Source organism: Sus scrofa, chromosome 6, assembly GCF_000003025.6.
Source record: "Sus scrofa isolate TJ Tabasco breed Duroc chromosome 6, Sscrofa11.1, whole genome shotgun sequence".
NCBI lineage: Eukaryota > Metazoa > Chordata > Mammalia > Artiodactyla > Suidae > Sus > Sus scrofa.
In genome coordinates, this window is record NC_010448.4 from 102,278,955 (window position 1) to 103,391,108 (window position 1,112,154).

General features: G+C 41.1%; 2 protein-coding genes and 2 pseudogenes across 20 annotated transcripts; 2 read left to right on the forward strand and 2 right to left on the reverse strand.

Annotated features, from left to right (window-relative positions):
• Positions 30,259-47,449, forward strand: LOC110261394 (annotated as a pseudogene).
• Positions 54,134-920,887, forward strand: DLGAP1 (DLG associated protein 1). Of its 15 annotated transcripts, XM_021097721.1 has the most exons (15): positions 54,146-54,709; positions 174,550-174,709; positions 363,723-363,842; positions 584,956-592,833; positions 593,090-594,118; positions 663,907-664,121; positions 737,247-737,424; positions 751,290-751,530; positions 811,948-811,977; positions 863,232-863,590; positions 873,059-873,150; positions 890,701-891,122; positions 909,720-909,811; positions 914,838-914,990; positions 917,695-920,887. In XM_021097721.1, the coding sequence occupies exons 5-15, from the start codon at positions 593,162-593,164 to the stop codon at positions 917,902-917,904; spliced, it is 2,949 nt and encodes a 982-aa protein (XP_020953380.1). In that variant the 5' UTR covers positions 54,146-54,709; positions 174,550-174,709; positions 363,723-363,842; positions 584,956-592,833; positions 593,090-593,161; the 3' UTR covers positions 917,905-920,887. The 15 variants fall into 15 exon arrangements, with proteins under 15 accessions (XP_020953383.1, XP_020953380.1, XP_020953379.1 ...); XM_021097720.1 differs by lacking the exon at positions 584,956-592,833; XM_021097725.1 differs by lacking the exon at positions 584,956-592,833 and having other exon boundaries at positions 863,316-863,590.
• LOC110261414 lies at positions 84,757-88,248 on the reverse strand (annotated as a pseudogene).
• TGIF1 (TGFB induced factor homeobox 1) lies at positions 947,441-955,637 on the reverse strand. Of its 5 annotated transcripts, NM_001244289.1 has the most exon segments (4): positions 947,504-948,495; positions 949,291-949,520; positions 954,870-955,054; positions 955,306-955,502. In NM_001244289.1, coding segments are annotated over 3 exon segments (822 nt in total). In that variant the 5' UTR covers positions 954,886-955,054; positions 955,306-955,502; the 3' UTR covers positions 947,504-947,919.

Here is a 1,112,154-nt window from a genome sequence, read left to right on the forward strand (position 1 = left end):
GATCTGGCATTGCCGTGAGCTGTGTGTAGGTCTCAGACACAGCTCAGATCTGGCGTTGCTGTGGTGTAGGGCTAGCGGCTACAGCTCTAATTTGACCCCTAGCCTGGGAACCTCCATATGCGCAGGTGAGGCCTCAAAAGACAAAAGTTAAAAAAAAAAATGTTTCCAGGAGTTCCTGATGTGGCTCAGTGGTAATGAACCCTACTGGTATCCATGAAGATGTGGGATTGATCCCTGGCCTTGCTTGGTGGGTTAAGGATCTGGGGTTTCAGTGAGCTATGGTGTAGTTCACAGCATGGCTCGGATCTGGCATTGCTGTGGCTGTGATGTAGGCTGGCAGCCTGGAAACTTCCACATGCTGCAGGTGTAGTCCTAAAAAGCAATTACATATATGTTATAAATATGTTATTATAATATTAATATTATATATATAAATATATATATATATTTGATCTGGAAATACATATCGATATATTTCCAGATAAACGGAATACTCAAGCGACACTGGAGTAGAGGCTTAATTCCAATTCGTTGCTTGCTTTTAGAAGACACCTTCCGGAGCATAGACAGATTCCCTCATTTATTTGGGACTTTTAGTGAGACCTTGCCTATGCCAATCATGGTTTGCCATCCACAATACATTTCTAAAATGTGAACTTTCAGTTGGTAGGGACTGCTGTTCCCAGAATATGCCACATTTTCTCTCACTTCCTGTCATTTTGTGTGCTGTTTTCTGGCTTTAAATATTCTTTCCTATTCTTAGACTCTTTTCTTTAGTTAAATTCTACCCATCCTCCTTGCCCCGTAACCTCCAGAAAGGCTACTCTGAAGTTTTCACATGGGATCTAGCCCTCCTGGGTCTTGTCCTGTGGTTGCACTTTCGCTCTGATGTGCAATCACCTCTTTCTTGGGTGTGTCCCCATTATACTATTATCTCTGTAAGGTAAGGGAGCCTAGCCTAGTCACCATTGGATATCCAGAAGCTAGCAGAATGCCTGCTTTTTAAGAAGAGTTCAAAACACTCTTGGAGTCACACATTTCATACTTTAAAAGTTGCAAATCAAGAATCCATGATAAAAATCCTCTGCTTTCCTATAGAAACATTTTTTTTTTTTTACTTTTATTTATTTATTTATTTAGTCTTTTCTAGGGCTGCACCCGAGGCATGTGGAGGTTCCCAGGCTAGGGTCTAATGGGAGCTGTAGCCGCTGGCCTATGCCACAGCCACAGCAATGAGGGATCCAAGCCGCATCTGGGACCATACACCACAGCTCATGGCAACGCTGGATCCTTAACCCACTGATCGAGGCCAGGGATCGAACTGGCAACCTCATGGTTCCTAGTCGGATTCGTTAACCACTGCATCACGATGGGCACTCCGAGAAACATTTTTAAATGTTTCCTATTTTCAGTAATTTTCCCCAGCTAGTACTTAATAAATGCTCTCTTTGAAAATTAGTTCTAATGACATCTCTTCCAATAATGTGCTTAGTGCACATAAGGCTGTCAGCAAAGCCTTCTCGCATAATGAAGGTCCCTTTCCTAATATGGGTACCACTGTTTTTATTTTGGTTTTGCTTTGCTTATTCAATGTTTTTTTTTCCTCCTCCTAATTTCCTTTTAATTTTGTTTCTTTATCATCTTGTCATCACCAAAGTGTCTATTTTCTTTTGGCTGTTGTTTTTGGGGTGAAGAGAAATGACCTTCTTGTTAGCACTTCTCTGGTGCCTGACATCAGACTTAACTTCTTCCCAGAAATTATGCTGATAGCCCTGGGCCAGTCATTATCAAATACGAGGATGCTGAAGTTTTATGTACAAGACTGTGCTGGGAGTTTATAATGCCAAAGACCTGACAGACGTCTTTAGACAATTAAAAATTCTGTTAAGCTTCTGGAATCTTCTGATGCTTTTACAGCCATAGTTATTTGCCTCAAAGTTACTGCCATAAAAAAGCATTTTGTCATAATTTACTAACATTATCTTAAAGTTAGATTTTAATTCTCTGTTTTGACAAAGAAAAACAAAATAATTAACTGGCTATAGAGCGATAAAAGTATAAGAGGAAATACAAATTGACACAAGAAGAAAAGAGAACACGTTCTCTTGCCTTTAAGGAGTTTTTGGCATGTTGGAAAAAGCAGGCAAATATAGATAGAAATAATCAGAATTTATTCACATGTGCAGCATAATAAAGCCAGGCATGGTTTGGAAGTTCAGAGAATGAGCATGGTCCTAGATGAAGATCTGTATTCCCATTCTGTCCATAGTTTGGTGATATAGCTTCTTGTCAATTTATTAAGCTTTATAAGCCTTGGTTTCTTCATCTGTAAAACTGGTTGTTAGTAAACTTCACCTCACAAGAAATTTTTGAGGATTATATGAGACGACATACGTACCTGTTGCATAGCAAGTGTTCAATTCTTGATTAACTGTTACTGTAATCTATAAAGGACTATACAGAGGAGAAATTTTAACCATACCTGGAAGGGACAGCTGAGGCACAAGAGGAAGCCACACAGGATACCCCTCGCTATCTGGAAGGCAGAAAATAAGCAGCCATGTTGGGCAGCCATACGTGTACTTGCAAACATGCTGGCCCACCTCATTGGCGGCAAACCGTAGCTGAGCCTGAAATTGTTCTTCCCTTTCCTGGAACATCCTTTAAGTCTCTCTTTTAGCTTCCTGTATCACGTCTTTCCTTCATAACAAAAGGAATGACTTCTGCTTTCATTCCCAAGGGCAGAGAAAAAAATGTATTGGTTCAGCCCATCCATGTGTGTTTTCAGCTCACCCCTATGGATTCCATCTTGCTGTTGGTCTTACCCATTTACATCTGTGCTCTTTTTGACTTCCTGCCTTGTTGGCTTCAAGATCTAGCATCACATGAGGAGGCATCAGTCTTACAGAGATGCTTAATAAGCCCCCACAATTGTGTAAGCCAAATCCCTAAAATGAATCCATACACAAACATTCACACATTCTCCTCTTACCTACTGGTTCTTCTTTGCTGATTGGACCTGACTGTTACGTGTTCGGTTCTAGTGACGTTCCAGTTTTTCTCTATGTGACATTGCTCTGTGGCACTGCTACACTGCTGACATTCATCATGCCCAGGCCGAAAACATGAAAAGTTTCTCATCAGGGTCTCTGAATACAAAAGTAAATTTGTGAATACCATGGCATTTTACATGTATTATATACATATATCTCATTATAATTTATAATATTAATCTATGAAATAAATGAAAATGTAAACATATGAATGAAGTATTGGAAAATAGAGCTGAATCAGGAGTTCCATGGTCGCCTAGCAGCTAAGGATCCAGCATTGTCATTGCTGTGGCTCAGGTCACCACTGTGGCACAGATTCAATCCCTAGCTCTAGAACTTCTGCATACTGCAGGTGCAGGTGGCCAAAAAGAAAAAAAAAAAAAAAAAACAGAGCTTAATGACTGGTAGAAATCACTTCTTGAAAGCAAGATTACAGAATTTGTATTTGCGCCGTAAGAAGCATCACGTAACTCTGAAGGAGCAAACCATTTGTAAGATTGTTTATTCCAGAGGAAAGCCCATGTGTCTTCTAATCAGCTCTGTAAACATTATGGGTTTTCACAAATTGACAAAAAAGAAGGGACAAAAATAGAATAGGATGGAAATAGCTGTTAATATACTTACATCAATAACTTTTTTCTGCTTCTCCCAGGAAGGACTTTGACATTTAAAGAGATCAGAGATTCAAACAAAGGAAAAACTCAATAGGAAAATTGCAAGTAAATAATTATCTTTCAGAAATACACTTTATGTAAAGATACTATTCTGGTTCCCATCATTTTTTTCTCCCACTCATAATTTTCTGTACTGCACTGGTGTCCATGGTAACATCCATAGCTGACGAGGAGATTACCACCAATGTCCTACCACTGCCAATCACCATCCTCTTAAAACCAATGCAAATTCTCTCTAATTTCAGTGGCTTTATCCTCCCCTCTCTCTCTGATAAACAAGAACTGAATCTGTACCGGAAATGCATGGCATCAACACATGGCTATCTGCTCCCTTATCTATTTTTCCACATTGGAGAGTTTTACCAAGATATAAACACTTGGACAGATTGAAAACCTCCCTATTCTTTTTACATAATGGACCTGAAAATAATGGGCAAACATACGCCAAATTATTCATGGCAGGTGCCATGCCTTGTGTACCATGTTGATGAGCATACCTCAATATTTTTTCTATTAAAAGACTATTTATAATATTAAGCACAACAGACAAGAATGACACATAATTTAAGAGAATACAACGATGTTTCTTTTCAGTTAAATTTCAGAGACTAATTTGGCTCTGTGGTCATAGTGTGAAAAGGTTAGGCAGTGGTAGAGCAGCGTTTTCCTTTCATACTCATTTCCATATGGATTCATGAAGTCAGTTTCGTTGGTCATGGTCAGCCCTCTTTTATGACATCAAAAAAAAAAAAAAAAAAAAGAACAGAATAGAATTGTATTCAACAGAACGGGACAGAATAGAACGGAATAGAATAGGCAAGTCAGGAGTTCCCGTCGTGGCGCAGTGGTTAACGAATCCGACTAGGAACCATGAGGTTGCGGGTTCGATCCCTGCCCTTGCTCAGTGGGTTAACGATCCGGTGTTGCCGTGAGCTGTGGTGTAGGTCGCAGACGCCGCTCGGATCCTGCATTGATGTGGCTCTGGCATAGGCTGGTAGCTACCGCTCTGATTCGACCCCTAGCCTGGGAACCTCCATATACCGTGGGAGCGGCCCAAGAAATGGCAAAAAAAGACCAAAAAAAAAAAAAAAAAGCTAAAATAGGCAAGTCAGAGTATATCATATGTGGTAGGAATTAATACTTTGTGAAATTTAATTTAATTTGAAATGAAATATAAGCTATATTCTTCATCACTGTCATTGTCCCACAAAATTGTAAAAAGAGTAACATCAAACTTTCTCTTGATTCTGTGAGATTTTAAGTTAAATTTTGTTGCTTGAGGTTATAGTCTGGGTACCAACTGGATATTCATATGTGTAGGCTCTTGCACAATGGCTTGCAAATCGAAATCTATTTTTCTGAAGAATTCTAATTTTTTTCATCATCGGCAAATCCTCTGTCATTGTTTCCTAGGGCTGCCATACCCAGTTACCACAAACTAGGGGGCTTCAAACAACTAAGATGTGTTCCCTCAGTGTTCTGAAGGCTACAGCTTTAAAATCAAGGTCCTGCCCTCTAGTCTTGCTTCTTGTGATTGCCTGGAGTCCTTGGTGTCCCGGGCTTGCATCTGAATAGTTCCAGTCTCTGTCATCAGGGGAGTGCATCTCCGTGTTTTCACAGCTCTGTGTCTTCACATCTCCTCACGGCATGCATCTCTTCCCCTGTTGGTCCAAGCTGCCAGTATTTCTGCTGAGGTGGTTGATTGCACTTATGAGTCACATGCCTAGTCTCCTCTCCAAAAGATTAACCAGATCTACCCTTGGCTCCACTTCCAGCTCCCTGAATAGGCTGAGAACTTCCCCAACCATCAAATTCTGGTTCCTTTTTGCTTGGCAGTTCCTTCCTCATTTATCTCTTTCCACTAACATTGTACATTGAGCAGCAAGGAAAAGCCAGGCTGCACCTTTCACACTTCTCTTTGAGATCTCCTCAGCTAAATATCCATGTTCATTGCTACAAATTCTCCTTTTTACTGACAGCAGAAGGCAAGTTAGTCAAGTTCTATTCCATGTTATAACTAGTATCACCTTTGATCCAGTTCCCATAACATGTGGCTCATCTCCAGCTGAGCCATTACCAGAAGCACTGTGAACGTTCATAGCAATAGTTTGTTCATGATGATATATGAACATGACATAAAAGCTTTTTCTACAGTTCTCACCTCTTTCTGAGCCCTCACCAAAATCAGCAGTAATGTCTGTATCTTTTTTAAAATGTTATTTATTTTTCTTTTTACAGGCACACCTGCAGCATATGGAAGTTTCTAGGCTAGGGGTCGAATTGAAGATGCAGCTGCCAACCTATGCCACAGCTACCACAATACCAGGTCTGAGCCACATCTGCAACCTACACCACAGCTTGAGGCAACACTGGATCCTTAATCCACTGAGCTGGGCCAAAGATCAAACCCACATCCTCATGGACACTCTGTTGGGTTCTTAACCCACTGAGCCACAACAGGAACTCCAGTGTCTATATTTCTAACATCGATCTCTTTCAGACAATCTAAATTTTTCTATCATGCATCAGAAAATTCTTTTAGCATCTACCCATTATTCAATTCCAGAGCATATCACCATTTTAAGGTATTTATTAGAGCAGCATCCCACTCCTGGCACCAAAATCTGTATCCATTTCTTAGAGCTTCCTTAACAAAGTACTGCCTGGATTTAGTACAATACTTTGGTAATCAAGACAATGTGGTATTGGTGAAAGAATAGACAATTAGGTCAATAGAACAGAATAGAGTCCAGAATTGTCCATAGATCTTTAATGAAGGAGCAAAGGCAATTTGATGGAGAAAAGGTGTTATTTTCAATAAGGTATGCTGTAATAACTGTACATGTACATTCAAGAAATGAATCCAGGAAGACTTTTCTCCTTTCACAAAACTTAATTCAAAATGGATCATGGACCTAAATGTAAAACGCAAAACTACATAACTTCTAAAATATAACATAGGAGAAAATCTGGGTGACCTTGGGTTTGGTGATGACTTTTTAGATATGAGACCAAAAGCATGATCTAGGAAAGAAAAACTTGAATGATCTGTTAACTTCATTCATTAATTAAGAAGTAATCTCAGAGTTCCCATTGTGGTTCAGAGGTTACAAACCTGACTAGTATCCATGAGGATGTGGTTTTGATCCCTGGCCTTTTTCAGTGGGTGAAGGATCCAGTGCTGCTGAGAGCTGTGGTGTAGGTCACAGACACAGCTTGTATCTGGCATTGCTGTGGCTGTGGTATAGGCCTGCAGCTGCAGCTCTGATTTGACCCCTAGCCCAGAAACTTCCGTATGCAGCAGATGTGGCCATAAAAAGAAATGAAATGAAATGAAATGAAATGAAATAAAATAAAAACAAAAAAATAATAAATAAATAAAACTAAGAAGTAATTTGGAACCTGAATGTGAACTGCCAGTGTTTGCTAGAGTTCAATGGTGGACACATGCCTTTTTATGTTTTCATTGTACTTTTCTGGGTGTATGAAATTCCTACTATTAAAAACAACGAAAACTGAAAAAAAAAAAAGACCATTCTGGTATTTTCTCATTATAACATTTCCTGAAATGTTTTATTTAACTCAGTGCATTCCTTCTTTAAAATGTGTCTTTATCATCACTAAATCTATATTTTGAGTCATCTAACATGATTATTGTTGAGATACAGATCTTTGACCCAAGTATAGCATTTTAACTGAAAAGTTGACTCAGGACACAAAAACCCATTTGAGTAAGACCTTAACAGTTCCTTACTTTGTTTAATACTTCCTGTGGATGTATATTTGTGGTAAATACAGATAACTATTTAGTCTGTTGCTTGCTAAAGTGATGGATGAACAGATTATCTGTAATGACATTTAACACTCAAAACCATGATAACACCCCCAGGAATAACTGGCAAATTTGCATTACATTTCTTTATCCAGTTTTACTTCTATCTGATGATGTCTCCACACAGCCAACAAGACTATTGATAGTTTGGGTGGTGTCTTCCTTAAGCATCAACTTTCAAAATAAAATCATTGAGAGAGTATTCTCAATATGGAAGGCCTTATTAGGACTCACAAAATGGTAACACTTTTTCTGAAAGACAGTATTGATGGGAGAGTCCCTTGTTTTACATTCGGTTATTAGTTATTATCAGTTAAATTTTTCCAAAAGAGATGAGCCTCTCATTGGTGAGCTATCCTGGGCATTCGAATATCCTAGTACCTCGAACTGTGCTTGACTTAGAGTACATGTTTAGTAAATGATTGTGAGTGAATGAATGAACAGATGGATGGATGAGATAGCATTTGCTTTAGGTGAATGTGACTGTGCATGAGGATTGTGCAGTGCATACTACTCACAGTGAACATTACATCAGTGACAACATAGAACTGTCTGTTGAACATGTCATTCTTTCTGGTACCTTCAAAGTGAGTGTCTTAACAAGGCAAGTATATGTTAAAAGAATTTTCTGACAAGAAATAAGAAAATGTTTAAGAAAGGTCCAATTGCTACCGGTTATGGCCAGGAATAACCTTGGCCTTAATGCTACAAACTATAATAAACTAGGTTCTGAAATAACTTACTTCCTGTGCATTAAAATCATCCCCAGGAGTTCTCGTTGTGGCTCAGAGGGTTAAGAACCTGACATAGTGTCCATGAGGATTCGAGTTCAATCCTTGGCCTCACTCAGTGGGTAAAGGATCTAGCATTGCCACAAGTTGTGGCATAGGTCACAGATGCGGCTCAGATCCTGTGTTGCTGTGGCTGTGGTGTAGCCTGGCAGTTGCAGCTCCAATGTGACTCCTACCCTGGGGACTTCTGTATGCTGAAGGTGTGACCCTAAGAAGAAAAAAGAAAAAAAGAAGAAAAAAATGGATAACGAAAACATCCCAGAAGGAATTTTTTCATTTAAGAAAAAAGGAATTATGAAAACTACTAAAATTGGAAATATTTAGACATCAAAATTATGCAGATTTTTAAATGTTTAAATACAGAAACGTTTATAAGTAACTTGATTTCGAGGAAAAAACACCTTTATAAAATGGATAATTATATGTATCATGTCATGTGAAATGTTGCAGCCAATATTGTCAATAGCAGATAACAAGAGTTATATTTTGCAATAGTAATAGCTTACTTGGCACCTCTATTTACAAAAAAATTTACTTTTGGAAAACTTAATTATGTGTTTTGAAGACATACTATGAATATTAACTTTCAGCTACCTGACATATTTGTTGTGTTCTATAAAGCTTATTTTAAAATGGTATTTTACTTCAAACAGCAGGAAAAATGGGCTTCAGGCAATTTCATACCTATTTTGTAAAGCTGTGTACAGAGCATATTACTTTGTCATAAAGATGTTATTGTCATGCACATTTTCCACCCTGTTCTTAACCAACAGCTATCACCTACTATCTCTTCAGATTATTAAGTGCCCCCGAACTCTCTTGAAGGCTTTAACAGTCTGTCTAAACCTTCTTTATCATGTTGCTTTCAGAAAACTATTTTGACTAGAATAAGAAGTCTCTGTATTATGTTAAGCAAGAAGGGAGGAAAAGCAATTCATTAATCACTGTAAAAATCTTTGAAAAGATAGTCAAATATTTCATGCTACATTGTGCTATTTAAATTGCCCTCAAGGAGTTCCTGTTGTGGCTCAGAGGTAAGGAACCAGACTAGGATCCATGAGGATGTGGGTTTGATCCCTGGCTTCCTCAGTGGTTGAGGATCTGGCAATGCCATGAGCTGCAGTATAGGTCACAGACAGATGGGCCTTGGATCTGTGTTGTTGTGGCTGTGGCGTAGGCTGGCGTCTGCAGCTCTGATTTGACCCCTATCCTGGGAACGTCCATGGGCTGTGAGCATGGCCCTAAAAAGACAAAAAAAAAAAAAAAAATTGTCTGCAAATATTTATCTCCAGTTTTGATGATTCTAGATAAATATAGAACACAGTAGTAACATGGATAATCCAATGTTTTCCAAAAAGTAATTGGCATACCACTGGTGGAACAAAATATTATTTTAGGAAATACAGAGAACAAACATTGTCTAGTAGTATGTGACACATTTATATTAATGTGTATGGCAGCTTGTCTACAAAAAGCCCTTCCTTCCTTCCTATTTTCTTTTTTTTGTCTTTTTTTTTTTTTTTTTTTGTCTTTTGTCTTTTTAGGGCCTACCCACGGCATATGGAGGTTCCCAGGCTAGGGGTCTAATGGAGCTGTCACTGCCGGCCTACACCACAGCCACAGCAACGCCAGATCCAAGCCGCATCTGTGACCTACACCACAGCTCATGGCAACACCAGATCCTTAACCCACTGAGTGAGGCCAGGGATCAAACCTGCAACCTCATGGTTCCTATTCGGATTTGTTTCTGCTGCACCAAGAGGGGAACTCCTTCCTTCCTATTTTCAAGCTGTTTTTCATTACCTGTCACACTGAGTCTAGGTGAGTTGCTTTAACCCATGAGATGTGGCAGAAGTGATGCTATGTCATTTCCAGACCTAACCTTTAAGAAGAACTGAACCCTTCAACGTTTTGTGATTTAAAAAGGTCTAAACCACCAATTAAGAAATCTGTTTTCCTTGATATGCATACTATGTGATAAGACCATGTAGAAAAGCCATATGAGGGGATAAGATCTGGAAGCAGATCTTCCTGCAGAGAGAAAGATCCACCCATCCCAATGTCCCTACTGAGCCCAGATCCTATCTCGCGTTGCCATGCTCATTCAGACAGGGGGTAGAAGGTTGGCAAATGGATGAAGGGAGTCAAAATATCCAACCCTCAGTTAGAAAATAAATGTCATAGGAATACAATGTACTCATGGTGACTATAATTAATAATACTGTGTTGCAAATTTAAAAGTTGTTAAGAGAATAGATCTTAAAAGACCTCACCATAAGGAAAAAAATTGTATAGCCATATGTTGTAACCAATGTTAACTAGACTAAATGTGATCATATTGTAATATATACACACATTGAATCATTATGTTGTACACCTGAAACTGATGTAATGTTATATGTCAATTACACCTCAATAAAAATTTATTCTATTACATTCTGAATCATTTTAGAGCCACAAATTAAACTAATCAACATCAAGTATAATTTTGAAGTTTCAAAGAATATCCAGAGGAATCTATGAAAAAAAATTTTTTTGACATATTTCCATCATAAGGAAGCCCCTGTGACCTAATTGGCAGCTGTGAAATGCTGGATCCTTAACCTTCTGTGCCACAGTGAGAACTATCAAAATATTAGAAATGAAGTGCAAGCACTTTCAAGTGTGTCCCAATAATATCTATTGTGTAGGGGGCAAATGCAAAATCTTTGGAATACTTGTGTTTAGTGTCACATTTAAACACAAGAGCCAGGTAGACATCCTGAAGTTTTGGCAGGTTCGTTAGTAAATTTGCTGGGAAGAAATTATGCAGATCATATTTGGGCATATAATGAATACAGTGATAAAGTGCTTTCATCAGAAAGTTTATTTTAAAATTCTAGATATGGCAGAAACCAAAGAAAATATTTCAGTCTTAAGTGTGGCCAAGTACAATTCATGAACAATTGTTTTTCAAATATGAGTGAATGAAGAATTCCATGAAGGCGTTTTTTCATTCAACCATTGAAAATAGCTATGAGGTACCTTAGAAATCTATACATAGAACTACCATATGACCCAGCAATCCCACTCTTGGGCGTATACCTGGACAAACTTTCCTTTAAAAAGACACATGCACCCGCATGTTCATTGCAGCACTATTCACAATAGCCAAGACATGGAAACAACCCAAATGTCCATTGACAGATGATTGGATTAGGAAGATGTGGTATATATACACACTGGAATACTACTCAGCCTCCAAAAAGAATAAAATAATGCCATTTGCAGCAACATGGATAGAACTAGAGACTCTCATACTAAGTGAAGTAAGTCAGAAAGAGAAAGACCAGTACCATAGGATATCACTTATATCTGGAATCTAATATACAGCACAAATGAACCTTTCCACAGAAAAGAAACTCATGGACTTGGAGAATAGACTTGTGGTTGCCAGGGGGGGAGGGGGGAGGGATTGGGAGCTTGGGGTTAATGGATGCAAATTATTGCCTTTGGAATGGATTAGCAATGAGGTCCTGCTGTGTAGCAATAAGAACTATGTCTAGTCACTTATGATGGAGCATGATAATGTGTAAAAATAGAATGTGTACATGTATGTGTAACTGGGTCACCATGCTGTACAGTAGAAAAAAATTGTATTGGGGAAATAATTTTAAAAATATAAAAAACAGCTATGATTAGAGATTTCTAAATAATTTTCCAACTGGTAACATAGACTAAACAGATATACTGAGTTAAGCAATGTCACTAAAGATGTATTTGGTCTTAGGCTAAGAAACCTTGTTTCAGGCATTTAAGTTGTTACAATGGAAGTAATTATACTCTGTACTGAACACATAGGGAATTTTATGTCCCATTAGTTATACACAATTATCTAGGAAAAGTATTTTAAAATCTGTTAAAATCTTCATTCATTTTAAGGATAGATCTCCAAATTCTTAACTCTTTGTGGAAAGATAGGAAATATTTACAAAAACTACTTATTATACAGTCTGCTAATTCATACAGAATCATGTTGCTTCTCACTTAAAAGTGTTCAGTATTTTATTGGGTAATTAGAACTTTAACTTCGTCTGGAAGAAATATTTAATCAGTAAGACATACAGAAAAATTTGCAAATTGATTTAATTTTGCACAAATAACTGCTCACTCAAAAAGTTAAAATGTGTGAGGATTAGTCAGGATGGGCTAGATGAAGCTGTTGCAGTAAGTAGACCCCATCTTCTTGACTTGCAAAACCAGAATCTGTGTCCTCCTCATTTTGGCTAGAACCCAGCTCCACAGTGGTGGCCTTTGCTTTAGAACCTGATAGGACAGAGTGCCACCACCAAATCATTGCCAGTTTCCATGGCAGGGGCAAGGAAATATAAGGATTGGGCACCACTTCTTTCCATTCACCAAAGCAAGTCACATGGCTGAATTCAAGAGGGCAGTGAAGTGCTAGCTTCTCATGGGCCTGGAATCACAGGAGCTAGACTACTGTTAGCTTCCTAATGATGCTATAACTTCTTTACAGGTTAACCTTGCTTAGGTATGAAGTCAAAAAGAATGTAGGCATCCCATAATTAAAAGTATGCAAACATCCTTGATCAAATTGATGTAACTTTTCTGAATTCCTTTTGATATCACTTATATGTGGAATCTAAAATACGGCTCAGGGGAGTTTCCCTTGTGGCATAGCAGAAAAGAATTTGACTAGGAATCATGAGGTTGCAGTTAGATCCCTGGCCTCACTCAGTGGGTTAAGGATCTGGTGTTGCCATGAGCTGTGGTGTAGGTCGCAAATGTGTCTCAGATCCTGCATCGCTCCAGGTGTGTCACAGGCCAGCAGCTGTAGCTCTGATTTGACCCTAGTTTGGGAACCTCCATACGCCATGGATGTGGCCCTAAAAAGCAAAATAAAATAAAGTAAAATAAAATAAAATATGGCACAAATGAACCTATCTACAAAACAGAAACAGACTCACAGACATGGAGAACTGACTTGTGGTTGCCAGGGGATAGGGGAGGAAATGGGAAGGACTGGGAGTTTGGGGTTGAAAGACGCAAACTATTACATTTAGAATGGATAAACAATGAGATTCTGTGGAACAGCACAGGGAACTATATCCAATCACTTGTGATAGACCATGATGGAAGATAACATGAGAAAAAGAATGTATATATTTGTATGACTGGGTCACGATACTGTACAGCAGAAATTGACACAACACTGTAAACCAACTATATTTTAATACAAATAAAAGAAAAAATGATGTTGATGTTTTGTTGTCTAAACTGCTTATGAAACTTTTTGAAGAGTTTGCTTAGAACCATTTAAATTATTGTAGAAAGGCACTTGAAATATTCGAACAAAGTCCTTGATAAACATTTTTCTCAGTCAGAAAGTACTTTCTGAGTGGAGGAGTGGAGGATGAATCCTTTTCTTATCATGTGTGGGCAAAGTACCAATATAACTAGATTCATTCATTCTGTGAATCACTTCAAATGACAATTCAAAATAAAAGTCTAACACAGGTCACATATCTTTCCAGGCATTAACCTTCAGCAGCCAATTATATTAGAGAAGTAAGTAATTGTTTACTTTGCTATCTGATCCCACGTGCAAAGTTTTGATTCTCCAATTAATATAACACTTTAAAAAGCAAAATTATTTCAAAATCTCACTTTCACCTATGCTAAACCAAATGTGCCTTTATCACTGATTAATCAAAAACATTATCATTTTTCCCCACTGAGTAATGTAATTTTGGTTGTGTAATTTTGCAAATTGACTAGATTTAGCATTACTAATATATTCTTTAACATAAAAGCTTGGTTTTAATCATATTTACATTTATAATCACTTTACTTATGGCAAGTGAGATCATTTCAAATGCATGGTAGTGATACAAAATTATTTTAAATACACATATTTAATAAAAGGTTACAAAATATAGAATAAGGAAATGTATAGATGGGACACATAAAAACTGTATAAGAGTAATGCAAATGCTGATGTTTAGAAAACAGTCATCTAATAAATGGATTATAAATAGTTGTTTGAGTTAAAATATAGAAATAATCAGCCTAAGTTTGTTCAGAGAGAAGATTACCTTTCTTTGGGACTTTTAATCATGGATACATTTTGGAAATGCTAAAGATTTTAAAGTAGTATTTCCAATTTAAAAAATTTGACTTTCTAAGCTCCTTATTAATAAACAAACTTTTAAAACTCTGAAAACATAGATTGTGGGAGTTCCCGTTGTGATGCAGCAGAAATGAAGCCAACTAGGAACCATGAGGTTGCGGGTTTGCTCCCTGGCCTTGCTCAGTGGGTTAAGGATCTGGCATTGCTGTGAGCAGTGGTGTAGGTCACAGACGTGGCTCGGATCTGGTGTTGCTGTGGCTGTGGTGTAGGCCGGCAGCTGTAGGTCCTGTTAGATCCCTAGCTTGGGAACCTCCATATGCCGCTGGTGTAGCCCTAAAAAAGACAAAAGGCAAAAAAAAAAAAAAAAAGACTGTGAAAAAATGTATGTAAAATTATTTGAATACTTATTTATTGTTTATTTTTACTATAAAAGATTTGTAATTATATAAATAAAACATTTTCCAACCCATAGTAATAGTTATATTGTAACATTTTTTTCCCACACTAAATTGCTTTTTGAGGTTATACAAGAAGAGGAAAATGTTTTTTTGTCTATAATTTATTTATGTTTATTACTCAATGAATTTATTACATTTATAGTTGTACAATGATCATCACAATCCAATTTTGTAGGATTTCCATCCCACAACCCCAGAGCACCCCCGCATACTCCCCAACCTGTCTCCTTTGGAAACCATAAGTTTTTCAAAGTCTGTGAGTCAGTATCTCTTCTGCAAAGAAGTTCATTCTGTCCTTTTTTCAGATTCCACATGTCCGTGAAAGCATTTGATCTTGGTGTCTCATTGTCTGACTGACTTCACTGAGCATGATAATTTATAGGTCCACCCACGTTGCTAAAAATGCTGGTATTTCATTCATTTTAATGGCTGAGTAATATTCCATTGTGTATATGTACCACATCTTCTGGATCCACTCCTCCATCGATGGACATTTAGGTTGTTGCCATGTCTTGGCTATTGTAAATAGTGCTGCGATGAATATTAGAGTACATGTGTCTTTGCGAGTCATGGTTTTCTCTGGATAGATGCCCAGGAGTGGGATTGCTGGATCAAATGGTAGTTCTAGTTTTAGTTTTCTGAGGAATCTCCATACTGCTTTCCACAGTGGTTGCACCAATTTACAATCCCACCAACAGTGTACTAGGGTTCCTTTTTCTCCACACCCTCTCCAGAACTTATTGTTTGTAGATTTTTTGATGATGGCCGTTCTGACTGGTGTAAGGTGGTACCTCATAGTGGTTTTGATTTGCATCTCTCTAATAATGAGTGACGTTGAACATTCTTTCATGTGTTTCTTGGCCATCTGTATGCCTTCTTTGCAGAACTGCCTGTTTAGATCTTGTGCCCATTTTTGGATGGGGTTGTTTGTTTTTTTGGTATGGAGCTGCAAAAGTTGTTTATAAATTTTGGAGATTAATCCCTTGTCAGTCGATTCATTTGAAAGTATCTTCTCCTATTCTGTGGGTTGTCTTTTCATTTTGTTTAGGGTTTCCTTTGCTGTGCAGAAACTTTGAAGTTTGAGTAGGTCCCATTTGTTTATTTTTGTTTTTACTGTCATTACTCTAAGAAATAGATCTGAGAAGATGTTGCTATTGTTTATGTCAAAGAGTGTTTTTTTGTTTGTTTGTTTTGTATTTTTGCCTTTTCTATGGCTGCTCCTGCAGCATATGGAGGTTCCCAGGCTAGGGATCTAATTGGAGCTGTAGCTGCCAGCCTATGCCAGGGCCACAGCAATGTGGGATCTGAGCCTCATCTTCGACCTACACCACAGCTCACGGCAACACCAGATCCTTAACCCACTGAGCAAGGCCAGGGATCAAACCCACAAGCTTGTGGTTCCTAGTTGGATTCGTTAACCACTGCACCACAATGGGAACTCCTATGTCGGAGAGTGTTTGGCCTATGTTTTCCTCTAAGGCCTATGTTTTCCTCTAAGACCAGATGGACTTGATAGATTTTTATAGGACATTCCATCCAAAAGCAATGCAATACACATTCTTCTCAAGTGCACATGAAACATTCTCTAAGATTGATCACACCCTGGGCTACAAATCCAGCCTTGGTAACTTTAAGAAAGTTGAAATCATATCAAGCATCTTTTCCAACCAAAATGCTATATGACTAGAAATCAACAAGAAAAAAACTGCAAAAAACACAAACACATGGAGACTAACCAACATGCTACTAAACAACCAATGGATCACTGAAGAAATCAAAGAGGAAATTAAAAAACCTAGAAGCAAATGACAACAAAGATACGACACTCCAAAACCTATCGGATGCAACACAAGAGAAAAGTCTATAGCAATACAAGCCCACCTCAGAAAACAAGAAAAAGCTCAAATAAACAAGCTAACTTTACATCTAAAGCAGCTAGAGAGAGAACAGACAAGACCTAAAGTTAGTAGAAGGAAAGAAATCATAAATATCAGAGCAGAAATCAATGAAATACAAACAAAGAAAACCATAGAAAAGATCAATGAAACGAAAAGCTGGTTCTTTGAAGGATCAACAAAATCGATAAACCCTTAGCCAGACTTACTAAGAAAAGAAGAGAGAAGACTCAAATCAATAAAATTAGAAATGAAAAAGGAGAAGTAGCAATGGACATCACAGAAACACAAAGGATCATAAGAGACTACTATATGCAACTATATACCAATAAAATGGAAAACCTAGAAGAAATGGACAAATTCATAGAAAAGTACCATCTTCCGAAACTAAACCAAAATGAAATAGAAAAGAGGAAACATTTTTTAACCAAGTAATTCACTGTCATGAAAGTAAACTTAACTACAACTGGCTTAAGGCAGACAACTTGTTGCGTGAGGCAATTTATTTATTTATTTATTTATTTACCTACTTATTTACTTATTTATTTATTTAGGTGTTTTTTGTTTGTTTGTTTTTTGTTTTTTTTTTAAGAGCCGCATCTGCAGCATATGAAAGTTTCCAGGCTAGGGGTCCAATTGTAGCTGCAGTTGTTGGCCTATGCCACAGCCACAGCAATGCCAGATCCGAGCCTCGTCTGCAACCTATAGTGCAGCTCAGAGCAACACTGATCCTTCACCCACTGATCAAGGCCATGGATTGAACCTGTGTCCTCATGGATACTAGTCGGATTCGTTATCACTGGGCCACAATGGGAACTCCACATGAGGCAATTTTAGAGGTGACAAAAAGCCTCTAGCTACCATGAAACTTTAGCAAAAGCTTCACTTTTTTTTGGCATAAACCAAAAAAATTGCAAAAATAGTACAGAACATTCTAACAGGAATTCATATGAATTCTAAGGGTTCATAAAATGTGAATTCTTATTAAAATCTAAATAATCCTAGAAGGACATAATATTCTCCTTTGTTAGTTAATATTTGTAATTTAGCATGAAGCAAGTCTCTGAAAACAAAGTTTGACTAGGAAGGAGTAAGGGCTGATATTTTAACTGAATATTTGAGAAAAAAGTGAAGAATTTGAGGATGGGAGGAGCACAGATTAAAAAGTTAAAAATTTCACAATTTTATTCAGTGTTGGCCCAACAGTCAATCTAAAGTCAGTTCTAGCAGCGTGTCACCAATTCTTGCAGCTACTTGAGGATTTAAACTCAGAACTTATACTAATTATTATTTTTAAAAAGCCTGCAAATCAAAACTACAATGAGGTGTCACCTCACACCAGTCAGAATGACCATCATCAAAAAGTCTATAAATAATAAAGGTATGGAGAAAATAGCTCTGATGCAACCCCTGACCAGGGAACTTACATATGCCTCAGGGGACGGCTGTAAAAAGAAAAAAAAAGTAGAGATATGTGCATATACACAGGTTAGTATACACACATGTATTTCTTTATTGTGTCAGCTGAGAGAGCCTATAAGAAATGATACCCAAGAGGCAAAGAGCACACCTAGAGCCCACATCTTGCTTTCTAATATTATTCACTGATAAAAGAAACTGGGATCCTTGGAGAAACAGCTGATTCCAGGCTTGGGGCAGGAAGTATACGAGAAGTGCTTGGAGCATCTTTTAGTGTCAAAAACTGTCCCCCAAAGGGACAGTACCCCCAAAACAACCAAATCCCCACAGTCCACATCGATGGAAGGACATCAATAGGATACAGGAGTTAGAACAATCTGAGCACAAAATGAATAAAGTAGCATTGGATCATTCAAAACCTATAGAAGGCAGAAGTAGAAAATAATTTTTCATGAATCTATGTGGATAGAATAATTAAATGAGTTGAAGTGGATAGACATTTCCTGGACAGAAAAATTCTAAGTAGTTTATGCAGATTTGCTGTTCTTCTTCAATCTGGGCTGGATATAGGGACTTCCTTCCACAGGAAACTTCCAGTCTGGAAAGGAACACAGTGCAGCTTTATAGTGGGAAGGAAGTCTGACAAACACTTCCTCAGCCAGATGACCAAGGATGACATCGATGGTAACAAGTCAATTTAATAGAATATATTCTTGATGAGGGGTGGTGAGAATAGCATTTTCACTCTGTGATCTTCCTCCCCAAAATGAATAACCCAATTCTAATCATGAGAAAATCATCAGACAAATTCCCATAGAGGAGAATCCTACAACACTGGCCAATACTCCTCAAAGTCATCAAAACCAAGGAAAAATCTGAGAAGCCGTCACAACCATGAGGAGCCTAGAGACCTAAGACCAACTAAAGGTGATGCCAGATCCTAGATGAGATTCTGGACCCAAAAGTACACTAAGTAAATACAAAGTAAGTCTGCACTTTAGTTGGTGTTAATATGTCAAAATAGGTTGATTATTTGAGACAAATGTACCATACTAATGGATGATATGAATAATAGGGAAAACTGGGTTTGGGCATATTAGAATGTTCTGTACTATTTCTGCAAGTTTTCTATAAACCTAAAGCTGTTCCAGAATTAAAAGTTTGTTTTAAAAAATCACAGTGGTAGAAGATTTTTGAAAATTGGATAGGCAGTGTTGCCTGGTACCTGGGTTAAGCATCTGGCCTTTTTACTGCTATGGTTCAGGTTGCTTCTCCAGTGGGTGTTTGATCTCAGGCCTCGGAACTTCTGCATGCTGCAGGCATGGCCAAAAAAAAAAAAAAAAAAAAAAAAGATAAGCACATGAATGCCAAGTTTCTACATCTGTACATCTGGAATTTCTTTCAACATTTTTTGATTAACTGGGTTACTCAAATTACTAATGATTATCGTTATTAGTAAAAAAAAAAGTGGTCAAATATAATGACTATTTTTAGAAATTGGAAGTTTGCTACTAAAGAAGAAAATCACTAAATGATCTAGAAAAATGTTTTCCTCCCATGCTTGTGGCGGCCTTTTCTCAAATTGTAATCCCAGGACCATGGGCAAAAGAATCACATAGGGTGCTCACAAGAAATAGTGATTCCTGTGGCCAATCCCACAACTGTTGGGTGAGGATCACAGGTTAGGGAGTGCAGGGCCCCAGGGAACTAAGAATTTAAATCTTTAACAGGATCTTCAATTTAGCCACGGTCATCATAATTTCTAGGGTTAAACACTTGTTATTGAGGAAATAAATTCTAAAGGTCTCTTACAATAATGAAAAGTGCATTTTGTTCACATATGAATATCATAAAGTGTCCATCTCTTTTCCTTTGAACATTAAACAATTAATACAAAGCCTGTGTTTGCACCTGTGCATATGAATTTTGAGTACCTTTTATGATCCAGCTAGCATACTCTCTACTTGGTATATTAGTTAATTTTGTTTTTCTGATTTGCTTTATGTAAAATCACTAACTGCAATTGTTTAGGGATTCTATACCTAGGCATCTTTTAAAAAACAGTTTTGTCACTTTCATGCATTCATATACCTCATAATTTATTCAGGAAGCTTTGTAAATAGCCATTTTATTTTATTTTTATTTTTTATTTATTTTTTATTTTGCTTAACCCATAGCATGTGGAAGTTCCTGGGCCAGGGATGGAAACTGCTCTGTAATTGCTACCTGCACCACAGCTGCAGCAATGCTGGATCCTTAACCCATTGCTCCACAATGGAACTGCCTTAAATGGCAATTAGGATAAATCCTAACAAAGCACATATTAGTCCATCAAACAGTTAATTTTCAAAGAACTCGTATTTTGAGACCAGCTGGTGATCTTTTTTTGGTATGTGTATGTATGTATCCTTTTAAATTTAGAAATGTTTCCATTTGGTATATCCCTGGTTTAATGGTATTTCATTTCTATGGAAAGTCTAATGGGTCTTGAAAGTCCTAATCTCAGCTGTTAGATTATTTTTTACTTTGTTTTTGCTTAGCTATCTCTTTTTTAACTCCAACCAAATTTTCAACAATTCAGATGTGTAATATGTTTTAAATTACAAATCTAACCACGTCCTACAATGTCCTGGAAATGGTAAATGATTCATTTTGTACAGAAGCAATATCGCCATGAAATCGGTTTCTTTTATTTATGCCTAGGTTGTGAGGACACTGATTAAAAAAAAGCTAGAGTTTAGCAAGCAGCAGTAATCATGGAAGGTAGTTTTGTTTTTAGTGTTATTTATACACAAACTTTTCTATTTCTCTTGTAAATCATTATGACTTTCTATAATACAGAATTTGAATTTTAGGCAGTAATTAAAAAGTGTATATTTGGAGGTAAAAATTAAAAGTTTTAGTTGTTTTTTTGGTTGATTGGTTCCCATCTTCAAATTTCTCCTTCATTCCCAGAGAAGAACCCCAAACAAAACACTCATATATCTTGTTCTTATATCAGTGTGGGTGTTCTATTACTAGCCTACAAAGTTCAAGTGATTAAAAAAGACCAGCAACCTTCTCAGGACATACCAAATACTTCTAAGTTCCTTGCTCCCAGGTGAATGGGAAACTGACCATTTCATCCAAGCTTCCATGGTGGTAGAACTGCAAGAGCCAGGAAACCAGGGTCAGGCGCTGAGGCCATAGGATGGAGGAGCAAGCTTCCCTTTAGCTGCACAAGTCAGAAGAAAGTCCATGAAAGCACAGAGGATTTGATGCCTGTCAGATGCATTCACCCAATGTTAGCTGGACATTCTTAGTGGTGCTTTCTGTTAATTAAATTTCATCATGAAAATTCCCACAATCTCATTAATTTCAGTCACTGAGCATCAGAAAACTCAAACTATTAACTTGTCACTCCTTTCAGTAGACAGAGACTCAGTTGGAAAATGCAGATGCAAGATGAGCTCCTGGAATGGGAAGAGGTCTGCTAAAGTAGAACTGTAATGGAGACACACATGACCTTCCTTGTTTGTCTCCAAAGGAGACTTGGCCAGGAGACAGACAACCAGAAAAAGCAAGAATGAAGGTCTCTAGGCAGTGATCCCAGTAACAGCCTAGACTAGAGGAAAGAGAAAATCCCCTAGACCAAGGAGTGGTAAGTAAGTACTTACAATCAACCAGTGCTTCCCATGCCTGCCTGGTAGAGGAGAGTCAGGTGTTGTAAAAAGGGCCAGGGACCAAGCAGGTATGGGGGTCGGGGTGGAAAGGATCCCCAGGACAGATTATCTCACTGGTGACAACACTGGCCAGTTAAGATTACATTCACGGCAAGTTCAACTTCCGCCCCAGATTCCTGCCACAGATCCTTTATGAGCTGGACATCTCCCAGCAGTTGGTGTTGGTGCTGTCTTGAGCTCAGCCTTAATAAATCTCTTTTGCTTTATGCACTTGGCCTCGTGGTTCCTACCCTGGCAAAACTAATGGTGGCTAAGTTTGAAACTGAAACTGAAAACCCCTCTGACTCAAACCAGCCTAAACCCAGATTGGGCCTTGAACCCATGCTTATTTAATTAGAATCACTCACCTGGTGTCTGGACTTACAGAGGCTCAGGTTCTTTGGGTCTCAGAGCAGAAGGAATTCAGAAAGAGACAAAGAGATATGCAAGAAATAGATTTATTATGATAGGACACTCGTGAGGGATAAGTGTCAAACTTCATAAGAGAAATAATGGAATTAATATGCTTTGGTGAATACACCTGGGAATCACTTTGAATAGAATCCTTGTTTCCAAATACGTATCTAAAGGATCTAAACACCAAACAACATCATGAAAAGTAAAGTCCCAGACAAGTGCCTTTATTTTAGTGAAAGGCCAATCTGATAAGTTAACTCGGAATAGTATTACATGGGCAAGTTTTCAACTGTTTTCTCCATGATGTCACTTTCCAGAAAGTTTACTTGATGCGATTGCTTATAAATACCACCATGCTTCTTTACAAAGTTTGACTCACTTTAAAAAAAAAAAATTATCGGAGTAGAGTTGATTTACAATACTGTGTTAGTTTCAGGTGTACAACAAAGTGAATCTGACATATACATAGCCATTCTTTTTCATATTCTTTTCCCATATAGATTATTATGGAATATTGAGTTCCATGTGCTGTACAGCAGGTTCTTGTTGGTTATCTATTTTATATATAGTAGTATGTTTATGTTAACATCGACTTCCTAATTTATCCCCCCACCCCAATTGACTCACTTTTAAGTGCCCAAGACAAAGGAAATTATGTTTAAACTATTGTAGAGATAAATCTCAATTCAAGGCAAGGAGCACAAACGCACTAAATTAGCATGTGACATATTTATATGTTAAAAAGACCTCTTTGCCATGATGGAAGATAACATAAGAAAAGGAATGTATTTATAAGTATGACTGGGCCACTTAGCTAGACAGCAGAAACTGGCACAACATTGTAAATCAACTATAATTTCATAAAAAATAAATTTAAAAAATTTAAAGAAATGAATAAAAAAGAACTCTTTGTTTTAGAGGAATGTAATCACTCTTGGATATAACTTTATTTCATATACAACACATTTACTCTTTCCATGAGCATTTACTGTCAAGCTGATTAGGAACTGAAAATATATTCAGTTGATGAATAAATTTTCTGTCTTCTGAGCTAACTGGTGGCTGAACAAATTTTCTGTCTTCTGAGCTAACTGGTGGCTGTGATTTCAACTCTTTCTTATAGAGTATAAATTCTAGTTTCTGCATCATTCTGCATGTCTTATTCTGGACATATTCCATTTTCTTATCCATTGACTTGAAATATAACTAGCAGGTTGAATTTTAACCCTTAAACCACTGGCTGAGATAAGCTGTGAACACTTGAAAGCTCAGTTCCCCAGATCAGAGAGCTATTATGTCTGCTAATGAAATTATGTTTTCCATTACACGTAAAGGGCAGCACACCTACTTTTGCTTCACATTGAGCTGATATTAAGCTTGTTGTTTTAAAAAGTGAATTGTCCATCCTATTTCTCTATCATCTTAGTCAAGGGATTAAGAAATCTCTTTTAAAATTTTAAGAAAAAACATTCTAGCAAGTGGCCCTAACAGTTTACTCCTATGAAGTTTTCTATTGTGGTTAGCTCACTGTCTGAACCTGTCATGACCTCTGTGAGCAGTTCATTGGTCCTTTGCTGTGGTGCCTGTCTTAGGAGCATTGTGGCTTTGGAGATTTCAACCAATTTGGCTTCTTTATTCAATCCAGTGACAAAATCCAGTTGTATGAAGGACATGGAAGAACCGTGTTCTCTGCAACTGTGGATGTTTCTGCCCGCCATCCTCAGTGACTGACACGTGGCCTTCATCAACACTTGTTGGGATAAAATTGTGCAAATAAATATGATTTCAACTAATCGGACTATGACACAGTCTGCCCTTTTCAATCTGGTCCACAGTACTGAAGGGAACAGAATATGCCCCCTCAAAATAAGCCACTTTGGCATGTTGATTATTTTGAATTAAAGTTATTTAAGAACCAACCAGTGTGAGAAGGACACAATGACTTCCTTTGCCCCCCCTGGAGGCAAGAAGTAAACCTCCTATGTGGAGGATACCCTCTCTGTACCAGGAAGTAGAGGGCATTTTTCTCATCAGAGGTGGGGGTTCAGGGCCAAGAATGCTGTATTCAAAGCACCAGGTTACTTCTTCATTAATTTGCTTCTTCATTAATTTGCTACCAGGTTACTTCTTCATTAATTTGCTACCCCAGGTTACTTCTTCATTAAAAGCCCAAACCCCTTTTTCTTGTCAATTCCTCACAGATTTATAGTTTCCTTGTCTGAAAGGTATAAAACTGCCTGCTTGGGTCACTTCTTTGAGTCTTGTTTTTATAGATTCACATATATACAAAATTCAATTTGTTTTTCTCCTGCTAATCTGTCTTATCTCAACTTAGTTATTAGGCCCACTAAAGAATCTAGAAGGGCAGAAGAAAAGTTCTCCCCTCCCTATAGGACTACATAAATTCCTGAAAATTAAGATACCTTCCCAGTATTTGTAAGCTTCTTCTGATCTAGTCCATAATGCTATCTTTTTACAAGTTAGTTCTTGAGGAGTTCCTGTTGTGGTGCAGTGGAAATGAACTTGACTAGTATCCTTGAGGTTGCATGTTGGATCCCTGGCCTCACTCACTGGGTCAGTGATCCAGCATTGCCATGAGCTGTGGTGTAGTTGCAGATGCAGTTTGGATCCCACATTGCTGTGGCTGTGGTACAGGCCAGCAGGCAGCTGTAGGAAACTTCCATATGCTGTGGGAATGGCCTTCAAAAACAAAATAATAATGACAATAATAATAATAACAATAATAATAAGTTAGTGCTTGAGAATTTATGCTTTATGCCTCTATATTTGTTTACACTGATAATCAGATTCTTTTTAAAATAATTTATTAAATCAGTTTTTTCAGAGTCCTTTGTAGAATTTTCCCAGGAACCAATAGGAAATTTGGCAATATTTCATGTCACAACTTTTTCTTTATCCCCTTTTGAAAAAATACTGTGATGCTACTGGTAAATCTACAGTCACGCAACACTTCTCTCCATAGCCAGAATTTTAAAAAATATCATTGACAATATTTCTTCAACTGTATCTGAAAGTTCACTCAGTTTATTTTACTTTAACCCAGTGTAAATGCCTGAGGATGACTTACTGTAACATCTCCATTAGACCTCGAATATCACTTAATAATGTTTCTAAAAGGTTTCTGTGTTGCAGAATTTTCTCTTTGGCTAAAAAAATATTAGTAACATCAAGTAGTTCTCTTGTGCTCAGTGGGTTAAGAATCTGGTGTTGTCACTGCACCAGCTAGGATCACTGCTGTGCTTCAGGTTTAATCCCTGGCTCAGGAACTTCTACCTACTATGGGTATGGCCAAAAGATTCAGAAAAAAATTAGTAATAATAAAAAGACAAGTAGTTTGGTACCATCATGCCATCTACCTAAATGTTTGGCTTAGGCCATCTTTGGTCTTACTCTAGTTTTTAATTTTTTAATTATGTACATTGTTTCTTTATCATAATGCTATTGTGCACATAATACACCACAGTATAGTGTAAACATAACTTTTACATGCACTGGGAGTCAGAAAATTCAAGCGACTCACTTTATTGTGATATTTGATTTATTGTGGTGGTCTGGAATCAAATTGTATTATTTCCAAGAGACACCTATATGTTAGTTCAGTCATTGCCCAATTTTGTAATCATGATCTATTAATTTCATGCAGTCTCTCCTTCAGTTGAAGATACTAGTTCTCCAAATTGTCCTTCTATTCCTTACACCTGCCATCTAAATTCAGGTAGAACTTTATCTTACAGTGGAAATACCAATGATACTTTGTGTTATTTGAGAAGCATAATTATATATTGTATTAGTTGATTCTTGAAACTCAGTAAATAACATTTACATTGTTACAGCTGTGTAACAACTGACCAAGAAAGAACACACTAGTCTGGGATACCATTTTAATCCCTTCACATCCAATGTCACATACCCAGGACCAGTTGAGAAGGATGTTGCTGAAATCCAAAAACAAATGTACTTTTTGTATATGTCTTTAGTTACCTGAAATCATACCTTGATTTATTTTGTTTCATAAATTAACCATGACTTTATAGTGTAGTTCTATTTCTTTTCCAATTTTTCATTTTTTTCCTGCATTTTCATGGCTGAGAGAATAAAATATACGCATTCTTCCACATAACATCAAGAATCTCCCATTTCCTCTTAACTCATCTATTAATTGGAATGTATCCTATTCTTTTAAAAGATATTCCTCTTGGAGTTCCCATCGTGACACAGCTGAAACGAATCCGACTAGGAACCACGAGGTTGCAGGTTTAATCCCTGGCCTTGCTCTGTGGGTTAAGGATCCAGCGTTGCCGTGAGCTGTGGTGTAGGTCACAGATGTGGCTCAGATCCCATGTTGCTGTGTCTCTGGAGTGGGCTGGCAACTACAGCTCCAATTAGACCCCTAGCTGGGAATCTCCATATGCCATAGGTGCAGCCCTATAAAGACAGACAGAAAGAAAGAAAGAAAGAAAGAAAGAAAGAAAGAAAGAAAGAAAGAAAGAAAGAAAGAAAGAAAAAAAATTCCTCTTGAGTTTTGAGACAGGATTAAGATGGCAGAGAAGGATTAGAGCTCAGCTTCTCTCATAAAAACAACAAAATTTAAACCAACTGCTGAACAACCTTCAACTAAATAGACTGTAAACTATCAAAAAAGATATCCTACTCCAGAAGAAAAGGAGGAGGGCACATCAAGATGGTAGGAGGGGCGATTACATGATATAAGCAATTCCATACCCACCAGATGGGCAGCCCATAGACTGGGAAGGAACTGTATCACAGAGACTCACCTTTGGGAGTGAGAGTTCTGAGCCCCATATCAGGTCCCCACACCTGGAGATCTGGCATTGGGAGAAGGAGCTCTCAGAGCATTTGGCATTGAAGACTAGTGGGGCTTGTGCACAGGAGCTCCATGGGAATGGGGAAAACAGAGATCCCATTCTTGAAAGGTGCACACAAAGTTTTACATGCACTGGTCCCAGGGCAAAGCAGAGACTCCATAGGAACCTGGGTTGGACCTGACTGCATCTCTTGGATGATCTGGGAAAATGAGTTGACTGTAGCTTGTTGTGGGGGAAGGACATTGGATGCAAAGATCTTGGGGATATTCATCAGTGTGTGCTCCTCTAGAGGTGGCCATTCTGGACAAATATGGCCCCATCCACCCAGGCTGAGAGGCCCCAGGCCAAACAATAAGCTGGGTGGGATCATAGCTCTACCCATCAGCAAAAAGGCTGCCTAAAGTCCCCCCCTCCCCACCCAGGCACAGAGCTGCCTCTGATCTCACCCAGAGGCAAAGCCCAACCCACAAGAGGGATAAGAATCAGCTTCACCTACCAGTGGACAGGCACCAGTCCCACACATCAGAAGACCTACAGCAAGCCCCTGAACCAACTCCAGCCACAGGGGTAGGGGGGACAATATGTAAGGACATTACATAATGATCGAAAGATCAGTCTAAGAAGATATAACCATTGTAAGTATATATGCACCCAGTATAGGATCACCTCAATATATAAGGCAACTGCTAACAATCTTAAAAGGAGAAATTGACAATAACACAATAGTGCGGGACTTTAACACCCACTTACAGCAGTGGTCAGATCATCCAGACAGAAAATCCACAAGGAAACAGAGGCACTAAATGATGCATTAGACCAGATGGATTAATAGATATTTATAGAATATTCCATCCCAAAGCAGCAGAATACACATTCTTCTCAAGTGTACATGGATCATTCTCTAGGACTAATCATATTGTGGGCCACAAATCAAGCTTGGGAACTTTAAGAAAATTGAAATCATATCAATCATCTTTTCTGATCACAATGCCACTATACGACTGGAAATCAACACAAGAAAAAAACTGCAAAAAACACAAACTCATGGAGACTAAACAATATGCTACTAAACAACCATGGATCACTGAAGAAATCAAAGAGAAAATTTTAAAATTCCTAGAAGCAATTGAAAACAAAGACACAACAATCCAAAACCTATGGGATGCAGCAAAAGCAGTTCTAAGAGGGAAGTTTTTAGCAATACAAGCCTACCTCAGAAAATAAGAAAAACTCAAATACACAACCTAACTTTACACCAAAAGCAACAAGAAAGAGAAGAACAGACAAGACCTAAATTAGCAGAAAGAAAGAAACACAAATATCGGAGCAGAAATAAATGAAATAGAAACAAACAAACAAACAAAAAAACCCTAGGAAAGATCAAATAAAACTAAAACCTGGCTGTTCGAAAAGATCAACAGAATTGATAAACTCTCAGCCAGACTTATTAAGAAAAAATAAAGAGAACTCAAATCAATAAAATTAGAAATTAAAAGGAGAAGTTACAGTGGGCATCACAGAAATAGAAAGGATAGTAAGAGACTAGTACAAGCAACCATATGCCAAAAAAAATGGGCAACCTAGAAGAAATAGGCAAATTCTTAGAAGATACAATCTTCCAAGACTAAACCAAGAACAAAATAGAAAAGATAAATGTATCAATCACAAGTAGTGAAATTGTGATTAAAGAACTTCCAACAAACCAAAGTCCAAGACCAGATGGCTTTACAAGAGAATTCTATCAAACATTTAGAAAATAGCTAACACCTGTCCTTCTAAAACTATTCCAAAAAATTTCAGAGGAAGGAACACTCCCAAACTCATTCTATGAGGTCAGCATCACCCTGATACCAAAACCAGACAAAGATACTACAAAAAAAGAAAATTACAGGCCAATATCACTGATGAACACAGATGCAAAAATCCTCAACAAAATGCTAGTAAACCAAATCCAACAATACATTAAAAGGATTGTACATCATGATCAAGTGGGATTTATCTCAAGGATGCAAGGATGTTTCAGTATCGGCAAATCAATCAGTGTGATACACCACATTAACGAAGTAAAGAATAAAAACCATATGATCCTCTTAATAGATGCAGAAAAAGTCTCTGACAAAATCCAACACCCATTTCTGATAAAAAACAAACAAACAAAAAACCCTTCAGAAAGTGGGCATAGAGGGAACCTACCTCAACATAATAAAGGCCATATATGACAAACCCAGAGTTAACATCATTCTCAATGGTGGAAAGTTGAAAGAATTCCCACTAAGATCATGAAGAAATTACTAGTATTCAAAATAATTTTAGAAGTCCTAGCCAAAATTAATAAAAGAAAATAAAAAGAATCCAAACTGGAAAGGAAGAAGTAAAACTATAACTGTCTGCAAATGATATGATACAATACCTAGAATATCCTAAAGATGCTACCAGAAAGCTGTTAGAGCTCATCAATAATTTGGTAAAGTTGCAGGATGCAAAATTAATATGCAGAAATTGGCTGCATTTTTATATGCTAACAATGAAAGATCAGAATGAGAATTTAGGAAAACAATCCCATTTACCATTGCATCAAAAAGAATAAAAGACCTGGGAATAAACTTACTTAAACAAAAGACCTGTACTCTGAAAACTAAGATACTGATGAAAGAAATCAAAGATGACAAAAACAAATGGAAAGACATACCATGTTCTTGGATTAGAAGAATCAATATGGTCAAAATGACTATACTACCCAAGGCAATCTACAAATTTAGTGCAACCCCTATCAAATTACCAAGGATATTTTTAACAGAACTAGAACAAAATATTTCAAAGTTTTGAAGTTTATTTGGAAGCACAAAAGACCCAGAATAGCCAAAGCCATCCCGAGAAAGAAAAATGGAGTTGGAGGAATCAGGCTTCCTGACTTTAGATTATATTACAAAGCTACAGTCATCAAAACCATATGGGACTGGCACAAAAATATAAATATAGATCAGTGGAACAGGATAGAAAGCCCAGAATTAAACCCACGCACCTACAGTCAGCAGATCTATGACAAAGGAGGTAAGAATATACAATGCAGAAAAGACAGTCCCTTCAATAAGTAGTGCTGGGAAAACTGGACAGCTACATGTAAAATAATGAAATTAGAACATTTTCTAATACCATACACAAAAATAAACTCAAAAGGGATTAAAGACCTAAACGTAAAACTCTTATAAGAAAACTTAGGCCAAACACTCTCTGACATAAACCACAGCAATATCTTCTCAGATACACCTCCTAGCATAATGACAATAAAAACAAAAACAAACAGGACTTAATTAAACTTAAAATTTTCGGCATAGCAAAGGAAACCCTAAGCAAAATGAAAAGACAACCCACAGAATGGGAGAAAATATTTACAAATGAAGCCACTGACAAGGGATTAATCTCCAAAATTTATGAACACCTCATTCAGCTCAATACCAAAACCAAAACCAAAACCAAAACAAAACAAAACAAAGAAAAAACCCAAACAACCCCATCAAAGAATGGGCAGAAAATCTAAACAGACAATTTTCCAAAGAAGACATACGGATGGCCAAAAAACACATGAAAATATGTTCTTCAACATCACTCATTATTAGAGAGATGCAAATCAAAACCACTATGAGGTACCACCTTACACTGGCCAGAATGGCCATCATCAAAAAGTCTATAAGCAATAAATGCTGGAGCAGTTGTGGAGAAAAGAGAACCCTATTACACTGTTGGTGGGAATGTAAATTGATGCAACCGCTATGCAAAACAGTATGGAGATTCCTCACAAAACTAAAAATAGAATTACCATTTGATCCAGCAAGCCCACTCCTGGGCATCTATCCAGAAAAAATCATGACTTCAAAAGATACATGTACTTCAGTGTTCCTTGCAGCAATATATACAATAGCCAAGACATGGAAGCAACATAAATGGCCATCGACAGAGGAGTGGATAAAGAAGATGTGGTACATTTATATAATGGAATATTACTCAGCCATAAAAAGGAAAGAAATCATGGCATTTGCAGCAACATGGATGGACCTAGAAATTATCATGCTAAGTGAAATTAGTCAGACAGTGAGACACCAGCATCATATGCTATCACGTATATGTGGAATCTAAAAAAACAACACAATGAACTTCTTTGCAGAACAGATACTAACTCACAAACTTTGAAAAACATGATTTCCAATGGAGACAGGTTGGGAGGTGGGGAGCATGGGCTGGTGGTTTGGGATGGAAATGCTATAAATTGGGTTGTGATGATTTTTGTACAAGTATAAATGTAATAAAATTCATTGAGTTAAAAAATAAAAAATAAATAAGATATTCTTCTTGGAGTTTACTGTCCTAGGGATCTGATTTAAACCAATTGCTTTCTAGGCTTACTACAAGCAATTCATTCCAATGTTTGTTTTGCTGCATTCGCAACATGCTTGCAGGGATTCTCTTCCGTGATTTTTAACCTTGTTTTATGGAGCACAACCTCAGAAAGTTTCCTCAGAAAGGGTACATCAAAAGTGAATGGTCTTAAAGACCTTGATATAAGACCAGACACTATCAAACTCCTAGAGGAAAACATAGGCCAAACACTCTCTGACATAAACAACAGCAACATCTTCTCAGATCCACCTCTCAGAGTATTGACAATAAAACGAAAAATAAATAAATGGGACCTACTCAAACTTCAAAGTTTCTGCACAGCAAAGGAAACCCTAAACAATACAAAAAGACAACCCACAGAATGGGAGAAAATCTTTGCAAATGGTTCGACTGACAAGGGATTAATCTCCAAAATTTATAAACAACTTCTGCAGCTCCATACCAAAAAAACAAACAACCCCATCCAAAAATGGGCAGAAGATCTAAACAGGCAGTTCTGCAAAGAAGACATACAGATGGCCAAGAAACACATGAAAAGATCTTCAACATCACCCATTATTAGAGACATGCAAATCAAAACCACTATGAGGTACCACCATACACCAGCCAGAATGGCCATCATCAAAAAATCTACAAACAATAAGTTCTGGAGAGGGTGTGGAGAAAAAGGAACCCTAGTACACTGTTGGTGGGATTGTAAATTGGTGCAACCACTGTGGAAAGCAGTATGGAGATTCCTCAGAAAACTAAAACTAGAACTACCATTTGATCCAGCAATCCCACTCCTGGGCATCTATCCAGAGAAAACCATGACTTGCAAAGACACATGTACTCTGATGTTCATCGCAGCACTATTTACAATAGCCAAGACATGGCAACAACCTAAATGTCCATCGATGGAGGAGTGGATCCAGAAGATGTGGTACATATACACAATGGAATATTACTCAGTCATTAAAGAGAACGAAATACCAGCATTTTTGCAACATGGATGGACCTAGAAACTATCATGCCAAGTGAAGTCAGCCATACAATGAGACACCAAGATCAAATGCTTTCACGGACATGTGGAATCTGAAAAAAGGACAGACTGAACTTTTTTGCAGAACAGATGCTGACTCACAGACATGGAAAAACTTATGGTCTCCAGAGGAGACAGTTTGGGGGGTGGGGGGATGTGCTTGGGCTGTGGGATGTAAATCCTGTGAAATCAGATTGTTATGATCCTTATACAACTACAGATGTGATAAATTCATTTGAGTAATAAAAAAAAATGAAAAAAAAAAAAGTGAATGGTCATTGGAGTTCCCATCGTGGCTCAGTGGTTAACAAATATGACCAGGAACCATGAGGTTGTGGGTTTGATCCCTGGCCTTGCTCAACAGGTTAAGGATCCGGCGTTGCTGTGAGCTGTGGTGTAGGTCACAGACACAGCTTGGACTCTGGTGTTTCTGTGCTCAGACTCTGGTGTTGCTGTGGCTGTGGTGTAGGCCAGCAGTGACAGCTCCAATTAGACTCTTAGCCTGGGAACCTCTGTATGCTGTGGTAGCGGCCCTAGAAAAGGCAAAAAAAAGTAAACTGTTATTATTATTTATATTGTCTTTATGTCATGCCAGCAATGGAATAACTGATTGATCATGTGTAGAATTATATGTTAAGGGTTTATAAATCTTCCATCAGTGGTATTTTGATTGTTTTGTAAGGTTTATATCCTTTCTCTGTCTCTATATCTCCCTGATTGAACTTATTTATTCTTAATGTCATGATATTTCACAGGAAGGTATATATGAATATTTTAAGATCTATCTTCTATGAATTCTATAGATCCTTTTTGTTTTATTTGTATTTTTTAAATAAAAACAAATAGTTTATGATATTTTTATCTTTCTTTTCACTGTTTTTGGTGTTGCCATTTTAATTTTCATACAATATAATTTACTCTGATGTACAGTTTTTGGGTTTTGACAAAAGTGTTAAGTAAACAAGACAAACATGATAGTAAATTCCACTGTCCCCAAATATTTCCTGTGCTTCCTCTTTGCAGTCAAACCTTCCCTCTCCCCTCAGCTCCTAGCAACTTCTTTTTTTTTTTTTTTCTTGATGATTCTGTTTATTGACTGGTAATTTGTGTTACATTGATTGATTCTTTTTTTTTTTTGCTTGTATTATAATTCTATTTCTAGAAGTACATAAAATATTGCAAGTGATTTTTTCTTTTTTTTTTTTTTTTATTTTCCCACTGTACAGCAAGGGGGTCAGGTTATCCTTAGATGTATACATTGCAGTTACAGTTTTTTCCCCCACCCTTTCTTCTGTTGCGACATGAGTATCTAGACATAGTTCTCAATGCCTAGCAACTTCTGATGTGTTCCCATTTCCTATAGATTTGTCATATAAATTGAATAATACAATGTGTAAAGTTTGTATCCAGCTACTTTCATTTAGCATAATTTCACTGGGATTCATTTGCGATGCATTTATCAAGAGTTTGTTCTCTTTTATTACTGAGTAGGATTCCACTCTATGGATGTACCACAGTTTGCTTATCCCTTCACCAGCTAAAAAAAAAAAAAAATTGGGTTATTTTTATTTTGGACAGTTACGAGTCAAACCAATAAGTACATATTAGCTGTTGTGGGAACTTAGGTTTTCATTTTATTTGGATAAATGCCTAGGAAGAGGGTTGTTCTGTATATGGCAATGATATGTTTGAATATACAAGAAACCACAACCCTCTTTCCTAATGTGCTATAACATTTTGCATTTCTTCCAGCCATGCATGAAAACTCCACTTGTTCCACATCCTCTTTAGCATTTGGTATCATGCATTGTTTTTAGTCTTTGGCATTTTTGGTGACATCATATTGTGTTTCTAATTTTCATTTCTCTAATGACTTAAGATATTGAAACTGGGCTGATTTGCCATCTGTGTGTCTTCTTCAATGAGTGTCTGTTCAAATGTTTTACGTGGTTTGTAATTGGGTTCTTTCTTTTTCTCTTGAGTTTTAAGTGTTCAGCTTGTATTTTAGGTAGAGGTCCTTTGTCAGATACGTGGTATGCAAATTATTTCCTAGGCCCTGTCTTGTGTTTTCATTTATATGGGAGTGTCACTTACAGAATGAAAGTTTTAAACTTTCATGAAGTCAAATAGATAGAGAGAAAGAGAGAGATTGTGTTTTTGGTCATAACTGAGAATTCTTCACCCAAGTCTAGGTCCCAGAGATTTTCTACTCTATTTTCTTCTAGAAGTTTCATAGCTTTAGGTTTCATATTTAGTTCTCTGATTCATTTTTGTATATGGTTATACGTTTTTATCTATTTCTCTGTCTGTGAACATCTACAGCAAGTCTTTTAGCAGGACTCATTTAGGGATCAAGGGCTCACTGTCTTCTTAAGGTTTTGCCATCTTAGAAGGGCCATGTCGTTCTTTGTCTAAGATATGTTTCTTTTTTTCTACAGGGAATGTTGAGATTCTTTGTTTACCAGCAGTGTTTTAAAATTGTATGCTAATCTACTCTAGTTTGTTTTAAATTTTTATGAATACATACCCTAGTTTGAGACTTTTCATTCAAGATACTGGATACTTATTGCGGATATCAATAGCAAAGGTATCTCAACAAAGAAATGTTGTCAGATGAAATGGTTTCCAGGAAGCTCTGGGCTAACTTATGCAAAAATATTGATAAGAGCAAAGAAAGGAAGAAGGAGGAAACGAGGGAGTTGAAACTAAGATGGATGGTAAGTCTGGCACCCGGGGCTGCTGCTCTAGGCAATAATGTCCTAGAAGAAACTTCCCAGGCTCTTCTCAAAAGAACTCAGCCACATCCTATGGGAGAATTCCAAAAGCTTATCTGCATGTTGGTGATCTAGAACCATCACTTTTTATTCCAGAATTCTGCAGAGGGGAGAAAGTGTTTTGCAGAACCTTATCAAGTGGTCAGCTCCTGACTATCGAAACACTAGTCCTCCGGGGATCTGGTTAATGTAGGATGCTGGGAGAACAGCAGACTAGGTAAATGTCGTGGAAGATCTGGGAAGCAATAAGGACCAGTTGTGCTTCAGTATCTTCAGAGATGGGGTGGCCTGACTGTGTGTGCATCTCTAGACTCAGACATCTGCCCAGTGTGCGTACAGAGTAGGTGGAAGGTCAGAATTTTGCCCAGTGCCATAATGGATATTAACTTATGAAATCTCACAGTCACCCATTCCCATCTCCTACTTCTCATCACAAAATTTTCACTCCTAGTGAAAGTTTTTTTTTTTTTTAACCTAGTCTCTATTTTAGAATTTCCCCAAAGCCAGTGCTTTTCCAGCACAAGGATCTAGAACTCTCCACAAGTGCATAGCCCTCTCATCTGTTCATGCCTTGTGTGTCCTTTTCCCTCACTTGATTATCATTTTACATCCATGGAACCCCTTCTGAAGAGAAAAGAAAAGAATATGGTAAATAACCGCTGCCTCAGCAGGGAGGGTACCTATGAGACATGTCCTGTTGGACTGGTCAATGGAAAACCATTCGAGATAATGTCTTGAATAGTGTTGAAACACACCAGCAATGATGCAGGAGAGCAGGGTCCTTGGAGGAGCCAGCTCAATCCCCAATCTGCCAAGGGTGCTGAGATTGACAGATTGTTTATTTGAGGAGAGGCAGGGGAAGCCTGGTGGCTCAAAGACAAGTAGCTTCCAATACCCCACTAGTGCCTTATGAGCAATTAATGAGAGACTGGACTGGGTATGAGGACAGGTGGCCCCCTTTATACTTGGGTGGATCATTTGACCTATACTATGTAGATGCCTAAACCCTTGAACTTGATTATTGTTCTCAGCTGTTCTAAGAAGATGGCAGGCTGGAGTTGGTCTGCAAAAATATTTGCCATTGGCCTATGGGGAAATGGATACCAAAAATAAGAGGTAAACATTTAAAAACTCTTTCAGAAATTTAACATTGCTATGACATTCCAGCACATTTTGTATTTTATAAATATATTGGCACTGGACATATTAGGATTTTAAAAAATGAAATCTGGTCTTTCTGAAGTTCTGCTCAAAAGAACATTATTTTAAAAATTAGTGCATTTTTCAGGCTATTGTAAATGTGAAATAATGCTCTTTTATACTTGCTCAAAGAGTATTTTTTGCCCTCCCCACCCCAAAAAGGCAAAAAGAGAGAGAGAGAGATTCTGCCAAAATGACTTCAACTCATTAAAATAACCAAATCTGTTCCATTTTTCCTTAAGGTAAGTCAGAAATGGGCTTTTTCTGAATGATTGCCAGTCAGTATGGGCTTTCCTCTGGTTGGTATCTTATTTTAGTTCTACAAGGATCATGTCAGAAGCGAGAATGTCTTTAAACAAACAAACAAACAAACACATTTTTCTGGGAGTTCCCATTGTGGCTCAAGGGGTTAAGAACCCCACATAGTATCCATGAGGATACGGTTTCCATCCCTGACCCTGCTCAGTGGGTTAAGGATCTGGCATTGCCATGAGTTGTGGTGTAGGTCTCAGACACGGCTTGGATCTGGCATTGCTGTGGCTATGGCACAGGCTGTCAGCTGCAGCTCTGATTTGACCTCTAGCCTGGGAACTTCCATATGCCACAGGTGTGGCCCTAAACAGAAAGAAAACAAATAAAGAGTAAGCAAGTTGAATATTTTGCAGGACTTTATTTGAATAGAAACATCCTAAAGAATGTTGCTGGCTAAAAATTCGATTCCCCTCTTCTTTTATTAATGCCTCGCATGATATTGACTTTCCTTAATGTCCCTTACTGTTGACCAAAATACCACAGTGGCTCCCCATGGTAAGCTCTATCAAAGCTCACTGCCTCTCACTCATGGTGGCTGAGTTGGTGGCCTTCCTTGCACTGTCTGAATATATATGTGTGTGTAGCAGGAGGATATAGCAATTTCACACCCTCGTCACGTGACCCTCTTGTTTCCCAGGGGTATGAAGGGTTGAGCACTGCACTGCCAAGCAGATTCAAAGGTGTTATATTGTGAAATACAACATGAAGAGCTGAGCTTTGAAAGAAAATATTCACACTTCACCTGAAACCTCTTTCCAAATGCCTGCATAATATCAGGAAGTCTTAGATTAGAACTGTGCCAAAGTCTACATTCTTGGAGGTAATTTTTGTGACCACCTCATTATTCTTAACTTGGCTGTTATCAACTAGAAAAAAAAAAGAGAGGAAAAAAAATTGAAATGTCAGAAGAATTTCTTTTAATTTCATACTAGCGAAGAACATAAATCTAGGCTGCCGTTTCTAGACTTGACTGGAACAGGTGCCTGAGATTTGAAACTAAATTGTCAGGGGGACAGGAAAACAGCATGTAAGGGATGAGGTACTCGTAAACTTGAAATGCACTTACTTCACTGGTCTTTTAAAGCAGAATCTTTTACATGGGGAAAAATTCCTCCATTTATAACAGGACTAATTAAGTGAAAATTACTGAATTTCCAGTAAACCAGCAACATTTATCTAGCACCTACTTCATATAGATTATCATCCTAGCACTCAGAAGGAGGCATCCCTTTTAAATTTAATTACTCCTTTTTTTTTTTTTGCCAGAGCAATGCTCTATAGATGTAGCATATATTTAATCATGTCTTATATTAATGGTTCCTATTTCTCATTCTCTCACTAGACTGAGAATTACTTGAGGGTGAAGATTAAATCTTACCCTTCTGTGTAACCTCCTCAGCATCTATCACAATGCTTTCTACATACAAGATACTTAAAGGATGCGTGCTAAAATAACATATTGGAGGAATAATAGACTTGTCTCCCATGTGGGGTTCATTTGGGGAATATGACCACAGTTGGAAGACAAGCCTAGTTATTGTTTAGCTCATATGGTCATTCCGAAAATATTTTACACCAACTATGTGCCAGCATTCTTTTTTTTTTTTTTTTTTTTTTTTTTACTTTTTAAGGCCACACCCATTGCATATTAAGGTTCCCAGGCTAGGGGTCCAATCTGAGCTGTAGCTACTGGCCTACACCACAGCCATAACAAAGCCAGATCTGAGCCATGTCTGTGACCTACACCACAGCTCATGGCAATGCCAGATCCTTAACCCACTGAGCAAGGCCAGGGATTGAACCTGTATCCTCATGGATCCTAGTCGGGTTCGTTAACCACTGAGCTACAAAGGGAACTCCCCATGTGCCAGCATTCTTTAAGATGCCAGAGATATATCTGCAAATGAGGTGTAGATCATGTAGCTTGCCCTCATGAAGTTTATGCTTGACTTTGGGCCCATGAGTGGATTGCCTTACTCCTGGTGCTGCACCTGATATAATTATACCACATCAGGGTAATTGTTACCCCTTCCCATCACAGATTCCTGACAATTGTATACCTGCAACCAGGAATCCCATGATTCTTGTTTAGTTGCCTACAGATGTGGAAGTAAAAGTATCTGCTTGACACTCATATTCTCTGTACCCCTATTAACACAAAGAGGTTCCTCCACAATTTGCTGATGTTGCCTTCCCTACTAGCATAGAGACCAGAGTCAAAAGCCAAGGAGAAAATTGTGACACTGTTCAGTTGAGGCTGAACAGTCTAGGAGCAAAGACCAAATGGCTTCAGACCCTGGGATTCTGGGTTTGAATCTGGACCACAATGCATATTTGATATGTGGCCTGATGCAGATCTCTTAGCTTTCCTGACTTTACTTTTCTCAACTGTGCCTAGAAAATAAAGAGGCTCACAAGTAAAATGAATTATGAACATTGTAGGATAAAATAATCAAATTCTTAGCATTGAAAAAATGTTATCCAAAAGCTTGGTGCCAGCTCAAATCAGGCCATGAGGGAAATCACCCATCTGAATACTTTGATGGGTATAGCAGTTTTGAGCAGCCACTAGACTAGAAATAAATAAAAGATTGATTTGTTACCCCTTCTGTAGCATTAAGGACACTCCTCCCATGCCTTGTGATCACTACAGCCACATTGTTGGAGTACTGCCCCTTAACTGGACAGCAGGAGTAATGAGTTAGCAACCAGTCCTGGCTTAGGTTCCTTAGTAAGCAGAAATTGAAACAAACATTTCAATGCAGGTAATTTGGGGGGGGGGTATTAATACAATGTGCAGGAGTGAAGAAATACAGAGCTTAATAAAAAGAGGGGGGAGAAAAAGATTACATAAGGATTCACTATGGATTAATGATCAAAGTGAACAAAAAGTCTTAATTCTGCCAGGACTAAGACTATTATCTTTTGGAATAATCCATCTATAGAACAGGAAGCAAGAGCTCTCATCCTTCACTAAAGAAGGGCTGACTCAGGGCTACCCTATATTTCCAGGATGCTTTTGAAGGATGAACAATTGCCTGTGAATATCTGGTAGCTCTGGAAGCCATTAGGGCAGAATGCAAAGATGCTCAACCTCTGCTTAATACAAGATGCTGTTAGTGAAAAGTGAATCACGTCTTCATGGAACTATCCACCATTTCTTATTTGTAGACTTATTAATGATGGATTAAAAAGATATTTTTCTGCTCTTGGTCTTTTGCTTTTCCATGTGAATTTTAGAGTCCTTCACTATTGGTGGGATGTAAATTGGTACAAACACTGTGGAAAACAATATGGAGCTTTCTCAGAAAACTAAATATAGAACTACTATATGATCCTGCAGTCCCACTCCTAGGCATATATCTGGAGAAAACCATAATTCAAAAAAAGCATTAATCCCTATGTTCGTTGCAGCACTATTCACAATAGCCAAGACATGGAGACAACCTAAACGGCCATCAACAGATGAATGGATTAAAAAGATATGGTACATATATATACAATGGAATACTACTCAGTCATAAAAAAGAACAAAATAATGGCATTTGCAGCAACATAGATGAAACTAGAGATTCTCATACTAAGAGAAGTGAAGTCATAAAGAGAAAGACAAATACCATGATATCATTTATATTGGAATCTAAAATATGGTACAAACGAACCCATCTATAAAACGGAAACACTCACAGAAATAGAAAATAGACCTGAGGTTGCCAAGGGAAAGGAAGGTGGGAATGGGATGGGTAGGTAGTTTGGGATTGGTAAATGGAAACTACTATGTTTAGAATGGATAAGCAGTGAGACCCTACTGTATAGCAGAGAGAACTGGGATGGACCATGATGGAAGATAGTATGAGAAAATGAATGTCACATACATATATATATATATGACTGGGTCACTATGTTGTTCAGAAATTGGCACAACATTGTATATCAACTGTACTTTAATTAAAAAAAGAAAAACATCTTTTAAAAAATGAACAAAGCTTAAGAGTTGACGCAACCTAACTTCAAGATTTATTTTAAAGTCATGATAATCAAGATGGTGTGGTTTTGGCAAAAGAGCAGACATAGAGATCAATGGAAAAAAGCCTAGAAACAGACTCACACATATATGGTCAATTCATTTTTGAAAAAGTTGCAAAGGCAACTTTGTGGAGAGAGGATTGATTATCTTTGCAAGAAATGGTGCTTAAACTGGTGCATCTGTATATGCAAAAAATAAATTCTGATCCTTATAGTATATATAAAAATGAACTAAAAATGAACCATGGACTTCAATATAAAACCTAAAACTATGGGACTTCTTGAATAAACACAGGAGAAAACCTTTATCACCTTGGTTTAAGCAAAGATTTCTTAGACACTACATCAAATGAATGACCCATAACTGAAAAAATAATAATAAATTGGATTTTGTAAAAATTAAAGACCTCCTCTGTAAAGAGACTATTTAGAGAATGCAAAGACAAACCACAGTCTGAGAGAAAATGTTTACAAGTAACATATCTTAAAGGACTGATGCCCACAATATATAAAGAACTCTCTAAACTGAATAATAAGAAAGCAAACAATCAAAACTAGGCCAAAATTTAAAGATATATTACTAAAGAAGATATTTGGTTGGCACATAGGCACATTAAAAACATGTCTGACATCTATAGATAAATGCAAATTGAAGCCACAAGAGAGTAGCCCTACACATGTATTAGAATTCCTAAAATTTAAAAGATTGATCATACCAAGTATAAGTGAGGATGTGGAGGAATTTGAATTCCCAGACATGAATGGTAGAAATGGTAAATGGTCAAAACATACTGGAAACAGTCTGATAGTTTCTTGAAAATTAAAGACACCCTTATGATATGACCAAGAAATCACTCTCTTGGATATTTATCCTGGAGAACCTGTTCACACAAAGCATATGTTGAAACAAAGACTTACACCTAAGTGTTCATAAAAGCTTATTTTGTAATATCCAAAACTGGAAAAAAATCTTTCAAGATGTGACTGAATAGAGAAATGTGGTCTATACACAGAGTGGAAAAGGCCTAATGGAAAACAAGGAGTAAATGACCACTGTCAGTACACATAACAGCACAGATGACTCTCCGATACACTCTATTGAGTAAAATAAGCCAGAGGGGGAAAAATAATAGATGATTCCATTTCTTCAAAATTTTAGAAAAAAATCTATGGTGACCAGAAGCAAAACAGAGTTTGCAGGGAAAGAATAGTTTGATAAATGTTGCGGAAATGAAAAGACAAGAAAATTATGAAGGGAACATATATATTCATTATCTTGATTGTGGTGCTAGTTTCATGATGGCTTCACATGCATACCCCCCCACACACACACACGTAAAATTTTACCAAATCATGCAATTTGTGCAGTTTATTGTATGTTAATTATATTTCGACAAAGCTGTTTAATAAAACTTTAGAGTTCTCTGCCATCTTAAACATTGTATACAAATAAAATTTCCTTTTTCTTTCTAACTTAGGATAATTATTGGATATATTAACCACATTTTAGGGTCAAAGTATCCAAGTAACGTCAATGTCTCTTAGCTAAGCCTGTTTACCCACATAAGTGGCTCTGGGATTCTTCAGTTTATGAAATTTTGTTAAGTTTTTTAGATTTTATTTGTTATTTTGATTTCAAATATCAAAAAATGCTATTGCTTTAAACTGATCAGAGAACTGTAACCCTTACCATCCAGTTAGAAGTGAACCAAAGATTCTTGAGTAGCTGTGTTGTAAAATACAGTTTTTGAGGTCTGTAAACTCAGGTGCAAATTTTGACACCACCGCTTACTGGCTGTGGATCCAAGAACTGTTATTTTAGTCAAGCCTCAGTCTCTGCATCATGAAATGGAACTGCTGTTGGCTAATTCATAGGTTTAGTTTGGAGGATAAAGAAAACAATGCATATACAAGGTATAGTACACAGTAGACACATTAAGTTTTTCCATTCCTTTCTTCATTGTATTAGATGAATTAATTTTAAGTTTGTAGATGATAAGTCCCCAATACATCAGTGGCCAAATACAATGGAAATTTATTTCTTGCTTGTGGAATGTCTGATTAGTAGCAGAGAGCAGGTACATAGGGGGAGCATCGGGGACTTTGCCATACAGTACAAGACACACTGCAAGTATCTATATTCAGCCAGCCAGTCAGGCAGAAAAAGTTATTGTAAGAGGTTTCTACGGACCAGGCTCAGAAGTATCATATACCATTTCTAGGATTTTCACATCATCAGAACACAGTCATATGACCATAGCCTAGGAAGAAGTAGAACCAAGTTTTGGTGAACAGCTAGATGTTTCTGCCACACTCCCTATGCAGATTAAGAGTGAAGGTCTGAGGAACACTCAAATGAGCTTTAGGGTATAGTCTTAGTAATATCCATTTTTGTACAGAGCCTGTGTCAGGGCTGTTTTATAGAGTTGAGGTTGCTGATATGTGAATTCTCATGTGATATGTTAGGACTCCAAATAATAAAGCTTACAAAATTATAGTATTTATCTTGTGGATATCCATTCTTCTTCTTCTTCTTTCTTTTTTTTTTTTTTTTTTTTTTTTCCTTTTTAGGACTGCAGCTTTGGCATATGGACGTTTCCAGGCTAGGGATCAAATCAGAGCTGCAGCTGCAGGCCTATGCCACAGTCACAGCAATAGCAATGCAGAATCTGAGCCACATCTGCTACCTACACTGCAGCCTTCAGCAATGCCAGAGCCTTAACCCACTGAACAAGGCCAGGGATTGAACTAGCATCCTCATGGATACTAGTCAGATTCTTAACCCACTGAACCACAGTGGGAACTCCTGGACATTCATTCTTGAATGCCAACTTTTCAGCAAGCCTCAAACTCTGCCTCTTACCAATATCATATCATTAATTTCTGTCTTGGAGTGAAGAATTCTTAGGGATAGAAGGCATGTTTTCTTATTGGTTTCTTTTCCTGAAAGTATTCTGATACTGAGTAAAAACAGACTATGATTGATACTTTTGAAAAGAGGAATATTAGAGTCAGAAACTTCTCACCTGGGAAAACTGCTTCAGTTGTTCTAGCTTCCCAGACATGAATGTATGCTCGCTATGTTTTCACTATGATAGGAACTTCCATTTTAACAATATTAATTCTTCCAGGGAGTTCCCATTGTGGCTCGGAGGTTAATAAATCCAACTAGGAACCATGAGGTTGTGGGTTCGATCCCTGGCCTTGCTCAGTGGGTTAAGGATCCAGCTTTGCTCTGAGCTGTGTGTAGGTTACAAACACGGCTTGAATCCTGCATTGCTGTGGCTCTGGTGTAGGCTGGTGGCTATAGCTCTGATTTGATCCCTGGGAACCTCCATATGCCACGGGAACTGCCCAAGAAATGGCAAAAAAAAAAAAAAAAAAAGACAAAAAAAAACCCAAACAATATTAATTCTTCCAATCTATGAACATAAAAACTTTTTCTGTTTATTTGTGTCTTCAGTTTCTTTCATCATGTCTTATAGTTTTTAGTGTACAGGTTTTTCACCTCCTTGGTTAAATTTATTCTTATGTATTTTAAGGATTGGGGTCATTTTAAAGGGAAGTCTTAAATACTACTAAACAAACAAACAAAAACTATAGTATGTCTTTTCTCAAAATATGTACAATAATATATTAATTTATTTTTGTGATCAGGATTCCCCCCCCTTTTCCTATATGATGATGTATAGTTGGCCCAGGGGGAGCTACTCTTACTATGTATAAGTTTTTAAATGTATTTTTAAAAGTCTTAGAATGGACGTATCAATCTTCATAATGCCTATCTGGGAGCTGTGCTTGTGAGGACTCAATAAGTTATATCTCACGACCAATTTGTATTTACAGAAATGGACAGAAACTGATTCTCAAGAGAATATGGCTTATTTACAGAATTTTTTGTGTATAATTTTTCAGCCAGCCACCCAATCACTGGAAATTCACAGCTGCTTTTCCTTAAATTGCGCATTCTTTTACTCAAAAAGGAAAATGTTTTGGTTTTGAATACAACAATAAAAGCAAAATAAACTTTTGCACAAATGAGCCTGCTCATTGCTGGTTTATTTACTGGTTCATGCTAATTTCGGGTCATTTCAGCTTTATAAATTATTCTTTTATTTATTTATTTATTTTTTTGTATTTTGTCTTTTTAGGGCTATACCTGTGGCATATGGAGGTTCCCAGGCTAGGGGTTGAATCAGAACTGTAGCTACTGGCCTACACCACAGCCACAGCAATGTGGGATCCGAGCCACATCTGTGACCTATACCACAGCTCACAGCAATGCCAGATTCTTAACCCACTTAGCAGGCCAGGGATTGAACCTGCGTTCTCATGGGTACTACTTGGTTTCGTTAACCACTGAACCACACTGGGAACTCTTATAAATGTTTCTTTAATCTAGGTGCTCCTTAACAGGGCTAATGTTTAAAATGACGTTTTCCTCCTGACATATCAAGTACGTCTCTATATGAAAAATTTTAATATTAACTGGAGTTGAAAAAGGCAGTCAAATTAAGTGTAACACACAAAAAAAATCATTGATACTAACAATGCAATGATGTATTCTTTCAGTTGACTGGACATTTTGCATGTAAAGTTAAAGGTCAAATTCTAGTCTTATTATTTGTTTTAAAACAAATTTACTTAATGTAGTCTGTCAAGAATGTTTATGTCTCTGGAGAAATTAGAAGACTACATAATTATAAGTGTTTTCTCAAAAGGGTAAAATGTCTTGCTCAATTAAAATACTTAAGAGAGAACCTTTTTTTTTCAGTTTTATGGAGGTATAATTGACAAACAAAATTGTAAGATACTGTAAGATACTGCAAGATAGTTCAAATCCTGATGACTTGATACATGTGTACATTGTGAAAGAATCCCTCCCATTTAATTAATTAATATCCATCAACTCATATATTTATCTGTTTACTTTGGTGAGACTGTTTCAGTTCTATTCTCTTGGTAAATTTCAATTACACAAAACAGCATTATCAACTCTAGTTACCATATTATACCTTAGATCCTCAGACCTTATTCATTGTATAGCTGGAAGTTTGTTCCTTGTTAGTCAACCTCTCTTGATTCTCTAACCACCACCCCCTTGCCCCTGGCTACCATTTTTCTACTCTGTTTCTATGAGTTTGACTTTTTTTTTTAAGATTCCACATGTCAATGGTACTGTACAGTATTTTTCATTGTCTGTCTAGTTTATTGCACTTAGCAGAAGGCCCTCCAACTTCATCCATGTTATTGCAAATGGCAGGACTTCCTTTTTAATGGCTGTATAATATTCCATCACATATCTAGACCACACTTTCTTTATCCATCCATCTGTGGGTGAACACTAAAGTTGTTCTTTATGTCGGCTATTACAGGCAATGCTGCAGTTGGTTCAGCCTGACCTCAGAGCTGTCTCTCAAACATTTGTGATTTTCCAAGCCTCCTTCTTGGTTCTTTGTGGCCCCCAAGGGTTGAGGGTATATATGCCAAGTCCTGTCCCTGTCCTAAAGGGAAGCAGCTCAGTCACCAGCTAGCAGCAGGTGGCTTAGAAGCTGGATCCTTAGGCATCAGCTGGGGAAATAGCTAAAGAGCCCTCCAGGAAGAAAGGAGTTGGGCATATCTGCCTGCTCCCTCTCTGCTGGGCTCAGCGTAGAGCTGTGGGGATATGCCTCTGATCATTCAGAATTGTTTCTTTGTTTGCTAGTCTCAAGGGACTCTCGAATGCAAGCCCCATTGACTATCAGGGTCAGAAAATCCAGGCCAGTCCCTCGGGTGGCAGCCACAAGAGTGGGAGCCACCGATGTCTGCAGAGTCTTTCCAGGGAGATGCTGGCACCTTGGTCTTGTTACTGAAGCTGGTTGGTGTGGGGGGGGCAGTGGGATGGGGTGTCCACTGACTTCCCTGGACTCTGGGGAGGTTCCCAGCCTGCCCTTACTGCCTGCCCAACAAGAAGCCTGACCTGAAGGCAGCAGCTTTTAAAATATGCAGATAAACCTCTTTGGGGAACGCCTAGGAAATGGGTGATTTTGTCTGCTCCTTCTGCCCTGAGCCATGGGAGAGGGGAAGGGGATAGGCCAGGCGAGGAGGTGGACCTATCAGGAATTTTATCTTTGCCAAAGGCTTGTGGGTTTTGAGGGCTCAAGCCTGTTAGCCTTTAGAGCTAAGTGTTTAGGGAGCCCTCTCTCCAGGCAGTTGTCATAAAACCTGGAATGACTGGTGTGGGGTTGAACCTTGCACTCTTCAGGGAGAAGGTGGGAGTCAGGGGTTCCTTCTGGAGGGTTTGGTGCTGTGTCAGTGGTGGGGCTTATGCCAGTGTGTGCCTCAGCCTTTCCCACCATCTTGATATTTTCTTGTTATTTGCAGGACTCACTGAGCTGGTTTCTGAAGCTTTTTCATAAGGATTTGTTCCATGTGCCTTTGGTGCTTCTGTGGGAGGAGGAGGCCTCAGGAGACTCCTATGGCCCCATCTTGGTGGACCCTTTCCATCTGTTCTTTACTCTCTAATTTCTTGAGGGGACTCCACACCTTTACCTCATGGATGTACTGATTTACATTCCCACCAACAGTGTAGAAGAATCCTTTTCCTCCATTCTCACCAGCTTTTGTTATCTCCTCTCTTTGGTAATAGACATCCTAACAGGTCCCTTCCCCCCTTTTTAAACTATGATATGTCTTTTCTCAAAAATATATACAATAATATATTTATTTTTGTGATCAGATTCTTTCTCCCCCTTTTCCTATATGATGATATATAGTTGGCCCAGGGGGAGCTACTTTTTCTATATATATTAGCAATACCTACTTATTTATGGGTGAACGTATTTTTTTTTTTGGTATTTATTGTTCTTGGATTCATTCATCTGTATTTTTAACTATAAATTTTAACTTCCAAACTGTTACAAATTCTTTTAATAAAGTTTTTAATCCATATGTGAAAAGCCACCCCCTCAAATCAATTTGTTTGATAATTTAATGAATAAAGAATCAGCTTGTGAATGACTTTGCATGTTGTCCATAAGGCTTCAGATTTTTATCTTGGAGACAAGGAGGATGTACTGAATGATTTTAAGCAGTACAGTGCAATAGCTTATTGTTTTAGGAATTTGATAAGGCTTGGTGACTAATGAGATATAGCAGATGAGGTAGGACAACGAGTATCAGGATGACTAATGCATTTCTGGCTCCAGTATCTGGGTTTATAGTGGAGGGAATCATCAGGGGGAAGGCTGTGGGTGGAAGGGGCTAGTGCTGGATGGAAGATGGACCATTTGACCTGTACATACTGAATTTGTGATTCTATATATTTCTTGCAGGAGGAGATGTGACATATATAGAAATGCTAGTTTGAAATTCAACATCAAATCCCATCTCCTAAAATCTTCTCCTTCTTTGGTTTCCATGGGACTGCTCATTTCATGGCACTGCTCTCTTGAGTGTCTCCCTGCCTCTAATGTTGGGCTCTTCCTCCTTTACCAATGGGCATCGCAGATAATACCCATGATCCTGACCAAGAGCTCTTCCTCTTTGGAGACTCACTCTCACCAGTGCCCTTGGCTACCATTCTGGGGGCACAATGATTGCAGCTCAGAAGAGATAGTAAGTAGGTAGACTTAGGAGCAGAGAACTAGAAGAAAAACCAGAGAACGGTAAAATAATGGATGTTTCTAGTGGGAATTTTGAAAAATCAGGTATCCACTGTAGAAAATTCTAATTAAGAGATTAAGAAAATGAGAGTTCCCTGGTGGCCTAGCTGGTTGAGGAGCTGGTGTTGTCACTGCATTGGCTTATGTCCCTGTTGTGATTTGGGTTAGATCACAGGCCAGGGAACATCTGCATGCGGAGATCATGGGGGGGGGTAAAGGGTGGGGGGAAGTACAAAGGGCCTTTTTGTTGGGAAAATTAGACCACCCTTACCAGAACAAAGCCGGATTGATTGCAATGCACAGGACTCACACTGTATTGCAATGGATAAAAGAGTAAATGAGGGTTTTGGGGAGGTGACAGGAGAAGAAGACAATGTATATTAAGTGTAAACAAGAATGGTGAGGTATAAAAGAAGAGTTGGGACAGAAGTTAAATCAATTGCATTTACATCTTTAATAAAAAATATTACGTTAGGAGTTCTCGTCATGGCACAGTGGTTAACGAATCCGACTAGGAACCATGAGATTGCGGGTTCGATCCCTGGCCTTGCTCAGTGGGTTAAGGATTCAGCGTTGCTGTGAGCTGTGGTGTGGGTCGCAGATGCGGCTCAGATCCCGCGTTGCTGTGGCTCTGGTGTAGGCCGGCGGCTATAGCTCCGATTCGACCCCTAGCCTGGGAATCTCCATATGATTTACAGGAATTTCATCAAATTTTTTGGCATTCGTTTAGCATGAAAAAAGAAAGTTTTCCACTTATTTCCATTTATTAAACTTCCTGAGTTATGGATTTTAAGATTTGGCTACAGGATACATCACATCACACACAGGCTTCTATTAACTTAAGCTATATGTGGACATTACAAAATATTCTCAAAGAAGTTCAGGTTAATTCAGTCCCATGAACATTTATTGATTTTCTTTTGAGAGGCAATTACTATGCTAGGTATAAGGGATCCATATCGGGATAGTTACAGCCTCAAAAATACAACCCAGATAACCTGAAAATTGTAATGTAATGCCGTTAAAAACTGAGATAGTAGTAGCAGCGTCAGTGAACCTGGGCAACACTTAAAGCAACCTAATGATTCAGACATGAGATCCATGGAAGCAATTTTGAAGGAGAAATAAGTACTAGCCAGCAGAAGCAGAGAAAGAATAGCATGAAGAGTTACAGAAATATTACAGAGCACATTATATGAAGGGCATGAGAAGCAACAACACTCTGATTTACTGAAGCATAATGTATATATCATGAGGTTGAAGGCTGAAGAAAGAGATAAAGCTAGTTTATAGAGAGATTTGTATGACATTCTAAGGAACTAGACTTTGTAAATTTATAAGGCACTAAACTGTAAGTAAAGCATTGGTATAATGTTGTATTTTTAGAAGACCATTCTTGCTGCGATGGTATGAGAAAAAGAATGTGTATGTATATGACTGGGTCACATTGCTGTAGAGCAGACATTGGCAGAATATTTAATTAAATTAATTAATTAATTAGTTAATTAATTTATGTCTTTTTGCCTTTTCTAGAGCCGCTCCTGTGGCATATGGAGGTTCCCAGGCTAGGGGTCAAATCGGAGCTGTAGCCGCCAGCCTACGCCAGAGCCACAGCAACGCAGGATCTGAGCTGTGTCTGTGACCTACACCACAGCTCACGGCAACGCCGGATCCTTAACCCACTAAGCAAGGCCAGGGATCGAACCTGCAATCTCATGGTTCCTATTTGGATTCGTTAACCACTGAGCCATGACGGGAATTCCAAGAATATTTTAAATCAGCTATGTTTCAATTTAAAAAAAAAGAAAGAAAAGGAGGTAAGACTGGGGGAAAAGAAAGAAGAGGTTAGAAGTGAGATGACCAATATGGGGTGTATGATATATATATATGGGTATATAAAAGAAAGGGAAATATAGGAGAAATTCAAAGTCAGATCACAGTATTTGGTGATAGATTGGAGGTGATTGGTGGGTATAGAAGTCTAGGATAACTCACGGGTTTCTGGTATTGGTGACTTGGTGGATGAGTGTGTCATGAATCCATATAGTTTAACAGGAAAAGGAATTTAAAAAATGAATATGTGGAAAAGGCCGAAAGTGATAAGTTTAATTTGTACCCATTGAGTTTGGGGTACCAGTGGAACTTTCAAGTGGACTTGTCTAGCAGGTTTTTGAGTTCACAAGCTTGAAACCTAGCTGAGAGGTCAAGGCTAAAGATACAGATGTGAAATCACCATTTAAATGTCACTTAGCATCACAAGAATGAGTGAGCAGGTTTCATTAATGCAGAAGAAACCTCCTTTGTCTTTCATGTTTACCATTCAGGCTGTCCTTCAGAGTTCTTTCTTCTTTCACAACCATTCCTCATCTTAATGGGATTTTTCCTGTTTGACCATATCATGGTCTAGGTGGAGTGGTGTCATTTTGATTTAACCAGAGAAATGGCGAACCCCTGCATAGGAACGCTATCTATGATTTCCAGTTTCCTGTTCTTACCAACTCATTGCTGACTTAGCCTCCCTTTGAGTTACTTCTTCATAAGTAGATATGTCTTTTCATGTTTCTTCAACAGTAAAGTCTCTTGTGTCACCTGCTATCAATGTGTGCTTTGGGGAGATATTACCCAGGGTTCAGTAGGTTGTCTAGATTTGTTTCCTATAGCTGCTCTTATAGAGACTTAGTGTCTCCGAGCAACATGAATTTATTATCTCACAGTTCTGGAGATGAGAATCTGAAATGGGTTTAACTGAGCTAAAAGCAAGATGTTAGCAGACCAGCATGCATTCTGGAGACCCTAGGAAAGGATCATTTATCTTTTTAAATTTTATTTTATTTTTTGTATGGCTGCACCCATATGGCATATGGAAGTTCCCCAGGCCAAGGACTGAATCTGAGCCACAGCTGTAGCCTACACTGCAGCTGCAGCAGTACCAAATCCTTTTAACCCATTGTGAGGGCCTGGGGATTGAACTGCACCTCCATGGTGACCTGAACTGCTGCAGTTGGATTCTTAAGCCACAGCACCATGGTGGGAACTCCTCATTTATCTTCTCTAACTTCTGTATACCTTTGCTTGTGGCCTACTTTCTCCATCTCCAAAAGCCATCTCCCCAACCTCTGCTTCCCATCCTTTTTTCTGTCTGATGACCTTCTTGTTTCTCTCTTTAAGGGCTCTTTCCATTCCATCAGGCCACTGAGGCTGTCCAAATAACCTTCCCATCTCAAGATCCTTTACTTGATCACATCTGCAAATTGTCAGGTAAGATGCCATTCACTGGTTCCAGGGGTTAGAATGTGGACATCTTTCCAGGGCCATTATTCAGCCTACCACACCCTCTGGGACAAGAAAGGAACACAGCTGCTCCACCTGGTTTGCAGTAGTTCTTAGAATAGGCACTGTGCTTATATAAGGTAACTGGCCAAAGGTACATTGTTTAAACAGTGTTCTTTAACAGAAACCAACTTTCAGTTTTACTGGTATAATATCATTGCTTATTTCCAAAAATCTCTAAGGATTACAGTGTAAATTTCATGGCCAGTCAATGTAACAGGCATTTTATTTATTTATTTTACCTCAGCGTCAAATTCTTCTTCCTAGGAGCTTCCTGCATTGGTTTTGAGAAAGCATCTATCTCCACTCATGTGTGCTTCTGGAAGCATGATAAATCCAGGGACCTGCCCTCCCTTCTGTAAGTTCCAGAACCCAAAGTTTTCTTTCCCTCTCCTGGTACAGCCAGGGAGTGGGCGCCTAACTTAGGTTTGGCTACTCAAATGCTTTGTCCCGCGACTTGAACCTTGATCTAGTAATATGAGATTAGACAAACCCATTGACATTTACTGATGTTGATTGTGTGGCACCAAACAAAACTGCTTCTGTCTTCCTAACTTCCGAGAGCTACGGTGTTGCCTCAGATCCTGCCTGTTTCAAGACTGCAAAGCTTTCAAGTCTTTCCAATAAATAACTTTCTCTTCAGTTAGCCAAATTTGGTTTCTGTCACTTACAGTCAGCAAATCCTAATAATAGCAGTGTTACAAAGATATTATTGTTGCCTGGTTGAATCAACCATAAGAATTTTGTAAGAAAATTGATTTTCTACTGCAAGTAAATTTATTCACTAAAGTCATCTAATTTGATTTCGGGCCTGACAGTTATGCTGACATTCTTATTTATGTGATCTCATTAAAAATTCTATGAATTAAACATACTTACAAATCTAGAAAGGCAAGGTGGTTGCTCTTTCTAGATCATGAAGGCTATTTTTCCTATGTCAATGCTTAGCCTTTTTATGGAATCTTATTTGAAGAATAAGTGACACTATACAGTCACTCTTGAATTGGCTGGGAATATCTTTCAGAGCTTTGTTAAAGCATTATAATCACGGTACTATTCTGCTAAGGATTTACCTCCATTTCGTTGAGCGTTTATTGGTTTAAATATTTTTTTCCCCCTCTTTAATGGAAAATCACTCAGTGAAATTGTGGAAAAGCGATTATTTATCTGAGTCATATTTTCATGGAAACTGTTTTTCACTTCTCTGCATTTTTAGGAGTGTTTTCTTTAAAAGGATATTCTATTAATATTTATAATTAGATATCACACAAAGCAGATGCTAAATCTTATGCTATAACTTTATGGGTACAATTACATAAAGAAGATTATACGCTCTTGGGCATAATGTTCTCTCTGGGAGCTGTGGAACAAAGGACAGACATTCTCCATGAAGATGCCCATTCTTTTGGAGTAGAGGGAAACAGGAAGATGGTGATTAACCACGGTTATTTTAACTATTATCACCCAGAACATACTACTTAAGTGGATAAAGCCTCTCCATAAGCACTAATTGATTGACTCTTTTCTCTCTTTGACCCAAATCTCAATTCACCCATTCACACAGTTTTTGTTTCTTTTCATACTGCAAAGCCGAAGCCTTATGGGTTCTTCCTATTTTCCGAGCACGTGGAGGTGTGGTCCTCGGTCTGTGTGCATGCGCGTGGCTTCCCAAAGCCGCTGGGGTAGATAGCCAGGGGTTTACCAAGGTCAGAGGACTGGAAGAAAAGGAATTCGTTTTTCTAATTACCGTTGGGCTAATTCCTTGAGAAGCCGGTGGAATGTATACTGTGTAATCTAATCCACTTGACCTCCCAAGACCCCTCCTTGTCTAGATGGGGAAACTGAGGCGCTGAAGGTTAACCGAAAGTAATGGCACTGGGTTTGAACGTCTGTCCTGGTGTGAATCTAGACTCTTTCCACCACCTTGTCTCTTCCCTGGCGAGTCTACTTTTTCAAAAATTTTACCAGGGACCCTGAGGATGGAGAGACAACAAAAAACCCTCTGTCCGCCTGCGCGATCTCCTGTGATCCAAAGTGTGGAGCGCTCCTGAAGAAAGGGTTAGAACTAAGAGCTGTCAAGTGAGGAGGGGCAGGTTCAGTTCTCCCGAGACGCTGCGCAAGGGAACGCACGGGGCACGCCCACCAAGGAGGGGGGCAGAGGCGGCCGCCTAGCGGTTCCTTGCCTGGGACGCGAGGCTTTCCCCTCCGTCCGGAGTGAGCGCGCGCACTTGCCGCCTGGAGGCTGCGCGGGCATCACCCGCAGGCCGGGAGCCCACTCCGGGGGACGCCGCGCGCCTCCCCGCGGCTTGGGCGCACGTGCCTGGGCTAAGGCCAGGGCTAGTGGCCGCGCCGTAGTAGCTGGGGAGGGTGGGAGAGCTGGCTCCGGGCCCCGGCCGCCACCCGCCCGCCGGCTCCGGTGGTTGGGCGGAGGAAGCGCGGGACTCCTCCTCCCCACCGTATTAACATGCACCTAGGGGCGGGTGACCAGCGCAGCCTCGCCGCCCTAGCCCGCCGCTTCCCGGCGCTCAGCCTCTGCGCCAGAGGCGAGCGCTGCGCTCCGGGCGCCGCAATCCTGAGGACACGGCCTCTTCGACACCTCCAGCCCCGGGGAATCGGCAGTATCAGCGGCGGGAGCGGCCGCAGCCGCCTCGGCTCCTCTCTGGAGTCCTTCCCATCACCTCGCTGAGAGCCTGTCCCAGCCACGGGGACATCTCTTTCGTCCTTCCTCGTCGGCTTGTGGGACCGACGGACGAAAGCGGGGACCGAGGGCCGGACCGCAGGCAGCGACAAGGTAACGCCAGGCTGCGCCGGGGACTGGGACGTGCGCTCCCGGCGGCGGCCCCCGGAGCCCGGGCCGCCGCCACCGCCGCGCGCTGGGTGGCTCTTGCCCGCCGCGCGGTCGCTGCTCCTCTCGCCGGCGGAGAGACTCTGGGCTGGGCTCCCCTGGCTGCCCGCCGGCTCTCCTTCTCCTTCTGCCTCCTGGGGCGCACTCCTTGGCCCCCGAGGGATTCTAGGGACCCAGGGGCCGGCGCGCCCCTCTCTAGGCGTGCGGTCCTCGCGGCACTCCCCGGGGGAAGCGCTGATTTTTAATTGCGACAGGGTCCTGGAAGGGGGAGGGGAGGAGAACACCAGTCCCGATCACGTCTACCAGCCAAATTCCCACACCCCGCCCCCAACCCCAGGTGCACCTTGCAGGGGAGGGGTGGGGGGCTGCTCCCTGAAGGGCATTTCTCGACCGTTTCTTGGGTCGTTGGCAAAGCAAGTTGTTGCACTTGTCTTTTAGGTGACATTTTGGCACTGGTGGTGGAGACAGCCCCCACCCCTGTGTGTGTGTATGCGTGCGCGCGCGCGCAAGAGAAAAAGAAAGCCAGAGAAGCAGAGACACAAAGAGAGGCACGCAGGGAGAGATCGAGATCCAGAAAGAGGCACACGGAGAGTACGAGGTCCAAGGGAGCATAGCTGGAGAGTCGCAGCCCCCACCCCTGCCCGCGGCCGAGGCCAAGGCCGATTCCAGTTTCAGTGAACGAGTGGGGTATTCTGCTAACTGAACGAGTGGGGCTCAGCCGAGAGCAGACAGGGACCTCTCCTCCGGGTGGGAGAGGTAACACAGAGCACTTTCATGGGGCGGGCGGTGTCGGGGGGTGGGGGAGGCGACTGCAGCTGCGGCGGGGGGACTTCTAGGGGCTCCAGGGGGATGGAGACCCAGCCTACAAGACTCAGGATGCTGAGCCCAGAGAGCGCGGGAGGCGAACTAGCCCCGCCAGGCGCGGTGGCCCCGGGAGGCGGTGGGAAGGAGCGGCTCAGGTGCCCGCGCCCGCGACACTGTCTGTGCCGGCGCCGCTCCCGCCCCAGGCTCGCAGGCTCGCCTCCCTCCCGGCGAGGAGCGCTGCGGAATTTTTAGTCCGAGAACGGGAGGGGGTTTGAGGCGGCGAGAGGGCTGGGACTGGGACGCCCGGGGATGAGATGTTATTTCCTTTCTGGACTCAGGCGGTACTGCCCACTCCTGACACCCAGAGCCTTGCTGGGTTCTGGAGACTCGAAGCTTCCTTCTCCCCCACCCCGCCCCGGCGTAACACGTGAAGTTATGGAATTACAGTGATGAAAGACGTATAATAAAAGTAACAACTCAAGCAGATCTTTAGCTTATATAGTCTTCCTGAATAGCTTTGTGAAGTGGTGATGGATCAATCTGACTTTGTAGTCAGAACCTGGGATGAAGAATGTTTAGAACTAGGAAAGCGATTTTAGGACCGGATGCAAACATTGTGCAAATTATTTTTACCAGGAAGGAGCTAACTGCCTTTTTAATGTTATTTATAGCGGAATTTCAGCTTTAGGAAGCAACTTTCTATTGGCCTCTGTAATTTTGCATGTGTAACAGTAATCTTTATCCTAACTTGAACGGAAATTACATGAAGGCAGGCGATGTTACAAGTGTCCTAATAGACCCAATGTCAAAAGGATAAAGTTTTCTTACATTTTATAAGGAAATAAAAAGTCATAAAGATATTGACTACATCTATGCAAAATATATGAAATTTAAACATGTAGGTTACAAAAGCTATCCTTGGTTCTGAAAACTCCTTTTTTGATGTGAAATAGGAAAGTTCATGGAAATCTGGTGTTAATGGCCTTGTTATTGTCTGGATGTATTAGTTCACTTTAAAGATGCTGCAGTAAAGTCATTGCCTTGCCGTTATTCCTAGTTCTAGATCTAAAGTTCTATGATTATTAAAAAAAAAAAAAAACTCAGTCACTTACTAGAAAGTATTAGCTACTATGAGAAGAGACTTGAATGCCTTTGCAAACATAGGATGTTTAAAAAATTGCATCTATTTTCTCTATGTTTCTATTCTAAGATTAGTTTGCCAAATAAAATATTTCATCTCTAAAGTTATAGACAATATAAATATTGGCAAAATGGACTGATAAAGAGATTCTTTAAAAATTATGATGTAATTCTCTGATAAAGCCCTTCAAATCAGACACAAGCAACAGTGCCTTTGGGGGACTAACACTTGAGTTTCCTTTTGGGGAATTTTCAGTTTAGCATCTGTAATTTCTCCTTCAATAGAAACTTCGTTCTACCAGGACCAAAACCTTGATGTGAGTGATTATTAAAATCAAGATACCCTTCTTAAAATGTCATGTAGCCCATACAGAGGAATAGCCTGTGTGTTGCTCTACTTTCTAAGCTCGAGTCCTTCTAAGCTTAGGTGTTCTGTTGAATCAAATTTGGAAATACAAATTGTATGCACTTTGATTTAACTCTATTAGGTATGTATGCTTTTGTTCCATATAGCTGTCTAGATTGATTAATTTTTAAATATACATGTAAAACTGGGAAGGGGGGAGCTGAAGCTCTACTCCTTTAGAGATGTGTAACATAGTAACAGTTTTAGCTACAACTCAAATGAAACAAGTAACATAGTCTTTGAATAGCTACTTCTTTTGGAAACAAAAACTAGTTTTCTGATTTTTGTTTCAGGTAATATTTCAAAATCAGAAAAAAATACTATCTAAATGTGTATTTTAATAGTGAAGTTTCTATGACAGATGCACATTATAATATCTCCTTGGTCATGCCCACAAATTGTCCTACCCTTGATCAAAGCAACTGTCCTCTACACTGAAGGATTTATTTCCTCTTAGGAAGCCTTCCACTGCAAAGCTTTCTTGAAGATTTCATCTTTATAGAAATCACACTGCCTCTCCTTGGTTAATTTAAGGAAAGATGTGGTTGTAAGTCTCCCCCCCCCCCAATAAAGGGACATTATTAAAGGAAAAGCATTATGAAAGGACTTAAAAAAAATCTAAGCACTTTTCTCCAGTACTGACTTCCCACACTTATAATCTACACCTTATGTCTCTGATACACGGTTTGCTTTGTACATTTTTAATTTAAAGAAACACAATCACAAGAAGACCCTTTGCTAGAATTCTAAAAGTTTTTGTGCTGCTGAGACACTCAAAGGTTCAAAGCATCCTATCCTGTCTTGCGCTGTTTTTATTTCCAGTACAGGGTCAGGGCTTGTAATTCTTTGGTTTCAAAGAAAAGAATCATTTCTTCTTTGACTTTCTTTCTTTTGGGGGACTGTGCCTGCGGCATATGGAAGTTCCCTGGCCAGGGATGGAACCTGCACCATAGCAGCAAACAGAGCTGCTGCAGTGACAATGCTGGATCCTTAACCTGCTGCACCACAAGGAAATTCCAGTTTTTTTTTTTTTTTTTTTTTTTTTTTTTTTTTTTTTTTTTTTTTTTTTTAATCATGGGGGACGTGTAGCCTGATTTCTGTTCCTGCCCAATGAAGGTGACTTTCTTTTTTTTTTTTTTTTTTTTGTCTTTTTGCTATTTCTTTGGGGCCACTCCCACGGCATATGGAGGTTCCCAGGCTAGGGATCGAATCAGAGCTGTAGCCACCGGCCTACGCCAGAGCCACAGCAACGCGGGATCTGAGCCGCATCTGCAAACTACACCACAGTTCACGGCAACGCCGGATCGTTAACCCACTGAGCAAGGCCAGGGATCAAACCTGCAACCTCATGGTTCCTAGTTGGATTTGTTAACCACTGCGCCATGACGGGAACTCCGTGACTTTCTTTTTATGTGTAGTCTGTTAGGAATTCCCAAAGATGTTCCTAGGAAGGTCTAAAGCATTGTACTACAGAGGAGGATTTAGAACTAATCATCAGCCATTCTCTTTAATTTATTAAGCATCCACTGATAACTCATTGTATGAGTACCAGTTCCTTTAACATATAACACATTTGGCTTCTTCAAAATGTATATTTGCTATATATAATATCACCATTAATGCACATAGCGTGTGTGCGGGTGTGCATGCCCGTGCACACACACACACAGAGGCTACTTCTTTGTTCCTACCCCTGCAATACACAAACCACATGCAGAGCAAAACATGTGATTGAGGATAGAAAAAAATGTGATGTGGATATAAGGAGGTTGAAATGCTGAACAGCTTCCCTTTGAGGTCTTTTCCCTTGTCTTATTGCATGCAGGTTAATATTGCATATGAGATGCACTGACCCATAAATTTTACATCTTTCACTCCAGACAACCGTAGGGCCAGGCAACTGCTCTACCAGAAAGAAACTGGAGATAGTCTCTGCCTTTACTGAGCTAAGAGTTTTCCTGGGGGTGTTTATTGTTTCGTCCTTCCTATAAGAGGTAACGATTACTGAGTAACAAGTGACATCCCACTTTGGAAGCTCAGCTCACACCCAGGAAGCACTCTGGATATGCAGCCACAGATCTTTGGCCCAGATTCCTTGGGCTTGTTTTCCCCCCTTGGGTAGATGAGACCCAGTATAGTGGCAATATCATGGCCCCATTTGAGGTTGTTGTGAACTAGATACCAGTGCACTGGATCATCTGTGAAAAGGCAGAGCCACCACCTCCTGGGATTTGCTTGGCACAAAACTGTTCATTTCAAAGTCTTTTATCATGGTTTGCTCATCTGTTGTCATGGACAATTAATTTCTCTCTCTTCTCTCAACATTTCTCGTTGGATGCGTAAGCAACTGTACAACAGCAAGCGTGAAGAATGTGGTTTGGCAGTTTTAACGGCCCGATCCTGCCAGGATCTCTTAGGATTTAGCAGAGCGGTGGTCTCCTTGGAGCCATGGAAGAGCCATAGGAGAGGAGGGTTTGTTTTGGGACCCGTGCTATCTCTCCAGCGCCTGCATCCCCATCTGCAGTGGGTGGGCTCAGAGGCATTTCAGTGGCTCCATCAAGGCGGCTGTGGGAAGGTCTCTTTCTCTCTCTCTCCCTCTCTCTCTCTCTCTCTGGGCACATTTCCAGCTCTGCTGCTTTAGTCCCTGACACATTGTGGCTAATTTGAAAACATCCACTGGAGTAACTTCTCTTTAGTTCTACTACTGGAGAACGTCAATGAGTATCTGATAGGAGGACTGGCTTTAACCTTCCCTCTCATCTCGAGATGACACCCTTGCCCTGGGGAACCCTCGCTTTCTTGGTTTCCATTTCAGTGGAAACTCAGTGTGATGCCTCTTTCAGGACTAGATATTTCCTTGGTAGACATCACGGAGATTTCTTTGCCAAACACATGCTGTTGTTCCAGAGGAAAATGGCATTTTGATCTTGTCTTAGCCTTTGCAAACAACTCTTCTTTGATATGATTCATCAGACTGCTCGTACAAGAAGGCAAGGCACAGTCTTTTCCCAGACATGAATGCAGAAGCAAAGTCACCTTTTCCTTCTTTAAACAAGGATGAGCTTTTCCATTTGGAGCTGGGAAAAGGCAGCTGGGGCACGTTGAAGCAGTAACACGTTTAGAAGTTTGCTGTGTGAACTCCCTGGATTTCATACGTTATTTCCTCGTCCTTAGGCCTCAGCAAAAAAGTCTTTTAATCAGTGAAGCTCTTCAGTTGTATGCAGTTTTAGTGCTTGATTCTTTTTATCATGGTCAATTATAAAAATATAGTCAATAATGATACCTTGACTTTTGTGATTATCAGATGCATTGTCTTCTTCTCTGAATGATGCATTCCAGGAGATCAAGGACTAAATATCCCATGTTCACAAAATATCACTGGCACCTGGAATAGCACCTGGCACTTTGCAAGTGGTTGAGTGAGTGCACACATGAGTGTGTCCAAATCTGTATTCCAGCTGCGTAAGGACCATAACGTGGCTTTTGCATGGCCTGCCTTGTGATCTTAAACTCTGCATTCTTTGCTGCTAAGTTTACTCTGATAATACCTGGTGAACACAGGACTGATCCAGCATGGCTGGCATATGATGGGTTCGGTTGTGTTTTCTTTCTTGTTAGGGAGGTTCCAAAATAAGATAGGGATTGAAAAAACAAAGCAATGCCCCCCCCAATATTTTTCATTTTTTTCTCCTCCTTCTTACTTGATATAAACATGTGAATAACTTAACCACCCACACACCTTTACTGAATCCCCACCCCCACTCCACTATTTGATACTAAGCACAAGCTTCTCTTCCTCCCTTTACACCATAGGATCAAGCATTCCTTTCTATGTCTCCACTAAATCTGATACATATTTATATGCCATCCTCTGTTTCTGTGCTTGTCAGTCTCTATGAGACCGTAAGTTTACAGCATAACAGAGACCAAGGGGCAAGGAGAGGGGTTGCCTATGGAAGGGAGGCAAATCTTCATTGACGATTGAAAGATTGAATCCCATCACAGGGATGAGAGATAGGAAGTGGCGGGGGGAGAAGTGACCACACCTGACTCTTGCTGGAGGTTTCTGTAGACATTCTTAATTAGAAGCTAAGTGGGGATGTTGGAGTCTACCATTTTAAATTACATAGATTCACAGCCTTCTAGATATTTCTATGACTCTCTTATGCTAGTTTCTGGCCAGGCATGTAGTAGTATATTCTATCCTACACCTTTGAGAAACCTGTTTTTTGTCTTTGGCCGCACCCGAAGTTCCCAGGCCAGGGATTGAACCTGTGCCACAGCAGTGACATGCTGATCCTCAACCCGCTGTGACACCAGGGACTGAGATACTTGAATGATGTATGGGGAGGGCCAGTGGTGTGGGTGTGCTACCCTGCCCTTGGCTCCCTGCTTTAGGTGTGACAGCCATTGTTCAGCCTTAAAGATCTGTGAGGAAATGTAAGACCCAGCATGGACTTGACCCATGAGTTTGTACTATGCATAATCATTTTTCTAGATCTGCCTTCACTTTATTGATACTTTAAAGTATTCTGCTTGGATGATCAGGAGCCTAAGGGATTTGGCTGGTAGATGTCAGCTATTTGGCCTTATATAGCCTTTGCAAGTATGGGCAAACAAGCAAATGAAATTACATTCTTTTCCTTGAGCTCATGCGTATGGAGACTCTAGAAGCGCAAAATGGAGTTCCAATCCTTGGGCAGCTGAAAATCGAATCCAAAGGACTGGGATCATCTGGGTTGCTTCCTAAAGAGAAAGGACTTAAGTTGGACTTTTCTGGGGCTGTAAGAATTAAGTAGGAGGAAGGGATGACTTCCATTGACAAAGTCATGGGTGCAAAGCAGCCTGGAGGATTCCTGGTTCAGGGAGGTGGCCTTCTTCACTAGCTTCTCTAGTTCATTTTAGTTAGACCTGGAGAGGCATCTGATTGAGAAGGAGGGAGACACAGTAAGGAGGGTTTTACTGACTGCGCAAGAATGTATAGGGTTCATAGGAGCATTGGAGGATTATGTGTGGACAGTGACGTGGACAAGTGGCCTCTTGGACTGATAGAAGTAGGTAAGTCTGCCACCAGATTGGATAGAGGGATGTGTTGGGGACGGTTGGACTCATTCAGGCATAAATGGTGAGACCCACGTCTAGGGAAGTTGGAATGGGAGAAGAGAAGACATGAAATATTTCAAAAATTTTTCTCCCGGGTTCTTTTCTTTCTCTATTACTCTATACCTGGGTCACAAAGTACTTTTCAGGTCTTTAGTAGTTATTAAGAATTATTGTGGGAGCTCCCGTCGTGGCGCAGTGGTTAACGAATCCGACTAGGAACCATGAGTTTGCGGGTTTGATCCCTGGCCTTGCTCAGTGGGTTAAGGATCTTGCGTTGCTCTGAGCTGTGGTGTAGGTTGCAGATGTGGCTCGGATCCCACATTGCTGTGGCTCTGGCGTAGGCTGGTGGCTATGGCTCTGATTAGACCCTAGCCTGGGAATCTCCATATGCCACGGAAGCAGCCCTCGAAAAGGCAAAAAGACAAAAACAAATAAACAAACAAAAAGAATTATTGTGAAATATTTTAGTAACACAAAAAATTAAATGTTATGATAAACACTGCTGTGCCCAGTCATGGCACACACTCTTGATACTGTCTGAGTACTTTCTCTTCAAGCTTACCTCCCCTCATTAGTACCCTCTGCACTGAATTTGGTATTTATCATTGCTATGCATTTCCTCACACTTTGCTATGTATGAGCATGCACCTACACAGTATAGTCTTGTCTCGCACTTATGAAACTCTGTATAAATGACAACGCACTCTTTGTAGTCTTCTTTACCTGACTTTGATTAGTATTTTGTTGATATGTATAGGTATTGTTTATTCATTTTTACTACCATGTGGTACTCCATTGTATAATATACAGTGGTTATTGTACCAGTCTTCTGTTGATGGACATTGAGGGTGTTGTCCAACAAAGCTGCTATGAAGGTTCATACCTCCATCTTCTTGTCTAAAAAAAGAGCTTTTCCTCAAGGTATCTTCTTAGGAGAATTACAGGAGGGCGAGATTTGTATTGTTACATTTAGCAGGTAGTGCCAAATAACCCAAAAGGGTCTTCCTATTTATACTTACACCAGCCATCAATAAGAGCTCCTTTTGTTCCCTGTCTTTGTCAACCTTTGGCGGTACATTAATTTTTTAGCCAATCTTCAGGATGTGAAATCATTATCTCCTTGTAGTTTGAATGTATTGTTTCCTGACTGACTGTTCATAATGTTGACTGATTTTTTTTCCTCTCTCAATGTTCACATTTCTTTGGAATACATGGTCATACAGGTTGGCCACTCTCCCACTGCTTAAAAATCACAGTGATTTGTAAGAGTTATTTATGTGTTCTGGATATCAGAGCTTCAGAAATGAAATGTAACTCATTTCAGTAGGCTTCTCCCAGGGGGTAGCTTGTCTTTTCATTTTTATAGTGTCTTTGGGTGAAAATATTATCTTTGAACTTGAAAATAGATGCATTTTTAATTCTTCTCTGTATGATGTAGATATCTTGTTTAAGAAATCTTTTCCAATTCTGCGTGATAAAGGTATTGTCCCTTCGTATCTCTAAACTATGAAAGCTTTATTTTCACATTTAGTTCTTCAAGGCTTTCTCATCAAAGATTACCTCATAAACTCCTTAATGACATTTCCAATTTGGGCACAACATGTAACATCTCTTGGTCTTATTTCTTCCTCATGAGATAGACTTTGAAGTAGTGGTTCTGTATGGATTCTGTGGCCACCAATCCTCTTCAAGACTTTATCACTTAATGTCTGGAATGCACAGAAGTCTCTTAATGGGACTTCTGGCTTCCAGGGTCTCCTTCCTCTGATTAAACCAGCATCTTGATTTACGTTTCTAAAGTCTTGTCAAAGTCATTTTGAGACTCCTCAAACTCTGACCTTGAGATGGCGAGGGCCACAGTCATGTCCATTTGTGCTCCTCCGCATCCCCCAGATCCAAGCACAGGCTTGGAACATGGTTGGTTGGTCCTCGGATGTGTGAGTGAGGAAAAGGCATGAAGGCCCAGCTGGCTCCCTTCGTAGATCAGCTTTATTTCTTATTTATTTATTTTTGGCCATGTCCTGGGCATGAGGAAGTTCCCGAGACAGGGACTGAACCCACACCACAGGGGTGACTTGAGCCCCAGCAGTGACAGCACCGGATTCTTAACCACTAGGCCACCAGGGAAATCCTTCCATTTCTTTCTTTTTTTTTTTTTTTTTCCAATTTTATTGAATTCTAGTTGATTTACAATGTCGTGTTCGTTTCAGGTGTATAGCCAAGTGATTTGGATTATAAAGAATACCTGTATATATATTGTGCTTCAGCTTTTTTCCCTCATAGATTATTACAAAATATTGAACATAGCTCCCCATGTTGTACAGTCGGTCCTTGTTGTTTATCTGTTTTATATACAGTAGTGTGTATCTGTTAATCCCAAACTCCTAATTTAGATCCCCTCTCCATTCCTTCATTAGTCTCTTACATTAAACCTCTTCTCCAGCATAACCAACCCTGCTTGTCAGGACTGTGCTCTTCTGGCTCTTCTTCCCTCTTCAATTCTTTTCTTCTTCATGTGTTTGAATTCTGTCGACCTGATGAATCCCTAACGGCACATTCTCCTAGAGCCAGGACAGGAGGAGCCTGGGGTTTTCTTTTCTCATCATGTCCTTCTAGACAGTTTGAGGGTTTTACCGTGACGCAGAACTTCTTTTAAAATCATTGTTTCAAAGCTCTCTCTATTCTTGGAGTTCCCATCATGGCACAGAGGAAACAAATCCAACTAGGAACCATGAGGTTGTGGGTTCGATCCCTGGCCTTGCTCAGTGGGTTAAGGATCCGGCATTGCCATGAGCTGTGGTGTAGGTCGCAGACACGGCTCAGATCCCACGTTGCTGTGGCTATGGCGTAGGCCAGCAGAACAGCTCCAACTGCACCCCTAGCCTGGGAACCTCCATATGCTGTAGGTGTGGCCCTAGAAAGAAAAAAGACAAAGCTCTCTCTGTTCTTGAAATCTCAGGCCCTGTCAGGTCTCACTTCTCATGTGAGGTGTTTTATGACTTCCTCCAGCCCAGGGGAAACTCTCCTCTGAATTCTAGTTGCGTTTTTCTGGATCATTTACTTTATGATTTACGTTTTAAACATTTTTGTGAATACTTTTAGATTCCACGTTCCTTTGAGTGATGAATTGGCTTCCATGATTTTGTTCCTCTCCTAAGTCTATCCTGTAGCCAGCATGGTGGTTTTTCTCAGTGGGTGGCAGGTGCTTTCATGATGATTGTAATTAGTTATTGCAGCTGCCTCAGATGAGTGGTGATTTGGAGTGTAATGATGTTGGGGATGGTGGCATTCCTGGAACATGGAAGGATTTGGGCTAGGGAGTCAAATTGAAGTAACCAAAATGTGAGTTGTATTTTGATCTTTTTTTTTTTTTTTTTCCTTTTTATGGCCATGCCTGCAGCATATGGAAGTTTCCAGGCTAGGGGTCAAATCAGAGCTACAGCTGCAACCTACACTGCAGCTTGTGGCAACACTGGATCCTCAACCTACTAGGCAAGGCCGGGGATCAAACCTGCATCCTCACAGAAACTGTGTTGTGGTCTTCTTAGCCTGCTGAACCATGATGGGAACTCAGAGCTCTGTTTTGGTTATGTTATGTTGATTTTTGATATGGCATGTCCCATCATCAATTTGGGAAACATTAAACCTGAGTTTTATGAAATGATAAGTGTTTGAGATATTGATTAGGGCACTCTGTGCTGGAAGGTGATCATGAGATTCATGACATTAGCAGCTGTTTCTATGTTCCAGACAGGAATCTGAGCTTCAGTTCCCAATCCTGAATCTGCTATCCTGACATCTAACTAACTTGATGACTGTGGGCAGTTTAATGAATTTTTCAGTGTAAGTTTTTCTCATCTGAACAGGGAGGAAAATTCAACTCACATATCAGTTTTTGAAAGGATTCAGTGAACCACCCTTTGTAAAGTTGCTAGTTCAATGGTGGGCAGTTAATAAATGCTGTTATTAACAATGCATTTGATCGCCGAGAACTCATCTACCAACCATCTTTTTATATCCAAGTAGCACATTGGTTTAGAAGAGGCAATTTTCAAAGTATTTGAAAATCACTTGATTAGTCATGAAAGACTTTTCTTCTATTGAAAATTCCTGGATCTGATTTCATTTTCCCTTATTATCTGATAACAGTGAGAACAATTCACTGAACAAGTTCAATAATAGCTAGTATTCATTGAACACTCTGATTTTTGGACTCTGGCGGAGCATAACTTTCAGCAGTGCTTGCCGCCTCTATAGGCTGCATTTAAGGGAAAGAGGCCCACAGCCCCTATGGTTCAGCCCTGCCTGACACATGCTGTGAGGAGATTACAAAAGAAACCAAAGTCATGTCTTTCTCCCCAAGGAAGATTTAAATGTGAAATAATTAATGCACCAAAACCAACATACAAAATGTACATTTTAATTTACTCTGGCCAGAACGCATGCTTATTTATTTTTATTTTTTAAATTTTATTGAAGTGTAGTTTATTTGCAATGTTGTGTTAATGTCTGCTATACAGCAAAATGACGTAGTTATATGTATACATATTTTCATATTCTTTTCTGTTATGGTTTATCGCTGGATATTGAATATAGTTCCCTGTGCTAAATAGTAGGACTTTGTTCAAAATGCACACTTATTTATTTCTTTGAGAAATTTTTATTTGGGGAATTTTTGAACATATACAAAGGAGTAAGTAATTACTAGCTTCAGGAATTATAAATAAATGGTCTCTTGTTTTACTACTACCTCCCTACCTTGCGGTAATTATTTTAAAGCAGGTGTCAAGCGTCAATCATTTAATCTACCAACATCATCAGCTATCTGTGCTCTTTTATTTCCTTTTTCCCTTTTTTATTAAAATATAGTTGATTTACAATGTTATATCAATTTCTTCTGTACAGCAGAGTGACCCAGTCATATGTATATATATATATATATATATTTTCATATATATATATTTTCATATATATATATATATGTATACATACACACACACACACACACACACACACACACATATATATGTATTCCATTTTTATATTATCTTCCATCATGGTCTGTCCAAAAGACTGGTTATAGTTTCTGTGGAATGCATATTTATTAAGGCAAGATGGGATATGGAAGAAACCCCGAGGCTAACCAGAAAGAAGCCATTATGTTGGATCCTTACAGAGGTGCATCTCCCAGTGGTCACTGTGAGCCCTGGTTCCTGTGTTTTGGAAGGTGGAGCACTCATCTTCTGTTTGCATCTACTTCCTCTGCTCTTTGGGGCTTATCTTCTGTCTCAAGTCATGTGTCTTCACTCAGTTCACTGCTTCTCTTAAAAGAGGCCCTGTAAATGAAAACCAATACTAAACAGAATGAGAATTTTACTGATTGATTAGAAGGAAAAGTTCCATTGTTTTTTCATAAAGGGAAGGATTTTTGGGCAGTTCCAGTTCTATATTATTTGGGTTTTGTAGGATTTTTCTTTCTTTTAGCATACTGTTTTGTATCTTTTTAACTTGGGTTTAAAACCCCATAGAACCAAATCAAAAATAGTTTCCCCATGTCCTTAATTCTTTTAGGGCTTCCTTTTGGGTAGAAATATTGCCACACATAATCTGGCTTGAAGTGTTCCAAAGAGACCTGATAAGCTCATATTAAATGTGATGAAATTTACCAAGAGGTTGTGTTCCATAGTGTGCTTATAAGCTGATTATTTTTGGACATCCAACAGAATTATCCCATCAAATAGTGTATCTGACAGTGAGTGGCTTCTAAAGTTAAATTTATTTCTAGAGTCTTTTTCACCCATTTTCTATAAGCAAACTGGTATTACTCCAGTGAAAACCAGAGCTATCTAAAATTTGGGACCTGATGTCTGAAAAAGAATTCTAAATTGTGACCAGGAACATATACCATCCCTTCTGCACAGAATTAGGACCTCTTTGACTCTGCCAGGGGTTGGGTGCTGGACCACACTCAGGCAAGAGCTGCTGCCATCACAGCAGTGTGGTTTCCTTTGATCCAGGATCAGAACCAAGAGGCTTACTGATGGCACTAATAATTGCTCAATAGCTACATTTATGTAAACCACTTACCTTTATTTGCCTACTTGAATGAAAGAAGAAAAGTCTAGTGTAGTTCAGTTATTCATAGTATGTCCTGTGTTGAGAACCAACATGTGTAGGTAATTTCTAAGTCAGATGACAGTGAGTTAGGAGTGATAGATGGAAACGTATTCCTTTGGAGTTCCTGCTGTGATGCAACAGGTTAAGGATCTGGTGTCTCTGCAGTGGTGTGGGTTTGATCCCCAGCCAGGCACATAGTTTAAGGATCCAGCATTGCCATAGGTGTGGCATAGGTCTTAGCTGCAGCTGGGATTCAGTCCCTGGCCTGGAATGTCAAAAAAAAAAAAAAAAAAAAAAAAAAAAGAAAAAAAAAAAAAGTAAAAGGTGGGGGGAGGAAAGAAAGAAAGAACTATATTCATTTGTCCTATGTCATTTTTCCATATTTTTTTCCCTATGCATTTCAGATCCTAAAGATGCCCACTAGTAGGATGATGGGAATGACCAATGTACTCATTCATGCAGCCAACAATTTATTGAATAACTAGTATGTGCCAGGCATTATTCTAGGTACTTTGAAGTTAATCCTGAACAGAAACAAGAACAAAAGACAAAAGGCATGCCCTGTGGACTTTCAAGTGTAAGGAAATCAGACAGCAAACAATAAACATGACATTTCTTTTAACGTATTAGAAGATATGAAAAAAATAGAACCAGATCAGACTGGTTACTGAACTACTGTTCTTGGATAGATTTCCAGTATAGAAGAAAATAAGCTTAATTTTTTTTTTTAACTCAGACATTCACTCCATTCACTCCAAATATTCTAGCTTTGGGACCTGACAAGGCTCTGAGAAGGTTCTGGGGTGATGTTTACTGCTGTGTCATTCCTTTGTCCTTTCTATCTATATGCTTTTCAGATGTACTCTCTGCCATATTGCATTGTAGGTACTTGTGTGTGTGTGTGTGTGTGTTTTCTTTTCATTTTTTGGCCACATGCAAAAGTTCCAGGGCCAGCAATCAAACCCGAGCAGCAGCTGTGGCCTATGCCACAGCTGCAGCAATGCCAGATCCTTAACCCACTGCACCACAGTGGGAACTATACTACTTATATTTTTTAACCTCCTGCTAGATTATGAACTGTAACAACAAAGGATGTGTTTCTTACAAACTTACATTCCTGTAATAAATCTGCTAATATTAATAATGGGTATTATATCTTTCTGAATGCTTACTATGTGCTAAGTACATGATGCTGCACTTATGCAGAAACTGGTACCATGCTTTACAGAATCTATTATCAGACCACAGAACTGCCACAGGTAGAGATGATCACTGAACTGAGTTCTGTTAGCAGAAGGCTGTGTACTGCCCTGGTGCCTAACCTAGTGCCTGGCATTTTGGTTGGCATCCAAGCAATGTGGAATGAAATGGAAATCATGTAAATGGCGGCATCGTGAAACTGATAACACTCAGAAACGTGCCTCCAGTGGCCTCCAAGATACACCCTCTTGTTTTAAATTGTTTCAGCCCAGGAAGTGGCTATTTGAATATTCTTGAAGAGACACCTCTTCCCCCACTCCCCTGCTTTAATTCCTTTCTCCCTTTCCATTCATCTCATTTGTGGAGAACGCAATAGAAACAGAATTACTTCTGCTGAAATCATAATCTATCATCTCTAGTTTGAGTGTGAAGCTTTTTGTTTTGTGATGGCTGTTATAATAAGGGATCTCCATGGATCCTTTTCTTATTTTTTGAGTTCCAATTTCGTTGTGACTGACTGGTGTGTGCTCCCATGGGTTCTTTGAGGACATGGCATTTTGATGGCACCAAGAACCTGGAGCATCAACATGTTGGGTTTGGCTCACCTTCTACTTTGCACCTGCCTCCTCCCAATTGTCAGAGAAATTTTGTGTGACAGAGGTGAGTCTGCATGGACCCTTCTGGGGAGATGGTGGTGGGGGGGGCGGTGCATCTGTTCACTCTGAGGCGAGTCACTTCCTTCTTTCCAGGAAAAGGTCTCTCAGCTGCAAGAGAAACTCGAGCTCCTGTTTCCCATCAAATAATCTCTCGGCAAGGACACTTAGCACATCCCTCCCAGATGAAGCCATACACGCACAGGTGATCCTGGCATCAGGATTCAAGTTAGGGAATGTAGGGGGCAAACCTGGTACACCTTCGGCAAGGTTCAGATGAGGAGTCTAAATAACGTGGGGAGGGGGGAGCTGTTAGATCATCCTCCTGAGAAATCCCTCCGGAAAAGTGCTCCTTGTCTCTGGGAACTCTTGGTGGTTCAGCTTGATGGAATCACACACCTCAGTCTGTTTAAACAGACACTGGTAAATCCACACTGTTGTATCCCTAACTCAAAAGCAAGGTAATTTGCATGGTCTGTAATATACTAAAATGCTGCTGTAGGTTTTTTTAACTCTAATTTTTTAAGAAAAAGCCAAGCTGGGAGTTCCCACTGTGGCTCAGTGGTAACGAACCTGACTAGCATCCAGGAGGATGTGGGTTCTGTCCTTTGCCTTGCCCAGTGGCTTAAGGATCGAGCTTTGCTGTGAGCTATGGTGTAGGTTATAGACGTGGCTCGAATCTGGCATTGCTATGGCTGTGACGTAGGCTGGCAGCTGCAGCTCCAATTCAACCCCTAGCCTGGGAACTTCCATCTGCCACAGATGTGGTCATAAAAGGAAAAAGGAAAAAGAAAAAGGCAATTCAATTGTTTAAGCATCTCTGTCTCAAATAAATAAGTATTGGTACTGGATATTTGGCTCATGTACATTAACAGAAGCTGAAATGAAGATGGATACATGTAAAATTGGTAGAACAGTGAGTGTCTTTCATAAAGGCCCTGCTACCATAGAGTCATGGACAACAAAGGCATTTTGTAAGTGCAACGTCTTCAATTTTTCTTCCCATGTTTCTACGTAGATTATTTCTAATGCTTTTGTTTTCTTCAGAATTGCTTTATATTCCTTACCAAAATAAATTTTAATATTGAATTGACTAGGGCATAAACTTGGTGAATGGTAAGACAGGTACTAGTAAAGGTAATATGCTAATAGCAATGCATTAACTTGTTAAAGTCAGGAAATATATAGCCAAAGGCTTGGCCGTGTTTTAATCTATGGGTATCTTACACCGAAGTTCAAATCCAATTTATTGATATTAGACATGTTCTGAAAATTAACTTATTTACACATGTATGGAGAGCACATGAGTCAAAACATTTTATTATAAATTACATAATTAAAATTAGTTTACATCACACAGTCATAATATGTTTAGGTATAAAATGTAAGGATAACTAATATTTTCTACGGTATTTTGTACCATCTGCCTGGAACTTTGCCATCTCCCTAATTCCAATTCATTTTCCATGACTTTTTTTTTTTTTCTCATTAATTCCACTCTTGATCGCCATTTGCAAAGTAGTTCAAATGTCCCCGTATTCTCAGCACCCTGGTTCACATACAGATTCTTAATAAATATTTGTCAAATATTATTGCTTCTTAAATATTTATCCAGAGAATGAATGTGAAGTAACACAGTTCTCAATGATTTAGATTTTTTGCTTATAGTAACAAGTTTGAACCACTTATTTACTTCACATTCTTACTACCTGAAGAGAAATTGGTAAACAAAACCAAGACCACACCAACATTATTTATCCCATTAGTTATTGTTAATTGATCAATTATGCCATAATGCTGAAAAAATGCAAAAGAGATTGAAAACATTTCCTGCCTTCAAACATCTTCCTTGGCTAGTATGTGGCAAAAGATTTGATTATTTTCCCTATCCCTAAAGTTGCATTAAAAATCTTTGTCAATGTTTCAGTCTGTCGATATTCTTCATAACATTTCAGAAATGAATCAGCCCATCTGTTTCTAGAGCACTGTCATTCCTCAGCAACTTTATCGAATTTTCCTCTTGGCTGCATTATCATTGTTTTGGAAAACTTGTTTTTCTTCTAAGCCTTGACAGCTTAGATGGAGAAAACCAAAGTCTTGCTTCCATTGTTAGAGATTTCTCTTTTGTTTCCTAAAGATAAATTGAGCCTCCTGTGATGGTTTCTAAATTATTGATGATGTTCCCTAAATACTTCAGTGGCATAAGTGGGATTTTGGTTGAGCAGGAGCCATAAGTAAAGTGCTTTAGTTAAACATCACCCCTAGAAGATCCCATGAAGATTTTAAGCCCATAGGTTTAAAGAGAGAAGGCAGCTTCCTTTCAGAAAGATAGCCTGCTGAATCCAAAACAGAATTAATTTGTCATCATTTAACTTTACATCTCCACATAGCAGTGATTCTCAACCTTGTCTAGGCATTAGAAACATCTAGAAAATTAAAAAAAAATACCCATCTCAGGCCCTTCCTACACCACCTCATCTTCACCTGTACGGTGGATTCAGGTGTGAGCATTTACAAAGCCTGTCAGATGATCCCGGGGCATGTCTGTGGATGAGGACTTAAGTGGTTCTCACTCTTCTTGGAGGGAAAAACAGAAAAGATCACTCACTGTTTGAAACAAGGGATCCTTGCTTGAGTTTTCCTAACTTAGCTGTCCAGACAGCTTTCCAGACCACTCCCCTGGGAACTTCCCACCCTTGCCTACTTCCAGAAATGTTTCTCTGAGGTTCTGACCTTTCCCTTGCCACCAAAATCATCTTACATATTTTGAACTTCTTGGTTGATTGTTCTGGCCACGTACCGTCTAATTTCTGATGTCTGTGGGTGCCTAACCCTGGCTTGAAGCCTCTCCCCAGTTCTTTTGCACTCACATCCTGTCCCAACTTTCCTAGTTGCACTTCTTGTGTCTGGGACCTGCTGCTACCCCAGCTTTGGGTGCAAGTCTAATCTTTTCATGTGTGGAAGAAGGAGAGTGAAAGAAAGAATTCAGAAATGAGGTGACTAGCTTTCATCTCTCCAGAATTACATTTTTGTCGAGTGATTTTAAGACTGTGATGCAACAATGATGAGTTTGTAGAACATCTGGAGAGATTGCATTCAAATATACCCCAACTCTTTCCCAAGTGATTGATGCAGCTAAATCATGGTGATTCTCAGTAGTGCCCGCCCTCATTTGGTGTGGGGATTGAGAAATGATTGACCACTGTGATCTATTTTCTTATCAATTTTGAACTTTACTTCAAGGTCCCTTCTCTTCTACCTTCCTCCATTGTTTTCTAGGATTGTGGGAATTATTTTTACTGACTCTGCTTCCTTCACTTTTCATTTTACCATAATACATGTCCATTGCTCTGAACTTTATGTCAGTGTTTTTATGTGGCTATATTTTTTGGGATATGTACATTATCTTCCTAGTCACTCAAGTCAAAAACCTGAGGTGATTTCTGAGGTAGCCTTCAAATCAGTGAAAAGTGAGGTAGCCTCTGTTTTTACTTCCTCACATCCACTCATAAATTTTACTAACTGCCCACCTTTATTCTCTATGATTCACTAACTGCTTACCTATTATTCTCTCAAAGCAACTTCCTTTCATAACCCAGAAACCTTCAGCTTACCTGGTCTCTTCACCATCTATTTTTTCCTGCTAATCCAAGAGCCTCCTTCCTGTTCGCTCTCTGTTCCCCTTCACCCTTTTCTATATGATCCTCTGAAGTTACATAAATCATTTTGAAATGTTTTTATTTAACTAAATTTCCAAATTAAATCATTTGACTTCTGGCCCTCCTTGACCTATGAGATGAACTTTCAGCTTTGTCCAGTGTGGCATTTAAGATCTCTTATGACCTAGTCAGATACACTTTCCCAGCCTTAACTCTTTTCTTAAAAAGAGCTTCAAATTTTACTCAAATTTAAGGGTTACTTTACATTTACATTTATTACAAAATATTGGCCCTATTCGCTGTGTTGTACAATCCATCCTTGAGCCTGTCTTACACCTGATAGCTTGTACCTCCCACTCTCCACTCAGATGTTGCCCCTCCTCCAGCTCCCCACTGGGAATCCCAAGTTTTATTCTCTATATCTGTGAGTCTGCTTCTTTTGTGTAATCTTCACTAGTTATATTTTTTGCATTCCACATATAAATGATATCATACAGTATTTGTCTTTCTCTGTCTGACTTATTCCACTTACATAATGCCCTCTGAGTCCATCTCATGTTGTTGAAATTGGCAAAATATCATTATTTTTTTATGGCTGAGTAGTATTCCATTATATATGTGTATATATATATATATATATAGATAGATATGTATGTTTATCTGTCTGTATATATCTCCCATCTTCTTTATCCATTCATCTGTTGATGGATACTTTGGTTGTTTCCATGTCTTGGCAATTATAGATAATGCTGCAGTGAACATTGGAGGAGGGCATGTATCTTGGCAAATTAGTGTTTTGGGGAGTTCCCTTATGGTGCAGTGGGTTAGGAATCTGGCATTGTCACTGTAGCAGCTTGGGTTGCTATTGTGGCACAGGTTTGATCCCTGGCCCAGGAAATTCCTCATACCACGGATGTGGCCAAAAAGAAAAAAAAGTAGTTTGTTTATTTTTTTTGGAGGGGTGGGTAGATAGCCAGGAGTGGAATTGCTGGATCATATGGTAGTTTTATTTTTAATTTTTTTGAGAAACCTCCATACTGTTGTCCACAGTGTCCCAGCCTTGACTCTTAACACTCCTCTACATCATATACATAGTTTTATGTGTCAGGCTGCCTTATGTGTCATCTCCTGATTAATATTATGTCTTATATTTTTCATCTATGTCTTGCCTCTGTGGTTTCCTCTCCTTGGAATGCTCTTATTTCCTTTTCTGCCTGGCAGGCCTCTAAACATCACTTAGGACAGCTCAAGACTCCTGAAGCTTCCCTGGAAAGTTTTATGTACCATTTCCCCTGAGTTCCAACAGTATCTTACATGTCCTGATTACAACATATTATAAAACTCTGCCACCATGCTGGTCTCTCCAAGACCTGGTGGAGAAGAACTGACTTCTTGTAGGACCAACTTGCAGGAGAAGCACTCATCCCCAGCTAAGCTGAGAGTTGGGAACACTAGTGCATGCTGTTGGAACAAATGCGGGACCTAGGGTAGGTGAACTGGGCAATGGAGGCCCAGTAGGATGAAGGCTATTTCTATAATTCAGACAGATTCAGGAAGAAAGAGAGTTTAGGAAAAATGTTTGAAAAACAGACTATAGTTCAAAAAAATAAAGTGAGAAAAAGGAGTCAGTGTGTCTGTTATTTTTTGTGGCCTAACCAATTGATACAAAACTTAGTGATATAAAACAACCATTTCATAGAGAGTCTATGGGTCAAGAATTCAGACAGGGCGTAATACTCTCATTGGAGAGGTGTATGTAGTTGAGTGTCTACAATATCAAGAAGCAGAGGACAGTGCTGTTGTATCTGGACAGGATGCTTTGGGTATAAGGCCCAGGCTTTAGTTCATAAAATAGAAAATAGGATGGAGAAAACTTGATTGAAGAGATACCTTTTGGGTTGGGCTTCAAAGAAGATGCTTCATTGCCAGGCTCAAGCTTAAGGGCTGGATGAGGTAACAAAAGGGCTAAAGGTGTTTAGATAGTGGTGAATAATTTGTGATGGTTAGAAAGGAGCGTGTGTGGCAAGATACATCAGAGAGAAGCTTTGGGATATAAACCAAAGAGCTTAATTTTATTTATCATGCAGCAAAGGATCATTGATTTCTTTTTTTGGCAGAATGTCTCTCTAGATAGAGCCCATCCAGATTTGAGACTAGAAATGGCTGAAGAATGGGTGAGTTAAGCAGCTGTGTATAGGGGGTTATGTTGCCAGATCTCTACCAGGTAACATGCTTTCAGGTTTTGGTGTTGAGATTATAGAATAAGTGGTCAAAGTGACAAAGAATACCCTTGCCTTTGACCTGCCAGGAATCTTTCAGAATAGGTCCTTAAGTGGTTGTGAGGGCAACTCTATTTACAGTGGCTAGAAAAATGTCTAGTGGCTTCATAAAAATTAGATTAACAAATGAATTTGAGATTTTTTTTACGTGTCTCAAGCCATTTACCCATTTCTCTTTCACCTCCTCAAAAATAAGGTTTTCCTGTTAGAACTTTGCAATTTTTAGAAGTTTGATCTTGGCACCTGATTTCACAAACTTATTTGAACACTTTTTGTTAATAGTTGGTTAGTAGGTCAAAAAGTTGCTCTTAAGAGCCAACTGAAACTAGGTAGACTTACATGGTGGTAGAATAGAAAAGTTTTCCAGAGAGCTTTGATCCATTTCTGATGCTTTATGACAGATGAATAAAGTTAGATGAGTTAACCACAGTCATCCAACCAGTAAATGTTGAAGCCAAGATTAGGAGCCAGTTTCTAATAGGCGGTGGGTATTATTTCCATTGTACAAGGTTGCACGCCACTTTGATTTTTAAGTCAAATCTTAGCTGGAACTGTAGGCGAAAAGAACAAAAATCTCCATCTGGCTCCACTAAATTCCCAGAGGGAAAAGCCCCCTCTGTGGCTGCTGAAAAATTTAAATCCTAAGGTGGCAGAACTCAGGAACTGAGAGGAAATTAACATCATTATATAAGCTAGTGTTTAGAAGAGACACATGTGGACACCTGCACATTGGATTAACTTCTTTGGGCTTGTTTTTCAAGAATTAAATTCAGGTAGACTGGGCATTGCCTAAGATAGAAGGCTTGGAGATTTATGTAATTGTTGGAATATTCTCTAGAAAAGACCAAAGAGATTGGTCTGTATTTTCAAGGCAGAAGATCCTCAGAGAGATTAAGTAACAATCCAAGGTCCCAAAACTGTTTGTGATTCAGAAATGGAAAGCAAGCTCTTAATTTGGAGGAGTATTGCTTTTCAGATATAAAATGCACAGCCTTAAAGGAAATATTGGCATTTAAGGTGATGTTTTAAAAATATTTTAATTTGTAAATGTCTATTTGTGATATGAAACATAACTCGACACTGCCACAAACATGCCTCCTCACCAGCCATGAAATGGCTGTGCCCTTGGCTTCCTGCCTTCCACAGTGAAGGACTCTCTGGAGCTTTACTTTGTATCCTTTTCTCTCTGTTCTCTATTCTTTGACCATTATATGCATTATTCCTAAAAATCTATTTTTTAAAAAAGTGTGCATGCTCTTGAACTTGATCAGAATGGCAGCAAAGTATTCTTCTGCACCTAGCTTTCTTCATTTCATGGTGTCCTTTAAGGTTCATCCTTGCTGATGGATGCAGTCCGTCTATTCAGAGTTGTACAGACTCTAGTTTATAACAGTTCCACAATCCGTTCATCCATTCTCTCATTTTTGTGCATTTGGTTTGCATGACTTTGCTTGAGTTTGTTTTTGCTGTTACCAGCCGGGTGGCCACAGGCATTCTTAGGCACATCTTGTGATAAATCTGTGCTAGAGGCTGGGCTGGGCAGTGCCCCGGCTTTTCAAGATAATGCCCAGCTGTTTTGCAAAGGGGCTGTGCCAATTTGAACTTCCACCAGTGGCACCAAAGCATGCCCAATGTTCTAAATCCTTGCCAACACTTAATGTCACCAGCTTTCTTCATTTCTACCAATCTGGTAGGTGGATATTGGCATTGAAAGGTTATTTTGTGTGTGTGTGTGGTGTGTGTGTGTGTGTGTGTGTGTGATTTGGGGTCTCATTTTTCTGTAAGGAAATACATGGACAGTATTACAGGAGGATGCAAAAATAAAGTATTTTATAATTACTCACTTTAGACAAAATGATTAAGAAAAACATACCACCCAGTCACATGAAGAAAGTCTAGAATGTGAGAGGAGAGAGATTTTCACACATCTAGAGTGAGGGCTGTTGATATATTTAGCAATAACACCTTTGTGTTGGTTAATATTTAATGATAATCTGACATTAACTACGTGAAGTTCAGTTTATTCATAGTTATTCATTTTATCTGCTGTTTTAGCTCATCCTGGAAGACAATACAGTAAGATGGGAATTATATATAATATATAATAATTATTATATATATGTACGCACATATTTATATATATATACACACATATACATACATTTACATTTGTATATAGGTAAGTGACTCAGGATGAAATCATATACTGACCTAAATAGAGTACCCTGCCAGGTTTACAAAAGTCATGACATTCTAACTCTGTGGGCTGTTTTACCGTTTTCACAATTTAATTTTTTTAAAACCATCTTAGGTTCTTGGTTGAGTAGTATCCTGACTATGCTAATTATGTGACATTTAATGACCCCAGTGATGTGACACAGGCTCTCTTGGCTCACGTTATAGGTTCTTTTCTGCCCCAGCAGGATCTAATGTTGTGGCACCAACTTGCTATTTTAATGTGGGAGTCAAATTTTAGAATTCCTGGTACCTGCTTTTACCCTCCACTGCTCATGTTAAGCGTGGTTTTGCTATAATAACTTGTTACCAAACATAGGTGAACCAATTCAGAGAAGTGGAACATCTGTAAAGAACCTGTAAATGCCCAAAGGTAAATGAGATTTCATAAATACCTTCCTCTGTGATCATAGATCTGTGGTGTTTGCTTCAAGTTTGGTAGAAAAGACGGTCTTTGTATTGTGAAGTCACTGTGTACTGAGGCATCGATTGTGGACGCAGTGGAGTCACTTCAGGCATTGCAGTTGCTGTGAGGACTTGGAACAGTTGCCTAGTGATAATCAGAAGGAATAGTTAGAAGACCAAGTTTGTCTTAGGATCTACTAGGAGCGCAGCATTTCCTCCACAACTTACAGTCTAAGCCTGTGACCATCCCAGGGTTGCTAAAACAGTGGATCCCAGCCATGGGTGCTTTTTCTCTCTGAGGCTGGATTGAACAGGCCCAGGCACTCTGGATTCCCACCCACACCTCCTACTCTCTCAGTGGGTTTCACCCTTTGATGCCAGCAGGGAACACGATCTAAATTTCATGTTGTGAAAATTGCCAGAAGCCACCTCATATACAAATCCTTTGAAAGAATAAGCCCCCTTAAGCTTAGGTTCATCCTTTGCATCGAGAGGCCCCTCAGAAAAGCTGAGGTGATGTGGCTTCCTAAGCACCTGTCTTACTTGTGCTGGCAGGTCTGCAAGATTCTAGAAGGTCTGGAGTTGACAAGTCCAGTATAGCCCAGGAGTCCCTCAGGATTCTGTCCTTTGTTCCTTGCATAACTTCCTTCCCAGCTCCATCACCAAGCTTCACCCAAGGTGGACCTAACCCATCTGCTTGTGACTCTGTCCCCATTTATTCTCCACTTCCTCTGCATGTGGCTTTTCTCCATATGACATTGCTAGCCTGGGAAAGCAAGCTCTCTGCTCCATTTGGTTAATTAGTCTCCGACTGTGTCTGTGGCTCACCTTGTTCTGATGTTTACAAGATAAAAACTCTGAAACTTCCCCTTCCTAGTTTTCCTGCATCTGTTCATATACAGCACCAAACAAACCAGACTTTCCCCAATCCACTGCATTAATGCATTCTGTTTCCACTAACTCAAAATCTGTAATAATAGTTCTGTAATCTATAATAATCATCAATCATGTCATAATCATCTCAACAAATGAACTTCTTAACCAAATACATATCATGTACTTCTCATTTAGCCTAATAATTCCCTCTTGCACTACAATGTATTTTCCTTCTGATTACTGTTAATCTGTATTCTTGAAAGTACCCAATTGCATTTTATTGGTTTTGCATGATTTCAGATCTAATTGAGGAGATAATGTGCATGTAAGAGGAAAAATTAGCAATTTAATAATACCTAGAAAATTTACTGAGATCTTTTTGCTGATGATAGTTTGCTATGCATGTGATGGTATTGTCATTTACTTGTTAAAATATGTCATAAAGGTAATAAAACGGGGGGTATTACCCCCCATTTTATAGATATGGAAACTGAGGCATGGAATTGCCCATGGTCACATAGGAAGTAGCTTGTGGGACCCGTAGGGAGGATGCAAACATGAGGAGCCTAGTCCTGTCACAATATTCTTCATCTCTGGTCTTTTACTTCATTATCAGTATGATACATATTTCATCGTCTTTAAATCTTTTCTAAACAAGATAGTTCTCTCTCTCTCTTTTCCTTTTTCTTTTCTTTTCTTTTCTTTTCTTTTTTGTCTCTTGTCTTTTTAGGGCTGCACCCGCGGCATATGGAGGTTCCCAAGCTAGGGGTCTAATCAAAGCTACAGCCTCTGGCCTACACCACAGCCACGGCAATGCCAGATCTGAGCCGTGTCTGCGACCTGCACCACAGCTCACAGCAACACCAGATCCCTAACCCACGAGCGAGGCCAGGGATTGAACCCACAACCTCATGGTTCCTAGTTGGATTCGTTTCCACTGCGTCATGATGGGAACTCCAAGATAGTTCTCTTAATTTAAATTTTTTGTTAAACTGCAGTTGATTTATAATTTTGTATTCGTTCAGGTATACAGCAAAGAGATTCAGTTTACATATATGTATATGTATTTCTGCCTATATAGATATATCAATATCTCTCTATATATATACATATTCTTTTTTAGATCCTTTTCCATTCTAGGTTGTAGCAAAATATTGACTATAGTTCCCTGTGCTATACTGTAAATCCTTGTTGTTGAGCTGTTTTATGTATGGTGGTGTGTATCTGTGAATCCCATATCCCTAATTTATCCCTCCCTCCCTTTCCCCTTAAGACAGATTTTTAAAAATTATTTAAATTTTTATTTTTATCTTTTTAATTAAAATATTGTTTATTTACAATGTTATATTTTAAGTGTGCAGAAAAGTGGTTTGGTTTACATATAGGCATATGTGTACATGTTTATATATATATTATTTTAAAAATTTTCTATTGTAGGTTATTATAAGATGTTGAGTATATTTTCCTGTACCATTCAGTACATCCTTTTTGATTATCTCTTTTATAAATAGTAGTATGTATTTTTTTTTTTGTCTTTTTGCCTTTTCTAAGGGCACTCCCGTGGCATATGGAGGTTCCCAGGCTAGGAGTCTAATGGGAGTTATAGCTGCTGGCCTACACCAGAGCCACAGCAACTCTAGATCCGAGCCGTGTCTGTAACCTGCACCACAGCTCACAGCAATGCCAGATCCTTACCCCACTGAGCAAGGCCAGGGATCGAACCTGCAACCTCATGGTTCCTAGTCAGATTTGTTAACCACTGAGCCATGACGGGAACTCCTGGTGTGTATATTTTAATCCCAAACTCTTAATTTGTCTTTCCCCCCTGTACAGGTCTTTTACATAAATAAATATGTTCCTTGGTCAGAGAGAATGGGCAGAAAATAGTATAAGAATTCATACCTATGTGTTGGAGTAGGGGGGTAGAGGGACATAATGATATTTTAGATTTCAAAGAAGTTTTTATCCAGGAGAATAAACAATGGTGGTCAATGGCAGATTCATGATGGTAGGGAAGTCTACCAATAAATTGGTTTTGGAAGGAGTAAATGAAGAATAAGGGGGCAAATTTAGTTTACTTCACCATCTCTTGTATTTTCACTTCCTTCCAAAAAGGAGAAAAAGATAAAATCCATCTAAGGGATAAATGTTTAAGCAAAACTCCTGCTTCTTTTTCTTTTTTCCAATTTGTGATGAATAACTCTGCACTTTCAGATATGCCATGAATTAAATCAGATACCCACGGAGAACAGTATGCTCAGTATTTGGTCACAGTTTGAAGACATTCCCAGATGATTTTAAAGAAAAAACTAATTTTATGAGAATGCAGTATAAATGACTAATTTTATGCTTGAAATTTTTAAAGGTCCCTCTAGCCCAGTGACTGCTGTCACCTTGTATTATCTTTATATCATGCATACATGAATTTAAATGTATATTAAAAAATGTTGATGATGCTAAAACTGGGAAGATGGTGTAACCCACAGAAACAGAAGAGATGAATGCGAGCAAATGTTTGTTAACCTTTTATGCTTTCTCTAGCCTGGAATGAGGAACCTGGGTTCTGAGATGGGGGGGCCCAGCCTGCTATCAACTAAGCTGTTTATCTGGAGTCATGTAAAATTAGAAAGGGGGACGAGTTTGCCTAGGTTCTCTCCCCATCTACAGGGTCTCTTATGCATCCTTTTAAGGATGCACTGTCAACCTTTACCAAGTGCCCAGTGAATATTCACGTGGCTTCAAATTCTCTGCCTCTGCTTCTGCAGGCAGTGACAAGATCTTTTCTTTCTTTTTTAAAAAATTTATTTTTTATTAATGTGTAGTTGAATTACAGTGTTGAGTCCATTTCTGCTCTACAGAATAGTGACCCATATATAGTGTATACACATTCTGTTTCTCTCTATCCAAGAGACAGGATAGAGTTGCCTGTGCTATACAGTAGAACTTCATTGCTTATCCAATATGGCACAAAGGACCTGTCTACAAAACGGAAACAGACTCAAGGACACAGAGAACAGACAAGATCTTTTCTGACCATCTCCCACTTCCCTATTGCCTCCTGCCCTCAGGGTTCCTGTACGCTGCCACCTTCCCAGGACATCTATAGATGCTGCCTGGAGGAGGCAGCTTTCAAGCATCCTCCGAACTGACAGAATTGAAGCAGCTTTTCCATGATTAGCTTCTGGGTTAGAAGAGGCTCATTCAGGAATGCGAGTTCTCACCAAGACACAGAGGAGTAAATGAGCATGTTGACCCTGTTTTCTAGCAAATTCTGTTGATAAAAATATGCCTTTGGAAAAATTTTCCTTAGATTATTTGTGATGTGAACAAAGTCAAATCATTCACTACATTTTGTGGCACAAGGCTGTGTGTTCCAGCCTTCAAAAATGATCTAGGAGAACCATTCCCCTAGCTTCTGTGACAGGCCTTGCACTTGGGAGGCAAACAGATAGTCATAGTGAATCTAGAAGAAAAAAAGTAGCAGCCTAATCATTGTCATAGTTAAATGAATTGTGAACTACTTCTCACCTTATTATTAATGCAGATGTTCTGCCAGTGAACACGGCACAGTTTTCATTATTCATTTTATGAAGAGCTACATAAAGTTCTCCATAAAAGCTCTAGGAAGACATTTTTTGATTAATCCATTTTCCAGATGAGGAAGCAAACATCAGAAGAAGTGAATATCTATTGGCTTTGGAAGAATTGGTGGGTCACATTTAATTATAGCAAAAGAGCAATTTTGTGAGAGTTTTTAGGTTTGAGCTGTGCTCTGTCCTAATAGTATTTCAACGATCCTTCTTTTATGAATTAGATATCAATTACAGTAAATCTTGAAAAATGTATTTTGTGGGCAATAACATCACTAATTGTGATGTTTAATAAGACTAGAGCTCCTTCCAGAAACAATTAAATTTTATAATTTATGTGTATAATGTAAGTTTGTAGGTATAATTCATTCACAGTCATTTAACAAGCACACATACACCAATTGGCTTTTTAAAATGGCTGGTAGAGTATATTTACTGCTGTGGGCTAGCTTTTTCTTAACTAGTGAATGTTTATTACTCTTAGGAATAAAAGTTTTATTCTCACTTATTATACAGAAAGATAATGCTGATATTAATATTTTTACTTAAATGGCTCAAATTTTTTCCACATTTTGGACTTTGTAATACTTAGAAAACAGGTATTTGGTTTTTCCCTCAAATTCACTTGTATATATTTCTCTTTTTTATCTATCAAAAGATTTTTCATGGTCAAATTACGCTGAAATGTCTTAAGTTTTCGGGAGGGTTATATTTTGAAGAAAAGTTAGTATGCATCTGACACATTAATTCACTTTTCAGTTATTTTAAAATATAAGTAAGCTCACTGAATAAAAATTCAAAATCATAAATTAAATGAATTGATAAAATCCAAGTGATCCTATTAATATTATTTCTGTGATGAACTCATTATGATTATTTTAGATGTATCTTTTCATTTACTAAAATATCATGCAATGTATGTTATAACTTTTTAGTTAATCATACTGTGAATCCTTTGGAATTATATTACCAGTTTTTTTTTTTATTTTTTATTTTTTGCCATTTCTTGGGCCACTCCCATGGCATATGGAGGTTCCCAGGCTAGGGGTCGAATGGGAGCTGTAGCCACCAGCCTACGCCAGAGCCACAGCAACTCGGGACCCGAGCCTCGTCTGCAACCCACACCACAGCTCACGGCAATGCCAGATCCTTAACGCACTGAGCAAGGCCAGTGATTGAACCCGCAACCCCATGGTTCCTAGTCATATTCGTTAACCACTGAGCCATGACGAAAACTCCACCAGTTTTTTTTTTTTTTTTTTTTTTTTAAACTGGCAAAAGAATATTTATAGGACAAATGTTCAAAAATTATTTTTAGGAGTTCCTGTTGTGGCTCAGCAGTAATGAACCCAACTAGTATCCATGAGTATGCCAGTTCAATCCCTGGTCTTGCTCAGTGGGTTAAGGATCTGGTGTTGCCATGAGCTGCAATGTAGGTCAGATGCAGCTTGGATCCTGTGTTGCTGTGGCTGTGGTGTAGGCCAGCAGCTGCAGCTCCGATTCAACTCCTAGCCTGGGAACTTCCATATGCCGCGGATATGGCCATACAAAAAAAAAAATTATATTTAAAGAAACATGCACAAGTCAATCTCATGTATTGTGAAAACCCTGCCACCTGCTTTATTTCTGGAGAAGGGTAAAGGGAGAAGAGGAAATCATTCACTTGAATTTGAGGGACAGCCAAATTGGAAGTAACGCAGCCACAATTTTAGGCCTCTGAGGTTTCTCTGACCCATAAGGGAATGCTGAATTTTCCTTCTTTGGAGATTTAAGAGTTTAATTTTTCCCTAGAGCCAGATCATCCATTTTTTACTGGAATAAAAGAAGAACAACAAACTCAGTAGCACCAAATGGGATTTAACACAGAAAACAGGGTTAGGTTTTTCCTTTCAAATGCAAACTTTTACATTAAAATATGTTCCTCATTTATAGCTGGTCTTCCTCCTGAGTTATCCCCTCTCCTTCCCCTAGCAGGAGCCCCAGGAACCTGAAGTGCATGTGCATTACTGAGCAGATAGACAATCCAGCGCCCCTTTTCAAGCTGGAATCTGATCACAAACAGACTGGCCTAGCTCGGGGCTGCCCTCAGTGACAGGAAGCTATAGCTCTGCTTTCAGAGAGAACAGATTCTGAGGATGCCACTGGTCGCAAAGTCCAACACTGTGTCCCAGGTCCAGGATGTCTTGAATAACCTGTTCATCGCGCAGTTTCTGACTACCATGGTCAGGAGAATCTTGGGAACACCCGGCTCATTCGATGATGCCACATGTCCAGGCTCACACTGATAACAAACAGGGTAACTATCATTCCCATAACAATTGGAATAGAGTTGAACTTGAGAGTGGTGACCTACAGTGGGCAGCAGTCCTGGTCTGGGTTGGCGTGGACATTTTCATACTGGATAGGAGGCTGCAATCCTCCCATATATACTTGCTCTTTAATTGAAGGGGACTGTTTTTTTGAATTTGAACTCCCGCATTGGTTCCTGTCTGGTTTCTACACTCTTTTCGTACCAGAAAAGTAAGGATTTGGCATTCTTGAAAGTGCTGGGAGTGCTTTCTGGAATGGCTAGATTCTGGAGATTTGAATGTAGCAAATGGCTCATACATGGATCGGATCACAAGTGCTCAGAGACGGTGCAGCTTCTCCATTGACTCTGGTTGGGGGCACCAAGGCAGAGAGGCATCTGGCATGTAGTGCCTGCGGTACAACCTGGTCCAAAAGGCAGCAGTGCCAGTGAAAGTCCAGGCATCCTTACAAATCAGGGAACAATTCACAAGGTCCTTGGGAAGATATCGGAAGCCAGCAGTAGCCAAATATCCATGGGATACTCTTCTCCCCCAGCTCTGTCCCAGTCATCTTTGTGCCCCTTTCTTTTCTTTTTTCTGGAGACAGTTTTCTCATGCATGCTTTCCTCCTGGGCATCCATCTCATTGCTGCTGTCAATGATGTCACAAGGCTCACCAGCCCCAGAAAGAGCTTCTACTGCAGGAACTGGGAGGCTTCCAAGCCACAGAGACTTTACTTCCTGTGGAGCAGACTTGGCGACAGCTTTCTTGACCCTTTCAGACCTCATGGCGGCTGGATCTGAGTTGGCATAATCTGCTGTGGTCACTTGCCCAGAGCCAGGCGTCTTAGGTCTGGAACTTGAGTTGCTTCCTTCTCTTGGGCCTGGTGACTGTGTCAGGGTGAGGCCAGGCTAGTGGACCAGGAACCCTGGCTGTGTTTCTTGCCAGGCAGCAGGATCCTGGAGCCAAGGGCCAACTCTGCCTGGCTCCGCCGCCATCCTGCTCCCCTTTAGAATTATATTACCAATTTTGATGGCTATGCCTGTCATTATAGGACTTTAATATATATGTATTATATGCATTCATATTATATATGTATTATGTATACATATATGTATATATGTCTGTGTATATATATATAATTTATAATATATAATATATAAAATTTAAATCCCATTTAAGCCCCCATTTTTGGGTATTTTAGACTAGATCCAGGTTTCTTTTCCGAAATTAAAAAAATATGTTGGTGAAAGTACTTGCACCTTCACATATGAACCACATCTCTTCTGTATGGAAGTTCCCAGGCTAGGGGTCAAATTGAAGCTGCAGCTGCAGCTGCAGCTGCAGGCCTAGGCCACAGCCACAGCAACATTGGATCTGAGCTGCATCTGACCTACACCATAGCTTGTGGCATGCCAGATCCTTAACCCATGGAGTGAGACCAGGGATGGAACTCACATCCTCATGGACACTATGTCAGGTTCTTAACAACAGAAGGAGCCACCACAGAACCCTTTCTGTTGTTACTTGAGCTGTGTTAGCATTCGGCCTCACTGTTGAATGGAGACTGTGTCCCTGACTATTTGGGGTGTGGCCTCCTTGGTTCCACCCCTTTCCCGTCCCCGGGGTGGGGGTGGGGGGCAGGGGGATGGTTGTTGGTTGTTTAGTTCCACTTCTGTTTTCATGGCTGCAGTGGGTTTCCTCTTATATCGAGGCTGGTGGGGTTAGTTTCTCATCTCTTAGAGGATGAATGCTTTCATTTGTAGGAGAGCTGGAGGGGAAGGAAGTTTCCAGATGGAGTCTTTGCCCCTCCATGGTTGCTGATTCTCTTTCCTCAGGTGTGCCTCACAAGGGATGTGTTACTGAAACATTTTCTATGCTTTTCCATGAGCACTTGGTGGGATTTGTGGGGAAACCAACCCTGCAGATGATTGGACTCCTCTGATTTCTGTGATTGCTTCTCCATCTCATGCCCCTTGACCCTGAGCCTCCTCCCTATAGCTGAGGTCTTCTCCCAGGCATCTGGTTGTCTCTCTCACAGTAAGCACTGCTCACATTCCCTTGCCTGCAGGCAGCTGTCTCTCCTTAGCTGTGGACCCCATTGTCTGCCTCACAACCTCAGCTCTTCTGTGGGTACAAAACAGCTTGTGAATTTGCAGTGTGTCCAGATTTTCGTTGGAAGGGTGGGAACCATCTTTTTCTAGTACATATCCCCAAGCAGAATGAAATAAGAGCTCTTATTTTCTTACTAAATTATTACACAAAGGGAGCATTTACCAAACCTTTTAGCTTCAGGGCTCCTTTTACATAAATGTATTGAAAACCCTAAAGATCTTGCGTTCGTGTAGGCTAGATAGCGATAGATATTTACTTCATTAGAAATTAAAACATCTATTTTATTTGTATTTTTTATTTTTAAATGATTTTTATTTTTTCCATTATAGCTAGTTTACAGTGTTCTGTCAATTTTCATCTTTTAAAATAATTTACTAGTTCATTTTAAAATAAGAATAATAAACTCATACATTAATATAACTTTGGGAGGGAAATTAAACCTTTTTTAGGACAAACTATATATCATGATCCATCTTTTGTTGATTGTTTTGTAATATTCCAGATCTATTTGCTGTCTGGTTTAAGAGATGGTTCAGTTGAAGTCTCATAGCTCTTTCTGCATTCAGCGGGTTGCTGTATGACATCATATGACCTCTGGAAAACTCCACTGTAAATCATGAGAGAATGAGAATGAAAAGTAGAAATGATGTTTTGGTATTACTGCGAAAATAGTTTTGACTTTGCAGACTCTCTGAACAAGACGAGATTGACCTCCCACAATGGGAGTAAATGAAACCATCCCCCGACTTCTCACCCCCACGGTAATGAATATATATCAAGTCCCAGTGTGCTAGAAAGCCCAGTTTTCTTATAATATACTGCACCCTGAGATCTTAGGAAAGAGAAATATCTAAAGGCAAACGTGAATCTAAGAACCTGCTATGGTTCATCAGGTTAAGAACCCAACATAGTGTCCATGAGGATGTGGGTTCGATCCCTGGCCTCGCTCAGTGGGTTAAGGATCTGGTGTTGCGGTGAGCTGCAGTGAAAGTTGCAGATAGGGCTCGGATCCAGTGTTGCTGTGGCTGTGGTGTAGGCCTGCAGCTCTGATATGATCCCTAATCTGGGAACTTCCATATGGCATGGATGCAGCCATTGAAAAAAAAATGTGGATCTCGTAAGGACTGCAGTCGTGTTTGAACCCAGGTCACCCTGACACTAAGCCTGTGTTCTTTTTCTCATGCTGTCCTATTTCAGGTGGATTGGAAATCAGACACATCAAAGTGCACTTCAGGATTGGCACCTCTTAAGTATAGCTTCATTTTGGGCTTCCCCAAACCGGTAACTGTGGGTAATGCATCTCTTACCTGCATTAGCTGTAAATAATGTTTAGAGGATTGTTGGATCTTATAGAAAGTTAATTCATGACCATTATCTTTGGATATTTAGAATTTATATGTTTATATGTATATAGGCAATTCATAGATTTCTTACTGTTTCAGATATTAACCAAACGTGTTTAATACTCTTTAAAAGTTCACACTGTCTGTTCTACAAACATGTTATGGTAAAATTCATACTTAAGCTAGAAAATCATTGCTATCAACATGTCATTGTTTATGAGTGAAAGGAATTCTAAATCTGGACTAGGTCATTCATAAAATGCACATATTTTGATATACCCTTCTCATGTAGCATAACTCAAATTAGCATCCTGTTAGGGGTCTAGCCTTGGTATCTCATCTTTGGAATTTGGAATTATTAGAAGTTATCTGTGAAGGACGTAATTGCCAGGACACCAATAATAAAAAATGAGAGGACAGACAGTATTATGTGATATATTGTGAACATATGCTTTGATCTTTCTTTAAGTCCACTGCATCTTTGTTGAATTTCATGATGTATTAATATGTCACTACACATTTAGGTCCTGAAGCATAAAATATACCCTAGCCCGAGTGCTTGCCAAGATACTAGTGCCACAATTGAAATACTGGAATGTGTTTATTGACCAGCAGCATAAATGTAATGAATAGAGTTGCCGGTTTATATTTTACCTTGAAACCTCAAAGTGATTAAAAGAGAGGGAGAGAAGGAAAGAGATCTGGCCAGTTCTGTAAAAACTAAAACTAAATCAATGCTTAGGCACTCACCAATACCATTCATAATGCAAATATTCATGGTGTAAATAGTCTGCTTCATTGAACTCCACTGTATTCCAGTGTGTTAGGCTCTTTCCTGACATTGTTTCTATTCTTCACAATTACCCTCTGAGGCAGGTGATGCACCCATTTTACAGATGGAAAAACTGAGGTTCATGCATGTAAGAAACTTAGCCCCAAATCCTAAGTTAGTAAGTGACAGAGCTTATATCTGAGTCTGTATCAGCCGAAGTGCAAATCTATGTGTGTCATTTACATTCCGGCAAGCAACATTAGAGAAAAGGTAAGCCACATTTATAGTAGAAATATTACTGTTTGTGCTTAGAAACTTGAGTTCTTAATTCTTTGTTAAAAGGCAGTTCAGTATGCAGCATTATGACCTAAGGATTGGACAGATCTGTAACTCAATTCATTGTATACATGTTTTCTGATGAAAAATTATTTAAATTATTAAGATTTTTCAAGGAGTGTGAGACAGGGTACTTGATTTAAAAACCTCTTTGAAAATTATTCCTTGACCAAAGATTGTTCCTCTAATATTAGCAGCCATTATGAAAACATGACCTTGGCCATAAGCAGGTAGAGGAGTGGGGAATATGTATTTCCACTGACCTGGTGTTCAGTGGTGTTTTATATAGTATCACAGATAATCCTATAGAGTGAGCATCGTCATTTCTTTAGAGATGACAAACTATAGATTCAGAAGAGAACCAGCTTGTCCTTGGCAAAGTCAGAATTCATATATGAGACTATTATATTTTGTAGCCCATGTTCATTTGACAATAGAAGATGCCAGGGACCATCACTTTGCTGGGAGAGACCATAGTTTCCATGTTACATATTATCATCATTATTATTATTTTTAGGGCTGCACCTGAGGCATATGGAGGTTCCCAGCCTAGGGGTTGAAGTGGAGCTGTAGCTGCCGGCCTACACCTCAGACTCAGCAATGCTGGATCTGAGCTGTATCTGAGACCTACACCACAGCTCATGGCAATGCCGGATCCTTAACCCACTGAGTAGGCCAGGGATCGAACCTGCATCTTCAAGGATGCCAGTCAGATTCGTTTCTGCTGAGCCATGACAGGGACTCCTGTGTTACTTACTATGATTCTTATAACAGAATAAACATTTGTTGAAATAACATTGATTATATGCTAAGCATCATGTAAACATAACTCTTCCCTGTACTCCAAAAAGAAAAAAATCAAGTAACTTTATTTACTTTTTATGAGTAAAACAAAACAAACTATCTCATCGTTATTTTGAAAAGCAGTTTCCAGGAACTGTCCTAGAAATTAGTTTAAATTTACTTTAATCTCTTCATTAAAAAGGACCATAGTAAATGTGTTATTGAATATTTTCTGTACTCTGTCTTAGCATTGTCCTATGTTCTTTACATGGATTATCTTATTTAGTAAACACAGAAATTCCATTTGGTAATGTTTTCATTCATATTAGAGATCGAAGAAATGAGGTTGAAAATCTGACCAGCTTCCCATGATTAGTAAATATCTAAGTCTGATGCTGAATGCAGATTGTCAGATTCAGAGCTTAAGGATGAAGGTTGATAATTCATACTCATATTGATGATCTTGGGGTACCTCAGAAGAGAAATCCTTTTGGAATCATCAAGAAGGATTGTAAAATGTAGGTTTCTAAAAAACATATTTTTGAGGTACAGAACATATAAGTAGAAATGCAATAAACACCATTTCCAGCTTGATGAATTTTCAGGATCACATCCATGTCAGTAGCCCCCCAGGTAAGAAACAGAACATTTTCACTCTGCAGGAGCCCCTTATTCCCTCTTTGAGTCAGTACCACCCTTCCAGGGAAACCACTGCCCTGTTACCTAACATTCTATTTGATTTCTGCCTGTGCTTGAGATTTATATAAATACTCTGTGTGTGTGTTCTTTTGTATTCGAATTCTAACTTGGATTAGCTTCCTTAGAAACTGACTCTGAGTCGCAGACTGACATGCAGGATGTGCACTGTGAAGTCCCCTGGGCAGTGTGACCTGGAGGGCGTGGGGAAGGAGATTTCAGCAGGAGGAAGTTGAATTGAGATGCATTTACACCAAAGACCTGAGGCACATGGAACTCTAGGGCTGGGTGGCCCAGATGTGCAAGGGGGCTGGGCCCTTGAACCCCTACCTTCATCATCTCAGTCTTGAAGGGGAAACTAATTGACTGACTTAGTGTCTCTGGAGTCCACCCACTGGACCATTGAGATCTATTCGATTTGTTTAACCTCATGGGAAAAAGCTTCTCCAAGGGAAAGGGGGGAGATAAATTAGGAATTTGGGATTAACAGACATACACTACCATATAAAAAAATAAACAACAAAGACCTACTGAATAGCACAGAGAACTATATTCAATATCTTGTAATAACCTATAATGGGAAAGATTCTGCAAACAAATATATGAATCGTTTTGCTCTACACCTGAAACATTGCAGGTCAACTACAATTTAAAAAAAAAGAGTAGATGGAAAATCCAGAGATGAAAAAAACTAAGCAGTTACAAACGTAAAACATAAAAAGCTCCTCTAGGATTTTGATTGATCTCTTTGCCTAAGAAGACTTACAAGAGGAGGGCTAGTGGGGTAAAGTAGAGCCCTTGCTTCAGCATCTGGTCTGTGGGCCACAACCAGTCATCCCCTTCCTCCCCTACCAATTCTAAAGCCCCTCACTCTCAGCACCATTGCTTGTCTAGACAGATAAACGAGTACAGCGATCCAGATCCTCATCTCTAAAGGGTCGGAGTTCCTGAACACTATGCCCTTCTGAGGCTGCTGCCCGTCCATTTACCATCACAGCTGGTCTGGAGAATCTAAAAAATACCCCTGCAAACTATCTGAGTGCCGAACATGTTTTTCAGTGCCCCAACGGGAAACGTCAACTTAGCTTCTCCCTTCCTGCCCAAATTGTGACTCATTTTCAACTCTGCTAGTCTTTTGATACATGATGCTCAGAGTGACTGGGTGGCAGCTAGAGATTCAAGTTTCATTTTCTCCTTGATGTGTCTCCTTTGGAAGTGTTTCCTCTCTTGGAATCAGACCCTTACTTAGTACAAGAGTTTTGAGTGCAGGAAGCACACCTTTCCTAAATGGGTCATTGGGAGAAATGGTAAGTGAGTCACTCTTACATCTACCCCTTGGTTCCTAAAGAATCATCATGATTTAGGGTATAGACTGCATCCTAGAGACATGGTGCCCCATTCTGGCATATTACCACACCTAAGAGGAGACTTCATTTACAATTTCAAAAGGCCGTTCCATCCTTTGCAGGCTTGCAGCCTTTGGGTGGTGTGGTGATGATGGGACTGGTGGGGTCCTCATGGTCATATATCTACTTCCATCCATCATTCGATGTAGGTAGTCCTCTGGTCCACTGCTGATCCACAGCATCCTATGCTGGTGCATTAAATAGTTTGTAAGCCCATGCACAGTGGTGTTGCCTGAGATCCTTTGGGGAATGAAAGTAAATTCATACTTGGAGTAGGTATTGATTCCATTTGAGATGAATCACTGCCTTTCCCAAGGTTTCCAGTGTATTTCAGCTGAACAGGTGTCTGATGCTTCTCCCAGAGACATAGCGCCGTATTAGGGTATCAGTGTGAGCTTCTGTTGCTGGCAAGTTTTACAAGTGTCTGGGGCTGGGGCAGATCAGGAGGATGTGGAATGGTCATGAGGGTGTTGGTTGATGTCAACTGACCAAATCATGATTGCCCATTATGTCTGCCTCTTCTGTGGTGGCTGCTCTCTTGAAGGATCTAACATAGAATAACTAGTTCTTCAAACTCACTCCCATGGTCCTTCCAAGACCCTCTTTCTTTTTTTTTTTTTTTTTTTGTCTTTTGTCTTTTGTCTTTTGTTGTTGTTGCTATTTCTTGGGCCGCTCCCGCGGCATATGGAGGTTCCCAGGCTAGGGGTTGAATCGGAGCTGTAGCCACTGGCCTACGCCAGAGCCACAGCAACGCGGGATCCGAGCCGCGTCTGCAACCTACACCACAGCTCACGGCAACGCCGGATCGTTAACCCACTGAGCAAGGGCAGGGACCGAACCCGCCACCTCATGGTTCCTAGTCGGATTCGTTAACCACTGCGCCACGACGGGAACTCCCAAGACCCTCTTTCCAGACCTCATTTCCCCCAGTCTTCCAGTCATTCTCCTTGCAGGCTTCTGACTAACCAGGCAGCTCAGATGCTACTGCCTGGAATTTTGCTTACTGTATCCAGTAGTGTTTGACATTCTGAGTCTTCCCCTTTGCCTAACTGGTGGGTACCTGAGTAAATGGCTGTAGACCTCTTTGCAGAGGGACTGTGTTAACATCAACTTTACATTAACATAACATTAATACACATACTTGCCATGGGCTTTTGGATCCTTCTTCTTGGGAACCCAGTGTTTCCTTTAGTTAATGGGCTTGGTGTCTGAAACTGTCTTAGGTCCAGACATTAGGCAAAGGATGATGAATTTTTATTTAGGCAACCCTTCTCAACCTCATGGTCATCCACCTTTGATTTGTTTTGATCATATAATTTGAACAATACTCTTGCTGGCTGCCCATCTATCTTTCTACAAAGGATGCTGAGTTTTATTAAGCATATCCATTACCCTGAACGAGTCAACAATTCCTGGCTGCCATCCCGGCTGCCATTCTTGATGATAATTGTGCTCACCTTTGCTGTCAGGAGCATTGCTCTGTAATAGCATCTCCTCCGACCAGCCCTGGCTTAGGAGGACAGCACCACGAAGCACATCGACATTGCATGTACCTATCTAATGGGTATGTTTCTTATGACTTTGTTAAACTGTGTCCTCCAGGACCTCCCACAGGACATAGTCACCTAATAGGCTTTTCTGACATTGGTATATCCTCTTCTATGCCCACTTGTCTATACCTCTCGATCCCTTTTTCCTGTTGTCTGCCATGATGTGGACCATTGCTTCCTCTAAATTTTGAAGGACCATCTTAGCATTATACTTGCACTGACTTCTAGGTTTATTTTTAAGGAGTTAACATCCTATATGGTGGATAATTATTTTTGAATCAGTAAACTGTCCTTTGTTAAACTGCATGTTTCTCCCCACTGGGTTTAGAACCCTCATCATCCAACCCAGACCCATTCTCTTGGCTCTGGCCATGCCTGTTGGTTTGGGCCCACAGACCCTTCAGTATCTGCAGTATCTTCTGCAACCCCATCAGACCCAGTGCTTGCCCAGCCAGGGTATGTTGTGACTTGACGTAGTAATTTTTCTGGCAGCTCAAAAGGGGAGTGGACTATATTGTAATGGCGATAGTTGTCTTGTAAGGCATAGACCTCAGCAACATCTTTATCCAGGGATTGATGTCAGCCCTAGAAGAGTGGAGTGAGCCACTTGGTTAGGCCAGGGAGGTTTGGGGTAATCTCCCGATAAAATATGTTCAGATGCATTGACTGAGATGTTCTTATCATCTCAAATCTCAGGATCCCTCTCCTTCTCGACAAGGACCTGACCTTGGCACAGCAGACTTGCTGGAGCTGGCTGTGAAGTCAAGTTTCCCCTTGTATTTAAGCCCAGAGCCTCATAATCGGCTTCTTTTTCTCTTTAATGGCAGGAACTGTGAGTCTCTTTATATGTTACCACGGAGGCTGTGTAGTTAGCCTTGCAAGCTGAGGACATCCCCCTACCCTTGCCAGTTTTTCCCATGTAAGTGTAACACCCATCAAGAAATGGTGCTTATTACTGCTCTCCTTGTATCTGGGCTGAACTTGGGACTAGCTATGACCTATAGAATGTGGCAGAAGTGGTCATTATGTTCCTGGGCTTCTGAGCTCATTAATGGACTGGAAGCTCTCTCTTTCTCCTCTTGGAACCCAGCCATCATGCTGAGAGGAGCCCAAGCCATATGAAGAGGTCCCATGAAGGACAATTGAGGTGCTTCAGTTGAAGTCCTAAGCTGACATCTTAGGCAAGAGCCAGAATCCAGTGCCAACTATAGGAGGGAACCACATTTCATGGGCCCCCAGATGACTCCAAGTGACATCACATGGCGAGGGAAGGCTGCCCAGTGGATCTCTGTCAACCTACAGGTCATGAGAGATAATAATAAAATGACCATTCTGTTAAGCCACTGAGTTTTGGGCAGTTTATTATGCGTCTATGGAGATGAAAGAGTCCCCTGCCCTTCACTCTGCTCTGTATATTGGTTTTCATTTCCTGTCTCTAGTGTAACCTCAGCAAGTGTCAGCTGATCCCATCGCCCTTATACTGACTACTTCGCCCAAACCTTTCAAACAGCCACGACACTGTACTCTCCACTGTATTCCCTCCACCAGTGAAAGGTTTAATATTTGCATCATTATCCCATCTCAGGGGTTGTCACTTTTCTACTGGTAGTGGCAGGTGTTAGCTGTGTGGCAGGTATTGTTGCCCTATTTCTGGTACCAACCTTCTTAGTTTGAGTTCACCACAGAACACTCTGAGATTCAGAGATTTGTGTGAAAAAAGTTTTCTTTTTTTCTAATTTTTATCTTTTGACTGCCCCATGGCAAATGGAATCCTGGGTCAGGGATCAGATCTGAGCCACAGTTGCAGAAATACCAGATCCTTTAACCCACTGTGCTGGGTCAGGGATTGAACGTGTGTCTTGGTGCTGTAGAGAAACCACCAATCCTGTTGTGCCACAGTGGGAACTTCATGAAGAAAGTTACAGCATCTATAAAGGAATGAGAGAAGCAGGTGAGGCAGGAGGAAAATTTGAACTGAGATGTAGTTGCAGCAAAGGCCTCAGCCGTACCTTTCGGGTGCTCTGGGACAAGTCCAGTCCTTCAGATATCCCACATTGAAGCAGTGGGGCCAGGCCACACCTTGCCTGTTCATAGATGAGCTTGTTGCCTTTGGCAGAGGAACTCAGGTGTGAGCCTCTAGTAGGCAGCACTCTTGGAATGTCGGTCTTGGGGGAGTTCTCTGTGACACCATCCACCACAATTTCTTTTGTTGATTGTAACGGTGAGATTCATCTGTGTTGTTGAGTGTAGCTATTAATAGTTCTTATTATGTGACCACATTGAAATTTATTATTGGTTCTGTTGCTCCAAATGTTCTTGATCGTTATCTTTTTTTTTTTTTTTTTTTTTTTTTTGGCTTTTCTGGGGCCGCTCCTGGGGCATATGGAGGTTCCCAGGCTAGGGGTTGAATCGGAGCTGTAGCCGCCGGCCTGCGCCACAGCCACAGCAATGCCAGATCCTAACCTCATCTGCGACCTACACCACAGCTCATGGCAACGCCACATCCTTAACCCACTGAGCAAGCCAGGGATTGAACCCGCCACCTCATGCTTCCTAGTGGGATTCATTAACCACTGCGCCACCAAGGGAACTCCTTGATCGTTATCTTTTGATGAATATATATACATGTATGTATATGTGTATATATTTGTGGGGATTATATACGTGAGAGCTAAATTCCTGGATCAGAACATATATGGAATTCCAGCTTTGGCAACTCCAACTTTCCAAGGTGTTTTAACCAACTTATATTTCCATCAGCCATGTATGAGTGATCCATTGCATACAGTTTCATATTTCATTGTAATTTTTGGAAATGTGATATTTTATGTGTGCATATATGAGTATTTATGATAATTCTCAATTAGAATGACACATTATTTAGACGTATTTGGAATTCACTAACATTTTAAAAAGAAGAGGCTAATTTTGTTTGGTTGTTTTGACATACTGGTATTGAAAATCTAGCTAGATTTATTGAATTTTTCTATCAATTTGATTTTTATCTGCTTAAAGCATTAGCATATATAATTGGAGGATTTGTTTTCCTTTCAACCATGTTAATTTTATGTTAAAGGAGATAAGTCTGTAGTTATTGTGTTTTCTGGATTTGTGCATTCTGTGATGCAGGTAGGAAGACCAAAGTGTTACTATTGCTCAACATGATGTGCATCTGATGTGATCCCAGATTCATGGCTCTCGTGCACTGTTTGATTACTTGCATGCATGAACTTTCCTAAAGATTTTAACTACCTTGAAAAGAAACAAAGCATTTTACTCTAGTCTAAGGTGTCATCTTTTTCCCATCATTTTTTTCAAAGAATACTGTCAGTATGCCAAAGTCAGGTGCTTTTTCTCACCTAATATTTTATTATGGTTATTTTCCTTGCCAAAAAAATCTGCATCATTTTATTTTAGATATTCCATAGTTTAGATATATCATAATTTATTTAATGTATTGCTTTGCGTTTAGAGTATTTTCATTTTTTGGTTCTTGTAAATAATGTTAATTATATGTTTATAATTACACGTATTATGGCTTTTCATACTAGTTTGATTTGTTAATTAAGCTTAAATTCAAGAAGGAATAGTTAGGTTAAAGAGTTTTGCTGGATATTATCAAATTACCTCCAGAAATATTCTTATTTGGTAATGTCTTATCTCTGCTGTCAGGTATATAATTGTCCTGTGGTTTTGCTGACATAGCATTTACAGTGTATCACCTTCGCTAGTCTGATATATGAGTAATCAGAAGTTATTTGCTTTAAATTTTAATCCTTGCTTAATGGTGAGACTATTTTAGCATTTTATTCAACATTTTATTATTTTTTTTGCAAATTGCCTTTCATTGTTTTTTAAATTATAATTGATTTACAGTGTTTCTTCAAGTTCTGTTGTACAGCAAAGTGGCCCAATCACACACAGTTCCCTGTGCTGTACAGTAGGACCCCATTGCCCATCCATTCCAAATGTAGCAGTTTGCCTTTCATCTGTTTTTAATTGGTTCATTCATCTTTTATCAGTTACTAGCACCTATGAACATTTTGCTTTCCCATGTGCCAATATGGCTTCTATGCCATATCCTCTATGTCAGTGTCATGTTTGTATCTTGCCTTTGCTTCTCAACTCTCACTGTAATTTTGACAAATTCCTTTTTTTGGTTTATGGGTTAGCCTTCTGCTTTTAAGACCTTTCCAACCCCCATATTTTCCTCTGCTTTAGCTCTCAGATTGGATGTGTCAACTAGAGCAGACTGCTTGCTGTTCTAGTTCTCTGCTTTTTTATGGTATTTTCCAGCATTCCACCCGCACACGTACAAATACACACACCGTTATAACTGCTACCAAGAATGTGTGCCTGGTAAATATCAACCCTTTTGTCAAGACTTTGCTCAAGGGTGACCTTTTCTTGGAGCCTTTCCTGAGTCTCCCCCCTCCCTCCCCTCTCTAAACTTGACTGTTCTTTTCTTCTTGTTCCTTCCTTCTCCCACCCCCGAAGTAGCTATTATAACCTCCAACTCTTTAAAGCTGTAACTTGATTACAGATTTGTATGCTCCTGCTGAACTCTAAAATTTGTGGACAGAATTTAAATTATGTCCATCTCCGTATCCCCAGCAATGTTGGAGTGCTACACAACAGGTGTTTGCTGAGTACCTGTTGGGTACTTTCAGATACACGATTGACGGAAATGATTTGCCCAGGCTTGGAGACCCTGGAAGAAGCACAGCCCAGCCTAATCCCAACACTCTGTTCTTTTCTTACTGCACCCTTTTGCTACTGTCCTACCTGTGCTGTAATGAGGGAGCAGGAATGGGTACCTTCTCTGCAAATATTCAATTCAGAAAGTTCACATCCAAATCCTAGTTTTAACCTAGATAGCACATTTAATTTACTTGTCTAAAGATGAGGTCTTTTTCCCCTTTAAGGGGAAAAAACTGGAGCAACCAAGTAATACTTTGGGGTGGTTTTCTGGAAGACTTGTCCCTTTTCTTTAGAATTAAAAGTCCTCCCAGCCCTAGTTTTCTTGTTTCTTACTGCAGATGTTACTTTTTTCCCCCTTTTAACTAAATTGTGTTTTGCTCATTATTTTTTCTGGTTGGTAAAATTTGTATTGCTAAAGTGGGATTAAACTTAACGGTTATTGTTTTGTGGCTAGAATTGCATGGAATAAGCCACCTTCTTACATAAAGTAAATGGATTTCATGGTTCAGCAATGAATGCAAAACTAATTTAATGTGACAGGAGGGCATGATTTTAAACGTAAACATCCAGATGATCATAAAATCATTGACTTCTTTTGAGCTGGAAGAGAGCAGAGCAATTGTTATTCTTCAAATCACCAAAGGCAACATTGTAGAAACATATTTATCTAGCTTTTGATTAAGTTGCCTCCAATTGCATCCTCTCATAAGGCCACTGATTTTGTATAGTTTTGTTATTATAAGGTTTCTTCCTATATCAAGTTCTGTCGGCCCCTATGTCTCCATTGAATGCTTATTTGTTGGGTACCTGCTAACCTTCTCTATTGCTTGGACTATTGCAGTAGTCTTCTAACTGACCTGTCTCTTGTTTCTATCCCATTCATTCTGTCCCCCAACCACTCACAGTCCACATCTACACTAATTCTAACGTGCTTGGGGTGGCAGGACAGTTGCTTTCCACTGCCTCTCCTCCCACCTGGTGAAAAGATACCTGCCACTTCCTGGCAGTGTGACCTGGGACATTCCCTGAACTTCTGTTACCCTCAGTATCCTCAGCTGTAAGGGATGATAATATGTCCCTCACCTTGCAGAGTGATTTTTGCAGGTTAAACAGCGTGCAGAGCAGCCACTGTTATGACCGACCACACCAGACCTCATGGTCTGGGTACAGTGTCCCAGAGTCCTCCGTCTGTTCCGTAGACAATCCCAGGGACTGTCTAATCCTGTCTCAACATGCTTCTAAATGGTAAAGCCCCGCGGGCGTGCCTGAGTTCTCGCCCTCATCACCCTCGGAGCTATACACTTGCAGCCCATGAAATGCTCCTATTCATGTGCTAGTTATTTGTTCCTGTTTCTGTTCCCTGAAAGCAGGTGCATTTTGTTCGATTGTGTGTTCTCTTTAGCTCCCAGACGGTGCCCTTTGCAGGAAACCTCAGGGTGTTAGATGTTCCCATTTCCTCAACGCTCTGGCCCCTTCCTTGGAGGCTGGTCCATTCTTTCAGCCTAGTTTCAGTTCCCTGGGAGGGACACCCTTGATCCTGGCGCTGTCAGTGAAGCCACTGGACTCAGTCTCTGTCCTGAGGAAAAGTCTTCTAAGCACACAAGCCAATTACATGAGAAACAGTGGAAAAAGCCACTTTGTATTAGACATGAGAGTGGAAAAGGTCAATGGCAACAAGAGTAGGAAGCTCTTATAACTCCCTCCCATCATCTCTTTCTGTGGTTATGCATTTTTTTTTTATGTTTTGAAATTCCCAGACAGCAAAAATTTTTCTGAGACAGAAAATTGGCACTTTGAAAACCAAATTTTTTTTTTATTGTTTTTTGGAGTAGTAGTGGCCTGAAGGAAATAGGGGGATTTCTTCCTCCCGTCCCTGCACAATTAGTGGTGGATGTTTCTATACTGTATCCACATTACGGAACGTATCCAGAGGAAATTAGCCAAAGCCGCCGTATACGTTGCGGATCATTGGGCCATAGACCAGGTGTTGCCCTGTGATATGGGTTCCATCAGGGCACAGCTGTGGCATCATGCTTCTGCTTGGCAACAGCTCCCTTCTGGGTACTGATGTAAATCCCGCTTCCGGTTGTACTTAATAATCGCGTGGAAACTCCCTTTTCTTTGTCAACCCACTCACTGTGCCAAATTCCATTTATGAATGTGAACGGTTTCCCAACTGTGTGGAGCTGAATATACTTAATGTGAAGTAGATCTCTGATATTCTTGTTCTTTTTCTAGAGAGTGAAGGTACCATTCTCCACCACAGTTATTCTCTCTTTTAGCAATTTACTCAAAGAACTGGTAGGATATAACTGTTCCAGTTTTTGGCTTTTATTTCAAGATGATAGAAAGGCATGAGGAGAAGGATTTTTTTTAAAAAAAATAATACAATAGAAACCCTACATAATCATCCCCTATAAGCTGTGGAGAGGCTGTTACTTTCTCCTCTTGAGTCTTCTGTGATGTTGCCATGTTTCCAGTTTTTTCTGCATTTTCCACATATCATTGCACCCTCTGATTTCATAGGATTTGATGTTTGTATGATCTTTTTCTTTTGAAAGAGTTAGAAAACAAAGAAATATATGACAGACTTATGCACAAAAAGAACATAGAGAGTCTGTTTCAACTCAGTAGATTTATTTTAATCCTAAAAGCTATTTCCCAGGAATGTATATGAAAGTAAATTCTGTTCATCTATATATTATATGTTGTGGTCAATGAATGATTATCTGTCCTTAGATTACCACCTTGTGTATTACCTATGGGAAGTTATATGTATGTATATATATATATATTTTTTATTTTATGTATGTATGTATATATATTTTATTTATGTATTTTATGTATTTTATTTTATGTATGTATGTATATATATTTTATTTTATGTATGTATATGTTTTTTATTTTATGTATGTATGTATATATATTTTTTATTTTAAATTTTATAAGATTTATCCTAACTTATTCCTTCTACTTGCCACATTTTCTTACTGTCTCACAGAGCAGTTGGCCTGTGCTCACTAAATGCAAATGCATTTACATGATTATTAGGAAGTAAAACTGGCTTCGTGGGGGAAAAAAATCAAAATGTATTTCACACTAAGCTGGAACTGACTTTTGTGTTATCTCATGCTATTAAATGAGATTTCATTTGCTCACATTGCTTAATGCATATCATTAAACACTGCCTTTTCTTTCCAAGGAATACTGATAGGCTTGTAGAAACAAGAACCAAGAACCATTGCATAAAGGACATTTTCATCACCATCTTCAAACCTCTTCCCCCTTCCTCCCTCTAGAGTGCTGTGACTTTGGCGTCTGGCAGGAAACCTTCCTCATTCAACACTGGCCATCTGTGGTCTCTCTACAGGCCCCAATCCTGAGAGCAATTTAGTAGAGGAGGAATTTTGAGTGGAGTTGGAACACATAGAGGTTGATGACCAGAGAGTGTGGGAAGATGCAGCCAGGACAGAGCATGTGGGAAGAATGGGGCTGCAAAAGGGAGCCAGAGAGAAAATAGCAAAGCGAGATTCGGTTCTCTTTAATATTGAGAGATATTAGAGAGGTGATATTAGCATAACCTAATATGTAAACCTACAACGTTTTCCCTCAGAATATCAAACTGATCCTGCAGATCATACATGGATTCTCCACTAGAGTTGGACAAGAGGGAAGGAGGGAAGGAAAGAAGGAAGGAAGGAAGGAAAGAAGGCAGGCAGGCAACATCCATTCCAAGATACAGCCTCAACCTTTTTGTCAATTTTTTTTTTGTTAATTTTCATGAACATGAGAACATGGATCCTTTTTTAAAAATGTAACAAAACATAGATTTGCATAAATGAAACATTTCTGAAGACATAATTTAGAACTTGGCAGGAATATAGACTTCGCAGAGGAGGGGGTTTTTATCACTGGAATTTTCTGTCTTAAAGAATGTATAGCTATCTGTGGTTTAAAACATTTTCTTAAAGAGAATTTTTTGCTAAAGACATTGGTTTTCTCTTTAAAAATATGGATAGCATTAAACATCAATTTTATAAAACTGAGTTTGAACAATGAAAGAATTAAATCATTAGAATTGCCATTATCTTGGTCAAATTATATTTTCTGAATTTTTAAAATTCAGCTGAATATGTTCTAGCTATATTCAGGTTGATCCTAAAAGAGTGACCTTTTTGGAAGAATTTAAGTACTTTGTTTATAGACCAGGTAAATATCCTCACTAGTGTCCAACTACCTACATTATAATGGAGAATTTTATTTATTTATTTTTTGTCTTTTTAGGGCCGCACCCACAGCATATGGAAGTTCCCAGGCTAGGGGTTGAATTGAAGCCTCAGCTGCAGGCCTACATCCCAGCCACAGCAATGCCAGATCTGAGCCACGTCTGCAACCTACACTGCAGCTCACGGCAACGCCAGATCCTTAACCCACTGAGCGAGGCCAGGGATCAAACCCTGTCCTCATTGCATACCAGTCAGGTTCCTTATCGCTAAGCCATGATGGGAACTCCCTACAAGGGAGACTTTTAAACAGCTGTAGTAAATTAAAATGTAGCTACTTTAAAATTTGCTGACATTTCCAAACCAGGACAATTAATACCTGATGTCAATTTATTTAGGAAAAAAGCCTTTAGTTTGGAATATTATTCAGAATAAAAGAGAAACAAATGGTAAGGATACCTTTTAATTAGATATTAGCCAGGGCTTGGGTTTCTAATACCTTTTTTTTTTTTTTTTTTTTTGTCTTTTTGCTATTTCTAAGGCCACTCCTGTGGCACATGGAGGTTCCCAGGCTAGGGGTCCAATGGGAGCTACAGCTGCCAGCCACAGTCACAGCCATGTGGGATCCGAGCCACATCTGCAACCTATACCACAGCTCATGGCAACGCCGGATCCTTAACCCACTGAGCAAAGCCAGGGATCGAACCTGCAACCTCATCGTTACTAGTCGGATTCGTTAACCACTGCGCCACGACGGGAACTCCTGATCTATTACCTTTATTTTATTTTATTTAAAAATTAATTGTGGTCGATTTGCAATGTTGTATCAGTTTCAGGTGTATAGCAAAGTGATTCAGTGAATTGCTGAATTCTTGTTCAGATTCTTTTCAATTATAGGTTATTATGAGATAAGGAATATAATTCCCTGTGCTATACAGTGGGCCCTTATTATCTTTTCTGTTCATAGTAGTGCGTATGTGTTAATCCCAAACTCCTAATTTATCCCCCTCCTCCACTTTTCCTCTTTGTTTCTTATGTCTGTGAGTTTATTTCTGTTTTGTAAATAAGTTCATTTGTATCCTTTTTTGATATTCCACATATAAGTGATATCATATAATGTTTGTCTTTGCCTGACTTATTTCACTTTGTATGATAATCTCTAGGTCCATCTGTGTTGCTGCAAATGGCATTATTTCATTCTTTTTGGTAGCTGAGTAGTATGATACTAAGTGGGGATTTCAAAGTATGCAGTATGGTTGGAGATAAAATCATCTGTAAATCTGCATGGCCTCCATCAAAGCTGTAAGTGTTCCAAATAATTACTTTGGGGGAGAGAGAGGCACATTTTGGTGAGAGTTGTGGGGAGAACAATGGACCAGACCACATAATCTGTTGGCCACAGGCTTCATTATGACCTCCCACAGGGCTTTTGACTTTTTCTAATATTACCTGTGGAATTTTGCCCTTAGTTTGTCTATGGAAAACCTCCTTTTTTGGGGTGGGAGCATGCCTTTGGCATGTGGAATTTCCCAGCCAGGAATTGAAACCATGCCATGGCAGTGATCAGAGTCACAGCAAGGACAATACCAAGTCTTTAACTGCCAGGCCAACTGGAAACTTCACAGAAAATCTCTTTAAAACTGAAGGATTGCATAGAAAAGATGAGTAGGGGTAAAGTGAAAAGCAAGCATAATTTATAGCAAACAAAAGTCCTACCTTAACTGTACACAGAAAGAAGGTCAGTATTCAGTAGAAACTTAAGGTACTTGGGATAAATCTTCCCTAGGCAAGCAGACAACTGAAAATAATTATAATTATTTATTAAAATAGTTGTAATGGGAGTTCTCACTGTGACTCTGTGGGTTAAGAGCGTGACATAATGTCCCTGAGGATGCGAATTTGATCCCTGGCCTCCCTTAGTGGGTTAAGGATCCAGCATTGCCATGAGAATAGACTTGTGGTTGCCAAGGGGGAGGGGAAGGAGTGGGGTGGATTGGAAGCTTAGGGTTAATGGATGCGAACCATTGCCTTTGGGATAGATTAGCAATGAGATCCTGCTGTGTAGCATGGGGAACTAAGTCCAATCACTTATGATGGAGCATGATAATGTGAGGAGATAGAATGTGTACATGTATGTGTAACTGGTCACCATTCTATACAGTAGAAAAAAAATTGTATTGGGGAAATAACAATTAAAAAAATAAGGAGTTCCCTTTGTGGTTCAGTGGTTAATGAATCCGACTAGGAACCATGAGGTTGAGGGTTTGATCCCTGGCCTTGCTCAGTGGGTTAAGGATCTGGTGTTGCTGTGAGCTGTTGGTGCAGGTCGCAGACATGGCTCAGATCTGGTGTTGCTGTGGCTGTGGTGTAGGCCGGCAGCAACAGCTCCGATTGGACCTCTAGCCTGAGAACCTCCGTATGCTGTGGAAGAGGCCCTCGAAAAGGCAAAAGACAAAAAATAAATAAATAAGTAAATTTTTAAAAAAGTTGCCTTTAAAAGGCACAATTAGAAAATAAATAAAATGCAATTGATTACTTGGTCTCAAGACATGGTCAATAGACTGTTTGATTGTATCTTGGAATAATTCCCCCATGAAGATAAAGAAATGACTTTTGACAGTACTCCCCTTTTCGCATCTCCCATGTCCCACAGAGTTAATGACTCCATACTTGCTGGTTTCTTTAGCTGGCTTCTCAAGACGACTGCAGCCTTGATTAGACACAGCAATCGTGTCTTTCTTATTAGGCTGTGCTTCAGACACGGTGAATGGAATAGGCCTATAACTGGGAACACCGCCTTAGCATCCCACTGGTCTTTGATGTTTCAACTAAGATTATAGTACCTGTTTTGGCAGAAGAGTGTAGTGTTGTCACCTATCATGGGTATTGGTTTGGCTCAACCTACAGGTGAAATAAATGGCTGAAAAATTTAATCAGATCATTGATCATTGGGGAACATTTCCACTGACATCGGTGATGTAGTACTTGATTTCCTGCTTTTAACATGGTTAACCCAATTAGATCTCGGGAACTTAGAAGATTTGCCATTTTTTAACTATCCAAGAGAAGAGTTCATTTATAGTAGAATATTGAAAAAAAGGACATCCATTGTTTTCACAAAGAATAAACTTTGGTAGTCACCTGAGATAGAGAAAAGAAAGCCTTCAAACCTTTGAAGCCAGAGTAGAGTGTTCTATAGAGGGTTTTCAGTGTGTTTTCCATAGCCAGCAGGACCAGGACATGTGGGGCTTGTCAAAAATGCAAATGTTCAGGCCCCACCCCAGGTCCATTGAATCAGAATCAGTGCAGGTCTGCCCAGCAATCTGTGTGTAAACAGTTCCTCCAGGTGATTCTTATGCACACTAGAGTTTGAGAACCACTGCTCTACAGCGTAGTTTGTGAGCCCTGGACTGCAGGCCAACTATGCGTTCTTTCAATATCCCTAGTGCAAAACCGGACGGTTTACTTCCGTTGCTCCAGATCCGCGCCTCTGGCCCAGCCCTTCTCAGAAGCACAGGGCTGCATCCGCCACCAGCAGATGCTGGAGCAGCAGGTTAGAAACCTCTGCCTGTCCTTCCTCTGCTCAGAACAACAGCAGGAGAATTGTCCTTAATGATGCACGTAGGGCAAAGCCGCTATGTTTTTACAAAATGATCCAGGTCAGCCTGTCTCTAGCTAAATTCCACCCGATCAGCCACCTGTTAATATTTTGTCAAAATCTTTGATGAGCTCCTCTAGTGCTAAACGCCACACCTGCACCGACCTTGGCTGCCCGTGTGTCTGGGGCAGATTCTGGGTTTGTTGGCATTCCAGTGCCTTCTGTAGACATGACTTTGATAATGATGCTCTCAGGGCCATTCTAGATTTGACTTATGTGGCTTTTTGCCTACATCAAATTGCTATGTAGTATGCAGTAACTAGGCTGTACTTACAGAAACAATTATGCACAGAAGGAGAAAAGGCGGGTCTTGGGAAATACAGGATGCTTACAGAATGGGTGCTTTAGTTACACACACATTGTGGATTTCTTCCCTTTTTTCTTTTCCCTTTCCAACAGCTGGCTCTTTCTATGCCAACCTGTCTCTCCACCTGTCTCTCTCTCTTTTTTTTCCCTTGCTTTTTAGGGCCGCACCCACTGCATATGGAGCTTTCCAGGCTAGGGGTCTAATTGGAGCTACAGCTGCTGGCCTATGCCACTGCCACAGCAATGCCAGATCTGAGCCATGTCTGCAACCTACACTACAGCTCACAGCAATGCCAGATCCTTAACCCACTGAGCGAGGCCAGAGATTGAACCTGCAACCTCATGGTTCCTAGTCAGATTCATTTCCACTGCGCCACAATGGGAACTCCTCCACCTGTTTCTTAATAAAACCTGCCCCTACCTATAATTTGAAAAAGTTAAGCATTGCATACTTTGGGGTTAATTGTGCTGAGTCAGAGTGTTGGTTTTACTTCTAACAGGTTCAAAAAGGATTTCTGAGAAAAGATGGGGGGAAAAACTTTCCTAAACATCTTAGTGATGCTAGAAAGATGTGACCGGAATGTGGGTTCTTGTTCACACAGTTGAAGAATGAACTCCACGAACATACAGACAGCAAGCAAGCAAAGTCTTTATTACAGGAAACCAAATAGCTCCCAGGGCTGCTGGGAGGGAGGAGAAGAGCCCCCTTCTCTATAGGGGTTTTTATCCCTTAAAGAAGGGGGGGGTACCAATGTGGGGTCCAGAAAGATGTGGTTTTCTCCCATTGGCCTTGCCCAGTTACCTATATCAGTCCTTGTCCAATAGGGGTTTTAGGGGTGGAAACGTCCCATAAGTTTTCTGGTTTCTTTGTCCTTCTCTTTCCTTAGTCACCATCCTTCTCATTCCTTTTCTGTCAGTTGAGTGGAGTAGGGATTAAGGTCCATGTGGGGGGAGGCACATTTCCGTGGTGAACAAGGCCTGTGGGGAATTACTCTCTGGAGCCCTTAAACCACGGATGTTAATCAATGGCCATATCAAAGAATGCATCGAAGCCCCTGCTCCTACACTGACTACCTGAGGTAGCATTCTGCCTCATTAGCATAGAGGAAAAACCCCAAACACTCAACCTTAGTTCTTATGTTTTTGTTTTTTCTACTCAATAACTGTTTCACTTTGGACTTCTAGCCTTTTGACCCTCACTTTCATCACCTGTAAAATAGGCTCATAATACGTATTTTACAGGGTTATTTTGTGTGTTTATTGTACTTAATATGAGGTGACTGTATGGAAATTGACACTTAAAAGCTGGTAGCTATCATTTATTACTCTTGTTATTTTTAGGATTTCATGTCGGTAGTCAGAGATTAAATTGATTTGCAATGTAGCAATGCCAAGAAAGTAGTTTTTAAAAATAGAAATGTATCCTTTCTTTTGAAGCGTTTGACATTGAAGTGAGTTATCAAAAAGATGTTTTGAAATTTCTTCCCCTAAAGGTCTTGAAACTAGGTCACATTTGATGGGGGAAGAGTTGGCTTGTCTTAGATGACTAAACTAAAAATTCTTTCCCATTTGGAGGTTTAGTGACTTTATCCCTGGCCTGATGGACACAGAAAATGGATGTAAGTGACACAGATGAAAGCAAAGGGCTAACAATTGCTCTCCGTTTACCAATTTCTAGTGTTTGTAAAGTGGTTCCTAGAGTTATCTCTTAGTAGCAGTAATAATGCTTTTAACTTCTATCCCATAATCATCTTCCAGCAGTTTTAAAACATTTTCTGTAATAGCTATTAAGTTAGTAGACATTTCAGCTGGCTAGACTCTGTCTGGGTTGGTAAACAGTTTGTCCGGGATAGAGAGAGGGGCCAGGCACCTGAGTCATTTTGGATTGTTCTGTCCACAGCATAACCACTCAACATACATGCAGTTTCCCCTTTCACTCCATTTGACTTCAACTTGTAATTGGGAAAAGGGAAAAGTAATATTTCTAATAATGAAGAAAATTGCCTTATTAAAGTCTTTTTTTTCTTTGTTCCTGTGGAAAAGCAGAGGGAACTGTATTTGGTCTTTGACCCCTCTCCTGATACAGAGCTTGGGATTTCCTAAAGGAAGAGAGCAATAAAGGTGTCTTTTGTTATGTTAATGAGATGGCTTTTGAAAAGCATCCAAAGATGGGGATGCTGGTTGCCAGGGGAACCAACTCTGTAATTAGAGGATGAGACCTTCCAGTCCCACCCCCTAACTTCCTTGGGAGGGGAGAGTGGTGTGACTTCAATTACCAATGGTCCAGGATTTCATCAATCCTTCCTACGTAAGGAAGCCTCCATAAAAGCTCCAAAGAGCCCCATTCAGAGAACTTCCTCACTCAAGGGGAGATGTTGCAGACTGGTGTTCTCAGAGAGGTGCAAGCTTCATGAGACCCATCTGGCTGTTCCTGAGTTATATCTGCTGTAATAAACAGGTAAGTAAAATATTTATCTGAGCTCTGTGAGCTGCTCGAGCAAAGCAGTCTAATCTGAGGAGGGGGTCGAGGGAACCTCCAATTAAGAAGCTGTTGGTCAGAAGCCCAGGTGACAACCTGGGCTTGGAATTGGCGTCTGCAGCCAGGAGGTGGGGGCGGGGGAATCTTGTGGGCCTTGAGCCTCTAACCTGTGACACCTGATGCCACCGCCAGGTAGATAGCATTAGAATTGAGTGGAATTGTAGGATACTTAGCTAGTGTCAGAGGATTGTCTGGTGTGGGGGGAAAAACCCCACACATATTGGGATTGGGTGTAGAATCTTAGGGACACACTGAAACATGTAGGGATTCACACTGGATTCGCCTGTTGTTTAAAAAAAAAAATGAACTGAGTGAATTTTAAAGGTCTTCTTGGCGTTCTTCAACAACTTATAAATCAGGCAGCATCCATTCTGGCAGAAGGAATGGAGTTCCAAAGATCTCTACAAAATGAAAAGCTTTTAAGGCAGAAGGGAGCAGTTCTAAAGAAGTGAAACTGGGCAATAATGTGGGTTGGTTATTGCAAGGTTATTCTCCTTTAGAAGATGGCAGGGGCCTGTGAGGATGATTTCCTACCCTGTGCTTATCCAGGGGTTTCTGATTGGTTAACAATTCCACTTCTGGCAGAGCCAGAAACTGTCTCAGCTTGGTAACATTGGGCTTAGCATAAGCAACTCCATTTTAAGCCTATCATCTTTAACACTAATCAGTGTGTTTAAAATGCTGAACATATGCTGTTCTTTTTTTCACTGCTTGCTTCACATGAATATGCCCTAACTCCTGATAGGATTTTATGTGTTCTGTGGTTTTGAATATGTAGTAAGAATTGATAAATATTCATTGAAATTAAATTAGTACTAGGAATACATTAATATTTCTAAAAATATGGGCAGAAATAACATACACCTGGCTGCCTATGTCATTACCTGTATGCCCCATTCTCTTTTTAGAATTTATGCCTTAGGAAGTCACTAAATATTAAATACAAAAGCACACACTAAATTAGAGTAACATATTGATGAATGATCTAGAAAACAGCTTTATTCAGTTGTAAACTCCACTTAATAGCTAGGTAAATATATCCTAAAAAAAGTGGGATTAAGAAATCTTTACCTCTGGCTGATTAATTTAAAATTTAAATACCACTGGCTCTCAAGACTGAGTTCCAAAATTACGGGTTTATCCTCAAGAATATTAACATTTTATTAACTAGAAACGTAGTAATGGGTGAAATTGACTAATTTTGACTCTGCGATAATTCCAGATTTGTGACAGGGTCACCCCAATAAAAATTGCAGGACCCCTGTTAGGAGAAAAGGCCTTGTTAAATGCAATCAAGAACAGTGAACATATTTGAGGCATGCTATTAGGTACTTTAACGTATTTCCTTACAATATGTAAATGGATGCTGGTCATTTCAAGTGAATGTCACCTATTCAAAGAAGGCAAACAGAATCCAAGGAGTACTTTGATGTAAAGAAAGTGTGGCTTCTAGGAACATAGAAATAATCAAATTCTAAATGTTATGTAGACTTCAGTAAAGTGGCCTTCTTAAGATTAGTCCTCTTCTTTTGATATCAGACAGTGTTTTTGTTGTTGTTGTTGTTTTTGTCTTTTCTAGGGCCACACTCATGGCGTATGGAGGTTCCCAGGCTAGGGGTCTAATTGGAGCTATAGCTACTGGCCTATGCCACAGCCACAGCAACGCCAGATCCAAGCCACGTCTGTGACCTACACCACAACTCACGGCAACGCCGGATCCCTAACCCATTGAGTGAGGCCAGGGATCGAACCTGCTACCTTCATGGTTCCTAGTGGGATTCGTTAACCACTGAGCCACGACGGGAACTCTGACATCAGACAGTTTTAAAGAACCCAATCAGCCTTGTGAACCCAAACTAAGGACATACAACCTTTTGATGACTGCGGCATGGTTGTTGAGTAAATTACTACTAATGATAATGATTCCAGTGACCTGTTATACTTGTCCTCTGCTAGGTCTTGTTTTAAGTGTATTAAGTGGTTTATTTTCTTCTCACACTTACCCTATGGTGGAATGCTTTGCCATACCTGTTGGACAGGGAATGGCACAGAGGCTTGGAGAGTTGAAGTGACCTGCCTTGGTCATACCTCGCTAAGTAGCAATGGGGTCAGACCTCGGGTGTGTCTGGCTGTAGAGTGCACCTTGCTACCATTTGGCTTTAACTACTCCATGGAAATCTTCCCTCTCATTTTTAGCTCTTCCCCGCCAACCCCCACTGTGAAGTATTACACAGAAGTTCTGAGAACAAACGAGTGCAAGTTACACAATATAGGTTTTAGAAATAATGTGCAAAACCCATCCAGGACCTCTTAATTCCGTCAACCACAAGCCCTGCCCAGCCCATTGGCTCTCTTCTCATATCCAGAAGCTGCTGCCTCCTTCTGACTCAACGTGGCAGGAAAAAGAGGCAGTTTCTCTCTAGTGCGTCTCGGGTCTCTTTTGGCCACTCAGCCCTGGCGTGAGTTCCCAACTTCCCAGGTGAACCAGCCAGCTTGTTCTTGAGAGGAGAGAACTTGTAGCTTTCTCTCAGGGGACCCCCAGTATTAATGGTACCGTCTCCTCCACTGATCTGCTGTATGGATAACTACGTTGATCTTTTATTCCTGGTATTTGTTCCTTACTCTCTTGGGCCTCAGAGCAGCAGCACATAATTACTGAGACTCCCATAGTCTTCTTATTTCACTTTGCTATTTTGGAGAAATCCTGGTCCTTACCATCACGAAGGACACTGACTGTACAGAGGTGCTCTTGTCCCTGTCTTTGGGGTGGTGATGGAATTACATTTGGGTTCCTGGCAGCCTTGCCTTTGAAGGTAATGGACCATTCAGTGGCACTGTCTGTATCTGTGTAGAGCCGACTTCGGATGTGGGAGTTGACTCAGTTTCTCTCTCTCCACTTTTTCTTCAGACGTGGAATCGAGTATTAAAATTTTATTTCTTCTTACTGAGTCATAGAGGCAGAAATCCCCTAGAGGAGACTCAGTGCCTTTCACCTTTTTACCACCAACCACTCAAGCCTCCCCCTTGGCCTGAAACCTAGGGGGGTGGCAACTTCTGTTCCAGTATCTAAGTGAAGCTCAGGAAGGCTTTTCCATGTGCCTGTTTTTCAGGATGCCTGTTTAGGAGTTGTTTAATTCAATGGGCATTGGCTCAAGCGGTTCCTGTTATAAAATCTCCTAGTATTCAAAAACAATTAGGTTGTAAAAAAAAAAAAAGGATGCTATCTGGCCATCAAAATATATGTTGTGTCCATCTACGTTTATCAGAATAATTCACCTTTTCATCTCTCTTTCATCTCTCTCCATCCCTGCTTTTTAATTAATGGCAGATATTTATAGAGGACCTCATCTGTGCTCAGTAGATTTACTAGATTAAGACACCACCGGCATCTGGCTGGAGGTAATGCCTTGAGTAACCTCACTGAGATAGACATTACTATTTAAAAAAAATAATTTTAAAAATGAGATCAAAATTTTAATTTTATTTTAAACTTGCTACTAGATTCCAAATGAATTTATCTTGACTTCTTTGGACCCAGGAGACTGCAATACTTAACGCCCTAATTTTCTTTTTTTCCCTTTTTATGCCTGCACCTGCTGCATATGGAAGTTCTCAAGCCGGGAATTGAATTGGAGCCACAGCTGCCGCCAGATCCGAGCAAGGCCAGGATCAAACATGCATTCTCATAGAGGCAATGTCAAGTCCTTAATGATGAGCCGCAATGGGAACTCTGGCCCCAATTTTTTAGAGACAATAACAGCAATGTAAAAAGAAAAAAGGTAGGTTTAAGTAGATGTTGATGCTCTTGTGGGATTTTATCTTTTTAAATTTTAAATGGCGATAGAGAAAAATGTGAGCTTAGATCAGGAATGCTAAATGAAATTGCGATCTCTTTTATGCGTTTCATGTTGGAATGTTTCAAAACTTATGTAAGGTGTTCCCGTCATGGCTCAGTGGTTAACAAACCCAACTAGTACCCATGAGGCCTCGGGTTCAATCCCTAGCCTTGCCCAGTGGGTTAAGGATCTGGCGTTGCCGTGAGCGGTGGTGTAGGTTGCAGATGCAGCTTAGATCCCATGTTGCTGTGGCTGTGGTGTGGCCGGTGGCTACAGCTCTGATTGGACCTCTAGCCTGGATATGCAGCGTGTGCGGCACTAAAAAGAAGAAAAATTGTGCTTAAAACTCCAATGAGAGACGGAAAATCAGAAACTGGAAACTTAACTGGAATTTCTCAGTAAATACATAGGACTCTTCTTTGACACTCTTTAATGTTATTCTGTGACTATTCTGAGGAAGGTTTAATTTCTAATTTAATTTCTAAAGGGCTTATTTCGGCAGAGCTGGGCCTAATGAAGACAATTCCTCATGTGTATCTCATGTTGCTGGAGCCAAGCTCTCTTTATCCTCAACAGCTGAGAACTGAGACTCCGTAAAACAATTTCAAAAATCCTTCAAGAGGAAAGGGATCTTAAAATGTCACTGTTGACATAAGAACTTACTGACTTCTCTGATCATCAGAAATCTTGGGTGCTAAAAATAGATTTGTTCCCACCTGCTTAAAATGATCTGATTCCCTGGGAGAGGAATTTATGTTTCAAAGGAGGATAATTTTAACAATAAAATATTTAGGATCTACATTTTTCATGAGTAATTAAACTAATTCTTTCAGAAAGCGGTTGAAGTCAGAGATGTGGGGGCTTTCCATTTTGGGGGATTGTTTTCAATTTTTCAAGACAATCTTTCCATTTACAAGGGTATCTTTCTGTGCAGTTGCTTTATTCTTTAGATGTTGGCATACTTAGATTGAAGTAAGTTCTTTCCAAAATGCCAATGTAACAGTGAATGAAGAAGGAAAATTTTAAATTACCTCACACCTTCAATAGCTCCTTGTTTCCTTCTAAGAACAGTGAACATTTGATAATTGACATTTATTAAAATTTCAACAATTTAGCACCAACAGCAACATCTAGTAAATGGCTGCTTTTTGAGGCTGATGGGACCCATAATAGGCTCTCTTGTGACTTTCATCTTTTCTGTTATTCTTTGCATATACAGAAACTCTTGTCACAGTATCGTATTCAGCCACATAGCTACTTTTGTAATCACTTATTCAGTAAATATTTATTGCACACCTTCTATGCACTACTTGTACCAGGGCCTGGAGATGCAACGGTGAGTAAAATTGTCACGTTTACCCTTAAAGAGTTCATGAGCTAGCAAGAGAGATGAAAACAATCAAATACAGACAAACATGTGATTACAAATTGTGTCACTAAGTAAACAAACTGAATTGAGGTAAGGAATAATGGGAAGTTGGTTCATTCCATAGAAGGAGTCCCAGATTTTTATGAGTTGATGATTTATTTTTTTAATTGAAATAGAGTTGATTGGGTTAATTTTGGGTAACACCAAAGTGATTGAATTATACATACGTGTGTGTGTTTGTGTGTGTGTGTTTATATTTTCAGATTCTTTACCTTATAGATTATTACAAAATATTGAGTATATTAATAAATAGGGAAAATAATGGAATGATGCAAATATCTATTAGAAATAACAGACATTTACCACATGCCAAAGAACAAGTTTGAGATTGAGAGACTTGCGATTAAAATGCTTTTAATTGTAGGTAATGAAATAAATAGAGATAAATTAACATATAAGGGTACTTAAAAAGGGGGGGGAGAAAAAGTAATGGGAGGGGAGCTGATTTAAATAGATGGGCCAAAGAAGGCCTTGAAGGAAATAGCATTTGAGGTGGAACCTAGAAATTGAGAAAGAAGCAACCCCCGTGTAAAATGGGAGGCAGAGTACATTTCAGGTCTGTGCAAAGATGTGCAAAAGGCTTTGGAGGGAAGAGAGATGGGCATGTTCAGGAAGTGAGGGAAAACTGCTATGCTGGAAGCTTGAACAGAGAAGGGCTCGGGGTAAGACAGAAGAGTCTGCGTATGCAGACAAGTAAGACTCGAGGCATAGTTTTCCAAGGCCACAGTAAGGAGTTAGGAGTTGAAGTGCCAAGGGCAGTCAACAAAATAGTTTAAATGTACAAAGGACAACATCAAATTGAGTCATAAGATTGTTTCTGCTACTGCTAGGAAATCCTACCGATAGGCATTGGATTGCCATTTTGGGGTCTGTTCCAAGTTGTAAGAAGTGGTGTATCTGGTTCAAGGAGGTAGCAGAGGACATACAGAAACGGAAATCATGTCCTTAGCGTTTGGGACACTGAGTAGACATGACTTGCTTATGGACGAGGCTGAGGGATGAGGGAGGAAACAAGGGCAACTCGGATGTTTCTGGTTGCAGCGTTACCTGCTGGTGCCTCATCCCGAGAGGGAGAAACTTGGAGTTGGAAGCAGACACATCAGGACTCCAGTGCTTGATCTCAGTTATGCTAAGTTTGAAATACCCTTGAAATACCAAAAGTTAAGATGCCAAATAGTCAGCAGTTTGACATGTGAGGCTCCAAGAAAGCCAAAGCATGTCCTAAGTGTTAATACTGAAAATTAGAATCCAGCCTAGGTCATAGAGTCTTACAAATCCCATATAACTGTTGAAACTTAACTATTGTAACACAGTAAAAACTGATTTGACTTGTTCCATTAAGAAAAAAAAATGTGAGGCTGGATGTCAGAAGTGGGACTTGGTTTGGGAATATATGTGTGGGAATCATAAAACATAAAGATAATATTGAAATCATGGGCCTGGTAAGGTCACCTTAGCCTGTACAGGTATTATAAAGCTCAATAGAGTATCAAATTTCCTATCTTATATTAGCCTTTAAAATGTAATTGGAGGAGTTCCCGTCGTGGCGCAGTGGTTAACGAATCCGACTAGGAACCATGAGGTTGCGGGTTCGGTCCCTGCCCTTGCTCAGTGGGTTAACGATCCCGCGTTGCCGTGAGCTGTGGTGTAGGTTGCAGACGCAGCTCGGATCCCGCGTTGCAGGCCGGTGTCAACAGCTCCGATTCAACCCCTGGCCTGGGAACCTCCATATGCTGCGGGAGCGGCCCAAGAAATAGCAACAACAACAACAACAACAAAAAGACAAAAGACAAAAAATAAATAAATAAATAAATAAATAAATAAAATGTAATTGGAGGTATTCCCATGATGACTCAGTGGTTAACGAACCGGACTAGGATCCGTGGGGATGTGGGTTCAATCCCCGGCCTTGCTCAGTGGGTTAAGGATCTGGCATTGCCGTGAGCTGTGGTGTAGGTCGCAGACATAGCTTGGATCTGGCATGACTATGGCCATGGTGAAGGGTGATAGCTGCAGCTCCAATTCAACCTCTACCCTGGGAACTTCCAGGTGCCACGAGTGTGGCCCTAAAAAGCAAAAAAAAAAAAAAAAAAAAAAAACGAAAAAAAAACAACAATGTAAGTAGACACATCATCCAGGATAAGGTATCTGCCAGCATTGTCTTTCATTAGTTGTCCTCAGGAAGGCATTTTCCAGTGTGTTGTGACACGAGGCCAAATTCTTTTTATTCCTGGGTCATCTAAAGATTGGGTATGGTCATAATAAATAAAGTTCTGGTCAGTGATCTATGTTGAGGAAACCTAGATCCTTGTTAACTTTTCATTAGAAAACTCTGATACATTTTCTCTTTGATTTTTTAGGATCCAATCAAGCAGTAATAAAGGAATTTCAGGAGCTCCCATTATGGTTCAGTGGGTTAAGGACCCTGTGTTGTCTCTGGGAGGATGTGGGTTTGATCCCTGGCCTTGCTCAGTAGGCTAAGGATCCAGCATTGCCACAAGCTGCAGATGCGGCTCTGATCTCGAGTTGCTGTGGCTGTGGCTGTGGCTGTGGCATAGGGCCAGCAGCTGCAGCTCCAATTCAACCCCTAGCCTAGGAACTTCCATATCCTGAGGTGCAGCTCTAAAAAGAAAAACAAAAACAAAAAATGGAATCACACAGTTTCCAAAGAGAAGGTGCGTAAATCCTGCCTGGTGTAAGCAGCACTCTTTCCCTAACGTGAGATATGAGGCTTTTGTCAGTGGATCCCAGGTTGTGTTCCCACCACTTGTCCGTAAACAAATTTGGGACTGCCCATCTGGATAGCTTATGGCAGTTGCTGGGGCCAGGCTCCGTTTTTGTGTGACATCTGACTTAAGAGGGAACAGGCTCCCTTGTCCTTGACCCACACTTGCCAGAAGAATAAATCCATTGACTTGTGTCTCCTCCTGAATCAACAGTTTGGTTTTTCCCCTTCAGTTTCTAACCCCAAACAAATGGGCAAATGGCAATACATCAGTAACAATGAGACCAAAAAAAGCACAATTACCTTGAACTCCTTTTCCATGTTATTTTTCATTTTAGAGCACCTGAGGCATATGGAGTTTCTGGGCCGGGGATCAGACCCAAGCCAGAGTTGTGAACTAAGCCACAGCTGTGGCAATGCTGACTCCTTAACCCACTGTGCCGGGCTGGGAATTGAACCTGCATCCTAGCACTCCCAAGATGGTACTGATCCCATTGTACCATAGCGGAAACTCCAAAACAATTTTAAATCAGACAAAGAGGGCTTGGTGTCAATAGATGTGGTACGATCATGGCTGGACTTTTGTCCTTCTCAGTGAACAGCTCTGACCATCTTCAGAATGTCCTCAGGCACCAGGGAAGTGATTGTTCTGTTTCTGGGAGTGGACCTAAACAGAGGCTGTACGTCTACCTGACTATGAGACAATATGAGAGCCAGTATTTCTACTTGAGCAACTCTGAAGGTCACTGCCCCTGGGAAGGACCAGTTTATTTAAGTTGCAAGCCATCATTCAAAGTGCTGCTGTGGGCTATGCAGTGGTTTCTTCATTCGCCTTCAAGCTAAGGGGCTCTTCTTCAACCAGTGCTGTAGATGTCACTGAAAATAGGTGACAGCCTGTTATTGGTTGGCGCCAGTGTCACTCAGCCTTCAAAGTTGGGAAAATTAGCCAGCAGCCCCATTCTAGAGGATGGCATAATGGGAGGAAGGATCTTAATTGAGTAAGGAGTTGAAATTCTGGAAATGTGAGGAAGCTCACTGTGGTTCATGTTGGCCAAAGGCAAGGGTGTGGTGAAGAAAGCAGATTTTCTGAGCATGTCCTTAAGAACTGGACTCTCATTTTTCTTGACTGAAAGGAGGGTGGAGAAAATAACCTAGTTAAATTTCAGATGTCTTCCACCCAGTGCTGTTGAAAAGCAAGTGCCAGCATTTTGGAAGGTGATCCCAGGAGGAGTAATCTTCCCTAAGTCTTTCTTTAAATTTGTTTTGTTTGTTTGTTTTGTTTTGTCTTGGCTGCATCCAGAGCTTGCAGAATTTCCCAGGCCAGGGATTGAACCCATGCCACAGCAGTGACCCAAGCCATAGCAGTGACAATGCTGGATCCTTAATCAGCTGAGAGCCCAGGGAATTCCAGAAGTACTTTGTTTTGTGGTCTAGACAGATACCCTTGCCTTGAAGATGCTGTCTCTCTAGTTTAAAGCAACTTGATGCACAGACTTGACCAACTCTGTCAATGAGAGCAGACTAAATTGAGTTGAGGTAATAAATAATGTTGCTTATGATTTATGTTACAGTTTTGTACCAAGCTGCTTTCCTTCAGATGTGTGCAGACTACCAGAGCTGGCCCAGTGGTGAACACTCCAGGTAAAGATCACAGAAAAAACACATGGAGGAACCATGAAAGAGGTCCGAAGGAGGATTTTCTCAAAGAGGCACCACATCTGCATGTGGTTGTTTAGGGCAGTTTTATTCACAGCTGTCAAAACCTGGAAGCAACCAAGGTGTCCTTCAGTGGGTGAAAGGATAAATCAACTGTGGTACCTTTAGACGATGGAATATTATTCAGTACTAAGGGGAAGTGAGCTAGCAAGTCAATAAAAGACGCAGAAGATATTTAACTGCGTGTTACTCCATGGGAAAAGCTATTTTGAAAAGGCTATCTACTGTGTGATTTTTATTGTAGAACATTGTGCAAAAGGCAAAACTGTGGAGAGAGAAGAAAGAGGAATGGTTACGGGGGGTTAGGAGGGTGGGAGATGAATTTTTAGGGCAGTGAAACTGTCAGACATGATACCATCATGGGGTGAAGTTCAGTAATATTGTGTGCTTTCAGTCGTTGTGCAATCAACCCTTAGGGATTCTTCTTCTTGGAAAAGTGAAATTTGGTCCCCATTGAACAACAAATCCCCATTTCTCTGTATCCCCAGTCCCAGGCACCAATCCTGTGGTATTTGCGAGCTCTCACTAGTTAGCACATGTCTTCTCTGAAATATCCTGTCATCTTCTGACCAGTTTTTAATGTCATTGTGTTGTCTACAGCTCGCAGGAATGAATTGTCTGTTGCCTTCTCTTGTGAAAAAACAGGGTTTGCGGGAACTCTCAAATTTCTAGAATGCTATTATTGAATGAGAGATGTGAGTGAAGAAGAGGCGAAACTGGGGAGGTTGAGGAAGGAAAGAACTAGATAATGAAGTGCTTCTGGTGGCAAGTTGAGGAGATGGGACCCTTTTCTGTGGAGATTGAGTGGCTTGGCGGTAAATATTGGGGTAAGCCGTATGGAGGATGGATTGAAGATTAGCTACAAACATCCATAGCGGGTACGAACAAGATAGGTTCGTCGATCTTGGCAATGTTGCAAGAAAGAAATGAGGCTCTTTGTCAGTATAATAGCAGTGCTGAGGAGCCATTATGAGATAGAATGGACAGGATGAGGTGAAGTAGGATAGGGAGAAAGAATTCTGGAATGACTTCCACATTTCTGATCAGGGGATAGTGGAGTTATTACCTGGGAAGAAGTTTTTTGTTTTTTGTTTTTTTTTTAACTTACCTTTTTTAAAATGTATTTGCTTTTTTAGGACTGTACTTGCAGTATATGGAGGTTCCCAGGCTAGGGGTCAAATCAGAGCTACAGCTGCCGGCCTATACCAACCACAGCCATAGTAATGCCAGATCTGAGCCACATCTGCAACCCATACCACAGCTCACAGCAACACCGGATCCTTTACCCACTGAGCAAGGCCAGGGATTGAACCTGCATCCTCATTGATACTAGGCGGGTTCATTACTGCTGAGCTATGACAGGAACTCCCTAATTTACATTTTTTAAAGTTAAAGTGATGTTGGTTTACACTGTGCCAATTTCTGCTCTACAGCAGAATGATCCAGTCATAGGTGTGTATACATTCCTTTTCTTATCTTTCATCATGGTCTGTCCCAAGAGATTGGATATAGTTCCCTGTGCTATACGGTGGGACCTCATTGCTTATCCATTCTAAATGTAGTAGTTTGTATCTACTAACCCCAAATTCCCAGTCCATCCCACTCCCTCCTGCCTCCTCCTTGGCAACCACATGTCTGTTCTCTATGTCTCTGAGTTTGTTTCTGTTGTGTAGATAGGTTCATTTGTGCTGTGTTCCAGACTCCACTTGTAAGTGATATCATATGGTATTTGTCTTTCTTTTTTTATATAATAGTTTTTATTAGTAGTAGTATTTTTTAAATAGTTATTTCCCCAATACAATTTCTTTCTTTTTTTTTTTTTTAAATCATTCCTCGGGTATTTAATTAATTAATTAATTAATTAATTTTTTGTCTTTTTGCCATTTCTTGGGCCTCACCTGTGGCATATGGAAGTTCCCAGGCTAGGGGTCTAATTAGAGCCTTGGATCAGAGCCACAGCAACACAGGATCTGAGCCGAATATGCAACCTACACCACAGCTCACAGCAATGCTGGATCCTTAACCTACTGAGCAAGGCCAGGGATTGAACCCATAACCTCATGGTTCCTAGTCGGATTTGTTAACCACTGAGCCATGATGGGAACTCCCAATTTTTTTTTTCTACTCTACAGCATGGTGACCCAGTTACACATACATGTACACATTCTATTTTTGTACGTTATCATGCTCCGTCTTAAGTGACTACACATAGTTCACTTCACTTAGTGTGAGTATCTCTAGTTGCGTCTGTATTGCTACAAATGACATTATTTTGTTCTTTTTAATGGCTGCATAGTTTTCCATCGTATATATGTACCACATAAGAAGGAAATGACTTTGAAGGAGAAAATGGCTTCCATTTTGGACATGGCTCCATGGACCACCCATTTGAAAATAGATAGAAGACAAGTGGGAATGCAGTTTTTGGACCTGGGAGTACGTGACCTGGGAATTGAGAGCCAGGGATCTTCTATGAAGAGATGGTGAAAGAAACTTTAGGGAACAATGAGCTTGCCTGGTGTGAGCTCATAATTCAAGAACAGAACTGTAAGATCAACTGCATCTCAGGGTTTGGCAAAGGCAGAGAAGATAGTGGAGAAAAATAAGGAGTAATGAAATACTGAAATGATTGCAGAAAAGATGGCCAATTTCTTCTCAAGCCAGGTCTGCATTAACTTTAGACCTTATATTAGCAAGGAAAAAGTTTCTTTCCCCAACCTTTTTCCAGTGATAACTCCACACTTACATGAATTTGGCATTTGGTGTGACTCTCCATATCTGGTTGTAATAAGAAGTATTTATGATCTAACTTAGATAAACAGTCTCGAGTAAGAAACAGAACTCGCAAGAATTGTGACAGAAGAGTGTCAGTGGCAGATGGTGAAAACTTCTTGACAGAGTTGAGGGTCTGGGTGGTAGTCAAGATTTTGTGCCACAGAGTAACTGTGTGATCTTGAATTTCCAGTTTAACCTATTCGGGGCTCCATTTTATCATCTGAATATTAGATATTCACTTCATTTCCTTCCTGCTGTAAAAATTTTATTACCTTTGAAGAGAAGTCATACATTTTGCTCATTCAAGGTCAGAGAAGTCTTCCCTAGAATAAATCGTATAACATTCATTCAATTAATTTAAAATAAAGTTCACTTATGAAATAAATTTCCATCACAATTACTTCCAATAATATTTAAAAATCATCATCTGGTCAATGATATGGCCTTGTTTTAATCTTTATTACATAAATTTATAAAATATAACCTTGTGTTTTGCATTCGTGTATCCCTTAGTTCCCAATTTGGCCGTTATACTCTTTTCCCTCCCAGATCATCTAACAAAGTGCCTCGTAGATGTGTTTGTAATAAAGGCTCAAGAAATGTCTTTCAGTTGATGGAGGTCATCTACCTTTCCACACCACCTTGCCCCATCATTTCTTCTTTCTACCCTTTTCATCCCTTCCCATGGTTTTTATTACCATTCCAGAGAGGATCTGAGTATTTAGAACACTGTGGGTGTTAAATAATAACAGCTTACTCCCTATTTTAACTTCAATCCGGTTTCATTTACAAGACACATTAGAGAAGGTAGTTTTATTAACCTCTGAGTATTATAGAGGCAACACTTCTCTTACCCCAAACACTCTTGCGCCACAGATTTTTATCTCCTAGTTTTACCTATTAGGTAACTCTGTAACTTGACTATTTCTTTTCTTCCACTCATTTCCTTTGTTTTCATTGGCATCTCCCCCATTCTAAACATAGCCCTCCTCTCTGCATGCTTATGTTCATTCTTGCATTTCTGTGTCTTAGAGCATTGGTACCCTGGTTAGGCATCTTCTAATAGTCTAAAATAGTTACTGCCTAGAGCTCCATTTCCTCACAAAACTGTGTACATGAGATCCTTTTCATTAACACAAGAATTGGAAAAGACTCCTGCCCCTGTTACCACCTATGTTAACTCATTTTGAAAAGTTTATTTTATTGAAGTGTAGTTGGTATACAATATTATGTAAGTTACAGGTGTACGTACTGGTGTTAACTCTTAACCAGCTCTTTGACCTTGGACAGGTATATCGGCCTACCAGGTAGGCTGGGTGATAATTTTAACTCTTGCTTCTACATATTGCTAATGTTACACTGACCCTGATGAACTGTGGTTATGTGTGGTGATTTGCCATATTCAGTGGACTCCAAGCCCCTGAAGGGATGTCTCAGTTGCCAAAGGAGGTCATAGCTATCGCCAGAATCACGCTACAGCCTCGCCATGGTCACCCATGTACTTAAGTGTTGAGTAAATGATGCTTAGAAACCTTGTCAGCTCACAACAGCACATTTTCTAAGTCCTTATGGTAATTCTTTAAAATTGTGGTTTGTATTCTACACATCTCTTTGTGCTTCTCTATATTCGAAAAGCTTTCATATTTCCTCTAAGACCTACACAAATTGTGTATTCTCTATGAAAATGATTTGAACAACAGAATAAAATTATTGTCAAGTTAGTGGCATGTTTACCCTAACTCTATTCTAACATTGTGCCACAATTAATATGGGATTATTTATAAATTATACAAGTAAAATATGAAAAATAAATTAACTTTTATTATACATGGGTGTATTTGTGTATTTTTATTGTATATCTTGTTTTAGAAGTCTCTAGAAGACAAGAACCCTGAATACATAGATTTCTTTGACTGGAACAGCCTGTCTATTGTATGATACGCTGTGGTTTTTTTAAGGTCCATATGCTAATTCCCATGGCTCTTATTTTATTTATTTATATAATGTGGCAAATTATTTCTTGGAGCAACAAGCCGTCTGCATCTCTCAAATCAGATGTGATTAGTAACAGAAGGACTTTCTGCGAAGGTACAGATCAGTGACAAAATGAATGTATGTCAATATCTAACTGAAAAAGAATGAAAAGTAAATACTTACTTGACACCAGTTTGACCCAGGTTTTGGGGGATCTGAGGCAGGCAGTTTAAGAGCTAACCTCCTGGGCATTCTGTGGTGCCCTAGTGGGTTAAGGATCCCATCTTGTCACTCTTGTGGCTCGGGTTCCTGCTGTGGTGCGCGTTCGATCCCTGGCCCAGGAATTTCTACATGCTGCTAGTGTAGCCAAAAAAAAAAAAAAAAAAAAAAAAAAGCTAACATCCTGAATCAGGGGGTTGTTTATCAGATAATAATCTCAAGTAATCAGAGAACAAGCTTCATTTTCATTGTCTCTCTGTGACTTTGGCATTTTCTTTTTCTTTTTTTTTTTGGCTTTTTGTCTTTGTTAGGGCCACACCAGCAGCACATGGAGGTTCCCAGGCTCGGGGAGAAGTTACTAGTATAGGTGAAATTGATTAGAGCAGTGCCTGGATTTTAGTAAATGCTCAGGAAGTTGAGATTCTGAGGATTATTATTACCGATCTGTTAACTCTTTTTGTTTTCCTGTGGAACCAAAGCGGTTCACTTTGAGAACAGAATGGAATGGCAAGGATCAATCTCTTTTCGTATACCGTGTCTTGTTCGTCAATATAATTATATTCCTTCATCTCTGGAAATCAGATTGAGAATGTTTTTGTTTTAAAGTCAGGGCTGCCTTCAGATCAAGTACTGTGTGGTCCCTCATTCTGACATGGTTGAAATTATCCCATCACCATTGACCATCTGGACACCCATGAAAAGATAAGGTTGATGGCCAGATCAGGAAAGACCACCTCTGGATGTCTAGAGGCTAGATTTTATCATTTCACCAGCAGTATCCTCTCAGAGTAGAATTCTATTGGTTCTGTTGTTTTTTTCACTGTTAGAAAAAATCAGAAAGGCTGCTTTATTTGCTGGCCTTATAAACATAAGGCAAAATTTTCCACTAACTGACATCTGAAATTAGAATATCTTTGGTGCTTTGCCAGGTCCATCCTGCACCTTTGCTCTCAAAGTCCTTCATACCCCCAACCCCTTTCCTCTCTGCTCCCTTTCTTTGCTAATTCCCAACTCCACTGTGGCCATCACGCCTTCCTGATGCCTGGAACAGTGCCCCGTTGCCATGGAAATAATCACTTTAAAAAACAATACAATAAAATAAGTAATAATGAGAGCTTCAGCAGCTGGTACTATAGCCAGGAAGGGAGGGGTGAGCCTGAAATAAAACTCAGCTTTCCTGACACTAACAACTACTCCCTTGTTCTAGCCAGTCGACCACTAGCTTCCCTTTTGCTTCTTTCCACTCTCATTTTCATATTCATACTCCCAGATGATATCGGGCAGTGCACAGATTTTGAATCAAGAAAATGCAAAAGTCAGAGTTCCCATCGTGGTGCAGTGGAAATGAATCCGACTAGGAACCATCAGGTTGCAGGTTCGATCCCCGGCCTTGCTTAGTGGGTTAAGGATCCAGCATTGCCGTGAGCTGTGATGTAGGTCGCAGACATGGCTCGGATCCCACGTTGCTGTGGCTGTGGTGTAGGCCGGCAGCTGTAGCTCTGCTAAGACCCCTAGCTTGGGAAGCTCCATATGCTGCGGGTGTGGCCCTAAAAAAGACGAAAAGCCAAAAAAAAAAAAAAAAAAAGAAAAAAAAGAAAAAAGAAAATTCCAAAGTCACAGAGAGACAATGAAAATGAAGCTTGTTCTCTGATTATTTGAGATTATTATCTGGTACACAACCCCCTTATTCAGGAGATCTTTTGAAATCCTATTTAGTGTGTGCAGTTAACTTCATGATGAGAATTTAGCTCATAAAATGTCCTCACTGGACCCCAAGAAACCTGGAGAGAGATGATAAAAGGTAGGTTAGTTATTTACTTCTCATTATGAGTCAGCTACAATACTGAATCACACCTTTGATTCTGTTGTTAATACTCCCCTTAGGAGGAAGCCCCTCAGCTTCTGTTGACCAAAGCTGTTTTGAGGGATGCAAATTGCTTGTTGCTTCAAGGAATCATTGACCATTTCATGGCATTTCCATAGTATTTGGAAGCTTTTTTGACTTTTGCTGCGCATTTTATTAGCAGAGTGCAAGGGTATATGGCACTAATCTTTTCCAATTCACTGAAGTTCAGAGAACTGATCCAGAGTTATTTTATTGAGTGGGTAGGAGTCATTGAAATGTTTATCCTTATTAGACTTGCAGATTGAATGTACAGGTAATGTAAGTTCAAATGGAGATGGACGCATTTAGCTTTTTCCCTTCACTGTCTTGATATATGGGATTTTTCCATTTGGTTACATTACATGGGTTAAAAGGAAGGAAGGATAGATAATAATTCGTTGTCTTTGAGCACTTTGTGTGCTACATAACACAGTCCCAAAACAATCCCATTTGATCCTCATGAGTAAACATTCCTCTGAAGTATATATTTCCCTCATTTTATGTCTGAGGGTGCTTAGTTTTGTACAAATTCATACAATATTTTGTAACTAATTAGTTTAGAACCTAGATCCCTTAACTACCAGCCTAGTGTTATTTCTAGCATGGCCTCCTGCTGTTACATCAGAGAGGTCTTATATTCTCATTTTATTAGGATTATATTTTCAAAATATAAAAAAAAAGAGAATGCTAATGAAAACCACGAAAATCTCTGGCTTTAAGTACACAATATATTTTACTCATTAATAAATATGCTTGCACAGTAGGTGAGTTTTAAAAGTTAAAACCCCAAAGATAATGACCGTTCAATTAGATGAATATTAGAACATTATTCTCCAGGTAATGTGTTAATGCTTTGTTTGTGCTTTTGTGCTATCTAGAAGATGATGCGGTTCATTCTCAAGACATTTAGCCTTTATAAGAATAGGGAGTGAAGCTAATTAACCCCTATTTCTTTGTTAGCAGGCAGGTGGGTCCTTTGACCTCTTCCTGGCAAAATTATGCCCGGGGAAGAGAGAGCCAGGAATAATCTGCTAATTCTAAATAGTGTTACTGAAATACCCACTGGCCGTATTCCTGTTGCTTAGTTTCCAAGGCGTGTAGTTGCCCTGACTTTGAAATAATTCAGTGTGTTGCTATTTAACTGATGTTGAAGAAATGTCATGTCAAATTCATGTTCGTGATAAAGAACTTCAGGAGAGCCATTCAATAATCTTTATTAAATTCTTGCTGTCTTAAGTACTGAAGTGAGAACTGTGTACATGCGAGAGAGCATAAAATATAAAACCAATGACATAGGAAAACTTTTATTTTTCATACAGTCTTTTCAAAAAAATGGATTAGCTTTTCTATCATTGAGAGCTAATAAATACTTTATTTAAACTCAGGAGCTAAAGACCAGCAGTCAGTCTACAAAAGAGGAATTATTTTAAATTGTAAAGTAATTGATTCTCCTTCCTATAAATGCTATGGTTGCACGCATCACATATGAAGAAACTTTTCAAAAGCAATTTCATATTAAGATGTAGTATTTCCATTGAAAAAGGAGCACGATGCTCTTTTTCTATTGTCTCCAGAGTTGTTAAATCTTATTTCTAAGTTCTGAAATTTTGTCTACCGGGAAAATCTATTAATTGACCATGAGAAAAATAATAATGAAAATTATAACTGTAATGCAAAACACAAATAATTATCTAATAATGGCTAACTTTAATTCAGTGCTTAATATATATATTTTTTGCCACACCTGTGGCATGTGGAAGTTTCTGAGCCAGGAGTTAAACCTGCTGGATCCTTGATCCACTGCGCCAGAAGAGAACTTCCAAGGGCTTAATATTTTGACAGTGCTACAAGCCCAAGAGATGACTCCTACAACTACCCTTTTGTCTATGTAAAATTATATATAAATAAATTATGTTAAAAACATATATAAATAAATTTATAAATCAAATTATATAAAATCAAATTATGAAAATCAAATTATATATAAATCAAATTATATTAAAAGTTAAATATAAATCAAATTATATAATCAAATTTATATATAAATCAAATTATGTATAAATTAAATTATATATAAATAAAATTTATTATATTTATAACATAAAATTCATATTTATATGATTTTTATTTTTTCATTTTAGCTGCTTTACAGTGTTCTGTCAATTTTCTACTGTACAGCATGGTGACCTTATATATATATATATATATTACATCTTCATGTATATACACATATGAAGTAAAGTTTGGGGAGGTAGGCTGGGAAATGGAATCCAGGTGAGTCTGACTGCAAAGCCTGGGCTGAATCACTACATTCCACTGTGTGAGGTAAGACCCATTAGAAAGGTCAAAGCAAGTGTCTGGAAGTTTAGAGTAAGAAGTCCCCTCAGCATAAAGGAATCGAGAAAGACTTCAGAGGAATGGTGGTGCTCCAGTGGGACTGTGGAGGATGAATTAGATCTGAACACAAATGTGCTAGTGTTAAAAATAACATCAGATCAATTAAAATTTAATTAAGAGATTATTGTGCATAAAAGAACAGTTCATCAACTAAGAGTCCTCACCCTGAAAGAGGAATGAAACTCAAAGGTGCAGTGGCACAGGTCAGCTTATGAAATGAAAATGCAGAAGCTGTTTCACCTTTCCAATGACCTGCCCCAACAATGGAGGGTCACTGATGGCAGGGGATTGATGGACAGTGATTATCTTGTACCACTTTAGAATAATGATTTAAGCTTTGTTTATGATTATTAGAGGCATTTATAAGAAATAACAAATTTTGCTTGTGCTGGGTAATAAGCTAGATTAGGTTTTGTTTACTTAACTGGTTTTGTCAGTATCAGGGATTGTCAGGTCAGGTCTCCATTTTTTTTTAATCCTAGTAAGTGGAGAAGATGAAATGACAAAGAAATATGAAATGGGGGATGCCTGTCTAGCCCCTGTCTGTTGGAATGTGACATGAAAAATTAAGACAGATTGTTGGGGGAAGTTCCCATTGTGGTGCAGCAGAAATGAATCTGACTAGGATTCGTGAGGATGGGGGTTCGATCTCAGGCCTCACTCAGTGGGTTAAGGATCTAGCACTGACGTGAGCTATGGTGTAGTTGCAGATGCAGCTCAGATCCTGCATGGCTGTGGCTGTGGTGTAGGCCAGCAGCTGTGGCTCTGATTCAACCCCTAGCCTGGGAACTTCCATATGCCACAAGTGTGGCTCTAAAAAGTGGGGCGGGGGGGGTGGGAGGGTGGGGAGGGTGGGCGGGGTGGGAGGGAAATTGATGGAAAGAAGGTGAGACACACATGTGGACCACCTTAAGTCTCAAATAATAGAAAAGCATCACAGTGCCACAGACCCAGATCCCTTCACTTTACTCCTTGAAAGACGACTGTTGAAGATTGGGAGGGAAGAATCAGATTCATCCATATTTCCAGTGGACTGACTTTGAAAAGTTGCTCCCTATGGTTTCTAGCAATTGGAGATCATTGTGATGGTATTTTTACACTATGCATGTGCCTTTGAATTTTTTTTTTTTTTTTTTTTTTGTCTGTCTACCTATCTGCCTCTGAAAACAACTGTAGGCCCACCCTAAGAGATGCAATGATAGCCATACAAGATCTCAGAATTCTAGGCCTTAGAGAATAGAAGCACAATAATTTTGATGTGAGAAAACTCAGTAAGCTCTATGTCAACCATTTCATAGTGTTTCCATATGTGTATGTATACATACATGTGTATGTACCCCTATATCTATTTTGAGTGGTATTTACCACTTCAGAAATAAGACATGATAGACTACTGGAAATTAATGATTATTTGTGGGAAAACAACTAAGGCAGCAAATGAAATCTTAAATTAAGGTGTGCCTTTGAATCATCTGCCTTACTCGGGTCAGCAGTGAGCAATATTTGTAGTATGTAGTAGAGTATAACTGAACGGGTAGCTGGGTAACTGCATCATTAAGTTGCCTTTCAAAATATATGTTGAGAGAGACTGAGTCCTGATGCTGGAACAGTGGACCAAAGATGGACAGATCTCATGAATGCTGTGTCTGAGCAGAGGAGACAAGATTGGTAAACTGGTGTGCGGGCTGTGAGTTGAGATCCTGGGAAACATATTAATGATAAGGCAAAGCTTAAACGGACTGGACAAACAAAGTCAGAGGTTCATAAAGATTCAGAGAGAGCTGGATGCCGAACATGTGTTAGGTTAGTTTCTACCCTCAATGACATGCCTTCATGCTGGCTTGGTGTCCTCCTGTGACTGGAAGTAGAACTGTAACCTAGGTCATCTTTAGTAAATGGGAAGAGGCAGTGTTTTGGGAGAGGAAGAAAAAAGAGAAAGATGGAGAAGATGTGTTCATGTATGTCATATTTGCTCTCTTCTTTGACGCTTTACCCTCCAGTTTTATTCTATTGGTAGACTTTTCACCAGCCAAGGACAAATGCTTGTCCTCCTATTCCGCTTGTTGAATTGGCAGATTTTTAAGGGTTATTGTAATTTTAAAGAGGTAATTATTTTGTTATGTTGTAGTGAAAATTAGAACAGGAATAATTTTCAAAATTTAAATACATTGCCTTTATTTTTTGGTGAATAATATTTGGGAAGTTATTACAGACTGTATCTTTATGATGCCTAGTGTGTTACCCATTAGTCTAAAACTCCTTTTAATAGTCATGAGGATAATTTTCCTTAAGACTTTCATCTATCTCATTTATTCTATTCCTAGATGATTATGTGTGTATAGGGGCTGCAACACATCAACAGTAATATTTTATTAGCCTTCTTTCTTCCATGAGATTGCATCTGGGTTTTGAACATGAAATTGATGCTTGTACATGTACTTAAATTAACTCCGAATGTCTAAGCAGTGTATTTTTTTCAAAATTGACTCCTATTTTCTAGTATGTAATCTCTCATTAGGGACCTTTTCTTTTGTTTAAATATTTTTATTAGATCTCAGTGGTAGAATACGTGCTTTAATTACACATTTAAGTTCAGTGAGCTTCAGTAATATTTTTGGAACATATGCTCAGTAACTTAACATATTACTGGAATGCCTACTGAGTGCTCAATATACAGAAACTATTGAAGAAATGGAGCACTTTGTCCCAAAGAGGGCCCAGTGTAGTATGATACTCTGTCAAAGCCATTCTGTCACTGACGAAAGATGCTCCTGTCTAAGCTTGAATTATGAGGCACGTACTGTGTGGTGTATTCAAGGAATAATGGGTATAAATTGGAATTGTGGCTTTATTTTTTCATGTAAAAAAAAAAGAAAAAAAATGAATTTGGTTGGCCCTTCAAAGATGGTAGATTTAGAATTGATGGTGGGATAGTTCAAGGTTCATTCTCTGTCAAGATTCTAAGACAAGACTCATTCATGTCAGCTTCACTAAGGAAATACTGGGGAAAAGATGAGAGCAGAATCCAGCAGAAGCAAAGATGAAGAACTACCGGGGGGGGGTGTCTCAGGGGTAGAACTGAAAAACCCTTGAAGAGAAAGCATCTGTGTCTGTTCCCTCTCCTCTGTTCTTTTCCTTCTCTCTCCACTCTTGTTCTGACTGTTCACTCTTTTCCTTCTCTCTCCACTCTTGTTCTGACTGTTCATTCTCATTGCTGCTTCTAAGTGTGGGCAGCCTGCCTCTCTCTGTTTAGTGATCAGCACAAGTAGCCTCAGGAGCTTCCATGGCTCCTGATCCTTCTGGATTTTCTTGCTCCAAGAATAAGTTGTAATTGATTCGGTCTTGGAGCCTATGACTATTTTGGTGAAATTCTTAAAGAGAGGACCTGGTTACCCAGCTTAGATGATGGGTAGGGAATGGAGATGGGAGACAGGTGTAGAATGGATGTAGAAGCAGGGACCCACCCTCTCTGGAGGGAAGTGGTGGATGTGGAGTTGTCAAAGACTCAGGAAAGGGAATGCTGACTGAGGAGGCAACCCCCCCACCCCCCCCGTGCATCCACTGCAGGGGTCCTTGGAAGAATGGCGTGGTATTGATGAAATTGTGAGATAACCCAGATGTTAGAAGAGAGGGTGTGTCTTTTGGAAGAGCAGGAAATAAAAATGGATAAAATGGGTTCAGGTTAAACATCAATTTACATGAGAGAACAGGATACTAATGTGTACAAAATGCTTGTTTTGCATCAGAAATGGTGGGTGCTTCCATCTTGTGTAGATGCTTCCCTGCCTTTACTCAGTCCACAAGTGTGAGAGAAGCTGGTTTTGTTTTTTATTGAGTTTTTCCTTTGTTTTTAATTATAATTCAGTTGAGATTCATAGAAAGTAACTCTTGATTTTATCTAAATTTGTTGGACTAACTTGCCAACACGATAGGACCACTGCTCCTTCAGTTCAGGTGTTAATTCCCTTTTGTCGGCATATTACTTAGATTTTTAATTACACTGCACGATCCTGGGTTATAGTTATAGTTGATTCCATTGCTTCTGTTAACCTGCCTTTTACAATTGGAATTGAAAAGTGAAACGTAAGATGTAAAATGTGGAAGTCCCTGTTCTTACCTCCTTTCTGGCTTCCCTGTTTCCCATTCTTCCCCAATCTGCTGTCTACCCTATAGATAACCATAGTTTATAGGACCCTTTTAGCTTGGTTCTCATATACACAGACACACACCCCACAAACACATAGATGGATAAAAAGATGGAGTTTTAGCTTTTACATAAATGAGATCATGTTGGATACATTATTTTTTTTTAACTTGGCCTTTCATTTTCTCTGAACAATGCATTTTTCCATGTTCAGGGCATGTGACCTTACTTGCCTATATTTAACTGCTGCATATGCTGTTCTGTAACATGGATTTAATTTAGTCACTCCCTAAGTGCTCATTCAGCAAAAGTTAAAGGACGTATACTCTTAGTAGTAATGTGATAAACTTTCCTATATGTTTTTCTGTGCATGTGTAATTATACTTATTATGATAGATTCCAAATTATAGAACTTTAGGGTCAAAGCATAGTTATGCTTTAAATTTCTATACAGCCAAGGTGCCTTCCAAAATGGCTATGCTAACTTACCCTCCCACCCACGGTGTGTGAGATTACTTGTTTTCTGATCTCTCACTAGTTCTATAAAGAATGTTTTCTTGGCATCCTTTCAGAGTGAATCATGATGGTGTCTATATTATCTCAATGGTGCAGATTTTATAAGAAAGTAATAATGTACATGCCATGTCTTAAGGACAATGTAAGAGAATTTTTAAATGTGATTGAAGATGAAGTTAATTTATAAATCCTAAGGGATATAATCTCTTCTGTAAAACTTGTTTATCTTTTGAAAGGGAATGATTATTACACCCAACTGACTGAGATCAAAATATGCACCATATTTTCTTAAACAGGAAAAACATGGCTAGTGACCTAAGGTTTTAGGACTTTTATAAATCACTTGACAGTTTCAAGCAATGTATTTGCCTGAGAAAAATTAGCTTGGAGTCTGGGAATAATGAATTTAGAGGAATAGGCTGGTTCTTTTCTACTCCGAACATGATTCTCTTCTTGAGATGATTAGAATGGTAGTAACTGGTCTCTCCAGATTGCTGAAGGCAGAATACAACTTTCACCTTTCTGTAGCCTCTTCTATGTCATGTCTGAGAGGAGCGTCACCTATGAATGCAGAACCATCATGCCTGAACTCTGCACACACACACGCATATGTGGATGTGTGTGGGTGTGTGTGTATGTGTGTGAATGTGAAATGAATAACAAGTAACCAGAATAGGCCTCTGAAATCCTTAAAATGCATGGGTTCCATGGCAAAGTCCAGATCTTTGAAGGTCTTTTATGTTGGAAAGGGAACAGTTCCTCCCACTGAGTTACTGGATGGAGCCAGATTTTATGGACTCAGAAGGCTCTATCAAAGTTAGACTCACTTTGAATGACCTAATTAATAAGTAGTCTAGGTAAGCACTGTCAAGGAAAGTGTATTTAGAGTATCCTCTGGGTGGTTATGGGTTAATCTTCTAGTGCCCCGATGCACATACCAGGTTCCAAACACCTGAAAACCCAGGATGCTGCTTTGTGTTCAATAAGTGCTTGATGAAATTGGTTAAATAAAATTTGTTTCACCTCTACCTAACATTAAAGGAAACATAGAGTGCCAGTTAAGAATTCCTGACCAAGTGCTCAAAATCTTTCTTCAAATAAACCCTGACTTTGTTGTAAGACTAGCCTTCTGTTACTGAACCAAAACTGGGGTCTGCTCGCCCATGCACAGTAAAGCTAATCTTCTGACACTTGGTTGTGGTGAACGCAAGAACAGCCTTTATTGTGAGACACCAAGCAGGGGCTCTCGGACAGCTTGTGCTCAAAAAGCCCAAGCTCTCTAGTGGGTTTCAGCAAAGCTTTTTTAAAGGCAAGGGAGAGGAGTCCTAAGGTATATGATCAGCTTGTGCACAGTTCTCCGACTGGTTGATAGTAAGGGGAAGTAAAAAGGCTATAAGTTATTGCAAATATTTCCCGATTCTGGCCAGACTCTGGAGGGGATGTGTTAATTTCTCTCTTGTGGTGGGAGTTTTGGCACCTCGAAACGACTCAAGAAATATCAGACACTGTTAGTGAGGTGCTTCAGAGAGGGGCTAAAGCAAAGAGTGAGGGGGAGGAATATGTCCCCGGAAGACCCCCAGGATCTTGGTTGGTTACACTTTTAAGTCTGAAGATCATTTATTCCTCTGAGAGAGTTTCCTGTTGACACTTGATATCTCGGCTAAAACTAATGTTTCTAAATGGATGGGTATGCCTCCATAAGGGATGACAGAGAAGATCACAGTCCTCAGAAGGGTTGTGACAAAAATAAATCATGTTGGTTTCCGCTGAGATTTGGGTACCCAATTCTAACAGTGTAGGGCTATATGAGGAAAAGCAGAGGGAGAAAGGACCCAGAATTTGGCCACTGCTACGTGGCGTCTAATAAGGGAGTTGTGGTTTTACATCATGGAAAATGTAATCAGATTGAAAGCTCTTGAGAGAGAAGACAGCAAGTTATGGAATTCGAGTATGTGCCAACAGTAATTACTGGATATACTGAAAAATAACTTAGTAAGGAGCGTGGGAGAGTCCAGTGATACTAACAGCTGGTTATTGCCTTGGACCACAAACAGTGTTTGAAATAATGCCATTATATATGATGAGTGTTATGTATGCTTGGGATAGTTTTAGGGAGCTGTTTTATAATTTCTGTGATCAAATATGATTCAGTGTTTTCATACTCTTCTGAAAGGTTTTTCTTTAGAATCCACAGATTTCCCTTTTTATATGATTATATCACATGTAAGTGTATTATAAATGAAAACTACATGTGTTGGCCAACTTGCTATCCATATTTATGCATTGTGGTTTGAAAATGATGAAGACACAAAGTTGGTCTCATATGGTTATATGCAGTGGGACCCATATAGATACTTGTAAATATTAACTGGAAATGAGGGTTTGCTCTGTTTGGAGAAAGAACTCAGGATGATAAATTCAACTCTCAAGTTGTAATTTAATCTCTATGAGTTTACTCTGTTGCTTCTTCCTCAGCCTAGGGCTTAGCACAGATACATATTGGAATCCTGTTATGTGCCAGATGCTGTGTTCCATGCGAGGCTGGGTGTGGAGAGTTAGGTGCCCTGTCCTCATGGCATGTGCAGGCGAAAGTGATGCCTGAAGCTTTATTGTAAAGAGGAGGATGACATTGTCCCATTTCTTTCTTTTTTCAAATTTTCTTGGACTATAGTTAATTTACAATGTTGTGTTGGTTTCAAGTGTACAGCAAAGTGATCCAGTTACACATATGTACATATCCATTCTTTTTCAGATTCTTTTCCCATATAGGTTATTATAGAATATTGAGTAGACTTCCCTGGGCTATGCAGCAGGTCCTTGTTTATCTATTTTATATAGAATAGTGTGTATCTGTTAATCCAAAACTCCTAATTTATCCCTCTCCTTGCCACATTTCCCCTTTGGTAATTGTAAGTTTGTTATTGAAATCTGTGAGTCTGTTTCTATTTTGTATCATTTAAAAATTTGTATCATTTGTATCATTTTGTATCATTTAAAAATTAGATTCCACGTATTAAGTGATATCATGATATTTATCTTTCTCTGACTTATTTCACTAAGTATGATGATCTCTAGGTCCATCCGTGTTGCTTATTTCATTCCTTTCATGGCTGATTAATATTCCATTGCATTAATGAAACAATGAATATCCATTAATATTCCATTGTGTGTATGTTGATTTTTGTTGATGGACATCTAGGTTGCTTCCATGTTTTGGCTATTGTTAATAGTGCTACAGTGAACATTGGGGTGTGTGTATGTTCCTTTTTTATGTAATGTTGAATCAAATCGATAGTGGGGGCTTTTAGAAATGAAACAATGCTTGGAAAACCATTTGCTGAAAAAAGAAGAACTTGGCTTTGATCTCAGATTGGTAGGTCTCAGTTTGAATACCTAAATGTGTTTATCACAAAGGAGACAGATGAATTCTGGAATTGCACGTTGGTGGGGAAGAGTGTGAAATAAAGAATTCATTGGTAAGTTTGGTTGATTAACATCTGACTGAATGACAGCAATAAACCTTTTTGTTCATGCTCACATTAGTTGAAAAGTATCAACAAGATTCAAATTTGGGGACTAATCCACTTAATCCAAATGCTGCTATATGACCTTGGAATGCCATTCTGTAACTTTGGTTCCTTATCGGCATCTGTTTATTAATATTTCAAAAAAGCCATGTTTGGAATGCTTGAATCAGTGGGAAGTGTTATGGTAAGATTATAAAACTGATAAAATTATCTCTGATAAAATTTAGAAAAAGGGCTCATAATTACAAAGCACTGAAACATAATTTAATTTCTGAATTTTCTCCCCATATTAGGGATCAAATTTCTTTCCTGGGGATTATGCAAAAATTGTTGTTGGTTGAAAAGTATTAAGCCTTCTAAGTTACTAGAAGAGGAAAAAGCTATAGTTTAAATTTTCTGATCAATTTTCCTATTAATAGTTGAAAGTTGGAGTTCCCATTGTGGCTCAGCAGAAATGAAGCCAACTAGTAACCATATGGTTGTGGGTTCAATCCCTGGCCTCGCTCAGTGGGTTAAGGATCCGGTGTTGCTGTGAGCTGTGGTGTGGGTCACAGATGTAGCTTGGATCCTAAGTGGCTGTGGCTGTGGCTGTGGCATCGGCCGGCCGCTGTGGCTTCAATTCGACCCCTAGCCTTGGAAGCTCCATGTGCCATGGGTGCAGCCCTAAAAAGCAAAGAGCAAACAAACAAACCAAAATAGTTAAAAGTTGTTCCATTCCTTTTCTTTATTTCTAATAGAGTAGTTGTATTTAAACTTCATACTTATACTCTACCCATACTTATATCTCAATTAGTAGTTTTTACTCCTGAATATGATCAGTGTTGAAATTGCTGTGTTTTCTATTCTGCACTTTATAATCTTTTTCCTACCACTTGAGTATGTTTTCTTGACATTTACCTTTTTCCTGGTAAATATGTGTAAAGCCACCATCGTTTGCTTTATCAGATTCAGATGAGATGTTGCACCCTGGGCTCTAAAGGAGAGGAGATGAGAATCTTAAAACTACATCCTGTTTTCTTAATTCCTTCTCTCAAATTCTGTGATAGTATTTGCGTCTCTGCTACAATCCTCATTCTGCATTTTTTGGCCTCAGTTCTACTGTTGAATAGATTCAACGCTCACTGCCAAGCTATTGTCGTATATTTTCCGTTCATCTCTTGGGTGGCTCTTGCAGTTTCAGTTATTATTTAGAGCTCATGGGAAGAATATTACTAAATATTTTTGCATATTAAAACATACTTGTATGTTGCTTTTTTACCCACATTCCATCTTGGCAGAGTATAAATTCCAAAGTTATATTTTCTTTTTCTTCTTTTGTGTGTGTGTGTTGAATATTACAAACATGGTTCTCTCGTCCTCTAGACAGTGATCGGAAATAAGTCAGTGGACAGCCTGACTTACCAAATACTCCTTTCCATATTAATTAATTAGATTTTCCATATTTTAAAATAACTTTATTGGGTCATGTCTCAGAATTGACCATTCCCGGGGTAATTTTCTTAGAAAGGAGTGTACTCTTTTTTTTGTTTGTTGTTTTTGTTTATTTTGGGGGAGACTGCACCCACAATATACGGAGTTTCCCAGACTAGGGGTTGCATCAGAGCTACAGGTGCGGCCCTATACCACAGCCACAACAGTGCAGGATCCAAGCCGCATGTACAACCTACACCACAGCTCACGGCAACACTGGATCCCCGACCCATTGATCGAACCCACATCCTCATGGGTACTAGTAAGATTCATTTCTGTTGCACTACAGCAGCAACTCCAAGAACTCCAACTCTTTGAACCAACAGAGTCATATAGTATTTAAAATTTTTTCTTTAAATTTTCCTTGACTTACTTAAATTGTTAAATACTTTCTGGTTCTTTAAAAATATTTTTTTTAGAGATTCCAATTATTGCCTACTTGGAACAAAATATCCACAACAGGAATACGTATCTTTCCTTACAAATTTGTTCTTTTTTACCTTCACTTGACTTTTTACTTCCATTTGACAAGATAAATCTGTTAAATCAAGTGTTTACACAGACTCCTCTACTCCTTAGATGTGTAAGAAATGCAGATCTAGGGAGAATCTGTGCTTTGGGTAATCAAGGTGACAGGAGAAAAATTGAAGGAAAGAGAAAAAATGCTATTAAATCACTTCTCATAAGAAAAGCTTAAATAGAAAATGCCAGGAGTTCCCACAGTGGCTCAGTGGAAGCAAATCTGACTGGTGTCCATGAGGACACAGATCTGATCCCTGGTTTCGCTCAGTGGATTAAGGATCCACCACTGAGCTGTGGTGCAGGTCGCAGATGTGGTTCAGGTCAGGCCTTGCTGTGGCTGTGGTATAGGCTGGCAGCTGCAGCTCCGATGATATCCCTCGCCTGGGAAACTGCATATGCCGCAGTGTGGCCCTTAAAAAAAAAAAAAATCCAATGTATGTGTTGGAGAAGTTTAAAGAAGAAATGAAGAAGATACACAAGAGAGGAAGGGAGAGACAGGTTGACAGGTGTGTGTGTGTAGGTGCACACAGGCTGATTCAGGGATGGGCAGGGCTGGCCTGGAAGTGGCACTGTGTGTGAGCAGCTGTGTTTTTAAACTTTTTTGGAAGATTTTAATTTTTTTCTATTAGGGTTGATTTACAGTGATCTGTCAATTTCTGCTGTACAGCAAAGCGACCCAGGCTCACATATACATACATTCTTTTTCTACATTATCCTCCATCCTGTTCTATCACAAGTGACTAGATCTAGTTCCCTGTGCTCTACAGCAGGATCTCATTGCTTAGCCACTCCCAATGCAACAGTTTGTATCTACCAATCCCTGTTTTGATCTCATTTCCTCACATATTTATCAGTGCCAAGAAGTTTCTCAACTAACCACCTTACAAGGCCATATCTTGGCTCTCTGTTGCCATACCTTGTGTAGTGCCTAGTAAGTAGTAGACACATGGTGAATACTTACTGAATGAATGAAAGGGATTGATAAATATTTGTTTTTATGTGCATGATATTGTATAAGATGTTCATATTGAGTACTAGCCATTTCATGTCTGATTGTGTGTGCCTGTGGTCCAGCAAGCCTAAACTTCTTAAGAAATAAAACACATTTTATTTCTCTTGAACAATGTCCACCTCCATTTTGTAACATTTTCTATTTATTAAGCACATTGAGATTATGTGGCTTTTGAGTATGTTGTTTTTTTAAAATCAAAGTATAGTTGATTTATAGTTATGTTAGATTCTGCTGTGCAGCAAAGTGACTCAGTTATACCTATATACATTCTTTTTCATATTTTTTATTATGGTTTATTACAGGATACCGAGCATAGTTCCCTGTGCTATACACCAGGACCTTGTTGTTTATTCATCCTATATGGAATAGTTTGTGTCTATAAACCCCAAACTCCCAGTTCATCCCTCTGCCTCCCTCCTTCCCCTTGGCAACCACAAGTTTGGTTCTCTATGTCCATGAGTCTGCCTCTGTTTCATAGGTAGGTTCACCTGTGTCATATTTTAGATTCCACATATAATGGTATCATATGGTATTTGTCTTTCTATTTCTGAATTATTGCACTCAGTATGGGAATCTCTAGTTCCATCCATATTGCTGCAAATGACATTTCATTCTTTTTGTGGCTGAGTAATATTTCATTTTATAAGTATACTGCATCTTCTTTATCCATTCAGGTATTGCTAGACATTTAGGTTGTTCTGTGTTTTGGCTATTGTGAATATTGCTGCTGTGAACAGAGGGGTGCGTGTATCTTTTCAAATTATAGTTTTGTCTGACTCTATGCCCAGAGGTGGGATTGCTGGATCATAATGGCACCTGAGTACATAGCCAATGTCCAAATCGAACTGTTGATAGAAGTGTGTGCTCTGGTGTTATTTTTTGCACCAGCAACCTGGTCTTAAAATTCCATCTTTAGAGGGTTGCATTATGTCAGGTTGAGAATTAACACATGTTTCTTGTGTCCTCCTTTATGATGGGAAATTAAAACACCAGCACCTTGGTAAGAATTAAGATTGTCAAGGTCTGGGGGCAGCCCAAGATCAAGTACAGCCCCCGAACATGGAGAGGGCTTGTTCAAATGACAGAAAAGAAGGATGATAAAGTCACAAACTAGATTCTGTCTGCTCTGCCATTTTGCCTCAGGCTAATCCCCAAATACCAAAATATTTGCTCTCTGAGTGAAAGCCTCATGCATTTGTAATCTTCTGGCATTTTTTCTTCCTGGCTGAAATAGATGCACAAAGCCCAGTTGGAACAGACAATGATTAAAGACTCTGTAATTAAAACTAGAAGTTACAAGGGTGATTTTAAAAAAAAGCTTAGAGCAGTGATGAAATTGAGCAGGAGAGTATAATGACATCTGAAGTGAGAGGGGGTTTGAGTCATCTGCCTCTTTGTGGGTTAGAGGATTGTCTGTTTAAATCACAAATGTGTGCGATGGGATCTGCCTTAATAAATGCTACATGGGTAGGTAATAAAATGCCAGTTTTAAAGCTAAGATGCTTAAATGCAAGCTGTCTTATTGTTGCCATGGGTGGTTGAGTGAATGGAGTTTTCTTACATTTCTCTCTTTGTCTGCCTTCCCCACACCACCCCCCAGCCCTTCATTGTATACGTTATTCTTAACAAATTCTGTTTTAATTGCTTCTTTACTTGTTTCTTTCTCTTGCTAGGCTGTAAACTCCTTAAGGACAATTTGGATAAATCTCTGTTCCTAGCCACATACCTAATATACAACAAATTGTTTTTGAATGAGTGAGTGAATGGGACAAATGCTCATCCCGTCTTTGAAGTTCCTTGAGTCTTTGTTTTGTTTTCGTTGAGAATAATTGTGTGTGTGTGTGTGTGTGCGCTATACTGTGTTATGTTATTTTCCGTTCAAGTACGCCAGAGTGGCTATTGGCTAGTAATACATTATTGAGTGGAATTAGTCGATTACCTCCCATGGAAGATGGAAAGAGAAGTAATTAGTGTTTTGTAATTTTTTGTATTGTTTTTGGTGGATTTCATGAGCAGTCTTAGTTTTGGAAAAGGTTAAACATACACAGACATATACACAAACATAGAATTATGGAACTAAAAAGCAGAGAATCAGGATAAAAAATAAAAGCATATACTTATAGCTGCCTTGCCACCTTTCTTCCTTAGGCTCCCCAGAAATTCTGCTATCCACATTTTTCTTGGGAAGATAAGAATCCAAACTTTGCTTCATTTTTCTGTCCAGAGACATGGGACTGAAATTAGTTCTTGGTGCCATTAAATCCTAAATGCAAAATTTAGGTAGATGATGTTGATTAAAAAAAAAAAGTATGTAGGACAAGAGGAAAACTCAACGAGAAGCCATTGCACTTAAAAATGGTTCTTTGGAGTTTGGGGTGGGTAGATGCGAACTATTACATTTAGAATGGATAAGCAATGAGGTCCTGCTGTATAGCAGAGGGAACTATATTCAGTGTCTTGGGATAGATATGGTGGATGATAAAATGAGAAAGGGAATGTATATATGAGTGGATCACTATGCTTATAATAGAAATTCACTATATAAATCAACTATACCCTAGAAAATATAAATTAAAAAAAATGGTGATTTGTCCCAGCTGTCTCATTAATGACTATCTATGCTTTTAACTACTTGTGTGCCAGTGATTCTCAAATCCTTCCTTTTACCCCATATTCTTTCATGAGCCTCCATCTGAGCATCCCTCAGGGACTTCGTATTCTTGACATACCATCTCCCTCCTCCTTCTTCTCCTCTCCCAATGTGTTTCTCTGTCTGCCTTCTCCAGCTCAGCTAAAAATCTTTAGACCATTCTTCACTCCCGCACCACTTTCCCACACGTTCTAAACATTCAGTAGGTCTTGCTGATTTTTGCTCCTGAGTCGTTGTTCAAATCCACCCCCTCTTTCTAGTCTTACTTCCTTTTCGCTAAGACTTCCCTTTGCCTTTCTCACCTGGACTGCAGTTCTGCCCCTGTAATTAAAAGTTGGCTCTTGATATTCCCAGCTTCTAGATTTTGGTACCCATGGGGATTCCTGGAACCAATGCCTTATGGGTACTGAGGGGTGACTGTAGTTTCCAGCCTCCAGTGATGCTTCCCTGCTTCCACTCCTGTAACAGTAACAGGTACAACAATCCATCCATAACTACTGTATCACTCCCCTAGTCAAGGCAGCTCAGCTTGATCACCTGTGTGGTCCTTTGTGTCTCCATCACCGAATTACTTTAGAGCATCATTCTCACCATTCTCTCCCCACTCCTGCCTTTTTTTTTTTTTAAACTAAGACAATAGTAGAACCAGATTTTCTCTTCTAAATCCATTTGCCAGTCCCCCACCTTCAGCTTCATCCATGCACTTCCATTCCCTTTCACTCTGGGCAAAATTCCTTTCCTCTCCACTCCCCAAGAGCCTGGACCTGACTCTGTTGAACACCCACTGTGGCATCATAGTGAGACTTGTACCTGGCATTGCACCTGGTTATTGAGTAGGCATTTTAACTTGACTATATAAATACTAAGACCGGGTCCTTTGATGCATATCACAGTGCTCACGAAAACAGACAATGTTAAATTATTTGAATTAGGAAAAAAGAAATAAAAGTTGTGGGTAACTAAGGACTTGCATAATAATGATTGTAGTTCTTGATAATTTTAATCAGAGGATAAGACCAGGGAGTTCTTATTATCTGGAGACAAAGTAGAAGAACAAATATTTGTTCTCAGTGAAGTATACACACACACACACACACACACACACACACACACAAAATGGGGAGAATTATTTAAATGGACAGGTATGTCTCAGATGTAGGCAGAAGCAGTTCTGTTCCTGGCTGTCTCATCAGTTGATTTTGTGACCTTATAGAGATTTGTCCTTGCTTATCTGAACCTGTTTCTTTCCATTGGAAAAAGAGCTACATGTTCCCGATGTAGGATGGGGGTCAGCTGTATTGCTTGAAATTTTGTAGTGGTCTTTACTTACTTGATTCCATAGTCACTGCTTCCTCAGTGTTTGCTGCAGAGAGATAGAGGGAATGGGGGAAATGGCACTTTTCTGCCCTCCATTCTCTTATCAACTAATAGAGAAGTCTGAATTTGAATAACAGTTTTATTTCAAATAACATTACGTGAAGGAGTTAATAATTCCTCTACTAAAAACTGTTCGGTAATGTACCATTTTTGAATTAAGAAAGCATGATCAATCTGTACTGGTCAGGGTGCTCCAGAGAAATAGAACCCATAGGACATGAAACATAAATAGATATAATCTCGCTGTGGAGTGATTTATTTTAAGGACTTAGGGGCTGGTAAGTCCCAAATCTGCAGGGCTAGCTGACAGCCTGGAGACCCAGGGAAGAAATAACATTGCAGTTCAAATTGCAGTTCACATTTGAAGGCAGCCTGCTGGCAAAATTCCCTCTTCCTTGCGGGCAGGTCAAGTCTTTAAGGCCCTCAACTGATTAGATAAGCCCCATCCGTGTTGTGGAGGAGAATCCACTTTATATGTTAATCTCACCTAAAAATACCTTCAGGAGTTCCCTGGTGGCTCAGTGGGTTAAGGATCCAGTGTTGTCACTGCTGTGGCTCAGTGTTGTGAACTGCAGTGGTGCACGTTCAGTCCCTGGTCCTGGAACTTCTGGATGCTGGGGGTGTAACAAAAAACAAACAAACAATTTTAAAAAAATACCTTCACAGCAATATCCAGATATGTTTGACTAAATACCTGGATACTGTGGCCTAGCCAAGTTGATACATAATATTAAGCCTCAGAATATCTAAAGCACAAAAAATAAATATCATTGGCCAAATGGGGAGAGAAAATTGTGAATAGGAAGGAAAGATTTGTTAGAAAATGCTTAAAATTTCAGAACAAAACTTTAACCATGGTGATACCTCTAATTTACTACCGTTAAAACTACATATTGGGTATTATATGCAAAATTTTTTTTCTCCTGAGAATCATGAATTTACCCAAATGTAGTCATACATATATGTATTGCTCTTTGTTTTAAAGATCATTAAAATGAGTACATTGTACATGTCCTTTGCACAAATATATGTTAATAAAACAAGATTCATTAAGTTTTTCTTAGCATTTTGAGAAAAACATGTAACCAACTAAATACTGAAGTAAGAACTACCTTTTTAAAAACCCACTTGAGTTTCCCGAAGAAGCTAATTTACTATTTTTGAGTGTTCCCTCTTGTCCCTATAAATCGTCTTATTTTTGTGTAACATTTGGTAGAATTGCTACATTTTTAAAGGATAATTTGATTTCTTAGTACTTCTGAGAGAAGTAGATAATTTAATGAGAAAGTTGGCAGTTTTTTTTTAGTTATGAAAGAAAGCTTATTTGGTAAGATGAAGTGAAAGCAATTTAAAGAAGATAAAATTAGAAAAGTGATCATAATGGATACATTTTTGAATCTAAAAATACTGAATCAAATCATTGATCAGTTTATTTTTCAAAGAGTTCTGAAAGCAATATGCTAACCAACTTCTCTGAAATTATGCTATGCCAGCTTCCTCTGATGCATCTACTTTGCCACTTCTGAATAACTAACTGTATTATGTGTTAGACGTAATTGGTGTTTAAAATTAGTTTGCTTGATCGTCTTGAAGCAAGTGCTTTGTAATTTAGGTCAGCAAAGAAAATGCCAGTGTACTGGATTAGCACAGTTCTAGCTGTTTTTGTTCCGCAGCTGCAGAATAAGAAAACTTGATCTTCAAGATTCCCTTCCCCCCCACTGGCAGAGCAATCTGCTAGATTATTATATAGCATTTACATATTACAAAAGTGAAGATCAAAAAATCAATTTTTCTGCAAGACTGCTTTATTATCTGTCTGTGGGTTTGTCTACATTGTGTTTGATCTATAGCATGAACCATCAGAAACACTATTGACTTTGTGGGTATGGCCTCTGGAAATATGCATGGAAAGTGTTTTGATATTTTTATTATTAATTTTTTATTGAAGTAGAGTTGATTTACAGTGTTGTGTTAATTCCTGCTGGAGAGCAAAGGGACTCAGTTATACACATATATACGTTCTTTTTTATATTCTTTTCTATTATGGTTTATCTCAAGAGTGTTTTGGTATTTTTTGTTTGTTTGTTTTTGCTTTTTAGGGCCATACCAGTGGCATATGGACGTTCCCAGGCTAGGGGGTCAAATCGGAGCTACAGCTGCCAGCATACACCACAGCTACACCAACACCAGGTCTGAGCCACATCTGTGACCTACACCAGAACTCACAGCAACTCCAGATCCTTAGCCCACTGAGCGGGGCCAGGGATTGAACATGCATCTTCATGGATACCAGTCGGATTCATTTCTGCTGTGCCAGAAGGGGAACTCCTGTTTTGGTATTCTTAATGTTATCTCACATTGTGAGGCAGGAAGAGTTCACTTTTGAAAGGGTGACTAACAGCTTCTTATTACAGTGAGAATCTTTAAAAATTAGGAGTAATGGGAGAGCCAAATAAATTATTTTGAAATCATCCATATTTATGTCACCTATACCAGTGTTTGCTAGCTTCTTTTCATCATTGCCCCACTAAGGATCCTATATGGACTTTTTTTTCCCCCTAATCACTCCCCTGTGAAACTTGAATACAGGGATATGTATTCTGTTTCTGTACTCTGGTTCTTAGAACAAAATAGTTAAGATTTTTCGCTTCCTGTAAGAAACAGTCCTCATGGTGAGAATGTATGACTTCCTTTTTATTAGTTCTTTCTCTCTATCAGATTGAGAAATGAATGAAGTTTTGCTTTTTATTTAAATTTTTAAGAAATGATAGTTGTTTACATTGTTGTGCCAATTTGCTGTATAGCAATGTGACTCAGTCATACTTTATACATACATTCTTTTTTAAATATTATTTTTGATCATAATCTATCCAGGAGATTGGATATAGTTCCCTATACTGTACAGTAGGACCTTGTTTTATCCATCCTATCTATAACAGTTTGCATCTATAATCCCAAACTTCCAGTTTATCCCTCTCTCTCCTTCCTTGGCAACCACAAGTCTGTTTTCCATGTCTGTGAGTCTGTTTCTGTTTTGTAGATAGGTTCATTTTGTGCTATATTTTAGACTCCGCATAAGAGTAATATCATACAGTATTTGTCTTTCTCTTTCTTAGTATGAGAATCTCTTAGTATGATAATTTCTAGGACTATCCATGTTGCTACAGATGACATTTAGTTTTTATGGCTGAGTAGTATTCCATTGTATATATGTACCACTTTAAATGAGTGAAGTTCCTTAAGGGATTCAGGTTATTTTTTTTTCTTAGAACACTAATTTTCTAAGAAAAAACTCAATTTTCCAACCTCTCTTAAAATAATTAAAAATTTTCCTTTTTGATAGTTTAACATAGATTTATTTACAACTGAAAATATCTTAAGAGAGGCTTCCTTGGGATTCAGATAGCTGTTCTGAGGCTTCAGGATGATTTTACTTCATTTTATGTTGGAACTTTGTTCAATAGAATTCAGATCTAGGGGAATTTTATTGCAGAATGTGGCTGCTGACTAAATCAGATGAATATATATGAATCATTTTGACAGTATCTATATGTTTATAGAATTTGGCTGAAATTATCATAACTTGTTGCAGTCTTAATGTAATTCAACTTGAAAAAATCAGAGCATCTTGCTAAAGAGGAAAGACAAGATATATTTTTACTGATGTAAAAAAAAATTTAGTTATAAGCTACCCACATTTTTGTTGGACTAGAGATGAGCTTTTGACTTAATTTTTGAAATTTAAATTTATATTTAGTATTAAGACAACAATCAAATAGTTTATTTAAATATTTCATGTCCAATGGATAAAACTAGAAGAGGATATTTTGTTGACTATAAAATTATAAAGAAAGAATTAAATGAATTTCTTAATTTATAAATCTCTGCCTATGATTATCACTGTCTAGCTCAATTTAATCAAACAGAATTTCATTTATTTGTGAAATGCTCATGCGTATTTTTCCACTGCCACTCAGGTCATTTGTATTTTAATGGCTTTATTGAGGTATACATTACATACAGCTAACTTCATTCATCGTAGTTGTATAATTCAGTGATTTAAAGTACACCTATAGAGTTACACAGGCATTATTCCAATCCAATTTTAGGACATTTTCCCTCACTTCAACAAGATGCTTTAGCTTGTTTGATGTTACTTCTTGTTTGCTTCCAAGCCCCAGGCAGCCACTGATTTGCTTTATGTTCTGTAAATTTGCCTTTTCTAGACTTTTCCTAATTGTGGAATCTGGTTGCTGTGGGTTTAGTTTGCTATCCTGCTTCTAGTTTTTTTTTTTTTTTTTTTTTTTTTTTTTTTTTTTTGTCTTTTTGTGTTTTCTAGCTCTGCTCCCGTAGCATATGGAGGTTCCTACACTAGGGGTCTAATAGCAGCTGTAGCCGCTGGCCTACACCACAGACACAGCAATGTGGGATCCAAGCTGCATCTGCAACCTGCACCACAGCTCACAGCAATGCTGGATCCTTAACCCACTGAGCAAGGACAGGGATCGAACCCGCAACCTCATGGTTCCCAGTCGGATTTGTTAACCACTGCGCCATGATGGGAACTCCTGCTATCCTGCTTTTAGTTTTTTAAGGGGGAAACTTTGTTAGAATATGGCTACATTTCTTTCCATCTCCTTATGTTACTACCGTCATATTTTTACATCTTTATCTGTTAAAAATCCAGCAATGGAGTTATACAGTATTTATTTTATGCAGTTAGTTTTAAATCAGTTGGAGAAAAAATATGTTTATATAGTTTTTATGTATTATCCTAGTATTTATTTATTTTTTTTTTTTGGTGCCACATTTGTTCCTGTGGATTTAAGTTACCATCTGGTGTAATTTCCTTTCAGCTAAAGGACTTTCTTTAGTATTTCTGTTAGGGCAGGTCTGCTGGCAGTGAATTACCTCAGCCCTTGCTTATTTGTGAATATCTTTTATTCATCTTCATTTCTGAAGGGAAATTTTGTTGGACCTAAGATTCCCAGTTGATTGTTGGTTTTTTACCTCCAGCCCTCAGAATAGATCACCCTTCTGCCTTCTTACCCCCCTATATGTGCTACATCATTTTTTTTTCTTGTTTTATCAAGATTTTATCTTGTATTGGCATTTCAACCACTTGTCCATGATGTTTCTATGTGTAGCTCTTTTTGTTTATTGGAATTCCTTAAGGTTTTTATACGTTAATATTTTTCATCAAATTTGGGAAGTTTTCATCCATTATTTCTTCAAAATTGTTTATTCTTTTTTCTGACCCCCTTCCGGCTCATAGGTTAGTGTGGTTGATGGTATGCTATAGTCCTCTGTTTACTCATTCTTTTTCTTTCTGTTTTTAACATTTCACAGCTTCCTTTGATCTACGTTTAAGTTTGCTGATTCTTTCTTCTGCCACCTCAAACATGCTTTTGGGCCCTTTGTGTCTTTTTATTTCACTTACTATATTTTTAAGTTCCAGAACTTTTCGTTTTTTCCTTATTAATAATAATTTCTCTTTGTATTCTCCATTTGAAATCTCATTATCATCATACTTTCCTTTAATTCTTTGAATTTGGCTTCCTTTAGTTCCATGAATGTATTTGTAATCCCACATCTGGGGTTTAGTAGGAAAAGTTTTCTCAGATTGTATTTTTTGCCCTTTACCTAACTGTGAATCACAATTTCCTGTTTCTCTGCCTGTCTAATAATTTTTTGGTTGTTGAAAAGTGGGTATTTCTGATAACATAGAAACTTTGGATTCCTCCTTCTCATCCCCACCCTGGTTTTTATGGCTATTGCTATTTGTTTGTTTTTTTGGTTTAATTTCTTGCCTGAGCTAACTCAGCGACATCTGTATCTCTTGCAGTTGTGTTGATGCTCATGACTCTACACATTTTCAAATAACTTTTAAGTCTTAAGTCCAGGTTCCTGGAGGGCATCATTGTGTCAGGATAGTTCTGGTTGTCACCCAGTGACTTCTCACAGTTTATGGTCCAATACCTTGAGTCAGTGAGGCCTCCATGTTTGCTGTGGCCTCTCCTCTGTGTGTAGGTTGGGTACCACAGTCAAGGTTCAGTGAGATTCTGACCTAGCTTTTCACATCCAGAGAGCTGGCGGTTTTCCCCTCTGTGCATGGGCATGTCCTCTTCATGGGCACTCAGGGATACGTGGGGAGCCAGACACTCTCTGGTCTTTCCTGAGTGCACACTTCATACCACCTGGCGTATGTGGGGCTTGTCTAGGTCACTGAGGCTGTCTCATTTCCTGCTTCTCCCTGGTGTAAATTTCTGGCTAGTCTGCCCTTCTGTTCCAAACAGAATCACAAACGCAGGCTAGCTGTAAGCTGGTCTTCCAGGGTTGCTTGCCCCACTTTGTTTCCTGTAATGCTCGTGGAACTGGAGTTGTGCATCTGCACCAAGCCAAGTTAGCTGCCTCCAGCCTTCAAACTGCTGTTTTTCTGGTTTGCCAGAACCTCCTGCTATTCTTAGCACAGGTTCAGTAGTTTTTCTTGATTTAATGTCTATTAGTTGTACATTTAGCTTGATTTCTAGAGTTCAGAAATGGTGGTTATTGATAATTTTGTTAAGTTTTATCATTATTTTTTGGGGAGAGGATTTTCAGAGCTCTTTACTCCTCCATTTTTGAATTCTTGCCTCCAAACTCCAATCTCTGGGGTTTTTTGTTTGTTTGTTTTTTCTTTTTTTGATTTGTTTTGAATGGCTGCACCCGTGGTGCATGAAAGTTCCCAAGCCAGGGATTGAATCCAGGCTGCAGCTGCCACCTATGCTACAGCCATAGCAACACCAGATCCTTTAACCCACTGTGTGGGTTTGGGGATTGAACCCTCATCTCCACAGCCACCCGTGCCACTGCAGTCAGATTCTTAACTCAGTGCACCACAGGGGGAAATCTCTGTGTATTTCAATGTAATTTCTGTTTTCACTCATCTGTCTAAACTATATTTGGAAATGTGGGTGTATTTTCTCTTTTATCTTCCTATTCCATATTTTGAAATTACTATTTTGATTTAAGAATAGGAGTTTCCGTTGTGTCGCAGTGGTTAACAAATCCGACTAGGAACCATGAGGTTGCGGGTTTGGTCCCTGCCCTTGCTCAGTGGGTTAACCATCCGGTGTTGCCGTGAGCTGTGGTGTAGGTTGCAGACGCGGTTCTGATCCCACGTTGCTGTGGCTCTGGTGTAGGCTGGAGACTACAGCTCCGATTTGACCCCTAGCCTGGGAACCTCCATATGCCACGGGAGCAGCCCAAGAGATAGCAAAAAAAAAAAAAAAAAAAAAAAAAAAGAATATAATACATAAAAGACTATATATTGAGCTTTATAGAATGATTTTTTTCTTTTTGTTCCTGCTTAAGTCTGTCATTTGAGAAGACTGCACTAGAGTTGGTGTTAGAAGGCCAGAAAACTCATTATTGTTTTTTGCACATTTGTTTTTAATTTGGAAAAATAAGCTTTCAGTTCATTTGGGGCATACCATCAGGTAAAGAGAAATGTTAATTACATAAACATTATTAGTAATCTCTTACTATAGTAGATGCCCTCTGAAAACCTCTTATCATCCAAAATCCTGAAAGAAAAACTACAGTTTCTGGTGGTTTTCTCTATGCAGGAGGTAGCTTTAGGTAAAGTTTAGGTTTAACTTTAATGTCTCATCATTTAACTCTTCTCACAAATAAGAGACAAATAGAAACACAGCTTCTGTTGGTTCTTCTTCCATTCCACATTCTTTCCTTCTTGTCCCAGGAGTCACTCCTTTTGACTAAAGGGTGCTGTTATCCTAACACAAGGTTGTAAACTTCTCACTTGCAACCAGTCCATCAACACTTGATTCATTTATCTCCATCATCATCTTTTTATGTTAGAAAAATACTTTATTCGCACAAGTTCACTTAAGGTGACGTTTCTTCACTTTGACTGCCATGAGGTCTACCTTTCTTTCATTCATGCCTCTCTACCACTTTTGTCTGATCTAACATCCTAATCTCTTAGCTTCTCCTTTATAACATTTTGGGACTCTCCTTTTTTGTTATCTCAGCCTCCCTTTTTCTATCATAACCCTTTTGAATGAAATAAAGTCCTGCCTCTAGTTTAACTCACCTCCAAGTGCACATACCCAATTCCATCCTCTAAAACCACAGCACTTAGTGGCGGCATTCCCCAGAGCTCTGTCCTCAAACCTCGTCTTTTTTCTCTCTGTATTTCCTCCCCAGGTAATCACATATGATCCCATGAATTTAAGCCTTATCTGAAAATTCTAAATATTCTCTTGTCTTGACTTCTCTACTGGACTCCAAAATTATCTACCCTGCTTGAGAGCCACAGTTGAATTTCTGTAGCTATTCCTTACCCAGAGCTACTCAAGTCAAAAACCTGGAGTCGTATTTTGATGCTGAATTGTTCCAACCCCCACATCGGATTAACCCACTGTCTTTGGTTCCAACTTGAACATATATGCCAGTTCTTTATACTTTTCTCCCTCTCCATTGATCCCATTCCTAGGCCAAGCCACCACCATCTCTACCCTGAATAACTATAGCCATTACCTCCTTGCTCCCTCTTCATTTTTCCTCTCTATGATCCAGTCTCCAAATGGAAGCCAGAGTCATCTTTTTAAAACATAAATGATATCACTGTATCTACTGTTACAGACAAACAAACAAACCTGTTGGAGTTTGAGAGGGCTAGTGAATTGTATCCCCTTCCTTGCCACCAGAGTTTTAAAGCAGTTGAAGGAGACAAAGATTTCAAACATACGGAGACCAGATTGTCAGCTTTATAGCTCTTAGAGAACATGTGTATACCAGCAGTGGACTTCCTTTTGTTGCACCAGGATTAGAGGGACTGGCCCACACAGTCACAGAATACTGGCCCAGACAGCACTGAATACCTGCAAACCATGTGCTACAGGAATAAAGACATTACCGTAAAGCTCAACCCTATGCCCATTACAGCCCACAGCCTTGCTTCCTGCAGGAAGGAGGAAGGGGCTGCCTATTCATGGCTGGCTCTTCTTTCCAAACTTGCCAATCAAAGCAGTGAGAATATGAAAGAAGCCACTAGTAACAATCCAACAGGTTTCTCTTTACACAAAGAAAATATTAAGAGTAGCGACTCAGTGGTCCATGGTAATGTCTTGAATGCTTTTTCCTGCACTGCATTTAAAATACAAACTCTGAAAATATTTGCTAACCGTATATTTGATTAGGAGTTAATATCAAAATATACAACGAACTTGTATAGCTCAATCACAAAAAAAACCTGATTAAAAAAATGGGCAAAAGACCTGAATATACATTCTTCAAAAGACGACATCCAAGCGGCCAGCTGGTTTATGAAAAGATGCTCAACATCACTACTCGTCAGGGAAATGCAGATCAAAATCACAGTGAGGGAGAATTATTATTAAAATATTCTAGTCTCATAAAAAAACCCATAATGAGATATTACCTCATACCTTTGAGAATGGCTAATATCAAAAAAGACAAGAAACAGCAAGTGTTAGTGAGGGTGTGGAGGAAAAGGAAGCTTTGTGCACTCTTGGTGGAATATAAATTGGTACAACCACTGTGGACAATGGTAGGTATGGAGGTGCATCAGAAAATGAAAACTCGGAGTTCCGGTCGTGGCGCAGTGGTTAACGAATCTGACTAGGAACCATGAGGTTGCGGGTTCGATCCCTGCCCTTGCTCAGTGGGTTAACGATCCGGCGTTGCTGTGAGCTGTGGTGTAGGTTGCAGATGCGGCTCGGATCCCGCGTTGCTGTGGCTCTGGCGTAGGCCAGTGGCTACAGCTCCGATTCAACCCCTAGCCTGGGAACCTCCATATGCCGCGGGAGCGGCCCAAGAAATAGCAACAATAACAACAACAACAACAAAAAAAGACAAAAGACAAAAAAAAAAAAAAAAGAAAATGAAAACTCTTGTATAATACAGTAACTCTACTTCTGGGTGTATAGCCAAAGGAAATGAAAACAATATTTTGAAGAAACTCTGCATTCCCTTGTTCATTGCAGCCTTACTCACAATAGCCAAGATATAGAAATAATGCAAGGATTCACCGATAGATTAACAGATAAAGAATATATATGTATACACACATATATAATTTTATATATAAATATCTTTATATTACATGTATATGCATATATGATCCTATGTTTTATATATAATGTTTATATTATATACATATATGTATGATATAAAACAAATACTATTCAACCTTAAAAAAAGGAAATCTTGCCCTTTGTGACAACGTGGATGAACCCTAAGTGAAATAAGCCACAGACAGACAGATACTGTTGATCTCACTTACAGATGGAATCTTAACAAGTCAAACTCATGGAAGCGGTGAGCAAGTGGTGGGCGCCATGGGCTGGCGTATGGAGGAAAGGGAGAGATGCTGGTGTCACAGGGGACAAACTTCCAGTTACAACATGGTGACCATGGTGAATGTAATCAATTTTATACTTGAAAGTTGCTAAGACAGTCAATCTTCGGTGTCTTCCCCACATACACACAAAACATGGTGAACTCTATGAATTAGAATTAACTATATGTGTTAATTAGCTTCATTGTGATAATTCTTTCAAATGGGTACACATGTCACATCAACACATTGTGTACCTTAAAGATAGACAATGTTTATTTGATAATCCCACTTCAGTAAAGCTGGAGAATAGGCCAAACATGCCTTTCCTAGGGTTACCAGGGGTGAATGGGTACCTGCTTCTCCCTCTTAAGCTTTTAGAATTCTTCCTCCCACTCCCTATGTTGCAAACATCCTGACTTTCATTGTTTTTTTCTCAAGCATGCCACACTAGGTAGTCCCTGCAGTCTTTTGAACTTTCTTTTCCTTCATTTGGAACATTCTGCCCTCAGCTCCTGCATGACTCGTTCTTTTTAATTATTCATTTGTGCTCAAATGTCACCTTGGAGTGATAACATGATTGTCCAATTTAAAGGAGATACTTTAGCTATTTAGCATCCAATTTTATTGTCTTCACAACACCAGTCACCTGAACGTAAATTGTTCATGGGTTTGCCTGTAGAGTGTTTGTTGTTCTCCAGTTTTAGAATTATCAACTTGATGGGATTAGGAATATAGCCTGTTTTTGTCCTGTTTTTGAGCCCTGCTTGACCCCAAGTGTCTAGATCAGTGTGTGATTTTAGTAGGCCCTTTGGAAGGGAAGATTTATTGGATGAATAGACAGATTTATACATTCTGTTATTCTATCTGATGCTTTCAACAGGCAAACCTTTAATGGAAAGTCCCAGTCCTGGTGAGCACGTATCTAGATGTTTGTAACCTACCAACTCTCAAGGCGTTAGCTGCATTTGAGTTCATGTTTCAGATGGTCTTGGATGAGGGGAGGCTAGAAGTATAGGTACTGCAACTTCCCCTGCTGCCCTGGGGCTGTGGGACACCTGGAAATAAGGGAGAATATAGGCTCTGCCTCCAGGGCCCTGTTGGTCACTCACTGGAGAGGTGCTATGACCATGGGATGCATGGCCATCAGACTGGGCGGGCTCATAGAAATAAGGGGAGGCCAGACCCATCAGTCAGAGAGCAGATGGGGTTCTCTTGGTTTTTCAGGTCTTTCAGTAGAGTGCATGCTACTCCAACTACCCCAATTTTCATCCTAGTCGAAAGTAGAGAATTACTTGCATCATCAGTTAAATAATTCATTGGTACTACAGTTACATATTGATGGTCATATATGTTCCAGGCATGATTTGGGCACTGCATAAAAACTCATAAAACTTGCCTTCTGATGTGGAAGCACAGATAACAAAGAAATGGTATTTCTTATATATGAAGAAGTGGTGGTGAGTCTAATGGAGAAGAGTCCAAAGGCATGGGATGATAGGAATCTTTTTTTTTTTTTTCTTTCTCTTTTTATAGCTGCACCTGCTACATATGGAAGTTTTTGAGCTAGGGGTTGAATTGGAGCTGTAGCTCTAGGCCTATGACACAGCCACAACAATATGGGATCTAAGCTGCATCTGTGATCTACACCATAGCTCACAACAATGCCAGATCCTTTATCCACTGAGGGAGACTAGTGATTCAAACCCATATCCTCACAGACACTTTATTAGGTTCTTAATACACTGAGCCATAAAGGGAACTCCAGGAATCTATCTTAAATGATGACATTTGAGTGCCTGAATTGGGAAGAGGGAGAGCTATCCTTGTGGCTACTGAGGCTGAGGGAACCACAGATGCAAAGTCTCTGTGTCAGGTACTTGATATGTTCCAGAAGGGGCAAGAAGGCCAGGGGACTAGAGCAGAGTGGATAAAGGGGATACTAGTAAAGTATGACATCCAGAAAGAATAGGGTATTTGAGGGCAGAGGAATGTCATGATCTTATGATTTAAAAGGGCCCCTTGGGCCTCTGCACTGAGCATATACCATAGGGAGCAAGGCCAAAGAGAGAGTTAAGACCCTACTGAAAGAATCTATGCTAAAGATAGTAGTGGACTAAATTAGGATGATACCAGTGAAGGTGGTAGCAAGTGCTTAGATTCACCATGTCCTTTGAAAATAGGATCAATAGGATTCTCTGATAGATTAGACAGGATGCATGAGAAAACGAGAGAAGAAAACGATGACATTTAGGGGGCTTGTGTTACACGAAATGAGCTGTCCATTTTCGATGTTGGAAAAAGATAGGAATAGGCAGATTTGGTGGGTTGTTAGGTGTTTGATAGCGGGCATTTAAAGTGGAATATGTCTGTTAATTATCTCCAGAGAGATTTACCAGGGTTGTTGAATACAAATCTGACATTCAGGGATGAGGACCATGCTGGAGTTGGAAATTTGGAGTTGTCTGTGGTTACATACTGGTTACACTTGGGAGACTGGATGCATTTACCCAGGGAAGGAGTGGGCCACAGAGGAATTTCTGGGAAAGAAGGAGGAAGCTGCAAATGAAACTGAGAAGGAGGCCCTCAGAGAAGGGAGTGTGGGAGGTTCATGATGTAAAGAAAGTGCACGAAGGACCAGGGTGAGCTCACTTCTGTCAAAGGCGGTCTTGGCTTAGGAGGGTGGGTCCGTGATGAAGATGAACAGCTGACCTGGGATGGAGGAGCATGGATGCCATTGGTGACCTTGAAGAGAGTGGTTAAAATGTGGATGGTGGAGCAGTCAGAGCTATGATTAGAGCAGATGTAAAATAGTATGGGGGAGGTATTAGAACAAACAGACAATTTTTGAGAAGAGGGGACTATGGGGGAAGTAGAAGGGAAAATAGAAATATGGGGGACTCCAGAGGTTACTTTCTTCTTGTCATTTTTAAAATTTTGAAATAGGGATTCCCATAAAATTGCAAGAAATGTGCAGGGGGTTCTCTGTATCCTTAACCCAGTGTCTCCCCAGGCTAACAACTTGTAAAACTGTATGTAGTACAATATCTCAACCAGGAAATAGACATTGATATAATCCACAGAGGTTATTAAGATTTCACTAGTTGTGTGTGTGTGTTCTATGCAGTTTAAGCATAGATGTATAAATGTTATACAAATGTATAAATTTATATAACCATCAGATCAAGATCCAGAGTATTCCATAACCACATGGCTTCCTTATGCTACCTCTTTAAAGCCTCATATCTCCCATCTCTAACCCCTGCAAACCACTAATCTGTTCCTCACCTCTAAAATTTTGTTAGTTCAAGAGTGTTCCGTAAATGGAATCATACATATAACCTTTGGGGACTAACTTTTGCACTCAGCACAGTTGCCTTGAGGTTCTTCCAAACTGTTGTGTCTATCAGTGGTTCCTTTTTATGCTGAATCGTATTCCATGGTATTTTGTACCCTTGAGGGACCTGTGGTCTATTCCCAGTCATTGGCCATGATGAATAAAGTTATTGTGAACAGTTGTGTACAGGGTTTTATGTGAACCGAAGTTTTCGTTTCCCTGGGACCAAGTGCCCCAGAGTGCATTTACTGGGTTATACGTTGAGTACATGCCTACCTTATAAGACACTGCCAAAATGTTTTCCAGAGTGGCTGCCCCATTGGACATTCCCATCAGCACTGCATGAGGGACCCAGGTTCTCCACATCCTTGCATTGTCGCTTTTTACTTTAGCCTTTCTTGCATGTGCCTAGGGGGAGATTTCTTTTTGAGAAGAGAGTAACTGCAGAAAGTCAGGAGCCTACCTGTACCTCCAGCTTCTTCTTTGGTAGCTTGAAGACGGTTAAAAACCCAGTCCATGTTTTATTTATTTATTTATTTCTTGCCGGTACCCACAGCATGTGGAAGTTTCCGTGCAAGGCGTCAAAGCCTGTAACCAGAGTCACAGCAATGACAACACCGGATCCTTTACCTTCTGAGCCACGAGGGAACTCTGGGCCCATATTTTAAAATATTGAGCAGCTGCTGTGACATGTATGATCTAAGAAGTGATGTTTGTTTGAAAGAAGGTTGAACTTGTGGGCATGGTGGTGTGCTGATATCTCATCTATGGCAGGAAGAGCAGTATGTGTTCTGCAGGTGCCCGCACACCTGTCACTACTAGGAACAATAGTCAGTGAGGGTTTCTACCTGTGCCCCAGCCTGGAACTGACTTATGTGAGTCATACACATCTGGCCCTAAGGTGAAATTTACAGTGCTTTCCAGCAACCTAGGAATTACAAATTTCAGCGCTTGTCTTTTTTTTAATCTATTGATTCATCTGTCAGAGGAAGAGAGAATAGAACTTGAGTGCACCTAAAATCTTATTAAACACTGGTGAGCCCAATACTATACTACGGGACAAATAACCTTGAAAAACACAATGGAGGAAAATATGTACCTAAATACATACTAATATACAGGCTGACCTCATTTTCTTGTGCTTTGCTTCGTTGTGCTTGTAGATTTTGTGTTTTTTGCAGATTGACAGTTTGTGGCAACCCTGCGCTGAGCAAGTCGAATGGTGCCATTTTCCCAGTTTGCTTACTTTGTGTCTGTGTGTCACATTTTGTTAATTCTCCTGGTCCTTCAAACCTTATCATGGTTATTATATTTGTGATGGTCATCTGTGACCTGTGATCTCTGATGTTACTATTGCAAAAAAAAAAAAAAAAGATGATAACTTGCTGAAAGCTCAGATGATGGTTAGCATTTTTTTTTTTTTTTTTTTAGCAATAACGGATTCTCTAAGGTATGTACATTGTTTTTCTAAATGTAACGCCATTGCATGCTGACTCTATAGAATAGTGTAAATCTTTTGTATGTACCGGGAAACCAAAAAAAGTGTGTGACTTGTTTTACTGTGATACTCACTTTATTGCAGTAGTCTGGAACCAGACCCACAATATCTCTGAGGTATGTCTGTGCAAATAAAGTGTGTACACATATACAGGTTCAAGATGTCCACATTTTTAAGACGCAAAATATTTTTCATTCTCTGTCTGAAAATGATGCTCTCTGTAAGCCACATTTGCTCATTATAAAAATACCCCCAAAGCAAAAGGCTGCAGCAAACCTTTTACAATGAGGAGGGGTTGTCTTGTGATGGAGAAAGCAGGACTGCTTGTGCTGATTGCTGGTGGCTGCAACCTCTCAAGGACCTGGAGGAGGCTGGGCTGTGGTTGTTTGGCTCCGTGGGGGGCTCGCTCTCAAAGCTGCTTGTAATAACTTGACTGAACAGATGTAGCTACTTCAGGTCTTTTGAATATGTCAGCTTGGGAAGAGTGATGGACAAGCTTGGTGACTTGCTGCCCTGTGTTCAGGAGAAGGCTGTATTGATCCAGGGCATCCCCTGGGACCTGGAGAGAAAGAACAGGACAAAACAAAACAAAATAGGAGATAAACAGCCCAGTGTTTTGAAGGTAGAGTGAACAGTTTAAAAACCAGAGGCTTCAGTGTGTGATGATTTGTATTTTAAATGCAATAAGCCTGACTTATAATAAAACAGAATTTTCTGAGAGCCAGAATTGCCACCCGGATGCCCAGATGCTTGCTTCCTTGCCTTTGGTCATTGTACTTGATAGATAGACTTTTCTCCTGCAATTCTTCTTACAAGATTCTGGGAGCGAGTGAAGGAGTATCTCTAATTCTGGGTTGACAATTGTTATAATCTCAGAAGATGTTGGTCTTTAACTGTCCTGTGGGCTCAAAAAGTCAAAAGCAATCTCTCTAGGAATTTACAGTCACCCATACAAAAGGAGCTAAGAGTCACATAGAAAAAAATCATCGAAAAAGAAACTGTCAGATAGGAGTTCCCATTGTGGCTCATTTGGTTAAGAACTTGATATAGTGTCCATGATGATGCAGTTTCCACACTTGGCCTCACTTAGTGGGTTAAGGATCTGGTGTTGCTGCAGGCTGAGGTGTAGGTTGCAAATGTGGCTCAGATTTGGTGTTGCTGTAGCTGAGGCGGAGACCTGCAGCTGTGGCTCCACTAGCCTGGGAACTTCCATATGCTGTAGGTGTGGCCCTAAAAAAGAAAAAGAAAAAAAAAAAAAAAAAAAGAGCAGTCAGGTAAACATAAGGGCTTCAACATTTCCAAAAAATACTGTCATGAGTGTGTATTTCAGAGGAAGAGCATGTACAGAATTCTGGGTGGTCCTTCTTGGGGGAGGGAGATGCTGGCCTGCCTTGTCTTGCCTGTTCTTTCTTGCTTTTCTTATTTCAAATGGAAATGCTTATGGAGAAGACAGGCAAGATGACAGGTGTGGGCAAGGGTATGAGAGATTGGCTCCTGGGACCTGCAGGATATTCCAGGCATCAGAGGCTACTTGATAAAACAGGAGCCATGGAACATTTCTCTTTGTTGAAAGCAAGCCACACTGTGGCCTGTGTGTGACTTTCCCTGAGCAGGTGCTGAGTAAATGTCATTATCTTGATCAATAGGACTTTTAAAAGGCAGAAAGGATGCCTTTCCAAGCCCTGGTGCGAGAAAGCAGTGTTGAAAGAGTTCTAACTTTGCATAAACACGGGGGAAAGGTGCTGAGGAAAAGGAGAGATTTGGGAGCATTTTCCTCCTAAGGCTGGAGTTCTTGGCATGTAAGAGAAAATGGGCTTGTTCAAATGACAGATATGTTAACGAATGCAAGTTTGTGTGCCTGACACACAGGGAGGCCAAACAAACTGAATTGTTAGAATTTGGAGCAGAGAAAGATGTATTGCAGGGCCATGCAAGAAGAACAAGTGGCTCATGGCCCCCAAACTCGCTGAAAGTTTTCAGCAAAGCATTTTTAAAGGCAGAGTAAGGGAGGGGTACGGTTGGTTGTTGCAAATGCTTCTTGGTGTTGGAATCCTTTGTTCTTGCATGGTCCACATGAGTCAGGACACAATGTTGCTGTAAACCTCCAACAAGACAAATGTTACTCTCTGTTCTACAATTTTTTATCTCTATATGGATGGAAAAGTGTTAGACCTTTAAAGGTCAGAGCCTTCAGAATGGGCTCTCCTGTATTTTTCAGGCTACAGACAACATCCTTAACTTGAAGCAAAAGCAATAGAATGCAAAGTTTAAAGTTAAAGAAACAGATCTAACATGGAGTCAGATTTGTTCTTCCCAATTAGATAGGCTCTGCAAGCCTGATAGTATTCTTTTCTTTTAGGCTGTGTGAAAGAACAAAGTCGGGGAAGAAAGAAATTTGGCAAGAAATGGGGAGATGTAGTCTCATTTTACCTGCACTGGCAAATGCTTCTAAATGTTTAAATAAATGGTTTGATGTTATTGCAGAAGTGCAAACTTTTCTAGAAACAGTGCAGTGAATTTTTTTCAATGTTAGTCTTATTCTGTAGCTCAATTCTGCACCTCATAATTTCATTCCAAATTTATAAATAATGTATGGCTGGGCAATCTGTATGTCTTATAGCAAAACTACATGTCGCCCAGAATAGAGGGGGAAAAATCATTTAAATGTTTCAAATATGCCACAACAAACATTTAACTAAAGGATCATTAGTTTTCCATTTTAGATAGTTCAACAAAATGTATAATGAAACAAAATAAATTTGAGCGAGTTTGACTTAAATTCCTGGTTCTATTTGTACATCAAATCTAGGTTATTCACGACGAAACATGAATACTTTGATAAATGATTACGTACTCAGACCTTATTCAAAAGACTCAGGATAAACTGAAGCAGAAATACATGGTTTCAGATAGATTTTTTTCCACTTATTTTCAGATGCTATAGAAGTATTTTATTGTGCTGTGTCTATATGTGTCTTTTGACGTTAGAAACACAAGTCTATTCACCTGAGAGAATGAGCTACGAATTGAGCAGGTGTGATACGATTATTTATCTCAGAACTACTGAGAACTTACAAATGTGACCCTGGAATAAATAAGTATGGCTATTTTTATAAATTCTTACAAACCAGGAAACTCCTCCCCCAAATATGTCAGGCTTAATTTTCTGCTCTGTGGAGCACAGCTAGTAGGGTAGCGAAACCCAGTGACATTTTCCACAGCGTGAGCTGCCAACCACTAGGAGCCTGTGGCAGTGTTTAAATCTACAGCAAACAAGCTAACAATTGGTGGAGAAAGGGTTATGTAATTCTTCTTTACTATTCCTTTCTGTGGTGTTTACATCACTGGCAGACTCATCAAGGCAGAACCAAGGATGATCTGCTCAGGTAGCATTTTCTTGTAGCCATGAACCCATGGAATCTTCTGGCTTCTCTGCAGGTTATTGGGGTTAACCTCTCCATCTTTTGCTAAACTCCTAATGAGATGGGTTGTATTTGAGTGTGCTCCCTGACGTGGGTATTAGGGCCATGATTTCAGTGGTCATTATTTTTGCAGAGTGGCCTATATTAATTCCACAGTCTCCTGTGGAGCATTAATTAGTAAGATAATAACCTGCTGCTGCCTGGGTTCTAATAAATGCTTCAGTAATTAGATCCAGCCTACAAATTGAAACATTGGTTATGGCAGTAGGAAGAGTTAATAAGTTCAGAGGGACTGACAAAACTTTATTTACTGGATGAACGGAGGAGAACCAAAGTCGAATAAAAGCCACAAAAGACCTTTATAGTATATAATAGATATTTGTAGGTTATGAAACCCTATCAAAGTTCTAGGGAAAATAAGATTATCCAAATGGTCCTACTGCAGTTCCTTTTCCCCCTCCTGGATCTGTAAATGACATTTTGTGTATACATAGCAATACCTGATTACCTGGCATTGGTATTGAACAGAAGTGTGGGAAATAACATTTCTAGATAATGGGAAATATCCCAACTGCCAGATTTAATGTATTGTATTATCTTACTCATTATAATTGAACGTGTTTCCCAGCCTTCTCGTCACAGAAGATATTGATCATAAATGAATTTTTCTTTTTGCCTTAAGAATTTAGAAAAAATTAAAAAAAAATTTCTTTTTGCCTTATGGAATTTAGAAAAAAAATAAATCTTGATACCCAGCCATATTCAAGATACCGCATTGTACACAGGCCCTGTGAGTAGCTTAGATGCTAATAGAGTTCCTGAACATCTCACTTGCTCTAGTGTGAGGAGTGTAGATTTAGTTACATTGTAAATCTTTGTCTTCCATGATAGAATGTGAAATCCTGAAGGAGGGGAACTGATTTTTTTTTTTTTTTCTTTTAGCAAAACTTTAAGAGAAAAAAAATCATGGAAGATGTCAGTTTCAGGGATTTCAAGCTAATATTGGTTGATTTTAGCTAGTTGACTGGACTTGGTAGAAATGGAAAATTATAGAAATTTTACAAGTATTGAAGGAAGTGTGATTATACTTTTAATACTGAGCAAAACTGATGTATGTTGTTTCATATTGGTACCTTAGCCAGTACGTATAGCTAGATATATAGATATATATATATATTTTTTTTTGGGGGGGTCTTTTTGCCTTTTCTAGGGCCACTCCCATGGCATGTGGAGATTCTCAGGCTAAGGGTCGAATCGGAGCTGTAGCCGCCGGCCTACGCCAGAGCCACAGCAACGAGGGATCCGAGCCGCGTCTGCAACCTACACCACAGCTCACAGCAATGCTGGATCCTTAACCTACTGAGCAAGACCAGGGATCGAACCTGCAACCTCATGGTTCCTAGTTGGATTCGTTAACCACTGAGCCACGATGGGAAACTCCTAGATGTATTTTCTTTAGAAAAATATAATGCCCTATTATTAAGCCCTCTTTTATTTTATTTTTTGCCTTTTCTATGGCTGCTCCCACAGCATGTAGAGGTTCCCAGGCTAGGGGTCTAATCAGAGCTATAGCCACTGGCCTATGCCAGAGCCACAGCAGCACGGGGTTGGAGCCGCATCTGTGACCTACACCACAGCTCACAGCAATGCTGGATCCTTAACCCACTGGGCGAGGCCAGGGATCGAACCCACAAGCTCATGGTTGCTAGTTGGATTCATTAACCACTGAGCCATGACGGGAACTCTAAGCCCTCATTTTAAATTTGTTTTTTATTTATCAGGACTGGTACGCATAAGTCAAAATATGTTTGTAAGGTGCCACAGAGTGCTAAACTAACATGCAATAATTAACACATTCTTCCATTTTTTTTGAGAAGAAATAAACACTTTAAACAGATTTATTGTAAAAGCCATGATATTATCTTCCTTACTCTACAAAGCAATGAACAGAGAGCCAAAGCATCCATTTTCAGCAAAGGATTTGGACAATAAAAACCATTTTTTCTCTTTTTTCTGTTATTTTATGGGCAGCTACATTCTCAGATTTAATACTTGGTTTTAATTGCATCCTGTAGAAAGCTCAGTCTGATAAAGTGGAATATTTCAACTATGAAAATGAAGACAAAAGTTTATTCAAGAAAAAAACTTTTAATTTTCACTGAATTATAACCTACATACAACATAGCACACAAATCTTAAGTGTTCAGCTTAATGAACATGAGGGGTGAGTATACTTGCCTAACCCTTCTTAATCTAAAGGTACAGAGTATTATCACCAGCCCAAAGAACACCCTTATTGCTCTTACCAATTAATGTGTATACATTGGCAACTGCAGTCAATACAATAAATACAATTAATACTTCCCAGAGGTAATCACTATAATGTATTTCTACTATAGATGATGTTAGGTTTTATTGACTATACACATGGAATGATACACTATGTTCTCTTGATATTTTTAACTTATTATTATCTTGGTGGGATTGGTCGATCAATAATTGATTAACCAGTTCTATTATTGATGGACCTTGTTGCTGGGTTTGGCTTTTATGAATAAACTGCTGTCATGGTTCCAGTTCATGTCTTTTGGTGCCTATACCTACTCATTCCCTTGGTTATATTCCTGAAAGTGGAATGCTGGTCAAAAGCTCTATTTGTTCAGCCTTAGCTGCCTAATCTTTTGTTTATTTATTTATTTTCATTTTTTAAAGTTTTTCTGGAAGTATACTTGATTTACAATGTTGTGATAATTTCTGCTGTACAACAAAGTGATTCAGTTATGCACGTATAGACATCCATTCTTTCTCAGATTCTTTTCCCTTATAGATTATCACAGAATATTGGGTAGAGTTCCCTGTGCTATGCGGAAGGTCCCATTGGCCAGTTATTCCTTATACTGCAAACCACACAATCTTTTCAAATGATTGTACCAATTGATGCTTGGACCAGTCACGTTTGAATTCTACTTCTATATCTTTGCTAACACCTGGTATTGGTTATTGTAATTTTAGCCATTTTCCTAGAAGCTATCTTGTTTTACCTTTCATATTAATCTACAGTCCATTTGGAATTATTTTTATGTTTTGGGTACAGTTTGAGGATAGGGTCAAGACTTATTTTTTTCCATGTGCATCTTCAGTTTTTCAAGCACCGTTTCTTGAAACATCTCTATTTGTTGTTTTCCCTACTTACTGAAATGGCATCTTTGTCATAAATTAGGTGGCTATCACAGATGGTGGGTTTTTGACTCTTCTGTTTTGTAAGTTACTAGCATACAGCTATTTCTAATACCCTTTTATTTATTGTAGTCATGCCCTCATTTGCATGTGGTATAGCTAAATATCATTTTTCTTACTGTCCTGTGAAGAGTTTCTAGAAACAACTTGGCATAATTGGTTTTCCGATTATATATTTCTTCAACTCAATTATGTTCATACTATTTTTATTAATTTCTTTTATCTATTACCTTTGAATTTAATCTGCTATTCATTTTACAGGTACTTTTGATATGTTTTCAGACTTTCATTTTAAACTAAGTTGAGTTAGAAAACGTTTGCAAAAATATTAACAAGAATTCTCATAAACTCCTCGCCTAGCTTCACTAAATTTTGGCATGTTATGTAACTGTAGTACAATTATAAAATCATGAAATTAGTACTGATTTTTATAGCAAATATTATCTGTAAACCTTCTTTACTTTTTGCTGATTGTGCCACCCGTGTCTTTTTCCAGTGCAGAATCAAATCCAGCATGACACATTTTATTTAGTTGTCATGTCTCTTTATTCTCCTTTCACTTGAGAAACATCTTTTGACTTTGTCTCTCTTCAAAGAACAGTTCTGGCCAGTTAATTTGGGGATGACCCCCCCTTAATTTGGGTTTGTCTCAGTTCCTTCATGATTAAATTCAGATTACTCATTTTGGCAAGAAATACCCCAGAAGTGATGATGTGACCTCAGTGAATCATATAAGGAGGTAAACTATGTTGACATGACTCCTTCCTGGTGATAATTTTGATCACTTGATTGAGGTGGAGTCTGTCAGTTTCCTCCACTATAAATTTACATCTTTTCCCCTTGTAGTTAATAAGTACCTGGGGGAAGACAGTTTGAGGCCACGCAAATATCCTGTTTTCTCATATAGCTTTGCCCACTAATTTTAGCCTCCATCACTGATTCATGCCTCTGCAGCAGCTATTACTGTGGTGGTTGCCAGATGGTGATTTTCTATTTACCTCATTCCTTCTGTATTTACTAATTTGAATGCTACTCTACGGATGAGCGCTCTCATTCTTATTTATTCATTCAGCCACTTATTTGTCGTATGAACTCAAGGATATTTGTATTATTCCATGAGATAAAATTCATTAATATCTGACCATTGGGCGCACCCGCAGGCTGGCCCCTCTGTCCTTGTCACACACCATTGGAATTTCAGCACTTGCTCACTTTCTGGGCCCACAGGATCCCTAAGGCTCATCTTGCCCCATTCCCTCACCATGCTCATTTCTGCCTCATTCCTGAGATCAACCATTCTTCCTTGGATTTTGGTTCATTTTATTGAAGAAAAGTATTTAGAAACCAAGATCTGGGTGCTAAGTATGTTCATTGAACTTTTACCGTTGCTTCTAATTTCTTTCTTACCTTACAGAGCTGTGACATAGGTGTATATATACAAACATGCATGCGTGCGCACACAGATCTATATCTGTTTGATATCTATTTGTGTAAACACACAAACACACACATACAGACTCCTGAGTTTATATTGATACATCTGATTCCAGTCCGTCATCACAGGGTTTCATTCCAGCCAACTTCCTTCTGTTTCTAGTAACTCTGAGAAACCTCACTTTCATTATCATCAGCATATTTAATTATTTACTCAATCTGGAAATGTCTGTAGTTTCACAATTGCCATTTTATACCTCTGTGAAAAACAAATCTTTAACTGGAGTGTAATATCTGTGTGCAGTTCTTTTTGTCTTTTGCCTTAAATTTATGCAATCACAACACTGTTTTCTACAGTTTCTTAGGTTACTGTTCTTTCCCATCCTCTTCAGTGTGATTATGTTACGTGCTTATAATGCATTGCCTTATGGAAGGTGCTGATTCCTGAATATTAATTTCATATTCTTTTGCCTTACTAAATTGTGGTGTTGGAGGTACTGTTTTTATTGATTCTTTAGCATTGTCCAGGTATCACATCATTTGCAAGTGGAAATAGTTTTGCCTCTTCCTTACTAATTCTTTATTTCATTTAGTTGTAGTTGCTAATACTGAATATACAATGGTGAATAATGATAGAGATATTGAGCATCCTCCCCCTGTTCCTGATCTGAGTAGATGTGTTTTCTAGGGTTTTCCCTTAAATAAGATGGTGGTTTTAAGATGGAGAAATACGGAGTTCCCGTCGTGGCGCAGTGGTTAACAAATCCGACTAGGAACCATGAGGTTGTGGGTTTGATCCCTGGCCTTGATCAGTGGGTTGAGGATCCGGCATTGCAGTGAGCTGTGGTATATTGCAATGAGCTGTGGTGTAGGTTGCAGACGCGGCTTGGATCCCGCTTTGCTGTGGCTCTGGCGTAGGCTCCATATGCTGTGAGAGCAGCCCTAGAAAAGGCAAAAAGACAAAAAAAAAGACAAAAAAAAAAAAAAAGGATAGAGAAATACAAATATTTTCCTTGTTAAGTATCCTTTCATGTTAAGAATGTGTGGGTTTATTTTTATTTTTTTGGCTATGCCCATGGCATGTGGAAGTTCATGGACCAAGCCACTGTAGTGACAATACCAGATCCTTAATTCGGTGTGTCACAAGAGAACTCCCTGCTTTTACTTCTGTTACACAAAAGTCAATTTCAGATGGAGCATAAATAAACATGAGGTATAAACAATAAAACTTTTAGAAGAAAAACAGGAGACCATTTCCTCTTATAGTATGTATATATGTGATCACACACATATATATCCCAAGTATAAAGAAATCTCATGTTAAAAATAACATAAAAGCAGGAGTTCGCATTGTGGCTCAGTGGTTAAGGAATCTGACTAGCATCCACGTGGACGAAGGTTTGATCCCTGGCCTTGCTCAGTGGGTTATGGATCCAGCGTGCTGTGAGCCATGAGGTAGGTCGCAGATGAAGCTTGGATCCTACGTTGCTGTGGCTGTGGCATATGCTGGCAGCTACAGCTCCTACTGAACCCCTAGCCTGGGAATCTCCATATGCCATGGGTGTGACCCTAAAAAACCCCCATAAAAGCAAACATCTATTAAAAATTAATGAGAGTTTAAATCAGGACCTTATAATAGAGAATATCCATATAGTCAATAAATAGATTGTTTAAAATTTCGCTAGTCATTGGGGAAATGCATATTGAAATGACGGTGTAATGCTATTCTATGTTCACTAGACTAACTGAAATGAAAAAAAATTCCAAATATCAGTGACAGTGTAAAGCAAATTGAAGTTGGGTTTATTGCTGGAGTGAATATCAATTGGTACAACCACTTTGGAAAATTGTCAATATCTACTGAGGCAAAATAATTTGCATATCCTGTAATTCAGCATTTCTACCCTTAGTATACTTAAAAAATGATACATAGGGAATTCCTGTTGTGGCACAGTGGTAATGAACCCAACTAGTGTCCATGAGGATGCAGGTTCAACCCCTGGCCTTACTCCTTGGGTTAAGGATCTGGCGTTGCTGTGAGCTGTGGTGTAGGTTGCAGATGCGGCTTGGATCTGGCTTTGCTGTGGCTGTTGTATAGATTGGACGCTGTAGCTGCAATTCAACCCCTGGCCTAAGAACTTCCGTATGCCATGGGTATGGCCCTAAAAAGCAAAAAAAAAAAAAAAAAGAGGATGCATATGTTCACCAAAAGCTAGGGTAGTATATTTAGAAATCTTTCTAACATTTAAAATATTTAGAATGGGTGGGAAAATAAGAAAATAATACACTCTACAGCACTATTTATAATATCCCCAAACTGAGAACAACCTAAACTGTCTGTATACAGTAAAATGGATAAATATGTGATGGTACAGTGATATCACATGGCAGTAAGAATAAGCAAACAACAAGCTGGACAAATTAACACACATGCTGAGTGAAACAGGTGTAGCAAAAACACTTGTTTACTCACTGACTCTAAATACTTTATTATTTTAAGTATTCTCAGTGCTTCAAGTGTGTGGGGATTTTCCCATACCAAGCAATTCTTTAGATTCTCTGCACACCAGGTGGGTGTTCTACAATTTAGCTTAATTCTGATGTTATAGCATCAGACCCCACAGGATAAGGGCTCAGTCCCACAAGACCATCCCTACACTTTTAGGCACCAGTTGTACGTTCAGGTTGTCACCTGACCAACTGACTATGAATTGGAGGTTCTCATGATTTCCACCTTGGGTTTGATTAATTGTAAGGGTGTCGCACAGAATTCAGGAAAGCAGTTTACTTCCTACATCACCAATCTATGACAAAGGGACATGAAAGGAATATGACCATCAAATGAAGAGGTACATTGGGAAAGGTCTGGAAGGATCTCAAGCACAGAAATTTCTCCTCGTGGAGTGTGACCCCCACCTAGCCCTTGGTCCTGTGCGTGTTCACCACCTAGAAGCTCTCTGGGCCCTGTGTTGGGCTTTTATGGAGGCTTCATTACATAAACACAATTAATTAAACATTGTCTCCCTTAGTGAGTGGGTCAATCTCCAGCCCCTTTTCCCTCCAGAGAGGCTGGGAGGTGGGGCTGAAAATGCTAATACTCTAATCATGTGGTTGGTTTCCTTGGCAACCAGTCTCTACCCTTAGGGGCTTTTCAAAAGTCACCTTGTTACCATAAACTCAGAAGTGACTGAAAGGGGCTTGTTTGAATCATAAGACATGCATTTGACCTTCATCACTTTGGAGCTATTTCAGGAACTGGAGCTATTTGAGGTTGTAGGAGCTCTGTGCCAGGAATGGAAGGAGGACTAAATGTATCCAAATGTATATTTCTTATTATAAATCATAATATCATAGAGGACAGACCTCCAAAATGTACAAACTGAATGCTTTCATTTATATAAATTTCAAAAACAGGCAAAATTTACCCCTGATGTTATCTGAGGATGTTGGTTATTCCAGTGCTTGGGGAGTAGAGCTTGGGAAGTGTTATATTCTGTTTCCTGACCCGGGTGCTAGTTACAAGGTTGTGTTCAGTGTAAATTTTCAGTATAGTAAACACTTATGATTTCAGGTTTTCTAAATGTATGTTATATTACAATTAAATCTACCTAAGGAGAAATAAAAACAGGGAGGGAGGGAGAGAAAGAGAAGGAAGGAAAAGGAGAAAAGGAAAGAAAGAGAGGGAGGGAGGAAGAGGGAAAGAAAGAAGAAATTCTAATGGAAAAATGAAATTCCATTCACAGTGATTTTTATAGTTCATTGGAATAATTTTCATGAGGAATATACCTTACGGAGAAAACTATAACTTTACTGAAATATAGTTGATTTACAGTATTATATTTGTTTCAGGTATATAACAATGATTCAGTGTTTTTTATAGATTATATTCCATTTAAAGTCATTATAAAATAATGTGCTGTATAATATATCCTCGCAGTTTGTTTATCTTATACATAGTAGTGTTACCTCTTAACCTCCTATCCCTGTCTTGCCCCTTTCCAAGTCCCTCTCCCCACTGGTAATAACTGGTTTGTTCTCTATATTGGTGAATCTGGTGAATCTGGTTCTTTTTTGTTATAATCACTAGTTTTATTTTTTAGGTTCCACATGTAAGTGATAACATAGAATATTTGTCTTTCTCTGTCTGTCTTAGTTCACTAAGCATAATACTCTCCAAGTCCATCCATGGCAAAATTTTATACTTTTCATGGCTGAGAAGTATTCCACCTCCCATATTTATCTACTCATCTTTCTCCCTTTTTTTTTTTTTTCTTTTTAACAGTAACACCTGCAGCATATGGAAGTTCCTGGGCTAGGGGTTGAATCAGAGCTGTAGCTGCCAGCCTATACCACAGCCACAGCAACACCAGATCCAAGCCATGTCTGTGACCTATGCTGCAGCTTGCGGCATTGCCAGATATTTAACCCACTGAGTGAGGCCAGGGACTGAATATGCATCCTCAAGGAAATTTTGTCCAGTTCTTTACCTACTGAGCCACAATGGGAACTCTTATCCATCCCTTGATAGACACCTTGGTTGTCTCCATGTCTTGGCTATTGTAAATAATGCTGCTATGAATATTGGGTTGCCCGTATCTTTTTGAATTAGTGGAAAACTATAACATTTTAATTGAGAGATAAAAATATATTGAGTGGAAATAACGTGTTCTTGGATAGAAAAAACAGATTTTATCTTTTTCTCTAAATCCTCCTTTGGTAGACTTTCCACTTGAACTTCTTTGGGACATGTTGGGAGAGTGCCAAAATATTGCAGAATTCATTCAGTAAAATAAATGTGAGCATAATGACGAAAATATGTAAAAAACAATGGGATGATCTGTAAATTAAATGTACTATCAGATATTTAATATAATTTAGATCAGCAGTAATTAAGAGTGTTACATTAGCAAATTAATAGAGGAACTATGAGAACAAAACAGTAACTTGGAACTTGCTACAGAAGCAAGCCCCATGTCCAAATACCATCATACTGGGAGTTGGGGCTTCAGCACATGCATTGGGGAGAGGGGAATGGACATAATTTAGCTCATAAAAAGCATGAATCATTAAAATCAGGGGAAAAAGAATATTAGGCATGTAGGAGATTTCTAAAAAGGGCATACTGCCTTAATGTACTCTCAGTCATAAAGAGCAGTGCATTTGACTTCAAAATATTTTAACGTTTTGAGTTCACATCAGTTCAGCCAATAACCACTGAGTGCTCCCTCTGTGACAGGTAATGTGCCAATGTTGGGGACACAGCTGTGAATGAGGTAAACAGGACATGCCAGTTGCTTTGGGAGGATAAAGAATCAGGAGCAGGGCCACCTCGTGGTCATGAGATGGCAAGGAAAGCTTCCTGGAGGATGCACACCAGTTAGCTAATCCAATTTGCCCCACGGTGGGGCAAATTGGAGAAGAGCTGAGGAATTTCAGGCAGAGAGAGCAGTGAGCGGTACATGATAGAGCCTTGGAGGTAAGGCAGTGTGAAGGCTTTAATGAGACTGCTCCCCTTGCCTTAATGTTTGCTTAGAAGCCCAAAGCTAAGAAGAGAGGTAGTAAAAGTTTTACACACACACACACACAAATGTCTGTATACATTTTTTGGGGGGTCTTTTTATTTTAGGGCCGCACCCGAGGCATATAGAGATTCTCAGGCTAGGGGCCAAATTGGAGCTGTAGGTCCAGCCTACACTGCAGCCGCAGCAATGCCAGATCTCAGCCGCATCTGTGACCTATACCACAGCTCATGGCAGTGCTGGATCCTTAACTCACTGAACGAGGCCAGGGATCGAAGCTGCATCCTCATGGATGCTAGTCAAATTCACTTCCGCTGAGCCTGAATGGGAATTCCATTTTTTTTTAAAATGTGTTTTGTTGGCCAGTCAGATTTCCTCTATTATGAATTGGCTATTCATGTTCTTTGCACATTTTGGGGGGCGGGGAATGGTCACACCTGAAGTGGGTGGAAGTTCTGGGGCCAGGGATTGAACCCACACCACAACAGTGACAATGCTGTATACTTAACCCGCCGAGCCAACAGGGAACTCTCTCTCTCTGTGTATAAAGTATAAATACAAACATACAAATAGACATGTCCATATACTTTATTTGCCCTTCATATATACATTAAAGGCAAACATGGATGCAGGACCATCTGAAAGATGGTTGAATTTAATCTCATTTCCAGCTTCTATTGCTAGAAATTTGATAGTGTTTTGCAGTTGCCATTAGTACCTAATATTACTTTTTCTGTAAATTTGGCTATAAGCAATTTGAAAAAGTTGCCTTTTATTATCTTTCTATGGTGGTAAATTCCACTATAAATCAGATCCATTATCATAGAGAGGGAGAGACATTTCTTTGAATGTTGTTTAATGTGTTGGCGTCATGGGCTGAATTTTACTGGCTCATTTCATTCTCAATCTGTCTCCTAAAACGTAGTATAAGAAAACTAAGGACAAGTTTATAAAAAATCATATTTGCCATTAAACCAATAATGAGTTAAATTTGAGATATTGTCTGTTTTGCTGTGGAGAGCATCAAAATATGGGAAATAGTCCCTCAAATATGAAAGAGTTCAGATGCAACAAGGACCTGGAGGAGCAGACAGACATGGTTTAAATTCCAGCCCTACCACTTTCTTATTATCTATCTTTGGCAAATTACTAATTCCTTAAATCTACTTTATTTGTAAGACGGAAGTAATAGCATTTCATCTGAGGGCGAAGGGAGGTCATTTCTATAGAGCGCCAATCCAGTGCTTTACGCCGTGTGCTCAATACACGGATATTCTATCTTCCTAAATTTTAAACAAGAACAGAAGAAAAAGGCATAAATAACTACTCTTTATTTTACACTGTAGTTTTGCACTTTATTTGCATTGATTAATTATTTCAGAAGCATACACGTGGCTTCCAAAAGAGGCAGGTTGGGTGACTGGGCTGTGACATGAAGTCTGTCCCACTGACCTGCAGCCCATTTTCCTGATGGCCAGTGTGCCTCTGAACTATTGGTGTAACGATGAGAGTGTGGCTGCTCTGCGTGTGGTTGAATATGTATAAGTGATATTGGGGAAGTATCTCTGAATCTCAGTTAACAGATTTGCATTTTGCTTTTATCCTTTTCCATGTTTCAGCACCTGGTGGACGGTGTTTCCGAGCACCTTCTGAAATTACTACTCGCACCTTTCCTGGGACACTTTTTAAAAGGACCAGCAAGCCTCCAGTTGACGTGGCTAGAATCCCAGATTCATGGAGCTGTTGCAGAGCACATCTCAGTGGTCTCCCTAAGTCTGGGTAAGAGTTTAAAAATTCATTTACTGTTGTGGATGATGTTTGATGTCATGACCTGTTCTGAAATAGGTCTGCCTTGTTACAAATCAGAAAATGATGATAACCAGACGCGTGGTAGAGGGGAAGAAATAGGGTACTGTAAAAAGGCATCAGTCTATTGATTGATATGTTTATTATTAGATACGCATATGCTGATGTATTTGAAAATCCTTTTATTATTTATGTAAAGTATAATGTCTTGGCATGATTGCAAGGGGAGTTTCGTGAAGAGCGTCCTTCTTTGAAAATATAACCACAGGACAGTTTGAGCAAACCTGTAATTGCTACAACCTATGTTGTTTCTACTGCTATAAAATCAATAAGTGTAAATTAGAGAGGCCATCTCTTTGAAATTGATTATGATGACAATGTACCAACTATGATTATCCTCATGCAAATCCTGCCCAGACAGTGAGATTCCTTTATCTGTCCTTCTCGTGCATGTAATTTTTTGTTTACATGCCTTTTCCTCAACATCAGTATATACTAATATACTCAATTGCTGGTCACTTCATTTGGGATTAATTATCAAAACAGAAATGAGGCTGAGAAAAAACAGTGAAATCAAATTGAATGGCAGAATAGAAATAGTTACTGCAGGAGCCTTTGAGGGAGATGAAGAAGATGAGCAAGGTGACTCTGCATCCCTTAGAAGGATGCTTCAGGAGCTGTTGTGAGGACAGAAGCTAAGGCATGAAATAGTTGCTTTGACCGTGACATGAGGTTCCCATGGGTGGATAGATGTTGAGGAAAAAAAAGTCATCCTGTGGTTTTCCTTCTCAAGTATGCAAGTTATTATGCATCACAAGTACCTGAGACACAAGGTGAATAAGAACCACTGAGACATAAATAGAAAGATATTTATGTGGACTTAACCTCTTGGGATGAGTATTCATATACAATATGTAACAGATTTTCAAGTATTTTATATATAAGGGAAGGGATATCGTGTAAGTTTCCTGATGGATAAATCCTGGGAAATGGAAACCAGAAAAGCTGGAGGTCATTATGGTGGCTGAGAACATGGACTTTGGAAGAGATGAATTTCTTTGGTTTGAATCCTGATTGTGCCACCTTTTGGCCATGACTCCTTTGGTCATTGTGAAATTAAGTGAGCCGATTTATACATTAGCCCATAAGAAGTGTTCAGAAATGGGTGATTCTGTTAACTGATTTGTGTGAATATTTGTAAGGACTTGGATAGTTTCACCAGTTTTTGATCTTAATATCATTTTCTCTCTGAAGACTTAAATTTCTCATCTGTAAACCCTTCTACTATGTTGCCTTTTCTTTATTCTCACAGAGTCAAGTCGAGAAGACATTACTATATTTTCCAAAAGTAGACGGTTGACTTTCAAATCTGGCATGTATTTTAGTTCTGAAGATCTTTGGTATTTAAAATTTTATGATATCAAATCTGCCACTTTCTAGCATCTTATTATAGGATAACTTATCTAAAGTTTCTAAATAGTCTCATCTTTGAAGTGGAAACAATAGACTATCTATGAGAATTTTTGTGCAAAATAAAAAAGGAAAGCTACAGTACATGGCACATGTGGGCTACTATGAATATTACTACCATTATTATTGTAATTCTTCTTAAATATATTCTTATTTACTTTAGATGTGATTGCTCATATTGCCAGTCTTTAATTTGTGGAAATTGAAGCAAGATAGTCTACAATTTTTCATAAAACAATGTATGCAAATTCATATGCCACTTTTTAAATTTTTGAAACATGATTCACCATCATCATTTTGTACCCTCAAAATATAATATATTTCATTTAAACACAAATCTCATTTTATGATGCTAAATTATCTCTAAGGACATCTGCTTTTAAAACTCGCCAAACTTGTTTCTTTCTAGAAGAAATTATATAAATTTCATTTTAAATTGCTTCACATTTTGATGATTCTTAATAGCAGAGTTTGGCTGTTTGTCCTTTAAGTTTTTATCCTTAACTTTAGACTGCTGACCCAGCCTACCTAGTCTACAAAAATCATACAGTAAATATTAGGAAAGCAGAGTACTCTTTTTGTTTTTTGGCTTTTTAGGACCACACCCATGGCATATGGAGGTTCCCAGGCTAGGGGTCGAATCAGAGCTGCAGCTGCTGGCCTACACCACAGCCACAGCAATGCGGGATCCGAGCCATGTCTGTGACCTACACCACAGCTCATGGCAACACCGGATCTTTAACCCACTGAACGAGGCCAGGGATCGAAACAGCATCCTCATGGTTCCTAGTCAGATTCTTTTCCACTGAGCCACTACGGGAACTCCTTGTTTTGTTTTATTTCTTTATTTTTATTATTTATTTATCTTTAAATATTATTAAAGTATAGTTGATTTACAATGTCGTGTTGATTTTAGGTGTACAACAAAGTGATTCAGTTATACATGTACATATATCCATTCTTTTCCCATATAGGTTATTAGAGAATATTGAGTAGATTTCCCTGTGTTATACAGTAGGTCCTCATCAGTTATCTGTTTTATATATAGGACTGGGTCCAAATTTATGCCTACCTTCCATGTTTCCCCTTTGGTAATCATAAGTTTATTTTGGAAATCTGCGAGTCTGTTTCTGTTTTGGAAATGAGTTATTTTGTATCATTTTTATTAGATTCCACATATAAGTGACATCATATGTATTTGTCTTTATCTGACTGACTTCACTTAGTATGAGAGTCTCTAGGATGCTCTTTACTACTTACTTCATGTAACCTTCTAACTTTGTACCATCTTAGTCCCATGGTTCTGAATGCTTAGAGTTTGATTGCATAATCCAGCCTTAATGTCCAAGTCTGACTCAGATTTTATTTGCCATAGTACAGTACTGGGTTTGAAATAACTAGTCAATTTTAGAAAACTGAAAAATGGGGCTGCTTCTTTCATATTAAGGTCTGATGTTGACTGTGCAAAGATATATACCAAGGTTAAGGATAATATGCTCTATGAAGTGTTGCAAACAATTAAAGTTTATTTTAGATTTCTTCTCCATTTTATTTTCTTTATTTTTCTGCTTTATTTCAAAAATGTTTCTAAATAACTTAATTGTATGAGCAAACAGGAATAAGAATATATCAAATGTTTCAAATGCATCTAAGGGCTTATGGCATTTGTAGGATTAACTAATAAATAAATTTTCAACAGAGCTAATTTGTAGGTAATCTGGGCCCAAGCCAGATTTTTAACATGAACAATGTAATTAAATTACTTCATTTTTACAAGTAAATATACCATAAGATCTTTCATAGTGGCCAAGATTTAGACCGTTTGAATACATTTTCTAACATTTTTTTGCCACTTAAAGTATCTGAATAAATAAAAGGAACTTAGGCAATTCTATGTAAAAGTTAGAAACTGTTTTTATTTTAAAAACAGCATTTTAAAACCACTTAGTTGTAGTGGCGTAAAATATTTCCTTTATAATTTTTAAAACAGAAGTTCCTGTTGTGGCTCAGTGGTTAACGAATCCGACTAGGAACCATGAGGTTGCAGGTTCGATCCCTGACCTTGCTCAGTGGGTTAAGGATCTGGCATTTCCGTGAGCTGTGGCAAAGGTCGCAGATGCAGCTCGGATCCCGTGTTGCTGTGGCTGTGGTGTAGGCCGACGGCTACAGCTCCAATTCAACCCCTAGCCTGGGAACCTCCATAGGCCGCGGGTGTGGCCCATTAAATGGCAAAAAGACAAAACCAACAAGCAAACAAAAAAACAACCATAAGATCTTCAAGAGCATTTATCCAAATAGCTGGTGTATTTTTCTACTTTGAATATAATTTTTTATAATTCAAAAATAAGAAATTTAAAAATATCTCATTTCCTGCCATTATAATCTAGACATTATCAAGGGCAGGGTATTTGTTTTAGGTGATCTCAGTGTTTCTAGAAAGACTCCCCTGCCAAATGAGATGATCACAGAAGACTGTCACTTTTGGAGTATTGTTCATGACCAGGTGTTTAGTCTTGGTTTTCATTGTATCATGTTTTCCAAAGACTTTGTGAGGGAAAAAATGTCCTCCCAAGTAAAGTGTGCACAGAGTTCCTGTTATTTTTGATGTCTAGCAAAAACTAGCAAGGTCAAGTACATCGATGCCACTTTCTTAAATTTCTGGACCATGTGTCCTATTTCCTGTATGGTTGCTGAGGACTGTTTTGATCATTTCCTGGGAAAGGCAGGAATGGAAGTTAGGACTTTTTTGTAGATTAGGGAAGGTGTAAGGAGAAACTTGGGGTATCCGCCTACATACTTCTAGTGTATGCCACGATTATTCCTGAGAAGGAAAATCCTATTACTTCTCTAATATTCTGAAGGAAACTAAACATTGGGTATTGCTAGCGGTGGCTAATAGGAAGTGAAAGCCAATTTTATTTGCTATGACCACTCATGTTTATATTGTTTACTGCAGTGATCGCTGGTAACCCACATGTCTTATTTCCATAAGTTAAATTGTGTTCAGGAATCTGCAAAGACAAAAAAAGGACTTTATACTGAAGATTTTTTTTTAAATTTTTCAAAGGTTCTTATTTATTCTTCTACTTCGTAAGAAAATTGATACCTTCCCCCTTACACACATTTTCCTTATATATTTTAATTTTGTATCCTCATTCTGTAAATAAATGAATAATAGCAGTAACTCATAATTCTTGGTATGAATTGTCAGGAAAGAGCATAGAATATCATATAGGTCTGGAATTAAATAGATGATATTTATGAAACATTTATATTCACCTTAGTTCTTTAATAGTATCAAGACTCCAATTGTTTTTGCATTATAGGGATTTTTCTAAAAGAGTCATTTCATATATAATCTCTTATTCAGGTTTACTTTTATAATACAATTTTAAGAAGATTGTGGTCTAGTGCATTTTCCTTTTATATTCTTTATAAAAGTTAAATTTTATCTAGGACGAGCAAAATGTTTAGTCTACTTGCTGGCAAATTTACCAAAAGAAATCTACTCAAGTGTATTGAAAATCTGATCATATAATTAAGTCAGGATGGTTGTCAGGCAGAGAATAAAGTGAGTCCTTGATTATCTTCCAGCTTTTTATATTTGCCCTGAACCCACGTCTGTGAGAAGGAAAGAGCACTGGGCTGAAGTTGGACCAGGTTGTTAACTGTGATTTCAGGCCATTCACTCTGTTGGCCTCTTGAGCTTTAGTTATTTTTTCTTAACACACACACACACACACACACACACACACACACACACACACTCTTCACAGGGTTGTTGGGGGAATTAAATGAACTAATAATTGTGGAAGTATTTTTGAACTTAAAGGCAGTATGGAAATAGTGCAGGTAACATTTTGCAATTCCTAGTGCTGTAACAAGGAAACTTTTTTTTTTTTTTCTTTTCTTCTTTTTAGGGCCGCGCCCCCTGCATATGGAAGTTCCCAGGCTAGGGGTGGAATCAGAGCTGCATCTGCTGGCCAAAGCCACAGCAAGGCCAGATCTGAGCCTTGTCTGCGACCTACTCTGCAGCTCCCAGCAATGCCGGATCCTTAGCCCACTGAGTGAGTTCAGGGATCAAAACCACATCCTCATGGATACTAGTTGGGTTGGTACTGCTGAGCCACACGGGAACTCCGGAAGATCTTATAAGAGTTTAAAGAGTCTAAGTGTAAAATTCTGTTAAAAGTTTTAATGGAAAGAAATTGAAAGATAAGTATTTCCAGTGGGTTTGGTATCACACTTCCTGTTACATATTTCCTTTAATTTAGCACACTACTGTTTGTTTCTTTCATTGGTAGAACGTGTACATTCAGAGTAAATGGTAAATATTGACGTTGAATATTTTTGTTAAATATTAATCCCTTGTTGAATTATCTGTCAGAGAACTGGGTGTCAGAGGACTTTTAAGTGAGGAAGAATAAAGATTCTATAAATGTAGCAGTTCTGATGAAGCCAATTAAAATTGTGCATGTTCTATAATATAAATTGGAAATGGGAGTGACATATAAGTCCTTTCATAATCATATTACAGGCTATCAGGAAAGATAGGTAATTTATAAGAAGCATCAGTTTCCCATTATGATTTATCTTTCTAGACACCATGCAGATAGGTTTTTCAATGTGGGTAAAAACTTGATCCTAACTTACTAAGTTAGAGGACATAGGAATTCATGGGGATGGACTCAAAATCCAGTTGTGTCTGAATCCAAAGCCAGGGCTTTTTAGCACTAACAAAAAACAAAAAACAAAAAACAAAAACCAGCCTTTACCTTCTGCATATATATTATGGAAGAGATCATTGCAGTGGGTTAAAAAAAAAAGTATTTTGTCCCCATTGGTTAGATACCTAGTCTCAGAGCTATATAAATTATAAAGTGTTCATAATAAATTGTTTTGAAGGAAGTTTTAATCCATGAGCAAGAAAGATATTTTAACTACTTTACTACCAATTTTAGTCCGTTTTCATCTACTAAATGCCCCATTTAATGTCCTGATCGCTGCTTTGGTGACCTGTAGAACGATTCGTAGATGACTACATAGGGGGAATAGTTTATTTGCATAATAATAGTCTAAGAAATAAGCAGCTCCCTGCTCTAAGTTCATTTAACATCTTATTTATTCAACATCTGTCTTATCATCTTGTCTTACAAAGGATTTGTACTTGACCTTACCCTCAGTGTGACTCCTGAAGAAAACGGTCTGTGATCTCTTCATCTTGGTGACCTGGCTCCCAGCCATAGTTCCCTGACAAATAATAGGCACTCGTAATATTTAGGAAATGAAAGCAGGATAAAAATAGTCAAATACATGCCTAGGATCATGTGACTCTTCAGTGTTGTAATAGATTGTGAAATTCTTATTTTTTATTTTCCATCTACTGACACATTCTGTGAGTCATTTATTCACTCAAGAATCCTTTATTAGATACATAGTATGTATGCAGCACTTCTCTGGATACCAAAGGTGCCTTAATAGGTCAATTAATCAGAAGTCCCATCTTTGTGGGCCTTATATTCTAGCTAATAAAAGTACACCTGATCAAACTTTAAAATCCTTTATAACATAAAAGCAATTTTTTTCAAAAAAGTATTTATGATTATAATTTAAAAAGGGATTTCCTTAACAAAAGAAAATAAATGTAAAGGTTCACAAAAGACTCAATAGTCTGTGAATTAAGCCTAATGGGATTTTTAAATGATGTTCAAAATAGTGATACAATTAGATCATCCCTCAACATCTGTTATCTCAAGTTCAGCAAAGAGAAACTATGATTTATTTCAGAATTTTCAACTCTATTTTTAAATATAGTGATGGTTCAAATGCTGTTAATAATTTGAAGTATACATACAGAAGAAAGAGAAATATCAAGACGGGGCAGCAGGGGGGAGAACCAGTGGCAAAAGATACAGTGAAAGCAACATTGTGAAATACAGGATCTAAAAGAGATTTTCATTTTAGCTGTGAAAGGGTAAAATAAAAAACTAAGATTGCTCAAATCAAAAAAAGAATAGCAGATTGGCTCAAATATTCCAGCAGTATCAGTGATGTTCTAATGATACTTATGAGATTGTCACTTTACTTATGCATTTGTTTAATTTTTGATTTGGACTCGCTGACAGTTCTCTTTACGAATTAGAATTGACAGCTGGCTCCTGACACACAACCCTCAAATGTTCATGTAAAAATCAATCTAAAATTGTGTGAATGTTATTCTTTGACGTAGCCATTGATCCAAACCCTTACAGGAGCTAAGAGAAGATTAGATGTCACAGGATCGTTTTGTTACAAGGAACAGAGTCCCTTTCTTGCCACCTTAGATAAAGGGGATTTACTGAGATGACACACGGGGGGCATTTTATGTAGGTTTGCTGTAGGGGTTCAGCCTGGCCTCCAGGCAGCCGTTACTCTCTTTAGCTGACAGTCTTTGTGGGTCTCATGGCCTCTCTTCTTTTGTTCTTTCCTGAAATTGTTGCCATCTTTCTACCTTCAGAACTGCTCCTTCCACACTTGAGAGTGGCCAGTGCAGTGGTCCCCAATGTGTGCTTTATTCAGGTTCTCCAGAACGGCTGTCCAGACCTGAATTTATCTCTGGACCAGATTCCATTTCTGGAGAGGATGTGACTGGTCCCCCTCCATCAGTTATTCATTTACACCCAATAAGCAGTAGTTAGAAGAATGGGGTCACATGGTAAGTATGTATATAAGCTACTTCTATGCCAGGGGGCCAGAAAAGGACCCCAGGGTGGGATGTAGGGAAGGGGACAGCTTGGCTTCAGGATAGTAGCAGACAAGTCACAATGTGCTAATAGTGGTTATAGGCAGATTGGCATTTATGGTTTATTTTGGTGCCTCTTATTTGATGTATTAAAATTCATGCTTTCTGTTTATCACTTTGTGTCCTAAATAGTAGTTGAAACCAATAGTCTTTAATTTCTACACTATAAAAATGTCACACATGATTCATGGCATATATTTAATATGCACATTTAAATACCTGACTATGATAAATCACTCATAGAATTTTTAATTTAAAAGCCCAGTGGAGTTCACACCCTCGCTAACCCTATAGCATTTCACTTCTCAGTGCCATTGCTGATGGCCTCCTTTAAAATACATTTGACACCGAAAATCTAGAATGTTTAATTTCTGAAAACTTCAAACAGGATATGGGTAATTTTGCTTTCCTTATATTCTTAGGTTTAGTGTGTAAGCTCTGATGTCCAGACCTGGGGTTGGCCACATTGTTCAGAAAAAGGACCTTACTTCCTCCAGACATTGCCTTCTTACCTGTGCTTTCTTAATTAGAGCTATGCCAAGCTATGGGACTTCCCATTTCAGTCCCAACCACCTGAATTTTCAACTGACATATAAACCTATGAATCCACGTCCAAGCAAAACAAGCTTAAATGAGCATTTAATGAGGCTTGATGAGGCTGTGTGGTTTTTGGAGCTATCGAATTATGTGTTCAACAATTTTTACTACTTTTATTCTGTAGAGCTCTGAGTTCATTGCTGGGAACCTAGCACTTTGTCTCCTGCAGTGGATAGTGTTGTGGGAGGTGGGATAGGATTAAAAAAACAGCTATTATTTGATACATTTTGCCATTTAGTTTGATATTCCTGCTTATTCTTTGAGATCATTTTAATGCCAACCACGTAAGAATTATTGCTTCTACTCTGGACATTCTCACCCTTAAGAAATTTGCCCTATTAGGATAATTGTTTATTCTCCAGCCAACTATTTCTGATTTTGAGGAGTTAACTGCCGCATTTCTGTATATTCCTGTAGCCATTTGGTCTATAATGCATAAAAAAATTCTTTTTAAATTTCTGAAAATTTTTTACTGAAGTGTAGTTGATTTACAATGTTGTGTTAGTTTCAGGTGTACAGCAAAGTGATACATATACATATATCCATTCTTTTTCAGATTATTTCCCCATGTAGGTTTACACAGAATATTGAATACAGTTTACTATGCTGTACAGTGGGTCCTTATTGGTTTCTACTTTATATATACTACTGTGTATATGTCAGTCCCAAACTCCTAATTCATCCCTTACCTCGCATTCCCCCTTTGGTAAGCATAAGTTTGTTTTTGAAGGCCATGGGTCATTTCTGTTTTGTAAATAAGTTCATGTGTATCACCATAAAGAGATTCTTAAAGCAATTTGTTCTTAATAGTATTAGAGTCTCTATATATTCATTGCATTAAATAATTGATAAATTTGCTCTCAATTTTCGTACCTGTTCAAAGTCAAATGTAAACACTAGTGACCTTTTAAAATTCCTGATGGCTTTCTTCATTCCTTTTTTTTTTCTCCCCCAAAGATTCAAATTACCGCTAGAGTGTATGCTATTGCCATGTTTCCTATAATTTAGATAAAATTAAAACTCAAACGAACATATTGCTGTTATTTAAAAGTATTCTTGAAATAAGAAATCCAGACTAGGACAGCAGTATGTCTGAGAGTAAGAAATGGTATTAGTGGTTGTAGTTGCTGAAATTTCAAACCTCTTCCCATCCTCCCCTAAGGAGACAGAAAGGTTCTCTTTCCTGCATTTTCTCTTCCTACACAGCGGATCCCTTTGCAGAGTTCAATTTGAAGTTCACCTATTTTTTGTTGTTGTTTTTTGTTTTCATTTTTTGGCCATGTCTGCAGCATATGGAAGTTCCTTGGCCAGGAACTTAATCCATCCCATAGCAGCAACCCAAGCTGCTGCGGTGACAATGCCAGATCCTTAACCCACTTGAAGTTCACCTGTTTGACTTGAGGCTATGATGACACATCTCTAAACTTGGGCTAGGACCTTTTATTTTAATTTTTTATTTAACAGACTTTGGCAAACTGAGGTTAAGAAGCTTCCAGACATCATTAGTGCTGGAGGACTCGTTTGCTATACCCAATAACAAGATGTTTCTGCAACAACTATGTCAGACCATGAAATCATTGGTAATTCTCAGGTTTCATGTTGGCCAATCAAGAACTTAAGTTACTCCATTTCTTTTGATCATCTCATATACAAATGGCATTGAAGTCCTAATGCCACCAAAGTCACTTTACACTTGATATGAAATGAACTTAACTGGAGGTCTTTTATCCATCTATTGATACATGTATTCTGTCAAAAAATGCGTTTTGAGTGCCTTTCAAACATGAGTGGCACTGATGTGCAGATGTAAAGGAAATGCTTGTTGTTCTTTTTTAAATCTGAGGATGTGGTTGCTTACAAAAATGACCACAGATTTTTCCCCTTCCAATATTATGGTGATGATATAGACCTTCCCATTCAAAGTAGTTTGCTTTGGCCAGAGGGATATTAGCAAAACTGATGCAAGCAGAGGCTTGAAGAATGCTTGCATGGGAGAGCTTACCATCTTGATGCTTTTAGCACCTGGTACCCATGGGAAGAAGCACAGGGGAGCTTTTTAGGTGATGAGAAGTACCTGGCTCATTATTAGCCAACGGCCAGACCTATGAAGTGAGGACAGGTAGACCAGCAGGCCCCACTGAATCTCAACCTGATCTCAAATGCAGGATCTAACCTTGCTGAGATCAGTTGAACCTGATCCCGACCAATAGAATTTTGAGCTAAATAAATGGTGGGTGTATTCATGCATTGACTTTGGGGGTGGTTTCTTCGGCAGAAGGGGTTCACTGACACATGATGTGAAGCCATACACCTTTAAAACAGATACATTGGAAGGCGGGTCAGATAGGCAGAAAGGGACATTACAGATGAGGAGACACAGCCAAGAGGCCAGAAGGAAAAAGGGACTTAAATGTAAAATCTTACTTTTGAGCCATTTGGATGGAATATATCCATTGATGCCTCTAGGAAAATACGAACTTTATCTCCAACCCATTTGAGGTGAAAGTCAAACAAATCTGAAATATTTTAATGTTTCTGTTGCTTATATTCATCCATTATGCCTCTAGATTTAAGTCCTAATCAAAAGAGAGTTGGATTGGTTGAGATATTTGAATGAGGCCTAAAAAATAGTGTTTTTGGAAAAGCAGGTATTTCTTGTTTTTACTAAATTAATTTCTGTGTAAATAATTTTTATTCCACTAAGTTGTATAAATTAGGAATCAGAAGTTTATTGAGAGATATGCTATTTACTTTTTTCTTAGCTGTTCTATCTCACTGTGCACAAAATATAATTCCCTCCATTTGAAATGATAAACCCACAATTTTGCTTTTAGATATATGACAAGGTTGTGTGAAATCGAGTTGTTGTAACCAATTACTAATCATGATGTGTCTAATCAAAACTGTCATAATATATCTTGTTAACAGTACATGTATATGAGTGAAGATTTCAATTAATATGCTTTTTATCTCTACTGAAGTCACAAGATGCTATTTAACTCTTACTTCTCCTTCAGATCCTGGTCAAAGAACCCTTTCTCAGAGAGAGCTTATTTCCAAATTCAGTCTATTTCAGTTTTACCATGGGTGTCCTAGAGCTGTAGTGTTTTCTTTAAGGGACTTATTTCTGTGTTTATTTGTACTTAAATTGAATGATATCTCTTGTCTCCATTGAATTGTAAGCTCCTTGAGCAAAATGACCAAATAGCTTTAGATTTAGTGTTTTATGCTCCACATGGAACTCTGTGTCTGTCATCTAGTAGGCACTAAACAAATATTTTGATGAAAGAATTTATTAATGAGAGAGCTCTTTTGTGTATGTGAGGTCTTGGTTTAAATGCTAACAATAGAAAGTGCTAGGGTGAATTTATTCCAGTCAGAGGCAACAGCCTAGGTCCTAAATGGCAAAGAGTTTAATAGAATCAAGAAACAGAAAGACCAGGTGAGATCAAAACTTGAGTGGTCCATGAGGAGAGATGGATTCAGAGAGGGAGTCAGGGTACCAATCATACAGGGCCTTCCAGGTTGTGGTAAGAATTTGGGTTTTATTTTACGTGCAGTGGGAGAGATTGCAGAATTTAAAACAGGGTGGGAATGTCATGTATGCTCAGGTCACCCTTGCCACTGCTCAGACAATGAAGTGGAGGTGGGCATGGTTGGGGGCTAATGAGGTAGGTCAGAAGTTCTGAAGTAGTAAGGGTTTTGATCACTTTTTGGTTCATGCTAAGGATGTGGAGAAGAGTTAGGTGAATTTGTCACATTTTCTGAACAATCATTAGGATGTGCTTGACAGATAAAGAGGAACTGAGCTATTTCCCAGGTTTCTGTGCTGAGCAAGTGAGTGTCTGGTGTTTCATTCACTGACATTCAGAAAATCTGTGAGAGGGATGGGGGTGCATTGGTGGAGGAGGGAGAAAACACAATCCTGTGTGACATTAAAGTGAAAAGATGGAAACCAGCATGCCATTGCAGCACTATGCAAAAGAAAGCTAAGATGGCTTTATTACTGTTCAATAAAGAGATCACAGAACAAGAAATATTATGAGGGGGAAACAGGGATATTTCACAATGATAAAGAGGTCAGTTTATCGAGAGTCCTAAATGTGTCTGCACCTAATAACAGAGCCTTGCATCATGAGAAGGAAAGTTTGATGAAACCAAAAGGAGAAACAGACAAATGAACAACTGTCGTTGGATATTTCAATGCTCCACTCTCTGTAACTGATGAAACAGGTGGAGGAGGTGGACAAAACTATCATCTTATGTGACCTGCTTGAATATTTCACACAACAGCAGAGAATATACACCCAGAACATAGACCAGGAGAGATCATATGTCAGGTTCTAACACAAGTCTTAGCAAATTAAAGAGGATTGAAATTATGCCAAAATGGTCTTTAAACAAAAAGGAATTAAATTGGATCTTAGTGACAGAAGAGTATCTTAAAATTTGGTATAATTTGGAAATCAAAAAAACACGTTTATAAATAATCCATATTAAAAAGATGGACTCAGGAGTTCCCATTGTGGCTCAGTGGTTAACGAATCCGACTCGCAACCATGAGGTTGCAGGTTCAATCCCTGGCCTTGCTTAGGATCCGGCATTGCAGTGAATTGTGGTGTAGGTTGCAGACATGGCTTGGATCTGGTTGCTGTGGCTGTGGTGTAGGCTGGCGGCTACAGCTCTGATTGGACCCCTAGCCTGGGAATCTCCATATGCTGCGGTGCAGCCCTAGAAAAGACAAAAAAAAAAAAAAAAAAAAAAAAAAAAGGTGGAATCACAAGGGCAACTAGAAAATATTTTAAACCTAACTGAAAACGAAATCATATCAAATCAAAATGGTTAAGATGCAGCTAAGCAATAATTAGAGGGACTTTTTGCATTAAATGACAGTACTGGAAAAGAAGTATCAAATTGATGGGCTAAGCTACTGACTATAGCAGTATGAGAAAATTAAACCCAAAGAGAGCAGAAAAAAGGAAATAATAAGCATTAATCTAGAGACTGTCATACTCAGTGAAGTAGGTCAGAAAGAGAAAGACAAATACTGTATGATATCACTTATATCTGGAATCTAATATAAGGCACAAAGGAACCTTTCCACAGAAAAGGAAATCATGGACTTGCAGAATTGACCTGTGGTTGCCAAGGGGGAGGGGGAGGGATGGATTGGGGTTAATAGGTACAAACTATTGCCTTTGGAATGGATTAGCAATGAGATCCTGCTGTGTAGCACTGGGAACTGTCTAGTCACTTATGATGGAGCAAAATAATGTGAGAAAAAAGATTGTATGCATGTGTGTGTAACTGGGTCACCATGCTGTACAGGAGAGAAAAAATCATTTTGGGGAAATAACTATTATAAAATAATAATTACAAATAAAAGAACTCAATGAAATAGAAACAGGAAAAAATAAAACAAAAAGGCAATTTTTAAAAAAAATTAGTAAAATTGACAAATATATCTTTAGCCAAACTGATCAGAAAATAAAGAATAAACAAAGACAGACTATATAAAACAACTGAGTTCATTCCAAGGATGAAAGATTTATTTAACATTCAGAAGACAGTGTAATTCATCATGTTTACAGATTTAAAAATATAACTCATATGATTATCCTAGTAAATGCAAAATAGTATTTAAAAAACAGCAGGGAAATCTTCAGACATCATATTTAACAATTATTTTTCATTGTTAAATGAGAAAACAAAACTGTTTATTCTTGCTACTTTGATTTAGCATTTTAGTTGAAGTTCTTGACAGTACAGTAAAGCAAAAAAAAAAAAAACATGTAGATTGAAAATAAAGTAGTAAAATGTCTTTTTAAAAAAAAAAAGATTTTTGGTTGATTTACAATGTTCTGTAAATTTCTACTGTAAAACTATCTTGATCAGAGATGATATGATAGTCTTTGAACCCAATCTTTAAAAATGTACCAAAAAAGCTTTGGATGATTTCTGCACATTTACAAGAAACATAAAAATCAATTACATTTTTCTATACTAACAATAAATAATTGGAAATTGGCAATTGAAAATAAAAAATGCAGTTCATAGTAGCTTACAGATATTAACTCTTTAGGGATAAATTTAATACAATATATTCAGGATCTATAGGCTGAAAAGTATAAAACCTAACTTAGAGAAACTGAAAAAAAAAACAGATTAAAGGGATAGATATCCCCTTCATAGATTAGAAAACTCAATATTATTAAACTTTCCTTATCTCCAAAGTGTTCTATAGTTTCAGTGTAAGTCCAGTGAAAATCCCATAACATATCTTGGTAGATTGACCGAGTTGATTCAAAATGTACATGAAATGGCAAAAAAAGAATAGCCAAGACAAACTTTTAGTAAAAACAAAGAGAACTTATATTACTTAATTTCATGCCTTTCTATATATTCTGGTAATACATTATATACTACAGTAATCAAGATAGTGCAGTGTTCAAGTAAAAATATTTTTATAGATCAATAGAAAAAAACTAAGTCTGCAAATATGATGAATTGATTTTTGATACAGGAACCAAAAAATTTAATACAGAAATGCTAATTTATTTTTTCAACAAATGATGTTGGGGAGTTCCCGTCATGGCCCAGTGGTTAATGAACCTGACTAGGAACCATGAGGTTGCGGGTTCGATCCCTGGCCTCACTCAGTGGATTAAGGATCCAGCTTGCTGTGAGCTGAGGTGTAGGCTGCAGACGCGGCTCGAATCCTGTGTTGCTGTGGCTCTGACACACGCCAGTGTCTACAGCTCCAATTAGACCCCTAGCCTGGGAACCTCCATGTGCCCAAGAAATAGCAACAACAACAACAACAACAACAACAACAAAAAAAAGATTGTAAATACAGTGGATCATATTCATGGTCTCTGCAGAATAAATATTTCTATATGTGCTTTACTGAAACAGGTTACATATAATAAAATTCAACCGCACATGCCAAACAATTATATTTTTAATATATATGCCCATGTCGAACACCATTTCAACCAGGACATAAAATATTTTTGCACCCCAGAAAGTTCCCTCATGCCCATTGGTAGTCAATAGTTTCTCTCACCCCCTTCCTTGGAAAATGATCTTTGGATGCATCCCTATCATTCTGTGAATTAATAATCTGTTCCTTTATAAAAACTGATAGCATTCCATTGAATCCATATTCCACAACTTGTTTATCTATCCACCAGCTGATGGACAAAATCGGGATATTTCCTGATTTTGACTCTTAAAAACAAAGCTGCTGGGAACATTTGAATACAAGTCTGTGTAAAGTTATTTTTCCTTTTTTTTTTTTAATAGATACCTAGTGTTGGGCCACATGAAAGTGTTTGCTTTACCTTATAAGAATCTGTGAGACTGTTTTCAAAAAAGTTGTATCATTGTGAATTTCTACCAGCAACCTGTATTATTTCTTGTTGCTCTGCATCCTTGTTAGCATTTGTTATTCTCAGGTTTCATTTTAGCCATCCTAGTAGGTGTGAAGGAGTGTTTCAATGTGACCTTCATTTTTGTTTCTCTAGTGACTAATGATGTTGAACATCAACTCATGATCTTATTCTTTCTATACCTTCTGTGGTGAAGTAAATAACCTGATTTTTTTAATGCACAGATTATCTATGAAGTTGTAAGTCCTTATCTATACCAGATATAAAATTTTTATAGTCTATGTCTTTAAAATATATTCATCCAATCTGTGGGATTTTCTAAGTAGTGTACTGGGATACAATATATTCACAAACATATTGTGAGTAATATATTTTAATAATTAAAAGTCCAATTTATCAGTTTTTTTTCTTTTATGACTTGTGCTTTTTGCCTCAAAGTCACAGATAATCTCCTGTTTCTCCTACACTTTATGATTTATTGGTCTATATGTAGTTCATAGGTCTATAGCCCAGTTTGAATTAATTTTTTAAAAGGTTTTTATTTTTTCCATTATAGTTGGTTTACAGTGTTCTGTCAATTTCTACAGTACAGCAAAGTGACCCACTCACACATATATATACATTCTTTTTCTCACATTATCCTCTATCATGTTCCATCATAAGTGACTAGATTGAATTAATTTTTTGTAGGATGTGAAGTAGTTTTTTTATTCATGTGGATATATATTGTTCCAACATCATTTGGGTTTTTTTTGTTTTGTTTTGTTTTTGTTTGTTTGTTTTGTCTTTTTTTCCTTTTCTAGGGCCGCTTCCCAGAATCGGTTTAGTATTGGCTTTTCTAAGTGTTTGAAAGTGGTCTTCACTGTCTACCTGGATAGACATTGTTTAGGGATCATTAGTGTCCTTAGAAGCTGATTATAAAGAGTGAGTGGTCTGTGGGATGGAGGCCACTTTAAGTTGGAAGTTGCTAGACATGAACTCTCAAGTACTAGGCGAACAGCTCTTCTATTTTTCACCATGATTAAAGGGCCAGTGATAAGTCTGCTCTACCTTGACTTGTAGCTATTGAGTATTTTGCTCTAGTTGCCTCTCCTTGTCAATGACTAGATGCTTTCAACCATGACCATGAAGCCCAGTAACTGGTAAATTGTTCATGATTACGCCTCATGATATTTATAATCATGTAGTATTTTATAGGGCTAACACAGAGTGATCCTGTGTAAATTACTTCCACCAGCTCATTTTATCTTGATATTAATCTCATGTGTTTATAAATTTATAGTGAAGACAAATGCTGACAATACTGAAGAATCTAGGTTCTACATGAAAATAGTACTTTCTCTTTTTGACTGCGTAGTCCTCAAACAAAGACGAGAAAAAGTATTAATGGCATTGCTTCTTAAAACATTTTCCTTTTATGAGTGATACCAAGATAATTAATTGTTTTTTTAAAATTGTATCTAGTGCTGTTTATTCAAAAATACCTACATTTCCATCTGGAATTAAAATTAAATTCTGGAATTAAAAGTGGGCTAGGAAGGTTACTTCATGGTAGCATCAAGAAAGTTTTCATTAAATTTCATAATGCATAATAGTTACAGGGATAACAGTGGTTTTTGGTAATTTTTTTTTTTGGTCTTTTTAGGACTGTACCCACAGCACATGGAAGTTCCCAGGCTAGGGGTCAAATCAGAGCTGTAGCTACCGACCTGCACCACAGTCACAGCAACACAGTGTCTGAGCCACGTCTGCGACCTACATCATAGCTCACGGCAACACTGAATCCTTAACCCACTGAGTAAGACCAGATTTTAAACCCCCATCCTCATGAATACTAGACAGGTGTGTTACTGCTGAGCCACAATGGGAACTCCTTTTGGTAATTTTTTGCTTCCTTTAAACAACATGGAGAGTCATGAGTTAGTCTTTTTTCAATCTTAAGAGTTTGTTTGCAGTGGTTGTGTGTGTGTGTGTATGAAGTTGTAATTAGGGTTTCCACCACTGATTTATTGAAAGCTTGGAAAGGGCAACTTCAATCCATCATAAATGAGAGCAAGAATGAATAAAAATGAAACTTTGATTGTGTTTACAGGAGAGACAATGGGGAGACTTAGGCCCATTGAGTATGCAGTTCCCCATTTGACAGATTTCCTGTTGATTTTATGCATTTGCCTCCTACTCAGTTTTGCTACTGCTTTGGCTAAGAAGAGAGTCAGAATGTACCGTGGGGGTGTGTTGAAGAGAACAAGAGAATTACAACTCTCCAGACTGTGACAGAACATACCATTTATTGAGCTAAAAGTAATTAAATAAATAAATATTAATTTAATTCAAACAAACCTTTAAAAATTACAATCCAGTTTAGCTGTTCAGCTTGAAGGCATCTAGAAAGAAAAACAGAGCTCATCAAATAGGCATCTTCTCCCAAATTTGGGGTTGTTATGGTCACTTCCCCAGCCCACCAGCTAACATGATGCAAGCAGGTGTAAAATCTGGGGATGAACAAACAGTAGAAATATGGGCAAATTATACAGTATCTCACTCTGTCTTTCTCATCATTGCTTCCTTTCAAAATCATGCTGTGGGATGGAAATCCTGTGAAATTAGATTGTTATGATCATTATACAACTTCAGATGTGATAAATTCATTTGAATAATAAAAAAAAATGAAAAAAAAAAAAGCATGCTGTGTTGGGTTGGGAGCAAGGTATCCCCAGGACTTGCTACTTCGTTCTCATAATGTTTTTTTTTGTTTGTTCTTGTTTTGTTTTGTTTTTTGTCTTTTTAGGGCCATACCTGCAGCATGTTCTCATAATATTATTGAATGTGATGCTTTTGGAATTAACATTTGATAATAAAATTCTTATCAGGAAGGTTGAAGATAGAAGAGAAAGGAGACCATTGATGGGTCACGTTCCCTATGGAGGTGGGAGGGCTGAGTCCTGAGAAGGGTGGATGGAGTGTGACCTCAGAATGAAGAGGAAAAAGCCAGAGATGTGTGTCAAGGAGTCACAACTCCTCCAAGTGCTGCCAAGTGCTGTTCCTAAAGTTCAACTGTTATTTTCTTAGACAGAGACTTTCAGTGGCTATTGTCTATGGTATATAGACCACATGGGGATTTAAGGTCACAAATGGCTGATGAGTCTCATCTCTAATCAACTTTTCCTCATTCTCACATTAATTTGTCCCTTTAAATGCTGCATCCTGCATGCAACCCTAAAGATGTGTACCTTTTCCAGAATATCTTTCCCTACCTTGTATTCCAGTTGAAATGTTTCCAGCTTTCATCATATTCTATAACTTTCTGCAAGAGGTAGAATTAATTTACCTTCTGGGACCTTCCTTCTGGTTTGCTGGTGCACCTGTAGGAGAGTTTGTCTCATTTACCAGGTTTACCCCAAACTGGACCATGTACTACTTTGTCTTCAGATTCTTAGTGTTTGTCATTTAGCAAGATTAAATACAGACTAAATGCTTAAATTTGAATATATAGACAAAAATAATTTAAGACAATATGTTTGTCATATTTAGAAAAATCACAAGAAAGTATGAAGACTTTGCAAGATACTGTTACTTTTCTTTGATACACGTAAGATGATGCATTTATAACTTTTTAAACTTTTATGACAGCAGTAACTATTGGTAAGACAAGCAGAGCTACGAATTTTGTAAAAAAAAAATAGACTCAGGTATGTGCTGAGATGAAAGATTCTGCATTATCTTAATTGGATTTCCTGTGAAATATATTTTTGATATGATTTTATGAAATATTTCATGAAATAATACTTTCTGTATTAATAGTAACAAACTTAAGGAGTTCCCGTCGTGGCGCAGTGGTTAACGAATCTGACTAGGAACCATGAGGTTGCGGGTTCGATCCCTGGCCTTGCTCAGTGAGTTAAGGATCCAGAGTTGCTGTAAGCTGTGGTGTAGGTCACAGACGCAGCTCAGATCCCGTGTTGCTATGGCTCTGGCATAGGGCTGGTGGCTACAGCTCCAATTAGATCCCTAGTCTGGGAACCTCCATATGCTGTGGGAAGCAGCCCTAGAAAAGGCAAAAAAACAAAAAACAAAACAAAACAAAACAAAACTCCAAAAAACAATAACAAACTTAAGATAGTTCAAGACTTAATTGTAAAAGATTATCAGAGTTCCCACTGTGGTCTAGCAGGTTAAGGATCAGTATTGTCTCTGAGGCTGGCCCAGTAGATGCTGGGGCTTGGGTTCAATACCAAGCCTGGGGCAATGGGTTCAAGTTCTAGCATTGCTGCAGCTGTGGCTTCAATCCCTAGCCCAGGAATTTCCCATGGATATGGCCAAAGAAAGAAAAGAAGATGATTATCTTCAGGGTAACGTACTTATTTAAGCTGGTAAATACATTCTTTTTTAAAAAAACTGAAATATGGTGCCCTGAGCTGGCATTCAGTTCTTAATGAACTTGCAAATTGAAAATGACATCTTTGAGAAATAAAGAAAAATGACCTTGCTCTTTCTGGTTTTCTCTGTCTCACGATGGAACGCTGGTTATCTTCTCTAGGAAAGCCTTTGTGAGTGTATTCTATTGCTACTTTCACCCTGATGTGTTCTCTTGGACATGGAAAACATTCTATCTTGGATAAGCGAAGGCTTGCGTTGAGATCTGGCTTAGTCCGTTGTTTTAGGTTGGCCTGCGCTGGAATTAGGCTTTGATTTTAACATCATGTTACAACTTTTAAAATTCCTACCATCTTTCAGAGAGTACAGCTTTATGGTCTAACAGTTCCATCTTAATAGTTCTTAATTCTCTGTAAAGATTTGTAAATTTTGCTGTTGTCAAGTGGTCAAAAATGCTCTAAATTGTCCTTAAACTGAGAATGGTGAACCCATAAGCGAAGCATTCTCGTTTTAATGATGTTTACAATAAAAATAATCCTAGGAAGTATGTGAACCCTTTGCCATATTTGGATGCTGTGCCCTTCTTTTTAACTAGGTCCTTCCTTTTTAATATCACTTTCTCATTAGCAGAGTAATATCCCTATTAAAAAGATAATTTTTAAATTTTAATATGTTTTAATCACTCTTTTGTACATTCCCAGTTGCAGCAGCTGCTCAAGTTTGTGTTTGATCATTTAGGAGATCAAATTCTAATTATCTTTCAGCTCTCTGCCTTCCTACTCTGTCTCATATCTGTGCTTGAGATTCTGGAGGCAAACGAGAGAGATACTTAAATAGAAACAAAATCATGGGCAGAGAGGGAGTTATCAGCTCACTTTTGGGAGCTCACTTTCAGACTTTTCAATATCAGTAAATTAAGTCAAAGAACTACTCATGAAATAGTGACTTCAGAGTCCTGGAAAACTTATTTTCCTTACAATCCTTTACTCTCAACTTCAGGAGCAGAAAATATAACCAGAAATCTGCCCCTTTATCATTAGAGTATACAGGAAACTACACTGAGTCCATTTGCAAAGGTTCAGTCTGTGCCATGATACCATTGAAAAATCATACAACTACTTTAAAACAATAATTGCGTATCATTTGCTTCATCATGTTATGATTGGTCATATCTGGCAAATGTTATTAGAGCAGAGCAAACCCGTGAGTAAACTCAGCCCAGTGAGTGGACCATATAATTCAGAAAAGATGGTAACAGGTTCAGAATTCTATATCAATAAGAGAAGTTCAACAGGAAATCATGAGTAGGTCTCCTAACAGAAGGGTGGGCAGAGTAGCAAGGAAACTGGTCTGTGACCATGACCACATGTCTGAAATAGGAAGGCACACATGTCTGAAATAGGAAGGCATCTTTCTCCCCTGTATTCTTTTGCTTGAAATATTAAAACCTGGCCAGATGTCAAAATCCATTCTGGCTGGGTATGTCAGTGTGGACCTAGCCAGTAGGCTTGAGTATAGGTCATATGGTGAGTCTGAGGCAGGGGAGGGGGTTAGGAGAAGGTAGAAAATGCCAAACAAACAAAACAAAACAAAACAAAAACACCAAAAGAAATAGAATATCGAATCTCTGGAATGAGCTTGGCAATAAGAAGTTAAGTTTCTTACCCTAAATAACCTGGAAACCCAGCAAGGATATAGAGAGGAGGAAAAAGTCTTATTTAATGAGTAGACTGTGGCACAGGGTAAACAGAGGTATTAGAAAAGGTTGATCCTGTTAATTTCATCACAATTGGGGCACAGCAGGGTCCCAGCACCGGCACCCTCCCCTCTTCCCCATCTACCCTGTAACAGCTCTTTTTTGTAGGATGAGGGTAGAGAGAAAAGCCACATGTTTTCTATATTCTACGCCTGGTAAATAGAACTTGTGGTGTTTTCCTATCCAATAGAGAGTTTAAAAAGTGCATTATTTCCTGTAATGCCTGCATGAGATTGTCATTATTTCTCTCAGAGGGCACCATGCTGTGTAATACGTAGACAAACATCAGCAGCCCAAAATGCATGAAAATTTTTTAGATGAGAAAATCAATATGATGGATCCAGTTGGGCAGAGGAAATGTGCTGTTTCTGATTTCCCTTTAATCCATTATATTTTCAACTAGTAGAAAAAGAAGTCACAGATAGCAATGGGAAAAGTTAAGAAAAAAATATTTTTTCTTGTATCAGCTCTTCTATATTTTCTCTTATATGTTGATACCAATTACCTGTGGTATAGTCATTGGTAACATGCTTAGGAGCTGACAAAACCTAGTCATTTTTTGAGCTTCTTGGCCCATTACATATGAAATCTCACCAGTTCAAACCTGCGTTCATTGCAATCAGTATTCATTGAGCACTTATCATGTGCCATTTTATGTGCTTCTTGACTCATTTCTGGCTTCAGAGTAAAATAGTGTCATGCAAATATTAGAAATAATCTGAATATTATGAAGTATTCATGAAAGATTTTTATATTTTTATTATTTTTCCTTTAATAACTGATACCTGGGTTAAATTTTTATTAATTTAACTTTGAAAATCACTTTATTTTAAAATTAGAAGACCTTCAGTATAATTCCTAAGATATAATTGCAATGGATTTGATAATTATAAGTGTAATAAATAGCATTCAATATATATTATAGTTGAAAGATTATAGTTTTTGTCTACTTCTACAAAGAATTTGAGGTAATTTATTGTTTTTTGAAACTTCTGTAAATATAATTAGAAACTATATAAAGAAGTTAAAGTAATTTACTCTTTTTTAAAACTTGTGTGAATATAATTAGAAACTGTTCAAAAGACCTATCAACAGCTAATTAATAGGAGACAGAATTTAGAGGTGCCAGGGATGTTTTTATGGCCGATGAACAGTTAATTCAAAATGTCTAGAAAGTAGCATGATAGCCTATATTGTCCACATTGTTAGCTAAAATATATATATTTAATAACAATAATAATGAATGTATACCCTACTTACCATATAGCTAATGGTAATACTAATATAAACACTTTGCATATATATTTATGTTCTTACGACTCTAAGGTTCAATGTATAGTTACTAACCCAATTTTGCAGGTGAGTAAATTCAAATTAAGTACCTAGGTCCATCTGGGAAGGGACAGAGCTGGGACACCACCCTAGCAGTTTGATTTCAGTGTCTGTGCTTATAAACCCTCCCTCAAATTAAGTTTATGCCTATATTATGGATAATTTTTAGTATTATGAATAATACTCTTTAATTCTTATAATTTAATTTTGTTCCCAAAATTAAGATACTCTTCAGATCAATGTTTTCTTATGTTGTCCCTCTGTGAACCATGAAGGTATAGCTATTTTAACTTGTTGAAATGAATACATTATCTTTATTTCTATAGACCCTGGGAAATTGATGATTTCCTGTTGTCAACTGGCTTGTTAAAAATCCTTGATTTTTTTTCTTCTTTTTTCTCCAACATGCCCATATTCCATCCCCCTAAAATAAGTGACTGTCTTTGATGCCATAATTGCCCCCAAGGCTCTGATTTCTGAATGCCCTCATTCATTCATTTGAGGAATATCTGTTGTGTGTTTCATTTATCTAGGCACTGGGCTTGGTGCTGGGGAAACAATGGGCATCAAGACCAGCAAACGTGATTATTGTTCTTAAGAAGCGTGTGTTTTCAAGGGAGAGACATGTGGTCAATCACTAGTACGAGATCAATTATTTCTTGGCAATCATAGAAGTCCTAGGAGATTATAAAGCCAGACAACTTGATATAGTAGGGAATTTGTGATGACCTCTTTGAGGAAGTAATATTCAAACTGAGAAGTACATGAGAAAAACAACAATTGGAAATTTGCAATTTGGGAAATCACAGAGGATCATGAAACTTCATTAAATCCTCAAAACAGATATTGCTTGGTTTCTCCTTCCAGATGTCCCTTCTCGGATCATGGTGCATTAATATGTAGTGGGTGGTGTCTTCCAGGCATAGTTTCTAGAATGAAACTCTGCTTACCCCAGTCTGAATTGATGTGAGGCCCGCTTGCTCAGAATGTGGCTAAAGCTTGGGCCTTTGAAAAACCAGTTTCCAAATTTTTTCTAGATTTGGCCCATTTCCATCTACATGAGGAAGATCAATCTTTCTTAACCCCATGGAGTCCTCTTTTCTCTCCACTTCTGTGGAAATGACAGATTTTGAAGCTGACTTCTGAAACTGACTATCTTCTTTCTTGACCCTCACCTTGGGTGAAGTTCAACTTGTAACCTATTCTTTTTGAATCTCTTCGAGTATGAGGCGCCATCATTTCCGGAGCCCCCTCATTTCTGGAGCCTGCTTGCCGGTTGTCTTCTTGCTCTCAGAGTTCCAAGTTGGTTACTTCTCTTTTTGTTCAGAGGAAAGCCTAATGAATTTGTATCTCAGAAAGGCTGCTAAGCCAGAAGCCATTTGTAAGGGAGAGAGGATGACTGTCTTAGGCTGTTAAATCATCTGTCTGATCCTTTACAGCTCAAGTTTTCACTCTCAATGAACTGCCAAATTTTTCTCTAACACCCCATGTGGGTGTTCCTACTCACAGGAGTTAGCTTTTACAACCAGCTTTAAGTGAAAGAGATGTCCTCAACTCACCAGAGTGCCTTTCCCTCATAATGCTGCAGGGCTCAGGGCCTATCTTAGGCAAGTCTTTTCCTCAGATGGGTTTTTCTCCATGACACCTACTTGGACCATGTAGTGCAACAACCTACGGGGACCATGCTATGCAGTGTCACAGCTACATCCGCTCCCATTCCCAGGCACTTTCTCTCAACTAACCCAGCTCTGCTTTTTCTTTTATTCCATAGTTCACAGCACCTTCTGATGTACTATAAATGGTCCTTATTTATTACAGCAATTGTTTATTGTCTGTCTTCTGATGCTAGAGTGTAAACTCCATGTGGTGGATGTTTTCTGTTTGTTGATGACATATCAATTGCCATAAATATGTCAATCGACAAGTTCTGGCTGGATGGTTGAATATAGCATGCAGAAGATGTTTCAAGCATAATTCTTCAGTAGAAGAATAACTAAAAGTTTTTTATATTTGCATATTTTTTATTGAAGTATACTTGATTTACAGTGGTATATTAGTTTCAAGTGTACAGCAAAGAAAAAAATATATACTTTTTCTTTGTAGATTATTACAAAATATTGAGTATAGGTCCCTGTGCTATGCAATACGTCCTTGCTGGTTATCTATTTTATATATAGTAGCGTATCTGTTAATGTCAAACTCTTTTTTTTTTCTTTTTTTTTTTTGCTTCTTAGGGCCCCATACCCATGGCACATGGAAGTTTCCATGCTGGGGGTCGAATCGGAGCTACAGCTGCCAGCCTACACCACAGTCACAGCAATGAGGGATTCAAGCTGTGTCTGCAACCTGCACCATAGCTCTTAGAAATGCCAGATCCTTAACCCACTGAGTGAGGCCAGAGATCGAACCAACATCCTCATGGATACTAGTCAGATTTGTTTCCGCTGCACCACAACGGGAACTTCTCAAACTCTTAATTTATCCCCCCCCTCCACTTTTCCCCTTGGTATCCGTAAGTTTGTTTCCTATAGGTCTGTGGGTCTTTTTCTCTTTTATAAATAAATTCGTTTGTGTCACTTTTTTTTGAATTCCACATATAAGTGATGAATGGATAAAGAAGATGTGGTATATATATAAATGAAATATTTCTTAGCCAAAAAAGAATGAAATAATGCCATTTGCAACAACATGGATGGACCTAGATATTATTATACTTAGTGAAGTAAGTCAGACAAAGAAAATATCATATGATATTGCCTATATGTGGAATATAAGTAGGTCATTTTCTAATATTCTTTAGAAATCTAGAAAAAAAGTGAAGTGAAGAAGTAATAAGGAAAAACATAGCTTACGTGAATTTATGTGTGTGTGTGCAGGCATCCATGCTGGTGAAGTTAGTACCAAGAAGTTGTCATGGAGATTTAATAAATCAGTTGTTTTTACTTTTCTTAAACAGTTTTCCCAAGTACATCATTATACTTTAAAAGAATTTATATTTTGATGGAGCATGATAATGTGAGAAAAAAGAATCTATACATGTATGGGTAACTGGGTCACCATGCTGTACAGTAGAAAATCAACAGAACACTGTAAACCAGGTATAAGGAAAAAAAATAAAAATCATTATATAAAAGCATTTAATAAACATAAGTACAAAATCCTGTATGTTAGTATAGAATTTATTATATTGTGAAATTATCAAGTAAGAGATTAGATGAGATTGGTAATAAAAAGTGTTCAATCTGATACATAAATCTAAGACTGAAAATAATACAACTGAGTTTAATAATTTTGGTCAGGAATTATATGATTCAACTCCATTTTTCAAAATTGGAGTTCTTCCTCACTCAGTGGAGTGTAAACTTGGCATAGGAAGCTGTGGTAAAGTCAGACAGAGAAAGACAAATATCCTGTGATATTGCTTATATATGGACTCTAAAAAAATTAATACAAATGAACTTATACAAAATAGAACTATACCCACAGACATAGAAAACAAAATTACGGTTATCAAAGGGGAAAAGAGAAGGGGAGGGATAAATTAGGAATTTGGGATTTGTAGATACATGCTACTGTATGTAAAAGAAACAAACAACAAGGACCTGCTGTGTAGCACAGGGAACCACACTGAAAATTTTATAATAACTTAAAAGGGAAAAGAATCTGGGAAAAAATATATGTATAGCTGAATCATTCTGCTGTATAACTAAAACAAACCCAATATTTTAAATCAACTATACTTCAATTTGAAAAATATTAATTCTTCCTCTTCCCCCGCAAAAAATGACCACAGTCTCTGGAATCAATGTGTTCAAATCCTAGATTTGCATCTTTTTAGTTGTAAGACATTGAACAAATTTTAAAATATTTAATTTTTTCTATGTAAATTACTTAAAACAGTGCCTGACAAAGTCTGTGTACAAAGAACACTCATTACCGAGCTATCTCTTAGAAAAAAAAAATTAACGAAATTCTTGGCATTATCTAGAAGAACCCATATGTATGATTTAAATGTAGAATTAAGTATCAGTGATTCACTGCTAAAAATGTTCAAGAAGAAGAAATTTTAAATAATACCTTAATGGCCTATAATTTCTTGTGTTGGAATCTATATAAAAATCTCATGAAGGAAATAAACAGAACTTGACTCTAATATGGCTCCTGGACTATTGAAAATGGTTTGTTACTGAAAGATACTAAAACCTAGTATTATTATTTCACCCATGTTGTTCACATATATTGTGTTCAGTGCTATAGATAGAAACTAAAAAGGCATCCCTGGCCTTTGGGGCTTATTATCTAAATAAAGCAGAGAGAAGTGAAACAACCACTATAATTATCCCAGTGGGCACTCCAAAAAAGTGAGGCTGATGTGTAAATGAGGTTTTATGGATTAGAGGGTAAAGAGATTTTGTCTTTGTGAAAGTTTAGCTGATGCAATGAAATGCTGAGTAGTTCTGCTCAAGTTAGTGCCCAGGAGCCCTGATGCAGATGGATTTTGCCCAGAGGGAGAATGCTTCCTTCATCAAACAGGATGCTTGGGCCCATGCATTAGAATTATACTTTGACTAATATCTAGACTTCCCTTGTGTAGTGCTGCACAGTTTTAGAGTTGTTTTTTTCTTTATACCTAGACTTTAGAAGAAGAAATAAGTCAGCACCGTGTACATGCAAGCATAGAGTAAATATTCATTCAATTTCATAAGTAAAAAAGAACTTAGAATTGAATTCAAGAGAGAATTACTAAGATGACCTGTCAAGTATGGGATTGGAGAGTTGCTTATATTTGTAAAGAGCTAGCCTAGAGAGTCTTATATTCTAGAGTGACTTGGAGAAGCATGGAAGCAGAATTTGATCAAAACTTTAGCTTTTGATATATGGAATAATATTTACTATTTATTTTTTAAACTTGAAATTTTATTTTTTGTTGAAGGATATTTGATTTACAATGTTGTGTTAGTGTTTTAGTTTCTGGTGTACAGCAAAGTGATTCAGTCGTGTATATATGTGTGTGTGTGTGTGTGTGTGTGTGTATTCTTTTTCATATTCTTTCTCATTATCATTTATTACAGGATATTGAAACTAGTTCCCCATGCTATACAGTAAGACTTTGTGGTTTATTTTATATAGGATAGTTTATATCTTCTAGTCTCAAACTCCCAATTTATCCCTCTTCCCCTCCTTTTCCTCCTTAATAAGCATAAGTTTGTTTTCTGTCGGTGTGAGTTGTTTCTGTTTTGTAAATTTTTGCTAGTTAAATAGTAAAAGAAAAGGTGACTTTTTGTTGCTTCTCTATAAGTATCTTGTGTTCTTATCTACTGAATGCCTGGTCACATACCAGGAAACTAAGCCCAGGATACAAAGAGGAATCAGATGGTTCCTGCCCTCAAAGAACTCACCGCCTAGGGTCAGAAAGACCTATAAAGACAGATGTACTATAGGAAGCACACGACTAGAGATGTGTTCAGGGTATTACAAAATGAAAGACACCTCATCTCATTGGAGGAGAAGTGTGGGTTAGGGGAACCTTCTTGGAGTCCTGAAGGATAAGCTAATAAAGAGTGAGATGGGACGCTTCCTGGGGAAGATGACAATTGAAACTTCATTGTACATATCAAAGAGTGAATATCCATATTGTTCTTGGGTGACTGTGGGGTGAGAACGCTTTAACCCAAACCACTTGATGTAGGTCCCTGGAATTTGTCCCTTTGGAGGAAATTCTGCAAAGAGACTGAGGATAGTGAGGAAAATAACGGTTGATTAAGAGAGAAGAGAGAGCAGATAGGTGTGGAGAAAGCACAGGCAGGTTGGAGAGAAGGATGGAGGCAAAGAGCAAGAGGGAAAGCACAACAGGTGCCTTGGAGGTCCTTTAAATCACTTGTGTGGGATGGTCCTTCCAGGCTTCATCTGGCCAGTCATCTTGCTTTGTCTGGCTTCCTCCTGACTCAGAGCCCTCCCCTGTGTGTGTGCATCTTTCATCCAGGATAGAATTTAGCACAAGGGTTTCTGGGAAGTTGTCAGAAGGTAGTATGTTCTGGAGCTCTTCCTTTGTCTGACCCCTGAGGAACCTTTCTGCAAGTGTATAGTTCTGGAGATTCTCCTTGACCTCAGGAATGAGAAAGAGATGGTCTCTATCTTTTATCCAAGCAGGATGAAGCTTTTATCTTGAAGTTATCTGTCCACAGGGAACAGATTACAGTTGCTTAGCCTGGGACCCATCTATGTTTCGCTTCAATGTGACCCTAAGACAAAACAATATTAGCCCAGTTGTCAACTCTGCAGATGCCACCCTCATTCAGCCAGTGTCACTGCTCATTCTTCCCCGAAAAGATACTCACTGTTGTCACGTATTTCTTTACAATCCTTAAAATGAAAGTTTTACCTTCTAAAAAAATAAAAAAAGAAAGTTCTTCCTAGGTTGATAACTTGAAAACCACCAAATTAACTCCACATACCTGTACACACATTATACACACATAAATACACACCACACTGCTGAAAAGAGGACGAAAACCAAAAAGAAAGTGTATAATTGAAGGCAATTATGAGAAACTGGCCACCGAGGAAATGATGAGCATCTTCTGAATGAGGATATCATTTCCCACAGGAGTGATTCTAGGCAGACCAAACCATCAGATTTTTAGCTGAGTGTCTCATAAGTGCGGACAGAGCCCAGGGATTCTAACAAGGAAGGCAAAATGCCTCAACAGAAGCTTTTCCATTTCTCCTGCCATGTGATAGCATTATTCAATATGGATAGAACACAAAATACTTTGCCCTCAAGGGTAGCTTGGAGGAAAATAAAACTGATGTCATGTATCATTACAAAAAACCAAGAAACCGCTCGTACTATCTCAGAGCAAACACTCTGGTTTCCTTTTCTAGACTTTGAGAAGTGGTGTAAAGTGAAAGAAGTTCCACCTTATCATAAGAATTTCATTTTCCCAAAGCCTAGGGGTGGCGTCTCACTGCCCCCATCTTACAGAAGAAAACTGAGGTCTAGAAATGCTAAATAACTTGTAGGTCACAAAAAGTTCAGGAGTGAGGATTGCCCTTCATTCCTGGGGATCCCAAGCTCTTGGTTCTTCTGACCCGCCATGTTGCCTCCACCATCCAGCCTCCTGAGCTTTCATAATCATCCTCCCTCCTCCACTAATCTTGCAGATGTGGACACTGGGCTAAGGAAGAAAGAATGAGCTACACTTAGAAATTCATTTAGGTCTCTTTGGAGCTCAGTTCTGGTGAAAGTTTTGGAGAAGGCAAAGGCTACTGTTCAGGAGGAAGGGCTTTGTTTATTCTGACTTCCCACCCTTCAGAGCTGAACTCCTCGTCCATGCCTGCCCTCGTTCCTTTTCGAATTCCATCCGAAAACTCAGCGCAAATTCCTTCGTTCTCTCTTGCTTTGGCAACCTACCGAAGCATATTAAAACTTGACTCTCCTGACCTGCAAAATTCAGCCCTGCCTTATATCTGGCTGTGTATTTAGTGTCATTTCTGTATGTACCATTTTCTTTTCTTTCTTTTTTTTGTCTTTTGTCCTTTTAGGGCCACACCCGCGGCATATGGAGGTTCGCAAGCTAGGGGTCTAATCAGAGCTGTAGCCACCGGCCTACGCCAGAGCCACAGCAACGTGGGATCCGAGCCACGTCTGCAACCCACACCACAGCTCAAGGCAACGCCAGGTCCTCAACCCACTGAGCAAGGCCAGGGATTGAACCTGCAACGTCATGGTTCCTAGTCAGATTTGTTAACCACTGAGCCACGATGGGAACTCCCTGTATGTACTATTTTCATTTCCTTACATGGTTTAAAGGCCCAGTGTACATGGATGATGTGTAACTTTCTCCTTGAGACCCCAAAGTACACTGCTGATCACGCTGTGCATTTTCAGTGAAAGCTTTTATCAAAAAATATACTGTAACCAAGTCCCAAATTAAAAGCTGAAACCATATATGTTGTCATATCTTGGCTACAGACATTTAACCTGAAACATGTCTATTGTTTGTGGAATATCCCCATATGCATGGTTGTATTTTCTACTGCATCAAAGTATTTATATGACTTCATTATTATAATGATCAGAAGGTGTTTACTTTTCAACTCACTTGCTAAGGAATGAAACTGTCACATTTGTTCTTCTGGCCTCCTTATCATTAAGAGGCTTGGGTTTCACATGTCTTCCTGTTTAATAACTTATTTCAGCTTGGTTAGAGCTTTTAAAAGGTGAAATTCATCTTATTTGGCAAAGAGTGTGATAGCGGTTCCTTTGCCTGAGGCTTCATGTTTTGTTAATTAGGTTTGTTGCCAGCTTTCCACATAGAAATTGAAGTTGTCCTTCAGGGTTTTTGCTTTTCTTACTGAGGTTGAATCATAGATCTCTTACTCTTTGTACAAAGGTGAACCTTTTAATTTGTGAACATAGTCTGCCTTTCCCTTTGGGGATTCTATGGCTGGTAAGTTCGGGGCAGTCCTTGCATTTTTTGTGTGTGCGTGTGTGGTCTTTTTAGGGCCAAACCCTTGGTATATGGAAGTTCCCTGGGCTAGCTGCCAGCCTACGCCACAGCCACAGCAACACCAGATCCGAGCTGCATCTGTGACCTACACCATAGCTCACAGCAACGCTGGATCCTTGACCCACTGAGCGAGGCCAGGGATTGAACCCGCAACCTCATGGATACTAGTTGGGTTCGTTACCACTGAGCCGCAATGGAAACTCCAGTCCCTGCACTTTTAATGTTAACATGATGAAAATGTTTTATGATTTTCCTACCCATGGGAGTGGGGGGAGGGAAAGATGTTTAAAGTTATACTTATAGTACTGATACCAGAAAGATGATACCGGAATCCAGGTTCTTGTTCATAGCAGTTGAAGACTAAACTCCATGAACACACAGGGAGCAAGTGAGCAGAATCTTTTTTAAAGGAAAGCAAATAGCTCCCAGGGCTGCTGGGAGGTGGGGAAAAGAGCCCTCTTCTCTATCGTCTTATGGGGATTTTTATCTCTTAAAGATGGGGGGGGGTACCAATGTGGGCTCCAGAAAGATGTGGTTTTCTCTTACTGGCCTTGCCCAGTTACCTATGTCAGTCCTTGTCCAATAGGGGTCTTTGGGGTGGAAATGTCCCATAAGTTTTATGGTTTCTTTGTCCTTCTCTTCCCTTAGACTAAGTCACTGTTTCTCTCATTCCATTTCTATCAGTTGAAGAGTGGGTTTGAGATTAAGGTCCATGTGGGGGAAGGCGCATTTCTGATAGTAAAACAAGGCCTCTGGGGATGTTACTCCTGGAGCCCTTAAGCCACAAGTGTTCGTCAATAGCCATGTCAAAGAATGTATCGGAGCCCATGCTCCTACACTGACTACCTAAGGTAACATTCTGCCTCAGTACCAAAGTAGGGAATTTTCTTTTTATTTAGGATTTTCTAGTCTGATTTATCATCTATGCAACTGAAAACATCACCCAAGGTAACTACTACAGTGTACAGGCTGTGATTTAAAGGACAGCTTTTGCATATGATAGTTTTGATCCCTATTTTATGTTTCTGGTATATTTAATGGGTACCTTTTACGTGGCTCCAAATAAATTGATATTTATTAAGTGCTTAGTGGAAATCAGCACACAGCTCTAGGGTACCTATGTTTGGCTCCAGATATTTGAGCAGCAAGCACTTTAAAGGTAGCGCAAAGGCTGCAGCCTTGGAACAGGGAACTTGGGCTCAGGACAAGATGGTCCTCGGGTCACTTCACTTGGCCACTTGTCAGATGCACAGTCTTCTTCAAACTACTTCGTCTCAGTCAGCCTTAGTGTTCTCCTGTGCATATGTTGAGGAATATGAAATTAAAATGTGGCTGCCATAACAGTAAAACAAAGGATGTTGCAGCCATCAAGCCGTCACATATCAGCCTCCCCTGATGGTGAGCTCTGAGGGAACTCAGGATGGAAACAGGATGCCTGCCATCAAGCCTTCAGCCACTGCAGTCACTCCTCCTTCCCAACCCAGGATGTACCCTGAGGAAACACAGGATGGGAACACGCAGGATACTGGACCCAGAGAGCTGAGGTGCATATCAAGGGGCTGATTTTAATGAACCCTGATCTTTGCATCTTCCCATACATAGAAAATGTGCCGAATGCATCAGCTTGATATAACTGATTTTCTTTAACGGTAATCTTTTGATATTCTGAGTACCTGGTTTTTGTCACAAAATTCCTCTATATATTTGCTCTTCTCTTTTCAGAGCAGTCCCTTGGGGCTATCTGAGAGGCTGCTTCCCCAGCTGAAGTCCTTAAAAGGTCCACCAAATAAAGCATAATTCTCAACTTTTAGGCTGTGTATGTTTTTCAGTTACAACTGTGCCTTCTCTTTGATTCGTGTTAAGGTTCAAAGGGGACCACATGTACTTGTGGTGTAACACAGGGAGTGGCCGAAAGGAAACCCTCAAGTTCACTGCTAGTGTACAGGGCCCCATGGCTTGGAGCCTGGTTCCGCCCTTCTCTGCTTCTGTAACTGGGCTCATTACATATCTCAGCTTTAGTATCCTTCTCTGTTAAAGGAGACAGTAATTTACTAGAGGATTCTGATATGTAAATAAGAAACTTATGTAAAGCATCTGGAATACTGTTTGGTATTTAGCAGGAGTTAAATGCTGGCTCTGTGAGTATATACATGTAAGAAGAACTATTTGCCAAATGAATGTGTTGCTGCTGATACTGGAATGATGATACCAGAATCTGGGTTCTTGTTCATGGCAGTTGAAGAATGAACTGTGCAAACACACAGGCAGCAAGCAAGCAAAGTCTTTATTAAAGGAAAGCAAATAGCTCTCAGGGCTGCTGGGAGCGGGGAGAAGAGCCCCCTTCTCTATTGTCCTATAGAGGATTTTATCCCTTAAAGATAGGGGGGTACCAATGTGGGGTCCAGAAAGATGTGGTTTTCTCCCATTGGCCTTGCTCAATTACCAATATCTGTCCTTGTCCAATAGAGGTCTTAGGGGTGGACATATCCCCATAAGTTTGATGACTTCTTTGTCCTTCTCTTCTCTTAGATTAGGTCACCATTCCTCTCATTCTTTTTCAATCAGTTGAGGAGTGGGTTTGAGATTAAGGTCCATGTGGGGGAAGACACATTTTCTAGGTCTGTCTAGAATTACTCTCTGGAGCCCTTAAGCCACAAATGTTGATCAATAGCTATATCAAAGAATGTATCAGAGCCCCTGCTCCTACACTGACTACTTGAGTTAACATTCTGCCTCATTGCCTTTCAAAGGTGGAAATCAGAGATGGCGTTTGAGAGACTCTTGTGGAAAGGGGAGTCTTTTTGTTGGAGTGATAAGTAGGAGGGGGAATTTGCCCCCTGGCAGTGGATACCCCAGAAGAGGGGAAAAGAATCTTCTGAAATGTTTCAAACCCATGTGCTTCTTCTCTCCAGGAACATGAAGACTCAGGACTATTGGATTCAAAAGTTTGTCTTTAGGGGTGCGTTCTTTCCAGGATTACTTGGGGTACAAGCAATGTCACTATTCCCCAGCATGTTAACACATTCTGAAAGTATTTTGGTGCTCAAAGAAAGGCTTACTGCATGAAATCTAAAATTTCCAACCTGGTGATTTGGGTAGTTTTACTTATGAGCCCCCAAAAACCTCTCTATTTGCATTTCCTCTGTCTTGAGGAAGTCAGATTGTATGCCTTTTATAGTTCCAGTTAACATGTTATTGTCTAGGAAAAATAAAGGGAAAAACCTCACTCATTTTCTAAAAAAATTCACATCATTTACCAATAACATAAGAAGATAAATGCTCTGTTTCTCTAAAATAAAGGTTAACAGACAATAAATTCTCTTGAAAATTACGCAGATTGCCCTTGGGTAGATAACTCACACTCTAGGTTTTAGGGTAACAACTGTAATTTGGAACAAACATACCAAATGCCCCAAAGAGGCTGAGAATGGCAGTTAACTAAACCATTAAAAGTAATCAAAAGTTCCTCATTCTGCTATCATTGGGGAAATTTGTTATATAAAGGAATAATGAGTTATGTGTAATATACGTATAATATTTTTACATTTAGTATTTAATGATTTCACAGCTATGCAAGGATGTAATTTAAAGCCAAATAATTGTATAAGGCTTCTGATTTTCCTTCTCTTTCCCTCCTCCCCTTCCCCCAGTCTTGTGTCCTATATACACACAAACACATATACTTTCTCTCTTTTATTCTCTAGTTCTTTCTTTCCTTTTTATTTTTTTTGGTTTTTATGGCCACCCCTGTGGCATATGAAAGTTCCCAGGCTAGGAGTTGAATTGCAGCTGTAGCTACCAGCCTATGCCACAGCCACAGCAATGCCAGATCTGAGCCATGTCTGAAACCTATACCAGAGCTCCTGGCAAGGGACCCAATCTGCATCCTCATGGATACTAGTCAGGTTTGTTACCAGTGAGCCACAGCAGGAAATCCAGCTCTTCCTTTTTAAATGTTCATTTCCTTCTAATATTACTTTAAAAATTTTGGAGGGACAGTAGTCTGATGGTTTGAAAAAGGAAAATCAACCACAGTCTCCCTGTTTCAGGCTTTCCATCACCCATTCTCCTTGTAGATCACTTTCCTAGGAACCTGGGAGATGAGACATGTGACTTGACTTGCCAGTAAGCTTTCTTCACTTAGAGCTTAGGCAGTGCCTTCCTCTAATCTGATTATGCTTTTATCAGTTTTCAGATTCAAAAATCCATTGCTCTAATCCTCTTTTCTGTAATTCCCTCTATATGATGTTGCAGAGGTGGCATCATTAATGAGACTGGAAATCATTGGACTCAGTAACATCCCCCTAAACAAAGCTTAAACTTCCTCTGGCAAATAGACAACAGCTATGCCGAGTTCCCTTGGACTCTTCTCCCAGTTTTCACACACTGTCTTCTTTTTTCTATGGTAGGTGGTTCTGTTTTGTTTTTGTTTTGACATGGGAGGGATAGGTAATATTGGGAAGTGATGAAACACATGGGCTTGGGAGTCAAAAAGACAGAGATGGATACTTCAAATTACTCAGGTACTGAGAATGTTATGGTCATAGCTCTCTGAGCATGATTTTATCACTGGTAAGGTTGGAATAACTACGGTGCTTAGAAAATTGTTGGAGGATCATCTGGGACAGCATAAATAGAAACATCTATCATATATCCTTCTGGACTCCATGTGACCTATGAGGTTTTGTTGTTATTTTTTCTTTGTTTGTGTAATTTTGCTTGTTTTCCTCTCTCCTCTTCCATCCCTATTCCCCTTCCACTTACCCCCTCATCCCATCTGCATACGTGCACACCCAGATCAGAAGCTTCTTGAATTCAGTATCTGTTCTTTTTCTGCATCCCCATTACAGGGCTTGGCACGTGATAGAAATATTTTTTTAAATTAATTGAATTAATGAATGCATGTATTTAGTAGTGTTAAGACTAAAAGAAGAAAACCTTTTTTCTTTTAGCTCAGAAAGAAAAAAAAAAATGAACAGAAGCCACTCAAATGAGCTACCAATATTGGACTCCATTCATTTTTTTCCGTGGTCAATAGGGACCAGTCACTATTCTGGGAGCTGGAAACCCAGCAGTCAGCAGAAAATCTTTCCCCTCTTAAATTCTCATGGGTGGAAAAATGTATAAACAAATATATAAATGAGATCATTTAACTTAGTGGTAAGTGCCACCAAAAAAAAAAAAAAAAAAAAAAAAAAAAAAAAAAAAAAAAAGAGAGAGACAGGACAAAATGATCTAGCCAATATCTTTGGATTGGGTCAACAAAGAAGGTGACATTTGATCTGAGAATTGAATCACCAGAATTACCTGACTTTGAAAGTGGGAAAACGCTTTCTCCCATGAGAACAGCATGAAGACCCTGGTGTGGAAGGATGTATAAAGAATTCTGAGAGATCAGTAATAAATCTGTCACTCGGGGGCGATGAGAAAAGAAATATGTTTCCACATGCAAGACTCAGGACCTATAACATCTCCATACGCACACACACACATGCATATGTGTATGTATATATGTGTATAGATAGATAAATCGATATCATGAATAAGACACTCAAACTCTTTTATCCTATCTGAATACTCTGAAAGAGAAGGCATTTTAGAGCAGAAATAGTGGTGAGTAGTAATGATATTAGAGCTCAGAATCAAGTCTAGACTACTGTTGTTGTTAATGTGCGTGTGAGGTTTAATGCAAATATTTTAAAAAGATTTCTGGAGAAAAAAATACGGGATTTTTAAAATTGTAAAGTCAAGAGGATCATGGGATATGCGTTCCTGGGTGTGTCTGTATGTGGGGTGGGAATTAGTGTTGGGGAAGGAAAAGAGGAAATTTCTGTTCCAGGTTTAGTCTTGATTTGACATTGATACTCAAGTATTTTATTTTACTTTTTCATTTTTTGTCTTTTTTTTTTTTAGAGCCACACCCACGGCATAAGGAGGCTCCCAGGCTAGGAGTTGAATCAGAGCTGTAGCCCCTGGCCTACACCACAGCCACAGCCATGCCAGATCTGAGCCGCCTCTGCGACCTACACCACAGCTCATGGCAATGCCGGATACTTAACCCACTGAGCGAGGCCAGGGATCGAACCTGCGTCCTCAGGGATACTAGTCGGGTTCCTTAACTGCTGAGCCATGACAGGAACTCTGAGACTCAAGTATTTTAAAATTTATAGATAAGCCATAGTAAAATATAATTGCCGAACATAATTTATAAGTGGTTGAGGGCTTTTTAAAAACAAAATGAGGCAAAAAGTGATATGATAACAGTCATAAATAAGATAGAAGAATAAGATCAAATATTGTTACTGTTGTGAATTAAACTGTCTATTAAAAGACAAACCCTCTTAGAATGAGTCAAAAAGGAATATTTCTCTATATATCTTGTGTAAAGGGTTCATCTGAAATGAAAGATCTCCCTTTTTTTTTTTTTTTTTGGCAATAAAGACATGAGCAAAGCTTTATCACACAAATAATGAAGAAACTTTGTTATTACAAATGAGGTCATTTTCTTTTGAAACTTCTAGGGGGAAGGGAGTAGGATGGACTACAAGTTTGGGCTTAGTAGATGTAAACTATTACATTTAGAATGGATAAGCAATGAGATCCTACTGTATAGCACAGGGAACTATATCCAATCTCTTGGGATAGAACATGATGGAAGATAATATGAGAAAAAGATTTTTATATATATATATATACATGCATATGACTAGGTTACTTTGCTGTACAGCAGAAATTGACAGAACATTGTAAATCAACTATACTTTCAAAAAAAGTTTTGAGTTGTTTTATAGGTATATAGGAAAGCTATTGATTGTAATTAAACATTTACTAATCTCTTATTCATTTTAATATTTTTCCAGTTGAAGTTATCTCAAGGAATTACTTAGACCCCTGGACAGTATTTTTTTCAGTAAAAGCTTAGAAATTTTATATTCTGCGGTAGAGGAGGTATTGGTCATAAACAAATTATAGTTTAGGAGAATACTCTACAGACGTTAAAACCTAATATCTGATATGAATCCTTAGGTAATTTTTCTTTTTTTTGCAAAAGTATTATGGAAGAATATAGGACAGATGTTAGTAGCATTTAGTTTTTTCATTCTTTTTAATATATTCTGAGTTTTTATGCTGAATCATCACAATTTTAAAAAATCAATAATTATATTTTAAAAAGTAGAATATATTTCTCCTTAGAGATAGTATGACAAAATGGGCTTTTCATTTTCATAGATGAAAATACAGTTCAATACAGAGCTCAATACAGTTTTTTTTTTTTTTGTGGCTCATCTAAGTAATGTAATACTTAGAAATAAGGAACCTCTTTGACTTGTGTTAAATCAAGGTCATGAATGTAGAGTTTGTACTACATTAGAGAATTTTCAAGTAACAACTCAAAATACCTAGGAGTGATTTACCCAAAGAGTGAGTTCTTCTACGAAATCCAGGATATTTTAAAGGTAGACCTGTTGGGTGTTCTTTTCAAAATAAATTTGTGTGAGCAGGGTGCTGTCAAATGGAATTATGATGGCTAGAAATATATGAATAAAGTATATTTCAGTGGTTCATAAAGTTCGCTGTGTATAAAAAAAATTACTTCAATGGTTTATTTAAATCCTTTTTTTTTTTTTTTTTGCTTTTTAGAGCCACACCTGGGCTATATGGAGGTTCCCAGGCTAGGGGTGGAATTGGAGCTACAGCTGCCAACCTACTCCACAGCCACAACAACGCCAGATCCGAGCTGCATCTATGACATACACCACAGTTTACCGCAATGCTGGATCCTTAACCCTCTGAGCGAGACCTGGGATTGAACCTGCAACCTCTTGGTTCCTAGTCAGTTTTGTTTCCACTGCGCTACAACGGGAACTCCCTTCAGTGGCATATTAAAGAGAAAATTGCTGAGATTCAACCCCAGAGTTACTACTGATCAGTGGATCTGGGCTGAGGCCCAATAATTTACTTCTTGAACAAGTTTCCAAGTGATGCTAATGCAGCTGGTCTAGGAACCCACTTTGAGAACCTCTAGTGTTAATTCTGAAACTGGACAGGCTCTCAGAGTAGCCCACTTGCAAGTTAACGATTTAGTCTGCCACAGTTTCATGCATAGACTAATAGGACAGGAGGCTCTAGGTTAGAGACACAGATACTTTATTACAGCAGAAGCCACAACCAGACAACTGTTCTCACTCTGGTTCCCGGTTGGTTCCCAACACCCCGGTGCCCACAGGGTGATGCTATGAGGCCTGACATTTACCTACACTTGTAATAATGTTTGCATCAGAGGAGAGGAACACCACGGTTAAGAGACGCTGAGCTTTTATTGGCTGCTGGCCCATCTGCCTGGCCTTTATTACAGAGAGAGAAAAAGATTGATTTTCCATCATTCTGGAATGTAAGCCAGTCTCTTACAGAGACTTCGGAAGGGGAGGGCTCTGTCTCTGTATCCTGATGGAGATTCTATCCCTTGCTTCTCAGGCTGCCTAAGATGCAAAGATCCTCTCAGCATCTTTTGCTCAGAAGGCTGAGGACCCTATGATAGTGTGAACATAAGTAGGGATAATAAAATACCCAGAGATCATTGTCTTCCAACAGAGGGTATAGAGACTATGTTAAAATGACAGCTATTTCCAGTTTTTAATTAAGTATTTATTTTCTGTTCATGAATAAGTTTTAATAATGAGCTGCTCATTTTGCCACGTGTATATTATACTTTCATGATTTTTTGCCCATGGCACAGAGCTTTCTTAGGCACTATTAGGCAGACATGCATTTCATCCAGGTCATGAGGTTGCGTGGTCAAAAGAGGGGCAATCTGCACAGATTCACCTGCCTGGGAATCCCTCTTTTGCCACGTGGTAACATTTTGTCTCCATGCTAAGCCTTATTTCCTTATTTAACCTCTCTAAGCCCCTGATTCCACACATGTAAAAGTGCCATGCATTCCTTATTCTATTGTTAGGAGATAAAAATAATCTATATTTAGTGCTTGGTAGAGGCACCTACTACACGAAAGGTGTTCAGAAATTGTCATTGTCATGATTACTAGATGGGCCATAGCAAGAGTCCCCAGCTGATCCAAATGAACGCACAGACCTACCCCACACGCATTGTAGGTGAAATGGAACCACTCTTACAACTACAGATGATGCAGCACTTCTGGCAAGGTGCTTATTATTGGTGATTAAAGAGGTTGGGAGTTTAGGGAGTTTCCCTTTGTAGCTCAGTGGATTGCAAATCAAACTAACATCCATGAGGACTTGGGTTCAATCCCTGGCCTTGCTCAGTAGGTTAAAGATCATATGGTGCCGTGAGCTGTGGTGTAGGTTGTGGATGTGGCTTGGGTCTGGCGTTGCTGTGGCTGTGGCGAATTCCACCCCTAGCCTAGGAACCTCCATATACCGCAGATGCAGCCCTAAAAAGAAGACCAAAAAGGGGTTGGAAGTTTAAATCCACCCACTGTCTGAGCAGGAGGCGGCTGCTTTGCCAGGCATAGGAGAGCTGTTCAGACAGATGCCACCTGTTCTAACCATCAATTCACAGGTGATGGGAGAAGAGGGGGGGAATTGGGTTTCTAAGGGCCATGACCTGGCCTCAGGAATGTGGTTCCGGGTAGTTACTATTTATCCTCTTGAAGCTGAGGTTGCCAACATCTTGCAAGAAAGAATTACTTCAGAACACAAAGTGTCTCCTCCAACTGAGAATGAATGCAGACATTATGGAGCCGTTAATCAAGGCAGCCAAGCTGAAAGTGGTATTAACTGTAGGATTTAGGAGAGAAGGGACCTGGAATTAAACTATAAAGTGATTCAAGATTGAAGGTGGAAGAACTTAATTAGAAATTTTAGAAATTCAAGTATTTATACCAGAGAATGTGTAACTCTCAGTGTACATGTGTGTTTCATTAGACTGGTCTAGTTTATTTGCTCATGGCTAGCATGTTTCTGAGACTGGCCTTTTCTGGAGTCTGCTGTGTTTTTTCTACCAAGTAGAGCTGCTTTTTCGCCTTCTCTTCTTCATTTGTGTGTGTCGTGTGTGTGTGTGCATGCATGTGTCTACTCTAGTTTGGGGAGAGCCATAAAGGTGAGTGACACAATTTCTGTCCTCAGTGAATATATGGTCGATAAGGAATGGAAAGGAAGGCCATGCATGACATGATAAGAAGGCAAAGTTTTCTTGTCCAAATCAAGTCAAGGGATGACTGGACCATAATGTGTGCCCATCTTCACAAAAGTTGGCCTGTGTGTTGAGTATTTGCTGAGCGCCCAGATTAGGAAGTGAGACTCTTGCTTGTTATTCTTTCTTCCTGGTTAACCTTGGGCCCCTTGTTTTCCTTTTAGCCCATTTCCTCATTGATATAAACCATAATGCAATAAAGATTAATGAAATGATGGATGCCTAGCCCATACTAAGCCCCCAAAATACCCCCAAAATACTGGCTCAGTTGACTCTTTAATCATTAGCAGCTTTATTTATTCATATATTTATTGGCCATGCCCACTGCCTGTGGAAGTTCCCGGTCCAGGGATCCAACCCATGCCACAGCAGTAACCCAAGCCACAACACTGACAATGCCAGATCCTTAACCTTCTAGGCCACCAGGGAACCCCTCATTAGCATCTTTAAATAACTCAGTAAAAGCGTTTCTCAAAGAGGATAGGAAGAGGCCCCTCAAAAATCTATATGATAATAGTAACTAAAATTTATTAAGCATCAACTTGTGTTTCAGGTATGCTAAGTATTTTACCTACTTTATTTCATTTTTTTGAACAGGCCTAAGAGCTAAATGCCATTGTGTCACCATTTTACAGATAATGAAATAGAAAACCAGAGAGTGTATGTAATTTTACTAAAGTTCATAAGCAGTAAGAAAACTGGAGGGAGGGATACCAACTCACTTAGTACTATAGTTCCTTGACCTCCATTCATTCATTCATTCATTCATTCATTCATCTTTATCTGTCTCTCATTTATCTCGTTACTATTCTGTCCTCACTCCTGAACACTACTAAAAAGATCAGTCTTTGGGATGTTTTACTCATTCACTATCCCAACAATCATTTTTGTGCTCCTTCTAAGTGTTAGACATTGTACTCTGGAGAATAAGTTACTATCTGTCTTCTAGAAACACAATACGACACAACTCAACACCTCGTTGACACTCATGGAAGAATCGGGCACTAGAGCCCCCATTAGTCTCCAGGGGAAGCCAGGCGTCCAACCACATAACCATGGTGCAGTTTGGTGAGAGCTAGCAAGCAGGTGAACATAGATTCCTTTGGAATCAGAGGGGGTGGAAAGTACAGAAACAGAAGTATTTCAATATCTGCACCATGCTGGATGCCATGTGCACTTCATCTTGTCCACTCCTCGCGTTAGCTCTGAGTGATCTTGGAGGAGAAGTGGTCTTCCCACTAAACCTGACTCTTACCCTGTGGCATCAGGAATGCCGTCAGGGAGCCTGGGACATTCGAGTTGTGTCTAGAAAGATAAGTGGTGAACATCTGGGAAGGCATTTTAACTGGTAATAGAATATAACATGTCTGGTGCATTTGGGAAAAATGGCCTCATGCAAAAATAGAATATTTTCAGAAGGATGAGCAGGAAGTGAGGTGGGAAAGTTACTTAGAAGCAACTGATAAAAGGCTTTGAATGTCACGCCCAGGAGGGATTTTGATTTGCAAGTGAAAAACAAAGGCATGCCTTAAAAGATTAAAAAAGAAAAAAAAAATGTGGATCTGAGATACTCAGTGTTTGGCTCCATTGAAACCCGGGGAATTTATAACCTAATTTGCTTGTAGTTTGAGATGGGAAGGAACAGAGTGGAGATAAAGAAACAGAAGATACAAAATTTAAAAGGTACGTTTTTGGCACACCCCCAAATTAAATTGCTCTGTAACCTGAGGAAGTGCCCCGTGCATCTGATTTACTCTGATTTCAAATGGTTGGTAGAATAAGGGTATAATTATATAATATTTAAGCAAATGATTTATCCAACCAGTATTCCTAAAGTGGATTAGGACCTTAATAAGTTTATATTTGCTCTATCCTTGAAGATGGATTACTAGTTCTATAGTTTCACCCACTGTAATGAAATCATAACTTTTCTGCATTAAAAAGCTAATGCATAAAAGAAAAACCTCTCTCTCCTTGGAGAGAGGTCTCCTAAACATGTATTAAATGAAGGAAATGAAGTTGGAATGTATTTTTAAAATGATCCTTCATAGGCTTAAAACTTTGGATTCTCTCTCTTTGGTGGGTGTTAGGAGTAGAAGTGGGGTGGGCGGTAGGTGGACTGAATGAAACTATTGAAATGCTATACCCATGGTTCTAAATGCTGTACAGGTTTTTCTGAGCTAAAGCTTTTTTGTCATAAAGATGTTGATTCTTTATTCCGGAAAGCACATGCAAACATAACCTCTTTCAAAAATGCCAAATGGTCCTGTCTATATCTGAATAAAAATGAGCCTTAATAATGACATATGGTCTGGAGAATTTGGTGTTCTGTGACTTAATGGTTTTGTCTTTGCATTTTGAAACATTCCAAGAGGACACTCGACTTTGAAATGCTTCAAATATTCTTTAATCTGATTTTGCCTGAAGTAGGGTTCTTACTTTCATCATTGTACTCATGATCTCTATTAATATTATTGACTCGAACGTATAGGCTGGATCTTACCTATCCCTTCTCCTAGAAGTGAGGAGACTCGTTTTTGAGCCAGAGTTGACTGCTCTGAGTGACTCCATCACAGGCATTTTTCAGAGATATATTTGTAGCTAGTGTTTTCTCTGTTCGTGGGTGCATATGTATGATAATCACATGCTCCATTATTGGAGCCGGCCCCTACTTTTCCCTGTTTGCTTTTATCATCTTGTTCTAGGCAGAGGGAAGGAAGAAATTTACATGGTCTCTTCCAGACATTAGAATGATAATTACCTTTGTCCTTAAATAGCACCTTGACCTGCTGTAGATTCTGTGTGTATTGGAATCACAGGCTTATCTAATTGAGGAAATGATAATACTCAGAGTTCTAAAATGATCCCATCAGTAGGAATCCGCAAGTGGGCTACAGGGTTGTCTCTGCTCATTCAGGCCTTTAGCAGCCGCTACCAAGATGGGGACAAGGACAGAAAGCAATGCTGGGCCTCTTCTGCGAGGCCTCTGGTTCCATCTCATACTATTCCTCACCGTCTTTCTAGCCTGTCTCTCCCTCCCATGGCTTCTATTTCCCAGAAGGGGGAAAAGACTGTCCTAGAAATTCTAGCTAGCCTAATTTTTCCTTGCAAGGAAATATGATACAAAATTGTCTATGTGTGTGTATGTGTGTGTGTATTTAACCCTTAAGCTCATTCTGGGAAATATTTTAATTTAAAAGATTGAGGAAAAATTTATCCTAAGGGCGTAATCAAAGAGCAGTATTTATAGTAGATATTTTTCTTCTAATTTTTTTTAAATAAGGAGGAACTAGTGAACAGTTTTATAGTATGAGCAAAGATAAATCATGAAACTATGTTATGACACTGACAACACAGGAAATAATCATTTGTTGCCACATAAAAATCATGCTAGAATAAGTCTAATGAGCTTATATATGTGTGTGTGTGTGTGTGTGTGTGTGTGTGTGTTCAGACATCAAAAATTAAACTCTCAATGGCAGTGGTAGTTAGTGCCAAAATACTGAAGCATTTTGATAACCAGCGATGGAGCTTTTTTTGCTTTTATTTTCATTTTCTAAAACCAACCATGTATTATTTACATAATTTTAAAAATTAAATGAGAAAAATTCATTATTTTCATACAAAAGAATTAATTTCTCAATACTCTGGCCCATTTTTATGGTTGCTAGCTCTGCTTAAGTAGGGTAACTCCATATTATTTATACTATTCAACTTTGAACATGGAGTTTGTTAATGGCAGAAAATAGATTGAAAATACCTCTTTGTAATGTTTTAGATGAAAACCATCTAGCAGTGATTTCCGCACTTTGCTGGGATTTTGGCAAAAATATCTGTCACCTACTGAATCAGAGTCTGTACGTAGGACTCTGACAAATGTATTTCAAACAGTGCCCGCAGCAATTCTAACGTGCAGCCCAATTTGCTAACTGCTAGTCTAGAGGCAGCTTTGACAAAATACTTTTCCTTTTGAATTTTGTTTGTGTGCGATTTGAACTTGTTTGCTTTTGTGATACTTTTCCTTTAAGATTGAGGCTTCATGATTTTTCTCACATCTATAATGATTGATATTCATTAAATGTCTAAGTGTGTATAGGGCTAGTACCTTATTAGGCAACTTCTTGCTGGGTAAGGATTTTAACCATCAACTCAATAATAGCAAGACATAAAGTATTACATAGCAACATACTTGTGTTTCTCATGGTAGATACAACTCATTGTAATGATTGAGAAGTGTCATTGGCATTAAAGTTGTCTGTGTTTGTGTTTGTATGGGAAATAATCCAAAAATGTATTCTTTAAGGAATATATACGTATCATACTTAGTTAACAACTGGAATTTGGAAAGCTAATTTTTCGTAGGTCGCTGGGCCATCTGATTTGGAAAGTTTGATGGACAATGTGCTTAAATGAATAGTTAATAGTCTTTCATAATAGAAAGACCACACCTACAGGCATAACACCAAGAAAAAAAAAAGCCATGGCCTCCTGGGTTCACCCCTTCCCTGGACAAAATCAGAGAAATGTTGGCTCTGTAGGTGGTTGTATAAAGACATTTCTGATGAAGGTTGGCATCTTCTCAGTCTTTGTTCCGGTTTCCATCAGTATCGTCTGCTTGTACTGGACTGAGGGCAAGAGGCCCAGATGTCATCACTGGTGCCGTCACATGTAGTGTAAATCTTCAAATTAGGTTCCTTGTCTTGTTGAAGTCCAGCCTCTTGGGATAGGAGGAAACATTTGTCTGTGAGTTGAAAATATCTCAAGTCGAAAATGCATTTAAAATACCTCACTTACCAAAGTCATACAAGTAGCCTACCTGAAATGTCCTCAGAACATTTACATTAGCTTACAGTTGGGCAAAATTATCCAACACAAAACTGAATATATTCATATATATATATATATGTGTGTATATATGAATATATTTTTTCAGATTATTTTCAATTATAAGTTATTATACAATTTGAGTATAGTTCCCTGTGTTACACAATAGGTCTTTGTTGGTTATCTATTTTTAATTTTATTTTTTATTTTGCTTTTTAGGGCCACACCCTTGGCATATGGAAGTTCCCTCATTAGGAGTTGAATCAGAGCAACAGCTTCTGGCCTGCACCACAGCCACAGCAACTCAGGTTCCAAGCCACATCTGCAACCTACAGCTCATGGCAATGCCAGATCCTGAACCCACTGAGTGAGGCCAGGAGTCGAACCCCTGTCCTCATGGATACTAGTCGGGTTCGTTACCACTAAGCCACTATGGGAACTCTGTTTATGTATTTTATATATAGTAGTGTTTATCTGTTGATCTCAACCTCCTAATTTATCCCTCCGCTCCCCTTTCGTCCGCATTAGTTTGTTTTCTATATCTGTGAGTCTGTTTCTGTTTTGCAAATAAGTTCATTTGTATCCTTTTTTTAGATTCCACATATGTCACATGATGTTTGCCTTTCACTGTCTGATTTAACTTCACTTAGTTTGCTAATCTCTAGGTCTATCCATGTTGTCACAAATGGCATTATTTCATTTTTATGGCTGAAAAAATACTCCATTGTGTACATGTGCCACATCTTCTTAATCCATTCATCTGTCGATGGACATTTAGGATGTTTCCATGTCTTGGCTATTGTCAGTAGCACTGCCATGAACCTTAACCCCAGTACTTTATAACCTCCTTCCTTGCTTGCTCTTTTCAGATCCTTGCTCACATGAAATTATGTCACTCATTTATCTTGCCTGTCTCTGTCACCTTCCCTAGAATAAAAGTCCTGTAAAGGTGATGTTTCTTGCCAATGTTGTTCCTTTCTGTCCCCTTAGATGATGAACAGGAATATCTCCTGTTCAATGAAGGACTGAGGCCTGAACCCCCCCCCCCCGGCCCCCATGCCACTCTTCCATCTCTTTCCACCCCCAGCAGGATCCCTCAGTAATTTTAGTTCTGTATCAAAAGTAACGGTGCTTTTCTTGCCCTGAGTCCTGGAGGCCCAAGAGTCCTATCTCCAGGGGCAGCTTCCTCTTAGGCCTCTTAGCTTGAGGGTCCTTTCTGTTGCCTGAACAGCATCATTTGTGTCTATTTTTCCCTTGCTTGTGCCCTGAGGGTTCTCAAACACTGTCTTCCCTCAGCTTCACATCCTCCAGGTTTTGGGGAGTCATGCTTTTAAAGGCCCTCTTTCTACTCCTTGTGAAGGACCAGCCTCTGGTGCTGTATCAGGATCCTTTCAAACAGCCTCAGCTGGGGTTGCTTCCCTGCCTTCAGGTCCAGTTGTTTGTTTGCTTCTACTACCTGCTGCTTCATCTGGCCCATCTTCCTGCTCCCATATGACACTGACGGCCTCATGATAATGTCTTTATCCTTCCTTCTTGGTTTCTGGATCCTGAAATTGTTTCTGTCAATGTTTTTGTCCAGACTTGCCCTCCAACCACCCCTCAGTAAGAGATACAAAGTTACTGTGTTCTGAGTTTCCATCATTTGTCTTTCAGACCAATTTTGTCCATGTTACTCTCTCTGAGTAGGGTAATTGTACCATCAGTGCAGGCTACTTTATTTATTTATTTTTAATTTTTTAAAATGATTTTTATTTGGTCCATCATAGCTGGTTTACAGTAAACTGTCAATTTTCTACTGTACAGCAAAGTGACCCAGTCACACATACATATTTACATTCTTTTTCGCTCATTATCATTCTCCATCATAAGTGACTAGATATAGTTTCCTGTGCTACACAGCAGGATCTCATCACTTATTCATTCCAAAGGCAATAGTTTGCATCTATTAACCCCAAATTCCCAATCCAACCACTCCCTCCCCCTCCCCCTTGGCAACCACAAGTCTGTTCTCCAAGTCCATGAGTTTCTTTTCTGTGGAAAGTTTCACTTGTGCTGTACATTAGATTTCAGATGTAAGTGAAATCATATGGTATTTGTCTTTCTCTTTCTGACTTACTTCACTTAGTATGAGAGTCTCTAGTTCCATCCATGTTGCTACAAATGGCATTATTTTGTTCTTTTATTATGGCTGAGTAATATTCCATTGTGAATATACCACATCTTCTGAATCCACTCCTCTGTCGATGGACATTTAGGTTGCTTCCATGTCTTGGCTCTTGTGAATAATACTGCAATGAACATATGGGTTCATGTGTCTTTTTCAGGGAAAGTTTGGTCCAGATATATGCCCAGGAATGGGATTTCTGGGTCATATGGTAGTTCTATGTATGGTTTTCTAAGGTACCTCCATACTGTTTTTTCCATAGTGGTTGTACCAATTTACATTCCCACCAACAGTGTAGGAGGGTTCCCTTTTCTCCACACCCTCTCCAGCATTTGGTATTTGTGGACTTGTTAACGATGGCCATGCTGACTGGTGTGAGGTGGTTCCTCGTAGCAGTTTTGATTTGCATTTCTCTAATAATCAGTGATGCTGAGCAGTTTTTCCTGTGACCATCAGTGCAGGCTACTTTAAAAGTCATCAGAAAATACAGAGTTCTTTTTTGCTTCAAATCTGGCTGAACTACCCTGTGCATTCTTAACAGTCTCCTAAGGTAATTTCTCTTTTCCTTCCACTAACATCTGTTCAGTTCACTTCTCTGCCTCTGTTCTTCGTTTACACTTTCAGGTTTTTTTTTTTTTAATTAAAATAAAGTTGATTTACAATGTTGTGTTAGTATCAGGAGTACAGCAAAGTGGTTCAGTTATACACATACTTATACATTCTTGCTCAGATTCTTTTCCCTTATAGATTATTATAAGATATTGAGTATAGTTCCCTGTGCTATACAGTAGGCCCTTGTTGTTTATTTAATATACAGTAGTGTGTATTTGTTAATTTCAAAACTCTTACTTTATTCTTTTCCCCTTCCCCTTTGGTAACTATCAGCTTGTTTTCTTTAAACCCTCAGTTTTAACTAGTTCATTTCTCTTCCAGCCTTGGGGTTCTAGATTAGAAAGATAACTTACAGCAGGAGAGCTTCCAGTTTCCCTCTTAGCTTTGAATTTGAATAATTGCACCAGACTTTCCTCTGTTTTTCTGCATCGTTTTATTGTACCTACATAGAAGACATTTGTCGGATACCCCCTCACCTACTTTGTTTTGTAGCAGTTAGGTCTACCACCCATGATTTGAGTCCCTGGTATAAAACTGAGGATCAAGACCTGGGTATGAACAACCAGTGTCCTTGGAGACCTGGGAGACCCTCACTCCAGAAACTCGATGGGTCCAAACCACTGCCTTAATTGGACATCCTTGAAAACAGCAGGGCTGCACGGTGGGTGTCAAACATCAGTACTAGTGACTCGGGCTTGTGAGATTGAAGAATCCCAGCCTCAGAAGCTCAGGGACTATAATAATTCTTCTACTGCCATATGTCTAAGACAGTAAGTTCATTGACACCACGTTTTTGTTCTGGTCATTAAATTCAAGACTTCCTTGCTCAGCTATTTACAATAGCCAGGATATGGAAGCAATCTCAATGTCCATCAACAGAGGAATGGATAAAGAAGAGATGGTGCATATATACAATGGATTATTACTCAGCCATAAAAAAGAATGACATAATGCCATTTGCAGCAATATGGATGGACTAAGAGATTATCATACTACGTGAAGTCAGTCAATCAAAGATAAACATCGTATGCTATCGCTTATATGTGGAATCTAAAAAAGAGATACAAATGAACTTATATGCATAACAGAAACAAGCTCATAGACTTTGAAAAACCTATGGTTACCAAAGGGGACAGGTGGAGAGTGGGAGAGATGGAGTGGGGATTTGGAATTGACATAGGCACAGTGAGGTATATGGAATGATTGGCCACTGGGGACATGCTGTACGGCAAAGACAACTCTACCCAGTATTCTGTGATCATCTGTGTTGGAAAAGAATCTGAAAGAGAATGGACTTATGTATATGTAAGACTGAATCACTGTCTTGTACAGCAGAAGTTATCACAACCTTGTAAATTAACTGTATTTCCATAAAATTTAAAAAACAGAAAAGACCTTGTTCCACAACCTTTGGTGGAATAATGTGTTGGATGTATTGAGTGAGTTCCTCTTCCCATGATGGTTTTTTTGTTTCCTCCTCTGCCATCCTATTCCCACCCTGTCCACCCGCATTCAATTAGTACTTAGAGGACCTGGTCTTTTTCTGGGAATTGCTGCATTTACACCTGTGCCACTGAAGAGCTTCTCTCCACTTGGATGGGTACACCTGACTTATAACTGAAAATGACCTGCGTCCAGTGGATTTGAATCCCACACATGTGTCCTTTTCTGGGTTTCCTTTGGCAAGAGGACCATCTTTGTGTTGTTCCCACATCCAAGCCGTACCCCTCATTTAATTCTGGTGGCCCCTGAGGACCCTGGGTCCCAGCTTCCTTTGGTCAGACAAAAGCATATTTATTCTACAGCTTGGAGTGTGACTGCATTCTGCTTGAAATTAAACTTCTAACCAGTTTGACTAGAAATAGTGCTTTTCAACTTATGTGTTAACATCATGGAATAAGATGTGTGCCCGTATGTTGATAACTTCTTGGCAAAGTCTGTTTACTAATTATGTCTTCATTATCACGCTTAGCATGTTTCAAAAGATTCTTTACCCCAAATGGCTTCATCTTTGGAAAACTTTCTTCACAGGCTCTTTATAAGCAGTGATGATGTCTTTCAAATTTTGCCTTTTAAAGCTGCACACGGGGTTTCTTGAGGGAAAGGGTGTGTAGAGAGAAACATGATGAAATGATTCTCGCCAGCCCTGGTGGTCTCTTATGTTTAATTCTCATGTTGATATTGTAGAACCCTTTACCCCTAGGTACCAACTAATGTATTTAGGCATTTGTATTGATTCAGGAAGCCAAAGGAAATCTAATCCTTCTACTACATACCTCTTGAAATACTTAAAAAACACAGATATTTTTCTGATTGTCCCTTTTACACTCATTTTGCAAAGTTTCAGGAACACTTAATTTAGAAAGAAGTTGAACTCATCAGTGTTCCTTTTGAAAAGTGACCCCCAAATATCGGCCTTATATATCAGATGGGGTTTGATTTGTACAGAGTCCAATGAAGTGATCACTTTCTTATTGCGTTGACTGCTTTGGTTCTATAGCCAAGCATTAGCTTCCTTTGACAGCCATGTATATAATAGACTAATATTGAGCCCTAAGTGCCACCTCCTATTGTTTGACCCATTCATTTTGTCATTTTTCACATGACCCACTGTCAAAACAAGTCTTCCACATCCTACATGGCTACAGTTGACCCTGTAAACAAACTCATGACAGTTTTTGAAACTAAATATTATGGAGTGACGTGGCTGAAACAAAATAGTTAAGACAGTTTATTATAATATAGACTGACTTTTGACATGTTTCCTGTAATTGTTGGCAATGATCACATCCATATTGTGTACAGTTTAAGTTAGAGGCAGCTGCTGAGGCAGAACTGAAGAGTATGCTCTTTAAGAGCTGGATCAGTTAGAGAACCACAGGTCATGCTGCTTTTGCCTTTCAAGTGGGTCAAATGAACAAGGTATTGCTTTCTTAACAAACATAGTTAAAGATTTGTTAATGCTTTAAAGATGGCACTAACACCGTCCATGGCAAGCCCCCTTTTTTTTCAGGTCGAAAGCATTTTAGTTTTTTCGAAATCTCTGGCAATCCTGAACATAACAGCAGATGTATGCCTTTAGTTGGGGTGTCATGAAAATTGATGCGTTAAGATTGATCTGTGGCTTCGTACACACTATTTTCATTACTATAAGAGACTAACTTATTAGAGTATGTGTTATTCTCAGATATCTGATCTCTGCCAACTCTGTTCACAAATCATTTTGTCTCACCATCAGAGAAACCTGTCATACTTACTCTTTTGTCGTAAATGTGGATATTTATAGTAATTAGGCAGAGTGATCATGTGAATTATTAATAATCTGTTAGACATTTCTCAGTGACATAAATACTGATGACTAAATAGAATGGTTTTTTTTAGAATGTATTCCACTAATCTGTTAGACACTTTCTCAAGTGACATAAATATGAACATGGACTAAATAGACTCCGGTTAATTTTTTTCTATATTTTTTATCTTTTTTGGGCCACACCCACAGCATAGGGAGGTTCCCAGGCTAAGGGTTGAATTGGAGCTGCAGCCATTGGTCTACACCACAGCCACACCAATGCTAGATCCAAGCCATGTCTGCCACCTACACCACAGTTCACAGCAATGCTGGATCCCCAACCCACTGAGCAAGGCCAGGGATGGAACCTGCATCCTCATGGATGCTAGTCAGATTCGTTTCCACTGAGCCATGACGGGAACTCCCTAGAATGGTTTTTAGAGTTCATTAAGTTGATTGCCCTTCTTATAGGAGTTTCACTCAGTGAAAATGTCTGTACACCATCATAAATATAGGCAGTATATATATATTTGTATAAACATTTATCCATATTTATATTTTTATTTCTATGTAGCTTTGTGTGTGAAGCATAAGGAAAGGAAGAAGGGAGCTCAACATTGTGTTTCCTAGAGAAACTCTGAATTCTTAGCTTATAGAAAAAACAGGGCAACAACAGAAATCAACAACTGATATATAGGAATGAGTAAAAGCTATTTATGGTAAAGATAACCAGTATCAATGCAAGCTTTGTAGGTGGACCAGAATTTAGTTATTATTATTATTTTTTTGTCTTTTTGTCTTTTCTAGGGCTGCTCCTGCGGCATATGGAGGTTCCCAGGCTAGGGGTCGAATCGGAGCTGTAGCCACCAGCCTATGCCAGAGCCACAGCAACGAGGGATCCGAGCCGTGTCGGTGACCTACACCACAGCTCATGGCAACACCAGATCCTTAACCCACTGAGCAAGGCCAGGGATCAAACCCACAACCTCATGGTTTCCTGGTCGGATTCGTTAACCACTGAGCCATGACGGGAACTCCCAGAATTTAAAAATTTTGAAAGCACGCCAAAAGAAATGACAACTATGTAACTCTACCATTTCTCCAACTTTTGTGTATCTCAGAAGCAGGTGCCTTGGGGCCATTGGCACAACATAGATACAAATGGCAATACCTAATGGATACTCCTTTTTGGAATTTCTCATGTTGAAAGCTGAAAGTAGATCAAAGTTAGGTTGATAGTTTATTTCAAAATTCACAGGCAGAATTAATGTGTTTCTTGTAGAATATGTCATGATTTAATCAAAGGCAATTATAGAGTTAAAGAGAAATGTATATTTATATAAAGGCCATAAAAATAAAAATAGGCTTATTTATTATTATTTATTATTATTTTAGTGCCACAGATGCGGCACATGGAAGTTCCCAGGCTAGGAGGCGAATCAGAGCTGCAGCCGCTGGCCAACACCACAGCCACAGCAACTCCAGATCCGAGCTGCATCTGTGACCTATACCACAGCTCATGGCAATGCCAGATCCTAATCCACTGATCGGGGCCGGGATCGAACCCGCATCATCATGGATACTAGTCGAGTTCATTTCCACTGAGCAACAACAGGAGCTGCTAAATAGGCTTATTTTAGAAGAATGCGGAGGATGAGATTAGTATGGTGGCTTAAAATTTTCCTCCTAATTCTGTATCAGAGGTGATCAGTCTTCAAGTATTTATTTCCTGTCAGTTCTCTGTGCCCAGTACTGTCAAACCTGCAAGTATAAGATGTGATCTTGGAGTACCCATTGTGGCTCAGTGGTAGTCAACACGGCTAGTAATCATGAGAACACAGCTTCGATTCCTGGCCTGACACAGTGGGTTAAGGTTCTGGCATTGCCGTGAGCTGTGCTGTAGGTTGCAGATATGGCTTGGATCTGGCTTTGCTGTGGTTGTGGTGTAGGCCAGCAGCTACCTTCCACTTCCACCCCTAGCCTGGGAATTTCCATTTGCTGTGAGGATGGCCCTAAAAGGAAAAAACACAAAAACAAAAAAAAAAAAAAAAGAAAAAGATGTGATCCTTATTTTTTTGTGTAATTGGGAAGACAAGACATAAAGCCTTCTTCATAGAAATATATCTAAAGGGAACGTGTCCCTGCAGATGCTAAATGTTGTATTGGTTTTATCAGACTGTGGAAAAGTCTGTGACAACATTTGATAAATTACTGCTGAAAATTTTGTACAAAACAATAAGGCATCAATAGGGAAGGAAGAAGAGGGAGCAGTGTGGAACCGGGGAAATATCCCTGGCCTGGGAGAAGGACACGTGGATTCTGAACCCACCTCTACTGTTAATTTGGTATATGATGTTTCCAAGGCAGGGAGTAAACACTTTAAATATACTGCTCATCTGCCTTTGAACAAGCAATTTATTTATGCCGAGCCTCAGTTTCCTTATCTGTTTTAAGTGAAGCCATAAAAGGCAGGGATTTAATCTATTTTGTTCATTGCTGTATTCTAAGAACTAGGGATAGTACCTGGCAAGATTGTTCCTCTGGAAACATTTGATGGGTAGATGAATAAATGAATGAATGAATGATTGCTGGAGTAGCTAGGTTGATTAGCGTTATATACTTTATTATTATTTCATTTTTATTATTGTTGATTTACAATGTTCTGCCAATTTCTGCTGTATGGCAAAGTGACCCAGTTATACATATATATACCTTCTTTTTCTCACATTATCCTCCATCCTGTTCCATCACAAGTGATTGGGTATAGTTCCCTGTGCTCTACAGCAGGATCTCATATATACTTTAATTAATTTTTGCCTTGAAGGGTTGACACATGTTTAAATAATGTGAAAACTAACTTATACAGGTATTAAGATATCATTTAATGTAGGAATGTGAGGTTCATGTTGAAGTTAAATAGCAACCAAAAGAGAATTCCCATCGTGGCGCAGTGGAAACGAATCCGACTAGGAACCATGAGGTTCAGGTTCGATCCCTGGTCTCGCTTAGTGGGATGAGGATCTGGCATTGCCATGAACTGTGGTGTAGGTTGCAGACATGGCTTGGATCCCAAGTTGCTGTGGCTGTGGTGTAGGCTGGCAGCTGTAGATCCCTAGCCTGGGGACCCCCATGTGCCAGGGGTGCAGCCCTAAAGGCAAACAAAAAAAAAAGCAACCAAAAGAAATTTAAAGTGATCTCAATATAGTTATATGGCTGAAAAGAATGATTAAGAACTTAAAGCTGGGTCTGCTGTTTCCTACCTCAGTGTTGTTCCCCATGTCACCACCACCCCATCACCACTGCCCATGTCCCTCTGGCCCCATCACCCTCACACCATCATCACCTTCATGTATGGCAGATTCCAGCAGGGTTTTAGCTTGTTGAGCCAGCAAATAAACTGTACCGGAGTTTAACTGCATCCAAGGTTAAGGAATACTTGTATGCTTATTTGGGGGAGAAGAGGTAAAGATTTTACCTGCTGTTGTTCACTTAATAGAACCTAGCCCTCTTTCAGATTATCATTCTGAGAATGAAGGACTATATCAGTGCAAAATTAACCCTCTCCTGTACATAGTTATCTTATATAACGTGCCATATTGTATAAACTAGAGTTGCAGTGCAAACATATGACACATACTGAACAACAGCAATGACAAAAGAATAGCAAAGAACCAAAAGTAAGGAGAGTCTTTTTTTATCACCCAAATCAAGTTGTCAAGAGTTCAAAACAATCCAAAGCTCTCTCTCATGATCAAGTCCCCTAATGAAAGGGCTGTTTGATGGTAGGTTTGTGAGCTAAAGAAGGAGAAGGGGCTTATAGAGGGCTGGGTGCAGAGTGAGGGCAGACATTGTATTTCCAACCACTGAAATGCCATGAAGAATAGAATTGAAGGCCAATATTCTTGCAATTTGGGCAAATAAAAATTCAGGCAGCCCAGTTACACAGAGTAAGAGTAAAAGATAGCTACTCTTTGTGCTACCCGGCTGAATTCTTCACAGTAGGATCTCTGGAAAACGTCTGAGTTCCGGTAATATATGATAACAATCCACAAAATGTAATTAGCCCTAAATAGCCTAAAAAAGATAGTTATGGTAGCAAGTGCAATTACAAAAAGGCTTTTTACACAAAGCTAGCTGGAACAGGTTTTTTTTTTTTTTTTTTTTTTTTAAAGATGGAAAAAATAGTCTATGGTTCCTATACTCATCTACTAGACTCCTTCATGGAACACATGACGTGTATCTTCTCCCACATGAACCCCGCACAGACTCTTCTTACTTTGAGGATACTAACACGCCTTAGGTTCAAAGTCACCATGACATCCTAAAACAGTGGAATTACAGCTAAACAGTGTACACTGGCCTACACACACACACACACACACACACACCCATGTGTGAGTTGGATTATAAATAAAAACTGAAGGACTTCATAAGCAAGTTTTAAATTGTGCAATTTCCTGTATTTATTGAGGTTCTTTCTGATGAAAGAATCTTGCAGTATTATTGGACTATAAGGACCTCTATCCTACACAGTCCCAGACTGAAGTGTGCCAGTTTTCACAATCTTGTACAAAGGCTCTGTGCACAGGGAGGTGATCAAAGGACCACCACTCTGAAAAGGAGAGAAACCTCCCACCCTGTTTGGTGACATCTTATTTCAACTTTTCCTCCTTTTTAAAAATCTATTGGAACTAATTTACTAAGCAAGTCTCTTTATGGTTCCCTTTGTTCTGCTGCCTAAACTGTATTCAAAATCTATCAACCAAAATATGTAATGAGGCTAAGACCAATATTCACGAGTATTTAATAAGTTACTCATTTTCTTTAAATTATATATCTATATGATATATATAGTCTGAGACATAGAAACCATATTTCTTTTCACAGCCTTGCTTTTAGGTTAAATGTGTCACAAAAATTCGGGTATGAATTTAGATAAATATTTAGATTTTACAGAAGATTTTTCTCTAGCCTTATAAAATACTGAATTTGGAAATTACCTTTTGGTAGAATCATAGTGTGAGACACATTTTATTTGACCATGAGATGCTCCAACTATGGGAAAATATGTTGTTGAATTTATTTTAGCCTCTCTATATAAGCAAAACTTTGAAAAGATCTCAAATACTCAAAAGAACTCCTTATGACCCCTCACACTATAGCCAATGTCATCTTGCCATAATGTCATTGGGGTCATATGCCTCATGTCTCCTGACTCCTCCAAATGTCAGTGGCTTCCCATTATTCTTGGATAATGACCAGAGCTATGACATAGCCCACAAGGGTCTGTCTGGCTGGGCTCTTCCTTCTCTCTTGTTACCCCCTTTGTTCTGCTGCCTAAAGGACATTCCCATGGGCTCTTTCTTGGACCGTCTCTTCTTTACTCTCTTTCCCTGATTAACTCCTGCGAACTTAAGAGTAAGTTTCATTTCTCAGTTCAAGAACAGTTTTCTGATATTTGAGCACAAGTTTTCCTATACAGCGAAGCCTGCCTTCAAAGAGGTTGTTCCTTTTTATATTTCCATGGGACCCTTTCTTTTCTCCAGATCATACACATGGATCTCAATTTATACTTTTTTATATGTGCATATTGATTAATTCTATCCCTGTCCCCTGTCCAGCCAAAGATAAACTCCAAGAGATGTGAGAACATGTAAATTTTTACACACAATGTACCAGTGTGGGCAGCAGAGTGGTGGGCACATACTAAATGCTCAGTATTTCTCATAGGAATGACCCAGGCTCTGTTCTGGGCACTTATGATTTTCAAGAGGATGAAAAAGAATAGCTAAAATCCCTGTTTCCTTGGGATTTACATTCTAGCAAGGGCGAAGGACCCCCCAAGTGCACATAATAAACAAGTGAATTATATTGTGTGCTAGAATGATAAATAGAAAATCTTATATGGGTAAGGGGGTCAAGAGTGCCAGCTACAAGGAGAGGTATGGGGGTAGGTTGAAAAGTTTAAATAGGGTTTGGAATCCATATATACCTTTTTGAAAAGGTGATATTTGAGGGAAGTTTTGACGGAAATGAGGAAAATTCACCATATGGATATGGGGGGGGAGAGCATTCCTGGGAGAGGAAGCGCCCAGGACAAAGGTGGGAGAGCTCCCTAGAATAGCAAAGTGGATGGTGTGGCTGGTGTGGAGAGAGCAAGTGGGCAATAAGGGTCGAAGATGTTAGAAACATAATGGGGAATCAGATCCATTAATGGAAATAATGAAAAAGTGCAAAATTTTAAAATGTATTTTGATATTCTCATTTTTATTAACCACAATTTATAATACTGATTATAATGTGCTACTAAAGATAGTTATATTGTTCCAGATTAATTCACTGCCCAAATTAGAAGTCAGTCCTATTTCAAGTAAATTCTTGGAAAGAAGTTTTTCCCACGTTTTAAAAGTATTCCTTAGTTGCATCATACCAGTGTATTCATCTTCAGTGATCAATTGACTCTAATTTTTCTTGGAATTGTCATGGTCAAGAACTGCTTTTATCTTGTTTCTCCTTGTTATGTACTGAAACCTCTGTGTTTAAATCCTCATTTGTCATTGAGATTTTCTCAATCATAGCTATCAAAATTGTGATTTTATTGAATTATACTAAGGTTTTACACTGATTTAAAGTGAAGGATGCTTACATGAATGAGTTGTCTATAGATACCTGAATCCTATAGAGTCCTGTACATCTGAGTAAACAGTCCAGTCTTTTTAATATTTAATTTTTAATTACATAAAATTTTTATTAAATATGTTTTTTTCTCACAATAAAGTTCAAAACAGTGACACTTCACATTATAACCTTTGCCATGCACCAGATCCCCATAATTGCCATCAAATCCAGCAGACGTGGGATGTCACAAAACAGGGCTGCCTCGTTGAAATATAAAGCTAATGACTAACTCAGCTCTAAGATTCTTCAAAGCTTTACTGAGAATTCCCCAAAGGGACCTCACAATTATAGGATTTTCTTTCTGGAACAGCCTATAAACTCAGCCAGATTTTAATACCACAGCCTCTAATGCAAAGTGTATCCCAAGGGAGAATTACTTATGTTTTAATTTACACTTAAGATACTGAGTAAAGTTTTGACTCTTCAGAGTCACGGAAAAATGGAACATTTTCTGAGACAGATCATAAGCTAAGCCCTAAAGCAAACCTCAGTAGTTTTGAAAGAATTGAAATAGTACTAAGTATGTTCTCTGATCACAATGGAAAGAAGTTAGAAATCAATAGCCATAAAAAAATTGGGGAACTCAAAAATATATGGAAATGATATAGCATACTACTAAATAACCAATGGGTCAAAGAGGAAGTCAAGAGGGAAATCAGAAAATACTTTAAGATGAATGAAAATGAAGACACAACAAACTAAATTTGGTAGAATGCAGGTAAAGTGTTACTTAGAGAAATATTTAGTCATCAATATTAAAGAAAGAAAAAATGAGTTTAAGTCAATCAGAATAGATCACAGACCTAAATATAAGAACTAAAACTCTGAAACTCCTTGGAGAAACATTCAAGGGCAAATATTCATGACATTGGATTTGGCAAAGGATTTCTTAGGTAAGACACCAAAAGTGTGAACTTTAACAACAAAATACATAAATTGTACTTTGTCAAAATTAAAAAAATTTGTTTCAAAGGACACCATATGTAGTAAAAGTACAGCTCACAGAATGGAAAAAATGTTTGCAAGTCATATATTTGATAAAAGGCTTGGATTTAGAATATATAATAAAAGTCTTACAACTCAATAGTAATAGAAGACCCGCTCCTATTTGTATACCCAAGGGAGATGAAAACGTGTTCCCAAAAACTCGTACGTCTGTGTTTATATTATAGCAGCATTATTCATAATAGCTAAAGAATAGGAACAACTCGAACATTTGTCAACTGATGAATGGATAAAGAAAAAATGTGGTATATCCATAGAATGGAGTACTATTTGGCCATAAAAAGGGATGAAGTACTGCTATGTGGTACACCATGGATAAACCCAATCAACATTATGCTCAGCGAAAGACCTTCATTATAGAAGACCACATGTTACATGATTCCACTCATAGGAAATGTCCAGAGTGGAGAAATCTGTAAAGACAGAAGGTAGATGAATGCTTGCTTAGGACTGGTGGGAGGAAGTTGGGGGGATTTAGAGGGATGATGGTCAAAGGATATGTATGGATTTTGTTTTGTTTTGAAGTGATGAAAATGTTCAAAACTTGATGGTTACATACATCTGTGAATAAAGTGAAAAAAACCATTAAATTGTACAATTTAAATGGATAAAGTAGATGGTATATGAATCATATCGTAGGAAAGCTGTTTTTGTTGTTGTTGTTGTTGTTTTTTGCTAAAAGGGCATATGAAAGTTCCCAGGTTAGGAGTCGAATCAGAGCTAAAGCTGCTGGCCTATATACCACAGCCACAGCAACATGGGATTTGAGCCGCGTCTGTGACCTATACCACAGATCCAGGCAACGCCGGATCCCTTAACCCACTGAACGAGGCCAGGGATCAGACCTGAATCCTCATGGCTGCTAGTCAGTCAGGTTTGTTACTGCTGAGCCACAATGGGAACTCCAGAACGCTTTTTTTTTTTTTTTTAATTGGGAATGGGGTAAGCATTAGTACAGATAAATGGAAACTACGAAATAGCTGCAAACCTTAGTTTAGCCAGCATCTTTTTTCAAAGTGTTATTGGAGGCTACTGAGAAAATTATTGTGTCTGAGTTTCCTTCTCTGGAAGGGAATCTAATGAACAGAGTAAGGGGAAACAATGAGTCAGTAGATGCGGAAGCAGGAGGAGAGGGTTCTCCAGTCTCCTGAGTTCAGTATAATTGTCATTTATCTGTGTACCTCTAGCAAAGGCCTGTCTTCTGCTCAAGGACCACATAGTCCTACAAAAGGACTCTCTTGGAATGAATCACAGAAGTAGTGGTGCTACTAACCAGCTGGGTAATGCCTGGCCATTCTTGGTTCAGCTGAGTAAGTATGTGAGTGTCTTTGGTCAGCTTCTTCGGAATTCACACATTTTCCTTATTACGAATATATTCTTAATAGCCATTAGCATAAATTTGTGTGGAACAAACAGAAAGTCCAAGGTAGAAGATCCATTGTCTCAGAAGTCACTTTCCCTTTCATTCTGGGGTCAGGCAGGCTCCAAGGGACGTTGTGTTCCATCCCACACTGATGGATAGTTTTTGGTTTTCTTTTAATGCATAGTGGTCAGTCTGAGGACACTGAAAATATTTACTGGCAAAATGCTTTTATTTAAAACCATAAAATACAGGCTCTGTGATCAGTCTTGCATATAATTTTATTATCACTAAAGGATTTTTTTCTCTGGGGGAAAAAACCCTGTCAACTATAAAAACAGCCTGCACAGCATGTTGCAGTGCCGTGCTTTTGAACACATTTGTCAGGTAAGAACTGGTGGCGCTGGGTGAAGTGTTGGCAGGATTTTGTGGTTTAGTGAAACCCAGAAAAAGAAAAGGGATCGCCAAGAGCAGACCTGTGGCTGCTGGGGAGGCAGGAGGGGAAAGCTGGGGTGGGATGGAGGGTTGGTGGGGGGCTAACAAATAACAGCTTTCCTTCTGCACTCCCGAATTTGGTAGAACGGAGAATTTTTGCTTCATGCTGTATCAGCTTTCTGGGGGTTCTGTGACAAATCACCACAACCTGGGGAGCTCAGAACAAGAGAAATTGATTCTCTTATTTTTGGAGGCTAGAAGTTCAAAATCAAAATCAAGGTGTTGACTGGCTCACTCTCTTTCCCAAGGTGTCCTTCGCCCTTCATGGCTTCTGGAGGCTGCAGGCTCTTCCTCTGTTTGTGCATGGCCTCACTCTCTCTGTGTATTTTTGTGTATCTCTTCTTCTTGTAAGGACATCAGTGGCTGGATTTGGGGGCTACCCTAATCCAGTGCCATCTCATCATAACTAATTATCTCTACAAAGACCCTAATTCCCGATAAGGTCACATTTGCAGGGTCTGGGGCTTAGATGTGAACATTGCCTTTTTATCCATAGGAATGCTTCCTTGGAAAAGAGTTTGGGAAGGCAGGGAGTCTGTATGTATTGAATCCATGTCTCTTTTGCTCTTCACATCATTTGGTGTTGCAAAGAGCACCAACCCTGTCCACAGAGCTTACCCTACCTTCTCACTATATGAAACTGTCAGCCGTCTTTCATTCAGATCAAGGCTTTTTTTTTTTTTATTTTTCTAAATCTAGGGTTCTTTTTTATTCTTTATATTGATTTTTATTTTTTCCATTATAACTGGTTTACAGTGTTCTGTCAATTTTCTACAAAATAGCAAGGTGACCCAGTCCCACATACATATATACATTCTTTTTTCTTGAATTATCATGCTAGATATAGTTCCCAGTGCTATACAGCAGGATCTCATTGCTTATCCATTCCAAAGACATAGTTTGCATCTATTAATCCCAAATTCCCAGTCTATCTCCCTTCTCTCCTTCCTCCTTGGCAACCACAAGTTGGTTCTCTATGTCTGTGATTTTCTTTTCTGTAGAAAGGTTCATTTGTGCTATGTATTAGATTCCAGATATAAGTGATAACCTACGGTATTTGTCTTTCTCTTTCACTTAGTATGAGAGTCTCTAGTTCCATCCATGGTGCTGCTTTTTTAACATAAGAATATCCAATTGATCTAGCAGTCAGTTTTCTACCAACTTAAATTGTGCCTAATGCAGTCATGAAAGGAGAACATGACTAAAGAATCAGTCCTGGTGTTCATGTGCTTTCCTGTGGAGGCAAACAGACATCCTTATGTTCTCAGAATGGAGCCTGCTGACCTTGATCTGTATGCTTCATCAAAGGGCTTAATTTAAATAAGCATGATTGTTGGAGTTCCGTCGTGGCGCAGTGGTTAACGAATCCGACTAGGAACCATGAGGTGGTGGGTTCGGTCCCTGCCCTTGCTCAGTGGGTTAAGGATCCGGCGTTGCTGTGAGCTGTGGTGTAGGTTGCTGATGCAGCTCGAATCTGGAGTTGCTGTGGCTGTGGCTGCAGCTGCAGCTCCAATTTGACCCTTAGAGCCTGTAAACTTCCATATGCCACAGGTGCAGCCCTAAAAGACAAAAAATAAATAAAAAATAAAAAACATTCCAAATATTTAAAAATGGTTACTTTTGTATAATGAAACTAAACAAAATATTGATCCATTTTGGTGGAATATTAATGTACTACTACATTAGTTATGATCATAAAAAACTAATTCCTGAAGTTTTAAATTAACAGATCATTTGTCCTATATGAAATACTCTGTGCTCCTCTAAAATGGTGCCATTTGAGCCATCAGATTGGCACTATCACAAGAAGCCACAAGCAGATAGGCTACTCCTGGGAGCAGATGTCTACAGAGAACCAGCAGAATGAGGCTTGGCTTTTGCATTTTACTTTATATAGGCTGCCACCATACAAAGGCCACAGAGAAATTGAATCATTGCCAAATGGTCTCCTAGAGTGGGTGACACTTTAGTGAATCTGCCCCATATTAGTCACCCTACAAGACTTTGAATGACATAGCACTGTCTCCTGCAAGACTGATGTTCTCAGAGAGTGATATGTGGTTCCTCTAGTAAGAGAAAATTTGACCATCTTCTCTAAAACTCACTTAAAGCAGAGCTTCTGAACAATTAAAACTGCATACCTATGAACTGTGGAGGATTCTGTCATGAGTAGCTTGGGCTTGCATTTGAATCATTCACTTGAAACAAGCTGCCATAAAGAAGCAAATCCGAAAGCAAAGGAAGAGAACGTTAGAGACAATTGAAATAGATAGAAGCTCGGGAAAAATTATTTTGGGTTCCAATGAGTCCTCCTGGTTAGACTTAGAATTTTCTAGATAAATGTACACATTTGTAGAATATCTATGATGTTCAATAGCCTGATTTATTTGAACTTGTCCTTCTGAATCATAATAATAATTATGGACTATTACAGTGCTGCTTTCCAATGGTATTTATTTCTGGGTGAAAATGAAATAGTATCAGAATATGAATGACATTGTTATTTGTTTCCCAGAAAAATATTATTCCTGCTTACAGAGAGTTAACATGAGAGGCAACATTGTGTGAAAATGCAATAAATATTTGGAAAGGTCAAGCCAATAATTCTTGGGTACACTGTGATATCTTACTGAAATTTGGCAGAAATTCATAAATAGCAATAGATTTATAAAGAGGATTCCCTACTATTATAACAGTGAATATTCATTACAACTACTCTGGTTTACCAGTTTTTAATATTCCATCATTCTGACATATCTATGTTTGGAATTAAAAACTTCATTCAAGTTATCTCCAAATAACTGCCAATCACTAAGCAAGAAAAAAGTTCACATAACACTGCACTTAATGAAATAACTTTAAGAAAACATCATTATTTATGTCCTTGTTCTTCAGTGTTCTCCTCTCATGTATAATTTCTTAAAATTGATATTGGAAAAATCTAAATATGTATTAAATACATTGAGTTTAGTTCCACTAATTCTTACTGTTTTAAGCATGTGTGAAACACGTTAGCTTTAAAGTGAGAGTGTGTATTTATGGAGTATTGCAAGTTCAGTAGTTATTCTTTCTCAACATAGTAATTTTTGTATTTAATGTCTCAAAAATTCTTATGAATATCTAATAATCATGCCGTATTTGGTATGATTATGGACTTGTAGTTGCAGGATATTGGGGCAGCTGCATCTCACAATCCTAACTGCTAAAACTAGACAATAAAAGGTTAATCTCATTCTGCATCTCACAATCCTAGCTGCTAAAACTAGACAATAAAAAGAGAGAAGGGAGGAGAATGAACTATGGTACAGTGGCAAAATTATTAACCTAACACCTACTTCACCATCAAATAAGCATCTACTCCTCTTCATCTATAGTTACATCTCCCTTGCTCCTTCATCTGGGATTTTTTCTAAAAAAAAAATGAAATAAAATAGTGGTGTACTTTCTACTTAGCCATACTATAGAATAAAATTATTTGAAAATGCCATTTTTATTCCCTTTCAAGCATTCTGAAAAGAGCAATCGAAGTGAAACTTTCAGATTCCAATAATTTAAAAAATATGTTGGCTATCAAAGTCTAGTGAATCATACATTCTGTCTGTCAACTCTTATGAAGGTGAATTTTGGCCTGTCTCTGAAGAGCTTGTCTCATCATTTTTAATGGTACAGAAGTGAAATAAACTGCATCAGAGGTAGTAATAACCTTTTCAGAAACCTAATAAATATCACTGGGAGCCAGCCTCCATTGATTCCCCACTTCTTGGTATCCATACCTTTGTGTCGTCCTGTCCCAAGTTTTAGTTGTTATTTGTGACCAGTAGAATGTGACAGAAGTGCTGGTTTGTCACTTCCAAGATTAGGTTGTAAGAGCCACTGCATCATCTATTTTGATCAGTCTTTCTTGGATCTCTCACTCTGGGGGAAGCCAGCTGCCATGTCCTGAGCAGCCCTCTGAAGAGATTTGTGTGATGAGGAACTGAGGCCTCCGACCGACAGCCATCTGAGTGTGCCTACAGGTGGGTCCTTGTGCCCCAGTCGAGCCTTCAGATGACCACATCCACAGCTGACAGCTTGACTGGAACCCATGGGAGATCCTGAATGAAGTGGCTGCCAGATTCCTGATCCTCAGAAATGCTGAGATAATAAGTGTTTCTAAGTAATCATTGAAGTAATTTGTTCTGTAGCTATAGATAAGAAACATGCCTTCTGACAGGAATACCTCCTGTGGGAATGAAAGTGGGTTTTCTGATTATCAATGTATCTTAAAATTCTAGTATTTATTTTTTAAAAAGTGAGTGGGGAGAAGATTTTCATTAAACATATTATAAGCAGACAAGGTAACTGTAAGACTTAGCTGAAGTAATTATATGGGCAGTAAAACGTTTCTGAAAGAGAAAGATAAATAGCAAGAAATCTGTATAGTTTCCCACTGATAGCCTATCCATCTCTGCTACAAATTTAGAAGTTCCAAAAATTAGGAAAGCTAGTGTGTGAGAAACACTCACATTAATCATAGTATTCAGACAGCAATTGACTGAAATACTAGTTTCATAAGATACCTTATGTTACAGTGACGGGAACAAATATTGATTTCCTAACTCTCTCACTAGAATCTTTGTGTTTGTGTGAAACTGTTGTCATAAAATGTCCTGAATCAATATATAAGCATAAGAAAAATTCAAGCAAAAGGGGAAAATATTTAATAAAGAATAGAGGCAATAGGGTTAGTAGGATTGTTCAACTAATCCAGATAGTGAGTGAGCAGGTTAGCAAACCCATGCCTGACAGGAGTCTTTGGATATCAGATTTGGCCAGAATGTCCCATGTATATAAAGTTTACTCTTGGGTTGTTTTGTTTCTACTACCTAATAAGTTACCAAAAGTTGTTTGTGTAGCTCACATGCTGATATGAGAAGTCTTCATACTTTGCTGTATGGTAGAAATTGACAGAACACTGGAAACCAACTCTAATGGAAAAAATAAAAATCGTTTAAATAAATAAATAAATCACAGAGCTGGAGTTCCCCGCTGGCTCAGCGGGTTAGGGATCTGGCATTGTCTCTGCTATGGCTAAGGTTCATTCCCTGACTCAGGAACTCCTACATGCTGTGGGAACAGCCAAAAATAAAAATATAATAAAAATTTTAAACTGTAAAAATATCACAGAGCATTTGCATGGAATGCAGTTGATCCTTGGTTGTTATAGTCATAGATAAATAGGTAGCAATAGATAAATGTCATCTTCTAAAACTCACTAAAATATCATTTAGTTTGGTTTTAACTTTCTTCCCACATGAGTTACTGGAGGTGGGAAAAAGCAATTGAAATAATTGTCTTGACTCCTTTCTTCTTCTAGCCTTCTCATAGAAGTGCCTGTGAGCAGTGAAATAGGGCGTAAAGTGAGCTGACTCATAAAGAAGCCAAGGAACCGGTATAGTCAGCTCTCAACAGTTCTCTGCTGACCATTTGACTGATTAGACTCTCAGACATGATTTAATCCACTAGGAATCCCTCGTTCTTAAGATGAGAATTGGTCTCCGAATTGCCAGAGTGTTGACTTGCTATGCTCCCTACCTCCCTGTCATTGTCTTCTTGACCATCCACGCAAGCAACTAGTGGAATCTCCTTATGCTTTATATGTGGCAAACTCAAATTCACATTCTTTCCTAAATCAAGGGCTGTTTGTTGTAGAGTTGGATGGTTGGATGGAGTATAGAGTTATTCACAGAGAGAAGGGCTGGGGCATAGTGTTGATGAGGTTGTTGGAGTCAATGTAATTTATTTTAGTAAATCAGCTAAAAGAAAAATTAACTCCCTGGTCGAAATGATTTCGCACGTATTCCACAAAATTCACATTCCATTATGTCGCTGAGATTAGAATCACATTTTAGGAAGCAGAATGTCACAGGGAAGTTCCACATACTGAACAGCTTAGTGTTAATTCTATTAACTGGATGAAGACTTAATGAACAAAATCTGTCATTCTGTGTGAGAGAGTTTTAACCAATGCACAGGGAAAAGGAGGAGGAATTTGAGAAGTCCTTGTTCTTGATAGCCGGAGGGGCTTTGGGAAGCAAGTGAAAAGCACAAAAGGAAATACTAGAGGGGGGCTGATGGGGAATTTGGGCTTGGTAGATGCAGACTGTTACATTTCAAACGGATGGGTGAGGGGGTCCTGCTGTACAGCCCAGGGAAATATATCCAGTCTCTTGGGTAAGAACCTAATGGAAAATGGAGGGAAAAAAAAAAGAGTGTGTATGGGTGGCTGGGTCACTGTGGTATGGCAGAAATTGAAGAACATTGTAAATCAACTATAGTTTAATAAAACTTTTTTAAGAAAAGGAATTCTAAGGTGATGGTGGGATATTCAGTAGACAGATTCTGCCTTCTTCATGCCTTTGCCTAGGCTGTGGTGGCAGTAGGTTTACCTGGAGAAATCCCTGCCATCAACTGCCTTCCACTGGCTTCCAGTTTGCTTCTGCAGGAGGTGAGCTTCCAGAACCAGTTGGGAAGACTAAGAACCTCAAGTTCTACCAATTCTGCTCCAAGCCCCCAAAGACTAGCATGGTTAATCTAGATTTACCAGATTCACCTGCATTTCCCTGTGTAGTCTGATCCTGCACAGATAAAAGCCAAAGGAAAAATAGATGAAGTGAAAGTAACAAGTAGTATCAGGATTTGGTCCAAGGCGGGGGTTCTGAGAAGTGGGGAGACAGCTTGGGCAGAAGTCCAGACTGGGGGAGGCAGCGGCAATGGGAGGTAGAGTGCAGAGCTGACATGTAAAGTGACACAGGTGGAGAATGGATCTTATGAAACAGTGATGGATGCAAGGGCAAAAAGCAGCTCTGATGGGGAGATCCAAAGACCAAGAGCAAGGCTTATATACTACTTCCCAGAAAGCAGTGAGCCCCTCTTTCCGCTTCCTTTTGCTGTGTTGCATCTCAGAATCTGAGCTTTCTGTGGGAGCTCAGCCTGGCCCCACATTTGATGCCTTAGAGGGGACCTGGGTGTGGCATGAAGAAGGAGGACAGCACATGGATGGACTCCCCACCTCTTCTTTTTCCCTATTTTATCTTTAGTTCAATGTATAAGGATTTCCCTAGATCCGGGAAGTCTTAACCCCTTTCCTAAAAATACAAGAACCTGCCGGACAGACTATAGATTTTCCATTTTGTAATTGATTTTGCATAAACATGCCATCCAGAATGTAATTTAACAAAGCACATATAACTAAATTACATGTATAAGAATTTGTGGGGAATGCCTCTATGTGTTCTGTGTAAAGAAATTTTCATTAGAAAATGTCTGTTAGCTTTCATTATGTATATCTTTGGCAGTTCTGCAATAACAGAACATGGCCAGGTGGCTTATAAACAACACAAATTTATTTTTTACAATTCTGAAGGCTGAGAAGTCCAAGACCAAGGTGCTGGCAGATTCTGTGTCGAGGGAGGACCCACTTTCTATCTCCCAGGTGGCCGTCTTCTCACTGTGTCCTGTGGCAGAAGGGCAAGGGAACTCAGCGGGGTCTCTGTTATAAAGACACTAATCTCATTCATGAGGGCCCCACCCTCATGACCTTATCACACCCCAAAGATTCCGTCTCCAAATACTATCATATTGGAGATTAGATTTCAACATAAGAATTTTGAGCAGATACATTTAGTCTATAGCATAATAATTGATTCAAACAATATTAACCTTATATTTTTTTTCTTTTTATGGCGCACCTGTGTCATATGGAAGTTTCTGGGCTAGGGTGGAATCTCAGGCTACACCATAGCCAAAGCAGCTCCGGATTCAAGCCACATCTGTGACCTACACCACAGCTTGCAGCAATGGTGGATCCTTAACCCACTGAGCAAGGCCAGGGATTGAAATCACATCCTTACAGACACTGTCATGTTCTTAATCTGCTGAGCCACAACAGGAACTCCTTAATCTTATTTTTAAGAAGCAGGAAGTTCTTCATATTCATAGAGTGTGTCTTCTTATTTAGGTAGTTGAATATTTCAAGTAACTGCAGTCTATTTAAAAATCATTTAAAAATAGAAAAGTGCTTAAAGAACACCTTTCAAATTTGATAGCAATGCTTTTCTTACTACATGTTGAGAAAAACCATGATTGATCATTTGGATGTTGATTCATTTATTTATTTTATGAATAGTAAAGTTCTAGGCACCAGGAGCAAAACAGAACAGGTGCTGCCTTTATTGAACTCAGAATTCCAGTGGAAATTATTTTTTCATCTAAAATTTTTTTATCATCTTATGCCATGTAGTTTGCATTTGGTCAGATTTTAGAACTATTACAAAATCATTCCATATGTTTTAATTTTTCATTTAATTTCATATTTGCTTTATTTAAATATTTAAATATAACACTTAAACACATCTAAATAAGAAGTCATTAAAACTAATGGAAGAGGACTTCCCGTCAGGGCTCAGCAGTTAACAAATCTGACTAGCATCCATGAGGGCACAGGTTCGATCCCTGGCCTTGCCAGTGGTTAAGGATCCGGCGTTGCTGTGAGGTGTGGTGTAGGTTGCAGATGTGGCTTGGATCCTGCGTTGCTATGGCTGTGGCATAGGCTGGTAGCTACAGCTCCAATTTGACCCATAGCCTGGGAACCTCCATATTGCTGCGGGTGCAGCCCTAAAAAGTAGAAACAAAAACAAAAACTAATGGAAGAATTTAGTAAATCTCACATGAGGTGTCACTGCATTTCAGATAATTAAAAACAATGCAGAAAGATGCCTATGTGTAGTTTTCTATTGCTGTTAAAACAGATAAGCACAGACTGAGTGGCTTAATACAAGACAAATTGTCATCCAGTTCAAGAGGTCAGGGGTCTGACATGGGTCTCTTTCGGCTAAAATAAAAGTATCAGGAGGGTTGTATACCTTTCCATTGTCATGGAGAATCCCTTCCTTAGCTTCCTCACCTTGTGGAAGCTGCTCTCATTCCTTGGCTCACGGTCCCTTCTTCCATCTAAGACAGCAGTGGCCAGCTGATTTCTCACGCTGCCATCTATCTGGTACTCTTCTGTGACCCTCTTCCACTTTTCAGGACCCTTATGATGACATTGGTCCAACTGAGATAACCCAGAATAATCTCCTATGTTAAGAAACAGCTCATTACTAACCTCAGTGCTGTTCACAGCCTTAACTCCACTTTGCTGCATAATCTAACTGTTCACAGGTTCTGAGCCTTAGGACATACACTCCTTTGGAACTGCTGTTCTGCCTGCAGTGCCTACGGTCAGTGCATGAAATGACCACACAGGCCAGCTGAGTACATGTCAATTCTCAGAAGATTCCACCATCTCTTTGATTTACCTATTCTAATTTTTATTAACATTTTTTCATATTCCCTATGCATAATCTTGAACCCACCTTGCACTGTTTGAGCCTTTCACTCTTCTCTGCAGTTCCAGGAGTTACTAGCCATTATTTTTCTTGATTTGAAAACAATTCAACTCCAGAAGCCATCACTGCACTCAAACCTAGTTATTAACAGACATAGATGAGCTTAGCTTATGTACAGTAGTAACTATATTTATCTTATGTATTTGATAAGTGGGAAAAATAATAATGATAGCAGCTAAGCACTTTGTCATTGGTAATTCATTTAATTATCCTAAAGATGCTGCCAGGTAGGCTTTTACCCTGGATAAACATAAAGCTTGATGGAAAGGATAACATTTACATTACATCTCTAACAATCATGCTTTGGAGTCTTTGAATTTAGCCCTGCAAATAAAAACTGAACAGTAATAGCATTTTACTTTGTATTGATAACTGTGGATCCACTTAGTATGAACATGTGTCCAGGTACAATCATGACAGGTCATGTTTGTGCATCCTTACCATGGGTCAACACTGGTTTTTTGTTTGTTTGTTTGAAGTCACACTTTATTTTCTTATTTTTTAAAAATTTATAGTTGATTTATAATGTTCTGTCAATTTCTGCTATACAACAAAGAAACCAAGTTATACATATATATATATATATATACATTCTTTTTCTCATGTTATCTTCTATCATATTCTATCAGAAGTGATTAGATATAGTTCGCTGCGCTACGCAGTCAGACCTCATTGCTCGCCCATTCTCAATATAATAGTTTGCATCTACTAAACCCAAGCTCCCAGTTCATCCCACTCCCTCCAGCTTCCACTTGGCAACCACAAATCTGTTCCCCATATCTGTGAGTCTGTTTCTGTTCTATAAATAGATTAGTTTATGCCATATTTTAGATTCCAGATATAAGTGATATCATATGGTATTTGTCTCTCTGACTTACTTCACTTAGTATGAGAATCTCTAGTTGCATCCATGTTCCTGCAAATGGCATTATTTCGTTCTTTTTATGGCTGAGTGGTGTTCAGTGGGTTAGCACTGTTCTTAGCTCTTTACAGGGCTTATGTCATTCTGTGCTTCTCAGCTGTCTATTAGGTAGGTGACATCATGCTCACGTTACAGATAGAAAAACTGAGGCACACTGGAGTTAAGTAAGTTGCCCAGGAACAGACAAGTGTAGATCGCTGACTGGTCCCAGCTCAGGAGACTGGGCACACAGTACTTGCTTATTACCAGCTGTGCCGCCCACACATTGCCCACATACTGCTGCATCTGTGAGGGTTTTACAGTCTGTACTTTTTCTTCCCTGCATCCTGAGTCAATATTTCATGTGAACAAAGGCCAGTTTTATTCTTGTTTTGTTGCATGTCATTAAATGCTAACATTTATTCAACTTAGTGTTGCCTGGCACAAAATGCATTCATTCCTTTTATTTGTTCTTAAGTGTGGCCACTGTTTCATGATAGCGCAAGAGTACCTTGTCAGTGTTCACTGTTTTCTCTCCTGTAATTTCTGATAATAGAACCCACTTAGACAAACATACAGCTGCATGTTTGCACATCCATGTATCATGCACATACATGTATACAGAAATTGCCCAGGAAATGCTTTTACCTTCTTAGTTAAGGGAATTAGAAGTACTAGATACTAGCTCACATTTTAGCAATTTGTTTTCTGGCTTTATCCTGACAGTCTGCGGGAAAATCTCTGAGTACATTTGTTTTAACCAAGTGTAGAACTCTGAAGCTATTGCTGTTATTAAAAGATGCAAATGGACATTTTTCTCATCTTTGACAAGAAGAGGTCAAGCAGAAGAGACTCTAGAATCTCAGTGTTGGAAGGGATCTTAGAAAGTACCTCACGTTCTAATACAGCCTCCCAACTATGACAATTTTTATATAGTATTCCTAGCACTTTCAGTGATGGCGAACACACTTTCCAATGTGTGTTCTATACTGTTTCCAAGCACATATAGTCGTTTAAAAGTTGTTCCATTATTGCGACGAGTTTCTACTCACTTCGCCTCTGATATTAGCTAACTTAGCCCATTGCCTCACTGCTTGGCCCTTAATAGGAGCTCAGTATGCGTTGGTGGTTGGTCAAAGTCCTTTCACCTTTTCCACAATAGACATTCAGTTCAATTCTGCCAAGGTCTGTTCACCACCACTAGAAGTTAGGTGGAGTTGCTGCTTTCCAGTTCATCTGCTACAAGAGCCAGAGTTACACGTGGATCATTGTGATGAAGTATGTGCTGCCAAATGTGCATGGGATGCTGCAGAATCATAGAGGAGAGACTTTGGCTGAGGTGGGGGGAGTGTAAAAATATTTTCAGGAGTAAGTTAGATCTGAGTCTCGAAGATGGGGAGGGATTATTCCATGAAGAAGGGAAGTGGAGGTGAAAGGGGATCATAAGAAAAGGGAGAATATGGGTTCCCTGGTGGTTCAGGGGGTTAAAGATCCAGTGTCATCACTGCTGTGGCTCTGGTCACTGCTGTGGTGCCCCACCCCACCCCCCAGAACAAAAAAGAAAGAAAAGAAATGGTAGCACCAAAGCTGGGAGACATCCCGGTGTGTGTTAATGTAGGGGATTTGAGTGGAGAGCAGAGAACTGGGGCTGGATGGAGGGTCAAAGTCAGGTCACTGAAGGCCATGGGTGCTGTGCGTGGTCACTTTTGAATTTGTGGAAGTTGGAAATTAAGAGAGGCACAGAGTCACACTTGGATGCTATCCCATTTTCTTGAATTTGGCTCCTTTCCAGATTCAACAGCTACTCTCTTTCTTCCTTGCACTGCCCCCCTAATATCTTTTCAGTCCTGTTCCCATCATGCACATTCTCTCAATATCTTGAAGGTATCAGTGCACCACTTGTGTTGGGGGCCCAACAACAGAACTGAATATCATAGCTGTTTCCTAACAAAGGCAGCGTACAAATAGATGGGCACTTTTCCTTTGCACATGCTTATTCTGTGAACACTGGGTATTTTTTGGTAATTCATGTCATGCCATTGATGCCTTTGAATGTGGTGCCAATGAATATGCTAGGTCTTTTTCAGATGGCCTACTGTATACTGTATAGCCAAGACGTGCCAGTTCTTTCTTGATGTCTTGTGTTTTGCTTTATCTCTGTGCATTTCTTTGTGTTTGATTTCACCTATTCACCAGGCCTCATCAGTCCTTCTTGATGAGATCATTAGAATCCAGACGTTGTCTCCAGTATAATCACAAACTTAGCTTTTCGCCATTTACCAATGTGATAAGCATGTTTTTCTGTATATACTATTTTATTATTTATTTTTTTTAATTACTCAAATGAATTTACCACATCTGTAGTTGTATAATGATCATCACAATCCAATTTCACAGGATTTCCATCCTGCAGCCCAAGCACATCCCCCCACCCCCAAACTGTCTCCTCTGGAGACCATAACTTTTTCAATGTCTGTGAGTCAGCATCTGTTCTGCAAAGAAGTTCAGTCTGTCCTTTTTTCAGATTCCACATGTCAGTGAAAGCATTTGATGTTGGTGTCTCAGTGTATGGCTGACTTCACTTAGCATGATAATTTCTAGGTCCATCCATGTTGCTAAAAATGCTGGTATTTCGTTCCTTTTAATGGCCGAGTAATATTCCATTGTGTATATGTACCACATCTTGATCCACTCCTCCATCGATGGACATTTAGGTTGTTTCCATGTCTTGGCTATTGTAAATAGTGCTGCAGTGAACATCGGAGTAAATGCGACTTTGTGAGTCGTGGTTTTCTCTGGATAGGTGCCCAGGAGTGGGATTGCTGGATCCAATGGTAGTTCTATGTTTAGTTTTCTGAGGCATCTCCATACTGCTTTCCACAGTGGTTGCACCAGTTTACACTAACCATGAAAGAGCAGAAAGAGAAATTAGGCAAGCAATCCTGTTTACCATCACATCCAAAAGAATAAAATACCTAGGAGTAAACCTACCTAAAGAGACAAAAGACCTGTACTCTGAAAACTATAAGACACTGATGAAGGAAATCAAAGTTGATAATCATGGTTTTGCACCTTGGGGCAAAGCATTGTGCATCTATTTGCTCCTGAGAATTTGATGCTTTTTAAAAGGCATGAAAACGATCCTCACTCATGTCCCCCATAGAAAATGTGGGAGTTCCCATGGTGGCTCAGTGGTAACGAACCCAACTGTAACCATGACGATGCAGGTTCGATCCGTGGCCTTGCTCAGTGGGTTAAGGATCCAGTGTACCATGAGCTGTGGTGTAGGTCGCAGACGTGGCTCAGATCCCATGTTGCTATGGTTGTGGTGTAGGCCAGCAGCTGCAGTTCTGATTTGACCCCAGCCTGGGGACCTCTGTATGCCATGGGTGCAGCCCTAAAAAGCAAAAAAAAAAAGGAAATAGATATCTAATATTTATTTCCAAATACGACTGTTAGGTAACAAAAGCAACTTAACCATATTCATTTATATTTAGTGTGTCTATGCATAACAGAATTAACTGGAGCACATGTCCCTAAAGAAGGTAATGTCCATTTATTTTCTTTTCTATTTCAGTCAAGGGTAGAGATATTATTAAGTACTTAACCACAAAATAAATACTCCTTTTTCTTAAAATGTACATGATCCTGGGAGTTCCCGTCGTGGCGTAGCAGAAACGAATCTGACTAGGAACCATGAGGTTGTAGGTTTGATCCCTGGCCTTGCTCAGCGGGTTAAGGATCTGGCGTTGCCATGAGCTGTGGTGTAGGTCACAGATGCAGCTCAGATCTGGTGTGGCTGTGGCTGTGTCTGTGGCCAGCATCAACAGCTCTGATTTGACCCCTAGCCTGGGAATCTCCATATGCCACGGGTGTGGCCCTAAAAAGACAAAGCCGTACACACACACACACACACACACACACACACACACACACACGAAAGTACACCATCCTGAAATTGTTCATTCTTTTTCCTTGGGTTTCAAGGTCATCTTCTCAATATTATATAAAATTGCCTTCAGTTGCAAAGGAGTTCTTGTCATCAGTTTTATAGACTGACCCCTGTAGAAAGTAACAGGGGATTTAATGCATAAATGAGAACAATAAAAGCTAGCAGTGGACCTAGTGGAGAGACTGTTCTGATGGGCAGTTGATATTCTGTTTGGGGGCATGTCTGTTTCACTGATTCTCCTGTTTGCTCCCTAAGGGTGTCTTAAGCCCATTAACAGAAGTTGACTGTTTAGATGATTTTTGCTTTTTACCCTAGAATTTCTCCCATTTATGTTACCTATCAAAGTACATTAGCCTTACTGCTAAATATTAGGTCTTACACTGTGTAACCACGTACAGATTGATTGCTCAACCCCGGAACTCTCAAGCATCTAGTTAGATTTCTTTGGAATTTGGTTTTTCAAGAGATCACTTTCCTCCTCCTGTAGAGTGAGGAAAGTTTCCCAGAAACTGAGCCTCTCTACTACCACTGTGCTAATAAATACATAATTTCAGTGCATTTTTCAGATCAAAACTCCTCTCCACCATTTATAGGGGAAAAGGTGATGGACTTAATAATTTGTCTGTCTCTTCCATGCCCCAAAGTATCCAATTTGTGTATGATTTAGGCACAAGTCATAATGTCTTCTAAATAACTTTTTTTTTTAATGAGGACTTTTAGGATCTATTGTCTAAATGACCTTTTTTTTTTCCTTTTTTCTTTTTAGGGCCACACCTTTGGCATAATGGAAGTTCCCAGGCAGGGGTCAAATGGGGCTGCAGCTGTGGTCTACACCACAACCATGGCAACACCAGATCTGAGCCTCAGCTTGTGGCAATGCGAGGCCAGGGATTGAACCATCTCCTCAAGGACACTATTTTGGGTTCTTAACCCCCTGAGAGGCATTGGGAACTCCTAAATGACTTTTTAGACAGATATTGCTGTTGAAAAGAGCAGAGGAGTATTCTTTGGGCTTGCTCCACATTCCGCCCTGTTAGACCTCAGACTCCTCTTACTAATACCTACTGGGCCTTCCTTCTTTCATCCCCCTGCATTTCTCCCCGGCTTTTCCTCCTTCCAACCTGAGCCTGCACTGCAGAGGTCATCTCCACACGCTCTGGGAGGTGAACAATTGCAGGTGTGTCCCAGGCATTGTCCAAAACCCAGATCAGTGATGCCTTGCACATATGCGCAAATAATAGATGCGGGTGTACGTAGAGTTGCTTCTTGAACAATGCAGGGGTGTTAGGGCCAGTGGCCTCCTTGCTGAGTACCACTATCTCTGCCTCTGAAACAACGAAATTGATAAATGACTCCCCCAAAGGCAGGAAGCTGAAAGTCTGGATAGAATCAGGACTCAAACCCTAGTTCTTTTTTAAAATTTTTTTATTGTAATTGATTCACAATGTTCTGTCAATTTCTGCTGTACAGCAAAGTGACCCAGTTATACATACACACACACACAAACATACATATACATATATACACATTCTTTCCCTCATGTTCCATCACAAATGGTTGAATACAGTGCCCTGTGCTATACAATTGTGATCTCTAGTCGAACAAAACTCACCCCCCCACTTAATTAAAGAGCTGTAAAGTGAAAATACAAGTACTGTTTTTATTGAAAAAGATCTGTGTATAAGGTGTGAGCTCTGCAGTTGAAACCTGTGCTGTTCAAGAGTCAACTGAACAGCTGATTTGAAAAGGAGCTATGAGTTCAATGTTCCTTGAATTTAGGATTAAAGAGAGCAAAGAAGGTTAGAAGAATCTCTGCTTGACCCCCATTGTTCCTAATGCTGCAGGGCTTAAGATCCTACAGGGTTCTCAAGATGGGGAAACCTAAAAATGAGGTATTGCTATAATGAATTATCATTTGGGAAATAATTGAAATGAAATTAAGCTCCACTAATTTTTTTCCAGGTCAAAACTTGGTTGCAATAGGTAATATCTTAATATTATATGTTTTTTTCACTTTTCCCACTTACCTTTAACATTTGTATTTTTCTTCCCTTTGGATAGGAAAAGGTAGAAGCGATGCTTGGTAGGTCTTACTGGCTGTAGGGAAGCAGAATATAAAATAGGATCCATCAAATTATCTATCCTTGAAAAATGGAATCTTAGAGTAAACTCATCAAGAGATGGTCTTGACTATTATATTGAAAACAGGAGTCTTTATTTTGCCTAAATACATACTAAGTTCTTCCAGGGAACCTGCTCAAGTTCAACTTATGCCTTGAAATAAGGTTGACAATGTGGATTGGATGAGTCACATGCTTCTCCAAGCCAAAAAAAAATCTTCCTTTTTGGTGACAGAATTTAATAAAGTTTTTTTTTTTTTAATATATGTGTAATTCTTGCCTCAATCCATAACAATTTCTTAATAAGGAAATAGAAAATGAAATGGCCAATAAATACTGGCTAATTCCCTTTCATGTTGACAGTCACATCAATTCCTAAGGTTAGTTTATCTTTTGGAAGGTAGGAAGTCAGTGGGTACAGGAACAGAAAATTCTGAAAGTAAATTAATCAGAGGAGAGTGAGAGAGCTTTGAGTCTTAAACCAGAGCTTATAAAAATTCTGGGAGATAGTGCATTGAGAGAAGTAAATTGTTTGATAAATCTCTGTAATAATTGTGGTTTTAGAACAAGTTTTGTTAATGATTCAAAGACAAGATAATTTCCCTATTAAATTACAGATATTTAGCCAGATACTGCTAAGTCATGTGGTATGATAAACCCCAGACTGTGGATTTCACAACCTGATGAGTTGGCATCAGCCTCTATTTTCCCGTCAGACCTGGAGGCCTTCAGCTGAGTGCCCTCCTCCAGCCCTTAAATCAGATAAGGGTCCATCTGGCCATGTTGATGCTTTAAGCATCCTCCATACCACTTTGACATTTTGCTCAGTATTTTTCTCATCTCCTTTATGGATCATGACACCTCTCGGCTTACTCTGGCAGTTCAGCATCCTCCACTTTGTTTTCAAAGTGTACACCTAAAGTAACCTCTTTACCCTGCTCTCAGCATTCTTTCCTCCCCTTGAAGTGAGAATAAATACATCACCATTACAGCCCTTGGCAACGTGTTATTTCTGCTCTTGCTCGCCAGAGTCAATGCTAGAATCGCACGGTGGGAGCCTTGACAGCGCTCTTCACACTTGCTCTGTGCTGGGGAAAGCACCCAAAGGTGGCATTCCCACTGCTCCTCTCCAGCCGTCTTCATCCTCCTCTTGGTCACATACCTTTCCTTGCATCCTTGGGCTGTCAAGGAAGCCTTGCATTAAAGACCAAAAATAGTCCAGTTATCTTCATAGCACATCCAACTTTTCTTTTCTTTTCTTTTTTTTCTTTTTTTTTTTTTTTTTTTTTTTTTTTTTTTTTTAAGGTCACACCTGTGTCATATGGAAGTTCCCAGGTTAAGGGGTTGAATCAGAGCTACAGCTGCCATCCTACGCGGGATCTGAGCCATGTGTGCAACCTACACCACAGCTCTCGGCAGCGCTGGATCCTTAGCCCACTGAGCGAGACCAGGGACTGAACCTGCATCCTCACTGATACTAGTCTGATTCTTAACCCGCTGAGCCACAGCAGGAACTCCACATTCAACATTTCGAAGAGGATACATTTTCAATGATTTATGTAGTTTCACTATTTAAAGCTTTTCAAGAGAGAATGTTCGTGTAATCCCAAATACCTTTCAATGCTTGAGTGTAAAAGACACTCAAATCATTGTAAAATGAAAACCTTAGTTAATGATGATGTGTGTGCGCGTGTATACACACACGCGCATGCTTTTGTCCTAAGCATTCTAAGTTAAGTCCAAGTAAATTTTATGACACTTACTGGAAAAAAATATGAATTCTTTCGAAGTAGCAGAACTTGTGTACAGAAGTCAGATTTTTATTGCTAGGATTGCTTTTGACTAGGTATTGCCACAGGGCTGGCCCGAAGAGCAAAGCATCGAATGGTTTGCTTGAGTAATGCGGAAAGTCAGGGGTTCAGCTTGGATTAGCTTCTGCTTGCTTGCTTGTTGTCTTGAGTTGGCAGAGTCCCCTGCGCTTTCTTCCAGTCTGTTTCTACCCATGAATCTTAAGGTAAATTGCTGGATGGCACAGTAAAATCTAACCTTTCATTCTTTTGCCAAAGCAACCCAGTAAGAGTGATTGATACTGAATTTTCTCAGAGTCAGTTGAAATTGTCTAGACAAAAAGTCTATAGCATTTTACATGAAACCTGGTGGTCTTTGCAGTTTCTTTTTCTGTGGCAAAAAATAAAAAAATAAATTTATGCTTAATTTGGGGAAAAGCTTGATTTATATCACTTCATTTGAGGTTTCAAAAGTTAACATCGCTCACCCTTGGTTTTAGACCTGAAGCATATGGAAATGATTGATAGGGAGTGGCCCAGACTTTAGGGTAGATGAAACTGTGCTGGAAAGATGCTGAGTTTCCTTGGTGATACTGTGTTCAAAGCTGTCACTTTGTAGAACAGGGAAAGAAATGGCCATTCATGAAGGAATTCCCCTTGTGGCTTAGCTGTGTAAGAACCTGAAACTGTTTCCATGAGGATGCAAGTTTGATCCCTGGCCTTGCTCAGTGCGTTAAGGATCTGACGTTGCCATGGCTGTGGCGTAGTCCAGCAGCTGCAGGTCTGATTCCATTCCTAGCCCAGGAACTTACACACACTACAGATGCAGCAGTAGAAAGAAAAAAAAAAAGTCACTAATGAGTTTAGATTAAAAAAGAGAAAAAAAAATATATATGTAAAGTCAGTTTGAAAGTAAGTCAGAATCAAGGATGAAAAAAACAATTTCCTTGGCAAGATGATGGAGGAGAAATATTTTTAAAGGGAATCAACTAAATACTCAGAAATCTGCAATTTAAGACTCATGAAAAGTTTTCATATTCACTTGTCAAACCCTAGTTTCCATGTCTATTTCCCAAATAGGTTCAGTAAATTGTGGCAAAAGGCAATCTAAAAGACAGATAAACTTGAATGTGTACCCTGCTCCATAATGCATTAAAGATCCATCTCTGGGTGGAGGTTTTAGCCTGGTGTGCCTGAAATGAATTCCTAAGTTATTTCCCACACTGTCCCTGCCCCTCTTCTCGCCTCTGTCCAGGTTGGTTTGATTCCTTCACTGTGTCCGTCCTGCTAATTTGGGGCCTTCATTTATGGTTTCTCCCTCTCTGCCTTTTAAAGGCTTTGCCTGTCTTCCTAGATTGTGTTCCATTGAACTGCATTCCATTCCTGGAGGTTTAGCACATGTCTGCAGACTCTCAGGATGCATGCTTTTGTGTGTTAATATTCTGGCAAGTGAGCTACTTCAGGTAATTTCTTATTCATTTGTGTTTCCATAGCTGCCAAAGAATCAAGGGCTACTACAAAACATTCCTTGATTCAAGGTGTTTCAGTGAGAATTAAGAGGGGAAAAAATGTTTTTAACTTCAACTGTTTCCCAATTTCCATAAGCTGGAACAGGCCAAGGTATGCATATTTATGTAACAATGTGCTAAAAATTTTATGCTTTCTTTATTGACCTCAGAATGGTCTCATAGTCTATCTTCTGGAAAATGTAAACAGTGTGATTGACAGTAAACATTGTTTTAGATTCTGGATGTGCTCCCAATTGCAAGACAGTTTACTAGAGGTAAGAGTCATGCCTTGGATGGGTCATGTCATGATTGAGTCTCATAAAATGTAGATGTTAGAACTGAGTCAACTGCGAGCTTTGGGTATCTCAGAATTAACATCCTGAGCTATCCCTTTTCTACTCATAAGCTGGGTGATTGTAGGCATGGTATTTACCTTCTCTGGGGGTGAATGTCTTCAACCTCAAGGCAGTCTGGACTATTTCACCTATCTCTTCCTTGCAGCTCCAAAATTTTGGTTTCCATTTAATGATTAATAACCTTAGCCATCAACAGAATCACCTTTTTGCACAAAATAGGATACCTGTGGATCATGGCACTTAGAGCGAAGAATTGTTTCTAGGAATTAGGATTCCAACTTCCAAACCTTGAGAAGAAGGAATCTCCGGGGCAACATTTGCCGTGGATAAGCAAGCCTTCTCTCTCCCCTGTCCACTGTGTCTGCCCTACATAGCAGAACGTGGCCACAATGAATGTACTGATCTTCAAAGCTATCACACAGGAAGGGGTAAGAAAGAAGGGGAGGTAAGATAAAACGTGAGATGATATCTATCGGAGACTTATTTTTGTCTTCTCTGGAGCATACCAATTTTAGGTAGGGAATGGAGGAGGGGAGGGGTTAACCCAGAGGTGGTAGACAGTCTGCCAAACCTGAAACAAAAGATGGTAGAAACTTGCTTATACGTGCAATCAAAAAAAAAAAAAAAAAGACACAAATGAAGTTATTTACAAAACAAAAATATATCCACAGACATAGAAAACAAACTACGGTTACCAAAGGGAACAGGTGTCAGGGGAAGGGATGGATTGGGGTTTGGGATTAGTAGATACACGCTACTGTATATACCATAGATAACCAACAAGGACCTACTGTATAGTGCAGGGAAATATATTCCATATCTTGTAATAACCTATAGTGGAAAACAATATCTATATAAACCTATTCTTTTTCATATTTATATATGTGTATGTGTATATATAACTGTATGTATACACCTGAAACTAACACTACATTGTAAATCAACTGTACATCAATTAAAAAAATAAAGAATGGAGTTCCCATTGTGGCTCAGTGGTAACGAACCCGACTAGTATCCATGAGGATGCAAGTTCAGTCCCTGGCCTCTCTCAGTGGGTTACGGATCCAGCATTGCCATGAGCTGTGGTGCAGGATGCAGACATGGCTCAGATCCCGCATTGCTGTGACTGTGGTGTAGGCTGGCAGCTGCTGCAGCTCTGATAAAACCCCTAACCTGGAAACTTAACATATGCCATGGGTGCGGCCCTAAAAAATTAAACAAAGAAAAGAAAGACCAAAAAATTATTTTTTAAAAAAGGTAGAGAATACAAAGTACAACTATAAATGCAGGGGATTTTTGAAATTTTGTTGAATTCCAAACAAATTTAGTCTTGTCTTCAGCATGGTCTACCAAGGACTGGATAAGTATTTATGCTTATTCTGGTCCAAAGTTATTAGTATCTCGAAATCCCCATCATGGCGCAGTGGTTAACAAATCCAACTAGGAACCATGAGGTTGCGGGTTTGATCCCTGGCCTTGCTTGGTGGGTTAAGGATCTGGCGTTGCCGTGAGCTGTGGTGTAGGTTGCAGACAGAGGCTCGGATCCCACGTTGCTGTGGCTCTGGCGTAGGCCCACAGCTACAGCTCTGATTTGACCCCTAGTCTGGGAACCTCCATATGCTGCTGGAGCGGCCCGAGAAAAGGCAAAAAGACAAAAAAAAAAAAAATAAAAGTTATTAGTATCTAGAGCCTTAATTGTGATCTCCTCAGAAGCAGGAATAATGTTTTTGGGTAATAAGAGTTCTATGAAATATCTGTTTTTGTTGGCTATGTTTGGATGTTTCAGAATATCATTTTCCATGTCTCACTGAAACTCATCTTCTGGGTCAAGCCTAAGGCTATTTATTGCTTTGTTATTCTTTATAGCATCATGAAAAAAAAGTTAGTTAGGGCTGACTAGATGGAGTTGAATGGCTATAAAATCCTGCTGCATAGCGCATTTACCGCTCTTCCTAGAATTTTCCTTTTATGAGACTTGACCGAGGATCCTTTGCTCCTTGCCCGGAAGTCGAGTGAGTTGGTGAGTGTGCTGATCACCATGTACATGGCTCGATGCGGCAATTGCTCACATTTATGCTCAACCAGGGATTTCCAAGGCCAGCCGCCAGCGCTTGGGCTTGTTGACAAAAAAATCTTCAACCGCTAAGTTACTTTGAATCTAAAGATCAATCTCCAAGTGTCTTAAAAGCATTCCACTTCCAAAATTCCCAAAAGTAATGAAAAATGTGACTTGGTTTAAAGAAAAAAGGTAGCTTGTGATTAGTGGCACGGCCATTGTGCAGTGTGAATTGGTTTCTGATATTGAGCTCTCTGGTGATAAATGACACTGGCATCTGGGCCACTGTGCCCTTGTCTCATCAGCAGCCAATGTTTTCTTTTCAGGGGCTGCGTCTGAATTCTGCCAAATCTATTATTTTTGAATTTGAAAGTAAACCTCAAGGCTTTTTTTTTTTGTTTTTGAATATTCAGCTACCCCTTTCTTAGGTTGGTTTGCAGGGAAAGCACATGTTTTAAAAGCCCACTGTTCTAAGAGGCTTAGCTAGCTCTTTGGTTCTAAACAAAGGAGTCGAGAGTACAATGCTTCAGGAGAATATTGTCGATTTTTTTCCCTTCTTTTCTGACTCTCCTCAATATAAGTGATCACAAAGTTTATTTTCAGTGGATGCAGTGATGCCATTGCCAGTCCCAACTTCAACTACTTCCTTCTTTTCCACACTAAAAGAGGTTTTATTTATGTTCATAAGGATATTACTCCCCCAATTGTTCTTAACGTCAGGCTCTTTATGGTGGCCTACATGAATAGATAACCTTTGCATAGTCCGTCTCAGAATGAGATATTGAATTTTAGTCTTTAAAATGCTAAGCCAATTCTGGGATTCTCCAAAGAGAGTGTGGTGTGGCGGACTGTCTCCAACTTTAGTTACTAAGAAGTACACAGGGGGTGAAGATAGAACCCCTCTGGTCCCATCTGCTTGACACTGACTTGTTCTCCTTCGGCACCCAGCGCTTCCCATCCCATTGCCCAAGGTCAAGTTCTTGGACTAAATGAACTTGACAGACCTTCCAGCTTTAAAAGTTATATAATCCTATGTCTAGAAAATGTTCTTAAAAGATAACAAATTTATAGGCTTTATGTCTATGAGGATTTTAAAGAAAGAGATAAACATTTACCGCCATTACCATCCGCAATGTATCGAAGTGTTTTTTACCAGAGGCTGGATTTCTCTTAGAATCCCTTCACTTGTGTGTTTCTAAAAGTGTTTTGTGCCCTGACATCCCAGTTTAACTTAGTTTCCTAGGGCATTATAGATTTTGGGGGGTTTTATTTTTTACTATTGAGTGTATTGAATAGAATATCTAACTCAGCTTATGTGCCTATTTCTTCCTAAATCTATACTTTAGGATTTTCTTTTTCTTTTTACAGTATTACACAGATCTGCTTTTAAATAATTTAAGCAATCAAACACTTTGTAAAAAAGTCTAGTTCCCTAGACATCTATACATGGAGAGCCTGTATGACAGAAATGACACAATGTCACTCCCCTTTGTAGTACGAAGTCACATCAAACAGGTAGAAGGACTCAGCTTTTCTCCTTAACATAGCATCTGCCAGGAAAAATCCTACTTAAGAATGATGGTGATGGGATGAGAAGGTGTAAGTGACTAACTATAAATATAACAATTAAAAAAATTTTTTTTAAAGTATAGTTGATTTACAATTTTCCTTCAATTTCTGCTGTACAGCAAAGTGATCTAGTCATACATATATATATACACTCTTTTATTAAATTTTTTAAATTTTATCATTGTCTCAGCTTTTATCATTTTCTTAATAGTTATTTCCCAAATACAATTTTTTTTCTACTCTACAGCATAGGGACCCTGTTAAACATAAATGTACAAAATCTATTTTTAGACATTATCATGCTCCATCATAAGTGACTAGACATAGTTCCCAGTGCTACACAGCAGGATCTCATTGCTAATCCATTCCAAAGGCAATAGTTTGTATCTATTAACCCCAAGCTCCCCGACCACCCCACTCCCTCCCCTTCCCCCTTGGCAACAAGTCTATTCTCCAAGTCCATGATTTTCTTTTCTGTGGAAAGGTTCATTTGTGCCTTATATTAGACTCCAGATATAAGTGATATTATATGATTTTTGTCTTTCTCTTTCTGGCTTACTTCACTCAGGATGAGAGTCTCTAGTTCCAGCCATGTTGCTGCAAATGGCATTATTTCATTCTTTTTTATGGCTGAATAGTATTCCATTGTGTATATATACCACCTCTTCCTAATCCAATCATCTGCCAATGGACATTTGGGTTGTTTCTATGTCTTGGCTATTTTGAATAGAGCTGCAATGAACTTGAGGGTGCATGTGTCTTTTTAAAGGAAAGTTTCATCCAGATATTACCCAAAAGTGGGATTGCTGGGTCATATGGTATTTCTATGTATAGATTTCTAAGGTATCTCCATATTGATCTCCATAGTGGTTGTACCATCTTATATTCCCACCAACAGTGCAGAAGGATTCCCTTTCCTCCACAACCCCTCCAGCATTTGTTATTTTGGAGTTATTAATGATGGCCATTCTGACTGGTGTGAGGTGGTATCTCGTGGTAGTTTTGTTTTGCATTTCTATAATACTCAGGAATGTTGAGCATTTTTTCATATGCTTGTTGGCCATCTGTGTATCTTCCTTGGAAACATGTCTATTTGGGTCTTTTGCCCATTTTTCAATTGAGTTGTTGGCTTTTTTGCTAATGAGTTGTATAAGTTGCTTATATATTCTAGAGATTAAACCCTTGTCAGTTGTATCATTTGAAACTATTTTGTCCCATTCTGTAAGTTGTGTTTTTGTTTTCTTTTTCATTTCCTTTGCTGTGCAAAAGCTTGTCAGTTTGATTAGGTCCCATTGGTTTATTTTTGCTTTTATTTCAGTTGCTTTGGGAGACTGACCTGAGAAAATATTCATAAGGTTGATGTCAGAGAATGTTTTGCCCACGTTCTCTTCCAGAAGTTTGATGGTGTCTTGTCTTACATTTAAGCCTTCAGCCATTTTGAGTTTATTTTGGTGCATGGTGTGAGGGTGTGTTCTAGTTTCATTGCTTTGCATGCAGCTGTCCAGGTTTCCCAGCAATGCTTGCTGAAAAGACTATTTTTCTCCCATTTTATGTTCTTGCCTCCTTTGTCAAAGATTAATTGACCATAGGTGTCAGGGTTTATTTCTGGTTCTCTATTCTGTTCCATTAGTCTGTATGTCTGTTTTGGTACCATTACCACACTGTTTTGATGATTGTGGCTTTGTAATATTGCTTGAAATGTGGAAAAGTTATGCCTCCTGCTTAGTTTTTGTTTCTCAGGATTGCTTTGGCAATTCTGGGTCTTTGTGGTTCCATATAAATTTTTGGATTGTTTGTTCTAGTTCTGTGAAAAATGTCATGGGTAATGTGATAGGGATTGCATTGCATCTGTAGATTGCTTTGGGCAGTATGGCCATTTTTAGAATATTAATTTTTCCAACCCATGAGCATGGAATATCTTTCCATTTCTTTACATCTTCTTTAATATTCTTGATTAAAGTTTTATAGTTCTCAGCATATAGGTCCTTTATCTCCTTGGTCAAGTGTATTCTCAGGTATTTGATTTTTTGGGGTGGAATTTTAAAAGGTATTGTATTTTTGTATTCCTTTTCTAATATTTCCTTGTTAGTATACAGAAATGTGACTGATTTCTGAATGTTAATCTTATATCCTGCTACTTTGCTGAATTTGTTGATCAGTTCAAGTAGTTTTGGGGTTGAGTCCTTGGGGTTTTCTATATATAGTATCATGTCATCTGCATACAGTGACAGTTTTACCTCTTCTCTTCCTATTTGGATGCCTTTTATTTCTTTTGTTTGTCTGATTTCTGTGGCTAGGATTTCCAGTACTATGTTGAATAAGAGTGGTGAGAGTGGGTATCCTTGTCTTGTTCCAGATTTTAGTGGGAAGGCTTTCAGCTTTTCTCCATTGAGTAGTATATTTGCTGTAGGTTTGTCATAAATGGCTTTGATTATGTTAAGGTGTTTTCCCTCTATACCCACTTTGGTAAGAGTTTTTATCATGAATGGTTGTTGGACTTTGTCAAATGCTTTTTCTGCACATAAACATAAAATTATAAGGACACCCGGGGAGTTCCCGTCGTTGCTCAGTGGTTAATGAATCTGACTAGGAACCATGAGGTTGCAGGTTTGATCCCTGGCCTTGCTCAGTGGGTTAAGGATCTGGCGTTGCCATGAGCTGTGGCATAGGTCGCATGCAGACGGGGCTCGGATCCCACATTGCTGTGGCTCTGGTGTAGGCAGGCAGCTGCAGCTCTGATTCGACCCCTAGCCCAGGAATCTCCATATGCCGCAGAAGCAGCCCTAGAAAAGGCAAAAGAAAATTATAAGGACACCCACCTGTTCCCAAGCTGAAAAATGAATCGCTCCTCAGTAGTCTAATTAAACATGAACTAGAAAACAGTCACAGAAATACTCTTCAATGGGGATCGTCAAAACTGTTGGCATCAGGACTTTCTCAGGTACAGAGAAACAGTATGACACTGAGGCTGCTGAGTTTATTTGTTTTTTTTTTGTTTGTTTGTTCCTGTTAACTACCCCGGGAGGTGACAGCTGTGGGTGTTAGACCTAGTAGCAGAAGCGAGCACTTCTGCCACCTAGTTTGCCCTCCCATATAACAAGGCCTTCTGTTTCTCCTAAGGACAACTTCGCTTTTGAAACAGCTGGGACTGCAGGCAAAGAAGGGATCTTGGAGTAAAAGGGAAAAGAGTGGCCCCGCCCCACCCCAACATCTGCAGGCTCCACCCCATCTCCAGGGAGGTTCTGGACTTTGGAAGTGCAGTTTGCTTGGTGAAACTCAATTCCTTTTCTCTGTACAGAGGCACAGAGAGGTGAAATTGCTGCCCACAGAGGCTGAAGGATATGAACTTAGAGATAATTGGACATAACTATGGGCAGTGGAACAGAAGAACAGAGATAAGGAAAGTTTACAAATGGCCTGTGGATTGGAGGGAATCAAAAGTTGAAAGCAAATCCTAGAATCCATCTTTATTGAATGGCTACTGTATTGACTCAGGGTAAACCTTATGCCTGGCTCCTTTGGGCCAGCTTATCTAGAATCAGTTTTGCTGTTATTTTTCTTTCCTAGAACACCAACCACATCAGGCCGTTTAGGTGATGGGCCTCTTACTACTTCCACACAGCCCGCTCGCAGTTGGTCATTTCCCCCTTAGTGTCTTTTCCTTATTTTGCCGAGGTGAAATTTCGTTTGTCTTTCATTCATACATTCCTTGATTCATTTAGTGACAAAATCCACAGCGGGAGGCATTCTGTGTGTTGGAAACAGAGTGTGGACAGAATAGACCCAGACTTTGTATCATGCAGTTCACACTGCAGGGGGAGCGTCTAGACAACAGTGAGCAGAATGTATCATGACAGTAGATAGAGTGTCTGACATGGGGACAGGTAATAAAGCAGGGAATTGAGAAGAATGGCCAGGGACAAAGCTGCTGTTCTCAACAGGGGAGCGAAGGAAAGAATGCCTCACTGGGCAGGTCGTGTTTTCACGAAGATGGGAAGGAGACACGTGCCACATGGACATCTGGATGCTCTAGATGAAGATGGCACCCAGAGCCCTGGTGGGGTGAAGGTGTCCTTGAGGAGCTGCATGTGGACCACTGGGCAGATGCAGCAGGGGTGATGGAGGAGGTGGAGGCCAGAGGGGCTTAGCCATCATGCTGGACCTGGATTCCACTTGATGACTTTGCTTTTCTCCGAGAGAGAAAAGAAGCCACTTGATAGATTTTGAGAAAAGAATGACGTGACTTTTGTATGTGAGTGAGGTGTAATTGCCACATAAGATGATACTCATTCCAGGTGTAGTTGACTGACTAGATAAGAGGATCCCTCTGACTGCTGGGCTGAGAATGGACTGAAAAGGAGAAATTAGGAGGTCTTCTGTAAGTTTGGAAAATAGAATAGACATCCAGGTGGAGCTGAGGAGGGGTAGCTTGATGCATGAGCCTGGAGTTCAGGGGAGCTGCCCCCTCACATCTCCAGCTCCGTTTTCTACATCAATGGCAATACATCTACATGTCTTTTGTCTTCTCTCTGTCCCTTTGAATAATTAACCAGATTCAGCAGCTTCTGTAAGAAAATGCTATAGAAGGCAGTGAATTAAAGTGAAGAGCCATTCTCGTGAGGCTGATTTGCTGGAAAATAATAGAGAAACTTTGACCTCAGGAGAAAACAAATCCTGATGCAGTGAAAGCTTCACAAATGTTGCGGACTTTCAGGAACTGAAAACAGGACTTTAAGAAACTGAAAACATGATTAGAGTTCCTGCGTTGTATTCTTTATTTCACCATGAAGGTCATTGTTAATTGTTTCCTTGGAGTTTTAAAGTTAACATCCATTTTGCTTCTTCAAGCTGTTTTGTTTTGTTTTTCTCTTCCTCAGCTAATAAATGTCATTATATAGTAACCCCAGGATGGGCTGGCAGAGACGAGCACCCAGCCTGCAGCTGGAGCTCCTGTAGGAAGGGGCAGGGAGCCAGGAGGTCATCACTCACAGCCACTTGAGGGTGACTTTGAGCAAAATCACCAACATTTTGTTCACTTCTCCATCCCCCAATGCCATGTATTAGTACCCAAGGAATTAACATGATCTTGCTCTGTCACTGGCATATTGAATTTTAGATCTCAGTATATACCAAGTTCTTAGATGACAGGGATTTAAATTTATAGCAGAAACAAGAGTGAAAACTTAGATTACACTCCTGTGTCTCTCCTTTGGTGACCTTGGAAAAGGCATTCCATCCTCTCAATTGCAATATCTTCATCTGTCAAACGTTTGCGGTGAACGGCATCCAGGGTAACATTTCTAAGGATGCTTTATGTAGCAGTGGGGCATAGAAATGAGCCTGTATATCATGACCCTTGAAAAGCTGAGGCTGGACTATCTGGGTTCAACGTTTGGTTCTGTTTCTTACTAGCCAAGTGAACTTGGTCAAGTTTCTCAACCTCTTTTTTCAGTTTCCTCATCTGAAAAATGGGACTGAGAGGATCATGCCTCATTTTGCAGGCAGTTCTGGAGATGAAGTGCCTTAATCCGTTAAAAAAATGCTTCCAGGGGTGCCAAACTCAGGAATGCAGGCAGCAGTGATTCACAATGTGTCATCCCTGTGGCTGCCAGGAGCTCTCCCTTTGCTCCTGGTACCTTCCTCATCCCTGCCCCACTCCCTGCTGCTACTCTAGGTGAAATTCTAAACCTGCCCAAGCTGCTTAGCTGCCAGGATCCCAAGACATTTTGAACTAAGATAAGAGATCTTATCTCACTGGGCTTCACAGCTTTGAAACAAGATATTATGGTGAAAGAATTGGTCTCTGTCTGTCTCTCATGAATGGAGAAATAAAGGTAAAATGAGTGAACAAATATCAGGAGGAATTGGAACAAAGTCGAACTAACTCACCTGGAGCTTTCTCCTGCCACATCCGTGAAATGGCACATGACACTCTCATCTGATGCATTGACCGTAATTCTTAGACCACCTCTGTTGTCTTTTTCATCCTGTTACTCTTTTTCATCCTGTGATCAATCAGAAGGAAGACTCTTGTTTTATAGTCTAAAGAATTACCCTGGAGACTGAAGTCCTGGTAAACAAGGAGGTGTGGTTCAGGTAAATGGGAGGTGGGGTGAGCTCTGGTCATATACTGTGAACCATCAGGGGTGGGGGGCACCCTGACCTGGGAAGGATGGCCGACCTCTCCCTGGAACGGGCGACTGTGACCTTCTTTGTTCTTTGCTGCATCCTCAGTGCCCAGAAGCACCTGGCACACAGTGGAGAGGCAGTGGAGGAAAATGGAATTAGAGGTGTTGCAGTGTCTTAGATACGGCTTTATGATCCCATCCAGTGCAGATGCTCTCAAGCTTCAGTGCTTAGGAAACATTGCCCACTTTAGAACAAGTTTTTAAAAAGCAAAAACCACCCCCAAATAGAACCATGGCAATCAAGGCATTCTATGTCAATGGGTAACATAGAATAAGTGTAGAATAGTTTGGAATAATAGGTATACAGTACTTATTTAAACTTATGTATATATTTTATAGAGTAACAGTATACTTGAAAGTGCTAGCAATGCAATTTAGTTTGTACCTTTCTGTTACTGGCAAATCATCCTGTTTTATTGCATCTAAAACTGTTACACATAAACATTTTGGTCATAGAAATTCTGATTAAAATTTGTTTAGCTCTCTGAAATAATACCTGCCGTGGCTTTTTTCTTTTTGTCTTAAATCCAGAAAGTGAAAAAATATTTAGAACATTTCCTTAAGATGAAAAAACAAAGTTCAACCGAGTAAATTGCAAAGATCTTATAGGCTGTATTCAGTGTTTCATAGGGAGGGAGTAGAATGGACTGGGAGTTTGGGATTAGTAGATGTAAACTGTTAAATTTAGAATGGGTAAACAATGGGGTCCTATTGTACAGCACAGGGAACTATATTCAGTTTCTTAGCAAGACCGTGATGGAAGATAATATGAGAAAAAGAAAAAATATATATATATGGTAGGTATGACTGGGTCACTTTGCCGTACAGCAGAAATTGACACCATAACATTGTAAATCAACTATACTTTAATACAAAAATTTTAAATGATTCCTGAATTGAGCAACCTCCCAGGAAGTAAATAGAAGAGAGCTCTAAGGCACGATACAAAAGGAGACCTTTGATGTGGAAGGGAGCAGGAACAGGGAAGTTACATAAGCAAAAAGTAGACTTATTGTAACAAGGTCAGTTTCCTTTAGAAGATGGCAAGGTTCTGTCCTCACTAGTGATAATCAGGCAAGTTCTGAGTGACTGGTTTAAGATTCCATTTCTGGGAGAGTAGAAGTATAATTAGGTCGGGGTTTGGTGATGGGGGGGCCTGGCATAAGTCACTCCATTTTGGGCCTGTTGTCTTGTTTTTAGCAGTGTCTATGTTAAGAACTTCATAATACTTAATTATGCTTTATTACATTTTATAATTTTAGCATGCCTGGCTCCTTCTGGGGAATCAGATAAATATCTCCAAGATGTGTATGCTCTCCCTCTCTTGCACTCTCTGTCTCTTTTTTTTCTCTCTTCCTCTTCAATAATACCAAGCTCATAAACTCTGCAATAATAACTAAGACAAAAATATACAGGGAAGGTTTCTTTCTCATCAGCCAGCATTGCTGAAAATTACAGGTTTTCAGTATTAATGTTTGAACATATATTTAAGACTTTGGGTTTTTATGAAAAAGCATCCTCATTTCATAAAGATGACTTAAAGTGGAGCCTTGCATGTGAAAAAAACTGACGAATCTCAGCCCAGCCTCCAATCTCTCTGCTTTCTCTTTAGCATATAGGTGTGAGCATGTTCGGTGAATAAAGAACATGCTTGCATTTCATTGATAGAAATGCTCTCAAGCACTCTAGAAATAGCAGCAAGATCAAATCTGACTTTAAAAGGAAGCCTAGTGCTTCTCAGCAAAGTGATACTGCCCAAGCGGACTTTGATGATACATGATTATTTCCTGCTGTAAGGTCAATGAATTGCTCTGGGACTCTGTGTATTATCTCTGCATTGCTGTTGTTTGCAACTTACTGCTCATTTTACAGTGTGGGCCTATTCCTTCCAAAGAAAAATAGCTTTGCTAGGATTAAGACTTTTAAGAGCTTGGAATGTTTGTTTTATTGCATTAAAAAAAACCTAGCAATAAGGCTGCTGAAACAGCAAGCTTTGCTTTTTTTTTCTCTCTCTCTGAAATGCCTTACTTTAACTAAAGAAATGTGCTGGAAAATCTCTTCATAACAGAAGTTTCAGAATGGAAACATATGTTTTTTGTGGATGGCAGGTCATGTTTGTAACTCATCACAATATATGGGTATTTGCAATAGTGAAGGAAGAAAGGGTATACATAAGATGTTGGACTATCAATAGCAATTAATACTGAAATAATTGGACTTTACAGAATTAGTAGGCAAGAGGCAGTCTCCTAAGCACATGCAGGAGCTTAAACAGTCTGAATATTAGGATGATGTTCTGAGTAATGGCAGGAGTAGGATGTAGCTATTGCAACTGCAGGTTGAACAATACAGAATTGCTATTACTGGATCACCTGTAACTTATAAAGTGGTTATTTCATAGGACTTCACATTTCTATGTTTATACTAAGAATGAAAATGAGCTGAAAGTTTATGGACTATTATAAACTGTTGAGAACCAGATATTTGCTCCATGGTAAGCTAAGTTCTACCAAGATGGCATGTCATCCCTCTGGACTTAGCTCAACCCACTCTGTGACACTGGACCACAGCAGGTGTCAGTGAAATGCAGATCGCTGGGATTTCTGTTACATCCTATCACCTATAAACTGCAAGCAATTTCATTCTATATTCTTTAGCGTCTTCATATCCTTGTGATGTTGGCAGTGTACAATTCTTCCTATTTTGTGGTTAAAGACAGTGATGCACAGAACCAGGAACTCCTCTGTAGTCCTTTAAATATTTTGCCTTGGAAAGGGGACAGCCTGTGATACAGAATCAACAAAGAATGACCAACGATACTCATTTTCTTGCCATTGCCGTTTCTTTCTTTCTGTCTTTCTTTCTTTCTTTCTTTCTTTCTTTCTTTCTTTCTTTCTTTCTTTCTTTCTTTCTTTCTTTCTTTCTTTCTTTCTTTTTTGTCTTTTGTTTTTTCAGGGCCACACCCGTGGCATATGGAGGTTCCCAGGCTAGGGGTCGAATCGGAGCTACAGATGACAGCCTATGCCACAGCCATAGCATCTCCAGATCCGAGACGCGTCTGTGACCTACACCACAGCTCACAGCAGCGCCTGATCCTTAACCCACTGAACAAGGCCAGGGATTGAACCCGCAACCTCATGGTTCCTAGTCAGATTCGTTTCTGCTGCGCCACGACAGGAATTCCAACTACTGCCATTTCTCCTATCACCAACTTGGTGACGTATAATAAATATGATTATTCTGTCACAAACAAAGCAGTGTTTACTCCAAAATAGAGACCATATGATTTTCTGTTAGGTAAATTGTGTCCATTAGGTAGTTTTTATTTTCAAGAGATGAATTTCACAGATTATGGTGATGTTGAAAGTCTAAAACGTAACTCAACTTTAGAAGAAAGGATGTTGCTTAATGCCTAACTTTTTAAATTAGAAAATTAAAGTCATGCTTTAGTTTTGTAAGAAGTGGCCTAATAATCTGATCGAAGCATGATTATCTTAAATATCTTCCATTTGGACAGAGGCCTTTGGAGAAGTAGGATTTTGTTAGCCAGATTTCCTGCTTGGCACTCTTATCTCTGAAAATACATTTCATATGGTCCTAATTGAATTGACTGCATGTTAGGTAATATTAGTGAATTAAAGTGACCTTTTTGGTGTGCTTAAGGTTGGATGATTCTATAGGAGATCAGCTCTTAAGACAGGTATCCTGACATATTGATGATTAAAATCACGATAACTTCAAGTGGCATAGCCAAAAAGAAACAAAAGGAGAGCAAAGATGAGCAAAATAATAACTGATGAAATTAGATGACAGGCACACAGGTGTTTATTGTAGTACTGTTAACTTTTCTGAAGGTTTGAACCATTTGGAAATTAAAATGTAGAGAGAAAATATTCCAAACTACAGATATCCTCCAGTCCATGTTTAAAGTCCATTTGGATGTTTTTTACCTTTTAGCCACAGTATAGGGTAGCCCATCTAGGAAGAAAAGAAAGGTGGGTTTTTGTTTTGCTAAAGCTACACATCTGCATCAAATAGTCCACTTCTCTTTTTAAAGAATAGCAAACATTTCGGATGCCAAGGGGAAATGCCCTACTGTTAACACTTATGGTCCAAGTAAGTGGACTTAGTGGTAAGCCTTATGGGGCATGGGGGTGGCAGGGAAACTGCCCATCCCTGGGAAATGGTTATGCTTGTCATTCAGTGTTGTTTTTTGTTCTTCTGGGTTTCATAGTGAGATCGAAAACATATCATCATGGCTTCTAAAGTGACCTTGAATTAGATCTTGATCTGAAAAGATCAAGATGATGAGGAACTGATCCAGTGGATGGTGATCCAGTGGATGATCCAGTGGATGATGGGAAACTGGTCATCCACTGATAAGGAACATCTCCCCCTGTGGGGACGTGAGGATCTCCTCTCGTGATACCCCCAGAGTGTCGAGCCTTGCGAGGTTCTGGCAATAAGTTCCCTGAAGCAAAACTGAGCCAAAAGGGTCCTAGTCCTCTGTCCCTCTCAATAATCAGTCTCTGTGCCTCTCAGTGATCAGTCTGTTCCACATACCTGAGAGATGGCAACAGAGATGCCCCCATCACTTCTGTCCATGTTACTTAAGGAACATTTTGTATGCCAGACACATCCCATGAGGAAGAACTATTATTATACCCATTTTACAGATGGGGAAATGACAACTTAGAAAGATTATAAGTAACGTGGTTCGAGAAACAGTTTTTTTTTTTTTTTTAAGTGTCCAAGATTGACCATTCTGGCATGTGACTTTGACTCCAGAAGTCCCTGCTTGGCCACCCCACTGCAGTGCGCAAGCCACACAGAGAGTTCCTTGAGAGCAGCCCCTGGACAGGAGTAGCTCTGGGTTTGGGGCAGGTGGGAGGGGAGGTGTGTTGACAGGTGTGTGTGTGTACTGCCCCCCTCTCTGATGGACTGTCACCCTGCTCCTGTGACCTGCAGCAGCTGGGCAGCTCTGGGCACAATGCATGACTGCACCCCCGTTGTGTAAAGGACATGCACCTTCACAGCACCACTGGCCGCCTAATCTCAAGCTCTCTTGCCTTCCCATCTCCCCTGGTTTCTGCCTTCCAGTCCTAAGGTTTCTGAAAAGAAATTTTGAACAAGCAAGAGAACAAAATCTCTTTGTTCTGCCACTTCTCAAAGGAAATTGTGACTCTTTTCTAAGATAAAAGATTTTTTCCCCTAACTTTGCATTTCCAAAGCCAGCCCCACCCCCAGCTCTCCATCTCTTCTGGCTTCTGGCCTTCTCCTTCATCTCAGGGCTGTCTCCCAGAATGCTGGGCACGCATGCTGACGTCCATCGGAACAGTCAGCTTCGAGAACAGACGGTGTCCTTGCAAAGGTGATCCACACAAGCCAAGTTAATTCCCATGGATTAAAAAAAAAAAATAGAACACATGAAATAATTGCAGATGAGTCTTGATAAAGTTGTCCTCTGGACAATACTCCTGTGGCTTCTAAAAAACTGGGGAGGAAGCTATAAGACAACAAAATGGAGTGCATTTTATTGTTATGGAAAGACACGTTCTACAAAAAAATCAAAATTAGGCAATAATCTATCAAAGACCATGAGGATCAAGAGGGAACCACTTTTGAGAAGTAGATAATCTGGCGCCTAATGGTTTCCATGAAGGGCATCCTTTTTCTGCATCGTGGCAGATGACCATCCTGGAGGAATGACTATAAAGGAGAAAAAACCCCTGATAGTATTACAGGCCACTCAATTTGCTAACAGAATCATTGCCTGGGCTTCTTTCCAAAATATTCAGGAATATATGAATCTGTAGTAATATAATGTCAGCGCACAAAACTTACTTTTTTTGAAAAAATAGAATAAAGGGCACCATGCTTTAAAAAAAAAAATTCGGCACCATGCTTTAAAAAAAAAAAGAAAGAAAAAAAGAAAAAAGAAAAACTCATAATACCATGTTATAGCCAGAACTTTTGAGTTTTGCGTTTCTCTTTGTTTCAAATTGGTGGCAGATTCTTTTTTTCAGCATTCATTCATTCAGCAAAGGTTTACCTCTTTGTAAGCATTGTGTGATTTCTATTGAATGTTTAGCTTTTAAATGAACCATTAAAAATAGTTTTATTAAAGGATAGTTGATTTGAAATATTAGATTAGTTTTAGTTTCAGGTATATAACAGAGGGTTGCAATATTTTTATAAATTATACTTCATTTGATGTTATAAAATATTGGCTATATTCCCCTGTGCTGTACAGTATGTCCTTGTATCTAATTTGTTTTATACATAATAGTTTGTATCTCATTTTTTTCCTTTAAAAAATTTTTATTGAGGTATAATTGACATACATCATTGTTAGTTTCAGGTGCACCATGTAATGATTTGACGTTTATATATATTGGGAAATGATCACCACAGTAAGTCTAGTTAACATCTGTCACCATATATAGTTACAAAAAAATTTTTTTTCCTATATTGAGGGCTTCTAAGATATGCTCTCTTGGCAACTTTCAAATATGCTATATAGTGTTATTAGTTATAGTTTCTATGCTATCCATTACATCCTCATGACTTATTTATTTTATAATTAGTTTATACCTCTTAATTCCCTACCCTATCCAGTCCCTCTCCCCATCCGTCTCCCCACTGGTAACCACTAGTTTGTCTTCTATATCTGTTGTCTATGAGTGTATTTCTGTTTTGTTACATTCATTCGTTTTATCTTTTAGCTTCCACGTGTAAGTGATAACATAGGGTATATGTCTTTCTCTGACTTACTTCACTAAGCCTAATACCCTCCAGGTCCATCTCTGTTGTTGCAAATGGCAAAATTTCATTATTTTATTGTTTAGTAATATTCTAGGATGTGTGTGTGTCTGTATCTGTGTCTGCGTGTATGTATTTCACATCTTTTTTATCCATTTATCTGATGACAAATACTTAGGTTTCTTCTATAGCTTAGCAGTTTAGTAAATAATGCTGCTTTGAACATTGGGGTACATGTATCTTTTTGAATTAGGGTTTTCATTGTATTCAGATACATGCCCAGAAGTGGAATTGCTACATCATATAATAACTCTATTATTAGTTTTTTGAGGAACCTTCATACTGTTTTCCATAGTAGCTGCACTAATTTATATTTCCACCAACAGTATAATAAGATTTAAATAAAATCTTTTTTTTTCTAAGAGGTGTATTCTAAGCTGATGTGCTTCTCGTCTAATTGTATCTATAGATTTATGGTGAGATTTCATCATACCAACTTCATGTAAATGAAAGGCATTGTAGGAAAATTCGCAGACTAGTTTTATCCACTGCTGCAGCCACCAGGGTGGTTCCCAGGCAGCACCACCATCTGGAAGCTTGTTAGAAATGATAATTTGGGGGCCTAAGCCTAGACCCACTGAATTGGGCATCAGCAATCTGTATTTGAGGAACTTCCATGCATCAGAATCCCTTGGAGGTTTGCTCACTCACCCAGACTGAGCCTCGTCCCCAGGAATCCTAACAGAAACAGCCAGCAACAGAGGAGTTTTGAGCAGTGGTGAATGACATGACCCAAGGCCTGGTAACTTATTGCTTTGGCTTTTAATAGACTAAAAATGAATTTCTCAAGTTAACCAAGAAAAGAGGTCAAAGGGCTATTGTTTTTTTTTCCCCTCTGGTTCTCAGCATCTCGATTAAAATGGGGAATGAGTGATAGTGAATGATGGCACCATGAGCAGGGAGGTCAGAGGGCATGTGCATTTTATGGTATATTCGATATCCATCATCATTGAGCCAAAATGAAATTAAGGTTTATGATTGCCTGGAAACCACATGGAACTTATAAGAAGCCCATCAGCTGCTGATCTTTTCATAGCATGCCTTGAAATAGATCCGAAAATTTTCACCAACCTCTAATAAAATGCTTTACATTTCAGTGCTCTTAGCAACTGTTTCCATCATAAAAGATAAAGTTATTTCTACGGATCATACCTGGGATTATCCAGAAGACTCTGATTATGAGTCATGTTAGAACACATGATTTTATTGTAATTGTTTTGTTTTCACATTTGTATGTATGTAGGAAAATTATTCCACAGCTTAATCTTTTTCGGTTTCACTCTCATTTTATATAAATTCTACCTTCATCAGAATTTTGATTATAAGATTATTATAATTTCTTAGTCTCTGATATTATTTATTATTAGTCTGATATTTTAGCCTGATATTGTTATTGGTCTGAAATTGATTTTCTCGAAATTTCCTATCATTAAAAAATTTGTTTTCTGAGGATCCTAAATCTTTTCCTCACAACTCTCAATTTTTTTCTGATAGCATTTTGTTGTAACTATTTTTCTATCATAGCATACTTAAATCTAATAATATTTATATATAGTAATATTTTAATCCAATAGCATAGTTTTCATTAGTATGTGATAGTTATGGCATCCTGGTGCTTGTTTTCACTGATAAAATAGATCAAGTAGGTTTTGATGCATAAGTACTTGTGTAATAAAAAATACATTGCCAGGTTGAAGGGGAAAAAATAACTACACTTTTTTAAAATAAAAAATATATAAATACTGTGGAAGCCAAGTAAACGTTCACTGGGATCCCCTTGCCTGTTAAAAACAACACCCAGATTTCCCGTCATGGATAAGTGGTTAACAAATCCTACTAGGAACCATGAGGTTGCGGGTTCGGTCCCTGCCCTTGCTCAGTGGGTTAATGATCCGGCGTTGTCGTGAGCTGTGGTGTAGGTTGCAGACGCGGCTCGGATCCCGAGTTGCTATGGCTCTGGCGTAGGCTGGCAGCTACAGCCCTGATTAGACCCCTAGCCTGGGAACCTCTGTATGCCGCGGAAGTGGCCCAAGAAATGGCAAAAAGACAAAAAAAAAAAAAAAAAAAAAAAAAAAAAACCTCCTTGTGTCTCATAACTTGTACTACATTTCAGTAGAGGAAAATTTGGTTAATTGAGAATTCCTAACAGCAATAAATTACAAGATAAAGGAAGTATCTCTTTGGAGGGCAAACTTGATATGCTTGAAGGACTAAGAAGATGTAAGAAGATGTTTAAATAAACAAACAGAGCATGGGACAAGAGGATAAAAGATATGGGTGAGGAAATGATACCAAGGCAGTCCTAACAGTTACAGCGTTGCTCTGCCGAACCACATGCAGACTGAAGAACACACGCTTGGAGTCGGACCAACTTGCTGGACCTGCACTGAGGAAGGGGGCGATCATGCTTTTGACCCTTCTTTTATTTTTATTTTTTTATTTATGGGAGTATAATTGACTTATGCTGTTATATAGTTTCAGGTGTACAGCCACATGATTCAGTTAGATATATACGTATATATCGATCCTTTTTCCCCGTATAGGCATGACAGAATATTGAGTAGATTTCCCTGTGCTGTGCAGTAGGTCCTTATTGGCTATCCAGTTTATATACAGTGGTGTGTATATGTTAATCCCAAGCTCCTAATTTATCCCTCCCCTACCACATTTCTCCTATGGTAACCATAAGTTTGTTCTCAAAATCTGTGAGTTTGATTCTGATTTTGTAAATACGTTCACTTGTATTATTTTTCATAGATTCTACATATAAGTGATGTCATATGATGTTGGTCTTTGACTTCACTTAGACTATAACCTCTAGGTCTACATATCAGACTTAATGACCTTGATAACTTTGCAGTGTGCAAATGGGGTGGATTCTCTCAATCGCTGAGCTGCTGTCTTGTAGACAGTCATATTAAGGGTACCCTCCAAAGCTGTCCAGTGTACACCTCTCCCAGCATCACATCCTGGGAGATGTCCGCACAATGATAAAATCTGGCTCACATGACCTATGCTCTAGTTCTTAAATTTTGATGTTCATGAAAATCTATGGTTCGTTTATCATCAATGTTCATTCCTATTTTTTACTCCTTAAGAAACTGTAATTCAGTAAATCAGAGGAGTGAGGGACATTTCACATATCTTCCTTATTAAAACGTTACTCCAAGTAATTTACATGCAGAGGGGCCATGGAGTACTCGGGAGCGGGGGAGATCTTTGCCTAAAGGTTACCCATTTCTAACAATCTGAAAACATCAAGAAGATTCCATTGCCAGCTCGTTTGCTTTCAGTAGTCTGAAAAGGCAGTTAACGTCTTCTGATTAGAATTAATCATGCTATCATCAATGTATAATCCCTCATTATCTTGTATCATCATGTTCTTTTGTTACTAAATAATCCTCACTAGTTACTGAATATGTTTTTGGAAGGAAATGATGCCGGAAAGATATTACCCAAATCTGGGTTCTTATTCACGCAGCCAAAGAATGAACTTCTCGGACACATAGGAAGCAAGCAAGAAAAGTCTTTATTACAGGAAAGCAAATAGATCCCAGGGCTGCTGGGAGGGAGAGAGAAGAGCCCCCTTCTCTATTGTCTTATAGGGATTTTTATCTCTTAAAAATGGGGGGGGGTGTACCAACGTGGGGTCCAGAAAGATGTGGTTTTCTCCCATTGGCCTTGCCCAGTTACCTATATCAGTCCTTGTCCAATAGGGGTCTTCGGGGTGGAAATGTCCCATAAGTTTTATGGTTTCTTTGCTCTTCTCTTCCCTTAGACTAAGTCACTGTTCCTCTCATTCCATTTCTATCAGTTGAGGAGTGGGTTTGAGATTAAGGTCCATGTGGGGAAAGGCACACTTCCTATAGTAAACAAGGCCTGTGGGGATGTTACTCTCTAAAGCCCTTAAACCACAAATGTTCATCAATAACCTTATCAAAGAATGCATCGAAGCCCATGCACCTACACTTATTACCTGAGTTATTATTCTGCCTCAGAAGCAAACCAAAAATGTACAGTGAGAGAAGATAATTTCCCAAATGTCTACTGTATATTTGAACAGTTGAAAAAAAGGTTTTAACACTGAGAATGCTTCTCTGCTTCTATTTAATTAAAAGTAAACACGATCCATCAAACTGTTGTCTGGATCTTGTCAAAGTGATGTAAATTAAAAAGCTGGATTTATTTTTATTTATTTATTTGTCTTTTGAGGGCTGCACATGGCATATGGGAGTTCCCAGGCTAGGGGTCGAGTTGGAGCTGCAGCTGCCAGCCTACGTCATAGCCACAGCAACGTGAGATCCAAGCCATGTTTGCAACCTACACTGCAGCTCACAGCAAAGCTGTGTGAGTGAGACCAGGGATAGAACCTACGTTCTCTTGGATACTAGTCGGGTTCATTAACCACTGAGCCACAATGGGAACTCCCTGGATTTATTCTGCTTTATGATCTAAGTAACTTTAGCTGTCAGCACCCTTTTTTTGCTTTACTTAACAAAGGCATAAACTTAACCTCTGGTTATCAATGGAAAGTAGCCTGGAATTGTTATTTAGATTCGAGTCATAATTTATAGAACATTTTCTAAGAACTTTTATAGATAAAAGCTCATTTAACCTGTGACACTTTGAGGAAGGTAGCAGTCTCTTTTGCAAATGATGAAACAGACTGAGAGGAAAACACCTTTTATAAATAGAGGCATAAATACTCTAAATGGTAATGACAGGGATGGAGTGGGATAGTTAGGTAGTTGTAGAAGTCCCAATAGGGGACCATAGATAGAGGGAAACCTAGGGAACTTTGGGAGACCACTAATTAACAATTAAGTTAATAATTGTTCAAGAGGGCCATCAGAAGGGGGCAGGCTTGCTTGACCAGTGGAGGTGCAAGATATGCCTCAGGTCACTGGGTAGGAGGTGGGTTGAGGCCTGCATTCAGGTTCAGACTAAGGGCAAGAGTTTAAGGACCACCCTTCTGCTGATTTGGGTAAGTACCAGGACAGTCCTAGTTTGACCTCATAGGGTCAAATGCTTTCTTACTGGATACCAAGGAGGAGCTACTACTCAAAGAAAGAGGAAGAGGCAGTCTTTTCCCACCTCTGCTGGCCTTGGATTATAAAACTGTAGCCCACCGAATCCTTCTTGCCTCCCTGCTTGCAGCTCTCACAAGCGTCCTATCTTAGTAAATCTATTTCTTGCCTAGCACTTTGTCTCTCACTGATTTCCTTCTGCGTGGAGGCCCAAAGAACCTGAACCTCCTAAGTCCAGACACCAAATGAATGAAAAACGTGGGTTCAGGTCCCAATCTGCATTTAGGCTGAGTTTGCATCCTGACATGTGGGTTCAAGTCCCAATCTGGCCTCTGGCTTGGTTCAAGTCATAAGTGCTGTCAGTTTCAGTAATCCTTTAAATGGTATGTGTCATCTGAAATATTTTAAATGGTATATGTCATCTACAGGTTGTTTTTGCAGGTGAAGAATCCTAATGAATTTTTCATGTTACATATATAAGAATAACTGCACCATAATATTTTCATTATAGCTTTACCACTTGTAATTCATCTCACGCTGGTCATGATCAGTGGTCTGAAGTGATTATAAAGTGATTTATGTTAACCTAACTTAAAGTTGCATAACGTATGCTGTCGCTGCAGCTGCTTGTACATACTGGATTTCATCTACTCAAAACTCAGGCAACAGTGGCTTCTTTTTCTTTCCTTCCCAAATGGTGTTGCTTAGGGCCTCTTGCTGCAAACGAAACTAACTCGAACATAAGCACATCAGGAATTCATTACAAAGATCTTGGGGAAAGTAACAAGTCTGAAGGGAAGGCACAGAGCCAGTGTCACAAAAGACAGGAAACTGGATACTCCAGGGCTCTTGGTGGCAGGGACAGTGTGACCCATGTGCCAAGACACTCCCCCCCCCAAATCAAGGCATTAACTCACCATGCCTTCTGGCTTTGGGTTTCTCTGCTCCATTCAGAATCCCAACAGGAAGGTTCCAGGGGCCCTTCTATCTTTCATCATCTCCCCAAGACTAGACCCATTGGAGAGGGGGCGGATTCCCCGAAAGGAACTAGGTGGGCTGTTGGATATTAGCTGACAAATAATAAGAAGAAGTAGGCAAAGAGTAAATCTCTCTCTTTTTTTTTTCTTCAGGGCCGCACTTGCGGCATGTGGAGGTTCCCAGGCTAGGGGTCGAATCAGAGCTGATCCTTAACCCACCGAGTGAGGCCGGGGATTGAACCTGCATCCTCATGGATGCTAGTCAGATTCGTTTCTGCTGAGCCATGGCTGGAACTCCCACAAATCTCTCTTAACTGGGGGTAAACCATATTAAATAACCTCCTCGTTACTCTCTTGAGTGCAATGCATGTGCACACATGCATGCACACACACACAGTCACACGTATATGCACACAATGCATACCCACACGCATGTATATACAAACACATGCACACACATGTATACATGCATATGTATACATACTTATATGTGTGAAAACATACACACACACACATAAACAGAGATGAGAAGTGAGTGTCACTTCTTTAAGTCACAGTAAAGCTGACTGGTGAAGGAGATAGTGGAATTGCCGCCGCTGGGGCTTGCTGGGCTCCCCATCTCAGGCCCCAAAGGAGGCCCTGGACCAAAGGGCACCTTGTAGACCAGCTTATGGCCTTTTCCCTGGCAGGTGAACCCCAAAGAAGGAAGTGGCAGGTGCCAATCTGAGCCTGCTTCCTTCCTTCCCTTATGTCACCTACCCAATGGCATCTGTTCGCTACAGGGAGGCAGGCCTTAAAAGACCAGATTCTGACAATGTCTTGTCACAAAAACCTGAGGTGAGGGAATTCGAGGCCACTCACTGAACAATGTCCATTATAGCTTTAATTTTCTTGTATCCTAAATATGATTCTTGCACAGTGTAAAAATCAAGTCAATAAAGAAAGGTACCAATAACAAAGTTAAATTCCTCATAATACTAGCACCCCCAGAATAGTTATCGTTTTGATGCTTCTGCTTCCCTCATTTTAGACTTGAAGGCATGTATGCACACCTACCTGTCTTAGGTTCTAACACACATCTTAGCACACACACACTTAAGAATTAATTCTTCTCTGTGCTTTGTGCATAGGCTTTTGAAAAGTATTTAATAACAAGACTTTACCATTTGTTGCTGGTGGGACCAGTTTTGTGTGGGTTGGCGGGGGGGAGCTTAGAGGGTTGCCAAGGATGATACTGATGTGTTTTAAGAGGTGATGCTTTTGTCCTGGAGAGGCCTGAGAGAGGAGCCCTGCAAGTGGGCACCCCTACCAGTGACAATGGCTGTACCTTATATCGACTTCATAACAGCCACTAACATTGGCATCTGTTTACTTACCATCGTATCCAGTTCCTTAACTTTGCAGATGAAGAAAGTGAGGATGGAAAAATGGAAGTGAGTTACATCTCTGTATGCATTCTACCACCATGACATAGGACTTTCCATAAGTCAAGTTAAAAAAAAAACCCTTGATATTATAGTGGAATGATAATTTAATAACACTTAGTAATTTATGATTAATAATAAGCTAGCATTATAATTGATTAATTTAATAGACTTACTAATACTGATAATTTAATATTTGATATTATATGCTAGATGTGCCACCTAGCATATAATTATTGCATCCTGCAATAATTTCTTGCAACAATAATTACTATGTTCATTTCTCAGCTAACCATTCTGAGGATCAGAGTTCCACTAATCTGGTTCCAAACCTTCTTAAAATATTACATTGATTGGGAACTCTAACCACAGTATACATTTCTGAATACTGGAGAATAAAGGAGAAAACCCCTGATTTCTCACTCATATCTGGAAGAGGTACCAAGCTGCTAGTGATAAGGAAAGAGTGAATGCTACTATGTTTTACACTTATGATATTGTTTATCGTTGTTACAAATCAACCAAGCAGAGAGTATAATCCTCTGAAGCAGAGAGATTATGCAGTTTCCTAGGGGTACACAGCTAGAGAATGCCAGAGTCATGCTAGACCTACTCATGTCATCGCCACCAGGCCACACTAGCCAAGTCATGTTTCAAGGGAAAAGTGGGAGTAAGTTGTTAATGATGGTGTGAATTGAAAGCATTTCCAACAGATTGCAAATGGGGAGGATCATGGCCTTATTTGGCAACCAGTGAGTCACCCTCAGCATTTCCCTCCCTAGGGCTTCCTCTATCTTAAGCCTGAGCCACTTAGTAGCCATTGACCTTGTCCTTGGGAAATAGAGTGGAATTAGCATAGTCTTTCTTTCCCCAAAGGTTTAAAACTATATTTCATTTTAAAATAAGACATAAATGTACATATTTCAAAAATCAAAATGGATAAAAGTCACATACACAGAGAATCTGTGCTCCTACCTATGTCTCCAGCTGTCATAGGCAGAATTCTTTTTTCTTCCCATTTTTTAGTTTTATTGAAGTATGGTTGTTTTGCAAGATTGTAATAATTTCTGCTGTAGAACAAAGTGATTCAGTTATACACATACACTTATCCATTCTCTTTCAGATTCTTTTCCCATATAGGTTATCACAGAATACTGGATAGAGTTCCCTGGGCTGTACCGCAGGTCCCTGTTAACCATCCATTCCACACGCAATAGTGTGCACATGCCAATACCAACCCTCCCTGCCGCCATCCATCCCCCTCCACCTGCCCCCTTTAGTAACCATAAGTTTGTTTTGGAAGGTTTTGAGTCTGATTCTGTTTTGTTAACAAGGTTCTTTGTACCTTCTTTATTAGATTCCACGTACAAGTGATATCATATGATAATTATCTTTCTCTGCCTGACTTACTTCACTTAATATGATAATCTCTAGGTTCATCCATGTTGCTGCCAATGGCATGATTTCATTGTTTTTGTGGCTCTGTTCCTCTGTTGATGGACATTTAAGTTGCTTCCATGTCTAGGCTGTTGTAAATAGTGCTGCAATGAACACTGAGGTACATGTATCTCTTTGAATTATGTTTTTCTCTGGATATATGCCTGGAGTGGGATTGCTAGATCATATGCTAGTTCTATTTTTAATTTTTTAAGGAACCTCCATACTGTTTTCAACAATGGCTTCACCAATTTACATTCCCACCAACAATGTAGGAGGGTTCCCTTTTCTCCAAACCATCAGAGGAGTATTTCTAAATGGTTCGAATGATTATTGTTGCCTTAGTATCCGCACTTCTGTGTAATCCCCTTACACTGAGCATGGGCAGATTTTGTGACTGTCTGCTTTTTTAAAATTTTGTTTTAATTGAAGTAGAGTTAATTTACAATGGTGTATTTGTGTACAGTAAAGTGAAAGTTGTTACAGGTTATACATGATGGTTATTACAAAATGTTGAATATCATTTCTTGTGCTATACAGTAGGTCCTTGTTGGTTATTTTATATATAGTAGTGTGTATATGTTAATCCCAAACTCCTAATTTTATCTATCTTCCCCTCCTCCCTATATCCCCTTTGGTAAACATGAGTTTGTTTTCTATGTTTGTGAGTCTATTTCTGTTTTGTAAATAAGCTCATTTTATCATTTAATAGATTCCACATTTAAGTGATAGCACATGGTACTGTCTGCTTCTGTCAGACTTCACTTGATAGATAATCTCTAGGTCTATCCATGTTGCTGCAAATGGCATCATTTCATTCTTTTTTATGGCTGAGTACTATTCCACTGTGTATATACGTGCCACATCTTCTTTACCCATTCATCTGTTGATGGGCACTTAGGTTGCTTCCATGGGCATAGTCTTGATTTGTTCTAGGTGGAGGTAAGTATGTCTGGACCAGGAGGACCCATTGACATGGTTTACTGAGTTTTCACAACAGGAAAACTGTTTATGTGTTGGTTCCCCATGCTAAAGTGTGCCACCAAACACATTTCCTGGAACCTCTCAATAAATGTTTGTTAAATAAAAATGAAAAGGAAAAAATAAAGTTATATATAAACAGTCATTATTCAGTATTCTAAAAGTCAGTAGAGACATGAGTTTTACAAATTTATAAGTCAGCTGGACCAGACAACTGTGTCGATAGTATTATTTACTTTTATGTGGTACATGTCATCTCCTCTAGGATAAATATCAATAAAAATGACTCAATGTGGAAAATAAACAGCATTGCATTGAAGTATTAAGGTAATTCATTTATAGAGAAACAACTTGTCACAATTTATTTATAAACCTTAGAGGACTGAGCTATAAAATGCAGCCTGGGAGTCAGGGAGTCATTTTTGACTGGTTTTTGAAAGCATCAGCTGTAGGTACCACTGAAACATGTGAGCCAAAGATTCCTGAGCCTCATTAGGAAGGGAGATGAAAATAAAAGTGAAAATATGGCAATGTCTTTATACCACCCCAAGCTTTATCAACATATATATTGCGTGCAGTTTCCACACTGTCCCTCCCAGAGACCTAATGGACTTGATGAAATATAGAGTGGAAAGTTAAATGCCTAGATTACAGCCGTTCTATTAAAAAATTATAATAAATATATCTAGCACTGCCTCAGTTCTTACTTTATACCAGCCCATGTAGGAGTTCCTTTACACATATTTACAGGTTGACTCCTTGCAAAATCCTCTGGAGCAAGCAATATTATTTTATATCCATTTTACAGATAGTGTTATTGGGAATCAGAGAATATAAGTGACTCATCCAAGTCGGACAGTTGAGTGGTTGAGGTAAGATTTGAACTCAGGAAATCCAGTCCTAAAATTCATTCTTTGAACATGATGCTAAACAGAGAATATCACACATTCAGTTCTGGGATGTGCAAGGCAGAGAAAAAGCATTACGGATGTTTATAAAATGGAAAACCAGGCCTAGAGACTGAACTTGGATTTGTCCTTCATTTACCAAAATACTGAAAATAGATTCTATTTTCAGATGAATAAGGGAAAGTGTTGCTTTAGATAGTACAGGCAAAAACAAACCAAAAAAAACCCATTTTTATTTAAAATATTATTCTACATAATGCTAGGAACAAAATAGCCACAGGCTCAAAAAGGACTTAGATAATTTCATGGGTTATGGCTCTAGAACTAGAGTAACTGCTGTTTCACCTACAAACATTAACTATTTCCATGTAGTTCACGTGAGGTTAATCTCATGTTAATATGATGTCACTTTTGGCCTCCAGGTCACTGCCTCACATTTAGAATAAAAGGAAATGCACCAGGCCTATTTCCTACCTAGTGGGTGACTAGCACACGTGACAGGGTGACAGAGACACAATTACAATCCCTTTATTTCCACCTTGTTTCACTCCCAGCTTATGTTAGCAAATTCCCCATATGGGCACACCCTGAACTTTGCCATTACCCAATCGAATCCCTGTGTGAGTGTGGTATAGGCTGGGAGCAGTAGTATCAAATTTTAATTGACAGTAAACCATTCTTATATTAGTCTTCCCCCTTTTTTAAATTGTTCCTCATCTTCTTGAAATTTAACTGAGGACCCCCCCATCACTTATATTTTTATTTTTATGAACTCAACAGTCTTTCCTGGATAATTTCATTGCCTACTTGACCAGTCGGTCATTCACTAATATTTGCACCAGCACCCTTAATTCCTTTACCCCACAGTTATTGGGCTTGATATGTCCTGGCCTCAATCTTGAATCCAACCACATTTTCCTTCTGCTTTTGTTTTTAAATAAGCTAGAGAGTGTCTATCATATGCAGTTTCTAGCATTTAGCAGGGAGGTATTAAATATATACTTGAGTCAATAAGTGGGTGAAAAAATACAACATCTCACCTAATTGGCTGTCACACATTTGTGGTTTCCAACCTCGGATGGCGCATTACTACCCATGGGCAAGTGGTACTTCGAACCCTTTACAGGATCACCTGGTGATTGGGAAAATGATGCTGGATCCACATCCTTGGGCCACTTAATATCTCTAAGCCTCAATTTCCACATCTGTAAAAGGGGATAACAGTATTACCCACTTTATATGTCAAATTTTATTCTTTTTTATTCCTTGTGATGCGTTCTCAGTTTTCTTCATTAGATACATGTGATTTTGAATTTTTAAAAGGTTTTTCCCCTTTTTAAAGAATAGTTGATTTACAGTGGTGAGCCAATTTCTGCTGTACAGCAAAGTGACCCAGTCATACATATGTATATATACATTCCCTTTCTTATATTATCTTCCATAGTATAAGTCTTCCATAATGGTCTATCCCAATGGTCTAGACTGGATCTAGTTCCCTTGTGCTATACAGACAGACCTCATTGCTTATCCATTCTAAATACAATAGTCTGCATCTACTAACCACAAACTCCTAGTCCAACCCACTCCCTCCCCTCTCCCCTTGGCAACCAAAAGTCTGTTCTTTATGTCTGTGAGCCTGTTTCTGTTCTGTAGATAGGTTCATTTGTGCCATATTTGAGATTCTACATATAAGCGATGACATGGTATTTGTCTTTCTCTTTCTGACTTACTTCACTTGGTATAAGAATCTCTAGTTGTATCCATGCTGCTGCAAACGGCATTATTTTGTTCTTTTTTATGGCTGAGTAGTATTCCAGTGTGTGTGTGTGTGTGTGTGTGTGTGTGTGTGTGTGTGTGTGTGTACCACATCTTATTAATCCTTTTTCTTTCAAAAAATTTTATATATATATATATAATATATATATATATATATATATATACATATATTTGCTTTTTAGGGCTGTGTGTGCAGCATATGGAAGATCTCAGGCCAGGGGTTGTATTAGAGCTGCAGCTCCCAGCCTATACCACACTCACACAGCAATGTAGGATCCTTAACCTACTGAGTGAGGCCAGGGATTGAACCCACATCCTCATGGATACTAGTCAGGTTCTTAACCTGTTGAGCCATGACAGGAAATCCGAGAAAATATATTTTTAAAATTCAGTTTAACGCATATTTAACAAGTGTCTACTGTGTTTTCGGCACCATGAGGACACAGATCAATATACTATGCCCTCAGGTTTCAAGGAGCATTCATCAGGCAGCAGAAGACCTGCTTTCAGTGACCTGGAAAATAGCTTTGAGTAGGATAAATCTTAGAAGAGAGGGCCAAAAATGCCCTGGGTGAACTCAGTGAAGGGATCAATGCTAACCTAGCAGAAGTCAGGATACTTTTGGCCAAGGAGGCAGAATAGGTTCTGAAATTTTCTTTTTCAACCCTTCCCCCCAAAAGAGTTTAAAGAATAAGTTCTAGGATCAACATGGTTTTCTGTTACTTCTTCAGTAACATCCTAACCCTTCCTTTAGATTCCATCTTTATGAATCAGAAGCAAAAGATACAAAGCATGTCAAGAACTACTCAAATCGTGATGAGGAGAAAGGGGTGTTGTGTCCTATGGGTAGAGGCTATTTCTCCCTCATATAATTACTAGTTAGCAGAGCAGCACTAAATTTATTCACTTACCATAATCCTTCTAAAGGAATATATATTCGCTAAAAATATGATTCAAAGAAGTGTGGCTGTTTTGATCATTTATAAAACAGAAGGACTATATTTATAAAATGTTTTCCATTTGATATAGTCCTTCAATCAAGGTTAAAACCCTGAAGAAATCTTTCAAAGGAAATTATTGTTCTCAGAAGGGAGGGTGGATGAGTTTGTGATTTGGAAATTCAGTTGGCTGGGTGAATAAGAGCAAACTTAAACTTAAAGCACTTGAACTGGGTGGCATTACCGTTGTATTTAATCTCAAGTTTTCCTTGGTTACCATCAAATGGAAATAGAAATTAAATTTAAGCAGAGCTTATTAAGAATTGTTAGTCTGAAGAGCTCTTCATCAGTTTTAAAGTATATATAAGTGTCATGGCTAATTAAAATTGAATTTTAGTGCTGCTAATATAATTTGCAATCTTAAGAATCTGCTATCTGGGAACCTCTCCAATACTTGGTCAAGATATTCTTGGTACTGTTATTAGTATTCATCTGGGACCATTGTAGTTATGTCTAGTTGAACTTCCATCCAAGAAACGACAAGAACAACAACAACAAAAACAAACAAACAAACAAAAAAAAGCAAAACAGGAAACTTTTTAAGTCTTAGGTTTGGAGAAAAGCTTTTGGGTGTAATTATTTATGGATATGTTGAATTCCTTTCAAATTGAATCAAGGGTGAAAAGTGAGACATGTAGGCTTTGAAACCATGCTCATCAAACACTTATTAAAATCTTCATGTAGTTTGGTCATGACAGGAGGAAGATATAATTTATGTGGACTGTGTTTACTTGTATTAAAATAAGAATGGAAAAAAGGAACAGTGACAGGCTATGAATAGTCAAACAGAAGTATGAATATTTTCCCAAGTGTCCTGTGGTGTTATGTATTTCCTATACAATCCTTTCTCTGCACCAAAAAATTGTATATCAATTGAGAAATAATTGGTCACTGCGGTGAGTTTAACATATGTGCACAAATTATTTGGTAATGCTCCCTCCAGGCAGTGGCCCTTAACTCCTGTCCCCTTGGGTGTGGGTAGGACTTAATGACAAATAGAGTATGGAAAGGGAAGAGCTGTGACTATAGTAGAGAGACTTGGCATGCATCTTCTTAACCAGGTTAAGGTTACTAAGTTACCATACCAGTGATGTCATATTGTTATCATGCACTTCAATATGATGTGATAAGATATTTTATCTTCCCCCAAGCCCCTAGCTCCAGTCTGTTTGTGAGAAAAATATCAGAAAATTCCAAATGAAGGGCCATTCTACAAAATATCTGACCAGTACTTTTCAAAATTTTCAAGGTCTGGAAAGACAAAGACCAAGGAACTCACACAGACTGTAGGAGATGGATACAAGACAATAAAATTCAATGTGCTTTTTCTGGCATAGATCAAGACCAGAAATAGAACATTCATGGAAAAACGGGAAATCCAAATAAAATCTTTAGGTCACAGTATTGTACCAGCATTTCTTAGTTTTTGATTTTTCTATGATTTATAGGATAACTTTAGGGAACTGAGGTGAAGAGAAGGGGAAACTCACTGTAATAACTCTTATAAATCTAAAATTTATTCCAGATAAAACATTAAAAAAAAATAACTACATAGTTCATAAGAAATCATGGTTCTTGTCATTTGTTACCCTGGTAGACACGCTCCAAGATAGCACCCTATAATCCTTGCCGTCTCTGTTTCCACATTTGTGCACATCCCTTTCATGTTGAATCAAGACTGACCTGTGTACCAGAATATTGGTACACAAATCCAAGCCAGCCAAAATCCAAGCAGAAGCCAGCTAGTTTTAACCATATGTCCTAGAGATCGGCCACCCAGGTATCCAGAGCAGATATGTATGAAGAAGGGCTCTTGAATAGGGGATAATGAGAAAAACCAGCATACCTTCATATGAAAATGCTTTATTAGTAGTAGGCATTCTGACATTCTTAAATGGGGCTTAATTTATGTTTATGTTTTTTGTCTTTTTAAGACTGCACCTGCAACATATGGAGGTTCCCAGGCTAGGGGTCTAATCGGAGCTTCGTCTGCCAGCCTACACCACAGCCACAGCAACATCAGGTCCGAACTGCGTCAGCGACCTACACCCAGCTCACGGCAACACTGGATCCTCAACCTAGTGAGCGAGGCCAGGGATCGAACCTGCAACCTCATGGTTCCTAGTTGGATTCGTTTCCACTGCACCATGATGGGAACTCCTTAATTCAGACTTTAAATGTGCTTAGATACAAGGAAGAATGTGTAGTTGTTTGAGACTTTATTCAAATATTTATATAAATTAAAATAATTATAATATCCTGGATATGGCATGTGTTTCTCCTCAAAAGGTATATATCAATAATAAATAAACCATAAAAATTATCTGATATGTAATCTTGAATTAATGTATATGAGTGTTGACCCTACAATAAACAAACCGAGGAGGTGGCCTCTTCAGGACCATGAACAGATTTCACCCTATGGCTCTGTATTTTTCAACAGTCTATCATGCTTTTCCTATTTCTCTAGCTAAAATTTCCCAAGGTGTACTGAAATGATTGACGCTATTATCTGACTGGTTTTGTATAGATGTTATGAGATTACAGCTAAAAACTTAAATAAAATGATTAGGCTCTTGTAGACATTTTTCCTCCTATGGCAGAACTGTGAACATCTGCCCTGATGACATTCTTAATACTAATTCTTTGTCATCTGTATATGCTGGGAGGGGTGGTGTTTTTGTATTATAGAACCAAATGCTGGAAAAATTAGTCTGTCACTACTATAGCTTCGAGAAAATTTGCATTTCTGGCACAGAAATATAATAATTTGGAGTAGCTTTTAGAATTATAGTAATGCCTTTATATAGCTAGTGACCTTCAACTGTTGTTACATAATCTTGAGATTTATTAAGATCATTATAGGTAATGAAATTCCAGATGGCTTCACTAGTCACATTTTTCCAAATATGTCAACTCGATTATTTCCTTTAAAACTATATGTCTGTATAGCTGTATCTATAGTACTCTGGGGTTTTTTGCACTTAGCACATCTTGTCCAGATGTCAGAAGCACTCATTCATGCCTCAGAGCACTATGTAAAAGGATCCAACTATTTCGGTGCAGAATTATAGACTAAGCCACTCAACTCCAGGGTTTTGAAATGTGGATCAGTTCTTGGAATACTTCTACTGTTGAGGCAATGTGGTGAACAGTAAACCAGGCTGGCCTTACTCTCTAATGAATTACACATTTTACTTCTCCATAAATGTTTCCTACTCAGCTAGAGTCGAGAAAATGATTTTTTATATTTTTATTAATCGTTAGTTAAAGCAATATTTATAAAATATCTGTAAACTATAAAGAAAAATAATACACTAAGTATCTATGTAACCTACACACAATTTTAACATGGTAACAGTATCCTAAATGCATATCATTCCCTTGATATGCCTTGTCATTCCAGTATTGGATTATATCCTTTCATTTTCTTTCTATATTTTAACTCCTCCAAATTGGCATTATAGTTTTACTCGGTAAATGTTTGTATAGATTTCCTTACATATTTGCCACTTTCCTGTCCCTCACTATTCTTGCATCTCAGATTTCCGTATGGTATCATTTTCCTTCTGCCTAAAATATATCTTTTGGAATTTCCTTTAGAGAGGAGCCACTGGAACTACATAACACTAAAGTTTTTGACTTATCAGAAAGTCCTTAATTCTGTTTTGTTCTTGGAATATATTTTCACTAAATATGCAATTCTAAGTTGGAGTGTGTTCCTCCAACCCTTTAAATATATTATACCACTAACTTCTCACTTCCACTGTCATTTCTGTGAAATCAGATGTCTGACTATAGCCAATCCTCTAATGAGGAGGATTGCTTCTTCTTTTCACTTTAAAAATTACATCTTGGAGTTCCTGTCATGGCTCAGTGGTTAGTGAACACTGCTAGTGTCCACAAGGATGCGGGTTCGAACCCTGGCCTTGCTTAGTGGGTTAAGGATCTGGCGTTGCCATGGGCTGGGTGTAGGTCGCAGACCCAGCTCAGATCCTGTGTCTGTGGTGTAGGCTGGCAGCTACAGCTCCAATTTGACCCCTAGCCTGGGAACCTCTATATGCTGTGGGTGCGGCCCTAAAAAGACAAAAAACAAACAAAAAAAACCTTTGTCTGCAATTTCACCCTAGTGTGTGCAATTCTAATTTTTAAAATTTATCATGCTTGGAGTTTTTTGCACCTTTTCAAAGGTACTACAAGAATCAGAAACAGGCATGGGCTCTGTCTCGTGAAGTTTGGGAGGAAATGAAAGAAAATGAACACTAGAAACAAATCTGGCTTTGGACATACTGAACACTCCATGTGTGTGTGTGTGTTGGACATCATGTAAGTAAAAGAAGAAAGTAAAATCATAGATTGGTTGAGACATTTTAAGATTATAATATAGAATGAGACGAGATGAAGTTTTAGAATCAACCTTGAGAAATTCCAGTATTTAATCACCAAGGAAATGAAGGATAAAGACTGAGAGGGAGCAACGAGGAATTAGGGAGAAGTTAAAATTAGTCTGTATTAACAGATTGAAATACAGTCTTTAAATGAGGGAGCCCTGAAATCAGACTTACGTGGGTTGAGGAGTAATTAAGAGGGGGGAAAAAAAAGAGCCAAGGAACCATATGCAAATCAATGTAGGCTAAAGTATGAGGCAGTGAAAAAACAACCTTGAAATTTCAATGGACACAAAATCACAAAGGTTGATTTTGTGGGCAATTATTATCCAATGTGGATTAGCACCAGCCCTCCTGAATAACTCAGAATGAAGTGGCAGCTGCTATCTGGGACATTATTGGTATCATGGTAGAAGAAAAAAAAGGAAGTGACAAGACCATGAAATTATTCTAAAAGCTTCTTCTTGGAAGTCAAACTTATCACTTTCACATGTAATATCATTAATAAAGAAAGTCACATGGCCAAAGCTAGTGTGAATGAGGCCAGCAGTGGGGAGGGAATATTTTTATTACACATATCATGTAATATGTATAGAGAGAGTACTGTCATTATTTCCATTGTCAGTGAGGAGAATGGAAAATGAGAGGCCATACAAGTTGAGAGATTTTTTTTTAAGGGAGGTAATTAATGATGTTTAATTATTAGGGTGACGAATCTAACTGTAAGAGAGTTAGTGAATATATTTTAAAATAGAATCTGGTTGATATTTTGGGTTTCTGTGAAATAGGATCCAATTTATGAGGAGTGGCCCTCATTCATAAAATAAAAGTTTATTAAAAAGGTATAAAAGCTCTCTAGATAGATTTGTAAGTTTGTTAGAAAGTACTAGGTGGAATTCCAATACGTATGGTGATTTCTCTTTGCCCTGTGAAGTAGAACCCAAGAAATTTACTAAGGCAATAGGAAAAATTAAGAAAGATGTTCTAGGTCAAGGAAAGTGGGAGGTTTTGAAATAATCTCTATGTAAAAAAGTATAGAGAGTAAAACAAAAAATATACTCAGATTGCTCAACAGTCCTGAGGGTAAATTTGATTTTTCTCATTATAAATTCACAGTGTCACCATCTGCCCTCTTGTGATTTCTCTAGCTGCATTTGCTCAATTGTAGGCAAAAATTAAAGCAGTTGAGTTGTACTCATTCCCAGTTGGGGCTTTGCCAGATGGAAGTGAAGAAATAAGAAGGACAAAGGATACAAAATTCTTGGCAAGAATGTCACTGAAAGTGTAACCATGGAATTTTAGCTGAAAAAAAAAATGAAGTGGAGAGAAAATGACTGAGATGAAGCTTGATCAAAGTGGAGATTTTGATGAGAGAGCAGTGGAAGTTATTGAATACGTAACTCAAAGGAGAAGAGGTATAGGTAGTGAGTGGTTTTAGAGTTAGTCATTAGGGTTTTGAAGAGTTTAGAGTGGTGACAAGTTTTGGAATATGAGTGTGGAAGTGGGTTAGGGGCTTGGAGAAGGTGTCTGAGAGGTTGGATGGGTTAATCCACATGTGTGCTGAAGACAGGAGAGAAAGCCTGTATGCTGGTGCCAACAGCTTTGATAAATAAAGAGCAATCTGGTTATCTTTAGCTTCTGGTGACAGGAGAGAAACATATTGTTCTACCAAAATATGCTTCTCAGTGAATAGTTCTTTTCCTCCATGAAATGAGGAGGGATAATTACACATAGGAACAAATAACAAATAAATCTAAGCTTCAGGAAAAGCATTTGACAAAATCTAATATCTATTCATGGCAAAAACTATCAGTGAGCCTAGAAGATAGAGCACTTCTTCAACTTGATAGATAACATCCACAAATATCCTACAACTACCATTATACTTAATGGTAAGAAACTGGAAGTTTTCCCCCTAAGATTGAGACCAAGCGAAGATATCCCATATCACTACTCCCATTCAGCATTGAACTGGAAGTCTTAGCTAATGCAGTAAGACTAAAAAAGAACTAAAATTTATACAACTTGAGAAAGATGAAGTAAAGCTATCTGTTCACAGATGACATGACGGTTGATGTAGAAAATCATAAAGAATTGATAAAAACACTAAGAGAACTGATAAATAACTGTCTCAAGTTTATAGGATACAAAGTTATTACAAAAAAGTCAATTTTTTTTATATACCCGCAATGAACAATTGGAATTTGAAACTGAAGACACAGGAACTTTTACATCAGCACCAAAAAATTAAAATGCTTAGATGTGAATCTAAGAAATATGTACAGGATCTATATGAGGAAAACTACAAGCTCTGATGAAAGAAAACAAAGATCTAAATATTTGTGTATTCCATGTCCATGGATGGGAAGAGCCAGTATGGTTAAGATGTCAGTCCCTTCTTTTTTATTAAGATTTTTATTTTTCTCTATTATAATTGATTAAAAAGGTTCTGTCAATTTTTGCTGTACAGCAAAGTGACCCAGTCATATGTTGTTTATATATATATTTTTTTCTTTTCTCACTGTTTTTTCTTTTTCTCATCTTTTTTTCTCATATTTTTCTCATCATGTTCTATCAAGTGGCTAGATATAGTTCCTTGGCCTATATAGCAGGACTTCATTGCTTATCTCCTCCAAAAGCAATAGTTTGCATCTACTAACCCCAAACTCCCAGTCCATCCCACTTCCTTCTCCTCCCCCTTGGCAACCACAAGTCTTCTCTCCAAGTCCATGAGTTTGTTTTCTTTTCTGTAGATAGGTTCATTTGTGCCATATATTTAGATTACACATATAAGTGATATCATATGGTATTTGTCTTTCTCTTTCTGACTTCATTTTAGTATGAGAGTCTCTAGTTCCATCCATATTGATGCAGATGTCATTATTTTGTTCTCTTCCTGTGACTGATATATATATATATATATATATATATATATATATATACACACACACACACACACCACATCTTCTTAAACCATTCATCTGTCAATGGATATTTATATTGTTTCCATGTCTTAGCTATTATGAATAGTGCTGCAGTGAACACAGGGATGCATGGGCCTTTTTAAATGAAAGTTTTGTCCAGATATATGCCCAGGAGAGGGACTGCTGGGTCATTCAGAAGTTCCCATATTTAGTTTTCTGAGGTACCTCCAAACTGTTTTCCATAGTGGTTGTACCAGTTTACATTCTCACCAACAATGAAGGAAGGTACCCTTTTCTTCCCACCCTCTCCAGTATTTGTTATTTGTTGACTTGTTAATGATGGCCATTCTGACTGGTGTGAGGTGGTATCTCATTGTAAGATGTCAGTCCTTTCTAATTTAATCAGTAAATTTAAGAGAATCCAAGCAAAATTCCCAGCAAGCTTTTTACAACTATAAACAAGCTGATTCTAAAGTTTATGTGGAAAGCCAATATAATACCAAAGGAAAAGAACAAAGCCAGAGAATTGACATCTGATACTACTTGACTTCAAGAGTTAATACAAAGGTAGAGTGATTAAGATGGCATAGTAGTCTTGAAAGAATAGAAATAACACATAAATGGAATAAAATAGAGTCCAGAATAAACTCATACATTTAAAAATCAGCTGAGGTTTTACAAGGAAGCAAGGGCAATTCAATGGAGAAAGGATTGACTTTTCAACAAATAGTGCTTGAAAACTTGGACATTTATATACAAAAATAATTTATATAGACCTTACACTTTTCACAAATACTAAAACCAAATTGTAGACAAAAATGTAAGTTTCAAAACTATAAAACTTCTAGGAAATAAGAGAAAAGGCTAGCTAACCTTGGTTTGATGATGAATTTTTAGATATAGTACCAAATGTAACACAACCATCCAAGAAAGAAAATATTAAGTTGGGCTTTAATAAAAGGAAAAACTTTTGCTCTGTGGAAGACACCGTCAAGAGAAAAAGAAGGAAAGCCACAGACAGGGAGAAACTATTTGCAAAAGACATATCTAATAAAGGACTATTATTCAGAATACACAGAGGGCTCTTAAAACTTTACAGTAGAAAAAAAAAAAAAACACAATCCAATTTAAAAACTAGCAAAAGACTTGAACAGATACTTCATGAAAAAAGATGTCAAGATGGTGAATAACCATATAAAAAATGCTCCCTGGCAAATTATCATCCCAAAGGGAAATGCAAATTAAAGCAGCAGTTACCAAGATGTCCTAGAATGGCCAAAATCCAGAACTCTGACAATACCAAATGTTGGCGAGGATATGGGGCAATATGAATAATCATCCATTGCTGGTGGGAAGGCAAAATAGTACAGCCACATAGAAAAACAATTGGGCAGTTTTTCAGAAAACTAAGCATATTTTAGCATATGATCCAGCAATTGTGTTCCTTTGTATTTACCCAAATGAGTAGAAATCTAATGTCCACACAAAAACCTGCTCACGGATGTTTACAGCAGCTTTGCTTATAATTGCTGAAACTTGGAAGCAACCAAGATATCTTTCAGTGGGTGAATAGATAAATGGTAGCATATCCAGACCATAAAATAATACTCAGTACTAAAAATACATGAGCTATCGAACCATGAAAAGACATGGAGGACATTAAATGCATATTACTAAATTATAAAAGCCAGTCTGAAAAGGCTACATAGTGTATAATTCCAATTATAGTTTTCCCTTGAACAACAAGGGGTTAGGGTTACCAACCCTCTGGGCAGTCAAAAATCTGTGTCTAACTTATGGTGGGCCTTCCTTATATACATTTCCTTCCTCTGCATCTGCAGTTCCACATCCATGTATTCAATCAGTAGTGAATTTTGCTGTAGTATTTACTATTGAAAAAAAAAGCAACAACAACAACCATATATAATTGTTCCCATTGTAGATCAATCCTGTGTTGTTCAGAAGTCAGTGGCATATGACATTCTGGAAAAGGCAAAACAGCGGAGATGGTTTTAAAAAAAGAAAAGATAAGTGTTTTATAGGGATTCTTAGGGAGTGAGAAAGGAATGAATGAGATGGGACATAGGACATTTAGGGCAGTGAAACTTTCTATATGATACTGTAATGATAGATACATACTGATACAAGTGTCAAAACTCATAGTCTGTTCAACACAGAGTGAATTCTGATGCACACTGTTGACTTTGTTAATAATGATGTACCAATAAGGGTTCATCAGTTGTAACAAGTGGACCATAGGGATGCAAGATGTTAATAATAAGGCAAACAGTGGGGTCGGGGGAGGGTATATGAGGACTTTCTAGACTTTTCTGTTCAGTTTTTCCGTACACCTTAAACGGCTGTAAAAATAAAGTCTATTAATATTTTAAAAAAATCAATATTAACCCAGTTCCTTAACCCAAATCTATAAAGGAGTCAGATAGATGTTATCTTTATCGACTCTAGCATTTCGTGCTTTGCTCGCAAACCCAATCCTACAATGACAGATGCAAGGTTCATCTGCAAACTCATGCATAGTAAATATTAAGCTATGATACATTTATTAACACAGCAAAATAATTGTCAATGGGTCTAGAGATGCCATGTATGCCATGCACATGTCTTTCTTAAGCATTCAAATACTATTTGAAAAGTTTGTGACTATGGATAAAGGATAATAAGGAAGATTAAAGAGATTAGTATTAGTTGATAAGAGGCAGTGAATTTGTAGGAAGTAACAAGTTCTAGAATTGCTCCATGCTTACTCCTCATTGTCTCTGTTTTTTTGGTGTAAGACATGGACCCGTTCTGGTGAATTTCCGACATCCAACATTCCTCCTCCTTCCTAAATTGATTCCTGCTCACACTTTTGGCAAGGAAAATCTACATTGACCCAAAGAGAAACTGCCCTGCCTGCCAGAGCTGTGTGGTGTTTTACCTTTTGCTGTGGAAACTGCATTAGTGCTTGTTTTAAAAACACACCAAGCCATTATTTATGTGTTTAATGTCTGCCAACATCCTTGGCAGAGAGAGGATGCTCCAAATTAAAGCTTATCCTCCTCCCTTTGGGCTCGTAAATGAGCCAGTCTCTTTTAATAAATGGTGTGTGTGTCGGGGGGGGGGGGTGCGTGTGGAATGTCCCTTTTCTTGCCACATAAAACCAGAAATACAGACTAAAGTGTCAAAATGGACTGTGCTTCCGAAAGTATTTACTTTTAAGGTTCATTTGATAAGTCAATTCAATTGAAATTCAGCGGGAAAGCCGGCAGAAACCTGGATCGCATGAATATACTTTTCAAAGGATCAGTCTCTTTGCCTCTTTCAGTATCTATTCATATGTTCACTCTTTCTCTTGAAAGTCTCGGTAGTTGGATGAATATCTAAACATTGACCTATGTCCTTGGTACCAATGTAAATGCTACATAAAATAGCGCATTGTCCTACATAGCCTTTATTTTCACATATTTCATTGTGATCTCTCTCAGCTGGTCTACATGTAGATAATATCATTGTATTTTCACATTAAATTTTTTTTTTTTGGTCTTTTTGCCATTTCTTGGGCCCCTCCCGCGGCATATGGAGGTTCCCAGACTAGGGGTCGAATCGGAGCTGTAGCCGCCAGCCTACGCCAGAGCCACAGCAACGCAGGATCCGAGCCGCGTCTGCAACTTAGGCCACAGCTCAGGGCAACGCTGGATCAGTTAACACACTGAGCAAGGCCAGGGACCGAACCCGCAACCTCATGGTTCCTAGTCGGATTCGTTAACCTCTGAGCCACGACGGGAACTCCTCACATTAATTTTTTTTTAATAGTCAAGGGTACTGTTTATATTTGATTAAAAAAATATGCATGTGGCAGAATTTTGAGGTATTTTAGAAGAGTTTATCAGCTTCTTTTCTATTAGGTATACAGGATATTAATAGCAAAGAATTATCTTGCATCTTGCCTTATAAAAAGGGTAGCTTATGCAAAATACAATGAAATAAAGTGAATAAAAAGAATACATTTGATATCATAGCAAAATAAATCTCCTTTCCTGACAAATTAGATTGAATTTTCACTTCTCTTTCCTTAACTATTTAGAGGTCTAAAGTATTGTTTGATTTTATCGTGCATTTTCTTATCAGAGGAAAGGCACACTGTGTCAAAAATTGCATTGTAATCCTAATAATTAAGGTAAAAACTCTGGTGTGTTGGCATGTTTTGTTCTGTTGGGGTTCCTTCCCTGAATGAACCAGATAATTAATCATGTTCTCCAGAGTGGAAAATTGGCCTGATTAGACCAAGGTCAAAATACTGTTCACTGCTAAGGTTAATTAATTCCAGCCCCCTGGCTAGATTAATAACTAATCTAGCCATCCAGTGGTCAACGTTTATGAGATGGTGATTTGCAATTGTATTAGAGTACTGTTAGAATAGGTAGACTAAGAAATAGGTATAGAGGGCTTTTTTGGTACTCATTGAAAGCTATAAATCAATGCTAAAATTATCAGAGATTGCCTTGGAATTAGTGTATGTGCACGCTTTGGCTCCACCCCCCCACTCCCACCCTGTAAAGCAGTGGGTTCCTTGTGGGGAAGGACTGTGTTCGATTTATCACCGTGCCTTTTGAGTGCCTAGCGCAGTACTGGGACAAGGTAGACCTTCAGTGAATATTATAATTAAATGAATAGGAAAAATGGACCTCTGTGGATCAAATCAGAGTCACCCAAGTGGCTTTATTCTGAATACTTTTCCCAAATAAAAAAATAAAGGGAAAGGCTGCCTCCTTAGCCTGTTGTCTATGTGTTCTGAGTTATCAGTGGTCCAGGGCTCCAGTTCCATTTCCATCTGGCACTTCCTGGCTTCATCAGTTTCTCTTACTTTCTTTCAAGGCTCTGATATTTCTTTTTCTTGGCTCTTGAAACATCTCTTGTCTTCAGACACACACAAATCAAAGCACCCTTTGAGCCCTCATCCATCTTCATGCTATTTCACAGCATTTATCATTAGTTGGACTTTGTGGAGTCATTATTTTCACCTAATATCTCCTCCTTCTCACCTTCTTTGTCAACTCTCCTCTGGTCTCCAGTGAAGCTTCTCTGCCAAGGTCCCAAAAGACTCTGACTCACCCTATGCCACCTTCTCTTTCTTTGCCTTTTGGTTTCCAGCACTTTCCCACAACTCACTACTTTGTCTTTCCTCCCACTTCCCTGGCTCATTTTTCATCTTCTTCATCTTGGGATGATTCCTACCTAAATCTTGGGAGCCCAAGGTTGTTCTTGTCTTTTTCTTGTTACCCTGGAAACACACTCTCTGGATAGGGAGGGGCTTTCCCAGAGATTTTCTGTAGCTGTTATAGACTTGACGTTTCTCTGTGTGTGTGTGTGTGTGTGTGTTTATGTGTGTGTGAATGTACACATATACATCTTTCACTTAAAAATCTCCCCTATACTTCAAAGGAAGCCATTTCCTTTGGACTTCCCTATTGACATTTCCAGTACAAAAATGCCCAAAATGCATCTCATCATTACCCCAAGATCACACCTGCTATTCTTCCTGTGTGTCACAACTCTGTGAGTGGCACCGTCATCTCTCCAGAGGCTGAAATTAAAGTTTGGGACTAGCCTCTACCTCATTAATGCTCAAACTAGGGGATTTTAAGCTGTGAATATCTCTCCAATGTATGTACTTCTCTCTCTCTTCCCCCGCTGACTCTGTGATGCCCACCTGCCATTATTTCTTGCCTGAATTCCTGCAACGGCCGTCCAGCTGGTCCCCTCCAATCTCTTCCCATACCAATCTGAATCCTCCACTGTTGGTGGGAATGTATATTGGTACAACCACTATGGAAAACAGTATCGAGGTGCCTCAGGAAAGTAAATATAGAGCTACCATATGATCCAGCAATTCCACTGCTGGGCATTTATCCAGACAAAACTTTCATTGAAAAAGATACATGCACCTGTATGTTCCTAGCAGCACTATTCACAATAGCCAAGACATGGAAACAACCTAAATGTCCATGGACAGATGAATGGATTAAGAAGATGTGGTGCATATATACAATGGAATATTACTCAGCCATAAAAAAGACAGACTAATGCTATTTGCAGCAACAGGATGGATCTAGAGACTCTCATATTAAGTGAAGTACACCAGAACGAAAAAGGCAAATACCATATTGTATTACTTATTTGTAGAATCTAAAATATGGAACAGATGATCCTATCTAAAAATAACAAACAAACAAAAAGCAGAAACAGAGCATGGCCAAGAAGAGCAGACTTGTGGTTTACAGGAGCTGGGGGGAGGAGGGAGAGGGATGGATATGCATTTTGGGGGTTTTGGAAATTCAAACTCTTATATTTTGAATGGATGGGCAATGGGATCCTACTGTACAGCACAGGGAAATGTGTGTGATTGGGTCACTTTCTTGTACAACAGAACTTGATGAAACATTGTAAATCAACTATACTTTAATAATAATAATAATAACTGAAAAGAGAATTAATGATATAAAAAAATGCAGATTGTATCCCTTCTCCTCCCTCCCAGCCCACCAATAGTGGTCCATTGCCCTCAGTGTAAAGATGAAATCCTGTAGAATCATTGGTCATGTTTAGGCCCTATTTACTGTGGAGTCTGCCTCAAGGAAGGGCAGAGATTATGTCTCATTAATTTGTATACCCTCAAAAATCTAGCTTAGTGGCGTGTACTTAATTAACACCCAAACCATATTTACTGAATGCATAAGCAAACAGATGAAAATACAAACAAGTGTTATCAGTGTGTTTTAATACATGAAAGAGAAAATGCTTTGTGAACTAACATAAGTGTAATCTTTTATTATTATTTTAAGTTTTATCAAAGTATAGTTAATTTACAAGGCTGTGCTCATTTCTGCTGCACAACAAAGTGATCCAGTCATACATAAACACATATCCATTCTCTCTGATTCTTTTCCCACAAAGATGATCACAGAATACTGGGTAGAGTTCTCTGTGCTGTACAGCAGGTAGGTCCCCATTGGCCAACATAAGTATAATCTGTTTGCTACTTTATTATCCACAGATTTCTTGTAACTTGGTTTTCCTCTCCTATGATAAATATGGTAAGTGTTCATGTCAATAATTAATTATTGGAAGTATACTTCCTGAAACACTTTTAAAATGGTTAGAAATTAAGTTATATAAAATCTGATTTCAGTGATGGGCTATTTTTTATATTCACTAAAAATTAATAATCCGTGTATGCTATAGGTCCTATTAACCAGAGTATCTGTATATTAATGATATTGTTAAAAGCATATGACACACCCATTAGGCTGCATAACTTTCATAAAGGTCCTATGAACATGGTATAATTATTATCCCTACTTTAAAGAAACAAATCACCCATTCCCTTCTCTTATATTTCCAGATTGATAGCAGAATCAGTCAGGTTGGGAGTTATTGACACAGACGATGTGCTTCATGGATTAAATGGCTCTGGCAGCATCCTGTGATCCAGCAAAAGCACCTCAAAGCCATTATGTTTGATGACATTTGGAGTTCAGTGTCCCCTGCCCTTCCTGTTAGTACCACTCATTAGGCACGAGCTACCTGCCGTCCTATCATAGTTAAGTGATGTACGACCAGACTCATGTAGATTCTTATGCTGCAGGGGAAATGTATTCCTATTGGGAATACCTGCTTTTGCAAAAAGAACCATAGGGAAAAAGCAGTGTCTACTAAGTTTGGTAAATTAATAACTTTTAAACAATGTATACAAAACATACACACACATAGTATGTATTTTTAAAAAGACATTATTAGAACTGTTGAAAACCTAAAAACATGCTTGCTGTCTCTCCTTCACTGGGTGAATGAACTGTGAAAGAATGACCAAAAATTAACAATGGGTTGGAAGTGAAGCTAAAATATAATTCAGAAAAGCCTAATTAATATAATGACTTATGTTGCCTTTGTAGAGATAGTGACCTGCCAGTCACCTGTAGTGATGCAGTCATTTTCCACAATGATGGACTGCTTTGTCCTTGTCTCGAGGGATTAAAGGAAGATCTTGACCAGTGTTTTCACTGCAGAAGCATGTTGAATGATAGCTGATGTTTCTGGGTAAAATAAAGGGAATGGTGACTGACCACCCACACTTTCAAACAGGATCTGGACCAAACTTATACCAGTTCTCTTGGGGACTGACTGAGGAATGCTTGAAAGGACAGAGGTCTTACTAGGCTCTACTGAGACATCAACTCATATCACCCTCCACCGTGTTCAATGAAGAGATCTGATGCCTTCCACATTTAAGCTAAAAATCCCACCCCAAAGAACAATCAAGCCATCTCCTTTGATAACTCTATCATTTAATAATAAATAGAGTTAACACACACCTAGTCCAAGTCTTTAACACAAAAATGTTCATCCATCTTTTTTCTTCTGTACTTAGGCTTCCTGAAGAACAGATGTTTATTGCTCATGATTAATGTCATTAATAACTCACTGCTTGGTGTAAAATACCCTGCCGTCTGCAGGTCCTTTGTCAACACAGGTTTAGAAAATCTGTGAGATTTACTGTGATCCAAGTTCCCTAAACAAAGTGGCTACAAATTATTATGTGGTCCCTTCTCACCTATGTGGCTCGTTGCTCAGATGGCTGGAACTAAAAACTAATTTCGCAAATATATTATTATAAGGGACCGAAGCTACATGATCTCTTCGGAATTTTGTTCTTCCAACTTCTGGCCAACTTTTGTGCCTCATTAGATTTAATGCTATGAGCTTTGGCCTCCGGGTCAAGAGACTGAATTTATAATCCTTGTTCGGCCAGTAATGGCTGAACAGTAGCAACACATCTTCTGGGGTCAGTTTCTTTATGCGCAAATGAAAGAGTTGAGGTAGATCAGAGGTTTTCTTTGCCCATCAGGTTTGGCTGAAAGGCTTTTAATAGATTCTTAGACCTCACCTACACCTAGTGAATTAGTGTCTTCTGAGACTGGAATCGGGAATTTTCTGAATTTTCTCGGGCACCTTATGTTTCTATCTTGGAGCCACTGAGGTGGATAAACTTCACGTTCATTCCAGCTCTTCAATTTCAGGTCCATTCTCTGAGAGGCTGGCACCCCACTTTCATCTGCAGTGTTTTCCCCCTGGACCATTTTCCTGACTGGTATCATGTGCATAGTAAATAAGGAACGAATCAAGGCAATACAAACCATGTTGAAAAGTCTCTTCCACTGGAATCATATTTTCCTTTTTCTAGCCCAGCAGGTTAATACTACCTCTTGAGTTAAATTTTCCCTCAGTGGTATCCCACCTGCACAAGAAGGTATCAAGTCATTTGGTGAGCTGACTTCTGCTGCATCTTCACCCTTATCCACAATCACTCTCTGCATTGAACTTCTAATTATGGTCATAGAGTCAGTGTTCCATTCATTTACTTCTTCTTCATGGGTAAATTACTTACCCAACACCTTGTAAATACCATACACTCCTAGGGAACTGAATTCAATGGTGAACCTGCCTGAAATGTTAACAGTCCCCAGGGAGTTAACAAGCCATGATGTATATGGACAAATAATGGATGGACATTAAAAAACATGTGGGGGGTGATAGCGGTTATAGAGCAGGACATGTGAGCACCTGAGAGGGTTTGTTTCCCCATCTAAATGGTTAGAAACACTTTTCCAAGGAAGTGAATTTTAAGTTCACACAGAACTGCTGAAGACAGTTTAATTAAGCTGAAGGAGGTCATCTTCAATTCTAGTATAAAATTCCCTCTGAAGACTCAGGGAGGGAAATTTAATTGAGAAGAGCTGAAGTCAAATTGCAATAAAATAAGGAGTAGATGGGAGGCTGTAAAGTATAGATATTGAATATTTTGTGTGTTTTTTCCCTAGAAATCTCCCCTCTCTGCTTTCTCCCTGGGGCATCAGTAAGTCCTCTCATAGCACCTGTGCACCAGCCTCAGCTACACACTGACTATGTTATATTGGCCAATTGCTGATCTGTCTTTCCCTCTTGCTAACCTGTGAGCTCTTTGAAGGCAAAGACTCTTATTCTTTGTAGCTTCAACCTCTAACACAGTGTAGTACACCTAGAAAGTGTGCAACATTCCCTTTAAAGTGAGCTGAACCAACATGTGCCTCTATCTACATCTGGGCATCCACATCTACCACGACGCTTGTTCAAACCCCCGTACCACCTTTGTTTTTGCAGCATTTCTTGATTGCTTATCTTGTCCCTGAATCTCCCCTCCTGTACTCCACTCTTCACATTATACCCAGAACAATTTATCTAAAAAAAATCAAGATGAATGTATTATTTCTTATAAACCTCTCAGAGGTTAGAGGACAGATATTTTCCATGTGGTTTTTCTCTCTTTGGGGCTTTCCTTTTAGTATCTGGCTTCTGCACACTTTTTATATTATGTTTTCCACAGCAAGTCAAAGAATACCTTCCCTCAAACTGCACTAAACAGTGAGAAAATTATTCTCTTTCAAGAAAAGTCCAGATGTAGAATGTTCTCTAGGCTTAGTGCATTAGGAATAGCTTCACTCCTTTGTAATGATCTTAGCTGTGCCCTTTTCAATGTAATGCTTTATTTTCAATCTGGTAGCAAAATGGCTACGGTGATAGCTTCAAATTTCACATTCCAATTTGATAATGTTCAAAAGAAAAAAGGGACTTAAGTTCCTCTTATGGCTTTCTTTCTTTTTTTAAGTATAGTTCATTTACAATCTTGTGTTAGTTTCTGGTGTACAGCAAAGTGATTCAGTTATACACAGACACACACACATACATTTTCATATGCTTTTCCATTATGGTTTATTACTGAATATTGAACAGAGTTCATTATGCTATACAGTAGGACCTTGTTGTTTATCTGTTTTATGTATTGTAGTTTGTAAATTTGTATCTGCTAATCCCAAACTCCTAATTTATCCCCCACACATTCTAGTTTTTCCTTTGGTAACCATATGTTTCTTTTCTATGATGTGAATATGTTTCTGTTTCATAAATAAGTTCATTTGTGTCCTATTTTAGATTCCACATATAAGTGATATCATATGGTATTTGTCTTTCTCTCTGATTTCACTTAGTATGATAATCTATAGTTGCATCTGCGTAGCTGAAAATGGCATTATTTCATTCTTTTCCTATGACTGAGCAGTATTCCATTGTGTGCATATGTACCACATCTTCTTAATCCATTCATCTGTTGATGGACATTTAGGTTGCTTTCATGTCTTGGCTATTGTGAATAGTGCTACAATGAACATGGAGGTGCATGTATCTTTTTGAATTATGGTTTCCTCTAGATAGAAGCCCAGGAATTGGATTGCTGGATCATATCTTAACTCTGTTTTTAGTTTTTTTAAGGAAACACCATACTGTTGGGTGCTGCACCAATTTACATTTTCTTGTGGCTTTCTTAATAACAAGGTGATTTTTTCCAGGGAACACCCAACAACCTGCTCTCATGGTCATCATCCAAGAATGAGAAAAGTGGAAGAGATAGCATAATTGGTGTGATTTACTCAGGACGTATCTGTTCATTGGGGACAGGAGTCATCTCCAGAACCCTGAGACTGAGGGCCGGGTATCCGATGGGGTTAGGGTTCTGTTGGGAACCAGACAGAGGCAACTCTTGCTGGATAGGCATCCAGTTGTGAGAATTGCCCTCAATGCTTCCCTGATCTTCCCCACACCACTCCCTTTCCAAGAATAAATCACTCTCAACCCAGATATCCCAGTTCTACCTGAAATATTCCTCCGTACTTTCTGCCCTCTTTCATTTGACTAACTCCACTCTCCTTGTGCTTCAGGATCTACTTAGGAGTCTTATAGAAACTTTCATTGGTTCTCTAAGTAATACTATAGCAACCTCAAGTTATCCTATGGTAGCACATTTCAGTACTTGGCAATTTCCTGTTTTCCTGTCTTTGCTGCCATGCTTTATCTTTCAAGAAGAGAGAGACTATATCTTTCTTATATCGTTATATTCACTCAACCTAACTTAGACCCTGACACCAATATTCACCCAATAAAATTTGTATGATGGGTTAACCTTTATAAATTAAATTACTTACATTTCAAACAAACACGGAGTTCCCACTGTGGTGCAGTGGAAGAGAATCTAGCTAGTATTCATGAGCATGCAGGTTTGATCCCTGGCCTTGCTGAGTGGGTCGGAGATCTGGCATTGCCATGAGCTGTGGTGTAGGTCACAGATGCAGCTTGGATCTGGTGTTGCTGTAGCTGTGGTGTAGGCCAGCAGTTGCAGTTTCGATTTGACCCCTAGCCTGGGAACTTTGTGTGCTGTGGGTGCAGTCCTAAAAAATAAAATTATCTAACTAAATAAATTTCAAACAAACAAGGTAATATTCTGTTTTATATCTTGTTCCCAAAAAAGGATTAAGCTGGATATAATCATCATAAACATTTAACTATGAGCCTTGCAAGCTTTTTTAAAAACCTTACTAAAATCAAACAGGGTTGAACACCTTCAAATATTGGATGGCTGTATCAATTTAAATTTCACAAGTTGAAGACCAATTAAAAAGAAGAGTACTTTGGAACATTAATCAAGGTAAATGTGCTTTTCTAATATTCAGGATGAAATTAGAAGTCTCTGATTTATATACATACACCTGGCTACTGTCCTTGAAATGAAATTGTGTTTCCCTCTGTGACACTCCAATCATCTGCCAAGAATAACTTCAGTTTGCCTGTTTGGGCCTCTTTTTGTGGATCCAGAGTTTTTTCCTGGTTGCTCGGGGAGTCACCCCTGCTGTATTCCTAACCCTCTCCCCTCGAGCATCGCAGCCAGAGGAGCCTCAGGTACCTGCCTGATGTTGCTGCTGGTGGATGTGGAGGCACCATTACCTACTACCCTCTCCCATCACCCCATCCGCACATGTTTGCCCTTTCCTCTCTTCCCTTTGATGGAGGGGTCAGCTTTCTTTCCCCTCAGTTTTTCCTTACCTGAGACCATTTACTGTTGTTTGTCTCTCTCCCACTACTTGGCCACTTAATTGCCACTGACAGCTGCTGTCACGTTGTGGGAGCTCATGCTCCCCTCTGCCTGTTGTAACCGCCATTTTGCCTTCCACCCGAGGAAACACCCGAATAGTTGGCTTGTTCTCATAGCACTCATGCTCTCTCTGTCTCTGTCTCTGTCTGTCTGTCTCTCCCCCCCTGCCCCCACACAGTTGGTCCTGATGAGAGAGAGGATCATCTTCATTATTTTGGGTTTAAAGTTTGTGGAAATGAAAAATTCTTCTCTTATTATCCCATTCCTCCTAAATTCCAATAACATATTACGATAATGGCATGATGAAAATAGGCCAAAATTAGCCTTCAGCGCAACTTGTGGCTAAGAGTCCTGGGTTAAGTGAGCCTAGCTGAGGAAGCACTGTTCTTTGCATTGGCTCAAAAAGTGTTTTTGTGTAGGTCAAGGAAGACAAACTCTGGTACCATATGCACTATTCTATTGTTTCCTGCAAATTGATGGTGTTTCAAATATTTTGTTCCCAAATTTGCTTGTATGAGTTAGCTTGGAAACCTAATTATGATTGTAAAATTTTTTCCGTAGAAATTATGTTCTCTGTCCAACCACAATTTCTAAGTAAATTTCCAATCACAGCCTGCACCTATGCTGGAGACAGCTTGTACAGGAAATCATAACGGTAGAAATGGTATGTCTTATTTCCTCTCTGTTGTATTAAGAATAGAGAAATTTTCCTTTTAAATTTTAAGTATGTAAAATGTTTCTTTCTATAGATAAACTTTCACTGAAAATTATGAAAAATAATTTACAGATAAAGATCCTCAGAGTTGGTTATCAGTCCTATGTATTGGAATTGAAATATATGGATACACGGTCAGTCCTTCAAAAAATGGGACTGACACCTGGTAAAAAAAATAAAAGAAAAAAACCCTCACAATTGGAAGGATCTATTCTCCTTCACACATGCCAATGATTAAAAAAATAGAGAAAAGGGAAGGTTTAAAAGATGGAGCTAGGATCCAAGTCAAGATATATAAATTTCCGGGCAGAAACAGAAACACAAATCTGGGGTGCGAGTCCATGAAACAAGGCAATGCTGAATGACAGTTGGCTTTGGGGGGTTACAAGGACTGAAGTGTTCTGTGTGGGGACGGGGGTGGACCCAGAGCCAGACTTTGAGACTTTGCACTTGGCCTTTCCCAAGGCTGCAGAAGCTGCTTGCAAGCACTCCCAGGAACCATGACTTAGATGGAGCCCCGTGAATTGGGAACAAGCCGCAGGCAGGCTGGCTGACGGTCCCTAATGGATAATTCCTTTGCAGCTTTTAGGATCAGGTTAGATGCTTTCTTCTCCAGAGTCCACATTCTTGCCTCCTTTCCTTCCATGATATTGGAAGGGTAGTCCTTGTTCCACTCTGGTGCTGACCCACCCCCTGCACGTCAGTCCCATCTACTCAAATGAGACCTCATCAGGAATTTTATCTCTTCTGCATCTTCAACTTCTTAGCCTTTACTGTCTCTTTTGCATGAATATTTAAACATATTCAGTTGAACTTCTCTCTCACCCCTTTGTCTCACTCTATCACTGAATCAGTTGGACTGTGTGCCCTCTATGAATCTTTCTGCACACCAGCAACACTAATATTGGGAAGTAAGCAGGAAACTGATGGAAATCCATGATAGTGGCATGCACCCCGGTGTTGGCATGTACTTCTGTTTTCTTTGTGAAGTAGAAGGCTTATTCATTAGCTAAGAATAATGAAGACTGGAGTGAGAATTGGGGTTCAGGACATGGCGTGAGAAAGTAAGAGGTAGAACAACAAGGCCACTTTAAAGTGGTTCAAAAAGAATTTCCTTTTCTGATAGTAGGTATACTCTTGAATGCTTTTGTGGGCCCTCTTCAGGTTTGTGGATATTAAAGCCTGGAGGCCACAGTTTCTTTCCTTTGACCTGAGTCCCTCAGGTGTGTGGGAGTCAGGAATCCTCAGGCCTTGGAAACAGAGTGGCATCAGGGTACAGCTACCACTTCCTAATGGCCTAAGTTGGAACATACCTTTGCTCTGCTTCTTTGCAGGTTTGGTAGGAAAATGAATTGAAAACCACCTACCTACTCTGTCATCATATGTTGTCAGTTTTAGCCTAACTCTTCTTTCTTGTGGAGTCTTGTGACAGCTTAGAATGTCTAGCCTAGAATGTCTATTTTAGGCAATTTTGAAAGGAGTCCACTGGAAAGGAAGACTGGCAAGAAATTACTTTTGAGACCTATTGACCCAAATCATCTATGTTCCAGGCACCTACATCTCAACCAGTACAAAAATTAACTCATCTGCACTCTCCAGCCCATTAAATTCCTCTGGTACTTTCCAGTGAAGGTGTCGCCATCTTCCCAGTTATCTCCACAAGGAACTTAGCCTGATCATCTTGGTTCTGCTCCTCCACATCTTCTGAAAAGGCAACTTCCCTCCACATCCCCACAAGTATAATTTTAGTTTGGTCACTAAACAACCTTCTTTTGGCCCTTGGCCTCCAGTCTCACCACCTCTGCATCAATCTTTCACACTATATGAGTTACCTTTTAAATTCAAGCACAGTTTAAATCAGGTCCATCTCTTGCTTTGAAATTAGCAGTTGGATGTGGCTTCTCCTGATCTGAGGCTGCCCTATCTGCTAGGACCTTCACTGATAAGGAACATTCTGAATTGGGCTATCCAATATGGCAGCCACTAGTAACACATGACTTTTGAGCACTTGAAATGTGGCCAGTGCAACTGAAGAGTTGAAATGTTGCTTGTATTGACTTTTAACCTAAATTTAAATAGCCACATGTGAATAGTGGCCATCGTATTGGAGAATGAAAAATTTAATGGATAAAATCCAAAATCTTTGGCATGCTATGTAGGAGCCTTCACAGGCCAACTGCAGCTTCCCCTTCTCCCTTTTCATCCATTTGGTGCCTATAAGTAGACTTACATGGCTACTTATCATCTCCTTGAAACTCCAAAAGGACCTCATGCTCTACCTTGTTCTGGATGTGTATTGGTGCAGGTGTTTTTTGGTCTGATACCTTCTTTCTCTTCTTCACCTCCTGGGAACACCTGTAAATCCTGTTCCAGTATGACTTCCGAAAAGCCTCCTTCTACCTCCTTAGGCCTTTGTTAACTTCTGTTCTCAGGGCTTCCATAACAATTTGTATAGGCCCTAATAAAGCATTTAACTACTGACTGGCTATTATTTGTTTCCTTAGTTCTCTCCTACATTTCATTTTTCTCTAAGCAATCAGAAAGCAGGTTTCAAAATTATTATCTATGATAGATAAGTAATATGTTGGGAAAAAAGAATCAAGCTAGATATCCAATGAATTATGAAAGAGAAAAATGAAAGTTAAGTGGGATGGAAATCGCTGCACTGACCACCAGTGCATACTCTGTGTATGCAGATCTTTCGAGGGAATTTGAGGGGGGTAAGGAGCTAGCTTTGACCTTCATAGAACATCTAACTTTTCCGTTATGGTTCCAAACTCTTCTTTTACTTCTTGCTTGTCCATATTTCAAATGTGTTCCTGCTTGATGTCAAATGTCTGAAAGCTAATTAAGTGATAGATTTTTCCATTAAGCACCCCATATATCTTTCAAGGTTAAGCAAGAATAAAACACTTTGCGTGGATTTTCCATTGTGAAATTGATGGGGGGAGGATACATTTTTTTAAGTGATGCACTACAGTAGAGAAAAAAAAAAATCTGCCAGTTAAAACTGCTAGATACAACCAGCCTTATAACTGTTTTAGAATCATTGTAAACAGAGTGAATTAATGATATTTTTGAAATTTCCTAGGCAAATGACTTCCTGCTCATTGAATTATCTTGGCAACATGCCCACCTTTTGAGCTCACTGGAGGGTGAAGAGAATAGCATCTTTTCTTGTTCTGATTTTATGGAAAGCAAAGCTATCTGTTCTGTTTTTTGAGAATGCTATTATTACCATTTAAAATAAGTGATTATTGAAAAGAATCTGTTTCTTGGTACCTATTCAACCTCTTCTAGTTTCATTGACACAATTATGTACAGATAGTTGAAAAAAGTATGGCTATTAAGCAGCATTGAATATTATAGAAAATGAAATACATAATGACTAGGTTTCCGTTACTTCCTATTTTTATTATGAAAAGTTTTAGAGGCAACCAGATTTAAAATTAGGAACCATTTCTGGATTGGCCATTGAATCTAGAAATGGTGGTATCTTCGGCCTCTTGTTTTTGTGGGGATGGTATCAGGGATGAATTTTGAGAAGGAGCTGATGTGTACCCCCAGCTCTCTCCTCTTTGAGTCCTTTCTGACCTCCTCAGGCTCAGTGCAGACACTTTCCTCTCTGCTCGCAAACATCTTATGCAGATATATGTATCACTGATACATATATATATTATATATATATATCACTGAATTTATTGTAATTAGATGTGTATATTTGTGCATCTTTTGTAATTAGATGTGTATATTTGTGCATCCCCACTGACCTGTGACCTTCTTTAAGAATAATACCATGGATATCACATATCTGGAATCTAATGTATGACACAAATGAACCTGTCTACAGAAAAGAAACAAACTCATGGACATGGAGAGAACAGACTTGTGGTTGCCAAGGTGGTGGGAGAGTAGGATGGACTGGAACTTTGGGGTTAATAGATGCAAACTATTGCATTTGGAATGGATAAGCAATGAGGTCTTGCTGTATAGCACAGGGAACTATATCTAGTCACTTGTGATGGAACATGATGGATAATAATATGAGAAAAAGAATGTGTGTATATATATATAAATGTATAGTATATGTATATGCACACTGGGACACTTTGCTGAACAGCAGAAATTGATAGAACATTATAAATCAACTATTTTTTTTAAAAAAAGAATAGTACCAGGTACTATTTGTCACCATTACATCCCCCAGTGGCTAGCACATGGTCTTAACTGGAGAGGGACTCAGGAAATGTATCCGGAAGGGAGAAGAGGAAGAAGAGAAGAGGAACAAGGTTTTTCTGGGCAAAATCAATGATGAAAATATTCTCATTCCCTTACATGAGACCTGAAAGCTTTAAAGCCTGTCAAAGTAGAAGCCAAAATAACAACACATGGTGAAACAAACATATTCTAATGGATTAATTGATAATTACGTCTATATTACAGATCTGAAAATGGAACTAGATTCTATCCTTCCTAAAGTATTGCCCTTTGAGGAGTTTGAGCCCTTTGAAAATATTTAATGGATATTTAGAAGATGCATTCTTGCAACTAAAAAGTATTTCATACTATATTTATGCTTAAAATAACACCTTTTTGAAAGTTTCGTATTGTCATAGAGTGATTTAAATACCAGTTCAGAGAGGAAATCTGCTTGTGTCCATTTGTACCCCCTAGAATGTAACATGATCTAAATGATTGTTTCTCTGTCAAATAATATTTGTGTTGCTGTGCCCTTACTGTGTTTGACTAATATATAAATGCCACATTCTAGGGCCTCCTGGGCTAAGGGGTTGGAGTATAATTCAATCATATTCTCATCTGCTTTGGTCATATGACCCACTGTGATTTACCTCTGAGCCTACTGGTAATGTTTATTAGAGAATTATGGTCTGATTTGGTGAGTTTATAAGTGGGATTTTGCAGTAGATAGTAGATACCCACAAAATCACCATTAATTATTTAATCGCTATTTCTACAGTTTAAATATGATTTTTGAAAAGACTTTTCCTGGTTTTGTGGAGTTCCCATTGTGGCTCAGCAGGTTAAGCTTGACATAGTGTCTGTGAGGATGAGAGTTTGATCCCTGGCCTCGCTCAGTGGGTAAAGGAGCCAGCATTGCCGTGAGCTATAGTGTAGGTCGCAGATGTGGCTTGGATCCAGCATTGCTGTGGCTTTGATGTGGGCCTGCAGCTGCAGCTCCTGTTTGACCCCTAGGCTGGGAACTTCCATATGCTGCAAGTGCAGCCATGAAAAGAAAAATAAAAAAGACTTTGCCTGATTATGCATTATCTTGGCACACTCCTTGCCAACTTCCTGAAGAAAACTATGCATTTGGTTGTCATGTGCAGTCCCGGACCATTCAGGGACCTAGGGCACTGTCCCCTTGACCAGTGGCTGTTGACGTTGCGCTCTGTTCATGCTCTCCTTGACCAGGTCTCCCCACTCTCTCCCTGTACTGTTCCAACAAGTTATATTGTTGTTGTATATCTACAAGCCCAGTCACCCTAAAATATAACTTCATTTTGCAAGTTCTGTTCTGAAACACCGTGGCCTTTTTGGATCACCAAGCAGTAGACTGGAATATAGGCAGACCTTGGAGATGCTGTGAGTTGGGTTCCAGACCCCAAGGATAAAGCAAATATTGCAATAAAGGGAGTCACATGAATTTTTTTGGTTTTCTAGTGCATATAAAAGTTCTGCTTACACTATTCTGTAGTCTATTAAGCATGCAATAGCATTATATCTCAAAAAGCAGTATACATACCTTAATTAAAATGATTTTATTGCTAAAACAGGCTAACCATAATCTAAGCCTTTAGTGAGTTAAAATCTTTTTAGAGTGGTAACATCAGAGATCACTGATCACAGATCATCTTAACAAATATCATAATAATGAAAAAGTTTGAAATATTGTGAGAATTACCAAAATGCAACACAGACACGAAATGAGCAAAATGCTGCTGGGAAAATGGTGCTGATAGATTCGTTCAATGCATCATTGCCATATACCTTCAATTTGTTTTTTTTTTTTTAAGTGATATTTGCAAAGCACAGTTAAAATGAGCTATGTCTGTAAAACTTTCTGGTCAGAAATGGTAAAACCTGCTTGCAAATCCACTCCTATCGTTTTTCTACTAAAATGCCATGACTTGTGTTAAACATTTGTAAAGCCCGTATAGTTTGAAAATATAAGAATGAATGAATATTTTTGCCAGTGTTAGTGTGATGTTGTTTCACCTTTCATGACTGTCAAGTACAAAATTTATACTGGATTTTTTTCTTTTAATATTTCAAAAATCTGTATAAATTTTTTCCTGGCTTACTATCATGCACTGTTCTGACCAGTGTTGATTTTAATTAGGTTTCATTTTTCTTCTGAATAAGGTATATCTTTCTAATAAAATTTTACTCAAAGTCTAATAAAAGAACTGAATAGAGCAGTTTCTCATTACAAAGTTCTGATGATGATAATGAAGTGACACCAAAGATGTGTCTGAGATGTTCATGTTTGCTGCTAGAGAGGAAGCTCTCTAGTATTCTGAAGCAAATCTTTGTACCAAATAGAAATGCAATTAAGACAATTACACCATTGTCAGTACTGTGACCAATCACTTGCCTCACATGTGGAGATTAAGGGCAGAAATTGCCCTGGTTTCAGCATATACTGAGCTAGTTACTATAATTTACCCGTGAACTACTGAAGGAATTTGTCTTAAAATAAGAAATATAGTAATGGTGCTTAGTATGGTCATAATTATTTAATATTATCTTGAAAGTTCTGGCCAATGCAGTAGGAAAATATATATATATATACACATATAAAATATAATATATAACATATATAAATACATGTTATATAATATGTATATATTATATATGTGTGTGTATATATATATATATATATATATATATATAGTGTATATATGGAGTTCCCCTGTGGCACAGTGGAAACATATCCAACTAGGAACTATGACGTTGCTGGTTCAATCCCTGGCTTCACTCAGTAGGTTAAGGATCTGGAATTGCTGTGAGTGGTGGTGTAGGTCACAGACGCGGCTTGGATCTGGTGTTGCGGTGGCTGTGGTATAGGGTGGCAGTTATAAATCCAATTCAACCACTAGCCTGGAAACCTCCATATGCCGGGGGTGCAGCCCTAAAAAGCTAAATAAATAAATAAATAGGTATAAATATTGGAAATAGTTAATGATTCTTTATAACTGATACTTATATTTCTTGTAGATCAAGAGGAATCAAATGAAAAATTACAATTAATAAAATGTTGATAACTGGACAAAAGATATTCAATAATCATAATTTTTTGGCTTTTTTTCAGAAAATAAAATGGAAAGTTTCATTTATAGTGACAAAATTCTATACAATAGCTAATAATCACTTTAAGAATTCAATACAGTTTATACAAATAAACTCAAAAAAATAACAAAAGAAGACATTTTAAAGGAGAATGGTACATGTAGATATTTCAGTTTTCTACAATTTGATGGGTTTGTTGCAATACTAATGAAACCTTCAAAACTATTTTTAAACTTAAAATACTTCTAAAGTTCATCAAAAATATTGAAGAAATATAAGCAAATATAAATGAGGCCACATGTGAGCATTGTAAGACATTTGCTCAACAATAATTAAAGTTACATGTTGTTATCTTGAGGATGGACAGATGGATTAGTTGGCCCAGACATAGACCATGAAATATCTAGAATTTAATATATTACTAGAATGACAATTAATCTATGAGGAAAAGTATTAAATACATGTATTAGAGTAATGGTTAAGAAACATAAAATGAAATTCAACTCTCATCTCATAAAATGCAGTAAATTAATCCTAAAGAATGAAAAAAAATTTAAAGAACATTTGAAGAAAATTTGGTTTTAGCAGCTCTTTGGTAAAGGAAAAAACCTCATGTTTTGAAAAATAGATATATTTAATATAAAAGTTCTTCAACTTCTAGGTATCAAAAATCTTCATATAAAAAGGATATTTAGCAGAATGTTGTATATTTCTTATGCAAAGAGGATGATAACAATTTAATGAGAAAATGAGCTCAATATATAAATGGTCATTGACAGAGTTGACAAACTATGATATCAAATATGTGGGAAGTTATTCAACTTTTTAATTTAATTTTATTTTTTGTGAAAATAAATTTTATTGGAGTATAGTTGACTTAGAAAGTTGTATTAGTTTCAGGTGTACAGCAAAGTAAATCAGTTATACCTATACATATATCCTTTCCTTTTCAGATTCTTTTCCCATAAGGGTTACTACACAGTATTGAGTAGATTACCCTGTGCTCTACAGAAGGTCCTTGTTACAGTCTATTTTGTATATAGCAGCGTGTATAAGTCAATCCCAGCACCCTAATTTATCCCTCCCAGCTCACATTTCACCTTTGGTGAACATAAGTTTGGTTTCAAAATCTTTGAGTCTATTTCTGCTTTGTAAGTTCTTTTATACCATTTTTTTTAGATTCCACATATTAGTGATCTCATATGATACTTGCCTTTTTCTGCCTAGCTTACTTCACTTAGTATGATAATTTCTAGGTCCATCCATGTTGCTGCAAATGGCATTGTTTCATTCTTTTTATCTAACATTCCACTGTATATTCGTACCACGTCTTCTTTATCTAATTCTCTGTTGATGGACATTTAAGTTGCTCCCCTATGTCAGCTGTTGTAAATAGTGCTGCAGTGAACATTGGAGTGCAGGTATGTTTTTGAATTATGTTTTTCTCCAGATAGATGCCCAGGAGTGGGATTGCTGGATCATACGCTAATCATAGTTTTTTAAGGAACCTCCATACTTTTCTCCACAGTGGCTGCACCCATGTACATTCCCCCCGACAGTGTAGGAGGGTTCCCTTTTGTCCACACCCTCCCCAGAATTTATTGTTTGTAGGCTTTCTGATGATGGCCGTTCTGACTGACGTGATGTCATAACTCATTGTAGTTTTGACTTGCATTTCTCTAATAATTAGCGATGTTGAGCATCTTTTCATGTGGTTTGTTTTTTTGCTTTTTTTTTTTTTTGGCCATCTGTATGTCTTTGGAGAAATGTCTGTTTAGACCTTCTGCCCATTTTTTGATGGGTTGTTTGTTTTTGATACTGAGCTGCATGAGTTGTTAAATTTTGGAGGTTAATACTTTGGCTATTGCTTCATTTGCAAATATTTTCTCCCATTCTGTGAAAGAGTGTTCTGTCTATATAATTTCTAATTAAAGAAATGAAGTTAGGCTTAATTTTTCATTTATTAAAAAACCCACAATTGAAGTAAAGCTAATCAACATTACTAACCTAAGCACCATGTATATATGTACTACTATAAATAGTATTCAGGTAATTAGTATATTTGTTATACAAAAGTCATAATAAAGTGAGTACCCATTGACATCCTAAAACTTGTTTCTTAAATGCTACCTAAATATGTCAAAATACATAGACCTCATAGGTTTTTGAAAACAATAGGGAAAATAAAATATAAGATACAGTACATTCATTTAAGAAACTATTATAGAGCCATTTAAGGTGGCAACTGACAAAGCCTAGTTACCACTCAGTAAATCCTTGTAATCTAGTTTTAAGTAAATAGACAGTAGATACAAAATTGTATATACATGCAACAACAATGTAAAATATGATTATGAAAATAAAACTAGAAGGAAACATCTGTAATATTAACAGTTGTGTTGGCATGAGACTAATTTTATAACTTTGATTTAAAAATATTTTGAAATGAGGGGCTTTTAATGAATGGTGCTGTCAATGTAGGTAGTCTGACTATCACTATGCAGCACAGTCTCCTGCAAAGCTCTTGAGAAAATGTTGTCTAACCACAAGACTCTTACACCCTCTTTATAACGGAGGATGCCAACATCCCCAAGAGGAAGGACTACCTCTGAAAATTAAAATACCCTCCTTTCCCATTTTTCCATGGTCCTAATGAAGCTGACCTGATAAGACAGTTTTCCCATAAAGTAGTTTTCCAAAAATGGCTTCTGCAGAGAACTCTACCCAATATTCTGTGATAATCTATGTTAGAAAAGAGTCTGAAAGAGAATGGATATGTGTATATGTATAACTGGATCACTTTGTTGTACAGCAGAAATCATTAAAACTTTAGTTGTAAATCAACTATAGTTCAATAAAACTTTAAAAAATAAAAAAGTAAAAAAAAAGAAACCAAAAATGGCTTCATCCCTAAAGGCAAACCCAGAAATCAGTTATTCTCTGTGTGTGTGATGATTATTTCAAGGCAGTGGTTAAATGGGAGACGTTTCCCCAGTTCCACACATGCTGGGTAGTATTAGCACAAATGCCAGATACACTTCCACTGGCATGACCAGGATTTTTCATAATTATTTCAATTCACCACATCTAAAACCAGTTGTAAAACACACCATATGTACCATATGAGTCAGAAAAAAAAAATGTTTATGTTTAAACTATGACAAGCCATTGATTGTAAGAATCAGCCTATAACGTTTCTAAAATACATACTACAGTGATGAAAACAATGATTCTAGCTTACTGACAGTCACTCTTCCTTTCCCCCACTTGCAAAAAAAGATGTCTGAATGTAGCAAGAGAAGACAAAGATGTTTGCCTCCGGGCTGGGCAGGAGGCCTGACCTCCTTCAGGGTGGAAGGTCTGGGCAGGATGATCAGAGCTTCTGTGCTGTTTCCCTGAACTCTTGGCGCACAGGCTTTAATTGCTTTTCCACTGCTTTCCCCTTAACAAACAGCCCATCGCCATTCATGGCCAATAAAAAGCAGGGTAGGTGTAGGGTTGGGCCCCTGGTCCAGAGCGCCACCCACGTGGTCATCCAGCTGTACTGACTTGGGCTGATGAGCCCGTGGCAGGGTGGAGCCTGCCTCCTCCTTATCCTCTACTCCCGTTTCCGGCCCTTCCTCCCTTGGCAATGGGTTCTTTTTTTTGAGCCACAGATGCTCTCCCTGGTGTTTGTGGATCCCTTCTGTGCAAGTAAGTGAGGACGACTTTGTTATAAGGATAACATTGAATGTATTTTGAGTGATTTTAAATGTATCATTGAAAAATTTAAGAGCGTAACAAATCATTTGATAGGCACTTCTAAGGAGTTTGAGGAAAAAGGTGGATTGTAATTTGGAGCCAAACTACCATAAATATCTTATCCTGGTTCACGTGGTTATGTTAAAGAAGTAATTAAAGCACTGCGATATTGGGGCTTTTTACTACAATGTAGTAATTTCAGAACCTTGCAGTTCAATGACATGCCTGTCAACTCTTTTATTCTGTTAAATTTGATGCCCTTCACTTTTGAGGGGAGGGAGTTTTTATAATGCTACCAGTGGCAATCCAAATATGTCTTTTAAGATTCAAAAGAGTGCCATCTATCCGATGCATTACATATTTATGCATTATTGAAGCATATTCTCTGATGAGATCTACTAATGTTTCAGTGGACACACTAACTGTTTAAGTACTTAAAAGGAAATGAACATTGTCATGGTATTTGTGGGGACTAAAGCTCACTGATTTCATTGATGCAACCTCTCTTTGACATCCTCTTGGATTCTGGTTTTGTTTCTCCAAATGCGGAGAGTATTTAGAAGTTATGCACCTTCTCTTAGGAATTCAAGAATCAGTTTCAGCATCTTTCTCCACAAAGCTTTCCAGCTCTCCATGTATTGAAGCCGCTGTCAGGCCTCTGGGAAAGCAGTGCTGGCTCCCTACCCTTCTCAATCACTGTGTTCGCCCTACTTAATCGCCAACAGTCAACAGATTTCAGGTGACACCCGAATGTAAATAATTTCCAAATCTTTGCATCCAAACCTCTCCTAGAAATTCTGTCTTGGTTCTTCTGCTGGGCAGCTAGATTTTTGCTTCCCAAGACTCACATTGAAACTCCTAGAATTCCAGCATCCTAGGCCCTATCTACTTTAAAAATCAACCTCTTTCTGTAAAATGTCTGCCCTATATCCTTCCAAGAACCTGGAACCCAATTTACCAGCAGGGCCTTCTCCTCCAATACATCCTTTCTACTTCCCATCTCTGTGCTTTCTTCCATCTTTTGAATGTTCTCCCAATTTGGAAAACTTTGTGCTGGAAGGGCTGTGCTGCTTCTGGTTCTCTTCCCCTTAATATCCATTGGCTTGTGCATCTCTTTGTGAATGGTTTGAAGATGTTTCCTCAAAATGCAGGCATATTATACAATACTGGGAAATCACCTAAGATAGAAGTGATCAGAAGAATGAAATGCATGTAGGCATACAGCAAAAAGAAATCAGTTTGGTTAAAACATAAAAGAATGATGAGATTGCACGCACTTGCTGAGCAGTGGCCTCCTCAGGATAATCTTCACCTGCTCCCTTGCACATGCTAGCTTTTTTTTTTTTTTAGCTGTAGTTGATTTTAAAGATATACATACACAGAATCTTTTCACTTACAGGTTATTACATAGTATTGAGTTCCCTATGCTATACAGTAGGTCCTTGTTGATTATCTATTTCATATATAGTAGTGTGTACCTTAATCCCAAATTACTAGTTTATTCCTCCCTCCACGCCCTTTTCCCTTTGGTAACCCTAAGTTTGTTTTCTGTGTCTTGAATCTCTTTCTGGTTTGGAAATACATGTATACACACACAAAAGAACTTATTAGAATTTTTTAGATTCCACATAAAAGTGATGTCATTATATTTGTCTTTGACTTACATCACTTAGTATGATAATCTCTAGTTGCATCCATGTTGCTGCAGATGGCATTAGTTCATGCATTTTTATGGCTGAGTAATATTCCATTGCATAAATATACCATATCTTCTTTTACTTGCTCCTCTGTCACTTTCCACACATTCTACCAGGTCTGTTTGTCCAAGTGGTCAAGAAATGTATTGGAAGTAGAAGTTATGTTACATTCACATTGTATTGTCAACAGGGCTGTGTAGGCACTGCACATGTAGGAAATATCATATTTTTATAAATAAATGGTAAATGAATAATTCACAAATGAGGTCCACATGGTAAGCAGGATTTTTATTTCTTTTGTTTTTTAAGTTGGGAACAAAGTATTTTTATTTTATCCTTAAATACAGCATCGCACCTGGCTAAGCTTTGCCTTTAGCCAGGTGTGATCAATGTCTTGCCATCTATCCTCTTACAAGCCGTTTCTCCGTAGCCCTTTTACAGTTTAATAGTTAATACATTAGTGTATTCCTTGATATCTGTATCCTTTACTGTAATATCCATGAGAATGGTCCCCTTTTCCAGTGCCTGGCCCACCACACACTTGACACGTGGCAGTGTTCAGTACCCGATGGTCCAATAGTGAACAAAGCGCTGATGAAAGGGCACAGGGTCCCCATACCCCTACCTCCCTGCTGCCCAGACACTTTCCTTGTGCCTGCCCAGCGCTCCTGCATCCTGCTGCTGCCACAGGACTTGTAGAGGCAACTCACCAACCAACAACAGCAATAACCAAGACCCAAGCCGAGTGGGCCTTCTGTTCTTATTCCTAAAGTTTATGTTCCATCTTCAAACTCCCTCATCTTCAAACATATCATTTGCTAAAGAGAATAGGGCTGTCCTTAAAACAGTAGTCTTTAAAAAAACAATACTATCTGATATATTTTTTTTTACTTTTTAGGAAAAATTTATTGGGACTTTTAAAAATAGTAGCTTTCTTGACACTGAAAGAACACAAACATTCTTATAAGTTTTATCATAGATTCCCATAGGAATAAACAAAAAATAAACGATAAAGGTAAATTGGTAAACGTAAAAGATATTTTTAAGATTCCTATTAATTTGATTTCTATTATACTTGTCTTCATTTTTTTTTAATTTTTATGGCTGCACCTACTGCACATGGGCATTTACAGGCCAGGGATTAAATCTGAGCAGTAGCTCCAGTAATGGGATCCTTTAACACACTGCGCTGGCCTGGGCATCAAACCTGCACCTCCACAGCGACCTGAGCTGCTGCAGTTGAGTTCTTTTTTTTTTTTTTAATTACTTAATGTTGTTACGTTTATAGGTGTACAACAATCATCACAACCAAATTTTACGCATTTCCATCCCAAACCCTCAGTGCATCCCCCCACCCTCCAACCTGTCTTATTTGGAAACCGTAAGTTTTTCAAAGTCTGTGAGTCAGTGTCTGTGCTGCAAAGAAGATCATTGTGTCCTTTTTTTAGAGTCCACATGTACGTGATAGCATTTGATATTGGTGTCTCATTGTACGACTGACTTCATTGAGCATGATAATTTCTGGGTCCATCCATGTTGCTGCAAATGCCGGTATTTCTTTCCTTTTAATTGCTGAGTAATATTCCATTGGGTGTACGTAGCACAGCTTTTTTTTTTTAATTGAGGTATAATTGACATATAACATATTAATTTCAGGTGGATATATAATGATTCAGTACCATCTGATATTATAATGATGGAAAAAGAAATCTTCATGTGTAGCAGGCAAATTTCCCCTCTTTCATCATTTTTAGAGTAGTGTTAAGACAATGAGAACAACAGACATAACACATTTGAAGCTTCCTCTGCTTGTTCCTGTCTGTAGGTTAAGATGCATATTGTTTCCTGAAATGAGTTATTTTTTTCCCATGTTGTTCGTTTTCATGAGGTAATGGGCATTTTTACAATCTCTCATTTGTACCTCTCATGAATCTTAGATGGGAATTGCTTAATTTAGTAGTCTTCCAGTGCACATAGAACATATGTGATAAAACCTCCTACTTTATTATATTCCTGCTTTTCTAAAAAAGTCAATAATACTAATAGTGTCAATTTTTTGTTTTTTTATCCTTCAAACTATCTTTGTGAAAGTAACAAAGCCCTATAAGCTCTTAAATAATTTAAGATATCCTAACATTTCAAAACTGGCATACTCAAACTTCATTAAATATGAAGGCAGACCTAATAGCTATATAAGTAGAATTCTTTCCTTGCTAGGTTTTGGCTCAAAAATAGCTTATAAATCTAGAAAATACTAAGTAAAACACTAGGACATGTTTTGGAGTTCCTGCTGTGGCACCACGGGATTGGCAGTGTCTCTGGGGCACTGGGACGCAGGTTCAGTCCCTGGCCTGGCACAGTAGGTTAAGGATCTGGTGTTGGTATAGCTGTGGAGTAGGTCACAACTGCAGTTTGGATCTGATCCCTGGCCTGAGAACTCCATATGCCACAGGGTGGCCAAAAAAGAAAAACAAACAATTAAACACCAGGACATATTTTAAATACATATATAATTATTAATATGAAGTCTTTATTGCTATTCTAAATAATTTCAAAATAGCTTTGGCCTTGAATTTACTATTACAACTTGATAAGATTTTTCATGTGTAACAAAGCTGACAATTTAAAGCTTGACAAGTCAAGCCTTATCTCTGTACGTTTCATGAATATTAAGAGCTGTTTCAGAATTTCAGCGTAGTTTTCACATCATAAAAAATAGAGACCAAGAAAAATCTTTGAAAAACAGCTGCTGAAAATTAATCTCTTTTACATCTAAGTTGTTGAGTTAAACTTCCAGGTTTTCCCATGGGCTTTTGAATCTGTGTAGTTGAAAATCTTTTTAATTGCTGAGGGTGTTATAGAATTTACCTGGACTTCAAAAGTACACTCAAAACAGAAAAGTCAAGGAGCCAATAGACGAATATACAAAACTCTAGATTTTAGCTTTGTTTCTCTTAATTTCCTGTCTCATCCATTCATTATTTCATTTAACCAATATTTATAAAACACTAACAAGGGAAATATTTTTCTCCAAACGTAATCAAACCACCCACTTGTAAAATCCTATAAGATGTAGTCGTTGCCATAATCATATCTTTTTTAAAATCAAAAACCATAAAGCTGTTTCATTTGATTTGCTGTTAAATTCATCTTTTCATGGATTCCAGGAATGAATTTGGTGTCAGTCTAGCGTTTGACTCTTTTTTTTTTTTTCCCCAAAAAAAACATTGTTTGGGGGCCGTTTCACAGAGTCCTGATGACGGCTCCATCTGAGTACAATTGCAAACCTTCCCTGAGCTCTTGCATGTACATAGGGCACATTGCAAAGGTGAATTATTAACACTCCTTAGCTGATCACTTCGTGTTTGACCTAGTTTCAATAATTTATGCATGATTTGGGAAATATAAAGAAAAATGTATAAAAAATGAGATCAAAAATGGATTCTGGCCAGAGCTGGCTGTTTCCCAGACCTGAGATCCAGGCCAGGCTTGCATCCAGCTCAGACTTTTCTCGGCACCCAATTTCAGAGAAGCCACGTTGTCAGACCAGAGGCTGTGGAGACAGTCAGGTCCTCAGTCCACCTCCCTGGAGCACGAGGACATTTTTGGTGGCCCTGACGTCCAATCCTGTTCAGTGGCTGTCTTAGATTCCTGCAGAAATGAAATGCGGATAAGCAATGAGATCCTGCTGTCAAGCAGAGGGAACTATAATCACTTGTGATGGAGCATGATGGAGGATAATGTGAAAAAAAGACTGTGTGTGTAAATATATATATATGTGTGTGTGTGTGTTTATGTGTGTAAGAAAAAAATGTGTGTGTGTGTGTGTGTGTATGGCTGGTTCACTTTCCTGTACAGCAGAAATTGACAGACACTGTAAATCAACTATAATTTTTAAAAAATTTAAAGAAATTAAAGTGAACATCCATATGAGAAAGTGTGAAAATCTACCATGTAGTTTTACATCACTCTTCTGGGGTGAGCTGAGTAAAATGTCTTTACCTGGAATCTGGACCATCAGTGCTTTTCTTCAATGAGAAGTTTTTTCCTATCTTTGCCTCTCTTTTCACAACTTGTATCAACAACCTGTATCAACTCTTTATCCAAAACATAGCCTGAATTCCTCCCAAGCTCATAAAACCCATGGTTTGATCTGCCCACAGCTTTCCCCCTAGTCCTTCAATCTGCTGGGACCACATTGGTCACCTTGGGTTCCATTTTCCCAGGCTAGGGAACACTGGCTCTTTTCCTTCGCCTGGAATTTGCTTCCTCCAGATCTTTACCAGGCTGCCTCCTCTTGACTTCAATGTTTCCACTTCTCCGGAGTCTATAATATTGTTATCCAGTCAGAGAAACAAGAAAGATCAACAGATCTACCCTTTACAAAGACTGTTCCAGTTGTGCCCTTCTGATACGATGCCTGAAAGAGTGAGGCAGAGAGCACAGGTCAAATGAGTTGAGGATACAGGGTGAACATTGCCATGATAGCTTCTGCTCTTAAGGATTACATCACTTAATTTTATTCCAATTCCACTTCTAAGGACTGGCTGTTTGGAGAAAAGAATAAGTTTCAGACTTTATCAGATTACATGCTTTGAATACCCCCATCTTTCTTTGAAAGTCACACTTGTACAACCCATGATTACTCTACCCTAGGACGAGTCTGCTTTCTTTTACTCAGTCAATGGACCCGTCAGGCACGTTCATCCAGAACAGAAATTCAACACAGGGTTTATGGTTTTTAATCTTTTTCAAAGGATAATGGGAAACAGATTATGACAAATTGAATCCTCTTTCAATTTACCTTAGGAAATTTTATAAATAAGAGCTTTTTTTTTTCTTTCTTTCTTTTTTGGCCACACCTGAGGCATATGGAAGTTTCCAGGCCAGAGATCAAGTTCTAACTGCAGCTGCAACCTATGCCAGATCCTTAACCCATTGTGCTGGGTTGGGGATCAAACCTATGCCACCACAGAGACAACACCAGGTCCATAGCCTGCTGTGCCACAGTGGTAACTTCTAAATGAGAACTTTTGGGTGGTCAGGGAAAACTGATGTCCCAAACCAAATGTATTGTTGATGATTCTTTGCCCATTCAGCTAAGTATGTTATCAAAATTTGATCATTCTTCCCCTTCCATCATCCTTTTACAATGAATCTTTGGGTTGCTTTTTTGCTTCTCTTCATGATGACATGGTCATTCAAGAAATATGTGTTGGGCATGTATATTCTGGTCCCTTTGCTGGATTTGGAGGATAAATACGAGTCTTGTGCACCCATGGAGCACACTTCGCATTGGAAGAGATGAGTTCTACAGGTCACCGTATTCTTGTAGTTGGACAGGTATTCTGGGGGGAACATAGAGCATCCTTTTTCAAGACCATAAGAGGTGTCCTAACTTACTCTGGATCTCAGGATGCAAGGAAAGTTCTGTGTAATTGAGAGACAGCTACAGAGGAGGGGAGAAAAGAGTAAACTTTGTGCTTGGAGCCTTTGAAGGATTTTAAGCACAAATGTGACCTGATCTGATTACACTTAAAGTGGGATCCCTATGGGTACTCCGTGGAGAATGGGTTAGAAAGGAGCAAAATGAAAACAGAGAGAACAGGTAGGACGCTATTTAAGTTGCCCATGAAAGAGAGAGTGTTGGCTTAGACAAGGCACCAGAATTGAAGATGGAGAGAGTAGATAGATGTTTGAGTTATAATTAAATTTTACGTAAGAACTACTGGGGGACTTGCGGAATTCTCATTAATAGTACATCTGTGGTTTTCGTCACATAGCACTCAAGCTTTATTTAAAGTAAAATTTATATAAAGTCTTTTCTAGTATAAATTGTTAGATTGAAAAATATTGAGAAATATGCTGCCTTATCTGATCTCATAGAGCAATCAAAAATTCATGATGCAATCATAAAAGATGTAGACATAAATGTAAAATTGTGGAAAAATGTCATTTTTCTCTGTTATTTTAAGTGTATTTTAATGTGCTAAATGTGACAAAACGGTTGTTAAGGGAAAAACCATCCATTTCAAATATACCTCCATAATGGAAAATTTATAACTTTTGATAAGATACTTTTGATAACTTTTGATAAGATAATACTAAATCTCTTGTCATTTAGATATTTGATTTCTTGCATGAGATTTTTGTAGTTTTCATGCTTGCTTAGTGGATGAACCTGTTATGGAAGTTTAAAATTTTCAGCCTAAATGCGATGTCATTTTTATTAAGATTTGTAAACAACTACTATTTTAAAATAATATTCTCTAGTCATCAAAACAAAAACAGAAGCAAAAGTTGTAGCATCTGGGAAATTTTAATGGAATAAAAATAAGACCTACATCAATAACAACTAGGAATTAACAAGAGACAATTTCTTCAATAGGTTTTATAAAGATAACACATGGTTGTTGCTGACAAGGCCTAGTTGTCAGCCTACTTGTTAATTTATTACAGTGAATAATTGTAATACATTAACATTCACTGTACAGAGATGATAATTTTTATTTCTGGTGGTGTGATCCCTGGGTGTTTATATCTACTCCCTTACAAATTAGAAAGGAAGCTTAACAAAAGTAAGTAAGAGCTCATAATTATTGAAAATCTTTCCACTGAGACAGATGAATTTTAATGACTAAATGCGAAATAATAAACCACTGATGACATCATTCAAAAATAATATCTGCAAAGATGTTGTTGCTGCGAAAGAGCTTCGGTGATTAAAAGGTCTGTTTATTTGACTTAATCTATCAATGACTTTAGGTGATGTTTGCTCTGTTGCAAAGAGAATCCTGGGTAACTAACTTAAGTGACTGAATCCATTTGGAAAATAGTACCTGTAGTGTAGTTGGCTTTTAGTAATTTTTTGAAAGTGAATAAATGACTACTTTTCAAAATGAATAAATTAACAAGTAAATACAGACAAATGGAAAGTACTGACAGTTTTAAGATGAGAATAGTACGGAAATAACAGAAAAATGCAGAACATACATTTTTGAAAAATTGCTAGAATCATCTGATCAAAACAGGAAGGAAAAATAATGAGATACCACCACCTTTTAGATATAAATCTAGTTATACAGGTTATTCTAAAACAAATGCAATTGCTAACTTAATTTTTAAATAATTTAAAGACATTATTTTGAGAGATCAGTTTCTTTAGTCAAATTTTCAGTAAAATAATTTTTATAGGAATATCCCACATCTCACAGCAATAATACAGAAAATGGATGATAATAATCACACTTTGGTTTTCATCTAGGTGAATTTATATGTGTGTGTGTATAGTAAATTACATACATGGTATAAATATATATTATGTGGCTAAGAATTGAATAGGGGTTTCAATTTGAGAATAAGGGTTTCTCAAAAATAGTTTTAGCTCTGAATACTTTAGTACCTAAAATCAGCATATAATATATCAAGTAAGACATTTTAAAGAGAAAAGTAAAATTTTAAATATAAGTACTTGTTTGGTGCATATCTTGGAGCATTTGCAGAAGTGGTCACTCATGCCTTAAATATATTCACGAAACATTGAGGTAGCAGTTTCTAAAGGCACAATCTGGAGCCTGGGAATGACAAGATGAAAAAGATAAGGATGACTAGGGAAGTAGTCAGCCTAGTGGGAAGGCAGGAATGTGTGCATGTCATTAACATAAACTGTATTAAGTGATCTGATATAGGTATGTCCACAGAACATCAAAGGAACCAGAACCAGGGAGTCTGCTTGGGGAATGGAGGAATCTCAGAGAGGGTGCAGGACCCTGGACACATATACTCAGGCCTCAAAATATAAATGGCTTTTGGAAGGTTCTTGAAGCAAAGGAAAGCAGTCATTCATTAAAGCTGGATACACATGGCCACTTCCATGAAAGCATAATGGGTTCCCAGAATTACAGTTCTGTGTGGCAAAATGGGCAGATGCCATGCCTTGCAATAAGAAATGCATGTGAGATTTCCATTTTATATTTTTTTTTTAAAAGGAAAGGAGTTCCCTGGTGGCTCAGTTGGTTAAGGATCAGGCATTGTCACTGCTGTGGTCTGGGTTGCTGCTGTGGCTTGGGTTTGATCCCTCTGCTGGGAACTTTCATATGCTGTGGGCATGGCCAAAAAAAGAAAAGAAAAGGCAGAGGGCTAATGCTAGTTAGAAATACCACTTTTAAACAAAATCAGTGTGTCCTGTGAATTTCCAGTTTGTATGTTTGTGAGGATTATGAATCGATTTAGAATAATGACTCTCCTTCTACACTGAGAGATTTGTCTTTTCTGGGTAAAGTTAAAGTATGGGGTTGTCAACACCCAAGCGAGAATTCTTGGCTTTTGAAACAGTAAAATTTAATACAGCCTTGACTGGTAGAGACCTAGTTATCTTGTCTCCCCCAAATGATCTTTGTCTCCATATTAGCAAATGTAAGTAACTCTGCCATTTGGTAGTGCTAGGATAGCTGTGGATTTTCTTTCCCCAGGGTTTTGGCTCTGCATGTAAGGCAGCTCTATAAACTCTGCAGAAGCAAATTTAGATCCTGATCGATAGGGGCAATTAAAAAGTCTTTGTAAAGTGGCTAAGCCTTCAAATTCATTTAATTATTTTAGATCCAATGTGGGAAAAGAAAAGGTTGCTTTTATTTTAACATTTATGCAGAATTCTTTCAAACATTTAAAGATCTTTTCACTGTACAGATTTGCTTTGCGTAAACTAGTTCTATTAGTCTAAAAATAGACTCTGTGTAGAGTATTATTAACTTTCCTGTGTGGGCATTTATGCACATTTTGTTCTGTCACCGTCTGTAACAAGATGAGAAAACACCCTCAGGTCTCTTTTTCAATGTGAAAGTTTTTTTGGAAAATAAAATGGAAAACTGCTTCGGCCATATTTAAAGTGAAGAAAAATAAAGTGGTTTTTGAGATCTTAGTAGGGGACTACAAGGCAGAATGATTTCTAAGTATGACTAACATTCTACAATGCTGAAGAAATGTGTCTGCATGCAATTCATGTAAAGATTATTCAGTGGAGGGAGTTGCCATTGTGGTGCAGTGGTTAACGAATCTGACTAGGAACCATGAGGTTGTGGGTTCGATCCCTGGCCTTGCTCAGTGGGTTAAGGACCCGGCATTGCCGTGAGCTGTGGTGTAGGTTGCGGACGTGGCTCGGATCCCGCGTTGCTGTGGCTCTGGCGTAGGCCGGCAGCTTCAGCTCCGATTAGACCCCTAGCCTGGGAACCTCCATATGCCGCGGGAGCGGCCCAAGAAATGGCAAAAAAAAAAAAAAAAAAAAAAAAAAAAAAAGATTATTCAATGGTCTTTCGAAGGAACCTACGTGGAATTTAATTCTTCTTGGCTTTTAGATGGAAGCTTGAAATCCTACCTTTCTGAAAGAAAGATGTGGACCACCCTAAAGTAACCACATGATTTATAAAGAATTATTATGTAGCTTTTACCATGAAATAATTTTTAATTTCTCTGAACTACCTACTTTGGGTAAACATATAATTAACACAAACATACATATGAATCTCCTCTTTGAGCTGTCTGGTCTTAGAACATCTATGAAATCCTGAAATATCCCCTTCTTTGTAAATATTTATTTCCTCAACTAGCCTTTCACATTAAATCATTTAAGTCATTCAGTTTTGTGCTAGACTTAAACTTGGGCTACACTTGGTCTTAGGGTCCATGGCCACTAAGTTACACACAAAAGGAACCAATAAGATTTCAACATATCTTGTGTATTCGACTTTCTTGCATAATCATTTAATGCACTTTTTTGGGGGGGGTTTGAAAGATTGTTTTTATTTTTTATTTTTTTAATACAATGATTTTTATTTTTTTCTATTATAGCTGGTTTAAAGCGTTCTGTCAATTTTCTGCTGAACAGCATGGTGACCCAGTTACACATACATGTATACATTCTCTTTTCTCACATTATCAGGCTCCATCACTGTTGGTGGGAGTGTAAGCTGGTACAACCACTATGGAGAACAGTATGGAGGTACCTTAGAAAACTATGTATAGAACTACCATATGACCCAGCAGTCCCACTCCTGGGAATATATCCAGACAAAACTTTCCTTGAAAAAGACATGTTCATTGCAGCACTATTCACAATAGCCAAGACATGGAAACAACCCAAATGTCCATTGACAGATGATTAGATTAGGAAGTTGTGGTATATATACACAATGGAATACTACTCAGCCACAAAAAAGAACAAAATAATGCCATTTGCAGCAACATGAATGGAACTAGAGACTCTCATACTGAGTGAAGTAGTCAGAAAGATAAGGAAAAATACTGTATGATATCACTTATATCTGGAATCTAATGTACAACACAAATGAACCTTTCCACAGAAAAGAAAATCATGAACTTGGAGAATAGACTTGTGGTTACCAAGGGAGAGGGGGAGGGAGTGGGATGGATTGGGAGCTTAGGGTTAACGGATGCAACCTATTGCCTTTGGAATGGATTAGCAATGAGACCCTGCTGTGTAGCACTGGGAACTCTGTCTAGTCATTTATGATGGAGCCTGATAATGTGAGAAAAAAAGAATGTATGCATGTAATACACTTTTTTATTTCTCAAGTTTTTTTGGTTCGTTCTTTTTTCCTTTAGCCTGCTCCTATTTCTGTAACCATCAGCCATTAGCCTATATATGAAGCAAAAAAGATTTGGTTATAATTGCTATTTCTAAGGAGCCTTTGTCCATCTTTCCCTGAAAATACCTTTTTTTTCTTGTCCACAATCCTCTCAAATATTGTTCTGTTCTCCTGGCCTTCACAAGATGAATTTAATGCCATCAACTCTTGGCAGACAACACTTCATTTGCTCAACACATTTTTATTTCACTCAGTTGTACCTGCCCATGGTTGGGTATTTATAAAACCAGAATCATCAGCCAAAGATCTTTTGTAGGCAGAGGTGTGCTGGTGAAGTTTAATAACCAGCTTGCAGAATAGAGTGTGCCGTGTTGGTCAGTTTCTATGGTGCTACACTTTCTACAAGGCCAGTTGCAAGCTACCAGCAAGTCTTCACTGACCCCAGTACAACCCAGTCCATTTTTCAAAAGTACGGGGTTCTGCAAAGCCCTCCATCACCTTCTCTTAAACTGGCTGCTGTGGGCAATGCAGTCTGGGATACACGTGGTATTACTGGTGTTTCTTCTCCTAGAGGGAAACATGCCCTGTATTTATTACAACTACTGCAGGTCCTTTCTCAGCAAGAACTCCCCTAATTTCTTTCCCTGGAGCAAATAGAACATTATCGACCCAAAGTGTCAGCTGCAGCTGTGTTTGTTTTTTAGACTAACCCATCCGTGAGGCCCTAAAGTGCCAAAAACAGGCACTTTTTTCAAAAAAACAAGAGAAGAAATCCAAGAGGATTTTTAACAAGGGAGCAACAAAGTAAATGAAAGGTTGATTCTTGGCCAGATATAGCAGTAAAGAGAATACAAAGTGGATCAACTAGAGAAGCTTTGGGTGTTGTTTTGTATAAAGTGTTTGCAACCCAGATGCTGGTGCTGAGGTATGCATTTGCTGGTGTATATTCTTATACCACAGGTAGCCCATGCTGAATTTTCTCCATTATACTGCCACAGTATATTTTTCAACCAACTGTGAAATTAAAAAAATTCTCCCTGAAGCAGTTAGATCCAGTTTGTTAGTTTGTATCTTATCAAAAACTGCTTCAACGCATCTCTGGTGGCATTTCAATGATGATTACAAAGAGAATTCCAGTGTTTCAGGAGTAGAGTCTATTTTCAGTTATTACTTGACTCATCTGATATAACTCTTCCAGGAAACTGGTCCATCATGTGAAATAACAGGGACCTCATTCTTTGTATGGTCTTTAATTGTGTCACTCCATTTATCAATAGCCAGGGTGAGAAAGTGGATGTGATAAATGAGTCTCCATGTCTTATGAGAAATGTGAAAAAAAACTTTGACTTGACTTAGTAAGATGATTAATGTCTAATAATCAAGGGGATATGAGGCATTATTTGTAACTTGGGCTGTAGGACAATATTATTTCATTTTTTTTCCTGTCTTTAGCAAATGTTCTTGGTACAGGAATGGGTTGAACACTCTACTGACTAGTCTCTCTGTCTCCAGACTTTTCTTCTTTCAAGACCTTGCTCAACACCCTTGCAATTGTAAACTTCCTAAAACAGAACTTGGAACATTTGATTTCCCAGGAACTTTTTGCTTATGGCAAGTTGTTCCAATATTTCTTCCTGTTTAGAAGCGATTTCTCCTCCTCTGAACAATATGTTAAAATTTATTTATACCTTTACTGTCAGGGGAAAAAAAAAAAACTAAAAGAATATTCTCTGTGGCAGAGAATGAGAACAGGTAAATGTATTAACATTTATCCAGGTGAATCTGGGTGAAAGGTATGTGAGTATTCCAGCCACCTATTCCTGCAGTTTCTGCACCTATGGAGTCAACCAATCAGGGATGGAAAATATTCTGGAAAAGAAAATTTCAGTAAGTTTCAAAGAGCAAAACTTGAATTTGCTTCACTGGCAACTATTTATATCTAATTTACATCGTGTTTGCAGCTATTTACATATCATTTACATTCTTTTTTAATTTTCAAATGATTTTTATTTTTTCCATTCTAGCTGGTTTATAAAGTGTTCTGTCAATTTCCCACTGTACAGCAAGGTGACCCAGTCACACATACATACATGCATTCTTTTTTGCATGTTACCATACTCCATCATAAGTGGCTAGATATAGTTCCCAGTGCTATACAGAAGGATCTAATTGCTTATCCATTCTAAAGGCAATAGTTTGCATCTATTAACTCCAAACTCCCAGTCCATCCTACTTCTCCCTTGGCAACCACAAGTCTGTTCTCTATTTCCATGATTTTCTTTTCTGTGGAAAGGTTCATTTGTGCCACATATTAGATTCTAGATATAAATGATATCACATAGTATTTGTCTTTCTCTTTCTGACTTACTTCACTTAGTATGAGAGTCTCTAGTTCCATCCATGTTGCTGCAAATGGCATGATTTTGTTCTTTTTTATGGCCGAGCAGTATTCCATTGTGTATATAATCCATTCATCTGTCATGGACATTTAGGTTGTTTTCACTTGTGAATAATGCTGCAATGAACACATGGGTATATGTGTCTTTTTCAAGGAAGGTTTTGTCCAGTTATGTACTCAAGAGTGGGATTGCTGGGTCATTTGGTAGTTCTATATATAGTTTTCTAAGGTACCTCCATCCTGTTTTCCATAGTGGTTGTACCAATTTACATTCCCACCAACAGTTCAGGAGGGTTCCCTTTTCTCCACACCCCCTCCAGCATTTGTTATTTTTGACTTATTAATGATGGCCATTCTGACTGGTGTGAGGTGGTACCTCATAGTACCCATTAATTATTAGGAAATGCAAATTAAAGACATAATTAAATACTACTACACACATTTTTGATTTGCATTTCTGTAATAATCAGTGATATTGAGCATTTTTTCATGTGCTTGTTGGCCGTCTGTATTTCTTCTTTGGAGAAATGTCTATTCAGGTCTTTTGCCCATTTTTCCATCGGGTTGTTGGCTTTTTGGCTGTGGAGTTGTATAAGTTGTTTGTATATTTTAGAGATTAAGCCCTTGTCAGTTACATCATTTGAAACTATTTTCTCCCATTCTGTAAGTTGTCTTTTTAGTTTTTTTATGGTTTCCTTTGCTGTGCAAAAGCTTTTCAGTTTGATGAGGTCCCATGGGTTTATTTTTGCTATTATTTCTGTTGCTTTGGGGGACTGACCTGAGAAAATATTCGTAAGGTTGATGTCAGAGAATGTTTTGCCTATGTTCTCTTCCAGAAGTTTGATGGTGTCTTGTCTTATATTTAAGTCTTTCAGCCATTTTGAGTTTATTTTTGTGCATGGTGTGAGGGTGTGTTCCAGTTTCATTGCTTTACATGCAACTGTCCAGATTTCCCAGCACAACTTGCTGAAAAGACTGGCTTTTCCCCATTTTATATTCTTGCCTCTTTTGTCAAAGATTGGCTGTAGGTATATGAGTTTATTTCTGGGTTCTCTATTCTGTTCCATTGGTCTGTATGTCTGTTTTGGTACCAGCACCACACTGTCTTAATTACTGTGGCTTTGTAATATTGCCTGAAGTCTGGGAGAGTTATGTCTCCTGCCTGGTTTTTGTTCCTCAGGATTGCTTTGGCAATTCTGGGTCTTTTGTGGTTCCATATAAATTTTTAGATGGTTTTTCTAGTTCTGTGAAAAATGTCATGGGTAATTTGAGAGGGATTGCCTTGAATCTGTAGATTGCTTTGGGTAGTTTGACCATTTTTACAATATTAATTTTTCCAACCCATGAGCATGGAATATCTTTCTATTTGTTTGAATCCTCTTTATTTTCCTTGATTAATGTTTTATGGTTCTCAGCATATGTGTCCTTCACCTTGGTCAGGTTTATTCCCAGGTATTTAATTTTGGGGGGTGCAATTTTAAAATTTATTTTTGTATTCCTTTTCTAATATTTCATTGTTTATATACAGAAATGCGATTGACTTCTGAATGTTAATCTTATATCCTACTACTTTGCTGAATTTGTTGATCAGTTGGAGTGGTTTTTGGCCTGAGTCCTTAGGGTTTTCTATATATAGTATCATGCAATCTGCATACAGTGACAATTTTACCTTTTCTCTTTCAACTTGGATACATTTTATTTATTTTGTTTGTCTGATTGCTGTGGCTAGGACTTCTGATACTATGTAGAATAAAAGTGGTGAGATTGTGCACCCTTGTCTTGTTCCAGATTTTAGTGGGAAAGCTTTCAACTTTTCTCCATGGAGTATTACATTTGCTGTAGGTTTGTCCTAAACGGCTTTTATTATATTAAGGTATGTGCTCTCTATACTCACTTTGGTAAGAGTTTTGATGTTGGACTTTGTCAAATGCTTTTTCTGCATCTATTGAGGTGATCATGTGGTTTTTGACTTTTCTTTTGTTAATGTGGTGTATAACGTTGATTGATTTGAGTATGTTGCATCATCCTTGTGAACCCGGGTTCCATCCCATTTGGTCCATGGTGTATGAACTTTCTGATATGTTGTTGGATTCAGTTGGCTAAAATTTTATTGAGAATTTTTGCATCTATATTCATCAAAGATATTGGTCTGTAATTTTCTTTTTTGGTAGTGTCTTTGTCTGGTTTTGGTATTTGGGTGGTGGTGGCTTCATAGAATGTCTTTGGGAATGTTCCTTCTTCTTCAACCTTTTGGAAAAGTTTAAAGAGGATGGGTATAATTCCCTCATTTACATTATATCCACAAATATTTACATAGCATTTTCATTGTATTAACAACTACAGATGACCCTTGAGCAATGCCAAGGTTAGGGTCACTGACCATCCTGGAAGTCTAAAATCTCAATACAACTTTACAGTCGGCCCTCTGTACCTATCATTCCACATCTGTGGATTCGACCAATCTTGAGTCATGTGGTAGTGAAGTACAGTATTTAGTGAAGAAATCCTCATATAAGTTAACCCTTGAAGTTGTTATTAAAAGAGTCAACTGTATTTACATATCATTTACATTGTGTTAGGTATTATAAGTACCTTAGAGATGATTTAAAGTACATATAACATAGATTTTATGCAAATACTATACTGTTGTACATAAGGGACTTGTGGATTTTGGTATGGAGAAGGGGGTAGTCCTGGAACCAGTCCCCCTTGGATGCTAAGAGATTACTGCCCTATTCTTATTCTTGCAACTTTTTTGTATTTCAATTTTATTTCCAAGTAAATAGTTAATAGAAAAAAGAGAAAAAACTTTTAGTATCTGATCCCAATGTATCAAACCCAGAGATAATCCTCCTATGGTGGCCATCTGCTCTGTTTACATGGGCTGATCAAAATGATAACAATGATGTGTTTGGAGTGAGCCTTGCAAGGTGTGCCCTTCCCAAGAAAGTCAAATATGTGGAAATTTGGAAACATGCAATGCCTCTGGATGACCAGATCTCTCAGCTTCCTTGGGACCGAGGGGTATAAGACTTATAGTGCTAAAAGTAGGATATTGCAGGCAAATTAGGATGAGTTGGGTCTCCTATCTTAGGGGGACTCTGGGTGGATGAATATAGCGGATGCCAAAACCTAGTGTCAGGAGAGCTTGGAGAGGAGGCTAGAGCAGAGCCTGTAATTCCAAGTGAAGGCATTTCAGCTTTACACACAGTGGGAAACCCAACAAGCTGAAACTGCAACAGGAGAGAGCTGTGTTACAGGAAGGGTAAGTTGTGTTAAAGGAAAATTATCTTTATTTTTTAATTAGCTAACAGTTTTATTATTTTTAAATGTTTTTGATTAAAATATAGTTGACTTAGAGTGTTCCTTAAATTTCTGCTATATAGAAAAGTGACCCAATCATATATGTATATACTTTGTGTTTTTTTCACACTATCTTCTATCATGTTCTAGCCAAAGAGACTGGACATAGTTCCCTGTGCTGTACAATAGGACTCCATTGCTTATCCATTCTAAGTGTAATAGTTTGCATCTACCAACAAGAAAATTAATCTTTGATGCACATGATTATTCAGACAGGGAGACCAGGTTCAAGATCCCTGTTGCTCCATTGTTCAAAGATTCTTATTGCCTCTTCAGTGAAGTCCAGACTCAGAATGAAAGACTTGTTTATAAGAACTGTCATGTGTCCAGCTGCTATTTAACTGACTCTTCTCCACACCTCCAACCCAACCCTGCAACTTAACCTTCTAAGGTTAGTGTCATTATGCCCAGTTTGCAAATATGGAAACTGAAGATCAGAGAGATGAAGTGCCTATGCCCAAGGCCACTCAGGTGCTCATGCCTAAATTCGAAATTACATCAGTTATCTGCCTCCAGATTCTGGCTTTTCTGTTCCAGGTTTATGAGTCACCACCTCCCCATAGGAGGCCATGTGCTCCCCACACAGCTCTCACCACTTCCTGGATGGGCTAAGCCTTTCCCTGGGGGTGTGTCCTCCTCAGGCTCCATCCACCAAAAGCTTACCCAGTGTTTAATGAGACTCCCTCCATGCAAATTCTGATTCTAATTTAGCTAGAAATGATTTCTCTCTCTTCTGAAACCTGGAGTATTTTGACTGTGTCATTCACATAGACCTTCCTTTTTGGACAGTTACTTGAAAAACAGTAGAATGGGTTACAGAGTATAGAGTGCATCTTCCGAGGACCATCTAGGTTAAATTCAAGATCTGCCCCATCTTAGGTAGCATGTGGTCTTGGTCTGCTATTAGAGCTTCCAGTTTCTCATATGTAAAACTAATACAATTTCATGTTATTTATAGAATTACTATAAAAAGTAGCAATATAAGTGTATAAAAGATTTAATGTGGCATCTATCACCATCAATGAAATATTAAAGCATTAAGGGTAAAAATTTATATTGCATTTTTTTTTTGTTTTTTGATTCCAAGCCGTTTTGAACATGTAGGGCACTCAATGAGTGTTTGTTTAATAAATAAAATAAAGGTTTATATAGGGTGATGTGTTGGAATAGAAATGAAGAAAGATATTTCAGGAAGAATAAATGTGATTTAATAAATGATTAACTATGTGTTTGGTGAGACCAATGGGGTAAAAATTCAAAATGTCTGATGTTTTTCTTTTTTTATCGAATTATACTTGATTGACAATGTTGTGTTAGTTTCAGGTATATGGAAAAGTGATTCAGATATATACATTTTTTCCAGATCCTTTTCCATTATAGGTTATTACAAGATATTGAATGCAGTTCCCTGTGTATAGAGTATATCCTTATTGGTTATCTATTTTATATGCAGTAGTATGTATCTGTTAATCCCAAATTGCTAATCTATCCCTCCCCTCCTCCCACTTCCCCTTTGGTAACCATAATTTGTTTTCTATGTCTGTGAGTCTTATTTATTTTTTATAAATGTGTATTTGTATCATTTAAAAATATTCCTCATATGAGTGATATCATAGGATATTTGTCTTTCTCTGACTTATTTCACTTAATATGATAATCTGTTGGTCCATTCATGTTGCTGCAAGTAGTAGTATTTCATTCTTTTTATAGCTGAATAATATATTTATGCCATATCTCATTTATTAATTCATCAGTGGGCATTTAGCTTGCTTCTATGTCTTAGCTATTGTAAATAGTGCTACTGTGAACATTGGGGTGCATGTATCTTTTCAAATTAGAGATTTTGATTTTTCTGTATATATACCCAGGAAAGGGATTGCTAGATCATATAGCTCTATTTTTACTTTTTTAAGGAACCTCCATACTGTTCTCCACTGCGGCTGTACCAACTTACATTCCCACTAACAGTGTAGAAGGGTTCCCTTTTCTCCACATCTTCTCCAACATTTAGTTGTAGATTTTTCGATGATGGTCCGTCCCTCTCATCAGCGTGAGGTGGTATCTCATTGCAGTTTGATTTGCATTTCTCTAACAATCAGTGGTGTTGAACATCTTTTCATGTACTTGTTGAGCATCAGTTACTTCTTCTTTGGAGAAACACCAGTGTAGGTCTTTTGGTTGGGTTGTTTGGGTTTCTTTGACATTGAAATTGTATGAGCTGTTAGTGTACTTTGGAAATAAATCCCTGTAAGTCCCATTATTTGAAAATTTTTTTCCCATTCTGTAGCTTATCTCTTCATTTTTTTAATGGTTTCCTTTGCTGTACAAAAGCTTTTAAGTTTTATTAGGTCCTATTTGTTTATTTTTGCTTTCGTTTATTTTGCCTTGGGAGACTGAGCTAAGAGGGTATAGCTGTGACTCAAGTCAGAGAATGTTTTGCCTATGTTCTCTCCTAGGAGTTTTTTGGTGCATGCCTTATATTTAAGCCTTTAAGCCATTTTGAGTTTATTTTTGTGTATGGCATGAGCAAGTGTTCTACCTTTATTGATTTACATGTGGCTGTCCAGCTTTCCCAACACCACTTGGATGAAGAGACTGTTTTTTCTCCATTGTATATTCTTGCCTCCTTTGTTGCAAATAAATTGACCACAGGTGTCTGGGTTTATTTCTTGGGCTCTCTATTCTGTTCCATTGGTCCATATGTGTTTTTGTGCCAATAGTGTGCTGTTTTGATTATTTCAGCTGTGTAGTACTGTCTGAAGTCTGAGAAGATTAAGCCTCCAGATTTGTTCATTTTCCTCAGGATTGCTTTGGTGACTATGGGTCTTTTGTGACTTTGTATAAATTTTATGATTATTTGTTCTAGTTCTGTGAAAAATGTCATGGGTAATTTGGTAGGGATCAAGATGGCTATAATTTTGAGTCCAGGATTCTTGTTCTACTAAAAGGTGGTGGGACAGAGCTTTACTAATTTTGATTGTATTAAAGGTAAAATTATCAAGGATTTTAGAGGTTAGCACTTGGGCCAATGTGTCAGTTCCATGAGCTGTGTGGCCTTGAAGAAATTATCTCATGCCTCATTTTCTCAGCTCTCACAGGATGACAGTAATCCTCTTTATAATGAATATAAAACACTTACTACTGCACCTGGTGAGCAGTAAGCACTAAATCACTGAGAACAACAATAGCAAAAGTAGTGAGGAGTATTTTAATATTAAAAAGGAAATGATCTGGGAATTTTCACTTCCATGGAAAGTAGAGGTATGTATTTGATAAATAGTGAGCATTACTGCCCATGGAGCATCCTCAGGGCCATTTCTTGTGATGGCTGTTACAGCTACTGATGTCATTTAGCAGAATACGGGACACTGGCAGACAATTCCTAGAAACAATGAAGACCTCACTTGTGACAGTGAAGACCTCACGGTGACATTTTTTGTTCTGTAATCCCTATCAGCTTGAAGGTTAAAAAATAACAGATGTCGCTGATAAATAAGAAACTTACTTCTTTCTCTTAAGTTTAAAGTCTATGCCTTTGAGTCCATGCTTTGATGCTTCATTGTTAGCAAAGATCGAACCAAAGGCGCTACCTTTACACAAATAGCTCTTAGTAGGCAAATATCTTAAGAGTTTTAGTGATAGGAATTAGGTTCTACCATACCCTGATTTTCCTAATAGATGTAATGTCTATCATTTTAGTGTCAATTTAGAGGAACATGTAGTGAGAGGGAAGGTCAGGTAGTACAAGTTTCTGACCCAGGCTGACCTGGACAGCTTAGATGGAGTAAGTCCAGGCAACTCAGGGCAGGCTTCGGTCCCTGACTTAAGGGCTGGAATTCTAGGCACAGATAAGAAGCCTCTTCCTGGGAGAAACACAGGCCCTTGGGTTGGGATAGGATATCATTAGGGGTGTTGTAGGTACCCCAAGGCTCCTAGGACTAGCATACCAGGGACCCAGGATCAAATGTCTGGTTGATCCAAAGGGGACTGGGGGGTGGAGGATAGAGACGAGTCCTAAGAGAATAACTTATTTCTAACTAATGGGGTGGGAAGTGGGGAAATGGAGGTCAGACAGAGGTAGGGGCCCAGACCATTAAATGAATTTATACAAATATTACAAATATTGACACAGCTTTTCCTCTGTGAGTAAAGGAGCTAAAGATATCCTGGAAGCCAGGAGGAAGCCGTGAGTGGACCCAGCTGGGTGCAGTAATGGGGCAAAAGGGAGAAAGGAGCATATACTTGAAATTGCCTTTTCGTCAGGGAAAGATTTCTCAGCCACCATGACATATCTTGTGTTCCCTCCAGGTCTGTTCACTTCATGGTGTTGTCTTTCACCAGTTCATAGAAAGTTTTCTAGGCTCACAGTCTCACTGGATTCATGCATGCCACCTTCTTCTCCCTTTGGTTGAGACTGTGGTTGGACTGGGCAGCCAGGTCCCATTTGACAGGAAGAGTCCTTGAGGTACTCTTCAAATTTTATTAGGTAGATCTCGGGTTTACTACTTTTCAGAGAGAAAACAAGAAGTAGTTGATTAAAATAACAAATGCCTGAAGTGGTCAGACATCTTCCCACTTTCTAGCCCTCCCAATATATACATGCATCAACAGCTATATGCTTACTAACCCTGGGAAGAGAGCATTCCATGGTTGCTTCATCTCCACCAGTCAGAAAGGACCTGATTTATTTCAGGACAAGTTCAGATGAGATTGGGCGTGTTCAAGGTAGGATGGCGGTAGACCCAGGATAAGTTCAGAATCTACCTTGACTTACTGTAATTATATGGGCTTCTAGAGGAAACAGCGTGGGATACCTATGGAAGGTCCATACACCTGGCAACATCCTGAGATTGGGAATGTCCAGAAGACCTTGAGTTCCATACAGCCCAGGCTGATGTGATGGTCCATCCAAGTGTTAGACTCGTTCTGCTCTTGCCTCTTTCAGCCATGGTTGTCCCATCCCTCAAGGCGACAGCTTCACCAAAATGCAAGAAAGAGCTGGTATTCACAGGAGTTGATCTATCCAAGATTTAGACCCTATTATGGTTGGGTACATTGGCCTTTGAGTCTCAAAGTAAAGTATTAGACCCATCCACCCTCTGCAAATGTCCAGTGATGACATTCTTATGTGAAATAGGCCCAACATACATGCTTGTGGGCCTGAAGAATCTAATTCTACCAATTTTAATGCAGTGAAATCTCAGAATATCTCTTTGGATCCATGTATTTCACTTTAGATCTTCATACTCCTCAAGTGCTGGTGAAGTAGATGTGTAACTACAGTAAATCTTTCCTTCAAATGATACATTTCAAATATTATGGCGAACCTGTTATTCTTAGCAAAATAAATAAAAGAATGTTCTCTAACTTTTCTCAAGGAACATAACAGTTTAGCTGAGAACAACCTAGGAAGTTTTCACCTCAAAGCACTTGGCCTTGAGTGCCATAATCAAAATGGCTTTTGCTCTGCACTGAGCATTTACAGTTGCTAAGGAATAGTATCATTTAACATGCACTCTCACTATGGTTTTTTGGTTGTTGTTGAAGAAAAATGTCATATTTGACTTTAACGTGGATTATGCTTTTTTCCAAGAATATTTCTTTTAATTTTTCTATGGTGAGGCAGCTGCTGTTGCTATGCCTTCAGCTCTGTTGCTATGGGGGATGCCTTGGGTGTTTGCCAGACTAAGATCAGTTATTTCAGCACCCTTATGTTCAGTGGTTGACACTTCTTCTCTGTTGAATCATGCTATTTTATCTTAATTCGATGGGTAGACTCAATAATGTTGATCAGCTTTGAAAGAACTGAAATTAGATATAAAAGAATCCGCCTATTTGTCATCTTAGAAAACTAAAAAAAAATTCTTAGTATTAAGAATTCAAGTGATTCATATAGGACACAGACACATAGATACACATGCAACACTAAAAGGGGGTATATTTAGAAATGTGCCTGTGTACAAGACATATGACTCTTAAATCATGGGGTTCAGAGCAATGAAAAAGGAGAAATGCTGACATTTATGCCATTGTCCTGAACAGAGAAGTTATTTCAAATTGAAGGTGACCACATCCTGTCCACTTCATTGACAGCCGTCAAAATGAATGTAATAATGGCTCTTTGGGATTCATTCTCACTAAATGGGTTCTCTGCTCCCCTCTCTGCCTTTAAGATATGTGTGTCTCCAGTAAATGTTCTCTACTATCAGATCAACTTTCTAATGAGCTGCCCTTGTCTCTGTGATGTAGTGACATTAATTGAACATTGCAGACAAGAGCCAAACTTCAAATTGTCAAAACTTGAAAGCCTTTGAAGAGGAAAAAAAAAAATAAAAGAGAGAAACTCATTATTATGATGACTGTCTCACTTCTTCATCTTCTTTATCTCAAGTGCCAGGAGAAATAACCTTTGGAAAACAAGATCTAGGAGCTTCTGTACCCTCGCTGCTTCGTCACTTGCCTGTTTACTTACACAGGACAGAACCTGAATTTGTAACTTTCCTAAATATACATCCACACGTAGGCTTGTAAGAGGAATATGAGTCAGTTGGCTCAATGCTGAGGAATCTAGATTTTTACTACTCACAAGCATATAATGACCGTGTTTTGTAATTATTTTTTTTGCTTAGGGTATTTTTTCCTCTTCATTATTAGAGAACACTGGCTGTTAGATTTATGAGTGAATTTAACATTTCCAAAATAAAACATATTTTAACAAATACTTTGAATCATTTCCTGAAAGCATGGATTCTCAATTGCCGAGTGGATTTTTTTTTTTAATCTCAATAATCCCTTCCTAAAAATACTTTGTGTCCTTAACAATTAAAGAGGCTTTATGCATTTGGGTTGCAGAGAACACAATTTAACATGAATCTCATGGAGGTTTTGTTTTGTTTTTTTTTTTTTACATATAGGTCTTTTCAGACAAGTGAGATGCATACACATGAATGCCTATATGTATACATGCACACATGTACATACATACATACATACATACATACATACATACATAAGCATTTTAGGAGTTTCTGCTGTGGTACAGTGGGTTAGGAATCCAAGTGCAGCAGCTTGGGCCACTGTGGAGGTGTGGGTTTTGTCCCCAGCACAGTGGGTTAAAGGCTCTGGCGGTACTGCAGCTGTGACATAGGTCACATCTGTGGCTTGGATTCAATCCATGGCCTGAGAATTTGAATATTCCACGGGTGCTGCCGTAAAAAAAATAAATAAATTTCGTACAATAAAAAACACTGTGTCTTGAATAAAAGGTAAGATTTTTGCATTCTGGATTTTAAAAATGATAATTGAAGAGGACTTCAAAACATGAATAATTCCCATGTCCAATTCATGACAGTATACTACATTTACTCTGCTGCATATTTAAGCTTAAAATTATGTTATATTTAGAAACGGAACTCAGTGAAGGAATAAGAGCAGGAACATATGTTGGTCTCAAGCTGTGTCCTCATCTCCCCTTCATAACCACCCTTCCTCCAAAAGCAAACAAGGAAAACGTAGAAACCTGAAGGAACACTGGTGTTCTCTCTCAAGACTTGCAAATTGAGTTGAATTGTTCTTTTTGGGGAGACAACATTTGGGAGGGCAGTACATCAATGTCATTCTTACTTCTACAAATGCTTGTATATGGCCTGAAGTAGGAAATGTGTAATGTGGCAGAATGACACTTGCAGAATTAAAAGCAAGGATCAGCAGTTTGCTTAATGCCGGAGTCCACAGGTGTTTCGAACACAGCTCCTTCATAGATATGACCCCATATCACATACCTCAGTTTTTGCACATACAGCACTCTCTTCTTACTGTCATCACTTCATTGCTTTTTCCTGGGAGCTCTTCTGTGCTTCAGCCTGTTATTTGATAAGTTTGTATCTGAATGACCTCGATTAGTGATCGCTATATAGCTTAACTGATCTTTGCCCTCTCACATTTGCCCCTTCTCCCATACACTGTTCAACTGTCAGTCTAAATGTCCCAAACCAGACATCCTGGGGTCATCCATGAGCCTGTCTCCTTTATCTCATCTCCAATTGATCATCGTGTCCTGTTTAATTCATCTCAATCCCTTCTTTGGTCCATCCCCACTGCTGCTGCATTAGTTTAAGCCCTAATTCATTCTTGTAGAGACCTCATCAGTATCTTCTGTCTGGTCCTTAGGTCCGATATCACTCTTCCCTAAGAATTTTTGTAAAACACAAATCAGGCCTTTTACTTATTTGCATGTCTACTAGACATTTTATAAACTTGTCCATACCTAACATTTGAGCTTCCCTAACATTCAAAACTTTTTCAACCTCATTCCTCTTCAAAGTAATTGGAGCCAATTCTTCCCATGTCTAAGGCCCCAGACATTGCTGTCTTTCTCATCTTTCTTTCATGCCCAACATTCAGTCAAACAGCAAATCCAGGGTTGTGGATCAGCTGGCTAAGAGTCCAACAGAAAGCCTGTGAGGATGCAAGTTTTATCCCTGGCCTCACTCAGTTGGTCAAGGATCTTGTGTTGCTGCAAGCTGTGGTGTAGCTCACAGATGCGGTTCGGATCTGGTGTTGCCTTGGCTGTAGTTCCAATTTGACCCCTAGCCTGGGAACTTCCATGTGACATAGGTGTAGTTGTAAAAAGAAAGAAAAAAGAAAACCACAAAACACAGCAAATTCTGCTGGCTCTGAAAATACATGTAGAATCTGACCACTTCTTGCCCCCTATCTGGCCACCAGCCTGCTCTAAACCATCATTCTCTGATGCCCAGACCTCTGCAAGCGGGTCCCAACACTCTGTCTATACCCTTGCCTCCTTCAGGATCTTCTGCAGTCTGACAAAGAGGGGCGTGTCAGGTGCAGTAGGTGTATGATTCTTCACATTTTATAGATAAGGATTTTGAGACTCTAAACATTTGACTGAGTGGATCAAGTCTTGCCTCAGGTTCTGACTCCTAAACTCAGATTCTCCTCGTCTGTGACAACTGAGTCTTGTAAAGGGTGAAGTGACTGATTTACAGTGAGACATTTGTAGAACAAAGCCTGGAGCTGGAGTTAGCTCTCTGCCCATCAAGTCTTACAGAATCCATATAGGGGACACACTAATGATGCATGTACTTTGATTAATAACATTTTTAAATGAAAATACACCTGGAGTTTAGCAAATGGAACTTTAGTTAATCTCTAGGGAAACATGAAACTTTCCTTTGAGAGCTGAAATAAGGGCATCAAAGGAACTGGAATGTTTTAATTCACAATTTTGTGTGAATGATTACACATCATAAGTGCAGCAGCAGATACTTTTAACTTGACATATATGTCATATGAGATTATCTTCCTCGAGTAGAGCTAATATATAGATATTCCATAAGATTTCAAAGTAATTTATTTTGGGAGTCATACAGGGTGGAACAGGTTATCTTCTTTTCATGCTTAAGTAAATGCATCTTTTTCAAGTTAATATCCACATTGGGGAAATGCAAATCAAAACCATGGTGACATGCTGCTTCATATTCATTACACTGGCTGTTATTTTAAAAAATCACAAGAGTCGAGAAAGTGGAGAAATTGAACCTCTTGTGTATTACTGGTGAGGATTTAAATGGTCCAGTCACTATGGAAAATAGCATGGCCATTCCTCCAAGAGTTAAACATCATTATCACAGGACCCAGCAAATCCATTCTGGGTACAGACTCAAAAAGAATTGAAAGCAGAGACTCAGTGAGATACTTGTACACTGGTAATATTCACAATAGCCAAACGGTGTAACCAACCTGTGTCCATGAACAGATGAAGGGATAAAGATAATGTGGTTTATCCATACATGGGAATATTATCCAGCTGTAAAAGGGAATGAAATTCTGACACATGCTACAGCATGGATGAAGCTTGAACACATTCTGCTAAGTGAAAAAAGCCAGACACAATAGGACAAATATGTTTCACTTGTAGGAGGTGTAAGCAAATTCATAGAGACAAAATATAGTATTGCTTCCCAGGAACTGAGGAGAGGAGGAATGTGAAGTTACTGTTTAGTGGTTACAGAATTTCCATTTGGGATGATGAAAATGTTCTGGAAAAGGAGAGTGGTGACGGTTGTACAACATTGCAAATATACTTAATGCCAATGAAGTGTACAATTAAAAATGGTTGAAATGATGATTTTATGTTACATGTGTTTTACCAAAATTATTATCCAGGAAAGAATTAAAAGGCAAATCACATAGACTGATTTTCTAATGTGCATATTAGTATATACTGTATTGGAAATATAAATTGTTCTATTGTTTTATGTTATCTTTCATAAATACTATAATTTTCATTAAACCTGCAATTTAAGGTTATAGCTTTTTAATTGGAAGTCTTATGGACAGAATTGTAGGTTCACATGCAGGTTTTTTGGGGTTTTTTGTATTTGTTTTTGTTTTTTTGGTCTTTTTTTAAGGCCACACTTGTGGCATATGGAAGTTCCCAAGCTAGAGGTCAAATTGCAGCTGTGTAGCTGTCGGCCTTCACCACAGCCACAGCAATGCTGGATCCAACCTGCGTCCTCGACCTACACCACAGCTCATGGAAACACCGGATCCATAACCCACTTAGCAAGGCCAGGGACTGAACCCACGTCCTCACGGATCCTAGTCAGATTCGTTACTGCTGAGCTACGATGGGAACTCCTCACATGCAGTTTTTTTTTTAATTACTCTAATGAATTTATCACATCTGTAGTTGTATAATGATCATCACAATCCAATTTCACCGGATTTCCATCCCACAACCCAAGCATATCCCCCAACTCCCCAAACTGTCTCCTCTGGAGACCATAAGTTTTTCCATGTCTGTGAGTCTGCATCTGTTCTGCAAAGAAGTTCAGTCTGTCCTTTTTTCAGATTCCACATGTCAGTGAAAGCATTGGATGTTGGTGTCTCATTGTGTGGCTAACTTCACTTAGCATGATAATTTCTAGATCTATCCATATTGCTAAAAATGCTGGTATTTCGTTCCTTTTAATGGCTGAGTAATATTCCATTGTGTATATATATCACATCTTCTTGATCCACTCTTCTGTTGATGGACATTTAGGTTGTTTCCATGTCTTGGCTCTTGCAAATAGTGCTGCAGTGAACATTGGAGTACACGTATCTTTGCAAGTCACGGTTTTCTCTGGATAGATGCCCAAGAGTGGGATTGCTGGATCAAATGGTAGTTCTATTTTTAGTTTTCTGAGGAATCTCCATACTGTTTTCCACAGTGGGGAAAACAAAAACAAAAACAAAACAACAAAAACCTCACACCAGCCAGAATGGCCATCATCAAAAAGTCTACAAACAATAAGTGCTGGAGAGGGTATGGAGAAAAAGGAATCCTAGCCCCACATGTAGTTTTAAGAAACACAAAGACACCATGCACACTTTATGCAGTTTCCTCTTTCTACCAGGTTCAAGCTTGGAGGTTTTTACTCCTTGACCAACATCTACCCTTTGACCCGACCCCTAAGCTGTTGGTAACTACTAATCATCTCTGTTTTAGGGGTTTGGCTATTTTAGATTTCACCTATAAGTGATAATCATGCAGTATTAGGCTTTCTCTGACTTATTTCACTTGGCAAAATATTCTCAAATCCATCCATGTAGTCAGTCACTAATGGCAAGAGTTTCTTCTTTCTCATGGTTGAGTAATATTCCATTTGTATGTATGTGTGTGTGTATTTATCCATTCATAATGGACATTTGATGGACACTGAGGCTTCCATTTTCAGCTCTTGTGAGTAATGCTGCCATGAACATACTTCCTTTGGATATATATATATATATATCCAGAAGTGAAGTTGGACTCCTGGATCATATGGAAATTCTGAGTTTCATATTTTCAGGAATCTCCATAATGATTTGATAACAACTGGTTTTATTTACATTTCCATCAACAGTGCACAAAAGTTTCCTTTTCTCCACATCCTCGCCACACTTAGCTCTTGTATTTTCATGATTACCATTCTAACAGGCGTAAGGTGACAGTTTATTTTTGTGGTTTTGAGTTGTATTTCTCTGAGGATTAGAGATGTTGAGCATGTTTTTCATATACCTGTTGATCATCTGTGATCATCTGTATGTTCTTTGAAAAAACATACATTCAGTTCTTTTACCCATTTTTTTTTTCAGAATTCTTGGTTTATTGCTGTTGAGATACACTGAGCATGCACAATAGTTCCAATTTCTCCACATTATCACCAACACTCGTCATTACCTGATTTTTGTTTTCATTTGTTTCATGTCCAACCTAATGGACATGAAGTGATAACTCACTGTAGCTTTTACTTGTATTTCCCTAATGATCAGTGGTGTTGGTCATCTTTTTATGTGCTTACTGACCATTCCTATATATACTTTGGAGAAATGTATATTCAGATCCTTTGCCCATGTTTTAATTCGGTTGTTTGGGTTTTGTCATTGATGAATTGTAGGAGTACTTTCTATGTTCCAAATAAATCCCTTATCAAATAGAAGGTTTAAAAATATTTTCTCTATAGTGATTTTGATATATTTTTGCATAGTTTTCATAGTGCTCTGTGTATTAACATATATACTTTTCTTATCACAGTGTATTGGTACCAGCCTGAAATTTAAAGTAAGGTTATTGCTTTTTAATTGGAAATCTTATGGAGAGAATTATAGATTCACATGAAGTTTTAAGAAATACAGAGATACCATGCATACTTTACCTGGTTTCCTCCTGAGTAAAGTTTCCTCCGTTTATCATGGTGAGTAGTTTGGAAACCACACTCCATTGGATCCCTTTGCTTTCCACACTTTTAGATAGCATTCTTTTAAGTACTAGATTCCATTTTATTTCTTTCAATTATCAAATGCAATTGAGGAAACTTAAACAAGTAAAAAGATAATGTATACCTGAATTTCTGTTCTTTTCCTTGTTCCTTTCTTTATACTCCATGATTCTTTCTTTTTATATTTCCTTTCTGTTTGAAGAACTTCCTTTAACCAGTCTTTAAGATTAGATTTGCCAGTAGTGCAGTCTTTTAATTTTTCTTGGTGTAGGAATGTTTGCCTTTCTTCTTCATTCTGAAAGACCATTTTGCTGAATACTAAACCTGCAATTGACCGTTATTATCTTTTGTCATTTGAAAAATGTTTGCCACTTCCTTCTGGCCTCTATAGTGAGTAGCCTTCTGTTATTTACATCGTTGTTCCTCTGTGGAACTGCTTGTTTCTCTCTGACTTTCTGATATTCTCTTTGTGTTTCATTTTCACAAGTTTAATTCTAATGTGTTGGTGTCAGTTTCTTTAGGTGTATCCTGTTTGCATTTTCCCCAGCTCCTTGAATCTGCACGTGTGTGTATTTTACCAAATTTGAGATGTGTTCAACCACTGTTTCTTTGAATATTCTTTTAGGCCGACTCTCTTCTCTTTTTGGAACTTCAATGAAGTGAAATTCAGGTCTTTTGTTATTGTCTTGCACCCTCCTGAATTTTCTATTCATTTTTAAAATATTGTTTTCTCCCTGTTGTTCAGGTGGGGTGAATTCAATGATAAGTCCTTTGTCCTCTCCAATCTTTTCAATCCGCCCACCCATTTTTTTTCTCCTTTTATTATTTCCGTTATTGCATTTTTCAGTTCTGTTAATTTCCACTTGGTCCTTTTTTGTAACTTCTATTCCTTTGCCGGAGTTTCTATTGTTTCATATGTTCCAAAAGAATTTGCAGTTGATTGTTGAAACACTTGTCTGGTGACTGTTTAAAATCCTTGTTAGATAATTCAACTATTCAACTTTCAAACTTATCTCAACGTTGCCATCAGTTGATGGTTCTTATTTAAGCTGTGATTACTTGAGTTTTGGTAAGATGGGTGTTGTTTTAAATCATATACCCTGGACATTTCATCTCTTAAGTTAGGAAACTTTGGATCCTAATTAAACCTTTTATTGTAGCAGCAGTCACACTGTTAAAGCTTGACATGCAGTCTTGGTCTTCTTCTCCCAGCCGTGGTTCCAATGGCAGTTGAGTGTTCACTGCCTTTCCATTGTGATTTTGGTTGATTAGATTTTTCACTGATCCTGCTGCCCGAAGAGGTGGAATGAGCTTTTTGATGTCCAGGTCCCTGGATGCCTCTCAGAGTGAAAGGAGTGTCTCAAGTGTGTAGGGACAATGAGGCTTCCTTGACTGGACTAGTTGTTGTCAGATATAGGAGTTTTAATTACGGGAAACTTGAACAACAGTATCTGAAAAGAAGACATAAAATTGGTAAAGAGATACAGAAAAAAGGACACAGAATTGTGGTGAAGACAAAATGAATCTCCTTCTCAGCATGTTCTAGAGATGACCCTACATACCTTCCATCTGTGATGAGCTAAAGGACATAAAAAGAGGCTTCTTGTCTTCCTGCTCATTGCATTTGCCTCTGGAATAGTGTGTCACCTAATTACCATAAATTTAGCATCATCGCCTTGTATTTTAGCAGATATTTTATTGGGGTGGCATTGGCCATGACAAGTACATACATAATTTACTTATACTGCATCTGCTGCCCAATGTGACCCACGAGGGAACTACAGAACTTAAGTTAGAAGAAACTGCATTATTTGGGCACTTGGCAGTTATAGCATGCTTTCACAAAGGCTAGCTAGCCTTGCCACCCTGAAATATGTTTCCTTCACTGGTCTTCTAAAGGCACTGTGAGGAATGGAGGAATGAATAATAAAATTGAGTTCAGTGACAATTGCTAACCTTTTAGATTTTTCTCCAAATTTGTCATTCAGGATCTTGTCTCAGTGTGAATCCTCATATATTGACCCCTCAGAAGTAGCAAATAAGGAATTCCCCAAAGATGAAAAGACACGTGACTAGTGGGTCCTCAGCTCGGCATGTATGGAAGCTTAAGAGCAAAGATGGTTATGAATTTGGAACCAGAAATTTTATTCTGGCTTCTCATGTCTTTCTATCGTTGGGATTTAATCAAGGTGTTTTCATATTGACCCTCCGTGTCAGGGACTTCCGGGGGACATGATATCAGCCACATCTACTCGACATACTTATTAAGTGGCAGAGTCAGACAGAAGCCTTTCATGTCTTAGAGGCCAAAGAAAGTATAGTTTGTGATCCAAACATAACTGTATTATATGTATTTTAATCCCTGGTTACTGCAGATAATGGTGTGTATTGACATGGCAAAATATTGTAATTAAAGAATAGACTTAGCTTAGTACTTTAAACTGTACTGCCTTTTGTTTTCCATTACGGAATAGCTTCAGGGTAGCTGTTGCTTTTCAGACTGATCGCAAAAGCAGACAGCCTTTGTGACCAAGAGCTCAATTTTGTCACTTCATTATAATAATTACTGGCAAGAGGAAGAGGTGGTATGTTGGCTTCAAGGCAAATTTGCATTTTATTATTTTCATCTCTCAGCACTGGACAAGTTGACGCAAAGGAAGGTATGCATCATTTAAAAAGACTTTAAATAGATGGGTTTCAGAAAACTTAACTGGGGCTTTGGGATTTCAGATTATTCTCTTAATTATAGTTGCAATTCTCAGCAGCTATAGGGAATGGTTTTTAATTGCTATGGAGTAAAAGACAATTTTTAAACATTATGGAATTTGCTGAGAGAGGGAAAATGCTCTCCTCTAATCTATGTGACTGATGCTTCATCCTTAAACCCCTTGGGAACAGGCACCTTACTGTCTCCATCTCTCTGTTGGTACCACAAAGCTCACACCACCCCTATTTATAGGTAAGGACTGTACTTTGCTTATATGTACAAAAAAGTAGATATAACAATAAGCTCGTCCATCTGTTTGGCTTTGGACCATCCATATCTCAAGCTAGTGCTTCTTAAATAATTTCTTTTTTTTAACCAGTGATTCAATTCAAAGTAACTTAAATGACAAAAGATCATTTTAAAATGGAGTACCCTGTGCCATCACAATGTCAGGTTGTAAAGTCTCATGAGGGCAGGGAATTCTCTTTTTTCATTTACTGCTCAATCCCCTGTAACAATGTCTGGCACAGAGTAGCCCTTCAGTATTTGGCAAGTATATGAATATATATTTTTAAGACACTGTGAAAAATAGCTAATTAGGCTGTCCTTGTTTAGGATGAAGACCCCAGATTCCATGTCAGGAAATTGCAGTTATTGTCTTAGTTCTGCTACTAATTTGCTGGGTGATCTCAGATATGATGCCTAAGTTCTCTGTGCCTTTCTTATCTCTGCAATGAAGCAATTAGATTTTAGAAATGATAAAGTCCAGGCCACACTTAAGGGTGTATAACTCTCTGATTGATGATTCCCAGCATGCATTTGAGAAGTGGCTGCTTGGAAACAAAGTTAAAATTCGCGGCCATGACAACTGGTATGGGAGGCTTGTTCCCCAGCTACTAAAGTGTTGGCTCTAACAATTGAATTAATCATCAACTTGATTTAAAAAGAAAATAAAAGAAAAACATTAAGGGAAAAAGTCAAAAACTTTTCCATATTCTTGCATGGGAAAGTGATTTTTTTTTTTTTTCTTTTTCTTTTTGCCATTTCTTGGGCTGCTCCCGCGGCATATGGAGATTCCCAGGCTAGGGGTCGAATCAGAGATACAGCCGCTGGCCTACGCCAGAGCCACAGCAACGTGGGATCTGAGGCACGTCTGCAACCTACGCCATAGCTCAGGGCAACGCCAGATCCTTAAACCACTGAGTGAGGGCAGGGATCGAACCCGCAACCTCATGGTTCCTAGTCGGATTCATTCACCACTGAGCCATTATGGGAACTCCCCGGGAAAGTGATTTTTAAGAATGAGGACAAAAAAAAAAAAAAAAAAAGAAAAAGAAAACTAATCTAAAAAAAAAAAAAAAAAAAAAGAATAAGGAGAACAGAATTCCTGTCATGGCTCAGTGGTAATGAACCCACCTAGTATCCATGAAGATGCAGGTTTGACCCCTGGCCCTGCTCAGTGGCTTAAGGATCCAGCATTGCAATGAGCTGTGGTATAGGTTGTAGACATGGCTTGGGTCCCATGTTGCTGTGGTTGTGGCTGTGCTTGGTAGCTACAGCTCTGATTCAACCCCTAGCCTGGGAACTTCCATATGCCATGGGTGCAGCCCTAAAAAGACAAAAAAAAAAAAAAAAAAAAAAAAAAGATACAGAAGAGTGTGAAATGTAGTATGGTGATAACAAAAAAAAAAAAGAACTAGATTTAAATCCTACCTCCGATATTCTCTGTGACCTTGGCCACGTAATTTAATTTCTGTGCCTCCATTTTGGCATTTGTAAAATGGAATAGTGATAATATCTAAATGAAATAGTTCATTTCTGGTTTCTGGGACATGGTAAGCTTTGAAAGCCTTAGAGCCAGGCTGAAAATAAAGGAATTAGGTAGATGGATGGATATGAATTCATGAAAGATAAATCTGTATATCTGACTTGAGGCAAACACTGAGAGGTGAAATAGTGGTTGAGTGCATGGCCAAGGTCAGGCTGTCTGGGTCTGATATAAATAAACCTCCCCTCACCAACATTAGTAATTTTTTCACTTTCTTACCATCACTGCATCTCAGCTTTCTCATCTGTAAAATGGTACTAACCTAATAACAGCACCTCCCAAATAGGGTTATTGTAAATTTTCAATGAAAAAGTTCATATAATGTTCTTAGAACAGTGCCTGGTGTATAGTAACCACTCAATAAATGAAGCTCTTCTTATTATGCTCTGTTAAGTTCATCCAGAGGTGGGAAAATTGAGAGGGGTGCGGAAGACTGCTAGCCTAGTGAATTAAGAGAAAGCAGTGAGAGTTCAGGATTGTTACAGGCTAGCAGGTTGGGGAGTGGGGTGTTTTTTTTGGGGGGGGGTTATAAAACTACTTGTAAACATATTAAACTTTGAGATCTTAGGGAAGAAAGGCTATGCCAATCTGAGACATTGAGAGTTCTCACATATGTCACTGGCAATAAATAGCACAGACTCTCCAATTTATTCCTAGGCGATGAATCTTCCTTTTAAAAAACCTGCCATAGGGAAAAGGTCCTTTAGTCCTTGGCCGCCTGAATTAAGAGATAGTGCTACAGTGTGCTCCAACAGGTGTAAATGGATCATCAGTCTTCTCCTAACCGGGCAACAGCTACGATACCATAGTGAGCCCTTCTGACTCTTGCTCACAGGGAAGCTCCATCATCTTGTCTGTAGCAAAGTGAGCCAGGTGGGGGACAGTACCTGAACATTTTGGCACAGAAGGTCCTTTAGCCAAACTCTTCAAGTTGCGAGATAAACTGAGATATGAGGACAGGATGGAAAAAAGTAGATGTCAAATAAATAAAGACAATAAAATAGAGGCTAAGTTTCCGACTAGCACTGCTCATTTTACAGTGCATTTCTGAAATTCCCACTGTGGCTCAGTGGATTAAGGACCCAACATGGTCTCCTTGAGAATGTGGGTTCAATCCCTGGTCTAGTTCAGTGGGTTAACAATCCATTGTTGCCACAACTGGGTCATAGGTCGCAGATGTAGCTTGGATCTGGCGTTGCTGTGGCTGTGGTGAAGGCCAGTAGCTGCAGCTCTGATTCGACCCCTAGCCTGGGAACTTCCCTATGCTGCTGGTGTGGACATAAAAATAAAACAGAAATTTAAAAAAAAAAAAAAAAAAGCAGGACAGAGTCTTGTTAAAGGTGCAAAAATATAAAACCATTTCCCTTCTTCTACCATCTCCCTCTCGACCTGGCATAGTGTTTTTTTATTTGCCATTTCATGTAGTCCAAGAAAAACTAAAGTTCACACAGTTAGCATGAATTTAATCATTTGTCTCTATGTTGTGCAATACAAATATGAGAAGATCAAACTTCCATGCAGAATCACCAAAATCACACAATTTGTATGTCAAAGATCATGCCAGTGTACATCATTCTTATTGGAACAGTGGAAACACTACTTAAAGCTTACTCTCCCGTTTTTTTGTTTTTTTTTTTTCTTTTTCTTTGTCTTTCTTTCTTTGTCTTTTTGCCTTTTCTAGGGCCACTCCTGCAGCATATGGAGGTTCTCAGGCTAGGAGTGGAATCAGAGCTGTAGCCGCCGGCCTACGCCAGAGCCACAGCAACACGGGATTCGAGCTGAATCTGTGACCACGGGATCAGAGCCACGGCAACGCCGGATCCTTAACCCACTGAGCAAGGCCAGGGATCAAACCTGCAACCTCATGGTTCCTAGTCGGATTTGTTAACCACTGAGCCACGACAGGACTCCTTACTCTCCCATTTTTCTTTCACTTCTTGATACATGTATCTTGTGCAGTGCTCTCCCTTTGGTCTATTGATATGTAAGGAAGTACTCCAAGAAAAAGAACTATGGACTCAAAGAGCTAGGCTTTCCTTTTTCTTTCTATGTATCATTTTCAGCATGAGGAGCTGGCTAATGCAAGGGAAAAGATGCAGGAAATAAAGGATATGACAGGGTTTCTTGGTCATCTGTGTCTCATAGACCACCACGGTCTTCTCTCAGAGTTGGGAACAGATTCTGCTTCCTGTGGAAGGCTTGGCCCCTGGGACTGTCGCTTCTTCATTTACTCAGCCATAGCATCCTTGCCCTTGTCTGCATGTGAATCTCACTGAACTCCCAGGAATTGTGCTGGGTCTACCAGGAGTCACCATGACACATGCTTCATTGTGGATGAGGCAGCAAGACATCTGGGGACAGGGATACGTTCAGATGTCTTCCTGCTCACACACATGCTCCCTCAGCCTGTACGATTTCACCTACAGAACACTGGTTCAAATATTAAAGCATCGGAGTTCCCAATGTGTCTCAGTGTTTAACGAACCTGACTAGCACCATGAGGATGCGGGTTCCATCTGGGGCCTTGCTCATTGGGTTACGGATCTTGCATTGCCATGAGCTATAATGTAGGCTTGGATCCCGTGTTGCACGGCTGTGGTATAGGCCAGCGGCTACAGCTCTGATGGGACCTCTAGCCTGGGAACCTCCATATGCCTCGGGGCTGGCCCTAAAAAGATAAAAAGACTATATATATACACACACACATATGCATTAAACAGAGCACAAGGCTGTTCTGAGCATGGAACATGCCTGCCCCCTACCAATGTATCCTGCCCTTCCTCGAAGTTTCTTACATATAAAGGAGGAATGAGTTAGCAAAGAGCTTTGCAAAGGAAGTAGATTCTGGATATCTTCCTTGTTTTCTTTTTGTTTGATCTAAGACTGTCTCAGACACTTGGGAACACGCAGAATAACTTCAGACCTTCTTAAGAAATTGATTCTTCCCCGAAGATGTGCAGGACTGAGAGGACCAGAGAAGTGGTTTAACTTTGTCCTCAAACACAATGCTTTATGGACTATAAAATTTGAGTAAAATTTTATAAGACATGAGATTTGAAAAAAATGATGCCGCTTCTTTGGTAAAAGAAGTAATCAGGTTAAAAAAAAAAAAAAAACTTAAGAGAAGCTATTTGCATAAAAAGATGGCAAGTTAGGAGGCCTCCAGTCTAGTTCTGGTTTTGCTCTTGACTCACTGTGGCCTCAGATAAAACCTGTTAGGTCTCTAGTCCTCATTAACCTCGTCGGTAAAACAGGATTTGAACTTCAATGGTTTTTAGTTTAAAATGTGTTCAGTTGAAGAGGCATTTATAAATCAAGAAACCCATTATTTCTTTTTAAGGCCACACTAGTCACATATGAAAGTTCCTGGGCTGGGGTAGATGGGAGCTGCAGCTGCTGGCCTAGGCCACCGTGGAGCAACCCCAGAGCCAACCTGCATCTGTGACATGCTGCTTATGGCAACACTGGATCCTTAACCCAGTGAGTAAGGCCAGGGATCAAAGTCACATCCTCGTGGACACTGTTGGTTTCTTAACCTACTGAGCCACAGCGGAAACTCAATAAACCCATTTTAAAGATACAATTTCATACCCAAGACATGGAAACAACCCAGATATCCATCAACAGAGGAATGGGTAAAGAAGATATGGTACATATATACAATAGGATATTACTCAGCCATAAACAAGAATGAAATCATCCCTTTTGTAGCAATATGGACCAACCTAGAAATGATCATACTAAGTGAAGTAAGCCAGACAGAGAAAGATAAATATCATATGATATCACTTATATGTGGAATCTAAAATTGGGCACAAATGAACTTATCTACCAAACAGAAACAGGTGTAGAGGAGAGATTTATAGTTGCCAAGGGAGAAGGAGGAGGAAGAAGGGGTGGACAGGGACTTTGTGGGTAAATGGGTAAAAAGCAAGGTCCTACTGTGTAGCACAGGGAACTATATTCAATATCCTGTGACAAATCGTAGTGGAAAAGAATATGACAAATGACAATAAAAATGAAGATACAATTGTAGACTTCAAAGAATTCTTTCCAGAATTTCTAGAGCTCCCAGCTGTGTTTCCTCAGCTGTGCACTGGCTCCTATGGTTGCATAATCATCTCTCCCACACTTCTGTGTTGTCTTTATGCCAAAGGACAATTAATCATTGCTCAGAATTGAGGGGGATTTGAGAGGAGTTGAGCGACTTTTTAGGTCCATCAATTTATTTCAGTTCTTTTTTTATTTTCACATTAGATCTTTCAGCTCATGCCCAAACCAAAATTTACCTTGCTCCCTGAAAGTCCTAGTTTATGACTTACTGCATGCCATTATTAATATTTCATCAGGAGATTATTTTCACTGTATTTTAGAGAGGACCACCAATATGTAAAGCATGGTTTTTATTATGTCTTGCGGAAAATGGATTTTTTTTTCACACAAAGATAGACTTAATCTTATAGTTAATCGGGAAATAAATATTTGAACATAAAAAACAGGAAACAGAAGTGAATCGGAACGTGCTGAGTTCTCTTATGTTCCTGTTCCTGTGCTTTTCATCTGTTTTTGTGTTTAATATCATCCACAAAATCATCTGTGGTGGGTAAAAATAAGAATATTACCAGTTGCCTCTGCTGGACAGGAAAGACATCTGGATGCTTCCATTCTAATGTTACATGTCCAACCACCTGCATGGCAAGTGTTGCCAAATTAAACTCATCCTTCCCCCCCACCCCCAAAGCCTTCTCTAGCTACGACCTTTCCTATCCAAGTGATGGTGGTAATTCTTCAGTTGCCTAGACTAGAACCTTGAAGTCATCCTTGCTTCCCTCTTTCCTTACCTCCTCCACCCAACCCATCAGGAGATACTATGGACTCTTGCTTTCCAAGAAACCCAGCCAGGATCCGACCATTCCTCACAGTACCCTTGAGTCTGAGCCAACATCTCTTCTATGTAGGTAAGCTTTCCACCTGCCTCTATCCTGGCCTCTTCTGTGGTCTCTTCCCACCCAGCAGCCTGGATGAGCCCGCTGGAACATAAACTGTGTCCATTCTGAACTCAAGCTCCTGCAGTGGCTCCCATTTCACTCTCCAAGCAAAAGCCAGAAAGCCTTGAGCTCCCCTTGATCCCACTGCCCCCCCCAGTACCCTCCATTGCCCTCCATTTCTCTCCTACTACTCTTCCCCTTCCCAGCACCACTCCATCCCCACTGACCCCTGCAATTCCAGAACAGCCCCAGGAACACTCCCACCTTGGGGCCTTCACCTTGGCCATTCCCTCTGCCTGGAATGCCGTTCTCTTGCATGTACACCTTTCAAGGTTTGAGTCAATGCTAGTTTCTTAGTGTGGTCCCCTTACCACCCTACAGTCAACGATCACCAGCGATGAGGATTCCAAGACAAACAAGGGATGAGGGCAGCTTTGGAGGCTGGTAAAGGTGAGGGGCTGAGCAGACACCCCATAGCAGTTGACTCTAGAAAAACCCAGTGGAGTAGTGGAAAGCACAGTATAGAATCAAACAACTTAAGTCCAAAATCCTCTGTGTGTGTGTGTGTGTGTTTCCTTTCCAATGCTCTTTTTCTTTCTCAGATATAGAGACTAACTATTGTTACTAGATGATAGAAAAGAAGCAGGAAAAAAATAATAAAAGAGGGACTCTTGGGGTAAGGAAAAGGAAAAAGATACCAGAGATTTAGGAATTCTGCATTCTCCTCTCAATTCTGTCATCAAAGAACAAATGCTTTGGGCAAGTCGTTCCCTAGTCTCAGTTCCCTCAACTTTTTTTAAACAATTTTTTGTTTTCTTCATTTTTTTTTTCTTTTTAGTGCTGCAACCCCAGCATATGGAAGTTCTCAGGCTAGGGGTCAAATCAGACCTACAGCTGCAGGCTTACACCACAGCTGTAGCAATGTAGGATCAGAGCCACATCTGCGACCTACACCACAGTTCACGCCAACGCCAGATCCTTAACCCACTGAGCGAGGCCAGGGGATCGAACCTATGTCGTCATAGATACTAGTTGGAAACTCATTCCCTCACCATTTAATAAGGAATTTAAGCACAAATCAATATGTTTTCCAAACCTGCTTGCTCAGGAGAATGAACTGGGGCACATTCGGAAAATGCACATTACCCTGAATCTACTTATGAGTAGTCTGATTTGTTAGATCTTACATGAAATTCTGTAGTTTGTGTATTTCAGCAACTTTCCAGGCAATTGTGATGCACACTTAGAAACCACCTGAATAGATGACATTTATGATACCTTCTATTGGTAAAGATCCTTATTTAACTTACAAAACATTCCAGTTGTAATAAAAATGATTTTTATGGTATATCTGGATGTCTTTGTCAGAAATTGCATAATCTTGTCATTTGCTTTCCTATAGAAAATTAAGAACAATGTCTAGCACAAAATTGAATCTCAGTAAATATTTATGAGTGAGTAAATAGTCAGGTCTGTGTGTTTAAAAAATTGACAGGTTTTCATTTCTCCTTAAGTAAGCTATTTTTCATATATGTAGGGGGAAAAAATCAGTATATCTGGTATTCTTAAATATTAAGAATATTTACAGAATAATTTTATATAAACTAGGGCTCAATAATAATAATATCTGAAAGGTTTTGATAATAGAAAATCATTTTTATCTTTTGTAACCTGGGTAAATGAGGTAGATGTGAAAATATATTGCCAGTCTGCTTAATGTGCTATAAAAATACATGACATTGTTGCGCTCCTGTTGGTATTGCTTTTTACCACCTTCAGCATTTGAATACTTAACCTGTTCTTTGCCGGTCTCAAAATATTGCTGGGACAAGTTCTGTAGAGAGTTGTATTAGCTATGAACTTTTTGAATGACTAGTGTTCTTTTTGGAAACAAGTACAGTGTTAAGGGTTTTGAAAGCGATTGGACTTTGAGGCAGAGTTTTCTGAGATGCTTTTTTTTTGGTCTTTTTGCCTTTTCTAGGGCCGCTCCCACGGCATTTGGAGGTTCCCAGGCTAGGGGTCTAATCAGAGCTGTAGCCCCCGGCCTACACCAGAGCCACAGCAACGCGGGATCTGAGCCGAGTCTTCGACTTACACCAGAGCTCACGGCAACACCAGATCCTTAACCCACTGAGCAAGGCCGGGGATCGAACCTGAAACCTCGTGGTTCTTTGTTGGATTCATTAACCACTGAGCCACGATGGGAACTCCTGAGACGTTCTTCTGTCTGTGTCCATTAGCTGAGTACAGTTAGGCAAGCCCTGTTGCCTGTTCTGGCCTCTCATTCCTCTTCCGGCCTCTAATTCCTCTCCCATGAAATGGTTCCTACACTTATTCAGGCGAGGTAATGTTTGTAAATAGGAGGGAATAAATTATTCACCCTTGGATTCAATTCTGAATATCCCTAACTCTCCACTTAACACTTACTACTAGTTTTCTCATTCCCTTCTGACACTATTTGAATGTGCTATTGATGGCCACAAAGTCATCATATTGCTTAGAAACAAATAGAAACAGAACTCTGTGGATCCCTTCTTTTTCAACATCAGGTCTTGTGTGTGTTTGACACCACTCCTTGTCTCTGTGACCTTTCTGGAAGGAAAATCACAGCTCAGCATAAAGCATGTGATATTATCATAAGAGGCAACCCCCCCCCCATATCTAGGCCCAATTAGAAGTTCCATTTTGTCACTCTCATAAGAAACTGGGTTTTTGTTGTTTTTGTTTTATTTTTTTTTTTTTGTCTTTTGTCTTTTTAGGGCCTCACCCGTGGCATTTGGAGGTTCACAGGCTGGAGGTCCAATCAGAGCTGAAGCCGCTGGCCTATGCCACAGCCACAGCAACACAGGATCTGAGCCCTGTTTGCCACCTACACCATAGCTCACGGCAATGCCGGATCCTTAACCCACTGAGTGAAGCCAGGGATGGAACCTGCGTCCTCATGGATGCTAGTTGGGTTCACTAACTGCTGAGCCATTACAGGCACTCTGAGAAACTATTGTTATTAATAGGGGTCTTGGCTCAGCACTTAATAATGCCCTTGGGAAGATGCTGCTGTGACCTGTATACTGCTGTGATGTCAAAACAACTACCCTGGAAATGATACTTTTTATCCCCCTTTTTTTAGTCACAGCTGCTTAGTTGCTTCATTGTTAAAACATAATGCACAGGAGATGAACACAATCTTGCATGTGTAGTATACCTTACAAAATCAAATGATCAATACTTGCATTTTATTGCTTTTTAAAGAGGATATAAATGTTAACGGTGGAAAAATAGATTGTAGAATATCAAACCCAGTTATGACGAAGATGCTATTTTTTATTTTTTTATGGTTGATTTTCTTTTCTGAAAAGCATAAAAATACAAAGTGAAACAGAGACGCCTGGCATGCAAATTTTCTATGAAATGCTCTTCTCACGTCGTTGAATTTAATGGCTAGGTGATCTTCCTAAGGATCTTTTCATTTCAGGGTAGTTACTATATCTAATCACTGCATTTTGTTATGTTTCAGAACAGCTGAGCATCACACACCAGAGGGACATCGGACTTAAAAAAAACAAAAACAAAAACTGCAGCGTTTGGATCTTTTCCTGCCTTAAAAGCAAGAAAAATGGAAAATTGATAATCAAAGGTAAAACTATCTCCTTTCCCTTTAAGTAACCTCTCTTTACAGCTTCCTCTTCAATCACTCTGTGTGAGGAAACTTTTTTTTCTTCTTTTGATCGCGTGATATAATTGAATACAAATATTTCTGGTTTGTACTCCAGACATATTAATATGCTGCTGACGTAGGAAGTCTGTGTTGTTTTGTTGTTTTAACTCCTTAGTTGCCTGTTCAGAATCTGGACCAGATGGGTTTTATATGTTTAATCTTCATTCTTGGTGTGGATCTAGAGTGGCAGATCAGGAAAGTGCCATTTTTGTAAATTTCTGGGCCAAAATGTTGTACTTGGGGTTAGGCGTGGAATTGTGGAAGTGGATGACATAGTACGTATCAGCTTCTCTTTTCTTCGCGCGTTGGACAGATTTGCATCTATCATCACAGCCAGGATCAAGTTAAGCTCTGTGAGGTAAGAATGGAGACACTTGATGGGATGCTGTGGTCTCCACTCCTTTCATTTTATGATGTAGTTGAAGGAAAGAATAAAGAAAGGTCTTAACGATACAAAAATAAAAAACACTGCATTCATGGTATCAGACTAAAGGGGATTGGTATTGCGGAGTGTATCAATAATCCATCATCTTTGTTTTGGTTGCTTGCCTGGGACAACGGAAGGGGCATGATCATTTACTGGTGATCCAGAGGAATGGGGAGACTGAAGGGGGGACGAAGTAAAGACCCACACAAGAGCAGATGAATGATTTCTCCTCTGTGGACATGGGGACGTGTTTCCCCTGGGACTTCCAAGAGGGTCTGGGGGTCCCTCTTAGAATTTCTTCTTGAAGGATGTATAGCTAAATGTTCATCCACTGGCTTTACCCCCTTGGTTGTAGATTGCTCCCGGATCATTAACTCCGACACAATTCTGGGCTGGGCTGGCACTTGTCTCTTGTCATAGACACTATAAAGGCAAAGAGAATCAGAATTGGCCTAGAATTGGCCAAGGCAGCAATCAGAGGTGGGCCAAGGGGGTGTGATGCAGGGCACTAGTGGTGTCTGTTGTAGTTCTTTTCACTTTATTTTCAATTATCAATTAAATCACAATGATCCTCCTAAATGAACTATTTTTGTGTTTTAAAGACAGTGGAGAGTTCTATCCAAATGGCGTAGGAGCAAAGCAACCTCTGTTTCAAAACTAACCTCTTCCTTAATAAATTGTCCATGTTCAAAGTGAAAGAAAGGTACATCTTGGTCCATAGGTACCTTTGCCATTATATAGTAAGACCTGAAGTATGGCCAAAGTAGTGGACTAGAGATATAATAGAATAACATTTTGTAATACCTTACTGCTCACCATTATGTTGATTTCTGTACAAGAAGGTATCTGTGGATATGTAAAAATATATTTATTGTCTTTCCTCTTTGGAAACAATCCCATGAGCAGGGTCAGTATTTGTGTGAAAAGTATGACTTAACTGATGCATGTCCAAGCATAAAGTTACAAGGATGGTCTGCTGGCAAAATAGATTTGACACATTAAAGTGAATTGGAGTTTTTTTCCCCACCTTGAGGACATTCAATAGATTAAAGAAAGCTAAGTAAAGGCTAGGGTTGTGTGGTGACCCAGAAGATCCTTTGTGCAAAGGAGGAATGTATTCTGTGAATTCTTTAAGGATCAGCTATTAAAGCAAGTGGACAAGCAAACATTTCACCTGATGCACATTTCCATGCAAATTTATAATTAAGGGAATGAAAATGGAGAGATGAAGGGAAAGGGCAGCAGAAGGAAGCAGAGCAGAGGAACCAAGGAAGCAGTGACAGGTGGCAAGGCAGACATCCTCAGAGTGGGCAGAATCAAACTAGAGAAGGAAGAGAATCCCACCACAGTGGAGAGATACATCTTAGGGCAGAGCACATCCAGACTGAGCGAGTGGCCCCAGTTCTTTTGAGGTCTGATATATCCCTAGGTCATCACGGAAAAAGTCAATCACTTTGGCTTCTCACCTGAACAGTGCAGTTGCTTCTCAACCGTCTTCCTCTTGGTGGTGGCAGTAGGCTCTAAAATGCTCCTTACACAAAAGTTCTGATCATGTCTGGTCTTGCCTCAGAAAATTTATTTTTTTTATTTATTTTTATTTTTTATTTTATATTTTTGCTATTTTAGGGCTGTACCTGTGGCACATGGAGGTTCTCAGGCTAGGGGTGGCATCGCAGCTATAGCCACTGGCCACAGCCACATCAACGGGCAATCCAAGCCATGTCTGCAACCTACACCACAGCTCACGGCAACATCAGATCCTTAACCCACTGAGCGAGGCCAAGGACCGAACCTGAATCCTCATGGATCCTAGTTAGGTTCGTTAACCACTGAGCCATGATGGGAACTCCCGTCCAAACTTCTTCATCAAATCTTTAAAACATGCCCCTCTAAGTTTTCAGACTTATTTTTTTGATTCCTTGACTTCACTTACCATGGGTCTAGACCCTTGGTCAGTAAGGCAAATTCTGTGATCTATCAACTCATCTACATGATTTGGATGCATTTGGTTCTCAAGCATAGGTTGGTCTGGGACAGGGCCCAAGAATTGGCATAGCGAAAACGTTCCCAGACTTTGTTGCTGCTGGTGGTCCAAAAACCTTACTTTGAGAATCTTTCTATAAAACAAAGGGTCCAGGCTGGCCCTATAATTTCTACATTGCAGTTAGAGTCAAAGAGTAACAGCCTTAAAAAGGCTGCCAACATCACCCTTGTGGAGAAGTGTACTAATTTAAGAATAGGGTCTGTCTTCGTCAGATACCATCTTAAGGTCATAAAAGTCCCCATGATAAGCTTTGTGATATATTTTGTTATCCCCCGCTGTGTTACAGAATCATACATATTTTTTGGATGGTTGGATGGATAGATGGATGGATAGCTGGGTGGAAGGGAGGAAGGAAAGAAGAAGAGAGGGAGGGATGCCTGCACAAATTTGACAACTAAGGGTTGGTTTCAGCAAGAATCTTAACACTTACAAAGAACCTGTTCTGGCATATGCCATTAGGGAGAGACTAATTGCCTTCACATGAAAATCGTACTCAATATATCAGACATTTGATTAGGTGGAATACTGTGTATTCAGAGCCTGAATGTCTGGGTATCAATAGTCCTGTGCTCTTTAATAAGCACAGTCTTTCACAAAAGACTTCTTGCTCTTTGATTGAGTACAACACGGGGGAGAGGTCATTTATACCAAGAGAAATTGTACATTTTACTTTATAAAAGAGCCAGAGGCTATGTGAAACCAGGAAATCACATCTTTTTAATAAATTGCTTTGCAAATGTCTCTTCCTTGAGTTTAAATTTTGCAGCTGCAGCATAATTTGCATGTTTATTCCCATTTAGGCCAATTGTGCATTCTGGTTTTTTGCTTTCTTGCATTCAAATGTGTTCACGTATCAATGTTGCACATCTTCTCTCTGCATCTTTTATGTGCATTCATCAACCCATGATTGGCTTGGTAAATTTATCCTACTTTTCTTGCTAAAATAACTGTTCCTGCTGTCTGTTTTCTGCCTACTCTTTGATTTATTCTAGAAATTGGGCTCAATGCCTACCTTTAGAGCTCAGTGTGAAATTTATTCTGTATGTTTTTAAACCCAGTTCTAACATTTTTTTTCCTGATATGGGTTCTGTAGTGGCATTAGCTTCAAAGTGCACCCTTGAAAGAGCCTCATTATGTATTAGCGTAAAAAAATAGTGATGAATGAAAACATGAATCTCAAAAATTTCTTTTAAAAGTGAATTTCATATTTCACCTTAACAGGGGAAAATTAAAATTTTCATATCCTGCTATGCCATGCCTAATATTAAGCATAAAGGAATGAATCTAGTTCCAAATTTGTTATTACCTTGATATATGTCCTTGTCTGGAGTCTTTAGGCTTTAGCTACCTCCATTATAAAAAGAAGGATTTAGGATAAATGTCCCTAAGGGATTCATTCCAGTTCTTGATTTTACAGTCTCAGGATGCAGGTTATATGAAATACTATTTATAAATCAAACACAACAGTATGAAAAGTCAGTTCGTCAAATAATATGGCACCTATTTGGCAATAAAGTTGAAAGAGCAGAGTTTTGAGTATTGAAAGATCTGCATTCAAACCCTCGCTCTTTCACTTATTAATAATATGAGTTTGGAGAATTTATGGAATCACCCTATGTTCCTTTAGTATCTTCATCTGTAAAATGCGAGCTGTGCTGTAACTATCTGCAAGGTCACTTTAAAGACTAGGGATAATCTGAAAACTATCTAGCACTTACCTGCTCAACATAGCTAGCTGTGAAGATCACTACAGGCATCTAAGCTGAACCAGAGTCCAAACTATGGTTTCCGAGGTTCATGGAGAGCCTGTCCTTCTCTACTATAATTCTCCAAGGCTAAGAAATGTTCATTTGTGACTCTAAAAGATGAATCCAGTTTGGAAAATGTCTCCATAATTTAGTCATCTGAGACTAGCAAGACTAGTGGGAAAATTCAACATAGGTTTTCGAGCAGACAGGGCATCTTGTTGTATACGCTGGGGGTGATTACACAGAGCAAGCAAGGCCTTTTCATCAACACTGACTTCTTCAGGGAGTTACCATCATGGCTCAGCAAATTATGGCCCTGACTAGCATCCATGGGGAAGAGGGCTGTTTCCCTGGCCTCGCTTAGTGGGCTAAGGATCCATCGTTGCCTTGAGCTGTGGTGTAGGTCACAGGCATAGCTCAGATCCCCCGTTGCTGTGGCTGTGGTGTAGGCCAGCAGCTGCAGGTCCCATTGGACCCCTAGCCTGGGTACCTCCATGTGCTGTGGGTGTGGCTCTAAAAAGCAAAAAACAAAAACAAAAAGAAATGAAAACAAAACAGAGTTTTAGTCTGAATAAATATTTATATGCTCTTGATTTATACTGATTCCAGTAAATTCAAAGGTATTCCTTATTTTTTCTTTCTTGTCCACTGAAAAATTATGTTTACAGCCAATTTGTCTGATGCAGTCTTATACCCAGAGGCAAAAGAAATTAAATTTTGGTCAGTAGATGATTCATTTCCTACAGGATTCATGCAAGTATTGAATACTTTTCTGCTCTTTTTATTAATTTATTTTTTTGCAGTTGAACTGTCACTTGGCTATTAGTTAACCCCAGCCCTTCCTCAGCAGAAATTCAGAGCTTTCTCCTTCCTAGGAGCAGATCAATAAAATTTGGGTGGACTGTTTCATCAATCTTAGCAGAGGATTTAATCCTGTTGGCTTTTTTTCTATTTCAGTATTCTATAAATCCTCTGCAATTTAATGTCTTTTGAGATAAAGCTTACTATATTTTATTCTTCTATACTTTCCTTTCTTTTTACATTGGAAGTAATTTAGAGCCAAGAACTGCTGGTGCTCTTTGAGTATATTGATTATTTTAGACACTTCTCAGATAACTAAAATCTAATTGTGGGATGTTGTATTTATTTATTGTGTCTCTGAGACATATCACTGTCAAGATGAAAATCACACTAATAAGGCTGTTCCAAGCTCTAAGAGAGATGATAGATAGATAGATACAAATATAGATATTGTATACACATACCTACATATATACGCACATACAGCACATGGTGGAAATACTGGTGAAAGTGATGGTGTGATAGTGTTTACTTAGACAATCCATTTGTTCGCAGTAGTATAGTTATTTCTCCATAGATACATTATTACTGAAGTTTGCCTTTTTTATGAGTAGATCTATTAAGTACTCTGATAAAAACATTCTTTGTATAATAAAATAATTTCCTTATAAAACAGAGCATAATAGAGTTTATCCCAAACTCACCTTTTTTTTTAGTATTTGTCGACACCATAAGAATACCCAAGGAAAACATTTACCATGCAGTAAAGAGATGCAGCTTGATGAGAATTATTAGGAAAAAGAAAAGAAAAGAAGGAAAGGCCTATTGACTGAGTTTATTTCCTCCCCACTGTATTCTTATCATGTGCTAGAAACTTTTTGACCTCAAATATTTATTTAAAAGCTAAGTTTGGAGTTCCTGCTGTGGCACAGCAAGTTGAGGATCTGGCATAGGTCACACCTATGGCTCGGATTCATTCCCTGGCCTGGGAACTTCCATATACTGCAGGTGTGGCTAAACAAACAAACAAAAAAAACAGCTAAGTTTAGGGAGAAGATGATAACCATTTTAATAAGCAATAGTGCTGCAGTTTTGTTGTTGTCATTGTTTTTTACCATTCCAGTATTATCTGGGAATTTATAAATCAAGTAGGGTACAAATTTGACAAAATAATTATACTGATACACGATGCCTTTTTTCTCCGACACTTCAAATAATTGAGGTCGTTGTTCATATGTATTTATGACTAAAAACCTGATAGAAAGCGTATGTTTAATACTTAGGTTTGGGTCCATGCAGGGGAGACATAATTTTCTATCTACCTTCTTGGGATCTTTGGCTGGGCCTGAGAATTAAATGAATGTCAGGTAAAGCGGCAGGAGGAAATCACACAAATTTATTTAATATGAGTTTTATGTGACATGGGGGTCTTCATAAGAAGATAAAGACCCAGGGAAGTAGCAGAACCAGTGTGATTTGATCAAGGTCTCCTTGCACAGACCTCACCCTCTGCTCCCTCTCTGATCACAATGTGCCTTTCCTCCTAGTACAGGGAGGGCATCTTTCACATGGGAGTTTTATCTTCTGCTTTTAGGAAGTAAAGAGGAGGTCAGAAAACAAAGTTCTATTTGTAACTGCTGTTTTTCAAGTGCCTTTGACGCTCATTAATTCTTAGGCCAAAGTGGCGTATTTGGGGTGGCATATTCCATCACCTTCCAGGCATTGTTTTAAGCACTTTATCAGAGTTACCTGACTTCATCTTTAACCTTTGAGAACATGTTATACCACTTCAGGGAGCAATCAACAATTCCACCATCGTAGTCATAGATTTCAAGGTATTTTTCTCAACGATAGAAGCAGCTCACCAGAAACTCACTGAAGACATGGCAGATGTGAATGCACATTAACAAGCCTCATTCAGTGGCCATGAATGGACTTTTTCAATCAATAGTTGGAGAATGTCATGGTCTTTGGATGCGGGTCAGAAAAAGAATTTCTGGACTTGTATTGGGGTGAAAAAAAAAAAAAGAAGAGTTAATTGAGACTAGAAATGCTGCTCGTGCCACAGGATGACTTCCTGATAATCAGGGAGAGCTGACAGTGAGCACGTGGTCGTGTCTGTTTTTATAACCCAGGGAGAGGAGAGGTCTGGAGATACACCTGCTGACTTGCTGATTGGTTGGGGAAAGAAGGGTCTTAGGATTCACTTGCTGATTGCTTGGTGAGGGAGGGATATAACGGCCCTGAAAGGGCAGGGTGAGGAGTGGGCCACATTCCTTTTCCAGTAGGGGCAGGAAGGAGTAGGCCATGTTGCTCCAGGTGTTGGGGAAGGAGCATTACAATGAGGTGGATGGGGCGATGATGAGGGTCTGGGAATTCTTATCTTGGCCAGAGGCTTTGAGTTCTATCTCCTCGAAGGGGCCTTGAAGCCCAACAGAGAATACCAATTCTTCTTAAGTTTCTGTATATGTCTTTAAAATGATATACTGAGCCACAAACCAAGACAGAAATGTACTCTCCATTTCACAGATGAAGAAACTAAAGAGAAGCATAAAGAAGCCAAAAATCTTATCAAAGAACAGAGCTAGTATGTGGCAGAGCAGAGCACAAACTGAGACAGCTGGGCCATCAGAGCCACCTGCCTCCTGCAATATCTGACCCTAATGGTTGTCATACAGGTGAAAAGCAAAGAGCTGATCTTTAACAAAATTTTTTTTTTTTTTTTTTTTTTTGGCTGCACCCATAACACATGAGAGTTCCTGAGCCAGGGATCAAACCTGCGCCACAGCAGCAACCCGAGCCATAGCAGTGATGATATTTGAACCTTAACCCACTACACCACAAGAGCCTCCCTTTTACAGATAACTTATGTAGCAGGACAAAAGGCTAGGATTACCCTTTTTTTTTTTTTTTTTAAGATTCAGGAGCAAGGGTGTTGCCAATTGGACAGTGGATTTAGGGGAAAATTCAAATCAAATTAAAATAGATTTAAATAATTGCTCAGTGTTTAAATAGCCAGCACAAAACAAGAATGGTAGAGTTTGAGTTATTACCATAAATTCATCCCCTCTAATAACCCAGCCCTGAATTATTGATCATGTTGAGTGAGGTTCCTCTGTATAGAAATGGAGAACATCCACTAGGATTTCACAATCATGTCAAACTCTTTATTTGTAACACTTCACCCATAAACACCTCCTCCCATCCGCTCCAACCTCCTCTACCCCATCTATGTCTCCATGACCCATCTATCCAGTTGCTTTAGTTGGAAACCTGGGAGTCATCTATGAAATGATAGATGACTCCCCCGTCACCTTTGATGAATTTGAATGAACTTGTTGAATGAAGTTCCATGTTACCCATCTAATTATGTGAATGCTCAGCTGGTCCAGTGATTACAGTCAGAGTGTGATGATCACACATTATGCTCTACTGTTTGCTAATACGTTTGGGTTTCTGGCTGCAGCAGCCAATCCCCATGTAGGGTTTTGTTTTGTTTTGAGTTTTGTTGTTAGCAGTGTTGTGTTGCGGGTTTTGCGTGTAATACATGCAGAGAAGATTCACTGTAGAAAAGCTGAGATATTTTCTCCTCTCCATGAAGGCATTGTATTTGTTGACAAATTCAGCATATAGCCTTTGGCACACACAGCTCTCAGCAGCATTGCCCTCTTTAATTATGTCCCCTGGGAAAAAAAAATTTGTTTCCTGGCAAGGCAGCTTTCCTAATCAAAGACTTCCTGGGTCTTAAGTAATAAGAAACTCAAATGTTTCAAACTGAAACTTATGGTGGGTCTTAATTGGGCATGTATTTTAATCTTTGGGGATCAAGAAACTCTAAATGTTACACATAAAATATTTCATGAAGTATACAGGGAGGGTTTCATATATTTTTATCCATTTTTACTTCAGACACGTTACTGACGAAACAATGTGTGCATTGGCATGGAAAGCTTGAATAATTTATCTCTTCCTTGACCTATCACTTACTGCTCCTTTCCTGATAATTTCATTGTCGTTATTTTTCACTCAAACCTATTTTTAGGTATGGGAAATTTTGCATAGTTAGAATATGAATGGAGGTGCCTTGAGCAGGTAAACTAGAGGCCTGAGTTCCAATAGGATTTTAACAATAAGAGGAGTCCTACCCCCGCCAACTCCTCATGCCAGGGAGATAGTTAACAGACAAAGGGAAGAATTAAGGATTGAACTCCAGGGAAGTCCCTCCTTTGAGGGGCAGAAGAAGGAATCAGCTGAGAAGTTGAAAGAAAATCAGACCTAGACATTGGTTAAAGCAGTTATTCAGGACTATTGTGGTAGGGCACAGCAGACCTCAATAGAGAGGTGGTTTCAGTTTCAAATAAAATGTAGACAAGTAGGGATTTGCAGCCAAAGAGCAGAGGTAGGAGTCAGTGGATGGAAATTACTAAGAAGAAACATCAGGAGTAAGAGAAGATTCTGACTAAACAGACCTAACAGGATTCTTGCTAGAGATGAAGAATTTGATCAGATATCAAGGATGATCAGTTATGGAGGGTGGGTGGTTCTGTCTAAACTGACTTAGAGTCTTACTACAACTGGGCGATGCAAGACCAACCAGGATGGACCCTGAGCCTGAGCGGGAGGCCCTGAGTCATAGAGGATCCTGAGTCCTTAGTCCAGGAGAAAGTCTTTGTCAGAAAAATGCAAAGATACCCAGGAGAACAGGGATGGTTTTTGTCATGAAGGATAAAAAGAAAGTTCCAGGATTCAGCTTAGCAAATACAAAGCACGTGGTCACATCCTAATTCTAAATTTAGCCATTTCTTTCAAATATGGCATCTATTTTATGAGCTTGTATAATTATAAGTTGTGAAATGATGAATTCAGTCAACCCATCTCATGTGGCTTCTTCATTTTTTAAAAATAGGACCACCACTAGCTCAGTGTTAAAATCTTAGAGTCATCTTTCCATTCCTATTTATCCAGCCCATCCCTAGGTCTTGGTCATTTTTTTCAAATCCCTTCCTGATGCGGTCTCCACCACCACTCGCCTGCCTCCATCTCAGCCAATGCACTAGCAACCTTACAGAGGTCTGTGCCTCACAGTGACCTCATTCCAAAACCCCATTATGCAAGCTGTCCTTAAATTAACCTCAAAATGCCAATTCTCATGCATATTTTTAATAGTTAGTGTTTGGGGAGCGCCTGCTGTGGCAAAATGGAATCTGTGGCATCTTGGGAGTATTGGGAGGTGGGTTCGATCTCTGGCCCAGCACAGTGTGCTAAGGATCCAGTGTTGCCACAGCTGTGGCTTAGGTCTCAACTTTGGCTTGGATCTGATCCCTGGAGCTCCATAAGTTAGTATTTGATAAGTCCCTGTGTACCAGACATTATGTTAAGTGTGCTATGTCATTTAATTTCTATATGCAATCTTAAAGAGTAGGTGCTATTATTATTCTTCCTTTGCAAGTAAGAAAATGAATCTTTCAAGAGTTAGAATAACTCCTCCAAGGTCATAGCAACTAAATAGCAAAGTCTAACTCCAACAGCTGAGCCCTTGGGCATTGTTGCATGGCACCTTCTGTAGCCACGTGTAATGAGTTGAGGGTGATCAGACTCCAGGAAATGCAGCTGAGTAAACTGAGATTCGATTATGGAAGTTCTCTTGATCTCACCAGTGGACTAAAGCTTATTCAAGATGTTTAAGCCGGGGATGGGGAGAAACACAGTCAGATGGTGGAGGAATTAGAGGAACTCGAATCTGGAAGTTGTCTCTCTCCCCCTCATAAGCTCTGGCCATATGGCATTTCCTGTCCTCTCTGCCGAAAATGTTCTTAATGAATTTCTCTGCCTCATGCATCTCCTTCTAGGTGCTTCTCTGGGGTCACATTCCTGGAAGAGTGTGCCCTTCCTCGGTACCCTGATAGCCTCTCCTCAGAGCTTTTAGGTTGTTTGAGACCGTGTTGTCTTTCAGATCCTTGTGCAATGAGTCGCACTTGATTCTTACAAAATCTTGGTGAGATGTTTCTAACTCCATCTCAAAGATGGGTAAGGAAGGCTCACAGAGTTGAGGTAACTTCCCTCTCCATATTATGCCAGCAACATTGTTGTGTTACCAATGCCTGATACCTAGTAAATGCTCAATAAATATGTAATGAGTACATCAGTTGCCTTTATCTGCTTGTATCTTTTATTGTAGTAAAAATACTTAAACTCCTAGATTACAAGGATTTTCCCCAAGGCTTTTGTGTGCCTCATAATACAGAATGTATTGTACAAAGCAAATAGAAGTGCTTGATTTATTTATATTAACAAATCTTCATTTTATATTATGGGCATACCTCAGAGATATTTGGGCTTGGTTACAGACCACTGCAATAAAGAAAATATTATGATAAAGCAAGTCACTTAAGGTTTTTGGTTTTCCATTGCATATAAAAATTATATACCCTATACTGTAGTCTATTAAGCATGCAATAACATCATGTCTTAAAAATACCATACAGACCTTAATTAAAAAGGTAGTATATTGCTTTTTTTAAAAAAAAGGCTCATCATCATCTGAGCCTTTAGTAAGTTGTAGTAGCAATATCAAAAAAAATCACTGACCACAGATCATCTGCACAAATGTAACAATAATGAAAATATTTGAAATATTGTGAGAATTATCACCATGTGACACAGAGACCTGAAGTGAACAAATGCTGTTGGAAAAATGGCATCAGTAGACTTGATTAACTTGGGTTGCCACAAACCATCAGTTGTAAAAATAATGCACTATCTGGGAAGCAAAACAAAGCAAAACACAATAAAAGAAGGTATGCCTTTCTTCATTTCATTTTGGATGCAAGACACTTTAGGATTTTGAGTACTCTTGGCCAGAAATCAGTACACTGTCAGGCTCTCTTAGAAGGCCATTTTTGCCCTAGAGTTATATGATGTTTGTATGCCAGGTAACTATCAGATCCGGGAGAATGAAAATAGAGTGGAAATAATACTATCAACTTCTTTTGAAACTTGACCGTGTAACAGGTTCTATCCCATTCACTTTAAGGCTATATCAACTTATTCTTATAATACCGTGTGGAATAGGTGTTATTATTATTAGCCCCATTTTACAAATAAGCAAGGAAGGCACAGAAAGTTATTTCCCCAAGGTCAAACTTGTAAGTGGCAGAGCTGGAATTTGAACCCAGACACCATGACTCAGAGTCTAGGTTCATTCCCTCAATTAATAGGTATTTTTATACCCTAGTCTTGATTTTAAGTCCTAATAGATGGTCAATGAATGTATTCTTAATGATTGTGTGAAGTCTAGCCGAAGGTATTCACTGACTGATGTATAAAAGCAGAATTATTATTTAGTGGTGGTCGACTCATTTCAATGAAAAAGTGATTTGTCTACAGCTAAAGCATCCATTTTTAGTTTTCAGATTTTACATGCTGTACCAATTCATCCTCAATTAAAAGAAAGCAATTGCAGAGTGACTAGGAAATAGTCAATTATTGTTCATACTGCCAAGCTTTGGGAATTAGCATTCTAGAATTTGCACAAATGTTAAGCCAGGAAAAAGAAGTCATAAAACAACATTTGAACGGCTCTTGAAATTCTGCCAGATATTAGTAATTGTATTATAATTTAAATTTTGGCATCAGAGGGTTTTTTGAGCTGGCTGGGAACTTTGGGATCATCCATGCCAGCTTTCCCCTCGATGCCAGAAGTGTTCACACACATTTAAAAAATAAGATGTTTGACAAATATTCCTCTAACAGTGGTGCAGAGTCAATAGACACAGTTAAGGGATTTAGCTTTGTATAACTCTGTGCCTGTGGCTAGTAAGACATTGGGATATTTAGCCAGTCCAACCAAGCAGGGCCTCTTGGCACTCTTTCCTAGGACTTTTCTATGCCTGCATCTGGCCCTTTGAAAACACACTCGCCACCCTCTACCTAAAATATTATAGCTCTTTATAAACTTCCTTTTCAAATCTCATTATTTCTTCTTTCATTTGTCATGTGGCATAAAATGATTGTGACAGACTAAACAACGTAAGCACAAAGAGCCAACATATGGTTTCCGTAATGTCTAAGAAGTCTTTTCTCTCGCCTGCACACACACACACACATGCACACACACACACGCATGCAGTTGTTCCTGAAGCTGGTAACCTGGGTACATAATGGTCTTTCTGTACACAATCTGAATGTAGGCAATCAGTTGCCTTAAGACACAAACAATGTCACATAATGTATTTCTGAAAAAAAGATAGCAATATTGTTTCTGATCATTTCAAGATAGTTTAATAGTGTCCCCTATGTTTGTGACTATGATTTCTCATTGAATGAGATGCAGATAGTCCCTTCTTCCTTAAATCCTTCTCCACGTGGCCACTGCCCTCTGGCCACCCTTTCTCATGGTCCCTCCCACCGGCGACCTGATCCACCAAAGTAGACAGTTTTCTTACAGGTTTTGCCAAAGTCCAGCCTGCTACTCCTGCTCAGATACTCCGTGGTCTTTTTCCTGCTTCCAATGTCTTCCTTTAGGTCTTGGTTAAAATGCCATCTTCTCAGAGTACCCTTCCCTGAGCACCCTTTAATGTCTCCATCAGCTCCTTTTCTCTTGACCTTTGTGACATTGACCACAGTCTACATCTCTCCCATTGTCTACATTTGTGTCATGTGTGTTTGTGTTTGTGTGTGTACATTCATGTGTGCAAGGGTCACCCCTGCCCTTTCTCTTGGAATGTAAACGTCACAAGGCCAGGGATGGAATCTGTCTTGTTCACCACTGCTTTTCTAGTTTCTGATATAATAGGTGCTCCATATATAAATAAATGAACATCCTGAAATTATAAATATTGAAATGGCTAGAGGCATTAATGCGCATTCACATGTCACTGGGATCTTTACCCAATTTTGCTGATGCCATTTTTGCATTTATTAACTGATCAGTTATTAAATAATCATTCCAGGTGCCATCTTTGTACATATGTCCCTTTCCTTCTTCACAGGTGGTGATGTGGGCTCATTTGTATCAGTGACGCTTCTGGTATTGACTTATTCAGAAAATTTGGGAAATAAGTAATAATTGTCTATATAACTGAAAAAATATTTTTTTTAGATCACATGGTACTTAAGAGCAACCTGAAAAACCAGCAAGAAGGAAAGGTATATGATGTTCTTAGAATGAAATTAAATGGACTCTAATATTGAAATCACAGTGTTCGAGACTATTTGGACATGGTAGAAAGGCAGTTGAAGGACTGTGTGGTTAAGCTTTTCTAGGCAAATATGGTGAAACATCTGTTGAGCATGCTCTGAACAGTACCCAGAACATCCTATTCTGATATGTAATAAATAGCGCAGGATGGTACTGATTAGTTTGTATCTTGTTAGAAATAATTGTTTGCTTGGTGGTCACAACACTTCGAAACACAACTTTTTAGATCCTTATCTCCTTCCTTCCAGTCACTATTGCAGAAAGAAATTATTTGCCTAATTCACCTGTTCCAGAATTGCCGTAGACCAGATCCCATGGTCCTAACAGTTGTGATTAGCCAGAGCCAAAGTTGACAGCGAGTCGGATGCTCTCCCAAGGGGATGGCCAGAGGCAATGGAAGACAGTCTACAATTTGGCATTGATGCTTCCTCACCTTCCTGTAAGCCTCATGTTTCAGGGAAGGCTGAGGCATCCTTGTGGTCATGGAGAACTGTGTGTCCATGAGGAAACAGATTGGCCCATGGGGGTACTGGACCAGTGCATCTGACAATTCTTATCCCAGGATGCATCCCTCTTTCCCATGCCCTTCTTCATGATTAGGGGAAAGGAGAGAGTCCTCAACGTGGCCTCATATGATTTTGTAGAGCATTGGATAGACAGACTGCCAAGGTGTTACTTTCTTCTGTCAGCTGCATGTTTGCCCAACCCATACACACAGTAACTCTAAAGGCTCACTCTCTCTCTTCATATCTTCAATCACCGTTAGTTTTTCTTTCTGTGGAACTTATCAAAGGGACATCTTTTTGAGCTGCATGCAATGAGTAGTAATTTAGCCATCACATCCCTGTAGCTCTTCCTCTATGATTTTTCTAACCAGGTTTGGATGTCACAGTTGTTCTAAAGGATGGCCTTTGACAGCAAATGCCCCCGCTTCCCCTACCAAGCCAAAAAACTTCCACTCACTGACATCATAGGCTATTCAGTTTTCTGAATGCAGCCTTCATTTATTCTAGAATACAGAGCATAACCTATAGATGGAAAATTGCAAGCATTTTTTTAGGAAAACTCAAAGTAAAAAAAAAAAGACTCCTTTCCAGTTTTTACCACCACTTAGCAATTTGGTTGGGTCACTGGAGTACCATCCTTTCCTGTGTCCCAAGATGTCATGTTGAAAGTTAGGAAAAATCTTACATTTGTTTCTCGCATCCTCCACTGGTTGTTTTTGACCTTGAGCATCTATTTTGCCCTCCATTTTAGTAAATGCGGCAAACCAGCAGCAAGCTTTTGTGAATTAACTTGGAGTTTTGCTGATGCCATGCTCTGTTTTCCTGCTTCTCCAGGGCAGTGTTACCTTTTAAGGATCTGCTTATCTTTGTAAGGGCTTATCTTTTTAAGGATTCAGCTTTTCTCCTGTTCCCATCTAGCATACCTTTCTTCTCTTCTCATTTGAATAACATGAGATTATAAAGCATTTAGAAAACCGACAGTCACATAAATGGTAAGAAGTATAATCATTTTTTTCGTTTGTGAAATCAGCAGTTACAGGAGATGCATAATTGCCTCTAGTGACTGAAAATGCTGTTATTACAAGAACACCAGTGGGGTCTTGGGAAAATGTTATGTAGCTAACAAAGGAGAAAAATTCCAATGAAAAATAAGGTTTATCCCAAACTCAGAATGCTTTTGAAAAACTTGATCTTGCTGTTAACTACTGCATGATGATTTCTTGTGACACTTGAACTTATTTTATACAGTCTTGAACCATGTCAAATGGATTTTCCAGAAGTGTTTGTCTTCATAACGATGAGATGATTTAAGTCAATAAGCCAGTAAGTGACATATGAAAAGTTACCACAGCGTGTGCCATATGTGGGATTAGAATCTTTAAAATCTCTAAGCTCTCAGGTCATAATTTTTTGAGGTCTCACTTTATTATGTTAGAAGAGAAATTAGCCACAAAATAGTATTTTAACATCTCTTTTTCTGTTTTTATAGCAAATATGTGATCTATACAATTGTGGTCAATTATGCTTTTCAGGTAACACTTTTTTTCCTGAGGAACCATTATTAAGTTGATTGCTAGTGAGTTACAGTAGTGTGGTAATACCATTTTGCTCCTTGACATCAATGGACTTTTTTTTGTTTCATTGGTGGATCAACAGAATAAATCCTTGCAGATGTTTCCTCTACTATCATTTCTCTGAATCTGAGATCTTCCTTTTACTTATTTTTCCATCACCCTCTTTTACCTTCTGAATTTCTCTATCCCTCCATTTTTACAGTGAACTTTGACTAATGATTGATTATGAGAAGGTGTCAATATCTTGATAGGTTAGTAAGAAGAAAGCAACTCCTTTCCTTTGGACAAATATTTACTCTTCTGAAAATGTACTAGTGGCCACGAATCTATTTTCTCAGCTGTACAGTACCACATCCTACTTTTCAAAGAGTGAATGTAGGTAGGTGCATAGCTTCTGAATAACCTTGAGGATGTATGGTAGCCCATGTTGATCAAAAATTTCCACCTTCATATTTTCCACTTGGATGGCTTCTTCTAGATCCTTTTCTGAAATGATGTAATTGTTCCTAGAAATTTCAGCTGATATTACAGTGTTCTGGGTCAAATGACCAGGAATACAAAAGTATTATTATGTGAATCTTTGTCTTTAATTTGGAGCCAAAAGACCACTGCTGTAAATATACAGAGAACTCAAGTGAAGAAAGTTCATCTTCTGGACATAACTGTTAGGCTACCTTTTGCTCTTTCTTTATAGGATGTTCTCATTTTCCCTTGAGAGGAGAAAAAGTTTTCATTAATCTGGGACAGTTGTCTGTAGAGGTTTTATCCTTTTTAGACGTTGCCTTTGAAAAGGTTCTTTGATACCTGTATATTTGGGTTTCTATGACTTAAAAATGGAAAAAAAATTAGCACCATATGTAACCACTTTTAGAGTCATAGGGTTGCTACTGTGAGGTTACACAACAGACTTGTAGCAGATCAGGGAAAAAGCCATTTTATGGTCTTAAGAGACTTATATATCCTTAAAAGGAACTTGCAAAAAGATAGGCATCTCTATTTTTTAGAACTATAAATGCATGGATAAAATACATAGATACATATACTATATATTTGCACTCTATGTGTATATGTTTATGTGTATTTATATGTGTGTGTATTGTATATGTATTTGTATTTGGGCAGCTGTATAATCCATACTAATAGATATGGAGATGTTTAAAAATATACTATTGCAAGGACTTTGTGTATTTGTGCATGGTATTTAACAGGTTAACCCTGGGCTCTTATGAGATTTGTATTTTACAGACATGACAGTAGAAGTTGCCCCTTTGTAACTGTTAGCAAACGAGATTGTGCACAGCCCAGATTCCTATTGCAATCTCTATACTTAAAGGCAGTAACCAAGTCAGCTCAGAGACAAAGTGTTTAATAATGGTAGGGAGGTCTGTTACATCCATCTTTGCAGGAGATTTTCTTTCTTTTTTTAATGTGATCCCCCAACCCCACTCATGAGAGATCCACATACAAAAAGCTCCAGCTGCATCCCTGTTCTGGGTGCACTATGTGGGCCGGGTGCTTGAAATTGCAAGCTTCCGATGAGAAGCCCCAGCTGTGCTGGGATTGATCTCTGCCACCCTGGGAAATGGCAGAGAAAGCCTGAACTAGGTCAGAAAACGGCCTCGCTCAGCAAGTCTCACTGTCTCGGGCTGGTACCCTTGTTTGCTGCTGCCCAGTCTTTCGATCTCTGTGGTTCCATGGTCTTGTGGCTTTGGTCACCCTCAACCTGAAGAAGTGGTAGCACCCCACTGTGGACCCAGCTCCATCTGCTGACTTTGGGGCAAACCCTTGACCCCCAGACTAAGACCTAAAAGGCAGTCAATCTCTGGCCAAGAAGAAGTCACCTTGTATCTGTCCTCACTTTCTTGTCAACTTAAATCCAGTTTCTTCAATGGCCCTCAGTCTCCCCTGTGATAGAGTGCATGCCCTGGGCTTTTCAATTCTGTGCATCCACAGTTTGGCCTTCCTATGGTTACCACCTTTTCCTGGCTCTGGCCATGGTCCTCATAGACCTTGCCCTTGAATCGCCATTATTCCAGCCCTGCACAGCTAGATGTAGGGTCTGGGCTTTTGCTAATATTCTCTGGGTCCCTGCAATCCCTAGCAACATAATTTGAGGCCAGCCTGTTGTCCCTTATGCATGCAGTGTTCCTGCAGTCAGTTGCTCTGCTTCTGTTATGACTCCCCTCAAGCATCAATTCGTAAAACCTTGTCTGGCCTCCCTCTGTACCCACATCCCCACGGCGAGGCTGGGCTATGTGCTCTTTCATGTGCCTTCTCATGGCCTGTGCATATTTCAAACATAGGCTTTGATTTATGTTATAATTTTTTATTTACATATTTGTCACTTCCCTGCCATACTTGCTGGTCTGTGTGTCTCCTGGTACCAGGATCAAAGATGTGATTTGTAAATGTTTCTTGAGTGAATGAATAAATCTTCAGATGTTTGTTTCTGTGGGCCAAGTCCGTACAATAACTGATCCTTCGCCTCCTCCTATAGACCGACCTCCAAGCTTGATCTCTCACTAGCCTTTGCTGGCCATCATCTGTACTTAAGCTATGACACTTGACCACCAACCTAGACCACACACTTGCTTGCCTGGTGACCTAGGACCTGATTGTGTCTTGTCTTGCCCATTCTGGATAGTTGTGGGTAGTCTCTCGGGAGGGGGGGGTGGTCCGTGGAAGTTTCTCCTTCTCTTGACATGGCTAAGAGCCTAAGATGGATGCTTTCTCTGTCTCACGCTGGAAAATAATCCCCATCAAGATATTGTGATTCTTTTGAACTCTGAACTGGAAAGAACATGCCAAGCCCTGTTCTTGCTTCTTAATCAGAAAAGTAAAAGTATTGAATGAATCATTGTTAACAGTGATAGCAAAATATTTTATGGCAAATAGTTTCTGAAAATTTAGGACCATTCTTTCTTTCCTTTTTTTTTTTCTTTTTTTTCTTTTTAGGCCACACATGCAGCATGTGGAAGTTCCCAGGCTAGGGGTCAAATTGGAGCTGCAGCTGACAGCCTACACCACAGCCACAGCAATGCAGGCTCCAAGCCACATCTGCAGCTGCCACCATAGCTTACAGCGCTGCCGGATCCTTAACCCACTGAGTGAGGCCAGGGATTGAACCGGCATCCTCATGTACACTAGTCAGGTTTGTTACTGCTGAGCCACAATGGGAACTCCCCCAGGACCATTACTTCAAAGTGAGCGATAGATACAGGCTCTCTCTGGGGTCAAAAGTTGTTTGGGACCTTAGGAGCCAGAGGCTCTGCTCCATCATTGCTTCAAGATCTAGGACCCAAAATGCCAGAGATCTTTCTCTACTCAGCCACCCCAGAATTCAATATCATAAGCTATTTATAGTTGGTGAGAGAGATATGACTAGTTTTAGAGAAAATTTTCAATCATTTTTCTCAATAATACTATATTTTGGCTGTCTTTCTTTTAGGGTCAAAATCAACCCACACATTGTTATCAGGAATCTTCCTTGTACCCAGCATTCTCTTGGGATTTTGCTGAAAATCTCTGTGAAAAGTAGGCTTACATTATGACACCAAGGAAGGGGAAAAGTGACCTTCCTTTTTTGTATTCATAGAGCAGTGGCTGGTGGGGTTCCAGAACGTCTTAAGTCATAATCTGTTCACTGACTCTAGTTATTTCCTTTGAGGTTCAAGGCAGGATCACCATTTCTAAGTGCTCTGCCCACCTGGGCACTGAGGCTCATTGGGCGATATTAGGTCAGCATTACTTGAGATTATCACTTTGATAATTTTTTTTTTTTTTTGCTTTATTTTTAGGGCCGCACCCATGGCATATGGAGGTTCCCAGGCTAGGGGTTGAATCGGAGCTACACTTACCAGCCTACACCACAGCCACAGCAATTCGGGATCCAAGCTGCATCCGCGACCTACACCACAGCTCACGGCCACGCTGGATCCTTAACCGACTGAGCGAGGCCAGGGATCGAACCTGCAATGTCATGGTTCCTAGTCAGATTCATCTCCCCTGTGCCACTACCTTTTTGCCAGAACATTGTTTCTCTCCCATTTTTCCTTTAGTCCATTTCAGGGCTTCTGCTCTTACTGTTTCCTCAGCCTGGAATGTTCTCTCAGATGGGTGTCTCCAAGAAAGCTTTTCCTCTAAAAGCCCTCAGACTCCCCTCCCCGCCTTCTCACTCAGCCCTGCTTTAGACACAGTCCACCACCTCATCAGCCTGCTGACTTCTTTCCTCACACTCAGCATGAGGTAAAATCAGCTGGTGTTTGCTTGTTAATTGCGTGTCTGCACCTCCTCCAGCCACTGCCCTTAGCACATGAGTGCTGAGAATGGGGAACATGTTTGCCCTGTTTTCTGCAGAGTCCTCAGTTTCTCCCCCAAATGCCCAGCCTACTGCAATCATTCAATATGTATTTACTGTGTAAATACAGAAATAAAATAAAGGGAGGGTAAGGTAAGAGAAAGTGGGTAAGAGACAGATGAAGGGAGGGAGGAAGGAAGGATAAATGGTTTGTTTCCCTGACAAGATTTTATATTTGCAAGGAAAAGAACCCTGTAGAAGTAGTGGCCAATTACTCTGCCATTTTTTGATGTCTTCTTTTGTTGGGAGGGAACTTCAGCCCTCCCTAGCTGCTTGGAGCACAGATCTCATTCTTAACTGTCTATCATTCCTCAACAACCACTGCCTGTCTTTATAATTACCAGTTATCTCTCAGTGATCCACTTCAAGTGTCAGCTGTGGACAGTGGCTATGGAAAGTCAGGAGTGATGGGAAATTCACCTTTCCTATTGGCTTTCTGTGCTGCCCAAGGCTTCAGGCAGAACCCATATTGTCTGATTGTTTCCTTTGTAATGAAGCCTTCAACTTGAGCCTTTCTACCAGGCAGCAGAGCTGTCTCATGACCTGTAACAATTTAATGGGGCTGCTGATACATTTCATAGCAGCTCACTGCTCTTTTTAACAATTGCTAACATTGTCCGAACAACCGGGGGCTAAATTTTACCCATGTTATTCAAACAAGTGATAGATTTTAAAGGTCTCTCTAACAATGCCATTATGATTAATCTTCATTAGTTTTCAGTAAAGATAAATATTCATTTTCAAGCTGGTGATCGTGTTGAAGAGAATCCTCCCATTAAATATGATCCGTAATTTAGCACATTCTCTTTAATAATTCATCGGACCCTTCTGTTGTTAAAAGGGTTTTTTTTTTTTTTCATTTTCTGTAGTTTTTTTTAATCTCAAAAAGATACTTAAAATTCAGTCATTGTATCAAATAAAGAACAGGTGCATGTGTCAAGTAATTTTACCCATGAAAATATATATATATATCCAAATGATGACTCATTTCATAGGAAATTTATCAGAAGCCCAAGTTTCATCACGTTGTTACTGAATTAAATATGGGAAGAGAATATTTCCAGTTTAATAGTGATTTAAATCTTTGTAGGTAGATAAGTAGACAGAAAATAAACTTTTTAAAAAAAGAACACTTTTTCTAATGCAAAGAATGAGAGTTAGAAGTCAGGGACCCTGGATTCCAGTCTAGTTCTGCTCTAATCACTTGTATGCCCTTTGGCAGTCATCCTCACTGTCTGTCCATATTGTTAAGAACATTCCAGCCACTTTCCAGGGAGTACAAAGTGCTGTTATTACAATAGCCCTGTGAACAATAAAATGTCATTTAGATGTAAATCAGCTTGAAAGGGTGCCAGCTTTTCTCTGTCCTGTAATGCAGTAATCATTGGTGGCTCTATCATTTAAAATACTGAGATAAAAGTATTGGTATATAGAAACATATTAAAAGTAATAGAAGATACCATCTTTGTCATGAAAAAAAGGTTATCCCAAAGAAGCAGTGATTTATATTTGCTCTATGTATAACATGAAGGAAAAGATGGGGAATGGAGAGAGAGGATCACTGTGGGTTCTCTTCCCAACAAGCCATCACTTAACTAGATACAATTATTTTTAAAAAGTTAGCATTGAAAGAGAGTTGTCTTGGAGTTCCCATTGTGGCTCAGCAGTAGCAAACCTGACTAATATCCATGAGGATGTGGGATTGATCCCTGGCTTCCCTCAGTGGGTTAAGTATCAGGTGTTGCCACAAGCTGCAGCATAGGTTGCAGATGCAGCTTGAATCTGGCATTGCTGTAGCTGTGGTGTAGGCTGGCAACTGCAGCTCCTATTTGACCCCTAGCCTGGAACTTCTGTATGCTACAGGTATGACCCTTAAAAAAAATTGTCCTAAGAACATCTAGCAGATGGAGAAAGACTCATTCAAGGAAATGAGAACATTTAAGGCAAGAGTCTGTAGCATTTGAACTCTGACCCCACCTCCCACCCCAAGTTCCAGGTACTCTGATCAAGGCAGGTGCAACCAAGAAGATCAAGCTCCCTCATCCCTCAGCGCCCAGTTTGGAGCCACAGTTTCACCCAGGGAAGAACAGACTACCTGCGCTCTCATTTCTTCCCATTTTACAAAAATCTATTCCAGGCAAGTGTGACTAAGAAACCCAGTCCTCCTTTCCTCTACTTAACCTCCATTTGTAGGACAGAGACTCTATCCCAAGAATAACAAACCGAGAATATGAATTCCCTGATCATTCTCACCCCAGCTCAGTTATAAGCCTAAGGTTCCACGTGGGGAAAGGCAAGTCAAGAAGAGAGAGGCCATCTCTGCCATTCCACCTGCAGGTGAGGCAGGATGTCACCCTGGCAAAAGCAAGCCACTGTGTTCTGCCTTAGCTCCTGTGTGGTTATGCAGAACTTCTACCAGGGCAAGAGGTACGACTCAAGGATAATAAATTCTACAGCTCTGCCCAAGGGAGCTGAATTCATTAGGAGCAAACATGGAGAATTCCATACCTAAGGACACTGTCGAAAGCAATAAACATCTTGTTAGCAATTAAGAAGGAGCTCCATGATCCAAGCAGCAGCAAGCAAAATGGCAGAGCAACCAGAAGTTTAACAGAAACAATGGAAAGAACCAAGAAGAGCTGTCCTGAGATCTTGGTGGTCAGGAATGTTGTGCACAAGTGCTGGTCTACACTCATTGAAGAGCAATCAGAGCTGGATGTAAACAGACCTGAAACCATCCCCTGAGCCATCCACAGGTGAATCAACAAAGAACAGAACCCTCACTGGCACTGAGGGTTTTACCAAATACTGCCTGAACAATCTACCTTGACCCAGAGGCAAAACTCCTAGGAAAGCAGATTTGCAAACTAAAGCAAACCTACCCCTGGCAGTCTCAAAGACTGTGTGCATGACCAAAACTGCACCTTCCCAGGTGTGCTGGGAGAAGAAAATCCAAGCTGCTATTTTCTTACTTAAGGTGGAGGCAACCACGTAAACCATTTAAAACTGTGATAGCGGCCTGCAAAACACATACATGTCAAATGATAGAGAGTAAAATATAACTGGCTAGCAGAACTTAAGTACAACCTTTGACCAATAAGTGGCTTATGCTGTCTCAGGAGAAATTCCTAGATAGCTAGACTAAAACATAAAACAAGAGGCTACATGCAATGGGGGAAGTAGATTTCAAGTCACTAAATATATAAATAAGTAACTGAGAAAACAAAACAAAGACAATATCAGCCCATGGAAGAAAAGAGGCAGTCATATGCAAGTTGCTGCAATCTGTTATTAAAAATGGCCAGTTTTCATCAAAAAATTATAAGACAGGTGAAGAAACAGGAAAATGCAACTCTCTTAGTTGGCTAGGCCACCATAACAAAGTACGGCATGCTAGGTAGCTTAAACAACAGCAATTTTTTCTAAGAAGACTGAAGGCTAGAAGTCCACGATCAAAGTGCAGGCAGATTTAGTCTCTTCCAAGACCGCTCTCCTTAACCTGTAGGTGGCCCTCTCCCTCTGATATCTTCATGTGGTTTTCCATCTGTGTGTATCTGTCCTAATCTCTGCTTATAAGGACACCAGTCATATTAGACTCAGGCCACCCATTTGACCTCATTTTACCTTAATTACTTCTTCAAAGATGCTCTCTTCAAATACAGTCAGATTCTGAGTAACTGGCTGTTGGGACTTCAACATATGAATTTTAGCAGGGGAACAATTCAGCCCATAAAAGACCCATAAACAGAAAAAGGCAGGGTATAGGGACTGCTTTTGAAGGGACCCATTTGGTTGACTTAGCAGACAGTCACTTAAAAGCAGTCATTATAAATGTATTCAGTGAACTGAAAGAGATAAAGTCTAAGGAATTAAAGAAAAATTATGGGGACAGTGTCTCAAAAAATCAGTAGAAAGACACATTATTTTAAAAGTCCCAGAAGGAAATTCTGGATTTGAAAAGTACAATAACATAGATGAAAGAATAACTAAAGAGTCTTAGTAGGAGATTCGAACTAGAAGAAAAAATTCAGTGAACTTGAAGACAGAGCCATAAAGATGATGTAGTCTAAGCAGACAATAGAGAAAATATGAAGGAAAATGAACAGTGTCCCAGAGAAATATGGGACACCATTCAGCATAGCAATTTATGTATAATGGGACTACCCAGAGAGGCAAGAGAAAGGGGCAGGAAAAAATGTTCAAGGGAACTATGTCTAAAATTTTTCTAAATTTGATGAAAAGCATTAACTTAAACATCAGTGAAGTTCAGTAAACTCTAAATAGGAGAAGCACAGATGTTCACACCTTGATGCGTCAGAGACAAAATGTTGAAAGACAATATTTTGACAGCAGCAGAAGAAAAATACTTCATCACATACAAGGGACACTCAGTAAGATTAACAGTTGATCTCTTATCAAAAGCAGTGGAGGACATTAGGCAGTGGGGTGATATATTCAAGAGGCTAAAGATTAAAAAAGAAAAGTAAACAGTCAATCAGGAATCTTTAAGTAGCAAATTTATCTTTGAAAAATGAAGAATACCAGAAAAAAAATTTTTTTTTTTTTGGCTGCACTCGTGGCATATGGACGTTCCCATGCTAAGGGTCACATTGGAGCTATAGTTGCTGGCCTACGCTGCAGCCACAGCAACACCAGATCTGAACTGTATCTGTAACCTACACTATAGCTCACAGCAACGCCGGATCCTTAACCCACAGAGTGAGGCCAGGGATTGAACCCATGACCTCAGGGTTCCTAGTCAGATTCGTTTCTGCTGCACCATGATGGAACTCCCAGAAAATAATTTGAATCCATATGAAAAAAAGGAAGAGGGCTAATAAGGGTAGTTATGTGGGTAAATATTAAAGACAGTATAATTAAATGTTAACTTTTTCTTCTCAAGACTGAATTAAGAGCAATTGAATAAAACAATTCATATATCATGGTATTATTGGATTTGTAACATATAGAAATTTAATGTATTTGACAATAACAGAATAGAGAAAGTGGATAGGAACAAAGCAGCAGTAGAGTAAGGAAAAGATAATAGATGGTAGCTCATATCCACAGAAAGAAATGAAAAGAATCAGACATGATATAAAAGAGGGGTAATATAACAATCTATGTAAGTATATGCTTTCCTTTCCTCTCTCAATTCCTTTAAAGATATAACATTACATCAAGTAATAATTATAACAATATATTGTTTGGTTTGTAACATTTATAATGCAATGTATATAAAATGATAGCACCAAAAAGAGAGTAAGGAATAGAGCTATATGTGGTCAAATTTATTTCACTGGAATTAATTTTGTATAAATCTGAAGTTAATTTTGATAAGATGTATATTGTCAGCACTAGACTAATCACTATGAAAATAATAAAAATAGATATAGAAATACAAAAATTATTAAAAGAAACAAAATTTTACACTTGAAAAATCCAGTTAATACAAAAGAAAGCTATAAAGGAAAACAAGAACAAAACAGATATGAGACACATAGGAAGTATAAAAAATTAAATGGCAGATAAAAATACAAGCATTACAATAAAAATATTAAATAGAAATAATGCAATCAAAGGGCAGAGATTATCAGATTTCATAAAAGAAAAGATCCAACTATATGCTGTCCACAAGAGACAAATAAGTTGAAGATGAATTATAGAAAAAGATATACCATGAAAACAGCATCCTGAAGGAAGCTGGACTGGCCATATTAGTATACAAAATAGAGAGATCTTCAACCAGAATATGTAATTAGGGGCATTTCATCATGATAAGACTCAGTCCACAAGGAGGCTGTAACAGTTACATGTGTACCTAGCAACAGAGTCACAAAATGCAAACAAAATTGGCAAAATTTTTGGAATGGAAGGGAGAAACGGACAATTCAACAGTAGTAGTTGAAGACCAGTACTCTACTTCTTAGTGCATCAAACAACTGAACAAAAGATAAATAGAAGGTCAAAGACTTTAACAATAGTACAAACCAACTAAAACAAACTCAAAACTATCAAACTCTCTTCCCAAGAGCAGAATACAAATTTTTGGAAGGGCACATGAAAAATTCTCAGAGATCATATGGTAGGCCATAAAACAAGCTGCAGTAAATTCCAGAGTGTTAAAAAGTTTACAAATTATTTTCTCTGACTGTAATGGGATTAAATTAGAAATCCACAACAGAAGAAAATTTGAGGAATCCACAAATATGTGGAAATTAAACAACAAATCCTGTTATCAATGGGTCAAAGAAAAAACCCCACAAGATAAATTAGAAAGGAATGAAAATTAAAATAGACCAAAACTTACGGGCTGCACCTGAAGCATTGCTCAGAGAGAAATGTATAGTTGTAAATGCCTATATTAAAGAAATTTCAGGGAGTTCCTATTATGGCTCAGTGGTAACAAACCCAACTAGTATCCATGAAGATACAGGTTTGATACCTGGCCCTGCTCAGTGGGTTAAGGATCTGGCATTGCTGTTCCGATGCTGTAGGTCACACATGCATCTCAGATATGGTGTGGCTGTGGTGTAGGCCAGCAGCTGCAGCTCCCATTTGACCCCAGCCTGGGAACCTCCATATGCTGCAGGTGCAGCCCTTAAAGAATAAAGCAAAACAAACAAACAAACAAACAAAACCCAAACAAGTAGGAAATAATAAAAATTTTAGCAAAACAAACGTAGAGCTAGAAAACAATAAGGAAAAATCAATGAAACCAAAAATCTATTCTTTAAAAAGATCAGTAAAATTGACCTCCCTTAACTAGACTGGCCAAGAAAAAACTCAAGTTGTCAAAATCAAGAATCAGGAACCAAACATCCCTACTGATTTTAAATAAAAAGGAGTATGAGGGAATATTATAAAAAATATTTGCCAACAGTTTAAATAACTTAGATGAAATGGGCAAAATCATAGAAAAATGCAAACTACTGAACCTGATTCAGGAAAAAAATGGAACATCTAAATATATCTATAACAAACTGAATTAATAATTTTAAATCTTCCCATAGAGAAAACCCAAATTGCCTCACTAGTGAATTCTAAACATTTTAGGAAGAATTAATGCCATTTACTTGTAAACTCCTCCAAAAGACAGAAGAGGAAGGAACAGTTTTTATCATATCCTATGATGCCAGTGTTACATTAATAACAAACCTGGCAAAGACATCACAAAGAAGGAGAACCACGGACCAATATCCATTATGAATATAGATGCAAAAATCACCAGCAAAACACTAGTAAACTATAAATCCAGCAAAAAGTATGAGACACCTTGTCCCAGTGGTATTTCCCAGGAATATAAGGTTGTCTTAACATCCAAAAATTGAATAACATAATACATTCTATAATGGACTAAAGTCCAAAATTCACAAGATCATCTCAATAGACACAGAAAAATATTTGACAAAATCCAACAGCCATTTGTGATTTAAAACAAACAACAACAAAGCACTAGACAAATTGGTAATAGAAAAGAGTTTCTGTCTTTGGAGAGTAGACATCTATGAAAAATCCATAGCTAACATCATAACTTCGAATGAGATCACCTTCATGAAGTGAGTAGAGCTTTGTTTGCATTTTGAAGGAAAAATAATTTGTAGACAGGATTTTTGGAGAAAGAGCCAGCCTGGAGCAAGACAGGGGGCAGAAAGATCCCGGGAGTCCAGGAAGAGACTTTCTAAGGAATAGTAAAAGAGTAGAAGTAAAGAAATGTGCAAAGTGTTTGAGGATATTAACTCATTATCTCAAAATATTTCCTTGCATGACATGAAGTTCATTTCCTCAAATGAACTTCTGGAAAGAAAAGAGGAGACATTTTTCTTTTAATTTCTCTCTTTCCTCACATTGCCAGAATTCTGATCTACTGTAATTCAGTTTTGTTGTAGACAGAATAAACCCACTGGACACCTGGACATCCAACCAGCATTTCCCCAACTTACAGTGTCACTGGGACTGGACTCTAAACAATTGACTTAAAAATGAATCTTGGGGGCCTGACACAGTCGTAATTTGGAAATTACCAGTGCACAATATTTATATTCATGATTTATTTCCCAAAATTGTGGTTCATTAAACTTTACCGTTAGTTTCCCTTCCCTGGATACACACTGAGGGAATTAAACGGCTTGAGAGTAACCACTATAATCCAATATATGGTGCTTTCTTTTTTTTGGACCCAAGAGAAATCTTCTAAATATGTTATATATAGATATAGCTATATTTAATTATTCCAAGACTTAAATGATCCTGCAGAAAAGCAAACTAAGAAAAGAAAAAAAACTTAAGGGATGAAGATTTAAGAAGACAAAGAATGTTGAGTTGGGATGATTAGATTCATATGAGTTTGACTTGGATCAGCTCTGAATCTGACATAGGACTGAGTCCTACAGCAGAGATTCCAGAGTGAAGCTAGGGAGGAGAGGAATGGTTTTAGGACTAGTAACTCAGGGAATCTCTACTGGCTTATACCTAGAGAGTGTTTCATTATGTAGGAAAGGGCTTTCCTCATGGGTCAGGAGCAGAGAAAGTATAGGTAGCCAAGAAGGGAAGCAGGGGTCTAAAGTCAGTTGTCATTTGAGCCTTCTCCAGCCATCACAGTAACAATGGACTATTTTAACTCCAGTCACCCAATGACAGACAGAATCTGAGAATGACCCCCAGTGGACCTCTACCTTGTATAATCTCCTCCTCATTGAGTGGGGGTGGAGGGTGCGGAGATGAGGAGGTTTCACTCCTTACCAGGCAAAAGGGAGATGATTTCAACTGGCCCCATCTGATCTCATGAGCACTGGCAGAGCATCCTAGGTGTGCTCTGGCAAAATGGCCTGAGCCCCAGGTGACAGTCCAGACTCACAGCCATTTTCCCCAAAGTCGACTCAGTCTCCCTGTGGTGGTGCAGGGAGGTTTCTAGCTCTTGGTCACCACTTGGGCCTGGGATGAGTGCATCCCTTTCTACCACACAATCATTAATACCGAGTTCAGGTCATGAAATCAGATCGTTAGGAGCTGACTGGTTCCAAAAGCATCTCAATCCTCTTGGACCATGCCACACACACAGCACAGTTCTTCACAAGGCCCCCTCTGACTTACACCTGTTGAATGATTTGTGCAATAGATACCGTCATGCAGGATAAAGCCTATGTCCAAGAGTCTGGTTGTTCTTGCACTTGACAGCCCTTCAGTTACTTGAAGGAGGTAGAAGTTTCTCCTGAGTTTTCCCTGGGCTCTTCCTCTTCCTTGTAGAAGTATTCCAGGCCGCAGTGTTGCTGAAAGCTGAACACAAAGCCAGGATGTACATGTCATGCCAGCACCAAGGGGAGGGTTATCTCCTTTCTCAGTCTTGGCACCTTTCTTTAGTAACTGCTACCTAACATGCCTTTCAAATCTCTGGCTGCTGCAACATGTGACAAACATGTTCTCAGGTACCACGAAGCAATCCCCAACCTTGTTTTTCGTATCGACACATAATAAATGGCATTAGTTAATAAAGGTTTAACATACAAGATGCTGTTGGATGCTCTCAATTGTACAGTATATACTTTCAATTCTCTGCTTGTAAAGAAACAAGACTAACTTTTAACCAGAGCAGATGCTTTAAAAGGAAAATGTAGAATGAAAATCACACCCACCCACACATACACACACCACATGGAAACATAACAAAATGAAAAGGAAATGGAATCCGGTAGCCAAGTTATATTACTCTGACTCTCGTTTTAGTTGAAAAGCAGGAGAGGTCAAACATTGCTCTCCAAATTCATTACTTAGAGGAATCCCTTTTTGAAAACAGTCATAGTGAGAAATAATTCACATACCATACGATTCACCCATTTGAAATGTATGCCTCAGTAGGTTTGAGGACATTCATGCCCTGCTATGTACCCATCACCATCATCTAGTGTTAGAACATTTCATGCCCCCGGAAAGAACTTCTGAAATCCCTTTATTGGTAATGGTGAGGCAGAAGGCTTGTCATCCCCTTCGGATCAAGGGGAACAAGTCATTTGGGAAAGGGGAGGGGGGAAGAGAGCAAGAGATGGATAAAGGGATGTCTGTAGCCTCTGAAGGTCTCCCTGGAGTCCTGTGTTTCTACTAGAAGGCAGGCACCGCCACGCCAGTTCTGCCTGGGAAATTCAGCTTGTGGAAGATTCGCAGTGTGATTCCTTTAACCCTAATGGGACTATCAGGGCTTAGATAAAGGCTGCATTGTGCCTTACGTTCCTCACCACCAGGCTTGCCCTTTCCTTTCAGAAGCGGTTCAGACTCAAGTAGAATCTGAGCACAGAGTGTGTTTTGCTTCAGCAAAGAGGCAATTGTCTTCAAGTGGTGCTATGTTTGCACTTGGCAATTGAAAAACAAATACTTGTCCCCGGTTGCTTTTAACAAGGCCTGTGTGATTTCCTTTCATTTTCTTCCCCTCTTTTTTAAAGTTCCAGGGACGAGCGTGTTAAAGAAAATCCAGTGCATTTTGTTTTTAACTGATCTGGAATGGGACGAGAATGCTCATTGAAGGCCAGCAGCTGGAACAGAATGCCCGTGTCTTTTCCTTCATGAGACTTATAAACTCTGAACTGATGGAGGAATGGACTAAAATTGGAATGAATGTAGTGCTGGCTGTTTCTCCTGTTTTACTTCATCTCAGAACCAGTTTGGGTAGAGCGGGGAGATTTTACATCAGAAACACCAAGTACTAAATTAGATATTGTTCTGATATGAAAAGCCCTGGTAAACAGCCTTCTTCAAAAAATGCTGTTTTTTTTTTTTTTTTTTTTTTTTTTCTATCTACTATTTTGCTGTAGCACACAAGGGGAAACACAGTTGTTGGTTGTATGTTTTTGTCTGTTAAGCCAAGCAGCATGTTACTAGGACTCTGGAGTTTTTGTAGCCTCCTTCCCTCTGCTGGCTGAAGGGAAGTATTACAGGCCCTTGTGGGTTTTATTTTTGCAAGGCTGGGAGCACTTTTTCTCCTCTGCCACAATTAAAAGAGCTAAATGAAATGAATTGATCCATATTAAAATTTCGAAAGGCTAAGAAAATGTCTCCCACCTTCTCCTCTTCCGGATTTCTTCCTGTACCTTTGGATTGTAGGAAAGTGTTAGATGCAGAGCCTGGGGACCTGACGGGTCAATAGGACAGCCTGGATTCAGGCAATGGGACAGTTATGTAGTGATTGTGAAAAGAAGTGAATTCCAGGGGATGAGGTCTTAGGTGGGGGAAGTTCTCAGGAACAGTCCAGGACCCTGTATGACTAATAGTTATGTCAGTTATGTTACAGTCCTGTAGGTATCTCGGTATGGAATACACCTGTTCTCTGAGTTCAGGGCATGAGAAATCTGTCTCTTCACCCTGCCATGTTTCATCTCTAAACTAAGAGAGTACACAGATGCTTCTACTTTTAAAAATTGGGTTTTTCCAATCACTTGTGATAGAACATGATAGAAGGAGTTCCTGTTGTAGCTCAGTGCTAACAAACCCAGTTAATATCCACAAGGATGTGGGTTTGATCCCTGGCCTCGCTCAGGATCCGGCTTTGTGATGAGCTGTGATGTAGGCCATAGACATGGCTCAGATCCCCTGTTGCTGTGGCTGGGGTGGAGGCTGGCAGATGCAGCTCTGGTTAGATCCCTAGTCTGGGAATTTCCATATGCCTTGTGTGTGGCCCTAAAAACACACACACAAAAAAAAAAAAAAAAGAAGATAATATGAGAAAAAGAATGTATATGTATAAGTGACCCCAGCCGGGTCACTTTGATATACAGTAAAAATTAGCACACCATTGTAAATCAACTATAATAATTTTTTTTTATTTTGTTTTTTTAAGTTCAGCAGTTTTATGTTTAATTACTACTTTTCTATGCTCCTTTCTCTTGATACTTGAACATTGGGGTTAAAGAAGCAATGAACATTTTTAGAAATCAATTATACATAAATTATTTTAAATAGCAGTGTGTTTCTGTCATCTCCATGTGTCTATGGGTTAACCCCAAAGTTAAAAGCCAAATCAACATAGGTCATTGAATTAAATATGTTTCGTTCACAAATTCAGTGAGCAATGAGTATTATATGACTACTGGTGACATTACTAAGATCATTTAAAACTTGAGACTTAGGCCAAATTTATAGCTTAATTTAAAATGGTCTTTCACCTCTGAAATCAGACTCTTTGCTGTTGTGCATTCATAAGTATTATTGGCTTTCCTTTCCCCCAGGAAATGGTATCTAAAATTTCCAAGCACATGTGACACGGGGGACTTTGCCACTAACTTTCAGAGCCTACCTGGCCTCCCTTGCCGTGTCATGTCAAAGCTGAAGGGAAGCTAAATATGGTAATGAACTGAGGGCTTGTGTGAGGTCCACTTCTGTGCCTGCTTTTTGTTTCATGTGTCAGTCAGTCACTGGAGACTAATGACAATTCCTGAGCATGCATCTTGACAGCTGGTCTTGATTTGAGAAGACAGAGCACATTCCTTGGCTAAAGTGCACTCTTGGGGTTACACATCATTTGTGTCCTTCTCCCCCGTGTCATGGAGGGCCTTTTATGCAGTCCTATTATTTTGTTTTCCAGTGTGCCCCTGGCACCCAGCACAGTGCATACGCCCAGAGTGTGTGAGCGTGTGTATTTCAATCATTATTCATTAAATGAGTAAATGGAGTCAACTGCCAGCTATTTGATAATCTTTTATGATATCTTTCGCTGGGAGTTAATGCAAAGGAAAGGAAGATGATTAGGTAAACCTAATAGAATTAGAGGGATTGTAGAATAATTATAGTAATCTGGAAAGACTTGCACCTTATGCTATTTTATTTGAACTAGAGAAGGGAAAAACACTAGTTGTATCATCAAAACCAACCTCTCATTATAACATTTCTTATCTTCTTAGTATATATTCTAGAATGAGAATCTAAAAATCAAATGTATCAGAAAAAGAATTATCAGAAAATCAGTTTACTTGAAGACTTTTCAAAAATTAAAAAGTATATGAGACAGCAATAATCAGAAAAGAAAAACAGAAAATACTAGATTTGAAACAAATCAAACTTAGTTCCTTAAAGTGACCAGTGCAATTGACAAATCCTTCTTTGGCAAGGCTGATATGTGGGAAACAGGAAACCCTAAAAATAAGTGATGTTTACAAATAAGAACAGGGAATATGAATGACTACAGATAATGGGGAAATTCAAGAAAGCATGAGAAATTACTTTGTACACATTTGGAAATTCTAGATGCAATTTTTAATTTTCTAAAATACATACATTATCAAGATTGGCTAATGGAATAGACAATTTCAAGAAGGCAATAACCATACAAGAAGGTAGCACAACATTGTAAATCAAATATTCTTTAATCTAAAAAATTTCAAAAAAGAAGTTAAGGTGGTCAGAAATCTGTCCCTAAAATAGGTATGAGATTCCAAAAAATCTTATAGGTTATTCCTACAAAACTTTAAAGAAATGGATAATTTTGTATTATAAAAAACTGTTATTCTTTACTAAGTCTTAATATAACATTGATAACATAATATGCAGTGTTAACATAATTATAATATTTATTTAATATATAGAATAGATAATTTTATATCATAAATCACTTCTGGTAATGAAACCATGTTCAGATAACAAAAAGATTGGATGTGTCTTGGCCAATTAGACAGGCAAGCAAAACTCTGATACCAAACTAGATGAGGGAAGATACCTGCCGAAAGGAAAACTGTAATCCCTTCTCACTTGTAAATACAGTAGCAAAACTCCTAAATAAACTATTAGTAATTAAAATATAACAATGCATCTAAAGAATTAAACATGCTAAAAACAAAGTGTGGTTTATATTGGTTATGTAAAGGTTGTTTAATTTAGAATACCCATAAATGTGTTAACAAAGAAAGAAAAAAATGTACAGTTGGAGGCTGAAGAAAAGATTTAATGAGATATAAAACCCACTACTGATTTTCAAAGAAAATAGCTAACAAATAATAGGAACTACTTCATCTAACTTGCTGTGGGAAGCATCGTAATCAACAGTATTAACTGCATATCAATAAAAGTTAGGAATAACATGTGGATACTTGATTTCTTAGCTCTTCAACTGGATTGACTTCCTAGTCAGTGTGGTTAATCCCAAAAGCATAGGATGAGAGGAGTAGACTTTTATTTATTTATTTATTTATTTATTTATTTATTTTTTTTTTTTAGGGCTACATGGAAGTTCTCAGGCTAGGAGTTGAATTGGAGCCACAGCCACAGCAATGCCAGATCATTTGAGATCTGTACCGCAGCTCATGGCAACACTGGATCCTTAACCCACTGAGCGAGGCCAGGGATCAAACCGGCATCCTCATGGATGCTAGTCAGGTTTGTTACCACTGACCCACAACAGGAACTCCCATTGCGACTTTTATTATTTAAGATATTATTATTTATGTGGAAAAAGATAAATAGCTAAATAGTTATTAGAGTTTAAAAAGATTTAATGAAACTGGGACAAATACAGGAGTTCCTGTTGTAGCTCAGCAGGTTAAGAACCTGACTAGGATCCATTGGGATGTAGGTTCGATCCCTGGCCTCACTCAGTAGGTCAAGGGTCCACTATTGCCATGAGCTCTGGTATAGTTTGCAGACATGGCTCAGGTCTAGTGTTGCTGTGGCTATGGTGTTGGCTGGCAGCTGTAGCTACAATTTGACCCCTAGTCTTGGAGTTTCTGTATGCCACATGTGTGGGCCTAAAATAAATAAATAAATGAGTTGGCAGGAATATAAACCAATAAACTAACATAAGTGGTTTTCTTATACACCCCACCAATGAATGAGAAAACATTTCTTAAATGCCCTTCAATGTAGTAATTAATAGCATAAAATACTAGGAATAGATATACAAAGAAACATATAAAACTTATCAAAGTTCTTAGAAAAGTACAATCTTCTAAGACTAAACTAAGATGAAAGAGAAAAGATGAATGGACCAATCACAAGTACTGAAATTGAAACTGTGATTAAAAAACTTCCAACCCAGAGTTCCTGTCATGGCACAGTGGTTAACAAATCTGACTAGGAACCATGAGGTTGTGGGTTCGATCCCTGGCCTTCCTTAGTGGGTTAAGTATCCAGTGTTGCCATGAGCTGTGGTGTGGGTCACAGACACGGCTCAGATCCCACATTGCTGTGGCTCTGGAGTAGGCCAGTGGCTACAGCTCCGATTTGACCCCTAGCCTGGGGGAAAAAAAAAACTTCCAACAAATGAAAAGTCCAGGACCATATGGCTTCACAGATGAATTCTATCAAAAATTTAGAGAAGAAATAATGCCTATCCTTCTGAAAACTATTCCGAAAAATTGCAAAGGAAGGAACACTCCCAAACTCATTCTATGAGGCCACCATCACCCTGACACCAAAACCAGACAAAGATACCACAAAAAAAGAGAAAATTATAGGCCAATATCACTGACAAACATAGATGCAAAAATCCTCAACAAAATACTAGCAAACTGAATCCAACAATAAATTAAAAGAATTGTACACCATGATCAAGTGGGATTTATCCTAGGGATCAAGGATTTTTTTCAATATCTGCAGATCAATCAGTGTGATACACCACCTCAACAAACTGAAGAATAAAAACCATACGATCCTCCCAATAGATGCAGAAAAAGTTTTTGACAAAATCCAACACCCATTTCTGATAAAAATCCTCCAGAAAGTGGCAGTTAAGGAGCCTACCTCAACGTAATAAAGGCCATATATGATGAACTCAGCTAACATCATTCTCAATGGTGAAAAGCTGAAAGGATTCCCGCTAAGATTAGGAACAAGGCAGGGATGTCCTCTCTCAACAGTACTATTCAACATAGTTTTTGAAGTCCTAGCCACCACAAATCAGAGAAGAAAATGAAATAAAAGGAATCTAAATTGGAAAGGAAGAAGTAAAACTATCACTATTTGCAGATGACATGATAACTATGCCTAGAAAATCTTCAAGATGCTACCAGAAAACTATTAGAGCTCATCAATGAATTTAGCAAAGTTGCAGGATACAAAATTAATACACATAAATTGACCGTTTCTATAAGCTAACAATGAAAGATCCAAAAGAGAAATTAGGGAAACAATCCCATTTACTATCACATCAAAGAGAATAAAATACCTAAGAATAAACCTACCTAAAGAGACAAACGACCTATACTCTGAAAACTGTAATATGTTGATGAAAGAAAGCAAAGATAACACAAACAAATGGAAAGTTATACCATGCTCTTGGATTGGAAGAATCAATATTGTCAAAATGACTGTACTACCCAAAGCAATCTGCAGATTCAATGCAATCCCTATCAAATTACCAAGAACATTTTTCACAGAACTAGAACAAAATATTTTAAAGTTTGTTTGGAGGCATAAAAGACCCAGAATAGCCAAAGCCATCCTGAGAAAGAAAAAAATGGAACTGGAGAAATCAGGATCCCTGACTTCAGACTATACTACAAAGCTACAGTCATCAAAGCCATATGGTACTGGCACTGAAACAGAAATATAGGTCAGTGGAGCAGGGTAGAAAGCCCAGAATTAAACCCATGCACCTACATTCAACTAATCTATGACAAGGAGGCAAGAATACACAGTAGAGGAAAGACAGTCCCTTCAATAAGTGGTGCTAGGGAAACTGGACAGCTACATATAAAAGAAGAAAATTAGGGCACTTCCTAGTACCATATGCAAAAATAAACTCAAATGGATTAAAGATCTAAAGGTAAGACCAGATGCTATAAGACTCTTAGAGGAAAACATAGGTCAAACACTTTCTAGCATAAACCATAGCAATATCTTCTCAGATCCACCTCCTAGTGTAATGACAATAAAAACAAAAATAAACAAATCGGACCTAATTAAACTTAAAAGTTTTTGCACAGTAAAGGAAACCCTAAACAAAAGAAAAAGACAACCCACAGAATTGGAGAAAATATTTGCAAATGAAGCAACTGACAAGTGATTAATCTCAAATTTATAAACACCGTCTGCAGCTCAATAACAAAAAAAAAAAAACCCATCAAAAAATAGGCAGAAGATCTAAATAGACAGTTCTTCAAAGAAGACATACAGATGACCAAAAAATACATGAAAAGATGTTCAACATGACTAATCATTAGAGAAATGCAAATCAAAACTACTATGAGGTACCAACTAACACCAGCTAGAATGGCCATTATCAAAAATGTACAAACAATAAATGCTGGAGAGGATGTGGAGAAAAGGGAACCATATTACACTGTTGGTGGGAATGTAAATTGGTGCAACCACTGTGGAAAACAATATGGAGGAGTTCCCATCGTGGCTCAGGGGAAATGAATCCAACTAAGAACCGTGAGGTTATGGGTTCGATCTCTGGCCTCATTCAGTGTGTTAAGGATCTGGCATTGCTGTGGCTGTGGTGTAGGTTGCAGATGCTGCTCAGATCTAGTGTTGCCGTGGCTGTGGTGTAGGCTAGCAGCTGTAGCTCCAATTAGACCCCTACCTGGGAACCTCCATATGCTGTGGGTGAGGCCCCAAAAGACAAAAAAGAAAAAAAAAACATTAGGGTGATTTCTCAGAAAACTAGAAATAGAATTACCATTTGATCCAGCAATCCTACTCATGGGCATCTATCCAGAGAAAACCATGACTCAAAAAGATACATGTACTACAATGTTCATTGCAGCATTATATACAATAGCCAAGACATGGAAGCAACCTAAATGTCCATCAACAGAGGATTGGATAAAGAAGATGTGGTACATATACATGATGGAATATTACTCAGCCATAAAAAGGAATAAAATAGTGGCATTTGTAGCAACATGCGTAGACTTGGAAATTAACATGCAAAGTGAAGTCAGTCAGACAGTGAGACACTGACTTCATATGCTATCACGTATAAATGGAATCTAAAAAAAGGACACAATGAACTTCTTTGCAAAACAGATACTGACTCACAGACTTTGGAAAACTTATGGTTTCCAAAGGACACAGTTTTGGGGGTGAGGAAATGTACTAGGGGATTAGGAATGAAATGCTATAAAATTGGGTTGTGATGATCGTTGTACAGCTATCAATGTAATAAAATTCATTGAGTTAAAAATAATAAAATTTAAAAAAAATTACCAAAGAAAACCTTTAAGCATTTGTAAAGTACATAGATACCCTGAGTTAACAGAAAAATATGCCAAGCTCCTGCAAAGGAGAACTTTTTTTAGGAACCCATTCTTTTAGAGTTATTCTATAAATTTAATACAATTCCAACTAAAGACCCAAAAGGAGTTTTCATCAGATCTGAAATGTTGACCCGAAAATTTATCTAAAAGAGGAAATGAGCAGATAACTCCAAGAACTTTTGAGGGAGAAGGAGAAAAAAAAAAAAAAAAAGAATGAGAGGCACTTCTTCACCAGCTGTCAAAATGCACTATTGAGGGTTTTAACCACTCCCATGTCAAGTAACTTTCTTACTTTTGAAACAATTGCAAATAAATACTTGAGCTGGTTAAGAATTAAAATATAGTTCCCTTCAATGGAGATAATGCCAGTGTGGACTTTCTCTTACTTCCCTCAAATTTAATTTGCCCACCAGGTCACAGGCAGAACAGCTGGAGAAAATGTAGGTGGCTCCTATAAAGCAGGGAAGTTTTGTGGGGACACCCCCAAAAGTAGCAAGGGCATACGGCACAGACCTGCAGACTCTGCAGGTCCCAGAGACAGAGGCAAACACTCTTTTCCCTCCATCAGTTAAATCACTTCTCCCCAGGTGAGGGGAGAAGTTATTAAGAGGAGAAAGAAGTGTGAAATCCACACGAAGAAATAGAGGATCAATTAGATGGACAACAAAGACTGAGGTATAGCACAGAGAACTATATTCAATATCATGTAATAACCTATAATGGAAAAGAATCTGAAAAAGAATGTGTGTGTGTGTGTGTGTGTAACTCAATCATTTTGCTTTACACCCAAAACTAACACAACATTGTAAATCAACTATACTTCAATTTTTAAAAAAGGGGGGACATGGGATCAAATAATAGAGTTTCCTAACAAAGCATAAAGAAATGAAGACAGTTCAGTGTGGGCACAAGAAGACACACACACTGCCTATAGGAACAGAAATGAATATCACAATACATTCATATATATGCAGATATTCATTAGATGACTAAAAGAATAGCTTTGTCAGTTGTGATCATTTCAGCTGCAGGTAGCAGAAATCAGAAATCTTAAATTCCTATTAGCCTGAAAATTTTTAAAATCTATTGGCTCATGTAACTGAAAAATCTGAGGGAAAATGAGATACTGTCTTCAAGTAGAGCTTAATCCAGGAGCTTGAAAAAATCTGCAGTGATCCTGTGTCTTCATTTGGTCCATTTTGTATGATGTTGCCTTTACTCAATAGCTGGGTCTCCTCATAGGTATGAGAGGACTTTCTCTCCCATCTCTAGCATGAAAATAAGATAGTCTCTGTCTCAGCATTATAAGCAAAGTGTTCTGAGTTTCATTCTAATTAATTTCTAATCCAAATTTTAGATCATGGCTCAGATCACATACCTAAACCTATTATATGGCCACTAGGATAAAGTCGCTAATGTTTGTCACCCCTTTCTCAGTTCTGAGCATGGATTCAGTTTATACAAATCATAAAGCCAATGCTGGGTCAGAAGTAGTTTTTCCCAAAGAAAATCAACAGTACAGTTTCCAGAAGGTGAGGCAAGAGTTGCTTGCACTCAAATGATACATGCCAACTACAGTGGCACTTCAGAACAGGTGGGCGAAAGAGAAAGAGATGGAGAGAGAAAGGGAGGGAGAAAGGGAGAGTGAGGGAGAGGGAAAGGGAGCAAAAGAGGGAGAGAAAGACAGGGAGGAAGAGACAGGGAGGGTGAGAGGGACGGAGTGAGGGAGAGGAGTAAGAGAAAGAGAACAAGCAAACATCTATTTAGGGGAAAAAAGCTAATTCTTACAGCAGATTATTTTGATTGCTTGCTTGCTTGCTTGCTTGCTTTTTAGGGCCTCACCTGTGGCATATGGAAGTTCCCAGGCTAGGGATCAAATTAGAGCTACAGCTGCCAGCCTACACCACAGCCACAGCAGCAATGCTGGATTGGAGGAGCCGCTTCTGTGACCTACACCACAGCTCATGGCAGTGCGGAATCCTTAACCCACTGAGCGAGGCCAGGGATTGAACCCTCATCCTCATGGATACTAGTTGGATTCATTTCCACTGAGCCATGACGGAAACTCCCACAGCAGATTATTTTTAAATTTCAGGTTGGTATATTAAAAATGTTTTTTAATATTATTTTGTATATGCATATTTTTACACATTATTTCGTGTATTGAAGGAAGATATATATATATATGCATTTAAACATATGAGCAGTTAGAAACATATTTATGTATATTATATATGCACTGTATATTTATTTATATTTATATATATTTGTATTAGGAAATCCTGGAAGAATAAATAGGCAAGTATAAACAGTTAAATACAGAGGCAAAGGGAGAAATAGAATAAAGTGAGCTGGCAGTAAGGCTTTCAGTATGTATCTTTGTATCTTTTTTCATATAACTTTGATTTTTTTTCAGCATGTAAATGTATAACCTAGTTTTTAAGTGTAGAAAAAAATGAATCCAAACCAGCAATTGAAACAAATCAAAGAAGAATATATTTATAACTTTGGAGTAGGAAAGTCTTTTCTAGAAAAAAGAAGATATAAAGTACAAATGGTATAAAGACCCAAAAAAAGCCTACACATTGACATCATCACCATTTTAAAAATTCACAGCTACTTATAACGCCTATAAATAGAGTTGAAAGATGAGGTAATGACTGGAACAAATACGTGCAAAATATTTCAAAGGCATAGAAGTAATGGCATGAACATATAAGGAATCGTATATGTAAACAAGAAGAAAAATTCAATAGCAAATTTGAGCAAAGGATGTAAACATTCAATTCCAAGAAGAAATATAATTGGTAGTGTATTAGTTGTATTTTGTCATGCTAGAAGCATTTAATTGTAACTTGATGAATTAAAAATCAATTCAGGGAGTTCTCATCATGGCTCGGCAATAACAAACCCAACTAAGATCCATGAGGATGCAGGTTGTATCCCTGGCCTCACTCAGTGGGTTAAGGATCAGGCATTGCCAGTGAGCTGTGGTGTAGTTCGCAGATGTGGCTCAGATCTGGTGTTGCTACGGCTGTGGCGTAGACCAGCAGCTTCAGCTCCCATTCGACGCCTAGCCTGGGAACTTCCATATGCCCCAGGTGTGGCCCTAAAAAGCAAAAAAAAATTTAAATTAAAAAATTAAAATTAAAATCAGTTGATATCTATAAGAGAGAGGGGATGCAAGTGAGAATGGATTGAATTGATGGAGGAGAAGCAGGACCCCTCATCCCCAAGGCCAGCCTCACCACCAGGGGGAGCCCAGAGCAGCTCCAGGCCAAAGAGACACCACATGCAGGACAATGGGTGAAAACATTAGGCTGGCAACAGCTGAGAAAGTCGGGCTGCTCTCCTCTCCCCCAGACATTAGAAAAGCAGCTGCCTACAGTTGTGCAGTTGTTCATTTATGGTGAACAGACAACTGCAGTTCCTCCTGTTCCTCATCTGTCATTTCAAGTGTTTTTCCATTCTCACTGTTGAATCGAATCACTGGGGAGATAGTGTCCAAGTGAGGAGCTTTTATTCAGGCACAATACAAATTAGTCTCTTACGTATTTGTAAAAGACCAGTAAGCCTACCACATCGGCTCATCTGGTCTCCCATTTTATAAATATCTATCAAATCAGCAGTTGGTCTTTCTGGTTCCCCACAGAGCTGGTTCAGATAAAGAGCATGAGGAAATTACCAAGTTTCCTTCTTATTGGGAAAAAGCTCAAAGTCCAGATTAGCCAAGTTGGGTTCCTTTTTTTTTTTTTTTTTAATCAACCCTGTTTTCTTCCTTAAAACATTGTTATTTAATAGTTCTAGTATAGTCTTCATTTTTATAGTCTGCACTTTTGAAGGAAAACATGAAATACCTAGACATGGGCACATGTGTGTGTGTATATATATATATGTCGATATTTATGTGTGACTATACATATAGATACAAGCAAGTAAGCTGCCGCTTTGACCTAAGATATAGACTGTCAGTTGGAAAGAATATAACTCCCTGGAAAGTATATAACAGTAAAGGCAAGATAAAATACCAAAACAGAAATTTTCTTAAACCCATCAGATCACTAAGTTACACACAAACCCAGTAAGCTGAAAGCCCAAGGAAGATAAATTTCACCAAGGAGACATGAAATACAAGCATGAGAGGCAAACATGCCAAGCTCCATATGATGAGAGAAGAATTCAGCTAAAATTTTTGACACATTGCTAAAGACCAAGTGTAGGCTCGAGTTTGAGAAGAGAACCCGTGGAAGACGTGGACACAAAGGGCACTCAGTCACTGGCTTTTTTCCATGGGCCTTTATTAGGTACTCAAAAGAATTGAAGCCAGAGCTATAGACAGGGGAAGGTATCCCTCGGTGGGGTAGGCCCAGAAGAGGTGAGATACCAGCACTTCAGGAACATGTGAAGCATTCCCTGGTCCCCTCTCTTCTGCAGAACAAAAGCATTAGCTTCTAGAGAAGATATACCAAACCAGACTATCTCTAAGCTCAACCGTAACCCATTTCAGTTAGGGAAAGGATGAAAGGAAAAAAAAAAAAAAAAAAGACTCCTGGACAAGGGGTAGGAAAGGGATAAAAAGCATCCAGTTCAGAAAGGAAGAAGTAAAATTGTCTCTGTTTACAGGTAACATGATAGCAAATACAGAAAACCCTAAGAAATTCACTAGAAACCTTTAAGATTAATCAGTGAATTCAGTAAGTTATAGGATACAATTTTTTTTTTTTTTTTTTTTTTTTTTTTTTTTTTTTTTAGTGCTACATTGGTGGCATGTGGAAGTTCCCAGGCTAGGAGTCGAATCGAAGCTATAACTGCTGGCCTACACCACAGCCACAGCCACATGAGATCCAATCCGTGTCTGCAACCTACACCACAACTCATGGCAACGCTGGACCCTGAACCCACTGAGCAAAGCCAGGAATAGAACCTGCATCCTCATGGATCTGAGTCAGGTTTGTTATTGCGGAACCATGACAGGAACTCCTGGATACAATGTTAACATACAAAAATAGGTAGTGTTTCTATACACTAACCACAGATTGTCTGAAAAAGAAGTAAAACAGTCCCATATACAATAGCATTAAAAACAAGAAAATGCTCAGGAATAAATTTAACCAAGGAGGTGAAAGACCTGTACACTGAAACTATAAGACTCTGATAAAAGAAATTGAAGAAGATACAAATAAATGGAAAGGTATCCCATGTTCATGAACCTGAACAGTTATTATCACAAATGTCCATACTGCCCAAAGCCACTTATAGATTCAACACAATCTCTATAAAGATTCGATTGGTGATTGTTACAGATAGAACTAAGAATTCCTAAAATTTGTGTGGAACCACAAAAGATCCCAAATAGCCAAAGCCATCCCAAGAAAAAAAACGGCAAAGCTAGAGGCATCACATTGCCTGATTTCCAATGTACTATGAAGCAATAGTGATTTTAAAATATGGCACTATAATAAAAACAGGTATATAGACCAATAGAATAGAATCAGGAGCCCAGAAATAAACCCATGCATATATGGTCAACTAATATTTGACAGGGGAGTCCCAGGATAGTCAGTAGGAAAAAGAAAGGTAGTTTCTTTAATAAATTAAAAAAAAAAACCTAGATTTTCACATGCAATAAAATGAAAGTGGACCTCTGTTTTACATCACTCACAAAAATTAAATAGAAGTGGATTAGAAACTCAAACATAAGATCTGGAACTAGAAAACTTCTTGAAGAAAAATATAGGTGAAAACACTTTGACATTGGCTTTAGGAATCATTTCTTTGATATGATACCAAATGCACAAGCAACAAAAGCAAAAATAATCAATGGGAGTACATCAAACCAAAAAACTTCACAGAAGGAAACAGTCAACAAAGTGAAGAGACAGTCTATGGAACAGAAGAAAATATTTGCAAGTCATATATCTGATAAGGGGTTAATATTCAAAATATGTAAAGAATTCATGTAATTCAGTAGCAAAAAATGAAATAGTCCAATTAAAAAATTTCCAAATATCCAACATATACATGAAATGCTGCTGGACATCACTAATCATCAGGGAAATACAAATCAAAACCACAGTGAGATTATCACCTCACACTTGTTAGAATGGCTGTTATCAAAAAGACAAGGGATAATAACTGTTGGCTAGAATGTGGGAAAAGGGGAACCCTGGTGCACCCTTGGTGGGAATTAAATTGGTACAGCCATGATGGAAAACAGTATGGAGACCCCTCAAAAAACTAAAAATAGAACTACTATATTATCAAGCAGTTCCATTTCTAGGTGTATATCTGGTAGAAAGGAAATCACTATTTTGTGGATATGTTTACACCCCTGTGTTCATTGAAGCACTGTTCATAGTAGCCAATTTATAGAAAAAGACTTGTGTCCATCATGGAAGAATAAATAGATGGTATATATAGAAAGAGGAATAATATGTGTTGCATGTGTATATGTGTGTGTGTGTGTGTGTGTATATATATATGAATATATGTGACTATATGACTATAATATATCAATATAAAGACATGTGATATATATATGTATATATACACATACACAGGAATATTATTCAGTTATAAAAGAGCAGGAAAAATTGCTATTGTGGCACCATGGATGAACCCTGAGGGTGTATAAGTGAAATAAGTCAGACAGGAGATGACAGATACTATATGATCTCACTTATACATGGAATCCTAAAAATCAGACCTAATAGAAACAGAGAGTGATTGCCAAGGGTAGAGGTGGGGGCAGGAGTGGGTGAATGTGGTCAAAAGGTACAAATTTCCAGTTAAAAGCTGAGTCGGCTCTGAGGGTGTCATGTACCGCGTGGTTAACATGGTTAACAGTACTGTATTGTGTATTTAAAAACTGATAAGGGAGTACATCTTTAAAGTTCTCAACCAAAAAAAAAAAAAATACAACTATGGGAGGTAATTAGGTAATTAACCTTATTGTGCTTATTATGGTAACCATTTTTGCAATATATACGTACGTGAAATCTTCACATCACACAAACTTACACAATACGTATGTTAATTATACCTCAAAGCTGGAATAGAAAAACTCAGTGCTCTCTAACCCACAGATCAAAGAAAACATCACCATGGAAATCTGAAAACATTATGAATGGAATGAAAATGGAAACAATGCATATCAAAATTGGTGGGATACATTTAAAGCACTATTTACAGGAAAATTTATGGCATTCAATGTTTATACTAATTGATCAAGTTACTGGTTAACTTGGTTAGTGGATAAGAATGTGACTTTTATTTAGACCTTTATAGTTTAGGGAATAGCTGTATTCATAATTGTTTGGTCTTTGCCCAGAGAAGACCCAATCTGAGAGAGCCATGAAATGATTAAACCCAAACCAGATGTAGTGAGTAGCAGATGGTTCTTCAAAACCCGGTGCGCATTGAAATATCTTCTTAGCCTTCTTTTGCTAAAGTTGGATCCAGCAGCTTCCCCAGGTTTTTCCCTACCTCACCCACATGTTATCATGTAGCACCCCTGCAGCGCTTGTTCCCTCGTCTAAACCTTTCCATCCCTAAGATAGTTCCCGCCAACGAGGAGCAGATCTGAGCTTTCTGTAATCTCCACCTTTCCAATAAATGAAAAGTAATCATTTGGCCCAAGGACCTGCTCTTCCTGTTTCTGTCCAGCTTAAGTTTCATATTATTCAGTCAAACCAAGGTGACGGCAAAGTCAGTAATCACTTTGAAAAGAAGTTCCCACAGTGAGCAAAATAGAGATAACTGAGAATTCTAAAGAGAATGAAAAATAAAAGGTCTTTGAAACATGGAAGGAAGGAGGAGTCAGGTCAGAGAAATTTGCAGAACTTAATTTCATATTGTTTGACTGGTCCAGGTAATTGTATTGGAGTTATCTAAGGAAATCCCTCTGGGTTTAAGTGGAAAAATACGTTTTGTTTTCTTTGGAGATAGAGACTGAGATCAGACAAGGGCCAGTACAAAGCCCTGTGATTTAAAAGCTGCATCAGAGGAACACAGCCTTGTAAAGTTGGTAAAAACAAATTGACAGAACCTTTTGCTCTCAAACCATTGCCATTTGTTATTAAAGTGATGCATAAAAAAATAGACTAGATCTAGAGTATTAACTGATAGTCTTGTCCTAAATGTGAAGGAAGTTTTTCCTGTGATCACAAAAGGAAAAGAATTCCTGCTAGGTTGCAGTGGTTGATCCAGCATTGCTGGTTCAGTCCCCAGCCTGGCGTGGAGGTTAAGGGTTCTGCATTGCTGCAGCTGTGGCATAGGTTGTAGCTCTGGCTCAGATTGGATCCCTGGCCTGGGAACTTCCATATGCCATGGGTGCAGCCTAAAAAGTGGGGAAAAAGAGAGAGGATAATGGTTTCCTAAGTAACTGGTTTTGCTGAATTAAGCAAAGGAAGCAGATTCTTCAATGAAGATAAAGCCTCTAATTAACATGTAAGTGAATTGGAGGCTGCTGCATATAATCAGTGCTCAGGGAAATAATCAAACCCCAAGACTGCCCACATTTTTTTTTCTGCCTTGGTGACTTGTCTATGCAGTAAATAATTAGCTTCCTGTGGTTGATATTTGGAAAGATTCTGCAAAAAGTATTTTCCCCTTGCCTTTTTCATTTACCCATTTAATTCTACCATTCAGTTGCACTGAGACGGCCTGGCCTGCCTCAGTAATTTTCTTCTGGTATATATAGAACAATATAGAATGGTCCATTCTAAATTTATGTCCTTTAAGTACCAAAAATCCTCTCCTGATTCCTAGACTTGTAATCTGCAGTTTTGAATATGTTGTGTGTTCCCCCATTAACCAGCCAGAATGTAATTGATAACTGCTTCTTGCCTTTACAGCCAATTATTTTTTTTAAGTTTTGAAAAGAAGAGAACAAAGCTAATTTTTAGCAATAGAGACATCATTAAATAGATTATTATATACAATCCTTTTTTCCATAAGGGAAATGCTTAGAATAAAGTAAATGAAAAAGAAAACCACAAGATTCAAGTTCACATCATAAATTCTATGATTCCAGACAATAGATTGATTCATTAATCCATGAACATCAATAAAAATAAAAATGTGTACCTAGACATATATCAATGTATAAGGAAAAAAATGATATGAAACAAAATGTTTTCTCCACTTAGCTAATTATGAGTAATATTTGTTTTCTTTATATTTTTCAAAAGAAACTTGCATTACTTTTATCACCAAAAAAAAAAAAAAATCAAAAAAAAAGTTTCTACCAATAGAGGAAGATGAGTATCTAGTTAGGAGTCCCTAATGTAACCAGAAGAAATTAAAATACAATGTTATAAAACAAAATAAAATCAGAACTAAGTCATTTGGCCAGAAAGTGAAATAGCAGAATTTAAAAGGAGATCAAATCCCTATTAGTGGTAAATCCTTACAAACACTTGGATCAAATATTCCAAGTGTTTTTACCCTGAGCAGCTTAGTTCTCTGCTTTCCCCCTTTCATAGTGGGGATCTTATGTATATTTATTCCTTCTTAATACAATTGGATCAGAACTTCTAACTTTGAGTTTGAAATGTTTGGGGCATCCCAGCCTGAAGCAGGCCATGAACACCAAGTGAGCTGTGTAATTTGCAGGGCCTAGTGCAAAATGAAAATATGGAGCCCCATATTCAAAAATCATTAAGAATTTCAGTGCAGCTACCATAGAGCTTCAGGCCAACAGAGGGCCCTTCCAGGTGTGGGGTCCTATGTAACCGTGCAAGTTGCTCATACATGAAGCCAGCCCCAAAGAGAGTATGTGCTCAGGAGGGGTCTTGTTCTGATACCAGCTGCCTGTCTGACTCTGATTTCCCCCTTTTGCAAAAATGGAGGCACTCAAAAGGGGTCTTTTATGGAAAAGATCTGGTACAGTGCCTGGTGGCAGAAAGGCTATTTAAAGTGGGAAGAACAGGTTGCTGTAGTAGGGACAAGAGTCCAGTGTGAGCTAAATTCAACTTCACTTTGTACCAAGAAGACTGATCATTTCAAAGAGAAAATGAGGGAGTGGTGTGGGGCTGGGGCAAGCTGGGGCTTTGTAGAGTAAGAGAAGTGAAAATGTGCAAGAAGTGAAAAGGGTTGCCATGTGACACCATCTGGTTTGTTAACTGGCGCTTATTGAAATTAGGCTCTCCTCCCACCCCACCCCCCAAGAGAGGCAAATAACTGTCTAGAAAATTCCTGTCCATTTCCTTAATTTATCTTCTAACTTTATATAACTCAAAAAATAAGAGATTTCTAAGGAGCAGCAGTGCGGTGCAGTGAAATAGGATTTGAAATTAAATCCCGGTTCCTCAAAAGCAAATAGTACAGAGGAAAGCACTACACTATGTCTAATCTGGGGCACAAAGAACTTGAATCTATTGTTCCTTTACTTGGCATTCTTGGTAAATGACTAAATGTTATAAAGTGTTTTTAATAGAACAAACTCAAATTTTCTTTAAACTTGGAAATTACCTAGCAAAGGGAAAATAAATGGCTCCTAGGCAGGTCATGATGCCAGTTTTATTGTTGCTTTATTTTTTAATACTCTTAACCAAAAAGAATTTAACGAACAAACACTTTTCTGTCCTAATGTCCTGAACTGTGACAAAAATTTATCATGAGAGGTGTGTCTGCTGGATAATGGTTGCTTCAGGCCACTGTTTTCTCTGAGAGTGTGTAAGGCTCAGTAGAGGGGATTGTTTATATTACAGATTCCTGGCTTCCCCTCGGATTTACTGAATGAGAAACCCTGGCATTGAGTCTAGAAATCTCATTGTCAGCAAGCTAGTGATTCTTATGCACATTAAAGGTGGGCAGACTCTTAATTGACTCCTATCCATGTGGAAGTAGATCTTTAGTAATATCTCCACTGTGTAAAGATCAGAAGCACAGTTTGCTTTCTAGTTTTCTCTCCCTGGTCAGATCTACCTCTGTTTCTTTGACTCTACTCACTACGCAGGTTTTTTTGTTTTTGTTTTTTCTCCTAAACCAAGTACCAGCTCTTGGATCTTGGGGGATGAGGGGTGAGAAAGAAAGAAAAGAAAACAAGAAAACTGAAAATGATTCCTTCGGCTTATTTCCATGGAAAGAATTCCAACACACCCCCTCCCACCAGCCCAGCTCTCTCTCTCCTAGTTCCCTTTTCCACAAGCTGACAGATGATGCCCCATGGGGCAGACAACTTAACCCTGCCCCTCCCACCTTCCATTTGCCTTGTATTTACCTGGGAGGTTGATGCTTTTAATTAGTTCATATGGGCTCAACTTGCGGGTCTTCTAGCAATAATGATGGTCTCTCTCTCTCATCAAACACACTCCCATCACATAAACTTTATGAACAGGAGAACTTCTCTGTAAAACAGTCAAAGTTTAGGAATACAATCTGTGGCCACTGACCAGGGAACTGCTAGCTAGTCCACATGGGAACTGAATCACAGGGCTATCAACCTGGGCTTAGCAAAACTGCGTTACCTAAGAGCCCTCAGGTTTTAAGGAAACACGTGCCTATTTCTGCATTCATCCATATCTTTATCTTCCTCTTTCCAACCCTCCATTCCTCCACCCGAGAAGCATTATTGACTATTAGGTTTCCAGATTAGGTAAATTTGTTTCAAAGTAAATGAGAAAGACTATTAGTGTTTTATAACATTGTGGCATTCATGCTGCCATGTGCATTTATATAACCTCTTGATGTACCATTTTTTCATCTGCAAAATGGAGATTTTTGAGGATTTAATCAAAATCTAAACATCTAGTGCTTCAGGTTACATTTAATGTGGAGCCTCTTTGGAGATTGAGAACCCTGGTTTCTCAAGGGTCATCATGGGGAGAATGTCCTTTCCCAGAGACCCTGAGTGCTCTTTATGGTCACTTGTCTTCAACTGGGCTACTTTTAAGTTTTAGTAGGTGGGAGTCTTAAAATGACTTCCACAGGGTTTTATGAATTAAATCAGTTGATCTAAGGCTGGTCTTTCTTGCCTCAGTTTTCGATGGTAGGAGCTTTCATCTTTAACATTTCAGTGTTATTTTATTTTTTCTATGGAATAGACTTTTTAGAAGCCTATACACGAGAATATTACAGATTAGGTTCCACTGTAACCCTGTCAAGTCTCTTAATCTTTAAATTACTTTCTTCCCTCAGGAAAGATCTAGTTTACCTTTAACTCTGAAAAACTAAAGAAAGCACCAAGTGAAGTATCTGCTGTTCTCAATGAATAGGGAAACTCCCAACATTGAAAATTTTGCAACATTTTTCATGGCAGTCAAACCATTGCCCCCACTAAGGACTAGGTAGAACCCTAGTCTATATTCCCCATGAGCTCTGGCATTCTGCCTGTTCACATGGCCTGTTTAAATTCCTGTTAGGTAAACTTGACATTTCTTTGATTCAGAGCTCTTGCATACCACATGCTTACCTTTACAAAATGTCTAAATGCAAAGATGATCTAATAGGTAGTTTAAATTTACATAGGGCTTTGGCACTTTTAAATTCCTAAGTAACTTTCTTTTCCTCTTTAAGATTTAGAAGTATTATCTTTAAGATTTAGGAAGTTAAACACCAATAGGAGTATCGATTACAAACATGGCTTTTCTCTACTTTGAGATGATTACCTTTGAAATGAATGTCACATGCAAAAAAAAAAAAAAAAGTTGGATATTTAACCTATTTATTTAATTCATTTCCTTAACATTTTTGCATTAATTTTACAATTATTAGATAAAAGTCTCAAAGGACAAAATCTGATTCTTTAACCATGACCCTTTGGATAACAAAACATGAAGGTTAGCCATTCAGAAGTTATTTCAACCAGAATCTATTGGCAGTCATCTCTGAGCAGAATTGTTTCTTGCCTTTGTAGCCTCCTTCAGTCTTGTGAAGGAAACAAACATCTAGCAAACAGGCACTTATTATATAATAACAAATAGTGGTAAACACAATAAAGGAAGAAAGAAAACAGTGTGGGGAGAGAAAAAAATGGGAGGACAGTTTAATGGAAGTGGCGAGGGCAAAAGTATGTCTATCAAGGCAGAGGCCTTAATGCACACAAACCTTTGTTTTTCTAAAAGTTGGCTCTTTAACATTTGCATTTTTTCTTTCATTCTTCTCTCCTTCATTGGGTTAATTCTTCATTTTGAGTGTAAGTCTAATCCGGGCGTGAACATACAGTTTTAACACTTACAAGGTATAGATGACATAGATGAAGCTCTTCCTGGACCTTTCTTAACTCTCAGTTCTACCCAGTTTACACTGGAACCAGTGGAATGTACCAACTCTGGCGAGCTCTTTCCATTACATGTAGTTTCTAAAAAATGGTGTTCTAAGGGGGCAAGAAAACAGTGTATGTGGGGAAAACTACACTGAGCTGAGAACTAAAAAGTGAAGCTCAGCTCAAAGTGCACTGGAGATGAGAGACCATTGGAAAACTAGTCTCAGAAATGCAGTCGCATTGGGGGGAGGGGTGGGGACAGGAGGAGGAGCAAGGGGAAGAGAGAGGTGAGACAAGGAGATGCTGAGAGTCAGTTCTGGAAGGAACCTGCTGTATTGTTACCGTAGACTCTGCTTTGAAAAAAAAAAATCCTTATTCTGTTTTAGATAATCAGCCTATTTCTTATAAGTCTTTATCCATTCATATTGCATTTAAATACAACTGAACAAATTTGTTGGGGATGATAAGAACTTGTTGCCATTGGAAAGGACTATCCATGTTGAATCTGTTACCATCTTAATTCTGTTATTAATACTTATGTTCTAGGTCATTGAATAACATTGTGTGCTTGCTTTCATTTCTCAGGCCAGTAATGCTGGACAAAATGAGCTGCCTTGATTTTCTTCAATGAGAGCCTTCTCACTTATCATTTCTTGTTTATATTTTGGGAATCATGTACCTGTGACTGAAATAATCAAAAGAAATGGGGGGACCAGTCCCATTTTTCCCATCTAACTGTAGCCATGAGGAAGGATGGTTGCCTTCAAATGGAGTGGAATTGCTAAAATTTTCTCTAGTGATCTGAGATTCAGGTCATTTTGTATTCCACTCAATTGGTTTTTAGTTTCTTATATTTATTAAGAAAAGAAGGAAAAGAGAGTATTTTTATTTGTTGCCTAGTTATTGCTTTTCACACGGTAAAGAAAGGTTGACCCAGTCATAGCTCAAAAGACTAAAATTCACAATCATTAAAATATTTGAAGACTTCTTACTATTAGTTACCAGCACCATATAGTATTGAAATAAGACAGCATATTTGGAGAAACTAATGCCACTGATTTTTTTTTTTTAATGTAATGATGCTGAGAAAGCTATTGAATGTCAAGCAGCTTCTCCCACAAACAAGAGGAACATTTCCATTGGCAAATTTTGGTAATTCTGAAGTGGAAAAGGGTTTAAATCATTTTACTGTCGATATACCTATTTAACATTCAAAAGGTTATATTAATGGGGAAAAAAGGAGGACAATGTTGAGAGCAGGAAACAGAATTTGTTTGCCTCTAGCTGAAAGTGTTCATACTCTGATTTGTCCTGTGTTAGATGTAGTGATTCATCTACTTACTCAGGAAACATTTGCTGAGGGCCTGCCTGAGATAACACTCACTGAAAAATTATGTTTACATTTATAGGACAAGAAAGGATAACAGATTTGAGAACACAAAAGTTCTTTATCTGAGGTTTTAGGAAAACTGTGCTGTTGTGGTGTTAGGAGTTCATGATCTTGATTAAGCTTGGTGAACGTAGATTAGCTATGATTCGATACTTTAAATAAAATACTTAAAAAAAACCCTGAGGCCCTGAGGAAGACGTTTACATGATAATATAAATGGCTGGACTATTTTGAAATCCTGTATTAGTCTTTTATTTTTTGGCAATTGATTGGCCCTCCAAAATTAAGACTAACATCGAAATGAGTTTCTGGAGGTGATGCTGAAATTATAGAAAATTGACAACATTGAGGGAGTTCCTGTCAGGGTGCAGCGGCAACGAATCCAACTAAGAACCATGAGGTTGTGGGTTCCATCCCTGGCCTTGCTCAGTGGTTTAAGGATCCCTGAGCTGTGGTATAGGTTGCAGACACGGCTCAGATCCCACGTTGCTGTGGCTGTGGTGTAAGCCAGCGGCTACAGCTCCAATTAGAGCCCTACCCTGGGAACCTCCATGTGCCATGGGGTGCGGCCCTAAAGACAAAAAGACCAAAAAAAAAAAAGGGAGAGAGAGAATTGACAGCATTCAGACTTTAGAATATTTTTATTTCTGTGAATCAGATTCTCCCTCTTCAGCCATTTTAATGAAAATCTTGAGTGAAACATGCTGAACCCCTCCAACCCCTAAGATACATATAGTTATTAAACAGTGTGTCTAACCAGAGTATTAGAAGATGAAAGAACTTGAGAGATAATATATCCAACAATCTGACCCACCAAAAAATTCACTGATGCACAAAGAGGTGAATAAATTTATCCCAGTCTGGACACTTAATAGAACTACATCTGGAATCCATACCTATTTGCTCCTAATTCAAAGCTCTTTATTTTACATGAAGCATTGTCATATCTTCTGCATGCATACTTTTTTTAAATTGAGATATAATTGATACACAATATTGTAGAAGTTTCAGGTGTACAACATAGTGATTCACAATTTTTAAAGGTTATGCTTAATTTATAGTTATTAAAAAATACTGTCTGTATTCACTGTGCTGTGCAGTGCATCCTTATAGCTTATTGATTTTATACATAGTTGTTTGAACCTCTAAATCCATTACCCCTCTCTTTCCCCTTCTCCCTTCCGTCTCCTCACTGGCAACCACTAGTTCTCTGTATCTGTGAATATGTTCCTTCTTTCTTTTCTTTTCTTTTTTTTTTTTTTTTTTTTTTTGCTTTTCAGGGCCGCACTCGCAGCATATGGAGGTTCTTAGGCTAGGGGTCTATCAGAGCTGCAGCCGCTGGCCTACCCCACAGCCACAGCAACACTGGATCTGAGCTGTGTCTGCAACCTACACCACTGCTCATGGCAACACCGGATCCTTAACCCAATGAGGGAGGCTAGGGATCAAACCCACAACCTCATGGTTCCTAGTTGGATTCGTTTCTGCTGTGCCACAATGGGAACTCCTGTTTCTTTTTTTCTTATATTCACTAGTTTGTTGTATTTTTTTTAGATTCCGCATGTAAGTGATATCATACATTTGTCTTTCTCTCTCTGACTTATTAGACTCAGCATAATGCCCTCCAAGTCCATCCATATTGCTACAAATGGCAAGATTTCATTCTTTTTATGGCTGAGTAATATTCCACCTTCTTTATCCATTCATCGTGTTGATGGATGCTTGGGAAGATAGGCTTCTATATCTTGGCAATTATAAATAATGCTGTTGTGAACACTGGGACACATGTATCCTTTTGAACTAGTGTTTTCATTTTCTTTGGATATATACCAGTGTAACATTTCTGGGTCATATGGTAGTTCTATACGTAGTTTTTCTGAGGAAACTCCATACTGTTTTCCATGGTGGCTGCACCACTTAACATTCCCAACAGCAGTGTACAAGGGTTTCCTTTTCTCCATATCCTTGCCAGCATTTGTTGTTTCTAGTCATTTTGATGACAGCCATTCTGACAGGTATAGATGATATCTCATTGTGATTTTGATTTTCATTTCCCTGATAATTAGCAATGTTAAGCAACTTTTTATGTATCTGTTGGTCATTTGGGTATCTTTGGAAAATTTTATATTCAGGTCTTCTGCCCATTTTTTAGTAGGGTTTTTTTGTTTGTTTGTTTAGGGCCGCACCCACAGCATGGGGAGTTCCCAGGCTAGGGGATGAATCAGAGCTGCAGCGGCTGGCCTATGCCACAGCCACAGCAATGCCAGATCGAGCCACCTCTGTGACCCTCACTACAGCTCACAGCAATGCTGAGTCCTTAACCCACTGAGCAAGGCCAAGGATCAAGCCCACATCCTCACGGACACTAGTCGGGGTTGTGACCTGCTGAGCAATGAGGATAGAAACTCTTTGTTTGGGTTTTTTGATGTTGAGTTTTATGAGCTATGTATATACTTTGAATATTAACTCCTTATTGGTCCTACAATTTGCAAATATTTTCTCCCATTTAGTAGGTTTTTCTTTTGATTTTGTTAACGGTTAACTTCGCTATGCAAAATCTTGTAAATTTGATTAGGTCCCATTTGTCTGGTTTTTTTTTGTTGTTTTTTTGTTGTTGTTGTTTTTGTTTTGTTGTTGTTGTTGTTGTTGTTGCTATTTCTTGGGCCGCTCCTGTGGCACATGAAGGTTCCCAGGCTAGGGGTCGAATTGGAGCTGTAGCCACCAGCCTACGCCAGAGCCACAGCAACTCGGGATCCGAGCTGAGTCTGCAACCTACACCACAGCTCACGGCAACGCCGGATCATTAACCCACTGAGCAAGGGCAGGGACCGAACCCACAACCTCATGGTTCCTAGTCGGATTCGTTAACCACTGCGCCACGACGGGAACTCCCCATTTGTCTGTTTTTGCTTCTATTTCCTTCGTATATATTTTGATGAGTATTTCAGGCTTTATAAGCATTAGTTGTAGGGAAAAGATGAGCTTCATTTATTTTCTTCAAAATAATCTATGCCTGTCACCAAAGGTACTGGCTTATAAATAAGTTAGAAGAACTTATTTGTTCTTCATTGCCTCCCATCACTTTATGCCTTTTGGTTGAAAACCCTGACTTAGTTGATTCTTTTATATCATCAGTTTGTCTCCAGAAAGTCTTATTGGGTCAGTTGTTTGTGGTATTTAAATTGTCAGAGTTGGAGTATAGCTAAGAAAATCTTTGCTATACATAATCTGACTTTCATTGACTCATCTGGCTGAGGAACTCCAAAATAGGGTTATTGTTAGTATCTAAATGGTACTTCCTCCCAGTGTCAGCGAGATTTTTTTTTTATTATTTCCTATTAAATAGCTGATGTTGAAAGAAAATCATTCAGAACAAGTTACTAGAATTTTTGTCTACTTAGTTTTCTGTGTGTAAAGAACCTCTTTGCTTATTTAGTTCATTTCTGGCTAACATTGAAATAAGGTCACTTTGATTTATGCACTGAAACACTTGTGTCAGAATTTTCAAATTTGCCTCTCTCAGTTTTATTTTTTCCCCCTTCATTATCCTTAGATAGCTCTGCCTGAAGGTGACTTTCCCGATTTGAAAGTGTGAAGCTGGAGGATTAAAATGAATTCATCTTCTTTCCGGAAAAACGTGCTGTATTAGTGATGACAGGACATTTTAATATCTCCGTTCTCTCCTTTCCAAAGTGTAAACTCTTCATTCCATTTTCCTCCTAGACAAACAGCTGTGTCCTCTAGGGTTTGTATACATTTTTTAACCTTTGAGTCTTTGCATCAGAAACTGGCATTTACTGAGCAAGCCCTGCTCTTTATTTTTGTAATTGGGTTAGGGGTTACAGTTTGGGTTACGTGGACACCTATAGCTAATACCCTAAGTATAAAAAATGATGAACAGTAATGCTGGCTTATGTCATCTAGTTTGCCCAGGCTTCCCTTGATCTACAGTTTATTCATCCCTGTTCCCATCCCATCGTAACCTCCATGGCACACGTCCATTATTACGCCTTTCTTTTGTAGATGAGGAGAGTAAGCTCCAGGGAGGTGAAGAAACAAACCTTCCTCCAGTCATACTGTTTGTAGTGGGGGAGCCAGTTTTGAACCCAGGCACACATACTCCAGAGTCCAAGTTCTGATTCCAGCATTACTAACTCTGTGACCACATGCAGCTTTCTTTTTTTTTTTTCCATTTTTTAAAAAGTTTTATTGGAGTGTAGCTGATTTACAAGGTTGTGATAATTTCTGCTATACAACAAAGTGAATCAGCTATACATGTACACACATCCACTCTCTTTCAGTCTTTTCCCACATAGATCATCACAGAATATTGGGTAGAGGTCTCTGTGCTATACAATGATTACCCATTGGGCAATCATTCCATATACTTCAGTGTGCATATGCCAGTCCCAAATCTCTAGTCCATTCCTCTCCCCACCACCTGTCCCCTTTGATAACCATAAATTTGTTTTCAAAATATGTGAGTCTGTTTCTGTTCTGCAAATAAGTTTATTTGCATCTTTTTTTTTTTTTTGGTCTTTTTTGCGTTTTTCTAGGTCCGCATCCTGTGGCATATGGAGGTTCCCAGGCTAGGGGTCTAATCGGAGGTGTAGCCACCGGCCTACGCCAGAACCACAGCAACACGGGATCCGAGCCGTGTTTGCAACCTACACCACAGCTCATGGCAACGCTGGATCCTTAACCCCCTGAGCAAAGCCAGGGATCAAACCCGCAACTCACTGTTTCTAGTCGGATTCGTTAACCACTGTGCCATGACGGGAACTCCTATTTGTATCCTTTTTAAGACTCCACATATAAGTGATATCATATGGTGTTTGTCTTTGCCTAACTTCACTTAGTATGATAATTTCTAGGTCCATCCACATGCAACTTTCTTAAATTCCCTTGCCTTGGTCTCTTGATCTGTCAACTCAAGGTGTAATAATATACTCCTCTCACGGGGTTGAGAGAGTTAAGGGAGCTAATTAACACATCAGTATATAACTCATAACAGTAAAAGTCACTATAAAGATAATAGTGATGAAAATGATAACGATGATGAAAGTGAAGAACACTGATTTCTATTGTGATTGGTACATTGACTCCTGAGATTATGGCTAAGAGAAACCAGTCTCAATCTATGAAAACAAAAAAAGTTCCACCTTCCTCATAGAGTCAGATTTCAACTAAAAATGCAGGAAGTGTCTATTATTGCTTTGCGCCTCCAAACTAGGTGCTCACAAGAATCGTTCTCAAGAAAAAGTCTATAGACGAACATAGATTCGGAGTCTTTGCTTCAGGATGTTGGGTGTCTACACAGAACCCACGTTTAATGTTCATCATCCGTTGTACTGGGGCGTGTAACACAGCCAACACAGCAGATGCCCTCAGTTCTTACAAGGCAGCTGCAGGAACCAGGAGATAATTGAATTCTAGACACACATATGTGAGCACATTCTTTATCTTCTGTATAAAGAAATACTTTTCAAGGGAGAAAAGGATATGGCCTCAAGTCAGACTAAAGCTCTTCTGCAATACACCTGTTGGGGCTGCCTTACACTTTAGGAACAATGGGAATTTTGAATTACAGAGTTGACATTCTCTCTGTAACATGAATGGATATTTGAATAGAGTTCGAGAAATCATAATGACAGCCTGCAAGTCAGAAGGCTGTCATTGCCCTTTCTCATTGCCCTTCTTCAAGAGCACTTACACGAGCAGGCCCATCCCTAGAGATCTATTACAGTGTCACAGGAAAATTTGTTGGTAGTCAGGGGTTTCAAAACAGTGTAATTATTATACATTATGAAATAGGAGTCACTATAATAGTGAGACTATTATTAGAGGTAACTCTGCCTTAGAATGATAATAGCCATGTCATTTTCCTAAAAGAATACTGGCGTACATTTCTTGGGCGGTATGGGAATGAACAGTATGTCGTTGGTCTGAAGGTTGGTTAGCTGTGCTTCGACTCATTAAATTATAGAGCATGTTAAATAGCAAATGGACAACTGACCAGGAAAAATTTAAACAGTTATAAGATTTTCCAGTTTGTCATTTTGATGTGTATATTATCTCAAGAAAGTGTTAATGTAGATTGTCCCAAGGAAAGATTCAGGTAGGAACCAAGGATTACTCAATAGTTTTGCTTTGCCAAGAAACATTTTAATCAGGTTTTTGAATATGTATACAGATATATATTCAAATATAAAATATATATTTTATAAATATGTAAAACGGGCATACACACACATGTGTGTGTGTGTATGTGTATAGAGAGAGGAAGCTATATTTACCTTTAAGGTTTTAAGTATTTTCCCATTTCTGAAAGTCAATCCTGTGAAAATAGGTCAGATATTGATGTTCACAGTTAGAGAATTAGGTATCATATTAAAAGTTTGAAATATCGAAGATAGACCAAAACAATCATGCAGTTCAGTCTCCCACATTAGCTTGGATCATCTCTGATAAAATACATTCTTCATGAACTATTGGGGGTTCCTGTAGAAGTGTATCTTGGTTCAATAGAGACAGAATAGTAACAACTAGTCTTTTATGTAGGACTAGTTTCTGATGATTCTCATGGTCATTAAAGCTTATGAACAGTATGTTAATTCTCACATTAAAAAAAAAACTAAATCGCTTAAGAAGTAAACTTCTGAGGCGGCATGTTGTAAAGTCTCTGCACATGATTTTTTATCCTTTATATGTATTTTTTTGCTTTAGATATTTGAAGAGCTATTCTTCCTATATATTTAGGATTATTATGTCTTCTTCGTGGATTAAACTTTGTTATCTATATGGAAATATCTTTTTCAGTTCTAAGTGCTTTTTGCCATGAATACTGTTGTATCTCATATTAATGTTTCCTCACCTCCTTAATTCTTCTTCTTATTAATCTGCATTTCTTTTCAAATCCTCTGTTATCAGCCTTTCTGTGTGATTTACTTTTAGGTATATCTGTTGTAAGCAGGCAGGTTTTTGTTTCACATTGTGCAAGGGTCTGTATCTTTTAATCAAAGGATTTATACATTTCAGTTTATTGTGATAATTTGTATTCAGAATCATGATTTTATTCATAATTTTTTTCTTTTCTTCTTTTTATTGTTTTCACCAATTCTCTTTTCATTTTCTTCTCTCTCATGTTGTTCAAGCATCTCTTTTCTAGCTCCAAGCTCCACTTGTCTTCAGTGTACTGATTAATGTATCAATATGTCAGTATCTGTATTGTTCCCTAATTAATATAAGAACATTAGCATGTTTCTTCCTCCTTTCTACAACCTTCTTCACTCCCCATTCCTGCCACATTGAGGTCATCTGGGATCTCACTTAAGTATTATTATTTTTTACATTGTACATTAGTTATTTATAGTTATGCATGTAAATGATTGGTTTTGTTTTGTTTTGTTTTTTTAAGGCCGCCCCCATGGCATATGGAGGTTCCCAGGCTTAGGGTTGAATTGGAGCTGCAGCTGCCAGGCCTGCACCACAGCCACAGCAATGCAGGATCCAGGCCACATCTGCAACCTACCCTGCAACTCACAGCAATGCTGGATCCTTAACCCACTGAGCCAGGCCAGGGATGGAACCCACATCCTCATGGATTCTAGTCAGATTTGTTACTGCGGAACCACAATGGGAACTCCTGTAAATCATTTTATTCATCACTATTTTTCATAGTCTTACTTTCATTGTCTTGTTTTGTCAGAGTGCAAACCCATGCCTCTTTCAGAAAAAAAGGCTAGTTTAGCTAGGCTTAAAATTATAGTTTTAAAAACAGTTTCTATCTGAATTTTTAAGATACTGCTCCATTATATTCAGGGCTCTTGAAGAAAGAATCCTGTCGCATGGGTTCTCTTCCTTTGTAAATCACTGTGTGCTCTCCCTGAAAGCCTATAGGAGTTCATATTTACCCTGTCTTTCTGAAATATCTGCATAATGTCCAGTTTGAACCTCCTCACTCACTCTTGTTAGCATTTAGTCATCTGTGCCTTAAGACTTGGAACGTAGGATGACATTATGGATGTGTTAACTAAGTTATTTACTTATCACTATCCTTTTTTATATAGTTCCATAAAACAGATATTGAAACTGGTAGAATTGTCTCCAAATCTCTTACTTTTTTTCTTATGCTTTTTAATCTTGTTGTTCATTAATGTTATGTTTTGGAAGATTTTATTCTCTTCCATCTTCCAGTTCATTAATACACTATTTCTCTTATACCTCAGATATATAATATATAATACATAAATTGTAATATGCAGCCAACCTGATTTTTTAAATATTTATGATTTAAATTTCTAAGACATCTATTTTTCTAATTAATGTATTCTTGTTTAGTGCCTGTAATACCTAATTTGCATATAATTGTACTCTTTAATAGAGCCTTTTGTTTGCTCTTTTATACATTTCTCCTAGGGTATTCTCCCTGTTGTTGAGTTTTGTCTTTCTCTTTTGCAAGTATTGATTTGTAGTGACTATTCAATTATCCTTGGCTGTTTGCACATCTTTGTGTTTGCACATGTCTATTTGCATACCTAAAGACATAGGTTCTGATTATGAAATCTGGCTTAAGGGAAACAGGCTCAGGTGTGCTGCCAGTCAGTTTGCCGGGACCTTGCCTTCAGGTAGCACTAGTTATCTGGGTCTTCTCCATTCCCAGTGCTACATCCACTAGATTATCCTTGGGGCAAACGTGCTTCTCCTGAGCCCCTCTGCCACTATGCAGGTAGTTCCCCAGTTGATCAGAGTGCGGATTTCCTGCTTGAGTCCTTGCTGCCCCTGCTTCTGTTAACCCAGCCCCTCCCAGCACCATCTTCATCTCACCAGCGACCAGCTTTGGGGATGTGATTTGTCCACCTTTATTTCTCTTTCAATCAGATTGCTTCTGCTTTATATCTCTCAGAGATTTCTTAACTTTGTTTTTTGTTTTTGTTTTGTTTTTTGCTGGTGGGTTTTTTTTTTAATTTATTGATGATTTTTTGTGAGGGAGTTAAAATATCCCATTTTCATAATTTCCCAGGGTTTAGCATAAAAGAGATAGTAGATAAACTTGACAAGTTTATTATAAATAACCAATTCCCTCCCCACTCTTGAAACCCTTTAGCAATCTACTGTAAAGAGTGTAAATTGTAAATTTTTAAACCCTAATCATTTAGAATTCATTTCCAGTCATTTATTATCCATTTTATAAGCCCTCATCTGTGTAGTCTATCCTTAGATATTTCATCAGATTTAATTGTGAATCCGTAAAGAACCCGCAGAACAGGTTACAAAATAATATTTATGTTATAACTAAAGAAATAACATTAGGATATCATGTTTAAAGTGATTAAAACTACTCTGTTAGTACTCATTCAATGCCATCTGTGTTGTTTTCATGCTGTCATGAGCAAATATTTGAATACCTGGATTGTTATTCACCGATTGTAACTCAGGGTTAAGTTGGTTTTTCTGACTGCTGTTTCTCTTAGCTTAGATCTCAGAAAATGAGGAATTCTTTCATATCCATCATATTTCGGAAAAACTGTCATGTAAAAATATGTATCTTTATAAGTAACTTTGACATAACTTCTTTGTACCTGAATCATAGACTCTCCCAAGACTGATAGTCTCTTTTCAGGGATGTGGCTCATCATAAACATATAGTTCTATGGAGGTTTTAAGTCAGATATTTACCTGTTGTGAAAGAAATCAGGGTGGAAAAATGTGGAATTAGGCATTTGTCCATAGACTCTGTTTGAATCACATGGTAGTGAAAATAAATATTCTGAAATAAGAGAACTAGAAATTCCAATTTGCTTGAAACACTCATTCACAGGTTATGGCACCTCGTGAAAAGCAAATGAAGAGAGAAATGGCCATCACTTGCCCTTCACAACAGTCTCATCAATCCTCAGTATAGGATTTTCGGTATAATTTGTAATGAGATGAGAATGGCTTCTTGTTTATTTAGTCAAGAAATATGCATTAAGTGCTCACTATGAACCAAGTGCCTTAGACACTTTATCATACTGGGAATTTAGAGATAAAATGTCTTCGTTGTGGAGGAACTTATATACAAGCAGGATAATAACACAGTAATATTTCTTCAGTACAGTCATGTGTGTGCCAGATGCTACATAGGAAGGGAGGGAGGGAGGAAATCATAATTAATTCTCAAATCATGTAATGTAAATATTATTAATCCCAAAAGGACATTAAAACTCAGAAAGTCTAAGTAACTGCCTAAGGCTCTGCAGCTAAAATGCTAAACGAAGTCTATCTGACACCAGAACTCAGGTTTTTGCCACTAAACAGCACTTCCTCCACATTCTGCTCTTCTAATAATAAGACAGACAACAAACATGCAAGGCACTTACCTTCTCACATCTGTGTTTCTCACCTGTCCATATGGAAGTTGATCTGGGTGCTTCCAAACTCCTTGACTGCTCTCAGGTCTTTTTAGACATTTGACATGTTTGTTGTTGTTTTACCAACACACAGCAGATGGCAGTGCAGATCAAAGACCAGCTAATCCCACACCTTCTCTTCAGGCTCTTTGATTTCCCTAAATGATGATTCCTCTTCATTTCCATCATTAGCTATTACACAGTCACTACAACATAAAAAACATTCTTATACTACAGTGTACACTGTGAAATATATGTTATCATATACGTTAAAATACGTACTTGTGCCTCATATTTATCAGTATCTGCAAATAATTGAAACATCTAAACCAGTCCAAGTTATTGTTGATATTTCAAATATTTGGAAATCAGAAGATTAAAGTTATAGCTTAAGAACATAAACACACAAAAATATATTTTATATGTATTTATGTATATACTGTGTGTATACATACACTCACAATATAGATATGCGTACATAACGTTAACATGATTTAAGATTTATACCAAAACGTAAAGTTTATATTCACTCATTCATTTAATATTTATTGAATACCTATTAAGTGAAACATAATTACAAACCTTGAGATCCAGTAGTAAATAGACAATCTTGCCCTCCTTAAGCCTGTGTTACATTGAGGAGGCAACAGATGATTGACTAAAAAGAGAGTACATTAATATGTATAGTATGTCAGATGGTAATAAATAAAAAGTAGAAAAAAGAGGAATATGTTTGCATGGGGATGGAGGGTGTGCTTGTATCTTATACATATGCTAATATATGCATGGTTGATGCTGAAAGCTAAATGGAAAGTCTGAGTTACATAAGATGTCATCTTTTAATCCAAGGGAGAATCAGTTAGTGAGAAAACCAAGGCAGAACCTAAGGACTAGGTTACAGTATAGAAAATCTCTATAGAAGATCAATCCCATAGAACATCCAAGCAGGGGCACCAAGGCTTGAGAGTGCTGATGCTGGACCTTAGAAGACTGGGTCGGTATTAGATCCAGAAACCTGTCCCGGTGGGTGAAATTCCATGAGGAAAGGTTTGGGTTTGAAAACGAATGCAAAATCATCTCTCTTCTGCATGTTATATATTCAGATAAACAAAAGAGACTCCTGGGATTTCCCGTCGTGGCTCAGTGGTTAACGTATCCGACTAGGAACCATGAGGTTGCGGGTTCGATCTCTGGCCTTGCTCAGTGGGTTGAGGATCCGGCGTTGCTATGGGCTGTGGTGTGGGTCGCAGACGCAGCTCGGATCCCGTGTTCCTGTGGCTCTGGTGTAGGCTGGTGGTTACAGCTCCGATTGGACCCCTCGCCTGGGAACCTCCATATGCTGCAGGAGCAGCCCAAGAAATGGCAAAACAACCAAAAAAAAAAAAAAAAGACTTCCCCCACGTCATAGGATTGCTTTAGCCAAGTTTACAGAGACTGACAGTATGAGGACAAAGCTTGCAGCCCCAGCTGACAGTGCTTTGGTTTCAGTGACGAATTAACCTTGCTCAACCTCTATAAAATTTGCTCATTACTGCACCAGTTGTTAGCTTCCTTTGGAAACATACTGTCCAAGTAAGACCAGTGCTAATACTGGAATTGACAAGCTCTAAGCACCAAGGGTTGTGGCTTTAAAGACACAGCTCACACAGTTTCTGAGTCCAAGCTCATACTGCTCGCTGCACGACAGGCCAATAAGTGGAGAGACAAGTTGTTGGGGACAAAGTCTTTATTTGGAAAACCAACAAACTGAGTAGTTGGTGGACTAGTGTCCCAGAGAAGCATCCTACCCAAGTTAGAATTCAGGCTTCTTTTATCCTCGTTGGTTGTTGCAAACTTCTTGGTGTCAGAATCCTTTGTTCTTGGAGCTGTCCACATAGGTCAGGTTGTGATGTTCCGGCAAACCTCCAATAAGACAGATGTTATTTCTGCTCTGCAACATTTTATCTCTATATGAATGGAAAAGTGTTCAACCTTTAAAGGTCAGAGCCTTGAGAATGGGCTATCCTATGCACCAGGCTATAGGCAACCTTCCTCTATAGAGAGTACAGAGCCAACATGACTAAGCACAGGCAGCAGAGAACAAAGTTTAAAGTAAAAGAAACAGTTTGAATATGGAGTCAGATTTGTTCTTCCCTATTACAGCATGAAGGACACTTGGGTAGCCCACACATGTCTCATCATTCTGCACTAACATGAGTGCTAGTCATCAAATATTGCAGTTTCTCCCTCTTGGTAGAGTCATGTGTCCTCTTTAAAGTTAAATGTGACTATAGGACTTGCTTTGGCCATGCATGTGAACAGAGGTGCTATGTCACTGCTGAGAAGAAACTTTAGGAGCCAGTGTGCCGTCCCCAGTTTCTTCTAAGTGTTTCTGGGAAGGGGTGAGGGTTTCCAGGAATTGGGCCGCCACCTACTTTTTAGCCTTTCATGGCCAGCCTTGGGAACTGTCATGGCACTTGTGGGCATGTCACTCAGCTAATGTGTTACATTGAGCTATAATGAAACTCAAGATCCACTGGAAGTCAAATCTTCCATCATCTTGGACCTAGTTGGTTCTAACCAGTTTTTTTTTTTGTTGTTGTTGTTGTTTTTGTCATATCCTCAAGGATTATGTCATTCTTTTAAGGGTTGTGTCCTGTCCCCTTCCCTCCTGTTTCAGTCATGTCACGTGAGCAGGAAATAAGCTTGTGTTCTATTAGGTCACTGGGGTGTCTGGAATTTTTTGCCATCCTAGCACATGCCGACACACACCTCTCCCACTAAAAACTCCCTGAAAACAGAAAATAGCCTGTCAATTTTCTGTTCGCAAAGCCTATGAAATAATACTTCAGGATAAATAACTTGCTGAAAGTGTGTTTAAATCATAAAATCTGATCTCAATTTGATTCAAGGTTTTGGTGCCTACTTCTGAAATATAAAAAGAGAATTTCCTTTTAACTACTCTAAGAGAATTCATTTCCAGAGAATGATGCTCAAATAATGAAAATACTGTTTATTTTCTTTGAGTAGAATGTTATTAAAGAAGGGGTATTATGAAGGGTGTGATATTGTGGCTAAAAATTGAGCTAAATTTTGAATATTACCAAATATGAACAACCTCAATTTAGATTATTATCATCTAGCATTATCCTTTTGCATGTGTTTGGGTCCTTATACTTTTAGTGTAATAGTTAAAAAACAGAAAGAGTAAAATTACAAGGAATTTTCATTTCATTAAATTTGTGCTAATGCTTAAACCAGAATTGGCTTCTCTTCCTGAAGGAATGATATATCTCTTTGTCCATGTATACTGTTGTATAGTTATAATTTATACTTGCTCATTTTCTATAGTTATTTACATGGAGCTGTTCTATGAACTGAGCTAGTCCATACAGAATAGGTATTCTTTTCAATGTGACAGAAATATGCACTCTTCAAAGGCAGACTAATGGCTTCCTTTGCCTTCCTGAGAAGGTTTTTGATTAAATGCTTTGAGGAAAAAAAAATACAGCCCACATCATGAGAGATTTTGGATTTTTTTTCCATGTCTGTCAATTTGGCATCACTCATGGGAATATCATGGTGACAACTTCATAATAGTACCACTCAGAAAGTCTTCAGAGAATGGATATTTAGTACCTAAAGGATCAGATGGAACTTCCTGGTGGCTCAGTGGGTTAAGGATCTGGTATTGTCACTGTTGTGGCTTGGGTTGCAGCTGTGGTGCAGGTTAGATCCCTGGCCTGGGAATTTCCACATGCCACAGACACAGCCAAAAAAAAAAAAAAAAAAAGACCAGACAGCAAGCGAGAGCCATCAGGAGAATGTCCTCCATTCCATGACACCAACTGACAAAAATCACCTAAGAGAAAATGGCATAAAAGCCATGGCAACCACACTTCCTTTTGACCGCATCCCAACGGTTGTCAGGTTGCTCTCTGCTTTAAGAGAATTAAAGAGTCATAAAGTGGCTTTTAAAATTTCTGTAATGTTCTTGCTTCAGAGTAGTCATGACATCCTAAAATCACTCGAATTTTATCTGCAGTATACAGTATTCCACATAAAAATTTAAAGTTCCTTATTATAACTCTATTCCAATTAGGTGACATTAAATGCCACACTTTTACCACCATTCCAGAAACAAGGTAAACAGAAAAATGGATTAGCCAAAACGTGATGATGGAGAATACCTTTTGAGTTTTGCCTAGTATCTTGGCATCTTAAAAATTGATCGACTCTGGTGGATTAAAGGAGGCTGACCCTAAAAGGAAACTTTTAGCTGCAGTTTCAAGGGCACAGGCTTTCTGGAGAAATGAATATTTGGCATGCAAAGGGGAAAAAAAGGAAAAGATAAACAAACAACACGCAACCATACATTCCGCTGACTCTAATTACATATGACAATAGATGATAAAAGCGTGAGTTTTTGCCAAAAGGGATTATAGAGAAGAAAATGCCACAGTACAGCTTCACCCCTGAATCAGCATCTCTGAGGGTTTTTGAAAGAGGTCTTAAGGGCTACCTGCTGTTCGAGTGAGAGTGTGGTAATGACCTCGCATCTTTCAAAGAGAGAAGTGATTTCATCTTTCCACCAGCTAACTTGGGTTCACAGATTAAAGTAATAAACATTTATGGGATATAAATCAACACTTTAGATTTAAACATTTATGGAAGATAAATCAACACTTCCCTGTGCATTATCCTTTGTCATTTTCCTAGAACAGGTGACATACAAGACATTAACCTGTTTAAAAATGTAGGTGGTAATCCCTCAAATTGCCACTACTAAGAATTTAGAAACTGTACAGATTTTAATGCATTATTAATAAAGTGGATAGAACTTCATACTAACAACACTAAGGCTTGTTTTTAGCTCCAGCTCTAAACTTTACCAAATCTCTTTTAACTTCTAGGGACCTTAGTTTCTTTCGTATAAATTGAGGATGAAAATAATGCCTACCCTACCTATACCTCACAGGTATGCTCTGAAATTCCAGTAAGACCTATAAATAAAAGATTTTCATATTGTAAAACTCCATGTAGAAGTTCCCATCATGCCTTAGCGATAACTAATCCAACTAGTATCCATGAGGATGCACATTCAATCCCTGGCCTCTCTCAGTGGGTTAAGGGATCCAGCATTGCCATGACTGTGGTGTAGGTCACAGATGCAGCTCAGATCTGGCATTGCTGTGGCTGTGGTGTAGGCTGGCAGCTGCAGCTCTAATTCAACCCCTAGCCTCGGAACTTCCATATGCTGCAGGTACAGCCCCAAAAAGACCAAAACAAAGAAACAAAAACAAAACGAACAAAAAAACTCCATGCAAATCTAGGGGATTCCTATGTGAATATGCATATAATATTAATGCTTGCTCTCCTGACTTGAAATGTTATTTTTTCCCCTAAAGTTCTCAATAACAGAACTGAAAATATTAGCCTTTTTGGCCTCAGCAGCATATAGCTTTGTGCTCACAGGGCAATAGAGAGCACACATGGAATCTTGGCATTGGACCCACCTACTCAGGAAGATATGTGGAGAAGTACTTATCACATTTTATTGCAACTGTTTATTTAATTGTCTGTCCTGCTAGAGCAGGTATAATATTTGTCTTGGGAACCATTGTATCTCCAGCACTAAGCATGGGTCTGGCATAAAGTAAGTCCTTAATATATGAGTGACAAAAATGAACAAAGAGATGGAGGATAGATGAATGATGAATGGGTGGATAATCCCGGAGGCAGTTATCACTACAGTCAAGGGGGAAAGTCAAAATCTAATTGAACTCATGATTACAACGGGTTACCATAAAAGAGAGTGCAAGGCTGGCAGTCAGTAGCATGGCCTTCCTATTAGACCACATCTGGGAAGTCTGTTCTAGGGTTACATGTGAAGACAAGAGCAAAGTAGTCAGATCCTAGGTTAGCAGAAATCAAACTGAGAAATAGGTCTAAGGCAGATGTCCCAGCCCCAAGGATGGATTTGGAATGCTTATGAGGCAAAAATCTCAGATTTAGCAATCAACACCCAGAAGGAGATCAGGTTTAGGCCATGCAAGAGCATCATTTGAAGAACAGGGAAGTGATGGGAGGCTGGACCAAGGGCATCATTTCAGGAGGACGGATGGGACAGCCAGCTTGGGTGTCTTGGCCAAATAGGAGGCAGTGACCCAAAGCCCTCCAGACAAGATTGACTTTGGAATTGGGTCAGAACTGGGCTGGCATGGAGGGCAGCATGAGTGGGCAGAGCTCCACACAGTTAAAAGGAGCCCAGGCAGTGGCTGTCATCTGTGTGTCATGATCATTTATCCTCATGGGTATCAAGTTCGTAATTATTACACGAGACTAAGGGTTACACGCAGACTAATGGCTTGCAAAGGGTAGAAACATTTTACAGAACTGCGTATAGAATTAGTTCCCAGGTTAGAGAGTATGCGGTGAGTAGGGTGTTATTCTTGAGAGAGTGACAAATGCCAGCTCTTCTTCAATCCCAAAGCAGCATTTTACTGCTGCTTCTGTCTTGGCAACAAATATTCAGATTTCCATAATTCTTGGCACTTAACAGTAATATTTGTCCCCATGCTTCTCCCCTGGTTTGGTGTAAGATTGACCTAGCAGAGACCAAAAATTAATCAGGTCATAATTTCCTGATAATTTTCTGTCAGTACCCCCCACCGTCTAGGATTTGTTTGACTATCAAGGGAAGATTAGAATCCCTCTTAAATCTAGTTTAGATTATTATACTTCATGGGTGTGTGGGCATTGCTCGACTGACAGGACTCAAGATAAATGCTAAATGCTACTTCTGACCAAAAAAAGATTTGGCAAACTGCATGCTTCATGCTTTGTCATGCCGTGAAAAACTCCATGTGATTTAGAATCAATATGGTACAAGATAAGTTTAAAAGGCCAGATTTGAATTTCATTACTTTAAAATGTCAGGAATGGGCTGTGTTTCAATTCTTTATCATAAATCTGAACAATTATATTTCATCAAAAACTAATATTTCTCGAAAATAGCTGATGAGAATTTGGACATACTCTCTGGTATAAAAGAATACACAGGTTTTTTTTTATTTTAATGATACCTTGAAAAATTCAAATATAGTTGATTTACAGTGTTGAACCAATTTCTGCTGTACAGCAAAGTGACCCAATATACATTCTTTTTCTCATATCATCCCCATCATTTCTATCGCAAGAGACTGGATATAGTTCCCTGTACTGTACAGCAGGACCTCATTGCTTACCCATTCTAAATATAATAGTTTGCTTCTACCACCCACCCCCTCACTCCCAGGCCATCCCACCCCCTTCCCCTTGGCAACCACAACTCTGTTCTCTATGTCTGTGTGCCTAATACATAGTTTTTACCTTTTGTTTTTCCAAGAATCTATTCAAATGAATATGGGATAGTTGGGATAGACAGTCTCCTTCTCATTCAAATAGGAGTTTTTGTTTCTTATCAAACCTCAAGAGCCTAATGGGAGAAGCCATTTGATAGGTGATGAGCAGATTCACCCACTACAGAACAACTCAGTTTTCCATTTGGATGAAAGTCACCGACCAAGGTTTTTTCCTCAGGGTGATACTTGAACACTAGGGTCATCTCTTGGTGGATGTTGAGCCAGTAGACACAACCAAGCTAAAAATTGGGAGAAGGAAGGATTTATTTTTACTTGCAGCAAATAAGGAACATACTGGTGTCTGCCTGATCAGCCAAATTTTGGGGGAAGATATAAGCTAAGGATTGTGCATATTCATAAAGGAGCTAGAGCAGGGGAGAATTCGGCACAGAACTGGGGCAAAAGTCAACAGATTCCAGGCTGTAGTGGACTGAAGTCAGGGGAGTCAACACCATCCTTCCACCATCCACCTGGGTAGGGGAGCCTTAGTTCCTACAGAACTTGAATATGTATTCTTATGTGCATCCCTTTCAGAAGAACTAGGATTCTGCTTTGTCCCTGTACTGTTGTTTCACTGCCTTTTCTCCATTCCCACATTCCTTTGTTCCCTGAAGATTATTAACTTCTGAGACCTGTGAAAGGACAAGCATTGTGACTGGGCTTAGATCACAAACTGGTTTAGGCCAAAATGGCTTCTCTATGTCAGGAAAGGCATTCCTGGTTCTCTTTCTTTGGGGACCCCCTAACTTGCTTGCCTACAAGGGTGGTGTATGTCTTGAGACATCTGATACAAATGGACTGAAAATAAGGACATTGGGAGTTTCCACTGTGGCTCAGTGGGTTAAGAATATTGAAAGATTAGCCTTTTCAGGCAGTTCCCATTGTGGCACAGCGGAAATGAATCCAACTAGTATCCATGAGGATGTGGGTTCAATCCCTGGCTTCACTCAGTGGGTTGGGGATCCGGCGTTGCCATGAGCTGTGGTGTATATCACAGATGCAGCTTAGATCCCATGTTGCTGTGGCTGTGGTGTAAGCCTGCAGCTGTAGCTCCAGTTCAACCCCTAGCCTGGAAACTTCCATGTGCTATGGGTGCAGCCCTAGAAAGCAAAATAAAAATAAAAGATTAGCCTTTTTAAACAAAGAATGCCAAATGATAGTAAAACGTGCTCCATGGCATGATCAACAAAAATTCTAGTTCACATTACATTGATTAAATGATAGGGGGAGAACGAGGTAATAAGATTATGATAACTTTTTTAATGATGTAGTGTTTGCTGCAGTCTGATTTCTATTTCCTAGAAACTCAAAATGCGGGTAACACTAACCATTGAAAGTCAGTGATCAGGAATTATTGAAAGACACCAAGGAGTTATCAGTTCCTTTTGTTTCCCTTTATTTTGGATGCATATGAAACTAATTTTTTTTTTCAAATGGAAGAGAGGGATGAGAAGAATAGGGATCCATGGAGTGTGATAAGTGGCTAAAGCTTTGTGATAAGAACAGGCTAAGGAACCTGAGTGAGCAGAGCCATTAGGGCAGGAAGAGATGAGAGTGGGCTTGGGAAATCAGCGTGGGTCAATCTTGATAACTTGCCTTGAGTTATTCATTTCTTAGGGAATATAGTTATTTCATTTATATTGATGCTTGTTGCTATTTGTTTTCTTTGTGGGGAACGGAGGTGATAACGTGCAACATTAAGGCTCAACCCGTCCCTCGTGCCCAAGCAAAAAACCAGAATTCTTTCCTGGAGACACTCTTGATTTTAACCTGAGGTGGAGACTGGGGATTTGCCACAAAGGGGCTTGTTGATTCGCAACGCTGGCCCCTGTGGGGAACTGTCTACTTGCTTAATGGTGATTGATAGCAGTGTTCCAGATAGGGGTGTGGAGAGAGATTCCATGGCTTTTCATTATGGGAAGTTACATCCCTTGTATGTGAGACCTAAACAACATCCAGACAGACCCATTGACTCTGGGGGGCCCAGCTATGACTGTCCACCAAACCAGACTTTAGGTGAGGGGACTGACCCCGTAGGAAAGAGAAATCAGACTTTGTCTTTGGTTCTTTGCCCTTGCCTCTTGTAAGAAATGAGCTGTCCTTTGATTTAAATTTTTTTATTAAAATGTAATTGATTTACAGTGTTGTGCCAGTTTCTGCTATGCAGAAAAGTGACCCAGTCATACATACATATACATTTTTTTTTTTTGTATCATTTTCCGTCATGTTCTACCCCAAGAGACTGGGTATGGATCTCCATGCTGTACAGTAAGAATTCTGGTTTGCCAGAAGTGATCTTTGTATTGCTTCTCGTTTCTCATTCACTTATCCTGATTTCCTGCCCTGTCACTAATGGTGTCTTGAAACTCATCGTTTCAGTTCCTGCATTTAGTACAGTGTAGAAGAAATAGTCAATGATACTCAGTTCACATTTAATGCTAATTGTAAATGCTTTTTAAATGTACAGTTATGACATTGACCAGTCTTCATTCTTCACTGTTAAGACAGTGCTCAAAAGTAGTATTGATTCTCCCCCAACACACACTCAGTTCTCATTTACTAACACTTGGGATAAATTAGCATCTCACTGCCAAGTTTCTGATTCAGCTTTCTCTTTCTCTCAGTAAGTTTCTCCTGAGATTTGGTAGTCCTGTTGCTCTAGTTTATCCTTGAAAGATACAAAGGGAAAAACAAATTGCTTCTGTGGATATTATAAATCAGACTATCGGTCCATAAAGCTTTGGCTGCTGTAACTTATTAAATCAAGCTGGGGACATTGAAGTATAAAAAAGAAACTGACGATCTGCAGAGATGAAAGGCAAAAAATAGGATGTAGGTTACACCTAAGACTGCTCTTCCTTTTGAAATCTTGCACATAGAGAATGTTCTCCACCTGGAGATTTTACATGACTGAGCTAATTGTAAGTCATGGTCTGTTGGAGGGTTTTAATATAAATAAATGCTAATTTCATCAGCCTGCAGAAGGGGATCTGCCCAAGAATTGTGAAATTAGACACTGTTATGACTCATCCATTCCTGCTTTGACAAATTTCTGTTTTAATGTCAGGCAGTTGGTGATTAATTTCAGATTTGTCATTTCTGTATTTGCATAAGACCAGCCGGAGTGACTATGCAAATGCTTTTCTTTAATTAAATTTCACTGTATTACCTATAGTGGTATAGAAATTATATTTATAGTAAATATTCCCAATAAAAATTAAATGTGTGCAAATGTTACTGTAGTAATGAAAATCATATGAGAAGCTCTGTTCTTCCCTCTGCTTCCAAAGAAAAAGCTCAAGAGAAAAGGTAAAGTCTGAATTTTTGGTAAGGAGAAATATAAACATATTTTTCAGTGGAATAGAAAAGATTACATTCTGTGGCAAATGATTTTAAATGTTACAATGAATCTTTTAGAAGAGGAAAATTACCCTCTGTTCTACTCTTAACTCTTAAGCACATATATTGAAAATTTAGGATATTTGTTTTAGCCAGTAAGGATGATCTTTGGGGGAATTGGAATGGTTTAGTACCAAAACTATTAAAAATTAAAAGTAGCTTTCTGCATTGCTGCCGTGAACCATATTTTTTAAATAGATTAACTAATAATCATAGGAATGTCGGAACTCATATTGGTATTCTATATTTGCATAACAAATTACATCAAACCTAGTGGCTTAAAAATAACATCCATTTGACAAAGAGGATATGGTACATATATATAGCGGGATATTACTCAGTCATAAAGCAGCACATGGATGGACCTAGAAATTATACTAAGTGAAGTTAGACAGTGAAAGACAAACATCATATGATATCACTTATATGTAGAATCTTAAAAAAAAAATAATACAAATGAACTTATTTGCAGGACAGAAACAGACTCACAGAGTTTGAAAACAAACTTATGGTTACCAAAGGGGACAGGTTGGGGGCAAGGGAAAGGGTGGACCAGGGGCTTGGGAATGGCAGATGCATACTGAGATATGTGGAATGACTGGCCACTGGGACCTGATATATAACACAGAGAACTCTACCCAATATTCTGTGATAATCTATGTGGAAAGAGAATCTGAAAGAGAATGGATGTGTGTACATGTGTAACTGAATCACTTTGTTGCACAGCAGAAATTGCCACAACCTTGTAAATCAACTGTACTTCAGTAAAACTTTAAAAAATGAAAACAGAAACATCATTTATTTCAGAGTTATGTAGGTCAGAAGTCCAGGCAGCTTGGCTGGGTTCTCTCCTTAGGGTACCACAGTGTTAAAAGCAAGGGGGCACCTGACCTGGGCTCTTATCTGGATTCACTGGGGGAAGAATCTGCTTCCAGGTTCATTTAGGTTGTTGGCATCATTTACTTCCATACAGCTGTAGGATTGAGGTTTCTGCTTCCTTGCTGGCTGTTGGCCAGGGGTTTTCTCAGCTTCTAGAGGATAACCACATTTCTCAGCTCGTGGCCCCTGCATCTACAAAGGTGGCAAAGGCATGTCAAAGCCCCCTTGTAAATCTGGTCTTTCTGACTTCCCCTTCTGCCTACCACATCTGCCTTTTAAAGGGGTCATGTGATTAGATCAAGTCAAAATGATAATGTTCATGGCCCAAGGTCACCCTCATTGGGACTTTAATTACAATTGCTCAATTATTTGGTTGGTTGGGGGGTTTTTTTTAGCAGCAGCACCTGAATTGATGATTGATTGAATAATTGTAGGGACAGCTTTAGAATTCTGCCTGCCGTAGAACTCTTGTAATACAGTATCTGAAGGCTCTCTTCTTCTTGGTGAAAAATAAACCACCTGTGAATTCTTGCATATACAAGAATTTAGTCTTGCAGATACAAACTTTATAGTTTCAGCTTATATCATACAATACAATATTGAGAAGGAATTTAGAAAAGCTGATGTTTTTTCTTAAACCACAAAATGAAATAAGTTACATTTTATGGGGAATAAAGAAGAGAATGTTACTTATGTTAACTAGGACTTTTAAGGCATTTGATTTTTTCAAATGTTCCAAGTGACTTGAATAATTATAATAATACATACTGAAATTCACCAACCCTAAACTATCCATTCGAGAGTTATGGGAAGAATGGCACATCTATTTTTTTATAAATGGCAAATCAATTTTAGGAACATGTATTTTCTCTATTCTTCTTTCCAGGGACACATGATTGTTAGAAATGTACATCTCATCAAGATATTTATATAATACAATGGAACAAAAAATATATATTTTCTATAAAAATTATCTCAAGTTATTGTTTGTGCCATGCAACACCTCTACTCAAGGCCACAGTTAGATCAGCCTGGGATTTCCAGCATTTTCTTTTAAAAGAATTCACAAGATGGTATTTTAAAAACCTTCATTTTTTAACCTTTTTGTAGCTGGCAAACTCTTTAATCTGGCAAGAAGTTTTTGTTGAAATCCCTAGCAGAGATAAAGGATGGTCACCACCCTTTGCAGAAGGCACTTCGGGGAGAAAAGTCTTCCCCATGAACAGAATCTCTCTCAATAACAGAACTAGTGGGTTCACCAGGTGCAATGGTGAGATACTAAAGAAAGATGCTTAAGTCAAAGCTCAGGATAGACCCACCCTGACTTATTCTTTAGTTCTGTCTTGTCATAATAGCCATGCTAATCTGAGCATGTTTCTTTGGGGAGTATCAATAAAAGTACAGAAGACACTTTCAAGGTATAAATAGGCCAGTTATAAGAGAACACTGCTCGAACAGAACATGGACCATTACATAAAGAAGACCCCATGGCCAGGGATTCCCTAAGGATGCCACATTTTGACATTGAGAAGCCTTCTTAATCCTGTAACAACTTGACCTCTGTAGCTGTAGCCTGAGGAGGAATATTTTCCACCAACATCCCTCCTCTATAAAATGTGTCCCAAGGACTGTTGTGACAATCCTGCATCGTCCTTCATCCTTCAGATGGAAGAGGATTGATAAACAGAGTGTAACATGTGATGCTCCTGATAAACATTGATGAGCATCCTTTTTTTTTTTGTCTTTTTGCCATTGGGCCACTCCTGCAGCATATGGAGGTTCCCAGGCTAGGGGTCGAATCAGAGCCACAGCAACACGGGATCCGAGCCACGTCTGCAACCTACACCACAGCTCACGGCAAGGCCGGATCCGTAACCCACTGAACAAGGCCAGGGATCGAACCTGCAACCTCATGGTTCCTTGTAGGATTCATTAACCACTGTGCCACGATGGGAACTCCTGATGAGCATCCTAACAAAACCCATTGGTTGTCTCCATTTCCTACCCTGAAATGAGTCCTTGACTCAACAAACATGTTTTATACTGACCTCTCCCCACGATTTTATGGCAAAGCCAGATTTCTCTGTAGTTGGAGGAACGCCTAGGGTGCCCTTTGCTCCCTGTTCTAGCTGCTGTTACTGCTTCACTCTGCTGCTTATGAATATAAAGCAGTGATGGTGGAAATGTGGATTCTGTGTCTGTGTAGACATTGCTTTATTTCCTTGAAAAGTTGCTCTGCTGGCTACTGCTGTGGAGTAAGATATTGGGTTCAGTCCAGGGAGCAAAGGCATGGAGCCCCAAGGATTTCACCAGTGCACTGTTGACCCCTGGTCTCTTGAGAGCAGGTCCGGGGCAGGTTGCTCACTGCAAACAAGCAGACATAATTTTAGGCACAGTAGGAAAGCTTGATATAGGAGCTAAGTAGTACCTTATCTTGTTTCAACTTGCCCAAAAGAATCCCCCAAGCTCATCTTGAGATTCCAGCTCTGTGCTGATAGCTCACGGCCACATTCTTAGGTCAGCTTCGAAAACAGTAGACACTTGGTTCTTCTTGAACATCATCTCCCAAACCATCTGCCATTGAGCACAGCCTGTTAACCAACCTGTGGTTTCTTGGTTGAAATGAGTTGTTACTCACTTTTTTTTGGCATGTCAGGATATTTGTGATGGAGGGGAAAGGTAAAAGAAACTATGCTTATAGCCTCATCAGGAAGCTATAAAAATGGGATATTTCTTTTTCTCTCTCTCTCTTTCTACTTGAATAAAAATAGAAATCTCTCTGCTCTGAAATGAATGCCTAGACCTTGTTTTGGATAAAATGTTTAGAGAACTGTGTTAAAAAAAAAAAAAAAGCCATCCCTTAAACAGAATAAAACTCCATTTTATGCAATATAAATATTTTTCCAAAATAAAATCCTACTTTACATTTTATTGTGCTAAGAACACTGCACATGAAATCCAGCCTCTTAGTAAATTTACAATGTACAGCACATTGTTGTGGATAATACGTATAAAATTGTACATCAAATTTCTAGAACTTACTCATCTTACTTGCCTGAAACTTTATGCCTCTTGATTGATAACTCTTTATTCCTCTCTTCCCCCAGCCCCCAGTAACCACCATCCCAATCTTTGATTTTGTGAACTATTTTAGATCTCATGTAAGTGAAATCATGCAGATTTTTCTTTCCGTGCCTGGTTTATTTCACTTAGCATCATGCCTCAAAGTCCATCCTTCTTTCCTGTACTGCAGAATTTCTTTCTTTTTAAAGACTGAGTCCTATTCCATTGTGTGTATTCACCACATTTTCTTTATCCATTCATCTATCAGTAGGCATTTAGGCTATTTGGCTTTTGTGAATATGAGTGTCAACATCTCTTCAAGATCCTGATTTAATTTTTTTTGATATATACCCAGCAGTAGATTTGTTGAATCATATAGTAGCTCCCATTTTAATTTTTTATGGAACCTTTTACCGGTTTCCGTAGTGGCTACACCAATTTACATTCCCACCAATAAATGTGCAAAGGTTCCAATTTCTCTACATCCTCACCAACACTTGTATTTTGTTTTTGGATAATAGTCCTCAGTCTTGTTGGAGGTGACATTTCACTATGGTTCTGATTTGCATTTCCCCCATGGTTAGTGATGATGAGCGTTTTTTCAAGTACCTTTTGTATGTTTTCTTATTGATTCAAAAACCTCAGGAGTTCCCCAGGTAAAAGTCAAAATTGTCCCCTATACATAGAGGCAAGGAGAGACCAAAAAAGGAAGGTAGGTCACTACAGGTTAGCAGGTAACAGTTTTAATATGTAGGGAATTTACTTAGGAGGCGTGTTTTGGGTGGCCTCCGGATTTGTAGACTTGAGTTTATTTAGAGGCCTTAATGGTGTTCAGAAACATACACAGTCCAGATGGTCTCAATTAACACATTAGTCTTTCAAGGCCACATGCTTGAAGTGGCTCCTTGAGTGGGAACAGCAGGCGGAATGTCCATTCCAAAACGGGGATGGGGAGGGAGCCTCTGATCACCGGGGTCTAGTTCTCAGCTCAGCTAGTAGCCATGGCCTCACCATGGTCTCCTCCAACAGTTTTCTGGAGAAGTGTCTATTCAAGTCTTTTAGGCCATTTTTAAATCAAGTTTCTAGGTTTTTTGTTTGTTTTTTTTGTCACTGAATTGTGTGAGTTCCTTATATATTTTGGAGAATTATCTCTTATCAGATACAAGGTTTGCAGATATTTCTTCCCATTCGATATATTGCCTTTTCACTCTGTTTCTTTTGCTGCGCAGAAGTTTTAGTTTGATAATGTCCACTTGCTTTTGTAGCCTGTGTTCTTGGGGTCATATCCATGTAATCCAAGATCTATGTCCTGAGACTTTTCCCCTGTGTTTCCTTCTAAGAGTTTTACAGTTTCAGGTCTTACATTTAAGTTCTTAATCCATTTCGAATTAGTTTTTGTGTGTGGTATAAGATCAATGTCCAGTTGCATCCTACTGCTTGTGGATATTCAGTTTTCTCAGCACCATTTGTTGAAAAGACTATCCTTTCCCCACTGTGTGTTCTTGGCACCTTGTGGAAGATTAGTCGACTGCATATAAAACCCACCTATATTTTACAGTAACTACAATTGTAATAACTGATAGTGTGTGTTTAATGGCATACTGGTCCAAGCTCTTATACTACCTTATTTAATCCTCACAGCCACATATGAGATAATATTATGCTCTTCATTGATAGATGGGGAAACTGAGGTACACAGAGGTTAAGGAACTTGACCAATGACACACAGCTGGCTAGTAATCACTGTGTAGTTTGAGCCCAGAGTCTGAACTCTTATGCTTTATGCTATGCTATGGCTGTTCTGAAAGGCATATTTAAAAGTCTTTAGGAAACAGGAGTAGGTACTCATTAACCCCAGGTGGGAGTCTTTACATACAATGCTCTTCTCTAGGTCAGTGGAAAGGAGGTAACATGAAGGAAGGTGTTTTTCCAAATTTTTATTATGTCCTCATATGAAAATGTATGGCACTTACTCAAAAGTAGTATATCTTCAGTAATATAACCAACATTTGCAACATTATACAAAGAGATTCTGCATGTAATCCTCAATCCTGTGAGGACTGAAATATGAAATGCATGCAAAATAGCACACAGGTTAAATTTATTTTAACCTGTTCTTATTCGGTTCTTATTCTTACTCGGTTCTTACTGTTTTGTCATTGCTTCTTTTTATAGTATTTAAGCATCTCAACAAATAAATAATGTTATCACCATCACCATTTTACATTTGAAGAGTTATGCTCTAAGAAGTCTACCCATGAGCCTCGATGACGGACTGGAAAAAGAGGGAGAAATTGAGTTATCAAGAGGAAAAACTATCTATAATGCATTTTGAAAATATTTTCTATGTTGTGTCTTGGGTATTCAGTTATTATTTGTGAACTACCCAGACCCTTAACCACTCTTTTTCTCTCTTTTCAAAATTTTGTCTATTTTTACAGCTTATTAAAGAGAATAAGAAGATTACGTTTAAATAAGCCTGCTTTATAAACAGAAGATTTGAAATGGAGGGAGATAAAAACCAAAAGACAACTCCCTGTAGGCTTTTCATTCTTCTTTTCTGTTACTGCTCTCTTATTGGCCTCTGCTATTGCTGTGAAACAGAAACTATATTATTCATAAGCCCTATAGAACTAAGGCCCACACATGTGCCTTTAAGGGTATAGGTTTTTTTGCGTTTATATGAAAATAAGTTACTAAAAGTTATCAACACTGGCTGAAAGAATGGCTCAAAGCCTGTACTTAAAAAAACAAAACAAACAAAACCAGATCACAAGTATTTGCGTGTCCAGAAGTCCAAATGATAAACAAGGATATAATTGGAACCCAAGTAGGGCAACCTGTTGTCAAACCATAACCAGACTTTTCTCCAAAGGGAGGGTGGTGAGCCAACAGGTCTTCAGGAACTCAGAGATGCTGGCACAGCCAAATAAAACCCAGGCGATATTAGAAGATAGAGAAGTAGCAAGTCCTTGATCATGACTCCAGATCCAAGAACATCCTCTGGTTCCCCAATCTGAGCACCGTATATGAGATGTGCTCATCAAGGCATGGAGCCACAAGGAGAATCAACTGAACATGCCGTAACTTAGAGCTAATACATATTCAAATTATTATTTAATGTTGGTTGAGATATAGTATCATGTCTCTGGCTCTGATACAGGATTGATCCTCTTCTCTGCAATGATGGTATCCACATTAAGAAATCACCCTTTACATCTATGGGAAATTATGCCTGTGTTGCTTAATTATACATCCAGAGTTATCGGGATGAGCAAATAAATCACTGACAGAGTATCAAAAGAAACTTAGGGATGTAAGAGCCATGTCTTTCCCTCTCCAGTTAAAGGGGAAATTCAGTCTGTGTTCTCTGCATTAAAAAGCTCTCTCTAAAGTTTCTTAAGACTTATTTTTTTGCCAAATACTCCCCCAAAAGAGAAAGCATGGCTCAACTCAGAACAGAAGGCAATGTTGGGTAAGAGATGAGCTTCCATCTTTCCAAAAGCCATGTTCAGATTTGATTCAGTGATACAACAGGTATCAACTAGTACAGATGTAAACAACCCTAACAAGTTTTAGGCACCTTATGATTATACAAATGAATGTTAGACCCACTGGCTATGTATATTAATTGAAGTAATGAATACCACCCTCTCCTCTTTTTCCTACAAGCTGACCATTTTTCTTAACTATACCCATATATCCATATTAGTAATATAAAAAAGCCTGTAGCCACGAATGAAGTAATACACTTTTTCAAGTTGTCCCTAAAACGGTTTTCTAATCCCCATGACATGTTAGATACTAAATTTCACAAATGACACTTCATTGCTCTTTTTCTCTACTTTCTTTCCTTTCTTCTGAAGTGTGACTTTGCCTTCTAGTATTTTAGCACCAGGCCATGATCAATTCTTACAAAATTTGTGACACCACCCAACATGGAATCTCTTAGCATGAAGTGATAGAAATCAAGTTTACAATTTACAGAATTCTCAAAGGAATTCTCTACTGCAAAAGCAGTTCATGCCAATTTGTCCATATTAACAAAGAAAACGTTGCTAGAATTTGAAGGATAGAATATACCGAAGAGAAAATCATGCCTCTTTTGTTTCAGTGAACACTCCTATTGAGCTTTGATTGTTTGGGTACTGAATTCTATTCTGGATATTTCTTTTTTCTTTCTCTTTTATAAGCCTGAGAATATGGAACTTCCCCTTTCCGTCCACATCACCTCCCCCCAAATTTTAAATTATAGTGGATGGTACCCAGCTGGGGCTTAAAATGTGTGATCTGTATGAGAGAGAGCAAGCAAGCTAAGCACAAGCTTTGTGTCAGTGTGACCATCTTCACTTTCTCTTGAAAAAGTATTTAGAGCAGAGATGTGCAGTGATGCAAATGCATGCATTTTGGTAAAGAATCTATGAGGTGACATCCCTGTAGTCCCTAAGGGTTCTCAGGAGAGCAGTACTGATAGGGAAATTAGGAATATTCTCCTCAAGTTAAATGAGCTGTAAGATCTGGGGGACACCCCCCTCCAGAAAATGTTTCCGTCTCCATAATCACATCAGGACCCAGTTTCTTTAAGGATCTGGCTTAACTGCTGCCTTTCCAAATGCAGTGTTTTTCTGTCAAGACTCATTTTCAAGTGTGCCTCACACCTGCTTTGGCTTTTAACACATCTGCTTTTAAAAGATGCCTAAACTGGGGACCAGCTGTGTTCCTTCTAGCATTACCTCATACCAAGGGCTGGTTTGTACAATAGTACCTAATCGACTTAATAAAAATCTTTCAAAGCAGACACAGAACACTATCAGTGTGTTAAAGATCTCTGGCCAGTTTTCCATAACCGAAATATAAATAAACCCTGGTCTTTCCCAGAGGACATATTAATGATACCTTTGGGTTTTCTGGGCAGTATCTGTCCAACAAGTGGATGTGAGTTGTAAATATTGAATCGCTTGTCATTGACGTTGGATTGATGGTGTGCTTAAGAATTTTCATAACATAATGGAACAGAGGGCTGCATTCTAAAATCAAATTAACTCATGGGTCGTGGTCATTTTGAAGACTGGTGATCCCTCGGTGATTAAGACAAAATCCTTAGCCAGAAACCATTAGCAACTGGTACAATGTCAGTGAGTGGGCGGCTTTGTGGCAGCATGCAAGGTTTTAAAGCCTGTAAGTGGCAATTTCCTGTTGTTCTCAGCTCAACAGATTTATTTCGGGAAGATTCCTATGGCCCAGGACATGGTGAGGTGAAGGTTAATTATCTCCCCTCATCCAAAATATGGTATTTTTTTTCTGTGGAGTAAATGATCAATTTTTGTGTCTTTCCGTCTCTGGAAATTTTTTTAATTCATTTTTTCATCAAGAGCATGAAATATGCAACACCCTCGGAACAAAGCATTTGACTTTTGTTCTTTCACTTACTGACATTTCAGTATCTTTAACTCAGACACCTTAGAACCTGTAATAGGTATTCTTTTCTCCACAGTTGTAAAGAAAGACAGTGTTAGTCTGATAGAGTAAGACAGCTAAATGGAAATTTGTACAGACAGCAGAAACAGTCTTGTTCCAGTTACATTTTGGAAATCAGAGATAGAATTGTGAGGGTAGATATTCGGTTACATGGAAGATTCCAAAACACCCAAAGCGAGTGAGGTGGGCACACATGAAGATAAATGGGAAATAATGATGGAGTAGAAATACTGTTAATAGAAGTTGGAATTAAAAACCGGTTTCTCGGAGTTCCCGTCGTGGCGCAGTGGTTAACAAATCCGACTAGGAACCATGAGGTTGCGGGTTCGGTCCCTGCCCTGCTCAGTGGGTTAACGATCCGGCGTTGCCGTGAGCTGTGGTGTAGGTTGCAGATGCGGCTCGGATCCTGCGTGGCTGTGGCTCTGGCGTAGGCCGGTGGCTACAGCTCTGATTCAACCCCTAGCTGGGAACCTCCATATGCCGCGGGAGCAGCCCAAGAAATAGCAACAATAACAACAACAAAAGACAAAAAAAAAAAAAAAAAAAAAAAACGGTTTCTGAGAGCCAACATACATCAAAATCTGAGAATAGAAAATATTAAATGGCCCTGTAGTTAGTTACTAAAAAATAAGTTAGACTTATGTTATACAAGTACATATTTCTATGATGAGGCTGCAAATCCCTTGAGTGGGGGCTAGACTGTAGAGATGGGTAGTGTTCCTTCTTCTGGCTCTTATCTCAAATATATTAAGGCCATTTCCTTTTTATTATTATTATTAAAGCAGTGTTGTGCCAGTTTCTGCTGTACAGCAAATGTGACCCAGTCATGTTCTTTTTCTCGTATTATCTTCCATCATAGTCTATCCCAAGAGATTGGGTATAGTTCCCTGTGCTGTGCAGTAGGACCTCATTGCTCATCCACTCTGTGTAATAGTTTCCATCTACTAACCCCTTCCCCACTCCCCCTTGGCAACCACAAGTGTGTTCTCTAGGTCTCTAAGGATATTTCTACCTGATAACTTATGTTTCTAAAGCTTCTTCAAGTCATGTTTCCTTATTTAAGACTGTTCAGGATTTTACAGATTCCTGCTAATACCCAACAAAAAAAATAACAAAATTTCTTCAAGTGGGTATAAAGGTGTAGTTATCAGTAGTCAAAATTTCTTCAGTGCCCAGCCTTCCTCTTTCATTCTTACCACGCATTTGACTCCTTCACTTACCTGACTTTTCACCTTCTTTGAAGCCACCATTCTACTTTCAACACTCAACTTTTCCTTTTGCCTCCTGTCACTATTGTTTTAGAAAATTTTTTTTTCAGAGTTCCTGTTGTGGCTCAGCGGTTAACAAATCCAACTAGGAACCATGAGGTTGCAGGTTCGATTCCTGGCCCCGATCAGTGGGTTGGGGATCCAGCGTTGCCGTGAGCTGTGGTGTAGGTTGCAGACGTGGCTCGGATCCCGTGTTGCTGTGGCTCTGGTATAGGCTCCATATGCTGTGAGAGCAGCCCTAGAAAAGGCAAAAAGACAAAAAAAGAAAGCAAGCCTGTTTGTCAAAGTCTGTCTGTGAAACCAAGCAGATCATTTAATTTTTCTGAACATCTGCATCATTTATGTAAAATGGAATTTCATACAGTGAATCCCAGAAACAGGTTCCAGACTTTGTCTGCACAGTAGCAACACTGTAACTCTGGCTCCCACCTCACCACAGGACTCTCCCAGACAGTGAGTGGGTGCACTGGCACAGGCTTTCCTCCAGCCTTTAGATGAACCTTCAACGGAGTGTCAGTCTACAGTGCATGAAAATAAATCAGAAAGGCAAGGCAAAGCTGGGCGAACTGAGATGTCTGTGCCTCATGGTGGACAGATGTGCCTCAGCCCCAGCTGTTGGTTAAAATGTAGGCTCAATGGACCTGTGTTGCCAGGTCACCCAGGATTCCAAGAAGCACTTTGAATACTTGTCTTTGTGTAAAATCTCTAGATTTTTGTGATGTTGGAAGACAAGTCAAGGAAGTTGAGTTGGCATCCCTCGTTCTAGATAAATCCCTTGTTTTGTTCAAGACAACACCAGAGTTCAGAAAAATAATCACAAGAATCACCTGTTGTCGTATGGATGCTCAGTGTCAGAGCCCAGATCTGAATACAAACTCCTGATTCTCATTTTAAGCTTCTTCGCACATAATTATGAATTTCAGGGAGGCTTTTTATAAGGGAAGGAGGCTGGAAGAGTTTCAAGTTATATTATTTGCTGAGCTAAAGTAAACTATATTTCTTTAAAAATACCTCAAGTACTTGAATCAAATTTTCCCGAATCTCAAGCAATCTTATTTCTTTTCACTAATCAATGAATAATGGATGATATATACTGAAGATTTTTCCATACTTAGCAATTGAAAAGTTACTTTGGTAGATATGAACAGGAAGCAAGGTACTTCAGAATCTAAACGTTAAGTTCAGTGCAATGGGAATCTGCATTCTCCTTCTCATTTGTCTTTTATTTAAGTAAAAGCAAGCCCATTAAAAAAATTATAGGGAATTCCTGCTGTGGGCCAGCAGGTTAAGAACCCAACTAGTATCCATGTTGATGTGAGTTCAATCCCTGGCCTCACTCAGTGGGTTAAGGATCCAGCATTGCCTTGAGCTGTGGTGTAGGTCGCAGATGTAACTCTGATTTGGTGTTTCTATGACCGTGATGTAGGCCAGCAGCTGTAGCTCTGATTCAGCCCCTAGCCTGGGAACTTCCATGTGCTCTGTGTGTGACCCTAAAAAGACGAAAAAAATAAAAAATTATTACAGGAGTCCCCTGGTAGATGAGCAGTTAAAGATCCAGGGTTGTCATTGCTATGGCTCAGGTCATGTTGTTGCATGGGTTTACTCCCTGGCCCAGGAAATTCTGAATGCTGCTGGCATGGCCAAAAAAATATACAAATCTATAGATGTTCAGGACAAATATAGTTTGAAAATAATCTAGAACTGTGTTTCTCCTTTTGTAGTAATTCTCTTACCTTAATAACCCCTGTTCCAAAAAATTATTCATTCCAAAAATGCCCAGCATTATACCATTTGATTACCATTCGGGATGTGTTTATATGTTTGTGTGTATTTAAAATATCTTAACTAATACCTGTATGTCTCCATTTATTCTTTTATGCCCCAGCACTATCTTCATCTTTCAGTTTTGCTTATAATCAAGAGATTTTTACATGTCACGATCATGAGATAATTCAGTTGATACCTTTTTACCTTTTGATCAGCATAGTCTTTTCAACCTGTGATTATGATTATGCTACTTGACAGCACAGGACGACCAAGACTTTTTTTTATTCCAAACAATGCTAGAATTAGACTTTAGGGTGGGGAAAAGCAGGGCGAGAATGTGGGTTCCAGCATCTGAAAGTTTTTACTCTGCCTGGATGACTAAATCTATTTCAATTGTAGTATATTTGTTCTCAATGCACCACACCCTGTGCTAAGCATAAAGGCTGGCAGAAGTAGACGTGCAGTGTGTGTCCCCAACGAGGTGACACCAGTGTGGGGAGATTCACTTAGAAAGTGGCAGTAGCAGAGTTCCCATGGTGGCTCAGTGGAAACGAATCCGACTAGGAACTGTTAGGTTGTGGGTCTGATTCCTGGCCTCACTCAGTGGGTTAAGAATCTGGCGTTGCCATGAGCTGGCTGCGGTGTAGGTCACAGATGTGGCTTGGATCTGGCGTTGCTGGGGCTCTAGCGTAGGCTAGTGGCTACAGCTCCGATTCGACCCCTAGCCTGGGAACTTCCATATGCCCTGGGTGTGGCCCTGAAAAGACAAAAAAGAAAAAGAAAGTGGAAGTAGTGATGTATTCTTGGAGTAAGAACTGTTTTTCCAGAAAGGTGATCACCTTGGCTTTAAGATTTTGAAGGATTGCAACCTCCCACTGAGAAAGATTATAAAACATGGGGTGCTGGGCATCTTTCAGGAGCCTCATGAGTAGATCATTGTATTTTTGTGAAGAGTTTAAAGGTTCAGTCTTGCTTCAATAAGGCAACAGGGCTAGATAAGTTATAGCAGTGACATGACTTGGATTTTTAATAGGAGTAAAGATAACTGAAAAAATTACAGTGACAAGTACTATATAAAAATTGTCAGGGAGTTCCCTTCGTGACTCAGTGGTTAACGAACCTAACTAGGGTCCATGAGGCTATGGGTTGGATCCCTGGCCTCGCCCAGAGGGTTAAGGATCCGGCATTGCCATGAGCTGTGGTGTGGGTTGCAGACACGGCTCGGATCTGGTGTAGCTGTGGCTGTGGTGTAGACCAATTTGACCCCTAGCCTGGGAACTCCTATGTCCCTTGGGAGCAGTTCTAAAAACAAAATAATAATAATTATAAAATTAAAGACTTGCTAAACTTCAGTAGTCTGGGAAATGCACAAGAAAATAAGATAAGCATTTTCACCCAAATTATCAGGAATAAAATTAATTTGATGAAAATATTTTGGTACAAGTTATAGAAAGTGCATATGCTCTACATTTCTAGCAGCAATGTAAATTCAATGAGCCATTTTTTGGATGACAATTTGGCATTCAATTTCAATTTTTTGATTTCAGTCATTTCAGTTTTTAAATATATGATAAAACAATTTTGTTTCTCAGTATCTGATCTAAAATAAATGTTCATCACTGCATTTTCCATAGCAGCTAATGGTGTTCACACCCTAAATATCTATCAGTAGGGGGAAATTAAATAACTTACAGTACAACCATTTTATGGAATCCTCTGTAGCCACTGAAAACAGCATTAAGTAACCTATATTTCCTAAAAATAGAAAGATCTCAAAGACAATTAGCTTTTGTGCGAAACCAACTGTGCACAATTTCCAGCATCACTGTTGATAGATGAGTTAATGTTTTCTGAAATGTCTGAGTGTTTTACAGTGTTGTATATTACGAAAGCAAAACTGAATATGAATTTTAAACTAATGATCAGAGCAGAAGTTGGGGAAAGACTGAGCTATTATTTTAGTGCTTTCTTTTTTTTTTTTTTTTTTTGTCTTTTGTCTTTTGTTGTTGTTGTTGCTATTTCTTGGGCCACTCCCGCGGCATATGGAGGTTCCCAGGCTAGGGGTTGAATCGGAGCTGTAGCCACCGGCCTACGCCAGAGCCACAGCAACGCGGGATCCGAGCTGCGTCTGCAACCTACACCACAGCTCACCGCAACGCCGGATCGTTAACCCACTGAGCAGGGCAGGGACCGAACCCGCAACCTCATGGTTCCTAGTCGGATTCGTTAACCACTGCGCCACGACGGGAAGTCCAAGTGCTTTCTAATCTAATGGAAATACGGAAAGTTGATTAAGGACTGTTTTATTAAAGAGCTACAGTTGGGAAAAAAATGAATTGGTCTGGCCCAGTATTCTGTAGGGCATAAGAACCTCATTCATCCATTCACTCTTTGTGTTGTTACTTCAATGTACATTGTTTCAGCACCTGCACAGTCTCATCCACTGTAGATTCCAAGGCACCATCATGGTTGCTGTCATCCAGAAGCTTGGGGAGGAGAAAGGGAGGGGCTTACAATCTACTGAGAACAATCCCTTAAGAAAATGACCAGGAGTTCCCGTCGTGGCGCAGTGGTTAACGAATCCGACTAGGAACCATGAGGTTGCAGGTTCGATCCCTGCCCTTGCTCAGTGGGTTGACGATCCGGCGTTGCGGTGAGTTGTGGTGTAGGTTGCAGACGCAGCTCGGATCCCGCGTTGCTGTGGCTCTGGCGTAGGCCGGCGGCTACAGCTCCGATTCGACCCCTAGCCTGGGAACCTTCATATGCCACAGGAGCGGCCCAAGAAATAGCAAAAAGACAAAAAAAAAAAAAAAGAAAAAAAAAGAAAATGACCAGTGCTCTAATCATCATCAGTACAAAGTATGACTGTTCTGGAACCTTTCTAGTACCTCCTGACTCTTCTCTATGACTTCGGCTTCCAAGTGGCTCATCTTCCAATCGTGTTACATGATCGTCTCCTATAAGAAGTCTCTAAGGAGAGGTTTTATTTGCCTCCTCCTTTTTTCAGAGGGGAGTTTCCTCTTTGCTTCCTGACTTAAGCAATTATAAGGCCAGTCTTTCGCAGATGCCCTGCAAGGATAAAGCAACCTGGACCCAACTTCGCAAACTCTTCTTCTTTTTTTTTTTTGTTTTTTCTCTAGATTTCTTCTATGTTTTCTTCTCTTTGAAACTTGATTGGAAAAAAACCATGGTAGCACTGTGTGTAACCCACTCTTCCCAAGTTGTGCTCTGCAAAACAGTGATCTTCCTCAGGACATCCATGGGTAGACTAGGAAAAAAAATGCACTTGGTCAAATATTTAGAGGAAAAATAAAAGGTCATGGAATCATTTATTTTACTACAGAAATTTCCAGAGACTTTAATTAATAGCAGTATCATGAATCTCCAATAGGAGTAAAATCTCATTTAACCTCACATGTCTTTTCTGTGTGGGCAATCCAGTTATTATCATCTGGAAAATTCTGAAGACAGTTTGGGAAACCCCTTTTTAAATTTCAGTTCAAAAATGTCAGTAATTGTCTTCCATGTAGGAAGGAAACTAACTTTTCCTTAGTTACCTTGGGAACTGCTCTCATTTATGCTCCATAATTTATTTCTCTTGGTGTTATTCTGTTAGTTATAAAACAATGAAGCTGGGAAAAATGGAGAAATGAAATTATTTTGCTTATTATTCAAAATGTCACCTTCATGTTTATCCACATGCATATTTTTACATGGCTGCAGTTACCACAGATGATTTCAAACATGTAAAGATTTTAATATTTCATACAATTTTTCTCAGCTGCTCTGGGGTCTTTATAGTTACCATTTTAATTGAAGCACTCTTTTCCAGGCTGCAATTTACTAATTATTTCCTTATGTTAAAGAATTGAGTTCCTTCCAATCATCCCCTCCAATTAAACCACAAAGAACCCCTTTATGTTCATTATATTTTTCATTATTTTCAGACAGATTCCTCAAAGACTCATCCTCCTTTGAAACTCACTGTTGTAAAGCTCTTTTATGTCCTTTTTTGAAGATTACTCTTTAAACTACCCAGCAACCCCTAGGGTTTTTACCAATAGTTATTTGACAAACTCTGTTGTTGATTTCCCATCAACTAACTTTGAAGTGGCTCATGAACTTCCTAACGAACAAGCAAGACCATTTGGGGATAAACAGACCCACACCCTGGGCGCCTACTGGGTACATGTATAGAGGGTTTTCATAAGTAGGTCATCATTTTATTTTTCATTAATGGCACAGTCATGATAGCTTTTAGTAGCTTGGTAGAAACAAACATATTTATAAATGCAACATATATTTTATTCTAGCATCTTGAAGGAAATTTTAAAAAATGATTTTTATTTTTCCCATTATAGTTGGTTTATAGTGTTCTGTCAGTTTTCTACTGTACAGCAAAGTGACCCAGTGACACATACATATATACATTCTTTTTCTCACATTATCCTCCATTATGCTCCATCACAAGTGACTAGATATAGTTCCCAGTGCTATACAGCAGGATCTCATTGCTTATCCATTCCAAAGGCAAGAATTTGTATCTATTAACCCCAGACTCTTAGTCCCTCCCACTCCCTCCCCAACCCACCCAGCAACCACAGGTCTGTTCTCCAAGTCCATGAGATTCTTTTCTGTGGAAAGTTTCATCTGTGCTGTATATTAGATTCCAGATATAAGTGACATCATATGGTATTTCTCTTTCTCTTTCTGACTTACTTCACTTAGTATGAGAGTCTCTAGTTCCATCCATGTTGCTGCAAATGGCATTCATTTGTTCTTTTTTATGGCTGAGTAGTATTAAAAGAAATTTTATGCTGTAGGTCAGCCAGCTAAAACTCAACTTTACTTTTTTTTTTTTTTTTAAGCAGAGGACTTTGCTTAACAAATAATTTGGGTTTTTTAACAAAAAATTTCTTAACCAGCAAAAAGAGAAAATAACTCAGAAGCCCCCATCTTATGAACATTAAGGCACCAGATTTATACAGGTATCAAACTTCTGTGATGTTTTAATCATTCAGACTAGTGATTAACTTAATATTCACTGAGCCCCTATTATCAGCCAGGCACTGTTCTAGCACTAGAATAGAACAAACACCTTGAGTTGTCTTTTAGTGGGAGGAAAAAGACAATAAATAAAAATAAGGTGGCTTGCAGAGGTAGAAGGTTAATATATGACAAATGCTGTAAACAAAAAATAAATCAGAAAAATGTGAAACTAATGCCCAGAAACAGAGGGTGGGTTGCAATTTTAAATAGAACCACCAGAACCTTGCTGGATAGGTGACAATTGGGAAGAAATCCTGGAGGAGGTGAGAGAGTTAAATATATGTGAACCTAAGGGTAGAATATGACAGGCAAGGGAAAAGGCATATAGTAAAAATCCAGTATAATTGGGCTTTACTTTTTACAGGAAAGAGAACTGAAATTTGGAATTAGGAAACCTAGGTTTTAGAGTGAGCACCTATAATCTACCTCTGTAGACCATTCATGAGCAAGTCACTAAGCATCTCTTAAAGTTCAAGTATAAAATATGGGGATGGGCTTGGGAAGAGAATCATTTCTGAGTTTCCTCACTACTCTCAAATTCTATTACTATTTGTTTGTGAATAACTGAGTCATTAAGAGGAGGTTAGGATGGCATTTATTAGCACATCTAATTCACAAAGCAGGGAGATACAGGAGGTAAGAAAGCTTCATCACAAATGCTTCCAGTGAAACGGTTCCATGCTTAAATGTTAAATATCAATAATCTAGAAATCATAATTACACTAAACACCTCATGCCCTGAAACTGATCAGTATGGTGACACCAGGAACTATGAGGATAAAGGAATGTAGGGTAACAGATTTCACCTGCTGTTGCACTTATCAGTCTCATGAAAGTTCTGGCTTAGTTTGATATGATGTGTCCCTTCAACACATGGTGTAGCATGTTCTGTCCTTGAATTTTGAAAAACTGTCCAAGGTCTGATGGTTATTTTGCTTCCACTTAAAGTGCACAAGCAGGTTAGGGACGCTGGCTCCCCCCAGAACAGATCGCAGCAGTGCCCTTCTCAACATGTTCGTTTTATGATTCGTTGTGGGCTTTTATTTTTCCTTAAAAGTACACTTTGTGTAGAGCCATAAATAAAAGTAACAGGTAGCTATGTAACAGAGATCAACACAGAGACAGTACCCTATATATTTACATGCTTTGCATGACCTCTGGTGATTGAAAATTCCAATCCCAAGACCTTATTTGCACTGACAGCACCTCATTAGGGAAAGGACGAGCTGCATTTTTAGACTCTTCCCAGCAGCCTTGGGTTTATTTCTAGATTTCTCTCTTTGGGTCCACTTTACAGCTGTTTCTAGGAAAGAAGCACACTTGATTCTTCTCCAGCTTAGAATTTTTTTTTTCCCGTTTTTATTGAGGTAGATAAGACGAAACTGATTGGCTTAGCAAGGGCCATTTAGGGAACGCATCGCCAATCTGCACTATTTAAGCAAACCCATCATGAAGGCACCACAAAGAATGGCTTTAAACTTAAGATCTAAGTGAAACAAATCAGCTTCAAGGTCATTTAATCCTCAAGCTCTGCCCAGGGCTGTTGAGCTGGAAAGTCATGACTTAAGTCACCATAAACAGAGGTATGTTTTATCTTCTCTTTTGCTACATCTTGTTTTGGCAGCAATTGGATTCTAAATTGATTTCAAGTGAAGATTTTATATAGCAATACATATGGATGTTGTAGGAATATATATGTATACACATGTGTGTATGTGTATGTGTGTATGCAAATATATATGTGTATGTAGTGTTAATATATATGTGTAGGTTCTGTATGAAGAAGAACTACAGAATACCTCCTCCTGTGGAGGCGGGAGGCAGTGTGAGGGAACTGACATTTTTTTGAATACATACTATGCTCCAGATTCTGGACTACGTAGCAAAATATGCCATTTCATTTAACCTTAGTACAGTAGGTTGTTATTCCTACTTTTAAATAGCGAAATGGAGACTCAGATCACACCGTCAGTGCATAGTTAAAACTTCCAAACGCTGGAGTTCCCGTTGTGCTTTAGTGGAAATGAATATGACTAGCATCCATGAGGACATAGGTTTGATACCTGGCCTCTATCAGTGGGTTAAGGGTCTGGCATTGCCATGAGCTGCGGTGTAGGTTGCAGATGAAGCTCGGATCTGGTGTTGCTGTGGCTGTGGCATAAGCCAATGGCTACGGCTCTAATTCAGCCCCTAGCCTAGGAACCTCCATATGCCATGAGTGTGACCCTTAAAAAAAGACAGAGATCCCAAATCTTCATTATTTTCCCCCCAGACAAATGCTGACTCCCATCATCTAGCCACTGGCTGATTGCACAGGTGCACCGCTCACCTGCTGTTAAACCCCAGTGAAGTGCCGGGGCCACACCAGAGTCAGGGGTGCGCCAGGAAGCTGGGGTGGCACTGATTCAGGTTCTTACCATCACTACAGTTTGTATCTTTGTATTGTTTGCCCCCGAATCTTGGGAAGTGACAAAACCCTCAGCCTGACTCTCAGGACCTCATGCCAATGATCCATTCATAGTATGAGATATCCCTGGACTAAGCCCAACAAACAGATGTCTGCATCTCTTTCTGTTAGGTGAGGAGTCTCTCTTGTAGCCCAGAAAGTCACTGTGGGAGCAAAGAATCTGAAACAGGGACATGGGGAAATCCCTGATTGTGCAGCAGGTTAAGGATTGGGCATTGTCCCTGCAGCAGGTTAAGGATTGGGCATTGTCCCTGCAGCAGCTTGGGTTGCTGCTATGAGTTGAGTTCAGTCCCTGGCCCAGGATTGTCCACATGCTACAGGTGCAATGGAAAGAAGGAAGGAAGGCAGGAAGGCAAGCTAGCAAGCAAGCAAGAAAGAAAGAAAGAAAAAGTAGAAGGAGAAGAAGAAAAGAAAAAGGAGAGATAGGGCCTTGGGCACTACTAAACAGATAACCGTCTAGCTAATGGAGGATGGCTTGATCTTCTGGTTCTTTTGCTAACCTCCAGACCCAGAAATGGTTGTGTAAAATCAGAGCTCCATCTTCTAGAAGGTGTTGTAGACACTGAAAATTCTATTCTCTCAACTCTTCTCTTTTGGTACTTTTTTTTTAAATCTTTTGGTACATTTTTAAAGCCTCTGGTAATACCCAACCCCTGTGTATTTATCACTCAGTATCTTCTTTGAATGTTCTACCCTGGAAAGTGCAAAAACCTTTCTAAGCTAGAGAAGAAAAATTTGGCATCATTATTTTCTCAAGGCAGCACTTCTTTGTCCTTTTTTTCTTTTGGCTCAAAATGGTGTGTGAGACTGGATGCCTCACATCCAAAGAGTGAGGGACGTTTGTGACTCTCTTAGTCAGAAAACCACTAACATCTGGAATGGTTTTCAATGGCTTAGAAGCCCTTTCCTGGCACTTCTTAAACTAAATTCAGCTCAGCCTAACCAGTGTGTGTCAGGAGAGGTCAAAGGGAATGGACTTAAGAACAGCCTTTGTCTTTTATAAATGGGAGCACTATTGTAGCCACACAAACCTAACAGCCCCTTTTGACATAATGTTGTAGGTGCTGAACGTTTGGGAAAGGCAGATACTGTTTTGACCCCGAAACTCGCTTCCCACCATGAGGAAGGAGATTTGGATTCCCTCATCTTGGGGCGTCTGGGTTTGGCATTTTAGAGATAGAACTACTTGTATTATAGTACAAGATTGTTTTAAATCAAAGTAACCATTTTTCTAAAAATGCTTCTGATGGATTTCCTTGGCAACTTACAATGTCATTTTGGGGAATTCCTGGATGGTCCTGGAAAGGATCCAGAGAGTGTCCTGTATCTCTGGTTAGATTAATATTCTTTTTCTTTGCATTTGTAATCAGGGCAGTACATAGGACTTGGGCACAAAATGTCAATCTTAGAAAGTAAAGAGGTACACTCAGGAAACGTTTCCTTTGTGTTCTGTTGAGAATGGCAGTGTCACAGTTCAAAAGCAAAGTGAGAAGGGTCTGTGGAGTCAGAGAACCAAGACTTGGATCGACTGCATGATCAAGGACCAGTGGCTTTACTGCCCTGAAGAACTACTGCCACGTGGTAAGACAGTTATGACAGCTACACTCACCTCATTGAGTCCATGCAGATGTCAAATGCGATGTGTGTGTGAAATGCTCAGGGAAGCAGAGGGCGCGGGCACCTGACCTGGGGCAGGGTCAGCGCTGGGTCCTGGCACATACTCCAGCTGCCGTGTCCTTTAGAATTGCTCTTCCTCTCCTATCGTCTTCTTTCCCACTAAATCCCCAGAATGTAGACGCATACCTGCCATTTGGTCAGTGCACAGGTGGTATCTATAGGAGGCAGGCATGTTGGTTTGTGCTTTTATCCAAGTTGCCCAGCACCCGTGTTTACTTCTTCTGTCTCGTCCCTTCACATTGATGACTCGATGGTGACTCCCACCTTGTCTTGGTTTCTGTCTTGCTCCTGGATATGTCTCCTAGTCAGCCATCTGGGTCTTAGACCCAATAGCCCAAGATCAAGCCTCACCACCCTCCCAGGTCAAGTCCCGGCTCCTCAAAAGTGTCCCAATTTCAAGATCTGCCCTTAATGCCTTTTGATAAGATGTGCTACTCTCTCTGCAAGGAAAAAGAGATTCTGTGAGCATGATACCCACCAAAGGGAGGCTTTCAGAGTTTGGTTGTCAACAATGCTCTTCATTAGACACGTCTAGTCTCTCCACTTCTGGTACCCAAAGAATTGCACTCCGCTGACCCATTTAGTTAGCTGTGGCCATGCAAGTTCCTGTGGTCAAGTCACGTGAGCATGAATGACTGTGTTGCTTCAGAGCACAAGCATTCGGAGACAGAAGAGAATTTGACACATCCCTTTTCTGGCCTGAGTGAACATGGAAGCAAATGTTCCATGAAAAGCCCTAGTACTGGCATTGCCAGGGATAATCTTGACTCCATCCAGGTAAGGAATCCTGGAATCTGTCCCAGTGGTGGTGTTCCAGCTGCTGGGCCTCATCAGGGAGCTGGGCTTTCACAAGGACATGAGGTCACGGCTCCATCATCTGAAGCTCTGGCCTCAGCGGCAGATTTCTTTCCAGTCCTCAAATTGAGAGAGACTCTTGTGGATGCTGATACTTAATCTAGAAAGGCAAGCAATCATGTATCATTTAAGAACAGAGCCACCAGAGAAATAAATAGCAGATAAGATGATATTTTTATATCCTATCTCAGAGATTACCAAAGAGAGGAATTTACTTTTGACTTCCAAAGCTGGATGTGTAATTTTGTGTTGGGAGATGAGATTAAAGTTTTGTGAAAAGCTTAGAAAAGATGGGAGATGAGCTAAGACCAGAAACTTCAGATCAGTTATGTCGAGATAAATGTAAAAGGGGGTGAGAAAAGGAAACTCGTGAATTACGAAACCCAAACACACTTTCTTACATATGTGTGCGTGTGCACACACAGATACTGGTCCTCATACAGACATCTTTTCTATTAAGAAAATTCCAAATATGTTTTTTAAAAAATAAGTAAATGGAGTTCCCGTCGTGGCGCAGGGGTTAACGAATCCGACTAGGAACCATGAGGTTGCAGGTTCGGTCCTTGCCCTTGCTCAGTGGGTTAACGATCCGGCGTTGCCGTGAGCTGTGGTGTAGGTTGCAGACGTGGCTCGGATCCCGCGTTGCTGTGGCTCTGGCGTAGGCCGGTGACTACAGCTCTGATTGGTCCCCTAGCCTGGGAACTTCCATATGCCGCGGGAGTGGCCCAAGAAATAGCAAAAAGACAAAAAAAATAAAATAAAAAATAAAAAAATAAGTAAATAAATAATATAGGAGCTTCTCTCTCTTTTTCATGAGTCTGGCTAGAGATTTATCAATTTTGTTTATCTTTTCACAGAACCAGCTGTTAGTTTCTTTGATTTTTCTATTGTTTTCTTTGTCTCTCTTTCATTTACTTATGCTCTGGTCTTTAGTGATTTCTTCCCTGCTACTAACTTTGGGTTTTGTTTGTTCTTCTTGCTCTAATTGCTTTAGGTATTAAGGGTAGGTCGTTTATTTGGGATTTTTTTTGTTTTCTGAGGTGAGATTGTAGTGCTATAAACTTCCCTCTTAGAACTGCTTTTGCTGTGTCTCATAGGTTTTAGATTGTCGTTTTCATTGTCATTTGTCTCTAGGTATTTTTTTATTTCCTCTTTGATTTCCTCAGTGATCCATTGGTTGGCAGCATGTTGTTTAGCCTCTGTGTGTCTCCACATTTTTAAAAAGAAAACAAAGCATAGAGATATCTTGTTTAACAACCCTTTGAAAAGATTGGATGATCCCTTAAACTAAGCTAAAACAAATTCATAAGATGGCCCAAAAGTTACATTTGTAGTCCGTAGATAGAATATTCTTTCCCCAAATACTTTGAACTGTAGAGTCAAATTTAGTAGAAAATACACATTTACCTAGTAACAAGTAAAAGCATTTTAAAAGAAGACTTGCTCTTTTGCCTGAAAAATCAGTTCTAAATATATGTAAATTTTTATTTTTAAGTATTTTTAAAAAATATTTAAGTCAGTTTTTGTTATCCCAGGATTCTTTTAAGCAGGTAGAAATGGCAAGATCATTTGGGCTAAGTACAAAAATGATTTAACCTGAACAGGAATAGATGGGTGAGTGATAGTCAAAATTTAAAGTTTGCACATTGAATTTGTTGTGGTATCATGATAAAGACATTTGATAGATTATTTTAAAATCTTTAATCAGATAAATCTTGGGGGATAGAAATGCTTATGGGCTAAGAAAATCTAGTTTGAAGACACCTGAAAAAAAAAGGTGAAGCATCTTTGAAATCACCATAGATGTCCCTGGAAAACTGATTCATTGCAAGCATCTAGTTTATAGACCCTTTTTTTTAAAAATGTAAGTAAAGTATTGAGTAAAGTGACATCATCTAACACTGGGATGCATAATGTAGGGAAGGTGTCATTGTGATTAAATTGCTGTCTGCAAGGTGAGGGGGTCTAAGCACTCAGTGGAAGAGGTGCTGGATCATTAAACTGAACAGAATAGGTTGTGCTCAGAAAAGGCCTTCAACAAAGAGTGTCAGAGGATGACTGCATTCGTTGAAAGGACTCTGAGCAGGAAGAGTCACTAATTTTGGAAGGATTCCGTCAATGATGCTTTTCACCTCTCTCTGCTATTTCACACAAGGCCAATTATTTCTTTTTAAAAAAATGGGTAATTTTCTATCAAACTCTTAGGTAGTGGAATAATCTCTGTTTTACAGTGAGAGAGGGCAGTGCCCTCACTTGTCGAAACTTGATTCCCCAAATCAGAGCCCCTTCCGGAACTTTGCCTTCTGCCTTCTCCCCGAGGCTTAATACATGCAGAATCTGAATACTTTTGATGATTCGATCAAATGACAAAGTACAGGACAGGTGTCTGAGCTGGAGATTCTCCTCGTTCTGAGTGAATTCTGTCTTTTCCTGTACCCTCTTTTACAGCCCTTCTGATGAAGTTTAAATCCAATGTTTATCATTCTTCCCTCACAATAACTACACGTTCATTCAACAAATATTGCCTCAATTGGATTAAATGTCCTTGCTAGGCAGATTTTGAGTTGGTTATGCTCTCATAAATAACACTGTTTGTTAACACTGCCAGCATTAGCGGGTGCTGTAGGACCAAAGTATTTATTCCCCCTGCTGCTGGAAGTGCTGGCAGCTGACAGCTCTCAGCTTTATCTTCTCTGGGAGGTGCCTTTGGTTGAAGGGGGCTGCTGGGGGCAGCCCACATCCTAGGCAGGGACTGGATACAAAGGCCCCACCCCTTGCCTCAATTTGGGATGATTCTGAAGGGCCATCCCAGCTTCCACGTTCAGTGCTTCCCGCCCCCCAACCCCCCTTTCCTTGCCACTTGAGCAATGGTTTTCCCAGTGTTCCCACCACTATATCTGCTCTCAAATCTCCATCCTGGGGTCTCTCTCCAGGAAAACCAACCTAAGACAGGATAAGCTATGGAGCATCCCCTGTCTAGGCCACTCTCCTCAGTTCCCTCCTTTGTTCCCATCATCTCTGGTAGTATTCAGAGCAGCACCACATTATTGTTCCTCAAACATCCATTGCTTATCGGATGCTAGCCATCGAAGCAAAATGCTCTGATATTTTCCCTCAAGTCTTTGCAATCTAACTGGTGTACGTGAGTGATGCTCAGGGTCCAGACAATGCTTAGAGAGAATGATAAGATTGATGCCCAGTGCTAGTCTTTTTTGAAAAGCAAACTGAATCATTAACTAGTCCAGCAGAATATTTTCAGTTTGTAACTGAACACAGGTTCAACTGCTTGCTGCTCAATAGCCAATAAATTAAGGGACAAGTGTCAGTAGAAAGGAAAGGTGCTTTATGCAGAAAGGCTGGCGATCTGGGGAAAGGTAGACTTGCATCCAGAGACCAGCTCTGAAGAATCTGCTTGGCCGTGCCATTTTTTTTTTTTTTTTTTTTTTTTTGGTCTTTTTGCCTTTTCTAGGGCCGCTCCCGCAGCATATGGAGGTTCCCAGGCTAGGGGTCGAATTGGAGCTGTAGCCACCGGCCCACACCAGAGCCACACAACACGGGATCCGAGCCGCGTCTGCGACGTACACCACAGCTCACGGCAACGCCAGATCCCTAACCCACTGAGCAAGGCCAGGGATCGAACCTGCAACCTCATGGTTTCTAGTCGGATTCATTAACCACTGCGCCACGATGGGAACTCCTGGCCATGACAGTTTTTAAAAGGGAAAAAGGGAAACAATCTCAGTGAATCATGAAGACAGGAGGTCAGATTCCTCGTCACTTTTCCATGGAGTGCATTCCATTTCTGCTGACTTCTCTCCGTCTTCCTTGGGATGCTCGCTTGCCCACAAGGGCTGCCTGCAGATTTACTCAGGGGAAGCAAGGGGTAGAGAGTCCACCATTCTCTAACTTCTTCGCTCTTCATTCTTACTGCTTCTCATCCCGGAAAGGATGCAACAGGTTATCGAAGCATTGTGTATGTTTCATAAAGCAGACATCAGGAGCAAGGTTTCATATTGCCTAGTGACCTCATCTTTATAATTAAGGTCTGAGGAAAACAGGGATGAACAATCAGGAAAAAGGCAAAGAAGTTGCTTACAAGTTGACTCCTACTGACCTAACCTTCTCTATGCTTTAAGTAGACTTCCTTATAGATTGCTCTGCCCATCAGAAGAGCAGACAGGGAGAACTAGCCCATAATTTCACCTGAGCCTTTGCACCTTACTCTGAAGTTCCGGCAGGTCAGGAGAGGGTGAGGGATCTCCTGATGGAAGAGGCATCCATTGTAGCAGAGTCACTGTTGGCTGGACTTAGAATCTATTACACTGGGGTTACTGAGGCAGCTCACTGATGCTGTATGTGGACTTAAGGAAAATGAACAAGATCAAGCATTTTTCTGTGGTGGAAACTTAACAGTTTTCTTCTCTTTTCTGTTAGAAATCATTACTTGCACCCCTAAACTCCAGGGAAAAATAGAAGGTCAAGTCCCAGAGTGTTCCTGTCTTCTTCCTCACTGTTCAATGCTGTTAGTCAAATATTTATTAAGCACCAAATCCATATGAGAGGATCCTGGCCATCACACTTGAGATACATCAGGAAACAAAACAGGTTCTGTCCCTCCCCTGAGTTCCTACTTTTGTCCATATTCTTTATACCACTACTTGTGGGAAGGAGAGGGGGAGGAGCTAGAAAAGGAAACAGCGATCATACAGAGTATATGTCCAGATTTTTCTGCACACAGGGCTTCTTTAGTTCTTCTGGTCTCAGATCATTGGGCTCACTTATTAGCTTAGATTATTTGCTCATTTTTATTTTGTCCACTGGAATGAGATTTTTGGTGTGAATGAAGCAAAGTTCACCCCCTCCTCTATGTCACCTGTAAACACTGTGGGAATGATGAGGGGCTGGGGAAGTGAAAGGAGGGATCAAATATTTATTTACTATTTAGAATGCTCCCTACACTTTACATGAGATAGGGCACTTCATCTACATAGTGACTCTGAAGGTGGAAACTATTTTCTACCTATGTTAGCTATGAGAAAACTGAACTTTTCTGGAGATGACACAGATGGTAAGCATCTGAGCCAAGACCGAACCCAGGTCCACCAGCCTTCTCACTAATGTGCTGACCTGCAGGTAGAAACATCACACTCTGGTCTGTCAACGTACTGTCACACTCAGAGCTGGAGAAACCATGTCCCCAATTCAGTAAACATGTATTTACATTTCTGAGACTAGTGTGCTTTAAAATGAATTTGAGCAATGGGGCCTCATGGGCATAAGATATTCAGAAAGGCGTTCATGTTGCAAAGATGGGCCTAACATTAGAGGTGTCCTTCGTGGCCACAGCCACACATCTTCTTCACAGGATATCTTCAGATCCAACCTCTGCTCTGTTTCCTCTAAGAGGAACTCATCTAGATTCTCCCACGGAAGCTGCCCCCTCGAGAACATACACAGGGTTTTCTCTCTATCCCACCCCTTTCTGTTCCTTTGAATGTGGAATCACATCACACTCTTAAATAACTGTCAGGATGTCTGGGGCCAAGACAAAGAACAAAGGTGAGCCGACCAGCCACAGCCATCTTGGCCGATCTGTAAAACTTGTTTTGGAGAAGTTATGTGAACTCATGATTTGTTTCTATCAAAAATGAACCAACTCAGTCTATTAATTTTGTATCCAGCAACTTTGCCAAAATCGTTGATGAGTTCTAACAGTTCTCTGGTGCTGTCTTTAGGGCTTTCTTAGTATCATGGCATCTGCAAACAGTGATAGTTTTATTTCTTCTTTTCCAATTTGGATTCCTTTTATTTCTTTTTCTTCTCTGATTGCTGTGGCTAGGACTTCCAAAACTAGGCTGAATAATAGTGGTGAAAGTGGACATCCTTGTCTTGTTCTGATCTTAGTGGAAATGTTTTCAGTTTTTCACCATTGAGAATGATGTTAGCTGTGGTTTTCCATACATGGTTTTTATGATATTGAGGTATGTTGCCTCTCTCCCCACTCTCTGGAGAGTTTTTGTCGGAAATGGGCATTGAATTTTGTCAGAAGCCTTTTCTGCATCTATTGGGATGATCATGTGATTCTTATTCTTCAGTTTGTTGACATGATGTGTCACATTGATAGATTTGAGGATATTTTGAAGAATCCTTGCATATCCCTGAGATAAATCCTATTTGATCACAGTGTATGATCCTTTTAATATATATTTGGATTCTGTTTGCTGGTATTTTGTTGAGGATTTTTACATCTATGTTCATCAAAAAAAACGAACAAACTTTGTCAACCATGATAAATTTACATTGGTTGTATATTTTAAAATTTTTTTATATTTACCCCTACATTTAAGCTTCTATAAAATTCAATGATAAATAAATATCTATCCATAGGGAAAAAAGTTGTTCTGTCATTTGGAGAGAGGGAACAATAGGAAAGAGGAAGGTACTTACTAGTTACCTAATAAGTGTTTACTAGTTCCTTAGGTACATAAATCTGTTATCAGTACGTGTTTATTAGTCTGCAGTCCTAAAGCTGTAAAATTAATGAATTGTCTGAAATTGAAAGTTCATTGAGGATTTAAAATACTGACCTACATAAAATGTTATATATTTTTTAATATAATACTGCTTTGTTCCACAGTGGATTTGGAGTGGTCAGTAAAGAGAGTTACAACAATGGAGCAACAGATTGCTATAGATCCATAAAGAGAAAAATAAAAATTAGTATCAATGTAGGCTGAATTTAAGGCCCTGAATAGTTACTCCATTAAGCTGCTCTTCCCAAAAGCTAAAACAAAAAAGACAACCATGTATTGTAGCATTTATATTTTGTCTTGAAAGCACAGCATTCTCCAGTGAAGCAAAGATTTTTCCTGATACCTAGATTTGGCAAAGATATCTCATCTCAATGTATTGGCATTCTGACAACAAAAGTCAAGGCAGATCTCATAGAAAACTTTAAAGATTTTTCCTTAATATAAGCTGAAGGCATAAGGTATAATATTAGCCTAAATCCAACTCAAGAGAAGCAATCTGCTTGAAAAACAAGAAAGTGTGTAGTCAACATAAACAGCTTGTTGAGAGTCTGCCTTAATTGCCAGAACAGGGAGGCCAAAGTACAGCCCATCACTGGCCTGGCGCCTTCCTCACCCACACACAGCACAAACGAGGTCATAGAGCTCTTTTGTGTAAAAACCAAACAGGGCTCAGATTCATTCAAAATCGTGCTGTTGGCCGACACTACCAATTGATTAGAAATGGCAAACACTGACGCCTCCTTGTCATCATGGACTAGATTCTCTAGGGTCAATATATGCTTCAGAGCACCCAGGTCTCTGCACCGATCCGCCCCGTTTGATGTGTGTTTCTCTATGTTTTTCTAGGCAGAAACTTCAGAGCTTTCAATCCATGAAAGGGTCACAGTCAGGAATGCATTGATCTCAGGTCTTTAAACCCCCCTTCAATGTATCTGTCAAGGGCCTTCAATAAAAGGTGAGCAGCACACAGTTCAAAGGCCTCCTTCTCTGGCAAGGGCCTGGGGCCAGCGTTCCGTGCTGCTGATTAAAAGCCAGTCCATATGCTCTAATGATCAAAGCCACCATTGGCCAGCACAGTCTTGGGAGAATGAAGCCTCTCACCCAGGCTGGCAGGGATACCCACCTGGGCACAGAATGGGTGAGGCAAAACCTCTGCAGAGCCAAGCAGGTGTGCCTCTTGAGAGTTTCCTCTGTACCAGAAAGTGAGGACACAGTGCAGAAGAGATTCCTGTCCATATCAGGCGTATTCTCTTAGTCACCCAATAATTACAATTTTTGTTATTTGCCATAAGGGATAGAAGGGATGGAATTGTCCATAAAAGTGAGTATCTCCCAGAACAAACATGTCTCTGAAATTCTCACCACATACAGACAAGTATATAGAATTTATTTGCGGAGTTCTTTACTGATACAAAATCTTCATGTTGGTGTAGGAATACAGAACTATGTTGTTTATATCATAAACCAATCTAAATTTGCCTTGCCAGTTTAGGGCTATAGAAATGTACTGTTTATAACTCTGGCCATATACTAGCTTTTTTGTTGTTGGTAATGTTCAACTCAGAGAATAGATCACTCAAGTAATAACTACAAGTAGATTCATTAAATTTATGTTTATTGAATGCACCCCATTAAGTAAAGCCACAAATTGATAACTTTTTTTATTGAAGTATAGTTGATTTACATTATTGTGTAAATTTCTCCTGTACAGAAAAGTGATTCAGTTATACATATATATATTTGCACTTTTTTATATTCTTTTCCATTATGGTTTATCATAGGACACTGAATATAGTTCTCTAGTTCTCTGTGCTATGCAGTAGGACCCTCATTGTTTATCCTCTCCATGTATAATCGCTTACATCTGCTAACCCCAATCCTCCCACTCCATCCCTCCCCAGCCACCTCCCCCTTGGCAACCACAAGTCTGTTCTCCATGTCAGTGAGTCTGTTTCTGTTTAGTAGAGAGATTCATCTATGCCATATTTTAGATTCCACATATAATTGATATCACATGGTGTTTGTCTTTCTGACTTCACTTAGTATGATAATCTCTGGTTGCTGCAGATAGTGATATTTCATTCTTTTTTATGGCTGAGTAGTATTCCACTGTATCTATGCATCACATCTTTTTTAAATTTAATTTTATTGGCATATAGTTGAAGTACAATGTTGTATTGGTTTCACGTGTCAAAGTGAATCAGTTATACATATCCATTCTTTTTTCTCATATAGGTTATTACAGAATATTAAGTATATTTCTCTGTGCTATAAAGTATGCCCTTATTTTATATATAATAGTGTATATATATGTTAATCCAGACTTAATTTATCCCTCCACCATGGTTTCTCCTTTGGTGACCATAAGTTTGATTTTAAAGTCTATTTGTTATACATATTCCATTCTTTTTTCCCAGATAGGTTATTACAAACTATAGAGTAGATTTCCCTGTGCTAATACAGTAGGCTCTTGTTAATTATTTTATAGTTTATTTTATTTTATAATGTATATATGTTATTCCCATCCTCTAATTCCTCCTCCCCTGCCACGGTTTCCCCAATGGTAACCATAAGATTGGGTTTAAAGTCTGTGGGTTGGTTTCTTTTTTATAAATAAGTTCTTCTGTATCATTTTTTAGTAGATTCCACATATAAGTGATATCATATATTTGTCTTCCTCTCAGTTCAGCTTAGCATGATATCCATTCCTCTGTCAATGGACATTTAGGTTGCTTCCATGCCTTGGCTGTTGTAAATTGTACTGTGATGAACACTGAGGTACATGTATTTTTTTGAATTATGGTTTTTTTCTGAATAGATCCCCAGCAGTGGGATTGCTGGATCATATGGTAGTTTAATATTTAGTTTTTTAAGGAACTTCCAAACTGTCCTCCATAGCAGTTTCACCAATTTATACTCCCACCAATAGTGCAGGAGGGTTCCCTTTCCTCCACACCTTCTCCATCATTTGTTATTTGTGGACTTATTAATGATGGCCATTCTGACAGATATGAGGTGATATCTCGTAGTATTGATTTGCATTTCTCTAATAACTGGTGATGTTGAGCATCTCTTCAAGTGTTTTTTGGCCATCTGTTTAAATATTCTGACCATCGTTTTTTAATTTATTTTTTTAATATAAAGCTGCATGAGATGAGATGTTTGTATATTTTGGAAATAAATCCCTTGTCGATGACTTCATTTTTGCAAAGATTTTTCTCCCATTCTGTCAGCTTTTTGTCTTACTTACAGCTTCCTTTGCTGTGCAAAAGCTTTTAAGTTTAATTAGGTCCCATTTGTTTATTTTTATTTTCATTACCCTAGGAGGTGATTCCAAAAAGATATTGCTACAATTTATGCCGAAGACTGTTCTGCCTGTGTTTTCCTCTCAGAGTTTTATAGTATCCAGCCTTATGTTTAGGGACTTTAATCCATTTTGAATTGATTTGGGGATATGGTGTTAGAGACTGTTCTAATTTCACTTTTTTCTTTTATATGTAGCTGTCCAGTCTTCCCAGCACTACTTACTGAAGAGGCTGTCTTTCCTCCACTGTCTTCTTGCCTCCTCTGTCATAGAGTAGTTGTTGACCTTAGGCACAAAGGTTTGTTTCTGGGCTTTCTATCTTGTTCCATTGATCCATATTTCTGCTTTCATGCCACATACATCTTCTTTATCCATTTATTTGTTGATGGACAAATTGTTAACTTTTTGAGGAAGTTAGTGTCTCTTAATTTTACAGTTATTAGAAGCATCTTATAGAAATGCGACGGAACTATGTAGTGATGCCCATCTGATTTCTATTGCTACCTGAAGGATGGGGAAGCTGCACAGGAAAGGGAGAAATGTCATGTTTCTCTGTCATCAAACTTCTTAGTGGTTTGGTCTCCCTATGCAAAAATAGAAAATACCAACTACCTATATTAATCAACTTTTCAACCATGAACAGATAGCCAAAATGTACTACACATTTGAAAAGTAGTATACTATAAGATTCCAGGATCAGATTACATAGCTTTGGATACAGCTAACTTACTTGTGGCATGGTGAGTTAAGGATCTAGCATTGTCACTGCATTGGCTCAGGTCACTGCTGTGGTACAGGTTCGTTCCCTGGCTCAGGGAACTTCCACATGGCGCAGCCAAAAAAAATATGATTTGGGGCAAGTAACTTAACTCTCTGTGCCTCTGTTTCCTCATCTGCATAATGGGGAAAATAACAGCACCTACCTTACATAAGTATTTTAAATATTAAATCTGATTGCTAAAAGTAAATGCTGCCTATGTGTTAGCAGTACCCAGTGAGCAAGTGTCATAATAATTATTTTAAGGAAAACCAGCAGCATCAGAGACAGGCAACAATGAACATTTCAAATAAATGACCCTGATGGAAAAATAGTTTTAAAAAGAATTTTTTCAAATGAAAAAAAAAATCTTTTGTAGATTAGAATTTTAGTATTACTGAATTAACATTTTCACAGAACATTGAGAAGATATTGCAATCATAAAACAAGAATATGAAATAGGAACCATCTGTTAACAAGACAGTCAAAGAAAACTCATAGCATGGAAAGGAAAAAGACAAAGCTATAAAGTATAGAAGCCAGTTCAGGAGATCCATGGCAGACTCTTCGCTGAGCAACAAAATTGGCTTGCTCTTCTTCCTCTGCCAAAGACAGACACATTTCCAACCCTGCTGCTTCCCAGGCTCCACTCAACCATGACCACAGAAGCGAGACCCTGCTGCATTTTGGTGTGGCCAAAAACACAAGTTTTGGCCAGTGGAACCTGAGAAGTGATGTGGGTCACTCCTAAGCCCAGTTGTCCGTGCTGAGCCTGGAGCTGCACAGTGGCTAGGGTCTCGCTTCTGTGGTCATGGTCGAGGGGAGACTGGGAAGGTGGGCAGAGGCAACAGTGACCTTCAGTGCTGCACTAGGCATTTGAGCTTTGCCTTGGGGCTGGGGGATCTACTGAAGTATTGGTTTTCCATAGAAGAGAGTATAATCAGAAGCTGGGCATTTCTGAAAACCTACTCCTTCAGCTGGTGGAGATTGAAGCGAATGGGTGGGGGAGGGATGGGGGCTGGAAGCAAGTAGGAGACCTTATAAGTGCACAGGTGAAAAGGATAAAGCCTACCAGGTAGTGATGAACACAGGGACACTAGGGAAGGTTGTGTCAGCAGTTGTTCTGGGTGTGGGGTTGAGATGCCAGTGGGCCACCGATGTCATTATACCTGAGGGCATTTCATAGCTTTGGGGATGCTTGGGCCTCATGGCCTCTATTTTCTCCAAGAAATTAGACCATCGTTAACATCCTCCATACCCTCACCTCCTACACTCTCTCTAAAACAGTTTTCTGGCTTTTTTCTGTCTGGAATATGTGCATCTCCCCAGTGTGGACAATGTAGAAACTTCCTGAACTCCCCCCCAACCCCTGCAACATCTCCTCTTCTGTGAAGGCTTCTCTCCACTCCAGACAAGCCTGGTTGCTTCTCCTTTGCTCCTTCTCTCTCCCTCTCCTCTTATACTTGTGGAAATGTGGTCACCGTGCTCACTGGGCATCTTTACCACTAGATGGAGAGCTTTTAGACAATAGAGATTTCTCCATTACCTTTGTTACTAGTAGAGGACCTAGGACATAATGAACTCAGACCTCTACTGAGCATCCATTAATTGAGAATAATGGGACAGGAAAAAGTATGAACCTCGAAACAGCACCATCTCCCCTGCCACTCTCATACCATCCACACAATTATATGATTCCTTTTTTTTTTTTTTTTAGTTACTTCAGAATTATCAACTTTCTTATAAGGAGACTGTGAATACACTTGCTTTTGGAGAAGGGAGTGGAGAAAGGAAAAAACCAAACTACTCCTGCCTCTCTAATAGCCAGAGTTTTCCAGTCTTGTACACACAAAGCATCCTCAAGTGAAGAACATACACATTGAAAGGGTTGATGGTACCTTTAACTCTTAAGACACATAAAGTTTTTCATGAGTTGTTTACCCAATCTATTCTTCTTTTTCTCTTAGTGTCAGAGCCCCAGTTTGATTTGGAGTATCAATTTAAGCAGCTGAAAGTCCCCATTTCCCAGCCTGCAGTTTAGCAAGATGTGGCCATTTAAATAAGTTCTGGCTACTGTGGTATTAGTGAAAAGATAGCATGTTATTCATCTTCTACCTGGAAATGTGTACCCTTTGACTAACATCTCCCCATTTCTCCCACTTCCTAGCCTCTGGCACCCACCATTCATTCTGTTTATATGAGTTCAGCTTTTTTGGATTCTACATATAGATGAGATCAGACATGGTTTGTCTGTGGCTGACTTATTTTACATAGCGTAATACCCTCATGTTGTCGTAAAAGGCAGGATTTCCTTTTTGATGGCTGAGTAGTATTCTATTAGGGACCTTTAGGTTCTTTCTATGTCTTGGCTACTGTGCATAATGCTTCAATGCACATGGGACTATAGATTCTGCTTCAAGATACTGGCTCCAAGTACATACCCAGAAGTGAGATTTCTGGATTATATAGTTCTGTTTTTGAGGGACCTCCAAATGACTTCCCATAATGGTTGTGCCAATTTACACTCCCTTTCAACAGACGCTGTCATTCTTTAAAGGGGAAAATCTAAAAGACAATCTCATCTGTATCATGAGAACATTAATCACATAACTTCCATGTATTATTAGGCTAAAATGTTATATTTCCAATTCTGAAGAGGGCAGGGGGAAAAGGAAGAGAGAATCCTGTCCTGTTGTGGGCCTGTTATCACCTGTATCCTTCCGCTATTGCACCCCTTTACCCTCAGTCCTGAGGGAAGAGTACCTGGCACATTTCAACCATGTGGTCATCACTTTGGTGAATGAGTGAATAGGTAGTGACTAGGCACGTGTTTGGTGGTGGTCCCAGCATCAGCTGCAGCATAGAAGTAATGGATTTCCATCTATGTTTGCTTGATGCTGTTCACAAAGGGTTACTAATGCCAGACAGCAAAGCGAACACCTGGCCATCTTCATCCACTCATTCAGGGAAAGGGGCAGAAGTCAAGAGGAGTTTGGGGCATGTGTCAAAAGAGAATGGGGGGGGTATCACTCCCCTCCTATTTCCTGTCCCAAGGCTTTGTCAGTATTTGTTCTTCTATTTCTGCCTTTGAGTAATCTAGTTTCCTCGTTTGCCCATTTGGTTTAAAAGTCAGAAAAGTTAAATATAACCCCCCCAAAAGCAGCATATTGGGCACTTAGGCTACTTGAATAAAAAGCTGGGGTAATTGGATAGAAATGTGATCATTATTTTTCCCCATCATTGGTTTTGGTTTGTCTGCCTTTCACAGCATGAGAATAAAACACTTTCACAGAACAATGAAGAGAGTTATGCTGGGCAGAAAAAATGATTTTCACTTTGGACAGATGTGCTATATCTTCAGAAGCGATTTTTATCCACCAGCTCTACCTGGTTTTGAAGACCTTGGTTCTTTAAAAAAAAAAAAAAAAATGTAGCATGATGAAAGCCTCTCCAGCTTTCTGCAAGAAGTCTTTGCTGCTTGGATTTAAAGATTAAAAATCAAGAACATGCAAACACCTTGTACGGATAAGTATTTTTGTTTGTTTAACTATACTTTAAAAACTACCACTAGATGTGTGATTTTAGTAAAAGGATGACAAGTTGGTATTTTCATTTTGCAAAGCAGCTGGACATAGTAATGTGGTTGTTGCTACATCATAAAATTCTACCGAGAAATCCTAATGAGTGGAGTGCCCAGATAGTCATTAATGAATCCTGGTGGGTGTACTGAAAAATCTTAATGAGTGGAGTATCCAGATAGAACAACACCCACCAGGATTCATTAATGACTAACTCCATTGTTTAAAATGCTTTATGTGATAATTAAAGAAGTGAAATTTGGAAATTTTGACTTCCTAGCTTACCATTATCAGACAAGGGAAAACTATAATAAAAATAATAGCAGGAGTTCCCGTCATGGCGCACTGGTTAATGAATCCGACTAGGAACCATGAGGTTGCGGGTTCGGTCCCTGCCCTTGCTCAGTGGGTTAATGATCTGGTGTTGCCGTGAACTGTGGTGTAGGTTGCAGACGCAACTCAGATCCCGAGTTGCTGTGGCTCTGGCGTAGGCTGGCGGCTACGGCTCCGATTCGACCCCTAGCCTGGGAACCTCCATATGCCGTGGGAGCAGCCCAAAGAAATAGTAAAAAGACACGCAAAAAAAAATAATAATAGCAAACTTAATCTAAAAATAAAGATAGGTTGATTCTGTGAGGTTATTCCCTGAGTGAATATTGATTGGGGTCTGTGTAGTTTGTTCAATAAGCATGTATAAATCCTTGAGAGAAATCACTACATAATGACAGGAGAGCAAACCAATACCTAAACACAGAGTATCTAACTCACAATGATGCAAATATGTGTTTTGTTTTTATATCGAATCTTAACATGAGCCAGGTGATGTGCTAAATGTTTTAACTTGTGCTGTATCCCCTTTTCTCCCTCCACACAGCCCTGCTTCTATACAACTGCTATGTTTTTATTGGGTTAAACATTGCCACTGCCTGCATATCCTAGAAGTGAAGTTCCAGTTCAAGACAGCCACCCAGGAGGACCCTGAATTCACCCCCTCCCACAGACACACTGAACCTACATATGGAACAGTTTCTTCTGACAAAAGTTCCCAAACTAGCCGAGTGACCCCTACACATTGGACAAATGAGGGGGGGAAAGCATGGAAGCACAGAAAAGTAGCATAAACCAGCCATAAACCCCACCCTGAGCCCAGTGACTCATAATTAAGAGGGAACTCTGGAGTTCCTGTCGTGGCTCAGCAGAAACAAATCTGACTAGTACTGATGAGGACTCAGGTTCGATTCCTGGCCTTGCTCAGTGGGTTAAGGATCTGGCATTGCCGTGAGCTGTGGTGTAGGTTGCAGATGCAGCTCAAATCCCACATTGCTATGGCCGTGGTGTAGACCAGCAGCTAGAGCTCTAATTCGACCCCTGGCTTGGGAACCTCCATATGCCATGGGTGCGGCCCTAAAAAGACAAATATATATCTTGTTCCAGGGTGGAACTCACTACCCTGAGCTTTTCCCTAAAGGAGGGAAGTGTTTAAACCCTACATTGGGTACCCCAACTTTCAAGATCTGCATCTGAGAGACAAGCCCCTAAAACCTCTAACTTTGAAAGCCACTGAGGTTCCTCTCCAAGACCCCCAGTCCATAGTGAACTGAGAAACCAGTTCGTAAAAGGCTGGCATAAGCTTACAGAGCCAGAGCTGCCTACTGCAAAGCGCTCAGTCCTTCTGTGCAAGAGGCTTATTTCCTTAGAGCTTCAGCTTCAGGGGCACGTAGGGGCCTGTGACATACTTCAAAGCCAGCAGGTACCATTGTGCTTCTTCCTCACTCTAGCTTGTTGGCACCTCTCAGAAAGGATGTTGGACACTTCACTGGCACCCTGAAGTTTGTGGGTGCTGCCCAGGGGACACTACTAGATGGCCCGGCTCTGGTGGCCAGTGAGGCTTTCACTCACAGGCCTTGCAGGACTGTTCCAAATGGAGAAAAAGTTCTTAATTGGCTACCCACCCAGAGCACAGCATGGCACAAGCAGACAGAAACACACCCCCAGTCTTTCTGTGAAAGAGGCCTAGGAGTTTATTTTCATCGCTGTGGCCCAAGGGGCAGGCTTCAAATTAAACATACATCTAAGGGCTGACTACAGTCCTATCCAGGGGAGAAAGGCAGACACCACCTTTACATCCTCCCTGCCCTCGGGTCATTAGTGCATCCAAGAAAGGAGCTTGTGTATGTGTCAGGCACTCTGCCACCCAGAGGACACACTTCATGTTATCCTGGCTGTGGTGACCAGCAGAGCTTATGTTCACAAGTTCAATGGGATGGTAGCAAAGAAAAAGAAAATACAGTTCTTCACTCACTAGGCTCAGTGGAGAGAGATTAGACAGAAACACCCTTCTGCCAGTCATCCCATAAAAGAGGTTTTTATTTGCATACTTTAAGCTACTGCCTAAGGATATGGCTTCTAGTTGGCCTGAATTTAAGTGTTTTTTGAGATCCTCAGCTTTGGAACATTGGCAGATCAAGGCACGACCTAAACTACTGGGAACCTTTAAAGATAAAGTAGGCTACTTGAACAGTCACAAAGGTTTGAGAGAAGACCAAGTGCTGGGGCAGGATCAAGTGGTAAACTCCATCCCCTACATGAGACCACTCCCTCAAAACTGGGAGAGGTGGCTGTTTTATCCAATGTCTGAAAGCCAAGGAAAGAGAAAGGGTCTTCCAGGCAAGCCATACTAAAAATGTCAAAGGGACTTCTTTATTGAAATCGAAGAGCTCTAATTAGTAACAAGAAAACATGACAGTCAAAACTACCATGAGGTATCACCTCATACCAGTCAGAATGGCCATAATCAAAAAGTCTACAAAAATAATGCTGGAGAGGGTGTGGAGAAAAGGGGACCCTGATACACTGCTGGTAGGAATGTAAATTGGTGCAACCACTATGGAAAACAGTATGGAGGTTCCTTTAAAAACTAAATATGGAACTACCATATGCTCCAGCAATCCCACTCCTGGGCATCTATCCAGAGAAAGCCATAATTCAAAAAGATATATGCACCCCACTGTTCCTTGCAGCACTATTTACAACAGCCAAGACATGGATTCAACCTAAATATCCATTGAAAGAGGAAAGGATAAGATGTAGTACATATATACAACAAAATATTACTCAGCCATAAAAAAGAAATAATGCCATCTACAGTAACATGAATGGACCTAGAGATTATCATATTGAGTGACGAGAACAAGTATCATATGATATCACTTATATGTGAAATCTAATAAAAATGACAAACTTATTTATAAAACAGAAACAAACCCACAGATTTCAAAACCAATCTTATGGTTACCAATAGGGGAAACCAAGGCAGGGAAGGGAGGAATTAGGATGGGAATAACATATATACACTACTGTATAAAATAATAATTGACAAGAACCTACTATATAGCACAGGGAAATCTGCTCAGTTTGTAATAACCTATATGAGAAAAAAATAGACATGTGTAGACATATAACTAATTCAGTTTACTGTACACCTGAAACGAATACCACATTGTAAGTCAACAATATTTCAGTTGAAAAAAATTTTTTAACAAGAAAAAAACAGGCTGCTTAAAACTTAAAACCTGGAGTTCCCGTCTTGGTGCAATGGAAACGAATCTAACTAGGAACCATGAGGTTGTGGGTTCAATCCCTGGCCTCGCTTAGCAGGTTAAGGAGCCGGCATTGCTGTGAGCTGTGGTGTAGGTCACAGGCACGGCTCAGATCTGGCGTTGCTTTGGCTGTGGCGTAGGCCAGCTCCTGTAGCTCCAATTTGACCCCTAGCCTGGGACTCTCCATATGCCGTGGGTGTGGCCCTGAAAAGACAAAAGACAAAAAAAAAAAAAAAAAAAAAAAAAAAAAACACCTTAAAACCTGAAGCATGTAAGACTTTAAATATTAGAGTGTGGGTGGGATGGAAGCTGGGTCTATGAAATAAACTGACAACATACAGATTAACAGAAAAAGTATACAAATATGTTCATTTTTAATATTACATCCATGAGGGCATCACTGGGAAAAATGGTGAATGCCCAAAAGAGATGTGAGATTTGAGTGTCTATATATTGTCTTGATGGGGAAGGTAGAGGAGTGGGATGTGGGCCACTTGGAGGAGAGAGAATGATTTTTCAGAAAGACAGGTGGGCCCTTGGCAGGCATGATAGTTGTGACAGAGCTCAGCTGAGTGTTATGTGGATTTCTAGTGTCCTTTCCTATGATAAGAGTCAGTCTTCCCTGGCTGATGAAACTCCCAGGAGGGGGTAAATGAAAGTTGAGTTCCTTTAGGAATCTGTCTTCAGGCAGAAAAGGCCTCTCCCTGCATTTGCTCTATTTCAAGTGCCTTTAGCTCAAAATATCCTTATGCCCAAGAGGCATAGTTTAGGGTAGCCTATTCTGCCACCTTTCACATTCAATAAGCAGTTCTTAATCCTTGGGAAAGTCAAAGATGAATACAGCATGGCATGTTGCCATTAGGACTTAGAACAAGAATTTAGGGTTTTGATAAGAGGAGAAACACTAGCTGCTGAGTGGAAAGAAGACCCAGAGGCAGGGGTGAGTGTGACATTTTTGAAGAATGGTGATTTCAGGTCTATTCAGCCTGCACAAAGTGAAGACAAGTAAAATACTAAGTCTTTGCCAACCTGACTCCACATCAGTTCCAAAGGGAACTTTACTGAGTCACCTGCTTTCCAAGTGGGTCCTGGACATCTGTGTTAAAAACAAATGACCAAGTAAATTTACCAACGGAACATGATGCATGACCAGGGTTGAGAACTATTGAAACAGGTCAGATATTGGAAACTGGATGATGGATGCACTAAGTTTCAGAGAAGACAGTGAGCAGTTGATTACTGTGGACCAGCCATAATGGTGGAGGATCCCTGTCCTAGCAGCTAAGCAAGGATCACAAAGTAGAAAAGAGACACAAAAGTACACTGATAGGCGTGGAGTTTTGGGTAGGAGGGAGAGGGGAGGCAAACAGGAGCCTGCCGAATCATAAAGTCCTGAGGTACATGCACCCCTATGTTCATAGCAGCACTAATCACAAAAGCCAAGACATGGAAACAACCTCAATGTCCACTGACAGATGAAGAGATGAAGAAGATATAGTTCATATACATGATAGAATACTACTCAGCCATAAAAAAGAACAAACTAATGCCATTTGCAGCAACATGGATGGAACTAGAGACTTTCATACTAAGCGAAGTCACAAAGAGAAAGACAAATACCATATATCACTTATGTCTATAATATATGGCATAGATGAATCTTTCCACAGAAAAGAAACTCATGGACTTGGAGAACAGACTTGTGGTTGCCAATGGGAGGGAGTGGGATGGACTGGGAGTCTGGGGTTAATAGATGCAAACTATTGGAGTGGATAAGCAATGAGATCCTGCTGTATAGCACAGGGAACTATATCCAACCACTTGTGATGGAACATGATGGAGGAGAATGTGAGAAAAAGAATGTATATGTATGTATGTATGACTGGGTCACTTTGTTGTAGAGTAGAAATTGACAGAACATTGTAAATCAGCTATAATAATTTTAAAAAAAAAATGAGGTTCTGAGGACATGGCAGTGTTCATCCCCCCACCCCAAGTACTCAGTATCTCTACTCACACTGTATGAGAACTGAGTAGATATTTGTTGAATAAAGAATTGAATGAAGTAAATATATGGGGGGAAAATTAGGAAAACTGGGGGCCCTGTGGGATAAGGCATTGACAAAACAATATGGAAATTAAGAAAAATGTTTAGAGGAGAAATGTGAATCCAATTTTAGATTTACTACATTTAAGTAAACAGATATGATGCTAGAGGGGCAAATGTTTAACAAGCCACCTAGTATACAAAAGAAAGTCATCAAGCTCCTAAGTTTATGCACATTTCCATCACCCCTCCTATTTTGTTTGCATTTGACCAAGGGACTAAAAGAAGCATTACGCCTCTAAACCTACTCTGGGATGTACTGAGTGCCACTAGAGGGTCCGGTATCTGCTCCAGAAAAAATCCTGATTGAATGACTAAGACGCTAAGAACAGTTAAGTCATGATAGAGGAGTAATATGGGAAGAATGGAGCCTGTGAACTACAGATAATCCTAAATTAAAGCAGAAAAGGATGAAGAGTAAAAGGAATGTCTATTTCAAAGCCAACTACCAGCTTCCCGCCATGCTTCCCCAGTCCAGCACACCCCACCCAACAGCATGCATACTCAACAGTGCACATGCACACAACTGCCTGGGGTATTTAGGGACGCAAAGAGTCTGTTGAGTGAACGCTTGACTTTGGGGGGAACCATAATATAGAAAGAAAAGCCTGAAGAAGAAGGTTAATGGACCATCATCAGAAATCTTCTATTTATCCAAGGTCAGTACTCACATTTTAACTTTAAAAATGTGCCCCCATTCTTTCCAGCTTGATCTCTCAGTAATTTTATGTAGGTTATTTTGATGAAAGCTGAAAATCTTTCACATACTAGTTGTTATATGCTGTGTAGCCAAAATTAATAGACCAGAAACACCTTCTTTTTTGTGACTCATTATTTTCCTTTTCTGATTCATATGGTTCCCCCCACCCCACCCGCACAGGATGGGTCAGCGAATATTCTGGTAGTCTAATTGATGTATATGTATTTCAGGTCTAAAAACAGAACACTAGCATTGGCTGAAGGGAGGACTCGATAATGTTCCCATTACCCTCTGTGAAGAACAAGTTTTGTTAGCAAGGTGAGAAGGGAAAGGGGGTCACCTAGGTGGAGGGGGGAGTCCTCTTCCCTTTTCACTGTTAATCACCTGCTGCATCCATCATATCCAGAAAACAAGAAATATTAATAGCATAGAGAGGAGAATAGAGTTTCAATTACCTTATGTCCTAGGATCCTTCTTTAATTATGCAAGAAACAGCATGTGAAAGAGAGAAAACATAAGCAGCTCAGAAATAGAAAACTGCCTATTTATTTCTCTGAAGTTAATATGGCAAGTCTTGCTTAAGGAAGACAAGTCTACTTATTTGAGCCATATGGCTTGAACCATGTATAAGAATTATTTCTTTAATGATGATATGACCTTAAGTTAAATACCCTGGAATTTCTGTGGATTCCTCTGAATTCATCCTGAATATTTGATGCTATTAAGCTCTTAAATCATCCACCAGGGACTCCAGCCAAGCTGTCAGTTATTTGAATTTCTCCACCTTTAAACCCACCCGTACAGAATGCAAACCCACCTACACAGCACCTTTACTTGTACATGAATGAAGATAAACACAGTGATCAAATTGTTGGGAGCAAATGACCACTCCCAGTGTCTGCTGGTGGCTCCCTGCCCTCCTCTGGGGAACTTTCTCCACATCTGTGATATCCTTCTCCCCAGCCTCTCTGCCTGCTTTCTTCTCTCTATTAAAACAGCAACAGATTTGGTACTATCAGTTTGTCTTTGGTAGAAACACTCCCACAAAATGTCACGTCTTCCAAACGTCCCCTTTTGATGCCTGTATGAGTTCATCTCTATCTGTAAAATGAAAGATTTTCTGTTCAGAGTTGAGTTTCTAAGCTGAACAGTAAGCAGGGATAACTTTAAACGTCTTGAAGATAAATCTGCTTCTGCTATTAAGCTGAAGAAGAAAATGGGCTTCCAAAGAAAATTAGATCCTTGGACCACTGTCTTTTCTTTCTTTACCCTGTTCTCTTAAGAGTCATTTTTCCTCTCCTTCCTCTGCTCAAGGCACCTGACCCAGGGCTAATTCCTGGGGCACCCTCTCCCCCTCCACCACCCAGACCAGAGAATCCAAACACAACCCTATTCAGGATCTAATGGAAACCTTTGGGACGTTTTCTATCAAACTGCTGTGACCTTCTGGTGTATTCCCTCATTTTTCTATCTTCCCATTCAGGTCATGCTTCTCTAAGCCTCATCACCACCCTGATTAAGCGTCAGGGCTAATAACCTGTTGGGACAGGAAAGGAGAGAAAGCTGTTTACTACGGTCCCATAGCAGGGTCACTTCTGAAGGGTAACCCATATTCCACTGGCCATGGTGTCAGCATTCAGGACACTCAGGACCACAGTGGGGTTCTTCCCAGCCTGCTAGCGTCCTGGCAGTGTGAAAAGACCTCAATACATGCCTAAACTGTGGAGACTTCACTACTCAAGATCCCAGTGTTAACAGGCATAAACGTCAATGCAAACAGGATGATTAAATAATACAGTGCATCAGGAAAACTGCCAGGGTAGACATAGGTATAGAGATATTTACTAAGAAAGTAAAACAGAAAAAGACAAAAAATTGGGATGTTTAACAGTAACCTGGAAACTGGCAGCAAGGTGGCATCATTTTTTGACCTCCCCAAATCCCCATAAACACAGAGCAACCAGGATCACAGAAGCAAAACCCCACAGGCAACATCTGTAGTCAAGTGATGGGAAAGCACATCCCTATAAACCCTCAGTATATGTGGGCTGGATTTGGAGCCGATGACTGGTGATAGTAAGATCTGTGCATTAAAGGAAATGGAACGAAGATGAGAGGTCTTCCTTCTATGGCCCCAGAAGGCTGCAGAATCTTGCTGGCTGCAATTTGAGGATGAACACAGAGGACCACAGCAGGGTTAAGTGGCACTGGAGCTGCATGGACCCTCAACAGAGGCCCGTAACAGGCATAACCAACGTCCCCTCCAGACAAAGCCCCACAGTGAGGAAAATCTGCTGGGGATAGAATCCGAATGGAGCAGGAAAGAGACAATGGAGGCAAAGGAAACAAAAAAGATCCATGGAGTTCCCGTCGTGGCGCAGTGATTAACGAATCTGACGAGGAACCATGACGTTGTGGGTTCGATCCCTGGCCTTGCTCAGTGGGTTAAGGATCCGGCATTGCCCTGAGCTGTGGTGTAGGTCACAGACGCGGCTTGGATCCCGCATTGCTGTGGCTCTGGCATAGGCCGGCGTCTACAGCTCCAATTAGACCCCTAGCCTGGGAACCTCCATATGCTGCAGAAAAGGCCCTAAAAAGGCAAAAAGACGAAAAAAAAAAAAAAAAAAAAAAAAAAAGATCCAAATGAAAGTGGGGGCAGGGGGGAGAGATATCAGGCATGATAAAAAGATGGCAAAAGTGAACTTATTTACAAAGCAAACATATGGACTTTGAAATCAAACTTATGGAAAGGGGAAAGGTGGGGGGGTGGATTGGGGGCCTGGGATTGGCATGTGCACATGGTTGTATATGGACTGGATGGTCAACAGGGACCTGCTGTATAGCACAGGGGACTCCACCCAGTGTTCTGTAATAACCTATATGGGAAAAGACTGAACAGGAAGGGACATATGCAGATGGGGAACTAAATCACTTTGTGTACAGCAGAAATTATCACAATGTTGTAAATCAGTTTTACTTCAATAAAATTCTAAGATTCAGACATAATCAAAAGATTGTTAAGAGGGAAAAAAAGAGAGGATCCAGATAGAAGTGGGGGGAGGGAAAAGATATCAGGATATAGCTGTAATTGTGGACATTTCCCAAAACAGTAAATTGGGGGAGGGGGGGGGACACTAGAGCTGTAAAGCCACCTTTTCACCTAAGAGTAAAGACAACTTATGCCACTTAAATGTTAGCACTGAAAACAACCACAATCAGGGCCATCACAAGGAAAAATGGACCAGGAAACAGAATGGTGCCCCTACAGACACAAAATGCATGCCAGCAAGACAGGCCAACAGAAAATAACAATCTAGTATTTCAAATCAAACTTTTTTTAAAAAAAGGAGACAAATGATAGAACCTTTGAAAGAACAGCATAATCCAGAAACTCTCAATAAGACTCTCACTGGAGAAAACACAGACTTGAAAATTGAGTCTGTAGAATTTAGGAAAATATTAGAGATGAAAAAAATTCATTTTAAAGTTTCAGACTGAAAAAGAACAACCAAAACTGTGAGTGAGCACCATAGACAATGCCTTAAGGAAAACAGAAGAGGAAAGAATATTTTTAAATAAAGAGATTTATATATATAGGTATATATATATATATATATACAAATATCTATATGAATGACATAGTAGGCAAAGGAAATCTAAGGTACATATCATAGAAGTGCCTAAAAAGACTCATGTAATGAAAGAGAACAAATATTATCAATTATAATTCAAGAATATTTTTCTGAAATTAAACAAAAAGACTTTCCCTATATGTTGAATGGACATACCTAGCAAAATTGACCTAGAATGGCCTCTACCTAAATACAGTCTAGGATAACTCCTGATCTTTAAGTAAAAAGAAAAAATTCCTTTTGGTACCAAATTTTAAAAGTCAACATCCCTTATAAAGAAAGAAAAGGAGACTACTTCAGACTTGACCATAGCAGGGCTTTAGGCCAGAGGACCATGGGGTAACGTTTAAGAAATACAAGGAAAGCAAACAAGAGCTAAGGATTTTATAGGCAGCTACACGGATATTTAGATGGAATGGTCACCACTGTTTATGCATACCAAAGTTCCTACGGGCCTTTCCTGGGAAACTTCCAGGAGAGCAAGCTTCGGACAACCAAAGTGACTGAAGAGTCGTCACTGGTAGTGGCAATAGGGAACATTAAATACAGGGAATTTATTTGTGTAAATCAGAGTACCTGTGGGTTCTAAGGAGAAGGTATAAGACAAAATGGCAAGGTGCTTTGCATACACTTAACTGAACTTTATTGTGAAAGGAAGGAGGGGAGATTAGAAAGAGGATATGGGAAGCAGAAGAAGCTCTCAGAGTCTCAGAGACCTCTATGGGAAAGAAAAGATTCGTTGAAATCTTTTTTCCTCCTCTATGGGGAGGAAAAGATGCAAAATGGGGAACAGGGTCACAAAGGAGTCAGTTAATTGCAATTTCATTCAACATAGGATATTCGGAGGAAGCAATAAAAAGGGATTCAGGGTATCACACACAAATATTACTAAATTCATACATCCTATAAGCTCACATCACAATATTAATAAAAAACCACCAGGACAAAGAAATACAATCTTTCTAAATACAAAGAGATATGGAAACGGGGTGGGGGGGAGGTGCATGAAGAGGGAGAGCAAGCCAGCAAAAGCAGACCAGTGCTTCACAAACTATGGATAGGGAAGGACCAGTACTTGCTTTTTGGATTCTTTCCTCCAGCCAATGGCAACTCGCTATTTTTGTAAAATACAAATTCGCATGCTTGGACATTATGGCAGATTGTCTACATATTTCTAAATGTTTTCTTTTACTTTCTGTATATATATCGTGGCTTAGTAACAAAGAGTTCATAGACCAGCACTCACATAGACCATCCAGTAAAAGAAGAGGACTTTCTGTTCTAAAGCAATGAGATTAAGTGTGTGGATATGTATTCCATATGTGGAAATATAGATAACAGTAATAGAACAAAACTGCTGTCTTAGTTAATTAAACAAGAAGGCCATTAGACTCCTGCCCTAATGCTACGGAGCTCTGTGTAATCAAACCACAATAGAAGGTAAAGCCTTCTGAATTACAAAATTGAAACCTAAGGACAACCCATCACAAAGAGCCAGTTGGGCTGTAAGCTACAGCCGATTGGTAACGTCCTTATTTTGCTTCCCCATTTCTCTGTAAGCTCTCCCCAGCTTCAGTAAGTGGAGCACTTAGCAACTTCCAGGTTGGCACTGCCCAACTTGACTTGATTTTTGCTCGAATAAAATCTGAGTTTTTAATGTGCCTCAGTTTATCTTTTAACATGTTAGTCAAACATTTAAATCCTATTAATAAATGTGAAAGGACTTAATTCACCTATTTTTTTAGAAAGCATTTTTCAGATTGCCTAACAAAGCAAAATCCAACAGTCTGGGTTAATATATTGATATTATATAATTATATTGACTTACATAATTATTGATATTATATAAATATATATAATTATTTCAGATAGAGGAAAAATCTGAAAATGATGCTACCATTTGTCTAATAAAGAGGAAGTAGATAAAAATATGTATATGAATATATAAAGTTAATATATATATGTAAATATTAATATTTACAAAAGGATAAATAACAGCATTTAAAAAAACAATTACCAAAGGGCAGAGGAAGGAAACTGAGGGGAAGATGAGATAATAATAGAAGCTCGATTTTTTTGTAAATTTGACACTAGAGTCATATAAAAAAATTAAATTTAATATAAAGCAATCTCTGAACACCAGAATGTGGGAACTGAGCCTATGTGTCCAGCAGGTGGCGTAACAAACCCAGGAGGACTCTTCCAAGCTCTATGAAACGGATTTATTTGACTATTGTCCCAAGAGGAATGTTAGTATAAGGACATAAAGAACCTGCAAAGAAGCTTAAACTGATTTTTAAGCATTGTCTTGGTGGTAGTCTTAATATTTATCCCGAGACCGTGTGTATTATGGATAAAAGCAATGAGTAATTATATTTATATCATTGAATACTTGAATATTTGACATGGGAAAAGGACATAATAAAAAAGAAATCTTCTACTACCGAACTTGAAGGGGAAGTGTTTTCTGATGCACATTATTTTATTAAGCTAAATGATCCTCAGCCTTAACCTCTGGAAAGACTTAAAAACAAGTCCTTCATTCCACATGCTGAGATCATGGTCTCATGATCTATCCTCTTCTCTTAAAAGGAATCAAGGTCTCCTTGAAGAAACAGCCCATTGCAGATCTGTGGTGGGAAATGTACAAGATGTCTCAAAACATCAAAGGCAGCTTTGATGATATGAGAACACTGATATGAAAGAGGCTCCCAGGAGCCAGAGATGAGAAAATTTGAACAACAATAAATAACGCCAGTAAGTTGAAACACATCAAATGTGTTAAAAGTTCATGAATTTCTAATGATACTGTGAAAATAAAATACTATTGACCATCCTTGAAAATGTGGAGAAATCTTATAAACTAGCAAATAAAGAGAAGAGCTCAAATATTTATTCTGCTTTCTCTATACAAACTATTCCAGGTAACCAAGTAGTTGATGAGGTTCTCCTTTCAGAAGTAGTTCATCTAATAATTGAAGAAGGAATTTTAAAATTTCAGTATCACTGACAACCTTTAAGGAGTTATTACATTCAGACAGTGGTCATCAGTGACTACTGATTATCACCAAAAAGCCATCACATGTGTGCATCTGGATGGAGGTATACATCACCACTTCTGGGATATATATACATATTTTTTTTTTTGGTCTTTTTTGCCATTTCTTGGGCCACTCCCATAGCATATGGAGGTTCCCAGGCTAGGGGTCGAATCGGAGCTGTAGCCACTGGCCTACACCGGAGCCACAGCAACGCGGGATCCGAGCCATGTCCGCAACCTACACCACAGCTCACAGCAACACCAGATCCTTAACCCACTGAGCGAGGCCAGGGATCGAACCTGCAACCTCATGGTTCCTAGTCGGATTCGTTAACCACCGAGCCACGATGGGAACTCCACTTCTTGGATATTTTTGCCAAAATTGAACCATAACTTGATGACATTCCTACTTGATAACTAGCTCCATGTCACTATCAAGCATGTAAAATGTGGCTAGGCTATAAATATAATATACACATCAGATGGTAAAAACTTAATATGAAAAAATATAGATCTACCTCCATAATATTTAATATTGACTATAAGCAACAATAGTTATAAATATTAGATTTTTTACTTGTATCATTACAATGAATTTCAACTAATTCTTTTCCTTCTATAAATGTCTTATAAAATTTAAAGTATATTTGTAGTTAAAATAAGTGTATACAAAGTAAAATAAAGTTATATTTATGGTTAATATTATATTTCTATTTGGACAGACCTGCCCTAGTTGTAACTACAGCCTACAGGAAATACTTTGGACAGAGGAGCATGCAACATGGCACTAGAATGGAAATAGAAAAATCCAGGCATTTGGAAACACTGCAATTCATATTTCTAGTCCATTTTAATGAGAGTCAGAGTTAATACAAATGTATGTGCCTGGGCATTATAATTCATGTAGAGGTAGTCATATATATATATATATATACATGTATATATTTATATGACTTGATTTCTGTTATATTCTCACTGTTGCTCATAAAAATAAGTATATAACAATTTAAAACTCCTATCTTTGCATTGCCTAAAGTAATTTATTTTATTACCAGTGGTATGTGAACTGCACTATGGAAAACACTGATAAACAATTTGTCCCTCCAAAATTTAATTTTTAAATAATCTGAAAATGTTGTCTCAGTTTTATCTGCTATATATATATATATACACACACACACTCATAGTTATTATCTCTACACTATTAGACCTTTTTTGAAATTACTATTCCTTACAGCTCCAGATAGATAGCATTCCTACATCTCAGGAGAATGACCTTAATTTAAAATACTTTTCTTGATGAAAATATAACACAAAACCAAATTAGCCATGTAAACTTTTTAAATCCTCGCCATTCTCTTTCATCTTTACTGTTTTCCAAAATTAGAGATTAAATAAATAAATGTATTATAAAGTGTTAGAAACTTTAAAAGTTAGGTATCAACTTAAGTTTATAGATTCTTCAATTTTTATTTTTTATATACCTAACTTAATAAGCCCCCAAAAATATTAGATAATTTGTCTCTCAGTTTCTTAAATCAGAAATCATTTGGAGTTCCCTTCGTGGCGCAGTGAAAATGAATCCGATTAGGAACCATGAGGTTGTGGGTTCCATCAGCTGTGGTGTAGGTTGCGGACATGGCTCGGATCTGGCATTGCTGTGGCTGTGGTGTAGGCTGGCAGCAACAGCTCTGATTGGACCCCTGGCCTGGGAACCTTCATATGTGGTGGGTGTGGCCCTGAAAAAGACACAAACACAAAAAAAAGAAAGAAAGGAAGAAATCATTTAATTGGAGTTCCTGTCGTGGCTCAGTGGAAAGCAGTCCGACTAGGATCCAAGGCAGGTTCAATCCCTGGCCTTGCTCAGCAGGTTAAGGACCTGGTGTGGCCGTGAGCTATGGTGTAGGTCACAGACATGGCTCCGATACTGCATTGCTGGGGCTGTGGGATAGGCCAGCAGCTACAGCTCCAATTCGATCCCTAGCCTGGAAACCTCCATACGCTGTGAGTGCAGCCCTTAAAAGACCAAAAAAAAGAAAGAAAGAGAGAAAAGAAATCATTTAATGGTTATCTAAATTTTTACTTCTATTTTTACTTATTTATGAAAAAATATACAAGTTTAGCATGCTTTAATCTTTTATCCAGACAGATAAATATGATAAAATGTCTAACCAACTCATAGAAAGGTATCTTACACACTCAAACAGCAATATACTAATAAATACAGTATATATATTGATCTTGGAATTTTTTCTCCTTTACTCACACTGCACCAAAGCAAGAGACCACTAGGGGGCGGTGCTGTTAGAGCAAAAATCTCTTGGAGATTGGGAAGGACAGCTCAGATCAAACTACCAACTGCTAATTTGAAAAATAGCAACAAAAGCATGTGTTTGTTTAACTTTCTCTGAAGTTATATGGACTATATGCAAATTAATCACTACCTCTTGGAAGGGACACTTTACTGAATAGCTTGATGACAATCTTCTGGTGACATCCTCAAATCAGTTCTACTCAGCTGAATTCATAAGAATAGTAAGTAATTAATCCTATCATTTCTCCACATTTTGGCTAAGATTAAAAGTAGTAATTAACCCATAATGCCACTCACAACCTACAATAAGAATAGGGTCAAAACTTAAAAATCCAAAGCTTTGAAAACCTTTTTACAGTTTGTAAGATTATATTTATGCCTTTTGAAGGGCATAAAAATCTTATGAGTGGTTACTTCATGGTACATTTTGCATAGAATATCGGACATGGTCTATAGATCCTTAATCTGTGATGATGAGATAAGCATTTACATGTCAGATGCGGAACAGGTGGACTGCTAAGCTCCAATGCCCTTTACTATAATGTGAATTTTCTAAGATTCAAGAAACAAATTAGTTTTTTCTTTTTCATTTAGAATATTAGAATCTAAATATTATCTAAGCTATACTTCGAATTATGGGTTTGATTTGTATTTTAACAAACTATTCTAGCGAGTTCACCTTATTTAGTTTTGAACAATTCTTGAAATCTGTTGGAAGATATAATTTAACAGCAGGTGGTGCGGGTGATTATGAAAGTACATGATTAATATAATTAATCCCAGTTGATTTTGACTCATTTCTTCAGATCTTTTTGGCTTTGAAATTGTGCCTAGAATTTCTATAGCCTATTTGTCTTGGGATTTTTATAAACAATAAATGCTTCACTCCCCTCCATATGGTGGCAATCATCTAGCTTTTTGTAACTAGAAACTGCAGCTCACCAGGGTTTCTACCGGGTTTGAGGTATTTTTAGTCTTCCCATATCAGTAGGAATCCCGTTGCACAAAGACCACCCTTCCAAGAATTGAAATGAGAATTTAAAGCTGTAGCTGTTTACAGAGCAGTGGGCAGGGTTAAAAGAAACCAACCAGAGAGGTTGAGTTACCCAGAAATAAGCACAGTGGAAAGTGGTCCCCACTCTCGGCGTGAAGGGATGGGGGAGGCGAAGTAAGAGTTTGCAGAGCCTGTGGGAACTGGAGCTGCAAAGGAGCAGCCATCACGGATGCTGGGAAAATGCTGGAAGGAAGCGAGACAGACAGACCCAGCCCTGCCTGTCCTCCCACTGGTGCCTCGCTGGACTAGCCAGAGCTCGATGGGGAAGGGTGGACCCGGAAAGGGGAAACCACAGCAAACAGAAGAAACAGGACCACTGAATGGACGGGGTCACTAAGACAGCCTCACTACTGAAACTTGTCCGTATGCTTCCCCTCTTAGCTTTTTGCTTCACTCCGCACGCTCTCACCAAACCAAGACAGAAACAGTATTTTAAGGAAGGGCTTCCTTCTTACACCTGGTCAGGCTTTTACATGGAATCTTTATTCCCTACTGCATGTATCTAATCTTTGATTCAAGAGGAAGCAATTTCTGTGATAGAAAAGTCTAGAACTATTTCTTCTCAATATCAACATGACAAGCTCCCGAGTGGATTTGATGAAGTCGCTGCTTCTTGAGCTCGAAAAGCTCAGTCAGCGATCAACCATCAATGGAGAAGGGAAGCTGGGTTCCCTCCCTCCTGTATGTCCAAGGAGTTTCCATGACAGCCCCAGCTAAACCCATCATCTCTAGCCTGGACCTTGGGACTCTTACCTGCTTGTTTGGCTAATTTCCTTTCCTTCTTATAATCTATTTGAAACTCCAGCAGGAAAAAATCCAAATGCAAAACATATTGTCACTTTCATAAAATATTGCTGTCATTGTGCCCTTCCCCCCCCACCCTACTTCCCCTTCCTGATCTTTTCTGAAAAGATGAGAGAAAAGGCAATTGCAATGGTTTCGTACCGATTACACGATTACACGATCATTAAATGACTGATTTCATCACATAAGTATAGGCAAAGCTCTGCAAGAAAGCAACTAATTAAACCCAGTGACTTTCTTCCAAAAAGCCTATTTGCCCTAAAATTTAATTGGTGAATAAAAATGTATTCTTTTATTTTTCTCATTCCTGAGAGTCCTCTGTATGATTCAAAGGAAGCCTGGTCTTATTTTGTTCCCAAAGCCCTTTCCTTCTGTTTCCACTGAAATGTGGCCTCCTATCTTATTCCCACTTGCATTCCTGCTGCACAGACTGGGTCCCAGGTGTATGGACTTTGTACAAGGAAGCTTTGTCCCTTCATCTACTTGCTTCTGGAGATAAAAATTAACCCTTGGCAGAAATGCAGACAAGTGGAATGGGTTTGTACATTTCTGCCGGGGGTGAGGCCTGTCACCAAACTGACTTGATTTTCTTCTAACGGGTCTGAGCAGAATTAAAAACTGGATTCTGCCACCTGCATTGGGGCAGATTGACTCTTGCTGGGATCTCTTGTGATTACAGGGCATGTACATTCTCTCGCATCTTTTACAAATAGGTCTTCAGGTCTTCCAGGGACTGTTGGCTAAATGATCTTGAGAGTTATTACAAAGAAATTTTCATTGTTTGTTAAATATCTGTACATGTATCAATGCTGATATTTATAGTTTGGTTTATCTGTACAGGCTGTATAAGTTGCTAACAATGAGACCTAATTTAAACAGGTGGCTTTTCTGTGAATTCTTTGGGAAAAAAATGAAGGGAAATGCTAGCAGATCTCTGTCTTAAAGATCTTGGAGTTCCTGCTGTGGTGCAGGGGATCAGTGGCATCTCTGGAGCCCTGGGATGCAGATTCCATCCCCAGCCTAGCACAGTGGGTTAAAGATCTGGCATTGCTGCAGCTGTCATAACTGCAGCTCCAATCTGATCCCTGGCCCAGGAACTCCATATGCCGCAGGGTGGCCAGAAAAGAAAAAGTTATATTTTATAATTTCAGTTCAAAGGAACAACTAGGGCCACACCAGACTTTCCTAGTTGACAAAAGAGTTCCTTGGTCAATGGTGTTCCAAACAAGAAATCTCTTTTTAATGCTTTAAATATTTTTAAAAATAGAGGGAACAAATCTAAGATAAACAAACAAAGTAGGAACTTTTCAATGAACTTTTCTTAGGCATATGGAAAGAAATTGCAAAGAGGAAAATGATTTTTTCTGCACACTTAGTAAGCTAGATTACCCTTTTTATTGTAGAATTATGTGATTGGATGAGCCATCAGGGTGGAGGAGTACTCTGGGATGGAGATGCCCGATGTCCAGTATTTCTTCAACTTGTCATTTTTTAGAAATAATCACAAAAATGTATTTTTTCTATGGTCTTCCAAACAGAAAGTATGTCAGGGCAAGACAAATATTGTGATTTAGATTTTATTAGTCATTGCAGGATTATTACCTTTGAATAAATTATGACCTCAAATGTACCTAAGGAAATCATAAAAGTGAAAATAAATATATCTGAACATACTCTTTTTAAACTTTAATCGCTATAGTGATAATTAAAACACTAGCTCATAGAGCTGGTCTATAGCTTGGACTGAGTTTCAATATGTAAAGCACTTGGAACAGTAAGTGGCAGAGAAGGCCCAGTGTAAGTACTTGCTATTATTATGGTGTTTTTAAAATAATTATAGTTATAATTTTAGAATTTTAAAATAGGATGAAAGAATAGCATTCATTTGAGCTGGTGGGGGTTTTTTTAATTTTTTTTTTTTAACATAGCAAAACCTATTTTTTCAGAAATTCTTTCTGCAAACAAAAAAAGTTCAAGTGGATCCTAATGAGTAGGTCAGATAAAGAGGAGCCTCTGCTTGAAGGGGGGCCCTGATTTTCACATCAGCCACCTCCCCAGTCTGGAAACTAAGCCAAGGCCCCCCCACCATTTCACAGATGAGGAAAATAAGTCCTAGGGAGAAAAATACCTTCATTGCCAAAGCCAGCACATTCAGATTGCTTCCCAGAAAAGAATTAATACCTACTCTACCTGAAAACAAATGCTCTTTTTCCAAGGTGATCCTCAAAATATTTAACCAGTAGCCAACCAGAATCTCTCCGTCTAGCTAGAGCCTGGTGCTGTTGATTCCTCTGGTAATCAGTTATTTATTAACTTGTTAGTTACTAAACTAGAGGGCATGTTTGTGGGAGGCAGGATGTCACAGGGGATGGACAGGGGAGCCGGGGGGGGCTCAGGCCTTTAGTATAAAAGTGAATTCAACGACAGGTACTGAATGTCAGCTCTGGATGTTTGAGATGCTCTCTGCAGACTGAAAAAATCCACATCTGATTGGAATTCTGTTGAGAACTATAGAGGTAAATTCTGGAGGACAGTATCTTTTTCCTCTTATTTGGTCTTTCTAGAAATTAAATTTCCAATCTCCTCTTCCAAAACATCCAGGCATTTATCGTCTCTCAAAAGAAGGAACTACTGACAATGTCCACCGTTCTTAAAGAAGCTAAGAGCATAAATCACCTCTCTTAGATGGGAGAGAGCAATGTGAAACAAATATCCATCCTACGAAATGAATTTGTCTGTAATAAAGAACTACCTTTAAGTTAAAATTTTTACACCCTGGTCACTGCAGAAAGTTGAACAGTAGTTGTCTGGGATAGAAATTGTAAGTCATTGTTTTGTATTTATCATTCAAAATAAGATGGACCATCCAAAGTGATCATTGAAAGCCACTAATCGTAGGAGTGGATCCATCTTTACAAAAGGATTTACAAAAATACTTGACATTCATTCCCTTGTACTTATTGAAATAAATGACTTTTGCCAGTGGTTCTTGACACAGACTATTTACCTATGCAATAGGCAGGTGATGGAGGCAGAAGGAAAAGAAGAACAAAGCCTTCCAGTGTGTACCCTCAATGGGAAAACTGGTGGTCAGGTTGACTGGGAAGAGATAATAATGAGAGTCAAGCCTCATGTTTGTTAGAGGGACAGTCACTCTGCATACAAGCAGATTATTAACTTGAGCTCGATAGCTTCCTGCGGCTTCATGAAAGTTAGACTTCCCCATGTCAAAGGCAGATCTGTCCCTCTTTTGTATTCCAGCAAAATGTCTGTGCCTCACTTTCTGGGCTCCCGGAGAAGGGGGGAGGCTGGGAGAAAATCTGCTTAAGTGTCTGACTTCAAGTGAAGAGCATTTGGCTAATGAGTAAGCAGCTGTTTGGTTAAGCAAATGACTCATCCTAGATATTTATGGAGCACGAGTATCTTTCAAGCCTGTAAAAATGTAAAGGGGAAAAAAAAGGCTCCCTAAGACCCAAAAGCAGATGTTTCTGCAGTTATGAACAAAGTATACTGAACAGTAGCCTCTTCCTCCAAGTTCATCATTTATCTGTGAAAACATAAGAGTCTTCTTAAGAGGTGCTGCATTTATTTCCAGTTAACATAAAATATCTGATTACTTATTTTATGCCAAGCATTGTTCTATGCAAAAAAAAAGGACAAGGCCACAGCCTGTAAATGAGTAAAGTCTGATAGGAAAGTTATATACCCCCCAAAACATAACTAATAATGAAAAGTGATCTTTTTAATGACAACATGAGTGTCATGGACCATAATTGGTATAACTTCTGCTTTGCTTATAATTACATTATATATTGGTTATATATAATTATTATATACATTGTTTTATATATCAATTATACTAATAAAGTAATATACAAGCCTATATTAATATACATATATATTAATATAACTATATAATTAATAGTTGCCATTGAGAGCTTACTATGAGCCAGGCCTTGTGAATTTGAGGCCTCTTGTTAGAAAAGCATGTATTCCATGCACCTGCATGTTCATTGCAGCACTATTCATAATAGCCAAGACATGGAAACAACCTAAATGTCCATCAACAGATGAATGGATTAAAAAGATATGGTATGTATACACAATGGAACACCACTCAGCTATAAAAAAGAACAAAGTAATGCATTTGCAGCAACACGGATGGAACTAGAGGCTCTCATACTAAGTGAAATAAGTCAGAAAGACAAATACCGTATGATGTCGCTTATATAGCGACTCTAATATACAGCACAAATGAACCTTTCTGCAGGAAAGAAAATTATGAACATGGAGAACAGAGCTGTGGTTGCTAAGGGGGGGGGGAAGGAGTGGGATGGACTGGGAGTCTGGGGTTAATAGGTGCAAACTATTGCCTTTGGAATGGATTAACAATGATATTCTGCTGTACAGCACTGGGAACTATATCTAGTCACTTGTGATGGAACATGATAATATGAGAAAAAAGAATGTATAATATGTATGTGTGACTTGGTCACTTTGCTGTACAGTAGAAAATTCACAGAACACTGTAAACCAGCTAAAATGGAAAAAATAAAAATCATTATTAATAAAAAATAAAGTTACTACCCCAAAAAAAGCGTGTATTCCAAAGAGAGTTTAAAATAGGACTAAAAGAAATAGCATAAGTCACATTGAGAGGAAATGGAGGGGGGTGTGACTATGGCCTAAGAGCTGGCTGTTGGACTATGGAGAACAGTATGGAGGCTCCTTAAAAACTAAATATAGAGCTCTTGTGTGATTCTGCATCCCCACTCATGGGCATATAGCCAGAGAAAAACATAATTCAAAGAGATACATGCACCTAGTGTTTATAGCAGCACTATTTACAATAGTCAAGACATGGAAGCAACCTGTGTCCATTGACAGAGGAATGGGTGAAGAAGACATGACTCTGTGTGTGTGTGTGTGTGTGTGTAATGGAATATTATGGCCATAAAAAAGAATGAAATAACGTCATTTGCAGCAACATGGATGGGCCTAGAGATCATCCTACTAAGTGAAATAAGCCAGAGAAAAACAAATAACATATTGATATAATTTATACATGGAATATAATAAGAGGATACAAATGAACTTCTTTACAGAACAGAAATAGGCTCACAGACATAGAAAACAAACTTTTGATTACCAAAGCCCAAAGGTAGGGAGAGGGATAAATTAGGAGATTGAGATTAAAATATACATACTACTATATAGAAAACAACCAACAAGGACCTACTGTATAGCACAGGGAACAATATTCAACATCTGTTAATAACTTGTAATGGAAGACACAAACACACACACACACACACACACACACACACAACTGAATCAGTTTACTGTGTACCTGAAACTAACACTGTAAATCAACTATATTTCAATAAAAAATTTCAAAAAATAATGACTTCTGTTTGGGAATGATTGACAAACATAAGGCTATTTAAAGTTCTTTACAAATGAAAAAAAAAAAAGGAGCTGGTCTCTGGGATAAAGCATCACATTGGGCTCAGAAGTACTTGCTAATCAAAAAAGAAAGGGCCCCCATGCTGTATGGTGGAAAAATAAAAAATAAAGGAAATGCATAAAACAACAAAAAAAAGGGGGGAAACAGGGTATGTTACAGAAGCTCAAGGAGGCAGTCCATCCTTTGAATACGGTTTCACACAGGAATTAGATCTGACATTGCTTTGAAAAATGGGTAGGATTCAATAAATGGAAGAGATTTCCAAGCAGGAAGATGGCTGGAGAGCAAAAACAATGAGGTAGACACAGAATAGTCCTTATCACTGCCTGGACAGCCACACTCCCATCCCTAGATAAACCCATTTGATTAGCATCAAGGACACAGGTGAGGAGCCAGGGTGGTCAAAAATCAAAGCCTGCAGGACCTTCCAGGCAAGAGAAAGGCTCAAAGGCTGAAATGGATCAGTAGCAGGAAGAGTATTCTGGGCTCAGTGCAACATGCACAGCTCCATAGTCAGGCTGGAAGCGGGAATTTGGTCAGGTAATTGCTGTGGACTGGCCCTGGGAAAACACAGCAGGATCTACCCTGCCGAGAAAACACCCAAGAAGGGAAAAGGAAGCAACAGCAAAGACAGGTGAAGGCTTTGGAGCTGTGAGAAAAAACTGAAGGTGGCTCTAGAGTCTGGAGCTGAGGTGACCACATGAGAGTGGTACGAGCAGATGCGTCTCATTGGATAGGAAGCTTTATTTTAGACACAGCACTGAGCTTGGAGGGCTGGCTGATTGAGTGCATATAGTGACTGACACGGGGCACAAATCTCACCAGCATCTAGAATACAGGGAATTGCAGCCAGGAGCTAAGTGGAGACCCAGGATTTCTATTTGAACAATCAAGTGCAGGTGATACTCAGGGTGGCTGATTGATGAGCTCTCAGGGAATGTCTGAGGGGCACAGGTGAAGTTACCTGTGCTGAGGAGGCGTATTAGCTTGCTAGGATTGATGTAACCAAGGACCACAAACTGGGTAATTTAAAGAATAGAATTTGATTTTCCCACCTCTGTGGAGGCTGAAAGTTCAAGATCAAGGTGTCCGTTTCTCCTGGGGCCTCTCACCTTGGCCTGCACATGGCTGTCTTTACCCTGTGTCCTCACACGCTTGTCCCTCTGTACATGTCTCTGCCTAATCTCCTCTTCTTAAAAGTCCACAAGTCATGCTGGATCAGGGCCCACCCATAGGACCTCATTTCAAACCTAATAACTTATGTAAAGGCCCTGTTTCCAAGTACAGTTACAGCCTGAGATACCCAGCCGGAGTCGGGAGAGCGGGGGGCATTAGGACCTTCACATGTGAATTTTAAAGGGACACAATTCAGCCCCTAAGAAGGTAGGAAAATTTGTTAGTGGGGAAGAGGTTGAGCATTAAAGCTTCAGCAGAAGCAAAGGACCAGAGGACTACACACGCACTTGTTTGTACGTTAGGTGGCTCCAGACCTGGCAGTCTCTGAGATCTTGCCCAAACATCTCCTGTTAGACAAGAACATTGCAAAGTTCACTTTTAACAGCACATCCTTTCAGTTCTGTGTACCAACAGCATGGGGCCTCTACTGAGTCAAAAATGACCTGCATCATGCATCTGCGGAAACCCAATTAGCTGAGAAGCATAAGTGATGTCTAGGTAGTGTTGATTTTGTCTTTTTGCCTTTTTCTAGGGCTGCTCCCACAGCATATGGAGGTTCCCAGGCTAGGGATCAAATCGGAGCTTTTGCTGCTGGTCTACACCAGAGCCACAGCAACTCGGGATCCGAGCCGTGCCTGCGACCTACACCACAGCTCACAGCAACACCGGATCCTTAACCCACTGAGCAAGGGCAGGGATCAAACCCGCAACCGCATGGTTCCTAGTTGGATTCGTTAACCACAATGGGAACTCCAGCGTTGATTTTTTGATATCAATAAATGCTGCATCCAAGAAGCATGGCGAAACAAACAGGGAAGATAGCAGCCACTGTATGCTTTTTGTCTTACAATTTTCTGATTTTTTTTCCTTTCAAAGGACTTACAAACTGGAGATGTTTTCCAAGCTTTCGCATTTGGTAAGGGTGTTTGTTTTCTTCTATCATAGGAGCCTTCTCTTCTTTCCATTCATTTTTGTTGTTGTTGTTCTTTATTTTTAGGGCTGCACCCATGGCATATGGAAGTTCCCAGGCTAGCAGTCAAATTGGAGCTGCAGGTGCCAACCACAGCCACAGCAACCAGGATCCAAGCTGTATCTTCAACCTATACCACAGCTCACAACAATGTCAGATCCTTAGCCTACTGAGCAGGGCCAGGGTTCGAACCTTTGTCCTCATGGATACTAGTCGGGTTCTTAACACACTGAGCCACAATGGGAACTCCCTGTTTGTTTTTAAGTACACTTGATTTATAATATTGTGTTAGCTTCAGGTGTACAGCAAAATGATTCAGTTATTTATATTATACATATATTACTTTTTCAGGTCATTCCATTATTTTTTACCAAATAGGGCTGTCTGTATCTTTCTTTCCATTCAGAATTTCAGATCATGGGTCTTTTTGTCTCTCCCCCTGGAGTCGTGGCTCAGGGCTCCCATGGTAGCTTTTCAGTGTTACTTTCTATCATTGTTGGGGCTGTTTGCTGGAAACCTGCCCACTGTCACCTTCCTGCTAATGTTATCTTTTCTGAAAATAACACAGACTTCAGAGAAGGCTAATGATTTATTCCCCTGAATAAATGCAAATGCTTCTCTCACAATGGAAGATTAAGAGGGGAGGGAAGTTTTTCCTTCTTGGCAGGAGGGTAGGGTGTGAGGAACACCCAGATCTCACATGGTGGTGTCAATCAGTCTTTCTCAGTTTATTATACAGATTTATTCTAGTATTCACTTTCAGTAGAGGACCCAAAGCATCTTTATAAACCTAAATGTGTCTCAAGTAAACTCCAGTACTCCAGAGACAGCTCCTTTTATACATTACTTAATGTAAAATATATTTTAACTCCCCAGAGACCAGCTAGAGGGGAATTGGCAAGTGACAGATCCTTTGTGGTTTTGGGCTGCCTCATCTACTGACAGCAGAGATAGATATGCTGCTGAGCATGTCAGGAAAATGAGTTTTATTTTGGAAATATTCAGTTTAGGGCCTGGCTAGAAATACAAGTAACCTTGTCCTTCTGGGACTGTTGTGAGATTAAATGAGTGCCTGGTATAAAGCTGTTTCAAGAAATGGCAGCTGTTAAGATGATTATTATTAATTCAAGGTATCTTTTGCCTTTTCCTGGTGAATATTCCTTAAACATGTTCCAGTGTGAGATTCCTGAGTAAGAAACAGATGTGCTTATAACTTTGCCCTGAAATCTCAAATAAGGCAAAATGAATTTAAGAAATAAATATTCTTTTCTTTTGTAAGAACACTTAACATGAGATCTTCTCTCTTAATACATTTTAACCTGGATGATATTGTTAACTATACATGTCATACTATACATATCTCTTGAACTTACTCATCTAGCATCACTGAAGCTTTATACTCAACGAACAGGAACTCCCCATTTCTCCTTCACCCCAGGCCCTGAAAAATACCATTCTACTCTCTATTTCTGTGAGTTTGACTATTTTAAATACATCATATAAGTAGAATCATGCCATAGTTGTTCTTCTATAACTGGCTTATTTTAATTAACATAATGACCTCCAGGTTCATCTACATTGTCACATAGGGTAGGATATCCTTTTTTAAAGACAAGCATTCACCTGTTTCTTTGATTACTCATATTTTCTATAAGAAATTTTATAGGAATGTATGTTTCTCATACATGATTATAACTCTTTAGATACAAATATGATTCTATTTTACTTTTCAGCCATCATATTAAAATCTAATAATTGTAGAAAACAACCTTTAAGAAAACAAATTTTTCCATTACACCCAAAAGAATAAAATACCCAGGAATAAACCTATTTAAAAAAAAAGAACTGTACTCTGAAAACTGCAAGATGCTGATGAAAGAAATCAAAGATGACACACACACATGGAAAAATATACCATATTCTTGGATTAGAAGAATCGATATTGTCAAAATGACTATACCACCCGAGGCAATCTGCAGATTCAGTGCAATCCCTGTCAAATTAACAATGGCATTTTTCACAAAACTAGAACAAAAAATTTTAAAATTGGTGTGGAACCACAAAGGATTTTGAATAGCCAAAGCAATCTTGAAAAAGAAAAGTAGAACTGGAGAAATCAGGCTCCTGGGAATAAGACTATACTACAAAGCTACAGTTATCAAAACAGTATGATACTGGCACAAAAACAGTAATATAGATCAGTGGAACAGGATAGAAAACCAGAGCTAAACCCATGCACCTAATGGTCAACTACTCTATGACAAAGAAGGCAAGAATATACAATGGAAAAAAGATAGTCCCTTCAATAAACTGGAAAACTGGACAACTACAGGTAAAAAAAAAAAAATGAAATTAGAACATTGTCTAACACCATACACAAAAATAAATGCAAAAATGGATAAAAGACTTAAATGTAAGGCCAGATACCATAAAACTCCTAGAAGGAAACATGCAGAAAACTCTTTGACATAAACCACAGTATCTTCTCAGATCCACCTCCTAGTGTAATGAAAATAAATAAATAAATGATGGGAAATAATTCAACTTAAAAGCATTTGCACACAAAGGAAACCATAAAAACATGAAAAAACAACACCCAGAACGGGAGAAAATCTTTATAAACAAAATGCCCAATGAGGGATTAATCTCCAAAATATACAAATGTCTCATGAAGCTTTATATTTAAAAAAAAAAAAGCCCAATCAAAAAATGGGTAGAAGGTCTAAATAGACATTTCTCTATAAAAGACAGATGTCAAAATAGCACATGAAAAGATGCTCGACATCACTCATTATTAGAGAAAAGCAAAGCAAAACTACAGTGAGACATCACCTCACAACAGTCAGAATGGCCATCATCAAAAAGTCTACAAACAAGAGTTGCCACTGCAGCTGAATGGTAACACAAACCCAACTAGTATCCACGAGGACACAGGTTCAGTCCGTGGCCTCGCTCAGTAGGTTAAGGATCTAGTGTTGCTGTGAGCTGTGGTGTAGGTCGCAGACATGGCTTGGATCTGACATTGCTGTGGTTGCGGCATTGGCCAGCAGCTACAGCTCTGATTTGACCCCTCACCTGGGAACTTCCATACGCTGCAGGTGTGGCCCCCCCAAAAAATAGTCTACAAAAAATTAATGCTGGAAGTGGGGTGGAGAAAAAGGAACCCTCTTACACAGTTGGTAGGAATGTAAATTGGTACAACCACTATAGAGAACTAAATATAGAACTACCTTGTCACCCAGAAATCCTACTCTGAGGCATTAATCTGGAGAAAAGGATAACTTGAAAACCTACATGCACCCCAATGTCCATAATATTTAAAAATATTCAAAACATGGAAACAAACTAAATGTCCATTGACAGAGGAATGGATAAAGAAGATGTGGTACATATATACAATTTATTACTCAGACATAAAAAAGAGTGAAATAATGCCGTTTGTAGCAGCATAAATGGACCCAGATCTTATACTAGGTAAATCAGACAAAGATAAATATCTTGTGATATCACTTACACGTGGAAGCTAATAAATAAAATGTTACAGGGGAACTTGTTTATAGGACAGAAGCAGACTCAACAATTTCAAGGTTAAACTTAGGGTTATCAAAGGGGAAACTGGGGGGAAGGGATGCATTGGGAGGATGGTGTTGACATATGCACACTACTATATACAGGATAGATGGCTAAGCAGGGACCTACTGTATAGCACAGGGAGGTCTACTCAGTGTTCTGTAATAAACCACATGGGAAAAAAGATGTATGTATATGTGTAGCTGATTCACTTTGCTGTAGATCTAGAGCTAATACAACATTGTAAGTCAACTACACCCCGATAAAATTTAAAAATAAATAAAATTTTAAAAAGAAAACAAAATTTTAGCAGACCTCTTAAAATATAAATAAACGTGGCTTCTTACTTTATCCTTCACTATCCATCATATTCTGAAACCAAGTAACTGTTAATCACCTTAACTCATTAAGGCCCTGTGCTAGATTTCTGTAGAATACACTGATAACAAAATCAACTACTTTCCAACCAGATGCAGAGAAAAGGCATAAGGATGAGGGGAAAGGAGGATATAAATGCAGTAAACATCTGAGGGCCCTATTGTGTGTCAGGCATATAGGCAGTAAGAACTATCATAGACCATTTCATTGAAAGCTCACCACATCTCTGAGAGATGCCTGAGCTTATCCCCACTGATACTCAGAGAAGGTAAATTGCCAACCCAACATTACAAGTCTGTCCTGCTCTAAGAGCATAAGTATTTCTCATATCATATTACCCATCATGAAAAGTTAAAATAGTAGCCAGCAACATACGACTAATAAAGAACATCAAGAAAACTGCAGAAGAGTTGTCATGTGGTAATAGCAATGGAAAGTATGTATTTGAAAACTTGTGGTTGCCAAGGGGGAGGGGGAGGGAGCGGGATGGATGGGGAACTTGGGGTAAATAGATGCAGACTATTGCCTTTGGAATAGATTAGCAATGAGATCCTGCTGTGTAGCACTGGGAACTATGTCTAGTCACTTATGATGGAGCATGATAATGTGAGAAAAAAGAATGTATACATGTATGTGTAACTGGGTCACCATGCTGTACAGGAGAAGAAGAATTGTATTGGGGAAATAACAAACTTTTTTTAATTTTTGAAAATAAATAAATAAATAAAATGAAAGTATGTATTTGAGGATCGGATGAGGGAAGAATCATTGAATTAAGGCCATCAAGGAAATTCCTACAGAATATAACCCAACACTCTATTCTACATATCTGTGGTACAGTACCACACAGATTCTCTACTACCCGGGCCAGTCCATCCTGGAAAAACCAGACAATACTCAATCAGTTCTTTATTTCAATTTCAAGCATTTTATTTCAACCCAACAGAACTGAAGGGCATTGGAGATTTGGGGCGACCTTTCCTTCCTCACCTGTTCTTCTCTAAGCTCTTTCCAGGTCCCTGCCCTTAGTTATTGGAACCTTTGGAACACAAGGAGCCAGCACTTTGCAACGAGCACAGAAAGTCTTCCTTCCTTTCCTTCTCTTCCTCTCTGGTTCCTACATCCTTTTATTATATTTTAACTCCCTCACACCAAAGCCTGTCTCCTCTTGCATGTGACTCCACCATGGGCTGTCATTTTAGCCATGTCTGAGTTATGCTAGAGTGTCCACTTCTTGCTGGCTTTGAGACATATCACAAAAGGTGACACAGGAGAAAGTGAAGAGGAAAGCCAGGGTTTTCCCAAATGTAACCATGACTCAAGTCTTTTAAAGAGATATTCTGATTTAATAAATAAAATACATTTTTTCCTAATAGGGACAAATACTCTGCATTCTATCTGTCCAGAAATATGGGCCTTTTAGAGGCAACATTTCTAATTTTTAATTTTCTTGCATTTTAAAGTACTGTCTGCAGTGCATTTATTTGAGCATCCTTGTAAAATAGAATTCTATATAAAAATGAACTAGGAATTTGTCTTTAAAAAGTAACCTCAGAAAATGGGTGGTAGTGAGCATATGGGTATATTGTCTAATGGGTATATCTATGGGTATATTAGAGAAAGAACAATGCAATGAAAATTGAGGATTTTTTTCTTTCTTTCCAGATAGGAATAATACAGATATGTGACAGTCACACCTGCATATCTAATGCAAAGCTTAATTATTTATGCTAGAAATGAGAAAAACATTCTTTCTTTTGCAAACAAAATTTAAATCACACTGAACAAAATTACTATTGGCAAAAAAAAGATGAAAATCCCAACTCATTTTGGACAGAAATTATTAGTAAGCCTGTGAGTACTTACTGCTCATTAAGCATTGCTCCAAAACCATTATCTCTAATTTGGCAAAGTCTTTCTTATCTAGCTGATGTTCCTGCTAAAAGCTGGGCTTACTGCTCTCAGGTGCTCCTACCCCTAATTAACCAAGATCCATTTGAGGGCTACCTCTGGGTAGACATGCTGCAGATCAGATCCTTCTGGCTATTCCTCTCCTCCTTTCTTGCCAATTCTACCTCTCACTATATCTTCATGACTCAATGCAACAACTTCACTCAGACAAATGGATTAGTCATATGATTTCCACATATTCTTCATTTAACTCTGCTTCTAAAATTTTGTTGCACTGTTCACCCAGCCCTCCTCTACCTTGCTGCTAGTCCAAATCTATTCTATAGACTGCAGAAAATTCCAAATGGAAGAGGAGATGACTGTTAAAATTCAACCATACTGAGTGAAATGAGTCAGAAAGACAAGGACAAATATCATATGATATCACTTATAACTGGAATCTAATATCCGGCACAAATGAACATCTCCACAGAAAAGAAAATCATGGACTTGGAGAACAGACTTGTGGCTGCCCGACGGGAGAGGGAGGGAGTGGGAGGGATCGGGAGCTTGGGGTTATCAGACACAACTTAGAATAGATTTACAAGGAGATCCTGCTGAGTAGCATTGAGAACTACGTCTAGATACTCATATTGCAACAGAACAAAGGGTGGGGGAAAAAATGCATACATGTAAGAATAACTTGATCCCCATGCTGTACAGTGGGGAAAAAAAGAAATCAACACGATTGTGTAACATTTTAATATTTCAGTATAGCTTTAAAATAAAATGAAAACTATTAACAAAAATCTAAATAAGAATATCAATAGATATGTGTCAAGACAATTTTAAAGATAGAAAATGTAACTACTAAAGAGTTGTAGACATGTTAATGATTAGACGTCACTAGTAATTTTTTGGAATGCAAGTTTAAATTATGAGATGCAAGTTTTTTCACTTTAATTAACATGTTTTAATGTATCATTGGAGATTAGGTCATGATGATAGTAGTGCCTTCCTAGTTTGCTGATAGTATTGTGATTTAACACAGATCTCTTGAAGAGCAATTTTGTTCATGCATTAAATGCTAAGAATAGATTCATGTCTTTAACTCAATTATTCCATTATAAGAAATTATCCTAAGAAAACAGTCTCTTTAATAAATAGTAATGGGAAAACTGAACGGCAATATTCAAAAGAGTAAAACTCAACCACTATCTTTTTTTTTTTCTTTTTATAGAAAGAAAATGGAAATTCCTTGCAGCATATGGAAATTCCCAGTGTAGGGGGTCAAATCAGAGCTGTAGCTGCAGGCCTACACCACAGCCATGGCAAACCAGATCTGAACTGCCTCTGTGACCTATGCCACAGCTTGCAGCAGCACTGGATCCTAAACCCACTAAGTGAGGCCAGGGATCAAACCCACATCCTCACAGACACTGTTTTTGGGTTCTTAACCTGCTGATCCACAAGAGGAATTCAGGCAATATTTTTTTGTCTGATTGCGGAGGCAAGAAAAGCAAAGCAAAAATACACTAATGAGACTTCATCAGACTAAAAGGATTCTATATAGTGAAGGAAACTATCAATAAAATAAAAAAGCTACCTTCTGAATGGGAGATGAAATTTGCAAATCACATGTCCAATAAGGGGTTAATATCCAAAAAAAATAAAGAATTCATATTGCATAACAGAGAATTTTCATTTAGGAGTTCCCGTTGTGGCTCTGTGGTTAATGAATCTGACTAGGAACAATGAGGTTATGGGTTCGATCCCTGGCCTCACTCAGTGGGTTAAGGATCCAGCGAACTGTGAACTGTGGTGTAGGTCACAGATGTGGCTCGGACCCCAACTTGCTGTGGCTGTGATGTAGGCCAGAGGCTACAGCTCCGATTCGACCCCTAGCCTGGGAACCTCCATATGCCGCAGGTGCAGCCCTAAAAAAGACCAAAAAAAAAAATTTTTTTTTATTTAAAAGTGGGCAAAGGAACTGAATAGATATTGACATACAAATGGCCAATAAGCATATGAAAAGATATTCAACATCATTAATCATGAGGAAAATGCAAATCCAAACCACAGTGAGATATAACCTCACACCAGTCAGAATGGCTATGAAAAGGACCAGAAATAATAAGTGTGTGCAATGATATGAGGTAAAGGGAACCCTAGACACAGTTGGTGGAAATGTAAATTGGCACAGCCGCTATAGAAAACAATATGGAAGGTTCTCAAAAAATTAAAAATAGAACTACCTTATGATCCAACAATTCTAATTATGGATATTCATCCAAAGAAAATTAAAACGCTAATTTAAAAAGATATATGCATCCTATGTTCATTGCAGCATTATTTACAACAGCCAAGATATAGAAACAACCTCAGTGTCCACGGATGGACAAATGGTTAAAGAAGATGGGGTACATACAGACAGTGGAATACTACTCAACCATAAAAAAGAATGAACTCTTGCTTTTCTGACAACATAGATGGACCTTCAAGGTATCATGCTAAATGAAACGTCAAGAAAGTGAAAGATGACTACTATGTGATGTCACATATATGTGGAACTAAAAGGCAAAACAAATAAAACTTATAGATACAGAGAACCAAATGGTGGGTGCCTAAGAGGAAGGCGGGTTTAGTGGGGGACAAAATGGGTGAAGGAAGATAAAAGATATAAAGTTCCTTTTATATAAATAAATAAATCAAGGGGATAATGTACGGCCTGGTGACTATAGTCAGCGATAATATTTTATTGCAAATCTCAAAGTTGCTCTCATCACAAGGAAAAAAAAAAACTGTATAACTTGGTGACAGATGGTAACTAGATTTATTGTGGTGATCATTTCACGGTGTATACAAATGTTGAATCATGGTGTTATACACCTGAGACTAATGGAATTTTTTTGTCAATTATACTTCAATTAAAAGAAATGAACAAAGCAATTTTCTGACACTGTAGGTATAGTTAAAAAAGATTTAAAGACCTCATAGTACCACGAAGAAAATAAATGTATGAAAATATATATGGAGAAGAAAACACCAGAAGGAAAGTATGACACTACTCTGTTAGGGTGGCAGGAGTGATGGGTGATGCTTATTTTATGTTGTCCATTCTCTACATTTTCTATAATGCATTTCTTTGTTGTGATAAAATATACATAATATAAACTCTGCCATTTTAACCATTAAGTTTACGGTTCAACAGCATTAATTTACAGATCTGCAGAACTTTTTCACACTGCAAAACTGAAACTCCATACTCATTAAACACTAACTCTCCATTCTCCAGCAATGATTATTTTGGATTCTGTCTACAGATTTGACCACCCAAGTCACCTCACATTCATGCAATCAGACAATATATGTCTTTCTGTGACCAGCTGATTTGACTCAGCATAATGTCCTTAAGGTTCATCCATGTCATAGTATGTGACAGGACTTACTACGGTATATAGTAAGGCCATATTCCACTGTATATATTGTATTGTTTTTATATTTTTTTATTTGTAAACTTTAAAATCCTACCCTACCGTAGGAATCTCATACGGACCTCTTCTCTGTTCAACCACCTAAAGCCCCTTTGGTATAGCAGGCCTTTGACATTGAATTTACTCAGTGTCATGCTCTCTTTTACCTGCTTAATAGTAAGTCCTTCCTGTCTCACTTTTAAACAAAAGCAGGAACCCTAGGATTGTTGGCCACCTAAGCACCCCAGTGGTGCTGTGCAAGACAAACCCCTGATGTTTGGGGAGAGGCTGGCCTTTTTCTCTCCCGCTATAGATAGGTATTTGGGTTGAAGTTTATTTTATTGAAATATTAAACTCCCTTTAAAACGTTGAAAAGTTCTTCAGAAAATACTTTGACATCCTGAATAGAAAGACCGTAATACATCATCTTTTATCTTCTAAAACTCCTAGGCCTTCCTTGAAACTTTCTAGCCTAGATTCTGTTTCTCAGGTTTCAGAAGGAACAAAATTATCTAAAATAGAGAAAAGAAAATTGGCAACTTGGCCAAAGCTCAAAATTGATTTGCTAACAACACACAGAAGAAAACGCCTTGAAGCCAGATTCATGTTCCCCAGAGGATGCCCACTCAGGAGGTCACAGGCCAACAGGGAAGTTCCAAACACTTGAGCCAAGGCCGCATAAGCTCCTGCACCATCACTCGCTCCCCCAAAAGAAGGATCGGGTCCCAAACCAGACTATTTAATCCCCAGTAAAAGGGGCACAAAGGTAACAGAGCTCTTCCTGAGATGAATTATACCTTCCAGGAGTGAAAAAATTGATGGCTTGTTAATATTTGTTATAGAAAAAAAAAATGTTATGGCCTCATTAGAAACAAATTTATTGACTGTTTTTTTGCAAAAGGCAATGTAATAGTTACTTTGATTTGGCTACATGATGGTATCTAGATATTTGGTCAAACCCCAGCCTAAACAATGCTGCAGATGTATTTTTAGATGAGATGAATGTTTAAGTCAGGAGACATCGAGTAAAACAGCTTACCCTCCATGGCATGGGTGGGCTTTATCTACTCGGTTGAAGTTCTTAAGAGAAAAAAAGATGGAGGTCCCTAGAGGAAGAGGGAATTCTGCCTCCAGATTGCTTTCAAGCTTGAGCTGCAGCATTCCCTTGGTCTCCAGCCTTCTGGCCTCTTCTGCAGATTTGGGACTTGTCAGCCCCCACAGTCAGGTGAGCCAGTTCCTTAAGATGAGTCTCTCTCTGTATGTAGGGATATGCATACATGTACACACACACACAACTTACTGGTTCCATTCTCTGGACAACCCTGAATAATGCAGGCAAGAGAAGTCAGGAAATTCTCTATTTGCTGTGCCTAGTCTCTTTTACTGAAAATTGTTTCTTCCAATTAGGTATAAGCAGTTTAAAGGCTGGATCCAATATTAGGTTTCTCTGTGTCCCTTATAGACTCTTGTGTAGGTAGAAGGTATTCAATAAATATTAGATTCCTTAATTTGAATAATGAGAGCCAGATGATAAGAACTTAATCCTGTCAATTTAAGTCTTCCTGGGCAATGATTTGTTGAGATTTTTAAAAATTAACCGTTAGCAAAAGACTGTGCTCCCCTCAGCTCATGTTCTCCGTTGTTAGCTGTATTGACCACCAAACCTCATGCATGTCAAGGCCCAGAGTCTGGTTCATGTTCTGAGTCAATGCTGCGGACTGGAATCTGGGAGGAGAAAAGTGACCTAAGGGGGGGTGCTCTAGCTACTGAAAGAAGGCAGGTGGGGATGGCAGTTTGGGGGGAACAGCTATGGGGTCCTGCAGGGGGCAGATGTGGAATCAAAAAGGTAATACAGCTGCTTCAAGGCTTGATGGGATCTTGGGCCTGACCCAGAGCTGGACTGGACACTGAGACAGAAGTTGACCTCATAGGCACTTGGGTGCAGGGGTCTGTCCCAGTGGCGTCCTCAGAGCAAGGGGGCAGGCTTCTGTTCAGTTCCTGAATCCCACTTGATATTAAAGTGGATTTTCCTTACATTGGGAGGAAAAACTTTCTTTTGCTTATCTTTAATGTTAATATTAATACGAAGATAGCTGTAATATGACTTAATAATACAATAACTTTGGTTCTAGCTTTTGTAACTGAGGGTTAACTGAGTAAAAACTATGATTATTTTGCAGCCTCCTAACGGGTCAAAATGTTTATTTCCATCTTTATCTCCATCCTCTAAAAGGTACATCACTTGATTTGTTTTATAGATGAGCCCAATATTTCTACCTCATTTCCCGTATGTTTGTAGTACACATTTGCTATGATTTGTAGCAATGACATTTGTTGTAGTATAGCATTTAACAGTTGTATTTGACTTAAAGTACAAAGTATGTTCTTCACCAAGGCATTATTTTTTTTTGGAGGACTTTTTATTGTTATTGGAGCCATTAAGATCAAATTATGTAGAGATAAGAAAACTAGGATGAAATCTCTTTTTTAGTTACCATATTTTCCTCTAGCCCCAGGGTTTGAAAAATGCAAACAAACCATCTCATATATTCCCTGTGAGATTTAAAATGAAATTTCTGATCAGTTCATGAAATTGTATTTTTATATGAAATAAGGGAGGGATAAATTGCTTGAGTACAATGGAATTCAACCCAGCTTAAACTCTGCATTTTCATTTTTGTGCTGTGTTTGCTTCATCCCGCTCTGAAAAAACTTGTTCTGTTGTTCTACCTACAATGACAAACATTAATCAAACTTACCATTATTATTAAATCCTGTTTAAACGCCCACAGCCTAACACAACAAATCTGCTAGCTTCTCTGCATGTGCCTTCCATCCTAACACAGACAAGACAGATAGACAAGAGGGCCTTTTATTAGAGGTATTTAACCCTCGAGTCTTCCTTTGTATCTCTTATACATGAAAGGCCCTTTAGATGAGGCACATTAAAACATTAAATAAATACCAGCTTTGGATAGAACTCCCTTAGCTGCAAGCTGACAGACAGAAGAGTTGGCAGAAGGAAGCTGGCACTCTTATTAAGGGGCAATAATTTTGATTTTTCATAGTTTTGCGGATACCTGCAGCTAAAATAAAAACATGGAGCTGCCTCTGTGCTAATTTCTCAGAGTTGTGTGTGTGTGTGTGTGTGTGTGTGTGTGTGTGTGTGTGTGTGTGTTTTGTTTTTTTAAGAACAGACTGAAATTGTGAAATTCTGTACTTTTCTGTGACGATAGGTATCTTTATTTCATTCCAGATCCCTTTTTACAAATAAGGTCCTGGGCCATTCTCCTCTTTCTATACATATTTTTTGGAAAGTATATACCCTTCTATTATTTTCCTAAAGCTGGAACATAGTGATATAACACAGGAACTTCTAGTGGCATAGAACATGCAAGATGTTTTGTAAATAAAAATAGTCACTACATAACAGGAGACCTCATTCTGCTTCTCTGCCATTTAATCTTCAAGAACAAATGACAAAAGACTAATTTAAAGAATTATTGACTATGTTGATTGGCCAACTGATAATTCATGAGATTTCTAATTGAGCTGCAGAATATTAGGGAACCATAAAGTTTGGTACGTGTATATTCAAGTATTTTGACCTGGAGAGATAAACCACCTTAATCATCAGTACTTTTCCTCTAAATGATTTCAGAGCAACAAAATAAATAATCATCATTTTCTTTGAATATTGCTAGGGAAAATAGGATTTCTCCTTCAGACTATACACCTTGTCTTCTCAGTACTGTTCATTCATTTGTTACCACTCTCTCCTTTTTGTATTATTGGCCTGACACCTGCAACAGATGTCTTTTAAAAGAAAAATAGAGAAAGAATGCTCTTCCCCCCTACACACACACACAAATCAATTGTTTTGTTCATTACTAGTTGTTTCTTGTTCTGATTATTTGCTCCATAAAATTGCACAGGGAGAAGGAGAAATTAAAAAGCTCCTTTCCATAGTATCACTTATTAGCTGTTCCAATAAAGGTTTGATAGGATATGATGATTTAAAGTTGTCTGAAAAGGTATTTCCTTTGAATTTCAATTATCTGTACTTTTTCTAAGTATATTTACACAAATAATTGATGACAGTTCTAAGTCATCCTGCAAACATGGTTGTGTTCTTCCTAAAACTTCATAAGACTGTTATTTGTCTTTTAAAGACCAAGAATATAAATACAAAGACGTTAACTATTTAAACCTTCCATGATGGTTTTTATCTAAGTAGAGAGATGAAACATGACATATATGTTTGGTTAACTTTCTGTATTTTCAAGTTTTCTTTAAGGTGTAGCATTCAGCCATCATATTCATCAAATGTTAGTTGACTGACTGCCATGAGACAAATGACATGCTGGTTGATGGGACTATAAAGAGGACCAGACGGACATGTACTAGAAAGTTTGCTGCACAAAAGATTGAAATCAATAGCTTGAAAGTGAAATGAAATTGAGGCAAGATTTAGCATTTCCTTTTTAAGATGAAAGGGCCTCTTATCCATTATTAAATGCTGTTGGAAAGATACGATGAGAGTGAAGCGTTTAAGGTATAAGAGAAGAGGGGAAAATGGGGGCCTGGTGAACTATGCTTATATTAGAACAATTACAGTTCCTTCCTCTAAGCATGATCAAAGGGGGAAAGATGTGATAGAGTTAGGTACATTTTCAGGACTTTTGTCAGGAAAATTTTCCAGTAAGTTATTTTACCTATGAAAAGTAAGAGGTAAAATTATTTGTTGGGAGTGATTAACAAGTAGGCAGAAAGAATGTTCAAAACAGCTACTGGGAGAACATGAGGGAGCAGTGACAAGGAGGACGTGGGCCTGCTCTTGGCATCCGGTGTCCGATGCAGCCGAGAGCTATACGTTTATACTGGGGCCAATCTGTACAGCTGGGTGATTTTCTCAGAAGTGCGCAACAGTGCTACTTACATAATGGAAATAAATAACCCCCCCGATTTTTAAATAGCTTCGCAGAGTCTGAAGCCAAAAGTAGACTCAAATATGTCTTAAGCCAAAATAACCAAGGACGGGCTTCAGAAATGGAACAGAGTGACAAACACCACCATTACCTCTGTAGAGTCATCCCCCTGTCACAGCAGAGGATTAGTTCCAGGACCCCAGAGGATACCAAAATCCATAGATACTCAAGTCCATTACATAAAATGGCATGGTACTTGCATATAGCCCATGCACATCCTCCTGGTACTTAAAATCATCTCTAGATTACTGATACCTAATACAATGTAAATACCATGTAAATAGATGCCAGCACCTGGCAAATTCAAGTTTTGCTTTTTGGAACTTTCTGGGATTTTTTTAAGAATACTTTTGAGGGGAGTTCCCGTCGTGGCTCAGTGGTTAACGAATCCGACTAGGAACCATGAGGTTGCGGGTTCAATCCCTGGCCTCGCTCAGGGGGTTAAGGATCTGGTGTTGCCGTGAGCTGTGGTGTAGGTCACAGACAGGGCTCGGATCCTGCGTTGCTGTGGCTTTGGCATAGGCCAGCGGCTACAGCTCCAATTAGATCCCTAGCCTGGGAACTTCCATATGCCTTGGGTGCGGCCCTAGAAAAGGCAAAAAAAAAAAAAAAAAGAATACTTTTGAGGAGTTCCCATTGTGGCTCAGTGGTGACAAACCCAACTAGTATCTACTGGCCTCACTTAGTGGATTAAGGATGCAGTGTTGCTATGAGCTGTGGTATAGGTCGCAGATGCAGCTCTGATTCAACCCCTAGCTTGGGAACTCCCATATGCCATGGGTGCAGTCCTAAAAAGGAAAAAAAAAAAGATAAAGATATTTTTTATCTGCAATTGGTTGAGTCCACTGATGCAGAATCCCTGGATACAGAGGGCTGACTGTATTTGATGCCTTCCCTTTAGATATTGTCATTTTGAGTAGATAGGTGAACAAGTGATTGCCTCCATCCTTCCAAGTGGTTCTCAAACTTGAGCAGGCATCAGAATCACCTGCAGGGCAGATTGCTGTATCAGGTTCTGACTCAGTAGGTCTAGGGTGGGGCACTACAATTTGCAGGTCCGATAAGGTCCAAGGCACTGCTTGAGGCTGCTGGTTGGACACTATCTTGAGAATCATTGCTCTAAACCTAGCCCTGCAACAGGACAAGTATCTTGCAGTGGTTAAAACTGTCCAAGCTCCCAGGGAACACTTCTCATTCATTGCTGATTTTGCATGTACCTGCCACATAACTGACACCCAGGAACTGGTTTGAGGAAGGAAGACAAGCCAGCATGTCATGAATGCCCTCCACATATGTTACCCACACATTTCTCTGTGGATGCAGAGAGGCACTTCCACATACACAAAAATATTAAAGCATTGGTACATTTGTGTGGAAGGTATAAAACGCCAAGTGATTGACATGCCTCAAGCTCCTAAATTAATAGTATTTATTTCAGAATATGCCCTCCGTGCCATATGAAGATAATAGAAGGTCACAACTAACAACTGTAAATTTTTGAAAACTATAATATAAAAAGTATATTGTTTGCTCCTTTTCCCCCATAAGCAAGGCATTATATTTACCACTCTAATCCCCATTTTAGGGAAAATCCTAAGAAACTTGTGCATAGCTACTGACAGAATTAGGACTATAGTCTCTCTTTTTTTTTCCCACTTTTTTGACCACACCCACAGTTCGATCCCCAGCAGAAGTTCCAGGGCCAGGGATTGAACCCACACCACAGCTGTGACCCAAACCACAGAAGTGATAATGCCAGATCCTTAACCACCAGGCCACTAGGAAACACCCTCCATTTTCAAAGTTTTACTGAGGTCTAAGTAAGGACCACACTCTCTTAATTCTCATGAAGTCATCACTGACCTATGTCTTGCCAGGTCCTGTGGTCAGTTTTCTGTGTCTTAGTTGTCAGCAGTCTGAGTCAGCTGACTAGTCCTTTTTTAAACCATTCTCTTCTCTAGGCCCTATGCCACCTGGTTTCTCTTCCACTTCTTTTAGAAACGCTTGCTTTCTCATCCTCTCTTGCACTTTGGAATGCCCCAGAGGGCTCTTGTCCTGATTGCCCTCTCCTCTGTCCCCTGATAAGCTCGCCCAGTCCCAGGGCTGTGGACACCACCTTCACGCTGCTGTCACCCAGACCTGCATCTCCAGCCCAGATATCCCTCTCGGCTCCACACTCATTTACCCAACTGTCAGCCCAGCATCTCCACTTGAATACTTAATAAGCATCTCAAATGTTACTGGTCCAAAACAGAATCCTCATCTGCCTCAAATCCACTTCTCCCCAGTCTTCCTGTTTCAGTAGATATCACTCCCATAGATGAGTTACTCAGGCCAGGATCTTGCACCATCTTGGATTTCTTCCATGTGCTAACTTTCCACAAAGCCCTTGGATCAGCTTTTGCTCCTAAACTCTTTCTGGACCAACTCCTTTGAGCCATCTCCTCTGCTGCAATCACAATTGAAACCACCATCTCTCTTCCCCGAATCCATGGTAAGAGCTTCCTAACTTCCCACTTAGCTCCACTGGACCATATTCCACGAAGCAGCTGCAGTGCTTTTGTTTGAAGATGAATCAGGCCAGCACAGTTCTCTGATGATAACCTGCCAAAGGCTTCCCCCAGCCAATGGAATCTTATCATGGCTCTTACCATGACCTGTAGAATGTTTGTACTTTTTTCTCTTATTAATGGCACCCTTTAAATACCCTTGACTGATAATAGCACCCACTAGTTAAAACATATCTCATGCTCTGATAACTCCTGAAATACTATGTGTATTGAAAGATACTATTGGCACTTTGTAGGTAACTTAAATTCCGCAAAAGTCCACCTGAGGCCTGCCTTGTCTCTTTGCGATGCTAGGTCTCAGAGTATGTAAGTTGATCCAGGTTCCTTTTGGTAATAATCCCTTCGAGGCTCTTCCTCATCATTCCCACTCTTGCATGTGGGTTTCCCAAAGCATCAGCATTGAGGTGCACACCCCAGGTAATTCCATCCTCTGCACCAGTGACCCCCAGACATTGAACCCTAGCCCCACGCTCTTTTCCTAGCATTTTTCATGCTGTCATCTACCTACAGGACATGTGAGAGCCTAGGGACACCTCACACACCCCAGACCCAAAACCAATCTCATTCTTTGCATATCCTCACTGGCACGTCTGCTCTGACTCCTTTCTTTCTAGATGACGTTCCAATTCACACCATGAGCAAGACCATTACTGACCCATGGTCCCCAGGCTTGAAACACTGCATTTTTTCCTGGCTTTCTACCCACAACAAACTGGTCCCTAAATGACATAGATTCTACCAAAGAATAGTATGCCTCTGCCCTGACCTCTCCTTTCCACCCACACTGCCACTTTTAGGAGCATCATTTATCTCAGCCTTTTGTGGTTTTGATGACAGTGAGGATGGATGAGCAGTCTACAAACATATCGATTCATCGCTTGACCTCTTCTTCCTAATTTTATCTAAGGATGACTCCTGCCCCAATGTGAGCCACGCTGACTGACAGAAATAGAGTATGAGCCACACATGCAATTTTGCATTTTCTAGTAGCCACTTTGTGAGAGTGAAAAGAAACCAGTGACATTAATTTTAAGACCATATTCAGTTTAAGCCATCACATTTAACAGATTAAAATTTCAAACTATATGTTAAAAAAATTTAACAGATATTTCACAGTCCTTTTTTCTTGGTCCAAAATTTTTAAAATCAAGTGTTCAATGGCCACATGTGGCCAGAGGCTATCATTAGATACCATTATCATAGAGAGTGAACAGCAGTGGGACAAACACTCATAGGGAAGGATATATAGCATCAGTGAGTGATAAGGCCATATATTAAGACAATGGTAACAAAAACAAAGACCCCATCCATGACTACACTTAAAAATATGAAGGGTGCTATCAGAAGAGGACTTATAAAGTAGATGGAATCAAACTGAGGCTAAAACCTCAGCACTCCCCCCCCCACCAAAAAAACACAGTCCATATTAGGAAGATGTGGGTCAAAGGTATAAACTTGTATCTAGAAGACGAATTGAGTCCCGAAGCTCTAATGCACAGAATTGTGATTAGAATCAAACATTTATATAATATGCTTCAAAACTGCTAAGGGACCAGATCTTAAATATTCTCACTGCAAAAAAGAAATGATAATTATCTCCTGTGATCGAGGCATTCATGAACACTAGGCTGGTAATCATCTTGCAGTATATAAGTGAACCAAATCAATCCACTGTACACCTTAAATTTCCACAGTGTTACATGTCAGTAATCCCTCATTTCAAAAAAAAACATCACAGCCTATGGGAGTTCCCGTCGTGGCGCAGTGGTTAACGAATCCGACTAGGAACCATGAGGTGGCGGGTTCGGTCCCTGCCCTTGCTCAGTGGGTTAACGATCCGGCGTTGCCGTGAGCTGTGGTGTAGGTTGCAGATGCGGCTCGGATCCCGAGTTGCTGTGGCTCTGGCGTAGGCCGGTGGCTACAGCTCCGATTCAACCCCTAGCCTGGGAACCTCCATATGCCGCGGGATCGGCCCAAGAAATAGCAACAACAACAACAACAACAAAAGACATCACAGCCTAATATACAAGGAAACAATGGATCTTCAAGAATAATGCTAAAAATACCCCCCACTAGAGAGCTGGAGGCACACTGTACCAAACACTAGAAAGGGCTTTGGGGTAGGTGAGTGAGTAGTTGAGAGAAGAGCAAGGTAAGTAGTTCACCTCATCCCTGTGCACCTGTGAGCCTGGGTAGCTATGCTCATCCTTGTACACCTGGGCTCATCTTCGTGCACTTGAATTCATCCTCATGCACCTGTGAGCCTGGGAAGCCATGCTCATCTTCATTCACCTGTCAGCCCTGACAGCTGTGCTCGCCCTCGTGCACCTGCAGGCCCAGGCAGCTGAGATTCTCTCTTCTAGGCTAAAAGGCTCAAGAACTACCCTTCCAACTAAGTAAATGCTCTTCTGCTGATTTTTCTGTAAGAGGAAACAGACTAGATCATGAGGGAATGAAGCGGGGCCAGTGAAGCTGGTGTTGACCCCCAGGGTAGGACACTGAGTGTGTATTCAGAGATGGGGACTCTACCAAGAGGGCTCCCTAGGCTTCACTGCAGGTAAGGAGAAAACCCTCTCACTCAGCCTGCCTTCCCTACAATGACAGAAAGCAGACTGCTGAGATCAGAACTCACATTAATAGAAAAGTTAATAGAGTTTCTTATTTAAGCTCAGGAAATTCAGTCTTAAATCCTGTCCTTGAACATAAGTGTGAACAGAAAACCAGGAAGCATCAAACTTTGAAAGAAAATGCTTCAAAGAGAAACTTCAACAAACCGAAGCACTCACTCCACAGAGACAGTGTCAGTGGAAGACTACGGCAACTTGAAAATAAGTATGGAAATAAAATAACCCTCCTCCCCAAATATTCAACAGTAATTCCTAAACTAAGTGCAAGCTACTATGTTTTAAATTCCTTGGAATTAGCTATATGATCAGAAAACCAATAGACTGTCTCAGACTAAAGAGCAGAATGAATCCAGGTAAAAGAATGAATCTTCTGAAAGGAGTCTCTCCTACATGTAAACAATGTAGGGATGAGCAGAATGGGACAAGGCAGGACACATAGGAATGGAAAACACAACCAAATCTTAAAAATCTAATAGAAGTTTTAGAAGAGCAGAAACTGAAGGAGAGAAAATACTGAACGATGTTAAAGAAAATGTCACTGAGTTAAAGCATAGCATGGTTCCCCTCTAGAACATTCAGACATAAATAAATATATGCATATGGAAAGTGTTCCAGGTGGAGTGGGATGGACACAGATTATTACAAGGCTTGGGGGGAGGTGTGTGTCCCAGCACACCTGCGGTCAGTTTTCCCAAGTGCTGAGCAAAAGTGAATACTGGTTTGTATCTAGTTCATACCCAAATTTAATGTGGGAAGACAGTATTTTGAATACAGCTTACCACATGAGGTCCCTTCTGAAAAAATAACTAAAGGATTTATTTTAGCAAATGAATCCAAGGAAGAAGAAGGAATAAGGGTATTAGAAATGATGCTAAGAGGAAAATCTTACCACTAAGATTTAATTGCCTGATGGGAGATAATAAAAAAAAAATCTCAAACAAAAATTCCCAGATCTTTTTGTAGAATCAATAGGCTTTGATCCAGAGAAGGATCAAAGTATTAGATGGGACATATTACTCTCAGTCACAGAAGCCTTTACTGTATATGACTCAGAGTCCAAGAATCTGCTCAGTCCCATTAGCATCCCTCATCCAGCTGAAGAGTTTGGGCTACTGCCCCAAGTACCCTGCTTTAGAAGGTCACTGTGGCCTTCCCTGGCCACACCCCATGGCAACATGAGGAATCTGTGAGCTCCCCGAAGTCCATGCCTTCCCTCACCCCACCTGTAGACCATGCCCCACATACCTGGGATACTGAGATTCCCCAGTCAAGCAGCCCTGAGCCTGCTTCCAGGACATGCCCACCTCTTCCCCAGGTCTGCCCTCCCAGGCCCCAGAGGATGCGCTCCTCCGACAAAGGATGGCCAGGGGTTCAGTTCTTAAGGAGTGGGAGTTATGGTAGAGCTTGGACACACACAGGTGTCCATGTGCACCCCACTCACGGCACAAAACTCATCCAGGTGTGGGAAGAGAGATGCGTAAGGACGCTCTGTTTGTGTTCCTGTTCTAAGCCCCCAAAATGTCAGGGACTGGCCTCCCCTCATCTTTGGCAGAGCAAGAAAGGCAGGGAGGGGAGAGGGAATTTGGTACAGGAAGAAGGAGGGTTGAAAGCTGACTTAAGGAAGATACCAACCAGACAGTTATTGGAGAGGGAGGGGATGGAAGCTTTTGGAGGGAGTGTCGGGAGGTTTCCCACACCAAGTGATACAAGACTCAGGTAAAAGCAGCCTAAACCACATATATGCTAATTATTGCACACAGCACAGGAGGGGCCCCAGGAAGGAAACCCTCCATTACCCATCTCCCTTCCACCTTTCCTCTCTGTGACTGGGGTCGGGACTCAGCTCGGCCTCCTTGGCTGTTCCCCTCAGGGACCCAGGATGATGACTGTACTCCTGAGGGGTGGGCGCAGGCAGCAGTGTCCAGAAGCAGGAAAAAAGCAAGCCTGTTTTGGGTCCCTTTCACAGAATGTGAAAAATTCCTAGAAGCTCCCTCATCCCCCAGGTCTCATTTGCCAGAACCCATCACTGGCCAGAGAAAGCACCTTTACCATTGGCCAGGACTGATCCAGGCTCATACCAGGTGGGCCTGCATGCTGGTGTTCAAGCCATCTGGACACCCAACTGAATCAGGCTCTGTCGGGCAGAAGAGGGGGTGTGGCTGCAGAACAGACCCCTCCTGGGGGAAGGGACAGAGGGCCAAGGATAGACCCTTAGAGCAGGAAACACCACTGGAAACTCATTAGAAATGCAAACTCTCCAGCTTCACCTCAGATCTCTGGAATCTGAAACTCAGGAAGTGGGCCCAGCCATATTGAACAAGAACCTGGGGGCTCCGAGGCACTTAGGTTTGAGAACAACTGCTTGTCCACACCACCCTCTAGGGGCATGAATCTGCAAAGGAGAAGTAAGGAGAGAAGAAGCAGGTAGCTCTGAATGCAGCCCTGAGGGAGAGGAGTTGTCAATGTCTAAGGCAACAAAGAGGCCTTAGGTTTTACTTAGAGAGCTTGCTGGGGATAGGAAATTGCTACATTGAACCCAAAGCTGTTACAACACAAAGGGTTTTCAGGGAAGTCTGCAGAGTCTAAAGGCAGCGAAAAAGACTCCAGTGGAAAACTAAAGCAGTGGCAATGAAGTAATCCTCTGGGGAGAATTTTCCCCAGGGGCTGTGAAGGGGAGAGGTTAGAGCCATGAGCTTCAACATCTGAACCACTTGACACAGGTGGCTGGTTGACTGTTTGAAATGAGGATCATCTGAATTGAAACGTGCCATCAACATAAAACACACGCTGGACCCCATGCTTTAGTATAAAAAGAGAAAATGGATGATAACTCACTACTAATTTTATACTGATTACAGGTCAAAGTAATAATACTTTTTGATATATTGGGTTAAATACATTATTAAAATTATTGCACCTCTTTCTTTTTTAATGAGGCTACTAGAATTTTCACTTATATTTGCAACTCACATTATGTTTCCGATGGAGAACTCTGGTCTAAGCCAATGAAAGTCTAATACATTTATAGAAAATCTTGATAAAAGAGTTTAAAAGTGTCAAGTCAACATAAAGATCTAAGAAAAACACCATATGTACTTGTTTCGAGATTGTTCTCATGTTACATTGTGTCTTATGCTATTGAGAGGGGGAAAAAATGTTTCTCCCCCTTGAAAAGAGAAACAAACAAACAAACAAAAAAAAGTAAGGCGATTTTAAAGATCCAGAAGACTAGCCTCTCGATTAAAGCTGTCAAGGAAGCGTTGAGTTCACAGTGTGAGGATATAATTTGGTGCTGAAATTTCTTCTGTGTTTGAAAGAAATCTCCAACTAGTAGTATGAACCAGTAGTTCACTACTGGTGAGTGAAAAATGAAAAAAAGACCAAACATCATTCCTTGTGTTGGGTTCATGCTCGAGCAGAAAGATCAAGATGTAAGAGTAAGACGTCTGACTGTCTTCTTAGAGATGTTATAGGTGAGCCCATTTCAGGAGTGCCTCAAATACCTCAACTGAGGACTTGCTCAGAAAGAGTCTGATACCAATGACTAAAGCAAAGGAGGAGGATGCTTACTGGGGGCTTTTTTTAAAAAAGTGACTTGTTGCCTCCTGAGATGCTCTAACTTAAATACTTCCTCTCAATGCTTGGAGGCCACCCAGAGGAGAGAAAAAAATGTAGAAAAATGTCTTATTTATAACTCCATATTCTCAAATTCCAAAAAACCCACAAAAGCTTTTTTTCCATAAGAGGATTAAACTGCAGCAACAAGGATGCACCTAGAGATGATCATACTAAGTGAAGTAAGTCAGGACAGAGAAAGGCAAGTGTCATAGGATATCACTTACATATAGAACCATATACACACACACAAATGAACAAAACATAAAAAGACCCACAGACATTATGGTTACCAAAGTGGAAAGGCGGGAGGGATAAATTAGGAATTTGGGATTAACTGATATACACAACTGTATATAAAACAGACAAAAAACAAGGACCTGCTATACAGGAAACTGTATTTAATACCTTGTAATAACCTATAATAGAAAAGAATTTGAAAAATATGTATATAAAAAATGGAATCACTTTGATGTACACATGTAACATTGTAAGTAAACAATACTTTCTACACTTTCTTTTTTTTTTTCCCACTGTACAGCATGGGGACCAAGTTACACATACATGTATACATAATTTTTCCTCCCATTGTTGTGTTGGCTATACTACCCAAAGCAATCTACAGATTCAGTGCAATCCCTATCAAATTACCCATGACATTTTTTCACAGAACTAGAAGAAACAATCCAGAAATTTATATGGGACCACAAAAGACCCAGAATTGCCAAAGCAATCCTGAGAAACAAAAACCAAGCAGGAGGCATAACTCTTCCAAACTTCAAGCAATATTACAAAGCCACAGTCATCAAGAGAGTGTAGTACTGGTACCAAAACAGACATACAGACCAATGGAACATAATAGAGAACCCAGAAATAAACCCTGACACCTATGGTCAATTAATCTTTGACAAAGGGGGCAAGAGCATAAAATGGGAAAAAGAAAGTCTTTCAGCAAGAATTGCTGGGAAACCTGGACAGCTGCATGCTAATCAGTGAAACTAGATTACACAAAAATAAACTCAAAATGGCTTAAAGACTTAAATATAAGACAAGATACCATCAAACTCCTGGAAGAGAACATAGGCAAAACATTCTCTGACATCAACTTCATGAATATTTTCTCAGGTCATTCTCCCGAGGCAACAGAAATAAGAGCAAAAATAAACCAATGGGACCTAATCAAATTGACAAGCTTTTGCACAGCAAAGGAAACAAACAAAAAAAAGACAACTTACAGAATGGGACAAAATAGTTTCAAATGATGCAATGGACAAGGGCTTAATCTCTAGGATATATAAGCAACTTATACAACTCAACTGCAAAAAAAGTCAACTGCCCAATGGAAAAATGGACAAAAGACCTGAAAAGACCATTCTCCAAGGAAGATATGCAGCTGGCCAACAAGCACATGAAAAAATGCTAAACATACCTGATTATTAGAGAAATACTTTCTATATTTTAAAAAAGAGGAGAGGATTAAACTGTTTTAGGCCTTCTGTTTCTCAAATTGTGAAACTCTCCTAACTGCCTTCTCTTCATGTATTTTCTCAGCCAATCCTAAGTACTTGACTTGACTAGGAGATTACTTCTTGTTCATGCTACAGTATTTTTTTTTTGCCTCCCCCAAATTGCGTTCTCTCTTAACAATGGCATTAAAGTCACAGCTACAAAGCCAGACTGCCTACATTCTCCTTCTTATTGTTGTTTTAAAAAATATATGAAATGGGAGGAAATGTAAATATGACCCCACTGGAGAATGTACTCCCATCAAATACAGACTTTGAGATTCCCCTACTGAGTTCTGCCTGATTTACTATAAAAGGGAGAGGAATGGCTAAAACCATAAGAAAGACATTCATTAGAGAGAGAACTATGCTTAGTTTAAGTACTTTGCTTAAATGGCAAAAGGTTTTAACAATAAAAATTTTTAATGCTATAAATCAACTATAATAAATTTAAAAACCAAAGCTTTATGTGGTACGTATATACAATAGAATACTACTCAGCCATAAAAAAAGAATGAAATAATGCCATTTGCAGCAACACAGATGGACCTAGATATTATCATACTAAGGGAAGTAAGTCAGAGAAAGACAAATATCATATGACATCACTTATATGTAGAATCTAAAATGTAACACAAATGAACTTATCTATGAAACAGCAGCAGAGTCAGATATAGAGAACAGATTTGTGATTTCCAAGGCAGGGGTGGGTGGGAGAGGGATGGATTAGAAGTTTGGGATTAGAAGATGCAAACAATTATATATAGACTGGGTAAACAACAAGTCCTATTGTATAGCACAAGGAATTATGTTCAATATCCTGTGATAAACCATAATGGAAAAGACCATTTTATATATATATATAAAAGACTATTTTATATATATATGACTCATATATATATAAAGACTATTATATATATAAAGACTATTTTATATATATAAGACTCTTATATATACAAAGACTATTTTATATATATAAAGACTAATATATATATATAAAGACTATTTTATATATATATAAAATGAATCACATTGCTGTACAGTAGAAATTAACATTATAAATCAACTGTACTTCAATGTACAAAAAAAAAGAGGTTTTAAATTTTCAAGGAACCTATGTCTGAAATAATTTTGAAGCCAAAAATGTTGAATATGTTTTGAAGGTTAACAAAACAAATGAATTCTCAGTGCAGTTGTTAACAAATAGGTAAAGATTTTTTAAAAATCTTACACACATAAAATCAACCTTATTGGTCAATGAGAATACACACACCATGCCCTGAATGTAAATGTATAAAATTCCTTTTGCTTCTATAACAAATTACTACAAATCTAAGGACTTAACACAGCACATATTTGTTAGCCTTCATTTCTGGAGGTCAAAAGTCCAAAATGGGGCTCACTGGGCTAAAGTCAAGGTGTTGGCAGGGCTGTGTTCCTTCCAGAGGCTCTAGAGGAGGGTCTTTCTCTTCCTTTTTCCAGCTTCTGGAGCCCCCTGTGTTCCTTGGCTCATGGCCCCTTCCTCCATCTTCAAGACCAGCATTGTGACCTCTTCAAATCAATCTCTGGCTCTGGCTCCCCTGTTTTTCTCTCACTTATAAGGACTCTTGTAATTACATTGGCCCTACATAGATAATCCAGGATAATCTCCTGATCTCAAGACTTTTATCTTAAGAACTCCTGAAAAATCTCTTTTTGCCCCATAAGTTACCTTATGGACTGAACATGTACACCCAGAATTCATGTGTTGAAATCCTAACCCCCAAGGTGATTTGGGAGGTGAGGCCTTTTGGAGATGCCTATATTGCAAGAGTGGAGCCCTCATGGATGGGATTAGTGTCCTCATACAACAGACCCCACAGAACTCTCTAGCTGCATTCTATCCTGTGAGGGTATGGGATAGGGGGCAGCCTGCCACCTGGAAGAGGATGCTCACCAGAACCCAAACAGCCTGGTACTCTGATCTCAGACTTCCACTCTCCAAAATTGTGAGAAACAAATATTTGTTGTTTAACCCACTCAATCTGTTATGCAGCCTGGACTGACTGTATCATACTCATAGATTCCAGAGATGAAGATACAGACATCTTCAGGTGGCCATTATTCTGCCTATTCAGTAGACCTCTAACAATTTCACAATTTCACTTTCTGGAAAAGAAATGAGTAAATAAGAAATGTTAGAGTAATTCCTTCTGAATGCAAAATCTTTATTTCCTTTCACTTTTGAGAGATGAGTTCTCTGGGTATAGATTTCTAGGTTGATGGGTTTTTCTTTTTTCAGTACTTTTTTTTTATTACTCAAATGAATTTATCACATCTTTAGTTGTATAATGATCGTAACAATCTGATTTCACAGGATTTCCATCCCATAGCCCAAGCACATCCCCCACCCCCCAAACTGTCTCCTCCAGAGACCATAAGGTTTTCAATGTCTGTGAGTCAGCATCTGTTCTGCAAAGAAGTTCAGTCTATCCTTTTTTCAGATTCCACATGTCAGTGAAAGCATTTGATGTTGGTGTCTCATTGTATGGCTGACTTCACTTAGCATGATAGTTTCTAGGTCCAACCATGTTGCTAAAAATGCCGGTATTTCGTTCTTTTTAATGGCTGAATAATATTCCATTGTGTATATGTATCACATCTTCTTTCAGTACTTCAAAGATGGATCTTTTTGGTTCCATTGCTTCTGTAAGAAGTCTGCTGCCATTCTTATCTTTATTCCTCTATAAACAATGTCCTCTTTCTTTGGCTGCATTTAAGATTTCCTCTGTAATCACTGGCTCTATACAATTTGATTATGATGTGCCTTGATGTAGTTTTCCTCATTTTTCTCATGTTTGGAATTCATTGTCCTTCTTAGATTAGTAGATTTAATGGCTTTCACCAAGTTTCAGCCATTATTTCTTCAGTAACCCCCTCAGAGGGTCTAATTATACAAAATTAGCCTGTTTAATATAGTCCCAGCTCACCAAAGCTATTTGATTTTGAGGGATTCCTTTTTCCCTTTCATTTTGGATCATTTCTATTTCTGTGTCTTCAAATTCACTAATCTTTCCTTCTGCCCTGTGTAATCTTCCATTAATCCCATCCATCATGTTTTTCATCTTACATGTATTTGTTTTCTTTCTGGAAATTCAATTTGAATCTCTTATGCCTCTGTGTCTCTACTGAATTTCTTGACTGGTTACCAGACACTGTGAATTTTATCTCATTAAGTGCTAGATATTTTTGTATTCCTAAAAAATATTCTTGAGCTTCATTCTGTGATATAGTTAAATCACTTATAAAGAGCTGGATTTTTTTGAGTCTTGCTTTTATGACTTCTAGATGGGTCCAGAACAGTACTCAATAAAGGCTAGTTCCATCCATTCTGAAGCAAGACATTCATGAGGACTCTACCCAATGCTCATGAATTCTGAGATATTCTAGTCTGTTCAATGCATGCTCTAGTCATGCATTTGCTAGTCAAACCCTATGGAGGTCTCAGATTCTCTCTGTGTGTAGTTCTCCCCTCTTTAGTACTCTGATCTGAGAATTCCATCTGCCATGGTCTCTGTGGACTTTCTGTCTTCAACACTCATGGAGTCAGCTGGGCTCTGCCTGGATTCCCCATCCCTGTACCTTAGCTTGGAAATTCTCTTTGGAATAATTAAGGGCAATTGATGAGTTTTCCTCAATGCTTTCCCATCTCTCAGGAATCCATTTTTCATTGCCTGGTGTCTAATACTTTCAAAACTTTTGTTTCACATATTTGTCCAGTGCTGTTGATTGTTTCAGGCAGGAGGCAAATCTGGTCCTTTGTGACTCTACCTTGGGCAGAAGTACTTCATCCCTTTAGTGATTTATAGACCTTTTAAGAATTTCCCAATCTCGTATTTTGATCATTGTCTCAAAAAGTTTCTTCACATGTTTCCTATAGACAATTCTGAGACTTTCTATTTACTTGAACACAGTCCTATAGCTCTAGAGAGGTAAGTCAAATAACTTTTTGCTTTAAGTGTGATGGGAACTTTCTGATGTGAAATAGTTTTATTATTTTCCTTATTACTAAAAATATTGTTCAACTTCCACTGATGTACACTCACTGTTTGATCTTTCACTCATCTTATTACTCATCTTCCAGTGTGTCGGTTAAAATAAATCTGTTCACACCATTTAGCATCAAAAATTATGTTTTGACAGTTTAGTATCAGAAGCTTGAGAATTGAGATTGTGCCCTCCAGGGCCTTTTATTCCCATCCCCTGAGCGGCATCATATAAACATGGTTCTAATTTATGATGAGAAAGGAAATAATTTAATGATAATATCTTTTTAGAAAGATAGCTTTATTCTAAAATATGTTTGATCCTTTGGTTCTCTAAGTCTTTATGTTTTTGATATTCAACCATTCCCCTCCTTAAAATAAAATACCTACGCATTCATAAATGATAAACAAGTGCCTACAGCCTTCATATACTGAGAAAAACAAAATAAATATTTACCTAATATTAAGGACAAGAGATGAAGTTTTCTTCTCATAATAGTAATGTTAAAAATAGTTTACCTTCTTCAGTATAATCTGACAGGGGTGGAGATAAAAAAAAAGTTTTAAGCAAAAAGTCTCAGATGAAACAACTTCATCCAAGCCATGGAGTCCCCTTAGCCATGTTTTTCCATCTTACTAGCGCCTAGTTTATGAGAATTCCAAAGAAATAACTCAAAAGGGTTCTGCAGCCAATTCCAATGGCTGGGAGAATGGCTGTTTCCTCACACCACCAGGCAATTCTCAGTCACCAGCTCAGTGTCCTACAGTTTTAAGTCAATTCTAACACTATCTACCTGGGTGGAGATACAGTCAGACCACACAGGTTAAAGCTCAGTCCTACAAGACTGTCCCCTCCCTCCCCCACTTCAGAAACCAATCTCAAGTACAGGTTGTCACCTGTACTTCTGACCAGACAATACATCAGAGGTTCCCACAGCCTCTCCTTGGGTTCTATTAATTTGCCAGAGAGGCTATCAGAACTCAGGAAACCAGTTTTGTCACTAGATTACCTATTTACTACAAAGGAGGTTGAAGGATACCAATCAATAGCCAGATGAAATGACACAGGGCAAGGTATGGGGAAAGGGCACAAAGCTTTCACACCCTCTCCAGGTGTACCACTCTCCCCAGACCTCCAGGAGGTCACCAACCCAAAAGTTTTCCAAACCCTGTCCTTTTGGGGTTCTAGGGGGCTTTGTTATATAGGCACAGTTGATTAAAACATTGGCCACTGGTGACTGAACTCAACCTCCAGCCCATCTCCCTTCCCCAGAGGTCACAAAATGGGACTGAAGGTTCCAACCCTATAAAGTCATGGTTAGTTTTCCTGCCAACCAGCTCCTATTACTAGATATAATCCAAAGTCACCTTATTAACATAGCAAAAAATATTTCTATCACTCTCATCACTTAGGGAATTCCAAGAGCTTTCTTTGCAAGCTCTGTGTCAGAAATAAGAATGAAGACGAAGTATACATGTCTCATTATAAATCACTGTACCATAAGGACACAAAAAGCTTAGAGTGTGTGTGTGTGTGTGTGTTATACCAATTAAAATGTGGGACATCTTACTATCATCATTTAAGCATCACTATTTCAATGGTTAAAATATTTCCATTTAGAAAATTTGGAGCGGAATTTTGGAACAGGCCATTGTAGGAACAAAGGGCATTTTTTAAAAATCTATGATAAAGCCACTTCTTAGGGCTTTTAATTTTTTAAAGAATTAGCTTATTTTCTGTGCTGTATATCTGGTTTAAAACTAACAAACCTGGCGAAAACCTTCAGGCTTCTAAGGGCTAAACAAAGAACCTAACCTTAGCAGGAACACAGTAAAATATGTGAATGAATGGATCCTTTCACGGTTAAGTAGGCAAATGGCCCCAGACATCAAGGGAGCAACATTTCCCAATCTGTTCTGAATGGTTTAGAGTGATTCCAACGTCTTATTTACTTACTGTAAACTCCCTTATGCCTGTAATTTCTTTCATTCCATTGCTTATGATTCTATGGCAACAAAGATAAATTGCTCAGCATCCTCCAAAATGTTTCGTATATTTAAAGATATAATTAGTCATCTGATAACCATCTTTATTTATGCAAGATAACCTTAGTGGAATTTGCTAAATAAGTTTATGTTCAGATAAATGATCGTTATTAAATTATCCTCTCTTCTGTGAACACTGGCAATGGTTTTTTTGTTTTGTTTTGTTTTCCTTTTTTTTATTTTTAAGGCCACACCCACAGCATACGGAGGTTCCCAGGCTAGGGGTCCAATCGGAGCTACAGTTGCTGGCCTATACCACAGCCACAGCAACATCAGATCCAAGCCACATCTGCGACCTACACCACAGCTCACGGCAACACGGGATCCTTAACCCTCTGAGTGCGGCCAGGGATTGAACCTGCATCCTCATGGATACTAGTTGGGCTCTTAAACTGCAGAGCCACAATGGGAACTCCAGCCTCTCTGTGTCTTGACTCCACTGCCTTAAATAGATGGAGTAAGAAAGGCTAAGCTAGTTTTTGAAAAAACCTTAAAGATTTTCATAGATGGGAAAAAGAACAAGGCTGTAGTTGGGCAGTGAGTGTGCTAGTCTCCACTGCTACTGATGAGATGACTGATCTGTGTCCACTGAGACATCTGCTTAGGGCTTATTTCCCCCACTTTTAGAAAGAGTGGGTTGGACTAAATCATCTCAAAGGATTCTTCCATAAGGGGATTATTAGGTGACAAACAGATAGACAGAAAGATGCTACGTGCACCTGGCAGGGAGGAGCTTGTGAATGAGAAGGTGGACAGATGGCCTTCCAATGAGGAATGAAAGCTGCACAGTTCTTTAATCGTACACCTTAAAGTCTTAGAGACCTGGACAGTGAAATCAGGGAGGTATTAGACAATCATGCAAGTATATAATTAATAGTGGTTTAAAAAAATGGGAGGAGCAGAAGTCATTTCGTGTCACTGTTGTTGGATGTCCCTTTGTGTGCAAGGACACCAGGGAAGAAGGACCCCCTAACGAGTTTATTCTGATGGTCTGAGGTTTAATAGAATCGCTGTAGGAACAGGGTAAGGAGTTTTCTAGTGGGATCCATGAAAAGCCCATGTCCCCGCTTCATAGTCTTTCTTCTTTCATAGACTTTGTGAAATAGAACCTTTGAAGTAGATCTGATGTCAGGAATCAGACCAAAGAAAGCACATGAATAAATGCATAGTTTAGAAGGATGGGCTCAAGAATGTCGTGCAGATGTCACATGTATAGATGGACCCACACACATGTACACAACATACGGTAACCCTAGACGCCACACAGCTCTGCTTCCTAGAAAGTTCTGTGAATTTGGTGGGAAGTTTCTAACTTCTGTGAGAACAATAAGTAGAAGCTCCAAATGACACACAAGAAAGGCAATGTACATGAAAGAAAAGATCTACCCATCTAGAAAACCCATGTTGTGAAGATAATTAGAGTCTCTGTTTTAGAAATGGAAACAAGGCAGGTGTATGGCTAAACTTTAACAAATGGAAAAAAATTGTTTATTTCTTCTTTTTAGGGCTGAACCTGTGGCACTTGGAAGTTCCCAGGCTAGGGGCTGAATCAGAGCTGCAGCTGCTGGCCTACACCACAGCTCATGGCAACGCTGGATCCTTAACCCACTGATGGAGGCCAGGGATTGAAATGGCAACTTCATGGTTCCTAGTCAGGTTCATTTCTGCTGTGCCACAATGGGAACTCCCCACAATGGTTTCGTTTCTAATCTTAGCATGCTCTTTTGTGCCACCTCTTGCCTGACTCAGTCCTTTGAAACATAAGGCTAATGGAGTCAAGGCTTCCAGGTTGAGGGTCAGAATCAGCCAGTTCACTCAGGGGGGAAAAACCAACCCCTTGCATGGTCAGGAGCCACACAGTCACTTCTAGTTGGGTACCTAGTGAGGACATATCACAAGGGGGACTGTCCAGTGGTATGACGTTAACTCAGAACCTTTGCACCAATGGGAAAACCTGCTACAAGGCTGTACACAGGGTTGATCACAATGCCAGAGCACCACGATTTGCTGCCCCATGTTAAGAGTCAAAGAATTTAAGAGCCAAGGAATATAAGGCCAATTTTGTTGATATTTTCCCATCTAGGATTAAAAATAAAAGCAGTAAAAATCTAGGATTAAAAATAAAAGCAGTAAAAATCATCAGTGAAAGAGGAAATTTTCTTTTCTTCCCAAGAAGGTCTGATTGGAGCTCAGTGTTCATTGACTTTGGATAAAGCTCCACAGATGACTTTGAAATCCCTCTTAAAAACCAACGAATCACTAACAAGCGTGCAATATGCCATAGACAGCTGTCTCCCTCTAGGATAGCAATACTCCTGTGTTTTTCTACTATCCTGTATTTCCCACAAAATATCTCCATAACTCCATAAATTTACAAGAAAATAAACACTCAGTTCATCAGTCAGTTTTCTTTATAAGCCAAAGAGGTTTTGGAATTACAAAAACTTTCAAAGGATACATTTAAAATTAAAATCAGGAGTTCCTCTTGTGGCTCAGCAATTAATGAACCCAACTAGGATCCATGAGGATGCAGGTTTGATCCCTGGCCTCGATCAGTGGGTTGAGGATCTGGCGTTGCCATGAGCTGTGGTGTAGGTCACAGATGTGGCTTGGATCTGGTGTTGCTGTGGCTGTGGCGTAGACCAGCAGCTGTAGCCCCGGTTGGACCCCTAGCCTGGGAACCTCCATGTGCTGTGGGTGCAGCCCCAAAAAGCAATCAATCAGTCAATCAAATTATCAGAGAGGTGGACCAAAAAATCAATGAACACACAAAAGAAAAGTGAAGAACCAGTATACCAGTTTCCAAATGTTGTCTAATATATTCATCAAAAGATACATTTTACACTAACATTTAAACAGAATGTGTCTTTTGATGAATATATTAGAAATCTGAGATTTATGAAACCCCAACTGAAGGGTATTAGATCTCCATTTCCACTGTATTATAGTGATTCCCTCCCCAGAAATATTTTTATGTATGTATTTACCTGTGTGTATATTTGATACTCTTAATTTTCATGCTGAAATTAAAGACCACTTTGACAAAACTACTGTCACTCACATTTTGTTCCAACTAGAGTGTTAAGATTTAGATAAGCTCTAGATAAATTACATTAGTCTTACAGCATGGGGCAAACATACAGAAACAAAATGAGCTTTCTTCAGTTGCTGCCTAGGGTCTGCTGACCCCAAAACACTTGATTTTGTTTTTTAATACAAAGATAAGGTAGCTTCTTATTCGAGTGATTCATTTGCCTTTATGTGCTACTGTTTAAGCAACAACGCTTTCTCACCTTTTGTCCCACATTTAGATTCCTTTCCAGTCTTTCTAGTCCTTGAGTATGAATTATTGTCATTCCATGTAATTCATTCACCTCGATACATCTGTGCTTTTCTTGTAAAATGTTGACCTATCAAAACTCTCTTTGTTTTATTATAATACACCACTTAGAAAAACAGTGAGAACAAACAATCCCTTTTGAGGGCTGGCAGGAATGAAATCATCTTGGCCAAGTGAATTTGCCTCAGGCTAGGACAAATCAAAGCAGAGTTCAGAAACATCACCACAAGCTTGAAGCAGAATTGGGGCCAGTTCTAGGGCCGTTGCTACCTCCTAAGCTTGAGAAGTTCTGTGCCTATTCTTTATTCATTCACTCATTCATTTGGCTTGCATTCAGTATTTATGATGTGCTATGTGCTAGGAAAATAAAAATAAGCAACATTTGAAAGAGTCTTTGCCCTCATGGGGTTTTCTATGTAGTGGAAGAAACAGTTGCTTCTAATAATTCAGCAAATAAGTGTAGGCTTAAGTGTGATATGCAACTGAAGGCAGAGTCTACATGACTTGACTGTCACAGAGAGGATTCGATTCCATGGAGAGGTGCCAGTTGACCCCAGGTTTGAAGGATGAGAGGGGTTAACTAGGCAGGACAGAGAACCTCATTCCACAATGAAGCACGTAAGTGTGAATCTGTCCCTTAATTTGAGACCAACAAAAATTGTGACATGACTTTCCACAAATGATGAAGTCTTGGCTTCTGCATTTTTTTTTTTTTTGAGTTCCTATCCTGTTAAGGGTTATTCACTAATCCTGCAAGGGCTTTCGGGATGCTCGATCAATTACACATTAACTGGTAAATCTCATAGGTGAAGAGCCCTGATCACCTTGTTCCTGAACATGGAGATATTTAATGGGTGGCATGAAAAATCTTTGCATAATGTGAGAGCCCCCTCTCACTCTGCCTTCAGATCTCAGATATTGTTGTATAGTTGCATCTATCCTCATGTTTTTCCTAGCATATACCATCTGTATTTTAGGAGTTAAATAACTGGATTTTTTTTCCCCTAAGGAAAGAAAATATCATGCGGACTACAAAATGTGTAGACAGGTGGTCTTGGGTAAGATGCATTTTTCCCCAATGTTATTTATGCTACTATTTAGTCTAATTATTACTAACACCTCACCCATCTTATAAATGATCTTCTTTGAAAGATAGAAAATAACAGATTTCTTTTTGAGAACAAAGAATAAACTAGTATTTATGCCAAATGTTTTACCTATGTGATATTAAATACAAACAATTATATATTATATTGGGTCAACCACACACACTCATTCAATCAATTCTGCATAACTCAGAGATGATGGTGTCCTATGTAGAAAAAAAACGTGTTGTTCAATAAAGAAAAGATGTTCTAGAGTTCCCACTGTGGCACAATGGGATCGGCACCTCTGGAGCACTGGGACACAGGTTTAATCCCCATCTTGGCACAGTGGGTTAAGGATCCGACATTGCCGCAGCTGCAGCATAGGTCACGACTGTGGCTCAGATCATATCCCTAGCCCAGGAGCTTCATATGTCTCCAGGTGGCCAAAAAAGAAAAGATATTCTGACCAGTGACATTACCTCGAGTAAGATAATGGATCTATAACAGCCATAGTCCTGTGAGGAAAGCAGAACCCACGCCACATGGTTCAAAAGAAGTAGTTTAACATAGGGATTTGGTCCCAAAGATGGTGGCAAGAGCTAAAAAATAACAGAATAGCAGCAGGACCCCTCCACCATCCTGGAGCTACGGGGTGGAGACACAGGGAAAAGGTATGAAACCAGAACCCAAAGCCACAGGTTCATCACTCCTACAACCACTGAGGTCACTGCAGCAGAGAGAGGGAGAAATACTCACCCTGCTTCTCCTTTCAGTTTCCCAACAAGCTTCCCATCAACTCAACCTAACTCAAAGGGAGGCTAAGCAATGGATTCTGCAACCAGCTCCATGATGCAGAGCAGGGGAAGGGCAAGAAATGAACCTGAGGGCAGAAAGACAGATGACTGGGGAGTCAGAAAAGGATGCTGACTGGTACCAGGCCTAAGGATTCTGGGCCGGAAGGCTGTAGGTGCTTCTTTTTCTTACCCTTTTTTCTTTGAAACAGTGTCTTTCCTTAGAGCCACTTTTAACTGTTCCTTACGGAATGTGTTATTTTTTTTTCCCTTCTATACTTTCACCAATGTAGGCGTTGATGCTTGGCTATTCCCCTATAAAAAAACACCAGACTAACTAGATCCACTCATCTGCAGTGCTTGAAAAGCCAGGCTGTAGACAATGTAGGCAGCCACGTGCATCATGCAAAGAAAGAATTCGGCGAAACCCCAACAGCAGGGGGTGGGGCTCATCTATACCCAACTCCAGTATAGACTGGAATGTAGTGGTTATAATGGGAAAATGGTGAGTTTAGGGGTTAGGAGGAGTGGAGCATGGCAGCCCAACCCTCCCACCCTCTAGCCTATCTTCTCTATTGTTGGAGATCTGCCCAAGGAATAAAACAGGAAGCTTTCTCCCACTCATCATATAAGGCTGTCCCCTAAGAATATCAAGAACTTAGGGGAAAATCTTATGACTCTATTTTCAAAGTAAGGTAGTAAGTTCCAAAAGCATCATGTCAGAGTTTAAATGAAATGAGACAAATATGATTAGTTATTTCATTCAGGCAAACTCCAGTGTTCATTTTAGCAGTGACTCAGATCATTTCTGGCATCCTTTATTAGCAACAAGCCAGAACCTTTCATATGAATAACTAGTCCATAAAGAAAATGATAGAACTTTTCCAAAACGGCTTTCATCAGTTAGAAACCATATTATTTTAATACTTCATAGTTTCCTTCAGAGGAAATACTCTGCTTTTAAGGTTTATTGTTGTTGTTTATGTGTTTGCTTGTTTTAGATTTGGTAAATTCCCAGAAATACTTTTTTACTGATATATTAATGAAAATAATTTACCCAGGTAATAAAGAATCTATTTTGATTTAGCTTGGGAGAGGACTTCCTTTTGTAATGTTTGGATTTATAGATAAGTTTATTTTTTTTAATTGATCCATATTGCTACGGGAACCATACCATTGATACATCAGTCAAAGCCCTGGATTGATCTGGTTTAATAACTCATATAAAGCATAGAAAGCAAATGCACCAAACCAGTCTTCTTGCTTCCTAACTACCCCCTGTATTGTCAGACTGCGCCATCCACAGCTCAGAGCAAAACCAGAGTTGCCCTGCCATCTGAGACAGCAATGACGAATAAAGAGGTTTTTGTGGGAGAAGTATTATTTTTCATTCTTTTAAAGTTATTTGTATGACTAAATGATTTAAGAATTAAATAAGGGCATAAAGTAATCTAAGCTATGAAATCCCTAATTAGCTACACCTGCTGTAGCTCTCTACTCAATCAAAACCATTGTTAGACATCAAGATCAAAGTTTGAGATGCGATTTCCCAAAAGATGAGGTTGCCAAGAATATCATCCTGAAACTTGGCTTATCTAATAATTTTCATCCACAGAGATTCTAAATATGTAGCCTAAAATTACCTTGGGCATCTATTCTTAGAACTATATGCTAATATTTTCATTATATTTGAAGGAAAACTCATTATTGCAAACCATTGCTTTACTGACGTATTAACTCTTAAAATCCCATAAGAAGACGTTCTTTATATAAAACAGATAACCAACAAGGACCTACATACAGCATAGGGAACTATACTTAGTATTTCATAATAACCTATAAGGGAAAAGAATATAAAGAAATACACATAACTGAATCACTGTTTTACACCTGAAACTAACACAACATTGTAAATCAGCCATATTTCAATTAAAAATAAGATAAAAATAAATTTATGACTTCCCATTTTGGCACAGCATAAACAAATCCAACCAGTATTCATGAGGATGCAGGTTTGTTCCATCCCTGGCCCCGCTCAGTGGGTCGAGGATCTGGCATTGCCATGAGCTGTGGTGTAGGTCGCAGTCGAGGCTCAGATCCTGAATTGCTGTGGCTGTGGCTGTGGCCAGCATCTACAGCTCCAATTCGACCCCTAGCCTGGGAACTTCCATATGCCACAGGTGCGGCCCTAAAAAACAAAAAAACAAAAAAACAAAAAAAAAAGTCTTTTTTTTATGTGAAAGACACTAAGCAAGTACATCTAAGAACTCTCGTGGTTATTCTTTTCTTTTTGAAAAATATATTTGAGTCTATGGCCATACCACCCTGAACGTGCCCAGTCTCATCTGAAAATATACCTTGACCTTCACTTTAACCTTTTTTATTTCGACTTAAATGTTAAAACCAAACATAGTGCTCAGGGGTAGTTCTAAGTCCTGTATCCTGCTCCCAACCAAACTATTTTTAGAATATTACATGTTCTCAAACCATGAGATTCGAAGAGATCAAAGAGTGGTATATTTTTGTTGCTTCAGGTTTGCTTCTTTCGCATCAGGTGGCTCATACTTTGCCAGGTGAGACTCTTTTTCTTCCTCAAGCACAGCATTAGGTACAACTGCACATTTTCTAATAGGTAAGGTTACTGACCTCCCCTACCAGGCACTGTTAAAGATTTTATATGTATTAACATACTTCATCTTACATCGATCCAACAATGTAAATATTCTTATTCTAATTTTAGAGATAGGGGAACTGAAAAGCACCGAGAGATTAGTTAAAGGCATGGGGGATCCAGACCCAGGCTCTCTGGTCCCAGGGCCTGACTTTGAAAGGCTCGCTGCCTGAGATTCTTACCCCAGATGTACAGAACTCTAGAGGTTTGAAAGGAAAAAGTCAACACAATATAAGGCCACCCCATCGTTTTTTAAAAGCAACCAAAAAAATAAATAAATAAAAGCAACCAAACTCCGTTGTTAGAATGAGAGCCACTTTGACCGTTTCCTCCAGGGGTACCATAGACAGGTTCCAATCTCTTGGTGCCTTGGGGAAGGTGTGATGGGCCCCTCCATCAACAGGTGTGTCACCTCCGTCCACCCCAAAGGCCCAAGGCAGAAGCACATCAAGGACCTTCTCAATGGAAAGGTGATTCTGAAGTTTTTTTTTTTTTTTTTTTTTTTTGTCTTTTTGTCCTTTTTAGGGCTACACCTGGGGCATATGGAGGTTCCCAGGCTAGGGGTCTAATCGGAGCTGCAGCCTACACCAGAGCCACAGCAACGCCAGATCCGAGCCCCATCTTCAACCTACACCACAGCTCATGGCAGTGCCAGATGCTTAACCCACTGAACGAGGCCAGGGATCGAACCTGCAACCCCATGGTTCCTAGTCAGATTCGTTTCCACTGCGCCACGACGGGAATTCCATGATTCTGAATTTCTTGCTGCCTTCATACCCTTCTGATGGAAGATGTACTTTCTTGAGTAACAGTGCTCATTACAGGAAGTCATTCTTAAACCAGAGATGTCCCCCAGCATGGTGGCATCTGTTGGTCTTATGAAGCCTGGCTTCGGCTCACACCTTCAACAGAAGCTTGCAGGGGCAGCTGAGGGTCAGTGTTGGAAATGCTCTTGGCAAGGAGTCCAGCTGACTTTCAGGGTGGCCAAAACTATCTGCCTCGTACTTTGGGGATACTTTCATTTAAATGGGTACTGAACAGAAAGAAATATAAAAGCTTTTTTTTCCATCTTTCCCAGTCATCTGCACAAATGCGTATGTGTGTGTGTGATGGGTATTAAATGATGAAATATGCACGATAGTTATTAGTTTGCTAGGGCTGCCATAATAAGTACAAACACCCTGTGTCCTCTCTGTGGCCCAGTCTCTTCTTCTTATAAGGACACCAGTCATGTGGAGTCAAGGTCCACTCTACTGACATCATTGTACTTCAGTTACCTCTTTAAGGACACTTTTTTCCAAAAAAAGTCACCTTCTCAGGTCCTAGGGGTGAGGACCTCAAGGTGTGAATTTGAAAGGGACACAGTTTGGCCAACGACAGAGACCTAAATCCAAGAACCACGCTAATGAAGAGAGAGGAGATACACTAGTTTATGTATATGACCATATACATACAGTGTACAGTGTCGCTTTAATTGTTTTCTTATAGTAAATAGATGAACTCAATCAGAAAGAAGAAAACTGGGATGTGGTTTATGGTATTGGAATCTGGGTTTACTTCTAGTGCCAGTTTTTTCTCAGTTGCGGTTTGCAGTCTCCGAGCTAATTCCTCTTTCCAGCGGTTGACCAGTCCTCCTGGTTTGCACATTCACAAAGGGAGTCGTCTCTGTGAGGCCCAGACCATTCCCTGGCAGTGATGGTCTTTTCCTCACGCCAGAAAAAAAAAAAAAAAAAAAAACTCTCTTTCACAGTAGATAATCCTCCAGCTCTGTAGTTGACCACTTTTAAAACCTGGGCATGCCTCAGTTCTCAGATGATGCCAAAATCCAAAGAGTGTTTCGTAAGAAAGTGAAGGAAGCCTGGTATCCCATGAAGCCGAACTTTTAAACATCCCTGGAAAGTCTGTTTTTCCTTTTGTTTCCTTCCTTCCTTCTAAAATATAGAGTTGTCCGTTTAACCTCTTTGATCCTTGGCAAATGACAGGCGAGCAGAAGCAGAAGTCGGAGATGCTGGGAGGCAGTGAAATTAAGACAGAAGATTGATCCCAGAAAACTAAATAACCAGAAAAGAGATGTGAAATCGGAAACTGAATGGAGAGCGAGAAAGGAAATGGTAGCCAATTTCCTTCGAAAGGGAGCAGAAAAGAAAGCTGAAACGAAACCACTTCTTATTTATTTTTAATAGCTGCATCAAGAGATGGCTTCGGTAGGAAAAAACTGAAAAATGTTACTGATCCTGACTGTCAACCTGAGGCTGAATGCTCCCCACCAGGCGTCCCATCTCCCAAATTCTATCCAAATCACTGCCCCTATATCTGATCCCGAGAGGGTACTAGGAATGATATTAGGAATAGGAAGAAAATCATTTTCTTCATGGTTTGGACACACCAGTGCATTTTTCAAAAGAATTTTTTTTTTTTTTTTTGGTCTGTTGTCTTTTCTAGGGCCACACCCGCAGCATATGGCAGTTCCCAGGCTAGGGGTTGAATCGGAGTTGTAGCCACCAGCTTATACCACAGCCACAGCAACGAGGGATCTGAGCTGCATCTGTGACCTACACCACAGCTCACGGCAACACTGGATCCTTAACCCACTTAGCAAGGCCAGGGATCAAACCTGCAACCTCATGGTTCCCAGTCGGATTCGTTAACCACTGAGCCATGATGGGAACTCCTCAAAAGAATTTTGAAAACAAAGGATTTCAAGTCCAGAAACATTAATGACCTACTTGTAGTGAGTATTGTCTAAAATAAATTTCTGCCCTCAAGGGAAAACTATAAAAAACAGAAAATAAAACAAATAGAGGTTTCTGACCTTAACTCTGGCCACAGACTGGCTGGGTTCCCATGAAGGGGCACCTCTACCCCACTGTGTTCTGTTCCCTCCATGCTGTTCAGGATGGATGGAGACTAAGATACACAAATACAAAGTCCTCTCCCAAGTCCCAAGGCCAGTGTGGCTGCCACAGATTCAGATCTAATACATTTGTTCATCCTTCTGAAAACTCACTTCCAAATCTGAACATGACAACCCCAGGTAATCCCCTCTGCCTCCAGGACCGGAGATGCCTCCCACACCCTGCAGCATTGCCCTCCCAGAGAGGAGGTCATCTCAGCAGAGATGGAGCTCAGGTCCCCAGTCAGATGCTTCTGACACCAGTGCTTCTAGTTTTGGGATCTTGGGCAAGTGTTTAACCTCTCTTATGGCCTCAGCTCCCTCCTTCGGGAAGAATAACACTGATGATTGTTGTTGGGAATCTGTGTACGAATCGCTGGGCACAGGGCCTGGCACACAGGGAAGGTTCTTAATAAATATTAACATCTCTTAGTGTTCATTGGATGGGGTGACCCCGGCTGACTCACTCTTGGATAAGGATGTATTTCCCCTTCTCTTGGAATCCCAATAGTCTTGGAGGCTTCTAACCTTACAGTCTTCCCCTCCACCCTTTCTGGAATTCTCCCTCTCCACATTCTGGGAATCAACATTCTACGAACCCTTTTGCCTTCTGGCCTGTTCTCTTTACCACTCGGTTGTTAAGACCCCATTCTCCTTCGCTCAGCTTTGGTTGCCTTCCCCGAGGCTTTCATCAGTGTCTCAACTTGGGCCGAGTGGCCGCATGGGAGATGTGACACATCCCTGAGCTCACACCAGAGGCCAGGACACATTTCTCTCCTGTCGCACCTTGGTTCCATGTCCATCTAGAGCCTGGTCTCCTGCACCACGTTCCCCGTCTGGCAAGAGCAAATCATAGATCACTGGCCGGTTTGGAATTCCATTCAAGGCAAAGGTTTTTGCTTCAGGTTACAAGCCCCCTTCACATCCTGGTCTTCTGATTGACTGGAATTGAATCATTAGCGTTTGAGGTTTGTCATTATTTGAGGCATGATGCAAACTAGCAGACATCACTTCAAGCAGGGGAAGAAAACACTCTGCTGGCTTTGGTGTTCACCACCGCGATGGACTAAGGTGTGCGTCTGCGCCCTGCCAAGCTCCTTCACAGACTAAGGGACCTCTCACACACCATGCTCCCCACCCTCTCGCGCTCTGTGGGAAATTTAGTCCTTACTAAACATCAGGAAATACACATCATCTCATGCATTCAAGATCATCTGTCTATTATGTGTACGGCACATCTGTCTTTAAAAACTCTACAGAGAACAAACAGAAGAGGTTTCAAAGCAAGATGATTATTTTTCAGAAGTCTGGATGATGAAGGAAAGGGAGTTTCAATGAAAACAGCTGTGCAATCTTAGGCCTGATCTGTCTGTTTAAAGATGCATTTCAGCCTGACTATGGTGCCAACACTTGATTTGCGAGGACTGATTTTATAGGACTTGATTTTACCTGAAAGAAGTGGTTACTAAGTTAGTGTTTTCAGCATCTTTACCAACAGGCAAGGAACAGTCCAAAGCCAGGCAATACTCTTACCCCCACCCCCAGCCCCTCTTAGGAAGGCTGTTCCAAAGGCAAGTTCAAAGTACTGACTTCAATGGGGTCCATTTAATCTACTGTTGAAGAATAAAATACCCCCAAACTTAGGAACTTAATATAACAATAACTGTTATTATCCACAAAGTTTCTGTGAGCCAGGAATTCTGTCCACAGAGCAGCTTCCTCCAGAATGAGTGACCGAGAACAGACCAGAGGCCAAAACCTCACTGAGGACTTGCCTTGGGAGCCACACATGGCCAAAGAATTTCTCCTATGCTCCACTGGTTCACAGGTCACCCCCTGTTGCATGTGAGAAAGGACTAAGCAAGGGAGCATCAGGAATCGGTGGTGGCTGAGGACTGTCTCAGAGGCCAGGGACCACGTACACCATAAGTTGTATGGTTTAAGGAGAAATTGGCCATCAGTGCTTGGAGGTTGAGGGTGTTATTTGTGTTTGAGTCTTAGGAGCCAAAACCCTTTACTAACTTGAGTCAAGCATGTTTTCCTGATTGACGGCACATTCCACTACTTGTTCTGGCACAGCCCTCTTTTGTTTTATTATTCCTTTTTTTTTTTTTTTTCTAAATGGAAAATTTCCATTCCTCTCCCTCCCATAGGCATTGACTCAGAAGACCTTGATCTTTATCCTTGGATACACAGGTGCATGTGTATCCCTGTAAGATCCACGAGGTTCGATGGTCATTTTAAAACAGACATCAATGGCATTGTGCCAGAGGTGTGTCTTTCTGAAATGTACACAGCACTCCATGTGTTAAGTGTCTATTCCTGTCCCTGTTTGAGTATCTAGTCCATTGCCACACAGTTCTCAGGAATATGCAACGGTCACATTTTGCTTATCTACTCCCTTCCTGTTAGTGACCCAGCCCTCTGGTCTCCCATCCCCTGAGGTTATACAGTCATGAACATGGTGTATACCCAGAACCTGGCCACCGACTGTCCCCTTTACCTTCACTGTCCAAGTTCAAGCCCCCTCACCTCCAGCCTGGATGGCCGTGCTTCCTGGCTTCTCCATTTTCACTCTTGCCCCCTGCGGAGTAGTCTCACCGGCACCAGCATGAGTCATCCCATGTCATCCAAGCCCCCGGAGGTGGGGGGTGGGGGGCTCCCATTGGTCTCAGAGTGACACCTGACTGCTGTGGGCCTGGCGTGGTATGGACACTGCTGTGGGATGGGTGGTGTCCTGCCCACCTCTTCCTCTACCTTGCTTGCTTCCCATTCTCCAGCTACACAGATCTCCCTGCATTTATTCTTCATCCCAGAACATTAATTGAGCAAATACTACCTGCCCAGCATCCTTCGAGGCCCCTGGGCACAGCAGTGACCAAAACAGGAAAAGAGGCCAGCCTTTCATTCCAAAGCTTTCATTCCAGGGTCCGACACCCACCAGGCACACCCCACTTCCCAGCCTGGCCCCTGCTGTTCCCTGTACCACAATGCTCTTCCCCACATTTCCCTACTTACTGCTTTATTTTCCCTCAAACCCCCATCACAGCTGATACTGTATGTTCAGCTGTTTAGTGTCAGCTCCCTGGTCAGACTGAAAGAGGACAGGACATTTTTTTTATTATTTCCAGTTATTGGATCAACAGCCCCAAAGTGCTGACCCTTTTGTATTTGTGTTTATGTCCTGACGCCGATGTTGCTGTCAGGACCTCAGCTGCCATGGCTCTCAGTGCCCCAGGCACAGCAGCTCTGTCCCATTTCTTCTAATCCATTCTGAGCTTGGAAACAGGATAACTGTACTTGATAATAACAGCCAGGGTCTGCCGTGCACTTTCATCCTCACAACAGCCCCATCGGTTATGGTCTGTTATTATCCCCACTGTTCAGCTCAGGAAACTGAGACACGGAATATAAATACCTCGTTTCTGGTGACTCGGCTCATAAATGTCAGAGCCAGAGTAGACTCATGGTGGTCAGGCTCCAAAGCCCTCACCCTTAACCTATCCGTTTCTAGAACTGCAGATAAAGAAAGAAAAATTGCCTCTGAGTAGTGTCCAAAGGGGCCTCCCCTGAAGAAGGGGCGTAAGCTTCGATATACCTTTTTGGGTTACTTGAGATTCAGCACTGCATCTCCAAGAGTCAGAGTATCAGGGGGCTGTATAAAATCAATAACCAATAAGGATCTGCTGTACTAATACACCATAGATATAGTAGGAACTATACCCAATATCTTGTAATAACCTGTAAGGGAAAAGAATCTGGGGGAAACATGTATTGTAGAACTGAACACTTTGCTGTACACCTAAAACTAACACAGTGTTGTAAATCAACTATACTTCAATTTAAAAAAAAAAAAGAAAAAGAAGAAAGAAAGAGACATATCAGGGGCTAAATTCTAGATGTGCGAGTTACCTTAGTCTATAAGCAGAGCGATAGTACATGAAAGGCAGTAACTTGAAAGCATGTGTAGAGTCATGTGATAGAGAACGTGCCCTCTGCCTCCCAGTATCTCTGAGGCTGGCTTCTCTGGGGTGCACCCACGTTTAGCCTCCATTCAGAGCTCATTCTCTACCCCATCATAAGTCCCCCACGTGCTTCCTCCATGAGTTCCCGCAGACTGACTTTTAATAACAGCCCAGGCGGGTAGCTTATGTGTCAGAGCTGACTTCAAACACCCACACAAAGATGAGTGTCCCTCTTTGCATCCACGTTCATTGGATTTTCAACATGAGGGTTAGAACGTCTCAGCTGTGAGTCACCACTCCTGATCCTTTGGTCCTGGATAAGCTGACAGTTGCCACATTACCCCACTATAGATGTCCAAACTGTGAGTAGTTTTGCAGATCTTAAAGGGCTGGAATCTTTCTAGGATGCTATTTCAACAGTTTTTCATCCATTTGTTCACTTATTCATTCATTCATTCATTCAAGCATCACATTTAAGTTCTTACTGTAGACCAGAAATCCTGCAAGTGTGATCCAGCAAACCCCAGGGCCTTTGCTCAAGCTATTCATGGTCTAATAGACAGGAGTATACACAGACGATTTTAATACAACATTGCTAGGGAAATCAGGGGAAAAGGCATAAAGGATTATGGAGGCACTTGGCAGGGGGGAGCAGGGAGGGCGTACCTATTCTAGAAAAAGAGGGGAATCCCTCTTTTCAAAGGCTAGACTGATTAGGAGGATCTGAGCCTGTGAAAAGGCGAAGATACAGGGAAGGGAAAGACTCGGGTCCAACTGGGAGCAACAACAGCTGCAGGAAAACCTAGACTTAGGGGAAACTGCTGAACAAGGAGAAACAGGCATGAGAAAGGCAGGGTCATGTTGGCCTCGGTTGCACTGTAGGTTCAGGAACTGATTCACATCAGGGTGAGACACAGCCTAAATAGACTGAAGTGTGCATGAAGACTGGACTGGCAAGGGGAGAGGGTGAGGAGCATCTAGCAAGACTCTGAGGGCTGAAGGCTGCACCCCCATAACCAGGTAAGACTCCAGGATGCTGCCATGACCTCTAGGGGGTGACCCCAAGATGACTCCAAGGAAAGAGCTTTGGCTTATGGGTTGGCTGTGCACCTTTAGATCATTTTGGCTGGGACAAATGAATGTTCCAGTTCTTCCTCCAGCTCTTGCTTTCAAAATGCCAGATGCAGAGTTCCCATCATGGCACAGCAGAAATGAATCCAGCTAGGAACCATGAGGTTGTGGGTTCAATCCCTGGCTGTACTCAGTGGGTTAAGGATCTGGTATTGCCATGAGTTGTGGTGTAGGTCGCAAACGTGGCTCAGATCTGGCGTTGCTGTGGTGTAGGCCGGCAGCTGTAGCTCCAATTAGACCACTAGCCTGGGAGCCTCCATATGCCATGGGTGCAGCCCTAAAAAGCAAAAAAAAAAAAAAAAAAAAAAATCCAGCTGGAGTGTGTTAGAATGACTTTGGGTGTAATTAATTGCAAGCACAGACTCCCAAGTCCTTATCCTATTGAGTCAAAGGGGATCAGAGCCCAGGAATCTAGATTTTTAACAAGTGTTCCAAATTCATTCAGAATTATGTCCAGATTTGAAAACTACAACCTGGCCGTTGTCCGACGTTGACGAAGGCAGGTGCCCAGAGAGGAAGCCAAGAATATCTCGTTCTGGACCCCAGAGACAGGGCCCAAGACAAGCCTGCAAGAAATGCTCCCTCCCCAAGTTCCATCAGCATAAAGGGCCACAGCCAAAGTCGAAGGAAAGACTGCGTTGGCCTATTTCAATCCCTGCTCCCAAGCACAAGGCTGGCATCTCATCTCTCTGTGCAGGGAAAAGCAAGAATTGCCAGGTGGACATTGACCAGAGGCTGAAGGGAGCACAGGTGACAGCATATCTGCCACCAAGTCAGGCCTTGGAGGGGTGGTCAGGGGGAGGCAGGGAGCAGTTCACCAGGCTGGCCCTACCTTCAGTTGGGCACAGTGTCTGTGCCCAGGAAAATGCTATGTCCTTCAGGGGGAGAAGAGAGAGAAAAGGGGGTGCAATATAGAAAATGGGGGAGATGGTACTTAGGTCCCATTCAGAAGATACCCAAGGGCCATTTCAGACCAGCTTTCACAAAACCATGACAACAGTGTAGACAACTTTAAAACCTACAAAAGGGACATGTCTGTCTCAGGATATTTCAAGGGCCAGTGGGTCACTGCTGTTCTTCCTTGATCCTAATGCTGTGTGGTTTCCTACAGGTGCTTGGCTAAATGTCCAAGAGCTCTCTGGGCCGTTTTGACTCCACATATTAGTGTCACTGGACAGTGGTGTCATTTGTCACCTCATCATGCCTATTCTTGTGGTTCTGGCTTGAGGGAATCCATGGAAAGAGGGGGCACAGAAGCATCCCCACTGAGTCCCAAAGACCCAGTTCTGAGGTCACCACCAAGAGTCACGGGCCAGAGCACCTGGGGGAGTGACCACGTGGACAGCCCAGCAGGCTGGGGCCTTTCTAATGAAGGATGGGCCCAGGGCTGCACAAACTCCAGGGCAGCCTACATGGGCTTCATGCCTCAGTCCCCCACTCAAGATGTTAAATGCTAAAAGGGAACTGATGTAGACTTCTAAAACAGACTGCCCCAAAAACTCTCCTGAGAAATGGGAGTGGCCACTTCATTAGGAAAGGACTTTAAAATACAAACGGCCTGGAAAAATATTTGCTATGTCTTTGCCCAGTGCCAGGCCAGTAATTACTTGATAAGGTGTAACTGTTATTGTCGCTAAAAGAAAGCTTTCTACAAGTCCTTCCAAAAATAAAGTATTCACAGCAGACAGGTCACAGAAGATGAGGTACATGTGACCCTCAAAGGGAGAAAACCTCATTATAATCAAATACTAAATTAATAAAACATCTTTTCCCCACACATTGAATTGGCATAATCTGATGTTCTATTGGGTCTAAGGTAACACTCAGTTCCCTGCAGCCTGACACTCATGACCTTTCCATAGAGCGACCTGCTAATTCATCCTACAAGATTATAAACATTCTAATATAGACTATGCACAAATATTTACCTATAAAATGCTCCTCACACTATTGTTTATTAAAGCAAAAAAAAAAGTTAGGCGTTATCTAAATATTTAAAAATAGTGGTTTGACTAAAAGAAAAAGTTAGGAATTATCTGAATATTTAGCGATAGAGGTTTGGAGTTCCTGTTGTGGCTCAGTGGTAACAAGCCTGACTAGTATCCATGAGGATGCAGGTGTGATCCCTGGCCTCGCTCAGTGGATTAAGGACCCAACATAAGTGAGCTGTGGTGTAGGGTGAAGATGTGGCTCATATCCCAAGTTGCTGTGGCTGTGGTGTAGGCCAGCGGCTATAGCTCTGACTGGACCCCAAGCCTGGGAACTTCCACATGCCGTGAGTTCAGCCCTAAAAAAAGACCAAAAAACAAAAACAAAAAAAAAAAACAGTAGAGGCTTGACTAAAAATAACAAGTACAATGAAAAGACCTTCAGACCTATGTATCAAGTTGAAAACCACCTTTCTGTTGTCATGCAAAGATGATTAGGAGTTCCCGTCGTGGCGCAGTGGTTAACAAATCCGACTAGGAACCATGAGGTTGCGGGTTCGATCCCTGCCCTTGCTCAGTGGGTTAACGATCCGGCGTTGCCGTGAGCTGTGGTGTAGGTTGCAGACCGGCTCGGATTCTGAGTTGCTGTGGCTCTGGCGTAGGCCGGTGGCTGCAGCTCCGATTCAACCCCTAGCCTGGGAACCTCCATATGCCGCGGGAGCGGCCCAAGAAATAGCAACAATAACAACAACAGCAAAAAAGACAAAAAGACAAAAAAAAATAAAAATAAAAAAAAATAAAGATGATTAGGACAGCCAATATTGGGAAAAGGAACTTCCGAAACCTCAATTAAGATGCAGAAAAATATAATGTGTGCTAACAATGACTGACTATGCGTGGTGGAATTATAAATTTTTTATTGTTCTGCTTCAAAGCATTTTCTAATTTTTCTGTAGTGCATAAGCATTGCTTCTATATTAAGAAAGGCAATAAACAATTTTGACTTTGAAGACGTCAGGACATAGTCCCAGAATCAAATGCATGTCTGAACTCGGATCCTTCTTTCATCCCACTAATATTTATAGAGAGCTTATATATGCCAGATTCTGCTGGTGCTGAAAATAAAAACATGCATGCTAGCTCTTAACTCCTGGCTTAGCACTTGTCTTACTATTAACACAATTATTAGTACTGGCACTTAGTCAAGAACAGTATTGGTTTCATTAAGGGAGTGAGTATAGTTACATAAACAAGTCATCAAGCACAGGGTGATATAGGAGGGATCACTAACCCAGACTTCAGGGGCAGAGAAGGGAGGGCTTCCTGGAAGAAGGGGTACTTAACAGTTTAAGTCAAGGGGGCTGCTAAGGACAAAGAAGGGGCCATGTTGCTGGCAGAAGGAATAGCACAGGCAGAGAATTCACCAGGAGTACAAAGAACCCAAGTTCACTTAGCTTGGATGCTGCAGTGTTAGGTGGGGAAGGAGTGGGAGAGAGGGCAGGGATCAGCTGGCATCAGAAACAGGAGGCCTTGTAAGCCATGGTGAGGGCTCTGAACTTGACTCTCAGCTCTTGCATGAGATTTGCTCTGTGAAAATGAGGCCAGTGGGACTGGAGTCATGGGGCCCGATCTTCCCTCAGCTCCATGATTGGTGGGTCACCTGCTATTATTTCTCACCTGTAGGTATTGGGTCCTTGAGAGGTGAGAGTCTTTGTCAGGTCAAGATACTGCTGTTCATTTCTCATAAGCCTTCTAACTTTCTGAAATCTCAGTGTTTTGGCTAAATTCAGGTAATACTCCCCTCAATCCCGTCTCATTCAGTATGATTACACTAAAACTCTCCCCACCTTTCTGAAGAGCCATCATGTTGCTATTCAGCCTGGGGAATAGCAACACTTCACTAAAAGCTGCATGCTCCTTGCCCCACCTGCACAGTTCTGTACCCCGTCCCTGGGGTGCTCAGGTTTGTTCCTTTTGTAGTTTTCAAGCAACTTTACACTCTGGCTAAGGCTGCTTGACCCATAGCCAAACCTCTCCCCTTTGCAGAAAGCTTTGACAAACATGGCAAGGCAGTTTTGCCACAAGGAGACCACAGAAATCCACAGCAGAAAGAATTTAAAGTTCAGCGGAGAGAAATAAACTTAATCCAGATTACTTGCCACTTCTGCTAAAATACACGTATCAGAGGGATAGAAAATGTGAGGTGGATTCATATGCCCCTAAACAGCCATTGATGGAATCATTTCTCAGCACACACCACAGCCTCAGTTGTCCCCTAGGTGGCCTCCCTATGACTTGCAGTGGTGTCCCTGGCTGCCTCTGAAAGTCATAGCTGGACAAAATGTAGCTCTGAGAGCACTTCCCAGCATTGCCATCACGTCTGCACTCAGCAGAAAACCACGAATATAGCTTCGGACACCTCAGCACTGCAGGGGCTCCTCTCCTGGGACACAGATGCAGTGACCCAAAGCCATGGCTGGAACAGTCAGGTCTGTGGAATATGCTTTGCTATCTTACTCATTTCAAATTCCCTTTCAAATCCACAGGGAAAGTATGTTACGCCTTACTAACCTCAGACTTCAAGATCTTGGCTTGAGTGTGATCAGATTAGGTGAGCAACTTTGCTGTGCTCTGAAGTTCCTTCCATCTAAAAATGAAATCCTCCAAAAGGGCGAGAAAAGAAAATTGTACTTGGAGGAGTTCCTGTTGTGGCTCAGCATGTTAAGAACCCAACTAACATCTCTGAGGATGCCGGTTCAATTCCTGGCCTCGCTCATTGTGTTAAAGTATCCAGTGTTGCCATGAGCTGTGGAAATAGGTCAAATTCACAGCTCAGATCTGGTGTTGCTCTGGCTAAGGCATAGGCCTGCAGCTGTATCTCTGATTTGACCCCTAGCCCGGGAATTTCCATATGCTACAGGTGCAGCTTTAGGGGAAAAAAAAGAAAAAAGAAAAAAGAATACTATGACCTTCAATCAAGCCACTGTTTTCAAAAAATTTTTGGATGTAAATGCAATATTATTTATCCATTCTCACCCAATTTTATTGTTTATTCCTGCCTGAATCATTTATTAACCAGCCTATGCGATCTAATGATAGAATCATCATCACTTCTGGATTCAGTTGATAACCTACTGTTAAAAAAAAAAAAAAGCTCTATTTAATATGGATTGTGTGTTTTTATTCAATTATGATTTATTTTGCTGTTCAAACCTTCTGACTCTGTTGTCCCAGGTTTGGTCAGAGGGAACACCTTCAAGCAAATTCCTATGTTATTGTGGTATTTCCAGTATTTCTTAAGCTTTTCCTTACTTAACAACATAATGAGTAGTTGCAGGATCATCTTGTGTTTTCCTAGTCTCAGCCTTGAATTTAATAGAGAAGCTATTTCCCAAGGAGCCCCGATTCCTTTTAGTCAAGAATGGTACTTAGAACCTAGGGCCTGGGCCAGTGCTAGATGTACTCATGGCTACGATGATGGTCTCATTGCTTCCAAGCAAGTCCTTTCAATGCAAATAGAAAATGTATGTGCATGCACTTGCGTGCACACACACACACACCCCTCTATCCACATCTACTAAAAACCAATCACGTAGACCAGTGGCTATCCACCAGGGAGCTGTTTGTTTGTTTGTTTGTTTTTGCTTTTTAGGGCCACATTTGTGACATGTGGAAGTTCCCAGGCTAGGGGTCCATTTGGAGCTACAGCTATTGGCCTGTGCCACAGCCACGCCAGATCTGAGCCGTGTCTGTGACCTACACCATATCTCACAGCAACACTGGATTTTTAACCCACTGAGCGAGGCCGGGGATCGAACCTGCAACCTCATGGTTCCTAGTCAGATTTGTTTCCACTGTGTCATGACGGGAACTCCCACCACCAAGGAGGTTTTGCCCCCTCCTCCTCCCCCAGCCCAGGGGCATCTGGCCATGGTTACAGACAATTTTGGTTGTCAGAGCTAAGGAGGGTACCACTCACATCTGATAAGTAGAAGCCAGAGATACTCTATATATCCTACAAAGCACAAGACAGCCCCTCACAACAAAGAATGATCTGACCCAAAATGTCAGTAGTTCTGAAGGTGAGAAGCCCTGGCTTATACTGTTATCTCAGATTTCAATCCAGCACCAGTGTTGGCTCTTGCATTTCCTCCTGACTGTGAGAAGCATGGCCACCTCCAGCCACAACGTGCTTACTTAGATGATCAACTCTCAGATACACAGAAAGTATCTTCCCAAATTGTTGTCCCATCTCTCTGCAGAAAAACAAACCTACTTACTAAAACAGTGTTTGCATGAGATTTTGGTTTTTTGTTTTAGTGGGTTTTTTGTTTGTTTGTTTGTTTTTGTCTTTAGCCTAAAGGTAGTCAAAATACTATATATGCAAGTTACTTGGGTTGTTTTATTTTTCCTGAATCTAATAAATGCAGGAGGGCAACCTGAGTTTACTAGTTTGCTCTTCTCTGTACCTGTAGCTCTAAAAATAAATTATATTTTATTTAGGTACATATGTCTTGGAGTATGAAAATCTTTAAATGTATTAGACTTTTTGGCATGTGTGATTTTCTGGCTGAATTGCTTATAGCAAAAGAAAATATTTTCACAATACTGTTTTTTCCATACACATTTGCCTTAAAAGAGCAGGTAAAAATTTGAGTTATAACAACTCTGGGGAAGCCAGGTCTGTCCCAGGAGGGGCCAGGGCCTGAAAGTGACTTGCTCAGGGTTAAAAAGTGCTCAGCCTTCATGTCTAAGTTGGAGATAAATGGGCACTGCCCAGCATAGAACTACTCACAACTCATAACACTACTGCTAAGGGTTGTGATAGAGGTAGTGCAAACTAAAATTTCTGCATTTGTAGATAAAACATTCTTTGAAATTTTGAAAGTTAAAACAAACAAACCATGAATCTGTTACTAAATATAAGTACAACAAAAAAGTTTTATGTAAAAATAATGCTACCAGGTCACTTTACTCAGAGATGATGTATTTTGAACTCCCATTTACAACTCAAAAGTAGATTTTACATGTGAGCATAGAGTATAATCAAAAGGCAGGCCAAACAAGCAAAAAAAAAAACAAAACAACAACCCCCCAAAAACCAAGATGTCTCTATTTCAAAATCTAGATCTCTCATTAGAACACTCTTCTGAACTCCAGAACCTCAAATCCAACTCTGTGCTAGGTGTCTATCTCCTCCTGGGTCCCAACAGTCATCTACTCTCATCATAAGTCCAAAGTAGATTTTATTGCAGTTAACTCCAATTATGGTTTCGAATGAAGTATTTTGATGCTGAGCAGTGAACTGGAACTGTTTATCCCATAGCAGGGCTCAGAAACAAGGTAAGGAGGTAGTTGACTCTCTGATCTAGTTAATTTACTACAACATGTGCTTATGACCCTTCAGAAAGGCATTCTTGGGTTGTTCTATTTATTCTGATATTTACATACTACTTGACAATTTATGGTGGACAAACATTTTCAATTGTCTCAACAACCCTCTCCTGCTAACCCCTTGCCTTTTGTTTAAAGATGAAATTCATCAAGTTTAAGCACATTCTCAAAACCACACACTCATAGATATTGACAGGGTGAGGCTTCCAGCTTGAGTCTTCTAACTAAACACATGTTCTTTCCACCACACCAAGCTTTCTCAGTTATGTAGGAGTTGCAGGCACTATTTAAGTTTTTCTGGTAGTGATTTTACCATCATGCACAGAGAAGCAACGTATGCACACACATATCCATATTTTTTCTCAAATCCTTAGATGACTTTGAAGTAGTCTTCCCACTTTATAATTGGGGAAATTGGCTCAGAATATTGAATGATCTTGCCCAATATTACCCAGATTGGAAATGGCAAAGCTAAACCAAGACAGCCGGCATCTCAATTTCCAGTTTCACTTTCTTCCTTTCCACGTTTGGATCATGAAAGAATGCTTGTCGGAAACATGCCTTCTACCCCTGTTGAGGTATCAAAGGAAGGCAAATTGCACCAGTATATTAGGAAATTAAATAGTCCCTGTCACCATATAGTGATTATCAAGGTAGCAGAACTACAGTTTTATAAATTTACAAGTTGAACCCTTAATCGTGTGGGCTGTTGTTCCAGAGGCGCAAAAAAAAAAAAAAAAAAAAAATTAATAATCCTTTCTAGCAATTCTCAGCCCTGGAAATTTCACTTTTGCCAGAGGAACACAGGAAACTGGCATAAAATTAAGCATATGAATCAGAATGTAGCACTCAACAGTCTGTGCAACGATCAGGAAGGGGAAGCAATTGACAAGCAGTGATCTCTTCCTTGGAAGAGGGTGTGACCATTGATTGTTCTCTGGTCAACAAGACCTTTTACAGCAAAGGACATTGCTTCATGGATACTTGACATGCATCCTTGGGTGGGGTGGAACAGAATGGGAAATCAAGCCATGCACTAACTGAAAGCCCAATACAACACAGCACAACACAACCATTCATCTCAGGGGAAATCTGAAGGGTGAGGTACGTGGCAATGCTATACTCTGGAAAAGAAATGGGGCATAAACTGGTCACTCCAGGTGGCAGCAGAGGAAAGGTAGAAACTTGAAAATACACCGCAATGTTATTGAACTCAGGGGTAGCCTGGCTAATAGCACAACAGAGAAATAGTGAGTGCAACCAGACTGGCAGATCCATTCCAGCCTACTAGTTCTGCCGCAAGGCATTTGTGATTTCATTCCTACATTCCAAAGTGCTAGATGTAAACAGAAAAATTTCTTTTCATCAGCAGAAAATCTTCAGATGACTTGCCTCCTAAGCAGCTTTTTCTAATCATGTGGCCTCTATTTCAGAGTACCTCTTGCACCAGCTCTTCCTTATTATTGTCATTTTCTTTGTTTGCTAGTTAAGAGCACAGGTGTGAAGCCCAATGGGTCTTTGTTCAAAGCTGGCTTTGTCACTTACTAGATGTGTGGCCTTAGGCAAGTGCCCTAAATTTTCTGAACCTCTATGTACCCTTCATAAAATGAAAGTGCTAACACTGCAGCATCTCTGGAAGGACTAAGTGAGATGATATAGGCCAAGCACTTATTTAGCACAGGGCCTGGCATATCACAGTGGCTAATACAATCCTATTACCTGGCACCTAGCACTTTTCTGCAGGTTCCTATTAGACAGCAGAACTCAAGAATCCATTCGTCCACTGGATATTATCTTGCTAAAGCAATGCTCTGACTAAGGTACTCTGTGCAAAAACCATCCGAAGCTCCCCCTTATCAATCCAGGAAGTTAAAAATGTAAAGTCACTCACACTCTAGCCTCAACCCAACTTTCCAGCCTCATCTCCCAGTTAAAGTCATCAGGAATCCCCATGGCCTGCAGTGGGCCACACTTGCATGTGAAAACTTGGTAACATCAGTGGATGGTATAAAGGTCCCTCAGTGATTCCCAAGGGACAGATACACACTTGCCAATAGGAAGCTTCAAACAACACTAAGGACCTGAGATGTGAGAATTTCAGCTCTTTCCCAAGTGCCTACCAAGGAGATTAAAATGACTCAAGATGCCTCTGAAACTGAGTGGAGAAGGGGCAAGGCCTTCACCCGTCTTCCTTGTTGATCAACTGTATCCATGTTCAGGCATCTCTGACTTGGCATGCGTGTTATCTTGGGCAAACTCCCCCTGGGGAGTGCATGTCACAGACTACCCAGGTGTTTCCCCAGCCCTTTGCATAGCTGTACAGTGGTTGGCTCTTGGGGAATCTGTACGGCGGCTGCTCGGGGTGGCTGGGACACCATGCTTACAACCCCCTTCCTGAGCTCTGCCTTCCTCTTCAATCCAGCTTCTCAATTTGCCTTGCATCTGCCCCTTCCTCTCCTGGGAAGAGGAACCACCACCACCACCAGCCACCCTAGTTCAAGGATCCATTGCTGCTCCTTCTGTCGAATAGACACCCCCAGGCTCCCCTCCTTCCACATTCCCTTGCTGCCCTGTCTCCCCAGCAAGGTAATCTCTGCTCTGAATGCCTGTCCCTGGAGCTACCTGCAACATTGCTAGAAATCACTCTTTCAGCAGAGAAAGAAGAAAAAAAAAAAAAAAAAAAAACGTGTGGAGAAAGTTTCCAGAAAGCATCTCTAGTTTCTGAATCCCAAGTTCTAAGATATAGTCCCCTGAATGTCATGTGAATACTTATCTCCCTTTAAGGCCCAGGTTGGGTCTGGCTGATAGTTAGGCTACTTTCCACCAACTCTTAGTTGTGTACAGGGTTCTCTTTAGCCTCTAACAAAGTATTTCTTATTTCAAAGAAGCTGAGGCTCAAAGAGGCGAAGTGACTGGTGTAGACGCATTCACAATGAGAATTGCTCTGCCTCGCGATGCCTCCCACAGTCAGTCTGTGTATTTCAGGCCTTCATGGGGAGTGCTTCGTTTTCATAGCAACAGACACGATATTGAATCAACAACAACAAAGCACAAAGCTAGTCCACGAGCCCCATAATGACAGGTAAGGCGTGTTTCACAGCTCGACTTGAATAGAGATGATTGCAAGGAACCAGGGCAACACAGATGTGCCAGCAGCATCTCATCCCTCAGGATGTTAATATCCCAGCACTTTCTTCTCTATCAGACCCTCTCCCTATTGTCAGATAGGAGAAAACCTGTGAAAGTGCTTCCTTTCTTTTAAATGCAGTCTAAAAGGGGGGAGAGGTGGCAAATTCCTTGATTTACTTTTTTTTTTTTAAACCTCTTTTTCTATAACCCATTTTACCCCACCATTCCACACCCTCAAGCTGAGGGAAAATGTACTTTGGGTCATCCTGACATTATCCAGCATTTTCCCTTTCCCCCCGGGTACTGACCTTCTAACTTACACAATTTTCACAGGATAAGTGTAGTATGATTACTGTTGCTCCAGAACAGTATGTACTCCATGTCCTTATATATAGTGTGCTACCTTAAGAACCACCCAAATTATGCTTAACCACTGTCAAAGCCCAAGTCTTCTCATATTTAGGCTGCTAGCACAGTGAGTTAAGGATCTGGACTTGTCACTGCAGTGTCGCAGGTTCCATCCCTGGCTTGAGAAATTTCTACATGCTGTGGGCACAGCCAGAAAAAAAAAAAGAAAAGAAAAAAAAAGACTGATCTGACTTATGCTGCCATTTAAGATAATGAAATGACAGTTGTATGGCGCCAACCCTTGATGCAGGCCAGGTATGTGTCTAATGACTTGACAGATGTCCACATGTATAAGTACTCATGTAGCTTATTACTCTAGTATATGATGTACAGTAGAATACGCTTGAGGTGACTTCCAGAAATGAGGACACACATAAAGATAACAAAACTGATGGGGAAAAGGGTATTAGGCGCCTTGGACCACAACCATCACTCTTAGATTACCTCCAGCATCTCTATGTCTTATCCACTGGCGCAAATTCAGGATGCTATTGGCCCCTGCCTGCAGGTCCTTCAGCCCTGAGGGCAAACCCCTGCCTCTATTGGACACTTTAGCCATTCCCTGGGAAATCTACCATAGTGTACTTGAAATAGGTTCCTTCTCCCCCATCTTGCCCTCTGTTCCACCCTCACTCCCCTGCAGTGACCAACTATCCCCCCACCCTTCTGCAAGTATAGGCTCCTGGGCTGGGTGGGAGGTAGTGATGCCTAATGGCTACAAGCACAGACTACAGAGCTGGCCTTCCTTCACTGGTATCCTGGTCCCCACCACTTAGGATTCCTTGGTTTATGTGTTTCTCTGTGCTACACTTGCCTCATTTGTAAAAGGGAGACATCAATAGTACCTATGCTGTAGAATCCTTAACATTCTTAACAGGACTTGATGTGTTGGAATCTCTAGAGAACTTAAACAGGGCATCCTGAAACAGAAGTTCTGTCTTTCAGGGCTTCCTGTTCAATAAATAAAAGTGTTGGCAGATGCTTTGGAGGAATAACTCAGGAGTTTCAAAGTACACTGTGCTAGGTTTAGACAAACTTTATTTTATTGTATTTTTTTTCTTTTTAGGGCCACACCTTTGGAAGTTCCTGGGCCAGGGGAACTTTGGCAGCTGCCGGCCTGCACCACAGCCATGGCAACAATGGATCTGAGCCACATCTGCGATCTACACTGAAACTTACAGCAATGCTGGATCCTTAACCCACTGAGCAAGGCCAGGGATCGAACTAGCATCCTCATAGCAACAATGTTGGGTCCTTAGCCTGCTGAGCCACAGCAAGAACTCGTGGACAAGATTTTAATAGAAACCATCACAGTACACTTGTTGGGCCATCCACCTCCACCTCCTTAAATATGGTAGTCATGTCAGTTATATGTTTTGTATTGTTTCATTTGATCGTTTATAGATGTTGGTTCAAGTTTTAGAAGAAAGGATAAGATTTTCAGGGTGAGAAAGAGGGATGCTAGAAAGGTCAGAATTCTGGAGTTTTTTTTTTTTTAATAAAAATTTAATTCTTACTGCTCTTTTTCAATTCTTACACCTTGCTGGTTAGGAACACAAGTAGAAATGGAAGAGAGGGGCACGCAGGTCTCAATTTCACTGAGGAGGTTACTACACAGGGCAAGTTCTAGAAGTTAAAGGCAAGTGCTATGGGGCTGCAGTTCCAGAACTGGTCTTATTGTTTACAAGGATGGTGATGATGGTGTTACACAGCACGTGGATGAATGTTCAAGCTCAGGACAAACTAAGCAGTGGCTAAGGATTTTCTCCCTTTCAGAGTCATGGGCCAGAGCAAGGAGAAGAGCGTTGTTTGTGTCATGTGGCTCCTCCTGGTCTCCATTTGAAAAATGTTCTTATCTGAGGGCAGCAGACCCTTCAGTCTGGAAATTAATACCTCCCAAGCATCGGTTCCAACAGGGATTGCACGTGCACTCCTGCCCACTCTCGACAGATGGCAAGGAGCCCAAACCTTCCACATGCTCCTCTGTTCTCTGGAAAGGCAAGGGCCCGCCAGCCAATTTGGCTGGTGCAGCCGTGACTGTGGGTGTCTCTCAAGCATCATTCCTGTCCTTGGCTATTTAGCACCAGATGAGTTTCCAGCCAGTTGAATATATTCTGGGCAGACAGCACAGGGACTCTCAGATGTTCTGCTGTTAGTCTGTGGCTACCTCTGGAGGTTTTAATTGGCTTGCTTGAGCAGGGGCGGTAAGGGTTGGTGAGACTGCTGGGCATCTTGCTATAGTAGAGAGAGGGACTTGTCTATTTCACTGACTTTTTAAAAAATTCTTCTTTAAAGTATAGTTGATTTACAATGTTGTGCCATTTTCTACTGTACAGCACAGCCACCCAGTCATACATACACACATACACACCCACCCATTCTTTTTCTCTTATTATCTTCCATCATGGTCTATCCCAAGAGATTGGATATAGTTCCTGGTGCTGAACAGTAGGACCTCATTGCTTATCCATTCTAAAGGGAATAGTTTGCATCTACCAACCCCAAACTCCCCATCCATCCCACTCCCTCCCAATTTCCCCTTGGCAGCCACAAGTCTGTTCTCCACTTGAAGGTCTCAGACTTGTCAGGGCTCACTCTCCTTTCATAAAGGCTGCAAAATGTCTTCAGAAGCGACATTCTCCCAACAGACAGAATTTGCAAATTTTGCATCCAAATGTAACTGGTATTTCAGAAATAGCCTTTTCTGGGCTGGTATGCTGTTTTCCTTCTCTCCGCCCCCCCCCCATCCGGTGATCATTATTTTCAAAAGTCAAAGGATTTATTGATTCTGAAACGCTCCAAGTTTACAAAAGAACTCCCAGGAATGGATTTATCCTATCTCCTGTTTGGGATTCCATTCTCCAGTGCCCTTTCCAGTTGCAATGAGCAGTTTCCGTCTTTGTTTCTTTTTCTTTCCAGCTTTCTTGGTGCTTTTTAAATCTTGATCACCACCTTGGGTCCCAGTTGGGCTGCTCCTTCCCTGAGCTCTGCTGCACCGAGTGGCCATGTTTCTACCAGCTCACCCACGACTTTAAATCTCCACAAATTTCACTTCAAAGGCCTCTAACTCAGGCTCATTTCCTGTGTTTTAAGCATTCTCAGTTATTCGTGTGCATAATTGTCATAGCTGAGCTTATTACACACAGCTTAGAATAAGACTTTCAAAAATTTTTTAAAGAAATGGTGACTTTCCAACAGTGACCATTGGAAGAGCTTTTAATTAAGGCTGAGTTGGTAAATTGCTATGAAAGTAAAACATAACAGCTTTCCAGGCCAAACTAGGCATGGGTTTCCCATTTGCCATTTATTTGAATCCTATTCTCGAGGTTTCTGCTTGAGGGAAAAAAAAAAATGTCATCCTTATCGTAATGTTTTCAAGCTAGCAAGACATATGGCAGTGAATTAGGGAGGGAACATAATTTCAGTCACTAATTATTCATAAATAGACTAACTGAAGAGGGGGATTTCGTTTGAGGAGAAGTAATAATGAGAACTTGAACTCTATGATTTTTCTTTCTTCAGTTGAGATCTTGATCTCTTTTGAAATTTTGATCCAAGCCCAAAAGGGTTTATTCTGTCAGAGAAATGATTCTGTGTTCTTAAATCAGGATGGAAAATGGGAAAGGTAATATGCCTTTTAAGGAAAATCTAGGCATTCGCTATATATATATATATATATATATATATATATATATATATATAAATGGCCATGCCTGCATCAGGCTGAGGTTTCCAGGCTGCGGGTCAAATTGGAGCTTTAGCTGCTGGCCTACACCACAGCCACAGCAATGCAGGATCCAAGCCACATCTTCGACCTACATCACAGCTCACGGCATCGCCAGATCCTTAACCAAATGAGTGAGGCCAGGGATTGAACTCGAAACCTCATGGTTACTAGTCAGATTTGTTTCTGCTGCACCACAACAGGAACTCCCAGGAATGCATTATAATTTTATTTTCTATTTTTTGCTCTTTAGGGCTGTACCCGTGGCATATGGGGGTTTCCAGGCTAGGGGTCCAATCCGAGCTACAGCTGCCAGCCAAGATCCAAGCTGTATGCCAGATCCAAGCTGCGTCTGCAACCTACACCACAGCTCATGGCAACACCAGATCCTTCACCCACTGAGCAAGGCCAGGGATCAAACCTGCAACCTCATGGTTCCTAGTCAGATTCATTTCTGCTGCACCACTGCAGGAACTCCAGAAATTCACTATTTTTATATCCCACTTTGAGTAATAAATAGAAGCTGTGTTTGACAGGCACATTATTAGACCTTGTAGGTCCATAACAATTCCACCCCACCCCACGCCCGCAATAATTCAAGGTATCTCTTCCTACTAATGCATCCTCCTGGAACATTATGAAGAAGAAAAGGCCACAGAACCACAAAGCTAAAGCAAACCTGACATCATCTAGTCCCAGGGTTATTTTTGTCTTCAGCTGTGAAATCTTTCCTCTCGCCAAACAAAAACTTACACGGGGGGGGCTGATAAACACACACAAGTTGCTGTTCTGGTTTGAGCAGAAGAGACACAGAGTTGCTCCAATTTGTCTTCCTCCAACTCCTCCAAGAAAGCAAAGGGCATTTCCAAATCCCAGTTCCAGCCTCATCTCAGATTATTCTAGAAGCAAGGAAACTGGGGCGCAGAAAAAGGACTTGCCTTGGCCAGGCTCACCCACCTCCCACAGCACCACGCGTTTCTATTTGAGCTCAACCCCTGTCCCCTCCCTGGCTTCGCATTCCTCCAGGGCCCTTATGAGATGCTGTGTATTTATGCTAAGTGTTTATGTTTTTAAATACCCTACTTTATTCTGAGACCCTGGAAGGAATGAACTAGTCTTACTCATTCGTGTTCCACCCCCCACCCCAAACCCTTGGCACCCAGCACCCTGCTTTATACCAAGCAGGTCCTCTGGCCACAATGACTGATGTGGACTGAAATTGCCCCACCTGAATGATGGCCCACATTAGGTTAAGTACTAGCTGCTAGGAATATAAGAAATTTGATTTTGGTGTGTTGAAGTTTCGATATCCAAGTTAATATATAATGGAATCTTTTATTTTCAAATCAAAGTGGACCTAAGAATAACCCATAGTGGCTCATCAGAGTGTTAAATATCAAAGAACAGGGCTTCCCAAACGTTAGCAGGTATCAGAATCACCTGAAGCATTTGTTAATTAACCTCTCCTTCTGCAGCTGGGCTGCCAAAGAGACCAGGAAAGTGCTAGGATACAGTAAAAAGAATTGGGATTTGTCACAATTCCTGCTAAATATTTCACAGAGTTGCCATCATTCAGCTCATTAGGAAACTGTCTTAGATTGCCATGCTGTAGTGTTGAAATTTTATGTCACTTCCTTGCCAGGTGATTCAGCCAGCTATCACACCCCACTATAAGCAATCCTATAGTCACTGGACGTCTTGAAAGTGAGCAACTTCCTGGTTATTCTAAGACTTCAAATCCATCCACAAACAGTGTAAGGTACATTTCTCCCGATAACCATACAAAATGAAAGGAAATTCAGAAATACTGCCATTTGCAGCAACACGGATAAACCTAGAGATTATCATCCTTGGCGAAGTTGGTCAGAAAGAGAAAGACAAAACCATTAGATATCTCTTAGATGTGGAATTTAAAATACCGCATAAAAGAGCTTATCAACAAAACAGACTCATGCATGGAGGGAACAGACTTATAGTTGCCGAGGGGGTAGGTAGGGGAAGGATGGACTGGGAGTTTGGGGTTAGCAGATGCAAACTATTATAAATAGTATGGATAAACAGGGTCCTATTGTACAGCGCGGGGCAATATATTCAATATCCTGAGATTAACAGTAATGGAATAGAATACAAAAATGAATATATATAAAAACGAATCACTTCACTGTACAGCAGAAATGAACCACCATTGTAAATCAAATGCACTTCAGTGAGTTTTCTTTAAAAGTAAAAATAAAATGAAGGAAAATTCAGTCATATTATGAGGGGAGAAAAACCCTCCCTTTTCATAAGGATCTAATCTTGACCTTCTTTGCGTGATTACTACCGTCATCCCCTTCCACCACCAGCAGAGAAATTTGTTTTCCCTTAATTTGTATGAGAATTTATGCAAAATCAATTCAGTTCAACAAACAGCATGGCCAAGCCAACCACTGTGCTGAGAAAAATCAAGTATGTCTAAGATCCAGCCTTCATTCCAGGGGCCTGCACAGTTTGTGTAAAGCAAGGGATGTGGCCCAAACGTGACTCAAAGTAGGTGCTTGATAAACTTTGTCCTCCGAGAGAAAACCGGTCTACCTGGTGGGCATTTACCATCCAGAACTTTCTCATAGGAGTTACGTATTTGCTCTATTTGTACTCACCTAATTAAGCTTTCTCTACTCACAGTTGGAGCAATTAAAACTCTGGAGGGTTTCAGTGTCTTATCCTCAAGCAATTCGTGGGCCGAAACCAAGATTAGAACTGCGACTCCTCCTCATTCCCAGCAAGGAACCATCCTTACAGAAATTCTCCCACCCCCTCCCAGCCTTTTGTTAGCCTTCCTGGTTTTTAGGTGCTATCAATGACGTCAAGAAAGATTCCTATTCTCATTTTCTTCAATATTTTCATGTATTTAGAAAAGGAGGTATCCCTTCTCCATCCTTTATTTCTACCCAGGAGAGGAGGTGAGTCACTCCATTGAGGCTTGTAACGGATCTTGCTCCACCACGGACGTTCCCCAGATGCTGCAAAGGCAGCAGGCATGAGCAGATGGCAGTGATTCCCAACCACCAAATTGGCCTTTATTCCAAGCAGTCATTTATGGAGTTTTCATTGCTCTACAAAAACCTTAGTCCACCTGAGGTCACTTACCCAAAGGTTGTGTTTTATTCTAAGTTGTTACCAAATTTGAATTGGCCGATAGGAAACAAAAGGTATGAATGGATGACATTTTTGGTCTGGAACTACTTGACTTTTTTTTTTTTTTTTTTTAAAGCCAAGCCCAACTCTGCATGCCTTGTCTTAAATCACAAAATTTCTCTCAACTTACTCTCATTCTGCTGTGGATCATACCAACATAGAAACTGTCGACAAATGAACTGTTACACTTAGAATGGATAAGCAGGAGTTCCCATAATGGCTCAGAGGAAATAAATCTGGCTGGTATCTATAAGGACGCAAGTTCGATCCCTGGCCTCACTCAATGGCCTAAGGATCCAGCATTCCTGTGGCTGTGGCTTAGGCTAGTGGCTACAGCTCCGATTCGACCCCTAGCCTGGGAATCTTCATAAGCCGTGGGTGAGGCCCTAAAAAAGACAAAAAAAAAAAAAAACAAATATAGAATGGATAAGCAGTGAGGTCCTACTGTACAGAATAGAGAATTACATCCACTCTCTTTGGATAGAACACGATGGAAGATACTATTATGAGAAGAACAATGTGTGTATGTGTGTGTATATATATATGTATATGACTGGGTCACTATGCTATTCAGCAGAAATTGACACAATACTATAAATCAACTAAACTCTAATAAAAATAAAATTTATTAAAAAAAGAAATTGCCAACAGATGTAATACAATTTCACTTCTTTGAAAATGAAGGTACTGGAGTTCCCGTCATGGCTCAGTGGTCAAAGAACGCAACTAGCATCGGTGAGGACACGGGTTCGATCCCTGGCCTCTCTTAGTGGGTTAAGGACCCAGCGTTGCTGTGGCTCTGGTGTAGGCTGGCAGGTACAACTCCAATTGAACCCCTAGCCTGGGAACCTCCATAAGCCATGGGTGTGGCCCTAAAAGACAAAAAAAAAGAAAAGAAAGAAAATGAGAGAAGGCTCTCCTGTGGATCACAGATAACATCTTCCAACGACTGCCTTGGAGACCCTTTACCATTGGAATAATGACATGGTGATGCACATGCTCATTGGAAAGATGTTTTAATTATCCCTTAATATTTGCTTGGAATACTAGATAGCAGGCTTTCATTTTTATAGCCCAGCTACTAATCTGTAAAATTTCTAACCATGAAAAAATAGCAATGATTACTTCCTATTCCTAGGTGACCAGAAAGGCAATCTCATTAAACCCATCATAAATAAGGCTGGATCAAGAAGGGCTGCCATTTATCTATATATAAGCTTTGAACCTCAATTGGCTTAAAAATAGGAGGAAACATACTTCTTCTAGGAAGCTCAAAACCAGTTGAACATACCATAGTTAAATAGGCAAGAAAAACTTGTGTATGGAATAGCTACTTATCGAAAGTTTTCTAGCATTCTAGGTAAATAGAAAGGTGAACTTACATGGAAGGTGTCTCTTAAGGAAGACAGTCAGTAACTGAACACCTGTGTGTAGACACCAGCGAGATGGCAAAGGCGGAGCAGATGTATGGGCCCTGCTCTCAAGGAATTTATGCACAATTAACATTATTTACTTGGAAGAATGAAGGGAAAGAGACCCCTATAAAGGTTTTACAGTTCCAAGTTTTTTTTTTTAATTCAACCGTTCTCTCAATGAAATAGAAGTAATTTCACTAATAAAAAATCAAAAGAAAAACTCCACTATCAATAACAGCAAACTAGCAGCCGGGGTTCTTAAGTGTCACCACTAGACAGTTGGTCCCTTTTAAAACAGCCTGAGGAGTTCCCGCTGTGGTGCAGGATGGGATGACCAAAAATGAAAAGAAAAAAAAAGACAGCCTGAGAATATTAAAAGCTGTAGTTAATGGTCCACCAGAGTGCTGTAACCCAGGACATTGACTTAATACGAAAGTACAGGTGGGGCAAATGAAGAAGCTGAATAAATGTATTATGAGTTCAAAAAAAGAAAGTACAGATGAACTTTATGACTAGTCAAGGGCTGAAACCTCAATATCCATTCAGCCATTCGGTTTATGTGATCTTGGGTCTTGAATGAGAAAACTTAGGTGCTAAAATCCTGTAACCTATGACTCCAAAGTCTCTCTCGTTTACAGTCAAAAATCTCACTTAGTTACATGCTCCAAAATGGATGAATCTTGAGGACATTATGTAAGTGAAATTAGCCAGCCATAAAGAAGACAAATACTGTATGATTCCACCTCTACGAGGCATCTAAAGTCGTTGAATGAATAGATAAAGAGAGTAGAAGAGTGGTGACTAGGGGCTGGGGGGTGGGGAGTGCAAAAGGAGATTGTTTAATTGGTATAGAGTTCCAGCTCTTCGGGATGAAAAGTTTCTATTTCAAAACAATGTAAATATACTGAACTCTACTAAACTGTGTACTTAAAAATAATTAAAATGGTAAATCTTATGTGTTTTCTACCTCAATAAAAAATTTTTAATAACATGGGGAAAAAATTTACTTAAGAAAGATCTGGAGTTCCTGTTGTGGCTCAACAGAAACAAATCCATGAGGACATAGGTTTGATCCCTGGCCTCACTCAGTGGTTAGGGATCCGGCATTGCTGTGAGCTGCAGTGTAGGTCACAGATGTGGCTCAGATCTGGTGTTGCTATGGCTGTGGCATAGGCCAGCAGCCGTAGCTCTGATTCAGCCCCTAGCCTGGGAACCTCCATATGCTGCAAGTGTGGCCCTAAAAAGACAAAAAAGAAAAAAAAAGAAAAAAGAAAGATCTTCAACAATTGCTTTCAACTGTTTAAGCCAGAATTACTTTTACTGCTGCCCTTGGCCTTCTATAGCAAAAGGCTATTGGGGCAAAAGAATACCCAATAGGTTTTGAGTACAGAATTATCCCTGTTACTTAGATTTTCCACATAGAAAATGGTTCATTTCTAACTTAAAAGTTCATGTTCTAACAAAATACCACCAACCCTATTTTCAGAGAGTGTGCTTTGCACCTACTGATTTCAGCAACTTGAGCTAGGATTTCAACAAACACACCTTGCCACCAGAACCATGGAAAACAAAAATCAGGAGTTCCCGTTGTGGCGCAGTGGTTAACGAATCCGACTAGGAACCATGAGGTTGCAGGTTCGGTCCCTGCCCTTGCTCAGTGGGTTAACAATCCGGCGTTGCCGTGAGCTGTGGTGTAGGTTGCAGACGCGGCTCGGATTCTGAGTTGCTGTGGCTCTGGCGTAGGCCGGTGGCTACAGCTCCGATTGGACCCCTAGCGTGGGAACCTCCATATGCCACAGAAGCGGCCCAAAGAAATAGCAAAAAGACAAAATAAATAAATAAATAAGAAAACAAAAATCAACAAGACTCCTTTACTGTGGGTTAAGCATCTTAAAAACCGAAATAGCTAGGTCTTTGCCTCAGAACACTTATGATTCAAGAGTTAGGAATAGGCTATCCCTAGCATGATATTTCAAACACATTTTTGTGTTGTGTTTTTTTTTTTTTTTTTTTAGTTTTCACAGAGCTTAGTAAAAGTGTATCCTAATTCATGCAAAACTGGATGAAACATGATTAGAGTCTGTTTAAGGATATTTTCCTCCTTGACAAAAACAGATGTGTGAGATAGCCTAAATGATTCCTCTCCTCTTAAGAATGCCACATAAAAGAATAATCAGGCAGAAATAGAGAACTTGCAAAAAAACACATAACCTTCTTTGGCAGTGGCTACCAATGGGAGCCGCAAAGCAAATCACCAAGGAAACATCCTGAATACACAGATGGCCAGGCCAAACCTCAGGTTTTCACGAGTGGGGGCCAGAAGCCCTTTCTCAAGGGTGCTTCTGATGATCCTGGATCACTGCCAGAGTTAAGAGCAAAATTCGATAGTTATGTACTCTTTCTGAGATGTGAAATCAATGACTTACGAGCACACGGTTTTCGTCCATATAGCAATTACTGCTAAGTAACACACCATGAGACTTTTTTTGTCTGTCCTTCCTAAATATGCCGCATTCACAACGGTGCATCCACCCCGTTCCCCACCACCCTGTCTCTTCATCTATTGTGTTCTCATTTTGCCCGTGAGCCAAGCCAACAGGGAATTTTTCTGACTCAATGTTCAGCACAGTGTCTAGAACATTGGCACTGAGCGAGTGTTAAAAAAAAACAACGGTAGGCACTGCATGTTGCTTTCACACACCCCCAAATTCTTTCCTGCAGGTATATCAGGTTTAAAATCTGCAATGACGACGGATCACACCTGCAAAGACAATACTTTTTTCTTATCTTCTACAAGTAAATTCAGCTTACCTCTCGAGACCCCGACTCCCATCGAGACGGAAACGTTGGAATCCCGGTGTCATCAAAGTCATTCTGCAAGAGGTTTTCTCTTTTAGAGAGAGATTTGGTCCAACTACATATTCTTCCTTCATGCTGGGAGGCTGCTGCCTCCTCACAGCCTCCCCTCGCCGGCGTCGAAGCTGCTCTTCATCCCTCCCCCCTCCTTGGCGTCTGCTGGGAAGCAGCTACCCCGGTCCGGCCCTCAGGCCCTCTGTATCCAAGTACCACCAACACCTGTGGTCCTCACCACAGCCTATGGTCAGGAAGTGGGTGCACCTGTGTCCTCCACGCCCCGCCCCCCACCTCAGGCCTCCAGTTCTTTCGCGGCATCTTCGACTTCTCAGAATTCTCGCCCAGCCAAGGAGCGAGGGGTTCTCTGAGGTCACCCATCCACCGAGTCAGCCCAGGGCCCTCGCCAGTCCCACTGCCAATCAAGCCTGAACACGAGGCCTCCGTCAAAGGCGCGCCATCCTCAAGCTTGGGATGCAGGTGGAGATCTGTGAGGCTCCCAGATCTGCCTCACCTGGGCCCACACCAGGTTTCCACCCTAGGAGTTCATAGGGAGCGAAATGAGCCTCCCTTTAACATCTGTAGGGAAAACACAAACGACCCCGAATAGCCAAAACTGCCTTGAGACGGAAGAACACAGCTGGAGGAACCACAGTCCCTGACTTCACACCCATCATGCTTTACGCACTCTTTTCTAAACTGTAGGTCAAGAAATACCTAGGATTCCTGGCCAGCATTTTTAAATTAGATGGGATCAGATAGGCTTGAGGTCAACTGGAAGGGGACATATTGCTGCGTTCCCTTTTTTTAATACTGGTTCAAGAGGTAAACTCTCCATTTTTTACTGTACTGGTAGTCAAAAGAGGATCAGGAACTCTGCTCTCTCATTCTATTCCCTTTAGAATCTTCTGGTCTCCCAATAAGCGTTTTTATCACTGCCATCTCTGGCTCTCCCGGTAAGAAAACACTCCCATAGAATCACCCCTCAAGTTCTGTTCTTGGGTTTATTTTGAAAATGATCCTTTGAGACTTGCAGACTCTCCTCTGTCTGGCTTTTCTCCCAGGGTCAAGTCCAGATGTTCATAAGGACTGCTTCTGAGCTGTGGTTTTCATTCCTGCTCCCCTGGTTGCCCCCTTCCCTGAGGCAATTAGCTTCAGCTGGCAATTTCCTTTCAGTGGTCCAAGGACCCAAGGTATAAAGAGAAGCAAAATCCAACAGAAAACAATTCAAAATTTTAACCTGCCACACAGGGATGTGGCAGTTTTCAAGCCACATTAAAAAGCATTTTTAAAATTGTTTAAACACATAAGAACAATCTCTCTAAACTGTTTGGTTTGTATATACTGCTAGTCACCTCTTTCTAAAGGCTCGATAAAGCAAAGAGTCATTTAAAAATAGCGTCCTCAAACATTTCATTTTAACTTAAGACATATAAATATTTATTCACTCACTAATCTTTTCAAAAAGCATCAAGGCCTTTAAAAAAATAAATTTACTGACTGAAATTCCAGATTGTCTTCCTTGCATGTGGTTTATAGAACCACATTCTATAAATTCTGGTTTCAGTTTTCTTTAGGTTGGGACTTGTAAAACAAACTGCATGCAAATCCTTCTAAATTGTCATTATTTTTTCCAGTATTTACACTTGCTTCACCCACAACTACTTTAGCAGTAATTTTGAACAACTCTTTGTCTATTCCGTCCTTGCAAGGCTTTCTAAATTGGAAGAGAAACAATTTTTTTAAAAACTCTTTTTAAGGGATTTTAGAAAAATGGGTCTTCTGCATTCCTACTTCAAGATGCTTTGTAATATTTAATTTAATTACATAAAGTAATTAGTAATATTTAATTTAATTACATAAAGTTAGACTAACATAAATAGATTTGAGGAAAAGCTCTAAAGGAGCTCAATAGGGTGAGCCGTCCTTGTGCCCTGGGCAGCCCGGCTGCTTTTCCAGAGAGAACGAAGTGTCTATTAAGCTGAAGAGTGGGTCAGGTGGAGTTTTGTGAACAGGGCTTGTACTCCCCTGAGAAAAAAGACTTAACCTAAGCTAAAACAAACTGCAAGCTATCATAATTTCAGAAAACTGTCCTCATCTAGCAGAGAGAGCATTTTGGGGATGGTGGAAGGGAGAAAGTAGATGTGAGGAAATTCTGGAGTTTAGACACCGACACTGCTTAACTTGTGACTTTGGGTAAGTCAGTTACCCAAAGAGTTCGGGGTTTTGGTTAATGAAGCTAGTTCTCTTCAGCTTGGAATTCCATTATCCATATTTACCCAGGTTCTCTTGGGTAAACAAGGTTTAGGGGAAGCCAGAGGGGAGTGTGCTCCGTTTCCTTACCTCTGGAATGGACAATCAGCATCTCCCCTGACTCCTCAGGTGAGTCCTGCAGGATGATCATTCTGGAAAATGGAAAGAGATAGTCTTCAAAAGGTTCAGTGACCAGACCTACAAAATGCAGGGGTAGAAATGTTTAAAAGGTTTCTTGACTGCAAAACTTCACAGCCTTTCATAGGCTAAAGGGTCTGTGAATCTCTAAAGAGGATGTAATAGCCAGCTTCCCTCAAACATATTGCACCAAATCTCTTTCTCTCTTTTTTTTTTTTTTTTTCCATAGGATCTCTCTTGGGACTAGAGATCTAGAGAATACGCTTTGGGGAAATTCTGGCTCAGCTATTTCCGTGGTCCTTTCTAGCTCCAAATTCACTAGGTTGCATCATTGCTTCATTGAAACTTTGAACGAACAAGGTCCTGAAAAGGGCCACAGAGGCAACGGGAATAATTTTTAATAGGCAAAAACTTGAACAAAGTCAGGAAGGGGAATGGAAACTGACCAGATGTTTCCATCTTTTAATGTTTTCCTTAGCACTAGGTAATGGCCATCAATAAACCCGCAATTATTAAAAAAAAAAAAAGGGGGAGTTCCCGTTGTGGTGCAGAGGAAATGAATCCAAATAGTATCCGTGAAGATGCGGGTTCCATCCCTGGCTCCACTCAGTGGGTTGGGGATCCAGTGTTGCCCTGAGCTATAGTGTACGTCACAGACATGGCTAGGATCCCACATTAATATGGCTGTGGTGTAGGCCAGCAGCTGTAGCTCCGATTCAGACCCTAGCCTGGAAACTTCTGTATGCCTCAGGTGTGTTCCTAAAAAGAAAAAAAAAAAATGTACAATATTGGTAATGGTAGAAAGGACTTCCAAATTATCTCTTAGTTATACACATACACATTCCTTGATACACATACACACATATACATTTCAACTCTCTCAATTTATTTTTCTAATGTCAGTGAAAAGACTATATAGAGAAAATGGAATGGAGACTAAAGATAATAACTAAGAATGAATAATAATAATGAATAAGAGCTGGGCCTTTCTACCAAGAAACCTTGCAAATGCATGTACCTTCATTTCTCCAGAAAATGTATTTACCTGTACCCCATGAGTGGGATTCATATTTTTATTCCTCTTTTATGTGCAAGGTATAAGTGAGCCAGAACCAAGGCGTATCTTGAAAGATGAATGACCTCAAGGCTTTTTAAGGAGTGAATAAGCTTCAGTGCATTAACAGCTAAGAATCGTATAAATTATACTCCTTGTAAAAACAAACTATTTAGTCTTGACAGCTTTGCTCTAATTATGAGGTCTGTCTCTTCTTCAAGTGCTGATTCATTAAGTGGTTAAACTATAAAAAGATCAAGTGGGTGTTCCTGCTGTGGCGCAAGAGGATCCTCGGTGTCTCTGCAGCGCCAGGACACAGGTTCCAACCCTACCCAGCACAGTGGCTTAAATGATCCAGTGTTGCCGCAGCTGCAGCATAGGTTGCAGCTGCGGCTCAGGTCTGATTCCTAGCTCAGAAACTCCATATGCCTCGGGGTAGCAAACAAACAAACAAACAAACAAAAAAAAACCCACAAAAACTCAAGTGCATTTTCTCCCAGTTTGATTAGACTGTAATCACCTGAAAACCCACCACATGGCAACTCCAAGAATGCTTTATGATCAATACCATTACGGTCTGACTCTTGACTGAAGTTCAGAGGCAGGACCAGATGAAGTCCCTGGTCTCCATTTTGCCAGCAGCACCCTCAGAGGCCTAGCCTGCCCTTAACTTAACCCTAAGCTGGAGGACCCCAGAAGAATAAGTAAAATTCCTGAAATTCTATTTCCTGAAACCCTGAGGTCACTCTAAAGCCAAGCCAGCATCGCTGCAGTGTTTGTGGATTTCACCAGCCTGAGTGCCACCTACTCTATCATATTGCCACCCCAGAACAACCCCAACCTGCTTGACCGTACCCAGCATGGCTTGGCCCCATGGGGTACAGCACAAGATGCTCTTTTTAGCATCTGTCTGGGTGGCACCCTGCGAAAGGAGACTGCTCTCCCACGGAACATTTCACAGCCTTCCGTTACGAAGGATTTGTTCAGATGTAACCTAAACGCTATGCCTGAGGGTGGATCCCCTCAATTCTTTTGGGGGGATAAAGCGAAGTGAAACAGAATCATCACCAGATGAGGGTCAGGAAGGAGAACATTTCCTCCAGCCCAGACTTGTAGGCTTCAGGACTGGTGTCTCCTATAAAAAAGGACCCATCTCTCCCGGAGGTCATGCAAATAAAATTTCTCTAAGGCCAATAGTCAGCCGCAGGATAATCTCTTTTGTTTTTGTCTTGTGTTTTGTTTTGTTGAATAGTTCTTGACCAACTCATGTGACATCTCCTTACCTCTGCCATTTCAGCATTGCTGTTTTTCTAATGAGGCATCTGGCATGAAACAAAGACACAATTAAAAGTCAGAGGCAGCTATTGTAGAAGCATTTCTCTGAAACGTCTTCCATGAAAATAGCCAGGTAGGAAGGACCAGACTAACATCCACAGACAACTTTCTCCAGTGTTTCTGTAAACAGCCAACAATATCAGACTCAGCTGAACAGACCATGTACTATGAATATGGCTCTTATTGGTTATGGCTGTATCTTGGCTAAGGGAACTTTAAAGAGGGTGATTCTTCTGAGGTTTGAAATACATCCCACAAAGAACCAAAGGAGCCATTTTTACCAATACTTATTGGCAGTGTGAACACTGGACTAGTCATATAGTTTATGCATATCCATACATTATATTTATAGTACTATCTCAATTTTTCCTGCCTCTGAAGTGGAAAGATTTTGGAGTTCCTATTATGGCTCAGCAGGGTAAGAACCTGACATGGTGTCCACGAGGATGGGGGTTCGATCCCTGGCCTTGCTCAGTGGGTTAAGGATCCAGCATTGCCACAAGCTGCTGTGTAGGTCACAGATGTGGCTTGGAACCAAACCCTAGCCTGGGATCTTCTATATGCTGAGAATGCAGCCCTAAAAAGGAAGAAATTTTTTTTAATTAAAAATAAAATGGAGAGATTTGGACTAGATTATAACTAACATTCATTTGAAAAAAATATTTTCAGTATTATTCCATATCATCTTTAAAGGGGCTAGATTTCCACAAATTGGCTGAATTTCCACAAATTCCCAGTGAGCTTTCCCTTCTTTGGAGTTTGCTGATCGTTTCCTAAGTGGAGGTAGCATTTGGAAGCACTGTGCTGGTTTTCTGCATCTCCTGCCTTCCATATATACCCCTTTCATTTATGAGTTCCATCAATGAGATCTTTAGTCAACAAAAATTGGGTGGGGGTAGCAAGAATTGGTTCTTGTCTTCTTTTTTTTTTTTTTTTTTTTTTGTCCTTTTGCCTTTTCTAGGGCCACTCCCAAGGCATATGGAGGTTCCCAGGCTAGGGGTCCAATTGGAGCTGTAGCCACCAGCCTACACCAGAGCCACAGCAACACGGGATCCGAGCTGCGTCTGCAACCCACACCACAGCTCACGGCAACGCCGGATCCTTAACCCACTGAGCAAGGCCAAGGATCAAACCTGCAACCTCATGGTTCCTAGTCAGATTCGTTAACCACTGTGCCACAACGGGAACTCTGGTTCTTGCCTTCTTAGAGCCTGCAATCTACAAGAGCAGATAAGGCACTTAGGAAAACACTGAAGAAGTATATTAACTCTAATGTACACATGATAACTATTCCCCCACAAGCAAAGTGCTGTGAGAGCTCAAAGAAGAGTCAGGTCACCCCCAAATAGAAGAACAGTGAAGGCTTCATGGAGGGAGGAGGATTTGAATGGGTCTTAAAAGACGAGTGGGTTTTCGAGGGCTTTCCACTAAAAGTCTTTCGGTCAAGAAGATACCAAGGATGGCCTAGGACTCACAAATATCCCCACGGTTTATGGGAGGAACTTAGGCTGATATGTTTGGAAAATAGATTTGAGCCAGCTCATCAAGGACCTTGAATGTGTGAAGTCAGGGCTTTATCGCTAAGCAAGAAGGAACATGGAATGTTTGTGAGCACATCAGGCTCTTGCACAAGGAACTGGGCAGGGGGTAAAGGCAGGGAGATAGCTCAGAATACGAGATAATTGCAGCAACACAAACTGAAGACAGAGCCAGATCTGCTGTGGACGTAAGAGAAGTCAAAAGAAGAGAGGGGATGTGAGAGAGAGCCATTTATCCATTAAAATAACAATTACTGAGCACCTGCTGTATGCCACCATTTTCCAAACATCCATCATTGATACACCACCATCTGACTTTTTCACTCAATATTCTTCTACCAGGAGACTAGTTTTCAATTTAAATACATTATCTATTTTAAAAGAAACTTGATACCATGTCCACTGGCCTTGCCTCCAATAGCAATTAACCATAAAAATAAGAACAGGGAAAACAAAACAACTTAATCACTGGGGTAGATGCTGCATCTGCTGAACCCTGCTTGAAAGATAAGAAAAGCAAAGAGAGAGGTAAAAAACATACCATCAAGAAGCAGGTTTTTCTTTTTTTCTGCTTTGACTAAACTCAATGGATTGAAAGAGAATTGAAATGGAAATAACTTTCTCATTATATGTGGGTACTGGGGTACTTTGCTCTGAGCCAACGCTAGTGCTGGGTCCTGGAGATGCCAGGATGAACTGCACCTGCTGTTCTCAGAGAGCCTGGCTGAGCAGAAAGAGCAGAAGCCCACAAATGCATGCTTTCAGAGCAGGAAAAAAGCCCATAGGGCGCTGTGGAAGCCCTAGGACACTGCTGGCCAGTTGAGAGCATGCAGTTCCCCTCTTAGACGTCTGCCTCAGCTCAAGATTGCTTGGAAATAATTAAATCCCAGTTCTAGCATTTAATTTAATTCCTACTTCATATGTGTGGGCTGCTTCCATCTAGTTGCTGAGAATAAGCATAATAACCTGCCTTCATTTTCTGAGAAAACAAAACAAGGGAGATTTCTTAGGCTGAGCAGCAACGTTAAAATATGGTGGGAACTACCCCAGGTAAGCAGTAAAATATTGTCACATATGAGGATCCAGGTGCCGTTCAGATCCTTCACCCGTGTCAGAGCTGAGATGAACTGACCTCTCAGAACAGCCTGCGATCACGGGTCTCAGAGCCAGGTGCACGGAAGCCACCGTCCCTAGGCAACCAGCTCCTAAATTCCTCCATGTGGTTCATCTTTTTACTTTTAGGAGATTATAAAGCTCACTGTTGATGAGCAGTGGGCTGGGTGTAAGCTAGCAAGTGTATTGGCCTTTAGAATAACCAAGGCCACCCGACAGTGGGCGAGGAGGAAACTAGAAAGAAAGACGGTAGTGCAGAAAACAATTGCAGAGCTTTATCAACATGAGGGTGTGAAAGGTGAATCGGAGAGGATGGAGCAGGGAAGCTGTTGACTTTTGAAGGATGAACAGGAATTACATCGGTGGTGAAGGGCATTCCCCAAGGGAAGAAAGTAGGCACTGGACAAAAGGCATAAAGAACGGGAAAGCAAGATGGGTAAAGAAGACCATAAGTGGTCCAGGGGTTGAAGCCTGGGGTTGGAGGATGGCAATAGTGGGTAGAGGTGAGGCTGGGGGCTATCATGGCAAGGCCGTGAAGGGCTTGCAGTCTACACAAGGGGTCGGGTTTTATTTTGATGGAAATGGAGAGAGCTCTGTGAAGGGGCATGATCAGATCAGGAGGTGAAATCATCTGCAAGAACATGGAAGCGAGGTAGAAGGAGTGAATGGAAGAGACGGTGGGACTTGAAAATCATTTTTACCATTTCTAAATCTTTCTTCTTTGCCTGTCTTGCTAATATCAGTAGCCACAAACCGAATAAGGGATGGCCAAGGCAGGATTCTGTTACAACAAATACATTGGAGAAAATAGCTTTCCAAAGTCAAATTTCTTTTTCCTTCTAACCAATCATCTACTCGAACACAATCACATGTGGTTCCTCCCGCTTCCTAAGGCGCAGAGTTGTTCCTCACTTTCAAGTCTTGGAGTATCCACTCAGATGCATTTATGGGATGTGTAACTGAGTAAACATAAAACTGATAGGGTTCCCTCCGCCCTTTGGTTTTATTCATTCAACATTTATTGGGCACTTAATTCCATTCCTGGCAATGGGCGGATTGGTCAGACCCCTTGAGGGTCTGATCACCTTAGGGTGAAAGAAGAATGTGCAAATAACCACTCTTCAGCAAGGCAAACGCTTAGAAAGTGCGAAACTGGGGTTCTTTCCAAAGGGCCGTGAGTACCCAGGAGACAAGACTCGGTTGAAGCCTGGGGGTGGAGGGAAGAGAGATGGTGAGGTGCCTGGACAGGGCATCTGTGGGCGCAGATGAAGAATGGCAGTGTCAGGAGTTCCCTGGTGGCCTAGTGGTTAAGGACCATTGCTGTGGCCCAAATTCAATCCCTGGCCTAGGAACTTTTGAATGCCTTGGGCACAGCCAAAAAATAAATAAATAAAGTTAAAAATAATGGCAGCATCGTGTACTAATACTTACACAAGTGCTGTAAGTTACTTCAAATTTCCAGCAACCCATGGAAGAGACAAGCTTTGTCACCTGTAACAGAGACCCTCTCTGTAGCCCATTCCTGCACTCATTCCTTGGGATTAAAGAAGGCAATTTCCCCAGAGCAGCCCTTCATTACTCATGGATCCAGTTTTACCCTATGATTGGCTGCCACTGCATCCCCACCCATTTTACAGAGTTTGTATTCATCCTTATAAACCTGTTTCTTTACAGTTTATTTTTTCAGGTTTTCTCATGTACATTCAGTGATCCAGAGCAATTCTCAGGGTTTATAAATAAAATAAATCTTTTTTTTTTTTTTGCCTCTTCTAGGGCTGCTCCCGAGGCATATGGAGGTTCCCAGGTAGGGGTCTAATCGGAGCTGTAGCCACTGGCCTACACCACAGCCACAGCAACGCGGGATATGAGCCGCGTCTGTGACCTACACCACAGCTCACGGCAACGCCGGATCGTTAACCCACTGAGCAACGCCAGGGATCAAATCCGCAACCTCATGGTTCCTAGTCGGATTCGTTAACCACTGAGACACGACGGGTACTCTGAAATAAAATAAATCTTGATAGAAAAGTTAAATAGCTCTAGAGGGATTTCCGCACCTAAATCATGTTGAAAATCAGTGATGTAGCTGCTAGTTTTAGACCAAGGACTCAATGAGTGACCTCTTGTAATTTACAAGGCTGGATTTTCCTAAAACAGCTACTCCAGAGGAAAGAGGAGAAAAGAAAGAGAAGAAAAAAAAAAAAAAAACATTGCAAAGCCCACACAAGTGGCACAGTAAACAAAGATGCCCTTTTTCTAGGTGAACATGCTACATGCTAGAAGCTCAAGGCAACAGCAAGGACATTTTCTGAAATCTGACTGAACCTGGGCATTTTGCGCACAGAGAATAAGGAGTAGGGTGAAAGCATCCCTGTTTTGAATCTCATTTCATCCCAGAGATTTCTTCAAGTCTAAAAGGAACTATTTTCCTGCAAGCAGCATCCCTTAAACGTTCCTGTTCCTATTTGAAGCCACTTCTCATCTGACTTACACACTTGGGTCTCACGCACCACCATTTGCGCATGCTCAGATCTCCCGGGCCGGAATTTAAGGGCCCCACCCCCACCCCCGTTTATTTGCCTGGAAAATGAAACTTACAATCCTCCTTCAGTGGAGTTTTGTCTTGATACGGATTCAGGAAGAGGAAACAATACCCCTCAGTGGTCAGAAGGAAAAGCTGCCATGGACAGTGGTTAAGACAAGGACCCCTCGTGCGGGCCGCTGACAGGATGCCAGTCCAAGGAGGTTTATTGTGCCTTCTCTCCTCTACTCCAATTTCTTTCATTTGTGTTACAGCTCTTTGCTTGTCACTGTAGCGTAGGCTGCCTCCCTGAACCATGTGAATTGCTGCCCCCAGCCCCGTGCCAGCATCAGCAGATGGTGAGAAGCAGCAGCCATGCAGACATTGAAGATTTCCAGGTTAAGTTTAGAGATGTGCAGAGAAGAAAAAAAAAAAAAAGCATTTTTTTTTTTATGGAGAAGCATAAATTCTTCTAGGTTTCTAGAATTTTTCCCTTTCAATGGCCTATCTAAAAGTATAGATAATGTTTATATTATGTCTAGGTCTATGTTCTTGAAATCTGTGTGTAATTTTCATGATTTCAATTGTCGTCTTATTGGATAATAATAATGGATGAATAGTCCTAGTTCAGTTTGATGTTGGGATGAGTGATTTTTCTCTGAGGTCCTCTTTTTAATTATGCTTATGGGACCATATATTTAAATGAAAGTCCATGTTAGCAAAGTGACAAGGCTGCCACACCACACAATGTCAGCTTGTGCCCTGCAGGTGTGCTGTACACAATGCGTGCAGCCATATGCTGCAGCCTTGGTGATAGCTCATCGCTGTGGTTGAGTGACAAAGACCAACTTTGTCATTGATAGGGGTGCACAGTGCAAGCGCTGAGCTCTGACTTCCTGGATTACCTCTGAGTAAATTATTTAATCTCTCTGCCTCATCTTCCTCCTCCAAAATGCAAATAAGAATATCTACTTCAACCAGACAGAGAAAAACAAATATATAACTTATATTTGGAATCTAAAAAAAAAAAAAAAAAAAAAAAAGATACAGGAGTTCCCGTTGTGGCCCAGTGGGTTAAGAACCTGTCTAGTATCCATGAGGATGCAGGTACGATCCCTGGCCCCACTGAGTGGGTTAAAGGACCTGGCATTGCCATGAGCAGTGGTGTAGGTTTGGATGTGGCTTGGATCTGGTGTTTCTGTGGCTGTGGTGTAGGCAAGCAGCTGCAGCTTGGATTTGACCCCTGGGCTGGGAACTTCCATATGCTGCAAGGGTGGCCCTAAAAAGACAAAATAAAATGTCTTAAATGACACAAATAAACTTATTTACAAAAGAGAAATAGAGCCACAGACACAGAAAAGAAATTTATCGCTACGAAAGGGAAAGGAGCACGGGATAAATTAGGAGTTTGTGATTAACATATACATACTACTGTATATAAAATAGATAAACAACAAGAACCTACTGTATAGCACAGGGAAATTGAATCAATATTGTGTAATAAAGGGAAAAGAATCTAAAAAAGGATATATATACATACATTATATATGTATTTATAACTGAATCACTTTGCCCTACAACTGAAACAAACACAACATTGTGAATCAACTATACTTAAAAAAAAGAGTACTTATTTCAAAAGGCTGCTATGATAATTAAGTGGAATAATGCCTATAAGTGCTAGGACAGGGTCTGACACATACATTTATCTGCCTCATGTTTGCCGAAATATACTAATAGGTATAAACTTTACTGAAAAGTCTCTTTAATAAATAAGCCAATTTTTTACACGTCATCACCTGAAGTATTATCTGATACAATTATCACCCTTTCATACATTATATATTGTCTTCCAACATAAAAGTTTACTTTCCATGAAGGAATGAAACTTTTGAGTTTTGTTCACGAGTCAATCCCTGGTTCCCAGAACTGTACTTGTCAGTTAGTAGATACTCAATAAATCTTTGCTGGGAAAAAAGAAAGGTGTGAATGTTAGTCCTTTTATGAGCTTTTATAGTTAACTGAGACCATCTGCATTGGTTCATTTCTACACTGAGGCTCAAGACATTATCCACATAATATACTAAGGTCTAGGTGGAGGGAAGAAGGGGGTGTGGATAGCTGGAGCCCTGGGATCGGCAGCATCACAGGCTGACATCTTTGACTATATAAAGTTGAGGAGTCCTAAACAAGATCTCAAGACCGCCCAGCCACACCCAAAGTTGTGTGTGCATACTCAGGGAGCAGTTTCCTGATTAAACACTTATTAGATGTTTGAGCAGGATAGGTCCTTTTGTAACACGAAGAGTTGATATGATGAAGTATGATAGTATGGATGTTTTTTTTTTTTTTCTCATTTTTTTCTTTTAGCAGCTAAACTTTTCTTCAAAGTTAAGTCCAAACACTGTGGAGGTCCACTAATGGCAGGGTAGTCCCTGCTGTCCTGCCTCCAGCAAACCAAAGTTTCTGGGAGCTATCCATAGTGCAAGAAGTGCAAGGGCTTTAAAGGCTCACAGCCCTGGGTTCAGTCCTAGCTGCTTAGAGCTGTGCTCCTTGGGCAAGTTCTTCTGTGAACCTCAAATTCTTCATCTGTGGAAAGGAGAGAAATCCTGCCAGGTTTGCAAGGGTTCGAAAGAATGTGTATTGAGTTCCTAGCCTATCATTGGCCTGTATGAAATGCACCTTGTATTTCATTGGATTCAGAAATACTGGTGAGATTACTGAGTTCCTGCTAGCCCACCTCAGAAAAAGGTCTTCCTTCGTGACATCGATGCATCAGCAACCAGGTTCTAACCAGAAAGTTCTCCCATCTTCAAGATGTACAGAGTTTGATGTGGTATTTTCCTCAACAGTTTCTTCAAGTGTTTCCATGGTAGCTCAAGAGCCTCTAATTGCTGAGAAGGTGGAGGAGGATGTTGGAGCCACAGGACAGATGCAGCCTATGTGCCGTGAATGAGATGGCAGGGGCAGGCGTCTGCCAGTTATCTTCCTGAGGCTCTGCTCACATACCCATCATCCCAGTGTCCCACAAAACACATTATTCTCAGGACCAAGATGGCTGTTTTATTTATAAATTACCACTTTTTTACATAAAAACATTGTGTTTCTAAATTAGGGGGCTGGGATTAACTTATACACATGACTATGTATAAAATAGATAACCAACTTTTGCACCTACTGTATAGCAGAGGGAACTATAAGTAATATCTTATAATAACCTATAAGAGAAAAGAATCTGAAAAAGAATATCTAGATAGAGATATATATGTATAACTGAATTGTTGTGCTGTATACCTGAAACTTACACAATATTGTAAACCAACTATACTTCAATTTAAAAATATTTTTTAGGCATTCCCGTTATGGCTCAGTGGTCATGAACCTGACTAAGATCCATAAGGATGCGGGTTCGATCCCTGGCCTTGTTCAGTGGGTTAAGGATCTGGCATTGCCACGAGCTGTGGTGTAGGTTGCAGATGCAGCTGGGATCTTGCATTGCTGTGGCCCTGTGGCATAGGCTGGCAGCTGCAGCTCTGACTGGACCCCAAGCCTGGGAACTTCCATATGCTGCAGGTGTGGTCTTAAAAAGAAAAAAAAAATTTAAATATTGGGTGTCCCAGGCAGAAGACCTCCTGTCACATGTGTATTTGGCTAACACTTAATTGCACACACGCTGTGTGTGGGTCAAGGACTTTCCCAGGAACTGGTTATCCAAAAATGAGCTAGACCCCGTACATTCACTGGAATTCCATGGTTCCCTGGGAGAGATCCACATAAAAGGCAATAAATGAGCACAGATACTTCCAGTACCTGCTTGCAGTTTGGATAATGTGCCTGAGATAACATGTGAAGTGGCTGTTAACTCTGTCCACTGGGTTCAGCAAAGGCTTCACCAAACAAGAGATGACAGTGCTGGGACTTGAGGGCAAAGACTGAGTTTGGCTGATGGAGGGAAGGACCATGTGCATGCCAGGAAGAATCACAGATGTAAGAAACGGAGAGTCTAGGAGTTCCTGCTATGGCGCAGTGGGTTAAGAATCCAACTGCAGTGGCTCAGGTCACTGCAGAGGCACAGATTTGATTTCTGGCCTGGAAACTTACATATTCTACAGATGGGGCCATAAAATTTTTTTAAAAAAAAGGAAATAGTGTGGTTCAGTGGTTCTCACTGCGATTTCTGAATCAGCATCAGCCTCACCAGGAAATCTGTTAGACATGCAAATTCTTGGGAACCACACCCAAAACTCTGAGGACAGGGTCCAACAATCTGTGACTTAACATGCCTTCCAGCTGATTCCACTGCACACCCAAATTTGAGAACCATGGTTAGGTATAATGGTATCAAGGGAAGGAAGAAATATTATCAGCCAAGTATTTATATTTTACATAATACATAGATATCTGGATATAGATTTGCCACACATCCCCCCCCCACACACACACTGGCAATGTGTTTCCACAAAAGACTGAAGCAGGCTATATGACTACATGTATCATAAAAAGGGATAAGATACACAGCTAGAGGAAACAATGAAAGAACAATAAAAGTAGAAAAGCAATAAAACCATCACTATTTTCTTGTAAATTTCCTGATAATTTTCCAGGATTCAAATATAGATGGAAACGCCTTTACTTTACAAGAATAATGCCTGCAAGATAAAATGGCAGTTGTGAAACTACACAGTCTTGCTAATTCTGAGAACTGAGAGGAATTTCCCCCATCACACCTCATTCAGAAGACAATTTTTTTTGCAGGGGGTGAATGGCATCGCCATAGTACAAACCACACAAGTATAAACACCTGTTTCTTATAACTCCCTTATGTAGCTTAATATCAAAGAGAAGTTCAGTGAAAGGATCCCAGGGGGAGGCCTGAACAATGAGGTCAAGTTTGTAGCTCTCAGACGATCTGACTCCCATGTGGAGAATATATTCAAAGATGAAAGCAGAGCGAGATAGGGAAGCATTAAAAAGCCAGAGGAGAGATGGAATGGTTGGACCTGAACAAAATACAAAGCAGGCATTGCACATCATCCTAAGATCCTCAGCTTTGAAGAGTGCACTGCTTTAGACTCTCTAAACCTCCTAAATTGAGATGTCTCTACTTTCGTTAACTTTTGTACCTTCTAGACTTGTTGTTGGCTTTTTTCTCTGTTTTTTTTTTTTTTTCTTTTTTCATTTTTTTGTATGGCCACCCCAAGGCACATGGAAACTCCCAGGCCGGGGATTGAATCTGAGCCACATCTGTGCCAACACTGGATGCTTTAACCCACTGCACCAGGCCTATGATCCAACCTGTGCTTCCACATGACCCAAATCTCTGCAGTTGGATTATTAACCCACTGTGCCACAGAAGGAACCCCTAGATTTGTTCTTTTCAAAAGCTTTTTACCTAGTGCATTACAAATGCAACACACACCACACAATCTAGAGCTTGATTAGATTCTGACTTGTATTATCCCTGATTATTTTTCATTTATGTGGTTTATTTTCCTCACTAGACCATAAATTAGGTAATGCCTCTCATTTCCATGTGTCACCTTTGGGTGAAACAGGACAAGGCTGGTAGATGGGGGCCAGATCATAAAGTTCTCAGCTTTGGATCATATTCAAAGCTTTAGATTATATCGTAAAGCTGTAAGGAGTCTGGAAAGAAGAATTTAAAACTAAAAAATGACATGATGAGATAACAAATATCACATTTCAAATCATAGTGCATGCATTATGGAATATACTGTGGAGTGTGTGTGTATGTGTATGTGTTGGACGTGGTAAGAATAAAATAGAATAGCATAGTGGTGCATGCTAGGTTTAAAATTCATTAGCTGTATGAGTTCAGGCTAGTTATGTAATCTTTAATAGTCTATTTTCTTATCCAGAGAAGCGTCCCTACAAAACAGGGCTATTTGGGAATAAAATGAGATAATGCACTTTAAATGCCCAATATGTGCTTAGTATATAAGTATTCAAAAATGTTTGTCATTCCTCTGGTTATTAGAGGCAGAGAGATCATTCATTTTTTATTCACTTAATATTTATTGATTATTGCCTGTGTTTTTCCAACCAAGTCCAGGTGAGAAATAATAAGTGGAGCCAAGAGCTTGGAATAGTCCGAACAGAAGCAGGAGACCTAATCAGCTTTGGCAATAGAGCTGAGATTGGACATGGGTGTCAGTCGTGGCACTGGTACCATCCCCAGTGACACTCAGCAGGCCCATGTGGAAGGGTAGAAAGATAGTGGCATTAGTCTTGGTTTTATGTGGTCTAGCATAGATAAGACAGAAGGATCACAGAGCAGGGAGCTGAAGGAGCCTAACCATGTAAGAATGTTGATATTCTGTGTCTCCTAGGCTGGCAAGGGAAGGAAGTGAGACCCTAAGGGGCTAATGGAACCAGAAAAGAGCAAGGACTTGAGGAATGAGAGAACAGAAGACATTATCAGGAGAGCTATGGCTGGGCAGAAGAAGTGGGAGTAAGGAAATGAATGTGGGAACTCAAGTGATAGGAAGTCAAAGGTGAGATGCTAGGAATTCTTCATTTTTTTCAGTGCCTGGTGCACTGCATGTAAACAATACTCGATAAATAAATATTGAATTAAATTCATATGTTTTGATTTGATTTGACTTCATGCCCAGTACATTTAAAGAATGTATCGACTGCTGTCTTACAGACTAACACACTTATCTGCCAAAGCTAAGGATTAATCCAGGGACAATGAATGTTGTTAAGGTTTCTTCCATACGATAGCAAAAGTGTTTTCAGAAAGTTTAGTGGAGAAATATTTGTTTGCATAAAATCAAAGACTGGCTATAGAAACCTAGAGGGGAATAAAAGACAGGTTCCAAAATGAAAAAAAAAAACAAAAAACAAAAAAAAAGTGTCTGATTGTTAGATATGTGAAGACAAGAAGAAGGCACTGAAAAATTATGTGATGATGAAAGTAAAAGAAAAAAGTAGTGTTTGAGGAACTGCAAATCTAATTCCCATCCACAGCAGCTGCTGCACAGGCCAGGGGCCAGTCTACTCACCAGAAGACTCTGCAGGGTGCTGAAAATGGCTAGCCACAGAGACAGCCCTTCTCCTCACCCCCTGTGTTATCTGACCTCTTCCTCCCACATGCGCCTGATGACAGCCTTGAAGAGTGAATATAAAACCTGAATGAGTGCGCGTAGTTTGTTGGAGCCAATAAATACTTAAACTGCTAAAAGCCACAGAAAGACGCTTTGGCCCATTCTGATGGGGCAACTTCCAAGACTCTCACTTGGCCTCTCTGGGACACAGAGCATTTAAGCAGTGACTCTAATATGCTTGTAGCTGCCCAGGACAGGAGGGTAAACTGTACTTCAGTGAGTAAGCTATCGTGGACCTCCTATGGTTCCACCATAGATGGTACAGCCTCAGCCACTGTGGGCAGGGAGCTGGGTGTGACCAGACCTAGGAGGCTGGTGGGCTGTTTCTCTGTTTCTTTCCCAGGGCTCTGTGGAGTCTGGATCTGCTTCTCTCTGCATGTTTTCTCCTCTCACTCTCCTTTTCTCCTTGCATGCTTTCTCTGCAGAGCCTTTGTTTCTGCTGTCCCACAGTCTGAAATGGCACATGACTCTGGCTTCCAGTGGTGCCAACACTGGCCCTTCCTATTCTTGACCTTGCAGAGAAGCTCACCAGGTTTCAGCAGCTCCGGGAACATTACCATTCAAATTTCCAGGAGCCAGCATCTGTTTCACTCAGCTTAGCCTCTGCATGGATGCCCTTGAGCTGGGCCTTCAAACCCAGTTCAGTCAGCACAGAGGATGTAATGACTGCCTCAACTGATTCAGGACATTGTCAGAAGATGCTATCTATGGTCAGGGGAAAAAATTCCCCAAAGTAATGGTCAGCTGAACAGCTGCCACATAGAAGGCCACTATAGGTGCTTTCCGGGCCTTAGCACTTGGTGAAGTAGATTTGTACAGCAAACTTGGTAAGAAAAGCAACAGCATATCAAAGAAAGGAATTTATAAGAGAAAATTTTTGATTTAGGTAAAAAAAGAGAGAGAGAATGAGAGAGAGAGAGATAGTCATGCTGGCTGTAAAGCAAGTGGTCTAGAATGCTCCAGAACAGGTTCACAGGACTTTTCAGCTAGTTATGAGAGAAGCAGAAAAAAATCACTTTGTTTTCATCGGAGGATCTTGCTACTACTTCCTTTCAAGTTGCCTCATTGTGTTGTATTGGTTGTCATGTTTCCGCATTTTTCCATTTTCCTTTATGGTTGTCATTATATCCCATTCAGCAGTTTTATTCTATCATCATTTCTGTTTCTCGTAGATTAGTTAATGGCTTGCATGTATTTCTCAACTTTTTTTCTGCAGTAGACACTGATGATTTTTGCTCTTCTCTATGAAAACTCTGCAGATAGCTGTTTTACTCCCACAAGATAGGGTGTCCCTCTGCCCACAGTGCCTCCTGAAGAGCTATGGGCCATAGCTCATTGGCCTTAGCAACTCCCAGGTGAATCCACCTATAGGCTTAGCTGAGATAATCACACCCTCTTCTAGAATGATCCAAATGAGGATAGTCCCATGGGGTGCACATTTCCAAAGTCACATAGAGTCGGGACAGTTCCCTTCCCACCTGTGTCAAGGCAGAATAACGTTAGGAAGTTTTATAACATACTGCTTCCGTTATCCTCCACATAAAAATCCTCTCCTGAGTCCTGTGGTTTTTCACCCAACCAGCAATAAGTGTACACCCATATTAATGACGACTTGCTAACCATTTCTCAAGGAACACTACCCTCCACCTTTTTATTCTCAAAAACCATAATGAAACCACTCTTTAAAGCTTTGTATGAAGACAAAGGCAATAGCATTTGTGCTCCCTACTGTGACCAAATTGGAGGAGGTATGGGTTGTCATTTTGTTTGGGTTTTTGTTGTTGTTGTTGTTTTGTTTGTTTGTTGTATAATACCATACCTTTTGAAAGGGAAATGCTCCAAAGACACGTATGGGTAGGAGCAGCCTGATGGAAGGAGGTATACGCAAGCAGAGCCAAACCACAGATGATTAGGATAGCAATTAATGTTAATGGAAAGCCAAAATACATTCTGTGCACATAAAATGGCTTCGCATTGTGCTTTGAGTAACATAACTGGTGTATTTCAGACTGTGCTTATTCAAAGGAGCTCTAATGGTATTTGTATGATTTTAGGTACACAATATATGAAAATCTTTGAGTGGGAAAGCCTGAAAAGTGAAAGAAAATGGCATTCAGTTATCTTTTGCAGCTAGATTCAGAAGGTCAGAAAATATTCCCAAAGTGGGCCTTTGGGGTAAAGTTAACTCATGTGAGTTTTCTAGTTACTTTTAACCTAAAGTGGCATGGCTTCATTTGTTAGGAGCACGTTCATGAGAACCATTCCCTTTAAAAATTATTTAAAATCATAAGCCTCTTAAATACTTACATTGCTCTTCATTCTCAACCTCCACAGAACTGGGATTTGTTATTAGCAGAGGAAAACATTACTAATGAAAAAAATGTACATCCATATTGCATAGAATTCTGTTTTGTCTAGAAAAAAGTCCCACCTGGGTTTAGACTGTGGTGGAAACATACGTGTGGGCAAAAGGCCAGGAGTGGGAGATACTGTACCCACTGGCCTGGACATTCTCACCCTTTGAGGGGTTCCTCCCAACTCCTAACTCCCTTTTAGTCTTCTCTCATGAACTGTCCAAGCAAGAAATAAGCACTCCTTTTAGATCTTCCTCCTCCCCAGCCCTAAATCTATTCACTAACTACAGCCAGAGATATCCCTAGTATACGTGTGGCTGTGTCACTGCCTGGTTTAAATTCTTGTCATGGATGGCCACCACCAGCAAAGTCAAGTGCTCCCACACAAACAAGACGCAGAGGTACACATCCAGACTGATAGGCACTTGATTGTGGCCAGGTCTTTATCTTGCTCCACTCCCATCCTCAGACTGTAACTTTCACCTCATGGTCCAAGATCAACAGTCAAGTTCAGCCAGCTCTTGAATCTGAATTCTAGCCAGGGAAGAAGTAAAGAGGGGATGCCCTTCACCTTAGAGACATCCTCCAGAAATTGCACCTGCCGTTTTCAATTATACTCCATTAGCCAGAATTAGTCACCTGTGCACATCTAGGGAAATGAGTTGTTATGCTGGGACTGCTTCATAGTCTTCATAAGAGAAGATTTTCTTTTTCTTCAGCTGAATGTTATAATCTGGCACAGGCAGGTTACAGGCAGATGGGAGAAGGCAAAAAGGTGACTGGACTTGGAAAAGATTCGTGGAGCCTTCCTCTTCCCAGTGTCTCCCCAAACCAGAACACAGGACTCCCTATTCTCCTGGGCAGGGTCCCCAAGTGGTCCTTTCTAAAGCAAGTCGCAATTGCCTGGCTGTCCGTCCTCATTAAGGGAGAGAGTGGAAGTCCTTCAGGTGGGTTCTCTTTCTGCATGTAAAGAAAAATCAAGAACATCAGCTCTAAATAAAGACATGCACAGAAGTCAAAATAAAATAAGAACTTGCCAGCTTTGCAAGGCTGTTTTCCATCTTGTCAGCATCTTCAACATGTGGTTTGTTTGCTTTTTCCTTGGTGCTAATAAATTACCTGCCTTGAGAATTTCCTTTACGGTGCTGGGTGATTCTTGCTTGAGTCATCAAGCAATGCTTCAGCGCCAGGTGTGGGAACCCTGTCAAAACTGGTGCATCTCACACTCAGAGCTCTTCTCGCAGTGGCCAATACAGTCAACATCTTCTCCAAGCCAACAATCAGAACATGTGGTCTGATGGTAAAGTCAAACTTAGGAGGATAACAAAACATAATTTGAAGTCATTGTGAACAGGAAAAAATGAGAGATGATCACCGTCGTCATAGAAACTCTTAGGAAGGCACGTTGACTCACACTCCCCACCCTTGCTCAGAGAGGAAGGCATGAAAGACAATTTCCCTTTCTATTTTCAGAAATCTTTATGGCCACTTAAAACCTAATTCCGGGGCTAGCAGCTTCCTTTTCCAAGAATGAAGAAGATAAGAATTGTTATTTATCTTTTATTATGACTAGGTCATGTCTCTCTGAGGGCATCGTTAAGTCCTTTGGCCATTAGGGATTTGCTAGCTGCATTTGGTTGTCTGCAGCAGCAAACATAGCCCTGCATGGGATGGATGCTCAGTTAATTCTTCCTGGGAATGCTGTTAGTCACACCGTGGCTGGAGCAAGTGATGTTCATGGCTGCCAATTATGAGCATTAATTAGGAGAGGTAAAAAAAGAAGTGGCAGAAGGAAGTAAGATAGAAAGGCAGTTCATGAGTAAGAAAAGAGGAAAATAATGAGGAATGGAAGAGCAGGACTTTCATGGTAGATGCCATAGCAATTATTTAGCCATTGAGGGTTTTACATCATCTCCCCCCATTCACTGGGAAGTCACTAAGTGTGTTGCTTTAGTTTATAATCACAATTAATCTATTAATCTATCTTCCTTTTTAAAAGGCAAGACAGTAAAAGAGAATGTATTGTCATTTATTTGGCCTTAACCAGTAAGATAGACAAAGCATTTAGAAATATACTTATGATCATGTATTGCTATTTTTTCATGACCTCATTTGCCTACATCATAGACAAAAAGAATCAAGATCTCAATATCGTTTTACAAATATTAAGTAAAGAAGGACAAAAGTTAACCTATTTATCCTTGATGCAATTCATTACTCTCTATAAAAATATAAGTACTTGTCACTAGGCTGAAAATAGCCCACTTAAATTTTAGTAAAAATCACTCTGAATATGTTTAATTTGCAAAAATGATCATTGGTTATGCTATTTAACAAATTCATCATTAATGGCCTGAAAAAGGCTTTTCTTTTGCTCTGCATGTCCTCGAGTATTATCATCTTACATGAAATAACCATTCACAAATTAAAGATAACTATGTAAATATTGAATACATGATTCAAATAATCTATATTTTGGAGCAAATACGTATAATTCATATTTTTGGCTCCTGCCAGATTCACATTTTATTTAGCAAAAATCTCTACCTAGGACCCAGCTGCTTCAGAAGGAAGCATTATTTCATATTATTCATATATTGAGATACATTATGTGGAATCATAAGACCTATTATTTGACTATAATCCAACTGGATTGCTGTTTTTGTTTTTCTATTTTTAAGTCAATATTTAAAAGGCAAAAATGTCTTCAGTGGAACCTGTTTTACATAGAGAAACTTCCTCATGAAATGGATTTTTCCGTTAGTTTTCAAAGTAATTTGTGCCACAGTTTTTCTAAAAACGTATATTTAACTCTCCTTGCCACAGCCTACTCTTGGGATCATAACTTCGTACAGAGGAGTCCCAAGTATTATATGCTAAAGTATCCTTTACATTAGTCTCTTCTCAGTGGGCAGGCTTTAACTTATAGGTTTTTTTCCAGAGTCACAGGTATCATGAGTCCTGCCTTTCCTTTCTATCGCTTTAGGTGCCATTTTCTTTCTCTCCTGCAAGCAGATCATCCTCTGTCTAGACATAATGTAGTCAGCAGGCCAGGCAATCTCCCAGCCTTTAATTTCAAGGCATGTAGAACTTCCAGAGCTGATACTTTTGGTGGATTATGGAGAGGCAGAAGTAGAAGGCTAACAAGTAGCAGAAGGTAACATTCACCTGCATGCCTCCTGCTTCACCTTGAAACCTACTGGTCTCTAGAATGCTCATGAGACAGTCTCTTCCTTCCTTGGCCCTTCCCTTGTCACACAGTCAGTCTCTCACTCGATAGACATGACTTGAACCACGGGATGGATCACTCCAGGAAATTTTTCATTGATGCATTAATTCATTGACTAAATACTGAGTTCTCACCATCAGCTAAGCACTTTCTTGACCCCTGGATTCATAAAACATAGTGCTTTCCCTCAAGAAGCTCATAATTTAGTAGATGAACCAATTTTGAAAGACTCCAGTGATTAAAACTGCCCATAAGTTTTCTTGAAAGAGTAATCCAGAAACTGAGAGACTAGGAGGAAGAAAAGAGTGTCATAAAGCATGGTTAGAGATTTTCAACAGTCAGTAAGTCTCATGGAACAGAGAAGTGCTGACTCCTCAAGAGTCCATGTTTTTCCTCACCAGGACATACGTGAGTGTTTTATTTTATTTTTGTAGGTTTTTAATTAAACCAATTACCTCTCCCTCTCTGAATATCTGAAATGACATTTGTGATATTTTTGGAAGGTCACATTGGCTTTTCTGGACAACTCTCCATATGACAAATTTTGTATTGTAGGAAGCATTTTAAAAATTGGGTTGTTAGGAGGAATCCATTCAGCTGTCTAAGAACATACTCTGTTAGAGTCCAAAGAAAGTACTCTGCCCAGTAGAACAGCAGCCTCTGGAACTAAAGTGTGGGGAAGGCTTGGGATGACCCAATTTCCCACAGTTGGATCTGCAGGAGTCACTTTTCTCCGAAACAAAACTGACCCTTTGGTCCGAGCACTTCATGTCCTCAGGAACGTTTTCAAGAGCCTTGTCTTTGGCCATCTTGCCATCACTTGTAAATATTTACCAGAAAATTTAAAACAAGGAAAAGGAGATGCCCTGATATTTAAGCTAGTCAATTCAAGCTTATTTGTTCTTCATCTGCTCTAAGTTTGTGGAGAGGAAGCTCTTGATTCTCTGATGACAGAAATACATGGGCAGATTTTCTCTGCAGCTCTAATGTGCTTGCCAATGCCATTAGTTTTTCCAACTCTAATTACCATGGGAGGATTGTTTGCTGTCATTGTTACCACCAAATTCTAATGGGAAATATGTTGAAGAAGATACAGTGATATAGCCTAAAGTTATAAGGTGCCAGTAGCCTCTTTTATTTGTGTTTTCCGGTCATATTTATGGAGTGCTTACTATGTGTCTGTATGGCCTACCTGATGTTCAGTAGGGAGATTCAAAGGTGACTAAGGGGTAAACTGGCCTGCAGGAAGTTTGAGCTAGCGGGGGAGGCAGGAGACAAAGCATTCCAGAGGTGCTGGAGAGTGTGCAGTAGAAGTCATGCAAGCACAGAGGGCAACTAATTCTCTCTGCAAGAAGGATCAGCAGAAGCCTCCCAGAGAAACTGAGCCCTTCTGATCGCCTAGCTTGATCATTAACATATAGTTAAGAATAAAACCAGAGCAGCAAAGGAATGATACAGCCAGTTATTGGAATTCTGGAGGGAGGAGGCATTTTTTTAAAAATCATTTTAAAACAGGTTAGCATTTTTTAAGTTTCTTTTCCCTGCTTACTAGCTTTCATCCTTACTCTCTCCCCTATGTGATTGGAGTGGGCTTTTCCACCCTACAGAAGTAATAGGGCTTTTCCAACAATGCAGTCAAGGAGATTTTAGAGAGTCATGAATTCTTCTGCCAGAAAATTAACTTAGTGGGAAACAGCACACGTGAAAGAGAGCAGTATCTGTTTACCACGGGAAACCTTAACCATTGTCTCCCTCTCCTTCACTCCCCCAGGACTTTGTGGGAGACGGGTCTGGAACCTAACCACGGGGTGTCCATGACCCCCGCGGTTGAGCCCTGTCAGCGATGAAAGGGTTATCAGGCAGCCGCAGCCATCACCACGGAGTCACCTGCGATTCCACCTGTGACTCACTGTCGCATCACGCAGACCGCAAGCCATACCTGCTGAGCCCAGTGGAGCATCACCCAGCTGACCACCCCTACTACACTCAGCGCACCTCCTTCCAGGCCGAGTGTGTGGGCCCCTTCAGTGACCCGCTAGCCAGCAGCACCTTCCCGCGCCGGCACTATACCTCGCAGCAGGAGCTGAAGGACGAGTGTGCCCTGGTGCCTCGCAACCTGGCCACCAAGGCCAACCGCATCCCCCCCAACCTCCTGGACCAGTTTGAGAGGCAGCTGCCGCTCAACCGGGATGGCTACCACACGTTGCAGTACAAGCGAACGGCCGTGGAGCACCGCAGCGACAGCCCTGGCCGCATCCGCCACCTGGTCCACTCGGTCCAGAAGCTCTTCACCAAATCTCACTCCCTGGAGGGGCCGTCCAAGGGCAGTGTCAATGGGGGCAAGGCCAGCCCCGATGAGACACAGACGGTGAGGTACGGCAAGCGCAGCAAGAGCAAGGAGCGGCGCGCAGAGCCCAAGCCCCGTGCCAACGCTTCCCCAGGCTGGTGGAGCTCTGACGACAATCTCGACGGTGACATGTGCATCTACCACGCCCCCTCCGGCGTGATGACCATGGGCAGGTGTCCCGACCGCTCGGCCTCGCAGTACTTCGTGGAGGCCTACAACACCATCAGCGAGCAGGCGGTGAAGGCCTCTCGGAGTAACAATGACGTCAAGTGCTCCACTTGCGCCAACATGCCTGTCACCCTGGATGCACCATTGCTGAAGAAGAGCGCCTGGTCCTCCACGCTGACAGTGAGCCGAGCCCGGGAAGTTTACCAGAAAGCCTCAGTTAACATGGACCAGGCCATGGTGAAGTCAGAGTCCTGTCAACAAGAACGTTCCTGCCAGTACCTTCAGGTACCATTTATGTCTGAGGGATGGATGCTTAGAAGTTATACCTACTGATTGTGTGGTGTCTTCTTCTGGGTCCTAGTCGCGGCTCTGCTATGTCTGTGTATGTCTACTATGTTTGAACCTGAGCAAATTATTTAGCATTCCGGGGGCTGAGGGCTCCTATCAGGAAACAAGCTTGCTAGCAACCTCATACAGTTATCTTAAGATACTAGATATAAAAGTGCTTAGAAAATCACGCCTACATAAAGGCAAGGAGTTATTAATGTTTTGTGTTCCTCTTTTGTCTGAGGGATCATGGGATAGAGAGGAGAGAAAAGGGGAGTTTACACAGAATTTTAAAATAAATCCACCTTTTTATAAAAGTCAACAATGATCTTTGGAATTTTGGAAAGAGTTTAATTAGATCTATTCAGGTTTTTAATTGTTATTATTTAAAATTCTGCCTGAAGCTGTTAGTTTGGGACAATTAATCTACATCTTCGCCACCACCAACACTAACCGTATTCCCACCAAAGCCCCCCCCCCCCCGGCCGGAGCACAGGGAGTAGTCAGGCGATGCCCTGTGTCCTGAGGAGGTGGAGATGGAGCCCATTTGGGGATCTGACAAGCACAGCTGCAGAGACCCAGGACAACTGAGAAGAGAAGAAAAATAAGGGGAAGCATCTGCACAATAAAATACAATTAGTGTCAGCATGTAAATCCCACACACGTACAGACCCAGGGCAGGCCGATCCTCCCCTTCCACAGTCTCCTATTTTTCCTGCTGCCCTCCAATCCAATTAAACCAGATTTCACCTGGATAAAAATATCAGAGAAAGAGTCTTTTCTTCCCTACCTCCTCCCTCTAGTATTGTGATTTTACCCAAGACCTTCTTTAATAGGAACCCCCATATTTTTCCTTTTCAAAGTGTCTTTTTTCTCGGCCCTCCCCTGCCATCCCCATCTTTTTATGAAACCATGGCATAATCATTTCCTACTCATAGAAATATATGCAAGGAAAAAAAGTCTTCCACCAAGATGTTCATCCTGTTGCGCTTTTTTTTTTTTTTTTTTTTTCCCAAAACTGTCTCCCTTGAGAATGCCTCCCCTCAGCCCTGAGAATATTCTGGGCTGGCAGTCACTGGGCAAGGACAATGCCAGAGCCCATCCGGAGAGTTCTGAAGAGGCCACCAATGTGTAGATAGTTTTCACAAACAACACAGTATTTCCCACTGGAGGTGGCATCGCTTAATTTACTATAAGGTTCTTACATGTATTAGGTCATCAAGAACCACTAACAGGGTTTTGCAGTTAAAGGGCTTGTCCAATCCAACCTCCTCCCGTAGCATATAAAAAAAAACAACAAAAACAGACTCAAAGAAAGGTAAAGTCCTGTGAGTTATGCTGTTAGTACTGGCAGAGGTCGGACTGGAACTCAAGTATCTGAACTTACAGAAATGACCATTATACGAGTTACAAATGAAAGCTTTCCAAATTCTTTAAGCACATAAGTCTCATTAACTACTGGGAATAATGTGTTTTCATAAGATATCTGTCCTGAAGAAAGGATGTGTAAGGAGATAGAAAGCCTAGAAGAGGTACATTTTGTCTATAAACATTGTGTGACAAGGGCAAAAACAAAACAAATTCAAATGTTTTAAAAATTGAACTTTGATAAGTCATAATGAGATTAGATAAGAAATAATAGATTAAAGAAGTATACTATACGTATATCCAGGACCAGCCTTTGTTAGTAATGAAATGCTTTCATAATACTTGCATAACTGTCTACTTTCTTCCTACCTTACATTCATTTTCCTTTCCTTTTTATACATTTCTGAAGTAAAAGCTCAAGCAGTGGAAGAAAGTGAAAGTATAAGGAAAGAAAGGAGGAAAATTATATTAATTGAACATCTACTGTGTACCAGATACTGTAGCAAATATTTTCACATTTGTTATTTCTGTGAATGTTCATAATAATCCTGAGAGCTAGAGATAATAACACTTTTTACAGGAGAGGAAACTGAGGCTTAAAAATATCAAATGATTTAATGTCATGTGGCCAGTAAATTGAGATTTAGACTCAGATCTATATGATGCCAAATAGCTCTTTCCAGTACACCCTAGCACAACCCTGGAATGAAGGGCATGAAATGGTGAACCAGGAGGGGACAAAAAATCTTTAAGGGAAACACATTATTATCATTAAAGTTCTTTGGGAAAATTGAAATGAAGCTTGAAGATTTAAGTATGGGATTTAGTATAGCAGCATCATTAGATCTCATAAAGATTTGGAAATTCTATTTTCAAATTGGTTGCCTTCTTTTAAGCCAGTTATTTTTAATGAATATATGAGCCTCATAGAAAGGTATCAAGAAAAAGATAAACACACATTTATACATCACCCAACTACAGAAATAAAACATTAATTACAATGGATCACACAGGTACCCTCCTAAATCCCATTTCCCTTCCTTCCCAGAATAATAGCTAATCTGACTTGACACCCAAAGCACCTTTGTCTTTAATTTTAGAATTGAAAGATTAGAAAAACTGTAATATTTTCTATTCTTCATTGAACAATAATTAACCCTAAAACAAGCGAGTTTGACACCTGCAATATAAACCAAGCTCAAAGTCACACCTTCTTAACAAATATTGACATTTATTGAGCTCCTACTCTGTGCAAGACTTTCAAACAAAAAAAAAAAATTTTTTTTTTTTATATATCACTGTGGGGACGTAGCATGTTTAGTAAATAAACAAAATGCAGAAGAGTGTGTTCTTCCCAACCAGTGTGTTGAAGAGTCAGGAGCTGGACATTGCAAAGGGCAGAGAGGAGATGGGAAACTCCAGAGAACTAGTCCTCTCCGGCTCTCTGGCTATATAGAGAAGGGAGATTCTGTGTCCTATAGCAGCTTGTCTAAGGAAGGTAGCTTAGACAACCCCTGTCAGCTCCCATCAAATCATTTCATTTATTTGATGAAGTTTCATTAAGTTCATTCCTATGTTGGAAACACAGAATTTTAGATTATTTTCTGTTGTAGTACTTTAATTACCAACTCATATTGACACTGGTTGTACACATGTGTTTGACTTCAATGTCACAAGGTTTAGTGGACAAAGCAATGAACTTTAAGTAAGAGGGTCTGTATTTGAGTTCCTATGAGCCACTAACTAGTTGGTGATCACTCACTACTAGTGATAAGGCTCAGTACCATCATTTCAGCTCTCTGGGTCTTCTTCCTCTGCTGTAAAGTAAGGCACTCGGTTGAGAAGCCCTGTGATCTCAATCCACATCTTTAAACTCCTCAGTTGCATGTGCAGAACACTAATTAGAGCCATTTGCTGGAGTTGTAAGGCCTGGAGCTCCCATTTAATAAATACTTAAAGTAGATGCTATTCCAATCTTATCTAATTTGCTCTCTAAAACCCCACGAAGTATTTTACAGTTGGAGAAACTGAGATGTAGTAAATTAGGTTAATTCACTTGCCCAAGGATATAGAGCTAGTACATGGCAACATGGAAGGTGAAAACTGAGCTGCCTGTCTCAAAAGCCTAGATTTCTAGATGGCCAATCGAGGGAGGAAGCAGCCTATATCATATACTTATTGTTTGCCATAAACCATACAGTATCTCATTTAGTACACAAAACAACTTTGTAAAGTCAGCATTATTATTTATTCCAATTTTATTGATGCCAAACTGAGTCACAAAAGATTAAATTATTTGTCCAGGAACTCAAGGATAGTAAGTGGGAGTGCTAAGATTTTTTTTTAATTTATTTTTTATTGTTATTTCCCCCAACACACTTTTTTTTCCCCACTGTACAGCATGGGGACCCAGTTATACACACGTGTATACAAAATTTTTTCTCCCATTGTCGTGCTGCGTTGTATGTATCTAGACATAGTTCCCAGTGCTACACAGCAGGATCTCATTGTTAATCCATTCCAAAAGCAATCGTTTGCACTCCGTTAACCGCAAGTTCCCAATCCACCCCACTCCCTCCCCCTCCCCCTCCCCCTAGGCAACCACAAGGCTATTCTCCAAGTCCATAATTTTCTTTTCTGTAGAAAGGTTCATTTGTGCTGTATATTAGATGCCAGGAGTGCTAAGATTTGACCACAGATCTGTCTGAGTCCATAATGTGCTTCAGAAATACAAATAAATGGGAGTTCCCTTGCGGTGCATCAGGTTAAGGATCCAGGGTTGTCACTGCAGCATCTTGGGTCACTGCTGTGGCACAGGTTCAATCCCTGGCCAGAGGAGCTTCCACATGCCCCAGCCTTGGCCAAAAAAAAAAAAAAAAAAAGAAAGAAATAGAAATAAATGTATTTTATTATTTGCTTTAATCCGCAGCAAATGTATGCATTCATTAGACCTCATCTGTGCACATGCAGTTAAGAATGTGTGTCCATGAAATGTGATCCATCTCAGATGAGCAATGGAATGACTGAAATGTCCCTAATTGGATCCAAGACTGAACATGGGTTAATATTCACCAGTAATGGAATTCTAAATACTAACAAAGTTCTGAGTCTCTCTTTGTAGAATTATCACTTAGAAATCATTTAACTCAGGCCACTGACACAATTATATAGAAAATGTGAGGTCTGTTAAGTATTCAGTCTCTGTCTGACATTGATTTAGAAATAAAATACTGTAGCTTGAAATCATTGCAAGTTCCAGTTAATACAGTCAATTGGTGATGTGTGCTCACTCACAAGCTGCTTGTAGTTAATTTTAAAAAGGCTCCCTTTTTCCCCCAATATTGTTATTTTTAAATGTCAAGAATCAGATGTCTGCTGTTTAGAACTATTGTACGGCTGCCAGTGACTGTCTGTATCAGGGTTTGGAGCCGGGACATGGATTTGAAGACATTAAAACTGTTTAATTCTCAGTTGAGATGTGGTTGGCTTGTGTACATTTGGAATAGAGCATTTATGGCACATCTCAGGGTAAGTGCTAATCGTTAAACAAATAAAATAGGAAGGAGGTCAAAGGAGTAAAGGGAGTTATTGTTGTTTTATTTTTGCTTTAAGAAAGCAGTATTCTTGGTTCTGTATATGCCTCTTTCTGTAAATGTTGTGTGTAGAGTGATTGGCATATAAAGCCATTCAGAAGAGCAAGATTTTAGATTTCCAACTGTTAGCCCCCCCCCAAAAAAAAAATCCCTTTAAATAGTGTATTTTGCATTCATCCAGCAGCAGAAACAGGAAAAAGGAAACAAAACGCTCTCCGGTAGAAGTAGAGAGAGAGAGAGAGACACAGAGAGAGGGAGAGGGAGAGAGAGAGAGAGAGAGAGAGCGCTCACGACAGACGAGAAAAGCAAGCCCTCTCAGAGATGAAATTTTAGGAGAGCAAAATGATCGACCTTTTTAAGGCTGAGTGGGTTTCTTCAGTGTGTGTGCAAGTTTCAAGAAATGGAAGAACTGACCAGGTTTGGGTACAACTCTTTTATTACTTTGTATTTGGTGATAGTATGTTGTTGTTTAGGTGGGTTGGTGGGGGCAGTTTTTGCTATTTTATTTCTTCTCTAAATAATGGCTGGTACAACTGAAAGGGCTAAAAACTCCTTCCTGTATAGATGATAAGAGAACAGGTAGGACATCAGAAACCTACACATCTGTGCTCCAAGGGGCTTCATAAAACCTTTAATTGCCGGATGATCTAAGGTGCTTGCTAGGTGCCATGAGAGGATGTTGGGTGTCTGGTGGCTGAAATGTGATCCGTCGTTTTTCATGACAAGAATCCTGAATGCTGACTGTTCCTTTGCAAAATGATAATTTCTGGATGGTTGGGGGGGTTTGTGGATTTCCTCGTGGGATTTTTTTTTCCCCCTGTTGGTTAAATAAGACTCCACCAAAGATCACTAAAGAATTATTCATAACAAGCACGGACCCAGGATTGTTTTTCCAGAGAAGGTACAACTCTTTTTCAAAATTTTGTTCAAGCTTATGTCAGTCTTTGCCCGGTAGGCGTTTTCCATTCCCCAGCTGAGGTTTTCTTTCCTCTTGTTTTAGAACAATTTAGATTATGTTAAGTCAGTTTTTTAAAAGTACTTTATGTGAAATGTGTGACAGTGCTGAGCAATTCTGCTGGTGACTTTGGTTACTGTGTTGTTTCTTCACTGCTTAAAAAAAAAAATCAACCACATCGATGGTTTTATTTTCAATTTAAATTGCCTTAATAATCCAGCAAGAAGTGTCAGGATTCTTGAATGCGTTTGTTCTTTGGCTTGTATAATCATCTGCCAATTTTCCCCTGATCTTCTGCCTATTTTTCCTGGATGCCCCTCTTCGTTGATACAAAAATGAGGTTACTTCTGCCTGATCCTAACTTTGAATGTGCAATTGGTGATTCTGGTTAATTCTCTCTTGGATTCTCTGCAATCCTCACTGTTGTTCATATCCCAGTGTTGATGGGCTGGGGGGTGGGGTGGGGGGTGGGAGACAACGGGCAAAACACTGTGAGAAAGTGAGAAAGCAGGGGTCCCGAAAGTCAGTGGTAGAAAAAGAAAGAGCGAATGGAAATAGGAAATCCTTCCTGAATGTTGATAAACTTTGTTATTCTTGGTCTGCGAAGTTATTATGCTAAAGACATTTTTCAGCAACATCAAAAAGTGCTTGGCTAGTCACAATCAAAGGTTTCATACCACAGCTTTCAGATCCCACAGAGTCCAGTCTACTAATGGAAGGTATAGCATTGATTAGCAGAATGAAAAACTAGCTTTGGGTCCCTTATTTCCTCTTTGTCCATTCTCTTTACAGCAGTTTGCTTGGTTGCAAATTAAATATAGGAGCCCAGGGTGAACATCTACCATCTGCAGAGATCATGGCTTTACACAACCAAACACAAACAGTGATTTTGAATGGGAGACCTCATTGGGAGTTTGTTTAAGGTTTTATAGGGGCCACTAAAACATGTATGCAATGTTGCCAGCTGGCTTTGACTTGGTGATTAGATTAGATATTTCACCATTTTGGTTTGAGGTTCAAAGGCAACAACCTCTCTTGGCAGATTATTGTGCTTTTGATGTGGAGTTGAATCATGGAGAAATTCCATCTCTCTAGTTCTAAACAGCTGAAATCAGAAACATCATATGGTTCAAACTACAGCACCTCTTAAGAATCAGATTTTTTTTTCCTGCCATTTGCCAGGATAGCTTGGTAGAGAAAAATAAAACAGCCTTTTCTGGTCAAATCAAGTTAATATTAATGAGATCCCCAAGGAGTTATTTGACCCTACTATAATTTATGGTACGGATTTGAAATTTTGAACCTGTGACTTTTCCTATTGAATAGAAATAACATGCATGTAAAGCTTCACATCAAGAGTTCATTTATCTGCTTCTCAAAACCATCTTGCTTCATCCCCCACCAGCAGGCTGTGTCCCATGTAACTGCCGTTGAGAATGCATTAGGACATAGGGAAAATTCTTCTTACTCTGTGTTTGTAAATGTATGTTAGTTTCAGTGCTTTAATAAATCCTCAGACTGAACCCACAGTAAGGGGGTGCCTTTTTTTTTTCAGTTTTATTCTCTTTCAGCTCAGTCCTGTTGGTAGCTACAAGGTGAAAATAAAGAGCTAATTACTGTTGAACAATTAGCAAAGTAAAGAGGAAACAGTGTAAGGAGACACCATCATCTCACTCCTTTTACCTTGATCAACTTCTGCTATTTTTTTAACACTTTTATTTCTTGGGTAACACTCTTATGAACAAGGAAAGTCCTTTTTTGATTCTCTGATCTTTTAAGTTTAAGACTATATATGACTATCTTTTAAAATTTTTTCCCAGAGTTCCTGTTGTGGCTCAGTGGGTTAGCAACCCAACTAGTATCCATGAGGATGCAGGTTCCATCCCTGGCCTCACTCAGTGGGTTAAGGATCCAGCGTTACCATGAGCTGTAGTGTAGGTCGCAGACTCAGCTCAGATCCCGAGTTGCTGTGGCTGTGGCGTAGACCAGCAGCTGCAGCTCTGATTCAACCCCTAGCCTGGGAACTTCCAAGTGCCACAGGTTCGGCCCTAAAAAGAAGAAATAAACAATTTTTTTTCCTTTTGTTAAAGTTTAGCCGTACACCTGCCTTGTTTCCATTTCTAAAACAGAGATTCTAATTACCTTCACAACATGGGTTTTCTAGATGGGTAGATCTTTTCTTTCATGTACATTGCCTTTCTTGTGTGTCATTTGGAGCTTCTACTTATTGTTCTCACAGAAGTTAGAAACTTCCCACCAAATTCACAGAACTTTCTAGGAAGCAGAGCTGTGTGGCGTCTAGGGTTACCGTATGTTGTGTACATGTGTGTGGGTCCATCTATACATGTGACATCTGCACGACATTCTTGAGCCCATCCTTCTAAACTATGCATTTATCCATGTGCTTTCTTTGGTCTGATTCCTGACATCAGATCTACTTCAAAGGTTCTATTTCACAAAGTCTATGAAAGAAGAAAGACTATGAAGCGGGGACATGGGCTTTTCATGGATCCCACTACTCCTTACCCTGTTCCTACAGCGATTCTATTAAACCTCAGACCATCAGAATAAACTCGTTAGGGGATCCTTCTTCCCTGGTGTCCTTGCACACAAAGGGACATCCAACAACAGTGACACGAAATGACTTCTGCTCCTCCCATTTTTTTAAACTACTATTAATTATATACTTGCATGATTGTCTAACACCTCCCTGATTTCACTGTCCAGGTCTCTAAGACTTTAAGGTGTATGATTAAAGAACTGTGCACTCATGTCGCAACAGAAGAAAGGGTGGGGGAAAAAACTGTAACTGCAATGTATACATCTAAGGATGACCTGACCCCCTTGCTGTACAGTGGGAAAAAAAAAAAAAAAAAAAAAAGAACTGTGCAGCTTTCATTCCTCATTGGAAGGCCATCTGTCCACCTTCTCATTCACAAGCTCCTCCCTGCCAGGTGCACATAGCATCTTTCTGTCTACCTGTTTGTCACCTAATAATCCCCTTATGGAAGAATCCTTTGAGATGATTTAGTCCAACCCACTCTTTCTAAAAGTGGGGAAAATAAGCCCTAAGCAGATGCCTCAGTGGACACAGATCAGTCATCTCATCAGTAGCAGTGGAGACTAGCACACTCACTGCCCAACTACAGCCTTGTTCTTTTTCCCATTACGTCTTTTCACATCTATGAAAATCTTTAAGGTTTTTACAAAAACTAGCTTAGCCTTTCTTACTCTCTTACTCCATCTATTTAAGGCAGTGGAGCCAAGACACAGAGAGGCTGGCGTTCCCATTGTGGCTCTGCAGTTAGGAGCCCGACTAGTATCCATGAGGATGCAGGTTCAATCCCTGGCCGCACTCAGTGGGTTAAGGATCTGGTGTTGCCGTGAGCTGTGGTTTAGGTCGCAGATGTGGCTCATATCTGGCTTTGCTGTGGCTATGGCATAGGCCAGCAACTGTAGCTCTAATTAGACCCCTAGCCTGGGAACCTCCATATGTCACAGGTGTGGTCCTGAAAAAAAAAAAAGACACAGGGAGGCAAAGAACTGATCTGAAAGTTAGATTTGAAGCATGGTTGTAGCTTAAAAGGTTTGCAAGAGATGAAGACAGTTGTGAGCTAAATAATTATCTGAGACTTGTAATTCTGTGGTTACCAAGGGCAAAGTAGTATTTTTAACTTCTAAATATAAGAAATGGGTATGTTTCTCTTGTTATTCCTAATGAGCCTTCCTGCATCCCAATGAGGATTTATTAGGAGGAAATCATGTACCAAAGGAAGACAAATGGAGCAGAACTTCTCCAAGTGTGGCTTTGTAATTTCTGGGCAGTAATCTCTGGTCACTACACTCAGAGTCCTGGGATTGGATTTTGAAGATGATGTGCCTCTTTCTGGCATCTTCCACTGTCCTGGCAGCCAACTCCTTTCACCTTGCTTTCCTAGGATAAAAATTGTTGACATAGCTGTAACCTTCCTTTCCAAAGCAGTGTGTGTGTGTGTGTGTGTGTGTGTGTGTGTGTGTGTGTGTGTGTGTCTAACATGTGACACATAGGAGAGAATATATTGGGGCAATGAAACCAAATACATTAAATCCGGGTAATTCTAGAAAATCTGAAAAAAATAGTGCATAGGAGACATCAAGGTCTATGGGTTGATCTCTTGGTCATTGCTTTTGAAATTCGAAATGAGGCAAGTGGAAAAAAGATCTGGCTGTGAAGTTGAAAATGCTATGTGGAGCATTGTTTAGTGTCATCCATATGAATAAAAATTAGCATAATAATATCACATTCATCTGCATATGTAGACTGCTATGTCTGTGTGGTTACTTATTCTATCATTGAATATTCAGGGCAAAGGTTCCTTAACTCTTGGGAGTGTCTATAAAATGAGGATTTGGGCATTAGCCCAAAAGATTTGCATTCTGTAGATCCAGGGTGATTCCGGGACCTAGATCATTCTAAGAGCCATACTTTAACCCAATGCTAAGGAACTGTCAGACTAAATTCACCACTGTATTTACTGAAGGGGGCAGTAGAGTCTAAGAGATGAAAATGCTTGGCTTTACTCTCACCTGACCTGCCACATGACTTTGGACATCCCTTTTGATACCTGCAAAATGGTCATAATGAGATGACTCTTTTGTTTGTTGAGATCTTAGAAAAATATTTAACTTCAAATTGGGGAAAGAAACAATTTAATATGAAATGTTCAGAATTTACAAATCCTCAGGCATGTACACACTTCACTGCTTCTTCATGTGTTTCATGTACTGCTTTTTCTTTTATATTCTGTTTGCTCTAACTTTGATGAAACCAAATATCTGACTCTGTGGGAAAAGATCACAAAGGGTCAATCTTTTGATAGCTCAGCCTCAGTGGGTCAGGTTTCCTCATGGCTCAGTATTTGCAATTGGAGCACAATTCTTCTGCCCCCACCCCCCAAGTTTCCTGTGTGTTTAGACAAATCTGCTTTTGTTTTCAGACCCTAAGTCTGTCAAGACCCTGCGGTCTTATTCCAGGCAGTCTTGGTAAGTCTACAGGGCAAGTATTCATCTGCAGCAGAAGCTCTATGTGCTTAGTTGGCACATGGGGCAAAGAAGCCTTGAGTCTACATTGCGATGAAGACCTATCGTCCGTCGCGGGAGGACAGTTTTCCTTTCCCACAGAGTCAGATATGCGGCTTGTCTATGAGGGGACTCTGTTCACTCGCCTTCTTTCTTGGTTCTCTGATGAGTGTTTCTACCAGGGCTTTCCACCGTGGCTGGCAGGAGACAATAGGCCTTTGTCCGACACTCTTTTTTCTCATGTCCATAGTCCCTGATCACTCCTCTCTATTCTCTGAAGCCAGCATCTTCACAGGCCACCTGCTAGGCCGGGTGGTGCTACAGACATCCGTCCAGCTGGTGGCCCCCAGCAGTAAATAGATATGGAGAGAGGCCCCATTAAAGTCCTTTAAAGCATCCCAACCACTTGCAAGACTCAGAGAATTCACCTTTTTTTCCCTCCTCCTCCTCTCCTCACTAGTACAAGTTTAGCTAGCTTTTTGGTAACTCAGAGGGTGTCAGTGAAAGTAACTGTCATTTGTTTGCAAATGAAACTTGAGCTTTCTGAAAATGATTCCCATGTAAAACCTTTCCCCCATCACACTCCTCCAGCCTTCTCGTTGATTTTAGATCGTTTCCTGTTCTCCCACCTCTTGGAAGTATTCCATAGCACGCCAAGCAGACACTTTTAGTCAAAAATGCCTATAAATAGCTGATTTTCCTGCGTGCTGCCTTCTCTCCAAGGCTTTCACAAAGGAGGTGAAACAAATCTACCAAAAACAAGAACTCTCTGTGAGGGCCAGGTGGTGACGTTTATGAAAAATCAGATCCATGGGCTGACAATTGTCATGTAGGTCGATTTGCCATATTTGACTTATGCAATCACTGCCCAGAAAAAGAAACATTTTATTTCATGCCAGATGATCTCATGAACTGAACAATCAATCAAAACTCTCATATGAGCTCTCATGCTTCTTCAAAAATATGTATTTTAACTTGCACACTGCCTTTTTTAAAAAAAAAAAAGTCTAAAAGCCAACTGTTATGCATTAGATTCCATTGGTAAATCTAGATAACCAATTCCTATAGCTATTCCTAAAAAAAAAAATTTTTTAGATTTGTTTTACTGGGGATTAAATCTCAGATTTTTTAAAAAATTGTAAGTTGATTAGAATGTCGTACCAGTTTCTGCTGTACAGCAAAATGACCCAGGCATCATATGTATATATACATTCTTTTTCTCATATTATCTTCCATCATGCTCTATCCCAAGAGATTGGATATAGTTCCCTGTGCTATACAGTAGCATCTTATTGCTTATCCATTCTAAATGTAATAACTTGCATCTACCAATACCAAACTCCCAGCCCATCCCACTCCCTCCCCCTTCTCCTTTGGCAACCACAAGTCTATTCTCTATGTCTGTGAGTCTATTTCTGTTTTGTGGATTGGTTCATTTGAACCATATTTTAGATTCTATGTATAAGTGATATCATATGGTATTTGTCTTTCTCTTTCTGACTTACTTCTCTTAATATGAGAATCTCTAACTGCATTCACATTGCTGCAAATGGCATTATTTCATTCTTTTTTATGGCTGAGTAGTATTCCACATCTTCTTAATCCATTCAGCTGTGATGGGAAATTTGAAATGACTTCCTCATTTCTGCTCCAAACTGTCCTTGATAGAGCATTTACTGCCTGGCCCACTTTCTCTGTCTCCTATACCACCTATCATCGACACCCCAAATCTCCCAGTGGATTATGGAACCCCCTGGAACACTGCACCCAACTAGGCCATAATATTCGCCTTCACTGACCTCACTGAAATGGCCCTCATAAATCAGACGCATGATGTTAATTAAACTCTCTCCAATTTTCATCTCCCCTTCCCACCCCCCAGGCCCTACTGAACAAAGGAGAATTGGGTTTAGCTATTTTATCATAGGATTTCAAATGGGAAACTGCCCACACCATGCTTAACAGATGAGGAAGCTGAAGCCTGGAGATGAACTGGCATTCCCGAGGTTCCTTGGTTGTAGAGAGGGTGAGATGTCTTCCTCACTTTCTCTTCCCCCATCTGTTAGTGATGCTCAGTCACGGAGCACGAGACAGTCATGTATCTTGGGGTTCTGAATACTCAAGCAGTTCTGCCACCAGCCCACTCCCTACTTTTTCCACTCTGGGCATTGTGGTTTAGTCTATGCACTTTCTAGAAAGTGTGTCTCATTAAGGCTTTCCTCTTTGTGAACTGATTGTGTAGTGAACACAAGCATGGAAAATAACTTCAAAGGACAGTTGGCCCAGCGCTTTAACATTTTCTCAACCATGAAATCCCTTGTTCACATAAAGTAGAATATGTAAAACATAGAGCAGTTCCCCCTCTGTATCCATGGGTTCCACAAATGTAAACGAGTAGAAAATAAATAAATTGAAGAAAATTCCAAAGAGGCAATTTGAATTTGCTGTGTGCCAGCAACTATTTACATAGCATTCCCATTGTATTTACAACTATTTACAGAGCATTTACACTGTATTAGGTATCACAGATAATCTAGAGATGATTTAAAGTACACAAGGATGTGGGCAGACTGTTTATTTTTTTATTTTTTCTTTATGGCTGTAGTCACATCTTATGGAAGCTTCTGGGCCAGGGATCGAATCTGAGTTGCAGCTGCGACCTACAGCGATTGCTGCATCTTTAACCCACTGTGCCAGGCCAGGAATTGAACTGGTGCCACCATAGAAACAAGCCAGATCATTAACCCACTGCGCCACAGTGGGAACTCCTGTGCATAGGCTATATGCAAACATTATACCATTTTATATAAGGGACCTGAGCACCCCTGGATACCAAGAGCAGTACTCGCATTGAAGCAAGACTAGGGGAATTCAAATCCAAATTCCCTTCCTTGCATCCAAGTTTCTCTAAAAGGGGGGGGGGCAAACACAGTTTGAAACCTGTTACCCATTCTTTTCCCATTAAGTATATCTACACTAAGGAAGAGCTTAACGAAGGGAGGGAGGAGACACATGGATGGGAGGGAACAGGATGGGGAGGAGGAGAGGATTCTATACCTACTTGATAAACCAGCTCTTGATGAATCAGAAAACCCTGATAATGTACAAAACAAGTTAGGTGACTGTCCCAAGCTTGGTAAACTTATTTGGCAGTTCTCCCAGGCTGCCCCGTCTTCATGAAGATGACTACCAATCACGGGTCGCCTAGAGTTCCTGACTGGCTCACACTAGAAAAGCACTCCTTGGCTTGAACGGACAAATTTTGTCATCCTCCTTCCTTTTCCAAAGCTGGGACTGACTTTCCTAGGAACAGACAAGCCCTTTAATTCCCAGGTTAGCACTCCACCCGTACACCACACCAAACATTTCTCATCTTCATCACGTACTGTGTGCACCTCTGTGAAATAATAAGCCAGTGATGAAGGAGGACAAAAATGGGAGAAAAACAAGGAGCATTATCCTTTATTGAGAAAGTCCGAGAGGCCTGTGCTTAACATACATTGTCCTTACTTCTGAAACTTACTGGGGTAGCTCTTCACACCCTCATTTTATGCAAAATGGGAGTAGTTCATTTGCTCCAGATTATACTCTTGGTGAATGACAAAAAGGAGATTTCAACCCTGATTTGTCTGTTTGTAAAAATCTGTTCACTTTCCCCCACTCCATGCTGCCTCTGCTTGGTAAATATTCCCTTCGATCTTTTCCTGAAGGATTGTTTCTCAATGAGAATTTATTTTACTAACAGTTCTTTAAATGATTGATTATGGTTGAAAAACAGATTCTACCTCTATGATTAGGTATAAAGCTAAGTCTAGTTTGGAAAGTGGCTGTGTACCAAAGTAACATATGAGAATCATTTGCCAAGTCAGATGTGCAATATTAAATTGAAGTAAAAATATCTCATAAAACTGGAAAATCTTTCTCAAGCTATGAAAGAACCATCGCTCAAAGCTATTTTCCTTTTTTTTTTTTTCCTTCAATGAGAAACAATACTATTTGTCCCTTGAGACTGCCAACCTGATTGTAGTTATAATAATTGTTCAAAAACTCTAAGGTTATACCCCAGTAAGGAATGTCTGCCCATTTATTATCTTCTGTTGGATTAATCTGGGATGTTTTCTTTTAAAGATGTAGTTTAACTAAAATGATGTGGAAATAAACTAGAAATCCCCAAACCCAATTTCTCTATAAGTCAGTGTGACCTTACATTATTTTTTCCTTTGGGTAGACCAGATGGTTATCTCTCAGGCATACAGTGAGCCAGAATTCTGCTTGATGCATGAGTTCCATGTATTCCAAATTCTTAACTAAATATTTAAGAAGTTCACAAATTTTACTATTTGTAAAATTACTGCTGGTCCAAAGGAAAAGATATGTTCCCCTAAAGGTTGGCCTTTAGAATGCTTGTTAATGACCTATATAAGATGACTGAATTAAGTGAGCAATACAATACCTGGTACAGAGTATACATGTATGTCAGCTTAGAAAGGGCTATATATATCCAATCAATAATACTATTATGGAATGTTATTTGAGTTTAAACTAAATTTCTATAATCAATAAAAATACAGAATGGTCAGGTTTTTAAAATCCATCAGGATAAAAGGTGCCATACTCAGTTATGAACTTGGAAGCAGTCACATCCTGCTTCTCAACTCATTTTGGATTTTTCCTCAGGTATAGGTAGCTCAGAGAATTTATTCTAGCCAGCGTTTATCTAATGTCCTCACATCTTTGTTTAAGCTCAGATGAAGTTCTTAGCAACAGATATAGTTTTAATATTTCCACAGCCTCCACTTTTTCTTGGTTCAGTATTTTATAAAATATCCCTAGGTATAAGAATGAAACGTTATTTACTTAACATTTGTAATAACATTTGTAAATAACTAGGACATAAAAGAATTCACTAGAATTAAGCCAGGCCAATTTAATCTCATTAATGCTTTTGAACAATTGGATTAATAAATGAATAGAATGTCATATTGTATTTCTTAGATTTAACCAGCACTGATTCCACCCAACTACATAATACGTGGTCCCTTTTGCATTATCTAGATCATGAGTGTAATGAAAAATTCTGTTAAAAAGTTTACGAGGACAGCCATTCTCAACAAGTCTTTCATTCAATCAAAACTTATTTAGCACCTATTTGACCCAGAATGAGTTCTGGAAGAGGTGACTAGATAAATTGGGAAAGGGAAAGACCATTGTGGGGAAACGAACAGAACAGATGGGCCAGGTGACCACCCAGCTGGTGAGAGTAAGTCAATGGAGGACAGGATTGAGTCTCTAGTTGACAAGATGATATGGAATTCTTTTTCTAAAATGCTCAAGTTTGCCAAAGATGGAGGATGTGGTCTAGCCTGAGGGCCAAGCCCATGCAATTTAACTCTCTGGGCAGCATCTCTAGGGAAAAGCAATGGTGTGAGGATGAGAAAGAGCAGGGACAACAATCCATACGGGTATGGGAGGCATCAGGCAACAATGGGCTGAACCCAACAGCCACACTTCTGGTCCCAGGGCAGTGAGGCTGTCCAGGCCCTAAAGAAGAAATCTGGGTGGACAGTGAGCATCACTGGGGTGAAAGCACCCTTGCATTCACGCAGCATCATATGCTCAGCAGCCTGTCAACAGGGTGGGATCACCTAGATTCTGTGGGTGGCAGCACCACCCTATGTACCCAGAGAATTGAGATGCAGTTGGGGCTGCCACAGGAGACCTATAATTTCAATGGGATGAGACAAACAGAGGGAGAGCAAATTGGGAGATCACATCAGGGAATAATGAATGGGTTTATCACACCAAACCCTGGCTGTAGCGCCAGCTGATACACCTGAGGAGGCAACTGGTAGATTAGGAAGACTTTTTCTCCTTACTTGCATCCCAAATAAGGTGAGGAGCTTCTGGTTATTGAAAATGTGTAACAAGAGGCTAGCTGAACATGTCAGGGGCAAAGCAAAGGAAGTTTCCCTATTTGGGGAAATGAGGGCAGGTGGCCCCTAGGGTTCCTTTCAAATCAAATAGTCTAGATCTGTGCTGCCCAGTATGGCAGCTACCAGCCACATGTGACTTTTTACATTTACACTAATTAAACTTAAATAAAAAGTTCAGCCCCTCAGCCACCATGGCCACATTTCTAGTGCTCTGTAGTCATGTATGGCTTGTGGCTACCATACTGGACAACCCAGATATAAAACATGTCCATCACTGTGGAAAGTTCTATTGTGCTGCTTCATTCTAGTTGTTTCTTGTCTATTTTAATACATTGAGTTCTACTAGATTTGGGCTTTGCCCCAAGAAGGTAACATCCTGTTGTGATGTCTGCATGCTTAGAGGTGTCAGAACCAGCTGGAACTTTCCCATGTGCCCAGGTGGGAGTGAAGGCTCCCTATTCCTGCACATGCTCACAACCTGGCATCACCACTCTTTCCTTCTAGTTCTTCCTTTGCAAAAGCACCTCTCAGACTTACTGTGAAGGGTAAATGCCATAAAGTACCTAGTGGTCAAGAAGCACAACCAACTTTTGATTAGAAACACAAAGACCAGCCTAGGATTGTGCCCAGATCCTCACCCAACATTTATTAGCGCCTGCTGTGCATTTACACATCGTGACGGCCAATGACGCACAGGGTTTCCCCTGGATCTTAACATCTGCCCTTGTGCTGGCCTCTCCAGGAGCCTACTCTTCTCCTGCTCTGCATTTTCTACCGACTTGCCATGAGCCTCCCAGGCAGTACCCAGTATAACACTTCCAATCACAGTCTGAGCTTCAGGCGAAAGCTCTCTCTCGGTCATTAACCCTCATCTAGGATTTTCCACCTGTTTATGAAAGAGCACTGTCAAGCTTTTCTCCTACTCACATTGATTCATAAAGTACAATGTTGTGGCACCCCTGGGAGCTGCGTCTGGAAGCCACTGGACTCAGAAGTTGGCGATGTACAGTAATACCTGCTACTCACACAGCTGGTATCAATCAGACAGCCCCCTCCCCCACAAACAGGTACAGTCTGCACGTTACCTGAGGCACTCTGGCCTCCCTCACATTCTCCTGCTTTTGACCAAAGGGCTAGGGCTTTCTAGAGAGGTCCTTGGAGGATTCACTATGGCTTATTTGGGGCAGTGTTTACTTTAGCCCTCTTCACTGAGAAAAGTGTGCCTCCCACCTTCCCAATGCCCATGAAAAAATTATGTACTGATGGATGGGGGTTAAAGGCAGACTTAGCACACCAATGTGAACTCTAAATAGAATCACTGTTTGGACAAGAGGCAGTAAATAGTCTCAGGGAATAATAATCTGCATGTCATCTGCTAAGTAGTCTTCTGTTTTAAGAGAACTGGTATTACCAAAAACATGCTGTCTGGCCACATTTGTTTATTTACCAAACTTCAAAAGCTGTATTTTCTCACACTGTTCTCCAAAACCAAGTCTTCTTTGGCCAACTTTGAGGCTTGGAAAGAGACTGCTTCAGCCCTGCAAGCCAGAAAAAACGCCATTGGTGGCAGGCCAGTTGGAAAGCTTACTTTCCAGAAAAGGCCTTTCTAGAAAGATTTACTAAGGCAGGACTCCCAAATGCAGACACTCAGAGGAAGAGGGTTTCTAGGATCTGGACATTTCAGAAGATTACTTATAGCGCAGGGGCTGCCTGGAAACAGAACTTACAAGTTTGCACACCTGACTGACTTCTGAAGTCATGCTGCCCTGAGAAGAGTGTTTGGTGAGGTGGAGGACTAGGTCAGGGCTTAAGAAGAGCTCAAATGCAGGAAGGCAGGACAAATCCATCCACCTCATTCAAATGCTCTTACTCTGCAACTGTGGACAGGTCAGGGGTATAAGAATGGATCCTGGGGGGGTCAAAGAACACCTGAACTTAAATAAAAATTAAAGAGGGGTGGGTGTTTATGTGCATCCTGCTCTGGAGAAAAGTCCTTAGCTTTTAGCATGTCCCCCAAAGAGATAAAGAGCCACAAACAAGTTTAAATTATGATATCCTTAAAATTAGGTAGATTTTTCCTCAAAAATTTAAAATTGATGACTTCCCTTCCTTCTGATAACATTTCATTAGAAAAGCCTTTTGGGTTACAACTTTAGAATACTTTGAGGAATGTGCAAAAGAGTTATTATTATGGGCACACATTACCTGAAGTAAGTGGATCCTATGTTGGAACTTGGCAGTGCTAGTACAAAGCATGTCATAGGATTTATTGTAAAGGATCTTTTCCTGAGCGATCAAGTAACAGAAAGTGAGCACCTGCTGTGTACAAGGGTTGAGGCTGAGGGGAGAGGGGAATTTGTAAAACAGCTCCTACTCTCAGAGAGTTTGTAGTCTAGTGGGACACTGGCTAGTTAGATAAATACAATACAAGGCAGAGTAAGAAGCCATATAAAGATACCTGAACAAAGAATACAGAGGTTTATAGGAAGAAGAATTCCAACCTGGGGTTAAGTAAAGGAAGGATGGAGGAGAAGCAAGGTTTCCCCATCTGAAATGCTGTATCTCTGAAGCTTTGGTAGTGCTTCTATGGAAGCATATTGGTAAGGATTTCTCTTAGCTTTTTCCTATTTTTTACTAATCTCTCAGTAATTTTGCTCTGCATATCCCACACCTAACTTAATGCCTAACAAATACCATTTATGTGTGGATGGATAGATAAATGGATGGACAAATGAGTGGATGGGTGGGTGGATGGATGGATAGACAGATGGATGGATGGATGGATGGGTGGGTGGATGGATGGATGGATGGATATATGGATGGATGGATGGGTGTGTGGTTGGATGAACAGGTGAATGAATGGATGGATAGATGGATGCACCACAGGCAGGAGAGATGGAAGGCACAAGACAGGGAGAGAAGAGGAAATAGAATTCACAACATCATAGTAATTATCTCAGCAGCTGGCTCAGTTCAGAGTCTTGTGGGAGAGCAATGGGAGAAGTATTTAGAAAGGTGGACATTTCCATGGGTGGAAGTCTAGGCACAGCCTGGCTCACCTGAGTAGTGTGCTTAAGGCCTTCCAAAGCTGAAATAAAGGTATCGGCTGGGCTGGGCTCTAATCTGCAGGCTCTGGGGGAAATTCTGCTTCCAAACGAATTTAGGCAAATGGCAAAATGTGTTTCCTTGAAGCTGTATAACTGAGGTCCTTTCATCTGCAAACTAACAAATGTCATGTTGAATCTTTAATCATGCATGATTTCTTTTTCTGCCACATCTCTCTGACTTCCTCTTCTGCCCTCAGCCAGGTGGAAACGCTTCTTTTATTCTTTATTATGGTATCATATAGTAACACAGAGCTCTTCTTCTAAGGGCTAATGTGATTACAATGGGTCCACCTGGGTTAATCTAGTATAAACCACCTATTTTAAGATCACCCATTAGTAACTTGACTGACATCTGCAAAGTCCCTTTTGCCATGAAACAGAACTTCTTCTATGGGTGTGACACCAGGGGGTCATGGGAGCCAAAATTCCATACCACAATAGTTAACAACAGAGTCCACATAAATAGCAAATTACTGAGTAGGTCACCCTCACTGACAGCCATGCCATTCAAAGTCCATGAAGTTGGTTCTAGGAAGAGCCAGTGTAGCTTTGGAGCCCGAGAGCTGTGTTCAAAGCCTGTGTTTTACTGACTAGGCAACTTTGAGTGATCTATTTAACCCCTCTCTGCTTTGGTCTCTCCTTTGCAATAATGAGATAATAAATATTTAACCCCTCTCTGCTTTGGTCTCTCCTTTGCAATAATGAGATAATAACAATCTCTATCACATAGGGAGCTTGAGAGGATTAAATGGGTTAATGTAATGTAAAAGGTGTGGAACAATGCTATTATTGTTATTAATCCTAAAACCATGTAGCAACATGACCTGAAACAAGCAGATTTAAGCATCGTTGCAGAAGTTACTATTAGAGAACACAATGTCACATACCAGGCTTTTGATGAATGAAATCCTACAGCATCTGTACTAGTATCCTATCGCTGCTATAACAAGTAACCAGAGTCTAGTGGCTTAAAACACAAATTTATTATCCTATGGTTCTGGGAATCTGAAGTGTGAAATGGGTCTCACTGCACTAAAATTCTAATATCAGCAGGGCTCTAGGGGATAATCTATTTTCTTGCCAATTTTCCAGCTTCTAGAGGCTGTCTATATTCTTTAATGCCCGGCTCCTTCCACCAACTTCAAAGCTAGCAATTGCATCACCCTGATCTCTGTTTCTGTGGTTATATCTTCTTTTCCGACTTTCCTCTTTCACTTATAAAGACCCCTGAAATCACACTGGGCTCATCTAGATAATCTAGGATAATCTCCCCATCTCAAAATCATTAATCACATCTGCAAAGTCCCTTTTGCTGTGTAAGGGCACATATTTACAGTTTCCATGGATTAATACATGGGCATCTTTGTGGAGCTATTATTCCACCTACCACAGAATCTACCACCTGATATGTGATGGATTTTTCTAAACCTAATCATTTTTGAACTTTGTATGAAAAGTGAAACCATCCACATCCAGAGGATGTCAGCTAAATTAGATCACTATATATGCAAGTGTTTCTGGATACCTCTTTCATGTGAAAGTCAGATAAAAGGCCATCAATTTCTTTGTTAGGTTTTAAACCATTTCAATATTTTGACTATCTAAACTACGTTAGTCTATTTTAAGCCATATTAAACTATTGGGTCTGGATGCCTCTTTGCTTATGAATTATGTATTTGCTGCTTTTTTATTAAGAATGTTTATTACTCACCTAATTTTACACTAAAATGGCAATTGTTTATTATCACTTGAATAATTTAAATATTCTGAAGATACACTTGAAAATGTATGTAAATATAAATACATACATTTTACATATTTGTAATTAATGTGTTCCATATGCTTTTGCCATTTGTTCTACATAATGCAATGGTTTTTTGTTTTTGTTTTTGTTTTTTTGTCTTTTTGTCTTTTTAGGGCCACACCCACGGCATATGGAGGTTCCCAGGCTAAAGGTCTAATCGGAGCTGTAGCCACCGACCCACATCAGAGCCACAGCGACACGGGATCTGAGCCACATCTGCGACCTACACCACAGCTCATGGCAATGCCAAATCCTTAACCCACTGAGCGAGGCCAGGGCTCAAACCCGCAACCTCATGGTTCCTAGTCGGATTTGCTAACCACTGAGCAACAATGGGAACTCCATGCAGTGTTTAATTCAAACAGTTGTGAGCACTAACTACCTGTCAGGCACTCTACGAAAGACTGGAAATACAAAGTTGAAAAACACAACTCCTGTCCTCAAAGATTTCTCACTATAGTGCAAGGGAGGAGGGGTACTGATGAAATGAATTTTTTAAAAGGAAAAAACATGTGTAAAATATATAGAATTGCCTAGACTTGGAGACTGAATGACTTGGTTCTCAGGAAAGAGAAGAGTAGAAATGATAGTCAACTCTTGGTTTGAAAAATTAGGTACATGTCAGTACCTCTAATGGGAGAAAAAATAAGTTGGGATGGAGATGATGTCTTGATTCTAACGTGCCTATAGAATATCCAGTTGAAGATGTCCCATAAGCAAGTCTTCCCTCATTTGAATACTGTTTAGGAGGGTATTACAACAATTCAGGCAAGAGATGATTGTGGTTCTGACTAAGCTAGAAGCAATAAGATGGAGAGAAGGCAAGGTATCTTTCTACCATATCTTAAAGGTGCCAGTTTGGTCAAAAGTCCTCAGGTGAGGAAGATAGAGAAGTGAAGGCAGCTGAATTCATGAGTCTAGAGTTAAGGAAGATGTCTGGAGAAAGGTTGGCTGGGAGTTATCACCTAGAAGGTGTGAGGGAAGTTTGAAGACGAATGAAGCCACATTGGGAAATATGTAAGAAGATGAGAAAGCACAGACCACTTTCCTGGGCTACATAGACATTAAAGCACAGACAGGAAGCAAAGGAAAACAATGCTAAAGAGCTGGAAAGGTAGAAAGATGGAAAGAAAATCAAAACAGCATGGAAGCAAAGGGGAAGAGAATTTCAATAGGAAAAGTTAAACAAGGTCAGCTACCAAAGAGGGGTCTTGAGAGACATGGAATGAAAAGCCTATCAATAAATCTGGCAATTAAGAAGTAACTATTGACTGGGAGTTTGGGGTTAGTAATGCAAACTAATACATTTAGAATGGATAAGCAATGAAGTCCTACTGTACAGCACAGGGAACTATATCCAATCTCTTGGGATAAACCATAATGGAAAACGGTCTCTTAAAATAGAACATGATAGGGGATGATATGAGAAAATATGAGAAAAAGAATGTCTGCATGTACATTGCATGAAATATATATACATGTGTCTATGTGTACACATGCATGTATGTGTGTGTGTGTGTGTGTGTGTGTATATATATATGAATGTCACTTTGCCGTGCAACAGAAATTGGCACAACACTGTAAATCAACTACACTTTAAAAATAAATAAATAATAAAAAGTAACTATTGAAATTGCCAGTAGTTTCATAAATATTGTAAAAATCATTTTGTATACATTGTATGCATATATACTTACCACTTTAGTTAATGCTTATTATTTTCAATGTCTATATCATTTTAATAAAAATACTATGGCTATCAAAGTGTGCTAATACACCATGGTTAGAATGCTTATTTCTCAATTATTTGACATTTGAATTTTTTTACATTTTTCAAGACTTTTGGGAATCATCCCATAAATGTCTTTTTCAATAAAATGTGGAAATGTTTTTCTGGTTCATACTCCCAAATATCACGCACTTTTCTTCAATTCAAAAAAAAAGAAGAAGTTCAAGTAAATCTTAGTCATATCTTGAAATGATTTAAATATTCTTATTTTGAATATTTATTCTTCAGAGACCTGTTTGTTCTTTCTGTTATTTTCAGATGGAGATAATTACAAATGTTTGGACTGTTGTCTGGCATGGAATGCACATTACCAAAGCCAGTGTTTCCTTAGTGTATTACATCCTAAAGCCCTCTATTGATAGTGCTTTACAGTGAATAACAGTCTGCAGAGGAATCTGTTTCCTTTCTCTACATTACAAACCATTTAACACCCATTAGTAATAGGTTTCTTCACTTGCAAATGACTAAAGTAATTTCCCATCTATTAGCTATTTTTTGTTGACCTCACTTCACTAGAGATCCTCAATCTAAGTTTTATTTTAGCAATCACAATTCTCTCATCTAATTAGCAACAAAATTGGGCCATTGCCTCAGTGGCCTGCATTCAAGCCTATTTTGACTGGTGATTTTCTAATAATATCTCATGCTCCTTTCTCTTTGCCTAGATCTCTTTGTCCCCATTCTGCTTTGTTTGTTTGGATTTTTTTTTTCACATTTCTTTTTCCTTTCCTTTATTTACTTGACAACCTATCCAGATCTTTCACTGTTACAAATGCCTCAAGAAGCATCCAATTATTTATTCATTAGAAATTACTTCAGTAGATATTACTTGCAGTGCCAATGGGAAGGCCTGATGTTAAGTCTTTTTGCACATGTTACCAAACGACCTCTAGAAAGGGGCCCTGAATTTTCACCCCAGAAGCAGTTTCCATTCTTGACACCTTCTCTGTTGTGAATCCAGGCCTTAACTTGGAGGTAGATCTCGTGAAATAAATCAAATTTTTCTTCTACAAGGCAGTCCTTCAAATATTGATGAAAACTATTGTTTGCCCCTAAGTCTTCATAGTTCCATCTTCAAAAGACTAATTCCTTCAGCAATTCTCTGAGAAGAGAACATCAAGCCCTTTTCAAGGACAACAGACAAATTATATTTTGTTCCAAGAAAAGCAGCATCTCTCTTCACTTGTGCTATTATTGGGTGAACAATATTTTGCTTGAATTAGGACTTCACAGCATCCATTGGAAATCTTAGGATGTGAACACCCTATTTCTATCAAGGCACAGTTTGCTCGACAGCCATGCCAACACGTCTCACACTCAGATAAAAATTTTGAGCCATTCATGCACATGACATTCTATTGACATGTTTCTCTTACCTTGTACTGTGCACTAAGATGGCTTAACATAATGCAGAATATTATATTGATATTTATTAAATGTCCTCTTATAAATACCAATATGTTACTCCAGGGTCACTCCTTACTATTACTGTGTAGGCTGTGCACAATCTAATTCTGGGAAATATCATTTACATTAGTATTTATTTATCACCATAATTTTCCAGCCAATGGCAGTAGAATCTTGAGGAAGAGAAAGCTCGACGCCCATTCACCCATCTAAAAGTACCACCTGGACTACCAAAAAGAATGCTGTCAAATTTGGAGAAACACTAAATCTGAAGTCTAATATTTTAAATATTTTCCTAAAACATAAGTCTCATAATAGTGTCTAATACATCATCTTAGAAATTGATGGTTAAAAAAATGTTCAGAATAGGCCCCAAAAGACTTATGCATACCACTGGAGACCACTTTACAATTTTTCATGAAATTATTTATGTGCCATTGAGGGAAAGCCATTCCACCAGTTGCGAATCTCCTATTCAGTCCACATTTTTAATTTTGCTCAAAAGTGTATCATTTTGTTACAGATATTATTGAGGAGGCTTATAAACTTAATATACATTTATTGGAGAAGTTTTGTAAAATACATAAGAAAATAAAGAAGAAATCACCCAGAGATAATTACTGTAGAGCTTTTTGTGTTGTATTCTTTGAAAATACTGATAATATCAATAAACCTCTGAATAAACTCACCAAAAAAGAAAAAAAAAAAGCATAATATAAACACTATTAGGAATGAGCAAAGGAACATGGATAAATTTACAATAGGTGTTAAATCCATCTTAGGACTAGAACAGAAATAGATTTTATACAAATATATTGAAAACTCAAGCAAATAACTTCCTAGAAAAATAACTTCTTCAAAACTCAATGAAAGCAAGAATCTTGAATAGATCATAGGAATTTACGAAACTGACACAATAGTTTAAAATTTACTCAGAAAAAAAAAAAGACCAGACCTATCAAATAGTTTCATGAAACCTACAGAAAAAGGTAATCCCTGTTACATAAAAATTCTTCTAGAGATCTGAACAAAAGAAAAGATGCCAAATTCATTTGAAGATTTAATATAGTCTCAAATAGATGCGGACACTAGAGAAAGGAAAAAATTTTTTTGACTTTTTTTAGGGCCATACCAGCAGCAAATGGAAGTTCCCAGGTTAGGGGTCAAATTGAAGCTGTAGCTGCCAGCCTAGGCCATAGCCACAGCAATGCAGGATCTGAGCCTCATCTGTGACCTACACCTCAGCTTATGGCAACGTCTGAATCTTTAACCTACTGAGCGAGGCCAGGGATTGAACCTGCATCCTATAGACACAGATACTAGTAGGGTTTGCTACCACTAAGCCACAATGGGAACTCCCAAGAAAGGAATATTTTAATGCAATTTTTCTCTTGAAAAAGATACAAAATTCTTAATAAATATTTCAATAAAATTAATAACTAAAAGTAATATTTAAAAATAACCAGAGAGGATTCATCTGGTAATGAAATGAAGCCTTAGCATTAGAAAAAAAATCACACATTTCTCAGCATTAGGAGATTAAAGTAAAAAACATATATGACTATCTCAATACACACATAAAAGACATTTTGTGGAATTCCCGTCATGGTGCAGCAGAAACACATCCGACTAGGAACCATGAGGTTGTGGGTTCGATCCCTGGCCTCACTCAGTGGGTTACAAATCCGGTGTTGCTGTGAGCTGTGGTGTAGGTCACAGACATGGCTCGGATCTAGTGTTGCTGTGGCTGTGGCTGTGGTGTAGGCTGGCAGCTGCAGCTCCGATTTGACCCCTAGCCCGGGAACCTCCATATGCCGGAGTTGCAGCCCTAGAAAAGACAAAAAACAAACAAACAAACAAACATAACAGATTAGCAATAGAAAAAAATTCTTAAAGTATCTACATCTATGCAGCTACGGAAACATCATGTAATGTTGGATCATAAAGTTTCATTTTAAATCCGTGACGATGATGAACCTCTTCTAAAATGTATTGAGCTAGGTTTTGGCCACTGGTTCTTTTTATTATTATTTTTGAGATATGATTAACATAAAACATTAGGTTTCAAGCATACAATATAATGATTCAATAGATGTATATACATTGCAAAATGATCACACAAGTTTAGTTAACATATGTAACCATATGCAGTTTAAATAACAAAACTTTTTTTCTTGTGAAGAGAAGCCTTAATATCTATTCTCATATCTTTCAAATATGTAATGCAGTATTATTAACTATAGTCACCATGCTATTCCTTACACCCCAGGACTTACTTATTTTATAACTTCAAGTTTGTACCTTTTGACCCCTTTCACCCATTTCACCCAATGCCCACTCCCTGCCTCTGGCAACCATCAATCTCTTCTCTATATCTAAGCTCAGGTTATTTTTAAGTTTCCACATATAGGTGATATCATACAGTATTTGTCTTTCTCTGTCTGATTTATTTCACTTAGCGCAATGCCCTCAAGGTCCATTCATGTCACAAATGACAATTTTCATTATTTTTTGTGGCTGAGTCATATTCATTTTGTGTGTGTGTGTGTCTGTGTGTTATTTATCCACATCTTCTTTTTTTTTTTTTTTTCCCACTGTACAGCAAGGGGGTCAGGTTATCCTTACATGTATACATTGCAATTACAGTTTTTCCCCCACCCTTTCTTCTGTTGCAACATGAGTATCTAGACATAGTTCTCAATGCTATTCAACGGGATCTCCTTGTAAATCTATTCTAGGTTGTGTCTGATAAGCCCAAGCTCCCGATCCCTCCCACTCCCTCCCCCTCCCATCAGGCAGCCACAAGTCTCTTCTCCAAGTCCATGATTTTCTTTTCTGAGGAGATGTTCATTTGTGCTGGATATTAGATTCCAGTTATAAGTGATATCATATGGTATTTGTCTTTGTCTTTCTGGCTCATTTCACTCAGTATGAGAGTCTCTAGTTCCATCCATGTTGCTACAAATGGCATTATGTCATCCTTTTTTATGGCTGAGTAGTATTCCATTATGTATATATACACCACATCTTCCAAATCCAATCATCTGTTGATGGACATTTGGATTGTTTCCATGTCCTGGCTATTGTGAATAGTGCTGCAATGAACATGCGGGTGCAAGTGTCTCTTTTAAGTAGAGCTTTGTCTGGATAGATATCCACATCTTCTTTATCCATTTATCCATTGATAGACATTTAGGTTGCTTCCCTATCTTGACTTGTAAATAGTGCTACAGTGACCATGAGGGTTTTGGCCGCTGGTTCTTTGATGACATTTTTCTGTTGAAGTCATGTCTGTCTATGGCCTATTCTCTAAGATTTTCCCCTAGAAAGGTTCATTTGAGCAATATTACCCAAATCCTGGCATGTCCAAAGCTCTTTTTACTTGAGACTTTACACATGAAGGAGAGCTTAACTAGTTAGAAAATCTTTGCCTCCTGCTTTCTTGGCTTGATATTGTACAGTTGCTGCTCTGCTCAGTGTTCAGGTTACACGTTGCTATGGGTAAGTCTGATGTCAACCTCATTTTCTCTCCTTTAGCCTCGTTTTATCTTTTTGCCTGACCATCTAATGGATTCTTTTCAAAAATTTTTTCTTAGTTCTTTAGGTCGACCATTCTGGATGATTTTTCACTGATAAAATGAAATCTATTTCATTAAATAGATTTAAGACTTTTTTATTTCAGAAAAACTTTCTTGAATTATATTTTAAGACATTTATAAATAATATGTATTTTAAGGAGTTCCAGCTGTGGTATAGTGGGTTAAGGATATGGCCTTGTCTCTGCAGCTTGGGTTGCTGCTAAGGCACAGGCTCAATCCCTGGCCCAGGAACTTCCATATCCCACAGGTGTAGAAAAAAAATAATAATAATTAAAATAAAATGTATTTTAAGAGAATTATTCTATTCCATTGTTTGACTTTCTTCTTTGGAATCACAGCTATGCATATGTTGGCTATATTGCCTTGTTTGTCTAATCCTTCTTTATCATCTCTGCACCATTTCTTTGCTCTTTTCATTTTTGTCTTTTATGTCCCTTTATTTGCATTCCTTTTCTTCAATCCTGCCAGTTCCCATTTCACATCCTCCAGCTGTCTACCAGCAACCTTTATTTTCTGACGTCTTCCCCAAGTTCTTATAATTCTGCTTTGTAGTCCTCCTTTATAACTGTAATTGCTTTATTAATTACTGTTTTGAATTTGGGTTGGGCCTTTAATCATCTTTGTGGCAACAGATTTTTCCAGTGTGTTTTCATTATTTGCAAGAAATTTGTGGCTGCTGTTTTGCAGATTTCCTGGAGCACCTGCATGCATATTCCTTTTATATTACTCCTTTTTGATAAGTTGCATTTTCCTAGAGAACCAGAAGAAGATTCCTGGGGAAGGAATGGCGGGCAGTCATTTTGCAAGCATTCATGAATCCAGGACTTCCTTTGCTGCTGCTACAGTTAGAAACTGTTTCTTTTTAATGTGATGCATCTGTCTACTCACACATCCTCTGACTCTCAGACCAAACCTAGTTCTTTTCTCCCACAACTGCTTCATGGATGACTTCACAGGTTGCCCGTCACAGGGGGCCACAAACAATACAGTTATTTTTAGAAAGAATTTTTATGGCCCTTAGTAAGATTTGCCCATTCAGCCTCCACCGCCTACATCAGTCCCAGCCTCTTCCACCGTGCTTTCCTCTCAGTTTGAGGTCCTCACTGCGGGGAGTGTGCCTTTGACAGAGCTTTCTGAGCTTTGCTACAGCGATTTCCCCTTCATACCGCTCACTTACCTGCCACGTTATCATCATTTCCCTCCCTGGCTTTCTGTCTGACTCTGACTTGGACATTTGTGGATTTTCTGCTGGTTTTGCTGAAAATATGATCTGTGGCTATTGCTCTTTGTTTGACGGTATTATTGCTTTTGTTGTTCAGAACCGATTCCAAAAGGAAGAGTGAGAAAATTCGGTTCCTATGAAAACCAGTCCTGTTAACATTTAGAAATATTGTTCCTGCTGTTTTCTTCCTCTGAAAATAACTTAGCATAAGAGGGCTCAGGGTACATGTTTACCCATTGACCGAATTAATCTTCAAAAATAAAAATAAGGAGCTCCCTGGTGGCCTAGTGGGTTAAGGATGCAGTGTTGTCATGGCTGTGGCACAGGTCACCGCTGTGGCACAGGTTTGATCCCTAGCCCAGGAACTTCTGCATGCCATGGGCATAGCCAACAAATTCTTAAATTTCAATTTAAAAATATATAAATAAAGTTAACACAAAAATAAAGTCAGCTTAGCACTACTTCTTCATAAACCCAAGCTGCTTCTTTTGGTGCTCAGAGATCTTCCTTGTAACAGCCCGCTCCACGATGCTCTGCTTTGCAAACTCAAGCCCGTCATGCCATTATGTTTTGGATGATTCCAAAGACTTGTCCATCTTCATCTTTTACCATCACATTTCCTGTGACAATTTTTAATTACCACCTTGATTCTGTGGTCCTGCCAGAAGCTCTCTGAGTACCCAGAGATGTGATTTGCCTGGGCATAACCACCAAAGTGTCCTGTTTTTCAGTGTGCCCTCCTTTTAAAAAGGAAAATGTCTTCACTGGGAAAATTATGCATCACATACATCTTATGATATTTTAAAACACCCTGACTTTCTTAGCACAATGTATGTGTTTGATTAACAGTGGACTTTCATGCAGTACTGAGATCACAGCCATGGTGACAAGGGAACAATATTAAATGGTCAGATTTGATCAACAAGAAGACTGGTCCTGACACCCAACAGAGAACACATGCTTTAAATTACTTTGCTACCAGCAATTATGCTCTCATTACCCTCTCACCACAGCCTGCCAATTTCAGAGCTCTTTCATTTATTCATTCAAAAAATATTTATTAAGTGCCTACTGTTGCCAGGTCCTGTGTTGATGGATTCAGTGAGGATCAGAAACAGGCATGATTCCAACTCTCATACTCCTTATTGTCCATGAGGCGATAAATAGTACTCAAATCAATCACACAAATTTAAATGTACTACCATGGCAAGGGCTGAAGTTAAATTATGCAGGGAGCTCTTCCCTGTCTGCAGCCTTGGATATCCCTTTCTTTGCTGGGAGAAACTCTAGCTGCCTTCAGCTTCCCATAGCACTAGAGACCCTTTTGGATTCTAGGAGGTGGGCAACTGGTATTTCTTAGCACTACTCTAAACATAGTGCCCCTGAGATCAGACTGCTGGGTCCCTGAGCTAAAAATATTTATTCCCTGCCTTCCCTCCAAGCAATGTGTAGACAGATACATCTTTTATCCCCGTTAGAAGAATGACCAGTGGAGAGGCAGGTCTCTCCCTAGTGAGTTTAAAACTAAAAGGCACCCAAGCAAATGTATTCCAAGATGCCAAGTGTGTAGCGATTTGTGCACCTTCTGAACCTTGTGTTCAGAAGCACAAGCCTATTCCAAGTGAACACTTTGCTCAATACCTACAAAGGAGTTGACAATACCGTGATAGCAAATTGACTTCAGCAGTTCAGGGAAACACACCCTAGAAGCAATGGTTGTGTTTATGTCTGAAGGAAGATGTAAAGTAAAGTAGACAATGAGACCGAGGAATCATACAAAGGCAGGGAGAAACAAAACAATCAGAAATAAATCTCACATGGTTAGGTCACCACGGGGGTGCAAAATGAAGCTGAGAAGATAGATAGGACTCTATCATTCAGGGCCTGGGGTTGTGTTTAAAATTTCAGCCTTTATATCCTTGTTTATGTGTGTGTAGGAGGGCAGGAGTAGGAAAAGATGCTATCCACTGTGCTCTCTGAAAACAACCCTTTAGAGGAAATGAAGAAATAAAGAAAATCAAAGAAGTAGAGCCAGTTAGAAGAGAAGCATAGAATCCCATGTGAAAGAAAAATGGCGACATGGGACTAGGACGGTGGCAGCGGTGTTGAAGCTCGTGGATATTCCGGAGATAACAAATCTACCGGACTTGGTGATAGGGAGAGAAAAGGAAGGGTCCGGAATGGTACCTATGTTTCTGATTTGCATGAAAGATGGTGTTTCCCATTCACTGAGGTAGGGAATTCAAGAAGAGCTCCTGTGGGGTGTAGACAGGGCAGGAGGAGGAGAAAATGAGTTTGATTCAAAAGGTGCTGCGTGTGAAGTGCTCCAAAGAATCTAAGTGAAGTTGTCAAGTACCTGAAGTTCATATGTGAGATCTGAAATGAAAATAAAAATTTTTCGAGAAAATACATTTCTTTTGAGGTACAGTTGACTTACATCACTGTGTACAGCGCAGTGATTCAGTTACACATGCGTGTGTGTGTGTGTGTGTGTGTGTGTGTGTGCGCGCGCGCGTATGTGTGTGTGGTCTTTTTCAGATTCTTTTCCCTTATAAACTATTACAAAATATTAAGTATAGCTACCTGTGCTGTACAGTAGGTCCTTGTTACTTGCCTATTTTATATATAATGATGGGTATGTGTTAATCTCAACCTTCTAATTCATCCCTTCCCCCTACCTTTCCCCTTTGGTAAACATAAGTTTGTTTTCTATGTCTGTGGGTCTATTTCTATTTTGTAAATAAGTTCATTTGTAGATCTTTTTTTTTTTTGGATTTTTTACACATTAGTGATATCATATGATATGTGTCTTCTTCCTACTTTACTTAGTATGATACTCTCTAGGTCCATCCATGTTACTGCAAATGGCATTCTTTCATTCTTATTTGGCTGAGTAATAAATAGTCATTGTATACATACACCCCATCTTCTTTATCCATGCCTCTGTCAATGCACTTTTAGGAAGCTATCCCCCATGTCTTGCTGTTGTGAATAGTGCTGCAATGAGCGCTGCGGTGCATGTTCATTCGAATTATAGTTTTCTCCAGATAGATGCCCAGGAGTCGGGTTGCTGGATCATATGGCAACTCTCTTTTTGGTTTTGAAAATAGAAATGTATGAATCATCTGCATACAAGAGGTTTTCCTGGAATTCAGATTTCTTTCACCATGCTGCTTCTTCTACCCTTTCCAGTTTGAAGATCCTTTACATGATAGAGAAAATGGTAAAGTTTGAGAGTTTAATGTTCTGTCCCCTCCCCCCTCCCCCCTCTGCTCCTCCTCCCCTTCTTCCTCCTCCTTCATCATCGTCTGTTCACTTTACACCATCTGGACCAAGCCTCGGGATTGTCCTTGTTCTTCCATTTGTTCCAATTCATAGCTTTTTTAAAGGCTCTTGGTGTTTTGTTTTTTCGTTTTTTTTTTTTTAACTGTCCTCAGCTCTTTTTATTCCTTTTATTCTATTAAATTCAGACTTCATTTAATTCTGGGCTTTAGCCCTCTTGGTGCAATTCTTATAGACATTCACCACTTACCTATCTTTTCCCTTGACTGTGAAACCATCTCTCGTGTTTGAAACAAGTTCCTTTAATTTGAGCACTTCAAAGCCCTCCTTGTTCAATTCTTTCGGTCTCTTGAAAGGCCATCTTCTTTTATTCTCATCTTGTTCACTTGATACTATATCCTCAGAATGAAGGTTTGTGATCCTACTTTCCCTCTTGAATCATCTGCCCTTTCACATTATCTAATCAAAACCAAGTCTTCCCCTTGGTCTTCTTCTCCCTCCTTCCCTTTTTTTTTCTCTTCTTCCTCCTCTTATTCCTCTTATTCACTCTCTCTGATTTGGTGGGGGTGATGGTTGCTTATTGAAAATTAGCCAGGATCAAACACCAGAATGGCCCTTTCGGTAGGTCTACAGCTCATGAGTCCTCAAAGGCTTTCCACGATTGGGGTCATCTTTACACTTTCCCCACATCTTCCTTCCTACCTCTTAATGAATTTATTACATATAACAAATTCTTGTAATTGCAGTCATTACATGACAATATTTCTATTATTAAAATTAATAACTCTAGGAGTTCCCGTCGTGGCGCAGTGGTTAACGAATCCGACTAGGAACCATGAGGTTGCGGGTTCGGTCCCTGCCCTTGCTCAGTGGGTTAACGATCCAGCGTTGCCGTGAGCTGTGGTGTAGGCTGCAAACATGGCTTGGATCTGGCGTTGCTGTGGCTCTGGCGTAGGCCGGTGGCTACAGCTCCGATTCGACCCCTAGCCTGAGAACCTCCATATGCTGCAGGAGCGGCCCAAGAAATGGCAAAAAGACAAAATAAAAATTAAATTAAATTAAATTAATAACTCTATCGATGTATTTATTGAGGTATTTGCAAACCATAAAATCCACCTCTTTTAAATATACAGTTCAGCGGTTTCAGTATATTCACAGAGTTGTGCGAGCATCATCACAATCTAAGAACAGAACATTTTCATCACACCAGTAGAAGACCCTGTACCCATTTGTATTCACTTCCCAGTACCCTTATCTCAAGCCCAAAGCTACTTTCTGTCTCCATAGATTCTGCCTATTCTGGACATTTCATATAAATGGAATCATACAGTATGTATGTTATCTTTTGTGACTGGCTTCTTTTAATCAGCATGCTGTTTTCAAAATCTGTCCATGTTATAGCATGTGTCCAAACTTGATTTTTAATGCCAAATAATATTCCCCTATAATGGATAAATCATATTTTTCCATCCATTCATCAAATGACGGACATTAGGGTTGTTTTCACTTTTTGGCTATTGTGAATTACGGTGCTGTGAACAGTTGTGTACATGTTTTTGTGGGGACACATGTTGTCATTTCTCCTGGGTATACGCCTAAGAGTGGAACTGCTGAGTCATGCGGTAACTCTATGTTTAACATTTTGAGGCACATCTATAATTATTCCTTTTTCTTTATCATTTTTCATTAGAGACAGCCATGCTCTTGTTAATTCAGGAGAGGAGAATCTGGGGCTTGGTTTTGTGGGGTGACAACATGAAGAAAGGTTTAACAAGTATTTAAGACAAAATTGCTTTACTCTGTATCTTTGTCCTTGTCTATTGATCATCCAGGACTGATCCTGCTGATGTGATTGCACGTTTTACTTGGTAGAGCTGGATTTTAATAAATGCAGGCTGCTCCAATTCTGTGAAGTAAAAACCTGAGAGAGGAAAATTCAATAGTTTCTTTGTCCATCTGGAAAGGAGACACTTTTGCGAAATAAGGTTCTTCTGGGGTGTTTTCTGTGGAAGACATTTTTTAAGAAAGAAAAAGTGTTTGCCCAAAGGTTTCTAAAACATATTTAATTCATGTGGAGAACATTAATGAATTATTAAAGAATATGACTTTTTTTTTTTCTAAAAGAGAATCTGAGGTCCTGAGGGCAGCTCTGTGTTGCTATTTTATTCCTTGATCCCTAATGTCTCTGTCTTTATGAACTATCTGAATATTTTATCCCATTTGTGTGTATCTGCACACTTACCTTCAAAATTGTATAAAGCATCCATCTTTCCATCACTGGTCAGTCAGATTTGAGTTTTTGTTTTCTTGGTTTTTTTTTTTTTTTTTTTTTTTTTTTTTTAGAAAATTGCAGAGCTCACTACCCCATGCAGATTTCCCCTTGACACCCTTGACAAAATATGCATTATCCACTAACATGCTACAAAGTGAATCAGTAGCCCAAGAAGCCACCGAGAGAAGGAAAGACAGCAATGTAATGTTTCTGGGCCCGTGACCAGGCAGGACATTATACCTGCAACTGCTCTGCAAAATTGCCCAGGCTTAAAAATCTCCACCAAGGAGTACTCTTCGGTGATCCGATTTGATTTCATTAACATCTCCATATGAATGAACATGTTAAGTTGCCGGTCTGGAGTTGTGAGCGATGGCCAACCACTCCCCACCTCCCAAGTTCTGTGTTTACTGCCTTACTCACCCACTTTGCACCGGCAAATCATAGGCAGCAGCTAAATGCTCTCAGCTGCACTCCACCAAACCAAAGCTGAGATGAAGAATGAACTTAATTTTCCATAAAGACATTCTGTTTGGCATTTCAGCTAATAAGGTAAGCTACTGGCAATTCTGGGCTTTGGAAAAGAAGGTAGTCTCTTCGCGTTTGCTTTCTATGCTGATCTGTAATTCTTTCTTTTAACACGCTGGAGTTAATTCCATGTTTCACGGGGGTCTGTGAATTTGCGATGAACACTTATCAAGGGTACCCCCAGCGTCCCCTTTTCCTTTGATTAGGTTGCTTATGGCACTGAAGGGGCTGAGGGAGAAACCCAGCTTTTAGTAAGAATGGCATCTGTATGATAATATTTGCATCATCTAGAGTGCAAAGTGAATTTAGCTAAAGAGCTGAAAATGTAGATGCAGCAAAGACAGACAGCATTATTTAATCTCTGTTTACTGAATGTATTTAGCATGATATATTGTAAACTGATACTGAACATGCTTCAAGGAAAGCATAATACCTACATCCTGTTGGTTTCTGAGTCATTTCATTTCCAAGAACATGTTATTCTAGAGAAGGTAGTAATTTTCAATTGCTAAAATTATTCCACAGCTTCGGTTTAGGTGGGTTTTGTTTTGCAAGACAGTGTTTTTTAAAATAGCATGCCCGTAATGTGCATTTTTCTTATTACTTTCTTGATTTATCGTGGCTACAAGGATTTCAGTTCCTGCGGAAAAACAGATTTGTTTGTCCACTGAAGTTCAGGGAATTAAAAACCATGAGACTTTCGTGGCTACCTGGGCTACTATGTCTCAAAAACAAAAAGTGATGAAACACTCACTAGGTTGGCTTTAGCATGAGGCATGTTGCTTTTCAGGGTTTCATGTTGGAGGTGGAGGTTGTTTTAGTCGGATCGGACACAAATCCTTGAGACTAGCAAAAGCTTAGCAAGACGGGAAAAAAATTACCATCTTTTCTTTTCCCTAAGAATCACAAAAATCAAAAGTAGGATTTATCTTTTCTGGGCTCCCTGCTGTGTCACCTGAAAGTCAGAGAGCTTGATTCTCTCAAAGTAGGTGACCTCAAAAGATATCTCAGAAGGTCTATTCCAGACAGACAGAAGGATATGGGAAATTTTGGAGAAATGAAAAGAAAATATTTCTCCTCTTCCTAACTAATCTTTCCATTTTGTTTCTTCCCCTTGGTGGTGGGGGGGGCGGGTAGGGATGATCTATGACATCAGATATTTTTGTTTGTGGACATCTTGACACATTGCGATCAGACTCTTAGAGAAAAGGAAGAACTTTTCTCCTCCTCCCCCTCAGAATTGTCCACAATATCTGTTTTTCCTAGAAGCATAAAAGAGGTGTTAGTTCGAGCATAAGGACCAGCCACTGCTAAGGACTTAGTTCCACCTGCATGTCACTCATGTTCCGTTGACAAATTTTAGGCATTTCTCTTTAAAAACCTCTAATTTAGTAAACCTATGAGAAGTAGGAGTGAGCAATGTTAGTCTATCACAGCTCATTTTTAAGAGCATATGTTACCTATTCATACTTCAAGGTTTTAAATATGTTCAATTTCACGGCTATTCTCTGCCTATGGAGCTTTGCTGGAAGCTCAAATACGGCAGATTATTTGGGGTTTGTAAGGTGTATGTTTTCTTCACCTCTCTCCCCCTTTTCCCTGTCACACCTCATCAATCCAGATCATCCTTGACGGCCCCAAGGCACTTCTTCTGCTTCTTTAATTCTGATATCCCCCCACTTCCTTTCTTCCCAGTATCACTGGTCCACAGCCTACAGGTTGCCCTGTATCCATCTGAAAAGATGGTAGAAACAAAACAAGAATAGAAAACACACTTGTATAACCACCAAGGTGTTGTCTATGTCTTGCCATTAATACAATAAGATAATTTATACCATCAGCTCTTCTTACCTACTCTTGTCACTTAAAACCAACCTGATGATTTCAGGATGCAAGGTTTTTCACCAGCATCCTTTTCGTGATTCTTTTTTCCCTACAGTGGTCAACCCACTGACCCTTCAACAGGAGATGAAAACTTCCTAGTCCTTTCAGGCATGCTTACTGATGCCAGATGAAGGCATGTGTTACTTAGAGACTCACACACTAACTCTTTGTGTTGGTTAATTAAAGGAGAAAATCTACAGAAAACAGCACCACCATCTTCCCTACACACACACACACACACACACACACACACACACACACACGGCAAAGACCACAGAGCAGCCATCAGCTGAGGGCAGCGTTAATCGAGGCAGCAGCATGGTCACAGATGGCCCACCATCGTAAGAAGTTCTTGGCACATGGCAAGGAGGCTGGAGCAGAAGGCAGCAGACAGATTTGTTCCCACATACACATGAAGCCCATTCCTGGGTACAGTCAGAATGAAGTAGAAGAGGAGCAAAGATGAGAAAGAACTGGAATGTCACCAGACTTGGTTATCATTGCTAAGGTTACCTCATTGACGCACATAGGCTAGAGGACCCAAGGATACCTGTGTTATAAAAAATAAAGGCATTACTCAAAAGCTGTCATCTCTAAAATTGGGTTCACTATCTTTCCCATAAGCCTACCTATCCCACATTTCCTACTCCTGTAAATAGGACCGCAGCCTACCTATTTTTTTTCAGCCTGCAAACACAGAGGAAAACCTTGATTTCCCTCTCTGTCTCACCCTCACATTTCTAAGGTAGAATCCTAAAAATTAGTTGGATGGATGAATGACTGAGTGAGAAAATCACCAAGTCCTATAAATTTTATTTCTGTTCATGTCTTCATTCCCTCTTTCACTATCCTTTTTAAATTCTCCATAATTTCTCACTTATATTAATAATAAAAAAATACCTCATAAGCGGTCTTCCTGCCTCTAGTCTTCCCATAATCCAGTTCATTTTGCATGCTAGAGTCCAAATGCCATTTCTAAAGTACACACAGAATCAGCAAATTTTCTGCTTATAAATCCTTCAGTGGTTCCTCCTAACCTCCAAGGGTAAAGTCCCAGCTTCTTACCATGACCTACAGGGCATGACATAATTGGGGACCTTTGGGAGCCTCATTTCTTAATTCTCCCTCTGTCCACTCTGCATTTCAGCCACTCTGATGTACTTTTTACTTTCTCATTGGCGCCATGTTCTCCTGCCCAGGGCCTTTGCATGAGCTGCTTCCTCTCTATCTCTTCTATCCATTCACTCCAAACTCCTCTCTTCCCTTCTTACCCCCTTTTCAACCTTCCAAGTTTGGCTGAGATGCTGCTTCCTCCAGGAAGCCCTCTCTGACTGGCCATGTTTGAGTCCAGTCTCTCCCAATAATTCTTATAATTCTCATAGCATCTGTTATTTCCTTATCATGCTTCTCATGTTTTATGTAGGACTGCCTATTCCTCGGAGTTCCATGAAGGTAGATATCCAATCTATTATTCACAGTTGTGGCCACAAACAAGGCCATAGTCAATTCTATCTGAGTGCATGAATAGAAACCTGGCCTCCTTAGCAACATTGTGACTTTTGATTGGGATGAGGTTGCAGAAACCGAATGCAATGATTCTTCATGTGACTCATTCCTGCAAAGTATTGTGCTGAAGCCATTCACATAAATTCTTTAATCTTTAGGTTCTTTTTCTTTCGTTTTTTAAAGCTTTATTGAAGTATAGTTGATTCTCAAGGTTGTAATAATTTCTGCTGAACAACAAAGTGATTCAGTTATACACAGACACCCATCCATCCTTTTTCAGATCCTTTCTCCATATAGCTTATCACAGAACCCTGGGTTCATGTTCTTGCACCCGTTTTAAAAATTGGAGAACTGAGGCTCAGGGTGCCATGACCACAACTGATATTAACGAACGGGCCCCTCCGTCTATTGGATTCTGGAAGTCGGATTGTTCTGTTCTCCACGGGGCCCACTGCTGCTTTAGAGTGCAAGAAAATTTTCATCTTAAAAATGAACACTGGATTGTAGAAAAGTCCTTGATTTCTCACTGCCTGCCTGTTCCTTTGCTTTCTGACCTCCTGGAGTCTGCCCTGAGTGCATTTCCCCTATTGTTAACCTGAAAGCACCTTTCTTTGTGCTGCATTCTTTCTTTGCCCGCGTCAGTGCCTACCACAGCGTTCGCCTTTCTTGCTCTCTCCATGGTGAGAGTAGCTAGGCCTCACATTTCTGTCCCATTTCCATTGTCCTTTTCATCCTGACTTTCTCCTGCTCCGGCCCTGTGATTACTCTTTCCATGGCACTTTTGCCTGAGCTCAATCAGATCCCCATATTCATCGGTCACAGCCTATCGTCAGATGACTCAGGGGGCTTCCGAGGGCCTCTGGGGAGGAGATAATTGCTGCTGTAACCACCCGACCACTTCATTAGTGGTACTCTCTGGAAGAAACCTTTAGAGGCACAGCCAGAGAAGGGACACCTACAATTTCTGGGAAACGATCCATTTTGTGTTGACCGCGATTGTCTTTAAGAGTCCTTGTGATCCAAACCAACACACAGACGTACGCAGTCCCAAGAGCTAAGAGACAATGACACCGTGCTGTGTGAGGAGCAAAGGCTTTCAAACTGGATGGACCTTAGTTTGAACCCTCTTTCCCCCATTTCTCTATGTGGCCTTGAGTCATCAGTTGGCCTTTTCTGTGCCTCAGTTTCTTTCTCTGTAAAACAGAGATAATAATAGTGCCCACCTCATCAAATGCTGCCTGGCACAGAGTAAATACTCTTCCACGATGGGGTTGGTATTGCTGGTGGTAGGGGCATATGGAAAAATGGCTCCAAATATGGCCCATCCTAATGCTAGAAAATTGTGAACGTTACTATTGATGGCCAATGTCATCTTGGGTGAGGAAGATCAACCTGGGTTACCTGGGTGGGCCCTAAATGGAATCCCACATGTCCTTGTAAGAGGGGACCAGAGGGAGAACTGACTACAGGGGACAGCTACGTGACCAAGGAAACAGAGAGAGATTTGAAGATGTTTTGAGGTGGAGGGAAGGTGGACAAGGCAAGGACACGGAAGCTTCCAGAGGGAGCTCAGGGCCACTGATACCTTAATGGCAGCCCAGGAAACCAATTTTAGATTTCCAGCCTCCAGGACTGTAAGAGCAGAAATGTGTGTTGTTTGAAGGCACTAAGTTTGTGTTATTTGATCCTGCAGCCATAGGAAACTAATACAGTGGTGATATTTTAGGAAATGAAAGATGATGCAAAATGGGCTGATGATATGAGAAAGGGGATAGGACAAAGGCAGCTGGCAGGCGGACAGGCCCCCCTGAGTAACAGATGTGTGTCTGAAGCAGGGTCAGAGGCCTGGCCACCAGGCGTTAGAGGAAGATGGAAGGAGGAGGTGGAAGGGTGATGCCTGGGTGGGATTTCAGACATAAACAGAAGTGAAGGCTTGAGGAGGTGGAGGTGGTGGGTGAGGGTGGGCTGGGATGTGGCAGGGAGGGTGCTGAGCAGAGGGTAGGATGTCCTGCTCGGAGAGGAGGAGTGGTCAGATCTGAAGAAAGGGGAGGTCGGGAGTGGGAGGGATTGGGAGCTTGGGGGATGCAAACTGTTGCTCTTGGAATGGATTAACAATGAGATCCTGCTGTGCAGCATTGAGAACTATGTCTAGATACTTACATCGCAACACAACAATGGGAGGAAAAAGTATGTATACATGTATGTGTAACTTGGTCCCCATGCTGTACAGTGGAAAAAATTAAAAAAAAAAAAAAAAAAAAAAAAAGAAGAAGAAGAAGAAGAAAGGGTGGTTTGGGGGATTTCCCTCAGGCAGGGGAAGAAACGTGGACTCAGAAACAAAGGACTCATTTTCTGGCCTTCTCAGCATCCTATGACTGATAGAAAAACACAATCTAAGAAAAGGCATTTTGGAAATGGCCTGTTGGGACAGACTCATGATTGCCGGGGGGAGGGGGCAGGGGGGGATGGACTAGAAGTTTGGGGTTAGTAGATGCAAACTACTATATTTAGAATGGATAAGCAATGAGGTCTTGCTGTACAGCACAGGGAACTAGATCCAATCACATGATAGAAGATAATATGAAAAAAAAGAATGTATATGTATAACTGGGTCACTTTGCTGTACAGCAGAAATTGACAGAACATTGAAAATCAACTTTAATTAAAAAAATTTTTTTTAAAAAAAAGAAAAAGGCCTGTTGTGCTTTAAACCGAGTTGACTATTAGCAGGCACTTGAGTGCCTCCAATTTAATCACCCAGTAGAACTGCCCAGAGAGACCGCAGCCTGAAGGAGGTTTGTGTCCTTTGAACTCTCCCTGTCTCGGAAGTACCTACTTTGGTGTTTCCTGTAGAACACACCCCTCTTCTCACGGCCATGCCTCCACATATGCTGTTTCCTCTTCCATCACTTCTCCCCTGGCCTCAGCGGCAGTCCTGATCACCATTCAAGTCTCAAGCCAAGTATGACCTCCTTGAAGTAGCTGTCATGCAAACTGCACTGTCTGCATTTTCCAGCAATGTCCTCACTTCATCGCAACCACACCTGAGTGCTTGTTGCTCCCCTCCCCTCACTCATTTGACTTCTCCTTCCAATAGACTGAGATCCCTGGGAGCAAATACCAGCCTATTAATATGTGTGTCTTCTGCCCCCATGGTGCACGACATATAGGAAGCCCTTAATAAATGTGAATGTTTGCTAGGAGAGTAAATCATAAACTTTCTCACCACACACACACACACACACAAAGGCATTTAGGTGATGTGAAGAGGTGTTAGCTAAAGCCATGGGAGTCCTCATTTTACAATATGTAAGTTTATAAAATCAATAGGTTGTACCCCTTAAACAAACACAATGTTATGTATCAATTAGAGCTCAATAAAGCTGGAAACAGCACCCAAAAAAAGACATGAAGGGGTTTCAAGAACAAAAAATGTGAATGGATGGATGGATGGATGGATGAATTGCATCCTTTGGGCAGAGTTATCGTGGACTAAAGAAAATCATAAGTTCATGAATCCTAGGAGCAGTGTCCAGAGAAAGTAAGGGGTTCTACCCTATTCTTTCAAAAGGAAGAAACTATACAAAGAAATAACACCAGAACTGCTTCATACATGAAATAGGTATTAATTCCTTTATCATCTATTGTCTGGTTCAAACTACAGCTCAAAAATCTGAGCCAGAATTTACGAACACATTTTCTTGACTTCCAGATCTAATTTGCCAGCTCTCTTATGAGATTTTTTTTTTTTTTTCAACCAAGGCAGGTTGTCAAAGGAGAACAACAAAATATTATGTTAAATACACACTGATTTATTTTCAAATATAATAAAAGCACAGGTGGGTTTTTACCTACTATAGTTCACATTTGAGGAAAAACTGTCTAAAATTCACCTATTTCTTTAAAAAGATAAATTTGTCATTTTCAATGTGTGCTAGTATTATTTATGGTGGCTACTATTATCCTTTTTAACAAAGATGAATAGTAAGAGCAGTAGTCAAACATGTCATGTTCATATTTAGAATAAATTTATCTTATATGAACAGACTCACAGATAGAGAAAACAAACAGTGGCTACCAAAAGGGAGAGAGAAAGGGGAGGAACAAGTTAGGGTTATGGGATTAATAGATACAAACTACTATATACCAAATAGATAAGCAACAAGGATGTACTATATAGCACAGGAAAATATACCCATTATCTTGTAATAACCTATAGTGGAGTATACTCTACAAAAATACTGAATCACTATGCTAAACACCTGAAACCAACCAATGTTGTAAATCAACTCTACTTCAGTTAAAAACATGATCTGATATGAATTAAGTCCATCGCTAATAAATTATCAAGTGATTAAATATCTATAGCATCAACCTACAACGAGCAACTCAAAAGGTCCAATTAGTATGTCGAAGTCTTGGGAACAAACTGTAAACTACTTTATCCTCATGCGACATCTTTTTGGAGTATTTCATTAACTTTGAATTACATCATTAACCACCTGGTTCTAAGAGTTTATGGTTACTGTGAACAGGAGAAAGTGGACTGGGAGTTTGGGGTTAGTAGATGCAAACTATTACATTTAGAATGGATAAGCAATGGGGTCCTGCTGTACAGCACAGGGAACTAGATCCAATCACATGACAGAAGATAATATGAGATAAAAGGATGTGTGTGTATATATATGTATAACTGGGTCCCTTTGTTGTACAGAAGAAATCGACAGAACATTGCAAATTGTAAAACATTGTAAAACTCGCTACCCAACTGGGTGATGGTAGTGGAAAATAAAATCCTACGCTTCCCTTATACATCAAACATGTGCAGTTTGAACACTTTCTGCGCGTATAAGGCATGCTGTCTGACACTGTAGGTGATGCAAATATATGCACCAACCTTGCCATTACTGTGCTTTACAACTGCTGACAATTTCTAGTCTGAACTGTTCATAAACCACACAATGGACTGTACTTAACATCTGAAAGACTTTGGTCAGCATTACTTTTTTTTTTTTTTTTTTTTTTTTTTTTTTTTGTCTTTTTAAGGCCATACCCATGGCATATGGAGGTTCCCAGGCTAGGGGTTAAACTGGATCTGTAGCTGCCCGCCTACACCACAGCCACAGCAACTTGGAATCTGAGCCACGTTTGTGAACCACAGTTCACGCTAGATCCTTAACCCACTGAGCGAGGCCAGAGATTGGACCTGTATCCTCATGAATGCTAGTCAGATTTGTTTCCACTACACCATGATGGGAATTCTGATCAGCGTGATTAAAACTGATGAATTGCTTTAAAAAAAAAATGCCTGGAAAAAGGAACAACTGGCATTTAAATATTTCCTGACTTAGGTAAACTCGTTATATTTTTACTTGCCTTTATTACTCTGTAATCAAGTTCTGTGTTTGTGATAACAGAATAATTTTGTTAGGCAAAAACACCAGAAAAGCTCAGTTCTTTTCCCCACTTCTGAAGCTTGCTTACCAAACGGTTGGCTGTGATCCTAACACAGTTCCCACCTTCTCTCTCCTCCTCATAGTTATAATTCCAAGGCTCCATCCCAATCTAGATTATTTTTAAATTATTAAGAATTTAGATGTCATCGACTAGTCATGTTCTGGTCTTTTTAAAAAAGTGTCTCTTGGAGTTCCCGTCGTGGTGCAGTGGTTAACGAATCCGACTAGGAACCATGAGGTTGCAGGTTCGATCCCTGCCCTTGCTCAGTGGGTTAACGATCCGGCGTTGCCGTGAGCTGTGGTGTAGGTTGCAGACGCGGCTCGGATCCTGCGTTGCTGTGGCTCTGGCATAGGCCGGTGGCTACAGCTCAGATTCGACCCCTAGCCTGGGAACCTCCAGATGCCGCAGAAGCGGCGCAAAGAAATGGCAAAAAGACAAAAAAAAAAAATTGTCTCTTTTCTAATCTACAGTGTAATCTGGAGAGAGGGAAAAAATGTTTAGTATTTGTATTCATCACACACATGACTTTTATCATCAGGGATGTTTTGCTCTCTCAGAACAAAATTCTAGCCATTCCCTTGTGGTGTAGCAGGTTAAGGATCCAGCACTATCAATGCAGCAGCTTCGGTTACTGCTATGGCTGGGGTTGAATCTCTGGCCTGGGAACCTCCACATGTCTCAGGTGTGACCAAAAAAAAAAAAAAAAAAATCCCAAAGAGACAAAATTATAGATCAAGTCTAAGGGTGGGTTTTTTTTTTAATTTGGTATTTTTGAAAGTTTTATGAAGAGGGTATATTTGTATAAGATATAAGATTAAGATTGCTCATTGCTTGACCAAATTAATGTATTCACATGAGTCGAAAATCACATATAAATTGAGCTGAGGAGTTCCCGTCATGGCGCAGCAGAAAACGAATCTGACTAGTATCCATGAGGTTGCAGGTTCGATCCCTGGCCTCACTCAGTGGGTTAAGGATCCAGTGTTGCCGTGAGCTATGGTGTAGGTCACAGACACAGCTCAGATTCCCATGCTGGTGTGGCTGTGGCTGTGACATAGGCTAGTAGCTATAGCTCCGAATCGACCCCTAGCCTGGGAACCTCCACATGCCGAGGATGTGGCCCTAAAAAAAGACCAAAAAAAAAAAAATTGAGCTGAAAGGAGGAATATACTGAAATATCATCCATGCCTAAATGCCTCATTTTTATAGAAAGAAAGAAACACTCTAAGATACTGAGCAGGGCGAGCTAATTCACTATAGCAGAGGTTTAAACATAAAAGGGGAAGGAGACAGAAAATAATATTTGTTTGCATTTCAAAATCCTATTCCATCCTAACACCCCAAACTGGGGAGAAGACGGAAAGCACGTCTTGACAACCTAGTCCACACGACACGCGCCCCACCTCCACACACACCAAATCCCAGCACTATTTTATTAACACACTTTTCACATGGAGCAGTTGCACCTAATGAGAGGCTAAATATTGCCTTTGTGTTAGAAACTGACTTATTTTCCCCTCATCCTGAGTTCTCCCTCCTATAGCCAGCCCCAGGGCCTCAAGAGCCTGCTTCCTTCTTCACCACTGAGTATTTATCACTTATACAGAGTGCTACTGGGTGCTCAGAACTCTACCTCACTATTCAAAAAAAAAAAAAAAAAAAAAAAAAGATGAATCCCTGCACTTAGTGGTGGGGAGGAGAGTGACCAGACCATTAAAAGCATTCACAGAATCTAAAAGAAAACCACTGTTGTGATGAAACAATGCATCTGGCAGGCTGTCTCTAAAAGGTTGATTCCCAGGGGCTGAGGAAGAATGGACGGCTAAGAACTTTCTCCCTCCTAACCTGACCACCTACTACCATGGCTCAGGGCTGCAGGCTACCGCTGGGCGGGAGCAGGTGGCCAGCCAGCAATGAAGCAAGCCAAGTATTCAAGTCACATAACAGGAGGGGCAAGAATTACCATTCCTCCCCAGTAGGCAAATACGATTCACCTGCCATCTTATTCAAGGTCAGGGGGATGCTTGACAAAGGAAGAAAGAGCATCTTATCCCATTGCTTTCATGCATTCAGAGAAAACTTCAAAAATGCCAGTGTGGTCTGGGGATGGCATAGACACCTGCCCTCACGCAGACCTGATTTCCTCCTTCCTGGTACCCAAATAAACACAATTTCCTCCTACAGTACATTGTTGAATAAATAAGATGGGCAGGATGCTAACAGAGGTAGGCTTCTCTGGGTGGGAAAGGATGCGTTTGGCTTCATTTCCTCCTGGGATCCTAATCCTTTGCCACATCAGCAGTGCTCCCGAGATTGGAACACTGATTTTAATATTTCATACTTTAATTGACTAGAGTTCTCCTGTATATCTACTTGGTTTGAAATTTGGGGTGACAGTATATTTTTGGCTCAACCTATTTTAATTCTTTTTCTAGACTCTGTGGAATCATAGTGACAGCAGGTTTAAGGTAACATGAACCACGTCTTATTTTTGGCAGGTTGGTATAAACATTATTAAATCAGTCAGTCTATGAAGTCAAGTAAAATGCACTCGAAATCATCTTTATATTCATTTTTGTAACCACAAGGCCTGCCACATCACATAGCAGGTGATTGATAAATAGCTGATGGAAGACTGATGGGGTGGAGGGGAAGTACCTAATTTAAAGGGTGGAAAAAAGAAATCTCCATATGCAATCATAAGAAGCTCTTTGTAACCAGATTTAAGAGTCCCACTAAATTAATTTCAATCACCAAAAAGTAAAGCTCAGGCGAGATGCCCTTATACAACCAATGAGTGTGATTGGTTTCAAAGGAGCTATAGTTTATATCTTAGAAAGGAGAATCAGTTACATGAAGTCCTCATAACATAAAACTTGCCTTTCTTATATAATGGAAATGGTAAATGTGGCATTAGAGTTCTGCTTCTTCCTCCAAAGGATATTTTTTTTAAAAGCACCCACAAATGTCATCCCGTCTATTTTTAAGCAAAGTGCTACTGGATAAACAGCTGAATCGTCTAAACCCAATGGGAAAATTCAACTTTAAATAAGTTATTCTATCTCATTGAAAATAAGTGGTACAGCCTGATACAGAACATATGGGGTTTTGCATACGATTACATGTAAATTTTCTTAACTTGAAGTATAAAAGTCTAGCCTATGCTGAAAAAATAGGAAAGAAAAATATCTTTAATAATAGTTAAAGGTTCTAATTTCTGATTCTCCTATCCAACTTTCATCCATTTCCAGTTAAAACCTGTTCCTTAGGTTTTCTTTACAAGTGATAAAGTAGAATCCTCAGGGAGTTCCCGTCGTGGCGCAGTGGTTAACGAATCCGACTAGGAACCATGAGGTTGCGGGTTCGGTCCCTGCCCTTGCTCAGTGGGTTAACGATCTGGCGTTGCCGTGAGCTGTGGTGTAGGTCACAGACGCAGCTCAGATCCCGCGTTGCTGTGGCTAGGGTGTAGGCTGGTGGCTACAGCTCCGATTTGACCCCTAGCCTGGGAACCTCCACATGCCGCCGGAGCGGCCCAAGAAATAGCAAAAAGACAAAAAAAAAATAAATAAAAATAAAGTAGAATCTTCAGATTGAGGTAGAGGACAAAAATTCTCAAAACAGACTTACATTGATTGTAAATGTGTGGTATTTCCACAGATTTTGTGTTTTTTTAAGAAAAGTAGGTTTAGGGTTTTTCTAGAGAATTCATTTCTTTAATGAAATTGATACATGTTCATTCTGAAAAAAATACAAATAGTATACAGAATGGTACAGAGTTAAAAGCCAAAGCCCCCTGCTTCCCAGGCTCCCTGTTTCTACTTCCTAAAGAGAACTGCCGCCAATGTCATTTTAACATTTTCCTCCTGATACTTCCTCCATCTATTCAAACACACACAAAAAAATAGGTATATATGTGTGTATACACTATAGATATTGTTCTGCATGTGACCCTTTTACATTATGATATATACAGTTGGCCCTTGGACAACACAGGCATTGGGACACTGACTCCCAACGCAGTAGAAAATTTGCATCTAATTATAGTCAGTGCCACATACACATTTCCTGTGTGTCTGCGGTTCTATATCCTTGGATCCAACCAGTCACCATCATTAGTACTATAGCATTTACTATTGAAGAAAATCCCCCTATAAGTGGACCCGTGCAGTTCAAACCCACATTGTTCCACTGTGCTGGTCTTCTCTCCATGTCAGTACAGATCCACTCCATTCTTTTTAGTAGCTGTGAGCTGCTTCATTACATAGGCGTCCATCATTTAGCAGATGTTTACTGCTGGTCTATCATATGCCAGGCACTCTTCCAGACACTGAGAACACCACACGGAACAAAACAAAATCCCTGCCCTCAGAACAATCACATTCTACAAACTGAGGAACTAATATGGATTAACAGTACATATGAGTGTCATTCACTATCACATTTTTAGCCTTTTACAAATGATGTCTTAATGAATTGCCCAGTAATTGTCTTTAAACCAGTTCATCAGTTGAATGAATTGTAAATGTTATTTCGATATCTTCAAGTCTTTCAGGCACTGGTTTATGTCATCGACTAAAAACATGGGTGGCGAATTTTTCATTGTTAATTAAATTAATGCAACAGAATTTTTATGAAACACTATCTCTTGTAAATTTACATCCTCAAGTACCTTGATAAGGATATTAAAATTTTATCTGAATTGAATCCTCCTGGATTAACCCATGGTTTTTTGTTTTTTGGTTTTGTTTTGTTTTTTGTTTTTTGTTTTGTTTTGTTTTGTTTTGTTTTTTTTTTGCTTTTTAGGGCTGTACCCACGGCATATGGAGGTTCCCAGGCTAGGGGTCAAATCAGAGCTCTAGCTGCTGGCCTACACCGCAGCTACAGTACTTCGAGATCTGAACCGCGTCTGCGACCACCACCACAGCTCACAGCACCGTCAGGTCCTTAACCTACTGAGCAAGGCCAGGGATTGATCCTGCATCCTCATGGATACTAGTCAGAGTCATTCATGCTGCACCACGACAGGAACTCCCTGGACTAGCCTATGTTAATGCTCCAATGGGGAAGCAGGTCAGATACCCTAGTTTCCCTCTACTTCTACTGATCCCACGTGCTGGCAACTTCTGATTTCAATATTTCATGGTACCCAAATGCCTTCCAGACACAATTTTTATGTCTCCTTTTGGTTCCTGTAGAACTTAAGAACAAATGAAAGATGGTTTAGAAATCAAAACGAAACATACAAATGAATTTCTCCAGAAAAAATTCAGGTAAATTATGCTTCCTATGAAATTGGGCAGAAAAATCAATTGTTATTTATGTGATTCTTGTTGGAAAAGCTATCCCAAAACACCAGATAGGGAAAGCCACTTCTGAATTTCTATTGCCTCTATGCCCCCTATATTTATTAAAACTGAAATCAGGTCAAATTTCACATCTAGAAGCACTTTGGATGGAAAAAGACCCCCCTCCCACTTTCCTGCCTCTTCCTACTCTATAATGTCCTACCAAAAGTATTCTGTTTGGGACTTCTTCCAGTGATAGCAGAGCGACTTGTTTGGGTAGAAGAAACTAGGAAACCACTTAATTTTTTTTCTGACTTAAGAACTATATCCTCATAAAAAAAAATTTTTTTTTAAGATTCCCTGTGGACATTCTGACACAAAAGAGTTTGTTTTGTTTGGTTTTGTTTTCTGGATGTTGTCCAAATCTGTCTCAGGAAAAAAGAAAATAATTACTTTTTGCCAAATGGGATATCGTAAGTGGAGCTTAATTTAATGCTTTTCTATTAATTTAAATTTTTTTACTCTGCACAAATAATTGCAAACTTGAGTGGGAGGTGAAGTGCCCACTCATCCAGCGGCAGTGAGGTGTGTATCAACGGAGAGGGCCAGCACTATTACTAGGAAGAAGCATAAAGTAAACAGAATCAGGTCAGTTTGACTCATTACCAAAAAGGTAAAGAAAGGGGTGGGGGGAAGACCCAAAAATAGCCTTTCTCAAATGAAATAAATCTGCATTTATTCGTTACTCTCTGTAGGAGTTCACACTTTCCATAATAGGAAAAACGTCATGTCATCACTGACTAGGAAATGTGGGTAAGTGTACACGTATGTTTGAGAGAGGGAGATAATTCTAAAGACTGAATTCCAGTCAATATTGGGTGATAGAGGGAATAACGGAGTGTACCATTAGCAAAGATTCTTCTACACCAAACATAAGCATCCACTATCTTGAATAAGACATTCTTACCTCATAAGAGATTTTACCATAAGAGGGTGGGGTGGCTCCTCTGCATATCCACAGAGGGAGATCAAAACGGCTTGACAAATTATGAAAAGCATTACTATATATAAAATAGATAAGTAACAAGGACCTATGATATAGCTTAGGAAATCCACTCAGTATTCTGTAATAACCTATGTGGCAAAAGAATCTGAAAAGGAATGAAGATATGTATATGCATAACTGATTCACTTGGCTATAACCTGACAGTAATACAACATTGTAAGTCAACTATATTCCAATGAAATCCAAAAACAAATTGTGAAAAACATTCAGGCAGAGGAATCATTTTTTTGTTTTGTTGAGTTCAGAGGATAAAGAATTGCAGGAGGATGAAGCTGAAAGCACACAGATCCAAGAGAGAAGAGATCTGAATTCTAGCCCGATTCTGCCATTTATTAACCGTATAATTGTAATTATATCAATTACAGTTTCCTCATTGGTAAATGGTGACATTTATCAAAGCATGATGTGAATAGATGTTTACCCGAAGAGAAGGAATGGAATAAATTGAGCTATATACTAAGGTGTCTTTATTGGTAAACATTCTCTAACCTTTAAGATGCTAAAATGAATGGAAACCTTCCTTCCATTCATGGACCCTGCTCCTACAGAGCATTTCTAAGGGCATGTGATCCACAGAACGTGCTTTGGAATACACTGGGTGAGATGACAGTTGTAGGATTCTGCTTGGCTGGCCCTGCCATGGTTTGGCAATTGGGCTCTCTCGGCCTAGTTACAGTTCCCTGGAGACCTCCACAGAAACACCCAATTGCAGCGCCCTAGAGGCCACAAAAGAGCCTCTCCTGGATGCTGGTTATGCATCCAATCCCCCAAACCCACCACCCTGACATTACACCTACCACCAGGTCCTCAAAGCACAGTGCCCCCCAGAACCTCCCCATATCAGATGGCATATTTCTTCTCTGCCATTCATAGAGGAAAACCCCGGGACTGAAGACTCCCGAACTTCCTTTCCAATTGATTCAAAAATCAGATATAACTCAGGTGAAGATTTCAAGAATATTTTTATTTTACCTCATTTTATTTTTAATTGTATTTGATAATCTGCTTGGAACTGGGAAGATGGGCATGAAGAAGACATTGTCTCTATCAGAGGAATGATGCCATGCCACCTCTCAAGGCACTCACAGATGAGTAGATGACATGGAGTTGTAAACAAGTGATTTTTAAAATGCTATGATAGTGTTTTACATTAGCAGCATGTGCAGGTTGTTAGAGTAAATTACTTTTTTGAGACGAGTTCTATATTTGATGAAGGCAGGTCATGGAATTCTTGGTCTTTTAGAATACAGAGGGCTTAAACAAAAGATTAGTCTCTGAGATTCCTCTTTATTTCATGTGGTATGTTGTGTAGATTGTCCTGTTCATTTGTCAAGAAATAAAACTTTTATAAATGACCCCCTTGCCCTTAAAAGCTTGTCAGTTAAATTCATGTGCCAGGCAGGCACTCTGTTAGGCGCTGGGTGCAAAGTCCACAGAGCAGAGGTTCCCTCTGCTTGGATGGTCTTTGTGGGGCTGAGCAACTGGTTAGGGAGCTAGTGTTTACATAGAGTTCTCTGACCCACACTAACTCCTTAGAGAATGAACAGAGCACAGCAGGTCATCGCTGAAGAGAGCTTTCCTATGAACTAGCACTGCAGGGCCCTGTCTGCTGCTGGAGACTTACACCTACTACCCCATAAGCCACCGCTAGAGTTCCCAAGGATGATGGTTGTTTGTTTCTGCGTGGCCACCTGACTAGGCTAGAGGACCCAATTACTTTGTCAAGCATTAGGCTATGTGTCACTGGGCAGGAATTTTGTAGATATGATTTATATCTACAATCAGTTGACTCTAAGTTAAGAAGATGAGCTCTGATAGCATGGGTGGGCCTCAATCAATCAGTTGAAAGGCCAAAGAGTGAAGCTTTTCTTCCAGGAGCATTTGAAACTCTGCCTGCAGATGGCAGCATCAACTCCCACCTGAGTTCCAGCCTACCAGGCTGCCCAGCAGATTTTACACCTGCCACCCCAACAACACGTGCCAGTTCCTTCAAAGAAGTCTCTGATGATTCTGTCCTGCTCTGAGAACACTGACCCACTCACTATCCCTCACAGAGGCCATGGGAGATTCCCCTGAGGGCACTGATCTTACTCACCCCAAATCTCTCCCACTCCCAGGCTAAAAGTGCCTTGGAACTATGACATAGCCCATCACAGTTCAGCTCTATTATGAATTAAATTGGTTGGCCCCATGTAGGAACTTAATTGTCCTACAACATGATTTCTAGAAAATTCCTTCTGAATTCCAAAAAACAAGCTTTTACTTAAAAGGCATTTTACATACATATAGAAATGTGTATTTATATATTATTATAATTACCAATATAATAATATAAATACTATATGATTTTTAAGTATTTATATGTAAATATTTAAATATAAATATAACATATTTGCATAAAAGTTTATATCATCTTTATACTCACAGCAAGTCCCTGAGTATGTGTTCCTGTCCTCATTTTATGTTTGAGAACACTGAGATTAAAAGAGGTTAAGGTCACTGGACCAAAATCATATCTTGTAAGTAGTAGAATCATATTTGAACCCAGGCTTACCTGATTCCAGACTCCACAGTACATTCATTGTGCTATGCTCCTTCCTTGCTACATCAAAAACTACCTAGGTAAAAACTGTATTATGGCAAAATATCCCATTTGCTTCTGTGACGTGTTTGTAGGCATGCTGTGTGGACAGAGATTCAGACGTTACCTGACATATACTGAGGGTTCTCTATGTGGCAGGCTCTTGTTTTAAAGATTCCTTTCATGAAATGTCTACACTGAATTGTACATCATTTCTATCTTGGACACTTCAAGATTCTAAAACATATTATTCCTAATGATTTGTTTTCTCCCATTCCATCTATTTTGGTCATAGATATTTAAAGGGTTTTTCTCCCTGGTTCTTAAATGACAGAGGTTTCACACTGATATCAAGTACCATGTCAATTAGAATTAAAAGTCAGGATTGTTCTAAGGAGAATAAAAGCCTTTTAATATATTTATTTTCGTTTTTAAAAATGTTTTGAATCCCATAGCCTATAAGAACAGGCAAAAGCCTTTTCGTTTTATTGATGGTCTACAAAAAACTATTGCTAAGACAGGTGTCAGAGTGTAGTGCCTATGTTTTCTTGTAGGAGTATTGCGGCCTCAGATGTTATATTTAGAGGTACAAACTAGTAGGTGTAAAATAAGATACAAGGGTGTAATGTATAGCTTAGGGAATATAGCCAATATTTTATAATTTTATAGAGTTTAACCTATAAAGTATTGAAAAATACTGAATCACTGTGTGGCACACCTGAAACTAATACAATAGTGTAAGTCAGGTAAACATCACCAAAGAAAAAATGACACAGATGCATTCAAGCATCAGGCTGCCCGCTCTTGATTTGCACAGGTAGCACTAAGCCAGCTGATGGACTGACTCCCTCTGGTTGGGTATGTCCAATTCTGGCTGGCCAGTGTGTTCTCTGACCCTCAGCTACACAGGGGCCCATTCAAAAAGACACTTCTGGAGTTCCCGTCGGGGTTCAGCTGAAACAAATCCGATTAGCATCCATGAAGATGATCCATTGATCCTTGGCCTCGCTCAGTGGGTTAAGGATCTAGCGTTGCCATGAGCTGTGGTGTAGATCGCAGACATGGCTTGGATCTGGCGCTGTAGCTGTGGTATAGGCCGGGAGCTGTAGCTGATTCGGCCCATAGCCCGGAAACCTCCATATGCTACACATGTGGCCCTAAAAAGACAAAAAAAAAAAAAAAAAAAAAAAAGACACTCCTGTCTATCTGTATTCTGAAGATAGAGAGTCTTTAAGAAATATTCTCCTACAAAAAATACAATCAGTATACATAAAAGTAACTAAGAGCCAGAGCACTCAATTCAAGGAATATTACTTTAGGACCTCATAGCTATTCATTCAACAAGCACACATCTTAAGCATTTACTTTACAGAAGGTCCTTTGGGAGAAACAAAAATGAATAACGTTGTCTCTCTGATGAATAATGAACATGGAAGTGCTCTGTGCAGGATGCTCTAAAAGAAAAAAAAAAAAAAGTTTTTCAAACCCAGTGGCCAAAACCCATTAGCAGTTAGTGAAATCAATCCAGTGGGTCACAAACAACGTTATTTTTAATTAAATGGAATACAATAGAAGAAAGGAGAAAAGAAGAGAGAATGCATGGCATGCAGGGAGGTTAAGTAGTTCTTCCTTTCTTTCACTGGTGTATATGCAGGTACCGGTTTCCAAAGTAAGATGTATTTCTTACTGTGAAACGCAGTCAAAAACTATTTAAAAGCTCCTGTTCTAGAGAGAGAGAAAAAGAAGGAAACAAAAGCCTTGGACTCAAGATGCTTGCAGCTTGCTGGGAAGATAGAGCTAATTAATGAACAGCAGAACCCTTTGGATAAAGCAGCTAATGACTCGGGACTAAAATGAACCTTGCTGATTTAGTGCCTCAGTGGGATTAAGAACAGAGAAAAATCACCAGGACAGTTCTTGACTCCTTCCTCCTCAATGAACTTTCTTGACTTGGCCTTAAGGACCACATACCTCCTTGATCTTTCTCAGGCTGCCTTGCTTGACCCTTCCCAGCTCCCCAGCTCCTCAGCTCCTCAGCTCCCCAGCTCCCCAGCTTCCCAGCTCTCCAGCTCCCCAGCTCTCCAGCTCTCCAGCTGAGCTCCTGAGGTTGGATCAGCGCAGAATGGGCACAGCTCTCAGGCCACTTCTCCCTCTACCAAAACCCATTTCTTTTTTTCTTTTTTTCATTTAATTTTGTGGCTGCACCCACAGCATATGGAAGTTCCTGGGCCAGGGATAAAAATCCAATGCTGCCAGATCCTCTAACCCACTGTGCTGGGCCAGGGATTGAACTTGAACCTCCACAGTGACCCAAGCCACTGCAGTCAGATTCTTAACCCCCTGTGCCAAGGCAGGAGCTCCAACTTCTTAGGTCATCTCGTTCTTCTTAGAGCTTTAAATACCATGCGAATGCCCACATTTGCTTTTCCAGCCACATCGCCTCAACCCCCAGGCCTGGGTACCCAAGTCCCCACTCAACTTAATTAGCTGTCTCATGGGCAAATCAAACTTAATACATCCCCATCCGAACTCCTAAATTTTTGTCCCCACTCTGCACCTCCCCTAGGCCTCCTCAGTTCAGCAAATGGGAATTCAATCCATTCCACTGATAAGGCCAACAACCTCAGAGTCATTCGTGACCCCTCTCTTGCCCTTAATACCCATGTCCAAACCATCATTAAGAAAGCCACTGGCACTCTGGGATAAAATATGATGGAAGACGTTATGAGAAAGAGAATGCATATATATGCACATTTATGACTGTGCCACTTTGCTGTACAGCAGGAATTGGCACAACATTGTAAATCAATTATACTTTAATAAAAAAATTAATTTTTTAAAAAAATAAGGTGAAAAAATTCCTATGTAATGAAAAAAAGAAAGAAACCCACTGGCAATGGGTTAAGAGACCAACAAAATGTCCGTGAGGATGTGGGTTGGATCCCTGCCCTCGCTCAGTGTTCTAAGGATCAGGTGTTGCCACAAGCTGTGGACCCCTAGCCTAGGAACTTTCATATGTTTCAGGTGCAGCCATAAAAAGGAAAATAAAAACCCGCTGGCCCTGTCTTCTTCCCACCTCCTCCCCCACCACTACCATCCTTCACCTCCACTCCAGTCTGGACCACTGCATGAGCCTCCAAACTGTCCCTCTGAACCTACCCTTACCTCTTCTAGCCATTCTAAACCAGCACCCAAAGTGATGCCTTTAAGCCAGAATGTGTTAGACCTCGCATCAAAACCGCCAATCAAGTCCCATCTCACCCTGAGTAAGAGCCATGGTGCTCACCATGGCCGGCGAAGCCCGTATGATCTGCACCCCACACCTGCCCATCATCACTGAGCTCACCTTCTGCCCCCCGTCCCTCCACACCTCCACCTGGGCTCCCCTTGGGACCTTCTCACTCTTCTTTCCACCTGGAGCATTCACCCTTCTAGACCTCAGGGTTAACTCCCTCCCTGCATCACCTTTCCTCAGAGGTCATCTTCTCAGTGAGGCTGTCCATGACCATGACCATGCACATCCTTCAACACTGCACATCCTGCCAGCTTCCCTCATCCACATGCACACTCTGGATCCCCCTCCCCTGCTTTTCTTTTCTGCATAGCACGCTCATCATCCTACATATATTTTATTTATCTTAATGAATGTCTTCTTTCCCATGAAGGCAGATTTTGTTTTCTGTTTATAAACTGCTGTGTCCTCAATGGCTAAAGCAGCATCTACTTCACAGTAATACGCATTGAGTAATAAATATGCATTGGATAAGTGAATGAATACTTAGAGTATTTTGGAAAAAAGTCACCAAAAAAATGATGCTTTCAGTGAGTTCCCTGGTGGCCTAGTGGTTAAGGACTTGGTGTTTTCACTCCTGTGGCTCAGGTTCAATCCCTGGCCCTGGGAACTTCTACATGCCGAGGGCATGCCCCTCCCCCCAAAAAAAAAGAAATGGTACTTTTAACTCCAGCTTAACCACTAAGCAAAGGAAAAGAATACCATCATAGAGTTTGGTGGAAGAAACATTACCTCAGACCCTACAGTGAATATGCCAGTTGGCACATGCCCTTTCACTGGAGCTTGAGCTGGTCTGGAAACCCTCGTTCAGGTAGTTATTGGATGTATTACTCCCATGCACAGGCTTTAGTGACAACTCCTGTTAGTTCTAGATATCAGACCGCTGAGAGGAAGTGGTTTGAAATGCAGGCTTAAAGAACAAATCCTCAAGAGACAATTTCCCCATACGATAATTATAAAAGTGGAATTTCATATTACACGCAGGCATAAGGACACCCAAAATATTATTAACTTCTTTCTAGATTCACATAATTTGAAAGACGATGGTATCATTGTATTAGAGTGAATGGGATTCAGAAAGGAAAGATTCTTTTTTGGCCCATTCGAATACAGGACACTTTTAGTTGTTGTGAGTGTAATTTGGAATAAAAAGTCCAAACAAAATCAACTATATTTCAATTAAAAAAAATAATAAGATAAAAAATAAAATTTAAAAAAAATGTTTTTAAAGTCCAAACATCTCCAAGATGTAGATGTAATCAGGTGATAGTGATGAAAAGCAAGATATTTTTAGTTATATCTCTTCTTAAATCTATTGTGTTTTTTAAATAGATGCCAGATAGCTAAGTTAGTGGTTCACAAGTACAATAACGTATAGCCTCATTTGAGAAACTTAGTATCCCCACATTAATGATAAACTAAAGGAAAATATTTGCTGGAATTTATTTCAAAATTTGTAATTTTGAAATTAAGTGTGAATACTGGAAATGATCAACTTGGCATTTTATAGACTCTAAACGAGCTGTATCATTTGTTCATAATAAGATCATCAGACTTGAAGTGCTAAGGAAAAAGATCCTTGCTCATAAGCATTTCACAAATATGGGGGGGGTCTCTCTACCTGCAGGGAAATTTATAAAATTCTGGCCAACACTGGAGTTTGGTTTTGGTGGATGATATTTCTACATCTGGGCTTCTCTTCACCCCAGGAGGGGGAGCACCCATCTTCTACCCACATCTCTGCCTTCTGAAGACCAGACTCAGAATTCTAGTTTGCCTCAAGGAATTCCATTTTGGGAATTACAACTCCAAAGCACAGGGGATGTGGTGGACAGACTGGCCAGCATGCTGGTGACAGCAACAACAATGGAAAAATATGATGGCTTTACTGGCCATGGCAAGCCAACCATGGCAGAAAAACCATGTTAGAAATGGACAGTTGCATTAAAATCTAAGAAAGGGCTCTAAATATTGTAGTCAGTGGAAATAAGTATATCTACCACAGACTTAAACTTCTGTTGATTTTATTTTGATATTAGAATGTTTGTGTTCTTGCTTAGATTTTACCAAAACTTGTAACTAACTTTAATTGCTGGATGATGGGTCTTCTGTGGACCTTCCTTCTTCCAGTCTTTTGGTTCTTCTAATCAGCTACCATTACCACTTGTTATAGATTCAAAATGGGACAGCATTGTCTCTCCCAGCAACTTAAGGCTGGAGTTTTCTACTTAGTGGAAATTACTGGGTTTTGAAACTAACAGACAGCAGAAGATATAATGAAAAAAGCATAGAAATGTGAGTCAGACAAACGTGCCTTTCAATTTGGACTATGATTTATGAGCTAGAAAGTTGAGAGTAAGTTCTTTAACGGCACTAAGTCTCAATTTTCTCATCTTTGCAAGGGAATTAATAACCATGCCGGCGTTTTGTATTGCACAAGATAACGTTTGTGCATCGGGAATTATAAAATGGCTATCAGCCGGTCCCAAGGGTAATTGCTTCCCTGTAGATGTGCTGAATGAGAGGAACTAGCTTTGTCCCAGACTTCCGAGCAAAGGTCCAGAGATGCTCGCTGACGGAACAGGCTGAGATCACAGGCTCAGCCCTGAGACAAACCATAGAGGTAGGAAACACAATAAGCCACTTCACCTTCTCTGCTCCTCCTGAAACACATGGAATGTGGGGAAAGCAAGGGATGTGACTACAGAATGAGGAGGAGAAGCAGGGTAGCAAAACCCACAGGTGTCCACTACAATCAAACACAGGAGGGACAATGAATAAAATCCCTCCCTGTCCTCACATCATATTGGAGTATCACACCTTAGTTACTCTTTCTTAATGTGGTGTCACAGGGGTATCTTCCCAATGGATAGCACCCCCTTTGATATCAGCAACACCTCAGTAATATTTTCTACCCGCCCCCAAAAGCCCATGGATCCCTCCCCTCCTTAGAGGGGGTCACGGAATTTGACCCTTTGCATTTCTCCTACGTGCCAAATGGCATGCCCTTTGCACAGATACTGTCAACTCCAAAGGAGCAGTTTTACCACCAAGGAAGGGGATTTATAAGAACTACAAACCCAGTAGGTAATTCAGAAGTCCTGAAATTTAATACTCAACTCAGCTTGATTTCCTCTAAAGCTGTTTTTACTCTTTTGTTTCATCCGTTCCCCCAGATATTTCTGATCCACTTAAAACTTGGAAACCCCTTTGAGACCAGACTATGTTTGATAAAATGTTTTTGGTGTATCTCCCTGGCACCTGCTATGGTGCAAGGTACCCTGTAGATACCTATAAATAAATGCTCATGTGCAAGAATAATCCCATAGGGTCACAGTGAGAGAGTCACGGCAAATAGCATTGTTTGCTAAGTTCTATTCAAGGGTATTTTAAAATGTTATTTGGAGAAAGCTGTGGCCAAGGGTATTAGCCCTATTTAAAAAGAGGTAGGTATTTACTCTTGTCCTTAAAAGGTAATCTTTAAGCAATCTGAAGCAAATTAAGTTTTATACCAGCTCCGGGCTTCAAGGGGAGTTAGGCAGGGCGGTTGCCAAGGGAATCTGCTTGCAAAACACCAATCAGGCCTCGGGATCTACACATCGTGTAATTGTAATTTTCCTATTCTTGCTCTTTTTTTCTGCTTTTGCTATGAGAAGAGCAAACTAAAAAGGCTACAGGGACATTTATGCCAAGTCGCATTTGTCAAGTTGAAAGCTGTGTGGAGCAGAAAAGCAGTTCTCCCAGCTGCAAAGAAGATGCACAGGAGCCGAGTGAGTAGGGAATCTGAGAGCTCACTAAAAGTGCTTAGAAGGCCAATACATCCAGCCATCTCTGTTCAGAGCGCCAGGCAGGACCCTGAAATCCAGGGGGAAGCCTCCCTACAAATGCTGAAAAACCAACAGAGTGCTCGGGGTTGGTGGGATGGGACCCATAGCATCCCTGAAAGCGCAGCGGTCCTACAGGTGTTCTGACTCCCTGCAGACTGTCTCTGTGTCCCCCGCCAAAAGCGATAACATGTGGCAAGGGCGCCACGAAACAGTGAGACAGCAAACACTGTTTTACTTCACAATTATTTTCCGTAATTTTTTTCCTTTTTGTCCTTGAATGGCCACATCCACAGCATATTGAAGTTCCTGGGCTAGGGATTGAATCCAAGCTGCAGCTGCGAACTATGCCACAGCTGTGGCAACACCAGATCCTTCAACTCACTACACTGGACTGGGGATCAAACCCTCGCCTCCACAGCAACCTGAGCACTGGAGTTGCATTCTTAACCCACTGCTCCACAGCAGGAACTCCTATTTTCCATATTTCTTATTTTAAACCCTCTTTATCTGTGCTAGCTAATTAGGGACAAGATAATATACATGCTTACTTGAATAGTTACATTTCATTTTTTAAAAGTACAGAGAGTGGGAGCATGCACTCCATTGTTTTTTAAGTTTGTTTGTCCATGCCCTCAACCAATATGTATTCATCAGAGGCAGGGTAAGGAGTTCCCTTGTGGCACAGTGGGTTAAGGATCTGGCATTGTCACTGCAGCACATCCAGTCACTGCTACAGTGTGCGTTGAATCCCTGGCCCAAGAACTTTCACATGCTGCAGGTGCAGCCAACAAAGAAAAGGAAAGCTTAGGTATCAAACAAAGGAGGACCCTCACTCATCATGATGACCTTGGGCAAGTCATTCCAGCTTTCTGAGTCTCAGATTTGCTGCAGTAAGGCCTATTTCATGGGACTGCTAGAGGGACTAAAACAGAGCGCACACAGGTTTTCCTCCTCCTATTTACCCTTCTCCATCAAGCTCAGGAAAGGCCAAATAGGTTGACCTCCCTCAGCTAAAGTCATTTGCCCTCATTTACCTGGTTACTTTAATTGAAGTACTCAATTGTTGAAGAAATCAGCAGCTGCCGAAGGGTAACCTTGCAGATAAAAGCCTAAAATTGATACCCACCATCTTCATCATAGCCTTTACTTGCTATATCATCTTTATTTCTACCTAATGAACCAAATGCCCGAGTTATCACTCCCAGCTTCTCTGGTTCCTGGTAAAACAGAAACCAGCTTTAAATCTCACGAGTTTAGGTTTACGAGTTTTCCTTCCAAATCTCTGCAGTCCGGACCCGCTCACAGAGCTGTCCCGGCTCCCCTGGTGTATTTCAGGACACATGCTCCATTTCAGCTGTCCCCGCTTTCTAAGGGTTTGCATTCCTTTTGTGGCTCTCAGATTTTCCAAAATCTCACGCATTTTCATTACCCCAAACCTCACCATCCAACTTCCCATTCTGAGATAATCCACTCTCAAGGACTCACACATGGCTTCATCTCCCAGCCCATCCCTGGCACAGGAAGTCTGACTCTGTCTCCATTGAGTTAGACCCAATGACAGCAGCTCAACCAAATCCATGTGCATTGGAAGGGCATTTTAAAAGCAAGCCTTCCCATGTCTGCAATGGCATTTCTTTCTTTTTCTTTTTTCTGTATTTTTTTTTTTTTTTTGCTTGTTTGTTTTTACTTTGAAGTGTATGGCCATACCTGCAGCTTATGGAAATTCCCAGCCAGGGATTGAATACAAACTGCAGCTGTGACCACCACCACAGCTGCCATGAAGCCAGATCCTTTAACCCACTGCACTGGGCTGGGGATGGAACTTGTACCTCTGCAGTAACCCAAGCTGCTGTAGATAGGTTCTTTACCCACTGTGCCACAGGGGGAACTCTGCAATAGTATTTCTTCAACTTTAATTTAGGAGCATGTAATTCTTAGTCTACTATTTTTCCTCCAGACTTTAAAACTGCAGCTTGTTTTCTTATCTGAAATACATGTTCTTTAGGTGATCATAAAATGGCAATTGTTATGCACAGAACAGCCACAATCTGAATATGGGGGTTGGGGGGGATATCTAGGACTGTGTATGGCAGGACACCCCCCCCAACTTTGGGCACGGTGTCACCCTGGACTAACCTCTCTGGGCTTGTTTATTTATTTGACAACCCAGGATTATAATAATTACCCTTCCCATCCTTCTAGGCAGTTATAAGGCTCCTGAGACATGAGATGCACTTGTGTTTTTTTGCAAAAGCATAACATGGATGAATGCTAATTGTTGTTAATTTGGCCACTAAGAAATATGAACCCTAAGTTCTAGAATTGCTACCCCAGAATGCATCCATTCTTGTTCTTATTTTTGCACATATTCTTTTAAAGGCTGTTTGATTGATTCCTGAGACCCATATTTTTCATGTTTTAGCATCTTTGACATTGGAATGTGTCACAGACACTCCACAGATTGTCAGAGTTTAAATGGTGGTATTTCTTTCTTAGTGGTACAAAAAATATTGAGGGGTTTGCACTGGTATCTGGAAATTTAGTAAAATGTGGCATTTGGATCTTAGGGGAGAAGGCAAAGAAGGGTAAGAGTAGGGGTACCCTGTCTATTCAGAATGGAAATTCTTTTAACCAAGTAGGGATAGGTCACTGCCCCCCCAATAATCAGTAAACTGTTTGAGACATTCAGATAGAAGAAATCATTTTGAATGATATCACTTTAAAAGTTCCCTATGGGAAGTTTTTTAAGGACCCCTAGCTTATCATAGCTTTAGCCCAGAGTGTCTCAGAACCAGTGTGAACCTCTTTCAACTGAGTCTGGGGAAGAGCCTAAAAAGAAAAAAAACTGGCAGCACCACAAAAGAGTCTACATCCAAAGATTTCGGAAGAAAGATAAATACATTTTTGAGCCTGTGGGCCAATTTAGGAGAGCCAGTTTTTATGACAGAACATATATATCGGATACAAAATATAGCTTACAATATGTTATATTATAACAATACAAGTTATAATACATTTGATAGTTATAAATTTCATATGTATGAGAATGTTCTATTTTTACATAGGGTACCATACATATTCCATTTGCTTTTATTTCTTAAACAAGACTATCTGCTTTGATGATTAGAAGGATGTTAGTTAAAATACCTCTGCTTTTTAATCCCAAGAGGTTTACAGCTGGCCATGCTTAAAAAGCGCCAGGAAGATTCAGATTTGTAACCTTTTTTCTCAGATTTTTACGGTGCTTTGCAGTTCACAAGCGGTATTCATGCACACTCTCTCTCTTAATCATGCAGCTATTACCATTCCCATTTTACACAAAGAAAAACTGAATCAAAGAGGTGAAGTGACTCACTCAAAATTAGTGTTGGAATTTATTAATCCATTCAGTGTCACATTTACCAGGAGCCTATTTTGTTTCTGGTGTTGTACTAGGCCCTAGAAACAGCGAGATAAACAGTCCTTTTCCAGCCTCTCCCCCACCACCATGACCAGGAGCAGCACATGACGGAAACTTGGTGCAGCCCAGAGCCTCCCGGTCAGCCAGCTATTGGCCTTGACAGTCCTCAGACATCTGGATACACAGGTCTTGGGTCAAAGTTTCTTAAAAAAAAAAAAAATCTCCAAATAAAGATCTCCCACAGGGGTTTCTTTTCCCCTAAGATCTCTGCTTTGTGAACAAAAAGGCATCATTTGAGATTCCACCCCTGGGACACCAGGCAAGCATCAGGTGGCCCAAGGAAGCAGGTCCCCCACTTCAGCACAGAGATGAATCCCCATGACAGAGCATGTGAAGTATTTCCTGATGGGTCAGTCCAAGTTTAAAATGATGGGACTAGGCAATATATGAGGAATTTAAGCTCTTGCTTAAGATATTTCAATTTCTTCTGCCCCTCCATTACCAAAAAAATATTGAAAATAGGCATGAGAGTCTTCTTGGAAAACCAACATCATCCATCACAAAGGTGTTTTTCTATGTGCTGAGCACAGAATTCCGTACAATAGACCTTTGCTGAGCGCTTCCTTTGGGCTCATGGTCAATTACCTCATTTAATCTAACGCACAAATTTAGAGGTAAGAAACAGACAAGGAAAATGAGGCACAGAGATTTAATTACCTAGCCCACGAATGTCCCTATTTAGTGGTCTCGGAGGAATCCAAACCTGGGCGATCTTGTTGCAGAGCCCACGCCTCTAAAACCCTTCAGCAGCCCGCTTCCCCCAGTTTCAGCCAGCTCAAGGAACCAGTGAAGAGAACACAGACACGGCAAAGGAGGCATGTATATAAATGCCACTGTGTGATTATGCAAACTAAGTACTCAGAAGAAATCTGCAGATCCTTAGAGTCTCCATCACAGCTCTACAACTCTGCCCTTACAACTCAAAACCAGCCAGTCAATATGTAACGTGCCGGCATGGCTGAGTGCCAGGAAAACTTTTTTTACAAATGCAGATGGAAGCTGGCTTTCGCCTGTGAGCTGTAGTTTGCTCACCCCTTACACAGATGGTATATGCTATAGATTTTATAAAGAACATGAATTTGGGCTGGAGCAGGTAACAGGAGCGCTGGGATTGCTGAGTTCAGCATTGAAGAAGAACTTTCGATGGGCTTACAAGACCCTACCTGACTTGCCACCACCCTCCACCCCCAGCCTCTCCTCCTAGCACCTCCCTCTCAGTCCAGACTCCTGCACCACAATGGCATCTTCTTTCCTAGGTCTTAACTACACAAGAAGCTTATTCCTACCCAGAGACTAGGCCCAGGCTGATTCTTCTGCGTGGAAGCCTTTCCCAGCTCTCCTCAAGGTTGACTCCTTTGGTCCAATCTGACCTCCCCGTACATGTTACCTCTTCCCAGTAGCTTCTATGAGGAACAAATTAGAGGGGTTTTCCTCCAACCCCTTTGTCACATCACCCCTTTTATTTTCCTAATGGTATTTATGGTTTCTGATATCATCTTGTTCATTTACGGGTGTGCTTGTCTATCATCGATCTCGTCCTCCTCTCCTTCTGGATTGTAAGGTCCGCAGCATGGGATCAATGTTTATGTGGTTCACTGCTTCAAATTCCCAGCTCCCAGACTATAGCTGAAAAAAGAGCAAGCAAAAAATACCTGCAGAAATGAAGGAAGAAGGGAGGGAGACAAGGAGAGAGACTTAGAAAAGGCAAGCATGCCTCCATTTTCTATCTCATTCTCTCTCTTTCTCTCTCTCTTTTGGCTGTGCCCCTATCATGCAAAGTTCCTGGGCCAGGGATCAAACCCATGCCACAGCAATGACAACATCGGATCCTTAACCTACTAGGCCACCAGGGAACTCCCTGTCTCGTTTCCTCTTGCTCTATAACTAAACAGACCATAGCTGGCATTAGGATGGCCCATCATTCAGTGCTCATTCATCCTGTAATTAGAATATGATGATAGCACCTGGTTACGGTCATTCCTTGTCATGACATATGGTTTAAGCACAACCTGGCTACCCTTGAAATAGAAAAAAATGCACATGAATCCTCATTTCATTTTCTCAAAAATAAAGTTCTCCATTGACGTTTCATGCTTAAACATATGCATTAAAAAGCAAATAATCTTATTTTTCTCTAACCCATAACTGTTGTTCAACTGTAGTCTTTATTAGACTGATTTTATTGCTATTCCTTTAACATCTACAGGATCTTATTGCCCTGCTAAGCTCATGCAGGCAAGCAGGACATCTGGCTTGCCTGTATTCAACAAATGCCCAGGCTGCTCCTCTATTTGCTCCAGCTTCCCTTTTTTACTAAGATTTCCATTCTCTTAAACTACTAGGACCAGTAATATGTAGGCTTTCACAGACAGCAGCAAGGTTCATTTTTCCTTTGGATTTGTCCAAATCTTTTCTTTCTATGCAACTGATACAGAAAGGCCCAGCCACCCTGCTCAGGTCACAATAGTAGCCATAGCACCTGAGTCTCCTTTCTTTTCAGTCAAAACAGAGTAACATTTCATGCTCTGGCCCCTGAACAAACTGGTATGCTTTCTTTGACAACAGTGTATCTGAGCACCATCTCCACTTTTGTTTATCAGACTCATAATAAAAACTGTGACTCAATTATAACAACTTTGCTGGCCCTTATTGTCCAGCAACAGTGTTTTTCTTCTCCGAAGTCTTGCTTTTCTGTTTCTTTGCATTTTTCCTGAAACTGATTTCTGTGTTATTTTATATGCAATTTATCATAGGCTACCTTTCAGTGTTCCATAATAAGGCATAAATTTTAAAAATCCATTCCAATGTAAATCACTTCCATAAACTTCCGTCCGAGCTGCTATCACTTGAAAAATATGCTTAATTGAAACATATACAAATCAAATACTTCCCAGCTGCTCCCCTTAGCAACAGTTGCAGCCTGTTTCTAGCATAAGCCCAAGTTTCTACCATAAACTAACTTAGAAAAAAAACCCACGTAAATAGAAATTTGCCATGTTTCGTTTCATAAGTGATATGAGCTAATAGTATGTCATTAGTCTCTGATATATTTCAGAGAGCAATGCTTATGGACTGCACATCAGCGCTGAGCAATGGCAAGTGCAGGCTGCATCCCCTAGGACCCTCAGCTGTACAAACCTAATTTATAAAATGTAACAGCTGAGTCAATAATGAGGTTCTGAACACGATATCTTTGCAGTGACTCACCTGCCAACTGAAGGAAAACAAGAACGTTCTCAACATTTATAATTTCCCTAAGAAATCTCCCTTGTTGCTATAGTGATTTTGATGCTGTTTAGCTAAAGAAGTAAAAACTCTACATTGTTACTACCATAATTAATAAGTGGCAAATGGACCAGACAGGATGGATCACAAAGGTGTCACGGGACTGTAATTGTTTGTTCTGTAAGTGCCACACAATCACAACCTAGGAAAAGAAACAGCATCAAATAGTGGTTGCAGCAAGACCCCCAAGAGCTGGTGGGGTGGAACTCTGCCCCTTCATAGCTGGGTCGCTGGATGAGTTGTATAACTTCAGTTTCCTCCTTTGTAAAATGCGGATAATGGTAACACTACCCCTCAGCTGCGTGGATCAAATAAGTTAACATTTATAAACCATTTAGAACCGTACCTCCACATAGGAAGCAACTGAAGAGTTTGTTAAATTTAAAAAGCCTCATCTATAGCTTTCTGCATTAGAACTTACAAAGCACTGTTTTCAGGTTCAGTCTGGTGTTTTCTAGATATATTCTTTCAAACTACACAGATAAATGTATAAGTTAAAGAAGAAAGAATAGCGCTTTTAGTGGAATATCTGTTCTCAGTTCTTAGAACCCATAATGTTTAGAAATCTGTCTTCTTTGTATTATGTGCCATTGTAGACAATTTTATTAACACTTTAGATCTTAAATTCATACGTTATTGATCATAAAATTTAGATGATGTAAACTCTGAGTTAAACCAAAAATGTTTTGAATCCCAGTGCTGCCATTTATCAGCTACGTGTTCTTTGCCAAATTTCTTAAGCTCTCTGAGCTTCTGCTTCTCATCTGAGAAATACAGAAAAATACACAGGGTTATTGTTTTGATGAAATAAGATCCTTTAAGCAAATTGCTTAGCATAGTTAAATGTTGGTAATGAAACAGCGCTTTATTTAATGGACAATCAGTTAATAGCAAGAAAATACTAAATCCCTTTTTACCTTCTCATTTCAAACCTGGCCAGTTCTAGGGAGCCCTTCCTGGATCCTCCTGCCCCATCACCATTACCAAAATCTCCTGTTTCAGGTGTCTCTTTAGAGCATATGTCATTTATGACACCACATCTGAAACTTGCATGCAGACTTGGAACTGTTCCCAAATTTATTTATGCTTTGCCTTCGCATCTCTGTTACAAGCATGCTGAGGGCAAGAAGCAGCCTCCTCATTTTCTGGTTTCTTTTAATTAAGGCCCGTGCAGTGTTCTGTGCGTGGTACATAGGCTGTTCATTATTTTTTAATGGGTAAAAAGAGGGGTCATTATTGCGCATTCCTTTTACCAAATGGAGAAGGAATGAGATCCTAGGTTGAGTTCATGTTGAACTGAGAAAACTAAGAACTGAAAATAAGGTCAGAAAGAAGCCCTCTATGGCATAATGTGGTGCCCTGCTGAACTCAAAGGAAATGACGGTAGAAGGAAAAATTAGCAAGGTACTGGAGAACATTACACTGTGTGGTAGCCACAATTAGGGACTTGGAGCTGGATCCAGCAAAGCATGAGGAAAAGACAATTCAGATAAGCAGATGCTGTAACAGGTAAGTAGAGTAACTAGAGAGCCAAAAGGGAAAATGCTCTTAAGAGGTGTTGTGTTGGTCTGTCTCTCTCTCTGTGTATAAGCCAAAAAAAAAAAATTAAAATTAATAAAATGGCACCAGCTTTCAGGAGGAGATCATTGGAAACCTTCAAAGGGTGTTTTAAGCAATGAAAGCTGAATCCAAATTAAGGGGGAGGTTCAGAAAGAATAGGTGATTGGGAAGTGAATGCATCTAGTACAGACCACTGGTTTAGGAGGCAGCAAGATTGGATACAAGATGCTGGAGATGGAAGGTGCAGGGAAGGTGTCCACAGAACAGAAACAGTCTTGAATTTTTAAATAACAAGTGAAAACAAATCATTGAAAAGCTCAAACAAAACCTCTCTCCAATGGCATTCATATGCCTGGCAATTATTTCTAGTGTGAGAAAATCAAGAAGTATAAATGAATCAGAGCTGATAGTTCTCATTTTTCCCAGCACACCAGTTGTTTCAAAGATTGAGACATAGATTTGCACGTATTCAAAATATTTTCAAACCAATTATAGTGAAACACTCTTATTGAAAAGTTAATGTCTACAGTTTTAGGTAATTACCTGGATTGTCCATATTCAGAGACAGGAAAGAAAAGAAGAATGTAGACCTTTATAAAGCAACTCTCTGTTTCCTATCTGCCTAGGTCCCTCAGGATGAATGGACGGGGTACACCCCTCGAGGGAAAGATGATGAGATTCCTTGCCGAAGAATGCGGAGTGGCAGCTACATCAAGGCCATGGGGGATGAAGACAGCGGTGATTCGGACACAAGTCCTAAGCCTTCTCCCAAAGTGGCTGCACGAAGAGAAAGCTATCTCAAGGCTACTCAGCCATCCCTTACGGAACTCACCACACTCAAGTAAGTGTTTCCAACATGCTGCTTCCAGGAGCCCGGCTCCTAAGATCAGGTCCTGTGACTCCCAGAGTAAGTAGGGCAGAAAACATCCTACAGATGGAATAGTGTAATGTATTGAATGGATTATTGTCTGACTCATATATCCCAGTGCCTTCAAAGACATGGGCATCCAGGTGTACCTTGCACAGAGCATAAACAGAACCCCCAACCTCCAAGAAGCACTTGAGACAATCCAGAATGGCTTCTAAAAAGAATCAAGATTGCTGATCAATGAGAACATCTGTGTACCGCCACTCTTAGACATTTGTTTCACCCCTAAATTTTCAGGGCATGATTCCTTTAAAAACTCTTGAGATTTTTAGAAGATTGAGTAATAAGTAGAATAGATTATCTTGGAAAAGCTTATAGAATGCGACTAGGCTTAAAAAGTGGGTGATACGTGAAAGTTTTCCTGATAGATGTTTTTAAATTTGAACTTTTTTTTTTTCCCGCTTTTTAGGGCCGCACCCACAGCACATGGAGGTTCCCAAGCTAGGGGTCAAATCAGAGCTACAGCTGCCAGCCAGAGCCACAGCAACGCAGGATCCAAGCTGTGTCTGCAACCTACACCACAGCTCACAGCAACAACAGATCCTTAATCCACTGAGCAAGGCCAGAGATTAAACCCACAACCACATGGTTCCTGGTCAGATTTGTTTCTGCTGCACCACGACGGGAACTCCTAAATTTGAACACCTGATACATATAATTTGTAAGACTTTAAAAGTGTTTTTTTTTGTTTTGAAAAATGTGATTCTAAGTAGTCCTTATTTCCATCTGTGCTGTTTGTAAACAGAGAACAGCATCACAAAAGAAACTACTGAAACTGATTACCGTAAGGGCTGACTTAATTTTTAACATTCTTTATGGAGAGCAAATCAAAACTTTGCAACAGATCATCGTGTGGATCACCCTTTGGACTAACAAATATATTATGGGTAATTAGTATTCTAAATGTCTTTGATTCTGTATTTTGAGGAAATATACATTATTATGCATGCATTTATATTACACCACAAAATAAAACCTTAAAAGACAAAATAAGTAAATTAGAAAAAAGACCAAATCCATCAGATTAAAGAGAACAAACTAGATTAACCTAGGATACTAAAAAACAGCTGATTATTCTATGATGGAAATTTATTCAAATAGCAAGCTGCATTATATTTTCCACGTGACAGGGAGGGTCACCTCCTGAATTTTTTTTCAAAGGAGCATGTGGAAACACTCTAGATTACTTCAATGAAAACTGAATACCAATGACATGAGTAAACCAACGCAAGAAAGCCAGTTCTTTCTTCCCTTGGGTTTCCAGTTGCCCTTCCTCTTTGCCTTTATTACTGCAATCGATGGTTGTCTAGTGCTACAGTAACTGAGTGCCATGCCCTTGAAATAGTACAAATGTATTATCTCACAGTTCTGGAGCTGGAAGTCTGAAATCAAGGTGTTGTGAGGGCCACACCCCTTCTAAAGCCCTGCAAGAGTGATCTGTCCTTGCCTCTTCCTAGCTTCCCGTCAGGGACCACTGCCCTTGGCATTCCTTGGCTTGTGGCCACAGCACTTTGATCTCCACCTCTGTGGTCACATAACCTTTTCCTTTCATGCCTTTGCATGTTTGTCATCTTATGACATCACAGTGGATCAGGACCTTCCCTAATGACCTCGTTTTAACTTGATTCAATCTACAAAGATCCCATTTCTAGTAGGGTCATGTTCTTAGGTCCTGGAAATTAAGGACTTTGACGTATCTGTGTGGGGAACACAATTTAACACCTACCACTGCCACACAAGGTAAAAGTTGATCAGAGAAATGAAAAATAGAAACAGGTCTTCATTGGACTTTGACCCATCTCACAGAGGCTCAGAAAATTAAATACACCTAATCTGAAAAGAAATAAATTTATAACAGCAATGGGCCAAGGTGCATGGCCAAGGAGCCTTCTGGCAAATATCTTCGATGAACTTTAAAATCTCTGTTAGAGTCAATGATAGGTAGTCACAGCCTCAGTGACTATGTTGACATCTTCCAGAAGATGCAAAGAAGGGAATGCTTTAGGCAAGAAAGTCACCTGGACCTTCAAGATCTCAGTCTCCTCAAATGCAAACCAAGCAGTGGGATTCTGCAACTTCCAGAATCTCTCTGTATCCCATTCATCTATCTATTGGGATGCATTTGTCCTGTCAGCAGAATGACACTTTGGGTCTTAGGTGATGAGATCCAATGACTCCAGCTGTTCGAGTCCTACCAAGTATGAGGGGAACAGAAAGGATCATAGCCATAGGAGGGTGTGGAGAGTGCTATGAAGGGGCTGAGGACAGGGGAGATACAGAAATCAATGTTCCCAGTTGCATCATGGACCCATCTCCTCATTATCTTCAGGGCTGCAGGGCACCCGCTCTGAAGTCACTGGAACACTTTCTTTGCTCTTTTTGTTTTGCATATACACATAGCCATTCTTTTTCAGATTCTTTTCCCATATAGGTTATTGCAGAATACTGAGTAGCGTTCCCTGTGCTATACAGCCGATCCACATTGACCATCCATTCTATTAACACAGTGTGCATATGCCAATCTCAACCCCCCAATCCATGCCCCTCATCCCCTCTGGTAAGCATAAGTTTGTTTTCTATGTCTGAGTCTGTTTCTGTTTTGTAAATAAGTTCATTTGTATCATTTTTTTAAGATTCTACATATAAGTGATACCATATGATGCTTGTCTTTCTCTGCCTGACTTACTTCACTCAGTATGATAATCTCTAGTTCCATCCATGTTGCTGCAAATAGTATTATTTCATTGTTTTTTATGGTTGAGTAATATTCCGCTGTGTATATGTACCCCATCTTCTTTATCTGTCCCTCTGTTGATGGATATTTAGGTTACTTACATGTCTTAGCTATTGTAAATAGTGCTGCACTGAACACTGGGGTAAAGTATCTTTTCGAATTATGGTTTTTTCCAGGTTGTATGCCCAGGAGTGGGACTGCTGAATTCTGTGGCAGTTCCATTTTTAGTTCTTTTCCATAGTGGTTGTGCTAGCGTACATTCCCACCAACAGTGTAGAAAGGAGGAACTCCCTTTTTTCATTTGGCTTCCACGTGGCATTATCTTCCTTTAACGTCCTGGAGCCTATTTTTACAACCATAATTTATATTTTTTCCTGCTCAGCATTCTGGAGAGCAAAGAGAGGCAAACACATGGACAGTGGCTAAACTACTGGTGGAGAGGATCAGGTCCTCAGGTAGTGAAATCAATCCTTGAGCTGAGTAGAAGAGTAGTAACTGCTATTTTTTTCCTCCAAACTTATGGACATGCAAAATGGTAACCGTTTTACTAGAGGACACCTACTAAACTGAAAAATGTTTTTCTTTTCTAAGGACGAGTTTCACCAAACCATCTGTGTCACCTGTTCTTCTTTAATAGGCAAGACCACACCTTACCTCATCGAAACCTGCCTTTTGTCTCTGTGCTACCATCCATCCCAGCCTTATTTCTCATAGTTCTATTTGTCTCCATTCATGTCTCCCTCATCTGTTCTAAGAGCTCCAATTTTCCTTAGAGTCTACATATTAAACTGCCACCATACTCAACTACATATGATTCTTGGTCATTTCTAGTTTAATACGATTTAAGGAGGTACACAAAGAGAAAAGGAAAATGTACCATGAAGGCAAAAATTCAGACATGACATAGCATAATCAATTCTTTTCTTTCTTGACAGTGTTTGGATTGGAGATCATTATTTTTCTAGAAGTTTGAAGTATTCCACCCCTCAGGAGAAAAAAAAAAAGATTCCCCATATCCTGGAATTCTAATTCCCCAAAAAAGAAAACTATATTTTTGTTCCTACTTATTTGACATTTAAGTCAATTTTTTTTCCTCCTCCCTCCTCAGCAATTCACAGCTTTAGGGATGAATCATAGCCATGAACCGAGATAACTAAAATTAGCCAAGAGAGATGGGGCAAACATTTTGTTTGAGGTTTTCAACTCCCATCTTCTCTCAGAAATGTCGGAGGGAAGGCACTCCTACACGTTCTTACATTGTTTTTCTTTTTTTCTTTTCCCTTTGCTATTTTCTAAAGGCATCTTGCGGGCTTATTTATCAGTCTGGTTTTCATCAGCTACTTAATGTCAGTGACTGTGTCTTCAGATAGTTAAGGCTTAAGGTCGGTGGAACCTTCCGGAGTCAGGAAGGGTCTTGAGACAATGGGCTCCGTCTTTGGGCTGCAAAACTCCTATAGCTGTTACATAGGAAATAGGTTCTCTCTCACCCTCTCCTCTTCTTCCACAGTTAGTGACAAATCCCTTCCCCTCACCACTTGTTTCTCCTTCTGTCCTCATTAGTGACTAACAATGAACTTGAAATGCCATTACACCCAGGAATATTCGTATTTTCCAAGAGAACATCTGCATGTTTAAATTCTCAGGCAAGGAGGAGAGAGGTCTGGGGGCCCGTTTTCCCTCAAAGTGGGTCATTATGGCCTGGCTCTGATGAAGGATTTAAGTCTTTTACTTGGATTTGCTATTTATTCCTGAAAGGAGACTACTGTCGGCTACCATGATTAGTTAAAGCCATGTCCAAATCCCATCTTGGACTTCTACTCAATAGACTGTAAAAAAGAACTTTAAAAAAAAAAAAATCACGTTGAGTGAGCTGGCATTTAAAAAAAGATTCTGAAGTTAAATTCAAATAAATGTCCAAAAACCCTAGGCAAATAACACTTAAAAAAAATCTCTTCATAGTTCTTTATCCCTTTATCCAAGAACATTCTTGCTCTTGAAGAAATAGTAAGTGTCTAATATTATGGATTTTGAAAGTCCTCTGAAATCGGTGAGAAGGGCCCCAGGCTTGTCTGCATATTTGGCTCTAAAGAGGACCAGTCAGAGCTCCCAGAAATGTGATAAAATATCCAACAAAAGGCTTCAGGAAGATTTATTTTTAATCCTAAATGCCTCAAAGGCAGATAGGGCTTTTTTGTTGTTTGTTATCAGGATGGTTAATCCTCTAAATCATCATTCTTTTTCTGATCCTGAGACCTTTTAAAAAATAAACTGATGCAATAATAAATAGCTCTGTGGCTTTTGGCAACTGGTTTGACGTTTCTGGGCTCCAGCAACCCCCTCCCAAGTTAAATGAGGGTCTTGGGCCCTTGGCTTAGATGGCACCTTTTAGAGGGTTTCCTTTCAAACCCACCCCAGGCTAATGGCAGACAGCATTAGCCAATGCCAGCATTAATGGATCCCAGCACCCTTTGTTTAGAGTATAGACTCAGCCCCGGAACCCTTCTCAACACAGAGCTTTAACCCCACTTCTCCTGGACTGGCCATGCCACAAGGTGCTATTCTCTTCTACATGGTTTCTGAGCAAATTTTCAGCATCAAAGCACATAAATATAAGCATGAAGCACAAAGCACTGGCAGTTCATGCTCCAAGACAAAAGAAAGTAGTATTGGCAAACAAAAGAATTTGAGAAGAGATAGATGGGATGTCCTCCCTCGGCTTTAATTCTGGAGATTTAAAATAAGTCAGTTCTTCACTGGGAAGCCCAAACTATAGCCTCTTGTTGGAGTCCCTTTTTCTGGTTATCTTAGTAGAAGTTCCTGCTCCCTTTTTCCTCCCTTGATACACTGTGTCCTCTGCTGTTTCTTCACATTCCACATGCCCCTCCCGCCCACCCACAGCTCCTCATGTTCCTTCTCTTCCCAGAAAAAGGAGGGGGCAACAGTGGGAGCATGGTGATCTTTCCTCCTAAGGATGGGAACCACAGGAAGAACATAGCCACATACACCATTCCCCTTCTGCCCCAAGTCTGTTTTCCCCAAATGCTCCGGCATCCCTCTCCTACCTGATCCTCAGGAAGTGTAACAGAGCACCAGCTGCTCCCTCCAAAGGGAGGCTGAACACAAGAGCCTAACCCTGCATGCAAAATTGTGAATTTACGTCCTCAGTGACCAACTCAGAATCAGTTCCCACCTTTCCCTGATCATTGCACTGTCTCTATTACCCTCTATCCTTCCAACTCCCCGACAAAAATTTTTAAAAAGCAGAAGAAATGGGGAAAATTGAAAAGAGGAAAACTCATTCACTTACTCATAGATGAATTATCCAAATACCCTTCAACCCGCTACTCAAAAAAAAGCCCAGTTAAAAGATAATAAACAAGCAAAACTGGAACAAAAAATTGCTTATTATATTCAGCCCCCATCACCACGCTCATCTTAAAAAAAAAAAAAAAAATAGGTCCCTCTTTGGGGTGTGATACCTTCCTTCAAGTGAGATGTGCATGTGAATATCATAGTCTGCACCGGTCCTGGTCTTTCTTGCCAGGTAACTGCTCTCTGGAAAAGGCTGTTTTGGAAGGGAGCCAGCACAGATGGCACTTTCCCTATGGTCCTCAGGTCCTCAGAGAGGAACGAACTACCTGTGGGTCTTGGAGGGAGGTGGAAGAATGAAAGGACATTCAGTTGCCTTTAGGGAGAAGGAATGGAAAGTGTACAAAACAGGAGAAAGTGTTCTGTTTTAATGAGGTTCTCAGTGCCTGGCCGAGTGCTCAGGGCTTGCATTTCTTTTGTTTGTTTCTCTACACCTGAGACTGTCCCTGCTTTACAAATGAGGAATCTCTGTCTTACAGTGATCAAATAACTTGCCCAAGGTTACAGCTCAACTGCCAGAGCTGAGACATGGTTGCCAGGGGTTGAAAGCAGAAAGAACAAAAAGCAGGGTGGAATAATAGTCTCCCAAAAGCTCTAGAGAAGTGCATAAGAGGGTTCAAAATGGAGGCAAAAAGGATACCAGCTGAGTCTCAGGAAAAGGAGCCGTTCAAAGCAGATTGGGAGAATGCAGCGCAGATTTGAGGGGGTGTCGGAGGCTGCCGGGCAGTAAGGGCAAGCAGGCAGACATGCAGCTGAAGGACCTTGAGAACATCCTGACTCAGGCTTGGCCTGGGGTGAAGAAAGGAAGGACCACATGACCAAAGGATTGAGAAGATTACCAGATAAGTAGGCATCAGCTGAGGATGGTCACAGGGAGAAGGGATGGCCTCTTAGGAGCCTGGGTTCAGCCTTATCGGGACAAGAATAATGGCAAATCCAGGACCCGTGTGTGTTCTGGGCTGTGCAGGATGTAAGCTGAGCCTCCCTTATATGAACCAGCCAGGTGTGGCTGTGTTTACAAGGCCCTAAAGAGAAAGTGGACAGATGTGGGCAGCAGAAGACCCCGGAAGAGGGTTTTGGAAACAAAGACTCCTCACTCCTTTTTGGTTATACTTCTCACTGCCCTGCCAGGAAGGCTTCTGTTTGCCAAGAGCCTTAAGATTCCTTTCCATGGTTCCTCTGCTAGCCACCATACCCTCAATTTCAAGCTGTGTTCCCTTTTCAGAGGGCAGACAACCAGATATAAAAGAACATGCTAATTACAGTCAGAAATTATATTTGCATACCCGTCACTCCCTCATTCATTCATGTAACAAGCATTTATTCAGCACTTCTATCATCAAAGTACTGTGTGAGTCATTTGCACCTTGCTTTCAATACATTTTTTAAATGCTTTACTAAAATCTAAATCCAGGGTTAAATAGGAATAAATATATAGAGAGGTATATGAATGGATAGACTCTAGAATCTCAAAATGGCAAAGGCAGGCACAATAAAGATGAAAGGAACTTAAAATGTAGAGGTGGGTGGTACTAAAGGTAATCATTTTGTTCAGAATTTGTTTCAGGTCAGAAAAATCCACTTTACCTGGCATGCAGAAGGGTTTTTTTTGTTTTGTTTTGGCTTGTTGTTTTAATCTTTTTAATTTTTTTTACAGTTTACCATTTTGTCAGGAGAGTTCAAGTTATCAGCTTTGCTGGCATCTTATATCATTAAGGAGACCCCCTCATTCACTTCTTTTTTGGAAGAAGGCTGGGTGTTAAGTCCCAAGTCCATGTACCTTTACAGAGGATGCATGTGAATAACAAAATCATCAATATGCCTATGTATAGACCAGAAAGAAAAGAAATCAAAACTGCAGCCCGAGGAACTGAGGTTAACCGCAGGGAGGACTTCTAACTGCAAAGCTCCTAAATATTGGATAAATTAATTGGGGGATTTTGAGAGGAGCTTTTCCAGGTATCTTTTAAAACCATCTGAACCCCATTTCTCTGAGTACATGGATAACTCTACCTAAAGACTTGGGTGGAACAGACCAAATATATGTATCAGATTTCTCCAGCCTGTGGAGGCTAAGACATCCACGTGCGACCAGCACCATATTCTCAGATGTACACTGATCCTGTATTTTTAAGATAAGCATGCTGGAAGATGGGATTTCAAGGCACTCACATAGTTCACTGATTCCTAAGTACATCTCTTCTCTTCCTGACCCTCCCATTTCTATCATGCAAATTACCATGTTCCTAAATTCAGTCTTGAACCATTATGGCTCACCCCTCATCTCTTCAAGCTTTAGGGTTGCCTTCCTCTCACTTGAATGACCTCAGTGTACCAGTTTGTCTAGCTGCCCCAGTCTCTCTCTGCAGCACATCTTTCTAGAGACCTGCTACCAGGTCACCAGGAAAGCATCTTTGAATCCCACTGTATCTATGAACGTGGTTTCCAACAGCAGGCAGAGTTCCTCTCTCCTTTAAGACCTTCCTCCTGTCTCTCCCCTTACAAGGATTCTATGCTTCCATCAAATTGGGCTTCTAATTGTTCTTAGGATCTAAGTTGCTGGCTTCAGGCCTGTGCTAGTCAGGATAAGGCTAGGTTATACTGGGAGTGAAAAAACAATCTGTAAATGAGAGAGGTTTCTAACAACAAAACTTCACTTCCTGTGCATGTTATACATCCATCTTAGGTCAGTAGGGAAATCTGCTCACCATGGTTACCCAGGACCAAGTTGTGGATACACTACATCAACAATGGCTCCCAGAATCACCAAATCAGGGCAAAAGCACAGTTCTTAATGCTTCCTCTCATGTTTATAGGCAAAAGCTAGGGGCATGGCAATGTCTATCTTCAAAGAGGTCAATGAAAGCAATCTTACCATCTGCCCAGGGCATGGATGCATTAAATGATATTTGGCCAACAGCACTATCAAAGTCTATGTGTCTGGCCATGAAATCTTTGGCTCACTTTCTCTCTCACAAACCAAATATATCCATGCCCCCACCACCACCATCAAGGGGAAAAATCCAAAAGCCCTGTGCTGGTCCTATCAGAGCCCCCATCAACCTCAAAATTTATGGTTTGTGGGTGATATGTGAGAGTCTATATAACAAGGGGTGATTCACTATAATCTACATCTGGTCCAGATACAGCTCCTCTGCATCTAGAGACATGCAGACTCCAAAAGACAAATGATTTGCCTCCCATACACCCAACATATGACAGGACAAAGACAAACCATCCACAATGAACACTCCCACTCAAAAAGAAGACAGGAGATAACAGTAGTCATTGGTCCACAGCAATTCTGAAATAGCACTGGGAAAATGCTCTCTGCCCTGGGGGAGCGCATGTTTCTCCATTAGGCTACAATTCTGCTCCCTGGAGTAACTTCCTTTGTCCTTATTTTCCATATCTCCCAGTTCCCTGGGAGTATTCTTCCATTTCTATTATCCTCCTTGACAATATCCTTCCTGTGCCAAGAGGCATTTAGGACTTCTCTCATTCCTGTGTCTTTTAATCTAGGCTTGTGGTTCTTTGAGCAGTACTACAGTTCTCCCAAAACTGTAGTCACCTTCTCACCTATTGGTTTCAGTGAATTCTAGGTAACAACCATCACATCACAGAATCCTTGTAGATTCAATGGCCATGTTTGCTTTATTTTTTTTCTTCCTACCTTCATGCCTCTCTCTATCTCAGATCCTCTCAGCTTATTAACCTATTAGCCACTCGCCTCTGATCATGTTGTCTAATCAAAAAGGTTTACGTAATTGTGTCTCCATTCTAAGTCATCTGACTCCATTCAGAAGCGTGAACAATGGGGTGAGGAGGCCAAGTCCTTGATTTGAACATTGCCACAGGGGGTAATTTTCTTCATGTCTTCTTCCCTCAAAGGCTTCCTCAGGTTTACCTTTCACAAAGTGGGTTGAAAGCAGTTGCTTCTTCCAATCTCACAAGTCCACAAATGTCTAGACTCTTCTAATTCCCTTTCATTACTACTTGTATTATAACGAGTTTTTTCTAAGTTTATTTCAAACCACAGAACACCTTCCTGAAGGTTGCCAAGAGCAGCTGATACATTCTATTAACATTATGTTTTGCAACTATTTCCCCTAGAGCTACAGGCTCATTTGTTATGTCACCTACCTTCCAAGTTGTTGTACACAACAGTTTACCAAATTATTCATCACTGCAGAACATGAATCAGTGTATTTCCAGCCTCTGATAATGACCTTGCTTCCTGCTACCAAATCCTGTAACTATAGCCACATATTTTAGGTTACTTTCTTGTTGTTGTTACATGAGTACCCTATTTCTAGGACCAATTTATGTACAAGCTAGGATCAGCCAGGTTAAGGTCAGTTAATAAACAAATCCCAAACATCTGAGATTATTTCTTACTCACAAGTTTATTTCTTAGACACTATTTCTTGTATCCATCATGAGCTGGCAGGAGGCTGTGTTCACTGCATTCGCTCAGGTAGCCAGAAAGACAGAAGGTGTATGTCAGTAGGTGTTTCTACGGTCAAAGAATCAGAGACATGGAACGTAGTGATTTGGCACAGTTTCCTGGAAGTGATACGCATCACTTTGATCACATTTCATTGTTAAAGCCACCTACATGACCACACTAATTGCAAAGAGGCAGAGAAGTGCAATATTACCTGTGCCCAGAAAGGGAGAGCTGGGCATACCTGGCAAACAGCAGGAATGGTACCTCAAAGCCTTTGTTTAGGCTGTTTCCCACCCTGTGTCCCAGGAATGCCATCACCTTTTCATGTGTTCATTCAAAAAAGACTTAATGATAGCAAGGTGCTCAAGGGTGCAGGCTCTGAAACGAGATTATCTGGGTTCAAAACCAGAACTCTGTCACTTCTAGATGTGTCACTGTGGGAAAATCATTCCACCACTCTGTGTCACAATTTCATCAGTTACACAGGGATCTCAGTATTCCCTACCTCAAGAGTAACTGTGAAGATTCAAAAAGGTAGGGTAGATGAAACACTTGCAACAGCGTCCAGCATGTGGGAAGTGTCCCAGACATGTTACCTATCACCACAATTATTATAATCATTGGCCACCTACTATGTGCTAGGCACTGGGATATATGGTAGTTGGGGCTCCTAGGAGAATAGAATTTACAATCTAATGGTGGAAAAGAGTAGAAGAAAGTCTTCATTCTTTTCCATCTTCCTCTTAAATTTAACCTCTCCCTATTAACTGTTATTTCTTCTCCTTAAGAACTCCAGAAGCACTGTGTTGAAGCCTTTGTCAAGGTAGTTACAGCCTTTTCACACACTTTCCTATTTCCTCTGTCCCCCATATCAAAGAGGGTACAAATGTTATCTGAAGTCATGATTGGGAAGTCCTTGGCACAACCCCAAGAAATGCTGAGCAATGTGAGGAGATGCTAACTCACCTTGACACAATCCCAGTGTGCTGAGGGTACTTTGATCAGTAGCTTCCCAGAGAAACTTACACCTGTTGTTGTTGAGTTGAATTGTCATCTAGCATCTGCCCGCCACATTTTAACTGTGTCTGTGCCCGTTCAGACCCTTCGCCCTCCCTCTGCCTCCAAATCTGTGGTTCTCTGAAAGCTCCCTGTTCCTTCTCAACCCCGCTTAGCACTGCCAGCCCACCTGGAGGCTGGGAGCTCAGTCTGGCAGGTACACATTAGCATGTTAAAAATATCCGTGCAGCCATGCCTCATACTGTCATCTGCATTGCACATTAGCATACTTCCCTCAGTTCATCTAGGGAATCCCGTTCTTTCTAGTTCTGTGAGGAGGAGGGGAGCGGCTCTAACAAACCAGCATTAACTATTCCTTTTAAAATTGGAAAAGAGTTATCTTCAAGGATTGCATTAACTGCTTCACGCCTTTCAAACTTATCTATGAATCCAAATGAGCCAAGGAGGAAATATATTTGATCATCCATCCTGATAACTTATAATATTTTAATTTGCCTTTAAGCCTATTTTTCAAGTTAAATAATTGTCAGCAACAGTTTATCAAGGGTTTTCAGTACATCTCATGTGATCCTCCCAACGGCCTCGGAAGATCACCTTACAGATAAAACAAGGATTTCATGTGGTTATAAACTTCATGAGGTAGATCTAGGCTCTGCTTTCCACTCCAGCTTTCTTCTTCCTACTGCTTAGTGGAAGTCTGGTCATTCCCCCCACCCCCCCAGTAAGACTGTCCTCACCATCTGGACATCATGCCTGAATTCCAGCTCAGCAACTTCTTTTAGTCCTTTGGACCACTTGTCTTTCCCAGAAAAAGCAGAGTTGAGCACTCCAGCCCATAGATCCAGGTTACCAACTGGACCTGGCAATGTAGAATTGCTACCACTTCGGGTATCATCATCCCTGGGCCAGATTTCAAGAGAGATCTGGGCCAGATTTCAAGGGCTGTGGGTGTAGGCCCCTGAGAAGGTCAGGCTGGTCCCAGAACTCATGTCTGGAGAGCCTGGGATTAAAAAGCCAAAGCTAGAACACTTTCCCTGGTTGTTTCCCTTGCTCCCTCCACTCAGTGAAGAGAGGGTGTGTCAGTTTTTGAATAAGAGAAGCTAAGGATTAGAAGGGCTGGCTGTGTTCTTCAAGCCTGAGACTACCTCATTAAAAGGAACTACGTGGCTGTGTTGTCTGGGTCCAACTGGCCAATGAGAGCCAATGGTTCACATCTCCTCCCAACTCCACACTTGGTTTTGTCACTGTGGTAGCTTGATATTGGCCATGATGGGAATATTTACACTACGAAAATCAATAAACCCTACATATCAGAGATGTTTTTCCTCCCAGAGCCAGTTTTTAAACATTTTCCTGCACCTTATCTTCATGCAGTCTTGATTCTCAGATAAGATGAAAGAAAAGTCTTGGAAGTCAAGCTGGAAGGCACTTTAGAGATGATTCCAACATTGTTATCTTACAAATGAGATGGAGGCCCAGAGCAATGACTTGCTTAAACTACTGGGCAAGTTTTAGGACCCAGGTTTCCTCACACTCAGCCAAGAATTCTTTCCAAAGAAACCAACGTTTTCGGCTGCTACATTCCCTGAAGGCGACAGGAGAAATAAAGTTTCCATCTCTACTGCAAATACTTGATCGAGTGCCACCAAGAATGATGAAAACTATTTTGTGTAATCATTTGTAAGTTTCAAATTGCATTTCCTCAGATAAGAGTGCTAGATTTGTTCAGAAAATAGAAAATTATTAGGAAGTAGTAATTAATAAGAAATAGTAAGGGATGGCTTCATAAAAGAGAAGGGATTTGACATGGAATTTGAGTAATTACTCATAGGTAATAGAATAGGGAGGGGAAAGGTATCTGAATATAAAGAAATCAAGCTCACTGATGTTTAAGTAGTATTTTTAAAAGGAATGTGTCTTTGGAAAGACAGTGGAGATTTTATAAGAAAGATCCTTAAATATCCAGAGAATTAGTTGTATTTTAATCCAGTTAATGAAAGTGACTCATTGGTGACAGACAAGGAGAATGAAGTAATTCTAAGCATTGCTTTAGAAAGAAGGCTTATATGGTGTGGAGTGAAAAAATCAGTTATAGAAGGGCTTTGCTCCCATTCAGATGAAAGTCTGTTCTGTACTATTTACATGGGTAGCGACGCCTAGGTGGATGTTTTCTCACATCTCAATAGTTGTCCTCTCTATGGGGAGGCATTATGGGTGATTTTTTGTTTTCAACCAAAAAAATCATCTCAAAGAATAATCATGAAGGACTCCCTTTGTGCCAGTACATATAATAATTCTAATGGACCTATAGGACAGGAATTATTATACTCCTGCACTGTACAATGAGGAAACTGGGGCACGGGAAGTTCATTGACTTTTCAAAGGGAACAGATCTGGAAATGTCACAGCCAAGATTTGAATCCGGAACCCATCGCATTAACTACTACGCTATGCTGCCTCTGCATACAATCCAAAGACAAACTGGAGGCAGAGAGTTTGAAATCAAGTAAGTGAGCTGAAGAAAGCTGCATAAATCAGGTGATACCAGAAAGGGTGAGATATGGTTACACAGATAAAGACACCAAAAATCAAAAATCAACCAGGAAGCATCATTTCCCTTTTTATTGCTATTTTCTCTTACTGGCTGTGGTGACCCCCTAAACCACAACAAATGCCATGCTGGCATACCCCTCCTTTCTCTTTAGGAATAACGGGAAGATTTCCTTTTTTATTATAAAAGTAACACGCATAAAAATATCAACAGCGCCCAGGAGTGTTTTAATAGTAGGTAAAAGTCTTCCTCTCCTCTCTAATCCCTGTTTACTTCTCCTTAGAGATAGAATTTTAACCATTTCCTGTGTATCCTTTCAGAAATGTTCTATACCTACATCACATACACACACCTATACTGTCTTTATAAGAGCTATTCCTCAATTTGTTCTTTTCGCCGGAAATTATTTCTTTTTGTTTTGTTTTTTTAAATGGCTGCACCCATAGCATATAGAAGTTCCTGGGCCAGGGACTGAATCTGAGCCACAGCCACGATCTACGCCATAGCGGCAGCAACACCAGGTCCTTTTTAATACACTTCGCTGGGCCGGGAATCAACCCTTCACCTCCACAGCGACCTGAGCCACTGCAGTTAGATTCCTAACCCACTGTACCACAGTGGGAACTCCTAAAATTATTTCTTAAATGTTATTTTATGTAATTGCATGTATTTAGCTTTTAACAACTGCAAAGTATCCCACTGTATGTGTGTACAATATTTTAGGTAACCACGTCCCTCTTTGATGGAAAATATCTCTATACAAAGCTATAGAAGTAAAAAAAGGGCTTAGTTAGTTATCATAAAAAAGAGCTATTTCTCTTTGGTTAGGGGATTTTAGATCTTGGGCAAGAGTGTAAGAATGAGCTAAGAGTTTAAAAGTCATTTTAATAAACATGAAGGCTTAGGATCTTAAATCACTTGATCATTTGAAGAAAATGAAAATGCAGCAAAAACCATGCTATAAAGTGAAACATGTTCTCAACCACCAAAATCAAAAGGTCTACTCATAAAGCCTGCCTTTTCAATTCCTTGCATTCAGGACTGAAGTTCTAAGACTATGCCACTCAGGCATTGAATATAAACAACCTTCCACTGGAAAAACAATCCAGAAGTCATTGTAAAAAGAAGTGGATTTTTTTGGTTTTGTGCTTTTAACTCACAGTGATGGTGATGTTTTGATCAACAGCTAGAAATGCTCAACTTATTTGTTTTCCTATGGAGATTGGCTGAGCTGTTCTGAAGACAGGTTATGATTTTCCTTCCCATCCTCCGGCCTAGGCCATCTTATAAAAAAAAAAAAGAACCCAGCAATTATCACCTTACATAGAGGAAATTCCTAGTATTAGTGGGAGGGAGAAGTAGCCCTTGGGGGAAAAAATCTTAGGTTGTTTTATCTTATTTTCCCCAAATAAGGTAAATCTATTAAATGCCTGTACTACTCAACGCCCTGGACCCTCCCTGAGTTTGGTTAAGTTGTTGCCCATAGCAACCACCCACACTTGGAAGAAGCTGAGCTGTGGATTGTGGAAAACAGCACGGGCAGCCTCTATCTGATTCCCCTGATCATTTCCTGTGCACTGGAGATAACTACGTTAAATCTAAATGATAATTTAAATGTATTAGTAATGTTTTGTGCTCCTTTGTTTTAAAAACAAGAAGCTCTCTAGCTACTCAATGACATGATGAAATACGAAAAATGTAACAGCTGTCCGTTGAGTCTCCTGGCCACTCTTGACTCTGTTAGAGGTGGGATAACTTCAGGAAGCAGGAGAGGGCTGGAAAGAAGTCTCATCAGAACAGACAGCTCGGCCACCCCCCTCCATCCTCCTCCCTCTTCCACCATCATGATGTGCACCCCTCAAGGGCTCCCCGGTGATAACCACATCACAGTCCTGCTGATGTAGATATGGCACAAAATGCTGAGAAAAGGCAGACCTGAGTACAATCCATCCTTCACCGCTTTGCCACCTTAGATCAGTTACTTAACTTCTCTGAGTGAGTGGTGGGTTTTGTGGTTTTTTGTTGGTTGTTGTTGTTTTTTCCATTTTTAAAATGGTTCTAATCATTTATAATTAAATGACTTGTGAAGATTACATGAGCTAACATATGGAAGTAGCAAATCTGAAAGGCTACAGAAATCACATATGTAGGGTCTCCAAGGTGCAAGATACAAATTTACTCTTAAATAAACAAACCTAGAAGGGAAAAGACAACTGGAAAACCATAGAAACAGATATATTTACAGAGACTAGATACCTGAGCCCTGCCCACCCCACCCCCATTGTGCTGAGTGCCCTAGCCAGACCCCTATGAGATTCTTCCTCTCACAGCTGAAATCCTAGCCCCCTCCCCAAGAGGAGGACTGGTCTGGACTGTTCTTCTATTCTGGGGCTGCCCTTGGCCTTTGATCCCTGTAGGTTCATCCCCCGTTCTCATCCCCAGAAGGTAAGTATTTCCCTGGCAGACACTCCAGGTTTGCCCTCTGACTGTGGGTCTATCCAGTGGCCCTGGGAGCCATCTCTGCCCTTTATCCATCCTCACTGATTGTCCCCTCTGACGGGAGATCTCCCAAGCAGGCTGCTGAGAGTGATCTGTGGTTTGGTGAAGCTAGTATTTTACTTCCTCTTCTAAACCAGTATCTTTGCCTGTGTTCCCAGGAAATCAATGGTTGGGGAGCAGGGATTGCCATGGACCAGATCCTTTTGTTGAACCTCATGATACACTAACGCCTTGACTCAACCAATTCAGGTGAAACACACCCCTCTGAGAACATACAGGGTCACCTACCTGATCCACCACTAAAAATGTTAAGAATACCCTGTTTTCAGGCTCACGAGTGTGTTTAATGATTGAAAGCTTTCTTTTTTTCTCTTATTCTTTGTATTTTTCATCCTTTGATCTATACCTTCCAGGGTAGGTCATTATCTCTCCGAGAGCAATGGCTCAAGGAAGCAAAAATGACTCAATTATTAAAAATGAATCCTGGTCGTTGTTTGTACCAACAAAGAGCCTGCTGCTGGACTTGCCTAGACAGCACCGGCTCCCATCCCCTCTCCTCTGTGACTTCGGCCCTTAGCTTAGTGGTGGAGCACTTGTGGTCAGGAGCATATTCATGAATCAAGCTCAGGGTATGCATTTTGACTTCCTCCCAGGATCTTTGGGATGGGCTGTCACTCAGGGCATATTCTTGATTCCTTCCCATGGAGTGCTGTGATTACCAGAAACACTTTTCACATGCAGTGGTTACGAGAGGTACTTACTTCACTGTATGTAGCTTTTACATTTGTAAAGGTTTGTCATTACATCTCATGGGATCATTAAACAGCCCCCTTCTCTGCAGAAAGATCTGCTCCATGGTTACAGGTCACAAGGAGAACTGGGGCTTAGGCCACGTCTTCTTATGCTTCAGGCAGAATGTTCTTCAAAATACTAAATGCCAGTGAGGAGGGAGTAAAGGACGCAATTTTTAAGAGAAAACAAGAGCTATTTCCTCCAGATCCTCACTATGGAAAATTGCCCAAGACAACCTTGGGTCTAGAGTCCTACGTGCTGTGCCTACCTTAATCACAGATTAATTCCCCCTCTCTCTCTACACTAGATCTCACGACAGATGCAAGGGAATGACATTGGTAGTCAACCCCAGTGATATTTGCCTCGGGTTTCTGGGGGAGAAATCCCGGTGGGAGGTGTTGATTCCTACTTCCTTGACCATGTTAACCCTTTTACCATCAGGTGACATCTCTCTGATGGACCAAGACCTATAACTCTGCTCACTCCACTTCCTCAGCCTTTTAGCATCATCGGAGGCTTAAGAAAGATCATATAGTGACAGGATGATCAATTTTGTCATGGGTTTGGGGTGGTATGGACAAGGAGAATACTTGTGTGTTATTTGGCTTATTGGCACTTAACAAGCCATGCAATGCTAAGAAACCGGTAAAAATAGTGGGAAAGATTTTTTTTAAGAATTTAAAATGTTTTTTACTTGCTTAGTCCCCAGCAAGAAAGTCCCTTGTCTGTTGCATGGAATTGGGGGACCTCTTCCTGGCTTCTCATGACATCCAGCTCTCCTGTCGCTTACGACACCCAGTAAGTGGCTCTGTGGTCCTCCTGATCCCGGCTAGTTACATACATCCACAGGGTGGCCGGTCATGCCAATTTGGAAATAAGTAGCTAACTCATTTCCCAACAAGGGAAGTTATTTGCTCCCTTAACAATAAGTAAGTTTTCCTTGCCTCACCCTACGATCTCTAACATACTCTGTCTTCTTTAAGATTAACGATTCTATTGCACAAGGATGAATGCACGGGGCCTCACAGTGGGAGACAAGGAGACAGCAGCTTGTAGAAGTCAGCTGTGGGGGCAGAGGAAGCCAGTGACGCACTTTTCTCGGCCATATGTTATCAAATTAGCCAGCTCCTGTGTGCAGAGAACTGGCAGAGCTCCCTCTGCTGCTGGGTACCTTGGACAGCAGCTCAGAGCCATGCAGCTACCTTGATAATTAGGTGGGGTCCCTGCCAACTTTTGCAATCTGCCCTCTAGGAGGCAGCTGGCCAAGCCAGGCCTTCGTGGTTGTGCGTGATCCCATGTGGATGATTCAACCCCGTTGTTCTGTGTCAGCGCTTCCCGCCCCCACACAAAATCCCCAAGTGGGAGAAGGTCTCTCTACACAGAGGAAGCTTATGCATTCAGCATAATGTAAGCACCATACAGGCCATGCTGGGCTGGTTATTCACAGGCCCCCCTCAGGCATCACTTTCCACTGCCAGGGTCAGGTTCAACGAGAAATGAGGAGCAAGTCACATGGAAAAGTTCTAAAGTCAGAAGAAAATGAGTCAGCACCTATAATTGAGACGGGCTTCGAATATGTATCGTAATAGTACAGGTTGTCAACTATACAGAGTCTCTTATTTATATATTATATCCCAGCTGACAAGTTTCCTGTCTTCTTGCTGGGCCCTGAGCTGTCACCTTCCATGCTGTCATGGTTGAGGAAGGACTTAAGAAGGTGGCACAGCCAGATGGGACTGTGAGGGCAAGCAGGACTGACAGACCACTTGGCACCTGGCCAGCCACACTCTCCCCTTCAGAGGGCAAAGGAGGAGATGTGTATAGTTAGAAACAAAACATGTAAATGCATGTGACAGCCTTGCTTGTTGATGTATTCAGCTATTCAACAAGTATTCAATGTTTGCTGTGTACCAGGAACTATTCTAGGTGCTGGGGATTCACAGTGAACAAAACAGAAGCAGTCCTGCCCTGGTGGAGAGCCTGCAATCTAGCAGAACAGAGAAAAATAAGCAAGATGGATACATGAAATAGAACGTAGGTCAGAGTGGGGGAAGGTGTCAGGGGCGTAGCATCTGATTGCAGACGGGGATGAAGTGCTGGCAAGCAGGATGGCCACACAGAAGAGGGGACATACAGGTGAAGGCCGGAAGGAGGTGAGGGGGTGAGACTCGCAGTGGTGGTCAGAGGGGAGAGGATTCAGGTAGGGAAGCATAAGTGCAAAGTCCCTGAGGTCACTTGGTACATTGATGGGCCTGGGCGCCCAAAGCAGAGTGGGTGAGAGGAGAGCAGTAGAGAAGGGTCCCAGAGGGCATGGAGCCAGATGGGTGACAGGCCTATAGGCCATGTGAGAATTCTAGATTTTACTGAGATGGAGAGGTGTTAGAAAGCTTTTAGGTAGAGAAGTGGCATTTTAAGAGAATTACTCTGGCTGCTTTTTTGAGACGAAACTACAGGGGGACGAGGATGGAGGCAGGGTGGATGCTATGGAGGCAACCAGGGGAGCAACAGTGGGGGCTTGGGTGGGTGGCAGCATCAGGGGTGGGGACAGAGCCCCCGCATGTGTGAAGGCATCAGATGGGGGCTGTGAAGGGAAGGGCCAGGCAATGTTTTAGCTGAGGTGGGAGGCATTGTGAGAGGAGCAGATTTGGGAAGAAAGGCCAGAAGGTCCTTTCTGGATATTCAAGTGTTAAAAAAATGATCAGAAATCCAAAAAAAAAGTTTCCTGGGGCATTCTTGTTAACAGCCCTTGCACCTTTGCTGTGACTTGGGTGGGGGGAGGGGTGGGCCTAACAGTCACCCTCCTATGGAGCTCTGGATGCTTAAGTTAATTTCCTTCATACCAGGTAAATTTCAAATTTTTATTAGGCGAAGATTTAGTATTTAAGTACTCATTTATTTATTTATGGCACATGGCCGCTTGAGGAGCCCACGGAAGCCACGAACATTCTCCCTAAACAGGGAGTTCCCTTCGTAGTGCAGCAGAAACAAATATGATTAGAATCCATGAGAATGTGGGTTCAATCCCTGGCCTCACTCAGTGGGTTAAGGATCGATCTGGTGTTGCTGTGAGCTGTGGTGCAGGTTGCAGACACGACTCAGATCCCGACTTGCTGTGGCTGTGGTGTAGGCTGGCAGCTGTAGCTCCAATTTGACCCCTAGCCTGGGAACTTCCAATATGCCATGGGAACAGCCCTTAAAAAAGAAAAAAAAGAAAAAAAGAAAAAAAAAAAAAACTCCCTAAACAGCATGCACACACATGCACATCTTGTCTTGCATGCAGCCCCAGGAAATCCATGAGCCCCCAGCCCATATGCAGCATGTTAAGGCAGAGACATCCCCAGAGTTAGCAAAGAGCAGGGGTGGTCCCCAAGGAACCTTTTAAGGGGGTTTCATCAATGCTTTGGTTTATTTCCCAACATCGCCCTTGTCATTTTGCCCTTGCAACAGGAAAAATACAGCAACCTGTAAAAATGGGAATAAATATTTAAGAAAAAATAAAAGCTGTAACTATGATTTCATAGAAGGGGTTCTCATGCAAAGTCGAGCAGCCCTCACACACTGCCTCTTACTCTCTTCCCAAGCGTAGTCACCAGCCCATGACTGAGCATCTCGCCAAGCGTGCCGATGTTCCACCACTCCTGATCTATTCCATCTATCCTATTTGGGGCTGCTAAAAATGATAGGTATTAAGCCAAAACCTCTTCTCCCGGGTCTAGGCTCCAAAACACATGGCCATACAGAACAATAACAAAAAATATCCAAGAATGCACCCATTTTTACCATAACCTGCTTGGCCATGAGGAGCGACACAGCTTGAACTTCCACCACAGACCAGCAGGGACCAGAGAAGCCATGAATGGGTGGAGTGGAGCTAGGGTGGCTGGCCTGTGAGCAGACCCTCCTTCTGAAAGGGCCTCCTGCCATCCAGGTCATGTTGTCTGTCTCAACCCAGTTCCCCAGAAATGGCAGCCCAGGGGGAGCTTCCGTGCTCCTCCTCAAAGGAGGAGGAGATGAGACAGGGAAGGTGACGTGAGGCTGGGAAGAAGGCAGAGCAAGTCTAAGGTGGAACATGACCAGGCCAGCCAGAGCTTTGCAGGAAAACATCGCTGGTTAGTTGGTTACATGGGACACCTCCAGGCAGACTATATGGAACCACTGCATTCCAGAACATTCCATCAGAGAACTAAAATGGCAAGCAGTTTATCTGCAAGTTCCTTCCAGTTTCCTGTCTGTCCTGGGTCAAAAATTGTTCCCACAAGGTACTAACTGGTCACACACAGGATTGGATATATTTGGCTCCTCTAGTCATCCAGGGAAGATGCCTGGGGCTCCACGGACCCAGCGCCTTCGTGGAGGGGGGCTGAGGCCAAAGGGTCAGGCAGGACCAAAAAGGACCCTGGAAGTTCATAAGCTGAATCCAGCACAGGATCCTGGCAGTTCAGCCAACTTAGGCTCCATCTGGACCAATACAGTGTCCAGGGAATCCATTCTGCACAGGGAGGCGTGGTGAGGGCAGCAGCAGGCCGTGGTGCCCCACTGTCAGGTCAGCAGCATCACCTGGTTCCTTCTCGTCTGCAGTGGATGCTGAGCCGTAGGTGGGATGCAGAGCCCAGGGTCCCACCACCAGGGTAGATGAGTTGAGAGGAGGACCAGAGAGGTTGGGGTCTCTGTCAGAGAGATTAGCATGACACCAAAACAAAATGTCCCAATAGAGTGAGGGGGGTACTGCCCTCTCAGCTTAGGCAAGATGGCCGCTGCCAGGCAGGTGTGTGGCTGGGGTGTGTGGCTCCCAGCTTAAGATGCAGGCTGGATGTGGAGTTGGTTAGGGCTCCAGCCAGCTGGCTGTAGGTGGAGGGGCCAGCATGTGGAGGTGAGAGCAGACAGAGATTGACATGTGACTGCTATTAAAAATGACACCTTGGAGTTCCCGTCGTGGCCCAGTGGTTAACGAATCCGACTAGGAACCATGAGGTTGCGGGTTCGATCCCTGGCCTTGCTCAGTGGATTAAGGATCCGGCGTTGCCATGAGCTGCCATGTGGTGTAGGTTGCAGACTCGGTTCGGATCCTGCGTTGCTGTGGCTCTGGTGTAGGCTGGTGGCTACAGCTCCGATTGGAACCCCTAGCCTGGGAACCTCCATATGCCGTGAGAGTGGCCCAAGAAATGGCAAAAAGACAAAAAAAAAAAAAAAAAAAAGACACCTTGCCTATTTGCCTATTTTAATTCTGCTTCATTCTAGCTGCCTGCCCTGAGCAAGAGACTAGATGCCAAGACTGTGACTCTTTTTAGGAAAATATATTTTAAACAATACATGGGCTCTATGTCTAATACCACATATGTTACATAATGTGACCACTGACACCTAAGTAAATATTCTGTGTATTTTTGTCTTGATAAACACTCTTGCTCTCCCCTCCTTCTCCCTCTCTCTCGCTCTCGCTCTCTCTCTCTCTCTCTCTCTCTCTCACACACACACACACACACACACACACACACACACACACACATCACCTCACGTCAATAAATGGCTCCATGCCACCCAGACTAGACTTCCACAGTTCTGGATCTGAGCCAGCTTTCTAAATCCAGAGCCCATTGTTCTTACGAGCCACTTTGAGTTTTCTGACCCATGGTAGTAACAAACCTGTATGAAATTACAAGGAAGAAAAAGTGGCCGTTTTTTTAACAGCTTTCCCATCTCTGCTGATTTCTGAGTACCGTTAGGCTAAATTGAGCCAATTTTGATTAGTAATTATCATCACGCCTCACAAAGTTGCTAGAAGATATGGTGCTTGTCAAGTCTCTTATGACAGTACACCTACTTTTACATGGGCTATCATTTCTCACATCCTGATGAGCTGCCATCTATCCCCCACCTGTTCTCCAGAAACATCATCAGAGTTGACAGGTCTTTATTGCCTCAGCCCCAAAGTCCTGCCCGTGGCACCCCGTGGAGGCGAACCTACACTAATTGATTCTGTCATTTCTAAGAGGCAAAAACCCCCTCTGTGGGAGTCTGGTTGATTCTTTTGTTTTAATGAAGCCAAAGTAGCCTCCATGTTTGTCTGGGCCTGTCTACAAAGTGACAGTGATTTATCTCAGGCTGAAAGCAAGTTCAAGGCCCTTCTTGGGAAGCACATAAATCTAGCAGCCTCCTTGTGACAGATGCTGGCGCCCCACCAAAACCCTCACAATGACTCTCTCAGGAAGAACAGTCCCACTGCCCAAAGCCAGAAACGTCACATCCACTACCCTAAAAGCTTCAAGTTCTTCTCTCCTTCACTTCTGTCCAGGACACATCATATTTAAAAGAAACACAGGCAAGTATTCTTCCTGTAATTAAATCTAATGACCCCTCCCTGCTTTTCTGGACTAAAGCAAATAATGAAAATCATAATCAAATTCAGCTCCCTGCTTTGAGAAACAAAGACTCAGGGAGATTTTGAAACTGTCCATAGAAAGAACTAGCACCGTTCCCCTGGCGGGAAAGAGGGTCCTATTTGTTTTACAACCAAGGAAAAGGAAGCTCACTCTAAAAAATTTGGGAGGAGTTCCCATGGTGGCTCAGCAGGTTAAGAACCTGACTAGTATCCATGAGGACTCGGGTTCAATCCCTGGCCTTGTTCAGTGGGTTAAGGATCCAACAATGCTGTGAGCTGTGGTGTAGGCCACACATGCGGCTCGGATCCGGTGTTGCTGAACCTGCTAGTGTAGGCCAGCAGATGCAGCTCTGATTTGCATCCCTAGCCTGGGAACTTCCATATACCGCAGGAGTGGCCCTAAAATAAGTAAATAAATAAATAGAATTTCAGAAACTCTGAATTTTTTAATTTCCCTCTGATTCTGACATATAATCTGGGGGCCAAAAGCTATTTCCTCAAACTAAAATTCAAGCATACTTGGTTGATCACTGAAAGCTGAGAAGACCTAATCAAAATGTGCTCACATTTAAGCTAAAAGAATCATCTTTGATTCTGAATTAATTTATGGACCAGACCAACCGCTTCCAAGAGCTTCCAAAATAGAGCTTCTGACAATTAAAACTATTCTTGCTGGTTCCCTTTGTGTGGTGCCCAAATTCTGATATGTCCTTTTATGGGGTTTTTTTTTTTTTTTTTCATTCTTTCAAACCTAATTTTTTTTTTCAAAAACGTAACTGGTACCTCTTTTGTATTTTTAACACTGAAGATCACTCAGGTTCTCCCAGATGCTACAGCCAAGAGCGTCATTGAGGTTTCAGCTTTGTTGATATACTTGTACGTTTTAGCTGCTGACTATTATCTTTCTGAAATTCTTCTGCTGGCTTAAGTTACCCTGGGCTCTCCTTTGTCACCTCCTTTAATAGGTTTTGTTTGTTTGCTTTTTTTTAGGGCCACACCTGCAGCATATGGAAGTTCCCACGCTAGGGGTCGAATCAGAGCTACAGCTGCCGGCCTACACCACAGCCACAGCAACGCCAGATCTGAGCCGCCTCTTCGACCTACACCACAGCTCGTGGCAACACCGGATCCTTAACCCACTGAGCAGGGCCAGGGATCAACCCGCATCCTTGTGGATCCTAGTCAGGTTCATTACTGCTGGGCCAGGAATCAACCCGCATCCTTGTGGATCCTAGTCAGGTTCATTACTGCTGAGCCATGGCAGGAACTCCAGGTTTTTAAAGTCTATTAGTTATGTCTCCTAAATATTTCTCTAGTAAGTTGTCTTCTTCAACAGATTCTTCTTAAAGGCCCTCATGACAGAACTTAGCTCACTGCATCTTGACCATGTGTCTACATATTACTCTCTACTAGATCAGGGGCAAGACTAGACTGAGAACAAGACTCTGGTAACCATCTGTCTCTTCAACAGTCAGCACTGTAGGTGCTGGCACCTAGTAGGTGCTAAATTAATTCTTGTGTGAATGAAAGAAATAGTAAATGTACGAACGACCTACAACATCAAAAGATTTTTCAAAGGAAAACTTAACTATAATAGCACCCCATCACGGAGGTAGTTTGGTGGTTGTGGCTTGTTTTTAGCAGGTCTTTTCAATGCACTGTCTATAGGCAAATGTTTTTAGGTAGTTAGAATAATAACAGACATATAATTTTGTGTTCTGCTTTTTTCCACTTAAGCATTGGCAGCCATTTCTCCATGTGCTTACGTGGGCTTTAGAGTTCTCCTTTGTAATGGCTACATTACATGGCAAAAGTGGTTCCAGAATGATAGTGATAGGATTGCCAAGCCAACCGTGGAAGAATTACATCTGATACACAACACCGGGTGCCAGAGGAGCCTGCCAACATGTAATGACTTTGAAAACCTCTTTAACTCAAAGCCCAAATTTTCCCATTTGCCAAATAACCTAAATCATAGTTGTTTGTAATCCTCAGAGAAAGGGTGTTGTACAAGTAGAAATTATTTTTAGCATCTAAAAGGTCTGAAATATGTTTGTAGACTAGAAATAACTCACTTTCCTTTGTCTCCGCCCCCCCCTCCAAAAGGCAGAGCCGGTTAATGATAACCTATCTTTCAAGAGCAGCAAGGGTGGACAGGATTAAGCAGGGAAGACCAGACAGAAACATTTAACTTCCTTTCTTGTTTTGGAGTTACTTGTTCTCATCTTTCGAAAACTTTCCTCTCTGCCTTTCTCTCATAATATTATCATCTTTGCCTGATATGATCCAATGTTAGTGCTGGGAGGAACCTGATGAATTAGCCCTAACCCAGCTCTCATGTTTCAGATGAGAAAGAGTTCTGGAAAAGCTAAGCAGCTTAATAGTTCTCATATCCTTGACTGCTCCATGCCTTTTCCAGCGTGACCCATTTCTGGGAGAAATTTGGAGTCAAAAGAAATCTCCAACTTTGGATGGCTTTCCATTAGTTTTTCAGAAGAAATGAAAACCAGCAAGAGTCAAAACACCTCCCAGAAGATAGTGAAGCCCTGTGTCCTCATGTAATACTATATTCCTATGACTCCTCAATTAAACAGTACTAACGACAGTGAAATCAGGAGGCAATCTACCACATCGACATAAGTTCCTTTTCCTCTGGTTTACCTTAATGTGATAATATTTCCACACCCAAAAAAGGACAAAGCCATTTTGTGCTGTTCCTATTTTGATTGTCATTAATATTCTTCCTAAACATTGGTTCAGAAGCATAAATTGCCTTGCAGTGTTCTTTACCTCTGCTTGTTGCATAAATTACCATTGCTAATTCTATTTTTTGTTTCAAAATCCATCATTCACTAACAGCCATTTTTCATTTCTGACAATGTAAAAAAAGCAAATAATGCATTCCATGAAATCTCTTTTAAGCTGTTTCCCCCCCACCGAAGTACATCCTTTGCCACACTTCTTTTTTTTAAATAAAAATTGTATATATTTAAGGGATAAGCACGATGATTTCATAGCCATGTACACAGTAAGACAGTTACTACAGCCAAACTAATTAATACATCATCTCTTCACAGTTACCATTTTTGTGTGTTGAGAACATCTGCAGTCTATCCTGTTAGCATATTTCCAGAATGAAACACAGTATTGATTGGAGTTATCACGCTGTACAATCTGCAGACTTATCCTATATAACTGCAACTATGCATCTTTTGACTCATATCTCCCCATTTTTCCAACCCCTACCCACTGGTAACCCCTGTTCTACTCTCTGTTCCTACGAGTCGGGTTCCTATAAATTTCACAGGCAAGTGAGATTACAAGGTATTTGCCTTTCTCTGCCCATTTTGCCACTAACAATGGCAAACTCTGAGCTTCAAGCCAAAGTTCATCATTAACATCAAGCTTTTAGCAAATGAAGGAGACCTCATTGAAAAACTCCTTGAGCTCAAATGCCTTGTTTTATACAACATACACAGTGCTTGAAAGTAATTTACAAACGAAAATTGTATCAATTACCCATGCCCTCCACTTACTTTGCTTGTTTTTGAGGTACATATAAAAGCTTTGCTCTTGGTTCAGGGAGAACCCCATACTCTTACCCATAACAGCAGATTGCCCAAATGCTGGAAATTTCTTATTAGAATTAAGGACTATTAAAGTCGGAGGATCCCCTGTTAGCATCCAGCACATGTGGTCCAAACACGTGCTTGCATTTCCCCAGTTTGTGGGTTCATGCACCAAACTGACAGCCTTTTCCACTGATGCACCTCTCTTCTTCAGAAAGACATTTACTCACTGAACTCACACCTACTGCTTTGCTATTTTTACTCATGTATTCTCATTAGATATTTTTGCATAGCCACACCAAAAAAATCATTCTAAAATCTTTCAGAAAGTGAGTTACCGCCACACTCTACTTTGCTATAAGTTCAAATTACAGATAACACAGATGTCACTAATATAGGCTTTCATTCTTCCCTCAAAGCCTATAAGACAAATATAAATAATATAAATCCATATCTGGGGATCAGCACTGAATTCTTGAGATTTCTTCTGGGTTTGTTTCTATTATATCTAACTACTCTTCCTCTTCTGGTCCTAAATATGTGGCTATCTAGTCATTATCACAAAAGTCAAATGAAACTATCTGGCCTAAACTAGTACCCTTGAACCATGCAAGCTCTTAGTCTCCGTGGAAAGTAGAATAATGCCCCCTGCCCAGGAAGTGTCTGTGTCTGAATCCCTAGACGCTGTGCCTATGTTATTTTACATAGCAGATAGATTCCACAAATGTGACTAAGGATCTTGAGATATAAATGCAATCACAGACATCTTCTAAAAAGGAGGCAGGAGGGTCAGAGGCAGAGAAGGAGATGATGACAGAAGCAGAGGCGGGGGAAGGAGAGATAAGATGCTGCTACACTGTTGGCTTTGAAGGTGCAGGAAGGGGCCACAAGCCAAGGATTACAGGCTGCCTCTCAAAGGGGAAAGAAGAGAAACACTCTCCCCTAGTGCATCCACAGGCAACTCAGCCCTGCTGACTCTGATTGTGGTCATAAAACCCACTTTGGACTTCCTACCCCCTAGAACGGTATGATAATAAATCTGTGTGGGTTTTCTTAGATCATTTACATTTAATACAATCATAGATATGACCGGATATGAGTTTACAACGTTGAAGTGATTTTCTGTTTGTCTCCATAATTTTTGTTCCTCTGTGTCCTCGTTCCTGCCTTCCTTTGAATGACTCAAATGTCATTTGTGAAGTTCCCATCATAGCTCAATGGTTAAAGAACTCCACTCATATCCATGAAGACAAAGGTTCGATCCTTGGCCCTGCTCAGTGGGTTAAGAATCTGGCGTTGCCATGAGCTGTGGTGTAGGTTGCAGATGCGGCTCAGATTTGACATTGCTGTGGCTGTGGCAAAGGCCGGCAACTACAGCTATGATTCAACTCCTAACCTGGGAACCTCCATATGCCACGGGTGCGGCCCTAAAAAGACAAAGAAAAAAAGTCATTCGTATTTCATTTTAATTTGCCTATTGGCTCTGTGACTTTCTTTTCAGATGTTTGAATGGTTATTTTCAGGATTACTTATTACATACCCAACTCTCCACATTCTACTTATTTTTTAAGTTTTTAAATTTTTGGCCACAACTGCAGCACGTGGAAGTTCTCAGGCCAGAGATCAAACCCACACCGCAGCTGTGGCCTGTGCCACAGCTGCAGCAAAACTGGATCCTTAACCTGCCACACATTCCACTTCACAAGAGGATTTTCTCTCTCCCCTTTGTGTTATAATCATCATATAGTTCATATTTTCACTTACAAACAAATACCATTAAATGGTGTTCTGCCATTGCTTCCCACAATGTACAGATTTTGAAGAACATAAGAGGTGAAAAATAGTTTCTTCAGCTAGATATTTACCATTTCAGTTGTTCTTCCTGAATTTCTCATGTTCCAGTTTTCCCTCTGGTACCATTATCTTTCCATCTGAAAACCTTCCTCTAGCATTTTTTGGTCCTTAAGCAGATCCTCTGGGGATGGATTCTAAATGCGTGTCTTTTTAAGCAACACAGTTTGTTACAGCAATGATGGGAAACTAATACACCCCTCCTTCAGTTCAGATCTCCTGGCATCAGTGAGGGGATACTTATAGACACCAATAAAATGAATACACAAATGCTACACAGGTTAGTAAAAAAAAAAAAAAAAAAAAAAAAAAAAAAAAAACAACCATAAGAAGGGAAGTGGTCATTATTTTCTTGGTCCATAAAGCCAGGTGGATACAAAAAGGGGGAATTTGGGTGTCATTTTACAAATCTGGAAAAAGCCTTGAGGCAGAGTGTGGCTGTCGGCAGGAAGGAATAGCAGGAAGGCAGGCGGGTGAATGGCAGAGAGTGGGCGGGGGTCCCACGGCAGAAGATGACAGACCTGTGACGTTTAGGGGTTTCATCAAGAACTCTGAATTTGAGAGCACTTCCAGAGTTCATGTTTGTTTCCTTGATTTCATGGTTAGCAAGACAGACTTTCCAGAATGCAGAAGGGATGGTCATTAAGGAGCCTAATCGCAGAACACGCTGACATGGTGGGTGGGCTGCAGCTGATCGGGAGAAAACAGCTTCATCATTTGGACACATGCACAGAGGAATAAAAGTAGAATCCCCAGGATTTAAAAACAATAATGAAACACACAGAGAGAAAGCAGACTCGACTCTTTCCCGAGACTAGAACAGCTTGAGAAAATGAGGAACAAACTTTGGTAAAGTAGAGAACTGGGAACGAGGATCCTGAGTAATTCCACGAATCCCAGGCTGCTAGGACACTGAGACCCCACCGCTGAAGGCTGGAGGAGAAAGCAGCTCAGGTTAGGCAACCTTGGACTCAGCAGCTCCTGCAGCCCCAGGGTGTGCCCAGGGATGAACTATGGTTTAGAAAGCTGGTGTTTCTCCCTTAATCTGCCCCTCCCTTGAGATATCCCCCCAACCCCTCCTTCTGTCTCTGTGCATTAGTTTATTCTGGACATTTCTTTCTTTTTTCTTTTTTTTTTTTTTTTTTTTTTTTTTGTCTTTTTGCTATTTCTTTGGGCCGCTCCCACGGCATATGGAGGTTTCCAGGCTAGGGGTTGAATCGGAGCTGTAGCTGCTGGCCTACACCACAGCCACAGAAACGCAGGATCCGAGCCGCGTCTGCAACCTACACCACAGCTCACGGCAACGCCAGATCGTTAACCCACTGAGCAAGGGCAGGGACCGAACCTGCAACCTCGTGGTTCCTAGTCGGATTCGTTAACCACTGTGCCACGACGGGAACTCCCTGGACATTTATTTCATAATGTGTAGTCATTTGTGACTGACTTCGCACATTTTCGCTTCATCTCTGTTTATGGCTCAAGAGTATTCCACTGCATGAAGGTACCACATTGTATTTACCCATTTATTCGTTGATGGACATTGGATTGTTTCCACATGTTGACTATCACAAATAATGCTACGATGAATTATGCAGCTATGAATTATGCAGCATGTGTTTTCATTTCTCCCAAGTACATACATACCTAGAAGTGGAATTCCTGGGTCATATGATAATTTTATGTTTAATGGTTTGAGGAACTGCCAGACTGTTTTCCCAAGTAGTTGTACCATTTTACATTCCCACCATGTGTGGTGGGTTCCAGTTTCTCCATGTCCTAGCCAACTGTCATTATTAGCTCTATTCTTGATTACAGCCATCCTAGTCAGTGTGAAGTGGTATTTCATGGTGGTTTTGCCTTGCATTTCCCTGATAGCTAATGATATGAAGCATTTTTCCATCTCTTTATTGGTCACTTGTATATCTTCCTTGGAGAAATACTTATTCAGAACCTTTACTTATTTTTAATTGGGCTATTTGTTGTTTTATTATTGTAGCAGTTCTTTATATATTGTAGATACAAGTTTCTCATCGGAGACACAATATGCAAAAATTTTTATCCCATTCTGTGAGCTGTCCTTTCATTTTCTTGATGATATCCTTAGAATGACAAAACTTTAATTTTGATGAAGTCCAATTTATTTGCGTTCTCTTTGGTTGCTGTCTTCATTTCTGCAGCTTACTATAGCTTCATTTCTGCAGTTGTAGTAAGTTTGAAACTGGGAAGTGTGAGTCCTCCAATTTTGTTCTTTTTAAAGATTGTTTTGGCTATTCAAGGCCCCTTGAGTTTCCACAGGAATTTTAGGATCAGCGTGTCAATTTCTGCAAGGAAGTCAGCTTGGATTTTGACAGGGATTACACTGAATCAATAGATTAATTTGGGAAATACTGTCATCTTACAATATTAAGTCTCTCAATGAACATTTATGTCTTTCCATGTATTTAGGCCTTCTTTCATTTCTTTCAACAACTTTGTAGTTTTGTAGCTTTCAGATTATAAATTTTGCACTTTTTTTGGTTAAATACAGTCCTAAGTATTTTATTCTTTTTGATGCTACTGTAAATAGAATTGCTTCCTTAATTTAATTTTTGATCCGTTCACAGCTACTATGTGGAAATCTAATTGATTTTTTAATATATTGATCTTGTACCCTGCAAACTTTCTGAACAAAAGGAACTGGAACTGGAGTTCCCATCATGGCTCAGCAGTTAACAAACCCAACTAGCATCCATGAAGATTCGGGTTCAACCCCTGGCCTCACTCAGTGGGTTAAGAATCTGGTGTTGCCATGACTCATGGTGTAGGTCGCAGACGCGGCTCAGATCCTACAGTGCTTGGATTGGACCCCTAGCCTGGGAACCTACATATGTTGCCAGTGTGGCCCTAAAGAGACAAAAAGACAACAACAACAACAAAAAAGGAACTGGGATTTAAATGTACAATTTTTTAAAAACAACAAAAGTCACAGTAAAAGAGGTCAAAACAATTCAAAGAAATTCAATTATAAGTTTAAAAAGAAGGGAAGTCATATTCTTGTTCAAAAGAATAAAGAGAAATAATACACTAAAGATCAGTAAGAAGTATGATAATATGTCAGGGGAGTAAAAACACTGCAGATATTTTTGTTAGTTGAGATTCTAACTTTTAGAATATTTAGTATAAAGTTCTCTTGGTTTGGAAGGGACTCTTTTCCTCATCACCTCAACAATCACACTTGGCATAAACCAGGTTTCCAGACTGACACAGCATCCTCAGAAAGGGGTCACCTTACAGTGGTATAGTCGCTGCACAGCCAAATTAATGAGCCCAAGACAAGGCTGGGTAGACCTTTGTGAGTCATTCTCAAAAACAAGCTGGGTCATTAAAGGGATTTGGGGTCTTCGCCCACATTTTCCCCAAGTTGTCTGATACATGGGCCATTAACACCAGCCAAGCCCCCCCTTGCATAACTAGTCTGGTCCAGTAGGTTTATACCTAGGTTAATGACATAGGTATAAACCTACTGTAGGTTAATGACCCTTGCAGGGTCCTTTTTACCTCCCAACCAAGATGGTTATCAGGGACAGCTTGGGATACACAGGTTCTATCCAGAAATCTCCTGTACAGTTTTTTTTATTATTATTATCTTTAACTCCAGTCCTTCCTACATCACAGCTGTGGCAACACCAGATCTTTTAATCCACTGTGCCAGGCTGGGAATCAAACCTGCATCCTGCTGCTGCAGAGACGCTGCCGATCCCATTGTGCCACAGGGGAAGTGCCATCCTATAAAGTTTTTAAATAAATAACAAGTAACCGTAACATGACAACACCTATGTTTTAATCAAGTCAAGGTACATGGATATCGACTTTGCACACATATGAGAAGTAACTGGATCAATGAGTCAAAAATAGAAAAGAGGTAAAATTACTGAGTTTTAAGAATCTGAACAGTAAACAGTCTTGTGTTTTAAAATTTATACACTATTTAACAGTATGGAATTGGTGAATATGGTTTAAAGCTTTAAGTAAAACTTCAAAATGCCCTTCAGAAATATACATATGTTCTTTGCTCCCAGCGAGTCCACTTACAGACATGGGTGCTGTATTCAGTCACATCTAAGGGCACAGATATACATATTCAATGCTAATACATTAAGGCTGCCTCAAACATCCACTAGTAGGATTCTTTTTTTTTTTTTTTACCTGTGGCATATGGAAGTTCCCATGCCAGGGACTGAATCTGAGCCACAGTCTCAAACTACGCCACAACTGTGGCAATGGCCAGATCCTTATCTGTTGCGCCACAGCAGGAACGCCAAGAAAATATTTAAATAAACCATGAGAGACTACGCAACCACTAAAAATGGCAATACCCTCCAAAAGAACTGACAAAAAAATAGTTTACAAAAGAAACTATTGAAAAAACAAAATATCCCATATGTCCCCACACTCTTAAAAGTCACATATTAAAAATAATGATTTCTCCATAAAGATACTGATACATGAATATTAAAGAGGAAAAATATATGGAAGGATCCTGTGATAAGCAAAATGGCAGCCCCCAAAATGTCTATATCCAAACCCCAGAACCTGTGAATATATTATTTGGCAAAGGAGAGTTTAGGGTGAAGATAAAATTAAGGTTATTAACCAGGTGACTTTAAAATAGGGAGGTTATCCTAGATTACTTGGATGGGCTCACTGTACTCACAAGGGCCCTTACAAGTGAAAGGGGGAGGCAGGTGCATCAGAATCAGAATCAGAGAGATGCATGGAGTTCCCACTGAGGCACAGTGGGTTAAGAACCTGATTGTGGGTTCAATCCCTGGACCAGTGCAATGGGTGAGGGATTCACCATTGCTGCAGCTGTGGGGTAGCAGCTGCAGTTTGTATTCAATCCCTGGCCCGGGAACACCCATATGCCATGGGGGTGCGGGGGTGGGGGGAGGGGAGGGAGAATCAGACGGAAGCAGCATGAGAAAGACTCAGCTGGCCATTGCTGGCTTTGGAGCTGGTGGAAGGAGCCACGATGCCAGGAACACAGGTGCCCCTAGGTGCTGGGAAATGGAAACCAATTCTCCACTAGAGCCTAGGAAAAAACACCCTGTCGACACTTGATTTTAGCCCAGTAAAACCTGTTACATTCTTCTGACCTCCACATCTATAATAAATTTGTGTTGTCTTAATTCGCTAAACTTGTGGTGCTTCATGACAACAGCAACACGAAATGAATACAGATGCATAACTGTTTGTTATGTAAACTATGTTTAAAGGAGTAGAATTAAAGTACAAAGAGAGGATACCTTTATTTTTTACACCTTGTAGTTATTTACTGTGTTTTTACATGAACATATAAACCTTTCATAATTAAAAAAAAATTTTTAACCCTGTGGTGGTGTCTATGAGAGGAGGGTAGACAGACAGACAACTATAATAAAGAAGGTGTACACTAGCTAAGGATGTTGAGAAGGGAAAGAAGCTTCCTTCTGCTTACATCAGAGCAAGCTTCCTGGAGGGGGTAGGATTTAAACTGGATCTTAAATAGAACATGGACAAGCAAAGATAGAGGAGATCAAAATGAAGAGGGAACGGGAACAAAGGGATGGTCCAAGCCCATGGGAAGACCGTCAGGTATAGTTTACATGATGTTGGCAGAGCAGTGGGACTTATGGTCCACAAGAGCATTTATCCCTGATTCCAGAGGCTGGGATGGGTTACTGTGGGTTTGCGCTTGATCTTGTAGGTGATGGAAAGCTATGAACATTTTGGGATTGTGGAAAAAAACCAACGGCGTTCCCTTTTCAGATTAATCCCTCAGTGCAGAAAGGAAGGGAGACTAGACAGGAAGACCCCAGAATGGCAGGGCCCTGGGATCAGAACAGAAGGAAAGAGGGCCATGCAGAGAGAAATCCGGGAGATGCTGTGGAAGCCTGTCCTGGACGGCCTCATCACTCGGCTGGCAGGAGAGGAAGCAGAGCAGTAGAAATGAGAGAGTGATGGCAGGTTGCGATAAGTTACATTTTAGATGCCAGGGGAGTCTCCTGCCTAGATGCCATGAAGCAGGGGGAGAGTGGTGACTTGTGAGGCTCTAGGACTGGCAGGTGCTGTGGGGGGGGGGGGGCGCTCAGGGCCACGCTTGGAGCCTGGACAGCACCCACTTGCGTCTTCATGACAGGATCCATCATTCTGTCACATCCTCATCCCTTCCCTTTGCCCCTATGCTTCCCCTTCCTGCCCTCCCAGGGAATTGTTATCCCCAGTGCAGTGGTCACGAATTCTTCTTGCCCATAGTCACACTTAGCCCAGTGTTTCATCTCCGGAAGTCTTCCACTCTTGGCGCTCTCTCTTTCCACACACCGCTGCGGGGCTCAGGTCTCTCTCTGCTGAGATGCTAGAGAGCAGAGCCCCAGCAGCCCTGGAGCCACCTGAGCCCACAGCCCACCCCATCAAGAAGCCTGTGTCTACTGCTCCCCTAGATCTTTCCATCAGAAAGGTCTGCTAAAACCCGACATCTGCTAAAACGAGAGGTGTGACCCGCTTTTCATGTGCTTCGTAAAGGGTAATTAGTTCAAGATTCCGCTACGCATGATTACATTTTTCTCTTATGGGTACTAGGTGTTTAATGGAAATTCTCCAGCAAGTCTTAGTGGCAATCCTGCGACGCAAGGGACAGGCTAAAAGCAAAAATAAAAGTTCAGGAGTTCCCGTCGTGGCGCAGTGGTTAACGAATCCGACTAGGAACCATGAGGTTGCGGGTTCGGTCCCTGCCCTTGCTCAGTGGGTTAACGATCCGGCGTTGCCGTGAGCTGTGGTGTAGGTTGCAGACGCGGCTCGGATCCTGCGTTGCTGTGGCTCTGGCGTAGGCCGGTGGCTACAGCTCCGATTCGACCCCTAGCCTGGGAACCTCCATATGCCGCGGGAGCGGCCAAGAAATAGCAACAATAACAACAACAACAACAACAAAAAATAAAAATAAAAAATAAAATAAAATAAAAGTTTAGACCGCTTGCTTTGGGAGGATTCCCTCCATGTGGGTTCCACAGACACACACACACCACCCAGCGCCCCCAGCCCCCCAGGTCTTAGAAGAGGACTCCTACCTATGCTAGCTTTTGCCTCTAATACCCAGGGGGCCACGGGACCAACTATTATTAGCTTCATTGTTCTATTCTATTGAGTATTTAACAGCAAAATTGAAGACATTTCTCTGACCTGGTCTTGCTGATCCGCTCACCTTTCGCACCGATTTGAAACACCTTTCAGAATGAAAACACACTCTCTACCCCAGCCGTCCCTGGAATAACATTATTAACATCGCTCTCTCTCCCTCCCCCCCCTTCTCTCTCTTCCTCTGTTTTTTGACCAAGAGATGACTGTAATAATACCGTGTGAAAAATCCCAAGTGCAAAGGCTGAGCACGCGTTCCTTCCCTTCCTTGCGCTGTGAAACCATATCCAGTTGCACTCGGAGGAACTCACTTGACAGACACCAACTCAAATCGGCCCTGCTTGCCCCTCCCCCAGCCACGTGTGGCTATTTTCCACCACCTCCACTTTTATGAAATTATCTACTTTTTTTTTTCCTTCCTGGTTATTCCATTCAGCTGATTCCTTGAAATGATCACTTTGCATGCCAAGGGTTGCTACTGCAACAGCCCCTTCCTAGGGAGGAGTTCCTGGTCCCTTGGGGAATAGTTCAGATTCTCCCTCTGAACAGCCACATTAAGCTCCCCTCCCCATCCCCCACCAAACACCCAGCCCCAGTTACCAACGGGTCTTTAAAGAGAAACTTTGAACCGTCATTGAAATACATGTTTTTTATTTTTGTTTTCTATTTTTTTTCTTTTAGGGACCCACTTGTGGCATACGGAAGTTCCCAGGCTAGTCAACTTAGAGCAACATCAGCCAGCCTACACCACAGCTACAGCAACGCAGGCTCCAAGCTGTGTCTTTGACCTACACCACAGCTCACAGCAACACCACATCCATTACCCACTGAGCAGGGCCAGGGATCAAAACCCACATCAGTTTGTTACTGCTGAGCCACAACGGGAACTCCTATAAGGCCTTGAAAGTGATTTTATAAACACACATGTAAAATAATTTTCCCAAGAATCACTTTGAATTGGCTTCTTGAAATAGCAACTGAGAAAATGTTACATAACTTTCTCCTTCATCACAGTCAGGGTTAGAGAAATGGTGTGACATCCCCAAAGCAACCTCTAGCACTGTGGTTGGAGGGGCATAGGAAAAGCATTTTCACTTTCAGGTTATGATGGAGAGTCGGCTGAGCCCCAAGAGTGGCCAAGGTCCCCAAGCAAAGAAGCCAAGAACTGGGTGGATGTGCAAAGTTAATTGTGCATTTGATCCTCCAGAGGCCACCCTCCTGGGTCCAGGTCAAGGTCACTTTAGCCAGGTCAGACAAAAAACCAGGCAACTGCTGGATTTGTGAGCATTCAGTTCATCTGGGCTCTACTAATATATGTACATATGCCTCTCCTGACCTTCTAGAACAGTGTTCCCTGGAGACAGAGCCCTCCAGATGATGATGAGACTGGGAACCTCTAAAAGGCCAAATTCACTTTTCCTTTAAAAGTAGCCACATACACTCTTCTCCACTTTACATCCCTCTTTTGCATGCAATTTTATATTCCAGGCACAGTCTTGTTATTGGAAAGTTGATAACCCCACTCAGAACAAGAAGGACACGCACTTTCCATTCTCCTCCCCTTCTTCTCTCTCTGCCTGATCACCAGTTATTTCACCAGTCATTTAAATGTAGGAAACTGAAACAGGGTGACAGCTGTCAGGGGTTGAGGAATCTTAGCAACATGGACAGTGAAATGATTCTGAAGACATGGGTTCCAGCTGTGCCTCCTCTCCACACCAGATCTAAACCACACATGTGATGGCCAGGCAGGCTTGGGGCCCGTGATGGACTGCCACTCCCCCAAAATGCACCACTTATACGCCAGTAATAACAGTCATCATTCCATTCCTAGGTGTGCACAGGACTGAATGCAAGCACATGCCACCAAAGGATATAGCAAATATTCATAGCAGTGTTACTTTTAGCAGCCCCAAAGTGGAAAGAACGAGGATGGCCATCCACAATAGGATGGATAAAGAAAAGCCAGGATATGACTACGGTAGTATAGGGATGCCAGTAAGTAAATGACAGCTACAGTGAACAACCGGGATGCAGCTCATAAATACCGCATTCAGTTAAAGGAGGCAGACACAAAAGGACAGATACTTGATGATTCCACTCATCTAAAGTTAAAAGCAAGCCAAGCCAACCCATGGTGATTGATAGAAGCCAGGGGAGCCATAACCTCCCGGCAGGGGAGCAGGAAGTAACTGGCAGCAGGTGTCTGGCACACTTGAGATGTGCTCTTTGTTTTTGTTTTGGGATGAGCTTTTTTTGGTTTTTGGTTTTTGGTTTTTTTTTTTACTGTTTTCGGGTTTTGTTGTTTTGTTTGCACCCTGCAGAAGTTCCCAGGCCAGGGATCGAACCTATGCCATAGCAGTGACTGGAGCCACAGCAGTGACAATGCTGGCTCCTTTAACCCCTAGACCACCAGGGAACTCCTTGTGCACTTTTTTGATGAAGAGGTAGTTCCATGGGCATATTCATTTTTGATGAGGCACTGAGCTGTAAACTTATAACTCATATGATTTTCAGCATAGATTTTTTTTTTGCTTTTTTTGTCGTTGTTGTTCCTGTTTTGTTTTTCTTTGCTTTTTAGGGCAGCACCCACAGCATATGGAGGGTCCCAGGCTAGGGGTCCAATCAGAGCTACAGCCACCCTACGCCACAGCCATAGCAATGTGGGATCCGAACCACATCTGTGACCTCCACAGCAGCTTATGGCAACGCCTGCTCCTTAACCCACTGAGCGAGGCCAGAGATCGAACCCAAAACCTCATAGTTCCTCGTCAGATTCTTTTCCTCTGTGCCACGACGGGAACTCCAGCATAGATGTTATATTTCAGTAAAAACGTTTTTTTTTTTAAGAAGTTGGGCCAAGTAGGAAGAATGGGAGAATCAGCCTGCAGCCACTATCCTTTCAATGACAAGCAGTCCTGCCAGTGACACGAGGAAAAGCAGCAGTTAGCAGGCCAGCTCTTCTAACAAGACGAGCCTGCCTCCCATCACCTGGCTCCAGCCTCTGATGAACCCCCTCAAGCATCCCAGAGATAGACTCCTGAGTGAGCATGAAACAGGACACCACTCCACGACATTCCAGATAATCATTCCATAAAGGGCTTCTCACAACCCTTGCATTTAAGAAAGAACCCCAATTTCTCAAATCCTATCACTGATCACTACACATGCTTCCTGATTAATTACTTTGTCAGCAAGAGAAAAGGGAAGATCAGACTTTGGGTGCCTGGCAGGCTTGAGCCAGTGCCCTGGCTTTTATTAAGACTTCAGCAGGAGATCTGAGCTTCTTGTATCCTGCATACACCCATAGGAAAATTCTGCCACTGAGTTATTGGAACAGCGTATGGATGTTACCAAAACCCCAAAGTTGGAGATGGCTGCGGAACTTTCCTCAGACAGCTGCTGAAAATTATCTCTAGTAAGTAGGAGGGTGGAGGTGGGGTGCCAGCTGCTGAGATATAGTGGGGGGGCGGGGTTAAGCAACCGAATTTAGGGCAAGGAGACCAGACAAAGAAGTCTCATTTCTCAGCTTTGCTTCCCAGGAGCAGAAACATATATCTTGGTTCTTTCTATTATTTTTTTAACTTGGCAAATGATAACTTCTAACATTGGACTGTCAGACCACACAAATATTAGCGGATTGTGAATCTATTTCCTTCTCTAATCTGCTTGAATTAATGCAGCACCAATCTCTGGTATTCCCAGAACAGAGTAGAATATATTTACTCACATATAGCATATGACATCAGTTTAACAATAAATAACATTTAGTGATCAATTAAAATGAACTTCCCACTGGGACACAACAGGATCAACAGTGTCTCCACAGCGGCAGGGATGTGAGTTCAATCCCCAGCCCAGTGCAGTGGGTCGGGACCTGGCATTGCTGCAGCCATGGCATAAGTTGCAACTCTGGTTCAGATTCAGTCTCTGGCCCTGGAACTCCACATGTGTGGGGTGGCCAAAAAAAGGAAAAAAATAAGAAAAAAGTGAATTTGGCTAGATTTTTATCAGTAGGCAAAAAAGTTATTCGAGAGACCTATAGTTAGTTACACCAGAATTGGACTACTAGGTTTAGCCTTCACCCCTAGTCATCTAATGTGAAAGTAAACAGGAGAGCTGGAATCATTGATCTAAACTGTCAGTATAAAATTACACTAGAGGAGCTCCCGTCGTGGCGCAGTGGTTAACGAATCCGACTAGGAACCATGAGGTCGCGGGTTCGGTCCCTGCCCTTGCTCAGTGGGTTAACGATCCGGCGTTGCCGTGAGCTGTGGTGTAGGTCGCAGACGCGGCTCGGATCCCGAGTTGCTGTGGCTCTGGCGTAGGCCAGTGGCTACAGCTCCGATTCAACCCCTAGCCTGGGAACCTCCATATGCCGTGGAAGCGGCCCAAGAGATAGCAACAACAACAACAACAAACAACAACGACAAAAGACAAAAAAAAAAAAAAAAACAAAAAAAAAAAAAAAAAGATGCATAAAAAAAAAATTACACTAGAAACTCAGTTTAACCATTTCTGGTAGAAGTCATTATCCTAGTATTTATCATCCAGTATTTTTATTGTCCAACTATTTGTCTGTTTCCTCTGATGACTATGGGCTTCCTCAGGCCAAAAGAGAACTTTATATGTCACAGGCTCGAGCATAGTATCTGGCACATGGCTGGCAGTCAACACATTTTGTCGAATAAACAAATGAACTTGTGGAGTTCCCGTTATGGCTTGATGGGTTAAGACCCTGACTAGTATCCATGAGGACATGGGTTCAATCCCTGGCCTCGGTCAGTGGGTTAAGGATCCAGCATTGCCTCGAGCTGTGGTGGAGATTGCAGATGTGGCTTGGATCTGGTGTTGCTGTGGTTGTGGAGTAGGCCGGCAGCTGCAGTTCCAATTCAACCCCTAGCCCAGGAGCTTCCATAGGCTGCAGGTTCGGCCCTCAAAAGAAAACAAACAAACAACCACCAAAAAAACCCAATGACCTTGCTTGACCGGTATTACAGAGAGAAAACAGAAGGGTGTGTTGATGAGCTCAGCCCACCTGACCGAGGTTCTCCCATCAGCTAGTTTGACCATTGCTGCTTTCCACCAAAGCTCAGAACACAATGACCCCTTTGGTAGGCTTTCTCATCTTTTTAAATAGGTTTTATCTTTTTAGAGTAGTTTTATAGTTACAGCAAAATTGGGCAGAAAGTACAGAGATTTCCCTATACTCCCTGCCTCACACGTGTACAACCTCTCCCCATTATCAACATCCCTCACTGGAGAGGGGACATTAAAATGCAATTGATGATCGGAGTTCCCATCGTGGCTCAGTGGTTAAACGCTATTAGTAACCAAGACATTGCAGGTTCAATCCCTGGCCTCGCTCTGCGGGTTAAGGATCCGGCATTGCCGTGAGCTGTAGCAGACACGGCTGGGATCCCGTGTTGCTGTGACTGTGGCATCACAGGTTCCTAGCCTGGGAACCTCCATATGCCGCGGGTGCGGCCCTAAAAAGACAAAAAAAAAAAAAATGCAATTGATGAACCCACACTGGCACATCTTCATCACCAAAGTCCATATGTTACATCAGCATTCACTCCTGGTGTTGGACAGTCTAGGAGCTGTGACAAAACTATAATAATCCAGCATCGCAATATCGTACAGAACAGTGTCCCTGCCCTAACGATGCTCTGTGCTCTGCCTCTTCATCCCCCTCTTCCTCCTAATTCCTGGCCACCACAGATGTTTTCCCTGTCTCCAGAGCTGCACCTTTTCCAGAATGTCATACAATTGGACTCATACAGAATGGAGCCTCTTCCAACTGGCCTCCTTCATGTCATAATATGCGTTTAAGGTTCTTCCTATCTTTTCATGGCTTGATTGGCTTGTCTTTAGCGCTCTCTGTATTTTTAAGATGACACTTCAACTAGTTCTCATTCTTTCTTGGGTAGAACTCACAAATTCCTTGTCCCAGTCCGACTGCAGTTAAACTCATCAGGGGAGAGAGACACAGGTGCCCAAGAACTTGCCAAAGACTTTGACTTATAACCAGTCCGGGGCAGAGTCTAGGCGTCAGTACCCTGTCCTAGCTCCCCAAGTGATACCGAGTTGAGGACCACGGCTGTACTTGGTACATTTATTTTAAACATCTTAGAGTTTGTGACCATCTATAATAATAAAGGAGACTATGATTTCATCTGCCACATGCCCCACAAGTCATAACTTTTTTAATACAATCAGCAACATCTTGGTTATCATATCTGGCATTACCGTATTTTTTTTCTTCAGCCTCCGGCAGCTGGTACAGATGACTTAAGATGGACGAGTCTATTTTTTTAATGCTATGGTTATTATTTATAATCTAACTCCTGATTCAAAGCACTAGTGGCTATAAAGCTGGGCCTCTGCTTTAAAATAGTCTAGAACTATGACGCCATAAAACTCCTAGAAGAGATCATAGGCAGAACATTCTTTGACATAAATCATACCAAAGTTGTCTTAGGTCAGTTTCCCAAGGCCACAAAAATAAAAGTAAAAATAAACAATGAGACATAGTCAAACTTATGAGCTTTTGCACAGCAAAGGAAACCATAAACAAAATGAAAAGAGAACTTACGGACTGGGAGAAAATATTTGCAAATGACGCAACTGACAAGGGCTTAATTTCCAAGATATACAAACAGTTCATACAATTCAATAACAAAAACAAAAAACCCAATCAAAAAAACAAGCAGATTTAAACAGACATTTTTCTGATGGAGACCTATGGAGGGCCAAAAGGCACATCAAAAGATGCTGCTCATTACTAATTATTAGAGAAATGCAAATCAAAACTACAATGAGGTACCACCTTACACCACTCAGACTGGCCATCATCAAAAAATCTACAAAGAACAAATGCTAGACAGGGTGTGGAGAAAAGGGAACACCCTCTTACACTCTTGGGGGGAATGTAAGTTGGTGCAGCCACTATGGAAAACAGCATGGAGAGTCCTCCAAAAGCTGAAATAGTCTAGAACTGGAAAGTCAGTTCCACCTTGTTGACATCCCAGGATGGATAAACATGCAGCCGACCTCAGGAGATTTGTGTGGAGAGAAACCCATAAACATTACTATTTAACGTGCGTGATAGCTCTGATGTTGCTTTCCCCATTGAAGCACGCTTGGCACCTCTGCAGTATGTACGAAATAAGTAATAACTTAGAAATGGAATAAAAGTCCAGTTTCACAGAAGCGAGTCCGACAACCTGTCACGACACCTTGGCAGGCCTTGGTGGTTCTGCCAGCCCACAGCCAAGTGTCAAGGTCGAGAGAGGTTTCCTCTGCCAGGTCCCCTGCTGGGATGACTGCCAACTGGCAGAAAGAGGTCGTCTTGGGGTGAACATTAATGTCTGACCCCTGGGTGATCAGGGTAATGAATTGGCAAGGTTTCTTTGAAATCAGCAGAAATGTGAGAGGAAGCATCATTTCTCACATACAAATCACCTGGGAATTAGGAGACTGACCTTTGGGTAAACTACTTAAACCGTCAGCTTCCATTTTATCATTAGAGCAAAAGTGTGCTCATTTTCAATGTCAGCATTGTGCCTGTGATGTTCCCTCCCTGCCTGGGTCCTCTATGGGTGCCTATGGGTCACCGGAAGCTCTAAGAGGTGTGACAACCACGGGATGCTCCAGCCTGAACTCTCTCCTCCCCCACCCACATCACCCTGCTCTTGACCTCACTCCTCCTCCCTGCTCTCGCCACCTTCTTCTGGCACCTCCCAGCAAAAGCCCTTGAAAGTGCCCTGTGTCTTCCCTTCTTCCGGTCACCTCCCCGGAGCCCACTGTGCTCTCCTGGTGTCACCCGTGGCCTCTTGTTGCCAAATCCAGGCTCTGCTCTCAGCGCTCGTCATGCTCAACCCTCCTGCAGCATCTGATTGCCGACAGGTAGACGGGCTCAGGACGTGCTCTGTCCTGGCCCCCGTCCCTCCTCCCCTGACAGCTTCTTTCATCCCCATTCCTCCTTCCCTGGCAGCTTCTTTCCATCGCATTTGCTGCTGCCTCCTCAACCCTCCAACCTCTCCCCACATGACTGCCTCAGGGATGTGCTCCCCTCCCCCGGGGGTTTCAGCAACTACCATGGCCTTCAATGTCATCGCTACCTAGACTCCAAAATGAGTGTCCCCACCTGTGACTTCACTCCTGGACTCTAGACTGAGACTCCTAACTCCCTCAGCATCTCCACTCGTGGATTCCCAAACTCAACAGGTCCAAACACCAAACCTGCCATCTCCTCCCTACACCTGCCCCTCCCTAACCCCCGCTCCCGTTACCCACACAGCCTCTCCAGCTTCCCAGGGGTTCAGACCAGAGGCCTCGGGGTTGCCTCCCACTCCTCTTTTCTCACATTTCACATCCAACTTGTTAGCAAGTCTCATTGGTTCTCTTGTCAAAATAGATCCAGAATCTGACTGCTCTGAGCATCTCAACTGCCAACACCCTCCTGCCAGCCGTCATCCCTTCTTACCTCAACAACAGCAATCACTTTCAGACCAGTCCCCACACTTCCACGCAGGGCCCCCTGCAGTCCACGCTGCTACCAGACTGATCCTGTGAAAAACCCGAGTCCTGTGGTATTTCTCTCTGATCAAAACCCTCCAGTGAAAACCTTCTCAATCTCAATCAGAGATAAAGCCAAAGACCTAAGAAAGGCCAACATGACCACACACGTGTGCACACGCACACACACACACACACACACACATCTCCTGATTCCCTCTCCTATTAGTCTCCTTCATTTCCTCCACTCCAGCCTCCTTCCCTCCCTGCTAATCCTGCAACATTCCAGGCTCACACCAGCATCAGGACACCTGCACGTTCCTGTCCTCCATCCCGATGCTCCTTCCATGGTCATCGCTCCACCCACTCACTCACACTGGGAATCCATAGACTCTCCATCTACTTACTAGCTCAGCATCCTGCTCATTTCCTTTATAATATGTATCATTCATGGGCGCTTTTTATTAGGTTTTCCCCCTTTTTTGTTTATGTGCATTCAGGCTTTTGCTCTCCCCACCCCACCCCTGCCATGTGGAAGGTACTCTAGCATCCCCACTAAATGAGAAGCACCAAGAGGGGGAGAATTAGACGAACTTACTCCCTATTAGTCTCAGCACCTAGCACAGTACCTGCCACATAACAGGTATTCAATACAGGATTGTTAAATAATAAATGAATGAATGAATTGGATAAATGATGGGCTCGGTCAGCCCTAAATTGATCATGATCAGGACTATATGGCTTCTCCGCCACCATGGTGTGGACACAGCAGCAGGGAGGGGCAGCCCTGCTGCACCTGTCACCCGGGAGTAAGGCAAAGGGGACGTTGTAGCACCTGGCCTCTGGGATGGGGCCCTGACATCTGCTGGAAGGCGGTGGAGAGTCCTGAGACCTGACAGCCAGGAAAGCGTCTTCTGCTGCCTTTTTGAAAGCTAGAGCCTTTCAAGGCCGCCTGCAGAAGCTGTTCTCCGCCTGGAACAGATTCTGTGTGTTTCAAGGTGACTTCATGGACCTGATAAGCTTTTCTCATCATCTGTATTACTTGACAGGAAAATATCCTTTCCTGATAAAGAAAGAGATGTAGAAGAAATCTGAATACTTTGAGAACTTTAAGCCTGTGGCAAATTTAACAACGAGTGTCTTTGGCAATTCTAACTCACAACTTTAAGATAAATAGACAAACTCAGTGGGCAGTTAATTTTTATTAACAGAGGGGACACAAAAGCCTCCACAAGGAGGTGCGCCTCTCTCTCTCTCTGTCCTTTCCAGTATTTGTAATTATTATATACTTATGAACAAACTTATGGCTAGATTATCCTTGACAAATTTATAGAGCAAAGGCAGCAGCTTCTTTTGATAAAACCCTTTCAGACCAATCCATGGTTAGGGCCAGTTCATGTGCCATCCAAAGATGCTGCACTTCTGCCTGTTGGGATGTGCTATGTTCTTTCAGCTCTTTGATTTAGCACTTGGAGATCTCAACCTACTGTCCCCCTTCAAGGCTCTGGTAGATGCCCGGTCCCTCATCTGGCCATGTTCCTACCTTGATGGAGAAACTATAGTCCTGATCCAAATCAGTCTGGGATTGATTTGAGGGAAAGTGTCACTATTTTCTCAAGTGATTTTTGAGTCCCAAATGCCTAATCAGATAATGCCATGTTATATTAGGATATCTGAAAAGAAAGCATCTACCCACAGAAACATTGTTGTGGCTTTTTTTTTTTTTTTTTTTTTTTTTTTTTTTGGCTGCACCTGTAGCATGTAGAAGTCCCCAGGCCAGGGATCAAACCTGCACCATAGCAGCCACTCAAGCTGCTGCAGTGAAAATGCCAGATCCTGAACCCACTGCACCACAGGAGAACTCCTAGAGAAACATCTTTGAATAGGCTGCTCTGCTCAAACTCAGCTTTGGCTGAACCTTATTCTTCACAGACCCTTCTTTTCACCTTTATTTCTTCATTGATCTGCATCATAAAACTGTTTCTAACTCAACATCAAAACAGTCATTACAGAAGATCTTAATAGCAAAACGCCAGCATTCTTGCAGATCTAATTTGTTGGTGCCACATGATTCCTGAGTTTACATGAGCATTTAAAATGTTATTCATCCAATGTGGACTCTAAAAAATAACACAAACCAAGACAATCACAAAACAGAAGCAGAATCACAGCCATAGAAAACAAACTTATGGCTACCCAAGGAGAAAAGGAAGGGAGAGGGGTAAATTAGGAATGCAGGATTAACCGAGGCACACCAGTCTATAGAAAACAGATGAACAAGAAGGACTTACTATATAGCACAAAGAACTACATTCAACATCTTGTAATAACCGATAATGGAAAAGAATCTGAAAAATATGGGAGTTCCCGCCATGGATCAGTGGTTAACAAATCCGACTAGGAACCTTGAGGTTTCGGGTCCGATTCCTGGCCTCAATCAGTGGGTTAAGGATCCGGCGTTGCTGTGAGCTGTGGTGTAGGTTGCAGATGCAGCTGGGATGCCACGTTGCTGTGGCTGTGGTGTAGGCTGGCTGCCGTAGCTCCAATTGGACCCCTAACCTGGGAACCTCCATATGCCGCAGGTGCAGCCCTAAAAAGACAAAAAAAAAAATCTGAAAAATAATATATATTTACAAACACACATATATATAACTGGATAACTTTGCTGTATACCTGAAACTAAGACAATATTACAAATCAACTTATAGTTCAATTTGAAAAATTTTAAAATAAGATGTTATTCATTCGTAGCTGTATCATCAGTCTCTCTTGACTTCAGAACAGAACACAGTGGCCCCCCTCTTCCCACCATTGCCCACAACAACCTGGCACAGATGGGCACTGGTGCACCACACCTGGAGATTTCTGAGGTACAGGGGCGGGGCTGGTGATAGCGGGTGCCTGACCTCCCAAAGGAGGGGCTTGTTAGTGGTAGCCTGCCAGGAGAACTGGCAAGTGAACATTTGAGTGGTTCTGGAAAATTCCAATCTACTATTTGGAAACTTCTGGACAGACAATTCCTCAAGTTTCCAGAGCTAAAACTCCAGGACTGGAATAAAGTCATGTGATAAAAACCCTTCTAGAGTGTATTCTCTTAAGCGAGCCAACATTTACATAATCAATTTTCTTAACATGGAATACACAAACCCAAATGAGTTCAATGGAACAAATTCCAAAATGTTTCAGTTTAATGGCTGTAATGTAGCAACTCGTCTGTCCCCCAAATTGATAGCTCCCTGGAAATATGTGAAGAAACAAAGGGACATGTGACTTTATGGGTAGAACAGGGTCATCAGAACAGCTTATTCAAAGATGTCCTTCTAGGAGTTCCCATTGTGGCGCAGTGGAAATGAATCTGACTAGGAACCATGAGGTTTCGGGTTCGATCCGTGGCCTTGCTCAGTGGCTTAACTATCGGGCATTGCCGTGAGCTGTGGTGTAGGTCGCAGACATGGCTCGGATCCTGCATTGCTGTGGCTCTGGCGTAGGCCGGCATCAACAGCTCCGATTAGACCCCTAACCTGGGAACCTCCATATGCCACAGGTGTGGCCCTAAAAATAACAAGACAAAAAAAAAAAAAAGATGTCCTATCTAGGCCCTCATATTGACAGCAATACACCAACAATTTTACCTAATTAGTGAAACATTTTGATCCAGCACAGTACTTTCCATCTAAGGGGCACTCAGTAAATATTTATCTCCCGTTATTGTTGACAAGAATAGTTAGGCACCTGTTGAATACACAATTTTAGAGCTGGTGGTGGGAAAAAAAAAAAACAAACAATTCGAGGCAATGGTCTCGACAAATATTAGTTTATTCCAAAGTGTCCTCAGAGCTGGAAGGTGACAGAGTTGTGTGCCTGTGGACCCTAACTCATTACCAGTGAGTGAGTCAAGTGCTGGGAATAGAGCCCACTAAGAAACTGGTTTGGAAGCGTCCACACGTTTTATATGAGAACTTTTCGACCTTCCTTGTAGGATATCAACATAGTGCCCTTTCACAGAAAAAAAGTTCCATCAAAGTATCCACAGGGAGTCCATTCAGAACTCCATTACTTTCTTGGCCTGATTTTTAAACCACAAGCATGCTCTTCTTTTCGACGGAAGATGTGAAAGATCATTCTCAGCAGGAACATCAGGGCACAGACTAGGAGGCGGGTTCAGCTTAACAAAGGGGCGGGAGGGAGAGGGCTCTGCCAGGTGGTACTGGAGACGCAGGCCTTAGCGTTGTTTGCCCCAAACCCTACTGCACATAAGAACCACGTGGGAATCCTGCTAATGTGCAGATGCTAATGCAGGAGGCCTGAAACAGGGCCTGCGGACCTGGCATTTCTAACAAGCTCCCAGGTGATGCTGGTCCTAGGACCAAATTTTTAGCAGCTTACCTTTGAAATCCCTGAGGGCCTAAATGAATTATGCTGGGGTGAGGCTTAACAGAAGTGGAGGCGGTGAAAATAATACTCAAATTTCCAAAATGATTGCATCAATGTGTAATTCACCAGAAAAGACTCCTTGTTTAGATATATTTAAAGAAAATAGGGAGATACAGCTAGATTTAAAAGGGACTGGGGGGGACAGCTGTTTTTACCATTAGGGCCTGTGGCTATTATAGCCAGATATTGCAATATACTCATAATTCGATTTTATTTCAAAATTGCCCTCGTCTTCCCCTAATGAGCTTCACCATTTTCAGCTTAAATCCTAGAAATGCTAATTCAGAACAGGGAAATGTTTTTAGTATTAGAAGTTTATCTTGGAGTTCCCGTCGTGGATCAGTGGTTAACAAATCCAACTAGGAACCATGAGATTGCAGGTTCAATCCCTGGCCTTGCTCAGTGGGCTAATGATCCGGCGTTGCCGTGAGCTGTGGTGTAGGTTGCAGATGCGGCTTGGATCCCGCGTTGCTGTGACTCTGGTGTAGGCCAGCAGCTACACCTCCGATTCGACCCCTAGCCTGGGAACCTCCATATGCTGCAGGAAGCGGCCCAAGAAAATGGGAAAAAAAAAAAAAAGACATAAGTTTATCTTGTAAAAAAAGACAGGCAGGGACCACCTAAGTTTTTTAAAGGCCAGAGGCAGGCTGTGAGCAGACCTGAGTTCTAGCACCAGCTGTGCTGTTATCTAGCTGATTAGACCAAGGATGAGCTCTGAGCCTCAATTCCGCATCTGTAATGACCCCATCCATCCAAGACCCTGACCTCCTTTGAGTAGATTAAGTCATCAATGACAAATATTTAACATCTTGATTTGAGCAGATTATCTTGGATTTTCTAGAAGGACCCCTTTCTTGCAGGTTTGCCCCATGCTTGTCCTACAGCAGGTGCGGAACGTCTCCGTCAGCCAGAGCCTTCTGCTTATTCCACGGCGTCGGACGCCCCCTGCAGGCGCTCCTCGGAACTGACTCGCCTGGTGGTCAGGACACGTCTCCTTGGAAACCAATTCACTCTTTCCCCCACAAAGATACTGGGCACAAGAAAGAGTAGGACAGAGCATAAGTGTCTTTTTCATCAGAGGAGCGACAAAGGCCAATTAATAAAGACCCAGAGAGGAGGAAGGGCCCTCAGGGGTTAAAAAAAGGGAAGGACAAGGGGCGAGTCTTAGCTTTTCTGACAGCAGCATCTGAAAAGGGAGCTTTGTTTATTTATTATCTAATCCCCTAGCTTCCTAGCTCTTGTTTCACACACATTACTTATCAGAATCCTGGGATTTTCCACAGCAGAATATGTATAATCTATTATGTTGCTACCATAATAGAGTACATTTTGACCAGAAAGCTTTTATCCCTTTTTATGTGTTAGCAAATGATTGTTCAGTGCTTCTCTATAGAAAAGTTAAACCATCCTCAGTAGGCTGAATATTATCTTTCCATTCTCTCTCACTCGAGGCATAAGAAATTACTATAATTTACCGTGGCGCAAAGGTAATAAAAGTGGGTAGAAGTCGTCTTTTCAACATCTAAGCACATTTTTGCAAAAGCTTTTGACTGCCAACAGTCCTAATTATTACCGTCTTTGTACCTAATTGATTTAGTCACAGTACATGTGGTCATTTGAACGCTGTTTGATTCTGGTGATAATGGATTAATGGGGCATGTCTCCATTTTGCTCACAAATGCTTTAAAATATGTTTCTGCTTTATATTGCAGGCAATTATACTTTCTGCTCAGGATCTGTGAAGTTAATGATTCTTCACATTTCCTGAAAACTCTTTTTTTTCCTTTTTGTTCATATGAGTGGGTAGTTATTTTCTCCCTAAATACAAGTTTTAGAACCGTCGCATATCTACAGCGAAAGCTGATGTAAAACATAGCCAATGAATGTGCCTTCCTGGGCACTCTGTGGCACATCAGGATTGTATTTTAAATGCCTTTTCCTATGGCCGCCTGGTCTTTCTGTACCTTAATTAAGGCATCAGGGTGTCTATGAACAGCTGTAGTAGCCAATGATGTGTAGGAAAGGCAGGGAGCGCTATTCGTGAGCAGAGTTCAGTCACTAGAAACTACCTGCATTTCCCAGAGAATCAGAGAACAGAACAGTCCCACACTCCTGGGCTTCTGTCTGCCTTCCTCTCCCGTGACAATAGGGCTGACTTATTGGGCAGGGAGATGGAATATTCTGGAAGCCTCATACAGTGGTGCCTAACCTAATACATTCTTTTTCTTCTTTTTTTTTTTTTTTTTTTTTTTTTTTGGTCTTTTTAGGGCTGCACCTGTGACATATGGAAGTTCCCAGGCTAGGGATCAAATTGGAGCTGCAGCTGCAAGCCTACACCATAGCCACAGCAATGCTCAATCCAGGGCCACATCTGCACCATCTTCAACCTACATCACAGTTCATGGCAATGACCGATCCTTAACCCACTGAACAAGGCCAGGGATCAAACCAGCATCCTCATGGATTATTGGTCGGGTTCAATACCACTGAGCCACAATGAGAACTCCAGCCACAGGAACTCCCATTCTTGACATTTATATACATTACAAAATGATCACATTTTGTCTAGTGCCTGTGTGTCACCATACAAAGTTATTTATTACACTATTTCTGACTATATTCCTTCTGCAGTATATTACATCCCTGTGACTTATTTTATAACTGGAAGCTTGGACTTTTAATCCCCTTCCCTTTTGTCGCCCAACCCCAACTCCACTCCCCTCTGATGACCACACATTGGTTCTCTGTATCTATGAATCTGTTTTGTGTGTTCCTTTGTTTTATTTTTTAGATTCCACATAAAAGAAACCAGAAGGTATCTGCCTTTCTCTTTCTGACTTATTCTTAGCATAATACCCTCTAGATCCATCCATTTCATCACGAATGTCAAGATTTCATTCCTTTTCATGGATAATAGGCCATGGTGTGTGTATATAACACATCTTCTTTACTGATTCATCTGTTGATGGGCACTTTGGTTGTACTGTAAGTAATGCTGCAATGAACATAGGTGTACAGATATCTTTTCAAATTAGCATTTTCATTTTTTGGAATAAATACCCAGAAGCGGACTTGCTGGATCATAAGTACATTCTTACAGTGTTCATTCCTCACTGTCATAGACACAGACCCTGCTTCATCTCAGAGAGAAGTTTAAAATTTTGGAGATTAGCTTAGTTCTGGTTATTGTCAGGCATGAGCACGGTTCTAACATCCAGCTTTGGACTAGGTGAGAAATAATGTTATTAGTTTTTTTCTACATTATAACCTGTTCATTGTCTGAGAGTAGAATTATTTTTTAATTGTCTATTTTGGTATAATTGCAGGTTCCTGCATAGTCATAAAAAATAACACAGAGAGGAACTAAAATACAATCGCACAAGCAGGATGCTGACATAGTCAAGATACAAACCTTTCATTGGAGTTCCCATTATAGCTCAGTGGGTTAAGAACCTGACATAGTGTCCGTGAGGATGCAGGTTCGATCCCTGGCTCAGTCTTTGTTTTTTGTTTTGTTTTGTTTCTGTCTTTTTAGGGCCACATCTGTGGCATTCTGGGAAGGAAGCTTCCAGGCTAGAGGTCAAATGGGAGCTGCAGCTGCCGCCTATGCCACAGTCAGAGCAACACCTCGATCCAAGCCATGTGTGCAACCTACACCGCAGCTCATGGCAACATGGGATCCTTAACCCACTGAGTGAGGCCAGGGATTAAACTCTCATCTTCATGTATACTAGTTGGGTTCCTTACTGCTGAGCCACAACAGGAACTTCTTTGTAGATAATCTTTATCAGATTGAGGAGGTCCCCTTTTATTTCTATTTTCCTGAAAGCTTTAATTATAAATGAGTTATTGGATTTCATCAAGTGCATTTTCTGCATCAATTGGTAAAATCATGTAATTTTTTTCTAGCCAATTAATATGGTGGGTTACACTAATTTTCAAATATTGAACCAGTCTTGCCTCCTGGCAAGTGTAATATCCCATCCAAGCACAATAAAACTCACTTGCTCATGATGTATAATTCTTTATATTGCTGAATTCTATTTGCCAACATTTTGTTAAGGACATTTGTGTCTTTATTTAGGAGGCCTGTAGTTTTTCTTTTTGGTTTCAAGATAATGCCAGCTTCATTAAATGAACTAGGAAACTTTGCATCCCTTGTATTTTCTGGAAAATATCTATTATAATTGGTTTTAATTATACTTTAAAAGTTTGGTAGAATTCTCCTGTGAAACCTTCTGGACTAGATGTTTCTTTGGGGGTAGTTTTCATTAAAAATTCATTATCTTTATGAGTTACACCTCTATTTACTGTTTAATATAGGGGGAGTTGTGGTAATTTGTGTTTTTCAAGGAATTGGTCCCTGTCATCCGAGTTGTTGAACTTGTGTGTATATAGCTGTTCATATTATCCCTTTATCATCATTTTGATGTGATATTCCTTATTTCATTATTCATAATGATAATTTGTGTCTTCTCTTAGTCATTGTCAGGCTCTCAAGAGTTTTGTCAATTTTATTGATCTTTTCAAAGAATCATCTCTTTGTTTCATTGTTTTTCTGTATTGTTTTTCTCTCTTTAATTTCTTTGATTTCTGCTTTTAGTTCTATTATTTCATTACTTTTTTGGTTTCTTTTGCTCTTTTCAAGATTTATGAGGTAGACCTTAATTATTGATTTGAGACTTCTTTTCTAACATATGTATTCAGGGCTATCAATTTCCCTCTCAGCATTGCTTTAGCTGTGCCCCCACAAACTTTGCTATGTTGTATTTTAATTTTCATCCAGTTCAGAGTATTTTTAAATTTCCATTGAGACTTCCTCTTAGGTTCATAGGTTATTTAACTTTGTGCTGTTTAGCTTCCATGTGTTTAGAGATATTCTTATTATGTGTTTTTCATTTCTCACTCAATTCCACTGTGATCAGAGAAAACCCTGTATAAAATCAATTCTTTGATTCTTTTAAGTTGATTAAAGCTTTGTTTTATGGCCAGAATATGGTCTACAAGTCCCATGGGTACTTGGAAAGAAGGTGTATTCTGCTGTTCTTGAGTGAAACATTCTCTTAATGTCAATTTGTCTCTACTTGTTGATGGAGTTGTTGAGGTCTTGCTGATTTTCTGTCTGGTTGTTCTATCAATTGTTGAAAAGTGGTTGTTGACGTCTCCAGCTATAATTATGAATTTTTCTATCTCTTCTCTCAGTTCTATCAGTTTTTGCTTCATTTATTTTGCAGTTCTATTGTTTGGTGCATACATATTTAGGATTATCTTCTTGATGGATTGACTCTTTAATCATTATGAAATGTCCTCCTTGCTCTCTGGTCATTTTCTTTACCATAAGCTTTAATGATAAAACTTCTTTGTCTGATATTAATAGAGCCACTGCTGCTTTCTTTTGATTAATGTTTGCAGGGTACATCTTTTTCTATCTTTTTACTTTCAATTTGTCTGCATCAATATATTTGAAGTGAGTTTTTCAAAGGCAGTTTTTCATACAGTTGGGTCATGTTTTTTAATCCAATCTGTAAATATTTTAATTAGTGCATCAGACCATTTACATTTAATGTAGTTACTATCTTAGGATTTAAGTCCTCCATTTGATTTTTTAAATTTTCTGATTTTCTGTTTATTCTTCTTGTTTTTGTTTCCCTGGGATGTCCCTCTTAGGGGAAACTTGAATATTTTTTGGAATTCCATTTCGGTTTATCTATTGTGTTTTTTAGTGTATATTTTTGTATATCTTTTTTAGTGGTAGCTTTGAGAAGTTTAACTTATCCCAGCCTATTGGTATCATCATTTTACAAGTGTGAGTGAAGTACAGAAACCTTACCTCCAACTACAGCAGTAATTATCTAAAAAAGTCATGTCTTGTATGAGAATGAGCCAAAATGTGAGCATTTGTACTGTGCAGATGGAGCCAAAGAACCAAGTTGGGCTACACCATAATACATTTATCAGATAAAATTACATTTTTTATTTAAGGAAGAGGGCACCTTTCTCCTCTTTGTACAAAAGTACTACATAGGCTAACAGTAGCCCTGAATGTCTAGAAGTTATGTTTACATTAGGTCACAAGATAATTTCCCAATATGTAATTAGCCTTCTGAGTGAACATTTAATTGAATGGGCAAACATAAAGAATATGGCCAACTACTTAAGGTCAACTTAGAACCAAAAACAGGTAGTTGCCGCAAATAAGAAGTAAACATATAAAACCATGAAAATTTAGTTTCCATCAAAAGGAACTCATATGTAATTACAGAATCACAATTGATAATATTTTAGGAGCCATGAGAAAAGTGCTAGGAAGAAAAGTAAATATTATCTCAGTTTTTCAAAGACAGGGTTCTAAAATTGCAAATAGTTAATCTAATGTAAAACCTTGGGCAAATTTCAGAATGAATTTTTAAACAGATGGTTTGTGATGATTTAGAAAATAGGAAAGCTGCATAGATTTACTAAAAAGGAATGTATAGGACTGCCTATATATTCCTCTCTGAAATGCTTGAGACATATCAGAGGAATGTAACTGCTTTTAGAATAGCATGTAAAAGAGTAGATTCTAATAGGCTTGCAGGAAAAAACTGAAATCAGAGAAAAATAGAAGTTTGTGAGAAAGAGTGTAACAGTAAAGACTGCATTGTTAATGTGTTGAGTCAGCTCAAAAGATCTTGGATTTGCCCAATCCTAATCAATAATTTTACAAGTAACAGAAGAAATGGTGGGGGAAAAACTGTAATTGTAATGTATACATGTAAGGATAACCTGACCCCCTTGCTGTACAGTGGGAAAATAAAATAAAAAAAAAAAAAAAGAAAGAAACAAGCTTAAAAAAAAAATAATAATTTTACAAGTGATTGGGTAAGAAGAGAGCAAGCTTTGGGGGAAGGCACAAGATGGTTAAGCCTACAGAAATGAGACAGACCTAGCTTCCAAATCTAAGTTTACAAAATCATCAGCCTCAGTTTCCTCATCTATAAAATAGGAAAATAGTGCTTCATAACTGTCATAATTCATAATATTAGTGTGCTAAATAAGACACTGTAGGTAGAGCATAGAACCTTGTCAGAGTCAATCATTTGGGGTTTTGTTGTTTTTGCTTCTGTAATCACCTTTGCTGGTGACATATAACTGGCAAAATAGCTGATATACTGCATATATTGTATGGGGGTGACAGGATTAGCCTTTGGTTTCAAGTTCCCAGGAAAAAAGGGGTCTAAAATCATAACGACTTAATGTCTTTTTTTTTTTTTTTTTTTTTTTTGGTCTCTTTGCCTTTTCTAGGGCCACTCCCTTGGCATATGGAGGTTCCCAGGCTAGGAGTCGAATTGGAACTGCAGCCGCCAGCCTGCACCACAGCCACAGCAACGCAGGATCTGAGCTGCGTTTGCAACCTACACCACAGCTCACGGCAACGCCAGATCCTTAACCCACTGAGCAAGGCCGGGGATCGAACCCACAACCTCATGGTTCCTAGTCGGATTCGTTAACCACTGAGCCACAGCGGGAACTCCAACTTAATGTCATTTGAGGTAAAGATCTAAAAGCTGTCCAAAGGGAGCTTTTACCAGAAGCTAACAGTGTGGGAGGGACAAACAATCCAAAGCTTTCTCGGGATGGACCCCAAGATGACTTTCTACAGAACAGACAGTAATGGCCGTTCTGTATTCCGCACCTGCGTGCCCATATTTGAAAGGCTGAGCGTGGTTCCATGTCCTTTGTTGTCAACGAGAAAGTAAGAAATCAGACCAACTTTAGAGTCATCAAGAAAACGAAGAACCTACAAACCTTGACGTAAGAGGACTAGATAAAGGCACCATGTCACCTGGGGCACGGCAGCTGTGCTTTAAACAACTGAAGATTGTTACATGGAAGAGTTGTTTTCTTTGAGACCTTTTGATGTGCTGGGAGTGAGTGCAGACACACGGCATTTGACAATGGGGATTAGAAGAAAGCCATCATGAAAAGAATTTAAGACTGTCTTTAGTTGGCTTTTTTGTCTTCCTAAAGTTAAGTCAGAATATGACGCACTTCATGAGAAAAAAAAAAAAATCTATCAAACTACTTCCACACAGGCTTTAACGGCTCCAATTTGTCAATGTCAGCTTACATCTGTGTACATGTGTTCTGCCCTGACACTTTTTAAATTAAAAGGCACACTCTGGGAGTTCCCACTGTGGTGCAGGGGGTTAAGGATCCAGCCTTGTCTCTGCAGTGGCACAGGTTTAATCCCCAGCCTGGTGCTGTGGGTTAAGGATCTGGATCTGCAGCTATGGCGTAAGTTGCAGATGCAGTTTAGATTTGCTCCCTAGCCTGGGAATTTCCATATGCCATAGGAGTGGCCAGAAAGAAAAGAGAAGAAAAGAAAAAAGAGAAAGACTCTGTCTTTGGCTCAAAGCAGCATTTATACCTCTCCTAAGAATAACCATTGTGGGCTCTTCACTAACTACTACAATTGAATTGTCATCCCATCTTCCTTAATGATGACATCATTTCTTTCCTTAACCAGTTCATAAACTGACACTCCTCTCAACAATCTTTCCACAGTCTCTAACCGTTTATAGAATTATTTTCCTGGATGTCTTAGTCATGGCAATAAAATATATTCTCGATAATACCATATCGAGTTTTAATTAGATTACTGTTTTCCAGTCACTAGAGCAGTAAAATTATACTCAGATTTATTACCATACTTTCAACCAAATAAGAGAAGTACTACTTTTCTGTTTTCAGCAATAGCAATAATAGCTTCGGAACTATCATTGTATTATTTTTTTGTTCCAAAAACTTACCATAAATGAACAACAGAGTGTCTTTTTTGGGGGGAAGTGAATTTTATTAAGTTGGCCCCCAAACTTGTTGATAGTTTAATTGCTAAGAAATGAAATAGAAAAAGTTAAGTACATCTGTAAAAGGGAGATTTCTACTTTGGGGTATGTATATACTCAAAAGGGTTGAAAGCCAGGACTTGAACAGATATTTGGACATTTAAGTTAATAGCACTGCTATTCACAATAGCTAATAGTGGAAGTAATCCAAGTATCTGTGGATGGATGGATGGGTCAACAAAATGTGGCAGACAGACAGACAGATAGATAGATATAGATAGATAGATATCTCACAAATATAGATGATGGGATATTATTCAGCCTTAAAGCAAGGAAATTCTGACACATACGTCACCATGGATAAACCTTGAGGTCATTTTGTTAAGTGAAACAAGACAAACACTGTCTGATTCCATGTATGTGAGGTACTTAATCATCAAACTCATAGAGACAGAAAGTAAGAGGGTGGCTGCCAAGGGAGGAGGATGAGGAGCTAGTGTTCAATGGTACAGAGTTTCAGTTTGAGATGATGGAAAAAGCTTGGAGGTTGGATGAGGGTGATGTTGCACAGCACTGTGAATGGTCTCAATACCACCGCGTGGTACACTTGCAAATGGTTAGAATTGTGCATTTTATATTATATATATTTGCCACAATGAGAGAGATGCTTATTATGTAGTAAATTCACACAGGTCTATAAGGTAGGCATCATTATCTCCATTTTAAACTAGAGGGAAATGTGGCTTGCCCAGTACCATGAAGCCAACTGAGACTTACGGCCAGGTTCACAGAGCCAAGTTCAGCAGAGCAAGCTCCCTGCTGTGAAACTGCTTGTACTAAGGGCAACTGCCACAAGTCTCATTTCTCTCTGAGTTATTTTAATTGGTTTTTGTGATCATTTGGGTCCTAAGCAAACTAAAGAGAAGAGAAGTGCAGGAATCCTTTTGAGGAAATACATAAGAATTGTCTTTATAAAACTGGTTACCCCAGAGCAGAAGAAAGATAGGGGAGCCCCTGCTCCACACTGGAGCTGTTGTTCAGTTCTAGGTGGCATCTGCCTACATGGACATGCATCATGTACTTGCACAGACCTCCTTGGATGATAAAAGCATATCATAGCCCCAAAATTCCTGCATGGGGATCTTTAGAAACAATGCTTTGCATACTAAGTGCTGCATGCTCAGCCAGCCATCAGTATAAATCCACTGGGCACCTTGGAGTATTAAGAAAGGTTCTTTCCTGGAGTTCCCCCTGTGGCACAATGGGTTAAGAGCCTGACTGCAGCAGCTCAGGTCACCACAGAAGCGCAGGTTTGACTCCCAGCCTGGCAAAGTGGCTTTCAAAAGGATCCAGTGTTGCTGCAGCTGTGGTGTAGGTCACAGCTGTGGCTTGGATTCAGCCCTTAGCCCCGGAACTTCCATATGCCACGGGTGCACCCATTAAAAAAAAGAAAAGTAAAGAAAAAAAGAAAGAAAGGTTCTTTCCTTACTGCTCTCACAGAAAGAAACAAACTCTCTGGGCTGACTGTTGTCTATATATCATGGTGAGAGCCGTTGCCCTCCTGCTTTCTGTCCCCCAGAAATGGAACCTACAGATCATCCCTGGGGACCTACTCCGCTGAGGTCTTTGCTTTCCACGGTAACCTGATTCTCTTCAGGTCATCAGAGTTTTACTGGGCCTCTTGTCGCAAAGTCTTGGGGGCCTTCAGACCCCACCACCCAGCCTCTCTCACACTTATTCGACAAATATTTAGGAGGCTGAGATATGCCAGCCACCGTGCTGAGCTCTGGGAGAGCAGAGGTGGATTCCATCTATCCCCACATGTCCAGACAGTCGCTGCCCTCAGGAACCCATAGTTTTTTGGGGAGACTGGCCAGCAGGCCATCACAACTTCAGTAAGCCTCTAATGAGAGCAGGCTCAGCCCTGCACACACCAGCATCCCGGGTACCAGCCATCCCACTGTCCTGCACCCTGTGCCTCTGAGCTTTTAATCCCTGGGTCTGGAACGCCTTCCGTGTGGCTCACTTTTACCTGGTGCCTGGCTACCACTCAGAGTCTAATTTTCAGCCGCCTTTTCTCCAAGGCTCTTCCTAATGCCTCCACTCCAAATGGGTCTCTTCTTTTTCTATCCTCTTCTTGCTGCTTTCTTGGGCATCTATTATCGGCGCAACCCAGCGTATCTTGAAGTTAGTTCTGCATATTTGTCTAGGTCTGGACCCTGACATTATCAAAGGCAGGAATCATGTGCTCGTGGCACCTAGTACCAGTCTTATGACTAGTTGGCATCTGATTTGTATTGTTTTAAATCTGATGTTGCACAGTCCTGAGAATCCAGAGGAAAGAATTTCTGAATTCCAAGTGTCAGAGTCTAAACATGATGCATCGACATATTTGGCATATTAGAAGAATTGCATTTTATGTTGAGATTTTTTTTTTTGATCTTTTCTAGGGCCACACCCATGGCATATGGAGGTTCCCAGGCTGAGGGTCTAATCGTAGCTGTAGCTGCCGGCCTACACCACAGCCACAGCAACACCAGATCCTTAACCCACTGAGTGAGGCCAGGGATCGAACCCGTAACCTCATGGTTCCTAGTCAGATTCGTTAACCACTGAGCCATGACGGGAACTCCAATGTTGAGAATTTTTATGGCTGATGAATTATCGTGGAAAGTGCTGCACCTTTATTTTGGACAAGGGCCACTTTATAACTAAAATGAACTATCCCAGCTTCTAGCATATGGCTTTGCAGATAGTACACCTGTGGTTTTTTATAATCTCCCCAGTTGAACAGTCGGCAATCCCCACCAATATCAGTTTATTTATCTTTTTTTTTCTGCAGAGTAATGCTAATGGAGCAAAGAAAAAAAATCCCCCAAGATTACGTGCTCAACTCCCTTTTACCCCACCCTGAAACCCTAGTCTTCTAAGAGATAGCAAGGTATAATACTGGACAACATAATGTCTCCCAGAAATAATGCTTGCATTCATCACTTGCGGGGAATCACCAAACATGTATGGAGGAAGAATACAGAGAATACAGCAAGAGACCTATAGGAGTTTGTACCTTCAGTTTGGAATTTAAACTGTAGAAGCTGCCCCTGTATCTAAGGTGTGCTTTTCCAATGGGGCCAAGCAGTTGGCAAAACAGATCCCTTTATGAAGTTTCAATTCAAATAAATAAATAAATAAATAGAGAATGAATGTTTAAGGAACAACATAGCGTTGCAAAAAGAGAGTAAAATTTGAAAAAAGGATTCTATGCAGCTGGCAATGTATCTCTCGGTCCATTTTTCAGGAAATATCTTAAATTCCTTTTTGAAAGGTTTTTCTGTATACAGATTTCTTTGTTGACAATCTTTTTCTTTCAGAACATTGAATATGTCCTCTCAATGCCCTCTAGTGTCCATGGTATATGATGAAAAGTCAGCTTTTAATGTTATGGATGATTCCTTGTAAGTGAGGAGTCATTTCTTTCTGCTTTCAAGATTTTCTTGTTGTCTTTGCCTTCTGATATTTTGTCAAGGATGTGGTTAGGTGTGGACCTTGTTGAGTTTATAGCATTTTGAGTTTTTTAAGCTTCTTAGATATGTAGATAGAGTTTTCATCAAATTTGGGAAGTTTTTGACCACTGATTCTTTTTTTCTGGCCACGCCCATGGCATATGGAAGTTCCTGGGCCAGGGATTGAATCTGAGACCATTAATTCTTCACATGTATTTTCTACCTTTTCTTCTGGAACTCCAATTACATGTATGTTGGTGTATTTGATGGTGTCCCACAAGTCTTTGAAGGTCTGTTTACTTTTTTAAATTTTTTTTTCTGTTTCTCAGCCTGCATAATCTCTCTTCGGGTTTATTAATTCTTCTTCAAGGGGCTTGCTGTGAGCCCCTTGAGTAAATTTTTTAATTTTAGTTATTATTATTTAGTTATGATATTCTCTACTTGGTGATATATCATTGTCATACTTTCCTTTAAATCTTTACACATCATATCCTTTAGTTCTTTGAGCAGATTGATAACTGATTTAAGGTCTTTGTCTATTAAGTCCACCATCTGGATCCCCTCAAGATCAACAACAGTTTTTTTCTTTTTCGGCCACATCATGGCATATGGAAGTTCCCAGGCCAGGGACTGAATCCAAGCTTCAGCTGTGACTTACACGGTAACTGTGGAAAAACTAGATCCTTTAACCCACTGTGCTGGGCCAGGGGATCAAATCTGTGCCTCTGTAGCAACCTGAGCCACAGCAGTTGGATTCTTAAGCCACTGCACCACAGTGGAAACTCCAAGAACATTTTTTTATTAGCTGCTTTTTTGCTGTATATGATCCATAATTTCTTATTTCTTTGCATGTCTCATTTTTTTCCAAAAAAATGGATAATATATTACAGTAACTTTTGAATCAAATATTCCTTTTCTATAAATTTTATTGGAGCATAGTTGACTTACAATGTTGTGTTAGTTTCAGGTACATAGCAAAGTGAATCAGTTTTACATATCCCCCATATAAGCTATCATAGAGTATTTAGTAGATTCCCTGTGCTATACAGTAGGTCCTTGTTACTTATCAATTGTGTATATAGCAGTGTGTAGATGCCACTCCCAACCTCCCAACATATCCCTTCCCCCAGTGTTTCCCCTTTGGTAACCCTAAGTTTGGTTTTCAAATCTTTGAGCCCATTTCTGTTTTGTGAATAAATTCTTCTGTATCATTTTTTATTAGATTCCACATATTAGTGATCTCATATATTTGTATTTAGCTGAATTTCTTCACTTAGTATATAATCTCTAGACATTTATAATTGAAAAATAAAACACATATATAAAAATCACAGAAAAGAAATGGATGATTTAATGACTTATTATAGGGCAAATACCCTTGCTTGAAACTACCACGTTTCCAGATCAAAACGTGGAACTTGACCAGCCAGCCACTCCAGTCCCAACACAACTGTCTCCTCCTAAAAAAAGTGGCTACCATCCTGACTTTTATGATAATCATTCCTTTGTATTTCTTCATGGTTTTATCATCCAGGTATGCCTCCCTAAACACCATACTTCATGTTTCCCACTTCCCCAATTTGTTATGTATTTTGAGTTTCTTAAACCTACACATTTCCCCCTCCATCCTTTCTCTTCCTTCAACCCCAGTTTATTTCGTTATTGGTTCTGTTTGTGTGTGTGTTAGTCCTACCTCACTGCTGCTAATTCTGTAGCAACTCTCCTGGACTAGGTATTTGGATTTTGTGTTCCCTATAGTCATATAGACGCTGACTTCTTTGCTTCCTTTTTTTTAAATGTCTTGCTTTCATTCTTAAACTTAACTTCCTTGAGTTCACCCTGGGGGCATCATGGTTCAGTGATTTGCCAATGATTGGTCGGAATATTTTCTAAATACCTTAAACCAATAAGTCTTTGAATTTTTGCCAATGGCATCTGTATATGAAGGCACACTTTCAAGTTTCAGGAAGTTTATAAATCAGCCTTAGCTTTCACTTCCTGCCTATGCAGGGTTTCAAGGTCAGTCACAGGTGAGTGACCAAAGTCCCTTTTCTTAGGTCTTTTCTGGGCATGTGTACAGCCTTGTACATACATAAAGCCTTTTAAGTCCTTAACAGCTTATCCAAACCTTTAAATATCCTCTATAGCCATCACAAGACCCTACTCTACAGCACAGGAAAAGCTACTCATTAGTATGTCATAACCTATATAGGGAAAAAATAATGCTTATATTTATCTGTATTACTGATTCACTTTGCTGTATACCTGAAACTACTACAATATTGTAAATCAACGCTACTCCAATGAAATTAAATTTTTAAAAAATATCCTCTCTGGCATCAAATTTTCCAAGACTTTCTTTTTAAGTTTTGGGCCAGGCTCTTGTTTTGCTGCAAGTGAAATTACAGCCTTACATAGCCATCATGTTAACAAGTACAGCCATTTACTATTGGTTTGGGTTACAACCTGAGATAGGGTTTTTTCCACAGAATTTACATCCCAATCAAATCAAAGAGTACCAACGCTCTGGGAATAGGGCTTTTACACAGAGATGAGATGTTCTGTGCCCTGAAGATGATGCTTTCAACAGAGCTCCAAGAGGTGCATTCCCCTCAGTTGGTTCTGAGGCTTCCATTGCTCATGGCTACTATGCCAAGGAGGTGAGGGGCATGAGGATGCATTCAGTAGTTTTGTTTTGTTTTGATGGCTGCACCTGCAGCATATGGAAGTTCCCAGGCTAGGGGTCGAATCAGAGCTGCAGCTGCCAGCCTATGCCATAGCCACAGCAATACCAAATCCAAGCTGCACCTGAAATCTACATCAAGGCTCACGGCAATGCCGGATCCTTAACCCACTGAGTGAGGCCAGGAGTCAAACCCACAACCTTATGGATATTAGTCAGGTTCTTAACCTACTGAGCCACAAGAGGAACTACTCAGTAGTTTTTCTTAAATAAATAATGTTCAGTTTGTTCTCCGAGCTCGCTTTCCAGAGTTCTGAAATGGTTTACAATTACCAATATTTCTGCAATTGTTTTGTGTAGAATAGGACTTGCTGAGGTCCATACTCTGTCATTCTGGAAGTTCTCACCTTATATATAAGTTTCTTGCTCTGTTATCTTGAATCATATTTTCCTCTAAACCTTTACAGCAAGAGAATTGAAAAAACATACGCTGGCACAAAAATTTGAACATGGTTGTTTCTAACAGCAGAATTCATAATAGCCAAAAGGTAGAAACAAACCAAATGTCCATCCACTGATGGACAGACAAATCAATTATGGTATAAATCCATGCAATGAAATATTATTCAGCATTTAAAAGGAATGAAGTATTGATACATGTTACAACATGGACAAACCTTGAAAACATCAAAGTGAAGGAAGCCAGTTGGAAAAGGCCACAGATTATGTGATTCCATATACATCAAATGTCCTGAACAGACAAAGGCATAGAGACAAAAAGTATATTTGTGGTACCCGAGGGTTAGGAATAAGGAGGAACAGAGAGTGACTACCAATGGGTATAGGAATCTGGGCAGGGAGAGGGGGATGAAAACCTTCTAAAATTAGTGGTTATGATTGCACGGCTCTGTGACTATACTAAACACCACTGAATCATACACTTTCAAAGGGTAAACTTTATGGTATATGAATTTTATCACTATAAAGCTGTTTAAAATTCCCTTAAAGGATCGCTAGCTATAAGTAAGAGAATTCTAAAATTTTGGAAACTATTTCAAGTCTAGAGAAGTGATCAACTGAATCACCCTGTCATTCCTTTATGTATTCATGCATCTATTTCATGGGATGATTCATGTGCAGTGCCTGGCATAAAGGAAGCACTCTAATAGGTGTTAGTCATTATTAATCATTTTAGAACATGTAAGTGCCAAGGTACCACTGCATAAGAAAATGAATGAAATATGTTTCCAGTTTCTAAGAACTTGACAATCTAAGGAGTGCACAGACATGTAAACAAAAAACTACGACAACAGGAAAAGTATGTGGCAGAGAAATATAAAAGACACTACAAGAGTACAGATGGAGAAGATATTTATTTAGCCAGAGAGAATAAAGGAGGCTTTCTAAAGAGAAGTGACAAGATTCTCATTGCCTCTCATGACCAGAGACCCATTAGATTGTGATCTGGAATCACGATTCCAGATTATCTCGTCAATAGGTGTTCTAACGCCTAGTCATCTGATAAATGAGTTGAAGTAAGAGTTTTGTGGGTGAAAAGTGGAAGAAGTGTATTCCAAGCAAAACAAAACAACATAGCATGTGCAGAGATAAAGAAGCATGAGAGTGTGTGCATGGGGCATCTGAGGATGTAGTAAAAGATGATACTAGAAAAGTAAGTAGAGTTTAGGATTCACAGGTGGATTTTAAGCAAGGGAGTGTCACTAGCAGAAAAGAGATGCATTTGAGAGCACAAGGCTGGTAGCAGGGAGCCTGATTTAGGAGGATCGAGATGAAGGCTGAACTAAGGACGTAATAGAGCAAGAAGTACGAGGAAGAGGAGGAAGGGGACTCTAAGTGTCTCCAGGATGTAAAACTGAGACAATCTGATCATCAATTGGATTTGGACAGTTAGAAGATGAGCCAGGATAAGCACCTGTCTAGTTGGTTTGTTTCACAAGGTAGATGTCAGCGCCATTCATCTCAATGTGAAATAAAAGAAAAGGAGCAATTTTGAGGGGAAAAGGCAATGTCTCCATTTGGGGGTCATGACGAGTTTCTGATATCTGTAGAACATATAGGTAGAAATGCACAGTCATTCACTGAAAGCTTAGTTTTGAATTTAAGAGAGACCTATGGGCTACAAACAGATTCATGAATTATCAGCATAAAGTTAGTAGTAGAAACCACTGAGTAGATGAGATTGTCCAAGGAGAGAATGTAGAGTAAAATGAGAATATAAAAAATGTTAAAGTGTTAGGAGGAGTTTCCATTGTGGTTGAGTTAAAAACCTGACGTAGGCACTTATGATGGAGCATGATGGAGGATAATGTGAGAAAAAGATGTATATATGTATTTGTGACTGGGTCACCTTGATGTATAGTAGAAAATTGACAGAACACTGTAAACCAGCTACAATGGAAAAAATAAAAATCTTTAAAAAAAAAACCTGACACAGGGAGTTCTTTTTTTTGTCTTTTTGCCATTTCTTGGGCCGCTCCCGCGACATATGGAGGTTCCCAGGCTAGGGGTCTAATCGGAGCTGTAGCTGCCAGCCTACACCAAAGCCAGGGCAACTCGGGATCCGAGCCGCATCTGCAACCTACACCACAGCTCACGGCAAGGCCAGATCCTTAACCCACTGAGCAAAGGCAGGGATTGGACTAGCAACCTCATGGTTCCTAGTCGGATTCGTTAACCACTGCGCCATGACGGGAACTCCAGGGAGTTCTGATCATGGCTCAGTGGTAACAAACCCAGCTAGGATCCATGAGGATGCAGGTTTGATCCCTGGCCCCACTTGGTGGGTTCAGGATCCGATGTTGCTGTGAGCTGTGGTGTAGGTCATAGACATGGCTCAGATCCTGCGTTGCTGTGGCTGTGGTGTAGGCCGGCAGATGCAGCTCCAATTTGACCCCTAGCCTGGGAACTTCCATATGCCACGGGTGTCTTCCATAAAAAGACAAAGAACAAAAAAAAAAAAGAAAGAAAGAAAGAAAGAAAAGAAAAAAATACCTCTGACATAGTCTTTGTGAGGATTCGGGTTTGACACCCCACCCAGTGGGTTGAACCTGGTGTTGTCACAAGCCACAGATGTGGCTTGGATCTGGTGTTAATGTGGTTGTGGTGAAGGCTTCAGCTGCAGCTCCGATTCGATCCCTAGCCCAGGAATTTCCATATGCCACAGATACAGATGTAAAAATAGAAATAGATAGATAGATAGATAGATAGATAGATAGATAGATAGATAGATAGATAGAGATGGATGGATGGATGGATGGTAAAATCTTAGGGCATAAAAACATTTGAGGGTAAGGAAGAGGAATAATAACCCCAGTGAGGCTTCAGGCAAGATTCCCCAAGAAACAGGAGCTGGGAAGAGAATGTAGAAGTTAGGAGAAGACCAAGTCCCATCTCAATCACCTTGAGCACTAACTTCTCGAAACAATGGTTTGCTTGCCTGAAGGTTGGTAATGGTGTTTTGCAAATGTTAATAAAAGTTTGCTCTTATAAAGTAGAAATAACTCAAGAGTTCACACCTACCAACGTGAAAGATTTTATAATCAGCACTATAAAGGCATCACACACAAAGTTGCTGAGAAGAAAGCTGGGCTCAGTTTTACCAAAGAAGACTGACCAAGAGAAACCCTGCATTTGATTCCCCAAAACTAGGAACTGAGCAGTGTCACCCACTAAGTACCATTTTCCACACTGAGGCCCTGGGAATCGAAGCCTCTCAATTGAAACTATGAATTCTGTGAGAGTGGTTTGATAACAGTCATGACCAAGGACAAAATACTTTCATTTTCCAAACAGAGCAATTGGATTAACTCCCAGAGGCAATAAAATGTTTCCTCTAAGTCCTATCGAATAACCTTAAATTTCAACACTTTCATATATTACAGTCAAGACAAAGTGCAAAAAAGCAAAACTCAGGACACAGCTGAATCAGTAAAACGGTTCATCACCTCCAGAAATTCTACCATTTAGACTCATGGAATTGTGAAGCATTTCCTTTTCTGGAGGAAAAAAAATTCAACCATCTCAAGTTATATTTTTCAGCTTTATAACATATTTTGACAAATAAAATTGTGTAAAGTGTACAATATGATCATTTGACTGCATATTTTTTGAAATGATTATGACAGTCAGATTAATTAATACTTTCATTACCTCTTAACTGTGTGTGTGTGTGGTAAGAACGCTTAAGATACACTCCCTTAGAAAAATTTCAAGTACACAACACAGTATTATTAACTCTGTCACCATGTTGTACATTAGATCCCCAGAGCTCATTCATTTTATGAAATTAAAATTTTAGTAATATATTACAGGGTTAATAATTTTCTCTTTGGGGACATTGATCTTAAATAGTGTTAAGTATTATTGCATTTTCTCTCTTTTTTTAATTGAAGTATAGTTGACTTACAATGCCGTGTTCATTCCTGCTATACAGCAAAGTGATTCAGTTATAAATATATGTACACATGCTCTTCTTTATATTCTTTTCCATTATGGCTTATCATAGGAAAATTGAAGTTCTCTGTGCTATACAGTAGGGCCTTGTTGTTTTTCCCCTCTATGTACAATAGTTTATATTGCATTTTCCTTTTTTTGCAATCGCAACCTGATACACTGGTCAACCTTGTTTCTGTAGCTGCCCCACAGCCCCCTAAATGTATCCTTGAATCTTTGGGTGCAATTAAAGAACACGACAATGAATACGGCTCAATGAGGTCAAAATCACAGTTCAGTTCAGATAAGCTACGACAGTTTAATTCAGCTTAAGCAATTGAGGGAGAAAGTTGAAAAAGGCAGATGTCATTTGAATAGTCGAACATTGATAAACAATTAACACGAGAACTAATATTTCTGAATAAACACACTCCTTTTCTTCTTAGCAAATCAACTTCCTCTGAAGATGAAAACAATCAATACTCTCTTTCCTGGTATTTCTTTAATGAGTGTTTCAGCCTCAGGAGCACACTGCTTACTTGTATCCTTTATGTTGATAGCTGTGGGCTCTGCTCTCTCAGTGGACAAGATAAAAGAGTTCACTTCCTTATATTTAGTATATTATTAAATACACAGTTTTCTCAGGAATGACTCACCAGAGTTGAACTATTCCATCTCTCCTGAATGATTTTTCAGTCTGGAGTGTGGGAATCATGCCTTATTTCATAACAGGCGGCCAGGGTGAATGATTGTTTCAATGATGCCCCTCTTCTCCAACTCAGCCAGCAGACAGACACTCATTTTTCAAAACACTGGCCTTTTCCTTCTTCTTTTGAATGGAGACTATTTAGGAGACAGTCACCCACTGCTGTCCTGATAACCGCTTGGAACAGCATCATTTATGTTGACAATATCATGGCTCTGGGTCAGCTCACAAAATAGCCAAAGAAACCCATTTGTCATCTTACAGGTTCTATGCAGAAGTGAACTTTCAGTTATAAATGCTTCGAGCTAAGGCTCTCTTTCCCCAGAAGAGAGCTTAAAGGAAAGATTAACTTCTCATTTTGTTTTTTTTGCTGTTGGGATGTTTGGCGCGGGCATTTATAAAGTGATCCATGATGAATCACCCTAATAGCCCATAAGACATGGAAAATATTTGCTTGACCTGACAGGTATCTTTAGGTGGGGCAGCTACTTGCCAGATCCATAAGGAACACTGCTAGAAAAATCAGTTTCTCTCTTGTAGAAATAAAACATGTAAGAGGTTTCATTTGACGTTAAATTTTAGATCTCTTTTAATTTGGTCTCTCCCTCGGTGCAATTCAAAAAGTGGCCACTTATCAAATTCTCAGATTTTAGTATTAAATTTGTGGATTCATTTAGGGAAATTTTATCTTTTTTACAATATTGAGTTTTTTGGGGTTTCTTTTTGGGGCCACACCCACAACACATGGAGGTTCCCAGGCTAGGGGTCCAATCGGAGACACAGCTGCCAGCCTACACCACAGCCACAGCAACGCAGGATCCGAGCCATGTCTGTGACCTAGAGCACAGCACATGGCAACACCGGATCCTTAACCCACTGAGCCAGGCCAGGGATGGAACCCATAACTTCATGGTTCTTAGTTGGGTTTGTTTCCACTGTGCCATGATGGGAACTCCTACACTGAGTTTTCCATCCAGGAAAATTGTCTTGCTTTTTTATTTAGCCTTCCATAAAGTTTTATCATTTTTTTCAAAAATTTATGGTGCACATCTTTTTTGCCATTTCTACTTAATTTATAATGTTTTGCCATTTGAATGGGATTTTTAAATTTTCTATTTAGTGGTGACAGTATATAGAAAAACAATTTCTCTATTTTTACCCTGTGTCTATTTGGGGTAATCACTCATTAGTTTAATAGTTTTTCAGTTGATTTTCTTTTATCTTCCAGATAATTAACTGTATAATCTGTAAATACTCAAAATTTATCTCTTTCTTCACTATATTTGTATTTCCTATTTCTTTTATATATATATATATATATATATTATATACATATATATATAATATCATTGGCTAGGACCTCCAGAATAATGATAAATAATAGCAGCTATTTTAGGCCTACATCTTTCTCCTTACCAATGTTTTGTTTTCCTTTTGCTTTTTAGGGCTGAACTCACTGTACCACTGGCTTAAGCTGTACCACTGGCTTACCAGATCCAAGCCATGTCTGTGACCTACACCACAGCTCACTGGCAACACTGGTCCTTAAGCCACTGAGCAAGGCCAGGGACGAAGCCACAAAGGGAACCCCTCGACTTTAATTTTTAATTGCAAGCCATGTTACAGCAAAAAAATAATAATAATTTAATAATGAAAGAAAAATCACCCTGAATCCCACATGAAAACAAACTTTAAAAATTACCTGGGAGTTCCTGTTATGGCTCAGTAGTAACAAACCTGACTGTATCCATGAGGACAATGGTTCAAGCCTTGGCCTTGCTCAATAGATTAAAGGATCCAGCATTGCCATGAGCTGTGGTGTAGGTCACAGATGTGGCAAGGATTCCATGCTGCTGTGACTGTGGTGTAGAATGGCAGCTACAGCACCAGATCAACTCCTAGCCTGGGAATTTCCATATGCCCTGTGTGTGCCCTCCCCACCCCACCCCCAAAAAAACACACACTAAAAACACAGAGATAGATATGATTACCAAAGGTGGAGGCAAGGACACAAAAATTAGGAGTTGGGATTAAAAAATACACACTACTCTATATAAAACAGATAATCAACAAGGACCTACTGTATAGCCCAGGAAACTAGACTCAAGACTCAATATTTGTAATAACCTATAGTGGAAAAGAATCTACAAAAGAATATACGTGTATATATATATATATATGTTTCTATAACTGAATCATTTTGCTGTATAGCTGAAACTGGCATTGTAAATCAACTATATTTCAATTTAAAATTCTTTGAATTACTTAAAAAAAAACAACTGTGTATAGAAAGGCTAAGAAAAGACATACATGGAACTGCTCTGGGTGGCTGCTTTTTTTTTTTTTTTGTCTTTTTAGGGCCGCACCTGCAGCATATAGAAGTTCCCAGGGCTAGGGGTTGAATCAGAGCTGTACCACTGGCTTACAGCACAGCTTATGGCAACGCCAGATCCTTAACCCACTGAGCAAGGCCAGGGATCGAACCTGCGTCCTCATGGACACTCGTCAGATTCATTGCCACTGAGCCACAACAGGAACTTCTGGTCGGGGTAATTCTTTTAGGGAGTGGAATTCCGGAACAGGAACAAGACGTTTAGGAGACCTGCTTTCTGTTTTGTGCACTTCTGGATGGCTTGGCTTTTTGCAGTGAGCAGTTTCTCCTTGGATGGTTTTAAAATGCATCTTGGAAAAAAATCTAAAGGGCGCAACACATGTAAAGACTTGTCTTTGCATATCGAGATTTAGAGATGTGCACATCTTTAATCGCTAAAATTTAAGTTTTGTTCACTAAACCTCAACTAAATGATCAAGATCCAGATAGAGAGATAAATAGATGATAGAAAGATTGCTAGCGGTATTAATATAGCATATATAGATATTTACCCACTTGCCATGACTAGAAAGTCCCAAAACAAAAGGATGGCACAGAAAAGAAATGAGTACAAAGGAAAAGCTTAACCAGTTACACAGAGCAAGATTCTGGGGCAAGGCAGAGAACTCTATAACCTCCCTCCCCAGGACAGAAGGAAAATGTGAATGAGAAAGTTATTTCAGAATTACCATTTCCCGTCGTGACTCAGTGGTGAACAAATTCGACTAGGAACCATGAGGTTGCAGGTTCAATCCCTGGCCTCGCTCACTGGGTTAAGGATCTGGCGTTGTGGCAAGCTGTGGTGTAGGTCGAAGATGTGGCTCGGAACCCGCGCTGCTGTGGCTCTGGCGGAGGCTGGCGGCTACAGCCCCAATTCGACCCCTAGCCTGGGAACCTCCATATGCCTCGGGTGCGGCCCTAGAAAAGGCAAAAAGATAAAAAAAAAAAAAAAAAAAAAAAAAAAGAATTACCATTGCACTCTCATGTCATCCAATCTCAAGGACTGCCCATCAAAATGTCTCTTTCTGAGACCCCACGGGGAGGTTTAGCGACCATGGGTGAGCATGTGTATTCTTCACGCGGTATTTATGGTGCGTGTCAATCACAGTACCGCCCTGTCTCAGCACTGCCTGTGTGTTGGAACAGGACTCAAGGCACTTTCCCTTGCTCTCTTCCAGGATTTCCAATGAACACTCTCCCAAACTCCAGATCCGGAGTCACAGTTACCTGAGGGCAGTCAGTGAAGTCTCCATCAACCGAAGCCTGGACAGCCTTGACCCTGCAGGCCTGCTCACATCACCGAAGTTCCGCTCCAGGAATGAGAGCTACATGCGTGCCATGAGCACCATCAGCCAGGTGAGCCCCAGCGGTGAACCACACAAGGGTTACTGGAAACCCAGAGGGGCGTGAAGCGAGGAGGCTGAGGGGTCAGGCAAGTGGGCGGGTCTAAATGCTCCAAGTGTTTGACCACAGGGCTCCTGGTACCAACAGTCTACCAGCAGGGGGCTGCAGATAGTAAAAGCACATGGCAGTCCTAGGAAATTTCATGAGCAGTCAGTTGGCAGCAGCATATTTGTCATTAAGGAACTGATAGTTGAGGCTTGAAGGATAAAAGGACAGGAGACCTCACTGGCAAAACCAAGGCAGTGTCTAAGCATAAAAGTGTTAAGCGGGTCATCAAGGGAGAGACCCAGGCACCGGAAGTGAGATTTGATCTATTTACCACACAGAGTCCTGGGTGAATACTGTGTCTTGGTAATGAGACAGAAGCCCACGTATAAGAACTAATACCCAAGACTGGGAACAAAGACTCACTAAAGGCGACAGTGCAGCATCCAAAATATTCAGCTAAAGGGTCTTGGTGTCTCCCACCCATGATCTCAGAGAATATGGGAGAAGGTTAACCAAGCTCAAAGTGGAACCTAGGATCCTGGAAGGCCTGACCCTGCAGCTTTCAGAGGACACCAGAGGAGGAGGAGGTGGCTTGGGGCTTCCTCTGGGGAGACCAAAAAAACAAACAAAAAAAGAATTTTTTGTAGTGATATTAATTTATATCATAATTTTTTAAAATAAGTACCGTACTACTAACTAAACTAATATGAAATGAGCAAAATACTCGGCCACATTTCGCAAGTTAGTCAATGATGAATAATACATAATTCCTGTTCCCCCAAAGTTTATAGCCTAAGAGCATCCAAAAAACATAAAAGTGATGTCATAAACATCATTTCCTTAAACACTACAAAGACACTCGTGTTGGTTAGGGCGAGAATTAAGCATGAGAGCTGCCTTTGTCAGGTCAGGCACTGTACCAGTTGCTTTATATTTTCATATTAGTCCTTTATAAGATAGGTAAGTAACCAGAAGTTAAATAAGACTTTCTTTGTGGTCGCAAAATTGTCAACAAGATCCCAAATCTAAGGAGAAAAAGGTATTCAGCATCCAGGACTCTAAAGAGAGAGTTTCTAGGCATGGGGTCTAGGAATGTGCATTTTAGCAAATATACCACGTGATTCAACTAAAGCAAAAATTAATAAAGGAATAATTATTAAAGTAGTATATATCTGAACTTCAAAAAATGCTGGCCTAAAGCCTACTTAAGAAATAACAAATGCTCTTGTGTAGTTGGAGCTCAGAATACTTGCAGCTCCAGCAATGGAAAATCCGTTCTGGATTTGTCCTGGAGACATTTTTTTTGAGCCTAGCCTTCCACACAGGGCCCAGAGGCCTAGACTAATATTCATTAGGAAATGGACTGATTAAAGATTAATTAAGGAGTTCCTGTTGTGGCTCAGGGGTTAACGAATCTGACTAGTATCCATAAGGACAAGGGTTTGATCCCTGGCCTCGCTCAGTGGGTTAAGGATCCGGTGTTGCCGTGAGCTACGGTGTAGGTCGCAGATGTGGCTCAGATCTGGTGTTGCTGTGACTGTGACTCTAGTGTAGGCCGGCAGCTACATCTCTGATTTGACCCCTAGCCTGGGAACCTCCATATGCCACAGGTGTGGCCCTAAAAAAAAAAAAAAAAAAGACAAAAGGCAAAATAAATAAAAATAAATAAATAAAAAAGAATAATTAAAACTTCACTTGTAAGCAGGCAAGAGATATGACCAGAATTTCGATGTAGGATAATTAAATCTGGCCCCCAAAATGTAGGAAAGATTGCAGAGGATGAGAAGTGAGAGGCAGAGAAGCTGGTTTAGACGTCGCTGTGATCATCAAGGTGAGAATTCACACTTCTGGGGTGTTAATTAACCACAGTGTTAACCCTACTGGGGAATTAACACTGCTGAGGGTGGTGGTGAGGGTGGTGGTGAGGGTGGTAAAAGCGGTGAGGCTGGTGGTGGAAGTGGTAGTGATGATGGCAGTGGTGTGGAGAGTGATGGTGAAAATGGTGAGGCTGGTGGTGGGAGGCTAAGGACTGGAGCATCTCTGATCTGTCAGAGTAGGACCTCAACATAGGACCACTGCTCTCATGTTGTCCCTACCACCAAAATAGAGCTCCCTACTTTAAACGTATTCTTGAAGAGCAAAGGCAGGAACCACGGCAAGGCTCCATGAGCAGGTTAGAGAAGGTGTCAGGGAAAGCTGGCATATCAGATTCCAATCTTTGCCTCCTGTACACTTCCTTAAAGAAATCTCCGAGAGAATGCATTGCTGTTTGTGCTAGCTGATGCTGTACAATGATACCTGCTGTTCCAACTCTTAGGTAAATACTAGGTGACTCATTTGATGAAATTTGGATTTGCTTTATTCTTAGTTTTTTTCTGCAGTAAACAATATAAAACTTCTACTTTCTTTAAGCTCATCTTCATCCTGGACAGGCTCATGGTCACCCAGCCTTCCAGAACTGTAAAACAGTCTATAAATCCCAGGTATCATACATGCAGAATATAATGGGAGTTTATTTAATTTTTAATGATTTTTATTTTTTCCATTAAAGCTGGTTTACAGTTTTGTCAATTTTTTACTATACAGCAAAGTGACCCGTCACACATACATATACACATTCTTTTTCTCACATTATCCTCCATCACACTCCATCATAAGTGGCCAGATACAGTTCCCAGTGCTATGATGTGAGTTTAGAATATTTTGTTGGAAAATGTTTATACACACTCACTGCTCTTACCATTTTACATGTTTAAAACAAGAGAGCACCTCACTTCCTCATCAGGGCATGCATCTATGCAGCTGCCTGCTTTTAGTACCTATGCCACAGATCTGACCTTCCCCAAGACAATGTCTCTTCTGGTGACAATTTAGTACAATAGCATCGAATCACTGGAGGCATATGTGGGCCTTGATCCTGTGACGGGTCAAGTCTGCAATTCAGTGCTGTGATCATTTTGCCTTAAGTAAAATACAGAGAGAGCCATCCTAAATGGGTTCCTAATGACCCATCATTTTCCTAGTTCCATATTCAGTTTTAAAGTAACATAGTGTCATTAGGATAATTTCAAACTTTCAATCGCTGTCCCAATGTCATCCTTATTCAAAAGGTAATGGCTTCTTCTTCAAAGCATCCTACCATATATACTCTAGGCTTTTCAAAAAGTGGTTGGTTTTTATGATGTTGGAGATATTCTCTCTTATAGATCTTTAGTAGCAGTGCTAATAGTATAGAATTTAAGCACATTATATCCTCTGCCTTCTTAAAAACTGATATATTACTCATCAAAGACTCCAATAAAGAACAAAGTAACACGTCATAAGCCAAGAAAATGGTCTAGAATAACCGAACTGTTTGTTTTTGCCACTGATACCTTACAGAAATCAAATATCCCTGAAAAGAGACTGTGACCGGATGATAGAGGAAAAATGAACATCTTTTTATATGTTTATCCCCTTTCTATATTTGTTATTATATATATATCTAATAAAAATTGAGGAGTTCCCTTCGTGGTGCAGTGGAGTTCCCGTTGTGGCTCAGTGGTTAACAAATCCGACTAGGAACCATGAGGTTGCGGGTTCGGTCCCTGGCCATGCTCAGTGGGTTGAGGATCCGGCATTGCCGTGAGCTGTGCTGTAGGTTGCAGACACGGCTTGGATCCAGCGTTGCTGTGGCTCTGGCGTAGGCTGGCAGCTACAGCTCCTATTAGACCCCTAGCCAGGGAACCTCCATATGCCTCGGGAGCGGCCCTAGAAAAGGCAAAGAGACAAAAAAAAAAAAAAAAATTGAGGCTTTTAAAGTAAGGCTTGGGAAGAAAGAAATTGGGGGGGGGGAGCATGCGGGAGGCTGCAGCAGAAGCATGCACAAGTTCCCAGGCCAGGGACTGAACCCACACCACAGCAGCCACCTGAGCCACATCAGTGCCAATGCTGGATCCTTAGCCCACTGTGCCATAGGGGAACGCCGAGAAGAAAGAATTTTTTAAAGTCACATTAAAAAAAATATATTTGGGAGTTCCCATTGTGGCTCATCAGGTTAAGAACCCAATGTAGTCTCCATGAGGATGCGGGTTTGATCCTTAGCCTTGCTCAGTGGGTGAAGGATCTGGTGTTGGCGTGAGCTATGGTGTTGGTTGCAGATGGCAGCTAGGATCCCACAGTGCTATGGCTGTGGTGTAGGCCAGCAGCTACAGCTCTGATTCAACCCCTACCCTGGAAACTTCCATATGCCACAGGAACAGTCCTAAAAAGCAAACATAAATAAATACATAAATAAATATTTTTCAATATTTGGTAGAATAACTGTCATTTCCAAATTCCTTCAATTTACGTCTTATTTTATTTCAAGTCCAGATCTCAAGTATCTTCGCCCGGAATGGTAAACTAGAAGGCCACAGACATGTTTTGTTCAGCAACTTGTTGGGCTCCCACATTATTTTTAAAATGTGAATGTAATCGGCAGTTATTGTGCCCAGTGGTAATACCAGCAGTTTAGCTGTGACTCTTGACCTAGACCATCCCTTCATTGTATAAATACAAAGAAATGGAAACTCAGATGAATTAAGCATCTGTGAGTACACAGCTAGTCAGCGACAGAACCTAGAAAACCCCAGTGTCCTGACTCCTAATTAGTAAATTTCTCTAACACCTGTTGGAATTGAGGTGTTGGTGGCAATAATATTGCCAATAATAGGAGTGGTAATAATGGGAAATGATAACAATGGAGGAGTTACCATGTATTGCTTACCTGATACATGTTATAAGCTTTGCATATTATCTCATTAATTTCATATCAACTACAAGAAAGATCATTTTTTAATTTATGATACTCAGTCTTTAGAATGAGAGTAATCTGTCTTATTCTTCCCACTACATTGTCTCATAAAATATCTAGTATTTATGTAATGCCTACCATGTGCCTAGAAATATGCACTTGTATATTTCATTTTTACTCTCAAAGCATCCTTATGAGGTAGGTATGTTCTACACATTTTATAGATTAGGAAAGTGAGGCTCAGAGAATTCAAGCAAACTGCCCATGATATAGTAAGAAGAACACCAAACTACTCCTTCTTCCCACATACGAAATAAATCCAAATGAATTTAAAATCTGAGCAGTAAGACAAAATGACAAGAAACTATAATTAGGGGAATATGCATGTGATATTGTGCTGAGAATTACAACTTTTAATAAAATAAGAATTCTAGAAAACATAAATCATAGACATCTATTCTAACTAAAAATAAAATATTTCTGTGTTGGCAAAAGACATCCTAAAATTAAAATTGATGGGGGCGGGTGGTATTTAAACGCATCAAGAAAAAAGCTTAATATTCCAGTTGCCTAAAGTGTTTCTACCAACTAGTATGAAAAGATAAACAACCTAAAAGAATTTGGGGAAAATCTTATAAAATAGCAAATCCAAAGGGAAAAAAATACCAAGTCCAATAAATACAGGAAGAAATGCCCATATATGCTGGTAGGATGGTAAAAACAAACTGAAACAATATAGTATCACTTTTGACATATCAGAGGCAAAAACAGCTAAATACTCAGTTTTGATGACCATGTGGAAAAGTGAGCAATGCCTTACTTGCTCTTTGGGGTGAATTACTACAATTACTTTTGAAAGTAACTTGGTGAAATAGATAAAAGGGTAAAACATATCTTTTGGCAAGCGAATCCCACTTGGAGACCTTTAGAATACCTAAATGGAAGTACCAGAATATAAAGATAAATGCAGGATGCTGGTCACAGCATGATCTCCAAGGCCATAACTGAATCATCACCCACAAAGCAGTGGTTAAGTAAATTATGGTCCAGTCATGCTAGACAATATTATGGAGGTGGCAGTTTAGTGTCTGAATCTTCCTGAGTCTCCATATAAAAGCAGACAGAATAACTAGATAGAAAAACCAAAAACCCATGGACAACATTTATGACAAAAAGAGGTGACAAGATATTCCATGAATCCCAAATGTAAACCACCAGTAACCATAAGTCAACATTGTATCCACTTCTGCATAGGAGGACACAGAGAAAAACCATGACTTTCCTGATGGATGTAAAGCAGGATGAAACCAGCAGCAGTTACTCCCCGGAAAGCTTGGAGAGGGTGGTATTTGAGAACTGCAGCTGAACCTGGGAAGGATCTTCCTTCTCTAATAGTAGGTAAATTCAAGGAGCCTGCAGCAAGGTCAGGAGGGGTTGACCTTGCATCTCTGTGTACACTGGAAACCAGTGTTTCCTTCAAGGAGAGGACCTGTTCTGAGAAGAAATAGTTGGCAGTGGAATCAAATATGAGCAAGACAGAGACAATGCAAAGAAAGAGAAGCTTCAGGTACAAGCTGGAGGAAGGAGCAAAAGAATCAGGAAATTTCAGAAAGCAATACAATGCTAAAACAATAGAAGAGGAAGCCCTGTGAATGTAGGAGGGAAATCCTGAATATATCAACCTCTCAAGGTCAGAAAAAACTGATTTTACTGAGAAATGAGGAACAAAAAAAAAATCCACTTTAAATCACAAAGTCACTATAATAAGAAAATAAGGAGAATAATTTTCCTACCAGAAATGAAAGCATGCCAGAAATACACACTTCCAAATAGATCAAAAGTATACACACTCTATCAAAATGAGCTAAAGGACACTCAGAAAAATGACATACGAGATGAGAGGAAAAGATATATCTGAATTTTCAAAAACCTAACCATGATGTCACAGAACTCAGGAAAGAATTAGAAGCAAAAGAAAAATCATTTCAAAATGAAGATTAGACTGAAGGAATAGAGGACATTTCATAAGAAAAATAGAATTTAGGAGTTCCCGTCATGGTGCAGTGGTTAACGAATCTGACTAGGAACCATGAAGTTGCAGGTTGCGTCCCTGCCGTTGCTCAGTGGGTTAACGATCTGGCGTTGCCGTGAGCTGTGGTGTAGGTTGCAGACAAGGCTCGGATCCTGCGTTGCTGTGGCTCTGGCGTAGGCTGGTGGCTACGGCTCCGATTAGACCCCTAGCCTGGGAACCTCCATATGCTGCGGGAGTGGCCCAAGAAATGGCAAAAAGACAAAAAAAAAAAAAAAAGAAAGAAAAAAAGAAAAATAGAATTTAAAAAGAAGGAACTTTTTTAAGTCAAAAATAAATGAAAAGTTTTCTAAAAAGTATTCAAAAGAAATTGATAAATATGGAAGAAAGGCAAAGATTGGACCTAGAGATAGCAAGTCTCTGAAGAAGGAAATGAAAGCAAAGAACCAGAACAAATAACAAAACAGTAAAGGTGGGAGGGACTGGGAGTTTGGGATTAGCAGATGCAAATGATTACATTTAGAATGGATAAGCAATGAGATCCTGCTGTATAGCCCGGGGAACTATGTCCAATTTCTTGGGATAGAACATGGTGGAAGATAATACGAGAAAAAGAATGTATGTTTGTATATATATGTATGTGTGTGTGTGTATGACTGGGTCACTCTGCTGTACAGCAGAAATTGGCACAATATTGTGAAGCAACTCTAATTTTAAAAAAATTTTAAAACACTAGAAAAAAGTTCTCTGAAATAAAAATAAAAAGATGATTCCAAAGAGAATACCAGGTACCTGAGAAATTGACACAAAACAATAAATAGCAAGACAGAATGTAGTAAAATTACACGACTTTGAAGAATTAAAAAAAAACCCACCACCACCTCCCTTTGGACTTCTAGATAAATTGAGCAAGTGACTTTAAAAAGAACAAAAATTAATTAATTCTCATTAGACCCTAAAACAATAACTGATTTACTCAAAAGAAAATTGAGTAATATGTTATTATAGTCAGGGAGGTGGGGGGGAGATGTAAACCAAGGATTGTAAATCCAGAAAAACTGATTTTCAAGTATAAAAGCCATGGGCCCACTATTCTAAGCCATGGATAAATGCAAGGAAAATTGTTTCCATGAGCCCATCCTGAGGACTTATCAATGAACTTTAGACAACCCAAATGACCAGATGTAAGAACTAGTGGAAAATAGATCTCTAGGTTTATTTCTGGACTCTCCTCTCTGTTCCATCAGTCAGTATGTCTGTCCTTAGGTCAGTGCCAAACTGTTTTGATGATTGTAGCTTTGTAGTATGTTTTGAGATCACCAAGTATAAGTCCTCCAGCTTGGTTTTGGCAATTATAACATATCAATACATTTTTCTTCATGTTTTTTTTTCTTGAATTCTTTGACCTTCTTGGATTCCAACACTGACTAGCAGGCTTTTCAGAAAGAAAAGAGAAAACAGAAGGAAGGCAATTACCAATGACTTAATGGTCCCAGAAATAGTCCCAGAACTGAAAGCCATGAATTCACAGGTTGAGAAAGATCATTAGATAATTCAGGACCAAAAAAATCCTAAAAAGCTTCCAGAAGGGATGGGACAAACCAAGCTCACATGGGAAGTCTCAGGAATGAGAAAGGCATCCATTTTCTCAATCTCTAGCACACACAGGGGAGAGGCTAAGAGACAAGGAGCAAAGCTTGGAAACATTTTAAAGGAGGAAGGATGCAGCTAGAATTCTAAATGCGGGCCTGCTCTCCCTAAACAGCAAAGGTCGGATGCAGACATGTCTATCAATGTGAGGTGGCCACCCTGCCCAGGAAAGCACTCAAAGACGTGCTCCATCAGAAGGAGGGAAGAAAACCAGGAGGAGGGAACAGGGGCTCCACCACAAAAGAGATGAGGAAGGGCACCCCCGAAATGATGGGGAAGGAGATCCCAGGACAGCAATGACCTTGGCAGCCATGGAGTGCAGTAGAAAGCTCTTGGAGAGATGCTTCAAGAGCAGGAAGGAAACCAAAAGGTTATCAGAGGTCTATGAACATATTAAGAGATTCACTTGCAATTTGTTTGGCAATATGCATGCAAACCCCCTAAGATCCGGCTGGAAGAATTGAAAATGCTTCCCTCTGAGAAGGGAGAATTGGGGGTCAGCTGGGTGAGTCAGGGGAGGGCTGCACTTTGTCTTTAAGCCATTTAGAGCTACTTGTGTATAAGTTTGATAAAGAATCATCTTTTATATGAAAAAGTAAGTATTAAATATATAGTTATTTGTATAACTATAAATATATAGTTATTTTTTAAAACTAAGACCAATGAGAGCTACCGTGGGAAAGAAGATGTAGGGTATGTGCCATGACAATGTAAACATAGCACAACTATTTTTGAATAAGGAAAGAAGAGAGAGCTTATGCAAAAAAAAAAAAAAAAAAAAAAAAAAAAAAACAATTGCGAACTATTTTCATAATGGCATGGACAGTGGCGGTGTTCATGTGTTTTTCTGAGGCTGCTGTGTATGGACTGTGGAGGAAGGCAAATGAGTAACTGTAGAATATCCCAACCTCATTATCTTCTGTGTCCTTGAAAACCCAGGATTTTTAGTATGGAACAAAGATAAAAGCAAAAACATAATATAGAAGAAGTTACATAGAAACAGTGCCATGTGAAGTTGAATTTAGTGTATTCATAACCTAGTTCTGCCCACTGCAAACACCTGGGAACAATGACCCACCCAGGAGCAATGACAATGAAGCTTCCTGAGGCCCAAACTGTGTTCTCGTGATGCTATTTCCCACTAAAAGCTTTTCTGGAGAAAAATTGATTTCAGGACTAGTCAGGAAAGATAGGAATTTTGAGTACCTTGTCATATGAAATATCAAAGATGCTGTTAAAGACCACTAGCCTCATGTCAAAAGGACTCAGGAACCAATTTAAGAGGTTCCCATTGGCCAAAGAAGGGAGAGATCTGAGTTCAGTAAGAATAATAATTGAAGTGGATTTAAAACCATCAAATATTTTAAAATCTATGATTTCATTCTAATATTTCTAAAAAATAATTGATCACGTTCAGTAGCTGGGGGAACAAATTTATTACCTTAAAAATTAGTAAGAGTTCCTGCTGTGGCGCAACGGGATCAGCAGTGTTTATGCAGCACCAGGTTGCAGCTTCATCCCCACCCCAACACAGTAGCTTAAAGGATCTGGGGTTGCTGCAGCTGCAGCATAGGTTGCAACTGCACCTCAAATCTGATCCCTGGCCCAGGAACTCTATATGCCTGGGAGCAGGAAAAAAAAAAAAAAAATATATATATATATATATATATATATATATATTCTAAAAAAATTAGTAAATAAAAGAGAAAAAACTCAAACATCCTGCTGTTCCTATATGAACTGTCCTTTCTGAGTAACCAAATAATGAGAGGAAGCATTTCTTTATAAAAAGTATTGCAACCAGTGACTGTAAAAATTGATGGAATTAAGAATTTTGCCATGTTGCAACCCCCAATCAATGAATGAATCTAGGCAGTGAGCATACTAACTCCCAACCACTTCAAAAGAGAGATAACCAGACACAATGTGCCTTCTGATGAGAGAGCCAGCCCATGACACACGACTTCTAGGCTTGCAAAGAGATTGAACCTGAGTCTGATCAAGCCTCAGGATCCAGCTTTCAAATTTCAGGAAATACAAAGGACAGCAGAAAACACTAAATCCCACCTTGAGCAGGAAATCAGCAAATCCAGACTGTGGGCAGCTTTCCAGGCAAACCCACCACCACCACCACCACCCACTGCTTCAATAGATAAATTGTAATATTTTTTAAAAGTGGATGGAGGGAGGCCTGTATGTAAAAGTGAATTAAAAGATGTATCACATTTTTAAAATGGGTAAGACAAAACCATAGGGTCCAAGGTTGCACACTTGGGTGAGAAAAACATAAATGCTAAGAAGTGATTGCAATAAAACTCAGAGCAGCAGCTACTTTTGGAGGGAGGGAGGGGGGTTGGGGTTCAGATGGGGAACATGGAGGGGCTTCTGGGGTGCTCAAAAAAGTTCCGTTTCTTGATCTCAGTAGTAGTTACAAGGGTGTTTCCTTTATTTATAGTTCACAGGTTATACATTTATTTTGCATGGTGCTCTGCATCTGTATATAATAAAAACAAAAAGGTAAAAGAGAATGAAGGAGAATCCTATTAAGAACATAAGTATAAAATAGAATGCTAGTGGTTCCCTTCCTGGCTCAGTGGAAATGAATCTGACTAGCATCCATGAGGATGCAGGTTGGATCCCTGGCCTCACTCAGTGGGTTGGGGATCTGGCGTTGCCGTGAGACGTGGTGTAGGTCACAGATGCGGCTCAGAACCCAAATTGCTGTGGCTGTGGTGTAGGCTATCGGCTACAGCTCTGATTCTACCCCTAGCCTGGGAACCTCCATATGCGAGAAGGGCGGCCCTAAAAAAAGAAAAAAAAAAAAAGAAGAAGAAGAAGGCGGCTAAGGGGAAAAAAAAAACAGGTTTGCAGAATTGTATTTATTTTATGATTCAAATTTTTTGAAAAACAGGGTAGGGCACACTAATACCCTCTGGAAAGATAATCATCCAAGTTTAATAGTTGTTACCTTGACAGAAATAGATGCTTTACTATTTCTTTTCGATGCTTGATTAATAGAGGAAAAATCTAATAGTAATAAAAATAGAAGATATAGTTTGTTTTACTCCTTATTTTGAAATCATTTCAACTGACAGAAGAGTCCTATGTAAAATACAAAGATCTCCTATACATCCCCCAGATTCACACTCATAGGCTATTAAGATTCTGACTCATTTGCTCACTCTTTCTCTCTCTTTGACAGTTAGTTGCAAATAGCATGTCCCTTTATGACTAAATCCATAAAAAAAATAAAATCCTAAAAAAAAATAAAAATTTTACATATATATAATTTATATCAAATTAGATAAAGTATATGAAAATACTACTTTAAACTGTAAGGAATTGTTATTAAGAAATGCATGTTTCAGAGTTCCCTTCATGGTTCAGCGGTTAACGAACCAGAGTAGGATCCATGAGGATGCGGATTCCATCCCTGGCCTCGCTCAGTGGATTAAGGATTTGGTGTTGCCATGAGCTATGGTGTAAGTCACAAACGTGACTCAGATCTGGCGTTGCTGTGACTGTGGTGTAGGCTGGCAGCTGTAGCTCTAATTTGAACCCTAGCCTGGGAACTTCCATGTGTCACAAGTGTGGCCCTAAAAAGCGAAAAAAAAAAAGAGAGAGAGAGAAAGAAAAACAAATGCATGTCTGTTTTCCACTTGATATGCCTTAAGGTAATTGGTTATTTTTATCTGAAGCTTAAAGAAATTAGCCATTACTGGACTGCATCTTCAGATAACACAAAACGAATACGGTCAAAAATTGCAATCACTTTCAGTATATGCTCTAAACTTAATTATAGTTTAATCTGTTAAATTTTCAATTACTCATGGCTTTGATGTTAAGGAAATTAGACACAGAAAGTTCTAGAAGGTAGCAGAACTTTGACGAATGCTTCCACACTGCTATTAAATTAGCTGTGAAGTGAGAAATTGATCTACCCACCTGTTCTGGATTTTTTTTTTTTTTAAGGTGGTGCTCAAAATCCAGTGTAACTTATGCACAGAGGAATATAAGCAAATAAAAACTGATTTCTCAAAAAGGGTAGACTACATTTGGAAGATTTTTAGCATTTATAAACAATTTGTGGACCATATCAGCCTTTCATAGAGAAGAGTGTGACCTCCTTTAGACAGTGTGCAGCTAGTGTAAAAAATCTCAATAGCACTTTCCAAGATTTTTGACATATTTGGGTTTGGTCTATTTTTGTGCAGAATATCTTGAAGTTCCCACTGTGGCTCAGCAGTTACAACCCGACTAGTATCCATGAGGATGCGGGTTAGGTCCCTGGCCTCGCTCAGTGGGTTAAGGAGCCGGCATTGTCACAAGCTATAGCAGCAGAGGTCACAGATGCGGCTTGGGTCCCACCTTGCTGTGGCTGTGGCGCAGGCTGGCAGCTGTAGCTATCATTTGACCCCTAGCCTGGGAACTTCCATGTGCCTTGAGTGGGGCCCCAAAAAGACAAAAAAAAAAAAAAAAAGAGAATGTGGGCAACTTGCCAGAAAATACAGGGCCTATTTCCATACTTTGCACTACATTAAGCATCAATCAACACAAATTGTTCCATGAACTTGTCACTTCCAAAGTCACAATAAAAATAGTAGTTTCTAAAATGTTTGTGCTAAAACAAAATTTCCCAATGAAATACATGAACTCTAACCATCAGCTGATAAAACTGGCCCTTAAGGAAGTTCCTATTGTGGCTCAGCGGATTATAACCTGGACTAGTATCCATGAGGATGGGGGTTCCATCCCTGGCCCGGCTCAGTGGATTAAGCTATGGCATAGGTTGCAGATGCAGGTCAGATCCAGAATGGCTGTGGCTATGGCATAGCCTGGCAGCTGTAGCTCCAATGCAACCCACAGCCTGGGAACCTCCATATGCCACCTGTGCAGCCCTAAAAAGACAAAAGCAAACAAACAAAAACTGGCCCTTATAAATAAGGAGAATTAGCACCTCCACATGCACTGGAATAAGATTTCCCAACCCCACACTTCCTTGCATTCTAAAAACAAAGCTTTTTTTTTTTTTTTTCAGGTTTCCCCCCCCCACCCGCCCGGCCAACACACACACACACACACACAGAGTCTCTCCTGAGGCCCATGGAAGTTCCTGGGCCAGGCATCCAACCAGCCCCAGAACAGTGACAAGGCTGAGCCACCAGGGAATTCCTAAAGCTCTTTCCTTAGAATTGACTATTTGGGATCATAAACTAGACGCCATTCTGCTGCAGTCTGTAAGGTGACGGAAACACGATGCGTTCAAGTTTAATGCCATTAGACAGGGCGTTCTTGGGGATGCAATTTGGAGGTGCTTGTAGAAAGGGGTTGCTTCTCCCTTAAGGGGCTGGTGTCACTGTCCGTCTCGCCCCGCAGGTGAGCGAGATGGAAGTGAACGGGCAGTTCGAGTCGGTGTGCGAGTCGGTGTTCAGCGAACTGGAGTCGCAGGCGGTGGAGGCCCTGGACCTGCCAATGCCCGGCTGCTTCCGCATGCGGAGCCACAGCTACGTGCGCGCCATCGAGAAGGGATGCTCCCAGGACGACGAGTGCGTGTCCTTGAGGTCTTCCTCCCCGCCGCGCACCACCACCACCGTCAGGACCATCCAGAGCAGCACGGGTGAGTGGGCGGAGCTGTCCCCGCACCGGGGCTGTGGCACAACTCTCCCCAGACAGCACACGTGGTCCCCTCGCCGTGATCACACAGTCACCAGCCACAAAAGCCCAAACACTCGCTGCGAGGCCCAGGCTTGGCTTCCCTGCCTGCCTCTATCCCCACATGCACGCACCCTCTTCTTCCTCCATCTCCATCCCTGGTATCAACAGAGGAAACTGCAACAAAGGGAGGAAGAGGGACAACAGAGTGGGGAGAGCTACCCCCACCCCGACAGCATCGTAGGACCAGCACACTCACCCCAGCCAACTCTGTTCTCCATAATCAGGCCCTGACATTTAGGGGTGTCACCCCCTCCATCAATCAAGGCCCTGATTGTTGAGCATCACAGAGTTGCAAATGTTTTAATTCCAAGATACCCACAAAACAACTGTCCCCAAAGACCTAAAATAATACTGTGAGAAAATGAGAAATGGATGATCCACTGATTGCACATTTTATATCTTCTTTCATTATAGCAGAAGGCAGGTTTATTTCATTATTTCCAAACATCCTATCTATACCCATATAGCACCTCCTCATCCCTCTAAACTGAATTTTAGTTTATGCCACTAAACTATCTTTTGACTAAATTTTAGTCAGAGAGGCACAGAAGAACTAAGCTGATTCCATGGAACTTGCATAAGAATATAGCCATGGATTACATGTGACAGGGAATGTGTTGTTTTGGGGGTTTGGGGGTATACTTTTTAAATAACATTTGGGTCCAAGAAGAATACCCCCTCCATCTTAACTAATTTTAACATTGATGGATCTAGCATAACTCCAAAAAAAAGCAGTCCTACAAAAAGATCACCAACCGAGGGTCAAGATAAATAATGGTGAATAAATTAGCAAGAAAAGTCTGTGCCAGACTATTGTATTATTCAGTTTTCATTCTAGGTGCTTCAAATGTCAGTAATTATCATTCAGCCTAGAACTTTTGCAGGCTGGAGAATTAATAGACCTTCAAACCCAAGTGAAAGTCCTACTAACTTGAAATACAGAGTTGAGAGAATTTGCAAAAAATAAAAATTAAAAAAAAAGAGGTTAAACAATAGGTGTTCATTGTGAACCAATGCAAGTTACAATCTCAGGATTAAGAAAAAGATGCTTCTAGATGGTTTCCTGGCTCAGCAGCCCCACTGGAGCCCAGCAGCTCTGGGCCTGGCTGACTCTCTCCCACAAGAGACGGTGGATATGTGTTCTTGCTCACTAGGCAATTCTGCAAGAACGGTGGCAGATGAGGTTAGTATATTAAATAAGGTTGATTCAGGAAATGAAAACATTTTGACTTCATCCATGGGCATATCTGTATGTGTTTACATCCGTGCAGTAAGTACAGCTTGAAGGTCTGCCTGCGTCTCTAGCACCTCACTGTGCCTTTGGTGTTTCCCTGCCCCTCATCCCCCACAGCCCTTCCCCCGTGTCTGGTCCTCTCTCTGTTTAACAGCCTCAACTTCTGTGCTCACGTTGCTCCTTAAACACACAAAATGCAGATCCTGGCCAGGAAGGCCAAGGGAAGGAAAAGGGCCCTGAGGAAGCAGTGTTGTGGGGAAAGTGACAAGAGGCTCCAGAATGTCTGTTTTCTGATCAACTAAAAGGATTCTGTGTTTTTGTCATTTAAGAGACAGGTTACGTACACTTCCTGCCTCAGTTCTAGTGCGGTGCTCTTCACCCCAAGACACCGTATTCTGACCTTCCAAAGACCCTTCCCAGATACTCTTGGGGGTCCGGGACTTCAAACAACAGTATTGCCGCATAAAATCTGAGTTTCAGATGAATAGTGAATATTTTAGTCGTGTAAGTATATCCCACATATTGCGTGGGATATACTTAGACTACACAATTGTTTGTAGTGTTTGCTAAATCTGATAACCATATCAGAGGAGGCGAGTGGGGCCTGGGAGGGTATCCTGTGTTGTTCCACTTAGAATGTAAGAGATATTAGAGGGGCTTTAGCCAAAGGCCCTATGTGGGAGGAGAGCCAGAAATAGGGAGCGGTAACACCAGAAGGAACTGTATCTGCTCCATCTTGGGTACCACATGCTTTGTCCTGAGTCCTGGACCCTGTCCACCTGCAGCCAACTGGATGGGGAGGCTCCAGGCTGGGCTGCAGCTGCAGGGGGTCAGGAGCAGCAAGGTGGGACTTGTCACTGTGAATGGTGACACATAAAATACCAGATTTTTGTACAGGGTGCCTGGTGACTTCATCCTTCACCATCCAACTAAACATCCTGATGCCTTATCTTGACAGTCACGGAAAACAAGCAGTCTAAGGACTAAGCATCAAAATAGAGTCTAAGCAAGACCTTCAGAATTGTAATATCACTTTTCACAGTTTCTCTCTGACATGGATTTGTTCTCTTTTTAAAAAGGGGGGGGGGTCATTTTATGATATAATAAAGTTCTGTGCCCTTCATTCTACTGCTCCCATAACCTGTGTTCTCTCCTCATCCCCCCCCCTTCTCTCTCTCTCACACACACACACACACACTTTTCCTTTTCTCTCTCACATGATCTCAGTACTATCATATTAATTTCCTACCAGTTTCCTTCCATGGAAAATCTACTTTCTCATAGGATCTACTAACTTTTGAAAGAATGTGCTCCTCCGTGTTAATCAGGAAATGACTTTACTCTAATTTCAACCACTGCCACCCCAGGTACAAAGGTCAAATTTTACATCTGCATTCAGTAGGACATGATGTCAATATCTCCTTTGCTCGTTATTCTTGGACACACAACAGATTCCATTTTTCCTAAAGTTCCCTTTGCCTGAAAAAGAGATCTTCATTTTTGTCAACTGCAGCTATAAGGTCTAACTTTTTCCCCACAGCAATTCACATTTTGAGTCCTTGGGTTTTGTTCCAGACATTATTCAAATTTTCAACAAACTCTGCTATTAAGCTTTTCTCCTCCAGCCTTCATCACATTAGCAAAATGAAATCACAAAGTTCCACAAAAGTGTCTGCTGTCACTGGAAGTATCGTGAAGACAGGCTTGGCTCCAAGGGGCCCTAAGGAGCCCCTAGTGTATGATCAAGGCTTTACAGACTTGCCCCAGCAAATTGGGGCCAATTAGGAACTCAGCTAGGAAGTGATCTATAGTTATACTACTTTTGGTTTATTGATTTTTTTTTTTTTGGCTTAGCAAACTGTGATAGAATCTTTTATTATCATCTGCTTCAAGCAGTCAGATCTCTCTCCATCTGATAGAACCAAGTTTTTGGATAAACCAGTGCATTTGGGACTTCTGGGTAAGGATTAGCACTATTGGGTAAGGATTAGTGTGTATTATCTGGTAAGTCATGTTCAAGTGGGCAGTTACCTTGCTGACTGGGAGAACAAGCACCCTGACCTCAATCACCTGAATATTTTACATAAAAGTAGAACTTGGTGCTAGAAATAAACCCAAACCTCCAATACTGGAGGATTAAACCAGCCCCCTATGGAATATATAAATGCAATTGTATGCATTTAAGGAAGAGGTTTCTTTTTACTTCCTACACTAAGCATCCAGGATCTAGCAAAAGTGTTACTACACTGCAACTAGACAGACTTCAATCTGGTGAGACCAGGAGCCTGAATGAGCAAAAATATCCTATCACCACCATCAGTGGATACACACATCAGGTGGTCAGAAGGGACACAAAATAAATCATTTGCAGTGGTGACCCAGTGAGAACTAGTTGGGAGGGTCAGTGGATATGCATGGAAGGGGAGCTTTTAAATAAGCACTTATTGCTTGTTTTAAATTTTTTATTATAGTTGATTTACAGTGTTGTGCCAATTTCTACTATAAAGCAAAGTGACCCAGCCGTATATATGTACACATTCCCTTTCTCATATTATCTTCCATCATGGTCTATCCCAAGAGACTGGATATAGTTCCTGTTGCTGTACAGTAGGACCTCATTGCCTATGCATTCTGACTGTGATACTTATTGCCAATATAATATTTGAATTAAAATAATGCTCTTTGGAGTTCCTGTCATGGCTCAGCAGTTAACGAACCCAACTGGTATCCATGAGGACGCAGGTTAAATCCCTGGCTTCACTCAGCAGGTTGAGGATCCGCCATTGCCGTGAGCTGTGGTACAGGTTGCAGATACAGCTCAGATCCCGAGTTGCTTTGTCTGTGGTATAGGCCAGCAACTGCAGCTCCGATTTGACCCCTAGCCTGGGAACCTCCATGTGCAGCGGGTGCAGCCCTAAAAAGACAAAAAAATAAAAATACATAAATAAAATAATGCTCTATGATAGAAATAGGCAGACCATCATGGTATATGATTCTCTGGGCTGTTCAGAAGTTTTCCCTTTGAAATTATGAGCCTTTCAAAGAACGTTTCATGTAGCAATAATATATTTTTTTTTTTGAATAAAGTATACACCACACCATTGCCCCTCAAGTGTGGCCCGTCTGCTCTATTCTTTTATTAGTGGACATTCTTAACAGTGGATGAGGTTGAATGGTCCCCCATCCTTCATGGAGCCCCCAGGAAGGGCAGTGGGGGCCCAAGACAAAGTGTCCCCAGCAGGGACTCAACACAGTTTGCCCTCTTGAGTGTGGCTCAGGGCCACGGTGATGACAGACCATATCTCCAGTTTGATTTTTCTAACCAGAGAGGTCATTTTCCCTTAAATAGAGACACACCCTTCCATAATCTTAGCTCATACTCTCCCAGCTCCACATATAAAAGCAGTTATCCTTTTGGTTACCTGAGGTCAGGGATAATGTTCTAGAAAGTTCTTATGTTTGTGCTATCACAGCCAGGCAGTCATTCCATCCAGATGACCACACTGAAGCTACTTTCACGCACCCTGCACACCAATCCTGTGCTCCCCATCCACCCACCCACCCCCCAACAACAACAAACCCTAAACATACAAGATCTTGGGCAGAATAACATGAAGATAATAATTTATAGTTATAATACCCAGTAGGCATTCATTAATGTAGTAAGAAAGGTGAGAGAAGATGCAGAAAAATACTTTTACTGTGATATGATTGACAGATTACACTGTGTTAAGTTTAAGGTGTAGGATGAGTTGATTTGATATATTTATATCGCCAGGTGATGACCATCATGGTGTCAGCGCATACCGCCATCATCTCATAAAGTTATCATTTCACTTTGGGGTGAGAACCGTTAAGACCTAGTCTCTTAGCAACCTGGAATGCAATGCAGTATTTCGGATATAATCGCCATCTCCAGAACCAATTCCTTCTAACTGCAAGTTTAGTCCCTTAACCACTATCTTCTCCTTTCCCCCACACTCCAGCCCCCAGTAACCATCACTCTACTGTTTCTATGAGTTCAGCTTTTGTAGATTCCATATATAAGTGCTATCATGCAGTATTTGTCTTTCTCCTATTTCACGTAACAGAATGCCCTCAAGGCCACTCATGTTGTCACAAGTAGCAGGATTTCCTTCTTTCTCATGGTGGAATTATATGCCATTGTGTATCTGTATACCACATCCTCATTCACTCATCCCTCTGTAGACACTTCAATTGTTTCCCTATCTTGACTATTGTGAATAATGCTGCAATAATCATCAGAAAAATACTTAAGTACCTCACAAGCTCCATTTTCGACAGATCTGTGAATAAGCAAGGTGGCCTTCCCAGGGAAATAGTTATCAAAACAAGTTGATTCACAGAATATTAGCAATGGAAGAAACTTCTACTTCTTCCAATCCAGAGGTCTGCCAACTACGGCCTGTGGGTCAAATCTAACGTGCGGCCTATTTTTGTAAAGAAAGTTTTACAGGCACAAAGTCAGACCCATTTGTTTATATATTGTCTGTGGCAACTTTTACCTTTTTTTTTTTAAACTTTTAATGTATTAACTCCCATTCGTAGAGAGCAGAGTTGTTGCTGCAGAGACCACGTGGTCCAGAAAGCCGAAAATATTTATGCTCTGGCCATTTACGGAAAAAGGCTGTCACCCACAGAACCCGTTTTAAGGCAGAAAAACTAAGGCCCAGAGTCATGGCCCTCCAGCTAAATCAGAATAAAGGCCCCAGGTCACCCAGCTGGAGCCCTTTGCTTGTTTGGGCCCCAGCTGTCCAAATTCATGGAGAACCTTTCAGTTCAGAGAAAGCTGACTTCTTTCCAACAGGCAGCAAGTTCATTAACAGGTTGTTTTTATAAAACCGTGAGGGGAAGGTTCAGAAGTCCAAAGGACAGACATGGGTCAGAAGTTTTTTAAACAAAGAGCCTTTCTTTTCTATTCAAGATAAGATCGAGCAATAAATATTCAGATCTTGCCTGGACGGGTTCCGTGAGCCTCCGGTTATGACGCTCCCCCTCCTGGAACTTCTCCAAACATCCAGGCAGAACTGGAGATGGCCACTTACTCCCATCTTGGGCGGCTAAGACCAAAAAAAAACAAAAATAAATAAAAAATAAAAGGGCAAGATTTGTAGTATAGTCCATGCCTCTTGGGACGTGACTTCTCTGTGAGATCTGAGAAAACAAACCGTGAAGACTTTTAGAAGAATTTGGGTTATAATGTTTCTTTTTAGGGCCCTCTGGGTACATTCTTCTGCACTCTAATAAAAACATTATGAAGTCGTAAAATACAAAAGTCCTGTGGACACTGAGGAAGATAAAGGGTCTGAAGGGCATCTCCTGCTCTTATCTCCTTCAGTGGTTTTGCTGTATGTAAATCACCTCTCGCCCGGAGTGCCAAGCCTGGCGGCGTCAAGCTCCACAGAGAGCCTGTAAATCTGCCTTTGCCCATCTGAGGGGTTGTTCCAGTGCCAATGGGGACAGGGCCCCACAGTCTCCTGGCCTTTAGGGCTGTTGTGAGGTTCAATGAGATCATTAATAAGGAAGCACTATATAAATTACACATCAGATTGCCTCTACCACAGCTTTAACTTCAAATCTCTCAATCAGCTTAGTTTGGGGGGCTTCTTTTGTTGGTGTTGGGGTTTTTTTAAGTTGTTTTTTTTTTCTGCCCCACCCATGACATGCAGAAGTTCAAAGGCCAGGCATGGAACCCATGCCATTAGCAATGACTGGAGCCACAACAGAGACAATGCCAGGTCCTTAACCACTAGGCCACCAGGAGGAACTCCCAGCTTAGTTTAACAATAGTGATAATAGCTAATCTTTGAGCACTTACTATTTGACAGGCATGATGCACAAGCTCCATAGATTATTTTGTGTAATCCAAACCAATAGTCTGTAACATGGGTGAAATGTAATATCATTATTTTCATCATACAGGAAAAAGTCTTAAGACTTAGCAAGTTTAGGAGTTCCTGTTGTGCTGTCTGGGTTAAGAATCTGACTAGTATCCATGAGGATGCAGGTTTGATCCCTGGCCTCCATCAGTGAGTTAAGGATCAGGCATTGCCACATGCTGGGGCCTGGGTCAAGGATGCATCTCAGATCTAGCATTGCTATGGCCGTGGTGTAGAACAGCAGCTGAAGCTCCAATTCGACCCCTGCCTGGGAACTTCCAAATGCCACAGGTGAGGCCCTTAAAAAAAGAGGAAAAAAAAGACTTAGCGAGTTTATACAGCTTGACCAAGCTGGTAAATGACAAAGCATGTTCTTAAATTCTCTTTCCTCATCCATAAATATGTAGTATAGTCCACCCTGAAATAATTTAATACAAATTTGCCTAGAGAATGAGAAGCCCAAGAAATAATTTTCTTTCATTTTTCTTCCCACAAACAGTCATTTAGCTCCTGCCATGTTTGAAACCTGTGTTTTCCACAAAAAATTCTGAAAATCCCTCTTTTTAAAAGAAATTGTTTTGACCACGTATTCATGACACGGTTTCTTATGCTGGTTTGTCTAAACCTGGAATATCTATTTAAAGTGAAATTAAAGATGTAAAAGAGAAAGATAGAATTACAATGAATAGAGAAAAAGCCTCTAAAAGAAAATACTCTTTGGGTTTAAAACTTCATATTACACTTTGTCATTTTGACATTATGGTGGATTTAAAAGATCAAATAGCCAATCCCTTGATCTAGTTTTTTTGCTGTCAGCACTGAATGGAAAAAAGAATTTTTACCAACTCATGTGAAAACTAAGCAGGTGGTAAATTCTGTTTTGTGGCTGATGAAATGATCACAGGTCACCGCCTTAGACTAAGTTAAAAAAAAAATACTATAATAATTTAATCCCAATCTGGCTGGTCTCTTGGTTGGGTTGAGCAGTCACAACCCAGTTACAAAGGTTAACCAGAAAATACAAATTAGAAAAGCAGACTTCTTTAATGTGAGTATTTACTACATAGGAAATTTCTCAAAATTAGTGACAACACAGAACCTAAAAATTCATTTTTTTAATCTTTCTGATACCGCCATAGACACTATTTTATAATGAAATAAATGGACATTTTTAAAAAGCCTTCAAAGTCCTAGGTTGTCTCATCCAGTTCGTATTGAACTTTAACAAATATGACAAACTAGTAGTTGAAAACCATACGTGTGATTAATTCTGGCTCCTAAACAACCCTAATGCAGCTCCAGCTGGTAAATCCAAGAGCCAAGGTTTGGTATTTCTGTCTGTTCTTCCATTGACTTTCTGTCAAGTGTTCAACATAACCCTTTACTACTACCAGGTGGCCTTATTTTACAAGAGAAAAGACCAAAATGAACAGTACCATGATTTTATATTAGCAACTACATAAGAAACAGCTATACTTACTGTAATGATGAATCCATGATCATGTAACTATTAACACTCAAAGTTTTCTCTGCCATCTGCTGGTGTCCTAATAACATGGACATTCCACCAACATACAAGATAACTTTTTTTCTTTTTTACCCTTTTCTATCAATACCACGTTACACCACGTTATGCCTTTTCCTGCTAATTCCAGTAGCTCCTAATTTAACTTACAGAAGAAAATAACGAGTCTAAATTATCTCTAAAAAGATAACAAACTGTCAAAAATTTAATTAGTTTTTAACCCCTACAACATGTTTTTTCAGTGTTATGGTTTCAAGGGGATATATAATATTATTCAAATGAAATTCGCTTCACCAGTTTCATACTTTAGAGGTGTATCCCTGACAAAGGAGATCAGATCCGATGAAGACAGAGGCTCATCCTGAATTTCTGAGCATTACCATCCTTTCTCTCTCAAAATCCAAACTCGAACTTCTCTGTCATCTGATCATCTTATCCCATTACATATGTTCCCATACAATTAAATTTTATAATTTAAGAAAAATCAATGATATACACCTGAAACTAACACACTAGAGAGAGTCTTTATGTCTTATTTATTTTAAAAAGAAAAAGAAAGAAAATCAGTAAGCCCATCTCATCCACTGCTTTGATTCTGAAATATCTTTTTCTCTTCCAAAATGTTGATTAGGGCCAGAGAATGATGATGAGACATTAAAGGTTGGCTTTTGTCATTTTCAAGGAACTTCTTTCCATCATCTTTTATTCTTAGCTTTGTGTTTAGAAGTAATTATATATTTATAGGAAATTATAAATATCAAAGTGGCTGATACCCCTCCCCCAATCTCCCCCAATGGTTACATCCTAGATTACCACAATATAATATCAAAACCAGGAAACTGACCTTGGTACCATGCAGATGCGGAGTTACCACAAGTGCAGACTGTAACCACCACTACGACCAAGATACAGAACCATCCCATCATGACGAAGATCTACTCGGGTCCACATTTTACCACCTTGAGTGAAGCAGAAATTCACCTTCCTTCAAGTCCCTCTCACATTTACAATACAATTATCTTAAATATTTTCTCCTCACACACAGAGCCACGTTACACCATGTTATACCTTTTTCCTGCAAATGTCAAATGTAAGGTACAGAAATGGAGAGCAGAGGGAGAGCCTATTGCATGTACCCGTATTTTTTTGCCACATTGCCAAGGTTGGGCAATTTTCAGCTGTTATTTCTGTGACCCCTTTTGCATCTCCATCCTCCCTCTCCTGTCCTCCATGACTCAGTAGCTGCAACTTCTTTAATGGGTGGCTAGAGCAGAGTTTTCTTTGAAGAGGACATGGGTAGGAAGGCACTGTTTTATTATCTCGATTAATAACAACTTTTTCTGCCTGTCAAACATCAAAACAATTCTTTCCATACATAGAAACGCCCCACCTAATGTGACCCACCTTTCACAAACAGGCAACCACCCAAAATGACATCTAGCTACAGCATCCTATACTCAGTACCTCTTATCACTGTCAAAGTCCACTATCCTCCTTCCCAGTCCTGTGCATGTACTTCTTCTCACCATTCTGCAACCTATGGGCTAAATTATGCACTCTTTAAAAATATTCAACTACTCAAAAGCTCAACCATCTTGACTTAGAAAAAGGTAAAGACAAGAGTTCCCATCATGGCTCATAGGTCGCACACATAGCTCTAGCATTGCTGTGTCTGTGGCATAGGCCAGCAGCTACAGCTCCTGCTTCAACCCCCAGCCTGGGAACCTCCATATGCTGTGGGTGCAGCCCTGAAAAGACAGACAGACAGAAAAGAAAGAAAGGTAAAGACAAAGAATTCCCAAGGACGGCCATATCCATGGTCCTTCAAATCACCTAGGATGACTTTAGTGGCATTTTCACAAAGCACAACTTGTCGTAAAAAGTAATGCAAATATTAGACATTCTCTGTTTAGCCTCTGAAATTGCCATGTGTTTGTTCAATTCAGATGGCAGCTACATCACTGACTTTCCCAGTTTTATTGACCAGCACATTTCCTGTATCCCATTAAATAAAAACAATGTTGAAAGGAACTTTCTCTTCACTTAAAACTTAGTTACCTGATACAGCCACTATGGAAAACAGTATGGAGGGTCCTCAAAAAATTTAAAATGTAATCACCATATGATCCAGCAATTCCACTTCTATGTATTTTTCCAAAGAAAACAAAAACACTAGTTTGAAAAGATTTATGTACACCTATCTTCATTGCTGTTTATTTCAAAGAGCTAAGATACAGAAGCAAATTAAGTGTTCATCAACCGATGAATGAATCAGTGAAGAAGATATGCTATACACATACATAATGGAATATTACTTAGTCATAAAGAAGAATGAAATCTTGCCATTTGCAACAACATGGACAGACCTAGAGGGTAGCATACTTAGTTCAATAAGTCAGAGAAAGATAAATACTGTATGATTTCACTTATACGTATAAACTAAAAAGCAAATTATAGAAAACAGAAAAGGACTCCCAGATACAGAAAACAAAGAGATGGTTGCCAAAGAGAAGAGAAGTGAGGAGATAAGGAAAATAGGTGAGGGAGACTAAGAGGCATGAACCTCCAGTTATTAAATAAATAAGTCCTAGAATGTAATATACAGCTTAGTAAATAGTCAATAATTTTGTAATAACTTTATATGATACAGTTGATAACTAGACTTGTCATGATAATCATTTTGTAGTGTATAAAAAATATCAGAGTTCCCGTCGTGGTTCAGTGGTTAATGAATGCGACTAGGAACCTTGAGGTTGCAGGTTTGATCCCTGGCCTTGCTCAGTGGGTTAAGGATCCGGCGTTGCCATGAGCTGTGGTGTAGATTGCAGATGCAGCTTGGATCCCCTGTTGCTGTGGCTGTGGCATAGGCCAGCAGCTACAGCTCTGATTAGACCCCTAGCCTGGGAACCTCCATATGCCGTAAGAGCGGCCTTAGAAATAGCAAAAAGACAAAAAAAATAAATAAAGTCACTATATTGTACACTTAAACTAATGTAATCGAAGACAATTGTTTCAGTTTATATTTTTTCTTTTGTAAGGAAAGTAATAACAAGTTCAAAATTTTTTAATTTAAAATAAAATAAGAATCAGTTACCTAGAATATGAATAGCTGTCCATCAGAAAAAGAAAAAGAAAACCAATTCCACAAGTCCTTATATCTTAATGCTTAAATCTGCAGCCTGTTGCATTTGGAATGGATAAGCAACGAGGTCCTACTGCACAGCACAGGGAACTATGTCCAATCTCCTGGGATAGAATATGATGGAAGATATTGAGAAGAAGTATGTATGACTGGGTCACTTTGCTGTATAGCAGAAATTGGCACAACATTGTAAATCAACTATAATTAAAAAAAAAAAAAGCATGAAAGCTCAAAGTTCCCATTGTGGCTCAGTGGGTTAAGGACCCAACATTGTCTCCGTGAGAATGCAGGTTCAATCCCTGGCCTCGCTCAGTGGGTTAAGGATCTGGCATTGCTACAAGCTGTGGCATAAGTTGCAGCTGCAGCTCTGATTTGACTGATGGCCTGGGAACTTCCATATGCTGCATAAAAAAAAAAAAAAAATGCAAGCTCTCCACTTTGGCCTTCAACAGTCTTGAAGTCTTAGTATAGCGTAAGACTAGTACAGTCTTAGTATAAGATTGGTATAGTCCTTGACTCACAGACTTTGAAAAACTTATGGTTTCCAAAGGAGACAGGTCAGGGGGTAGGGAGATGGACTGGGGGTTTGAGATGGAAATGCTATAAAATTGGGTTGTGATGATCATTGTACAACTAGAAAAGTAATAAAATTCACTGAGTAATTTTTTTTTAAATTTTTAAAATCAATCGACCGTTAAAAAAAAAGAGATTGGTATGGTCATATGGCATAAGGTTTCTATTAGTACCCTGTGACTCAAACTATGGGATAAAGAGTTTCAATACCACTTAATTTATCACTTGGCAGCTGTTCAACAATTAGTCTTCAAAACACAAAGTTACAGTTCTCACATATAAGATTTGCCCCATGAACATCTGTTGATAGTTGATTGCTAGATGGAAATGTAAGATTTCCTCAGGCAATTTTCTACTTCACCGAATGCTCTAAGTTTTTAGGAGGACTCCATTGTCTACCCAGAAGCAGAAAGTTCTTTACTTGTGTCTCATGCACCTGAAAATAAACCACTTCATTTTAGAAAGAGTGGGATGGCCACATGGCTCCCCCACACCATCTCGAGAAACAAAGCTTCAATCATTTCTTATTTGGGGAAAGGACGTCCCAAAATGGGTAAAACAGTGAGATTATTTTAAATGTCAATGTTAACGTCTGCGAATAAAGCCATCCATTTATTCTTAGCCTATTAATTCGACTTTGTTCTCTCTTCCCACTTTTCATAGCCAAAGCCCCACGCAGGTTACACCCCTACCTTCTCCCCCTCTTATTTGTAAATTTAAAAAGTTGTGCTGTTAGTTGCCTCAGTCCTGACCTGGTTTCAAATCTCTGTTTAAGCTATGGATATCTGAATAAGGGGGTTTCTCCTGGACTATTGATTCCATATCTGGAATGAACACTAAAATATGAGAAAGTCTAAGCACTGGTTTTATTTTTTCTTGCTTTTTCCTAAAGTGAATATTATTCACCCCCAACATACTAGAGTACCATGAAAAGCCAGAAAAAGAAATACTGATAAGCTCTAAAGGTGCTGGGAACATAGGATTTCTTCCCTATTTTGAATCTCCATTATAAACCAAAATACAGCAAAACCGCCACTCTTTGCATCCATCCAAGCTGTAACATACAGCCCAAACCATGTGCTGACATCGCTAAAAAATTTTTAAATGTTGTTATTTTTTACCCCTACTTCCCTTCTATGAAACTGTTCTGCAGAAATAATCTAGCACAGAGAAAATTTTATAGAAAAAAGAATTCACCGCAGCATTATTTATGATGGTGAAAGATTTGCACCTCCTTTGTTGATGGTGAATATTTGTCTAGCAATAGGTAAATGTTAGGCAAATTGTGAAACATTCACTTTAATCAACTATTATACCAACCATAAAAATTACACTTAGAAAGAGCTTGTAATAACACTGGAGGGAAGAATTGGGGATATTAGATATATTAGATCAAGCTGGACACCTACAGTACATTGAAGCACCCTCCAAGAGTGTGTGTTTGTGCTGTATACACAAACATGCACTCATAGTTCAGAACTATGCTAAGAAACAGTGCCCAGAAAAAAACTGGGAGGAAAGGAATCCACTAGAAGGTAAAATGATGGTTACCTTCAGTATTGGAACCAAAGATGGTTTGGGCTTTTCTTTATGCCTCATTTTCCAAACGTTGTGTAGTGAGCATGTGTTCCTTTCATAATACATAAAAGAAAATTTGTCTCGAAAACAGAAATAGCTAACACGTTATGGTTAGGGTCCCATTTCGAAGCAATAATACACCTCACGTCAGCATCTCTTTTCTTTTAATTTTCTCCATTAAGTGAAGTCCCAGGTTCAGTGATTAACCTGGACAATTGAAGATGATCTCTAGAAAGATGTTGCTGTGTGATGGTGCTAGTCCTCTAAGCATATAATAACGCCTTCTAGGAAAGAATTCTTCAAATTTTTTTAAGGATCCTTTGTCTTCCCTGCCTCTCATAATGGTAGGTGAGCTTTTTGTAGATTCTGCAGCTTTTCTATTTTGCCTTCAGATGTCAGAGGCAGTTAATTTGCAATCGACAGTTGCAGGTGGTTTTTGAAGAGAAGGGCATTCAGGACAAAGGCATAAAGCTACATAAAACCAGCTTATGGGATCTTTGAAAACATAAATCCATCCCTTTGTAGTTCTTACACTGACAAAGCTGAACCCTCAGAGGCACACTGTCAGCTTTTACCTACGTTCCAGCCAGAAAAGCTCCCCCAAGCAATTGTGGTGAGAGAGAAGGTTTCTGCCACAGCCAGGATCTCATAAGAGTAGAGTAGGCCACCTGTGTTTTCAGGTGGGCAAGAGCTCTTTAAAAAGCAGAAAAAGTGCTGGATGGAATGGTGGAAAGTCCTGGAAGATAGTCCTCATCCTTATTCATGAGGAAAGCAAGTGATGTTGACAAATGCACCCCCCCAAAAAGTACAAAGGACTCTTGCTTACTGAGAAGCATCAGAACTACAGAACAAAGGCTAGTGCTCTTTCGGATGCCTGTGACCCTCAGGGCAGCACTTGACTGGCTCTGGATGTCGCTGGGTTCACTGGGGACATTGCTCACAGCACCTGCCTCTTCCTTTCTCAAGCCTTTTCCTGACTTTTTATTTGCCTCCCTTTTCATTACTTTTCAGAGAGAACTCAAAAGCACTTGGCCTTTTCTCACCCATCCCAACAGGTCAAGGGGCAACTTTAGGAAAGGGGACAATTGCCGTACTAACCAATTCTCTCCTCTCACATGTGTTCTGGAACTCTGTTTGAGGGAACACGGCACCAGTGAGACCCACACACAAGCAGTGGAGTTCCCTTCGGTCACCAGGTCACATTGCCTTGGACAAAACTAGTATGAGCTGGCATTTCCCAACCTTTATTGTTCAGTTACATCAGAAGCATTGGGACGCCTTAATCTAAGGAGTCAAAGAGCTAATTCTGCAGGGTTGTCTACGGAGTTTTAAAACCCAGAGACTTCAGTTCATAGTTTTCAACCTGGTAGTAGAGCTACAGCATCTGAGCTGAATATATGGAACAGGAGGAATTCAACCAGATGATGAGGGGACCAAAGCTTACTTCTGGCCTGTGCTGGACGAGTTCACCGTGAACCTTAATGATAACTGTATGTGTGAATTCGGAGCCTTCTCTGGGCCCGTACTCCCATCCACTCATTTACAGCCTCTGGTTCTGCTTGAAAAACCAACGAACTCTTTGAACCTGTGTGTTGTTGGTAATGGTCCTCTCCAAATACAATTCCTCTGGGTTCCAATTACATAATAGGGAAGCCCTAAACCGACTTAGAAAATCACCCGTGGTTCTTTGGTTTGCTTCCAAAGCAAGACTTAATAGGATTAAATTACTGAACAGGACACCCACACTTTTCTCCCCTCAAAGTAGTTCTGAATTAAAAGTATGTTTTGTTTTTTTTTTTAGAGGGGAGGGGATTAAGAAACTTGTGGTCCTCAGAGAAAGTTCTTTCTTAAGGAGCTATTTCTGTGTTCACAGTACACCTCCAGAAGCATTTGGACAATTCAGAATAGGACAGGATTTTCAGAAGTGTCCCTGCTTGCTTGCCTATGTATTTCTATGTAACTCAAAATGGCAAATCACCGTCAAAACCTTTTATTTTGGGATTTCCCATATGTTCGTTTTTGCTCTCTTTCCAAATAGGCTGATGAAAAGACACAGGCAAATAGGTGACAGCATTCATGAAATAGGCCCACCGATCAATTCTGCTTCCTGGGCACCTCCTCGGTGCCAGAGCTGAATGTGGGTACACCGCATGTCTTCCCAAGCTTGGCCGCCCATCAAACATCTGCAGGACAGATGTGCTATTTGATAGGCAGCTGTTTTTACACTGCATGTGTCACACTGCATCAGGAAAAACCTCCCAATACTTATGATCCACTGAAGGTTATGATCAAGTGGAAGACTCAAAGCAAACTCTGAGCCTTGAGAACAGACATAAGCAAAAGCATCATTACCAATTTGCTGCTCAATCCTCCCTCCACAGAACACACTTCTATCCCACACCATATGCCTTCGTTTCCTCCCAAAAGGCAATCTGCACATCCCCATACTTCTAACTACTAACAAACTACTGGAAAATTTACTCATCTCATCTTTTGGACTAAAGCCTCCTCCAACTTGACGCATCTTTCCAATTACTGCATAAGCCTGGACTGTCTGAGTTATGTATCCGCAGGCTCCCAACCCCATCCATCCTGGATTTACCCCCATCCTCATCCTTATCTCCGCTTCCTCCTCATCTTCTCTCTCACATGGTTAGTATCAGCTTTTGTCAGTTTGGGTACCTATTAAATGTTCTGGAAAAGGTGATGGGGAGTTCAATCAGTTGCAGCTGTGCCAAACTCTAACTCCGCTGATAACACCGAGGGTGGGGGAGAGGCGCTGGGAGAGGGAGAATTAGAACTGCCTTGATTCAGAATTAACCCTGATTGTGCTTGGTGGTGGTTCAGATTCTGCTTTGTGTATACAAATCTCCCAATAGCCAGTGTCTGATTTTGCACCAAAGTACTGTTTTATGAGGATTCATTGAAGACAAAGCAACTTTAAAGGCCAATAATGGACTTTTCGCAAATATTCCCTGTACCATCCCCCCTCCCCCGTCCCCAGCAACCCCTCTCTCTACTCACCCCACCCTCACCCATCTGAGCACATCTGAAGGATAATTCCAGAAGGAAAAGAAACTCACTAGGACCACTTCACTATCTTATGTTTGGCTTTCAAACTGATGAATTTATGGAGAGAGGGTGGGGCCCGTTTAGACAGGGCTGCTTCTATCTGGTACACAAACTTGAAGTTCTGCAAGCTGCAGGGTGGCAACTCAAGCATTTTTACTAAAACTTATTACTCCCTTGCCCTGCCCATTTTCTCTGCTCAAGGCCCCTATGACTTCAGTTGCAGAGGAATTATTAGAGGGGCAGGTCTGTGACTTGACAAGCCCTTGCCAAGAACTAGCTCCCCACCCACCTGTCAGTGGACACCCCAACTTGAGTTTCCTTCCGTGGGTCCGCACAAAGTCAGAGTCTATTTGCTACTTGGGGAAAACAACCCTGTTAGGCAGTGGGCCTGGGTTCCTTGCAGCGATTCCAGCGAGCCCCTCGCCCCAGACACAGAGCGTCCCGTACATAGGGTGTTTCATCTTCCTAATCAAGTGAGGCAGGAAAAGACCCACCCCCTCCACCACCACCCTCCCCTAAAAAGGCATCAGCCCTTAATAACCGAGATTGAGTGAGGTGGTCAGATATTTCTCCAGGGAGAGCCCCATGGTTCGACACCCCTCTACGAGACCGCGTCAACAGGAGGCGGAAGGCAAAATTTTTCCTTGGGAAACGAAGAGCCCCCCACCCCCACTCCTAACACTGCCCCTGGCCCCAAAGGCCAGTCCGCTCGGTGCCTCACACGCTGCCCGTCTGAGGCTCCCCCCACACCCCCGCAGCCCACGCTGTCACCCCCACGCTAGACCAGTCAAGAGATGAAGGGGCGACGGGGGGACGTCTCTAGAGACACCGAGAGGGCGGTAAATACAGGAATTTTTAGTAAACATTCCCATTTTTAGTAAGCATTCATTTGGGGCTGCCATCTCAGGCTTTAGGACAGAGCAGAGTGAAAACCCAAAACTTCTAGCCGTCAACCAGTTAGTCCTTTTTCTCCCCCTGGACCCAGTGTGAACTCACCAAAAAGGCTTCTGTCCCGGACCCAGGCAGAGCCTATCAGGACCCCTGCGCTAAACGCCCCTACGCGCCTGTCTCCGCGTCTCCTCCACGCCCACCTGCACCGCCCACCCCCAGGCGGCCTTACGCGGTCCCTTAACCACAGCGCGGACCAGCATCTGCGTGGGCTCCACGAGCCACCTTGCAGGTGGTTAGTCTATGGTCTCTCACCTGTGGGCTATTGCTCTCGTTTTGTTTTCCATTTCGTTTTTGTTCCAGTAGACCCAGCTGGGCATAAACATGGCCCCTGGCTAGTCTTTAACTCCATCTTTACCATTCATAGTTATATGATCTGATTCACTTTTATGATGAAAGATTTGATCTCTAGAGTCGTGCTGGAAGGTGCCCGGGCTGTGGCAGGTATGGGCCCGAGTTATCAGTCCTTATCAGATGCAAGGGCCTGAAACAAAAGGTGATTCACTGGTTGGTTGGGGTTTTTTCCTTCCTTCTACGTTACCCCTTTACACTCAGGGCTGAGAGCCTGGTAATTACAGCCCAGGTCTCGCCCCGTGCGGCCCCCCCTGCCTCTTGGACCTCTTCAGGGTACATGGCCTTCGGGTGGCCCTGGACCACAGTGCTCCCCAGCTTTAGCCCATCACTGCTGCCCCCGCCCCCCGCACGCCTGAGTGTGCCGCCCTCTCGGGTCACCTGCAGCCTATTAGCTGCTCACAGGGCCCTGCAACCCGCAAGATAGGGAGCTGTGACCTTCAGAAGCCCGGCAGCTCGTTCCTGCCTTGGGCTCCGGTGCTGCCAACCGCCCGACCCCCACTCCACTGCCTGGTCCGCATTCCCCTGGGCTCCATCTCCTGACCCCCTGCCCTGCATGGCCCTCTCTTGTTCCTGGCTATGCTGTCTGTTCTTCACAACACTTACTACTAGGTATCAAGGAATTACATACTTAACTTGGGTATTTGTCATGTAATTCTAGACAGAATTTCTCTATCTTACTACTGTGGTCCCCGCTCTCAGAACAGCAACATCTGTAAGAGATGCCTTGAAGATGGGCACGGGATGCCTATGTGGGAGGGCTGTGCTTTTCTGCCCATAGACACCACCCTCGTGGGAGCTTTTCTGGAGACCACAGTGTCCAACCTTTTTTCTCCTTTTGATAATAATGGGGGAGGGGGGTTCCTACTCCTCTGCAGGGTGGGGAAGTAGGGGTGCAGTGGGATGGGGGAGTAGGTGAGAGTTTTCAGATTACCAAAAGGAAGGATGAGCCACAGACCCTTCAAATCATCTTTCCTAAATATGGGATTTGGTAAGAATGGGGAAGATACTGTTTGTGGTGGTCTTGGTTTAGGGTAAGCAGTTTCTCCTAGTGTGAAATGAACAACCGTAGGGTATTCATGGAGAGAAGCCACTGCAGGGAGAAGCACAAGTGCCACTGTGCCCCAGACTGCCTGCCCTACACAGCAGCACAATCAATCAATCAATCAATCACTCCATCTACTACCTAGTATAGTAGTTCTCTAGTCAAAATATCTGGGAGTTCCCACTGTGGCTTAGTTGGTTAAGAACCTGACATAGTGTCCATGAGGATTCAGCTTCGATCCCTGGCCTTGCTTAGTGGGTTAAGGATCCCGCGTTGCCACAAGCTGCAGCATAGGTCACAGATATGGCTCAGATCCTGCATTGCTGGGGCTGTGGTGCAGGCCAGCAGCTGCAGCTCCCATTCGACCCCTAGCCTGGGAACTTCCACATGCCGCAGGTGTTGCCGTGAGAAGAAAAAAAAAAAAACAGTAAAATGAAATGTGTGCTGGAGTTTCCTTGTGGCTCAGTGGGTTAAGGATCCAGTATTGACACTGTGGTGGCTTCAGTCACCATGCCGTAGGTGTGGCAAAAAAAAATAATAATGAAATAAAATATTTGCACTGTCTCTCATGGGCTAGAGTGGTAGCAATGATTCAGTGAGCCTAAGCTTCAGTTTGTGTGCTGATCCACAAAGGAAACCCGATTCGGGCCTATCCTGGGAAGGCCCCCTTGGATCTCAGAGGCCAGACAGCAGAGACCACCTCGCTCCCATCTCTGTCTTAAAGAAGCACAGTAGAGGTGGGAATCAGAAAAGATGAGTATCTAGTGTTGCCTAATCCTTCCATCCACACAGCACTTCTCTGTGCCAAACCCGAGTTCAGGACCTCGAACAACAAGATGAGGAAGCACCCCTGCTGGGAGGAGTTCCCCATCTCCAGTGGAAACCAGCACTTTTCACTTCAATGCCATTTGCTAAATGCCCGGTTTTTGCATTGTTTTGACAGTGGCAGAATTTTCTAGGATCCAGTGCAAATATGCACATTCTCTGCAGACTGAAGAGGCTGAAAAGCCTGGTGTGATCTGTCTCCCTGAATTACTACACGACTTTATTCAGTTGACCTGTGCAATAACTTTGAGCTCCACTGGCGTCTCGTTGGGAACTCAGCTCTGACTTGAAAATGCCAACCGTACGACTTACATTCAAATGGAGCTCCTCAGATCAGAGATGCTGGCTCACTACTGCCATTGATTTATCCATGTTCAGGGAATGATCCTTAAAATGCATTCTTCAGAATCTAGGATTTCTAATGCGGTGTCTTTTGGTGACTGGCTGGAGGCCAAATGGACCAGCCCAGAGTGAAGGAAGGTGTGTAGGGGGATGTCGGTTTACAATGGCAGTTTTCTGCTTTTGTTTAAGCCAGGACTTGGATTTGAGTGTACTTGTGGGGTGCATTTCCTTCATCGCACTTACCATTGTTTGCTAGAAACACCTTGAGAGAAGATGCTGCATTTGCTCTCCCCTCCCTTTCTACCCAGTGCCTGGCATATAAGTGCTTAATAGATATTTGTTGAATAAATTAAACAATAGATTTTGTAAAGTTCCTGCCTCCCATTCTCTTTGGAGAGTGGATTCACCCAGCTTAAAAGGCTCCCCAAGAGGTTGAAGGCATCACAAAGACAGGGGTCCCATTACTCCACTTGAAGAAACCTGGCCCTCTCTCCTCTATTCCCTCCACCTGAGAAAAAACAGAAATAAGAAGCTGAAAATGCCTAATCTGAGTTACTGATGAAAGGGCAAGGAATAGAGGACAGGTCCCCTTTGCCAGTACTTTCTGGTGTGCTCTTGAGATTTTTTCCCTTTCCTTCAGGGAATCTCATTTGTGTCCTTTTGCATCTTTTAGTTCCATCATCACTTTAGATCCCTTAGGATTAATTTCCTTAAACTTGTAAATTCTTATCAGGGAGGAAGCAGCAAGATTAAAGCCATTTCAGTCCAGATGCCCATCACCAACACGTCCCTCCCTTCCCCTCTGACCTTCCTGAAGGTGCCCTTGCAGAGGGAGGCCCTTGACATTGAGTTGGGATCCTGGGCTAGGATCCCACTCAGCTGCCCCCATTTCTTCTCAGGCTAAATGGGTCAAGGCCTTGAGAACCCCAGATAAGCTTCCGGTTGGTGACTCCAAAGCTCTGACAATAAAGGCATCGCTTTACCACATCAGATGTGTTCTCTCAGATATGAGTTACAAAGAATGAGTCGTATAAGATATTTCTGCCATTTTCTCGTGGATGGAACAATGCCATTCGGAATTTCAAAGGAGATTGCAGCCCTGTGGTTTCTCTCCACGAGGGTCCCCTGCTCCAAGCACTGTGTCACGAGGTGGCCCCAGCATCCCTTCTTTCAAAAGATTATTTCTGTGCCTCTTCAATTGTGACCAAAGGGCTCTAAGGGGTCCCTTTCAATCAGACAGATATAGTCCTCGCTTTCACAAAAAATAAGAGTTCTGCCTTCCAGAAACAGCTGCCAATGCAGAAGAACAAAGACGTCAGTGATAATGGTGCATCATTATATGGACAATGATAAAGATATGTACCTTTATAAGGGTCTATTTCCTTCTGCCTCCATCAAAAGCCAATGACAAGCACTCTTCCGAAGACCAAAGTCTGAGTACCACCGTCTTTCTCCTATTCTTTTCTCAGACTGACACAGAGTTACAGTGAAAGAACTTGCAGAGTCACGAACTCTTAAGGAACAAACTGTGTTCAGACAGGTTGAGTAAATAAGAAATCCGCAGACAGACGCCAGATCTCGCCTTTCAGACTCATCAGGCTTTCAGCAACCTGTTTCTCCATTTCAGTCCCACAGAGCTCCCCCGCCACATCATCCATAATGCCCAGTGATACTCATTTCTCCTTTTCTAAACTCAGGTCTTCTCTTAAATTTCATATCAAAATCCCCCCCCCATTCCCAAACTTAGTACTATCAACATCCTCCAGATCCATATGAATACCTATCAAGTTCTCACGGGAGGAGGAGGGCTTTTTCTGCTGGGATGTCACTTTAGTGCTTACTTGTCGATGGTAAGTTCACATCCTTCTCCATTGGTAGTACCCGCCCTGATCTGTATCAAATCACTCCATCAGCCCGTTTCTCTCTGCACCCAGATCACGCTATCGCTCGATCAGTCGCTGATATCCACATCCACACCTCCATTGAGCCTTATCTTCAATGCTCAGAATCCACATTTACATCTTCCCAGTCCAGTTATGTTCTCACACCTGCCAGCAATTTTGGCAAGAGACTTTTTATCATGTTTTCCATCATCTTCTTTGGTCCTCGCCCCACAGCTGTTGCTGGGTGAACTTTGCAGGGAGGATGAAAGGAGGGGATGCAGCCTATGCCCATGGAGGCGTCAGTGCTGTACCTGAGCGTGAGCACAGAATGTCCCACCTGTGCTCATCATCCGTGTCCTCAGGGACTCGTATGAAAAGTAGGGTGGCCATTTAATTTATGGCCCAAACTAGGTCACTTTTGAGAGTGAAAAGGCACCATTAATTATTACACCGAGGAGTTTCTGCTATGGCACAGTGGGTTAAAAAGCCGACTGCAGCAGCTAGGCTCAATGAGGAGGCGTGGGTTTGATCCCCAGCCCTGTGCAGTGGGTTAAGGATCCTTCATTGCTGCAGCAAAGGCATAATCCTTGGATTCAGTCCCTGGCCTGGGAACTTCCACATGCCTCGGGTGCAGACATTAAAAAAAAAAAAAAAATTAAACTAAGATATATGATCACCCTATTGAAATGGCATTTTGAGTCAGGAATTACGTATAAGCCAGCCCCCCCCACCCTGCCCCCCAGTGACGCTCTGTTCTAATGCTCATTTGCTGATGGTTCAGGTAGAACAGCCTCAAACAAAGAATTACACTGTGATCACTGAGGTGCGATACATCTAAAATACAAAGAACTCATTCCAGCTGCAGTGTTTACTCAAAGACAGGGCTGGTTGACCAGGAGGCAAATAAAGCAAAACAAAGCTGTATTTCCCCACCCCACCTCCAAGTTCCCTGAGAAGTAGTCTAAGTTTAAAACATCTTGTTCTTGAAGTTCTCATTGTGGCTTAGTTGTTAAGAACCCAACTAGTACCCATGAGAATGCAGGTTTGATCCCTGGCCTTGCTCAGTGAGTTAAAGGATCCAGTGTTGCCGTGAGCTGTGGTATAGATTGCAGATGCAGCTGAGATGCTGTGTTGCTGTGGCTGTGGTGTAGGCTGCAACTCCGATTCGACCCCTAGCTTGGGAACGTCCATATGCCACAGGTGCGGCCCCTTAAAAAAAAAAAAAAATATATATATATATATATATATAATATATATACTTTCAAAAAAACCAACTGAAATAACCCCTTCATTTATTTTAGATTCCTCTCAGATAGCCCTACAGATGGTATGCTGAAATCATCACACCAACAAAATCTGTTTAGCTCAAAAAATTTAAATATCCCTACCAAATTATCTGTGTTTCTCTGTAGTAAAAAACTGAATTTCTAAAACAAAAACCAAAAAACTGAATTCCTTATTTCTAGCTATTAAATCCACTCTGCATTTTGTGAGCAGAACTACAGAAATAATTCCTAAAAGAGCCACACAGTTTTTTTTGCCGTGTTACTGAATCTTGGACCCCCAAAATACAGTGTTCTGAATACTGACTTTTCTATGCATTCATATCTTTTCTCTTGACAAAGGCCTTCTATCAAAAATATCCAAAAGACAATAAATACAAGTACTTCCTACAGGTGTTCTTTCTTCCTCTAATTGCATGCATCCAACTGGTTTCCATGCCATCGGCTCAGGAACAAACAGATAAAGCTCAAATTAAAAATACTTTCCTCCAGGAAGGGTACCTGTGATTCAATGGGCCACTCCGTGGAACAGCTGGGAAGTGGAGGGGCTCTAAGTCCCCTGTTCTCTCAGAGGTTTTAGTTCAAAGTTACCTTGAGAAGATTTGAAGAGAAATCTAGCAATGGGCCCTCAAAATGGTCATTTCTCACCTAATCATGAAATTTAATTTTTTTCTTGAATGTGGAAAACAGTTTCCACCTCCCCAGTGCAAAGCCAAAGCCAATTGTGCCAGCCTACGGGGTCCCTGACACCCGGCACTCGGCCCCTTCTGTGGGCTCTACACCGCTTCATCCTCACAAACAGGATGTGCAGAGATGCAAGGGGGTAACTCGGCGTCTGCCATCCTCTCCGCTGTCACTGCAGCCTTGTTTTTCCATTGCTTAAAGCATCCGTTTCTGGGTGCTTTGGGTTTTACAAAGCCGTCCTAATGTTCCCAATGGTATAATTGCCCCGATACAGCCAGGCCCGCTGCTCTAGGAAATGTCAAGATTAGAGACTCGGCATGGGAAGGCGACTTCAGAGAGCAATTTGTCTATCGTAGGTCACATGCATCCCCAAGGACTTCTCCACCGAGCCCAGATCCCTAAAGTCCCCCTGGCAGCTGCGGACATGCAGGCCCGGGAGAAAGAGGCACCGCCCGCCGGAGTGGGGGGGCGCGTTCCGGGTCCTCGGTGCAATTAATCCTTTCGAGAAAAAGAAGGATGTATCCACATGGAGTGAACTTTCAAGTATCCGTTCATCTTCCAAAAGGAAATAAGGGAAAAGCAGCCACTGGCTCTCTGCACACACACCCTGCTCACTTTTCCACTTCTTCGCCAGAGGTGGGGACCATTACCTCCCCACACCTCAAGCAATTCTGGCAATTTCTCGCCTCCGTTTTCTCGATCAGTCGCCTTGGTCTCTATAATGTTTCTCAGGTTGTCTGCCCTGCTCATCAATCCCCCAACCTATAAACATACCACTGCCCAATAGCGTTCGAAGGAAATGTGATCAAATTCAGAGCCCGGAACTCCAGCTCCCGCTGGCAGGGGTCCTCGTACCTTGTGGGGGACAGCGCCAAACCTTCATCCCAAGGACCCGATACTCCTGGTGACTCTAAGCAACAGAATGGCACGCAGTTCAGAGACTCTGGACCAAGGGATTTCTAGTCCCATAATGTGCCCGCCTCCCCATCCTTCCTTCCTAGTCCTTTATTTCCCAGAACCCTCTTGTGACCAGCCGGCCCTTCAGGCTCCACAGCTTCACAGCCTCAGGGTGGATCCTGCCTTCACAGAATTTAGGACACCCAGTGCCCCTTGCTTTCCTTTTTCCCAGCAAGTACATTCCCTGCCTGTCTAAGACCAAATCCCCGTCTCACACACTTTTCGAGGATTTGGATCCCTGTCCTCTGTTCTCTGACCTGTCGAATCGCTTCCTGGGCGAGTCCCTGGTGCCCCGTGCAGGAGTGACAGCCTGCCTTCCTTTTAGTTGTCCTCCCCCCCAACCCTTGGCCAGGGACCTGCCTGTGGGCCTCTCTGGCTCTTCAGTCATTACCTGTTCCTGAGCCAGAAGGGGTGTCCTTCCAGGTCTGAGCCCTCTGGTTGCCCACCGAGCTTTACCCAGATCCAAACCCCAGCTACCTCCCTGAGAGCAGAGTGGTGGCTCCTCCAATGCTGCACAGTGGCCCTACCACAATGCTTTACCACACTGCTTCTAAAATCCAGGAGAGGAGTTCCTGGTATGGCTCAGAGGGTTAAGAACCAGTCAGTGAGTATGCTGGTTTGATCCCTGACTCAGTTCAGTGGTTTAAGGATCCAGGTGTTGCTGCAAGCTCATTCCACCCCTAGCCCTGGAACTTCCAGATGCAGGTGCAGCTGTAAAAAGGGGGAAAAAAATTAAAAATAGATAAAATCCAGGAGTGACTTCTGGTAGAGGCCCAACATCTCCAGACCTCTGCACAGAAGGTCCATTTCCCCTGCCTGGCTCTACCCTAAGGGTCCATTGTGCCTCTTGGGAACTTTTCCATTGCCCTCCCCCGGGACACATAAAGGACAGAGAGGGCTTTGGTGCACCCCTAGGCTTGACTTCTGGGGTCCCCTCTAGGGAAGTACTTACAGTTGAGCACATAAAGCACACCTGCTATTTACGACTCAACACAGTCTCAGGAGACTCATAGATAAAGAACAACATAAACGTACACATCTTGAAGTCACCCAGGCATCCTGGCACACATGGAATATCTGAACCCATCATTGGTGGGAGCTCTATGTCTTTCTCACATACACAGCCCACCCACGACTCCTCTGTAATGTGTAATTTCCTATTGCGTTCTCTCTCTGCACATCCACCCGTCAAATTCTGACGGACCTGTCTCCATGTATCCTGCAGAAACATCTCTCTTCACTCTAGGCGCAAAATATACCAACCCAGATTCAGATGGACTTTTTTGCCCATCATGCAAAGTCTAAACTGTTCGGAAACTTTCTCTGCATCAGCCTCCTCTCTAGTCCAGGCCCAAGTGGCCAATCCGCAACTTCCAGCCCCTCTGGAATCTCCAGATCAATGCAATCGCACAGAATTCATCACATAAGTGTGTTTAGAAACCTTCCACCTTGCCCTGCTATTTTCTTTTGCTATGCAGTGTTGTCATTCTCCCAATCCTGCTTTACAACATTAACCTTCCTTAGACACAGGACCTCACCAACTTGGAGGGAGGGAGCAATTGCTTCAGAGCCCCCAACACAGGGCCCCTGCCCTATACCTTCTCCATCAACTCGCTGCCATAGCAGGATGAAGAATAACTCCAGAATGCCTTCACCCTGGACATCCCTGAGGACCACGGTTATTTCTCCTTGCTTCATAGCATTTAGCCTCTGCTGAGATCAAACAATGCGTGCACCTAAAAAGCCATCATCCCCTTACATCAGCAACTGATGCAGGCAGTACCAACACTGAATGCCAATCAGTAGTGATACAAAGACGAAATGTCCCCCCAGCAGCTCCCTGGCCCAGCATACACTCCCTTTTGTACTTCCCAAATAAGTACATTTTCAGTGGAGGAAAATACTTCCCTTTTAAATGTATTGGGACAGCCCTAAAAAAAAAAAAGTAGTGAGACACACTGACTTCAGCTGTGTGATCATAGAAGATTTCTGGCCCCGTGTATAATCTTATACCAAGTTGAGCTGAGTCATTTACTCTGGGTATCTGAGTTTCCCTTTTCTCTTTATCTAATCATATTCGGCAAGAAGCTACCCCACCCATCTGACTGGCCTATGTATATGTAGTGATTGTCTTCTTATTAATTAGGTTTTCTCAGAGTTCTTGGTGTGGCTTAGTGGGTTGAGAACTCGACATAGTGTCCATTGAGGATGCAGGGTCCATCCCCGGCCTTGCTGAGTAGCTTAAAGATGTGGTGTTGCCTCAAGTTGCAGCGTAGGTTGTAGATGTAGCCAGATCCAGGGTTACTGTGGCTGTGGCGGAGCCCTCAGCTTCGATTCCACCCCTCACCCAGGAACTTCCATATGCCACAGGTGTGGCTGTAAAAAGAAAAAAAAAAAAAAGGAAGAGGTTTTCAAGCAAGTTTCTGCCCAGGCACCGTGTAATTAAATATTTTGCATTTCTTCACCATTCGATTAACGTAGGTAGACAGGAGAAAATTAAGTGTTAGGAAATAGAGTTTGCTTATGTTTGTTCCTTGAGATCAGTGATGCAAAGAAATAGCGTGGTTTTTATATTGAGAAACCCTGAACGCCTCAAGCAAAGAGTTGGTGTTTAATGGTGACCCGAGGGCTGCCAGCTTTCATGGAACTGAGCAAGCCTAGGATTAGTAACCTAGATCCCAGCTCCGCAGTGCCAGCAGGACTGCTTCATTTGCTAGTTCTGGAACACTGGAGAAGCCAGTTGAATTTCCAAGGACAGAGCTTCTTGATTTCCTAATGGAGGAGAAAAGTTAATATAGCAGGTGGGTTGATGACAGTTACTCATAGCTAATGTCCATCTCCCCAAGACTAAATCAGAACAACTCAATAACGGAAGAGCACTTGGAAATGTTAGGTGCTGAGTAGTTAGCAGACAGCTGCCTTAGGCAGATTCAGCCCAACTGGATCATCTGGCCCTCGCTTCTAGAAACAAGGCTGGCATCCCAGGGCCTGAACCACTGCCAATGTAAATAAATGGGGAGAGGTACCGAGCAAGCTTGGCGAGCTCACGCCTCCTGTCCCACTGCACACTGGGAGTGAACGTGGGCTGTAGCGTGCTTGATGTCTGCTAATCAAAATGATAAAATTGCTTTTGAACTTTGGAGACCAGCAGAACTTTATAATCGACTCTTTTAATGTGTTTTGGATGCCTGAACACAACCAGTAATGGTTTGGGGTTGGGAGGGGGAAGGGGGAACTATCCATTTTGTTTTGTATTAACCATAAAAACCCTCCCCAAAATGTACATAATGGAAATGATTGCTTCTCTCCTCTGGTAGAGGCACCTAACCTTTGATCTTGAGCTAAATTACATTACCAGAGGCAGCTTTTAAGCAGCCAGGAATTTGATTCCCTTGAGATAGTTTTGATGTTATGTTAACATAATTAGTCAATTTCCCAGAGTTCTCCTAAGGATAACTCCTGATACCCTGAGATGAACTGAAGAAAATATTGACTTGGGCAAATACAGAAAAAAATATGGGCCACCATTGCATCATTTTCAGCATTTTCCCCTTACCTTTGCTTGCACAAAATATTACCTAATTTCTAAACTCTTTTTAAAAATGGTATTGTACGGTAAAACTGTGGAATTATTTAGACCAGCATTTTATCATTATATTGCTATAATCACAAATGTAAATACTAGCCAGTATAAAGATTTTTTAAAAGTTTACTTGCAGAGTTCCCATCAGGCTCAGAGGAAACAAATCTGACTAGTATCCATGAGGATGCAGGTTCGATCCCTCGACTTGCTCAGTGGGTTAAGGATCCCGAGTTGCCATGAGCTGTGGTGCAGACCAGCAGCTACAGCTCCAATTCAACCTCTAGCCTCGGAACCTCCATATGCCACAAGTGTGGCTCTAAAAAGACAAAAAAAAAAAAAAAAAAAAAAAAAAAAGTTTCCTTGCTAAAGCCATACTCATACTAACATAACATTCCAGAGTAAATTTTGTTCAGCTGACTCCTGTTTTTTCAAAGTATCCTATTAACTATGGAAATCATTGGGCCCAAAGACAACAGGGAACTTCCTTTATCAGGTATGGTCTTTATGTGGGTGATTTTAAGCCAGACCCCCATTTGAGCCTTTGGTCTATACCAGATCCTGCTTTGTGTGGCATGGCACATTGTCCTAATTTCCTCATTTGCTACTTGCTTCTTCCTGATGTTATTAGCAGCCGGCCACCCTGAGTCCATCTGAACCCTAAGTGTTTGTCTCTGCAAATAGTGACATAAGATGTAGAATCTAATTCTGATGTTGGTGATTTTAAAAACAACAACAACTAGGAGTTCCTTGGTGGCCTAATGGGTTAAGGATCTGGTTGTTGTCACTTCTGTGGCAGGGATTTGATCCCTGGTCCAAGAACTTCAGTATGCTTCAGATGCAGGCAAAAAAAAAAAAAAAAAAAAAAAAAACCATGGTGCTTCAGAATCTAAGGCCTCAGGTCATTAGGGATCCCCAAAAGTTTTTCCAAGAGCTAAATCAAGGCCAAGTAAATCTCTCCTTCCTTTGTACTGTCCAGGCAAATCCTGATCCAGCCCTAAGGATACCACTGATAATCCTAGAGTTTATAATTTCTCAACAGTGCTCAGGAATTTCACCAAAAAAGGGAGGGTCAGGGGAAGGTTATTAGCATTTCTCAAACTGTATTCCAAGATTTCATGAGAAGTTCCCGAAAAAAAAATTTTTTTTAACCAAAAAAAATGTATGTCTCACCAATGGAGATACATTTAAATATAACTCATAAGTTACAAATCTCTTAGGAAGTCACAGTGATTGCTTCTATACCGAAAATCCTAAGAAATCCTACAGAAAAGCAACCTCTTTCATTCCAATCGATCCAGAATTTTACAAATTGCTTTCATCACAGAATCTTTTTTCCCCCTCAAACATATTTTGATATCTCTCAGAACTGGCTTCAATTTGGGAGATGTTTGAACAACAGCTCTGCCACGTTGACCTGCATGTGTCTGTGTGGGTCCAAACCTAGACACGGAGAAATGTACCTTCACATCCATCACTCGGATTTTGGTTTGCTGAGGTGGGTAGCAAGGCTCCACGTGTATCAGCTTCCTCTAGAAATGGTTGGTTACCTTCTCTTTTTAATGATAGCATTTAGAGGAGGAAAATGATAGGGCCACTAAAAAGGATACATGATACATATTGTCTGAGCTATACAAGGACTGAGATGATTTTTCAGAAGTCCAGGTTGAGGGCAACCTGACCCTGGCTGATGAGAAATCTAAAAGTACATTTCTGAAATCCATGAAAGGTCAAATGGAGATGAGAGCTACTTTGGCAGCTAGGTTTCCAACTTTGTTGATCTATCTGATGAAAGGCTCTGTTGTTTGGGGAGATCAATTCTAGTCTGAGGTTTGGGAGCCATGTGGAGCATTTAACCTGAGCAGGGGAAATAAATGAACTTAAATTCTGCCAGAAACTACTGATCCTACTTTGCAGATATTAAAACAATGGGGTGATAATACAAAGGCTCTGCTTCAAAGATTCTTTGTTAGTTTAGTAGACACTGGTTCAGTGCTGTAGTCTGCAAAAACACGGCACTAAGAGGAGAGCGAATCCAGGAGGAAGACTTTAAAATCTTTCTAGAAAGACAGGTATATGCACGTAGATAGCAGAGGAACGCATGAAACTGGGGGCCAAGGAGGGGTTGCTAAAGCTGTGCTGCATATGAATGAGCTCAACCCAGGGCTTTAAATTGAAGCATTTCTGTTTCTCATAAATACTTGCCGGCAGTGGAGTCAATAGCGAAGAGCCTTGGAGGATCTGGAGACCAGAAAGGAGGCTGGATGAAAAGAGGCCACAGGCTCACAGATCAATGAAATTCATGCAAACAAGTGAAGAATCCATGGGTGCGGGGGGGGGGGGGGGGGGGGCAGACATGCCAGATGTTTCTGAACCATCCCAGTCTACCCCTTAACCTGTTCCTTACTTAGGTTGTTAGTTATCATTAACTAAAACACATTTTCCTTTCTTATTTTTGTTTTGACTTTCTCATTTTTTTAACATACCTAGAATAAAATGCCTTGAACTCATGGGAGAAACACAAAGATTACCAACAGCAACAGTCTAAAGCCTGTTCTAAGACATTGTAAGTGGCCTTCTAGGAACAGGGTTTTTGTTTTGTTTTGTTTATGGCTTTTCAGAATTGCATTTATCTTATCTGATGTCCCAAAGGTTTGCCTGTATTCCATTCCTGAGGAAGGTAAACTCTCTCTGCTTCCCTTCCCAGGGTTGCATTTCTACTTTGCATCCCATGCCCTCTGTCTTACTTTAGGTCACACAGATTCTTTCCTATGAATCAAGTAGTTTAGGAGTTCCCGTTGTGGCGCAGCAGAAATGAATCCGACTAGGAACCATGAGGTTTCAGGTTCCATCCCTGGTCTCACTCAGTGGGTTAAGGACCTGGTGTTGCCGTGAGCTGTGGTGTGGGTCACAGACATGGCCTGGATCCCGCGTTTCTGTGGCTCTGGCATAGGCTGGCGGCTACAGCTCTGATTAGACACTAGCCTGGGAACCTCCATATGCCGCGGGAGCAGCCCAAGAAATGGCAAAAAAAAAAAAAGTCTTACTCCATCACATAGTTTATATAGTGTATCTTAATGAGTTATCACCACTCTTGGAGAATATCTTTCATGTCAGTGATAGCATACAGTCATTTGACCAGCTGGATCAAACCTCGCCTTGCTTCCTTTCTTGAATAATAATAGGCACCAATGCTTGACTCCTTTCATGTTTCAGAAACACCCCAATGTGCTCTACACATATGTGTGATCTTATTTCATTACTTTGTCACTCCAGTGGCAGTGATGGAGATAATGCTTCCTCCACTACAGAGAGGAAAAAGTAAGGAATGTTGGAGAATAAACAATTTCCTTTTTTTTAACGATTTTTATTTTTTCCACTATAGCTGTTTTTCAGTGTTCTGTCAATTTTCTACTGTACAGCAAAGAGACCCAATCACACATACATATATACATTCTTTTTCTCACATTATCATGCTCCATCATAAGTGACTAGATATAGTTCCCAGTGCTATACAGCAGGATCTCATTGCTTCTCCATTCCAAAGTCAATAGTTTGCATCTATTAACCCCAGATTCCCAGTCCATCCCACTCCCTCCCCCTCCCCCTTGGCATCACAGACACCTAGTAAGAGACCACGTGCATTCCCTCCCAAATACTAATTTTGTTTCATTCACTTCCTCTTACCATTATTTCTCAACAATACAGCCAACAATGTGTTCTTTTTATAGCCTTGCGCATTCGCCCAGATGATTTAATACTCCTTAATTATTTGCTTAATGCCTCCTTTCCTCTCTGTGATGATAATCCCTTGTCTGATGCTCATTATTACTGTACACCCCTCATGGGGGGAAGCTGCAGCTATGTTTATTTCTAGCCACTTAATCACTTACTATTTCATCTTTGGTTTTAGTTGGGCCTCGAGAACCAAAATGCAACATTGATCATCCCAAATAGAGATGAAAACAAAAATGCTTCTTTCTTCACAGATTTGGAGGCTTTCTAGTCTCATTGTCTCTCCATAAAATCTTAGGCTAAGTTTCAATAAATTCTATAATTCAACAAATAAGTTTCTATTTTTTTATGGAGTTTTAACAAAACGGTTCTTGCTTATTTACTGATGATAAATTGGGTTGTTTATTATGAAGAGAAACTAAATTGATCTCTTGGTCTTTTCTACATAGTTGGCCTTTTCTCAGCCTGATTTCAGCTAACATAAGCGCCTCCTCCATATTTTATCAGTCGGATCACTCAAGAAGAAATAGACACTCGATCTTTTGGGTTTTTTTTTTTTTTTTTTCAGTTTTTTCATTCAGTTGATTTACAATGTGATCATTTCTGCTGTACAACAAAGTGATTCAGTTATACATATTCAATGTATGTTTTATCAATGCTTTGGACACAAGTCTTCAATCAAATACTACCCATAAATAATGGAGAATGCACCTAGGAGTTCCATGTTTTGAGGGCTTTTCTTAGAACCTGGTAAGATGGCCTATGTTTAAACATCACACCTGTCCACCAAGAGTCACCAAATTCTGCAGCAGAAAGGGATGCTGAGTTCATGTAGAGTAGTTGCCTCCTTACAGGTTAGGCAACAGAGATCAACTCACTTAAGAGTAGACACCTTCTTACAGAAGAGTCAAGATTCAAACCTAGGCCTTATGAGTCATACCTTATTCCTCACATTTTTAGAAAAAAATGGAAACCCAGAGAGGATCAGGTCTAACTTCTTCTCCTGTTTCTCTTTTACTACATCTCTCAAAACTGGTCATCTGGTCTTGGACTTCAAACCTAGAGAATTTTCCAAAGGATCATGGTCTCCTGATAATGACACGGCTTTTCGAGGAGGAAAGGAAATAATAGGAACCCAAGCAGAAGGAATCTGCAATTTAGCCAACAGTATCAATTTGTGTAAAGACTTGATATGCTGTTCTTGAAGGAGACAAATAAGCATTTCATTTAGTCATTATCATCTGTCACACAAGGCAACTAGCAATCAGAGTTCTTTGAAGAAAGTGATTATAAAGCATACGGTTGAGTTTTTACAATGCCTCACATTTTTATTAGCATCTCTCGGTGAATACATGTCTGTCTGCAGAACTGGAAGAATAGTTTTCTCCCTGAGGATCCTGGCAAGAGAAATTCTTTTCTATAGGTAGTCCTCCTCACAAATCAATGTGAGAGATGCCCTTGAATTAATCCCTCCAAGACATCATCTCTAACCTGAAGAAATCACTGAAAATAATGAGAGGATAGTGTTGTTTTCAAGTCCATTTAAACCTCCTGAAATTTCCCTAGGATAATAGCAATGCCTAGCCCCTTCCTGGTGCCCAGAAACAGTGGTTGAGTTGAATCCTGATAAGTCTCCGTTTTATGTGGAAGAGGTTTGTGCCAGTAAATTGAGTTGAAATCATCCTCCCTTCTTTCCCCAAGGCAGCTAATCCCACACTTTTTCAGGTCTCACCAAATCAACTGTGATTCCAGACTTGGTCTCGTTATTTCTTACTTTGTCTTGCTCATCTTCCTGTAGGATTGGAGAAACCAGAACTGGCAGCATAGGTTCAACAGAGACCTTATTCTTCCTAAACTTGAGTGTGAATGATTGTGTGTGTGTGTGTAATACTACCGTGAGTAAAAAATATGTCTTTCCCTATATTTTCAGTGACTAAGCTTTGATAGTAAAAGAACAGAACACATCTGACAATGGAATAGAATATTTAAAATTTTTTTGGCCTCACCCATGACATGTGGAGGTTCCTGGGCCAGGGTTTAAACATATATCACAGCAGGCAATGCAGCCGCTATGGTGACAACACCAGATCCTTAACCCACTGTATGTGGGAGAACTTCCTAGAATATTTAAAATCAAGATTTTCTCAGAAAATTTAGGCTCTGTGACCACTGCACCAACCTGTGCCTCTTTTTTCTGCCCTCAGGCCTATAGACATCACTGCCACCCTTTTTAGAGCCTAGACAGACCCTAATCCTTTTCTGGTCTTCTTCACTTAACCCTTTGTCACCTGGAGTAATATTTTGGTTTGGTTTTTGCTCCTGTTCTGCTGTCACAATTGCAAAGAAATAAGAGCTGGGAGTCTCCAGCCAGTCTTTCTTCCCATGCTGCTGGCCTACTGCTACCTGAAAACTTAAGTACTTCACCATCAGCTAGAACTAGGAAAGCCACAAAGTTTCTAAAACCTCAACCAAGAAGTCTTGTGAAGACCTGCTGTGCTCTTGGAACAGCTGCAGAACCCAGTCAAAGTCAAAAAACCCTAATGGTACCTCACATCCCTAAGATGACCTTCTTAAAGAACCAAAGCAGCACCAAGCTCATATCTGGTGCCCCATGTCATATATAACACCTCCAGCACTTGAGTCACATGGAGTGTGATCAACAAGGCGCTGAGCATAGGAGTGACTGAAGTGGAGAATGATTAAAAAAAAAAAATGTGGATGGTCATAACATGCTTTTTTGGGTGGTTCGTCCTTAGTCATTCTTAACGGGACCCCATACGCCCAGTGCCTCAATCCAGAGCTGTATTTTTCTGGAAGTAAAAGTTGCTATTAACTCTTACAACACAAAGGATGATAATGTTGTCACACAAGCATTTTTATGATTACAGAGACCTCGTTTTTGTTTTTGTTTTTGTTTTTTTTTTATGTTGGGAAGGCCAACTAGTATAGAATTAAAGGGTAGGAGAATGGAGGTCAACAAGAGCTTCTCTGAAACGGTAAAAATCTGGAGTTCCTGCTGTGGTGCCATGGGTTAAGAATTTGACTACAGCAGCTTGGGTCACTGCAGAGCCACAGGTTCACTTCCCAGCCTGGAGCAGTGGGTTAAAGGATGTGGCATTGCTGCAGCTATGGCATAGGTCACAGTTGTGGCTCAGATTTGATTCCTGGCCTGGGAACTTCCATATGCCAAGGGCTAGGCCAAAAAAGAAAAAAAAAAATGTTTTTAAAAAGGTGAAAATCCATTGGTGGGGTGAGGGCAGGGATGGGAAAATGACATTTGTTACAAAGACATGGGGGCTTTATTGATCAAGAACACAATAGTCACAAGGTAAGCTGGACCCCCTGCAATGGTTGCAGCTGTTCTTATTCATTGACCATCTTCTGTGAGCTGGGGATTGCCCCCAACATACAGAAATGCAGGACACACCCCACACATGCATTTACATGCGGATATTCCACCCATTGTGATGTGTGGCAGAAATAAGTCCCGGCACTTTCCTTTGTAGGAGATATGTTCTATATTTAGGGAGAAAAGGGTACTTTCTAAGCCAATTGGAGGAGGAGAAAATCCTATTCTAAGTTTTCTATAAAATTTGAGATCGCAGTAGGATGATACAGTAACCTATTGGAACAATGTCCTATTGATTCTGCCCTGTTTTGATTTCAGACCCCTGCTAATTCTTATAAGGAAAAAAATGTAAATGCATCCTATGCAAATTTATAAAGCAATTATATAATGTTGCAGGGAATACAAGAATAAATAAAAGAGCCCTCAAGAAGTTCAGTCTAGGAGTTCCCATCATGGCTCAGCGGAAATGAATTCAACTAGTACCCATGAGGATGCAGGTTCAATCCCTGGCCTCACTCAGTGGGTTAAGGATCCAGCATTGCTGTGAGCTGTGGTATAGTTTGCAGACATGGCTTGGATCCGGCGTTGCTGTGGCTGTCATGTAGGCCAGCATCTACAGCTCCAATTCAACCCCTAGCCTGGGAACCTCCATATGCCATGCATGTGGCCCTTACAAAGACAAAAAAAAAAAAAAAAAGTTCAGTCTATCAGGAAAGAAGACACAAAAATATTATTATGTTAAACACAGAGTGTCTTGTCTTATAGAAGATGTCAGTTCACACATGGACTATGAGAATTTGCAGGAGTGATGGGGAAAATGAAGGAAGGCTTGGCAAAGGAGGTGTCCTATATGCTGGACTCTAAAGAATCTATGGGACTTTAGCAGGCAGAGATATGGAAATAAATCCAAAAGCAAGTTAAGCAGAAGGAAGAATCAAATAAATGGTCTGAAGGTGGGAAAGCCCAGGGCATGTTCAAACAAGAGTAAGTGAGTTTGGCTGACACCTTGCGTCCATGAAGTAGGTGGCTCCAGACACACAGGAAACATGATCTCCTCAGATCATGCAAGGCACTTGCTGCTTAGCTGAGGATTTTTTTTTTTTTTTTTTTTTTTTTTTTTTTGCCATGTCTTGGGCCGCTCCTGCGGCACATGGAGGTTCCCTGGCTAGGGGTCCAATCGGAGCTGTAGCCGCTGACCTACACCAGAGCCACAGCAACGCGGGATCCGAGCCACATCTGCAACCTACACCACAGCTTACGGCAACACCAGATCCCTAACCCACTAAGCAAGGCCAGGGATCGAACCTGCAACTTCATAGTTCCTAGTCGGATTCGTTAACCACTGAGCCACGACGGGAACTCCAAGCCGAGAATTCTTGATTGAAACCCTGGGAAGCCACTGAAGCTTTTTCAGCACAGAAATGCCATCATCATTGCCCCAGGAATATAGAGATAATGAGTAATATTGGAATAGATGTAAGCAGTGGAGTGGGAGGTGTCAAGAGGACAGAGAATTTTCTTGCCAGATTAGGGTCCAGGCCTAGAAGGCAACACTAAAACCAGTAGAGTGCTGATTCGTGGGGCAACATGGAGAAGGACCAAGGGTCTCAAATGACCCTCGGGCAGATTCAGTTGTATGGAAGAGGTAACTCAAGTATAAGATAGAGGGATCATAATCAAAGGAATAATTTTACCGGAGTTGATCTCATGCCTCAGCAGTTAACGAACCTGACTAGCATCCATGAGAAAACAGGTTCGATCCCTGGCCTCGCTCAGAGGGTTAAGGATCCAGTGTGAGCTGTGCTGTAGGTCACAGATGTAGCTCAGATCCTGTGTTGCTGTGGCTGTGGTGTAGGCCAGTGGCTGCAGCTCTGATTGGACCCCTAGCCTGGGAACATCCACGTGCCATGAGTATGGCCCTAAAAAGACCAAAAAAAAAAAAAAGTATAATTTTACTATAAGTATTTAGAGGTGAAGTTGTTTTGAGCAAGGCCAATGTCCCAGGTATGACTGGGCTCGTGGTTGAGACTGGAGTAAAGATTGCTCACATTAGGAAAATTGTGTGAGGCCCTAAACCTGAATATTGAAATGTCAGAAAACGGGATGGAAAATTTAATGAAACATGGGCTAACGTCACTACAGAAGAAGAGGTATATCCCAGTCATTAGAGACAGAGAAAAATCCTTAAAGTTAATTTAGCCTTAAAACAAGAGAGTCTAGGAGTTCCCATTGTGGCTCAGTGGTTAATGAATCCGACTAGGAACCATGAGGTTGCGGGTTCAATTCCCGGCCTTGCTCAGTGGGTTAAGGATCCAGTGTTGCCGTGAGCTGTGTTGTAGACGCAGCTCAGATCCCGCGTTGCTGTGCTGTGGTGTAGGCCGGTGGCTACAGCTCCAATTGGACCCCTAGCCTGGGGAGCTCCATATGCCGTGGGAGTGGCCCAAGAAATGGCAAAAAGACGAAAAAAACAAGAGAGTCTAGGTGGTGGTGGCAATAGAATAACGAGTGGCAGAGGGAAAAAGTATGCCGGTAACACATGAAAACTGGGAAGCATGATTATATTCACAGACAAATCTATTGATTGAGAATACTGCTAGGAAAAAGACTTTTTTTTTTTTTCTTTTTTTTTTTTTTTTTTTGTCTTTTTAGGGCCACACTGGCAGTATATGTAGGTTCCCAGGCTAGGGGTCAAATCGGAGCTTTAGCTGCCAGCCTATGCCACAGGCACAGCAACACAGGATCCAAGCCATGTCTAGAACCTACACCACAGCTCATGGCAGTGCCAGATCCTTAGCCCACTGAGCAAGGCCAGGGATGGAACCTGCATCCTCATGGATGCTAGTCAGATTTATTTATGCTAAGCCACAGGAACTCCAGGAAAGAAACTTTTTACAAGCTACCCTGCCGAATTTTGGTTTTTAATCCATGAAGATGCAGCACCTTTTCTAATTAATTCATTAGTGTATTTTTCTTTGTATGTCAACCTTACTGGCTCTTCTCATGAAAGGGTGAGAAGTGCCCTCAAGTTGGCAAGGGCTTGAGGGCAATGGGATTATCCAGGAAAAATCTTTTCCCTTAAGGCAGAGCTGTAGGAAGAGGGATTTATTCACAATAGAAAGAGATTCCACAGATTCTAAGGTGCCCTGAAGCCAGTTCATCCTGGCTCCTGAGAAATGATTGTGAAATTTTCAAAAATGTTTCTGGCTGGTGGACTGTCAGGTTGGTAACTTCCAACAGCCCTATGGCAGAATTGACACAAGGGAAATCAGCAAACATCTCAATTCAGAAATCCCCCCTCCCTTCCATCAAAGAACCTATTGTTAAACTTTACCAGCACACCCCCACCTAGGCATCATGGGAAAAACTGGCTGATAGTCTACGAGTGAGTGGGTCCAAGGAGAATGGGATGCACAGCCTGGATGAGACAGCTGGAGGGGATGGAGATCAGAGATAAGACAGAAACAGCGGTATCTTAGTAGTAGTAACAAGGAAGAGCTGATTTTTTTGCCTGAGTTTCCATCCACATGCTAGTACTCTGACCAAGCCTCTACAAATCTGCCTTCCTAATGCGAAATTGTTTCTGTCCCCTGCCTGCAGCTTGGAAAGTCCAGTAAAGACAGGTGATTGAATTATTCTTTGCAACAGATTTTCTCATTAGAGTTCTAAGTGCAAACAAAAGCATGTACAGCTCCTTTTGCATGAATTTGTACAATTTCCTGGGCATTGGGTGACATACAAGACTCATTATTTTCCCTTCGACTCCTTCCTCACTTTTGATCTTTCCCTTCTGGTCTTCTTTCCTAATCACATTCTTAGAGCTAGATTTCTTCAGTAAAAATTGAGATGACCCTTTCCCTTGCCTTGTAATTTTGAAACAAAAATAAAATGTCTTGGATTTAAAATGAGGAGCAAACTTGATTAAAAGCCAGATTATTGTTTTTGAAATGGAAACTTGAAGAGGAATTGCCAAGCCAGTTATTCATGGTATGACATGCCTTTTCAATTAAAATACAAGCACACTGGGTAAGCAAGTTGGGATGAGTCAGACTACTAACTTTTGCCTCCAGTATTGAATTTCAACATTTATTGTATTCTCATCACGTAAAAAGCACTGACAGGAGAGCTGCAAAGGAAGTAAAAGGCGGTTGCCTCTGTCCTCAAGGAATTTGGAGTATAGAGTGGAGATGAAGAATTCCAACTCTGGAGTCAAAGTTCCCAAATTTAGAATCCAAATTCTTGCACCTGGAGCTATGTAATCATGGGATTTTACTTACTCTCTCTGAGCTTCAGTTTTCTCATTGCCTTAGTCCTTTCAGGCTGCTTTAACAAAATATCATAGACTGAGCAGCCTATGAACAACAGAACTTTATTTCTTACAGTTCTAGAGGCTGGACATCTGAGATCAGAGTGCCCACATGATCAGGTTCTGTGTCTGGGGAGGTTTCTGCTTCCTGGTTCATAAATGGCCTCACTTGTAACCTCACATGGAGGAAGGAGCAAGGGAGATATCTTTAACATCTTTTATAAGGGCACTTACCCTACTCATGAGGGTTCCACTCTCATAAACTAAATACCCCCTAAATGCCCCACCTCCTAAAAGTATCACATTGAATTTTAGGGGGACACATTCAGACCATAGCATTCATCTTTATTCAGATTGTGGAGATGAAATGAGATGATGCATATGAAGGGTAAGCCAGTGCCTGGTCTTGGCAGTGATAAATACTAATAAATGAGGATGATGATGATGGTGGTGGACTTTGTGGAAATGATAAAAGTGATGAAAGTAATAGAGGTGGGAGAGATGGAAATGATGATGGTGGGAGTGGTAGATGTAGTGGAGATGGGAGTATAGAAGTGGGGTGGAGACAGTGATGGCAGAGGTGATGATGGTGGAGGTGGCGATGGTGAAAGTGATGATGGAGGAGATAGTGATAGTAGAGATGGTGATAGTGATAGTGGTAGAGAGGGTGATTGTGGAGGAGGTGGTGATGGTGAAGATGGTGATGGTGGAGGTGGTGATGGAGGAGGTGAAGGTGGAAGTGGTGATGGTAGAGGTGGTGATTACAGAAGTAATGATAGTGAATGTGATGATAGTGAAAGTAATGATGGTGGACGTGGTAATGGTGGAGGAGGTGGTAATAGTGAAGGTGATGATGGTGGAGATGGTAATTGTGGAAATGGTGATGACAGAGGTGGTGATGGAGGAGATAATGGTAGTGAAAGAGATGATGGTGAAAGTGATATGGTAGAGGTGATGATGATGAAGGAGGTGATGGTGTTGAAGGTGGTGGTGGCATCAATTTTATTTGTAATAATCATCTTCCTCTTCATCATAATAGCAAGTTGTGTACTAACAATTGTTATTATCATAGTCTATTTACTAGAATTGCTTTTCGTTTATATGTACCCCATCAACAGGGATTTTCTTTCAATTAACTGATTCCTCTAAAGAGCAAGAGTCTAAGAGAACCAGTGAACACAACACTCTAGTGGAATGACAGGTCACTAAGGGCAACAGAAATATAAGTAATGATAATGTTGTATACTCAGGGCCATAACAAAAGTGATAAAAGATTGCAATAGAGGATAGATTTGTGCCTAAAAGGGATTCTGAAGGCTTCACTGAAAAAGGCAATGAACTGAGCCTAGAAAGCAAAAAGAAATTGTTCACGTGGCAAATTGGGAGAGAGTTGCCTATACAGTAGCACGTGCAGAGGAAGAGAGACAGAGAAGTGCAAGGTGTATGAAGGAAAGAGTGGAGCCATGGAATAGGGTATACGCAGGAAGCGATGGAAGAAGGGGTCACATTGACCTGAACTTTATCCCCTGGGCAGTAGAGAGCTAGTACCTATTTTTTAGATAAGCAAATCACTCTTATGGAGAATGAATTAAAAAGCAAAAAGGCTAAGGCAGAAAGACCAGTTGGACGGTAGCTGAAGGGTCCAGACGAGAGGACAGTGTGTTGGCCCTGGCAAGGCAATGGGGACTGAGAGTAGAGCACAGGTGTGAGAGCTCACCCTGAGACAGAGAGGAAAATAACCAGGTTTGGAGTAAATTCTCCCCAGCTTCCCTGCATTTAAGCTGCGATGATGCAGTTGCCGTCGTAATGATAACATCTGAAATTTAGCCAAGAATGAGGAAGAACTTAGTGACATACAAACAAATACAGACTAAGAACCAGTGCTTTAGTAGTGAATGGCCTAACTAAAAGTCCATGAAAACACTCCCCTAAATTATCATTAAATATATTTTTTTAGGGCTGCACCTGTGGCATATGGAAGTTCCCAGGATAGGGGTTGCATTGGAGATGCAGCTGCTGGCCTACACCACAGCCACAGCAACACCAAATCTGAGCCGCGCCTGCAACCTACTCCATAGCTCATGACTACGCCGGATCTTTTAACCCACTGAGTGAGGCCAGAGATTGAACCCGTGTCCTCATGAATACTAGTTGGGTTCATTACTACTGAGCCACCAGGGAAACTCCCCTGACCCACATTTTTAAGACTTTTCTACAACGAGTATTTTATTGGTGATTATGTGCATGATATTTTCATATTACCAAGTGAGATAATTCCTACAACTCTGTGAAGTGGGCATTATCTTACAGATTAGGGCACTGAAGACAGAGGGTTAAGGGACACATTGATTTTATACAACTATGACAGCAAGAGTTACCATCACGTGCTTGCAGCAATGCCAGATCCTTAACCACAGAGTGAGGCCAGGGGTTGAACCTGCATCCTCATGGATACTAGTTGGGCTCTTAACCTACTGAGCTACAATGGGGACTCCCTCATTAAACTTTTAGAAAGAGAAATGTAGACATCAAATTCTGTCTAGGGTGTGTGTCTCTCTAATCAGCAGTGAGCGACTAAGAATAATGATAATGTTTCCCCATTTAAAAAAAAAAAAAAAAAAAAAACCTTCTGGAGAAATCTGGAATTTTCCTAACTGATTTTTAACAGAAAATATTAACTTTCCAAAACTCCTTTCTGAATGTCATTGTTCTTTTTTTAATAATGCTTTTCTTCTTCCTGAACAAAAATTATGTCTCTTTGTAGCAAATTCTGAAGAAATTGACATGAAATTCACAAATAACATGAATTATGCAGGATATTGTTGTCAATTGGATGGATTCGGCTTCTACTCAAAGTGAAATAGGAGCCATTTCAGAGCTTTTAGCAAATGGGTTACATGATCTTGGTTTTTAAAGAATTATTCTTGTTGCTCTGCTGGGAATAGACTGTATGGGGACAGGGTAAAACATTTATGATTATTTCTTCAAAATACATTCTAAAAAATGGAAAATGGAATTATTTCATCAGGCCTGTATTTGAATAGGTTCTCTTTCAGATTACACTCCCATCAGTGGTACAAGAGCATGTGTGAGAGAAAACATTTGTTGTTAGCTCCTGGGGAGTTCAAGTTCAAAATCTGTTTTCTACCTTTAGGAAAATAACTGACTTCTTCTCAGAGTTAAGTAGTCAATTTCCATGACACAGTTATCATTTCTGCTCAAGTAAAGCCACAAGCAAGAAAGCATGAATTCCCAATTTAAGAGTAGGGAGGGGGAGTTCCCATCGTGGTGCAGTGGTTAATGAATCGACTAGGAACCATGAGGTTGCGGGTTCGATCCCTGCCCTTTGCTCAGTGGGTTAAGGATCCGGCATTGCCGTGAGCTGTGGTGTGGGTCGCAGACGCGGCTCGGATTCCGAGTTGCTGTGGCTCTGGCGTAGGCCGGTGGCTACAGCTCCAAATGGACCCCTACGCCGCGGGAGCGGCCCAAAAATGGCAAAAAGACAAAAAAAAAAAAAAAAAAAAGAGTAGGGAGGGAGTTCCTTTGTGGCTCAGCAAAGGATCCAGGGTTGTTACTGCAGTAGCTAGGATTTCTACTGCAGTGCAGGTTCAATCCCCGGCCTGGGAACTTCCACAGTGCTGCAAGCGTGGCCAAGAAAATTTTAAAATGTTTTAAAAAAAATAAGAGTAGGGAGGATAAAGAATTCCCTTTTGAATGCATCAAGCATTTATTGAGTATCTACTGTATGCAAGCACTGAGCTGCTCTGAGGACACTGCAGTACAACACCCCAAGCTCTGCCCTGACCTCAAGGAGCAGATAATCTGCGATTTGGGGGAGTTTTGTAATGCTTATGCATAATATTGTTAACAGGGTTACAAGGTGCTATAGAAAGAAATAAAGATCCTAGGAAAGTGTGTGGTCAGAAAAAATTCATTGCCCCTTCCTCAAGGAAGTCTTCCTTGAATTCTAAGTGAGGGGACAGCAAAGGGCAAAGACCAGGAATGAGGAGAAACAGTTAACTAATTAAAAGAATCCAGGGTAGCTGGAATACAGAGATTAGCAATGGAGAGAGAGAAGAGGAGGATGTGATCTAAGATAAAACTAGTAGTGAGGGCCCAGATAACCCGGAATGTTGTAAACCATCTAAAGGATTTTCAAAGTTTTGTAATGAGAGTCTATCAACCAAGGCAGTCCATAACCTTTTCAGATATTTGGGGGGGGGGGCTTATTTATTTATTTATTTACTTTAGGGCTGCACCTGTGGCATATGGAAGTTCACAGGCTAGGGGTCAAATCCAAGGGGCATCTGTGACCTACACGACAGCTCTCGGCAACACCGGATCCTTAACCCACTAAGCAAGGCCAGGGGTCAAACTCGTATCCTCATGGATAGTAGTCTGGTTTGTAACCTGCTGAACCACAACGGGAACTCCCCAGATGTTTTTTGTTTTTGAGATATAATTGACACTGTATTAGTGTAATGCATATGTTTGAATTATGACATTACATTAGTTTTAGGTGTATAATGTAACAATTCAACATATGTATATATTGCAGAATGACCACAGTAAGTCTAGCTAACAGCCATCACCATACACAAGTATTCTTAATAAAGAAACCTAAATTAAAATTGACTGACAGGAGTTCCCGTCGTGGCTCAGTGGTTAACGAATCCAACTAGCAACCGTGAGGTTGCAGGTTCAATCCCTGGCCTTGTTCAGTGGGTTAAGGATCCGGCGTTGCCATGAGCTGTGGTGTAGGTTGCAGACACGGCTCGGATCCAGCATTGCTGTGGCTCTGGCATAGGTCAGCAGCTATGGCTCCGATTTGACCCCTAGCCTGGGAACCTCCATATGCGCGGGAGTGGCCCAAGAAATGGCAAAAAGACAAAAAAAAAAAAAAAAAATTGACAGACAGACCATGATCTCAATGCGCTTAGTTATGGAAAAGTTAAAGTTAGATGATTTAAAGACCAAATAAGGACCATTTTCCTTACCTGATGGTCATCATTTGTGATTTCGGGATAGGCTTAATATAACCAGAATTATGATATACATTCGGAGATGTTGAAATAGAAATTACTTAGAAATTTCTCATAAACATAACACAAAGTTCTGCCCTTGTAGAAACTGTATCCTTGCATTTTTGCTGTAGGTTTAGAAAATGACAATCAAAAGTGTTGCACACCCTTGGCAAAATGAAAAGAAAAACCTCTAAAATGAATTTGTTTCAGCAAGGTGGCTATTGGACTCGCAGAGAGCTTCGCTGACAGCTAACTAAAAAGAATTTGGGGAATAAATGGAAGAAACAGCTGTCCAGGAAACCGTCAGTTGCCAGGTTTGCTTGGAATGCACTAAAATTCCCAGGAAGCGAAGTCTGCTCCGCCAGCCCCACTTAGCTCACTGAGGATTTTATGCCTTTAGAAACCACATTAGAGGCTCAATTCGCTAAGTCTCAGCTCCTCTTGAAAAAGAATATACATTTCCAGGCTCCCACAGGATGCATAATTTTACACCATTGTTAGTGGTTATTACCACCATTTATCTCCCCTGGCATCCACCTGGCCTGAATATGCCTTGCACATGTTTAAAAATGACATTCTCAGTTACACTTCAAAAGGCAGACGTTAGTTAAAATGATCTCACTTTGATTATCTAACTCCAACAATTAAAAGGTTTAGCTTTCTTAACAGTATTCACTTTTTATATCATCATATGTACAAGATTATAAAGGTACAGTACAAAATAAGAAAAACATCTAGGGAGTTCCCATTGTGGCACAGTGGAAATGAATCCGACTAGGAACCATGAGGTTGTGGGTTCGATCCCTGGCCTTGCTCAGTGGATTAAGGTTCAGCCCTATAAAAAAAAGACAAAAAGACAAAAAAAAAAAAAAAGAAGAAGAAAGAAAGAGAAGAAAAAGATCTAGAAGGCTTAGAACCCGAGAACTCATCTGCATACTTTTGTCTTAAAGATCAGAATGAAGGAGTTCCCGTCGTGGCGCAGTGGTTAACGAATCCGACTGGGAACCATGAGGTTGCGGGTTCGGTCCCTGCCCTTACTCAGTGGGTTAAGGATCCGGCGTTGCCGTGAGCTGTGGTGTAGGTCGCAGACGCGGCTCGGATCCCGCGTTGCTGTGGCTCTGGCGTAGGCTGATGGCTACAGCTCCAATTCGACCCCTAGCCATATGCCGCGGGAGCGGCCCAAGAAATAGCAACAACAACAAAAAAAAGACAAAAAAAAAAAAGGATCAGAATGAACAATATAGTGACTATTTATTCTTACTTAACAAACGCTTATCTAGCACTTGCATTTGTCAGCCATTGTTCAAAGATGCTCTACAAATATTAACACATTAAATATTACATGGGGCCTTCTAATTCTCATTTATGATGGACTTAATTTTGCCACAGCTCCTTAAACTGAGGATCTTTTGCAAGGTGCCAAGCTAGTTCTGAGGGCCTGAATAGAGATTTAGCATAGCAGGGTCCAATATTTGGCCAAAGCCACATAGGAATGTGTTGGAGAGAAAATATTTTTCCTCTATCCTCTTATGTTTCTTCCTTGGGGGCCTATGAATTAAACTGACAAAGGACAGATTAGCATAAGAAAAAAAGATTTTAATTAAGGTATGCATAGAAATTCACAGAAAAATATGACTCAAGGAGGTAGTTAGAATTTGAGGCTTATGTACGTTTTTAACAGGGGAAAGGGAAGAAAAATCACTTAACAGATGACTCAGAAAAGATAATGGGCCCTTGGGAGGATAGATGAGAGATATGAGAGTTTTGTGACAATTTCTGTTTAATTGTGGTGATATTTCTCCTCTTTGGTGATGAGTCAATGTTACCTGGTTGCAGAAATTCCTGGGGAATGAATTTATGGTAACTGAGTTCTTTAGAGAGGCTCTGCTTTTAGGCAGATAAGAGAGTTTAGAAAAACAAAGCCCATTCTCAAACGCTGCCAGCTCAAAATAATTTTATGTCACAGTGGCATATTCTGGGCACCTTCACAAGGTGCCAGGGCCAAAGACAACTGCCCTTGGCGCCCATTGCTAGCAGATTTGGGCTCTAGCATAGCCCTGAGGGCAGAGCTCTGCACTGATACGAGACAAGAATGGAACATTGCAAGCCCCAACATTCTCAAGAAGTCCAGTCACGTCAGTCTGGAAGTGTCAGGGATGTGCTTAAGTCCAGGTTGGCACTGAGGCCATCCTCAGACACAAGACCAGCACTGGAGAAGCCCCACTGCCAGAACATGCCTTTGTATTGGGGGGATTTTCATGGAGTCTCATAGTTGGACTTGGCCAACTGACTTTCAACAGTGCAGAATTTTTTTATCTCCCCTAGTTTATCATAGTGGGAAACACACATGGTCCTCCTCATCCACAAATACTTGCCGAGCATTTATTCGCACCAGACCATGTATTCTACTGGTGGCATCCTCATTTTGACCATTGAGGAAACTGAGACACAGAGAAGTTTAGGGACTTTTCCAAGGTCAAAGAGCTGGTCAGTGAGCCATCAATACCTATTCAGTTTGACGCTAAAATTCAAGCTCTTAACAACCATACCTGTGCTTCTAATGTGAGGCCCTTCTATCTTGAATTTTTTTTAGTAAATAAAAGCATAATAAATGGTTTCAAGGAGCTTTTATGGATTGTATTGATGTACTATATTATAACCTAAAAAGCAATCTTGGAGTTCCCGTTGTGGCTCAGCAGATTAAGAACCCAACATAGTGTCCATGAGGATGTGGGTTCGATCCCTGTGAGGGTTAAGGATCCATTGTTGCCGTGAGCTGTGGTGTAGGTCACAGATGTGGCTTGGATCCCATGTTGCTGTGGCTGACCCCTACCCTGGGAGCTTCCATACGCCACAGCTGTAGCCTTAAAAAAAAAAAAAATTAAAAAAAACAAAAAACAAAAAGCACTCCTGCTAATAGCATCACTCTCCCAACCCATCCTACCATCGTAATATAACAGATCCCTCAGATCTGCTCATTTCTTCTACCCTAAGACAATATCTAACGCAGAATAACTAATATCATACACATCATACATGGGTGGGTCTGACCCTTGATTCACAGTTTCAATTCCTTTGTAAGCTGCCCATCAATACTCATAACCTATCCTAGACCACAATGTTTCATGATTCTCGTCTGTCACTCAGTGATGATGGCCTCAGCCAACGTGCCACAGTATCTTCAATAACACCATTTAGAAGCTTTGCACTTGCTCTTAGAAACGTCTGCCCCAAAGACATTTGTGATTGAATCAGTGATAATGAACTTAATTCATGATCTTTCTAGAGTAGAGGTTCATTTGGGGAAGAACAGCAGTTTGAATAATGTTATGTATTTCTAGATTGTTAGAGGTAGATATATTCTAATTTTTAGTTATTCGACCATTTCCCCCACATCTGGACATCATGCCTGCATGATTTCAGGGGGCTTACAGACCCCTGAAGTCCCATCCAAGGACCACATTCTCCTGCCTCCAATTTTGTTGCCATATTGGCTTTCCGCTGCTGTTGATTAGGAAGTGCATTTGATCCTTTTGTGAACAGCATTATAATATCAATCAAACAATCAATTTTTGTTGTACATGTACCCTCTGCCAGTCATCATGCTAGTCAGAGCACATACAGTTATAAGTCAGATATAACTCTTGCTTCCAAGTTTCCATCGGAGAGAGAAGCATGAAGGCAGAGAAAGACAGGACTGTTCAGGTGTGTACAACATGCAAAAGAAAAGCTAGGAAGTGCTGTAAAACACAGGAGATAGTTGAGTTGGTTCGAAAAAATGCCTAAGTGTGCAGAAGCCACTCACAGGACCATTTATATAGAAAAACTTGGCAGATTAGAAACGGATCAATTTCTTTTAAGAGCTACTTGAAAATCGCAGAAGATTCTGTAGAAGGGTGGAGAAGAAAAGAATCCTAATTTCGAAGTTCTATTCCATGTCTTGTCAAACCATGTCTACATTCTCGGGCTGCAGATAAAACTGGGAGCTGCATCCTCACACAGCTTGACTATAGCATTCTTTGGGCTTTCTACGTGATGGTGTAAAACAGCACGCAAACGCCAGGGGGCAATGCCGTTTCACCAAAAATCACAGGAAATGCTCCAAATGGTATTTTACAGCATCCTGGTGCAAAGGTGAAGTCTTTAATAAAAACAGAGTTTTGCAAAGGAAAAAAAAAAAAAAATTCATTTTAATCCTTTCTTTGAAAGCTTCCTGAATTGCCCTCAAAGTTACCTTTTGGCATTTGTGCACAGCTGAACATTTTGCAATATTATTTGCAAAAGAGTTACTTGAAATTTTTTCTCAATACAGCTGCCTGATCTTTCCCATCTGCCTAAGAAATCTAACCAGCCCCCAGCCAGCCTGATTTCACAGCAGTGGGACTGTTGCATCCTCTGCCCAACATGGGCTCTGCCCCTTTGGTGGAGCTGCGGCTCCCTTAAAAGTAATTCCATTCCCGCCTGTGTTTCGTTTTGGCTCAGCGGCCGCCAGGTGTCTGCCCTCCCTGAACCCCCGAGGATGAGAGATCAAAGGTGTGTCTGCATCTGCCTTCCTGCCCAGCTCTGTTACAGGTTCAAAAGGGACAGGTACAGTATTGTGCATTTAGGGAGGGAGGACAAATCAGTTATGTGGAAACTGGCAACGTCCCAGAGAGTGTGAACTCGCCAAAATGATGTGGAATGTGTCTGTCTACACTGTAGTCCTGCCATTTGGGGAAAGTTTTCTTTTAAAATGAATGAGAATGTTATGCCTAAAGGGAGGTCTTTTTTTCTCTGACTGGAGCCCTACCAAACCCTCTTAAGGACACATTGTACATAGGCCTATTTGGAGACTACTGTTAAGAGAAACATAATAGCAGAGTTCCCTTGTGGCCAGCGGGTTAAGGATCTGGCTGTTGTCACTGCTGCAACCTGGGTCGATGCTGTGGCACAGGTTCAACTCCCGGCCCAGGAATTTGTGCATGCTGCAAACGTGGCCAAAGAGAGAAATATAAGGAGGTACGGAAAAATCCTTTTTAAATGATGAAATGGAAAATTTAAGGATATTTAGAGGGACCTGGAATTATTTCACCTATGGCAAATATGACAGACTTAGGACTTAAAGAAAGAGAAGAAAATTTTTAAGAAAGACAATTTTCAATGCATCATCTATTTTCCACATCCACAAGACTCAATACGCAGGGAAATACTTTTTTAAAAAACATTAGACAGGAGTTCCCATCGTGGCTCAGCGGTTAACGAACCCAACTAGGATCCATGGGGATGTGGGTTCAATCTCTGGCCTTGCCCAGTGGGTTAAGGATCCGGCGTTGCCATGAGCTGTGGTGTAGGTCACAGATACAGCTCAGATCCCATGTTGCTGTGGCTGTGGTGTAGGCTGGCGGCTACAGCTCCGATTCGACCCCTAGCCTGGGAACCTCCATATGCCGTGGGAGCGGCCCTAAAAAAATAAATAAATAAGTAAACGGTAGAGAGCAAATTAGATATTAAGAAAGTAGTTTTGGAAGCACTGGTAATGGAAGGTCTGGAAACTTTACCCAGGCTTCAGCTCTCCTGCATGCGGAATTCTCTCCTACAGCAGTGCTGAATGAAAAGGAAGGGTAGACAAGGCTTACCACCCAGTAAGAAGTTATTTCTGAACTTAAACTTAGAAACCATTTGGAAAGTTGAGCACCCACAAGTTTCTTGAGAAAGTCTCAGGCAAGGTCCCTAATTTCCAGCAAAGACAGAACTGTGAGGGAACACCGATTGGTTTTTTCTCTCGTTCCCCTGTGTCCACTCGCCCAGAAGCAACGTTGAGCTTCCTCTTCTCTGCACATCGATGACCCAAAGGAATATCAGCAATGCAGCACAGTTGTGCCATGCTGCCTGTCACACTGTCTTTCTCCAGTTATGATAGCTTTGAGTCCAAATGCACACCGTATGCGAGAGAGAACAGTGGCACAGCTATTAAAAGCTATGGTGAGGACAGAGCCCTTATCAGCTGCATCAAATCTTTTTATCCACTTAAATATTTATTCAGCCCTATGTCCAGTCCCACTACTTGACTCTGGAAATCTTTGATGATCAAAGCATCGTGCTCACAATGTAGAAGCGGAGAGTGGCATTAATGAAATAATCACTGAGATAATTGTTCTGAAAGAAACACAGCTCTTGCAGGAGAATCTGCTGTAACAAAGGAACTCATTTAGAGGGTCAGAGAGAACTTCCCAGAGAAAATCCTCATAAGCTAAGAGCTGAGTGATCAGGAAGCATGAGGGTGGGCACAATTAATATTCAGGGAACTAGAGGGTGTTGTGACCAGAGTACAGGCTGCTAAAGGCTGAGATGCCAGGTAAGGTCAAAGTTCATGTTCAGTTATCTGTTGCTACGTATGACTTCAAGGCAGAGCGTAGGAGCTTAAAAACAGTCCCTTTATTATACCCTATGATTGTATGGGACACAAACTTAGATGGGGTTCACCTGGGTGGTTCTTCTATTTCACATTCAGCTGGAGGGTGGGCTGGGCTAGGAGGTCCGGGATGGCATCATTCACATGGTACCTTGGGTTCAGTGTCTGGAAGTGTGTGCTCAGCTGGGGCTGCTGAATGGAGCACCTGTAAGTGGTACCTCCAGCACTGCAGCTTCAAGACATCTTACATGGTAGCTCAGGTCTCCCAGAGAGGGCATCCCAGAGACAGCAAGTATTAAGGTCGGACCCAAACAGCATCATTCCCATCATATTCCATTGGTCAGAGCAGTCCTAGAGGCCACCCAGGTCAAGGGAGACAGCAGAGATGCCACTTCTCAATGAGAACAGTTTCAAATAATTTGTGGCCATCTTAGTCAGCCATGCTTCACCCTCTGGACACACACTATATTCTTCTGGAGGCAAAATATCCTCACTCCTAAAGCCCTCCAGAAATGTCGTCTCATTATGGCAGTAAGTTCAAGCTTGAGGTCTTACCATCTAAATAAGAGTCAAGGGTTGATGAGGCAACTTTGATGTAGTTCTCCAGTATATTTTCTCTCCATATGAAGACTTCTGAACTGAAATGAAAATTATCTACCCTCCCCCTGACACACACCCAGCATATTATACTGATGATACAGAGGTGAGATCAATGCAGTGAGCATTCTCATTCAAAGAGTGGAGGAACAAGAGCATCGAGCAATCACTGGCCTATGGCAATTCTGAAATCCACATGTTGCCAGTTCTTTGACGGAAGGTCCCAGTCCTGCTCCCTGGAAATGATTCTCTGAAATTCTGATCACCATCCTGAAAACTCTTGGCCACACCTTCTAAGTTATCCTATTTCCATAATGTCTTAGCCTGAGTTTCCATAACTAAATACCACAGACTGGATGGCCTAAACAACAGATTTATTTTTCACAGTTCAGAAGGCTGGAAGTCTGAGATCAGGGTACCAGCATGGTCAGGTTCTGGTGAGGACTCTCTGTCTTGCATATGGTCACTTTCTCACTGCACTCACATGGCCTTTCCTCAGTGTATACATGAAGAGAGAGAGAGCAATCTATTTCTCTTCCTCTTCATTTGAGGTTACTAATCCCATCCTGAGGGCCTCACCCTCAAGACCTTATCTAAACCCAAATACCTGATAAAGGTCCTATCCCCAAATACCATCACACTGAGGGTTAGTTAGGGTTTCAACATATGAATTTAGGGCAGTGGGGAGGAGAATACAATTTAATCCACAGCACGTAAGAAATGGCATTTGCAACTAAATAATCTTCTCAGCCTTATTTCCTGTACATAGATGTTTGGAGGCTTTACGCCTCTTCCACTTTGAACTACTTCTGCCAATTTTTGTCCAAGCTGATAACGTGTCACTAATGCACTTCTCTTGAAATCTCTGTGGGCTTCCTATGAATCTTATTAGACTTCGCTCTGTTAGACAACATACTCTCAAGTCTCCTCAAAACAGTCCCGTCTTTGTCCTGGGCTCAGAATCAGGGTGCTGTGAGAAAACACTCTTAGGATTCTTAGATTTTTGTCTCTTTCAGAAATTTATGAGGTGCTTTTGTCTCTTTCACAAACTTATGAGTTACACACTTGTCTTTCTGAAGTCATAAAAAAGTTTTAGGGCCACACCCTTGAGATGTTCTCCACCATCAATTTCTACTTTAAGAGCCTTTTGTCTTTGAAAAAACTAGGAATGAGAAACCCTTTTTTTTTTTAAACCAATAAGTACTAGCTCTATATATTTCCTCTAAATTTTGCTTGAAAACTGAACAGTTCCTTTTTTTTTTCCTATTTTTCAAGGCCGCACCCGCAGCATATGGAGGTTCCCAGGCTAGGGGTCTAATCAGAGCTGTAGCCACTGGCCTACACGACAGCCACGGCAACCTGGGATCCAAGCCACATCTGTGACCTACACCACAGCTCACAGCAACACCGGATCCTTAACCCATTGAGCAAGGCCAGGGATCGAACCTACATCCTTATGGATCCTAGTTGGGTTGGTTAACTGCTGAGCCAAGAAGGGAACTCCAACAGTTCCTTTTTTTTTTTTTAACTTATCTTTATCTATCCTTCATCATATGCAACTTTTTTTTTTTTTTTTTGCTTTTAGGACCACACCTGAGGCGTATGGAAGTTCCCAGGCTAGGGGTCTAGTTGGAGCTACAGCTCACAGCAATGCCAGATCCTTAACCCACTGATCGAGGCCAGGGATTGAACCCACAACCTCATGGTTCCTGGTCGGATTCATTTCCACTGTGCCACGATGGGAACTCCTGCAACTTTTTTAAAAGAACCAACTAGGATTTTAAGCATTCAACCTGGAAATCTCCTTACTACAATCTATGAATTCTTTAGGTATATTTTTACTTTCCATGTTACTGCAGTTGACAATGTTGCCAAGCCTTCCGTCTCTATATCAGAAGAGTTGCCTTGTCTCTGGTCTCCCAGTTGGGGTGGACAGTGGCAATTTTTCCCTGTCATCCCAGCCTTCATCTGCAAGCTCCTCAAAGCCTTCTAGCATCTTCCCTGAGCTGATGGTATTTGTAGGAATGTCTGCACCTGGTCTCTTCATCATAGCAGTCTTAGGTATGTCAGTATTTCTAGAGGGAGAGCTCCAGGAGGCCTAAGAAAAGAGGCTGCCTGTTTCATAAAGGTTGAGCACTGACCTTAGGAGAGAATCATCCCCGCCGTGTCAAAGCAATCTCAAAGCTTGCCCTGATTTAAGAAGAGGTGCCATTGCCCACATCTGTCTATGGGAGGTGTATGGGAGAATTTGTGACCATTTTTATTTTGCTACGGGTGACATAATGGGGGGCTTTGCAAAGAATGTGAAAGCTTCTGAATAAAGGTTTTGTTTTGGGGGTTTTTTTTTTTCCCCTTCTTAAGGCCACACCCACTGCATTTGGAAGTTCCCAGGCTAGGGGTCAAATCAGAGCTACAGCTGCCAGCCTATGCCACAGCCACAGCTACGCCAGATCCAAGCCGAGTCTGCAGCCTACACCACAGCTCACAGCAACGCCGGACCCTTAACCCGCTGAGCAACGCCAGGGATCAAACCTGCGTCTTCATGGATACCAGTCCGTTTCGTTAACTGCTGAGACACAAAGGGAATTGCAATAAAGGCTTTTATCTTAAGAATAACGAAAAGCCAGGAGTTTCCCTCGTGGCACAGTTGTTAACGAATCCGACTAGGAACCATGAGGTTGCGGGTTCGATCCCTGGCCTTGCTCAGTGGGTTAAGGATCCAGTGTTGCTGTGAGCTGTGGTGTAGGTCACAGACGTGGCTCGGATCCCAAGTTGCTGTGGCTCTGGCATAGGCCAGCGGCTACAGCTCCAATTAGACTCCTAGCCTGGGAACCTCCATATGCCACGAGAGCGGCCCAAGAAATTGAAGAGACAAAAAAAAAAAAAAAAAATGAAACACAATTTACAACTTTTAAAAGGGGTAAGGGATATCACATAATTGGACTTGGCTTTTGAAAAGATCACTCCAGCTTCCATGTAAGAATGTACTAGAAGGGGGAAAGAAAAAGCCGAATGGCTCTTTCGTAGTTCACTTTCTCTATCCATATCTTATCATATGGGGGGATTCATGTGAACATTACTATGACCATTCCGCCTGGGGTAATGACAGTAGAGGCCAGGAAACTGCTGATTCGACAGATATTTGGATATAAAATCTATTAGTTAATATTCCTAGAAGTCTACTTAGGGCATAATCTTATTTCCAACTCATTGAGAAACTAACTTCTTGGGGACTTTTTTATCTTATAATCCTGAAACCTAAATCTCTATTGTAACTGATGTATATTTACTTCATACATCAACCTTCACTAACCCCCATCAAGACCTGACTCTGAATGGAAAGAGTCAGTGGTCAAAATAATGAAATCTAGGATCAAGAATATCCACAATTAAGGCTAGACCTTCGAATTATATTTGCTGGGACTGATCAAATTTTATTTTAGGGCACACAGAAACACTCGGGAATAATCATTTATTCATTCAATAAACAGTGATTAAATATTTACTGTATGCCAGGCACAGTTCTAGTCCAGGGAGTTATAGCAGCAAGCAAGACCAGGTCCCAGCTCTCATCCTGCTTACACTGTAGTGAGGACGATGGCCCTAAACAAAGAACCAAATAATAAATCAATGAGATAATTTTAAGTAGTGATAAATGCTATAAGAATAGATGAGAGAGATGGGCCAGAGTTATTATTGGGGCTGCTCTAAATACAGTAATCAAAAAAGTGAAATCATACACCTCACATGGGACTCAAACTGGGCCAAAACCCATATTGGGACTGGAACCCAACTTTTTTCTTTTTTTTTCAGACTTTTTAAAATTAAAATCACACACCTGGTCCCAGCACTTGCTGAAAGTTCAGGGTTTTTATGTCTTAGCACAGAAGGAATTCAGCAAGAGGCAAAGTGATAGATGAGAAATAGATTTAGCGAGAGATAGAGTGTGGGCTATCTCAGAAGGTGAGAGGCCCTGAAATAAGGGGTGGTAGTTTTATGGGCTGGGCAATTTCACAGACTAATGAGTGGGGGGATTATTCCAACTATTTCCAGGAAGGGGCGGGGTTTCCAGGAATTGGGCCACAGCCCACTTTTTGGCTTCTAATGGGCAGCCTTGGAACTGTCAGGGCCCCTGTGGGCGTGTCAGTCAGCTAATGTGTTACAGGAGCCGTAGTGGAACTCGAGGTCCACTGGAAGTCAGATCATCCACCATCTTGGACCTGGTTGGGTCTAACCAGTTTTCGTCATTCTTTTAAGGGTTGTGCCCTGCCCCTTTCTTCCTGTTTCAGAAAGATTCTCTGAGAAAAGGACATTTGAAGTAAAAGCTGAATTAAGAGAAAGTGCTAGCTGGGGGAAGATCTAGCTGTTTGGTGGAAAGCATTCAAGCTGGTGGGAACAAGTGTTGGGGGCTGGGGAGAGGGGAGACACAGGAAAAAGAATTAGCATTGCAAAGCACAGAGAGAAAACCAAAGTGGCTAAAGCATTTGAGTGAGGGAGAAAGTCACCTGAAATGAAGTAGAAGAAATAAGAAAATAAGCAAGGATACATGGCATAGGGCCTTGATGGCCAGGGTCAAAAATTCCATCAATATTTCAAAAACAATATGATGTCATTGTTGGGTTTTAGTGAGTCCTAGTCATTCACACTTTAGCATGAATTATTTTAACCTGACTCTTCTCCTAAGAATTATTTTAGATCAATTGAAATGAGTCATTAGGTGGAAAAAAAACATTTTGGCAAATCATGAAAAATTCAGTGGGGGAAGATGGGTGGGTAGGGTCCACTGTGTGTATATATACATATATGTATGTGTTACAGCTCACCCTGAATTCCAGGCAATGTCAATGTCAGCCAGTCACCAGACAATGTCTATTTGTGTGTCCTAGAAGTCGGCAGTGCTACATGTAGCTTTTCAGCATCGACATCCATCATTTCTTAAGTATTCAAAAATTTTAAATAATTATATTTTAAGGTAAAAGAAATACCTCGCCTTCTCATTCCATAAATTGTTGTATAATGTTAATATTAGCTATCCAACTAGATTTAGCCAATTCTGGATTTTTTTCACTATGAAAGAGTTACCTTGCAATATAAAAGCCTATCCTGCTATAGGGAAAATCTTCATTTGAGGTTTAAAGAAATAAGAGAAGTTCATACAGAATAATGAACCATTAATGTTTTTGTTAAAATAATGTTTATAATTAGAGTTCTAAAGTCAGACTTTTGTTTTTTAACTGAACTTTTTTCTCCTTACTCTATAAATGAATTACTGGGTTCCCATGAACCACCAGCCACCTCTCCCATAAGAATTTCTTTAGACTTTCTGGCTTTACTTGCATCAAGCCTGTTTCTACACACTGTTGTCCTTTCATTTGAGTGACAGCTGCTGACACCATGGTTATGCACAAAAATAAATATGACTGGAAAAAAATCAATTTTCTGATCTGGTTTCCTGCATAAGGATTCCACAGTTTCAAAAAGACAGGATCATTGCTTACTAAGCCAATGACTCATTCCTCTTGGCATGGTTGCCTAACCAGAAGAATGCCAAACCCATCTAGCTTGTGTTCATCACTGATGATCAATGACTGCTGTTTCCAAGGTGATCTAGGAAGAGTTTATGTTTTGTGTATGACAGCTTTAAGAGGTTTTGAAATTAGTGGCAAAATAATAGTAAATGCTCAGCTTATTCACATGTGACTTGTTTGGTTAAATTATAACTCCTTTTGTGAGTATTTCAGAAAGTACAGAAGGTCAAGATTTTCTTCTCTGGGCCTGAATAGAAAGAAACATTAGCTATGGCCATGGCACGCCAGACCTGGTTCATGTGGGCTGGCAAAAGCCAGTTGTTACATTTGGGGGGAATTTTGTTAAGTCCATTCATTATTAAACATGGCCATTATGGCATATTAAATTATACAAACTTACAAATAAATTACGTTAAACACAAAGGCAATAAATACTACAAGTAGTAAAGGATTTTACTACCCATACCCTTGAGGTCCTTCATGTCTACTGTACTTGTGGGGAAACACTACTTAGTTGAGTTTTGCTATCACCCATCTCTGCCCAAAGCCACGTTCAGTGACATCAAAGCTGGTAGCTTGAAATAGGTTGTGGTGGGAGAAATTCCATAGCATTGACGTTGAAAGAGTTTTAAGTGAGTGAAAATAATTTGTATGAAAGTGAAAACTAGTTTAACAGTAGATGACATAAAAGATATGATAAAGAATTTATTGGGAAAAGAGCAGATTGGGATACAATTCAGTGCATGACTTTGTCAAATCATGATTGATTTGCTGGCTATGAATACAAGGGTTTGGCCCAAATCCCTGAAAGTATTCTCTGAGAATCTATTGGCTCCATGGACCTTGCAATAAAGAAGACTGTCTATTTTATTCTCATGTATAGATTGGGTACTACACATCATCTCTGTCTGTAAAGTCCATAATATACACATATAATCTAGGCATACTTTTTCCTCAGGAGAGTCCCTTGTTGATCACTGATCAGACATCACTGGTTCAGCAGGAAAGATGAAACTCAACCAGTAACTTAAAAGCACCTTTTTCAGAACGTTAGAAAGGAGAGCAAGTTTGTCTCTTTGTGAACAGAATCTGTTAAAAATCAGTGGGGGTTCATGGTGATACCAGTTTGGTTTACCAGTCCTAAAAAGGGTTTTGTTTCCAGTTTTCATTTGAAACTCCTCCCATTTGGAAGAGAACCAGAATGTCAAGAAAACGGAACTGTAGACATTTTTTTGCTCAGCCTAAAATATCACGGCTATCACATAGAATATGGGGAATATTCTTTGGGTGTTTTGTTTCTTTTTAAATTAATGGCCTCACCCACAGCATACGGAAGTTCCCAGGCCAGGGATTGAATCCAAGCCTCAGCTGCAACCTACACCACAGCTACAGCAACCCTGGATCTTTTAACCCACTGCACTAGGCCAGGAATTGAACCCTTGCCTCGGCAGCAACCCAAGCCACTGCAACTGGATTTTTCTTTTTTTGGTCTTTTCCAGGGCCGCACCCATGGCATATGGAGGTTCCCAGGCTAGGGGTCCAATCGGAGGTGTAGCTGCCAGCCTACACCAGAGCCACAGCAACACTGGATCTGAGCCGCGTCTGTGACCTCCACCACAGCTCACAGCAACACCAGATCCTTAACCCACTGAGCAAGGCCAGGGATCGAACCCGCAACCTTGTGGTTCCTAGTCGAATTCGTTAACCACTGCGCCACCAAAGGAACTCCTGCAATTGGATTTTTAACCCACTGTGCCACAGTGGTAACTCCAGGAATATTGTTTATTTACTACTATGACTTACAAAAATAATTTTTAATCAAATCATTAGACCAAGTCCAATTTATCTGAGTTTAGTATTTTCACCTTTCAGTTCACCAAAAAGGCTCAGGAATATCTAGTCAAGGATAGTGTCTCTTTGCTTCATGAACAATCTGACAAACTCAGCCCTTCCACTGACCAGCGAGGAATAGAAACACTGAAGACAGTGTCGCAGAAACGGTCTTTGACCCAATCACCTCAAGAAGGAAGTTGCCAGATCACACCATGGTTTTTAACCATCTACTATATATCCTAACGCGTATCAAATGATCTCTACACATAGTTTAAACAGGAACTACTAGACCACTGGTGTCCCCTTGAATGACATTTTATTAAGCCATTATCCAGCATGATTCGTCTACAAAAAGAGCCATTCAGACTACGGCAACTTGGCCTTTGTTTCATCCAAAAACACATCAGATCCCTTATTTAGTGAAAAACTCCCCCAAAAGATTCTAGTGGGGAGATGAAGACACTCATAAATTCTCATCAAGGACTGAAAATAACTTTGTTTTTGAAGTTATGTGTTCAGTTAAATTCTCAAAAAGCCAGCAAAAAAATCCAGATCTGAAGCATGTACGTATTGTGAGAACCCTAGCAAAGTTAATTTGGATCCGTTCTATAACCGCCACTTTTTGTTTCTATTCAAGGTGTCATAAAACTGAGTTCTGCAGTTGAAGGTACGTTTTTACAACCACAAAATCAATCACGTTCTGCTTAAAGGTTGCACAGCGTGGCTTTGTAGCTAGACCGCTTCTGTGGCCGTGGTGTCTGAAGCCATGTTCCAATTGCCAGCTCCTGCTATCTCATCTGTGTTTCTCTGCGTTCTGGTCTCTTTCCGCCCTCTGGAGTGGCCTGGGCCCTGCCTCAGGAGGGCGGCATTGATGAGAGCAAGCATGTCTGCTTCTGTCTCCTGAAGGGATGGCCCCCTGTTCCTTAGAGACCCCCTTGCCCTGAAGCGCCTTCACCCGAGGCTGAACCTGGTGTCTTGGCAGGAACTGTGCCCTTCTTCTTTCAGGAGGACCTTTGCTAGAGGGTTGGGATCCCTTATCCCAATGTAGCCAACCTGTTCGCCCATGGAATAGCTTAAGCTTCCTGACGAGAAAATGGTTAAGGCACTTGCCAGTCTCAAAACATGATACACCACCCAGGAGGTGTGGCAAGAACCAGTTTCTTCAAGTGGCATCAAAAATACCCACAGCGGGGTGACGGGGGAGAGGGGGAGAAAACATAGCCAGTGTTTTGCTGAGTAACCCCCAAGAACGTTCTCAATACCCCCCATTCTGTGAAAGGGCTCATTGGTATGAAATTGATCACCTTACCCTCATAGGAGCATACAGGACATTTCGCAAGCAAAGAATGTGTCACTTTCTCTCTTTGTGAGTGTCTGTGTCTATTGTGGGGTGTGTGTGTTCTCGTTTATTGGGAGTTTGTCAGTTATGTCTTCATCCCCATTTAATCAGGGGAGGCTCCTTGGAAGAGGTGGTGGGCTTTAAGGTGAGTTTTCAAATGTAAAGAGAGATGTGGCTTCATGAGTGGGCAATGCATGGGGGTGGAGAGCGGAAAAATGCAAGGGGGGTGTTGGAGTGGTGAGAGTACCTGCTTGACTCAAGCAAAGGGACCCGGTGGGCTGGTGTTTGTCAGTCAGGAGATGCAAGAAGGACTCAGGAATATCCCTGCCCCCCCGTACTACCCCCCCACCCTGGGCTGGCACGTCCAAACGGAGGGGCTCTGCCCTGTCCCTCTAGAGGATTTAGTACCATCACATTTTGCAAAACACAATTAAAAAAGGAAGGAATTTTTTTCTTTTTTTGTCTTTCTAGGGCCACACCCATGGCATATGGAAGTTCCCAGGCTGGGGGTCAAATCAGAGCTGGAGCTGCCGGCCGATGCCACAGACACAGCAACTCTGAGTCATGTCTACAACCTACACCACAGCTCATGGCGACGCCAGATCCCTAACCCACTCACTGAGCAAGGCCAGGGGTTGAACCTGCAACCTCATGGATACTAGTCAGGTTCTTAACCTGCTGAGCCACAACAGGAACTCCAAAAAGGCAGGAACTCTGACATTCATGGCAGAATGTGTGCTGCTGCTCTCAAGTAAGGAAGGGACTAAGAGAAGGCACAGGTGGAGTTGTCCTGTGCACAGTGGGTTAAGGACCTGGCATTGCCACTGCTGTGGCTAAGGTCACTGCTGTGACATGGGTTCAATCCCTGCCCCAGAAACTTCCACGTGCCACAGGCTTGCCCAAAGAAAGAGAGAGAGGGGGTTCAATCCCTGCCCCATAAACTTCCACGTGCCACAGGCTTGCCCAAAGAAAGAGAGAGAGGGAGAAGCCACAGGGAGTGGTGTTTCAGGGTCAGGAGAGGAGCAAGCCGATGTCCCCTCCAGGAAGGAGGGTGGGCAGAGTGTGTACCAGGCCCCTGACACCAAGCAGGAATTCAAGTTTGCTCTGCATGTAACGTGGAATTTTATGGAGAGACTGTCCAAACCTCCCCCTAAGAAAACACAGAAAGAAGTTACAGCAACAAAAGCAAGAAGCCCATGAGAATGACTTTGCTGGCAGAAACTCCCAGTGGCTAGTTGACCCGGTTTCAGTTAATTATCTGTAGAATTCCAAATAACAGTTGGTCCACCCTGGGCGTTTTGATGTGTTATCAAGGAAAGGCTTTGAAGTCAGAGCTTTATGTTGCCTGCTTGGCTTCAGCACCGTTTTCCACAAACGGGTGGAAAAAACAAAATAAATTTTGTTCGAAAGCCAGAGAGCCAAGAGAACATTAGATAAGTTTAAAAACTATTTTCCTGCTAGAACCATCGCTGGGTTCTCCATTTTTCTAGTAACTATGGTTACTCCTGGGTAACCATATCCTGAAAAGGAGAGTAAGGAAAAATAAGGGCAGAAAGCAGCATGAGTGTCCTGGACTTTTTCCGGTCGCCTCTTCATCACTTGGCCTCCTGTGAATCCCTGGGGCTCACAGGGAGTGGCTGATGGGTACCAGAAGTCAGGCCTACTTCAACTGCTGCTTGAGCATCTCTTTGGCAGCTTATTGGCTGGGGGCTGTAGCAGCTTTGAAGGCTTGGGAGCATGCTGTGTGGTAACTGTGTTACAACATGTGTGCCCGGGCTCCGCCCCTCAACTGTGCCATGGGGGCGGGGCAGGGCGTAGCGGGGGTAGTGTTCCGCGCATGCGTTGTCCGTGCATCTGGAATGCGAGATTTTTTGACAAGCATGCTCTGTGGGATGTATGTTGGACAGTCTATCTATCTCGATTCAAATCAAACCTCAGATGGTGGTCCTTGTGAATGCTGCGCTCTGTACTTGCTATTTTCTATCAGCGGAATGAACTCAAGGCAGCTTCTACGGCAAGAGGGAATCCACTGCCAGAAATGAAATCTATTTCCTTTTCTTTAAAAATGATTCTGTTCTCGGTTATCCTAGAACTCTGAAAATGGCATTAATGGTTTAGGTAGGTTTTTCTTTTCTTTCTTTTTAAGCAAAGACAATTGCCCAAGTCATAAGAGGAAATCACCAAAGATTCCATATGCTACTTCTTCTGGAGGATTTTTTCATGCAGTTTTGTTCGGTTTCTTTTTCTGAAGCAGGGGTGCCCCCTTCAGCATTTTGCAGCTTCCAGTAAGCTTTTAAAATCAGCAGAAAGAAAAAAGCTACTGTAACACGTGAATGGTAAGGTTAAAAGTGAATGGCCCTTTCTCATTTTAAAGACAGAATGCACATCCGTACTTTATTTTGTAATGATGAAAAAAATATTTGTACGGGGAAAAATTTTAGATTTGAAAGAAAGCCTTGCAAAGCTTTGTTGATAACACTGATGAATTCTGGACTCTTATTTTATTTTGATAACCCCAGAGAATTGGCGTCAAGAGCAAACATCCAGACAGCAAACTGGGTAGGAGAGCAAGTTGGGGCAATGGCAAGAATTCCATGGAGTTCCCGTTGTGGCTCAGCAGAAACGAATCTGACTAGTATCCATGAGGACACAGGTTCAATCCCTGGCCTCGCTCAGTGGGTTAAGGATCTGGCATTGCCATGAGCTGTGGTTGCAGACATAGGTCGGATCTGGCGTGGCTGTGGTATAGACCAGAGGTTACAGCTCGGATTTGACCCCTAGCCTGGGAACCTCCATATGCAGCCCATGCAGCCCTAAAAAGAGACACACACACACACAAAGAATTCTGTGACAGTATCATCTAAATATTCCTCTGAAAATGGATTTTTCCTTCTTGAAATGGGAACAGAGAGAACAGGAAGGGGTGCCGTGTTTCTACAAGTAGGACTGACATAGCAGACTATCCAGGCAAGAAGAGAAGGAAAGTTGCAGAAGAGCTGAGTCACACCCGAGTCAGCCGTGCTCTGACCCCTGGTGGGCAGCTACTCTGAGGCAGGGAGTCTGCAACACTGGAGGCTAAGGACAGGCCTTGGCAACTGCTAACTGCTGTGTTCTGTGAAGAGTCTTGCCTCAAAGGCCATTTGTTTATCCCTTGTAGGTGGGTGACAATCTGAAATTTCAAAATGATGTCAAATTCTTTTGAAAGCCTATATGAGAGAAAGAATTCTGGCTTCTTTGGAAAGCTTCCATGTCTTTAAAAATGGGAACTGGAGTTCCCGCTGTGGTGCAGTAGGTTAAGAACCCAATGTTGCTGTAGGTGTGGCTCGGATTCGATCCAGGGAATTTCCATAGGCAGTGGGGAAAAAAAGTACAAACTTCTAGTTATAAGATAAATAAGTACTAAGGGGAGTTCCTGTCATGGCGCAGTGGTTAATGAATCCAACTAGGAACCATGAGGTTGCCGGTTCGATCCCTGCCCTTGCTCAGTGGGTTAAGATCCAGCGTTGCCGTGAGCTGTGGTGTAGGTTGCAGCGCGCTTGGCCCCACTGCTGGGCTCCTGGGTGGCAGGGCAAGCTGATGGATCCCGTCAGCCTGGCGAATCGCTCCATAGGTGCGGGGGGCTGCTCAGGAAGATCCGGCAGACTTGTATAGACCTCGATCCAGGTTGCTGTGGCTTGTGTGGCCGTGGCTACAGCTCCGATTGGACCCCTAGCCTGGGAACCTCCATATGCTGCAGGAGGGGCCCAAGAAATAGCAAAAAGACAAAATAATAATAATAATAATAAGTACTAGAGATATAATATCTAACATGATAAATACAATTAACACTGCTGTGTGTTATAGATGAAAATTGTTAAGAGTAAACCCCAGGAGTTCTCATCGCAAGGGAAAATTTTTTTTTCTTTTATTTTCTAATTCTGTGAGATGATGGATGTTCATGACACTGGGCCAGCCAGGCAGGAGATTGAACCCTTGCTTCCACAGAGACCCCAGCTGCTGCAGTCGGATTCTTAACCTTCTGCGCCACGGTGGAACTCCAGTACCTTTTGATTACTTCATCCAGTCCCCCTCCCCCCACCTCCTACTGTCTGTCCCTCCACCCCCCTGCCTCGGGTAAGCACAAATCTGATCATCCTTTTCTACCAGCTTGTTTGTTGGTTTCTGAAGTGTAATTGACCTGCCACACAATGTTTGTTCCTGGTGCACAACAGAGTGATTCAGTAGTTCTATACATTACAAAACAGTCACCACTCGATACTTTTAAAGTGTCTTATTTTTTCATGATAATGGTCATCAGCCACAGTCCCCATGGAGCAGAGCCCTTAGGACTGTTGTCACACCCAAGGTGATGTTTCCTCTGGCCTCAAGGCCTCACACCCAGCAATGGAAGGACTCCTTGAGAATAGGTAAAAATAAGGAAAAAACGTGACTGAATCTTTGTTCCCATTTTTCAAAATTCACAACACCTGCAGCTTCGTGTCTGTCTGGTAAATCTATAAAAACCGCTACTTTTGGTTATAAAGTGCTGATTCCACCTTCCACGTGTGTGGAGGACCGAGATACTTTTACTGAAGAAATTCTTTTTCTCCATAATATGTATGACATGCAATGTTTCCAAAAATGCCTCTGTTTGGGTACCTCTAACAAATTACCATAGACCAGGTGGTTTAAACAGCAGAAATTTCTCTCTCACAGTTCTGAAGGCTGAAAGTCCAAGATCAAGGCAGCTTCAGTGTCTGGGTTGCAGACTGCTGTGTCCTCACCCATGGAAGAGGGCAGGGACTCTCTAGAGTCTTCTTCATAAGGGCACTAATCCCATTCATAAGGGCCCCTCCCTCATGACCTATTCACCCCCTAAGATCTATCTCTTGATACTTTGCTGGTTGAGATTTCAACATAAGAATTTGGCAGGGGATTGGGGGGGGTGCAAAACAAATATTAAGTCCATCACATCCTCAAATGAATTTAACATTTAAAAAATATGCCAAATGTATTGATGTCATTCCTTCCATAGAAGAATTTAGTCCTTGTCAACAAGTCTTTTGATTTATTGAGCAAAGCCATATACTCATGCATCAGGTTAGACTGGTAGATCCTTTAGCGAATAGATAGCTGACAGACCTATTTCTAGTAATACATTTGGGATGAAGACTCAATGTGTTCACTATTGGGAATCAGAACAAAACACCTTGACAGACCTTCAAGTCAGAGAGCAACAGAGACAGGAAGGGCTGCCTTCCGGGAAAGAATTCCTCGGGTTCTACCAGGATGAAAGGTGACAGTGGGTCAGGGACCAAAATCCGAACATTGCAGATACTGAAATTGAGACTCCGGAGAGTTGTTTCTGCAGAGAAACCCAGGCCCCCTGCCTTCAGGGCCAACCTGGACATCGGACCAACCCTAGTGAGCAGTCAGTGTTCTCAGATATATCTTGCAGAGACTTCTTATATTTTGGTGAAATTGTGCTAGGAAATAATAATGTCTCTGGGAAGGATGAGCACTGAGCTGAGAATTTACCAAAGAGCTTCCAAAACCCAGGACCCTCCAGAAATGGCAGAGAAGGAGCCCTGAGACCAAGAAACTGGATGGCGAGGTTTGCCTGCCTGGCAGTTTTTGTTGGGATGACCCTCCCCTCAGGAAGAGCTCACCTTGAACAGCCAGTGGCAGCATCTCAAAGCTCTCACATCATTATTTTGTTTCCGTGTAGTGTTGTTTTCTTTCCCATCTTCTCTCCTTCCCACTCCTCCCCCTCTCCTGTAGCAGCTCTTCCCTTTCTGCCCTGTCACAGAAACAGAGGGCACACCCTTCAGGCAACAGGAGGCAACAGGATGGGTTTGGCAAGTAACAACTTGCCTCCTAGACCAAGAGGATGGAACTCTCCATGCCTGGGGCTGCCGTAAAGAGCAGCCTAACTGCTGTACCTAAAGGACTTAAGTCTGGGATAGAGTTGGTGCCCACTAAGGTCATCTCTACCCTTCTCTTTGTCTGCCTACTTCCTGAGCCTCCCTGCAGGCCTCCCTCTCTCCGGGTCCAAAGATCCAGTCCACAAGTGGTCCTGTCTGTGGGGTCATATGGAGCAGGCTGCTAAAAGTTTCATTTGGGACAAATGACCAGAATAAATCCTTGCTTCTCCCCTTGAGAGAGTTTAGAGGAAGCAGCTCCTCAGATGGGAACAGACCTCTTGAGCATCGTGCAGGAGCCAGGACCACTTGGGGTCCAAGTGAAGAGGGCTGGGGGCCAAGGGCAACCCCAGCTGGAGGTGCTCGCATCAGAGGGGGACCCTTCCCTTACCTGCTCTCCCAGTCTGTGGTGGGGGGGCAGGGGGGAGGTCAGCTGGTCCAACAAAGTGTTAGATCTCTTATATGCATAGTGATAAATTCACAGTGTTCCTGAGCATGCCATTGGTCCACACTGACCAAAAATAAAGAAGTTTTTTAATAAGAGATACTAAAGTGATAACAACTACAGCTGTCCAAAGAACAGCCTTCTATAAATCCCTGAACATCTGTGGCCCCAAACAAATAAAGTCTATGCTGAATAAGCAGCCTTGAGCACCTAGCAACAGATTAGCATAACCCAGAAGAAAGTTTGTATCCCAAGCACCATAACCTACTCTTCACCACCCTCCTGGGGGCAGGAAATGGAAGTATAGATCAAAGGCAAGCTGTAAAGGAAAATCGGCCAGATTAAGTCACCAATTTCTTTTCTTTCCTTTCTTTTTGTTTCTCAAGAGAGTAAATTTCCATGCTTTTGTGTTTATTATTTTTAGCTGTCTTCTGGACGTTTCCAATATATACAAAGCTCTTACATAAAAGAATAAGCAACTCTAATACTCTGTATGAGAAGGCAGCTTTTGAGGACAGTGGTCTAATTAGTCTTTGAAGCCTATTCAATAGTGATATCAAAGCCCCTTCTAGTATTTCCATTCTAAGTTTAGAAAATGGGCTTTACTTTTTCAGTCTAAACTTGTGGTCCGATCTTACTATTAAATTTGGAACATACCATAATTTAGGCAACTGCTGAAGTCACTAGAGGCTGTGGTTTGGAGTATAAAGCTGGAAATCACATCCTCTTAAATTAGCCATCACACCCCTTAGCATTAACTGTAAAATCAACCTAATGTTGATCCTGTGTGCATTTTGTATTCAACCAAGCTGCTTACCTATCTAATATTCCCACAGCTGTATCTACCACAGTTATGAAGCCATTAACGCTTTAAGCTGACAGAATATACATTATGACATTATTTGGGTTTCACTGAGGAAAAAGCCAGAGTATGTTGATAATAATACGTTGATGAAATGCAAAATCAGATATCAGTCACAGCAACGCAGCTAGGGATCCTTAGCCCACTGAGCAAGGCCAGGGCTGGAACCTGCATCCTCATGGATACGAGGTGGGTTCATTACCACTGAGCCACAATGGGAACTCCCTGGAGATAAGTATGGATTTTCAGGTGTTTCCTAGTTTTAGCCAACGTGTGTGCTTAACAGAAAGCTGCTGTGAGTTCTCTTGAATTCAGTGTTTCTTAAACACATGCCTGTTGGAAATATAGGGGCAAGTTTCCTTTTCAGCCTTCTGTATCCCATTGTTGATTTTACAGATGGCCTCCTCAAGCATAAACTCCTAACTCTGAGTTTGTAATACACTCTATTGGAAGAAAGCATAAAATAGTATAAAGGACATTCCGGAGTTCCCACTGTGGCTCAGCAGGTTAAGAACTACATAGTTCCCCTTGTGGCGCAGTGGAAATGAATCCGACTAGGAACCATGAGATTGCAGGTTCGATCCCTGGCCTTGTTCAGTGGGTTAAGGATCCGGAGTTGCCATGAGCTGTGGTGTAGGTTGCAGACGTGGCTTGGATCCTGCATTGCTATGGTTGTGCTCTAGGCTGGCAGCTGAAGCTCTGATTTGACCCCTAACCTGGTAACCTCCATATGCCACAGGTTCAGCCCTAAAAAGACAAAAATAACAATAATAAAGAAAAACAAAGGATGTTACTAGGTCCAAACTTTGTCTTCATAACTTCCCTGCTGTGTCATAATCAGAAGCATGTTACTCTCAGAACCTCACTTTCCTCAGCTGTAAAACGGGGTTAAAACTACTTTGCACTCCATGTAACTGGGAGGCCTAAAATAAAACGAGATCATGTTGAAGTACCTAGGAAAGTGTTTGGCACATGCGATAAATTTTAGATGTTTATTCGTATTTTTGGTCATTGTTTTTATTTTTATTATTGGCTCAAAAACTGCTCGACGTTATTTCATAAGTTTTTAAGAGTAAGGATCATATGCCTGAGTAATTTGAATTTGGTTTTTACTAAAACAAATATCATTAGGAGTTCCTGTTATGGCTCAGCAGTAACAAACACGACCAGTATCCATGAAGACGTGGGTTCAATCCCTGGCCTCGATCAGTGGGTTAAGGATCCAGCCTTGGCGTGAACTGTGGTGTAGGTCACAGACGCATCTAGGATCTTGCGTTGCTGTGGCTGTGGGAGCTATAATTCTGATTTCCAATCCAACCCCTAGCCTGGGAACTTCCATAGGCTGTGAGTGCGGCCCTGAAAAAAAAAAAAAAAAAAATATATATATATATATATATTACATGTAACCTAATGGAAATCTAACCAATGAGGGTGATATAATCAAAATTGCATGGTCCTTAATAAAAATGACCAGCATGTCTCCAAATATCCATTACTCAACTGTTTCTCATTCTTTATCCGGTTATCAGTTTTGTTTAATTTTGCAGTGTTTTGTTTTAATACTGCTTTGGCATAACATTAGTCTAGCAAACGTTCCTCAAATTAAAAATAGAAATTTGTTTTTGTTTTTATGGCTGCACTTGTGAATATGGAAGGTCCTGGGCTCGGGGTCAAATTGGAGCTGCAGCTGCCAGCCTACACCACAGTCACAGCAACGCCAGATCCTTAACCCACTGAGCAAGGCCAGGAATCAAACCCACATCCTCATGGACACTATATTGGGTTCTTAACCTCATGAGCCACCATAGGAACTCCCAAATATTTTTTTTAAAATACCACCCTATATAATAAAATTCCTTGAATTAAACCCGCCCCCACAATGACTTAGAAGGTACTACCCTTTCAATATCATGAAACACATCAAATATTATAAGGCATGTTGAGGGAAAGATTTCAGCCTGCTCGGGGCCTATGGCAGCTGAAACCACAGGACTTTATTTCCAACGTCATTTTATTACCTTATGGTTCTTTAAGAAAAAATCAGTAAAGTTATTAAATGCCTGCATTATGCTCTGTCCTGTGCTAGGCCCTGAGGATAGAAAGATGAAGCAAACCTCATTCTGCTGCCTACAAGAGGCAGCATCTCTGTAAAAAGAGAATTGTAATTTAACATAACAAAAACACAAGAGCAGGAATATATTAAAGGAGTTACATGGGAGTTCTCGTCTTGGCTCAGCGGTTGACAAACCCGACTAACATCCTTGAGGACTCAAATTCGCTCCCTGGCCTCGCTCAGTGGGTAAAGGATCAGGCATTGCTGTGAGCTGGCTGTGGCTGTGGCCAGCAGCTCCAGCTCCAGTTAGACTCTTAGCCTGGGAACCTCCATATGCCAAGGTGTGGCCCTAAAAGAACCAAAAAAAAAAAAAATCAAAGGAGCTACATGAACACAGATGTTCACATGGGAACTCTGCCTGGGGATCAGCAAGATGCCCCAGTGAGAACATCTAGGTCTTGAAGGACACACAGGCAGCAAAGCAGAAGGTCCACCTCTCTGCAGGTGAACTCAACCCAGCTGCACACAGATCCCACCCACACCTGGGGAGTCAGATGGAGGGAGCGGCTGGTAAGTTTTTGTGGAGCATCACAATGCGGCACCAATAAGGAGCGAGCACCAGAATGTGCATCTACAGTGAGGGGCTCTGGTCTCCATGACCTACGGAAGAGGGGGTCTAGGTGTTGTTAGTGGAAACAGCTCCCTAAGGACACTGAGCAGAGCAGCCCTGGGTCCTGGGGAGGAGGTTTTGAGTTTCACCATCTTGGGCAAAACTCGTCCCCATCCTGCCCTGGGGGTCATCAGGTGATGCAGGAACCTCACAGGCCCCAGGGTTCAGTCTCCTTTAGAAAATTCACCCTGAATCATTTCAAACATGTGACAGACAGTGAGGAATCCACATCTCCTTTACATAAATTTGTTTTCTATAAAATTTTTACTTTTTTTTCTTTTTAGCGCTGCACCTGCATCACATGGAAGTTCCCAGGTCAGAGGCTGAAGTGGAGCTGTAGCTACCAGCCTACACCACAGCCATGGCAATGCTAGATCCAAGCCATATCTGTGGCCTACACCGCAGCTCATGGCAACACTGGATCTTTAACCCACTGAGCAAGGCGAAGGATCAAATCTGCATCCTTATGGATAATAGTCAGGTTCATTACCACTGAGCCACATCAGGAACTCCTGTTTTCTGTAAAAATTTTTAAAGAATTTTAATCACTTTTTGGAGTTCTCTTGTGGCACAGCAGTTTAAGGATCCAGTGTTGTCACTATGGCGGCTGGAGTGGCTACTATGGAATGAGTTCAATCCCTGGCCCAGGAACTTATACATGCTATGGGCAGAGCGGGAAAAAAAGAAAAGATTTTTTTATCTTTTTTTTTTTTGTCTACAATTAAGTATGTAAAACACATTTAGTTTATGATTGGCTATGATTTCTTGGTAATTATACATATTTAGTACATATGAAAGCATCTTCAAATGAAATGAAATTTTGTTGATGGCAAGTTTAACAATTAGTGATGCCAGCATAATGTTAGTTTATAAGAGCATTTAATGAAATTTTTATCCGTTTTGATTTTTGCAGTTTTTTTTATTCATGGTTTAGTGACAGGAACTTTTTTTTTTTTTTTTTGTTTTTTGCCTTTTCTAGGGCTGCTCCCATGGCATATGGAGGTTCCCAGGCTAGGGGTCTAATTGGAGCTGTAGCTGCCAGCTTATGCCAGAGCCACAGCAACGCAACATCCAGTCTGTGTCTGCAACCTACACCACAGCTCACGGCAACGCCAGATCCCTAACCCACTGAGCGAAGTCAGGGATCGAACTAGCAACCTCATAGTCCTAGTAGGATTCGTTAACCACTGAGCTGTGACAGGAACTCCCAGGAACTTTTTTCAAGACTCAAATATTTTATATCCTCTTGAAAGGCTCATAAGCGGAGGCCTGGTGCCTCATAGGACATAGCAGTACCTGTTCTCTGTCCTTATGGGGTTGGTGAGGGGTTAAGTGGGATGAGGGCTGAAAATAATTCTGAATCTAGAATGAAATATGAATATTTGTTATCAGGAATGTATTGCTATGTATAGAAAATCAATCTACCTCTGTAACACCGTACAGGACAGTGTGGTGTATATATGCATTGTCTTATTTTTATAGAATAACTGCCCCTAGAATCCTTGGTAATATAAATATTAATGTGTTATATATAATTAGCAAAATATACATACATACACACACACACAGCATAGTATTATATGTAAATACATTCTTACTTTTTTTGGGCCACACCCTCGGCGTGTGGAAGTTCCCAGGCCAGGGATCAACCCATGCCACCTGCACCTATGCACCAATGCCAGATTGTTAACCCACCTCGCCACATGGGAACTTCCTTGTACTTTTGGGGAACCCCTGTGTAATCCTGTGTGCTGTCTCCATGAAGGATGGGTTTCCCTATAGCATAGTTGTTAAGAGTTCCATTATAGAATCTGACCCCCAAGGTTTGAATCCTGGCTCTTCTACTTACTAGCTGTGTGACTGTAGGCAAGTTAACTAACTTCTCTGGACCTCTCATGCCTCACTGAAAACTGGAGTGGACAATCAAGTTGAGGAACACATGATAAGGACATGGAACCATGTGTGTTACATTGTTTGAACTCAGTGAACAGTGAGGGCACTGGTAATAGGAACAGTCATCCTATCAGGAAAAAGGAGGCTGAGAGAGACTCTGGATGGAAAGCTTTTCTGTGAAGGTTGCTCGGCTTTGAGTGGTTGCCACAATTTGGCTCCAGCTAGGAAAGGTCTCAAATTGACACACACGGTCCTGAATTGAACACCAGTGTGGACAAAGGGTCAGCTTCTATCACCTCTGCGGAGAATGGAGCGCAGGGAGCAGGACGGGCTGCCTAACCAGCCTCTCCACCAGCTGGATTCCCCTGGGGTGGGGGGCAGGGAACTCTGTAAATTTCCATGACTTCAACCAAGGATTCATCTCAGCCTCGAGTCCCGGGCCTGCTGTTCTGCTTCTTGCCATGGCACGTCCTAACTTTTCTGGGTGCTTTGAAGTGCTTTGGAAGATCTCATTCTATTACTGTGCGTTGCAAAGAATTCTGGTTTTGATCTTGAGAGTAGGCCGTTCTGCATTGCCTGGCCCAGAAATCAAGGATTTCCTCGTGAGGTTTGGAGTAAGAGCCCGTGGCTTTGAGAACAGGGTGGCCTGGCTCTTAGCCCAGGGCAGGCCTCCAAGGGGACTTTGTGCCAAGTGACCTGTTCCTCTCTCTCAGTACCTTTTTTTTTTTTTTAATGAATACTTATTAAGTATCTATTGCATGCAAGGCACCATCTTAGGAGCTGTTGAGAGATACTATTTTTAAAAAATCATCGTGAAGTTATCTCATTAGGCTAATCAATTTAAAAGGCACATCTATGGAAAGCCATAGTGTGAGATTCACTCAAATGATGTCTTCCTTATATTCAGAGTGATGCGTTATTATTATGTGTATCTCAGATTTAAGAGGCTTCCTGCCTGGGTTGATACAGTATATACCAGGCCAACCTGGCCCTACAGGCATCTCATTGTGGGCAGACTTGAAGCAAAGCGGCTGTGCTTCCTAAACAAAATCCTGGTCCTATGACAGTGCATGACCTTGTGCTCGCCCCTCAGAGCAGCACATTCATGCTTTTCTCGCTTTTGTACAGGACCCTCTGGATGCAGCCTAGAGCCACCGATGGGGGACTTTTCTATTTGAAACCCAGGGGTATAGAAAGCTCTATCAGGATACTGGATGTACAGTGTAGCATTAGTGTTTGAGTTCTTGTGGGCTTATCCAGAAGATGGCTAGATAAGACAGATTAAACAAAATGAGACCCATTCAACCACTGACATCTATCTAACAGCCACTTTGATACAATAAGTGATGTGACAACTTTAGGGTCTTGGTGAAATTTATGCTGCAAAACAGGCTCATTTAGAGCTGTTCTCCAGATAATATAGGAGTCAAAGACTGATGGTGGTATCGAGGGCTGACAGAATCAGATGTTGCACTGATGTTAAAAAACAGCCAAGGAGTTCCTGTCATGGCTCAGTGGAAATGAACCGACTAGTATCCATGAGGATACAGGTTTGGTCAGTGGGTTAAGGATCCGGGGTTGCTGTGAGCTGTGGTGTAGGTTGCAGACAGAGCTTGTTTCTGGCATTGCTGTGGCTGTATAGGCCAGCAGTTGTAGCTCCGATTGGACCCCTCTCCTGGGAACTTCCATATGCCACGGTTGCAGACCTAAAACAACAACAACAAAAAAGCAAAAAAAAGCAGCCAGCACATAATGCCTCAGGAACTATTTTTCTTTAAATGTTCTTTCTCTTAAATACATAAGATTAACAGACTAGTCACTGCGGTCTTTATAAAGTACAAAATTACTCCATTAACAAGATGGCATTCAAAGCAGTGAAATACCCCTAATGACACAGAGAGAAGAAAGTGAAAGTATGAGGTCACAAGAAGGAAAAAAAAAAAAAAGTTGCCCAGCAGAAAAACAAACAAAATCCTAGAATTGATAGTGAAATACAAATAGATGAATGGAGAATATTTAAAGTGCTAGCACAGTGGAAGGGCCATGGAAGTCTTTCTAACTTATTTGGAATTGGTTCTTACCAAAATTCTATTATATTAATACATTTTTAAAAGAACTGGAGGGAGTTCCCATTGTGGTACAGTGGAAACAAATCCGACTGGTATCCTTGAGGACTCGGGTTCGATCCCTGGCCTCACTCAGTGGGTCAGGGATCCAGCGTTGCTGTGAGCTGTGGTGTAGGCCGGCAGCTACAGTTCCAACTTGACCCCTAGGCCTGGGAACTTCATATGCTGCGTGTGCAGCCTAAAAAGAAATAAATAAAACTAAAAGAACTAGAAAAGCATTTTTAAAAGAGTTATCAACTGGGTTACTTTGCTGTGCAACAGAAATTGTCACAATATTGTAAATTAACTATAATATTTTTAAATGTTTTAAATAAATTTAAAAAAAATTTTTTTAAGTTATCAAAATCAGAGGTATAGGAAAGCAGCCCCAGAAGCAAAGTATGGGTTCTTCTCCCCACTAAGCTCAGCGTATTTCTACAAGGCAGACAAGAAGAAAAACTTAGACCTTTCTAGGATCTACAGTTCATCCATTTTGTTTGTGCGTGTGTGTGTGTGTGTGTGTGTGTGTGTGCGCGCGCGCACCATTTTAGGGCTACACTTGTGGTGTACAGAAGTTCATTCCCAGGCAAGGAGCTCAATCGGAGCTGCAGCTGCTGGCCTATGCCACAGCCATAGCCACAACAGATCTGAGCTGCATCCGCAACCCTACACCAAAGTACCCTACACCAATGCCAGATCATTAATCTACTGAGCAAGGCGAGGGATCGAATCCATGTACTCATGGATACTAATCAGGTTCTGAACCGCCTGAGCCACAATGGGAACTCCAATTCATCCATTTCATATTACTGGAATGTGGCACTTAAAACTAGGAAGTGAAATTAAACTTTGCCTGTTTCTTGCTTTTTAACCATCCCTACAAATATCCATAAGTATATCCATGCAAAATTGCAAAACCATAATAATAAGGACAGGGTATCTCAGATGCCCATTGGCTAATCAGGTTCATTCTGGGGTCTTTTTGTGATAACCCAGTTTTGTTCTTAAAGATAAGTTTCCTTAGAAAGACCTAGGAATTGGTTTAAGATATGTAAAAGCATACTTTAAAAAAAAATTGTCCTGAGCCAGATGCCATGGAGGTCCTGGGTCAGAGATGATCAAGACAGGGGGTCTGATCTCACAGGAAGACAGAAATCCGTATTACCGTGCAGGACTTTGAAAGGCTATGAGGCACAGGGACAGTATGGAGAATTCAGGAAGTTTCCACAGGAGAGGTGATAGCAGATAGGAAATTTGACACGTAAAGAAAGGGAAGAAAGAAAGTACAGGCAGAGGGGACTGCATGTGTCAAGTCAGAGGACCAGCAAATATGTAAATTTTATACATATACACACACACACATATACACATATTTGCAAAAGCTATACAGAGAGAGAAGAGGAAAGAAGCAGAAGAGAAAGGGCTAAGTTATAAGAATCCCAACCAGGAGTCTGGACTTCGTCTATTGAAGATCTTCAAGGCAGGGAATGCAACGACCAAGTTTGTCTCTCCAAAAGATAATTCAGAGGACAGTGTAGGTTTTGACTGGAGACAGAGAATTCTGTAATTATTAGGGAAGGCCTTTCAAGACCAAGGCAGTCATTGGGATGAAAGATGTTGGATTCATGGAATTGATGCCTGTGGAAACATACATATGAAGGCGGGGTGGGGGGAGTTACAAATTGGATATTGCCAATTTCTTTATTTTTGAACGTTAGAATCAAATATAAGGGGGTTCGATTAAACAAAAAAGAGTTGGATTGAAAGTTGTTAACAAATAACCAGTTGCAAAATGAAGTGTTTTTGTTTTTTGGGGGGTTTTTTTGCCTTTTTCTTGGGCCACTCCCGCGGCACATGGACGTTCCCAGGCTAGGGGTCGAATTGGAGCTGTAGCCTACACCACAGCCACAGCAAACGCGGGATCCGAGCCACGTCTGTGAACTACACCACAGCTCACAGCAACACCGGAGCCTTAACCCACTGAGCAAGGCCAGGGATCAAACCCACAACCTCATGGTTCCCAGTCGGATTCGTTAACCACTGCGCCACGACGGGAACTCCTTTTCTTTTTTCTTTTTTTTTTTTTTTAAATGAAGTTCTTAATTTGAATCAATGTATGAACTTTAGCAAGTCTCTGCAACCATCTGAAACTATAGTCAAAATTTGTACATGTGTACACATGTGAATTATTTCTGGAGAAGAGTGTCTATAGCTTTCAACAGATAACCTAAGGAGTCAATGACCCAAGATGTAAAAGAACCTCTTCATTACTGAATTTGTAGAATTGTGATTTCAATGAAGTTTTAGAAAACAGGATTGAATATAGTTATAGATAGTTTTCTAAACTTTTTAAAAATTCAAGCCACCTTTTGATATACTATGTAGACATAATCATCCCTGGCATAAATTACATCTTTCCTCTCTGATAAATTCTAAGGCAAATACACAAAGCACCCCCCTCCCCTGCCTCTCCTTTGCCCCCCACGCTCAATCACATTGACAGTCATTCACAGTGGCACCCTCTAGCCAAAAAGGTTTGGTCAGGCTTTCCTTTCAGTCATCGTAACATAAAAATCAATAGATATTTCATTTTCTGAATTTAAAATTATGTTCTGATAAGTTTTCAGTTCTAGTAACATGACATGATATATACATATATATTCTTAAAAACATCAAAGATCAGAGTTCCCGTTGTGGCTCAGTGGTTAATGAATCCGACTAGGAACCATGAGGTTGCGGGTTCGATCCCTGGCCTTGCTCAGTGGGTTAAGGATCCAGCGTTGCCGTGAACTGTGGTGTAGGTTGCAGACATGGCTCAGATCCTGTGTTGCTGTGGCTCTGGCGTAGGCCGATGGCTACAGCTCCGATTCGACCCCTAGCCTGGGAACCTCCATATGCTGCAGGAGCGGCCCAAGAAATGGCAAAAAGACACACACACACACACACACACACAAAATCAAAGAGCTAATGAGTTAGGCATTATTGGAAAGCAGGGAGTTGAAGAAGTACCCAAAACAGTGAAGATGCTTCTGCCCCGACAGTATTTGTTGAATCAGTTTGTCATAAATTCAATATTTGTTGAATCAGTTTGTCATAATTTCAGGTTCCCTAGAGTAGGAAGAAGCAGACAGGTGTTAAAGCCCAGAGCCTATCCAAGGAGAAATCTACTAGGAAAACCTTACCCCATAAAACCTACACCCCAAAAGATTATACCTTATAGGTAAGGATGAACCAGAAGGTAACCAACCCCATATGAGCCACTCCCCATCCCCAACTCCAAACAAAACAAAATATACATACACAAATTCCTATCTTGGTACACGATTCATGAGAATTTGTAACCATACATGTACTACTTTCATGCTTTGGACAAAATTCACATCAACTGAGTGGTTCAAAGCCCCTTGATTCACGAATAGTTCAAATGATAATCCTCTATGGAAAAAAAAAAATTTTTTTCCCTAGAAAACAAATATGTTTCCAAAATAGTTTTCCAAGGAAAATCACCTGCTCACTGCCCAAACCCACCAAGTACAGGAGGAAACAATGTACCATGAGCAAGAGGAGAACAGACCCTTGGAGAACTAAGATGTTAGATTATTAGAATTGTTACAATGTGAATATACATGCTCTGAGTAAAGAAATCAAAGTTAAGCTTTAGAAGATCTGCAGAGAGCAAAAATTACTTTCACATAACTAGAAAATGTGGAAAGAGGTTACTTCTGGGTTGGGGAGGGGTTTATATTGGGGAAAAGATGTAGAGGGGGTGTGAACTGGGGGCTTTTGGGGTGCCGCCAGCAAATTCTATATCTTGGATGGTTACAGGATGTTCATTTTGTAATTGTTCTTTAAGAATATTGTACACAAAGAAGATACACCTTTAAAAAATAGTATATTACAAGGCAAATTATGCTTTTTCAAATTATAAAAGCTACTCTTTTCCATGTTCCCTCCCCCCGCTCCCCAAGATTCTGATTTGACCTCCTGTTGGAGGATCAACTGGGTGGCATTTAGGGCTGTACAGTACAGAGGAAGACTGCAGAGACAGAATAAGGAACCACACATGCCCTAATGGCCCCTTCTACCCATGGGTCTATGCTGGGGGGGAGAAGTGTAGGGGAAAATTGACAAACAACTCAGACCGAACAAATCTGCTCACGCATTTACATGCTTGGGACCTGGTCACTGTCTTATCTGAGCTCTGACCCCCTATAACTTCTCTAATCTCTTCTTCTCAAGAGTACTTGTAACCTGAAGTTTTACTAATCACACCCCTGAAACAATTGGTTAAAAAAAAAAATTACTAACACTAATAAAATCTTAGGGCTATTTTTATGAGACCGGGACATTGTTTCAGAATTAAATGTTCATTAGCTTTAAAAATAGAATTCACATAGCATGAAATTCACCCATTTAAAGTATCTAATTAGGTTTTTTTTGGGGGGGTTAGCATATTCACAGATTTGTGCAACCCATCACCCATGATCTAAGCGTGGAACATTGCCATCACCCCAATTAATCACTCACCACATTCTAACCCCCACCCCAGGCAACCACAAATCAACTTTCTGTCCTTCAGAATTAACATGTGTGCTGCTTCTGGTTTAACTGCCTTAAAGCAAACCATCTTCTATTATGAATGCTTGAAATTGCCCTGAATCTAATCTCCCAAAAACAATCACAAATTCAGCCTATGCCTGTTTTCTGTTCCGGGCACTGTTTAAGTGGTACTACCTTGGGGGAGCTACATATATCCCAAGCATCTCCATGGCAATGTGCTTGACCCAAAGATGCTCCTTCCTCCCCCCTCAAATACACTTGCAACCTCGAATGGGTGCAATAACCAAAAACGCCAGCACAGTTGCATGTAGGTCTTGGCCACCAGAGCTAGTAGTGGCTTGTGCCTAAATCCTTTTGACCTCTGAAGAGTTATGGGATTTGGGCATCACAAAATCATTAGGCATGGAATGTAAAGATTTCTATGAAAGGGGAAGTAAAGCCTGGTAGAAATCGCTGCCAGGAGCCCCATGGTGGTGGAGGCAGAGGTGTTACCAAATCAATGGGTCTGCTCGCCTGCAATAAAGCCAATCTATTGATATCGGGTTGTGATGAAGGAAAGTGCAAACTTGATGGTTAGGCACCCCACAAGGAGTTCAGGGCAGCTAGTGCTCAAAAAGCCTGGACTCCTGGGTGGGTTTCAGCAAAGCATTTTAAAGGCAAGATGAGGGAGGGGCAGCCCAGCTCCTGCACAGTTCTCTGATTGGCTGACCATGAGGTAACAGTATCACAGGGGTAACTACATACTGTGAGACCTACAATCCTTAGGCGCCTGTAGGTCTCACAGTCATCAAGTAGTTAATTTCCTCCATTTGGTGGAATTTTAACCTCTGGAAAACAACTCAGGAGATGTGCATCAGATATAATTACCTAGGTATTTCAGAGAAGAGCTAAAGCAGCTCCCCCCACTCCCCCAAGGTCCCATGAGGTCCTGCTGGAGGACAGAGGCTCTGCGAGGCAGGTGCCCAGGCAGACTCAAGGGCTCATTACTATAGTTCTCTTCTTTTGCATCTTCTCTGTGCGGTGGGTAGATTTTGCTTCCTGGAGCATCGGTGAGCGACCACTGTGAATTCTGTCTTTCAGGTCAGGCAGGAGGAGCGTTCAGTGAAATCCACCTGGGTCCTGGTGGTCTGTTTCTTGGAGGTTTCAGATTATTTTACTTGGGCAGTTCTATCTCAGTGTAACCTGGTTGCTCTCACAAAATATCATAGGCTGGAGGCTTAAACAACAGATGTATTTTCTCACAGTTCTGGAGGCTGGAAAGTCCTAGATCAAAGTGCTGTGGGGGGGCGGGGGTTGGGTCTCTGGCAAGAGCTTCCCTCCTGGGTTATAGACACTGCCTTCTTGCCCTGCCCTCACATGGCCTTTCCATGTGAAGGGAGAAATCTCACCCATCTCCCTTCTTATAGGGGCACTTATCCCCACAGTGGGGGTCTCACCCTCAGGAACTCATCTAACTGTATTACCTCCCCACCTCCAAATACCAACCCAACACGGTTAAGGCCTCAGCACATGAATTGAAGGACCAGGGTAGGAGGAGGAGCTGACACAAACATTCCAACCACAGCAGTTACCTTTGGATGCACAGGGCCTAAATCAGGTGTGGTATTATGACCAATCCCTCCCTTTAAGCAGACTAAAATAAAATTTGAATTAAAGGGAGTGGGGTACTCTTTGTTAGAGTCTCCTGTTCTTGTAAATAGTGTTTATCATGACCCATTTATCATGAGCTGTTTCTAAAGGGAAAATAAACAGGTCTTCCCCTTCTAAGAAACATAAATCTTAAGGTTTACAGGATTCAGGTGGTAAGCGGGCTCGCCCCCAAGTGCCTGCAGCTCAGAGAAAGTGACAGACGGGGCATAAAGGGGCTGCCAGCCTGGCCAAGCTGTTTCCTCTGAAATTCCACAGCCTGGCCCAGCCCTCTGGTTTCCTGGAATGCTCTCCCTTGGCTGTCATGCAATGGCCGAGGAAAAACCCTGTAGCCGGCCTGGGTGATCTGCAGCAACACCTCATCTGTCATCAGGGTCAGACATCCGGAGTGGCCCCCATGGAGCCCAGTACACACTCAGGGACGCAGTCCAGGCAGCTGGTCCCCAAGTGGCTGGGAGTGTGCCCGGTGTCCCAGACCCTCTCCCCAAGGGGACAGTTCACAACCAGGTTGCCAACCCCCACCATCCTACAGAAGGGGTGGACGTGACCCGATTGCACAGGGAACATCCAACAGGCTGGCATCAGGTTGCAGGAGAGGTGAGGCAGAGGGTGGTGGGGAAGAGTCTGTGTCCCCTCAGCACCAGCATTTTATCCATCTCATCTTAAATGCTGTTACCCCCCCACCCCAGAAAGCATCCCACTTCTGAAACAGTGGGATGTGGCAGCCGCTGTCTGGGGATTTGGAGGCTGGGCCTGAGGACGAGGGAGGAAAATTACCAGATGGGATAGGATGGAGGGAAGCAGGCAGTGCAGGTAGATGGGAACATCCACACTGAGGTCCAGCCAGCATCCCCAGGCTGGACACCCAGGCTTCATGGAAAAGTTCCATCAGCTGGGAAGCTAGGAGAAATACCCTCATTTTATAGAAGAGGAAGGCTTTCTTTTTCATAGGGCCTTGAAGAACCTCCAGGCAAGGAATTCCCATCGTGGCTCAGTGGTTAACGAATCCGACTAGGAACCACGAGGTTGCAGGTTCGATCCCTGGCCTTGCTCAGTGGGTTAAGGATCCGGCATTGCCGTGAGCTGTGGTGTAGGTAGCAGACGCGGCTCGGATCCCGCATTGCTATGGCTCTGGTGTAGGGCGGCGGCTACAGCTCCAATTAGACCCCTAGCCTGGAACCTCCATATGCTGCAGGAGCGGCCCTAGAGAAGGCAAAAAGACAAAATTTTAAAAAATAAAAATAAAAAAAAACCTCCAGGCAAGATGTTCTTAGCAGAGTTGACAACGGCCTGACTCCCTCACAAGGTGTGAGCTTGTGTGTATTGAAGCCTTCACTTATGTGAAGCCTGGAGATAGGAGAATGACGCCAGGGCTGGTGTAAATAATAGCTATGAATGGCAATGAATAACATTAACTACTGTTAATCAGAGATAAGCACAGTAGTATGAAGCATTTACTTTGCTCTAGGTCCTGCACTGGGACCTTTACCTATGTGATCATAACCTCCCAACGGCGATAGCAGAAAGTACTTTCAACATAAGCCCATTTTACAGACAAGAACGCCAAGGCTCAGTTAACCTCCTAAGATCACCCAGCTAATAGGAGACGGACCCAGGACGGAAGTCATTGTCTGTGTGATCCCATAACTTCAAGCTCTGGCAGGAAGGGATGACCTCACTCATATTTTCAGAGGAGGCATCTTTCCAACAGGGTGGTTTAGGATTGCCTCAGGCAGGCAGGGGGTTGGGAAAAGAGGAAACAGGCCTGGCTTCTGCCACCGTAGGCTCCAGGCCAGGACAAGTGGATGTGACTGTACAGGCTCTGAACCATGATCTAGCCTTATTCCCGGTCTCCTTAGCACAGCACAGCCTGGGAAGGGGGTGGGACCTGCAGCCACAGCAGACTGAATTCTGGGGCCCCTTCTTCCCTCCCAGAGCCCATCTTGTGGAGGTAACTGTACCCATCATTCCTACATTTAAAGGCAACATCAAACATGAAATAACTAGCTTAATCAGGGGTTCAGTAGGAACACGCACACATCCGAGGGTCCACAAGGACCCTTCCTTCCAGCCCTGGTCACTTATTTTGAACACCGTCTCTGGGCTTTACCCCCAGAGCTTCTGAGCTTGGGCCTGAGAACTTGACCCACAGGTTCCTGGCACTGGTGACTCTCCTGGTTGGGGGACTGACCACATTTGAAAACTATCATTTTAAGAGATGGAAGTTTCAGCCTTGTCTGTTATTTCCTTTCCGGGCACTTATCTCTGCCTATTGAAATGGGACAGTAGCACTTCTCAAGGTTGTCATCCTTACTACCTGTGCTGCTCTCCTGTTGCTGCTGTAACAGCACCACAACACCACCTGCCGTCTTGCCGTTTTGGAAATCAGACGTCTAGGTGGGCCTGCAAGGACCGTGCTCTGTTATGAAGGCTCTCAGGGAAAATCCATTTCCCTGCTTTTACCAGCTTCTAGAGGACACCTGTACGCCTCGGCTTTTGGCCTCCTCCCCAGCCTCAAAAAAAAAAAAAAAAAAAAAAAAAAAACGAGAGCGAACCACCTTCAAACCAATCTCTCCCTCCCTCTCTCTTTCTCTCCCTCTCTCCACACACACACACCTCTGCTCCTGGAATCACCTCTCCTTCTCTGTGACTGACCTCTCGCCTCCCTTTTATAAGAATCCTTGGGACTACACTGGCCCGCCCCAGACAATCCAGAATAATCTTCCGCTTTAAGATCCTTAACTTAATCACGCCTGACTGTGCCCTTTGCCATAGAACATACACAAAGATTTTGAAGATTAGGATGTGGGCATCTTCAGGGGCCTTCATTCTGTCGCCCACCCCAGCAGGTGACCCTCCGGGTCCCAGAGCGCCTGTCCCACCAAAGAAAAACAGAAACCCTAACTGTATCAGGATTTGTGTGATGCGCTCCCTCCCTGGGACCTTCCTGGCCATACAACAGTCTTCAGAGAGAAGAGGGGGAAGGGAGGAGGGCAGGAGATGAGGAAGGAAGTTGGTGAGGGGCCCCTTCGACCAGGCCCCAAACACCTAAATCTCCCCACACTTGCTGGACTTTCCAGAATCCAGAGTCTCGGGCCCTCCCCTTCCCAGCCAGGAGCCCCCAGTGTCACCCTGGGCTTGCTGGAGGTCAGCACTCACCCTAGCCTCTGCCACCAGCACCACCTTCTCAACCTGCCAGCAGGCGCTGGTGAAAGATGCGGAAAGAGGAAACTTATTAAAACATCTTTGCCTTTTGAGTTGCCAAGAACGAGCTTCAGCCCTTTCCCGGGCTGACATCCCAGCCTCCCGGCTGGCAACCTTTCTGGTGATAAGTACGTTCATTTGCTCAGGTTGTTCTAATAAAGTATCCCCAATGGGGCGGTTCAAACAACAGAAACACAGAAATGGCTTTTCTCACAGTTCTGCGGCCCGGAAGTCCAAGGTCAAAGGCTGGATGGGCTGCTTCTCCTGAAGCTGGACTCTGGCTGGCAGATGGGGAGCTGATGCCTCACTGCGTCCTCACGTGGCTCCTTCCCACGAGCCCGCACCTCCAGAGCCGCTCTTCTTAAAAGGACCTGGTCACATTGGCTTCCAGCCCACCCTCATTTACCTCACTGGAACTCAATCACCTCTTCAAAGACCTCATCTCCAAAGATGGTGGCGTGCTAGGGTCCTGAGAGTGAGGGATTCAGCACAGGAATGGGGAGGGGGGCACACTCGGCTCATAAGTGGGCCAGGACCCTGGGAGACGCAAGATCCCTCCCGCCCTCTGCGTGTAGCCACCTGAGCAAACAAATGCGCTCATCATCCATGTAGAAGGTGATCCGGGTGCATTAGGGCAGGTATGGGGAGGGCGAGGCCAAGCCCAGACTGTCAAGGTCTTAGGTCAGGGAAGGGCGTGCAGGCGGAAGAGGTCAAAGAAGCACCCCGCTGGGCTGAGTCTTAGTCTATAAGCAAGAAGCAGCATTTAAGCCTCCGCCTCCTGAGAGCTAATTCCCTACGGGGAAAAATTCACGGCGAGCCATAGACAGTCCACCAAGTCAATACACACCCCAGGCAGACAGGAAATGAAGGAGCAGACAGTGAGGGCTTGTGTTTGACAGCCTTTAACGGGGCTGTGGGGTAGAAAATAATTTCATTCTCAAGGCATGGCTCTGAGAAGGAAGTCAAGCAGCCCACAAGTTGAAATAAACCAAACAGTCTTACTTTTTTTTTTTTTTTTTTTTGGTCTTTTTAGGGCCACACCCACAGCGTATGGTAGTTCCCAGGCTAGGAAACAATCAGAGCTACAGCTGCTGGCCTACACCATAGCCATAGCAACGCAGGATCTAAGCCACATCTGCGACCTACACCACAGCTCACAACACCACCAGATCCCTGACCCACTGAGCAAGGCCCGGGATTGAACCTGAATCCTCATGGATACTAGTCAGGTTCCCTTACCACTGAGCCACAACGGGAACTCCAGCCTTATTCTTGATTCATGGGTTCCTCTTTCTTCCTACCCTTTAGAGACAGGACACTGTGAATTGTCATCATCAGAGTATCATTGTCCAGAAAAGCTACTGGAGATTGGTTGCACAGCCATGTGAATGTACTTACTGCAGTGCAGTTACTCTGACGATGACAATTCAGTGTCCTTCCTGGGACCTTGCATCTGTGACTTATAAGACTTAAGGTCTCTGACATTTTTCCTTGACAAATCTGTGCTACTCACTGGTCAGACTCACTCCCCCAAAATGGGCTTAAAATACACACATACACACACGTGAAATAAACGAGTCACAAAAATGACAAACACTGTACTTATATGAGGGACCTAGAATCATCAAATTCATAGAGACAGAAAGGAGAAGGATGGTTGCCAGGGGCTGGGGAGGGCATTGAGACTGTTCTTGTCCAATGAGTAAAGAGCTTCAGTTTTGCAAGATGAAAAGGTACTGGAGATTGGTTGCACAGCAGTGTGAATGTACTTACTGAACTTAAAAATGGTTAACACGGGGAGTTCCCATTGTAGCTCAGTGGGTTAAGAACCTGCGTAGTATCCATAAGGATGCAGGTTCAATCCCCAGCCTCACTCAGTGGGTTAAGGCTCCAGCATTGCTGCAAACTATAGTGCAGATCACAGATGCGGCTAAGATCTGGCATTGCTGTGGCTGTGGTGTAGGCCTGCAGCTGCAGCTCTAATTTGACCCCTAAGCTGGGAACTTCCATATGCCACAGGTATGGCCCTAAAAAGACAACAACAGCAAAAAAAGGTTAACACAGGAACAGCAAAAAAAAAAAAAAGGTTAACTTAGGGGAGCTCCTGTTGTGGGCAACAGGATCGATGGTATCTTGGGAGAACTGGGACAAGGGTTCCATCCCTGGCCCAGCACTGTGGATTAAGGATCTGATATTGCTGCAGCTACAGATTAGGTTGAGATGGCAGCTCAGATCTGATCCCTGGCCTAGGAATTCCATATGCTGGGGGGTGGCCAAAAATGAAAAAAAAAAAAAGAAAGAAAAGTTAACTTTTAGGTTATGTATATTTTAGCACCATTTTTTTTAAAGGCTTCTGGAAGCAATCATAGGATGGGACAGGATAGGTCTGGCCAACCTAGGTTTGAATCCAATATCCGCCACTCACTGGTTTGGGGACAATGCTCTAAGGGGTTTTTTAGTGCCTTAAAACAACAGCAATCATGTTATTGTTTCTCTGTTTCTCTAGGGCAGGAATTTGGGAAAAGCTTCAGCCAGATAGTTCTGGCTCAGGGTCCATCCAAGCTTGCAGTAGGGTGGAAAGCTGGAACACTGGGGGTTGGATGAACATCTCTCTCTTGTTTAGAGTCTCAAGGCTGCTTTGTGTGGTCCTTCCACGTGCTGACTAGGGCTTCTTTACAGCATGGCAGCCTCAAGACGATTGGGTGCTTCATGGTGGCTCAGGGCTCCAAGCAGACAGCTGTCCCAGGAGGAAGGGAGAATTAGCATCACTTTTTCTGATCCAGCCCCAGCGGTCACGCAGTGCCAGTTCTTCAGACTCTCTTGGTCACAAGCAAGTCACATGCTTCCCCAAGTTCAAGGGGAGGGGAATCAGACTCCACTTCATGCTGGAAAGTGGCACAGTTCTACAGCAGGGTTGGCAAATGATGGTCCTTGTTCTCTACCAGACAACCAGGCTCATTCATTTACATATTGTCCCTGGCTTTGCCACAAGGTCAAAGTTGAGTGGGACAGAGATTGCATGGTCTGCAAAGCCAAAAATATTTACTGTACAGCTCTTTATAGAAAAGTTTCCTGGCCCCTGTTCTAGAAGAACCATGTTTGCTGGACAATAATATTGTTTTAACCGTTGGTCTCAGGCAGGTGACAAGCCTCTCTGAACTTTACCTGGGTCTCCAAACCTGTAAAATGGAATGATGATCATATGTAAAAAGTACTTAGCAAAATTCCATGCCTCTAACAGGCAAAGTATACAATTTAGTTCTTCCCCTTCCAGGCTTAATTGTGTGAGAGTCACTGAAAGGGTGTTTACTGCCACTGTAGGTCTATTAGGAGGGGGAAATTCCCAATTCTATTTATTTATTTTATTTTTTAAATTTTTGGCTGCGCCTGCAGTATATGAAAGTTCCCAAGCCAGGGATTGAATCCAAGCCACAGCTGCAACCTACGCCACAGCTGTGGCAACACCAGGTCCTTAACCCATGGTGCCACAAGGGAACTCCAGGAACTTCCTAAATGTGGCACTGAGTGAACAGGGAACAGCACAGGGGCACCAGGTCTCCAATGGCCAAGGGAAAGAAAAGCACAAGAAATCTGACCTACTTCCCAGCTGTGTTCAGGGTTGCCTCTGCCTCAGATAAAGCAAAGAAGTATCTTTTCCTGGCTTCCTCCCTTTCCTGCTGCCCAGACTTGCTATCTCTGTCAGACCTCCTCGCCTGCCAAGATCTCCCTTAGAGGTTTTCTCTCCTCCCTGGGATATTTCCAAGGCCGGTCCTCCAGCCCTCCCAGAGATTGCCTGCTCATCACCCAGCTTTCCTCCCTGCTCCAGACTCAACAGAGTCCTCCTGGAACCTAGTTATTCAGTGATTCTAAACTCTTTCTAGAAGCAAGCTTCTAGCCAAGAAAATAGAGGAGTTCCCATAGTGGCTCAGTGGGTGAAGAACCAGACACTCTCTCCATGAGGACGCAGGTCCAATCCCTGGCCTCTCTCAGTGGGTTAAGGATCCAGTGTTGCTGCAATCTGCAGCATACATAAGTCATAGACACGGCTCGGATCCTGCATTGATATGGCTGTGGTGTAGTCCCACAGCGGCAGCTCTGATTCCACCCCTAGTTTGGGACTTCCATACACCACGGGTGCCACTGTAAAAAGAAAAAAATAGGGACACCAAAGTCACTCACTATGGTAACATTAGACTTGCCAATCCTAACTTTTCTATCTACTTACTCAAAAGCCACCAAAATTAACAACTATATTTGCGCATCATTTAAAAAAAATACTTTGTCTCCCCTCCAAGTTATGTTTGATTCCAGTCACTTTTAAAATCTACTTAGTGTCACCCTAGGCTGTGTGGGAAGAACAGTTCCTTTTTATTGCAACAACTTGTTGCCATGTTATTTTCTGTATCAAATATTATGAGGGTTTGGGGGGCAATTGAGCTGGAAAGTGTGCAACTGGGTGATTAGAGACCATTCCCTTTGGCCCTATTTATTTTTAAACCATTTTCCCCTCCTATTTTGCCCAAATTTGAAACTTCATGCAAATTTCATAAAACATCCTGCAGTATCCCCAGAGCTCCAACTTAGGATCAGCCAAAAGACCAACTCAATGTATGCTGCTCCAAGAAGAACTGTGGTTTGGAAAAATTGCTCAGCTGCCAGCCAAAAAAGTAACAACTGTTACATACTACAGCTGCTGATTCCTACTGTAACATCTGCCCAGCACTTGGCAATTTACATAGGGCTTTCACTCCTCCTTCCTGCTCACTGTAACAACCATTTTATAGTTACTGTCCCATTCTACAGATTGCATAAAGCGAACACAAAATAGTTACGTGCATTGCTCTGTAGGTCACGGATCTCTTAACTCATGTATTCCAAGGAATTTTTCAACCAACTTGCTTCCTTTACTCTTCTCCAGAACGCTTTTGTTTATTTTATATCCAGTATCACCAACCATTCTCTTAACAGAAGCTCAAAAAAAAAAGGTTTTGTTTTTTTTTTGTCTTTTTAGGGCCGCACCTGTGGCATATGGAGGATTGATCCCAGGCTAGGGTTCCAATCAGAGCTGTAGCTGCCGGCCTACACCACAGCTGCAGCAACACAGGATATGAGCCATGTTTTGACCTACACCACAGCTCACAGCGACAGTGGATCCTTAACCCACTGAGCGAGACCAGGGATCAAACCTGTATCCTTAGGGAGGCTAGTCAGATTCATTTCCTCTGAGCCACAACAGGAACTACCCCCCCAAAATTTTCAACAATATACTTCCTAATGTCATCACTCTTAGGTTAGCAATAGAAAAATGGACTAAAGCAACAGATTTTGAGATGGGTTTAGAAGGGAATATTTGCTTGTTTTGCTTATTTTTATCCCCGGTAAACATTCAGGGAATATACCAAAAATAAAAATGTCTGAGATGGTCAATGTTTCGGAAGTACTTTTATGACTAAAAGTGTGAATGGACAGGTCACATGAAATCAGAATTTTGAGTGTGTCTGTAACAAGACCACTGCTGATGGATGTGTAACAGAGTTTTAGTCTGAGATTCAGTTTGTTTCATCACCTACAACCTACCTGGCCTCAGACAGTATATCTGAGACATCTGGTTGCCATAGAGATGAGATGGCATCATCAGGCTACATCTGTGTACAAGTACAGCTTCAGAGTTTCACAGGCCTTCTGCACAAGAGCATGGGTAGCTGCTAAGACAAAGCAAAGGAATTTCCCTTGTGAAATGGTTGATAGTTTTGATGTTACCATTTTTTTTTTTTTTTTTTTTTGTCTTTTTGCCATTTCTTGGGCCGCTCCCGCGGCATATGGAGGTTCCCAGGCTAGGGGTCTAATCGGAGCTGTAGCTGCCAGCCTATGCCAGAACCACAGCAACACGGGATCCGAGCCGTGTCTGCAACCTACACCACAGCTTATGGCAACACCGGATCGTTAACCCACTGAGCAAGGGCAGGGATCGAACCCGCAACCTCATGGTTCCTAGTCAGATTTGTTAACCTCTGCGCCACGACGGGAACTCCGATGTTACCGTATATTATTTATTATTTACTATGTGTCTGGCAATATTCTGAGCATTTCTCAGATACTACTTCATTTCATCCTCCCCACAACTCTGCAAGGGTTTTTACACATTCTAATTTTACATAGTAAACTGACGTTTAAAACTTAGATTCTGAAATTCAGGCCTGGAAAGCTGAGCGAGGTTATTGCTGCTTGATAGGGTTTTAATTATTTACGTGCATCTTAGCATCCTACCTAGTTACTATGGCAAACTAGGGAGATTTAATTGACAGCCCTTCAGCAGAGCTTGGAGAGGGGTTGTGCTTTTACATTTTATTTTTTTATATATTTTTTTGTCTTTTTAGGGCCGCACCCACGGTATATGGAGATTCCCAGGCTAGGAGTTGAATAGGAGCTGTAGCTGCTGGCCCACACCACTGCCACAGCAACGCCAGATCTGAGCTAAATCTGTAACCTACACCACAGCTCATGACAATACTGGATCCTTAATCCACTGAGCAAGGCCAGAGATTGAGCCCGCGTCCTCATGGATACCAGTCAGGTTCATTAACCGCTGAGCCACAATGAGAACTCCGGTTCATGCTTTTAAATTCTCAAGCACTTGAACTTAAACTGCGAGCTGGTCCCATTCACATCCTGCCCTCCAACCCTCTCTAGCTGGAACTCATTCCTGTTGACTATGAGGGCAAATTAGAAAACATACTTGAAAATGGTTTTGGTTTGCTTTTGTCTTTTCTTAACTGAATGGTAAAATAGAAAGTGGGGGGGGGGTTAAACCACTGATAGGGCTCCATCCTACAAGATCTCAGAGATGTGATTTTGCATTTTCCAAGGTACAAGACAGCAGAGGCCGGAGCCAGTCATCCATGTGACTTAAGGGGGTGGGGGCTGCAGAGGAGGGGTCCAGCGGCACAAAACTGGCAAGGACTCCACTGAAGAGCAGAACAGGCAGACACAATGCCCACCTGCCAGAGGGCTTTAGTGCAGGGAAGTCACAACTTCTCTCCACCTCCCCTGCCATCAGGGTGGGGGTGGCAGAGTGCAGAGCTGCTGAAAGCTGGGTGGTGAAGGGAGGCCTCTGGATGGAGGATTTATGAATTGAGGCCAAAGAGATGGAATGAGGTTTTAATATTAAGCACCAGGGACAGGCATCTTAAAATGTGCTCTCCCAGAACATCTGTGGAGGGCTCTTCATGCTGTAGAAACCCAACATCTGAAAAGGATAGGATTTCCCCCTTCTGGTAAAAAAAATCTCCTCAGGGAGTTTTCAAGATGGTTTTTGTAATATTGGAATTTTGTTGTATCAAATAACATGGGGAGGAAAGTTAAAAAAAAAAAAAAGAGCCTCCCTCCAGAGTTCCCTGTTGCCTCAGAGGGTTAAGGATCCAGTCACTGCTGTGGCTCTGGTCCCTGCTGTGGCATGGGTGCTATCCCTGGCCCAGGAATTTCCACATGCCATGAGGGTAGCCAAAAAACAACAAAAAGACCCTCTTTCCTGTGTGTCAGATGTGCCACACTGTGTCCCCTTTCATGACATTATCACCTGTTACACTGTATTGATGTCTGGATACATCAATGCTGTTACCCCAGGTCAAGAGATAAGAAAGAGGGGATAAGGAAGCTGAGTCATCTGAGGTCTTGCAGCCTATGGGTGGCAGGTCAGGATTTGACCAGGTCTTGCTGCTTCCAAGATCCTGCCTTTTCCAGACACCCAGAAGTTGGGCCATCAAGGCTGAGCACCTGTTTGAAATGGAGATAACCAGTTGGGTGATATCTTGTGTAATAGCACTTGCAAATAAATAGAGTCAGAAACAAAGATCTATGAGATCATTCATTTCCCTCTGCTTCCATCCAAGAGCTGCAGCCCAGGACAGGAACAAGCAAAGGGATGGGTTCTACGGGAAAGCTATGTAGGTGGCACTCACAAAACACAAATGAAGTGAATCTTGAAGCATGAACAGTTTCCCAAGCAAGAAAGGATGCTCAGCATCTGTAGAATCACTGTGTGAGCACCAGGCCAAACAAATCAATAAGCAAATCGATACAATTTTTTTTTTGCTTTTTTTTTTAGGGCCCCACCCTTGGCATATGGAAGTTCCTGGGCTAGGCATGGCTGGTCCCTAGTTGGTTTAGAGGAGAAAAAGCAACAAATAAAACAAATGTGGAAGTTACTGCTGTGGCTCAGCAGTAACAAGCCCAACTAGTATCAGTGAGGATGCAGGTTCGATCCCTGGCCTCTCTCAGTGTATCAAGGATCTGGTGTTGCCGTGAGCTGTGGTGTAGGTTGTAGACGTGGCTCAGATCCTGCCTTGCTGTGGCTGTGGTGTAGGCTGGCAGCTGTAGCTCCGATTCAATCCCTAGCCTAGGCACTTCCATGTGCCTCAGGTTCAGCCCTAAAAAGAAAAAAAAAATGTACCCTCTGACTTTACATAAAGAGAAAGTAAACATGGGGGAAAACGTGGTATCACTATTGTTTTTGCTTCTTTTTTTCCCTAAAGGGGTGTTTTTCTGTGTGTTGACTTTCTATTTTACAGAGCAGGTTAAAGAACCCCCAAACCAGAGACATAAAACAAGTCTGTCCTGGAGAAAAGGGACGGCAGCTGGACTGGCCAGGAGGGATGGGGGATGGGTCACAGGAAGTGAGGCTCGGGCTCATCCTGGTGAGTTACAGCTTCCCCAGAGTGGTCAGGGCAGGGCAGGGACCTCAGCACTAAAAACCGCACTGGGATGTTCCCACGGGCGCCTTTAGGTGTCTTGCCTGTTCGTGCCTCTTCAGAGGCCACTGTAACAGGTCAGATGGATCTGCAACATTCTTTCATTCTTCACGTCCAATTTTTAAAAGGAAATCTCAACATCTAACAGCAAACAACAGCAAGACTTTTTAAAAATGTTGGGACCTGCCTGGGCAGGAATCCGTTATGAATGCTGTTGGCCTTTGCTGCTTTTTTATTTTTTTAGACCCCCCCTTTTTCTTTTTTGCCTTTTTTTGCTTTTTTTTTTTTTTTTTTTTTTTGCTTTTTTGGGGCCACCCCCCTGCAGCATATGGAGGTTCCCAGGCTAGGGGTTCAATTGGAGCTACAGCTGCTGGCCTTCGCCACAGCCACAGCAACACAGGATCCGAGCCGCCTCTGTGACTTATACCATAGCTCACAGCAACGCCAGATCCTTAACCCACTGAGCGAGGCTGCGGATCGAACCCGAAACCTCATGGTTCCTAGTCGGATTGGTTTCTGCTGTGCCACTACGCCCCCTTTTAATTTCTGATTCTCTTTCATACACACTTGTTCGTGACACTATCAGTTTCTGGACAAAGAGGGTTTGTTTGTTTGTTTTTTATTTGTTTGCTGCTTGCTGTTAAAAATCTATAGAAAGGCAAACAAAAGGGCTGTTTGACCTTGGAAAAGTCACTTAACCTCTCTGGTCCTTAGAAAGTTCATGACAGAGGTTCAGACTGGCAACCTGGAAGAGATCCTACAGGTCACTGCATTCTGCTCCTCCTTAGGATTGGAGACTCAGAGAGGGTGTGTGACCATTCAAAAGTCCAACAGCTTCCTCTAAGTTTTATTATTTTGATTTTTAAGAGGAAGAGTCCAGTGAATTTGGACATTAATGAGATTGTTTGAAGAGCAAATGAACAGGAGATACTTAAGTGTAAAAGAATGAAAACTAAAGCTTTGAGAAATACAGAGATGATAATATAAAAACTATCCAAATGGGTCTGTAGGAAGAAAAGGTGAACTCTGTAAGATGTTACACATTCAGTGCACAAGAGTTACCCAACAAGTATTTCTCAATGGCCCTTGGAGCTTAAAGTCTAGTAGGGAATTGAGATGATAACGGTGATGTAATAATGGCCCTATCAGATAAAAAGCAAGGCATTCTCATGAGGACTAAGAGAAAGCATTTAGAAGGACTTCCAGAAAGCTTCCTGGTAAAGATGGCACTTCAGCTGATACCGGAAGGAGAAAGGAAAGAACATTCCCACAGGCAATTCCATCTGCAAAGGCCAGGGAGTTTGATGGCTTGAACAGCTAAAAATAAAAGTGATCAGGAGGAGCGAAGTTCTGAAAGACAGGAGAGAAGTTCCCGTTGTGGCTTATCAGTAACGAACCTGACTAGTATCCATGAGAACACAGGTTCGATCCCTGGTCCCGCTCAGTGGATAGGGGATCTGGCGCTGCCAAAAGCTGTGGTATAGGTCACAGATGTGGCTCCGATCCCAAGTTGCTGTGGCTGTGGTGTAGGCTGGCAGCTGCAGCTATGATCCAACCCCTAGCCTAGAAATCTCCATATGCTAGAGGTGCAGCCCTAAAAAGACAAAGAAAAGGAAAAAAAAGAAAATGAAAGACTTTCCAAGCTCTAGACTCAAGATAATTGATCCTGAGGGCAGAGCTGTTGGCTGGATCCCTTCAGAATCTCACCCCCCTGCTCTGAGCATGTCTAACAGCTTGGAGGAAGGAATAAGACCCCAGGGAAAACAATTAGGAAAGTATTTCTTGAACTCTTTGAACAAACAAGATACATTTTACCCGCTGCTCAGGATGTACAGAGATCTGGACACATCCACACACTAAGACAAGTATCCCTAAACCAAACTGACTTGGCCTTGGTTTGATGCACTCTGATGTTTTCCAACCTAGTTCATTTTTTTTTTTTTTTAAGTGGTGAAACTGCATGGACCACCTCAACCACCTCAATTGATTTCATGCTCCATTAATAAGTCACAACTGGTAGTGTGAGCAGCCTCGAGTTAGGACGTTGCTATCACCCTCCAGAGAGGAGATAAGCTGGGCTAGGGAAGCAGGACAACTGTAGGATGTAGAACAATTCTAGAAGGATTTAAGAGCTAGGAGGGAAAGGACCCAAAGGACCCAGAGGTCATTCCCAGGTTTCTGGGTGGATTTCAGGATAAAAACACAAATCATTTGCTGAGATGGGGAATGTTACCTGCAAGTTCTTTTTTTTTTTTTTTTTTTGCCTTTTCTAGGGCCGCTCCCACAGCATATGGAGGTTCCCAGGCCAGGGGTCTAATCAGAGCTGTAGCTGCAACCTACACCACAGCTCACGGCAACGCCAGATCCTTAACCCACTGAGCAAGGCCAGAGATCAAACCCGCAACCTCACAGTTCCTAGTCGGATTTGTTAACCACTGAGCCATGACGGGAACTCCAAACCTGTAAGTTCTATTAAGAGGGTAAAGATCCTGGGTATTTGAGAAATGCCCATTTTTGTTTCATCAACACAAATGTAATCCGTCACTTGAGGCCACTTTGAAGAAAAACCATCTAAAGCTACATTGTCTAACTCCAGAAAGTATTCAAGTTTTACTGAAAGTGGGAACAAGATGGGGGCGCCGGAATGGAGGAAATCCTTCCCGGGCAGGGAGATCTGCAGTGAGACTCAAAATCCTACTTCGAAAGAGACAGTCAAGCTATAAATCCCAAGCAAACAACCCAGATCACAGGCTCACCTGGGTCTTTGCGGTGGCTTTTGTAAAGCTGAGAGGAGGGTAAGGATAGCCTTTGACTTTTCATTTAGAAAAGCCATTGGCGGCTCACATCTGCACATGCAAAGCTGGCACCACTTGTAGCTTCCCCATCCCTAGTCCAGGAAGGTAACGGGCGTTTCTCCTGCACTCCTTGTAAAAATGAAAATCCATTAACTTTATTCCTCAAGCATGCTCTGTGACCGTGCTGGGTCAAAGGGACTTTTTTCCTTCCTCTTTTCAGAGCCTCCATAGTCCCAATCCGGTTCCTTCTAAATCTTTTATTTTACAAAACAATAGGGAGTGGTGGTAGCCTGTGGCTAGTTGGAGATTTTGAACAATAGGTGTTTCTGAGCCGGGTTTATTGAAATGGTTCTGTCTGTGTCCTGGGGGAGGCGGTAAATGAGATGTCAACGGGAGCTCTTTTGTGCAGATGGCATTCAGCCTGAAAGAGAGGAATTTCCTTACTGTGCTAGGATTTAAAGTAGATTTGTTGCTGCTTTGGCTAAAATTTTTCTCCAAGAGCCTAAGCTAACAGGACTGGATGAGTCACCCCGGCGCCCAGGACTTCCCACCCTGGCAGGGCTTGGTCATTTACATTTGGAAAGGAAGGCTCCTAAGAAGATTGCTCGGATTTTCATCAGCCTGAGCCTCCCTTTCACATGGACCCGAGCTGAGCTGTCAGCCATCCGTTACCCCAGGAGAGGGCAGCCAAGTTGGGCTGTTTTTCTCACTCCCCGGAAAACTTCTGGCCGTTTGGCTCACTTTCTTCTTAAAATCTAAGAAAAGAGATAAGTATCATCTCCCCCCCTTAGGCCTTTCCACCCCCTTCCCCCCCTTTTTTTTTTTGCAAATGACTGGCAATTTCAGTTTACTGTAATTACGGCAGGCTGAGTTTGCACTAACTCCACCTTCAGAAGATAAGGCAACCGTTTTATTACCTCTCAGCCAGGTGCCGGGGGGTGACAAGACTGGCCTTTATCTGGAGACGTGACAAGGTTATCAGCCACTGAAATGGGCTGAACCTTTGAGCGGTGCCTATTAAGATGCTTTCCTTCCCTGTGATCAATTTCCTAACTCTTTATTGGTAGTTAATTCTGATCCAAAGAGCAGCGCCGGTTTCCTCAGTGTTTCCGCATTCCTGCACCCTAGCACTTCGGCAATTATAATGATGAATGGGGTAAATTGCAACCTCGAGCCAATCCCATAACTTGAGCTTGAAATTCCAACCACAGCCCCACACATTCAACCCACAGAATACTTTAACATCCTCTCGTTTGGTAGGTTGGCAGCAGGTAGAGCGGCTTATTCAAAGAATTGATTAATAAAACCTTTCGCCTATGACAGCAGAAATCCGAACTCATCAAAGTGTAATGGCTCTTACAGTCTGTCCGTCCTGTAATTTATACAGCCATGGTTCCTTTCGAAAAGTAAAATATAATCCACACCAGGAAACAAGGCAGTGTTTGTTCTAGATCTTTTAAAAAATTTCTAGCGTTTGATCAGTTTCTGCCGCCTGCACTTCACTGACAATCCTCTAGCACACACGTCAGTGGGTTATTTAACTCAAGCTGTCTTACCTGGGTTATCTCTTGAATTGGACGTGTGGGATAAAAACTCGTGGTTTTGAAAATGATTTTCAAACTGTGTCCTGGGTAGAGCTTTAAGGAATGAGGAATGCCCTTGCAGATAAACTTTCAGGCGAGTGTCCTGAGCTGCATCAAATTAGCGCCGCACCCAGACCGGACCTAGCTCAGAACCACCCTCCTGTCACTACACACTACGGAGGGTCCAGGAAAAGAATGTTGTTTTTATCTCTTCTTTAAATCAGACCTTAGCTGGAGGGGAGGGGATGAGAATGGGGAAGAGAACGATGGAAACGATGACTCAAAACAGGGCACCAGCGCACACACGACCTTGCAGGTATGAGGTGTTTCTCTCTACGGACACAGCAGTCTGTCCGTCCTGTGATTTATACAGCCAGCCAGCATTTCACATAGTGAGAAGAGATCTGGTAAAAGCCCCTACGAGTACCCCGTCACCATCACAACAAAAACCAAAAAAGATGTCTCTGAGGACAGCGTGTGAAACACACAGTGATGAACCACTGCACACTCAGAACTCCAACCTAGTCAAGAAAAGAGAGACAATGTCAGAAGCATCATTGAATCCGGTCTTGGATTCTTCTTTTCCTTGAGGATACAGAAGAAACCCTGCTGGAGTTCCCGTTGTGGCTCAGTGGTTAACAAACAGGACTAGTATCCATGAGGACTACGGTTTGATCCCTGACCTTGCTCAGTGGGTTGAGGAGCCGGTGTTGCCATGAGCGGTGGTGTAGGTCGCAGATGAGGCTCGGATCTAGCCTTGCTGTGGCTGTGGTGTAGGCCAGTGGCTACAGCTCTGATTTGACCCGTAGCCTGGAAACCTCTATGTGCCACGGCTACGGCCCTAAAAAGACGGGGGAAAAAAAAAAAAGGAAAGAAAGAAAGAAGCCCTGCTCACCCACCAGGCCAAGCCCACTGCCACCTGGTCATTACCCATCCGCCACTGTCTTGGTGGGCTGGACTGGGCTGGGCTGGAGCCCCATCCGGGACTGAAGATGCCTGGGAGGAGGAAGCCCAGAGCGGGAGCTCTGCCGGACTGGCCATCCTCCTTCAGCTGCGGTTCTCAAAGCCCCTAGCCCAAACCTGACCTTGAGACTACTTGTGGTGTGATTTCTGCACCTCCTCCTGCAGAAAGAAGGCCAGAGTACCAGGCCCCCTGTATGTGTCATGCATGTTAACTTTCGACCACCCAGAAAATTCTCAATTCCAAGCACACTTGACCAAGAGATTCAGAAGAGGACTTTTGGATGCAGACATTCTTCTCACAGGATTCAGAGGAGAACTTAAGCACAAAAGTCGAAGGCAGCTCTTTAGAAGAAGAGAAGGGAGGCTGTGCTGGAAAGAACCCGGTTCCAGTAGGACCCCATGCTGCAGAATGTGGGTGACCCAAACTCTCAGGCCTCCTGGTCACTTGCAGGGTTGGGATTAGTGGTCAGGGCCTGGCTTCAGGGAACACAGTGAGTGAAGTGATGGTGGGTAGCAGGCAGGGTAAGTGGATAGATTTTCCAGCTGGCCTCACCAATTTCCTTGGCTTTTTTTATTTTTGGCAAATGACCAGCTGTAAGGCAGAATTGTAAATGCAGTCTTTTTTTTTTTTTTTTTTTTTTTGTAGTCTCTTTTGTAGGGCTGCACCCGAGGCATATGGAGGTTCCCAGGTGAGGGGTCAAATCAGAGCTGTAGCTGCTTGCCTTTGCCACGGCCACACCAGATCTGAGCCAGGTCTGCAACCTATACCACAGCTCACTACAATGCAGGATTCTTAACCCACTGAGAGGGGCCAGGGATTGAACCTGCATCCTCATGAATGCTAGTCAAATTTGTTTCCATAGAGCCACAACGGGAACTCCGTCAATACAGTCTTTAAGTGGCCTTGACAAACCCACTGAATAGGCTAATGGTGTTCACTGCCCGGTGTGGACAGAAAGACCCAACTTCTTCTCTGGATCTGTGTCCTCATCTGTCAGTGACACAGTTGGACAATGAGGTGTCATTTTAAAGCACTGATCCTATCATTTGAGAGTCAGCGAAGGGCTGGTAGCCTTTCAGGTCCCAGGGGGCTGACAGCCGGTAACCCACAGGTTAACCCGCAGAGGTGTTCCTGCCTTTCCTTTGAGGAGGGGGCTCCAGGGAGGAAAGAGAAAAGGAGTGGGGTGAATAATTACCTGCCTGACCACACAGACTAGGCCCCCCGGCCTCCCACAAGCCCCGCTCTCTGAACACAGCCATTCCTCCTCATGGTGCTTCGACCTACTGGAAGGCAAGCTGGATGCATTTTCTTTCTACTCTGCTCCCTCACACATCCTGTTTGCCCAGGTTTGCCTAGTGCAAAGCTCCTGCTCCAAGCCCAGCACTCCAGCCAGGCCCTCTGTCATTGTGCAGCAACAGTGGTGGTCTTGACAGACGGTCCGCCTTCCCTCCAAAGCCCAGAGTCTGCCTGGGAGCACGAGGGACAAACTGATCCAGCCACAAGGTTCAGGGAGGATTCAGCCTGATGGACTCTCCTCAGACGTGACCTCCTCTGGTTGGCACACAGGCCGCCCTGTCTCGAGAGACAGTGACCCTGCGCCTATCTGGAGACAGCCAGCCCCTCCACACGGCCCCGAGGCCAGGACATCTGAGGTCTGCTGTGGGTCCCAGGCTGGCCACCATGGAGAGCCCTGCTGAGCTGCGCGATCCTGCCTCAGGCTCCAGGTCTCATGGAGCCAGTGACACGTGCACTCATGAAACGAGCTTTCATGAAGTGAGACCAGGAGGTAAAGAGAGCTCTTGACGCTAAGATACCCAGCTTGTGCAGGAATAATAAGTCACAGAAGAATAAGGACTGGATGGAACTGAGAAGGAGACAAGCAGTGCTCAGGGACAGGGCCGTGGACATCAGGGGCCCCCACGCAGCCATTCGCTCCCTTCTCCAGAGGTCAAGCTGGGCAGAGGGTGGAGGAAGCAGGTGGATAAGCCATAGGACTGACTGGCTCCAGCTGATACTAGGTAGGGTTTTCACATGCTCGCTCCGTGTCAAAAGTTGGCCAATTCCAACCACACTTGGCCAGCACTTGGCCGATGCCAAACAGAAGTAGCCACTGGTGAAGGCAGATGGTGTTGCAACATCCAAGGTCACAGAGGATGGCTTTGCTGAGCCTTCATTTTACTTCTACCCCTGCTGACCCTTCTTTCCTGATTATTAGTCCCTTTTTCTTCTTCTCCAGGAAGTCCCTTCTCGTCTCTGTTCCTTCCTCTATGTACCAAGTACTGACCCAGATAGTTCCACGTGCCATGCATGTCCTAAGCACTGTGGTCATCACGGATACAGTGGACAACAATGCCTGACCTTGTGATCCTAACATCCTTAACCAACTCCTTTCTCTCAGTCTGGGGGCAGGGGCGGGGATTCACCTAATAGAGAACATAGGCAAGTACTGCTGAGAAGTGATGGAAATGAGAGCTGGTGGATGAGACACCTAAAAGAAAAAATGTCCTCCCTGCTCCTGGCACCAGCCTTACCCCAGACCCTCCTAGGCATGTAGTCTCCCCACAAGACCGGTCTGCCCTCCCAGGAAACCTTATTTAATTCTGTAACCCTGACCGCCGGCCCTGAATCTTCCCTTCCTGTCAACAGTCCATTCAACCCAGGAAGACCTGCTGACCTGGCTGGGACAGATTTTGAAAAATATGCACAGTTACCAACATGAGGAAAAAAAAAAACAAAAAACCAAAACACCCTAAGTCCTAGAGGAAGTGGTATATCTGATGTAGTGGTAGAAATCACTTCAACAAGTTGTGGAACAAATGGAAATTTAAGCCCAAGAGATGAAACTGCCAGGGCAGCCGCTGGTGTGTGTGGATGACTCAACAGCACCTGTTGGGGAGGCTGGGAAAATGAACCGTGAAATCCTGATGGCTTTCCCTCCTGGAAGCAACGGCCATGCCTTGCAAATTAGTGAGTGAGCCTGGTGTTCTCAACATCCTGACACGAAACTTTGTGCCTCGTTCTCTGAAGGCTGTGACTCACCTCAGCTACTGGTCAAATGATTCTTACTCAGAGCCCTTGGTTTGTAATCTGGAACGTTAAAGGATCGAGTCAAGGACTAGCCAGATGTCTGCTGCCTTTCAAGATGTTCCTTTGAAATGACTGATTTCAGGCAAGAACTGGTTTTACATATGGTAACCCTCCATTTCTCAGAGTGGTTAACTTCTTGCCAAGCTTCATTAAAGGTTCCCATGAGAGGCTTCAGATCTCAGTGCCTGGACCTGGGCCTTCTAAAATGACTTTCCTCCAAACAACACTTAACTTCCTTTAATTTAGTTAATTAATGGAACTTTCTGAAGAGAACAGCGGCTTTGATCTGAACCTCTTTCTTAGTTTTCTTAACATTTCCGGAAAGGGACAAAGGGGGCTGCCCTTGCAACTGACTAGAGCTACCAGGGCCTCACAACTGTAATCCTTCCTCCAAATCAGGGACCGGATTGCTCCGAAGGAGGGAGGAGCCCAGGAGAGGAAGAAGCCTTGGTTAAAAAGACTGCCCTGGGCATTTTCGTGGGTGTTTGCCCCACACAGAGATAAAAGAGCTAAGGTGGGGCTGCAAAGCAGGCTCTCTGGGAGGCTGGGCCAGCAGTTTGGGAATCCTAAATCATCTTTGCAAATAAACTAACAGGAAACCAGTGAAGGGAATTAGAAATGTTTCTACCTGAGAGAAAGGCTTCTGCAAACAATCGACAAATTCAGATAAAAATGGAAAATGCCAGTCCCACCCAGCAGAACCCTCGTTTTCTTGGCTATTCATCCTCACTGCCATCCACTTAACCAAAGAGCGGCAGCAGCTTTTGCTTTTCAACTTGCCAAGGTAACAAAAACTGTTGCCCTAGCAGCTGCTGGGGGGGGGGGGGAAGGTCAGCACCCTCAACCCAGAGCTCTTACCCTTAATTTTAAGGTGGTAAATTAAAAAGCAAGACATTCTGGGTCTTGACTTACTCTTTGCGTTTTTTTCTGGAAGACAAAAGCAGCCAAGCCATCCCCCTTCCTTGTGACTTACCTGGGAGCCGAGCCTCGGATTTCCAGGTACATCGGTGATGTTCCGAGATTGGTCACCAGGGGGCGCTCGAGAGCGGGCTGCCTGCAGCAATACTTTGTTTTCTCAGACTGAGCTGGGAGGGAGGGGGGGTGGTGAGGGAGATGCCGCTGGCTTTAAAAAAAAAATCCTTTTGTTCTCTGAAATCCTGCTGCCTGCCGTTTTAGAAGGCAAAGGTTGCCACGTTACCTGTTGCCAGGTTCCTGCGAGTGCTTGGGGAAAATGTGGGCGACAAAGGTAACGCACAAAGTCCTCGGGCTCGGTGGCTTTCAAGCCCTTTGGCCGGGCTGGGCGCTGACATTTGGAGCGCAGCTGCGGCGATCGGCCCAGCATTGTTGGGTTGTAGTTCTAACAGAGGAGTGGCTGCGTCTGACATCATTTCCAGGCATGGAGTGCCTGGGGCTTTTTTTTCTTTCCTTCTTTCTTTTCTTTTTTTAATGACTAACTTTCTAACCCCCCCCCCCCACACACACACACACACGCACACCCCGGTTTGGGACAGTACACGCACTGTGCACGACAAGCCTCACCTCAGGAAGCCCAAGTTTTGTAGCAACTTGTTAAAATAACTCGGGTGCCTCAGGAAAAAAAAAAATCTGTGACTCTGAAACAAACCTTGCCATTCTTCCTCTGAGAACAATGTTGTGTTTGATTTGCAGCAGAAAGCGCTGCTCTCCCCGGCTACTATCGACTGAATAGATCTCGGAGCCAGACAAGCTGAGGCTTGGGCGTTTGTCTGGCATTAGGAAGTGTCTGGAATACTAGTAACTACCCACTGGCAAGTCCTATGACTACAAAAGTTATTACAGCAGCCCTCCCTCTCTGTCCACATCCCGCTCCGCCCCCTACACCCTCACACAGGCCCTGCTTTTTTCTACTTGACCGAGGAAAGGTTAGCTGTTCCTGCGGTTTCCGTGGAGGATGGCTCTGGTGGAAATCGTTCTCACAGCCTCTTCCCTTGAGCCAAAACTAACCAGGGGGAAGGCCAGCAGCGGCCCGGGTCCCCTCAGAAGCCCCGGCCCCGCCCCCGCGGCCCTGGGATGGCCACCCTCTCCCCGTGGGGCCAGCAGGGCGCGGACCACTGACCAGCACACTTTGGGTGGCCTGTACATGTTGAGCTGTAAATATTTTGAAAGAAGGCGGTTATTTTTCCCCGTGTGGTGTTTTTTGCGGCGTTTCTCCCTTTGGCAGCAGTTTTCAAGCTGCATGGGCACACCCCTTGCTGACCCATCCACATGCATGCATCCTCCTCACCTTTGCCCAGGTCCTGCAGCTGGGAGCCGTCTCCTGGAATTTGTCACAGAAAGCATTAAGCTTTACTGGCCAAGGCATTTAAGGTTTAATAGCAGATGAGTCCAGGTGATTTGAGTGAAGGAAAAGAGGTGGCATTTGGAGGCCAGAGAACACTAACTCTACCACCTCGTAGCTGCATGACTTAGAGCAATCAGTTACCTGCCCTGAGCCTCTGTCTTACCATCATATATATATATGGGTTTAGTGAGATCTCCCTGGGTCTCGAGACCCTGTCTATTAAATTCGCACGGAGCTCCCGTCGTGGCGCAGTGGTTAATGAATCTGACTAGGAACCATGAGGCTGCGGGTTCAGTCCCTACCCTTGCTCAGTGGGTTAACGATCCGGCGTTGCCGTGAGCTGTGGTGTAGGTTGCAGACCGGCTCGGATCCCGCGTTGCTGTGGCTCTGGCGTAGGCTGGCGGCTACAGCTCCGATTCGACCCAGAGCCTGGGAACCTCCATATGCCGCAGGAGCGGACCAAAGAAATAGCAAAAAAAAAAAAAAAAAAAGCCCCCAAAAATAATAATAATAAAAATAAAATAAAATAAATTTGCAGCGCGTTGAATGTTACAAAGGATGGTGATTAGGTTGATCTCACGGCAGATGAAAGTCAAGACACGCTCCATCTCATCATCTTTGTTTTCACCTGGGCTTGTGCTTTTATCCTGGGAACACACCCTGGCCAAACCATCAACTTTTCTGGTGCTTAGTAGGGGGTCTGGCCTGGGGAGTGTGTCACCATGGGGAGCATGGCTCCCACAGTTTGTTGTAAGTTCAGCCCCTCTGGGTCAGCCTGCCTGGAAGCAGCAGCAGCAGCAGCAAACTTCTCTGTTAGGAGTTTTATCTTCATTGGTGCCAAGATCTGTTCCCAGGATGCCAGAACAGTCCTATCTGCTACCAACAGCCTGTGGGTAACTCTCCTGGCTTCCTGCTTTGGCTGTTTATCATCCCTCTCAATGGGCCCCTACTTCTCTGACTCTTTTCTGGGTTCTATTCATAAAGCCACAGGAGCTCTGGCTTGGGAGGCAACTCTGCTCACCACTATACCACCAACGCACACTGGGAGCTCCAGTCTGAAAGAAGTCTTCTCTACTTCAGACCTCCCACTCCCACCCCCCGCAAGGTGATGGTACAGTTGCAGTAACTTCCTAGCCAAAAGATGAGCTGGTCTGTACTTGCACACTTCCAGGGACCGAGAGGTCACTCCCCAGCAAGTTCCCCTATACACTATCTTTGGACAAGTGACTCATAGACAAGTATTCTTTATGCCTCTCTGAGCTTTTCCTTTTGTGGTTTCCCTGTGGGCTTCATACAGCCCAAGTCTAGGCACCCTCTACACGATAGCCTTCGAAATAATTGTAAACCCTGTCTTCCTTGCAAACAACGTGTCCTCTGTCCTTAAGCCATTCCTTATAAGACATGTTTTTCCGCTCCTTGGAATACCCTGCATCTTCTTCTTAAAGAAAGGCCAGAAAAGGCAGCACAGCAATCTTTGTATCCTTTTAAATATTACACATCTATGTAAACATGGCTTCGTAGAAATAGACATGTCGCCTGCCATTAAAACCACAAGTTCACTCTTCCCATCCTGCATTTGTGCAATGCTCCCTTTACGTCCCAAGTTCAGCTCTTTCCACCTTTTTTTTTTTCCCCTTTTGGTGTCTTCACACCATTTCTCTTTCTAAATTAGCCTACGGTTTCAAGTTACCTAATTTCTTCTCAATCTCACAAGCAGTACCTCTGCCCCATCCCCCGGATTTGCAAACCTTCCACAATCAGTGCTTCTCAATCTCTGGTGAGGGACAGTTTATTTGTTTGCTTATTTGATGTTCATTCTGATGCTGATCAATAGTTTGATAAAATGCAATACAAATAAATTACTAGAAGAAGGAAATTTTAAAAACAAAGCCATGCAAAAACAAGCTCACTGTTTTCTTTTTTTTTAGGGGCTGCATCTGCAGTGTATGGAAGTTCCCAGGCGAGGGGTTGAATCAGAGCTGCAGTCACCAGCCTACACCACAGCCACAGCAACACCAGATCTTTCACCCACTGAGTGAGGCCAGGGATGGAACGCACATCCTCCTGGATACTAGGATCCATGAGTTCTTAATCTGCTGAACCACTACGGGAACTCCATGCTATTTTCTTTTATTAGATTCTACTGACAAAATCTCTGTAGAATTGCTATAAAGTTCCTAAATGCTTACTCTGGATTTTCGTGGCATCCCTCTCCATGCAATACTTTGTGAATTGATACCTGTCTTTGGATTACCCTTTGAATAGCCCTGTCTCTGTGCAGAAGTGTGCTGGAAATGCTTACCAACTGGCTCTCTGGGAGATAACTACAGAGTCACAGCACTTGCCAGTTTCCATGGTGTAAACACTCACACCAAGGTCAGTTGCAAGCTATGGAGGAAATGTCACTGAGCACAGACTTGGGGAGGGATTTGCCCAGTTGACTCTAGCACCTTACTGTTAACTCCATTTCATTTTTTTTTTTCTTTTTTAGGGTTGCACCAGTGGCATAGGGAAGTTCCCAGGCTAGGGGTCAAATCGGAGCTGCAGGGTTTCCAAATGGGACAGGTTAGTGGGGGAGGGGGACGCTGGGGCTTTGGGTTGGAAATGCTATAAAATTTGGTTGTGATGATCACTGTACAACTATACATGTAACTGAGTAATAAAATGCTATAAAAAATAAAATAAAATAAATGTTAAAAAAAAAAAAATTGGAGCTGCAGCTGCCGGCCTACACCACAGCCACAGCCACAGCAGGGCTGGATCCAAGCTGCATCTGTGACCTCCACCGCTGCAGCATGTGATAATGCTGGCTCCTTAACCCACTTTGTGAGATCAGGGATGTAACCTGCATCCTCATGGATACTAGTCAGGTTCTTAACTTGCCGAGCCACTACAGGAACTCCCCATTTTTAAAATCTCTTTTTGAATAAAGCAATTCCTTTTGAGAGCTTGGTAAAACTGCTGCTCAGCTGGACCAGATCGCTCAAATCAGGAGACCTCTGCCCTCAACAGAAACTAGACTCCAAGCAGCCGTTCTTTCTCTGGGGGTCTGGGTTCAGTAAGAACAGACCATCTGATGTAACTTGCTGCAAATCCAAGGTTGCTCTGACCATGACTTCTGAGTGGACTCCGGCCACTAGTGAAGGCAGATCAAATCACAGCCTGCTTTGTGGTTAAGAGCAACTTAGGGCAACTTGTTGACATCATTAAGGTGTAGCTGAGCGTTCCCATCGTGGTACAGCGTAAATAAATCCAGCTAGGAACCAGAAGGTTGAGGGTTCAATCCCTGGCCTCGCTCATTGGTTTAAGGATCCAGCATTGGGGTGAGCTGCGGTGTAGGTCACAGACGCGGCTCAGATATGGCTTTGCTGTGGCTGTGGCGTAGGCCAGCAGCTGTAGCTCTGATTCAGCTCCTAAGTCTGGGAACCTCCGTATATCACAGGTGCAGCCCTAAAAAGCAAAAAAATATTTTAAAAAAATTAAAAAATAACATGTAGTTGGATGGCTGCACCATCCATGTATGTGTATATTTTGAAATTCTTCTGTTGTCCTTTTGTGGTTTTATTTGCAGTGCCTTACAGGCTTGTGCTTGTATCCGAAAGCGATGCTAAAATTCAGTAACCAGGAACTGCTAAATAATTCTTCAACATTGTTTTAGAGTATGTGACCCATGAGCTCAGCCACTAGGTACATTCTAACAAAAGGATAAAAAAGTAGGTTTGATCCTTCATCTGTTCTGCATCCACCTGGCATACGTAGGATAACCAGAGTGAGAAGAGTTTAAATGGTTGTCCAGAAAAACCTTCACCACTTCAGGAAAAAAAAAAAAAAAGATTCCTGGCATTGGCCTTCCTGAGACTTTCAACACTAGCATTATCTCTCTATGCAAACAGAAGAAATACTGAAGAGTCAGCTACAAGCAGAAATAGGATAGGAATTTGTTCTCATTTCTTTTGCTCTATAACATCTTTTTAAAAGAAAGTTCTTAACTCAAATATAAAAACATATCTCTGGTCTCTCTATGCATTACAGTATTTTCTGAATGAAAGTAATGACATTGAAATCTGGAAACCTGGTCCTGCTGACTCTTCTTATAAATGGCTGAAAGACTCTTCAGCCAGCTGGGAGCCAGGGTAGCACCTGGTATGTCCAGGACCCAAGAAGGAGGAAAAAAAGCCAATTTATCTGAAATGAACCAATAAACCTATCAGAGGAAGGAAAGCGGTAATAATGATTACACCGTCATTTCTTTCTCAAGTTCCACCTGGATAAAAGGAGGACTTGCATTTTTTTTACTTATTATTATTATTATTTTTTTTTTTTTGGTCTTTTTAGGGCTGCGCTCGAGGCACATGGAGGTTCCCAGGCTAGGGGTTGAATCAGAGCTGTAGCTGCCGGCCTACGCCATCGCCACAGCAATGCTAGATCTGAACCATGTCTGCGACCTACACCACAGTTCACAGTATCGCTGGATCCTTAACCCACTGAGCAAGGCCAGGGATTGAACCTGCATCCTCATGGATGCTAGTCGAGTTTGTTAACCACTGAGCCACTCTGGAAACTCCGAACACTTGCATTTTTTAATCAACCTTTTTGAGAGAGTTCCTCTTAAACAAATGAAGTATTTTGCTTACTGCATCTAAGCCCCTCATTCTCTGTTTCTGTCTTGACCAGGGAGGATTCATTTAATTGTGTTTCACCGACCTTGGGCCCCACTCCATCACACACCTGGCGTTCAGACCTCAGTAGATTCAAAATCTCTTGTGGTGCCGAATCATGAGAGTAGAATTTAAACTGTTTTTTTTTTTTTTTAAGGGAGAAGAAATTGTTTAGAGCTTAGCCTTCAAAGCTAGGGAAGAGTGATGCTGGGGGAATGTGGCTCTCAGTTGTCTGAGTTTCTGGAGCAGCATCAAATGCACAAGAACTGGGCAGTGAGAAGGACAGGAATTGTGGGAAGTGTGTTGGGTCTCCTTCTGAGGGCAGTCTTAGAGATTTGAATTCCTTTTCCATCCTATTTGATGGTTGACAGGTAGTACCTCTTTGAGTTTGCTCCAATGACCCTGTCAGAATTGTCCAAGCTCCACACACCAATAAAATCTCATAGTAAAGCCCCTGGGATGTGACCTCATGGCAGATGCTTCCCTAACTCAGAGGGAGGGCATCTCAAATGCTTACCTCCTTAGAAATACTGGGGCAGGGCCAGCCTGTCAGGGAAGCTATGTCCCCAGGGTTTTCCCTGTCTAGTCCAATCCTAGTGGATGCCCAGCTTTGCTGCAGCTGCTCTGAAAGTCCCAGTTAATCTAGGTGCTCAGAATTATCCCTATTGATATGGAAGAGGAGATGATAATAACCACCAGATGGCGCCAAATTGCATTTGGCCCCAGGGAGTGTAACCAACCCTGTCACTAACTCTGCAAATAATGTGACACCCCCCATCCCCAAATCAAAGGTATCATGTTGTAGCAGGATTTTTACTATAAATCACGGCAAATGATATGGTACCATATCTGGCTATGTTGTCCTGTTTGGATTATCCACACTGAGAGAGGAAACTGGGGGCAGCTAACAGCAAGCAGAAAATAATTCAAAAGATCAGAGATTTGATGTTGGAAGGCAGCATTTAGTTTCTTTGGAATATGGGTGGGCCGAATGTCCTAAAACCCATTTTGGACAAAATAGTGAATTCACATTGTAGAGACTTGTCTAAGGAAAGTCATAAGATAATCTAGTATCCTAGGTTAAAGATGCTCACTCCCCATCCCACCCACTCTGGTCTGCTGATGAGTCAGTGAGACTGCACAATATCCCCTTCACACTTCTCAGGAAGCAGAGGGAGGCTCCTCAGTGGTTGCATTGCCTGAAATGCAATCAAGTGAGGGGAAACACCAGCTGTGCACTGGTTTGCATCCCTGGGCCAGTGGCTTCCCTGTGGCTGATGGGAGAACCTGAACCCAGCTGACCCTGCTCCTGGCAGGCACCTTAGCTAAAAACTAAGCTACTGCTGAGCTCTGTTCAGTTTCAAAGATGCATTCATGCACAGCAGATATGGAAGATTTTCCTGGGGGAGCCTTGCCAGTCCCAGGCAACTGTGAGGTGACTACACCTCTGTTATTTACATTACCCTCCATATTTAGAGCACATCTGACACTGTAATGTGACATCTCTTTTCCTTTTCATGCACATTTCCTGTAGGGTGCATTTCTTTTCCTTCAACTCTTAGAAAATCCCTGGGAAGTAGCCAGACATTTCTGTCCCTAACTTTTATGGTTAAGGAAATTACACCAAGTCATAGGGCAGGACAGTGAAATAGGGTACTTCTGTTCATTGTTCATAATAGGATGCTTTTTTTGAGCAGCCTCAGGAATGATCCTAAATTTTGAAGCGAGTAATTAGGTGAGATGGCCTGAGTGGCAGCTAGAACGGCAGGTAACTAGTTGGAATTGTGTGGTCAGGACTAGCTAATTTGGTGCTAACAACAATCCCTCTGGCTGTGAGTGGAAAAGGCTGAGAGAGGGGCTGGGGCAGTGATGAAATCACAGTAGTTCGAAGCATTTTTTAAGGGGACTGAACAAAAGTCTGTAGAAAGGAAGAATTAAGGAATTGTTAGGGAATTGTTCTTCATCGGCAGGCTGTTCCTATTTGGAAACTTCATTCTTTTTGATCTGTATCTTCCTACATTTTGCCTCACAGGAGGAAAGCTGAAAAGCAGTGTGTACATCTTCTTCAAGACCCTGGGGTCATCCTCAGATGCTTGGAGAGAGAGGCTGCAGGCTTCTCCTGCTGAGCCTCAGAAAGAACCAGGCCTTTGGGCTGACCGAGCTGCCCTGAAGGGCAGCCCTTTAGGGGGTGGGTGCCTACTGCCCCCCCATCCCCCAGCGCAGGCTGATCTCCCAACTAAAGGGTACATTTATTTTATAACAGGAGCCGTGTGTGTGTGTGTGTGTGTGTGTGTGTGTGTGTGTGTGTGTTTGGTGTACTCCCTCTCAGAGGACAGTTCTGCTCAGAAACAACAAAATTTATGTAGTGAGGACCTATCCAGAAAAGGGAAGAAAGGAAAGAGAGAGGGAGAGAAGGAAGGGAAGAAGGAAGGGAGGAAGAGAAAGAAAAAGGAAGGGAAAAAGAAAGGGAGGGAAGGAGAAACAGTATAGATATAAGTGAGTTGCAGGAAGTTTTGACTCTGTGCTTAGCCTCCCCCACCCCCACCCTCCCAGGCATTTTGTCCTGTTCTTAGGATTAGAACACACAGGCTTGCAACCTCTTTGCTTTCCTTTTTCCTTCTTTCTTTTTTTGATATCCTTTGTCAACTACCACCATCTTCTCCACTGAGTTACTTGGTTCCACATTAGCTGTGGTTAATATTTTCCTGAGATGGCAGAGACTCCCCTGGCCATAGCCATGGTCTATGTTATTTCTCAGGGGGCACTGTGGCCCTGGGAAGATGACTCCAGATGGCTAGCCATGTCTGTTTTCTGTCAATTCATATTAATCTCCATTTCAGGAACATCCATCTCAGAGATGGGTCTTTTCTCATTCTCTTTCCCCTTCAGTCTTGCGGGAGGGGTGTCATGTTTTGGGGGGCCCCATATCCTCGAAAAGCGGGGATTTCACTTAGTCTATCAACAGACCTGTTTTCACGTTCAATGTCTTGGTGTGTTTCATGGGCCCCAATTTCCAATGGGTATCGGTTACAATATCGGAAATGAAAACCCATGCAGAAATCAGTGTCTTTGTTTTCGCTGTCTTCCAGTGTCATCTTGCATTACAACATATAAGAAGACACCACCTCCAGTCCCACCCAGAACTACCACGAAACCTTTCATTTCTATCACAGCCCAGAGTAGCACAGAGTCTGCCCAAGATGCCTACATGGACGGACAGGGCCAGCGAGGGGATATTATCAGCCAGTCTGGACTGAGCAACTCCACAGAAAGCCTGGACAGTATGAAAGCTCTGACAGCCGCCATCGAAGCTGCAAATGCCCAGATCCACGGCCCTGCCAGTCAACACATGGGCAACAATGCTGCTACCACCAGCGCTGCAGTCACTGCAGAGGACAGGAAGAAGGATCACTTTAAGAAAAATCGATGCCTGTCCATCGGGATACAGGTAACAGCCTCCCCTTCTGTCCTTTGAAATAGGGAACCTAAAATGAAGAAACGTAACCTTTTTTCTCCCCCCAAATTCACTATCCTGCCATTTTGGGTGGTGTGGCTCTTGTAGGACCAGATCCTCTGTTTATTGCCTCTGGACCCTCCTACACTGTTAAATGTGATTTTGAAAAAAATTACGAAGGTATTTTGTCTATAGACATTATCAGCATCTTTGTCCCCCCAAAGATTCCATCGTTTTTTTAAATTGAAAGATACTTGATTAGCAGCTTTTATTTTTGTTCTCGAAAATTGACCATGGTGAGACAAGGGGAAGATAAACAAACATGAACACAATCAGACAGAAGGTGCCTTCAATTTTGATTCTCAAAAAGTGCATATTTTGAGTCTCATAAACGGAGTGGGCATCCAAGAATAACCTGGGTTATTGCGTTGTGTTACCATGTGTTCGACACTCTTGAGTAACCATATGAGAACAAAAATGTGAACCACTTCTCACAGATGGGAGCAGGATGGCCACTGAAACCAAAGAGACAGAGAGTGTGAAAAGCAATAACTCACATGGCAGCACCATAAGGAAAGACTGTGCACCAGGATCGGCAGAACTAGGGCTATTTAATCACGCCTGTCATTAAAAAGGTGGATAATGCAGCAGGTTTCTCAGTTCAGTTCACTGTTTTCTGCTGCCAGATGATAAGATCAAACTGATTCTTGCTTGGTTTTTATATTGGCTCAGCTTGGCATATAACCTGTTAGAAATTTCCCTCCATCCATGAAGAAGAGTCATTCTTCTCCACCGCCCCCACCCCCTGTTTTTGTTGGGCTGCGCCATGCTGCAGGTGCCCTTGAATAATAACTTCCTGACATGGTGTCCAATAAATCTATCCACACTGAACCAACTCTAAGGCACATCCAAGAGCTAAGCGTGGGGGACGTTTTCACAGTGATGATGTATGTTCACTGTCCATTCTGCAGAGTCCACTTTTAAAGGGCAATTAAACTTTCTTTGGTAGCAGTGAGTCAAATGCTCTTTTATAACCTAGAGGTTACCATGGCACGAGTTGTTAAGTTTCTGAAAAGAACTTGTAGCGCTGGTGCTTGGGACCAGATGACACCGCAGGAGGCTGGGTCTTCACCCCCGCCTCCACCTTCCCCACCCCTACCCCTCTCCCAGAAACTAATTCCCTCCCACTGCCCAGAGGATTCTGAGGAATGGGGAAGAGCAGAGGTTGGTCCTCTGTGTTGTCCTAGGCAAATTATTTAATCTTCCTGAGGCTGTTTTTCTCATCTAGCCCACAAAGGATTATTTTGAGGATTGAGTTTACAAAATCCAGCTTCCTGTGTGGGTTTCAGGATGATGAAAAAATTCCGGGGGTGGATAGTGGTGATGGTGGCACAACAATGTGAGTGTCGTTAATGCCACTGGAACTGTACACTTAAAAAGGGTTAAAACGGAGAATTTTATATTATGTATATTTTACCACAATTAAAAAAAAATCCAGGAGATCCCTTTGTGGCTCAGTGGTTAATGAGCCCGACTGGGATCCATGAGGACACGGGTTTGATCTCTGGCCTTGCTCAGTGGGTTAAGGATCCAGCGTTGCCATGGGCTGTGGTGTAGGTCGTAGACATGGCTCTGATCCTGCCTTGCTGTGGCTGTGGTGTAGGCCAGCAGCTGTAGCTCCTATTGGACCCCCAGCTTGGAAACCTCCATATGACACAGGTATGGCCCTAAAAAGCAAAAAAAAAAAAAAAAAAAAAATCCATCTTCCTAACTGGCACTTTATTGGCACCTAATAATGATGGTTTTCTTTCACTTCCTTAACATTTACTTTTTTTCTTTATTTTACATTATTTTTTAATAGATGATATATTCCTATGGCTCAAAATTCCAACATTATAAAAAGGTGGTCAGTGACCAGCCTCTCTCTACTTGCTGTTCAATAGCCAGTTAGTTCTCCTTTCTGGAGAAAATCAATTTAACCAATATTTGCAACTTCCCGAAGGGATATTTGCATGTATTCAAGCCAATAGATATTTTATTTATTCTATTTCCCTTTTTTTACCCGGCATATACCTCACATTAGCCTATATCTTGCCTTTTTTCACTTAATATAAAGGTAATTGTTTTATCAGTTTTGCTGTTCATTTTATTGACAAGCTGCTGTATATCTATCTTAATCACCTCCCTGGTCTGAAGGTTGGTCTTATAGGTTACTTTCCAAATTAATTCTTAGAATAAAGCAGTCATAGGAGTTCCCATTGTAGCTCAGCGAGAACAAACCCAACAGATGAGGATGCAGGTTCGATCTCTGGCCTCACTCAGTGGGTCAAGGGTCCGGCGTTGCTGTGGCTGTGGCGTAGGCCAGCAGCTGCAGCTCTGATGTGACCCCTAGCCTGGGAACTCCCATATGCCACTGCAGCCATTTAAAAAAAAAAAAATGACATCCAATTTATATTATTATCACTTTCACCCGGTATGATGGAACTATTCTGAAATTCATAAATAATGGTGGGGAGAAAGTCTTTGTTTCAGAGACCACCCTGCATCTTGAATATTTGGATATTTTAGTGAGCAAAAGAAATGTTCTTCCTCTCCCTCCAATCATTGTTCACAGCTACAGAAAGTAGAAATTAGATGAGAGCATACCATACTTTATATGGTTGCTTCATTCAGCCCCTACAGCCACCCTATGGCATAGATGGTCTCATTATCCCTACCCCAGAAATGAGCGCAAAGACAAGTTCACACAACTTATGTTGACAGAGCCCAGACTGTACCTGGACATCTAATGTGAGCACATTATCCTGCTTCTTTGTTGGAGAATAACATGTCAATTAAAATTTAGGGTACAAAATAGTCATCAAATTTCATTACACTGTAACCCAATTTAAATCATAGTCCCCCAAATAAGTGATATTAGGACCTTAACCTCCTTTTCACACTTTACCTCTTTAGGGTCAGAGTTTCCACACCTCCCTCAACATTTTAAATTTAATCCATATCGAATAGTTAATATTATAATCATCGGTTTTGCAATCTGGGTGAACTTAGGTCAATTACTTAATAGTTCCCTCCTCTGGAAAATAAGAATAATAATAGTTGCTATTTCATTGGGCACTTTATAGATTATAATAAAGACTAACAGAGATAATGTATGTAAGGTTCACTACATAGCACCTGGCATACTAAGGGCTCAATAAGTAGTAGGTTTAGTTATTATATTAATATTATCCTTCTTTAAAATTATGATCAACCAAAAACACAAAATTTATATCATCTACCATGAGAGTTCTCAGTTTTTTTCCAGGACAGAGATTTAATTAACCCTGCAGGACTTCCCGTGTGGCTCGCAGCATAACTACTCGGCATTGCTTCTACAGTGGCCATGGCTCGACCCCTGGCTTGGGAACTTCCATATGCCGCAGGTGCAGCTACTTGTTAAAAAAAAAAAAAAATTAACCCTGCAACATATTTAAAATTTTTGAATGCCTCTTCATAAGTTTAGGTAGATCACCCTAGCCTATATAAGAGAGGGGACATTGTTCAATATTTGGATCTAAATAAGAAGATTAAAGTCACAGAAATAAATTTACATGGCAATGTCTAAAGCTTAAGAAGACAACACATTGGGAGTTTCCCGGTGGCCTAGGAGTTAAGGACTCAGCAGTTGTCACTGCTGTGGCATGGGTTTGATCCCTGGCCTGGGAACTTCTGCGTGCCCTGGACAAGGCAGAGAAAGAAAAAAAAAAAAGACAACATTTTGATGCAAATAAGTCTGGATAGGTGGGTCAAGCCTCAAATGGGGTACATCCTCCATTCTCATCCTCGGACCCCTGCTTCCTTTCTTCCTTTCTCAGTGCATTGAGCATCATGGTTCTTAAAGGAAATATCTATAATGCGTCTTTTGAAAAAAGTTTCATTGGGTAATTTTGTGAGTACCCCACAGTGTAAGGCTGCAGCATCCTACTCTGGCTGAGATCCTAAGGATTTTTAATTTACATGAGCATAGCCATATGGAATCAGTTAGAATCCCATTCACCCAGAGGTGGTTTAATACACAAAATTGGTTCTACAGGAATGGGAAGGCTGAGAGGGTGATGCAGGGAGTGCAGTAAGCAGTCACCACTCCTTGGACGAAGGGAGCAGAAGTCTAAAGCAAGGGTAACCAGAATGTAGGGACTCAGAGGGGAGGCCCAGATAACCAGCTCCAGACCACAAGAAGAACGTGGCCACCTGATGCCTAGACTTTCAAGGGAGCAGCTGGCGCACAGGCTGTTGGGATGGAGCCTGGAGCCACAGCTGCCAGCACAGGGTGGGAACAGAAAGGAAGCCCCTCCTCTCCTCCAACCTTCCTTTGTTAGAACCTAACTGAAAGCTGGCCAGCAAGGGAAGCTGGGATATGGAGTCCTCAGTGTCCGGGCCCCTGTGCCACAGAGCAGCTGGGTAGAGAAGATGGGCTTGGACCTTCTAGACAAAAAGAAATTCACCAGAACAAGGCACTTTGTCCGGTGGGTGAATAAATGTGCTATTTTTGTGAGGGAGCAGGAGTGTGTCCAAAAGCCCAGGGTGAGTGTGGTGAATACGTAGTCTTGGTTTCCGTGTTCTGTTAGGGGGGCACCTCACGGCCCTAAGCCTGATGCTAAATAAAATACTTTAAAAATATGTATTTCTATAGAAGATGGCTCCAAAATGCAAGTCAACTACTTTGATGTTTTTTTCTGGTATTCTAGTCCTGGGCAGGTGGGAGAATTGGATTTCGATCTTGTGGCTTTGGATTTAGAGCAAAGCTGTGCGTCTTCTAAAAAGTCAAGGGTAACATTAATGGTAATTTTTGTTTGTTTTTTCTTAAAATGACAAAATAAATAATACATAGTACAGTATTTTTGTCAAGGTCAGATGATATAAAAGTATACAGAACAAAATATGAATTCCCCCTTCTTTCTACCTCTAACTCCTGTTCTCCCCAGAGGTGGCCCATGACTGCAGCTGGTTACATCATCGCTTAGTCTTTCAAGAGTAATTTCAGCTACAAATGAGTTTCACATACTAGCTTTAGACTATAACTCCTCCACCTCCAGATGTTAGCTTGTGACGTCGGTCTATTTCATTTAACTCAAGTTGCAAAACAACCTAAAAGAGCTTTTTAAGCTTAATCTTTCACATGATGTGAAATGCTATTCTTTCTCATTCTTTGAATCAAAAATAAAGTTGTATGAGACTGTACTCCTAAGATTCACTTGTTTCCTTTAATACCGGTCCAGTACCATATAGACATCTATTTCATGCCCTGTCTGAAGAGATAAGTCCAGCTGCAAATGGCAAAACTTGCCTCAGCCAAGTTGAATAAACTCTTTTTTTTTTTTTTTTTTTTTTTTTTGGTCTTTTCTAGGGCCGCACCTGCGGCATATGGAGGTTCCCAGGCTAGGGGTCTAATCAGAGCTGTAGCTGCCACACCTACGCCAGAGGCACAGCAATGCAGGATCCGAGCCGTGTCTGCAACCTACACCACAGCTCACGTCAATGCTGGATCCTTAACCTACTGAGCAAGGCCAGGGATCGAACCCGCAACCCCATGGTTCCTAGTCGGATTCGTTAACCACTGAGCCATGACGGGAACTCCGAGTAAATTCTTTTAGAACAGTACAATCCAAATGAATTGTTACTATGATTTGAAAGAGGGCTTTGAGAAATAAAAAGGTCACATTATCTCTGATTCATAATCAACTCACTCATAAAGAAGGACTGTGAAAATCAATCGATTGTATAGACAGAGTCTCTCCTGAATCAAGTTACTGTCCTCCTGAATTCTCTTCCTAACCAGGCCTTGACTTTTGTGCTTATATGTCCATCTTTGCATCGCCCCATTTTAGCGAGGATCCTGGTAAATAAGTTTCCCAGAATCCTGAGCCCTGATCACCCTCTGTATCTGATGGGCTCTTCATCTCTCTCCATCTTCCTGGTGATGTCAGGTCACCCTGGCCTGTCCCCAGACCTAACCTAAATGTTAGGTGAGTTTAGCCAGAATCCTCCCCTGAATCCTGAATCCTTAATGTTTGCTCTGAGTACTTTTTACCCCCTGACACACACCTTGCTCCTTGGAAATAAATTCCCACTTTTCCTTGTTAAATATGGAATCGAACCCATCTCTCTCTTCTACAGAAAAACCCTGCTGTGGTTGTGCCCATACCTATCACAATAGTCCCCTTGAACAAAGCCTGCCTTTCCATTCTTTAACTGGTGTAAAAAATAACTTTATTTATTTATTTATTTATTTATTTATTTATTTTTGGTCTTTTTGGGCTGTACTCTTGGCATAGGGAGGTTCCCAGGCTAGGAGGTGAATCGGAGCTGTAGCTGTTGGCCTATGCCACAGCCATAGCAATGCAGGATCTGAGCTGTGTTTGCAGCCTTCACCACAGCTCCAGCAATGCTGGATCCTTAACGCACTGAGAAACAGCAGGGATTAAACCTGCATTCTCATGGATCCTAGTCGGGTTTGTTTCCACTGAGCCACCATGGGAACTCCCATAAATCACTTTTTCTTTAGCAGTATTCGACTTCATAAACTTTTCTTTGATGTCCTTGTAATCAGAATGACTGCATATTTGGGAAGAGATTTTTTTAGAAGAAATTATGACAAAATTAATGATCCCAAAGAGATAATTTTAGAGGATTCCAAAAAGAAGGAATATTATTGTCATGTTTGCAATCATCATGCATTAAAACTAGAAATCAACACTAAGCAGGTAACAAAATCTAACCATTTAAAAATATTAGATCTTCTAAATGGCATTTGGAGTAAAGAGGAAATGGAGGAGTTCCCATCATGGCTCAGCAGAAACAAATCCTATTAGGAACCATGAGGTTGCAGGTCCAATCCCTGCCCTTGCTTAGTGGGTTAAGGATCTGGAGTTGCCGTGAGCTGTGGTATAGGTCAAGACGGGGCTCAGATCTGTCATTCCCATGGCTGTGGCCTAGGCAGGCAGCTGTAGCTCTGATTAGACCCCTAGCCTGGGAATCTCCATATGCCACAAGCAACCTAAAATGACAACAGCCAAAAAAAAAAAAAGGAAACAGACATTATTTGGAAATGAATGACAATGACATCGCTAGAAATCATCTCCATGGGCTGGGGCCATAGCTGTGATCTCAGAAGAATTCATAAGCCTATGCTCTTTCATAATTAAGCAAGAAATATTGAGGTATAAACACAATAGTCAGTTCACTCAACTAGAAAAAGAACATTTTAAAACGAAGAAATTACTAATAATGAAAGTGGAGATAAATTCATTAGGGAAAAAAACAGAGCAGTAGAAATAGACTAAAATAAATTAAAACAAAGTTGGTTCTTTAAAAGACCTAATAAGTAGATAAGTCTATTTATTGAGAAGGAAAATACAAATCAAATATTTGGAGTGAGAAAAACTTCTTAAAACACCTAAAAGATTCTTATGATAATTTTATGCAGGAAAATTTTAGAGCCAAGGTAAAGTAAACAAACATGTAAATTACCAATATTAATGCAAGAGGAAATATAAAATCAGGGAGAAGAAAGCTAATAACCATAGAACAAATTGCAAAAAAATATATACCTTCCCCAAAATGTTACAGGTAGATGATTTTACAGAAAATGTTATAGATTTCTATATCTTCTACACAAATATTTCAGGATATGTTATTTAAGAACTAAATAGAAAAAAAAAAAAAGAAAGCATAAAAGCAAATACAATAGAACTTTAAAAACTATGCTCAGGGGAAAGAAGGCTTTTCCAAACCATAAAATCTAGATTGCCTACAAAGTAATTTAAGATTCTCTACTATGAAGGACAAAATTTAAAAGACAAATGATAAACTGGGAGAAAATATTTACAGTATATATAACCGGGAAAGGGTGTAAGGGTAAGAGATGCCATAAGTAAGAAAATAAACAACTCAATAGGGAAAACAGAAAAAACTAGCAAAGGATATAAATAGGCAAGTTACAGACTAAAATACAAGAGGCTGATAGATTTTTTTTTTTTTCTTTTAAGGCTGCACCTGTGGCATATGGACATTTCCAGGCTAGGGCTCCAATCAAAGGTACAGCGGCCGGCCTACACCACGGCCACAGCAACTCGGGATCCGAGCCACATCTGTGACCCACACCATAGCTCACGGTAACGCCAGATCGCTGACCCACTGAGCGGGGCCAGGGATCAAACCTGCATCCTCATGGATACTGTCGGATTTGTTTCCACTGCACCACGACGGGAACTCCTGAGGCTAATAGATATTTTTAACCTGTGATATTAGCACAAATTTTAAAGTTTGCCAATATTTAATGTTGGTGAGGATTTGAAAAATGGATATTCCCATGCTCTGAGAAATGCTTTGAAGAGCAATTTATCAATATCCTTTACAGATGAACAAGCTCAGTACTTCCATCTAATCTTTCTACTTCCAAGAATTTTTCCCAAACGACACTTGCAAAATTGTTCTAAAGATACATATGAAATATTCATTACAATACTAAACGTAATAGCAACAGAGAGAAAATTACTGTGATGCCCGCGTTGCTTGCATAGCCCTTGAAAGCAGTGTTTATGCAGCCAACAAAAGGACTGAGTTGGAGCTGTATCTACTAATGTGATAAAATGCCCAAAAGATAGCAGTGTTAATGAATACAGCAAATTGCCCACAGAAGAAATATATAATCTCATCTGTGTATATGTAGCATTAATAATCATTCTTATACATAATCTACATGCATTAAAAGATGGTCAAGTAAAACGCTCTAAAACTGGATTGTGGTAGTGGTTGCAACTGTATACATTTATTAAAAATCATTGAAGATTCCCCTTTCTCAAAAAAAAAAAAAAAAAAGGTCAAATAGGCATCAAAGGATTGACAGTGATTCTTGGGGGATTTGTCACATGAGTTATCTTATATAGAGACACAGTTTCTGTATGAACTACAGTATATACATAGCTATTTAGAAACTATGGAGTCATATCCAAAGCCAATTCCTTAATTTAAGAGGCAAAAAAATGAAGACACTGTACAGTTTATCTTAATAAGGTTAATACCTAAATTTCCCAATGTCAACGATCCTAATAACAAGAAATGAAGTTTCTTCCTTCTTTTGTGTCTTGTTATCTGCAAATTCAAAACTTGCAAAAACAGCATCCCACGGGGTCCTCCCTTCTCATATAGTGCTCACAGGTAAGTACATTCTCACAAAGCTATGGAGGAATCATAGACATTAGGGATCCTGGGAGTGAACAAAATTGCATTTTCCTTAGAACAGCAGAGTCAAAGTGCATGCTAATAGTGTAACGGCGTTCATCAAAAACACAAATATTGAACGAAAGGGGGACAGGTCACAAAACATTGCAGTCATACTACCGATGTTTCTAATAAAATGTGACTTTTTCAAGCCAGATGACTAAAATAGAGCACTTCCACTTTTGATTATTTCTTCAGGTGGATGATGCTGAAGAACCTGACAAAATAGGGGAAAATAAAGCACCCAGTAAGTTCCAGTCCGTAGGAGTACAAGTAGAAGAAGAGAAGTGGTGAGTCCACATGCATTCCTACTCGTGCGTCTTGAGGTTGGCAAGTAAGCTACAAGTCTTTTTCCCCATGATAAACCTTCAACATTCAATGATATTTCTCATTAAGCGTTTGCGAGCATTTCAAGGGTAAGCTTGCATCAATATTAGCTGACTCCTTCCTCTAGTTTAATACTGAAGACCACACCATTTAAATTTCAGCTAGAATAGTAGAGTAGTATCGGAGGAGCCCCAGACATGCCTCAATGTCATGTTGATTATTTTGATTTAAAATTACTTAAGAAATAGTCAATGCAAAAGGGACACTTTTACCCTCCTCTCTGTCCCCCTGAAAATAGGAAATAAATCTCCCATATGAAAGGTGCCCTCCTTGTACTGGGGAATGCAGGGCTGAGAAAGTCTGTATACTTGTTACTTCTTTACTAGTTTACTCCCCAAGGCCAAACCCTGCTTAAATTCCTTACTAATTGTAACACCCAAACCTACGGTTCTTTGTCCTGTCAATTCCTCTCAAATTTATAGCTTCTTGGTTAAAAAGTAGAAAAGCTACCTGCTTCCGCCACTTTTTAGGTCCCATTTCCAGGAGGCCTCTGCCCACACAAATTAAAATTGTTTCTTTTTCTCCCCTTAATCTGGTTTGTGTCAATTTTGTTTTTAGTCCGGCTACAAGAAGTGGAGAGGAGTAAAGGGGGAAATTTCCCCTCCCTGACAGTACAATAAGTCACATTCACACACACACAAACACTGTTGTATTGCCAAACTATTCCTCTTTAAAAAAAACCTTCTATTTTTAGGCTAAAGATTTTTTTTTTATTTTGTTGTTGTTGTTTTGTTGTTTTGTTTTTTTGCTATTTCTTGGGCCACTCTCGTGGCATATGGAGGTTCCCAGGCTAGGGGTCAAATCGGAGCTGAGCCTCCAGCCTACACTAGAGTCACAGCAACGCGGGATCCAAGCCGCATCTGCGACCTACACCGCAGCTCACGGCAACACCGGATCATTAACCCACTGAGCAAGGGCAGGGATCGAACCCGCAACCTCATGGTTCCTAGTCGGATTTGTTAACCACTGTGCCACGACGGGAACTCCTTTTTTAATTTTTAATTTATTTCTTATTATAGTTTATTTACAGTGTTGTGCCAATTTCAGCTGTACAGCAAAGTGACCTACATATGCATGTACATTTTTTTTTCTTATATTATCTTCCATCATGGTCTAGCCCAAGAGACTGTATGTAGTTCCCTGTGCTGTGCAGCAGGACCTCATTGCTTATCCTTTCTAAATGTAGAGTTTGCCCCTACTAACCCCAAACTCCCCATCTATCCCACTCCCTCCCCCCTTCCTCTTGGCAACCACAAGTCTGTTCTCCATGTCTTTGTAGACTCAAGACTTTTAAAGAGAAAAGGACTCACTCCTATTTTTATTTCTAGAACTTAATAATGTCTCATGTTTACTCTGTGCTTAATGAATGATGAATGAATGAAGCATGAGGAGTAGGAGGAAGAGAAGATTCCCTGTCGTTGTCTGGAATCACCAGTTTCTTTGGATGACTCTTTAACATAACCTTACTTTCGAGTCTTAGTATCTAGAAGTGGGGAGTTTAGAGTTTGAGAGTTTGAGATCACAGAATCCAGAGGCTGGAAAGGACTTCCGAGGTCAGTGCACTCATTTGATAAATGAGGATTTGGTCCAGCGAGGTGTGTAAGTTTCCCAATCAAACTGTGAGGACCAGGGTGGATAGAACTATGTTTCATTGATAGGGGTACTCCCAGCTTTCGGACTGTGCTTTTCATGTACTTTTCACATACAGGTAGTAAATGCTGGCTGAATGAATTAAAGCTGTAGTTAAAGTAGGAGAAAGAACTCTATGCTATAAATCAGGATATCATCTCAACTTTGCCACTTTCTGTGTGAAAGCAGTTGGGTGTCATCCATCCAGCCATTCAATAAATATCTATGGAATGTCTCCTATATGCAAGGCCCCATGTAACATAAACTTAAAAATCAGAGAATAAGTTTTGCATCAGTTCATGGAAGGGGTCCTATTTTATAGCCTCTTGATATTGATACTGCACTTGCATCAAAAAGGTTTTCAAAATATGTATATATGTAATATTTTGATATTATTATGTTTGATATGATTATACAATGCTGGAAGCCCAGAAAGTTGGTACAACCCTTCTGGAAGCTAATATGACCAAAAATTAACCTCAGTTATCATCTACCCAGAGCCACTGACCCAGTAATTCCATTCATAGGGCTCTCCCAAATGAAGTCACTCAGCGAAGGGAAAACAATTGTGGAACATCATCTGTCGTTGTAAAAGAAAAATGTTTACTATCAAACATCAAGCAATAAGAGAATGCTTTTGTAAGCGACAGCATGTCCCCAAGGAAGAATATTATACAGCTATTAAATGCGATTTGTGAAAACGAAGGGAGAAATTCCCATGGTACAATGTTAAGTGCAAAAGAGCACTAATTCCCACCTGTGATACTCACAAAGATGGACAAGAACTGAAATCTAATCTGTAAAACTAGCAGATGTAGAAGTGATTTTTTTTTCCCCATTTTAATCTGAAATGTTCATTGTACTTGCTTCAGGCTTTAATAATTGCTATTTTCAAACCAACCCTTCCCCTTGTGGCTCAACAGGTTAAGAACCCAACTAGTATCCATGAGGATGCGGGTTTGATCCCTGGCCTCACTCAGTGGGTTAAGTATCCAGTGTTGCTGTGTAGGTCACAGATGCAGCTCGGATCCCACACTGCAGTGACTGTGGCGGAGATTGGCAGCTATAGCTCCGATTTGACCCCTAGCCTGGGAACCTCCTTGTGTGGCAGGTGCAGCCCCAAAAAGGCATATGACAACAACAACAACAACAACAACAACAAAAAAGAATGTTAGAAGTATCAGACATGAATTTTTTTAAATGATGATTAAAGTGCTAAGGGCTTTAATGGAAAAAAGTGGATAGCATTCAAAAATAGATGGGTAATATAAGTAGGAAAATGGAAATTCTAAGAGAAAATAACAGGAGTTCCCTGGTGGATCAGCAGATTAAGATCTGCTGTGGCTCTGGTTACTGCTCTGGCTCTGGTTACTGCTGGGGTGCAGATTCAATCCCTAGCCCAGGAACTTCCACATGCCACTGGCACAGCCAAAAATTAAAATAAAAAGAGAGAAAAAAATAACAAATATAGGAATCAAAAATGCTGTACCAGAAATGAAGAATTTTTTTGATGGGCTCATTAGGAGACTAGCCATGGCTGAGGCAAGGATCTCCTAGCTTGAGGATATAACAATAGAAACTTCCAAAAGCAAAGAGGAAGAAAGCAAACCTGAAAAAATCAGAACAGAATGTCCAGAATCTGTGGGACAGTTATAGAAGGTGAAGATGTGCATAATGAGAACACGAGAACAAAAAGAGAAAGAGGAAAATCAGCAACATTTGAAGCAACAGTGATGGAGAATTGTCCCAGATTAATGTCAGACACCAAACCACAGATCCAGGGAAGTCACTGAAGGCCAAGCAAGACAAAGGCCCAATACAGTACACCTGGGCATTTTCAAAGAAACCCAAGGAAAGAACTCCTGAAAGAATTCAGAAGGAAAGGACACCTTTCCTATTGAGGGGCAAAAACAAGGATGACATGTGGCTTTTCCTCAGAAAGCATGCAAGGAAAAAGACAAGAGAGTGAAACAGTTAATATCTGAGAGAAAAAAGCCACCAACCTAGATTCCTATACACTGTGAAATTATCCTTCAAAGGTAAAGGAAAGATAAATTATCCTTCTCAGGCAAACAAAAAGCGAGGGAATTTGTAGGCAGTAGCTCCAACTTGTGAGAAATGTTAAAAGAAATTCTTCAGAGAGAAGGAAAATGATGCAGGTCAGAAACTCAGATCTACATGAGGAAAGGAAGAGCATCAGGGAAGGAAGAAGTGAAGGTAAAATAAAAACTTTTATTTATCTTATTCTGAATGGATCTAATAGGTAACAGTTTGTTCAAAATAATTACAGGAACAATATATATGAATTTATTATACACTTGAGTATAAGTGAGTTGAGTAACAGCAATAATACAAGGGATGAGAGGTAAGAATTAGTGTTATTGAATTATTATAAGGTACTTGCACTACTCCTGAAGTGGTATAGTATTATTTGAAAATGAACATGGATTATTTGTAAAATATAGAGTGCAATCTCTAGGGCAACCACTAAAAAAAATTTTTTTAAGTATAACTTATACACTAAAAACTTATACACTAAGGAAAAAAGGGAATGTGTCAAAGACAAAAATAAGAACAAAGAACTAGGGCAACAAATAGAAAACAGTAACATATATGCTAGACATTAATCCAACTATATCAATAATCACCTTAAATACCAATGATCTAAATACACCAATAAGAAGACAGAAGTTGTCAGGGTAAATAAAACATAATACCTAACTTTATGTTCTCTATAAGAAACCCACATTAAACATTAAGACATATGCAGGAGTTCCCGTCGCGGCGCAGTGGTTAACGAATCCGACTAGGAACCATGAGGTTGCGGGTTCGATCCCTGGCCTCGCTCAGTGGGTTAACGATCCGGCGTTGCCGTGAGCTGTGGTGTAGGTCGCAGACGCGGCTCGGATCCTGCGTTGCTGTGGTTCTGGCGTAGGCCGGTGGCTACAGCTCCGATTCGACCCCTAGCCTGGGAACCTCCATATGCCGCGGGAGCGGCCCAAGAAATAGCAACAACAACAACAACAAAAGACAAAAGACAAAAAAAAAAAAAAAAAAAAAAGACATATGCAGATTAAAAGTAAGGGGATAGAGAAAGACATACCATATTAACATTAATCAGAAGAAAGCAGGAGTAGCTATATTAATTTCAGAGAGCAGACTTTGGAGTAAGGAAAATTATCAGAGATAAAGAAGGATATTAGATAATGATAGTGGGGTCAGTTCTCCAAAAAGACATAACTGTCTTTAATTTTTATATGCCTAAAAAGAGCATCAAAACACATGAGGAAAAAACTGATAAAATTAAATTCACATGGAACATTCACCAAGATGGACCACATTCTGGGCAAGAAAACATACCTTGATAAATGTTAAAGAATAGACTTGTGGCTGTGGGAGGATGGGGGGGAGGAGTGGGAGGGATCAGGAGCTTGGGGTTAACAGATGGAATTCAGCTAGATGGACTTCACCTAGAAAATAATAACAGAAAGATGCTGGAAATTCCCAAAATATCTGGAGATTAAACAACATATTTCCAAGTGATATATGGCTCAATAGAAAATTTTAAATATTTTTAACTGAATGAAAATAAAAATACCACTTATCAAAGCTTATAGGATGCAGCAAAAATAGCACTTAGAGGGAAATTTATAGCACTGAATGCACATATTAGATATGAAGAAAAATCTAAAGTCAACCACCGGAGTTTCCGTCGTGGCGCAGTGGTTAACGAATCCGACTAGGAACCATGAGGTTGCGGGTTCCATCCCTGTCCTTGCTCAGTGGGTTAAGGATCCGGCGTTGCCATGAGCTGTGGTGTAGGTTGCAAATGCGGCTCAGATCCCGCGTTGCTGTGGCTCTAGCGTAGGCCAGTGGCTACAGCTCCGATTCAACCCCTAGCCTGGGAACCTCCATATGCCGCGAGAGTGGCCCAAAGAAATAGCAAAAAGACAAAATAAATAAGTAAATAAAGTCAACCACCTATGCATAGTTTTCCCTAAGCATAGTTTTCCCACCAAACTAGAAAAAGAAGAGCAACTAAGTCCAAATTAAGCAAAAGAAAAGAATAAAAATTAAAGCAAAAATGAATGAAATTGAATACAGAAAATCAGTATAGAAAATCCACAAAACCAAAAGCTGAATCTTTAAAAAGTTCAATAAAACTGACAAGCCTATAGTCATGCTGAGGGGAAAAAAAGAAAGCAGACACAAATTACTAACATCAGAAATTAAGGGGGACATCACACAAACCCCATGGACATTATAAGGATAATAAAGGAATATTATGAACAACTCTGTGCCCACAAATGATAACTGAGATAAAATGGACCAATTCCTTAAAATATGCAATCTGCCAAATCCCACACAGGAAGAAATAGACAATCTAAATAGGCCTATATCTATTAAAGAAACCAAATCAATGCAATGGAGAAAAAATAATCTTTTCAGCAAATGGTGCTAGAACAACTGGACATCCTCATGCAAAAAAAAAAAAAAAAAAATCATCTACACAGAACTTATACCTTTCACGAAAGTTAACTCAAAATTGATCACAGCCCTAAATGTAAAACAGAGAACTATAAAACTCCTAGAAGGCACTCTTGGGCATATATCCGGACAAAACTCTACTTAAAAGAGACACATGCACCCGCATGTTCATTGCAACACTATTCACAATAGCCAGGACATGGAAACAACCCAAATGTCCATCAACAGATGATTGGATTCGGAAGATGTGGTATATATACACAATGGAATACTACTCAGCCATAAAGAAGAATGACATAACGCCATTTGCAGCAACATGGATGGAACTAGAGAATCTCATACTGAGTGAAATGAGTCAGAAAGACAAAGACAAATACCATATGATATCACTTATAACTGGAATCTAATATACAGCACAAATGAACATCTCCACAGAAAAGAAAATCATGGACTTGGAAAATAGACTTGTGGCTGCCTGATGGGAGAGGGAGGGAGTGGGAGGGATCAGGAGCTTGGGGTTATCAGACACAACTTAGAATAGATTTACAAGGAGATCCTGCTGAGTAGCATTGAGAACTATGTCTAGATGCCCATACTGCAACAGAACAAAGGGTGTGGGGAAAAAAAAAATGTATACATGTAAGGATAACTTGATCCCCTTGCTGTACAGTGGGAAAAAAATAAATTAAAAAAAAAAAAAAAAAACTCCTAGAAGGTAACAAATGAGAAAAATCTAGATAACCTTGGGTATGAGGATGGCTTTTTGGATATAATACCCAAGCCATGACCTATGAAGAAAATCATTGATAAGATAGACTTCATTAAAATTTAAAACTTCTGTGAAAGACAATGTCACAAGACTGAGAAGACAAGTCACATACTAGAAGAAAATATTTGCAAAAGACATATCTGATAAAGAACAGTTGTCCAAAATATACACAGAACTCTTAAAACTCAACAACAACAAAATGCACAACCTGATTAAAAAAATGAATAAAGGGAGTTCCCATCGTGGCTCAGCGGTTAACAAACCTGACTGGCATCCATGAGGATGCAGGTTCAATCCCTGTCCTTGCTCAGTGGGTTAAGGATCTGGCGTTGCTGTGAGCTGTGGTGTAGGTTGCAGACGCGGCTTGGATCTCACGTTGCTGTGGTCCTGGCGTAGGCTGGAGGCTACAGCTCCAATTAGACCTCTAGCCTGGGAACCTCCATATGCCGCAGGTGTGGGCCAAAAAAATAAAAAGAGAGAGAGATAAAAATGAATAAAAGACTTTAACAGGTACCTCACCAAAGAAGATGTACAAACGTCATAAGAAAATATACAAAAAGATGCTCAACATCGTATGTCATTTGGAAACTGCAAATTAAAACAATGAGATACCACTACTCATATAGAAAAAAGGCAAAAATCAGAAACATTGACAATCCCAAATGCTGATGGGGATGCGCAGCAACATTAACTCTTGTTTATCTCTGATGGGAATGCAAAGTAGTGCAGCTGCTTTCAAAGAGAGTTTGGCAGTTTCTTACAAAACCACTCTCCTGTCATAAGATCTAGCAGTTGTGCTTCTTGGTGCTGACCCAAAGGAGTTAAAAAATTAAGACCACACAAAAACATGCACACAGATGTTTGTTCCTAATCCACAAACTTGGAAGCAACCAAGATGTCCTTCAGGAGGCGAATGGATAAATAAACTCTTACATCCAAATTACAGAATTTTATTCAGTGTTAAAAAAGAAATAAGCTATCAAGCCACAGAAAGACGTGGAGGAAACTTAAATGCATGTTACCAAGGAAAAGCAGCCAATCTATAAAGGCTACATACTGTATGATTCCAACTATACAACATCCTGGAAAAGGCAAAACTATAGAGACAGTAAAAAAGTGTTTAGGGGGAAGGAGGGTAAATAAGCAGAACACAGATGAGTTTTAGGGCATTAAGACTCTTCTGTATGATACCATAGTGGTGAATCCGTGTCATCATACATCTATCTAAACCTATAGGATGTACCTCACCAAGAGTGAATTTTAATGTGCCCTGTGAACTTTAGATGGTAATGATGTGTCAGTGTAGATTCATCAGTAGGAACAAATGTATCACTCTGGTGGAAGATCCTGATGGTGGACAGGAGAAGTACACAAGAAGTATTTTCTGTTCCATTTTGCTGTGAATGTAACACTTCCCTAAAGTGTATCAATTTAGAAAGAGAGAGAGAGAGAAGGGAACATAATAGTGTAAATGTCAGTATTGTCTTGAGGTGTGTTGTTCAATATATATAAAACTTTTAGAAAAATACTTGACACATAGGGAACATTATATGTGTTTCCTATTCTCTTAGGTACTTAAATAGAATCTCTCTGAAACTCGAAGTCTAAAGAAAGCAATGATACCGCCTTTTCTTTAAAAATAAGAGAAAATCATCTTCAGTTTTTAAAATTTATTTCCAACCTTTCCCCTGCAGTCAATAATTCTGTGTTATCCAGTTCACACCCTGACACTTGTCCATCTACAGGAATGTTAAATGTTACATGATTTGGACATACCTAATAGCAACCCCAAACTTCAAATGAGCTACTTTTATCATGTTATTAAAAAGTTGAATATTTAATAAATTATTGAAGTTTGTAGGATGCTCAGTTCCTCAATAAGCTGAGTGACTTATGTTAAATTCATCCCCCCAAGGGGCTGGCAGCCCCAATTTTGGTGCTTAACCTTCCAAAACATACCTGTCCTCAAAGGTAGTTAACTGCTGAAAAGTAAATCAGCATTTAAAATTGATGTTAATGATTGTTTTCAACCTTTCTAAAAGAAATCCACTGTCAACAGGCAGGGATTCTGTGTTTCTTCTGTCTCTAACTATAATTCATTTTATAATTTTGCTGGTAGTAATTCATACAGATAGGATCTTACAACACAAAATTGGGCAGATGAGATTTCCTAAGGACAACTGGGGGATTTTTTTTTTTCTTCAATTATCTAGTGATAGAGAGGAGACGATTGTTTTCACATTGAAAGGCTGCTACAATCTATCTCTTCCTTCCCTAAATAAACAGACACTAAATTACACTAACCTAACAAAAAGTAGAGAAAGAAAATAGAGCCAGAGAAAGAAAGAGTGCAAAAAAGAGGAAGACTTGTAAGAGGCCCAGAGACTCATTATCACCTTTTGAAACCAAATCTAATATAACAAAATCCATCTGGTTGACTGTCTATGAAGAGATAAGACTTGTAAATTCAGGGTGCTCTGCAGGGTTCCCCATCAAGACAAAAGAAAAAGCTAATAACTCATTAGTAAAAAATGCAATGCACTGGATAACCTATCTACTTCAGGAAAAGGAATCCAAAGGGAGGATTACAAATCTTCCCGGTAGATTTGCAGGCAGCACAGCGATCACATCTTGAGAATGCCACTGGTAGCAGGTGTGCCACGTCCATTCTCCAGAACTGCCTCGTGGTATGGACCATGCAGAGGGATGCTGGTAGAAGGTCACTAGTTTAAATGCTGTGGCAGCACCAAGCCAGGGTCAACAAATGCATATGGTTTTGAAGCAAGACTGCTTTCTTAAGCCAATGAAGATCTTCCTCCTCTCCATCAAACACTAGGCATCTGTTCCCAATTCCTGTTTTAGCCAGTGGGATTATTTGATCGGATCCACTTGGCATATTTTTGCTGCTCTGCAAGTCTCCTCCTAAACCAAGCTGGCAAATCCTGCCAACACCTCCCCCAGGAACACTGTCTCAGCCGCTGCTCTAGCCCAGGGCCTCCAAAGCATCCTGCCCCCATTCTCTGCCATCCTTTTGACCGCTCCCCAGGAATTTGCATGAGGTCTTCTTGTCTTTCAAGCTGATAATTAGCAAATCTAGTAAACCAATCCTTTCTATTGACCAAGGTGAGAAAGCTAAAAGGCTCCCAGGAATCTCCTCTTTCCTTCCAAGTAACAATTCTTTTCTTTTTCTTTTCTTTTCTTTTTTTTTAATTATTACTCAATGAATTTATCACACCTGTAGTTGTATAATGATCATCACAATCCAATTTCACAGGATTTCCATCCCACAACCCAAGCACATCCCCCAACCCCCCAACAGTTGTATTTCAACGGTAGTTCAAACTAGACTTTCTTACAGGAAGGAGCCCACTGGTGACTCCAAGACTCACAGTGGACACAGAAAGGAAGAATATTATTATTTTCATTACAAAAAGAGCATGCATATTTACTTGGAGGAAAATATACAGTAGCAAGTTAACAGCTTATAACTCCCTGATGGACTTCGGAGCAATTAAAAAAAACTGTGACTCTGTGTGGCTAGATAGAAAGTAGATATTAAGATAGATATTATCTATCTTTTCTATAATAATTGTGTATTATTAAATAATCTAATAAGAAAAGTAAGGTAGTACTTATATATTATGAGATTTATAAAATACAGAAATAAAATTTCCCATAATCCCATCCCTTAAGCATGAACTAACAAAGGGGTACATTTTTACTCATGCTTTATGGAAAAACATTTTGAAAGTTTTGAAATCCAATATTTAAAAAACTAACCAATGTTACAAGAAGCTTTCTCATTATTAAATATTCATGACAAATGGCTTTTATAGTTACACGATATTCAGGAATATGGCTGGACCATAATTGGCTTCCCCTTTTTCTCCCTGATGAATATCTACATTATTTCTAGACTGACTCTTGATTAAAGGTGGTGAAAAAAAAATACACACATCTGCCTTTGAGACCTTCTGAAGCTAAATGACAGTAAAAGGATTTTGTGTTTGTTCTGGCATACACTGTCAAAGATGAAGAGAACAAGATGGGGGAAGACACCGAGGTGAAACTGTGGAAGCTAGAAGGTAGAGAGGAAAGTGGTAACTGAGTTAGGCAACCAGAGAAAAGCTGAATCCAAAGCTAGTGAGGCAGACATCTAAGACGTAATTCAACTTACATTGCAGAACCCACAAAGGCATGGGGATTGACAGCGCTGGATGCTCTGAACATAGGGGTGAAGGTGCAGCGGGAGGCTGGACGCGTCCCTTCAGAGCCTAAAACAAGGGGACCCCTGTCTGGAGGGCAGCAGCACAGTTGAGAGCAGGGTTGATGTATTGAAAACAGGAAGATGCATGAAAATTTACCAATGGAATGTTGACGCACCTGCCCTAGGCGTTCTCTGCTCACTCAGCTCCCAGAATCCTGGCAGCCAGACACATTCCCTCTACGCAGGCACAGGCATATGGAAGGGTCTGTGCTGGGGGACTGGCCAGTCTGAGCCCAAAGACCAGAAGAAACCAACACCACAGGGATTTTTGCAAGATGAAAGCCTAGGCAGATCCCCTGCACTGAAGGCCCTAGTGAAGGACCCTCTTTCCAACTTCTCAGGAGGCTTTTACTATGCCTTTCACGCCAGAGACTCCTCGAGTTTTTAGTCATTGTATAGGGAGATGCTGCTGGTCTCACCGCAATTTTCTGGCAAGAAGACTGGATGTTGGGGAGGGAGTGGGACAGACTGGGAGTTTGGGGTTAATAGGTGCAAACTATTGCCTTTGGAATGGATAAGCAATGAGATCCTGCTGTGCAGCACTGGGAACTATATCTAGTCACTTATGATGGAGCATGATAATGTGAGAAAAAAGAATGTATACTTGAATGTGTAATTGGGTCACCATGCTGTGCAGGAGAAAATTGACAAAACACTGCAATGCAAAAAAAATCATAAAACAAAGAAAACTCAATGTTATTTTCCCAGCGTATATGTAGTTAACAGATCCATCTATGTCTTTGTAAACTGCTGCTTGACGGGCTGGATTCTTTATCTGGAGATCGTCCAACTGAGAGTCATTGTTAGGACAAGGACTGTTTACCTTCAGGGTCCAGGGACTTAGAGGAGGAAACTTATCCCAGAATAAATGGGTAGTCAGTCACTCTGTGGCCTTTTCCTCCCTCATCAACCCCCCCAACCCCCACCCCTGCCATTCCTTTGTTCAATCTCTGACGTTTGATTAACACGAATGTCCAGAAAGGGATTGCATGCCTGGAGGTGTGCAAAGGGAAAGCCAAGATCTTTTCATCTTGTTTCATTTATAGGGTAGGAATGGGGGCAGAGGGGGCATATTTTGGTGATGGCCTCTGGTCTTTCTTATCTCCAGCTGGTGGAAACATACCTTCGAGAAGACATTACAAAATAAGACACACACCTCCAGGACACTTAATGCTAAGGGGGCGGGGGGAAGCTGGCCTCAAAAAGTGTCTGTGAGTGACACCTGCCATTTCAGCAGGTCTGTGATGCACAGACAGAGTCACGGGTGTGGAAGGAAAGTAGCAGCATCTATTATTGGGAGCGGCTCCCCATTTCAAATGCCAACTTTTGTTTCCTCACCACACTTACTTCTATTTCCATAAAATTCTGCGTTTTTAAGGTCTCCCTTGCTTCACACATTGAGGCTCATGGCCTCCTACCTAGGTGGAACAAGCACGAGGAAAGAGGGCATTGTTTTCTCCTTTTGCACCATGTCAACTGCTACAAAAGATCTCTTTTGATCCTAAGTGACTTAAATATGCAAACATCTGGGCTTGTAGTGAATTGTGCCTTTTCAAACAGGCAGGATGTTAAGAACAAAAAGCCAAAATCGAGACAGCATCTTCTCACAGCCAGTTCAGGGACCACAGGCTTGGCAAGACCTCTGGAAGTCAGAAACAGCCGTCCTTTGCCAACCAGAAGCTTTGGATCGATCTCCACTCCTCACAGCTTGGAGTACTACATAGCCTAGTACCCACCCTCGATATTATATTTGGCAAACAATCGCTTTTCTTTGCCAGTTAACAATACCGTGACCTTGCCAAATAGTTCCTTCCAATACACCTGAGTTTTAAAGGTGTGGCATTCATGCATTTCAAATTTCAAAAGCCCTGAAAGTTGGCACAATTCCTGATATGCCTCATACACCCCCCCCACCCAGTCCTTCCCTCCCTCTCTCTCACCCACCCCCCTCCTCCCTCCTTTTTTCCTTTCTTCCTTTTGTCTTCCTGGCTTCCCTCCCTCCCCCCTCTTTATTTTTTTCACATGCTTTCCAAGACAATTTAGTTTGCAAAAAGCAAAGGGACCATATGATTCAAAAGCCTATAGCCTCCTCTTGACCCCTAAGCAAGACTCAATAAAAGAGAATTCTATGTGAGACTTTTCTGGCTTTTGTTCATTACCTGGGGTCAGGAGCAAAGGAGTGACCTAGGGCTCTGGTTGCTGAGGGAAAGCAGGTCCTTCTGGGGTGCAGTCAGTTCAAGGATGTTTTGTTGAGGCTCCCAATCCAAGGTTCCTACAGTGACAGCCCATAAAGGATATAGCACCAGCCCAGCTGGTACTCAGAGGAGAATGGCTAGGTGCTGGGCCCTTGCTGAGGCTATCAGGTGATACCAAGCCCACTCTCATTACTTTCCATTTCCTCCCTTTCTTTTATTGGGCAAATGCATTACAATTATTTGGAGTAGGGTCTTTATGTTGCATACCTATTTTATTTTCCTTTCCTAAAAGAGCGCTTCGGGCAAAAGGATCGTGAACATGGAGAGTTTTTGAGAACCAATGGATTCTGTAATGGGGTGACGGACTGAGCGTCTGTAAGATGTTTATGACTTGAGTCTCAGATCGTCGAACTTGCAGGAACAAAGCCTATGCGTTCTAAAGATGCAGGCTGTGACCAGCTTTGGTTCAGGACTTATTTTGTTCAAATACAGCCCCACCAAACAGGAGGGACGAAATGGGTCTCCGTGATCTACCATCTGTTGATTTTCAACCTGCTGTACAGAAAAGTGGGGGGTGGGGGGTGGAGGGTGGGGGGAAAAAAATCCACTCATCAGATATACAAACTTGTTCCATAGAAAGAGCACAAAGAACAGCACAGGTGAATGCTCCCAAGTGACTTTCCTCTTGACTTCAGCACAGACGAGGTATTGTGTGTCATACTGGTTGGTCCAGTCTTTGGTTTCATGGTTTTCTGCTCCTTTGGCCAGAATGCTGGCCGGTCCTTTTCAGAGGTTGTAATGATTACATGTTTTGGCTTTAGGGCACAGAGGACCAGAGAAGCTTCAAGAGTGGAGTCTGTGGGTTTGGAAACAGCAAGCCCCTGGGTTCAGCTTTTAGGTTTGTACCATCCACCAGCAAGCAATCTATTCTTGTCAAAAACACAGAAGTGAATCCAGTGTCTCCTTCTGTGTTCCCGATCAAAACTTTAAAACAACAATAACAACTTGATTGCACCCTTCACCCAGAAGGAGCTCTGCACATGAAAGACAGAAAACATTTTGTAGAGCAGAACATTCTTTGAAAGCTCTGGGTGGAAGAAAGCTCGCTTAAGGAACTTAATTGAGAGAAACAGTGCAGCCTGGACAGGGTTGCCTGAGTTCAAAGGCACCGCTTTTAATCCCAAACCATTTTCATTTTACTTCACTTTTCTTTCTTTCTGGGTGACTAAACTGCGAACTTCTACTAATCTACTGCCAAGTCATTTTTCTTAAGAAGGTGGATACTTTACAAGATTCATAGCCAGGAGCCCTCAGTCAGGAATGCTGGTGGGACGGTTTTGTGTAGATAAAAACAGAGACACGGGGGAAGTAGGTCATTGTGTTTTGTATGTGGAACAGACTCTGTCTCTGGCAAGTTTGCTCGGAAGGGAAACAATGAGGCACTGGTCCTTCTTTAAGTTTGGAAATGTAATGCCTCTGGCAACCCCTGATCTGGGAGAGTGGAGCCGGGTGTGTTCATAGTTGGGACTGTGTGTTAGTGGAACAGCCAGAATGTCAACTGCTGCAAGGAAAGTCATCCAAATCACGCATGTGCAGCTGGAGCGGGAGCTCAGCTTCAGATGTCATTTCACATCTTGGCGGATGAACAAGAAGGCAGAAATGGCCTCTCACAGCCAAGAAGCCAGTGGCTATTGGAAGAATCACGGTAGCAGAACTGCTCTTGCTTGCACGGCTAGGACAAGCGGTCTGTAACATTCCTTGGGACCTTTCCACTCTGTGATTTTTCCTATGGCCCAACTGAGAGTTAAGAACTTACACATGACCATGCATAATACCGTCAACAGAGGTAACTTCCTGACCACAGCAAACAGCAAGACAGGCCAGCCTTTTGTTTGGCTGGCCTATCTTCATAAAATGAATGGTGAGAATCACAACATTTTGGATTATTTTGATCATCCTAATAATGACTACAGATCAATAGTCCAACTATTTTTTTTTTTTCTTGACATTTATTCACTAGGGGAAATAATGGACTGACTGAAACAACTTTATCCTGTCCTTTTTGTAGAAAACTTCCAGGCTTTCTACAGTCTTACAAATGCCTGTTTACTTACATTGTTCTATCCAATCTTTATTTTTGATGGACTGGAGGATCAGTATTAATTGGCTTTAATAGTGTGTTCCAGGAGAGTTAAGAAAAATCATGCAACTGTGGTTTATTAAATGTTGTATGGACCTTATTTAGTGCATTCTCCTTTAAGGCTGGCACTATTGAATATGAAACATTAATTGAAAATCTGCTGGCAAATAAACCATGCTAGCATGGCATAATCATTAGCCAGTCAAGAAAATATACCTCCTCACACCCATTAGAATAGCTCACGTGGAAAAAGTCTGAAAATCGGTGTTGGCAAGGATGTGGAGAAACTGGAAAGCTTGTACATTGTTGGTAGGAATACAAAAATGGTACAGCTGCTAGGGAAAACAGTATGGCAGTTCCTCAAATAATTAAAAACAAAATTACTATATAATCCAACAATTCTACTTCTGGGTGTGTACCCAGAAGCATTGAAAGCAGGGTCTCAAAGAGATCTTTGTACACCCATGTTCACAGCAAGATTATTCACAGTAGCAAAAGGCAGACCAACCCAAGTATCTATTGATACATGGAAAAAAAAAAGCACAATGTGGTATATACATACAATAGGATATTGTCCAGCCTTAAAGAGGAAGGAAATTCTGACACATGCTGCAATGTGGATGAACCTTAGACATCATGCTAAGCAAAATAAGCCAGTCACGAACAGACAAATACTATGAGATCAACTTGCATGAAGGCCCTAAAGTAGTCAAATTCACAGAGACATAAAGTGGATTCATGGTTGCCAGAGGCTGGAGGGAAAGAGGAATGGGAAGTTGTTTAATGGATACAGAATTTCAATTGGGAAAGATGAAAAAGTTCTGGAGCTGCGTAGGTGAAGCTGTAGCTGGGATTTGATCCCTGGGCTGGGAACTTCCATATGCCCTGCATGCAGCCATTGAGAAAACAAAAAACAAAAAAACAAAACAAAACAAACTATAAAGCAGAGTAATAGATACTTACGCTGCCTTCAGTGGACAGGCAGATACATATTCTCTTATATCATTATCTTCTGTCTGCTCTAGGAGCCAATGAAGCTTTTGGGGGAGGGGGAGCTGAAATTACTTCAGGCCCACAGCTTCCCTTGCCCCTTATCGGAGAAAGAACTCATTCACTGCCCTTCTGTTCATTCCCATCCCTCCCACCTTCCTTACATCCTCACCTTCGCCATAGGGGTCAACCAGAGATGTCTAGAGCCATTTCGTCAAGACATTCATATCGCATGGATATCCGTACCAAATGCTCAGGTTGAATCTGTAACAAGTTGTCTTTTGTCCCCTTGGTGGAAGGACGGGGGCGGGGCGGGGCGGGGGGGGGGGGAATTAAGGCGCAGGGAAGTACAGCAGGGCGGAACGCTAGAACTGGTGAGCTGATTTTGCCCCAAAGTCTGTGTACCAAATTATAACAATGATCTCCTGTATGATCAGGAAATAGGAACTCCTTACCAGGAAAAGGAGCTTTAATTTTAAGGGGACCTTAATAACATTTTAGTTTGCTTTCGGGTAAGAGCTTTCCCTGGAAAACGTGGTCATGCAGGATTCAAGATACTCTTGGCTCAGGCTGGGTCGGGTTTGTTTGGTTTTTTCCCCTTGTTTCAAAGTAAAGTATGCAGTCTAGGTTATAATTGGATCGTTTCCTTACTCCCACCAAATTCACCCCTCACTGAATTTCAGGATTCAAGGCAAAGGAAGCTGGACCCTGAATATCATACTGGCTTTGATAGCTGTGCCCACTGCTCCTCTTCTAAAATCGCTCTAGATACGCTTTCATACTCCGTATGGAACAGAGAGGAGGGATCTGTGTTCTTTGTTTGCATCAGAGCTACGGCAATCGGTGGGCTGGTTTCAGGGGCTACCTCTGAAGGCTGAGAAGAACCCTGCTCTTGCACACCCACGAAGAGAAGTAGAAGGTGGTTCTGCCTCAAGAAACATCCTTGCACTAAATGTCTCTCTCTATCCCTCCAAGCTTCCGCAGGTTCACTCGCTCCAATAGCGTAACAACGGCAGTGCAGGCCGACCTGGACTTCCACGACAACCTGGAAAATTCTCTCGAATCTGTAGAGGACAATTCATGCCCTGGCCCGGTGGCCAGACAGTTCTCCCGGGACGCCAGCACCTCCACCGTGAGCATCCAGGGCTCAGGAAACCACTACCATGCCTGCGCAGCCGACGAGGACTTCGATGCAGATTTCGACCCTTCGATTCTGCCGCCCCCGGATCCCTGGATTGACTCCATCACCGAAGACCCCCTGGAGGCCGTGCAGAGGTCAGTGTGCCACCGGGATGGCCACTGGTTTCTGAAACTTCTCCAGGCGGAGCGAGACCGCATGGAAGGCTGGTGCCAGCAGATGGAGAGAGAAGAGCGCGAGAACAACCTGCCCGAAGACAGTAAGTGAGGCGCTGCGCCTGCGCTTGCGCCCTGGGGTCGGGGCCCCGCCCGAGTCCTGAGGCGGGGATGCTTGTCTTGCAGCCGGTGGCCCCGGGCTAGCCCTGCGGGTTTACACCCAGAGCCAGACTCTGCGGGAGAGTGGAGCCAGCGCGGCCGAGTCCACACGCCCCCGATGCCCGATAAAAAGAACCCCGCCTTCTCTAAGGCTGGATCGGTATCTTCCAGCCCTAGACTCTGTGGCGTGGACTCTTGCTTCTCGTGGTTCCTCTTCCCCCAAGATGCTCCTGCAGGGCTGCCTCTCAGGGAGTTAATAGTTAATTCTAATTAGTTTCACAGTTCCCAGATACACTTGCCTTGGGCATTTATAATCTTACAGTATATTACTTCCCTTAACGTAAGAGTTTAAAACAAGGCTGGCAATGCGTAGGCCGAAAGAGGCCATGCTTATTTAGATCCCTAAACCTGTTTCGCCCACTCTTTCCCTCTTAGGTTTTAGAGAGGCCAACTTCAGGCTTTAAAACGATTAACACACATTCCAACTTAATGGGTTAAAATAAAGATAAAATAAATGATGGATAAAGTAAATAAATAATGGAGGCATTGCACACCGTTATTTTCAACCTTGGCCTTTTAACAGCAACAATTCCTGTTACCGATTGACAAAGAAGTTGCCAGATTCATAACCTCAACTCTGAGGCACCTTTTACCTGTTTCTAACAATTCTGAAATTGAAATAGAGTTGATAATCAGTGTGTGTTTCAACGTTGCATGTTTCTTTCCCTCTGAAAAGCTATTATTGAAAGGAGGATCTTCCAACTGGTGGTATTTTCTGAATCAGGGAAATTTAGTGGTAGGCATCAAAGCCTGCCCTCATTTTTGTGTGGGAGAGTATTGTCATGATGTGGCTTTTTGACCTATTTTTTAAATCATCATTTAACTTTTTATTGTGAAAATTTCAAAACATGTGCAAAAGTAGAGATTTTACTGTGATGAACCCTCAACGTCTCATCTTCCCCTACTTGTTATTATTTTTGCCAGAGTATCTTTTTAAAATTATTTTTAATTCTTATACAGTTTTTAAAGGTTGCTTTCCATTTATAGTTATTACAAAATCATGGCTACATTCCCTGTGTTGTTCAACACACCCTTGAGCTTATCTTTCTTTTTCTTTCTATTGTATATATGTAATTCACAAACCCTGCAATTCTTCCATTTAATGTATATAGTTTAGAAGCTAGCATATTCACAGTTGTGCAACCACTACCACAATCAATTTTAAAACATTTTCAGCATCTCCAAAAGATACCCTGTACACTTCATCTGTCACTCCCCCCCTCCTCCATATCTCTCAGCCCTAGGAAACCACTAATTTACTTTTTATTTCTATTGATTTGCCTGTTTCACACATTTAATAAAAATGGTATCATGTGTTTTTATGTGACTGTCTTAATGGTTCCCTTAGCATAATGCCTTGAGTCTATCTTACACCCCATAATTTGTGCCACCCTCTCCACCTCTATATTGCCCCCCACACTGGCATCCACTCATTTGTTCTATCCATGAGTCTGCTTCTTTTTTGTTATAGTCACTAGTTTGTTGTGTTTTTTAGATTCCACATATAAGTGATGTCATACAGTATTTATCTTTCTCTGTCCGACTTAGCATAATGCCCTCCAGTCCATCCATGTTGCTGCAAATGGCAAAATTTGCTTCCTTTTTATGACTAAGTAATATCTTGTGTGTATGTATGTAGGTATACACCACATCTTCTTTATCCGTTCATCTGTTGATGGACATTTAGGTTATTTGCATGTCTTGGCAATTGTAATTCAGGCTGCTATAAACATTGTTTGCCAGAGTTGCTTAAAGAAAATCCAAGGCAAGGCATCATGTTACTTCTCTCTGTTTCTCAGATAAGGACTTTTTTTCATGGCCACTATGGATTATGATCTCTCCAAAAACAGTAACAACTTCTTAACCATTACACCTAGAGCTTACTGTAAATCATGCTCAGTAGATTTACAAAGTGGACCAAACTAATTTTGCCAGGGAGCAGCGAGCTTTCCGTAAAGGAAGTATTTTTGTGAGAACAGAGCCTGGAGAGTAACAGTTAGCAGGTTGTGGGATTTCCTCCCTGTGTCTGGCGCACAGCACCTCTCTGTGCTCTTTCCTCCTCCTGGCTCCTCCCACCCGCTGACAGCTCCCTTGCTGCCTTTCTGAGCAGGGTAGACCTTAGTCGGTCCCTCAATGGGTTTCTGTAACGTTCCTTTTGTTCTCTACTGTGACGCAGGCAAACAATGTAGCAGCGGAAAAGGAAACCTCCTTGACACTTGCCCCCACATTTGGTGTCACTGCAGGCTCACCCCGGTGTGGATGGACAGGCAGAATCTTCTCTGTGTCCCAGTGACATGGTGCATGAAGTACCACCTGGCAGCACTGCAGGAGGTGGGATGGGGGGGGGTCCGTAGGAATGTCTTAGCAGTTGCATCTCCTTATTCTCCTTTCCCCTTGTGGGTGCACCTGAAGCTTTTTAGGTTTTCCTGGGAAAAATGATAGTGTCTAAAGAGCAATGGACTCCAGTGTGCAGCTCAGCAGGACAAGCTCTGTCTTTCAGATTTCATTGAATTCAGTGCATGCATTCTGACCCACTCTAGCTTCTCAGTTGGCTTCCAGCAGAACCTGGGGACAGACACTGCACATCGGATGTTTGCTTAGAATTGGAGACTAGATTGACTTCTGTCAACCCAGCTTCATAATGATGCCTGAGGATAGCCATTGTATCAAGCTTTAGGAAAATCTCCCTTGACACTAAAGAGGCTATGAAAACAAGTCAGTGTGTTTTGATAGAAGCACTAAAATTTGAAAAGGGGAAATCCTGTCAGAAAACCTGGTTCTCATCCTGTGTTTGGGATGAAAGAGAAGCATATTTGTATTTTGCACATGAAAGAATTGCCCGTTCATTCATTGTTCCAGAATTTTACTTCAGATGTTATTGAGAATTTTGATTTATAAGACGTATGAACATATTCCATATGAAGGTATTTTGTTATGACAAGATTTGTTCTAAAGAATAATAATTTGCTGCCTTTGTACATAAAGGTGCCACCATCCCGCCATTAATAAGCTATATTTCCTAAGGATGTTTTCCTCCAAGTAGTGATAAATTTTCTCAGATCTGTTTTACGAGGTTGCTGCCCAGTGGGGAGGTGCGAGGGTCATGGCTGTAAAACAGGCAAAGATAACAAGGGATGTAGGAGTATTTTTTGGTGCTTTGCTTTGAAAGACCCAACTGAGAAAATTAGATAGCAAGTATGCAGTAAAACGTACTTCATTGGGAAGTGAGTCTCCCTTTGTAATTTGAAACATTTTGATATCAGAACCCCTTTGTTCAGAGTTAAAAAAAATTACAAACAATTCCAATAAATGTGGCAGGAAGAACGGGGAAGCTGCTTGGTGAGGCCTGGGGTCCTGTCTCCTCAGCCTCTATGCCCCCTGGACCCGGGTCCCCAGCAACCCTCCCCCCCCAACCAGAATATCCTGGGATTCCTAGAATTCAGTTTGAAAGCCAGTGGTCTATAGTGAAAAGTCCAAAGTATTATTTTTTTAAATGTAGTTTTATAACTTCAGATCAAACAGCTAACACAAAGTAGAGGTAAATCCCTTTTCTCTGTGCTTAAAATTTTTTTTTATTGTTTGTGCAATTTTTAAAGGTTATCCATTTAGAGTTATCACAAAATACTAGTTCTGTTCCTCATATTGTACAACATGTCCCTGTAGTTTGTCTCACACCCAGTAGCTGGTGCCTCCCACTTCTTTGTTGCACCTTCCCCTACCCCCGACCCCAACCACTGGTAACCATCGATTGCCACTGGTTTGTTTTCTATATCTGTGAGTCTACTTGTTGTTGTTGTTGTTATATTCGCTAGTTTGTTGCATCTTTTTTTTTTTTTTTGGTCGTTGTTGTTGCTATTTCTTGGGCCGCTCCTGCGGCATATGGAGGTTCCCAGGCTAGGGGTCCAATCGGAGCTGTAGCCACCGGCCTACGCCAGAGCCACAGCAACGCGGGATCCGAGCCGCGTGTGCGACCTACACCACAGCTCACGGCAACGCCGGATCGTTAACCCACTGAGCAAGGGCAGGGACCGAACCTGCAACCTCATGGTTCCTAGTCGGATTCGTTAACCACTGCGCCACGACGGGAACTCCTGTTGCATCTTTTAGATTCCGCATGTAAATGATATCATACACTATTTGACCATAAAACACTCCTGGGTTTATATCCCCAAAAACCCCAAAACATTCACTTGAAAAGATCCGTGCACCCCAGTGTTCATAGCAGCACTATTTACAATAGTTAGGACATGGAAGCAATCTAAATATCCACCAACAGAGGATTGGATAGTGAAGATGTGGTGCATATATACAATGGAATACTACTCAGCCATGAAAAAATGAAATTTTACTGTTTGTGGCAACATAGATGGACTCTGAGGGCATTATGCTAAGTGAAGTAAGGCAGACAAATTATATATGCTTTTTTAAATGTACAAAACTGATTCAAATTAGTAACATCCCTTCATATAAGCCAGTCTAGGTATATGAAAATGGTTCTTCTTTCAAGGCTCAGCTTGTGCCTCACCTTCTAGAAATCTTTACAGAATGCACCCCCCTCGGGCTGATCTGGGTGTGCCTCCCTAGTGCTTCTGTAATAGCCTGTCCATTTGTCTATCAGGTATTTCCAACTTTATTTTATGATAATCTATGTATCTCTCTCCTCCACTGAAAAGTGGGGTCTGAAATTATTCCTGGCTCATTCATCTTCATATCCACTGCCCCTCTAATGGTTCCTGGCACATAGCAGTTAATAGGGAAGAGTCTTTCTATTCTATTACAAGTTAATCACTAAAGGGATATTGCCTGTCAGCTTAAATTATGCATAATGCCCATCTCTGGAAACCCTGCTTCCCAGGGAATGAGTGTTAAGCTAAAACACCTTTGTTTAGGTCACAGGAAACATCCTGACCAAGCCCACTTGTGATTGGCTGCAGGATGTAGACTCAAATAGTGTATGATATCACTTACATGTGGAATCTAAAAAATGCAACAAACTAGTGAATATAACAATAGTGACAACAAGTAGACTCACAGATACAGAAATTAACACACCCCATCCAGAGTCTGGCCAGAATCAGGACTTTACCCCCACTCCCCTTTTAGTATAAAAGAAGCCTGAATTCCAACTCAGGGAAACTGGTTCTTTGGGACAGCAATCCACCTTCTTCTTGGTCTGCTGGCTTTCTGAATAAAGTCACTGTTCCTTGGCCCAACAGCTTATCTCTTGATGTACTGGCCTGTCATGCTCTACTGGTGAGCAGTATAAACTTGGACTCAGTAACAGTAGGTGATCAGTGAATATGTGTTTGAGTCCCGGAAATACTTTGGAAATTCTTTTTTACAAAAGCATTTTCCTTAGCAAAACCTTTCTTCCTAAGTAGCTTCAAAATACTCAACAAGTAACTAGCAGTTATTATTGCCAAAAGCTCGAAGCAGGGGCTCCCTTGTGAGGGGGGGAGCCCTGCTGATCAGAGCAGGGGTCTGGCAGAGAGAGGTGAGCTCGGGCCATGGAAAGGCTGGAAAGAACTTGTGCATCCATCAGCTGCAGGGGCTCAGTGAACCTCGCAGGTGCCTTCCAGCTCTTGAGATGAGATTTCATTCCACCAGCACTTGAAGGCATCATCTGTCTTTCAGACCCCAGGGGGTACACAGGAGCTTCCACCCACATGCATTCCAGAATCCCGCACAGTGCAGAGCAGAGGTGCACTCACCTGCCACATCAAAGAGGTGCCAATTTCAAATGAGGCAAATTAACATCAGTGAGGATGTGGCCAGAAAGCCAGGAGGAAGGGTGCATATGAGCACCGGAAGGTTCATCCTTCTTGTCTTCACAGTACCCCTGCCATGGGCTCAGGCTTTGACAGGTGTTTTATTTGCCCTCACAACAACTCTCTGGCCACGTCTTGTCCAAGGTCATAGAACACAGAGGCTTCTCATGGAACAGATTCAACATGAATAACATTTGACAAGATAATGATACTTTGTGTGTTGCATGGTGCATCCTCATCCATCCTCGTCCTCAAAACTCAGCATATGTCTCTGTCCCTGCCTCCTTGGCAACCACAGTTCTGTGCTGCTCAGTGGGCCTGGGGTTGCAGAGGACCTTTGTTTCACTAATTCTCTAGTTTGACCTTTTCTTTGTTTGTAAGAGGGGTGGTAAGGAAGAGGAGCCAGTCCTGTTCAGCAGGCATACCCAATATTAAAAGAAAAGAAAAGAAAAGAAATCTGTGCATACCCAGGAAATCAGCTTTGCTAGATGGTCAAGCTCAGACCTGTCAATCTCTTGGCCAAGCTGCCTTCTACGTTGTGTGGATTGTAAGCAAGGAGGGCCTCTCTGCAGGATACATGACAAAGGTGGCTTGATGACAGGTCCCTCCTAGGATGCCTGTCTTCATTGTCAGCCTGGAAAGATAAGTAGGATAGAGAGAAAGGAAGACTCTAACCACACCTACTTAATTTATTTTGTGAAGCACCTTGATTATTCAAAATTTGAAATATTTTAAAATGTTTGGTGAATGTGCTTAATGCCTCTGAATGGTCCATGTAAAAATGGTTCAAATGGGTAGATCTTATGTATATTTTACCACACACACAAAAAAAATACTTCCCCCCAAAAAAGTCTGTAGCAGCTGAAGGTAGATGGGGCAAACTTGCTGTCATCACATCCGTAGTTATTTATCATCAATGTAAGGTGTTTATTTGCTAAATAACTTCCTGAATTCAAAATTCAGCAGGTCCATGGTGGGGAAGGGGCAGGGGGGGTGGAGAGAAGTTAAGAATAGAACCTATATGCCCAGTGGGGACTTGAGGTACAGATTTGGGGCAGGGGATGGCCGCAGTCATCTTTCTCTCAGCGAGGAGAGGGAAAAAACAGCCACCCGCTTTTCAGTAATTATTCAGTTATTGAAAATTCTCTGATGCCATCCTCCTAATTCTGCCACTGCATCCTAGGGATGTTGTGTCTGGCCTTCCAGGACTGGCACTTTCCCGCTGTCTCCCAAGTCCCCCAAACTGGAAGGGCAGAGGGAAAGCTAGCACTTCCCACTTCCAGTCCCCGGTCCCCTCAGGCTGGCTTTGGAAAAGTCAGACTGTAAATGCTTTGGGTGTGGGGGCTGTTCATTTCCCTGGTCAAATAAAAGCAGAGTGAGGGCTTTAGGTCTGGTGTTAAACCTCCCTCCCCAACAGTTGAGAGTAGGGTTTTGGCTCCATAACAAAATAAGAAAAATCCGCAGGGAGCAAGGTTTCCTCTGCGCCCTCGGCAGCTGACAGAATGCTCCCTCGGCTCTCGGCTCTTGCAGTAAAGCGATCCGAGCTTGTCCCAGACAATGGGGCCTTGTGTGAAACAGCTGTCTGGGGGAGATGGCTCGCATGTTCCAGAGATCCGTCTGGGATTATCTGACCGGGACGAGAGGCCCAGATGGATCTGAGTGCTTCCATCAGGAATGCAGTCCAGCACCACTGGCAGAAAACACGGGCTCGGGTTTCAGTAGCCCCGGGATAAAATACTGGTCATTGTCCTAGGAAATCTGTCTTTGCTTCTATGTGGCACTTTTAGGCTTTCTCTGAAACCGACTGATAAACCCAAAGCGTGTGCAGGAGGAAGATGAATTCCAGTTTCATTTTGCCTGGTAATATCATCCATGTTCCTGAAACTTGGCCTTGGAGCCTTGGCAGAGAACGTAGGGGCTGCTAGTGAAACTCGACTGTGGTTTGCCTGGTTTCAGGTTGAGTTAGGGAAGCTGCACAGCCACTGCTGCCACCGTCAACAGCTGCCATCCCCGGGCTTGCTCTGCCCGGGGTGAGCTGTGTCATCTAGCAGCCTGTGCACTGGCGGTGCAGGCAGAAGAGCACCCTGTGATTTCTGCAGCCCACCCACCTCAAGCCTTGTGTGCATCTAAGCAGAGCATCCTAGCTCCTTCCTGTTCTACTCTCATCTTCCCTTTGAAATGACCTTTAAAAGGTCCCTCCCCACCCCACTCCACACCCAAGACACACACACACACACACAGCATAGTCTCTTTTTAAGGTCTGGCCAACCTGAAATTAGTGACCACAGAGGAAGTGGCAGTAATGAAAAGAAAACTGTGCAATGTACCTTGTGTTTAACCTTCTAGAATGCTCGGTGCATCTTGCTTTGTACAACGCTGGCACAAAGAGGAAGGTGTTGGTGCTGGAAGGACCTTTCAGAGCATCCTTTTGTGGGTGTGTTTCCCTGGGAGTGGTCTGAGGCTGAGGGGTGCAGAGGTGTGAAGGAGGCAGAGGGAGGACAGGACCATGCTTGGCCCCTAGGCTGGTGCTGGTTCTGTTACTCTGGACACCTCTGCCCTGCAGAGAGGCAGGGAGGTAGGGGTTGCAGAGAAAGGGCCTGACTCGTGGAGAAGGTCCCTGATCCTTTTCTCCAGTGATAACCATATCTGTGGAAGATAATTGCAATGGACTTCAAATGCAGTATTTTGTCCTTCTGTGTTAGTGAGGGAAATGGTAACTCATTTTATTTCACTCAGCTTTCAAAGGCTCAAAAAAATGTATGTATGTGGTGTAGATGCCATTGCTAGTTCATGGCTGATGGAATCAGATGTATGGAAGGAAGCATAACCGTCTTGTATGAGTAAGACTCCTAGAGTATGACTGGGAAAAAAAAAAAATTGGCTGAGTGTTTGAAAACGTGCTCTTTACAAACAAATTATTTTCCCCATGGTTTAGCCCTGTGGAAGCTCTGGTTTTAGGCCATGGATAATTTCTACTTGAGGATTCTATTCTTTATTCATTAGCCTTTAATAAATTCATAAATTCATTATTCTTTATTCATTTAGGTTTTGGCTCCTTTTATTAAAAAAAAAAAAAAGTGCTCTTTTTAAATTCAGAGCAGCCTCTGTCAGCCAAGAATGAAACAGATCCATGTTTTCTGTGGAGACCTTTTATTGACAGAAGCTCTGGATCACAAATGTGTTTGAGAAACAGCTGGGCAGTTGGTTGGAGAAATTCTTTTCCCAGAGACACTTGTAAATAAAAATGTCTCCACATGGATAATCCCTGACTTGAAATTGCAGATTTGGTCTGACAAATCCCATGACTTTGGAGTAAGTTAGTGGATCCCCCCCTTTTTTTTAAAAAAATCCTTTTTAGGAGTTCCCGTCATGGTGGAATGGAAACAAATCCAACTAGGAAGCATGGGGTTGCAGGTTCGATCCCTGGCCTGGCTAAGTGGGTTAAGGATCTGGCGTTGCCATGAGCTGTGGTGTCGGTCGCAGAAGTGGCTGTGGCTCTGGCGTAGGCTGGCAGCTATAGCTCCAATTAGACCCCTAGCCTGGGACCCACCATATGCCATGGGTGCAGCCCTGAAAAGACAAAAGACCAAAAAAAAAAAAGAAAAAACCCTTTTTACAGCAGAGATTAACATTGTAAATCAACTATATTTCTAAGATTTTTTAAAAAATTCCTTTCCCCTCCTCACTCCTAAAGTCACTGGGAGGGGAAAAAGGCCAGGTGAGTAAAAGAAATCAAAAGCTAAAGATAAGGAGGTTTAATTCACCCCCAAACACATTCCGCTTATCCCAAATGGCTTGGCTCCTCCAGCCTGAATCAGCACAACTAGTATTACAAACTGAAAACAAGGAGGAATAATCACCCAACCAAGACTGTCTTAGCTAATTCATTCATCAGGGCTGTAACGACAGATGTTAGGCATGGTTCTAGGCACCTTGAAACCTTAAAGAATTAAGAGTGCTTAAAGCCTGGGATATTGCCGTTACTTAGTTTTTCTGGCTAACACAGAGTTTGTAGCTGAGTCATTTCATTTCAAAATTTATTCCTTCAATAGGATATTGGGAGCTACATCCATACAGGGCTCCTGGTGTGGTTAGGAAGTCAGACATATAAAGAGATGGCGCTGGAAAGAATGTGGAGAGGGAGAGCTCTGCGTGGGAATTCGAGGAGCAAAGCAAGAGAGAAGTGAGAGGGGATCAGCCTTCCTGGAGGAGACACACTTGCATGAGGGGCGGGGCGAGGGCGGGGCCAAGGGACAAAGGCCCCCTCAGCAAAGGCCCTGAGGAGAGACCAGCTCTCGGATTTGGGGACCTAGGGGCCCAGGGCCCTGAGGGAGTGGGCAGAGGGAAGGCTGGACAGGAGAGCAGTTGAAGGGAATTTGCCGCTTATCCCAGAGATGGTGGGGAGCAGGGAGAAGTTTTCCGCATGGGAATTATACATGAGATAAAAATACCCTCCAGCTTCCCTTTATAAAACCAGACCCCCAAACTGGCAAGCGAGGAAGAACATTCGTACTCTGGGCAGAGTGATGGTGCCTTGGAGCCCGACTGTAATCACCTAGGGACTCCTGGGGGAATGTGGATTTGGGGAGGCTGGAGGTGCCGAGCTGGTGCTGAGATATGCGGCGTGGAAGCTCAAGGGGTGGCTGGAAGGCTGAGATCAAGATGCGTGCTGGTTTCTTCGGGAGCCGCACCCCTTGGCTTGGTCTTCCCTCTGTGCACGTCTAGGTCCTGATCCCATCTTCTCGAAAGAGCACCCATTGTAACTGTACGAGCCCCCAAATGACCTCTCTTTAACTTCATTCCCTGTCTCCATCCAGAGGCACTGGAGTTAGGACTTCAGCGTAGGGATTTGGAAAGGAATTTTAATTAGCTAGAGGGGAGTGTGAAGTGGGGTAGGATTTTCCCCTTGGAATGGGAGCGACTTAAGGACACTCCTAGGGTCAGGCTCTGGCGAGAGGCAGAGGTGACTGAGACGGGGACAGACTTGGGGAGCAGGTTCTCAGAGCAGCCAGGGATCAGGCCAAGGAGAAGGAATAGTGGAGTGAGGGAGCTCTCGAGGGCCGGGGGCGGCTCATGGTCACGGCCTGATTCCGCTGGAATGAATGCCTGACACCTGTGCTGCTGTCCGCAGACCTGCTCGCAGTCACGCAGAACCCCCACGCTTTCAGAGCTTTAGGGGTCTGGCGGGGGTGGGGACAAGTATCAGGAGAGGCAGAACACAGAGTGTTCACGCCTGATGCCCAGCATTTTCTTTGTCTCCTGGGAGGCAAGGCTATGGTTGAAGAGGAGGGAGCAGGGTTGAGTCGTGAGTGAATAGAGTCAGAAAAGGAGGGTCCGGGAGGGAGGCAACCAAGAGGGTGTGGAAGGGCTAATGAACAGTAGCCAGAGACACGCCGAGTCTGGGAACCACGGGTTTGGCATGACTCTTAAGCCACAGATCAGAGCATAGGGTGGACCCCTGTGCTACAGGCTGGGGGAGGGGAGGGGAGCTTCCATATTCTGCACCTGAAGAGGGACCTTGCTTATGCTGTAGCAGCTGTGGCTCCTGGGGAGGGTCTGACCCTTCATTCTGCGGCGAGTCTGCTTTCTGAACAGGCTGGGGTGGGGATGTGTCTGGATGTCCCGCCATGGTTAAGGCCTGTCTCCTCTGTACGTCTCTGTCATCCTGCAGCTGGTTGTCTACTGTTCTTGCTGATGGGTGGGAGAGTCTATGCCAGACTACAGAGATAGGCATGGAAACCTGGGGCCCTGGGAGTTCCCACTGTGGGGCAGTGGGTTAAGGATCCTGCATTGCCACAGCGCTGGTGTAGGTTCCATCTGTGTCTTGAATTCACATTCAGTCCCTGGCCTGAGAACCTCCATATGCCGTGGGTACAGCCAGCCAAAAAGAAAAAGGAAAAAAAAAAAGAAAAAGAAAAACTGGAGCCCTGAAGAATCCTTATGGATTCTGTAGTCATACAGCCCAGAGATGTTATTCACCCACTCCTTGACACTTGTCTAAATCCGCCTGAATGAAAGCCAACAAAAAAGAGGACATTCAGTCTGTCCACACTGTTGGGGAGAGAGGTTGGAGTGTGAAGATTAGCAGGAGAAATAATTCCCTCTTTGGGATCATGTCACCTTTTAGTTTCCCAGGTAAATGACCAAGAACTAAAGAATGTCTGTGGGCTATAGGAGTTAGATATAATTCCTGCTACACCTTAATGATGTTCACAGATTATTCATTAAATAATCAGCAATCCTGTGACTATAGCATTATGATCATTTGACAAATAAAGAAAACAGAGTCTGAGGACGCAATAAATTCTCCCAGGATCTGCAGCTGATAGGTGACATTTCTGACTCCAACATCTATATTCTTTCCGGTGGACTACACAGAAAGTTGGGAAGGAAAGGAAGCATACGCATTACTAGGTGAATTACGGTGTGGATGGTGGGGCACAGGAGGTGTTCCACCAGCATGTGCACTGTAGAAGCTTCACCACTGGGACAGCCAGTCCCATGTATTGATATGTAGAGTCTAGGTTTCGGGGAAGCACATTTGCAGGTCTAAGAATATGTCTGTTCTGCTCTGTTTCTGAGGCCTGGCATGCTGATCCTGGAGCTGGCATGGTCAGTAAGAACTGGAAGCAAAGAAACCAGTGCTTCTGCCTTTCAGCTCAAGAGGCCTAACCCTTCTTGGATATTAAAGACATATGTTAATTATGCTCATGGTTCCCCCCCCCAAAGTGTCATACTTGTTTATTACTGAACCAACCTAGTCATGCAGAAACTAGAAACAAAGAGAAAAATCATTTCCCCATAAAACATGTCCACTGTCCAGCTAGTAGGATGTTTTCAGCTTGATAAGATGCTGGTGACCTTGATATGGCATAAATACCTGCACCCCCTCCCGTACGGTTCCTTAGAGACCCAGCTCTGTCTTCTCCAGGGTCTCTGACTGGCACTGGACCAGATTTTATTACCAGTTTTTATCCAAATCTATTGGGGAGGGGGATGATTCTGCTTTGATTTCTTGCCCAGGAATCGCTCGATCCTCAAAGTCTTGAGAGAAACAAATTCAACTACGCACACCATGGAGGCAGGGGTGGGGAGCTGTGCCTATGGCTATAAAATGCTGGGTTTGACTCAGCAAAAAGTCAGGCACATCCCCAGAGGAGACGGGCTCTCAGTTGTCCTTCCCAGCACAGCACACTTAGAAATTGGTCCTTCCCTTCACTCCTCTGCCTTTTATACCACCTCCTTGTTACCCAAATAAAAATGCTACCCCATGAGGGTCACTGGAAGGAAAGGGATGTGCTCTTTTCTAGACGTCTGAGTTTTGCATTGCAGGTAGCCAGGAGATTTAAAAATCACAGTTTTCATTTTGTCTTTTTCTACTTATTAAGATGCATAGTCTTTATTTATTTATTTAGTTTTTGCCTTTTCTAGGGTCGCTTCCATGGCACATGGACGTTCCCAGGCTAGGGGTCTAATCGGAGCTGTAGCTGCCGGCCACAGCCACAGCCACAGCAACACGGGATCCAAGCCACATCTGCAACCTACACCACAGCTCATGGCCATGCCAGATCCTTAACCCACTGAGCAAGGCCAGGGATCGAACCTGCAACCCCATGGTTCCTAGTTGGATTCGTTAACCACTGTGCCACGATGGGAACTACGAAATGTATATAGTCTTTAAAAGAAAAATCAAAACATGTTCCTTACACCGGCCATCTTTCAGGTGATCCCTGGTTCCCCCGTTCTTTTCACAACTGAAATGTCTTTGTGAGACGGTATCTTCCCATGGACGTGCTTGGCCCTCCTGCCCTGATGTAAGACAGGGATCAGGCTTTCTGAACTTCTGCAAATCCCCACACTGGCTTGTTACAGCCACCACCACCCCCACCTCCACCAGCCATTGGCACTGGCTAGAAAAAGTGTGGCTAAAGGAAAAGGACCACCCTCAGCGTCTTCAGTTAAGTGGATTCAGAACCCTCTATAAGGGTTGAGAGAAAAGGGTCCAGCTGGACTGGGGCCCCAGCAGAGGCACTTCAGAGTTGGAGCCCACGTTTCTCAAGGCCCTTGGCTGTCTGTTGTGGGATGAGGGGTCTCTAGGATCACAAGTGTGTGTATGGGGGGGGGGGGCCATTAACAAAGAGATGCTCACCTCTTACAGAGAAGGAATTCTGTTTGGCAGCATTTTGGGTTGTTTTGTATTTCTACTGAGAGATAGACTGACAAAGAAGCCAGGGAGGAAAAGAAAGGGAGAAAGAATTGTAAAAAATCACCATAGGGGTTCTTAGAGACCTACAGGAATCCCAGGCTTCCCAATATACAAGGAGCGTAAAGCAAAATAAGGCCTATTCCAATCGCATATGATACAATAGAGGGAATAGATCACAGCAAATGGCATGTCTGGGGATACAGCAGGGATCATCCTTCTGGAAGATGCATGCAATGAGCCCTAAGGAAGCTGGGTGGTAAAAACTGTTAACTGCACGTGGGGGACAGTCTCGAAGGACTGTGTGGACCAGAGTACAGAGGAAACCAATGAAATGAAATCCCGGGGGCACATGTTCCTCCCAGAAGGACAGAGCCTTAAACCACCCACTCTAGGCCATGGGGTCTCGGCTGTGCTATTGGGGTCACCCCAACCTAACACTCTTGTTCGCTCCCAAGAAAGCCTGTTGCTGTCACCTTTCTAGGACCAGGGATAACACCTGGTAAACTCAGGGATGGGACAGGGACGTTGGTTGTTTAGGCCAGTGGTTTCCTCTGGGTGGGAGGTGAACCAGACAGAAGTGGAGGACAGATAATTTATTTGTAGGGCTTCATTTACTGGCATGGGAGAGAGAAAGCCAGGAAAAAAAAAAAAATTCAGAAGCAAATTTGAAAAAAATTAACATTTGATCTTTTCGGGGAGAGCACATCCAGGGATATTTGCTAGACTGCCCTTTTTGTACTTTTGGGTATTTTCATTTTTTTCCAAATTAAAAAAAGAAATTAATTTTTTTCAAATGATGATTACTAAAACAGTTTAGTCCAGAGCCAGCTTTCATATTGCAGCTGATACCACCCCAAACTGTTTTCCTTGAGGCTGTTCTCTGCTTGTTTTCCTTTTCTTAGAAGTGGGACCAAGAGGGAGTTCCCGTTGTGACCCAGCAGTTAATGAACCTGACTAGCATCCAGGAGGATGTAGGTTCAATCCCTGGCCTTGCTTAGTGGATTAAAGATCTGGCGTTGCTGTGGCTGTGGTGTAGGCCGGCGGCTACAGCTCTGATTTGACCCCTATCCTGGGAACCTCCATATGCTGCAGGTGCAGCCCTAAAAAGAAAAAGAAAAAGAGAGAACAAGAACAGCAAAGTTCTCTGACATTCTTTTAAGGAATTCACTGTCCTTTGGCTCCATCGTGCTCCGGTCCCATCCCTCTAATCCCGCACGTGTATAGCTCTGTTTGTCCAATAACGGTCTCCCCAACGGTCCCTTGCCAGAATAGAATCCATGAGGGCAAGATTTTGTCCTGCTCATCCCGTGTCTCATCCATCCAGCCCAGCCTGGCACATCATCTTGCCCTTAATAAACGTTTGCTGGGTGAACGGATGAACTCCCAGAACCCACACGGACTGTCCCTGCACCCACTTTTGGGTGGATCCCACACAACCTTTCAGGCTCCTCTGTCTTTTTTGACTTTTGCCTTGAGGGCCAGCCCAGCCTCTGTGAAGGTCATTGCCACCATGAGCAGTAAAATAGTGAGATGTAAGGAAAGATGCCTTGTACCTAGGCCTCTTCTGGAACTTTCTTTTACCAGGTTGGGTTGTCACATGCATAGCAAAATCCCACAGTGGCAGCTTGAATGTCTCATTCACTCTGCTCCCTTGTCCTTCTTTTCCTAGCATCCCTGAGAGAAGGATTTTTCTCCCTACCCAGCTGAACATCAGTACAGAACATTTTAGTTTCAAAATGACATTCAGATTTTTTTCTTCATCTTATTTCTTTACCAACTTTCAGCTTTTTTTCCCCCACCTTGCACTGCCACTGGTGTTTACTATTTACTGTTTGTTTTTCACTTTCCCAAAGCCTATGTAACCAAGGTGAAATTTGCTTTCAGGAGAAAAGAGTTATTTCACCAAATATCTAATGGAAAAACTAAAAACTCATTAGAGCATCTTCCTTCCTTAAAACGAAAGTGAGTTTTTAGTTCTGGGGAGAAGAAAGTGTAGGGGTAAGGAAGGAGGAGGTACGGTCTGCTTGTCCCAAGCCCTCCTGGTTCATGATTTCCCACTGCATCCAAACCCTCTTCTTCCCACCCTGGGCCTGGGAAAAATCATCACTTGGGCCTTGGAAATGCAGGTCATCCCTGAGCCGGTAGGGATTTCCATTTAAGGAACATGATGGTAAAAACCCCAGGAAATTGAAGGGTCACCGCTCCACCCCTGGTGTCTGGCTCTCTCTCGGCAGACTGTGCTGAGTGAAGATGTCCTTTGCTTTCCTTCCTAAAAGACATCAAGCCCGCCCCTCCTATGTGGTTGGGGGCTGCCCGGATGGCTCTGGGGAGCAGTGCTCTCTTCCCATCTGAGAAGCGCCGTCTCCCTCAGCCGAGTTGTTCAGTGTTGTGAGAACCATTAACTCAAAATGTTGAGGGGGACCTGATACCTGAGTTTCTCTCCCAGCCCCAGGGGCTAGGCAATCCCAGCCCACCGACTGGATGCCTGGGTTTTCCAGTGCTAAGCTTTCAGGAATCATTCCGAGATTTGCTGGTGTCACAGGACTGCCCTACAGCAAGTTCATTCAGAGAGGTTTCCGGCAACCTCAGAGTTTGCCTAAAGCCACATGTTCACTTAGGAAGTGCCTTCTCCGACCTGTCTCTGATCTGGGACAGGTCATCCAAACCACACACCTGTCCCAGACACCCAAGGATGCTGGTCCTCTTTGGATAATCCAGACTTTGGTTTTTCCCTCTTCTCTTGTGCGCAGACCAGGTGGTGGCCACGGTCGCACACCCACAGAGGCAGGGTGATGTCCTGCTCCTGTTACAATCACATAGTCCTAGGTCACTGTCACTTACAACCTGTACAAAAACCCTATAAATAGGTTCCCTTAGCCCCATTTTACGCATAAGAAAATGGAGATTAGGTGACTTGTCCAGGGCAGTGGCTTGTATGTGTTCCAGTGAGGGCCCTGCGCCAGCTCAGGGCCCAATCCCTTAACTTCTGTGGTGCCCTGTATCTCCATAAGCTGCCCTGTCTGCTTGGGATGTTAAGAAATGGAGAGGAAGCCTCACATGAGTGGCTGATCAGTTAAGAGGAAAAGGTAGCCATCTCAAAGACTTGAAAAGCAGGTTAAGCAAAAGGAAACACTTAGACCCGAAGAACTGCTGCCAGATGGCTCTGCTCTGGGACCCCCGGCGGGCACCAGGGAGGCAGATTTCTACACTTCAGCTGGTGGTGGAACTGGGGACTTACTTGAGAGTTCATGCTTCCGAGCGTGGAGAGGCTGGAGCCTTTGGTACAGCGTGCATCCGAAGCCATGATCTAGCCGGCAGCCCTACACACACCAAGAAGCAGGTGACTAGAAAATTTTGGGCCAACATCAAGTTGCCTCTCATTTAGTTTGCTTTTCCTCAGACTTTGTGGGGAATGAGGTCAAGAGAGGAAAACCTAATTTCATTTTGAGTCTCTGGCACCGTAAATTCAGAACAACAAAACTTCAGCAGCTAAAACGATGCTTCGGTCCCATAAAATCCCTCCCAGTGACGATGTCCGAGTGGCAAGTGCCGGTCGGAGGATCCCCCCTCTGGCTTTCTCCGTGGGCACCTGCTCCCTTCATTCCTCATCCAGAGGGCGAGTGGGAACTGCTCGGTGGCCGGGCTGCAGCTCGCAGCTGGGCGGGTCCCCACTCACCCGCAGAGGGTAAGCCTCCACGGCAGAGGGTGAGCCCTGGATGCTCCATGCAGGGCGCTCCGCCCTGTCTCAACTCTCCCATCAGCGGGGAAGGTTCTTGCCTTCAACTGAGCGGGAGGCAAGAAGTAGCTTGCAGAGGGGGGAAAGTTTTCAACACCGTGTACAGAGAATTAAACCTATATGAACGAGGATGTGGGTCTGTGGAGTGGAAAAGCTGGGACGGTGCTGGCGTTCCCTAGGCAACAGGCTGCAAATGTTCTTGCCTGAGACAGTCTTTCAACTGGCCACGACTCATTCCTGCCAGGAGCAGTGGCTGAGCTCTGGGAAAATAATGAGGGCTGTGGATGGGCTCTGGGGAGTGCCAAGAGACTCCCCTCAAGTTAGGACCGCTTTTCTTGTGTTTGGGTTCAGATTAGGAAAACAAGCTGGCAGACGGTGACCGCTGACACAAATAATCCATAGCGCTACTGGTAAACACTCGAAGTGCATCCTCACAGTAAAAGGAAAAAAACAAAACAAAACAAAACCAGACTATTTGCCTTCTGTCCTGGTAACCTCCAGGGCTGTGCTGTAAAACTCCATTATTCCTAAGTAAGATGCATGATGAGCATGTGGTTTTTTCCAGGTTGGTTCTATATTTTAACCCCAGGGGCCTCTGTTACCCAGATCCACAAAGTAAGGGCCACGACTGGACTGTGTGTGCGTGTGCACACGTGCTGTGTGCATGCTGTTTTCCCTAATGACTACAGCCTAACTTCCTCTTTGATTTGCCAGACTAAATCTCAGCCTGGAGACATCATGTGTAAATTTCTTGTCTGTTTGCTTTTTTCAGTTATAGGGAAAATCCGAACTGCAGTGGGCAGTGCCCAACTTCTTATGGCCCAGAAATTCTACCAGTTCAGAGAACTGTGTGAAGAAAACCTGGTAGGTACCATTCCCTATCATTGCCGCTTCCCTGCTTGTACTACAAGAAGAACGTGTCATCAAGACCAGTCCAGCTAAAGTAGAACCAACTTTGAGCCAAGTCAGAGCTCAATGGACTCTTACCTGGAATAGAAAGTTTTCTGATGAATCATATATTTCCTACTTTTCTTAAAATTAAAAATATTTATTTTATACTTAACTCATCTCAGAAGAAAGAATCCAATCAAGTTAAAACCATTTCCTGCTTTTTTTGTAACTGCAATTTTTCCATTTTCCTGGCCTTCACCTGGCATCTCAGGTTTCATTATTCTTACCAAACTATGGGGTGGCCTGGTATTTCAAAGATAATATTACAGAGAAAGAAAATCATTTTGGATAATGAGTTTCTTTCTGAAATAGCCATAGGACCTATTTCCTTATCAGAGTTCACTGGTTGTTTTATTGTTGCTGTTTTAGTTTGCTTTTTGTCTTTTTAGGGCCTCACCTGCGGCATATAGAAGTTTCCAGGCTACGGGTGAATCGGAGCTGCAGCTACTGGCCTTTGCCACAGCAACACCTAATCCTTAACCTGCTGAGTGAGGCCAGGGATCAAACCCAAATCCTCATGGATAATAGTCGGGTTCATTACTACTGAGCCACAACAGGAACTCCCCAGAGTTTTCTGTTTTAATTCAAGTATCAGAGGTGGAAGTCATCACAAGTAAAGATTTCTTCTCCCTGAGATGAATGAATCATTCATCCTTCTTAGACACACAGAAACAAAGCAGAACAAAGGGACAAAAGTAATGCTAGCATCAGCAACATTTAAAAAATTGACAGCAAAATACAAGGGCAAGACCTTCCTCACAGATTTTTTTTTCCCTACTGCTACCATCTCTACATGTGTTATCCCACAAAAATAGCTTTTATTGGTCCATTAATGGTCAAATTGGGTCTAAAGAAAATGGAGTACTCTGCTGGCTCAGTGGGCCAAGGCTCTAGCATTGTCACTGCTGTGGCATGGATTCAGTCCCTGGCTTGGGAACTTTCGCATGCCTCAGGTGCAGACCCCCCCCCAAAAAAAAGAGAGAGAGAGAGAGAGAAAGAAAATGAAAAATGAAAAACAACTTGTTTATCCTATGGAAAGTAAAAACGTGATCATTTGCAATCTGATTGACCCGAACTGTGATTTTAGAGTTGTGCCCACATCTTCTTGTTAACAAAGACAAATACGGGCTGAACGGGGTTTATCTAGCTGGAATGAGCAGATACAAAGCATGCAAAGCTGCTGTTCCCCATCTCTCTTCATCGGGCTTTTCCTTCGGAAACCTCTGCTTGGGACTATCCTTTTATTCTTCCTCACCCCCACCTCCCACATCTATCTATAGTTGTTTCCCCCTCACTCAGGAAAAATTACCTGACCCCTCTTTCACCTTCTCAGAAATTCTATTCTGGATTAGAGGACAATATACATTAGTAAATGTATCGATAAGTGATTCAACCAATATTTTATTGAGCTTCACTATGTGCCAAGAATTCCTGCTAATTTGTTAACCTGATGATGTGTCACAGACCTTAATTCATAGATTCTTTGCTCTTTAAATGCAAGAAAGTTTAGGGAATTCCCTTGTGGTGCCACCTGTTAAAGGTCCCGAGGTGTCATTGCAACAGCTCAGGTAGTTGCTGTGGCGCAGGTTCAATCCCTGGTCCCGGGAACTTCCACATGCCATAGGTACAGCCAAAAATAAATAAATACATGTAAGAAGTTCCCGTTGTGGCTCAGTGGTTAACGAATCCGACTAGGAACCATGAGGTTGCGGGTTCCATCCCTGGCCTCGCTCAGTGGTTTAGGGATCGGATATTGCCGTGAGCTGTGTTGTAGGTTGCAGACACGGCTCGGATCCTGCGTTGCTGTGGCTCTGGCGTAGGCCGGTGGCTGCAGCTCCGATTCGACCCCTAGCCTGGGAACCTCCATATGCCACGGGAGCAGCCCAAGAAATGGCAAAAAGACAAAAAAAAAAAAAAAAAGTAAGGAAGTTCATATAAAGCCAGGTTTCTCAAACTGGCCAAAAGATACACATGGAGTCCAATCAATACACACTACAGGGCAAACACACAGCATACCTTTTAAAAGAACTGTAGAAGGAGCAGATAAATTATGAAGTAGAACACAAACATCATGCAGATTTTGAAGATGAAATTACCGCCAAATTGTTTTGGAAAACTTGCAGCCTTCTAGGAAAGGTTAACCTGGCTAAAGCCAGCTTTCCTAGTTCCTGATGGGCTCACAGTCATCTGCCACCAGAAAACTTGGGTCGTGAGTTGTGAGAAGCATGTTGAAGGTCAGCTGAAGAGGACCTACACTGTGGGCAGAGGGCTGTGGATGCTGTCGGACCTGCCTTAGGAGGGACTAGCAGGAGCCCACCATGTGCTCAAATTTATGATCTGGTTAAATCCCCAGAGCAATGCTCTGGAGCAGATCGTGACATGATTTGGATGATGGTTTTCTGGTTGAGGAAAAGAGGCGTGTGAGAGCTAGGTGATTTGCCAGAGCTGCTGGGAAGAGATAGAGCCAAGGCTCCAGTCCCAGTATGTTGGACTCCAGTCCCTGTGAGTCCCCCAGAACTTGAGTTCCACACTCACCCTCGTGGAGGGATGAGGGCGGGTCAGTCAGCACCACCTCCTCTGCAGCAGGAAGCCCGGTGGCCTGGTGATGGTGTTGCTTGGGTCTGTGAAGCCGTAGAAAATTGGCACTAAAATGAGTCACAACCAAGCCCAGCTCTGCTTTCTTGAGTTCTTACTGAGGAGCGCACTTGAAAACGCTTATCTCAGACCAGACTCTCAGGCATAGAATGAATGGATTCCAACAAAACTAAACCAAGGAAGCCAGCCCTCTTTATTCTTCTTACCCCCCTGTGACCTCCAACCTCCAAGTGCCCTGCATCAGACTGAGCTGGGCACTGTGACCCCATGGGATGTTACATGAACCACTGGTGGGGAGGCTGGCTGAGGGCCCAAGCTCTTTCTCTCTGCTTCCCCATCCATCCCTAGGTGATGCGGCCAAAGAGACTCTTGGTGGGGAAGGAGCAAATCACCCAGGTTACAGAGTTAAACAAATTCTATTGTTTCAGCCGCTAATGCACTGAAACAAGTTAGCCAATAGCTTATGACTAAAAGACTTTAGTGAATTTTAAAATATGAGCAACTTAGTTTTTAGTTACCAATAAGATAAGGAAATAGATTGTGAGATCATAAACTCCATTTGAGAAGTACTTTGTCGAAGCTATCATCTGGCTATTCTGAGCCTAGATATTAAGAAACTTTAGTTTACTAAATCGAAATGCTGCAGAGAAACCCTCTTGTTAATTAATGCGTCATTAGAATAGAGTTTGACACTGAACCAAATACTTACAAACTTTGAATTTACTTCTTCCAAAGAATTTCAGAACTACAGGCAATTTTAAAAGTATAAATTTATAAATACATTCTTTACTTGTATTTCTTTTGAAGCCAGACCAATATTACTAGTCCATCAAAGGGCTAAAAAGTTCTTTCCAACGTATTCATTTTGATGATCACTGACTTTGCACTTTCTGAGATAGCGATGGGATCATTTTTATAAGGCTGGTTTTATAAGTACAAGCTGGCCTCAGGTTATTATGTGGCATGCGGTTTCACAGTCTTTCCAATTGCCTGGGATACCCAGAGGCAAGCAAAACGGACCCAGCTGAAAACCTGACATGTGGGAGCCCCACCCACCTGCCCATGAATGTCTTTAGCTGCTGTTGCGAATAGTAACTAGCAATGAACATGACACCTCAATCTCTTAGTTATGTTTTTTTCTGTCTATGACCTTATAAATTAGTGGCTCATACTTTCTAGTACTTGTTGGAGACATGTGGATGAGGGCAAAGAGAGTCAATCCTTAAACACCAAAGAATGTTTAATATGATCTAGCAAATGGATCACTACAGACATCTGTGTGTATGTACAGACAAGTGTGCTCACATTTGCTGTCATATTATGTCATGGTCAATTTAAAACTAATTCATTTGTAAATGATTTTCTCCAAGTACCTATATGATAAAATGACTTCCCATATTAGTAATATCTTAGTTGTTAAACACGTGGTACTTCGAAAATCCAATTATTTTATTATTTATCATTTGTTTGCCCTATTATTTCACTCAACATAAGTGTTAAAATGAATCCTACTTTAGATTCCTTATCTGTTCTCCGAAAGGTTGGATAGCATGGAGTTGAATACTGACTCTAATAATAAAATACTGTGGTTTTTTTTCCAAAGATGGTATTTTCATTTAAATACAGTTTTACATGTATCTTGTCATAGAGCATACATTCTGGGATTTTGCAAATGTTTAGACTCTTTCCCCCACACCATACTAGTAGATGTATTAGCAAAAAAGAGTCTTACAATCTTGACATTGAGAATCACTGACTCAAGTATGTATAAAGTGAGTATGTAAAACCATCATTTGTAGTGGGACCTCTAAAAACCAAAGTCAAATGCATGGAGTAGAAAAGTGGCTGCCAGGGGGCTGGAGGGTGGTAGAAATAGGGAGAGGTTGGTAAAACGGTACAGATTTTCAGTTATAAAATGAATAAGGTCTGAGGATCTAGTTAAAACATGGTGACTGTAATTGACAACGCTGTATCGTATCCCTGAACTTTGGCTAAGAGGGCAGAACGTAGGTGTTCTCACACACAAAAAAGATAAATAGGTGAGGTGATGATGTGTTAATTAACTCCATGGGAGTGGTCCTTCCACGATGTAGGTACAGATCCAACCATCACCCTTACACTTTAAATATCTCATAATTTTGTCAGTTATTCCTTAATAAAGGTGAATGTATCTATACATATAAAACATAAACATATCCACTTTAAATAAAAGTACCATCTGTAACCTCACTTTTATCTCCTGTCCGAAAACCAAAAGGAACTCATTCTCCAGGTGTTATTTGAAATATTTGAAAATGCCTGTTGTCACAGATTGCCTCTAAATGTTTTTCTTTCTCTTGTACAGAATCCCAATGCGCATCCAAGGCCCACCTCCCAGGATTTGGCGGGGTTCTGGGACATGCTGCAGTTGTCCATAGAAAATATTAGTATGAAATTTGATGAACTTCATCAGTTAAAGGCCAATAATTGGAAACAGATGGATCCTCTTGACAAGAAGGTAGAACAATGTAGATTTTGTATGGTTCATTTAAAAACCTGCACAAACACTGGACAGTCTAAATAGGCTTCTGCTTTCAGTCTTGCTGTTTACAATGTGAAATGGAGCTGATATCATATTAATTTCATTGTAATGACAATGTTTACATAGTAATCATTTGGGATATTATCTGTACTATGTTTCAGGCATATTTTTAAAGAGAAACCTGTCTTTGTGAATTGGAAAATGGGAATGTGGCTTTTTTGTTGATTAAACTTTAAGTTAAACCATTTTAGTCACTGAAAGGAACTGCCTCCATTTTGCTTTTTAAACGAAAATAAATGACATCTTCAGTGCATGATTACATAGAGCAAGAGTTTAACTTCCTTACACCCCTCGGATGTGTTTCCGAGAAAGTAGGAAGCCCTGCAAACTAGCCGACTTTGATAATCATTTCATAAATATAGTAATAAAGAAACCGCTGTTGTTCAAGTCTAAAAGTATGCACACCATAATGTTTCACAGGAATCATAAAAGTTGGGATTTTTTTTTTTTTTTAAGAGTTTTGCTTTTGGTTGATTTGCCTTGGGGAATATTACTTACTGGGCTCCTCATTCGAGGGTTTAGAAATAAAGACTCAGATTCTGTTACTTGAATCACTGCAGTCTTCACATTTGATGATGGTGGTTCCACCAGGCTCGCCCAGGTATCCAGTGTGCACCCGGCTAGGCTGGCCTGGCAGGCATGTCATTTTAACCCTTTGCCTTCCTTTGGCCCGAAGTCAAATGTTTCTGAGAGATCCAACTTCTAAAAATCAGGCCCAGTTATGCTTGTGATGCCCTTTCTGATTGCTTCACCCATCAGAGGGCTAACAGCAGTCCGATCCATTCTGCGGCTGCCCATCAGATGATCAGGGTTCTGGAAGTCAGCGGGCTCCCAGGAGAAAGCCAGTCCAAGGGACCATGCGTTATCGAAGAGGCCATGCTTCTCCAGTCATCACTGGCCCTCATCCTGTCACCATCCGCCTGGGGGGGTTGGCATTAAGTATCAAAGTACCATTGATGTCTGCGTGGCCTCTCACTTAAGAAGCCAAACATGTGCACTCAATTGAGTTTTCTATAGCCTGGGTTTAAAACCGTCTGCTAAATAAGCCTTTAAATTGGTCTAATTTTAAGAAAGCGCTACAAATGTACACAGACACTGGTAATGCCATTTCTAGAGATGATCCATCTAATTTCTCATTCACGGATTTAAAAAAAAATTGTTAATAGAATGTGCAAGAAAGGAAAACATGACCAAAAAGTTTCCAACATTCATTCTTTTAAAAATAACCACCGAGTTACCCAACAATGAAGATTTTAAATGGCACAAGGGAGTGAAGCTAAGAACTGATATATGTAACCTAGTGACAGTTAACACAGTAAATCAGTAGTTAGCTTGATTTCTAAGTCTTCGTGCATGTTGTCTGTGATCAGAGCTTTTCATCACCCCATGAACCGGAGGGCGAAAAAATGAAGAGCACAATCAGGGTTGGTGGAATAAGTTTGCACTGTGCTTCCCTTTTCTATCCACACAAGACTCCACCTGAAACAGCTGGCTGGCAACTCCAACATAAGTTTAACTAGGCACTTCACTCAGCAAGCAAGGAAATGCCCTCTGGAGAATCACAGAGTCCATTATCTTAAGATAGTTTTCACACTGAGTTTTATGAGAGTTTAGGGTATTTTACTTAAAAACGATATCATCAGATTCACATGGGCAGGCCTTTTGGCAGCCTGGAAACGCACCATCTTTTTCCTAAAATATCCTTTGTGGTTTAGATTCCCTTCTTTCCCACTATACTTTTTTCCCCAGCCCAAGTGATGAATGAATGGCTTTTGTTTTTGCAATGGCTTTTTTAAATCTCCGGCCGTTTTCTAGTCTGCTGCTGCTGGGCGGGTGAGCTCATTCAGTCTTGTGTTACATCTTCGTGGCACAGTGTCTGTCCCTGTGATGGAATTGGCTTCTGGGCCCCACAGTCACCCTGAGGCCCCTAAGGGTGACGGCCCAGCAGGAGCCCTTAGGAGCCGACTCCACCCCAAGTCCTTCGTCCAGGGTGACTCTGCCAGTAGATTGCTGTGTGTTTGTGTGTGACGTGCAAGCGGGTGTTAACTCACTGTGGCATCAGCAAAGCTAAACCAACAGTCTTACAATCCCTTCTTCCTTGTTTGGCTGTTGAGGTTTGGGAGGGCCCTGGGAGAGCGCAGGCTGTTTATAAACTCTGAACCCCCCTGCCTTAAAGAGGACGATGAGCTCTAAGAAGCTGCCGCTGCCGCCCTTTCCCGTCTCTGGCCCCCAGAAGAGCCTGGAGCCTCCAGAGAAAAACCACACTAAATGTGCTGGGAGCCGCAGCCCTTCGGCAGGGGGCATTTTAAACACCCACATCCTTCCCTTGGAGAGTCTAGTTCTGCCATCCAGCCTCACCCTGGGCCTTGAGCTTACAGCTCTTATTTTTTCCCTGCATCTTTGAATACCCAAGCCAGAATAATGGAGAAAAAAAATATATATATATATATATACGTACATACGGATATATGCAGTGTGCAGAGCAGAGCTAACCTCACCTCCCTTAGGTTAAAAAAAAAAAAAAAAAAAAAAAAGTGTGTGTGCTAACTGACCTGTCCCAGTTTTTCCCAAGCTTGTCCTGAGAAGCTGTGTAATGTCCTGAACCTTCTGCTTTGATCAGGAGCGAAGGGCCCCTCCTCCAGTGCCCAAGAAGCCGGCGAAGGGCCCCGCGCCGCTGATCCGGGAGCGCTCGTTGGAGAGCTCGCAGCGCCAGGAGGCCCGCAAGCGCCTGATGGCCGCCAAGCGCGCCGCGTCCGTCCGCCAGAACTCGGCCACCGAGAGCGCCGAGAGCATCGAGATCTACATTCCCGAGGCGCAGACCCGGCTCTGAGCGCCGCCCGGCCGGTCTGGCGGGAGCCGCCGCGCTGCCCACCCCTCCTTCTCCCCGCGCCCGCCCTTTCTGTTCTCGGCCAGCCCGCCCGTGTAGACGCGGCCCCTGTAGGTCACCCGCCATCCTCAGTTCTCTCGAGCTAGTCTGTCCCTAGATTCCAGCAATATCAAACCGTAGGGTATTTCAGAAATCCAGTCTCCCAGGGGGACCCTCCGGGACCCCGCGGTCTTCCACGGGGAAGCATCCAGGGCTCCGATCCCCTCCGTTTCCCCCGACACGCTCGCTGGTGAGTTGGTCACGCATATGGAGCCCTTTATCGCCAACCTCAGAAATCATACCCTGTCACCGGAGCCCAGGAGTGACACGCGGAGAGGGGACGAAGATGGGCTGGGGGTGGGGGACCAGGCTGGGTAGTGCGAGGAGGAGAGCGCGGTCTGCAGGTGCTGAGGTACCTGCATCACTCAGCTGCACAAACTGCCTCACTGTCTGTCATCAGTCACTGCTTCAGATGTCTCCATCAGCAGAAGATTGTACCTTCGATCTTTCAGGGACACCAATCTATTCTGAAAGGCAATAAAAGGAAGACAGGAAAGGCAAGGCAAAGGAAGCACTGATAGTTTAAGATACTACATAAAGGAAAATTTTTTTTTGTCCTATTATTAAGAAAATTTAGATCTAAAGTGTTTTATCAACTTTTATTGTACTATGTATATTATATCGTTGTTGTGGGGGGGGCCTTTAAAGGGGAAAGTGTTGGGACTATTAATTTGTTAGTGTCCACCCTGGGGGGGCCTACCTAATTACACATATAATAAGTACATCTCTGCTTACCAAGTGCTGTAAATGACAGCCAGGCTGTTTTCTGAGAAAAGTTTGGATTTTCCCATCATCCCTTCGAATGCTACCCATCCGTCTCTTTTAACCCAGTAGTTCAAGATGACAGAACTTTTTCTCCATCAGTCTTCTCTCACTACTACACAGAGTCCTATCATATCCCCAAATGAGAATTTTTGTCCCATGTCAAACCGATAAAATTAGCTTTCTGTCCCCGTAGAAGTGCTGCCTCATTCCAAAGAGCTACCACTCATCTAGGGGTCCCAGGTAGAGAGAGAAGAAATCTGACCTGCAAGGTTCAGCAACCAGGTGGAGGGGGACAGCATCAGGATGCCTAAACACAAAAGAAACCCAGGCTTTTGGCAGAGAATGTTGATTTCCGTTTTCAGTTATGATGGATGGGCAGTATGACCTTTGCATCCAGCTGAAATTATCTTTAAATGCCCTTACTGGTAGCCATTTAAACATCTAGAATGAAGTGATCTTAAATGATCACTGGCATTGTATCCAGCTCCCTAAAGCGTTAGAAATTACCATTGAAAAAAAAAATGAAAGACTTTTAAAAACATACATCAAATGCACTTGCACCAGAGAAGCTTTTTTTAAAAAAAGAAATACACTCTCATAGCCAGGTGCTAATTTAATTTTATTTAAGAAATTAAGAGAGGTGATGGGTTCTGGCAACAACTATCTTCATGGACATATTCTAAAACCACTAGAGAATTCGCTACCTCTCAGAGCCATTGATGCTTTGAGCTATCTTTATAAACAGGGCACAAATGTTTACTGCTGTGGTTTACAAGAAAAGGGCTACTAACTTATTTAAAAACCAACTAACTTTTAACTAGGAGGAAAAGCACCTTGAGTGTTTTGTAAAATTGGAACAGAGAATTTGAGCTTCGAGTATTTGCTGGTTTTAGAAAGAATACACCTTTTCTTTCCTTTGTAGCAGCCAAGGAAGGTCACACCAAGTTTGCATAAGGTAAGGCCAACTGCCACCTTGGGTAGCCTCTGGTCACATTCAATCCTGAAAAGGACTCCAAACTCACAGATTAACATGAAGGAAGCAGCATTCATTTGAAGACCCGTGTTCCCAACCACAGCTCTGTGCCCTGAGGTAGAGATAAGATTTGGATTAAGAAGTAGATTTCTAATACAATTCAAGATAGTCCTACAATATTTTCTTTGGAAACTGATGTAGCCCAGGATATTTTAAAGAGAGACAAGAGATGGCCTATTTATCTTGTCTATGTGACTGGTATTTGTATATTCATAAGCTATTTTTGGTAAGAATTTTAAATCTTTTAGCCGAATGCCTACAGGCACCATGACCTTTGCTTTCCTTAAAAACACAAATTGTACAAACACTTTATAAAAAGCTAATTCTTGATGTTAAAACATGACCCCACATAAAGCTGCTTGTTAACCACTTGCCCCCTTAAACTGACACCCATGAGCATAACCTTTGTCACATTGTTCTTTTTGATGTAATTTGTAGAAATGTTTTTTAGTTCGTAATGGAAAATGTATGTACCCTGAAAATTACTTATTTTGTTTAACTTTGGTACAAAGGTGTTTGGGCATTTTCTTGGGGAGGGGGGTTACAAAAGAAGTTTGTCTCCCACATCAAAAAACGTTCAAAGAAATTAAGTATTTATTATATTTTTTGCAGATGTTTCCATACAATTCACATAATCCTTTTGTAAAGAGAGATGAAGAAATGGATTAAAGATTTTTAATATTTGAAATGGTAAATAGAACTAATTTATTTGTAATATATTTCTGTTATTTATAGATGTTTCCTTGATGTTTTACTGTGCATTACCACTTTGATTTAAGCCTTATCCTTGTGAATTTACCATTTCTTTTTTAAAACATGTCTAGATGCATATTTTAAATAACCGGAATGTAAATCACTAGCATATCTGAATTCCCAATGTAATTTTTAGAAATTATTTTGGTTTGGAAAAAAAAGATTCATTTGAAAGCCTTCAGATGGAGGGGTGGGAACATTTTTATGGCTTTATGAATTGGAATTTCATAGGCTTATTTACCTAGATTGTGTGTGGACAAAAAAAAAAAATTGTAAATAAATGAATGTTTCCCATAATGTAAAAAGAAATTAATAAAATAATTAATGCACTGCTTTCAGGTCTGTGTATTTTCACTACAAAGTCCCACTTCTTCCAAAATATAAGTAACTGTCTTTGAGGGGAATAATTAAGCAATTAAGAAGCATATTATTTGCAAAACATGGGTAGACTTGCTAAGTAAGTCAGAGAAAGACAAATGCTGTATGTTATCATTTATATGTAGAATCTAAGATAAAACAAACTAGTGAATATAACAAAAAAGAAATGGACTCAGAGAGAACAAACTGGTGAATACCGTGAGGAGAAGGAAGGAAGGGCAAGATAGTTGTTTGTACCTCTTAATCCCCTACCGATATGTATAAAATAAATAAGCTACAAGGATATATTGTACAGCCAGCAGTATATAGCTAATGTTTTATAATAACTATTAATATGATATAACCTTTAAAAATTGTGAATCACTATGTTATATATCTGAAACATAATATGGTACATCAGCTATACCTCAGCTAAAATAAAAAAAGATCATCATAGCCATTTTTTAAAAAAAGAAGCATAGTCTAACTCTCATTGTAACAACACATATGCTAGTCCCTATGAGCTGGTGAGTAGACCTTGTACCCTATGGAAGGAACTGAAACACCAAAAACCAGGAATCCTTTTACTGTGCTGATCACGTGCATCTCAAAGTTCCACGTCAGGGGCTGTATGTTTTATGAAAGAAGTTAGCTTCTCAAACTTGGGCAAATCTGTGTATAGTTTTACCCACTTGGATTCTTTGCAAACATTTCATCAACTTTGTTTTCTACACAGTTCTCTGGGGCAGGGAAAATCAGAATAACGTGTTGTGGTTTTCATTTCATCCTTGAAGTAATGAAAAACTGCTCCCTGAGGTTCAGTAACTTGCCTAGTGTAACACAATTATTAAGTGACAGGTTTGAGCCTAAAATCCAAGCCTAAGTTCAGCTTTGTCTGCGGTGAGGCCTTTATCATTCTTCCCACATTTAAAATTTTTAATTATCTGCCGCTGCTGATTTCCCCTGGTTTTCGTGTAGGTCATATTCATAAACCTTACTTTATACACAAAAATACAGACTTAAAGTAAAATACAACACGTTACGAAGAGGATGTACACATTTGAAAATGCCACAACTCTGAAACTTGGGTTCACAGGACTCCCACCAAATTCTTAGGTAAAGCCATTCATCTAATATGCAACAAACTGGGAAACTGATAAGCTACTTTTTCTCATTTTTATACCTTAGCAAGACCTGTGCCAGTCACCAAAATAACACAATGTACTTTTGAAAGTTCTTCAAAAGAGCTATGATCAAGTGGCTGGATGCAGGGGAGGCTGCAAAGATCGCATTACTTTGGCTCATGCTTTGACCATGCACATAGTCTGGACTGTAATTATACTTCTTACCTTTTAACAAATTAAGAATTTTTCATTTGGGCTCCTTGAACATTTAGGCCGATCCCAAAACAAAATGAGTTAAGTTTTTGCATGTCAGAATTTGGATTTCAGTGAAGCAATTTCCCATGTTACAGGGTCTAGGCCCCCCACCCCAAAATGTAATTTCATTTTTTGTAGATACCGAACAAAATGGTTTGAATTTCTTTTTATATCTTGGAAGCCCACCCCTTGAAAATATACTTTGGTTTAAATAAATGACATGTGAAAAGTCATAGTGTCTGAATGTGTTCATTCTTAAATGCCACTGTTACCAAAGTGTGCCAAAATTCACCCTGGGCTTTGTCCGAGAGGCTGCTGGACTTTTAGCTCCTAAACTTAGATCAGACCAACCAACGACTTTGGCAAACAGAAAGTAGTGGTCCAGTGTGAACACCCTTTCTAGTCCTAATTCACTTAACTAGTGTAAGTTTACAGAACAGGTTTTAAATTCCTCTGCAAGTCACTTCCCTCCCCTGAAGCAGAGAGGAATAGCGTGCGGCTTCCAGGTCTGGACCACCTACTGGCCCAGGGAGGCATCATCAGAAAATCACATGGGAGTTCCCATTGTGGCGCAGCAGAATTGAATCCAGCTAGAAGCAGGTTCGATCCCTGGCCTGGCTCAAGGAGTTAAGGATCCAGCATTGCCGTGAGACACAGTGTAGGTCACAGACAAGGCTCAGATCCGACATTGCTGTGGCTGTGGTGTAGGATGGCAGCTACAGCTCCAATTTGACCCCTAACCTGGGAACCTCCATGTGCTGCAGGTACAGCCCTAAAAAGACAAACAAAAAAGACAAAAAAAAAAAGAAAATTGCAGGGATGGGAAGTCCAGTGCAACAGTCAATGGATTTTAATACATCTTCAATGTAAACGAGCATATCTGAACTTATAGAACAGAGCTGAAAGCAAGAAAACATTTTAATTCACACAGAAAGTCAAACTCTGCCATGTAGCTGATAGAACTGCTGCTATTCACCAAATGTTTTCACTAGGATGGATGAAAAATGCCATTCTTCTGCCTCACACTTCCAGTCTGCCTCCGGGGAGAAGTCGATGCTAATGTCCTCTTTCCAGATTTCTTAATCAGTGTCAGGAGGGAGCTTCTATTGAGACCAACAAAGAGATTCTTCCAAAGAAAAACTCTCCATTTCACTTTGGAGAGGAGGAAGGGGGAAGCAAATAGAGCCTTAGTTTTCTCTTCTGTTAAAAAGAGGAACCATGGACTCTTCCTATCAACTCTAGTACAGGAGGTTATGAGCAACTTTTCCAGGTTTTTTTGTCCTAAGTCCTGCTGCTTTCCCTGCCTCTGAAGACCAATGCTCTGCAAATAGAAAACATTCCTGCACAGCTAGCTTTCAGAGATCTTCACACACTATGATCCATTGAACGTTCAAGTCCAATGCCTACCAGAAATTTCCATTATGAAAAAGGAGAAACATCTAGGGAGTTAGATAATACTATAAATGGCCCTTTGAGATACATTGGCTAAAACATCACCACAGATTAAAATTAAAATATGCTACTCACTGGAAAAGGGAGGGCCCCTTTTAGAGGGTTTTGGTCTCAGGAAATAACTTCTTGCTATGGAAAGTGTTTACTTCTGTAAGTGACATTTTTTTTAAAACACCAACTTTGCCACATTATTTCCCCTTTAGAATAAGACCTGATGCACTTTGCAACCTCAGACCATAAAATGCCTGTTTGTAATTCCCAAGTGTGAGGAGAGGCAGATCTCAAACGTAGACCGTGAACAAAAGTGAGAAGGGGATAAATCAAATAATTTACTCCTTCTACAGAGAAGAGCCTTACACCCTTCACTGCCTTCACTGGCAGAAGTTGACGTTTTAACCGTCTGCCGCCTGGCCCCTGGCAGAAGGAATACCTGGGAAGTCAGTTAGGGTGAGTGTAGTTCTTCCAACTCTGAGCTTGACGAACCTAAGAATGGCTCAAGGCACTCCTGAGTTGTTTCTTAGTCAAGCCAGGTAATGAGTCTGGAATGACCACAGGGGGATACTTTCTAAGGAGCTGGTGCCTGTTCTCATCTAGAGAGGGTGCCCCAAAGACTCCTTGTCTAGCAGTTTATTCAAAATGAAATCTTTTTTTTTTTTTTTTGCTTTTTTAGGGCCACACCCTCAGCATATGGAGGTTCCCAGACTAGGGGTCTCATAGGAGCTACACCTGCCAGCCTACACCACAGCCACAGCAATGTCAGATCCGAGCCGTGTCTATGACCTACACCACAGCTCTCAGAAACATCGGATCCTTAACCCACTGAGCGAGCGAGGCCAGGGATCGAACCCACAAGCTCATGGTTCCTGGCTGGATTCATTTCTGCTGCGCCACAATGGGGACTCCTGTATATTATCTTTAGTGGAATGTCCTCAAGATGAAATCTTAAAGAAAGACAGACTTCTTATGGAAAGAGTGAAAACTGATCAATAGTTTGGGAAACTGGACCAGTGGAGAGAGGCTGGCACAGGATCATGGGGATTTTTTTCCATACTGAACACATGAGCACATGTTTAGCACTTTGGAAATAGTGAAGTGAGGAATAATTATTCAGATAATTCTGAGTAATTCTGGAAGCGAGGGAAGAAAAATGTCCTACTAATGGGACCTAAGACATTTGGGATCTTTTAGTGGCTGATTCAGCATGCAATTGCTGTGGAGGGCACTTTGTTTCAAGACAGGTTGTAGGAGGCCAAAGACCAGCTTTCCTTCTAGCAAAGGCAACACATTACATTTGGGTTAAATATTCAACTGAGAGAACTTGGGTTAAATATTAAGGAAATGTTTACCTAAAGAAATACGAGGTCTTGACCACCCTGAGATACTTGGTACACCAGACACTAGTCATTCTGACGGAACCATGTCCCCTGAATGATCCTAGTGGAAGAGGCCATGTACTCCATGGCGCCCAGTATTTAAATTTTTTTATTGGGCAGTAGCTACAGAAAAGACAGGTCTCTCCACCCCTCCCACACCCTGGCATCCCTGTTGGCTTCATCTCACAGCAAAGATTTCCCAGCAGGCTTCCTGTCAGTGACATCAGATTCACAAGCAGAGAGGATCCAGCTGGGAGACAACAGACGCAGCAGGAACAGTCCCCACCCCCTCCAGCAGAAACACCCGCATGTCACTTTGCGTGTCATAGTCTGATGTGGGGCTGGGTGGGAAAGCACTGTTACATGCTCACAAGATACTGCACATGTTCTCGGCATTTCCCTTAGAAATTGGACTGACCCTCTCATCAGCCTCATGATGTCCTAAGGAGACTTGTCCTCCCCCGCATCCCTCCCCAACAGGGTGGGGCCAGTCGGGAGGTGGAGACGAGCTCAAGATGCAGAGCCAGACTGCTCTACCGCTTCCTAGCTGTGCCTGCCTGGGCAAGTTTCTTACTGCCTCTGTGCCTCAGTTTCTCCATCTGTACAATGAGGATGAAAATAGTACTTGCTTCACAGGGTTGGTCTGAGGATTAAATGAATATATGTAAAGCTCTTGATGCAGCGCCTGGCACACCAGGAGCATTTGGTAAATGTTCACTCTCATCCACGTCTTACACACTTACATTTACTGAGACAGAGCCTCATGCCCTGACTGTCCTATGTGATATGCAATTCTGTAACTTAATCCTCATTGTAGCCTCAAGATAGTCCCGACAAGAAAATTAGGGGGCCCCTCAAGGTCACAGGTAAGTGACAGAGGTAGTATTTGAATCCAATCTAACTCTAGATCCTTTGTGTGAGTTTTTTTGTGTATGTGCAAGACAAAGCCGTTTGGCTTTTGCTGTGCACACACGGAAGTTTCTAACCGAACGCAAAAGCATACAATGAAAATAAGCTTACTTTTCACCCTCGTTCTTTCCTGCAGTATTCAACATCTTTGAACACTTCGTTGACTGTCTTCCAAAATCTTTCTATACACATTCAAGTACATATTTTTTTTCTTCCCTCACAAACTGGAAGCCTATTACACACATTCCTTTACTGTTTGCCTTTTCATTTAGTCATGTATGCTCCATTTCAGAACATTCTGACCCACCCATTCTCTCCAGTGGCACCATAGCATTTCCCTTCACGGCTGAACCATAACACGTTACTTAGTCCCTCTACTGATGGACATTTGGGCTGTTTCCACTACTTGCTGTAACAAAGAGAATCTGCGGTGAAAACCATTTTGCAATGGTTTTACATTTTACAATCAGTAGATAAGTAGATCTAGACAAACAGACATGGGCTTTTGTTTTTATTTATTTATTTATTTTGTCTTTTTGTCATTTCTCGGGCCGCTCCCGCGGCATATGGAGTTTCCCAGGCTAGGGGCCTAATCGGAGCTGTAGCTGCCAGCCTATGCCAGAGCCACAGCAACTCAGGATCCGAGCCGCATCTGCAACCTACACCACAGCTCACGGCAACGCCAGATCCTTAACCCACTGAGCAAGGGCAGGGATCGAACCTGCAACCTCATGGTTCCTAGTCGGATTCGTTAACCACTGCGCCACGACGGGAACTTTGGGCTTTTGTTTTTAAATATTACCAATCAGTGTTCCAAAAAGACTGCTTTGATTTCCGCTTCACCAAGCAGGTATGAGTTTTAGCATCTACCTTTGCAAATAAGGAAACAACACATTCGTGAAGTTAATTCAGACACATTCTTCAAACAGCAACAACTAAACCAGGCAACTTCCAGTTGACTTTCAATGAGGAAGGAAAAAAAGTCTCCGGAAATGTGGAGGCAGTTTTAATGCAATCCTTTATGTAACTCCCAGGACACAGCCAGCCGTCTGAACCAAAGGAAAGCCTAAGTATAAGGTAACGTCAGCCCCATGGTGCGAACTCCTCCGGGAATTGCCTACCTAGTAGATGACTTCCAAGAATCCCAACAGGCTCCTGCAGTAGGGTCTAGGCTTACACTGGGTCTGGGGGCCAGGGAAAGAAGAGCAGAAGCACTTCGATGGTCAGAGGTTTATACCAGGACCCCTACATCTGTGTGAGGTAGTTGGTTTTTTTTAATTATTATTTTTTTAAGCAGTGAAACCCCTCTTCTGAAAAGTCTTTAAGATGACGTACGGAACTAAAACATGAAACACTGAACAGTTTTGACAAGAAAAAAAAAGTAAGAAACAGAAACTTGCTAGATCAGTGACTTTACTGCTCCCAGGATCCTGAGTCATGAATACAAGATTTCTTTCTAGGCTCCTGATAGGGCAAAGCAGCCAGCATTTTTTTTAGTGTGTCCTCAGTTTGGAGATACCAAAACTTTAAAACTACCTCCTCTGTGCTTAAAGAGCTACCAAACTGATTGTGCAGACGTTGCAAACCTCATGTGTGAGCACAACTGCCTCACAAATCACAGCACTGACAAATGACCACAAAGAACGAAATATAAGGCTTTCTTTAAATCTGGCCTTCTATTTCAGTGGTTTGAGCGATATGGGTTCTTGGCAAACAGATGGCCCCAGCAGCATAAGGCAGGGTTAACTGACATCGCTCTTGAGCCTGACATCTTTGGAGTTCAGTCCAAGAAACTGTCCTGCCCTCCAGCAAGTAAGCAGTATTTCAGTGGGGCGCCTTTTTCTTTTCTTTTCAAGCAGACCTCCTCACAAGTAAGAAGCCCTCTTTTTCCTGCTCAGACAGGTAAGCAACTGTCCAGCCCGATCTGTCTGTGAGCAGAAACTCTTCTCGTCCCAAACACATCCCTCTGTCATGCTACAGGCTGCAACACTTTCAGCCCAGCTGTCTCAGCTGGAAGATGCTGCTGCCCCGGGGGGCTGTCCCCACCTAACACAATGGCCGTGCACTGACCCAGAGGGCAATTTCGGCTGCATTTAGGCAAAGAGCCCTGTGCCTGTTAACACACGTTGGGACAGAGGATTCTTCCTCTTGTGGGGATGCCCATAGAGGACTTCAAGCAGCAGTTAGGGTCCTAAGGTCTGGTTAATATTTCAGCCCCAGACCTGAAAAGACAGCTTTAAAGTTGAATTTACTCAGCCCTCCCCCCACCACCCACAAGCAGATTCCGACTCAGAAGCTGTCTACTCATGAGCCAATTTGTGTTTCTAACAAATTCACTAGTCGAGACCCACTGCCAGCCTCCGGGGGCACATCCAGCAGTGGTGTTCAACCTGGGAAGCTTTAAGAAATCTGCACAACAGGTGAGGCAGGGAGGACAAAGACATCCACGTTTGGCTGCAGCTGAGGTTGAGAACCACCAGTGTAGAGGCATTTTAAGCAGAAGGGATGGGCTGACCAAAGGCACAGAGGGGAGCTGGAGCAGTGGGGACTGAGGAAGCCATCACCCAAGTACAGAGGACTGGCTAGAATGACAGGTGCGTTGCGGGGAGTGTATCTTAACTCACACGCCAGGGTGAGGACAAATAAGAATTAGTGTGCTGTGTTATAAGAAAAATTCTATCGTTACCTAAATCATTGCTAGGAATCTTATGGCCCACTTGCTAGTGGAGCACAAGTTCTCCTTTTGTATCTAGGGGGAGTTTGTCTGGGGCATAAGCGAGTGTCAGTCAAGTGTGAGGTTTCCCATTGAGATTAAACATCTCCATCCATCCGGCTCTCATTCTGAGAATTAGAACCCAGAAGGTAGAAAGTTCTACATAATATAGTGTATTTCTGTGAAGCAACTAGCTCAAAGTTTATTTTCCAAAATATATTTTGCAATAAAATGTGAATCAGTTACCTGAGACTTTTGCAGTCACTTAGCAAGCAGAGAGGATCAGACATTACAAGGAATCACTTAGAGTGATGGTTTGCTCATCTGGCACTGTTGGTCCATTTGAGCTGTTATAACAAAAATACCATAGACTGAGTGGTTTAAACAACTCAGGCATTTGTTTCTTACAGTTCTGGATGCTGGGAAGTTGAAGATCAAGGCACTGGTAGATTCGGTGTCTGGTGAGGGTCCACTCCCTAGTTCAAGGATGGCTGAAGGAGCTCTCTGGGGCCTCTTTCATAAGAGCACCAGTACCATTCATGAGGGCCCCCCCCTCATGATTTAATCACAACCCCCCAAAAAGCTCGGCCTCCAAATACACTGGGGATTAGGCTACAGCATAAGAATTTGTGAGCAACACAAATATTCAATCAACAGCAACACTTTACTGCTTTTGAATAACCCCAGAATCTTAGGAATATTGGTCATGTGTACTCAAGTATTTAATAGTAGTTAATGCTTTTCTCCCACCAGGGCTTAATTAAGTCTGAGAGCTCACATCCAACAAAACAAAAAGATAGTGTCAATTTGTGTCACAAAAGGATCCTCAGACTTTGGTTCGTGAACAGACTCCTCGTTTCAATCAGCCTTCACTACAATGAATTTCCTGTACAGTCAGATGTGAGATTCTCTCTGGATATTTCACATAAGGATGTGATTTGAACTCTAAGGATGAAAGCACAGATCCTGAACTTTTCAGGACGATTTAGAGATTTTTGTCTCTAGATGTTGATACTGATGCACATACAAATCAGGGGGATAAAGTCCTGTCAGACCAAGTGCCCAACACTTGGTTCAGAAGCCAGCTGTTCTCCCCTCATTAATCCCCGCTGCCCCCTTTCCTCCCTCACCCAGAAGTCTATGCAGATTTCTCTGTGACCTATGCCACAGCTGTGGCAACAGTGGACCTTAACCCACGGCACCGGGCTGGGGACCGAACCTGTGCTGCCAAAGAATTAACACCGAATCCCACTGCAGCACAGCAGGAACTCTGCAGATTTTTCTACAGATGATATTTTGCAAATCAAACTGGCCTCCAAATTATGTTCCCTTTAAAAAAAAAAAAAAAAAATCTGGAGTTCCCGTCATAGCTCAGTGGTTAACGAATCTGACTAGGCTTTCTACTAATTCTCAGGTAGGAGCCTAATGTCTGTGGTCTTTTCAGGTCTTTGGGCTCAAACTCAGTCCCTCTTTCCTTTTTGGGGGGTGGGGGGTGGGGAGCCTCACAGCATATGGAAGTTCCCAGGCAAGGGGTTGAATCAGAGCTACAGCTGCCGGCCTGCACCACAGCCACTCTGGATCCGAGCCATGTCTGCGACCCACACCACACACAGCTCATGGCAATATCGGATTCCTAACCGATCGAGGCCAGGGATCGAACCCGAATGCTCAGGGATCCTAGTCAGGTTCGTTAACCACTGAGCCACGAAGGAAACTCCCCTCTTTCCATTTCCATAGGCACGCGCAATCCAAAAGTCTTCATAAATTCAGGAGGTAGGGTACAAGGAGACAGAATGGCTGTCAAAGTCACAAAAACCCACACAGCATGTAATTGTCCTTAAGGTCCAACAAGATCCTGAACGCGGCCTTCAGCAATCCCACCTCCGTGGGGCGCCTGGGACCAGACAACCCTGACTCCTCGGCTGCCCATCTTGCTCACTGTGCTCCCTCCCTCATGCTAAAACTGAAGCGTCTCTCCCTGGCCACAGTTTGGGTATCGATAAAGAAATAGCTGCCGTGGATTAAAATGCATCAAAAATGTAAAACCCAGTAAGTCATTCATCATGAGAGTTTCCACTTTATGCGCTGGACCCAGCGCTCGCAGAATCTCAGCAGGGACAGGAGCGTCTGTGTCCCCTTCCCACAGAGTCCCCACCACATGGCTCCTCCGTCCTCCCAGGTCTCCTCGCGGTCCTTCCCCATCATCCTGTTTAAAACTGCACACCCCATGCCCACACCGCCCCCAGGCACTTCTCTCCCCTCTTTGCTTCTCCTCCACCCCCCTCACCTACAAGAGGCAATCAACAAAATGCCTAAATACAAGGCGTTTCTTTCCTTCTCCCAACTAGAAAGTAAACCTGAGGAGGGTAGGGAATTTTTGTTGTTCTTGGCTGTTTTACTCATTCTGGTATTTCCAGCATCAGAACGATGCCTGGTGTATAGAAGGCACTCAGCTGATAGTAGTGGAGTGGATGCGTGACATTGGAAGTTGTTTCTCACCTCTTTTGTAATAATTCCTCACTGTTCTCACTTCTTCTGTAAAAGTTGTTGCAGCTGTTTGTGTTTTCCTGTTGGGTTAGATATGGAGGAATTAAAGCCGAATTGGCCTGCGGCGACTCAGGATGGAAGGAGGGTGTTTACTGCAGGAGGCGAGGTGACAGTTGGGTAAAATCTCGACTTCAGAGAAGATGGTGATGAAAACATGAGCCCATTGACTGAAACCCTCAGAATTACTGGGCAGGGGTGGGGGGGTAGGTACTAATCTCCCTTCTTAGGATGAGATGGGGGCTATAGTACTTTTAGAAAGATTTGGGGTTCTTTTTTGTTTGTTTTTGCTTTTTAGGGCCACACCCATGGCATATGGAGTTCCCAGGCTAGGGGTGGAATCAGAGCTGTAGCTGCCAGGCTATGCTATAGCCACAGCAATGAGGGATCTGAGCCACGTCTGTGACCTATACAACAGCTCACGGCAACGCCAGATCCTTAACCCAATGAGCAAGGCCAGGAATTGAACCTGTGTCCTCATGGATGCTAGTCAGATTCATTAACCACTGAGCCATGACGGGAACTCCAAGATTTTTTTAAGATGTCTGAACACAGGAAGCAGGAAGATTTGAAATTTGAGGTTATACAAAATCGGGGGCACACCTCAGTAACCTGAAGCTGATGCACTGAGAATTCATAGGATGATAGAAATATCACAGGGCAGAAAGCAAACTTGTGGTGAATCCAGAATGTTCCTAGGTGCTCTGTGGGGCAAGCTGCCTGAGGTCTGCCTCCACTTACCTACGAAAACACAGAGGTGCCACACCCCAAGTGTCTCGAGCAGGACCACAGCCAAGCCTGGGACACGTGCCTGAATTGGGTCCCAGCAGTAACTTCATGCCTGTCAACTGTCTGCCCGCCAAGATGGGCTAACATACCATGTGTGCAGAACCCTAGCCTTCCTGTCAACCTTATGACTAAATGTCAGTAAGACCGAAGCAGCAGGCAGAGTAGAATCAAACACTGGTCAAGAGCTGTCTGGGGCTCATTCAGCCCAGAATTCAAATCCAGCTCTGTCATGTCCCAGGTCTGTGCCCTTGGATAAGTGCATCTAGTCTCTGTTCTCCTGTGTCAAAGACACAGGAGGAGTTCCCTGGTGACTAGTGGGTTAAGCATCTGGGGTTGTCACTGCTTCGGCTTGGGTCACTGCTGCGGTGTGGGTTCAGTTGCTGGCCGGGGAACTTCCACACGTCCGTGGGCCAGGCCAAAAAAAAAAAAAGACCCAGGACAATTCCTGTTTTGTATACTTCAAGGACTGTCGTGAGGATTCAACTGGATGGTGTTTCATAGGAAATATTCAGCTGAGTCCCTGCACACAGTAAGCACTCAATAATTGGTACCTTAATACTGTTGCAACAGCAGAAGTTTAGAATTTTTGTTTCTTACACAAAGACTTGAAATGGCTTTGTTACATCTTAGATTACCTATTAAATCTAACAGCTTTCTTAACCAGTTGAACAGGTTACTTCATGTCGTTGTTCATTTTTTTCTGCATTAGTCATGAAGACTGGATGCCAAAGCACTCATTTTCCCCCCAACATTTCTCAATGTGAAATTTCAAACTTGCAGCCAAATTGAAAGACTGACAGTGAAAATTCCCAGCATATACCCACTGCCCCACTCCTGCCATTTACTGGACTTGCTGTGTCATCTGTCTGGCCATTGTTCATCCTTTCAGACAGCCATCTTTCTTATTTCTACGCATTTCAAAGCGAGTTGCAGGCGTTTACCTCTGAGTACTTGAGCATACCTATCTCTAATGAGAGTTCATTTTTTTGATGCCTGAATTTTGACATAAAAATTCCATTAGAGATCATTCAGTTTTACTCCCTTCATTCCACAGGTGCATTTTCTGGGAATGGCATTAGCTTTGAGAGTGATGCTCCCAAGCAACATTCAAAGTTTTAGAAGTTGCTCCTTTTTTTTTTTTTAATAGCCTTTTTTTGTTGTTGATTGTTTTTGTTTTTTAAAGACTTATTTTCAAAGCATGTTTTACACCAAAATTGATGCACCAACTGACTTAGCAGAGTCCTGTGGTCACCCCTGAGCCAGGGGTAATATCACTTTTCCCTAAATCCCAGTCCCCCCAGTGGAAAGCAGACACCATGGGAAAGGCAAAGAGGGAAGAACCACAGATGTTACCCACACAGGGCATCTGGGACCTCGGGGTTGTCGGTGACGGTGTGCCAAGAGCGACACAGGGACAGCCGGAGTTCCCAGGCAGGCTCTCCAGCCTTGAGTTGCCACAGAGACTATACAGGTGGGAGCACTTTCTAAGGCTGCCACGGCAAGGACTGGGGATGTGGCCCAAGCAAGCCCTCTGATGGTTCTCACGCAAAGCAGTTTACGGACCATTAACTGACTCAGGCGATCTCCTGACAGTACTTTTGTGAACTACTCTATCTTAAATTTCCATTTCCAGAAAAGATTGTGGAAAAACTAGTTTGGACACCACCTAATCTACCCCGGAGTCTGAATATAGGGTAAAGTACATACTAGCCTTGGTCACAGAAAGAGCTCGTGTGTTCTTCCCCAAACGTGTCTGCGCGGGGCTCCAGGACTAAGCCAGCAGGTTGATTGTAAAACACAATGGACCACTCGTTCCCCCCCCCTCGCCCCCCGGAGAACAGGGCTTCTGACTTGGGGTCTGACAAGCCCCTGGCCTCAGCCTGGGTTCTGCCACGGCCCTGTGGCTTCCGCCATGGCCCTGTGGCTTCCAAGGGCAAAGGCAAAGTGTGCAGTTGGAGGAAGCATGGCAGCCTCACCAGAGCCACTGCCTTGCTCCAATTCTGAGAATCGCAAAACGTCAGCCCCTGTTGGGAGTCTCTCCCATGAGGCCCTGCAGCTTAGTCGTGGTGAGCACATAGGACATTGACAGGGACAACAGGGAGAGAAAGGGCAGCCCGGAGTCCTTTTCCTCCTGTCTCTTCACCTAGATTTTTGGCAACACCCATAGGACTTGGCTCTTTGTCACTTGCCTTCATTTCAGAGGCCTGGCACCTGGGCAATTAGCCAGGGAAAAGACCTGGGGTGGGAAGAGCTGAAGCGGAGCCAGGGCCGCTCAAGGATGGGGACCCTGGAGCCCCATAGGGTCCTGTGATGCTTTAATGCTCTGCTAGAACCATCTTACGATTCTCAATCATTGCACCTTTCAGTTTGCTTTATCAGTGAAGTCCAGTGGGACTACAGTGGACAGCTGCATTGTGTGTGTGTGTGTGTGTCCACAGCTAGTCTTTCTTGCCTTGTCCTCACAGTGGTCCTCAGGTCCATGAGCCGAAGTCTCCAGTGGACCCACAGTGCCCAGGAGACCAGGGAGGATCCAAAGGGGTGCCAGGTAAGGTGCCAGGCCTACCACCAAGTCACCAGAGGAGCTGATGGTGCCAAGAAGCCACGCTGTCCTTCGCACCAGAAAACAAGCAACAACATTCGAGAAACATGAACAAGGAACCCCACCATATTCTTTCTCACTCTAGTCACTTCCCAGTACTGGCCAACTACTCATGCTGACAAGGATGACAGAGAAGGGAAGAAATGACAGTCCAGGGTTCCTCTTCCTTCTGGCCCCTCCTTCCTCAGCAAGAAGGTGGGGAACGTTGGTAAGATAAGAGCGTTTTAAGTGGAAAAAAAAGAAACAAACAACAGTTTACTCCTTCACATTGTTTCCACTATTCTAAAAAGAACAAAATGCACAAGCTATGAAATATAAAGTGTGTGATGTGGGTGATTTTGTTACAGGCCGTTATATTTAAAACTTCACAACATAAAGATGGACGGTGAAAATGTGTGCTATTAAAATTGTACTTTTATTTAAACAAATAGAAATGACAAGTCAATGAAAAGGAAAAAGCTTTACATTTTCATTCCTTGAATGGTACTTTTTTCCTGCTCTTTGAAGGGGCCCCACATGTGTATTTTGCACCGGGCCCTGCAAATTACACAGCTAGCCCTGAATTTGAATGGTGGCGCCTACACATCCGTATTTGAAGGCATCCTGCCAGGCAATTCTATTGTAGCTAGAACACAGAACTTGGGTTCCATTCCGAGGGCTGCCCAGGGCTCCTTTCCCACAGGTGGGCTCTACTACCTCCCACTGTCCACCCTACCCCTCTCCCCCCTTTGCCAGTAAAACTGTGAACACAAAGGTTCTCCCAGCACAAGAGTTAACCCCCTTGCAAGCTCTAGTTCTCCCAAATAAGACGAATTACACTTCGAAAGTCCTGTGTTAAGCAGACAGTTACCTAGCTGCTCTGAAGGACCTGCTCAGTTTTGAAAGCATCCTGACCTCAAAGCCCACATATGTTTATTCCTTGGAGTTAGAAGGCTTTTTTCCTAGCCAGTTTCCAAATGCTCCTCTGACTTCTAAGTTTACAGTTATCAGTCCTTTCCCCAATCAACTGATCAGCTACAGGTTTTCCTGGAGCTGTTTATCCTCAAATTTGGGAGGCGCTGGAGATGTGCCCCTGCTCTGTCTCAGGTGAAGACCACTCCACTTGGTCTTGGCAGGGCCACCAGCACCCAGGAGCGGCAACCATGGGGCACCTCTCTCCCCACTTCCTCCTCACTGACCCACCCCATCTGTCCTCCCCCTTCCCCCCACCCTCAGCAATTCCCATTACTTCCAGCTGAAACAAAACATTTGGGACTCTTTTTTCTTTTTTTTTTTTTTTTGTCTTTTGTCTATTTAGGGCCACACCCGTGGCATATGGAGGTTCTCAAGGCTAGGGGTCAAATCAGACTGTAGCCACCAGCCCACGCCACAGCCAACTCGGGATCCAGCCTTGTCTGTGACCTACACCACAGCGCACGGATCCTTAACCCACTGAGCAAGGCCAGGGATCGAACCCGCTTCCTCATAGATTCTAGTCGGGTTTGTTAACCACTTAAGCCACTACGGGAACTCCTGGGGCTTTGATATTTTAGGACTATTCTTTTCCCTAGACTGAAGCACTCTCCCTACATATTACCATCCCCTTTTGATAGTTTTGCCCAAAGAAAGGCGTCATTTCATCGAGGTCCCTATATCAAACTTTTTACTTGCATTCCGTCACACAGTAAACCTTTTCTCTGAGCTTATGAAGATCTGTATTGTACGGGACTTTCAAACAATCTACCCTGTTATCAGGCCTACATGCATTTATGTCCTTAGAAAGTAGAAAGCTTTTAGAGGCTGAAGAGATCCTCCTACCCAACCCTATAGCTTCATTGGTGAGAAAACCAGCTTGGGGTAAAGTCACACCGGCCTAACATCATTCTTAGTTCTGCTTCGGGCAGCAGCTTCACTTGTCACAAAACTACACTCGTTTCTCCCGAGACCCAGGGAGCTCAAACGCTGAGACACCACGGTTCGAAACAGAAAAAGAAAGAGGATTTATGCATGAGACAGCCAAGCAGAGAAATGACAGAAGAAAGTCTTAGATTTGCCTTGGGAAGGCAGGGGCTCTGGGTATTTATGGGATGAGCTGCGCGGCCGCAGGCGCAAGGAGCGCGGGAACGCGAGGAAGGTGATGGGGAACAGGTGCACCACCTTGCTTCTGCGCAGGCGCAGCTTAGCCACCGCCTTGGCGCGTTCAAAATCGGAGGCGCTTGGAAGGATCTGAGGATGGAGTTTTCCGCGTCTGATGTCAAAAGGTCACGGAGCGGACACCCGCGCAGACGCAGTTGGAGGGTCCGTGGTCCCATCCAGTCTTCACCCGCTCAGCTCCAATTAGACACAGCTGACTCCAGGTTTCTGGAAAACAGCTCAGGCAAACATCTCCTTGTTACCTCCTTGTTAAGGCTCTGTGCAGCTCGGAGGACGTGCAAGTCCTTTGCAGCAACAGTTGAAAGGACCTTGATTAGTGAAGGCAGGTTATAGGTGAAATGGATTTAAACTAATCATTACCCCCCAATTTCACAGTGGCCCCTCAGTATGGGGGAGGGGGTTGGTTGGTTTCCTGCGCCGCCCAGGCTCACGGCCCCCGGGGGAGGCTGAAGTCTCCTCTATAAAATGGCTGTAATACACTGAACACAGCGCTCCGTATCTGGGGGCTCACAGCCTCAGATGCAGAGGGCTGTGTATCAAAATCACAGAAGGCAGGAAGCTTCTGGGTTCAGGAGTGCATCCACATGCAGGGCTGGTGGAGCACCCCAGTTCCATGGGGACAGGCTCCCGTGCTGGGAACCCTTCCAGACCCTGCCCAGGATACCTCTTCATCTGGCTATTGTAATCTCCTTTATATTAAACTTATAATGGAATAAAAAATAAAGGGATAAAGAGAAAAAAGAAGGGCAAAGAGTGAGGGAAGAGGAGAGTTGGAGAGAAATTTTCCTTGAGTAACTAGGGAAGGAAGCAAAGCAAAACATCCCCAAATAGACTACTGAGATTCTGTTCCGCCAGTTCTTGTTTCAGGTAAAAGACTGTGATATGTGATAAACATCCTCTAGAATATAAAACAAACAGATGAGAAAACAGAGGTTTGGAGAAGTAAATCACTTGAAAAGTTTGAGAGATAAACCCAGTTTTTGTTTTTTGGGGTTTTTTTTTAATCTCATCTAAAGGAACCCTCAATGTCCTTCTACCTCCAAGAGGAGATGAAAAAATTTCCAGTTGTAGTAAATTTAGCATCTTTTAGAAGAACGGGGGGGGGAAATATCACAAAAAGCAAAATGAGATCCCCTCAGAGGATTCCTCTTCAGTGAGGCAGAGGGGGGAGGAGAGAGCAAGTTGGAGGCTCTGGATGATCAGCCTTTTAGTATCTGAGAACCTGTGTTATTTTGAACTTTGCAGGAATGATGCCAGTGGTAAAAATTCAAACAGCTAGTTTGAAAGAGGTGATGAGTACCTAGTCTTCAGCATAACAGCCACCACTCTCTCCAACCCACAACCCATCTCTGAAGCCCTCATATCTCTTTTTTTGTGTGTAACACCCTCAGAAAGCCATATAGACAGCAAAAGGACAGAGAAAGGGAGTTCCCGTCATGGCACAGAGGAAACAAATCCAACTAGAAATCATGAGGTTGCGGATTCAATCTCTGGCTTCGATCAGCGGGTTAAGGATCTGGCATTGCCGTGAACTGTGGTGTATGTCACAGACGAGGCTCGGATCTGGCCTTGCTGTGATTGTGGTGTAGGCTGGCAGCTACAGCTCCCATTCCACCCCTAACCTGGGAACCTCCATATGCCATGCGTGTGGCCCTAGAAAAAAAAGGACAGAGGAAGGGAACTGAACCTGCTGTCACGAAGGAGGTGGAGCCAGGCCTGGCAGGACAAGATCAAAGGCTGAAACTGGGTTAGGAACGTTTACCTGCCAGGCAGCAATGGCAGGTGGGACTCTGCACCTGGCCCGGTAACGGTGGTTGTGTGGAGGTAGAGCCATTCTCAGATGCAACATCATTTATAGATCCATCTGCTTTGCTCTAAAACTTTTGAAGTATTTCCACTTCGTTACGTCATTTCATCCTCTCAGCAACTTGAGATTTTCGTTTTTATTTTTTTGTACTCAATTTAAAAGGGCAGCAGCCAGGCTAAGAGATGTCAAATAACTTGCTCGAGGCCATGTAAATTCCAGTCTCTTTCACCTGTGCCCACAGTTCTACAATAACTCCTGGATGCATTGTAAAGAATAAAGCACTTTTGGAGTTCCCGTCGTGGCGCAGTGGTTAACGAATCCGACTAGGAACCATGAGGTTGCGGGTTCGGTCCCTGCCCTTGCTCAGTGGGTTAACGATCCGGCGTTGCCGTGAGCTGTGGTGTAGGTTGCAGGCGCGGCTCGGATCCCGCGTTGCCGTGGCTCTGGCGTAGGCCGGTGGCTACAGCTCCGATTCAGCCCCTAGCCTGGGAACCTCCATATGCCGCGGGAGTGGCCCAAGAAATAGCAACAACAACAACAAAAGACAAAAAAAAAAAAAAAGAATAAAGCACTTTTAAAAGTCCAAATGCAGATGCATAAAATCCTGGAGGTCAAAATTGTCTGGGCCTCCAAAGGGAAATAAAGGCCAAGGACTGGTAACTAGTATGGGCTTATAATTAAATGTAGAAAGGATGAGAAGCCAATAAAGTTTTCATTAAAAAATTTTAAAAGACCGGATATTATCTAGTCTTTCATCCTTAAACATAAGTGTGTCTTGGTCAGGAACATTCCCATATGGTTTTTTTTGTTTTGTTTTGTTTTTGCTTTTTAGGGCTGCACTGGCGGTATACGGAGGTTCCCAGGCTAGGGGTCTAATCAGAGCTAGAGCCGCCGGCATACACCACAGCCACAGCAACATCAGATCCAAGGCAAGTCTACGACCTACATACACCACAGTTCACAGCAACGCTGGATCCTTAACCCACTGAACGAGGCCAGGGATTGAACCCGCAGCCTAATGGTTCCTAGTTGGATTCATTTCTTCTGTGCCACGACAGGAACTCCCCCATATGTTTGTAATTCAGAATTCCCAGCCCTTGACCTGAGCCCGGTTAACATCATCCAAACCTGTTATCTCATTGCCATCATTTTTTTTTTTTGTCGTCTTTTTAGGGTTTCACCCACAGCAAATGGAAGTTCCCAGGCTAGGGGTCAAATCAGAGCTGTAGCAGCCAGCCTACACCACAGCCACAGCAATGCCAGACCGTTAACCCACTGAGCAAGGCTAGGGATTGAACCTGCTTCCTCATGGATACTAGTCAGATTCCTTTCTGCTGAGCTACCACGAACTCCTCTCATTGCCATCTGGATGGCAGAATATATCACACTTAGCTGATTTGCTGATAAGAGTTCCCCTCAACAGGACTCTTTCTCCTTGTTACCTCCAGCATCAGGCCCGCAGACACTGGTTTACATACGGCATCAGTGTCATTGCACAGGAGCTGAAGAGCCCTGATCCTCCTTTGGTATCGATTTGAATTACAAAGAGAGACCCCCCGCCCCCCAACTGTCCGTTTAACATTGGGACACCAAGTGTTATCATGGAAAACGCCCTTCAGTGGAAGAAAACAGGCTGTTGTGTGAGCCCAGCGAGCAGACGCAGAAACAGGAAGGCTGAGATTAGTGTCTGCTTTACAGTTCTTTTGATGTATCCCGAGCCAACTGGGAAAGCCGGTGAGGCCGAGAGAGCGGATCAAAGGTGCCTCTGTAGGTTCAAATTAACGGGGAGTTGGCGAATCAGGGCAGCGCCTGCTTGCACATAGCAACACATCTCACCAAATAAAGTTAATCTTTTAGTCAAGCTTAGAAGTGGCCGTTCTTCTAAAAAACTTACACAGGCAAGCTTTGTTCTTGCTACCTCTTAAGTCTCTGAAGGGAAAATAATGTTCTGCCTTATTTTTTTTTTTTTCCCATGGAGATACTTATTTTATTATTACTAAAAAAATTTCGTTTTAAACCTGATCTTTCCCCCATGGTGTAGATCATGTAAGAGCTCTGGCTCTAATCAGCGCACAGAGCCCTGTTTCACAAACGGTTGGATGTCTGGGGGGTCGGAGGAAAGGATGGCATTGTCATATATCTTCTCTTGCCTTTTAAAACTTCGGGAGTTATTCATTGAAGCTGTATCTCCCCAGAGCAGTCTTTCATCTCTATTTGGGGAAATTCAGCGTCAAAGACATTTTCTGTACAGAGGAAACTGAAAGGAGCAGTAGAGTAACTGTAGCCACTAGAATGAGTCTTAAGATTCTCACAGTCAAAATAAAAAACAGAAACCTACTAAAAAAAGGTACCAGGCTAAGGTCACGGGCTCAGAAAGCTGACACTTAGAAAGGGAAATGAAATACATTGAATAACAGATTAAGTGTTAAGACTTACACAGAGAAGCTACAAAACAGATTTCTTGGCATTGGAGAGTTCATTATTTCGGGTTCTGGCTAGTCATAAGGTTCAGGAAGCCAGGAGGATGTGTCAAATCCTGCAAGTCAGCCTGAGAAACAGACGTGGCCGAAGGGAAATGGAGTGGGGGAGGGGAGGGGCATTCGCTAGAAGGGTAATTGGAGGTTCTCGAAAGATAAAACTTGTATAGATCAGCTGTCAAAGCAACCATCCAATCTTTACTGAACAGACTGATAAAAATGGGACAGTTCCAATGTGCTTCATTTCAGGCATTTTGAGTGGAAAACTGTGAACTTGCAGAATCACGCAGCGAATGTGGGCTCTTCTACCTGGTAACCACAACAAGCTGAACTGAGATGAGTCTGTTTCCTGTGCTACACAATGGGAATAACATCTCTCATTCAGGTTGTGAGGACAAAGTGGGATATGCCCCCAAAGTGTTCAATAACTATTGCAATAATAATATAATAACAAAGTGTTCAATACAAATTCTATCTTCTGTTCCAAATCAATCTAACATTTTTCATTTCAATACTGGATTTCCAGATGCTACCAGAAAACATTACAATTGGAAAGATTATTGATTAGAGATTTTAAAATAAGTGATGCCCCAGATTGTGAAGATTTACTGTACAGATAGGTTGGGAAAGAAAAATTAACTAACATAAATATACACATTGGCTTTTCTCAAAATCATTGAATAAATCAAACAAACAAACAAAGCTGGCAAAGATCCCTAGGGTAATAATTTATCTTCCCGAAAAAACCCTCTCTGGTTTCATTTCCCTTATCTGCATGCTGTTAGTTAATGTCGTTCTCTGCAGCCTGAGTAAATTCCCATCGTAGGATTTGACTCCATTTGTAAGTCATTGACTTGGTGCTTCAGAATTGTAAATTCTATTGGTGCCTATAAAACACTTAATTCTAAAACAGTTTCCTTGACATTAAAATCCTTGTATTGTTTTCTCCATCGCTTTATCAGGCTTCCATTACTGTTAGCAGTCCTATGGTGACCATCAAACCTTAAGTTACCACTTTTCTTGAGCCACAAGGTATTTGTTGAAGATTTTCTGTGAATCATAAAACTCATCTCAGAGGGCAGCCTATTTTTAGTGAAAGGTCAAGATTTGATACAGCCTCCTCTTAATGAGACCATTTGAAACTTGATCTCTGAACACTGCTTTTTACCCTCTGGCCTATTTCCACAGCTAAACCTTGTTTTTTTGGCTTGATACAAATGCATGTTTACCTTCCTGCAGTGCTAGATCTGTTAGTGGTATTGTCTGGCTACAAGTACACCCTGGTATGAGCCCAATGCCAAATTAAACTCCCATTGGCTTAGCTGACCAGGGTGATGATGCTATAGCAAATTGTATTTCTTTTACAAAAATTGTCCAATGCCCCCAACAAAAGGCTACAACAATGAATTTTTTTAAGTCTGGAAAGAGAATGAATTGTCAACTCCCAACATACTGCTTATGAGGAGAAACAATGGCTAATTTAAAGGATAACTCAGGGCATAAGTTCCCAAATTTGTCTACGCATTAGAATCACCAAGGGTCTTTTAAAAAAAAAATCCCAAACCCAAGCCACAGTTGTTTATAAAGCTTTCCAGGTGATTCCAATGTGCAAATGAGTTTGAGGACTCCTGATTTAGAGGTTAAATCCTCTCTCAAAAGGGAACTTCAAGGGAGGTGAGACGTGCAGGTTTGTGCCTTGATGCCTGAGGTCACTCATTCTTCAGAAGACTGAGGGGTGGCAGAGAGCTGCAGCCTTGGTGGCTTGAGATGTCACCCACAGAGTTGGGGTTGGCAGGAGCAGATGCAAAGTCGGGAGAGGAATCCTGGAATGGAAGTTAGCTGCAGGAGCAAACCACAAACTTTAAATCTAAACTCTGTCCAAATCTGCAGTCAGCTTGTGCAGGGAGATCCCAGGGAGTCCACTGAAAGGCTGCAGCCAGAAGCTGGATCCAGCAGTTGCCATGAGATGTTGTGTAGGTCACAGATGTGGCTCAGATCCTGAGTTGCTGTGGCTGTGGTGTAGGCCAGCAGCTGCAGCTCTGATTTGACCCCTAGCCTAGGAAGTGCCCACATACTGCCTCATGTGTGGCCCTGGGGAAAAAAAAAAAAAAAATCACCAGACAAGTAGAGTTCCTTGGTGGCCTAGTGGTTAAGGATCTGGTGTTGTCACTGCTGTGGCACAGGTTTGATCTCTGGCCCAGGAACTTCTGCATACTGCGGACACAGCCGGACAAAAAAGCCAAAGAAAGACATTACATAACGAGAACAATGATACAGATGACAACTGATGTCTCATCAGAAACAATGGAAACCAGACAATAAATGCCTTTCAAATGATGGAAAAACCACCCAGAGTTCTATCTTTAGTGAAAATATCCTTCAAAGATGAAAGTAAAATAAGTCGTTTTCAATGAACAAAACAGATGATTAGTTATTAGCAGGTCTGCACAACTCTTCAGGAAAACTCAAACTGAAGAGAAATGGTAGGAGAAATGATTCACAAGGAATGAAGAGCATCAGAAATGGCAAATATTTAGCAAATATGACTGTATACAGGCATACCCTGTTTATTTGCACTTTGCTTTATTGTGCTCTGCAGATGTTGTTTTTCACAAATTGAAGTTTTGTGGCAGCCCTGTGTCAGGTGTATTGGTCCCATAGCATTTGCTCACTTCATGTCTCTGTGCCACATTTTGGTAATCCTCACGGTACCTCAAACTTTTGTTTCTTTTTTATTATTATTACAATTGCTGTAGTAATCTATAATCAGAGATCTTTGATGTTATTAAGTATTACAAAAGTATTAAGACCTGCTAAGATGATAGTACTTACTAGCAAGTAAAGTATTTTTAAATTAAGGTATGTACGTTTTTATTGGACATAATGCTATTGCACACTTAATAGATTACTGTATAATGTAAACATAACTTTGTTTTGTTTTTGTTTTTTTGCTTTTTAGGGCCGCACCCACGGCTTATGGAGGTTCCCAGGCTAGGTGTCTAATCAGAGCCATAGCTGCCAGCCTACACCAGAGCCACAGCAACTCCAGATCCCAGCCGAGTCTCTGATCAACAGCACCACAGCTCATGGCAACGCCAGATCCTTGACCCACTGAGCAAGGCCAGGGATCAAACCCGCAACCTCATGGTTCCTAGTCGGATTTGTTTCCGATGTGCCACGAGGGGAACTCCAAACATAACTTTTATGTGGACTGGGAAGCTAAGAATTTTGTGTAACTCATTGTGATGTTCAGTTCATTGCGGTGGTCTGGAACCAAATCCACAACATTTCCTTGGTGTGTCTGTATACAGTCTCTTTTCTTTTACTTTTGCCTGTTGCAAACAAAAATTATAACATTGTACTGTTGGATTTATCAGATATAGCTATAATATATACGAAAAACAAAAAAGTAAGTGGAAGAGCTCCAGTCGTGGCGCAGTGGAAATGAATCTGACTAGGAACCATGAGGTTTCGGGTTGGATTCCTGGCCTCCCTCAGTGGGTTAAGGATCCAGAGTTGCCATGAGCTGTGGTGTAGGCTGGCAGCTGTAGCTTCAATTGGACCCCTAGCCTGGGAACCTCCATATGCCTCGCCTGGGGCCCTGAGGGAACAAAAGACCAAAAGAAAAAAAAAAATGGAAATTGAGTTACAATATACTGTTTCAAGTTCTATACTTTGTATGAGGTTGTATAATATTTTTAGTAGATTGTAATGCCCTAGAACCATGAAAGGCAATATAGTTTAAAAGCCAATGGAAAAATTACAGCAAAATATTAAAAATATTCAACTAACCCAGAAGAAGGCAAGAAAAGAGGAACAGAGGGAGGGGAAAAAACCCAAATAGTGGAGTTCTCCTGTGGCACAGTGGGATGGGGATCCAGTGTTGACACTGTAACGGCGTGGGTCACGGCTCTGATGCAAGTGGATCTTCCACATGCTGCTCGCATGGCCAAAAAAAAAAATCCAAATGGTAAACTGAATTCAAACCTATCAATTATTATATTAAACATAAATCAATTACACACAAGTAAGAGGTAGGGATTGTTAGACTAGATTAAAAAAAGCAAAACCCAGGAGTTCCAATTGTGGCTCAGCAAAAATGAATCTGACTAGCATCCATGAGGACGCAGGTTTGATTCGTGGCCTCTCTCAGTGGGTTAAGGATCCGGCGTTGCTGTGAGCTGTGGTGTAGGTCACAGACGCAGTTTGGATCTGATGTTGCTGTGGCTCTGGTGTAGGCCAGCAGCTACAGCTCTGATTCGACCCCTAGCCTGGGAACCTCCATATGTCGTGGGCGCAGCCCTGGGGAAAAAAAAAGCAAAACCCAACTACATGCTATCTTAAAGAGATGAACTTTAAACCCAAATTAAGTTAAAATGTTAAATGAAAAAAGACATATGGTGCAAATACTAAGCATAAATATCATTTCCATTTGGCTTCAACTTAAATACTTCCATGCATGTACCTTTTCATTTATTACACACCAGAATCTATTTGGGATGATTTTTTTAAAACCTTTGAATTTCATTTGCTCCTTGACATTTATTTTTCTTTTAAATCACTCATATGATTCCTTTTCCTCTACTTCTACTATGATTAATGATGTGTCTTATCAAGGGAAGCCTTTTAGGATTTGCTGGTCTCCCTTATCTGCACTCAAAAGAATTTCAGCCTTTGATCTAGCTCTTAAAGCAAGTAATGATTCTTAATCAGCTTTTTTTTTTCTTTTTTGTATGTATCTTATTTTGTTCCTTTTATATTGTTTCATTTTTGGATTTGTGTATTACTGTGACTCTGAGCTGGGCCAGCCTACTCCAAGCTGATGTTCCCTTCAAAGCTGCCCCATCACAGGCTAAAGCTCCACCTTCTTCCATGTTTTTCTTCTGCCTCTTGTTTGTCTTCATCAGTTTTTCTCTTCCACTTTCTATGGTAGGGGTTTTTCTGAACAGGACTTCAAACTTATGGATTTAAATTTGGAAGAATTTTTCACATTCTTTAAACAGTACTGAAGTGCTAATGCTGTTCCCTCAAACTTAGACAACTCGTAGCTGGGGCAGGGCTGGAAAGAACATGACTGTAAAAACAAAGAAACCTCATACTAAGCATGACTGCAAAGAATGGTTTTGTGGCATGTGACAAATTTGCTCAACCATGTAGGTGAAAGGAACACCACCAATTCCCTTAGGAGCCATCCTGGTTTCATAAAGAATTGTCTATCCCAACAAACCCCACTTGTGTATGCCAACACTTTCTTTGCAAACCATGAGTTTAGAAAATAAACCTAATAGGAGTTCCCATCGTGGTGCAGTGGTGAACGGATCTGACTGGGAACCACGAGCTTTTGGGTTCGATCCCTGACCTCGCTCAGTGGGTTGGGATCCTGTGTTGCCGTGGGCTGTGATGTGGGTCGCAGATGCGGCTCAGATCCCACATTGCTGAGGCTCTGGCGCCCAGCAGCTGCAGCTCCAATTGGACCCATAGCCTAGGAATCTCCATGTGCTGTGGGTGCGGCCCCAGAAAGACAAAAAAAAAAAAGAAAAATAGAAAAGAAACCTAATAAATCAACAACCCCATAGGAGACAGAACTCCACTGTTCTAATCACTCCAGAAAATGTCTTGGAGTTCCCGTTGTGGCTCAGTGATTAACGAATCCGACTAGGAACCATGAGGTTGTGGGTTCAATCCCTGGCCTTGCTCAGTGGGTTAAGGATCCAGCATTGCTGTGAGCTGTGGTATAGGTTGTAGATGCGGCTTGAATCCCGCGTTGCTGTGGCTGTGGTATAGGTCGGCAACTACAGCTCCGATCAGACCCCTAGCCAGGGAACCTCCATATGCCGAGGGAGCAGCCCTAAAAAGACAAAAAAAAAAAAAGGAAATGTTTTAAAGCGTTATCTTGAAGGCAAAGGCTTTACCTAACTGTTCCACTGAACCGAAGGTGTTTTAGAGGTTAATGTGAAAAGGGCATCACTGAGACCTGCTCCAGTTGTTGTTTACCTCTGGAAACTTAAGCCATATTTAAGGTGCTTCGAGACTTTGCTTGATACTGGTCATGTCTTAAAATATGCAGGATGGATCACCAAGGGATTTTAGTGGTTAGCTAAACCCTGATGGAAATGATTCATTTCAATTTGTCATGCAGTTTTAAGTAAAGATTTAAAGGGCTGCTATGCTTCCTATCAAGAGTAAATATCACACATCCTGTTTATACAGACTGGCTTGTCCACAGTTCTTCAAAGAGCTGGTGACACCCCCCCAACTCGCACCCCACCCTACCCCCAACTTCCTGCTATTGGGGTGCTGTATTCCTACTCATTTTTAAGAAGCGCCTCCCTCAACAAAATACTCTGATTACAGAAATTTTTAAAGAAAATACTTTATTATGTCATGAAAAAAAAATGCATCAATCAACTAGATTCATACTTGTTTGAAAAAAATTGGAAATTTATTAATTAGACAGTATGTGGGCATCCTGTTCCACGTGGGAATGAGAAGATGCTATAGGTTCTCTAATTATTGCACAGTCTGGAAAAAACACCAACAAAAAAAGGGGAGGGGAAGGGGAAAAAAAAAAAAATCACATGATCTTGGGAACCATCTCACATTATGAATAATCTACCAAGAAACATTTTAAAAAAGAAAACCCTTTGTTTCTACAGTAGCTTTGAGTTTATAGTTCTTGGAATGACTGGATTCCATTGAAGACATCTCAGTAACAGGAAGCTTCACTTTAGCAACCCATGTGCAAATATTAATAAAAAAATATAAAATAATGCAATCTATCTCTTGCCATCACCCCGGCAATCATAACCTTTTTGAGGTTTTGCTTGAAAAAGGGGTTAAGCCGTCAGTTTTGCCTGAAGCTCCATCTCTGCAGCCCGTTTGAGTGCAACATCTACCAGAAGCTGAAATCCACTAAAATCTTGGTTGAGGTCCGGTGGAGTAGGGGGGGGAGTGTTGAAGAGACCACTCTGTGTATTTGCACTCGGTCCAGATTTACATGTGTCCTCTGGGTACATGAGGGAGGTGTCTGTAAAGCTGCTGGTTGCTATCTGCTGTATATCTGTGTTCTGTCCCACACCAACTGGCTGGCAGAGAGAGAAAGGCACATCTTTCAATGCAGTCACAGTGGTATGACAGATCACTGACGGACGAGCCAAAACTGATCCTGGGGAGGATGGCTTAGGAGACAGTGGCCTCCCAAGGGCTGGGTTGGGTCCAGCTGTACAGGAATGAAATGGGCTCTCCTCTAAAGCCGGCATGAAGTTTTTGATGCCCATTGCCGACTCTACAGACCCGGCTTCAGAAATCTTGGCCCCACGTCGGGAAATTGTGAACTGATTTGGATCTTTGCCATCCTTTCTCAGCATGTCCGGGAGGAGCCTGCGTCGGGCATTGATGAACCAGTTACAGACCTGAAATCAGACAGGGATGTTTTAAGAGTCCGCAAACAATCCTGAGAAGCTTCCTGGGGATGCCTGACTGCACCCTCTTCTTTGCAGTAAAGGAGGCATGGAAGGCCTATCAGAACCTACAAAGTTATTTCAAGGTATTTGAGTCCAGCCAGGTAAACAGAGCTTCTTCCTGTCATAAACCTCCTACCACCTCTGATACAAACACCCTGTTTGGTGTCTCATCATCCTTCAACTTTTTTAGGAGGAAGAAAAAAAGGTACACATTCTCCAATGTCTGAAAGTGATTTCAGAGAGGGAAGTTTACCTTCTAACTCTCCCCATCTTAACCTACTATCCACTGCCCCAGCATTTAAGTTAATCAACTACAGGAAATGCTTTCCTGTATGAAAAGAGCCACTCCTCCCAGTTACTGATTTTTCCCAGTTCAAATGACTATGTCAACAGACAGAACATGAATTACCTCACTGAAGCCTGTCCTTGTTTAAATAGCAAACCAGTTTCCTGGGCAATAGAGTAAGAGTTAACCTCCTTTTTATGTCTGCTGCATAAAGGAAGGCTCTTTTAGATGTTAAAGGAAATGCTATTTGACAGATAACTGTCAATGTTTCTGTTTCTCTACATAGCCAGTTATTAGCTGTTAGCACTATAAAGTTCCCAAGGAAGATATCCCTAGTCCCTTTTTTGGAGGGGGAAGGTGCTTAATGACTTGCAATACTGGAATGCTACAAGATGATTTAGGGAAAAAAGCCCCCTTCCCCCCATCCAGGGCACACAGCTCATGTTCCTTGACCTCACCTGTAGTGTAGAGAGGTGTGTCTGCTGGGACAGTAATGCTTTTTCTTGCTCCGAGGGGTAGGCATTGTATCGGTGTTCATACAGCCAATCGCGGAGGATCTGAACGGATTCCTTGGGCAGGTTGCCCCTTCGCCTTCTCTTGCCTGAACTGCCGGCAGACGAGGAGAGGTCCAGGGGGCTGTCCATGCTGTCATCATCCTCTGTCTCACTGCCAGACACGGCAACAACACCTAGGAGAGGACAAAGGCCAGCCGTCAACTGCTTTTATCAGCAGAGCACCTACCTCAAAAGTCATCTCTTTTGACCACTCAGTATAAACCGTGTTTTCTCAACTCCTGAGAGCCAAGCAAAAGACCGGTGTTTTCTGAACTAAAACACCAGGGCTCATGTGAAATCACAAGAGTAATTCAACTAGCAGCAGGTTCTAAATTCCCAACCGCTGCAGATACCCTCGGGTGCCCGCTTTCCTACAGGATTCAGTGTCTCACATTCCTTTTGAATGATGCTCAGGAAAGTCTAATCCAGCAGGTGAGACAAAGCTGCACCAGAAGCGAACAGCTTGCCACATGCGAAACAGGAAAGGTGCGACAGCAGACGGGATGTGTCTTAGACAACCTTCTCGGTGAGGTCATTGCTAACTATGAAAAAACAATCCTACCAGTATCCTAGTGCACATTTTAAATGCTGTTCTTCCTCCTTCTTCTATGGAAAGTTTTGAAATAAAAGTGAAGTTCTGTACATTTTTCCCACTGATAAAAAGGAGGAGAAATTACACTTAACCCAGGTAATATTCTAAAGATAAAAGTTGGCCAAAACTTCTGCCAGTTCCTTTTCTTTTCTTTTTCATTGCTACCTCCATATAGTCAAAACTAGACACCTAATTTTAACGGACAGTACTAGTCACTTTCTACTAAATGTGAACAACCACACACATTGTCAGTTTCATCACACAAACATATTTTTCTACAACTAGTATCTTCAGTAAGGTCAAAAGATGCCTAATACTGAATACATTTTTAAATTTCCCAAAATTACCACTACCAGTTTAATCTGAACCTGGAATACTACATATCAATAAGCAGAATTCAGCCTTAAATTATTACATGACAAAGAAAACTGAATATGCAACCCCCAGAGGAAACTCTCCTTTGTTTGTAAGTACTTTAATCCTATCAGCAATTTTAAAAATTCACAAGCAATAGAGAATATTTAAATCACACGTCGACTGGGTTCCACAAAAATTCAGATTTGGCCCTTTTAGACATTTAAACATAATTTTGAACCTAATGCTATTAACTCTTCTCTCCTTTCAAAATTACAATAGGCTACTCATTTTTGAGGGCAACGCAGAATATTTAAGATATAATGAATTACAAACCAGAGCATGTTTGAAAATATCAGTATTTCTATACAAAGGAAATTATTTAAAGTGGCAGGAAATTTAAAGGTCGGCATTCTTAACTTTGTTGATAGAACCTCAAGTGGTTCACCTTGATAGGAAATAAAACCAGAATATTCCTCATCGTGATAAACCATCTGATGTATTTTTAAAGAATTTTTCTGAAAACCCATCCTTCGAAAGTTTTTTTAACACAACGAAACTCAAAAAGCTACTCCTTCAAAGATTTGCTGATGAAACAGCTCGCGGGTTAATTGATTCTAACTCTACTTAGTGACACATTTTCCATTTTGGACTGCAGGGGGCAGAAGGTGTTTGGAGGGAGTGTCCCCAGAAAAGGCAGAACCTTCCAAGGACGAAGTAAAAGCAAGTTCTAACAAAAGAGTAGGATGATCTTGCAAATTCACTTTTGCTCAAGGCATAATTAACAAACAGCCATCAATAAAAGGCCCAGGAATCCTAAGTTTTAACTGCTGCCACATATTTGTTGTTTCTCTACCCAGAAGCTTTCATTAAACTGCTTAAAAAAAAAGTTTCAGAAAAGGAGGCACATTTAAAACTGAAAGTGCTTTCACTGTTAAAAAAAAAAAAAAAAAAGATACTTTTAAAACCTGTACTGAAATGTGGGTGAAAAGCTATTAAAAAAAAAAAAAAAACTTAAGAAATTATAAATGTTCCTGTTGTACATTTGCTCTGAAGAAATCTTAACTTTAGAAAAAAATGTGTCAAGTAATTGAATAACTAAGGCAAATTTGAATAAAGCAATTTGTTTAAACTCTTCAAAACATTTGAAACGCCAGACATTCTTCAAGTTCCTTTTTGAATCTAGAAAAAGTGTGAAAATGTACTCATTGAACAGTGATTTTCCAACTGTAAATTGATAAAATCGAATAGTTTAAAACAAACAAAAAAAACCCCTAAAATCCTGTCCTTTTCTGCTTAGTTTGACAAGAAGTCTGATCTTTCAAAATAGGTAAGTGACACAAAAGAAGGTTTCTGTTAAGCAACACCAAGCTGCAGTTCGACATTACTCGGTTTTCAGTTCATTTAAATCAATGAGTGCCAGGCCCCTGGACCTCTTAACAAACACTGCCAAAATGTGCACAAAAGCTGAAGTAACAGGAAGTTGAGACTTCAGTTGCTTGGCTGCACCAGCTGATATTTCCCTACAGCAAACCACGTTTGCTGCTGTCAGGACTGTTTTCATTAAAACTCTCCCTCGGGACTGTGGCTCAACTTGGAAAAACAAAAAGACTTTTCCACGTTACTCATTTCCTATTGTAACAGAGCTTTTGAACACTTTCCCGGTTACGACTTGTTTCCAAACGTCTTGCTCTGCTCATACTTTAAAAAATGTGGTGTGGGAGGGGGGCGTGCAGGGATCACAAGCCTGTTTTACTTCATCCACGTACAAGGACAAGTTGTTTGGAAAACCACAAGATGGCCTATGCATCCCAGTGCCCTAAAAAGCCATCTTTTGGGGGGGGGGTGTCTAAATAGGAACGGGGGGAGGGGCAGAGCCTCGGGGGAGGGCCAGAGAGAGTCGTTGTTAAATTGGACTAAACAAAAAAAATCTGGACAAGGCTAGAAAAGGACCTAGGAATAAGAATAACCGTAGGTAACGCTTAAGTGTAGAGTTAGGGGAAAAGCAAACCTAAGAAGTTTCCTGATCAGAAAGAACATATCAGGAGAAGCGCCAGGAACCGTGCTCAACACCCCAGGCACTGAATCTAAGGAGTGCCGAGCTGAACCCAGAATTTAGCAATTCCAAAGCAAGAATTTTCCACACAGTCAGAAACCGGGAGGAAAGAGATTAGGGGATTTTCCTCAACGCATCTTCCGCTGGTCTGCAAGTCCTATGGGGAGATTTCTTTGGCATCCTCGGTCTCTTAAGACGAGACACTATTAAACCAGTCTCACCAAACCACAGGCTCCGCGATTGCGTTTTAAGTGCTTTTGTTTTCGACAAAACTTGAAAAGACTTTCACAGACTTTTACAAAATTGACAAGACAATGGTCCAACCAGACGAGCCAGGAGGCCCAGATCTCTTCCGGAGCCCTAGCGGAGGCCACTCGGCTGAAGACCCCCAGGTGGCTGGAGGCCGGGATGGGGCGGGGCGGGGGCCCGCCGGGCCGCGGGGAGGGAGGAGCCCGGCCCGGCCGGCCCCGGAGCTTTTGTTCCGCCAACTCCTCGGCCCCCGCTGAAATTGCCCCGCGACTGCACGCGTTCGCGCTACCCCAGGCCTCCAAGTTTCAGATTACAAGAAACTAGAATCTCAACCTCCAGAGGGGCCTGCCCACCCGCAGAGGACTTGCCAGGAAAACCTAAAAAGGGAAAGAAACCCGGACAACCTCAGCAGTCTCAGCTCCCCCGCACCGGCTCTGAACCAGTCGCAAAGTTTCCCCTCCAACACGTCACCTTTCATTGTTTCCATGAGTCCGCGCGCAGTAGCAGGACCTCGCGCCCCGGGGCAGCGCGCCCTGAACATTCCCCAGGGGCCCCGGGTTCCCGCCACATCCCTCTGCTGGGGGGAGAGCGCCAGAGGAGGCACGGGGGGCGGGTGGAGGGCAAGGGGCCACGGGGAGGGTACCCGAGAGCCTTGGGGGTGGTCGGGGGGGATAACTATTGCCTCCCCCGCCGGAGCCCAAACAATGAGGGAGCCCGCCCCGGCGCAAGCCCAGCTCTGGCCTCGGATCACAGGAGGCGCTCGTCATAAACAAGCCCTCAACTTATCCCGTCAGTTCCGCCACGAGGGAGGGAATGCCTTCCAGTGACGATCTGGACCTGTCAGTCCTCCACGAGTTGCCAGGGCCTCCCGAGGCCACCGGGGCGCTCCCCGCGCGCGTTTTCTCACCGAGCTCAGTTAAACGTCCAAACCCGCGCTCGCTCTCACGGTCCCCAGGGAGGGAACGGAAGGAGTTAGTTCCACTACAACTCCCCAATGCCCCGGGGTGGACCTTTCGTTCCACTCTCTCCCGGGAAGCAGGAGGTGGGGAGTTGGGCGCGTTACAAAGTCACTAGCCCAGAATCAAATTAACAGAAATTCAAGGTGAAAGCGTGGCCGTAGGAACCCTCTAGGGTTCGACGCTGCCCCACTAACATGAGTGTTTCAATTGTATTTGCAGGACGAGTCTGTAAGAATGTGCAGCTAGAAAAACTCCAGCCGCTGCTGGGCATGCGCAGTAGCGCCACCCCACCCCGCCCGCGCTGGCTTCCCCGAGCGATTAACTTCTGTTTTGAACCACTCGACATAAATCACAACAGAAAAGCCAACTCCAGCCCACGGCGGAAGGTTTGGGGGAACCTCCCAATCAGGGACTCAAAAGTTAACTTCAAAAGGGAGTTAACATCCTTTGACCTTTCGTGGTGGTGGGTTCCCTCCCCCCCTTTTTTTTCCTGTGTATTTTGTTTTTAAATCTGACTGACGGCAACTTTTAGTTGTAAGGCTGCCAGAGCGCTCGGTGGAAACAATGACAGGCTCACTCTTTGCATGTCACACTTGGACTCATTCTGACTGCACGCTGCTTGCCCTCAGTGCTAACTCTTCCTCTTGCCCCAAATTCAACGTGGGAAAACTTTTAAGAGTCTGGGAATCCTGAAAGGTCTAGTTTTCCAAAGGTACCGACACCTCGGAGCGATCTTGGGTCCAGAGTTGCATTCCTCCGATTGTGAAAACGCCCCATCCCTGGAGTAGAGCGGGCCCGGCCGGGAGTGAGTGGGGCCCAGGAGCCCAACTTTCAAACAAAGGCGCCTCGGCTCCAACGTCCGGACCACCCCGGGTCCTGTCCTGGAAAAGCCGGGCGGAGGTGCTCCCGACCCGAACCCCACTCCCCTGCCCGCGAGAAAGAGCGAAAAGCCACGCGGCGGTTCTGCGGAGTGTGGGGTATCGGCGGAGACAATGAAACTTGGAGGAGCACAAACAAGGCGGTGCGCGTGTTTTTTGACAACGTGCCAGCAGCGTGGAGAGGCCCGTCTCCCCACAACAGCCCCTCGTGTTGTGTCTAGAAGGAAAGGAGCAACTGCCATTTCAGACGCAGCCTCAACAAAGACGACGGTCGCCGCTGAGGCCGGCGAGCCACTGGGGCGGAAAAGTCCACCAAGTCACTATCGCCCCAAGCCCAGGGCCGCCCCGCGAGCACGTTTCCCCGGGACCCGCGCCCGCAGCCCGTGGAGCCTCACCTTTCTTGCTTTTCATTCTGGAGCTCCCCTTCCAGCGCGAGGCAGCGCTGGGGTCTCGAGGGGCCAGGAGCGGGGGTGGAGGGGCCAAGCGATTGTCCTCCTTCCTGGCCGACTCTCCCGTAACTTGTAGGACGCGCTCCAGCCGTTATTGCTAAACAAGGCGCTCCGATCCCAGGCGCCCGCTCCTTGGGTGGAATTCAAGTGACACTTGGGCTTCCTCCGGCCGGGATCTTCTGGCAGCCGGCCGGGGTCTCTCCCTCGCCCAACTCGCTCCCCTCCCCACTCCGCTCCTTTGTTCCCCGCTCCTGCTCGGCGCACCTCAGCGCTGTCAGAGTGAGCGAGGCGAGGAGGGAAGGTACAGGAGGTCCTGCCTCCGCCCCCAGCCGCCCGCCCCGTCCCCCGCCCGCCCGGCCGCTCCTCCGCCCCTCCCCCGCACCTTCCAGCCGGAGAGGACGGCACCGAGCGCCGCCGCAGCCGCGCCGCCTCACTCCGCGCCCCCAGGCCGCTGTCACTCGTCCCTCGTGGGGGTGGCGGAGCCCAGAAACGTGATCTGGTCTCCCTGCTGCGCGCACGCCGCCTGCCCCGGCAGCGGCGGCGACACCAGCCGAGCGCCGCGAGTTTCTCCTGTGGGCCTTTCTTCCCGGGGCTGGGGAGGGTGCGTTTGGTTTGGTTTGGTTTGGTTACGAAATTGCAACAGATGGGAAAAAGGCCGTCCCCTCCTCCACCCCGGGGAAGAAAAGGCTCCTTTCGTTTTTGACAGCTGCCTCAACTCCACGGTCCCAGCTCTAGCCGCAGGAGAAGACAGCGGCTGCTGATTCAAGGGGCGGAGCTCCGTAGGAAAAGTATTCGGGACAAGAACCAACTTCTTCCAGAATGCGCGGCTGCCATTGACACGCGGGCGCGGCGCGGCGCACCCTTCTCCTCCCGGGGCTCTTCCTCCAACTGCTACGGGGGAGGGGGGGCGAGGGGGGAGGATGAGACACAGACACCCCAGGCTAAAGTCTGTTCCTCCCGGCTAAAGCTGCGAGTTCCGGACTGGATTGTAAGGCAGTTTCGAAATCTAACACGTTGCGGACAGACACTTGTCATGCTCACATGCTCTTTAAAAGTCTCTGCCTGGGGACGGCCCGGACGCTCCGCCTGCCCGGCTGAGACTCGGCCGGACACTCCGGGCCCAGGCAGCTGCCGCCTCTATGTGAAGGGGGCTACCACACCCTGGGCTGCTCATCTGTTTCGGTAAAGAGTCTACTTTTTATGACTTAAATCCTGCTGGGCCCCCACCCCCCATTTCAAACAGAAACTAACCATTAAGTAAACATGTGTTCCCGTTGGCTTATTTTGGTTGAGAGTCGAGAGAACTCCAACAAGAGTTCCTAGATGAAATAACCCTTTAAAAAGACCGGATGCTGTCTGGACGATTTCAAGAAACGCAAGCAAGCCCCCTCCCCTCCCTCTCCTCTGGGTGCAGTTTTCGCGAGTGTCTGTGCCGTTGTTTTGAAGTAAATGAACTGTCACATGCCACACTAAGACCTTCCCCATCACTTAAAAACAACAACAACAACAACAAAAAACCCCAAACATAAATAAACCTAGTAAGACATCAGCGCCCAAGCCTGTCTCCAGTTTCTGCTCTGTGCTGTTTTTGTTTTGTAACCTCGATGGAGAACCCAGCAGTAGCTCCGGGGAAATAAGGTTCAGCCCAAGGAGGAATGAAGCAGCCAAACGATGACTAACTAGACTTTGGAGCCTCTGTTTTAGGATTACACTGAAAATTAGAGCCAGTCACCCACCCACGCACCCTCCCCAAAAAAGACACCCCCGACCGGAGAGTGAATTAAGGCCAGAGTTTACAAAGCCTGGGTGGTTTTTCCAATTACAGGACTTAAAATGAATAAACAAGGAAAAAAGTCACTCTTAAGAAGGCAGCAACCTTACAGTTTTGTTTTTTTCCTGTGGTATGCCGACTGCTCGGCACCTAAGAGAACACATCTAAAATGGCAAAAGGAGAAACAAGGTCCTGGGGGAAACCACCAGCCCGGAGGCTCCCCTGCAACTTGCTGGAGCGCAGTTCCTTCCCGGCCTGGCTAGAGATGAATCAGCCGCTGCGCCGGAGCGCAAGACAGATGTAGGGCGGGAGGGGGCCGCCCGTTAGCGGGCCGCTAGCTTCTCGCATTTGAAGGGTTGGCTGTGGCCGGGATTGGTGGCTCACGTCCGCTGGGGACGGAAGAAGGGGGAGGAGGGATGAAGGAGGAGGAGCCCGGGAGGCCGACGCTGCGACTCAGCGGTCTGAGTGGCAGGAGCCTCGTCTGGAGCCCGGGCGGTTACTGGGGAGACGCTTTGTTTGCTAACTTCGAAAGCCGCTCAGGCTGCCTGGGCCGCTTTCGAAGCCACTCAACAAAACACGCCTTCGGGTCGGCTTCATCCAACCCCCGGTCGCTTTCCCCCGCTCGAGACAAACTCGTTTCCTTCTTCCGCGTGGTTCTCCGACGCCGCGCGGTGGCTCTCATTATGTACACAAAGGTATCTTTCCCTTCGTCTACGTGAACATTGGCGAATGACTGCAGGTCTCAGGCAACCGGGATGGAAATCTAGGGTTGAAGTGAGTTTATAGCTAGAAAACAAACTTTACAGCGGTAGGGGGAGGGGCGCAGAGAATAAAAGGCTCTTCCAAATGGCGAGGAGGAAAAAAGTGGAACTTTCATCTCTTGCTGGAGGTCTGGTTGGACCCGGGCAATGCTAATTCTTTGCTCGAGCCAATCTTAGAAGCAGTCATTTTAGCAGGCGAGGTGCTCCAGAGAGGTATCGTTCTGCGTGATGCCCCCCCCCCCGTAGATGTCCCCTCCTGCACCCCCAAGGCCCGTTCCAAACTTGTTTGAAGCTTTGGATTGTTGTTGCAGAAACTCAGAAGAAAGTGCCTGCACTCTGGCGAGGAAGACAACCCAGAAGAGTGGGCTTGGAAAACCAGCAATTGCTTAGGATATTTTTGTTTATTTGCTTTTCTCAAGGTGGAGAAACAAGTTTCAGCTCTGGCTTTTCTGAGTCCCTGAATGTCCCGGGCAGGGCCTCTCTGTATATCTGATCCAATGACTTTTAAGATTCTTTCCAGTGCTAAATACATATACATGTGTGTATATATTCATAGTTACTGCAGATTATTTGCTGAGTGCATATGAATGTTAATTGTAAAGTTGCACAAATGAAGAGTGAGATTATGCTTGGTGCTTGAGAAGGCCACCGATAAACGTTTCGCACCACTATTTTTTTCCATCTAGGCACACAGGGTTCCTTTCAGTGTCTTATCTTCTTGAGCTGCCTCAAGGCTAAGAAAAGACAGAGCTGTGTAAATTACTTTTCAAAGCTGCAAATCCTTCAAAGGTAAAAACTCAGAAACTTGGAAAGGCAAATAAGCCAGAAAAGTGTATCAATGAGTGCAGTTATTATTCTGACAGTGGGGCCATCCCAGTGATGGGCAAATGTGTTTATTTCATTGGTCATGACCATTGATAAGCGTGATTCAGGCCTGCACCATCTTAGGTGGAGGAATGTTGACTCACAGTCATCAGATCCCTTTTCCTTCTCTGGGGACTGTGAAATAGGTGGACTGCCAGGCTCCAGACCCTGCACAAGGCTTCTGTAACTGTCTCTTCACATCTCAGGGCAGGGGTTATTTGGCTGCTTGAAGAGAAGTTGGCCATTGTGTTTTCAAGGGCCTGGGTCTGGGCTCCAACCTTCTTGTGATTTTTATTAAGCTCATCAGGAGGGCTCTCCTCCCCTTAGTCACAGGAATAACGGGTAACCTGCACTACTGCTTTTGTTTGTAATCACTTTTCTCTGGGCCTGCATTTCCCTTCCTGGCCCTGATTTCCCTCTGTAGCATAAGGCCTCAATTTTCTTTACTTCGAGGGGATTTGAACTCAGGAAGACAGAGCAAAAAGGTAATTGGCGAGCACAGCCTTTAACCTCTTCATTCTCAACATCATGTATCTATTGTGCTTTACAGTTTATGAAACACTTAATTTAAATGACTTCATTTAATAAACTAGTAAGGAAAGCTACTCTTTTTTCTTTTCCTAAAGTCAAGATAACACATCCAAGTATAACAATGCGGAGTTCCCTTCGTGGCTCAGTGGTTAACAAACCCAACTAGGAACCACGAGGTTGCAGGTTCTATCCCTGGCCTCGCTCAGTGGGTTAAGGATCTGGCGTTGCTGTGAGCTGTGGTGTGGTGGTGCTGTGCTGTGGTGTGGTGTACGCTGCAGATGTGGCTCAGATCCCGAGTTGCCGTGGCTGTGGTATAGGCCAGGAGCTGTAGCTCTGATTCGACCCTTAACCTGGGAACTTCCACATGTCCCAGGTGTGGCCCTAAAAAAAATTATATATATATATAAAACACAAATCTAAAAGGTATACAATCAAGTATTGGACATATGTTACCCGGCTTTTTTTTTTTTTTTTTTTTTTCCCCTAGGGCTGCACCTGCAGCTTATGAAAGTTCCCAGGCTAGGGGTCAAATTGGAGCTACAGCTGCCAGTCTCCTCCACAGCCACAGCAACTCCAGATCTGAGCCGTGTCTGCAACCTACACCACAGTTTACAGCAATGCTGGATCCTTAACCCACTGAGCGAGGCCAGGGATTGAACCGGCATCCTCATGGACACTAGTCAGGTTCGTTACCACTGAGCTACAACAGGAACTCCATATTACCTGGCTTTAAAAAAAGTATTCTCCGGCATCGTTTGGTGGAGGGTGCACTGGATGTGGAAGGCAGGGTAGGGCAGAGACTGACCCCAGATTTTGACACCAAGGCCCCCTAGAGAATGGAGGCTGGAAGTTCCCTGTGGCCTAGCTGCTTAAGGATTCATTGTTGTTATCACTGTGGCGAGGGTTTGATCCCTGGCCCAGGAGCTTCTGCATACTTGGGGGTAGAGAACAAAACAAAACAGTGGAGGTTGCTCTAAAATGTCTTCTCTGAGATCTAAATGGAGTTTTACGAAAGGTGCTCCTCCAATCTGCCTGCTTTTTGTGCTTTTTTTCTTTCCTCACTCTTCAAATCCAAAAAATCCAAAATCCAAGCAAGAAAGAAGTATAAAAGTGAAAGAAGAAAGAAAGATCCCTTTAATGACCCTGTCATTCTCCATATGCGCATATGTATGCTACACAGATGTAGGGGGTTTTCATTGTTACTTGCTGTTTTCGATCCCCTCTGCCTGGGGTGGCCCCAGAGCACGAGCTGCATGTCCAACTATTTCTCACCAGTCAGAATTTGGCCTAAATGTCATCTTCTCAGGAATCTTCTGTGACCATCTGACCTCTGTTTCATTACCCTCATTGCCACCCTCTAGCCCAGGGTTTCTCAGCCACAGCCCTATTTGGGGCTGGATAATCTTTGTTGTGGGGGGCAGGTGCTGTCCTATGCGTGGTCGGATGTTTACCAGCAGCACCCCTGGCGGCTGACCAATACTTGCCGGTAACACCCTCCCCGCAAGTTGTGACAAACAAAAAAGGTCTTAGGCTTTGCCAGATGCCCCCCAGAGGGGATGGAAATTGGGAGATGGAGGGGTGAGGGAGGGGATTCTCCCCTCTGGCTGAGAACTACAGGTCCAGCTTACCTTCTAAAGCACCACACTTTTAAATTATTTTGCTTATTTGACTCTTAATGGATTTGTTTTGACTCTCCCACTGAAATTGTGCTCATTAAATCTTCATGCACCTGGCACAGTGCCTCATACATCATAGGTACCCAATAAATGTTTATCCAACAAAATAACATATGAAAATAAGGCTGTAAAAGTCATTAATTAGAGTTCCCGTTGTGGCTCAACAGGTTAAGTACCTGACTAGTATCCATGAGGATTCAGGTTCCATCCCTGGTCTCCATCAGTGGGTTAAGGATCCAGCATTGCCCTGAGTGTGGTGTAGGTCGCAGATGTGGCTTGGATCCCATGTGCCTATGGCTGTGGCTAAAGTCTGCAGCTGCAGCTCAGATTTAATCCCTGGCCTGGGAACTTCTATATGTCATGGGTTTGGCCCTAAAAAAAGAATCATTAATAATAAGAATGCATTCAGTTATTGTATATAGCATGCCAGGCTAAAGTGTGTAAACTTTTCATATTTTATCTTATGTATGGCTGAAAACATCCGAAGAAGCACTCCATATTATTATTACCCCAATTGACAGATGAAGAAGAAGGGGAGTTAAATAATTCCTCCCGCCATTCTGAGCCCTGATCCAATATCCAAACAATAATGATATTCTGGAGTTTGCTTTTTTCATTTATGTAACAGGTTCTTCAGTGCTGAGCATTTAAATCATGTTGAATTTGTAACTAAGCAGGAAAAGATAGCGCAATTATATTTAAAGCATCTAAGTACTGATAGAACATGGGCACCAACCAATGCCATGGAGCTTCTGATTGTAAACTAGGACAAATGCAACCAGTGCCTCTCAGCAGAATGTCAGCTTGTTGTAGGTCTTGGGGGCTTGAATCTATTTGTAGGAGTCCCTGGAAAGTACACAAGCTGGATCAAAGGTATGTGCATGCAGAATTTTCACAGATATTGCCAAAAGGCCCTCCAACTCATCTTAATGATTTAAAAATCCCACCAAAGGTGTCTGAGAAAATGTCCTTTTTTTTTTTTTTTGCTATTTCTTAGGCCGCTCCCTTGGCACATGGAGGTTCCCAGGCTAGGGGTCGAATTGGAGCTGCAGCCACCGGCCTACACCAGAGCCCAGCAACATGGGATCCGAGCCGCATCCGCAACCCACACCACAGCTCACGACAATGCCAGATCCCTAACCCACTGAGCAAGGCCAGGGATCAAACACACAACCTCATCGTTCCTAGTCGGTTTCGTTAACCACTGAGCCTTGACGGGAACTCCGAGAAAACCGCTTTCTCTACAGCCTTGCTAACTAACACTTCATATTAGCAATCAATTTCATATCTGTCAATCTCTTAGGCAAGTAAATGACACCTAATTTTTTTTTCTTTTGGTTGCACCCAAAGCATACGGAAGTTCCCGGACCAGGGATGGAATCTAAGCTGCAGCTGCAAACTATGCCGCAGCTGCAGCAACTTGGAATCCTTTAACCCACTGTGCTAGGCTGAAGATGGGACCTGTGCTTCCCCATCAACCTGAGCCACTGCAGTGGGATTCTTAACCCACTGTGCCACAATGGGAACTCCTTCCCTTTTTTTAAATGGTTAAGAACCTGCCTGTTTTTGTATTAGTCCAAAAGCATTTGACAGAGAATTACAGGAAGAGGGTTATATGGACCAATAAGAATGCAGGGAGGCGATGTGTCCCAATTTTAAATATATACGTGTTTGGAATAAGTACCATATTTATGAGGTAAAAGACCTTCAGAATATTGTACCAGTTTTTAATTTAGTCCCTTTCTCTTCTTTCCGTCAAAGAGTTAATCCACTCATATGTTTCCATTTATCACCATTACTTCTTCTCAAAGTTGTAGAGGACCCATTTATAATAGCAATAAAATTATGAAATATCTAGGAATAAAATTAACAAGAAATATGTGCAAGTTTTATAAAGAGAACTTTAAAACCCCACTGAGGGACATAAAGGAAGACTTAAGTAAAATAAAAGATATAATTTATCCTTTCCAGCAAAATTCAAGAGCAAAAGCATACAGATGTTTATCTTCTCCAAATCAATCTTTAAATTCAAAGCAATTTCTATTTTGAAAAAAAGACAGGATTTTTAAAAAATTGCTGCACTTCATCAAAATTAAACATCTCGCAGTAGCCAGGGAAATGCTGAAGGAAATGCTGGGAAGAGGCAGGAGAAGCCCCTTCAGAGATTCAAGTGTATTTTGAAGCGGAGGATAATTAAAATGTGAGTGTTTCATATTTTCATATTGAGAATAACAAAGAGGAAACAAAGAACAATGAGATAGTGTAGAATACAATATGGACATTGAGATTCTGGCAAAGGTGACTTTTAGCTCAGGAATACACTGGGACAATTGATGACTCTGAGTTAAAAATCAAGCTGGATCTCTATCCCACTGCTTTAACAAAAATAAAACTTGGAGTTCCCGTCGTGGCGCAGTGGTTAACGAATCCGACTAGGAACCATAAGGTTGTGGGTTCGGTCCCTGCCCTTGCTCAGTGGGTTAAGGATCCGGCGTTGCCATGAGCTGTGGTGTAGGTTGCAGACGCGGCTCGAATCCTGCGTTGCTGTGGCTCTGGCGAAGGCCATTGGCTACAGCTCCGATTCGACCCCTAGCCTGGGAATCTCCATATACCGTGGGAGCAGCCCAAAGAAATAGCAAAGACAAAAAAAAAATAATAATAATAAATAAAAAAAATAAAAAATAAAAAAACTCATCTGAACCAAAGATTGAAATGTTAAAGTAATTAAAAATGCACCTCTGTACGTTCTAGGCGGGATGTACGTGGCAACTTTGCCTCCCAGGGGACCTCTGACCATGTCTGGAGACATTTTCAGTGACCACAGCTGCTGAGGAGGGTATGCTGCTGGCATCTAGTGGATAGAGGCCAAGGTGCCGCTAATGTCCTACCGCACACAGGCCAGGCCTCCACAGACAAATCGCCCCATCCAAAGGGTCAGTCTGAGGTTGAGACAACTTGTTCTGGAAGGAGGCACGAATAAGATCCTGGATCGGGGAGGCCTTTCTAATCAGGACACAAAACTGAGTAAAAGATATACATGTGTAGGAGCATTTTGTATTTTTAAAAATCTTGCGTTTGAGGAACAATTCATAACATTTTCAAAAGCAAAATAAACAGAAAAAAAATACTGGCAGCACAGGTCAGAGCCTAAGACCGATCTACCTAATTTATGGAGAGCTCATACAAATCACAGGAAAAAAGAACCCTGTTTTTAAAAAGGTGGACAAAGTCTATACATAAGTAGTTCCGTAAAAGAAAAAAAAAAAGAAAGAAAAGGAATCCAAATAAATGGAAATATGGGTGAAAAAACCATGCAAATGTTATTTTTCAGTCATCACAACAAAGATCAGATTGAGCTAATAGGCAAAGATTAGTAATATACGTTGATAAATTGTTTTTGTTTTGCTTTTTTTGGGGGCTGCACCTGCAGCATATGGAAGTTCCCAGGCTAGGGGTCAAATTGGAGCTGTAGCTGCTGGCCTTCACCACAGCCACAGCAACTTGAGATCTGAGCAGTGTCTGCAACCTACACCACAGTTCGCAGCAATGCCTGATCCTTAACCCACTGAGTGAGTCCAGAGATTGAACTGAATCCTCATGGATAATAATTGAGTTCATTACCACTGAGCCACAGCGGGAGCTCCTAAGTTGTTTTTAAGTAAGATACAGAACACTTTAGTATTATCCTGTTTGTGTAAAAAACATTTATGCCTATATATTTTTGGAATGATACTCAAGGAAACATTAACTCTGGTTACCTCTGGAGGAAGAGAAGGGAGAAGAGAATGAGATGCATAATAAGGAGGATTTTTTTTTTTTTTTTTATCTTACACTTTTTTTGTGCAAGCCTGAGATGAGAGAAAGAGAAAGTATCTGAGATGGAATTGGAGAAGGCAATCAATCGTCCAGTCTAGATTGGTCGCCATCATTTTATTTTACTTCATTTATTCTTTCTTCCAAGCCCTTCCTTTCCTTGTAGAGATCTGAGTTTCTGACATGCCTTCTCTTTATTTTTTAAATTTTAACTAAATTAATTCAAAATTTTTTTTCGTTTGTTTTTCTTAGGGCCTCACCCTTGGCACAAGGAAGTTCCCAGGCTAGGGGTCGAATTAGAGCTACAGCTGCTGGCCTCCACCACGACCACAGGAAGACGGGATCTGAGCTGCATCTGCAACCTACACCACAGCTCACGGCAACGCCGGATCCCTGACTCACACTGAGTGAGGCCAGAGATCAAACCTGCATCTTCATGGATACTAGTCAGATTTGTTTCCACTGCACCACAATGGGAACTCCGTCTCTTTAAATAACTTTTCATATTTCTTACAAGGCAGGTCTACCTTCATAATTTTTAACCATTAAATAATTGTCCACTCTAAGTATGGATATAATTTATGTACCAGTCCTCATTAATTGGCCCCTTAGGTTTGAGTTAGAGGGAATTTTTGAAGATCTTACATAATTCTGAGCAGGGGTCTAAAATAGGACAAGCTGTATCAGGGGCGTTGGAGTCTGGCTTTGCAGTTCAGGAGCCATGGGTGGTTCATTGTTAGCAGGGGAAAATCACCACCAATGACACTCCAGGAGTTAGCTTGTAATTTATAAGCAGTACCAAAGGCCGTCAAATCATTTCCACTGTTGAACTGGATGGCCAAATCTGCAAAACTGGAAAAGTTAATCCTGATGCACATGATTTTTACAGGAAATGCGGCCAAGCATTTTAATAAGTGAGAATAGAGCAAGATGCTTTCCTCCAAATGAATGAATAAATGCTGTCAATGTATGGTCGGGGTCAGTCAGCACATATCCCAATAGACAGGCAACCTTTAAGCAAAGGCTTTCTCTTGTGCTGGCATGTTTGTACAAGGGGACGATCTGCTGTCTCCCAAAGCATTTCATCAGACCTCCACAGGATGCCATGCAAAAGCCAAAATGATGAGTCCATCTTACCTTAAAAGGGAGGAAAACCATATTCAAGTCCAAGCTACTTGGACACATTTTATTTTCAAAATTTAGATCTATTTATTTTATTTTATTCTTCCAACCCCTTTTGGAAGCTCACCTCAGCAGGTTAGTTACCAAGTTGATGAGCAGGTAAAGTAAATGTTTAAATCAGTCTGTATTTGTCCCCCCTGTGCCCACCCCCCCCTTGTGCTTGGCAACAACTCACACTTGTCTGCTAGCCTTGAGTACATTTTATTTATTATTACTACCATCATTTTGTCTTTGTCTTTTTAGGACCTTACCTGAGGCATATAGAGGTTCCCAGGCCAGGGGTCGAATTGGAGCTACGCAGCTGCTGGCCTACACCACAGCCACAGCATTTGACCTACAATGCAGCTCACCGCAACGCTGAATCCTTAACCCACTGAGCGAGGCCAGGGATCTAACCTGAGTCCTCATGGATACTAGACGGGTTTGTTAACCACTGAGCCACGACGGGAACTCCCATTTAATTTTTTTAAAAATCTTAAAAACTGGAGTTCCTGCAGCAGTGCAGTAGGTTAAAGATCCGACTGCAGCAGTCTTGGTCGCTGCAGAGGCACGCATTCAATCCTTGGTCCAATGCAGCAGGTTAAGGATCCCAGGTTGCTGTAGCTGCAGCTTAAGTTGCAGCTTCGGCTTGGATTCAATCCCTGGCTCGGGAACTTCCATAGGCCACGGGTGTGGCCAAAAAAGAAAACAAAAAACAAAAAAACCCCTTAAAGATAGCCAGGTGACCTGAGAAACAAGGGCTTTGTCCTGCTCAGACTGTCTTTTGCTTTTTTACTTTTTATGATGTAAAAATGTAAATCTATCTAATAGTGGAGATCCTCATGTAATAAATCCCCAAACAACTCCACAGGACTCCAACAATGATCAACCCACGGCCACTCTTGCTTCATCTATAGTCACGCGCTCCCTTCTCTCCTAAACCCCAGCCGTCCTGTCACTTCCGGATAAGTTCTTATAACTCTGCTTGCCTCACTAGTAACTCACCCCAGTTTGTTCACTATGGGAGCTAAGAAGTCCTGCTGTATTTTTCTTTCTAGCTATTTCTGTTCCATGGTTAAACATTTTCTTCTTGCCAGAGAGAACAATTACATTTTATCTTTACATGGGGCTTAAAAGCGTTTTGTTTTACCAGCCTCTCTTAGACCAATGCCCGAGGTACATTTTCCCTGTTGGACATCCTACCCGCAAACATGTCAATCAGTCTCTCCTATGTGAACTTGACTATGTGCCCTGATTTTTGTTGCTGTTGTTGTTCAGCAAGGATGTTTACCAAATCAGTATCTCAGATCTGGCATTGCTGTGGCTGTGGTGTAGGCCAGCAGCTGCAGCTCTGATTTGACCCCCAAGCTGGGAACTTCCATATGCCATGGGTGCGGCTCTAAAAAAGAAAAAAATTAAAAATTAAAAAACAACTGTTTCAAAAACGAGGTCTCAATTTCTTGAGTTAGGTCTGCTTTGCCTTCATCTAATAAAATATGTTCATCCTACTAGCTTTTTTATGGGAAAGAATAGAACAAAACCCACACCAACTTCTATTTGATTGTTCACTTGTCTCTTCTTTGTCGGATTGCAAAGCTCATTTTTCAAATGGATTAATGGTTTTCTATAACCACCGTGTCTCGCCTTCTGTCATTCCTTTAAGCCTCCAAGAATTCTTGACACACTCCCACCCCAGCCTGAAATACAAGCCCCTCCAAGTAGCTTTGAAATCCAATTCACAAAAAACCCCCACCCATTTTTCATACAGTTTAGGTTTCCTCTCTAAATGTAACTTAAACATAACCTTGGAGTTCCCATTGTGGCTCAACTGTGAGGAACTCAACTAGTATCCACGAGGACATGGGTTCAATCCCTGGCCTTGCCCAGTGGGTCAGGGATCTGGTGTTGCTGTGCGCTATGGTATAGGTTGCAGACATGGCTCAGATCTGGCGTTGGTGTAGGCCAGCTGCTGCAGCTCTGATTCGACCACTAGCCTGGGAACCTCCATATGTCATGGCTGCAGCCCATTTCTCCCTCATCCACCCCCCCAAATACTTCTCTTATTATTTTGCAAACTGTGATCAAATCATTTCTGCTTAGAAAATCAATTTTAGACAAGAAAAAAAAATAACATGAATTTTGTTTGTCGGACTTCAAGGGTTTTTTGTTTGTTTGTTTGTTTGTCTGTCTTTTTGCCTTTTCTAGAGCCACTGCTGCAGCATATGGAGGTTCCCAGGCTAGAGGTCCAGTCAGAGCTGTAGCCAGCAGCCTATGCCAGAGGCAACACGAGATCCGAGCTGGGTCTGCAACCTACACCACAGCTCACAGCAACACCGGATCTTTTACCCACTGAGCAAGGCCAGGGATCGAACTTGAAACCTCATGGTCCCTAGTCGGATTCGTTAACCACTGTGCCACGACGGGAACTCTTGGAAGAGACATTTATACTCATTCTTCACTGATTACCTGTGGGATTAGGAGGCCTCACCTCCACCCCTCACCCCTCTCCCACAGAGACAGTCCAGGTTATCACTTGTTCTCAAGAAATAAAGCTGAAAAGGTTTGGAAGACATGAAAAAAGGTTTTGTACTCTTTTTCGGGGGTGGGGGTATGTGTGTGTCTTCCTTTTACCTGGGGGAAAGGGAGGGTCTCTGGATCTACCCTCTAACCTACATCTACTTATTTGAATATCCATGGAAACAAAGCAAAATTGAAATTGTGTGCTTCTCTCCTAGGATTCAACTTCATCTGCTGCATCAAATTTGGTGATTTGTTCCCTGAAATGTCAATGCCTATGGCCCAGCTGGTAGGATTATGCCTCCCCACTCTCTTGCAAATTTTCTGCAATGAGCTTGTATTCTCTTACTTTTATCATCATAAAAAGCAGTAAGTTGGAGTTCCTGTTGGGGCTCAGTGGTTAATGAATCCAACTAGGAATCATGAGGTTGCGGGTTCAATCCCTTGTCTCACTCAGTGGGTTAAGGATCCAGCATTGCCGTGAGCTATAGTGTAGGTCACAGACTCGGCTCGGATCCCGAGTTGCTGTGGTTGTGGTGTAGGCCAGCAGCAACAGCTCTGATTAGACCCCTAGGCTGGGAACCTCTATGTGCCATGGTTGCCGCCCTAAAAAGCAAAAAAAGATAAAAAATAAAATAAAAAATTGGAGGAAGCAGAATTGGCAAGGATTTGAGGAAAAGGTGGCCTGTTGTTCAAAGCCAGTGACAGAGCAACTCACCAAAGTACATCTGAAGCCTAGAAAACATGAGTACTCTTTGATGCAGTGACTACACTTTTGGGGATTTAACCTAAGGTTTGGTGTCTAATTTGGCAGATACAGAAGGAAGGTAAACCTCTAAGCATATACTGAGGTCAAATTACCAGGCTGAAATGGGGAGATGATGATCTCTGTAGGAGATGATGACTATTTGGCAACATTTTAGGGAAATGGAGTTTGCAGTTTTCTCTAGAATGAGTTAGAGGCAAAGAATCTGGTTAATAGGATTTTAAAAGATGAAAGGCCTGGAGCTTCCTGGTGACTCATCGGGTTAAGGATCCAGCATTGCTGCTGCTGTGGTGGGGGTGGCTGCTGTGGTGAGGGTTCATTCCCTGGCTTGGGAACTTCCGCATGCCACAAGTGCAACCAAAAAAAAAAAAAAAAAAAAAAGACCAAAGGCCTGAAATTTCTTTGTGCCTGTGAAAATGGCAATGACTTCTTTCATTTGGCACTTTAAGCTTCTACAAATAAGATTTACTGGGCCTATCTGATCCTATATAGGCAATTATTACAAACACTTAAAATACAGAGAATGTATACATGTACGTGTAACTGGGTCACCATGCTGTACAGTAGAAAAAAATAATGTATTGGGAAATAAAAAATATATGTATTACAAATAAAATACAGAGAACACTTTACCATTGTTTATACTATAAAAAATAATGAGTACCCTAGATGAGACTGTGAACCATTTCAGGCCTGGCTGGAGCCAGAATTTCGACTGCAAGAGTCAGCTGTTTCACAGGGCTTTATTTTTCCTGTTCACACTGCAGAGGTCAAAGGGGTGCAAAAGGGAAAGAAAGGCTTGATTTCTCAGAGTCTCCAAGCATCCTTGGGAGGTGTTAGTCTGCAAGCAGGCTGTTGGCTAATGACCACAGTGATTAAGCCGACTTCCTGAGCCTGCTCCGCTCTCTTGTAACTATTATTTCAGTAGGCTGGTTTCTCACCTTGATTGGCAGACTGTTACCAGATCTCTGATGGGAGAGTGTTCCTTAACTCTTTCTGTCCAATGAAACTGCGGTTTGTAATCAGGCCTGGGGAAATCTGATGGTGTGGGGCTGAAATACATAAATCTGGGGCTGTCAACCCTCATTTATTTATTTTTTTTGTGTGTGTGGTAAAATCTACGTAACATGAAATTTACCATGTTAACCAGATAGAGAATTCAGTTGCATTCTATTCAGCCAGGCGTTAAAGGGATTTGTAGAAATGTAAAACAATGCCATCCTTTTTTTTTTTTTTTTTTTTTTTTTTCTTTTTTCTTTTTAGGGCCACACTTGTGGCATACAGAAGTTCCCAGGCTCAGGATCAAATCGGAGCTACAGCTGCCGGCCTACACCACAGCTATAGCTACTCAGGATCCAAGCCATGTCTTTGACCTACAGCTCACAGCAACGCTGGGTCCTTAACCCACTGAGTGAGGCCAGGGAGCAAACCAGAGTCCTCATGGATACTAGTCGGGTTTGTTACAGGTGGGCCACAATGGGAACTCCTATTTTTGTTGTTGTTGTTGTTGAGAAAATGGAGTTATTTTTCATAAGAATATGTTTATATTTCAGGAGCTTATTAATGCTAGTTTTAATTGAACTAATAAATAAATATTTTTATAATTTCTCAGTTTTAATTTCCAGTGCAGTAAATTTAATAGCAATAGCCCATGTACACAAAAGCTCTTCCCTCTTCAGTAATTTTCCATAGTATGAAGAGTACCTGCGACTAAAAAGTTTGAGAATTGCAGATCTACAGTGTACTATCTCTTGTATGAAAAAGAAAGGTACACATATCTGCTTAATTTTGTGCAAACATAAACACAGAAAGGAAACACCAGAAACAATGATCTTGGGTACTTAGAGGGGTCACCTACACAGTGGGAGGAACCTGCAAGACTGACACTTCTCTAGGTGAACTTTCCACCTGGCATCAATTTTGGAACCATGCTAATATTTTACATTCTGAAAAAAAGTCATCATTAAAATAATGACAAAATCCAAAGAATGTGGGGCAACCATAAAATAGAATATAAATAGTTTTAAAATGTATTTCCAGGAGTTCCCGTCGTGGCGCAGTGGTTAGCGAATCCGACTAGGAACCATGAGGTTGCGGGTTCGGTCCCTGCCCTTGCTCAGTGGGTTAACGATCTGGCGTTGCCGTGAGCTGTGGTGTAGGTCGCAGACACGGCTCGGATCCCGCGTTGCTGTGGCTCTGGTGTAGGCTGGCGGCTACAGCTCCGATTCAACCCCTAGCCTGGGAACCTCCATATGCCGTGGGAGTGGCCCAAAGAAATAGCAAAAAGACAAAGAAAAAAATAAAATAAAATAAAATGTATTTCCAAAGGATAACCGTCACATTGAGGAGGATGGAAGGAAGAGCTGACTCCAGTAACTTTTGGGGAGCGGGGGCACACCCAGGGCATGTGGAAGTTCCTGGATCAGGGATCCCACCACACCAGCAACCAGAGGATCCTTAACCCACTGAGTGAAGTAGGGATCAAACCCACATCCTCAAGGACACTATGTCGGGCTCTTAACCCACTGAGCCACAACAGGAACTCCTCCTCAAGTAACTTTTTGAATGTGTTATTTTGACCTTATACCCTCAGGCTAAAGAAAAGAAACAGAGGAATATCGAATTATAATAGTAGGTTTGTGCTTTGTAGAGGCATGGCTGGTATATTCTAGGATTGGACAAGTAGTCATTATCTTGAGAGTAATGGAAAACAGGTTCCTACTGTCAGAGAAAAGTCACAGCTATGAATAGGAAGACTGACTCTGTGGTGCCGGATTGAAATTGGAGGCATGGGTACAAGTCATGGTTTTCAACATATGGATATAGTGTGTGTATTTTACCTCTGTCTACTGAGAAGCAATGACACTTCAGTAGTAATATGTACATCACACATTTAGGTCCCAGATCTTGGTTTCATTTCCTGGGGAAACGACTGACCCCAGTGTTGGTCAGGGAAAGCCAAATGAGACTGGAACATTTTGTTGTACCGGAAAGTAAGAAAGCCCTCAATGAATGAGAGCATAAGAGTATCTCAAAGGCATCCTAATTTCTTTATTTCAATAAGTATTTTAAATATGCCTGTACTTCTTCACTTGAGGGATTTTTGAAAGGCTGCAATTCATTCATAAGTATGAGAAATATTGGAAAGATAAATACTATACAACATCCATATCTCTTTTGTAGCTACACTGTGAGTCATAAAGTATCAAACTGGCCCATTCATAATGAGGGGCTAAGGCTATATACAACATCACTGCTAAGTAATTAATTAACCAGAAGATGACTGTACAATTGATACAGTGAAATTTTATGGTCTTAAAAAAAAATAGTAACCAGTTAAACCCACTGAATGACACAGGATTCCATAAATCCATACTGATATGAATAAACAGGCAAAGAAACAACCAGGTACAGAAAAGCTCTTCCATTTAGTAGAAAGCCAACAAAGAGAAATGATGGCGTTAGAAATCACCAACTGATAAATGTGATAGTAATATTTGATTCAAGCTAGAGTCATAATGGATTTTAAAACCTGAGGGTGAAAGTTATGAATCGGACATCTACCTCGTGTCAGTATTTATTCACTACAAAGGGAAAAAGAAAAACTTTATAGTGGAGAAGCCTGGCAGACACCATCTTAACAGAGTCTCCAAATTTAACATTACCAGTGAGGGGACAATTGAGCACTGAAATCATTTGCCACCTGATACCATGCACTGAGAAGGACATGGTGTCACTTTTGTGATGTATCTGCCAAAAATGCACGGCCTCAATCTCACTGAAGAAGCTTGAGACAATGCCAAAGTCAGGGTCATTCTGTAAAATAACTCTTCAAAAATGTCAAGGTTGTGAATGACAAAGAGATTATTCCAGATTAAAGGAGACTAAAGAGATAAGATGACCAATGTGTGGTCCTAGATTGGATCTTAGTCCAGAAATTTTAGCTTTCTTATGGAGAACATTATTGGACAACTAGCAAGATATGAATCTGGTTCATATATTGGGTAATAGCATTCTTTCAATCTTACTTTCCCAATTGTGATAACTGAATTATGTAAGAGGATGTCCTTGTTCTTAAGAAATACACACTGAAGGATTTAGCTCAAGGAGCAACTCAGTTTAGCTTAATCTGCAACTTGGAAAAAAAGATGTATATGGGAAATGATTTTGTGTGTATGTGTGAAATAACCACATCTGGAGGATCTGGGTGGAAAAGAGTTTATGGGGTTACTTTGTACTATTCTTACCACCTTTTTTGTAAGGCTGAAATTATATTAAAATGAAAAATTCCAAAACACAGGTAAATGAGAAAGTAATGAAATTCTGACACACGCTATAACAGGGACAGACCTTGAAGACATTATGCTAAATGAAACAAGCCAAGCTCAAAAAGGACAAATATTGTATGATTTAGCTTATTAGGGACCAAGAATGGTCAGATTCATAGAGACAGGAAGTAGAACAGAGGTTACCAAGGGCTGAGAAGAGGGGAGGAGGGGATTACTGTTTAATGGGGGCAGAGTTTCAGTTTGAGAAGATAAAAAATTCTGGAGATGGATGCTGGTGATGGTTGCACAGCAATGAGAATGTACTTATTGTAGTGACCTATACACTTAAGAATGGTTAAAATGGTAAATTATTCTCCTCCTCCTTCCTTGCTTTTTCTTCCTCCCTCCTCCCCCTCCCCCTTCTTCTTCTTCTCCTCCTCCTCCTCTTTTTTTAAATGGCCATACCCATGGCCCATGGAAGTTCCTGGGCCAGGGATTGAATCCAAGCTGCAACTGAGACCTATGCCAGATCCTCTAACCCACTACGCCAGGCCAGGGATCGAAGCACCCTCCACAGCCACTGCAATCAGATGTTTTGTTTGTTTTGCTTTTTTGGGGTGCTCCCGCAGCATATGGAAATTCCCAGGCTAGGGGTCCAATTGGAGCTGCTGGCCTATACCACAGCGGCAGCCATGCTAGATCTGAGCTGCATCTGCAACCTACACTACAGATCTTTAACCACCGACCAAGGCCAGGGATCAAACCCACATCCTCATGGATACTAGTTGGGTTGTTACCACTGAGCCATAACACAAACTCTCTGCAGTTGGATTCGTAATTTACAGGTGGGAACTCCTGTAAATTCTTCAAGTAATTCCTTGCAGTACATTAGTTTTGTAGAAGCATATAAAGAAACCTCACCTCAGATATTGTGGTTGGGAAAGGGAAGAGTATCTTAATGGTCTTTTCAGAAAACTGTGTATATTCTTTAATATTACCCTAAAACCCAATAGTGATAGTGTCTTAAAACTTACTTGCAATGAAGAATCTGGAACCCTATCAATGAATTTCAAAAAATTCTATTATATTAAAATCCATGTATCTTTCTTATACTTTGGTTGTATCTTTTTTTTAATGAACAAATGATTCTTTTTCCCCTTTATTTACTTTAATTTTATTTTATTTTATTTTTATTTTTTTATTTTTTGGTCTTTTTGCCTTTTCTAGGGCCGCTCCTGCAGCATATGGAGGTTCCCAGGCTAGGGGTCCAATCGGAGCTATAGTCACTGGCCTACACCAGAGCCATAGCAACGCAGGATCTGAGCCACGTCTGCGACCTACACCACAGCTCACGGCAACGCTGGATCCTTAACCCACTGAGCAAGGGCAGGGACTGAACCCACAACCTCATGGTTCCTAGTCGGATTCGTTAACCACTGCGCCATGACGGGAACTCCTGTTTACTTTTAAATTGAAATATAGCTGACTTACAGTGTTGTGTTAGTTTCTGGTTGTATCTTTAACCATGCAGGATTTTGTACATTTGGAAATAATTCATTGAAACATGAAGATCTTGCAAATGTTGACATATTTCATCTTACAGTATCAAAAATTACTTCATTACAGTATCAAAAAGTCTTTAATTATAAGGAACCTCAAAAGCCCATAATAGTGGATGGGACTTTTCCAAAATTCTAATTTTGATTTGAAATTTTGGGCTTTACCATTGGCAACATATATCATCAAAATTTTTTTGGAAAAGATAGGCTCACCTCACTCACACTTGAGAAAAATACACATCTGAATAACAAGTCCGTCTATCAGTTGTTCTTTTAAGTTAAAATTATGCTCCATGAAAAAGTGGCTAGTTTAGCTTGTAACTCAAACAACAGCAAAATACTTTCCTTGAGATAATCATTACACTCTGTGCACCAGACGTGCTTCCTGAGTACTTCCCATTTAGTCACACAGCATATTAAAAAAAAAAAAAAATCTGGTCAAATCTGATAAAAGTAATAATTTTTACTGCTTCATCAAGAATATTGTTAAGTGAAATAGTCTTTTTTTTTTTTTAACCAAGAGTATGTAACAATAAAGAGTTTGCCACAGCCTTGATTTGTAGTGGCCCCTGCAGTTTTACAGCCACTGCTTTTGCACTGTTAGTTTAAATGTCACCTCTCTGAAAAAAAGAAAAATAATGGCTATTATTAAGAAAATAGTTTCAATCTCATGGTCCAACTGATAGTGTCTCAAGAACCTCCAAGTGTGTGTGGATCATATTTTGAGAACTGCTACCACGGATAATTTTTTGGTATTTTCCTCTTTTCACTTAAGAATATAGCCTGGAAATCATTCCATTATCAGTTTATAGAGATCATCATTATTTTTATTATTTTATAATTCTGTAGTATTCCACTGTATGGATAATACTCTACTTCAATTACTTTCTTATGTTTGGATATTTACAAGCAATGTTGCAATGAACGCTCTCGTGCACATGTATTTTCGTATTTTTTTTTCCATCTTTTGTTTTTTTAGGGCCACACCCTCAGCCTATGGAGGTTCCCAGGCTAGGGGTCAAATCAGAGTTGTAGCTGCCAGTCCACACCACAGCCACAGCAACCTGGGCTCTGAGCTGCATCTTCGACCTACACTACAGCTCATGTCAATGCCAGATCCTTAACTCACTGAGGCCAGGGATCAAACCTGCATCCTCATGGATCCTAGTCAGGCTTGTTAACCACTGAGCCATGACATGAACTCTGTATTTTCATATTATTGAAGGTTTATCCTGGGACAACATCCTAGAAGTGCAATTGCTGTGTCAAAAACAAACATGTATGTGTGGTTTTGTTAGATGTTGCCAAATTCCACTTCACAATGCTTGTACCAATTTGTGTTTCTACCAGCAATGAACAGGAGTTCCTATTTCTCCACAGCCTTTGCAACCAAGTATAATGAAGAGGATAGACATGTAAATTAATCATACATTAAATGACCCACAGGTTATCTATGAAGCTGACACCAGCCTTTTCTGAGAATTTTCTCCTCCAGTATCAGTCTGTGGGCTGACTGGATTAAGTAGACCCTAGCCAAAGCTGAGCCAGATTCCCTATCCTGGGAACTCTGAAATTAGGACTGAAGTCCAGTCTGTCTCTGTTAGGAAATAATGTAAAGTTGGGGTCCCTTTAATCATATTTGGTCACATACCAACCAAAGTAGAGGAAACTAGTTTGCAGAAGCAAAGATGCGACATACCTCAGTTCCTGATGGCACCTCTAATTCCTATGTTAGATCCCAAAAGTCTTGGCTGAACTTCCTGCCCGTAGATTACAGTTGAGACTTGCTACATGTTATTATTTGCTGGTACTACTCTTATTATTACTAATTAGCTATATATAATAAAAAGAATCATAGTTAAGAATAATAGTTAAAATACAATGAGATAGGACACTTGACCATAAACCTGTACTAACTACATTATAAACTTGAGTTGCTCTAACAAAGACCCAAATCAACATGAAAGAATGTCATTTCTCTCTGTGTCACAGTCTGAACATAAGCACTCCAGGGCTGGTGTGGCTGCTCTGAGATTTTGGGGACCCAGATTCTTTCTATTTTATTGCTCCATCATGGCAACTCCTTTGTAACCTAAGAAGGCTGTGTTAGCTCTTACTACTCATCAACCTCTTGGCCACTGAGAAGGGAGAGAGGACCGAGGGAAGAGGAGAGAGGCCACTGGCAGTCTCAGCTGCAGTCCACACCCTGAGCACTCAAATATTTGTGCTCACCCTGCATAAAACCATTTTTCCCCATTCCAGTGAAACAACACAAAGTTCCATCTGGCCACTGCATTTATTTCAAAGTCTAGGACCTCTAGGTGATATGCATTCCCCTCATCAGGACCACCTGTGACTCTTTCATATGCCCATCTTCTGGAAAACAAGTGATCAATCCTTCCAACCTCCACCCACCAAAAGCATAGTGGTAGATGAGGAACAGGATTATAAAACACTCTTTCAGAAAAGGAAAGAAAGGGAAGGAAACAGCAACCACCGGGCCACTGCAATGATGAGCACTTGCTGAGATTAGAGGCAATAAAGTGTGTCTTTCCATTAGACCCTGGCTCTGCCATGGAATCTCCTTATTCATTATCCTCTATGGCCTTTGCCTTTGCCTCTGGAAGGTTCTTCCATCAATTATCCTCCATAACCACATCTGAAGTGGTATTGGAGAGTATGCTCTCGTGTAGGTTCGGCTGTAAGGACCCTGGGGATTGCACCAGGGGGTTAAAGAATTACAGGTTCTTGAAGGATTCTTTTTTTTTTTGTTGTTGTTGTTGTTGTTGTTGCTATTTCTTGGGCCGCTCCCGCGGCATATGGAGGTTCCCAGGCTAGGGGTTGAATTGGAGCTGTAGCCACCGGCCTACACCAGAGCCACAGCAACTCGGGATCCGAGCCGAGTCTGCAACCTACACCACAGCTCACGGCAACGCCAGATCGTTAACCCACTGAGCAAGGGCAGGGACCGAACCCGCAACCTCATGGTTCCTAGTCGGATTCGTTAACCACTGTGCCACGACGGGAACTCCCTTGAAGGATTCTTAATATGTTTCCGGTGTATTTCCTTCTAAGCTGTTCCTTGAGCAAGTAACCACAGCCATACATCTTGTCCGGAAAAAGTTCTTAAGCCTAAGGAATCTCCTCCTTTATTCACTGGCTGGCACATGGCGCAAACCCACACTTGAAATATTATGATGGATGCCCTGAAGCCATTTGAAGCAACAGGCTTGGGTTGGAAAGTAACCAGACTTTATTAATCTGTCCAGCTCCCATTGTTTGGTAAAGCACACTCAAGACAGACTTCCAAAACCTCCTTAGTGGAAATGTATTCCATTCCACCCTGCTTTCAAACTGGCTAACTCTTGTCTGGACTCATCTCTCTTAGAGAATTTTGCTAAAAACAGAAAAAGCAGCCAACATACATAAACATTCAAAGCAATGAATGTTTCTCTTAGAGCAATGGACCTGATTGCCACTGCACTATCTTCCAAGATATTACAGGAGAAAATCTGTCTAATGAATTTAGCAACTGCAGGTTTCATTTGGTCAATGTGGCATGGTTTGTCTGTCTCCATCCCTTCTTTCATTTTTATCTGTGTCCACATGTATATGCAGCTGCAGGCCTAAGCCACAATCACAGCAACACCAGATCTGAGCCACATCTGTGACCTACACCATACCTTGCAGCAATGCCAGATTCCTAACCCAACCAAGCAAGTCCAGGGATTGAACCCACATCCTCGTGGATACTAGATGGATTCTTAACCCACTGAGCCACAAGAGAAACTTCTGTGTCTTTATATTTAAATTTAAAGGGTTTCTAATAGACAACATATAATTCGGGTCTTGTTATGTTATCCACTCTTATAGTCTTCATTTTTTTAACTGATATATTTAGACCATTCACATTTAAAGTGACCATTGATATGATTGGATTAGTATCAACCATATTTAGGGCTGTTTTTTGTTCACTGCCCTCATTCACTGTTTTCATTTTTTTTTTCTTTTTTTCTTTTTGGCCTCCCCATGGCATATGGAGTTCCTGGGCCAGGGATCAGATCCGAGCTGCAGTTGTGACCTATGCTGCAGCTGTGGTTAATACAGCTGGATCCTTTAACCCACTGCACCAGGCCAGGGATCAAACCTGCATCCTGGTAATAGAGAGACACTTCGGATCTCATTGTGCCACAGCAGGAACTCCCATTTTTCCACTATTTTTCTTCCTTCTCTGAGTTTAATTGAGTTTTTTTTTGGGGGGGGGGGTTGTCTTTTTTCCTTTTCTAGGGCCGCTCCTGCAGCATATGGAGGTTCCCAGGCTAGGGGTCTAATTAGAGCTGTAGCCTCCAGCCTATGCCAGAGCCACAGCAACGCCAGATCCGAGCCGCATCTGCAACCTACACCACAGCTCGCAGCATTGCCAGATCCTTAACCCACTGAGCAAGGCCAGGGTTTGAACCCGCAACCTCTTGGTTCCTAGTCAGTTTTGTTAACCACTGAGCCACGACGGGAACTCCTAATTGAGCATTTTGTATGATTCAATTTTCTTTCCTTTCTTTGTATATCAACTACACTTCTTGAAAATTTTTTTTAGTCATTGTCCTACAGTTTGCAGTATACTTTTACGACTTAATGTAAATCTCCTTTCAAATAACATTATACCATTTTATGGGCAGAGCAGGTTACAAACAGAGTAGTTCCAATACTCCACCCACCCAGGCTCTCATAACATTGCTGTCCTGCACTTCACTTATCCATAAGCTATAACCACCCCATATATCGTTGCTATGATTACTTCGAACTAATGGTTAACTGTTAAATCAGTTGAGATAAGAAAAATAAATTTTATTTTACCTATATTATTTTCCTTCTCTCTGAAGGAAATTTTTTTTTTTTTTTTTTGTCTTTTTGCTATTTCTATTTCTTGGGCTGCTCCAGTGGCATATGGAGGTTCCCCAGCTAGGGGTCTAATCAGAGCTGCAGCCATCAGCCTACGCCAGAGCCACAGCAACACGGGATCCGAGCCGCGTCTGCAACCTACACCACAGCTCACAGCAACGCCGGATCCTTAACCCACTGAACAAGGGCAGGGATCGAACCTGCAACCTCATGGTTCCTAGTCGGATTCGTTAACCACTGCGCCACGACGGGAACTCCCAGGAAATTTTTTTAACATTTCTTATGAGGCAGGTCTTCTGGAGATAAATTCCCTCAATTTTTTGCTTGTTTGAGGAAGTCTCTATTTCTCCTTTATTTTTGAAGGATAATTTTGCTAGATAAAGAATTCTAGGTTGCTGGTTTTTTTTTTTTGGTTTTTTTTTGTTTTTTTTTTAATTTTTGCTTTTTTTCAGGGCCACACATGAAGCATATGGAAGTTCCCAGGCTAGGGGTCGAATCAGAGCTGTAGCTGCTGGCCTGTAGCACAGCCACAGCAACACAGGATCCCAGCTTCTTTCAAGATTTTCTCCTTTTCTGATTTTATGCAGTTTGAGCATGATATGCCCAGGTGTCCATTTTTGTTATTTATCCTGTGTGGTATTCTCTGAGCTTCCTGAATCTGTGGTTTGGTCATTAATTTTAGAAAATTCTCAATCATTATTATAGCAAATGTTCCTTCCTCTCTCTCTTCTCCTTCAGGCATTCCAATTGCTCACATGTCACCCCTTCTGTCATTGTCCCACAGTCCTTGGATTTTCTGTTGCATCATTTTCATTCTTTTCCTCTGTTTTTCAGTTGGGAAATTTCTATTCATATATCTTTAAGCTCATGGATTCTTTTTTCATTATGTCCAGTCCACTGATGAGCCCATCAAAGACATTCTTCTAGCATTTCTTTTTGATTCTTTCTTACAGTTTCCAACTCTCTGCTTTTATCACCTATCTCTTCCTGCATATTGTCCACTTTCTTCATTAGATGTCTTGGCATACTGTTCATAGTTACTTTGAATTTCTGATCTGATAACTCTACAATCTCTGCCAAATTTAATGGCCCCATTTAAAAAATAAGAGTAGGAGTTTCCATTGTGGCACAGTGGAAATGAATTCGACTAGTGACCATGAGGTTGCAGATTTGATCCCTGGCCTCGCTCAGTGGGTTAAGGATCCAGTGGGTTAAGGATCAGTGGGTTAAGGATCCAGTGTTGCCATGAGCTGTGGTGTAGGTCCCAGACATGACTACACTGTGCTGTGGCTGTGACATAGGCCAGTGGCTGTAGCTCTGATTTGACCCCTAGACTGGGAATCTCCATATGCCACAGATGTGACCCTAAAAAGCAAAAATAAATAAATAAATAATTAATTAAAAAGAGTAAAAAGGAGGTGATGCTAATTTTAATGATATATTTTACTTAGCCTGATATGTCCAACATATTATCATTGAATATGTAATCAATATAAACTTATTAGATATTAAGATATTAAATTTCTTTGCACTAGGTGTCTGAACCCCAGTGTGTATTTTTTATAATCATAACACATCTCAATTAGGACCAATCACTTTTTTTTTTTTGCCATTCTCTAAGGCCGCACCCGGGGCATATGGAGGCTCCCAGGCTCGGGGTCTAATGGGAGCTGTAGCCACTGGCCTATGCAAGAGCCCCAGCAACGCCAGATCCAAGCCACGTCTGCGACCTACAACACACCTCACGGCAACGCCATATCCTTAACCCGCTGAGCGAGGCAAGGGATGGATCCTGCAACCTCTTGCTTCCTAGGCGGATTGCTTAACCACTGAGCCATGACGGGAACTCCCGGACCAATCACTTTTCAAGTGCTCCATGGCCACATGTGGCTAATGGCTACCACACTGGACAGCTCAGATATAAGAAATCACTGTCTCTGATTTGCAAAGCACAAACGCTGGGTAAGACTAATTTTTCTTTTTTTATTTCTTTTCACTTTTATCTGTGGCAAAGAACATATAACATAAATTTACCATCTTAAACATTTTAAGTGTACAGTTCAGTGGTAGGTGTATTAGCAGTGTCGTGTAAACAACCTCCAGCCTTCTTTTCATCTTGCAAAACTGAGACTCTGTACCCATTAAACAGCAAGTTTCTCTCTCCTCCCAGCCCCTAGTAACCACCACTCTACTTCCTGTTCCTATTAATTTGACATTTGACTACTTTAAATATCTTATAGAAGTGGAATCATACAGTATTTGTCTCAGAAGTGGGATTGCTGGATCATATGGTAGTTCCATTTTTATTACTTTTTGAGGAACCACTGTGTTGTTTCCTGCAGCAGCTATATCATTTTACATTCCCACTAAACAGTGTACAAAAGTTCCAGTTTCTCTACATCCATGCCCAAATTTTTATTTATTTATTAATTTTAAAAAAAAATAGTAACCATCTTACAATCAGTGAATAGATTGGTATAAGGTGATATCTCATCATGATTTTGATATTTTGATTTTGAGTTCTTAGTGATGTTGAACATCTTTTCATGTCTATTGGCCATTTGTATATTATATTATATTATATTATATTATATTTATTTTGCTTTTTTAGGGCCACACCTGCAGCATATGGAGGTTCCCAGAATAGGGGTCTAATCAGAGCTACAGCTGCTGGCCTACATCACAGCCACAACAACGCCAGATCTGAGCCACATCTGGGACCTACACCACTGCTCACAGCAACGCCAGATCCTTAACCCACTGAGCGAGGCCAGGGATCAAACTTGCAACCTCATGGTTCCTAGTCAGATTCGTTTCTGCTGTGCCACGATGGGAATTCCTGTATATTATCTTTAAAGGAATGTCTGTTCAGGTCATTTACTCATTTTTCAGTCAAGCTATTTTTTGGTAGCACATACAATCAGACACACACTTAGGGTAGTCCAGGATGGGAATTAGAAGATATTACCTGATCACTAGTTTTATGCAATGTATTTAGCAACACCCAAAATCAACATAAAGACCACTTCATAACAAAGGATACAAAAAACAAACAAAAGACAAAATAGAAAGCACTATTCCTGACCTAATACAAACACGGTCCTTTGTATGTGGTCTATGATTTGCAGTTTTTCCTGAAGGTCAGTGATGACAACTTTAAGCTCAATAAGGTACAGAGATCTGTGGAATGGGGAACCAACTAAAGCAGAAGTTACAGTCTGGTATCCATTTCCATCTTTATTTCCCTACAGCACTTTCAGTCTTTAAGACATCTGGAATATATTCTCTTACTTAACTTTGTTGTTTCCAAATGGTTATCCAGTTCTCAACATCACTGATTGAATAATTCATTCTTGCAACCCCCTTAATTTGAAAAGCTACCTTTTTTTAAAATGCTTAAGTCTTATATGAACTTAAGCCAGTTTCTGGTTTCCCTAGTCTACTCCACTATGTTTTTTATTCTTGTATCCATATCACAGTATTTTAATGATTGTAGCTTTATAATACTGAGGAAAAAGTCTATTAAATGATCCCCACTAATCATTCTTCCTTCTTCCTTTTATTTATCCATTTTTTTTCTCTTCTTTTCTTTTTTGGCTGTACCCTCGGAAGTGGAAGTTCCTGAGGCCAGGGATCAAACCTGAGCCACAGTAAAAACCCAAGCTGCTGCAGTGACAATGCCAGATCCTTAACCCACTGTGCCATATGGGAATTCCCTCCTTCTTCTTTCAGCAGGAAACCCTTCACCCTAAATTTTTGCTGAACCCAGATATATGACTGAGAGCTGGGAATTCTAGATCATAGCCTGCTCTGGAAGCTGGTGTGGTCATGTGATTAGGATGTAGCCCATGAGTGAAAATGAAGCATGCAACTTCCAGGTCATCCTCTTAAAGACAAGTCTACTTAGTCTGGACTCAGGCATGGGCTAAAATATGGATGTAGAGGCTAGGCAGCTGCCGTGGAGAAAAGGGTAACAACCCAGATAGTGGCATAAGATGAAAGAAATCGAGATCCCAAATAATGCGGAGTAGGCTTCCTTGTAACAATGGACCATTCACCTCTAGACAGAGATTAAAAATAGCCTTCCATCTTATTTGAGCCCTATATTTTGAGTCTCTTCACTATAACCTAAATAACAAAAAGCTGTTAAGAATAACTTTTTCCCCATTTTATATGTAATAATATGTCATCCATGTCAATTGTACAAATTTCAGAAAACAATGAGCAAAAAGAAAAAAACACCATATTTCTTCATAATTACACCATCAAGAGGTAGATATTTGGGAATACATATTTCTGTTTTCTGTGGTGATTTATATAGTGATAGGAAGAGAGATTTATAGTCACATCATTGTACAGAAGTGAATGTATCTATATGTAACAAAAATGGGGTTATACTATACATTTTGAGTTGTGATATACTAGTTCACCTAACAGTATATATTATGAACTTTTCCATATTATGAAATAGTCCTCTGCATACAGTATAATTTATTCAACAAATCACCCATTATTGGACACCTAAATTGCTACAATGTTTCAACTATCATAAATAATATTGAAATATCTTTGTACAAATATTTGTGTTCATCCATGATGTCTTTTACTCTTCTTTTTTTTTTTCTAGGGCCGCACCCTCGGCATATGGAGGTTCCCAGGCTAGGGGTCTAATCGGAGCTGTAGCCAATGGCCTACACTGCAGCCACAGCCGCACGGGATCCGAGCCACTTCTGCGAGCTACATCACAGCTCAGGGCAACGCCAGATTCTTAACCCACTGAGCAAGGCCAGGGATTGAACCCTCAACCTCATGGTTCCTAGTCAGATTCGTTAACCACTGAGCCACAACGGGAACTCCATGATGACTTATTTAGGATAAATTCCAACAAGTGAGATTTCTGAATCAAGAAATGTGCAAAATTCTATGTTTTTTTGCATGCACTGTCAAACTGCTCTTTAGGAAAAAAAAAAAAAAAAAAAAAGGAGTTCCTGCCATGGCACAGTGGGTTAAGAGTCCAACTGCAGCCATCTGGGTCACTGTGGAGGTATGGGTTTGATCCCTGGCCTGGCGCAATGGGTTAAAGGATCTGGTGTTGCTGCAGCTGTAGCTTGGGTTGCAGCTCTGGCTCGGATTCAATCCATGACCTGAGAACTCCATACGCCACAAAAAGAAAGAAGGAAGGAAGGAAAGACAGACAGACAGACAGACAGACTACAGAAATGTAACGTAGAAGAGTATCATTTTTCCCTCAGCCTTTCTGATATTTGGTATTATATGGTTTTAATTAATAAAAATACTTGCCGGTTTCTCACTATGTTTTCAAAGTTGGTTTTTTTTGTTTGTTTTTTGGCCACACCCACAACATTGAGAAGTTCCCAGGTCAGGGATGGAACCTGAGACACAACAGTGACCTGAGCCAAAGCAGTGACAACTCTGGGTCCTTAACTCACTGAGCCACCAAGGAACTTCTCAAAGATATTTTAGAGGGAAGTTGAGAGAGACTTCCAAGGGGTACACTGGTAAAAAGAAACTGTGAGCTTAAATAGCATGGGGTCCTAAAGAGGAAACAAAGTTGAGCCATCTCTTGTTAAAATTTCATGGTAGAACCAAGAGGCCATTGTTGGAAGCAGTGCCATAAGGAAGTACCAGATAAGATCCAGAGTAAACAGAATCAATCCAGTTGGGGCCAGACTTAGAAATGAAGGCTGGCTACAAAGCCAGGAAATTTAGGGGCGGTGGTAAAGGAGAAGGTTTGAAGCATGTGGATCATGTCAGGGTAGCATGGAACACGATAGAACAGGCTAGAGTAGTTCCTGAGTTAGTCATGTGGTTGAGAGCATCAGCTCTAGATTCAGACAGTCTAGGGGCACAGTAAACATTGGGGATGATTGCTATGGTTACGGCAGTTGACGATAGCACCACATCCTCACATCCACTGAGAGTACGAGAGTTCGCGAATGTTTTAGAGACAACAGTTATTATTCAACATTTTACTATAATTATGACCAGTTCAGTGCAGCATGAAAGAAAACCGGAGGCATAACCCTTAGAAAGGAGTAGATACACTTATTATTTTGTATAAATGATTTGATTGTGCATCTAGAAAACGTAAGTGAATTAACAAGTGCTCAGTAATGAACTGTGTGACCTTGGGCAATGACTTAATCTCTTTGAGCTTCAGTTTTTTCACCTTTAAATTAGGGTAATAATGATAATTAACTTATAGGGTTACTATGAAGAATCAATTGGAAAGTACGTAAACATAGCACAGTGACTGCCCTTTGGCAACTGCTCAATATTACTATAATTTTATCACTTATTTTTATCATGACAGATATAGAATGATTTTTTTCAAAATAAGTAACTTTCCTGTATAGCGCCTATAAACACCTAAAATATGATGAAAAGAAGTCTCATTTATAGTAGAAAAAAAGGCCTCATAAAACTTTTAAGGATAATCTTAAAAAAATACTAAACTCTATGAAGAAAACTTCAACATATACTCAAAGAAAAATAATGATTTGAATAAGTGAATGAAAATCATAACTTGAATAAGTGAATGGGAAGTGTCAGTACCATAAAAATTCCAGTTTTCATTTTTCCAAAGAAGAAATGCAGATAAATCTGGCCAACGGAAATCAGACACATGAAAAGATGCTCAACGTCACTAGTCATCAGGGAGATGTAAGTAAAAACCACAATAGATATTATCTCACACTGGTCAGAATGGCTATCATCAAAAAGAACACAAATAACAAATGCTGGGAAAGATGTGGAAAACAGGGAATGCTTGTACATTGTTGATGGGAATGTAGATTGGTACAGCTGCTGTGGAAAATAGAGTGGAGAGTTCTCAAAAAACCTAAAAACAGAAGTTCCCGTTGTGGCGCAGCGGAAATGAATCCAACTAGGAATCATGAAGTTGCAGGTTCAATCCCTGGCCTTGCTTGTGGGTTAAGCATCCGGCATTGCCATGAGTTGTGGCGGAGGTCGCAACCGCGTGGCTGCGGCTGTGGAGCAGGCCAGCAGCTGTAGCTCCAATTGGACCTCTAGCCTGGGAACCTCCATATGCAGTGAGTGGGGCCCGAAAAAGAAAAAAAAAAAAAAAAGCCTAAAACTAGAACTATCGTATTGACCCAGCAATTGCACTCCTAGGTATATATCTGAAAAAACCAAAAACATTAATTTGAAAAAAACATATGTACCCCAATGTTCATAGCAACATTATTTACACTTGCCAAGGTATGGAAACACCTAAGTGTCCATCAGCAGATGAATGGATAAAGATGTGGTATATACATGTAATGGAATATTACTCAACCATTAGAAAGAATGAAATTTTGCCATTTGCAGCAACATAGATGTACTTGGAGAGCATTATGCTAGGTGAAATAAGTCAGAAAGAAAAAGACAAATACTGTAGGTATCACTTATATGTGGAATTGAAAAAAGTGGTATCAATGGGAAGTTCCTCTTGTGGCTCAGGGGAAACCAATCCAACTAGTATCCAGGAGGATGCAGGCTCCATCCCTGGCCTCACTCAGTGGGTTAACGATCCAGCATTGCCATGAGCTGTGGTGTAGGTCGCAGACATAGCTCCGATCTGGCATTGCTGTGGCTATGGTATAGACCAGCAGCTGTAGCTCCAATTCGACCCCTAGCCTGGGAACTTCCATATGCCACAGGTGTGGCCCCAAAAAGCAAAAAGCAAAAAAGCAAAACAAAACAAAATAAAAAAACAACAACAAAAAAAGTGATACCAGTGAACTTAGAAACAGATTCACAGATGTAGAAAACAAACTTATACTTACCAAAGAAGAAAGTAAGAGGAAGAATATGTTTGGAATTTGGAGCTACTATACATAAAATAGATAAACAACAAGGACCTACAGCACAGCACAGGGAACCAAATTCAATATCTTATAATAACCAATAATGGAAAAGAATCTGAAAAAGGATACATACATATATATATGTGTGTGTGTGTATATATATATATAGCTGAATCATTCTGTTGTATATCTGAAACATTTGTGGGACCTGCTGTATAGCACAGAGAACTCTACCCAATATTCTTTGATAATCCTTGTGGGGAAAAAAAATCTTAAATAGAATGGATATGTGTATATGTATAACTGAATCAGTGTGTTGTACAGCAGAAATTATCACAACACTGTAAATCAACTATACTTCAATTAAAAATTAAAATTAAGGAGTTCCTGCTGTGGTGCAGTGGGTTAAGGATACAGTGTTGCTGCAGCTGTGGTGCAGGTCGAATCTGCGGCTTGGATTCGATCCCTGACGTGGGAACTTCCACATGCTATGGGTGTGTTCAAATAAATAAATAAATAATAAACAAAAATTTTAAGAGAGAAAATAAAGATTTTTAAAAAGGAAATAAGTAGATTTTAAAGAAAAATAAAGATGTCAGGTTTAACTAAATTCCAATCAAATCTCAATTCTAGTTTTGAGGAGCTTTGCCTAAATGACTCTAAACTAGTCTTTTGGGAACAATGAGTGGCATGGCAAACAAGATGACTTCAGGACCAGCAAACTTTATAGCAGTAAAGCTAGGTCAAGAAAAATAAAATGTTCATTGGCTACATTTTCCTTTTTAACATGAAAATAGTTTTACTGATTCTGTGAAAATGGGACAATGAACATTTCTTTTTAACCACTGCAGTGTTAATACCTGGGTATACTGAAGAACTAGCGTTTTTGTTTTGTTTTTGTTTTTGTTTTTCTGACTGATCCATAGCATATGGAGTTCCTGGGCCAAGGATCATCCCTGCCTGGGACAAAGGGAGGCAACACCAGTTCCTTAACCCAAGGTACTGGACCAGGGATTGAACCTGCATCACAGTGCTCCCAAGATGCCACCAATCACTGATCCCATTGTGCCATAGCGGGAACTCCAGAATGAGAGGTCTTTTATCCCCTACATTTCTTTTTTTTCTTTTTAGGGCTGCACCCTTAGCAAATGAAAGTTCCCAGGCGAGGGGTTGCATTGGAGCTGCAGCTGCCGGCCCATGCCACACCCACAGCAATGCCAGATCCTATGCCAGGGCTTATGGAAATGCTGGATCCTTAACCCACAGAGGGAGGCCAGGGATCAAACCCGAATCCTCATGGATACTGGTCAGGTTCTTAACCCACTGAACCACAACGGGAACTCCCTATCCCGTACATTTCTGAGTTCACCAAGGAATATTCAATTCATTCTTTTTTTTTCTGGCCACACCCATGGCTCGCGGAAGTTGCTGCGCTAGGGGAACCCTTGCCACAGCAGCCATCTGGGCCATAGCAATGACAATACCCAGGTGCTTAACTGACTGAGCCATCAGGGAACTCCTACATTCTCTTTTTCATACTCAAAACAACCTTGTGAGGTAGGTTGTATTTATTATCAGCTCTACTTTTCAGAGGGAAAAACTGAGACTCAGGCAAGGAAGCTTGCCAAGGTCAAAGAGTGAGTCATTGGCAATGGCCAAAAGGAGCCCATTCTGCTCAATGATATTCTGAGAGTCTAATGAGCCAGATCCTAGCCAGGTGCTGGGGAGGAGGCGACCGCAGGGCGAGGCCCCGCCCCTCTCCCAGCCGGGCCTTCCCACCGTGGTTCCTCCCACCGCTGGCGTCAAGGACAGGCTGAGCCCTGGTCGCCACCTGGACCGTGGCTCCCTCTGTGCCGGCCAGGCTCTCCCACCAGGCCCTGGCCTTTCCCAGCTGAGGCAAATCGTTGTCCCACAGACGTCTGTCCCCCTTGAAAGATAAAATGTTTCTGAAGGATTCCTGGCCGTGTTTCCTTGCGATAAGCTGGCTGCCGTTTCCTGAACCCACTCTACCCCGGGCAAGTGCAGGAGCCACCTCGGGAGAAAGAGGATGTGATGGAGGAATGTCCCTTAGGCAGAAGAGGAGGGGCAAAGCCGGCCCTTCTTCCTCAGGGCCCGAGAGAGGAGGGTGGGGCCGGAGGGAAGGGAGTGAGCGGTCAGATGGGTTCCATCTTCTTTGGAGGCTGGAATGAGGTTGCGCACTAGGGCGAGCGGTTTTCCAAGCGGCTCTTGGTCCCCAGGAAGTGTCACCAGACCCAGAAGTTCCCGCAGGCCGGTCTCGTGGATTGGGGGAGCCACAGGCGGGGGGCGGAGGTGGTGTGTGACTGAGAACCATGGGGCCTTGCGGGACCCAAGGGGGCAGGAGAAAAGGACCTGACTGCAGAGGCTTGGGTGGGCGCCCTGGGCATGGGCCTGGGGGAGGGGGGTGACTGCAGGAGAGCCCACTGGGCACTGGCCAGCCCTCCACGCCTCCAGCAGCCGACCTCACTGAGCAGAGGTGGGACAAGGCCCTGAGCCGGCTGCAGGCGTGGACTCTGTGGCCTCCAAGCAGCTTTAATCATCTCAAAGTCGTCACGAGGATAAGTCCCGCCCATTCTCCTAGATCCGGGGGAAGGAGGACTAGGCTAAATTTACGAGATTATTTTATCTAAAGACCTGTACCAGATAAAGACGTTAATCAGCCCCACTGAGAAGTTACACTTTGAATGGATCGAATGCTTCCACCAACACAAACCTGTACCAATGGGAAGAAAGGGCAATGTCGTCGTAAAGGAATTAAGTTGTGGGGTTCTGTTCCGAGAAGTGAGGCAGGGTGGGGTGGGGGAGGAGGCGTGCTGCTCAGTGAGCCCTCCTGGGGAAAAGAACTCCAAATTCTTCTGCGCACCTGAGTTGTGGAATTGTTCAACCTTGCTGCATCCTATTTCCTTTGTGTTGCAGGAACCGAAAGTCTGCTGCGTTTGAAATTAAGAGCACCCTTGGTGGATAAAGAAGATGTGGTACATATACACAATGGAATATTACTTAACCATTAAAAGGAATGAAATACCGGCATTTTTAGCAACCTGGATGGACCTAGAAATTATCATGCTAAGTGAAGTCAGTCAGACACTAAGACACCAACATCAAATGCTTTCACTGACATGTGGAATCTGAAAAAAAGGACAGAATGAACTTTGCAGAACAGATACTGACTCACAGACTTTGAAAAACTCATGGTTTCCAAAGGAGACAGTTCAGGGGTTGAGGGGATGCGCTGGGGGTGTGGGATGGAAATCCTATAAAACTGGATTGTGATGATCACTGTACAACTATAAATGTAATAAATTCATTGAGTAAGAGAAAAAATTAAAAAAAAAAAGAGCACCCTTGGGAACTGAGGGTGCACAGGCAGCCGTGGCTTTCAGGATGCCTATCACTGTCTTCAGGAAAATTAATTACAGCAAAAAAGAATAGCAATGATCGCAGTGGTGACTCCAGGTTTCTTGTATTTATGCAACTTCATGGAAACTGGGGCGGGTGTTCAAAAAGGACATGCTGCCAGCTGGCCAACACTTTTTTGGCCAATCTGTAAAAAATATATCTGCTTGGTTCTCTGTCAGTGTTTAACACCACAGTCTTTCTTCTGAGATTGTACCCGCCCCTATTTTAGGTGATAATCCTTTGTGTTTTTATAATCTAGAAGGTATCTTTTTTTATCTGATTTGAAAAGTTCATCTCGGTGCTGTAGGGGAACAAGACTCCATTATCTCCATTTTATAAGTGAAGAAACTGAATCAAAGAAGTAAATGATTATTCATGGCTGCCGAGTGGATGAGAAGAGTAATGAGCCAACCCAGGCCTTCTGAGTTATTTTGCCAGTGTTTATTTCACCCCACCAGTGGGTTTCTGGGAGTTGTTTCTGGAACCTTCTTCCCCTTCCCCCAAATATAATACAGGATAGGATCAGCTACTCTGATTCCAGGAGGGCTGAGGTGGGATCCAGAGTCCTGGCCCCTCCCTCCCTCTCCCTTCACTGGCATCTGGGCAGCACCCCAGGGCCCCACTGAACACATTCTGATACCCCCGCCCCATGCCTTACTGCACCCAACCCCGTCCCCCACCCCAGCCGCGATCACTGGGTTTTGAAAACAGAAAGCCTGGAGTTCCCGTCGTGGCGCAGTGGTTAACGAATCCGACTAGGAACCATGAGGTTGCGGGTTCGGTCCCTGCCCTTGCTCAGTGGGTTAACGATCCGGCGTTGCCGTGAGCTGTGGTGTAGGTTGCAGACACGGCTCGGATCCCGTGTTGCTGTGGCTCTGGCGTAGGCCGGTGGCTACAGCTCCTATTTGACCCCTAGCCTGGGAACCTCCATATGCTGCGGGAGCGGCCCAAGAAATAGCAACAATAGCAACAACAACAACAACAAAAAAAAGATAAAAGACAAAAAAAAAAAAAAAAGAAAAAAAAGAAAACAGAAAGCCTGATGTCCACTTGTGGGACAAGTAATTTGGGGCACAGACTAAATCACAAAAGTGACAATATGGTGAGAGGAAAAGAGGCCAGCTAAATGTAAAGACACAGCTGCGGCTAAGTTGACGTGTTTACACTAAACTACCATGACAGCCTGGACGAGTACTTTGGGTTAAGGGTTAGGACTGGGGAAGGGGTTAGGCCGATTCTCCTGATGAAAACCTCTGTTACCAGGTGGTGTGGCCATGAGTGATTGAGCGAGCAGGGCGGCAGGAGAGGGAATTCCACCAGAGGTTCAGGCAGCCACCCACCAGCAGATCCCTCTGAGCTCTTCTCATTCACAATGACAGCTGGCCAGAGGATCAGGCCAACGAGGGGAGGGTCTTTTGTCAGGAACCCTGCCCCAGTCAACCATTTTCAAAGCTGTCTCTGCACACATCCTGGTGACATCGCTCCTGGACAAAGCACTCTTACAAAGGAACTCTGCAGGAGGACTCTCTCCCAGTTCGTGTGTACCCTCCCCTGAAAACACGGCTTTGAAATGTTTCATCATAGGAATACATTCCCTAAGTTAAAAAATCAAATAGTAAGGAAGGGCTAATAATGAAAAGCAGTCCCCACTCCAAGAGGGGAAATTCCTTTTAACTATTTCCATCATTTCTGTTTTTATGGTGATTGACTTGGGTCTTTAAAAGATATGTTCACATTACTGTTCTCGGTATAGTATTTTCTTTCTTTTTTTTTTTTTTTTGTCTTTTTGCTATTTCTTGGACCGCTCCCGTGGCATATGGAGGTTCCCAGGCTAGGGGTTGAATCGGAGCTGTAGCCACCGGCCTACACCAGAGCCACGGCAACACGGGATCCGAGCCGCGTCTGCAACCTACACCACAGCTCACAGCAACGCCGGATCCTTAACCCACTGAGCAAGGGCAGGGACCGAACCCGCAACCTCATGGTTCCTAGTCGGATTCGTTAACCACTGCACCACGACGGGAACTCCCGGTATAGTATTTTCTGACATTACCTGTTGGCTTTCTACTATGAAGGATGGTTTAGCTCCTCCAGTCTCTTCTCAGGATAGAAGTATGTTCCTATTTTTAGTATCTTCTTGGTTACATTGATAATTCTAAATTGACACCTTCATTTCTTTTTTTTTTTTTTCCCTCTCTTTTTTGGCAGCATCCATGGCATATATGGAAGTTCCCAGGCTAGGGGCAAAATTGGAGCTCCAGCTGCCAGCCTATGCCACAGCAACACAGGATCCTTAACCCCATGAGCAAGGCCAGGGGTCAAATCTGCATCCTCATGGACACTATGTCGGGTTCTTCACCCACTGAGCCACAATGGGAACTCTGCACCTTCATTTCTTACATCAGCTATTGACATTATCTTTTTTTTTTTCTTTCCTTTTTTTGGTTGTGCCCATGGCATGGAGAAGTTCCAGGGCCAGGGACTGAACTTGAGCCACAGCAGTGACAACACCAGGTCCTCAAACTGCTGAGCCACTAGGGAACTCCCAACATTATCTCTTTCCTCTTCATTTTCTTCACCTCTCCTTTTTTTTTTTTTTTTTTTTTTTTTTTGTCTTTTTGCCTTTTCTAGGGCCGCTCCTGTGGCATATGGAGGTTCCCAGGCTAGGTGTCTCATCAGAGCTGTAGCCACTGGCCTACACCAGAGCCACAGCAACTCGGGATCCAAGCCGCCGTGTCTGCAACCTACACTACAGCTCACAGCAACGCCGGATCCTTAACCCACTGAGCAAGTGCAGAGATTGAACCCGTAACCTCATGGTTCCTAGTCGGATTCGTTAACCATGTGCCAAGACGGGAACTCCTTCACCTCTCTTCTTGATTTCCATTGTTTAGTCTGTCATCTGTACTTTCACACTGTCAATGGCTATGACTTCACATTCTTCTCTGAAACTATAAGTAAATCTTTGGGTTAATTCTAGAGTTGAAAATCAGTTCCTTCAAGTTTATTATATCAAAACAACGGTGATGCTACTAGCTGCCTATCCAGCATCCATCCTACCTCACTGCACAACCTAATCTGATTTTTTCAGTTGTCTTTCCTCTTCTATGTAGCCATAAATTTCCAGAGGAGGCCAGCTCCATCCTCAGCCAGAGAGGGTGGATCCAGCCTGGGCTAAGCAGTTTCTCACACTTAGGTATGCATCCGAATGATCCGGAAGACCTTTTAGAGCAGACCATTCACAGGTATTCTGACTCATTAGGTCTCGGGTGAGGCCCAAGAACTTGCATTTCCATAAGCTTCTAGTTGATGCTGATTCGGCCATTGTGGGGACCGTACTTTGACAGTCATTGGTCTAAGTGAAATATGGCCACTGGATTAATTAGGCTATTGCTCTGCCTGCTTTCATAGTAGTCAAAATAAATGGACAGAAGTTTCTCTGTCAGGTAAAATTCAAAACTAACAGGACTGGCGTTCCCGTCATGGCAGAGCAGAAACGAATCCGACCAGGAACCATGAGGTTGTGGGTTTGATCTGTGGCTTCACTCAGTGGGTTAAGGATCTGGCGTTGCCATGAGCTGTGGTGTAGGTCACAGACGCAGCTCGGATCTGGGGCTGTGGTATAGGCTAGCAGCTGTAGCTCTGATTAGACCCCTAGCCTGGGAACCTCCATATGCCGCGGGTGCAGCCCTATAAAGCAGAAAGCAAAAACAAAACAAAACAAAAAACCAAACTAACAGTAGCACAGCTCCACTTCACAAGGTCTTGGGTTCCAGGCTTATTTTTACCTGTTGTCATCCCCTTAGGAACTGCCCTCATCTTCATGCATGAAGCTGACTCGGTACCACCAAATCTTCTTGCCAGCAGAGGGGAGGGCCCGAGATGGTGGAGAGCACACATCTTTTGAAGGAATAATGCAGACATGGCCCACATCATCTCCAGTCACAGCCTAGTAGCCAGAACTTAGTTGCATGGCTATACCCAGGTGCAAGGGAAACTGGGAAAGGTGGCTTTGAGCTTGGTGATTATATGTCCAGGTAAAATCTGGGAGAGTTCTCTTATAGGAAGAAAGAAGAGAGCAGATATCCAGGGGCAGTTAACAATTTTTGCTCCATTCTCCTTTCCAGCATTCTCCTTTCCAGGTGCACATGACACAATTCTAGCCAATGAGGAGGGGATCTCTGCAGAGGGCTTCTGGGGATGTTTTCCTGTCTCCAAGAGAGACATGGTATCTTCTTCAAGGCTGCGTCAGGTTGGATGTGAATCCTAAAAGAGCAATGGGCATCTTGCTGCGATGAAGGGAGCCAGCCTTTAGACAAAGCCTCCAGAGTAAAGATGGCAGAGCGAAGGGTGGAATACGGGCATGTGTTTGATGAGAACCCAGAACCACAGAATGAAGTCAACCCAGAAGCATCCCTGCTGGAGAGCCCTTGCTACATCCCATAACAAATTTCTTATGTTTTAGGCCGTAGTGGGTTGGTTTTCCTGTTGTTTGCAGCCAAATCATCTTAATGAGTAAGGTGACTTTAATTATCTTTCTTTTTATTTTTGCATTGCTGGCCTCTTTATATTAGCCGAAAATCTCAAGGTTAGTGTGAGATTTAAGAACCCTCAACCTCTTCCTTTTTTCACCAGATAGCGGCCTCTGAGCCTCTGCTACTTACTGGCTGGGTCGGCTGCACAACTGTCACCCTGAGACTCCCCTAACTACTTGCCTTGTTGGAAACCACTGTGTCTTGGTGCCAGTGTCTTTTCTCTGGTTTATTCCTTTGTCTCGCTGAGGCACACTGCCATATTCCTTCTCTGGTGTGGCCTCTCCACCCATCCTTCAGGCTAGGATGGCTGCCATTGTTTTTCTATAGTTACAACTTCCTTCTCTGTCTTCTAGAAAGTTATTGAGACTTAGATCACTGATGGCCTCTTTCTCATCTCTTGATTGCTCCGTGATTATACCTTATTTCTTTTTTTTTTGTTTTTGTTTTTTGTTTTTTGTTTTGTCTTTTGTCTTTTTTTTTTGTTGTTGTTGTTGCTATTTCTTGGGCCGCTTCCGCGGCATATGGAGGTTCCCAGGCTAGGGGTTGAATCGGAGCTGTAGCCACCAGCCTACGCCAGAGCCACAGCAACTCGGGATCCGAGCCGTGTCTGCGACCTACACCACAGCTCACGGCAACGCCGGATCGTTAACCCACTGAGCAAGGGCAGGGACCGAACCCGCAACCTCATGGTTCCTAGTCGGATTCGTTAACCACTGCGCCACGACGGGAACTCCTATACCTTATTTCTTTACTCTCACTTCAATGGGAGTCTCAGGAAGAAGTTCACATAAATATGTCTTTCCTCCATCAGTAGTTTCATCCACTCACCCCTCCCCCCCCACCCCACTTTTTTTGGCCACATCTCCTGCATATGGAAGTTCTGGGGCCAGGGATTGAACCCTGCCACAGCAGTGACCATAAGGGATCCTTAATCCACTGTGCAACCAGGAAACTCCAGTTTTATCCCCCTTTAATAAGACGTAAATCATGCACACTTTGAAACTGAGTCTTTAGGTTCAGTCCTTCTCAAAAGCAATGTTTTTAGCATATTCAAGATATAATTGGATGAACAACCTTTGTACGTGCCTGGGAATTTTTACCTGCCACACCTACCATGTGGGACACTCCCTGAGTGTTCTTTAAACTGCAACGAGGGAACTAGAGCTTCTATGGCCGAACAGAACTGTACAGCATATAATAGGAGTTGTCTGTTTGCTCTTAATTGTGAAAAATTCCTTAAAAAAAACCCCAGAAAACCATTACTGGAGTTCCTGTGTGGTTCAGTGGTTCAAGGATCTGATCTGGCATTGTCATTGCAGTGGCTCAGGTTGCTGCTGTGGTGTGGGCTTGATCCCTGACCCAGGAACTTCTACATGCTGTGGATATAGCCAAAAAAAAAAAAAAAAGCACTATATATATATAAATAAATCACTGCCAAAAGCGTGACTGAACATGCAGGTGACTAAAAATTTACAGTTCTAAAAGAACTCCTCATTTTTTTTTTTTAAATCATTGAAAAGAAAGAGATCTTAAGTACAATGGAAAGAGCATGTAAACAATGACATCCAGATGACTGAATATTAATGGACCAGTTAAATGTGCTCATACATAAGGGATGCAGATGGCCAAAAGCAGCAATTATTAGAGAAATGCAAATCAAAACTACAAGGAGGTGGAGTTCCCGTCGTGGTACAGCCGTTAACGAATCTGACTAGGAACCACGAGGTTATGGGTTCTGTCCCTGCCCTTGCTCAGTGGGTTAAGGATCCAGCGTTGCCATGAGCTGTGGTGTAGGTTGCAGACATGGCTTGGATCCTACATTGCTGTGGCTCTGATGTAGGCCAGTGGCTACAGCTCCAATTCAACTCCTAGCCTGGGAACCTCCATATGCCTTGGGAACAGCCCTAGAAAAGGCAAAAAGACAAAAAAAAAAAAAAAAAAAAAAAAAAAAGCTACAAGGAGGTATCACCTCACACAATTTAGAACAGCCGTTATCAAAAAGTCTACAAATAATAAATGCTGGAGAGGGTGTGGAGAAAGGGGACCCCTCCTACACTGTTGGTAGGAATGTAAATTGGAGCAACCACTATGGAGAACAGTATGGAGGATCCTTAAAAAACTAAATAAAGAGTTGTCATATGATCTAGCAATCTCACTCCTGGACATATTTCCAGAGAAAACCATAATTCAAACAGATACATGCCTCCCACCCCCACCATGTTCACTGAAGCACTATTTACAACAGCTAAGACATGGAAGCAACCTAAGTGTCCATCCACAGAAGAATGGAGTATATATATATACAATGGAATATTACTCAGCCATAAAAAGGAATGAAATAAAGCCATTTGCAGCAACATGGATGGAACTAGAGATGATCATACTAGGTAAAGTCAGTCAGACAGAGAAAAAAATATATATCATTATATATGGAATCTAAATAAAACTGATACAAAAGAACTTATTTATAAAATAGAAACACACTGACAGATTTCAAAATCAAATTATGGTTTCCAAAGGGGAAGCTATGAGGGGGACTAACAAGGACCTACTGTATAACACAGGGAAATCTATTCAGTATTCTGTAATAACCCACATGGGAAAAAAGAATGGATATCTGTATATGTATAATTGATTCACTTTCTTGTGCACCTGAAACAACACTGTAACTACACACCAATAACATTTAAAATAAATAAGTTACTTTAAAAAAAGATGCAGGAGTTCCCGTCGTGGCACAGCGGAAACAAATCCGACTAGGAACCATGAGGTGAGGGTTCGATCCCTGGCCTCACTCAGTGGGTTAAGGATCTGGTGTTGCTGTGGCTGTGGTGTAGGACAGCAGCTGTAGCTCCCATTCAACCCCTAGCCTGGGAACCTCCATGTGCTGTGGGTACAGCCCTAAAAAGACAAAAGACCAAAAAAAAAAAAAAAAAAAAAAAAAAAAGATGCAAATCAGCCTTGTCACTTTCATATACTTAATTAAAGTCCCCAACAACCCTGTGATGATCTTGTTTCTGTTGTAACACTGAGAAAACAGACTAAAGTCATTCATTGCACAAAGTCAGACAAGAAGGAATTGGCTAGGTCAGAGTTAAGTTCCACTTGTGCTGAATCCCAAGTCTGTGCCCTTTGCACTTCGGCATCCTACAAGGTAGAAGGGTGCACCCATTCCCATCTGTCTCCCAGGGCTGCTCTAACAGTACACAGCTGGGGGCTTAAAAACACACAAATTCATCATCTCAGTTCTGGAGGATACATAGCAGAAACACACGATGTTGGCAGGACCACGCGCTCTCCCAGGCTCTAGGAGAGAATCTGTTCTGTGCCTTTTCTCCACTCCTGGTGTCACGGGCAACCCCTAGGACTCTCTGGTTTGCCCTTCACCAAACCAGCCTCTGCTTCTCTGGTCGCAAGGCATTGTGCGTGTGTATGTTTGCGTGTGCGTGCATGCATGCATGCGTATGCGTATGGGTGTGTGTGTGTGTGTGTGTTCACATGGCTGTCTTCTTATAAGGATGTCAGTCAGAATGGATTAGGGGGCCCCCCTGCTCCATGATGACCTCATCTTAACTATATTTTCAATGACCCTGTTTCCAAATAAGGTCACATTCTGTGGCCCTGGGAGTTAAGACTTCAACGTATCTTTTGGGGGTGACACAATTCAACCCATAATGCCATCTTAATTGGGTTTCCTTCTCTACAAGGGCTCTATTTAACCACTTCCTGATGAATAAAGGTGTTGTTAGTTAAAAATTCTCTGAATTGGCTTACCCAAAATATCTACATAGCATCCTAAAAAGATGGTAAAATTCCTTTTAAAGGAAACCTGATTTTTAAAATCTTGATTCCATGTGAGAATCATATTATTTAAATGTTTTACTTCAAAGGAAGATTTTTGAGTTATATTTTTTCACCTATTAAAATATTCCCAGGAGTTACTGTTATCTGGCTGTTTCATAACCACTGGTCCCCACAGCCTCTCCTTCCCCTGTGCTCTTCCCCTTAGACTCTGTTCTGTATAAGCCCCTTCTCTTATTTCCCAAAGGATGTAGGGCAAGCCTGCCGGGTTTAACAGACTTAACCCAAGGTCTGAAGCTGACACACAAGGGGGAACTATTTTGTAGAAAAGAGAAACGTAAGGCTGCATTATTTATGATCACTGCGAGTGGCATCCACTGGCCACACCCCAACAATGGAGGTCCCCTTGGGCCATCCGTTCTCTACTCCTTGCTACCCCCATGAGTTGGGGCGCAGGTCCTCCTTTTCTACTGCCTCACCTCCACCACCTTCAGGTAAAGGAAGCAGAAATCCCTGATGATTAAAAAAACAAAAAAACCCCAAAAAAAACAAAAAAACACAGTTCTCTGGAGTTCCCGACTCAGCTCAGCAGTTAACAAACCCAACTAGGATCCATGAGGATGTGGGTTCGATCCCTGGCCTTGCTCAGTGGGTTAAGGACCTGGCATTGCCGTGAGCTGTGGTGTAGGTTGCAGACGTGACTTGGATCCCACGTTGCTGTGGTTCTGGTGTAGGCCGGCAGCGACAGCTCCGATTAGACCCCTAGCCTGGGAACCTCCATATGCCGCGGGTGTGGCCCTAAAAAGTAGAAAATACACAAAAACCAAAAACACAGCTCCCTGCTTGAAACAAAGACCCTCCACTTTTTCATTACTGAAAGGCACAGCAATGACAGCATTACATTATTTAACCACACCTACCGTCCCATCCCAGTCTGAAACACATGTGTTTGGATTGTTCAACCACTAGCCTTCCCAGAGGATGATGGCCAGAAAAGACTCAGGAAAGCTCCCTCCTGGAAGAAAATAAAAGCCTCATTGCAGCTTCTGTGCCCGATGCAGACCCTGCTCCAGTTTTACACCAGCACGTTAAATTCTGCCTGCTACCAAAACCTCTCAACACTACTGAAGACCTGTTACGGGTTATGGATTACCACGTTAGCGACAGGAGGGCCTGCAAGGAATAGAGACTTTCCCTGGCCTCCTGAGTCTTCATCACGTGGGGGGACCACCCTCTGAACATGATTTCTAGTTCTGGTTGCCGCCTGCTAGCTGTGCTCCCTGGACAAGTCAACCGAATGCTCAGAAGTTTCCTTATCCCAGCTTTAGGATGGGGGATAATACTACCCTCATATACTTTCAGGATTTTGCAAGGAGTGATAACGGCAAGAAAGTAAGAACTCATCAAATTGCATACACACAATGTTTTCTTTGCTAAATCTTAATCCACTCAGAGATTCTTGTGTTGAGCAAACATATTATGGAAAGTATTTTTTCTGGATTCTAAGATGTTTCTAGGAGCGGACTGGAAGCTAGAAGAAGAAAGGGATGCTTCTGAATGCAGAGTCATTTATAGTAATAAAAGTTATTATGACAAGCTCCTGGGCAGGTGGAGGTAATATTATAAACTCAAAAACGGGAGGCCAAGGAGTTCCTGTGGTGGCTCAGTGGTTAACAAATCCGACTAGGAACCATGAGGTTGCGGGTTTAATCCCTGGCCTCACTCAGGGGGTTAAGGATCCGGCATTTTTTTTTCTTTTTTTTTTTTCATAATATGAGAAAAAGAATGTGTGTGTGTGTATGACTGGGTCACGTTGCTGTACAGCAGAAATTGGCACAACATTGTAAATCAATTTTAAAAATGCAGACAATCAAAATCCGTGCTGGCTCCATGCTGTAGGTCACAGACATGGCTCAGATCCTGCATTGCTGTGGCTGTGGCGTAGGCCGGTGGTTACAGCTCTGATTAGACCTCTAACTGGGAACCTCCATGTGCCATGGGAGCGGCCCTAGAAAAGGCAAAAAAGACAAAAAACAAACAAAAAAAATATGGAAGGCCAAGAATGAGCTTGAAAACTGTGCCAGTCTCCTGGGTAGCAGTGAGGTTTCCTGGGTTCAAAACTTTCCATGACACTTACTAGCGGACTTACCCCTTCTGGGCCTCAGCTTCCTCATCTGTAAAATGAGGCTATGACAGCTCCCACTTCAGAATGTTTCTATGAGGATGAAGGAAGCTGCTAATGTAAGGCCCTTAGAAGGGAACGCAGAAAGTGGCGCAACACAACAAATGGGAGCCCCCGTTATATCTCAATAGCCCACTGATGGAGTTTATCCCACACTTGAGGAGACTGTTCTCATCCACTTAAGTTCAAAATGTTTACCTGAAACAGTCTGGTCTGATGACTGCTTTAGCTTCTGCTAATGAATGGTGTGAACTAATCCCCTCAATCTTCCCCTTCTTGCTCTTCCCTGCCATGCTTTTTCAATGTCAGCCCCTGTATATTTACTGATTACTGCTGCCCTTCAATAAACCATCTTCATTTTTATGGAATTCCCATTGTAGAGCAATGGGATCATGGTGTCTCTGCCGCACCAGGACACAAGTTCCATCCCTGGCCCTGGCACAGTGGGTTAAAGGATTCAGTGTTGCTGAGGCTGCAGCAAAGGTCCCAGCTGCGGTTCAGATCTGATCCCTGGTCCAGCAACTCCATATGCCGCAGGGCAGCCAAAAATGAAGAAAAAATATATTAAAAAAAACCCATCTTCACTTTTACTCACTCTCTCTTCATAATTTGTTTTCTGGATTTCATGCTATCATCGTGGTTCTCTTTACAATAGTATTCCACTTGCGTCTTCACTGGAGGGGACCAAAGAGAGAGGTAGAATTGTCTCACAAACAATGCTTTCATTGAACATTCTCTAATAGGGTGTGTGTGTGTGTGTGTGTGTGTGTGTGTGTGTGTGCGCGCGCGCCCGCATATTCTGTTGCTTTGTTGACTCAATATCCAGCTTGTGGCCTGCTTTCTTCCCTGGTTGCATCTAACCAATGGCTTCCCGGTTTCTGTTTATGGAATTTATTCCTTCCTTATCCACAAAAAACCTACCTCTGTAACCTCAAATGTACGTGGGTGTGCCTGTCAGGGACCAGACAATCCAAAGCATTGTGTCTAGGAGACAACCTGTGTGCCGTAGGAGATCTCAGGACTGGAGGATTTACTTTGGGCCAATATCACTGAGAAATACAAAAAACTGGTCCCTTAAGTCGAATGCTCTCAAAGCTCTCTGGGGTGAGGAAAAGGCGAAGGTAGGTGGGCAGCTTTCAGGCTGAACCTGTTTGGCTTCTTTTTGCTGCAGCCACCAGGCGATCATATTTAGCGTTTGCTTTCTCTGCTCCCAAGTTGCAGTTCCCTGTTGAACTTGGAAGTGAATGAGGTAACTGTCTCACTTTGTCCAAACAGGGGCTGCTTTGTAAACCAGACAGCAGCCTAGTATTGCAGTGAGACGGGGGCAAGTTCTCAAGACAGACGCACCCTGCCCTGTGCCCAAGAGCCCGGGGAGCTTCCAAATCGCAAGTCAGCTTTGCTGGACATGACAAGGGGGCTAACTCTCTCATCTAGTATTTTTACCAGAATATAAAACCCACAAGGTGTTTGTCTGATCTGGGATCAACTGCCTCCTGGTCCGAAACCCTCTTCCCCAACACAGATGCAGAGAAGCATGTATGTGTGTGTATTTATATATAAATATATATATATACACACACACACATATATATTTATATATATATATATTTTTTGGCCTTCCTTTCCTGTTTCTAAAATTCCTTTGATTGGCACTTTCCAGAACAACATGATATACCTTTTCTCTCTTTAGTTTTAACTTCATATTTCCTTCTCATCATCTTATTTATTTATTTTGTTTTCCTTTCTACTAGCTCTTTATTTATTTATTTTTGCTTTTTACACCACAGCTCACAGCAATGCCTGATCCTTAACCCACTGAGCGGGGCCAGGGATCAAACCAAAATCCTCATGGATATTAGTCAGGTCTGTTTCTGCTGAGCCACAAAGGAAACTCCCTTCCCATCATTTTAAAATGCACATTATATTCCTCTGGAATATGATGTAGTTATGATTTTTATCCTGCTTTTTTTTTTTGCTTAGTATATTTTGGGCATCTCTCCATTTATTAAAAATATTTTTGAAATGTAACTCAATGGTTATATATTACAACTTACATTCCAAGGTTGCTTAGCCGTCCTTCTTTCTGACATTTGGGAAGTTATTTCTCCATGCTGCATCTGGTTCAGATGCTGGCTACCCCTCTCATCTGTGTGGGAGGACTCTGGGCAGTCCCCTGCCAACTATGGCACAAAATTAAATAAGATCCTATTAATTACTGAATGAATAAAACATACCATTCAGGTGTGTCGGCTGGAGGGGAGGGAAAAAAATGTGTTTCCTTTATCCATCTTAGGTTGATCTTGGGGCCTGCGAATTAGACCAACAAGACAGATTACCAAGAGACAAAATGAAGCATGTGAATGCAGATGCTGCAAAGACACTGGAAGCACTCACTGACGAGTAACTCAAAGCAGGTGGTTAGAACCTGGGTTTCTTGAACATCTTAACCAAAAAGTAGTAATTTGGTAGAGAAGGGACAAGACAAAGGAAGACAACTGAGCTTCTAGGGGTGACCAACTGTGGGGAGGCAAACACACGGGGAAAGAAAGGAAGAGAGACAAGTGAGCGAGTCAAGTTTGCTATGTTGGTTCCTCTAGCGCCATCTCAGGGCTGATAAGGGTCTAGGGTTGTTTCTGAAGATTACTTCTGTCCTTCCTGGTAGAGCGGGGAAGAGAGGGACACCTTTAAAAAGCTATGCCCTGCTTTTTGGCAAATGTGGGAGGGCAGAGAGCTTTTCTCCTATCTGTTGCTTCTCAGTTATCTTCAGCTCAAAACAATCCTTATGCCAAAGGGGCATGTTTCAGGGTGGCGTGTTCTGCTATCCTTTGCTGTGTTAAAGGCTAGTCACCTCCACTAATGCTCAAATCCTATTTTAAGGAGACTTCTGATGGCCACTGTGCTGGAGGCCAAGGGCAGGTGCCATTATTCAAACCCCATGAGCCCTTGGGCACCAGTCACAACTGACTGCACCGGGATAGACATCGACCTGAGGGCAGGCCAGAGACAATGGCTTGAGCCAGTGGGGAAGGACAAACTGAGTCAGACTGAGAAACTATGAGAACAGGAGGCAGCTACCTGATGGAGGTAAAGATGAGAAGATGCAGAGAAGCCTTGCGGGAGAAACACAGTAGGAGACAGTGGGAGATTTGAGCTCCATACCTGGCTCTGCCCCTTGATCCTGAGGAATTTACTTGACCCCTTTAGCCCTCCTGTTCTCATCTATAGACTGGAGGTGATCACACTTACCTCATAGGGTTTGGGGAAGGATGAGAGAGAGTGTATATAACATAATAAGACCTCACTGAATGGTAGCTAACTACTACACTACAAGTACTTTTATTTTTTTGTCTTTTTTAGGGCCGCACCCAAGGTATATGGAAGTTCCCAGGCTAGGGGTCCAATCAGAGCTGCACCTGCTGGCCTGCACCAACAAAGGATCTGAGTCACATCTGCAACCTACACCATAGCTCAGAGCAATGCTGGATCCTTAACCCACTGAGCAAGGCCAGAGATTAAACCTGTTTCCTCTCAAGAGTTCCCATGGTGGCTCAGTGGTTAGCAAGCCCGACTAGCATCTATGAGGACGTGGGTTTGATCCCTGGCCTCGCTCAGTGGTTAAGGATCCGGCGTTGCCGTGAGCCATGGTATAGGTCACAGACACAGCTCGGATTCAGCGTTGCTGGGGTGTAGGCCAGCAGCTGCAGCTTCGATTGGACCCCTAGCCTGGGAACCTCCATGTGTGCCGGGTGTGGCCCTAAAAAAGACAAAAAGACCAAAAAAAACAAACCTGTGTCCTCTTGGATGCTGGTCAAGTTCGTTACCACTGAGCCATAAGGGAACTCCCATGACAACTATTTTTAGAAAAGGAAATAGTACAGTAAAATCTTCTAAAATCATCACTGATAGGAAAGAATAAAGTACACGGAGGAAGTAAAGGATTTATACAGCACAAGAGCTGGATTTTGGGCTCTTAGACATGGTCTGTATTAATCACCTGTGTTTATACTCAGTACTTAGCCTGGTGCCCGACAAATCTTCAGGGCCCAATAAATGTGAATTGCTTTCAGTAAATAGCTTCAGAGCAAGATTTTTTTTTTTGGCTCTGGTACCACTCCAACACCTAGTTGATGGAGCATTTTTATCCATGGAAGTGCCCTGTCATGACTTGCCAATCACAGTGGCAAATACAGCTTCATTTTGAAAGGGTGGGACTCATGAGCCCATTTTCTGCGTCTTTTCCCTTTTCTCATTACTTTGGCTCTTCGGTGTCCACATTTCACACGCAAGCAAAACACAAACAAAAGACCTTTCATAAAAGTAAATTTCCACTGTAACTTCTCTCCTGAAATCTACTGGGAAGACAAAAAAACAATCACGAGAGAGATGAAAAGACAAGCTGATGCCAGTTTCCTAAATCTTTAATAGGAGACAAATATTGATATGTAAGTGAAAAGATTCTGAAAAGCCCTGGAAAGAATTTTTTTTTTTTTGTCTTTTTTTGCTATTTCTTGGGCCGCTCCTGCGACATATGGAGGTTCCTAGGCTAGGGATCGAATCGGAGCTGTAGCCACCGGCCTACACCAGAGCCACAGCAATGCGGGATCCGAGCCGCGTCTGCAACCTACACCACAGCTCACAGCAACGCCGGATTGTTAACCCACTGAGCGAGGGCAGGGACGGAACCCACAACCTCATGGTTCCTAGTCAGATTCGTTAACCACTGAGCCACAATGGGAACTCCTGGAAATAATCCTTAGCAAAAGTCAGGATGAGCCATGAGAGAAAAGGGGAGCATGGCAGGGACACATTTCCATACCAAAGGGTGCGAGGTGTGGGGGACATCTGTTGCTTTTGTCTCCTCAATGCAGAACTCCTCTTCACCCTGGGGAATGGGTCTTCCCAGAGCCCAGAGGATTCCCGTGGGACTGGCTAGGGCCTGGGCACACCATCCATGCCATCCAATCATGACACCCCAGCCATGGTTGCACAACACAATTGGGCACTGACCCAAGCAAGTCCAATTATACTTCTCCCAAGAGAGTTAATATACGAAATATTGGGAGAGGCGAGAGTCTCACTTTTGTACCATGAATTTGAGGGTTAGACAGACATAGGACTGGAGCTACCGGTGGCTATATTTCCTGCTATGTACAATGGGCATAATTGTATCAGAAGAGAACTGGGCTGCATACACAAAGAAAAACAAAAAGCAGGGACAAACATAACCTGAGAGAAAGAGTGGGAAATATGATCTTGATGACATCATTTAAACACCTGAATGCACCTGTGACTAAAGCCTTTGTTCAGTTGAACAGACCGTTAGAAAATGAGTTCTCGTGTCCCTGCCCCCGCCACACTTCCAGCTCCAGGCTTGGTGAGTTGGTAAGAAGGTTTGCAAGAAAGAGGGACGTCACTGGGCAAAAAGGTGGGAGAAGAATCAGGTCCTGGCACTGGCACTTGGGAGTGGGAGCAGGTGCAGCAAGAGCCTGTGAGGGAGACGAGAGGCCACACCCCTGTGATTCAACCCCTCCTCGTATCTTTCTAAATCTTAGGTACACCCAACTAAAAATCACTGTTGATATCAGCTGACTTATGAGGAAATCAATTTAAAAAAAAAAAGGTGTGCAGATTTGTATGCTCGTAGTCTTACATCTCTGAGCACATGGGGAGACACAGAGACACAGGATTTAGTTCCTATTGTGAGGTCTTGGGTCTTTCATAGGACTTGGATGAGGACTAAACCAGTTAGTTAGATCTGCAAAGGGCCAAGAGGCCTTAGCTAACATCTGAGGTACAGATGCGAAAAGAAACGAGGAAGATTCAACACACACGTAATAGGTGAGCATAGAGAAGAGAATTTGGGGCGGGGGGTAGGAGTAGAAAGGAACAGAAAAATTTTCCAAGAGTTAATAAAAGATTTTCCTAAAAGGAAAGATCTAAATACGGAAGGTCCTGGGCTAGGGGTCAAATGGGGGACGCAGCTGCCAGCAACAGCCACAGGCCAGGCCACTGCTAATCCAAGCTGCATCTGTGACCTACACTGCAGGTGTGCGGCAGTATCAGACCCTCAACCCACTGAGCAAGGCCAGAGATTGAATCCACATCCCTCAGCCTTAATGGAAGGAATCAGGACACAGCACTATAATTTCAAGTGTTAATTGTAGCCATCAGAAAAATAAAACACAGAAAATCTTAAATTATTTCTGAAAAGTGGAACTAAAGGTAGGAATAAATCAGAAGGCAATTTATATTTTTCATTTGATACTTTTCTTTATGTTTTTATTTTTACTTTTTTCCCATGTAGACTGATTGTTATTTTTTAAAAATCTAGTTAAAAGGTTATATTTCAAGGCTAACAAAATAAAGGAAGGAAATATAACAAGATATTATCATTTCCCTGTGGGTGATGGAATGCAGGGTTTTTTATGTTACCAATTTATTAAAATATATATATGATTTATTAGGTGAAATATAAAACCCAACCATTGTACAAGAGACTTACTGAAGATAAAAGACCTCAGACAAAAAAGAAAAATAAGAAGAATGAACAACAGTGTAGTCAGTCAATTCAACAGAAAGTAGGGAGTTCCTGTGGTGGCTCAGTGGTTAATGAACCTGACTAGTATCCAAGAGGAGACGGGTTCGATCCCTGGTCTTGCTCAGTGGGTTAAGGATCTGGCATTGCCATGAGTTGTGGTGTGGGTCCAGTCAAGGCTTGGATCCCATGTTGCTGTGGCTGTGGCCTGGGTCGGCAGCTCTAGCTCTGATTCAACTCCATGTGCCTCAGGTGCAGCCCTAAAAAGACAAAAGACAAAAAAAAAAAAAAGAATGTAATGGTGGAATTCCCTGGTGGCTCAGCCAGTTAAGGGCCCAGTGTTGTCATGGCTATGGCTCTGGTTAGTGCTGTGGTGCTGGAACTTCCACATGCCTTGTGAGCAGCCAAGGGGAAAAAAAGGAGAGAGAAAGAAAGAGATATTGAGTGCAAAAAGAAGGAAATTGGACCAAGAGGTTCACTTAGTAATAATTAAAGATATTTATACACAATTAATATATATAAACATTATGAAACTTTATACACCAAATAAAGTGCGAACTTCAAGAAATAGAAGCAACAAAAATATAAAAACTGAAAAATTAATATTCTTTTCTCAGGTAGTATTAAGAAAAACTGAGAACAGAAAATAACATAATTTTAATGGTAAAAATGCATGTATTAAAGATTACGTATGGGGAGCTCCCATTGTGGCAAAGCAGAAAACAAATCCTACTAGTATCCATGAGGACGATGGTTCGATCCCTGGCCTTGCTCAGTGGGTTAATGACCTGGCATTGACCTAGCTGTGGTGTAGGTCACTATCTGGTGTTGCTGTGGCTGTGGTGTTGGTTGCCAGCTGTAGCTCCAATTCAACTCCTAGCCTAGGAACTTCTTCTTCTTTTTTTTTTTTTGTCTTTTTAGGGCCGCACCCACGGCATATGAAGGTTCCCAGGCTAGTGGTCTAATTGGAGCTATAGCTGCCGGCCTATGCCAGAGCCACAGCAACTCGGGATCCGAGCCACATCTTTGACCTACACCACAGCTCACAGCAACCCCGGATCCTTAACCCACTGAGTGAGGCCAGGGATCGAACCCGCAACCCCACGGTTCCTAGTTGGATCCATTAATCACTGCGCCACGATGGGAACTCCCTAGCCTAGGAACTTCTACATACCGAGGTTGTGGCCCTAAAAAGAAAAAAAAAAAAAGATTATGTATGAAAAAGTGAAAGAATCCTTTCCTTGCTCTTAGCAGGAGTTTGGGAAAAGGGGTGAGGAGATGATTGGCTTGGCCTTATGCATCTTTACTGTATTGTCATACTTTAGCAAGCAAGTATTACTTTGGTAATATGAAAAACATCAAATAGAAAAACTTATAACAATTTTATTATGCTTTCTTTTTGGCTATGCCAGCGGCATGTAGAAGTTCCCAGGCCAGGGATCAAACCCATGCCATAGCAGTGATGATGCTGGATCTTTAAGCTGCGGCACCACCAGGAAACTCTTATAACAATATTAAAACTTGGATTTTTTTTTTTTTTTTTTGTCTTTTTTGCCATTTCTTGGGCCGCTCCCGAGGCATATGGAGGTTCCCAGGCTAGGGGTCGAATCGGAGCTGTAGCCGCCGGCCTACGCCAGAGTCACAGCAACGTGGGATCTGAGCCGCGTCTGCAACCTACACCACAGCTCACGGCAACGCCGGATCCTTAACCCACTGAGCAACCCACCCACAACCTCACGGTTCCTAGTCAGATTTGTTAACCACTGCGCCACGACAGGAACTCCTTGGATATATTTTTAAATTTATATCCTGAACATACCTTCTTTGCCATTACTAATAGTTACTGTAATTTACTGCAAATATCCCACCAAAGAACACCTTCGAGTTCCCTGGTGGCCTAGGGTTAAGGATCTAGCATTTTCACTGCTGTGGCTTGGGTTGCTGCTATGGTACGGGTTCAGTTCCTGGCCCTGGAACTTCTGCATGCCACGGGCATGGCCAAAAATAAGAACACCTCAAAAATACCTCCAAAGAAGACGGTATAACCTACTTTTCTCTGACAACAATGTAATAAGAAGTATAATAAAACTGAAAACTCAGCAATAAAACTGAGGAGGCAAACAAACCTTCACAACTTGGAAGTTTTATGATGATTAACACAAAAGAATAAGATAATGGTGATGATGATAATAATACAGGAGGCAAAGCTAAAGTTATACCAAGAGAAAAATTCATGATCTTCAACGCCTTCATCCTCATTGAGGATAAAGACGAATTCAAGAAGCAGGTGCTAAACAAGTTTTATAAAGAATGACAACAACATCCTAAAGAAAGAAAGAAGAGCAACAAAATAAACTTGTGAATTAGACAGCTTAATAAATTATACCTCTAACCAGCTTTTGGATCACAAGAACCGAAACAAAACCTTTCCTAGAAAAGGGAATAAGCACTAGCTAGACTAGACATGGGGACAATTGGAGAAAGCCTAAGTGGACAACAAACAAGCAAGAAACCCCACACTGGTCCCCCCATTCTACCCCATTAGTCTGTGACTTGTGGTAAGGACTTGGCTTCTGCAGGTATTTCATCTGCGAAAGTTACCACCCAGGAGACTCTGGGGTTAACCCCGACAGGTGAAAATCCTGAGAGGTGGAGACTAAAACAATAGTCCTATTAAGGGGAAGGCCTCAGGGCAGGATGTCTCTGTGGTGTGGGGTGTAAGATTATGAGACACAGCCTGTAGGGAAAAGCTGACTCCAAGCAACAGGTTTTCATCGTGAAGAAAGATCGATCAAATCCTCACTTAACTGGATGTCAGGCAATAACACCTATACCGGGAGTCCCCTGTGGCACAGTGGGTTAAGGATCCAGTGTTGTAGCTGCAGTGGCTTGGGTCACTGCTGTGGTGCGGGTTCCATCCCTGGCCCAGGAACTTCCACATACTGCCCTGCTACTTTTTGATTCCAAACTATGATGTCTTAATAATGTTCTCCTGTTGGGAAACTACGGCTTAATGCAGCCACATCTTGGCAGGCTTCTCTGTTCACTGGTTCTCCCATTTCTTCTATCTCGTCATAGCTAATAAATTATCTGGCATGTGTGTGTAAGTAAGCAAAGTGCTTGCTATTTCTTTTTTTAATTTCTTTTTTTTAATAATCAGCAAAGATCAACAAAAATCCAAAACCGTTCTGAGAAAATAGCACTTTCTTCTACAAGGAGCCAGGAGCATTTAAGTTTTATAATTCCACTGAGGTTAATAGCAAATTCTATATGCTTTTCTTCATAGGATAAAAAAATCAATGTTTTCCTCTTGTCATTGTAAAATTACGGTTCAATTCACAGTTTTGTTTTTTTTTGGTGTGTGTGTGGCTCTATCTACGAGAAAAAGACACTTGAAGGAAACTGATTCTAGAATCTGGATTGTTTTACATTATCATATATATAAATACATTTCTAGTTAAAATTCCAAGTATTTCAGTTATTTCAAATATCAAATTTCATTACTAATTTTTTTGTGGTAGAGCACTGTGCTCAGAGAATGTGCTCTATATAATTTTTGCTCTTTAATTTCACATCTTCTTTGCTATCTAATAAGAAATTTTGTTGACATTGGAAGAAGGCATATTACCCATGGGAAAGTTCTAAGATTCGATATTTGCCTAAGGTAACTTTGTTAATTTTATTATTCTAGCCTCCAAATTCTAGCTTATTTTTTGCCTGTGTGATTTGTGAAAGGTTGGGGAAAGGTGACTTAAAAATAACCCTATGTTGTCAATATTGTATCTACTAATTTCTTTTTTGGTTTTTATATTGGACACAATCTTAGCCATAGCTTATAGGAACAAGAAGTGGAAGCTTTATTAGTGTAATTGACAGTAGTTTTAGGAGTAGAACTGTGTTTATGTCTGGTGCATAGGCAAAATTAAACTTTCAATTTTATAATGTGTATTATTTCTGCTTTCTGACTCTGTTCATATAGTTTCTATTTTTTAAAGATAAAGAAATAAGCAAAATGTAAAACACATGGGAGGTCCCATGGTAGCGCAGCAGAAACAAATCCCACCGACCAGTATCCATGAGGATGCAGGTTTTGATTCCTGACCTCAATCGTGGGTTGGGGATCCAGTGTTGCCATGAGCTGTGGTGTAGGTCACAGACGTGGCTCAGATGCCGTGTGGCTGTGGCTGTGGCCTAGCCTGGCAGCTGTGGCTCTGATTCAACCCCTAGCCTGGGAACTTGCATATGCCACAGGTGGGGCCCTAAAAAGCAAAAATAAACAAATAAAGTAAAAAAAAACAGCCATTTGTATCTCACTTAATGCTCTTTGCCTCAGTCTCCACTTTGCATGGTATCAGTGTCATTATCCTACTGTGTGATAAATATTTAGCTGTTCTTTCTTTTAGTGTTTATATCAGAAGCTCTAGGATCATTCAATACTAGAAAGTGTATTACTATGTTACAGTATTAAATTAATTGAACATGGAAGCCATTAGACAGAGGTGGCCCCAGTGCTACAGAGCCCTGTGTAAGCAAACCAAAACCCAGGCTTGTAAATGCCTCCAGGTTATTAAATTGCAACCCATTGCAACCCATCACAAAGAGCCAGCTAAGCTGTAAGCTTCAGCCAATCAATAATTTCCTTTCTTGGCTTCCACAATTTCTCTGTATAAGTTTTTCCTCTGGCTCCTGTGGGTGGCGCACTTCTAACCACTTCTTGTTTAGGGCTATTTGATTTGAATTGAGTTTTGCTCAAAAAAACTTCTTAAATATTTACTATGCTTCAGTTTTTGTTTTTTCTCTTTTTAAGGCTGCACCTGTGGCATACAGAAGTTCCCAGGCTAGGGATCCAATCCAAGCTGCAGCTGAAGCCTATGCCACAGCCACAGCCATGCCAGATCCTTAACCCAAAGAGCGAGGCCAGTGATTGAACCAGCATCCTCCTGAACACTATGTCGGGTTCTTAACCCACTGAGTCACAACAGGAACTTTTATGCCTCAGTTTATCATCTAACAATATTTATAAGTTCAATAAGGCTTTTAAAAAGCAGTATATGGTAGAAGGCATTCGGTAAAATCCAATGTCTATATGCCCAGTGTCAGAAAACTAGGGGAGGGAGTTCCTGTTGTGGTGCAGTGGAAACGAATCCGACTAGGGACCATGAGGTTGAGGGTTCGATCCCTGGCTTCGCTCAGTGGGTTAAGGATTCGGTGTTACCGTGAGCTGTGGTATAGGCCGGCATCTGTAGCTCCGATTCAACCCCTAGCCTATGAACCTCCATATGCCAGGGCACGGCCCTAAACAGTAAAAACAAAACAAAACAAAAAGAAAGAAAACTAGGGGAAAAAAGACCGTCAATTATTTTACTATTACTCTTTTCTGTGGCTTATTTTTCAAGGTGTCCCTAGAAGTTCCATCCAGTTAGAGTTGGAGACTGTGTTCTCGTGCAGTCTGAGAATCTTTGTCTTTTCATAGAAAGTTTGATCTATTTATATTCATTGTTGTAACAGATACAGTGACCTTATGTTTTTTTGTTTCATAACTTATTTTAAAATTCTCCTAGTCCTAGTGATCACCTTTAGGCTATTTAAACAAATTTTCATTTCTCTAAATGAAAAGCCAGTAGCTCTCCTCAAAGCCCCCCACATGTTCAAGGTAAAACATATAGGAGACTAATGCATTTCTTAAACCAAGTGTTCCCTGCTCTTTGCTACTATATATTGTTAAATATTTTTACGTTACATATTTTCCCCTTCAATATCTCCGTGAACAGAGATGCAAAAGTCATCCTTAAAATATTAGCAAAAAGGAGTTCCTGTCATGGCTGAGCGGTTAACAAACCCAATTAATATCCATGAGGACCCGAGTTCGCTCTCTGGCCTTGATCAATGGGTTAAGGATCCGGTGTTGCCGTAAGCTGTGGGATCCCATGTTGCTGTGGCTGTGGTGTAGGCCTGCAGCTGGAGCTCCAATTAGACCCCTAGCCTGGGAACTTCCATATGCTGCGAGTGCAGTCCTTAAAAAAAAAAAAAGACCAAAAAAATTTAGCAAATGGACTCCAACCATAAACAGAAAAGTATCATCACCATGATATGCAAAAAAGGCTTAGCACTCAGAAGCTGAATCAGTGTAATTCACCATATTAACAACAACGTAAGTAGAGATACCAAATGAACGTTTCAAAAGATGCAAAAAAAAAAAAAAGGCATGTGTTTGGAGTTTCTGCTGTGGTGCAGTGGGTTAAGGACCTGACTGCAGCAGCTTGAGTGGCTGCAGAGATGCAGGTTCAGTCTCCAGCCCAGCGTGATGGGTTAACGGATCCGGCATTGTTGCAGCTGGGGCTCAGATTCAGTCCCTGGCCTGGGAACTTCCATATGCTGCGGTTGTGGCCATTAATAATAATAAAAAAAAGAAAAGCACATGTTTGATCTGCTCTATAGTCCCACTGACACCTGAAGCCCTGGTTTTGGTTTGTTTCTTTTAGTCTATTTTCTGTTGTTCAGATGGGCCATTTCGTTTGTTCTATCTTCAAGTTCACTGTCATCCTCACCCTGCTATTGAGCCCATCTGTGAGTTTTTAAATTTCGATTATTGTATATTTCAGGGCATCCAGCTAAAATAACAATACAGGAATGAAAAGACTGCAACTAGCAAGGACAAAAGGAATGGGCGAGGAGCCATCGACAGACAACAGGAATCCACAAATATTTATGCAGCAGATAAGGTGGAGGGGTCCCTGGAGAAAGGAAACCGGGCCTGCTTCCCGACAGAAAAGAAACTCTTTTGGGCCTAAGCCATTCTGTGATCTAAGCCTAGCCACAAGGCCTGTCCTTGAACAGATCTCAGTAATTAACGTTCTTAAGAGAAGTAAAGAAACGAAATGCAGGAACAAAGGAAAAGTGTCAAGAAACAATAGTGCGGTGATAAAGCAAAATCCCATTCCTCCTCAAGGGATGCACATAACAATTCAACACCTATCTTTGAGCTTTGAGGGAACAAAGACCTCCACCAGATGGAGGATGGGATGATGATGCTGATCCTCCCCCCACTTCCATCAGCTAAAGGTGGACTCTCTTGAACTTGGTCCCATTCTATGCTGAACTCTGCTTTAGCCCCTTCATGAATATGCAGAACCCTTAGCTTAAAACTTCTCCAGTTTGGCAGACACTGCTTTGGGAGAGATGACTGGTGCTCTCCTTACTTGCTGCAGATAACAAACACATCCTTCCTTTTGCCACCCTTTGGCTTGGTGGTCTTTTGGCTCCTCAACACCCACCAAGAAAGGAACCCAGTGTTTGGGGAACAGTTAACAGCACAGTAAGCTTATGAAGGCAGAGCAGAGATGGAGGCTTTGCATCCAATCACGGCAGAGCATGACATCAGATGATTCCGCAGAAACTGGGAGGATTTGTGACTCACAGGCACCAGGTAAGGTCTGTAGAACATGGTACCTTCAAGGAGAGCCTGAGAAATGTGTTTGTTCTGGGAGTGGTCCCAATAGCGGGAGGTACTGGAAATAGGGTGACAACTGCATTTTCAAACAGGTCAGTGCTCTGGGGAACTGAAATTCAATCCTGCAGGAAAGTCTCAGAAGCCATGTATAATTCAGCTCAGAATTGTACATTCTGAGGATGGAAGGATATTCATCAGGGAGCTCCCACCCCCAGAGACCAGAGGCTGCCTGTGAGGTGCTACCCTCTGTCCTCCTGGCTCACGCATGTGTTCTAATGGCCACTCAGCCTCCTGCCATCTGCTCAGTCGCTGCTGTTTGCAGGTATGGGGCATGTGAGAGCAAAAGTTATGATGTAGTCATAACCCTTAAGATTCTCCCAGCCTTGAAATTCCATGATGCTAATTTCATCTTCCCACTCAACAGCCAACCACACAAAAAGATGAGTCCAAGTGGAATGTTTGCTCTTTATGGGTAAATAATTTCCTTAGAAAACCTAAAACACTTAGATGATTCCTTTTTCCAATGCCCTTTACTACAAGGATAATCTTCAGGCAGGAAGAATCTAACTCTATTAATTGTCTATTTAATTGTCGTCCAAAATAACTAGTGCTTAAAGTACTAGAAAGTAAGTTTTAAGTCTGAATGTAGAATCTTATAAGATTAGGTAACAATAAAGTCAACCAAAACCTTTCACAAGAGCTTGTTTTTTTGTTTTTTGGTTTTTGTTTTTGTCTTTTAGGGCTGCACCCTAAAAGCATCACATAGGCAGGTGTGTAAGGTAGTTGGTCCTAACACCGGGGATGTTATGTATGACCACCTGCCTAAATTGAGTATCAGAAATCTGCATTTCCTCTTAGCAATTAATAAACAGTCTGTGGGCTGGATATAGTGTAAAATTTTCTCTTTCCCAGCAGTTTTCACTTTTCTTCTTTTTTTTTTTTTTGCCTTTTGTCCTTTTAGGGCCGTACCTGCAGCATATGGAGGTTCCCAGGCTAGGGGTCTATTCGGAGTTGTAGCCGCTGGCCCACGATGTGGCCACAGCAAAGCCAGATCTGAGCCATGTCTGCGACCTACACCACAGCTCACGGCAACGCCGGATCCTTAACCCACTGAGCGAGGTCAGAGACTGAACCTGCAACCTCATGGTTCCTAGTCAGATTTGCTTCCGCTGCGCCACAACGGGAACTCCTCACCTCTGGTTTTATCAGCCATATTCATACCTGTTTGAGTCAGTCATTAAATTGTTAAAGTAACAATGATTTTCTAAATTATTCCTTTTATATTTCATCACTTGGATTCCCCTACAAATAAAAGCCTCTCCCACTGGACTCTTGGATTTTGTTTTAATTCAATTTGATTAAATCCATGGCCATGGTTATTTTTTAGATGCTCAAATTATCCCACACGTGGGCAGTAGAAGCCTCTTTTAGTAGGTGCCTATGTTTTTGACTTTTCACGTTTCCCTTGTTCCCTTGCCAACTTCATGATTAAGCTCTCTTCCCAAAACTTTATTCCCTTTCTTGCTTGGCACCTGTTCCCCTCAGGACTGAGGAGTATGGAAGAAGAGGGGGACATAAACTCAGCAAGATCCTCTGGGGCAGGTACAAAAGCCCCTCCTTATTCTTGTTTGAGAACAAAAGCTTTAGTCTGAGGCCTTCCTAAATTCCAAAGAGCAGGCACAAGCTGTTACTCATTAGGGAAGTGAGGAAACGCAGAAACAAAGGAAAAGCAGTTAAACAAGAAAAGTAAAGACAATAATTCAGCCATATGACGGAGTGCTAGTTCCTCCTCAAGGGACATACATAACAATCTAGCACATACCTTTAAGCTGTTCTGCAGGGACTGAGAAACCCCCCCCCCCCCAAGTGGTGGATGCTGATCACGAGCACAAGACCCTAGACGGGCTGATGATGAAGATTTCTGAGGCATTTCCGCTGTGGGACAGTGGGTTAAGAATCTGACTTCAGGAGTTCCAGTCATGGCTCAGCAGTTACAAACCTGACTAGTATTCATGAAGACAGGGTTGGATCCCTGGCCTCGCTCAGTGGGTTAAGGATCTGGCGCTGCTATGAACTGTGACAGGTGTAGGTCACAGATGTAGCTCGGATCTTGCGTTGCTGTGGCATAGGCTGGCAGCTGCAGCTCCAATTCCACGCCTAGCCTGGGAACCTCCATATGCCACGGGTGCAGCTCTAAAAAGACTAAAAAAAAAAAAGGGAATTCCCATCATGGTGCAGTTGAAACGAATCCAACTAGGAACCTGAGGTTGCGGGTTTGATCCCTGGCCTCACTCAGTGGGTTAAGGGTCTGGTGCTGCCGTGAGCTGCAGTGTAGATCTCAGACGAGGCTCGGATCTGGCATTGCTGTGGCTGTGGTGTAGGCAGCTGTAGCTCCGATTAGACCCCTGGCCTGGGAACCTCCATATGCCGTGGGTGCGGCCCTAAAAAACAAAAACAAACAAACAAAATCCAACAGCAGAGGGTTGGGTCACTGCGGAGGCACAGGTTAGATCCCTGGCCTTCAGCAGAGGGTTAAACTGTCAGGTGTTGCCATAGCTGTGGCTCAGATTCAATCCCTGGCAGTGGAACTTCCATTTGCTGCAGGTGTGGCCATTTAAAAAAAAAAAAAAAAAAAAGATTTTCTAAAACCTCGCCCTGTTGTCTCACCACCAACCAATCAGAAGAAAAGCATGCACCCTGAAGCCCTCATAGGAAATGTTGCCTTTAAAAGCCCACCCCTGAAAACCATTAGGGATCCGGGTCTGCTCTCCTTCTCCTTGCTGGGTGTCCTGTACACAAATGCTGCACTTTCCTTCACTGCACCTCAGTAAACTGGCTTCGATATGGCATGGACAAGCCCACCCAAGTTTGTTCCAGTAACACTCATGCATTTTTTTAAACACTTTTTTAGTTTCCAGAACAATAAGATGAAGATGATTCAGGTCCACCTTGTGCTTTTCCTGTCCTAAACCTGAAATCAGCCAAGGACCTCCGATTCCTTTTGTTACCTGAAAACTAGGTTCACCTCTTGGAGGGTGTTGAGCCAATAGACATAACCAAGCCAAAGACTGGGAGAAGAAAGGATTTATTATTACTTGCTCTGGGGATTTTTCCCAAAGCGAGGCCAGGGATTGAACCTGCGTCCTCATGGTTACTAGTCATGTGTTTCTGCCGAGCCATGCCATGACAGGAACTCCAGATATCAATTACTTTATAGTTGTAATTACAGAAACAATTTCTGACCTTGGTTTTTAAAAATATTATCAGCAGAGTTCCCATCTTGGTGAAGTGGTTAACGAATCCGACTAGGAACCATGAGGTTGGGGGTTCAATCCCTGGCCTTGCTCAGTGGGTTAAGGATCCGCCATTGCCATGAGCTGTGGTGTAGGTGGAAGAGGAGGCTCAGATCTGGCGTTGCTGTGTAAACAGGCAGCTCTAGCTCTGATTAGACCCTTAGCCTGGGAACCTCCATATGCCTCAGGTACAGCCCTAAAAAGACAAAACACACAAAAAATAAAAAGATTATCAGCCAAGTTAAAGTAATTAAACAAGGAGGCCATTAGACTAAAGAGCTTTAATGCCTCAGGAGCCTAGTAAGCAAAACAAAACCTAAGCCTGAAAGGCCTCAAAGTTAAGAAATCAAAATCCAAGACCAACCAATCACAAACACCCAACATGGCTTTCCCAAATAAGGCAAACCAAAGCTACAGCCAATCAATAATGTCCTTGTTTTGCTTCCCATCTTCTCTATAAAAGTCTTGCCTCCAGTTCCCACTCTGGGGAGCAGTCCTAACCTCCAGGTAGGGGCTGCCTAATTCAGGGGGTTTTCACTCAAATAGACCCTTAAAATTTTAATATGCTTCAGGTTATCTTTTTACTGCCATCTATTGTGCTTAAAGTAGTCTGAATAACTTAGAAAATACTGGTTCACAGTTTTAAAATAGATTATCAAAAGTGGTAAGATTGAGAGAAAGCATTAAATAATTTGTATTCCAAATGAATAATCTTAGTTTATGATCTTAAGGTTTTCTTCTAAACCTGTATTATCTGAACCTGTATTATATGAATGGCAGTGACCGCTACTGGGATTGGTCATGTCATTGTTTACTTAATTGGAATGATGCACAGACAATGACAAACGAGGCAATTATTTGTTACATTTTCTAATGTAGTGACTGAGCTGTAGGCAATGTATGAGTCATGAGTAAGTGCTGAGTCATGAGAGCAATTGCACAAACTCTTGTAATTATTTTAACAGTCTGAATATTTAAATATTTAATAATAAATTTCAGGAGTTCCCGTCGTGGCGCAGTGGTTAACGAATCCGACTAGGAACCATGAGGTTGCGGGTTCGGTCCCTGCCCTTGCTCAGTGGGTTAACGATCCGGCGTTGCCGTGAGCTGTGGTGTAGGTTGCAGACGCGGCTCGGATCCCGCGCTGCTGTGGCTCTGGCGTAGGCCGGTGGCTACAGCTCCGATTCAACCCCTAGCCTGGGAACCTCCATATGCCTCGGGAGCGGCCCAAGAAATAGCAACAACAACAACAAAAGACAAAAAAAAGGCAAAAAAATAAAAAAATAAAAATAAATTTCAGAAAATACTGTAGCTCTTTTCGGAAGGCTGAGGATGTATGCAACAGCTTGAGTTTTTTCCTACCAATGTCACAAATGCTGCCGTCCCAATATACAATGAACCTCTGCGTAACCAGCAGTTCTGCTTCCGTGTGCCAAGAATGGCCAACTTCCCAGCCCAGAACAGCCGTGCCCTCAGTACTTGCCAGCCTACCCCCAAGCTCACCCAATTCTAAATTCTGTTGCCTGCCAAATTCTGTACAGATTAGGATTTAATTAAGAAAACACATTCACTCAAACTATCTTCACATACATATATGTGGATATTATACATGCTCTTTATATGCATGTATGTATTACGTCTTTTATATGTATTATGTGTATATATGTATGTATATACATATATATATATATATACACACATATAATATAAAGAACTTACATATTAGGGATCTTGCTAACAACAGAGGTGACAATACAGATAAGTATGGTGAAGGTTCTTTCAACAGGATAGAGACTTTTCTTTTTAAATGGCTACACTGAAGGCATATGGAAATTCCCTGGCCAGGGACTGACTCCGAGCCACAGCTGTGGTAACACCAGATCCTTTAACCCATTGCGCCAGGCTGGGGATCAAATCTGCCCCTTTGGATTCTTGACCCACTTGCACTATGGTGGGAACGCCAACAGAGACTTTTTAAATCAATATTTCTAAGACAATCGACTATCCACATGGAAATTTTAAAAAGCCAAACTAAAACAACGTCCTACCTCATACCATAAACAAAAAGTAAATTCCAGGTGAACGGAACCTAAACATCAAAAAAGCAAAATTTTTAAATTTTTGAACAAACCAGAGAAGAATTTCTTCCTTGAAATATAAAAAGCATAAACCATAAGGGAAAAGAGTGATATGTTTGATTTCATCAAAATTTAAAGCTTCCCTTCAACAAAAGGGTATTTTTAAAACATTTAATATGTTTTATAAAAAAGTAAAACGCGTCATAAAATGGGATAGTTAGCTTACAAAGAATCTGTACACAGAAAACATTGAAAAAAATTTCTCAGGAATTAATGAGAAAAAGACAAATAATCCAACAGGAAAATGACCAAAAGATATGAATAAAGAATTCACAGATGAGGAAGCCTATGTGACTGATAAGCATATAAAAAGATGTTCAGCCTCAATGTAATCAGAGAAACATTTAAAAACACAAGATCCTATTTTATGTTCAATGGAATTGGCAACAGTTTTAGTTCTGACAATACGAAGTGTTGGGACAATGTGGAGCCACTGGAACTCACACACACTCTTGGTGGGGATGTAACCTTGTTAGACCAGAGTTTGGCAACTGGTGGCAAGGGTGAGGGTGGGCAGAGCCTATGGCAGGCACAGTGATTCTTAGCTTAGTTCGGGTTGGCTCCCCTCAGCATATGAGTGGAATGGTGGCAGAAACCAGCATTTTGTGATTCCATTTTGTTTTCATTTTATTTGATTTTTTGGCCGCACCTGCAGCACATGGACGTTCCCAGGCCAGGGATCCAACCACCCCCACAGAAGTGACCCGAGCCACTGCAGTGACCATGCTGGATCCTTAACCCACTGCTCTACAAGAGAACTCCCTGTGCTCCATTTTAAAATCAAATGGTATGAAAGAACAGAAAAAAAGCCTCTTTCTTCCACTGTCTATTTATATATGCAGGGATTGACTCTTGGCTTGCTTGAGTTACATGCCTTTTCCAGGCATGTTGCCGGCAGAGTGGGGTGACTCTTATCAGCTCAGTCAGGGTCCCTCTGACCAGAGAGGGAGAGGGCATGGCATCAGCCAACAGTCACCTACTCTCCCAGAAGCAAAAGGTGGGTTGGGGTAAATCCAAAGCACAAATGCCCATTGTAGGAGCATGCTGATTTGTGATCTTTTTTCCTTTATCCGCAGTTATTAGTATTACATAAAACTTCTTGGGGGGGGGATTTAACTTCAATTTTTTTTTTTTTTTTTTGCTATTTCTTGGGCCGCTCCCGCGGCATATGGAGGTGCCCAGGCTAGGGGTCGAATCGGAGCTGTAGCCACCGGCCTACGCCAGAGCCACAGCAACTCGGGATCCGAGCCGCGTCTGCAACCTACACCACAGCTCACGGCAACGCCAGATCGTTAACCCACTGAGCAAGGGCAGGGACCGAACCCGCAACCTCATGGTTCCTATTCAGATTCGTTAACCACTGCGCCACGACGGGAACTCCCAATTTTTTTTTTTTAATTGAGCTTGTTGGGGAGGAAAACCTTTTCTTCTATCCTCTTAGGTTCAGTAAATAGGGACTTGTGAATTAAATCCACAAAAGGCAGATTAACAGGATAAACGGCATACAATTTAATATTCACATGCACAGAAAAGCAAACTCAAATAAGTGATTAGACTCAGGACTTATCTACCCTTTTAAGAAAGGAAAGAGGGCTTGGGCTTCAAGGGATGATAAATTATGGAGATGTGACTAGCAAGTGTATGGGGAAAATATTGGAAGGTAAAGGTTATTTTCAGTAAGGCAGGTTTATGCAAACTCAACTCAGGGCCAGCTCCTCACTTACAGTGTTAAGTGCCTCTTCTCTTTCTGGTGGAGGGGAAAAGACACTGCCCAAAGGGAAGTTTATGCCCTGCTTCTAGGCAGATGAGGGGATGGCAAGAACTCTTCCTACATCCGTCGATTTTCAATCGTCCTTAGCTAAAAATAATCCTTATGCCAAAGTGGCATATTATGATCCAAGGTATAATGACTCATACAAAATTCACCATTTTCAGTATTTCGTGCTATGGGTTTTGACAAATGCATACAGCAGTAACCACCACCCCGATCAAAATAGAGAAAGTTGAGGGGTTTTGGCCGCACCCAAGGTATGTGGAAGTTCCTGGGCCAGGAATTGAATCTAGGTCACAGCACAGACCCAAGCTGCTGCAGTGACAATACCGGATCCTTAACCTGCTGCACCACATGAAAACTCCAAGATACAGAGAGTTTCAATATCCCCTCCCTCCTCCAAATTCTACATGCCCTGTTGTATACAGCCCCTGGCCCCATCTCTCAGGAGAATTTTGAACAGAGCATCTTCAGTTTGAGAGAACAAAACCAAACAGATCCTGTTTCCTAAACTGCCGTAGTCCTAGAAATAGTCACTAAAGTGTAAATGAGAAGCATGCATATAGTGCAGGTACTAGAAACAAACATAAAAATCTAATCTATGTCTCAACCCAGTTTAGTTTAGGGATATGATGCTGTCTTGTGGAATCAGTAGGTTTTGGCTCATGACTTGCCATTTACAGTCATAATTGGCGAGTGGGTACCCTTACACAGTACCTCCCCACTCCTGAGGTCCCCTCGGGCATAGCTGGGTACTGGGACTGAGTTACCCCAAGAATGATCACCTCCAGAATGGTAAAAATAAATGGTTCATTCAAAGGCAGGAATACGGGCAGAGGAATGTTTCAGCTTCCATGATAATACCCAGGGAAACAGATTTAGTCTAAGTAAACTCTTATGAACTTTAACAGGGCCCTTCAGATTTCTGGGCCCAATTTTTTCCTCTGTACTCACTTTAAGGAGTATTTATCTAGCATGCATAAATCTTCAAATTCACCAGCTGTGGTGAACTCAGCTCAGAGAAACCTCCATGCCTGTGTATCTTATTCCCCCCTTCAAAAAAATGCCCCACCACTCTCATTAAGTTACAATTAGAGTAATAAATATTCTTATGTTAATCATTTAGGGACTTCCAAATACTATAAGATGGTGTTTTAAAAGGTGAATTTTATGATAAATGTCTGTGGTCCAACACAGTCCCCTGCTGAGGACCCTGGCTTGGAGGGACCCATCATGTGCACCCATCGGCTGGAGCAGAGGGGGGTAACCTCGGAGCCAGAGGGGAGCACCCCAGGATCAAGGCCACACACGTGGCACCTCTGCTTCAAGATGGCCCATCTGCAATGCTGGGACAGGCAGTGGGGCAGTGAGAGTCTTTTCAGAACGCAGAGTGAGGGCGCAGGCAGTGACCAGAAAGCTCCATAAAAGAGTTCAGTTGCTGTGTTCCCAAGGAGGCTTTGCAGGATAAAGACAGAGCCTGGCTGTGGGCATCTAGGCAGCCTCTTGGCTCTGGGCAGACGGAGCCCTGGAGAACATGCTGATGGCCAGGAGGATTAAAACCCAGTTCAAAGTAGTCTGTCCACACAAAGCTTCCTTTGGATGCCAAAGATGAACTGAACTTCAAAGGAATCTGGACATCAGGACCCCAACAATGTCATCAGAGTGCTTTCTTTCCCCTGGGCCGCCTATTTGGGGCCTTCCTTCTGCAGAGTCTCTGCCTGTGGCCAGGAAGATAACCGCCAGTCTCCTCGGATTCACCAGTGTGGTGACCAGGGCAGCACAGAAGCCCAGTGCCAAGTAGCCTAAGGTTCTTCAGCAACATGGCTCTCAACACATGTAAAGGTTGCCCAAACCAATAAAAACTCAAACAATAATAATCATTACTCATAATTAAAAAATATTTCATTAACAATAATGATATAATCCTTTGAGTTCTTACCAGTGTGACTGAACCAGATTCCTCTTACCCAACGCCCCGCCGCCAAAACGCTGAGATGCCCAGGTTTGCAGCACAGAGGGAGGGGAAGTTATCTGCAAAGCAGCCCAGGGAGGAGATGGAAGCACAAACCTCAGATGTGCTTCCTCAAAGGCCAGGGGCTGGAGTATTTGTGGGATAAAGAACAAAGCCGCAGAGTGGTCTGAGGCGTGGGGAGACCGAGGAAAGGTAACAGAAGAAAGGGGCCATAAATGTAGTTCTGCGCAGGCGTCAGGGGGCTACGGGCCTGCACGTTCTGAAGGGCACCCAGCGGGCACTCACGCAGGCGCAGTTGGAGGCCCGGCAGTCCTGTTGTTCTGTTCTAACCAACTCTGAACTAGATGCAGCCGACTCCAAGTTCCGGGAAAACAGCTTGTTGAGGCTCAGTGCGGCGTGCGGAACTGTGAGTCTTTGAACCACCTGATTAGCAAAGGCAGGTGAAGTGGATTTAGCCCATTGCTTCCCCAGTCCCCAGCACTGACATCTACAAAGACTCGCTTGGCACCCAAGCCCATTAGGTGGGGGTTACTCCCACTGCACAAAGGAGGAACCTGTTGCACTCTGGCTTCTGCATCTCTAAGCCTGGCGGATACAATGACTTTTCCACTGGTGTGTGGTAATCAGTGCTCACTCTCCAGTCCCATTTTCATCAATCAGGGTTTCTATTTTATAATCTATCGCACTCATCAGCCCTTGGTTAGAGAAGACACCCATCAGGAGCCTTCTCCCAGGGGAGCTGCTTTTACACCAAACTTGGGAGTTGATTTGGGAGTTTTTGTTTGGGAGGCTGACCTTTCAACAACCTTGTCTTTCCATGCTATGCCTAGGAAAAGGCTGGTTGCTAAAGATGAGTAAGTCTCTGAGCCCACTCCATGGAAGTGAGACAGGGGCATGTCAGTGAAAATAATCAACTAAAAATGAAATCAATAAACAATCTATAATAAGAATAGAAAAAAGCTTTTTGGAGCCAAAGTAAGGACTAGCTCAGAAGCCTGCTTCTCAGATTAGTCTAAGAAGTTGCTCGAGAAAAGTAGGGTTTTCAGCACAGTTGTCTTGTTAGAACAAAGAACATCAAATGAATCAGGGTTACATTTCTTGAGTGTTTCAAAAAAAAAAAAAAAAAAATGACCAGCACGTACACAGTGAGTTAGCATGGCCTTGGCACCTGGGAAGGGAGTCTTATCAAAGGAGGACCAGCATTGGCACAGGAAGACGGACATTTAATCTTTATTTTTAACATGGACATTCTTTACTTCTGGTCAGTGTGCCCTTTTTGCAAGTAATTAAAGCAGATGTACAATGTATGTATGATAGGCCACAAACAGGCTGTTTTTATTTTTATTTTTGCTTTTTAGGGTTGCACCTGCAGCATATGGAAGTTCCCAGGCTAGGGGATGAATCAGAGCTGCAATTTGCCAGCCTACAGGAGATCTGAGCCCAGTCTGCGACTTACACAGCAGCTCACACCAGTGCTGGATCCTTAACCCGCTGACTGGGGCCAGAGATTGAATCCACATCCTCATGGATACTAGTCAGGTTTGTTATCTCTGAGCCACAATGGGAACTCCCAAAACAGTCTATTTTATTTTGTCTTTTTAGGGCTGCACCTGTGGCATATGGGGTTTCTCAGGCTAGGGGTCCAGTCGGAGCTGTAGCTGCTAGCCTACACCACAGCAATATGGGATCCGAGCCACGTCTGCAACCTACACCAGATCCTTAACCCACTGAGTGAGGCCAGGGATCGAACCTGCGTCCTCATGGATGCTAGTTGGGTTCGTTAACTGCTAAGCCATGATGTTAACTCCCCAAACAGGCTATTTTTTTTTTTTTTTGTCTTTGCCTTTTTAGGGCCACTCCCACAGCATATGGAGGTTCCCAGGCTAGGGGTCGAATCGGAGCTATAGCCACCGGCCCACGCCAGAGCCACAGCAGTGCGGGATCCAAGCCGCGTCTGCAACCCACACCACAGCTCACGGCAACGCCGGATCTTTAACCCACTGAGCAAGGGCAGGGACCGAACCTGCAACCTCATGGTCCCTAGTCGGATTCGTTAACCACTGCGCCACGACGGGAACTCCCAAACAGGCTATTTTAATTAGCATAAAATTCAAGTTAACTCATGTATAAGCAAGAGTGACTTCCCTCTATCTCCATATGTGAAAATTTCTTTGATCAGCTATCTCCACTAATGGCTGTCCTGCAGGCGACTAGTAGGAGTGAGCCCATAGGAGTGAAGCACCTCATTATGTAGAGAGAGTCAGGCAAGTCAGGTCCATGAGGGCAGAGAGGCGATTTGCTCCTTGGCTGTGGTACAGCTCACAGAACAGTGCCCGCACCTGGGAGAGAACATCAACAAGGCAAGTGGTACTTGACTTTGGACCCATGAGGACTGTTCCAGGTAGGATCAGCATTTGCAAAGGCACAGTATCAAGGCCATCAACACAACAAAGTAGTGGATATAACACAAAAGAAGCCAACTCACAGACACAGAGAACAAACCAGTGGTTACCAGTGGGGAAAGGGGAGGTGGGAAGTAGATCAAGAGATGCAAACTATTAGGTATAAAGTAAGCTACAAAGATATATTGTATAACGTGGAGAATAAAGCCAATATTTTATATTAAATGGAATACAATCTCTAAAAATTGTGAATCCCTATATTGTAAACCTGTAACATCTAATATTGTACATCAACTCTACTTCAATAAACATGTTAATCTCATCCCCCAAAAGAAGAAAATGTAGTAATTTTATACTACAAAAAAAAAAAAAAAAAAAAAAGACCATCAGATGTCTGCTGTGGTTTTCTCCACAAACATGTGCTGGGAGAAAAACATTGTGCTGAAAATGCAGTCTCTGGTGGTAGAATGGACTACAGAAATGTGTTCTTCAGAACGGTAGTAAAAAATGCTTATTAAATTGTTCAGGAGTTCCTGTCGTGGCGCAGTGGTTAACAAATCTGACTAGGAACCATGGGGTTTTGGTTCGATCCCTGGCCCTGCTCAGTGGGTTAAGGATCCAGTGTTGCCATGAACTTCGGTGTATGTTGCAGACGAGGCTCAGATCCCACATTGTGGTGGCTCTGGCTGCTGTTGCCCTGGTGTAGGCCAGCAGCTACAGCTCCGATTCGACCCCTAGCCTGGGAACCTCCATATGCCACGAGAGCGGCCCTAGAAAAGGCAAAGAGACAAATAAGTAAATAAATAAATAAATCATTCTGATTTAGTCCTTCGTGATGCTCATCAGGGATGTCTTGCTCTCCACCTATCAACAGATGCAGGGTAGGGTTGCTGTTCTTCATTCCCCTGAGGTTTTGGTGTGGCTACATGGCTTACCTGGGCTCCCCACCCTCCAAAATGTAAAAGCACATATTAGAAACCTTAAGACTCCCCACGCTGCTCAGTGGATGTGTGGCATAAGCAAGACATAAGCCTTTGTGTCACAAGCCACCACCCATCTTCACGCCGGATTGTTCAGTTAGTCCTCACAGAGGCCCTGTGACAGAGGTCCCATTGCAATTTTCCCTATAAGGAAATGAAGGCTTTGTTCATGGTAGCACAGTTCTGGAGCAGCTTCTCCACCACAGTGGCCACCAGCCACACATAGAGGTTGAGTACTTGAAATGTGGCAGGTCCAACATGAGATGTGCCAAGTATAAAGCATACATCAGAGGAGTTCCCGTGGTGCCTTGCTGTGGTGTAGGCCGGCAGCTGCAGCTCCCATTTGACCCCTCACCTGGGAACTTAAATATGCCGTGAGTGTGGGGCCCTAAAATAATAGAGAGCTACTGAAAGGATTTAAATGACATAGGTAGCTCATGTTAGCAACTTGCAGTCTATTTCGACTGTGTTTTCATTCAAATTTTAAAATTTTCTGTTTCAGTTCTATGAAAAATCCCATTGGTAATTTAATAGGGATTCTATTTCTCTTGGATCACAGATTATAGATGGAGGAAGCAGACTTGTGCTGCTGATTCTAAATTCAGTGCTCTTTCTAGTACACATTCCTTCCCCTGCAGAGCTGTTTCATTTGGTGAAGGTGGTTTGACTGATGGCTCATCTACATTTATTTATTCATGGATTCATACAACAACTATTTATTGAACAGTCACTGTATGCAAAGCATCTGGGAGAATGGTATGATATTGCTCTCCCCAGAACACAGAGTCCTGCTGGGAATAAAAATCTTGGGCTTGAAGAACAAATGGCAAAGTTGGAAGGTAAATGAGATGCTGAGAGGAATGCTGTTCAGAAAGGGAAATATTAGGAGTTCCCTGATGGCTCAGTGGGTTAAGGACCTGGCATTGTCACTGCAGTGGTCTGGGTCACTGCTATGGTGTGGGTTCAGTCCCTAGCCTCAGTACTTCTTTATGCTGTGGGTGTGGCCAGAAAAATAAAAAGGATGGAAAATATGAACTGGGTTGGAACAATATTTTAAAAAAAGGCTTAAAATGGAATTATCTCCTTGAAATTTCCATAATAGTCGCAACCTATGTGGACTAAGCAAGTCTGCACATTAACCCATTTCTATTCTTATACATGTTGATACTTTAAAAAGAACTCAGTCTTTGCACCTTAGATGCAAATACTTCCCACTGAGGAGAGAGAAAAACAAACAAACACACACTGTGGAATTCTGCTTCATTTTGTTTCAATTAGGCTGAATGAGATAATAAAATTGTGCCCTATCTCACAAATGAAAATAACTGGACAATTCAAACAATTTCAATCCTAAATGGTTAATTACTGAAGGGAATATTAAATCTATGAGCCAATGAACCACAGTCACATTCTCATTTCTTAACGACTCAATGCTCACATCAAACCCTTTGATTTTCGGAGTTCCCATTGTGGCTCAGCAGATTACAAAATAGCAATCATGAGGATGAGGGTTCAATCCTTGGCCTTGCTCAGTGGGTTAAGGATCAGGCGCTGCCATGAGCCATGGTGTATGTTGCAGACATGGCTGGGATCCCGCATTGTGTAAGCAGGCAGCTGCAGCTCCAATTTGACCCCTAGCCTGGAAACTTCCATATGCCGCAGGTGCAGCCCTAAAAAGCAAAAACAAACAAAAAAACCAAAGCTTTGATTTTCATATTGTCTTTTAATCAAATCTTGTGTATAATAAAACATTATCTTTTATAAGCAAGTATCCTCTGCCAGTGATTTTCAGTGTGACCTATGATCAATACTGTTGATTGTCAACAATGGAGATAATTTGCTTCGGTTCTCCTCTATGGAGTCAGAATTGCAGGGAATATAGCCTGATAATCTGTGTTTTTACAGGTGATTCTAGTGTCCACTGGAGTTGGAGAAGCAGTGAAACTATTGAAGTTATAAACTTGATTATGTTGCATTCTCCCTGACATGATCAAAAGGCAGGAGAGGTGAAGGCTAAGAAACATTTTGAAACGTCTCCAATAGCCAAGGCGAGTGGAGATTATTCATAATCCTTTGGTGCCAAGAAGTATGGAACTTCTAAAGCTAAGGGCTAATGCATCTTGCATTAGTGGCTTTGCTGGCAGGAAATCCCTCCACCTACAGTGCCCAGTGGTTCAGGGTCTTGGCATTTCTTAAGTAAAACAAAGCTGGGTTTTTCTCACATTACCCAGGAACTTCTGATTTCCTCTTTTGTTATCAGAAAGTGAGCAAAAAGGTGATACTCATTTCCTTTTTTGAGGTGGGTAAGTGTACTTGGTAACGTTTTTCAATGGCAAAAATAAAATAGTGGTCTGAGGAGTTCCCGTCGTGGTGCAGTGGTTAACGAATCTGACTAGGAACCATGAGGTTGCGGGTTCCGTCTCTGGCCTTGCTCAGTGGGTTAAAGGATCCGGCATTGCCGTGAGCTGTGGTGCAGGTTGCAGACACGGATCAGATCCCGAGTTGCTGTGGCTGTGGTGTAGGCCAGCGGCTATAGCTCCGATTCGATCCCTAGCCTGGGAACCTCCATATGTCGCAGGAGTGGCCCTAGAAAAGGCAAAAAGACATTAAAAAAAAAAAAAAGTAGTGGTTTGAGGAAAGATATTGAGCAAATAGTTTTGGAATATTGAGCAAAAGGCTCTGGCAAAAGACCATTCCATCTTTGCAAGACCAAGTAGCCTGTAAGGGTGCTGATACATGATACAGCATTTCATTGCTGTAGCACAACCTGGGTTCTTGTGGTTCACAGCCCCTTTTTTTTGGTTTTTAGGGCCACACCTGCAGCATATGGAGGTTCCCAGGCTAGGGGTCGAATCAGAGCTACAGCTGATTAGACCAGCCTATGCCACAGCCACAGCAACACAGGATCCGAGCTGCATCTTCAACCTAAATGATTAATTACTGAAGGGAATATTAAATCTAAAATATGAGCTGATGAACCACAGTTATATTCCCATTTCTTAATGATTCAATGCTCACATCAAACCCTTTGAGTTTCAGAGTTCTCATTGAGGCTCAGCAGATTACAAAATAGCGACCATGAGGATGAGGGTTTGATCCTTGGCCTTGTTCAGTGGGTTAAGGATCCGAGCTCACAGCAAAGCACATGAGCTCATGGCAACGCCGGATCCTTAACCCACTGAGCAAGGCTAGGGATCAAAACTGCAACCTCACAGTTCCTAGCGGATTCGTTTCCGCTGCTCCAGGATGGGAACTTTGGGTTCACAGCGCTTTTAACGTTCCAGATAGAGTTTGAGTTCTTTTTCACTTGGGATATTGATTAGGTCTGGATACTTTTATTTTTAAACTTTTTAAAAAAGTTAATTTTAGACTCACAAGAAATTTCAAAAATAGTGCAGTGAATTCGGGGTATCCTTCCCTAGCTTCCCCCAGTGATAACCATAGCATATGATCAAAATCAGGCAATTGAAATCTGTAAATGTTATTAACAGCTCTGCCATTCTTGTGTGTTATTGAGGCAAAATGGCCCAGGAGCCACCCCAGGAAGCATCTGGCACACTGGATACCTACCCAACACACACCATGAAACACTAGCGTGGCTTCAGACTCCATGAATGTTCATAAGGACAGCTGAGTGTCCAGTGGGAGGAAGGAATGTTTTCTTTCCCATAAGGATTGCATGGCAGTGATTTTAGGCTCAAGTTTTCTGAAGGCTACCCACAAGATCCAGCTGTTTATTGGTAGTAAACTAGTTTCCTTATGCTGCATTCTGCCTTATGCACTTCATAAATATCATTCCTTACATTTCTGTGGAGTTTTATATTTACAAAACCTTTACATATACCCCATATTTATTCCTTGTAATCAATCCAGGACATTAGGGTCCATAATTTCTATTTTGTAGGTAAGAAAACTGAGTATCAGAAAGGTTGAAAGGCTTGAACTGAACCCACATTCTAGTCATCTCAGTATAGTCTCTCATTTTTTTCTACTCTCCAAATATTTGTTAAAGTTTTTATTATTCTGCATATCATTTTAATGACTCAAGTGATCCTATAAGGTTTTTTGTGAAAAGGGAGTCTCCTGCATTGCACTTGCCTCCCTACCCTGGTTAACAATCTCCAAAAGAAACCACTCACTCTTAGCTACAACTTTTGGTCCTTATCCTCATGTCTCTAATGACATGCTTATACTTGATTTTTTCACTTTTGGGCATTATTGGGAGGGTTTAGTTTTCTTTCTCTGCCTTCTCCACCACTCCCATCTCATACACATATTATTTGGCCACCCCTCCCCCTCCTGCTTGAGGTACAGCGTAATTGGGGGGATTTCAGTATTGGGGGATGACTATGTTGTGAGTCTCTAAATGCTCGTCACTGATAACAGCTGAGCCATATAGTGTACTATGGTTACTACTACTCAGGATTTTCCCTGGAGTTAGTGATTATCAAGTTTTTTTCCCTTTGCTTAGTTTTCTTTTTTCTGTCTTTTTTTGCCATTTCTTGGGCCGCTCCCGCGGCATATGGAGGTTCCCAGGCTAGGGATCTAATCAGAGCTGTAGCCTCTGGCCTACACCACAGCCACAGCAATGCAGAATCCAAGCCTCATCTGCAACCTACACCACAGCTCACGGCAACACCGGATCCTTAACCCACTGAGCAAGGCCAGGGATCAAACCCGCAACCTCGTGGTTCCTAGTTGGATTCGTTAACCACTGAGCCACAACAGGAACTCCCCCTTTGCTTAGTTTTCAAAGCAACTTATTTACAACGAATATATCTCTGTATTCTCCCCGTGGCCTAAATCTCCTGTCACTACACCTGACTTTCTATCAGTTTCATCTCCTGGGAATCATCTCTCCCTGAGTGTTCTAACCTGCTCGTTACAGGACTGGTCCCTCTCCAAGCTCTCAGCAAAGCTGTCTTCCTGAATCTCCTTCACATATTCTCTGGGATGCCCTTCACAGATCTCCCGTTGGATTCCCTTAATTCAATGTCTTCTAAGTTTAGTCCTTCATTTTGGTGGAGTGTTTCCTCTAGTCTCTCCCAAGCATTCTTGGAGATAAAATTTTTTTTGAGACTTTGTGTATCTGGAGATATTTGTATTCTAGTCTCATATTTAATTGATAATTTGGCTGGAAATATAAACATTTTCCTGAAATTTTTGTATTATTTTTCTTTGCTTATGATGTAGTCATTAAGTCCAGACACATTTTATTTATTTCTATTTATTTATTTATTTTGTCTTTTCTATGGCCACACCCGAAGCATATGGAGTTTCCCATGCTAGGAGTCTAATAGGAGCTACAGCTGCCGGCCTATTCCACAGCCACAGCAACTCAGGATCTGAGCCTCCTCTGCGATCTACACCAAGCTCACGGCAACGCTGGACCCTTAACCCACTGAGCAAGGCCAGAGATGGTACCTGCAACCTCATGGTTCCTAGTCGGATTTGTTAACCACTGAGCCACGATGGGAACTCCCCAGAGACATTTTAATATATGATTCTTTATGAGATCTGTTTTTTCTCTTTCAGAAGTTTTGTTTCATTTTTTTGGCCATGCTTGCAGCATGTGGAAATTCCTGGGCGAAGGACTGAACCTGCACCACAACCATGACACAAGCTGTTGCAGTGACAACACTGGATCCTTAACCCACTGCACCACAAGGTAACTCCATCTTTTGGAATTTTTTTTTTCTTTTGTCTTTTTGTGTGTTTTTTTTTTTTTAGGGCCACACCCTCAGCATATGGAGGTTCCCAGGCTAGAGGTCTAATTGGAGCTGTAGCCACCAGCCTACACCACAGCTCACGGCAACGCCGGATCCTTAACCCACTGAGCAAGGCCAGGGATCGAACCCGCAACCTCATGGTTCCTAGTCAGATTGGTTAACCACTGAGCCACGATGGGTACTCCCCAAAACTAAGATGTTCTTGAATTCCTTCTTCATTGTTTCCTCCATTCATTCTGTTCTCTCTTCTCTTTCAAACTCCTATTATCCATTTGCTAGACTTTTTTTTTTTTTTTTTTGCTTTTTTGTTTGTTAGGGCCACACCTGTGGCATAAATTCCCAGGCTAGAGGTCAAATCAGAGCTACAGCTGCCAGCCTACACCACAGCCAGGGCAACTCAGGATCTGAGCCGAATCTGCAACCTACACCACTTAACCCACTGAGCAAGGCCAGGGATCGAACCCACATCCTCATGGATACTATCTGGGTATGTTATCACTGAGCCACAAGAAATTCCCATTTGCTAGACTTTCTGGATTCAGTCTCTAATTTTCTAACCTTTGTTCTTTTATTTCCTTCTTTTTTTTTCTATTCTCTAAGAGATTTATTAAATTTCATCTTCCATTCCCTCTGAGTATTATTTTTCTTAAATGTTGTTCATTGATTCCAAGATGCATTTTTTTTCACATTTTAAATCTCCCGAAATCAGGATAAATTGCATAAATAATGACACATTACAGTGATTGCTGTCCAGGCAGCAGCAACAGTGTCGTTGTCACTGCCTGTGCTTTGCAAACCCATCAGCTCCTCAGGTGAGTTATAGGCATTGTTGATACCACACATTTTGATGCTACATGTCAAGAAATATAGCTGAAGGCAGGCAAAATGCCAAACCCCTTGGAATAAATGAGAGAACTCTCAAATCAACAAGGTGTGACCAATGTGTGCTTTGTGTGGGTTTATCATTGAAGCACTGAACCTCAGAAACTGCCTGGTGACTTTGAACAGAAGCTGCAGGCTATCCAGTGATGTGGAATTCACTGGAGAAAAGGTGAAACTATGATTTAAGTTAAATAAAACAGTGCTAGTTTTGAAATTTGAAAAAAACGATGTCAGTAGTTAAGAAAATCGCTAAGATTTTAACGGGGTAATTGGCTAAGAAATGATGTGTTATCTATACTCTAATAGCATGAATGAAGATATTAAATGGGGGAAAAATGTCAGTATTTCAGAGCTGGGAAGTGGTTCCAGGAAATTCAGACTCTGAGTGTGGAGATGTTTAGGTAATAATGCATTTTTCTTATCTTCATACACATACACACACACAGTGTCAATGTATAATACATCTAAGTAATATGTTTTTAGACAAAACTTTTCTAAATATTTATGTAAATAAAAATTGTGTTAAGCATTGTATTATACAATATTCAGTGTTTTTTTCTTTTTCTTTTTTTTTTTTTTTTTTTTTGTCTTCTGTCTTTTTGTTGTTGTTGTTGCTATTTCTTGGGCCGCTCCCGTGGCATATGGAGGTTTCCAGGCTAGGGGTTGAATCGGAGCTGTAGCCACCGGCCTACACCAGAGCCACAGCAACGCGGGATCCGAGCCGCGTCTGCAACCTACACCACAGCTCACGGCAACGCCGGATTGTTAACCCACTGAGCAAGGGCAGGGACCGAACCCGCAACCTCATGGTTCCTAGTCGGATTCGTTAACCACTGCGCCACGACGGGAACTCCGTTTTTTCCTTTTTTAACAGTACCAAAAAATAATGTATCTTTTTGTTGATGGAATCTTAGATGTGGGAATTTTCTACCTCTAAGAGCTAGGTTGTGGGTTCAATCCCTGGCCTTGCTCAGTGGGTTAAGGATCTGGTGCTGCCATGAGCTGTGGTGTAGGTTGCCGCCTCGGCTTGGATCCCGCATTGCTGTGGCTCTGGTGTAGGCTGGCAGCTACAGCTCTGATTAGACCCCTAGCCTGGGAACCTCCATATGCTGCGGGTGCGGCCCTAGAAAAGGCAAAAAGACAAAAAACAAAAAAAAAAAAAGAAATCTCGGAGTTCCCGTCGTGGCGCAGTGGTTAACGAATCCGACTAGGAACCATGAGGTTGCGGGTTCGGTCCCTGCCCTTGCTCAGTGGGTTAACAATCCGGCGTTGCCGTGAGCTGTGGTGTAGGTTGCAGACGTGGCTCGGATCCCACGTTGCTGTGGCTCTGGCGTAGGCTGGTGGCTACAGCTCCGATTCGACCCCTAGCCGGGGAACCTCCATATGCTGCGGGAGCGGCCCAAGAAATAGCAACAACAACAAAAGACAAAAGACAAAAAAAAAAAAAAAAAAAGAGAAATCTCCCCATAGTTCCCTGTCTAATTGGAATATTTTTAAATTGAGTTATCTAATTTTCTTTCATGTTAATGTTTCTGGATGTTTGGGGCTTTTTTTTCTTCCTCACTTTATTCTCTCCAAACCAATCATTTTGTTTTGTTTTGTTGAGAGCAGAGAAAATAATTTCAGAAAGGGGAGAAGGAAAGGGAAAGCAACTCAACTTTAAGCGGTATTTCATTTAATTCTCACAAAACCCCAGCAAGACAGACACAGGCCTCCTCTCATGTAGGGAGGAAGGTCCAAGAGGTCACATGCCTGGCTCAGAGGTTGTTAAGCAAATCCCGGAGTAACGTTAAGTCCTGACTCTGACTCTCCTTGCTCTTTCTGAGAACAGATGGGAACTATTAGAAGAACAATGGCTTGGAGTTCCCGTCATGGCTCAGTGGTTAACGAATCCGACTAAGAACCATGAGGTTGCGGGTTCGATTCCCCCAGTGGGTTAAGGGTCCAGCGTTGCGGTGAGCTGTGGTGTAGGTTGCAGATACGGTTCGGATCCCATGTTGCTGTAGCCCTGGCGTAGGCTGGCATCTAGCCGCAGGTGCAGCTCTAAAAGGACAAAAGAAAAAAAAAAGTACAATGACTTTGGCATCTTAGACCATGTCCTTCTTCAGGCCACTTTCTAGATCCTTCCTTTCCCCCACAGCTATGTTCTCGAGAACACTTTCCCTTCTGCCCATTTCCCTCACCCTGAGGCCACTCCCACTTGAGGTACTTTACCAGCCCCTGCCACTCACCAACCTACTGTAGGCCAGTCTTGGCCAAGACCCTTCACGGTCTCTTTGGGTTTTGTTTCCCAGCTGAGATATGGAAGTGTTGATGTGTAGTTGAATCTAGTGATTGACATAGGTGAAAGCCTGCCCTGACACTCCTAAAAAGGAGTCATTCATTCTGATTGCCAATGTCAGGGTGGGCTGGCTCAGTGGAGCCTACAGCCTGACTGTCCGCACAAGTTGGTTGGGACTGAAATATGACAAAGCCTGGATCTGTGGGACAGGTGGTCAGCCTGCCACTTTCTCAGCCTCTGGAGTGGAAGAAAGGGCTGTTGGTTCACTGAAAGTAGGCCAGGACTGCCAGATAAAATACAGGGCACAGTTAAATTTGAATTTCAGGTAAACAATTGATCATTCTTCCATATGAGTATGTTCCATGCAATATGTGGGTCACACTTATACTAAAAAGGTTTTTGGCATATAAGTATATACCATCCTATATGTGGGATATACTTATACTAAAAGTTTTTGTTGTTGTCTCAAGTTCAAATGTAACTGGATATCATGTATTTTTGTTTGCTAAACTTGGCAACATTTGGTAGGGGCAGATGTGAGTAGCCTCCAGAGCTGTTTATTACTATAAACTATCTTGAAGGCTTCCTTGAAATGAAATCTTACAAGGGTGAGTTCCCTGGTGGCCTAGTGGTTAGGACTCAGTGCTTTTACTGCTGCAGCCCAGGGTCTGGGAACTGAGATCCCACATCATGCCACTGCACTTTGCGGCTGAAAGAATAAAATAAAATAAAAATCTTACAAGGAGGAGTTCCCATAGTGGCTCAGCAGTTAACGAACCAACTAGCATCCATGAGGATGCGGGTTCAATCTCTGGCTTCACTCAGTGGGTTAAGGATCCGGCATTGCCATGAGCTATGGTATGGGTCGCAAATGTGGCTCAGACCCTGCATTGCTGTGGCTGTGGTGTAGGCCGGCGGCTACAGCTCCGATTCGACCCCTAGCCTGGGAACCTCCATATGCTGCAGGTTCAGCCCTAAAAAGACAAAAAAAAAAAAAAAAAAAAAAGCAGCAGCATTGAGGGAAAGAAGTCCATACCTTCCCAAACTGGCATCATTTAATGATGAACAGCATGGTTTGACTTGCTACATGACATTTATTACTTCTGATACTTACACTTTTAAAAATATTGTCTGTAATATATGACAAAGGAGTATAGGAAAAATAGAACTATTTTGATATTCCTATTTTGATATTCCTGAGTATATTCATAATAACACAAGTTATTATATCATATCAATGGATCTTATAGTCAGCAAGGGAATCACTGCATATCTGGATAGTATACCTGTATTTTTTCTTGGTCATGAACTCGGCATGCAGAAGTTCCCAGGCTAGGGATCAAACCTGAACCACAGCAGGGACAACACTGGATCCTTAACCCACTGAGCCACCAGGGAACTCCTGGATAGTATATCTTGAATTAAACTGATATCTACTTAATGAGATTGTGCAGTATAAAGGATATTCCTGACAGTGAACAAAATTTTGCACTGATAGAACCAGCAACGACAAAAAAGAAAATGATCCATGGAAATGAAAGAAGTGCAAGGGGTATGATAAAACAGCACAAATGCTAACGTGCTTTCGTCTTCTCCCTCAAGCAGACCAATTTTCAAGACAGATGTAAAGGGAGCATCTAGCTGCTTACAATGAGGGCAGGATCGTTAGTTTAGATAAATAACACTCCAGGGTCCTGAAAGAAGTTGCAGATGTGATCACAGGACCATCGGAATGGGAGGGATCAGGGGAACAGAGAAATGGCTAAGACCGGAGATGGTCAAATGAGTTCCAGATTTCCCAGCACCACAGGAAAGGTGACTTGTGGGTCTGCACACTGGTTATGTTTAATGCTGAGCTGAAGCAAAGCCCCAGAATGGATGATTAAAGGGGCTTCGTGTGTATTTATTGAAGAAAGTGGTGACGGCTGGGCGCTCTCCTGAGTTGCCTGAAATTTGAGCTCACCCCTACCAGCCTTGTTTCCATTTTGTAGCACTTGAACGGGGGAGGGGGAAATAGGAAAAAATTCTAGTCAGAAGTGCTATTTTAGCAAGACATTTGCCAGAGGTCTCTCATGACATTCTTGCGGACAACCGAGAAATGGGGACTGGTGATTCTACGGTCGTCTGGAATCTAGCATTCACTACCAGAAACCTCAGTAAACCTCAGGGTGCAAGGGAAGGAAAATGATCATCACAGAAATACTTAATGAACTTTTTTTTTTTTTCTTTTTTGGCTGCCTCAAGGCATGTGGATTTCCAGGGATCAGAGCTGAGCCCCACTTGTAACCTATGCCGCAGCTTTAGCAATGCCGGATCCTTAACCCACTGAGTGAAGCCAGGGATGGAATCTGCATGTTCACGGATACTAGTCTGGTTAACCTGCTGAGCCACAATTAGAACTCCCTCCTGTGTCTTCACATGATCTTTTCGCTGTGTGTCTGTCCTAATTTTCTCTTCTTATAAGGACATCTGTGATACTGGATTAGAGCCCCACCCTAGTGGGGCTCTTTTTAACTTTCAGAAAGGGTCTTTTTAAAGACTCCATCTCCAAACATAGTCACAATCTGAGGTACTGGAGTTAGAACTTCAACATATGAATTCTTGGGGACACAGTTCAGCTCATATCACTTTATAGCAGTTATCTGTCCCAGCCCAAGGTGTCTATTTCTTTTGATGGCTTGCTCATTTTCTTGTAAAATATAATAATAAAAATAGGCTTACCATAATATTATTGAGTGCTTACTCTGTGCCAGGCACTGTTTTAAGTGCTTTACCCATATGAGCTCACGCGATAGTCACTGAAATTCTATAAGACAAATATTATTACTAATCCATTTTAAAGATGAGGAAAATGGGGCTCCAGGTCAAGTGAGTGACAGTAGGATTTCAGCCGGAATGAGCTGGATCCAGAAATTCCCCCCACCTTTGGTTTATTTTTTAGGGCCGCATGTGTGGCGTTTGGAAGTTCCCAGGCTAGGGGTCGAATCAGAGCTGCAGCTGCCGGCCTGCCCCACAACCACAGCAGCTCAGGGTCCAAGCCTCGTCTGTGACCTACACCACAGCTCACTGCAACACCGGATCCTTAGCCCACTGATCGAGGCCAGGGATCGATTCCACGTCCTCTTGGATACTAGTCAGTTTTGTTACTGCTAAGCTACATCGGAAACTCTGGGGGCCAGTTTTTGCTATATGGAGGGTGGAGAGGGAGGCAGCTTGTTGAGGACTGTTCCAAGGAACCCAAGGGTAAAAGTAGTAAACAGGTATATTTTGATTTAACATATTAGAAGAGGCTTGTCACAACTGAAGGAGCTCAGTACATGCCCAGGAAACGGTGCCCTTTCTCTCCCTGGAAGTGTTTAGGCAGATGGTTCAAGCACTACCTGTCAAGAAGTCCTTGGAGGAATGTCTGCATTAGATGGGAAACTGGTTTATTCTACTCTAAGAAACAAAAATGAACTTACCTACTATGTATTTTTTAAGTTGTAGCTTTCAGAACGTGCTTAGTTGCAAATCAAATACTCAGCTAGTGACAACTCAAGGCATTCAGTTACTCCACATAATATGAACCAGGAAGGAAGAAGCTCCAGGCTTGGTTCAACAACTAAGTGATGCCTTGGGGACCCAGGCTCTTTCTATAATTCATTCTATCATCTCCATTTTCTCCCCAGATTAGAGAAAGCTTCATGGTCTCAAGATGCCTGGCTCAGTGCCAAATCTCATGGCCTCCCATGACCGAGGTCAAAGGCAGAAAGCACAGCAAAGCCAGAGTGGTGAAGGAATCTTGTTTATGATTCTCTTTTTTCACTGGAGGAAAAAAATTCTATGAAGAAGAGACTCCACGCTTGGCAGAATTTTTCTCAGATCTCACTGGCCAGAGCTGGATATCATGGACATTCCTAGTTGCAGTGGGGACTGGAAAACCTATCTTAGCAGTTTCAGCCTTTCTGTAGGAGCTGGGCTTTGTTGAGAAGAAAGAGAAGCGGAGGATGTCTGTTATGTGGGCAAGTACAGTGTATGTGGCAATGCTCAAGTCCTGGTCTATTAGAAGCAGCACCTTGCCTTTTTATTTAAATTTATTTGTCTTTTGTCTATTTAGGGCGGCACCCGTGGCATATGGAGGTTCCCAGGCTAGGGGTTGAATCGGAGCTGCAGCCGCTGGCCTATGCCACAGCCACAGCAATGCCAGATCCAAGCCACATCTGTGACCTACACCACAACTCATGGCAACGCTGGATCCTTAACCCACTGAGCGAGGCCAGGGATCAAAGCCGCAACCTCATGGATACTAGGCAGGTTGGTCAACCCCTGAGCCATGACGGGAACTCCACACACCTTGTCTTTTTATTGTTTTTGTTTTTGTTTTTGTTTTTTTTGTCTTTGTTGCTATTTCTTGGGCCGCTCCCACAGCATATGGAGGTTCCCAGGCTAGGGGTCAAATCGGAGCTGCAGCCACCGGCCTACGCCAGAGCCACAGCAACTCGGGATCCGAGCCGCGTCTGCAACCTACACCACAGCTCACGGCAACGCCGGATCGTTAACCCACTGAGCAAGGGCAGGGACCGAACCCGCAACCTCATGGTTCCTAGTCGGATTCGTTAACCACTGCGCCACGACAGGAACTCCCCCTTGTCTTTTTAATTCATACATTTTACAGGTAGATTTTTCACAGCAAAAAGTGAGAAAACTTTTATCTTTAAAATCTGACATATTTTATTGTGAAAAGTTTCAAAACTGAAAAAAAGGAGACGGTCTTGCACAATGAACACCTGGAACTCTACAGTTGACACATACTGTGTTTGCTTTGTCACATATGCAGCTATCAGTCTATTTTGCTTTGTTTTGTTTTTTCTTTTTATGGCCTCACCTGCAGCATATGAAAGTTCCCAGGCTAGGGATCAAATCAAAGTTGCAGCTTCCAGCCTACACCACAGCCACAGCAATGCCAGATCCAAGACACATCTGCAACCTATGCCACAGCTCATGGCAATGCCAGATCCTTAATCCACTGAGCGAGTCCAGCGTTCAAACCCACATCCTTATGGACACTATGTTGGGTTCTTAAACTGCCACTGAGCCACAATGAGAATTCCCCGTTTTATGTTTTAATTTCAAAGTAAGTTCCAAGTATCAGTAACTTCATCTTATATATCATTAAGCAGAGTTTGAAATATTTTTATGGCTCTTTTGTTAAACCCCCAATGAATATCCTTCAATCAGGATAAGACAAGAATGGTACTTTTGCCATTACTATTCATCATAATATTTGAAGTCCTGGCCAGACAAGTTAGATTAAAAAAAGAAATAAAAGGCTTTCCAGTTGGAAAGGAAGAAGTAAAATTATCTCTGTTCATAGACGACATGATCGTATACATAGAAATCTCTACAAATTCATTCCACAAAAATACTGTTAGAAATAATAAATTCAGTAAATGTGCAGGATATGAAATTAACACACAAACATCTGTTGTACTTCTATACAATAACAATAGACAACCCAAAAATAGAAATTCAGGAAGCAATTCCATTTACAACAGCAAAAATACTTAGGAATGTATTTTACAAACTTAACCAAATAAGCAAAAGACTTAGACACTGAAAACAACAAAACACTGGTAAAAGAAATTCAAGACAAAACAGATAAATGGAAAACATTTTGTGTTCACAGACCAGAAGATCAATATTGTTAAGATGACAACACTAGCCAAAGCAATCTATAGATTCAATGTAATCCCTAGCAAAATCCCAATGATTTTTTTTGAAAAAGTAGAAAAATTTATCCTAAAATTTACATGGAATTGCAAGGGATTCTGAAAAACCAAAACAATCTTGAAAAGACAACACAGTTAGGGGACTTACATTTTCTGATTTTAAAACTTACTACAAAGCTGCATAAATCAGGGAGTTCCCATTGTGGTTCAGTGGTAACGAACTGGACTAGTGTCCATGAAGATGTAGGTTTGATCCCTGGCCTCCCTCAGTGGATTAAGGATCCAGTGTAGCCCTGAGCTGTGGTTAGGTCACAAACACAGCTCAGATCCTGCACTGCTGTGGCTACGGCGTAGGCCAGTGGCTACAGCTCTGATTCAACCCCTAGCCTGGGAACGTCCATATGTCACACCACACATTTGGCCCTAAAGTGCAAAAAAAAAAAAAAAAAAAAAAGGCTACAGAAATCAAAACAGTTTGGTACTGGCATGAAGATAGACATACAGACTAATGGAATAAAACAGAGAACCCAGACATAAACCCTCAAATATATGGTCAAATGATTTTCATCAAGGGTGCCAAAACCTCTCAATAAAGAAAGGATCATTTTTCAACAAACAGTTCTGGGCACACTGACATCCAAATGCAAAAGAATGAATCTGGACCCTTATCTCACACCATTTACAAAACAAACAGACAAACACGAAAATAGAAGATATAAATTTAAGAGCTAAAAGTATAAAATTCTTTGAAGAAAAAATATGAAGAGAGTTTCATGAAATTGGATTTGACAATGATTTTTTAGGTATGACACCAAAAGTTAAAGCAATACAAGAAATAACAGATACATTGGACCTCACCAAAATTAAAACTTCTATGCATCAAAGGATGCAATATCAAGAATGTAAAAATGCAAAGTTCCCACTGTGGTACCGTGGTTAACAGTCCTGCTTGTCTCTATAGCATTGCCAATTTGATCCCCGGCCCGGCACATTGTGTCAAGGATCTGGCATTGCCGCAGCTATAGCTGCAGACTGGATTCCATCCTGTCCTGGGAATTTCCATATGCCTCCAGTGCAGCCAAAAAAAAAAAAAAAGCAACTCATAGAATAGGATATAATATTTGAGAATCATACTTCTGATAAAAGGTTTATATCCAGAATATATAAAGAACTTCCATAACTCAACAACAACAACAACAAACGATCCAATGAAAAACTGAATAAAGAACATGAAGAGATCTCCAAGAAAGATACAAATGGTCAACAAGCCTATGAAGATGCTGAACATCACAATTATTAGGGAAATACAAACAAAAACTTTAATAGGATACTATTTCACACAAATTAGAATGGCTGTTATAAGAACAAAACAAAACAAAACAAATATAACAGGTGTTGTCCATGTGAAGAGACTGGAACCCTTGTGCATTGCTGGTGGGAACATAAATGGTTTGGGGCTGTGAAAAAATGTTCCTCAAAAAAGTAAACATAGGAGTTCCTGTCGTGGCTCACAGGTTAGCAAACCCAACTAGCATCCATGAGGACTCAGTCTGATCCCTGGCCTTGCTCAGTGGGTTAAGGATCCGGTGTTGCCATGAGCTGTGGTATAGGTCACAGATCCCATGTCGTTGTGGATGTGGCATAGGCTGGCAGTTTCGTGTTGCTGTGGCTGTGGTGTAGGCTGGCAGCTTCAGCTGACTAGCTTGTGAACCTCTATATGCCGCGGGTTCGGCCTTAAAAAGACAAAAGACAAAAACAAACCAAAAAACCAAAACCACTAAACATACAATTACCATATGGCCCAACAATCCCATTTCTAAATATATACCCCAAAAATTGAAAGCAGGAACTTGAACAGATACTTGTAGACCAATGTTTACAGCAGCATTGGATAAACAGATATATAAAATGTGACATTTACATACAATGGAATATTATTCAGCCTCAAAAAGAAATGAATTTCTGGAGTTCCCATCATGGCGAAGTGGTAACAAATCCAACTACTATCCATGAAGACTCGGGTCCATCCTTGGCCTTGCTCATGGGTTGAGGATCTGGTGTTTCCCTGAGCTGTGGTACAGGTCACGGATGCAGCTCAGATCTGGCATTGCTGTGGCTGTGGCGTAGGCCAGCAGCTATGGCTCTGATTTGACCCCTAGCCTGGAAACTTCCATATGCCGCAGGTGTGGCCTTAAAAAGCTAAAAGAAATAAAATTTAAAAAGAAAAGAAAGAAAGATGAATTTCCGACACATGCCACAACATGGATGAACCTTGAAAACATTATGTTAAGTGAAATAAGCCAGACTCAGAAGGACAAATATTGTATCATTCCACTTAGATGGGGGACCTAGAATAGCTAAATCCATAAAGCAGAGTAGAACAGCAGTTACCAGGGAGTGGTGGGAGGGGGCGATGGGGAGTTATGATTAACAGGTACAGAGTTTCAATTTGGAATAATGAAAAAATTCTGGAGATGGGGAGTGGTACTGGTTGCACAAAAATGTGACTACTTAACACCATATGCTTAAAAACAATTAAAACAGTACATTTTATATTATGTTTATCTTGCCACACACACAAAAAAATGTCAATAACGTGAACAAATCTTAAGAGCACTACTGAATGTTCTGGCAAGTACATAAACCTGAGTTTATGTCATCGCCTGATCCTACCCAGTTGATCCTTGCCTCCAACCACCACAGAAAGCCACTGTTTCTAATTTTTTTCCACCATAGATTAGTTTTCTCTGTTCTAAAATTTCATATAAACATAATCATACAGCATGAACTCTTGTGGAAGATGTCTTTCACTCTGCATAATCGCTTTGAGCTTCATCCATCTTACTGTGTCAGTAATTCATTGCTTTTTACTGCTTAGTAAACTGCATTGAAGGAATATATTAGAGTTTAGCCAGTCTTATCTTGATGGACATCAAGCTGTTTCTAGTTTGGGGCAATTAAGAATAAAGCTGCTGTAAACATTCTTGTTTAAGACTTTGTGTGGAGGAGTTCCTGTAGTGGCACAACAGAAACGAATCCCATTAGGAACCATGAGGTTGTGGGTTTGATCCCTGGCCTCGCTCAGTGGGTTAAGGATCCAGCATTGCCGTAAGCTGTGGTATAGGTCTCAGAGGCAGCTCAGATCTGGCATGGCTATGGCTGTGGTGTAGGCCGGCAGCTGTAGCTCCAATTAGACCCCTAGCCTGGGAACCTCCATATGCCACAGGTGCTGCCCTAAAAACAAAAAAACAAAAAACAAAACAAAACAAAGACTTTGTGTGGATATGCATTTTTAACTCTCTTGGGCAAATATCTCAGAGTGGAATGGGTAGGTGAAGGCTTAGTTTATAAGGAAACTGCCAGACCTTCCCCCAAAAGTGATTGAGGTTCATGTATTTTCAAAATTTCATGAATTTTGTCTTCAGTTATGTAAGATGGGATTTTTAATGGTTACCAGCTGCTAGCCAGCACCTGCTGCATCCTGGTAAGTTTAGCCCCTCTGCCAGGGAAAGAAGCCACTGGACCCATGGAAAGTGAAGCTTGGTGCAGTCCCTCTCACAAAAGGAGGGTTTCTGGTTGCAAAGGTCACTGTCTCAGGGGACAATCTGGGAACTCAGGGGTTCTCCCAGCCTTGCTACATTGCAGCTCTGTCTCCTGGCTTCATCGTTCTTCTCATTTGGTCTGAATTGTCTTTAGGGCACTTTTCCATTCAAAAAGCACATGTTCTGGGAGTTCCCATTGTGGCTCAGCAGTTCTGAACCCAACTTGTATCCATTAGGATGCAGGTTCGATCCCTGTCCCCGCTTAGCAGGTTACGGATCCGGTGCTGCCATGAGCTGTGGTGTAAGTCACAGATGCAGCTCAGATCTGGTGTTGCTGTGGCTGTGGCTGTGGCTTAGGCTGGCCGCTGTAGCTCCAATTCGACCTTTTAGCCTGGGAACTTCCATATGCCAGGAGTGCGGTCCTAAAAAGAAAAAGAAAAAAAAAAAGCCCAAAACTCCCCACAAAAAGCACATGTTCTAAAGAATGAATGAGGAGTTCCCACTGTGGTGAAGTGGGTTAAGGATCTGACTGCAATGACTCGGGTCACTGCAGAGGTGCAGGTTCAATCCTGGGCCTGGCACAGTGGGTTAAGGATCTGACATTGCAGCAGCTGTGGCATAAGTAACAGCTGCAGCTTGGATTCAATCCCTAGGCCAGGAATTTCCATATGCCACAGGTGCAAGCCCAGCCCCCCAAAAGCAAAGGATCAAGGGACTCCAGCTCTGTACAACATGCTGTTCTACGTGATGAGCCAGGAAAAGGACATTTTAATATTTAAATTTCAGATCTTCAAGAAAATGAAATAGAGCCTGAAACTCTAGTCCATGTCACTGACACTTTCTCACCCACTGGGGCATGTGGCAGTAGTTCATTTCAAGCAATGGAGTCACAGTGAACCTGTTTCTCTTTCAAGGAGGCTGTTAACCGGCTCTGAGAGTGCTCTCTTCTCAGAGTTATTAAGCGAGTCAAAGGGTCTTCGTGGGTGTAGACACTTAGAACATCTCTGGAGGATGAACCAGGTTAAGATAAGACCATGGGGAGAACACTGCCACAGAGTATTTTCCAAGGCTCCCTGCTACTTGCTGGGACTGATTTTGTTGTAGGTCCAAACCACTTTACAGAAGTGCATCAGTTAAGCTTAGGCTGAGAAAAAGCTCAAAATATCAATAGCTTAAAGAAGGTAGAAGTTTATTTCTCCCTCACACAGCAGCCTGCAGCCCAGGGCTAGGACAGCTCCATGGTGGCGTTCCAACTCTCTCTCTCTTTTTTTTTTTTTTTTTTCGTTTGGTCTTTTTGCCTTTTCTAGGGCCACTCCCTCGGCATATGGAGGTTCCCAGGCTAGGGGTCTAATTGGAGCTGTAGCTGCCAGCCTACGCCAGAGCCACAGCAATGAGAGATCCGAGCCGCGTCTGCAACCTACACCACAGCTCACGGCAACACCAGATCCTTAACCCACTGAGCAAGGCCAGGGATCGAACCCACAACCCCATGGTTCCTAATCGGATTCGTTAACCACTGCACCACGATGGGAACTCCTGCTTTCCAACTCTCATTCTGACAGAGGAAAGAAGGCCAAGGACACGCTTCTCTCCACCCACCCCACCCAACCCAGCTCCAGAGGAGACTCCAGCTTACTTTTGCTTTTTTTTTGCTTCCTAAGGCCACACCCACAGCATATGGAGGTTCCCAGGCTAGGGATCAAATCAGAGCTACAGCTGCTGGCCTATGCCACAGCCACAGCAATGCAGGATCCAAGCCGAATCTGCGACCTACACCACAGCTCACAGCAACGCCAGATCCTTAAACCACTGAGCAAGGCCAGGGATCAAACCAGCGACTTCATTGTTCCTAGTCGGATTCGTTTCCACTGCTCCCTGACGGGAACGCCTACTCTTGCTTTATAAAATTCCAAGCCAGATATTAAGCATGGTAGAGTTAACAAAGAATATGAGCCTTTGCCCCATAAGGAGACTTCTTAGCGGTACTAGATACTGTATCTCGCTGGCCTGAACCTGATTACACGGCCATACCATACTGCAGGGGAGGCTGAGAAAGAGAACCCCAAAGCTGGGGTTCTATTATTAAACGAAAAGGGGAAATGAACGTTGGGAGGTAATTAGCAGTCTCTGCTGCAGCTGCATGGGGGCAAATCAGTCTCCACAATGGCACAGGCCAATAGGGCAGCCACCAACCACATATGGCTTTTGGGCACTTGAAAAGTGGCTGGTCCAAACTGGGATGTGCTGTAAGTGTGAAACAGACACAGGATTTCAAACACTTAATACAAAATAAAGGATGTAAAAAAATTTTTTTTTTGGTCTTTTTAGGGCTGCACCCGTGGCATATGGAGGTTCCCAGGCTGGGGGGTCTAATCAGAGCTATAGCCGACGGCCTATACCACAGCAACAGCAACATGGGATCCAAGTCACGTCTGTGACCTACACCACAGCTCATGGCAACGCCGGATCCTTAACCCACTGAGTGAGGCCAGGGATCGAACCCACAACCTCATGGTTCCTAGTCGGATTCGTTTCTGCTGTGCCACAACAGGAACTCCGCATTTTTTATATTAATTACAAATTGAAATGATAATATTTTAGGTATGTTGGGTTAAGTTATGTTATTAAAACTTAATTTCATTTGTTTCTTTTTACTTTTTTAAACATGGATACTAGGAAGCTTTTTTAAAGAAGAATTTTTTTGGCCACGCCTGCTGCTGTGTGGAAGTTCCTGCCAGAGATCAAACCTACACCACAGCAGTGATCCCAGCTGCTTCAGTGACAGCGCAGGATCCTTAACCCGCTACAACACAAGGGAACTCCTAGAAAGCTTTGGATTATACATGTGCCTTATGTTATATTTTTATTTGATAGCACTGCTCTAGAAAACCAGGTAAGTGTCTTCTGACAGGCTCCAGGCTTGGGAAGGAGAAGCTAAAGATTAAGTTTTGGAAAAGCTCTAGACTGGAGGGTTGATTTTCCTGCAGGTTAGCTAAAGAAGAATGTGGGGACACCCAGTGACAAAGGAGAAGTGGTGAAAGGTGGCTGCATTGAGTCAATCAAGAGGACAACCATTTTTCTCTGTTTCTGGCCTGAGAGGCAAAGGGCTGAACTCTGGGCACTGCACAGAGAATGTCCAGGACCAACGCTCTGGCCCTGGGACACTCCTGTACCTTTTGATGTGGTCTCAGGACCTCCTGTCTACCCAGCCTCTGGAACTGTAGGCAATGGCCCTGGAGGACCCTGGCAGCAAGAGGAGCAGGGAGCCTCGGCAGGAGCCCCACCCTGGTCACAGACCCCCTCCCCCAGTGCCTCTGCTGGAAGATGCGAGTCAGCACTGGGAGGGCCCCTCGGCACACCGGGGGGTGGAGTAAGGGCTGAGACTGCTGCTGTGGTCTCAGAATCCAGGGATGGTCAGACAGAAGGGTGGCCCCACAGGAAGACTGGGCAACGGATGAAAGAAGGCAAAGATCATTCTCCAGCCTCGAGCTCCAGAGGAAAGAACTGGGCTTACCCTCTTTAACTGTATTTTTATCCTGAGCCAGATGTTAATCAGGGTAGAGCTGAAAAAGTATGTGGGAGAGTTGCAATTATTTCCTGAACATAAGCTGGGTAGAGAGCTAGACCTGCTTTGCGGAGTAATTTATCTCAGTTATTCATAGCGAGTCCTCAGGAAAATAGAGAAAGAAGTTCTCCTTCACCTGGAGCCTTGCGGTGTAGCTAGAGGGACCCCAAAGTTTCTCTGTTCCTTTGTAATAATTTTCACCATCTATAGTTTTTATCACCATGAGGTCAATCGGGAAACAACATATTGTGAGGTATGTCAGGTTACTGGAGGAAAGGGGTGCTTTAAGATCCAGACATTTAATAAAAATAATCATCATATTTTTATGACAATTAATGCCACTTTAGCCCAGTTTGTCTAACTTGAAGTCTGTCATTTGCCATTCAGTAACTTTTAAGAGTGCTATTAAAAATATACTTTTGCAATGAAAACTTTGAAAAGATACACACAGCCCAGTGTCCATAGGTTCATAGCCAAGACACGGAAGCCACCTAAATGTCCATCAACAGAGGATTAGAAAAGATGTGGTACATATATACAATGGAATACTACTCAACCATAAAAAGGATGAAATAATGCCATTTGTGGCAAAATAGACAGACCTAGAGATTATCATACTAAGTGAAGTAAGTCAGAGAAAGACAAATGTTATATGATATCACTTATGTGTGGAATCTTAAAAAAATGATACAAATGAACTTATTTATAAAACAGAAATAGACTCAGAAACATAGAAAACAAATTTAGGATTACCAATGGGGAAAGGAGGGCAGGGATAAATTAGGAGTTTGGGATTAATAGATACAGCTACTATATATAAATAAACAATAATATAGCACAGGGAACTACATTCAATATCTTGTAATAACCTATAATAGAAGAGAATCTGAAAAAGATATATTACATATATATACACACACACATGCATATGTATATTAACTGAATCACTTTGCTGTATACCTGAAACTAATACAACATTATAAATCAGCCATTAAAACACATGCATACATATTTGTCCAAGGTTTGTAATTCTGAGACAAAATTTTAAGTTTAGATTCACTAGAACTTCATATTTACAGATCACCTGTATTTGGCTATGTCTGGCCATATGTAAATAGGCATTATGGTTTCTCTTACCCATAGTACAAAATAAACAGGAGTTATAAGATTTTGTTTTTACCAATTTCAGCCATCTACTAATGTATCTTATGGATATTCAGAGTTAAATAATTAGAGTAAAAAATATAAATGGGGCTAAGAGAAGAATTACTACTTGTCCAATGACAGTCACGGGTTGGAGATCTAATTACTTTTGTGATGGAGCTTGGAGCACATGTTGACTTCTCGTAGTGACAAGTACACACAGCAATTGTGTGGGAATCTTTTCACACCTGGGAAATAGCCCCCAGAAAAGTAATGTCAGAATACCCCAAACCTGCTCAAACAGGGGTGGAAAGTTTATCATTATAGGTGCTGACTGCTGTCCCACTTAGAGTGTGACTATGCTTCTGTCAGGACTCAAAGGGGTAAAAAAAAAAAAAAAGACTCAAAGGGGTTAATTTTCTTTCAAAAGGAGGCTGGTGAGCAGGGGTCTGGAGGCGATTTGCCTCTGAAAAACTGCTTCTTTGGCAAGTTGAGCTAGTGCAGAAGCATGAATGCCACCATTATTTAATATGGATTTTTTTTTTTAAAGCATAAGTTTCAGTCCTTTTCATTTTGTAACGGTTATTCACTAGTAAAGCCAGAGCTATTTTGTTCCTTAGCTGAAACTAGCGAAGTAGTAATGTTAATTCCCTTTTCTGAGTTAGGACATTCCTACAGCCTACAAAAGCCCATTGAGCAACTGTCACCTCAAAGAGTTCCAGAAGGAGAAGAGAACTTAGAGATCTTCATTCCGGCTCTGCCCGTCCCTCTCGAAGAATCTGACATTTCAGGAAAAAACCTGACACTGGGAACTAACCAGTGGCAGAGCGAGGCTGCCTCGCGTTTCTCCCCAGTTCTCTCTTCAGGGACAGATAACGTATAATTTTTATTTTTAGCAAGTACATTCAGGGGGTGGGCGGATGCGCTGGGGGTGTGGGATGGAAATCCTATAAAACTGACTGGATTGTGGTGATCATTGTACAACTATAAATGTAATAAATTAATTGAGTCATAAAAAAAGAAAAAAAAAACGAAAAACAAATATAGCAGGCACTTGTATTGTGGATATTATAGCTAAAATATCTGGTTATTTTACATAAATAAATGTTCACTTTTAAATATTAAGCTGTAGTTTGTTAACAACCTGAAAGTCGCAAAAACAGCCACAGTCCTCCATCTCTGCTCCTCTTGGAGTCTCCTTCATACAGTAAAAGAAACTCAGCGCTTCCCAGGATCTGAGTTTAGAGGCGGAAGGAAAGAAGTGGAGGGAGTCAGCAGAGACCACTCGATGGAGGGTAGGAACCCTAGAACCCTGTTCTCTTTATTCCCAGACCTGTATGTTTTACACATTTTTCCCCCAAGTGGTGCCCAGGGCATGCAGAAGTTCCTGGGCCAGGAATTGAACTCTCACCACAGCTGTGACAAGGGCAGGATCTTTAACCTGCTGACCCACAAGGGAACTCCTTTACACAATTTTAAACTGTCTCCTCTCCCTACTCCCAACAAGGAAAGAACAAAAGCAGTAATAAAATCCACTTTACACCCTCAGTAGCCTGACTTGATTTATATCAGGCATGTTTAAATTCCCTACATCATTTCATGCACAATTTTCCTCTTTAGTGAAAGTTTATCTCTTGGGGGTATAACGAGGCAGGATGGCTAATGCATCTCGGGGAAATAATATCATGCACATATTTTTTAGTGCTGGGAGTAGGGTTGCCAGAAAAAATACAGAACACTCAGTTAAATGTAAATCGATAAACAATTAGGATGTACTTGTAAAAAAAAAAAAAAATTCATTGTTTATCCTACATGCAAATATTCCTGGATGTCCTGCATTGCTATTGGCTAACTTGGTAGCCCCGCTGGGCAGTACCTAGCTGAGCTCCTCTCCCGGGAGCCAGGCTCAGCAGAGTCACTGCCAGGCTTGCTCGGGAGTCGTTCTGAAGTTATTTGGATTTGATGACCTTCTCTCTTTCTCCTTTGTGCAGGAATTCACTTACCAAGACAACTAGAGGAAGTGGTAATCAGATACTGCTTTCTAGAAACTCTAATAAGCAGTGGCAATCTCTTTTTCTCCACCTTCCTTCAGCCTTGGGGATGAGATCATTGTGATAAAGTCGTTCTACCTCATTTTAAAATTTCATTTTCATGCCCTTTAGTGGAAGATCATTCTTTTTTAAAATTTTTTAATTTTTTTGTCTTTTTAGGGCCGCACTCATGGCCTAAGGAGGTTCCCAGGCTAGGATACCATACTCTAGGGGTAGAATCTGGAGCTGGGGCTGCTGGCCTAAGCCACAGCAACACAGGATCCAAGCCGCGTCTGCCACCTACACTACATCTCAGGGCAACGCCAGATTCTTAACCCACCGAGCAAGGCCATGGATCAAACCTATGTCCTCATGGATATCAGTCAGATTCGTTTCCACTGAGCCACAATGGGAACTCCAAGATCTTTCTTTAGAGTGGTGGTTAGTCAAAAAGCCCCACTATGAGTTCCCATTGTGGCTCAGTGGTAACGAATCATACCAGTATCCATGAGGACGCAGGTTCGATCCCTGGCCCCGCTCAGTGGGTTAAGGATCTGGCGTGGCTGTAAGCTGTGGTATAGGTATTAGATGAAGTTTGGATCTGGCATTGCTGTGGCTATGATGTAGCCCATCAGCTGCAGCTCCTATGCCATCCTTAGCCTGGGAACTTCCATATGCCAAGGGTAGAGCCCTAAAAAGAGAAGCAAAAAACAAAACAAAACAAAACCTCCCATGAAGATACTCAAACTAGGTAACTCTTAAAAAAATTAATTACTTTCTTTAATTTTTTTATTCTTGGGGGGCTGTGACATGTAGCAGCTTGATAGGAGATCTCAGTTCTCAGACCTGGGGATGAACTAGGGCTGCAGCAGTGAACGCACCAAATCCTAACCACTGAACCACCAGGGAACTCCCCTGGGTAACTCTCTGGATTGCATAGCTCCCTCTAACTATGAGCCAAGAGAATAGTTTCGAGAGTGGGATGTGTGAGCAGTTCCTCTTACATTCTGCTGAGTTAGCAGATCTTTCTTTTCATGTGGACCACAGGAGATGCACAGCTGGAAGGATGGGGAGGTTTCGGAGCAAGTCTGCACCATGTTGGGACAAATGCGGGAGTGTGTCAAGAATCATCAAGGTTGGGAACCCTGGAGAGAGGACCACCATATTCAAGTGTTAATGTGAAGGCAGAGGAAGAGCACTGACCCACTGGTAGGAAGGCTGGAGCTTAAAGCCTCAATCTTCCACTTACTGAGCAGGTGACCTTGGGTGGATTAGGCCTTCAGAGTCACATTGTAACACCGCTGTCCTAACTTCCTCAAGGAGTCAGTGAGCCTGTACACATCTGGAACTTGCAAAGCCCTATTTCATAGCAATGCATTCTTTAATAAGCACATGCAAATGGGAGCATGTTGCTGAGGGTTTGTTTGCCCCTGAGGATGCATAATATTATTGTCTCCAAGAGCGAGGACCCACGATCCACAACAGGAGACTTAAGTGTGCCATGTATAAGCTGAAAGTGATTCAGAAATTGTGGCCCCCACCCGCCCCTGCCACCAAAGACAAGTGCTCTAAGTGAATTTTATAAAATCAACTTTCTTTTCTTTTCTTTTTTTTCTTTTTAGGGCCACACCCACGGCATATAGAGGTTCCCAGACTAGGGGTCGAATCAGAGCGACAGCTGCCAGCCTACACCACAGCCACAGCAATGCAGGATCTGAGCCACATCTGCAACCTACACCACAGCTCACAGCAACTCCAGATCCTTAACCCACTGAGCGAGGCCAGGAATTGAACCCGTAACTTCATGGTTCCTAGTCGGATTTGTTTCCACTGAGCCACGATGGGAACTCCAAACCTGTCATTTCTACACAGTTCTTATTTGGGTAAACAGGCAGAGGCTGACAGAGGGTTTCGCAATGAAGCCAGTGCCAGAAAGACCTTCGTTGTCTACACAAGCCGCTGTAAACATCAGGCCGCTCCCAAAGTAGTGTTTCCCTCACCGCATCACAGATCTGGCCAACCCTCTGTTGGGTTTGCAGTCCATTCCTTGGAGAGTGTGACATCGTCAGGGCAGCCAGAAGGGAACAGTTTCTGAGATTCTGATTCACACTCACCAAAGTGACAAGAGAGAGGTGTACATGATAGAATATCAATTAATTGAGATCAGTTGATTAATTGAAACAGGATATCAATTAACTGATAGGAAGAGCAGGGGGGCAGATACTGGTGCAGCAGGTGCTGATTGGCACCTTCATTCCCTAAAGGCAAATCCATGAAGAAACCTTGTTAGAATGCTCAGCTTCCCTGCAGAACTGGGGGCACGAGGGAGGGTAGGGAGAGACTCATGCCCTTGAACTCTGCCAGCCTGGGACTTCCATTTCCAGCTGGGGGGTGACCCCATCACACCCACTGCAGGGGTGGTGGCGGGGGTCCCTCCTACCTCCTGCCCACCCTGGGAGGTTGCTAAAGGAATAGAGAAGGTCAGAGACAGAATGGTTTGCAAAAGGAACAGAAGATAAAAATGCCAGAACACACTGTATCTAGCAAGAGATTAGATTTGTTTCACAAAACTTTCATCTCTCAGATATTAGATAGACAGACACATAGACAGATAAAAGGAAGGGAAGGGGAGGGGAGGGGAGGGAGAAGAGAAGAGCTTCCATTGCGGCTCGGTGGGCTAAGGACCCAGTGTTTTCTCTGTGAGGATGCAGGTTTGATCCCTGGCCTTGATGAGGGTGTTAAAAGATCTGGTGTTGCCATAAGCTGCAGCACAGGTCACAGATGAAGCTCAGATTCAATCCTTGGCCTGGAAAGTTCCATATGCCAGAGGTGTGGGTGTAAAAAGAAAAAAAGAAAAGGAAAGAAAGAAATAGATTACCAGGTCCTACGTGAAAATATTTCTTACAGTGATTATTTTCTAAAACAAATATATGGATGTCACTTCTATTTATTGAGACCCTGACATCTTTTTTTTTTTTTCTTTTTATGGCCACACCTGTAGCAAACAGAACTTTCCAGGCCAAGGATTGAATCCAAGCTGCAGCTTTGACCTATGATGCAGCTGTGGCAATGCAGGATCCTTTGATCCACTGCATTAGGCCAGGGATCAAACCCACATCTCTGCAGCAACCCAAGCCGCTACAGTCAGATTTTTAACCCACTGCACCATGACAGGAACTGCCTAACATCTCTTATTTACTAAACATTGATTGAGTACTGATTCCTTATCAACAATTCTTCTCATAGAGATTATAGTGAAAGGAAGGAATCTGGGAGAGAAAATGCAAGCAAAACCCAAATAACAGAACCCTTTTTCTTGTCCCAGTGTATCTGGTGACACAGTCACAGTCACACCGCCCACAGGCATCGCTTCAGATGGGCTCATCTGCTTCCACTGTATTGGGATCACTCCAGCCTGGGAGCTGTCAGCTCTTAAAGATGCATCCTGTGCACAGACAGCTACTTCCAGCCCCCGCCTGTCCAATCTTCCCCTTCTGTCTCTTTCAGCTCCTCATGGTCTATGTTACCCACCTTCTTCAAAGAGCCCTGTGGAATTTTTATTCTCTGGTGAAATATGTAGAGATAACTAGGCAAAATATTCCATAAATGTACAGTCCAAGGGCCTCAATGAAGGAAACTACTGAACGTAATAGCTGGAAGAAATCCTGAAAATTATTCTTTTTGAACTCCCTAATTTTTTGATGAAGAAACTAAGGTGTGAGAAAGCTGTGACTTGTTCAAGGTTCAAAGTCATGTGATAACAGATCTGGCACTAAAAACCTGGGTCTTCAGGTGCTCTGTCCAGTGCTGTCACTCGGCCATGCAGCCTCTCTGTTATGGACAGAATGCTTTTTCCCTTTCCCACCAAATTCATATGTTGAAGCCCTAATGGCTAACATGATGTTATTTGGAGGTGGGGCCTTTGGGAGGTAATTAGGAATGGGAGGTCACAAGGGTGGGTCCCTCATGATGGGATTAGTGGCCTTATATGTAGCAAAACTGATCTTTCTTTCTCCCCACACAGCATGCCCTGAAGCAAGGCCATGTGAGGACTCAGCAAGGAGTTGGCTGTCTGCAAGCCAGAAGAGAGCTCTGACCAGGAACTGAATAAGCCAGCACCTTAATCCTGGCCTTCAAGCCTCCAAAACTATGAGAAATAAATTTATGCTGTTTAAGACATCCCATGTGTGGCATTTTGCTATGGCAGCCTTAGCAAACTAAAACACTGTCCAAAAGAAAATCTGATTAAAGAGAACATACAGAATGCTTCTTTTCCAGTTGTTAGCTGCACCATCATTTCGTTATTCCAATGGTTCCATAAAATAACAGGCATGGTGGAGTTCCCGTCGTGGCGCGGTGGTTAACGAATCCGACTAGGAACCATGAGGTTGCGGGTTCAATCCCTGCCCTTGCTCAGTGGGTTAACGATCCGGCGTTGCTGTGAGCTGTGGTGTAGGTCACAGACGTGGCTCTGATCCCACGTTGCTGTGGCTCTGGCATAGGCCGGTGGCTACAGCTCCGATTCAACCCCTAGCCTGGGAACCTCCATATGCTGCAGGAGCGGCCCAAGAAATAGCAAAAAGACAAAAAAATTAAAAAATAAATAAAAAAATAACAGGCATGGGAAACATTAAAACATTTTCATTATGAAAGACTAAGGAAGTTCTATTATTCATTAGCACAACTTTTTTTTTTTTTTTTTTTGGCTGTGCCCATGGCATGTGCAAGTTCCTGGGCCAGGGACTGAACTTGTGCCAAGTAGTGGCCCAAGCCAACAGCAGTGACAATGCCAAATCCTTAATCTGCTGAGCCACCAGGGAACTCAAACACTTTTAAAGCATCATTTTGCATAGTCTTAATCAAGTCCCTAATCTAATCCACCTAATTTCATTCATTCAACAATGAACCCTTCTACGAACCAGGCAGTGCTCTAAGTGCTAGTAAGGGAACAGAGACGGGCCCTGTGGGGATCCTGGGCACAAAAGCCTTTGGGTCCCCCATTTCTTGTCTGTAGCAAATAGGCCTCAGCCAGCCTCCATGACCTTCCAAAGGGCAGGTTCAAATAGTTGCTAATCAGAGAAGGGAGGAGCAGTCAAGAAACAATAGTGCAGCCTTGGGGCAGGGTCCTGGTTCCTCCTCAAGGGATACACATAACAATATCTTTGGGCTCTTCAGCAGAACTAAAACTCCCACCAAACGGAAGATGTTAACTACTAGATGAAGCATCCTTCATTATAGGGTCATCAGAACCAGTTCTGGGGCCACTAAACACTGATTTTGAAGAAGAACGAAAGCTTGCGTCTACTCTGATCCTTATCTGTGGCCCTATTTTCCACTCCTGAAACTATAAAACCACCTCCTATTCTTTCCCAAAGGAGGGCACAGTCTTTAGGGCGTTAGTCTTCTATGGCCTCCTTTGCCTCGCAAAGCAATAATGCTGGTTTTTTCCTCCTTCACCCAATGCTCTGCCTCCGCGTTTTTATTCATTTCTATTTGGCACCACTGGGCAGAGTTTCAGTAAGAGTGATATTTTGATCAGTATTGGAGACTAAGTCTCCTGGAACGTCCTTACAATGGGGGTGGGGGATGGGCGCTAAGCACTAAGATGCCCCCTTAGTGCTTAGTGCCCCCTCATGTTAAGGAAGAGCTTGCTGTCCAGCTGGTGGGGGGCAGCGGTCAGCAGCAGCTCCAGCCATCCACACTTCCAGGGTCAGTGTCAGCCGCTCTTTTGTCCAGTGGCTGAGCACAGCAAGGGTATAAAGCCCTGGTAATCTCAGACCAAAACAGGACAATTCTGCTGGACAACATTGCTGTAGGGTTCCCTGCCGACTTGTCAGTCTTTTGGGGGGACCAGCATCACAGTTCAACTCCTCTTTCTGCCCAGTCTTGTTTTCCCCAGACTTTCCTTTCACAAGTGCTGATCCCTAGGAAACATCCTGTACCACAAACTCTGTCTCAGCCCCTGCTTCCAGGAAACCCAACGTGCTGCAAGGACTTGACTTTATATAAGGCTGTCAGTGAAGCCTTTTTAAAAAATAAGGTGACATTTGAGCATTTGAGTCAAGAGCCGGAGAGAGTCAGGGAGAAAGCTCTGCAAGACCTGAGGGCAGCGAGTGCCAGGCAGAGGGCATGAAACCGAGGAGGACTCTGCGGGGCCTCCTTGCCCCCCACCGCCCTTTCTAGTGTACATAAAAAGGCTTTAGTCTCCTAGGCCTTCTCTGAGTTCCAAAGAGCAAAGTCAAGCAGTTACTAATTAGGGAGGTGACGGAAAGCACAAAGGAAGGAAGAGCAGTCAAGAAACAATAGCTCAAGGATAAAAGGGTCTGAGTCCCACCTCAAGGGACAGACGCAGCAACCTGATACAAATTTTTAGAGTGGTTCTGCAGGAACTAAGGCCCCACGGGGTGGAGGATGGTAACTACACGTTCCCAGACTGGTCAGAACCAGAAGGCTGATGGCTGAGATTCCTGGACCACCACCCTGTTACCTCACCACCAACCAATCAGGAGAAGGTCATGCACCCTGCAGCCCTCACCCTAAACGTTGCTCTTAAAAACTCTCCCCTGGGGAGTTCCTGTTGTGGCTCAGTGGGTTAAGAACCCGTTGTTTCTGTGAGTTTGGTCCCTATCCTTGCTCAGTAGGTTAAGGATCTGGCATTGCTGCAAGCTGGGGCATAGGTCACAGCTGCAGCTCTGATTCGACCCCTGGCCCAGGAACTTCCATATGCTCCAAGTACAGCCATAAAGAAAAAACACACACACAAACACCCTCCTCCCTGAAAGCCATCAGGGAGTGCAGGTCTTTTGAGCACAAAACACCCATTCTCCTTGCCTGGGTTTTCAATAGCCCTTTCTCTGCTCTAAACTCTGATATTTTTATTTGTTTGACCTCACTGTGGGTCAGACACCTGGACTTGGGTTTGAAAACAGGAACAGCTGGTGCAAAGGGCCTGGGGCAGGGGTGTGTTTGGCAGGTTTCAGGAACAGCAAAGGGACTGAAGGAGTAAGTGGAACAAATGGAGGAGAAGGGAGGCAGAAAATTAGGTGTAAAAGGCATGAGGAGTTGGGGCCAGGGGTGATACTGCCCATGGTGTAGGGATATTTCCCAAATAAGGAGCTGGGTTGATTACTGTGCAGAAAAGGCTCTGGTTGGAAGTTGTGAGGTAAGAGAGCTATAAAGGCAAAGGACACAGATGAATAAGAAGGAACAAATCTAAACATACTGCCCTGTTTTTTGTTGAACCAGTCTCCTAGTCTTGGGCATTAAATAAAGGCCATTTCTATGGACACAAAAAGAAAAACAAAAATTAATGGCTGGAGCAGACTATAAACCTAGTTTTGGAGTCCAAAGTGCAGCCAGTCAAGATGTCCAGACATTGGGCTCAGAGCGCCTTTACATGGTGGAGTCAGGATGGCAGTGACAAGCTGGCAGATTTCTTGAAGTCTGGATATTTTTTTTTGCAATGGCATGGACATCAGAGCCATAGTCATGATCATTTCCCGTAGCAGAAATTGAGAGAAGCAGCTCAAACTATTGTGGTGTTGAAACAGGAGGGAAGGGGGTAGGGCACAACGTTCAAAAGAATGACATAGGAGTTCCTATCCTGGCTCAGAGGAAATGAATCTGACTAGTATCCATGAGGACGCAGGTTCAATCCCTTGGGCTCGCTCAGTGGTTAAGAATCCAGCATTGCCATGAGCTTGCCATGGTATAGGTTGCAGAGGTGGTGTGGATATGGCATTGCTGTGGCCAGTGGCTACAGCTCTGATTCGACCCCTAGCCTGGGAACCTTCATATGCCATGGGTGAGGCCCTAAAAAAAAAAAAAAAAGGAAGAACTTGTTAGGCCCAAGATGGTTCAACTTTCAACTTCCAGTGGAACTAGAGCCTCATTACACACTCATTGCAATTGGTCAGCTAAATAACATACCCATAGGAGCCATGACAACTCTGAGGTCAACCATAAAGGTCAAAAAGTGGGCAGTGGTCCAATTCCTGGAAACCTCTGCCCCCTTCCCTGAAATAGTTGGAAAAATCCTCCCACTCATTAGCCTGTGAAATTACCCAGCCCATAAAAACTAACCACCCTGGGGAGTTACTGCTCTAGCTTAGTGCAGTGCCTTGAGAATCCAACTGCAGTGGCTCAGGGTTGCTGAGGAGATGTGGGTTTGACCTCCAGCTGTGGTGTAGGTTGAAGCTGTGGCTCAGATTCAATCCCCGGCCCAGGAACGTCCATATGCTGCAGGTACAGCCATAAACTTAAAACCAAAACCCAAACCAAAATCTAACCGTTCCATTTTGGGGGGCCTCTCTCTTGCCTTTTGAGACAGTCTGCATTCTGTCTATGGAATGGGTATCTTCCAGGTCACTCTCACCTTCTGAGATGGCCCACTCTTTATCTGTCTCTCTCTTGATAAATCTACTTCTTACTTAACACTTTGCCTCTCACTGAATTCCTTCTGCACTGAGACATAAAGAACCTGAACTTTAGCCAGCCCTGAGACTATGCGATTTTAATTAAAAGACAGTGGGTTCAGGCCCCCATCTGAGTTGTGTGGTTTCAGTGTTGAGTTTGAAAAGAGGGCAACTTTAAGGCAACCTTATGGCACCAATAAGGACACGGGCAGTAGGGTTTTAGCTTTTGGTGACACCAAGTCAGAAAGCTGGGAACAAATTGGAAATGCTAATTTGCTATGTTGTTGCTTGATATTAAAGGACAGACACTCAAAAAAACGGAGAATTTTGTAAGGAATGACAAAATGTGCACGATGGTAGGATTCAATCCAGTTTACTGGTAGACAATGAAGCCTCAAAGGCAATGAACAGGACTAGAATCTGATAAGCCACAAGGATGGGTTCTATTTTCCCATTGAAACATGAAATTTATTTCTATAGTCATCCCCCTCTTTTGATCAAACATAATCAAAGTAAGATTACTTCTGTTGGCAAAATAGGTCTAGTCTCATTAAATTTGGTCTTCTTATTTATATAAGCGCAGAAAAAAGAGGAATTGACCACACAGGCCTGTGGAAAGGGAGTGCTGCCTGCCATTTCGAGAAATAATGAATGTTGCTCACCATCAAGCCATCAGCCACTGCAGCCAGCCCCCACCCCACCCCGCCACAGTGTCCCCAGAGGGGAATTCAGGGTAGAGAAAAAGAGGAAACTGGCCCTAGACAGTTAAGATGCACATGTAAGGGATAACTTCAGTGAGCCCAGATTCTTGCACCTTCTCATACGAAGACAGCACTGAAATCATTAACTGGAGCTGACTTTTTTGTGTGTGATTAGCTGTAATCTTTTGATGTTTAATTTCATGTGTGGCTCCTTTTTTTGTTTTCATTTTTTCAGCACAAACTTCTATATATCCTGGCTCCTCCCTTACCTCTTTGGAGCAGTTCCTTCCAGCTACCTGAGAGGCTGTCTCCAGGGCTATAGTCCTCAGTAAGATCCCTGAATAAAACATAACTACAACTTTTGGGCTGGGTGTTCTCTCTCTCTCTCTTTTTTTTTTTTTTTAAGGGACGCAGGTGTGGCATAAGGAAGTTCCCAGTCTAGGGGTCAAATCAGCAATGCCAGATCCAAGGTGATTCTGAGACCTATACCACAGCTCACAGTAAGGCCGGATCCTTAACTGACTGAATGAGGCTAGGTATCCAATTTGCATCCTCATGGATACTAGTTTAATTTGTTCCCACTAAGCCTCAACGTGAATTCCTCACATCCCTTTTAAAGTTTATTTTGCTGGAACTTTTCATAAGGAATCTCAGATTGGGATTTTTTTTTTTTTTTTAATTTTACAATTTTTTTTTTTTTTTTTAGGGCAGCACCGGCAGCATGTGGAAGTTCCTGGACTAGGGGTTGAGTCGGAGCTGCATCTGCAACCTACGCCACAGCTTACAGCAACACTGGATCCTAACCCCTCTGAGCAAGGCCAGGATCGAACCCACATCCTCATAGAGACTATGTCATGTTCTTAACCCACTGAGGTGCAATGGGAACTCTTAGGATTGGTATTTTAAATACCTCTCAAGGGAGTTCCCATCGTGGCTCAGTGGAAACAAATCTGACTAGTATCTACGAAGCCGCAGATTCAATCCCTGGCCTCACTCAGTGGGTTACAGATCCAGCATTGCTGTCAGCTGTGGTATAGGTTGCAGACATGGCTCAGATCCCGAGTTGCTATGACTATGGCTTAGGTTGGCAGCTGCAGCTCTGATTCAGTCCTTAGCCTGGGATCCCCCATATGCCACAGGTACAGCCCTAAAAAGACAAAAATGAATGAATGCCCCTCAAGGGTAGTAAGCCAAGAACTTGCGCCTGTACTTCACCTGCAGTACCTACAGATTTGTGTGAATTCCTTTCTTCTCAAGATTCTTAAAATATCCTCAGGTTTCTGGGCCAGCCAGGAAGTGATCTTCTTAGTTACCTGCAATACTGGGAACCCCATAAGTCAGCCTGGCTTTTCCAATAGGGACTTGTAAGCACTGACTCCATGAACTCATCTTAGTTCCTTAAAACTGCCATTCATATATGATTCTATGTATATCACTGTCAAATATGGCATTCCAGTCAAAGCCTTGGCTATATAACCAATATTTCTAATTATGTCCTGTTTTAAGGAAGAAATTTTTTTTTTTTTTGGTCTTTTTGCCTTTTCCAGGGCCACTTCAATGGCATATGGAGGTTCCCAAGCTAGGGGTCTAATCGGAGTTATAGCCGCAGGCCCACACCACAGCCACAGCAACTTGAGATCCAAGCCTCGACTGCAACCTACACCACAGCTCATGGCAACGCCGGATCCTTAACCCACTGAGCAAGGCCAGGGATCGAACCCACAACCTCATGGTTCCTAGTAGGATTCGTTAACCACTGCGCCAGGATGGGAACTCCAGGAAGAAAAATTCTTATTACATATATGTAAATAATGATATTTCCATGAAAACAAGAATACTCAATGACAGTTTCTGATTTCTGGAGGGATTCAGGCTAAAAGAAAGATGAATGTTTCATTTCTGTTTGTAAGTGTATACTCTGTTAAATTATTATGAGTTATAGATAATTCGAGAAAAGAGAAAGGAGTTCCTTGAATCCAGGATATAGAACAGTAAAAAAACAGCAGTGTTATAAACAAAAGTCATAATTATCCCTCATCAGGAGTTCCTGTCCTGGAGCAGAAGAAACGAAACCAACTAGAAACCATGAGGTTTCGGGTTCGATCCCTGACCTCACTCAGTGGGTTAAGGATCTAGTGTTGCTGTGAGCTGTGGTGTAGATCGTAGATGCAGCTCAGGGTCCAGCGTTACAGTGGCTGTGGTGCAGGCCAGCCACTGTAGCTCTGATTAGACTACTAGCCTGGGAAGCTCCATATGCTGTGAGTACAGCCCTAAAAAGACCAAAAAAAACCCAAAACCAAAAACAAACAAACAAACAAACAAAAACCCATCAATTTATTTAGATCCATGTAATTATTTCTTTTCTTTCTTTCTTTCTTTTTAGGGCCGCACCCACAGCATGTGTAAGTTCCCAAGCTATGGGTCAAATGGGAGCTGGAGCTGCCAGCCTACGCCACTGCCACAGTCATGCAGGATCTGAGCTGTGTCTGCAAGCTACACCACAGCTCACAGCAACTGGGTGAGGCTGGGGATCAAACCCACGTTCTCACAAATACTAGTTGGGTTCGTCATCACTGAGCTCACAGCAGGAACTCCCTACATTTTTAATAATTTTAAACATCTAGCAGATATAGTATAAATTTACTTGACAAGTAAACCCAAGCAGAAAAAAAATGTATGCTTATTTTATGCTTAATGCCAGTAACTCAGAAGACATACCTGTTTTTATTAAACCAACAATACCAAAATAGTCTTATTTACCAAAGATTTACCCAAATTACTTGAACTCGAAAAATATATGGGTTAGTTCCAATACTTCTGAGACCATTAGGAATATTTTAACTTAAATAAGTGCTTCTTACCACTCTAAGTCAATTAGAATTAAGCTCCTTTAAGGGATTTTATAAAAACATTTGGCAATGCCATCCTTAGGTAGGAAAACATCACCTATATGTAACATACACACATAAACATACAGACAGATGCAAATTGAGACCTTAAGCCTTTCATTCTGAAATTTTAACCACTAGGGCATAAACACAGTAATAACAAGGTCATTAGTTTACATAAAGTTGGTTCTCGTCTTTGCTTCATTTTACATTTTATCCAAATTATATTTCTGGCAAATAGGACCAAGTTGAGGTTATCTGTCCAGTACGAGGGTTAAAACCTCCCACCAATATTATGAGAGACTTTTAAGACTTCCTTTTGCCCTGATTATCTTAGAGAGTCTGTGGACTGTTTTATTTTAGGCAAGGGACTAAGGACCTATCTGTTTAAAATATCTAGTCTGTTTCAATTAGCCTTTATGCCTTCAGGGGGTTGCTTCTGGGGATCCCCCAGTCCCTCAAGAGCCCCTTGGGTGGGCAGAGGAAAGGAGGAGGGAGGAGTCTGAAGGGGACATATCAGAGGAGCTGAAGGGAAGCTCAAAGGTGGCAAAAAGAGGAAGGAGGAGCAGAGATAATAGGAAGGAAAAGATCTTAGAGGAGCCAGGGTGGGGAGGTCTAAGAAAATTTCGAGCCACTTTGGGGAGAGTCAGGAAAATACGATTATGTAGCTTAGGAGCCAAAGAAATGCAAAACCCAATCGAGTGATAAAGAATGGGCACTTTTTTCTAAGGCAAGAATTGGAAGAGTCTTGGTTTTAGGCTAGCTGAACCTTGCTCTCCTGCAATTAAGGAGGAAGAGGCAAAGCAACTGCAAATAGAATTCAGTTCCACACAAATACGAATTCGGTTAGCATCTTGGTTGAAATATTTGGTGATTATACAACCTCAAGCCATAATTACATGGGAAAATTGCAGCTTGAGTGGGAAGTACCCTGTAACCAAATAAGATTTGAGGGAACCACACTCATGATATTTGTTTTTTTGTGTTAAGGAATTTGTACATATTTGGCATTTTATATAATTGTCATGTTTTAAGATGACTGAAGTATTAGAGTAACCACCTTATAAATCCAATTTAAGATGTGCAAATACATAATTTATTCAGACATGTAAGTTTAGATCCAGAACTGAATTATTTAAGAGAACTTCACACTCAACAAATTATAAGTTTAACATATCATATTTATAAGAATTATTTAGTGTTCAGGAAGGTTGTATTTAGTAAGGCAGATGACCATTTAATAAAATCAGATCTATATTAAATTTATAAGTACAGTATAAAAGGTCCTAAAATATTTGATTATGCTTATAAATAGAACCATATTAACCACTGATCTCTTTAAAATAATTGCCCAATTTGTTAGAGTTATAAGAATAGAATGTATAAACTAAATTTAAAGCCGTTAAGGAAGCTTATCTGGTGCAGTTTATACTTTAATATACTGAATATTAAAATCAATATTAAAACATTTTTCCCTGCACACAAAACTACCCTTGAGGACAACCCAAAACTCACATTTCACATAGGTTTTTGTGAAAATCAAAAGCAATAACCACCATGGAAGAATTCTGAAAACTCAAACATGCTCTGCAAATAAAATGGGTGATGGAGACAGTGGGTGGCTCTCCAGCACCCATTCTGTTCCTCCAATTGACCGTGGCTATTCTATCTCCCTAGAAATGACTGATTAGCAAAAAGTCTATTGTTGTGTCTGGGTGTGATGCTGGGGGATTTCAGTGGCCATCTAGTGAGAGGACTTATTACCAAGTGCAAGCTTGTTCTGCTCACAGCATGATAGGTCAATAAATTGGGAGACAAGTTGTTGGGGCAAGGGATAACAAACCGAGGCATATGGAAGTTCCCAGGCTAAGGGTAGAATCATAGCTACAGCTGCTGACCTACACCACAGCAACGCAGGATCTGAGGCGAGTCTGCAACCTACACCATAGCTCATGGCAATGCTGGATCCTTAACCCACTGAGCAAGGCCAGGGACGAACTCAGGTCCTCATGGATATTAGTTGGGTTTGTTACCACTGAGCCACAATGGGAACTCCATGAACAACAACTTTTAATCAAAAAGCCAGCAGACGGAGAAGATAGTATACTAATATTTCAAAGAACCATCTCTTTCTCAGTCATAGACCCATAGCTATACGTTGCCCATTTATTTAAGATTCAACTCAAAGTATTTGTAAGTTCAAGAGCAACAAAACACAGCAAATTCTAATACCAAAAGCACAAACAGATTCCATCATGAACTAATGCAAAACAAAACGAAGCCATTCACAAATCAGATGGTGCCCAACCCCCGATGAAGCCACACAATGTGGAGGGAGGAGCAGGGAAAGAGAAGGAACCAGAAGCACCAACTGCAGGTCATGCCAGAACAAACCTATCACAGATTTCTTCTTATGAAAAATAATACGTTTCTTCATTGTCTAAATGGATCCGGATGGTGGTTTTCTATCATTTGTAGCTCATAGCATCTCAGACCTAAGAGGTTATTAATATTCATAGGGCAATGTTTCTCAACATTTCAACAAGTAGCAGAGCTATGTTCGACTCCACTGAGTAACCTGGAGACCTTGGGCAGGTTGCTTGACCTTTGAGCTTCACTTTCCTACAGGGTTGTTGCAAATATGAAGTAAAACAGGTAAGGTTTAAGTGTAAGATAAGGATTTTAGTATCCAGCAAATCCTCAGTAAAATACAAATCAGAACCACAGTGGGCTGTCGCCTCACACCCATTAGTGGCTATTATCAAAAAAGACAGATGATAACCAGACCGTGTTGGTGAGGATATGGAGAAATGAGAACACTTGTACACAGGTGCTGGGAATGCAAAATGGTGCGGCTGCTATGGAAAACGCTATGAAAGTTCCTCAGAAAAATAAAAAAATTGGACTACTACATGATCCAGCACTTCCACTTCCTGGTATACATTCAAAAGAATCAAAACCAGAATTAGCATTCCCATGTTCATTGCAACACAAATCACAACAGCTAAGATGTGGAAATAACCTAAATGTCCACCAACAGAGGAACAGATTAAAAAATGTAGTATATATACACAAGGGAATATTTAGTATCAAAAAAAGAAGAAACTCTTGTCATTTGAGACAATAAGGATAAACCCGGGGCCACTGTCATAAGTGAAATAAGTCAGACACAGAAAGACAAATACTGCATGATCTCAATTACATGCAGAAGCTTGAAAAGGCAAGCTCACAGAGGCAGAGAGTAGAAGGGTGGTTGCCAGGGGCAGGGAAGTGGGGGAAATGGGGAGATGTGGGTCAAAGGGTACAAAGTTCCAGTTAATCAGTATAAATACATTCTGGAGATCTAACATACAGCATAATGGCTACAGTTAATAACACTCTACTGTACACTTGAAATTTGCTAGGAGACTAGATCTTATCACACATACACACGTAAGTGAAGGCATGGAATGATAATTAGCTGGATTGTGGGAATCATTTCACTCCATATACATATATCAAAACATCAATTGTAATCGTAAATATATACAATTTTTATTTGTCAGGTATACCTCAACAAAGCTGGGGGAATGGTACACGGCCATTTTATTATTGTTATTTCCAGAATCCCAGAACAGGCTAAAGGTGCCTTTTTTTTTTTTTTTGTCTTTTTGCCTTTACTAGGGCCGCTCCTGCAGCTTATGGAGGTTCCCAGCCTAGGGGTCGAATCGGAACTGAAGTCACCGGCCACAGCCACAGCCATGCGTGAGCCGAGCCTCGTCTGCAACCTGCACCACAGCTCATGGCAATGCCGGATCCTTAACCCACTGAGCAGGCCAGGGCTCGAACCCGCAACCTCATGGTTCCTAGGTGGCTTCGTTAACCACTGCGCCACGACTGGAACTCCCCTAAAGGTGCCTTTTAAAGCCTAGGACATTCCCTCCCCTACCGTCTCTCGCTTATCTCCATGGCCAGATCTACAGGGGAGAATTTGGAGAATTTATGGGTCTTTGGAATACCAGTAGTCTTGGAAATATATTCCCCCAAGGGATTCTGGAGGTTTCAACAAGAGAAGAGGAAGTCCTGTAAGTAGTTTGTATTTGTCCTTCAATCCTCCTGGCAACGCTTATTGACACAGGGGACATGCAGCCGAGCCAGACCCTCATAAACTCACCGTCGGGTGGAAGCAGAGACCTGTCCCTGAAAAAGTGTATTCACTCCTTCTAGGCGCATTGATGGAATTCGGCAGAGTGCAGACTGGGACACCGAGGAGAGAGGTGTTTCTTCCCCGAGGAAATGTCTGAGAGCCACGGTGCTGCCGGGATTTCAGTCCAAGGTTGAGCAGAAGCTCGCGAGGTGGATGGGGAGCGGGGGCAGGGGAGGGGGGCGAGCCGCGCAGAAGAAGCGGGATTGAAGGCCCTGGCTTTCAAAGCTCACTGCCCCTGAGAATCACCTGGGGAAATTCTAACCCGTGCTTGGGCCTCACCAACCCCCACCAGGAGTTAAATTAGAATCAATGAGAGTGGGCGCAGGCATTGTATGTTTAAATTTTTTTCACGTGGTTCTAATTTGTAGCCCGGCTTAGGGAACAATGATCTAAACCAGGATTCAGGATTTTGCAAAGGAGAGGGTATGAGGTGAGGTTGGGGACCACTGAAGAGGAGGCAGGTCTGGGCTGGCAAGACTGGCAGAAGTTCCATCACCCAGCCATAAAACATGTGCGGGGGAGCCTTCTTCCTGATTTAAAAAAGGAAACACCATGGGTCAGGAAGGAGCTGCTTTCATGGAGATGGTTGGATCAGCAACTATAGCAACATTAAACTTTACTTACTGAATGAGTAAACAATCCGGAAGCCCAGTCTTTATTCATTGGATTATTATTTCCAGTTTTACTGATTTACAGTCAGCAAAATTGTGATGAATTGGATTATTTTTAGGGCTCTCAGCAGAAGCTTTTGCCAGTTTCTCCATTCTTCCAAACTCCCAATCCTAAATTGGATCAGCTTTGCAGTGATAGCGATCACAGAGCAGTATACAGAGTTTTTCTTCTACTTTCTCATCAACCCCTAACCTTGGAGGAGCCTCTGGCTACTCCCAATTTCAGTGGTTCAGATTTCAAAGGTGTCTGTGTAACTAATATTCTCAATATGTTAATGTCCCCCAGCTCTCCTATATTTAGAGGGTAATTTGATAAGGGAGTTGGGCTTTCAAAGTGCTTGGCAGACTTCTTGTCTAATTAATATTTTGGTACCTTCAGAAGCCCTTCAGAATTGGCAGTTCTCTCTCTAAAGATTCATTCAAGTACATGTGATAATTCAAAGTGAAAATGATGCCAGGTTTTGCATTTGCAAAAGTAGCTTTGATAGTACAATACCAACAAATGGATTTTGTCAGCCATGAATGGATAAACTCAACTGTTTTCTTTTTTTGGCTGCACCCACATCATGCAGACGCTCCCGGGCAAAGGTTTGAACTGGAGAAACAGCAGGTTCAAGCCACAGCAGTGATGAGGCCAGATCTTTACCTCACTGAGCTACCAAGGAACTCCTGGTTTCTTTATTCATGAGAAGGATAGGAAACAAAACTTATAGGGTAGCCAACAGGCATGATTTAATTATACTGACTCTTCTTAAAATCTAGATAAATCAATTATATTGAGCTAAATAAAATACATTGCACTCTGTGGTATAAAAATCAAAGGTTTGGAGTTCCCGTCGTGGCGCAGTGGTTAACGAATCCGACTAGGAACCATGAGGTTGCGGGTTCGGTCCCTGCCCTTGCTCAGTGGGTTAATGATCCGGCGTTGCCGTGAGCTGTGGTGTAGGTTGCAGACGCGGCTCGAATCCCTCTTTGCTGTGGCTCTGGCGTAAGCCGATGGCTACAGCTCCAATTAGACCCCTAGCCTGGGAACCTTCATATGCCGCGGGAGCGGCCCAAGAAATAGCAACAACAACAACAACAACAAGGCAAAAAGACAAAAAAAAAAAAAAAAAAAAAATCAAAGGTTTAAGAGTAGGGTTGTTCCGGAGTTCCCGTCACGGTGCAGTGGAAATGAATCCAACTAGGAACCATGAGTTTGTGGGTTCGATCCCTGGCTTCGTTCAGTGGGTTAAGGATCTGACATTGCCATGAGCTGTGGGGTAGGTCGCAGACACGGCTCGGACCTGGCATTGCTGTGGCTGTGGTGTAGGCCAGCAGCTGTAGCTCCAATTCGAACCCTCCATGTGCCATGGGTGCAGGCCCCAACCTCCCAAAAAGAGAAAAAAAAAAGAGTAGGGTTGTTCTGAAATAGAGTTTTAACTAAAGAACAACCCCCCCACACCCCCCACCTCTCCACCCCCCCATTAAGAAGGCAGCTGCAAGCCAATCCAGCTATGCTCATCACTATACCACCCTTCTTGTAATAATGTAACAACTGTGTGCCCTATGTCCAAGCCAGAAGCCCTGCTAATCATGTACCCAACATTGCTTATCAGTTCCGCTTCTGTAACCTTGCTTGCTTGGTTTCTTAGGGAGGAACACTGCCTGCTTGGGGATGGGGGGCAGGTCCTGGATGCTTACATGGGAAAATCAAGACCTTGTAGTGCATAAAAGTTACTGAGAACAAAGACCTGGTGCTCAGACTCTGGAGGTGACTCCTCTGAGCCTGCACCGGTGCTGAATAAACCTTGCTTTTCCATATCTCCAAGTGCTGCTTGTCTCCTTCCATTGCCAAGGTCTTTGCGATTTCCCGCAACAGTTCTAACAACTTCCTAGAAGAGTAAATACTGATAGATAAAAGAAGTGCCTGAAGCTATTTATTTTAAATCTTTCATTGTATAAAGAGAAAAACCCATTGATCTCTGTAATTCACTAAATCTCTGTAAAGCATTCTCTCTTTTGTATTTTCTTTTTTTTTTAATATTTTATTTTATTTATTTATTTATTTATTTATTGTCTTTTTGCTATTTCTTTGGGCCGCTCCCGCGGCATATGGAGGTTCCCAGGCTAGGGGTCGAATCGGAGCTGTAGCCACCAGCCTACGCCAGAGCCACAGCAACGCGGGATCCGAGCCGTGTCTGCAACCTACACCACAGCTCACGGCAACGCCGGATCATTAACCCACTGAGCAAGGCCAGGGATCAAACCCGCAACCTCATGGTTCCTAGTCGGATTCGTCAACCACTGCGCCACGACGGGGGAACTCCTCTTTTGTATTTTCTACTACTCAATTCATACAAAAAGAAGAGTATCTTCAAAACATAATCTCTTAATTTTAGTGGGAAAATCTTTTTAAGTAGTAGACAGATGAACCTGTGTGTTTAGAAACAGCCTCTGGAAAGGAGTAAGTCCGAGAGAGGAGTGAGATGTACAGGTAAATACACATCCTCTTCTGGTCTATCCTCACAGCCTTCACTATTTTCTAATTTCGGCTTTGTAAGAAATTAGCTTATTTAGCACAGTCTGAGCAACTAAGACCTACACATTTTTACATTTATGTTTCCTAATGTGTTTATTTGACTTTGATCTATGTGAGATGGGAGTAGCCTTTCATTTACTCATTTGTTCATTTATTTATTTTTCCATTGGTCTATTGAAGGTTTTCTTGCTTTCCAGGACTGTAAAACACATGATCAAGCTACAAGCCTATCTTGGGTCACCTCACATTTATCCAGGAGGACAGACATGTGAATAAATCATAGGGCAGTATGGTAAGGACTATAAAAAGGATATTTTCAAAGAACTGAGTTACTGGGAAAGAGTAGTTGGTATTTGAAAACCAGTTCTTCATGGAGGAGATAATGTCTGGTCTCTTCTTCGCAGGAATTAGGTCCTTCTTCTTGGGCAGGTCTGACACTCTTAGGGTGCCATGCTGATATCTTCCAGATCTCTGTCTTCATATTTGTCAACATAGCTAAATGCCTACTGGATAGTGACCTGTAGATATTCCACAAGCATGCCAAAGTCCAGAACTAAACTTACCTCCCCCAGCCAAATCTACTTTTACTCTACACTGTCCATCTCAAAGTGTCATGATCCATCCAGGCACCCAAGCTCCACAGTGTTGATTCTCTTTGGGTTCTGGTTATCTCTTACTGTGTAACACCCCTCTCCAGAACCCAGTGGTATAACTGGGCTCAGGTGGCTACTGCATGTAGGTTCTCTCAGGTGAAGTTAGATATTTACTGGGACTGAGGTCATCTGGTGGCTCATTGTCCTGGATGTCCAAGAGAGCTCACAGGCATGGCTGCAGGTGATGTGGCTAATAGTGGTGAACATGGCTGGGTGGCTTGGACTTCTCCACTATGAGAGCTGGGTTCTCATTCCAAGAGACTCAGGCAAACCTAGGCTTGGAAGTCAGGGTCATTTCTGCCTCTTTCCATCAGCATTTTTTTTCTTTTTTGTCTTTTTGCCTTTTCTAGGGCCGATCCCACTGCACCTGGAGGTTCCCAGGCTAGGGGTCTAATCCGAGCTGTGGCTGCCAGCCTACACCAGAGCCACAGCAACATGGGATCCGAGTCATGTCTGTGACCTACCACAGCTCATGGCAAGCTGGATCTTTAACCCACTGAGCAAGGCCAGGGCAAACCTCATGGTTCCTAGTCAGATTCGTTAACCACTGAGCCACAACGGGAACTCACAGGATTTTTTTTTTTTTTTGCTTTTTTTATTTTGTGTTGGTTTTGCATTATTTCACTTTTTGGGTTCTCTTTTCCAAAGGTTTATTATTATTGTTATTATTTTATTTTATTTTATTTTAATTTTTTTTTGGTTGTTCCTGGGCTAGGGGTCCAATTGGTGCTATAGCTGCCCGCCTGCACCAGTCACAGCCATGCCAGATCTGAGCAACATGTGCAACCTACACCACAGCTTTTAAGGCAACAGCAGGATCCTTAACCCACTGAATGAGGCCAGGGATCAAACTCACATCCTCATGGATACCAGTCGGGTTCTTAACACTCAGAGCTACAATGGGAACTCCCTCCAAAGGGTTTCGATTTAAGGAAAGGGCCAAACCTTAGCCCCTCATGTGCAGTGTGAGCCTGCCTCTAACTGAGCACGCTGGCAAATATGCCCCTCACGCCCTCTGGGCTGGCAAAGCGTCCCTGTGAGAGCATGAAGACATGTGTGTACACAGGCAGGGATCTGCATGTTCATGGCCTGTGACACTGAGAGCAATGGCCATGTCATACCTGTTCACACTATGAGTCTGCACATCCGGCCTGTGCACCTGGGTTGTCAGGTTCCCCCACCATCCTGAGAGCGTAGGCGGGTGTGAGGGAACTGGACGCTGGAACACTGCTGCCCAGGACCCTGCATGTATCCGTATGCAGCGGAAACGTGTGCCAGGGTAGGCCTCCGGCCAAACTACCCCTCTTCCCACCACCCCTCAAACTTAGCTCTAGAGTTCAGAAGGCCTGGGGGTTTCCGAATCCAAAGTGAATCTGGGCCAACGTTCAGAGAACCCTGGCTCCAAAGCAGCTCTCTCCATCAGTTTTAATGGACCATCCCAGAATCAATGTGGGATTGTACTACTGGGGGGTATGAGTCATTGGGCACCATGTTTAGAGACTGGTTACCACATCTTGACTTTTTTTTTCTTTTATTTCTTTCTGCTTTTCAGGGCCACACCCACAGTATATGGCAGTTCCCAGGCTAGGGGTAGAATCTGAGCTATAGCTGCTGGCCTACACCACAGCCACAGCAACTCCAGATCTGAGTGGCTTCTGTGACCTACACCACAGCTCAAGGCAATGCCAGATCCTTAACTCACTGAGGCCAGGGATTGAACCCACATCCTCAAGGATCCTAGATGGGCTTGTTACTGCTGAGTCACAACAGGAACTCCCCATATCTTGACTTTTCCCCCTCCTTCATTTACTTTCTAATCTTCTCTAATTTCTCTTCTCCACCTCAACCATTCATGTCCTAGTGCTGCCTCTTGTCATCTCATACTTAGGATACTGCAATAGCAACCTTCCCTCCCCACCTCAACTGCTCTCCCCACCTCCCACCAAGACCCTCTTCTATTCATGTGAAGTATCCCTCCCAAAGACAACAAGCAAGTTTTTTAAAAAATAAACTATGCATTGAAAAATACAACTTGTTGGAGTTCCCTCCTGATGCAGTGGGTTATGGATCCAGTATTTTCAGTTCTGTGGCTCAGAAACTTCCTCCTGCTACAGGCAGGAAAAAAAGAAAAATACAACATGTATACAGAAAATTGCATTAACATATAAATGTGCAGCTTAAGACATTAGTATAAAGCACATTTCCTATAATCACAAGAAACAAAATATTGCCAGCACCCTCAGAACCCCCCTCATATCTCTTGTCCTCCCACCAGAAACAACTACTTTCTTGACACTTATGGAAGCCACTTCCTTGCTTTGTTTTATGCTTTTCCACCTAAGTATTCATCCTTAAACAATATAGTTTAGATTTGCCTTCTTTAAAATTTTATACATGGAATCACACAACATGCAGTCTTTTGTGTCTGGCTTCTTTCACCCAAAATTACACACATTCATTCATCTCATGACTTGTAGCTATAGTTTGTTCATTCATTCCTATATACTATTCCACTGTGTGACTGTCACACTATTTCTTTTTTTTTTTTCATTGCTCACTTTTTTAATAGTTGAAGACAACACTGCATAGAATATCCAAAGGTGAGAAACATAGGACCAACTTATATTCAAACAATATACTAGTTACATTTTCAAACAGTATACTCAATATATTTTCCTCCAACTTTAGGTGAAAACTTTTGAAGCAATGACTCTAATCATTATTCTGAAAAAAGTACAATGAAAACATTGTTTTCCCTGTGTTTCCAAACATTTTGGACACTATTTAGTGTATTATTGCAATCACTTGTTTTTTTCTATGTGGTTTCTTGAATAGGCAGATATTTTAGACTCTTAGAAATAATTCATTTAATGCAATCCCTATCAATTACCTATGACACTTTTCACAGAACTAAAACAAACAATCCAAAAATTTATATGCAACCTTAAAAGACCAGAACTGCCAAAGAAATCCTGAGGAAAAAAAAAAAGCAGGAGGCATAACTCTCCCAGACTTCAGACAATATTACAAAGCTACTGTAATCAAGACAGTGTGGTACTGGTACCAAAACAGACATATGGACCAATAGAATAGAATAACCCAGACACCTATGGCCAATTAATCATTGACAATTAGGCAAGAATATAAAATGGGAAAAAGACAGTCTCTTCAACATATGGTGTTAGGAGAACTGAACAGCCACATGTAAATCAAGGAAACTGGAACACACCCTCATACCATGCACAAAAATAAACACAAAATGGCTAAACACTTAAATATAAGACACCATACAACTCCTAGAAGAGAACACAGGCAAAACATTCTCTGAGATCAACCATACAAATGTTTTCTTAGGTCAAACTCCCAAGGCTTAGAATAACAACAAAAATAAACCAATGGGACCTAATCAAACAGACAAGCTTTTGCACAGCAAAGGAAATGATTCAAAAAACAAAAGGACAGCCTAAGGAATGGGGGAAAATAGTTGCAAATGATGCAACTGACAAGGGCTTAATCTACAAAATATACAAACAGTTCATACAGCTCAGCAGCAAAAAAAACCCAAACCCAATTGAATAATGGGCAGAAGACCTGAACAGACATTTCTCCAAAGAAGACATACAGATAGCCAACAGCCACATGAAAAAATGTTCAACATCACCAATTATTAGAGAAATGCAAATAAAAACTACCATGATGTACCACCTCACACTGGTCAGAATGGCTATCGTTAATAAGTCTACAAATAACAAATGCTGGAGAGGGTCTGGAGAAAAGGGAACCCGCCCTCAATGCTGGTGGGAATGTAAATTGGTATAACCACTATGGACAACAGTATGGAGGTACTACATAAAACTAAATATAGAATTATCACATGATCCAGCAATCCCATTCCTAGGCATGTAGACAGACAAAACTTTCATTCAGAAAGATACATGCACCCCTAAGTTCATTGCAGCACTATTTACAACAGCCAAGACATGGAAACAACCTAAATGTCCATAAACAGAGGAATGAATTAAGAAGATGTGGTACATATACACAATGAAATACTACCCAGCCATAAAAAAGAACAAAATAATTCCATTTGCTGCAACATGGATGGAACTAGAGATTCTCATACTAAGTGAAGTAAGTCAGAAGGAGAAAGACAAATACATAGGATATCACATATCTGGAATCTAACATATAGCACAATCGAACCTATATATAGAAAAGAAACAAACTCATGTACTTAGAGAACAGACTGTGGTTGCCAAGAGGGAGGGGGAGAGAGTGGGATGGACTGGGAGTATGGGTTAGTAGATGCAAACTATTGCATTTGGAGTGTTTTTTACAGTATTTTCTTGCAGATTTCCAGTCATATAGCATTGTGGTCAGAAAAGATGCTTGATATGATTTCAATTTTCTTAAAGTTACCGAGACTGGATTTGTAGCCCAGGATGTGATCAATTGTAGAGAATATTCCATATGCACTTGAGAAGAAGGTATATTCTGAGGCTTTTGGATGGAATGTCCTATAAATATCTATGAAGTCCATCTGCTTTAATGCTTCATTCAGGGTCTGTGTTTCCTTACTGATTTTCTGTCTGGATGATCTGTCCATTGCTCTAAGTGGGGTGTTAAAGTCCCCCACTATGATTCTGTTATTGTCGATTTCTCCTTTTAAGATTGTTAGCGGTTGCCTCAGATATTGTGGTGATCCCACGTTGGGTGCATAGATATTCAAAATTGTTATATCTTCTTCTTGAATTGATCCTTTGATCATCATGTACTGTCCTTCCCTGTCTCTTAAAATATTCGTTTTAAAGTCTATTTTGCCGGATATGAGTATTGTTCCTCCAGCTTTCTTTTGATTCCCGTTTGCATGGAATATTTTCTTCCATCCTCTCACTTTCCATTTGTGTGTGTCCCTAGAAGTGAAGTGGGTCTCTTTAAGACAGCATGTACATGGGTCTTGTTTTTTTTTTTTTTTATTTTATTTTTTTTTGTCTTTTGTCTTTTTGTCTTTTGTTGTTGTTGTTGCTATTTCTTGGGCCGCTCCCACGGCATATGGAGGTTCCCAGGCTAGGGGTCTAATCGGAGCTGTAGCCACCGGCCTACGCCAGAGCCACAGCAACTCAGGATCCGAGCCGCGTCTGCAACCTACACCACAGCTCATGGCAACGCCGGATCGTTAACCCACTGAGCAAGGGCAGGAACCGAACCCGCAACCTCATGGTTCCTAGTCGGATTCGTTAACCACTGCGCCACGACGGGAACTCCAAGGGTCTTGTTTTTGTATCCATTCAGCCAGTCTATGACTTTTGGTTGGGGCATTTAGTCCATTAACATTTAAGGTAATTATTGATATGTATGTTCTTTTTTTTTTTTTTTTTTTTTTTTTTTTTTTTTGTCTTTTGTCTTTTTGTTGTTGTTGTTGCTATTTCTTGGGCCGCTCCCGCGGCATATGGAGGTTCCCAGGCTAGGGGTCGAATCGGAGCTGTAGCCACCGGCCTACGCCACCACAGCAACGCGGGATCCGAGCCACGTCTGCAACCTACACCACAGCTCACGGCAACGCCGGATCATTAACCCACTGAGCAAGGGCAGGGACCGAACCCGAAACCTCATGGTTCCTAGTCGGATTCGTTAACCACTGCACCACAACGGGAACTCCCTGATATGTATGTTCTTACTGCCATTTTATTAATTGTTTGGGATTTGTTTTTGTTGCTCTCTTTTCTTCCCTTCTTCTCTCGTTCTCTCCTCTTGTGGTCTGATGACTATCTTTAGTGTTGTATTTGAGTTGATTTTTCTTATTTGTTTGTGTGTCAATTGTAGATTTGGGGTTTGCAGTTACTCTGAAATTTTGACATAAGAGTCTATATATACATGAGATTGTTTTAAGTTGCTGGTCTCTTAACTGCAAGTGCATCTCCAGTGTCCCGCATTTGTACCCTCCTCTTCTCAGGATTTCTGATTTGGGTGGCATAATTGTGCATGGATGATTTCGTATCTTTCTGTACATAGGCCTTTACTGGTGAGCCTTGTCATTGGTGGTATTTTTGTTTCTGGTTGCGGCCTGTTCTTTTCTGCCTAGAGAAGTTATTTGTTGTAAAGCTGGTTTAGTGTTGCTGAATTCTCTTAGCTTTTGCTTATCTGTGAAGGTTTTGATGTCTCCTTCAAATCTGAATGAGAGCCTTGCTGGGTAAAGGAATCTTGGTTGGAGGTTTTTTCCTTTCATCACGTTAAGTACTTCATGCCACTCCCTCCTGGCCTGCAGAGCTTCTGCTGAAAAATCTGCCAATAGCCTTGTAGGGGTTCCCCTGTATGTTATTGTTTCTTTTCCCTAGCTGCTTTCAAGATTTTCTCTTTGTCTTTAGTTTTGGTCAGTTTGATTACTATGTGTCTCAGGGTGTTCCTCCTTGGGTTTATTTTATGTGGTGCTCGTTGCACTTCCTGGATTTGAGTGCATGGTTCCTTTCCCATGTTAGGCAAGTTTTCGGCTATTATCTCCTGGAATATATTTTATGCCCCCCCTTCTCCTCTGATGCCCCTATAATACAGAATTTGGTGCATTTAACGTTGTCCCAGAGTTCTCTGAGACTCTCTTCATTTGTTTTCAGTCTTTCTTCTCTTTTCTGTTCCGCATCTGTGATTTCCACTAATCTGTCCTCCACCTCGCTTATGCATTCTTCTGCCTCCTGTATTCTGCTGTTGGCTGCTTCTAATGAATTTTTTATTTCAGTTATTGTATTTTGCATCTCTTCTTGCTTAAGTCTTATATCTTGTATTTCTTTGCTCTATACAAGTCTTATATCTTGTATTTTGCATCTCTTCTTGCTTAAGTCTTATATCTTGTATTTCTTTGTAAATTATCCGTCTTTGCCTCCAGTTTATTTCCAATGTCTTGCATCATCTTCAGCATCAACAGTCTAAGGTCTTTTTCCTGGAGGCTGAGACTCTCCTGATCACTTATCTGTTTTTCTGTTTTTTTTTTCTTTCTCCCTCATCTGAGCTATAGTCCTTTGTCTTTTCATTTTTATAGGTTTTTGGTGTGGTGACCTTTTTGCAGACAATAGAGTTGTAGCCTCTCTTACGTCTGGTGTCTGGCCCCCTTGTGGCTTGGTGTAGGCTTCCTGATAGGATGGACTGGTGCCTGCCCACTTGTAGATGGGGCTGATTCCTATCCCTCTGGTGGGTGGGGCTTTGTCTCTGGGTGAGATTAGAGGAAGCTGTGTGCTTGGGGGAGGGGGAGCGATCTTTAGGCAGCCTGTTTACCCCGATGGGCGATGGGCGGCTCTGATCCCACCTGGATTGTTGTTTGGCCTGGGGCTTCTCAGCGCTGATGGGTGGAGTCAGATTTTCCCAAAATGGCCACCTCCAGAGAAAGGCATGCTGATGAATATTCCCAAGAGCTTTGCTTCCAATGCCCTTCCCCCACAGTAAGCCACATTCACCCCCTGTTATCCCAGGAGATCCTCCTAGAACTACAGTCAGGTCCAACCCAGATTCCTATGCAGCCTTTGCTTTGCCCTGGGATCCAGTGCATGTGAAAGTCTGTGTGCGCCTTTTAAGAATAGGGTCTTTATTTTCCCCAGTCCCATGGAGCTCCTGTACATAAGCCCCACTGGCCTTCAATGCCAGATGCTCCAGGGGCTCTTTCTCCCAATGCCAGACACCCAGGCATGGGGATTTAATGTGGGGCTCAGAATTCTCACCCCGGTAGGTGAGTCTCCTACATCAAATCCCCATGCCTGGTATCTGGCATGGGGGGTATCAGTGATACAGTTACTTTCCAGTCTGTGGGCTTCCCACCTGGGGGCGGGGGGGTATGGGGTTGCTGATATCACATAAGCACCCCTCCTACCTCTTGATGTGGCTTTCTCTCTCTCTCTCTCTCTCTCTTTTTTTTTTTTTTTTTTTTTTTCTGTCTTTTTGCCATTTCTTGGGCCCCTCCCATGGCACATGGAGGTTCCCCAACTAGGGGTCGAATCGGATGTGTAGCTGCTGGCCTACACCATAGCCACAGCAATGTGGGATCCTAGCCACATCTGCGACCTACACCACAGCTCACGGCAATGCCGGATCCTTAACCCACTGAGGAAGGCCAGGGATAGAACCTGCAACCTCGTGGTTCCTAGTTGGATTTGTTTCTGCTGTGCTGCAATAGGAACTCCATTTTTTTTTTTTTCTTCTCTGCTTTATTCTTATTTTTCAAAATTATTTCAGCAATTATAGTTCCTTTGCTTTCCATATAAATTTTAGACTCATTTTGTCTATATCTACAAAATTGTACTGAGATTTTGATAAGAATTTTGTTAAAACCTATACATCAACTTGGGAAGAACTAATGTTTGCACTATGATGAGTGTTCTAATCTGCAGACACTGTACATGTTCTATAGTGTTTGACTGAACCAAAGTGTTTATTGTCTAAAAGTGTGCCATTTTTGAGGTGCCTCCTTACCTGATTCTTTGACTGGAAAGAATAGGCTTTTGTTGTTGCCTTTTTTTTTTTTTTTTTTTTTTTTTTTTTTTTTTGTCTTTTTGCCTTTCCTAGTGCTGCTCCCACAGCATGTGGAGGTTCCCAGGCTAGGGGTCTAATCAGATCTGTAGCTGCAAGCCTATGCCAGAGCCACAGCAACGCAGGATCTGAGCTGCATCTGCAACCTACACCACAGCTTATGGCAACACGGGATCCTTAACCCACTGAGCAAGGCCAGGGATCGAACCCGAAACTTCATGGTTCCTAGTCGGATTTGTTAACCACTGCGCCATGACGGGAACTCCTGTCGTTGCTGTTTTGTCTGCGCCTGCTGACATTTCTGCCTCAGTAGCCTCTTTAGCGCCAAGTCTTGGCTCTGTGAGGGAAAGAGCAAACCCAGGGAACTCACCATTTGCTGTTCCTTATGTCTCAAGGTCCCTAACTGGTCCACCTTCTCTCCACCTCTCAGAGTTGTCTTATATGTGCTTTTTTTTCTTCAGGGCCACATGTGCATCATATGGAGGTTCCCAAGCTAGGGGTCGAATTGGAGCTATAGCTGCCAGCCACAGCCATAGCAATGCCAGATCTGAACTGCATCTGTGACCTACACCACAGCTCTCGACAATGCCGGATCCTTAACACACTGAGCGAGGCCTGGGATAGAACCCACATCCTCCTAAACACTAGTTGGGTTCATTTCCACTGAGCCACAGTGGGAACTTTTATATGTGTTATTTATAATGTCCAGTGTTTGGGATTGTACTTAATGGGAGAATAGGTAAAAATCTGTTTCATTATTTTCCGAAGGAATTATTTCTCTCCTGTATGTTAGTATGTATTCTAAGTGTTCTCTAACTATATGGTAGCAATATAATTCCATTTTCCAGATCTAATAATACTGGTAGGTATTTGCCAATGTAAATAATCAATAAACTCTATAATAGGAATAGAAAACAGTTGTATTTGAGCCAAACTGAGGAATGTATTCTGGGAGACACTGATTTAAGAAGCACCTGAATTGTGTTCCTCCAGACCACAAAATGGGGGAGACTTTATAGGCAAAACCCACCAAGTGGTGCAAGTTGTTTGTTAAGAATTAGGACTGGAGCTGGTAAGAAGTTAAGGGCACTTGTTAAGCAAGGACTGGTTGGGATTCAAAATGGTTGCATAGTTACAAGGAGAGACCTTGAGACCATAAGGTTGCAGCTGGCAGCTTCTAGCTGATACTGTTTTGAAAATGGCTGGTGGTGTTCTTGAGTTTGAGACAGTTCAGAAAATTCAAGTGCCCAGTGATGCAAGAACATGTCTGGAACCACATCCACAACGGCTACTTCGCTCCATTTAGGATGCCTGAAATGATAGTCCATATTTAAAAGGATTCTTTTCTTTAATGGTTAAAGCAGATGTACAAGGCATGCTTGACAGGCCATAAGACAGGCTGTTCTAGTTAGCATAATGTTCAAGCCAAACCGGTATAAGCCAGAGGGCCTTCCCCAGACCTCAACAGATGAACATTTCTTCCATCATGACCTAAGAGAACCTTTTAAATCGACACCTGTGACCTTGTATAACTGGAGAAATTAGTTAGGTTGGACCAATATAAATCTGAAAATAATCCTGCACTTCTACCCTTGACCCCTGACTGACCCTGCACTCTTCACCCGCACCCTCACCACTTCCCTTCCCTGCCTTTCTAGTCTTCCTTTCCTTCCTTCCTTCTCTGCCTCTTTTTCCTTTATCTCTTTCCCAGGTTTCATTGTGGTTGTTTTAAAAATCATGCCTGTGACAAATATACTCTCAGCTACATTTTAGAGGGCTTAAATGACAAACCGCATTTATTGGTAAACTCTGGAGATTTACTCATGGCAGGTAGATGCTTACTCTTGCAGTTCAAAGGAAAGTTGTAAAAACTTCCGGAGATTATAAGACTTTTCGTGTGGGAATAATGAAAGTTAGTTGTGATCATTTTCGTTTGCCTTTTTTTTTTTTTAGGGCCGCACCCACGGCATATGGAGGTTCCCAGGCTAATCGGAACTGTTGCTGCACCCTACGCCAGAGCCACAGCAATGCCAGATCCGAGCCAAGTCTGCGACCTACACCACAGCTCATGGCAATGCCAGATCCTTAACCCACTGAGCAAGGCCAGGGATTGAACCTGCAACCTCATGGTTCCTAGTTGGATTCGTTTCTGCAGTGCCATGACAGGAACTCCAAGTTGTGATCATTTTCAAAGTGCTAAAGGTTAAGTCTGAAACTGTTTCAGCTGTGGCCCAACACAGTGCCTTTGAATTTCGTCACTTACTGTTGCCGAGCGTCATTTTCCCTTTCTGTAAATAGACATGTTCCTACCCACCGTGTTCAGGGAAGCCTGGGAGGCCAGATGCAAAATAGCATGGTTGATATTCAACAATTATATTTCCACCTGAAGCAGTATCAAGATAAAGTATTGCATTCTGCCCTTTTTGAAGTATTAGCAAGGAGCCATTAGGATGAACTCTATTACATCAGAGAGAAAACTCTACAATGAGTTAACCTGAGAAAATGGTATATGTTCTACAAAGCATATTCATTTTTCCTTTCCTTTCCTTTTCTTTTTTTCTTTCTTTCTTTTCTTTTTTTTTTTTTTCGGTCTTTTTAGAGCCACACCCACAGCATAAGGAGGTTCCCAGGCTAGGGGTCAAATTGGAGCTGTACCTGACAGCCTACACCACAGCCACAGCAACAGCCAGGTGGGATCTGAGCTGCGTCTGCGACCTACACCACAGCTCATGGTAACGCTGGATCCTTAACCCACTGAGCAAGGCCAGGGATAGAACTCTCATCCTCATGGATTCTTGTTGGGTTCGTTAACCCCTGAGCCATGACGAGAATGCCTCCATTTTTCCTTTTCACTTGGCTTTTCTGGGAGCCATCCCATCACTCACTGTTCACAAGGGAGCCACAGGACACAATGTAGCCAGTAAAGTGTCCACTGTGTCTTCATCTATATCGATTAAGTGGTAGAAGATGTCCCTATTAGGGCAAAATTTCTGAAATTAAATAAAGGCCTGAAACACAATACAAATGAAAGGTGGGTCCTGATGGTCCTTACCAGAATACATAAATCTGGTTAATTGCTAAACTTCCAACATTATCGTAGAATAAATCAGGCTCATAAATGCAAAACATCAAACACTTAAAGATGAAAGGAACCTCTCTGCTGGGCCAAATGCAAGGAAAAGACATTAAGATTGGTAATCTTACATCATTTAATTCTGACCTTCAAATCTACCCCTCATCATATTCTTTATGTATAACTGATGAAAAATGTAAAAGTTTGGTCACATCCTGTGTTGGCAAGAGTAGGAAGAGATAGATACTCCAACACAGCGCTGGTTGAAAGATAAATTGGTAAACCTTTAGGAAGGGTAATTTCAGAGTCTACCAAGATTTAAAATGCACTTATCATTTGATCACGTAAATTTACTACTAGAAATTTACCTCATGGGATATATTTGCAAAAGTCTGCTTCTTTATTTGCATAGAGAGATGTTCATTACAGCATGAATTGCAATTATTAATTGTTAAAAATTCTGAGAGTTCCCGTTGTGGCTCAGCAGGTTACAAACCCAACTAGTATCCAGGAGGAGGTGGGTTTGATCCCTGCCTTGCTCAGGGGGTTAAGGATTCAGTGCTGCTCTGAGCAGTCCCATAGGTTGCAGACACAGCTCAGATCCCAGATTACTGTGGCTGGGGTGTAGGCTGGCAGTTGCAGCTCCGATTCAACCCCAAGCCTGGGAACTTCCATATGTCACGAGTGCAGCCCTAAAAAGCAAAAATAAATTCTAGAAACAACCCAGAAATCTATTAGTAGGAGACGGATTAAATTATGACGTACAATGAAATAATGTGCACCTGTTAAAAACAATGAGGTAAATTTGTATGTTTCATTTGAAAGAGTCCCCAAGATATGTTATTTAGTGGGGAAAAAAGGCAAAATATATATAGTAATTAGTTTGGTTCCTTTGTGTAAATATTTTTAAGTCTATATATCTATAAGTTGATTTCTGCCTAAAAACCTCTTGCAGGATAAGTAATTATACTAATTATATTTGGTCAATGGGGTCTAGGGGACTAGAAGCGGTGGAAAGAGACTTCGTTTTGGGTTTTTTTGTTTTTGTTTTTGTTTTTTTTGTCTTTTTGCCTTTTCTAGGGCCGCTTCCCGTGGCATATGGAGGTTCCCAGGCCAGGGGTCGAATCGAAGCTGTAGCCGCTGGCCTAAGCCAGAGCCATAGCAACACGGGATCCAAGCCGCGTCTGCAACCTACACCACAGGTCATGGCCACACCGGATCCTTAACCCCCTGAGCGAGGCCAGGGACAGAACCCGAAACCTCACGGTTCTTAGTCGGATTTGTTAACCACTGAGCCATGACGGGAACTCCGAGATTTCGTTTTATATCTGGTTGTGCTGCTTGAAATTGTTGTTGTCCTTGTTTTACCATGCACATGTCTAATTTTTTAATAGCCTTTTCCTTAGGTAACTGTCCAATACATGCATTCAAAGCATTTATAAATTCAAAATTGTATAGTGTCATAATTTTAGAGTCAGGACCCCCCTTCATAAATTAGAAAAGTGAGGGTCAGAAATTGAGAGTGCAGGTGACTGGGGCAAACTGATTGAGTAAGCTGGTGACAGGCCAGGAGACATCAAGTCCTCTGGCCCCTGGTCAGTGACTGATCATTGTACTTTGCTACACTGATGTTGTGGTCTCTGGGAAATGGCTCTAAATGCACCTGAAAATTCAATTAATTTAGATTTCATTGTTAAGTAATCACTTCCTAAAATATATCATACATTAAATAATGGCCTCATAGTTGTTAAATGCTTTTCATGTAATAATTTTTTTTTTTTGTCTTTTTAGGGCCATACCTGCAGCATATCGAGGTTCCCAGGATAGGGGTCGAGTTGTTGCTGTAGCCACTGGCCTACACCACAGCCACAGCAATGCCAGATCCGAGACAGGTCTGTCACAGCTCACGGCAATGCCAGATCCTTAACCCACTGAGCAAGGCCAAGGATTGAACCTGTGTCCTCATGGATACTAGTCAGATTCGTTTCAGCTGAGCCATGACGGGAACTCCTTATGTAATAATTTTTTAAAAGCTTTATTGAAGTATAGTTGATTTACAAAGTTGTGATCATTTCTGCTGTACAGCAAAGTGACTCAGTTATACAAAGACACATATCCATTCTTTTTCAGATTCTTTCCCCATAGAGGTTATCACAGAATATTGAGTAAAGCCCCCTGTGCTATAGAGCAGGCTTCTCTTGGCCATCCATTCCATATGCAATATGCATATGTCAATCCAACACCGATCCACCCCCCCACCTCCCCAACTTTCCCCTTTGTTGGAAAGGTATTTGTTTCTATGTCTGTTTGAAACAGTTTGTTTCTGTTTTGTAAATAAGTTCATTTGTATCATTTCTTTTAGATTCTATGTATAACTGATATCATATAATAAGTGGCCTAGTTGCACTGAAACAATCCCCTCCAAGTTGAGGTCACCGCTGGTGGTCAGATACCCACCTGATTCCCTGGATATACCTGCAACAAATGGCATAGGGTGTGGGTCCCTGCTGTGCCCACCGAGCCCACTGTGTGAATTGTCAGCCAGCATGATGCATGACACTGAGGGGACAAGAAATGCTCTTTGGACTTCTTAATAAGCTAGAAGAAATTTAAAAAAGTTTTTTCAAAGATGTAACTTACACTTAATAATAAGCTCTAGTTGTAAATGCTCAGCTCAATGAATTTTCTCACACACACACACACACACACACACACCACCTGTAGCTACCACCCAGCTTAAGCACCCAGCAGGCTCCCCTGTGCCACCTCCATCAACATTCCACAAAGGTAACTATTTTGGTCTCTAACTCTGAAGATTAGTTTTCAGGTCTTTATTATTAAAAAAATAAAAAATAAAAAGGCAGCTAATGGTAGGGGGATGGGTCAGATAAGGAATAGGGGTCAAGAGTATGCAAATCTAATTCATTTTTTAAAAAATCTTCTGATTATCTTTTAACTTCTCTTTCTTGTTCACAGTGTTCTTTTTAAAAAGTTATTGTGTGTGAAAGAGGTTTCATTTAATATGACTCTTCTAAAAGGAGAATTTTTCTAGGCTTCTTTTTTTATAGTTTATTTGTGCTTGAACTTTTGGCATGCTCTAAAGATCAGAGAAAACTACACGAAAGGATGAAAAGCATTACAGAGGGATATTACTTTTTTTATAGTAAGTCTTAAGGTCTATTTTTCATACCTGCTATATTTCTCACTGCTTTTACTTGGACTCAGTACCTATTTTTACATATTTACCAATGTGTGCATATAGTGTGTAACATTTAAGAATACACACATTGAAACATTATTATTTTGCCTTTCTAAAAATTTATTTTATTATTATTATTTTTTTTAATCTTGCTTTTTTTTTAAGGGCCACACCTATGGTATATGGAAGTTCCCAGGCTAGGGTAGTATCAGAGCTATAGCTGCTGGCCTACACCACAGCCACAGCAATGCGGGATACGAGCCATGTCTGTGACCTACACTGCAGCTCATGGCAATGCCAGATCCCTTACCCACTGAGCAAGGCCAGGGATTGAACCGGTATCCTCATGGATACTCGTCAGATTTGTTACTGCTGCGCCACAATGCAAACTCCGAAACATTATTACTATTTTTTAACACTAAAGAATAAATGTGATAAGATTGTAGAGTTTGAATATAAAGACTTGAGAGAGAAAGAAGATCTTGAAATGGAGCTTGTTTAAAGTTTGGGGGTAATTACTCTGGGCCCCAAAGCACCCACTTAAAGGATGTTGAAAATGAACCATATTCTAAAGGGAGTGCCTGGTATGGGGTGCTAGCGAATTGGGGACAGGGGATTCCCAGTTGGGTACAGACTGGCCCAGAGTTGTGATGTTTCCGGCTGGCCATCAGCCGACCTTGTGCTTCTGCCTACCTAGAGCAGATCTCTTCTGGGTGCATGGGGATGGAGAAAATGCCAACTCCAACACCCTTTCAGCTGTGCTGAAGGAAGTGAAGAAATAAGTTTTGGGAGGTTGGAGATGGCAGTGGAGACAGCCATGCCTTCTGGAGACAGTGACCTTGTCCCCTGACACTGAGGGTAAAGAGAGCTGGGACTTGAACAGGAAAGCTTAGGAAACAACTGGATACAAACTTCCCGCAGAGCTGTAGTGATGGTAAAGATCAAATTCACCACTGATCTGGTGTCAAACTATAACATCGATCTTCAGTACAGGTCCAAAAGCTTGAAGCGAGAATGACAATTGAGAAGTTCCCATCGTGGCTCAGCGGTTAACGAACCCAACTAGTACCCACGAGGACTCGGGTTCGATCCCTGGCATCGCTCAGTGGGTTAAAGATCTGGCGTTGCCATGAGCTGTGGTGTAGGTTCCAGATGCAGTTTGGATCAGGCGTTGTTGTGGCTGTGGTGTAGGCTGGCAGCTGTAGCTCTGACTGGACCCCTCGCCTGGGAACCTCCATATGCTGCAGGTGTGGCCCTAAAAAGACACACACACACACACACACACACACACACACACACACACACACAGAAAAAGGAATGACAATTTTTTTTTTTTGTCTTTTTGCCATTTCTTGGGCCGCTCCCTCGGCATATGGAGGTTCCCAGGTTAGGGGTCCAATTGGAGCTGCAGCTGCCAGCTCATGCCACAGCCACAACAATGCTAGATCTGAGCCACATTTGCAACATACACCACAGTTCACTACCATGCCAGATCCTTAACCCACTGAGCAGGGCCAGGGACTGAATCTGCATCCTCATGGATCCTAGTCAGATTCGTTACCGCTGAGCCACGATGGGAACGCCTATACTTCAATTTTTTAAAGTGATAGTTAAGGAGAGTTCCCGTCGTGGCTCAGTGGAAACAAATCCGACTAGTAACCATACGGGTGCAAGTTCAATCCCTGGCCTTGCTCAGTGGGTTAAGGATCTGGCATTGCCATGAGCTGTGGTATAGGTCACAGATGCGGCTCAGATCCTGGATCCTGCGTTGCTGTGGTGTAGGCCAGTGGCTACAGCTCCAATTCGACCCCTAGCCTGAGAACCTCCATATGCTGTGGGTGCGGCCCTAAAAAGCAAAAAAAAAAAAAAAAAGACAATTGATATTTATTTAAAATCTGTAATTTCCCCACTGCATTACGTCCTTTAAAGTACTTTTTACAAATAATTTTTGACACTGCTTCACAACAAATACAAACATTCCGGAACTGGTAAAAGAAAATCAGAATGCTCACGTTTAGAAATGAAACCACAGGCTATTTGGCTTTAGAAATGATAATTAGGAGTGACAGGCAAACCCTGAAATCCCGCTTCTTTTCACAGTGAGCCCCAAGGTGCAGGTTTGATGTGGGATTTCAGTTTCCAGGCCAGGGACAGAACCAAGACCACAGCAGTGAAAGCTGAGTAATAACCCCTAGACCACCGGGGAACTCCCCAGATTCCCCTCTTGCTTCTGCTCTCATAGAGGAGTGCGGTCTCCCAGCTCAAGTCTGACCATAGCAAGGCTCAAATTAATCACAGCTCTTCTCATGAAGATTCCTCCCTCCCTCCTTTCTTCCTTCCCTTCTTCCTTTTCTTTCTTTTGGTAGTATAGCATGTGGAAGTTCCCAGGCCAGGGACCGAACCTGTTCCACAGAAGCAACCAGAGCCACAGCAGTTTCAATGCCAGATCTTTAACCCACTGAGCCACCAAGGAACTCCTGAAGATTTCTGATTCTATTCAACTTCCTGTAAATAGGGATTTCTGAGCTTGAGACAAAACAAAGTCTTCAATTCATCTCTCATGATTGGGGTGGGCATTCAAACGAAAATTAGAAACACTAAGACATTCCCTGGGAATTTACATTTTCTAGATAAAGGGGGCGGAAAAAGAAAAATCTCTTCCTACTTTGATACATCCAGAAGATGGATATAAAAAGACAACCCTACCCAACCACCCCGAAAAGCAAAGCTCCTGAATAGTCTGAGTGAAAAATTAAATTGCTGCAGTCACCAGCCATGTTTCTGCACATCTGAATGGCCAACCTGAAGCATAGTGAAGATAAAAGAAGCAACAAGACACAATGGGAGCCACAATTTTGTGTATCTCTCAGGACTGTGGGCAAGAAAGTAGGCAATATAGGACACTTTCTGGACTCTGAGGCCAATATTATAATTTAGGGAGGGGGATGTGTGTCCCATTAAAAAGAGAAGGGCAAAGGATGGAAATTTTCAAGCTAAAGTTGAGGAATCTGATTTTTTTTTTTTTCTTTTCTTTTCAGTGCTGTACCCTCGGCATATGGAGGTTCTCAGGCTAGGGGTCTAATCAGAGCTGTAGCTGCTGGCCTACACCACAGCCACAGTAATGCCAGATCCAAGCCATGACTGCGACCTACACCACAGCTCAAGGCAATGCTGGATCCTTAACCCCCTGAACAAGGCCAGGGATCGAACTCGCAATCTCATGGTTCCTAGTCGGATTGTTTCTGCTGCACCACGATGGGAACTCCGGAATCTGATTTTTAAGTAAATATCTCTATTCTTATGTAGCACTAAGTTGTATTTAAGCAAGGGTTATTACTGGCTAGGGCTTGATAAATTTTTTTTTTTTTTGGTCTTTTTGCCATTTCTTGGGTCACTCCCATGGCATAGGGAGGTTCCCAGGCGAGGGGTTGAATCATAGCTGTAGCCACCGGCCTACACCAGAGCCACAGCATCTCGGGATCCGAGGCGCATCTGCGACCTACACCACAGCTCCCGGCAACGCCAGATACTTAACCCACTGAGCAAGGCCAGGGATCGAACCTGCAACCTCATGGTTCCTAGTCGGATTCGTTAACCACTGCGCCATGACGGGAACTCTGATAAATGTTAGTTTTAATTATTATATTTATCAGTATTAGTCACTCTAATCAGGCCTTTGAAATGAGCCTGATTTTATTATTATTGCCCTGTCTGATTTTTGAGGAAATGCCTAAGGAGGAAAATACAAAAGATGAGTATCCATAAGTAAGACAGTTTCTTTTCTTTTCTTTGTCTTTTTAGAGCTACACCTGCAGTATATGGAAGTTTCCCGGCTAAGGGTCAAATCAAAGTTACAGTTGCTGGCCTGCACCACAGCCACAGGAATGAGGGATCCAAGCCATGTCTGCGACCTACACCACAGCTCACTGGTAACACGGGATTCTTAACCCACTGAGGGAGGCCAGGGATAGAACCCATGTCCTCATGGATACTAGTCAGGTTCGTTACCACTGAGCCACAATGGGAATTCCCATTAAGATAGTTTCTGAAGTGTCCTTGAAAGTCTATTTTAAAGTATCATAAATGCTTTCATTTATTGAGTAAAAGTACTTCTGGATCACCATAAGCAACAGTTAGGAGCTGAAAAATAGCTGACAGCACAGGAGATGAGGGTGTTATTACATCTTGGTAAAATTTTAATTTTATAAGTGATCTGGTAATTAGATGCCAAAGAAAAACATAATTGCTGCTCTTCGGACAAGTTAGAGTCAAGACGTCTCAGTCTGGATGACCAGAGCTTCTATGAGGAGACATGGGAGCCATGGAAGAGATGGGTTTTTCTTATGGGGACAAATGTATCCACCTGATTCACAATGACATATTTTGTCTCCATCTAGGCATACTTGAAGAGGACTTTAGGATAAGATGAAACACTTAGCTAGGTCCAGAAGCTCCTCTAAAATTAAACGAAATGAACCAAAAAGCAGACAGACACAGAAAGTGGGATTTGAAGCCTCTCTTCCCCACTGCAGTGTCCCCTAATCCCTGTGTTTCACTATCGTTCTGTTCCTCCAGAGGTAGGGGTGCAGCATGGAAGGAGAAGTGATCAAAAGTGAAGCAGAGATGCAGGGGAAATGACTGTCTACCTTTTTCCTTGGTCAGAAAAAAAGTCTTCACAGATCTACTCATAATCGGAGAGCAGCAAAACTGAAGAGTAAATACAATCTGCCAGTGAAGTGTAATGACTTTTGCTACAGGAGTTTTATTATTTTCCTTCCTTCCTCCCTCCCTTCTTTCTTTTTTAAGGCCTCACTCACAGCATATGGACTTTCCCAGGCTAGGGGTCAAATCAGAGCTGCAGCTGCCGGCCTATACCACAGCCACAGCAATGCAGGATCCGAACCACATCTGCCACCTACACTGCAGATTGTGGCAACCTTGGATCCTTAACCCACTGAGTAAGGCCAGGGATCAAACCTGCATCCTCACAGACACTACGTTAGGTTTGTAAGTCACAGAGCCCAAACAGGAACTCCCAGGTACAGAAGTTTTAACCCAAGGGCAGCAAAAAGAGCCACTCTCAGTTCCACCAATATGAGTGCCCAAGGCCCCAGGTGAACTTCTCCAGCCACTGTACACCCCACCCCACCCCAATAAAGACGTATTTTTGAGACGGAAAAAGTCTGTAGGACAAGAGTGGTTATTCAATAAATGGTGCTGATTCAATAATTAGCTGAGTAATTAGGGAAAAAAATGTGTTTCAATTTCTGCTTTATTCCAAAATAAACTCAAGGCTGAATTTCATGTAAAAATATAAAGCAATAAAAATGCTTGAATAAAACTGTGAAAACTGTAACTATAAAATTTTGAAGTAAGACTTCTTTCTGACCAGAGCATAGCAGCAGAAGCCAAAAACATATGAGACATGCATTTAATATGATAAAAATGTAAGATTTCTGTTTGGTTAAAAATCACATAGGAAGTTCCCATTGTGGCTCAGCAGGTTAAGAATCTTAACTGACTAGTATCCATGAGGATGCAGGTTGGATCCTTGGCCTTAGTCAGTGGGTTAAGGATCTGGCGTTGCCGGGAGCTGTGGTGTAGGTCGTAGATGCGGCTTAGATCTGGCATTGCTGTGGCTGTGGTGTAGGCCGGCAGCTGTAGCTCTGATCAGACCCCTAGCCTGGGAACTTCCATATGCCATGGGTGTGGCCCTAAGAAGCAAAAAAAAAAAAAGGAAAAAGAAAAGAAAGAAAATCACATAAGACAGTTTTTTAAAAAATAAGCAAAAAATTAAAGAAATATTTCCCATACACATTACTGAAAAGGGCTGATGTCATCAGCAGATATAAAAATTATTACTTTTTAAAAGTCTGATAAAATTGACTTACAGAATGTACAGGTAGAGTAACCACACTACCAACTCCTAAAAATGTTTTCTGTTTTTTAATAGCTTTATGGATATATAGTTGACATATAATAAGCTGCATATATTTAAACAATCTGATCATTTTTGAGAGAATACAAATTCATGAAGCCATGACCACATGGAAATAATGAAGATATCTGTTACCTCCAGTTTTCTTCTTTTTTTTTTTTCCTCTTTTTGCCATTCCTTGGGCTGCTCCTGCAGCATATGGAGGTTCCCAGGCTAGGGGTCTAATTGGAGCTGTAGCCATCGGCTTACGCCAGAGCCACAGCAATGTGAGATCTGAGCCGCGTCTGTGACCTACACCACAGCTCACAGCAATGCTGGATCCTTAACCCACTGAGCAAGGCCAGGGATTGGACCTGCAACCTCACGGTTCCTAGTCGGATTCGTTAACCACTGAGCCACGATGGGAACTCCTACCTCCAGTTTTCTTATGTCTCTTTAATTTCCCCCTCCCCATTCCTCCGCCCCATCCCCAGTCCCCATGCGACCAACAATTGCCTTTTCATTCCCACAGATTGGTTTTTATGTGTATAACTTTATATAAATGGAATAATACAATAGATACTCTTGGTTGTCTGGCTTCTTTAACTCAGCGTAAATATTTTGAGATTTGTCTTTATTGTTCCTATCCATAGTTCGTTCTCATTGTTGATTTGTATGCCATTGTACAAATGTACACTTCATTTAGCCATTGACCTGTTACTAGTCATTGGGTGGTTTCCAGTTTGCAGCTATTACAAATGGAGCTATGAATATTGGTGTATAAGTCTGTATGGATAAATACTGATTTATCAATATTTCCCTTGGATTAATACTGATGAGTGGTATATTCTGATATGGAAAAATATCCAGGGTATATACCTCATTAAAAAAATATATAACATGAATACCTTGAGCTCATTCATGTATATTTTATTTTTTTTAAATTTTTTTATTTTTTTGTCTTTTTTTGCTATTTCTTGGGCCGCTCCCACGGCATATGGACGTTCCCAGGCTAGGGGTCGAATCGGAGCTGTAGCCACTGTCCTACGCCAGAGCCACAGCAACGCAGGATCCGAGCCGCGTCTGCAACCTATACCACAGCTCACGGCAACGCCGGATCGTTAACCCACTGAGCAAGGGCAGGGACCGAACCCACAACCTCATGGTTCCTAGTTGGATTCGTTAACCACTGCGCCACAACGGGAACTCCTCATGTATATTTTAAAAATACATATGATTTTACATATGTTTCAACACCAACTTCAGTGTAGCTGAATTCCCAAAGACTGACTGTTAAAAATCAATATTCAGTTAAAACTAAGATTGGAACAGATTATACCATCAGAGAATGAACTTCATTCCAGACTTGTTCTTGTAACTTCAAATATTAGTTTAAAATGTACTAGTCACAGGTTTCCTGCTGTGGTGCAGTGGGTTAATGATCCAGTTTGTCTCTGTGGCACTGCTGGTTCTATCCCCAGCCCAGCACAGTGAGTTAAGGAGCCAGCATTGCCCCAGCTGTGGTGTAGATTGCAGATGCAGCTGGGATTTAACCCTGGCCCAAGTATGGCCTAAAAAAAAAAAACAAAACAAAAAAACAAACCCATACTAGTCACATCCTTAAACACTGTCACCATGGTGCAGGAACAGGGGTTCCATAGCAGGGTCAGCAGGTAAACAGCTCCTGGGTCACTGTATTGCACATTTCCAACAGGTAAATGGCTCTTTCAACTGGCGTCTTGTTTTTTATTTTTATTTTTTGCTTTTTTTTGAGGGCCACACCATCGGCATGTGGAGGTTCCCCAGGCCATGGGCGGAATCAGATCTACAGCTGACAGCCTACACCACAGCCACAGCAATGTGGGATCCTTAACCCACTGAGCAAGGCCAGGGATAGAACCCAAAACCTCATGGTTCCTAGTTGGATTCATTTCTACTATGCCACGACGGGAACTCCTCAAATGACATCTTTCATAACATCTTTTCCTCCTTTCCTCCCGTCTTCCCTCCTTTCCTTCCTTCCTTCCTATCTTCCTTCCCACCCCTGCTCTTTCTTTTCTCCAGAGCAGAATACAATTCAGGAAGTCATTTCTCAGTAACATGTTTTCTAGAAGGAATTTTGTACCTAATATTTATAGACTGGTCAACTCTCCAGAATCTCTTTACTTCAATTATTGAAAATGGTTGGCAATTTGGAGTTCCTGGTGTGGCTCAGTGGAAACATATCTGACTAAGATCCATGAGGACACAGGTTCCATCCCTGGCCTCACTCGGTAGGTTAAGGATCTGACATTGCCATGAGCTGTGGTGTAGGTTGCAAATGCAGCTCGGATCTGGCGTTGCTGTGGCTGTGGTGTAGGCCGGTAGCTGTACCTCTGATTCGACCCCTAGCCTGGGAGCCTCCATGTGCCACGGGTGTGGCCCTAAAAAGACAAAAAAAAGTCTTTCAGAGTTCCTGTCATGGCTCAGTGGCTAACAAACCCAACTAGGATCCTGGGCGAACAGGGGCAGCTGCTCATCCAATTTGGAGGTAAGCATTGTACCAAACTCATTTCCACTGCAATGACCTCCTTACCCCTCCCTTACTCACCTCAGTGAGGTAACCTAACAATCTGCCTTCTACCAACACCATGCTACCTCTACCTACCAAAGACATTCTCACTAAGATCACCAGTTACTTCCATATCGTTCAATCAAACAGACACCTGTTTTATTTCAGTGAAATAACGGACATTTTTATCGCTTTTTCTTTCTTGAGATTCTTTTTTCTTAGCTTCTGCCACATCTCTTGCATGCCTAGATTTTTTTTTCCTGGAGTTAATGTGGACCAGATGGCCATCGAGCACCTAAAACCCAAAAAGCTCAAAACTGAACTCATCATCTTCCCAAAATCTTCCTCCTGACCTCTCTACCTTTCACCACTGTACTTCCACGCACCCAGCTGCTCAAGCCAGGGAGTGTATGATCCTAGATACCCCCATCCCCCATATACCTGCTCCAGATGGTTCCTTTCCAGCTTCTGGAACACTCACCAGCAGCTGCAAAGGTCCCATTAAAAGCCCCACTGCGGATCTGCTGGCGCTTTCTCCCTTCACTCTCTGTCCCAGCTGCACTCATACCTTAGTTCTCTTCTCTTGGTTGAGTTGGAGCTGCTGATTTACTTAGTCTGACAGCCCGCTTAGCCGCTGTCTGGTCATTTCTCCTAAGCCCCTTTAAGGCAGACCTTCGGTGATATCCTGACCCCTCTGTGTCAGGGGAGGAAAATCAGAGCTGCCCCTGCTGTTGGTTTCACCTTCATTCTCTTTTGCTGTGACAGCCACCTCCCTTCACCATTTCATCCCTTTGTGGCTGAAATGCCACAGAAGCCACTGGGCTGGTCCCTGTCTTACCTCTAACACTTCCCACCACCAACGGGTTCCTTCTACTGCCTTCAAATATCTTTGTAAAAAACAAATCTTGTTAAATCATGTCACCCTCACTTTTCGATCCTTTCAAATGCCTTCGCTTGATATTTAAAGCCCTTCCTCTTCCTTTATACTTCCTACCCTGTCTCAGATTTTGCTGCAACCATGCTGGCAATTTGCATTGCTAATGAACTGTGGCCAGGTCTCCTTTTACGTAACTCTTTGTGAAATGCCCACACTCCCTCTTGACAGCCACTCTACTGTCACCAGCCAGCAACAGCATTCACTACAGCTCTCCCATGTGGCCCACAGGCAGACTCCCACATGCCCTTCCAGTCCCAACTTGGTCACCTCTTTAATTATCGCACCCCCCCCCAATCTGGTTTGGATGCTCTGGTAGATGTTCTATGTTACCCTGGCCTTAGGTTACATCAACACTTTTCAGACTATCACAATCATGTATTTAAAAAGGGAATAATAGTCTCTCTCTCTCTCTCTCTTTTTTTTTTTTTTTTTTGTCTTTTTGCCTTTTCTAGGGCTGCTCCCACGGCATATGGAGGTTCCCAGGCTAGGGGTCTAATCGGAGCTGTAGCCACAGGCCTACGCCAGAGCCACAGCAATGCAGGATGCAACCTACACCACAGCTCACAGCAACGCGGGATCCTTAACCCACTGAACAAGGCCAGGGATTGAACCCGCAACCTCATGGTTCCTAGTCGGATTCCTTAACCACTGAGCCACGACGGAAACTCCAATAGTCTCTCTTTTGCACTAAATTGTGAACTTCTTGAATTCTTTCCACTCCAACTTCTTGTATGCCTTTCCAGAGAAGTTTGATGTACTTCTGTTCACATGAATACACAGGTGTGCACATGTAGAACACACACATATGTGAATTGATTTCTCAATATGGTATGGACTCTATCTGGACTCTGTTTTAAACGGAGGTCACAGATTTCCATCTGCTCTTGTCATTCCTGGCCCCTGTGACACAATGAAGCACAGAGATTGGGGAAGTGCACTTGGGCTCACTGCACCATCCCAGCCCACGTCATGGTCTGCCGGTCAGCATCTCTTCCACTAGTAGGGAGGTGACCCATTTTGCTGCCTACTTCCAATTTAATCCAGATGCAAAGAAAGTAGGGCGATGTTTTGTATTTTCCAAATCAAATGCATCTTTTCAAATAAAAGAGAAAATGTGCCACAGAAGAGTTTCAAAATTGAGGTCTGTTTGAAATATTCAAGCAAAGTAGCAAAATGGTGAAGGTGACAGACATCTGGAACGCAGGTGGTAAAAAAGAAGAAAATCACAACAAAAACCATATGCATGAAAAGACGGATCTACACCAAAGAGAAAAGATAAGCAGGAACCCTAACATTTTCAATCCCCATGATTGTGGAGGGAAGAGAAATGCTCACTTTTCATCTCTTTAAAGTGACCTTGCCTGTTTCCTCTTCATAATAATTTGATTGCATGCATTTACCTTCTGTTTCATTTTATTCGCTCAGCTCTTAGCCAGTTCCGTCAGCTGGAAGGGTCCCTGGACTTGCACATCTTTCCATTGTGAAAACTGTAGGCTGGCAATGGGTTTGCCTTCCTCCCTCCCCTGAGGAGCACATGACGGATTTGCCTCTGATCAGCCCGTCAACTGCTGTTCACAGATTGCCCACTCTGCATGGCAGGCCTGTTGGAGGAAGACAGGTTCTGGCTCTCGTGGGCTGACATTTATATGAAGAGGTTGGGCTATAGACTCTTTTTGTCTTTTAACAGGGATAGAAATAGCCAGACTAACAAACAAGGTAGGGGGACGAAAGCTGTATGAATGAAATGGAGTTTAAAAAGGAAATGGCTGCAAACACTTAGAGCTGAACTAAGACCTGAAATGAGGGTAGAGCAAGTCTGGGGTACACATATTTCTTGCTTGAGAAGTTTCTGAGTCACTGATTGAAATCTGCCATCCTAGTTGTTTTCTGAGACTACTGTTTGTTTCCATGAGTGTAGACATGGTTCCCTGTTTACAGATGCTTGTCTCTTTGTTTTTACATTCAAGGTGTGGGCACCCGAGATGTAAAAACACTATGTGGGGAGAAGAGAGAGGGAGCTGAATTCAAGGGCAATTTTATTTTTATGTTTTTATTTTATTTTATTTATTTATTTATTTATTTATTTTTTGTCTTTTTGCTATTTCTTGGGCCGCTCCCACGGCATATGGAGGTTCCCAGGCTAGGTGTCGAATCGGAGCTGTAGCCACCAGCCTACGCCAGAGCCACAGCAACGCGGGATCCGAGCCGCGTCTGCAACCTACACCACAGCTCACGGCAACGCCGGATCGTCAACCCACTGAGCAAGGGCAGGGACTGAACCCGCAACTTCATGGTTCCTAGTCGGATTCGTTAACCACTGCGCCACGACGGGAACTCCTATTTTTTTATTTAAAAAATTTTTGGCTATGCCCATGGCATGGGGAACATCCTAGGCCAGGGATCGAACCCACACCACAGCACCAGAGCCATAGCAGTAACAATGCCAGGTCCTTAACGTACTGAGCCACCCGGGAACTCCACAAGGGCAATTTTAAGACAAAGGAAAAAGCTCTTGAGTTGGGTAGAGCAGCCAAGGCTACTGTCTGATCAGCCAGGTGAGAAGGACCCAGTGGAGGCTAGAAAGAGCCTGGAGTGGGAGGCTGCTGCTGCCCCACCGGCTGAGGTACCTCAGGGAGACTTGGGAGATGAGGGCCTTAGTCTTCCAGTCTGAGAAGTGGAAGCTTCTCTCTCAAGACACCTTTCAACAAGTGGACCCTCCTCTCAACTGTTTATAAGTGGGTAGGGACCTGACATGGATAACACACTGGATTTCTTTAACTGCCTCTAAAATAAGCAGGAAATCTTGAATATTTTCCATATAACTCTTAATATGGAGGTTTTTCTTTTTCATGTGTTTACTTGTGTTCTCAGCCATGTGACTGGCTGCCAGGAAGGCAAACGATGGTAGCGCTGAGATGCTAGTGAGTATCATGTCAGAGCAGGCATTTCTCAGAAACCATGTGTGACCTCTTCAGTGAGCTGCTGGGACATCAGCCATGGTAGCCCTGGCACAGACACGGATGGACACAGCCATGCTTGGGATTCTGGTGACAGGAGAAACCTAACCTTTACGACTTGCACCATCCAGGGCTGGAGAGTGGATTCAGAATCTCTGTATCACCCGCAACACGCGGACAAATATCCACTTCCGGAAATAATCACTGAATAAAAAGATCACACATAAAAGGGGAACTTGAGCAAAGTACAACAAGCACAACCTCCTAAGTGAGTCACTGTCAATTTATACTCCGATGATTACAAAAAGTGAATCAAGCATTCAGATTTACTTTTGCTGTGCTGGTTGGCAATGTCTGGCAGGAAAAATGCATCGTCATTGTGCTCATTCAGAACAAGCGGCTGAAAGGAAGTACTGTGCACCGGGAGCAAAAACCAACGGCGGGAGAAGTGGGGCTGGTAAAAGATTAGGATGGCTTCCCGCAGGATGCGCTGAAACACATTTTTGTACTGAAACACACCCACTCAAACATCCGCCAGGCTACTTCTGGTATCCTCTGCCAAAACACCTCGGATCTGTCTACTTCATTTTGATTCTGATGGTATTTCCAAGAGGTAGACAAGGCGGGCAACAGCTGCGCTAAAAACAGTCTCATGGTCATTTGTGTTTAGGCTGATCTTACTTAGCTTAGGCTGTGTGACTTACTGGTTTATTGTGTAAATGCAACCACTGCTAGAAATAGTTCTCAACAGTCCTGAGGTAGTACTAGCATTCATATAGAGAGTGTGATTTTACAAAATGTTTTCATACACATCCACTGGCTCTGTGCCTCCACCCTTGCCCCCAGGGCAACACCCGTGGCATATGGGAGTTTCCAGGCTAGGGGTCTAATCGGAGCTACAGTTGCCAGCCTATACCGCAGTGACAGCAACATGGGATCAGGAGCCACGTCTGTGACCTACATCACAGCTCAGGCAATGATGGATCCTTGATTCACTGAGCAAGGCCAGGGATGGAACCCATGTCCTCATGGATACTAGTTGGATTGGTTCAGCTGTGCCACAACAAGAATTCCCTCTATGCTTGTCTTTTCATCTCAAAAATAGCACTGCTGTGGTGCTGGTTCGATCCCTGGCCTGAGAACTTTCCTGACACTATCAAAACACTCAATAATTGTAAATGAATGAATGGATGAATGCAGCATTGTAAAAAGAAGACTTAGAGATTGTTCCCTGCATTTTGGGGTTCAAAAATAGTATGAATTTCACTGTAATAGATTTTATCATCCATTCTTCCCCTTTAGGAAACAATACTGACAAAGTTACAGCATTTTGGGGACTGATGCTTTCTGCATATTTTTATTCATGATTTTTGACTCAACTTCATGAAGAAGTTACTACAGTACCAAGGATTATAGTGCCATCTAGTGACACTTCTAGTTATTGTGTCTAAAAGTGCATATGACAACATCTGCTCTAAGAGGTTCACCTAAAAGATTGGGTGTGCTGTGTGCAGTATGTGATCTTTGCCATTTTTCTGTCCAAGAAAACTTTTCTCAAAATTTCAGTATGTGATAAACCTTCTCATCCTCACTCATATTTCCCAGATGACATACTTACTGAGCCTATTCAGACTAGATTTTCAATAGTTTATATTTCAAAGAATGTGTTTATTTTTAAGACCTTTTGATTTTGAGATGAAACACTGATATATTTATTTTTAGGGATAAATGATATTAAATATATACACTGGCTATATGATATTGTTTTCAAAAACATTAAAATGTAAAAAAAATTTATAATCAAGAAAATTTATTAAAAATTTTTTATTACTCAATGAATTTACTACATTTATAGTTGTACAATGATCATCACAATCCAATTTTATAGGATTTCCATCCAACACCCCCAGGGCATCTCCCCACCCCACCTCCAACCTGTCTCCTTTGGAAACTAAGATTTTCAAAGTCTGTGAGTCAGCATCTGTTCTACAAAGAGGTTCATTGTATGCTTTTTTCAGATTCCACATGTAAGTGATAGCATTTGATGTTGGTGTCTCATTGTCTGACTGACTTTACTTAGCATGATAATTTCTAGGTCCATCCATGTTGCTAAAAATGCTGTTATTTCGTTCCTTTTAATGGCTGAGTAATATTCCATTGTGTATATATGTACCACATCTTCTTTATCCACTCCTCTGTCAATGGACATTTAGGTTGTTTCCATGTCTTGGCTATTGAAAATAGTGCTGCAATGAACACTGGAGTACATGTGTCTTTTTGAGTCATGGTTTTCTCTGGATAGATGCCCAGGAGTGGGATTGCTGGATCGAATGGTAATTCTATGTTTAGTTTTCTGAGGAATCTCCATACTATTTTCCACAGTGGTTGCACCAATTTACAATCCCACCAACAGTGTATTAGGGTTCCTTTTCTCCACACCCTCTCCAGCACTTACTGTTTGCAGACTTTTTGATGATGGCCATTCTGGCTGGTGTAAGATGGTACCTCATAGTGGTTTTGATTTGCATTTCTCTAAGAATGAGTGATGTTGAACATATTTTCATGTATTTTTTTGCCATTCATATGTTTTCTTTGGAGAATTGTCTGTTTAGATCTTCTGCTCATTTTTTGATGGAGTTGTTTGTTCTTTTGGTATTGAGTGGTACAAGGTGTTTATGAATTTTGGAGATTAATCCCTTGTCAGTCAATTCACTTGCAAAGATTTTCTCCCATTCTGTGAGTTGTCTTTTTGTGTTGTTTAGGGTTTCCTTTGCTGTGCAGAAACTTTGAAGTTTGAGTAGGTCCCATTTGTTTATTTTTGTTTTTGTTGTCAATACTCTGATAGGTGGATCTGAGAAGATGTTGCCGTCGTTTATGTCAGAGAGTGTTTGGCCTATGTTTTCCTCTAAGAGTTTTATAGCGTCTGGTCTTATATCTAGGTCTTTAATCCATTTTGAGTTTATTTTTGTGTATGGTGTTAGGGAGTGGTCTAATTTCATTCTTTTCCATGTGGCTGTCCAGTTTTCCCAGCACCACTTATTGAACAAGCTGTCCTTTCTCCAGTGTATATCCTTGCATCCTTTGTCATAGATTAGTTGGTTGTAGGTGCATGGGTTTAATTCTGGGCTTTCTATCCTGTTCCACTGATCTATATTTCTGTCTTTGTGCCAGTACCATATGGTTTAGATGACTGTTGATTTGTAGTATAGTCTGAAGTCTGGGAGCCTGATTCCTCCAGCTCCATTTTTCTTTTTCAGGATGTCTTTGGCTATTCTGGGTCTTTTGTGCTTCCAAAAACAACTTTAAAATATTTTGTTCGAGTTCTGTGAAAAATGTCCTTGGTAATTTGATGGGATTACATTGAATCTGTAGATTGCCTTGGGTAGTATACTCATTTTGATAATACTGACTCTTCCAATCTGAGAGCATGGTAGGTCTTTCCATCTGTTTGTGTCATCTTTGATTTCCTTCATCAGTGTCTTATAGTTTCCAGAGTACAGGTCTTTTATCTCTTTAGGTAGGTTTACTCCTAGGTATTTTATTCTTTTGGATGTGATGGTAAATGGGATTGCTTCCCTAATTTCTCTTTCTGATCTTTCATTGTTAGCATATAGAAATACAGTTGATTTCTGTGTATTAATTTTGTATCCTGCAACTTTGCCAAATTCATTGATGACCTCTAACACTTTTCTGGTAGAGTCTTTAGGATTCTCTAGGTATAGTATCATGTCATCTGCCAATAGTGATAGTTTTACTTCTTCCTTTCCAATATGGATTCCTTTTATTTCTTTTACTTCTCTGATTGCTGTGGCTAGGACTTCCAAAACTATGTTGAATAGGAGTGGCGAAAGCGGACATCCTTGTCTTGTTCCTGATCTCAGCAGGAATTCTTTCAGCTTTTCACCATTGAGAATGATGTTAGCTGTGGGTTTGTCATATATGGCCTTTATTATGTTGAGATAGGTTCCCTCTATGCCCACTTTCTAAAGGGTTATTATCAGAAATGGGTGTTGGATTTTGTCAAAGACTTTTTCTGCATCTATTGAGAGGATCATATGGTTTTCATTCTTCAGTTTGTTAATGTGGTGTATCACACTGATGGATTTGTGGATATTGAAAAACCCTTGCATCCCTGGGATAAATCCCACTTGATCATGATGTACAATCCTTTTAATGTATTGTTGGATGCAGTTTGCTAATATTTTGTTGAGGATTTTTGCATCTATATTCATTGGTGAAATTGGCCTGTAGTTTTCTTTTTTTGTGGTATCTGTCTGGTTTTGGTATCATGGTGATGGTGGCCTCATAGAATGAGTTTGGGAGTGTCCCTTCCCCTCCAATTTTTTGGAATAGTTTCAGAAGAATAGGTGTTAACTCTTCTCTAAACGTTTGATAGAATTCATCTGTGAAGCGATCTGGTCCTGGACTTTTGTTTGTTGGAAGTTTTTTAATCACAGTTTCAATTTCAGTACTTGTGATTGGTCTGTTCATCTTTTCTATTTCATCTTGGTTTAGTCTTGGAAGATTGTACTTTTCCAAGAATTTGTCCATTTTTTTCTAGGTTTTCCATTTTATTGGCATGTAGTTGCATATATAGTAGTAGCCTCTTATGATCCTTTGTATTTCTGTGATGTCCATTGTTACTTCTCCTTTTGCATTTCTAATTTTATTTATTTAAGTCTTCTCTCTTTTTTTCTTGATAAGTCTGGCTAAGGGTTTATCAATTTTGTTGATCTTTTCAAAGAACCAGGTTTTCATTTCATTGATCTTTTCTACGGTTTTCTTTGTTTCTATTTCATTGATTTCTGCTCTGATCTTTATGATTTCTTTCCTTCTACTAACTTTAGGTCTTGTCTGTTCTCTCTCGAGCTGTTTTAGATGTAAAGTTAGCTTGTTTATTTGAGCTTTTTCTTGTTTCATGAGGTGGGCTTGTATTGCTATAAACTTTCCTCTTAGAACAGCTTTTGCTGCATCCCAAAGGTTTTGGAGTGTCCTATCTTTGTTGTCATTAGTGTCTAGGTATTTTTAAATTTCCTCTTTGATTTCTTCAGTAATCCATTGGTTATTTAGTAACATGTTGTTTAGTCTCCACGTGTTAGTGTTTCTTACAGGTTTTTTCTTGTTGCTGATTTCCAGTAATATAGTGTTGTGGTCGGAAAAGATGCTTGATGTGATTTCAATTTTCTTAAAGTTACTGAGACTGGATTTGTAGCCCAGGATGTGATCAATTGTAGAGAATATTCCATATGCACTTGAGAAGAAGGTATATTCTGAGGCTTTTGGACGGAATGTCCTATAAATATCTATGAAGTCCATCTGCTTTAATGCTTCATTCAGGGTCTGTGTTTCCTTACTGATTTTCTGTCTGGATGATCTGTCCATTGCTCTAAGTGGGGTGTTAAAGTCCCACACTATGATTCTGTTATTGTCGATTTCTCCTTTTAAGATTGTTAGCGGTTGCCTCAGATATTGTGGTGATCCCACGTTGGGTGCATAGATATTCAAAATTGTTATATCTTCTTCTTGGATGGATCCTTTGATCATCATGTAGTGTCCTTCCCTGTCTCTTAAAATATTCGTTTTAAAGTCTATTTTGCCGGATATGAGTATTGTTCCTCCAGCTTTCTTTTGATTCCCGTTTGCATGGAGTATCTTCTTCCATCCTCTCACTTTCCATTTGTGTGTGTCCCTAGAAGTGAAGTGGGTCTCTCCAAGACAGCATGTACATGGGTCTTGTTTTTGTATCCATTCAGCCAGTCTATGACTTTTGGTTGGGGCATTTAGTCCATTAACATTTAAGGTAATTATTGATATGTATGTTCTTACTGCCATTTTATTAATTGTTTGAGATTTGTTTTTGTTGCTCTCTTTTCTTCCCTTCTTCTCTCGTTCTCTCCTCTTGTGGTCTGATGACTATCTTTAGTGTTGTATTTGAGTTGATTTTTCTTATTTGTTTGTGTGTCAATTGTAGATTTGGGGTTTGCAGTTACTCTGAAATTTTGACATAAGAGTCTATATATACATGAGATTGTTTTAAGTTGCTGGTCTCTTAACTGCAAGTGCATCTCCAGTGTCCCGCATTTGTACCTTCCTCTTCTCAGGATTTCTGATTTGGGTGGCATAATTGTGCATGGATGATTTTGTATCTTTCTGTACATAGGCCTTTACTGGTGAGCCTTGTCATTGGTGGTATTTTTGTTTCTGGTTGCGGCCTGTTCTTTTCTGCCTAGAGAAGTTCCTTTAGTATTTGTTGTAAAGCTGGTTTAGTGTTGCTGAATTCTCTTAGCTTTTGCTTATCTGTGAAGGTTTTGATGTCTCCTTCAAATCTGAATGAGAGCCTTGCTGGGTAAAGGAATCTTGGTTGGAGGTTTTTTCCTTTCATCACGTTAAGTACATCATGCCACTCCCTCCTGGCCTGCAGAGCTTCTGCTGAAAAACCTGCCAATGGCGTTGTAGGGGTTCCCCTGTATGTTATTGTTTCTTTTCCCTAGCTGCTTTCAAGATTTTCTCTTTGTCTTTAATTTTGGTCAGTTTGATTAATATGTGTCTCAGGGTGTTCCTCCTTGGGTTTATTTTATGTGGTGCTCGTTGCACTTCCTGGATTTGAGTGCAGGGTTCCTTTCCCATGTTAGGCAAGTTTTCGGCTATTATCTCTTGGAATATATTTTATGCCCCCCCTTCTCTCTCTCTTCTCCTTCTGACACCCCTATAATATGGATGTTGGTGGGTTTAATGTTGTCCCAGAGTTCTCTGAGACTCTCCTCATTTGTTTTTTTTTTTTTTTTTTTTTTTTGGTCTTTTTGCTTTTTCTAGGGCTGCTCCTGCGGCATATGGAGGTTCCCAGGCTAGGGGTCCAATCGGAGCTATAGTCACCGGCCTACACCAGAGCCATAGCAACGCAGGATCCTTAACCCACTGAGCAAGGGCAGGGATCGAACCCGCAACCTCATGGTTCCTCGTCAGATTCGTTAACCACTGCGCCATGACGGGAACTCCTCCTCATTTGTTTTCAATCTTTTTTCTCTTTTCTGTTCTGCATCCGTGATTTCCACTAATCTGTCTTCCACCTCGCTTATGCATTCTTCTGCCTCCTGTATTCTGCTGTTGGCTGCTTCTAATGAATTTTTTATTTCAGTTATTGTATTTTGCATCTCTTCTTGCTTAAGTGTTATATCTTGTATTTCTTTGCTCAGTGTTTCCTGTAAATTATCCGTCTTTGCCTCCAGTTTATTTCCAATGTCTTGCATCATCTTCAGCATCAACAGTCTAAGGTCTTTTTCCTGGAGGCTGAGAATCTCCTGATCACTTATCTGTTTTTCTGGGTTTTTTTCTTTCTCCCTCATCTGAGTTATAGTTCTTTGTCTTTTCATTTTTATAGGTTTTTGGTGTGGTGACCTTTTTGCGGACAACAGAGTTACAGCCTCTCTTACTTTTGGTATTTGCCCCCCTGCCCCTTGTGGCTGAAGTTGGTATGGGGGCTTGCTGTAGGCTTCTTGATGGGACTGGTGCCTGCCCAGTGGTAGGTGGGGCTTTGTTTCTGGGTGAGATTAGAGGAGGCTGTGTGCCTGAAGGTGGGGGGTGGGGGGAGCAGTCTTTGGGCAGCCTGTTTACCGATGGGTGGGGCTGTGATCCCACCTCAATTGTTGTTTGGCCTGGGGCTTCTCAGCGCTGATGGGTGGAGTCAGATTTTCCCAAAATGGCCACCTCCAGAGAAAGGCATGCTGATGAATATTCCCAAGAGCTTTGCTTCCAATGTCCTTCCCCCACAACAAGCCACATTCATCCCTGTTTTCCCAGGAGGTCCTCCAAGAACTGCAGTCAGATTTGATCCAGATTCCTATGGAGAACTTGCTTTGCCCTGGGACCCAGTGCATGTGAAATCCTGTGCACACATTTTGAGAATGGGGTCTCCATTTACCCCAGTCCCATGGAACTCCTGCGCACAAGCCCCAGTGGCCTTCAATGCCAGATGCTCCGGGGGCTCTCTCTCCCAGTGCCAGATCCCCATGTGTGGGGGTTTGATGCGGGGCTCAGAATTCTCACTCCTGTGGGTGAGTCTCTTTGATACAGTTACTTTCCTGTCTGTGGGGCTTTCCACCCAGGAGGTGTGGGTTGCTTATATTGCTTAATTGCCCCTCCTACCTCTTGGTGTGGCCTCCTTTTTGTCTTCTGGAGTAGGGTATCTTTTTGAAAGTTTCCAGTCTATTTGGTGAAGATTTTCAGTATTTGGTTGTAAATTTTGTTGTTTTTAGGAGGGCAGTTGAGCTCCAATCTTTCTATTCTGCCATCTTAATCCCATCTCAAGAAAATACATTATTCAAGTATTTATTCACATATTTGTTGAATTTAAAATTTTATTTTATTTATTTTTTTGTCTCTTGAGGGCCACACCCACAGCATATGGAGGTTCTCAGGCTAGGGGTCTAATCAGAGCTACAGCTGCTGGCCTACACCACAGCCACAGCAACACCAGATCCGAGCCGCATCTGCAACCTACACCCCAGCTCATGGCAACGCCGGATCCTTAACCCACTGAGCAAGGTCAGGGAGTGAACCTGCAACCTCATGTTTCCTAGCTGGATTCGCTTCCACTGTGCCACAATGGGAACTCTCTATGCAATTATTTTATTAGGAAAGATGATCCCCATTAAATACATAATTAAACATTTTAAATTTTATAAATATTAATGGCTTTATATATGATGTACATAAAAATTTATAAATCAGGAAAACATTTTTATCAGGCTATAGGTATTATTTTTTTGTCTTTTTAGGGCTGCGCTCATGGCATATGGAGGTTCCCAAGCTAAGGGTTGAATTGGAGCTGTAGCTGCCGGCCTATACCACAGCCACAGCAATGAGGGATCCGAGCTGCATCTGTAACCTACACTGCAGCTTAAGGCTTGCAGCAATGCTGGATCCTTAACCTGCTGATCGAGGCCAGAGATTGAACCTTTGTCCTCATGATACTAGTCAGGTTCATTACTGCTGAGCCACAATGGGAACTCCTAGGTATTAATTATTCAATTGGGAAATCACAGGTTTAATGAGATTACTCAAAATATAGCTTACTTAAAAGCTAGTCATGGCTCAGACACTTAGTTGAGGAAGTGAGGTAACTTCTGTAACTCAGTATTTTCATCTATAAAATGAGACAACAGTGCCTACTTTATCCACCTCCTAGAGTTTTGAGGATCATTTGCAATAATGAATGCTTTTAAAACTCCTCTATGATGGTAAGAAACAGGTGGTGTTATTTCCAATAATTATTTTCCTGAGAGGGCAAGTTCTGGAGCTTGATTGACTGGACTCAAAATTATGGCCCCACTGCTTCCTACTGTGCAAGTTGGGAAGTTCTCTGCATCTTAGTCCTTCACCTGTAGAACAGGATAATAATAATAAAAAAACTATCTCAAAGACCAGTAGTGTAACAAGCTTAGTACAGAGCAACCATTCATATAGTTTTAACTCTGATCACAAATACACATATTTTACCTGCACTAGCTAAGGGATCAATTGTCAATTTGAGATCATCACTGTGTTGTTCTCAAAAAAGGAAAGATATTAAAATAGAGAGTTTTCATTATTATCACTAATATTTATTGGACCAGAGAGGAAGAAGGTTCTAGCTGAAGCACCTATGGTACATACCAGATTTCACAACTCTTTTTTTTTAATAATGATTTTTATTTTTTCCATTATAGCTGGTTTACAGTGTTCTGTCAATTTTCTACTATACAGCAAGGTGACCCAGTCACACATACATATATACATTCTTCTCACATTATCATGCTCTATCATAAGTGACTAGATATAGTTCCCAGTGCTATACAGTAGGATCTCATTGCTTATCTATTCCAAAGGCAAGAGTTTGCATCTATTAATCCCAAATTCCTAGTTCATCCCACTCCCTCCCCCTCCCCCTCGGCAACCACAAGTCTGTACTCTAAGACCATGAGTTTCTTTTCTGTGAAAAGGTTCGTTTGTGACATATATTAGATTCCAATATGAGTGATATCATATAGTATTTGTCTCTTTCTGACAATTCATTTAGCATGAGAATCTCTAGCTGTATCCATGTTGCTGCAAATGGCATTATTTTGTTCCTTTTTATGGCTGAAGGATTCCACAATTCTTTATAAGCAAAATGGGATGGGATATGTATGCTAGGTCAACATAAGGTATTCAAGAAACAGTTTTTCTTGTTTTTAACCCTGAAAACTATTTCAGTCTCCTAATCTTCTCAAATCTGCCTTTAAGCAGAGCAAAAATAAATACAGTTAAAATGATGCCAGAGGACAAGGGGACTAGGCTGGTTTGGAACAGGGCAAATAGGTCGGACAAGAAGAGCCACCCTCTTGTCTTGCCTGGACCATCGTGACAGCCCCTACCTGGAAGTCGCCTTGCTGCTGCTCTTGCCCTCCATTCTATACTCAGCAGCAAGGTTGAGTTTTTTTTGTTTTGCTTTTTTTTAGCGCCACACATGCAGGGTAGGGATTGAACAGGAGCTGTAACTGCTGGCCTACTCCACAGCCACACCTGCCACCTACAGGACATCTTGTGGCAATGTCAGATCCTTAAGCCACTGAGTGAGGCCCAGGATGAAACCCACATCCTCATGGATACAAGTTGGGTTCATAATCCGCTGAGCCAAAACAGGAACTCCAAGGCTGAGTTCTTTACAACAAAATCCACACTTCTTCCTTGCCAGAAGCCCTGTGATTCTGCACTTCGACCACACGCAGCAAACACCACCCCGCCGTCCTTCTCTCACCCTTATGTCCAAGGCTCCTGTGTAGCGTGTGCTGGAAGGAGGGTCCCCTTTGAGTGGAAAAATCTGTCCTGATCTCCATACGGGGGACCCCTTCTTGTTTTGGAGGCCATCGCTGTGTTCTAGGGCACTTAGAGATGCCTTCCTAATCCTTCTCTCACTGGAGTACTTTAGCTCCAGGAAGGGCAACCTCCTTGTCTGTCCTGCCCCCCGTTACCTTGACATAGAGAAGGACCCAGCACACAGCAAGTGTTAAGTTTTGGTTTATGATAGTCCAGATTATCCCAGTACATTCCCCCTCTTCTTCTGCACACTGCGATTCTGGCATTGACACTGCACGTGACTTTAAGCTTGGAGGTAGAAAAGGGAGCTGGATGTGGATTCCTGTTCTTGTGGGACTTTGGACAGGTCCTTCGGCTTTTCTAAACTTCAGCTCTCATAAAACAAGCAGGAACATACCCTGCCCTACTTACCTCATGTGCGCTGAGGATTAGGTAGTAAATGTGAAAGTTCTTATGAACCTGGAAGCCCTTCTTGAGTACCAGGCCATGGAGTGGAACTGCTTTTTAAAGATGATGAAAAGGATGCCTAGAAAAATTAAGTGATAGCAAGTGACCAGGATGTGCCTCCCATACCAAGCTCAAAAATGCCAATGTTAAAACATGCAATTGCATCCATTTTTAGCAGATAAAATACCAATATGACTCATTTAAGAAGGAACAGGTATTGAAAGACATTGGGAAATTGTTTCTTAATGGAGTTTTCCTTTTTTAAAAGGTTTTCCCTCCTATTTCTCATACTGCTTGGCCTTGAGGATGTTAAAAGAGCTTATAGCAGCCTTGTCTGTGTGGTTTTCAAGCCTTCTACCCAGTCTCACTCGATACTACATGAACTTCCTTGAAACATTATTACATTGCTTATCATCTTCTGTCTTCTATTTTTTAGCTGGCTAGAAATCTCCGAAATCCTGTCCAATTTCCCCCAGTTAAATTATTTTAAATTTCAGTAATGACTACGAAATTGTTAGAATGTAATGGAAATGTCCTGACCTTTTACATATTTGGGGCTTTTCAGGGACAGTAGAGTAGTTCCAGCATCTATGCCCCGGAGTTAGACATCTGGCTTGGGACCCCAGCTCTCACTGATTGGGACTGAATCAATCACTTAATGCCCCCAGCTCAGTTCTTCCCTTGAAATATAGGGCTAGTAAAAATTTACCTCATGGAGTTCCCTTTGCGGCTCAGGGGAAATAAACCTGACTAGTATCCATGAGGATGCGGGTTTGATCCCTGGTCCCACTTGGCAGGTTAAGGATCCGGCACTGCTGTGGCTGTGGTGTAGACTAGCAGCTACAGCTCTGATTCGACCCCTAGTCTGGGAACTTCCATATGCTGCAGGTGTGGCCCTAACACACACACACACACACACACAATCTACCTTACAAGGTTGCTGGGAATATTCAGTGAAAGTCGTCTACATGCAATGCTTTATATATGGTAATAATTCAATA

Excerpts from the sequence above, each read along its gene's own strand:
- DLGAP1 (XM_021097721.1), top strand. The coding sequence starts at position 593,162 with ATGAAAGGGTTATCAGGCAGCCGCAGCCATCACCACGGAGTCACCTGC. Across the intron at positions 863,591-873,058 it reads GCCTGTCCATCGGGATACAG|GTGGATGATGCTGAAGAACC; the intron begins GTAACAGCCTCC and ends TTATTTCTTCAG. Across the intron at positions 909,812-914,837 it reads AACTGTGTGAAGAAAACCTG|AATCCCAATGCGCATCCAAG; the intron begins GTAGGTACCATT and ends TCTCTTGTACAG.
- TGIF1 (XM_005665296.3), bottom strand. The coding sequence starts at position 953,178 with ATGTTCAGGGCGCGCTGCCCCGGGGCGCGAGGTCCTGCTACTGCGCGC. Across the intron at positions 949,521-953,108 it reads ACTCATGGAAACAATGAAAG|GTGTTGTTGCCGTGTCTGGC; the intron begins GTGACGTGTTGG and ends GTCCTCTCCTAG. Across the intron at positions 948,496-949,290 it reads CACACCTCTCTACACTACAG|GTCTGTAACTGGTTCATCAA; the intron begins GTGAGGTCAAGG and ends GTCTGATTTCAG.